The following is a 1153433-nucleotide window of genomic DNA, read 5'->3' on the forward strand; positions in this document are numbered from 1 at the left end:
TCCTGCAGAACATTAGTTCCAGATTTTTAACAAGAGATAAATGCAAGGGTGATAAGGAGAGATAAATGCCCAGCCAATCACATGCTAACTGCCATGTTACAGGCTGTGTTTGAAAAAAGTCACTAAGGAGCTGATTTGCTGGACGTTTATCTCTCGTTATCACCCTTGCATTTATCTCTTGTTAAGGCTTAATACATCTGCCCCATTGTGTGATAAAGGCATAGCAGAAAGGACTAGGATTAAGAGCCATTCACACACTGTGACCAGGTTTCCAAATAATGAATACCATCTGTTTGCTGAATGTAATTTACTTTAATGTAAGGGTAAACCTATATACTTTCATACTCATAGCTTGATAAATGTACTATAAAAAAAAAGTCTCATTCAATATATATATTTGTGTATTCAATGTCTCATTTTGGAGAAGCTAATGCCTTTTATTTTACATAATATACATAACATACATTACACCAAAATCCTGAGAGCTCTATGCGGACAGTCTGCTTATTCTTGCTATCTGGTGTGGATATTATTTGCTATCTAGTTAGCCTTATGAGGTTTCCTAGCAACATTTCTGATGTGTTTTGCAAGCATAGGTATATTTACATATTCACTGCTATACTCTGTTATCATGTAGTTGCTTAGCATCTAAGGCAATACGTAACATTTGAGGTCCATACTGATCTGTGTTACTACATTTAAGCCCTTTTCATCATGTTTTATGCTTTGAACTAAAGTGGTGAGTGGTGCTCTTTTAGAGCTGAAATAATACACACACACACATATATATATATATATATATATATATACAGTGGTCGAAGTGGGGCGGTATACGGGGGTATGCCATACCACCACTTTAATCTGAAGATAATCCCCCTCAGGATGCTCTCTGATCACTCAGCAGCGCATATTGTGCTTTTGTAATACCCCTGTACAACGGGGCAGTCTGGCAGGGGACGTTGATGGACAGGGGGGTGTCCGAAGGTGCGCACTATATTCACTCTTTACTTTTCCATACCCCCACTTCAAAATTTCCATACCCCCACTTCAAAATTTCCACTTCGACCACTGTATATATATATATATATATATATATATATATATATATATATAGGTAAACTTACGGTGCTGGCGGCACTCCAAGAGGGGACTGCATATGCAGTAAATAAGCTGGAACCGTAGACAGCTCTGGTGCTAACAGTTTTGGAAACTTTAATTCCTTTGTGTAGAGTACTCTGACAAAGGAATTACAATTACAGAATCGCCATCCGCCATCCACCGCCAGCCGACTGTTGGCATGATATAATATATATATAGATATATATATATATATATCTATATATATATATCTGGGATAGGTAACAGTTACCTACCCCACACCTGTTGGATGTGCTTTCTCTAGATGTTGCTTCCTTGAGAATGGTCTTTAGGGACCAAAACGTCGGCAGGCTTTCTATGTGAATAAGCGGATTGGGACATTAACCCTGACAACTACATTGAAAAAGTCTGGTGAGTGCTGTTTTCCCCACTTGGGGAGTTTCTGTATTTACTGTATATAGCACTGCTCTGGTTACACTGTTATTTATACGGCACCCTAGTGGCTACCTATACGTGAGGGTGAGAGTACAGGTCTTGTGTGTATGTATATATATATATCGAGAAAAACACACACTGCGCTCAATAAAGCTAATAGAAGAGCTGCTACCCTGATAGGGTCCCCTGTTAGATAGGACCCGGTTATAGAAATGGAAGAATAGGAAGGGGGTTCAGGGTGCACAAAACCTTATCTTATTGAACAGAATAATTAAAGTCACAACAAAACAATTTGAATACAACTGCCCACATGGCAAAGCAGTATACAGCAAAGGTTGATGTGATACAATTACAGAGAATCACTAACAAACAGTATCCTCTTAGACAGTTGATATATGGTCAAGGCGGATATCGCAACGCGTTTCGTCATTAATATGACTTCATCAGGGGCACAGTGAAACAGTTGAACAAGATGATCACACAATAACAAATTGAGACTAGGTTTCTCCAGGGCAATATGATAGAACGAAGATGTTGGATCCCAAGTAACATTTATAAAATCATCATGATATCCACCAGCTGATGTACAGTAAATTTTATGTAATAAGAGAACAACTCAGGTTCTTTTAGGTGAAAGGATAGATATACTGAGTGCAGCAAACTTAAATATAATCCCAGCTGCTGTCTCTAAGGGATTCTCAACCCTTAGAAAAACAAAACCAAATATAAAATAGACAGCGCTATGAGACTATATTTTTCAATACATAAAAAGATTTATTGATCACAAATTATACATAACTACATATAACATACACATTACACCGGCCGGTATATTTAAGATTACAATAAAAAGTCACTATGGTGATACACAGTGGTTAGCAGCTATCACTCAATCATATGCATACATGCAAATAACATATATTAGTAATGGGCTCTGGTTAGAGAGTATTAGTATGTTAAGCGTCCATTCAAGCAAGCTTTATTAGTAAGCAAATCCTTTTACGCTTGTTAGACAGCCAATTGCTTTTCCATGCGCATAAATGAAAAATAGTTCCTAATTAAGTATTTCAGTGCCGCATGTATAACTGTTGGACATGCGTGTTGGACCACTTGTGAAGCTAATACCACTTCAGTAGTTTCCCATGCAGGGGAGGCACTAAGTTAGAGCAGTAATTACTTTGTGTATAAATCGATTATACTTGCTCAGCTTCCATTTGTAATCCGTTTGTCACGGCTCTGTGACAATCCCTTGATCATCTGGAGCGGGATCAGTGCCACTAGCAACCTTATTTCTAGAAGCCCTCACTATAAGAGTCCTGATTTTACCTTTTTGGGGATCTTTTAGAACTATTTCTGACCAAAAATTATTTTTATTTCGATGGCCAGTTTTTCTTACAGGTGAGTGGCTGTGTGTTGGGGTCCTCAGTGGCCCCATCGTACACCAACGCTTACATGATGGTGGTCGAACATGAAATATTTTTTCAGATCCGATAGTTTAATCTAACATTGTTTATTATGAACGTTACATTGACGATCTGATCCTCCTTTGGTGGGGGTCTAATTCATCTTTGTTGAAGGTCATTGACCAACAAAACAACAGCACCAGTCCCATCAAACTACATACACATGTTCTGAGTCATCCATCAATTTTCTCGATGTCAGTATTTCCCTCGAGAACGGGGCACTAAAAACATCACTCTTTGTAAAATCCACAGATAGCAATTTGTTGCTAACCCCTGCGAGTTTTCACCCTCCTTCATTGGTCAAAGGTCTTCGATACTCCCAAATGCTGCGGGTGTGCAGAATATGCAGCGAGGAGTCTGATCTTTTGACACAACTTGACATGTAGGGGCTACAACCGTCAATTGCTTTTACAAACCAGAGACAAGGTTCTAGCCATTCCCCGTGGTAAGACACTTAAAATAAAAAGCAGAAAGCAAGCCACTAATAAGCTCTTCTGGCCCAATCGTTATAATACTGCTAGTCACTTATCCAAATATGCAGTAAATACCTATTGGCCCATAATAAAGTGTTTAGCCAATAAAAAAATGAATGACTAGCTATTCCAGGGGACACAATCTGTCGACCATCTGGTATATAGCGACATCACCGGATTTGATAGTTTGGGCCCTAATACTTTTTTAACACCTAAAGTAGGTTGTGTAAAATGTACTGGCTCCGTGACGTGCAGCTATATGCTGACAGGTACTAGCATTAAACACCCATCCAGCAGTAAAACATTTCCCATTAAATATCGCCTTACATGCTCATCAAGATTCGTAGTCTATGTATTAATTTGCCCTATATAGTATTATATAGGTAAAAGAGACTGCGAAATCAAAACACATATGGCACAGCATAGATTGGCTATACATGCAGCAGTGCTTAAAGGTACGAGTGAGCAACCCGTGGCCAGACATTATGCGGAGATGGGTCACTCACCCACCGCATTTAAACACATGATTATTGATGGGGGGGGGGGCAATATATCTAAAATTATTTTTCAAAGGGAGGCAAAATGGATCTACGTGTTAGATTTGTTGTGCCCCCATGGTTTAAATGAATCTTTAGGTTTAAGCTGCTTTTTATAGTGTGTTTTTATTATGCTGTCCGTGCCTCTTTATATATCATTATGACTGTCTATATGTTCTTTAGCTATATTGCTATTGTGTATTGATATTTGCATAGATTATATTTGACAGTCTTTATTTCATTTCCATGGTGACAGGCGCACTAGTGGTGATGTCATCTGGACAAGCCGGAACCTCAGCGTGGCAGTGGGGCTGGCTGGCTGGCTTTGATGCAATTGGTGATGGTGTTAGCAGGACATAAAGGGTGAGTGCTTTTTGTATTTTTGTTTGCTCTGATGAAAATGAGATAAGCTCATTGAAACGTTGGCTTAGATCCAGCAATTGTGTTCCGTGTTTTCTTACCTGAGTGCTGCTGTAAATGACGCTGTATCTTGGAGTTTCTTCTCCTTAATTCAGAAGGCAATAGGGACGTATCACGTTTGTATATAGTGAGTAATAAATCCTCCTGCTATATATATATATATATGCCTTTCTGCCTGAAGGAGAGGGTCAGAATCAACTGTATATCTGAAATTGTCATCAGTCGGAGAGGTGTGTCATTTCGCCTTTTATTCTGATATCGTTGCTCGCTTCAGTAGAAGCACTACAGGGTCATTTGACCCACAACGGTGACCACACCTTCTTTTTAAAAACCTATAAAGAGTGTACTTCAATTTATTTTGTACCAAGGTATAAAGATTCCATAGATCTTGGTGTATTACCCCTGAGGAAGTCCCTAGTGGACGAAACGCGTAGGGTTATTTCGCATGATCAATCTAAACCTTTGTTCGGAATCACTATGAATTACTACGATCCACCAACAATCTCTGTAAACCACTCATGACAAATGTATTTTAACCATTTTATTGTATGAAATAAATTTTGTATTTTTACAATTGTGGATTGGTGATATCACCTTCTGAGCGCACCTCTACACCTTATTCTATATATATATATATATATATATATATATATATATATATATATATATATATATATATATATATATATTTATATATATACAGCAAAGAGAATTTGTTATTGCGCAAAGTTTTTAAGTACCAGTCCTTTTTCTTGTGGAACTACAAGTCCCAGGGTAGAGGAAGAAAAAATCTTTTATCCTGCTTCCTCTGCACTGAATGCTGTAATTAGACCGGCTGCTTCTTATAACACCACCCAACAGGGGTTCCTGAATCCACAGGATAATTAATTTCTAAGAAGACATATAGAAGCGCTCCATAGTGCAATTAACCAAGTAAAAAGTTTATTCAGTTTAAAACAATTCCATGTGGTTACACTCTCCGGTCCTGTTCAGATGAATGATGCTAGGCCACATGTATATATATATATATATACATCATATATTTTTTCAAGTAGGGCAGCTTCTGTACAGGGTGGAGAAGGGAGGGAGCAGGATTCATTTAATCTCAATATATGATGTATATACAGTATATGTGGCCTAGCGTCATTCATCTGAACAGGACCGGATAGTGTAACTGCTCCGACTAGCAGAGGGAAATCTGCAGATTTTATGCTGTCAGTGTGCGGTCTTGATACCGCCACATTTGGTACGTGATTTTATTACCACCACCAATCGTGGAATTGTTTTAAAGTGAATAAACTTTTTACTTGGTTAATTGCACTATAGAGCGCTTCTATATGTCTTTTTAGAAATATATATGCTCTGAGTGCCGCTACCTACTACTTGGATATCGTTTACCATTACAGCTGGCACCAGAGCACCGCAGTTACAGTAGGGTGAGTGCCGATCCGCCTTCCCCCCCAATTATTCACCGTATGACACTGCTCCGTGTACAGGAAGCTGCTCTGGGGTGCTGACGGTCCCCTTAACACTCCCCATACCCTGAGCACCTGTCTGTCATCCACTCTGCCATCAGAGCCCCGCCGAGCAGCTGTCACCGGATATCAGCTGCCTGCCCATTTCTTCCCCAACAACCACGCATTTGTAAGGTTGCTCAGAGCTCAGAGCTACCTTACATATGCGTGCACCTTCCACATCTTTTTATGGTCGTGATCATTATTATTTTTCAATTACAGAGCTCATATTCTTGAAAATATGGAATATTATTTCTTCATACCACAGATATTTCACTTGAAATATTATAAATTACTTAAAGCTATGTCATTTGACTCAATGGGCATCTTTAAATGAAAAGTGTCATCATTATGTGACAATTAAATATTAAGTATCAAATATAGATAAGTATTTAGCAATACATATAATAATGTAATGATTTCTTTAATAAGAAATAATACTTTAATAATATCAATTGTTTATTATATAATACATTGTTAATTTTGTTTGCAGTTTCATTAACCCACAATACAATTTATCTGTCCAATCTGTCTGGTGGGAATCAAAATCTTCTAAACATGGAAGAAAATTCCCACACACTGGTTGTTTGCTTCCAAACATGGTTGTTTGGACAGATTGATTTAATTCATTTGATTTAACAAACAATGGGGCTATTCAGTAATGATTACTTATGATAAACTGCTTAGCATATGCAATTCTGAAGCAATGCAAATGCAAGAGGTGGTGCATACCACCTCATGCCTGCATTTGCGATCGCATTAAACAATTGCATCACAGTTTAAGAGTCTAACCTTACTCAGGCTGCCTGTTGCAGTGTGAAATGCAAAGTAAGGAAACTCCTTAGCATGAACACTACCAGAAAACAGGCGTAACATGCTCCCATCTCCGCCGTCCGACTTTGCCACCATCCATCCTATTGAGCACCTCTGCCTGTTGAATTAGGCATTCATTATTGTTCGATGCGAACACAGGACCTATCCTGCACATGCGCAGGATGGGCCATGCACATGCACAGGACCGCATCATCTGGGAAATTAGCCCAAATATTATTTGTCCATTTTCCAGCATTTGGGAGCAAATAGTTGATTATCATTTTCTCCCATACACTACTAGAATTCCATACCCACAAAGAAAAAAGTGGAAAGCAGCGCTTGTACTACAATGAAGAAATACACAATTGATGTGTTAAATTAAGAAGTTTATATAAATACGGTTTAAAACATTAGCATATATAAATGCAATTGTAACAATAAAGCAATAATATACAATAAAAAGGGGGAAATAAGCAAGAGGGGTATCTCACTCTCAGGATGGACGCTGAAGTTGGGTTCAATGATGGGTAAGTGCACTTTGCCCAATGGTTGGTATCCAAAAAGACACTGCTCCAAGATGAAATGGGAAAGGGGGTAACAGGTCCTCACTAGATGTGCGGTGACTTGTATCTTTTTAGCCGCTGGAGGGTTTCTGTAGAGATTTTTCTTTCGTGCCCAATTGTCCTCTCTAGTTGAAGCGGGGCCACCACAAACCGCTAGAGGGTAGAGTGGGCAGCAGAAAGTCCCGTGTGGACAATCCTTAGATGGTGTATGAAGATCAATCCACTTTCATTAGGGGAAGGAGTAGGTGGGTAGAGCCTCAGTGGGTGCTCAAATGAATGTCCACCGATGGTGTTGGGGTACCGGTGCAAGTGATGGTGTACGAGTGCACCTGGAGTGACCCACTTCGCAACAGACCACAGTGGATCTGGTTTCTGGATGCTGCCCCTTGAAGATGGAGGGGATAACGGGATCTGTGTGCCACTATTGGTCTGGGCACATTGGTGGCCGCATGGGTAGCATTGGGTCCTCTAAATAAGGTGGCTAATTGCAGAGGATCACCTGGAGGACTCCTATGAAATGTCCAGATCTCTTGGATATAGGAGGGTAGAGATCGATTCCCCAATTGGGAAGTAGGGAAGGTGGAGATAGGTGAATGAGAGTGGCTGGCAGTCCAATCCTGGAGGTCACCCTGACGCGTTTCGTCACTGGCTGTGGCTTTTTCAAAGGTGACTCTAAGTGGGGCTGTTGGGGATATATATATACCCCTGTCAATGGACACCTGATTGGTGTCAATCACTGGTACAATCAATACAGTTATACATAATTTCACAATAAAAATATCACATAGGAGACAAACGATTTTATAAGGTGCTGTCAATACATTAAACATTTTATTATTCATAATCCTTTTGATGTTATTATTTATTTACATATACACAAAGGAAGTGACTATCGTTAGATCACTTCCGGTATCCAGGTCACATGATCGGATGGATAAACAATAGGGAAGTGGGAGATACTAAGAATACACATTTAATAATGATTAATACGTTCTCAGTTCTTCACATATAAACATACAGTGGCCATTAAGAAATAATGTCTATTGAATTAAGCATAAGATGGTACTTTAGCGTGTGGTGGAACGCATAATGCGTTCCACCTATCGGTTGTTCACGTCCTCTATTAGCAGGATGTACCAATATGTGACATCCGGTGATGTTGCTGGTGAGACGCATTCTGCGTTCCACCCACTAACTGGTGACTTCCTCCCTCTGTGAGGGGTGTCACCGCATGTTCACGTCGGTCTCCGGACCGGAAGTGACGGCTCTCAATGTAGTCACGTCTGATCACTCGGCTGAGTATAGCGTCACCGGAAGTGACGTATCGGCGTTTTGCCGTGTTGAATCATCTGTAGTTCTAACCTCTGCTGTCGTGACCCGGATGTATTTACATTGGTACCATACAGAAAATAAAAGCTTTATTAAGTCCTGTCTGTTTATTAGAGGTTTTTTCAATATAGCTTATCAAATAACTTTATTGTTCCCCATTCAAACGGAACGAGGGAGCAATCTTCTGAACCCCATAGGTAACTCCCATATATGGAGTTCCTTGGTCAATTCTTTTTTGTCACATATAATTAAAACGCAGTATTACTCAATTATATGAATTTTTTGGATTTTAATGAAGATTTAGATAAGAGAGGGAGAATAACATAATGCATTATATAATTTGAAGTGGAGAAATATCAATAGAACGACTTATACATATGAAGTGGTAATGAAGAATATTTAATAATAGGTATATATATAAAAATATATACTTAAATATATGAATATATAAAAAATATATCAATATTAAATTTCATTTATGAAAAACACCATATGTATAAGCATCATAATTTTAAATTTCATTTAATTAGTATTGGTAAAAAAATCAAATCTAAGTTATTACTGAAAGCTTCATAGATGGGGGTTACTATTCAACCCAAGAAGAAGGGTGAAAGGAGAGGAGAGGGGGAATGACAGATGCATGTATTTAGGATATTAGGTCAATAATAATTAAAGTCGATTGTTCCAATGGGTATAGATCTAAAGAATATTAATTAAATGTATTTATGTAAATTAGCAGAAAGGGAACGGAACCATTTAAAGAACCACATTGAGTTCCATTGCCTCATTAAGTCCTCTAGGGTATAGGCAATCAAGCTTAAAGGTCCAATATATATCCTGTTTGCAGAGAGTGCGAAATCTGTCTCCACCACGTTTTGTAGGTAGTATTGCCTCCAAACCTATTACTCGTAGGCATTTTGGATCATTTTTGTGGTGTTCTGAATAGTGCCGAGACACACTATGTAGCTGGTATCCTTTCAAGATGTTTCTACGGTGTTCTAGGAAACGGGTTTTTATTGATCTTGTTGTTCTTCCCACATATTTTAGATTGCAACCACATGATAAAATATAGATAACGTATGGTGTATCGCAATTGATAAAACTCTGGATTTTTATGGATTCATTAGTTAATTCTATGGTGGATACTCTATTTGATATGTGGTTACACGTAATACATCTATTCTTGCCACACTTAAAACAGCCCACAGGTTTCTTTGTCAACCATCCAGACATAGATTCGGATGGTTTTTCTTCCTCTGTTCTCAAAAAGCTGGGTGCTAACAGACCTTTCAAAGATTTATTTTTATGGAAAATAAAACGGGGATCTGTAGGTAATAGATCCCTAAGTGTTTTATCTTGTTTGAGAATGCAGTAGTTTTTCTTGATAATTTTTTGGACTTCGCGGTACTGACTATTGAATGTTGATATAAAAGCAATCTTTGGTATTTCTTTATTATGTTTCTTATTTTTGTTTTTGTTTTCACACAAAAGTGATTCTCTGTCTCTTTCTCTTGTGGTTCTATATGCCCCCTCTACTAATTGATCAGGGTATCCACAAGTTTGGAAGGCTCCCATCATTTCTTGGGCTTGTTGGTCAAAGGTTTCTATCCGTGAGCAATTCCGTCTAAGGCGGAGCATCTGCCCTTTCGGAATGCCCTTGATCCACGTAGTGGTGGGAGCTCTCGAAATTCAGGTATGAATTGGTGTTAACTGATTTTTGGTAGTTTGAGGTTTGGATCTTGCCATCAACAACTTCCACTGTGATGTCCAAAAAATCAATGGTTTGTGGGTGGTGAGTAGGGAGGCCAATCCCGGGCCATTTTTTCAATCCCGGGATTCGGGATTGAAAAACTGTCAATCCCGGGTTTCCCGGGATCCCGGGATTGGCCTCATGATATGCCCAATAGTTGATAAAATACCTCTAAGCATAGAGGAGATGCGCGGCGGCATGCGGCATTTGAGGCGGGCCGGGGAGGAGGCGGGTGACAATGTCTCCGGGCAGACGCGGTGGAGGAGGCGAGGTGACTGTCGAGCCGGGGAGGAGGCGGGTAACTTGGTGTCCGGGCGAATGCGGTGGCTTGTGAATCAGTGTGTGGCTGCGCAGCGTGATGTGATCTCTCACATCACGCTGCGCAGCCACACAGCCTTGTTGCCAGGCAGCGCAGCGTGATGTTAGAGGTCACGCTGCGCAACCTTAGTGTTCAGACACCGCCGCGTCTGCCCGGAGTTCAAGTTAACAGCCTCCTCCCGCCCCACTCAGCGGTACGCATAAGAAGGGGATCAAATGCGAATGCGCATTTGGATCCCGCAATCCTGGGATTGGAGCAGCCAATCCCGGGATTCAAATCCCGGCCAAATATGCCCTAAATCCCGGGATCCCGCCGATCCCGATCCCGGGATTGGCATCCCTAGTGGTGAGTGAAGGTAAAAGATAAATTAAAAGTGTTGGAATTTAAATGTGATATAAAGGAGTGAATAGATGTGATATCCCCGTCCCAAATGAAAAATAGATCGTCTATGTAATGGCCATAGAGGACCAGATTCGCGCCGAAATGGGATCCCCATATTAATTGGTCTTCAACCTCCCCCATATATAGATTTGCATAACTCGGCGCGAATCTGGTCCCCATGGCCGTTCCCATGACTTGTAAATAAAAGGTGTCCAGAAATAAAAAATAATTGTGTTTGAGTATAAAAGTGATAGAATTAATCAAAAATTGTTGCATTTCCACTGAGAGATCATTGTCCTGTGTGAGTCTCTTTTGAATATTCTGAGTTCCCAACTCATGAGGGATGTTTGAGTAGAGACTTTCTACATCCAGAGTCAAAAAGGAGTAGGACTCTTTCCATTCAATGTTTTTTAGCAGACTGAGGAAATGGGTGGTGTCCTTAATATGTGAAGTCAAAGTGGAAACGCGTGGTTGTAAATAAAAATCAACAAACTGTGAAAGGTTGGACGTGAGGGAGTGTATACCTGAAATAATAGGGCGACCTGGTGGGGAGGTGAGGTTTTTGTGAATTTTAGGGAGGTGATAATAAATGGGTGCCGTAGGATGGGGATTAAATAAAAATTGGTGTTCTTCCTTGGTGATGACAAGATCCTCAACCGCTTTATCCAGTAGCAACCTGAATTCTAAGGCATATTTTTGTGTGGGATTCTCTGTAAGAATGGTATATACATTTTTGTTGCACAATTGGCGGAGAGCCTCCTTTATATAATCAGTCCTATTTTGGACTACGAGGCCCCCGCCCTTGTCTGCTTCCTTAAAAATAATGGAAGTGTCCTTCAAAAGTTTATTAAGAGCAATTTTTTCCCATTTATTCAGGTTGTCACTGGATTTTTTTATTTTTCTAAGGGCGACTGGGTCTTTTTCCTTATTCCTTTTATTTTTGTGTTTATTGTTGGAGAGACAGAGATTTTTAAAGTCTTCTAAAGTTGTTTTGTAGAATGATTCTACATTAGTTCCCTTTGCTTTTATGGGGTAGAAATCTGATTTCCGTTTGAAAACGGATTTCTCTATATCAAAGATTTTTTTTTTTTCCATACCCACAAGTCATATCCCTGCAATGGCTCAAATGTGACTTTTTGTTGGCAGACTTGGTCATAATTATTGTGAACATGCTCTTTTGTTATGCCTTCTGGAATTTTGTGCTTTATATTCAAACATGAGACTTGACTCTTTCAAATCAAGGTGTCCCTCATCAGCACTTCATAAGTCTAGTCTGACCCTTATTAGCCTTATAATAATCTTCAAACCTATTTGATTCTTAAAACTTTGTAAGTATATAAATATGCTTATTCCAAGCATGTTTAAATTGCTCTACTGTATTAGCCTCTACCACCTCTGATGTGAGCTACTCCACTTATCCACTATTCTTTCTTGTTAAAACCCTTGATATACTAAATTTGAAAGTATCTGTCATTTCCTCCTGTCCTTTCTCTTTACCATACACATTAAGATATTTTAGTCTTTCAGGTAAGTTTTATGATGTTGGCTATGCACCATTATAATACCTACATTATGCAGTCTCTAGTGTAATTACATTCTTCTGAAGATATGGCCTCCAGAACTGAGCACTTTCTCATACTCTCTATGAGGCAGTACCAATGCCTCAAGCACTGACTATACAGTGCTTTAATCTACTGATTTTTCTCCCTATGCAACCAAACAATTTACTTTTTGTTCTCATTGCTTTGTTACATTGCTTACCTGCCTTTAATTCACCTTAAATAGTGGCACTGATATCCCTTTCATCCTAAGTAGTTTCCATTATAGTGTATTTAAAACTATATTTAGCCTTGGTATATGAGACCCAAGTGCATGGTTCTGCATTTTTGGCATTAAACTGTAATTGACACACTCTGGAAGATTACTTTAGTCTATCTAAACCATTATTCATTTGCTTTACCTCTCCTGGCATGTCTACCTTGTTGCATACTTATGTGTCCTGTGGAACAAGACATGCTTTTCCTTCAATACAATTTGCAAAGTCACCAATAAAGATAATTAAAAGCTATGGTTCAAATATAGATCTTGGTGTACTCCAATGGCAACTTTTATATCTTGTAATTGCACTACTTTTATTACAACCCTCTGTTTTTATCACCGAGATCCTATGCCAAATGTTCAAGTATAACAATATTCAGTATGATGCAGTGTCAAAAGCCTTGCTAAAGTCTAGAAAAGCTACATATAAATAGATGTCCCTTCATCTATTAACTTCGTCAACAAGTAAAAAAAGTCAATAGGTTTGATTGACATGATCTCTACAGAGTAAATCCATCCATTTTATTTGGGATCCTGTAAGTAGCTGGATTTGAGATATTCTACAAATCATTTCTTTATGAGTTTCTATCAATTTCAGTACTACTAATGTTAGGCTCACTGGTCGGTAATTGCTTGGCTCTTCCTTGCTTCCACTTTTGTGCAATTCGACGACATACGCTCTTTTCCTGTTATGTGGAATTACTCCTGTAGCTAGTGACTGGATGAATAATTATATTAATTCTTTAATCTCTATTACTATATTTAGATCTATCCCATCTGGGCCCGATCATTGCTTAACAATCCCTTTGAAAGCTTTATCAGAACTTTATGCTAATTATATGTACTTTTACATACCTTATTTTTATTAATATACTTGAAACTGAAATGTGGCCCCCTTCTCTCTTTATTAGTAAAAACTGAGCAAAAATAAGTACTAAAATGGTCTGCTATTACTTTATCTGCTTCAACAAGATTTTCAATCTCTTGTTTAATATTATTATTACATTTTATTTATAAGATGCCGCAAGTGGTTTGCAGTGCTGTACATAAGGCACACATTCGAACAATACAAGGTACACAGAACATAACCTTACACTAACTGAATACTAAAACAGAGCATATATAACAATTAGCACCACAATTTTCAATACACAATGCAGTTGGAGCATGTTGCTGTTGAAATAAATGAATGATTACAATTGAGAAGAGATGCAGGTATAGATGGTTGCTGAGTAGGAGACAGCTGTATCGAGAGAAGTGTGAGAAAAGAAGGCTGTAAGAGCAAATTGGAAGCAGGCTTTCCTCCAAGGAGCTTACAATTATTCCTCCATTACTTTTTCTAATTTCCCTAATATACCTAAAAAAAGTTTTACACCTTTACATACTAATATTGCATTATTGGTAAGCTCCCAACCAACTGCTGGAGATATGCTCCCTGTAAGGAATTCAGAATGTCCCTATAAACACCTCTCAGTTCACATTGGGTAGCTTCCCATGAAAATTATAGTACAGTACTTCTCTTTTTAATGCCATTTTAGTATTATCCTACAGATTCTTGACCATTTTCGGTTCCATACCTGTTGGTATGTAAATCACTCCAAAAAGAATAGTTTCTTTCTCCGCTGTTTCATTTGTCCTTTTTTTTTGTCATACTTTGTATTAAGGTAGTATTTATGCATTTAATACATACAATGCTATCCCTCCATCATTTCTTCATTTTCTGTCCTTCCTAAACAAAGTTTATTGTGGTATTGCTATATCCCAGTCATTATTTATTTATTTACAGTTTTTTATAGTGCAGGAGATTCTTTTGCTCTTTACAATTGTAGACAGTGATAAAACAAACTGGGTAACAACAGACAGACTTGGAGGAAGTTGGGCCCTGCAGCAAGCTTACAATTTATAGGGATATAGGAGAGAAACACAGGGACAGGCACCAGTAATACCATAGCAGTCCCTCCAAGTTACAGGTCCAGAAGGGAAGCTATATAATACATAAGTGCCTCAGAGAATTATGCATGTGTAAGTGATACTGAAATATGAAAGAGCTGATTAGTTTGCCAAGAGATGAGGTATAGATTGAGAAAAGCAGAGGACCTAAACTGACAGATTTAGTGAAGAGGAGGTAGAGTCAGAGAAGCGAACACTGAAAGAGCGATCAGATAGGTAAGATGAGAACCAGGAGAGGGCTGTATCATTAAGACCTAGGGAGTGCAGGGTTTGTTTGAGAAGAGTGTGATTAACAGTGTCAAATGCAGCAGAAATATCTAGAAAAAGAAGTAGTGAGTAATGTCCTTTAGACTTGGCAGTTTACAGATCATTCAACCCTTTAGTCAGTGCTGTCTAAGTGGAGTGTTGGGAACGAAAGCCTGACTGAAGTGGGTCTAATAGGGTGTTAAGAGTTAAGAAAGTGTGTGAGGCGAGAGTAGACAAGTCTCTTCAGTAGCTTGGAGAGGCATGGGAGCTGAGAGATAGGATGGTAGTTAGAAGAGAGTTAGGGAATTGTGGGTTTTTTTCAGAATGGGAGTTATCACTGCATGTTTGAACAGAGATGGAAAAGTACCAGTAGCAAGAGAAAGATTGCAGATTTTAGTTGAAGTTGGGATAAGCACAGGAGATAGAGTTTTAATGACTTGAGCAGGTATAGGATCGAGGGGAGAGGTAGTGGGGGTAGGAGGATAAGAAGAGTGTGGATACTTCTTTTTCATTTGTGGGCTCAAATGAAGACAAAGTACCAGAGAGTTACCTGTGGAAGAAAGTGGGTTAGATGTTGTGGAAGAGCATACCATTTCATCTTGGATATTATCAATCTTGTCCTTAAATTAGGAGGCAAGTTCTTGTGCACTGATGGTAGCCAGTGGGGGAGGAGGGGGAGCAGGGGCTGGCTGGCAACTTTCAGCCTGGGGGGCAGACATTTCGAAGTGACCCAGCTTTTCACAGGAAACGCAATGCAAAAATTGGGGAGACAATTTTGGGGGCATGGCTTTGTGTTATGTGGGCGTGATTTAAACAGCAATTAGGTGCAAGTTTACATTTTTTTGATAATCAGTTGGGGGCAGGTTTTTCCTAACCCTTCTCTCCCTGTACACACTAACCCTGCTTCCCTCACACACTACACTACACTACACACTACACTACTGACAGCTCTGCACATGGTCCCCCACAATACACTACCCTTAACTCTGCATCTGCTCCCTATACACATTACACTATTGAAAGCCTTGCACCTGCTCCATGTACACAGTACTGCTAGCCCTACATATGTTCCCCACACACACGCTACCCCTAACCCTGCTTCCTCCAAACACTACACCACCACTAGCCCTGCGCATGGTCGCTGCACACACTGCCCCACTACACTACTGCTAGCCCTGCACATGGTCCCCACACACTACTGCTAGCTTTACATGTGCTCCCTGCACACACTACACTACCGCTAGCCCTGGATCCAATACAATACCCCTAACTCTGCACCTGCTCTCTATACACACTAAACTACCGCAAATCTTGCACCTGCTCCCTGCAAACACTACATCACCAGTAGCCGTACATACAGTATGCTCCACACACACACACACACACTACCCCTAACCCTGCTTCCTCCACACACTACACCACCGCTAGCCCTGCGCATTGTCCCTGCACACACTGCCCCACCCCTGCACCATGCACACACTACACTACCGCTAGCCCTGCACATGGTCCCCACACACTACCGCTAGCCTTACATGTGCTCCCTGCACACACTACTGCTGGCCCTGGATCCAATAAACCCCTAACTCTGCACTTGCTCTCTACACACACTAAACTACCGCAAACCTTGCACCTGCACAATCAACATTACCACTAGCCCTACATACAGTATGCTCCCCACACACTACTGCTAGCAATACACATGGTCCCCACAATCACTACCCCACCCTTATCCATGCACACAATATCTTTAACCCTGCTGTGCGGGGACACACTACACTACCACTATCCCTGCTCATGGTCCATTCACACACTACACTACCCCTAGCCCTGCATAAACTACACTACCCCTAGCCCTGCACATGGTCCATGCGCACACCACACTACCCCTGCACACACGACACTACCCCTAGCCCTGCACATGCGCACACTACAATACCCCTAGCCCTGCACACACACTCCACTACCCCTAGCCCTGCACACACACTCCACTACCCCTGCACATGCGCACACTACCCCTAGCCCTGCACACACTACACTACCCCTAGCCCTGCACATGCGCACACTACAATTCCCCTAGCCCTGCTCAAGGTCCATGCACACATTACACTACCCCTAACTCTACACACAATCAAACAATACATTACTGCTAGTCTTGCACATGCTACCTGCACAAACTACACTGCCACTAGGGCTGCACCTACTCCCTGCACACAAGCTAGTATTTACCTTAAAAAAAAAAATATCAAATTTTCACTTAATTGAATACCACAGATATTGGAAGTGTAGTGCACATACCCTTGGTAAAATGGGATGTCCGCATAGCAGGCAACACCTTTCAGCCAATTGAATAATACCCTTAGTCCACACATATTCTAAACAAAGAATGCACAATAAATTGTATATGTGTGTGTGTAATATATATATATATATATATATATATATATATATATATATATATATATATATATATATATATATACAGTCCAGGTGATCCAGCACAGCCACTTTGATGAATGCTTGGGCGGGTGCCAGTACAGCCAATTCAGCAAGATACTCCAACAGAGGTACAGCACTCCAGCCACTTAAACACAAACTTTCTTTATTGTGAATAAAACAGCAACGTTTCAATACACTCAAGTATTCATTCATACACACACACACACATACACACAAACACATACATACATACATACATACATACATACATATACACACAAACACATATCTCCCCAATGTTGTTTGTTAGCCCAGCCCAGCCCCAAATCACACTTACATCTAGCTGTGACTCCTCACAACAGCCCTGAGCCCTCTCCTTGAGTCCATGGGCTCCAGAACAGAAAGTTATTTCAGGCTGCTCCTGTTTGCACAATGACACAGTTTCCGATAAGCTCCGCCCCCTTTTGGCCTCGAGGTTAAAGGGAAAGGAATCCTTTCTCCCCATTGGTGAATGGTGGCCATCTTTTTGTAGCCTGCTATGGGGGCATCCATTTTCTGTTTGCACCTGCTTCTGAATGTGTGAGCAGTGACATAGGTAGCAATCGCAGCTTCTGCCTGCGTACTGCAGTCAGACGGCCCTCAGACACTTAAATGAACTGGCCTGGGGGGCAGATGGCACCCTGCCCCCCGGCCCAGCCCGCCTCTGAGGGGGAGGGCTGTTTCCAAAGTCTGGTACAGGTGGGAAACAGCAGAGCAAGGAGAGGTAAATGTAGAAATTAGTGAAATCTGTTGTTGCAGAGAGGTGGAAAGTTGTGAAAAATTAATAGCATAAGTATCTCTGTGAGTTAGAGTAGGCTTGCATGATTTTTGCATCAGTGAGCTTGGGGTAATGGAGGAGAGCGAGTGGGTAATGAGATTGTGAACAGAGAGAGGGAAGGGAGTGTTAGTAAAATCAGAGACTGAACACAGCCTGGTGAAAAACAAGGTCAAGGCAGTGGCCTTCCTCATGAGTAGAGGAGTCAGACCACTGGGAGAGGCCGAGAGAGGAGGTTAGAGAAACGAGTTTGGAAGCATGCAAAGATGGTGGACTGTCAATAGCTATATTGAAGTCACTCAGGATGCTGGTGGAGATGTCAGAGGATAAGAAGTGAGGGGAGCCAGGCAGAGAAATCTTCCAGAAATTGAGGTTTGGGAAGTCCAGGTAGGCGATAGATAGCAGCAACATGCAGAAAGAAAGGGGAAACAATCCTAATAGAGTGTACTTCAAAGGAGGTGAATGTGAGTGAAGGAACTGGTGGTAGAACTGAGTATGTGAAGGATTGGGACATTAATATTCCTACCCCACCTCCTTTACAGTTACAAGGCCTGGAGGTGTGAGTGAAGTGGAAACCACCATGTGACAGTGCTGCAGACGAGGCAGTGTCTGATTGTGTAAGCCAGGTTTCTGTAATGGCCAGCAGGTTGAAGTTGTGAGAGATGAAGGGGTCGTGGATGGATGTTAATTTGTTACAGACAGAGCGTGCATTCAAAAGGGCACATTTAAGTTGTTTGGTGGGTGGTGGGAGGTATATGATATTTATGGGGTTAGCTGAATTTCTATAAGGCTTAGAACCAATTGTCATGATTTTCATTGTGCAATGACTGTATTAGTCACAATATTCAGATCACTCCTTGTCATTATTCTAACTAGTTCTAAACTGTATTTGTAATAAGCTCCTAGCATTTGCACACATCGCTCTAAAAGATTTGTACACCTCTTATTGCTAGATGTTCATCTCTCTGACTGTTTATTTGGTTTTGAACTGCATTATCCTCTGTTCCATGTAAATAATTCCTCTTACATTTGTCTGCAAAAACAATATGGGGGAAATTTACTAAGATCTCCAATTACGGCCAATCTGCGGTATGAACTGCTATGGCTGGGATCAGCTGTAATTGCAAATGGAGTATATGGCAAATTTTCAAAGCTGCCGTATACTCCTGACTCATATTTTCCAATGGTGTAGCCATTCATATTTAGGGGCTGTATTTAATGGCCGTCAAATATGTACAATGCGAGAGCATTGCATGGATCACTCATATATGTTACAAACCGCCTTCGGCGGGTTGGATTGTAGTGTGTGTTAAAAATTTTTTTTAAGGATTTCTGTGTCTTTAATTTGGCTATTGGTTATGTTGTAGAACTACAAGACCCAGAAGGCCCTTTAATGCCCCACAAGTCCCTGCATGTGAGGAAGGCTTACTCTGACTTGTAGTTGTCAATAGTTATTTATTCTTCTTTTTACACTTATGGATATCAGTCTCATGATCATCGCACAGGGGTGGCCTGGAGGGGGGCTCCTTTATTGGGGGGTCCCCTCTTCCCCAGGGTCCCAGCCGGGGATGACCAGCCATGGGTTAATGCTTGTCACCCAGCTGTGGCATTAGCCTGCTGGCTGTGCAGTGCTGGTTTACAAAATATGAGGGGGACCCCTACTCATTTTGTGTCCGGTATTGTGGGAATCAGGATCGGCCCATGAGGCTGGTGCTGGTTATCGAAATAAAGGGGATCCCAACTTTTCCCACCTGTATTTTTGCAACCAGGACCAGGCTGAATAAGCCTGGCGCTGGTAATTGTCGGACGGGGGGGGGCCGCAAGCCATTTTTTTAAATTTCATCTATTTTTTACACAGAGAAGCCTGCACAAATCTGACTGATCCATGCAAGCTTCAGGCCAATATGACTGGAAAATGAGGAGTATTTTCCAGGCATGTTTTTGGCACAAGTACTGCCTGTATTTAGCATATGGCCTGATGGTAAATTTAGATTCAACCATTAAAATGAATGGTGAAATCCATTTGTATTCTTTCGATGGTATATTCATTTGTAAAACAAAACACAAATGAATATACCGTTCATAAAAGAATACGAACAGCCATATACTGGCCTTAGTATATTCAGAAAATACAAATTTACGGCTGTATATGATATCGAATGACTACGAATATATGTCTATTCTTAGCCATTCAATCTTAGTGTTAGGACTCTTGGGGAATCCCAGACAAGAGGTTACCAGGAAGGACAGGCCATTATCTTAAACCTAACTCTCTTAATTCCTCCGGAGGTTATAGGCACCTGCAGAGCTAAGACTTCACTTATAATATCCATGTTCGGAGGGGTAAATTAGGTTCACCCCAACCCCGGTGCCACCAGGACTTTGCAAGGAAGTAAGGTGCGCAACCCCTCCAGAACGGACAAGAGGGAAACTTACTAAAACCCATAAAAATGAGAAACAAAGCAAAATGTGGCAGGGCTGTCCTCCAAGGAAAGAGATCCTCCAGCAGACCAATGTACAATTTAACCACAATTGACCCCTGCGTGATCAATTACAAAAACCTAGTGAGGTGGAAAATAGGGGTACAATCTTCCACCGAACTACCGTGAATGCAACAATGCAATGCAATGTAGAAAAAATACTTGCCAGCTAAACTTATGAGTGCAGAAATGCAGGAAGGTGTTAAACATTATGTCCCGGGTTAAGCTCATAAGTGCAACAATGCATGAAGGTGTTAATAATATTCAAGACAACCCATGTGGAGCAGAATGACACAAACAAAAGAAAGAGAGACCATATAACCTCACACAGATATGTGCTAGCAATGGACAGCAGAAAAACTGCAGGAGACAGAATGAGCACTTATCACTGTCCTTGCAGAACCCCAAGGCCACCGGACACTGGCTGAATCTGAGAACCCCAAGGCCACGGGACACAGGCTGAATCTGGGAAGCTGAATAAATGACAGATGACAGGAAAACAGACAGGCTGCACTAAGAATCAATGGCATCTGGGTGAAAGGCAGCATGGGAGATAAAGAAAAACTCCCAATCAGAATAGCCAAGGCTGACAAGCTAACTTTAGGCTGGTTTCACACTGTCCGGCTCCTGCCGGACGGGAAATTACCGCACGGCTTAAAAGCCGTGCCGCCCCTACAGTGTGTAATGGACAGCTATGTGTCCATTCACACAGGACGGCCACGGCACGGTTACCGGGTAGCAGCCGGATCTTTCCACTGCAGTGTCCGGCTGCCGTGCCGTGGCCGTCCCGTCCTCACAGGTCAGTGTGTGCTGAGGGCGATGGGGGCCTTTCACACACACCGGTCATTTGGTGTCCGGTTTTAGCGCTCCACCGCCCCCAAACTGACGTCACTTCAGTTTTTACCCTCAAATTTACATAGCACTGGCTCACGGAGCCGGTGCATGTGAAAGAGACAACTGTCAGGCAAAAAGCCGGACAAAATGTGTCCGGCTTTTTGCCGTCCGGACAAAACCGGAGTGTGTGAAACCAGCCTTACGAGGAGACTTACTACAGGTAAGTAGCCTGACACACAAGGCCCAGAGCTAATGGTTTAATCAAGCAGCAGCTGCACTGCACATTGAGGACACAGGAGTCAGGCTGCATTTACACAGACCCACCAGAGGCGGCTCGTAACACTTAGTAAATTTCCCCCTATGTCTTGGTTGGGGAGCAGATTGTTTTATTCTTATTTTGTTCCCTATCCACCACTGTTATTTTAAATAGTTACTGATGAAATATTCCAACTGCTTACTTAGTATTCTGATTCCCCTTGAAGATGGGTGCAGGCAATAATTTTTGTATAAGCCATTAACTTACCAGATGGCATGTCTATAGTCTATTTACTCAAATGTATCCTAATTACATACATTTTTTTTAACCAGACACTGTTTCTAATGTGATGTATACTGTTTTTACCTCTGCCACCTGTTTTAGAGCAGACCCTGCATTTATAAGTTCATATATTTTTATTCATATTCATAATTGTGACCAAGCCTTCAGCATTAGTTCTGCATTAGTCAGGTCATTGTACCCAATGGGACAATGACATCCACCTTCTTAATTTAACTGCTCTTATGATGTTTTAAACATGCATTCTGTATTTTAGTGTTGTAGCACAGGTAAGCACCTTACATGTTTCTCTAGTTCAGTAGACTTACCAAAATGTAATCCTTCAATAATGGATGCTTCCAAGACATTGCAGTATTTTCTTTGAGATGTACCTTTAAAATGGGGTTGGGATCATTGGGCCTACAGCAAGTTGGTCACAATCGTTAGGTCAACACTGTTAGGTTGACATGGGACAAGGTCGACATGGGTCTAGGTCAATATGATACAAGGTAAACATGGGTCTAGGTCGACATGGGGTTAGGTCGACAGGCCAATAGGTCGACACAAGCATTAGGTCGTCAGTATCTAGGTCAACAGTCAAAAGGTCGACAAGGGGTTTTTCACAGTTTTTTTACCAGAATGTCATCACAGGCGACATGGACACAGTTTCCAGTGCACCGCATCCCCTGGCATCGCTCGCTTAGCTCGCAATGCTTCAGGCACGGTGCCTCGCTGCCCTCGGCACACTATTTTATTCTCCCACTGCGCAGTAGTGGATGGTAGGGCATGAAATACCGCCTGTCTTCACATGTCGGCTCAAAAAACTGTGAAAAACCCCATGTCGACCTTTTGATTGTCGAACTAGACACTGTTGACCTAATGCTTGTGTTGACCTAAACCCATGTGGACCTTGACCCATGTCAACCTAGAACCATGTCGACCTAACGGTGTCGAACCAATGATTGTCGACCAACTTCAAATACTTTATAATGATTTCTGCAATGCTTGGGGTTTCTGTTATGATCATTCAGGATCACACATGATTACCAATGTAAATTGTTGTTATATACTGTATTTTAAATGAGAGTACCTGTGAGTCTGTGGTTGTCAGATTGGGATAAATAGTGCACTTTCAAAACTCCTTTTTTTCTGGCTTTTGAAAAATTATCTAATTTAGTAGAGGGCCTAATTAAATGGCCTTATCCTTGCCTCCATTACTATTGATTTATTTATATAGTGCACACATATTCTGCAGCACTTTACAGAGAATATTTGGTCATTTACATCAGTCCTTTCCCCAATGGAGCTTACAATCTATATTCTTGACCTCAAGTACACATGCACACATTTACGCTAAGGGTAATTTTGTTGGGAGCCCATTAGTCTACCAGTATATTTTTGATTTGTGGGAGGAAACCAGAGTACCCAGAGTTCACCCACACAAGTATGAGGGTAATATACAAACTCCAAACAATTTGGAAATGCTAACCACTACACTGTCCCTGCTGCCCATATGTAAGCAATTCATGGTTCTTCCGAACCACCAGCTGCTTTAAATCAGCTATTAAGGTGAAATTGTAGGTATGTATATTACCCATTTCAGGTATTGCATTGTTGAGGATGAGACGCAATAACCCTTGGCAATGAATGGGTTAAAGAATAGTTTCAATACTAGTTAAAATGTCAGAAATAATTAATCTTTTAATTTGTGTGATTTCTTTTCATATAATTTTACATTCTAAAATGATTATAATTTCTTTATTTTCTGTTAATGTTCACAATTTCCATAACATACTTATATACAATATATTTGTATGAGTAAATTATTTTTTTTATACTGAAATGGATACACTGTAATCTAAGTCTAATACAGTTTAAGCTATTCAGACTGTTAAGTCCTTTAATGTGAAAACTATATTCTAAATGAAATTCAATTCAATGTGATTTTTCTGTGGGTAAGCTGGTGGAGACATTAGCATATTGCAGCCTTGTGTTCAGACTTATCCAGCCATGAATATTTTGCATACAAAAGAAATACACAAATGAAAGCGATTTAAAACCTTTTTTTTTAGTTGTTCAATCAAGTAGAAAATAATTGCAGAGCTGCAATATTTAAAGCATAAATGAAAATACCATGTGCACATAAAAAAAATCATGTTTAGTAAATGATGCAGAAATGTCATTAAATGACAAGAATGACAATACATGTAAAAAAAGAAAAATAGTAACCAGTACATTCTGCATAAGAGGACTATTTATCAAAACGACCAGCTATGATAATCATTCAGAAAGTGTCTTGTCTACTTATTAATGGACTAATGCATAAAAAAAAAATTATGGGGATGTTCGATCTGTCAAATATTTAAAAGATTATGCTACAGCCCTGAGAGTATGAAAATACGTAAATATATCTGTTAAACTTTCTGCAGTCTCTAAGATCCAGAGTGTGCACAGTAACAGTATTGGAATTGGATGCAGTTATGATGCTGGTGATTAGGATGGCGACTGTAGAACTCCCGGTGCCAGTATCCCGACCAGAGGCTCCAGCTCCGGGGCTGGAATCCTGACTTCATTGGAAATACCATTGCTTGAATCCCAACACCCGGCATCCCAATTGTAGCTATACCGCAGTGTAAGAGCATTAGGATAGGGGGGTTTAGGCATTGTGGATGGGGGAGTTGAACTGTGCACTTCCTCTACACTGAACCCATGAATGATTTATTGTGGAGGATAGTGGAGCCGGCACCCTCTCCCTCACTCTCCCTGATTCCAACTTGGGACCTGCTGCGGACTTCTTTAGCCTGGTGTTACAGGAATTCGGTACTTATGTAATATCTGGGCTCCCGTTTTTCTTATGAGACCGCGGCCGCTCGCCACGCTTCGGGCACGGTGGCTCGCTGCACTCGCCACACTATAGAAATTCAACTACATGCGTAGTTGGATAGTAGGGGTATGAAAAATGGGGTGCATTTTACATGGGAGCCCAGATAATACATAAGTACCAGGAATTCTTTTTACCACAATCGGTGGTTACATGCCTTTTATCCCGTTTGTTTGTAAGTGTCCTGTGAGAATATTAAACTGTCATATTTTTTAAACATATTGCACGATGTTTGGCGATGTTTTGTGTTTTATCAGGTTAATATCTTGGTACCAAAACTGATTGGACATCAGACACGCAGTGGAAATAATTGAGTAATTATACACAATTTTTTATGAAATAAATTATAACACCTAAGCACCAATATACACTAACTGTCACTACTGCTTGTAATCTGTCTTAAGACCTATGGCAGGCTTTCCCAACCACGTTCCTCAAGGCACACCAACAGTGCAGGTTTTAGTGATATCCAGGCTTCAGCACAGATGCCTTAATCAGAATCCCTCAGATACTAATTAAATCACCTGTGCTCAAGCCTGGATATCTACAAAACCTGCACTGTTGGTGTGCCTTGAGGACCGTGGTTGGGAATGCCTCACCTACGGTGAAGGTCTTGTGTGTATGGTGGGCTGCACTGGTGGAGTATCTGCGCCATTTTTGAACCAAATATACTACAACTTGTGGATGAGGACAGTATTATGGTTAGGAGGAAGGAGGATTATGGTTAGGCTGCAGAGAGACAGGGTTATGGATAGGCACTAAAAAGAAGGGTCAGGATTAGCAAGAAGGATGGAGAGTTAGGCTACAGAGGGGATGGTTAGGGTTATGATTTGGGGGAGGGTTAGCTTTAGGCTGCAGGTAATAAGGGATAGGGTTAGGAAGGTAGGGACAAAGGGTATGTATACTTACGTTGTCCCTGTCAAGATTCTGTTCAGTTGGAGGCTGCTGTCTGTCTTTTGACTGCTGGATTCCTGTCTGCCGGTCATGCATACTGAATCAGTAGGGATAGTTAATGGAGCCTGATTGGGACAGGCCCTCTCATCTCTGGTCCCATAGTAGTTATATGGGTTGTTCTGGAAATATTTTAGCAATGCCACATCTTTGTACACTGTTTAAGGTTAATATATAGTTATTATGGTCCCAGTTTCATGAGCACCCTATGGTTTTAAAGCCTCACTGCCTTATATTACTACACCTTTCCAACATGGTATAGTGTAGTCACCATGCTAATGTAGAGGCACAGTTTTTAAACCTTAGCTAATCCTGCAATCTATATATAATGGAGCACAGTGATCAACCTCTGATGCAAGTGCCACAGTGAAAGACGAATCAGCTAATATTCCAGAAAATGTGTATTCTTTACATCTCATTATGCAAAATCTTTTATGTAGTACTAACAGTTAAATTCACTGCCATATTAAACAATAGTAAATATCAAAGCTGTAGTTGTGTGAACAGTTCTGTAAAACGAGTAAAAAAAAGTCTACATAATTCAAACCATAAGTGATTCAACAAGTCAATAACCTGAAGAGCAGCATCTGCATCTTTATGGGGGTGGGTCCATAAGCCCTGATCCAAGGTGAAAAAGCTTGTAAAAGGTTTTTTGTTTTGTTTTGTTTTAAAACAAACCTGTATATTCTCTTGCATTTAATTCTGTCTTACACTTGAGGTACCCCTTATTGGTGAGGGATCCATACAGATTGGGGGACCTGCAGCTATTTATGTGGAAGATAAAGCCAGTGATAGATTTTGAAAAATATGCTCCCTAGGGAATTAATCCCACAATCAAGGCTAATGTCTGGGGAACGGGTGACTCAATGTCAGCCCTGTAAGAGTCTCAAGCTGTCTTCCCTCTTCCTCTACTTTGTCTTACCTTACGGTCTGCTGCCAGCATGTCCTCCGGAGCCCTGTTTGTGCCCACAATAATGTAGTGGCTGTGCTAGCCAGCATTTGCTGTATCTTCCTGTCTGTGTGTGAAGTTACTTCATAGTTTGTGATAAATGCCAGTCAAGCATCTAAAATCCTCAATGATAATGGTCAGTGTCCATATTAGTGGCAATGGATCAGGTTTTAATGTAGTATTGGTCTCCAATGTATTTAAGCCTTAAATAGGACATCTTCCTTTATATATTGTACCCTAGCCAATAAAGGGTCATTAGATAGACACATTCACCCACATGGTAGAGAGTGATATTTAGAAATTACTAGATTACAATAAAATCAAAGAAATTCTAATAAGAAAAAAAAAAATCACAGCATTACAAGATCTATAGGATAAAAATCAAATAATCATAAAACCAGCAGGATCCACCAGGAACTTCGATTATAATAGGCATAGGTTCATTAAAAATCAATCTATCCCAATACCTGTACAGCTTTTTCGGGCATGTGTACAAAAACAAAAAGCATATATCAGAGACAAAACACACATATTGAATACATTGCAGGACATCAACATGAATCATCATTACTGGCTCGTCACAGCAGATGCTAATCCTTATAGTCAGTCATTGACCATGCCCAGGATATAGAGACAATCAAATACATCTATGCAAAAACACAGACAGGACAATGGTACAGAGAGATTTGATTTTTAGCGGTATAGAATTTACACTGAAGCATGTCTATATCTGATTCGAAGAAGAATTCTATTTACAAATCACCAGAACAGCCATGTGTATGAGATTCACCCCAAGCTATGCCAATGTCTTCATGAGTAGATAGGAAGACTACTAAGTGTGATCCAACCAGAAGCTTGGGGCAAGTCCATTACTAAAGACCAGCTTTATAGACAATATATTCTTTATTTGACAGGAGAGGAGAACACTCTTAGAGCTTTCATACTGCAAATCAATCAGAACAATAACAATCTCAAATTCCATATAATTATAGTAAGGAAACGATGAAATTTTGAGACCTCAAATTTTTGTTGAAGGGAACATCCTACACACAAATATGTTTTACAAACCTGTAGGGACCGCCCTAAATGACTAAGCACCATACCAAAGGAACAGTTTAAGAAGCTAATGAAGAACTGGTTGGAACCAGAGTATTATTACATAACACAGGGACATAGATTAACCACACAATTCATGGAGAAAGACTATAACAAAGCAGCTGTGACAGGTATTTCAGCAAGTAGTAAAAATTAAGAAGATAAACATTGCTTGGATTTAAAATAAAAACCACTTAAAACCACACAAATGAGATATATTTGTTTACAGAGTACTTCAAACAAGCTTAACAAGTGCAGGACATTTTGAAGAAACACTGACCAATGCTTTTAGAGGATAAGACATTAGGATATAATATACCTACACTGCTCAAAGTAGTTTTCAGGGAATAAACAAATCAAAACAGAAAATAGTGCACAATCATTTGAGAAAAATAAGAGGACACGGTCTGCAATTATCAATAAACTGCTGATTTAAAGTTTCGGCACTCTTTACTTAGTTGGGCGCCCGTCGCGGGCATCGCGGGTACATTTATGTCTGGCCGCGACGCGACCGACGCGATGCCCGCGATTTCCCATTGAAACCCATGTTAAACATGGAAATCGTGTCGGTCGCGTCGCGGCCGGCCATAAATGTACCCGCGATGCCCGCGACGCGATGCTCCCGATTTACCATAGGAATCAATGTTAAAAGGCGCGATGGACCCGATTTTACTGTTAAATGGTTCAATGGACCCGATTTGGCCATAGGAATCAATGTTAAATGGGCCACAGAGCCCATTAACCCTTAAATGTCCCCCCAAATTTTTAACGCCACCCCACGATCCACGCCAACCCGAAGCGTGGCGAGCGCAGCGAGCCCGCGAGGGGCGGCGGTACGCGTCCTCCGACCTTTTCATGCCCTACTATCCACTAGGGCGTGGAGTGAGAATATAATAGTGTGGCGAGCGCAGCGAGCCACCGAGCCCGAAGCGTGGCGAGCGCAGCGAGCCCCGCGAGGGGACGCGGATACCTTCACAGTTATACGCGTCCCCTCGCGGGCTTCACAGGTGTCCGTGGCGACGCCAACACATGTGAAGCCCGCGAGGGGACGCGTCTACCTGTGAAGGTATCCGCGTGCGCTCGCCACGCTTCGGGCTCGGTGGCTCGCTGCGCTCGCCACACTATTCTATTCTCACTCCACGCCCTAGTGGATAGTAGGGCATGAAAAGGTCGGAGGACGCGTACCGCCGCCCCTCGCGGGCTCGCTGCGCTCGCCACGCTTCGGGTTGGCGTGGATCGTGGGGTGGCGTTAAAAATTTGGGGGACATTTAAGGGTTAATTGTGCCTATTTGGGCTCTGTGGCCCATTTAACATTGATTCCTATGGCCAAATCGGGTCCATTGAGGCAATTAACAGTAAAATCGCGGTCAATCAGCCTTTTTAACATTGTTCCCTATGGGAAAATCGCGGTCATCGCGGTCATCGCGGTCATCGCGGCCACCGCGGGCATCCCGATTTACCCGCGATGCCCGCGATGACCACGATGACCGCGATTTTTACCCCCGACGCCCGCGATTTCAATCGCTGGCGCCCATCTAGGTAAAGAGTACCAAAGTTTCTTCTATTGTGAGAAGTGCATAGGATGCACAACAACAGGAGTAAGGAACACAAAAATTGCTCAAACAATCAGCTCATCATACAGGAAGAATACACAAGATTAGAGGGAATCTAATGTAATAATAAGGGTGTAATATATTGCCCATGCAAGAAGCAATAGGTTGGTAGGACAGTGCAGGCACCTACAGTAAAATAAGGATAAATAAGCAAATATGGGTGGACTGGGATGCTAGGAAATATGAAATAGTGTTTTTTGGGGGATTCTGCACAAGGTTGATCCCACGCGGGGTAGGGTGGTCAAGTGAGACCTTCCCTTCCCGTCATGGGGTTAGGCCTGGGTAGCATTGAACCAAGTCTCTTAAAGAATTCCAAACCCCTAGAACAGTGGTTCCCAAACTTTTTCAGCCGAAGGCACCCTTTGGGTCTCCATGACTTTTTCAAGGCACCCCTAAGCCAAAATAATTACCGAACTGTCCCTTTTTTAAAGTAGTTAATGCTAAAATTATTATTAACTTGTTTGTAAAAATAATAAACATAAATTCAAGAAAAAAATATATTTCTTTAATTTGATTTCTTTCAAAGAACAATTGACAGCACTCGTTAACAGGAACAACATCAAACAAAATAAACAACAATAAGAGGCAGGTTTACAAGAGTGATCAACAATCACAACACTTATTAATGGGATATGTGAGCCTGTTGTGCACTACACAACTTTTCAAACCTTGGGATCAGCTTGGACATGGCCACCCTCATTTCCTGTTCCACATTGATTTTTGAACGATACTTGCTTTTAATTACAGGACAGCTCGATTAGTTTTTGTTCTTCTACAGAAGTAAATTCCATTGGGGCGCTAGTACTGAATGGATCTTGGATCCATACAAACCTTTCCATATTTTCTGGAAAATATTTTTCAAACCAGTCACGGAGGTTTTTTAGGTGCTGCTCAAAAACTGATTTAAGTTCATGTATCAAACAAACATCATTGGATGTAACAAACTAATGCAACATAGGGAAACAGTCATCGTAACCGTCTTCATTTACTTTTCTTCTCTAAAGAAACAAATTTTTCCTGAATGCTGATACCTTCTCTGAGAATTTAAGAATGTGGGTGTTGTTTCCCTGCAGTGAGAGATTCAGTGCATTCAGTTTATCAAAGATATCACATAGGTAGGCTAACTTGGACAAAAAAACAGTATCCAAGTAATTATTGGCACACTCGTGTTCTTCTTCCACAAGATATGAGTAGAGTTCCTGGTGTAATCTAAAAACATGAGAAAGTACATTGCCACGGGAGAGCCATCGTGAGCTGCAGTAGTACAACAAAGAGGTGTGCTCAGAGCCCATATCCTCACACATTTTTCTAAAAAACCTTGCCTTCTGTGGCCGAGTTTTTATAAAATTTACAACTTTCAACACACTTTCCATCACTGCATTTAGTGGAGGACTCAGATTCCTTGATGGATAATGCAGTGGGTCCACAGTGCATCAGCAGCTTTGCTTCGTATGAGTGCCTGCAATCCTCCATAACAGCCAGACATAGAACGGCCACCATCAGTACAGACACTACAGCACTTTGTCCAGTCTAACTGGTTTTCACTCATAAAAGTGTCAATAATCTGAAACAAGTCTTGTGCCTTTATACTGGCGGTTATAGTTTTACAAAAGAGAAGGTCTTCCACAATATTGTCACAATCTATAAAGCGTGTGTAGCAAATCAGATGAGCATCCTTATTGCTGTCTGTTGCCTCATCTAGTTGCAGTGCAAAATCCTTCCCTTTTCCCTTTCATTTTTTCAATTAATTGGTCATGTAGATCTTCAGCCATATGTTGGATTCTGCGACTGATGGTATTGTTTGATAAAAGTACCTTCGAAAGCAGTTTTCCAGCTGATTCCCCAACCATAATGTTAACCAAATCCATTGCAGTTGGTAGAGTCAGTTCTTCTGCGATGTGTGAGGCTTTTTACACATTGCAATTCTATGTGCCACCTTGTAGGATGCAAGCAAAGCATTGCTTGGTATGGATGCTTGTTTAAAAAATGTGCCTTTTTGTTCTTTTAATTATTTTAGCTTTCTGATGAAGAAATCACGCGGTTTCTTAGCCATGTTAGGGTGATTAATCTCCAAATGGCGTCTTAGTTTGCTTGGAATCATGCTTTCTGTTGATAATATCTTCAGGCAAACTACACTCTGTGGACGCTCTTCATGGTTGACATCTACAGATGTAAAACCAATATCTAGATAAGAATCATCGTATCTGCGATGTTTCCTTTTCTTCCCAATTGCGCCACTGGTCTGTGGTTCTTCATCCTTTTCTTCACTATCAGTCTTCTTTACAGTGTTCAAAAACCTTTCCATTTTTTGTGCAACAAAATAATTCTGTACTGGAGCAATCACAATAAATTAATTTAAGTTGAAGGCAAATCCTTTGTAGCTTCTATCAGATAAGTTAAATTGTGCTTCCAAAAAGAAGCACCATAAAAACAGGGGAAATGTCAGGGGAAATCATACAATTAAGGCTGAGCAATGGATCAAACCCAGTTGCTTAGCATACAAATATAGGTAACTAGGTGTCCCGTGCAACAATTTTGCATGCAAATAAAATATAATAATTTTATAGGTTGGTGGTTTGTATTAGGATGAAAGAAGAACCAGTTAATTTGTAACCATTTTGAGTAGCTGAGCAAAACTGATCATCTTAAGGGGCCTACAAACGAGGAGATGCAGCTGACCATATTGACTGATGCTAGATCGCTCAGCAAGATTGCTCAGCACACAGCGAAAACTGGCCCTGACCGGACCCATTAATATCCCACGTGGTGGATATTAATCACTGGGCAATATCGGCGTGCAGGGCAACGCATCACTAACACTATGGCATGTTGTAAGCAATCTAGTGAGATCACTTACAAAATGCCCCTAAAACCCTACGTGTGTAGGCCCTGTTAGCCGTGCCATATCGACGCATCCAGGGAAAGCACTCTAGGGGCCAATTTTCTAACACAGATTTTTAAACAAAAAATACAATGTACAATTGCAAATTAACAATTTTCCAGAAGCAGAGAACTTAAACTTAAAATGGTACCTCATTTATCGATTGTGGTTAAAATCGGAATGTCACCAAAAATCACCTTCTATAAATAATACATATGATTTGTTGGAATATGCATAACCTGGGTAAGCCCTTTTATGCCACCGGAACCCCTCACACTGTTGTTTCTATCTGACCTTGCACCATAGCGGCCTACCCTCCTGCATTCTGCAGGAGACTCCCTGAAATAACAGCAATCTCTCTCTCTCCCTCATTAGTCCTGCAATCTCCCTCATTTCACCTAGCCCACATTACACTGTTACATTTTTGGGGATTAAAAGGAAAGAGAGAGAGATACATTTACATTAAATGATCAGCGCTATTTCCCAGCACTTTACAAAGTATAGTAGCTCTTACTAACTGCTTTGGGGCTACTCTACATTTGGATAAAAGTCATTTTAAAAGATTCCTATCAGATGTAGCAGTACACACCCATGCTTCTACGTTCACAATCTCTTTTCACAATCTCTCCACATATGGAACTAGACACGCCCTTTGGGTGTAGCATGACACGCCCCCTCAATGGGGCTCTGTGCAAAATTCTAGTACCAACTATATAAGAAAATATTGGGTAGCTTTCCAGCGCTGGTTGGATCCAACAAGTAGTAGATGGGCAATGTCCCTGGGTCCGTAACTTAAGGGACCACATTGACCTTAGTGTTGGTCCCTATGTGCAGAAAAAGGTATCTTTACAGACTCAATTCAAGGGAATCATACACACTCCTATCCAGACACGGGGAGATTACAACTGACCTTGTTATAATTCAATATGTGCACATCACGGTTTCTTTGAAAACTGTAATTTTCTGTGACAAATACACACTCTGTTTCAGATAGTACTGACCTGGTGACAATGCCCTATGTTCACGTAGGGGTTTCTTTGGTACGTCCCAGCCAGCACAATAAATCTCCAGATCAAGGCAGCGTAAATTCCAAACATCAACGGTTTATTTGAATAAAAGTTCAAATATAGATAAAAGATATTTAAAAATGAAGTGAGGAACGGAGAGCTCCAGATACAACCACCAAAAGACTCTTTCTCATCCGGATTGAGCTAGAGAATAATGGGACCGATGGGAAGGGTTTGATCCAGAAGCTGTCCGTGCCTCCCTCCTTACACACTTAACTGTACATCAATGCAGAAATGGACACGTGGCATGAGGGGGGTGTGGTGATACAAAGCTAGAGGAGTAGCTACATGATAATAGGAGCGTAATGCCTGTTACACATGATGTCACACACCGTAATGTCCATTACAGGATGCCACACCATAATACCTATTACACGACACCACACTATAATGCCCATTACATGTTATGCCCCACATGTATAGTACCTTGCAGAGGAAAGGGCTGGGTTCAGCGGCGGTGGTGTGGAGGAGGCTGTGGTTGGCTTCTGCAGCTGTGCGGAGGAGGCTCTGGTCAGGACAGAGAGATTGACAGCATGGACAGTCAGAGTGACGGCAGGGACAGTCAGAGTGATGGCAGGGACAGTCAGAGTGACGGCGGGGACAGTCAAAGTGACGGCGGGGACAGGCAGAGGGGCGGCGGGGACAGGCAGAGGGGTGGTGAGGACAGGCAGAGTGATGGTGGGGACAGGCAGAGGGGTGGGGGGACAGGCAGAGTGACGGCGGGGACAGGCAGAGGGGTGGCAGGGACAGGCAGTGGAATGGCGGGGACAGGCAGTGGGATGGCAGGGACACCAAGATGGAATAGGACAGCAGGGACAGAGAGTAACAGCAGGGACTCAGATGGACAATAGGGACAAGGACAGCAAGGACATCCCACCCCTGCTGTGGGCCTGGCACATAGCCCAGCACTCACAGTGTGGCTTTTACAAACCCAGACCCCCCCCCACTATAGTACTTAACTGTGTGGCTTTTACAAACCCAGACATAACCCACCAACACCCCCTCCCCCCACAGCTGTCACATGTGCTGCCACTCACCACCCTTTATCAGCAGCCTTCAGCAAACCTGTCCTCTAAGGAGCCCCGGAAGTCCAGTCCGCATCTCACACCGCGGAGTGGCTGCACAATTGATTGACACCCTCCAGGGAGCCAATCTTGAGGGAATGAACGCAGACAGCCCCCCCGCCGCACTCATTCCTGCACCCGCCCAGCGCACGCTAACGACGGCTGCCTGTCACTCACTGACGGCACCCATTCTCACTCCCCATGCGGCTCTCACTCCACATGCAGCTACCTATAGGGACTCTGGCACCGCGGCTCCCCTGTCACAGCGTTGCGGCACCCCAGGGAGCCGCGGCGCACAGTTTGGGAACCACTGCCCTAGAAGGAAAAGAGGGAGGGTTTCTGGGCAACAATTTTTGAGTTGGTGGTGCTCCCTTGAGTCCGATTATAACTAAAACTATGTGGAGAGGGAAAGAGGACTCTTTTTTGGGGGCACTCTTGAAATGTACAGTTGTATGATTTAAAACTTAACTTTTATTTCAGTTTTTTTTTTAAAAAGGGTTGGGACTATATAGCCTTAAGGGTTAGAAACAGCTCACTGCTATTTATAACCCTTAAGGCTATATAGTCCCAACCCCTTTTAAAAAAACTGAAATGAAAGTTAAGTTTTAGATCATACAACTGTACATTTCAAGAGTGCCCCAAAAGTCCTCTTTCCCTCTCCACATAGTTTTAGTTATATTCGGACTCAAGGGAGCACCACCAACTCAAAAAACATTGCCATGTCTTGGATTTTTATCAAGTTGCTTATAATAACCATAAGCAACAGTGTGACATTCATTGAAGAACCCAGAGATTACATCATAATTCCTGAAAACTCAGTTGAAGAGGAAATTACAGAATCTAACAAAACAGATGAAGTAGAGGTCACTCAATATAAGACAGATACTAGCGACACTCAGAAAAATACAACAGGAGTGAGACGCTCTCTAAGAGAAAACAAAGGAAAAGTGCCTGTACCTTTATCTTACAAAGCAAAAGCTGTCAACATACAAGAATCTACATCATGGGAAGAAATTGCTACCTTTACAGAAAGAGAAGCACAGAAATGGTTAGGAGCCACAAAGGAAGAAATAGAATCAATGAAAGACACCCAGACATGGACATTGACCAGACTACCAGCAGATATAAAGGCCATAGGATGCAAATGAACTTTTAAGATCAAATACGATACTGAAGGAAAAGTAGAAAAGATACAAAGCAAGATTAGTTGCTCTACTTATGAAGTACACCACCATCAGAACCTTACTCATAACAGCAGCCATAAAAGGTAGGCAGGTGAAACATTTTGATATGAAGACAGCCTTTCTACATGGTGAACTAAAGGAAGACATATATATGGAGCAACCAACAGGCTTCGTAGATGCTCAATTACCAGATGAGGTATGCAAGCTTAGCAAAAGCCTATATGGTCTAAAACAAGCAGCAAGAGCATGGAATACAAAGTTAAGTATTGATGGAGAAGGGGTTCATCAGAAGCAAAGCAGACCCCTGTATTTATGCAAAATCAATAGAGGAAAGACGTCTATACAGTATGTATTAATTTATGCGGATGATTTGCTAGTTTGTTTAGAACAAGAAGGGGATGAAATTAAACTACTACAGAAACTGAACAGTCAGTTTGAAACAAAAGGAATGGAAGTCTCAAGAGAAGATTTTGGAGCGTTCACATTAAGTTAGAAATGTAATATTCAAGAAACCATTGAGGAGTTTGGTATGCAGGAAGCAAAGGAAGCAAGTACTCCTATTGAGACAAGTTGTGTAAAGGAATCAAGCAGAGTGAACCATTACAAGATAACCATCTATTCAGACAAGCTATAGGAAAATTGCTATATATTGCAACTGTCACCAGACCAGATGTTTCCACAGCAGTTGGGATACTAAGCAGAAAATTTCCAAACCAACACAGATGGACTGGAACGCAGTTAAAAGACTAATTTGTTACTTCAAGGGATTGATTAACAAGAAACTCAAACTCTCAGCAAGCACAAGTCACAAATTAACAGGACATGTTGATTCAGACTTGGCTGGTGATGTAAAAGACAGAAAATCCACAAGTGCATATCTATTCTCAATCGGAGAAGGATTAATCAGCTGGACAAGCAAGAAACCGTCTTCTGTAGCACTATCATCTGCAGAAGCTGATTGGCAGCTCACGCCAGTCAAGAATTGATATGAATAATGCTACTATTATCAGACCAAGTGTTGCATCAAGAAGAACCTATTAAGATATACTGTATGAGGATAATCAAGGATGGCTTGCGTTAGCGCAAACAGAAAAAGTAAATCCCAGAACCAAGCACATTAATGTCAAGCATTACTTTCTGAGGGATCTACTAGAACAAGGTATTATAGAGTTTAACTATTGTCCAACAGAAGAAATTATAGCTGATATCTTGACCAAGCCTCTTGTCAGAGAGAGACATTTGAGGCTTACATTGAAAATGGGTTTAATTGAAGAAACCTAGTCTGTTGAGAAAGGGTGTTGGAATGTATGCAAGAGACTGTGGGTTTCATCATATGCATGTACATTGGAGAGACAGCTGATGGCGATATGTCCATGAAATGTATTGTTTGTTTGCTGTTATATTCTTGTATCTATCTGATGCTTCCTGTTCATGTTGTTTCAAGGAGTGAAGGAAGAAGCAACATGTGGCAGACATGTTGAGTTTAGCAAGCTGTTACTGAATGCTGATGTTTTCTCATGTTATATTGATCCTGTTACCCAGTTATACATAAATAGGTTATACCTATACAAGTCTTATCAGACCAACTTTCCTCCAACCATCCAACTAGTTGGTTGGATGGAATAAAAATCTGATACTGGATAGGAGCAACTGTAATTTGTAATTAAGTAATTTGTTTCCCAAATCTTAAAATGGACAACAACTGTCACTCAGACAATGTACTGTAGTTGGACCTATTTGACAATTTCACTGAATGTTTTTGTCCATTCTCCTGAGTTTATGAGCAAATGCTTATTGCTATTTCCCCCCACACAGTACCATATTTTCAGTCCAACCAACTAACTAAAACATAGAAACATAGAATTTGACGGCAGATAAGAACCACTTGGCCCATCTAGTCTGCCCCTTTTTTAAACCTGTTACCTCAAACCATATTTGATCCTTATTTTTTTGTAACGATATCAATATGTTGGGATACCAAGCATGTTTAAATTGTTCTACTGTATTTGCCTCTACCACCTCTGATGGTAGGCTATTCCACTTATCTACTACTCTTTCTGTGAAGTAATTCTTCCTCAAATTTCGCCAGAATCTTCCTCCCTCTAGTTTTAGTGCATGTCCTCTTGTTCTGTTGTTCCTCTTCTTGTGAAGAATGTCTCCCACCTGTACCTTGTTAAAACCCTTGATATATTTGAAAGTTTCTATATTGTCCCCCCTTTCCCTTCTCTGCTCTAAAGTATACATATTAAGATATTTTAGTCTTTCTTGGTACGTTTTTGTGATGTAGGCCATGCACCATTTTAGTTGCCCTTCTTTGTACATTCTCTAATGTATTTATATTTATATCCTTCTGAAGATATGGCCTCCAGAACTGAACACAGAACTCTAGATGAGGTCATACAAATGACCTATACAGTGGCATTATTACTTCTTTCTTTCTACTGCTGATAACTCTACCTATGCAACCAAGCATCTGACTTGCCTTCTTCATTGCTTTGTTACATTGCCTACCTGCCTTTAAGTCCTCTGAAATAGTGACACCTAGATCCCTCTCTTCCTCAGTAGTTTCCATTATAGTGCAATTAATACTATATTTAGTCTTTGGATTTTTGAGACCCAAGTGCATGATTTTGCATTTTTTGGCATTAAACTGACCATTCCTCTAATCTACCTCCTGGTGTGTCTAATCTGTTGCATACCTTTATGTCAGCTGCAAAAAGGCACATTTTACCCGGAATTCCATTTACAATATCACCAATAAAGATATTAAAAAGCACTGGTCCAAGTACAGATCCCTGGGGTACTCCACTTGTAACCTTTCCCTCCTTTGACTGTACCTAATTTTCTACAACTCTCTGTTTTCTGTCCTGGAACCAAGATATTATCCATTCAACTATCTTAGAATCCAATCCCAAGCTTTCAAGTTTAACCGTTTGCGATGTAAGACAGTGTCAAAAGCCTTACTAAAGTCTAGATAAGCTACAGCTACAGCCCCACCTTGATCTATTACTTTAGTCACCCAGTCAAATAAGTTAATTAGAACTAGTTGGATGGATGGAGGAAAGTTGGTCTGATGTGTGGCCAGCATTATCCTGTCTGATTGCAAGGTAACTCCTGTGACTATATTTTATATGAGGCTGATCGCTGCACACCTTTGGTAATTCCATTGCAAAACGCCAACATGAACAAGGTATCATATCTATTATTGCAGATTAATATATTAGAACACTCATATTAACTCATATTACTGTAATTTAAATGCATCTATGTTCTGCTCCAATTTCTGAACACCCAGTATATAAACAATGTAATGCGGCTTTGGTTCTGCCTTAGTAGTGACAGTGATACAAATAGAGTTAATACAAGATTTCTAATGTATTAAAATGCAATAGTATATATGATAGCTTGTTCATAAGGTCAAGTATTTTACAAGTGTTTACAAGGACCTTTATTGCTGATTTTTTTTTAAGTGCATTTTCTGTGTGTTATGTGGCAATATATGTCGCAATAAGTGTGACATATTTTAAAAAGCAGCTTACTTAAGCATTAAGTAAGCTGTGTATTAATTTTTTATGTCTATGTGGCTTCATTAGTTAAATCTTCTGTATTATGTGCATTGTTGTTGATTCCTATTCGAGAAAAAAGGGCTATATAAATAATAACAATAAATAATACTTGATATTATTACTATTGTTATTAGAAATATTATTATTATTAATATTATTATTATTATTATTATTATTATTATTATTTTATATGTGTATTGCATAGCCAGTGTGTGTACAGTTGTGGATGCATTATGTCTATGCATTTGATCAGCACATCAATGCTTGGTAGCAAAGTTCCCCCATAAAAATCAAATCTGGGCACCACAAAACTGCCAGGTTAATAGATAACTTTAGAAATCCTGCTCAATCAATGTCTGTTTCACTGTGTTTGGCTCTGGGCTTCGGGCTACTACATCTACTGTCTCTAGACAACTGCTTTTAGATGACTACCTACTGTGGTTTTTAACTTCTTGCTTTGGACTAATATCACATGGAACACTACCTCGATGACTCTCAACTCCTTGCTTTGGACTTCTACCCATGGCTCTGAATCTCAAATGTATTACCAGCCAAAATTTTGGAACATTCGCATTAAAATGTATGCAATTTAATGTCTAAATATACCCTGCAATGAAAGCATACAAAAAAAATGTAAAAATATATACATATATATATAATATATATAAATAATAATAATATATACAAATACAGTGTTAAACAAATACAGGTTGAGTATCCCCTATCCGAAATGCTCGGGACCACGAGCATTCCGGATAGGGGAATTTTCCGTTTTTTTTAATATATTTTTGTAGCCATACTTACCTGTCCCCTGATGGTGTCCGGTGGTCCCTCGGCGTCCGCACAGTCCCCTGGCGTCCACAGCAGGCCTCCGGCATCTTCTCCTGGTCTCCAGCGGTCCCAGGAATGCATTGCGCGAGTGTGCGCGCGCACCGGTGACGTCACCGGCGCGCACGCACACTCGCGCAATGCATTCCTGGGACCGCTGGAGACCCTGGAGAAGATGCCGGAGGCCTGCTGTGGACGCCCGGGGACTTGGTAAGTATGAAAAGAGGGTTAGGGGGTTAAAAACCAAAAAAAAAATTCGAATGATTCCAAAAACCACAGTTTTTGGAATAATTTGTATAAGGGATGTCCGGATACCGGATAGTCAACCTGTACTACTAATCAAAATTGTCTAATATATTTTAACTTAACATCTTGTGGCATATTTTCTGCAATAAAAGTTCTTTCCAACACTGTTTTAGAAGTTCCCTCAAATGTTGCACTTGTAGGCTGCTTTCCTTCATTCTTCTGTCCAGTTTATAAAAATACATTCACTCCTTCCAGAAACACAACAGTATGTCCAGCAACTCCATAAAAAAAGTGTGGACTACAGTAGTCCACCTTTCATATGGTAAAGGTAATAAGGCTCTTGATTTCTATGTACATTGAGAAAGACATAGTTCCAAATGAGCAAATTAGAATGGATGTTTACTTCAGACAAAGGTTTCAATGTACTTTAATGAGATCATTGATTTGGAATGGTGCTTCAGTCCACTAATATAAGACTTGAATTAAAAAGACCTGCTATGTTAGGTTTCTATAAACGGTGGTTTGAGATCTCCTACCTACCAAACATGACTGTAATAGTGCGGTGTGTAGTATCTGGCAACAATTATTTACTGATAACAAAGTTCTGTACATTAGCAAGCTATTTGCTTGATTTGTTGCTCCCCGGCCTTACTATATTGAACTTACGAGTGTAGCTTCTAACTCTCTAATTCAAGTTAGCACAAGTACTAGTTATTAAATGCTCAATTTTAAGTAGTGGTGAAAGTTCTGTGCATGCAGTGTGCCCTTTTTGTCATTTAAATGGATTCAAGTCAGGTGCAGTCATGTATTTGTCAATTAACGAGTGGTGCATACAAAATTCTGAATTTTATACTCAATGCATTGACATCACCTTTGCTCATTTTGCTCTCTAAATAAGTAATATCTACAGTTAACAAATGAAAGAAAAGTTAAAAATAAAGGAAAATATATAATCAAACCAACAATTGGACTCCTTGATACAACAACAATATTATATAAGAGATTTTGTTGACATTTGTGGATCTCTGTGAAAAAACATGAAGTGAAATTTCACATTTTTCAACTGTTTCTCTTAATATTATTTTGTTCATTTCAGTTAAGTAATGAACATTATCTTACATACTGTACAGCAAGTCTCATATTAATGCAAGGTTAATTAACATGTCCTATAGTAACTGAAATTACAATAAAATGCATTAATAGTAAATCAAAACCGTATCTAGGAGCTGTACCTGATGTTCCAAAAGTTAACTGCATGTTATCCTAAAGTCAAGTCGATTTATACATTCTGCTATATTTGTAACATACAATTAGAGTTAAATACTAATAAAACATTCATAGTACTGTAATCCAATTACAGTATGATAATGTTTAAAATACTGGTAAACCAAAAATGCAAGTTACTTTATGTTTGGTCCTTTAAGATATCTATATAATATTTGCCGTTGACATGTTCTGAGATGGACATGAGCATAGGCACCAAGCAAAGCAGCGCAAGCAAGTATTACAGTAAGGATGGGGCAGGGACCGAGCAGAGGCTGTGTGAATCCCAACCATATTACTAGACTTATATATGCTTGGTATAATTCATATATTTGGTGGGATGTAATACAGTTTGAGTTTGCCAGAGGTGTGGGATGCCAGCTGAAATGAGATGTGTTTTCCAAGAGGCAATCCTCTACACTGCACGGTTTTGGCGTGTAAATGATTGCTGATTTATAAAAACGTCTGAGTTCGGCCATCATCCCGCATCTCTGGCAAACTCAGACTGTATTACATCCCACTGGTAGAATCTATTTATCAATATGCAGCAATGGAAAATCTGTATCACGGTAATCAATAAAGGCATTCCAGGGCAGCTGTACTTGTAATGGAATTCTTATATAAGCTTCCCTGTGGTTTGCATTGAGTAGGTACTGAAGTAGCCAAATTTACACAACACCTATCATAATTTATGGCAGTGGGGTCTGGCACAAAAATCTTCGCTACCCCGTAGTGTAACGAAGCAGGGTGCAAATGGGCAAAAATTGCGATTAGTGACAAAAGAACAAAATCATTTTTACAACAACAATAATAATGTTACAAGATATACATGTTGATAATAATTGATGATCAGAATAATTGTTTTGTTTTCCTTGCAAAATATTTAAATCTATTAACATAAGTTGTACTTAGAGAAAAGGTGCAAATTTCATCACATGTAACCAATAGTCGTAATAAATTTGCCTGTCAACAAACATTTATAACACGTCAGGAAAGACAATAGAAACAGGGCTGTAGACAAAAGTTTATTTACACCATACAACATTTTAAATATTTTATACAGAGCTGCAGCAGAGAAAGCCACTATGAGCTTCCAAGATAAAACTGCAATAATAAAGATGTGAAATATATTATTCATATAAAAGTGAGATTATTACTTTATTGCATTTAAAGCAATGAAGAACGTAGCTCAACAAACATTCATTTAATGACAAAAAGTTTGCTTTTTTATATTATAAAGTAAAAAGTGTAGTAATGGCCAAACAGACTGTTATAAATTTTAAAAACTGCATATATACATTGTGCTTCATGGTGAAGTTTTTTGAAAACTAAACCAAATGAAGCGGTTACAACATGAATCGTTGTTTGAGGTTGATCTATAAAGATTACCTTACAAATCCATTCCACGGGTACTTACAACACATGATGGTAAGATTTGTACACCTGGTTCTGCACTAGATTTTCTAGTGAGAGTAGACAAGAAATAAAAAAAGGAAAAGAACCAAAAAATAAAATAAACCACTGACATTTGGCACATGAAGATCCTGACATGAAGTAGTCACAAAAGTCCAGGCGCCAGGCTTCTAAAGTCTCTCATGTGTCAGTGCAAATCAATTGTTGTCTTCTTCAAGTCTGTTTTGTGGTTATGTTAAACCTCTGTTTGAAAGTCGCCTTCCTGTACATCTAAAGGCAAATTCAGACACTTCTCCCATTCGGAGGGTCTAAGTTCTAAAGAATCTTTTGCTTCTGAATCTAATACATTTATTGTTGTGTAATGCTGATATTCACTTGTGTTTTTGTAACTGTCCCATGGATTCTTGTTAACTGCTGGGTTATCCTGTGGATCAAAAAAAGTAAAGTAGCATAAATATTTCCAAACATGATGAGTATACTTAACCCTTTGAGTGCCAAGTGAGTTTGTCAAAATGGATGTGAAAATTGCTAAGCAAACATTTTGTATTCATCATAATGAATGGTAATGTTTATTATCATAGGACATATATATATAGGAAATATATAGGAAATATAACAATTTTTTACACAACATTTTTTATTTGAATTTATATATTGAATATAACAAATGTGAGGGACACTGGCATTTTTAGAAGATATTTTGCACATCTCTCAGAGATGTTGGCACTCAAAGGGTTAAAACTGTAAAGCTAAGTTTACAGTTTTATCTTGCAATACCTGTGTTCATGAAAATTATTTAACATTAAAGTTCTTCATTTTGGTCATTAAACAATATATACCATGTCATAAAAGACATCTGTGTGGCTGCTGTTGGAGTTTTAGCATCCCCAATATTTGTGCACTTGGAGATCTACTCCTAATTATTTAGAAAAGTTGGCTTCCTCGTACAGTATAATGCACCTGCACATCTGATTAAATATTGGTTTCTCATTCCAATCTGAAAGATCCCCATAAACAGTAAAAGATTTTCACTATATGGGGAATTATTGTTTTATTGCTATGCGATATGCTTGGCAGGCCAAGCCATTGTCCAGCACAACCAGTGAAATTAGACTAAATACATATGGCAAGGGGGTTATGTTTATATTTAGAAAACACACTGCCACAAGTCTGTTGTGTAGAGAAATCCCATTTAACAAGGAAACACTGCAGGAAAACTATTGTAGCTTCCTAGGGAAGCTTTAAAAATAAAAAAAAAACAACTGAGTAAATTTAGACTTTGACACTATAATATTCCTTAACATAGATTACACAAGCACATCAAGAGTATATTCTTACAAAATCCCTGAAACTGACAACAGCAGCTTTTAGGCTGATTTGTTAAGTGTGTCAGTGGATTTGTGTCCATCGTGATAGGTTTTTGCCTCTCTTCTGTAATCAACATATTCACACAAAGCAAAGCTATTTAGAGGTACTTCCATTTTCCATAATCAGATAAAATTCTGCATCTGTCTGCAGGGTCAGGATGCAGATCTGGCTCTTATGGAAAATACCAGGAGGACAGATAGCCAGATAGGCCATTCCAGCACAAAAGCCTGTCAAAGCAGTGCCACTTTCTGGTACTGTGCACATCGGCATACAGAGAAAGACAAGGTTGTGCTACAAGGCCATGCCACTGTGACTTGAAGCACAGTAGTTAGGCAAGAATTTTAGCTCCTCTCATTTTAATATTGTCCTAGATATAAGATTAGGTTGATCCATTTTTTATATTTCTTATGACATATTTAATTAGCAGTGAACAGTAACATGAACAGCTTCACATGATGTATCCATGTGCTGAAATCAGATACAATTATACATTGATATGAGAACAGAGAGATCTATGGCCAGGAGATCATGTCTAATTGAACCTGACTTCATAGTTGGATTTTTTTTCTGGAGCAGACATTATACATTACAAAACACCTGTATCTAAAAATCTCTAGAATGAGAGTAAGGGGGCAGGGTTGGAGGTTTACATTAATAAATGAGGAGAATGGTTAATTGCTGTACCAACGAACAGTGTAGCACTGTACTGTACCTGTAAACCCCAATAGAACTGGTGTTCTGCCTTAGGTTATAAACTGCCTGGAGAGATGAACCCAACTTTTAGAGAGTTCATTTAATTTACTCAGGGGCAACTTTACCTTTTTTTCATGTAATTGTAAGTTATTGGTTTGTATCCTGAGTTCTATTGTGACACTTTGCCAATAAAAAAATAATACAGATGATAATAATGATGCTAATCATCATTATCGTCTGTTGATGATGAAGATAATGGTTAAACTGGTCAATAGATATGGAATCATGTGTTAATACCCCCTGGTTAGTGGGGTGACCATTTAGACAAAGAATATAGGTGGCTTTTACAATCATTTAGTGATACTGCATTAATGATCTAGAAGAGGCTAGTTTTTACAGACATAGGGGGAGATTCTCTAAGAATCTCCGCCCCCCTTCGCCGCCCATCGCATATTTAATTATCGCATATGCTGTAACATAAGCGATAAATAAGGCAAAGGACAGCTCTTGCGTTAAGAGCTGTCCTTTGCGGTGAGAGTCGCCGGGTCCCAGCAGGTCCCGGCGGCTCTCCCCTCCCTCCCACACCCGGCGCTGCTGCTGCTGCGCCGGGCTCTCCTCCTCCCTGCACCCGGAAGAGGATCAGTGCAGGGAGGAGGTCACAGGTCCGGGCAGCACTGCGCTGTGCTGCCCGGACACAGGTGAGGGGGGAGGGGGCGATGCGGGGCGGCGGGGGTTCGGCGCAGGGCGGTGGAGGGTTGCGATAGAAGCCCAATGGCTTCTATGGGGCATCGCCAGATTTTTCTGGCGATGCCCCCCGCCGCGGTAACCCGGCGGGGGATGCTTACAGCATCCCAAAATGCGGTAAAAACCCCGATAACGGGGTTTTTACCGCATTTTTAGCTTAGAGAATCTCCCCCACAGGGCCTGATTCAGAGTTGATCGCAAAATCAAAATCTTTTTCAAATGCGCAAAAACCATGTATACTGCAGGTGGAACAAATGCAACATGTGCAGACTGAGATTTGGGTGGGGTGAGTTCAAACTGAAATCTAAATTACAGTGTAAAAATAAAGTAGCCAGTATTTACCCTGAACAGAAACAAAATAATTCACCCAAACCTATCTCTCTCTGCACTCTCTGCATGGTTTTGCCCCTTTAAGAAAGATTTAGCATTTATGATAAACTCTGAATCAGGCTCATAGCTGGATGGGATGTAAGTTAAATTTTTTATTAATAAAAATGTGGACCTATAAAGTAGGGAGATCATGTGTATTTTGCTAATTGAATATGATTTCTGTAGATTTATACTGAATAGGACTTGGATATGAATCAGTAATGACTAAATACATTTTGACCATAAAATCTAGACAATAAATACCTTCTTAAAAGTTGTCTAGAAATATAACCTGCATAACTTTGAATTGTTTAAATTGCAGCAGTATAACTTCTTTAAACAGCATATATTTTTGTATCTGGATTTTTTTCCTTTTTTATACAAATAAACTTACCATACATCCAGTATTTGGTATATCCCGAAATCTGTCCAGAGTTTGAAATTTCTGGTTTAGTTCCTGAAATAGCTCCATATGCCTTTTTCTAGTATGCATGACCTTCTGTAAAATAAATAAATGTTTTGACATAGTTTCATTTTTTACAGTATGAAATTTATTACAATATAATTAAAATGAACAGACGTTATAAATATTCTCCAAATATCAATATGCAAATCTTATTCATGATTACATAATGAGTGCAAAAACAATCATTTTGATTTGTCATGTTTTCATATTTTAGATAATTTGTTTTGTTTAAAATAGGGAAAACCTTAGTCCCCCATATCAACAATTTAGTTTATAAGGCTGCATATACTGTAAGAGTTGTGTCTGTACACAGAAGTTTTTTAAAATAAACTTTTAAGGACTTTTTATGAAGTATGTAGAATGAAGATGAAGAAAAAAGAAAAATCTGGAATTCGTATCTATACATTCCAGCATCACACAACATCTACTGGATGAATTTGGATCACATTATCACTATTGTATAACTTGAAACAGAGCTACTGAATGTATTTTCTTGATGTGACATCAAGGACAGAGCAATAAAAGAAAAACCAGACACTTTACAATATGTTCGTTTCACTAATACCCCTTGCAGACATATGCAACGTATGTCTGAAAGGGTCTACCCGGGATTTCACTCCCGGATACTGAGCACCTGCAATTGACACGGGTATTCATAGTTTTTTATATCTCACTGTCAAGTTTATTCTACTGTATATACATATATACGGTATACACTATTATAGCATTTTACAGTTTATTTAACTTGCTGAATGCCAATTTTTTATTTGTAACCATTAATATTCAGATTGATATACTTAATCAGAGCCTCAATTAAGGTACAGATGAATATATAAATATCAGTTACTGGAGGGCTATGACAGAACAGGGCGCGCTTCTCGTGAGCCCCATTCTGTCGGCTGGTGCGGGGAAGTGATTGGTGATTCTATCGCCAGGAGCAGCTCCATTGAGAGTTGCTCCATCTGTATATATACAGAGGAAGCAACTCTCAGCCAGTGCAGGGAATCACCAATTCCCTTAGCTGGTGCAGGCTGGTGAAGAGGCACCCCATCTGATGGGGACGTGCAAGCATCTCAGATGCATGCGCTTCCCCATCAATACGGCAGCAGGGAGAGCTGTCCCTGACAGTCTTCACTTCAGGGAGACAGACATGGATCGGGGGGGGGGGGGGGCTGTAGGCTGCTGGGGAGGCATCAGGGGACCCTCCAGGAGGCGGCGGAGGGTGTTGCAGGGCTCTGGGCACAAGCACCCTCCCGGTGAATGGCAACATATATATGTGTGTGTGTATACTGTATATGTATATCAATGTGCCCAGACCATTCACTCTCTAATTACTAGCCTCTCCCCAACCCTTGTAGACTAGCAACATTTTCTAAATGAGGGCTCCTACACACTACATTCCCCAGTGGGCCCTTTGTGTAGTAGTGTACAGTATAAACACAAAAAAAGTTTATGTATATGTATGTCAAGGCAAGTTTGTTTACTACATAACCTAGACTGTATTAATTATTCAGTAATTAGACTGTCTAATTTAAGTACCGTAAATGTTGTTATTTACCACCAAGCACCACAATAACCAACTGTTCAGAGACCCAAACTCAGTTCCACTGTAACTAAATAAGCACATTTCTGCTCTGCTTTTCCTTGATTACACTTATACTTATTTTTCCCAATAGTATTAGCACCGTTAGATTCTCAGATTTTGCTTCCTATTTGAGCTCCACAACATTTAGGCATAAATGAATGTAAAAATGTGATGCTGCGGGTCCATCCCTTTGTGGCGTATTGGAACTAATATACGGTAGGTCATTATTATTGTCAAAATAAAATAAAAAAGTAAGGTATATATGTTTTCAGTAGTGTGTGTTCGGCAAGAGATGAGGGCAGCGAATGTGTAGTACTCAGATCCTGGGAGACAACTGCATTATTCTGCATATTGCTGTTGCATATACATGACCAGATGGTGTGCTATATGCTCAGCTCTATCTCTGCTATCTATTGGGGTTACTGTGGGTATGGCCGTAGAGAGCAAAAACTCCAGAGTACATATCTAGAGTCAAACTGGCCAACAGGGGAATAGGAGAAACTCCCTATCAGATCAAGTTCCAGACTTTGTCCTAGTGTACTTGAATACTACATTATAAAGATGTTATGCAATGTGCACTGTGCACTCGAGCCCCTGAGTCCCAGAGGGGTGCACACCATACATACTGCACCCATTTAGTTAATACTCACTCCTCCAGATTTCTGTAATAAAGGCACAGCATGTCGATAATGTCTGGAAAAATGGTTGCTTTGCCATTTTTCTTGAGGTCTGCATATGTGCAGTAGAGTGTGAGCACTCTAGTGCTCATGCTCTATTGCACTGTGTGGTGCGTCGCTGCGGCTGGCAGAGAGGAGGGGGCCAGGGGGTAGGAGGCAGCACATGGGCCTCCTCCGTAGAAGCGTTCTTTCTTCTGCCATACATTGTACTCACTAAATTCCTTCTGTATTTTCATCTTAGGCAAACATTAAAGTTAATGTTTAAAAATATAAGCATTACTATTCAGTAAGACTAGTTTGTGTGGCTATATACTGTAGTTTAGTATTATAGCTTTGAAAATAATTTGAGAAGCAGGTATGAAACATAAGTTAAATTATTGCATTCTTTAAATCACTTTATTTTGAGCCATTAGACCTTATAAAGTGACCTACTTCCCCCAAGCAAGGTCATGCAGAACCCACTGCTCTATTGTACTATGGTAGTTAGATGCAAATTATGTGAATTATAAACAATATAACAATTAAAATACACAATTCATCTGATTTAAAGTATATATGTGATCTTAACATGTTTGAGATTTATATTTAATATTAATGCATTTATACAAACCAAAAAATGCTAATAATATATTGTGGGTATGAAATCACACAACAGAAAATTACAAACATACAAGTTTTCATATATACAATTGTACCATACACTGAGCCTGATTAAGATCTGGTTGGAGTAAGTATCACTGCTGTTACTTGTACAGATAAGGTAGTGTAGCAAGACACACCTGGTAAAATTAAACACTGCTATTATTTATTTTGCATATTCCGCAGCACTTTACAGAGAATATTTGAACATTCACATCAGTCCGTACCTCAGCGGATCTTACAGTCTACACACTGACATTCTAGAGTTAATTTTGTTAGAAGTCAATTAACCTAGCAGTATATTTTTGGAATGTGGGAGGGAACCGGACTACCTGGAGGTAACCCACGCAAGTACGGCAAGAATATACAAACTCTGCACAGTTAGGGCAATGGTGGGCATCAAACCCATGACCTCAGCGATGTGAGGTAGTAATGGCAGTTACACTGTCTGTGCTGCCCAATCATGCATAGATCTGTGTTGGGTCTTAGGGCGCAGTATTGGATCACCTACGACATTGTGTACATGCTCAGTACAGGTTTGGAGCATGCAAAAAGTACTGTACTTTGTGACATGAGTCTCAGATCTGATGCGATCTGAATTAGACCCACTGTTTTATCACATACAGTAGTGGTAGACAGCATTAGTATTGGCACTTACATTAGCCCTATGTTGTGTGTAAAAGATCAATCAGAAAGACAACCCATATACAATCAAACACCTTAAACGGGATCAGTATGATTTACTTACAACTGCATTACCGACAATGAATTGACCAACACTGCTATACTGGCAGGGTATATATAGTCAATATCCCAACACATAACTAATACAGACTGTTGAAATGCCTATAGTCAATATACTGATATGATCATAATGTTGTAATGTTGATATGGACATCATGTTAGTATAGCACGTCCTCTTGCATGACTTGCTGCACTCACTATGCTTCGGGCATGGTGTCTCACTGCATTCGGCACACTATTATATTCTCCCTCTATGCACACTGGAGTGGAAAAGTATGAACAAGGCTAAGTGTTTTCTCCCTGTCTGTTTTATTTGCCATTGTCAGTGGTGTGTATATGTCGGTATACTGTATTGTCCATTGGCATTTGGTTTTGGGGTTTCTGTCAATCGGTATTCCGCCTGTCGGCAACTTAACTACAAACCCCTTAAACTAATATGAAGTTCTACTGGTCTTGGGGGTTATTCAGACCTGATCACACTGTTGCAAATTTGCAGCACAAGAGATTATTGATAGATTGCTCTTAAATAGGATTATAGTGTGCATGCATGAGGCCATCCTGGGATAAAATCCTGCTACTTTTTTATCGCTGCCCATACGCAAGTTGACAGGAAGATAGCGTGTGTGGGTGGTGACCTCACATTTCCTTGGAGTGTCAGGGAAAACGCAGGCATCCCTAGGCATTTGAATGGAAGCCATGTGATGTTGGCTACAACCCCGATCAGACTCCTCCTATTGGCCCAACCGAGTAAGTCCTTGGCTGCTCACAGACTACACACAATGAAAAAATCATTAGAAGGTGAGCTGCTTGCGAATGGATTTACAGCTAATCGCTGATCCAACTACTTATTCAGTTATAAAAAAATGTGCTGGACTTTATCACCGGATGGCCTTGCACATGCATACTGAGATCCATATGCATATACTGTCATTTGAATATCGCCCAGACTGCAAATTTACAGCCAGATGATTTTTTTTTAAATTCATGTACTAAACAGACTGTTGAGGAAAAAAATAATTTTAATTGACCCAATTAGGTTGTGGTAATCAGCATGTATGCATTCTGTGAAAGTATTATTCAAACCGAGAAGTGATTGTGAATTACTTAATTAGTTTAATTAAACACCTCCGATTGTAATGTAGGAAGCCCCAGGAAATCTATTGATTTGATATGCCCAGTTTTTATTTCAGGAAATCCTACAATCATGTGGAACAACAACAAATCGGAATTGGTGCTTTTTCTACTAGAACTTTTTCAGCTGAAAGAGCACTGGTATTAGTAGAGCTCAGTATTCCCATGCTGACACAATGCAGCAGCCAGTATGGGAGTGTAATCACAACCATGTGACAAAGAGGAAAGTTTTCTATTCATCTCACTACACAAGTAATTCAATTTTATAGGCGTTATTTAATTAATATATTGATGGGAGATTGATAGGAGATCACCAAGCAAAATTCAATTGATGTTTTTATTTTGTAAAATAAAATTAGCTGTTCAGATGTAATGCAATAGTATTAATATACTTATATAGTCAATGACAAATAATCAATGTTGTCAAATAAAACGAAAACAAAAAAAGGGGATGTCAACAGGAAGCATCTGAAACAATTTTTTATGTATTTCAGTACTTATTTGAGTAAATGAGATCAGAGGGTTGGGTAGACTGCCACTTCATATAGGGCTAAGGATAATATTAAATAAAGTATAGGTAAAACAGGCTACTGCCTGAGGCTGCCTGCTGGCTGATTAACGGAGGCAAGTCAGCAGCAGCACGGGTGCAGCGGGGCCATTATATACTGATCCCCCCACCTGATTTACATGCTTGTACATAGAGCCAGCTATTGGCTACTGTGTACAGGATGGGTGGATGGCCGGGCTGGCCTGAGACAGAGGTGTTGGAGCCAGAGGGAGAGATTTTAGAGATGGCACATTTGAGGGGTAAGGCACGGTTGTGAGGAGATTTATTTTAGGAGGGGGGCGCTTCCATAATATCCAGCGGAAGGGGGGGGTTGGGGGCGGGCATTTTATAGTTACGCCACTGACTGACAGCCCTACATTGTGACTATGTGAATGTAATCTAGGGCACTACTAAATAAAATAAGGCACTTTTGTAGATATAACATTAACGGAGGAACAACTGTACTATAATTCAGAAAATGAACAAGAGCACTATTATAGAGCAATCATTAACAACTGCTGCAGGGAGGAGCCTCTCTCGAAGCATTTGGACAGGGGTGTCTTTAAAATGTTGTTACAAGACCAACAATTTCTGGCTACAGCCATGCCTGTGCCTGTATGTATTTTGTTCTGTTGTTGCTGCTGCTGTTTTTTTTTTATTTCAGTACCAGCATTCCTAGTGCAATACAAAGTCCTGGGGTATACCTGAGATGAATGAAAGCTGCTATTGGCACAACAGCACACAGTGGCAAGGAGCTTTGTTCTCTGGTAACAGTTTTAAGGTCATGTTCTTTTATTTTCTTTTGTACATGGTCTCATATATTCTGTGTATGTGTCCTTTTCAGCTTTTGGTATTGATCCTGGCTTGCCTGATTACACATTTATTTATTCCCACTCAACTCCTAGAACCTGGCTTTATTGATAGTTCTCCAGTTTACTCCTTTCATTTCTACCATATGTACAATGGATATTGGTAGAGACCATGATGGCTGTAGTAAGATTCCATCCCAAACAACCCTGGCATGTTATCCACTACTAGTAAGCCTGCTCAAAGCAAATGGTGTGTATATATATATATATATATATATATATATATATACACACATACAGAGTACCACAACACTCGCCATCCCTGCGAATGGGGTGCAAACAGCACTCGCCATTCCCAGGTTGGGGTGAAAGTGGCCTGTGACCACATGCTCTAATACATACAAATACCGGGACTCAACACTCTCCATAATGAACTAACTCACCTTAGTATACAATTAATCAAATAAATAATGGGGTTTTAGTTCATGAATTGATCAATGCATTTAAGCTTGCAGCCCATCGCCAAGGGACCCCATTTCACTGCAAGTCCTACACTAGCATTTGTTTCTCAAGAGCCTGCCAACTATATATATATATATATAAAAAAAAAAAAATATATATATATATATATATATATATATATATATATATATGATCCTTTAGTCGTCAATTAGCAATATCCTTCTGATCTTTATGACACCATTTAAATATAATAACCTTGATTGATCATGTCTACAGTATCACAGGATTAACAATAAATTATAGACTATTCTATTTCTGTTTTATGATTCAAAGTGCATAATGCTTTATGAAAAGTTTACATTATGTTTTCATATTTTTTCATGTATTTACAGTATCTGCATTATGCACATACCTTAGAGCCAGAACAATCAGCAGTATAGATCAGACCTCATCAAGGAAACCAATGGTGAAATGGCTTGGTAGAGGCATATGGATATTCTTACAAAGAACTTAGGAACAAATAGGGTTAAGGTTATCTAAAGAATAATTCAGGTGCAAACTAGATGGGCCAATTGGCTCTTATCTGCTGTCACATTCTATGTTTCCGTGTTTGTGTTTTTATGCGTAAGATGCAATCAAATTACTTTATTGTTCAAAAATCCATTGTTTTGTGTTTGATTTTTTTATTTGTATTTTACTAGAAGTAAAAATATGTGCAGGACATTTTCAATGTCTTAATAATTGAGAAAATGTTTGTTAAAACATCATTTACATAGTATTTCGATGAGATGCAAGACCTTTATTTTTTTTAGATATCTGCAGTGTATTCTGCAATCACCATCTTCACATGCAGCATTGAAGCAAAGAATGTCACTTAGGAACCTTAGCAACAGTTGCCATAGCGAACAGTCTGTTAAAGAATGTACTGCAGTTCTATAAAATGATCCACAGTGATTATTCATTGTTCACTCTTGGCATTTGTAACAGTTTTTTCTTCTTCAAATGTTACAGTGTGTTGTTTTGTATCTCTCTCTCTCTCTCTCTCTCTCTCTCTCTCTCTCTCTCTCTCTCTATATATATATAGTATATATAAAATATATATTGCTTTTTGTCTCTGAATTTTATGTTTAAATAGTAGACTAGTTATATGACTAGATCAAAAATCTAATGCAATCTGAAATAATTGACTGTCTTCATTGTTGTGTCAATGTTGTTAAGGTTAACAATGTTTTGTTCTACTGACGCCAGTATATGCTATTGATAACATTTGTTTTTGTTTTTCTGAATACCTTTTATTTTCCTTAGCAATTAAGAAATCCCTGACATACATTGGCAAGTGTACAATTTATGTAAGCAATTCTGCATTATAATTGATTTCATATTTTTGCATAATTTAAACCCCGTTCTCACTGCAGGCAAATTCCCGGGTCTAGACTGTCGATCCGGATATTTGCCTTTTACCACAGTTTTTTTTTCAGTGTGAACGGGTCGCATACCCAGATATCATACACGGGTAAAACCCTTCTTTTTACCCGTGTGTGAGATACGGGTATGCAGACATGGGTTGACCCGTTCTCACTGCATAAAAACCCGTGTTAAAAGGCAAATTACCGGGTAGAACTTCTTCACCCGGGAAATTGCCTAGCAGTGAGAATATTGAGAATGGTGAGAATGCTGCAGTCCCTGGCATTTTAATGCCGGATATAATCCTTGTACACAGTATTATAGAGCTTAACCCATTGAGTGTCAACATCTCTGTGAAAGATGCGCAGAATATCTGCTAAAAGTGTCAACATCGCTGTGAGAGATATCCAAAATATTGTCTAAAAATGACAGCTTCGCTCACATTTGTTATATAAATTCAAATAAAAAATGTTGTGTAAAAAAAGACGATATTTCTATTTTAAGGTAAACATTACAGGTGATCATGATGAATACAATGTTTGCTTGCCAATATTCACACCTCTTTTGACTAATTCACTTGGCACTCAAAGGGTTAAAAAGAGGAAATAAAAATATATTATACAATTTACAGTATGCTGTATTCTTGCAAATATACTTTACAGCTTCACATTTACATGAGTTAGCATGCCCCATCACTAGGTTAAGCTGACATACCAAACTAAAAGTAGTATATCTAATATACAAAGCAGCTGTTAGCAGTACGAAAACAGCTTTGGATTTGCTGTGAATATCAATTTGCACAAATATTTCTGATAACCATTGGGACATCCACAGTAGGTTTAGGGAGCAAGATGACAAAATTTGTGGAGGAGTTTCAATTTTCACAAGCATAGAGGGGCAGAGTCAGACAGAGCCTAGGAAGTCTTGACAAAATATGGAGTATGAGCATGAACATTTGCATTGTCCCTTGTTTTGCAGATTTGTACAGAAATCAGTCTTCATATTGTAGGGTTAAATTATTGTAAAGATTTAGGGCTGCTATTTCTACTAGGTGGAATTAGCGACCAACAGTATTCAATCCTGGCCTGGACTCGCCTACAACAGGTTAACCTCCCTAAGGAGTCAATTCTGTATTGTCGGAAAGTTCCATTAGATTGTCGAATCCGTTGCCTTTTCCAACAATCAGTACCTGTTTTTGCCAATGCCGGGACTGTGCATACTGGTGGAATATATTCCATCAGTCAGAAGAATGGAGCCCACACTGAACAGGTGGAATTAAATTTGACCTAATAATGTCGGAAACAGCTGCTATTTCCGCCCGGCGAAAATAGTGGCGGGGATTAAATACCCCTTAAAAAGCAAGATAAACCACCTCTTTAGGGGGCAGTTTTTAAATGCCAGCCCATTTATCTCTTGTACTGTAAATTGACATGGATTCTGTACAAGTGTTGGAAAACACTTGTGATTAGACCGGCATATGTTAGTCATTCAGAGTGTGCAGATATTTTTATGGCAGATATTGACATTATAGCTAAGATTAATTAAAAAAGATCTTAAATTTCTTATTAAATTAGATATATTTTAATTACGTAGGGAACAAGGGTTTTATTGGAATGATGTGTTTTTTGTGTGTGTGCAAAATTGAGGTATAATGGTTAAGGTTTCAGGGCTCTTTCACCAATATATTAAGCACACAGATGTCTCTAACCTTTTGGCGTAGGGCTAGATGTAGGTGTGAATGGTTGTGTGTGTGTGCGGGCCGGGGGGGGTGTCTGGTTTTTTTTTTGGAGACAACTGTCCTTCCCTGCCAGCCTGAAGCTGAGTTAAGGCCGCCATACACTATGCGATTTGGCCCCGATTTCACCCGATCCAGTTGGATTGGGCAGTGAAATCGGACCAAATCGCAGGTTTTGACACCGGTCCCGTGCGCATCGGGTCATATTTGGGACGTCAGACCGGCTGCACATAAGATAAATCTTATGTGCAGCCGTGGGGACTCTGAGGACACCGGCGAGGGAGGGGGGCGGGAGACGCCGGCGAGGGAGTGGGCGGCAGGGGGAGCCGGAGCAGGGAGCTGTCATGCTCCGTCCGGGTGGGGGGGACACGCCGCTAGTAATGCGGACGCTGCGGGGGGACACAGGCGGCAGTGACATAGAGCCGGGCGGGGGGAGCCGGGAGCTGTCAGCACTGAAAAAATAAAGCCCATACAATGAATGGGCAGCCTGTGATTGGCTGAGCGCTCTCTCAGCCTGTCAGCAATTGGCTGAGAGAGCGCTCAGCCAATCACAGGCTGCCCATTCATTGTATGGGCTTTTTTTTTTTTCAGTACTGACAGCTCCCGGCTCCCCCCGCCCGGCTCTATGTTACTGCTGCCTGTGTCCCCCGCAGCGTCCGCACTACTAGCAGCGTGCGTCCGTCCCCCCAGCCGCCTTGCAGCATCCCCCGCCCGCCACCTCGATGTCCACGGCCCCCCTGCTCGCTCCACATTGCAGCTCCCCGGGAGTTGCAAATGATACATCGCATGCGATGTATCATTTGCAAAACTTGGCACATCAAGTGCCAAATCGTGTGTCCCCCTCCCGGGGAGCTGCAGGGGGAAATCAGGTCCGACTTGTCCTTAGGACAAGTCGGACTAATGTATGGGGGCCTTTACTGTTTAACAATGCTTGTGATCCTTCTGTTATAGTTCATACCTATCCAGGTTTTGTACTGCTATGAATGTTGAGGATTTGGAGGTGGCATTCTGATGATTCTTTAGTATCTTATTTTATTTAAAGTGTGCAGTGAGAAATTCGGTACTTATGTTATATCTGGGCTCCCGTTTTTCTCATGAGACCGCGTCCCCTTGCGGGGCTCGCTGCGCTCGCCACGCTTCAGGCCCGGTGGCTCGCTGCGCTCGCCACACTATATAAGATCAACTCCATGCGTAGTTGGATAGTAGGGGTATGAAAAAATGGGGTACATTTAACATGGGAGCCCAGATAATACATAAGTACCAGAAATTAATTTCTAGAGGCATTACAAGCAATAAGGGAAGTCACTTCCAAAGTGACATTTACAGATCCCCACGGTCCAAACTATACAGATTTGACCACTTACCTATGGCTCCCCTTGTTTGTGGCATTTGCTGCTGAATATAGACAGGGTAGATGTGCATCATTATGTGTGCTGGGCAGACTATTGAGGAGACTTAGTGAAAAACCAAGGTGTTCTGTGGTACTCAATTGAAGTAACTATTTAAGTACAGTACACTATTCTCTACAATTCTAGTTCAACAGGACTTATTTAGGAAAAAGAAGATAGCATGTAGAGATGTAGAACATTATTGTACTCAGGGGCAGATATATTAAGCCTAGTAAAGTTATAAAGTGGGGATAAAAAGGAAATTGATAATCCACCAGCCAATCAACTCCTGACTTCATTTTTCAAACACAGCTGATTTGCTGGTACATTACCACATTATCACCTTCCACTTTATTACCTCTTTATCATGTTACCATTAATACATCTGCTCCCTGTTACAGAAAATGTTACAGATTGGTGTCACATAAAAATAATGTTTTATATATCAGAAATAAAATACAGTAAGATTTAACCGTTGTTGTAAATTGACAAGACGTAAATATTGATTTACTTAAAACAAACAGGGATAAAATCTGTTATTTCAATATTTCATATGTAACACTAAAATCATAAATTTGAAACAATGTGAATGTTATAATACTACAGAGTACAGGGTGTTGTGCCCCTATATAATTATACACAGTCACTAGTATCGGTGCACAGCCATTGACCCCACAGTCTGTGGAGTAGCCAGTGATCCACACAGCAGAGTGTTCAGCCACACAGACGCGTGTTTCAATGTGAAATGGAGCCTTAAACAGACTCAAAGATTTTGACACAGGAAACCTGACTTTGCCTCACAATGGCATCAGAGTAAGGGGGGGGGGGGGGGACACCTGAGCCGCGAATCGGGTGTACTCGGATTCCAAGGAATATCTAGTTTAAATGCTAAATGCTCTATTACATTGGTATTTGTGCTTGGCACATGAGGGGCCTAAATAAACGTGGTGCACCTTTTATGCCATAACTGTTAGTACCATTGTACCATTAGTACCAAGTGTGCACCAGCTCTATGACAGTTGCTAAGCATCTCTTTATGCAAAATGCAACATGCCCATGACATTCTCATAACATGCCCCAATATGCCCATCAGTCTATTAACCTCCTAGACACCACCCAAAAATATACAGGAGCATTTTTCTAAAACATTTCTGATATCACATATCTCAACAGAAATTGCACATTTTGGATACACTGTATGTCACTGTATGTCACACTTTTTTTTAGTATTTTCATGCACGAACAATAGCAAAAAATGGTTACCTCTGTGAACATCAGCATTACATGTGGCTCTGAATCTTGCCCAAGGTATTCAATTAAAACTGCAGACAAATTCCTAGTCATCACAAGCTTGTTACACAGGGGCTGCCAAAGTACTCACGGCTTACTCATACCTGTTCGCTAGGCTGCGTATACTCACAGCCTAGCGAAGTGGTAAGCATCACGCCGCCGAACGCCCCCCCCCCCCTCCTGCAGCCTGAATCACCTTAGTAGCATGCAAGGGGATGTGTACACAAACACATCCCCTCACATGCGGCCGCTCTGGAAAGAAATCATTCGATGGTCGTTGACCCTTAAAATGTTGGGCGTTCCCCTGCAGCCAGTCCCTGTCCGTTCGAATGCCTCTGTGAGTGTGATACTTGCCAAAGATGTTAGCACAGGGAGTTTGCACATGTGCATATTGGCGCATATGCAGAACCCCCCCCCACAACACACACACACTTGGAAACGGGGTCAAATTCACCTGCCTATATGTAAGAGGAGGAAAACAATGTTTTAGGTAGAGATGTTCAGGTTCTGATTTACTCTGATTTCAAAGCAAGATCTTATTGGCTATCCCAAATCACATGACAGCTGATTGCCAATGAAAATTCTGATTTGGAATCAGAGTAAATCAGAGTAAATCAGAACCTGCACATCTCTAGTTTTAGGTTCTGCTATAATAGGAATACTCCATACATTTAATATCTCTTGAAAATCATTTAAATATGTAATCTCAGAACATAATAATATGCTCTAAAGGAGTAAAATATGAGGCAGTTTTCTAAGTTCAAACTGCATTTAGTATGGAATCTACTGAACACTTCACAGCAGAAATAACATGATTTCTGAGCTCTACAGAGATGAGCATCTCAATATACTTGCTTAAGCTGTATGCGGCTTACCCATAGAAACAGGCAATATTGGGTACATGACATTACATAATGCGATATATGCTGTATCACTTTAGTTGTGCAGCTTCATAAAAGACTCTAATGAGAATTATTAAGTAGATATTATAGATACTCTTTATGGGTAATTTACAAACAAGAGACTTCATTTAAAAAAAAATACTTCTGGGAAATTCCAATTACATACACTGTCCCACTAAATACTAATGCCATTCCCATTTCCAGAAGCTTACTTTCCTGAACATGAGAAGCTTGTGTGCATATTGATAAGCAATGACTCAAATGTGTGGCATATAGCTTCTCAGAGTTCTGTTCTGCTGAATAGGAGTGACTTATTAGTAGTTGCAGACAAATTGAGAAATACATATTTTACATTTTCAGAGACTCTCATATACAAAAGTCCAAAAACTGGATTTATTAGATCCATTTAACTCAGACTCATTGATGTATTTAAATATTAAGCAACTCAGTAAATACATTGAAAACTGAATAGAGAGGTGGAATTAGCATCATGACATAGGTTTCTTGATTTGGTTGTCGCAGAGTCATCTTTCAGGAAAATATGAAACTGAATCTACGACTAGAGCATTTTAGTTCCAATTTTTTAATCCTACATAGAAATATTCCAAGACCTAATTTACATGTATTTAATAAAAGGTGTAGGTGACTTAAAGCCAACCATCGTGCTATAAACATTGGTAAGCATTGCTCAAAATTTTGCTAACATTGAGGTCATTTTTAAAAGACTGTAAATGAATGTGTATAGGTTTTAGAGATAATTTCTTCAAGTAAATCAGCCTTGTCTACTGTTGGACAAGATGTTGCGCTGTAGACCACTGCATCAGGACCAAACTTTATCATCAATTATTGCACTCTACAAATTAATTTTTCCTTTTTACTTTTATAGGGAAATAAAATTAATTAAACTATGTTTAGGACAAAATAAATGTATATTATATTACCTTTACAAAAATAATAGATCTATATTTGGAACTTGCTGTCAGCCTTTATAGCCTACAGACGTCTCTCTTAAATCTCCCATCTTCCCTCATCCCCTGATTTGTTTCTTCGCTCCAGTTCACCATACACTTCACCCATGATCTTAGCATGGAAGCTATCAAGGACAGAGTCCTTCATGTTCTTGTTAATTCCACCAACTATCTGACTGTGTACTTCCGCTCTTTGAGTGCAGAACTCAAATTGACTCACAGGGGTAAATTTACTAAAATGGGAGTTCTATTGAAGATTGGATGCTGCCCATAGTAACCAATTAAAATTCTACTTAGCACCTTTACAAGATAATATATAAAATCTGATTGCTTGCTATGGGCAACACCCAATCTTTAAGAGAACTACAATTTTAGTAAATTTATCCCCACAGTCTCATGTCTGTATACATGCTAGTAAGTCTCCCCAACTTGCCCCATCCACATACTTGTTGTTGTTTGTGTTATTCCAATGTTTTTTTCAAGACACGGCAAATTAACTCCTGTATCCCTGAAGCAGGTATGAAGCAGACACCTCTTTGCCGACCTAAATTACCATGCAGCACCACCTCTTGCTAAGTCTTTAGCCAATCACCTAATATTCTAACATATAATTATTCAAAGCTCACCTGTTTGGAACTGAACCATAGTAGAATACAAGTGGATAGTACGCACTCCATCGTGCATTCCACTGCAGCGGAAGAGGCTTGATCCACCTGCTTCCGTTTCCTTAGGATCTGCGTACCAATTAACTGGAAGCCGCCCGATGGCTCTGGCTTCCACTTTGCACTCCAAATGGCTAATGCATTCCAGCATAATATATGCTGAGTGTTCTATATTATAATAAATGCCGCGATCAATAGTTCATTTCAGTGGCAATCCTTGACTTTATTTTAAAATTCAGCAGCAAAGTTACACCTTAAATCAATATTATATGCAGGAAAAAGCCTTTTAATGGATATATGTAGTTTTTAGTTGTTAAAGGGAAATATTAGTTAATTTTGGCGTGCTTAGCATAGATTAAAGCCACCTCCGGGGGTCCGCCAATAATATTAAAAACATTCCAAACAATAAACTATAAAAAGTGGACACAACCCACCCATTTCGAATGGAGGGCAAAAAAAGGGATCACCCAACCATCGAACACAGGATGGGCAAAATCCACCTCAGACGCATATCAGTAAATATTCATAATCAGTATAAATAATACAGTATTTGAAAAGTATTCAAACTCATTTACTCTTTATACATACACTGATTACAAGCAAACAGATCACAGATGAGGATGGTTACCTATAGTAGCCATTCAAACCCGTTTGTGTCAACTTGTGTGCATGTTATCAGGCCAAAATCTCCAGGGTATGTAAACTTTTGATCAGGGTCATTTGGGTAGTTTCTGTTGTCATTATGATTTAAAAAGAGTAAACACAATTGTTTGACAATAAATGGCTTCACCCAACCACTATGTCAAAGAAAAGTTTGTGAGTTATCATTCATATTCTCTGACAAACGGCCAGAAATTCACAAATTCTGCTAGGGTATGCAAACTTATGAGCACAACTGTATATATACTAACTGTAACTTATGTCAGGTGATATGGATAATACTCATTAACAGGAGTTGCCGCACGGAAAATAAAGAAACATTTAAATGAAACAATGTGTACTATTCTAGCTTTGAAATACTAAAATATTGGTGAAGATATTGTTAAGAAGGAATGTTATGGAATAAGCAAAATGCAGGGGTCTTTCCAGTTGCTTGGGAAACCCCCTTCCCCACAGCATGGCCAGCAGATACTGCAGATGTCACCATGCTCATCATTGCCACGCCAATCAACACGTGCAACTCCCGCATACCCTCCAACCTGACCCATTCCATTAGGTACAAAATGCTCTGTTCCTGGACTTCACTGTTAGTGCCAGTTCCAGAGCTTGGACTCCAGCACAGTCCAATATTCAATTAGGGGGAGATCACATGAACTGCCAGTGAGTCCAGGACAGTGATATTTGGAGTGGCCTTTTTCAATATTGGACTGTGCTCACATCCTGCCTCACATCTGCAATTGCCACTGGCAGGGAAGTCCAGGAACAGAGCATTTTGTACCTAATGGAATGGGCCATGTTGGAGGGTATGCTCCCATGATGATTGGTGCAATCCCATCACCATGCCCATGTGTCTATTTTGCTCCAGCAGCTCATAGAAACACATTGAGTACAGATATTGCAGTGTGGCGATTCCGCACTATGGGTGTAAAACAAGCACGAGGGGCTGGAATGCTGTAACAATGAGCGTGGCTACATCTCTACAGGCAATCAGTGGCACCAACAGCCATTGCTGCGCCCAGGTACTTGTGGGGGCATGGCTAATTCATGGCTAAATCATGGAGGTGTGGCTAGCACTTTTGCTCTGTACTTTTTTTTAAGTGACTGGGTGCCAGTTGAGGAGAAGATGGTGGTGGGGATGCTGCTCTGGAAGGGGGGGGGGGCAGGTACAGCGCAGCACACTGCAGTGTGTGTGCTGAGCAGTGGCGAGAGGCTGCTGCTGCAGTCTAATCTCTCTCCTTACTGCCGATGTCTAAAATAGGGATAAGGGTAGGGTAGTTGGACCCAGACCCTTCCGGGTCCCTACAACAGGCCTAGGTAAAGAGCATACCCCCTTTCCGCACCACTGCATGCAGTATAAAGGGTGGAATACATCTGCTGCACATCACCAGGCAAAACAGATTGTCCTACCAAATCTGCGAGTGAGTGCTCTATCAATACATCAGAGAGAGAATCTGATGCCTTACCATGATTATTTGGCCATCTTATGTCTGACGTACTGTATTAATTTGTTTAAGGCAGATTATACAGAAGTGCCCTCTTCATGTGTTGCTGTGAATTGTAGCATGGTGTGGCCATGCAGCAATGCGTATGTGTCGTGGCATGGCTTACCATCCTGCAATGTGCATTCACTCCATATACTTCAAACGTGATCACTTCACAAGTTCTGTGTGCATATCTCCCTGCTACAAATGCTCATTATCTCCCACTGGCTCCCCCTGTAGCTAATTGTGATTTCTACAGTGTTTCCTTTATGAAACACAGTGCTACACCTCACAGCACCATCCACACAAATCACTGATAAGAACTGAAGCTTGTTATATTGGAATTATGCTTCCTTCATGGGCTGGCTGTAATTGCTCTAAAATTAAATATTTGGATATCCCCCTCTAGAAATCCTGCATTTGTAGTGTACCTGTTATGGAAATATATGAAATCATCTGAGGGTTACACAGTGTAGAGTAAACGGTACTTGTGTAGTTTCACGGCGGCCGGCTACGCTACGTTGTCAGCAGAGCCCGTGGAACTACAGGAGGCAGCACTGGGAGCAGGGTGGTGGGTGTTGTGGTTTATACTTACCCTCCTCCTGGTGGCGATCCCCAATCACTCCCAGGCGGCAGCAACAGTCACTCCCCGGTGGCAGCGTTCAGTCCCCCTCCTCCGGCATTCACGGTGGATGCTGTATGTGGTGCCGCTGGCGACACATCACATGGTTTCCCTGCTCCCCCAGCGGCACTACGCTAATTGCATACAGCGTCCGGCAGGAATGCCGGAGGAGGGGGACTGAACGCTGCCACCGGGGAGTGACCGTGGATCACAGTAGGATTCAGCGGGGATGCGGTGCCCGTGGATTACAGCCTTGAGTCAGCTGGGATTGTAAGTATAGACCTGGTAAGGGTAAGTATAGACCTGTCATTTCACCCCCACTACCTCCACTATCCACGGCATACCCCCAGTATCCACGTCGATGTGGAGTTGATTTTATAAAGTTTGCCAAGCCCAAAACACGGAAAGAGCAGCGAGCCCTGCATATCCGGGTGCGCTTGCCACGCTTTGGGCTCGGTGGCTCGCTGCACTCGCCACACTTTATAAAATCAACTCCACGCTGACGTGGATACTGGGGGTATGACGTGGATAGTGGGGATATTAAGCATTGTATATATTCAGGGTTCCAGAGCCACTTACGTAGTTTACATAGCTAGCATATTACTGTATTGCTATTCTCAATACACGACTACCTAAACTACGTAACTGCCGCCATGAAACTACACAAGTACCGAGTAAACTTGTATATTCATTCCAGTATTTCCTGTTTATGAGCTAAGAAGGATTGTGGGTCTTATTCAGATGCTCTTGGGTCTCATCAATTGGCAGGCTGCAAAAGCATCACAGTCACAGTGTGCACAAACCAAGGTATCTTTGTGATGCTGCACGCAGGGAGGAATCTGTTGCAGAGCGACTGACATGAAGAGGCTGTTGAGGGTTTGGTAATACGGCATGACTTGGCATGTGACTGTGATCTCGTATGCATAAAACATGGCACCACAGCCATTTTGCATGCCCAAGGAGGCACTCAGGGAGTCAAGGTTACTCGCATCTGCATTTTAGTTGCAATAAAGTATACAGTTGCTTAGCCAGCTGTGATGGCTTTGGTGGGTTTCTATGTTCACTTGTGGGTGGCTGTTTCAATTGCGTTGTCTCGCAGTTTTGTCACACATTAAATATCGCTGCTGCATCAGTATAGTGACTGCATCTGAATCAGGCCCTGTGTTAGATGTCTTACAACCACAAGCACCTTCCTTGAAAATGTATTCAGCAACTATATATATATATATATATATATATATATATATATATATATATATATATATATATATATACAGTAGTTCAATTTGAAAGGTAAGGGATAGATTCAGATAATTTGGTAATCATTGCTAAATGAATATATTACATTTGTATATACAGTACAGCCAAAGAACCCTCCCCAATTAATAAAACAGTTTTGTCATTATTACTGGTCATAAATAAGCAATTCTATGTCCACTTGGGATGAATTCGAATCGGATTACAATGTCTCACAACTATGCTTCTTATTTCTAGAATGATGGTATCCTGGTTACTTCCCTATTGTGCAGTACTACAGGGAGCATATATAAATACTGCATACTGCTTGGTATTGTCATAAGTAGCAGAGAGACACATTTTTGTATAGATGAAATATATGAGAAACACGCTACTCAATTTAAAGGAACAGTTTCTATAAAATGTCATTTTATAATTTCATCTTAAAAGAAATCTCCCTTCAGAACTATATATAATAAAACCCCATATTTTATATGTGTAAAGTGCAGCCATATATACAGATGGAGCCACACTCAATAGAGTGCACGATGCAGTGGGGCACAGCATTAATGAGGTGTGTGTGATGCTGTCACGCCCCATTGGCGGCATGTGAGATGCTCACGCGACCATGTCCCGGTGTACTATAGATGGCAGTGGACCCATCTGTACTGGACAATTGACATTATAAAACAACCCATTACTACCCATTCTGAAAAGAAACATTTACTAAGTATACTGTAGGTACAGTACCAAATGAAAAAAGTGTTGAGGATGTATTTAGTTGCAATATGAAACATTATTTATTTAATATATCAACTTACTTCAAAGTCAAGGTCAGAATATCGTGATTTTCTTCTCTATTAAGCAGGAGAAAAAAAGAAATGAAGAATGATATTAAAAAGTGATGATTTACTTTTAAGCATATGCACCCTAAAACATGAACAATAAACATCTGCTTGAGTTTAAGGCCACAGGATGTAAATATGCACAACATCTGTAAATGAGAGAAATTAAGTATACTATTCAGAATCTTGGACCAAATAATATGTGAAAGTGTTGGGTAATCCCATCTCCGCCGTGCCTAACCTAGATTATTGGATTAGCAGAGATAACAGTATTGATTTAATCAGAAGATTCACTCTGTTTATTTAGTTTAAGGGCCTAAAGTACTGTAGGTGTGTGCAATGTTTTTGATAGGCCCCATTACCACTACAGTATGTGCAGCATTCTGGCACTTGAGTTATGTATCAAGAACATGTTTGTTACCCCTGTTTATTTGGACACTCTTGCATTTATATTTGACTTTGGAGTGTTATCTTAAAGAAATAACATGAGGATATGGCAGTGGGCCTTCCAATGTCTGTAATTATATAAAAGGCAAGCACCTCCATTCTTCCACAGCAAAGTAGTTCCACTAATGTCTGATTGATGGTGTGAATACATATGGATGAAGGGGGTGGGATGCCACCAGTCTGAAGAGCAACATCGGCATCCTGATGAAATGTCTGGTAAGTATACTTACCTTCAGGCTCCCTCTAACCCTTACCCTACCTATTAGTGCATAGCCATGACCTTTCTACCCTGCACCATAACCCTCCCCCCATAGCCTGTGTAACCCTAACTTTGTTAGTGTGTAACCCTAACTTTCCCTTCATAGCCTAAACCTAACCTGCCACCTCTTAACCTAACCTACCCCCTAGTGCCTAAACCTAACCGTCACTCCATCCCATGACCTAATCTGCCCAGGCAAATATTTGATCGGAATGCCAGCACTCGAGATCTAATAATTGACACTTTCTACCATTTTTTCTGTGTAACACCTTTTATCTCCTAGCTTTCACTTATTTTTTATTAGTTCACTAACACTTTAGTTTCTCACTAGTGTGCTGCCCTGGTTAATTGGCTTTCGCCAGCATTTCTGGGGTCCTGTGACCTGGATTCAAATGTAGTGCGATATGGTCATTTGGTCTACAACATGATGGCCGACAAGCATTGGGTCGACACAATTAGGTCAACATTGGTCAAGGTCAACATGGGTCTAGGTCGACATGGGTCAAGGTTGACATGGCTTTAGGTCAACAGTTCATTAGGTCAATACAAGCATTATGTCGACTTGGGCAAGGTCGACAGTCAAAAGGTTGACAGGGTTTTCACTGACCCATGTCGACATAGACCCATGTCGACCCTGACCCATGTTGAACTAATGGTGTCGACCCAATGCTTGCTGACCTACTTGTTGTAGACTAAGAAATCTATATCCAATGTACAGTAGTATTATGGACCCTTCTGATGAAATCACCTAGACACTGGTGGGCAGGGCTGCAGAGAGGTATGCTGGGCCCAGGTAAATTTTTTTGGGTGTAACCTAATCACGGGAGGTGTGGCAACCTCCCACCATTAGGCCATGCCCCCAAAATTTTTATGTGGGTGAAAAAAACACTCTAAATTTGAGGTGGAGGGACAATAAACACTCCCCCTCATGTGCTGTGCTGACAGCAGGCTCAGCATGAGCTCTCACGCTGTCAGTGAGATGCTCATGCTGAGCCTGCTGTCAGCACAGCGTATGCTGTAGGTGTGCTGCTACTGCCCGGGAGGGACGGAGGGGGAAGGGGGGATTAGGGCCCCTCCAGCAAGCCCGGGCCCAGGTAATTAGTTCCCGCTTCCCACCCACCACTCTCGGTGGCCCTGCTGGCCCTTCTTGGCCAAAAAATAAACCAAGTACCTCAATATTGCTCAAAAGGATTCCGGTGTTGGTATTTTAACTGCCGGCATCTTGACCACTGGAATTCTGACTGCGTCCCCTTAGACAATGCTCTTTGTGAAGCATTAGAAATTTGATCTGCATTTGTTACTAATGCTGGACACACATCAGACCAACTTTCCTCCAACCATCCAACTAGCTGCTTGGATGGAATAAAAATATGGTACTGGATGGGAGCAAATGTAATAATTACTTCAGAAATTTGATCCCAAAATCTGTAAAAGGAAAAAACTGTCACTCAGACACAGTACTGTAGTTAAACCTGTTTGATTTAAACAATTTGACTGAATGTTTTTGTCCATTTTCCTGGGTTTGTGAGCACATTTCTGATTGTCATTTGCTCCCATCCAGTACCATATTTTTATTCCATCCAAGCAACTAGTTGGATGGTTGGAGGAAAGTTGGTCTGATGTGTGGCCAGCATAAGGCTCCAGCAAAAGCACCCCAACAATCACCACTGATTAAGGTCAATAAAGTCTATTTGTGCCTACATGCTAGTCCTAAATGAGAAAATACCAGCATTCTATACTTTATCTGACTATGGTGAGATTTTATTGCATTAATAACTATGCTGTGATGTTATTGCATTAATACTGTAAATCAGTGGAAGTTCTTGTTTTCACTTAACATAGTGTCTTTCATTTGTCCAAGAGTTTTTAATTTCAAACTACTGTATATTGTATAATTAGCTAAATGATGTAGATTTGCACAGTCAATTTTATTACAACTTGTGGGTTCTACAAATAACATCATAATTATGATATGAGAATGTGAACGTGATTATTATGTCAGAATGTTGACAGTGATGAAATGGTGACATGGTCATATTGTCGGCAATGCAAAGCTAAGGTATTCCTATCTCCAATGCTAATTTCAACATTTTACTATGTTGACATTTAAAAAAAGTCAACATAACTGTTGACTTTCTGGTGTTGACAGTATGAATTTTATCATAATGACTGTTCACGGTATGACTGCATACCGTTGTGGTATATAATATCATTATTCTTGATTTCATTATATTATTATTATTATTATTATTATTAATAATAATAAGAGTCTTGTTTACAGGTGTGTAATGCAGTGTTGCTGCATAATGCAGAATATTGTAGCATTATTGCGATGTGTATGCATCTCTGTATATGCATCGCTAGTAGGTTCCATTCACTTCAATGAGACAGCAGGTGCAAGCTCCTACTTAAGTGATTGCACAGCATTCCATATGCCATGCATATGCTGCACTACACCATGAGGTGTATTTGTGGCAACAACGTAAAAGTACACCTCTGTATACTTAACGGTATGTTAGTATACTTTATAGATGGTTTAAAAGTTAGTATTATGCCTCCCAGCACTAAAGTATTGGGTTTGAGTCATACAATGGCCCTTACTATGTGGAGTTTGAATATTTACCCTGGTTTCCTGCCACAATCCAAAACTATACTGGTAGATTCATTAGCTCCCAAAAGAAATAAACCTGAATGTATAAATGTGTGAGTACATATGTAATGTGCCAGGTGGTTCTTATCTGCCATCAAAGTCTATGTTACTACTGTGTTACAGTGTGACTGCTGTTTGTTTTGTGCTGTGATAGATATGGAAGATGAAAAATTGAGAGAAGAGCAGCAAGCACAAACCAGTGCTGCAGCTGCTGCATACATTGAGTCCTAGGGCTGAATGAGGGACTTTTAGCATATTTTCAAAATGGCGGTGGATCAACACTAGCAGCCACGGGTGTGGTACAGGGGTCCGACACTCGGGATCCCGACAGTCATTAGCCCGGCATCGGGATCCCGACTGGCCGGACCCAGACAGCATGGTGAGCGCAACTAAGCCCCTTGTGGGCTCGCTGCGCTTGCCACGCTGTGGGCACGGTGGCTCGCTACGCGAGCCACCTATTCTATTCTCCCTTTGTGGGGGTCGTAGACCCCCATGAGAGAAAATAGCAGGTGGCCACAAAGGAGCCCACCATAACAGAGCTAAACTTGGCATACACAAGTGAAGCAAGCATACATTACATTACAGATCGAGCATGTCCCATCTTTGGCTGGCACTCGCCAGATCCCTTGCACTGGCGAGCGCTGGTGATAGAGACTGGGACGCGCGTGCATCTCACACGCACGTGCGTCCCAGTTTCCCATCGGCGGGGGGATGGGAACCCTGTCCGTCTCCACTTCAGGGAGACAGACAGGGCTAGGGGGGGGGGGGGTGTGGCAAGGCGGCGGGGACCCGGGGCAAATCCCGTTGTAAGGGGACGTGCGCGTGTCCCCTTGTGGTGGCTGGCGGGGGATGGCGGCTGGCGAATCTTCCGCCATCCCCTGCAAAGATGGGCCACGCTCCATCTGTATATACACATCTAAAATGTACAAAAAACATAATAAAGCAGTAGAATTACAAGAAAATGAATTGCTCCTGAGCAGGATAGAACCTTAGGCACAGCGCATTGCATAATGTGGCCTTAACCATAATGTGGCCTTAACCTGTGTGAACAGCTTTACTACTTTCCTCTCAGGCAGTTTAACGTCCAATGCAGCTTGGTGACATACTGTACTGTACAGTAGCAAATAGTAACAGCAGAAATGAAAGCTTTATGGGGGACGGAATTTGGGCTAGCCAATGGGAATGCCCAGCATTTTATGGGTGTCCTCATGAAAATGCTGGGTGTTCCCATGGTAACGCAGGGGGGGCGATGCCTGCCGGGGACAGGGGGTTACCATAACAGGACTTCAGCGCCTCTTTGGTGGACACTGAAAGAAGGGCGTGGCAGCGTTTGAGCACTCGGTAAGCAGCAATTTTCGCTGCTTACCAAGCCAACATGAATTCTCCCTTAGTTGCTTTCACATACCCTATATTCTATGACACCCTACAATCTGTAACACTTTACTTTGCTCTGTGCCCCAGATGTAGTGTTAGAGACCTGCTCAACAGAGGTGACCTCATTGTTGTGGGCAGGTTCTTACTGCTGGTTAAATAAATACTAACAACCTCTTAACTATATATAAAAAGGAATACATATATTAGCAGCAATGATTGCATAGTGCAACTGCAACACCCCCTCACTATTTTACAGATAACTATAAATCTCAGTGATGTAGCACCTCTCATTCCAATAAGGGTGTTCAGTCTAGAACCCCATTTTCTATATAGTGTCGGGGAAACATAGGGGTGCCCAAGCGTTTTAATGTTTTCAGGGAGGATCTGTCTGTTTCTATTGCACAGGAGGAGTAGGTTCTGGGTTATGCACATACTGGGAAAATTATGCGATGGTGAGTGAGTTGCAAATGGGTTTGATGCTAAATGCTGACCGGTGTGATTTTCGCAAGCCATTGGCAGAATTGCACAGGGCGGGGTTTCACTCTGCCTGGGTGGTGACTATCTGATTTCAGGACTCTGCTACAGTATATCGCCCAGCTGTGATCAGGTCTGAATAACCCCCATGTTTTGATGCAATCGTCTATGTACTGTACTTACTGTGTCAATGAACTTCTGTGATCTCGCTTGCACTGAGATTTTAACTGTAGAGTAATTAACAGGAAGGGACCTTTAGGGAGTGGTAACACGGAGTAGCATCAAAAATGCTGAGTGTTATGGCCACTTTCAGGGCATGTATCTGCCATCAGCTGCGATCATGTACATACATGTATAATACAATGCAAAAACAAAGCTTCTGAGCAGAAGAAGCTAGAACTATAGTACACAGGGGAGTATTACTCACAGCTTTCAGCACTTTAATTGAGCTGTTTATTAAAGTCAATAATACTCCATCTGTATTTTCCTACCATTCATATTTAACACATGACTCATTACATGAAATTTTAATCATTTCTTGATTTGAATCATTGTTTCTTCCATTAACAAAAGTAGACACATTTTAAGATGTATTTTAATATGTGGTGAATGAACAAAGTATATCAGGGAAAATTAAAACATAAATAATTTATCCATTTCTGATTTCAGCTATGGATTACAGACCGGTGCAGCTGTGATTATGGAGATACGTTGTTACCAATTACACACACAGAATGCATCCTGGAAAACATGTTGCTGCCAGTACAGACCTGGTCTTCTGTTTATGGCCAGATTTGTATATTTACAGCTCTTTTTATTAACATGTACAGTATAAGTACACTGGGGCGGATCCAGAAAAAAAGACAGTGGACGAGGTGGGTGGGTGGGTATCTTGGTGTGCATGCTTCCTGAAAAGTGGGTGTGGCCTCTGAACTAGGGTCATGACCAAATGGAATAGCTAGGTAAATAAATAGATAAATATATACGTGTACAGCACACGTGCAGCACAGCAACACTTATAGACATAAATACTCCACATTGTAAGTAATTTCAATACCTTTCAATGTCTGCATGAAGTTGTGTGTGTGTATGTATATATAGTGCTCGTAGTGGAAATTTTAAAGTGGGGGTATGGAAACTCACGCTCCGGAAAGGGGTGTGGCTACTGGAAAGGAGGCGTGTCTTTAAGTTAAGCGTACCACACCACATACCCTTTATACACATTATATACCACAATAGTAGGACCCTTACACATTATGTCACATGGTATGAGCCAAAATTACACATAATGCCCACTCTTAGCAACAGTAGTAGCTTTGCTTACCCATAATGCCCACTGTATTTCACAGTAGTAGCAATGCTTTAAGTAATGCCCACTATTTCCCTAAGTAGTAGCGCTGTGTAACGCCAAGATCAATTGCTGATAGAAGTAGCACTGCGTAACGCCAACACCAGTTGCCAACAGTAATGCTGCATAACACCCAGATCAGTTGCCGACAGTAGTAGCGCTGCATAACACCCACACCAATTGCCGATAGTAGTAGCACTGCGTAATGCCAGCACCAGTTGCTGACCTAATGTCAATGCCTAACGCTAACAACAGAGAGAGTGGGGGAAGTGTGGAGAAAGAGATGGTGAGCATAGAGACAGAAGAAAAAGAGACTAGGGGGAGAGAGAGATATTAAGAGAGGTTTGAGAGAAGACACAGAGAAAGAGCAGGGGAGAGAGGGAGGGGGTGGCGGAGAATTGGAGGGAGAAAGATGAGAGAGGGATCTAAGGGAAGAGATGGACGAGGTCAATATGGCTTAGGTTGACATGGACTATAGGTCAACAGGGATTTTAGGTCAACATGATAAAGATCGACATCAAAAAGATTGACATGGTGTTTGTTTTTTGTCACCGTATAAGTGTACCACTTTGCTCACCATGCTTCATGCATGGTGCCTCGCTATGCTCGGCATACTATTTTATTCTCCCTCTACACCCTAGTGCAGTGGTTCCCAACCCTGGTCCTCAAGTACCCCCAACAGTGAATGTTTTCCAGGTCACCCAGCAGGTGCACTCATTATTCAGTCACATTTTAAAAGATCCACAGGTGGAGCTAATTATTTTGCCTGTGATTCTGTGTGGAGACATGGAAAATGTGCACTGTTGGGGGTTCTTGAGGACCAGGGTTGGGAACCACTGCCCTAGTGGATGTAGGATATAAAAAAAACACCTTTTTGAAAAAAAAAAATCCTTTTAAAAACTATGCCGACCTTTTTAATGTCAAGCTTTGTCAAGTTGACCTAAAGTCCATGTTGACCTATAGTCCATGCCAACCTAAGTCATATTGACATTTTCTGGGTGTCAACCATTTTTCATCCACCATACGGATGCAGCTTGGAACTGCTCCTGGCTCCACATACAGTACACAGAACTGGTAAGTAATCCTCATATGGCACTATAGTATGTGCTACACGGCAAACCTTCTGAAAAGGTACATCTTTTTTCAAAGACAGTGTTATGTAGAGGGAGAATGACAATTACCTACGTTAAGTAGAACTCAATGCAAGGTCTATACTTGATAAACTCACCTCATTTTAAGTTTTAAATGATGATAAATAGACCATATTATGTCAATCATAAGTGTTCAAGACACCTCTTACTTCCCAGCAACTGAATAGATTTGGCTAGTGGTATTGCTGGTCCTCACAGAGCATGCACATTTCTTTTAGGCATGATCCATAGAACCTGAATGAGCGATCAATAACATATGTGTACAAAACAGCTTCTTTAGAAGTCATGTGTCAATTATTTATTTGGCAAACTTACTTCAGATTATTAATATTAATTGCCAAACTAGTCTAATAAAGAAACTAGTAATATGACTAATGAAGATGCTAAATGCTTACATAAACATTTGGTTCAGCAGCCATTCATTGATACGACAGCAGATTTACCTTACATGAAAGCTTTCATAAAGGTTTTGAATTGTGCAGAGACTTTGTTGCAGAATGTTAAATGGTATTTACTACAGTAGCTCAGTAACATTATCACCACCATTCAAACTTCTCGTGTGAGAGCAGTGGGACTGCTCTGTGTTGATTGGGGGACCAAACACAGTCAAGTGATCACAGAATGGAGAGACACAAAGTTCAGTCATAGTAAATGGGCTCTTGTGCCTAAGCCTATAAAATGGACTATATAAAATAAGCTTAATGAACTGCATATGTATGTAGGGCCTGCATCCTTCTTATATTTACATTCAGAGTAGAAGTGTTGACTGTGCTTATTAGTAGAACTATGAGTTGATTGTACATTTACTGTATGTTGAATAGGTGAGGTATTCTTTTAAATGCTTGTTATATTCATATACATTTCTTTGTTAAATTTACCCTGAGTAGCAACAATGGAGCATTGCAAAAATGCTAATTATTTTTATGGCTACTGTATTGGATAGCTATGATGTGCAATTAATATTTTCTTAAGGTTAATTCAATTACTCCTGGAATAATATCTATCTATCTTTCACAGTGAGGATAACTGCATCTATACCTGTAATTAGAAGTCAAACAGATAGGCAGTTGGAAGCCTGGAAAAAATGTAGGAAATTGGAAGTCACAAACCTCTAGAGAGCTCATAGATATTGTTGAACCTGTTTCACTCCTGGACAATCCTGCACTGTCATCCATCTCTGAGGCTATGAAGTTCTTTACTGCTGTGCGAGGCTCATAAGGAAGGCTCTGCATGTGTTCTTGAGATAAAAGATGCTGATCTAAATTTAAACCAAATTGTTCCATTACTGCTGGATTCATGCTAAAATCAGGGTTGACTTTGTAGTGTAATAGTCTGTCATGAGGCAACGTATCCATCGCTATGTTCATTTTATTCTCATCTTTCATTTGTGACTGCATGTTTCCAGAGCCCCTTGGCATTACAATATAGTCACTCTCCATCATTCTGTCCTGGGGATGGACCATATCTATGTCTCCACCTCTCAGGTTGTCATCTGTGCATAAGTACACAGTTCGTCTTAATTCGCTATTCTCTTTTTTAAGACACTGATCAGCCATCTCGCCCATACTCATAGGCATGTGTAGAGCAGATGGTTGTTGAATAATAACTTTAGAAATGATGTTTCCGGGCAAGGTAGAGTAGCTCATTCCTTCCGTGTTCAACCCCTTTTCATCTTCTTCATCATTTAGCGAAATCCTGGACAGTGTTCCTGTTATTGTAGCAGCTCTGCATGGGCCAATATCCTTGTGTAATACTGCAAATTTAAAAGCATTATATATTCATTATAATTGTGCACATATTATTTGCAGCATATAAAAGTGTTATCCTTATATTTCGCATTAGGTTGATCTGGTCAAAAAAACATTTTGTCTAGTTTGTTAACGTGTATGTAGTTTGATCACATTTGACATTTAATCTTCTGTTCAGAATTGACTTGTCTGCAATGATTGTTCAAGTGAAACACGTGATGGTTTTACCTTTTGTCCTTCAAGTCATCCTTAAGAGTGGAGAACTTTAGATTTGCAAAAATGCATGCGAACTGAAATCTAACAGCAATATACACATTCATATTATTAATTCATTAAGCATTAATATACAAATACCAGCACTAAACCCAAAGCTATACTATTTTTGGCTGATTATTATTCTTCTTTATTATACTTTCAAGGGCACAAGCGCAGTGAATAACATATGGCCAGCTTTAATATCCCAGGTGAGGAAGATGCCTACAAGGCTGATGGTCTGAAATAAGGGTCTATTGATGTGAATTCTGAGAGGTTATCATTGGCCACGAGAACACTGCTAGTCACAACATATTTCATTACATTGCACTTGGGAATGTTATGCAATTACTCTTGCTGCATTTCATTTTGTACAATGCTAATACACGCTGTAATATTATGCCTCTTTTCATGTAAATGTAGACACAGAAAAGCTCTGAACAAGGTGAAGAAATATGTAAAAGGAAAACGTATTATTTGTCCTTACTGGGATTCTGATAAACGTTAAATTGACAAATTCAAATTTTTTAATTTTTAAGTCAGTACTTGATGGTTAATGTGGAAATGGCATAAAGTCTATCAGTTCAGCTCCTAACCCCTCCTCCACCAGCCTAACCTTGTTACAGCTACCACACATCCTCAACCTGCCACCACCTTCTAACAACCCCACCAGTGGCTTTGCTAAGCTGGTCTAGGGGCTGACATGCATAAAAATAGAAGTTTTCTGTCTAGGGCCAGAAATTTTAATGCTTTGACCAGGAGTAGGAATCAAGAGGACTAAAAGGTTTGTGCAGTATATTGGGTTCTACATTTTTTTTATGCCCATTTTCATTTTACCTACATATTTGTGCAACAAACTGTTTTTATGCTGTTAGTTGGTCAGAAGATATATATATAGAGAGAGTAACAAATTTTATACTGCTGCAACTTTATATCATGCTTATATGAACACATCTATCAGGTAAGGTTTATCTGTGTTTGTGTGTGTGTGTGTGTGTGTGTGTGTGTGTGTGTGTGCCTGTGTGTGTGTGTGTGGGTAAATCTGGCTCTTATGACAGCAATTGATCTTACAGGGACCATATTGTATTGGGGAAGGGGTATTATTCCTTTGGAGAGTGATAAAGTGAAGAGAAACAAAGTACCATCCAATCAGCTCCTAACTACCATGTTACTGACTGTATTTGAAATATGACAGGTGATTGTTGGTTGGTACCTTGTCCCTGGACCTTCAAAAATATTTACTCATTTGACAATACACTTAGTTTTTTTAGACATCAATGATTCATTATGCAAGTTTTTGTAATGGCTATAAACTGAAACACATGTAAGTTGATGTTGCGTAGGATATTGAAGACTTGTAAACTATGCATGTATAATCTATATCAAATCATTTCACAATATATAATGGCAAGTAATGGGATGGGATGCTTTCTACTGTTTAGCTGATATTTTATCAGTATATCTTATTGCATATACTTAAGACAACCATATATATATAGGCAGGGCTATTTTCAGCAGGCTCCAGCAGGAACTGAGGCCCTTATTCTAGTTCACTCTTTCTGACAAAATATTTCTTAGATGGACAAAACCATGTGCACTGCAGGTGAGGCAGGTGTTACTTGTGCAGAGATAATTAGATTTGGGTGGGGTTTTACACCTGCCTCACCTGCAGTGCACATGGTTTTGTCCATCTAAGAAATATTTTGTGAGAAAGAGTGAACTAGAATAAGGGCCTCAGTTCCTGCTGGAGCCTACTGAAAAATAGCCCTGTATATAGGTCATGTCTGTTCATTGAATTGAACATATATATATACTTGGTTACACATAAATACATTTTTGTCTTAAATATTTAGAAAAAATGTGTGCATTATGGGGTACATTTATTAAGCTAGGTGAACTAATTAGTGATAAAGAACATCTAAAACACTTACTGTTCACATGGAGTTAAGAGGATTTATTAAGCTCGGTGAAGTGATAAAGTGTCTGGTTTTTATCACCGGCCAATCAGCTCATATATGTGAAGTTACAGGCTTGGTTTGAAAAATGACAGGTAGGATCTGATTGGCCGGTGATAAAAACCAGACACTTTATCACTTTACCGAGCTTAATAAATCCCCTTAATTCCATGTGAACAGTAAGTTTTTTAGATGTTCTTTATCACTAATTAGTTTAGTAAACAAATGCTATCAAATGAGTACCCCAATGTCTGTGAGGAGTTTGCACATTTTTTAGGTCCAATGGAACAGTAACTGATGTGATCTACTGATAATCATAATAATAATCAGTAGTAGTAGGTAGTAGTAGTAGTAGTAATATGAATCACAATACAAATAATTTAAATTATAATAAGCACTAATTTGTAACTCTGCTTGGCCATGTAGAATGCATATTTAAGTTAACTTGTTTCACCTTTTAAGACAGACATATTTTGTGGCTATATTTATTATGCAATAATGTAAGAATATTGTTGGGGCTAAGCAAAAAATAATATGCACAGTAGAAGGTAATCTATGATAGGCCAAACACAGTATTTAACTGAGCATTGTTGGAACACTCTTATAATTTGATAGATTATATTTTTTTATATAGGAATAACATTATTACACACATACAGTATATATAACTATGTTGCTCTAGTATAGCTTAGAAACTATATGTTAAAATAAATCTGAAGTTAAAAATGAATAGGCTTTTAACCACCTGATCACTATAAGAGGTATAGCATGTATGGTTGTTTATATCTTTTTTAGAAGTGGGCGGGCTCTAGTACAGTCTGAGTTTGCAGGTAGGTGCAGGATTCTGGCTAAACTCAGATGTTTTTTAAAGCAGCATCATTAACAAGGCAAAACCATGCCTTGTAAATGATTGCCACCTTAAAAAAAGTCTGAATTCGGCCAGCATTCTGTACCTCCAGCAAAATTGGTCTATATTGCATCCCTTTTTCAGGAAAATGAAACTTGCCTCGTCTCAACATATTAATGCTTTAACAGAGCTGTATTTTGTTTGTATATTCACATATTGTATAAATTGATTTGATGCACATAAATATCATTATGATTGCTAATATTACTATTATATTGATGTAAGGTGTAAATAAAATAAATACAGTCAAGCAAGAAAAGCTACTATTACTGTGATTTATTTTTGGCTTTTTATGAAAGATGTTCAGAAAATACAATACAATATTTGAGCCAGATGACCTGATCTGGAAAAAAATAAATTTTACAGTAGATAAATGCTGATTTAAATGACCTAGTCAATATATGGAATAGTTAAAATTACTTTAATTAATTAACTTTAATTTAAGTTAATGCATTACTTTATTTCCAATGCATTGAAGAAATCCTAAAATATAGTTATTATAGGAGGTAGTACTTGTCATTATAGTAATCAGAAATAGTAAACTGAAGCAATTTGTAGGATTTGTCAATGTTGCACAATACACATACTGAGGCAGTTTTTAAGTGGTGTAATGATTATTGATTGAGTCAAAAAAGAGAAAATGGGACACAGGTTTTAACAGTGTCAAACAATGTTACCCATTAACACATTCTGAAATAGAGTTCCTAAGTGGAAACTGCATGTACAGTAATAGCATTCTTCATATAAGTGGAATGGAAGAGGCTTTCATTAAAAATAACAACTCTGGTAAGTTTCAGTGGTAATTTTCCAATGCGTAATTGTGTAGGATTTAAACACTAGTAAGGAGAAAATTAACAGAGTGTAATTTGCTAAATTACTGGTTGTGATATTTTGGGTTTGTTACAAACCGCCAGATGTATAAGGGTGTATTCAATGCAGGAGGTTAAACGGTGGGGATTGCCGAAAACAAACGATCCTTGCCATTTAACCCCCGCACCGGCAGCTCACCCTATTCAGAGGACAGCGAGGATTCCCCCAAACATCGAGGCTCATGGTTAATGCAATGAACCCGCTGCATTTAGCCGTGAGCCTCGCTGTTTTAGTGGCTGCATAAGCCGTTTACCCCTCGCTCCAAAAACCTAGCGAGGGTGAGACAGCATGTGCAGGGGGTCAGTTGAATACCCCATAGTGTTAAACTCAATGGAAAATTCCAGATTTTCCATGTTTTGAATACAATTATCAGATTAATAAGTTACAAGTTAACAAATTGCTGGCAAAGCTGTAAAAATGTTTTGCCTAAAGCAATAAAGGTACTTTTGGCTGTCAGAGACTGCTCAACATCAACTTTATTACTATAGTTCATTATAATTAATGGTTATAACCCTATATATACTTTTTTAAGCTAAAAAATGGTCTAACCCTTTTTTAAACTTATCAATTCAGTATGCCATCACAACCTTCACTGGCACAGTATTTAATATCTTAAATGCACTGTATATAAACCCTTAATTTGCTGGGTAAGAAACAATTTTCTCATCCAACTTCAGGGGGTGACCACATGTCCTTTGTACGGTCCTCATGGTAAACAGATCACCTGATAGTTCACTGTATTGACCCTTTATATATATATATATATATATATATATATATATATATATATATATATATTAATCATATACCCTCTTAGACATCTCTTTTCTAATGTAAACTACCTAACCTGGCTAGCCTTTCCTCATAACCTAATGACTCTAAGCCCTTAATCAATTCTGTTACTCTTCTCTGAACCTTTCACGCTCCAAGATGTCTTTTTTATGGTCTGGTGCCAAGAACTTTACACTGTAATTGAGATAAAGCCATACTTATAAAGTTGAATGATTACACTGGCTTACCTAGCCACTATGTCCCTTTTTATTGGCCTTTGCTGCTGCTCCTTGACATTGAGCACTGCAACTGAGTCTACTGCCAATGAGAACCCCCAAATCCTCCTCTATTAACAATTACCCTAGATTTTCCCCATTTAAATTTTATTCTCATGCCAAAAATGCAAAACCTTACATTTTTCAATATGAACCTCATCTTCCATTTTGCTGCTAAATCCTCCAGTCTATTTATGTCACTCTACAGAGAGCTAACATCCTGATCTGATTTTATTACCTTATACAGTTAAGCGTCATCTGCAAAAATTGACACTTTACATACTAGACTAACCCCTAGGTCATTAATAAATATGCCCAAGACCAAGTTCCAACTCACTTTCTCATCTAAGCAAATTAAGATAGCCTGACATGACCTATCCCCAGTGGCATAATTGCATCCAAGTAGCCCGGAGGCAAGATAAAAGCTGGTGCCCCCCCATATAGATAGATAGCTAGCTACAGTAAGGGAGAATGAGATAGAGGGAATCATGGAGAAAGAGAGGAAACAAGAGTGTCAGAGTAAGAGAGAGAGAATGTCAGGGAGGGAGAGGATAGTCAGGGAAAGTGAGGAAATGAGAGGGTAGAGCAAGAGAGTGTCGGGGTTAGAGAGTGGGTGATAGAAGAGGGTGCCTGGGTTTGAGAGCGAAAGAGTAAGAGAGATACAGTGTCATGATAGAGAGATGGGTGGGTGAGAGAGAGGGGGGGAGGAGAGAAGTGGTTAACTGAAGAGGTGTGACAGAGGGTGTCAGGAATAGAGAGAGAGTGTCAGATGGAAAGAGGGGGTGAGAGGGAAGAAAGGGTACTTGTTTCCTAGAAGGGCGCCCACGATTTTGATCTTAGGCATCGCAAGGAAAAAAATCGCGTCGGTCGCATCGCATGCGGCCAAAAAATCGCATGCGATGCGACCGACGCGATTACCGCGATTACCGCGATTTTACATAGGGAACAATGTTAAATGGCCCAATTGACCCGATTTCACATAGGGAACAATGTTAAATGGCCCACAGACCCCAAATACCCACCCTGAAGTGTGAAATGGCCCCCCCAATTGTTAACGCCACCCCACAATCAACGTCAACCCGAAGCGCAGCGAGCCCGCGAGGGGTGGCGGTACGCGTCCTCCGACCTTTTCATACCCCCACTATCCACGTCGGCGTTGAGTTGAGAATAGAAAGTGCGTGAGCCACCAAGCCCGAAGCGCGGCGAGGGGACGCGGAACATGCTCCCGAAGCATGGCGAGCGCAGCCAGCCCCGCGAGGGGACACGGATTACTTAACATGTATTCCGCGTCCCCTCGCGGGGCTCGCTGCGCTCGCCACGCTTCGGGCTCGTATTCCGCGTCCGCTCGCCACGCTTCGGGCTCGGTGGCTCGCTGCGCTTGCCACACTTTCTATTCTCAACTCCACGCCGACGTGGATAGTGGGGGTATGAAAAGGTCGGAGGACGCGTACCGCCGCCGCTCGCCACGCTTCGGGTTGACGTTGATCGTGTGGTGGCGTTAACAATTGGGGGGGCCATTTCACACTTCAGGGTGGCTATTTGGGGTCTGTGGGCCATTTAACATTGTTCCCTATGTAAAATCGGGTCAATTGGGCCATTTAACATTGTTCCCTATGTAAAATCGGTAATCGCGTTGGTCGCATCGCATGCAATTTTTTGGCCGCATGCGATGCGACCGACGCGATTTACATTTTACCATGCATTTCTATGTAAAATCGCGGACATCGCATCGGTCGCATCGCATGCCATTATAATGGCATGCGATGTACATGCGATGCCCGCGATGGGCACCGTTCTAGGAAACAAGTACCGAAGAAAGAAAGGAGGGGTGAGAGATGTGTCAGTGATATAGAGAGGGTGAGAGGTTGTAAGGAATAGAGAGAGAGAGGGGATAAGAGAGAGGGCGGTCAGATACAGAGAGAAAGAGGGGAGGTCAGGCCAAGCTATAGGGGTGAGAGAGAGATCAGGTAGAGACAGAAGGGGTCAGGTAGAGAGATGGGAGGGGGTCAGGTAAAGAGAGAGTAGGGTGAGAGAAAGCAGGGTCAGGCAGAGAGAGATAGTGAGTTGGCGGTCAGCCAGAGGGAGAGAGAAGGAGGACAGCCAATGGAAGAGAGAGGGGTAAGAGGGGGGTCAAGCAGAGATAGAGGGAGAGAGGGGTGTCAGGCAGAGAGAGGGGAGTCAGGCAGAGGGTGAGAGGGGTTCAGGCAAAGAGAGAGGGGGAGGGATGGAGTCAGGCAGAGAGAGAGGGGGTGTCAAGCAGAGAGAAAGAGGTGAGAGAAGGGGTTCAGGACGAGAGATGGGTTAAAGCAGAGAGAGGGGATAAGGGTTCAGGCATAATAAGAAAGGGTGAGGCAGAGAATTAGGAAGGGTCAGGGAGAGAGGGGTGAGGGGGCTCAGGTAGATAATGTCCATGCATAACTCCTTGCCGCCAGCAGCCCCCTCACCGTAGCGACACCACTGGAGCCGTGGTACCGGAAGCCGCAGGACCTGCAGTGCCTCTGCTGCCTTCCAGGCCTCTCGCCCGCTCCTGCCCTACTCGCTGTCCTACCATGGAGACTGGGGTTGCAGATTGTTGTTCCACTGGAAAGCCACTACCTCTGAAGCGCCGGCAGCTGCCTATCACGCCTATCACTGAGCTGGCCAGAATTGTGAGAGTAAAGTGCCCCTTCAGGGCTTAGCGCCTAGCGGCAGGAGCCACCGTTGTCTCCCAGAGTTCCGCCAATGCCTACTCCTCACAAAACCATGCTGACTCACACTGATAATCTTATTACACACCAAGTAATCCTGAATATTATCCCTTTATAAAATACTCCAGTGATATCCCCACTATTGATGTCAGAATAACAAGTCCACACTTTCTTTTATGTGTTTTACTTCCTATTTAAATAATGGCACTACATGTGCATTTGGCAGTCCCTAGGTACCGAGTATGATAAAATTGACTCTTTGAAAATGAAGCATAATGGCTTAGCTATTCCTGAGCTCAGCTCCATAAAAACTCTAGGTTGAATGCCTTCTGGACGTGGAGATTTATTTACAGTATCTTGATTTTGCATAGTCGCTTGCAGACTTCTTCCTCAGTTAAATAAGTATTAAGTAATGGGATATTATCATTTCTATTGTAAAATTCCCACCATTTGTTCCTCTATAGCAGGCTTTTCCAACCACGGTCCTCAAGGCACACCAACAGTGCAGGTTTTGTAGATATCCAGGCTTAAGCACAGGTGACTTAATTAGTATCTGAGGGATTCTGATTAAACCATCTGTGCTGAAGCCTGGATATAACTAAAACCTGCACTGTTGGTGTGCCTTGAGGACCGTGGTTGGGAATGCCTGCTCTATAGTAAACATAGCAGTAGGAGTTGCGCTTCTTCAGTCTCACTAATATCTGGCGGTTTATGGTATGTCTTGATCATCAACTTTTTTGGACCTTTACCTTCACTTGATATTTCCACCCATAATGTCTTTATGTTATCACCAATACCCTCATAAATAACTTCCTTTATGAGTGCTTTGAACAACAGCTAAACATAAAGACATACTCCTCCTATTCTTTTTGTTACCCTATCTTTCTTGAAAAGAGTTCTGACCACCAAGCTAACTGCCCAATCATGAATATTATCCAGCTATGTCTCAGTAATACCTATAATATTGTATTGCTCATTCATTGCTACTAGTTCTACTTCTTCCATTTTACCTAAAAGGCTTCTTGCATTTGCAAACATGCATATTAGACTATTACCTCCCTTTGCAAGACATATTTGTGGCAATATTTTATTTTAGTTATTGGCTTTACCAATGGCTCTTCCCTATACACTATACACCCTCTTCACCCCCTTGACACTTCATACACCCCTCCTCGCTGCTCTCAATGTCTATCCCATAATTTCTTGCTTTTCCCACACCCATTTACAACAATGACCTATCCTTGCTGCTGTCAATGTATATCCCATCATGTCTTGCTTTTCCCATGCTCCTTCCAATCTTTAGTTAATGTCTAGGGCCAATTCATAAAAAAAATGTAATTAATAATTTAATCTTTTCATGAGGAGCTACAATTTACACAGGGCAAAAGACATGTTTACGTATTCTTACTGATCAAAGCAATTGTCTTAACATTTCTGATAGGTAGATAAATACAGTTTTGTATTGCAGACAGTACATAGCTTTGATAACAAATTCCCAGTCAATTCTTGTTCAAGCTTCTTCATTGGATAGGTGGATGAGATCTGGGAAGCTGGTCTACTCTCCCAGGAGTGCAGCAGAACTCCCTAAAATCTGGGAATCTTCAGGACATTCCGGGAAAGTATTAAACAACCATGCATATATCAATGACAAAATATTGCAATATAAAGCACTTTAAAATAATTGTGGCATAGATTCCTTACAGAGCAAGTATTAAGAACCCATAAAGCTGATTTGTCCAGACATTGAGCAGTAAAATCACACATGATTCAAAAGTGTACAAATACACAATTACACTGGTTTTTGGTGACCATAATGAGCAATACATTACATCTCAACATTTGAAAGAGCCTTAATAAATTGGCTTTAGCATTCATACTTCAATTCAATGTGCTGTCTATGAGGACTATTCATCAATTATTTTTTGGATGATACAGTACATCCTCAAAAGAAAAAAAAAAGTTTTCTGGGGGCGGGGGGATGTACTCGAAAATAATAAGTACAGTATTTCCCGAATGTACAGGGAACTGCAATTTCCAGGTTTCAATCACAAAGTCAGCCTCCATAAGTTTCTAGGTGAGCTGCATTTGAATGATAAGCAACCCAGAGCATAGCCCATTACCTAACAACATATGATACTAGTGATAGCCCATTGAAGCCTATGGGCTACATACTGTATTGAAAAAAGTACATAGAGGGATCCTTAGGATCTCTCCCGGCACTCACCACTCATACATCAATGGTTAGCAGACAATGCAGGTTCACCCTAACGTGACCCCTTTGCTTCTTATGTACCAAAGAGATTGGCTTCTTTTGGAGCCCTTGTCCCTGTGGTTATATTCAAAATCCTAAATTCTTATTGCTGCAAATAACTGTAATAAAAAATTACAATGATCTGCTCTAAGACCCCAATGATTAGTAAATTTGACCCTTAGTCACTAACATTTCTTACAATACACAGGTGTTTTGCAGTGATTTCCCATTCAGTGTGTGCAAAACAGTATTATTTTTTTTAGATTTTCACAGTGACAAGCAGCATTTTATTTCAATATTGAAAAATGACTACACATGCTACCCATTTTTTTCAACAACAGGGAACCTCATAGTCTCTGTTTGTAATCATAAAATTGTAGTAGTCACACAGTGTAGAATTGATTTTTAGTTGATATATGTCCTTACCTGACCGACAAGCAATGTCCACATCTTTTTCAAAGTCTGTCTGTTAGTGAGAGAAATAAAAAATCAGTATATATATATATATATCTTTATAATCTAGTCAAATGCATAAAAAAATATAACAATTAACAATATTATAGAAATAATACAGCTTAGTATTTTCATTGCCCATTTGGTTAACCATTTAACTGACTAATATATTTTCTAGTCAGAGATTGTTGGGTATTTATACATGAATCAGGTTAAAAAAAATACAACAACATTTTTTTTTTAACAAATATTTTGTTATGGGCATCAATTTGATCATTGATGTCTGATATAATGGGCTATTGATGACTGGGACATCACAGATTTACAAATTTCCTATGATTGCTCCTCTCTGCAGCTGCTGGGAGTACACATACAAGGTAAGGGCTACTGTTTTTACATTTCCCCGGCAATGATCAGTAACATGGCAGGCACTGGGGGGAGGGAAAAAGGCAGCAGAGGGGCTACCACTAGGTTGCCTTTTGAGCAGTGATTTGCTATTGGCAGGCAATGGGCAAGGAATAAAGGAAGCAGAGGGACAGTGGTAGTGGTAGTTTCTGACTGGTCACATCAGATGTATGTGAGGGACAAGCCCAGTCTTGCATTGTCATATCGAATGGCAAGTGGTTAAGGTATAATGCACATTTTAATTGACAACTGCTGTATAGAATTGGAAGATTATTTTCTTGAAGAGATCAAATACATAAATGACAACTACTGGAATTACACATTGTGTACAATTTCCTTACAAAATTTAATACATACAAATAAATGAGTGTGTTTTAGATTGAAAACACTCTTGGTTAACACTAATGACTTGAAAACTGATCTCTTTTAGAAGAGATTTATATGTCACGTATAACAGAATTGGTACTAATAAACATTTGCTGTATATTTTTTACTTTTTTTCAAGTGAAAGCATATTGCATGCATGTGAAAGCCATTGTTTCAGTGACACTGTGGTGATATTAGGTGAGGTATATCAAACATTCTAAAGAGAGCAAGTGGAAAGGTGGCCACAACAATCAATCAGCTTTTAAATACTGTATCATTTTTCTAGCACATTCTATAAAATGATAAGCAGAAGCATCAGTTGCTATGGGCAACATCTCCACTTGTGTTACTCAAAAGTACATTTCTGCATTAAAACAGCTGCTTTATTATTACACTGCAATATAGATACAGTATCAATGTGATGTAAAAAACCCCACCAAAATCTAACTCTCTCTACACGTTACATCTGCCCCCCTGCAGTACACATGTTTTTGTCCATTAGAGACAGAATTTGCGTTTGTAAGCGAACCAGAATCAGGCCCTAAATGCAGACATGACATTATATACAGAACCATCGCACATACTGAAGGATCCTTTCAGGTGATACAATTTGACTTCTTTCAACTCCCAAAGGTAAGATGTTTTGTAAAATGTGTTTATTTGTGTGAACATATTCTGTAGGTGGGAAAAAGCGTACCATACTGCCTAACACACAGTTAGGGATTTAATTACTAAGATGGGAGTTCTATTAAAGATGGGATCATGCTTTGGGAAACCAATCAGATTCTATTATTTTCTAGAAGGTGCCAAATACATATGAAGCAGTATTTGATTGATTGTCCATAGCAACATCCCACGTTCTATAGAACTCCCATCTTAGTAAATAAACCCCTTAGTATAACAAATACAAAAATGACACAAATATTTGTGTGCCAATATGAAATACCTTAGGTAATTTGCCCTGGCCAACGTACACATGTTACTAGACTTATATTCGAGAAACTGTGTGAAATGTCTGATAAAAGAATGAAGGAACCAAAAAAATATCTAATATCCTAGCAATGCTGTGCCAAGACTGACTATGAAGCAATATACATGGTAGTTGTCCCTATAAAAATGGCACATGTTATACTGCACCCTACCCCACAAGAAACCATAGGGGGCTGAGATTGTCTGCAATTAAGAACAATGATCAAATACACAAAAATATAGTCTATAAGAACTATAAAGAAATACCACAAGCTTTAAGGGGATATTCAATGTGCCGCCGCTATTCCCCACAGGGAAATATCGGTAGCTCCTTATTCAATGCTGTCTTTAGCGACAGCATTGAAGCGGGATCACGGCAGAACATCCCGACTTTAGAAGCTGTCGGGCCTGTTATGCCGATAATGGCCATGGATTGTCATGATCCCGGCCGCAGATCGACAATCCACGGCGGTTTTAGCTGTCACACCCCCTTTGCGCTGATTGGCAGGCAGGACATTGAATCCCGCCTGTCGTTCAGCTGTCATTCAGACCGCAAACAGGCCAGGATCACGGCTGTCGGGAGGGATCGACAGCCATGATCCTGGATTGAATATCCCCCTTAGTTTGAAGAGAGTACTAATCACTTTTAGTTACAGTATATCCAGGGCTATTTTTGTGCAGGCTCCAGCAAGAACTGAGGCCCTTATTCTAGTTCACTCTTTCAGACAAAATATTTCTTAGATGGACAAAACCATGTGCACTGCAGGTGGGGCAGGTGTTACTTGTGCAGAGATAATTAGATTTGGGTGGGGTTTTACACCTGCCTCACCTGCAGTGCACATGGTTTTGTCCATCTAAGAAATATTTTGTCTGAAAGAGTGAACTAGAATAAGGGCCTCAGTTCCTGCTGGAGCCTGCACAAAAAAAACCCCTGAGTATATCACAGTCTTTACTTGTCTGATTAACAGCAAGACGTAAAAAAGTAACAGGTTTGAAAAATTAAAGTGAGGTATGAGAACCAAATTCAAAAGTAGTTGCAATCAAAATGTTTGAAAATAAATTATGCTGCATACAATATAAAATAAATGAAAATGTTCAAAAACAAATATTCATGCAACAAATGATTTCCATTAATATACATTATCTCAAAATATTATAACACTGACCTACTGCTTGCTGTATAACTAAATAAATGACACGTACATACATAGCTGAATGACTAACAGCATTGTTTGGAAGTAATTCCTATCTGCCTAACTGTATGAAACAAACTTAACAGGTTTTAGGAAAATGCCTTGAAATTTATTGCAACATTTAGCTGAAAGACAGAGATGATGGAATGCAATAGGTGTTAAACACTCTGTAGCATAGAAGCCAGTCTATGACATGCAAGATGAATATTAGTAATCAAGTCAGTCCGCCATACAGAAAATACTTATTACATTTATGAGCTGCTACCCAATGCACTGTGTGTAGCTGATTTTAATTGCATTGCAAATAGAGCCAGCATTTATATTCCATTAGTAGCCATTCTTCAGGCTCTAGGGCTAGCAATAAACGTTGTTGTTTTATTTTTGTAATAATTTAAAAGTTTACAGAATCACATAACTTTAGTGGAATCTTATAAAGTTAATACACCTGCACACTGGGCCGGATTCATCTTGGATTGGATATGCTAAGCTCCTCGCAGCAGCTTAGCATATGCAATCCTTACGCAATGCTTATTCAGGATTGCAGTCACAATCCGTCTTGCAAGGTCAAGGAAACTGTGCTTAGTGGAAATGTCCTTGGCCTAGCTACTTCCAGAAAATGGGGGCAACACATCCCCATTTCCGGAACACAGGTCCAAAAGGGCATTTGCCTGTCAATCATGCAGAGATTTTGCTGTTCTGCACTGTGATCGCAGGACCCATCCTGAGCACACAAGCATAATAGGGCCTGCACACATGCAGAACCCAACCATCGGGTATAATGCAGGTTGGATCACTTCTGTCATTCAACCTAAATGAATCCCATGATGTGAAATATTGAAGTTCTAGTAGTAAAACTTGGATCTGGGTACATTCATATGAGATTTCTAGGTCTACAACTAGAATGTACTCAGCTATGCTAAATCACATGCATTAAAAGAGGATTTGTATATAAATAAGCAAAATATATGGTTTATATATACTCAGATACAAACAAAACCATACAGTAATTCACATATATAGGACTTGTGATGGGGTTCAAGTGGGGTACATGTATCAGATTCCAAGAGTATGGTCAATTTCTCTGCAAATCTATCTTTAACCAATGGAGCAGGGGCGTAGGGAGGGTGGTTCCAGTGGAGCTTGTGCTCCAGGCACTGGAACCTCTAGAGGGCGCCTTCTCTCCCCTCCCAGTTACAGCGCAGAAGCAGTGGCCGGCTTCTTTCTCCCTCCAGTGTTAGCTTCTTCTTACCAGCTGCAGCAGCAGCAGCATGTCTGGAGGCTGTGCTGTCTGCAATGCATATACCTGACAGCCGGCTGGATGCTGCACAGGGGCTGATGGTGCCGTGTCCAGGGCTATGTGAGGTCGCTCTGTGAGGGGGCGGGGCTTATCGGTTCGCGAGGGGCGGGGCTTAGCAGACCATGACCTGTGGCAGTATGTGGGGTTGAGACATACTGCTGGGTGCAGGCAGCAGCATCCCCACAGTTCCTTCCCACTCCTTCCCTACCACTGTCCAATATCACTATCATTCAGCCTGCAGAGATTAGCTCCGCCCCCAAACACACCGAGGAGCTGGAGGTCTGATGCAGCTAATGCTGCTGCCTTTGAAAGAGGAGGGCTGCCAGTGATAAGGAGCATGGCATGCAGCTGTACAGCTTTATCCTGCAGCTGCTACTCACAGTAAGGGATTGTTTCTTTTTCTTTTTTTTTGCCCATTTAAAGTCACTTTACCACTCAACATCTGTGGCCTACCCGGCCCCCAGCGTTCCCCGCTGTACTGTGTCCGTTACATCACAAACAGCGTACCGAGTCTGTTAGCGCACCCTGCGCAGTGTGTCCCCTGCGCTGCTGGGTGAGAGCAAGGGATCCCGCACTGTGTAGTGTGATGGAGCCCCTGCTGCAGTATATATATATGGGGCGCCGTAGCATTAGCTTGCTCCGGGTGCCATGACTCCACGCTACATCTCTGCAATGGAGAGCCTTTAAAGGAAATTCATTCATCTAACTTAGCACTAAAATATCCACTGGTTGGTAGATGACAACAGTGTTGACATCCCTGCTCGTAAAGTGAACTGAGGGCAGTTTGGCATATCATTTGAACTGAGAGCATAGTGTGGAATACAACATGAACTGGGGGCCATTGTGCAATTCGATGTAAATTGAGTGAATTAATTCCTATTTGTATCTTAGCCTCCATTAGCAGTGTACTTTACTCCTGAAACTCAATTAAATATTATGCAAGTTGTTGTAGATAGAACGTAATTTCCAGAAATCATGGGTATATATTGTATATTTTTTCCAATGAGTGACAATAAATACTTATAACAAGATGAGGGGTGTTGTCAGAATCAGCCGTTGTCAGAATCAGCCGTATGAGATTATTAATGAGGAGCAGATGTAGTAGTAGAAGTAGTAGTAGAAGAGGAGTAGAAGAGGAGCAGAAGCTTCTGTGGGATGTTGAACTTCCTCAGTCGCCTAAGGAAGAATAGCCTCTGCTGCGCTTTTCCAACAATAGTATCAGTGTTCTGCCCCCATTTAAGGTCCCGGGAGATTGCGGTTCCTAGGAACTTGAAGGTGTCCACTAACGATACCACACTGTCAGCAATTGTTAGTGGAGGAACACCAACAGCCTTCTTCCTAAAGTCCAATCCAGGTGGACAATCTGGCCTCTCTGCGTCGTTACAGTGCGACTGCCATGCTACTACAGCACTGTGGCACTAATCTATATTCTAGAGACGGTCCGCTTTTCTGTCCTTTGCGGTCCAGAGACGGACCGTGGACCGCCAAGTGCCTACCGTTGACCTAGAGAATAGACAACCACTGCTGAACAGCATAGTGCCCATCTTGATAAATAACTTCCGGCCTTAAAAAATACTAAATATATAATGGCCATTTTAAGTAAAATAATATATGACTATAAGGTCTTATATATAAAGTTCAGAGAATTTTTTTGAATTGAATCTAAGATTCTCATTTAATCAGATTTTTGTGCTTAAATGCACTCATCTCTGGCTTATTTTGATTTCCACCCTTCTTCCCTTTAATTAGGAAAACCATAGGAAAGACAAAAAAGATAATATTGTATATATTAAACATATATATAATATCATGTATAATTTCCAGTTTTCATAAAATGCTGGAGTAAAAATTGCTGAATATGTCTAAATTCCACACAACTGCAGCGCGCACGTATATCTAAGTGACCTGAGAGTCACTTAGATATGCGTGCATCTTTGACATCATTCAACGGTCGGTGATAATCAAATGATATGGTTGGTTCCCCCTAACCTGAGAATGGATGTTTATGTTAAACATCCATTTGCAGGCATTGTGGGAGAACCCTCGGTGCGAGTGGGGGCGGGCGGGCGGCCTGGCAATCCCCAGGCGGGGTCTAGTGAATGATCCAGAATAACCCCTACAATTTGGATTATAATTACATATTTGTTTATTTAAATGTTGAGATCAGATACCTTAGGCACTGCAAATTGTTAAGTGCCATGAATGTAAGCCTATTGTTTATATGGGTTTAAATCCTGAGTTGGACCCAGGTTTGCGATGGGCAAGCATTACGACTTGATCAATATTTTCATGCTCCTACCACTAAACTATTTTTAGGTTCTTGCAAGAAACATATGTGTTTGGTTTTCAGATTGATCCATATTTATGTTTTTGGCTATCTTAAACATGTGAGAGCCAATAGATGCTATTTTTGAGATCAACAACTCATTAATTAACTCTGTGAGCACACAGTTTAATTCTCTATGTGCAATTGCCTCCCAGGATAACAGCACTCTGTTTATATTTTTAATTGTGTTATATTGTGCCATTTGTAGTTTATACTGTATATTGATATGTTTACTACAACGTAATATAGTTTTTTTGCCTGAATCAGCGCTCTCTTTTTCTCTTATATGTGTTCATTTTCTGTATCAGTAATCACCTGACATTTCAGTTAAGGGCACTTCTTCAGCGATTACTGAGTTATTAGGCTTGTATACTATTTGGTGCCTGGTGTTTTAAATATGTGAGATGGACTTTAAACTATTTATTTTAACCCATATGGCAAGGTATGTACTTTGCCTGATAAAGCCAATAGGATATTACATTCTAATTATTTGAAAACTTAGAAGTATCCCTTTATCCCTCTTACTGAAAATTATACAAAATATTTTAATGAATAATCCAAAAATACAGACTGTATTTAACAGGGAACTTTTATTCTAACTTTCTGGATGAGAGAAAATTGTGTGCACCTGCGCTGCCAAAAAAACTGGTCTATTGTTCACCTGCGATTTCACACTGAACAGAAGGACACCAGGGCACAGAATGATATAACAATTTTTTATATGGAAAAAGAATATAAAATACAAATATACATATATTTAAAAATAGGTCTAGACAATATATAATGCAAAGACAAGCAACATATGTTCAGAAAGGTCAGGGGTTACTCATATACAAATGAGGTCTCCGAACAGAAATTATTGGGTTTTAAAATAGCCAGCAGCACCAGTGGGGTGATGAAGTCCGCAAATAAGTGTAGCAGCACAGTTAGTATATATTAGTATCAGCCGGATAATAAATAGCAGGGATGATTGGGTTAATGACAAAATGAAGCAGGATTTTAGTAAGCCAGGAATAATGAAGCCAGGAATAATGAAGCAATTTGTTAGGATGGAAGCTCAATGCGATCAGCCTGGTTTAAGCGCTTGAAACGCCAGGTGGTATGTAGTTAGGTAGCGCAGAGACTTTCCTTTAAAGTATGCTCACCCTCCTTGATGTTTTCGGAGACGGTGGGGCGGGGAGCCCAGATGACAGTGGGCTCTACCCGCTGTAGATGGTGGCTGGCCTCCTTTATTCTCCTGGTATATAGCTGTCCAAGTGTGAACCGGTTATAAGGCAACACAGCGGCCGAATGTAACAAGCGGGAGTCTGCCGCTGAAAGCCAGAGTGTATGCGGCCGGACTCTGGGTCGATGGACCTGTAGCGTGCTGTAGCGTGATCTCTCACTGGCGTGCTGGCGTGTGACGTCGACGCGTTTCGTTCCCTAGCAACGGGAACTTTTTCAAGACGGATAGTAATGTGACCTAGTATATGGTATTTATAGGCATCTGCCATCTGTTTTCAATTAACACTTTAATAACTGAATAGTCTAATAGATTAATATACAAGGAATGTGCCCGGTGTCAGAGCCATACAATATACATAGAGAAACATTTGTATTTAAATATAGCGATGTCACAGAGACTGCATAAATATTTCATTGGTAATCATATTCAACAGCATTTTATATATATACAGAGAATTTCATTAATTGATTCATTTAGCACCATTTTGTATAAACACAGAAATTATATTGGAAACAGGTATATAGGTAGATTGTACTAAATGATATAATACTAAAACTGTAAATTCTAAGAGAGAAACAATTCAATCACGATTGCAAATTTCATATAAGAGAGAGATAAATATTAGTCTGCAGCGAATTAATATTCTGAGGACCTGTTTGCATTTAATAGCAAACTTCAGTCTATTCCACATTATAGTACTCCTTTTTTAATATGCTTTTTCTGTATATAGAAAGACAGGTATATTAATTGTATTTGTGTATATGCCCACAGTCAATTAGTACATTAATACTATTATATTCTCGAGACTCCACATCAATTGTAATTATATTTAATTATTTATTTATTTATTCATTTGATTTTTATTTATTTATTTAATCCAAATGGGGAGATTCTTTCAATGGGAGAGGATCAGAAAAGGAAAAGAGAAGAAAGAAAAAAAGAGAAAAGAAAAAATAGGAAACAGGAAGGAGGAAAGGGGATACGAGGGAAAGGCAGCAACTAGAGTCAGATAGATATATAGAGATGACCTTTGTACATATGTTGTACTCTATATTTAAGGGGTTAGCAAATTCTATCCATAGTGAATTATTTCTGTACATATAGCCCTGTCTATATGGGCACGAATGGAGCGATCAGTGTGCTGGGAATGTGGGGAGTCACGTCTGCAAACCCGGGGCATCATGGATCTCCAAGTGTCCCGGGTAGACATAAGTCTCCACAGTCGCAACACAGTAACCCTCTTTAGTTATTATAATATTTCTTATCAGAATAAGAAGCATGAAAGAGAATATGAAAGGAGGGGAGAAAAAAAGAAAAAGGGGGAGGGGGGGGAGAGGGGAAAGGTAAGAAGGGAAAGAAGGGGGGATAATCCAAAACAAAAATGGATACGCATGCACTTTCTCCAGGGCCACCAGAAACGTCAGTCCATACAGGTCAGATCCAGAGTCTCATTTAAACCTGACGGACTCAAGGTGTCAAGTTTAAAAATCCAAGAAGATTCCATAGTGCAGAGTCTTCTAAATCTGTCGCCACCTCTTTTGGTATTCCCAACATGATCAATGCCTGTTATTTTGAGGCCAGAAGGGTCTCCATTGTGGAATTCAGAGAAGTGGCGGGGGATACTATGGTTAGCTAATTTCCTCAAAATATTATTACGATGTTCCCTAAAGCGAGTTTTTATACTACGGGTCGTTCGCCCGATATATTGTAACTGACACGGACACTCAAGAAGATATATGCAATATTCTGTTTCACAATTAATAAAGTGTTTGATATCGAATACCCTTCCATTGTGAAAGGATGTTATTTTGTTGGTTTTATTGCACATGTGTTTACATGTGAGACATACATTCTTATTGCATTTATAGTTTCCCAACGGTTTATTGGGTATCCAAAATGACTGAGATGCTTTCGGGAGGGGGGGTAGAAGGCTAGGGGCAATGTAATCTTTAATATTTTTGTTTCTTTTAAAAATTATTCTGGGTTTTGAGCATGTGGTGGGGAGAATTTTGTCGTATTTGAGGAGTTCTGAATTTTTCAAGATAATTTTCTTTATTTCTGTTGATTTATTGTTGAATTTAGATATAAAGAGAGGGGGGGTTTGATTAGAGTTTGCTATTGCGCTGGTGGATTCTTTTAATTTTAATAAATCAATTCTTGCAGTGGATTCTGCTACAGTGGAGGCCTCTTCAAGTAGAGGTTCAGGATATCCTCGTCTTTTAAAGTGTCCAAGCATAGACTTCGATTGGAGTTTGTAATCACTGTCCAATGTACAGTTTCTGCGAACCCTTAGCAGTTGGTTCTTGGGGATATTAGTCACCCAGGGTTTGTAGTGACTGCTGTTATAATGTAAATAGTTGTTTGTGCCAACCGACTTAGTATAATTACTTGAGATAACCATTTGATTATGGATAGAGAAGTTTTAAAAGAAACAAAAATATTAAAGATTACATTGCCCCTAGCCTTCTACCCCCCCTCCCGAAAGCATCTCAGTCATTTTGGATACCCAATAAACCGTTGGGAAACTATAAATGCAATAAGAATGTATGTCTCACATGTAAACACATGTGCAATAAAACCAACAAAATAACATCCTTTCACAATGGAAGGGTATTCGATATCAAACACTTTATTAATTGTGAAACAGAATATTGCATATATCTTCTTGAGTGTCCGTGTCAGTTACAATATATCGGGCGAACGACCCGTAGTATAAAAACTCGCTTTAGGGAACATCGTAATAATATTTTGAGGAAATTAGCTAACCATAGTATCCCCCGCCACTTCTCTGAATTCCACAATGGAGACCCTTCTGGCCTCAAAATAACAGGCATTGATCATGTTGGGAATACCAAAAGAGGTGGCGACAGATTTAGAAGACTCTGCACTATGGAATCTTCTTGGATTTTTAAACTTGACACCTTGAGTCCGTCAGGTTTAAATGAGACTCTGGATCTGACCTGTATGGACTGACGTTTCTGGTGGCCCTGGAGAAAGTGCATGCGTATCCATTTTTGTTTTGGATTATCCCCCCTTCTTTCCCTTCTTACCTTTCCCCTCTCCCCCCCCTCCCCCTTTTTCTTTTTTTCTCCCCTCCTTTCATATTCTCTTTCATGCTTCTTATTCTGATAAGAAATATTATAATAACTAAAGAGGGTTACTGTGTTGCGACTGTGGAGACTTATGTCTACCCGGGACACTTGGAGATCCATGATGCCCCGGGTTTGCAGACGTGACTCCCCACATTCCCAGCACACTGATCGCTCCATTCGTGCCCATATAGACAGGGCTATATGTACAGAAATAATTCACTATGGATAGAATTTGCTAACCCCTTAAATATAGAGTACAACATATGTACAAAGGTCATCTCTATATATCTATCTGACTCTAGTTGCTGCCTTTCCCTCGTATCCCCTTTCCTCCTTCCTGTTTCCTATTTTTTCTTTTCTCTTTTTTTCTTTCTTCTCTTTTCCTTTTCTGATCCTCTCCCATTGAAAGAATCTCCCCATTTGGATTAAATAAATAAATAAAAATCAAATGAATAAATAAATAAATAATTAAATATAATTACAATTGATGTGGAGTCTCGAGAATATAATAGTATTAATGTACTAATTGACTGTGGGCATATACACAAATACAATTAATATACCTGTCTTTCTATATACAGAAAAAGCATATTAAAAAAGGAGTACTATAATGTGGAATAGACTGAAGTTTGCTATTAAATGCAAACAGGTCCTCAGAATATTAATTCGCTGCAGACTAATATTTATCTCTCTCTTATATGAAATTTGCAATCGTGATTGAATTGTTTCTCTCTTAGAATTTACAGTTTTAGTATTATATCATTTAGTACAATCTACCTATATACCTGTTTCCAATATAATTTCTGTGTTTATACAAAATGGTGCTAAATGAATCAATTAATGAAATTCTCTGTATATATATAAAATGCTGTTGAATATGATTACCAATGAAATATTTATGCAGTCTCTGTGACATCGCTATATTTAAATACAAATGTTTCTCTATGTATATTGTATGGCTCTGACACCGGGCACATTCCTTGTATATTAATCTATTAGACTATTCAGTTATTAAAGTGTTAATTGAAAACAGATGGCAGATGCCTATAAATACCATATACTAGGTCACATTACTATCCGTCTTGAAAAAGTTCCCGTTGCTAGGGAACGAAACGCGTCGACGTCACACGCCAGCACGCCAGTGAGAGATCACGCTACAGCACGCTACAGGTCCATCGACCCAGAGTCCGGCCGCATACACTCTGGCTTTCAGCGGCAGACTCCCGCTTGTTACATTCGGCCGCTGTGTTGCCTTATAACCGGTTCACACTTGGACAGCTATATACCAGGAGAATAAAGGAGGCCAGCCACCATCTACAGCGGGTAGAGCCCACTGTCATCTGGGCTCCCCGCCCCACCGTCTCCGAAAACATCAAGGAGGGTGAGCATACTTTAAAGGAAAGTCTCTGCGCTACCTAACTACATACCACCTGGCGTTTCAAGCGCTTAAACCAGGCTGATCGCATTGAGCTTCCATCCTAACAAATTGCTTCATTATTCCTGGCTTCATTATTCCTGGCTTACTAAAATCCTGCTTCATTTTGTCATTAACCCAATCATCCCTGCTATTTATTATCCGGCTGATACTAATATATACTAACTGTGCTGCTACACTTATTTGCGGACTTCATCACCCCACTGGTGCTGCTGGCTATTTTAAAACCCAATAATTTCTGTTCGGAGACCTCATTTGTATATGAGTAACCCCTGACCTTTCTGAACATATGTTGCTTGTCTTTGCATTATATATTGTCTAGACCTATTTTTAAATATATGTATATTTGTATTTTATATTCTTTTTCCATATAAAAAATTGTTATATCATTCTGTGCCCTGGTGTCCTTCTGTTCAGTGTGAAATCGCAGGTGAACAATAGACCAGTTTTTTTGGCAGCGCAGGTGCACACAATTTTCTCTTTTCTAGCTCCCTTAGTGAGTTATTAGCAGACTCACTTGCCCCTGCTGCAGCCATAGACTGACTTATATATATATATATTAAATTATAAATTTTCTATTACATCTTTCTCCATTTAAAGCGCCGGGTTCTGCGGGTTTTTGGGGATCTCTTAGGAGTGCCCCCCATACCCTCAGATTCTTTTGTCTTCTCTTTTTTGCTATACCCGTGCAGCTCAGGAAATTATTGTCTCCCACTACCTGAGACGTTCACTATATATATTTTTTTACCTTGCGAACTACACACTGAACAGAAGTTATAATGAATGATTTTAAGTGTTACAATGACCGCAAAACCAGAAGAGAGTGCTATCTCTCATCATTTAATTTAAACTCAAGGGAGGATGAGCAGCCTTCCAATAGCAATCCAGATATGAACAAACTATTTTTTGGTCTTGAGGACCTGTTGAAAGATGAAATGCGCAATTGGTGGGATAGCATTTCCCTCCAAAAGTATCTTGACGCTAGAATTATCCCTAGAGGTCTTAGAATATTCAAGCACCTCTCAATTATAGATCATCCAGATCTACAGAAAAAGTGGAATGAAGCGTTGGACGGCTGCTCATTTTCCCTTATGAAGTTGCTAATACAATACAGAGAGGAATCAGTTAATAAGACTATTACTAAGATTGAAAAAATTAAGGATGACTTAACACCTTTCAAGGATAGCCCCTCATTTAGAGACAGAGATGAACAAGTCAATATAAGAGTTGAAAAATTTGAGAGAGAATTGATAGCGAATAAAAAACGTAAATGGATCAGAGACCAAAATGACTACCAAAAAGATCAAGTCAGGACCTATCATAAAGAATCTAGACATAATGAACCAACGAGAGATAATTATAGACCGGTAATCCAACGTCCTACATATAGATTCAGAAAACCATCAAATTCCAATTATAATCAGAGAGAGAGACAACCCCATTTTCAAGATAGATTGTACTCTAATAATCCCACACGGAGATATAATTACTCCAATCATACTAAGAGAGACACTAGACCCGTTTCTCAATCCGCATCTGAAAGTACCCCAAATTATAGAAACAATAAGGACCAGGTTTTTCAGACGAGAACATGGCAGGATTACAATCCTTACGAGAACCTGACAAATTTCACGCCAAAAAGAATAAGAGACCGAGAGGGAGAAGAGGTGGAGGAAAGGGATCACAGGAAACCAAGGTTGAAATAGACACAACAGGCCTTTTTAATTTAACTCAACATGAACTAACTACTGCCCAAAAATCTTTACTGTGCAAGGGATTAAATTTTGCTCCGAAACAAGACCCCAATATATTCGACCTATTCGTAGATCTCAACAAATATACGAGAGATCTATGTAGAAAACGTTTTTTTGCTGCAAAACAACTCAAGAAAGCGTTTCCCAACGACATTTGCGAACCTGTGGTTCTAGATGAGAGTGATCAATCATCATTATATGATCTTGAATCCCTTTTGAAAGAAAATAATGATTTGGAGGTAGAATTATTTAATACTAACACTATTTCAGACTGTAAACCCAATCATCCTGTTTTCAAAAAGAAATCAAACTTTTTTCCGTTAGAACACAAAAGCCCAGCTATCAATATTTTTTATAATAAAACTTTAGAAGACTTTAAAAAGGTTTGTGCCAAACCGAACTATAAATCTCACTACAAAAAAGATAATCTTAATCAAATGGAACGCCAAGCATTAAATGCTTTGAAAAAAGATTTGTCAGTGGTGGTCAAACAGGCTGACAAGGGGGGTGGGGTAGTATTGATGGACAGGACGGCCTATCTCCATGAGGCGTTCAAACAATTGAACGACCCATGTTACTACGGACGCCTGCCGTCTAACCCCACCCCCCTTTACCAATCTGAATTCAGAATTCTTCTGGATAAAGCTGTACATGAGAAGGCGATATCTAGGGAAGAATCACAGTTTTTATTTCCTTTTCACCCCATCACTCCCACTTTTTATTTTTTACCAAAAATTCACAAAGATCTCACCACACCTCCTGGGAGACCAATTATTTCTGGTGTAGGATCCCTCACTTCTAATTTATCACATTTTGTTGATTTTCACCTTCAAAATCACGTCACTTCCCTCCCGTCACACATCAAGGATACTTTGCATATTCTGAACAAAACTCATGAGTTGCCCTGGACGGACGGGTGGGCTTTTCTGACCCTGGACGTCCAGGCACTTTATTCAAATATACCACATGATCTTGGTATAAGAGCAACCAATTATTTTCTTGATCGTGATGAGACCATCACACAAGCCAGAAAGCAATTTATCCTCGATTCTATTCACTTTATTCTCACTCACAATTATTTTATTTTTGATGACACTTATTTTTTACAGCGCCTTGGAACGGCCATGGGGACCAGATTTGCGCCTAGTTTCGCCAACCTCTATATGGGCCGCCTCGAAGAACAACTTATATGGGGCGGTCCATATAGAGAGAATCTGGTCCTCTATGGCCGTTTCATTGACGATTTGTTTATTATTTGGAATGGGGGACACGATTTAGCACTTGATTTCGTTAATTATTTAAATTCCAACACTTTCAATTTAACATTCACTCACCAGTTTAGTTTCACAACTGTGAATTTCCTAGATATCACCTTCTCTATCCATAATCAAATGGTTATCTCAAGTAATTATACTAAGTCGGTTGGCACAAACAACTATTTACATTATAACAGCAGTCACTACAAACCCTGGGTGACTAATATCCCCAAGAACCAACTGCTAAGGGTTCGCAGAAACTGTACATTGGACAGTGATTACAAACTCCAATCGAAGTCTATGCTTGGACACTTTAAAAGACGAGGATATCCTGAACCTCTACTTGAAGAGGCCTCCACTGTAGCAGAATCCACTGCAAGAATTGATTTATTAAAATTAAAAGAATCCACCAGCGCAATAGCAAACTCTAATCAAACCCCCCCTCTCTTTATATCTAAATTCAACAATAAATCAACAGAAATAAAGAAAATTATCTTGAAAAATTCAGAACTCCTCAAATACGACAAAATTCTCCCCACCACATGCTCAAAACCCAGAATAATTTTTAAAAGAAACAAAAATATTAAAGATTACATTGCCCCTAGCCTTCTACCCCCCCTCCCGAAAGCATCTCAGTCATTTTGGATACCCAATAAACCGTTGGGAAACTATAAATGCAATAAGAATGTATGTCTCACATGTAAACACATGTGCAATAAAACCAACAAAATAACATCCTTTCACAATGGAAGGGTATTCGATATCAAACACTTTATTAATTGTGAAACAGAATATTGCATATATCTTCTTGAGTGTCCGTGTCAGTTACAATATATCGGGCGAACGACCCGTAGTATAAAAACTCGCTTTAGGGAACATCGTAATAATATTTTGAGGAAATTAGCTAACCATAGTATCCCCCGCCACTTCTCTGAATTCCACAATGGAGACCCTTCTGGCCTCAAAATAACAGGCATTGATCATGTTGGGAATACCAAAAGAGGTGGCGACAGATTTAGAAGACTCTGCACTATGGAATCTTCTTGGATTTTTAAACTTGACACCTTGAGTCCGTCAGGTTTAAATGAGACTCTGGATCTGACCTGTATGGACTGACGTTTCTGGTGGCCCTGGAGAAAGTGCATGCGTATCCATTTTTGTTTTGGATTATCCCCCCTTCTTTCCCTTCTTACCTTTCCCCTCTCCCCCCCCTCCCCCTTTTTCTTTTTTTCTCCCCTCCTTTCATATTCTCTTTCATGCTTCTTATTCTGATAAGAAATATTATAATAACTAAAGAGGGTTACTGTGTTGCGACTGTGGAGACTTATGTCTACCCGGGACACTTGGAGATCCATGATGCCCCGGGTTTGCAGACGTGACTCCCCACATTCCCAGCACACTGATCGCTCCATTCGTGCCCATATAGACAGGGCTATATGTACAGAAATAATTCACTATGGATAGAATTTGCTAACCCCTTAAATATAGAGTACAACATATGTACAAAGGTCATCTCTATATATCTATCTGACTCTAGTTGCTGCCTTTCCCTCGTATCCCCTTTCCTCCTTCCTGTTTCCTATTTTTTCTTTTCTCTTTTTTTCTTTCTTCTCTTTTCCTTTTCTGATCCTCTCCCATTGAAAGAATCTCCCCATTTGGATTAAATAAATAAATAAAAATCAAATGAATAAATAAATAAATAATTAAATATAATTACAATTGATGTGGAGTCTCGAGAATATAATAGTATTAATGTACTAATTGACTGTGGGCATATACACAAATACAATTAATATACCTGTCTTTCTATATACAGAAAAAGCATATTAAAAAAGGAGTACTATAATGTGGAATAGACTGAAGTTTGCTATTAAATGCAAACAGGTCCTCAGAATATTAATTCGCTGCAGACTAATATTTATCTCTCTCTTATATGAAATTTGCAATCGTGATTGAATTGTTTCTCTCTTAGAATTTACAGTTTTAGTATTATATCATTTAGTACAATCTACCTATATACCTGTTTCCAATATAATTTCTGTGTTTATACAAAATGGTGCTAAATGAATCAATTAATGAAATTCTCTGTATATATATAAAATGCTGTTGAATATGATTACCAATGAAATATTTATGCAGTCTCTGTGACATCGCTATATTTAAATACAAATGTTTCTCTATGTATATTGTATGGCTCTGACACCGGGCACATTCCTTGTATATTAATCTATTAGACTATTCAGTTATTAAAGTGTTAATTGAAAACAGATGGCAGATGCCTATAAATACCATATACTAGGTCACATTACTATCCGTCTTGAAAAAGTTCCCGTTGCTAGGGAACGAAACGCGTCGACGTCACACGCCAGCACGCCAGTGAGAGATCACGCTACAGCACGCTACAGGTCCATCGACCCAGAGTCCGGCCGCATACACTCTGGCTTTCAGCGGCAGACTCCCGCTTGTTACATTCGGCCGCTGTGTTGCCTTATAACCGGTTCACACTTGGACAGCTATATACCAGGAGAATAAAGGAGGCCAGCCACCATCTACAGCGGGTAGAGCCCACTGTCATCTGGGCTCCCCGCCCCACCGTCTCCGAAAACATCAAGGAGGGTGAGCATACTTTAAAGGAAAGTCTCTGCGCTACCTAACTACATACCACCTGGCGTTTCAAGCGCTTAAACCAGGCTGATCGCATTGAGCTTCCATCCTAACAAATTGCTTCATTATTCCTGGCTTCATTATTCCTGGCTTACTAAAATCCTGCTTCATTTTGTCATTAACCCAATCATCCCTGCTATTTATTATCCGGCTGATACTAATATATACTAACTGTGCTGCTACACTTATTTGCGGACTTCATCACCCCACTGGTGCTGCTGGCTATTTTAAAACCCAATAATTTCTGTTCGGAGACCTCATTTGTATATGAGTAACCCCTGACCTTTCTGAACATATGTTGCTTGTCTTTGCATTATATATTGTCTAGACCTATTTTTAAATATATGTATATTTGTATTTTATATTCTTTTTCCATATAAAAAATTGTTATATCATTCTGTGCCCTGGTGTCCTTCTGTTCAGTGTGAAATCGCAGGTGAACAATAGACCAGTTTTTTTGGCAGCGCAGGTGCACACAATTTTCTCTTTTCTAGCTCCCTTAGTGAGTTATTAGCAGACTCACTTGCCCCTGCTGCAGCCATAGACTGACTTATATATATATATATTAAATTATAAATTTTCTATTACATCTTTCTCCATTTAAAGCGCCGGGTTCTGCGGGTTTTTGGGGATCTCTTAGGAGTGCCCCCCATACCCTCAGATTCTTTTGTCTAACTTTCTGGATGAAACATTTATTTGATTCAAGTTTAAACTGTTTAATTTCCTGATAGCTTGGCTTAGAGAGCACATAGTTATCTGCCTCTCACAAGCAGAGTATGTTATAAGGATAGTCATAGCTTATTAATGTAAAACAGCTTTAGAGTTTGTCAAATCATGGTTTCCTCCCATCTGTCCAATTTCATCAGGGCAAAAAAAAATCCCACAGAGAGAAAAGTTATACAGTATGCTGCTTTGGTGAACAGTTATGTCTTTAATAATCTTTAATATATTTCCAATAATGATCACTATTATTAAAGCTAATGTTTAACTCACGTAGAACAAAAGTAGGACATACCAGACAAATTTGCATTATGGGTATTATGCTTTAATATATATTAATTTTGTTATTCACACTAGTGACATCAAATAAAGAGCCTGGTTGATTAGGAAAATACGCCTTATTTATGTGAATGTGCTGCAACCATGTACCTACCGGTATGTGTTTTGCTATAGAGCAGGGGTGGGGAACCTCAGGCCCAGGGGCCGTATGCGGCTCCAGTAGCCGGTCTGAGTGGCTCACCCACCCGCCGGGCAGCTTTGCCGGAAGTCAGTTACAGGGGAATTCTCACAAGAGGTCGGTAGTTCTCACGAGATTCCTCTTAATCAACAGCAGCCGGAGACTATCAGTCCTATTCAGCGGCAGCTGTTGGAGCGTGGGACGGCTGCAGCAGGACAATTTGTAGGATACATTTTTACATATGGCCCCTGAAGGATTTTTTCCCCATACAAACGGCCCTTGACACAAAAAAGGTTCCCCACCCCTGCTATAGCGCATGAATATATCAATTTATGTTTGTGCTGTAAAAACAGTAACTAAATCAAAACAAATGCAAATAATATCTGATTGACCAATAACATGGGTAAACCTTCATTAGAAACTGACCAGCTTCTAAACTGCAGCAAAGAAGCACACTGGTACAGTATTTATGGGATGCACAGATTAGATAATCAATAAGCAATAGTAAATGTACAGAATATTTTATGGATAGTAATCAATCAATTCGAAACTAAATGATTCATGATTAATATATGCTGTTTTTCCATGAGCCATTGATGTAGTGGGAATGGTCTGGCTCAATGCATATTGCTTGTAACTCAGGGCACTTTGCTGCCATTGAACTCTGTTGCGATGGTTCTTGCCCGCACTTGTCAGTTTGAATAGATTTCATATTAAGTATCATTATTTGATATAGTGAATGTGATGTCAGTACAAACCAATTCTTTTCTAAGAACATGATGGACCATAAATAATAATGCTGCCTCTAGAACATTGCAAACAGCATTTATTAAAGAGCATGATGTTCACAAGTCTTAAGTGTTTTTATTTATTATATCTACATACATCTCCCTTAACTCACTACACTTTCTTATATTCAGTTCCATCTCCTTTTTTGTATTTGCTTTCACAACCACTTTTCTCTTTCACTGTACATCCAATTTTCCTTTTATCATTTCCTTTTTTTTTAAACACATCAAAGTCCTTGACTTCTCTTCCTCTTAATTTCACAGAAAACAGAAAAAGAACTGGCAAAGAATTTATTTGCTAGATGTATTTACAAATTACCTGATATTCAAGTGAAACTTAACTGTTTATTTTGTAAAAAATAAAGATTTCTATAAAATGATCTCTAATTTATTTCTACTTTTTATTATGTGAATCACTTCTGCTTTGTTATTTTGTTCCTGGGCTTGGATAATAGGTTTTTGCCTCCTAATGAAGTGTGTGACACTTATTCCCACAATGCCTGTAAGTGACATTTAATAAACCAGCGTTACATTGACATTTTATAATTACTCTAATATACTGCTCTCTCTCAAGCACTTGTGTGGTGAATCATTCTCAGTAAAAAAATATCATGTGTATTGCTCATCCAAGGTGCATAAGCGAAGATGCTTCACTTGCTACTTTTACACAATTTCTTCTTCTATATGTGCAAATTAATTAACAATAGTGCAAATCATGCATCCCAGTTCTGCATACTTGTTTTGTGCAGAGAATTAAGAGTCTAAGAAATGCACATATATTTCTCTTGCGAAAATGTCAGCGTCCGCAGTGGACCAAAATGGGTTATGTGATGAGTTGGCTAGAGTGAGTCACTTGGCCTTTACTTATGCACACACATGCAACAATGAGGTTTGATAAGGTGATATTAGTTAAATGCAATTGAAATGGTAGAGAGGGCACTTCTAGCAGGTGTTTCTAGTTAAGGCAAAGGCAGTGGCATTTATTTCCAGTCACAATCATATCAGCTCTACTGTACATGTCCTTGGAGATGGTGGAAACCAGGTGTTGGTCTATGATTTTGATGTAATCCCTGTTGCCCATTTGATACATACTTTATACAAAAAAATCCAAATGTATAACTAAGCAGGTGTTCAACAGAATAGAGAAACAATGTAGTTATAGCATGGGCAAACATAGTGATAGTAGGATGACATGTTACTATTTTTACTTATGATGCCTACATCCCCATAGTATCCAAATCTACAATATGTGTGTACACCTAAAGTTTCTACAGATGTGTCCTCATATAACTACCCTTAATACCCCAGCCAAGAATTAGCCATCAGTTATTTTTTGTGTATTTTTTACCCAAAAAATGCAATTTGGTCACAATGATTAATTTGATATATAACACTTGCATACCTGTGTGCAAGTAAGTCTGTATATGTAGCACAATGGGACTCGGTATGGAAAAAGCTAAAACCACTGCATTGTAGCACTTTTTATTTCAGACTCAGTTGTATCACATTGCGACTACGATGAATTTTCAGATAGAAAAGACACCCACGCTAGCAGAGTCACACAGGAACTAGTGCCCAAGAGGGGCTATTTGTACCAACTGTAGCAATAATGTATGATGATACATCGGTATGCATACAATTAAAAACTGCTCACCAGATTATTTTATTTTTGCATAAAAGTTTTTTTGTAGCCCATTACTTACTTATAGTTAAGTATTAAAATACATACTACATTCTACAACAGTCTCCATTCTTTCAAACTTCTTTGCTGGTATTTGTAGGTATCTAGAAATAGTCTAGGCACTTATGGACTAATATACATTTTCTGCATAGCCTGAAATAATAACAGAGGCAAGTGACATATCTTAAGGTCTGCAATAAAATATGCAGTATTTTTATTGTTTCCGAGATCTTCTCTGTCTCTCACCTTTTCGGCTTAATGTATAACTGCTATGGAAGCATTCAGAATTTACATTTTGCATAACCAAACAACAAATTAACATTTTTTGACCTTTCCTGTATTTCTCTTCCAATTTAATTTAATTTTGTGTTATTATGTATATTTTATGTATATACTGTATTGTACAATGAATTGGCGCACTGTATACTGGTCAAGTTTGAATTTCCACTAATTAAATTTATATTGAAACCTTTTGTGCTTTCAGTATCCATTCAGAGGTTTTTTTTTTTATCAGCCCCTGAATGTTCCAGATGAGTTCTGTGCAATGCTCAAAGTCCGCTGTGGCATTTTCATAATTACAGTATCATTTATAGAAACCGTCAAATGCTTCAGGGAGCAGAGTAATTTTCCAAAATGAAATCTTCACATTATTACTTATTGACAATGACAAGCATATTCATTTCAATGACTGATGCATTATAATCACAAACATAAATTCCTGTCACCTTCAAGTTCCATCTCTAATTCAAAATGTCCACATCAGACAACACCACTGGGTATAGCATTTTGCAGAGGGGTTAGAAGGAATTTTTTGCAACTTTGATCAGCTGTCAAATACATTACATTTTTATTTTTATGATAATAGCTTTGCCTTAATATAAAGCTACTTTAACATGTTTAAGTATGCAGGTTAAAGTGAACCAGTTACGTATACACAATTTAGGGTTTTGTGGGTTTCATTAATGGTCATGAGAATGTAGTTTACCAATCCAATGAAAGCAGGACAGTCACCTCATAAGGCCCGACAGTGCCTTAATGATATCACTGGTTCCTAACAAGTTATGGTGTAGCCCACACTATGAATACCCTATAATAAACAATTCTATTTGAATTTATCATTGAACATTTTATAAAAAGGATTTTCCAAGTATTTGCAAGTCTAAAAAAGTAAACATAATTCTAATGTATTAAGGTAATAATAATAATAATAGTATTTATATAGCAATATTGCTACAATAGTAGTGAAGTTGCTTAACAGGAACTTTGAACATAATGCAACAATTTTCAAAACTTGTACATAAGAGGTTAGATATGTATGAGGTTAGGTGGTAATTTGCAAAAGGTGAACACAGTAATGGTTGACACCTGACCGTTTTTCACAGATTTTTTTAATTTATTAAACTAACTCATACTTTACCAACTACATGGACTACAACTGGGAACAGTGAAGTGGCCCGAAGCATCAAGTAAGGTGAACCATGCACAGGTGCGAAGAACACCATGTGCTCAAATCTACAAACCTAAACCAATCAGGGCTCAGCTCAGCCCAGGTTGGATGTAATTATCTCAATGGAGACACCTACATCCAATCAGGGCTGGCCTCCTTGCGGAGCTTTGCCCAGATTGGTTTAGGGAGTCCCATAGGGGTCGGGAGAGGAACGGGTTATGCTGCTCCTCTCATCTGGGGGTACGGGACATGCGTTTTATTTTATTTTTGAACCCTGGACCCTCTACTGGACAAGTGGACGGATCCAGCATGGGTAGAGACGCCCTAACCAATTTAATGCTCTAGACAAGATTTTGGCTGGTGCGCCCTCACACCACCAACCAATCTGACCGTGACCCAGCACCTCCTCCCAGCACAGCACCCAATACCCAGCAACACAGATATCACCAGCAGCCAGCAATATCCATCACCTCTCACCTATAGCAATCCACATCTACAGAGCCATAACTAGAAATTTTGGGGCTTTGTTTGAGACCCCAATATTTTAAATAGAGGCAGAAAGTGGTGTGATCTTGCGGTGAAGGGGTGTGACCACACAATAGTACCAAATCAAATGATGTCACCCAGTAGTGCAACATTATTAACATTACATCACATGACAGTGTTCCGTATTCATGGTACTCCACACATTAGTACCTCTTTACCTTTTACACATTACACCTGTCTCTGTCTGTTGCTTTCCACTGTCAATGTGAGCTGACCCTATGCTTGGAATGCATGGCCATATGCATTCCAAATGCCCTAGGCATTTGCCTAGTTCACCTATGCCTAGGGCCAGCTATGAGCGTGGGAACCAGTCATGGTGAGTATTTATTATTATTTTTTTTATTTACAGTTTCTTAAATAGCTCAGCATATTCCGTTGCGCTTTACAATATGTGTGTATGTGTGATTGTGTGTGTTTGCATCTGTGCATGTACGGTATGTGAATAAAGTTGTAATTTTCATGGTGTGTGTGCATTTATTTGTATAGTGGTTATGCAGTGGGACTACAAGTTCCAGGTGGCTCATTAATTCCCTGCATGCTGGAACTTGTGGTTCTCCAAGTCTTAGCATGCAAGGGGAGGCTTGCTGGGACTTGTAGTTTCACTGCATATGTAATTTTGCAATGTAATTTTGACATTCTATTATAACACAAAAGCATCAGCCTGCCACCCTCTGACCAGGGATATTGGGGATAGTTTCTGCCTGGGGATCCCATAATTGGGGGGACCCCCACTCATCCAGGTACCTTTTCCAGGGCTGACCAGCCAGTCATGTTTTGGCTGAGAGGGCCTTACCGTTGACTGTTGGAGTCCACGCTGGTTCCACAAAAGGGGGGAACCCTAGTCTATTGTTCCCCATATTTTTGGAACCAGGACCGGTCCAAGATCCAGGTGCTGGTTTCCTAAATATGGGGAGACCCCATCACTCCCCCCCCCCCCCCCCCTCAATGAGCCCGTGGCTGGTTATGCTCAGTGGGGAGGACCCCACGCCATTTTTTTTTTACTTTTAGACACTTTTTGTGACAGAATCGGGCACAGCTCTCACTGACCTGTGCTTGGTTCTGTCAAATTTGCCAGCCTGGACCTGGTCTATTTTTCTTAAAATTTTTGGTAGTGTTTAGGGAGCGATTTGAAAGAGCGATTTCTATGAGAAAACATCTGGGTGTGATTTTGAATGTACTCTATGATTTTTTAGGTCATGGCAAAACATGCCATTTTTACTGAAAATCTCACATTACTACATGTGCGATTTTTGCTAAACGTACAATTTTGGCCGATTTAGACCATTAATGTACAAACATTGTACATTACTAGAAATCACAATCTACTGTATTAAATTTGACCCCTGGTTTCTGGTATATAAAAATTATATTAATAAAACAATCCCTTTATAGTGGATCATAATCAGACGAATTCAAAACAGGTGCTAAATGCTTTTTTTAATTTTAACATCACTGATCATTTGTAAATGAACTTTATAATTTTAACACAATGTGGACTATTGGGCCTTTGAATTAAATACTCTTTGAAGCAGGCATTCCCAACCTCGTTCCTCAAGGCACACTAGGAGGTCATTTTAGTAAAACTTCTGAAATGAAAGAGGTGATATTGCCCATAGCAACCGATCTTCCATTTCTAGGATATATTAGAGAAATGATAGAATCATATTGGTTGCTATTGGCAACATGACCTCTTTCATTTTCAGAAGCTTTAGAAAGTTTACCCTGAATTATGCAGGTGTTAGTGATATGCAGGCTTTAGGACCGATGGTTACAGTAAATCAAAATAACTGAGGTACCGTATTATTAAGCTACCTGTTCTCAGATTTGAATAAAACCTGAACTGTTTGTGTGCTTTCAGGACCAGGATTGGGAATGTCTGCTCTAAGTTATAAATGTGATACCCCAGATGTTTCTGAACATGCTCTTGAAGGCACCCCAACAGGTTTTAAGGATATCCATGACTGACCACACATGGTTAAATCACATTGTTTGGGTTACCTGTGCCCAAGCTTGGTTATCCTTAAAACGTGGAACATTAGGGTGCCTTGAGGACTGCATCCGGGGACCTCTGTAATAGCCTGTGCGTTGTGTAGTCATGAGAGTCTAAAGCAGCAATAATTTTAAAAAGTAAAACCAACCTGGTTTTGCCTTTTAAATTAATAGACATATTATACTTAGGGGTCTACTTATTAAGACTCCTCCACTTGGGCTTTCAGTTCCAAACTCTGTATAAAAACTACAATAAGCTTTGTTTAACATTTCACATATAAAATAACTAAAAGGTAGAACATATTAAAAAAGCCCTAACTACTGTAAATAAAGCATTTTTCTACTTGGCTACTGCTACCAAAGACTTCCTTGGTGGAAGTATTGAAGAAGGTTCACAATTCCAGCTAACCCCTACAATAGCTATCATCATGAGTGGAAGCTTTAATAAAAAGGCAGGATTTATTTTTTACTGAATATAATAAATAACTGTTAAGGTCACAGATGCTGTATGTTTTGAAATTGAACAGACAGATATAGAATTAGGAATCTGTGCTAGCATTTTGTATATGCTTGTTCCACTAACAACTAATTGTTTAGTACAGTATGTATTAACCAGCGTTAAGTGCATATGCTGCACTGGATTCAGTATGAAATCCCGGCGGTCGGGATCCCAGCATTTAAAATCCCGACAGCCGAAATCCCGAAAAGGGGGGGACGTGGATCGCCCCCCCCCCCCCCCCTTGCGGGCTCGCTGCGCTCGCCACGCAGCGGGTCCGGTGCCTTGCTACGCTCGGCACGCTAATTTATTCTCCCTCCAGGGGTGTCGTGGACACCCCCGGAGGGAGAAAGTGTCAGGATTTCGGCGGTCAGGATTTCGGCGGTCAGGATTCCGGCGTCGGGATTCTGAACGCCGGGATCCCGACCGCCGGGATTTTAACTGCATCCCGCTGCACTTAATGCTGGTTAACTGGGGGGATAATGTTTTGTTTTTATGTATTATCAGCGCACCTAATGTGCGCTAGGGACATCCCGCCAATTCACAATCCTCCCAGCCATTTACAGCTCGGGCGATGTCTGACTAACATTGCTTGTTAAGCCACCCCGGCCACTTCACCAGCCCAGGGCTAGCATTGTCCTATTCCTACTATAGGGATAACATTAGCCCTCCTGCTGGCTATGGGCTGCAGAGATCTCACGATAACAGCAGTACCTCGCGCATGCCCAGAGAGCCGGCCAGGGGAGAGAGGTTTTTCTTTTTAGATGCGCATGTGCAGCACTGCAGAGGCGCCAATAAGGAAAGCCATGGATGCCGGCTCTCCTTATTGACTGCTGAGGGGTTCATAAATTAGACTACTACAGGTGCCCGCTTCTACTTGTTATGCAGGAGTAGCGGGACCTGTTATTTTTAAAACATTATGGGCATATTAATAGATCTGCCCCATTAATACTACACAGTAATGTAAGCCAAAATACAATAAGCCTGATAGAAATGATAGCTAACCATGATTTGAGCATGTCCATTGGGAAAAGAACTTGAAGAATCAGCATTTATTGGATCCTGGCAATTTCTTAATCGACATCGGAAAGCATCCTGGACCTGCAAAGTCAATTTCAATATTAAAAATGTATACATTTCAAAAAAAGGTATATGATAATAATAATAATAATAATAATAATAATATATCACAAGACTATTATCAATAAATGGATAGAATGAAGAACAACAGGACATTGTAATATTAGGATGTCACTTCAAAGTGAGGGCAGTCAACCAAGAAGCCAAATGAGCTCCCTGTATATGACAACAATCTCCAACATTCTGCACACAAAAAAATGTGAAGATGTGTTACAGACTGAGACTGAGGTAAAACTTGGAATTTTCATATATTTTTTCCTGTTATTTTGTCTTACATTTTTACTAAAATATATTTTTCACATAAACATTATGCAGCTTATCTCCCAATGAACATAGTATACTGTGAAGCATTGTGGTGGCTGTTCTTCAGAGCAAGGGCTCTAGTGAGAACAGAGAATTTAACAAGCGTCTAAAGCTGTCAATCTAATACAGTATATCATGTGACATGGTGTCATCTATCAGAAACTGAAGATTAACTTCCAATATTCAAGGCCTCCAAATAATGGCTGCATAAAAGAAGGATCTACAGTATGTCTCAGAATGGCCCAGTTAGAGACCACATATGAATACTTTTGAAATGTGTGGAATAACCTAAATAGGTTGTCCACAGGAAATCCTCTTATGATAAACCTTAAACTTTTTGCAGGGAAGAGTGTTTAAAACTAGGGGCAATAACATTGAAGGTGGAAAATGTCTCAAGTGATACACCTTAAATTCAGACTCTATATCTATGATGTAATGGCATTTGATTTTAGCGGCAGGGAATACGTTGCTCAAAGTCAGACTTTTTCTCAGAACCCGGCCAATGTAATGGCATACATCTTTAATACTCTGAATGTAAATTTGATTCGATTTCTTACAGTATTTTTAGAGCAATAGGTGTTTGACTTTTTTAGACCATCTGGAATGCTCATATTCTATATTATTTGCAGGCCAAGAAGTAATGGAAGCTGAGTTAGGAAGTCTCACACAAAACAGCTCTATAAGTCAGATGTTATTAGAGCAGTTCACAATCAAGTTTTAAATGTTGGTAAAAAAAAAGGTTACTATCTTGGAGAACTTTGAAACATATTAAAACCAAGAGACTGGTCAGTTTTGGGGTATTTTCTGGAGAAAAGGCTGGGAGGGGTTTGGAGTAGAAGAAGAACTTCACTACATTTGAAATATTTTAATGACATAACATGAAATTATTTTAATTACATTTTTGTTCTATTATTGGTTAAATGAAAATAGGAGGCTGGATATCAATCTAATTAATTCAGCTGCTTTTTCTGTATACATTACTGGATTGACTTTTCCAGTTTACTGGATTTTTATGTGTGGTACATAATGCAACAGTCTCAAGCCATCTGTGTATTTTTCAATACTAAAACCTCTGTTTGCCAAACCAGGTATTCTGGGAGTTCACTTAGCAAATTCCAGGCTTCAAACCAAAAAATGAAATTTGCTGCTGGCTGTATTTATGAAGCCATAATGCAATTTCTCTTTCCTTTGATAGTACAATATCTTTGTAGTTGTAAAAATTGCAATACTTGAATAATCTAGTGTCCTGTGCAGAACACGTTTACAAGAGATATAATTCTGTAGTAAACAAAATAGAACTTTCATATAAATATAATGTATAGAAAGTCATGTAAAGGTGTTATTTATAATTTATTATTAGATTTACACTACAAATACACTTCCGCTGATGTATAACTTATTTGTTTTTAGTAGAAAAAAGAGTTGCAATTATTAATTTATACATAAATATTTATTATGGTGGTCTATGTAAATCATGCACTGAGAATAACATATATCATTCTGTTTAAAATTCTCAAACTTACCAATTTTGTGGATATGATATTTACCCTATCAATTTATATTTTATTGTCTAGAAATAGTAAAAGCCACTTAGAATACCATGGGTTGAAGGCAGATTTAATTATTTTCCTAGTTATGTGTAATGTGTAACTCAATAGGGAGTCCTTACAGCAGAAAGAACAAGAAAATTTGGATTTCTTCAATATTACTGAATACATACTCTGTATGTAGTTGTTCTTTTAAATAACACCTTGCTGAATAAAATGTACAGTGGACACACTGTACTAATTTAAATTATATATTTTATATAAAATATATAGCATAATTTTATACACGTGATACACAATATAATACATATACATGAAATACGATAAGCATAAAAATAATAAAAATTATGTCTTATTGGTTAGTACCTTTTTCAGGGATACTCCATTAATTTTGTTGGGATATATATCCAATTATGTCCAATTAGTCATGTAAGTTGGTCATACAATTTGGTTGTCAAGCTGGTTAGATAAATTAGTTGTGAAAAGCAAGCTTTTGGTTAGTATAAGCCGTGAATTACTAAAGCACCCGGCCAAATTAGCATGTAAGCAGTTTTTTGATTGACCAACTGATTGCACTGATTGGCCATCTGACTTTATTTATGCGTGGACTGCTTACATGATAATTAGCCCGGGCGCTTTAGTAATTCACAGCTTATACTAACCAAAAGCTTGCTTTTCACAACTAATTAATCTAACCGACGTGACAACCAAATTGTATGACCAACTTACATGACTAAATGGACATAATTGGATATATATCCCAACAAAATTAATGGAGTATCCCTGCAAACGTACTAACCAATAAGATATCATTTTTATGCTTATCGTATTTCATGTATATGTATTGTTATATTGTGTATCAAGTGTATAAAATTATGCTATGTATTTTATATAAAATACACAATTTAAATTAGTACAGTGTGTCCAGTGTACATTTTATTCAATAAGGTGTATTTTTGTACTGTATCCACCTTACAGCGTGTTCAACCCTCTTCCTCCATTCCAATCTTTTTGTGAGTTCTAGCAAACTCATAGAAACACCTGCAGCAGTGGTGGTTACACACCTATCATTACTCCTATTTTAGTCTGACCAATATCCCCAAAGCGCCGGAATCTATAGGTTAGTGGGCAGTGTCTGATCATCCCCAATTCACCTATATCCTTTTTCTGCTCTTTTAAATAACACTTTACAAAAAAAAATGTTGTGATGTTTATTTTAGCTATCCGGTTACCTAATGAAGGCAGTTCATGGAACATTACTATATAATGTATTTTTTGAAACTATATCCAGCTAATTTGAAAACACACAATGAATACTAACTGACCATCGTGGGTTTGGATTAGCTCACAGACAATGTCTAGGTAGACAGTTAATTGGTCAACACCAGAAGGTCAACATGCACTAGTTTAACATTGACAAAAAGTTGACCATGACAAAAGTTTGACACAAGCAAAAGGTTGACAGGAAACTGATAATATGGATTTTAACATGTTTGTTGTCACATGATCCCCAATTAGTGTAGTGTGTCCCCTTGCATGGCCCACTTTGTTTTTCATACTATTGGGCCAGGTGCCTTGTCCTCTGTGCTCAGCACTGTTCCCAATCAGTGTCCACATGGATGGTAAAGCATACAAAGTGAAAACAATTGGAAAAAATCATAGAAAACTCAAGTTGACCATTGCCACGATAACCTTTTTTATGTGTCGAACTTTGTCAATGGCAACCTAGAGCATGTAAACGTTTTGTCAATGTCGACCAAGCTCATGTTGACCTTTTGTCAATGTTTACCTAGTACTTCTTGAGCTTTTGTTGTTGACCTATTGGCTGTCTACCTAGATATTGTATGTGAGCCATATGGATACCACTCTAAATATAGGAACTCATTTTTCTTAAATGGACATCCACAGTGTTTATGAGCGAGACCTCATGAATGGTGAAATAGAAACACATACTGTGTGAACGATTATTTAAAAAAGCCTTTATACATTCAAGGTTCACATAGCAAATTTACCAATTCAAATAAGCTCTTGTTCAGCTTACTAATAATAGTATTATGGTACATACTCGCTAATATTTTCCTTACCTCTCTCCGTAGAATGCAGTGGACCATCACAATGACAAATCCTTGCAATGAATCAAATACTGCGAACAGTATTTGAAACAATATCGATCTCTTATCTGTCATTGCTAGAACAGCGGACATCCACGTCAATGCCAGCAGAGGAAGGACAACACAAGAACTCCAAAGGGATGCCCTATTTAGAGAGAAAAATTGCTGAACCAAATTGTACTTTCCATATAAATATATCACAGTTGCTTAAATTAACAGGCAACCCTTCAGTGCTAAGATGGCCAATTATATATATAAGTATGATTTAGGAATAGGCCACTTTGGAACTGATGGAATAGATGTCCAGGTAATTTTTTACTTAAAAGGTTTTTATTTTAAAACATTTTTGCTAAAGTTTAAAAATTAAAATAAGAAATAACAGAACAGAAAAGACATTGTATTATTATTACAATAACACAAATTGTATCAAGCTATTTTCAGACATGCACGGTAAAAGATTTGTAACAAGAAGATGTAAATGATTTAGACTAACATGGCATTACTGGCGGTGGTGGCTGACAAAGCTGTTGTTGAAACTACTCCACACTTGGCACATTTGAGCGTCAAACCGCTATGAGGCTCACTCATCTGACTGCAAACAAACAGAACACCCACAAAAAGAACAAAGTATTCAATTTTCACCAAAATAATTGCTGCTGCAGTTTTTTTTTTTTTTTAAATAAGAGCTCATGCATACGTAACATGATGAATGTATTGATTTGTTTAATAATGGAAACTTTTTATCATTCTTATAATTGCTTGTGACAATAACTACAGTACATATACAGAAAGAAGGATAATTTCATTCATGCATGCAGGGCTTGTGTCTTGCTTTACAAATTGAGAATTTCCCATTTTGCAAAAGAAAAGCCATTGAGAATACATTGAGCTAAACAAAAGCAGGTGCTAAATCAGACATATGATGACAACCCTATATTCAGGCCAATCACAATACATTTAAAAAATATATATATTTTTTATTTTATGTATAAGTTACTAATAGTATTTTAATAGTAATAATAAATAATGTATTATCCATTATGATATTGAAATTTGTAAATTTGTAAATTTGTAAATGTTCTAACTACATACGCATTTCCTATTTATACATAACCTGAATATAGAGTTAAAGTGAAATAAATTGATGAATTATTATTGTTGGATATGTTTATTGTATACAAAACAGTGCAGAAGCATCAGTCCCCAATACATACAGTATATAACAGTGACTTTAACAAATATCAATACAAATAAAATGCTTAAAAAGTAGTAATTTTCATTGACTTCCTGTTCTACGAATATAACGTGTGTGTGTCTGTGTGTATATAATGAGGCGTAGCCTCAGCTGTGGTAGCCTGGACACAAACAACTGGCCTTTTTATCAAAATATTACAGCATAAGAGCCTCCACAGGAGATGTGACCTATGTCATTTCCTGCTGTTACAAACACAAATTATAAGTAGGTAGTACACAAACTGTTTGACTTAATTGGCACTTTCAACAAGTATTTTTTATTGTTCCTTTCTCATTATAATTAAAGAAAGAAAAACATCATTGAACAAACTGTTGCAGCTAATTAGCACACTGTTTACTGTACACAAAGACACATTAAAATATGCAAGACATTTATCCAAAACTCTTATACATGACAGTCTACCCCAGGTGGCTTATTCTGTGAGTTATAACATAGAAAATGACAAATAATTACTGTACTGGGTATGTAGTTTTTACACTCATTTATATCCTGTTTTCCAATGTTTTTATCAACCCAAATCTACAGTAGTTAACTTCACGCAAATTCTGTAGCATTTATGAACACAAACAGATGCTACTGAAACTTTTTTTTTATTTTTAGGTTTACTTGCAGAATGAACACTCACACATTCAAACGCACACACACACACACACACACAAACACACACACACACACACACACACACTATACTGTATATATATATATATAGTTGATAAATTCCTGATCTGCATATGATACCATTATATCAAAAATGTAACAAATTGTTGTTGCTGTGTAAGCATTAATAATAATAGGTTGAGACTCCACTAAGCATTTGATTGATCCCTCCAATAAGGTAATTCTGGTGCATCCATACAATCAATGCCAATGAGACAACATTACCATAAATTTAACAACAGTTCCCCTTGGTAAGCAAATGGATCTGTGGGAGTGTACACCATCAATCATGTGTCACCAACAGGACAATATTGGTGGTTCATGAGTCAACCAGGAACATACAGTTTAACCCTTTGAATGCTAAGGGAATTTGTCAAACTAGGTGTCAAGCAAACATTTTTATTCATCATAATGACCTTATATAGGAATTATAATCTTTTTTCACACAATATTTTTTTATTTGGATTTATATAACAAATGTGAGTGATGCTGGCATTTTTAGCAGATATTTTGCTAATCTCTCACAGAGATGTTGGTATTTAAAGGGTTAATGTACCTTCCTGCATAACATAGCATCTGACTGGACGAGAACTAATGAAAAAGCTTAGTAAGATCTGGACTTGTCCATTCTGATGGGCATACACATACTTTACAAGTAAGCAAGTCCTAGAGCAAATCATGAAAACAATTATTCACCTTATTCAAAAAATGTGTATTCCTAATTTTCATATTTAGGATATAATGGATATTCTCTAATACCACTTTCTAACATCAGTGAAGGGTACCAGTATTTCCCTATTGGCAAATTCAATATGGTTTCCACTACTGGGAAATCATGAGATCATTTCTCCAAGTTAGCAGTGACTATTACATTTCTAATTATTTGCACAATAAATTAGATAGTTCTTCTATCAGCATACTGAAATTTTAATTATATTACAAGTAAAGTGATTGGATGGCATGACTAAAGCAAAGCTGCTTCAGTATGTGTTCATCATATCCTCTCCATAATGTCATCATCTCTCAATGATTTTTAAAAAGTATCATTAAAGACAAAGTATAACATATAGTATGCACTTTTCAAATACTGTATGTGTAGAAGTTTTTACATGTTAACAACATACAACATGCAAAAATTATTTTAATACAATAGTGGTATATAGAACACACTCTCCAGTTCATGAATTACAATTCTCTATTTTCACCACCCAGTGCATAAAAACTTAGATATTCTTCTACCACCATGAAATAATACTTGACATTGTGGGTAAATTTAATAGGATGAGAGATCAAGAAAGTGAGAGAGTTGTTAAGAAATCTCCAGTTTTTTTAAATCAGCGATCATTCTTAAATCCCTGGCCATTTAAAAAAAAAAAATCACTGTGGCAGTAGAGGGAATCGAAGCCGTGACCCTCCTATCAACTGTAACCATCTAAGCAACCTGTCCTCAGTCTCTCTAATTTCAAAATAGAAGCAGTACCCAACTGTGTGCTTTGAAGTACAGATCTTTAAATTCTCGCTCTGTGAATGAATGACAAACTTAAAGAAAATTGCAGTCCCTCTGGTTTGCCCCATCAGGTCCATCCTTTGTAATGCCAGATCTACTGTATAAAAAAACAAGACTGCTACAATTGCTGACCTTGTTGAATCATCAGATCTAGCATGTATTACTGAGACTTGGCTGGATGAAAATGCAGCACCTATCCTGGAAGCCCAAAATGGGCCGCAGGGGAGGTGGGGTAGCCATCTGCTTTAAAAAAGCACTTAAACTTAGGGTCTGCCCAATGAAAATGACTCACTCATTTGAGTGCATTGCTGCCCGGAGTTCTGCACAATTAGGTTTCAGAGTATTTCTCATCTACCACCCCCCTGGAGATTGAAAGACATTTCTACAAGAGTTTGCAGATATTGTTGCTGGGCTAGTTCTGGAGCACCAAAGATGGCTCATCCTAGGGGATTTCAATGCATGGGTTGATGATTAGCTCTCATGCCTTGGCCAAGATCTCATGTACCCAATGAATGCTCTCAGGCTCACACAAGTCATCCCCACTGCTACACATAAAAGTGGACACACTCTTGATCTTGTCTTCCAGATTGGATTAGAAGTCTCTGATCTATAGATAAACCCAGTCACATGGTCAGACCACCACTCAATATGGTTCTCAGTCGCAACCTCTTAAAATAGATGTTTGCCCATGGAATTGACCAGATATCGCCCAAGGAGGGGTATGACTCCTCAGGCCCTGGCAGCTAACTTGTATCTCTCGGCAGCAATGGGGACCTGTAAAGATCCATGTTCCCTAGTCCATTATTATAACAGGGCTGTGACAGCGACACTGGATACTATCGCCCATGTGTGTATACGACCCTGCAAACCACACCATCAAGCAACCTGGTTTGACAACAGTATTCGTGATCTCAAGAAAATAGGTTGTATACTTGAAAGAAGATGGAGGAAGACAAACCTGGCAGAGGATAAATTAAATCTAATCAAAATCATTGGAAAATACCAATCAACAATCACCCGCAAGAAAACAGAGTTCCTCTCAAATCAGATCATGGCAACAAAAAATAGGCCCGCTCAGCTTTTCCGCACAGTGGAGATGCTTTGCAAACCAGCATGCCTGCAGCCTGATGTAACCCTCTCCCAGTCAAGATGCAATGAGTTTGTAAAATTCTTTGCAGATAAAGTATCTACCATCTGGGCTGGAATCCCCACAGTGACACCAAAGGAGTACCAACATACCAAGCCTGCCAGTGTAAGACACATGCATTCATGGGACATCTTTGACCAAGTGGATGTACTGTACAATACATTGCTGGAATTTCCCGATTGTTGCGTCCCTCCTCCTGTGACCTGGACCCTGCCTCATCCAAGATTATTTTAGGGCGTATGGAAATAATTGGCCCTGCATTTGCAAAAATAGGTCAATGCTCTTTGCAGAGAGGTGTTTTCCCCGAACCACTAAAGGAAGCAATAGTCAGACCACTTCTTAAAAAATCAAATTTAGACCCTGACTAGATGACCAACTACAGGCCAGTATCAAATCTTCCTTTTCTAGGAAATGTTATTGAGAAAGTGGTTGCAACTTAACTAGAGACCAAACCTGTCAACCCATGACATTTATGATCCCTTCCAGTCAGCATTCAGGAGAAGACAGAGCACAGAAACAGCTCTCGTATGTGAGCTCAATGATCTTCTAAATGCAACGGATAGAGGAGACTGTTCAATCCTAATCCTTCTGAACTTCTCTGCAGCATTTGACACATGGGATTCTAATTGAGTGCCTTAAGATTTTCTGTGATATGGATGGCACAGTCCTAAGCTGGTTCAAATAATTTCTCACATAGAGTTTCATTGTGAGTATACTCTTCGCCACCAGTGCCGTTGTCTTGTGGTGTCCCACAGGGTTCTATACTATCTCCCATGCTTTTTGCAGTATACATGCTCCCACTGGGTGACATAATCAGATGTCATGGCCTGGTCTACCACTGCTATGCAGATGATACACAACTGTACCTGTCTTTTGCTCCCGGCACTGATAACACAATAACAAACTTAAATGGCTGCCTAGCTGTGCTCCAGGAGTGGATGAATGCCAGTTGGTTGAGACTGAACCCAGATAAAACAGAAGTCCTGATGATAAAGCACAGGAAAAGACGGCAGCATAGCCAACTGACAGGTCTTACGCTGGGGGGCACAGCACTAAAAAAATCTGATCATGTGCAGAATCTTGGTGTTGTCATGGACAGTGGCCTGACACTTAAACATCAGGTGTCAGCCACAATCAAATCCTCATTCTATAATCTAAGCATTATAGCCAGAATCAAGCACTTAATTCCCTCAGAAGACCTGCCTACAGTCATACATGCATTTATATAATCACGCCTAGACTACTGCAATGCTCTCTACCTGCCTCTGCCATAAAAAGAATTGCACCGCTTGCAGCTGGTACAAAATGCAGCCACCAGACTATTAACTAACCATCCCCACTCCTGCCACATAACTCCCATTCTCTACTCCCTTCACTGGCTACCTGTAAAATGGTGAACTGTTTCAAGATTGGCTTACTCAATTTCAAGGCCCTATATGAACAAGGCCCAAGGTACCTGCAGCAGATGCTGATTCCTTACTCTCCTACTCGATTACTATGGTCCGTTGAAGAAGGACTACTAACAGTACCCATAATTTCCCTGAATTCAATTGGGGTCAAGCTTTCAACTTTGTTGCTCCAATTCTATGGAACTCTCTTCCTCGCACAGGGCGAGAATCCCCCACTATAGAATCCTTTAAAAATAGACTAAAGATGTACTTATTTACTCAAGCATTTTACTGATATCTACTGTTAAGCTTGTTTTGTATTTTGAGCTGTAAAGACAAAGGTAAAGCACTTTGATTCCTCTTGGGAGAAAAGTGCTATATAAATATCATTATTATTATTATTATTATTTACACCGCAAATCCAGTTTGATTTTGAAGTGTCAATGATTGCCACTTTAAAAAATCTGGAGATTTCTTACCAAATCTCTCATTTTCTGAATCTCTCATCTTATTAAATTTCAATATATATATATATATATATATATATATATATATATATATATATATATATATATATATATATATATTTGACAGTAGTGCATTCTTATTTGTTGTCTGTCAACTTCGGACCCATAACAGACCATTTTGAGACCACCATTCAGATATGAATGGTCTAGTATGGGACTGAAGTTGACAGATACCAATTAAGTTTGGCATTCTTGTTAAGTCTATATGATATCAAGTATTATTGCATGGGGACATGTAAACTGCAATGATTTGCAGAAGTTTTTTTGCTGTAGGTGGTGACAATAAGGAATTGCAATTCATGAACTGGAGATGGCCTTCTATATCCTACTTTATTGACTTCCATGGTTCAAGTAGCTGTGGTTATTAAGGAAGTACCCAAAGGTTGGAAAGATGGAGATTGAAAAGAAGTATATAACCGCCCTTGTCTAGTGATGAGGCAAATATTCCAGCCTTGTGTATGACACAGAACATTTTGTGAAAACGGTGCTACCTCTGCTCTATTGCTCTACCTATTGATCTCCATGTCTATATACTCCCTCTGCAGCAGCAGCAGTCTTTATATAGGATTCCTATACAGCTGGGTTATATAATCTTCAATAAGTTTCAGCCTGCCATGTCATTCTCTGGCTTTCAGTGCAGGCTGAATCATTTAGTTCCACACTAGCCTGACTGTCTGTTGTATAAAATAGTGGTTAATGTTTATTTATATACAGTACAGAAGAAGAAGTATGTTGAACTTCCAAAGGGTTCTATATTGAATTCATACCATGCATCTTGAGTGCTGCTTCTCTGATCCAATTGTGTATATATTATTTTATACCACACTTTGATGGACTCAGGAGCTTGGTAAAAGAATTTAATTTCATTCAAAGCATGCAATTCAAAGTTTCAGAGCCTTTCTTTGAGATGCAACAATTTGTTCCTGGCCCTGCTCCTTTGTTTTCGAAAGTGACTTCAGCAAGATACAATAATGTGCTAAAGTATTCATTTTTTTCTTGTTGGGGTCAATGAGTTGTTTTTTTTTTATTCTGTGGATGCCGATTCATTTGTTTTTTTTTCCTGATGGGGGCCAATGTGGTTTATTGGATTTTTTTTGTGAAAAGGCTAATGTGTTTTATTTGTATCCTTGTGGTACAAAGGGTTTTATATTTATCCTATGCTGGCCAATGTGTTTTTTTGCTTGTAGGGGCAAATGTGCTATTTTTTTGTAGTTCAAATTTTTATGTCTGTGCATGTGTCCCGATGATGTTTGTACAAAGCTGCAGTACAGAGTTACACGCATGCACCATGTTCCTTGGTGGTTACACAGGGTTGGCTATTTAGACCCAAATGTACTGTAACACAGTATGGGCGTGTTATTGGAGTGTCAAGGCATGTTTCTAAAAGTGGTTTCATGTGGAATCGTTCACATCGAAGGACAAACTCAGAATGGTGATCAACACCTAGAAAAAAGCTTCATGAAAGTTTCCCTGGGTTAACCCTAAAGATGCACAAAGCATGATTGCAGCGATCATAGACATTTAAAGTGGGTGCGTATATGAGGGGCTCTGTAGTGACATTAGCATTGTTGAAGACACACATACAGCAAAAGATGCAAGGACGACTGCAACTGCATTAAATTCAGAATCAGGCCCTATGAGGAGGGATCCCAACTGTTTAACAGATTGAAACCCCTCAAGAAATCTCAACCCTAATAGGGCTATAGGGAGTATGATCATCTGCACTCCATAATGGATAGACTGTCACCTCATGATTAATGACTGATTAGCAATGGCACTGAAATCACCATCTACCATGCCTTCTTGAGCAGTAACAGAAAAAAACTCTATTTTCTGTAACAGTTGTTTACTGTTCTATCTTTGCCAACCCCATTTTGTCAATACAAAACTAGTTCAGTATTACAAAGTAATTCGGTTTTATAAGTTATACTTGAATGTTGCAGGCAAAAATAATTAACCTCATAACCAATTATAAGGCAATTAAAATAGGCAAATTCATATGTGTAGAATCACAAATTTAGCAACTAAGGGATTTATTTACTAAGCTTTACAGAGAGAAATAAAATACTAGTCCATCAGCTCCTACCTGCCATGTTACAAACTTTGTTTGAAAAATGTCAGGAGCTGGTTGGTACTTTTTCTCTGTCCACTTTATCACTCCCCAAGTCTTAGTAAATAGACCCTTTAATCTGCTATTGTGCCCAATGGGGCCTACACAGATTGCTCAGATCGCACAGCAAAATCAATCAGCACACAGCGCTGCACAGCGATATGTCAGCGCTGTTGGCTGTGCGATCTGTCAGGGCCAGTATTCTCTGGTGAGAACACTGACCCCGACTTAGTACCTGACTAGATGTATCCTGCATTGAGGATCTTAATCACCCGGCAATAGTAATGCGCGGGGCTGCACATCCCTATCGCTATTGCCTCTAAGCACGGAGCAATGTAGGATCAGTTTGTTAGCAATATAGTCAGATAAAGTTAGATCGCTAAGAAAACGGGCTGAAATTGCCCTGTGTATGGCCCCATTACTGAGTGAGTTAACTACACTTGGGGAAAGAGATATGATGTAATGTACATGTTTTTGTGTATTGGCAGAGATAGATGGTACACCCTCAACCTGTAATTAAGTATGGAGTATGGCATCTGATCATACCAAGCTCCTTCCTTAACAGACAGCAGATATTTTAATAGAATCCAGTGGGCAGGATGTATGATCTATGAATTCAATATTCCAGCCACTAATTGACTGCATAGTAGTATTTATAAAAAACCATCTGCATGAATAAATACAGCTCTTCTGATAAAATATATAGTTTTCCTGCATTGTGAGGATTTCTTTTTTTTTTATGACCAAGAAGTCTACTACTGCACAACACGTATGCATGGACATCAGCCCACAAATGTGCAAGCCGTGGGGGGAATGGGGCAGAGAGGAACTCTCAGGATATTGTGCACAAATAAATCCATAGGCTTCTATAGCCAATGAGATTGATACATATGAGGAATTCAGCAATCCCCCAAAAAGCATTTTACCCTTTGCATATGACTTCCATTGGCAGCTACTGGATATTACATCTCCCAGCATGGGGTAACTCACTAAGAGCAAATGTCTATCTGGCATTAATCTGAACATGTTAATTAAATACAACAAAATGTCATACATCTGTCATAGAATATATTAAAGAACACACACATATGTGTTTTATTTGAGGTGTGTGTATGTACTTTAATCCTTAACGCTTATCTTATTCTAGGAGAAAGAGAAAAGTCAATAAAACACACACATCTTTAAATATGTGTTTTTGTATTTTTAAGGTAACATTTTCTTGTATGATTTTACAAAGTATACCAGTGAAAATGCAAAAAGAGATCAGCATTTCTCTGGGGTGAAGAGGATAGGTGATGAAGACATACTGTATCCATAGCAACAGTTTTAAAATTCAGTGAGCAAAAGATAAATATAATTATACTGCAGATACTACATATAACCATGAGATATTGATGATATTCCCTAGTACGAGGATGAAAGCTTAAAAACATTCATCCATTTTTGAAATATCTGAAATTAACAAAAATATTTACAAACCCTGTTGTTTATTTATCTAATGCCATATGCAATCAATAGTTAGTTGTAGAGAAAAAAGGTATTACATACTGGAACCGATGAGCTTACATGCTACTGTAATTTAAAGTTGCCACTTTCATTTTAAGTACTAAGCAATCCCTGCTGATGACTTATATCTACAGATGTGTCCACACACACCCAGTCTCCCTGCATGTTAAACCGCTCTTCTACTCGCACCATGCCCTGTAGTGCTGAGCGTCTTTTTGCCTTACTTTTTCTGTTAAAATCGGTGTTATTTGAGTTGCTATGCATAGAAGTCACATAAAATGACCTTGCTGATTGAAATGACTGTGGCTTTCCTGGAAAACAATAAGCTATAACTGTGGCATGTTTGGTTCATTCTGGCACACTCTCTGGGAATATCTTGGAGACACCCTTACTCCGGGATTCCTAGAAGAGAATGCCTTTCTCTACATACCCATCCACTTAAATTGCTTTGCAAGTGAAATGAGCATGTTATGATAACACACATGTAGCTAGTCTCATCTATGCCACGATGTTTATGCACGGAAATGCACATTGTGGCATGCCTCACTATTCCTGGCTGTGGGTTGTAGCAGCCTGGCAGCCGCCCAAGGCGTTTCAGAAGCTCAGTTCATATACTTTTATCTGGTGTGACTTTTAGCTCTTGTGACTATAAGGACTGTTGACTAGTCCATGCAGTCTGTGAGTAAGTTCTCAAAATGCACTAGGCAAGATATTAAATAGATGAGGGTGTGCGTGCGCACACTGCATACCTTCAGTTTCCTTTAGTGTTTCAGATAGATTTCAGTATCATGCAGTGAGCGTAGTAGGTAAGGGGGTTAGGAAGTACTGTACTTCCTGCTAGTTCCACTGTTATCACCGTAGAAGGTGCCTCTGTCTGGTAGAGTACACCTGTTTCATGAAAGCACCGCAAGTCTGTGCAGGTTCTCTTCACTGATAAGCCCAAGGGTGGAGTGGCTGTTAAGGTATTTCAAAGCATTCCTCACCACTGGCAGAGCTCATGCAGGCAAAATGGACTGCATGTATACTTATGTGTCCACGGTATCTGATCTGATGCTGAGTGCCACTTTTGGGTTGCATTGGAGCATGACCAACATTCTGCTTGGTGACACCGTAAAAAAAGTAGAAGTCTGTATTATTTTGCACTAAATAAGTTTTCATTGGGTGTAAGCACAGAGGGTGCAGTTTTGGGGTGAAATGCGCCTTTTTAAAAATCTCTTTATGACAGCTGAGTAAATATACAGTGTCCATCTGCGTACTTTAAAAACTGAACAATGTAGATGATCATCATAAGTACAGGGTACACAGTGTGAAAAATATAATAAAAGCTACATGCTGTACACAAACAAAACAGAACATTCAATCTTTAATTGCTCTTCAGAGAACCAACAGATAACTGTAGTAATCAAAATAAAAGACCATCTGCATGCAATGTGTCAGAAACCATAATATGTTAGAAAAGAAAATTCTAACTGCTGTTTTTTACGTAATCATCTAACAATGGGAGATTATGGAGGGAAATACTGTAGATGCTAATTATAGGCCACATCGAACTCCAGGTGATATATAGGAATGAGGGGACATGGATCTCCTACATGATACAAAGCAGAGAAGACTTCTCTGAAAGTACCACAAACAATTCATGCAAGATCAGTTGTACTTGGTAAATCAGGGCTCCCAAACTTCATGGTACACATTGACTTTGTCATGGGCAGAAATGTTTTCTATAGATGCATTATACCACCCTTTATTAACAACAGTTAACAATTGGCTGCTTCCAATTTACAGTGAGTTTAGCCACATTGCAAATGTAAGTTTATGGTGTGACATGAGGATCCCTCATAATGGTTTGCCAAGCAGGACATGTAAAGGGCTTAATATTAATTGTTCTACTTATCAGAGTCAAAACTGTCTCCCCAAATTCCGCAATGCAGGAAAACTCCCACCAAGTGTGGAATAAGGTACTTTTATGCCGACACTGACACCAACAAAGGTCAGATGAAATGTCATTTGATATATACTTTATAAAGTTTTATGGGTTGTTGTTCTGGAGTGACACCGTCCATTTGGGAATTGCTTTGGGTATCTCAAATGTTTCTTAGAAAATTCATTTTTATGGTCGTTATTTCCAGCTAACAATCTTGCCTTTGTCCCTGATTTCCATGTTCACTATTTTCTTTCACATTACTAATCTCAATAATGTATCCCCTACATTCCTCCATCTTTTTATAACCTGCTCCTTCTGTCACTTATCCATCTATTAGTCATTCCCTCCATCACTCTTCCTCTATATACCCCTTCCTTCCATCACTAATCCCTCTATTACTGACTATTGCCTTCCATCATTAAGCCCTCTATTACTGATTAGGTCGCTTATGGCTTTATTATTTTTTTTCTGACATACATATCAGATACTTATCCCTTGTTCCACTGTAAGAGAGAAGCACAGACCACTTTCTTGTTTCTGGCAAGATAGTCCACATTTGAACTGACTGTCCAACTGCCATCCATAAAATGACTTTTGCCTGTTTTGGGGACAGCTGAGAGATAAAGTACTGTATGATCCAAAGAATTGGCCATGCCACTCTGTTCCATGAAAATATTGCCTCTGACACTATGCATATTTTGTTGCACCCAAGTTCTACTCTTGCCCACTAAATGCACATAAACATAATACAGTATTTATACATATAATACATGTTCATGGATAAAAATATCCATAGATTGTCAGAGTTTACATTACAAACATCTGTTCTTCAGGTGGGATTTGATATTCATCATCATGGTTAAGCAATGTAAACAAGACCATAAGTAATCTATGATTACTTAGCCAGTGGATTATTTTATTTATAGTTTATGTTATTTCCACTGCAAACTTATTTACTCTCATTTACAAAATTGACCAAATTCTAAGATATACTGTAATGTTTTTAACTATTACAATATAAAACATTCAAACTAACAATATAAGCAAACACATTAAGAAAAGGCAAATCAGGAAGTACAATTCTGGAATCTTGTTAATATTAAAATTGTCTAATTTTGTAACTAGTACAGTGTTGACCATAAAATTACAAGAAAACTAAATGCAAAACATAAGGATGCTTTGATAATGATTTTCTATTGCTGCAATTATATTGTGACCCCATAAAAGAACATCTGACATCAATCTGCAAATTCATTGAATTCACCAAACAATTAAGATTAATAGCTTCTCAACCGCTGTAGAGTCTAATTAAATAAGAAAGGGAGCTTAACAATTTGTTTTACAGACAGCTATGGAGCGTTAAGGTATTAGGAGTCCTTCATGCAAACATGAACTCTGAACTGCATACTGCAATCTAGAGTAATTGAAATGAAAATAAAATGCCTTACACAAATATTATTCAGCAAATATTTTTTTTCTGTAAAGTCTGCTTGCAGTTTGGACTGTATATTTGCATGAGCTGTATCTGCAGTTGTATCATTAAATACACAAGCCCTGACTTCTGCAATAATAACAAACTGTCTTCATCAAACTAATTTAAAGACCGGAAGCCAAAGAATATTTAGCACAACACTGTGTAAACTGGCAAAATGCGAACATCGGAACATTTTTTTTTACACAATATCAAATACTTTGTTATGATTATATGCTTTACTATTTTGTACATTACATTGTATGGACAGTTTTTAATCATGTAGTCAGGGGAAAATTGTCCGATGAGGGAACAGAACACATGCGCTAATAGACTATTGAACTGAAACAGTCTTTCCTTACGCTATAGCCAAACCTGACAATTAAGTTTACCACTGGGGGAATTGCATTGCTATTCCTTTACTACAGGGGTAGGGAACCTCAGGCCCAGGGGCCGTATGCGGCCCCTGTAGCCAGTCTGAGTGGCACACCTACCCACACGGCGGCTTTGCCGGGAGTCAAGTACAGGGGAATTCTCGCAAGAGGTGGTATTTCTTGTGAGATTCCTCTTAATCAACAGCAGTGTGAGACTGTCGGTCCTATTCAGTGGCAGCTGCCGGAGCGTGGGACAGCTGCAGCAGGACAATTTGTAAGATACATTTTTACATATGGCCCCCTGAAGGATTTTTTGCCCTTACAAACGGCCATTGGCACAAAAAAGGTTCCTCACCCCTGGTTTACTTTGTCACATTCTACCTCTTGTGCCAATGATTTTTAATAACCTTCTTCTATGTATAGCACATCTTCACCTTTATAGTAAAAACTGAGGACTAGAAAATGTACTAACCTACATATTAAAGAGAATTTAAACTTAACACAAAACATTCCAAATGTAAAAAAAAATGTTTTCCATAATTTTACATAACATATTAAATATTATATTTTGGAATACAAACTACAGATGTAACCAAGCTCCTCGTGGCTCCTACATGACGTGTATGTCACACCTATACCATGATGCACACACCCCGGCATGAACTTGTGTCTTTTTTGCACCCGCAGCCATTAACTTTGCATTAGCTGCATGCAACCACAGCCCGATGTGCTGAATTGCGGGTGTGACTAGAGACATCATTCATGCATGCACGATGACCGCGGCTACATCTGTATGTATTGGAATGAAGCAAAAACTTTCAGTTTGCAGTGTTTGTGATGATTCTGCACTATTGTTTTAATTATTTTTGTTTTATGCTCATAAATAAATATATCAATAAACATGAATGAAATATCAACTTCTTCATGAAGCATGCAACTACTGTTCTCCAGAACTAAAATAATTATGAATATGCAAAATGAATAATAATGGTTAAAGAATATGACAACAGACATTTTGAATCCGCTTACCCTGCTCTGTGTTTAAGCTTTTTATCTAGGATACCATCTCTGGAAACAAGTTTATTAAAGACTAAAATTCCAATTACCATGTTGACCTGCATAACAAAAACATTTTTTAAACATGTAGACTCTAAAAAGGAATTTCATTTTTATAAATAAACATATTATGTTGATTAAAAAAAAAAAAAAAAAAAAAAACATTTTATGGTACAGGAAAACTACAAAAGTATACAGTACTACTGAAATTATCATTTTTGTTGCCTAAAATACTGTAGGGAGAAAGTAACACATGGTAAGACGTATCTTTACCAATTGCATCTTACATATTCAAGAAAGAAAGAAAAGATTCCCAATTTGGGGCACTCATTCAACTGGTTTTGAATGAGTGCCCCAAATTGGGAATCTTTTCTTTCTTTCTCTAATTTGTACTAGTAACATTCCCAGGGAGCACTTTCAGAACTCAATGATTGATCGAGATCACATAAATAAAATCTGGAAACAATTGATCATAAAAATAATAGTAGTCTGTGCGGACAACCCCAACTCTCCTAGAAATCTTACATATTCATTTGGAAATTAAATCCCAGTGTTTTAAGACCACACAGGGTCTATTTCTCATTATGTGACCATGCACGGTCTTGAAACTTTGCTATTTTTACAATATTATTTAACTGTGAAGCAATCCATGGTATGCCACCTTTACTTTTATTAGGGTACCTGCTATTATCTATGCTTTTGGCAAGGCACTCCTACTGATTCTCACTACTTAGAGTGACAAAAATAACAATATATATTATACACTTTTTATCTTTATACATATCGTATACATTTATATGTATAATCAAAGTTATTCATTATATATTTTTTAGAATTTACTGTAAGCTTTTTGATAAAATATCGATTTTGTTACAAGTGTTAGTCATTAATATTAATACTATAAAATAGTTTTATTTAGAAAGCTAGTGCATTTCTCTACAAGGATGGTGCTATCTTGTACTTCATTTTCAAGAATACTACGCTACTTAATGTTACATATATTTTACATAATATTAACATTTATCAGCTAAAGAAATGCATTGTTTGTATATTAATAATTTTAGTGTCTTCTCTGCATTCATTTTACTTGTACTCATAGAAAAATACTTAGAATTCGTTAACTATGTCCAACAACATATATATATATATATATATATATATATATATATATATATATATATATATATATATACAGGAATGTATATTGAAATAAAGTAAATTATACAAGCATAAAAAGACATTGAAGACATTCAAAGCACTAATACTACACTCAACATACAATCTCTTCATATGTCCATGCCAAAGATATTCCATATAAAAGTGAAATTCACTGTCCAATAACATTCATGTCTATGTATATAGGTTGGTAGATTGAAATTAAATCATTTATGCCATCATAATAATTTAGATACTGTAGTGAAGACATTTAAGGTGCAACTACTACACAAAGTATTTAATCTCTATTAAATGCTCATGCCAAACATAATCTACAGAAAAGTTCAAAATTCACTAAATTTAATCTTCTACTTTAGTTCCTACAGTATTTTTTGCGCAAATAATCCATCAATCCAGTTAGGAGCTTCCTTTACTGACCACTAAATTGGAGTAACATAAATGTTTCCTACAACTGTATATAAAAAAGAGGGGGAAAAACAGATATAGTGCAGAAACAATTATGTTGATCCGACCTAACTGTTAGTAAAGGAAGCTTGTAACTGAAATCATGAATTATTTGAGCAACATACTGTATATGAACTAGAGGATTACCTTCAGTGAATTTGACTTGTATCTGCACGATATTTGGCATGGCCATTAAAAGATATTGATGTTGGTTGTAGTATTAGCACCTTAAATGCCTGTTTTGTACCATTTAAATACATGCATGCAACTGAATCAGGGGTGCTTATTCCACATTTTGATATTAGTACTTGTGCCAGTATAAAGGTCACTTGGAAATACATTCAGACCAGTAATCATCATACATCATGCGTTTTCCCTTTATGATGTGAAGTACAGTGTTTTTGGACATGATTAACAATTGTTGTTTTGCTTCAAATCTCATATGATTTCTTTCTCTTTTGCATCGATTTGTGTTTATTATGTTAAATCATTCAGTGCTAAGGATAAGTGAGATCTGTTCTCAGCATACACCTCAAAATGCTAAGGGGAGGTCCTGTTTCTTATTAGCAATGTATGGTTTAAAGGGAGATATACTTACAAGTTAGCTACCAGCTGTTACTGCCAGTGTGAGGGCCCTAAGAGGATTAGGAAGGACCTATCTTGGGGAATACATTACAGCAAAGGGTGATAACATGTTCGAGTCAGGTCAACCCCCAGCCACTTTACGTGAAAAGGGGAGGATCTTCTTCATCCCTGCTTTAAGAAGCTCAGGGGCACCCTGATTTCTAAGGGCAAAGTTCATATTTGTTTGGAGGTTTTAGGAAAAAAAATAACTTTGGTTCAGTTTTTATGTTTCAATTTTAGGCAATTTAAGGTATATTTTATTTGTATAAAATTCAAAGTACTGTATCTGAAAGAAAATAAAGCCCAGTATACTGTAATTTATGTGCATATTCCATAACATAAATTCTTGTTGGAATGAGACAGCCTAAAAAGTAATAATATAAAGTCTCTTGTTGGAATGAGACAGCCTAAAAAGTAATAAAATAAAGTCAACAAAGAAGAGCCTAAAAGGTGAACATGTTAATCATTCATAAAGAAGTCTCGGTTTGTGTAAATAATAGATTTTTTGATGCTTGTAACTGCATATAATTTAATTCTGAATTAGGAAATTTATCAATGTGTGTGCAAGTTCTTATTTAAAAAGCCTAAATTAAAGCAACATTTTCCAATTACATTAAATAAAGGTGCTACTTAATGTTTTTGGAAAGTAAGAGTTAAAATTTTGACTTGATCATATTTTCAATCAAACCAATATAACATTTAAAAATGGACAGAAAGAAGTCAACAGTTTACCAAGACAACAGCAGCAGCAGGTCCAACAAAGGCATACAGCAGACCCCCTTCAAGTGACAGCCAGCAACTGAAAAAAGTGAACAAAATTAAGCTATGATGTACCCTGAGAAAAATAAAATGTAAAATAAAGTGGATTAAAAATTGGAAACCGCAGGTAATAGTGCAAATCACTATGACAATGGCAATAACTTTTGGGACACTGATCCTATTGCGGAAAGTCAACCTGTGGCCCTCCAGATGTTGTGGAACTACATGTCCCATAATGCCCTGACTGTTTTGGCATGCTCTTATAGGAAAAAATGTGGCAATGCATGTTGGAACATGTAGTTTCACAACATCTGGAGGGCCACAGGTTGAAGACCCATGATCTAGACCAAGGGTCTTAATCACAACTGATATTAAATCGAAGATAACAATAGTTTGTGGAAGTAAATACAGAAATATAAGATATTATTTGTGATTATCATCTAAATACCAAGTCTGTGAATCCAGCCTCTTTATGTGTAAATAAACAAACGTAATAAATGGTTCCTCCTTGCTTTTGTAGATGGAATGCTAAAGCTTAAGTAACAAGATAATATGGGGCCTAGTCATCATGAGGCGTCAGATTAAGTATCAAACTAGCTGAGAGATGTAGTGGTGTATACATAATTAAGGTATACACTTTCCCTGCACTGGAGTAAATCCACATTACTCCAGTGCAGAGACAGCTTCTCTGAAACAGCTTTCTCCGTGATCTATAACACTGCTACACAAGCAGCAGTGCTACTTACTGCTGACATGCCGACTGACTATGCATGTCTGTCCTGATTATATGCATACACACATGTAGAGGTAGAACTAACATTGGTGCAGCACCAACATTGCTCCAGCACCCCTGAGAACTAAGGGGCCCACTTCTGTCCACGCCATATACCTCTCCCCCACACACCATTTTGAGAAAAATCAGATTAATGGCCCAGTGAAGACAGCAGGGTGGACCCCACTGCCTTAGGGTCCTGCCCCTTATCTTAGGGCTGCAGGTAAGACCTTTTCTGTGCCAGCTGATAGAAGAGTCCTGTCACCTATCAGCACTATTAAACCCAGCCACATGCTGCCTCTAGTTAATAGACCACTGTATATTTTTTTCCCATTCACTGCTGTTTGTGAATTAAAGGCAGCTCACACCCAAACAGCTCAAAGGGCGGATGCCTCAGTGAACTAGTATACTCTATGTCTACTACTTTTTAGCATTTAAACAGATTCAGTTGCACACAGATACATGTGTCATATATCAAATGAATGAGTATAGTTTCCTTGTGCATAGTTATATTGTGTTGAATGCATTTCAATAAAAAAAAATGCCCCAGTAGAAGATTCCAATAGGGGCTATTTGCCATCCCTACAGCAAAGGTGTATGAGGACATACCTATATTCTTTACATGACATAACAACATTACATTTACACATTGAAAACTCTAGCAAGAAACATTTTCAAAACAATTGCCTTCACATTACTTACTCTACCCCTATAAAAAACTGTCTATTTTTTTTCCTTTCTTACTCTGGTAGTTAGCCCACTTAGATTAAAATAACTGGACCAGATGTAGTTAGAATAGTTAGAATTTGAAAAACAAGTACAGAATATATTGAAGTAAACAATTGACTTACTAATGTGGAGTTCCATATCCTTTTGCTTTGGTAAAGCCCATTGATATAGCTACTACTAATGCTGGTAGTCCTAACGATAAAAAGAGTTAAAATAAATTATAATTAGCTGTTTGTACTGTATATAATATAGAAATGAACAGGATTAATAAATACTCATATCTACAAGCCAAAGAAGTTTGTTTGGAACATGTAAGTGCATAATGGTTACTGTAGTATAAATTTACATTTCCTTTGAAAACACAAATACACGATAGCTTGAAAAACTCATCATGCTACTTGACACAATTAGCTGCAAATGATCCTCTAATTCATTTGTAAATTGAGGGAGAAAGAGATTTGATCTTCAAAATGTCATGGAAACTTTTCACGGGCAAGGGTTGTGGCGGGCGGAGGGCAAGGCACCAACCATTATAAACCTGAATGACTTTGGAATAACAGGGCAAACATATACCTTATGTAATTTTTCTTTCCATAATTGATATATGTAATTCAACTTTCTCATTGTTCTGATGTCAACAGAAAGATTAAAGACTTTTGTTAATATCTATGTAATCTTTAACTCTCAACTATTGTACTATTGTATTATCATTTAATGAATTATTTGTGGTCCTGGCACCTGATGCTTCAATAAAAAAAAATTATACCAAAAATTTAAATTTGAGGTTACAGATAACTAACATTGGCAGTGGCAGTACTTGGTGTATACTGTACATGAATAGACAGACTATATGAATAAGCTCAATTTGCATTTTTAAATAACAATTAGTACTAGAAATAGAGAAATGGCCACATGGACTTGTAGGGCATATCTGAGGTGATAGTTGTATTATAGCTGATGCAATATCCTGCATGAATATGAATTGCATTTTTAATAATGATCTGGCTACACAATGTTTTGTGTTAAATGATATATGAACATTGCAGATGTGGTCATCTATTTGCCAAATATTAATAATGTATGTTGTTAGCTTTCAGCAGAGTATAAATTACATAGGTGTTGCTAAGTTACAACAGTTTTATTTTATGTTGCTTAAATTGTAAATGAGACATGCATTAATTTTATCGCTGGTATCCATATAAAGCGATTGTTATATTTTATTGCTGTTCATGTATATGTGCATCTGGGTTTTTTTGTGTGTGTTTCTCTGTATAATCTTCATCTTTGCAACTGCAGAAGCTGTGTCTTAATGCAATTTTCAGAGAATGAGGGTATATTGACCTTGAGCAGCATTTTCTCTAACAATCTACTATATTTATTTCAAGCTCAATGTGATGTAATCAATAAAATCAGTAGGTCACAATGATATTGTAGTTTACTAGTACAATATGTGGTCAGGCGCATAGTCTTTCATTTTGCTTGGAAACACAAATATGGATTAAAAGAGTAGCCAGATAGTCTCACAGTGGAATAAAATAAATAAATAAAAAATACAATGCAAAAAAGCACTGAAACAAAATAAATATATGGTTCACAGAAAACACACTATTATAAAATCTAAGACAGTTTAAGTAGCCTTGAAAAATAGCTACAAATATAAATTAGTGACATTTTCATGAAAGGTAATGCAAATCAACCTTTCAAGTTGAACAGGTTACTTTATAAAGGCATAAAGTTTTAATAATAGAATCTTCAAGTTCTACGTTGACTTTCTCATTCCATGGAATGCAGTTGAATGCTTTCGTTAAAAATGAGCATTTCTAGATTGGTGATGGAAAATTTATTCAGCTGAGGAGTAGGGTTGATTTACCCACTGTAATGTCTAGGAGACTCCAGATTTTTGTGCGACTCAACCATCCTCTGAAGAGAGTACATCAGTCTCCTGAAATGCCACTTGCTGCTACCCACGTCCCTAGTGAAGTAGATGACCCAGGTGGCTTGATACACTGTGGCCCCTCTCCCCATTTACAATTTCACAAATGTAGGCTTGTATAGTTGGGGTGGGATTGCAATAATGCACACATTGTACCATGAGCCCTGTATCTCTCTCCATGTGGTGATAATGATAATGAAAAGGGTAAAATGTTAAGATGAAACTTGCCAAATACCATGTGGGGTACTTGTGTATTAAAGCGGTGCCCACCGCATCGTATACCATAAGGCATACGATGGTATGCGATGCGATATCGTGCAATGTTGTACAATGGCATACAATTTAAAAATTGTATGACATTGTATATGGCATAGAATGCCATACAATGCGATGGGATGCGATTATAAATTGTATAAGCACCCTAATGGGTGCTTACAATGTTAAATGCACCCTAATGGGTGCTTACAATGTTAAATGCACCCCCACGCCACCCCCCACTATAAACGTGAACCCGAAGCGTAGCGAGTGTAGGAAGCCCCCGTGGGGCGGCGGTACGCGTCCTAAGACCTTTTCATACCCCCACTATCCACGTCGGCGTGGAGTTGATTTTAAATAGTGTGGCGAGCGCAGCAAGCCACCAAGCCCGCGAGGGGAAATGCATAACTTCACAGGTATACGCGTCCGCTCGACCACGCTTCGGGCTCGGTGGCTCGCTGCGCTCGCCACACTATATAAAATCAACTCCACGCCGACGTGGATAGTGGGTGTATGAAAAGGTCGTAGGACGCGTACCGCTGCGTTCGCCAAGCTTCGGGTTCACGTTTATAGTGGGGGATGGCGTGGGGGTGCATTTTATATTGTAAGCACCCATCAGGGTGCTTAAAATCACCCATTAGGGTGCTTGTACAATTTTAAATCGAATAGTCATGTAAAATCGCTTTGCATCGCATCGTATGCCATTGGTTGCATGGCATATGATGCAATGTGATAAAAACATCGCACGACCAACATCGGGGGCGCCGTTATAATACACAAGTACCCCATGTGGTATTATTAAAAATTATCTTATCTTTAGCTACAGCCATACAAGTGTTCACATGTGTTTATTGTTTCATGTGCATCATAAAAAACGTATTATGGATCAAGAACAAGTGTAAAATATTATCTATGCATATAAGATAAATCTTAGATGGACACCTCAATAAATACAAGTGTTACCACATGTAAATAAATGTGAATATTCATTCCATCGGTGGGATTTAATGGAGTCTGAATTTGCTGGTGGTGAAAGATGCCAGGCAAACGCAGATATTTTTAAAGCAGCAGTCATTAACAAGGCATAAACCAAGTCTGGCATATGATTGCTGCTGCAAAAAAACAGCCCACATATCTGCCAAACTTTTTTATTTTTATTATTATTATTAATAATAATAATAATAATAATAATGATAATAATGCTATTTACAATAATACTTTTCTCCCAATAGGACTCAAAGGGTGTCATTTAATAGGATGCGATTTGTGGGTTTTTTTGCGATTTTTAGGTGTTATTGCATTTTTTGACAAAATCGCTTACTTAATAGAGTACACTAAATCCCGTAATTCACACATTTTGTGCAATAACTCCCACTTTCTAACTGGTTTTAATTCGCATTTTTATCTCATCCAGATGTTTTCCCATACAAAAGTATAGAAATTGGTTATTTAATGGAATGCGCAAATGGAATTCGCATTTTTAAAGTGTCTAAAAATCGCCAATGTTTCAGACCAGGTCCTGATGGGCGAATTGACCCTGAAAAAACTTTGGTCAAGTGCAGAAATGGTTAATTTTCACACAGGCATCCTCATTTTTACTCATAAACTCCCCTACATATACCCCAACATCATTAAGGACACCTGTGAGGGTTTTAGAGATGGAGATTGTGCAGAGTGGTTTGGAGTTGGCTGTTTGTGATTTTGACCATTTGGAGGAGCTGCGCAGGAAAAGGGAGAAAGCTGCTTGCCAGATCCAGGAACCCCGTGTACTGTGTGCTTCACGTAGGTATCGTGCTAGGCTGTACCTGGACTCCCTCGCTGATCAACAGGTTGTGGGGATGTTTCGGCTGAACCGTAGTAACCTCTTGAACTTATATGAGCAGGTGAGAGATGATTTGGACCCTTACGGGCGTGCCAACTATGCAGTGTCTGGGCTACAGAAATTAATGTGTGCTCTCTACTTCTTGGCCACAGGCTCTACTCAGTCTTTGACCTCATGGTGGTTGTGGGTCTCACAAGCTACTTTATCTAAGCATTTCACTCAAGTGTTACTTGCTTTCAAGAAGTTGTGGCATTCATATATCAGATTCCCACGTTGTGAGTCCAAGTGGCAGGACCTTAAGGGGGCTTCCTATCGGCTCTCAGCATTCCCAAATGTGCTGGGAGCCATAGATTGAACCCACATTGGGCTTTGGGCACTGCACGTGAGGGGACACATTTACATCAATAGGCGTGGGGGTCACTCTCTGAACGTGCAGGTGGTATGTGATGCCAACCTAAAAATACTTAGTGTGGTTGCAGGCTACCCAGGGAGCTGCCATGACGCCTATATTCTGTAGCACTTAGCCCCCAGGACCACCAAATGCCGGAGGGCTGGCTACTTGGTAAGTACTGTATATTTTAATATATAGAAATATTTGGACATTATGTATAGTGCTACAATGTGTTACTTTACATACTAACCAATTATTACATTCCGGTGTAGTGTCCCAATAGTGTGTAAACTGTACCCACAACTTTCAAAGGTCAAAATGGTGCCTTTGCTACTTTATATAGGGGGTGTGATGCAATAGGTTAGGGGGTTATTTGGCATGCGGAGGCAGTATTGTAATTCGCATTCTGGTTGGTCCTAAACTCATACATGACCGGCGGGGAAAATCGCACTTTTTGGACGCATTTTCGCATTCAATTAAGTAATCAGTTTTGAAGGAAAAAAATGCCATTTTAAAAAGTGCGATAAGGTGCGATTTCAAAATGTTATTAGAAATCGCATTCCACTAAATGTCACCCAAAGTGTTTTATATTGGCCATCAGTACACAAAACACAAATAGACCTAGCAAGGGACTTTAGTGAAATACTTAAGAATAGAGGAAAAGATGTGTCCACATATATCTAGCATCTTTGTACTTTAAAAAGCCCATCTAGCTGCGCCATGCCATGGCGTGACTCGGTAGCACTTAGCATCTTACTTTTGCTTATTTTACTGATAAAATATATTATGAATATATTACACGCCTATATTGTGAGTCCTTCAGCAGCTGTAGGAAAATTATATGTTACAGTGTTTTTAAGGAACACAGAAGCGTAACAATCCAGTCGTGATCACACACAGAATATAGGCATGCTGCATCTGTATATCCTATTATCTTTGTTTTGACAGAGGATAGAGGTATGCACATACAGCTTCAGTTGCACACAGACTATAGGCATGTTTTGCGGATAAGACACATTTTAAAGAAAAGTTTCAAAAAAGATGCACGTGCTTCTGAGTTGTGCCATGTGCTGATGAATGGAGGCTAAATATACGTGGACACATCTGTATGTTACAAAATGTAAGGAAAATTGCCATTCAAAGCAGTTTGACATAATTCCATCTGCCACTGGAACTCGGTATTGCGTACCTAATAAAGAGTAGTAAAAATGTAGCCACACTCGTTGTGGCTACATCGTGTCATGGGCGGGACTTGTGTTCACAATACATTGTCTGGTAGCCTGAAACACTGAGTTGCAGGTTAAACTTGGTGCACTAGCGGCCACCATGCAGCCATACTTGTGAGCATGGCTACATCTGTAGCTTTACAAGAATTTTTTTCTTATGTCTTATGTCATTCCAAAAGGTTGGATAAAGGTAAACACATCAGTATATGCTTTAGGATTCAGAATATAGTTTTTCACTAAGTAGCATACATTTTACCATACAGTACATGAGCAATTAGGATGAAAGTATTTAACAGTTGTCCTTTAGAAACATACCCCAACCGAGGCACAGGAAGCGTTTCCTTATAACTCTTGTTCTAATTTTCCCAGTGACTGCCATATATGACTGCCAAGCTTCTGTCAAAACCCAACAGAATGATGCCAGGAAAAAAAAGTGCAGGAAAGCTGTGGTCATGGTACATATACCCTGAGGAAAAGAAAAAAATAAATCAGTTTATATGTAGAAGTAAAATGTGAACATCAACTTAACTAAGACACACTATTGTTTACCAGCACAGTACAATATACTAAATAGATGTCCTCTTTGCTCCTGATGTTAATTCCCTGATCAGCAGAACTTTTAAACATGCACTGTTCCCATAGTAAGAGGTACAAATTGGTCCTTTATTAAATGTGTATATCACTTTATGGCATTATGTATTGTGCAATGGATTGAAGTGTCATTGTATTTGTTATTGTATTTCAGATCAAAGAAAATCATTATGGTTTTTATATTCCGAAAACTTCCCTACCACAGTATATAACATGTGATTTCTACATTTCCACTAGTATATACCAAAGTAATGTCTCAATTTCCATTATTAAGTGTTTTTGGTTGCTGAAAAGGGTTTGAGAAAAAGGAAAACATTTAGTACAAGGACAACAAGTGAGTGAATAAATGTTCTAAGCAATATAAAAATAATAAGGTAATGATTTTATAAAGTTTAGATGGATCAGATCTAATCATGACTGTTTTGACAAAAGACTAAACCACATGAACAAGTAAAATTACTAATATCTGCAGATGTGGTTTGATGGACAATTTGTCAATACATGGAGAATCTAATGTTCACCTTCACCAGTAAAATCCACAGTACATATCCGAAGATGACAACCTCGTCATAGAATATGAGTAGATAGAAATAACAATCTACAAAAATAAGTAAGTAATACTTTCACATTCATACATCTTGAAAGGGTACTTCTGAATGCCTTCCAATCATACTTGAATATCAACACAAATCATTTCATTTCAAATTTACTATACATATAATTCATAGACCTATGAAACTGAAAGATCATTTTCATATGAATAATTATATTTTTGCTCTATTACTTAAACAAAGCTCACTTGGGAAATTCATATGTAACAAAATATATTTTGTTGATAGTCAATATGCCAATGCCATGATGTTAACACAGTTTTGTAAATTAATTTGAACCATGTCAGCAATAAAACTTTTAATATGATAATTAGTTAACATGTTTAAGGTTAATGCGAACAAACATTTCCTTTAACAAACATTACAACTGTGTCAGCATTATGTTGTCTGCATTTTTAACATAATATCAAGACAATGATTTATTCTTATTCATATAAAATAGGTAACTATAACACAATGGGGAGATTTATCAAACGTCCTAAAAGGGGCAAGTGGAAATGTTGCCAATAGGCTACTGGCTAGTATTTAACCCTTTGAGTGCCAACGTTGCTTTGAGAGATGCTCAAAGCATCCGCTAAAAATGCCAGCATCCATTATAGCGACTGTTCTTTTTTAGGTGCAATATTTAACTAAACTTTATTGATTTTATTGAATTCATTGACTTGGCTGTATTTATATTCATTTATACTAAAAGAACAGTTGATGTAAACGACTCTGGCATTTTTATTGGATATTTTGAGCATCTCTCATAGCAACGCTGGCACTCAAAGGGTTAATAAAATATACTAAAAAATGTATAGCTATAATATGACTGATTATGGTACACTTGCATTCTATTTGTCTTTTATAGAAGCAGTGATAAATTGTATGTGGACTACTTGAAACTAAGGCGAATAAGAAGTTGTAAGAATAAAAGAGTCAGATAATTATAACAAGTAAAATACCCTTTTAACACCGCAGCTATAACACAGGATAATGCCAATTTTTAAGCGTGTCAACCCGGTTCTAGGTGAAACGAAAGCTCCATAGTCAAAATACCGGGTCAAAAAACCCAGTGATTCAAACCGTGTTAAAAGAAGGATCCTACATGGTTCAAAGCAAATCTATTTTGCAGTTTGAAAGCCTCAGACCCAATATGTTGAACAAATGACTGTGCCATAGAAGGTTATAGGCTATCTCCCTGCCTGTTGACACAATCCTGAATCAGGAAACAAGAGAAATAGTACCTAAAGTAGTGGAGAAGCATTGCTGTCATATTTCAACACTACAGAGCATACAGTTATGGCAACATGGACTAATGATGAGGGGAGGGAAATTTCTTAGATTAAGAGGGGGGGGGGGCAGAAATGGCCAGACAAATCACTGGCACTGTAAAGTATTCTCTAATATATAAAAAAAAACATTTGAAATTGGTACAGTGCATAAGCATTTTAGCTATAATACAAATATGTGAGCCATAAAAGTCCATTACAAATGACATTACACTGTTTTCTATGAGCGAACCGGTTTCAGTGTGAAAGGCATTAACCCAGCAATAACCCAGTAATAAACTGGCTCCACAATGCAATGTGAAAGTGTTTAACTTGCTCAGACCCATTTCAGAAATGTTTTCAAGAGTTAGAGCAGAGTTTGCGATGTGATAGCAGTATTAGTTGAGACTATTCTAGTTACAATCTTCCCAAAATTCATGATGGCAGTACACTTTTGACTTCTGGTGCAACACTGACTATCCCGCAAAACATTGTTACTGCTCTTGGCTTATCCTGTTAGGAGTTATCACATAATCTCCTTATAAAATCTGTGATACAAATAAACTAAACTCACCACCTCCCCAAACAACAATTTGTTTAATTATAAAACCCATACTACAAAGTAAAAATTCAACAAAAACATACTGCCAAATTTTATTATCTCTCATCTTGAAATCCCTATAATGTTTATTTTTTTAAGTACAAATGTCCTTGCTACAGAAACATGGCAGGTGTGGCATTGATTATTATAATTACCTTTAATTTCTAATTTGCCCACAAAAGTTACTTATAGGCAAATAGCATTTAGGTCAATGTGGATGTACAGTAAAAAATATAGACATTACTGGACAATAAACAAATTTCAATATAGTAGATTCAATAATTACAATACTAAGAACTCATAATTGTGTAAGAAATAGAGAATAGAGAGGGAATTGTTCACAATAACTTACATTCTAAAAGATTGTTGGTTTTTAACATAACCCATCTCTAGTGTAATACAGTAGCTGCACGATTAAACACACAAATACATATGGAGCGCCTCTCTTCTTTGGCCGGGGATCGCCAGTATGTCTCCGCCGGCGATCGCCAGTATGTCTCCGCCGGCGATCGCCAGCGCAATGGCGCTCCATCTGACTGGGATGTGCGTGCGTCTCACATGCACGCGCGTCCCAGTTTCAGGACGGCGCCGCTGCGGGTCCCTGCCTGCCTCCACTTCAGGGAGATGGGCAGGGATAGGGGGACAGGGGGCGGCGTGGGGCACTGGGGGAGTCCGCGGGGGAGGCAGCGGGTGGCGGAACCAGCTCCATAGCCATGGGACGCGCTACTGTCCCTTGGCTACGGAGCTGGCTTTAGTGATAGGATTATGTGTCTGCTTTTTAATTCATATGATATATTTCCCTGAATAAACCTTTAACAAATTGTGATGAACTTAATTATCTAACAAATCCGATCAAATGCTCTTACATTTTTGAGACATACTGTAGGATGGATTTTATTCTAGTATAATGTTGTACAAGACATTAGGTTAAATTGGCTTAATAAATCATTAGACGTTTACTGACAAAAACACATTATTCAATTCTTTATAAAGATGAGCATTGCATGCTTTTTGAAAACCTCATTAATGTGGGAGCTGACATCTGTGTTTCACTAAGAGTCCATATTATCATGACAAACACATGTCATTTGGATTGCAAACATTGCAGAACATACATAACATGTGAGTTCTAATCAATCCAAAGTATAATGTGCATATATGATGTGGTAACCATGAGTATCCCCTTCCTGACAGAGCCAGTTTTTGCGTTCCTGACAGAGCCCTTTTTTTCAAATCTGACATGTCTCACTTAAGTGGGGATAACTTTTTTTTGCTTTTACTTATCCCAGTGGTTTTGAGATTGTTTTTTCGTGACACATTGTACTTCAAATCAGTGGTAAATTTGGGTCGATACAGTCTGTGTTTTTTTGTGAAAAATACCAAAATATCGTGAAAAAATGAAAAATTTAGCGATTTGCAAAATGTTAAATTTTCTGCTTGTGAGACAAATAATCTTACCACTCAAAATAGTGAATAACTAACATAGACCATATGTCTACTTTATGTTGACATCATTATTTCAACTTCCTTTTAATTTTTTGGGACACTAGGAGGCTTACAATATGAATAGCAAATTCTCAAATTTTCAAGAAAATTTCAAACACTGATTTTTTTAGGGACCAGTTCAGTTCTGATGTGACTTTGAGGGACTTGTATGTGAGACACCCCCATAAATGATGCCATTTCAAAAACTGCACCCCTCACAGTATTCAAAACAGCATTTTGGAAGTTTGTTAACCCTTTAGGTGTTTCACAGGAATTAAAACAAAGTGTAGGTGAAATTTCAAAATTTCTTTTTTTTTGCAGATTTGCAATTTTAATACATTTTTATAAGGAACACAGTACATTTTACTAGAGAAATGTGACTAAAAATTGATTCCCCCAATTCTTTTGTTTTCATAAATATCCTATATGTGGCCCTAGTGTGCACGGTGACCAAACCACAGGCTTCATAATAGAAGGAGCACCTACTTGATTTTGGAGCCTCCTTTTTATGAGATTATTTTTTAGGCACCATGTAGGTTTCAAGGCACCATAAGATGCTAAAAGTTAGGAACCCCCCCACAAGTGACCCCATTTTGCAAACTACACCCCTCAGGGAATTCATCTAGGGGTATAGTGTACATTTCAAACCCCCAGGGGTTTCACCAATTGTGGTACAACTGGGCAGTGAAAATGAAAAATTATTTTTTTTACACAAAAATGCAGTTCTGGCTCCAAATTTGTCATTTTCAGAAGGTATGAAGGAGACAAAGCACCCCAAAATCTGTGCCCCAATTTCTCCCGAGTACGGCAATGCCTCACATGTGACCAAAAAATACCAGTTGGGTGCATGGCAGGACTCAGAAGGGAAGGAGTGATTTTTGGATTTTGCAGCTCAGATTCTGGTGGAATTTTGGTGGGTGCTATGTCGCATTAGCAAGACCCCCCAAGCACCAATACAGTGGAACCCCCCCACAAGTCACCCCATTTTGCAAACTACACCCCTCAGGGAATTCATCTAGGGGTATAGTGTACATTTCAAACCCCCAGGGGTTTCACCAATTTTGATACAAGTGGGCAGTGAAAATGAAAAATTACATTTTTTTACACAAAAATGCAGTTCTGGCTCAAAATTTTTCATTTTCAGAAGGTATGAAGGAGACAAAGCACCCCAAAATCTGTGCCCCAATTTCTCCCGAGTACGGCAATGCCTCACATGTGACCAAAAAATACCAGTTGGGTGCATGGCAGGACTCAGAAGGGAAGGAGTGATTTTTGGATTTTGCAGCACAGATTCTGGTGGAATGAATGGTGGGTGCTATGTTGCACCAATACAGTGGAACCCCCCCACAAGTCACCCCATTTTGCAAAGTACACCCCTCAGGGAATTCATCTAGGGGTATAGTGTACATTTCAAACCCCCAGGGGTTTCACCAATTTTGATACAAGTGGGCAGTGAAAATGAAAAATTACATTTTTTTACACAAAAATGCAGTTCTGGCTCAAAATTTTTCATTTTCAGAAGGTATGAAGGAGAAAAAGCACCCCAAAATATGTGCTACAATTTCTCCCGAGTACGGAAATGCCTCACATGTGACCAAAAAATACCAGTTGGGTGCATGGCAGGACTCAGAACTGAAGGAGTGATTTTTGGATTTTGCGGCTCAGATTCTGGTGGAATTTTGGTGGGTGCTATGTCGCATTAGCAAGACCCCCCAAGCACCAATACAGTGGAACCCCCCCACAAGTCACCCCATTTTGAAAACTACACCCCTCAGGGAATTCATCTAGGGGTATAGTGTACATTTCAAACCCCCAGGGGTTTCACCAATTTTGATACAAGTGGGCAGTGAAAATGAAAAATTACATTTTTTACACAAAAATGCAGTTCTGGCTCGAAATTTTTCATTTTCAGAAGGTATGAAGGAGAAAAAGCACCCCAAAATCTGTGCCCCAATTTCTCCCGAGTACGGCAATGCCTCACATGTGACCAAAAAATACCAGTTGGGTGCATGGCAGGACTCAGAACGGAAGGAGTGATTTTTGGATTTTGCAGCTCAGATTCTGGTGGAATTTTGGTGGGTGCTATGTCGCATTAGCAAGACCCCCCAAGCACCAATACAGTGGAACCCCCCCACAAGTCACCCCATTTTGAAAACTACACCCCTCAGGGAATTCATCTAGGGGTATAGTGTACATTTCAAACCCCCAGGGGTTTCACCAATTTTGATACAAGTGGGCAGTGAAAATGAAAAATTACATTTTTTTACACAAAAATGCAGTTCTGGCTCAAAATTTTTCATTTTCAGAAGGTATGAAGGAGAAAAAGCACCCCAAAATCTGTGCCCCAATTTCTCCCGAGTACGGCAATGCCTCACATGTGACCAAAAAATACCAGTTGGGTGCATGGCAGGACTCAGAACGGAAGGAGTGATTTTTGGATTTTGCAGCACAGATTTTGGTGGAATGAATGGTGGGTGCTATGTTGCACCAATACAGTGGAACCCCCCCACAAGTCACCCCATTTTGCAAAGTACACCCCTCAGGGAATTCATCTAGGGGTATAGTGTACATTTCAAACCCCCAGGGGTTTCACCAATTTTGATACAAGTGGGCAGTGAAAATGAAAAATTAAATTTTTTTACACAAAAATGCAGTTCTGGCTCAAAATTTTTCATTTTCAGAAGGTATGAAGGAGACAAAGCACCCCAAAATCTGTGCCCCAATTTCTCCCGAGTACGGCAATGCCTCACATGTGACCAAAAAATACCAGTTGGGTGCATGGCAGGACTCAGAAGGGAAGGAGTGATTTTTGGATTTTGCAGCTCAGATTCTGGTGGAATTTTGGTGGGTGCTATGTTGCATTAGCAAGACCCCCCAAGCACCAATACAGTGGAACCCCCCCACAAGTGACCCCATTTTGCAAACTACACCCCTCAGGGAATTCATCTAGGGGTATAGTGTACATTTCAAACCCCCAGGGGTTTCACAAATTTTGATACAAGTGGGCAGTGAACATGAAAAATTACATTTTTTACACAAAAATGCAGTTCTGGCTCAAAATTTTTCATTTTCAGAAGGTATGAAGGAGAAAAAGCACCCCAAAATCTGTGCCCCAATTTCTCCCGAGTACGGCAATGCCTCACATGTGACCAAAAAATACCAGTTGGGTGCATGGCAGGACTCAAAAGGGAAGGAGTGATTTTTGGATTTTGCAGCTCAGATTCTGGTGGAATTTTGGTGGGTGCTATGTCGCATTAGCAAGACCCCCCAAGCACCAATACAGTGGAACCCCCCCACAAGTGACCCCATTTTGCAAACTACACCCCTCAGGGAATTCATCTAGGGGTATAGTGTACATTTAAAACCCCCAGGGGTTTCACCAATTTTGATACAAGTGGGCAGTGAAAAAGAAAAATTACATTTTTTACACAAAAATGCAGTTCTGGCTCAAAATTTTTCATTTTCAGAAGGTATGAAGGAGAAAAAGCACCCCAAAATCTGTGCCCCAATTTCTCCCGAGTACGGCAATGCCTCACATGTGACCAAAAAATACCAGTTGGGTGCATGGCAGGACTCAGAAGGGAAGGAGTGATTTTTGGATTTTGCAGCACAGATTCTGGTGGAATGAATGGTGGGTGCTATGTTGCACCAATACAGTGGAGCCCCCCCACAAGTCACCCCATTTTGCAAACTACACCCCTCAGGGAATTCATCTAGGGGTATAGTGTACATTTCAAACCCCCAGGGGTTTCACCAATTTTGATACAAGTGGGCAGTGAAAATGAAAAATTACATTTTTTTACACAAAAATGCAGTTCTGGCTCAAAATTTTTCATTTTCAGAAGGAATGAAGGAGACAAAGCACCCCAAAATCTGTGCCCCAATTTCTCCCGAGTACGGCAATGCCTCATGTGTGACCAAAAAGTGGCAGGACTCAGAAGGGAAGGAGTGATATTTGGATTTTGCAGCACAAATTCTGGTGGAATGATGGTGGGTGCTATGTCGCATTAGCAAGACCCCCAAAGCACCAATACAGTGGAACCCCCCCACAAGTGACCCCATTTTGCAAACTACACCCCTCAGGGAATTCATCTAGGGGTATAGTGTACATTTAAAACCCCCAGGGGTTTCACCAATTTTGATACAAGTGGGCAGTGAACATGAAAAATTACATTTTTTTACACAAAAATGCAGTTCTGGCTCAAAATTTTTCATTTTCAGAAGGAATGAAGGAGACAAAGCACCCCAAAATCTGTGCCCCAATTTCTCCCGAGTACGGCAATGCCTCACATGTGACCAAAAAATACCAGTTGGGTGCATGGCAGGACTCAGAAGGGAAGGAGTGATTTTTGGATTTTGCGGCTCAGATTCTGGTGGAATGAATGGTGGGTGCTATGTGGCATTAGCAAGACCCCCGAAGCACGGTGAAATTATGAACCTAATATTCCATAGATGTGTGGTATATTTTAAAACACTCCTTTATACATAGGCCGGGTTTGTCGGGGCAAGTGTCACACTGGAAAATAGTTTGCTTTCTTATTCCCTTTTTATAGCAAACTTTGCACCTTTTTTGTGTCCTGCCCTTTTTTCCAGTGGAGGGGATTTCATCAGGAAAATGCTGCCCTGGTACAATACGGGGGCCAGTACTAGAAGTACTGGGGCCCTCTGCCTGCTGGTTCCCAAATATTAGGCCCTTTATGACTTCCTCTTGAAAGTGCATAAATGTCCCCCTCTGGCCGGTAGAACGGAATAGCACGTAAGCGTTATACAGTGCCATCTGGATGATATACACGGCCACCTTCTTGTACCAGATTTTTGTTTTCCGCAGGGCACTGTACGGCTTCAGTACCTGATCTGAAAGATCCACTCCGCCCATGTACCTATTGTAATCCAGGATACAATTAGGTTTTGAGGTGTGGGTACTGGTACCTCGTACAGGGACGGAGGTGGTACTGTCTCCGTGAATTGTTGTCAGTATAAGGACATCCCTCTTGTCCTTATATTTGACCAACAACATATTTTCGTTGCATATTCCCCTGCTTTCACCCCTTCTCATTACTTGGGCAATGTGCGTTTTTGGGAGGCCTCTTTGGTTCTTGCGCACAGTACCGCAAGCTGCTGTACCTCTTGAACCAAGGGCCTTAAACAGGGGGATGCTGGTGTAAAAGTTATCCACATAGAGGTGATAACCTTTATCCAGGAAGGGGTGCACTAAATCCCAGACAATTTTCCCACTAACACCTACGAGGGAGGGGGGGCATTCTGGCGGTTCAATTCTTGAATCCTTCCCTTCATAAACCCTAAACCTGTGGGTGTACCCTGAGGTGCTTTCACACAGTTTATACATTTTTATGCCATACCTTGCCCTCTTACTGGGAAGGTACTGGCGGAATTTAACCCTTCCTTTAAAATGTATAAGGGACTCGTCGATACAAATAAATTTTTCAGGGATGTACACCTCTTCAAATTTGGCACTGAAATGATCAATGACCGGCCTGACTTTGAATAGCCGGTCAAAGGTGGGATCATCTCTGGGTGGGCACTGTGCATTATCGGTGTAATGTATAAATTTAAGAATTGTCTCAAATCGAGTCCGGGTCATGGCCATACGGTAAAATGGAGTACTGTTCTGAACATCTGTACTCCAATATTGCCTAATTTCTGGCTTTTTTACTATGCCCATATGAAACACCAGACCCCAAAACGTCATCATCTCTACTGCATCTACAGGGGTCCACCTAGCAAATGATGACGTGGGGTTTTGAGCAATAAACTGCTGGGCATATAAATTAGTTTGGTCCACCATTAAATTTATAAAATCATCAGAGAAAAATAATTTGAAAAAGTCAATTTCTCTGAGACCTGTGGAATCAAATTGGATTCCTGGCATGGCCAAAAACTCAGGAACCTGGGGCTCAAAATTGTCTGGTGGTGGGGTCCATACGAGATCAATTATTGGGGGGGGGGGTCTCAGCTGCTCTACGGGGGCGTCTTTGAGGGGGTCCCTCATCACCAGAGGAGGAAGAGGAGCTTAAGGCGAATCCTTCAAATTCCCCGCTTGCATCACTGGCTGTGTCAGAGTCAGAAGCAAGCATGGCATATGCCTCCTCCACTGAATACATTCTCCTGGATGACTGGGAGGACATTTGGGAGGACATTTGGGAGGTCATTTGGGATGCCATTTTTATTTTTGTGTTACTGGTAGTGAAATGTTTCAACACGTGTATAGTGTAGGGGGGGGTACAAACTTTATTTCAATCCGGGGGGTATGTAGTGTGTAGTGTGTATGTGGTGCAGAAAAAAAAAAATACTTTATACCAATAAAAAAAAAAAAAAATGAAGGGGTTAAAAATAAAAAAATTTAAGGGGTTAAAAAAAAAAAAAAAGGTCCTGCGCCAAAAATTGAGCACAGATGTTGGTCAGTAACGTCTGTCACTGAACAGCGCTCAAAGGCAACAGGAATTTGATCAAAAAAAAAAAAAAAATAGATCAACCCTGTGCCGAAAAAGATGATCAGTGATGTACGTCACTGATCAGCGCACAGCGGCCACAGGACACCCACAAAATCACAGTGTGTGTAAAAAAAAAATTAAAAAAAGACCCCACAGCACACACACAAAAAAAAAAGGTGATCAGTGATGCGACACTGATTACCAGTGAGGTGCAGCAGGTGCACAACCTTTGGTGCAACTGACAGGTATATATAAAAAAAAAAAAACCTCTGTACCCCCAAAAAAGTTGCTGATCACCTCAGATATAGTGATCAGCACAAAAGGCGGGGGCAGCAGACACAAAATTTAGCACTCTCTATCACTCTCTGTCACTATCTCTCTCTATCTCTCTATCTCTCACTATCTATCACTCTATGACACTGCAGCAGCAGCAGCACTGACAGGTATATCTATATATAAAAAAAAACCTGCGCCCCCAAAAAGTTGCTGATCAGTTAATTTATACTGATCAGCACAAAAGGAGGGGGCAGCAGTCAGTTATATAAAAAATATATAGCACAATCTGTCACTATCTCTCTCTATCTCTCTCTCTCTATCTCTCTCTATCTCTCTATAACTATCACACTGCAGCAGCACAAAATATAGCACTCTGTCACTAGGCCTCTCTATCTATCTCTCTCTCTCTATCTCTCTCTCTCTATCTAGAACTATATCACACTGCAGCAGCACAAAATATAGCACTCTCTGACACTATCTCTCTCTCTATCTCTCTCTATCTCTCTCTATCTCTCTCTATCTCTCTCTATCTCTCTATCTCTCTCTATCTCTCTATCTATCTCTCTATCTAGCTAGTACACTGCAGCAGCACAATTTCACAGGAAGGCACAAGTAGCAACAGGATCCAGGAAGCAGTGATGAAGCAGCGATCAGGTAAGTATGGAGCAAGTATGGAGCAAGGTTCTGGTCAGTATGGCGGCAGGGGGGTACGGTGACCGCACTGCACGCTATTCCAGACCGGAATGGCGTCTGCAGTGCAGTCACCGTTAGTTTAAATCCCCCTCCTTGGCTGTGATTGGTCCGTCGGTCCGACGGACCAATCACGGCCTTTGGGGGCGGGCGGGGTGAGGTGGGGTGACACCAGTGTCACCCTTACACCCCGCGGTGATTGGTGCTGTACTTTACAGCACCAATCACCTCTGATCCCGTGTCACCGGCGAACGTTATTCGCCGGTGACACAGGAAAACGCTGTGAATGGCTGTTCACACTGAACAGCCAATCACAGCGATCGCCGACGGGGGGGCGGCATCGCAGCCCCCCCTGGGCATGCACGGACATGTCTGCTGTCAGGGACAGCAGACATGTTGAAACTGTCACCGCGTCTATAGACGCGGTGACAGTTTAAATCCATGACGTACATTTACGCCATGTGTCGGGAAGTGCTTCCCGACCATGACGTAAATGTACGTCAAATGTCGGGAAGGGGTTAAATAAGTGAAACGGAAATGTCTCCCTTTTTATAGATAAATCACTGTCATTTGTATAAAGCATACCATATATACTCGAGTATAAGCCTACTTTTTCAGAACATTTTTTATGCTGAAAAAGCTCCCCTCGGCTTATACTCGAGTGAGGGTCCCACTTGAGTCAATAAGTTTTCCCAGTTTTTTGTTGTGAAATTTGATGCCTCGGCTTATATTCGGGTCGACTTATACTCGAGTATATATGGTAAGTATTGTTTAATAAATTAATTTGTTTTCTTAAACAGTGCAGCAAGTTCCGTTGCGCTTTACAATTGGATATTGGGATAAAACAAACTGGGTTTGTCAAAATGGAAGGAGGGGCCTGCTCGCAAGCTTACAAACCAGTTTGCATACACACAAAATGAAATCCCAGATGTATTAATTTTTCACAAATAACTGTACCATTTCTGACACATTGCTATGCAAAACTATGACACCTGATACCTGAATGCATAAAAATAAATATGTATTTTATGTTTATGATTTCGTTAAACCCAATGTTTAAAGCAATGCAACATTGACAACATTTCAAAGAAAGTAGACTTGTGTATTGTTAATAATAGTTTGGACATTATGTACAAGTGGTCATGTATAAAAACCAGCTGAGAAATAGATCCCAACTTTTGGAATTGTGAATGACACCTACACTCTCAAAAATGGATAGTCTGAAAGGGATTGTATGGAGGATCTATGACATGCTGATGTGTTCTTGTAAAACAATATATAATCACCATGACTTGCAAATCTCCATTGCAATACAAACTGTTACCTTTATTTATAGCAAGCCTACTGAAATAATGATTTGCACTATAGTATGTTCACCCTGTACCCCTTAAACAGGGATTGCGTTATTTTACATTTTTAAGGGTTAGGCAGTTCACATCTGACATCATACCAGTGTAGAAATTGATAAAATGTCATCTAAATTCCTTGACAGGGACTATGGTAAATAACTCTTGCAAGAGTCTAAATGCACAGCATTAACTGTTGATTGTAACACTTTAAAATCAAATTAAACAAGAACTTCCTATGATTAAATGGGTTTACCAATACAATCAGGCTAACCATCCTATTAATTGGATCTCTAAAAAACTGAAAGCATATATTGGATCTAGAGTAGATATTATATATACAAATTTTAAGTTGAGCAACAAGGGCTGCATTCATGACAATTTCTCATTGCAGGTGACACATTATAAATCCCCATGGCCCTTATTCAGTTCTGATCGCAGTACAAATTTGTTCTCAATTGGGCAACACCATGTGCACTGTAGGTGGGGCAGATGTAACATGTGCAAAGACAGTTAAATTTGGGTGGGGTGTGTTGAAACTAAAATCTAAATTGCAGTGTATAAATAATGCAGCCAGTATTTACCCTGCACAGAAACAAAATAACTCACATAAATCTAACTCGATGTTTCGCAGCAGTGTTTGGACACCCGATACCCTGGCAAGCTGCCAGGACCTTCCCGGTGGCAGAGACGCATGGGATCTGTTGTGATGGATCACATGCGTCCCTGCTTCCCGCCTCCCTCGCCGCCAGGAGGGAGGTCCCAGGACGGGTGGTCAGACGAGCAGCAGCTCCGACCACTCGGTTGAGTCCGATGCACACGGGACCGCTCATCGGACCCAACGATATGTCAGGGAGAGGCGATTTGGTCCGATTTAACGGGCCGATAGGTCTCAATCGGCCGAAATGGGACCAAATCGCCTCAGTATATGGGCACCTTTACTCTCTTTATACATGTTACATCTGCCCCACCTGCAGGGCACATGGTTTTTCCCATTTTGAGAACAAATTTGTACTGTGATCAGATCTGAATAAGGGCTCATATCAAGGAAAATTTCTTAAGCTTCTGCCTGTATTTACCATGTTCTTCGTCCACGCAGGCAGGGCAGCTGAGAGGAATGCTGGGCCCTGGTAAAATGTTGGGGCATGGCCTAAGTGTGGGAGGTGTGGCCACCTCCCGCACTTAGGCCACGCCCCAAAATGTTTAGAGGAGGGTGAAATAAAACTCTAAAAACTATAAACTCAGCAGCAGCAGCACACACCTACAGCATGTGCTGTGCTGACAGTAGGCTCAGCATGAGCTCACATGCTGTCAGTGAGATGCTCATGCTGAGCCTGCTATCAGCATAGCACATGCTGTAGAAGTGTGTGCTGTTGCTACCTGGGAGGGATGGAGGGGGAGGGAGGGGCCGGACCAGGGCCCCTGCAGGGCCCCTCCAGCAAGCCTGGGCCCGGGTAGTTAGTACCCACTCCCCCCCTCTCAGCTGCCCTGCACGCAGGTTGTTTATTTTCTATGGTATGGCCACTCATTACTATACTATGTGTTGGTAATTGTATTTTGTGTATTATGCATGCCCTGTCTAATATTGCTATATACATTATGCTGCACATTCATGTGGTATTTTTTCAGTGTAAGTTTGTGTCATAATAGTGGTAGTTTGTGCAGTATGCATCTTAGGTGACATTATATCAGTATTCAGTAAATAGGCCAATATTGGTTTTTTAAAAAAATGCTTTTCGATCCATAGATGGTGGGCCCCTCCAGAGCAGTAACATGTTGTATTGCAATTATATTTTTCTGCATATAGTTTCTTTTGCTGGGCACTAAAATATTGCCTCTAAGCTTGCCAGTGGAGTGATTTATCATTCAAGCCCTCAGGGGTGCTGCATTCTCTTATCTTCTTCTCTCTCTCTCTCTCTCTCTCTCTCTCTATCTCTCTCTGTCTCTCTCCCTCTCTCTGTACAGTATAGTTATATTAATTGAATCCAAGTCTAGAACTGTAACCTCTATCTAAATGGGACCTGGTAATAATAAAATAAACTTTCCATTTGCTCAGCGTCATGCTTGCCAAGTTGCACCTTAAAGATCTACCATAATACCGAAACTGACTACCCAGCATGAAATACTATCAGTTATAAAAGCCTTGAGATCTAGCATAGGTTAACATTGTTACCTTGCAGAGCTGTATTTCTCACTTCATTTCCATCCAGTGCCCACATGCGTCGAGTTGTTCCCCATATGTGTGTGTTTACAATTGACATTGTATAAAACATCACTGCCTGCCTGAGGAAGCGGTTGAGCCATGAAGTGTTGCAAAATTATAAATAATATAAGTGAGACTCATTCTGTTATTATTACATTATATTGTCTTCTTTCTACTCATTGATTCACATTATTATCTGTTTGTATTTTTTACCTAACAGTCTACTCTCGTTAAATGTATTTTATATTACAAATGTAGTACTTGTCTGTTATATTAACTGATGAGTTCTCAGACATATTTGCATCTTACATACTGTGCAATTTAAAATAAAAATACATTTCTTTCACACCTAAACCATCGAAGAGGACAATTCTTATCTTGTGTGCACAGCTCACATCAAGAAGAAGGTTGTTTATTAGGATTCAGTATGATATCCCGATAGTCAGATCCAGGCTGTCAGTATCCTGATGGCGGGATCAAAGCTGCTGGAATGCTAGCACCGGGGGAGTGCAACAAGGCCCCTAGCGGGCTCGCTGCACTCGTGCGCTGTGGGCACGGTGGTTTGCTTTGTTAGCCACAAGATTCTATTTCCCTTCTATGGGTGTCTTGCTCCCCACAAGAGAGAATAGACCCTGTGCTCTGGGATTCCGGCTGGCAGCCGGGATCTCTGCATCGGCATCCTGACCACCAGTATATTAACTACATCCTGTTTATTAGACAAAGTTCATGGCATAAAGGGTTTTATTTATCCACATTTAAGGTGTTTATGCAAATTAACATTTATGTACACTAGTCAGTGCCAGAGATTATCCTGTATACTGTATCTCTTTTTGGAGCCTTTGGGAAGCTTTTTTTTAATCTCTTAAACTGCTGTCTGTAGATGTTGTGGCGCCAGACACTTCTACTTTGACCTTATTTCATCTATATAAGGTCTATAGTAGGTAGTTATATGGAAATAAGAGATATTGGATGAAATTCACTAAGATGTGAAATACACTTCACAGGTCATATGCTATGGGCAACCAATCAGAAGCTACTTCTAATTTATTTACCACCCTCTAGAAGATAGTAGACAGGATGTGATTGGTTGCCCATAGCAACATGACCTGTGAAGTCTATTTCACATTTTAGTAAATTTCACCCATACTGTTATTAAGTTGCATGATTCAGTAAACATGTTAATGATTAAACTTTGCAATGATGTTCTTACAGAGTACATCTTTTACGCAATTAGATGACTTCTTCACTACAAAGTGTTATCACAGTGAGAAACTTGACATAAGCACTCATTTATTTTAAAACTATGACTACAGCGAACTATGCTTAATAATGTTGAGGTTACTTAAGTTACTCTGATAAACATCCTTTATTCCTATATGCTCATCACAAATCTTGAATCGCTGTTCAATTCTGTTTTTACTTAGCTTTACCTTTTGAACTGCTTTTGATTTATATTTGACATGACTCACAAATCACATGCTCTTCAGCAAGCAGAACTTTGTATTTTTTTTTAACTTAAGACTATAGATTTCCATCTTTCCTAAAAATACATTTTATTTTTTCCTTTCGACAAAGCATCTTTAGTGATGCAGGTAATTATATGTACTGTATACGCAGTGGCGTAACAATAGCCCTGCAGCCCCCGCAGTAGCGGGGAGGCACTGTGTAAATGCTATTGTAATGCCGCCGCCGCCGCCACCACAGACCCGCAGATTTACTGGTATTTGCTGCGGTCCCGGCTCCCCTCCTGGCTTCGGATGGACGGACCATCTTAAAATGTCCGCCCCCATACAGCAGACAGTTCTCTGAAACTGTCTGCTGTAAGGGGGTAGACATTTTTTTATGGTCCGTTTTTCATAGCAGAATCCAGGAGGGGAGCCGGGACTGCACCAATGACAAGTTATGCACATCCCAGCTGCTGGGTGGGAGAGGTGAGGCACGGGGGCATGGGCGGCCGGGGGGGGGGGGGAGGAATGGGCACTGCAAAATGTATGTATTATAGTTACGCCACTTTGTATATGAGTCAGGTTTGATTTAAATGAAGGTTACAAAAGGTCCATTTGAGATTCAACATGTATGCAACATACAATCTATAATTTTAACATATGCTGCGTTCGCCCCCACAATCCCATAAGATTGGATGGTGCGAACAGTGGTGCACTGTAGCATACTGTGGGCCTGAATCAGCCTTGTTAGCAAAAGCATGCAAATGGGAAAAGCCATGTTGCACTGCAGGTGGCACAGATGTAACATGTACAGAGATTTATAGTTGGATGGGGAGAGGGGTGTTCAAACTGAAATGTTAATTGCAGTGTAAAAATAAAGCTAACATCTGTGGGCAACATGCAAAAGCAGCAAGTATTTACTATGCAGAAAAACAATATACATTTATTTTCTCCCCTTACATAGCAACATGTTCCATATTAAAGGCATAAAATTACTTGTTTTTTTGCTTTAATGAATTAGGCTCTATGGGCCTTATTCTAGTTTACTCTTAGAGGCAAATTCCTTCTCAGGTGGACAAAACCATGTGCACTGCAGGGGGGCAGATGTAACAGGTGCAGATATAATTAAATTTGGGTGAGTTATTTTGTTTCTGTGCAGGGAAAATATTGACTGCTTTATTTTTACACTGCAATATAGATCTCACTTTGAAGAAAAGCCCCACCCAAATCTAACTCTCTCTGCACATGTTACATCTGCCCCACCCGCAGTGCACATGGTTTTGTCCATTTGAGAAGGAATTTGACTGGTAATGAACAAGTGGAAAAGCCTTCCATCGGAGATGGTAGAGGGTAAGACAGTAGAACAATTTAACCAGGCATGGGATAGACATAAGGATATCTTTACAAATAAATAAGGATCAAATAGGGTTTAAGGGTAACAATATGGTTGAAAAGGGGGCAGACTAGATCAGTCAAATTGTTCTTATCTGCCACCAAATTCTATGTTTCTATTAGAAACTTGTTGCAAAATGACTTATTATAGCTTATGACAGATTTTTTTTTTCTGAAACGCGAGCACACGTCAACCTTTCTTAGTAAAATACGTATCATGAACCTGAAATATCATGAACCTGAGTGGGCAATGTTTTACAATGTTTTACATCTGTACAATTATATCCTATTTGCCAGCACTCAGAGATGCAGCATAAAATCAGTTGCAGGGTCTGTGAATTTCAGTAGACAGTAACAAGTTGGGAAAGTCACTACATGCAAATGACTGAAAGCAGTTAAGTTCAAAGAACCGCTGAGACAGAAAACCATACTTAGATGGAGACACTGCAAGTACCAAAGAGCTGGTACAAGTTTTGATGGTGCAACCAATGGTACACTGATGTTGCCTCTACAGATGCAAAGATGTAAAAGCACTGTGTCAAGATGCTGCATGTGGGTGTCAAAGACAGATGCATCTGCAGCAAAAGAGGAAACCATGGCTGTTTCTGTGTCCAACTATAAAAGTAGACTTAAACATATCATCAACCAAAACCGTAATGGCCCATCCAATTTGTTATCAGGTATAGCTGGAGTTGTTACAAATATGTTCACCTCAGACCCTAAACCAATAGTTCTCCAGCATGAAGATTCCAAATAAAATAAATGAGAACACTATGTAAATCTATCAGCTTTATTGCCTATCAGGACTTCCCGGGAATATGTTTTCCATGAGAAGAAGCCATCTTCAGGCTACCACGGTTACATAAGAGCTACACTTTTGGGTTATATATTTGATGTGCTTTATATTGTGCATACTGGATTTTATTCAGATGTGGATCGAGCAATGGGCTCTGTATGTAAAATACATCAGGGAGCATCCAAAATGGATGGACAGGTAGAAAATGCTGATTGAAAGCATTGGAATAAATATCTCCATGACTCATGCACTGCTTTACACCCAGTGGGGCCACAGTGTGTATGTACCAGTACTGGTTATGATGTCTTCTGTATTACCCACTATTTATTATTTATTAACAGTTTCTTATATAGCGCACACATATTCCGCAGAGCTTTACAGAGAATATTCGAACATTCACATCGGTCCCTGCCCCAGTGGAGCTTACAATCTATATTCCATACCAGAGGTTCATGCACACACAGACATTTTAGGGTTAATTTTGTTAACAACCAATTAACCTCTCAGTATATATTTTGATTGTGGGAGGAAACCAGGGTACCCAGAGGAAACCCACGCAAGTACGGAGAGAATATACAAACTCTGCACAGTTATGGCCAAGGTGGGAATCGATCAGTGGCGGCTTTTACCTATGGGCTCCAGAGCTGCAGCCCCCCCCCCCAAAGTAAAATCTGCCACTGTGTGACGCCAGATGCAGTCTGCAGTCTGCGAGACTGCTCTGGCTTCACTGTGACTGGCAGTGACTTCCTATCGGAAATCTGCCCTTATAGTCACCTAAGGCAGTCCCATTGGGAGGTGTTCCCTCCCTCTGAGATGCCTCTATGGGCTGCTGCTGGGGGCAGCCCATAAAAATGGGTTTTGCACATGTGCAGTACCGAGGATACTACGCAAGCACCGGACCAGGGACTGTGAATATGCATCCATGGTCTGCTCCCAAAACAGCCCATAGACACTGGGGGCCAGCGCATGCATAGTACCAAAGAAGCTACTGCACATGCGCCTGTCCTGTGATGGGAGTCAGGACTGGCAGCAGGGACCAGCAGGTGGCGGCTCCATCTGTAGATAGAATCTGATTGTTTTCCCACAGCAACATCCCATCTAAAATAGAACTCCCATCTTAGTAAATAAAGCCCATAGTCTGAACTGCTACTTTTGCTATTTGTGATTCGCAATGTGTTCTCATGCAGTGCTACACAATCTTGTATAAGAACCACCTATTTATGTTGTATAGCTCTAGGCTCTTCAGGATAAAACAATTAGTGTTAAGGGATATTTCTCATATTAACAAAGCTTAACTTTATTTAAATTTATATTATTATATTATGTTATAAGCATTCTAAAACTGACTACTGATGGAAAAATGAGTAATCAACTTTGGAATGAAATTCCCTCTTAACAACTCTGAAATCCTTATCTAAATGAAAAACAAACAAATGTTACCAACACAGTCCGAATATGTGAAAAGTAGTTAGGCTACTTAAGATACAAATTTATCTCACTTCAGGCGGAGAAAGAGTTAAATATCAAATGATAAGTAATATGTGGCTTAGGGCATTATTTATGCATAATGATCTAGTCCTAATTATGTTCTAGTAAGCATGCCTAAATCACTAAAATTACATTTTGCTATGCATGAGCATAAATAAAATTACGCTATAGGAGATGGAGATAGAGCATTTGCTAATTTGCATTCAGTTCAGTAATAGTTCAATATACCAGCATGGTTCAATAAATAAAGTAACAAGAGCTTTCATTGCATAAATGTATTCAACTCGTGCATATATGTATAATCAATAGTATAGACTTGTTACAGATGATTTTTCCATATAGTCCCAATACATTCAAGGTATCTACCCAGAAAAGAAGAAATGAGTGTAAATTGCATGAAACACAGTACCCACTAAGATGTTCAGTTTGTCAGCAAAATCACTAACTCAAATGCATCTGTTCTCCTGAATCAGACCTTCAATCTATCCCAATATCACCTGTGGCAGACGTAATTGGCTGGCCAGATCATTGCTTATCTTGACAAACTGTCCTGCAGTTATCAAAGGCAGTGCACCAAATCCAAACCTGTTTTGATAACATGATGTTATCACCAGTGGTGGCTCCAGAGGTGGTGCTAGAGCCCAATCCAAAGTTCAAATAGGGAAGCACCATCAACTACCAGTGAGTCAGGGGCAGATTTATTAAGCTCGGTGAAGTGATAAAGTATCTGGTTTTTATCATCAGCCAATCAGCTACTAAATGTGAAGTTACAGGCTTGGTTTGAAAAATGACAGGTAGGAGTTGATTGGCCGGTGATAAAAACCAGACACTATCACTTCCCTGGGCTTAATAAATCTACCCCTCAATTTGAAATGGCAGCTGGTGGCAGTTGTTGGGCCTCCCTTGTTTGGATTTTGAACTGCAATGCAGCCCTACCTATCAAGCCTCCTCTGGTCATCACCACACACCACCACAAGCTGCTGATGAATTTCAACTGCCGAAGTAACCTTTAGATGCAGCAATCTGTTCACAGCCGCACCATCTTACTCCTGAAGATGGGACAGTATGGGCCTTATTCAGATGTCATCGGTACTGCGGCGGAGATGGGCGAGGGGCGCCGGGCTGCCCCATTACCATATGGGAATGCCCAGCGTTCCATGGGCATTCCCATGAGAACGCCCAGCGTTCTCATGGTAATGAGGCAGTGACGCGGGTGTGGGGGGGCGGGTAGCTGACATCAACGGATGTCAGCTGACCACCCATATCCACGCCAGCGTGCACGCAAATGTAAGCGACTGAAAAGTCACTTTTATAGGCGTGCACGCTAAACATCATTCGATGGTCGTGACCATCGAAAGATGTGGGCGGTTACCCGAGCCATGCGAATGGACGTTTATGCAAAACATCCATTCGCAGCTGTTCGGGCGAAGCCGCACTTTGACGGGGCGGCGGGGGGGGGGCGGTCGTTCGCTGGGCGGGGTTTGGTGGACTCACAAGGCTGCGAATTCGCAGCCTTGCGAATCAACCTGAATAACCCCCTATGCCTGATATGAGTTACTGTCTAATGGCAGGAGAAGCAGTGGTCTAGTTGCTCTGTGAAATAAGAATAGAGAACACATTACAACTGAGAGTTCTTGTTACCTTACTTATTGAACCAACCTTATACAGTGTTCATAGGGCCTGATTCAGATGCGATCATTGGGCTGTGAATTCGCTGCTCGCGCAATTATCGAATGACTGCACATGCACACATTACGTTGTGCGCATGTGCAAGTTATTTATGTGAAGGCAGCCAGCAGTGGTTAGCTGCCCACAGTGTTATTGACACCTTGCAGACCATTGGGGGCGGTAACCCTGCATTTACTGGGAGTGCCCAGAAAATGCAGGCATTCCCGGACATTGGATGGGCCGCTTATGTCATCAGTGGCCTACTTCTCCCCACGGCCATCGCAGCATCGGGTAAGTCTTGACTTACTCTGCACTTCGAACAGAGGGGAAAACCATTTGAATGTCAGTGAATGAGAATTCGTACATATGGGCTGAAATTTGCACATGCAGAACGATGTTTACCTGAACACTGGGCTCTGAAAACTCTCAAAATGCTGAATATAACCTAATAGAGTTTTGGTAGGAAAGAAAGATCAAGTTTTAAATTTGAATTAAAATCAGGCTGAACAGCCCCAAATACTAAATAGCAATAGTCTTCATGTATGCATGTAAACTCCTTTAAACTTTTGAAAATCACATCATAATATTTATGAATACTCTGATTTAAATAAGTGAATTTTGTTTTAATTGTTTTGTTTTATGCAGGACTGCAGTAGCTCGTCTGTATGCTGTATCACAATGCTGTTTTCTGCATTGTTTCAAGGACAGTTGTTGAGAGCAAGCTGTATATTTGTTTAGACATCTGGTGGCATGACAAACAGTTACAGCTTCCCACAACCATCAGGAAATGATTATCAGCCATACTGATTAGAAGGGTAAATGATGTCACAGATGGAATATTCGCAGAAAACCTTTTGGCTATGTTGGTTTCTATGAGTCACAGTGCAGATATTAGAAAACATCATTTTGTATAAGCCATATACTGTAAAAGTGAGCAATGTTATCAAATTATATTTTTTAGCGCACCAGGGGTTTTAATTTGCATGGATCAACACAATCAGAATTTATAAGAGATTAACCTAAATGGACCTGGGTATTTTTTTAAGCGTTACTTAGCTTATGTTAATAGTTCAGAAAACTTTGTAACATTTCTAGGCATTGATGGAATGTACAAAAATATGTAACTAAATTACTACAGGTTCAGACTCCCATATTTTAAATTCTTGGGACCAGAAGTATTTTGGATATCAGATGTTTCCATAGTTTGGAATATATGCATTAGGGATGGCCATTGGTGGGTTGCCTATTGATGGCCAGCATCGATAGTGCTATTGATAGGAAAATCTTGAAAGTGTGAAACCATCTGCAGGGGAACCAATGATAGTTTAAACTATCAATGGTACCCCCTGTTGGGGGCAGGGCTTCATGGGAGTGTTGGGCGTGGAGGCAAGCTCCATGTCCCAGCAATTTGTAAAAAAATAAAATATATATATATATATATTTGTTGCTTGTGAATTATCAATGGTAGGATCATTTGGTTCTCCCATATTGATGTCAAAAGAATTCAACATTGTTCATAGTCAATCAATCATTGATGATTGATGGACATCCCTAATTTGCATACTATAATGAGAAATCTTAGGGATTGGACACAAGTCTAAAAACAGAATAGATATGTTTATGTTTCATATATACCTTATACGCATAGCCTAAAAGTAATTTTATACAATACTTGATATCACTATCTCATTCACATGCAAAAAAATACTGCATTTCAGAATATTCCAAAATAAAGGATTTTCCCATATTTTGGATATGGGAGACTCAATCTTTAGTTATTAATGAATCTACAAGTATTTATGAAGCAGTAAAAAAAAAACTTCCTTCCTTCCTATTTCAGACTGTCAAATTCATTTTTCAGATGGCATTATCTATACCCAGCAATGAGGGCAAGCAATGCTGCAAATTTTTTGCTTCCCTCTGTTGAGTCAAACTGTCCATAAACTAACATACAGTATTTAGTGACATTTGGCTGTGGCTGCACTAGGCTGCTGGTGAAACACAGAAAACCATTTGCTGTGGTCCCTTAAGGCACCAATACTCCATAAGTAGGATTGCATGCAATACATCACATGCGGTACTACTGCATGCCATGTATCCAGTGCTTAAAGTGGTCCAAGGGAGGTGGTGGAACTCACCCCTCTACACCCACCCTTGCGAGCTACACCCCTAGCACCTCCCACCTGGCAGAAGCCACACCCCTAATGCCACCCTTCTATGGTATCAAGGGTATTCAGTGGCGGGGCAGGGGGCAGGTGTTTGGCAGGGCGGTGTCTCAGGCGCTTGGTAAGCTGCAATGTTTGCAGCTTACCAAGACAATCTGAATGAGGGCCTGTGTGTATACTCACAGGCATTATCAGAAAACTATTTTTTTTATAATGCACCTCCAACCAGGGCCATTTATAGCCACTTTAGCTCCCAGGGAGAATAAATATAAATGCGCCTCCCAATACATTACGTGATAGTGAAAAGTGCGCACGATGAAAAAGGGGTGTGGCTTAATAAAAAGGTGGTGTGACTTATTATAAGGGGCGTGGTCTAGCAGGAAAACAATTACCTTACACTTTACTTTGCAACCTGCATGAACAAATATTGGTTACAGGAATGGTCATTGTCTTCCCACACTTAAGTTGGCCGGCTGAAGGCTACAGTACACAGTGACATAAAAACATAAAGGCCCACAAAGTCACCTTACAAATCAAGCCGCCCAAACAATGATAGGCTACTGAAATCATTATACACTGTTTATCTGTAATGCCAATTGCACATTATGCCGCACACGGTGATGTCAATTACACATTATGCCGAACACTGTGATACCCATTACACCCCACACTGTGATGGCAATTACACAATACTCCACACACCATAATGCCCATTACACATTACGCCCCACACCATGATGCCCATTATGCCGCACAACATGATGCCCATTACACATATGGACCCACAGTGCCAGATATGCCCCCACAGTGACAGACACATATATGCCCCCACAGTGACAGACACATCTATATCCCCAACAGTGCCAGATATGCCCCCACAGTGCCAGATATGCCCCCACAGTGCCAGATATGCTCCCATAGTGCCATATATGCCTCCAAAGTGCCAGATATGCCCCCACAGTGCCAGACACATATATGCCCCCACAGTGCCAGATATGCCCCCAAAGTGGCAGCCTGATATGCAGCCACAGTGCCATAAACACATAAGTTTCCAAAGTGACAGAATATCCCAGCAGCAGCACAACTCACCGTTGTTGTTGTTGCTGCTGTCAGGGAGAGGAGAGTCTGTGTCATCCTCCAGTGCTGGCTGTCTGTCTCCTCATCCTCTGCCACCGCATCGCACGTCTCTCCTTCCCCTGGGCTGTCAGCCAATCATACCTTGCGGGCTAGCTTCTGATTGGCTTCCTGACCTTGGCTTGGGGTCCGGCAGCCAATCAGGAGCCGGTCCGCAAGCTCTGATTGGCTGACGGTCGGCCCAGTCACAGGAAGGAAGTGGGCGGAGGTGCTTCACGGTGTACGGCTGGTGGTGTAGCCGTACACAGTGTGCTGGGCTGCTGCAGTGCTGGCTAATTTGACAATGCCGCTGATAAGAGGACGGATGCTGAGAGGCAGACAGTGAGTCACACTGTCTGCCTCTCAGAATCCTCCTACAACTCATCAGCGGCATTGCCATATCGCTGCCTGTGACTGGAGGGACAAGTGGGGGCAGGGGGAAACTGGGCAGGCTCCGGAGACTGAGCTCTAATATGGCTTAATGCAGCCTGAGCCAGCCTGCTGGAGGAAATCTAAATGTAATTGCGGCCATGCACAGTGGGCGGAACTGAGTTCCGCCCGTTCCGGCCCACTTTAACCCCTGGATGTATCACATGTGATCCCCATTCCCCACTGCCAGGAGGGGGTCTGACCCAGAGATCTTACGTGCTGCATGTATGATTTCCGTCTCCGATCCGATGCAATTGGGAACGGTGAGGATGTCACACATGCTATTTTGCCCAACTTGTTGGTTATGGATGACATCTCACTACTCATGCGTGGTAGCAAGGGGCAGTGTTGTCACTTTTGTGGTGTATGCACAATGATACCTGTAGCTATTGATATTGATAGCTGCAGATGTGGGAATGGTCAGTTCCACCGTTCATACATATATCATTTATGTCATTTACCACACACTGGCCCATTCAAACATGAGGGGAAGTGGTATCAGTGCACTTAACATGCACTGATACCATTGTTTCCCCATAATGACCAATAATACATCTACCCCTGAGTATACACGTACCCCTTTTAGCCTTTCCTACACCCTGACCTGGAGATCCCACACACATCTTTACCATGCAAGATCTACCTGAACACAGGTTACTAAACAAGATACATGGGCAAACCAGCTTCAATGGAAAAGTGCTATTCCATGGGCAGGCACTGTGAGGCACACCAGCTGCTTTGAAGCTATATATCCCAGACTCATTAGGAATAAATGCAGTGATTGGCAGTTGTGAATAGTCACAGCATGGCAAGTAATGCAGCATGCTGCATCACAGAAAATATGGGCATGGCTCTATCTGTATTTCCAATATAGGTATAAACAATATCAGGGTTTATAAACATCAGTGGAATAAAGTTGACCCCACTAACTGTTAACTAATAATTAGAAGACATACAGTATGATCTAGTAATTGATCACTGAAGACTGCTTCAGGTGACTCATAGGCTGAACCAAAGAAACAAAAGTCCATGAAGCTGACATTTTAACATGAACTACAGTATTATTAGGAATCAGAGATCAGTGGTCAACGTTCCATTTCTGTTTGACCAAAGAATTTTATAAAGCACTTCTAATATCAAGACAAAATGCTACTAGTTTTTCAATAACAAATGGCCACGGGATCAGAGTACTCATCATACTCTCAGGTCGAAATAGTCTTCTGAAGTCATAAATCGACTTTCAGCTTGATTCTAGCATAGTGTGTAGCTAGCTTTAGAGCTGCAGACAGATTTGGTATTCACCAAAACATTGAATGGCAAACATTGTCACTGTAACATTTAAATGTAATGCAAAACAATACAATCGGCTCTTGCTTATTCATTCAGAATAAATCACAATTAGAACACAATGTAACTCTGCTGCAGAGTACAAAGGGATTTGAGTTCCTGACAGATATAAAGCTTTTCTCAACATGTCACTGGTAAAAAAAAACAACTATGACTGTCACTTACAGAGGAGAAGCTGCTCAGCCAAAGGTGATTAATCATGCACAGTTCCTGTCTTTACAATTCTAAAATGATTTTCTCCAAACCAATGCAATTTTTAATACAATTAACTTGGAGTCATTTTGGCAACACTTCCCAGGATGTGTTACTGTCTCATCTATAGTAATGGTTCCCAACATTTCTTGCTACAGTGACAAGATGGCACAGTTGCCAAATGATTTCTTTTGTCATGACAAACTAAAGCTAAATGATTGCAATAAATAAAACTACAAGCAGCAAAAAGTAGATGTATGTTTCAGAGTCAAATAATCTGTACTATATGGAATGAAAAAAAAATCCACATGCAGTGCCATAACAGGGCGGCAGTGCACCCTGTGCCGGCCCTGTCCCCTAAATCCATGACGTCACACATAGGGTGCAGGGTTTGTACTAAAGCTCTGCGCCGAATCTCCTATGGACACCATACAAGCCACATGCAAGTGCTATGGGGTAACAATGGTGCCACCCCTAGGACTCTTTGTGATGACATAGCACTAGTTACAGCCCTGTTCATACGTAGTCATCAATGTATATATTGAATATGTTTTAAGTTATTTACCTATTACCAGTGGCTGCACTGTGACTGGCAGTGACTTCCTACTATCAATCACAGACACACAAGTCCCATTAGGAGATGTTGCCTCCCTCCGGGGCTGCCAGTCTGGGCTGCAATAAGTAGAGAGCTGACTTACTGTAGTTAGCCACTCCCTGCCCCATCATGTAGCCCAAAATGGCTTCTATGGGTCAAGGGTTTGCGCATGCATAGTTGCGCTGCAGTGACTGCACATGCGCCAGTCCTGGCACACGCTGGGTCCATTGCATAGGTGTCTCCTCTTTGGGCATGGGGGTATCGGCAGCCCAACAACCGAAAATAAGTAGGAGCCGCCGCTGCCTGTTAACATTAAGCTCTAAAACTAATTCATATTATCATGATTTATAAGTATGTCCTGACACCCTGGTTCGGAAAAAAATGGTCTACTTCATAAATATAGCCCAATATAACTTTGTAAACAAATCCCCTTAGGCTTTGCTGAATAAATGGTCTATTTTATTACTTTCTAGGTCACTGCAACATTTTTAACAGAATAGTGTATGAAATCAGTTATTAACCAGCTTAATGTATCTTTCATAATAATAAATAGAATAATAAACCTAAATGAAAGTTTTGTCATTTAAAAAAAAAATAGTAGTTTTGATCTCTTTTATCTTTATTTCTTTTATAGCATGTATACAAATATATATATATATATATATATATATATATATATATATATATACATACTAAGTGCTGTAGCCATAAACAAATTATAATTTATGACATAAATGTTTTGTGTTGTATTCTTCTTTATATTGTCTTGTGTCAGTGAATGAGTTAATAAAGTCAGGCATCAGGTTGAATGCTATGGCCAGATTTAATCTGATCTTATTCCTGCTAAGACTTAAGTAAAGCTTGTTGGTAGTTCCTATCCTACTGAATGGATCAGCGGTGTAGAATCAAAATCCCTTTGCTGTACCATATCTCTGAAGAGTGTGCAGTATGAATGTTAAGCTATTTCACCATTGAATAGCAACGACTCAATTTTCATAGCTGAGTTTAGTCTGTGCAATTGGCAACAGCAACATACAAATGTACCTTGGCTTGTGAAATCTGAAGACAAGATATGGCTTTACATGATTTTGTAAAGGATAAATACAGAAGTACAGTACCATGTTCTGCTACCATGACAAACTTTGAGAACTTTTCTTATTTATTTTTTTCTTCTTCCCAAAAATTCTAAACTCCATCTCTAATGAAAACATTTTAATATTGTGATAGAGGGTGTTCTATTTTTAATATAATGAGCAATAATTTAAATCCAGAAGCTCAAGCTATCTCTTATGCTGCCAATTTTATTATATTTCTGACTCAACTTACTAATATTTCGAAAGAGGCAGATAAAAAACATATATTTGTTATTTAAAAATATTTTCTCCCTTAACAGCTTCTTATACATTCATATCATTAACATACAATCAGGGCCAGTGCTAAGGTGTGCAGCACACCCCTGCAAGTAATAAATATGTGTCCACCCACCCATAAATTGTAAAGGGTGTACAAGCGTGGTCTCACAAGGAAGGGGTGTGGTCACACAACAGTTCATGCCTTTCAAATTACGGTACACAGTATTTACAGTATATTACACCACATAGTAGTGCACACTATTCACATTATTCTACACAGTAGTTCCCCTTACACATGTAACACTACACAGTAGTTCCCTTAATACATGTTATGCCACACAGTAGTGCCCCTTATACAGAATGATGACGTAGTGGTGTCAAATGTAATAGTTCTTTATTCATACAGTAAATGACTGTAGTGTAGTGACTTTGGTTCTGATTTATTGTAACAAGAGATTTGGGACAGTAAATGAACCATTTGACATGGACAGTATTACTGTCTTTATATGGTTAAGTATATCTACAACAGCACAATGATATGAGCTGAGCCCAAGCCAGGGACAGAAACCCCAGGACAGACCAGACAGCACCCTATAAACATCACTCAAACGCTCCATCAGCAGAGTCATCCAGGTAATGAGGAAGCTGTGTGAGGAGAAGGAGTAGGCCCCGGCACTCAAACTTAACCCGCAGGTCAATTATTAGAGCAGCCAAGGGAGAAAGGTTTCTTGCCACACAGAGCATCTGAGGTAAAGTAGGAGCCAATCCTAGGTGCTCCTCTTGTTGGAGAAATGACAGAGACACAGCCAGCCAGGTCTGCTGCCAGTAAGGAGAAGGCACAGCCCTGTGCCACTGCCTGTCATACAGTCTAACAAGTGCAGTGGCAGCTAACAGCAACAGTGGACACAGCAGCAGGGTAGCAAAGCAGGAAGAGTGCCTCTCACACCTGGTGCCTTCCTGCAATGCATCCCTTTGCTGAGCAGGTTTCATTGGCCATACCGTATAATGAATATATCATTATTAAAACACATTTTCTTGATGTAATCATTACATAAAAAAATATAACTTTGCAAGAGCATCAGATTATTTTATCTGTATAAACTCTAGAAACTAAAACTTTGGAATTCACTTTAAAATCTTTAGAACCATAAAACTGCTCACAGTAGTGACTATTAGCTGCATACAGTCACAGCTATTAAAAGTCTCTGCTGCTAACCATTAATAACAAAAGGTGAGTTCTAAAATAGCTGGCAGGCCCTGGGGTTTAATAGACTGGAAAGTGGTGTAGTTGGGATTCTAGTATTTAATTTAACTTGATTATCAATCAGTCCAGAAGAAAAGGTTAACACGGAGGGTAAAAACAACCTTTCTTTTATGTATTTTATTTGTTTGAATTAGCGTTAAGGTAGTTGTTATTTTATTAGTATTATATTCTAAATGAATAGGAGAGTCCCTCAAGTCTAAGTTGTATTATTAACCCTTTGAGTGACAACTTTGCTGTGAGAGATATGCAAAATATCCACAAAAATTGCCCACCTCACTCACAGCAACTGTTTTTAAATTTAAATGAACTTGACTTTAGATCATTTTCCGACAATAACTAAAGTGATTCATATTCCTCGACTACGGCCCTGGCATTTTCAGAGGATAATTTGCAAATCTCTCACAGCAATGTTGGCACTTGTTAAACAATAAGTCAAAAAGTTACAATACCTTATAGCTTAAGAAGGCTACTTACTAAACTGCAGTTTTGAAAACCACATGACCAGTGGCGGAACTCCCGGAGGCAATGGAGTCATCTGCCACCGGGTGCCAGCCTTAAAGGGGCACTGACTCCATTGCCCCCAATGTTCTGCTCATTTTTAGAGTTACCTGATTGTAGGCAGCGGCGATTTGCCCCCCCCCCCCCATACCCTATCCTTGTCAGCTGGTTTGCTACCGCTGCTGCTGTACTCACTGTGAGTCGGGTGGGAGACTTGCAGCCAGTGCAGGATGGGTGCCACACAGCATACGAGCTCCCGGCAGCCCAGTCCCATGTGGCTAGTGTCAGCCAGCCATTGAGGGCCCCCAGGGAGAAGCATCCCCACTGTACGTTCCACCAACAGGCATTGAATTTGCACAGCCTGCCCCCTGACCCCTCCGCTCTCACCCCAGCAGCGCATCTGCCACCGCCCACAGGGAAGGCCAAGGCTGCAGCCCCTGCACAGTGTGCCCCCTGACCCCTCCGCTCTCACCCCAGCAGTGCTTCTGACACCGCCCATGGGGAAGGCCCAGGCTGCAGCCCCTGCACAGCCTTCCCCCAGACCCCTACACTTTCACCTCAGCAGCGCTTCTGACACTGCCCACGGGGTCACCGCACAGTGAGCAGGACTGTTTGAGGCCCTGGAGGCCAAACCTAGACATGAAGCACCATCAGAAGAAGCCCGGGAAGCAGCAGCTTAGCGACCCTGAGGACATGGAGCTAGAAGGTGAAGGTACCTGTCACCCCCTCATCCCTCCCCATCACCTCACACCCAGGCGACCCCTGCTTTGTGTGCACGTCCAGAAGGGATCAGTGCCTTGAGGTCCTGTACGGGTCAGTGCACCCGCCCACCTCCCACTCTAGCCCTGAGTTCCTGCATCCAGGCTGTAGCAGGACCAGACTTGTGCACAACACTCTCTCTTTTCTCTTTCTGACACCCCTGTCACACCATCCCTCTCACTGCCTGACACCCATGTCACCCCATCCCTCTCTCTGCCTGACGCACATGTCACCCTGTCTTTCACTCTGCCTGACACTCCTGTCACCCCATCCCTCACTCTGCCTGACACCCCTGTCACCCTGTCCCTCTCTCTGCCTGACACCCCTGTCACCCTGTCCCTCTCTCTGCCTGACACCCCTGTCACCCCGTCCCTCTTTCTGCCTGACACCCATGTCACCCCATCCCTCTCTCTGCCTGACGCACCTGCCACCCCATCCCTCTCTCTGCCTGACGCACCTGCCACCCCATCCCTCTCTCTGCCTGATGCACCTGTCACCCCATCCCTCTCTGCCTGATGCACCTGTCACCCCATCCCTCTCTCTGCCTAATACCCCTGTCACCCTGTCCCTCTCTTTGCCTGACACCCCTGTCACCCTGTCCCTCTCTCTGCCTGACACACCTGTCACCCCATCCCTCTCTCTTCCTTGACTTCCCCTGTCACCCCATCCCTCTCTCTGCCTGACTTCCCATTTCACCCCATCCCTCTCTCTGCCTGACGTCCCCTGTCACCCCCTCTCACTTTGTACCTGAATTCTCTCTCTCTCTCTCTATTACCCCCTCTCTTCTATCCCTTAAATAATCTCCCCCCTTCTTTCTACGGTTTCAAACCCATAAAACTACAGTACCATAGAAAATGCACCTGTTTAGACATGGTTCTCCTAGGTGAGATGAGATTTTGTGTTCTCACAGACAGTAGGGCAGACAGTGTATGTACGGGGGGGGGGGGGGCGATGCCACAAGCAATTACCCAGGCCAAGGCTTGTTGGAAGGGCATGATGGGGGCCTGAGTTTATATTAGAGATGTGCAAGCTCTGACTCTGATTTACTCTGAATTCAAAGCAGGATCTTATTGACTATCAACTGTCAACAACTGTCATGTGATTTGGGATAGCCAATAAGATCCTGCTTTGAAATCAGAGTAAATCAGAACCTCCAGCTTCATTGGGGATTGTCCAGGCTGTCTACAGTCCTGCTCACAGCCCTGATCATTTTTGTCTAAAATATTTAAAGATTCTTCCATTTTTTTTTGGTAGTTTAATAGAAACTGCATGCCGTTTGGGGTCTGCAAACATAATTTTTTTTATTGGTATTTATTACCAGTTATTTATATAGCGCACACATATTCCACAGCCCTTTATATAGAATATATGAACATTAACATCAGTTTCTGCCCCATTGGAACTTACAATCTATATTACCTACCACATGTACACGCACACACATTCATTCTAGGGTTTATTTTGTTGGGAGCCAATTAACCTACCAGTATATTTTTGGATTACCATTGCAAACATTGCATGCAATTTGATTTTTAAGCCACCAAATAGTCAGTTATTAAATATAATATTAAATATAATGTAGGCATTTCATACTTTAGAGCTTTGCTATTTAAGAAGAACAAGGGACTAATGTGCAATAATAGTTTAACAATTATGAGGATCATTTTGATTCCTATTACTATTTACCATGATATGATAGTCATCTCTTTACTTGTAAGGTGATAATGTTGTAGTCTCTTTCATGTAAGTAATTAAATTGACACAGTACACACAGTACATCATTTATTGATTCAGTACACAGCCAACAACTTAGTAAAGAACTATTCACAATGATTTCATTGCATCTATCCTCTATATGCAAGAATATATATTTTGGACAGGGCTGCCATCACAAATCGTGGGGGCCAGGACTGACCAAATGGGCAGGGACCCATAGGTAAAAGGTGGGTGTTGGGTGTTTAGCTAGGCAGAGCTGTAAATAATGTAGGTGAAGCTACAGCATAAGTGTCATGGACACATATATAATAATAATAATCTTTATTGTTATGAAATGTCCACATAAAATATGAAAATTTATCGAAATTCAATGATATATATATATATATATATATATATATATATATATATATATATATATAGAAAACACAGAGAACAAATCGGCGCTCCATGGTGCATGAAACCGACATTTAATAAGGAGAACACACTCCAAACAGATAAAAGCAATTGCTCGTACCAGTATAACAACTGCAGTGGGCTGGTTACCACATGATGTTAGTATAAATACCCGGGGCACACCGCTGCCGATGAGATATCCACAACCACCGATGGAAGGAAGGCCACATACGCTGGATACCCGTACCTTGCTTGACCTGGTGTCCCGCCCGGCGTGTGATTCCCCCGACGAGTGGTTTGGATTCCTGGCAGCGCAATCCAGCGTATGTGGCCTTCCTTCCATCGGTGGTTGTGGATATCTCATCAACGTTTCAAGGCTAGACAGCCTTTTCATCAGGATGCGCTAAAAGTGCAAATAGTGCCTGTGCAGTGAATAAAATATAGATAGAGGGCACCGGGGCAGTTGTTCACCTAAGGGATTGAGTGCCGGGCTGAAGTATACTCATATATATATATATATATAGCCTGAAGATAATACACCCGTATTGAAACGTTGCCAATAAAAGAGCTTTTTTTCACTGCTACATTGATTGGAGTGCCGCTTCATTCTACAAGTCTATATATATATATGTATAGATAATAGATAATGGAGAAGGCCTGGCACTCCCACAGCTGGGTCCGAATACCCCGGTGCCTTCCAGGACAGGTAGGTAGAGGAATGGAAGAGGCGGCACTCAAATGGGATTTTTCAAAAGTGTATTGTGGCAAAAGAAAGGACCAACGTTTCGGGGTCTTAATCACCCCTTTGTCAAGGTGCAAGTGGATATATATATATATATATATATATATATATATATATATAAATATGAGTATATATACACATTGACACTTTGTACGTTTATCTCTAAATGCTTTAACTACTTCAAGCAATAGCCTTCCAAGCCAAACCAAACATTCTACATGGAGTTTAACAAGAGGTAAAGGTAAAATATTTACTAATTACAAATCTACCTATGTAAAATATTTTGTTAGGGTGTCTTATATAATGGACAGAAAAGAAAGGGTCAACAAGCATTTCTAGTTAATACACAGTAGCCCTTCTTCTATAGTAATGCTATGTTACTTCCCTTCAAGCTGCTTTGTCTCAACTAGAACTGATAATGTTTGTACATTAACCTTCTTAGATAGCAAGCTTCTGCCATCAAGGACCATTTAACCTAAACGGTCTGCATAGAACTTTATTGCTTGGTAATGGCTGATGACTGTGTTTTATAAGAAGCCCTGGGCAATTGGCAATAGGAAAATAAATGACAATTTCTGTTTACAGCTATTTGTTTATCTTTAGTGGAGAAAATAAAATTCATCCCTATAGTTTATATGTCAGTCTGTGTAATTGCCACGTGATGATGTGTGAGCTGCGGTTTAATTAAATGAGCCATGTTGTAAAACTTAATTGTCAAATTTGAAGCCTTAAATTTCTATGTTCCATATGAATTAAAAAAAAAAAAAACCTTTTTAAAACCATTAAAAACTTTTCTAATATAGTCTAGATCATGGTTCCCTTAAGCTACTGACAGAAATGGTTAATTAGTGTGGCATCATTTATTTAAAGCCATTTGGTACAATTTTTGTATCTAATTAAATATTTTCAAGTTACTTGGGAAAATATAGAAAATTTCTATAAAATTAATAAATCATCAAACTGTATTAACTAAAATTCTAAAAATAACAGAATGCTTGCAGAGCATGCATAGTGTGTTGTTCTATCTTATAGTATTGCTACTAGTGGGGACATGTCTACAATAGCTTGTCTACTGGCAAGAATAATGAAAGCGATATGTTACAGAAACGTATACAGTACAGGGAGGAAACAATGATTAACAGATCTGAAAGAATAAAATAATACTAGGGGGCAAATTTACTAAAGCTTCTAAAAATTAAAATAGGTGATGTTGCCAATAGCAACCAATGTGATCTTGCCTATCATTTATCTCTAGCATCTTAGACAATACTAGTCCGAATCTGATTGGTTGCTAGGGGCAACATCATCTCTATTATTTTAGTAAATGTACCCATAGGTGCACTAAAGACCTTAGGCAAACTGGGATTGGTGACCATACAGAAAATCAAGGCAGTGAAAGTTTATCTCTCTAACTTTTTAAGAGGCATGCAAGTGTGCCTTGTAGTAAAGCGTTTATAAACTGAGAGATGTCACTGCTCATTACACTAATCCATGCAAAGTAAGTTCATTCAGCTAAGGGGATTGTCCGAGAGCATTCTCTCTCTCTCTCTCTCTCTCTCTTGCTCTCCCTTTTCTATTATCTTACTCTTTCTCATTTCTCTTTCTCCCCAATGTATACTCCCTCTTCTTATCCCCTAATTGATGATCAATGGACAATGAAACAATGAAACTTTAGCTGTATTGTGCAATATGCAGCATGAATCTCAACTCCCCATTAAGATAGAGAATGCATTATATTGTGAGTACATGATAGACATATAGTTTAAAGGGCACACTAAATGGGCCAAAAGGTTCTCTGCCATCAAATTATATGTGTCTATGTTTATTTTTATGAGTTATAATTTGAATTTGCATCTGGTTGATAAATAAAATAAGTTACAAGCTACTTGAATAGAATACTGTACTTTGCTTTTTCCATGACTGCTGTACCGTGCAATGACCTAGACATCTTACAGTACATACTATTTAACAACAAGAAACTCAGTCTAATCATTATCACGACTACCTTAGATAAAGTCTAAAAAAAAACAATGGAAGTCAAAGTAATAGAAACCAATAAAAAAGCCTTTGTGGTCAACATGGCTGCTAGTATTTGAAACCTTAATATGCCCTTAATAACCACTTTTAGATTTGTGATGCTTGGCAGAAATGCTTGGCAGAATGAAGGAGCCCAAATCCATCCCCCCTTTCTTTAAGTCACTTCAGATAAACGTAAACCTGAAAATGTCAAAATAATTATTGACTACTGTTCATGGATGTCTGAAAAATGTTCAGATTGCTTTAGTAATCTTAATCCAGTTACTTTAGTCAGTGTCCACTTAACACAGACTGTAGCAACAGTTATAATAAATATACAGAATTCTCCTATAATATTGAACTATGTGTAATGCCTCAAAAACATTTTTGCTGTGTACTACAAACTCAAGCTTTTGAATAATGTATATTTTTATCTAGAGAAGGAAAACATCTAAATAAATATTCCTATTTATACTCTACTTTAGCAGATCATGAGAACCATGTTAAACCCTTTGCTTGCCAACGTTGCTGTTAGAGAGCCTCAAAATATCCACTAAAAATGTCAGCAGTGGAATTTTTGTTTTTTGGGTGCAATATTTAACTAAACTTCAATGAATTGACTTGGCTGTATTTGTATTCATTTATACTAAAAGAACAGTCTCTGTGAGCGGCGCTGGCATTTTTAGCTGATATTTTGAGCATCTCTCACAGCAACGTTGGCCCTTTAAAGAGTTAAATACCATTGGCCCAGAATACAACTATTAAAGTTAAATGCCACTGGAATAAAATGAATGAGCAGGCGAACATTTACTCGAAACAATAGCCTGTTATTTTAACTATGTAGTTTCAAAATAATAAAGAGAAACAAATGAGTTGTCAGCATGTGTTGCGATATGGTTGGAACATTCATAATACAAAGAGCATCGCACCTCTAGGCTAACTAAATGGCATCAGTTTGCTGGATATGTTGGTTCAAGGAGTTTTCAGAACGTTATGTTTTCTACTGGAAAATCTTAAAAGGCAGCACTGCATATCTGGATAGATAGGATGTCATAACTGTTATATATAATTCAAATCATTTGCACATAGTTGTTTTTCATTCAAATTCAAGTACAATTTAACCACCGAAGGAAAGACAGATTATCACTCACTAATATTCAATGTTATGACAGGCACCCTGAAGATAAAGAAATCCGAAGCCCTAAATAGCATTTACATTTTGGTATAGTAAAATATCATACCAAGGATACATCTTCAAAGTTCCTACAGTATCAGGAAACATGCACATTATTCAACTCACACATGCCAATGCTTAAATAGGAATAAAGCAATAATACTGCATGCAACAAAAAGCAACAGTATAATACAATAATTTGCCAAATTTATTTATCAAACATAAAAATAAATATATACCTATTTGAAGCTAAACATGTATTTTACGTGTAAATTCCACTTGTTTTTGCCATGAACAACAAAATATTTGTTCACTATGCTGTGAGGGGTACATTTAACCAATCATTCTGCCAATTATTTTCTAGGATGCAACAGAGAAATGATAGACAACATTTTATTGGCTGCTGTGGGCAACGTCACCTCTTTTCATACTTAGACGCTTTACTAGATTTCCCGCCTATGAGTTGGTCTACAGAGATCATTATTCTACTTTATGTAGGAAGCAATGGCTTAACGCCTAATGGCAACAAATCTATTTTCCTCCAGTCTAAGTGCATGCCCACGTGCCCTAGTCTCTGCCCTCAAAGCAAAGTGGGTACCTGATAGTTTGTTATATTGCCCCCTGATATATTTATACATGCTAAGCATGTCTTCTCTTAAATGCTTCTTTTCTAGTATACACAATCCAAAAAGAAATAAAATTAATCAAAAGACAAAAGCTGATGGTTTGAGCAATGTCATGTACAGATCAATGGCTGCATGGTAAAGAGTGATGATCAAATGTATTAGCCTACCAAATTAGAATCCTTGATTGAAGATGAGAGATAAAAATATCCCTCACTGTCAATGTCTGTGTTAGACAGATTTTTCTTGAGACAGAGCAATGACAGAATTAGCAAAATTATATATCCAGAAAATTAGACTAGCATCTACAGTATATTCTAAAAATACCAGGAGTAAGATCAGGTGTACATCATTTTAGCACTGCCTGAAGTAAGGTATATGAATACATTGGAAATGCTTGAGGTGTAGGTATAATTTTGATAAAACCTGAATGAAGATAAGATTCATACCAATAAATTAAATGGTTTTGGTGTATAGGAATTAATATTATAACATATGACAGCTATTATGGGACTTTAGTGGAGGTTAAGGCTGTCATGACTCCAGGTTTAACAAAAACTGTGAGCTCTAATTTAAAAAATGTAAAATGGTTTCCCATACTGTTCCCACCACTGTTACTAACATTCCCAAAATATTAGTAACAGTGGTGATTCAATTATTAATATACCACTGGCTTCTCTATAATGAGTACAGGCTCTGCAGTGCACATGGACCCCATAGCCATGGAGGGCCCACTTCTCAACGAATGCACTACTCCCAGAACAGACTGTGGGCAGTGCAGAAGGTCACCACCTCCCTACTCTGCCAGCATTGTCCTCTTTTTCATACTATGTTTATGAGTCAGGCATATTGTTATCTTTGGTATATGTAATCTTTTCCAAAAATATCTCTAAGATGGTGCTTCTGACAGAAGATAGGGAACCTGATGTACACAGTCTATCCCAGGTGTTAATATACTACTATGCAGAAGTATAAACTGAAAGAAGATAGAAAGCAGCATTGCTCTATGAGGTACCACATATATAGGAAGCAGGGTACTAGAGCCTTCATGGGAGGCTGTAAATGCGTGTATGTACTATATGTAGAGAAAAATAAAGTAAAGTAGTTTTGGGTTTAGAACAGGACATTGTGAGCCAGTATGCTAAATGTTTGTATGGATCACAGGGGTGGAATTTCTGGGAGCAGCCCTCATGGGGGCAGGGTCTGTTGAAGGGGCGGGATCACTGCGCATAAGGCCTGATTCTGAGTTGGACACCGTTGCAGCTGTCCTTAGGTCTTTTCCTGCAGTTGTGTCTGTGACTTTTTGCTGATTTCACTACAATACCCTTCCCTGTTCCATATCGCCAGCCTACCAACTTCTACCTGCTAACACTCCCACACCAATATGCTGCCCCCTACATACCCCACATCATCAGTCTGTCCCCCTCTATCCTAATCCAGCCACAGGCAGCCTGGTAGTCATGCCTGCCCACTGTGACTCTTCCCTGCCATTTCTATTGTCAATCTGCCCCTGATGGATCATAAGAATTTAAAACATGCAATGATTAAACTGGAAGATTTGACTAAAAGTGACGGTTTGTACTGCTGGCCTAAGGACAGATTAGAGTGGAGTAGATGCTGATAAAGAGATATTTAGGATTAGCAGAATGCTTGGTAAGAGCTAATATGACGTACTATAGAAAGCAATTATATAATTCTTGGTGACTGCAAGAATTATCTATTTTATATATCTAATGGACACTTTTGTGTCAATTATGTCTCTTCATAACTATATTATTATTGCTTCAGCATCAATAAAAGCATATTAAAATATAAAAGCGAAATCTCAATGCTGAATGTGCCTTTTTCTCTTTCTTCTCTCCAATTGCACCGGAAATATAACTTTGTGACAAATGAGTTCACCAATTTTAACATATGCCTGATTGTGCAGATGGAATCTAAGAAATCAGTGAGTATTATGATAATGGTAAAATAAAAACAACAAACATTCATTAGTGCTTGCTGACACTTTTGCAACACTGGCAGAATGAAAATAGAACAAAAAGTGCTCACAGTGATATATGTACTTGTAACAGTGACAGTGTAAGCTAAGAGTTTACTATAAAGATATCTATGATAGATGATACATCTGATTGCATCTGTCCAAGCTGCATACTGTATACCACATGGTAAATAAAGCCTGTGGTGAAGCTGTACATTGATGCTAATATCTATATATGTACTTTTTGTAGAGAAATCCAATAAGCAAAATACAGTATGTGGAACAATACAGTAGCTCTGAGGTTATACAACTTGTATCATTATCTGCATGTTTAAAATGTTGAACAGAATAGCACAAGAATGCACAAAATGCATTTAGATATTGCCACCAATTATGGTATTGTACATTCCATTCTACAGGGTCAATTCAATTAACTCACCACTGTGAGTCCGGATAAGTATGGCTCTATGCCACATTATATACAGATAGAGCCATCCTCATCTAGCCCTTTAATAAGATTCAGTGAGCCAGAGCTGTCGGATTTAATCCTCTGCTAATCTCCTGCTGTATTGTTCTATGTATTGTATTGCAGCTGAGAACAATAAATGATAATAAGCCTTGGTGAGCCATGGCTGCTGTTGCCGGTGTTTTGCACCCTTGCTTGACAATGCTTTTCTGCACACCAACAACTGATCTCACCAGTCTTGTCATGAAACACAGGGCCTGATGTAAACTTGTTTGCTAGGCTGCATATATTTGCAACCTAGCAAACAGTTAAATGCCACCCTGCTGAACACCCCCCCCCCCTCCACGATCAAATGCACTCGAGGAAATGTGTACGCTAACACATCTGCTCGCATGCATCCACACGGGTAAAAATTAATCAATGGTCACTCACCATCGAATGATTTTTCGTTCAGTACCGCAGATGGCTGAATTCCGAGCAGGGGTTAACATCATGTGACATCAGCCACCCGACCCAAGCAGGCATAGACTTCCCTTCTTCCGACCCCTGCCCACCCACTTCCTGCCCCTCCTGGAGCGAACGACCCAGCAAATAGATTGTAAGCTTGCGAGCAGGGTCCTCCTACATCCATGTCAGTTTGTATCTACCCAGTTTGTTTAATCACTGTTGTTTCCAATTGTAAAACGGAATATGCTGCGCTATATAAGAAACTGTAAATAAATAAAATAAAAGAGAAGGTACCTGTGTAGTTTCACGGTGCCAGCATGGCGCCGTGCTACTTCCGGGTTCTCGGCAAACTATCTAAAATAAAGTAACTTAACTCCATGCCAGCGTGGATAGTTCATACCCCCACTATCCACGTTGGCAAGGAGTTGATTTTAGATAGGCGCCGTGAAACTACACAAGTACCAAAGAGAATGTGAAAATGTGTGTAGCAAAATAAATAATAGTTCAAGCTACACTGCTGTCTGATAATATTGCCATTGAACATGAACATGATTGTTATATAAGGATATTAGAAGTCTCCATTGTAGTTCTGATACAGGTCCCAGGATTCCAAGGCTGCTTCTAATTCTTTAACCCTTTGGAGTCCACTTTTTTTTGGAATTCAGTCTGGTTTAAATGTTTAAATTAATTGTATTTTTTAATAAAAAAAAATGGTCTACAGTGAATGTTGAACCATGTTAATGTTTCTAGCGCTAGGGCTGTTGAGCCTGACTAGACTTTGGACCTGAGTAATATTTCACAGTAGCACTATCCTTATATCTAGGGATGGACTCTGTGGGGGAAATTTACTAAGATGGGAGTACTATTTCACATGGGATGATGTTGTTATGGGCAACCAAACAGATACTATCTATTGTTTTCTAGAAGGTGCTAAATAAATGAATAGATTTTGATTGGTTGCCCATAACAACAACCTATGTGAAATAGAAATCCCATCTTAGTTAATTCCCCCCTGAATATTTAGAGTTTTTGTTTGACTTCTAATTGATACAGGCACTATGATATATTGGCCGAATAGATAATTACACTACATACACTGTTGGAGAAGTGCTTTTGCTGTGGCTTGTGAATAATGAAAGTCTCCAGTGTGCATTCGAGAATAAGTGATATGGCAGAAAAAAAATTGCTTTCACCTAAACATATCGATAAACAAGTAACAATCCAGTATTGATCCAAATGATCAATCTTAACCTTTACATCATCCAGCCCCTACTTAGTTTAAACACAATCACACGGAAACACTAACAATGACACAAAATAAATTCATAAACAAATAATTATCATTACTATCATTATCAGTACACACCTGAGCAATATCATCAAGAATTCAATTGGAATTGACAATAGTGTTCAGTGATGTCACCAGGTCAAATTAAGCTGCTTGTACAGATGACTAGAGGATGTCTTTAATGACACGCAGGAGCACGCATCATTTGTTGCGTGCACCCTGGGCAATATTATAAATGATTTTGCTCAGAAGGGCCATAATGAGCCATATCATTCAATATATCACTTGGTGTTTACACACGGTGCGTACACACGGTTCGATTCCGTTTTCGATTCGATTTCTATTAGAAATGGACTATTTGACCTGCTCTGAACTTCTTTCTACTCCTTTTCGATTTCCACTATTTTCTATTCGATTTTTCCTTCAATGCGCATCCTATTTCCTATTAGATTTGCTATTAGATCAACACTGGCTACAGGCATGAGATGGACATCGAATCGAATGCTGCAGTGAACACATCAGATTTGCACTATCTACTATTAGATTTCCACTATATAGTCTTGGCTGCCAAGACTATTTTTCTGTTTGATTTTCACTACACGGAAGCTCACATTGGGATCAAATCTGCATTGAATGTAGTAAAAACATTCAATTCCCATTCAATTTTGGGTGCTGGACAGTTTCCAGACAGTCGGGATCCCGATAGTCATTACCCTGACGTCGGGATTCCGACAGTCAAAACCCTGACACTTGGGGTCCCGACGGCCACCGGCTATTCTCCCCCGTGGGGGTCCACGACCCCCATAGAGGAATAATAGAATAGGTGGCGAGCGTAGCGAGCCACCGTTCCCTCATTGGGGCGAACACAGCGAGCCCACAAGGGGCTCTGTTGCGCTTGCCCCGCTGTCTGAGTCCAGCCAGTTGGGATCCCGATGTCGGGCTAATGACTGTCGGGATCACGACTGTCGGCACCATATACCACACCCTTTGATTTTCTATAAAATTTTGCGGTACTTGTGTATTATAGCGGCGCGCGATGTTTTTATCGCATCGCATGCCATGCACCCGATGGCATGCGATGCGACGCGATTTTTGGCCCCTATGCGATGAAACATTGTATAAGCACCTTAAAGGGTGCTTTTAAGCACCCAAATGGGTGCTTACAATGTTAAATGCACCCCCACGCCACCCCCCCACTATAAACGTGAACCCGAAGCGTGGCGAGCGCAGCGAGCCTGCGAGGGGCGGCTGTACGCGTCCTCCGACCTTTTCATACCCCCACTATCCACATCGCCGTGGAGTTGAGAATAGAAAGTGTGGCGAGCGCAGCGAGCCACCGAGCCCGAAGCGCGTCGAGCCCCACGAGGGGACGCGGATACCTGTGAAGCCCACGAGGGGACACCAATACCTGTGAAGGTATCCGCGTCACCTCGCGGGGCTCGCTGCGCTCGCCACGCTTCGGGCACTTTCTATTCTCAACTCCACTCCGACGTGGATAGTGGGGGTATGAAAAGGTCGGAGGATGCGTACCGCCGCCCCTCACGAGCTCGCTATGATTGCCACGCTTCGGGTTCACGTCTATAGTGGGGGGGTGGCGTGGGGGTGCATTTCACATTGTAAGCACCCATTAGGGTGCTTATACAATTTTTAATCGCATCGCATTGTATGGCATTGTATGCCATACGCAATGTCATACAATTTTAAAATTGTATGACATTCAGTGTTGCAAGTAAGGGGATACGGCGTGGTACGGAGTACCTGTAAGAAATATGTTGCAGGTACGCAGTACCACTTACCCCTGATCCACTGTCATTTCTATTTTCATTTTAAGTCTAAATATAATGCATCCGCAGCCCGCCCACCCAGCGTTATGATTGGTGCTGTATGCAGCTACCGGCTACTGCTGATTTAGCCTGTCACACTGACAGGCATCAGCAGCGCCGACAGCATGAAGAGCAGGCTCCACTATTGTAAGCACAAGCTGCCTGGCTCTCCCCCAAGCAAGAGCCAACCCACCCCCAGTCATTCCCTGTTTCTCATTCCCTGTCTCCTGTGTCCACGCCTCTATTGTCATTTAGTCACTCCTCTAGCTTTGTGTGACCACGCCCCCTGATGACACATGAACATGCCCATTTTTGGTGGAGGCTATCAGTACCACCAAGAAAAAAATTCTACTTGCACCACTGATGACATTGTACAATATCGCCTTATGGTATGCGATGCAATGGGCGCCGCCAATTTTGCTTCTATAAGCTACATCGAATAGAAAAATAGTGCACATCTCACTGTGTGTATGCTCTGACTATAACACTTCTTCCAATCAAGAGAAGTTTGGATGAGATTGATACAGTATCATCTTCATTTGCATATTACTATTACATCAATATAAATTTGTTTCAAACAGCTGTTTTCCATACAAGCATTTGGTCCAATTTATAACTCACCTTGCTTGAAATTTATATATCTGCAGCATATATATGACAGAATTAACCTTTGGTAATTGTTCTGCCATTTGCCGCTCGTGACACAAATATTTCCAATAGCTACAAGATGTTTACAGTTTAGAATTTTGTTTTAAAAAAAACCTGTCAAAATACTTTTACAGTAGTATAATAAGATCAGTAAAAAATGTATACATATACATTAGAGCAACATTCTTTTGTGTTGGTATCTGTATTGCAGTATTCTTTTCATAAAATGTCTCCTTTCTGTCCACAAGACCTATATAACCTCCACAAACTGAGCATTTTAACATTTCAAGAATTCTATCAGTTTAACAGCTTGGGGTATTTCTATTACAAAAAAAAATGAACTAAAAAATATGAAAGAAACATGTTCCTACGGTGCTCTGTAAGTCTTAAAGAAGCTCTCATTATGTACAGCCCTGATTGCTTATGCTACATTTCCTTGTACTCTGCCATCGGCATTACCATATAGTTCTATATTTGGATACCGTGCAACTCACTACATACTGTGACCTGCTACAGCCTACAAAATATTTCTAATATTCAAACGATAGTTTGATGGATGTTTGTGACTTTCATCTTAGTGTACAATTTTCTTAGCGTGATGTGAAACGTGTTCCATTTTAAAAGCACTCTTTAGACAAAAGTTACATTTTTTATAACATTTCAAGCTATAAAAGCTATAGCAGCTAAAATATACATTCTTAACAAAAATGTATGCAATTGTCAATAGTTTAGATATGTCAAAGTAAGAGACTTTAAAAAGTATGTGACTTTTGGCTAAATACTGTAACGCTTTAACAGTTGTTCCCATTTAACCTCAAATACATGATAAATCAATTATTCCATGCCCAGCTCAAAGGTCAGTGAAAGTTACATACATGATGAAGACTTATAGATAATGTAGATAAAGAATAAATTATATGCTGATAATCACACAATGGTAAGAAATCACGGTTCAAATGCGGCATGAACATTGGTTCTGGGAACAACATTACCAAACCATGCTACTGATATGAAAACAATATTTCATCTAGATTTATAATATTTAAAGTGTGCTCGGTGGTATTGAAACTCAGCTTATGCACCTTTGTAACTGAGGGGCAGATTTAATAAGCTTGGTAACGTAATAAAGTCTCTGGTTTTTGTCACTGGCCAATCAGCTCCTACCTGTAATTTTTCAAACCAAGCCTGTAACTTCACAGTTAGGAGCTGATTAGCCGGTGATAAAAACCAGAGCTTAACAAATCTGCCCCTGAGTAGCTAGTTTGGGATTCAGTGCCAGATGTATCAAGCTTCAAAAACTGAAAAAAAATGGAGTGTGATAAACAATCAGCTTCTAAAAATCAAGGTACAGGCTGGGTTTGAAAAATGAAAGATAGGGGCTGATTGGCTGATTATCACTTTACACTTTATCACTTTTTGAAGCTTGACACATCTGGCCTTCAGTCTGTAGAACAATTAATAACATTAATTAAGCAACCATGGAAAATATAGAAGTTTATCCATCAGCCAAAGTTTGAGTTAATAACACAACTTACCAAAACAAATGGCAAAATATAGTGTATACTATATACGGTGTTATTCATTTTTACATATTCATGGACACAAATGAAAAACATTAAAAGATCTTAAAAGTGCCAAAATACTACCATCAAACCAAATGTAGAATGCATATCTAAACCAAATACAGTACAGAAAAGATGATGTTAAATGCAAGATCAGTTTGAACTAATATCTGTTCCAGTTCTTACATTGTAGAAAATGTTCAATGAATATTTCCAGTCAACATGACAGAATTATGAATATCAAAATCAAAATTTCTGATTGTCAACTTTCAGAATATGGATTTGTTAAATATATCTACAGATAATATGTCAACATTCACAATAATTAATAATATTCCTTCATAAGTTTCTAATATATGGTGCCAAAAAATACCAAACCATAAAAATGTATTTGCAAAAGGTACAGTTGGAGCTGATCTTGTTAGAAGGAGACCTGGTGCGATTATCTCCATGCATCAGGTTCGCCAGGAATAGGGCACAAGCACATGAGATGTGCGCACCACATTCTCTTTACCGCTCTGCTCCGAAGACCCACCCGCTCCTTGAAGCCTGCACCAAAGCTACAGTGCCTCCAACGAAGCCCGCTTGTCTGCCATCAGCTGAGGTACTGTACACCCAGCATAGCATTGTAACACTCACACATCTCCGCCCCGCCATCCGCCAGAGACTGTGATATGGCGAGTTGGTAGGCTGGCTGAGAGTGGCTCAATCTGTATATAATTACTTGAAATGTGTTATCTAGTAATTTTTAAATTAGTCTAGCAGTGGGCTAATTCAGTGTACCGGCATGCATGCATTGAGCAGATTAGAAAAAAAAATCATGATTAGCTATTTTTGCTAATCTACCCATTGCGCACATGCTGGGGCGTGCACATACTAACCCTTACACTGCAGTGACATTGTGAAAAATGTATCCGCAATCTAAGTGTTAGGGGTGTAGTGGGGGCAGCAACAAAGCATTGCAGAGGGTGTGGTCTGGACATAGCCATAGCCATGTCCAGACAGTTTGGTGGGGACCAAAAAAATGGAGGCCTTTGCATGGCTAATTTTAATGTGAAAGCACGTCACTATAATGCAAAGTGCTTACACAACAGCTATGCCCTGTGCTGGGTGGCACCCTGTATGCTGCTGAGGAGGGATGTAGTTTTGTGAATCCTCACAAAACTACAACTCAAGCAGAATCAGACCACATATTATTATTGAATATTAGAAAAGGGTTTATCTGGAGAAAATCCAGTGGTACAAAGGAAAGCTAGCACAAACAACATAGTGTTCTGCTGTCATCTTTGTACCATGGTGTCTAAGAAGAGGAATAATGATGGAAACCAAACTGAACATAGAATTTTGCCCATAATTAATTAAAATATTTTGGAATGATGGAGCTTGTTACTTGATTAAATAGAAGAGGGGGTCCATGTGCAGACCCTGGGGGTGCCCCCCTCCTCTCCGCAGTAACACAGACGCTGGCATTGGGGAGTATTCAATTATTTTTTTCTCCATGTGCAGCGAATCCTGTTTAGGATTTGCTGCACATTCGCAGGTTTCCGGAGGGCTGCAGTATTCGCTGCCAGCCCTCCCTTTCAGCCTATTCAAAAGCCGCAGGAGCTTACTACCCCTGACGGCAAATTTTAACCCCTGCGGCGAATTCCGCAGGGGGCCGGGGGACGGTGGCAGGTGGGGAGATGTAAGCCTCTCTGCCTGCCCCAGAATTTTACGGGGGAGAAGGAGGGCTTAAGGAGACAGAGGCAGCAGAAGCTGCCCCCCCCTAGAGTGCTGGCAGGGGACAAGGCAGAGGCGTAGATAGCGTGAGGCAGCCCCTGCTGCTTGGGGGAGCGGGGGCTGCATGGGCGCCGGATGCTGGCACCGGCCACTGCCCTCCACCCCTTGCTGTGTCCCGGCCGCTGTCTCCCCCGCCGCGTCTGTATTCCGCTGGGAGTCGGGACCGCATATCTACTAATCTGCGTCCCGGTGCCTGGCTCCTGGAGTCAAATGTCCATTACAAAATGGCCGCCTCCTTAGAGCAGACCGTTTTTTAAGATGCTAGAGGAGGCAGCGACGGCCTCCTCTAGCATCCTTACAAACGGTCTGCTGTAAGGAGGCGGCCATTTTGTAATGGACATTTGACTCCAGGAGCCAGGCGCCGGGACACAGATTAGTAGATATGCGGTCCCGACTCCCGGCGGAATACAGACACGGCTGGGGAGGCATGGTAAGAACGGGGGGCAGTGCTAAATTTAGGGAGGGGGGGCGCCGAAATTATCCGGCGGGGGGGCGCAAATATTGGCGCTACGCCCCTGGGACAAGGGTAGGGAGCCACTTCTCTGGTCCTGCTTGTAACAAGCCGGGACGAGTGTGCAGTGAAAATATGAATATATAATGAGCGGCTCCCGCCCCCTGCTGGCGATTGTGTAAAAAAAAAATGTAATAAAATAGCATGCCCCTTCACAGAACAAATATTCAGATTTTTAGACACAAAAAAAAAAAAACCTTTATTTTAAAAGATCACTTTCCAGTTCACCTTAAAAAGATGTCGAATGCAAAACGGTGAATCATGGCAAAAATCAGGGAGAAAGCATTTCGCCATCCTAGCATTGAATACACTCTCGGCGAATCCCAGAGAAAACCCCATTGCAATACACCAGAGAATTGCAGTGTGCATGAAACGGAGAACTGGCCGGCATTCACTGTTCGCTTTCGGTGGCGAACATTGAACATTGAATAGGGTGAATCACATTTTCAGTGAAAAAGATTCACTGCAAGGAGTGAAAACAGCCAGATTCGCTGAAAAAAAAACCCCGGTGAATCGGGAGCATTGAATACTGGCCATTGTGTCAGAGTCTACTGTGCATGCGCAAAACTCTGAAAACTGGTGCCTGCCTTGTTCTCGAGACTAAATTCAGTACTGCGCATGCAATATATCTTAGAACTCATCAGTTAATATAACAGACAAGTAGTACATTTAGAATATAAAATGCATTTAACTTAACTGTTAGTAGTCAATTTTTCCAGTAAATGCAGTGTCCCGGTCACAGGAATCCAGAAAGGTGAGTGTGTGTATGGTGTGAGCCCCTCTGGGCTCAGGGTCCCATGTGGACTGCACACATTGCTCCCATTATAGAAACACCTACTGTATGGTCCTTACCCACATTCTCCCTTTTTAGAACTCTGTCATAAGTGAATACATTTAGATTACATTCAAAGTGGAACCTGAGAAATCGGCCTCCTATTAACTCATTATAGACGACCATTTTTCCACTCTAGTAAGGAGGCGATGATGGCCTTTGTTTCTCCAAATAGATGTGTGCTGCCACCTTTTAGGGGGTGGAGAGAGACCAGAGATCTCCGTTGCTGCAAGGAGAATTCCTGGCCTCTGCGACGGGTGGCTCGCGTGACATCTTGGGTGCTGCAAGCCACCCAATGGGGAATGAGTGATCTGATGCTAGCTCCAAGGATGCAGGTCAAATTAGCACTGCACCAGGAGGCATATGATTGTGATAGATGCCTTATGCTGCATTACCATACAGAGCTATCACTGCCAGTAGTGGTAGCAACTCTAACCACATCTGAATGAGAACCACAGTGAAAAACAATATTAGATAACATTTGATGAACACTAGACAAGTAATCTTTGAATATTTATACATACATGTTATATAAATATGATGGCATATCAGTTGTGCCTATGAGTATGCACAGCTGTTGTTAATGCAAACCTATTTGCAATTGTTGACATTGATAACTCAACCATGAAGTGTATAGATAATGTCTGAACATTTTTTTAAAACAATGCATTTCCAAGCATGATGGAAAGGTGAAAAAAGATGTTATTCATATTTTAGCAACTGTACATGTATTAGCAACTGAGTATCATTCGCCGTGTTGCATAAATCATTTTCATAACTGATGGCAAGACACAATTGAACATGGCAAATTTATATTTAGGTCTTATCACACATTTCCAAATATAATGAATGAATACCAGCAATTGTACACATATCTGTTATAATTCCTCAGAGATATATGCTTGTAATCTCATCCTTTGTATTGATTTCTAGAAAAACCAATGTGCTCAGTCAAGTATTTATAATAACAATACAGGAATAAATCTGACTTATCAGTAATTTTTATTATACATACAAAAATAGTTGTTTAAAGTCACTGTTACCAAAAATGTTTGTCTTATTGTACCTACAGTAGCATAGGGCAGTACAGATGCTAAGTGGCGGGTACTATTTTTACCCGGGCCCTGGTCTGATGGAGGGTGCTGGTCCCCTATCTCCATTGGAGGCAGCCTGGCAGTAGGAAAGAGAGAGGGCAGGCTGCCGCCACAACACAGCTTATCTCCCCAACCCAGCACCCACTGCTCAGTGGCAGCCTCACATCCACACCCCCACCAGCGCCCACGCGCTTGCAAAAACAAAGGATTTTGATGTGTTTTTTTCCCACAGGGGCATGACCACACTGAATTCCCCCTCCAGTGATCATGCCCCTTTAGTTTAACAGGACCCCACTGAGCTGTCAGCAACCCTGCAGATGCTAACTACCATTTAATAGCTTCTATCTGTAAAAGCTATGAACAAAAAATAAGCTTTGGATTTTTATTATCATTTTTTCATACTTAAAACTAAGCCATGCCTTAAATTCCATTCTATATGAATCACCAGTAGCAGCTGTGACTTATTACTTGTATGGACAGAGGGGTCTCACAGGGGCTGGCTGGCAACTTTTAGCCTGGGGGGCAAGTCCAGAGCACTGGCCCATAAGAAACAGCGCATGGTTAAATTTAGGTTTTGAGGTTTAAAAATATGTATTAATAAAAAAAAAAACAATAATAGGACACCACAGGCTGCTCCCCTGTATAATATCAGGACACCTCAGTCTATTCCCCCTGTCTTATAATAATAACAGGACAACACAGGCTGCTCCCCTGTATAATAATAAGACTCCCACAGGCTGCGTCTCTTGTATAATAATAGGACCCCCACAGGCTGCTACTCCTGTATAATAAAAGTACACAGCAGGCTGCCCCCCCCCCCCCCCGTATAATAGGACACAACATGCTGCTTCCCCTGTCTTATAATAATAACAGGACCCCACAGGCTGTTCCCCGTGTATAATAAAAATACATCACAGGCTGCTCCCCCTTTAGTGCAGGAGGCCGGCAGCCATGTTTATGGAGACCAGTCGGAATCTGGTCAGTCTGGTTGCAGAAGCAGCCTCAGAACAATGGCGGCCCGCACACAAAATTATTGAGCGGCCCAGGGGGCACATGGCACCCTGCCCCCCAGCCAACAGGACACAACAGGCTGCTCCCCCTGTATAACATGACCCCACAGGCTGCTCCCCCTGTATAATAATAATATAATAATAATAATAATAATAATAATAACAGGACCCCCACAGGATCTCCCTGTATAATAATAATGAGACCACCACAGGCAGCTCCCCCTTATAATATTAACTGGACCCCCACAGGCTGCTCCACTTGTGTAATAATAATGGGATCTCCACAGGCTGCTCCCCTCACAATATTAACTGGACCACCACTAGCTGCTTCCCCTTAGTAGTATGTTTATTTCCCCTTAGATTAATAATTGGACCCCCACAGGCTGCTCCCCCCTGTATAATAATTGAATCCCACAGGCTGCTCAGCCTGTACAGTCGGTAGTGTCTAGATCCCCTGCAATTTTGACAATTTTCCCATCATGCCCTGGGTCCACGTATACCTGGAGGGGGAATATAAATGTGTGGCTACGAGGGAGCAGTCGGGATTCTGATGTCAGAGTAATGACTGTCGGAATCCTGACTGTCGGGGAGCCGTCCGGCACCCATTGTCAGAGTAATGACTGTCGGAATCCTGACTGTCGGGGAGCCGTCCGGCACCCGTCTCTGTAGTGGGCTTCTGCACTAGATATGTCCTCAGTGCAGGAGGCCGGCAGCCATGTTTATGGAGACCAGTCGGAATCTGGTCAGCCTGGCTGCAGAAGCAGCCTCAGAACAATGGCGGCCCGCACACAAAATGATTGAGCGGCCCGGGGGTCTGTATATGTGCGTGTGCAAACAAAATAGCAAACCAGATGGTTTCTTTGAGCTACACTTGCTGCAGCCCCTAGAAACAGGCTAAGGCTGACATAATCACTGGAGAGTGGTTTTCCATTGAAAGTGATCTCTGCTATTGTGTTCTGGACTGGCAGTTTGATATTATTGGCCAGTTGCAGATTTCACCTTCGTGAAATTTGCCACCTCAGTGATGGCACTGGCAGTGGCTTCCAAATGTAAGTGCTATTTGATAATTACAATGGAGCTTCAGTCCCGCAGTCCCTAGGCAATATCCACCACTGGTCAATAATTAAATTTCTCATACCATGTCACCTCCCTATATAAATTATTTTTAATGAATAATAGCCTTTTTGCGGACAATACAATAAAAACAAATTAAAACATTATTCCATTCATATTGACTGAAGTGTTTGTCTACTAATATCAGCTGCTGCTTCTTTTAATTGTAGATATTTTTCAAATCAAGTATGGCTGTGAAAATCTTTTCACAAGGAACTTAAAATTACAAATTCTCTTTATATCTCTGTTAACTTTATAGTCAATGTAAGCTAATCACCAAATAGCCAGCAATTTGCGCTGAATTTAACCTGTCATACAGCATCTGGTATTGCAAATGAGATTTAAAAACATTTTTAACTATAATGTATGTGAAATTCTAAACTGCTATAGATCTGTTTAATTGTAAAGTTGTAACCATAAATTGCCCTATCAAATGATAACTGACAGTACAGATTTATTTTCCTTAAGAATATTTACATGTTAAACAGAGACTGTGTCAGAAGTGTTCGGTTTTGGAAAATGTCAAATTACAAAGCCTTATAAGTATCAGACTGACTCATTAATGCTGCTTTCACATTGCCTAAACGTTTGAGACCCGGTATTTTGAAACGGTATATTACTGTTTTAAACCCCTTTCACACTGCACATAAATACCGGGTCTCAAGCAGGTTTGCAGTGTGAAAGCAGGACAGACAGTAGCTATAAGACAGCGTAGTACATATGCACATATGTAATGAGCACTGTGCTCATTACATATGTGCATATGTACTACGCTGTCTTATAGCTATGGTCATATAATACCACACATAAAGGTTTAAACTCTTCACCACTACCCCCACAGATGCCGAAAAGTGGTGTTTAGCATAACTAATATGCAGGGTTAGCTAAAAATAAGTTACTTTCTTCAGAGTGCTCTGGAGTGTGTTCTCTGCTCTGAATACAACAAAGATAAGACACAAATAATTCAAATGATGTGCTAGTCATTTGTTAAATAAAAATGTTAATTCATAAATTTGCTGAAAGGTGGTGCTATAAATGGACAATAGGTTTATATATTGTAATGTCCAATAGCCTGCACATAAATGGTTAATATGCCTGCTTAATATTTATTTGAATATTTCAAATGTCATTATTTGAAATGACTAGAGCATCATTTGAATTATCTGTAAATTAAAATGTGTCCCATTCGGAGCAGTGGAACGCATTCCACAGCCCTCTCAAGTGAAGTGAGTAACTTATTTTTCGCTAACCCTGTAGATAAGACCAACAGAAACCAGGATCTCCTTTTCAGGCCATCACTAGGTTGGAGCTTTGGTACTTGTTTCCTAGCACGGCCACAATCGCATCCATCGTGTACCTTAAAGTTAAGGTACACAATGGACGCGATGGACCCGATTTCCTTTGAAATCAGGTCCATTTTGCCGTCAAAGTGAAAATCGCGGGCATCGCGTCGGTCGGGACCATTAACATTGGCCCCGACGTGACCGACGCGATGGCCACGATTCTGCCATAGGCTTCAGTGTTAAAATATTTTTTAACATTGAAATCGGGAGCATCGCGTCAGTCTTGTGCCATTATAATGGCACAAGATGAGATGGACTTGATTAAGTCCATCTCACATAGTAAAAAATGTGAAATGGGCCAATATGACCCATTTCACATTATATTTGGCCCCGTCGTCACCCCACAATTGACGTGAACCCGAAGCGTGGCGGTGCGTGGCCTCCAACCTTTTTATTCCCCTACTATCCACGTCGGCGTGGAGTTGAGAATATATAGTGTGGCGAGCGCAGCGAGCCACAGAGCCCCGCGAGGGGATGCGTATACCTGTGAAGTTATACGCATCCCCTCGCGGGGCTCGCTACGCTCGCCACGCTTCGGGCTCGGTGGCTCGCTGCGCTCGCCACACTATATATTCTCAACTCCACGCCGACGTGGATAGTAGGGTAATGAAAAGGTCGGAGGACGCGCACGTCAATCGTGGGGTGGGGTTTACGCAGTTAAATTGGGGGTGTAGGGAATATTTTACATTGAATCCAATGTAAAATCGGGTCCCAGGGACCCTATTCACATTTGAGTCAATAAAAAAATCGGGTCGGTCGCGTCGGTCACATGCGATGCGATCGACGCAATTTTTCCGACACGACCACCCCGATAGAAATCGGTGTGGCCGTGCTAGGAAACAAGTACCGGATCTTTAAAAGGTTATTTTTAAGTTAAATACTAAATCATTAGACTGTATGGTGTTTTTGGATGCCAAATCAATTAAAATCAGAAATTTATAATGGATCAATATTACTGGTAGCAAGGGGCAGCATAATAAAATAGGAGACCCCTCTCTGTGGTTCCCCACCTCTATGTAGCAGAGCAGACTCTGCATGTACAGGTCTATGGAAAAATATTACCCACTGTGTTCCCTGAGAATAATCTCTAGTGCGTATGCACAGGAACATGGCATCACCATGTTCCCAGAGATAAATCTTTACTGTGTGCATGTGTGAATCACTCGGAAAATGGCATGTGTGCAATTTTTAGAGTAATTTCCCACAGATCAGCAGTGCTGATAAAAGACTCCAGAGAGGAAAGCATTTAATTAATGGTGCAGGTTGTACAGTGTGGGCCCTGCCTGGACCCAGGCACCCACGTACACCACACACACTGCATCCATTATAGAACCACATATGCTGTTATCCTGGAATCTGGAGACTACCGTAGACCCTAAGCCAAACTTAAATTTCGTCTACAAATATTGATAAAATTGACTAGACTTATTTCACACAAACACAGAATACAGATGTGTCCTCATTAATCATTTCTGAAATCGCACTAAACTGCAACATTAAGCTCTCTAGATTCCATGAGACAATGCTGGCATGGTGTGCACACAGATACAGTATACAGGTGTTGCATACCAAATGAATCAGCAGAGTCTCAGATTGCATCTTATTGTGACTAAAATGCACTATTGTCAAAAAAGACACCTGACATTAGCAAAGTTTCACTGGATTTTTATATTAAGGAAAAATCAGCAGGAATTTCTCTGGCACCCTAATTAAGCAGTTGAAAGTTTCCAATTAGCTTACTCAGTAATTACTCTTCTTCCAAAGTAGTAGCTTCTTCCTTCAGCATTACGATCCAGTCTTCTACACCAGTGTGTATAAGTATGTGTGAGTCTATGTGAGTGTGTGTAGAATATATGACTGTGTGTAAGTTTGTGTGTACGTATCAGTGTGTGAACCACCAGAGACCATCAGACCAATATTTTTTATATTTCTCATGCAACAGAATTTTCTAAGCAGAAAACATAGCATGCATTTTTTTTTATTAGATATCGCAGTAATTGGGAGTGCACATATCTGCGGTAATCCAAAAATGGCCGTTAAGACCACAAGGTTTTGTTTAAAGTAAAACCTTGCACCCAATACAAATCTACCTTTAGGAGCTGAGACTAAAAATAACCTAGTACAAGATGCCTAATCAGAAAACTTCCTTGCGATTCTTACAACAGCCAATAATCATATTATCATAAAATAAAACAAAGGATCCTTGACAAAGAGCCACATAGAACTCGAAAAATACAGATTAAATACTAAGAACAAGCTGCATCACCTATCTTTGTGATAAATGTATTACTTTTTTTTTAACACACAGAAGACAAATGAGTTTACATGAGATCGGAATAACAATTGATACATAAACTAGATAAATAACTAGTTTAGCTTTAGTATCATTTTGAAAGCTATTGTAATTTAGGTTTTAGGAATATAAATACTACTGACTAGTTCTTATTTCTTCCATACAATTAATTATATGAGAAAAATACATATCCATGCAGTCTCTAAAACTTGTCTCATCTTTCAGTGTCCTTTACCATTTGAATCAACCTGTTTCTTACCCATAAAAGATCCTATATCTGGAATGCCTAAACACTCAATACACTTCAAGCATACTTGTCACACTTCCACAACACTTTTACAATATCTGCTCTGAAAGCTGTATGTGAATTGCAACATGAAGTGCTACAGTTTTCTTGGTCTAAAGCGACATCCTATTTCTTTATTTTATTTTATACTATAAGTTTATACATTTACGTCATCATTGAAAATCCTATGAGTACATTAAGCATTATGAATCAGTTCATTTATAGTTTAAATGTATATCTTATATTAAGATTATAATTAAAAAACGGTTATAAAATATTTTGTTGCTATTATAACATTTAATCAATACTTTACATAAAATATCTTATCATTTATTTATTTATTAACAGTTTCTTATATAGCGCATGTACCACATATACACTCACACACAGACATCATAGGGCTAATTTTGTTGGTAGCCAATTAACTTACCAGTATATTTTTGGATTGTGGGAGGAAACCGGAGTACCCGGAGGTACCCGTAGGAAACCCACGCATGTACAGGGAGAATATACAAACTCCGCACAGTTAGAGCCATAATGGGGATTGAACCCATGACCTCAGTGCTGTGAGGCAGTAATGCTAACCATCACACCATCCGTACTTCCCTTATGTATATATTGCATGCTGGAACAGGGAGTCTATGGGTTTAATGTTATGACATTAAGACCCATAGACTCCCTTGATCATAAAGTTATGATCTAAGGCAATTGACCCACTTGCTTCCTTTCCTTAACCAATGTTTAGCCTGCCATAAAATTCTATATGGATGGAAATACTCATATACATTTGGAAACTAACAATCTTACTCTTTCGTGCACTCAGGGGGCTCGCCGTTGAAACACAGAAGGGAGAAAAAAATAGGTCTGGCTTTTGAAAAACTTGCTGATTAGACACAGAAGGTAGACTTTCTGATGAGACATAGGAGGGAGGCAGAAAGATAGAAGGTGGGCTGGATTATGAGACACAGAAAGGGGGAATCTTAAGAGAGACAGAAAGGCAGCTGACTGATTTAGGACAGAAAAGAGGCTGGTTGATGAGACATAGAAGGGTGTCGGATGATGAGACACATAAAAAAGGGGCTGCTGATGAGAATCAGAAGGAGCTGTCTGACGACACAGAAGGGAGATTGGCTGATAAAAAAACAGAAGGTGGGTTGACTAATTAGAAACAGAAGGGGGCTGACTGATGAGACACAGTAGAGTGGCTGCCTGATGAGATGCATTCTGTGGCATGGCCCACATTAACCATTAACTCTGTTGTCTGTACATGCACAGCTGATAGAAAGGGAGCATTAACGAAACACAGGAGCTTGCATCATTGGAGGCATACACATTGAGTAATATAATGAACGATATCGCTCAGAAGTGCCAAATTGAGCAATATCGTTGATTCTATTGCTTTATGTGTACAGGGCTTTAGGGTGCAGGAGGGTTCAGTTATCCTGCAGGAGGGCTCAGTTAGGCTACAGGCTACACTTAGAATCTGGAGAGCCGGACATTCCTAGACCATAAAGATAGATAGATAGATAGATAGATAGATAGATAGATAGATAGATAGATAAAGGTGATAAAGTGCAACAATAGCAAAAAAAAATTGTATTGCTCTCTTCTACTAGTAGCTGCTATTTTGCTTTGTCCTGAAGATGGTCCTTATTGGACCAAAACGTTGACCAACTTGCATGATATTTGTGAGTAAATAGATATTTTGCTGTCTCTTTTACTAATTGATTGGCGAGTGCATACATATATATATATATATATATATATATATATATATATATATATATCCAAATAGCAGTCAGCACACTTCATTCAAATCAACCGGGGGAATGCTGTAGCCATATAAATGTAGTATGGTGGAAAATTAGAGGCCAGCATAACACAATAAATTAGCAAAAAAGTAGCAAAAAAGTGAAAAGCTGTGTTTAATCATAAAGGTGGACACACCAGCATAATGAAAAAGTCCATATACATATTACCAAGTCCAAACAGCAGCATGGCAAATGAAGCATGCTGGTCCACCTAGAGGGTCACTGATGCCCGACGGCCGTTTCGGTGTGCTATCACCGTCCTCAGGAGCAAGGACATGCTCCTGAGGACGGTGATAGCACACCGAAACGGCCGTCGGGCATCAGTGACCCTCTAGGTGGACCACCATGCTTCATTTGCCATGCTGCTGTTTGGACTTGGTAATATGTATATGGACTTTTTCATTATGCTGGTGTGTCCACCTTTATGATTAAACACAGCTTTTCACTTTTTTGCTACTTTTTCGCTAATTTATTGTGTTATGCTGGCCTCTAATTATCCACTATATATATATATATATATATATATATATATATATATATATATATATATATATATTTATTTAAACAAAACTGAGACATATACAGTGAGTGAACACAAAATATATATTTTTTATTGACCATTTCATTTATTTAAAAAAGTTACCCAACACCTATATCACTTATTTGAAAGATTACCCCACCATTACTCCTACCCAAACAAATAAAGACTTTTCGCAGCAACAAGTGCACCACTTCCAATAAGTGGAGAAAAGTATAACTGTGGAGGAATTTTGTTGCACTCCTTGCAGAATTGCTTTAATTCAGCAACACTGGTGGATTTTCAAGCATGAGTTGCCTGTTTAAGTTCCTGTTATACAGCAGCATCTAAATTGCTACCTAGGCCACTCCAAAACATTAGCCTGCTGCATAACCCAAATGCGTATGAATTTCAGATAATAATAATAATCATTTTATTTTATATAGCGCTCTTTCTCAAGCAGGACTAAAGGCACTTTATAGACATCAAAACCAAACCAGATCATGGACTGATAGTCTCCCACTTTTGTGGTAGAGAACAGAATTCATGATTATTCAATTATGACAAGTCATCCATATTCTGAAGCAGCCAATCATCTCAACACCATCACACTAATACTACCATGTTTTACTGATGAAATTATGTTTTTATTGTGGAATGCTGTGTTAACTTTACACCAGATGGTACATGTTCCATGTCTTCAAAAAGTTTTTTTTTTTTTTTTTACTCAAGAATGCATTCAGGTTGTCAATGTGTGTTTTGACAACTGTGAGGCAAGCCTTTATGTTCCTTGTGGTAAACAGTGCAACTATCCCATGGATACCATTTTTACTCAGTTCGTTAGTCGTTTATCTGTGTTCTTTTTAGACTTCCTGTCGATGTTCTCATGAAGGAAATTTAGTAGGCTGACTACTCCTGGTAAGTTCCACCACTATTTTAGGTTTTCAGCATTTGGAGACAATAGCTCCCTCTATGTTGGGGCTTTTTAACCCTTCCCAGACTGAAATATTTCAATAACTTTTTCAACCCTTATAGAATGTCATTTTATCATGGCAAATGTACTGCTTGTTTGACATTGTAGATAACTTTACATTGTTGAAGAAATTCTGTTCTAGGGATGTTTAGATTCAACATAAGTGGGAGAAAAAAAATACTAATTATGTCTAGTTAATTTTAATCCAATTGAGATAATTAGTTGAATGAGTAACTGAAGGGGGATATTATTATTTCTCATATCACAAGTTGGTGTTAAAAAACTTTTTTCCTTCAATAAATTAAATATCATTAAAAAAAACCTGAATTTTGTGTTTAGACAAGTTTAGGCCACTTGCAAGTTATGAATTATTTTGTTACTGCATTATAATATAATGAACCTTGATTATATACAAGCATTCATAGTTGATCATAAATTTATCAAATCAATATATCATAACTGAAGCAAGGTACAAGTCACAGTTTAAAGCTTAATAAATACAGTTTTGCCTGAGGTCATTCCCCAATGATTCAAGGTTTCTAAATGAACAAGTCTGGGATAACTAACATCTATGGATGTTAAACACAAAAACATTAGCAGTGTAATGTAACACCAGCATACCATGCATTTATTGCTATTCCACAAAGTTCAAATTTAAAGAACACAAAAGAAAAGGATTTAGGAAGTATCATGTAACAGAAACAATGTTAATCTGTAATGTACAGTTACTATCTCATGCTTTTGAGTGCAGCCTGGTGATTTAATGAACAATGTAAGTACTGTAGAGGTTTTGTTACAAGTAATTACACATCATTACTTAGTCATTAAGTAAAAGTGTAAAATGATAAAATAACAACACATTAAAAGTAACAAAGTAACAATTGTGTAATATAAAAAAACATTTAATATCTCAACCTTTAAAAATTACTTCAACACTGTAATGCACATTATACTATTAATTAGTACTAACCAGATAAATATAATCTTTCTATAGAACGCAATCATTAGTTTTTACATAAAAAAAGGAATCATCAAAATTTTAAACAGTGCTTATTAATGCTAACTTCATGTGAAGTGTTACCAGGGGCGGAACTACTGGCGGTGCAGATGGTGCAGTGCACCAGGGCCCAAAACAGTTCAGGGGCCCGCTGCTGTCTGCACCGCATGCCGCCGTTTCCCCGGCCGTCCCTTTTGTTTGTTTGCTTTAAGTTTAGATGTGCAGGGCCGGCGGACGGATGTTGTGCAGCGGGGAGTGGTGACGGGTCGGATCTCTGTTGTGGATCCGAGTCCTACCCGTCACCGCTCCCTGCTCCGGAAATGCTCTCCCTAGTGACAGCCGCTGCCTGCGCCTGTCACACACACAATAGATAGCATGGACTGTGATAGCGCGATTCTCCTCCCCGCTGCTCCTCCTGTCAATCGGGGCGGCAGCAATGCCCTCTCCCTCTTCCCTCCCTGTGATAGTCCGCCCATCCTTCTCCCCTCATAGCAACAGCAGCAGCCCTGTAACCACACCCAATGAATTGGAGGAGCAAGCCCACCCAGCAAGCATGGGCACAGCCTAGAGCAGCTCTACAGCTAGCCAGCACAGTTTAAGGTATATACCTGTGTTTGTGCTGGGGAGGGGGGTGCTATATGTTAATGTGTTCTGGGGAGGGGGTTGCCATGTAAATATGTGCAGGGGGTGGTGCCATGTAAATATGTGCTGGGGAGGGGGGTGTCATGTAAACATGTGCTGGGTAGGGGGACGGGGTGCCATGAAAATATGTGATGGAGAGGGTGGGGCTTTACATGTAAATATGTGCTGCGTAGGGGGGTGACATGTAAATATGTGCTGGGTAGGGGGGTGACATGTAAATATGTGCTGGGGAGGGGGTGCCATGTACATATTTGCTGGGGAAGGGGGTGCCATGTAAATATTTGCTGGGGAGTGGGGTGTGTGTCATGTAAATGTGTGCTGAGGAGGGGGGTTAGTATAATATTAGAATGCCTGGCGCAGTCTAATGCCAGGTAGCGTCTGAGCACTCGCTCAGACACTGCCCTGCTGTTCCCTATGCCTAGACTGCAGCACAGCGCAGCATGATGGTCAGAGATCACGCTGCGCAAGGTCGAACAGCCACACTGCTGAAGGATGCACAGCCGCTCTGCCCACCCACAGCTGCATTGCATGCCCCGTCCTGGCTCCCAGATGCGCCTTTAGCTCCCTGATCCAGCTGCCAGGCTCCAGCTACCCAACCATACCTCTAGCAGCACAGCATTGCTTTCCTGTCCTGGCTCGAAGGACTGGAAATAGAGAAGCCAATCTCTGAATCCCAGGATTGGGCATTTTTCCATCCCGAATTCCAGGATTGAAAAAATGCCCTGGGATTGGCATCCCTAGATGCAGTGTAGCAGTGATAGTGTAGTGTGAAGGGAGCAGTGTAGTGGCGATAGTCTAGTGTGTGTAGGGTAGGGTAGTGGCAGTAGTTGGTGCAGGGATGGGGTACAGGGTTGCAGCAGTAGAGTAGTGTGAGTGGGGTTCAGGGTCGCAGCAATAGAGTAGTGTGTCTGGGGAGTGGGGTTCAGGGTCGCAGCAGTAGAGAAGTGTGTGTGTGGGGAATGCGGTGCATGGTAGTGGCAGTATTATGTGCAGGGATGGGGTGCAGGGTCACAGCAGAAGAGTAGTTTGTGGGGGGAATGGGTTACAAGATAGCGGCAGTAGCGTAGTGTGTGTGTGTGGTGGGTGTAGGGGTATGGAGATAGCTGTTGGGGTATGTTTGTGGGACTTACAGTGGTAACAAGTGGGTGGAGAAGTGCAGGGGTTAACGGGGCATAGAGGTACAGGGAGACGGAGAGGTTCAACAAAGAGGAGATGGGGACAGAGTGGTGGAGGGAGTGAGAGATGCGGTTGTAATGGGGGTACTTACACATCGCACCTCGACCCAGCAATAACCCAGGTTATAAATGCGATCTGAAAGGGGTATGAGGGGCTCTAACTGGCGAAATGTGTCACTACTATGTGGTTCAATGTGAATAACAGACACAACTATAACACTGTTATGTGTCCATGCCACTTTTCCACAATGCTATACCCTACATTTTTTGGCACCCGTCTTCAGCACACAATGTTCCTATTTTGAGTATGGGGGGCCCGAAGCATATTTTTGCACCTGGGCCCACAACTCACTAGTTCCGCCTCTGAGTGTTACAGTAATTAAATATGAGTATTTGTCTCAGCACAGTATCTTAAATTTGGCTTTAAGCAGCAAATTAGCAAACACGATCTAAAGCATTTCCACAACAGGGATGTACAGTATAAATAGGAATGATTTGTACATATCAGCTTACATACCAAAATGATGTATCTTAATTGGTTAGTCACATCAACAACATTGTACACATTTTCCTGATACCTAATATATTAACAATTAACTCATATTAAAACACATTGTGAGTTCTTAAAGACACATACACACATATATATATATATATATATATATATATATATATATATATATATATGAAGTTATGTACAATATATATAGTAGTACTTTAATGCTTTAGCAAGGCTGAACCTACTTCTTGGCAGCTACAACCAAAGGAGGAGGATCTCCTAAGCTTCTGTGCTATAGGTGGGTTGGTATGAAACTAATGCATCAAGTTATTTGATGAATAGCTGCAGATGGCCTTATATATTTTCACATTATTTGCATGGTATAGGTTTAATGAAGTCTTTAGGCTTTCTTTATGAAATGGCAGCTTTGAGGCGGATAGGAGCTGAAAATGTAAAATTGCATTCCCAGTCAGTTTAAGGCACTGAGTAAGTTTGAGCGCCGGGGGTCTGCGGGGCTATCACTGCGCTGGCCTGCTTTATCCCTCCACTTGCCGCCACTGGATCTGTGGCAGGGACCCGCAGGTCTACTTGTCTGTGGTGCCGGTGCTCCTCCTGGCTGTGGAGGGTAATTTTCATTAGGATCCAGGAGGAGCGCCGGGACGGCAGCTAATGTCAAGTGGAGGGGCAAGGCAGGGTTTGGAGGGTTTAACTGGGAGGAAGGGGGGCGCTGCTGAAATTTCCAGTGGGGGACGCAAATTTTGTAGTTACGCCACTGGGATTAATTATGAAAGATTCAATTTTAGGAAACAATTCTTTAATGTAGCCACAACTCTTATTAGTCAGAACTTAAAAATGTATGGACATATAGCTAAAAAAAAATAACACCATTACAATCGCTTACCAAATCGTTTTAGTTTAAAAATGACAAATAAAGATAGTATTTTTTTTACATATATACTGTATTGAGTCTTTAAAGACTTTTAAGACATATTACATCTATACTATACACTTTAAAAACAATCACAATGTCTGTCTAAAGTTAGTGCAGAAAAAACCTTTATACTCCTTAAAATTAGGCTTCTTTTCCCACACTATACATACATAGTAACTCACTCACTGTGTACGTGCCGTGAAGTATACATAAATATAATATATGAAGTTATCGCTCCATGATACCAAATCATTATATCAACTACATTTTAACACATTGTGGATGACAAATGGGAACATTTCTGGGAAATGGAGTACTGTATGAGTTTCACTGACAGAATAAATGGCTTACATTAATTTATTTTGTATGGCCAAGAAAAATTATAGCATGTTATAAAGCAGCGCAATAAATGTGGACATTGAAGTGAATTCTGTTTTTATAGCCTTCAGTGTGTTATACCCAAAGCTACTTCCACATACAAACCAAGATAACAGTATACAATAATTATAAATGTGCGCACATTGCACTGTAAACTGTATGTTAATCAGCATATACTGATGTAATATACTAATATATATGATATTGTGTAGTAGTTGAACTTTGCTTATACTTAAAAGTGGTATTTAAAATCACAAACAGTATTTTAAAATCACAAAATCATACTGTACTGTTGTTCAGATGATTTTAAACCGGAGCAGATGAAATGACAATCAACACATTAAAATATTTCCACAGAATCAGATTTTTCATATCATGATCTAAGAATTGAATCTTAAATATTTTTCTTACCTTATTATGTATTTGTGTTTGACCCACCAAGATGAGAATGTTAGACGATATGATAGATAGACAGAAGTTTATAAGAATGATTGACCTCTCAGATTTGATGTACCTGTTTACATAAGAACAAATAAGTATTCAGTATTCACTTGTAGGATTAAAGCAATTGCATGAGTATTGTTATATGCACTACTGAACTACAAGTGTATGTAAAATGTATACAAATGTTTTTGATGTTAACACTTAAAATCTAGTAGGCATCATTAGAAATACTTATTTAGTGAGTACTATGGACTTTATTAAAGTTACTTTATTATACTTTATGTTCTTTTTTTATGCTGAAATTCCATTAGATATCAGTGTAGACTACCATGCACAGGGACAGACTGGCTGTCTGAAATGGCCCCGACATTCTAGCATGTACATGCCTCTGGCTAGGTTGCAAGCACAGCTCATGGATGACTGTCCACATTTATATTTATGCATATTGCATGACCAAGAAAAGTTCTAGGAGGTGCACTTGCTTGGCCAACTGATAGTTCTTTGTCTGCCATAGAGCTGCTGTCTGCCAAGAAGAGCTGCTTGGCTGGACTGTTATGCAGGACCAGCCCATCAGGCAATTGACCATTCTGGCATTTGCCAGCAATGCCAGGTGTCCGATCTGGCTTTGAACCTGCTGATAAGTAGTAGATTTTAGCCCCATGGTAGGTGTCTTGTTCGTCTTCAGAGACCAATAGAGTAAGTTTGCACTCAAGTCCAGTAATTGGTTATATAAACCTAGATTACAGTTAGTAATATAGTTTTTCCTTCATTACAAACTAACAACACTGTCGTATGTGCAGATAAGAGTGAAACATTACTCTTTAGATTCATGAAAACAAGACAAATGGATTGTCTTGAATGCAAATAATTTATAGGACCCTGTTCATCATCGGGCTCGGGTGGCCTCTGATGATTAAACATTCAACTCACAGCGAGTTGCAATGGGCAAACTTAATCGCCAGAGCAATTTAGCACTGATGCAAGGACAGCTGCTCTGAAAAGCAGGTGTCCCTGCAATCAGGGTCACTGTTATAGAGGTAGCTGTGATACTTTCCCCACCTCAAGCCTGTTTCTGTGCATGTGTGGAAGGCATGCACACAGTGGTGGGGGATTCCTCTTTACAACCCTGGACATCCTTCCCATATTAAGATGGTGTTTGTAATAGGTGAATAATAGATGAATCTATTCAGCTTCTAACATGAATGGATCTTTACTTAAAACATGCAGAGATTAGCATTTACACACATTTTATGTGTCCATAAGTGATAATCCCTTAGCAGTAAAATGAATATGTAAATTATATCAATGGTGATGTAAAAATGATGGGCCTGATTCAGTCTCACTCATTAGGCAGCATATATTCAAGCAGGCAAGTGCTGCCCGTGGCCCAGACAAACACCCCCCCCCCTACTGCCAGAGCCACCCGCATGCCTTCAGTAAACATATGAGGGTATGTATCCGAAAACACATCTCCTCCCATGCGGCCAGAGGGGACAGAAATCATTTGATGGTTGCCGACGCCTAGTGTTTTCATTGGGACATCCATAAAACGCTCAGCATTCCCCTAATGATACCCCTGTCAACCCCCCTTCCTCCCCTACCCATGCGAACACCTCGGCGAGTGTGATGCTCACCAAAGGAATTAGCACAGGGGATCTGCACATGCTCAAATACTTGCATGTGCAAACCCCCTACCATTGTAATGGGGCCAAATTCATCCCCTTCCAAGAAAGCCTGAATCAGGCTGGATATACGTAACAAATATAACATTTATCACATCGTCAACATCACACATAATTCTGTATGTCGCGTTTAGGATAAGTATATAATATTAGAACTATATTTTTCAAAGAATAACCATGTAGCAAGTGTAGAACATGGTTCCAAACTGTGCTCACAAAATATCCATTTTTTTCTGTATTGCTGAAGAGGGTCAATACTTCATAAAACATGACCATAGATGAATATGGGTCCTTAGTATGATTCTATGGAAACTGCACCAATATTAGCCTTCCTGCTAGTCAAAGAGTGCAATCCCTGAGTGTTGGTTGGTTACACCCTCTCTACCAACTAGTCACATCCCTTAAGCATGAAATGCTTCCACTGAATTCCATGGTGGGCCCTTCATGCCCAATCCAACACTAGCTGTACAAACGGAATATAAATGCACATTGACCACAACTGTCATTGTTAGTGTTCCAATCACCACTCAAGTAAAAAAAGACAAAAAAAAAAACATTTTATGCCATACAATAACCATATCAGCCAATTTGTGATATTATATGAAAATGCACAAACAGAAATCTGTTTTGTATTGGTTATTAGTCAATGACTAGTTCAAAAATGTGTAACTAATGGACTCAGTGATGTAGAGATTAAAGATCCAGGCTAGACACCAGCTGTGAAACATCCATACTAAGGTTATCTAACCAGAGGTATACAATATAATAGAAAAGGGCACAGCCTGTGCTACAGATATTAATGAGTACAAACCATAGACCATTTCTTTGTTTTAGTCCCAAATAATTACAAAACCTAATTCAGAAAGTAATTAGATGTAATTTCCCTCTTTATTAGAAAATATCTGCATATCAAAAGAATAACAAATGTCAATCAAATAAACTTAAATGCCAGTTTATATATCATTCAACATTAATTGAAATACCAAAGCAATGCCAAATTGTTTTATTTTTCTCCGTAATAGAAAAATAAAATCAAGAACAATACGTGGTTGTATTTGTTAAGTCAGCCACAAAATCTCATTTACCATGTTTTTCAATTAAGACACACAGATCTCTCGTTAAACTAGTCATTCTCTGCATTCATTTCCTGTGTTGATAACACTTTCTAATTTTAATACATTGCCATGGCAACATACATTTATTTAAAGTGCAGCAATTTTTATAACTGTAATATCATGCAGTGTCATAGTTTCACGTGTGCATTGAAAATGATAATATCATAATAAAAATTATAGTACAATATAATGCCATTATTACATTTTTGTAAAATTGCTCTATTGTATGCTGTGATAAAAAAATAAATTACAGGTATATAAAGTGATATTTTATTATTTGCACCATTTGCTTTATGAGATACAGCGCCATTAGATACATTTTTAAGAACTCTTCTCAGGGTACTTGTGTATTTTGGCGGCGCCCATCGCATCGCATACCATAAGGCATACGAGGGGACGCGGATACCTGTGAAGGCCGCAAGGGGACTCCGATACCGCCACCCCCTCGCGGGCTCGCTGCACTCGCCACGTTTCGGGTTCACGTTTATAGTGGGGGGGGGTGGCGTGGGGGTGCATTTCACATTGTAAGCACCCATTAGGGTGCTTAAAAGCACCCTTTATGGTGCTTATACAATCTTTCATCGCATAGGGGGCAAAAATCGCGTTGCATCGCATTGCATGCCATTCGATGCATGCCATGCGATGCGACGCGATATAAACATCGCGCGATGCACATCGGGAGCGCCGCTATAATACACAAGTACCCTTCTCAGTTACAATCCTCCAGCTGTGTCATCCCTTGACAACAGTTACTATAGCATAGCTAATAAGACCGCCTTGTTTCTTCAGTGACGTACGGTGAGGGCAGGAGAGGTATGCAAACTCACACCTTTCATATGCCAGTATACTCCAGAGATTTGATTATAAAAATAATTGGAATAATTTAAAGAAGATATTTATAACTTGTACTATCATCTTTGTACTAATCATCTCTTTTAATAATATTTATAGTCAAAACTTATATATATGTGTGTATCTGATACCAGCCAATGCCTCCCCAGCCATTATGTGGGAGATATGGTATACTCAAATTGTGTCAGTATAGCGTTTTCTTTTCGTCTCCTTACTGAGGCATACCAGAAAGCTGTAGAAAACTCCCTCTTCCAGCGATCTCTGTTACAGTCCACTGCGCATCAGACTAGCACTCTTGTGGTGAGAATCTCCCCCTGGCGGGATCAGTGGGCATGTGCAAGATCTCTCTGCTATTGAGAGATCTCCTGGGCAGCCTGGCGTCAGCTGGAGGCAGCAGCAACCACAGAACGAGACAGCTGTCAATGATGTGGTGGTTGGGAAACGGTGTCAAAATCAATAGCTACATGTGTCAGAACAGTCAGTGTTACTTTCCCAGCATATCATCATGCTATCTTGTACAAATGTGTCCAGATACATCTATCCTCCATGCAGTACTAGTCACGTTATACATAATGTATGAGTTCAGTGTGACTCTGTAGCAACGTGTGTCTTTGTTGTGATGTTTTTTTTGTTTAACAGTGTCCTATTTGCAAAACATATATGAAACACAAGCAGCTTCTGTTGATTAAAATGATATGAAACATGTCTTTATACAGTGTGTGACTGCTGCTGTATTTGCATAAGAAATTAAACATTACAGTGTTTCCTGAAAAACAGTATAATGTACTGTAGCATTTTGAATACAGCCACGGTCACACACTGAATACAGACATGCCACAAATCATTTTAATCAGCAGAGGCTGTTTTGTAAATAAGATGTTATTTAATGAAAAAAGTCGCTTAAAAGACACCCGGCTACCGAGTCGCACCATGCGTGAAGGGCTGTTTTAATGCAAAAGTAGGCTAGATGTACTTGAACACATCTCTATATAGCAGTGCTGCTATAGATAGTGGTGCACGGTGCCCCTGTCATTAAAAAGATTCTACTCCTTCATAAATGGAGAAGTGGTATCAGCACACATGACGTCCCTATGGAGGCATTCTTGCATGAGAGTCTTGTGATGCCTTTCCCAGAGAATTCATCCTTCTCTGATATTTTTCAGTTACTACTATCCCTGAAACAAAACTTTATTACATACAGTAGCAGTGAATATCTGGGAGAACACACCACAATAATGAGTGCCACATTTACTGATACATATAAACCCATAATCTTAAAGCTATTTACACTGCTCATAAGATAAATTCCCTATGGTTTTGACAGAGCTAATAATGTGATAACTGTCAATAATAATGTTTTCCCTCATTTGAAATTCCAAGATAGGATGCTATGATTATGTTTCTAGTTTCTAATTTGGTCAAGTGCACTGCACCAATAATGTAACAACTGCACATTAAATGACACAACACCCGGTTATGGAAGATGCATGGTCTAAAATAGAACATAGAGTAAAGTTGAACAAAAGCTGTGCAAAAAGTAACTTTATATTACTAACATGTAAGTTACACAAGCAAAACTCACTACAGGGTCTGTATTTCCACAATTGTTAACAGAAGATCATTTTTACTTCTACATCACAATAATAGGAAATATTTATTGTCACTATTCATTAGTAAAATGTCACTACAGCAGTGGAGGGATACTCAGATCCCCAGTGATACTGACTCATCAGTGGCAGGCACAGATGAGTGTTCTGGGTCATGCCAGCTCACTCATGTCCCCTCCACTGGAAGCTTAATTTGGTGGTTTCAGTGCATATTCTGCTAAATGAAAAAAAACAGAAGAAAATAACAAAGAAATCATTGTCAAATTGTCTGCAACATGATTTTTATGATGAAGTTATCACAGGAGCAGGGCCGGCGCCACCAATAGGCAGCTCTAGGCATTTGCCTAGGGCGCCGGCACCTGGAGGGCGGCAGTTCACCCCTCACCCCCAGCGAACTGTGTAAAAAAATTGCTGCCCCGGCGTCCCTGCAGTGCTGCTGGAGCGGTCAGGGGTGTCCGTGCCGTAGGGGTACCTGCGGTGCCGTCATGTGTATAAAGCTGGCTGCGGCCGGCGGGGTCCCTGTAGTGAATAGCAAATAACTAGCGCTATGCGCGCGGCGGCGCGGGAAGCGCTAGTTATTTGCTATTCACTACAGGGACCCCGCCAGCCGCAGCCAGCTTTATACACATGACGGCGCCGCAGGTACCCCTACGGCACGGACACCCCTGACCGCCCCAGCACTGCAGGGACGCCGGGGCAGCAATTTTTTTACACGGGTACCACCCCCCCCCTGTCTCCCCCCGGCACCGGGGCGCCCCCACCCCGACTCGCCTGGGGCGCTCCGGTGCCTTGCACCGGCCCTGCACAGGAGACATTCACTAATTCATGGATTGGTATAACGGGGCTGATAGATGGTGGAGGGTCTGTGCACGCACAGATCCCCTGTGTGAACGCGTTCAGCGAGTATCACACTAGCCGAGGCATTTACACTTGCAAGGCAGGAAGGGGGAGGGCAGGGGGCATCAGGGGAACGCCCAGCATTTCAGGGGTGTTTCCATGAAAATTCTGGATGTTTCCCTAGGAGTGCAGGCATGGCATTGCCTGCTCGGGGCAGGCGGCTGACGTCACATGACATCAGTGCCCGCCCCGTATTCGGCCATCTTCAGCAGAAATAAAAGTCAGTTTATACTTCCTTTTATTTCTGAAGGGGAGAGAAATGATTAGGTGGATGGCAACCATGGAATGATTTATCTCCCCTTCAGCTACATAAGAGGGGACGTGTACTCGTACACATCCCCTCTCATGCTAGCATTCGGTGGGGCGGCGTTGACCTGTTCCCTAGGATACGCAGCCTACCAAACATGTCTGAATCAGGCCTCATTTCCTGTTAAACAGCGTATCCAGGTCTTCTCCCTATAAGAAGCAGATCTCTTGTATCTGCTAACTGCTAAATATTCTTTATTTACTGTAAATATCATCTCAGAAGTAGAATGTCAAACAGGATATCCACTCTTCTTAGATCATATACACTACATATACCATCACCGTTAACAATTTGTAGAGACTGGATATTGGTGTAATATACTAAGAGCATGATAAATACTAGGAAACCCAACCTTAGGGGCATATTTACTAAGATGGGATATCTATTGTAGATGGGATGTTGCCCATTGCAACCAATCAGATTCTATTATCTTTTAGAAAGTGCTAAATAAATAAGAAGTAGAATCTGATTGGTTGTATGGGCAACATCCCATCTTCAATAGAACTAACATCGTAGCAAATCTACTAGTTTTGCTCTAAGTTTTATTATACTATTTAATCTTGAAAAGACAAAATAATATTTAAAGAAACCTGCTTACAATATATATAATATATAGATACAATGCACCTTAAAAGTTGAGTATGTTTCTTTGAGTTGAATTAAAATGATAATTTAATTAATATGATTAAGTTGATTTAAGAAATGTGGAATTCTATTTCGAAAGGTTTTTAATAGAATGTTACACCTATAGTAGCATCCCAAATGTACAATGTAAAGTAAAATGCTATAATAGAAGAGATATATACCTCCATAGTGCTGCATAAACAACTGCAAGGGTGATCAAGGCCAAACAAGAAAGACCACAGCCAATTATCAGGGTGACTGAAGGAGTGCCTGAATATTCCATGATCTGTAGAATGTAAAATATACAAAACGTATGAATTAGTGTGTATATTAAGTACATTGTTGTCCTGTACAGGCTTGGACATTATCAAGGAACCTGACATAATGTAGTTATTGGAGGAATATTAAGAGATCATAGAAGTGGGTAATAACACAATAGTTATTGTCATGGTTACCTTATGGAAAGTTCTGAGTGTACTTTGGTGTGAATAAACTTTTTGGGTGGCCATATTTCATCATTCTATTGTGTTAAAAAGTTTAGAAATCTTAAATACAGTAAGTAATGCTAATTGGAATATATCTTACTGATACCATCATAATGTTACCATAACATTATGAATACACTAATCTACTGCTGAATATAAAACCCATATAGCGTATTAAAACTACATTTTTTTTGTAAATCTACTCATTTATGTATAAATAAAATGTAATTTCAAACTTAATTATACTTGGAAACCATTTGTATGTTTTCTGTTAAAAGTTGTAGAACCAAATCAATAACATGTCTTTAAAAAGGAAATTACTAGATAAATGATAGTTCATTTGCTCATATTAGGTTGGACTTTCATATGGATTGTTTCTTACCCCGCACATTTATGTTTAACTGTATGTTTAAAATACATTTAAATATCCTCTTTAGTATTCTTGTATGGAAGGTCAATAAGCATAAGGCAAGCCCACTGTGAAATGCTCAGTGAATATCTGCAATCTATTAAGCAATCTAAGCACCCCATATCAATGGCTACTATACAGTATGCTGTTCTTATCCTCATAGTGTATTGCTGTGTGAAGGGAAAAGAAACATTACCATACTGGCTACTGAACTGAATGCCTTGTTAAAGATCCCTGTATAAGTATAAACCTATCTAGTTCATTGCAGGGATATTCAAATAGCCTGAGACGATATGTACATAGATATGTATACAGCACACACTAGACACAATTTCTAATTAAACATGTAAATATCTCTGCCATCCTCTGTAAATAATTGTTCATGTGGGTGTAGTATACAGTATACCAACATATTACTACTATACAGAGATGGTGTGCTGTATGCACACATACATAACGTTAAGATGTCCCAGCTGCAGGAATCTTAAAAGTCAGTATTTTTTCTTTGTTACTTACTATTTCTCTAGGTTGCTGAGCCAAAATGGCGAAGGTAGAGAGACGATCACATAAGCATTTCGTATGGGATGCATCGGTGAGCACAGTTTTACATCCCTGGGTGGACCAGGTTCCTAAAGAGTCGTTCCTGTAAAGGGAGGGAGAGAGAGAGGAGAGATGACAATATTACGCCTGACGGCTAAATCCTTGGATATAAGGAGAAAAAGACGCAGCCTAATAGAGAGCACCGTTTACTTCCAGCACAGCGGCGATCGCTACTTGCTCAATGACACTTCATCCCAGCTGTAGGGCGAGCACCGGGCTGCACAGTGCGGCGGCTGCTGCTGCTGGGCTGCTGGGCTGCACAGGGCAGGGAGCTGTCCGCCGCTCTGGTGCTGATCACTGGCTCGGCGCTGGCCAGCCCCCCTCTAGCAGCCGCACAGACCTCTTGCAGAACGACTCGTTTCATAGCATAGGGAAGGCTGAAGCTGCTTATTCCCTCATCATAGCGCATCCATGCCCTGACCCGCTGCTACATGCAATCGCTGTAGTCTTTTATTTACTTCTATAATATCATTAGTTCCTTAAAACAAAACAAAATCTCCCTGGCTGTATTAATTAAAAAGCGAGTGAATGTGAGAAGGTGGTGGAGGGGGGAGGGGGGTTTATTTCACCCTGGAAACGGGCAGCGTCGGATTGCTCCACACAGCCTGCGCCTTACATCTAAGGGGAGGGGGCTGCGAGGGAGAGAAACACTTCGCCTAGAAATGCAGAGGAAAATGGAGGGGAAGATGGAGAGAGAGAGACATCGCTGCAAAGATCGGAGGAAATCGCTTGAGCGTCTTAAAAGACATGTTTCCTCAAAGGGTTAAAACGTAATGTGGCCGCGCACTCCCATCTACAGTATGTCTCCCCCACCCCCATGCTGGAAAAATATCCCAAGGCCACCCGGCATTCAACCAATGCAAAAGGTTGCCATGCCACCACTTTGTCATCTCTATTAACCCCTTCCCACCAGCCACTGGCGGCGAGCCCCCTGCACGGTACATCCATACATGCCACTAGATAACAGGAGGGTGATCATTATCTCTCTGGTAACTAAGGAGTTCTACCAACTGGACCAATAACACCTGCACAGCTTAAACAAGTGCTGTAATGTACAACTGCATCACCATTCATCTCCATGCAACTCCTACAGTGCAGAAGCTACATGTCACCATGAAGATCAAAGCAAAGACCAACATAGATTTGTGTACTGGAACACATCAATGAGCAGTTGTGTTCATAGAACACAACAACGATGTTCTCTATGATGTGAATGTGCTTGTTTACTCGATTAAACATGAGCTCCCTTCTATTTTTTTCCCAAACTGCTCCACTGTGTTTATCATCCAGTAATGCTGACGCCTGGCATTACAATTATTTGCCATTCGCTTTGATTGTTTATTGTTTAGGTTTTTTTTTTCTTCCCTGCATTCCTGTTTGCAGCTAATATATATCAATGCATTGCGGATAAGACGATGCTCTGCCCCCTGGCGGTGAAAGGGTTAATACCTTGCAGTATTGTCTTTCTACTCAGCTAACAAGCCTAACACTCAGCAAATATCCTTCAGGGGATCAATAGAAATCCAGCAAAGAATTTTTTTTATTTATATAAAAAACACACTGAGAAAAAAAATACACAGTGGGTGCTAAACATAAACACTGAAGAACATATTTAAATTCTTAGTATAACATCTCTAACAACAGTGTTAGGTGAATAGAAAATGATTTTGTATAATGTGTGAATCCCAATAAGTACATTTATTTGTGCATGCTATGAGCACCACACAGCAATGCATTTATATTAAACACAAAAAGTTCTCCACTGTGAGATAAATCCAATATAAATTGCAGTGCAAATGATACTGGTTCAAATTTTTTAAACAAATAAAATTAGCACCAACAATGATCAAAGCCTATATACAGGTGAGAACGTGAATCTATGTGGACCACAAGAGACAAACCTTTTTCAGTCTATCTGTAAACAAATTATTTAAGGGGTTTCCACATAGCCGCCTGCATGTTTTACAGAATAAACTATTTCAGGCTTCTTTTAGGTTTTAAAATTGTTAATTTTTGCCTCCATTGTATATAAAATGGTACAACTATATCCTCATGATATAATTCATAGCTTTGTGTTGTGTCCCATAGAAATACAAACTCAGGATATATATATATATATAGAACACTTACCCCCCCCCCCCCCCCCCCCGTAGAAGGATGAAGACCAGCACTCGGACGCAGGTAAAGGTGAAGAAAAAAACGTGTTTATTCCATAAGTACAGGTAATAGCAACACGGGCTGTCCCGACAGCCGTTTCAACTGGGCATCAACCAGTTGTCATCAGGGGATTGATGCCCAGTTGAAACGGCTGTCGGGACAGCCCGTGTTGCTATTACCTGTACTTATGGAATAAACACGTTTTTTTCTTCACCTTTACCTGCGTCCGAGTGCTGGTCTTCATCCTTCTACGGGGGGGTAAGTGTTCTGCATTTCTATTTATGACCTGGCACCGACGAAAGCTTCATCATTGGAGTGCCGTCCTGTTACCCACTTACCTATATATATATATATATATATATATATATACATACACTAGTAATCCCACTCAAAGCAGATGCTCTGAAAGCTAGTCTGCTACCTTGTGATTGCCTCTGTGTTTGTGCATGTATGAGAGAGGAAGAGATGTAGTTTCTCTTGCTGCAAACAGCAAACGGACACACAAACGGACACTACACACACACACACACATTCACACATATATACATATACATTTAGACATAAAAAGGGGTACTTGTGTATTTTGGCGGCGCCCCCGATGTCCGTCGTACGATGAACGGATCGCATCGCATGCCATGCACCCGATGGCATACGATGCGATGCGACGCGATTTTGCCCCCCTATACGATTAAAAATCGTATAAGCACCCTAAAGGGTGCTTACAATGTTAAATGCACCCCCACGCCACCCCCCCACTATAAACGTGAACCCGAAGCGTGGCGAGCGCAGCGAGCCCGCGAGGGGCGGCGGTACGCGTCCTACGACCTTTTCATACCCCCACTATCCACGTCGGCGTGGAGTTGAGAATAGAATAGTGTGGCGAGCGCAGCGAGCCACCGAGCCCGAAGCGTGGCGAGCGCAGCGAGCCCCACGGATACCTTCACAGGTAAACGCGTCCCTTCGCGGGCTTCACAGGTATCCGCGTCCGCTCGCCACGCTTCGGGCTCAGTGGCTCGCTGCGCTCGCCACACTATTCTATTCTCAACTCCACGCCGACGTGGATAGTGGGGGTATGAAAAGGTCGTAGGACGCGTACCGCTGCGCTCGCCACGCTTCGGGTTCACGTTTATAGTGGGGGAGTGGCGTGGGGGTGCATTTAACATTGTAAGCACCCATTTGGGTGCTTTACATTGTATAAGCACCCATTAGGGTGCTTATACAATGTTTAATCGCATCGCATCGTATGGCATCGTATGCCATGTACAATGGCATACAATTTAAAAATTGTATGCCATCGTGCACTATCGTACGATATCGCGTCGCATCGCATACCATCGTATGCGTTATGGTATGCGATGCGATGGGCGCCGCCAAAATACACAAGTACCTAAAAAGGAATTAAGAAAGCTAAAGAAATCTAGTAAGTAAAAGTTTCACGAGGGCACATACAAAATAATGAGCGAAAAGCTTTTAAAGTTGGAAAGCCCTTTTAAGAGAGCATGTTGTGAGTACCAGGGAACACAAGCCCTGGCATGCTGTAAGTGGACATAAAGCCAGCTGGCCATAGGCACCCAGCAGAGAGATTTTACATATTAAAAAGAACATGCTGCCTCTTGGGATACATAATGGCCCTTATTCAGATCTGATCGCAGTACAAATATGTTCTCAAAATGGGCAAAACCATGTGCACTGCAGGTGGGGCAGATGTGACATGTGCAGAGAGAGTTAGATTTGGGTGGGGTGTGTTGAAACTGAAATCTAAATGCAGTGTAAAAATAAAGCAGCCAGTATTTACCCTGCACAGAAACAAAATAACTCACCCAAATCTAACTCTCTCTGCACGTGTTACATCTGCCCCACCTGCAGTGCACATGGTTTTGCCCATTTTGAGAATAAATTTGTACTGCGATCAGATCTGAATAAGGGCCAATGTTGAAATGCTACCTATATTTTTGTATTACCATTTGGAAGTGGATCTAAACAGAGATTAAAGGTGCCCACAGACGCATCGATCCCGGCGTGCGTTCTGTGCTTAACTAGCACACATCGCTTCACATCGTATGCCTTGTGCATGCGATGTGCATGCGATGTGATGCGATAAAAAGCTAGTACAAAAAGCATGTGCAGCACATACTTTTTGTACTGTGCGATGAGGTGCCACGGGAGCGCGCATCCCATCGCATAGCATCGCACCGCTGGGATCGGTGCGTGTGTGGGCACCTTTAGGGATATATTCAATTATTGTCAGATCCATTCTGACAATCATGTGTCGGAATGGATCTGATACTACTTATTCAATCAGCGGGCAAATCCGAATGTCGGATTTAACCACTGCTGCTGCTCACCTGGCCAGTGCTGGGAATGGGTGAGTGACGAGAAGGCGGGTGGGAGGACAGCGGACAGGAGGATGGTGCCGAGTGAGCTGTTGCTCACCCGGCACCATCCTCCCTGCCTCAATCCGACATTTTTACAAGTCAGATTGAGATTGTCAGGAACGGGGCCAAAACCTGTCGGATTTGGCCGTGTTTCTGTCAAAAGCAGGTGCATTGGCGGCTATTCTCCCAACCTGTTTAAAAAAAACAGCCCGGCGTATTGAATAGTCCAGAACTCCTTCAGACCTATTCAAGTCAAAAACTATCATCTTTCCGACAAGATGGCACTTTCGACTGGAATTGAATATTGCCCTAATACTATCTTTTTATTTGCTGTGATATGAAAAAGTACAGAAACTATATGTTTTAAACTGAATTGGTAATTAACGCAAATAGGAAATCCAGTAAAAAAGATGCCATATAGGATTATAGTCATAAAACTATTCTAGAATAACTGTACTTTAACATGCTGGCATTACTCTATGGCAGGCATGTCTAAACTGTGTCCCTCCAGCTGTTGTGAAACTACACATCCCAGCATGCCTTTCCATAGTTTTTGCATTTCCTAATAGCAAAACTGTGGCAAGGCATGATGGGACTTGTAGTTTCACAACATCTGGATGGCTAGTTTGTACATGCCTGCTGTATAGGTCTTAACAGGTATATAGAGCATCTTCTTTCAAGTCAGAATATCACATTGATTTTTATAATGGAATATTAGCTATAGATTTGTTGTTACTTAACTATCATTAATTCTGAACATACTCAAGGAATATCTGTAATACACTATTGCAAGATTTCAGAATATCATAAACTGCACAGTAGTGTTCTATAGAATAATAGCTTATGAACCTTTATTACTTTACATCATATCATGTCACTCTAATTTATGTCTGCCCAAAAGGATACAGTATCTAAGCCAGGGCACATCTGTAACAAATTTCAGTGTCACTTGATAACTTGACTAAGCAAATCTTAAGACCCCCATAATCTTATACAATCTGGGCCTTTTTAACCAATTTCAATGAATCAGACTGAGAAATTGTGTGAAAAGTGGCAAATTTCTTAGTTACTCTCTTGTCCACCATTTTCCAGATAGTTATGATTTGAAATTTGCGTGGATCTTATATCTTTTTTTTAAATGATTTTTATTGAGTTTTTCAATTCAAATACAATGGCAAAAGAGTTGATGCATACATATGCATATTATAAGTATAAACAGTACTTATATGTTAGTTGGGCACCCACTATAGTTACTACGCTCATACCCCCACTATCCATGTCGGCATGGATTTTATATAGTGTGGTGAGCTTAGCGAGCCCGAAGCGTGGCGAGCTTAGCGAGCCCCACCAAGGGACGCAGAAAACTAAGCAAATAGCTTAGTGGGTGCCCAACTAACTTATAAGTACCGTATAAACTTACAAAGAAAGTGTAATTATAGTATTGTATATATCAAACTAAACAAAGGTCTTTCAGATAATTTGTCAACACATATTAATCACATATACATCGAGAACACAAATTTACATATAAAAAAATACTAATAACAAGACCGGACAGACAATGGGGAAGGAAAGGAAGGGATGGGAGGGGAGCTAAATACTAACAATCTTATTCATTATTAAGTGCCAGATGTCTAATAATTACTCACATGACCATCTAGCTCAGGTCCCGTGGCTCCCAGGAGGCCACTCATTGTTTGAGAGCCTTCAAATATTTTATGGAAATGTGCTTTTGTTGAATCATCAAGAGTGGCAATAAATCAGTACCATTTAAAAAAATAAATCTTCAGGCCCACATTGAGTTCCAACTTCACATATTTCCATTCAAAATATAAAATATGCACTAATTTCTGTTGTATTGTTGCCTATATTTTGGTTTTGGTTCTAATTCATAATTGTGTTATGGTTTTAACAAAACCAACCTCAAGTTTCTTGGTCCGGATCGGTTTTTGGTTTGGTAAAAATCAATACAAAATTGATAATCATTGATCAAAAAAGTGATCAAAATTATTGTCATGTCTTTTTTTTCCAATCCAAAACCCCAAATTTTGATTTAAAATCCAAATTCTTAACCATAGAAAGACTGAAGGTTGGATAAGATCTCCTTGGGAGATCCAGACCGGGTTTTGGTTCAGATCCTCAAATGGTTGGCATTTATGGAGAAATCTATAGTAATGACAATGGTGAAACAAAATGTAACATTTTACTATATACAGAGGAAGTTTGTCATTCATTTAATAATCAAAAAGTTACACATATTTTTATCACACAGAATATGAACTTTTAAATGAAAATTTACATCATATAACAACCCTACCTTCCTAGATAGTCAAAAGAAATAATTAAAGCAATATATTGCATATTTTTTTATAAGAGCCAATGGTCTCCAATGCTTCAGATTCAGTACAGCATCTTTATTTTCTTTTTATTGGCATAAGAATTCTTTACTATTTTCACTTCTAAGCTATCTAGTTAAGTTGCTGCTGACAACTGCCTGGTCACATAATTGTTACAATGAAATTAAAAACAGGAAGCTGTGTTTCGGCTATTCTGGTTGCCAGTTTTTGTTTTCCCTGTAATAATACTGTTGGATTCTCCTAATGTATCTTTCATAGGTTTATCCTGCCAATAACAGGATAAACCTATGAAAGATACATTAGGAGAATCCAACTTCTAAGCAATTGGTGTCATATTCCTTGGAGACTCCATGTTACACATAAAATAGCTCCTGTCATGTTCACATTTTACATGCTGATGAGGTTTTAAAAACAGTCTTGTGACTGATCTGCCAGGAATCAATCATTCCTATTTCAAGTAAGTGCTTGCTCTGTTGAGCAAAACATTAAAATCATCAACTGTGCAGTTCAGTGTTCATTCTAGTACCCTGCACCTAATCAGTGACAAAGGTATGTCATACGTGTGATACAGTTAGCGCAGCTGTAGCAATAAATCACATATAAAAAGCGACTGTTTTACAATTAAAATATGCTCTTCTGACCCCACTAACAGGGCCGAAACTAGGTGTTTCGGCGCCTGGGTCATCAGTCATTTGGTCGCCCCCCCCCAAAAAAAATCACTGCCTTGGGGTTAGGCAGCGGGGGTCCGGGGACTGGAGAAGGTTAACTCCGGCTCCTAGCGCTGCCGGGTGGTGGGCGGGAGGCAGATTTTGGCTAGTCTTTTCAAAATCATCAGCGCTTCCTGCCGCCAGGCAAATAGCGAGCGGCTGTGTATGTGAAAGCCGCCAGGCAAATAGTGAGCGGCTGTGTATGTGAAAGCTGCCGCTACACCAGTCCCTGGACCCCCGCTGCTAACATACCTGTGTGTAGCGTCCAGGGGTCCAGGGACTGGTGTAGCGGCAGCCTTCACTCACTTCGTCTCCTAGCGCTATCTGCCTAGCGGCGGGAAGTGCTGATGACTTTGAAAAGACTTGAATTCAGCCAATCAGCGTCCGGCAAGTCTTTTCAAGTCTTTTCAAAACCTGCTTCCCGCCCATCGACCGGCAGCGCTAGGAGCCGGAGTTATCCCACCAGTCCCCGGGACCCCGCTAGGACCTGGCATTAACCCACCAGTCCCCGGACCCCCGCTGCTCATCCCAGGGACCACGCTGCTGGGACACCACACTAGCGCCCCCACCCTCCAGCGCCCGGTGCGCGTGACCCCCTAGCCCCCCCTAGTTACGGCCCTGCCACTAAACACCCTAAGGGTGAATTCAATAAGTCCAATAATTTAATGGGGGCAAAAAATAGGCAGTAGCCTGGAACATTTTCATTTCAGGCTAATAAACTACAGGCCATTTTTTTCACTGATTAAATTGTGTTGTGGGGCATTGACACATAGGGGAAAATGTAATTGTTTTTGTCCAATTTACTAAAATGGGAGTTCTAATTCACATGGAATATTGCTATGGGCAACCAATCAAATCCTTTCTATTATCTTCTAGAAGGTGCTAAATAAATAAGAAGTAGGTTCTTATTGGTAGCCCATAGCAACATCCAATGGGAAATAGAACTTCCATCTTAGTAAATTTCCCCGTTGGGTTGAAATGTGAAAAAAAAGGAAACCATTTTGGTGGCCAATTGGGAATTTTTGCGTTAGACCCATTACTTTGGCTGGGTTTAGCTGCTTTTGTAACCTGACTTCTCTAGGCATGAAGTCTGTGATAAAATTAACAATTAAACATTGACCTCCCCAGTCTCACCTCACATAAGATGGGAGGTCAAGCATTATAAACAATTGAATTCCACATATACAATCCAGGAAATGTTCCTGGACCTGTGCATCAATAATGGACCTGCTCGTAAAACAGGCTATTTAATACAGGATTTTTTATTCAAACCTTCTCATAATTGAAAGAAATCCCCACTAAGTGCAGCCTGCACGCTGACTTCAGGGGCAGTTGAACAGCCCAGTGAAATCAATTAGCCTGCTGTAAATTATCACTGCTAATACAATTTATCCCTAATTATAAACAGGTAGGCATTTATCAAAATGATCAAACAGGTCAATTTAGTGATGTTTTTAACTCTGACCACAGAATATTTATCAGTTTAGCAACTAAAATGTAAACTTGTTATAAATGATTGTGTCTTTATTTGTTTTTTGTGCTTATGTTGTAGTATTCCAGCTTATATTGAAGTAGATGTGTGCACAATAATGATTATGTTTTCTTTTTCATGAGAGGTCTCATGCTGTATTAAGGTGTTGGTATGCGTTTATATAAACTGAAATGAAATGCTTTTAGATGTTTTACTACATGCTTCTTTACAGAATAAAGGTCCATACACACTGGGCGATTATGCCCAGCGGACAGCGATGATGTCAATCATCACTGCGGGGAAAGCCGCTCAGTGCATACACACTGAGCGGCTTTCCCCCTGACCGGTGCAGACGGAGGGGAGAGGACGGAGTTGCATATGGTATAACCAGCAGATAAGCTGCTTTCCCGGCAATGATGCGGGAGCGCGTAGCAGCGCTCAGCGCTCATCGCTCACTGCCGGGCCATACACACTGGGCGGCTTTGAGCTGAAAGCCGCTCAAACAGGCTGTTTTGAGCGGCTTTTAGCTCAAAGTCACCCAGTGTGTATGGACTTTAAATCATTCCAGGCCCAACTATTTTTTTCAGACGTCTGACCTACGTTTCCTGTACTGTTGTGATGTAAATACATTATGTCATCTAAAACACATTCATATTAAGTATGCTGTAGTTGACATGCCCCCCCTTAAATTGTGATATTACAGGGCGGTTTATTTTTACTAACCCCTTATATATGCAGTATGACCCCGCTTGGTTCTGCACTGTAACCAATTTTATCCACAAATCCACTTTATATCCAAGGATTATAAACCAATTAAACATGAATATTATAAAATCTTGAAAAAATGAACTAGGAGAAAGCAATAATTACTGTAATTGGGTTCATTAAAAAGGGCATGATGGCTTGTTTGATTCCTTTACTTATAGATATTTGATGTTTTAAAATGCCTGACTTTATTAAGTGTTGTTTTGATTTACAATAAACTCAAATTCAGTGATTCCCAAACTGTGTAGTGGCACCTTGGGGTGCTTTGAGACACTTGCAGAGGTGCCAATGGTTGATGGTCCAGAACCAATTAAAATTATTGATTGGCCAATCAACAGGCAAATCCATTGATTGTGGCTTCCAATCATAACATATGTACAAAAGTTCCATACCACATAATTGAACAATAATGTAATGAACAAAGTTGGTATTTCAGAATAAGCCATAGTGACTCACAATGATTCTATCTTAGATTGCCTGCTAATTAATGCCAATGCTTAAGCAATAACATGATACCTTCAACAGTGTATATAGTAGATCAGTAATTACTCACAAGCACTTTTATCCTTAATGCCCACATGAAAATACATATATTAAAAAAATATAAATTTTAACCCTCTGAGGCACTTATGTATTATATAGCTTCTCTTCTGGACTTGTAACTTGGTGGAACTGCTATGCTATTACTGGTGCCTGTCCTTGTGTTTCCCTCCTATATCCCTATAGATTGCAAGCTTGCAGCAGGGCCCTCCTACCTCAAAGTCTGTCTGTTGTTGCCCAGTTTGTCTTATCACTGTCTACTTTTGTAAAGCGCAACGGAATCTGCTGCGCTATATAAGAAACTGTAAATAAATAAATAATAAATATTAATTGAAGAGTAGAACAAGACTTATTATTACTTGTCATGCAATTAGATACAGAAAATACATGTCTTCTATTTGGACTTTTATTACTTTTGTATTAATATTTGGCTTGGTTAAGTATTTGATGTTTGCACTGCAGTTGCTTCCTGTGTGGATAGTCATTCAGTCCACAATTAAATGTGTCCCCCCTAATTGGACACCTCGGGACCTGCTCAATCATTTCATTGGATCAGCATTGTCTGTGGATGGCACTTCTAGAGTGTGCACCTCTTGACAGTATTCTCTGCTGCAGGGATTTTCTGATATTAGGGACTGTACAGACTTCTATTCTGTAACCCTATAAATGCCAACATCTCTGTGAGAGATTGAAAATATCCGCTAAAAATACCAGCGTCACTCACATTTGTTATGTAAATTAAAATAAAAAATGTTGTTTAAAAAAAGGATTATACTTCCTATATAAGGTAAATATTACAGGTCATTATGATGAATACAAATGTTTGCTTGGCAAAATTCACACCTATTTTGACAAATACACGGCACTCAAGGGTTAAAAAGCAGATTATATTCATTTTCATTGCAGAGATGAACACGTAAGTATATTGAGAAAGATCCCTATGTGATCGTGTCTTGAGAATTATGTGGTGGAAACATGTTGACTTTAAGAGCTGTTTCTTTTAGATCCACAATTTTTTTCATAATCCCAATCAAGGTCAGTTATCAGGTCAGATGCATCTATTTGCTTTTTTCTGGTAGGAGAAGTTGCTAATTATGTATATCTATTTTGATTGTATCAGTGTTTTCATTTTAATCTGACATATAAAATTATGAAATTTAATACACTGGGACATCGGTACATTTTTCTTTCTGGCTGTCTCTACAAGTGAGGTTTTATGAAACCTGGAGGGAGCATGTGAAGATATCCGCCTGGGTCTAGACATATTCAGAGAGTCATCTTAAAGAAACACAACCCTCTAAGATAACGTGATATGCTGATTCCCCACTTTTTATAAGTATAATACCAAGAGGCCAGCTGCTTTGATGTCATCGCTTTTCAGAATTACCCCAAAAGGGATTTTCAAGCTGTTTGAATTTTAATAATAATTTAGCGATAATTGACTTGACAATGATATACTGAGTGGCTTTTTGGTACTTGTTTCCTAGCACGGCGCCCATCACATGGCATTGCGTACCGTTTTTAGTGCTGTGCGATGCAATGCGATCTCCATCTTAAATGCACAGGAGTGCTTGTACAATGAAATATTGCATTGGATCGCATGCCATTTGATGCGATGGGTGCTTACAATGAGATGTAACCCCCAGTATCCACACCATCCCAAAGCGTGGCGAGTGCAGTGAGCCCCGCAATGGGTGGCGGTATGCCTCCTCTGACCTTTTCATACCCCCACTATCCACGTCGGCGTGGAGTTGATTTTAGAAATTGTGGCGAGTGCAGAGAGCCACCGAGCCCAAAGCGTGCTGTACAATTAAAAATCTCATGCAATGAGATGCCGTTCTAGGAAACAAGTACCGGCTTTTTTATTACTATATAGTAATAATACACTGACTGTCCAAGAGTTCAGTAACCCAAATAAAGTATTGTGAATGCTGAAATAATTGGAGGAAATTTCTGCGCTTTACCCCTATGTGAAATGATGAATGGAAATGTGAGCTTAATTCTCAAAAAGCTTTTTATTGGTACAAAAAACAACGTGATCTAGATTGATCAGTGTCAGGTATATACAGTGATACTGAGAAAGCAGGTAAAAAGGATGTCTGTGTCACACAATTGTGGCACTTGATGCTGTATTCTGAGCAGTGAATGCTGGCCTGTCCCAAATATCTTCTGAGGGTATCCCCTGAGGCTCTCTAGCTACGTCTCTAGTGCCACAGACATCCTTTTTACCTGCTTTCTCAGTATCACTGTATATACCTGACACTGATCAATCTAGATCACGTTGTTTTTTGTACCAATAAAAAGCTTTTTGAGAATTAAGCTCACATTTCCATTCATCATTTCACATAGGGGTAAAGCGCAGAAAATTCCTCCAAATATCTCTCACCTCTGCAGTTTGATCTTCTGCACTTTTCTAGCAGCTAACTCCGCACATCTGCACTTAGTGCGCAGTCTCACAACCAAAATTTATCTTGACCCATGCTGAAATGTTAGTCCACAATACTCTGTGTTCCAGTGTTTATTTTTCAGTGTTGCTTATACAAGAGAACTATGACAAGATGGCACATACTGTAGATCATGAAATGCAGCTGTCACTTGAAGTAAGTGAATGATAAAATTACATTGACATAAAGAAAAACTCACAAGAAACTCAGGGTTAATTATTGAGCTATTTCTTTTTAGATATCTTTCTATATGGTTCATATGATACACATACTATATTGGATCATGTGACGAGTAATGAGACACATCTAATAGCTTATGAAAATATATGCATAGAAAATAAAGTATGTTGAGTTAGGGGCAAGGTTTATTGTAAATTGTGTAAGCAGAGAAACAGCGATTGAAAAATTTTAACAGAAGAATTTCACAGCTAGCTAAACATGAAATACCGGATATATAATCATACATATGTAAAATGTCTCTGTGGGAATAGATTAATACGATTATACTCAGTGTATATATTGAATTATAGAAGAGACAATCAGCACAATGCACTTACATATTAAAGTAAATTACATCAAAATAAAATTAATGCTAAATTGTCTAGTATTCTTTACAATTTGATTTAAAAAGTTTGTCAGTTGGATAAAGATAATTGTAACATACACATTTTTACTATAGTTTCAACTATACTACATTTTTGTAACTGAAAAATATGCCTTGTACTAGACTTCCTTTAAGTTTAAATCATTTATTAATATAGAAATTATTAAAAGTTGGCCTTTTCAAAAAAGTGAGGAATTAGTGCAGCAAATGTGTACAAAATAATTGTATATGGAAGTGATCCCATTAAGCAAAAATTACATAAATTGTTTGATGTGCTAAATGTTCGTAATCGAACATTGTAGAAACTTAACTATTGACTGATAGCTTTATCTCAAATCTATAGTTAAATATGTTTTTATTCCTAAATAATTGAATGAATACAGCAGAATTACTTCACTTGTGATTCTGTGAGGAGATCTGGAAAACATTAACAGTAGCTCTCAAGGACTGGAGTTGGCTACCCCAGGTATAGGCTCTTTCAACCATTTAAATAAGATAAGTGGTCAGGAAAAGTTTTAACATATAATAAATATAAATACACAAACATAATAGAACCAGTACTGCAATTTCCCAATCTCCCACTTCATGGTAAGGCTCCTGTCTCTTCCTCCTGGCAGCTGCTCTCTGGTCCATTGCGATGTTTGAGGGCTCAGTTCCACACATACAGTAAATGTGGTAGAAGAAGCTGGTATACTGGGCATGTGCAGCAGCTCTGCTCTGTCCCTTATACTGCATGGTGTGGTGGCAGTTCTATTGATCATATTATATACCAGTGCTATTGTCATAATTTAAGGCACTTGCCAAAAGAAGAGGGTTTCCAGGCAACCAGAAACCCCCTCCCTGTATTTGCCTATGACAGTAATTTGTGATACACATGAAATGGTTAAATCAGAACTGCTTCACCTCCATCAAAGTGATAGGCACTTGACTGTGCTGTGATTGGCTGTAATAGTAGTAACTGGAGACCTCCAGCTTTTAGTGTTGCTGCCCAAGTGTGTTTGTTTGTGTGTTTGAGTGTGTGTGTGTACATGGTTATATAACCTGGACAAATTTGTCTATCAAAGACAAAATGATCTATCACCAGACTATAACATTGCTTCCCTTCTTTGTTACTAATTTCCCAAAACAAACCTTATTTTAATTACTGCATTTATTTGTCTCTACACTACATACACTGATGTGGATAACACAGTATAACCCTAACAATAATCATTTCACACCTGTAGGCAGGTGTGCTGTTATTAGATGGTTATTAATAGTAATCCTATTGCCCATTTATGGCAAACTGCATGTCACAGCAAGCAACGCCAAGCCTAAATGCCGTTACAGACCTAAATGCATAAGCCTGGTTATCTATTTTTGGGAAATCTGTGGGAACCCACAGCAGAACTGTTTTATCAAATTAGTACATTTACCTCTAAGACACGTAACTATATACTCAGGGCATATTACATTAGAGTCAAAGACATTACAGTTTTACAATATGTAGAACAGTGGCAATCAGCTCTAATGTTCAAGTCATGTTTTGAAGATTTCTGTATGTGGAATCAGGTGGGATAATTCCTAACCCAGCAAAATAGATGAACTCATCCATGCACAATTTAAGAAAGCCACAAAACACAAACTTGTTGGGGTTACTAGCAGAGTTGACAATCACTGTAATAAAACTATGAAATTCATAGTGAGATTGGAACTACCTGTAAACATGTCTTTGAAAAATACATGCTGTACAGTTGAACAATGATCCAAGAGAGAAAATCTACCTATAAGTTTGGTTTATTTGTAAGAAAAACATCATACAAAGATGCATACTTACAATTATCAAAGGCACTGACAATAAGATCAGAAATAGCTATTTATAGTCAACTGAAAACCCAGTTTGCCACACCTTGGAATCTCCCCAATGACTATTTATATAAAATGTGTCTCTGTCGTAACTGCTTTTATAGTAAATTACATTTTCTTTTCTTGATTCAGCAAGCTAATTAGTTATAATTTGAGTGTTCCAAAGCTAAGCAGGGTCAAATCAGTACTATTAATATGTTGATGATTTTCGTAATGATCCATTGCATTGCATAAGGGTATACTTGACCTTGTATAGAATGGTTTTATGTGTGACATTATGTAGTTTTATTTTGTGGTTGTCATGTTAAATAACCACTGGGGTTTTAATAAAAAACATAAACAAAATGCTGAGTAGACATATTACTTCCGACTAGTACACAACAGGGTAGCCAGGTGAGTTAAAAGGAAATTAAAATCCACACTGATAATAGTTTTTTTTTATTCCACTATTTCCAAGTAGTGAAGTATCAAAGGGAAATGAGAGGACTGTACATAGGCATAGTAAAATCCAAAGAGGTTGCTATATTTTGAAAAACATAACTATCATAAAATACCATTTCCTAATCCTATATAATAAAAGTCTAACACTGCTCTTCACCACTGTGGGTAGAACTCGTGTTTCTGTGTCAGGGCTACTAGATGGTGTCCATTTGGCCATGCTCAGCTGTCAGAACTGTCATTAATGTCATGTTGTTCCATCATTTTGACAGGCTGATAACTAGCAACAATTGAAGTGTGTAGCAAATATTATAATAATAACAGTGACTCTATTTTGCCCAAAAGTTCAAATTCCTTATACAATAAAAGTCAGAAATTGAAGATGTGGAGTAAGAAAAACACAATAACTATCTTCTACTCTAGCTTTCCCACCACCCTGAAACTTTTTTCAGTGTTGTTTGCTGATTTAGCTAACTTTATATACCCTGTACTTGTCCTATATAGGCTTGAACTGAAAGTCACTGGGGGAAATTTACTAAGATGGGAGATCTATTTCACATGGTATTTTGCTATGGGCAACCAATCAGATACCGGGTTTGCATATTTTTTATGTACAATTGGGTACTACAAATCCATTGTGGTGCTATATAAAAAAAGGATAATAGAAATAATTATACAAGTGTTGCATACACATTTATCAGCATCACCTCCTGGTGCATCCTAGCGACATCACATTGCAACTAGGACAGATTTTTTTTGGGTTCAATTATATTATTAATGTATGAAGGCATATCTGTAGGCTGGAGCTATACTGTATATAAAGAGCAAGTGTCCCCATTTGTTCAGCTGATCTCAGTCAATGATTACACAGACTGCAATGTACCATGTGCTGAGTCATTTTATTTTTAATAATGCTTAACAAGTGCTGGATATTATTGTCAATAAATGTCAACATAGAGTTTTAGAGGATTGGTAAAGTCTACATTCATGTGTACTAGCCCTATTTGAAAGATTATGTATGAGCGGGCACCTGAACAATAAACAGCTTAGTGGTAATATTTACACTAATTTTATAGTTTGGTGCGTACCTCCCAGTGATGGTCTTACCCTAAATAAGTACCTGCGGTCTGCCTTCAGATGTGCTTGGTCAGCTGGGTATTCTGGTCCTGGTGCTCTGCTTTCCATTTCTGGCAGGGCTGTGTTGTAGTGTCCGGGATCCGGGCATCGAACAAAACAACACAGCCCTGATACAAATGGGAAGCAGATCGTTGGGACCGGAAGAACCATTCAATAGTGATCCTCCAATTATAAACTGTATATTAATTACTGGAACTGCTCACATAATTTAGTGTGGAACACCATATATTTATATATATATATCTTCTATTAGATATGATTTATGTGAAAAGAGATTAAACATACAGTCTATAGAAGGCATCAATCAGACTGGAAACAGCTGGAGCTGTTTACTCAGGAAGAGTGGGCCAAGCTACCAGTTGACTACTATAGAGCAATATAATTAGTTCTATTATTAAGATCTACAGAAATAACTTGATCACAGTGACTGCCTCTAGAGATTGTGTAAAAATATTGGGGTTAAAGGTACCATCATTTTTCTCCATGCAATCTTTTGCTAAAGTACTGTATTTAAAATATCTTATTTAATTAAAAATGTAATTCAAAGTCTGATTTCCATTAAATATGGAATAAACAATTCTTAGTACCAAATGTCTTTTTTTTTACAATTTTATCAATATGACAACATTCAAGTTATTTCAGTGCAAAATATGGATTCTTCTTATTTTCATGGAAGCATACCAACAAATCTGTCCATGTCTGTCAGGCTGTCTGTATTTGTATGTGTTTCACTAATCAAGCATAGAAATATTGTCCAGGTTTAAAAAGTGCACAAACAAGCCTGTTACATTAATCTATTTTCAGGTGTTAACCCAAAGGACCGGGTATGTAAGTTCCTGAACCTATGTGTTAACATGTTACGGCACCTGAAAACAGGCTATTTATTGTAAATATAGAAAAAAACATTAAGTACAGCATATTGGCTACATTTGGGGAGTAAATAAATCACCTCAGGGGGTCAATTACCCTTAGATAAATTATATTGGCTAATTTAATTCCAGACAAAGGCTTCATTTAGACAATAACCAAACACACCCAGGCCCCCACAGGACAAAACCAAATGCACAGACAGGCCCACAGGAGACAAAGACCAAATGCACACACAGGCCCCACCAGGGCAAAGTCATCTCCAAAACACTGCCATCTGTTGGCAGCAAGCAAAGCTATATCTGCTAGTTTTGGAAGCATTTGCTTCGAGCAGGCTTGCACTGCCATCTAGAAAAAGGAAAGAAAAAAATCTGTGCTATTGAGGACAGATGAAATATCACTCAACGTATAACTAACATGAAAACATTTATTGACAACTAACATGCATTACTAACACATAATAAAGAATTTGAATTTAAAAAAAAAAATCATAAAAGTGATCTTTAGCTTTGAATGAATATATATTGAGGGAATATACTGTACACCCTTATTTTTCCTCTTAATTTGGATCCCCGATCCTATGGCAGACTTGCATATTAAACTGACGATCTGTGGAATTGAGCTAGGATAGTTTCATATACCACTCACAATTCCTGGGATAAGTCCTGCATCTTTGGTGTTGCAGAGTAATGATACCCTATGGAGTGGTGACAGCTTTTGGTGGTTCTTTGCTGGCAAACTGCTGATCCACAAGAGAAAGTTCGCAAGGTGGTTCAGGTGTCCATATATAATTGTAATCCAAAATGGATGATAAAATAGGATGGGGTGTCTGATCCTGATACATTTTGCTGAGGAGTCCTCAGCTTTTTCAAAGGCTTCTTCAACTGTCCCCGGCTGCCCGCAGAGCTCAAAGCCCAGGGGAGCATAGAGAAGGGGGATGGGAGCACAGCGCTGGGAACTTTTCCTGTTCAGCCTGTCCTGACTGCCTTTTGTAGTGCACAGCTCAAAGCCCAGGGATGTGGAGAGTAGGGAGGATGGGACCGCGGGGCTGGGCACTTTTCGTGTTCAGCCTGTCCCCAGCTGCCCGCTGCAGCTGCACAGCTCCGAGCCCGATTGGTGTGGCACATGCGGCAATGATTAGGCACAAGGGGGCTTGAGGTACTTGCAAACACCCCTCCCCCCCTGTGTGCGACACTGTATATCTCCATCTTGCACCAAATAAAACATTCTTAACAATTTTGGATACATTTTGTTTGCCATATGAGGAGCTGTAAATAAATTAATGTTGCTTTCTGAACATGTAAAGTGTTGTGGGTACTGCACAAAATTACAGATACTGTATTGATGTTAGAATGTGACCACTTAAAATAAGTTACAATACAGGCTCAACACAATAGTAAGAGAACCCTCAGAGTCAAAAGTTTTAATGTCCATAGATTTATGATTGCTAAAAGTAACATTCTCAGGTGTTAACAATTCCTCTAGCAGCTATTCTTATTCATCTAAATGTATTTTAGATAGTGTGGCGAGCGCAGCGAGCCACCGAGCCCGAAGCGTGCGAGCACAGCGAGCCCCGTGAGGGGACACAGATTACTTTACATGTATTGCGCGTCGGCTTGCTGCGTCCGCCACACTTAGGGCTCGTATTCCGCTGCGCTCACCACCCTTTGGGCTCGGTGGCTCGCTGTGCTCGCCACACTATCTAAATTCAACTGCACGCCGACGTGGATAGTGGGGGTATGAAAAGGTTGGAGGATGCGGCGATGCAATATTTTATTGTACAACATTGCATCGCATTGCATACCATCGTATACCTTATTTAGTGTTATGATATACGATGCGATAGGCGCCATGCTAGGAGACAAGTACCATAAAATCTGCATTAAATGCACCCTCTGAGGCTTACTGCAACAATGAACCTGTAGATTACAGGTAACTAATCCATTACAGGATTACAGGTAACTAATCCAACATGCATTAGCAGCTGCTGAAGGACATAATAATTGAATTGAATAATAGAATCTGTTCAGGTGTTAAACACAGCAAAATGTATGGGATGCATGTATGAGATACAGAAGTAGCATATTTTTTCAGTGAACTTTTTCAACCCAGTAAGGGTGATTTCTAGACCAGATGGACCTCAAAATGTATTTCTGAGGTTCTCTTTTATAACCCCACTACTGTTATTCATCATCCCTCTTTCCCGCACTTCCACCCCTGTTATTCATTATCATCCTCCACCCTTTCAACATTATAATCTGCCTATTATCAAACCTTATTTGGTACAAGCTGTGCGTTTTGGAATATCTGGCAGGGAAGGGGAGGACTCTGTGGGGGAAAATTACTAAAATATGTATTCTAACCAACCAATCAGAATCTACTTTTTATTTATTTAGCACCCTCTAGAAGATAGTAGACAGGATCTGATTGGTTGCCCATCACATGTGAAGTAGAATACACATCTTAGTAAATTTCTGTATGTTATGCAATGGATTTTCAGGGCCGAGATGAAGGGTAAGATCTCCAATTTCATATCTGTTTAGCTGTCAGTGTGGCATGGTTCTAGGTAAATGAAGAATATATAGTTGAATAAAATGCACTTGATCATTTCCTTCACTTTTGGGAAATTTGTTTAGTATATGTTGAGTCTTACATATTTGAAAATCAGATATGCAAAATATTGTGAAATACAAAATATTTTGAGCACAACTGAGAAAGTGACATCTTTGCTTTCTTAAAGGTGTATAAGTGATTACAAAAAATAAATGCATCCTGTGTTTTGACTTGGGTTCTATCCCCAACATATTTCATTATGGTATCCAAACATGGAAAAATACGAAATTCAAAATACTTCTTGACCCAGGCATATAAAATATGTCACACTCAACGTGTATGTAATTTTGCTTGGATATTCAATTTAAAAATTTTTTTTTGGCACAAAATATATTAGTATTCAGTGGTACATTCAGGATAATAGTTTGTATTCACATATTTATAATAAAAAATGGATGAATGTGAGTTGTCTTTTTTATTATATTTTTCTGTACAGACATAACTATTCTAGAATGTTCCATTAAGAATTTTGGTCTGATGTAATCTTGAGTACAGGGTATGCAGCAATTGGAAGTTACTGGAGCGCTTTACTCATTGGAATTCTAATTAAGAAGATTGAAGCACTCCTAAAAATCATAAAACTAATAGTTTTAAATCATACTACACACAGCAGTTCCTGAACCCTATTCACTTGCAAGGAGAAGCACTTAGAAAAGACACTGAAGTGCTACAATAATTTCAAATAACTATGTGTATCGCAACGTAATTCTAAAGTGCTGAAGAGTTTCATTATTTTTAAGAAGGTTTTCAATATGAAAGTCAAACAGATTTCTAGTGCAGTCACAAATTGAACTGATTTAAAAAATCCTCATTCACGTTTACTTGGCACATTAGGCAATAAAGAAATACATACACCCATGCTCCAATGACTTTCAGGAGGCATAAGGAATAAAAATGTCAGTCTGAACAAATTAAAATCTTAATCTTTTTTAAGGATCTAGGGTCATGGAGTTAACTGATGTTTTTCAAACTGTTCTAAAAGTATTTCTCAGTACATTATTGACCTGCATGTTGTTGAATAAAATAACTGCATTGATTTTAAGCAATTTGTTTTATAACTATATATTTAAAAAAAGATTCTTGATAGGATCAAGGTTTACCATTTGTAAGTACCAAACACAACAATGAAAACTGGAAAGTTATGTGCAAATGGAAATAATTACATCCTCTTTAGGTGTACCCTTCGTACTAGTTAGATCGGTCATTACTATATAGACTTTTCAATCATTTCATTCTCCTTTTGTTGGTTAAAACTGAGAGCTGTCAATGTAAATTTAAAGAAATATTATTTCATATGTGTAACCAGGAAAATTGAGCAATCTGTTGCTCATTGTCATTTGCGATCATGTCACAAGTCACATCCATACTCCTTTCCGCAGATCTCTTTTATTGCACATAACTTTTTGTTACCATAATCTATTTTTCATGTTATCTTTTCACACAGATCCTATCTCTTGCACAGAGCCTCCCTCTTGCAGACCTATTATTGCTCATATATCCTTGCCAATTAGTGTTCTGAAATTAATTTTCCTCCAATCACTGTTGGCCAAGGGTGTCCGGATTTCTAAATTGGGTTTGAGATAGAGCTGTGAATATGTTTGGAGGCATGTGGAGACAGAGCACTGAGAGGGGAGGGATGCTAAACACTGGGCTTATGATTTTTGTAGGGGCCCAGCAGGGGCTCAGGTCTGCTGCTGTGAGGGGGGAGGTGATGTCTGCCTTTGTAGCATGTATGCCAATCGGTCTGTCCCTTTTTTATACTATATTGGGTCCTCAAACCCTATTTGATCCTTATTTCTTTGTAACAATATCCTTTTTTCTATCCCATTCATGTTTAAATTGCTCTACTACCTCTGATGGGAATTGTTACCAGTTCCTGGACCCTTGTGATCTCTCAAAGGCCCTGTGTAGAGATATAGTATGTGCTCTGGCTGTATGTAACGAGGCATGCAGTGCAATTGAGAGCTAAGATGAGCCCAGGCAGTGGGGAGGGGCCAAATCCAGGAGTCCTGGCCATGCCCCCTCCAAAAATAAGTAACCAAATACTATGTGCAGCTTCAATGGGGAGGGGAGGTGTTTACCAATGTGCACATGAGAAGTGGGCAGAAGTGAAGTGTTCCAGTCTGCTTCACAACCATACTGTTGATCCCAGCAGCATAGCCATATATAGTGACATACTGTAGCTACTGGTCCCTCATTTACCTCCACATAGTTCCTCTGCATCCTGTTAAATAAGTCAGACTCATGTGTGCATGTGTGGCTCTATAGATTGACAATTATTGAATTGTATCCACATTACAAGCTGTTACTGTTTAGGCCAATTCAAGAGATTGATCGGGAGCTTTGAATGACCATGTCCACTATGGAAAAAATTGTTGGGGCAGTGGGAGGCAATACAAATATCTCTGGGATACTGCTCTTATTGGCAAGTGACATTATTGTGGAAGTTATTTCAAATGACTAAACACAGTGGCTTTGCTTTTAAAAAAGCTGCTAATGGGTTTATGCAAACTACAATTGTAGCAGTAACCAAGTTGGCCTAATCTAAACATATCTATCATTCTCTCTTAGACAGATAATATCATCCTACAGTATGTTAATACTGTTCTGGTATTTTGTATTATATTTTCAGTAGACATTCAATCATGTAAATGTATAAATGTCAGCAGTATAGAATCAACCTGAGATGTGATTTTTGCATTTTATATATTAATCCCTAAAACTATGTAACACCCATGCTGCAGCTGTATATACTACTGTATATAAGTATATACTAGGCATAACTCCTCCATACAAAATTTAAAGATGTCTTTTAGCCATATTCCCAAATGTGGAACTATACTAGAGCCACCCTTAGCCATAAAAGTGGTAACATAAGCTATATCTCAATATGGTCCTAGTTCTTAAAAACAAGTTGAGTCTAAATTGCTTGGGATCAGAAGTATTTTTACATCTTGGGGATGGGAGCCATGTTTAAACACAAAATGCATGTATGTTTCATACAGTATACCTTATAAACATAGCCTGAAAGTCATTGTATACAATATTTTACTTTGTGCATAAAACAAAGTTTGTGCAAATTGAGCCAACAAAAAGAAACATGCCACTATCTCAGTCAAACTCTAAAAATACCATATTTTGGAATTGTGTATATATGAGATTGTTGCTGAATATTTAAATAGAACAATGTTTTAATTCCAATACGATTATGGTAATATTTACCAAAAAAACTATACTGATAATCCAATTTATTGCTATGCTTTTGCATTTTACTTACAAAATATACTTAACTGGACATTCTGCAACACTTCCCTTAAAGCTAATGGTCAACATAGTGTACAAACTGCTAATTACAATACAGTGCATTAGCAAATAGATTGCATCACTAATATATTTTTACAGTCATAAATAATACAAGCATTCCTACTGCAGATGTAAATCAAATGAAATATAAGCTTTTCTCTATAATCATTAGCTGAGTTTGAGGATTCAAATTTTATTGTTTCCAACATTATTTTATTTTTTATAATGCCCTGTACACTGTCTGCAATACCAACTGTTTATTATTATTTAATAATGTTAAAGGAAGGCATGTACACCTGAGGAATTTGCTATAAAGCCTGTAAACAATCAATCACTGCAATTTCTGTTCTAAATATCTTTTTGTTTAACCCCTTCCCGACACAGCCTGTTTTTGCCTTCCTGACAGAGGCCTTTTTTTCAAATCTGACAGGTATCACTTAAGTGGGGATAACATTTTTTTGCTTTTACTTATCCCAGTGATTTTGAGATTGTTTTCCCGTGACACATTGTACTTTAAATTAGTGGTAAATTTTGGTCGATACAGTTTTTTTTTTTTTGTGAAAAATACCAAAATGTCGTAAAAAAAATGGAACATTTTGCTATTTGCAAAATGTAAAATTTTCTGCTTGTGAGACAAATAATCATACCACTCAAAATAGTTAATAACTAACATAAACCATATCTAAACTTTATTATTACATCATTATTTCAACCTCCTTTAATTTTTTTGGACACTAGGGGGCAGCAGAGTCTAAATTTTACACATCACACAGTTTAACGCTGCTTTTGGCTGTTCACGTTTGAACAGCCAATCGCAGCGATCGCCCATGACGGGGGGCATCGCTGCCCCCCTGGGCAATGAGGGAGGATGTCTGCTGTCAGGGACAGCAGACATCGTCCCTCTGTCACCGCGTCTGTAGACGCGGTGACAATTCAAAGGCATGACGTACAATTATGCCATGTGTCGGGAAGTACATCCCGACCATGACGTAAATGTACGTCAAATGTCGGGAAGGGGTTAAAATTTGAAGAAAGATCCATAAGTGCTCCATAGGCATTCAAATCTTTAGCATTTATACAGTACGTAGAATTTTTTATTACATAATGAAATCACTATAGTTTTTTTTCAACAAAATAATATTATGTTTTCATACATTTGTTTACTCATAATCATGTTTCCTTGTCTGTTTTATAATAGTAGAGGCTTACTGTATGTACAGAGTGATTATTACCTTGAACCTTTGTTAACGTGTATCTTATGTAACATTACTGCTTGAACCACTACTGTTCCGAGACTGGCAGTATCAAACTAAACTTTAGATTTTCAAATGTGTAAAATAATTATTAATCAATGTTGGAAGCTTTACTTATATATAACCAAGTTTCCAACATTTGGAAAACAGTTCTTACATATACGGGTCATTCATTGCTTTTATATGGTTGTACAAACCTCCTAGTAGTAATTTAAAAATGAGCCTTGTGTTCTCTTTCATAAATCTGTTCATTAAAATTGTGTTTTAAATACCATAAGCTAACAGTAAAAAATATATTTTGAATTGCTCCACAGAGGAAGAGGGAGTAACTAATTACTAACCTTTCACTTTTTGTTATATACTGTACTTTGACTAAAATGTTCTAAAAAAATTAATAACATTATAATGTGAAAATGTTTGCAAATGATTTGCACAGAACAAGATACTGTATATTTGATCCCATGGAGATTAATTACATTCAGTTACTCCACAAATTAGTGACAAATTATTAAGTTTATAAAGTAGTCACATCATGCATTAAACTGCATTGCATTGAATATGACAATATGACAATGATTTTCTAGATCATAAAAGTTCACGATATATTGCTTTAAGACTGAGTTCTCTTTTTAACATGTGTCAACAGTATATTGTAATAGAGTTAGTGTTTTTTCAACATGTGTCTGTGCGCTGCCCCCCCCTCTCCTAACAGTGCAGCAGCTGCTGCGCACCACCCCTCCTAACAGAGCAGCAGCAGCACATCTCTCTCCCCCCAGCCAAGTGGCAGCGGGGAGCAGGGGATAATGAGACAAGCAGCAGCCAAGACGCAGGTGCTGAGCAGTGGCCAAGGAGCGGATGCAATGGACAGTAGCTGAGCAGTAGCTGTGCAGCAACTGAGCAGCAGCTGGTGCTAGGGACCAGGAGACCAACTGATGCTGTTGAGAAGACTTGCCTCACCTCCCCACCCATTAACTCACTCTTCCCCTGTCAGGTCACCCCCATCATCTCACTCCCTCTTGCCCCTTATCACCACTCCTCCAGCACCTCACCCACCTCACTTATCACCTCACCCCTTTGCCCAACCAAGCACCTCAACCTCTCTATCGCTCCCCTGTTGCCTCACCCCCTCTTACCTAACCCCCTGTCATCTCTCCCTCCATCACCTTACTATTTCGCCCCCTGGTACCTCACCCTGTATCACGTCACCCCCTTTTGTGCCATCACCTTCGCTCTCTTGCCTTCCCCTTTTCTTTCCCCTGTGCTCTCACCCAACCAGTCTGTAAACCTCTATCTCCCCTGCTGTCTCCCTCGTCCCCTCTCTCCTTACTCTCTTCTGCATGCCCCCTCTCTTTCTCTCAACCCTCACCCTCACTCACCCCCTGCCTCTAGTTTCTCTCCCCTCTCTCTCTCTTTCCTCCCTCTCCCTAAGAGTCTCTCCCTGTCTCCCATACTAGCAGGAGACTAGACTAGGGCCATAGACTAGCTCAAAAGTATATGTGATGGGACCCAGGAACAGCGGATAAGGACCCCAAATTTATAAAGTATAAGTTAGGGGACCCACACTTTTTCACTGACCGTGATCACTGGACCCTCTCACCTCGCTCCCTGTCAAACCCTGTCACCTCACCCCCCGCCCCCTCACCCCGTTACTCTCTGTCACCAGGCACAGCGCATCGTGTATGGGCAGCCTTAAGCTTGTCTAGCTACTACACGTTCGTCCTGGCTCCAAGATTTTAAAAACAAGCCCTGTTCTGGAGGATAATAGATGGCATCTGAGTGGTTGCCCATGGCAACATCCTATGTGGGGTGGAGCTCTTATCTTGGAAAAATAAACGCCTATGACATAACCTTCATTGTGTGTTCTAATAATCTTCACGTCAGTGTTATCTTTATTTGAATAAACATATGAAATTAAAAAAAGACTGAGTTCTCTTTAAAATGTGTCAACAGTACTGTATATTGTAATAGCGTTAGTGTTTTTTCAACATGTGTCTAATAAATGTTATATTTTACCTTTATCATGGAAAATGGCAAAAAGGGAGTGTATTTGATTGGTATGCATTCACCAAGTTGTAATTCTCCAATCATAATTTACAATATCCATAATGCTGACACCAGAATGTAAAATTTCGGCATGACTAAAATGTACATGTCAACATCTTGGAAATGTCATTATGGGCAAAATGTCAAAATATTACATATTGACATAGTGAAAATGTTGACGTTAGGGTTAACATTAGGTTACAAGCTGGCATCATGCATGTTGACATGATGAACATGTTGATAAGTACCCTGATGACATAGAGTTAAGTTCAATATTATGTAGTCAGCATATTGTACTTTATGTCTACATTTTACTGGCCTACATAACATATATATACACCATGTAATAACTATTTAGTTTTATGTCAGTAGTATGACCGCCTCAGTGGTTTGCTTTTAAGCTTCTGTTTTGCCGAAGCCTTGCAATTCAAAGTAACGCTCTAATGGGCTACTATTCGTATGCATTTGCTTCAGTCATTAGGATTCTTTATATTTAATGGCAAATTTTACTGACTTTATTTTGTTGTCTAATGAAAAAAAGCAAACAAGTAATGCTTACATGTATTATATTTTACTAAGACACTTGTTATATTACTGAAGTCCCATTGTTCACAAAAACCATGCAAAGTCATATTTGGCAGGACATAATGTCAGCACACAGTGAGCTATTGCTCATTGTTAAATTACAATATTATATAATGCCAGTTACTGCAGAAAAGATAAACATAATGGCTTCAGTACTGATTGATTAATGCTGATTACTGTACTTCATTAAGGCATGTATGTGTATTTTTGCAATCTGGTGCCATGTTGTCAGCTTTGCATTATTCATTCCACATCTGAAACTAACCTATCAAAGTAACACAGCATAAATAAGGAAGAAATCTAAAGCTGTGTCAAGGTGCGTACACACGGGGGGAGATATATTGCTCAGCAATATATTGCTGAGCAATATATTGCTCGGTGTCTCCTTTTCATCAGCGACCAGAGATGGTCGCTGATGAAAGGGAACCTCTTCCGGCGGTGCTGCAGAGGTAATTAGCTGGTCGCAGGATCAAGAAGAAAACGGGAGCGCGCACCCGGCCGCACCCGGCCGGGGCACACACTCCCGTCACTCCCGTCACTGGCAATATGGTCGCCAGCGACCGTATTCCCAGCGATTTCAGCCCCTATCGCAGCCGTGTGCACATGGCTTTAGCATTGATTAGATAAATATATATACACACTCACTGTCCTTAAGTCTGTAGTGACTACATACAGATTATCTGCTTCATATACCTTAAGGTTAAGTTAATGTCATGGTGTATATGCATACAATCAACCATGTTGCCTCAAACTTGAATTTTAGTTGTATGAAAGATCACATTGTAATCTCTTTGTTCTTTTTCAAATGAAGACCTATTATCAACATTTGGAGTGCAATACCTGGTTGGTTGATTGTGTGCATTTATCTAAAAGTTGGGTAGCCATATCACAAGAATTTTCAATCACCAAGTTCTGTTAACTCATATACTCAGGGGTTGAAGTGAGGGGGAATGGGGGGAAGTGAGTTCCACCACCTCTAATGGTGATTTGGAACATTCAAACCTCCACATTGGCCCTGCACAGTAATTATCACAGAAAAGCATTCTAGTTTGCAGGGGTATTCCAAAAACCCTACCACTGGCACTGTCTCTGCCTAATGGGGGGAGGGGAGGTAATTAGTTGGCACAGAGAAATAAGTTCCCCCACCTCTGCATGACCACTTTAAGCCCTGCATATACTGTAATTGTTTAAATTGACAGAACCAGAAATATTGTCACAGTTTCTAATAAAGAGTAAAAAAGACTATACTTTGATTAAAATCACATTCACAAATCTCAGTTTTCTATTATTAAAGCCTTATCTACATATTTATGTGGGTTCCAAAAAGCATCCTTATAAACTTGAGATATTGTTCCATTATATAGTATAAAAAAATAAGTAAAGCCCCATATACACTAGACAAAAAAGTGAAAGGTATCATTCAGAAGGGCCCTTCTAAGCGATATCTTTTACTACCTCGCCTGTGTGCACTCAACATTGTTAACAATGCATGCTTTCATTAATGACACCCTCCCATGTCTGAAACGATTAGACAAGGTGGTCCTTGATAAGTAGGCCATGCTGCAGCTGAAGCATGGACCCTTCTATCCCCCATTGCTCACTCCCTGCTGGCATCAGCAAGTGTGTATGTACTTGCCAATGTCAGCATTCCGCCCAGTCGCCACTGCTGCCAATATCAGCGTCGACCAGGATTGTGTAGTGTGTATGGGGCTTAAGCTCTTAACTGAATATGTGCTTTGTATATTATACTAAGCAGAGTTTTATTGACAGCATCACCAAGAGAACCACTTACAACAGTTGTGGGGAGTATTGCTAAGCATATGGGAGCATAGTAAAGTCCTATCTGATTTGAATAGGAGGGCTGCAGCTACCCATTCCAGAGAGGAAGCAAGGAGACAGCCAGGATATGGCATCTTTACAATGCATCTGCCAAGCTGCAAAACCAGCACATATGCACAAGATTAACCCTTCTATGGACTGTACTGGCTGTAGCCAATAGAAGTTGGGGCTGCACAAAAAGCAGGGATTGGCTTCTGAAATAAAGTTCCCTCCTAATCACAGTCTGGACACCTCCCAACAGGACTGGCTGTCCTGTAGGTGACTGGCAGGTAGCAATTCCAATAGGGAATCACTGCTAGTCAAACACAGCAACAGACTCAGATGAGATCACTAAAGGTGAGAGATTTTACTGGTGGTGGGGCAGAGGTCCTACAGTTAGGGTGCCCAACTTATTCCTTTATTCCGGGACACATATTAATTACACAGGTTCTGTGGCTGGCTCTCACCTGGTTTTAAACCGCCACACCTCAAGACTCCATTTCACCTGGTTTTAAACTGCCACAGAACCTGTCTAATAAATATGTGTCCCGTATTAAAGGGATGAGTTGGTCACCCTACCTACAGTCCATATGTAAAATCTGTTACTGCACAATGGTAGTTTTAGATCCCTCTTTACAGGATCCACTACCTGATGAAAAAGTAATGGTCATGCAGTGTTAGGAGCAAGGCTGTGTTGCACTCCCCATTCCCTCTGTTCCAGTGTTAACTGACTGGAATGTGACCAAGTTTCTTATGCAGGGCATGCACTATGCTACAGTGTTTGAGTGTTACTGTACATAGTGAGTACATTACAGATATGTACAGCTAATATGGCTATGAATGACATAATTCGCAAACATATCAGGCTGGCCCTGATGCCCAGCAGATGCTATTATATCATACAGATATATATGTGCATCCGCATATGTGTACACATGACAGGCCCATTATGTGGCCAAATGAACTGCCAACAATGACATCACAATTAAGTCGGCAAATTTAAATAAACGCCCAATTGCAACATCTGGCCAGGCATATTGAGTGGCTGATTGTAAGTGTGTATAGCTTATTAAATCGGTAAGCAGGTCGGTCAGTGTGTCTCTCAGACTGTAGTAGACTTTTTCACCTGGTGACCACACTTTTCTTACATATTTGTTGCTTTCAGAAAACCAGCCGGACTTAATATTTGGCAGTTGTCAAGGTTGATTGATAGTTAAATATAAATGTGTTTGTCATCTAACAATTTATGCTTTTTTTCTTGAACATTATAATACTGATACAATCAATTCATGCAAATACTGTAATATAAAATGTTTGATTGAAATTCTTATTGATTTGTGGCAACTTTCAGTTATCGTTTTACTAGAAGCTCATATTAAATGTGTCTAACAAATCGTACATTAAAATATGAGTGGTTTAATGATTTTCTATGAGGCATAGTTTCAAAGCACTTTGAAAATGAATGATAGTCATATAATGGAATACACTTGATAGATTCTTCTTACTGGAAACTAAAATATCCAGTTAATAATGGATACAGGTGTAGTAATCATGTGTTGAATAAAATGTACTACAGTATATTTTCTGGAGAGCTCAGCTGATGGCTAATTGAGTCTTATATATTTATAGTAGTGAATTTGCCCACCACTCTCTCTATCCATTTTCAATTCCACTGCCCACTACATTTTCCTCACTCACAGTTTCATCTCTGCTTTCCCATCTGTCAGTCACTCTTGTTTCCTACAAGGCCATCAACCACTCCCCACCCCACCACTCTAAACTCATTTCCAAACATTCTTCTTCTTACTCATGTACTCTCCCAATTACTTTACTCTTTATACTTTCTGATCACCTTTAACTTCAGGACTTCTATCATGCTGCTTCTATAGTCAATCAAACTTTTCTTTGCCTCACAGAATTTATATGGCCTACAATTTCACCTTTACCTTGTAGTGCACCACCTTTTGTCTTTACTGTCCAAAATCTGGAGAGCATTATTTTGCTTCCAAAACCTCATTGTGCCTGTCCATTTGCCTTTACTATGTTTTTTTTCTCTAAAATATGTTACGTAATTAACTGGTAAACTATTGAATTATGTGATTATGTTAAATTGTGCAATTGCATGTATCTTTCTAAATTATTCACCTTGTTCCTATATAATCCCATAGAGGACAAAAGAGAATAAATTGTTGACACTGCAATATCACTTATCTTATTACACGTAATGAAGTCAAAGCATAAATGAAGGAGAACCTACAAGGTGGGCTTTTCTGCAGATTACTGTACAGTATATCATACCTCCCTTTTATTTATTTTTTTAACAAAGGACAGAGGTGGTGCATCCTGTGTAATAAAAAATATGAAAGTGAATAAAAAGGTCCACTTAGGCAGGACACTCTACTTCTGTTACCTTTAATATAGAAAACCTAGAGAATCTTTGATTATGTGTTTAATCACTTTATTTAATCTTTTACATTTTCCATCTAGGTTGATATTTGTATTCTGTAACCAATTGTTTTGTTAATATAAAACTATCAAAAGTGGAAATACTGGAGTGGATATTTGTGGAGAGTTGACAATATTTTTAAGATTTAAATAATAAAGTTTGTAATTTAATTTTAAATAAATATTTTGTGTAATAGAGTTCCCCAATTAAAGGGTATATTTACTAAAACTTCTAAAAATGAAGAGGTGATGTTGCCCATAGTAACCAATCAGATTATGTCTTTCATTTTTTAGGATACAATAGAGATATGATAGACAGAATCTGAATGGTTGCTATGGGCAACATTACCCCTTTTCATTTCATTTTTAGAAGCTTTAATCCATTTATACGATAGAGTACCACATTTTTCATTTTGTGCTTTGTACCAATGTAATCCTGTATGTTATATGCCTATGTATGGCACTACAAAACTCTTGTTGGGCCATATAAACACAAGATAATATGTAATACATCAAGTAAAGGTACAGTTTAGGCCTGGACATGGTTTATGTAGGAAATGAAGTACTTGTACATGACTACATAAATAATATACAAAAATATGTTAATTGTAATGACAAATAATGCAACTTCTTGTGGCTGTGCATACTATGTAAAATGTGTATTTAGAGAATATATCCTTAAATAATATAAAATGACTGATAAATGCCCACAGTTATTTATTTATTTACAGTTTCTTATATAGCGCAGCAGATTCCGATGTGCTTTACAATTGTAGACAGTGATAAAACAAACTGGGTAACAAAAGACAGACTTGGAGGTAGGAGGCCCTGCTGGAAGCTTACAATCTATAGGGACATAGGAGAGAAACACAAGGACAGGCACCAGTAATAGAATAGCAGTCCCACCAAGTTACAAGTCCATAAGAAAGTTATATAATACATAAGTGCCTCAGAGGGTTATGCGTGTGGTACTTAAGTATGATAGGCTTGCCTGAAGAGGTGAGTTTTCAGGGAATGCTTGAAAGTTTGGAGGCTAGTAGAGGGTCTTATTGTGTGTGGAAGGGCATTCCATAGGGTGGGAGTAGCCTGATGAAAGTCCTGTAATAGTGAATATGAGCTAATGATCTGTGCAGAAGAGAGATGCAGAGCGGAGTGCCCAAGATGGGAGATATTTTCTGATAAGTAAAGAGATATATGCTGGTTATAGCTTTATATGCAAGTAGAAGTATTTTATATTGAAAATGATAAAATACAGGCAACAAATGGAGGGAATGGCAGAGCAGATCAGCAAACGATGAAGCGTCTTGCTAGGAAGATCAGCCTAGCAGCAGCATTTAGAATGGATTGCAGTGGCAAGGGTCTGTTTTTGGGAAGACCAGTTAGGAGACTTTGCAATAATCAATGCGGGATATAATGAGTGCATGGATAAGATATTTAGTAGTGTCTTGTGTGAGATATGGTAATATTTTGGATGCTTTTTAGATGCATGTAACATGATTTGGAGATTGAATGAATGTGGGGAACAAAAGACAGTTCAGAGGATGAACCCTAGACAACAAGCTTGTGGGTTGGAGTAGATTGTTGAGTTGTCAACAGTTATGGAGATATCAGGATGGTATGAATATAAGTAATTCCATTTTGGAAATATTGAGTTTGAGGTGGTGAGAAGACATCCAGGATGAGATGGCAGAGAGGCATTCAGAGACTCGGCCCAAGACCACTGGTGATAACTCTGGCTCAATAAATATGTTCAAAACAAAGTTGGACAAACACTTACTGGATAAAAACATCCATGGGTACAAATAAGAAATATAATCTGTCTTAAAAATATCAGAACCTACTAAACAGCAATGGATAATCTATTATAGGTTGAACTAGATGGGCGCAAGTCTTTTTTCAGCCTTACCTACTATGTAACTATGATAGATTACAATTCTCATCAGTTTGATGATGACTGCCATGGGGATGTATTTTTACATAAAATAATTGTGTTTGTCTCCCAAAGAACTAGCAGCTCTACTATATTCTACTATCATGGGCTGATAACAGCAAACCTGTGTAACCCCCTGGCAGGACTGATGACAATAAAACAGATGTCTTCCATTTTAATGACAACCAACCCAAGCAATGGTCTAAATGATCTAAGTATAGTACATCAGGCCTGAAAAAAAAAATCAACCATCCACATAGAAGTAGCATCTTCATGTTGATGGCACTATGTCTAATCTTATGCCCTTGGTAATGTATATGTGAGGGCAGGTGCCCCACTGGTACCAGCTTTAATGCACTGATCTTGCACCTGAGGTAGAGCAGCAGCAGCATCAGATACACTTTTTGATAGGTGTATCTGCTGCTTTTTGCATATATACATAGGCAACAAGTTACACAAAGGAAGGGTAAACCAAACCAATTTGGTGGGGCTGGTGCTTGGGAGATAGGTGCTGCACATAGCTGCTGCTAAGGAGACAGGGGAGTCATATTTATCCAAAGGATTAGGTTAAAAAGGTGTATAGCAGCACTCAATAATACAGTACAATGGATAATTGCAATTAAATTGATTTGACAATACATAGCATTTAGTTGGGTATGTATTTTATATTCACATAAATAGACCATAAAAATGTCACATAAAATACATAAAATTGCACCTCAGTTGGCTCCTATAAATAAATAAATATATATATATATAGCCAGTGTCTGTACCTATGTCGCCTCTGTTATTAGGATAGTGATGTTCATTCAATGTTCACATGTATTAGTATAATTTCCAGTACACCACTAGAGGAGGAGTGGACAGTGCCTGTAACATACTGTATCCTCAGGCTGACTTTGTTGTCCTTTGGAAAGGTGGAAAAGTCCATCCAAATATGCTTGTGGGTTAACATCCAGTGAAATGGCATGCTGGGTGAATTACCCTGTGTATTGAATCATACTGTATATCATTGTAGATGGAGAGGGGCTCATCCAGGCACTTGTAATCAGCAGCAAGGAGCTCAGTGGGTACAAACACTGGGGAACTTACGTATTACTCTGTATCCCAGACTGCAACTTTGTCAAAGGTCTTTTTGACAGGGTAATTAACCAAGTCTGCCAGGACCTATCACTGTACTATCTGAGGACATTCCACTCTGGACATTATTCCCACAAGCATAATGAATGTCCAGAGTGGAATGAAAATGGGAAGCCAGCCCACCTACTGATTTTACAGATGGTGTAATGGTTACTGCCTCACAGAACTGAGGTCTTGGGTTTGATTCCTACTACAGTCCTGTGTAAAGTTTGTATATTTTCTTGTATATTGTGCTTGCATGGGTTTCAGTTTTCTCTCACAATCCAAAAATATACTAAGTTGATTGATTCAACAAAGATTAACTCTAGCATGAATGTGTGTGTGCGTGTGCATGTGGTAGGGAATACAGATTGGAAACATAGATTGTAAATTCCTCTGGGGCGGGGTCTAATGTGAATGGCTAAATTTTCTGTTAATCGCTGTGGAATATGTGTGCTATATAAATAACTGGTAGCGGTCTCAACTGCCATCAATAGGATTGACACTTGCACAAGCCAATTTTAGGTGCAAGAGATCCATCAGAAAGAGGCTTACATTCTCCATATATACTGTACATCTAAGAATCACATGTAATTTAAATTACAGTATATGCCTAAGACACTCCCAAGACACAACACGTCTAAACTTTTCTGTGAAATTGCATTTTTGCCACCCAGTTCCCACTCCCGAACATTACATTCATGGAAAGACAGATCAAGGTTCATCCAACAAATACAGTATGTGCCCAGCTCTACATCAGGACCTACAGAATGTGTCCTAGAATTTAAATGTCATTATTAGCATTATTAATAAAATGTTTCTTTCAATTCTATGCCATGTTTACATTGAAATGCAATTAACATAGTACTAATTAGGCTGTACCAAACATGTTTTAATGACAATTTCCAAATGTGTATTTCCAAATGTTTTATTGTAATTTATGAACGTGACTATATAAATGTGGTTTGGACTACTTGATTTTTAATTATTGTTATCCGGTATAAATGCATTTGGGTATCTTTTTATGTTACCATGATACATGGGAAAAAAATGTGAAAAGTGACCTGGTGTAAAATACTTTCCAATGCCATTTTGTGTCTGAAAAAGCAGAAAGGCTTGTGCTGATAATTAACTTTTATTATGATGTACTCATGTCGGCTTCTTAATTCTACAAGCTGATGGAGTGTTAACATCCACAAGACCATTGAACTCTAAATGGCAAACAGTTTTATTAAAAGAGTTTTAAAAACAACAGTATATCGTATGTAGTGTATTCTAGAGCAAGAACAAGCTCTCATCTCAAGGCTAAGATCTACATCATTCAAGTGTAATTAAAAAGCTCAAGCAGCAAGAACAATTCAAATCTGAAAATTATTGTAGAAAAGAAAGAAAATGCTGATATTCTATGTATGTTTGTTTTCTGTCATATTCACAAAGGAATGGCAATGATTCAAACCTGTTCGCTAGGCTGCGTATACTCACAGCTTAGCAAACAGGTAAGCGATGTCCGCCTCACCTCTGAATGCCCCATCCCCCGCCCGCTGCCATCATCCCCTTGCTAGCATGTATGAGAACACATCCCCTTCATGCGGACGAAGGGGAGAGAACCAACCATCTAATGATTTTTCTCTCCTTCGGAAATAAAAGTAAGTCAAAATAAACTTTTATTTCAACCGCTGATCACCAAATATGGGGCAGGCGCCGACGTCATGTGACCTCAGCCGTCCGCCCAGAGCAGGCAATGCCATGCCTGTGTTCCCTAGGGGAACACCCAATGTTTTTTTGGGGAGGTCCATAATATGCTAGGCGTTTCTCCTGCTCTAGCCCCCTGTACAGCCCCACCCTCCTCCTCTGTAGCAAACGGCCCAGTGAGTGTGACACTCACTGAAGCCGTTTTCTCACGGGGTTTGCATATGTGCATAATCGCACATGCTCAAACCCCAAATATGGGGGAAGGGGCTGAATTTGGTGAGTCTGAATCGGCCTCAAAGTATATTGGGTGGGAAATAGCCTTAGCACACTTTTATTTTTTAATTGCAAAACAAGATTATACTTTAGCTTGTTAACCCAGTGAGTGCCAAGTGTATTTGTCAAGATAGGTGTGCAAATTGTCAAGCAAACATTCTTACTCATCATTATTTATTTATTTCCAGTTTCTTATATAGCACATTCTATTGCACTTACAAAGGGAATCAACAGTGATACTTAGGTGATTACAGAAAGATAGAAGCTGGAGGGCTCTGCACGCAAGCTTACAATCTTTAGGACAATCTATAATAACCTGTAATGTTTACCTTATATAGGAAATCCAATCTTTTTTTACATAATATTTTTTATTTGCATTTATATAACAAATGTGATGGCGCTGGCTTTTTTAGCAGATATTTTGCGCATCTCTCACAGAGGTTTTGACACTCAAAGGGTTAATATACAGAAATATCTTAAATCCAATTAAAAAGATTTGTCTACTTAATTTTTTCTACCAAGAACAGTAGAGAGGGTCCTGTATGGAAAAAAGACCACAAATCATGGAGTAAATATATATATATATATATATATATATATATATATATATATATATATCTTACAATAGATTGATAGTAATGCACCTTAACATTAATAGCTTTCAAAATAAATGAAGACATAAATGTGTGACAATTACCACTAGTTGTATTTTCAAACATGGGCATCATCATAAAGATCTGAAGACTACCTGATTTACTACATAAATATTACATACATACACACCATGTACACATAAGCACATAGGATACATACACACATCTTTCACACATAGACACATAGCATACATACAGTACACACCAGAGGTGGAACAAATGATTTGTGGGCCCAGGTGCAAAAATATGGTTTCCTTCCCCCCAAACACACACACTCAAAATGCATAGTGCATTTTTGTTTTGTTAACTTCAAATTTAAAGCCCATTACACAGTCTGACACACACACTATAGTGCCCATTACACATTATGTCACACACCATAATGTCCATTACAAATGATGTCGCACACAGTAATGCCCACTACACATTATGCCACACACCAAAATACCCATTACACCACACACTGTAATGCTTATTACTGTACATATTAAACCATACACTGTATTGCTCATTACACATTAGTCCACACATCATAAGGCCCATGACTGATTATGCCACATTAGTGCATTTACCGACCTGCTCATTGCCAGCAGTTACATGCTTGATGCCAGGGTTTACATGCTCCTTGCCAGGGGGTTACATGCTCCTTGCCCATGGGATAACATGCTCATTTCCCAGGTGGGATAACATGCTTTTTGCCCAGGGATGCAGACGCACATTGTGCCAACGCTTCCGGAATCAGGACTTCAACAGGGGATAGCCAGCAGAGGGGCTCACCTCTCTGGTTTGGTGACATCCCACCACACTTACCGGGATCCACCAGCTCTGTACGTGTATAACGCAGGCAGTAGCAGCATCACTTACACATAAGTAAATGCAGTAAAAGCGGTGCTTCCACATATAATGCCCCACAGAATGCCCTCAGTAGTGCCATTTACACACATAATACCCCCATAGTGCCACACCCATAATGACCCCCCATAGTGCCAAGTCCATAATAACCCCCATTGTGCCAAATCCATAATGCCCCCTGTAATGCCAAATCCATAATGTCCCCTGGAGTGCCAAATCCATAATGCCCCACATAGTGCCACACCCATAATGCACCCCGCAGTGCCAAATCCCTAATGCCCCCCTAGTGCCAAATCCATAATGTCCCCATAGTGCCACATCCATAATGTCCCCAACAGTGCCACATCCATAATGCCCCCCACAATGCCACACACATACTATTCCCTACAGTGCCACCTCCATAATGCCCCCCGTAGTGCCACATCCATAATGTCCCCCGTATCGGCTGGGAGGAGGGGGATCGGAGCTCCAGTGGGCAGGTGGAGGGTGGCTGTCATGGAGCTCCTACGGCTGGGCAGTGGAGGGTGGTCACGGACCTCACGTGGCCGGGCAGAGGGGGGTTGGAGCTCCTGCAGCCAGACAGAGGCAGGCCAGAGCTCCTGTGACCGCCCCTTGTACACACAACCACAAACCATGCATACATGCACACATTATGTACATACACATACCATACATACACACATAGCATACATTTATACACACGTTATGCACACACACACACACCATACATACATACATACATACATACACATAGCATACATAGAAAAAGGAATCCAGGTGGCATTTAAATCAAACACAAATGAGTGAATTAGATTAATAAGCAGTATTTATTAATAACATCATACTTATTTAGTATCTGGATCGACAATTCCACATTAAGTTCTGGAACCCCCCAGGGGTATCAACTTCACAATAAAATTAGTACTACCTAAACATACACATAAAAATACATATAAAATATAGCAATGATAAAGAGTAAGGCTATATGAGTGTGCAAAAAATATTTAAGTATACACTTATTACCCATGACTCACAAATCTGAGTCCTCGTGTCCAGCACCTGAGGGGTGAGGTTTTTTTTATAAGGAGTTTGGTTCACCACACAATCCTCCGCTTTGTCTTTGTGGGTAATAGCAGTTTGCTCAATCAGTGATAGAAACCCCAATTGGCACTGCACTCTATTTTGCCTGCTGTTTAAAACAGGCTGTGAAAGGCAATTACAGTAGCTGCAAAAGATGATGAGTGCCGGCGGTTCCATCTCAATTGCTGTCCATCTAGACCAGTGGTTCTCAAACTGTGGGTCCTGACCCCAAAGTGGGTCGAGACCATCTCTGAATGGGGTCGCGACTCCATGTTGTTAACCATCATGTTAGATCTCTCATCGAAGTAGTTTGAAAAATCAGTTGAATTGTTACTTTAAACTCCTCCCATCATTTAGTGCTTCTACCATACTGTCATGTATGTGCTGTCTGCTGACCACACATGCGTGTGACCATTCTATGGTGACTTGCTGGGGTCCCGTAATAATTTTTATTGTTTGACGGGGTCCCAGAGCAAAATAGTTTGAGGACCGCTGATCTAGACGGTTGGGCACAGTGTACCGTAAGTAAGTAGAAGGAGCGCTCACCTCCAGTGGTGGGAGGAAGTGAGCAGCTGAAGGTGTGGCTGTCCGGCTGCTTGTTAGTGCGTGATGGGCAGTAACGACTCCATCTGGGTAAATTCCCAGCTGCAGATGCTTGTCTATGCAGAGATAGGTGATGCAGAAATCAGTGTGCCGTGATAAAGGACATTCAGGTCCGGCAAGTGTGCAGTGAGAAAAGGGGTATTGGTTCTGCAATCCTAGGATGCGTTTCATTATGCTCAGGGCGGCTTTTTCATCAGGAGTCTACATAGCATACATACATGCATCTTGCACACACAAACACACATGTAGCATACATACCCTGAATAACCTCTAAGGTTATTCAAAAAAACATTTTCAAAAAAACTTTTACTTAATTGGACTGATCCGTACCAAATAGATGAGACCTACATACCATGGGTCAGTAGATATAATCTCCCATTATTACATCTACTATTAAAAAAAACTGGGCAATAGTCAAAACAGATAACACTCTCCCGATGACCAATAAAAAATATTATGCCTTGCTTCTCTAGAGGATGCAATCTATGCGACTTTTAGTAAAAACAGAAATTACGATACCTAAAAATGTCAGTTCCTTTAATTATTTGAAAGTGCCGAAGCCGGGTTGCTTCAAATGTGCATGCGTCACCTGCCAGTTTTTACTGACGGGTGGCAAATGGATATATATCAAGGATATAGAGAGGGTGCTCCGAGGTGGGCTGAAATCTCATGATTGTTTTAAATGTGACACTATGATATCCCCATTGCACGATTCACACTTCTTTCACTGTGGCATCCCAGCATTGCTAAGCAACAAGCGCATTGCAATGACATCCTTACTACAGCGGAAGTTCAGGTGAGGTGTACTTATCACTACACATCACCATAAAGCAGGGTTGGGCAATTGCGGCCCTCCAGATGTTGATGGAACTACACATCCCACATATACACACACACATATATATATATATATATATATATATATATATATATATATATATATATATATATATATATATATCATCATTCTTAATATCATTGCACTTTCTCTTTAATACATTATGTAAAGTTGAAGGTAATTGAAAAACACATTTTTTTATGTCATTATCTATTATAAAAGGGAAAACAGTAGCGATTCTCAGCAGGAAACAATTTACATAGCAAAATATAATTTATCAGTAGTCATTAATTTCACATCATCATTAGCTACAAATATAAGAATGCAAAATAGAACATTGTTCATTTTCAAGGTTGATTAGCATAAAGTTAACTTTCAACATAATATAATTTTTTTTAATTCTCTTTCACTTATATGCATATTTGGTGTATTCTCTTTTCTGAGGATAAAACACATTCTGAAACATTAAATACAAATGATTCTGCCAATTTATCTACTTTTCAATCTGAAGACAAGTACATATACTGTAGCAGATAAAAATAATTTTGTGTCTTGTATTCTTGTATTAAGAGTTTTTTATTAAATCAAATGTACATTGCAAATATATTGCTATAATTACAAGCCTGCAAGTATCATTTTAATAAAACAATTAGCCTGATTCAGACTTGCTCGCTGATCTGCGAGTGTTTGGAGCCCAGCAAGCATGTGCAGGCTGCTGCACGGTGCCCTGCACAAGTAAAGTGTGCATGGCTGCAAATGCGTTTGCAGCTGGGCACACAGAGAAAAATCCATTCATAATCACTCACCATCAAATGGATTTCCCCCTATTCACGAACTCCAAGTAAGTCTAGACTTATTGGCGCTGCGAAGGCTGTGGGGTTTAGGAGGCCGCTAATGATGTCAGAGGTCCTGCCTCCCAAATTCTGGGTAGCACTCCCAGAAAACACACGGTTACTGCCCCCAAATGGTTGCAGGGTGTCAATCACCCTGTGTATGGACAGTTAAAGCTAGCCTTCACAAGTTTCATTAATACAGTTGGCTTGCGGGGTGGTCCAATTATTGGCAGGGCTGCAAACTGATTCAAGTCTGAATCGGGCTACTAAATTATTATATGAAGTCTATTCTTGGACTAGGAAAAATGGAGACCATTTTTAGATGCTAGAAATGCTGTGTCCATGCTTGTTTATGAAATCATATTTAACAAATAGTCCAAAGACTGTTGGGACATTCAGACAGTTGTAATCCCGGATTGAACATATTTACTGTAACTTGTATAATGTGAATTAAAATGGATCATTAAATCACCCACCACCCTGTCCTACCATCGCAATGTTTACTATTTGTCAACTATCATCAATAATGGTACTTGGTAAATAATTGAAAGATATATGATAAAGAGGAACAAGCAAACTTTAAATTGGGTAAAATGAGTATATGTAAATATTTCTTATTCAAGTACTCTATAGAAGTGAACTATACCCCTTTCAGACATACACAAAAATCCCAGGATGTGTGTCTAAATTGCTCTACCCGGGATACAGATGGGGCAGGCCTCTTCCTTGCTGGTGAATCGCCAGAACGTCAGCGCTGGCGATTCGCCAGTGGCCTGCCTCACCATCTGACTGAGACGCGCGTGCGTCTCACGCGCACGTGCGTCTCAATCTCCATCGGCGGTGGGAGGGGAACCCTGTCCTTCTCCGCCTCAGGGAGACGGACAGGGTTAGGGGGGTGCAGGCAGGCAGCCGGCGCGTCCCCTTCTCGTTATGCAGATGGCACTGGCGAGGGATGGCGGCTGGCGTCGCCAACGCCACCCCCTGCCAAGATGGGACCTGCCCCATCGTCCTGTGCATCTGCAATAGACCCGGGATTTAAAAAACCTGGGATTGTACTGGGTTTAAAATCCCGGGAAGTATGTCTGAAAGGGATATGAGTTGGCAACATTCCCTGGTTACTTTTTATTTTGTCACACACCTCTCTGGTTATTTGAAAGCTTTGAGTATTTTCAAAGTAAAATCACTAATTTAATTACACATTTTGTGTCCTATTCAAAAACCTTCCTGTCGTTGTTAAAATGTATTCATTAGTCACAAATGACAGCTGATTGACACCACATAGAATGCTATAGTTGATCTTATTGATTCTGTACACATATAGGGAGTAATGTAATAGGGTGCGATTTTTTAGTCACAGCAAATCATGCAATTTTTAACTCAAATTGTACCCTATTACATATTAGATTTTTGGAAAACGTGCAATTTTTCAGTTTTTGACCCAAAAAATTGCACGTTTCAAAACTGCACCCTATTACATTATAGGTGCCCATACACGTTACAATTATTGTATACAATATTGTATACAATATCACATCTCATTGCATCTCGGTTTCGATGAGATGAGATCTAGTACAAAAAGTATGTGCTGCACATACATTTTGTACTAGATTTCATCTCATCGCAAAACCGAGATGCAATGAGATGCTATATTGTATACAATATTGTGTACAATAATTGTAACGTGTTTTGTAACGTGGCTCAGTCTGTATTGTCAAGTTATTCAAATGTGGTAATGGCAACACTCCATTGTGTTGTTCTAATAATTATCAGCATGGTAAATACTGACTGCTTTATTGTTACACTGCACTTTAGATTTAAGTTTGAACACATATCACCAAAATCTACCTCTCTCTGCATGTTACATTTGCCCTACCTGCAGTGCACATGGTTTTGCTCATTTTGAAGACAAATTTGCCCTGCAATTAAGTCTGAATTAGGCTCAGTATCCGCGCACTGGTGCACAATGATGTAACCCTGTGTGTGAGCCAGTACAATGTGGTGTTACCCTATGTGCACTGCTGCACTATGGAGTATGCAGCAGCATTGGAATGTGCACAAATGGCACAACTGTTTGGTATAATGTGAATTCAATTACACCACACCACTTTTCCTATGGGGGGGGGGGGGGGGACGATGACAATTCCCTTTCTGGCACATGGCACCACAATTTCTAGTTAGGGCACTTCATATGATCCTTAATTACTTCCTTCTACCTACTGCAAATACTGTGATTACAGTACATTTTCAATATACAAATCCAATTATCTTCTTTAAGATGAGTGAAAGTTATCTGCATTATCTAAAATACTCTATACTGTAGATCTGTGGAGAATGTAACTTAATTAATATTGTGGTGTTTCTTTTATATTTTTAACAAGAAACAATGGTATAGGAGGGTACCAAAATATGATTTCATTTTTTTTTTAGTTTTACAATAACTGTGTTTTTTACTCTTTGCTCAATTGTGACCCCCTGTTTTGCATCTGAGAGGAATTTTATAGCTGTCTCTAATATCAGCTTGTGACTTGTAGTCCAATTACAAAGCTTCCTATGGACATTCAATACGAAGAAAGGCAAGAAATACAGGGAATTAATCATGTTCTTGTCCCAGCAGTTACATTTACCTAGACAATTCATTTTTTAGAAATCTCATTATTTTTAACAATGGGACAGCCATGGAAACTTTATAAATAGTGTAACTTCATATCTACTAATCACGGGCCATGGCAAGACCTGGTACAATTACAAACAGGAAATAATCATAGCTTTGATTGCATGTGATTTGTAAGATCGTAGGGATAAGAGCTATTGAATAACATACTTGAAAAGAAGCAAAAAAAGATACAGTATAACTTGTTTAAATGTAAGATTCTATTTGTTTATTAATATATTTTTACAAGCAAGCTACTTTACAGTTGTTATACTATAGGTACAGTGATAATTAAATACATATGCTATGCAAACTGTAAAAGGGAGGTCAAATCAGAAAGTGAGGGATTTTGGGAGAATTTTCCCATTTTTTGTGCCAATCAATTACATGGTTTTTCAGTGTAAGTTATTGCCGCTTTAAAAAAAAGGGGAAAACTCTCCCAAAATATCTATCTTTCTCACAACCTATTACATTTGGCCAGATGTATACATATTAGACCAGTATTTTAATTATACGGCAGTATTCTGAATGCATAAAATGCTCCAACAACTCCACCTGCAAATGTTTTGGCACTATCATCAGTGCTGCTAGGTGCAGGAGATATGTTATATACGGTTATGCAAAACTCAGGGGTTTATGTACTAAGCCTTGGAGAAAGATATATTGGACAGAGATAAAGGGGTCTAGTTACTAAATGTTGACTCACACCTGAGAGACCGTTGAGTGGTATTTGATTGACCCCTATGTTGGAATTTACAAATATGTCCTACATTATGTTTTATTGCTAACAGTAGCAGCAAATACCTACAGTATTATAACATAGCTACATCTTATGCATTGCCAAGATCATGACTAGCTAGGTTATAGGTGTGAGTGAGACATAGTTAACCATGCAATTATAAATGGTATAAGCACCCTAATGGGGGCTTACAATGTTAAATGGACCCCCACGCCATCGCCACTATGAAGCGTGGCTAGCACAGCGAGCCCCACGAGGGGACGCTGAATACATGTAAAGTAATATGCGTCCCCTCGCGGGGGTCGTTGCGCTCGCCACACTCGCCATGCTTCGGGCTCGGTGGCTCACTGCGCTCGCCACGATATATAAAATCAACTCCACGCTGACGTGGATAGTGGGGGTATGAAAAGGTCGGAGGACGCGTACCGCCGCCGTTCGCCACGCTTCAGGTTCACTTTCATACTGGGGGTGGCGTGGGGGTGCATTTAACATTGTAAGCACCCATTAGGGTGCTTAAAAACACCCATTAGGGTTCTTATACAATTTAAAATCGTATAGGGGCCTTAAATCGCATCACATCGCAACGCTGTGCATCGGGTGTATGGCATGTGATGGCATGCGATGCGATGAACAATCGTGCTCTGCTATGCAATGGGCGCCGTGAGAATACACAAGTACCTACTTTTTGTTTAAGGGGGTTCCGCATTTCTCTCTTCATCTGTTTGGCTTCTTAAAGGACTCGTCTTTGTAATCTCAACACGTTTTACTCATTATATTATTGTAAAGGGCAAAATATCCCTCAGACAAGAATTTCATTATTCTTATCTATCCTTATAGAGCTACAACATAAAAAGCAATAAAAGTAAAATATATACATTAAAGATAAAAAGAACTAATGGACTATGCATCATATTGTAGTGAATAGAATAGTAGAAGTAAAATGCTCAAGGTGAGATTAAATGTAATAATACCTAAAAGTTAAACTAAAGAAAATTATATTTTTTGATCTTGATAAATATTATGCAGTACAGTAGGTTAAATGTTGTCATGCATCACAGTACATGAAACCCCTTTGAAAGTAGTAGTATTGATGGTGCGCTCTGCTAATTAGTTTGCACTGTACTCCCAAGTGTTGCCACTCACAGTAACTCAATTTAAACGAGATGCTCCTTCTGTAATTGCTACTAATTTATATTAGCATACTGCTTTCAAATTGTTTACATTCTTTTTTATATGCATGCCTAACCTGTCATTCTCCATAGATTTCATACATTTTTCATGTTATCTATTATGTTATATATTGCCAACTTCTCATGTACTGTAATGTTTAATGTGTAATGTTTAATGACAGTTGATTAAAAATAGCTATCATACTGTATTGTGCAATTTATCAAAACTCATCAATGAAGGTGCAAACTCACTCTGCTGTGTTGGATACCGTTGCCAGTGGTGAAAATCCCATCTCCAGAATCCGAAAGATCGACCACAAGAGTGGCCATATATCATACACACAAACACACAATCCCATACCAGTATATATACATTTTGAAGCCTTGACAAAGATCCCGCTGTGGATTGAAACGCGTTGGCCAGGTGAACATGGTCACTTTTTTCTACCTTCCAACCACCCCCCAGAACGGAGCCGCAAACAGAGCCGCACAACGGAGCCGGCATTGCATATCAGTACCAGACAGACTTTCTCTCTACCTACAAGCCGGGACCACAGCTGTGGGAGATAGCAGAGAGTCGTGAAGTATAAATTACTGTAAGAGCAACCTACAATAGTAACCAGTAAAACAGAAGCGGCAGGTGGTTTTAAAAATCCACCCTTCATATCCTGGATTGCTAGCGCTAGGATGCATTGAGCGCACCACTTCCATCGGACCCCTTTGTGAGTGAACTATTTTTTCTATTTCCATTCTTTTAAAATATTTGTTTTTTCTGCAAAGTACTTTTAAATATTTTTCATGCAATTTAGAAAATAAACCTTACTAAATAAATATATTGGAATCTTCATACATCTGACCATAAGCGCCTGTGTTAAAACTTCTCGAACCCCCCCTCTTTCATCCATGATATTTGCTGGCTGATTGAACCAGCTGGAGATTTTTCAGGCTGCTAGGGGAGAGGCGCAGTTGAAAAATCACACACCATCCCATTTGGCATTTTTAATTGTCCATCTATTCTCACAAATTTCCATGGTACATTAATACTGTACTTTTTTTGATGCATTTAGTACTAAACTTTTACCTGAAATTGTGGGACACACCCCTGAGGTGCAAAAAAACAGGTGCATCTACTGCAATAGAACTGAACACAAAGTATTTTCCTTTCGAGGGTGAAAAAATGCCCTCAATATTCCATAGTAACAGCATTGTAACAACAACAATGGCATCTTTCATCATCCATAAATTGTGCGTTCTAGTTTGCAGCTCCATATTAATACATTTTAAAATGCATGAAGTTGGGCTACTGATTGATGTGCGCACTGAATTGTATTATTATTGCTATCATACAAAACGTCAATCAATTCTTTACCATAATCTCTTACAATCAATTCATAAGGTCTAAAATTCATAAAATTATGTCTGAGTACAAGCTATCTCAGTGTCTGTATCTATAGGGTGAGAATGGAACACGACATATACCATGGGCTGCTATTTAGTCCAATTTCAACTTGTTCACTTTGGGGAAGATTGATCATCAAAGGATAGTCTTGTTGTATTACTCATTGTGAATGATAAATGGTGTTTCAGCCAATATTTTTCTGTAATTTTTCAAACAAATAAATGTTCGAAGCTACATGTCTGGAGCCCCATTTTATAATTAGTAACATATAATAACAAGAATATCACTCATTGATAAATGTGCCCCTTTATATGATAAGCACATGTTTAAAGTGATCTTTGACCCACTATATTAAGCAACCTTACAATGGGGTAAATACCAGAATAAAACCTGTAGTCTTAGCTGTACTGCAGATATATGTTAATTTCTATTATTACTCAATTTCCCATGAGGCCTAGCGACCATGAAGGGTTCATTGACAACAAAGGGGCATAGCTGGGAGGTGGAGATTGGAGTCTTGCATGGTTGCTATAACAACTTAACTTCAAGCAGGACAAATATCAGGTACATTGCATGATGTTAATAGGTGTGATACAACCAGCCAGGTAATAACTGCATGTACAAATATATAGGCATATAGATGGTGGTTGTGGTGGGGTCCTCTCTGGTTTCTTAGAAGTCCTATTCTGTTGTATAGGTAAATTCCCTTAGTGGTTGTTAAAATGGTTCACTCACAATATATCTATATATATATATATATATATATATAGATAGATATATCTATATCTATATATAGATATATAGATACATATCTATATATCTATATATATATATATATGGAACAGGCGTGAGCCCCTGCGCTCGGTGTGTGTCAGGTAAATCACCAGAAATGAGTTCCCCAGAAATTGAGTTCCAATTTGACGCTATACATAGGTGCCCTGATTCATTCGACGCCACGCTGAGGCGCTTCGCGTCAATTGACGCTTTGAACCGCCTGCCCTATCATGTCCGCTTGTTGCGGACGTGCCTATCGCGTCATCTGACGCTCCGGGCATTCCAGCCTATTGCGGCCAGACGCCCTCGTGTATCTAGGGGAACGGCTTCACCCATACCTCTCCATCACGCCCACTTAACTTCAGGCAGCCAATTGCCGCTTATAGGTCTTAATTTGCCTATTAGGTTTGGGCCTATATAAACCCATAGAGCGTTTGTAGTAGCCACGCCCTCTGACGAAGTCTACACGACGAAACGCGTCAGGGCGTGGCCTACGACGCTCCTACTCTACCTCACAGCTGATGCCTGGACCCTGGTGACCCCTACACGCCTCCCTGCAAACCAGCATAGCGGTGATTTCGGTGGTTCCATGTTCCAGCACCTAAGCGTGAGCAGTCTAGCCTGTGGCTACTTTTAAACCTTGTGGTACCCAGCCCACAGTGTTTTTATTTATGGTACGAGTTTATTTTGACCTGTACCAGGATTTTTATTGTCCAATAAAATCATTCACTTGCAATACTGCACCATGAAGCGCCTTCTCTCTGCCTCCTTCTAGATATATATATATATATATATATATATAGATAGATAGATAGATAGATAGATAGATAGATAGATAGATATATCTATATATATATATATATATATATATATATATATATATAGATAGATAGATAGATAGATATATATTCCTATATGGGGCCTGATTCACAGGTGGACACATACTGTATCTGGCCATATGTGACTATGCAAATACTGTGAAGTTCCCACATCCCATCAGAGATCTGTGGCTGTTTTGTAGTCATGTAGTGCTTGTCCACCCTCTCTCAGTGTCTCTCTCCCCCTCTCTAACTGACACTCTCTGCTGTGTATTTTTCGCTCTTCCTGACACCCTCTATATCTCTCCTGACACTGTGGGGCAGATCATTTAAGCTTGGTGAAGTGATAAAGTGTCTGGTTTTTATCACTGGCCAATCAGCTCCTAACTGTGAAGTTACAGGCTTGGTTTGAAAAATGACAGGTAGGAGCTGATTGGCTGGTGATAAAAACATTATCATTTCACGAGCTTAATAAATCTACCCCTGTATCTCTCTCTGACACTGTCTCTATCCCCCTGATTCTCTCTCTCTCCCTAACACTGGGACAGATTTATTAAGCTTGATGTGATAAAGTGGCCAGTGATAAGGCATCAGCCAGTCAGGTCCTCATTTTCATTTTTCAAACCCAGCCTGTAACTTTACAGTTAGGAACTGATTCGCTGTTGCATTATCACTGGCCACTATATCACTTCACCACGCTTAATACATTTACCCCACTGCTGCCCATTCACCTCCCTCTTCCTCTCTCTTACTCTTCCTCCGCACTCTCTCTCTCTGACATCTTCACTTTCTTTCTCATGTTCTCTCTCTACCTCCCCTCTCATCCCTTTCTCTTATTCCCTATTTTTCCATGAAGCTCTCTATCTCACTGTTTCTCTCTCTCTGAGAATGGGGCCAATTCCGGTTTGATCGCATAAGCAGGCATCGATTTACTGGCAGAGGTGTTTACAGTACAACAAACATTTCTGGAAACATGATTCCCACAAGTTCCAGGAATGGCTAAGCCAAGGACTGTGCTGCAAGACTGACTTTCCTTGTCCTCGCAAGCCAGGCCTCTGGCAGAGAGCATGCAATCCCTGGCATCAAGCAAGAAATATTGAAACCCTTGGCATCAAGAATGAAACCCGTAGCAACGTGCATTTAAGTAAGCAGCACTTATATGTAATATGTAATAGGCATTACGGTGTGTGGTATAACGTGTAATGGGCAATACAGTGTTTTCTTGGTATATTGTGCAATGGGCTTTACAGTGTTTGTTATAACGTGCAATGGGCATTCTGACGTTTGGTATAATGTGTAATGGCATTATGACATAATACTTGTTGGACATGTAATAGGCATTACAGTGTAAATTTTTGGTGCACATCTTTGGCGTGCACTATCCCTGTATTTAGTTTGTCTGGCTCCTACACTTTCATCCTGGCTCCTACAATTTAAAAAAATTGCCAAGCCCTGCCATAAGGTGTAATGGGCATCACGGTGTGGGGTAATGTGTAATGGGCATTATGGCATGGGTATAATATGTAATGGGTGTGTAACATGAAATAGGCATTATGGTGTCAATTTTTGGCACACGCCTTTGGTGCGCACTATCCCTGTTTTTAGTTTGTCTGGGTCCTACATTTTAAAATCATTTGCCAAGCCCTGGCATAACGTGTAATGGGCATGTGCGGCATAATGTGTAATGGGCATCCCTGTGTGGGTGACATAACATGTAATGGGCATCCCGGTGTGGCAAATCATGTAATGGACATTGCATTGTGTGGCAAAATGTGTAATGGGCATCGTGGTGTGTTGCATATCGTGTAATAGATATTACTGTGTGTGTCAAAATGTGTATGGTGCGCAAAATCAAGAATAGTATCAGAGCAAAGGTGTAATAAGGCAGGTTAAGGGGCAGGGCTGTAGGCAGGTCAGTGGGTGGGCTGGGGGTGGGTCAAGGGGCAGGCCACTGTCTGGGAATCTCAAAAAGGGGATAACCCTAGTCCCAGCTTGTCACAATATTGGCATTCCTTGGGCCAGATGCACTAAGATTCAAAAAGCGATAAAGTGGAGAGTGATAAACAACCAGCCAACCAGCTCCCAACTGTCATTTTCTGTCCATAACATGGCAGGTAGAAGCTGATTGGCTGGTACTTTATTACACTCCATTTTATCACTATTTGAAGCTTAGTGCATCAGTCCCCTTATCTCCCAGGTGACCCCATGATGCATTTTGGAAATAAGGGTTGAAATGTAATAGGGTGAGATATTCAGAAAGTGAGAGATTTGGTAAGAAATCTCCAGGTGTTTTTTAAAGCGGCAATCATTTACTCTGCACAGCCAGTTTGATTTTGAAGTGTAAATGATTACACTTCAAAATCAAACTGGCTGTGCAGAGTAAATGATTGCCGCTTTACAAAAAACTGGAGATTTCTTAGCAAATCTCTCACTTTCTGAATCTCTCATCCTATTACATTTCACCCAAGGTGTCTCTTGTCAGAAACAAATAATATCTATTGTGATTTGTAAGATATATACCAAATTGTACTGATTTTTTTCTTCACTTTATTAATTCCAGTTACAGTATGTGAAAAATTTGCTCCGTTTGCACACATTGAGGCACAAATTGGCACACACTAATAAAGACATGCATATAGCTTTACAAATATAACTAATTTATAATGACTGTGCACAGGTTACAAGACAGTTGCAAGACATTTGAAGGAAAAACTGGTACAGTAGTCACAAAGAGGTAAAGCTGTATAGCTATGAGATGCAGTGGCTATGGTGTTAGTTGGAGGGGTGGTAAGCTTGAGCGCAGAGATGAGTCTTAAGCCCTGTACACATGCTTAGATTTTGCTTTAGATTTGATGTTATATTCGATTTTCTATTAGATTTGGCATCAGATCATCCCATTCGATTTGACATTAGATCTGTACTTTTGCATTCGATTTAATTTTGATTTTACAATGTAGGCACAATGTACTGTACTCATTTGATTTACTGGATCGAATTTGAGATTTCCTTGGCTGCACAGTAGATGTTTCTATTCAATTTTGAGAAAACGGGAGCGCGCATCGAATCGAGTGCAGATCGAAAGTGTCCTAAAAACCATTCGATGTGGATTCGATTTTGCTTCTATAAGCAAAATCGAATCGAAAACAGGGAAAAATCTAAGCGTGTGTACAGGGCTTTAAGGGAATTTCAAATCTGAGAAGCTGGATGGAAGTCTGATTGACCATGGGAGACCATTCAATGGATTTGGGGCAGGAGGTGATCAGGGAGGAATGAAAGAAGAAATCACAGGCAGAGCACAGTGGGCCAATGGCAAACTAATCCACTATTTTCTTTAAAGTATTTTGCTTAATAAGTTTGTAAGTTTATGTGCTATTTTAGTATGTTATATATTCTCAAGAAAATAATCACAGTGCATATTTCTTAATATTTAAACAGGTCAATAAGATTTACTGTAGCAATAATTATTTTGGAGAATTAATCTATAAAGAAAAATAGTTAGTACAATTAACATTTTTTTTAAACAAAACTAACATTTCAGAATATTATTTTTTATCTTTAGAAAGGAAGCTAGGGAATAGAGGCTGATCACTATAAAACTAACAAAGACTTATCTAAACATCTAGAATCATGCATAAACTAGCTTATAGTATGCCTTGATGTGCTGAATATAATAACATTTACAAACACTACTCTTCAACATTTAGTTTAGATTTATTTGCACATTTACCTTGACTGATCACCATTCAAATTGCTTGTATTGAGCACAACAGACAATCTCTGAGATTGAAAGACAGTTCATTTAAAAATCTATATCAATTGCCTGTTTGAGTTACACAAAGCAATGTAGTATGTTAAGAAGGATGTCATATAGAACGGTTATATAGTTCATTAACTTTATTATAAGCCTGTGCCTAATATTGCTGTCGACTCTAAAGTGATACACAGTCCACAGTTATCATCCCTGTCAGTTCTTTGAATAAATCATACAAGACGGCTTATTTTGCTTCTTTTGCTAAGCTCAATGACAAAGGGTCTTCACAAATCACATACCTTGTTAAAAAATGACAGAAGTGTTCGTAAGCCAGAGCAGTAAGTCTGATTGATTCTTTGAAACTCAACAAAACTGATAGATGGCACAAGTTTGTCATATTATGAATTCAGATATATGAAATGAAAATTAATACCATATTATGATACATTCAGGAATGAAGAAAATAGAACAAGACAGCTAAATCTTCAATTCCTGTAGGTTGGAATTGGAAGGATGAAAACATATTTGGAAGAGTACTGAGCTCACTGTACATAAGTGGCGAACATTAAATCCATCAATTCTTCCAGTTCACGTGGTCATATGCTGTATGTGCCTATTTCCAATAATTGTTTTTGTCACTAATTTTTCATCTTATACTAATATGTAAAGTGGGAAAACACACATTGCAAGGTTTATATCATGTTTACATTTTTTTATATAAATACTATAATCAGTTAATAACAAATCAAAATTAATATTCATAGTTTTTTTTACTAAAATGGGTTGGATTTCTGTTGGATTTTGCTATGAGCAACCAATCAGAATTGACTTATTATTTATACCTTCTAGAAGTTAATAGATATAATCTGATTGGCTGCCCATAGCAACACCCCACTGGGGTAAATAAACCCCATAGATTAGAAAAATTAGAAAAATCATATTACTGCATTATACATATATACCCGCGGCAGGGATCCACAGGTATTTAGGTAAGTTCACTACTGTTTTACTTGTTCTCTACCACACACCTTGATGAAGAAGCCACAGAGCTTTGAAACGTTGGTGACCAAGCACCGTCTGTTGTGTCGTTTTTTTTCGAGTGCCGCCACAAAACCACCCACGCTATATATATATATATATATATATATATATAATTTTCGGAAAAGTCCGCACTCATATATTGCATCACAAGCAAGGGGGGGTGCTCCTACAGATGAATGAACATCAAGGTATATCGGAGGTGAAAAAGGGCACTCACCATTTGTTAAAAGTAATTTTAGTACTTTATTTCATCACAATGAAAAAAGCTGACGTACCATCGACGTGACGTTTCGGTCTTGTGACAGACCATCATCAGGATTCCATGCAGCTTACAAACAGAAACTGTCAGACATGCAACCTGGCATCCATCCCTGGGGAGGATACACCTGTACTGCCCCACCGGGCCAGTTTAAATACCCATGTGCAGGAAGTGACATCATCTCCCATGCAATTCCATATACACTTTGTCAGTCTCTAAAACATAATATAAATGCTTCATAGAGGTTACCAACCAGCAGGTGTAGATGACACCCTGAAAACCGCCATTCTAATTGTAATATAAACGTAGTAAATCGTGTGTAAACACACTTACCACGCTAACAGCCGACGGACCGGAAGTACGTCAGCCCGGAAATGCCTTGCGTTCCAACCAGACTAGGAAATAGCCTGGATGCGTTCCACAGCGCTCCGTAAACCCGGAAGTGAGCTGTGTCGCATCTACACGATCAGGGGATACCACAACACAGTCTGTCCATTAACCAGGAAGCAACTTGCGTTCCAACAAGCGTCATGTGCGTTCCATCTGCCTAACTGACAGGTGGACAATCGCACTTTATCATATGCTTTTGGTGTGCATTTTATGTGTTATGGACACTGTATGGTGGCACTTATCACCTATTGAAAACTTATTAAAAAAAGCAAAATAGGAAAAAACTAATAAAACAGGAGACTGATAATAGGTATGGATAGGTAATTCAAACCAGCCCAGTGGGCAGCACTCACAATAGCTTGAAAAGTACATACATAACAAAAAATAAATAAATACATACATAAAAAATGATAATAATAATACAGAGTAATAATAATAATGATAATGAAGGTAGAAAAATATATACATATGTCACATCAAACCGATGTGATATTGGCCCTTATTCTAATCGGATCGGTACGGCCCGCGTGCGGCCGTACCGCCGATGTTTTTACTCTGCACATGCGCAGAGGTGAATCTGCGCATGTGCAGCCCCCTTCGCCGCAGACGTATTTCGTCCGCCGCAAAGGGGGCGTATAGGGGCGTGAGAGGCATCATGCCCTCATTTCCCTATGTGTACGCCCCGCGTTTCATGGGCGTTCCCATGCAAACGCGGGGCGTACGCATGCTAATGAGGGCATGACGCAACTCATGGGGGCGGAAAGCTGACGTCGCCGGATGTCAGCTTTCAGCCCCCATACAAGCTACCACACGGACGATTGTCCGTGTGGTCTCAGCTTGCGGGAGCTGCCGCGGCGTGCGGACCTGCCTTCGATGGTCGACGACCATCGAATGCAGGGGGCAGCTCCCACCATGGTGGAGGCGTAGCCTCCACCATTTTTATGCGGATCGCCAGCCGTCCGTGTACGGACGGCCGTGGCGATCCGTAGGGTGGGCGGGGATTCGTCTGGTGCGGTCGGAGCCGCATATGCGGCTCGACCGCACCAACCAGAATAAGGGCCATTGTTTGGTAATGATTACCAAACAATATCACATCGGTTTGATGTGACATATGTATATATTTTTCTACCTTCATTATCATTATTATTATTACTCTGTGTTATTATTATTATCATTTTTTATGTATGTATTTATTTATTTTTTGTTATGTATGTACTTTTCAAGCTATTGTGAGTGCTGCCTACTGGGCTGGTTTGAATTACCTATCCATACCTATTATCAGTCTCCTGTTTTATTAGTTTTTTCCTATTTTGCTTTTTTTAATAAGTTTTCAATAGGTGATAAGTGCCACCATACAGTGTCCATAACACATAAAATGCACACCAAAAGCATATGATAAAGTGCGATTGTCCACCTGTCAGTTAGGCAGGTGGAACGCACATGACGCTTGTTGGAACGCAAGTTGCTTCCTGGTTAATGGACAGACTGTGTTGTGGTATCCCCTGATCGTGTAGATGCGACACAGCTCACTTCCGGGTTTACGGAGCGCTGTGGAACGCATCCAGGCTATTTCCTAGTCTGGTTGGAACGCAAGGCATTTCCGGGCTGACGTACTTCCGGTCCGGCGGCTGTTAGCGTGGTAAGTGTGTTTACACACGATTTACTACGTTTATATTACAATTAGAATTGCGGTTTTCAGGGTGTCATCTACACCTGCTGGTTGGTAACCTCTATGAAGCATTTATATTATGTTTTAGAGACTGACAAAGTGTATATGGAATTGCATGGGAGATGATGTCACTTCCTGCACATGGGTATTTAAACTGGCCCGGTGGGGCAGTACAGGTGTATCCTCCCCAGGGATGGATGCCAGGTTGCATGTCTGACAGATGCTGTTTGTAAGCTGCATGGAATCCTGATGATGGTCTGTCACAAGACCGAAACGTCACGTCACGTCGATGGTACGTCAGCTTTTTTCATTGTGATGAAATAAAGTACTAAAATTACTTTTAACAAATGGTGAGTGCCCTTTTTCACCTCCGATATATATATATATATATAAAGAAAATATAAGTGCGCAAAAACAAAACCTTAGAGACCAGGTAGAAATAGTGTGACTTGTGCACACACAACGGGAGATAATCCGTCTCAGCCAATTTCAATAAGCACTCTGGGTCTTTTCAATTTAGCCCGGCAGCTCCAAATCACCTGAATTCACAGGTGTGGGATTTCTAGAAAAATAAATTAGAGCGCTCCATAGTGCAGTATATCAAAGACATTTATTTTGTAAAAAGCAATTTTAGCCTTGCATAAAAACAAGCGGTTATAACGTACCGCAACAGGCGGTTCAACAACCGATGGACAACAGCATATACAGTGATCTCACACACTGAGCAGTAGGAGCGGTTACACTCATCAGACGCTTGCTTGCATCAAGTAGGTAGGGACAAGGACTCCAACGCCAGGCCACGCCCCAACGCGTTTCGTAGTCACGTACTTCGTCAGAGGGCTGGCCTGGCGTTGGTCAGATACCTCTTTTATAGCCCAAAGTTCCTGCACAGCTATGATGCATTAATCAATTAATCAATTAAGCAAACTCCATAGTATTCTGTCAGCATACAAACACTGCAGATTGCGGGCCAGTACTGTCTCAGAGCTAAAAGCTCTCACCTTAACAGGATTTTACCGCAGGTGTGCAGACATACATATACATATTACACAAAAAACATTTACATACACACATTGCAGTTAATTACTTAAACACTAAAACGGGCACAGTATCTTTCACATCGATGGTTCTACATCGATATCTCTGCATCAACAAATTTATCATGCAGATACCACAAGTATATACAAATTGTTTTTACATCATATATTCTAAAAAATAAATTTCAACAAATATATTTTAAAAGTTACATAATAAAACATTCGAAGGAAAAGAGAGAGAAACACATACTATTATATGAGGACACATTGGTACGCATGATCACATACATATAATAACACCGAATTTAGTGACATCGCTGAAAGTACACCATCATTTGGAAGTCATACATGCATGAACAAACATTATCAATCAATGAATTTTTTATCAGATGTTTTTTTTTCGATGTTTTTTCGATGTTTTTTCGATTGATTTTATCGATTCCCTTGTTCATCATATCAGTACATATCTTTGTGTCCGCTTTTTAGATAATCATATTCTTTTCTTTGCAAGATACAACAAAGGTGGAACGGATTGTTGTAATGAAGAAAGAGAAAATAGAAAATAACATGTTATTAGTTTCATAGAAACATTGAAGTCTATTGTTTGCATTCAATACGGTAAACTGAATGAACGATACAGCCAATACATTGTTTCATTTAAAACATAGTGAACGATACACGATTTTCTATATATCTATGTTTTAAATGAAACAATGTATTGGCTGTATCGTTCATTCAGTTTACCGTATTGAATGCAAACAATAGACTTCAATGTTTCTATGAAACTAATAACATGTTATTTTCTATTTTCTCTTTCTTCATTACAACAATCCGTTCCACCTTTGTTGTATCTTGCAAAGAAAAGAATATGATTATCTAAAAAGCGGACACAAAGATATGTACTGATATGATGAACAAGGGAATCGATAAAATCAATCGAAAAAACATCGAAAAAAACATCGAAAAAACATCGAAAAAACATCGAAAAAAACATCTGATAAAAAATTCATTGATTGATAATGTTTGTTCATGCATGTATGACTTCCAAATGATGGTGTACTTTCAGCGATGTCACTAAATGCGGTGTTATTATATGTATGTGATCATGCGTACCAATGTGTCCTAATATAATAGTATGTGTTTCTCTCTCTTTTCCTTCGAATGTTTTATTATGTAACTTTTAAAATATATTTGTTGAAATTTATTTTTTAGAATATATGATGTAAAAACAATTTTTATATACTTGTGGTATCTGCATGATAAATTTGTTGATGCAGAGATATCGATGTAGAACCATCGATGTGAAAGATACTGTGCCCGTTTTAGTGTTTAAGTAATTAACTGCAATGTGTGTATGTAAATGTTTTTTGTGTAATATGTATATGTATGTCTGCACACCTACGGTAAAATACTGTTAAGGTGAGAGCTTTTAGCTCTGAGACAGTACTGGCCCGCAATCTGCAGTGTTTGTATGCTGACAGAATACTATGGAGTTTGCTTAATTGATTAATTGATTAATGCATCATAGCTGTGCAGGAACTTTGGGCTATAAAAGAGGTATCTGACCAACGCCAGGCCAGCCCTCTGACGAAGTACGTGACTACGAAACGCGTTGGGGCGTGGCCTGGCGTTGGAGTCCTTGTCCCTACCTACTTGATGCAAGCAAGCGTCTGATGAGTGTAACCGCTCCTACTGCTCAGTGTGTGAGATCACTGTATATGCTGTTGTCCATCGGTTGTTGAACCGCCTGTTGCGGTACGTTATAACCGCTTGTTTTTATGCAAGGCTAAAATTGCTTTTTACAAAATAAATGTCTTTGATATACTGCACTATGGAGCGCTCTAATTTATTTTTCTAGATATATATATATATATATATATATATATATATATATATGTGTGTGTGTATATCGTAAAATAATTCAGTAAAGCAGTACATTAAATTACAATGCAGAACATTGCATACTAACACACAGTTGTGATTAGCAACAAGGCACGAGATGGAGCAGAGCTTATCACTATAACTTTAAAAGACAAATAGAAAATCAGCCTTTGCCCAGTAGTTTTGTTGGAGAAAAGAGGCACTGAAAAAGGGATGGGAGACAAGAGTAGTTTGGAAACCAGGCAACTAGGAAAGATTTACAGGATTAAGTAGTGAGGAGGACATTGGGGAAGAGACACCTGCTTAAAGGACTTGTGTGTGCAACAGATACTACTGATACTAGATGGGAAAATCTGATGGGATTAAAAGAGTTTGAAGGATGCTGCTAGGTTTTGCAAAGTGAGCATTTGGGGTGTCTGAATCTGGAAACTACTGTAGTGGTGAGACAGCAATTATTAGAGAGTGGAGTAGGCAGAAGGAAGTTTGTAATGAAATTAGGCTGGTGATGTACAGTACAGTAAAGATAAGAAATTTGATTGAGAAGTTTATAGATACGATGTCTCATATGAATTCTATAAGGGTTCTTGATTGGCAGAAAGGACATAGGGAAAAGAAAATATGCAGGACATAGAGGAATTAAAATAAGATGATCATTGGAATTAAGGCCAAATTTGAACAGGGATAGATGTATTAAAGGAAGGCTCTAAAGGGTGAGGTTGGCAAAGTACAGACACAGGATAACAACTAAAGATCACAAGTGAGTAAATAAAGGTGAGAAAGTCTCTGTTCCTTGAGCTGTTACAATTGTAAAATATGTATACTAGAAAGAGGCACATGGCTTGGAGTACATGAAGAAAGTGAGAGATTTATAAGCAGTGTTTTAGAGAAAATACTAAAGAATGAATTCAATTAAAAGAGCTGGTACTAGAAAGGTAGGAAGTTGGAGATTCATGTTATATTTACAGTTTGTACTTCTTAAAGGTTTTGTAATATCTATTTAGAAAGAAATATATAACCCACAGTCTGTGTACTCTGCATTGCCAAATACTGACTAAAATTGCAATTATAGCAAAAGTATGTGAATGCTACTCATCATTCATAGCATAGTTTGCCTCAAATGTGGTTTATGTGAACCAACAATTTGTGCATATACACCTATTAAATGTGTACCATTTAGACCTACTATTTGGTAGTTACAAATACAGTATAATGATGATGATGATGATTTTTATAACCTAGCTTATATACAACTGATTTGGAGGTAGAAGTAACTCGCCAAATGTGCCAAAAAATAATCCAAATTTGTCATGTACTTTAGTTTTTAATAATTGATACCTTTTTCTACCAACTCCACACCAGCCACAAGGTGTTTAAGAAGTGTGTATTTACAGTATGTAGTGCTTTACAATGTACAGGCTATCTAGCAAATCAATCTTCTTATTAGCTTTCTCTATAAAGCTTTTGTTGAAGTTCAAAAGATCATTTTGAACAGAGCTCAGCAGCTGAAAAATTGAAACCTCTACTTTTATTCCGGAGGGAAATATGACACAGACAAACACAAATAATTACATTCCTTAGTGCTCTGTTCTGGAATGATCGTATACAGGATCTCCTCAAACTCACAATTTAGTTTGACTGTGTTTTAGGAGAAAGTAGTAGGTGTAGGATTGTGATGTTATAGTTATAGTTTGTACGGTGCACTCCTCAAATATTTTTCTGCCTCTTCACCAATTAAAGGTGCTTCTAAAGTAATTTAGCAGATCTGTTTCCAGGTATGAGAAACCAAGATAAGCTCTCAACAGAACAATAAAGGCATATGCGTTTCATGACTTCTATTCACCACAAAAATATGAACCAGCATTGCTCTTTTTTGCATGAGTACACTTTTTATATACCCAATGCATTTCACATTTCTATGTTTTTTTTAAATCATTCCAGTCTAAGGAAGAGACTGAACATGTGTAGATGAACAGATACTGGCAAAATGCGCATGGTAGAAACTCTAAAAAAACCATACAGTACCAAATTCTAACCCGGCTTACTTACTTTATTACATTGTGTGTTTAGGGTAGGCGTAGCCATGACTGTATGATAGAGATGAAATGTGAAAAGTGAGAGCAAAATTCATGAAAAATGGAGTGACAAAGGTGTGAAGAGATTGGGTTAAGGAGCAGGTGTTGTGGACTCATAGTGGAAGAGATAATAAGATGAGGATAGGTACTGTCCACCATGATGGAGAAGAAGCAGGGCAGGGTAATATGGATGGTAGAAGAAATTAAGGTATTTTTTAAGAAGTTGTTAGAAGGAAGTTTGTGGTGAAATCAAGGAAGAGAAGTAGGAGGGTAGGAAATCAATGGGAGCACAAATTAGAAAGTTAAATATGCATCCTGGAGTGAGAATTTACTCATCTTCTTGCCAGAAGCCATGTTGCGGCATCTGTGATAGAGACCCCCATGTGATTGTGGGAAATGTGGAGTGTGATGGGGAAAGCCAGGTTTCAGCTAGTAGGTTAACAAAGTTATAAATGAAGCAATCATGACTTTAGGAAAGTTTGTTACAAGTACACTTAAAGTTGAAGAGGAAGCAGTAAAATATAAGGTAGTTATAAGGGGAAGAGTGTACTGTATTTAAGAAAGTGAATGTGGGAGTGATAAAGGTAGAGTGGCGCCATATGATGGGGTACAATATTGGAGGGATTGACTTGAGTACCATCAGAAGGGAAGATAACCAAAAGGATATGAGCAGGTTTTTTTTATAGGGGCATGAGCAAGGGTATCCAGATCCATAGTGGAGGTTAGACGTGTGAAAGTGAACAACTAAGTGGGTAGTCTAGAATAGGGCATATGGAGAGGAAAAGAAAGGGTAATGTATAGAGGGGTGAATATGTTCAGTATCAAAGTAAGGATAATGACAGGGAAAAGTCAGAGGAACAAGAACATGGAGATTTGGTGTGATTGGAAGATATAGGGAATATTACTGGTTGAGGAGGGTAGCATGGTAACAGATTACAGAGTCAATTGATAACCCGACATAGCATAACTAGTTCGTATTGAAATGATTAGTAGTTTGCATTATACAGGAAACAATATATGATAAGATAAAGGTGTGAAACTGAAAATATCAAGCAGAAGATGTCATAAGAGTATATAAAATAATATTTTCAGCAGATTGAACCATTAAAATGGGGACAGCATACAAAATAATATCAGAGGGTGAAATAGTTAACACGTCAAATTGCACAAGAGAACAGATAACAAATAAGCTAAATTAAACAATAGATAAGAAAGTAAAAGGTGGAAAAAGGATGAAGGATATTTGGTAGTGTCAATGAAAGGCCTGTAACAATAGATGGCAAATTAGTAAAAAGTTATACATACTTTGGTGTTTTAAGTAGTATGATGAAGGGACATTGAAGGGACAATAGGTGAAACAGTGGAAGAAGAGAACAAAGAGATACAGAAGCTAGTGGTGTGGGGTTAACCAGCTATAATGGGTAGCTTTGGAAACCCATAGAATAAAGTAGCATAAAAGTAAGTACTTTATAATTATAAAGTGGGTAGATGACAATGAAAAAAGGTTTAACAAAAAGTAAAGCATTAAAACAAAGGCAAGGTAAGAACAAAGGACAAGTACAAATAAAGTACATCCATTACTTATAAAATTTACTTTAAAGCTCATAAACTCAAATGGCAAAATAGGAACCATGAATAATTATTTCTAATTTCAACATCATTCTAATCTAAACACAGTAACATGCTAAAGACTTAAACTCAGAACTGAATTATATTTTACATTGCTTTAATAAAATGTCTCATATTGGCAAAGTGAAAAATTCCAATTTTATTTTAATTGTTTAACCACACTTTTATCAAATATTACAATTTATGTACATGATATTTTCAATTATACTAGGGAAATTGTTCGGCAAAGTTATTCTAAAAAAAATGTGTCCTATTGATATAATGTATTAGTCTAATTGAATTGGTTTTAAATTAAACTGTTTAGAAGTCTTGATATTAAGTCTATGTTATTAGAATAAACCATTAAGTACACCAAATTGAGAATAGCAAACACTATGAAACTTAAAAAATGGTGGTTTGAATGTTTTATGATCTAGGAATACAAATTATATATTGAGTGACAAGTATTTCCTGCATGTTCACAGATTTGTTATTTGGCATATTGAAGTAGGAATATATATATTTACAAATAATGGAAGAGGTGGTCATGTATTAAAACATTAATAGTTTATTGCATAAATACCATCTACCAAGTCAGAAAACATTGTAAAAGGTAGCAAGTGTTTAGGGGGGTTATTCTGGTTGATTCGCAAGGCTGCGAATTCCACCAAACGACCACCCCGCCTCCCCCCTTAAAGCTGCGAATGGATGTTTTGCATAAACATCCATTCACATGCCTCGGGTAACCGCCCACATCTTTCGATGGTCGCCGACCATCGAAAGATGTGGTGCGTGCATGCATATAAAAGTGACTTTAAAGTCACTTACATATGCATGCACGCTGGCACAGATATGGATGGGCAGCTGACATCCGGTGATGTCAGCTGCCCCCCCCCCCGCACCCGTGTCACTGTCTCATTACCATGAGAACGCCCAACATTCTCATTGGAACGCCCATGGAATGTTGGGCGTTCCCATATGGTAATGGGGCAGCCCAGCGCCCCCCTGCCCATCTTCACCCCCCGCACGCCCTCATGGATGCGTGCACCCGGCGAATCGAACGTTTGCTGTGGGTGCACGCACCCTATGTCTGCACATGAGCAGAAACGCACCTGCGCATGCGCAGACGTGCACCATTGTTCCGCCGTGCAGCTGCACAGAGGCCCGAATGGATTAGAATAACCTCTTAGTCCTTTCAAGGACCTTAATCAAGGCAACCCATATCCCAGCATAGAAAATATCTTGTTTGTTCCAGGATATGGATTGTCATGGTTTAGGTCCTTGGAATAACCTTGATTTTGTTGAGTTGGTATTTATGGAAGAAACTACTCCTTTTATAATGCAAGTCTAGTGAGTTCCCTGGTCTTTAGTATTTATATACACATTCTGCAAATATCCTCCTGCTACAGAATGCTGATGGTATTTAAACTTTGAGTGCTGGATGAATTTTGATATTGTATATAGTGTAACAGCATCAGCAGAAACATACTTGGCGGGGATATAAAACAGCAGGGTGTGACTGAATTAAATTAATACTACTGAAGGTATAAAGGGGGTGAACTCAGGTTGGCTCGCAAAGCACATTTCGGGGGTGATTCTGGATGGTTTGCAAAGCACATTTGGTTGCTAATGGACAAAACCATGTGAACTGCAGGTGTGGCAAATGTAACCTACAGAGCAAGTTAGATTTGGGTCAGTTATCTTGTTTTTGTGCAGGGTAAATACTGGCAGCTTTACTTTTACACGGCAGTATAGATATCAGTTTGAAATACACACCCCACCCAAATCTAACTCTCTGTACACGTTACATCTTCCCCACCTGCAGTGCCCATGGTTTTGTCCCTTAGCAAACCAAATGTGCTTTGCAAACCAACCTGAATCTCCCCCTTGGTTTGCTAATGGACAAAACCATGTGCACTGAAGGTGGGACAGATGTATCATGTGCAGAGAGAGTTAGATTTGGGTGAGTTATTTTGCAATTTAGCAATGGGTGTCTTCTTTTTCAGACTGGGCATAAACATTTAGTTAGTAGGTATGCTTTTTTAACCCTAAAAAATTACAATTGGTTGTGATTTGTTCACTCTAAATATAAAATGCATCTTTGCAGCATAACTCCATCTCACAACTATAATCAAAATGTTAATTCACACAAATTGCATAATTACCAATCGAAAAGCATAATTTATCCACTGTACAGTGCAAATACATATGAGGGGTACATAAAATGAAATATAATTTTTTTTAGTAAAAAAAATGTGTATGTACTGTATATGTACAGTTGGAAACTTCAATCACCTTCAGTGTACTCTTCACTCAATACATTTGTCCAAAATTTTTTACAATGTTCAAAACATTTTTTTTATTTATTGTGGTCGACTACTTTTAGTATTTTTGCTGTTTTGTGTTTTACTTCTTCAATATCAGCAAAACATTTTCCTTTAAGGTCTCTTTTCATCAAAGGAAATAAAAAATGCACTGGGTGAGATAAGGTGAAGCAAAGATGTCATTAAGTTTTTGGTTAAAATACCAAACACTGGGCAATTGCATTGTCTCATGATGGAAGAACAAGTATCTTGTATTCATTCTAGCACACTGCATCTTTCAAAACCCATGTAGTTCCTCTTCCCTCTCTGGGGTGTCTTTCTCTGCTGTGGTGCTTCTAGCACAATGTGGTCTGTATTTTAGCACTGCTATGCAGACCAGACCTTTGCTAGAAGCACCACAACATAGAACGGCACCCCAGAGGAACTGACCGGGTTTTTTAAGATTCAGGGTGCTCGAATGAACAATAGTCATTTGTTTGCCACATAGCAGGATGTTTTTTCAATAAAATAGTGACCCAACCTTTTCAAAACTCCCACATAAAAACTTTGGTTAAAAGTTTGACCCTGGGGTACAAATTCTGAGTGCATAATAATCTGATGGCGATCTTTTAGAATGGTATGAAAAATGTATGTCATATTTTCAACAGTTCGGGAGTCAAAGGGCATGCAGATTTGACAATTGACATTTCACCTTATTTAAAATGGGAGAACCATTAGTAAACTTGTGTTTCTCTTATGGCAGCTTTCTTGTAAGCTTTTTGCCACATAACAACCATTTCCGATGCAATTTTTCAGTAGCACTTTGTTCATGTAAATCAGCCACCCCACAAAAATAGATGAAAGATAGAATAACTTGTTGAAAAAAAATACTGGAGATGACTGCTTCCTTCCCCTATAATGTCAGTTGTATAATGACTCAAAAAAGGTTCCGCAGACATTCTCGTGGTGGTGGAAGCCCATACTACAAGAACCCTGCTCTCTAGAACATGATTCCTGTTTTTTAGGGGTCACCCAATTATACAGCATTTACAAGCAACTCAATTTTTAAAAAATACCATACAGGTGCATATGTAGGTTTAGTACAAAGATGGCAGCCATTTTCTCAGGATGTGGGGAGAACGTACTCCAAGCAAAGGATACTGTTTGTGGGTTTTATTGGGAAAGATGACAATTTAAATGTAAAAAAAAACTAAATAAAAGTATTTTCTTTAGTTAAGAAATTAGTATTTTTGAATTGCAGCTAAATATGGGTATGTCTGCTAAAACATTATTGTATAAAATTGCAAGCAAAAACAATGAATTTTATTTTTATAAAAATTTTACTTTTTGAATGTAAGTATTTGAAAAACATTTTGTATGTCATGTGCGCTTGACTTCAGCATAACTGACATTTTTGTTGCACTATGATTGTCTTCTGCCCTTGTCACATCATGAGCCCTGCTGATCAGCATGATCCCTTTTTCAGAGGGAAAATGACCAGAAATCCTACTTTAAACGGTAGGCAAGAACTTGCGTTAGCACATTTTTTTTCATAGAAGCATAGTTAGGACAGCAAATTAATTAATCTAAACTATTAGAATTTAATAGTTTCATTTATTAGTTTACATATTGCACAAACCAATATAGGAATCTTCTTGGACAAACAGCCTTTTCAAGCCACAAAATGCTGAGTGTTAGAGCTAGACGTTTCACTGTATAGATTAGTTATCCCCTGAGAACACCAGCATAATTTACATTTCCAATAAGAAGAAATTGAAATGGTTCAAAAACTGCACAGTATTACTTTCACCCAGTCATGTGGATTGATGAAGAAATTGTGCAACGGGTAACAAATACATTACCGAACATAAATGTCTTAGTCATTATTTTAATTAAGTCACTAAACAAGAATCAACTGCACAATTTTGCTCGGCAACTGTACCTTTTAATCAGATGTTAATGTTATTACTTTAACAAAGCAATCCCACAATTATGTTTTGTTTTTTTAAATAGCAGCTTAAGAACCTTTCTAAGCATGCATTTGACATTTATCTTTTATCTATTACTCCTAGTAATCAAAAATGTACAATCAGTCAGTCTCTGCCGATTTGCAGTTGCCAAAAAATATATATTTTAGGGGGTCACAGTGCAGATAGAGGTGAGAGTCGTATTCAAAAGACTCACTTTATGTGCCATGTGACTGTGGTTACCAAGGTACTGTAGTGTAAAATCATAAATAATAGTAGAGTAAATGAAAAAAGAATTATATGTTAATATCAGCATTCTTATAGATTGGTACAGTGATCTCTGAGGAAAAAATAAATCTACAGTATAAAACTGTTTTTTAAAAGTTATTATGTCATGATAACTGTACATAGCTTATGCCCAATTTTGTGAAATTAGATGGTAGTATTATAGTTAAGAAAACAAAACAAAACATGTACCCTGTGCATAGCAAGGGTTGTCACAGGGTATGCAGTCAATTACATGTATGAATAATGAATATATATATATTTATATATATATATACCTAGGCACTGTGCTGCTCAGTGAATATATGACCCCTGTGTCTTTTATCCCCAGGGCACATCTAGCCTATAACTGTATGTGTTCTGTATATCTGTACTGTCACTGTTGAACTGTTACCTAATCCGGCAGTTTCACAGCAATCCAAATCTAATTCCTAGTGTACGCAAGTATACCTGGCCAACATAGCTGATTCTGATATATATGTATACCAGGGGTTCCCAATCTTTTTTGGATCACGGCACCCTAGAGTATCAGAATCTTACCATGGCACCCTTGGGTGTAGAAAAATAAATAGAAAATTAAGTAGATTGTGTTTGTATGTGATACTTTGGTTCAGTTATGTGGTAAAGGGCAGGATTTGCTTCTGATTGTACACATTTTATGATTGGCAGCCACCAGAACTGGTTTTGGACATAAATAATTGATCATAAATAATTTGAATTGGTCTTGGACCACCAACCCGTGGCACCCCTGCAAGTGTCCCGAGGCACCCCAGGGAGCCACGGCACACAGTTTGGGAACCACTGATGTATACAGATAATATATATATATATATATATAATACTCACGCTGCCTGGTCAAGCAGCTACAGCAGCACCCGGGATTCAGTAGACATCAAACAGCAGGGTTTAACAGCAACATTTCGATTTTATTGTTAAAATCGTCATCAGGCATAAAAATACAAGACAACAGCTTACCTTATATCCCCAACACCTAAGTGAGCGTTCACCTGCATTTCCCGCGTCTGGGGACGCTCTCCGTGCAGCGTGCGTCATGTCTACGTCATCAAGCCCCGCACCAAAGACGCGAGGCGTCCCGACCTTCACCCCGGCAACCGGTCCTCAGAGATGACGTCGTCCACATGCAGTAGGACACCCAATGGATGTCAGTCCTACACATGAGCGTCACCTCCAAGTCCGTCACCATGGCAACCAGATAGACGCTCCGCGTCCATGGTTAAAGGGATCAATGCACGCAAACAGAATAACACAGTGCTGGGCGTACCTGCAATCCCAAGCGGCCAGCAAGTGAAGGCTAAATAAAACTTTAAAAATGGCTGAAGTGACTGAAGCTCAGGCAGGGGAATATAAGTTTACAATAATAGAAGACATTAATGACATATAATATATGTAAATATATTGCCCATCGTCCAGAGCATATAATCGCCAACATCAAGCAGGCAATAGACTACCATAGCTAGACATGTATCAATACAAAGATAATGAGACATGAAAAAGGCCAACATTACACGAACATAGATAAACCAACAAAATAAAAATAAAGAATAAATGTTATATGAAGTCCTTATAAAAAGGCATGTAGACCAAGATGGTCATTAAGGCCATAAGGAGACATAGTCCTCAGCCTATGGATCCACCTTGACTCACAACGAAGGAGGGCCAATGACCTATCACCCCCACGTAATTTTTGTGGAATGTGATCAATAATGATATATTGAAGATTGGCCATGCTGTGACCAGCCTGTGCAAAATGCCTTCCAACAGGCTGGTCACTGGATCCAGATAGCAAAGCTGCCCAAATAGCAGCTTTGCCATCCTGTCACGTAAAGTGCGATCAAACTTTCCTACATAGTGTAGTCCACATGGACAGGAGATTAAATATACTATGTATCTGGTGGTACATGTCAACCTGTATCGAATGCATTACCTCTTCCCACTGAAAAGATGTCTAAAGCTATATAAGGTAAGCTGTTGTCTTGTATTTTTATGCCTGATGACGATTTTAACAATAAAAACGAAACGTTGCTGTTAAACCCTGCTGTTTGATGTCTACTGAATCCCGGGTGATGCTGTAGCTGCTTGACCAGGCAGCGTGAGTATTCTATATCAGCCCTCCACAGGGCTTACAGCTGGCACCGGGTAACCACTCAGTTATCGGTTGTGCTTAGCCATCTGGACAATTTATATATATATATATACTGGGGGTAGTTCGGCACTCCTGCTGAATCTCTTGATGTCCCGCGGTGCCTTCCTTAAAGGAATAATCACTGTACACCCTATATCCCGGAGACCCGGTTTGAATAAGGCAGACGGCACTCCAACGGCATTAGGTGAAAAAGATACGTTTTTTATTGCATTGCTGTTGTAGCCTACGTTTCAAGACCGAAGTCTTTTCGTCAGGGCGTGCAATATCACACAGCATTTTATTATTTTGATATTGCACGCCCTGATGAAAAGACTTTGGTCTTGAAACGTAGGCTACAACACCCATTCCATATATATATATATATATATATATATGTGTATATATATATATATATATATATATATATATACATATATATAATCACTGTACGCCCTATATCCCGGAGACCCGGTTTGAATAAGGCAGGCGGCACTCCAACGGCATTAGGTGAAAAAGATACGTTTTTTATTGCATTGCTGTTGGAATGGGATCATTCGTCAGACTGCATTTAGGTCTACAGTCATTAGGTCGACCCCACTAGGTCGACTGGCAGGAAGGTCGACCTGACTTAAGGTCGACATGGGCCAATGTCGACATGACTTAAGGTCGAATTTGCATAAAGGTCGACATGAGGAAGGTCGACTGGTCATAAGGTCGACATGGGTTTTTCACTGTTTTTTTATCCGAATGTCGACACAGTCGACATGGACACAGTTGGCAATGAGAATCGGACCCTCGCATCGCTCGCTTCGCTCGCAATGCTTCGGGCACGGTGCCTCGCTGCGCTCGGCACACTATTTTATTCTCCCACCACGCCCTAGTGGATGGTAGGGCATGAAATACCGCCTGTCGGCACATGTCGGCTCAAAAAACAGTGAAAAACCCATGTCGACCTTATGACCAGTCGACCTTCCTCATGTCGACCTTTATGCAAATTCGACCTTAAGTCATGTCGACCTTGGCCCATGTCGACCTTAAGTCAGGTCGACCTTCCTGCCAGTCGACCTAGTGGGGTCGACCTAATGACTGTAGACCTAAATGCAGTCTGACGAATGACCGCATCCCACTATATATATATATATATATATATATATAGTTTGAGAGGCTGATGGAAATAAATCAGCCAAGAGGGCACAAGAGCCAACAGCTCAGCAGCAGTGTCCCCTGCACCACTGCTGAGCTGTTGTTTCGCCTTGATTCTGTCTTGACAAAGGACCTTATGGGGTCCGAAAAGTCGACCAAGTTCACACCAGAGTGGTGATGTATCAATAAATTTTATTGGAGTGTGCCCTCTTGGCAGCTTTATTTCCATCAGCCTCTTGAACTATGTTTGGTACACTAGTGGTACTTTAAGTGGAGCACCCCACCGTTGACATCTTTCCTGATTAGGAGTGCGGACTTTCCTGCTATATATCCCTCCATTATCCCTGTTGCAGGACCAATGGAGGATGTTGCTAATGACCCAAAGGAGTGCATATATCATGATGTACCCAATATGTTGCTCCAATTCATGGGATTGAGCTACATATATTTTAGTTTGTTTCTTGCTTAACTGATTTTTCACAATAATAGAAATAATAATAGAAAAAGAATCTAGATTTGAATATATTTTACTCTGTGCTATGCATGTGCCTGTAGTGCTGCTGCAGAGGGAGCTGGCATTAGTTCCCACCAGGCCCTTCCAAGACTGAGAAAAGAGTACAGGTTGAGTATCCGAATATCCGTTATCCGAATTATTCCAAAAACCATACATTCCAGAATTATTCCAAAAACCATACATTCCAGAATTATTCCAAAAACCATACATTGCAGAAAGTGGGGAAAAAAAATTTTGTTTGCTAAAAACTTACCGGGGACAACTGTAACAGCACTACTGAGGTCATGATATGTAACTGGTACTACTGGGGACATGATATGTAACTGGCACTATATATGTGCAAGAAAATTATTAATTGGCATTCAAATTCAGTGCCTGAGATAGTACACAAATTTTGTTTCATGTTTTGAAACTTTGTTTTTTGAACAAATTGAATTGCATACATACAGTGACTCAAAGATACTCAAAGATAACATCAGTCTGTGTTCAAAGTCAAGGAAGAAATACTGAATGCAAACTGATTAAGATATACTTATTTACAGTATAATATTAATCAGTTAACAAATATTATTTATGTATTTTTGGTTACAAAACACTGTATAACACAAACACTTGGAAGCTATAAACAGATATAACAAACATAACTGACATCTACCAAATTATTAGTGATATATATATAGCAGTTGTTGTTTAAAAATGGACAGTAACACTATATTGCATATATGTTTTATGTACTTGCGTCTGTGACGCACATGTGGGGGGTGGGCAGCGGATGTCAGGGCGCCCACAGATCTAAGACACCACAGCAGCGAGCACTTACAAAATCATTCAATGGTAGACAACCATCGAATGATTTTGTCCCCGCATGCAAGGCTGCAAATGGATGTATATGCAATACATCCATTCGGATGCATGTGGGGAAACTCATCATGCGAGGGGGGCATGCAGCGAGTCACCCAGAATAAGGCCCTTATTACTGATATTTGCACTTATGGTGAAATTGTCATCTAGACATGAATACATGCACCATGTACTTTCATTGATGATGATAACTCCCGCAGGGCTCAAAGTTACTTTACATACAAAAGCATGGTATATTCTACAGAAGCATTATAATTCTATCATGTTGAAGAACATACAGAAATAATTGAAGACAGCTAAAACTAGAGATCACAACAAGCATGCTGCCGGGTTAGTGCAGCCGTTTTGGGGAACAATTTCTATGAGTTATATATCTAGGCAGCAAACTTGATTATGTATGATTACCCTGGGTGGAATAAATCATGCTTACAGAAGATGACACAAAATGGTTGGTTGCAGCATCCTAGCGCTGTCAGATCCATGTATTTTGAATTTAGTCCACAAGCTTTCCAAGTGAGGCAGCCATATTGGGAACTCTACAAAGACTATGTTAGATTCACTGACCTGAGGCACATGTGAGAGAACTGATGTCCATTAAGGGACCATCTGAGGCAAACATATGGGGTGCTCTAAGTAGCTTAATGCTGGCAGGATGTACAACTAATGAAATTACAGCATACTGGTATATATAAGCCAATGCGGAAGGGGGGGGGGGGTACGGTTGCAAGGAAACCCCCTTCTAATTGGCAAGTTGCTCAAATTGTAACAACAATAGCAATGGTACATAATAGGATTACTTGAGTCGCAGCAACATAATGCAGTGTATCGGACAGAGCAGAACCGCTGCACATGCCCAGTGGTAGCAGCCTCTACCAAGTTTGCTGTGTGTGGGGATTGAGTCCTCAATCAGTGCACTGGACCAGAAAGTAGCTACCAATAAGAAGAGACAGAAGCCTTACCATGAGGTGGGAGAATGTGAGCTTAGAAAATGCAGTACTGGTTCTGTTATGTTTGTGGATTATTTATTATGTCCAACCTTTTCCTGACCACTTATTTCTATTATTTAAATTATTGATACAGCCTATGCTATAGGTAATGTAGTGATAAATATTATTAATGTATTCCATACAGTATTCCGTGTATAAAAAGGCTAATGTTAACACACTAGGTTCTTCTACAGCTCCCCCAATGACTCACGCCCTTGCTCCAATGTTCTACATATGTAGTGGGAGATTATGGACTGCATTTGGAAACACCCCTCTAGAAATCCTGCATTTGCCACCGGTATAGCATACAGTGGTGATGGAAGTACAAGGTAAGTAATATGGGGAAGTAACAGTAAACAGCTAAGTAATACGTAGTGGTATCCTATTAACAGTGGTACTTTACCACGGCTAATAGTTTTGCTGTGGGGGATATCCTATTAGTCCTGATGCCATCATCCTTATTCCTTTATTCTGAAACGTATTCCGTTATATGCTTTGAGTACCTCAGATAAGCACAGCATAATCCACGATAAGCAGATACCAGTGCATAATGCATTGGAACAGGAATTTATCCCAGAACTCCTGCGTTTTCATGCAATCGTTGGTCCATTTTCAGCTGATAAATCACTCTCTAATTGGATACCATGATAATTTTAATCACAATGTCAGGCTTCTGATGACATGCTTGAGATGGCATGCAAGCCTGTGTGGCAGACTTCCTAATCATTTACTTTTCTAGGAAATTCTGGGTCAGCTGGTAGAGGGTGAAGGGGTGAGAATATTTTAAAAAATTGTTCAACAATGCTAATTAATAATCAGGTTTTTTAACCCAAAGTCATAACTTTTCTCTCCTTTTCAAAAGACAATTTGCACATATCAGGTATAGTCCTACTGTAGCTTGATAAACAAGTTATATTAAGCAGAAAACAGAAAATATTTTTCTGGTTTGCTATGTTAGTAAATTGTCAACAAAACAATCTATGTGCGCATTATTAAGGCTAAGCAATCATGAACAATAATTGGAAAGTACTGATGTTGTTATACATTTTACTTTTGTGTTGCCAAAGGAACAAGTAAACTGTATTAGTGGACAAACATCTGCACTATTGAGAGCAGATCTCAACACACAGGATGTTTTTTCACATGCAATGTTTAAAAAGATCATAGTTATAAGAAGTTTTGGTACTTGTGAGTTATCTGGGCTGCCGATTTTTTGATTGTATGCCTTAAGTTAAGGCATACAATCAGATGCGATGCGATATCGCATCGCATCGCATCGCATGCGATCATCGGATGCGATGACCCGATTTTTCCATAGGAATCAATGTTAAAATGGACTGATTCCATTTTAACATGGAATTCAATGGGAAAAAGGGGTCCTTTTCATACCCCTACTATCCAAGTGGGCATGGAGTTGGATATAAACCTGTGGCGAGCGTAGCGAGCCACCGAGCCCGAAGCGAAGCGAGCCCCGCGAGGGGACGGTATTCTGTGTCCCCTCGCGGGGCTCGCTACGCTCGCCACGCTTCGGGCTCGGTGGCTCGCTACGCTCGCCACAGGTTTATATCCAACTCCATGCCCACTTGGATAGTAGGGGTATGAAAAGGACCCCTTTTTCCCATTGAATTCCATGTTAAAATGGACTCAGTCCATTTTAACATTGATTCCTATGGAAAAATCGGGTCATCGCATCGCATCGCATCGCATCCGATGGTCGCATGCGATGCGATGCGATGTGCCCGATCCGACCCGATTTAGAAATCGGCAGCCCGGATAACTCACAAGTACCGAAGTTTTTTCTAATTAGCTTTGAAATTCCCCCAATACTAAATTGAAAGATGTACCAATCAGAAATACTGTATACCTACATTTTGACCACCTTAGTTCTGTAGAATTAACCACATCTATTGCTGCACAAGATTATTAAGTTTTCACTGTAGCTAATTGATCTCACTACAACTACATCATCGAAAGAGAGATTGGGGATTAAACAAATGTAATTGTCAAGTTTACAGATAGTGATCATTAAATTTCGTGTTTGCTGTATTGACAAACATAAAAATTTAAAATTTTCTTTACTGTTTATCCCCTACTTGACCCATTCCAGTCTGGCATCTGTTCTCTCCACTCCACTCCACTGAAACTGCCCTCACAAAAGTCTGCAATGATCTGCATTCTGTAAAATGAATGCGCCACTACTCTTTGCTTATTTTTCTTCACCTCTCTGCTGCTTTTCACACTGTGGACCACTCTCTCCTACTGCAATTCCTTCACACACGTAGTCTGTATGATACTGCACTCTCCTGGCTGTCCTCTTATCTCTATGACCATCCCTTTTCCCATGACTCCACCACCCCGAACGTATACTAACAGTAGGTGTCCCCCAAAGTTCAGTTCTTGGTCCCCTCCTTTTCTCTCTCTATATGTCCTTTTTAAGTGAACTCATTAGCTACAGTATTTTGACTTCTAATATAATTTCTATGCTGATGATACTTAATTCTACCTTAAATCCCCTGACCTTTATCCTGCTCTCCTCACTCGTGTCTCAAACTGTCTGTCTGATATCTCTTCTTGGATATCTTAGGACTTCCTTAACATTAACATGTCTAAAACTGAGCTGATCATCTTCCAAAAACCTTGTGGCAAACACCTTGACAAAACATTTGGTTCCAAATTAATTGGACAATATAATATCTTTGGAATTTCTTTCCTAGACAACGTATGATTGAAACAGACATCTCTATTGGGAATTCCAATTCCACTCATTCTAGTAAAAGGACACATTGATCCTTGCAATAACTGTACTGCTGGAAGGGATATATACGCTTAAAGAATGTTCCAGGATACCTGCTCAGACTCTTCGTGGGGAAATTTACTAAGGTGGGAGTTCTATTTCACATGGGATGTTGCTATGGGCAACCAATCAGAATCTATTTATCATTTATTTATCACCTTCTAGAAGTTAATAGATTATATCTGATTGGTTGCCCAAAGCAACATCCCATGTAAAATGGAACTCCCTTCATGTTTTTGTAAATTAATTTCCTTCAATAGTAGGTAATAGGGTGCTTAGTGATGGCAAGGTTCTGTTTTGCAAATACATGCAGAGTCAGACACTTAGCAGTGTCTGGTGTACAATTAGTGTTGTGTTTATTGGGACAAACCCTGGCACACTTAGAATTCCTAATATTTGCATGCTGACTAGCTATCATTAGAGTGCACATTTCATGCTATGCAGTCCTTAAGGTTACCTGACACCTGACTTTGGGCCTGATTCTGGTTGGTTTGCAAAAGCAAACTCCATCTTTAATGGACAAACTCATGTGCACTGCAGGTGGGGCTGGTGTAACATGTGCAGAGAGAGTAACATTTGGGTGAGTTGTTTTGTTTCTGTTCAGGGTAAATACTAGCTACTTTATATTTACACTGAAAATTAGATTTCAGTTTGAACAACCCCACCCAAATGTAACTCTCTCTGCACATGTTACATCTGCCCCACCAGCATGGCACATGATTTTGTCCATTAAAGAAGGAGTTGGCTTTTGCAAACCAACCAGAATCACCCCCTATTATCTTTTTGTTTTTGATAATGGATTCGGATTAAGATTGGACTTCTGGATACTGATTTGTTGTTGCTTAACGATAAATTAATCTTTCTTGATAAAGATATTGATTTATTTTCCTCTTAATTGGTCAATGTAATATACCAGCAATGAGTGCATAGAGATATGACAAGCATACATGTAATAAAAACTAAAAATGAATAAACCATAGTATGCAGCATTACCCTTTATTACTTCCAATGTGTTGAATAGATGCCTTAATATACTGTAGTAGAATTTAATGTAATATGATGCAACAGTTTTAGCCACCACCATGTAAAAAATGAATGACAGTATGAAATAATAAATCCAATCAGAGTAAAGCAATGCACCCATTTATGTTGTTCAATATGTAAAAACAACATTTCATATTTAAAAAAACATCTTATTGTATTAAAGGTACATTCATCTTTTCTGTTTTCCTATTATGTGCTAATGATGTCATATTTTTATATTTATCGCTCATTGAAACCTAGCTAACCTACTACTTAATAAACCAGAATAATAATAAGAATCTATGAAATAATAACATCAATTATCATGAGATATTTATTGAAATAAAAGCTAAACATTATGCAAGCAACTATTATAGAAATAAATATATAATAGTTCAAATTAATTTTCCACTTACGATTTTGAATCATCCCAAAGAACACAGTATGGTTTCAAAGTACCCTGAATAAAATAAAAAAATAAAATAAATGAAAAAGTAAAAAAACAAAAGTAGTAAACGTTTTAAATTGAAGGGTAACACATTATTAAGATATATTTTCACAACTGCTGGTTCCAATCATAAAATAGTAAAGTCTAGGAGCACACAAAATAAAAAGTGCAAATGCACTATCAATAATCTACACAATTGTATTTTTTTTGGTTTATGATCTATATTTTTTTAATCAGTTTTTCTTTATTGAAGAATTACAAAGCAGTATTGCAAAAGCATATCATGAACAAATGTAAATGCACAGTTCATCAAATAAAGCAAGTTGTCAAATAAAAGGATATATCCTGACATTATCACTGTGTAATGGTATTCTGTCTACGAAAACTAAGAATATACATATTGAGAATCATAATAGGGGTCTGAGACCTTGTCACTCACAACCTCCACAACAAGCATGGTCATGCCCAGATGGAGGGAGCTCCGAATCAAATGGTATTCAATGAGATCAGGAGTTTTGAACCATAGGGTTTAGTGAAGGAGATAGGGTGTTTATGTAGCTCTTCCAAGTATCAAAAAAACTTTCAGTGAATTTTCTTTTTGTAGTGAAGCTTTGAGCCACTCCATTCTAAAAATGCGAAATTATTTTAAATGTGAAAGCCAAAGGATGTAGCCAGAACTGAAGAATGCACTTTTTAGCAGCCGCAGACAGGATCAGTAGTTTCCTTGTGGTACTTGAGTTCCCTCTGGCATAATGCCAAACATTGCTCATTCAGATGTTAAGGGAAAACTAGATACTAAGGGGGAAATTTAATGGGATGAGAGATTCAGAAAGTGAGAGAAAAACCAGTTCGATTTTGAAGTGTAAATGAGTGCCTCATTAAAAAATCTGGAGATTTCTTACCAAATCTCTCACTTTCTGAATCTCTCATCCTATTAAATTTCACCCATAGGCCCTTATTCAGATGTGATTTCAGTACAAATTTGTTTGTAAAATGGGCAAAACCATGTGCACTGCAGGTGGGGCAGATGTAACATGTGCAGAGTTACATTTGGGTGGGGTGTGTTGAAACTGAAATCTAAATTGCAGTGTAAAAATAATGCAGCCAGTATTTACCCTGCACAGAAACAAAATAACTCACACCAATCTAACTCTTTCTGCACATTTTACATCTGCCCCACCTGCAGTGCACATGGTTTTGCCCATTTTCCAAACAAATTTGTACTGAGATCAGATCTGAATAAAAGCAATAGTGTTGAATAGCATGTTTCAACATTTGAACCAAAAACTTCAAAATTATTGGACATTCTCATGATCTATATTTTAATATTACAGAATATATTTTAGCATATCCTTTATTATTAAAATATTAATTCAGATATTTAAATGTTCTATTGCAGAAATATAAACATAAATTGTTAGAAGCAATAACATGGACATTGACTGAATATATTAGAATTATTGACACATATAACTTATAATCTTTTCTGAGTATTGCAAACTACTGTAAAACAAAATTAACCTACTAATAGCAAAGGAAGAGAATAAATGAAATTGGATATTGCTACAGTCCATCCCTTTGGGGAGGAAATTAATTGAAAGTGAAATGGACAGCTCTGTTTGATGAAAAATACCAATCACCGGCAGGGAAACCATTCTATGTATTCTACAGCTTAGTGTCTTTTATAGAAAGGCAGAGAAAGTAATCCATCAGTTTTCCGCAAATAAAAATGAGAAATGGAATATCTATTATATTTAACAAGCTCTGTTTAATTTATATGCAAAACACAATACACAAAACACAAAAGATTGTGACTTTTAAATAGTTCATTATTTACAACTCTACCATTTTATTGATTCTGAACCATTTATACTATTGTAATGCAAACTATCTCAATTATACCGAAATATGTTATTCACAAAAATAATATACAAAAATATTTTTAGGTCCTTGATTTAAAGACTTATATATCAATTAAAAACACGTACATTTATAAACTTTACAAAACAAAGTAGTGCAGATAGAATATTTTGTATGATTCCCATTGATCAGTTATTTTAGAAATCCTTAATTGTGTAGAAAAGTAAACCCAATATTTAAGGATTTCATTGCAGTAGCAATATAACTATTCTCATATTATACATAGAAGGCAACATAACTTATTTAGTAGCAACAAAAATGGCATGTACTATAGATTAATCACTTGGTTTTGTTTAAATCAATAATTTTTATATGTTTATACAATTTAGGGGGAACTGTATCGAACCTTACAAAGAGTAGAAATCAGGAAAAGTGGAGTATTTATCCCCAAAAATCAGCTTCTATCTATAAATGTATAAAACCTTGATAAATACTACCTATAAATGTATTGGTTGCTGTGGGCAACTTCTCCACTTGACCACTTCACTTTATAGAAGGTTTTATTCAATGTTCCCCTAAATTATATTTTTGTGTGTTCTCAGTTGGTTATTACAAGAATTGCCCAATTATGCTACTCACATATTACTTGCAATTAGTCATAACTAGTTTTATGAATTGGAGAGTGGTAAAGTGTAGACTATTAAAGTCTAAACCAATCAATTCCTTTAATAGTGGAGACTATTAAAGTACTAACCAATCAATTCTTTTCACTTTATTGGCATTTTTTTTACATAACAGGTAGGATCTGATTAATTAGTACCATATATACTCGAGTATAAGCCTACTTTTTCAGAACATTTTTTTATGCTGAAAAAGCCCCCCTCGGCTTATACTTGAGTGAGGGTCCCACTTGAGTCAATACATTTTCCCAGTTTTTTGTTGTAAAATTAGGTGCCTCGGCTTATATTCGGGTCGACTTATACTCAAGTATATACAGTACTTTATTTTACTCCATTTTATCTCTCTCGAAGGTTTGATAAATCTGCCCAAATATATTCAAAGTTTAAAAAAAAACACATTTATCTAAATTAACCTTCTATAATGGATGAGAAAGTTATTATTTGTATAAGTCTGGAAAAACAATGTTCTACCATAAAGAAAATGTTCTATCACCGCTTATCGTAATGATAGCAATTTCCTTTTACACATATGTATAGAACAATGTATACGCAAATTTATAGAAATTAATTGGTCAGCTGAGCAATGCTCACCACCATGATGATATTCCCAGAATAGAAAAGAAAAGTAATACCATTTAACAGACCATTTCATTATTAAATGTGCATTATTAAGACAGCTTATCAACTCCCACATGGGTATACCTTATGCAGAAAAGCTGTCCATCATAAATTGGTTTCCTTATTCTCTTTAGATCACTGAATGCCGTGTTAAAGAATATTGGTATTATTTATTAAAGCATATTTTAGGGATATCCCCCCCAAATATTCAGTATCCCCTGAATGTATGTACAATGAATCACAGCAAATATATGCTTCCATTCCCCATTTTCATTTGCAGAAGCAGTTAAAATAGATGGGGTTTGCTTGACTGCTGAGATTACCAAATCCCAGAATGCTTTGCATTACAGAGATTGGCTCGAGTAGCTAATGCCATCTGCCAGGGACGTGCGGTGAGGTAAATGGCTGAGGAGTCCCAGGCAAGTACCAGAGTCAGATTTGCACACAATATATGAGCCATGGGGTACATGCTGGCATTATACACATGTACATACAATCCAGCTAACTACAATTACTTCTTGCTGCAAACTGTTCTTAAAATGAATCTCTAATATCAGGGGCTGGCCACTATAATAATAAATATGTCCCCTAAAGCATGTTTCCTGTTTTTTTCAGAATATAGGGCCTTATTCTAATCTGAGCTCAGTACAAATTTGTTCTTAAAATGGGCAAAACCATGTGCACTGCAGGTGGAGCAGATGTAACCTATGCAAAGAGAATTAAATTTGGGTGGGGTGTGCTGAAACTGAAATCTAAATTGCAGTGTAAAAATAATGCAGCCAGTATTTACCCTGCACAGAAACAAAATAACTCACACAAACTTAACTCTCTCTATACATGTTACATCTGCCCCACCTGTAGTGCACATGGTTTTGCCCATTTTAAGAACAAATTTGTACAGAGCTCAGATCAGAATAAGGCCCATAGTGCTTTGACCCTTGAATAAAGAGTTCATTAATAAAATATATTTTGCATTAGCTTAATTTGCTTATTTTCTGTCTATTCATTTATGATGATCACTAAGAATACATTAAGTTAGCCCATTCTATTTCCAGGTAACCTTAACATAATCAGCTGAACTAAACATGTTTTCATTGCTAGAAAAAAATCTATGAATATGTATAATCCTTATGCAGTCTCAATGTGTAATTTACATTCATTCTTTGTTCAGATGTTTCTTTACATCTTTTGAAAAATCAATTTTACTGTCAGTAGTTACAGTACTTAAAAGTTTTTGCACAATCAAGACTGTACGTTTTTGAGCATTCTTTCAAAATCACAAATGTTTTAATTCTGTTCTTGTGTTAAAAGCTAGGTTATTATTATTATTATAATTTTATTTATAAGGCGCCACAAGTGTTTCGCAGCGCCATACAAAGGAACAGTACAGGGAGACAAAGCTTGGTGTAACATTGAATAAATAACAAAAATACAATACAAATAGGCTACACTGATAATTTTTTTGCATTTTTCCAATTCAAACTCCTCCTATTCCTATGTGGATTCACTTTTGTAGTGAGTTGGAGTCCATTCCATAATTGAACAACAATGAAACTTTTTTTTAAAGTTTGTTAACAAATCTGAGTGGTAAACAAATGCAAGAATACACATATTTATTTTGGGGAAATTTAGCTGATACTGTATATAGAGATGACACAGTAATGGTCAATTGATTCTGATTTGTAACAAGGCAGAACAAAAATAATGGTTGCCAAAAATTTCATACAAAATTATAAATTCTGCACCCAAATAATAAATATTCCTAGATGATTTCAATTGTCTCTATATGGAGTATATTTAATCAGATTTCATAAACCTAAAAATTTAAATATAGATGTACAGATACACCTAGCGTCTATAATACATATTGCGTGAGATGCCCAGCACAACTGAGATGGTCTGAGAAGTACAGATATACAGTATATTTATTTACGTTTTTGTGTATTCTACACATTGAAGAATGCATTGTGACCCCCAAGGCTATAGAGAGCATGTCTTGGCCTCAGTACAGTAGGGAGAGTAGTCTTAAATGGAAATGTGGCAATGCACTTCCTTTTAAGAAATATGATAAAGTTATTTATTATGCACTGTAGAGCTGAGCCGAACAGCATAGGGTTGCACCTTGTCCCCTCAACCAGAGGGTGGTGCAATCGGTGCAATTACTACACCCCTCCCTCCATAGGCAGAGGAAACTGGTGCAATTACAGCAACAGCCTCCCTGAAACCTCTGCACGATAGCACACAGCAGCGTGAGTTGGGTTAGGTGGAAAGACTTTATTTGGCTTTCAGGTAAGGGGAAGTGAGGCTGGGCACCTCCAACAGGCATAGGTAATTAGTACCACCCCACCCCTAGATAATTTTCAATTACCATTAGAAAAGACCAGGAAAACAAATGTGAAATTGCACTACATACAATTGGCAGATGACACTAGTAATTCTTAGATGATTAATTGGCAAACACCACTAGTTATATTTAGGGGGTATTCAATCCCAGATCCCGACTGTCAGGATGTCCCTTCTCCCCTTCTCGGTCTGCTCGACTGATATTCGGCAAGCAGGATTCATTGTCGAGCTCACGGCTGAGCTCTCTATGATCCACGATCCCGGCTGCTTTTAAAGTCGGGTCCATTCTGCGGAGATGCCACTTCAATGCTGTCTGGAAAGACACCCGGCGCTATTTTCCCCATCGGTAATAGCGGCAGGAGATTGAATAGATTGAAGTTGCAATAGACTATGCTGTAAATGATGGGTATACATTTACTAAAGCTTTTAAAAATTAAAGCTGGTGATGTTGCCCATAGCAACCAATCAGATTCTGTCTATACTTTTCTAGGAGGCAATAGATAAATGGAAAAAATATCATTGGTTGCTATTGGAAACATCGCCTCTTTTAATTTTTGGATGTTTTAGTAACATTACACCAACATGATTATTAAATTTATCCTGCTATCTTTTGTGCAACATTTAGCTTAATTGCCTTCCCCCCAAGATCATTATAACAAATTTTCTGTCAATGTTAAAAGCTGACAGTCCCAGGTGCAAAAATATAAACTGCCCCCCTCCACTCCAACCTGAGTTCAAAATATGTCACCCGTGGGTGGCAGCGGTGGGCCCTTTAGTCCCAAGTGGCAATGCACCTGCTGAATCAATCTGTTATTTAACTAGCAAATAGAAAGGTAATGGAATTAAAAAGAAAATAAATATTGCAATTACATTTACTGTACATACACATTTCTGGAAATTATTACATTTAGAAAATCATCCTAAAATCCCCAAACTTCTGGACAAAGTTACAGTATTTCTTGCCATGTCAGCGCTGCCTGGCAGTTTTCTAATAACAGTCTGTTAAAGAAATAAGGACAGTGTCAGGGGATAATTAATGGTCCATGTCTTATTCTAAAAGCAATATCTAAAAACTGGCAAAGTTGATGAAGTCTGGAGAAAGAATTGCTACGAACACAAAAAAAGATTGTAAACCATGGTGTAGTATTAGTTCATGAAATGATCACAGCATTTGTATTTAAATATATGCGTGTTCGTCAAATGGAAGAATGGTTTACACTGTGCTGTACAGTAATACTTTTCTAGTTTCTGAAGATTTAAATACTACACTGAAAAGTTCAAACATAATTGCAAATTCAATGGCTTTCAAATGATATTCTCTGTATTGAATATCTCCTGCTACATAGGGGGTTAGGAATTGGATCACGGAGCTGAGAATATCAGCCTTCTCCCCTCCATACCCTGACCCACTGGCATAACTATAGAGGGTGCAGGAGATGCAACTGCTATGGGGCCTGGTGTCCCCAAACCCCAGCAGGCAATCCTAAGCACCCTTTTAATATATTTCCAATAGTGCCCACTCCCCACTATTCAGAATCTACCAGTGCAGATGAGAAGGAGCCAGTACACAGAAGACCCTCCAGTGTGGAGGAACAGGACATACATGACCTCAACTGATAGAGATGGTGCCGGGACATAGAAGACCCTCTGGCACCAGGGCACAGGAGACCCTCTATCATAATTGTTGGATCATGCAGGGCACAGAAGACCTGCCATAACCACTGCCAGAGCCTGCTGGAACAAAGAAGATCTGCTAATTACAAGGCAGGTGTGAAGTAGACCTGTCATAGTCTGTTCGTACTTAGGGTGATCAAAGTGATACCTTTCAAATATTTCAAACCCCTGCTCTACCTTTTCTGCCATTCACCCCCTTACCTCAACACTCTCACTCCATCTCTTCGCCTTTCTGTCTATCTTTCCTCCTATATTTCAAACCCCTGTCTCTCCCCTGTCTCATTCCCCCTCTGTCTCATTCCCACATTTCTGTGTCCTTGTGTGGTTTGGTTTGTGACTCAGTATGCCCATCAATAAACCACACAAAGGGGTTTAGTCTAGTTTGTTTGCCCCACTGTGTGTTCGCATCTGTGCATGCATGTCTACTTGTTCGCCATCCATTTTACATCTAGCAGTGCGAGCAGGGGGCATGGGGCAGTTGTAATGGGCTGTGCCCATGGCAATGCCCAGTGTTTCATGGGCATTCCCATGCTAATGAAACTGTGAAGCACATGCGGGGGGAAAGCAGCTGATGTCAGTGGATGTCTGCTGCCAGACTGCTTCCCGTAAATGGGCGCCTGCAGATCTAAGAGACCACAGAGGTGTCTTAGATCTGCGAGTGCTTGCAAAATCATTTGATGGTAGGCGACCATCTAATTATTTTGTCACCGAAAATGAATGTATATGCAAAACATCCATTTGCATGCCTGCAGGGGAATGCAGGGTGTGAGGGTGGCAGTGGCCGTGCAGGCAGCGACCGGCTATTGGTGGACTTGCAAAGCTGCAAAATTTGCAGCTTTGTGAGTCAACCAGAATAAGGTCCAACTGCTCATTGTATTGATTAATAGGGACAGAACGGTGCATTGCTGCATCTTTCTGGTGTGTTTACTTTAATGTATGCAAAGAAGGCAGAGGAGGAATTCATTTGTTGTGAACTACTTGTTTACTGATGGATTTTTCTTGCATTTGTTTTTTGTTTTATTTATTTTTGTGTCTAAAAAAAATATTGTTTTTTGCTTTTGTTGTTTTCGTCATTGTGTGTGAATGTTGTGTGAGGACAAATGTTTTTATTGTCCTGTTCTTGTCTGTGTTATCTGTGTTGTCTGTATTCTCTGTCTTGGCTGACCTACTGTGTTTGTATTTGTTGAAATATCTTGTGGGAGATAGGAGATGAGACAAGGAGGAGGTAATATTCCCTGAGGATCTCAAGATGCAGAGTAAGGTGAAAATAAGCTAGGTATCCAGGAGACTACTCCATCTGACAAGCCAAACTCTGACAGAAATGTTCCATTTTTGCTTACAATTAAAATTATTCAGTAAAATAAAGTTGTTTCCATTCTTTTTAGTGCATGTTTAGCAACCTAGCTGATAAAACATCAATGGCCAGACAACATCAGCTGTTGGCAGCAATCTGAAGAGCTAGGACTGCAATGGATACTTTTAACAGGAAAAGTGCAGAAAAAATATTCTGAAATATCAGAAGTTAGTCAAAAGAAAAAACTACTAAGGAGAGAAGAGCATCATCTGGCAAAGGAGATGCCCACCTTTTTAAGCTGTATATACAATATACAGTATGTGAAAAAACTGAAGCAAGTTCTTTATTGTAAAATGAAAAAATACTGAACAAACTATTTACAATAATCATACAATACAGTATGTAACATATAGATGTTGTATCTATATTAAAGAATAATACATTGCACATAATTCCAGGGGTGCCGACAGGACTGCTGTATAATGAAGGGTGTGGCCACCGGGAGGGGGCATGTTTACCTGAGGTTCATAGTCATGCCGCTGTAAAAAAAAATTAAAGGGAGGGATCCCGCACAAACAGAGAAAGAGAGGACAGGCTGCTGCTTCAGCCTCTCTCCCCAGCTACACACACAGCACTGATCAGTGTGTGCTAAGGTTGGGAAAATGCTCTCACTGACTGCCTGCCACCCTGAAAAGTGGGAGGGTGGAGCGGGCCACGGGCTCCTCCATCAAACATGGGCCCTGTTAAAAAATACCCCCCCACCTTGGCACTACTGCGTAATTCTTTATACCTCTGTGACACATATATGTATTTCAAAATGTCATGTCTATCAAAATAGTATGTAACAAAACAGTATGTAACATATAGAAGTTTTATCTATATTCAAGAATAACACATTGTACATAATTCCAGGGGCGCCGACAGGACTGCTGTACAATGAAGGGCGTGGTCACCGGGAGGGGGCATGTTTACCTGAGGTTCATAGTCAAGCCCCTGTGAAAAAATGAGTTTGTGTGGGTAGCAGGCAGAACAGGTGGGTGGAAGGGATGGATCCCACACAAAGCACACACAAAATAGAATTAGTCCAAATAAGTACTATAGTAAATATGTACTGAGTGTGGTCAGAAATTTATCTTCAATATAGTCTAATCATGAGGCCATTTGTCTCATTTATATGGCTCATCTCCCACCACACAAATTAGCCAAATAACCACACTAGCAACACCAGCACCAATGACTCTATTTCAGCCCCTGACAAACCACTCTGCCAGGTTTCTTGCTTGGGTTGTGAGTAATGTGGAACTCAGAAGTTGAATCCCTGCCATCCTCTGGTTATTTAAGAATGGCCTCTGGATCCATTGTTCATATTAATTGTAGCTAGTAAAGACACAATTCTGCAGCTCTCCAGAACCCTGTGATAATTTGTAGACACTTTACAGAGGAGCCTTGGAAAGTTTAATGGATAAAGAAGCCCCAGTGCTCTGGATTGAAGGGACCCTTTAGTGAAATCATTATCAGGTGTAGTACAGCTTTAAGGCCAAGTTTTCTAAGAATAAATTGGAAACTTTATTATAAGGGTGCATTTTACAAACCAACACATTAATTTAGAGATCAGCAGTTTTGTGTCCAGGATTATGAATCCACCTGAACTTACCCTGATGCAGCTGCTTTTGTGCCCCTTCTGCTAGCTGCCCCATGCCTCCTTTTCTCTTTGCTACAGATGGAGCCTTCTTCAACTAGCCTTCTCTGGATAGCCATGGGGATTAGCATAAAATTATATCTGACAGCTCTGGCACACTTAATCCTATTAAATGGCTGGAGGAGGATGGCTCTATCTGTAGCAGTCTTTGTACCCACTGTGCTAGATATTCCTGTGCCCTCTGCTACTTGACTTGTTCTCCATGGGTATCTCAATCCATCATCTATAGCCTATACCCAGGCTCTTGAAGGCCATATACAGTATGCAGTGTGTGCATAAAGAAACTGGTGAAAGAAACCATACTTGGAACTTCCAATCCCAGGATTTTGGGAATGAGCTGTACATGAAACATTTAATATTTCTACCAGGCTGAACTGAGCACTTGGCTCAGATTGTGCAGCTGTAAACAGCACCTCATGACACAACAGGTCACATGGCACAGCATAGCTCCACACTGGTCCATCCATTCAGTCGTTCCACCAGCAATACTAAGCAGAGGTTTGAAACTGCAAACTGCTCTGTTCATCCCAGCTGTGACATGGCATGGCTGAGCCTGCCACAACTGAGTGCCCATCAGTCCTGGCCAGGTTGCCAGCCTTGGACTCTACGTGGGGTTATATCATGGGGTTATATATTGGAGTAGTTAGGAGACCACAGTGCCTGCTGATCTCTTGGAGAAAAGGACTGTCACTCTAATCAGACTGGATGTCCAATGTGAGTCAGTGAATTTATATTTCGTTTCTATGGGAGGAGGTTGTGTACAATGATGCAGCAGAACTTTCCTGTGGGGCTGGGTCATTGTTATTCTAATCCCTTTCACCCTTTGGTGTGTCTTTGTGGCTGGGGCAGGGCTCATCTGGGTGCCCTGGGAGTTATTTTAGTCCTGTGGGGTCTGGGACTGAAGGCCAGGAATTTATTTAATGCCTATGGTGTTGGGGCCCTGGCTGAGCTCTAACACTATAGAAATAATGTAGAAGTTAAGTGGCAGACACCATAGGTATCTGTCGCTTTAAGAAGTGCGGTCCTGCCCAGTAATTAAATGTCCATACATTTGTAATGGAAAATATAAATCAATTTATTAAAATAATATACAATGATAATTTCCCCCAAAACAACAATTCATGAATTGTATATACAAGGAACAGACGAACAAGACATACAACAAATAACATATAATAAAAGCTGGATAATAGCTGGGATTGGCATATTGGTTCAGTCACTATATGTATGAGGCTTTGTGCAGAATATAGCTAGAGGCAATTTAGAACTTGGATATAGTTACCAGTCCTGTACATTTGGTTCCAAGATGATGCGCTGATAATGGTGGTAATTAACCCTCAGGTCAGTCTCTCCATAAGATTTTTACCAGAGATATAATCCGGAGTTGCTGCAATGGAGACCTTTCCTGCTGGACCAGCCAGCGGGGTGGTTATTATTTTGTAATCCACGTGTACTTGCGCTGAACAGGAACACTGCACAATAGGACCAGCGGTGGGTATGGGCTCAAAAACGCGTTTCTCCGCCTGTCACTGGGGTCGGCGGCTTCCTCAGAGACTGAGGAAGCCGCCGACCCCAGTGACAGGCGGAGAAACGCGTTTTTGAGCCCATACCCACCGCTGGTCCTATTGTGCAGTGTTCCTGTTCAGCGCAAGTACACGTGGATTACAAAATAATAACCACCCCGCTGGCTGGTCCAGCAGGAAAGGTCTCCATTGCAGCAACTCCGGATTATATCTCTGGTAAAAATCTTATGGAGAGACTGACCTGAGGGTTAATTACCACCATTATCAGCGCATCATCTTGGAACCAAATGTACAGGACTGGTAACTATATCCAAGTTCTAAATTGCCTCTAGCTATATTCTGCACAAAGCCTCATACATATAGTGACTGAACCAATCGGCCAATCCCAGCTATTATCCAGCTTTTATTATATGTTATTTGTTGTATGTCTTGTTCGTCTGTTCCTTGTATATACAATTCATGAATTGTTGTTTTGGGGGAAATTATAATTGTATATTATTTTAATAAATTGATTTATATTTTCCATTACAAATGTATGGACATTTAATTACTGGGCAGGACCGCGCTTCTTAAAGCGACAGATACCTATGGTGTCTGCCACTTAACTTCTACATTGTTTCCTTTAAAGGGATCAGCACTCCCTGTGTAAGAAGCAGCGATACCCCTGCACAGTTAACTGATTATACTAAGTGATATAATTCTGTACACTGGTCTATTGCTGATAACATTGTGGTGAATATTGTCCTCTAAATTTCCTATACAAATACAGATCTAGCACGACTAGCGCTACAGAGTGGCCCCAGGGTCACTAACTTTTCTATAGGAATAAGATCACATTCATGAAGGTCAATAGGATAAATTATGAGGTTATTAGAAAAAGGGTCCTCCCTAGGCTGGAGCCCATCATTTCTGACCTGATACAGGAGCCATACCTCTGCTCCCTTGCAGGGCACACAGGGTGTCTGGGGTCCTGCTGTCCTGGATGCAGGATAAGAATGGAGGATATATACCATGCCACTGGGGCCATGTCATCACCAGGGGCCACAGTCACGGTCTGCACTAGGGGCCTCTTGACTTCATGCCTGCTGCTCTCTCTGGAGATCCTTCTCTGCTTCTCATTCTTCTTCTCCGGGCTGGGATGTTGGCAAATAATTAATTCTGCTCATGTTGTGTGATTGCATTCAAAGCAGGTAAACTTCCAAATTCCAACATGCATGTATGTGGCTAAATGTGAAAATTAGACAATATTTCCAAGAACAGTTTTGAAAATGTCACTTCTGTTTAAACCTATGTGAGTGTTATGGTGTGTACACATGGTGAGACCTGGCTTCGATTTGATCTGGCCTATTCAATTTATACTACATGGGAGCAGGCATTGATATTTAATCTGCATCGAATGTTGCAAAAAAAATCTCATCTCAGGAAAAGTCTCATCGTGTGTACACACTATTAATGTGTATACACACTGAGAATTTTTTCCCACTGCTGAGCAATGGCGTAAAAATCGCTGGCCGATATATTGCTCAGTGCATACACACTGAGTGATTTGCACCCGACCCAGCAATTTCCACTGGGGCTTAACCACTTTCCATAGAAGGAGATTGTGGAAAGTGGTTCGGGCCTAAGTCTGGCAATGATGTGGGGTCCATACACACTAGGGGATTTTTGAGCTCAAAGTAGCTCAAAATGCCAAAAGTGAGCTACATTGAGCTCAAAATTTCCTAATGTGTATGGGCCTTAACTAAAGTAATCCAGGTCTGATTATGTTATGTGAAAATGTATGACTGTTATTAAAATGCATTTTACTCAAGACAATTTTGTTTGCAGTAATTATTCCTAATGAATTCAGTGAAAACGACATAAATAAATTGCATGAAAATTGTGTTGTGATTGCTATGTATATGTTTAGCAATACATAATTAGAATTAATCAGTTATTAAAATCACTGCGCTGTTATGTATGATTGATCAACAGAATTCATTTAAAATATTGTATCAAAATGTCCATATAATGTATATTAGCATATTATATTTTTTGGCACACACATCTACTGTACAACTGACAGATTTTCGGTTCACTTTTTTGGTAATTTAAGATTTGATTAATAGACTTCACTTTTTCTACTTTTTGATATTAGGCAATTCTGGATCATTTCTATGACTGCAGATTGAATACTTTTTACATTATGCAGTAGCAAGTTTCTAGGCTATGTAAAATAGAAAGTGGATATTAGCTAGTACAATTTTTGTGCCATTATTGTAAAAAAAATCTATTTAATAGAAATTGCAAAATGTCAGTAATTCTGTTTCACAAGGTTTTTTTTGAGTTAATTAATTCAGTACAACAAGTACTGTATACTGTATAAATCAGTATGAAGGGGTTTAGAGAGAACACATAGTAAATAGTGGGGGCTCTTACCCTTGTGGAGGAGGGGGGCTGCAGTGATTTGAGGCCCCCCCTCCGCTGCCGCTTGGCTCCCCGCTGCTGCCAGTCCCCTGCACGAAGCTAGCGCATGCGCAGTAACTTCATACATACTTCACATGTGCTGGCCCAAGCCTCCATGAGCTGCCTTTGCAGCAGCCCCCGGAGGCTTAATCAGGTTCCCGAGTCCGGTGCTTGCGGTGTCATCTGCGGCACTGCGCATGTGCAGAACCTGTTTTTGGGGCTGCGCCGCATTTGTGCACTGAGAGGCATCCCGGAGGGAGGGAACACCTCCCAACGGGACTGCCTTGAGTGACTGGCAGGTCGGACTTCCAATAGGAAGTCACTGCCAGTCACATTGAAGCCGGAGCAGTCTCACAGCACAGTGGTGGATTTTACTTTGGAGGGGGGGGGGGGGGGGCTGTAGCCCTGCAATCCATAGGTAAAAACTGCCACTGATAGTAGTAAGTAAAGTAACAGAGGTACTTTATTCAGTACAGAGATCTTCAAAACTATTGGCTGATCACTGGTGGTGAATTTGTTATTACATTTGTTCCAGTTCCACAATTACAGTGGGGGGAATATGAATAAGACAATCAGCAAGCATCAATAACTGTCACACATCCATAGGTTTATAAAAGGCCCTTGCACACTCACTTTCTGTATTTTAGTAGGTGAAATCATCTTTGGAATCTCTCTAAAACTATTAATAACCCAAGTACAAAGCTGTGAGCTGTGAAAACAGTACTGGAACATTTCCTGCTTGTTATCTCTTCACTACTTATTCCCTTACTGCAACATAAATAAATCCAAACTGACCTTCCATCCCCCCAAAAACAGAGAAGACGAGGCACTCCACAGATTTTCAAACATATTAATAGTGCACTTACAGTACATAAGAAACGGCATAATCAAATGCCAACTTTCACATTTCAAGGTTAAACAGCCTTTCCATCAGGACATGTGGATAGACACAGAGGCGTAACTAATACTGTGGCGCCCCCCCGCCAAAAAAATTACCTTACCCCTCCGCATGCCGCCGCCGGCCCCGCATTCAGTCCGGCACCTCAGATAGCCTCCGGGCTCCGTCTCCTGCAGTAATGAAAAATGACACGACAAAATGGCTGCCCCCGTACAGCAGACAGTTTTTTTAGGGATATTAGAGGAGGCAGCCATTTTGTCGTGTCATTTTTCATTACTGCAGAAGACGGAGCCCGGAGGCTATCTGCGGTGCCGGACTGAATGCGGTGGCGGCGGCATGCGGAGGGTTAAGGGGGGGGGGTCTGACCAGAGTGCCAGGGCACCCCGCTGGCGCTTGCTCCCCCCAAGCAGCCACGGTGGCTGCCTTACGGTAGCTACGCCTCTGGATGGACATATGTTATACAGGAGCTGATGTGACAGTGCTCAGTGCAACAAAGTAATTAATCATGTAACTATTTAACAGATACGGTGTCTGCAATATGTGTCACATTGTGATTTTATATAGATAGATAACCATTTCACACAAAGACAAGGATAGGAGAGGATCATGTGAAGTGAATAATATAATATATGTGTTGTCTTAAATGAAGCAATCATCTCTTCCATACAAAAGACCTTCAGTATCCAAAGCATGAAAGGTAACAGTGCATTAAAGTCTCAGAACAGGGAAGTAGCTCAAGGTTTGGCAGCAACAAATAGAGTAGTACACGACAGCACAAACCCCACTGCTAACGGGACTTGTGACATGTATCGTACATCTATTGTACAGCTGCATACCATACAGATTCACATGCTATAATGGTCCAACATCAACAGTGACAAGATGTGGGGTCAGTCAGTTACATGGACTAATTGGCATGTCACTACATTGGATAAATTGGTGCTAAATTGATGTACAGTATAATCACAATGTACACTATTTGGATGGAGAGATGTTATTCGGGGCTTCATGGATAGATCAGCCATCAAAGTGGAGTTCACAAGATTTGCAGCAAAGCAAATTTGTACGATTCATATATTTCTACTCAGGTTATAATATAGGAAACATCATGAGAACATAGGGCCTTATTCTAGTTCACTCTTTCTGACAAAATCCTTCTTAGATAGACAAAACCATGTGCACTGCAGGTGGGGCAGATGTAACATGTGCAGAGAGAATTAGATTTGGGTGGGGTTTTACTTCAAAGTGAAATCTATATTGCAGTGTAAAAATAAAGCAGCCAGTATTTACCCTGCACAGAAACAAAATAGCCCACCCAAATCTAATTTTCTCTGCACATTTTACATCTGTTCCCCTGCAGTGCATATGGTTTTGTCCATCTAAGAAGGATTTTGTCAGAAAGAGTGAACTAGAATAAGGCCCATAATGCTGTATGTTCTAGTTATACACATAGCAGGATATTATGACGTTGGCTCTACTATTTGTGCAAGCCCTGAAACTTATACCACACATTTCTAGATTTCAAATAATGAGATCACATATTCCTTTAGACAGAGATGTTGACAATGGAGACTCAGCAGGAAGAATCCAACATTAAGATACAGTTGACCTATCAGACCATGGGGTTTATTTACAAAGATGGGTGTTCTATTGAAGATGAGATGTTGCTAAGACCTACCAAACAGATACTAGCTATAATCTTTTAAAAGTTGGCAAGTAGATACGAAGTTTCAGATGTTTTCCCATAGCAACATCCCATCTTAGTAGGGGGGGGGGGGTATTTATCTGTTTCTGCTTTATCACTCTCCAAGCAATAATGCATTTCTTCCACAAAATGCTCCTGGCAGCCTTATGGTTGTTGCTATCAACAACACAGCCAAAAAGAAGAGAGTAAAATGTTGTACAGAGAAGTACTGTTACAGGGAGGAGGTGGATCATTAATCAGCATTTACTTCCATAGAGTATTGCAAATACTTAAGCAAGACATCCAGTTGATCTCATTAGTTTTCCCCATTATTGAACTCACACAATTAAAAATAAACATTCATTGAATGGTCTGCTGACTGCAAAAAGATGGTGTTAGATACTGAGACCAAGTAGAAACCTATGGGGCTACATTTGTAAATGATAATGGAGGGACTGCTGCAGATGTAGAATATATATGCTGCAGTCTCTGCTTCTTAAATCTTGAAGATAATTAGTTTTTGCTGTTATACCTGAAAATTATGCCCCACAGTCTTATCACAGCTACTATACAAGCTGAAAACAAAACAGTTAAGTATAATTGCATATTATTATCTCATATAGCTATGCAAATGAAGTACAAATAATTTAGAAGTACAGTATATATGGTTAAAAGAAGCAGCCATACATTTTGCTAAACAAAATATTGTATTTTTTTTTTGCATAAATCTGACAAAAACATTTTAAAAAAGTACCAACGAGGTAACAATGTTCACCTGAGGTTAATAGGAAAAATAATGTTTCATAAAATGCCAAGCTTTTTAGCACAAAAGAAACAGAATTTACATATTTATGATTTTATAACTGATAAAAAGCCTTGGGCCATTTCTCAGGGTATTATCTATTCTCTTGTAAAACACCAAATCACTTTTTATGCTTGGTCCCATAATTCTTGCCATGGCTATTTTATGTATATTTTAATATTTTACCTTTTTTCACATTTAACATAGCTAATGCGATGCTAGATTTTCTCTTAAGGAAGACGTAAATCAATCATATAAAAGTTTTATGGTTCTTAAAACAATTTTAAAATATACATAAGTATAAAATCCATAATAGTATTAATTCCATAATAGTAACAGTTATTCTAACAGTAGTGTCTCTATCTAGAACCGTTTGACAGAAAAAAGGATAAAACTGGATAGACAGCGTAATATCTCTAACAATAAAAACTGTATCGGGGGTCCTAAGTAAAGTGAAAGTTTGCACTGCAACAAAAGAACTTTCATTAGGTTTACAAGACTGCAGCAGATTACATCTACTTGGTACAAAGTTTACTACTGCAAGTCATGTTCAGTCTTTAGCCAAGCTGACTGCAATGGAGATGGTGGCTGGACTATCCATCTTTTCATCTCTAGTATTAAAGAGTCATGTTCTGAAACAGATAACTGGGAATGCTAATTGGACACTATGAGGGGTATGTTTTTGTCTGGGACTTGCCTATGCAGATTCGACTTTTTAAAAAGTCGAATCTGCAGTGTCGAAAAATGCTGGATTATCAGATATAATAATGTTATGTTTTCGACAATCTGCAGCTGTTTTTCGACAATCCACGGCTGTTCCGACTGTCCTAATGGTTCTAATATTTGGAAGATTGAATTCCGATTGTCGAATTGACATTGAAATAGGCCAATATTCTGACTGTCGTAATCACTCCGACAGTCAGAATTAAGATTGAATACCCCATATATCATAAAGACTAATACTGGTTTCATACAACAATTGCCCGTACATTATTTTTCTAACAGTAAAGTCTCTGCTATTCCCTATAAGCAGAGATCGAATTCCATAACTAATTAAAAGCTGTCATTTTGTGTCAATATTTATTCTTTTAATTGAATTGAATTTTTAAGATGTGTTTCTTCATAAATTGCTGTAAAATAAAGTTTCGGGGAAAAAAAATTTTCATTCAACTGGAGCGAAACCAATATATTTTGTATGTCTAATTTCTGTTTATCATATTTAAGCATTGTGTATGGTACAGACAAGAACATAACTGTACTTACTGTATGTAGATCATTACATACCGTATTTTCTGCACTATAAGGCGCATTGGACTATAAGGCGCAGTCTCAATTATGGGGTCTATTTCTGTACTTGACCCATGCATAAGGTGCACCGTATTATAAGGCGCATGCTAAGGTCTGTTCATTGGTGCCATTTTCTGGGGTCGTCACAGTGTACGTAATACGTAGTGTACGTATTACGTCCCGATGTCAGCAGGAAATGGTCCGACAGTCAAACTCAGTGCACACATAAGGCGCACCTGATTATAAGGCGCACGGCTTATTTTGGTGAAAATTTAAGGCTATTAGGTGCGCCTTATAGTCCGAAAAATACGGTAATTGAAGCAGAAAGAGGAATCCGGCTAGTGAAATATAAATGAGCTAGAACTTTGAACATTTTAATCTTAAAATTATGGTTGCAAGGGTCCAAAATCAATAAAACTCCCAAATTGTGTTATTATACTATGCAATGTATTTAAAGACAAGAATGCTTTAATAAATCAAATACAGTATGTCATTAAATATATATGAATACATTTGCATTAAGCCATATACAATTAAAGATATTTAACCAATTTGTATAATAGCAGTTGTACAATCTGTGCAGCATAATGAAATACAAAAACTAAAGGTCAATTTACATGATAAGAGCATATATTCAACCAGTAGTAAAATGCCTACATTTACATGTGTAATGAACAAGCTTTATTTAACAAATCAGAAATTACATGCTGTAGAAGCTAGAGTATAAACAAGTTTAGAGGATACTCAAAATACGTTTTATGAATGTTAAGTATAAATGGTTCATAGTGTATGCAGAGACATACGTGACATTTATTTTTCATACAGTGTTTAGGTGGTTTGTTTTTATCATTACAAGTTACTATCTGCTAAACAGGGAGGAATAACCCTGTTCTAAAAGAAGCATTATGAGTTCATAAGAGCACTACAGCTATTTACAGTAGCTATCTGGTACTGACAGTAATTGACCCACATTAAAAGATAAATAGAGGAGACTATACTAATTGATGCAAAAAGCTAAAGTGCTTCAGAGTCTAAGAAAAATGAACTAGGTTTCCAAGCCATCACTTTAATCAGCTATTTTACAAACACAGTATAAGCATATCTATTTATAATCATGTTCGCCAACATTATTTTGGTGACATTACGCATCTTTCTCCTCATACATTACCTGTGCTACAGTAGATGCACTGAGTGCAGATGCCGCTATTCCCAGTGGACATGGAGTAACAAATATAGCAAGCTTGTCATTAACAAAGTAACACTGTAAACACTTAAAAGATAATTTTCACTGCTTGTGACATAAAATAGTCAGTACTTGACACATTAATAAACCCAGCTGAACCTTGTGTCTTAAAAAGGGAAACTACTAAAGATCACTAATGATTATTGAAGTAACCAAAGCTGTGTACATTGCTTCAAATTTTCCAAGTGACTAGAAAAATCTATTGACTAAATCCATCCATATCACTATTTAAGTAAAACAAATTACAGGTGGTCTTGACTGCTAAGAAATACTTTCCTTCTGTGAATACAAATACTGTATAATACAATGTGATATGCTAAGAGGAAAACATGTTCCTTATATTTACTATGCTCTGTATATATTTCACAAAATGAATCAAATTCAAGGATAAAGTATATATATTCAAAACTTTGTTAATGCAGGGTACGGTCTAACATGGCCTCGAGATATTAGACTTCAGTTTGAGTAAATCACAATATGACTTCTTCAATTTGTTTAGGGACTCTGGGTCTCAAACAGTTTGAAAGATGGAGAACTCTTTATTCCGTTCCACCTTATCATCTGCACAACAAATCTAGTCCGTGTTTTCTCATGAGTCTTTGAGAGTCCAAGTATTCAATTTGGCCCTAAGCAGTCCAAACCAGAAGTAATTGCTTCACTTCCAAAAAACGAATTGTCTTTCTTTTTTTTTTTTTTTTCAGAATGGCAGTGCCTAACTTTTTACAGCATGCAGTGGAGCTGTGTGTAGAAAGCTAAAAATATCAGTAAAAAGATATTTATTTTTTATTTATTTTAGATTTTAAATGTTGATGCAAAGGAGCCATCCACTAATAAATCATCTATCAAATAGTTGGTAATCCCCCCAAAATCTAAATGTTGTCTGCTTTCTCACGGGGTGTACAAGTAAGCCAACAGGCAACTTCCCTGTAACCAGATCACTTTTGCCAACATCTTTTAGCTTACAAAATATTAAACCAAAACATATGAAATATTAAACCAAAACAATTGAAAATTGATCCTCCTACGTGTCTTTTCTTCAATTCTACACATAGTTAAGCATAGTTCTACAAATCCTATTATTTAATTTATTTAAATGACACTATTAACCTTTGTCACACATTGACAGTCACTCATTTCTGATAACAAGAATACTATTTCATGTTTTGTAACATCATGCTGCCCCCTGCCCTTTTCATTTATTTCAACAAGAAATTGTGTCTCAAATTTTTGGGTGGGTAGCTCCAAAATCATTTGTCAACAGTACTAATTCTTAACAATATGAGTCATTTGCTAAATAGGGTAGAGATATGATGGTAGATCAGGGAGGTTATTTACCATTGTATTTGTTTTCTTATTGTACTTATCTTGCCAGACAGGACATGTTTAGCCAAGTTAAATGAGTAAACCTGACCAAAGTGCTGGGTGTCACCCAGAATGTGCCATTTAGATGCACAAAGTGTTACTTTTTGCACATTTCCACTAACCAGATGTTACATGGATATCTAGTCTACAGACAAATCACATGTGGCGGTATTTGGTTTGAAAGTACGGTTCATATTTTGCTACCCTATATCTTGATAAGTGGGACTGCATGAATGTATCAGATACCTCCAACCTTTACAGTACTATAGATACAAGAACATCTTGTCAGTTTAATAAAAGGTTGTAAGCATTTTCAAAACACATTTGTTATCCATTCACATTAGGGCAAATGTAGACTTACATTATTCAGATGAGCAAGTTCAATCTCCACCAAGGAATCTGTAGATTTTGGTTCTGGATGGATAGTAACTACAATGATCTTAGAATTCACAACTGTAAAATTTCTGCAAAAAGTAAGAAAAATGATTGATATAAACAATATAGTAATACTATTCCATGTGTCAAAAACATATACCTGTACTTTCTTTCTCCATTGTATGGGTTATGTTTGACAGTAAATCTTTATATATTTAAATGTAAGATGTCCATCCAGTTAATTGAAAGTCAGTCCCATCATACTCAATATCAGCCTTTTTTACTTTTATACAATGCATGTTAAATTTCCAAAATTATAGTCAATATCGCTATACTATATGTAGTTTGATATGTTTCAATGAGAAAAGCAAAATCTCTTCACTACTAAGAATGACTTCACTACTAAAATGACTCATCCTAATAGCGCATTCTAAGCAATACAGTGGTTCAAATCAGGAGGGGGTAGCTAAAAGTGTTCTCCTTATACTATAGTTGTTGTTGCTCAGAGCAGGAAAGGGATAGGCCTTAATGAAATTATTGTGCTGGAAATGCAATGACACCATTAAGCCCTGGCCCATCTAGCTTAAACAAAAATGCACAGGAAACAGAGAAGAGAACATTAAAAGTGCTCTACCTGAAATATATATATATATATAGATATATATATATATATATATATATCTATATATATATATAAATCGAATTTGCAGTGTAAAAATAAAGCAGCCAGTATTTACCCTGCAAGGAAACAAAATACCTCAGCTAAATCTAATTCTCTCGTATTACATTTGCCCCTTCTGCAGTCCACATGTTTTTGCACACAAACTTGTCCTGCCATCCATTCCGAATTAGGCACTGTGTTCCTCATGACTTTATTATTCGGACGGATCGGCTAAACAACTAACCCCCCCCCCCCCCCCCTATAATCTGGCCCAGGTGTCCATCATGTTGACTGACTTTTAATTAGTATACAGTATGATAAAAATAGTAGCTTGGAACACAGTAGGTTTTTCTGTTCTTATCTTACAAATCTCGTCTGTTTGGCATAATTTTCTGTATGCCTCAAATTAATAATGATAGTGCAGAGACATTGGCATAGTTTTATATAATCTTTTCTGTTTCCAAAAGTTTTAATTATATTGTTCAAAGTATGCCTGGAAACAAACATTTTATTGCTGTCTATCTTAATTAAGTAATGACAGTTTGCAAAGTGAAATCATGTTTCCTCTAGAGTGCAAAACTAGTAACACTGGTGCTCCAACTCCTAACTTAACAAAGCACGCCATCATCTGTACAATTATTGCCATATTTCAGTTTATAGCATATTTCAGATTTCTGTCTTTAGAGATTTTTTATTACATTAATCAAAGCATGTCTAGAAATGTATATCTTATAGCTTTATATATTATTAAATTATCTGTAATGACAAATGCAGAACAAAATCTCTTTTTCAAATAGAGTACAAAACTAGTAACAATGGTGCTCCAAATCCTTATTTACAGGGCTGCCGACAGCTCCAATGGGCCCTGGTACTATGAGTGTGGCCAACTCAGTGAGGTACAACAGCCAGGTCCACTCTGAACAAAAATGTAATTCAGTGTGTGCTGGGCTTGGCAGAGAGGCTGCTGTAGCAGTAGTCACATTTATTTTGATACGGAGTACCGCACTGCTGCCTGTGACTTGAGTGGGGGGAACCTGCTGGGCCCCCCCATTAGCATGTCCTCATCTGTCCAATTACTGCTACATTTTACTGCCATATTCTTCATTTAGGACTGCATATCTATGTAGAATTCTGTAGCATAAATACTCTTATGCAAAAGAAATGATACAACAGAGCATTTGCTATATTGGTCACAGTCAGGTAGAAAGGGCTAATATCAGTAGGCCATGCAAAAATGTGAAAATTAGGCAGCTATCACTATTAGCAGCACACATGCACAAATTGTCAAACTGTGATTGCTTCCTTGAAAGATGAAAATGCATTTTTATTGTCAGTGGGGGGAGAGGGGGGTAAAGGGGCGTGTCCAGGCCATTTCTGGGGTGTTTTGGGGTGGCTGTGTGATGTCACAGACAGCCTCTACAAGCCAGAAAATGGCATCCTGAGTCTCTCTTTGCAGCCAGGAGACTACCTTAGAGATGTGATCACATTGCATTTCAGCGATGTGATTGCATTTAGCAGGGAGGGCCCTTGCATACTGGGTGTCCTTGCCCTGTGCTGGGTGGCCCCCAGCATGCTTTTTTTGACAGGACTGCAACTGAATCTGAATTATACCAAAAGCTTGGAAAAGACCTGACAAAATTACAAAGCAATCCACATTTATTTTCTGAGAAGTGTAATGATCCAGAGAACATCCTGTTTCAAGTGTATAAATGACTCAATTATGGTTCCTAACTGAAGAATAAATGTCCTTAAAAATCATTGACTGATGTTTTTAAATGCAGTATACTGTATCATGCAGTTCTAAACACAGTACATTTCCATCATGATATTGGCTCATGGAATTGTGGTGGATGTGCTGGACACATAGAAACATAGAATTTGACGGCAGATAAGAACCATTTGGCCCATCTAGTCTGCCCCTTTTTTACCCTTCAGGTAAACTCAACCCTTTTTAATCCTTATTTCTTTGTAAGGATATTCATATGCCTATCCCAAGCATGTTTAAATTGTTCTACTGTCTTAGCCTCTACCACCTCTGATGGGAGGCTATTCCACTTATCCACTACCCTTTCTGTGAAGTAATTCTTTCTAACATTTCCCCTGAACCTACCTCCCTCCAGTTTCAGTGCATGTCCTCGTGTTTTATTACTTGTTTTCCTTTGAAGAAAATTTCCCACCTGTACTATGTTAAAACCCTTGATATATTTGAAGATTTCTATCATGTCCCCCCTTTCCCTTCTCTGCTACAAACTATACATGTTAAGATCTTTTAGTCTATCCAGGTAAGTTTTGTGATGTAGGCCATGAACCATTTTAGTTGCCCTTCTTTGTACACTCTCCAATGTATTTATATCCTTCTGAAGATATGGCCTCCAGAACTGGACACAGTATTCCAGATGAGGTCGTACCAATGACCTATAAAGTGGCATTATTACGTCTTTTTTTCTGCTACTGATTCCTCTCCCTATGCAACCAAGCATCTGACTAGCCTTCCTCATTGCTTTGTTACATTGCCTCCCTGCCTTTAAGTCACTTGAAATAGTGACTCCTAGATCTCTTTCCTCCTCAGTAGTTTCCATTATAGTACCCTTGATACTATATTGAGCCTTTGGGTTTTTGAGTCCCAAGTGCATAATTTTGCATTTTTTAGCATTAAACTGTAGTTGCCATTCTCTTGACCAATTCTCAAGTTTACTTAGATCATCAGTCATTTGATTTACCCCTCCTGGTGTGTCTACTCTGTTGCATATCTTTGTGTCATCTGCAAAAAGGCATACTTTCCCTTCAATACCATTTGCAATGTCACTGACAAAGATATTAAAGAGCACTGGTCCAAGTACAAATCCCTGGGGTACTCCACTGGTAACATGTCCCTCCATAGAATGCACTCCATTTACAACAACTGTCTGTTTCCTATCCTGCAACCAGGTTCTTATCCATTTAATTGTTTTATAATCCAATCCCACACTTTCAAGTTTATTTAGCAGCCTGCGATGTGGGACAGTGTCAAATGCCTTACTAAAGTCTAGATATGCCACATCTACAGCCCCCCCTTCATCTAGTATTTTGGTCACGGAGTCAAAAAAGTCAATGAGACTTGTTTGGCATGATCTCCCTGCAGTAAAACCATGCTGTTTTGGATCCTGTAAGTTGTTTAATTTAAGATATTCCACTATTCTTTCTTTTAATAGTGTTTCCATTATTTTCCCTACTACTGATGTAAGGCTCACTGGTCTGTAGTTACTTGCTTCTTCTTTGCTTCCGCTTTTGTGCAGTGGAACTACATTTGCTTTTCTCCAGTCCTCTGGAACTGCACCTGTATCTAGTGACTGGTTGAATAAATCTGTTAATGGCGCTACCAACACATCTTTTAGTTCTTTTAGTATCCTTGGATGCACTCCGTCTGGCCCCATTGATTTATCCACTTTCAGTCTTGAAAGTTCTGTTAGGACTTTCTCCCTAGTAAATGTACCTCCATCTACCTTATTTTTATAAATGTCCTTGCAACTTAACTGTGGTCCCTTCCCTTCTCCTTCTATAGTGAATACAGAGCAAAAGTAATTATTTAGCTGATCTGCAATTGCCTTGTCTCCCTCCACCAAATTCTCAGTGTCTGTCCGCAGTCTTATTATTCCTCCATTTGATTTTCTCCTTTCATTTATATACTTAAAAAAAGTTTTGTTTCCTTTATCTACCGACTGAGCCATTTTCTCCTCAGCTTGTGCCTTGGCACGCCTGATCACTTTCTTAGCCTCTTTGCGTCTGGCAAGATACACTTCTTTGTCATTATTATTTTGAGTCTGCTTGTATGTCCTAAAGGCCATCTTTTTTGCTTTTACACTAGTTGATACCTCTTTTGTAAACCACACTGGCTTCCTTTTCCTGGTACTTTTCTTAACCCTTTTGATACAAAGGTCCGTTGCCTTTAGTATTGCACTTTTTAATTTTCTCCACCTCTCCTGCACATACTGCGCATCTGCAGTACAGGTCTGTAACATGGCATACAGATCGTTATAAATATTAGTGGTTGACATTCTGCTGCTGCTTGGAGTTGGAGATGTGGTGGCAACAACCTATGTGTCCTAAAAGGGAGGCGTGTTGCCACCGTTATGAGCAGAGGCGGAACTACAATTGGTGCAGCAGGTGCATTGCACTGGGGCCCTGAGGACTAAGGGGCCCACTGCTGCTATGCATTGCTGTGTGGCATATTGTGAACTTGGGTTGGGGTGGTGGAGGGGGGGCATATTGCGAGTGGTTGCACCTGGGCCAACCACTTGCAAGTTCCGCCACTGGTTATGAGTGTGGGATGAGGCCAGGGTTTCCATCAGAAGACCGGCTTGACCGTCTCCATGGGTCATAGGCTGATGGTGACACAGTTAATCCAATGCTGAGTCACTTCCAGCTGCATTAACATGTAAGTTTTTAATTTTTTGTTTGTTTTGGTCACGATTTTCTGGGCTGTATGTTTGACCCTTATGGGCTACCCACTCCTCACATACCAAAGTGCTCTCCTTCAGGGGAGAGCTGCAGTCCCCGAGGGTGACCCAGAGCCACAAGGTGGAGGGAAGCCTACCGTGGGTCTCACTAAGCTTCTGCGAAGAGGACTTGCCTGCCCTAACTCTTTCAGGGGTTGAGGGAAGAGAGTCGCTCTGATGTTCGGTAAGGAGAACCCACCAATCCCTATTTTCGCCTCTTGGGCCTTTTGGCTGAGAGGGGGTCAGGGGAGTAATGGAGCCTCTCTTTGGGAGAGGGTCCATACGTCCATACGCCCCCTATGCACAATTTAGGTCACTGCACTGGGTGTTTGTGCACAACTCGGGCTCCAGAAAAAAATAAAACATGTAAGTGCTGTCACTGCTGCATCCATGTATTCAGCAGTGTAGCCTCTCTAATCACTTCTGAATCAGGCCCATTGTTACTGATACCAGTTATGTAGCAGTCCTAATTGAATGATGATTGCCTCTAGGTGCATTGTACATATATGGCCAACTGTATTAAGTTTTAACAAATGATGAGGTAGATAGTGATAAAGAATGATTAAGTACCAGACAATCAGCTCCTAACTGCTTGTTATAGGCTGTGTTTGAGGAATGACATTTAGGAGCCGATTGGCTGATTTATTTACTCTTTGCCACTCTCCACTTTATCACTTGTTAAGGCTTAATAGGCCCATAATGCTGAAATAAAATTAAATTATATAGGCAAAAAACATGCATTTATTTCTATATTTCTAAGCACAATGATTTACATTCTAACACCCTTTAAATAGTTGTAATATCATAATCTTGTTAAAGAAAGCTGAAAGCTGAACTAATCACAGACTTTACATAAGTAATAGTTTAGTCTACATAAAAAAAGTTTAATAGCCAGGATGTTATCCTAAAGCATTACATGGATTACAATGCAATATTAGATTGTAGCTTAATTTCTTTTAAATAAATATCTTTTCATATTGGATAGAATTCCATGATTTTGCCTTTTAATGATTATCACTTGTTCAAGTTTCGCTGGCATTCTGCACCTCCGGTCAACTTGGATGCTGTTACATATGCCCCTTGGGCTATGTAGGACACCACATGTGAATAGAAATTGGGCAAGCAGAGAGTGAGCTCTTTATAGAACTCAGTGACCCATGATGCAGTTCTGTATGGCTACCAATAACAAGACATCATTGGGCTGAGTCAGCACTATGCCTGTGTCATATTTTGTCTGACTCCACTTTTCATGCTCAGTAACTGAGCATGTGCAAATTCCTTATCACAGCGTGGCAGTCATTTTGAATATAAATCTCCTTGTGACTACAGACATGGAACAGGAAAGGGAACGATGAATCTTATGCAGTCCAAGTGCAGTACAGATGTTACTTTAAATGTATTCAGATGTATTTTCCAGAGAAAACACAAGGTTTGCATGGGCATTCCTGTTGCAGGTGCCTGAGGGTAGGAACTACAGGTACCAGAAAAAGATGGTCATGCTGACATTTATAGAACTATTTTTTTTAAATAACACGCACACACGCAGGCACGCAGGCACGCACACACACAGAACCGCACTGACAAAATAAATCTTTAGTTTAATAAGCCCCCTGATACAACCTTACAGTTTTATTCCTCACCTAGATCCAGAGGTTTTTCATGTTATTTCTTACAGATTTGCAATATCTTAGTAAAAAATAAACCCACACTGAAGTTGCAAAACTGCTTCTGGAAAGATCCCTGTCACAATTGACAAGCTTAGAACTAAGCAGTCTTATCAGAGTAACTGCTCTTATTGATCAGAGCCAGAGCCAGATTTAGACCTCATGGGGACTTAGGCAAGTTACCTGTCTGGGGCCCCTCCCTCACAAAATCTATAACACTATACTTTTGTTCCTGTTTGCTGGCAGGATTGCTAGAGTATCGCGGTGCATACTGTGTTTACCAATAAATGCTCAATTGCATGAGCATCAATATTGCGTACAAATCTGAATCAGGCCCTAGGTCTTTTGGAAGGAGACTGAATTCCTGTGTCACATGGGCCTGAATCTACACAAAGATATTAAGATCAGTAAATGTGGAGCATCCCTACTCTAACTCAACCCCAAACATCAACATAACCAAAAGCTCTAGCAAAAAATGCAACCCTACGCCAGAAGCAGCCAACTCCAGTCCTCGAGAGCTACCAACAGGTCACGTTTTCCAGCTCACCTCACAGATACACAGGTGCACTCATTACTGAATGACACATCTTAAAAGATTCACAGGTGGAGCTAAATACTTCACTTGTGATTCTGTGAGGAGTCATGAAAAACGTGAACTGTTGGTAGCTCTTGAGGACAGGAGTAGGCTACCCCTGCCCTACACCAACCGTAATACCCTATCCCTAATACCCTCACCTAATCTATAATATATTTAGCCCCCCCCACACACACACACACACACACACAATCACACTGGTGATGCCTGCTGGCAGGGGCGAATTTAGGGGTCAGGCCGCCCCTAGGCACAACATTCCCCCCCCCCCTTTATGTATGTATACGTGCACCTGCTTGTGTATACATACATATATATATATATATATATATATATATATATATATATATGTTGTAATAAAAAAAAAACACCAGTACTCAATACTGGTGTTGGAAACACACAATAATTAGCTCTGGTAAACAGAGGCACACACTTTTAGCATGACAGTTTAGTGGCACTTACTGTTAATAGAAGGGAATAGGGATGCAAATAGTTAAAGTGTTTGCTCCCGACACATTCCACTCTGTGCAGCACCATGAAGAGAGGAGGGAGGGCGTAACCTGAGTGCACTGCAGGGAGAATACACACTAGCAGGTAACAGTTTTTCACAGCCTGTGTGGACGGACTCCTCCGGAGTTTCAGGCTGTCAGTGTGTGAGCAGGCATGAACTGCTTGGAAGGAGGGAGGGACGGAACAGTAGCTTCAGGCTGCCGGCGCTGCTGCACAGCCACAGAGTGGGAGTGGGAGAGGTACAGCGGCAGCCGACAGTAGCAGCAGCGCTGAGCACACAGGCAGTGCAGGCACAGCTGTGGGGATGCATAAAGCTCCTCCCTGCACCGAGGAGCGGCTGCGAGCGGCGGCTCTGTAAAAGTGTCAGCAGGATCACAGCAGGTGCCCGGCAGCTGCCGCCCATGACAGGTGCCGCCCCTAGGCCCATGCCTCACGGGCCTAGTGACAAATCCAGCCCTGCCTGCTGGGCCCTAGGTCATGGATATCTGCATTTGTAAGACACTAACCTTAGGGTGAAATATCAGGTTTGTGAGCAACTCTGAATAGGGCCATATGCTTTTTATTCAAATTAAACACATTTTACAGACAGCCTTGAATCCTCTTCTACTGTATATGTTTTCTGAGACCTGTGGTAGTTGGCATATGCTAAGAGCATAGATTTTATACATGTACAGTATTTAACACTGGATCATCACATTTTCAGGCAGTATGTACAGTAAACTCTCTATATTCTATTAAAAGCTTCTGTTTAAGCACTTCAATTGTTTCTCATTTCGACACTTGCTAAATATTATACAGAACCTACATAAAATTTTAGGAAACTTCGGCACATAATGATCCTGTCTTTAATTAAGCTATTATAACAAAAACAAATAATTATTTGTAGAATATGAAAACCTAAGTTAAATGTCTTGTTTTAAGCATGGAATTAAAATGCATGAACCATTTTACCCTGATTGTCTGTTGCAGCTATATTTAAAAGTACTAAACTGTAACGAAATTTTCCATTCCAAACAGCAAGACATATCGAACAGATTAAAGTCAATTACTATGCCTGTTAAAATTGGTCAAAAAGCTTATGAAGCCAAATGGAACAGGTTTAGTTTTTCTAAAACCAATATTATTCATAGTCAGATTAGCTGTGCATTGTGTCTGCCCTACTATTGCTGTAAAAAATAAAAATGACTTTATATTTAAGTGCCAACACACCAATTGCAATAACACAGCTCACCCTTTAAAACATTGGGACTAATCAGACCTGACTGCAGGACAAATTTGTTCTCAAAATGGGCAAAACCATATTCACTGCAGGTGGAGCAAATGTAACGTGCAGAGAGAGTTAAGGCCCAAGTGGCAAACGCAGGATTTTCAAAAGGGGGTTTCCAGAGGGGCGGAGCAAAGCACGGAGATAGACATTTAGGTGACCCAGTATATGCCGGGTCAGTTAAAGTATTATAGATAGACCAAATGTATATAAATAATAATAATAATAATAATAATAATAATAATAATAATAATAATAATAATATACATACATACAAACATACATACATACATACATACATGGGTGTAAACAGCAGTGTAGACCCCTGGGCATAGCAATGTATTGGGGCACCTACCGATCCTCCAGCTTTAGGGGTGGGGGAAGCTTTGATGTCCCCCGGGTGGTAGGGAGTAGTGTATCAACCACTCAGCATGTAGGGCCTGGATCAGTAATTTCCACTAATTACCCCTTTACTGCACAGATGGTGGGAGAAGGGGGCATTGGGCTGAATAAAGGGGCCCTGATACATAACTTACAGGGTGGTAGAGGATGTTTAATATGCAGAGCAGGGGTGTATAGTGGAGTGGGCTTATTATTCATAATTTTGGTGGGAGGACAGCTTGCTTGACTGCAGATATCTCCAGTTCCCAGAAATAGATTTCTTAGATTTTAATGGAATTAAAAACTAGAGAATCCCACCTACCAAATGGTATTGGGGACTAGGGGATGAGAGTTCAGGAGGCAGAGCAATCTGCCAACGAGAATATAAAACTACATACCAGGTGTGTGGAGCTGGAGCAGTAACCAGCTGCAGGAAGGCTGATATCTCTGGTTCTGGGAACAGTAGAGACAAGCTACTAGTGTCCTTCAAAGGGGGAGAGTCCCAGCTTTTGGAATATACCCTCAGAAAAACTCTAAGTCAGACATAACCTGAAATATCTGACTGGGAAGAGCAATTGACAGGCTTGGATGGGGACCACTGCTTTGAAGTCCGATATCTCCGGTTCCCTAGGGCCGATTTTTTAAATTCTTGTACCCATGGAAAGAGGGGACCCTCAGCTTTCAGACAATGGCCCTTAGACTCCTGGGGGGGTTTCTGGGTACTCAGAAACCCCCCCTGCGTGTGCTACTGGGCCCCCATACACTACACATCCAATTTCCCCCCATGAGCTGCCCGGTAGCTTTCCAGGAGGCTCACATGCAATTTGACACTTGATGATCCATTTTTATTTGATAAATCTCTCTCAGCCATCAGCGGTTGCCCATTCTTTTTTATGTTTTATTTTTAAATTCCTCTGCCTGCCCCTCACCTCTTGCGATACATTGCAGATGCTAAAAAGCTGATGGGCGGCAGGTACGACTTATCTTACATGTAGCCTGTCCGACCTTCGACTCTGATCCTATATGCACAGGACTGAGCACTGGATCGGATTTAATGTCCTACACATGTGATTTGGGCCAATTTCATATGATTTCTTTGCCCGACTCACCAGAATCAGGTGAAATTGGCCCCAAATGACATAGCGTATGGGGGTCTTTAGATTTGGTGAGTTATTTTGTTTCGGTGCTGGGTAAATATTGGCTACTTTATTTCTACACTTCAACTTAGATTTAATTTGAAAACATCCCCAAATCTAACTCTCTCTGCATATGGTACATCTGCCTCAACTGCATTGAGAAGAAAATATGCCCTGCAATCAAGTCTGAATTAGACCTATTAGCATTACACAAAAGAACAGAAAATCACTGATCAACATGTCAATCACTTTACATTGGTCAATTATTTAGCTTAATAAAAAGTTGTGCAATTAAGGGCCAGATCGATTACTTTATGAAGCAGACCACACATAAAAAAAACAACTCCAGAACATGTGCTGATATTGATATGAGGGAAATCATTGACCATTATGGGCCTCATTAGGTTTGGCTGTACAAATGTACACATAAAGCATAATAGAATGGGTATTTCGACCTGCAGGAAATTTAAGATTCAAAATAGTATGTAAACATGCAGTAGCACCAATATACTGTACAGATGGAGCCACGCTCATCTAGCCTGCCTATGGTGTTTGGACTGTCAACTTGCCACAGTGCGCCTAGTGAGTAGCACAGATTGGCATTTGGGTTACAGGATGAGTGCAATACCAATGATCATCCACCAGATGTCGCTTTTTAAAATCACCACTGCACATGTGTCAAATGTCAAATGCAAAGCTATAGGGAAATAATACGGATTGTGTTGTGTGAAGTGTCTATTGACATGCACAATAGTGCAATAACTACTTTACTGTACATTACTGTACTGTTCAGTATGTTAGACACTTTTTTTCCAAAAGTACTATTGCATAAACGTTTGTATCATTGTGAAATTTATAGTGGGCTATGGGAAAAAGTGAGCATACAGTACTTTTGCCGAGAATAGGGCACACGTGCATGTGAGATGCTCGTGCATTCCATTCTCTGCATGCGGCATGCTAAGATGGGTTGCTGCAGGGTAAAAGCAGCAAAGACAACTGAGGACGTATACTGTAGGTACCACTTGTGTAAGGGCACTGCTGTTGATGCGTCTCATTACACTATACTGGTTAAACACAGATATATGCTATAGTAGCAATGAGTGTAGTTTCACGGCGCCACTTACGTAGTCAGTGTAGTGTCCCTGTCAGCATCAGCATTGTGTTACCACAGCCAGCGGAGTCCGCATAGTCAGCATCCCTGTCAGCATCAGTGTCGTGTTCCCGCAGCCAGTGGCTGATCGTAGTCAGCATGCTTGTCAGCGTAGTCAGTATGTTCCCGGATAACCGGAACTTACGCAGTTAGCCTAATCAGTCAGCGTTGTGTCACTGCTTATTACATTGTGTGCGGAGCTTACGCAGATAGCGCAGTCAGTCAACGTTATGCAGTTAGCATAGCCAGTCAGCGTTGTGTCACTGCACCATCCTATGGCGCTTAATGTGAAGGAGCATATGTGGCGCTGTCACGTAAGAGGCTGCAGGAAGAAGGTTAGTCTCCGCAGGGCAGATTGGTTTCATGGATGTCACCTATCCTTTCTGACCCTTCTGCGATTTTTTCGTGGGCTGAGGAGTTGACAAGTGTAAGGTTTTGTGAGCGCAACCTTAAAATATCCAACAAAACTACCATATTGCACAACAACCTGATGCAAGAGGCGTGTACTATTGATCTCATGGCTCAACCCGATGCCGGATTGGTGACCTGGTGACAGCGTAGCATTAGGTGGCACCGTGAAACTACACAAGTACCTAGGAATGTCATACAGTATGAGCAGGTCAGACTTGAGTGCCAAGGGGGGAAACAAAATGGCTACCAGGTGTCAGCCAGGGCTTCATGGGAGCCCACATCTATGAAGCTATTGTAAGCTATTGTAATTAGGTGCAATCGGAAAGGGCATTAGAGAATAAAACACGGGTCTCCAGGCATGGAGAGCGGCACAAATATCCAGTAGCCTACAACACCTGATGATATTGACCTGTGCTTATGCGTCTATGTAAATCTAATGCCATCAGTTATGCTTACTGGAACTGCAGGATGCTATTGTATGTTTATGAAATCATTTGCCTAGAGGACCCATATGCTCCACCTGACCATTGTACATTACACGGTCCATTTGTCTGAGCTTGTATTGTACTGTACAGTTGGAGCCGAGCGTCTCATACGCAAGCACATCCCATTCTTGGCAAATGACGTGGCTCCATCTGTACTGTACTGTATTTCAATTGGAGCATTATCCACCCAGCGGTGGTGATGTTTCTTGCATGCATATTGTATGGCGTGCCCCAACGCACCTTAATACATCTGAGCAGTGGCGTAGCTTTGTTTGGGGCGCCCCCCCGCCGTTAATGGGGGGGGCGCCCCCCTCTCCCCCCCGGCTGCCCGTGCCCCCCATGCCCCCTCCCCCCATTGTCGCAGGCTTACCTGTCCGCCGCGCGTCCCGGCTCCCCCCCTGGCTTCAATTAATTCTATGCAGACGGACCACGATAAAATGGCCGCCCCCATACCGCAGACAGTTTCAGAGAACAGTCTGCTTTATGGGGCAGCCATTTTATCGTGGTCCGTCTCCATAGCATTGATTGAAGCCAGGAGGAGAGACGGGACGCGCGGACACTGGACAGGTAAGCCTGCGGGAGATGGGGGGCGGGGGGGATTACTATAGCACCGCAGCCCCCCCCGGCGCCCCCATATGCACAGCGCCCCCCCCGCGACCGTGCTATAGATACGCCACTGCATCTGAGCACACTGCAAAAGTGGCAAGCTAAAACCCTCGCCTAGGCACGCTGGCACAATGGATGAGCATGGCTCCATCTGTAGGCCTTAAGCATACAGAATATTGTCATGGCCACAGGAAAGATATGTTAGTAATTATCAGATTTGATGTTCCAGTTAAATAATGGCAAGCCACTGTGTTTGTGTGGAACAAGTGCTATGATCATAGGATGCTTAGGGTAGCCATCTTACCCTTCCCATCACCCAACCTCAAACTCACAGTCTGCTTTGCAGGAATAGGCTTCAATTCTATTTTGGAGAAATCATGGTGAGAATAACAATCCCTTAGTTAAACAATGGACGTGCGCTAGATGCTGTCTGAACTATCCTGATTAAGAATTTAGACATGCAAAATCCTTTCTGTAATTAATTGTGAAATGGAACATTTTACAGGCTCATGAAAATTATCATTTTATTTAGAAACAAGTATAAATAAATCATGTTAACAAGGGTTTCTCATTTTTGATGTGTCTGTGATGAATAAATATATTTCCAAATGTCTGTCTACTGATGCTTATTTCACATTGCTTTTTAGTAAGCTATAAAAGTGGTTCTTCATTACTTTTGTTAAAGTAACCAGCTTTGCTAAATTGGTTTTCTAGACTGGACTGGATGTGAAATTAATATTTCATCAGTGTGAATTGAAACATTCTTCTTCATGGGCTCATAATGGCAGGTCATGGAGCCAAGCTCAGCTGTGGCTTCTGCGAGCAGAAGAATGGAACACTGCCTGAATTGATGGCGGATGTAAATTCTAAATGTTCAGCACACTGCATTTCAGTTGAAGTGTTTTTGAGATGAGAAAAGGATTCTTTCTGGGGAAGAGTAAAATATATTTTTAAAGCTTTTAGTATTAACAACAGTGATATCTTAAATACGTAAAGTTTTATGAGTCCCACCTGCAGTGATTAGATTTATTACCACAAAAACCTCTTTATAGCACCAACTTTAAATACTAGCATGTATTATAGCAAGTGTGGAGTTTTTAAGAACGTTACATATAAATGAATTAGTACATTCGCATGCAGTAACATAGGGACGAGTGTGTGAGTGGTGCTGCCAATTAGGGTGCAGGGCACTGGGGTTAGTAACTGCCCAGTGGCCCATGCATATGGCTTACAAGGTATTTTGAATGTCACCCTGAGGCTAGTATTGCTGCTTCAGTGCTGCCTAGAGCACCCTGTAGTGTGATGCTTTCTGGACAGATTTCCACTGTCTTTTGCAAATTTGGGTAAAAAAAATCCAAATTCCCCTGTTTCGTGTAATTTGCACATGTAATAGGAGGCAAATTGTGGTATAATTCACACTTTTTACGGTGAATTTGTACATTTTGGCCTGTCCGATAATTTGCATACTTCAAATCGCATCCAGATATTTTCCCATTATAAAATATACAATTCACAAATGTAATAGGGTGAGATTTTTGGAAAACATTACCAAAATTCACAAACACAATAGAACAGTTTCAGATGCGAATTTGACCAGATGTGTACCATGAGCACCATTAAAGGGGGGTCCCCCATCCTGGGCTGAAGTCCGGTGCGGTCCCTGGCATCCCAGGGTGGTGGACGCCTGGCTGATGTGTATAAAAAAATAGATACAAACATATTGCTTTAGACAGGAGAACTACAAGACTCAGCATGGGGATCATTAATGTGCCCTCTGGGTTCACAATGTAAAAGTTTTTTAAACACCACTTTTACACTTTAAAATTTTCACACATACTTGCTTGGTCCAGCGCTGTCATCTCTGCCACTGCTCACTAACTACTGACAGGCTGCTGCTGTAGCAGAGACCGAGACCCTGTGTCATCACAGGGTCCCCATATCAGCTATAGAACAGACTGCTCACTCTGTGGATGTCAGTAGTGAGTAAGCAGTGGTAGAGATGACAGCGCTGGACCAGAAATGTGTTTTTATCTATTTTCTACACATATCAACCTGGCGTCCACCACCCTGGGGCGCTAGGGACAGCACCAGATTTCAGCCCTGGACAGAGGACCTCCCTTTAATGGGGGGTTCTGACTCCCCCCACGGACCCCATCCAGGGCTGTCAAGCCACGGTGCTCATGGTACAGCTGGGGACCTTTTATACAAAGTGTCCCCCAGCTGTGGCATGACACCACTGGCTGTTGGAGCCCGATGCTGGTTCCAAAATATAAGGGACCCCCAGTTTTTTGTCCCCGTATTTTTGGAATCAGGACTGGCTCAATGAGTCTGTGGCTGGTTTGGCTCATGAGGGGGACGCTTTAATCAGAGGCAGCACTGTGAGATCTCCTACAGTCCTACAGAGTAAGCAGTTACCCATTGACCAAGTTTATACTGCCTTTACTCTGTGTTTTGACAGTGTAATATTCTCCCATGCAGTTTGCAACCAGTAATTACAAGTGCAAGAGGGCCCCCCTGTCTAAAGTGCCCCGGGCCCCCTGAAGGCTTAATCTGGCACTGCCCCTAAGCCAAAAGTTTCTTATTGAAAAATGTAGGAAAAAATATTAAATTAAGTAAATTGTGTTTCTATGTCAACCTTAGGTTCAGTTATGCGGTGAAGAACAAAAGTCACTCCAATTTTTCCACATATTTTATGATGGGAAGTCACAAGCACGAGTTTTGCCTATTATATTGACCAATTTAAATTTGAATTACTCCTGGACCACCAACCCGAGGCATCCCTGCAAGTGTCTCGTGGCACCCCAGGGTGCCACGTCAAACAGTTTGGAAACCACTGCACTATACCTTCTGTAACTGTCTATTGCATTTACAGAATTGCTTATCTATATTTGGTTTTATTAGACAAATATTATTGAAAACCATACAATAACAGATAATCACACAGATGCAGTAACATCATAATCCTTATTTTGGAAAAGAAAAGACAGAGGTGGTTAAAGAGAGGAAGGGTCCATGTGCAGGCTATGATTGGGCCCCCTCCTCTCTGGTACTGTTGTAGACTCTGGAAGTACGACAGATTCTGGTGTGCATGCGCAGGTTCCTGGGGACATCTCTTTTATGCATGCACAAATCACTGGAAATTAGATACTGCAGTCATTTTCCCATTGATATTTACAGCTCTGCAGTCAGTCCTGGATGGACGGAGTAGTGAGTATACAGTAATTACATGGGTGTAGGGTGTGTGGTGTGTGAGCCCCCTACAGCGCACATCTTAAACCATTTTTAGATACTCCAGTGGAATATGTGTAGCTTTGGAGATGTAGTTGGATGCCATTACAGTATGAATAGTGTGGGATCTTAGGGAGAAAGAATACTGAATGTGTGCAGTTTGTCATCCATAGACAGATCTGCCAATGGGGACCCTTTGATTTGATGATTGGTAGAAAATCATGTAAGGTCCTCTGAATCATAAACCAGACTGGAAACATTTGAAGGGATTCTCTGTTTTATTTTCTCATTACTGAATCATAATGTCAGACTTACAGTTAGCTATGTGAAAACTTATTTCGGTACTTGTTTCCTAGAACGGCCACACCGATGTTGATTGGGTCGGTCGCATCGCATCGATCGCATGCGACCAAATCGCATGTGATGGGACCGACGCGATGGTCCCGATTTTTACATTGATTGAAATGTGAATAGGGTCCCTGAGACCCTATTTTACATTGGATTCAATGTAAAAGTCTCCCCAGACCCCAATTTTAACCCCCTCAACGGCACCCCATGACTGACGCCAACCTGAAGCGTGGCGAGCGTAGCGGTACGCGTCCTCCGACCTCTTCATACCCCTACTATCCACGTTGGCGTGGAGTTGAGAATATAAAGTGTGGCGAGCGCAGCGAGCCACCGAGCCCGAAGCGTGGTGAGCGCAGCGAGCCCCGCGAGGGGATGCGTATAACTTCACAGGTATACGCGGCCCTTCGCGGTGCTCGCTGCGCTCGCCACTCTTCGGGCTCGGTGGCTCGCTACGCTCGCCACACTTTATATTCTCAACTCCACGCCGATGTGGATAGTAGGGGTATGAAGAGGTCGGAGGACGCGTACCGCCACCCCTCACGGGCTCGCTACGCTCGCCACGCTTCGGGTTGGCATCAATCGTGGGGTGACGTTCACAATGGGGGGGCATATACAATGAGAAATGGGCCATATTGGCCCATTTCCAATTTTGTTCCTGATAACAATGTTAAAAATATTTTAACATTGAACCCTATGGCAAAATCGGGTGCCTCGCGTCGGTCGCGTCGCGTGCCATGTTAATGCACCCGACCGACGCGATGGACCCGATTTTGCCTTTGCCGGCAAAATGGACCTGATTTCAAAGGAAATCGGGTCCATCGGGGGTAATCGTGTACCTTAAGTTAAGGTACACGATTACCCCCAATGGTGGCCGTTCTAGGAAACAAGTACCCTTATTTCTGAGATAACCTTTAACTTGGAACTTTAAGGATTATCTATAACCTGGGCTGATAGCAAATTTTTCTGAAGTCTGACCAACAACAACCATTCCCAGTGCCCTGAGATTCCTCAGTTGCTATAATTGGAAAACAAATTGCCTTGTGGAGAATCGAGATGTAAAAGTTCATTCCAACAAAAAATCTCCTAAAATTAAAAGGGCTCCCAGGCAAAAATGTCTGGTCAAGTAATGGAGCATTGGGGTTATCAGGGACCTATTTGCTACCTGAAGTAATTTGTTTGCCTGCATGTGATATTCCAACCAGACCTCCAGCTGATCGCCATTACTGCCCAGCATAAACAAGCGTACTCTCTGTAGTGACGAAAAAAGAATGGTATAACTCATCCCATATTCTATTCTATTAGTTATAGTTCTGCTGTATATGTTCTGATTATAATTATATGCTACATATTGAGTTTTCTTATTCATGTTTTAGAATATATGTTATAAATAGTTATATTTTATAATTTAATAGTTTCTACTTTCTATATATGTTACCTTTACATATAAAGGCTTACACTAAAGGCTTTACACTAAAGGCTTCTCACTCCAGAAAAGAGCAGCCATGATGGGGACATGGAGGAGTGGGTCTGGACCCTGGGGCATAGAAATACATTTGCATTATCATTGTTCTGTCCCCTACTTTACAAGGCCCACATTGCCGGCATTGTAAAGTGGGGTGCAGGGCTACAATGATACACTTTAGCAGAAATCACATCATCACTCTGCGCACTTCCACCATCTGAGCGGATGAAGGGTTAGGGACTGGATGGAAGTTGCGAGTGGGGGAGCGGGATGCCGGATATTTATCCACAAATCAAAAAAAGCCTGAGTTTGGCTGGCGTACTGCACCTCCCATGAAATCGAACTGTACTACATCCTGTCACGGGCTTAACTGCTACAAGTGTTACCAATAACTAAAAATGTCTGTAAATGGTATAAATAATAATGTAGAAACAAAAATACCTAAATATCACACAAGTTTATCTGTTTTTAGCATTTTTTATGAAATCCAGATACAAAACCAAAACTTAAATACAGAAAGCAAAACCAAATAAAAAAATGGGTTTTGGAGCGAAAATTAAAGCACCATACACTTTAGAAGAGACAGTAAAAGATATCACCCTGAAGGGAATGGGGCAGATGTATTAAGCCTGGAGAAACTGTTGGTAAAGTGGAGATAAAGTGAAAGGAGATAATGCACCAGCCAATTGGCTGTGTTTGAAAATGACAAATCTGCATCCGCCCGGCCGCACCGCACCTGTAAGTAAATATGCGGGCAGCCGGGGCGGGTTTTTGCATTAGGGAAGCCAATCCCGGGATTGGGCATTTTTCAATCCCAAATTCCGGGATTGAAAAAATGCCCCGGGATTGGCATCCCTAATAGCTACACATCAATTCACAGCCATGCAAATTTTTCCAATATCCATTGTAACAGGTCACCATCAAATGATATCTACACTGGCCACAACTCATAGCAGACGCCGCGTAGCTCTGGACTTATTCAGTGGTGCAATGTATAAAGGCATATCCGGCCTGTTGCGGACATCACACAACCCAAAAAGGCATGCCTAGCATTTTCCGGGACACTTCCATTGTTTTCCTAGGCAAGCCTGCGTTTTTTAGCACTGCCACTAAATGCCTGGTTTGCATCCAAACACACCTACTTCCTGTCAATCACCTTGTAAGCAGCATGCATACAGAAAAGTCGCAGGACATAATTGCTGGATGGCTTCGCACATGCATACTAGGGGTAATGCACAGTGCGAATAAGCAGTTGTGCGATCAAGGAGCTGATTCAGAAGCATTTGTTAGGGTCCGGATTTGGCCCCATTTCCAGTGTTGGGTGCCTGCGCATGCGCAAACCCCCTGTGCGAATGCCTTTGGTGAGTATCAAACTTGCCAAGGTGTTCACACTGTGAGGGGAGGAAAGGCGGCTGGAGCAGGGGAAAGCTCAGCGTTTTATGGGCGACCTGTGAACGCACGCATGATGATGCCTGCTCGGGGCGGGCAGCTGATGTCACAAGTTCAGATGGACTCAACTGCGAATGGGAAAAAAAATCAGCCACCATTGAATGATTTTTCACCCGTTTGGCCGCACGCGATGGGATGTGTTAGCATACACATACCTTAGCATGCAAATCCGGGAATGTATGGGGCTGGCGGCATTCTCCTGTTTGCTAGGCTGTGAACATACGCAGCCTAGTAAACAGGTCTGAATCAGGCCCCAGGTCTCAATCAGCCAAATTTTTATTAGATTTTCATTACACAAATGCAGTATGCTGCAAAGGGTTGTTTGATGGTATTGTGCCCAATACTCTTTGGGGGTTATTCTGGGTCACTCGCAAAGGAACAATCATTCTCTAATGGACAAAACCATATGCACTGCAGGTGGGAAAGATCTAACATGTTTGATTGTTTCTGTGCAGGGTAAATACTGTCTGGTTTATTTTTACACTGCAATATAGATATCAGTTTGAAGTACGCATCCCACCCAAATGTAACTCTCTCTGCACATGTTACATCCGCCCCACCTGCATTGCATATGGTTTTGTCCATTAAATGATTGTGCCTTTGCGAGTGAACCAGAATATTCCCCTTTGTCCAGTATGTAGGGTAAAATTATATGAAGAAACATGGTATGTTTATGAGATATCAAGCTACAGGACAGTAATGCTGTACCTTCTGGGCATTTCACTAAATAAGCCTAAATGATCCTTCTGTGCAATATTTTTTTCGATAGTGAAACGAGAAAATGTTTAGCCTGACCAGCAGGAGAAATAACAAGGCAGGAAATTAAACTACTGATTGTTGGGAAGGGAATTGTTAAAGGTTTGAGATAATAATGACAAATTAAATTGTTTAGTATGAAAGGTTTGAACAATTTTGGAAGCAAGCAATTACATGTCAGAAAAGGACCTTTTATTTTTAGAAAGGAATCTGCAGAATAAATATTTTCCTTTGATTTTATGGAAAATACTGTCATTTACTTGTGCATTGGTTTTCATAAATTATGGATATCTCTAAGGGCCAAATGTATCAAGCTTCAAAAAGTGATAAAGTGGAGAGTGATAAACAACCAGCCAATCAGCTCCTACCTATCATTTTTCAAACCTAGCCTGTAACATGACAGTTTAGAACAGATTGGCTGGCTGTTTATCACTCTCCATTTTATACATTTTTGAAGCTTGATACATTCTGGTCCTAATAGTGTAAATTCAAAATTGGCCAAAAAGTGGGGGTTATTCAAACCTGAATGCTGCCGTGCTATTTGTTGAGCCCTGTGATCAGGTAGCCACTGCCCAGACAGTCTGCGAATGGCTTGCACAAATATCGCCAATTGTCATACAGTGGCAATTCCATAATCAACTCCCTGACCATCTAATGATTTTTCCAGTCTGTGCGTAACTCTGACCCTTTCACAAGTCTGCGATAGAAACAGGATGACCGAGGCCGGAGCTGACGTCACACACCCTCCCTGAAAACGCTTGGGAACATCTGTTTTTCCAGACACTCCCAAAAAATGACAAGTTACTGTACCAACCACAAACACCGGCTTCCTGTCAGTCAAGTTTTGAGGTGGTTGCGAATAAAAAACCTCTGATTTATGTCCCTTTTTGGCCTCACCCTATGGTCTGTACACATACACAGTCCTTCCATAATAGATCGCCACGAGCAGCAATCAGCTCTGATTATCCTCCAGTATACAGTATAAATAATTTCATCATTGTATTGTTTAAATGAGTTCAACTGGCTAAGCACTTATAGAATTCCTGAGAGGTGTTGTACAGTACGATGCACTGCAAAAAAAATCCACAGCAAATATTCAATTCCATATGGTACAGTATGTCTATATTTAGCTATACATTACTGTATTTTACTTCTTGGGGTTAACTTTATTATTTAAAATACAAGCACAGCTTGTGGAGACTGGAATACAGTAAGCCATGTATTTTCAGTCTCCATTCTGCCACTTAGTGGATGCAGAGAAGACTATGAATGAAAATGCTTTTAGTAATTGCAGATAATCTATAGTGTGGAGAATGCACTTACGCTACACAGAAGATGTAGGTTTCTTTCTAGCATTGTATGCTCTTTTGCAAAGTAAACGAATGTATATAGAAAAAATATGTTTTAGTGTATGTAGTAACACAATTGTATAGGCCCTGTCAGTGATGGGTGCCTGGTAATGCTAGTTAATGTATCACATAGACCTCTGCTATTCTAAACAAGTGCAAATGCAGAAGCAAGTGCATGAGCTGTGATCACCTGTTTGGGTTCTCACCTACATTAATTCATGACTTTCATCCATGTTAATTGATGAGCAAGATTTCTGGGAGCTATAATATTTAAATGGAGGTGCCTTGGGAAAAACCATTACAGTGACTCCACTAAGCCCCTTATTCTGGATGAATCCCAAGGATGCGAGTCCACCAGGATCCGCCTGCAAATGGCAGACAGCCCGTCCCCCATTTGTACGACGTGCATGTTAGCATAGCATCCATTCCCAGGCCAGGGGGAAACTCTCACATCTTTTGATGATCGCCGACCATCGAATAATATGGTGCGTGCACACATATATAAAGTGACTCTCAGATCACTTATATATGCACGCACATTTGGGAGGAACTGGGTGGGTAACTGACATCCGGTGATGTCCTCACTTGGCGATTTCCATGGAAACACCCAATGTTTTCATGAGAATGCCCATGAAACGCTGGGCATTCCCATCGGCGAGTACCCCAGCCCACCGATCCACGCCCACACCCCACCTGACCACCGCCTGCAATGAACAATCTGTTTGCCATGGACGCACGCATTTGGCACATGCACATATGCAGAATTGTGCATTTAGAAAACATCGAGCTTGCATGAGAATTTGCATGCGAGCGAACGGACCTGAAAAAGGTCCTAAGAGTAGACAGCAGGCAAATTAAGGAGTAAGCAATTATAATTTAGAACCAATCTACATTATGTGCAACCCCGCAATAACATTATGAATTACGTATTGTAAATTTGCAGTTTGAATGTGTACTATCTACTTATTTATAGTTGAGAGAACAAGAGGGTAATACCATACCTCCCAACTTCTGTGTTGGGGAAATAGGGACACTTGCGCCCGAAAAGGGGACGGGGCGTATGTAAATGAGGGCGTGGCTTATGCTAATTAGCCACAGCCTCATTTTCATACGAGAATAGACGCTGTGCGCATGCGCACAGCATCTATTCTATTAGATTGCGGGGTCTCCCAACTGCCACCCCCCGCAGCGGGACAATGCCTGCCGGGGGTGGGACAGCGGGACAGGACCCGAAAATCGTGACTGTCCGGCTGTAATCGTGACAGTTGGGAGGTATGGTAATACTATTATAGGTACTTGTGTAGAATCACGGCTCCCACGATGGGCATCGTATACGGAAAAATTGCATCGCATCGCATGCGATCGCATGAGATCGCATGCGATCTGATGCAATGTCATTTTTCACTGAAATTATGGACATGAGTTGAAATCATGTAAAATGCACCCCAAATGTCATTTTTCGCACTGTACCACCCCCACTATCAACGCCAACCCGAAGCGTGGCGAGCGCAGCGAGCCCGCGAGGGGCGGCGGTACGCCTCCTACGACCTTTTCATACCCCCACTGTCCACGTCGCCGTTGAGTTGAGAATAGAAAGTGTGGCGAGCGCAGCGAGCCACCGAGCCCGAAGCATGGCGAGCGCAGCGAGCCCCACGGATACCTGTGAAGCCCGTGAGGGGACACGGATACCTGTGAAGGTATTCGCGTCCGCTCGCCACGCTTCAGGCTCGGTGGCTTGCTGTGCTCGCCACACTTTCTATTCTCAACTCAACGCCGACGTGGATAGTGGGGGTATGAAAAGGTCGTAGGAGGCGTACCGCCGACGCTCGCCACGCTTCGGTTGGCATTCATAGTGGGGGTGCATTTTACATGATTTCAACTCATGTCCATAATTTCAGTGAAAAATGACATCGCATCGCATCAGATCGCATGCGATCTCATGCAATCGCATGCTATGCAATAGCATGCGATCGCATGCGATTTTTAACAAAAATGCATAAAAACACTGTAAAATCACATCGCATCGCATGCCATTGCATGCCACTACATATGGCATGCGATGGGAGCCGTGATTGTACACAAGTACCCTATTATACTTTACATCCATTTAAGAGTTAATAGATTGTTTGGGGACGTCACTGATTCCTACAGGATATGCAATCCACTTAGAAATTCTGTAATTTACCACAACTAGATAAAACCCTTGTTTGCTCTGGGAATGTGTCATAGGATAGACAGTGTCTAGATGGACAGTCAATAGGTTGACATCAGAAGGCTGACATGAACAAGGTCGACATTGACAAAAGGTCGACACTGGCAAAATGTTGACATAAAAATGGTTGACACTTCAAAAGGTCGACATGCAATTTTCATTTGTTGACAATCTTATTACCCTCATTACCCTGTGCCCAGCAGTGTCTATACTGTGCCTAGAAAACTCACAGTACCTAGACATTCTCAAATACACACATTGTCCAGCACGGCCCACCCGCACACTGCTCCAACATGCACTGCATACTTGCCCACATCCTCCCCAAGATCACCAATATGCCCAGCAGAGCCCACATACACGCTACTCCATCATGCAAATTGTGACCAGCAGTAGCTATGTACACATTGTACGGGATGCGGTCATTTGGTCTACTGCATTATGGTCGACAGTCATTAGGTCGAATCCATTAGGTCGACATGCTAAAAGGTCGACATGACTCTAGGTCGACATGGGAAAAGGTCGACATGATTCTAGTTCGAAAGGTCATTAGTTCGACAGGTCATTAGTTCGACAAGGTCATTAGTTCGACATTGTCTATGTCGACATTCACAAGGTCGACATGGAGTTTTTCACTGTTTTTTGAGCCAACATGTGCCGACAGGTGGTATTTCATGCCCTACCATCCACTAGGGCGTGGTGGGAGAATAAAATAGTGTGCCCGACGCATAGCGAGCGCAGCGAGCGATGCGAGGGGATGCAGTGCACTTTAAACTGTGTCCATGTCGACTGTGTTGACATTCAGGTAAAAAAACAGTGAAAACCCCCATGTCGACCTTGTGAATGTCGACATAGACACACTGCCTTTAGTGCTACAGCATAAGTCTACCCAGTGATACTGCTGCATAAATCCAGTCCAGTGGCACTGCCTTTAAAGTCCAGTGATTCTGTTGCTTAAGTCCAGTCCAGTGATACTGCTGCATAAATCCAATCCAGAAATACTGCTGCATAAGTCAGGTCCAGTGATACTGCTGCATAAATCCAGTCCATTGGCGGTGCCACTCTCTGTGCTGTTTAATTCCATGTGTGCCACCATGTGTGCTGTATCAGGTCAGGGGTGACACCATCTGTGCCAAATAATTCCTGGGTTGAGCAAGGCCTGCCATATAATTCCTTGAGTGAGCAAATCTGCCATATAATTCATGAGGTGCTGCCAAATGTGCTGTATGAGTCCAGGGGTGATGCTAAGTGTGCCGTATCAGTCCAGGGGTGATGCTAAGTGTGCCATATCAATCCACGGGTGATGATAAGTGTGCTGTATCAATCCAGTGGTGATGTTTTGTGCTGTATCAGTCCAGGGGTGATGCCAAGTGTGCCATATCAATCCAGGTGTGATGCTGTATCAGTCCAGTGGTGATGTTAAGTGTGCTGTATCAGTCCAGGGGTGATGCTAAGTGTGCCATATCAATCCAGGGGTGATGTTAAGTGTGCTGTATCAGTCCAAGGGTGATGCTAAGTGTGCCGGATCAGTCCAGGGGGGCTGTTAAGTGTGCCAAATCAGTCCCGGTGTGCTACTAAGTGTGCCATATCAGTCCAGTGTTTATACGACCCACTTGTGTCACTTAGTATAGTCATCCAGGAATGTATAATTCCTTGGGTGAGCAAATCTGCTGTATAATTCATGGGGTGCTGCCAAGTGTGCTGTATCAGTCCAGGGGTGATGCCAAGCGTGTCATATCAATCCACGGGTGATGCTAAGTGTGCTGTATCAATCCAGTGGTGATGTTGTGTGCTGTATCAGTCCAGGGGTGATTCCAAGTGTGCCATATCAATCCAGGGGTGATGCTAAGTGTGCTGTATCAGTCCAGTGGTGATGTTAAGTGTGCTGTATCAGTCCAATTGTGATGTAAAGTGTGCCGGATCAGTCCAGGGGGGCTGTTAAGTGTGCCAAATCAGTCCAGGTGTGCTACTAAGTGTGCCATATCAGTCCAGTGTTTATACGACCCACTTGTGTCACTTAGTATAGTCATCCAGGAATGTATAACTCCTTGGGTGAGCAAATCTGCTGTATATTCATGGGGTGATGCCAAGTGTGCCATATCAATACAGGGGTGACGCTTAGTGTGGTGTATCAGTCCAGTGGTGATGCCAAGTGTGCTGTATCAGTCCAGGGGTGCTGCTAAGTGTGCCATATTACTCCAGGGGGGCTACTAAATGTGCTGTATCAATCCAGTGTTTGTACGACCCACTTGTGTCGCTTAGCATAGTCATCCATCTACCTTGGTCCAACCTTTTGGCCTAAAACATTGTGAAGTGTTCAGGATAGACTGGAAATTACTGGAACTTAATGTTATTGAGGTTAATAATAGCGTAGGAGCAAAAACAAAGCCCCAAATTATGTGATTTATATATATTTTTTTAAAATACAGACCCAAAACACGAAAAGCAAAACGAGCCCAGTGCACACCCCTAATTATAATGTTACATAATATGAACTGGGGCACTGTAATGAGGCACAATTTGAATTAGAGGCACTAAAGTGTGACATGACATGAACTGGGGCCACTGTAATGTGAAATAATGTGAACTGGGGACGCTGTATGTCATAATTTAAATTGGTGGCATTGTTCTGTGTAATGTGTACTGGCAGCCCTACAATGTAATATCAACGCAGCCCTAGGGTAATACCATGGTTCATAAAATAAACTAGGGCACTATAATGGGATATAAAATTAACTGATGTGGAGAGCAGAATTGGGATAGTGGCCCTTCAAAGTATTGGTATGGGGCCCACCAAGCTCTGGCTATGCCCCAGAGTGGGATCACTGGGTGATATAAAAATGATTGAATTATTAAACTCATCCTGTATTAGATAAAGTAATTGGAAGGTCATTTTAGCAAAAAGGGTTGTACTAAACTGGGGGGATTCTGGACTTTGATGTGAATTTCACAATTTGAACGGTGGGCCTCTCCAGAATATGTCCTTCCTTCTTTACTGTACTTGTGCTAAAATCAATTTTACTCTTATGGCAATGACCTGTGTAATTTTGAAAAAGAAAATGCTCCTAATAATTTCTTAAAAACTTTCCTAAAAACTGCAGTTCTAAAAGATTTTGCAAGTATTCTTGTGTTGAGAGCACTATTTCCTCATATATTTGGAATCTCTACATCTGACATCAGGCTGAAGTACTGATTTAAGCCTCACTGTACCATGAATGCTGAGCAATGCTCTCTGCAGAACACTTCCTGAGACCTGTTTAATTGATGCATTTTTAAAACACACATAATTTACACTGTACATACAGTAGATGAACCGATGTGTTCATCTTTTCTCTAGTGTTACACTAGCATGTAAATAAGCAACAATAAATAAAGATTTCTATGCAGGTTTTCTACACCAAGCACAAAAGAAACATATCAGATCTTTTCCATGTGTCAAACAGAGCCTATTGCTTGCACTTTTAACTGTTTACTACAGTATGAGCAGTTTCCCATCTGCTTTAAAATAAAACAAATTAAAAAATAGTTTCACATCATTCCTGCTCCTCAATTATAAATGTGTAGATAATCAAAGTATAGTCGAAATAGGACTAAATAACACCAGTAAATAAAAATTAGTGAGCTATGTGGGTAATTATTTGCTGGATTTGAGTCCAGAAGCACTAAGAGTAAGATAATTAGTCTTACATTTTACCAACAGCCATGTCATTAAAACACATATAATATTGTATCAAAACATATACTGCATAGATTACAATCTTGCTATAAATGGTTACTTTGGGAATATGCATCTGCATTGAAATTACTGTGGTTGCTAGGCACAGTAGAAGAAGAGTCAAATACAGCATGAGCCCCAGCTCGCCACCCAGTGGCCTTACGCAGAACAATCATTTTAAAAGACAAAAGGAAACATTCACTTCTACTTTTCAGATTTAGTATATGTGATGTGTAGAACAAGGGGTTTGCTGAAGAGCAATATTTTCATTGTACAGTGGAATACGACTTCTGAATGTTATTTTTAATCTCGAAGAAACTGATAGTCAGCAGAAAGAAAATCAGGGCAGAAAATTGATCAGATGTATAAATATGATACATGATAATATTTAAAAATAAATCTTACCGTAATGTAGGTAAAAATAATCCTAAATTTTTATAGAATACAGCTCCAAGCACATATACTGTAGATTCATCAAAGTCTGAAAAACCAGAGGACATTGATTTAATGTCACTGTATTTTGTGCATTTTTTAAAATATAATTGGACTAACAATTGCTGAAATTGACAGTACAAAGGATTACAGTATACACAGATGAAGAAAATTCTGATGAGACAAACAGCATGATCAAGCACCAATCACACTGCTCTGTTCATACTGCTCCCCACACTATGTCTACAATGCAATAGAGAGAAAGGGGTTACTGTGGTGCATGCAGGTGAGAATCACTTCAAAGCTTGTTGTTGCACCAGTTTGGAGAAAACTCAGTTACCTATCACACTGGTAATGTCCAATACTGACATCAATGAAGGACAAAGCACACTAGTCGCCAACATGATACGTTTACTGTATTTGATGTTATATACTTTTTTTTTTTAGCATTCTATATATGTTTTAGCACATTTAAATTAATACATTCCAAAATAAGACTAGGTGGTAGAGCTATAGGATTTTAATATGCAGATGGTCAATACTAAAAAAATACAAAATAAAATCATATAATATTCAGTGACAAATCTTCTAGTCTTCAGGACCTGGAACTGTCCCTGGAACTAGAGACAATTGGAAGCTGTACAATATGTATTTCATTTAAAATAACTAAATTATAAAGGACACTATCTTTCCTTGAGGCAGATCAATCTGGAAGTGATAATGTTAAAAACTGCATTTGTTATAGAAAGCCCCATTGTGTAATGCTGTACTGACTATCGGAATCTCAATACAGTCCTTCTTATTATAGTTCTTATTAAATTAAGTTTTAATTATAGTAATGCTTAGAGATAACAATGTATCTTATCTCATGCTTCCATGAGAAAACATTACAGACAGTAAAATGCTAGCTGTACATTTTATTCATTTCACTCAAACCTTTTAAAACTTTATTTTATAACCTATTTCTGGCACTGTACATCAACGCTGATTGGAACTTCATATACACAATAACAGATCCCTTGTGTATATATGACGCATTGAGTAACCAGATGACAATGTATGCATTGTTTGCATATTTTATTTTAATTATACACTTTATGCTTTATTAGACAATGGTAAAAGCACGTTATGTATTCATTCTTCAAATAGAAATGCACAAAATCACTGCAAAACCATCTATGTGTAAGACAATCTGCTTACATGACAAATGGTATATTTTTTGTTTGTTTTAACAATTACTGTAACTAATAAATGGAATGTCATGGCAACGGGCCCAGTTTATTGTTTTGCTCTACAGTGAGAGGTTACTGATAGTGAACCCTGTAAGAAATCATTTATATTCATACCCATTTATATTTGGATATAAGCAAACCATTGAAATCAATAAATCTCTAAAAGGGAATATAAGCTACAATGTATATTCCCTGGTGACATTGAAGCATTGGATGTATTGCTACTTGGGGTATTCCAGAAGCAGTGTGTCCTTTTTGGAGCATCCAATTCTAAAATTATGATAAAAATATATTTAAAAATGGCAACTCGCTTTCGTCTTCTCTTTCACATTTTATTTAATAGAGCAAAGCATCGGAATCATAAGAAAAGACAATAACTTGGCACAGCTGATTGCCTTCTGGCCTAATGACCTAGAGCCAGATGTATCAAGCGTCAAAAAGTGATAAAATGAAGAGTGATAAACAGCCAGCCAATCAGCTGCTAACTGCCGTGTTACAGGCTGGGTTTGAAAAATGACAGGTAGGAGCTGATTGGCTGGTTGTTTATCACTCTCCACTTCATCACTTTTTGAAGCTTGATACATCTGGCCCCTAATCCATTAATGAGTCTGCTATGTTATATGAAGACACAGCCCTGTACTTTCAATGCTTAGTTAACATTTCTAATTGGGTAAAACAAGTTAATAATAATTGGGGAAAACAATATATATGTGTACTTAATTATACTATATGTGTTAACTGCAAAATTAACATTTATTGATATCTACCAACTGTCCTGATTTTTGTGGGATATTTCCATTTTTGGGGGGACTGTCCCAGTGCTTAGCTTCGGAGACAGTGGGACTGTGGTATGCCAGCAGCTCACAGAGTGCGGAAGCATAATTCATGCTAAGCCTTGCCCCTTTTGACATGACTACACCTATTGTTCATGTCTGATATTTAAAAGGGCAATGCTCTCACTAACTAGCCATGGCTAAAATCATTGCCCATTTAAATACTGGACATTAACCAAAGCACATGGTTTTACAATTTATCACTTTGTGTATAAACCCAATACTCTTTAAGACTCTAGTCCTCACGTGGTGTAAAATGCAGTAATGAATGTATACCTGATGGCATCGGAGTAAAGATGCTTTTTGGTATCACCACCTTGTCCTCTGAGTTTCTTGCCCAATCTACCATTCCTTTCCTGCCTCTCATGGGGAAGGTGATATCAGTAAGCACTGATGATGCCGGCAGCTTTTGAATACTAGCCACTGAAATGGTATAACAAAGACAATTTTATTAACCTTAAATAATACATAATAATAGATTATAAAACATTATTTTCATTTTAAATTCTCACATAGTCAGCAATGACATCTGATAAACTTTAAATTAAGCAGAACATAAATATTCCATAAATCTCATATTTATCAAGATGAAATGTCTTGGCTTACGTTTGCATGTTGCACACTCTACACTTGAGTGAAGATATTAACTATGGTTATAATAAAGCTTAGGGTTATACAGAAGACATAACAAGTAAGGGCTTAGCAGCACAACTTGTTTAGATCCGAATTTGAAATGATTTGAAGTGGCATTGCATGGATGAAATTCTGTAAACTGCTCTTGGAGACAAAACTGTTATAATCGACTAATGAAGCATTGACAATGTGTGTGTGAAGCCTGTAACACAGTAACTTCAGAGCAGTTTCTTATTCCTGTGGTCCACACAAAAGGCCAGTCTCATGCATGTATAGGGTTACCATGTGCCTCTTGAGAGGATGTGTCATCCTACAGAAACGAGTAAATTTACTAAGACAGTAGTTCTATAGAAGATGGAATTGTACTCATAGCAACCAATGCACCTTCTAGAAGAGAATAAATAGAATCTGATTGGTTGCTATGGTAAACATCCCATCTTCAATAGAACTCCCATCTTAAAAAATGTACCCGCAAGTCTTCAATTGCTTTTATAGATTAATCAATATCTATAAATCCTATATTTAATTTATGCTGTATGAATAAAGTGTATATATGTAGTGCAGGTGTTCTCAAACATTTTTGGATCACGGCGCTCTTGAGCATCAAAACATTTTCCAGGCACCCCTAGGCCAATTTTTAATTAGTGATAAATTCAGGAAAAAATATTAAATGAAGAAAGTTTGTTTGTCAGCATGATATCAAGGACAACACTGGTTTCACATGTTATATCTATAATAAATGAATAATACATTTAATTTTAATTGGTCCTGGGTCATCAACTCAGGGCACCCCTGCAAGTGTCCTGGGGCACTCCAGGGTGTCAGAGCACACATTTTGGGAACCAATGAAGTAGTGTCTTATGAATTAAAATAAATATTATAGTGCAATAGTTTACTCTATGTACTAGTGGGTACTTGTGTAGTTTCATGGCGGCAGGCTACACTACATTTTCAGCATAGGCTAAGCTGCGTTGTCAGCGTAGCCCAACGGCTGCCTAGCGTAGTCAGCGTAGTGTCCCCATGGCAGCCCTGCATAGTCAGCATAGTGTCCCCATCAGGCAGCGTAGTCACCATACTGTCTCTGTGATCTGCAGCTCTGTCCCCGGCATCCATCTGAAATTGTATATGGTGGTACCCAGTTCAATATGCATCTGGATGGCGGACATCCAGGGTGCTAGCATCACTGCTGGCCACTGGTGTTATGAAAAATTCACCTGTCTCACGGGATATGCCATCAAAGAGCCACTGCTGAGGTAGGACACGTCCAACATGATTCTTGCGCTGGACAAATAGACTTTCGTCCACCTCAACAATTATGCCGGGTCCGCCAATCCGACGTTGGGGCTGCGACATAAAGTCGGATACATGCCTCCCGCTTAAGATTGTTATATATCACAGTGGTTTTGTATGAAATCATGAGGTGGCACTCATAAAATGGAATGCTTGTCAGCTCCTCCGCCTGAACCGTAGAAGGGTCAGAAATGTCAGGTGACATCCGTGAAACCATTGTACGGCCTGGAGACTGAAATTCTTCTCACAGCTTCTTATGTGGCAGCGCCACATACGCTCTTTTACATTGAGCCTCATAGGATGCCCGTTGACACAGGTCTGTGTCTCTGGAAGCAAGTGGTGGCATTGTAAAAACTCCACCGACTCCTCCTCCATCTGCGGCAAGTTGAAAAGGGTTAATGGTTTGGCAGCCAAAACTGATACAATGTAATAAGTGGTGACACAATGCTGACTGACTACGCTAACTGCGTAATGCTGACTGAATATGCTAACTATGTAAGCTCCGGCTAGCCGCGGACATACTGACTATGTTGACTACACGCTAACTGCGTAACGCTGACTGACTACGTAAGCTCTGGCTAGCCGCGAACATACTGACTACACTGGCTGCGGGAACACAACACTGATACTGACAGGGACACTGAATATGATAACTACGCTGGCCATGGGAACAATACGCTGATTCTGAAATTGGCCGCGGGTACACTACGCTGATTCTGACAGGGGCGCTGACTATGCTGGGTGCAGGAACACTACTCTGATTTTGACAGGGACACTACACTGATGACATAACTGCTGCCGTGAAACTACACTAGTACCTAGTAGAACATAATGGCGAATGCTAAGTTTGATAGCACTTTTAGGTACAGTAAACCTACAGTATAGGGGGGTATAGAATCCTGGATTTCGAACGTCGGACCGTTCTGACAGTTAAAATCCTGCCTCCTTTTCGTCCTGCGTGAAAGTTTATCGACAGGTGGAATTCATTGTTCCGCTTGTCGACTGGCAAAAAGGGGACGTGTTGGCGTAAATGGCAGTGGATTGTCGAGATCTGGCCGTGAACTCAACAATCCACGTCCGTTTTTGGGCAAAATGAATCCGAATGGTTCTAGCAGTAGGATACATTTAGTCAAACTGCTTCTTCAATTCTGTAGGAAATGACAGCATTGAATAGGCTTCTGCTGCTATTCCCCTTGTCGGAAATAGCAGCGGAGATTGACTACCACCCACAGTTGATGTCCCCTTTGGGGTTGGTGCTTAGAAGAGTATGAAATGGTCAGTGAGCATTTTCCTGCTGATCTCAAAATGGAACACTAATCGGAAAAAGACATATGCAGTGAACTTCGAGTGGCAAATTGATAAACCATTGGTACTCATTTTCACAGTCTTTAGATTATTTTTTAACATTCATTTTAACCAAACATCAGAGAGAGATAAAGTGGAAAAAGTATCAACCAATCAATGACTCACTGTCACTTTGCAGGCTGAAAGGTTTGATATATCTCCACCGGTGGCTCATAGAACAGGCATTTTAGCAAACAAGGGCTTTGAAACTTTAAATAATGAACTGTGCAAAAATCTGCTTTTATATCTATTATACAACCATTCTATTACTTGACAAGTGAATATGAGGAGTGATAGATACACACATAAAGATCACTGACTTTTATGGAGACAGAAGTTGAATGCACACATTTGCTTTACAGAAGCAGGCAACAGAGCAAGGAAGGAGAAACAAAATATGCAAAGTACCCATGTTACCTGACAGCTTATCACTCTATGGGGAGCAATGAGCAATGCTCTCTCATGATCGTGTTAATGATGCATACAGAACATCCTACTCTCCACTCTTGAGAGAAGACTCAGCAACCCAGATTTGTACATACAGATGTAGCAGTGATCATCTTTGCTGCTGAGAGTCTTATTTGAGGCAACGATGGTGTGGCCATTGTGCCCATGCCTATGATGCGTGCACATGTACTGTATGCATGGCCATAGGAATGAACGGGCAGCATACTTAGTTGCAGCTCGGTTTACTAAGAAACACACATTGTTCAGCGCAGTATGTGTGCCCATATGCCAATGCCGTGGGTAAGATGAGCGAGGCTAGACAGATATATTCACTGTACACAAGTGTAAATGTTGCATTAAAGTACAAACTCTTAAAACTGTAGACCCCTTCTTTCCATACATAATCAGTTTTACAATTTGCTACACAAGTACAAACTTGTGTAGCCTCATGACATAAATTAATCAGGAGAGTGAGTGGACAGAGCCAACAAATAGTAGCCGGGCCATCAGAAGGGCAGTGAAAATGGATCTATTGCCCGATGTTGACCTGGTGACATCTGTTAATGGATCTAGCTGACTAAAGAGGTGCATGGATCCCCTCAACCTGGGTAGACCTTTTTCCTGTAACACCCACAAGTGCTGCGCATGTTATATAATTGCAACCGTGGCTGTCAGTGGAGCACAATACAGAAGAAACAATTGGGGAAGAGAGATGCAGTGCCATATAGACAGGTTTGAGAACACAGAACACACAGACATATTGTATGGTGGGATGTAAGACAAGAAAAGTAAAATGTGTAGAATAATCTAAAGAAAAACATATGTTGTGAGATAAAGCACTAACACTAAACAAGCAATACACAGCCAGATGAAATGCATGTCAGACCGACAGACATTTGTATCTGGTAGCCTGAAACCCAGCAGATATCATGGGCATATTCTCAGGAGGGCACATGTACTAAACCTTAGTGAGCGATAAAGTGGAGAGAGATAAAGTACCCACCCCCAGCTCCTAATTGCCATGTCAGAGTCTGTATTTAACCCATTGAATGCCAACTTTGTTGTGAGAGATCCTCAAAAAATCTGCTAAAAAAAAACTAAACTTCAATGAATTGGCTGTATTTGTATTTATCTATATAAAAAGAACAGTCGCTGTGACAGACGCTGACATTTTTAGCGGATATTTTTAAGCTCTCTGACAGCAACGTTGGCACAAAAAAGTGTTCAATAAAATGACAGGAACTGATTGGTTGGTAGTTTATCTTCCCTTTATCATTCTCTACAGTTTAGTACATCTACCCTACTGTGAGATGTCCCTCAGTGGGGCAGATGTATAAAGCCTGGAGAAGAGATAAAGTGGAGAAAAAGTAGAAGGAGATAATGCACCAGCCAATCAACTCCTGTCATTTTTCAAACACAGTTGATTGGCTGGTGCATTATCTCCTTCTACTTTATCTCTACATTTTCTCCACTTTATCTCTTCACCAGGCTTAATACATATGCCATAGTGTATGGTCACATGATATCTACAGTAGGGTCCACCATGAGGAGAAGACATCTCCAAGTTCTCAGTGAAAGAATAGGAAATATCTTTTGGTTGACTTTCAGTGTAGAACATGTTGCATTGGCCCAACATTTTGGAAGATCTGACATGCCAGATCTGCAATGTTAGTTTAGGATTGGTCACCCACATGCACTCTACAATTATCTGGACAGTCCACCAATGCTCTGTATTATTATTCAGCTTTTAACTGTCATTTGACCGGTTTTGTTTGAAAATGAGAATTAGAAGCTGATTAGTTGGTTCTTTTTAATCTATCCACTTTATATATTTCCAAGTTTGATAAAGCTCAACCTGAATTTTGAAAGTTAGCCCTTATACTAACATTCATATTGCAATCATTACATTATTTTTCTGTATATATTCTTGGAAAGCCATCTCCAGAATGTACAGTACCTGTGTCCCAGGTCAGGTTTGGGATACAGCTACAGCCTCAGACAGAGAAGAACTTATGAGTAGCTTTACAGCCAGTGGGAGGAGGAATGAATAGCTACAAATGCCAAAGAAACATAGAATAACTTAATTCAAGAAATAATAATGTTATATGTATTTCTTTTTCTGTTTCTATTTATTATAATAATTTTGAAAGGATATGGTAAGGTATGGAAAGGTGGTGAGTGAATGTGTGCTCCTATGCAAAGGTCACCAACTGAATGTGTGGTCATATGCAAATGACCTACTTCAGCATGGATTGCTAAGTAGAGAATTCACAATCCAGGCGTTTGCCAAATGTCTGTGCATGTGCAACATTTTTATTGTGCATTTGCGGCCACAATTTGCAAATAAATATCCGTATGCATAGTAGTTGCAGTATGATTGACAGGCAGTGTTTAGGCATCCCCTACACATGGCATTTTCTGGGGTAAGGTATAACATACCGACAGTCAGGATTCCGATGGTTGCTTCTCCGACAACAAAATTCAGACTGTCAGGAGTCTGACAGGGGGCAAGCATATTCAAGCCCCTTGCAGGCTTGTTGCCCTCCCATGGACCCCCACGAGGGAATGTAGCCCATGTAAGTCAATATTTAAACTGTTGGGCTCCTGATGGTGGAGAAATGACTGCCGGTATTTCGACTGTCGGTGAGTTATTCGGCACCCATTTTCTGGGTGTGTTTATGAAAAACGAAGGCGTGTTCACTATATGTGATGCATTCCTAATTTTGCAAGGGGAGTTTATTCTTTCTTTCAGGGAGGCAACTTTTTGATTACAGGCAACTGCTTTTTCTCTAATTAGTATTCCAAGATGAAATAGGCCCATAATGTGGTGCAGGTTGAATTATGGGCAAAACAGGCAATTCAACATGTAAGTAAGGATACGTTCTACAAAAGTATCATTCATAATTAAAGATTATATAAGGGGCAGTTAAATACAGTATTTTGGGTGTCTTCAGTATTTTTTCAGTGGTTTGCACTTATTTCATAAGTTTCATAAGTAACATGGCACATAAGCAAGTATTCTGAAGATGCTCAAGCCCTTGTGTTATATCACATGCTTATTTTTGACCTGTACATTATTATTTATTCTTTTTTATTAAGTTTGTTATATAGCGCAGCATTTTCTGTTGTGGTTTACAATAGGAGACAGTGGTAAAACAAACTGGGTATTTACAGACAGTCAAAGGTATGAGGGCCCTGCTTGCAAGCTTACAATTGATAGAGAAATTGGCATTGATATAAAAGGATAGATATTCTTTATTGCATAAAGTCCACCAGAATGCAAAGGTTCCTGGTGTGCTGCATGATACGGTGGCCCAGCAGTTTGACCATGGGACAGGGGGAACAACACTGTGAAAAAGAGAAAGAGAGAATACGGTATGTGTGGCCTTTACAGTGGGGATGTTATTGGATAGGAACATTATTATATAGATTGTTCATAACCCCACTATCCACTACGCATAGTGGTGATTTTATGTAGTGTGGCGAGCCCAAAGCGTGGCGAGCCCCGCGAGGGGACGCGGATTACTGCGCTCGCCACACTATATAAAATCAACTCCATGCATACTGGATAGTGGGGTTATGAACAGGTAAAAAATTGCATCGGATCGCATCAGATCGGCCAATATATCGGCCGATATCGCATCCGATATATCGCATCCAAAATCGCATCCGATATATCGGCCTCTGTAGAACTAAATAAGTACTGTATTTTGAATTATATTTAACACAGTAAACTGTGCATTTATTTATTATTTTATGTAAACCAAATTAAAAATCATTTTAGATAGGATGCAAAAAAGTATTGTGCATACGTTTTTATATATTGTAAGCTTTCGCTTGAGCAAAGCCCTCATCAAAAATTGTTTTAATTTAGTTTGTCTAAATGGTTTGTCCCTTTTTAGATTTGCACCTTATAAAGGACAATAATAATAATAATCATTTATTTGAAATTCATTTAAATCAATAGTAGTTTGAGATATGTACAGTATCACATACCAAAAGTATCTATTTTTTATTTTTTCACTTCTTTTTCTATCTCATGGGCTACAATAATTAACTGTGCTGGCGACATGGATACAATTAGCTGCAGTTCTGGAGGTAGCAAATTGAAATAAAACTATTGCAGTTAGAAAGGTGGAAAAAAAAGTTTATCACACTGTGGAAAGTATTCAAGTTGACAGGTATAGACATGTGTTTTACAGTACTGTTTGAGCTAGAGAATTGCTCTGAAGTTTGTTCTGAAATAAAAATAAAATGTTAGTACAAATCAACAGGGATACCAGTAGTCAATGAGCAAAGCGTTCCATGGTGCCAACACAAATCACATTCAATTTATCTTCTTCCATAACAATGCTTCTCAGTAACATATGCCTGCAATAACTAAAAAGAGTTGTAACCATTCCCAAATGGCTATCTTTATTTTTGTTTTGTTTTTTATTTGTGGTTTTTGAAACAAACTCTTTTATTTTTGTATTTTGAATCAAAGTGTTATATAAATAATGTGTTTTCTTTAACTTATAAAATATGACTTTAATTACATATAATATGAAACAGTATCTTACAGACAATCATATATTTCATTACAAAAATCCAAGCCCCCAGCAGACAATTTGTATGGAACAGTCTCAGGGTCAGATGCACTAAGCTTCAAAAGTGAAAAAATTGAGTTATAAACAACCAACCAATCAGCTCCTACCTGATATTTTTCAAATACAGGGCCAGATTCTCTAAGCTTCAAAAGTGATAAAATGGAGAGTGATAAACAGCCAGCCAATCAGCTCCTGTCTGACATTTTGCAAACACAGTCTGTGACATGGCAGGTAGGAGCTGATTGGCTGGCTGTTTATCACTCTCCATTTTATCACCTTTGAAGCTTAGAGATTCTAGCCCACAGTCTGTGACAACAGTTAGGAGCTGATTGGTTGGTTGTTTATCACCATACATTTTATCACTTTTTAAAGCTTAGTGCATCTGGCCCTCTATGTGCTAATATATATGAAAAATGCATATTATAACAATGATGGGGTGTGTGCATGTGGTACAATTAAGAAGTTTTGCACAGATGAGCTACATGAATATTGAACTTGGATATAGCTGTAGCTGTAAAGATTGATTCCCTGCAATGTCCAAAGGTAAGAAAAAGAATAGTTTGGATATATATAGTTTTTGTTGTTGTGTATCCTCTCATATGTGGTATTGTATGTTGCTTTGAGAAGCTCTTCTGATGTTAGGGAGTTCAAGAAGTGGTGCACATGTAGAAAGATAAAGAATGTACAAGAGAGGCAATGGGGCTTACTTTGCAAGGTAGCAAACACATCAGCCTGGAGCCAATGTTTCAGAGGTCAAGAGCAAAGTAGATGCCTGCCACTATCCAGGGATTAGAATAACCATGGGAAAGTCTGATGGGGGAATCAGGCTTATTCCACAAAAGGAGTAAGGTAGAGTGTGAAGTGTGTAGGTTTACCCTTATTACTTTTGCGATTGTTCATGTTTTATCTTATTTCGTTAATTTATTTACCAATTATTACCTTTACTTGTAAATAATGCTGTCATGCTTCAGGTAAAAATGAATAAGCCATGGCTTTATTTTTGCTACCTTACTATAACGCTATTTTTTCTGAAGTGACTATTCATGTTCCATGGAACACTTATTGCTTGTGTTTGAATGTTTTTATTACAAGGATACTTGTGCACATTTACAGCAAATGGGCGTTCCAGTTTCGAATGTTCACATTTTGTTTCTTAAATTTATGTATTCCCATTGAGAGTGGCAAATTACTTCTGATGCTGATTCTTATGCTGACTTCTGATTCTAGTCGTATTCCTGTTGGGTGCCGGACAGCTCCCCGACAGTCGGGATTCCGACAGTCATTCCTTCGACGCCAGAATCCCGACTGCTCCCTCGTGGGGTCCACGACCCCCATAGAGGTAGAATAAAATAGGTGGCGAGCGCAGCGAGCCCGCAAGGGGCTTCATTGCGCTCCCCACGCTGTGTAGTCGGGATTCCGACGTCTGACTAATGACTGTCGGAATCCCGACTGTCAGGCTAATATACCACACCCTTCCTGTTAACACTCCAAACTGCAATTTAGCAGGGGAAAATAGGATTTTTCAACCAGGCAATCTTAAACCTCATTAATAATACTCATTGTCCTGTAAAACATTATCTTTTTTTTTTGTGTGGCTAGTTTGGGTGCTACTTAATTTATCTAGCAATAACCTCACCTTCCCCAGTTCCTCAGAGAATAAAGACAAATTGCAGAACCACACCCTAGATTCTTATTGGGAGGGAAAGGACGGGGAGGATATAAGTCTGCACAGTTTATTTATTAAAAGTTACATTTTATTGACTCCATCATTACAAATTAAAAAGCTTCAATACAAATACTCATGTGTGCATTTATCTAGTGCAACTGCTTTTTGCGTAATTCTTGTTGCTTCTTCTTTCTTGAGAACCACAACCTAGGCAGTAAGAACTGCTAATAACAATAATAATAAGAGTTAACTTATAGCAAACATTAAGTGGTTGGCATAATTATGGCCAGAAATACTAACTCATCATGTCCCTTCATCAGCAAGTGGATATCTAAAACTGAGATTCAATTCTAGGCCCTAGACTATACTGCTCCTTTTAATGTGGAACTACAAGTCTCAACATGGCAGCACCTCTCATTACAGTATATAGAATTAGGGTTTGCAGTCTAGCACCCTCCTACCCCAGTTTCTTCCATCATGATAGAATTTGTTCCATAGTTGCTATATTATTGGCATGCAGGTCTTTACACTTTTTCTAAAACATGGACATATAAATATGTCAAATGGTTGCTTCGTTAGGCAAAAATCAGTTCCACGCATGCATTTTGAGGTATTGTAAGGGAGAGGTTAGTTTAGTAAGCACAGTACCTTTCACATTTGCAGAAGGATGAGTCAAGGAAATGTATGGTGGATTAAAAAAGAGAAAATACCTGCTCAATAGTAGTTTACCACTGAAGTCAGATTTTAGCTATCCATTAACATGGAATGTAATGTTACCTCTTTAAGATCACACATTACATTATGTCGCTAATACCTTTGAGGCTACTGTATTTCATTTGTAAACTGTGGGTAAAAATTAAATTCCAGGAACTTATACATTTGCAATTTTTCTTTCACAATTTGATCACACAATTTATAAACAGCAAATATATACTGTCATTAAGAAAATAATCCCTCTGCCTTCTGTGGCAGAGGGAAAATGATCCCTCTGCCACATTGATGATGATTATTTACAGTTGTGCTCATAAGTTTACATACCCTAGCAGAATTTGTGATTTTCTGGCCATTTGTCAGAGAATATGAATGATAACTCAGAAACTTCATGGTTAGTGATTGGGTGAAGCCATTTTTTGTCAAACAACTGTGTTTACTCTTTTTAAATCATAATGACAACAGAAACTACCCAAATGACCCTGATCAAAAGTTTACATACCCCAGTTCTTAATACCATGTATTACCCCCTTTAACATCAAAGCCGGGAATTCATGGATTGAGCTGCACCCCAAAATATCCCTTTAGAGTGTTTTCCTGTATTAACCTTTTGCAGGGCCGGCTCTACCATTAGGCAGCATTAGGAAGCCTGGAGGGGCGCCACCAAGTCTGCCTATTAAAAAATCAAGGATGTCAATGAGGAATCTTGTTGGACTTAATTAAGGGGGTGGCTGTGGAACTTCTAAGACCTCACCTCCATACTTTCCCTTGAGGCATACTTCACTATTTTGCTGACACACCTTGCCAAAGCCAGGTTACTGGCGAAACGCGTTGGTGGACCAGAGGGCATCCTATATCCAGTCCTACCTACCACCCTAAACATTTGGGTCTGGACCAGCCTTATCAGCCTCCTCACCTAGTGAGCTTTTTGGCAAGCAGTCACTAATTGGTTCCATTCCTCAGGGCAGCCGTACGCCCCAACCTGGATGGAGGTTCGATACAAGTTGGAGAATACTACTCCCCAAAAAGAAACCTACAGTGGGCCCCTTGTACGTATTGGATACAAATAAAAATTGACATAAACTGCTGGATTGAACTGAGTAATTTTGGCCTTTCCACAATAAAGAGGAAAATAGGAATGGACCCAATCTATTATTCCCTCTGCCATAGTTCATATTTCTTTTAATTATGATATGTCACATTGAATTGTTATATATGTTTTAATAATGACTGTGTTTTATTCCCAATTGGCACCATCACTTTTTTAATTGATTAATTGTCCTACTGAACTTTTCAATTATCTAGCGCAGTGTCCCTTTGTTTCTTTAGGGGGGTGCGGGGAGGTGGGGGCAGGCATCGGTGACCAGCGGGGAAGAAGCGGTAACCTGGGCAGAGCTTCATCCGAGTGGTGCTCACGTGCCCCCTTCCGGTGGGGTTGCAAAGATAACATGGGCTCCATCTGTAGCTTGTTGGGGAACTGCTACTGCTGGAGTTGAATCTTCATTACAGAAGGGGACCAAGAAGACAAGTATTCAAACAACACTTTAGTGTGAAACAAGCATTTTCAAGAGGAACCAAGTATGACAGCCACCATCACTGAATTCAAGATGTCTATGTAAACATCTGCATCCAATATCCACCATCAATGCATCTGGTTTTAGACAGTTAGTTGAGGTCTTGTGCTCCTTCTAGCAAAATCCATCTTGGTTCCATTGTACCACAACAGCAATGCCTCACCTGTAGTAGGATGCTAAAACACCTTATCCTTTGCCTAGAAAGTGCCATAGTGCTGACTATTCACTTATTTACATACAGTTGTGACCATGTTTATCTTTGCCACGCCAATCAGTATTTTTGAACAAGTGGTGCTGGTCAAACTAAAGACTACATGTATGTGACAGCCTACTGGGTGAGTGTATTGCCACCAGCAATAAATGAATTAACCAATCAATCAATGGCATTACCTGGCTTCAAATACATGTTTATCAGGCCCATGTCTCTGGGTTACTTTTATTTAAACTTATGATTTAAGTATAATGAATAAAAACATTAATGCTTTACCTGGCTTCTACTATATAAATACTCTACCTCCATTTACAGTAACTTTAATGGCCTTGGGCTTCTAATCTAGTTCATGATTAATGGTAATATTCTATGGGGTGGTACAGTTTATTAAACTGACGTCCTTTCTGCCACTGCTGTGCTGTTGCTCTGCTTGCATAATTTACCTAGTCAGCTATCTGCAGCCTTTGGCCAGTATTGATGAACACAACAATGTGAGCTGTGATTTGATCAAAATTGACTGAGTGAAAATGAATACTACTGATGTTAATGATACTGTGGGTACAATAAAAATTCAAATTATATGATTTAACAGTAGATTTTTTAGAATTGATTTGAAAGAAATAAAGAAAGCAACTGGGGGTGGTTTTATCAAATTAAAAGACATTACCAAAACACTTGAGGGAGGTGTTAACCAAGACAAATCCAAAACCACAAAACTGGGGTTATTGAAAATCTCTATATGTATCAGCTGTGTATTTTATGAGACAAATAAGTTATATACAATAATAAGAAATAAAAGGTAAAAATGGAGAGCAAACGAAACCTAGGTGAATGGAATAACATATGTAGAAGTCAGTGGGGAAAGCATGACTTGCTACCAGAAGATAGAAGAATTATCCATCACCAAATTAGCTTTATGCGACTAGCTACTACCAGGGCAGTTTTTACCTATGGGCTGCACAACTGCAGCTCCTCCAGGTACAATCCGCCACTGTGCTCCAAATAAGTCTGTGGCTGGCAGTGACTTCCTATTGCAAATTGAACCTGCCAGTCACCCAATGCAGTCTCACTGGGAGGTGTTCCTTTGGTCTGGGATGTCTCTATGGGCTGCTATGGCTGCAATCCATAAAATTCTGGGCCGATATTGTGCATACTTTGGTCCCGGTGCAGTGTGCACAGTGTCATCTGCAGTGTACAAGCATCGTGACTGCATTTTAGCTTCTATGAGCTGCTGCCAAAGCGCATGTGCAGTACCAAGGAAGCTACTGTGCATGCGCTGGTCCTGCGACTGCCATGGGACCGGTTGGGATAAAAGCAGCCGCAGCAAGAACCGATGGAGAACAGCAGAGGGAATTGCATCACGACCAGCGGCAGCACCCATACATAGGCGAATCTAGGGGGTGGTCAGGGGGTGCACAGGACCACCCATTACACCCATTTTGTAGCTGAGGGATGGAGCTTTCCAATGAGCCCAGCCCCGTGTCTCTAGCCCCCTGGGAACCGTAGATACTGCCAGGCAAAGCTGGAACGTTTTCCCTATAGAATAACATGGGACCCGCTAATTCCGACCCCCACCCAGTTCAAAGGCTGCCAGTTCCCCCTTCGGCATCACTGAAGTTTGAGGTTGATCTCAGACGAACCCAAATCGCTGGGCCTTCAATTTGATACCAGGCTGGATCCATATGGGTTTATTGGTTCCAGGGATATTGAGGTTAAACCGTTTTTTTTTTTTTCATTTCTTAAATGTAATTTCATGACTGTTTATGTTCTTTGAGGGCAGATTTCTCTGAAACCAAACAGCTCAGTTTCACGGGACCAAAATCATTCGAAGCCAACTCAAAAGTTCTTCAATATGATACTGGACTCATGTAAATGGGTCAGTTGGTTCCGAAGATATAGCTGGTTGGTTAAAGGGGGGTAGGGAGAGCGGAGTGGTTGTCTCTCCCCCTCACACCAGAAAATGCAGGGACTAGGCTGGTGTATAAGGGGTCAGCCTGGGAATGTCCCTGCATGATCCTGGGACCATATTCTTGGGTAAATCCCTGAATTTTCTGTTGTGAAAGGGATATTATTTCAAACAGCCGTGACCTGCAGTGCTCTGAATACAGCCGGGCAGCCTCCTGCTCTCTGCCCAGCTGTCAATGACTGTCACCCCTGCAGCTTCCGCTCCAATTCTTCTCCCCGCTTTCACCTCAGCCCGCCCCCCTTTAATCATGTGGTGCCGGCGCCCGGCGTGCTCCCCTGACGTCACGCACAACAACAGCGCGCACGATTTTTCAAATGTCCACTCGGCTAGAGGGAACACCAGGAGGGTAGTGGGAGCGTGCTCTGCTCTGCGCTCTGCTCCTCTCACCATAGAAGCAGCTGCACCGCTCTCCATCTCTCCCTGCAGCAGCAGCGAAGGCTCATATAAAAAGTTACAGTAAGTGGCACTTTTGGGGGCATTGCTTAAGGGACGCTACAAGTGGCGGTATGTGGGAGCATTACGCATAATGTGTGGCTTAATGTGTAAGGGGCATTACGGTGTGCAGCATCATGTGTAAGCGGCATTATGTGTGCAGCATCATGTGTAATGGGTACTATGGTGCGCGGCATCATGTGTAATAGGTACTATGGTGTACGGCATCATGTGTAATGGGTACTATGGTGGCATCAAGCAAGAACCCACTAGCAATGAGCACGTAGGTAAGCAGCACTTATGTGGCAAATATGTAATGGCATTACAGTTTGTTATATAGTATGTAATGGGCATCATGATGTGTGGCCTTATGTGTAATTGGCATTACGGCGTGTGGCTTTATGTGTAATGGGTATTACGGAGTTTGCTAAAATGTGTAATGGGCATTATGGTGTGTGGCCTTATGTGTAATTGGCATTACGGCGTGTGGCTTTATGTGTAATGGGTATTACGGAGTTTGCTAAAATGTGTAATGGGCATTACTGTGTATGGTCTAAAGTGTAATACCACACCCCTTTTTGTGATGCCACGCCTCCTTCCCATGAGGCCACGCCCCCTTTGTGGCGCGCGGCTGCGCCGCGCAAAGGTCCCCCTGCTATTATGTCTAGATCTGGGACCACCCATTACCATAATTCTAGATTCGCCTATGCACCCATACTACCATCAGTGTTTTATGGTTAGAATGAGGGGAGACAGTGTTAGAAAATATGATGAAAATGCTCATGTGAATAAGCCCAAATATCATAATTAATCACTAGGAAAACATAAAAGATAATGCTAAACCAATAAGCACTGCTTCATACCAAATAAGTTTGCTCCCATTATATTGTTTTTTATTGTATTTCTGCATCCTTTATCTTCTTCAATGTGATCGGAGTTGCCATAGTGTATATCTGGCTGTTTTGTGATAATGCAACTCAATATGTAAACTGCCAATCTTATCCTTACACAAATCAGCTTGTTTGCTGATACAAAGTAACATAAGCCGCAACTTACTGTAAACAGCTGTAAACAAGTCATTTCAACTGACAAAAATACACCACGTCAGTACTATTATATAAAATTTATTAGACTTGTTCACACTTTTGGGAGCCAGTGGAGGAGATTATCAATACAAGCATTTCAATCAGACCCAGTGGAGGAACAATTTTAAGTTAGAAGGAAATTGGATTTGCGTTGAAAACAGACTGTTTTAAGGAATGAAATGCCATGGTAACAAGCTGTTTCCCTTTAGATACATTAGTTAGTGAGCTTGAAAAGTGAATTACAAAATCATCTCTCCAGTGTTTATTTCTGTAACAAAAACAACTGATTTCTGCAGAGCTGTGTGGGAGGGTATCTCTGCACATGCTATCAGTGTGCTGTATTAGACAAAAAATGGCTAAAATGCTGTCTGTATCTATGTTACACAAATGATTTCAGTCTGCTGAGACGAGTTTGCCATAAATCATTAGATGAAATTAGATGCCATGTCGCTTCGCTCCATACTACTGGCTCCCCTTGTTTTACACTTATTTCCAAGACCGAACTCTGATGCCATGGCAACTAGTACTATTACATTAGTACATAGTAATTTGTAGTACTGCAGCCAAACATCTATATAATAAGCGAGGATGTATGTCTGTTTGTGCTTTATGGACATCCAGAGTAATGTGCCTAGCTCCACCAAATATGGTATGGTGGTTTAGTCAGATCCTGTGGAGTCGAGAGGAGGGGAGTAGGTACTTTCTACCTGAGTCTGCTGGAGGAGCCTGGGTCCCTCTCCTGCTTCCCCCATTGCAGGGAGCTGGGTAGTGGAGAGATAGAGGACAGGCACATATATTGTGGAGTCCAGTTGAAGTGACAAAACACTTTTTACAAGGACCTATCTCATATAGTGGGGATACAGCACCTATGATCACCCGTTATATATATATTTTTTTTAAGGCTTCCGCTGCAGCACAGCCTCTCTACCCAGCTCAGCACAAGCTGCTCAGTGCCACGTTTTTGCCTAGGTTTTAACTTCATCAGGGCCACACACTGTCACGTACATACAGTATTATGCTAGGCTAAAGAAGGGAACACACACACAGATTTATCTGTCCAATCTTTGCATGGGAGCAAATGACAATCAATCATTTAATCCCAAATGCTGGAAAGAAGACTATAGTCATTTAGTTAGAGCAAGGTGAAAGGGGAAGAGATATGCTGTGCTTAAACAGTGTGCAGTGAGTTTCATATAATACAAGTTTAATTCAACACAATATGTAAAAGATTACAATGTAATAAAGTGTACTTCATAAAAACAGTATTTTAAGGGCTCTGGCCCTGTGTCTACATTCACCCTTAGTCCATAAATGATGATGCAGTGAGTGTCCTTTCCAATTGTGTTCCTCTTATGACAGGGGAATAATCGGTACTTATGTGGTATCTGGGCGTCCGATTTAGAAATCGGATCGCATCGCATGCGACCAAATCGTATGCGATGCGATGGTCAAGATTTTTCCATAGGATTCAATGTTAAAATGGTCTGAGTCCATTTTAACATAGAATTCAATGGGAAAAAGGGGTCCTTTTCCTTTCCCCACTATCCAAGTGGGCATGGAGTTGGATATAAACCTGTGGCGAGCGTAGCGAGCCACCGAGCGAGCCATATGCGTCCCCTCGCGGGGCTCGCTCGCCACGCTTCGGGCTCGGTGGCTCGCTGCGCTCGCCACGCTATATAAAATCAACTCTATGCCCACTTGGATAGTGGGGAAATGAACAGGACCTTCTTAACATTGAATCCTATGCAAAATCGCATCGAATCGCATCGCATCGCATCTGATTGTATGCCTTAAGGTAAGGCATACAATCACAAAATCGGACGCCCAGATACTACATAAGTACCGAATAATCAACTTCACTTGTGTAGATGGAATACCTTTGCTAGGTCCTGCTTTTAGAGAGGTGGCGTTCCCAGAGTTGGCTTGGCCAGTCAGAAGTGGAGGTCGCTTTAATGGAGAATGTTGGGATGGATGTCCTACCATTCCAAATGCAAGAGGGGCTGGTTGAGTCACTCGGAATATGGTCCTTTGTGAGGGTGGTCTTGGGCAGAGCAGCTACACCTGTTTAAACACTGACGTGTTTTGCTAATTCCACAGCTTTATTGAGGTGATACACACTAGTCAGCAGTCAGGGTTTAAATAACCTCCATAATTTGAAAACACTGCTGTTTTGGCCATAAATGGAATCAGCTTTTTCTACTTTCAAAACATATAATAAAACACTCTATATGAATAGGAGACAGACCAATATAGTATTATTCCATTTAATTTATTAAACGAGCATTATAAATACCTTATTTAGGTTAAGAATATAAATGAAAGCTAAATAGCGTTTCCAGACATCTGGTTTTGTAAACTGGTTAAAGCCGTTTGAATTCACAAATGTGTCCAAACAATCATTTTTATTTATTGTAAAATTCGGGAGTGATATGGGGCCTACATGCATAGTGATAATAAGCCATTTTCTAAGCTATTTGAATTAATTTCTCTAGATCTCATATACCCCTTTCACACCACATAAATAACCCAGGTCCGTCCCGGGTTGTTCCATGTCGACCCAGGTCACTGTGCGGTGTGAAAGGGCCCTTTGAAAACTCCCGGCTCCAGCAACCTAGTAATCCGACACAGGTTAAAAGAAGCCCCATTACACTGTCATGCATAATACAAATACACAGTCACAATTTCATGCCTTATACACACGGTAACACTCTCAGGCATAGTACATACACATACCCAATTGTCCCAATTTTCACAGGACATTGCCTTTTTTTGGGAACATCAGACACACTGGGGTAAATGTACTAAAATGGGAGTTATACTAAAGATGTAATGTTGCCAATAGCAACCAATCAGATAATATCTATTATCTTCTAGAAGGTGCTAAATAAATAAGAAGTAGAATCTGATTGGTTGCTATGGGTAACATCCCATCTTCAATAGAACTCCCATCATAGTAGCAAATGTAATCCACTGTCACACTTTCATATAATACTGTATACACACATTGTCACACTCCTATACATACAGTAATAGAAACATACCGTTACACTCATATATTATATACTGCATTATAGACATACCGGTACGGTCTCAGGCGACGTCAGAAACAACTGCTAGAATCTCACTGATGGATGTTGGGATACAACTACAAAAGCTAAAGCTGATGTTCATACATAAATGATGCAGTAAGCTGTCTGTAAGCAGAACAATCATGTGTATCAATTCAACAGCCCTATAGTGATACTAACTCTGCTGCAGCAATATTTACTGTACTACAACATTTTAACTCTGTTATTAGGTATCTCTTCCAAAGTTCTGTGTTATATCAATTTCCCAGCAGCCACATACAATAAGGAGAGGAGACTCTCAAGGTAGGCAAGTACTAAATGAATGCAGGGATGGAATCCATTAGTTAGAATGACCCCATACAATGTAGGAGGTGTGGTCAATACCACAAACTGGTTACTACTATTACTGGTTCTTCCCGCTCATTTACACACATACAGTTAATGTATTGGTGTCAATCCAGTGTCCTTCACTAAACTCACAAACTCAAGATTAAGCACTTACAGTACAGTATATACCACTACATGTGATTGCAACAGCATTTATGACGTGTTATCATTGATGTTTAATGCAACACCAGCCTAGGACACATTCAAAGACAAACATGAAAATATATTTTAAAAGGCTGCACTGGCAGCAGAGTTCTAGCCCTGTACAAGTAACATGAGACATGAAACAGAGGAATGAAGACTAATAAAAATCCTGTATGAATAATAATAATAATAATAATAATAATAATAATAATAATGATAATAATAATAATCTGTAAAAAAATAGTTGAAGTGGCAGATATTATTATCCTTTATTAAAGCTGACATAAACTGTCATATCTAATAAAGGATAATAATACCTGCAGCTCCAAAACCAACTGCACACAACACTATGAAACAGAAGGTAAAGATGGTCATACCAAATGAGCTAACAATCTAACTAGTGAGATTTGGTCTGATTCAAAACGATTCAGACGGATCGGGCTGATAAATCGGACCAAATCTCATGTATTTGACAATGCGTCCGACCAGATGCACATCGGATCAAGTCAAGAGGTCGGACAATCAGTAGCTTTGCATTAATGTATATGTTTTTTTTTAATACTCCTGGCTCCCCCGCCGCCTATTTGCGTCCTCTTCTCCGAGCTCCTGGCTCCCCCCCCCCCCCCCCCACACACACACACCTCTCTTGCTGCTAAGCTTCCGGCTCTCACCGAACCCCCCCCCCCCCCCCGGGCTCTGCTATCATTGTGAATGGTGAAATGCCTAATGTTGACTTATCGAACATGTCCACATCCGCAGACATCTACGGTACATGGTACCCAACCAGTTGCTAACAATTTCCACAAATCCTGCTTACCTACTTGTGAGCTCTTTCCTCTGGTGAACTGATTACCAGGCTCTGTGACCCCTGTAAACCAGCATCTGACTTTACAACTGATCAGGGTAAGATACTGGGAACATGGTGACGGTGGTAATTTAAAGGGTATGTGTCACAAAATATACAATGATAATTATGGAAAGCAGATATGTATGAGAAGAGCTTTTTCACAAACTCTGTCTCAACATGTAATAATTACTGCAATGTATGCAATTATCAATTTTTTTTTTCTCCAAGGCTCAGTTAGTACATAAGCTATAAAGCACTACTAAATACTGCATGTGTGCAATATATAAATAACTGTTAAGAATTATAGTAACAGATATACTCTACACATCTGATATTTTGATGATAAAACACAATGCTCAGAATTCAATTTATATATATTATTTTATTCTTCTCCACTTTAGCTGCTAAGCTTTTAGTGCTGTTATTAGTACTGTGAATAAGCAAATCCTTATGCTGTTTTTCTTTTAAAGAGCTGCAATATAATGCTAAAGTAGCATTATAACCACCGTATACTAATTCACTAAATACAGTAACTCAATAAAGATTTGTGTAGAAAAGAGGCTGACAGTGCCTTCCAGCAGCGAGGAGCCTCATAGCTTTAAGTCTCACCTGTCAAGTTAATAGCTCTAAAGCCCTATGGTTTTAATTTTTCTTATTTTTGCATCCAGGAAATCTGGCATACTTACCTTCCAGTGTCGGACTGGGGCAGGAAGGGCCCACCGGGGGATGTAATGGTAGGGGCCCATGTTTAGGGGTGTGGCCAGCTGCCACAGAGATTTGCTAGGGGATATACCAACTGCAATACACTGTAGAGAATACACAATAGTCATGTGCACTATTAGATAACATGTAAAATTCAACTGGACTGGCTGTAACCTGATCCCTATAGGATGAGTAGGGCTCCCAGGCAGTGGGGCCCACAGGGGATTTCCCCTGTGTCCCTGTGGGCCAGTCCAACCCTGCTTACCTTCCTTCACTATCTTAATCATTTACTGTTTTGCCATTCTGATGTTATTTTTATTAAAACAATTGGTACTTGTTTAGTTTCACGGCGGCCGATACATCGGATGTGATATCGGCCAATACATCAGATGTGATATCGGCCGATCCGATTTTTTACCTGTTCATAACCCCACTATCCACTACGCATGGAGATGACTTTATATAGTGTGGCGAGCGCAGCGAGCCACCGAGCCCGAAGTGTTGCAAACATAGCGAGCCCAGCGATGGGACGTGGATAACTGCGCTTGCCACACTACTGTATATAAAATCAACTCCATGCGTAGGGGATAGTGGGGTTATGAACAGGTAAAAAAATGCATCGGATTGGCCGATATATCGGCCGATATCGCATCCGATATATTGGCTGCCGTGAAACTAAACAAGTACCACAAAATCCATTTAAATAAAATGTGTGTAGCCTTATGGGGCATACACACAGGGAAATTTGAGTAAGAGATGTGTTCTGAGCAATTTAGGGGCAGATTCAGACCTGCTCAAATGGGTCTGAATTCGGGCCCTTCCCCGATGTTCAGGGTCTGCGCATGCGCAAATCCCAGGACTTCACTCGGCGAGCCGTACACTCGAAGAGGGGAGGGAAGGGGGCAGCATCTGGGGAATGCCCAGTGTTTTAAAATGCTGGACGTTCCCCTGGGAACACAGGCATGTCGATGTTTTTGTGGAGCGGGCGTCTGATGCCACATATGGACTTACTTTTCAGAGTGAAGACAGCGACCATCAAATGATTTTTTGCCCAGGCCGTCCTATGCAAGGGAATGTGTTTGCATACACGTCACCCCTCTCATGCTAGCGGGTGGATTTTGGTGGTGGGGGTGAGGGGGCGGGCTTTAGGCTGGGTGGTGCGTGACGCTTACCTGTTCGCTAGGCTGTGAGTATACAAAGTCTAGCAAACAGGTCTGAATCAGGTCCTTAGTGTGGGAGATTTCTCACTGTTTAGATCTCCCATACACACTGAGAGATTTGCACAAAAGATTTGTGCTGAGCAAGTTAGCATGGGGAGATTTATGTTAAGCAATAATAATAAAAATAATAATTTAAATAATGGGTGGTAGTACAGGTGTGAGGGCGATGTGGATTGCTCAGTTCGCTTCTTAAAACATGGGGGATCTGCAGTGTTTTGGAAAGTATTCTGACTAGACATATACTGCATGCTAGAATGATCTGGAGTGGGGGGCCATGCATCGCCATAGCGATGTGGCATACACACTGAGCAATGTGTCCTTAATTTCTAAGCGATTTAGTAAAATTGCTTAGAAGTTAAGCAGTAATCTCCCTGTGTGTATATCCCATTATTCTAATACCTTAGTATAAAAATATACTTGTTAAAAGAGTTTCTGAGAAAGAATATTGGGTCTGATTCAGTAACCTCACTATTGTGTGAAAATTGCTAATACAGTACAGTAAGTGATTTTTGCACAACTGCGCATGCACGCCCGCTGCAGATCCAACTTGTGTAAATCCACCATGTCAATGCCAGTGAGAAGATGGATAGAGGACCAGCGAAAAGATCATGTGACTTCTTTTAGCAGCATGCTATAGCAATTTAAAGAACACCCAAAATCTTGCCTAGAGCACAAAACCTAGTCAGGTCTGGCTCTGGTTTACAGCCCAAAATCTGTGCATTTAAAAAAAAAACCTTCTCTCCCCCCTGCTGGCTGCCTGCACAAGATCTGGCTTTTATCATGAGATCTCGTAAGCAGGACTGCTTGGGGCATCAATAAGGAGAGCCGTTGATGCTGGGCATAACAGCTCTCCTTATCGGCGCTGGGGGGGTTAATACATTCGCCCATAACAGTTGTCTGCTTCTCCTTGTTATGCAGGAGAAGCGGGACCCATTATTTTATAAACTTTATGACCCCATTGATACATCTGCCCCCTTGATAGATAGTGGTTCTGGTTGATAGACCTACAGTGTCTAGATAGACAGTCAATAGGTCTACCCCAAAAGCTTGACATGCAAGAGGTCGACAGGATGAAAAGGGTCAAAATCGTAACATGCAATAGGTTGACATGAAAAAAGGTAGACATTTGGCAAAGTCCACATGAGTTTTAACGTTTTCTTTAACCGGCTTTTTCTTATTTCATTATGTCGGCTTAGAGAAAACTATAACAGTCTGCCCAAGCATAACGAGCGCAACACTAATTGGGGTCCATGTCGATAGCTGTCGACAGTGACATAAAAAAAAAATCATGTCTACCTCTTTAATGTTGACATTCTGACCCTGTTGACCTTTCCCATGATATATAGATAGATAGATATATAGATAGATAGGCGAATACCAATATTATAAATGTACTTTCCAAATCTTATTGCATATTTTTTATATTTATTCTATAGATGATTTTAGCTAACAACTTCCTCTAAAATATCAAATAAACAAACAAACAGGCAAAGATATGCAAAGCTGCCTTCTCCCTGACAGTAGTAATTTACCTTAGCATTCTACAGTATATTGTCCTACTTGGCAGCTTCTGTAGGTAAGTTTATCCCCATCTGGAAATTCTCTACATTTCTACATTTCTTTTAACGTACTGCTTAGTGTGTACAAAGCTGCATGCACAATAAAGCTTATAGTCTAATCCTGGTGCCTGGAGACAGAGCTTCTTGTCTTGGACCACAAGTAAAAGTAGCCAACAATGGGATTCAAACCAGTCTCCATCAAGCTTCTTACTGTTATTGACTTACAGCCAGTTCATTTAACCACTGAGCTGTTCCATATCCCAATTTCTAAATACATAGAAATGGAAATGGACAAAACCTATATATCATTTCAAAAAAAGTTAGACATTTAAATACAAAACAAATCTAATGCAGATAGGAATAAAATACAACATTATGCCTAACTAATCTGTGCATGATTTGATCAATTCCAAAATATGTTTGGTGCTTTTTGAACACATCCTGAGCTCTTACTTGATCTGGACACAGCATGGGAGCCTAAGTGAGAGTTAAAACGCTGATTTATCTGCTCATGGTGTAGAATGCTACTTTGTTTGCAGAAAAAGGAAATGAAAAAATAAAGAGGGTTTGCAAGCCAGCCATACAGAACTTTATCTTTAAAGCAACCACACAGCTGTAAGAGAAATGCACCCTACATGAGGCATCAATACTCTCTCTTTAATTTACATTGTTTTACATCTCAAGGACAAGTTGTTACAAGAATGTCAGTGTGCTTTAATCATCCAGCCATGGAGGTGATCTAATTATAAAAAAATATCCAAACTTGAACCCCCCAACTGAACATGTTTTCAGGGTTTTCCTCTATACATACCAACAATCAAACATTCAAAATTAGACAAAAAAAACCAGGCCACACCTTTAGTCGTAGAGAAAAGCAAGGGTAATAAAATACCCCAAATTACTGAAATTACTGCCTGCCAAAATGATGTATGCATTCTAGGGTTAAGCCACCCAGATCCATCTCCAATCTGTATGCCCGAGAATTAAACTCCACCCTTTGTTTGAAAGATCTTTCTCTATTGAGGTCCATGACTGTCCGTCAGGAAGTGGTAATTGGGTGGTGGGCCTGTGGCAATACGAGTACTGTTTCAATAAACTAGATTGATTTTATATGATGATGAAAATATGATGTAAGGCAAAAGTAATAACAAACCTTGTCCTACACCAACATTTTGAATGCCCTCTTTTCAAGTATCTGCAACATGTGATATTTAAAGACATAAGGGAGCTTTGCTGCTACAGTCAATTAAATCAATCAACTATGCATGGCTAGAGAGCCTATTGGGGCTACTTGCTGAGAGAGAAGATAATCTGTGACTGAGCTAATGTGTTTGCTGCTCTAGCACATTGTGATTTGTGTCCTAAACTAATGTTTGGTCCGCACATATTTAATTTAAATAGTCAACAACCAAACTTCTCTCCTCCATGATTATGACTTAATCATTGATTAATGATTCATTTATTGTTATGAATACATATGGGACCTTATTCAGGTGCCGTTCGCATGGCCGTGAGTGTTCGCACATGGCCGATGTTTGCATTTTGTTTATACGCATATCTGCGCATGCACATGCACTGGGTGCTTGCACCCACGGCGAACAAAATGTTTGCTGGGTGCATACACCCATCCAGTGCCAGATTAAGCCTACAGGGGCCCTGGGGCACTTTAGACAGGGGGGCCCCCTTGCACTTGTCAATGCTAGTCGCAAACTTCATGGGAGAATGTTACTCTGTCAAAATACAGGGTAAAGGCAGTATAAACTTGGTCAACAGGTATATACATACATACCACATCTGCACCTTGTTCTGTAGGATTGTAGGAGACCTCAAGTCCCAGTGCTGCCTCTGATTAAAAACCCTCCCATGACTAGGCTGCTGCTGCTGTCATCTATGGGCCTGAGAAGCATGTAATGAGCTCCACAAATCAGAGCACAGCACAAACCTCTCAGCCTCTAACCTCTTGTGCAAAGTGTCATGGGACAAGTCAACTCCCAGTAATGCACTGCACACTTGTGCAGTCAGTGTGCCTTGGCACCATTAATCATTGTAACATTGGCAGATAGGTGAAGCTGCAGCACTACCCCACTCCCATGCACAAAACTTTAGCTAAAAGAAATATATATATATATATATATATTTTAAAACATGCCAACCACAGGGGGCCCCTAGCTAGAGGGTGGCCCAGGGGTACTGGACCCTTTTTCCCCTGCTTTAATCCGGCCCTGCACCCATCTTTGTAGGCGGAGGGTGGCAAGCTGTGCCATTAGCATATGGAAACGCCCAGCGTTTCATGGGTGTTCCCATGGGAACACTGGGCATGCTCATGCTAATGAGGCCGTGACGGGCATGCGGGGGGTGGGAAGCTGACATTGCGGATGTTAGCTGCCTGCCCACTTCTCCCGGAGCAAACACACATATGTAAGGTTGCTTAGAGCAACCTTACATATGTGTGCACCTTCCACATCTTTCAATGGTCAGCGACCTTTGAAAGATGTGGGATGGCCTCAGTGGCATGCCAATTAATGTTTATGTAAAACATCCATTTGCAGCCATTGCAGACGTACGTGACTTGCGGATGGTGGGCCAGCGTACCACCATTCGCAAGGCGGGATCTGGTTCACTCACAAAGATGCGAATTTGCATCCAAGTGAATGAACCAGAATAACCCCTTAGTACTGTATGAGAAGTTGGAAATACTTTTCAATTCATGGCCCTTATCATGGGCAAAGTTCTGAGGGAAATTAAACTCTCCACAGCTGTGCCTCTTCAGACAAATTTTTTATTCTACCAGACAGCACAAGAATTTTAATAAATAAATGTTTGACTAGCAGAATGTTATTTATTTGTTTATTTATCTCTTTAAGTTAACAATAGGTACTCAGTGGTGCAGAAGGGGTGGAAGGAAGAACCCGAAAGCTTCAAATTTATTTTAATGTATGTGTGGCCTGTGATTAAGCCCCATTTGGCCCTGCTCCTTCTTTCCACAAATCATGGGTTCTGCAGCACAACCCAATATTCACACAGCTGCTATTAAGATATCCACCTCCATCCCTCTTCCATTCTCCAATCACTTGACCCAAGGGCTTTATTTTACATAATTTAAATCTAAAAAATCTATCTATCTATCTATCTATCTATCTATCTATCTATCATCCAGTTGCAGAACTTGTGGGTTGTGGGCCCAGGTGCAAAAATATAATTTAGGCACCCCTTCTCCAACCCAACCCAAATTCAAACTATCCAACAAGGCAGTGGCTGACAGGGAGAGGCAGATGGTGACAGGGAAAACAGTGGTTTACAGGAAGAGGGTAGCAGCATGGGGGGAAGAGAGGGGAGGGGAGACAGAGCAGTGGAGCGAGAGGGGTGGTGTATATAAAGCATGAGAAAAAGAGGGGGTGGAAGAGAGAGAGAGAGAGAGAGAGGCCATAAACTAGTGCGATTTGGCCAGTTTTTCCTTGATTCGGATGGGTCGGGCCAAGAAATCGTGAGAAAAGTTGCCAAATGGTTTGTGTTTGACATCTAATCTGATCCGAAGCACGGCCCAGTGCGCATTGGATTGGATCTGCTGCACATAAGATAAATCAGAATCGCAGGCATCATTGGACATCGTGGCTGCTTTTTTAGCAGCTGCGATATATAGTATCTGATTTTCCTTGAACTCCCCCGGCAGCACCCTGGGAGTCATTCCGTGCTATTTTTACATGCAATAAATTCCGTGTGATAAATCGCATGTAAATATAACACATTGAGTACCAAATCTGATGAAAGGACTCCCTTGAAGCTGTTGGGGGAGTCAATGGAAATCAGATGTGACTTGTTCCTCAGACAAGTCGTAGTAATGTGTGGGAACCGTAAGACAGCAGACCAGAGAAGGAAACACAGTGGCTATATACAAACTGTTTTTACCTTTTCTGGTCTGCTTTCACATACTATTGGTATACATGAGGAATACTGGGACTCAGGGCCGGACTGGGACCAGAAATCGGCCCTGGCATTTTGAGCACACAGGCCCACTTGCAGCAGGTAAGACCCTTGCGCGTCGAAGCCACGTGTCAAAAAGGGGGCATGGCCACATGGAAAGAAGGCATGACATCACAAAAAGGAGGCATTACACATTATGGGACACACCGTAATGCACATTACTCATAATGGAATACACATTATGCCCATTATACATTATATACATTATACATAATGGAACACACCATTATGCCCATTACACATTATCAGTGGCGGAACTGCAGGAGGCAATGGAGTCAGCTGCCGCCGGGTTTTTGGTCTTCAGGGGGCGCTTCTCCATTGTCTCCTGCTGTCCGCCGATTCATCCCCGCAGTTGTACATTAGCCGACAGAAGAGCTGAGGCACGGAAGCTGCCTTCTCTTCTCACACAGAGACTGAGCTGGCAGCCGACTGACACTAGGGGGAGCAGCTGCGTCCAGCTTCTCCCAGGCTGTACAGTACGTCGTAGATGTCTGAAGCACTCTCCTGCACCGCGTGTGGGGGAATATAGCCACACACAGGTAGGCACTGACAGTCCCTCCCTGCTGCTTCATGTTGCAGTGATTTTATATGTTTGTAGATTTTTAAGTGAGGTGTGTGTTTGTTTTCCTAGGAAAAGTTGTGTTTATTTAGTTGAAATAGGAGTGTGTGTTTTTTTTGTTGTAAAACAGGTGTGTGCATCTCAGTGAGAGGTGTGTGAGTGTGTGTCTGAGTGAAAAAGGTGTGTGTGAGTGAGAGGTGTGTGTGTGTCTGAGTGAGAGACGTGCGTGTTTCTGCCTGAAAGGTGTGTGTGTGTCTGAGTGAAAGAGCTGTGTGTGTGTCTGCGTGAGAGGTCTGTGTGTGTGTCTGAGTGAGAAGTGTGTGTGTGTCTGCGTGAGAGCTCTGTGTGTGTGTCTGAGTGAGAAGTGTGTGTGTGTCTGAGTGAAAGGCGTGTGTGTGTCTGAGTGAGAGGTGCGTGTGTGTGTGTGTCTGAGTGAAAGGCGTGTGTGTGTGTCTGAGTGAGAGGTGTGTGTGTGTATGTGTGTCTGTGTGAGAGGTCTGAGTAAAAGGTGTGTCTGTGTGTATATGAGTAAAAGGAGTGTGTGCGTCCGAGTGACAGATTGATATATAAAATGTGTGTAGGGGGGCACCAACATTAATCATGCCTCCGGGCGACTGGGGCAAACTTACGCCACTGCACATTATGGAACACACTGTTATGCCCATTAAACGTTGCCGCACACTGTAATGCCCATTACACAGTGTGCAGAGAGTTCTGGTACAGTAGGTCAGGGAAGCATAAGGTATACAGTATATTTCAAATGTCCAACCTTACTTTTCCTCAAATGAAGTCTTGTATCCGACTATTGAAGGGGGCTGTCACTGGGCCCCAAATAACGGGGTTCTCCGTCCCTTCAGGGGTCACGAGTATTCAGATGCAGGTTGGCCCCGTGGTGTTAATATTCAAGGCTCACCATCTACAGATCAGGAATTAAGTTTCTCTATCAATGCCATACAGGTTTTATCTCCACCCTGTGTAATCAACAACTGGGCAAGCGGGTGCAGACTGTAGTGGCTGTCAGGAGCAGCAGGCAGATGAATATACATCTGCATGGATTCTAGTCTGTGTATCCAGCGGCAAAGCCAGTATCAGCATAATCAGCCTGTGGGTTTAGGTGGAAGTGCGGCTGCACAAAGTCCCGTCCCCGGTTGCAGCAACGTATACATACTAGAATAGCAGATGGAGACGGTATGTGGGTTAAATAGCAGTCTTTCTTGGTGCTGTAATTATTAATAATGAGGCCACCGGCGGGTCCCGGGACGGAGCACAGGGTAGTCCTGTCAAATTCTCTTCTGTACTTGTGAGGCAGTGCAGGGGGAGCAGCGGGATGCAGAGTGTGGAGCCGCTAGCATTGCCGGGCACAGCTAATTTTCCGGCGAGCAGGACTCCTCGCCTCCTTACATGCTGCACATGGAAGGCGGCTCGCATGGGGGTTACGGGCTGCTGCTGATGACACTGAGAGACCGGACATCCTCATCACCCATGCACAAAATCGGCCCACACGGCCATCGGCAATTCTGACATTTACAAGTAAGAGAAGTACAGTCGCATTCAGGATACAACACACACACTGTATCAGGGAAATTAAGTAAATATAACTATGGTAATACACAGACAAGAAGAACAACAAAACCCGACAATACAATATTGACTGTGTTTGACATAGGGACAAGCCATTAAATCAATAATCCACAGTGGTAGAGGAAAATATCTATACTAAGTACAACTAACTTTTTTTGATAAATTAGAAATGCACAATTCTATGAATGTTTTACTCTACAATTCCGGCTATGTACAAAGTAAAACTAGTCATTACACATAAAGCCAGCTTAATTAATAGATCATTAGCTATACCACTTAATTTTACAAACTGATGGTGTTGGAACTCATTTACATTCCCACACTCATTTTATTCCTTGTGGCAGACTTGCAATCTTGTTATTGATGCCACATCATTCCTGGCAGAGTTATCTGGAATAATTTGTTCATATCAAAATGCAAGAATATGCTAACTCATTTTGGAATGACAAATTGTATCCATTGCTTAAGATGCCGAGCCTTTTAACTACCTTGTGAGTGTGTGATATGATTATTTTCACTGTTCCAATTACATCTAGTTCTTGCAATATATATTGCATACATTCTTTACAAATAAATAGGGCTAGTACAATTTTTACCGTTCCCCTTTATTACTAAGTAATTGAACCTCTAAGGGAAACATACAAAGATGAAGAACTTCTTTCATGATGTTACAGCGAAAATATTCACTATCCTGCCAAGCGTAGAAACATGAGCACTTCTGTTAGACTAGAGAGTTTATATTATGCATGGATTGTTTCTCTATTTGCCAGCATGTCGACTTCTAGCTCAGCAATAAATTCAGCAAAGTTGGATTCATGTGCAAAATGAACGTGACAAATCTGTTCTAAAATGCATGTGAAGTGTTGGGCTGAAAAGTTTTTTCAATTTTTTTTGCGGTTTGATTAACTCATAAGCTTAGACAATATCGTTATCGGTAAAAAAAAAAAAAAGTAAAATAACACAACGCATTCTAAACCACATGTAGCACTAAACAGTGCCAATCAATATTCTGTCAATTTTCTTACCCTAGTACTTAATACAGCCCCCTATTAAGTAAATTTCTGTATATTGGGCCTTATTCAGATCTGAGCTCAGTACAAATTTGTTTGGAAAATGGGCAAAACCATGTGCACTGCAGGTGGGGCAGATGTAACATGTATAGAGAGAGTTAGATTTGGGTGAGTTATTTTGTTTCTGTGCAGAGTAAATACTGGCTGCATTATTTTTACACTGCAATTTAGATTTCAGTTTCAACACACCCCACCCAAATTTAACTCTCTATAACACTGTATACAGTGGCATTACTTCTTGTGGCCCATCTTGTTACTGTCGCTACCTGCAACAAGCTTTGCAGCATCACACTACCATTCTATAACAAACATGGAGGAGAAGTAGCCGGCAGCTACCGATGTATGAAATTGACAGTGATTGCCCCACCATGGCAGTGGTTAGGACACAGTATGGGTACATTATTGTGAAATAATAATAATAATAATAATAATAATAATAATAATAATAATAATAATAATAATAGAAAACAGAATGAGTGACATTACAGTAAGTAGCTTACTCGGTATTTAACTCATCCCCTACACTCTGACAGCTAGACTTGCAGTGTGTGGCCACAATCTAGCTTTACCATAGGCAGCCGTTGCGGTTTTTACCTATGGACTGCAGGGCTGCAGCCCCCCCCTAGTTAAATCTGCCACTGTCTCTGCCTAAAGTGAAGCCAGATGCAGTCTGTGAAACTGCTCTGGCTTCAATGTGAGTGGCAGTGACTTCCTATTGGAAGTCCGATCTGCCAGTCACTCAAGGCAGTCCCATTGGAAGGTGTTCCCTCTCTTCGGGATGTCTCTTTTTTTGCGCAAATGCACGGTAGCCCCCAAAACAGGTTCTGTGCACTGGACCCGGGAACCCGAATAAGCCTCCGGGGGCTTCTGCAAAGACATCCCATGGAGGCTTGGGCCAGCGCATGCGCAGTATGTATGAAGTTACTGCTCATGTGCTGGCCCTGTGCAGGGAACTGGTGGATGCGACCAGAACGTGCGGGGAGCACGGCAGAGGCAGCGGAAGGGGGGGGAGGGGGTGCATTGTGGCAGCCCCTCTCCTCCAAAAGGGTCAGAGCTGCCACTGATAGGCAGTGTCAGGATGGAGAATGGAGATTATCCCCTTTCTTCATTCACCCTCCCATAGCCCTTCTTCGTCTACCTCCAGAGCCCTCCTCCACCCTGCACCTAGCTCCAGCTCCTACAGTGTGTGGCTACTGACTGGCACCTCCTCTGAGACCAAGCCCTTCTCACCTTCCACTATATATGTTCCTACCCTCTTCCAGCTCATCTCCCCCTTCACCCCACCCCAGCATCCCCACAATATATAGATAAAGACACACACGCACACACTCTATTTTTGCCAAGTGGTTGAGGTGGCTACTATGGGGGTGACATTTAGCAACTAAGGGGCACCAAAATTAAATTAGCTCTTGACCCCCCCTTCCCAAACTAAAACTTTGTGGTGCCCCTGTGTTCAAATTTCAGTAGATCCGACATGGTAAATCTGTCAATTCTTTTTGTACCTCTTACAAAATTTACAGCACTATTAAAATGTTATGCCATTAACAAATTCTAGGAATTAGTATCTCTATTATTATTATTATTAATAAAATAATAACTATAGTAATATAATTATTTTCTAGCATTCAAGGCACTGAGTTGTGTTGACACATACAGTATGCATATATTGTATGTGTTATTAATAATAATAGTAGTAGTAGTAGTAGTATTCAGAAGTATTCTCAAAAATGAGATGCATGCAGTTGAGCAGAATAACTCCTACTACATTGTTGTATGCATGCCATGAAACATGTCACTGTATACATGTCACTGCTACCATAGATCTACTATGTCACGCTGGCAGGCTGGCAGAGACTGGCTCCATCTGTACCATCCGGTACCTTTTTTAGTGCTAAAATCCTCTCCTGTAGCTGCTGGTATCTTATTAATCCTCATTAGAGAAGCATGAAGTGAGCTGTGTTACTCTGGCCGTGTGCCAATAAAGCTGTTGAAAAAAACACATTTCTGCTGCCTCTGTACAGGATGGGACTCCGGAGACATGAAGATCTATGTTACAATCTTTGGAGAGAGATAAAGTGGAGACATATAAAGTAACAGCCAATGAGCTCCCAACTGTCAAAGTTACAGACTGTGCTTAAAATTACAGTTGGAAGCTGGTTGGTGTTTTGTTCATATATTTGTAAATACAGTCACAAGGACACAGAGACATGTGAGTTCACTGCTGTGCTGTGTTATTCCTTCACACTCCAGACACACTGCCTCAGGAACACCCACTTCCCAGCATTCCCCTGGTCCTAGGGACCATCACCGAAGATTCAGGCTTACACATATTAGTAAGGGAGTGTCTACAAATATTAAGCATCCTAATACACTAACATCACAGATGATAGGTACTTTATCTCCATCCACTTTATCCCTCTCCATGGCTTTGTAAATAGACCTATGACAAGTCCAGTCCACTGCTGCCTACACTGGCAAGGGGGTGACTTATACCAGTTTCAGACAGAATAGCCCCTAAATCCTGGCTTTTACTCTGCATTTGAGTGCCAGGTTGTTTTGCAGGCCCTGTCTGACCCCCCTTTCACACAGAAACGCAAATTACTGGGTCAAAAACTTGCTGATTAACACAGGTATTTCTTCTGTGTGAAAAAGTCAACCCAGGTCAAAATTCCCAGGTCCTCGACCCAGGTAAATACCTGGGTCGAAGGCCTGGGAATTTTGACCCAGGTTGATCCTTTCACACAAGAAAAGGACCTATGATGAACAGCAAATTGGGTAGAAATGTTTGACCCGGTTATTTTCTTTTCTGTGTGAAAGGGGTATTAATTTTCACTCTCGTAGGCAGTTATGTTAGTGATTGCAATCTTGATAGGCAGGGAAGCAGGAGCAGCATTTACAGTGCAGTAAGTGCGCCCTTAGTATATAGACCCCTGCATACACTAACCCAGCTCACTGTCACTGCCTAGGAATGCCTAATATATTTTCAACATATTTCTGTGACGGGTGTGGTATGTCACTCCGACAGTCGGGATCCCGACAGTCATTATCCCGACGTCGGAATCCCGACTGCCCGGAGTCAGACAGCCGGGAGCTCGTCACTTCCCAGCCGTTCTTGGCAGAAGGAGCCCAAATGCTTGGGAAGTCGGGCTCGTTGTGCTGAGATACCCTGTTCAATACTGTCGGGGAAGACAGCATTGAATAGGGCACCACAGCCATCTCCCCAGATGCCTGCCGGTGATTGAAACCCCCTAAAGCTTTATACATGAATTATCTATATTCTTAACCCTTTGAGTGCCAACATCTCTGTGAGAGATGTTCAAGATATCTGCTAAAAAGTGTTGCTAAAAAGTGTTGCTAACTTTTTTTATATAAATTAAAAAAAATTGTTGGGTAAAAAAAGATTATATTTCCTATATAAGGTAAACATTACAGGTCATTATAATGAATTTATTTTTTGCTTGCCAATTTTTCGCACCTATTTTGACAAATTCACATGGCACCCAAAGGGTTAATTGAATTCCACTTAATGATAAATTCCATCTGGTTCTACCCACTCTTGTGTTTTCACTTAGCCGTATTGATGTGGGTGTTGTATCACGTCTAAAACCTTCCAGGATAAAACTGTGTGGCCTTGAAACTTTGACGTGTTGTTCAAGACCTCACAGATTCTTACTTGAGAGTGTAAAATGTGGAAATACAGATGGGTCTTGTCCCATCCTTGCTGGCGGGTCGCCATGGCGTCTGCGCTGGCGACCCGCCAGCAGCCACGCCAGCGAGGAGACTGAGACGCGCGTGCGTCTCACGCGCACGCGCGTCTCAGTCTCCGTCGCTAGCGCGACGGAAACCCTGTCCGTCTCCGCCTCAGGGAGACGGACAGGGTTAGGGGGGGGTTAGGGGGGGTGCGGGCAGTCGGCGGGGACCCCGGGTTACCGCCGGCAAGCCGTCGGGGAAACGTATGGAAGCGCCGTCGGAAGGGGACGCGCGCGCCTCTCGTGCGCGCGCGTCCCCTTCTCACGATCACCATGGCGCTGGCGGGGGATGGCGGCTGGCAACGCCAGCGCCATCCCCTGCCATGATGGGAAAAGACCCATCTTTATAATAACATTTGGATCTTTCATGCTTATAATACAAAAATAATGTTTCATTTATTTATGTGACAAAACAGGGATTTTAGATCAATGGAACAAACAACATTTCTCTTATTGAAGGTATCATATTATAGGCATACGATAGCAGGGCTATCTTAAAGTTACCAGCTATGGCAGGATGATATGACCATAGCTCAGTGGTTTTCAAACTGTATGCCGTGGCACCCTGGGGTGCCTTGGAGGACTTGCAGGGGTGCCATAAGTTGGTGGTCCAGGACCAAATCAAGTTTTATATGTCCATTATAATAGTCAAATTGTGCACAAACAGACGTGAATCCTGTACATTACCACATAACTGAGCCTAAGGATGAGATATAAACACAATTTATTTAACTTAATATTTGTTTTGGACTTTCTCAATGAGAAACCTTTAGCATAGGGGTGCTGCAAAAACGTTTATGATGCTTCGTGATGCTGTGATTCAAAAACTTTGGGAACCCCTGCCATAGCTTATTCCTGCAGGTACTTTTAATGAATAATGCATTTTAAAAAAATCATGTTGTAGCCTTCAAAGTTCATAACTAGTGAACATTCCAAGCTGGATGTCACCTTAGTCACAAATAAAGAAATATAACCTAAGCATTCTTAGAGGTCAAACCAATTACCAACAACGTATTTCTTGGAGCGAGTTAGTGCAACAACAGCCACACTTTACGGCGGCCTGACTATGAGGCTGAGAGCACATTCGGACTACAGGTGTGATTCAGGCATGGTCCCTGCTCTGTGATATTGCCATGCTATCAAATAGCCGCTTCCCTGCCTGATTGAAAACCCCAAAATCACGCTGATCAGCAAATAGGTGCAAATCCATCTGCAACTGACTCAACACCAAATGATTTTCTCAGTCTGTGAAGTATGTTAATAACCCAGAACCTACTCGCCTGTGTGAGGCTGAGAGGCACCATAGATCAGTGGTTCCCAACCCTAATCCTCAAGTACCCCCAAAAGTGCATGTTTTCCAGGTCTCCACACAGAATTACAGGTGACATAATTAGCTCCACCTGTTGATCTTTTAAAATGTGCCCGAATAATGAGTGCACCTGCTGGGTGACCTGGAAAACATGCACTGTTGGGGGTACTTGAGGACCAGGGTTGGGATCCACTGCTGTAGATGATGTCACAGGCCCTCCCTGAAAACATCAGAGCATGCATTTTTCCTGATACTCCCTGAAAACGCCGGCTTTCTGACAGTAAACTTGCGAACGGCTTCAGATCACGATGGATTTTTGTTGCTGAATGGCCAGTCGATAAATATTTGAGAAACCGCAGGGCTGCGATCAGGTCTGAATAACCCCCTAAGAGATCCAACACCATTACAGTGTCAATTCGCACTCTTTGCAGGTGATTTGATTGACCTGTTTTTTCAAAATTATATTCCATTCATTTGTCAACTGCCATCTACAGTAAGTGCCGCGCACAAGCTAGATCAAATACAAACACGTTGTAAAATCCCATTTTCAGATACAAACAAGTTTTATAAACAGACAATAGAAATATTGAATAAAAAATGTGATTCTTACCTACATTTCCCGTTGTGAGGTAGGAATTCTGAAAATCCATCATTCCCATTCCGACAATGTGTATAAAGTCTTCAATGACCTGCATCAGCTCCACCGAGCCTGGATAAATCTAAAATCAAGGTTTAGAGCAGCAATAGCAGAAAAAAGGTTACATAGTAAAACAGTGTATAACAACATCTGCCACTGAATGTACAGTAGCACATATGTCATTCTAATACTAAACATATTACAGTATATACAAGTTTAGAACATTCATACAGTATATACAGCCAGGAACATCTATACAGAAACATAGGTGTTGTACTGTGAATATTGTTTATTTATCAGACATTTACAATGTACTGTCTATATTTTATGCTCTAGTGATAGTGTTCTCACAAAAACAGCTGCAATGTTGCAGTTTTGTCGGAAATTGGATGCTGCCATACATCCGTTCCATATATAAACCCTAATTGCTGGTTTGTTGTATCTGCAATTAATCTGAAAAGGATGTGCTATCTTCTGCAGCTGCACTTTGTAGAATGTACTCCATTTTTTTCTGAAGGCAAGCTAACTCTTCTATAGCAGAGAAAAGTCTGCACAGCAAATACTATAAGACAATAAACACACATTGCTGTGAGGACACTTGTATCTTTCAGTACAGAGTCTCACAAATCTGAACGTAGAATTTGCAGGGCTACTGACAGGCTTTTTTTTTCTTTCTCTAATGCAGCAAAATAATTGTATTGGGATCAACAAAGCACCCATTTCCATGCGCTACACATACTTGTTGCCATGACAACGCAGGATGCCTTGAAGCTGACTCACACACTTAGACAACAGCTTTATACCTTTGCTTTGGTACTTCTACTGATTAGCCTTTCACACTCTCTTATTGTGTTTAAGACCTATTGCTTTGTAATGGAGCATATTAATGTGAAATGTGTAAACAACAACAAAGAAAAGTTCCCCAAAATCCAAGCATTTTAGCTTATGGTAATTTTAGTCGTTCAGTAGTTCAGTTTTATTGAGCCATGAATCACAGTGGCATATTTACGGCTTTTATGAAATGCAATGCAACACCCTTTAATAAATATAATGTTTATAATGCAGATTAAGAAATATTTCAAACACACTACACAAATCCTGTTTAAAACAGCTGCTTAATGTGCACCTGTCAATGAATAGTCTTTAATGCAGCAAACAAAGAAGTAATTAGTAAAAATGGTAGAGGTAAACTATTTAGTTCATATAAACCTATGTATAACATCATCCGAACATAAGAAGTCTTGATACAGTTAATAGGTTGGGCAAGGTTGGTTCCATACTAAAACGTAGCTAATTTACAGTGGGACAGATGCATTAAGCTTCAAAAGTGATAAATCTAAGAGTTATAACCAGTTGAACCTTCTTGGGGAGGGGGGCTGCCTCTTGCCGCAGCCACCGCTGGGGTTCCCCCCTCCCCTGCCGCCGCTGCTGCCTCTCCTCCCGGTCTGGTACCCAGCTACTGTGCTATGATGAGAGGCGCCGGGACTGGTGCATGCACATTACAAACATCTGTACTGCGCATGTGGCCAGCTTCTATGGGCTGCATGGGCAACAGATCATAGAAGGGAATCATGGTCTTGGCGCCTGTGTAATACAAAGAACAGGCACCGGGACCGGCACATGCACAGTACTGATGTAGGCACCACGCATGCGCAATCGGGAAATTTGCTCGGGAGCCCACAGAAAGGTGTCCAGGAGGGAGGGAACACCTCCCAATGGGACTGCCTTGGTGACTGGCAGGTTGGACTTCTGGAAGCGAGGGGATTTCTTTTGGTGGACCAATACTGATGATTCTCTCTAGTCGTCATGGTATATATCATAAACTTAACAGTAGTGTATCTGGCATTAGCTGGCAGTATCAGGCAAATAGTGTTCTGCCACTTGAAAATGGCTTCAAATGCATCAAAAACCCAGTTTTCACATAAATGGGACATTTACAATGAAGAGGGGAACAGCATATTCTGCTAAATTAAGGAAATAGGAATATAAAGGGCTTTTGAACAGCATGGGAATTGGAAGGGGTCTTAAGAGGGATTTTAATGACTTGTAAAGAATGATTACATTGCAAAGGTATCATACATGTGACCCATGCACTACTATAACACAGATGTTATAGCCTTTTTTAAGAAACAACATAAGGTTATTGTGCCAGGATTTTTTGCCAGTTTTATAATTACTTTACATGGAAAATAATAACAATAATAAAAATATAGAAACATCTACTTCTCTCAATACATTCTGTAAAAATCTCAGAGTTAGAAGCTTAAGGCCTCCATACACTATGCGATTTGGGCCCAATTTCACCCGATTCAAGTGGATCGGGACGAGAAATCGGGTAAAATCAGACAAATCATATGTGTATTACATCAGATCCAATGCACGGTCCCGAGCGCAATGGACAGAAGTTGGAGGTTGAATGTGCTGCACATAAGATAAGTCGTACAGGTAGCAGTCAACGGATCGCATCCTGTAGTAGGTGTGTGCCAGCCATGCCGCAATGCTGGCACACACCTATCTGCACAGCAGGGAAGCCCCAGGTAGGAGAGGAAAGCTTCCCACTCTGCATCCCTGGCAAGTGGCAATAGGATGTTGGCGGGCAGTGGGCCGGAAATTAAAAATAAAAAACCCATAGAAAATAATGGACGGTTGCTGATTGGCTAAGAGAGCTCTCTCAGCCAATCAGCAGGGACAAGGGATTCTTTGTAGTATTATAGAATAGAAATATAAGGCTTTAGCAAACAAAAAAAATCTATACCAAAATCATTTATTTCTCCTTTTCTCAGTTGTAAGTGACAAAAGGGGCTGATGTACAATATCTGCTTTTGTTCTCTGAAAACAGCTGTTTTTAAAGGGTTGCCACATTAACTGAGTATCGGGCAATATGTATTAGGCACTTGCCCGGCCAGGCTGAGTTTTATCTAAAACATAATCGTAAATGTTTAGACCAGTTAAATGTCCACTAGGTGGCTACAAAGTACCAGCAGCCGCCAATCTTGAAGGGATTGTCTCAACCCATCTGCACTCTTGGATCCTTCTCCTGCTGTTCATTGCTGGTCACTGTAGTTGGGCATCCCAGTGGAACCCACTAACCTCAACTGTAGAGGAAAAAAGTAGAAATACCAGTGCCTCTGCCCCCAGTGCTTACCCAGCTGTTTAAGAGAGAAGCAGACATTGGGGAAATGTTTATACACTGAGCACTGCACCAATAGTATTTTTGCCAGGTACTTCTCTTCCTATTATTACTACAGTATTATTTTTATCTGAACCAGCGCTCCTGTGTGACCCTAGGGTCACTACTTTTTTTCTCCATATCAGTGAAGACAGTCTCAATATAGGTCTTCAAATTAGGGATGACTTACTATAAAGAATACTAGGTCCAGTCACGAGCCATTAATGTTTTGAAACTCATCAAGTGACCTCATTTAGATTTATAAGCAATTCAGGTAAAGGTGTACATTTTTATCAGGAAAGAAACATGCTGTGAGTAAAAATTTCATATTTTCGGTTTAGTGGATATAGTAGGTTTCCAGATGATTTAAGTATCCCTGTATTTTACAAAAGGCTAAATACAATGAATATTAGAATTAGTTGGTACTTATATCTTAGTTGGGCGCCCACTAAGCTATTTGCTTAGTTTTCCGCGTCCCCTCGCCACGCTTCAGGCTTGGTGGCTCGCTGCGCTCGCTACGCTATATAAAATCAACTCCATGCCGACATGGATAGTGGGGGTATGAGCGTACTAACTATAGTGGGCACCCAACTAACATATAAGTGCCAATTATTTTGTTTAGTAACCCAAACTTCATTATTCTTAATGGGTACTTTGGTGTGGTCCAACTTACCAAGTTCTAAAGAACTTTTTGGGGCTTGGTCAAATTACCTAATGTCATCTTCCTATAGGAAGAGTGATGGGGTTCTAGAATAGGTCCGGCATTAAATACAGATGAGATGTTGAAAACCAATGCTTATTTATCTATATTTGTGTGTTGGTAGAAAAGCATAGCCTACTTATTTTGTCTGTAAGCCTAAAAGTAACCAGTCCTCTTCAGAGTGTTCTCTGAATCCTACCATAATCTAATATTTTATATTTCAGCTAAAATAAGAACTCTTTCTGCAGTCAACAATTTATAGAGATCAGAATTGCCATCATTGAATCAGCCATATTAAGCTAGATTTGTTTTAAATGAATTGGAATGAGTTGCAAGTTGCTTATTTCACCTGTAAATGGGAACCACTGTAAAACCAGATATAACAAATGTATGTGAATTTTGAAATTCTAATGTCTTACCTGTTGTGCATCTTCCCACTTCTCTTTGTTTTCTTCATCCAGGAGGTTACTAACTATTTGAAAGAAGTTCTGTGAGAAAAAGAAAAATTTCTAATTATGAAATGTGCACAAAATGTATTTAAAGAAAATATCAATATCTAAGGTTATTAAAATACCCCATGAAGCGTGGTGGATATTAACATACAGTAAAATGTTATCCCTGTTTTACTGTACCTCTGTTCCTGCTCTGTCTCCACCCTCTTTTCCACCTTCTTCTACATTCTGACTACACCCCCTCTTCTATCCCAGGCAGTTATGCTTATCCTCAGTATCCTGTCAATAATGTTTCATTGATAGTTTGAACAGTTGGGGAAAGGAATGCACCCTGGCTTGCACTGCCCAGTTCAGAGGACATGACAGACCTATTCAATTATAAAAAGATTCTGCATATACTGTATGTATATCTATATACAGTATATGCATTAGCCCTAGTACTGACAGGACACCAGTGATCATTATACTATATAATGCATTTCAGATAGTTTTTTTTTTATTACTCCTACCACCAATTGAGACTAAAAAGTTAGGTCACCTCAAAAAGAAAAATGTGTTGAATTAAACCAGTACCATATACATTTGTCTACCCTCTGTCATATCATGTGCCCCCAGGTTGATTTCTATCTAGTGTCAATCCCCTGTGTCTCCATCAGCAAGCAATACCTACCTTACCTGCTTTCTATAGATACCCATTTTTGTGGCTCTTCTTCTCTTTGGTGGCATGACACAGCACAGCACAATGGGCCTTATTTTGGTTCATTCTTTCTGACAAAATCCTTCTTAGATGGACAAAACCATGTGCACTGCAGGGGGGGCAGATGTAACATGTGCAGAGAGAATTAGATTTGGGTGAGTAATTTTGTTTCTGTGCAGGGAAAATACTGACTGCTTTATTTTTACACTGCAATATAGATCTCACTTTGAAGTAAAACCCCACCCAAATCTAATTCTCTCTGCACATGTTACATCTGCCCCACTGCAGTGCAGTGCACATGGTTTTGCCCATCTAAGAATGATTTTGTCAGAAAGAATGAACCAAAATAAGTCCCAATGTTATGATGTTACATACACGAGCTGGAAAAAAACTATGAGCCGACCAACTGCTTGGGAGAAAGAACTCCCCCTTTTTGCCTGTAAATAGTGCATTGGCACCGGTAGCCCTCTGTATAGTACCACGACTTGCCTGGGGGAGCATACAGTATCCCTGGGCAAATTGAGTATCTGTAAAGCTGTATGCAGATGCCAGCAGCTTGACCAATCACTGAAAATAAGACTTAAAAAGTAAAAAAAAACCTGTCCCCAGTTCAGCACAACTGAAGATGGGTACACTTGAACCACCAAAGGGGGTTGTTTTTGTACCCAAGGGTGTGTCAGATAGAGAAAGCAAATATTCCCCACCCATGGTGTGTGTCTTTCTCTACTTGTAATAACTAATAAGAAGTTCAATATATAGAAATGATCAATATCTCCTGTATGTTAAAAAGAGCTCAATGTAAATAAACCATTATGGAGGGCAAGGGTAGTGGCAGAAAACAGATGCTACAGGGTTCTAATAGAGGACAGTATGGGAGATGAGTACAGTCATGGACCAAAGACCCTACATAATGCTGTGTGGAAGGTGGGCCATGCCATGGAACCCTGTACAGAGGGTGGGGACAGAGAACAAACCACAGGCCACAAGGAACCCAGTTATGGTGGAAACTAGCAGTCACATAGGGGAGAAAAAGCAGGATAGGTATATTCAGCAAGCAATCCCCCCCCCCCACCCCACCATGGAACACAGTGTGAGTGCGGGTGATGACAAAGAATGCAGACCCCCAGGTCACCCATAATATTAGGAGTAATGATAGAGGTGCTGTGTCTTAAAGGAGGGTTATGGGAGCAATGACAGAGATGCTGCGTGTTATGAGAGTGTTATGGGAGCAATGGGGAAGATGCTGTGTGCTGTGAAGATGGGAGTGTTATGTGATTGTAACAGATGTGTCGCTGGTGTGGGCATGCCCATAAAAACATGGATGTACCCCTGCAGATTCAGGTGTGTCTATGCCTGCTTCGGGAAGGCATCTGACATCACATGACATCACCGCCTGACCATGATTTGGCAATCTGCAGCCGTAATAAAAGTCAGTCTAGACTGACATTTGTTAGTGAACAAAGCCATAGGGAAATTATCCCATTTTCATTTTGTCAATGGGTGTAAGGTCCAATTAGGGAGATTGTTGCACTCTTCAGGGAGCCAGGGAGAAACCTACTATATCAGGGAGTCTCCCTGACATTCAGGAAGAGTTGGCAAGTACTGTATACTGTACATTAATCAGATAATTTCATCAAGAGCAAGCAAAGCTGCCATATTAAGGCACACAGAGATGTAAAGCTGCATTTATACGGCTCAAAGAGCCAAACTTTGTTGTTTACAATTTTGTTGCAAAAGCACCAGGTTCTCTGAGGGCCCAGAAGTCAACAGGTATCAGACTTTTACAAATAGGTCTCTGTAGCAATCAGGCAGCCCAGGAAAGAATGGACATTAGTTCACATTGTGCATGAGACATAAGTCCTGATACAGACCTGATCGCTGATGAGTGAATTAGCAGCTGCCAGCTAGCTAGATGCCGCCCCACAAAAATGAAATCCCGCCTTGTGAATAGATATATATGGGCTAGGGAAGAATTTGCAGCCAAACGAAAATGTTCAAAGCCATTCGTAAGACGGTCTCCATCGAATGATTTTTCAACTGGGCACCACTCATCGCAAGCTAGGAGTAGTCCTGGACTTTCTCAGCAGCTGTGATTAACTCAGCCTGATCGAGGACGGAGCTGACATCACCTCCCCCCAAAACCCAGTGAGCATGCCTGAGTTTCCCTAAGCACACCTGCATTATCCTAGGCGTTTACTGCATTTTTATTGGCCCTCCCACTAAACAGCCCCAGGCGCCAGCTTCCTGTCAAGCACATTGCAAATGGCTAGCGAAGGAAAACAGTAACAGGATTTTATCACGAGCAGTGATCAGGTCTGAATCGGTCCCATTGTGCATGTACTGCATAGCTACCTACACTCCTGCATTCCGCTGGAGGCTCCCTGAAATAGAAGCAATCTCCCTCTCTCCCTCATTAGTCTAGCAATCTCCCTCATTTCACCTAGCCCACATTACACTGTACAATTTTCTGGAAAAAAGGAATGAGAGACGGATACATTTACATTGAATCATCTGCACCATTTCCCAGCACTTTACCAAGTATAGTAGCTCTTACTAACGGCTTTGGGGCTCATCTACATTTGGATATAAGTCATTTTACAAGATTCCTCTCAGATGTAGCAGTACACACCCACGCTTCTAGGTGCAACGTTCACAATCTCTTTTTGCAATCTCTCCATATTTGGAACTAGACACACCCTTTGGGTGGAGCATGACACACACCCTACCAACTATAATCTCCCTGAAACTCGTTTTCAAAAGTAGACAAGTATGATGTACAGTATAGACATGAAACTGGCTATGATTAACAAAATATCAATCAATGTTCATACCATAGCGGAACCTATTCTCAAGGACACAGAATATGTCAGCCTCTCTTGGATAGATTTCAAGAGCATAATCAATATTTTAAGTGCAGTGCTCTTTGACACAAATTAGCATACAAGAAAATAAATTCCCCTTATTTATTTTGTCAGAATTAGCAAACAAAGTAAGCACTGTTTGGATGTCACCTAATAAATTACTGAATACTTTTTGGTCTTAATTTGGAATGCAGCCAGTAAAGCTAGGATGTGGAGATGGTGACATTTGGCTCATGCTGGAAATGAAAATATACAGATTGGATGCATCATTTAGCAGCAATGATAATGCAACCTGATGTGTACTGGCATGGAATGGCAAGTCAGTATATTGTATCTAATGATACAACAATGTTTATCTCATGTACAGTAGGTTACATGAATGTTCACATTATGTGAATTCATTTATTCAACTCTATAGCACAATAGATTGCTTTCTCTGTATTCCCTTCAGAAGGACATTGTTTTCAAAATCAAAATGCAATCTTTTGTTTCATCATGCATTTAGATTACTGTTCCCTCGATATGTCTTTTAACATTTTTGTTATATGTGAAATACTGAAAATTTCAAAGAACCACAAGGCATCTGTTGCAAACTGACTAAGATGTTCTTAAAGGTCTCACAGCAGCTGTTGATTAAGAAGCAACATTGCGTAACATTCAAATGAGTACATGTAGATCAGGCTTAGATACTGTAGTATGGAGGTAAATATGCTGTTCTCTAGGGCACAAATTTATAGTTTGTGTTCATGCTGCAAATTTTAATGGCTCTAGAGATCATTGCCACTGCTAGGATGGCTACAAATGAAAGTCCTTCTGCTAGATTTTATTTGACCTTCAGCAATGAAAAGATATGGAATTTTTCTTTAGAACACAATACATTACAACATGATCAGATAAGCTCCAAATTAGCAGGAAAAAAAGTTTTAATATAAATATTGTAATAGTTTTAAAATACACTGAATATTATTTTGGTGGTTGCTGATGTTCAGTATACCGGCATCATGACGCTGGAATACTGACAGTTGGCATCCTGATTGGTGACTATGCTTGGAGTGGTAGGGAAGGAGGGGGGGGTAGGTTTAGGCACTGTTGGGAGGACTTAGGGTTAGGCTGTGGATTGCGGAAGGTTAGGGCTAGACTGCACTGAGTGAGGGCTAGGTTAAGCCACTTACGGGGGGTGTTAGGCTGTGGGGTGGCGAGGTTAAGTTTTGGGGGGCAGTGCAAGGGTTAGATTTAGGCACTAGCGGGGAGGGTTATGGTCAGAATCAGGAGAGTGGGGTCGGTCTTTTGACCACTAGCATCCTAAATGTTGGTATATTGTATGGATCATTGACACTGACGCATTGGGTGGAAAGTATATTTTTGGCGAGTACAGCGGCCACATGGAATGCCGGCTTAACTTAAAGGTTTTTAAAAGGGGCAGACATTTACAAGGTAAAACCATGCTTTGTAAGTGTCTGCCCCTTTAAAAAATACTTTAAGCCGGGAACCCGCAAGGCCAATTTGACACCCCATCCATGGAGCTGAAATGTACTCTTTGGGCCTGAGGTAAATTTAAAAGTAATGTACTCTTGGTATAAATGAATTTGTTGTATGTAGATTTGTACACCTCTTACGATGCCTCCTATTAGTTTCCTATTAGTCATAATCATCAGTCCATACATGCACTAACCCTGTACTAGGTGCAAGAGATTAATCTGCACAGGCATATTTTCCCCCACAACTTTACTTAGCACTTATTTTTTTCAGCCCCCCTTTACCTTCGTAGGAATGCCCCATTAATGCTCACTTATGGACATTTAGTCATCAGTATAGATGCGATACTAATATTTACTCCACATAACCTATGCAAACTTTCCCAATGTATGTTCTATAGCCATGTGCAAGATGTTTGGTGTATCTATAGTTCTATTCTCACCATGGCCCTTCCTGTGTCAAATATGTATATTTTATTTGTGTCAGTTTTCTCCTACATTCAACTATACAGTACTGGGGTAATTTGTTGCCAACAATAATGAATAATAGTGTATGTGTATAGTATGTACTTGTGGTAGGGAACACAGATTGTTACCATTATATAATTATGTGAATAGCCAAATCTTCTCTATAAAGCACTGCAGAAAATGTATACACTATAGCCCCCTGATTCTAATTCCTATATATATATATATATATATATATATATATATATATATATATATATATATATATATATATATATATATATATATATATTCTATAGTAGCCCTTCTAAATGTCCCTTGTGACTCTTTACTTTGGTCAATCATTTTGGTCCTAATACAATATTTTCTTGTTACTAAGGCTGCACAATGATTAATTTCACTGGTACTGTACTTCTTGAAATAAAGAGACAACAATTGTTACATGTCAGTAGAACACGTCAAATAGTTCTCAGGGAATAATTAGCTGTAGATATTACAACTATTTATATTTCATAGGTTTTGAAGCATTAAAATGTATAATAAATAGAGATCTTCTGAGTATTCCATAGTGCTACAATTTGGTATTTTTTTTTATCCTCTGTCCACACTGTGAACACAAATATGCCCATATGCAGAGATCCATGATTTTAGACTTTATGCCAACTTGCACCTGAGGCCTAGTTGCCTGCCCTCCCGTGTCATGCGGAAGTCTCTGGTCTACTAAGGAGTCTGGTTGACATGTGCAACATCGCCACTGTGGTATACCCCCGGATGCCTTTGTTGTGTACGTTCTTTCTGATGGTTATCAGAAGTTATAAGAAGAAGGCCCCCAAAGTTTGTTATGGGAACAGACATTTTAAAATTAGCCTTTCCTTGTCTGTCTTTCTTCGTTTGCAAAATAAATTGTTTAGTTCAAATTTAAATTCATCTTAAACTGGAAGAGTTAGAACACACAAATATAATGTGCTTTTTTCTCATTTAGACATGATTGCTTAATATCTTACCTGAACTCCATCAGATGCTGGGATATAACTTGCTCTTTTGAAAGTGTCTGTGACATTTCTGAGGATTTCCACTGAGATCAGAAGATCCCCTGCATAAAAGTGCCTCCTCTGTGTTAAATCAAGCAGTGTTTTGGTCACCTGAGACATTCCTTCCCCTGCCAGCATCCTCTGTCCCTTGGCAAGATGTTCTTTAATCTGTTTCGATCAAATAGACAGCATGTATTTATGATATGATATTCACAAAGATGAATATTAAACCTAATAAATAGCACATACAATATATACAATAATGTGCATACAATATGATGGTCTGAGGATCTTATTATTGCATAATTAATAAAAAAAATGTAGTGGGTAGATCACTGACACAGGCAGGAACATTTTAAGAGAGGAGAAGGACAGTGCGCAGCCCTGTGCCAGGAGAAGGGCAGTGTGTAGTAGTAGGCATAGGCGAATCTAGGGGGTGGTCCGGGGGTGCACAGGACCACCCATTAGCTGAGGGATGGGGCTTTCCAACGAGCCCAGCCCCGTGTCTCTAGCCCTCTGGGAACCGGAGATACGGCCAGGCAAAGCTGGAACGTTTTCCCTATAGGATAACATGGGACCCCCACCCAGTTCAACGGCTGCCAGTTCCCCCTTCGGCATCACTGAAGCTCAAGGTTGATCTCAGTCGAACCCAAATCGCTGGGCCTTCAATCTGATACCAGGCTGGATCTATATGGATTAATTGGTTCCAGGGATATTGAGGTTAAACCGTTTTTTTTTTTTCATTTTTTAAATGTAATTTCATGACTGTTTATGTTCTTTGAGGGCAGATTTCTCTGGAACCAAACAGCCCAGTTTAACGGGACTAAAATCATTAGAAGCCAACTCAAAAGTTCTTCAATATGATACTGGTCTCATGTAAATGGGTCAGTCGGTTCCAAAGATATAGCTGGTTTGTTAAAGGGGGGTAGGGAGAGGAGAGTGGTTGTCTCTCCCCCTCACACCAGAAAATGCATCCTGGACCATATTCCCGGGTAAATCCCTGCATTTTCTGTTGTGAAAGGGGTATTATTTCAAAGGGGCATTACGGTGTGCAGCATCATGTGTAAGCGGCATTATGTGTGCAGCATCATGTGTAGGGGGCATTATGTGTGCAGCATCATGTGTAATGGGTACAATGGTGCACGGCATCATGTGTAATGGGTACTATGGTGTGCAGCATCATGTGTAATGGGTACTATGGTGTGCGGCATCATGTGTAATGGGTACTATGGTGCGCGGCATCATGTGTAATGGGTAATATGGTGTGCGGCATCATGTGTAATGGGTACTATTGTGCCATCAAGCAAGAACCCCCTAGCAATGAGCACGTAGGTAAGCAGCACTTATGTGGCAAATATGTAATGGGCATTACGGTTTGTTATATAGTATGTAATGGGCATCATGATGTGTGGCACAATGTGTAATGGGCATTATGGTGTGTGGCCTTATGTGTAATTGGCATTACGGTGTGTGTCTTTATGTGTAATGGGTATTACGGAGTTTGCTAAAATGTGTAATGGGCATTACTGTGTATGGTCTAAAGTGTAATACCACACCCCTTTTTGTGATGCCACGCCCCCTTCCCATGAGACCACACCCCCTTTTTGCTGCGCCGCGCAAAGGTCCCCCTGCTATTGTGTCTAGATCTGGGACCACCCATTACCATAATTCTAGATTCGCCTATGGTAGTAGGGTCTGAGCACTAGAGTGCTCAGACTCTACTGCGCATGTGTTGTGGAATCTGAGCACTAGGGCACTCAGACCCCAGTGAGGATGATGGAGGGAAAGTATTACAAAAATGGGTACAGCGTGTGTGGTGTGGGCCCCTTTGGAACTCAGGGGCCCATGTACACCACAAACACTGCATCTATTATAATACGCAACTGGACACTGCTGAAATCTCTTTCTCAAAGCAGATGTCACTTGGTCCTGGGAGAGGATGCTAGATAACATTATCACTTCAGACCTGCAGTTATATCATTATGGATAAACAGTGACTAAGTGAATACTAAAAATGCACTATTGCCCCATCCTGATATTATATGAAAGTGGGGAATTAAATTTTTTCAGCTATTGGACTTCTGGCAATTTATTCTCTGGTAATGATGTGTGACTGCAAAAATCATCATTAAGTTAAGGGATATTGTACAGATGTAGCCGGCTTTATCTTTGCAGGGGTGGCAATGGAGCCCGCTTCCCCCACCACCACCGATGGTCCCCCTCGCCGCCTGGCCCCCCCTAACCCTAGATGGAGACAGGCAGGACACGTGCGCATGAGACGCACGTGTGTCCCAGTTTAATGGAGTCCCTCTCTGCCGGAGCTCGCCAGTGGGGAGGTTCTGGCGGGCGTCGGGACTGATGAGAGGGGCTCCATCTGTATGTACTGTATCTCCCATCCTTGTTTCAATATTCTCCTGGTTCCAATATACTCACAAGTCACAACTTATTGTGAAAAATGTATACAGCACATTAAACTTACTCAAAGAAGATGGGCCCTACTCAGCTATGGGCTCCATACAGACACTGAATTTTAATGCCAAGCAATCACATCCATGCACATATTTAGTGCCAGGTACATATCATGTCCCAGTAGTGGCAGTTACAGATGTACCCAGTAGTGCCAGTTTCAGATGTTCTTTAGCAAAAAAAAGTACATTTTGGAAACAATGGTTTTAGGAATAATTTGGATAAGGGATATTTTGATAAAGGATACTAAACCTGTATATATAATACATACTGCTACGGCATGCATGATAATGTACAGTACCTAATAACAGTAATGTCATGTAGAGAACACACAATAGTCCTGTGCAGTATAAGGTAACATTTATAATGTATAATTCATATCCACAGTCTGGAAACTGTGAGGTGAGACCCCAGACAATGGACCCGCTGGAGTTTTCCCCTGTGCCCCGGTGGGCAAGTTTAATCCTTAATGTGGTCTGAAGCACTGATAAGTCTTTTACCAGAGATTTCTGTGACATATCCTACATTTATCTACTGTTGCATAGCCAGGGTATATACTGTATAATGTTGCAGAAACTGAGTCTGACTTGGACATGCTACCAGTGTCTAATAAATTAAAGCGACTATTTTTCTTTGGCACATATACATAAGTTGCAGGGTGTATGAATCCAGGGTCTAAATTCACATACTACAGGTGCTATTCAAGAACATAGAACACACATGAGGATAAATTTACTAACAAATACGAAAACGTCCTATGTCAGATACGACTCCAACCGACATCAGCCATATTCTCAGTGAAATACGACTCATAATAGGGCAGATTTACTAATCTGTGTCAGCGTGCAGAGGCTTACCGCAGGTAGGGGTCGTGCTGCCTGCCCTGTGGGCTGCGTGGTGTGGTCGGGATGCTGAGGAGCAGGGGCACACAGGAGGCAGGTTCCGGGCAGCATGGTGTGGCAACAGAGGCCACCATTGTAGCATTGTATCTTTCCCTGAAAAAAAGGGGTCTAGGCCATGTCTCCCTGACAGTGCTTCGGCCTACCTCCTGGAGAGTGGTTCAATGGCTTTGCGCTCCACAGTGTTCCTGCATAACCTGCTGATGGTCCTGTCCAGTGTTCCATAAAGGTACCAGTGCCGCAGTGACCCACCAGAGTGCTGCAGGGGACCCACCTCTCCTGTTGGGATTGCCTTCCAGCGCTTCACAGTTAGCGTCCAAAGTTCCACAATGACTCTCAGCAGCATCCAAGGTACATCAGCTATTCACAGTTGTTTCCAAAGTACTGCAGTGGTTCACAGTTGTCTCCAAAGTCCTACAGTTATTCACAATTGTCTTCAAAGTACTGCAGTTGTTCACAGTCGTATCCAAGTGCTACAGTTGTTCACAGTCGTGTCCAAGTGCTACAGTTGTTCACAGTCGTATCCAAGGGCTACATTTGTTCACAGTCGTGTCCAAGTGCTACAGTTGTTCACAGTTGTACCTAAGTGCCATAGTTACTCACAGTTGTCTCTGAGGTGCTACAGTTGTTCACAGTCATCTCTAAGTCTTCACATTATTCACAGTTATCTCCAAGTCTTTACAGTTATCCACAGTCATCTCTAAGTCTTCACCGTTATCTCTAAGTCTTCACAGTTATCCACTGTCATCTCCAAGTCTTCACAGTTCTTCACAGTTGTCTCCAAGTCTTCACAGTTATCCACAGTCATCTTCAAGTCTTCACAGTTGTCTCCAAGTATTCACAGTTATCCACAGCCATTTACAAACTATTTACAGTGGTCTCCAAGGTTCTTCAATCATCTTCAAGTCTTTGCAGTTTCCTTCAAGGTCCTCACCTTCATCTACAACTTCTTACAGTGGTCTCCAAATCCTTCAGTCATCTTCACCCTCTTTACAGTTGTTTATCCAATTTCAATGCAACAGTCCCTCCATTGATATAAGGACTACTACTATTATTACTGTTGCCTCATTCTTTGCATTACCAGTATTTGTTGCTTGTTCTACTTCAGTTTATTCAGTGACTGTATTGCAAGACCTAATAATTAAAACTTCTCAACCTTACTCACCTTCTCCTCTGTTTACCTTGCACTCTGGTACATGAGAAAGCACTACATCCATCCACCCAGCTTCCACCGTCCAATTCCCATCTCCTCTAAGGTTGCTCCCCATTTGCCAGTCCCTACAAATCCCCAGTGTGTGACAATCTGCCCTATTTACAGAATTCGTATTTCCTTATGGCGTAGGTGGCCATATTTTTTTCCATTAGTATTTGGCGGCCGTATATACAGCTGTCAAATACAAATACACGTAACCAGCCATGGGTTCAAAGCAAATACTGGTTCTAGAAACTCTCGGGTTCAAACAAATAGGGGATCACCAGAATTCCCAGAATTTGTGAAACTCGGCTCCTGTTTCACACATTTCGAGAGAGGAGAATGTAAACATCATCTTCTTCTCTCAGTGCGATGGCTTTGGGTATTGGCCTTTTTTTTTATTTTACCTGCCTTGGATGCCTACTTAGACCTAAGAAGAAGTGATCCATGCCAGAGGAGCTGGTGAATATAATTTTATTCCGCAGGTACCCCAAACAGTTTTTCTACTGGAGAAGGGGACCGATCCTTCAAATCAAGGTAGGTAAGTATAAGTATGAATAAGCTCTGGATGTAATAAAGTTGTATTTTTCTGATGTGTGTGTCTCTTTATAGGGCTATTGGTTCTGCATGTTCCAGCATGCCCATTAATGCCCCAAATGCTGGGACCTGTGGTTCTTCAAGTCCCAGCATGTGGGGGAGGTTTGCTGGGACTCATAGTTCCACAGCAGAACCCAGGACAGGGTTATTTCTGGAGGGGAGACTCCTTCATTGGGGGGTTCCCACTCCCCCAGGGTCCCTGAATGGCCTGACCAGCCCCAGGGTGAATGCTTTGGGCGGGAGAACTAATATAAATAGTGGCATTACCCTGCTGTGTGTTTGGGCCTAGTGCTGGGACTCAAAATACGGGGAACTTCTATGTCCGTCGCATTTTGGGAACCAGGGCTGGCCATTGAGCCTTATGCTGGTTTTAAAAATTTGGTTGAACCCATGCAATTCTAGAACCAGGACCAGCTTTTTGAGCATGTGTATTCCTGAATAGGAATAAGCCTGTCAAAAGAATACGAATGGTCGTATATCAGACATAGTAAATTCTAATATTATAAATTTACAGCCATATACGGACAGAAATGGCTAAAAATAGGTAACTGGTTAAATTGACACATGGAGATGGTCCATATTATGGGTGTGTTATGGGAGTGTCACGGCACATCCCAAAACATACCAAGTAGTTTGGTGTATCAGTGGCTAAGGACACTAATGCAGGGTGCACACTACATAATATGTGTACCCAGCGACATTGTCTCTGAAGGGACCTGGCAGGAGAGCCGGCATGGACAAGTGCATACATACTTGCCGATGCTAGCAGCCACAGATCAGGGAAGGGACCATGCTACATTCTGCAGTATGGCCCTAACATGCAATGTTCTTCATCATCCTGCACTACAAACACCAGTGCTTGGTCCAGCTACAAAGCGGTATCCATAAATGATGGAAGGTGTCGCAGATAACGCACAGGAGTGTGCATCTTCAGCAACATAGTATGTACACACACGACGATTTGTCAATTTTCTCATTCCAGCCTGTCAGGAATGACCAAATCTCATTAAAATTATTTAAAAGTGGGCAGCAGAATCCTTTGTACAAAGTTACAGATGCATTTGTGGCAAGAAATGCAAACAAGGACTCAGCTTCATACAATACAGATTCAGGCCCAGCATTTCAATCCAATGACTCTTTATACACCAAGGTGATGTCACCGGAGCTAAAATGATGCAAAATGATGCAATTCGAATAATTTTAGACCCCTTCCCGGTACGAAGAGCAACAAATTCTGGCATGTGCCTCAGTGGCAAATTACCCCATTCCCCCCCAATTTTCCAGGCAAGTACGGTATGCTTTACACACAGGTCTGGGGGAGAGCAAACCAGCTATAGTCTTTGATGGGTGTTATCTTGCTGGGACACCTTAAATCTCCAGATTTCCTGCACAGACCTATTTCTTTTTGCACATGGTCTAGTACTAGCTTGGAATAGAATTCATATACAGGAAGATAAGAGCTAGATTCATAGATTGTAGAGCAGAATAGTCAGCAGCCAGAGATATCTGAGATCTGTTGTGTCATTTTGACAAATTGGTATCTTATTAAAAGCCTTCCTTTAATACAGGGAAGGTGACACCTCCCGATATCTTTGAGCCAGACATGTGGCACAGGACCACCAGGTGAGAACTTTTTTAACCTGTTTTTGTTGTTTACTCCCCATGTTAAAAACATTTTCCAGAATCTGTGAGACATTAACCTCAATGATAGCGATATGTGACTCTATTAATCTAATAATGTGTAGGCTTATTGCAGAATATTTAACAGTGTGTGATATTCCATTTACAGATAAGTGCGCTAAAATCTCATCTAAGACATGAAAGCCCCAGACTGATTTAATCAAAATTAAAGAGCACCTGTCATTTAGTATTTCAATAGCTTCTCACAACATTTGCATAATGTGAACATGATCTGGCTTCAAAGCATAAACACTTTTATATTACATAAATATTAGGCAACAAGTTCTACCCTGTATTGCAAAAAAAAAAAAAAATTATCACATAACAATGAACTGTAGTTAACAAACATACTTTATACTGCCATCTATTCAGGCATTACACTGTAACATTGAGATGCAGTATTTATATCAACATTTGCAATGTCAACATTTATAATGTCAACAGTTATAATTTCACTGATGACATGTTCACAATAGGGCATTGCTAATTTGATTGAGCAGCTCTCATACTGTTTTTATGTGAAAGAGCCATTGATGGGACCTGCATTTGGAGGGCTTGCTGGTTACTGTAGTGCCACACAGAGGATTTAGGGTTAACTCCCGATAGACTCTCAACTTAGATATATTGGTAAGTGCTAATATCATATAGCCTTACAGTGGACAATTATATGGGCTAGAATATGTACTCTTATTAGGCAGTTTATTTATTTACAGTTTCTTATATAGCGCAGCAGATTCCGTTGCGCTTTACAATAGCAGTTTAGTCATACCTCCCAACTGTCCTGACTACAGTAAGACAGTCCCACTATTTTCAGTGAGTGAGAACTGGGCACCCCCCCCCCCCCCCGGGTCACTTCCTATTTAAATAAATAATTATAAAAAATAATAAAAATTCCATGTAAAAAAGTACTATACACATGTACTGGAAGCACAGATTTGGGCTGTCTCTCAGGTACAGTCTAGATCAAAAACAGAAAATGTTTTATTTTACAAAGATTTTGTTTTAATTTAATTCTCTCCACTATCAATGAGATTATGATAGTGATTGGATAGAATTGAACATAGAGGAAAAAAAGTGTATACACACTATCATCCTACAGTATGTCAGCTATAAATCACTAGCCTGCAAAAAAACGATTTATTGGTCATTTAGAAAACATACAAACTTATCTATCAAAACAAATACAGTTTAGAACTGGGTTTACGGTGCCCAAGTGACTCAATAAATGACAAGCAAGCCAATGAGGCAGTATTAATGGCACCCTTTCAATATATTGAGTGCTGTATTCATCTAGAGGGAGGCTAACATCACTGGATGGATACTTATATATAAAAATATAAAAATTATATATAAAAAACTGTGGCAAAGACATCCAACACCTGTATCCAACTGATTGGTCTTTGAACGCTTAAATCTTGCATGATGTTGTATCAATCAAGAACACATGGGAACAAAGTTAGAAAGGAAGAGCAAACTTCAATGCAGCTATTGATTGACTATTGTGAAAAGCCTGGTGTAAGTAAGGCAAAACAGTACAATCCATAAAAAAGAAGAAGCAAAATCAACCAACCAAAACATTTAGGCAATTAAGGCAACAAAGAACAACAGGATGAATAATTTCCCTGTCCCAACTCCTAAAAGGTATTTTTAATTTTATTTGTTTTCGCGGTATTCCATTGACCATAGAGACACCTACAAATTAGCAGAAACAGAAAGGCCCTGGATTTACTGGCTGCAAAGGCAACTCTTATAAAAGACACCAGAAGTTGGCATTGATGCTTTGCGGTGGATCCCAGGGCAGCAGAAAAGTTCTCATTGATGCCACAAAATTTGGTAATTCTGCAGCCTGCAGGTTAACAGAATGTTATGCTAGACCCTCAATTTAGGTTTGATAAGCTGCCAACAATGAAAATGGCAATTGTTACCCATTTCTGAAATGTAGAAAGTGTTACAATATAATTTGCAACACCAGGGATATTGCAGTCAAAGCAATGGAAAAACTCTTACAGAGGAGAAAATAACAAGCAACAATGAGGATCACTGACTGTTAATTCCCTGAACAGCTCCCAAATTGTCACACCAACGTCCAAAGTGTACAATAACTTTAAGACTACTAGAAATCTCAGTATGAAAGACAAGATAAGACACGGATTAATGGCTAGAAGTCCAAGAAAAATATACAGGATAACCCTAATCCTATGTAACAGAGGGCCGGGGGGGGGGGGGGGGGTGGCTGTTGTGGATGTACAGTATACAGGTCAACAGGGAAGAGATGAGACACTGATCCTTAGCTTCCTTTTATTTCCTACAATTTCCCAAGGGTGATTGCCATTTAAGCTATTGGTAGCAGAAAATATGCGAAGATTGCTGTATCCGTCAAGGAGATAAACCTGGAGTAGATCCAGTCTCTTTATGAAGATTGGAAGAAGCAGAAAGTTAAGATGAGAAAGAGAAATTCAATTGGTGTCTGTATTTTGAGTTGCATTTGTTAGAAAGTGAATGATGATCAAGACCAAAAAAGTGAAAATTTTTAAGACTCTGGCATCTCATTTAAATTATTAGCATTATATCATTAGAAATTCTGAATCATAATGTAGGGAAGACGTTAGTGCAGGGGTTCCCAATCTTTTTTGAATCACGGCACCCTAGAGTACCAGCGTTTTTTCACGCACCCCTAGGCCAAAAATGTAGAAAAAAATATAAAAGTAAGTGAATTTTGTTTATATGTTATCCTTAGGTTCAGTCATGTGGTAAAGGGCTCTGTTTATACACAAATGTTATGATTGGTAGTCACCAGAACTGGTTTTGACCATAAATTATTTGAAATGATCTTGGACCACCAACCTGTGGCACCCCTGCAAGTGTTCCAAGGCACCCCAGGGAGCCACGGCACACAGTTTGGGAACCACTGCATTAGAGTAGATCATATGCTATATGTCCTAGCCATAAATTATACACTCCTTAAGTGATTGGTGGATATAAATTACACAATTAAGTAAGTAAGGATTGCGACTGTCAGGCTTCTGACAGTCGGGTTTCTGATGTCAGAGAAAAAACTGTCGGAATCCCGACGGTCACTCAGTCATTCGGCACTCATTACAAACAGGTTCCATCTAAATGGATGAAAAAAAAAAAATACACTGATTCCAAAAAACAAACGGTACTTGTTTAGTTTCATGGCAGCAGCTCTACACTACGCTGACAACGTAGCCTAAGCGTAGCGTAGCATAGCCGGCGCCGTGAAACTAAACAATGTGCAGTAACATGGGGGGAGCACTGAGAGTTGTCACCTGTCACGGCTGCTGTCAGGCTGAGGCTCCAGGCTCCAGCACCCCGCTGACGCCCGAAATTCTGTGCTGTGACTCTGTGTGATCGGCTCTCCCCACTGCCCCAGTATCTGGCTCCCCGCTGACACCCGCCGTGCTGTGCTGGGACTCCGTGTGATCGTCTCTCCTCGCCACCCTAGGCTTCTGCTCCATGCTGACTCCCGCCATGCTGTGCTTGCTGGGACTCCGTGTGATTGGCTCTCCCCGCCACTCTCAGCTTATCCAGGACCATGCTCCGCACTCTGGGCAGCTGCTTGCGTCTCCAGTCTGCCGGGGACTCTCCCTCGCTTCATGGCACTGCGTATCAGGCGGATTTTATTTATTTCCTTTGACACTCTGAGAGAGCAGCCGTGATGTCACCGTGACGCAGGTAAGTATCATGCACTGCAGTACACATACACACTATCAACACACATTTCACACACTAACACAATAATATTCCCACTTTCCACGTCATACCCCCAGTGTCCATGTGGGTGTGGAGTTGATCTTAGAAAGTGTGGCGAGTGCAGCGAGCCACCGAGCCCGAAGCGTGGTGAGTGCACGCGTATCCGTGTCCACTTACGGGCTCGTTGCGCTTCGGGCTCGGTGGCTCGCTGCGCGAGCCACACTTTCTAAGATCAATCCCACGCCCACGTGAACACTGGGGGTATGACGTGGATAGTGGAGATATTAACCATTGTGTAGTTTCAGGGCTCCAGAAGCAGTTAAGTAGTTTATGTAGGCAGCATAGTGCTGTATTGGTATTCTCAATATATCACTACGTAAACTACATAACTGCAGCCCTGAAACTAAACAAGTACCAAACAAACATTACATGATTGGACCTTAATATGAAAACTGGAAAAACACAGGTGTGTGTTTGGTGTGGGATTACTTAAGATTATTCCCTATCTGGGTGTTTACACAAAAAAACACCAGCCTGTATATGTGTGATATGATTAAATTTGGGAGTAGGTAATATAGCAAGTGTGAAATTAAAATTATAGTCCAAATTCACAACCAAATTATTTACTGCAACCTCTAAACTCATTTCTCTTAAATATGCCCTTCTACCTTATTGTAATGATCCTTTTATTCTATAATGCATTTAAAACAGCAAGTTCCTTTATTTTGCAATAGCTTTTCACACATTTAAAACACACAATTTAGTCTGAAGTCATTTTTGTGACATCAATTTGCTGTACAGGAGCATTTTTCTAAGTTGCTATTGTTTAGAGCATAAAAGCTCTTCTGTTCATATACCAACTATTATAAAATACTATACAAATGGTGTACTGTAAAGTGATGGCTATGTTTTTGTTAAAAAAGTGGTTATTGTTTTCTCAAATTTAAACACCCACCATGTGTAAACAATGTACATGCTGAAGGAAATGGTGCATCAATCAAATTACTAAATATGTCCCTTGCTTTTCTCTATAACTGCATTACCATCTAAGGCTAGGTACACATCAGATCGACTGGCAATCTCGATATCTATTTGACCCCCAGGAATCAACATGCCAGTCCACATTACAATCTCTGATTCCTTTCTTCGTTACTATGCATCAGCACAAACATTATATTGATTGATTAACCAGGTAGGACTGTCAATGAAAACATCCTATATGTTGTCCATGGGAGCGCCCAATTGAGGATGCACACTTGACGATGTAGGTGATTTTGCATTCCAAAACTTTTTTAACACCACAAAGAAGTACTTTTTGGATCTTTATTTGGCAATCCACATTTCCAAACTTGGTAAAAAAAACCTTACTGTATGTATTAGGCCACCATTATACTGGAGTTGCGGGAATGCATTAAAGGGTAGGACCCCCTTTTTATTTAACATAACATGGTAGAGATTGGCACATTATATGCTATGCATCTGTGAAAAATGTAATACAGTATGTACTGTTTCAGATGCAGACGGGGGAGTTGGCTGCTTGGGGGCACCTGTCCTGAAGGGGGAATATCTCATTCATTGTCTCTTACTATGTGTCTGGACCTGTATTTGCTGCTGTGACATAGGGGTCGAGCTGGGAACCATCAGCATCAGTGGCGTTCACGCTCCATGACTCAGACTTGCTGGTGCCCTAGTGAGTGATTGTATTAGTGATTGGGTAGGATGGAGAGCCATAGGACCAGGGCTCCCTCTGCAGCTGCATCTTTAAAATTTCAGGAAGCAGACAGCATCCCCAGTACCACGTCCATCAGAGTTGTGCATGGTGAGCTGGTTGGGGGCTGGCATTGTTCACAGCATCATCAGTGGTATGGGGACATGTGGTTACATGTTCACACTAGCATTGGGAAACACAAACTCATTGCCACACTAACCAGGGACCAATCACACTGACCACTGGCCACTCCACACTGGCACTTCGACCAAAGGCACTCACTCAATGTCACGCTAACCAGGGTGACACACACACACACACACACACACACATACACACACTGTCACACTGACCAGGCTACTCTTGCATACACATAGACCAGGGTCCACCCTTTCTCACACACACACATACACACACTGACAAGAGTCCAACACACACACACAGTCAGAGCCGGCCCTAGACAATTTTATGCCCTAGGAAAGATTTTGGCTGGTGCTCCCTAGCACCACTGCTACAATGCCGCGATGCATTAACACAAGTAGGGAGATGCAGGATGGTAGTGAGGATGTAGTGAGATGCTGGGGGGTGGTAGGGAGGACATAGGGAGATGCAGGGCAGTAAGGAGGGGTGGATGTAGGGATACGCAGGGCACTGGGATGGCGTAGTGAGACGTAGTGCATAGTGATAAAGAGAGTGACCGCACTGACATAGGGACACAGGGCGGGTGAAGCGGGGAAACAGGGAAAGTGACAGCGGGGACATAGGAACATGGAGAGTAAAAATGGGGACAGAGAGAGTGACAGTGGGGACATGGAGACAGCGAGAGTGACAGTGAGGACATGGAGACAGCGAGAGTGGCAGTGGGGACACGGAGACAGAGAGACGGAGACAGCGAGAGTGAGTGGGGACATGGAAACAGGACTGTGATAGGGTTTTAACTGAAATGCTGGCATGTCCTCAATGTCCCTGTTCACAGAGCATACAAAAGAAACAAGAGCAGGTTGTGCTAAATTAATTACTTTCAGGTGTGCATGTAATAAAATCTTGTCACATTTATTAACTAATAATAATATTCAAATAAACAATAATATACATATAAATTTAAATAAAGATTTAAAAATGTCATAAATGCATGACGCTGTTGCTGTTATTCCGATAATGATTTTATAGTCACTCTTGATGCCCTTAGGCTGGATGATTTTGTTAACAGAGCCTGCCTACATTAGTATACATGCAGTAATGCTTTTTTATGCCTTAAAGTCACTATTGCTTTATATATCCTAAAGATGATGCAAGTAATGTTGCCCAACTGCCCTCACATGGGGCGCGATGCTCTAAACCAGAAATGCGGTAAAAACCCCGTTATCAGGGGTTTTACCGCATTATTAACAATGCGGTACCCGGCGATTATTAACAATGCAGTACCCGGCTATTATTAATAATGCGGTACCCAACGAAGGGGGGCGTTAGAGGGCTGAAGATGTTAGAACATCCCGCCCTTGGTGAGATATGTGCTAGGTGCAATTTGGGCTTTATTCACTGTGCTATTTGAACTACTTACGATTTGAACTACATAAGATATTTTGGACTAGACTACAATATGTAATTTATATATGTAAAGTATGTACCACATGCGTTACCCTACACAGGGTGCGATGTGGTATAAAAACACCTGTCTGCACATACTATTGCGATATGCACTACACAAGAGCATGCAACGCAAGGCAAAATAAACACAGTGCAATTTAAACTAGACTCAATGCAGTTTGAACTAAAAAAATGTAAATCACTTGCGAGAATTGCACCGTGTATGGGCACCTTAAGTTTAATAACTGAAAACACAATGTGACAGAATTAATATGTTATACTCATTATGCTTGTTCATTTGCAGCAAAATACTGAAATTGAGTTTCCAGTGATTAGTGTTTGGCTCACTTAATATGAATGAACTGAATTCAGAGCTGTTTTATTTGCTTAGCTTGTGCTGCATTTTTGACTAGATATGAATGAGTTACATTTTCTACACAGCGACATAATAGGAATTAAACATAACAAGGACAAAAGCTGGCTTTGCACCTACTGAAAGCTGCAAGTGTCTGTATTCAGCTGATATGCATCTTGCAAAGCTTGGCTGTTCCCAGAAGGCTACGCCATGAAGATTGAGTGAGCAGCGCCTGCTAGTGGTACCTATGAGTCACACAAGATGCAGAAAATATTTGTTAGCTTCAATAGCAATGCTGAAATCATGCAAAGGCAATCTCACAAATTGCTCTATTTAGCTTTATACCATTGGGAAAATGAGCTATACAATATATATTCCATTTTCTTAGAATTCAATTTGTATAAATGCTTATTTGAAGGGTGCAATGATGAGCTTGTAAATGTTGTTAGGGACAAATAAACATGTTTGCACGTTACTCATATAGCCTTATATGAATGTATATATATCTTAATAGCAGAACATTTACCAGTAGCATTAAGAGGACATCGATTGAATGCCAGGTCTCCAGCTGGGGTTCTTTTCCATACCATAGACATCAAATAGTCCTCAGGGCAGATTTCATAAGGAGCTGTGAATAAGAGTGAGAGATTTATATTAAAAAACACACATCAAGGATTCTGAGATTATTTGTCACGCTACTCAGTTTTCAACATGCCTGAGGAAAGAAGCTTAGTAGTCCAGTGTGTTTGTTTCTAAAAACATTAGCTCCATGGTAAAAATAGCTCACGCAGCAGTTTCTACCTGTCATATTTTTTTAGAGTAATATCCTGCAACAGTGTGTGGTATTGTTTCCTAATTCGTCATATATAAAGATGCAGCATATTGCATGGGTAGTGCTATTTCTTCATGAGTCAAATTCAATATGAAAAGGCAAATGTTTACATAAAATTTGCTGAGCAAAGCAGTTTAACACACACACACACACACACACACACACACACACACACACACACATAGTATATGGGTTATGGGATTCTAAAAACTAATCATCCACACAGAGTCCAATGCGTCACTCAGTTATTACTTTTATTAGGTACAATTGTACACATGATCAATAATGTATGTATGTATCAAATCAGCCAATCAAAAAATAAAAGCATGCAGTTATGGTCAAGAGGTTTAGCTGTTGTTCAGACCAAACATATAATGGAACGATTGTTGGTGCTAGACACAGTGGTTTGAGAAATTGCTGATTCCTAAAATGTTTATACTCTACACTTAGATGAACTCTTTAGACAGTGATACAGTGGGGAGAGAGAGATAAAGGGCGGGATGTATTACTATACATCGCCGCCCCTCAACACCCGTCCGCCACGATGCAATCGCATATGTACTAACATATGCGGCTGGCAACGCAGAGCAGTGACGGAGGCCCCCGCGATACCTGTAATGTGGTGTGCGGGGGGTCTCCATCACCTCGCTGGCACCTCCTCCTCCCCTCACCCGGGACAGCTTAGCATGGCTGTCCCCGGAGCCTCCTCCTCCCCCCTGCAGCAGGAAGGACGTCCGGCTGCCATGCTAGGGGGGTTTACCTTCCAGGTCTTGGAGGATCTGCAGCAAGGTAAGCCAGAGGCAGGGGGAGAGGGGGGTCGGCAAAGGCGGCGGGTTTGCAGTGGAGGTGGCGGGCAGTGAAAAGAAGCCCATAGGCTTCTTTAGGGTATTGCCACCCAAAGGTGGCGATACCCTGCTATGTGGTAATGCGGCAGGCGGGGATTCATACAGGAAATGTGGTAAAACCGCAGAAAATGGTGGTTTTACCGCATTTTTAGCTTAGTACATCCCACCTAAAATACCAGCTAAACAGCTCCTACTGTAAATGCCATGTTATAGGCTATGTTTGAAAGATTACAGGAGCTGAATGATTGGTAGTTTATCTGTCCACTTGATCAATCTCCAATGCTTAGTATATCTGCCTCACAATGAGCAGCAGCTCTGTGGACTAAATTGCTAAAGAGTCACTGTAACTTCACTGTGTACAGTAACAGGTTACAGAAACACAATTGTAATGCAGTAACCAGTGGTAACACATCAGTAGTGTATGTAGAAGCTGAGTACTGTGCTTCTGCACAGGACTGTATCATTATACAGTAAAGATGGCTGGAAAATATATTTATTACCAGTTTATATAGCGCACTCATATTTTGCAGCACTTTACAGAGATTATTTGAACATTCATATCTGTACCTGTCCCTACCCCAGTGGAGATTACAATCTCCATTCCCTACCACATGTACACACACACACACTCATTCATTCTAGGGTTAATTATTTTGTTGGGAGCCAATTAACCTACCAGTATAGCTTTGAATTGTGGAAGAAAACCGGAGTACCCGGACAAAACCCATGAAACCACAGGGAAAATATAGTTAGGGCCATGGCGGGAATAAAACCCATGAACTTAGTGCTATGAGGCGGTAATGCTAACCATTACTCTGTCCGTGCTGCCCTGGATATAGTTCGGAGGTCACACCTACCAGCAGACTCTGGTTCCTAGTACCTAGCACTAACCTCGACACTCCAGCTGTTGTTGAACTACACATCCCAGCATGCCCTGCTACAGTTTCACTATTTGGCCATGCTGAAAGTGATGCAGAACATGCTGGGATGTCAAGCTGGAGTATCAAGGTAAGCCATCACTGACCGAGCAGACGACAGTGCTGGAGTATACTGCTTTCTAACAATTATAACTCAAATAATCTTGCATTACAACATAAAGTATGCAAACCATCATCTCTGAATGCACAGTTTTTTGAACCTTTAAGCAGATGTGCTACAGTTACAGCAACAGAAGACCATATTGTATTGTACTTCGTTGCTTGTCCTTAAGTATTTAGATGTTTACTGCAACAGCTACTCTGATTTATTATTATGGATCAAAATAATTCACACTGTCAATGAATTTGAGTTAATTCCCCCCTTTTTTCTTCCCTCCTCCTTCTTCTGGGTACTTTTTTGCTTAATATGAACATTGGTTGGAGGACTTGAGAAAACACAGACTATCTTGATATACCCTTTGGAAAACGGTGAATTATTAACAGCTGCACCTTGATTATTGGAACCTCCATTTTTCTTGTTACGTTGTATGAATGCCTTTGGCGCTATCACAGTCGCCGATGCGTTAGTACAGGTAGGGTAGGGAGGGAAGTTGGCAGAGGGCACCTATAGAAGAACGCCCAGCATTTTATGGTCATCCCCATGAAAATGCTGGGTGTTCCTCTGGGAACGCAAGCGTGCCAATGTCTGCTGGGGGCAGATGGCTGACGTCACACTTTAAAATAATGGGTGGTGACCATCGAATGATTTCTCCCCATCGGCCGCATGCGAGGGGATGTGTTCGCGTATATCCGCTTGCATGTTACCGAGCGGCGTTGAATCACAACCAATATCTTATAGAATCTGCGGTACTTATGTAATATCTGGGCTCCCGGTTTTCTTATGAGACCGTGTCCGCTTGCCACGCTTCGGGCACGGTGGAACGCTGCACTCGCCACACTATATAAAATCAACTCCATGCGTAGTTGGATAGTAGGGGTATGAAAAAATGGGGTGCATTTAACATGGGAGTCCAGATAATACATAAGTACCGAATCTGCATTTAATAAAAATTAACAAAACAAAGGAAATATTTTTTTCCTATTATTCATTTTGTGACAATTTTCATGTTTAATTGACGCATTCTGCTGATTACAGTAGTTGAGGAAACCTGAAAATGAACTAATGCTATTGCTTTTGAAATATTCATATTATAAAACATTTCAAGTCTGGAAGTGTAGCACACAGCACTAGTGGGAAGGATGGGATTTGGGAAATGTTAAGCTACAAAACAAGATGTAATATAAGCCTTGGTTGTGTAACACACAATGGAAAAAACCATCGCTTGGATACAGGGTGAATATGAAAAGAAATAAATAGAAAATAAAAATTGAAAAGGATGCAGAGAAAAAAAGAAACATACTGTAGATGCAGAGTTTGTCAAGCATCTTTCTATTTGTTTTTCTTTTTTCCTTTCCTATATTTTCTATTGCACTGTAGTGTTAATTAATATACAATAACAAGAAGTATTATTCATTATTTTACTAAATCATATCTGTTAAACAAGGGAGCTGTGTGTCAGCCTCCTGGTGTCAGCAGGGGAGAGAACGCTTATGTTCAGGGGTGAAATGAGGCATTCTGTCACCTGGGCAAAAGTTCTGCCAAGTGACCCCACTGCCTTGCCAGTAGACAGTAGTCACCATATAGCTATATAACCACCATATAATGTGAAGAACATTACAGTCACCACCATACAGTACAGAACATTGCAGTCACTGCAATATGATGGCCCTTATTCAGATCTGATCGCAGCACAAATCTGTTCTCAAAATGGGCAAAACCATGTGCACTGCAGGTGGCGCAGATGTAGCACGTGCAGAGAGACTGAAGATTTGGGTGGGGTGTGTTGAAACTGAAATCTAAATTGCAGTGTAAAATGAATGCAGCCAGTATTTACCCTGCGCGGAAACAAAATAACTCACCCAAATCTAACTCTCTCTATACATGTTATATCTGCCCCACCTGCAGAGCACATGGTTTTGCCCATTTTGAGAACAAATGTGTACTGCGATCAGATCTGAATAAGGGCCAATGTCCAGATCATCACAGTGGCCACCATACAGTATAGTATATATAACTTACAGAACATCACAGTGGCCACCATACAGTATAGTTTATATAACTTACAGAATATTACAGTGGGAGAGGATAACTGTGATTTGGTTTACTGTACCTTCCTTGCTCTCCCTGATTACATTTGCAAATCCTGCTCCCTCACTAATGTCCCTCTCCCTCTGTCCCTCAGCAATTATGCCCTCTCTGTCCTGCCTTAGCTGAACCCCTACATATGTTAGTGAATACAGCTATTGGGGATTCAACAAGAATAGTTTGCTTTAGTCATTGCCTGCCATATTAGAAAAGCAGATTGGGACTTTTCCATTCCACGCCATACTTGAATAAACTATTACTTTATTATGCTGATTTCTTTCATGTTAAAAGGAGAGAATATACTGTAGATCAGAGTAGTTTGATGTAAACCTCTAAGCGATTTGATACTGTTATAAAAGGTGGCTCTTGGGATAAATTATTAACATGTCATTTTAGTACAAATATTTGGTACTTATGTATTATCTGGGCTCCCATGTTAAATGCACCCCATCTTTTCATACCCCTACTATCCAACTACGCATGGAGTTGATTTTATATAGTCTGGCGAGCCACCGTGCCCGAAGCGTGGCGAGCGGACGCGTTCTCATAAGAAAAACGGGAGCCCAGATATTACATAAGTACAAAATATTTTAATGAACCGTGGCACCCAATAAGCAACTAGAACTTTTCTGTTTAAATAAAACAGCCCTTAAAAGGAATGGCATAAACTCTGAGATACTGGAGAACCTTACTGGTAATTGTATTTTAACCCTTTAAGGTCCAACGTCTAGTCAGGCTCAATAGCCCTAGCGCTAGTAGCAGATCCAATGGTGAGTCACTTTAAAATAAGAACGTTAACATTGCTCAACATTCAATGTTAAATACAATTAATTTAAACCTTTAAACCAGACTGTTGGAATTGCAAAACAAACTTTGGACGACAAAGGGTTAATGAGAATGGATGAAATCAGGATTTAACACATGGTGTACTATATTGTCTTGTGGGCCTGATTCAGAGTTATGAAATGACTATGCATGCGTAACATACAGTACACACTGCACAGGCAGATTAGTGAAAGAAAATGCTTATGGATAGTAAATGGAAAGCGGCTGGAGGTTGACTGAAAGGAAGGCAGCGTTTGGGGGGTGGAATCCAGATGTTTTCTGGGAATATGTCAGGAAAATAAATGTTTAAATGGAGGGTCTGAGATGTCAGCGCTGACCTTGTACAGCCTGTCTCAGTTGCAGATTAGTGTAAGGGTCAGAGCTATTCACATTTGCACAGACTGCTAACACTTTTTGATGGTTTGGAAATTGCATATGGATTTGCGAGTGGATGCCAGTTAGCCATCCATTCCCAATTTACTCACAGCTTTACCCGGGGCGGGTTATCGTTCAGTCTGGGCAACGACTATCTCCTCACAGTCATCTGCAACTTTGCAGATTAACGATCAGGCCATAATCAGGCAGTGTGTTTGCTATGTGATGCTTTAATAAAAGAAAAATAATAATAATAACCTCATGAACATAAAATAAAATATCAGGGGGTCACAACGAACAACTCTTCAATTGCCACACAAAGTTGAACCAACACCTGAGGTTGCCAATGCAAACACATAGAGCTGCCCTTTACCATACAGTGGGATCTATGGACAGAGGGGACGATACAGGAAAAGGATAACTTCAACTTGAAACTTACTGGTAAGAGCATTATGATTTTATTTCTGCTCAGCAGGACACCGCAGAGTGTGCGGTTTTTTATTTCATGACCAGAGGATAAGATTACACCTATCATTTATAAACCAGTGTATTCCATAATGTACTCATACAAAGGATTACCTTCTATTCGTAGTAAAACGTTATTGATTTATCCATGCCCGATTCTGTACATGGTTACTGGAATTTTAGCATGTAACACTTTGATTGCCGGTAATGCTGGGATAATAAAACAATCCTGTTTTGAATACGCTTGGTGCACTTGTTGCATTACTCATGCAGAATCACCTATCTAGTTCTCTCCGGGTCATTACAATAACCAGCATAGATTGTGTGGGTGTAGTACTGGAAAACTATATATAATTCATCTATCTGAGCCTATTTGAGATTCAAAACATGCAATTTACAATATCTCTGTCATTGAAATTCAAAGTTATTTCAATAACTAGTATGACAAATAATCTAAAGGCACTGGGACATTCTGGGACATTTATGTAATCAGCACACAGGAAAATGTTTGTGTTGCCCACAGTAACAATGTTATTATGCAGTCTATTTATCATTACTTGGTGAAATGTTTCCTCTTGTCTATTGGGACGGTACACCTGTCAAACCATAACATAGGTGTCCTAAGGTGAGCTTGGAGAGGACAGAAACCTACCAAAGAGCAGAAGGGCTAATAAAAATATAAATAGAAAAAGGTGGTGTAATGACGCACAGGAAAATTCTAAACTTTTATTAGCACAGGAACCCTCATATACTGTTATCTTTAGTTTGAATGAAATAGGTGAGCGTGTGCTACCACTGGACATACAGATGTATCGGGATTCATCTTTGTAGGTGATGGCGATGGCGTCGCCATCGCCATCACCTGCATCCCCGCCATCTTTATCCCGGAAGGGGACGCGCGTGCACGAGGTGCGCGCGCGTCCCCTTCCGACGGTGCTGCCCTCGGTCGCCCGGTGCCAACACCGGGCGACCGCACCCCCTCGCAGCCTCCTCGGGTCCCCCCCAGCACTATCGAGCGGGAGGCGACAGTATTGCGTCCGCCTCGCCGCCCCGCCGCCCTGATACTGAGACGCGCGTGCGTGGGGGACGCACACGCGTCTCAGTCAGATGGAGCGCCATGCTGCTGGCGGTTCGACAGCAAAGATAAAACCTTTAATTACAGGGGAAAGAAAAGTATTTCACTGTGTGGTGCACTAAAGACAGGATTTATTAAAATGTAACTTTTATTGAGTACATTTAAAATAGTAGCAAAATATTGACACACAATAACAAACATGAAACACAGAAATGTGAATTAAAAAGAATAATACATCTTAACTCACCATGTACATTCCTTAGTATCAAGAGCGTCAGGTATGAAAGAGGATATATTGTGTTACTTTGTAACTTTTATAAGCACTGACAGCTCATGAGTAGGTCGCCTGTAGAACGTACAATCGGTTTGTCAATAGGCTGAGGATTTATATGTAATCACCCCAGTATAACTTTTCCTATTGAAGGATAGATGCAGCAGGTGAGATGTCCCGCATAAATAATATCAATAGCGGGTACGGGTATGCCACGATCTTGCACGTGTCCTTCCGCACGGTCAGCGTCTGGTTGAGAACTGCTACTTCTACACCAGCCTGCTGCACCATCGTCGGGAAGAGGACCGTGAGTCGCGGGGGCTGATGGATGGCTTGCAAAGGGAACCTGTGCACATGTGATACAACGCTGTCAGTCCTCCGTTGCTCAGGAGTCAGAGAGTCTCTGGCTCAGCGTCTCTGGCTCAGCGGACCCAGTGAGAACCAGTGGCTCCACCCAGGTAGGAATGCGAGCATGTTTTCACTGAGAACAATGAAATATATACCGAGCACGTACTGCTGTGGCTGCGGTATATAGATGACCTGCTGATAGTGTGCGGATAGGGACCTTGGTCTTTTCATGGAATTCATGAAGAAGCTCAACGACAATGAGCTTAATCTTAAGCTCACCTTCCACACCAGCCAAAAAGAGGTTGAGTACATGGACCTTCGCATTAGCGTTGAAACGGATGGATCACTGACTACAGACATCTTTCGGAAGAGTACAGCCACAAACTCTCTGCTACATAGTAGCAGTGCCCACTTCCCTCTTTCATCAAGGGACTCCCCAAGGGGGAGTACCTGAGAACAAAAAATAATTGCTCCAAACAATCCATCTATGATGAAAGAGCAAACCAAATTGACTAGACTCATGAACAGAGGGTACAGCAAAACGGCAATTCGCAAAACTAGGAAGGAGGTCTATGTATACAATAGAGAACAACTTCTTGTCCCTGGCAACAAGAAAAATGATCAACCTGACAAGATACTATTTATCAGGACATTTTTGCCAAGAGTGGCGGGATATTCAGAATGTATTGAATAAACACCTTAATGTCCTTAAAACTGATAAGGATTTGGAAAAAATTCTGGGGAACAAGGTGGAGACGCATTGACAATCTTAGAGACATTCTGGTCCACAGCCACTTTGCAAAAGATAACAAAACTACAATCACTAAGAAAGGGTCCTTCGAATGTGGCACATGTAAAACCTGCTCCCTAATGGTTCCACAAGATTCCTACATTGACAAGTATGGAAAAGTATGGAAAATCTGCCACTATATAACCTGTGACTCCGCAGGGGTCATTTATAATTTGGAGTGCCCCTGTGGGAAGCACTATATTGGCAAAACCTGTCGACCACTCAAAAAGAGACATTCAGAGCACCATCTCAGCATCAGGAATGCAACAAAAGACCAACAAAAATGTAAAACCCTCACACCTGTTGCCAGACATTTTCTTAAACATCATGGGGGTAACCCCAATGGGTTGAGGGCATTTGGGATGGTGAAGATTGAGTTGGGCATACGAAGGTGAGATTGGGATTGAGAACTCCCTAAGCAGGAGACTCGATTGATATTTCTAATAGGCAACATGTCCCCAGGAGGTTTAAATAAAGAGAACAACTTTACAGTGTTCTTGTAATGGTACAATACTTACCTTAACTTCTTTCACAAAGGACAGCAATCCCCTCCTTCATTCTCTCCCCAGCCATATCTCATCTCTTCCTACTTTTCTCCTTTTTCCCTACTTCTCTTTTCCCCTTTCTTATATAACTAATTAACCAACCTTGCATAACATATACATGGCACTATTCAAGTACCCACTGGCAGATAAAGTGTATTAAAATTAAAATCACTGACCTTAAAAAGGATTATTTATATATATATATATATATATATATATATATATATATATAAAAATTCCCATCCAAATTTTCTTATATTGACTGATATTTTCCTATTGTTACTTACTGTCCCCCATATAGGATGAACCTGATAGAAGATATGTGATCTATAGTATATCATAACATCTACAGAATGTCAATCTCGGGACAATTATATATTAGACATTAAAAATCACAAAACACTTATCTATGTCTTCCTGGGTAACACTGTGACGAGAATACATTTTATTACATATGAATAATTATTTCAAACATGCCATTTTATTTATTTCCAGCTTCATCTATTTTTGTAACGATAAAGACATTATAATTTTTTATTTTTTATTTCATATTTCATCATGATCCTCTTGAGCAAATATTTATCATTTATGTTTGCTGCAGTGTAAACATAAGAACCATCACAGGTTTCTCATGAGCAGCAGCAACACTTATTCTTTCTTACATGGCAATCAGTGATCAGGTGTATGAATTTGCATTCATCCACAGCACACTCATGAATATTGATGAGGTAGCAGGTATTTAAAGAGCTTCCGGTAGCTTGCCAGGTACAGTAGGTCCTGATAAAGCTCCTAAGCAAAGTGTACGCTGACCGATTCAGCCTTAGTGTGCGCACCCCCCATTCCCTGTCCCTGTTTGAAAATGTATTTTGAATTGTACTAGCCTAATATTGAACGATCAGAGCAGACATCAGTTCTCACTGGGAGCTAGATTCTCTAAACTTCAAAAGTGGTAAAATGGAGAGTGATAAACAGCCATCCAATCAGCTCCTACCTGTCATTTTACAGACTGTGTTTGAAAAATGTCAGGCTGGAGCTGATTGGCTGGCTGTTTATCACTCTCCATTTTATCACTTTTGAAGCTTAGAGAATCTGGCCCTGGGTCCGCTGAGCCAGAGACGCGGCGTGTGACGTCCACACCATGACTCTCCGACTCCTGAGTAGGCAGAGGACTGACGGCATTGTATCACATGCGCCCCGTCCCCTTCGCAAGCTATCCAGCAGTCGCTGCAACTCACGGTCCTCTTCCCAATGATGGGAAAGCAGGCTGGTGTAGAAGTGGCAGTTCACACCAGACGCTGACCATCCGGGAGGACACGTGCAAGATTGCAGCATACCCGTACCTGCTATTGATATTATTTATGCGGGACATCTCACCTGCTGCATCTATCCTTCAATAGGAAAAGTGATACTAGGGTGATTACATATAAATCCCCAGCCTGTTGTCACACCGATTGTACGTTCTTCAGGCGATCTACTCATTTGAGCTGTCAGTGCTTATAAAAGTTACAAAGTAACACAATATATCCTCTTTCAAAACTGATGCTCTTGATTTGTTGTATCATACTAAGGAATTTACATGGTGGGGCCACACTGAGTTAGGATATATTATCCTTTTAAATTCACATTTCTGTGTTTCATGTTTGTTATTGTGTGTCAATATTTTGCTACTATTTTAAATGTATTCAATCAAAGTTACTTTTTAATAAATCCTTTCTTTAGTGCACCACACAGTGAAATACTTTTCTTTACCCTGTAATTACTAATAAAAATATAGCCTGGATTCATGGGTGCCGGAATGCACTTTAACATGATGAATTCCAATGGTCAGTACTCCCATATCTGGTTCCCTACTGTTAAACTCTGTTAAAATACTGTTAAATTCCTGAGATGTGGGATCCCCACTGACAGGGGCTATTTTCTCTTGTGGGGGTCCATGACCCCCATAGATGGAGAATTTAACCTGTGGCGAGTGCAGCAAGCCACTGAGCCCATGGTGTGGTGAGCACAGCATGGTGAGTGCATTGAGCCTGCAAGGGGCATCTTGGTGCTCATCCCCCAATAGGAGTACTTGCGGTCAAGATTCTGATGTTGGTACTGTACATCTACTGTTGGACTCCTGACTGTTGGAGCATCATAATACACCCGGATTCAGATGCATTATTAGGTGTGGTGATACCCTGTGCGCACTCTGCATAGGCAACCCCTCCATCCACCTTGATGGATGCACAGCTGCCAGGAAATGGCGGCCCCTCTTCAAAGAAGTTGTGGTGTAGGGCATTGCAATAGGGGTCACACAGTGCCTTTGTGGTAAATACGCACTGCATAAGCAATCTAAAAAGCATTGGTTATTGGAGACCAAATCTAGAGATAAAGTAGGGCCTTGATCATCTCAGTGTGCTCCAATTTTTTTGATCAAAAGATTAGTATGAAGCAGGCATATTTACACTTCCATATAACTCTGCACTTCTGCTGGCACACTTTTACTTAACATTGCCTACATGAGAGCACCCCATTACACCCCAGCTACATCACTTCAGTCACATGTGCAGTTGATCCTGTAGTACATAGAACTCTGCATGACCTGTTATGTTATATGGTTAATCTTGCGCAGTGCAATAAATGCAAGATATGTTCAACTCTGCATACCAACCAATTATTTACATGTTCTTATTATACTGTAGTCACAACACATATATAAGATAGTATGAAGTTTTCATTTATCTGTTGTTTCTACCAATTAGTATTATAGAGAATGAATTACAAAACAAATACATTGCAAGACTCCAAACAAAATTTTTCACAAATTACCAACATTTATTTTAATTTTTAAAATGTCAAATTATTAAAATCTTGCAATTCTGCATTGCTGTGATAAGTCAGATGGACAGACACCTGAAGAGGTGCATCACATGTTGCTTATCCTGTATGTGCTATAGAACATCATTTTGAAGGCCTCAGGAATGAGCATCCCATTACTTTGTAGAATGAAAGTTACTTGCACGTTGCCATGGATACAATATTCTTTCTTTTGGCAGTGGACGATAAAATGAAAGAAAAACAGAAGTCTCAGGCACTGAGGATTTACAATTTACAACTTTTGCTTTTGAACGATGAAAAAAGAAATGCAATATGTGAAATGACTTTGGAAGTGTGAAATTCACTGACAACTGGAGCCTTGATCAATTTCGGGTTTTGAGTCGAAAGTTGTCAGAACAGCATGTGCACATATGTTATCAGTGGTCTGCTAGTTGTTTTTGAAAGATCCGAGAAATTACAAAATGAAATGTCAGAATAAAAACACTGCAAGTGTCATTTATGCAAGTAATCTTATTGTATCATCATGCAAAACTATAGGATGTTTTTCTTATTGTAGGATGACACCATTTAATATGAAATATGAAAAACCCATTATCACAACTAAGCCCTAGTGAAATAAGTCTGCACTTTTTTGTACTTAGAATTAAAACAGAACACTATTAAAGCTTTGAAATTCAATACTAGATCACATTCCTATATATCATCTGATCCAGAGTTTTGTTTAGCACTGATACACTGTTGTCAATGCTGATCCCGAGTGCTGCAGCACATACACAGCACATACAGTATGCATTGGATATAGAAAAATGTGAGGATTGTTGTCAACACTCCTCTGTCCATGGCTCACCTGAGACACCACTCTGTGTCTCAGGTTGGTAGTCTAAGGCATAATCTAATTTTACTATAGTCAATGTGATAGCAAAACCAGTGCTAGTGACTGCAGATCACAAAATATAACGAGTAGTCAGCACTCATTCTCACTAATTGAATGTGTATGGATCACCACAACTATAAATTCAATCCATAAAAAAATATGTCCAATTCAGAAATCAATCAGGATCCTCATACTAGTTAAATGGTTATGAGCACAGGTACTGTGTATATGATATCCAATCCAGATAGGTATTAGTGGTTACAGTAGGCCCCACTGTGTTTTCTGGTGGCAGTCACCCTATATATACCTAGCTGCTGTTGAACATTTCTCTGGGTACTTAATCCAGGGTACTATACTGTATTTGTTCAGTAGTCTTTTGGTATGCTTGTGTCTGGTTCCAATACAATGAAGTTATGGCTGGTGGATTAGATGCCAGCTGTATGTACTGTACATTACCACTGCTTAAGGACTGTCAAATGTTACTGATGGTCCAGTCGCTAAACAAGGGAACTTCAGAATTTAACTCAGTCTAGCCCAACAAATTTCTCCTATGATGTATAGGTTATCACGGTAGCACAGCCAAACCTGGGGTGATAACAGGCTTTATGTAACACTGCTCAGGATCTAAGACTGGTATCTGGTACTACAGTATCCTGGCCGGAGCACTTCAGTGATACTCAGTCAGACCCACCAGACTTTTCCTATGGTGTGGAGGAGAGCAGCACCATACCGCCAGACCCAGTCAGATACTATAGTAAAGTACTGTATAGCAAGTGCAATGAAAAGGGTACATTTATTATCAACCATGTTCACTCGGGATTGCAGTTTTTTTCAAAGATTACATCTCCTAAACATAAAGCCCAGCAGAATTTGCTACTAGGCAGAACACACATGTATGAATCAACAGACCATCGGCCAAACTCGGCAGGACTTTCCCTAGGCACCAATACAACACAGAAATGTTCCAATATTCATTCCTGCAAACTGTTTTTACTTCAGCTCAAAATGCACTTTCAAATAGAACACGTTTTGGCTGATGTGCTCGGAGAAGCATACAGGGATCAGTCAGCTCTGTCCTGCGCTTCTGTGTGTAAAAGTTAAAGAGAGGGTTAAAAATGAAAGAAATTTGAATGCCCCCCCCCCCCCCCCCTTTCCCCCCTAATCATAACCAGCCCAGACTCTTTGAGTGTTTGCTGGTTCAGAAAAATTTGCATATAGTCTCCTTTATTTAAAGAACCTGAACCAGGCTCGGGTATGGGTAATAGGGTCGATAAGAGGAAGGTCAACATGCATTGGGTCGACCACTGAAGGTCTACATACCTGAAGGTCAACATGGGGTTAGGTTAACAGGGTCAATAGGTCGACACATGCATTAGGTCGACATGGGCTAAGTCAACAGTCAAAAGGTCGACATGGGGGTTTTCACCTTTTTATCCCGAATGTCAACACAGTTGACATGGATACTAAAAAAATGCACCGCGTCCCCTCACATGGCTCGATGCACACACCATGCTTCCAGCATTGTGCCTCGTTATGCTTAGCACACTGTTTTATTCACCCACCATGTCCCAGCAGATGGCAGTGAATGAAATACCACCTGTCGGAACATGTCGGCAGAAAAAAAAGAAAAGAAAAACCCCAGGTCGACCTTTTGACTGTCGACATTACACATGTCAACCTAATGCATGTGTCGACCTAGTGCAGGGCCGAAACTAGGTGTTTCGGCGCCCGGGTCGGCAGTCACTTGGTCGCCCCCCCCCCCCCCCCCCCCCCAAAAAATAAATAAATAAAATTACTGCCTTGGGGACAGGCAGCGGGGGTCCGGAGACTGGAGAACGTTAACTCCGGCTCCTAGCGCTGCCGGGCGGTGGGCGGGAAGCAGATTTTGAATAGACTTGCCGGACGCTGATTGGCTGAATTCAACCAATCAGCGTCCGGCAAGTCTTTTCAAAATCATCAGCGCTTCCCTCCGCCAGGCAAATAGCGAGCGGCTGTGTATGTGAAAGCTGCCGCTACACCAGTCCCTGGACCCCCGCTGCCAACATACCTGTGTGCAGCCAGCAGGGGTAGGCAGCGTCCAGGGACTGGTGTAGCGGCAGCCTTCTCTCACTCCATCTCCTAGCGCTATCTGCCTGGCGGCAGGAAGCGCCGATGACTTTGAAAAGACTTGCCGGACGCTGATTGGCTGAATTCAGCCAATCAGCGTCCGGCAAGTCTTTTCAAAACCTGCTTCCCGCCCACCGCCCGGCAGCGCTAGTAGGAGCCGGAGTTAACCCACCAGGCCCCGGACCCCCGCTGCCCGTCTCCGGGACCCCGGTAGGAGCCAGCCTTAACTCACCACTCCCTGGACCCCCGCTGCCCATCCCCGGGACCTCGAACTAGCGCCCCCACCCTCCAGCGCCCGGTGCACGTGACCCCCTAGCCCCCCCCCTAGTTACGGCCCTGCCTAGTGACCTTGTCGACCTAAAAGGCTCTTGGACTGTTCCTGATACCAAAAATCAGACTGATCTGTGCATGCTTCATGTTTGGCAGAATTTAAAAAAAGCCCAAGTAAATGACCACAAATTTTTTTCTTTCAAAACAAACATTGGTAACCCGTCGCATTGCAATTCTTTAGTATATTACCCAGTGTCACTGGCTTCTACTTTGTGTGGATGAATAGGCAAATGCATGGCATCTCTCTATAGGGTTTATTCTAGTTCATTCTTTCTGACAAAATCCTTCTTAGATGGACAAAACCATGTGCACTGCAGGGGGGCAGATGTAACATGTGCAGAGAGAATTAGATTTGGGTGAGTTATTTTGTTTCTGTGCAGGGAAAATACTGACTGCATGATTTTACACTTCAATATAGATCTCACTTCGAAGAAAAACCCCACCCAAATCTAATTCTCTCTGCACAAGTTACATCTGCCCCACCCGCAGTGCACATGGTTTTGTCCATCTAAGAAGGATTTTGTCAGAAAGAATGGACTAGAATAACACCCTATATCTTTCTTCAAAAGGTTAGAGCTGTATGTCAAGGTATACCAGTATTTAAAGTGTCATTCAATCAATCCAGGTGATCATTAGTGTTACTAAATTAATGGTCACCTGCATTTGAATGATAGTCATATGCTGTGTACACACGGGACAATTTGAAATTCGATTTTGACTATATAGTCAAAATCGAATCAGTATTGCATAGACCTTCAATCCCGATTTGATGCCAATGCGTACTCCAGTTCAGCTGAAATCCAAAAGCCAAATAGACAGTGCAGCAATGACTGTATATTGCAGGTTGATCGTAGATAGTATGAATTGTATGTAAATAGCACATGAGATTGCAATCTAATCTTTCTGTGTGTACACAGGGTCGATTAGGCTTGCTATTTGATCGCATTGGGATCGAATCGCACGGCAATCCACCCGACAAGCATGCAATTTTGACTATATAGTGCAGATCTGCAATATAAAGTCATTGCTGCCCTGTATACTGTATCTGGGTTTTGATTTGTGCTGTCCTGGGAGTGTGCATCGGGATTGCATCAGGATCGATAGGTAAAAAACCTTTGCAGTCTGCATGTGATGGGCATGCGATCCCGATGCCTATGTAGTCAAAATTGTGTGCTGGATTGTACCGTACACAACATTTGTCGAATAGCAAAGGAATCTCACCATGTGTACACACCATAAGTTTCATGCCGTAATTATGCTGCAAGTGATAATTTAATTGTAGGGCACTGATAAATACAAATTCAATGAAATTAAGAATATAGGCATTCAAAATGATTTTGGAAAACACATTGCTTGATTGTTGTAGACAGGGCCGGCGCTAGCCACTCAGCAGCTCCTGCAGTGCAGGGAGGTGCCGAGCTGAAGAGGCGCTGAGCTGCAGTGACTGCCACTCTGTGCAGGGAGGTGGTGTACACGGGACTGAGCACACCCTGCGGCGCACGCGCGCGGGGGGGTGACGAGTGAACAGGCTGCGCTTCCTGGAATTTGGACTCCGCACTCACCCAGGAAGGAGAAGCTGGGCAGGCCTGGGGGAAGGGGAGCTGTGGGGGGCCGAGGGTGAGACCTACTAAAGATCAACGGGTGCTGGAGGTCAGACCTAAGAAGTAGGAGAAGGAGACCCCGGGCTGCAGTGACTGCCAGCTGGCCGCCAGCTTCTCAGGTAGGAGCTGCTCCAGCCATGGATGGGGTTGCCTGGGGATATATAATAGAGTATGTCACACTGCCATAGACTTCCTGGGGTCAAGCTCCAACATTGCACTGTAGAACCCAGGTAGACTGATCTAAGCATGAAATAATTAATAATTACAAAACATATTTAGCAGGCAGCCCACAAAGATCAGCAGTTATGTATGTGTAACTGTATGTAACTGTGGGCATTATATATATATATATATATATATATATATATATATATTATATCTATCTATCTATCTATCTATCTATCCTATTGTGGAAGGGCACCAGGGCAGGTGAACAGCAGCAGAGAGTGCCGGGCCGCACAAACCTCTCTCTCTCTCTCTCTCTCTCTCTCTCTCTCTCTCTCTCTCTCTCTCTCTCTCTCTCTCTCTCTCTCTCTCTCTCTCTCTCTCTCTCTCTCTCTCTCTCTCTATATATATATATATATATATATATATATATATATATATATATATATAGAGGAAGAAATATGCGGCACTCAGGAGTCTTCATGAAAATCAGGTAAGTTTATTCCAACATGTTTCGGGAGACGATACTCCCGTCGTCAGGGATAAGTTACAAGTGCAAACAAACCAAACTTTATTCATCACACTCAGTTCCTCCACCAATGAGCAGCGTTCACCAATCAGTGTGAACACCTGTGCTCACCTGTGAGTCAAGACTTAATCGTCAAGTCCACAGGGAGAACAGGGGCCAGACCAATCAGTTTAACTAATTCAACCCACAATAACAGTGCAAAGAAAATAAAAAAATAAAAATAAAATGTATATAATCACATAACAAGTATTTAGAAAAATATATACAAAAGATATTTTTTGCTGCACAACAAAGATAAATCCATAAACAGATATATATAATAAATAACTATTAATAAGGGTTGAGAAAAAGTATTTAATTATATAATAAAATCAGGTCGCTGGTTGCAACCTGTTAATATTAAATATCCATTATAGATCCAATATATCATAAGGAGTTAATTTTAACTTAATAATATTTTACAAGAAACAGTGCATCCCTAGTTTCTCATTAAGTCCCCGTGGGGCCAGGGTGTCTAATTTCATTATCCATTTGCTTTCACAGCGGAGTAGTAACTTTCCCCTGTTGCCACCTCGCCTTAAAGGGGGGATATGGTCAATAATTTTTGTGCGTAAACTAGAAACTGAATGTCCTGCATCCAAAAAGTGCCTGGGCACAGGCATATCAGTATTGCCCGTCAAAAGCGCTGATCTAATAGTGGTTCTATGGTTAGCCATTCGTTCCCTAAAGCTTGTTTCAGTTTTACCAACATAAGCATATCCACACGGACAGTACAAAAGATATATTATAAATTTAGACGTGCAAGTGAGGACATGTCTTATGTTGTATTTTTTACCGCTGTACGCTCCCTTTAAGGCGAGGTGGCAACAGGGGAAAGTTACTACTCCGCTGTGAAAGCAAATGGATAATGAAATTAGACACCCTGGCCCCACGGGGACTTAATGAGAAACTAGGGATGCACTGTTTCTTGTAAAATATTATTAAGTTAAAATTAACTCCTTATGATATATTGGATCTATAATGGATATTTAATATTAACAGGTTGCAACCAGCGACCTGATTTTATTATATAATTAAATACTTTTTCTCAACCCTTATTAATAGTTATTTATTATATATATCTGTTTATGGATTTATCTTTGTTGTGCAGCAAAAAATATCTTTTGTATATATTTTTCTAAATACTTGTTATGTGATTATATACATTTTATTTTTATTTTTTTATTTTCTTTGCACTGTTATTGTGGGTTGAATTAGTTAAACTGATTGGTCTGGCCCCTGTTCTCCCTGTGGACTTGACGATTAAGTCTTGACTCACAGGTGAGCACAGGTGTTCACACTGATTGGTGAACGCTGCTCATTGGTGGAGGAACTGAGTGTGATGAATAAAGTTTGGTTTGTTTGCACTTGTAACTTATCCCTGACGACGGGAGTATCGTCTCCCGAAACATGTTGAAATAAACTTACCTGATTTTCATGAAGACTCCTGAGTGCCGCATATTTCTTCCTCTGTATATGGACATACCGTTCAATGAAGGCACCTGAGCATTTGGTTCAAGCTGAACATTGGGAGTGCCGGATACCGTGACTATCTATTTGAGAACAAGCTGTGTTCTAATCAAGGCACCCACGACTTTAAAATTATATTCGTCATTTGGGACCTGACCGCCCTCAACAGAGACTATCCTACTAATTGTTCGCACATATCCATTATGGCTGAAGGTATTGATACGGATGTGTCCTTCTCCCAGCTTGATTCCTGTGATCATTTCAGCTACTCTGATGTAGAAGTTGAAAATATTTTGTTTACCCGCACCTTGATAGGTGACACCTCAGCGCCTGACTGCAGAGATCTCTACAATGAATGGTACAAACTACGGAAACGTGAGGTAGATTTTCTCTACCATGGCATTACATTATCTGACTACTATCGCCAAAAACATATACCAAGGGGTTTCCGAGTACATAATGTACCGACCATTGGACGTCAAAACAGCACCTTTTGCAAGAAATGGATCGGTATACTCAACAAGTGTTGATCGCTACACCAAAGAACTCATAAATTTTAAAAAGGACAAAGCTAAAAAAGTCCAACGAGATTATGAGACTAATAATGTGTATGCATGGCTCAACCCTCAACGTACTCGTGATAATCCTCCTACACATACCAGATCCCGATACAGCCGTCCTCCACGCCCTAATGTGCATGATTCCAGCACATCATTAAGTGAAGGTGAAAATCTGCATGGTGCCGCTGAATCTACACTACCCCCTTTAGACGTACGTCCCAAAAGACAGGTAGCTATGAAAAAGCCACAATACTACCACGGAGGACGCGGAGGGGGAAACAGAACACAAGGGAGAGGAGGTCCACGTACAGGCCGACAGTAGAAGAACTTGTCTTTAATCTGACGGACGTACCTTTATCTCCGGCAGAATTGTCTGTTTTGTCTAAAGGACTTTCATATATTCCCTCTGCAACACATGATCCTGTACAGTGGCAGATTGATGCTTACAGGTTTACAAGAACTTTACGTATAAAAGAACATTTTGGCTCTAATCCTACAAGCACGGACAATACCAGTATTCCACCACAGTTGCAGAAGCTGAAACAGGTATCGTCCTTTGATCCCCCATCGCATTCTCCTTCCATTAAATCTTTTACTCGTGTACTAACTGACACTCCAGAAATGTGTTCAATCCCTCGTAATTATTGTCCCAATTTATCTGCTATTGAGACTAAAGCCTTAAAATCATTAAGTGAACGTACCGATATTGTCGTGCGATCGGCCGACAAGGGGGGTGGGGTTGTTATACAGTCTACTGCCAATTATGTACAGGAATGTCAACGCCAGTTAGATGACACATGTGTTTATGAATTGCTTGAATCTGACCCTACTGCACAGTTTAAATGCGAACTTGATGCATTATTGTTGAAGGCTTTTTCCGAGGGTGTTATTTGTCAAGAATTATTAAAAGTTTTGTCAGTGCAATACCCTATAACTCCTTTGTTTTACACTCTCCCAAAGGTACACAAGAGATTGGTTGATCCCCCTGGTAGACCCATTATATCTGCCAGGGGTTCCTTGTTTCAGCCAATCTCTGTGTACCTTGACAGCTTTTTAAATCCGTGTGTGCAGGCGACTGAGTCCTACCTTAAGGATACCAATGATTTATTGAAACGATTATTATCACTAAACCAGTTTGACCCGGGTCTTATTCTTTGTATAGCCGATGTAGTGGGTCTGTATACCTGCATCCCTCATCAAGAGGGCATGCAGGCTGTACATAGTCTCATTACAGATAACCCACACTATAAAGGCCCGGCTATTTGGTTTTTTATGGATTTACTAAAACTTGTTTTGACGAGAAACTACTTTCTCTTTAACAACCAATATTACCTACAACTGCTTGGCGTAGCGATGGGGTCCTCAGTGGCCCCGTCGTACGCCAATGCATTTATGGTAATATTAGAGAATAGATTGTTTTCCCCCCTTAAACTTGATGGTCATTTGCGGCTATATGTTCGCTTCATCGATGACTTACTATTCTTGTGGGAGGGTGAAGAGGAATTCCTCTTATATGTTTTGAATGAACATAACTCTAAGAATCATGCAGTTAAATTCACGTTTATCACTAGCCACACGACGGTATCCTTTTTGGATGTACTCATTAACCATACTGCAGGTAAAATCTCCACAGGCCTGTACATTAAAGAGACAGATAGAAACTCTCTGCTTAAACATGATAGCTGTCACCCACTGCCCTTACGCAAAGGCTTACCGTTCTCCCAAATGTTGAGAGTTAGGAGGATTGTGAGTGATGAACGGGAGGTGAACAGCACTATTGACAAAATGGTCACCCGCTTTCTTCAGCGGGGCTACCCTGCCACTGAACTTAATAGAGCTAAAACCAGAGTTTTGTCTTTAACTAGAAATGAATGCCTTGAGAAATCCCTCATTGAAACCCAACCTCAGACCATCATCCCGTGGGTTAACCAATACACTAACAGCAGTCCCACTCTTAGTAAATTTGTTAAGAGGGTTTGGCCCATTGTTAATACCGACAGGAATCTGCCGACATTACACAATGTACGTTTGATGCCGGCATATTCAAGGGCCCCTAACCTACGTGACCGGCTGGTCAAACTAGATGTGTCTGACCTGACAAAACCTGTGAAACCAGCGCATTTCATGACTAAATCCCCTGGCTGTTACCGCTGCACGGGGTGTACTACTTGTAGTTCTTTACTGGTAGGTAAACATTTCATGCACCCGTACAGCGGTAAAAAATACAACATAAGACATGTCCTCACTTGCACGTCTAAATTTATAATATATCTTTTGTACTGTCCGTGTGGATATGCTTATGTTGGTAAAACTGAAACAAGCTTTAGGGAACAAATGGCTAACCATAGAACCACTATTAGATCAGCGCTTTTGACGGGCAATACTGATATGCCTGTGCCCAGGCACTTTTTGGATGCAGGACATTCAGTTTCTAGTTTACGCACAAAAATTATTGACCATATCCCCCCTTTAAGGCGAGGTGGCAACAGGGGAAAGTTACTACTCCGCTGTGAAAGCAAATGGATAATGAAATTAGACACCCTGGCCCCACGGGGACTTAATGAGAAACTAGGGATGCACTGTTTCTTGTAAAATATTATTAAGTTAAAATTAACTCCTTATGATATATTGGATCTATAATGGATATTTAATATTAACAGGTTGCAACCAGCGACCTGATTTTATTATATAATTAAATGTTAATGTTGGAATAAACTTACCTGATTTTCATGAAGACTCCTGAGTGCCGCATATTTCTTCCTCTGTATATGGACATACTGTTCAATGAAGGCACCTGAGCATTTGGTTCAAGCTGAACATTGGGAGTGCCGGATACCGTGACTATCTATATATATATATATATATATATATATATATATAAAGCAGCGCTACTACTGTCAATAAGTGTGGGTGTTATGTATAAGCCGCACTACTACTGTGGGTATATGCAGAAGTACTCAGGGCATTACGTGTAGAATAATGTGTGTCATAATGTCATATGGTCATTATAGTGTGCAGCATATTGTGTATGGGGCATCATGATGTATGGCATTAATGTGTAATGGGCATTACGGTGTGCTGCATACTGTGTTAGGGGCATCATGATGTGTAGCATAATATATAATGGGAATTACTGTGGGTGGAATAATGTGTAATATGCATTACCGTGTGTAGCATTATGTGTTGTGGGCATTACGGTGTTATTGGTACTGTTATATGACCACGCCCCTTCCTCATAAAGCCACACTCCTAAATTTTTGCCGCGCGCCTTAGGTGAGCACTCTCCCAGTTTTAACTGTAGTGGTGAGGCAGTCACCAATTGCCAAAGGGCACCATAATGACTAGTTACAGCACTGGTGCTGTGTAATGTGAATAAGATTATGCTATCGTGTGGTGTCATTTGGAATGGGGTACTATTGTGTGGCCATACGCTGTCCCTTTGTGAAGTATGAGAGGGCACAACTTTATAGTTTGCAGGAGGGCGCCGAACACCCTAGCTCCGGCCCTGGTTGTAGATATATCATATATCATTCAATCTATGAGGTGTCATATACACTACACTATAAAATAGTGAAATGCTATGAGAGCAACACAGAATAGGCAAAAGTAGACAAAAGTAGTGACAATAAAGCCATTTTGCAATGTAACAAGAATTAAAAATCAAACAAAATAATAATAATATTAATAATATATATTTATACATATATAATATAGAATACCAGTTTTTTGTAAAATGTGACCTTGAGGTACCACATATGATCTGTCACATATTTTGAAAAATCCATCAATGATGATTTGAATTTATCCATGCCCAGGAAAATATATTTACAGTGTGAGCGTATATTTAAAATATATCCATTCATGTCTTTATTATATAATACCAGTTTATATTGCATTGTGACCTTGAAGATGGTGTAGCAAATCAAAAATAAACTAAGAGGTTTTTTCTTAGTAAAATTCTTTAATAAAATGGGAAATAGAGTTGAGCCATGGACATATGAGAACAATGGGATTATTTTATTGGAATCATTGATCGTGAACTATTTTGCTGAGCATGTGCACAACTGACTCACATCCAACAATAATGTCAAGCAATTGGTGCAAAAAGCAAATAAGATTTTATCTTGTGTTGGAAAATTGTATATATGAAAGGAAAGGCAATATCATCATATGCATTGTTTGTACAACCTCACCTTGAATCAGAAGTGCACTTCTGAACATCTGTTCTTTAAAAAATGCATTATGGTATTGGGAAATGTTCAAAATAGAAAAATGAAATGAGTAAGTAGAATGGCAAAATTGGATTATTAGAAAAGACAAGCCAAAGTAGGTTTTTCTTCCCTGGCATAAGATGTGACATGACTAAAACATACTGTAGAAATATATTCTAGGTCTATACGGGGAAATCTCATCATATATAGATTGTGTGGTTGACAAGTGGACATGTCTTGAAGTAAGGCTACATAGTGTTTGATCTTCACAAAACAGAGAAATGCATTGCACTACAGCATTTCTATTAACATGAGTTGTGGTCAGTGCTTCTATTGAAATGATTGTATACTGTAATACTTTATTTGTGGCATTTTTAAAACATCACAATAACCGTAAACAAATGTGAAACATTTACAATGTTTATATGTTAGGAGCCATTATAAATGACTCATTTCTATCTTGTCTGTTATGTGTTGTTTTCAGTCTTTTTTTGGTATTTGACTCTCTGGTGGCCTCCGGTGGTGGGTCTGTGCCATTGCATCCTCTGTGAACTTAATTATTCACAAGTCTGAGCTGTATTGACCTTGTTATCCCTGCTAGGAGTTGGGCTGGATTGTGCACAGGTGTCTGGATCACCTGAGTCCTTTATTGGGCATTATGGCCAGCACTTCCCTGCCAGTTATAGTTCGGTTTTAGTCTGGTCAGAGATCTGTCCTAGCTGCTTAATAGCCTGCAGAGAGTTCCAGTGGCGTTCTTCCTAGCCTTGTCCTTAGCCTTGTCTAGTCCAGTCAGATCCCAGATACTGCCCTGTGTACCCCAGCAAGTACTCCTGTCAAGCGTCCTGAACCCCAAGCCGGGCTTGTGCTAAAATGTCCATGTTCCTGGTCCAAGTGAGCATTCCTGCATGCCTACCTGCGATGCAGCTTCCTGAGTTCTGTCTGATGTGTACCATCATTTCAAATAAGTCAGGGGCTCTCCCTGCAGCTGTTTCTGTTATTATTATATTGAAAGGTTCCATCTCTGCATTGTTGCAGCAGCTCGCACTTAGGGTCTGGTTTGTCCTCTGGGGGTTATTCCTTCCTTGGGCAGTAGTCGGTGTGTCTCTTTAGTCAGCTTATCTCTTGCCCTCTCCTCGCCTTGGCGGAGGAGAGGTCAACAGTTAGGGGTCAGGTTTGGTAGTACCCTCCAGAGTCCTAACAGTTTACATAGATATGCACAAAATACCCTAAAACTTTTAAAATCCTTTGAAAAATGTAATCTAAATTCTAATCATCTGGTTACATCAAAATAATTCTGAAAAATATTCCAATACTAATCAGTAATCAAAGTAAAAGGTTTTGCTTGATTTCATCATTGAATTTATTTTCTGATTACAGGTATATATAACATACTTAACAAAAAAAGTCTGAAATTTATATCTGTAATCACCTCCCCCCCCTCCAATCAATGACACATGTAAGGTATAAAACATCCATAGAGTGTTGCTATGGGCAACCAATCACAATCTACTTATATATTTAGCATCTTCTAGAACATAATAGTGTCTAATTCATTGCCCATAGCAACATCCTAAGTGAAATGGAACTTCCATCTTAGTAAAATTCCCCCCTAGTCTTCTATCATCACCTTATCATGTCTGACTTCACCAACTGCCCCTTCCCCCTCTATGATTACCATCTCCTTTACTATCCCTTCTTCCAGAACCCCTTTCCTCTCCCATGGTTACTTTAACTAAACACAGGCTTGATGCAATTGAATTTGATCTTTTAGCTCCTCTCTGGATGCTCTCCTTTCTCCTGTTTCAAGGTTCACCTGCCCTGAGAAAGCTGTCTCCATATACAATGCCAACTTCTAATAAGACCATGTCTCAATTATTACAGCAGTTACTCTCAACCTCTTCTCCCAAACACATACTATAGATTGTAAGCTTGCGAGCAGGACCCTCCTACCTCCATGCCAGTTTGTATCTACCCAGTTTGTTTAATCACTGTTGTTTCCAATTGTAAAGCACAACGGAATATGCTGTGCTATATAAGAAACTGTAAATAAAGAAATACTATCCTCCTAACCTACTGTAGACTAATTACTCTTACTTTAGGTCATTCATCTGCTACCAATTGTCTAATTGCCACTGCTTTTGTCAATTCCCTCCTTGCTTTCCCAACCTTTCATTCAAAGCTTTTAATCAATCCTCTCTCCTACAGTACATATCTGACCTTATTTCTGTCCACACATACTCATGCTCTTCCACTCCAAGTTCTCTTCTGCTCTGTCCCTTCCTCTGGATCTTACTTACTTGCAAATTATATTTTCAGCCTCACCAGCTGCAAACATAAACTCAATTCTCCCTTTACCTCTCTGAATAAAGCCTATGATTTTAATGTGACGCTGATGCATTTTTAAAAATATGAATTATTAAACTTGTCATTTGACTAAAATTTTGTTTAATGTACATCTAACAAAAGAAGGATACTCTGATTACCAGAGGAAGAAAGAAATGAATAGAAATTCTGTCAGTAAACTATTTTTCTCAGTTATGAATAGGTCTATTTGCTTGGCCGACTTTTTGAAATCATAAGTCTGAATATTTGTAACCTGTGATTAATAAAGTGCACTGAGTCAGTCAGAATGCTCAATGACCAATAAACAGGACACACATATTAAATGTTAGAGTAAGTGCTATTTCCTTCTTATCATGTTTTAAATTTCCCCACTATTACATCATATGAACACAGCAATGTCACTTTGCTTTACATTTCATTATATATTTGTGTATTGCTTTTGCTAGCTTCATTATACTACTGTTTTTTAACTTGTTTTCCCCTCCTTTCTCCCATAAATGTTTGACAAGAAAGTAAGTCTTATATTTCATAATAGGTACAAAAATACACAATAGGCTTTGTATAATTAATTAATTAATTTATTTATTTAATAACAAGACATATTGCACTTCACTCCATGACAGTGTGCAACATTTATGATTAAATCCCTACATTCATGTACAAAAATGTTTTTTTTTTCTGTTATGAAACTACTGTATTTTAAATTCCACAGAACATTAATAATATTGCAGTTTATTACAAAATTGTAACATATTAATCAGCACTGTACAATGAGCAGAGGTCAAAGTAGAAGTTTTCAAATTGGGGTATGGAAAATTGAAGGCTGTAGTTATTTACTCCAGGTGTGGTCACTCAAAAGGGAAGAATTCTTAAGAGTAATTGACCAAACCATATACCCCTTATACACATTATGCACCACAATAGTAGCACCCTTATACTAGCTAGTAATAGTGCCCCTTACATATTAAGCCACACAGAATGAGACAAAATTTACGTTATGTCACACAGAATGAGCCACAATTTATATTATGACACACAGAATGAGAAAAAAATTCACATTATACCACATTGAATGAAGCAAAATTCACATTATTATTTATTTATTTATTTATTTATTTATTAACAGTTTCTTATATAGCGCAGCATATTCCGTTGCGCTTTACAATAGCAGACACACTAAATGAGCCAAAATTGACAATATGCCATGTGGAATGAGGGAAAAAAATCAATCATATTATGCCACACAGAATGTGCCAAAATTCACATTATGCCACATAATATGAGTTAAATGCACATTATGCCACACAGAATAAGGCAACATTCACATTATGCCATCCAGAATGAACCAAAATTCACAATATGAAACAAGGAAGAGAAAAATCAACATATTATGTCACACAGAATGAACCAAAATTCACATTATGCCACATTGAATGAGCCAAAATTCACATCATTGGACACAGTATGAGCCAAAATTCACATTATGCCACACAGAATGAGCCAAAATTCACATTATGCCACATGGAATGAGTCAAAATTCACATTATACTACATGGAATGAGAAAAAATTCAGGGACAAAATGATTGAAAGCATGGACATAGGGACAGGCAGAGTCACAGCAGGGAAATAGGGACAGGGAGATTGACATCAGGCACTTCGGGACAAGGAGAGTTACAGCTGGGACATAGGGACAGGAAGAATGACAGCAGAGACAAAGATTGACAGCATGGATAGAGAGTGACAGCAGGGAAATAGGGACAGGAAGAGTTACAGAGGGAAATAGAGACAGGGAGAATGCCAGCAATGACATACATTAGGGACAGAGAAGGGTAGCAGGGTAAGATTACTGAATGAGCCATGGCAAGGAGTGGGAAGCTTTGGTTGGCAGAGGTGCATAGGGGGCTGTGGTTGGCTGCAGTAATATGAAGGAGGCTGTAGTCACTATCAGCAGTGCCAAGGAGACCGCAGTCAATGGTGGTGATGCGGTGGGTGGTGGTGCGAGGAAGAGGAGGTTGTGGTTGTTGGTGCTGTGGAGGAGGCTGTGGTCTTTGTTAGCAGTGCAGAGGAGGATGTTATTGTCAGCAGCGTTGCAGAGGAGGCTGTTTTCATTATTAATTGAGCAGAGGAGGCGGAGGAGGCTGAAGTCAGCAGCAGAGGAGGCTGTGGTAAGTGTTGGCCATGTGGAGAAGGGGGAGGCTGCTGTGGCCTGCAATGTGGGTATGGCTGTGAGCCCCCCCAACATTGTCAGCATCCAGTCATCTTATGGCCACCATCATTTAAAATATTCTTCAGATTGCCAGTCCAGACTGTGATTAGCAGAGTGCTGGCTTCCTGTATGAAGCCACTTCCTGTCTTATTGTGCAGCCCTAGCTGGCTTCTATTGGCTGAAGTCATTGTAGTCCATAGAAGCTGGGGTTTGCACATGGGCTTGTGTACATGTGCTGGTCCTGGTGCCTGTCAGCTTTATTATGCAGATGCTAGGACCAGGCCAGTGGTGGCAGCAGCAGCAGGGGCACTCCCGCCTCTAGCAAACCAGGCACCATGCCGGCAGCAGTCACCCTTCTGAACATACTATAGGTATAGTAGGAGCTGCTGCTGATTGCAGCATTAAATGGTATAGTGCATGCATTGAGCTAGAGTCAGGCATGATATACATGGTTTGCTCTGAAGTGTACACTAATTAGTTAAAGAAAACATGCTATTGATAGGAATAAGCAAGAGTTTATGGAAATACAAAGCACAATTCAAATGTACATTAGCTGTCCCTAAATCAATTATATATATATATATATATATATATATATATATATATATATAAATAATGGGTGCAGTGTATGCGCACAACCACCCCTTGGCAGGGTTTCAAAAGGAGAGCAGCAGCCAGTCCAGAGTGTGGAGCAAGCAGCAGCCAGGCACAGCAGAGAGAAGCATCAGGAAAAGTTTTTTTTGTTTTTTTTTTACCTGTGGATTTTGGCCAAGAAAAAAACTGAAACCATTGTTTTGTTAATCGGATACCATGGGTATCGGGAGCATGCATATCCATGGTAATCTAAAATTGCCTGCAGTTTTTTCTAAATGAAAAGTAATGCAAACTTATTGGAAATCTCTGAGAATTTAGGCATAGCATTGGATGCAGTACATTTCAAAGAAATGTATTTAATAATCATTAAATGCAATATGCATTTTATTTGAAAAGATTTAAGGTGACTCTTAGCAAGTATTGGAAAGAACAATAAATCATTTATATCCGGGATAATGTTGTCCTTGATTTTAAACTTTGAAATAATTTAAAGTTCAATTGAATACTCATTTAACAGAAGCCGAAGCAAAGAGTTGGTGATATATGTATGACACTGTGACACATAGCATGTATAAATTGAGCACATTCATTTCTAAACGATAAATGTATGACATTGAAGAGAGGTTTTATGTAGAAAAAATCTAATCTTAGTTATCTTTATCATGACCATTTGCTCCTCACAGTACTTGTGTTTGAGGGCTCCACTGTTATAGAACAGTCTGCTCCACAAATATTTGGAACCCAATAAGCCTCTGACATTTTTAGCATACATTTTTATAAATTATTCATTAGATGCAGTAAGCATACTTTCTATTTCATTTGCAAATTTCGCAATGTTAACAGCAAACATTCACACATATTTTCATTGAGCATTAACACTTGTCAAATTTAACAAACAAATTAAACAGCTTACATATACATAGGAAGTTTAAATAAAAAGCAACTCGACATTATGCAAATGAGCAAGTCCACAATACGTAATGTTATATGATTGTGGGTTGTAGAGTCTACAGCAATTAGGTCGACAGTGTCTAAGTGGCCCCCAAAAGGTCAACATGCACAAGTTCAACATGGCACACTAGTTATCGAAAACAAAAGGTTGACACAGGAAAAGTTCCACATAAGTGTACCACATCCCCTTCAGGACAGGTGCCATGCTGCGCTCTAAAGCTGTGTACACACGGGAGCGATTTCAGCACATATCACTGGCAATATGTTCACTGAGCAACCATATTGCCAGTGATTTCATGTGCTGGGAGATAAATTGCTAGGAGCGCGCTCCTGCTGACAGCCCTTCATGGTCGCTGGTCGCAGGAGCACGCTCCTCCGATTATTGCTAAAAATTGCTGATCGCTGGTGCACAGTGCACTTGTGCACCAGCGACCAGCAATTTCTAGTCAAAATGAGGTAGAGACAGAATGAGACAGAATAGCTTGCAATTTTTTGCCAAAATCGCTGGTCGCTGATGAAAACAGTACACCAAAACTTAAGCCAAAATTGCTCAGTGACCAAATCGCACCGTGTGTACACAGCTTAAAAAGATCAACAAAGGAAATATAAATCTAGTGTACTGTATGTCGACCAAGTCCCTGAAACTAAAGAGTATGAATATTTAACAGCCATAATTACAGTAGCTGTCTCCTACAATAGTACATACAATAGTAATTACAGTCTGTCTCTAACATACAATCTCACCTGTCAAAATCATGTTTTGTGATTATTTTTTTAGTATTTGTTTTTTCGGTACTTATGTAATATCTGGGCTCCCGTTTTTCTTATGAGACTGCATCCCCTCGCGGGGCTCGCTGCGCTCGCCACGCTTCGGGCACGGTGGCTCGCTGCGCTCGCCACACTATATAAAATCAACTCCCTGCGTAGTTGGATAGTAGGGGTATGAAAAAATGGGGTGCATTTATCATGGGAGCCCAGATAATACATAAGTACTGTTTTTTCTACTAAACAAGTATGTGGTTTGGAGAAACACTGTTAAGCATATTTTCTTGATCGTATGCCACCCATATGAAAACTTGAACTTTGGGCAAACTATAGTTTCCTTATCATATTCCATACAAAAGGTGCAACTTTTGTGGGATATAGACAACATGATATATATATATATATATATAGTAGTGGTAGACGCCGGCACTTGTTCCCACTAGCACCTTGATAAAAGAGCCTGGGGCTTTGAAGCATCGGCAAACCAGCTTGCTGTGTCCATTTTTTTGTTCGAGTGCCGCCGTCCACCACTACTGTATACAACTGTGGTATCCTACCACAATTGGAGGGCACCGACTTATTGATCTAATTGATCTATCCGCAAGGGGACATTTTTTTCCTCATCATGGAGTGCCGCCTCAGGACTATATACAATTATAACTTGGGCGCCCCCCCCCCGCCGATAATAAAGCAAGCCCCCCACCTGGCCACCCATGCCCACCATCCCCCGCATATTTACCTGTATTCGCTGCGCTGGTCCCGGCTCCCCTCCTGGCTTCATTCTAAAGCTATGAAACATGGACCATCAAAAAATGTCCGCCCCCATACAGCAGAGAGTTTCAGAGAACAGTCTGCTATATGGGGGCAGACATTTTATGATAGCCTGTTGCAACTCGCAATAGCATCAGAATGAAGCCAGGGGAGCCGGGACCACCGCAGCAAATATAGGTAAAGCTGCGGGGGATGAGGCATTACAATAGCTCCACAGCCCCCCGGCGCCCGCACTACCCAGCACCTCCCCGCGACTGCGGGGGCTGCAGTGCTGTAGTTACGCCACTGAGAATTGCAATTTAGGTGCGCTGACACCTGTTTTACCAGTCCGTGATATGCCAATCTTAGCAGATCCACAGTCTTTTCCAAGCACTTATCCTCCCATTCTTTGTCTCAAAACTCCAAGGGACCCATAGCAGCGCACTACAAGAAAGGCAGGGGCGCCTAATAGTGCATTACCAAAGATTTATTACTTGAAAACTCAGGTCTAAAATGGACATTCTCCATAAAATGTGCGTACCACATCGAGTGACGAAATGCGCATGGGCGTGGCTTGACAGACGCAATCTGATATTCCCATTGTGGAGACGGCCGCGAGCTGAGCAGCGCGTGTACCGGGACGCCGACCAGACAGCCGCTACTAGAAGGAGTTGTGAGTGAACTGGGAGGCCGGTGGTCGTGTTGATGATTTGCCAGTGTGGAACATTTTTAAGTCTTGTGGTAATCAGCCCACAGCTGATGAAATTTGTGGTACACATATTTTATGGAGAATGTCCATTTTAGACCTGAGTTTTAATGTAATAAATCTTTGGTAATGCACTATTATGCCTGGCTGACTGGGTGCTGCATAGCACAGTAAATATATGTTCCCCGTGTCCGTGTCGCTCAATAGAGTACCTCTAGTATATATCTGTACGTGTCCTATATCTGTACTGTTTGACTTGTCTACCTATATGGCTGGTACAATCACCATGTGGAGCCACTGAATGGCTGCCTGGGTGCTGTACAGCTCAGTAAATATATGTTGTCCATGTCCCTCATTAGAATGCAACTAGTGCATATCTGTATCTGTGATGTATATCTGTACTGCCATTGTTGCTCGTTCTGATAACCCTTTGCATTACAGTATGTGCATTATTTTTAATCTCTGTAAAGCGCCTTGAGTCCTGTTGGATAAAGTGCGCTATATAAATAAAACTTACTTCTTACTTACTTACTATTAGGCGCCCCTGCCTGTTTTTCTTGTAATATATATATATATATATATATATATATATATATATATATATATATATACTAGCTGACCCGCCCGGCGTTGCCCGGGAAAACCTTGGGGTTTCTTTATTTCCAAAATTGCTGAAAAATGTCATCTTACAGTATGCTGTGCCAAAGACCTAAGATTGTAATTTGTTATCGATTTTACCATAATGTTAGAATGTGTTTGCATTGATACTCAATGACGGCAATGAGGTGTGGTGTTGTTGTTTGAAACACAACGCTCCTGAGTTGATAACTTGTATGTGTTGATGAATTCCACATCCACTCCTGAGATTTAGCACCTACTGTATGACATAGCCTCCAACATCTGAGGGTCAGAAATCGGTACAAAATCAGAAAGGGACGTGGCCACACCTCCATTTCTATACTTTCAATGGTACAGTTTGTAGGGTGTGTAATGACAGGCGCTGAGTGCATGGGGACTGGGGTGGGCGTTACTTACCACGCCATAATTAATTAAAAATGTAATGTAATGCACCACTGGGAATGGGTGCAATGGGCCAAATTCTTCCCTTCACCCGCCGGGCCAATCCACTGATCCAGCCATCACAATCATCAATGGATGCATTGATAAGGTTTGGAGTGTAAGAAGTTGAAGAATAAGACTGAGAAAAAGAATTGCCATGTTATAAAGTGTACAATTTACTCAATAAATCGTGAAAAAAATGTAAGTGTACATACAGTAGAAGTACAATCAAGAAATGAAAGTAGGATTAAAAAATAAGTTCTGATTCAAACTGATAATTGTTTGGATGGGGTGGAACAAATCTATAGGTGGGGGTATGGATATTGTGGGCATAATTGGTGTTTGTTACACCTACAGGGGGCCCTCAATTGATGGGATTTTCACTACAGTGTCACGGTCACAGTGTCACCATAGGGGGATTCCCAATTGGGGTCCAGGTGGTCTTTTAGGGACCCTTTACAATCTTGTACGTCTCTTCTCCTTGTGCTTACGGTCTCCCTTAATGATAGTCAATCACTGAGGGAGACTGTAGGCTCCAGGAGAAGAGACCAACGGGATTGTAAAGGGGTCCCTAAAAGACCACCTGAACCCCAATTGGAAATCCCCCTACGGTGACACTGTAGTGAAAATTTCTCATCAACTGGGGACCCCCTGTAGGTGTACCAAACACCAATTATGCCCACAATATCCATACCCCCTCCACCTATAGATTTGTTTCGCAACCCACCGCCATCCAAACAATTATCAGTTTGAATCAGAATTTATTTTTTAACCCTACATTCATTTCTTGATTGTACATCTATGTACACATATTTTTTTCACGATTTATTGAGTAAATTGTACACTATAACGTGACAAATCTTCATCTCAGTCTTATTCTTCAACTTCTTACACTCATAACATTCAAACAAATGCATGCAGCGCTCATGCCCATCAACCAAACATTATCTATGAACCAAAAGAGTCTGAGAAACCCTTAAGGCAGAGCAGCGCCTGATATCCAACTGACTAACAGGGTGAGTGCAGTGTACCTACTTTGTATTGATCAATGGGTGCATTGGCCAGGACAAAGATTTCTCAGTGCAACTGGCCAGGGAGCGCAGTGACAGACTGGAGGACTGGAGAGACGGATATGGGGAACAAAGTAGAAACTGTACATTAGGTACAGTTTTTATTTGCCGGTACAGACTGTTAAATAAACGGCAAATTATTTTTTATGTGTTCTGTGTGTTTGTGTGTGTTGTACTGTTTTTGTGTGTGTGTGTTGTAGTGTATGTGGTTGTGTGTGTTGTATGTATCTGTCCAATGCGTAAGTGTGTGAGGTGTGCTACGTATATACAGTATGTGTGTGTTGTGTCTTTGTGTATGTGCAATGTTTAAGTGTGTGTTTTGTACTGTTTTTTGGGTGTGTGTGGTGAATGTGGGTGTGTGTTGTGCTGTTAGAGGTATGTTATGTGTGTGTGTGTGTGTGTTGTGTGTATCTGCCCTATGTGTAAGTGCGTAAGGTGTGCTATGTATAAATCTGTGTGTGTGTAGTGTGCTGTGTGTATCTGTGCAATGTTTGTGTGTTCTGTGTATTGTACTGTTTTTGGGGGTGTGTTGTAGTGAATGTGGGTGTGTGTTGTACTGTGAGTGTTGTGTTATGTGTGTGTGTTGTGTTGTGTGTATATGCCGAATGTGTAAGTTTGTGAGGTGTGCTACGTATATATGTGTGTGTAGTGTGCTTTGCGTATCCTGGCAATGTTTAAGTGTGTGTTTGTTGTACTGTTTTTGGGTGTGTGTTGTAGTGTGCATGGATTTGTATTGTACTGCATGTGGTGTGGTGTGTTGTGTGTGTGTGTATCTGTCCAATGTGTAAGTGTGTGAGGTGCTCTACGTATAAATGTGTGTGTTGTGTGCTATGTGTGCGTATGTGGTGTACTGTGTGTGCGTGTACAATGTATATGTGTGTTATGTGTGGTCTATGTATATCCTCAATTATTTCCTAATTGTTTAAAGCCTTCACCATAATGTTAGAATGTGTCATTCATACTCAATGACAGCAATGAAATCAGGTGTGGAGTTGTTCCTTCGCAAACGGTTTCCCAGATCATCGATCTTTTCCCCAGAACATCAATGAAGGAAAATTAAAACTTGGTGTTTTTTTTAATTCTAAGTGAAATTTCCCAAAAAAGGGATTCGAGGTGCACACCACCGGGTCCAGAGGTATCTTGTTGCTGAATTTGGTGTCTCTGAGTGCCACGGTGTGTCCGCAATGCGACGGACACGCACACACACACGCACACGCACACAGACTCTTCAACTTATTATATAGATATATATCATGGTGCGCAGGGTCATTTCTGTGCATGTGCATGTGCATACGCCGGGTGCATGCTGCATGCGTCCATGGCGAATAGGGTGTTAGCCGGGGCATGCGCTCAAGTGTGCGTTCTCATACAAATGCCCCAATGACGCGGGGGGGGGGGGGTGACCAGCTGTCCTTGCCAGCATCCACGCATATGTAAGTGACTTGAGAGTCACTTTTATATGCGTGCACCTTAGCCATCATTCGATGGTAGCTGACCATCAAATGATGTGGCTGGATCCCACTAGGCTGCGAATGGATGTTACTGTGTAACATCCATTCGCAGGCCCTGCGAGGGAATCGCCCTTGCAATGGGTGACAGCCAGGCCACCCTTCGCAAGGCAGGGTTTGGTGGACTCGCAAGGCTGCGAATTTGCAACCTTGCGAATCAACCAGAATAACCCCCTATATGTGTCTCTGTGCTGGTCTACAGATGATCACAATTATACAAGCATGCCCTTACTGTAGCTCTTCTGTGCCTCATCTAGCTTCTCCAGAATCAAGCAAGCACAAGTGTCAATTTGAAGATGTATCCCAATAACTTTTATTGGGGTTCCGCTGCTGATAGAGAAGTAATAAAACAAGTGTGAATTGCTGAACAAATTGTTAAGAGCAACTGTATTCTGTTATCTAAAGGGCTTTTTTAGTATGGATAGCCCTATTTGTGTTAATTTGTTCTAGATCTGCAGCAAGCAGAGACACTTCAATGCCATTATTTAACTTCTGTAGAAAGATGCATGTTAGTTGTGTAACGGAAGAGTCAGCCTATGCTTTTATCTTCCTTATCTCCTCTCAGTGAATTGCACATCTTTGTAAAATGATTTATGGTGTGAGAGGCTACTGTAGCAGCACGCTCTTGCTCTCTGTTTGTTAGGGTCTGAACTCTGAGTATTTTTTTTTTACCTTTCATCCATTCTTGCAGGCATTTATATGGACACTTTATAAGACATTTGTGAAGCTGGATCTTGTCTTTGCACTCTCAATCATTCAGATAAAGTGATACTGTATGTATGGCTCTGCACTGAAGGAGAGTGCTGTATTAGCAATATACTGTATATAGGAAATACAGTATATAGGAATATATGTAGGAAAGCCTCCAAGTATTAACTTCGTCTATTCATATAATAAATGTGTATCTTTTTTACTTAACATAAACAATGAGGACTATTGCACTTGATCAGAAGTGACTGTTTAATGCACTGGGGAGATGCATCACTGTAAATATATGGAGATCATTTATCCCTGTATTTGGCAGCTAACCAGCTATTTACATGGCCTGTAAGCACAAACATACCTTCTTGCCAGGTCAGCTCTTAAGCCTGATACACACTTGGCGGGGACCCAGCATCAGTGATTACATACACACTTGCCGATGCGACAGGGGGATCGATGGCCATGATGTAGCATGGCCTTCCTTAACAGGGACCTCCCTCATCAGTACATGTTCAGACAAGAGAGGAGGTGTACACACTGGACAATATAGTAAAAGATATCTCTCAGAAGGGCCCTTCTGAGTTATATCTTTTATTATCTCATATAGTGTGTATGGGGCCTTATAATATAACCACCAATTTAGGGTACCACCCATTTACTGTGCTCTGTGCTCAGGTGTTCTGGTGTGCCAGTGACCAGTAAAATGGGCCTCCTAATGGTCAATGCTCCTCTAACTCTAATAGTATCTATGTGCTCCATGTTCCTGTATCCTAATGAACACTTTAATACTGTATATTCTTCTTGTACTCTCTGCTGCAGTGTCCACCAAGTCACCATTACACAGAGCTTCACAGAGCCCCTGTGCTCCAGAGCATCTACTTCCACAACTATGTGCTACCCAGTTTCCAGTGGAGCTACTGTATGTCCTTTCATTATAAGAACTTTCCCCTGGTGTCCATGGCTTCCCTGTAGGAATACGCCCTTCTGGAGTATTGAGCCTCAGCCTTTCATCTCCCTGGCTCTCCCCAGTACTACTTATTGCTTCCTGCTTATTCCTGCCATGATCTGACTTCTGTGCTTTAGACATCCAGGATAAATCTCTTTCATCTACTCCTGATAGTCATACCTGGTGCGATGTTCGCCTGAAGAGCTGCAACCTATGTGGTTACTGCAATGAAGCCCAAACCTCCCTTTGAGGAACCAAGTGGAGACTTGTGCCCCATTAAACTCTACACCTCTGGGCAAGCTATATGAAACTATTACTGATAGAAAGGAAAGGTACAGTACATGTTGAGATGTGTGCTAACCTTTGTGCTAAGCGATCTAGGGTAGTCGATTTCCCTTGAACTTTCCGATGTCTAGATTGTCCTGTACACACGTTGTGATGTGTGCTAAGCAATCTGTGCTAATGTTATGTATACACTTGCTAGGCAATCTAACTAGATTTTGCCAGCATGCACTAAAGATCTGAGTGGGCGATGGTGATGCACAGGAACGGACATCGCCATCGCTATGGGGTGTACACACGGAGCGGTTTGAGCTTTATGAGCTAGATCACATAGAAAATAGGCAAAAATCGCCTGTGTGTATGGCCCTTAATGTTTCACATTCTTGTGACATCCTGACATAGGGATTTAGTTACAGGTAGCTTAATCATAGGTTTGTCAAAATAATTGATGTGTGAGCCATGCTTGATAATATTTATATATTGCACGTCCTGGTCAGTTGATGACAGTTTGTTCACAGGTTTTTAATATATATCTTTGTTATTACCAAAAAGTTAAATATAAACTAATTAGAAATTCTCCTTCAGTGTAACTTGCTCCCTTTTCTAAGTACTTTCATTTGATTGCCCTTTATAGCTTTGCTTCTGTTCAGCTTTATGGTAGCAGATTATCTTCCAAGAGGATTTCATTTGTAACAAAAAAGGAATTTACAGCTGCAAATGAGAAAACCGAATACATTCAGTGGGAAGTTTGTGAATGGAGAGCACATAAAGGAAAATTTGTCAGCTTCAAAATATAACCTCTAACAAAGCGACAAGATTGGATCTGTGCTGTCTTTGACTCCGTCCACGTTTACAGGACTCATGAACTCTATTTGAAACATATTAGATGCCAGAATAATACTTGTATCAACCATATGTTTTTTGAAAGATGTTTATGAAAGTGTGTTTTAAGATACCAAGGGGTCTATTCATGCAGCAGTTTAAAGAGTGGAGAAGTGAGCCAGTGGAGAAGTTGCCCATGGCAACCAGTCAGCTTTGAAGTAACATTTATCACGTTAATTCTATAAAATTATACATACAGTAGAAGCTGACTGGCTGCCATGGGAAACTTATTTATTGGCTATCATCTCTACTCTCTGACCTGTAAGTCATCTATTTTCTTTTTGTCAAAATAATTTAATAAAAAATAAATAAAGCAAGTATTATGTAATAAAAACAAATCAAATCATTAACAGCAATAACAATTAGTCTGAACAATAACTACTGTACATCTAAAAACTTTCCACCAACAAGGATAACCTACCATAATACAGTACAATAGCAGACAGGAGTGATAAGAGAGGGGACGGCTAAACACAGTATCTGTGTCCAGGACTGTTGGCAGGGCCCAATGTGGGCTGCAGATGGTATAGGGAAGATAGAGGAGCCCCCCCCCCTTCCCCCCCCCGCGCACACACACACACAGAGGTTAAGCTCCAATTAACTTATGTCCCTTACAGTACGCAGACCTGGCCCTGCTCTCTAAAACCATGTCTTTAGATACACTGTGTATGGAGTCATCAAGTCATTGGTAACTCAGCTAACATTCAGAATGTTGACAGTTTTGATGTTGACATGGTTAAATATGATATGTCGACTTGGGTGCCGAATGACTCACCGGCAGTTGTAATTCTGACAGTTGTTTCTCCAACATCAGATCCTGACTGTCAGGAGCCCCACAGTCAGAATCCTGATTTACAGGGATTATTTTCCATTATGGGTGTCCATAACCCCCATAGAGGGAGAATAAAATATGTGGTGAGCGCAGCTCACCACTAGGTCGGCAACGAAGTGAGCACAGTGAGCCTGCAACGGGCTTCAATGCAATCACCCCCCTGTAGGTCTCCTGACAGTTGAGATTCTGAGAAATTACCTTCAGGATCCCGACTGCCAGTAACTTTTACCATACCCATTGCCTTAGGGGCTTTGGTTAGGGATGCAGAAATATAAAGTATTGTGAACATTGTAAGCATGTTGAAAATGTATAATTGTCTACTTGCTGAATATCATCATGATACATTTTATCATGTTCACTGTCAACACCATTTACTAAACACTAAAGGTCCATTTACACTCAGCATTTTGGGCCAGCGTGTATCGATAACGATGATGGGGAAAACCGCGGGGCTGAAAACACTAAGTGCATACACCTTGAGTATTTTTTTGCCAGTTTTAGTGATTTTCCCAGGGGTGGATGACTTTCCATAGTCGGATGTTATGGAAACTGTCCACTCCTCTGCTCATCTGCTGGTAATACCAGCAGATGAGCGGCCAGGCCAGCGATGATACTTGAGCGAGCATCAGCGCGTTTGCTCATTGCTGCACTTTACATACTTGGCAACTTTTGAGCTGACAGTGGCTCAAACAAGAAAACTGAACTGCTTTTAGCTCAAAGTGGCCCAGTGTGCATGGGCCTTTACACTCAAATCCCACTGCCTCACTATTATGTGGCAACTGTGTATAATGGGTGAGCTTTTAAAATGTTTTTGATGTCTTACTGCTTTAAAAAACATACACAAATAGCTTTGTATATTCCCTGCTCCTACCTCCCAAATAGAAAGAAATACATAAAAGAAAATGCTTCATTGATTTATACAATGGCTGTTAGTCATCTGTTTGTAAGTCTTGTAACTCAAGATTCCTATTACACTTCGATGGAAATCATGCAAGACCATGATTCAAATAATGCCAGAAGCAAAGAATGAATTGAATAATACAAACATGTTCAAATCTGTGTCTCCTTATAATAAACTTAATGATTTAATGGCCTGCAGTTATCAGAAATATTGAAATATATGTCTTAATTCAGTGAAGTCACAACACAGCTGGATCCATCAGTGGTTTAGTCACTTTGATACAACTACCTATTTGCATTTGAGAAAAACATATGGTGAGACCTAGGAAAAGCTATAAATGTCTTGTGTGAAAACAAATCAAGGGGACAGACATTTCTAAGTGCTCTGAGAATGTCATTTATTGGCAGGCTCCTGAAAAATATGTATGTCTATTAGGCAGATATGCATGTGTTGAGAAACTGGCGTACATTGTCATTTATTTCTAAATAGATAATTTGTCTAAATTTTATCTTCCCACATAATATAATACAGCAATATAGCTAGCGCACAACAGTATTGTTTCTCAGAAGACAAGAAAGAGCTAAATGGAAAAATAGTAATAAAAAATACTTGGATAATGTACGCCAATATGCTATTTCTCATATAAACAGTGTTTGAATGCTAAGGTATATATATAAAAAAGTCTTAATGTGTGTACTCACACACTGCGATTTGGAGGCCGCCTATATCAATATTGAAGCCAGCATCCGTTAGCTGCGAGGGAGGGGCGGCGCACGAGGAGGGAGGGGGTGGGACGATACTGCTCGTTCTGAGATAGTAGAAATAGACTGCACAGTCTTTTTCTACCTTTGATTCCGATGACGTGGGGCCACATATTGGGATCGAACCAGGATCATGGGCTGTAAAGCACGGTCACTATATAGTCAAAATCGATAGTGCAAATCGCACCGTGTGTACACAGCATAAGTGGCACATTTACTAAATCTTCTAAAAATTAAAAGACGTAATGTTGCCCATAACAACCAATCAGATTTTGTCTATAATTTTCTTGGAAGCAAAAAAGAAATGATAGACAGAATTTGATTGGTTGCTATGGGCAAGATTCCGTCTTTTCATTTTTAAAAGATTTAGTAAATTTACCCCTTATAATAATTTAAAGAAACAATTCAGGGTTTGTAAATATGGACTATAAGCGAAACCATCTATAAAATCCCTGCTAGCGTTATTAGGAATTTTCTAAGAAATTATACAAATAAAGCCATTCAAGAAATAATCTACTGTATGCCATCATTGTGGATTGGGCGTACCACATGAAAGCTCTTCAATGTGAATTGTTAATTCATTTAAAAGCATTTAATAACCCCATACATTTATATGTGCTACAGAAAAAGCATCAAGACTCATAGGTTTGTATATCCCCAATGTGTGTCTCATTCATATTAGCTTAATCCGCATCATCACTTTTTTCAATCTATTTAAAACAAAATTAATAAGTAAACTATGATGATCTCTGTACTGGAAATGGGGTAATTTACAAAGCAAAAAATCATAAAGCACCAGGCAAAATCCAGTTTTCCTTGCTGAGACGCTATGCATTCACATTTACACCAAGTCTGCTTCTTTTCCCACTTTGTGTTTATGTATGGATTAGAACTAGTAAGTGCCCACCTGTATGTTCCCAATTATACAGTATATCTGCATGCCACTATCTTAAAATTAGTTTTTGTAAGGCTAATGAGCTGTGCAAAATAGCCTAAGTGAGCTGAATTGAAGACAGCAATTAAGAGGAAAGTACATAGCTCAGCTCCATATCGTACTGTACACATACGTAACATCAAATGCTTGAGCATAAAGTTGGTACAGTACATATTGGCGCTGTTGACATCACACTGACAACTGTAACTAGGGGTATGTAAGTGGTGCCAACACAGTGCAAAGGGCCACCCTGCACTGTGGCCCCTACCTACATAACCATTCAATTTATTCTGGTCTGTTCGCAGTTTTGCCTGCATTCGCACCAATGTTTTGTGAGTGCGCATGCGGATTTCTGCGCATGTGCATACGCAGGGTGCGCAGTGCGCATTTTGTTCGCTGGGTACCCACAATCAACACATTGATCGAGGGGCAGAGAGGGGCGTGGGGCACCGGGCAGCCCCATTAGCACACTGGGTGTTCTCATTCTAATGCGGGCATGCCGGACAGGTGGGGGGCGGGCAGCTGACATCACCGGATTGCGGGGTTTGAGCGACTTGCAAAGCTGCGAATTCAACCCTAATAACCCCCTTTCCCCTCCATCATTCAGCTTTTGCTCCAATTGATACTGTATGTTCCACTTTTTCCACCTGTTTCATTTATTCTCTTCTGGGGCCAAATGTAATAGGGTGAGAGTTTCAGAAAGTGAGAGATTTTGGGAGAGTTTTCCCATGTTTTTTAAAGCAGCAATCAATTACATGGCAAAATAAACCTGGTTTTGCAGTGTAATTGATTGCTGCTTTAAAAAAAAGGGGAAAACTCTCCCAAAATCTCTCACTTTCTGAAACTCTCACCCTATTACATTTGGCCCCAGGTTTCTTCTGTTCTGATTTCATCTCTTCTCATTTCATCTCTTCTGTCTTGTCCTTCGTGGTGGTGACTCCTCCCTCTGCATTTTTCACTGATATCATCAGGGGTGATGACTTCAGGCCTGATATTCCATGCGACCACTGGAGATGATCAGGGGGAGGAGGACTGTCTACCGACGCTGGCCGACATTAATGGCATTGACATAAGCAATGTTTTATTTTATATTTGCCCTGCCTTAGGATGCTCTGGGGCCCCTATAATTTTGGGGCCCACAGGCAGTAGCCCACCCAGCCCAGTGGGAAAGATGGCCCTGTTCTGAAGATTCCTTTGGATGCTCCAGGCACCCACTCTGCAGCATGTAGAATGCACTTCCTGATGGGAAGACCCTGCCCCCTCTACACACATAATGATGTCATTCGCTCATGGAATCGGGCCAACGCAGGGTGCACTGCTGACAGGGCCCGATTAAAGGTTTCAGGAGCCTTAAGGTGCTCATACACACAGCAAGAATCGCATGCGTAATGGGCTAGATTGCATCGCATCACACCGCAAGCGTTTTCCATGCAATGTGCGATGCGATTCCCAAGCAGTACAAAAAGTATGTGCAGCACATACTTTTTGTATTGTGCGATGGGATGCCCATGGGAGCGTGCATCCTGTCGCATTGGAACGTACGCTGCTGTCGCAGAGTGTATGGGACAATTAGACTAATACACATGTAAATCCCCTTGTAATTCTGCTAAACACAGGTTAAAAAAAGGTAATGTAATCTAGTGCTTGTGGCGTGAGAAGGAGTCTTTGGCTTAAGGCTGCCCAGTTGGCACTGTAGCATAATGTGCGTAAAGTAATGGTTCCATCAGTAAGTTACATTGGCACAGTCATCTGGTAGTCACCTTAAGAGCCTATATCCCACAGTACATAGGGACGAGTGATAGCTAACAAGCATGGAATAAATTAAGCTTTAATTTTATTCCTTGGCTGGCACTTGCAAGGCACCCCCCACCTCCCCACCCCTGTCCTGGCGCTGTAGGCTGCAGCCTAATCAGGCAATGGACAATCAGGGCCTGACTGCTGCCATGTTGTGACACTGAATTGTACTACAGATGTTGCAGCAATCCAGATGCTTGTGCTTGTTTGGTGCGCCACATTCGCACCGATGGTGCGAAATTGACATATTGTTGTATTGCTTTTCAATGCGTCTCTATGAGTCGTAGGATTAAAAATTTGGTGCCGGGATCACACCAATCGCCACAGGAGTTGCACGTGGCAATTGGCAGGCAATGATAAGCATGTCTACATCTGTTCCATGTTTCTGCACACACAAAGTATAACTTCCATTACTGTTATCAGATCTGTAAAGCAGGCCATAAACGTATACAATGCTTGTGTTAGTGTATAGGAGCCCTAAGACTGTAATTCCCACTTACTTCTGCTGTCACTGTTACTGCCATCTGCGCTTAGTGGTTAGTCTCATACTGTTCAACTGTCATTGCAGTTGCCATATCTTTCCTGCTGCTCACTGTGCTCAGCTGGGATTGCTGTTGCCATATCTGTATGACTGCAGTACATGCTTGTGGAGAGATGCATCAAACCTTTGAGAGAAATAGAGGTAAAAGCCCACAGCAACCAAAAAGCTTGATATCTAGAGGTTGCTCAAAGTAATTTCTCCACTACATCTTTCCTTTGGCTTTATGGATGGTTGAAGGCATGTCAGTTTACTGAATGTATCGTGTATTTTTGCACAGCGCCTGGTCTGGAGCTATAGTTATATATGAGCAATGCAGGACGTATGCAGTTCAGTCACATCTCCATTTAGGGCTTGAAGGTATGTAACTTGCTTGTAACAGTGTGTCCTTACATAAGCAGAATTTAGTAAATAAGTGTGAAAGGAACTGCAGCCACCATATGCACAGTTGTGCAAATTATTAATTCAGCCAAATGTAATAGTCTCTGAGTTTGGTGGCCATGTGGAATGCTGGCTGAACTCAGAGTTTTTTTTTTTTTTTTAAAGGGGCAGTCATTTACAATGAAAATCCATGCCTTGTAAATGATTGCCCCTTTAAAAAAACCTCTGAGTTCAGTTGGTATGCTGTCCGGCTACCAAACTCAGAGACTATTACATTTGGCTGATTTTTAAAATACCCCTGGACTTGCAGATTTTTGTCCGCAGCCCCACAGGGCTGCAAGCAAAAATATATGTGAGTCCAGTGCAAGTACAAGCCATAAGGGAGGTGAGTTCTGGGTTTACATGTCATTGTAACAGTAAGTTACACCGGGACGGTCGGTTGGTCAACCTAATGATGGTTGACAGTCATTAGGTCGACACCGTTGGGTCGACATGGCTCATGGTCAACAAGTGTCTAGGTCGACATGGCTCAAGGTCGACAGGTGTCTAGGTCGACATGGCTCAAGGTCGACAGGTGTCTAGGTCGACATGGCTCAAGGTCGACAGGTGTCTAGGTCGACATGGCTCAAGGTCGACAGGTGTCTAGGTCGACACATGCGTTAGGTCAACATTGGGTTAGGTCGACAGTCAAAAGGTCAACATGGGGTTTTTCACTGTTTTTTTGAGCCGATATGTGCCGACAGGCAGAATTTCATGTCCTACCATCCAACAGGGGCATGGTAGGAGAATAAAGTAGTGTGCCAAGCACAGCGAGTCATGCGATGGGATGCGGTGTACTTACAACTTTGTTCATGTCGACTGTGTCGACATTCGGGTAAAAAAACTGTGAAAAACCCCAGGTCGACCTTTTGACTGTCGATCTAACCCATATCGACCTAATGCATGTGTCGACCCAGACCTTGTCCCAGGTTTACCTATACACCTGTCGACCTTGTGCCATGTGGACCTAGACACCTGTCGACCTTGCTGTATGTCGACCCAATAGTGTTGACTTAATGAATGTTGACCATCATTAGGTCGACCCAATGATCCCAACCTGACAGACCACTGCTACTGTATGTAGAGGAGAGTTATTTGAATCCCCCCCCCCCCCCAAGTGTACAGATGTGAGCGTGAGCAGAAATAAGTGTAAACTTCTGACCAAAGGCTGTTCAGAAATTCATTATGGGTCTCAAATGGGCACTTCACCTGGGAGAAGATGTACATACAGTATGTATTTATAAGACAAGAAGAAATTAAAGTTTTAGAAAAATACGTAAAATATTTAAAATACGTAAAATATTTTCATCTTCATAAAATCGCCAAAAATAATTTAAATATATATACTCCTTTTACAAATATATTTAAAATATGAATGCCACATTTTAGACTAACTTCTGCACTCTCAGATACATTGTGTCTCGCAATACTGACTGTTTACATTGTGTGTCTAGAACTGATTATAACTGAAAGAAATATTTAGGAAACAGATTGATCTACAGTATGTATAAACAGGTTTAGTTTTAGTATATTGACGGTATAGGACTTTTGTAATAATTTATGCAAGGCCAATAAAAAAGAAAGAAAACTTTAAGATATTGTATGACTACACTTAATACTGCTAGAACAATTTAGGCTACAATAACAGTTTATAACAGTTTATACAGTTTTATATCATGTATTTTATACCATACTATTGAAAATGGTCTGCTTCCCAAAGATTCCATAATTAATTCACGTTACTTTTATTACTAACCCAAAAGATATAAAAATGCTTACTAAAACATTTACTAAGTTCATCTGGCAATGGAAGAAATCCAAAAAAAATTACTAAACCTATATAAAATGAATGAAAGTATTATCCACTGTTACTAAGAATTATAATATTGTACAACATGTTTAGAGACTGTATTTTTTTGGTGTGCTCTTTTTATGCAAAAATTTGGCAAGGACATTTAAAAGATCAACACACCTTTCATAGAATTTTAATGGGACCTCCACGGGGCTTTTTCAGGGCACTTTTAAGCGATCCTACTTAAGCCCTATACAGGTGCATAGATTTTTCCCGATTTTCAATTTGATTTTGCTTATAGAAGCAAAATCAAACTGAATCCTAAATGAAATCTAATGGTTTTTGTGTCACTTTTGATCTACATTCCATTCGATGCACGCTCCCGTTTTCACAAAATCAAACAGAAAAATCTACTGTTCAGCCAAGGAAATATCAAATGCGATCTAGTAAATCGAATTTGTACAATGTACCATGAATGTATATCGAATTCGATATTGAATTCGATATCTGATGCAAAAGTACAGATCTAATGCCAAATCGAAGGAAAGATCTAATGCCAGATCTAATAGAAAATCTAATCTAACATCGAATCTAAAGCAAAATGAAGTGTGTGTACATAGCTTCAGATTGCCGGTCAGGGCCAGTGTTCTCTCCTGTGCAGCAGGGATCGTTCACTGTGGGGAGGGAAGGCCGGGGGGCAGATAGGGGCGGACACAGGGCCCGAACAGGGGAATACCCAGCGTCTGTCTTAGCGCTCGTAAATAAAAGTTAATTGAGACTGACTTTTATTTGCGATGGTAGGAGTATGGAGAACACACTGCCCCATCTGTGTGCAGATATATCTGCTAGTGTGTACGGCTGGTGATACTGCATCTCTGGAGACCTACTAAAAGGAATCCTATACTGACCTGGGAGCAGTACCGTACTGGGGCATGTACGGCCCACTGGAGGAATGCAGTAGTAGGGGCCCATGTTTAGAGGTGTGTTTAGTCTCTAGTGGGTGTGTGGCAGCTACCACCACCATATGCTTTTACATTTGTTTCAGATATAAGTGTTTAGTGTAATAAAATGTAACTCTTGTAACAGTGTTGCTCTGTTTCGATTCTCTGTTCACTCTGAGGTATCATTCTATTATTATAGGAGTAGAAGGAAAAGCAAAGGACATTATCTGTCATTAAATTATTATATAAGGAACTTTTAATATCATTTAGTTTTTTTCACTGAGACGTTACAAAGAACACCTATATTTTGGTGTAGATTTATAAACAGTGTGAAACTGGCTTTGCAAAATTGATTGAAACATTATTTATCTGATTTCACAGAGAGTGTGGAATAGGTTGACTAGCTTCTTAAGCTGTGTACACACTTGATGATATTTGCAGTGGCATCAAGGTGGGGTGAGGAACAGGTTCTTTTTACCTGAGCTTGGATCTGCTGGGGGTGACCGGGTCCTGCTCCCCCCTTTCAGGGAGCTGGGCAGTAGGGAGAGAGATGACAGGCTGCCACCACAGCACAGCCTCTCTCCCCAACTAATCACATGCTGCTCAGTGCCATGTGCTGAGCTGGGGAGAGAGACAGCTGAAGCAACAGCCTGTCATCTCTCTCCCTCTGTGTGTGCGTAAGGAGGCACCCCCAGCACCCCACACAAATTGCATGTCACACACCCCATGAGAGAGTGGCTACACCCCTATCCAGAGGCCATCCCCCCTTTATTTTACCGGGGGCCAGCCGACCTATCTGCACCGATGGATATATGTAATGATTTGCCAATTCCGATGAGTCTGATCGATGAAACTGAAATACCGTCCAGTGTGTACATACAATGTATCTGAGAATGTGTGCTTCTGTGCATTGTCAGCTACATCCTATATCATCTGAACATGCAGGGTGATGGAGGACATTGCTCCTGAGAGCCATGCTTCAGAATGCCCCTTATCCCTCATCATGCACTTGCCAATGCCAACACCAAACGAATCCCCGTGGTAGCCGATCTTTCTGGGATATGCATGTCATCCAGTGTGTACCAAGCTTAAATGTGAGAGAAAGAAGCACAGGGGAAAGTCTCAGAGACCATGAAGGACCCTTTTATAAATTCTACACAGTCATGCCTAGGCGTAACTAGGGGTCTGCAGCCCAAGCATTCGCGGGGGGGAGCTGGCTCCACTGGGGCGCAGGGTCATGGCGCTATCTTGGAGCCAAGAATCCTGTGTGAGCTGCAGCAGCCTGCGTGCCACTGTACAGTGCACACAACAGCAGCAGCAGCTTCCCACAGAGCGGACTACTAGGCATCACACGCCACGATGTGAGAGCACTGTCTGCTGACAGTGTCTTCCACCGGGTGCATGCCGCTTGACGCTTCCCCTTCCACCGGGTGCACGCCGCTTGCCTCTCCCCCTTCCACAAGGTGCACGCTGCTCACCGCTCCCCCTTCCACTGGGTGCCCGCCGCTCACTGCTCCCCCTTCCACCGTGTCCACACCACTCGCCGCCCCCCCCTTCCACCAGGTGCATGCTGGGCCCGCAGGGTCTCTAATGTGGTTGGTAGGATGCGACTCTGATGGAGATGAAGACTTCAGCAGCGGCTTCAGCAGACCCAGCACTCAGTCTGCTAGTAATCACCGGCGCTGCTGACAACGATGCCATGGTAAAGGTAAAATGGTCCCAATGCGTGTGGCTGTGCCCGAGGCACTGTACTGCTGCTGCAGCAGCACCGGTGATTACTGGCAGACACCGGGTCAGGCACTGTGGCTGCTGAGATGCTGAGAAGCTGTAGGTATTTTCACTGTAGACGCTGGCCTGGCACCGGGGCTGCTGCGGAGACTAGGAGCTGGAGCATGCTCCTGTAGAGGTGACTTTATAAAGACATACGGGGTATCATAAAGGCGGCAGTGAGAAAAGTTAGTGAAAAAGAGGGGGGGGGGGCACCAGGATTTTTTTGCAGGGGGGAGCAAAATTTGTAGTTACGCCACTGTACTACATACGCTATATTTTGTCATGTGTATAGTATTTTACCAAGAATTAACAATATATAACTAAAAGGATCATGTACACGAGTCTGCAGGAAGAAAATCTTCCTGCAGCTCCAGCTGCCAGCAGCTGTTCATGGGGACTGAGACTGTGATCATTCAGCCTAACAGGATTGTCCACAGTTTCACAAATACAGTACATAGTGTGTGTGTGTGTGTGTGTGTGTGTGTGTGTGTGTGTGTGTGTGTGTGTGTGTGTGTGTGTGTGTATATATATATATATATATATATATATCTAGATATATATAACCGTTGACAAGCAGTAAAACTGCACTGGTTTTGAAAGACCCATAGTTATGCTTCCTTTTTCATAATGTATATACAGTATATATTTTTCCTGTGAAAAAAGATTGTACACAAAGGACACATAGGACAGAAGCACGCCAAGGCTTGTTAGCAAAAATAAACTCTGTTCAAGCTCTATGCATGCTGACATTACAGAGCCACATCAGCTCTTTTCTCAAGGCAGGGCAATACAGCAATTCAGACAGTAAGTACCAGTGCACTCAAAAGTGATTACAGCTATATATCTCTATATATACATATATATAGATATATCTATATATCTATATAGATATATATCTATATATATATATATATATATATATATATATATATACACACATACTGTACATACATGTTTTTTATTTATTTACTTAAGTATTGTGGACACAGGCCATTGCACCCCAACCTGAAACTGGTGAGTGCATGTGCGCACCCCATTCCTTGGAATGGCGAATGCGGTTGATTTCTATATGTGTATATATTGGTTAATTAATAAATTGTTTTAATTTGCTTACCTTTTTTGTGGTCACAGCTTTCTCGTGCAACACTGTGTAAGCATTTATTGTAAACCTGTGCCGACAGTTTCCTTAGTGGCAGTGGCTGTTTGAGGCTTTTAGGCACCATAGGCAAACTTCAATCTACTTCCTCCAACCCCACAGACACCCACTTTCCAGCCCCTCAAGTTAAAGTGTGGAGGTGGCATCTTAGAATTTCCACAGACATCACCTACATTAAGTACAATCCTTAATTTTGTAGGAGGTAGACTCGGTGGTACTTCCCCATATCCTGGCACCCTAGGCAGCTGCAAAAAGTTGCTTAGTAGTAGTACCGGCTCTGCTTAGTGGTAATTCAGTAGATGTGTTTGTGACTGTCTCACCTTTAAAAGCAATGAATTAGTTAGTGAGCTTTAAACCAGTTAGCATATTTTCAGATTGATGTGATAGTAGTAGCCTGGCGCTCAAAATTCAGGTGAGAGAGTAGGACTTGAGAGAAATGAGGTCCTGTGAAGTGGACTGCAAGCTTAAATGCATTGATCAATCCATGATATAAACCCCAATTATGTATACAGTATATTAAGGTGAGTTTACTATAGTAAGTGCTTAGTTTTTTTTTAATTTATTGAAGCAATGTGGTCACAGACCACTGCGAGCCAACTTGGAATTTGCGAATAGGTGTTCATCCCATTCCTAAGAATGGTGAGTGTAGTGGATTTCTGTATGTGTATATTTTAAACTTTAAAATAATGTTTTTAAAAAAATGCATGAAAATGGTAGTCCTTTTTTTATCAACACAACACAAAGATTTGTATTTGTCTCCAGGGAAAATGAGACCATTCTTTTGTTTGTACGTAATATACCCCAATGAGACAACAGAGGGTAGTGTAAATTTTACTAAATTAAAAAAAATATAGTGTGAAATAGCCCTTAATAATCCTATAGAATGATGAGCAATAGAATAACTGTAAAATTGTGTCATCGCATCTTACTGCTAATTTTTCTCAAACCGTTGCTGATATACTTAGCACATATTGGCCAGTATTCAATGCCTCAGATTCGCCGTTTTTTTTCAGTGAATCTGGCAATTCGCTGGGTTAACGGCGAATTTTCTGTCACAAAAAACAATTCGCCATATTCAATGGAGGCAATTCGCCACAAATGAACAGCGAATGTCTGCCGATTCGCCGAAAATGATTCTCCACAATTCGCCTGTGATTTTCAATGGGGTTTTTAGTGGAATTCGCCGACAGTGTATTCAATGCTCAAATGGAGAACTGCTTTCTCCATTGATTTTCGCCATGATTCTCCGTTTAGCATTCGTCATCTTTTTTAGGTGAACTGGAATGTGATCCTTTAAAATGATGGGGTTTTTTTTTTTTGGGGGGGGGGGGGGGTGTAAAAAAATCTTTTATTAATTTTTTTTATGAGTCTTTCTATTTTTTTAACTGGACAAGTAACACAAATATATTTTTAATTATATATTTTTTTTTTACATACCATATGCAGGGGGGCGCTGCTGGTCACATTACATATGCTGTGCGGCTGATTCACTTACATATTGCAGGGGGGCCCCGCTGATCTCAAATAAGGGTTGCAGGGACCCCCTGCCCGCTGGTGGGTGGCATGCAGTGGGGTCTGGCAGCGCAGGGTCATGTCAGGTAGTGCTGGCGGGCAGGAGGTCCCTGCAGTGTATGTGAGATCAGTAGCGGGGTCCCTGCAGTGGGTGGGAACTAGTAGTTCCCATCCACTGCAGGAACCCCGCCGTTGATCTCACATACACCGCAGGGACATCCTGCCAGACCCTGCTGCATGCCACCCACAGGCGGACAGGGGCTCCCTGCAGCCGTTATGTCAGATCAACTGCGCCCCCCGCCCGTTCAGTAAAGTGCGGACCGCTGCGGAGGAGAAAGGGGGGCACCTGGAGGAAGATGCTGCTGAGCAGCCCGGGCACCTCTCAGCCGGGATCCGACACCCGACACGCAGCCCGCTCTGCTCCCTGACCCCAGAAGGCAACAGGTGGGACACTGACCTGACAGTAGGGAGAGACGGGTCCAGCAGCAGCAATAGCAGACCTCCAGCAGCCCAGCGCGGTGTTAGCAGATGTCAGCACTCCACAGCGACTGCTGGAGCCAGAGGTCTGCTGCTGCTGCACCCGTCCTCAGGCTGTGTGATGAGTCTCCCGCCGGCATAAGCGCGCTCCCCCGCCGGGACTCCACTCCATCCCCAGCAGCAGTGGCAGGGAGCTGAATTCGTCATAAGGGATCATTTTCGCCGTCAGGGGCAGCGAGCCCCTGACGCATTGAATAGTATCGGCTGGTGGCTGGCGGCGAATTGCGGGGGACAGAAGAATCACGGCGAGCGCACGGCGAATCCAAAACAGGATTCGCTGCCATGCGCTCGCCGGAGCATTGAATACCCACCATTGTAATTGTTTGGATATGTGAAAATCAGCACTTTTTGACGATTTTTGGTCAAATTTACATTCAATCTATTCAATTAACCCCTTAAGTGGTAATCCCGAGAATTTTCCAGTCTCTCAAGACCGGGAAATTCTCGGGATTGCCACTGTTTAGAGCTCCCTCTCCTCCGCCATGCCTCCTCCTGACCCTTCCCCCAGGCTTTTCTATTGAAGCCTCCAGCGCTGACAACTGACACGCCACATCGCCGGGTGCAGGGTCGTGGTGCCGCGCCAGGCAGCTGATGGCATAGTGTTCAGCGGCGCTGCCCGGCCCAGGGGGAGAGCGTTGTGTTTTTTTTTTTAGATAGCATCCCCTCCAAAAAACTCGCCCAGTGGGGAGTGCTACCTTAAAAAAAAAACACCACTGAAGGGTGGTCGGAAATCACGTGGATTGGCCATTTTCTACTATTTTCTGCCTAAGCAAGTTTTGACTGCATCAAAACTAAATTGGCTAAAAGACCAGCCGAAAACTGTCACAAGTGAATAGGTATGTCGGGATATTTCAGCTGGCTGAAAAATGTGGACATAATTGAAGGGGTAAAGGGACCCATACACGGTCCGTTAAACGGATCCGTTCGGGTCTCAATTAGCACGCTTCGCATCGGATCGCATGCCTAGTGCATGCGGTGTGCACTGCGATCCGATCCGATGCGAAGTTTAGTTAGTACAAAAAGTATGTGCAGCACATACTTTTTGTACCGTACTATGTGATGCGCGGGAGCGCGCATCGCATAGTACTAAACGGACGGTCCGGGAACGGACCGTCTATGGGCGCCTTTAGTTTAGTAAAGCTTTCAAAGAGGAAAAGAGAGGATATTGCCCAAAGCAACCAATCAGATTTCCACAATGTAATAGAGAAATGATAGAATTTGATTGGTTGCATTGGGCAGCATAACTGTTTTCATTTTTAGAAGCTTAAGTAAATTTCCAGTCTACATGTAATAGGTTAGGAATTCATTTTTGGTTTATTTTATGCTTATGCTTATTAAAACAGATAAACCGTGACAAAGAACAAGTATTTGAAATAAGATTGAAATAAAACAAGTTATTGGCAAAGTACTGTATACTACATTGAATATGAACAAAACAGCTACGTTAATCCATTGCTAACAATCACATTCACCTTGTCACATTATGGTAAAGCCCCATTACTAACAGATCACACATAATAATGAAAAGAAAACAGTTACAGTATATCCCAGAACATAATAACAATACGAAATATTGAATGAATAGGTAAATAATATACTATAATTGTTTAGACTCCTTTAAGTAAACAAGTAATGAATGAGACAGTGTCTGAGAATAAGAGGGAGAAGAGCAGAGCTACAACTAGAGGGAGCTCATGACCTGGGTGCTGGATGTGATACCCATATGTGCCTGAAGGAGGGGGGGGGGGTTACAAACCAAATTATTGCCTTTCCCGGGTGATGAAAATCCTAGCTCGATCCCTGAGATGAGTACTGGAACACCACTGTGATTAGCATTATTATTATTCGCTAGTCCCCCCACTTCACCTTGATGATAGCAGCTGGACTTTAGGTTTGGAGCTAACTGGAATCATGCTCAATCTCTACCACAAAAGAAGGCCATCTTCATTCCAGTTACTTGGACTCTGGTTAAAAGCATGTATTCAAATGGGGATGATCTATTGTTGTGCTTCTCAATACACCTAGTTTGTACAAGACATGTTCCCTGTGCTTCACTACATTATCATTAATGTCCATCATGCCAAGAGCTGGCAGATGTCCATATGTTACTTTGGGCCTTATTTTAGTTCACTCTTTCTGACAAAATCCTTCTTAGATGAAAAAAAAACATGTGCACTGCAGGTGGGGCAGATGTAACTTGTGCAGAGAGAATTAGATTAGGGTGGTGTTTTCCTTCAAAGTGAGATCTATATTGCAGTGTAAACATAAAGCAGCCAGTATTTGTCCTGCACAGAAACAAAATAACTCACCCAAATCTAATTCTCTGTGCACATTTTAAATCTGCTCCCCCCATGCAGTGCACATGGTTTTGTCCATCTAAGAAGGATTTTGTCAGAAAGAGTGAACTAGAATAAGGCCCTTTGTGCTCACCACATTGAAGAACTATTTGGTTCTACAATTGTCGGACATTCACAGCATATTCATAAGTGACAGATTTGTTCCTTAGCACTGAGGATCATCACATATCACAGCTCATTAAGCTATGCTGCAATTTTAATCTTTTGGCATTTGCCAAGCATCACAAACATTGACCTGCTTATTTATCTATTGAGTTATTTGTCACTGCTATTTAGCAAATTACCTCCTGTTGTGGGGATGTACAATGGTGGCTATGTTAATTAGTAAGACTCAGGTCATGCTAAGGCTTACAGCTTTTTCAGTATTTTCCTGTCAGTGACAAAGATACCAAATCAATTAATGAATGACTACAGGACTATCCTAAGTCCGGGAATTCCATCAATAAATCATTAAATAAATCTTATGTACTGTATGCCTGCTTTTTGGAGTATGCACATTGAAAAGAGCAATGTATACAAAAAAACTTGTTAACGGTGAATAATTGTGCTGTTTGTGCAGAACACACAGGCTAGAAAATTGAAGGATATTGTCTGTAGAGACAGCCGAAAAAATGTGATGCTGCAGCTTTGTGATACACAAGTCACACATTAAAAATCTTAAGATGTCAGTGGTGCAGTAACAGCTGATGACAGAATAAATCACAATAATTCACTGCATCAGGCAGATTAATCTGGCCCAGCGATTATCAAGCTGACAGACTGACTGCCTCTAACTCTTAACTCGTTTGTGACTGGACATTACATAAGGTAAACACTCCCTGCAGTAGTCAGGCTCTCAGGATTCTGTGAACTATTTTACAATTAGTAATTATTAATTCTGTGTTTCTATTCTTGGTTGTTTTTCCCTATGTTTGTCCTTGGTGTGGAAAAGCAGTGTTTCAGGATACATGCATATTTTATAAGAGTTATATAAGAGCAATTGTATAACAGTTATATAAACAATAGGAAGATACAAAGCACAATATTTTTCAATCCTTGAGTCATCCTCAAAGTACATCCAGTATTACAATTATCTTATGTGATACAAAGCATTCACTTTAATATCTACTGTAGATCAAAAATTTAAACCGAATCTCTGCTTTCATTGTATGTATAGAGTTGCACAAAGATTCAATGCTAAAAGGCATTTGAGCCTTTTGACATATTATTTTTTATTTTTATTTTTTATATCAACGCAGAAAAGATTAATGAAAGCAGAAGGGAAAGTTGGGAGGTACAAATAGCCATTAATCAAATATATTATTTCTACAGTAGGTGATTTTTGGTGATGATCCCTTTTTCTCCCTTCATACCAAAATAGATAAATGAGGTACCCTTTTAAAGATTGTGTGTGTGTGGGGGGGGGGGTTGTTTTTGAAAACCAACCAGAATCACCCCCTACGTTCTCCGCTTCTGGCGAATTGTTAATTTAGAATTGCATATTGTATTGTTTGTTTAAAAATCAAAGTTAAAAATTGACTTCAGTAAGCTCTGCCCCTCCATGGATATGATGGATTCCACACGCTAAATGGACATTACCACCAGTGCAGTTAACATACCGCTGTGCAGTCTCTGTCCTCCCTACTTGACACCTAAAACAGAGCCCACTCAGCTAGTTAAAGCTCCGGCATCTCAGTGACATGCGGCCCCAGTTAGTGGCCAGCTGCTGATACCACATCCCATCCGGCAGCAGTACATAACAAGAACTTAGTGCAGCTTCAGCAGGATGAGCGCATGTAGACCTAACTACAAGCCAGAGAACTGGATGCCCATGCCAGATCTCTGCTTACAAAGCCGCGGCTTGGGACTTATGCTGTGTACACACGGTCCGATTTCCTTTCCAATGTTGACAATATAGTCAACATCGGATCGGCATCGGATCGGAATTGGAAGCAGATCGCAAGGGTATTAACCCTTGCAATCCCGATCCGATCCCGATGCGCGTTCACGTATCGGAAGCCAGAAAGTCTTGACTGCCTTGTCTATATAGTGCAGATCTGCACTATATAGTCAAGATTGGATGCAAATCGAATATGCCTTAAGATCCTATCCAAGATCCGATCTGATTGGATCGTGGATAGGATCTTAAGGCACATCTGACCGTGTGCACACACCATACGAGTTGGGGCATACAAAGGCAGTGGGATGAAAGGCTAATTATCTTCCGGATCTCAGGTGCAGCCAGCCTTGGGGATCGCATCAGAAGCCCTTATATGTACTTCCCCGTCTCTGCAGACAGGCCACCCAGAGACCCAGATCCCTCTTCTATAACAAGAGGGGAAGAGCTCCTCCTGAGGTATGTCTAAAATGTAAAGAAATAAACCTACTAGATGGCCTGTGCGAAAATAACGATCCCTTTTTCTCCCTTCTTACTTACCAAAATCGATAAATGAGGTACTATTTTAAAGATTAAGTTATCCGCTGAACACAGCATCTCCCCTTGTGTAGGCTCCTTAAGATGGTCAGTTTTGCTCAGCTACTCAAAATGGCTACAAATGAACTGGTCATTCTTTCATCCTACTACAAACCACTAACCTTGCTATAACATTAATCATATTTTATTTGCATGCAAAATGTTTGCACGGGCCACCCCGTTTTTCTAATTTCACATATATACACAGAAAGTTTTGTACATTCGACTGTTTATAAATAGACAAATAATAAAACAATGTTTGAAAAACACATTGTGGCCGATTTAGAGTTGGATGTAAACCAATAAATAGGAGTAACTTCAACCTCTCTTATTCCCCTTGCACTTGCTCGTACCCTCTGCAGCCATCTGTGAAACGGGTGGTCCAGGGTGACTGATGACGTAATTCAATCTGAATTGCATCATCATAGCCATGTCCCCCCTCCCCCACTGTACAATACTGGTAATATCAGCACTGTACAGTGGGTAGTGTGACTATGATGATGGGGATGTCTAGCCACACAACTACCACCCATTGCTTCTTTCACCACACCCCGCCCCATCCTCAACCCCCCCTTTGGTTACCACTGTGGTGAAATGGCTGAGGGGGGCAGCCATAATGTCAGCAGCTATGGTTTAGTCAGTAGCTATAGTAATGCTGGTAACTGGTGAGCTTTAGATGTTAACATACTGTAGCCATACGCAAGATATGAATTTTGCAGCAAACCACATTTTCTGAGGTTAGGCGGCCTTTTGAACTGCATATCACCAGTAATGTATTCAAATTTGCATGCAAATTCTCCGCATGCATATCAAAGTTTACTAATGATGTATGTACAAAGATCCTCTCAAAGGACAACTCTTGCAGAAAGAGCTGTCCTTTGTGATGATAAGACTTCCATGTTTAGGACATGCTCTGCAGGGGGTGCTAGGAGGTATCTGGTTGGTATTTGCCATATAAGCCCATAAACTATTATATGGAAGCGCCAATCTTGGATGTGTTTCCTACAGCATCTCAGCTTCGGAATCTTTTGCATTGTCGAGTATGGCCCAACCTCCAAAAACTTAATTTTTGGAAGTTTGTCTGCATTCTAAACTGCATATTGCCAATAATATGTTAAGGAGATGTGAGGAAAACTCTACACATAAATGTACATTTTGTCACATTTTTTTCTTTTTTTTTTTTACATAGATGATATTGTCACTGGCAGAGTAAAAGATCTGGGCAGTTGCTGCAGTTATGTCACACTCCCTCAATAATCACGCAGAAAAGACTGCTGCAGCTCTGATTCTCTGACTATCCACCTGCACAGTGAGCAGGAAACAGTATAGCTCATGTGTATGATATTGAGCTCATGTCTAAAGGGATTACTGAAGTCCTGAACAGGCATTAGCACCAATGAGGATGACCGCAAAGTCATCTTGACTAAGGTCACCCCCATCACATCTGGACTTGGACATGCGCAGTCCAGCTTCCATGTTGGGCATTGGGGAATATGTAGGCTTTATTTAAATTTCTGTCGCAGTGGCAGACTACATGCAGACTGGAGTGTCCCATAGCATGTACACAACTATGATATGTTGGCTATATTACAAATACAAGTCAATATTTACCCTGCATGTAAATAGAATAAATGTATTTGCAACACTTGCATTGTATCATGGTTTGCCCAGGTAAAAAGTTACGACTTTGTTTTTTCTCCCAACTGGGAATCAGCCCCATTTGTGTGACACCTCCAGCTTTCATGGTTAATGAAGCAATAAAATAGATGCAATTCTATAAGACTTACTGTAAGTTAACACCATTTTGTCCATTCAGCACTCTCATAGTCAGCATATCTGGCTTGATAAATAGGTGCAACAAGAATATTTTATAGGGATCAGTGATCTCTGTGCTGGAAGTAAGAACCTCCATGTCAAATAGAAAAAAAACTGGCATGCTATATTGGTGGGAATGAGTAGAGACTGTAAAGGTAGCTCAGGACAAAATAATAATTTACACAACAAACACCATTCTTCAATAAATGTCACACAGCCATCGACATAAATCCAGTTGCTACAATGGGCCTAATTTAGAGATGTATTTTAATGCAGTTTAGTGATTATTGGATGTCTGGGCATGCATGTAAGTCACACTACACACGTATCATGATTGTCTTGGAAGCAGTTACAGAGAGGAATAAATTGCAACAGGACTGACAGATGGCAGTGTTTGTGGGAGGTAATAGGGAGCAGAGGATCAGAAACACAGTTGTCCCACAAGCATTTTTGGGGCATATCTGAAGCTGCGATCCCCTTGCGCCTTCACACATACAGATTCTACCAAATTAACCTGCTGTCTTCTTATATTGTATCTTGCCTCTGTGGCTTAATGCCGTAAGTTACTGTAACTGCAATGGTTGACATTCCCATTGCTATTTGCAGCCACATATTCCACAGCACTTTACAGAGAATATTTGAACATCAGTCCCTGCCCCAGTGGAGCTTACAGTCCATGTTCCCTACCACATGTACACACACACACACACATTCACACACACACACACACACACACACACACACACACATTCACACTAGGGTTAATTTCGTTGGGATTTAATTAACCTACCAGTATATTTGTGGATTGTGGGGAGAAACCAGAGTAGCCAGAAGAAAGCCACACAAGCGCAGGGAGAATATACACACTCCGTATAGTTAGGGCCATGGTGGGACATAACAAATGCAGGGACAGATCTTGCAAGAAATCTCTGTCCCTGCCAGGGGTTAAAGTGGGGTGGAATGAAGTGGAGCTGAGTCCCACCACCTGTCATGGTGAGGCTGAACTAGTTCAACTGGGTGTGGATCAGTTGGTCACCAGCAAGTTGTTAGACAGTCATTAGGTCAACACATTAGGTGGACATGCATTTAGGTCGACATGTGTCTAGGTCGACATGGGTTAGGTCGACAGAGTCATTAGGTCAACAGGGTCATTAGGTCGACATGGTGTTTTCACTGTTTTTTTTTACCTGAATGTCGACACAGTCGACGTGGACACAGGTTAAAGTGCACACATCCCCCTCACTATGCTCGCTATGCTTCAGGCTTGGTGCTTTGTTACGTTCGGCACACTATATTATTCTCCCACCACACCCTAGTTGATGGTAGGGCATCTCGCTCAACCACCACCTTTGCCTTGTAATTCTAATAGAAAAGAATATGCTGTAGTTTGCAGAGGAGTGCCAAAAACTGTACCACTGGCTCTGCCTAATAGATGGAGGGGAGGGGGGAATTAGTTGGCAGGGGAAAATTGTTCCACCACCTCTCCAGGACCATATCAAGCCGTTATCTATGCAATGCCACTCTGCGGCCATATCAGGGCTTTTATTTTTGTAAAATGTACACTGAGTAATGGCTGTGCATGCACTGCCGACATTACCTATACCACCAGCCATGTGACCTACTTCATAGATCTTTGATCAGAGCACCGATAGGGTTACCGGTCATCGGGGCTCCCTGCTTCTGTGACCTCCAGTCTGTAGAGAGCTGCACCAGGGGTCACAGAAACAGCTGGGAGCCCCAATGACTGGTAGCCTTTACAGGAGCATCAATCACTGGTCCCTGGGTAGGTGAGTTTGATTTTTTTTTTGTAACAGTGATCAACTTGTCTGTCCATCGGACACACATAGCTGTTTATTCTTGCCCTTAAATGCATTTCGGTGATACTAAAATAAAGTGAAAGGGTGTGAAAGCACCCTTTTTTATGTTATTTTAGTAAAAGTATTGTTGTTAAATATGCCCCTTTGTTGTTATTATTATTAGTATTATCCATTGCTGGGAACTACCAGTCCCTGATGAGTAAGATGCCATGTTGCATACAGATAATTGAGGACCCCCATACCGTCACTCACCCCTGCTATTATCGGCAAGTGTGTAACAACATGAGGATACCAGTAACTGGCTGGGTCCCTGCTGTTGCCAATATCGGCACCAGCACGGATCGGGTGGGGTGTACAGAGTCTGACTTCTGCTTTAATTTTTACTGGTCAATCTATGGTGGTATAATGTGCTATTTATGCTGATGGAAAGATTTACATTTTTTTCGATACAGTGGAGCTAGGCATAGGTGAAATGCTGATTACATTTATGTGACAAGATATCTTTGCTGAGGCTGAGATGAAACTCTGAATAAAGAAATCAATCACAGGAAGTTACAGAGAAAGTGTAATTCTCTGAGAAATGAAAATGTAAAGTATAACAAATACCATTGATGTGGGGACTTTTTCAGGGTTGATATAAATTCTGAGTTTACCAAATTAGCTATAAATTAAGGGGACAACTTCATCTGGATACATACTATAAGATTATCTTTCCAATGCAGAAATCACAAAAAAAAACTATTTGCAGATTCTGAAGCTGGATATACACTACATGATGATGTGCTGCACTCTGCTCGTTAATGATGTCCTCTGTCGTCTGCACTTGTAGAACAATGGAGGACATCATTAGCGACCTGCTGGAGCATGCACCATTAATTATATTGAGCGTACACCCTATGGAGGTATTCAATCAGAAAATTTCAGCTGTTTTTAGGGTGAATTGAATTTGCTCCACTGAATGCTTGTGCCAATTTTTTGACTGCTTGAAAAATATGTCACGTTTGGTTTGAGGGTTCCATGATGGATCCCTCAACCAGTGCTGTTGAGTGAAGGCTTCTACAGGGTAATAACTGCTTTCAATGTCATTGCCCTCTGCCCTGAAACCTTGACATGAGGGGTTAAGAACATCAAGAAATGTGGTAAAAACAACTCCATTTCTCCATTATTGCATCCCACCCACTATATGACCATTGGGGAGATTTATCAAAGCTTGGATAGAGATAAAGTGGAGAGAGATAAAGTACCAGCCATTTACCCCCTGCCATGTTACAATCTATGTTTGAAACAAATGACACCTAGAAGGTTATTGTATGGTATTTCATCTCTTTCCAAGTTGGGATAAATCTCACCCCAGGTAAGGCAAAACATTTCTAAAATGTAGCAAGCAAGAATGTTAAGACTAAAGCTAGATGGAAAATCTTAAACTATAATAAAGACAGTAAAAGGAGCATACAGTAGTGCCCCATCCCCTTCACCATTGTAGACAGTGGTACACTGGTACTTGAGGCAGGGAGAGAGAGAGGACATGCTGCTGTATGCTGCACTAGAGAGAAAGAGATGCAGAAGCAGTTCTCTCTCTTTCTCTGCTTGATGTGAGCGATTGCACCCACCATGCCCCAAAGCTGCCACCTATCCAGACTCACACTGCTACCCCATTATACAGCACACACGACCACCCAAAAGTTAATGTTTTTAGTGTTTCCAAAGAAGTGGGCAGTCTACATCTCCTTGCATTGGCCAAGGCCCCACCCAGTTTTTGGATCTGGCACAGCTGCCTATAGCAACCAATCAGCTTTGAGGTAACATTTATAAAGTACATTTTATAAAATGATAGGTTAGCATTCACCTCAGAAAAATGCCCTCACTGAGTCTATCTTCAAACAGAATTAACCTATTATAAGATTTAAGCACTAATTTCTCCTGCATCAACCTTAACCCCTTTGCCTGCTATTTTCCATGCAATTTCACAGCTACAATCGTACAGATTGGTATTTCATTCGCTATCTACACTAATGACAATATTCACAAACAGGCTCAATAAAAACATTATAATGCTTTATGTAACTCAGTATAAGGCTGACCTTAAATAAAATGGCATTGTTGTTGCTGGACTTATCAGAATAAGATAATTTAAATTCCCAATGCAGGCAGTTTAGCTGCAAGAAGCGTGAGATGGTGAAAAAGGTTAATGGGACAATAGTTGATGAATACATGCAGATCCTGCTCTGTCTATATATTACAACATCTATTAATATTTATATATTCATGACATATTCTGTAAAAACTGAGGTCTGGCAGAAGCCAGTGAGTCAGGTCTTAAAAAGGGCTGAGAGCGCCAGAGGGAGATGTCACACTGCCCTTGCATCTCCTATTAACTACACAGAATTTAGTTATAGAGCATGGGTATCAATGCATCCTTTCAGGTAGGTTTGGTACCTATGTACTGTATATCCATCATATAGACAGATTTTTACCAGCCCTTGTACATGGCATACATTATGGGACCTTGAATAGTCTACAAGCGTATATATATAATAAATTCAAGCCTCTTTTGCATTCCCAGATTGGTTTCTTGGTCTTAAGGATATGTAGTTTGTCAGGAGAATTGATTGCTCCAAAATGCATTGATTTTTGCGTTTATTACAATGCATAGTATTTGCTAGGATTAGAAGGAATATATTGATCTTCCGCCGTGTTTATTAAAATTAATTTATACAAAATAGGATGACAATATGTTTACTTTGAAAAAGTCATCTTTAACAGAAAATCCAATATAAATTAATGAGACATTTTTTTCCTCAACATAACCTGTCACAAACAATATTTCCAATATACAGTAAGAATAGACTACTTGAAATGTATTAACTAGGCATAGTTCCACCAGAGTGTTTGTGTACATATGGAGGGGCAACACAGAGCTGCCCAACACAGAGGCATATATTTAATGCCGTGGGCGAGCGGTGACTGCGAGCAGGACTTTTTGCTCGCAGTCACTGCTCACTCTGTCAGTATTCAACTGACCCCCCTCATACGCAAATTCCCCCTCGCTCCGTTTTTTGAGCGAGGGGGAATTTGCGAATGTGCCTCCAAAAACTGCGAGAATCGAGGCTAATTACAGCGAGTTTGCTGCACTAGCCTCGGCTCTCGCAGTTTAGGGGAATCCTCGCCGTTCTGTGACTGCGAGGATTCCCCCGAAACGTTGCATAGTGCGAGCGGCCGGCGCGGGGGTTAAACTGCGAGGATCACTGGTTTTCTGTGATCCTCGCAGTTTAACCCCCTCGCCGGCCGCTCGCACCGGCATTGAATACCTGCCAGAGAATATCCGCTCATACAGGATGTCTTCTGGTTTTGTGATATGCAAGCTTTTATCTGTAGAAATAACTATGTAGTTAAGGTTTTACCTAAAATGCATTTTTACATAACAGGATAATTATATGGAGGGTAACAAAAATGTGTATTTGTATACCATTGGCCTGATTCAGACCCACTCGCTAAGCAGCATTCTTTTGCTGCCTAGCGAGTTGGTAAACGCCGCCCTCCAGGTGACGCCTGCCACCTGCCTCTGTACCAATGACAGCACCTAGATGCGAATGGTTGTGTATGCTTACAAATGCATGCGGCTGTATGGGCGAATAATCATTTGATGGTTGTTGACCATCTAATGATTTTTTAACCACTTGCAAATAAAACTCAGTCTAGACTGACTTTTATATGAATCAGAAATGGCCGAATTCAGGGCGGAAGTTGATATCATGTGATGTTAGCTGCCCGCCCTGTGCAAGCTTCAACCCTCCAGGGTCCTCATGGGGACACCCAGCATTATTCTGGGTGAACCGACCTTTTTGTGGTCATGCCCAGGGTTTCTTATTGGACAGCCCCCTGCTTGCCCCCTACCCACCCTGCTCAGTGTGAATGCCTCAGCTTGCGTGATACTCACCACAGGCATTCACACAGTGGATCTGCACATGCATATTTTTGCCTATACACATGTGCAGACCCACACCATCTGTTCCTGGACCGAATGCGAAGATTACCGAGCCAAGCTGAATCACTCCTTGGTTTGCTACATTAGGTAGATTGCTTAGGAATCAAAGTCATCACCAGAACAAAGGCACAGAGCATAGCAAGGAATACATACAGAAAACCAAACTCATGTTCCAGAACCTAGGTATTCAGAAATGTTTTCATGCTGCCTATTGTATTCCTATGACATATCATGGTGGATATGTCTCAGAATTAATATACAGTATAACACTTTTGCATAGTATCCCAGTAAAAATGTAAATGATCCATCAGAAAATACCCTTTATACATGTACTATAGGGTTCTTGACCACTGAGACAATATATAGAAATGACATGAGATGGTGATGGCACATGAGGTGTATCAATGCCTTGTTGTTCAAGATGTCAATGAGAGACCATGGCCAAGGGTTCTAGCATATTTTGGATAGGCCTAGCTAGGACTGATATTTTCATTTAAATAGGGTAAGATTATCAGCAGCAAAATATAATTTTCTTTGCCAGAATGATAACCCATGAAAGCAAGCCTCACCGGTAGCTACAGTATGACACTGTGTTAAATACACTCTTGTGATAGGCATTACCATGATGAAGGGATCTATTAGTCTGAAATGACTCTGTCTCTGATGATTGTTTGTTGTGTTACTCTAAGCCGACAATAATCTTGTCCCCATATCTGGCTTCTCATTCTGTTGTTTGCTACTATTTCCTATCCTGACACCTGCAGCTCGGAAACAGCATGGAACAAGTGCAAGGAATGACTTCAGCATGCTGATGATATACTTTAGAAGCTATGTTCTGTATGTGTATGTGAAATGGTATGTGTGCAATTTAGAACACGATTCTGGAGAGCTGCAGAAGTTTATTTTTACTAGCTTCAGTTTTAAATAACAAGTGGATTGCAATGATGCAACTTCCATCATCCACATACAGCATACGTCTACAGTGGTTCTTTTAGGGAGGAAGATGAAAGACATTTTGCCTCTGCAATACAGTAAAGCAGTCACATCTCCACATACTCTTCATGTTCTGCATTTTTTTCTTTTTTATCAGGAAATAATTGATCAATCTGAAATATCGCTATGCCTGTATCAATTAGATATTATTCTAGGATCAAAGCTTAAAGATCATTTATTTCATATACAGTAGATTATGTTAGAATGCGCCAATGCACATGCTCCAAGCAAGATCCTCGTACTATGAAAGCTGCCCTAGATCTTAGTGTGCATACATGGTGTAAAATGCTCTATGTAGAGAGGTGTAAAGTGCTCTGTGTAGAGTGCTTTGTGTATAGTGAACTAGCGCCATTTATCTGCTTTTTTCTGCTGTTCCTACAACATTGCACTGATTACATGTACAGACTTCAGCTGGTCGCTTGCTTCACTACATACTATAACCAGTGTAACACAGGGAAAATGGCTGTCCCTGCTATCTTCAAAAAGCACTTCATTGGTTATGCCAGTAGACTATTAAATGTGCCAAGACATATTCCTCTGGAGTGTATATACTGTAGCTCTGCCTCGCCGTCACATGTACACACGTGTATTACCAACAAATTTATATCTGGTGTCCATTCCTAGCATGTTAACCCTTGCACTGCAGTCCAGATCCCTTAAATAGTACTGGGCACTTTGCCACAACCCTTTTAAGCAATCCTGGAAGGTTATCAATACTATTGTGCATTCACTGTGTACAGAGCATGCTGTTGTTTGTATCTACAATGGGGGTCATTCTGGTCTGTTCACCCCATTGTGAAATCACAATGGGGACTGATTTTGATGGCCTTCGCATGATCACTTATGTGCATGCACAGGTAGGGTTACCACCTAGTCCCTTTAATTCCGGACACATATTAATTACACAGGTTCTGTAGCTGGCTGACTTCAAGACTCCACTTCACCTGATTTTAACCTGCCACAGAACCTGTGTAATTAACATGTGTCTGGAATTAAAGGGACTAGGTGGTAACCCTATGCACAGGTCTTCACTGCAGGTGCCCTCGGGGGCTTGCATAGTCTCCGAGGCACTCGCAGCAAGGGGGGGTCGTGCAGGAGGTGGGCAGGGGCATTTGTATCCCTGCATTTACCCTTGAAAATGCTAGGTGCTCCCAGGAACATGCTGGGTGTCCACTTTCGAATCAGGGGCAGCCACCTGCCTTCCGGGGGCGGGCGGATGACGTCAATGGATGTCTGCTGTCCACCCTCTTCTCAGAGCAGGGTGTCGCTATTGTAAGGCAGCAGAAAGTTATGTAGATTATGGAGCGCTACAGAAATCATTTGATGGCTGGCAATCATCCATCATCCAATGATTTCAGGCCGGCATGCAAGCCTGCGAGTGGATATTTATGTAAACATCCAATCGCAGTGCTGTGGGGAAATTCAGAGTAGCGGGGGGTGGGCATTCATGCTAGTGGCGGGCAGCTTACATGGCTTACAAAGGAGCAAACTACTGTATCACGGCTTTTTGAGCCCACCAGAATCAGGGCCAATATGTGGTCAATACTTGGTTGATATCAATGAGAATTGCAGTATGTCATTACTTAATTACACATAATTCATGCAGGTAATCATATTTTAATATTAGGAAATAACTTTATTTTTGCAAATTCAGTAGTTATGTAAAACTCCACCTAAAACCAAATGGCTGTACCATTTATATACCAATAGGAAAAAATATCCCAAATGCCCTTAGATTAATTCCTTCATATTTATTTTCCAATGCGCATTTTGTATTACATTTTTGTTGTCTAAATATATGATTTTATAACTAACACAATAGCAGATCACAAGTAAAGACAGTTTATTCTGTACTTATTCCAAGCTCTAGTGGATCTTATATTTTGTTCATTGATGTGGAATATGTTACCAATATATAAGCAAATTACAACTATATGTTGAATTCCTACTGTCTTTTGAGAGACAGTGGGTCACCTGGCAACAGAAATATTTGTTTTCTTTACTTTTCAGCACATATTTGTGCACATTTTCGTACACGCTATATAAAGCGATGAAATAAGGACTGTAGCTGAATTCATTACTAATTTCCACCTTGAAAAAGCTCTGTTAAAGAGTGAAACGCATTGGTGGACTTGCATGAGGGACTGACTCTATATCCGTTTCATTAAACCACTACCATCTTCCCTGGGTGACCGAACCAGGCTCTGAGAAGAAAATAAAGTGTTTTCAGTTGGACCTGGGATTGCACCATGTCACAACTTGCTCCCTCTATCCTTTTAGCTCCACATTGCAGGAGGTTTGCATTCTCCATAAGCCCTTCTCAAAAAGGATCCTACAGTTGGATAATTTTACCTTCACCACGACACTTTACGCAGTTTAAATAGGAACGGCCACAACCAGGCACTCATAAATCCTGTTGGATATTTGAATATACGGTACTGTATAGACTGGAGTCACCTTGCCAATTTTTTACTCTAATAGCACAAATTGTACCTTTATTCATACATTTTACATGTTTTTTTTAATGTTATTATTTTCATTATTATGTCTTTTAATTGTGTGCATTAAATACGTATGCTATTATTTAAGGATACCAGCAACTATTATTATTATTACCATTTGATGTTAGAGCGTAATCTTTTCCCCATTACTAATTTCCACCTCCACTAAGGCAAAGGCCACTGGTCGTAAATGCATCTATGACCATGGTCTCAGTGTCTTGTTAATACTAAGGCAAAGGTCACTGGTCGTAAATGCATCTATGACCATGGTCTCAGTGTCTTGTTAATTATTTTCTTGTTTAATGTTTCCTTCTGATTTAAAAGAAAAAAAATATTGATTTTACTTCCATTCATCCAGCAAGGTGGGATGATTAGACAAATCGGGCCTCAATCCCAACTGGTGTCGGTCCCCAAGTTAGCTCCAATCCCAGTTTCAACTTTTGCACCTCTCCACTCAGTTGTGGGCATGTTCGATGCTAGTGCAAGCTATATCAGGCACAGCAGGGAACAGAAGACAGTCCCATATGGGACTACTAAAATTGAGTGTGAGAGCACAGTAAGGGCTTCTAGCAGGAAGGCTAACTATTAGAGAATGCATGGTTAAGGTTCTTTGATATATATAGTATATAGTACAGTAATAACTGTTAGTTGCATGTATGATAATACACCATGTGCATATGTATAATGTAAAATATTCTGGCCAAGATGTACTTAGCCTTGAAAAGTAATAAAATAGACAGTGATAAACCACCAACCAATTAGCTCCTACCTGTCATTTTCCAAACACAGACTGTAACATGAGGAGGCGAATGGCTGGCACTTTATCACTCTCTCTTTTATCACATTTCAAGCTTAGTGCATCTGGCCCAAAGCCTGCTTTGGTCCCCAAAAAATCCCTGAAAATAGCTGCCGGCAGCCACACTTTGCAGCTAATTATATGGTCCTAAAGGATCAATAAGCCTGCTAACTGAATTGGCCCCAAACTGTGATAATGATGTTAAAGGGATTATTATGACCAAGATGAGACATTTAATGATTCTGAGGAGATATTAATTTAATAAAGTAAGAAGGTGATCTTATTTTGTGGTGGTCACAAACATGCACTATCTGTTATGTGTTGCTCTCTGTATTGGATTGTGGTCACAAGAACATGGCCTGATTCTGAGTCATGCACAATGTGACTGTACTAGCTGGCATTGGCATTGCCCTGATTTGCTACTTCATGCTACTGATTAATTATTAATAGATTCAGTCAAAGTGGTCTACTGTATCTTATCACAAAAAAATTCTGGAAAATAAATTTATAATGTTTACCTTAATACATCTGACAAACCAAATGATGACATGTATCAAGCGATAATTAAATTGCCTTTTTTTTGTAGAATCCGTCTAAGTTTATTGGTTCTCAATATTCCTTTTCTGTACACATACTACACTGTGTTCATTTGTGTCACCAAAACTATTTCCCTACTTAACAATCAGAAGCAATTTTCCGTTGAAGGTTCAGTATTGTCTCACTTGCAACGTATTAATACACCGTATATGGTATTTTGATAATGCTAAGGCTGGTCACTGTGATTCATGCAGGCAACGGCTGAACTTACTCTCAAATAAGAGGAATATTATTCTGTATTATAATAATGGATGTCATGGAAACCCAGTTAGTAGAACAATGTAGCTTTAATGAACACAATAAACTTTTCTGTTGAAACCCATGCATGTGCGTACATTGCTCTTACACAGCCCTCTAACAATAAACATTAGCAGAATAATTCATAGAGATAAATATAAACCTGTCTTACAATAGGATGATTTGCTTATTAGAGATCAACAGAACACAATGTATGACACACACTTCAAAGGAAACCTCATACAGTTGCAAGCCTTAGATTTACCTTATTTAGTAATATACAAAATCATTTTACTTTTTTTATTTGTAATGTGTACTTTGGTTCAATAAAATTGGCTATATGATTTTAATGAATCACTGTACTTTAATGGGTTAATTGAAAGAGTTAAAATGTTAAATTGGCTTAGCTGTTAACATTCACAATGTGTGGACCATGGGTTCTATTCCAGCCAATGTGCACAGAGCTTAGACTGTAATCTCCATTGGGACATGGACTGATGTAAATGATTAAACATTCTCTGTAATGTGCTGCATAATATTCTATATGTGTATTTATGAAAGTAACCATTTAAGCTGGTGGCTTCCATAGGCTTAAGTTAAGATAGAAAGATGGAGATAAATAAGATAAGCTTAATTGCCATTAAGCTCTTACTTCAGTAGAAAGTCCTCCCCTGTGGCAACCTCTTTTTAAATCAACAGCTGTGCTCATACTCAACTGAATCAGACAGCTACTGTACATGAATCAAAGAGGATCTGGTGTATAGCACTGTCCAGTATATCATCATACTGTGGTAGACATTTCTCCTCTATGCATGCCTATGTTCTACTGCAAGTTCTGAGTCCCATTTATGCAAGGTTTTATCTATACATTGAGACATAATTGAATAGCACTGACCTTGTGAGTCCAAAGGAGACCATATTTACTCTCTAGGGCAGTGGTTGGCAATAAGTGGCCCTCTAGTTATTGATGTACTACACATCCCAGCATGCCTTGCCTTCTTTTTGCTATTAGGCCATGCTGAAACTGATGCAAGGCATGCTAAGATGTGTAGTTCATCAACAGATGGAGGGTCACTTATTGCCTACCCTGCTCTAGGGGGGTACATACAGTTCTCTACTCCAATATTGGATGTTTTATCATTTTACATTTCATTTTCATTTTTGCATTTGGAGATTTGCTAAAAACAAAATCAAATGTAAAATCAAATATATAACCAAAACATTAGAACTTTTAATAAGAATCCCCTGATTTATTAACATTCAAATTAAAAAGCAAACACAAAGTTGGACTACAAAACTTCAAAATACAAATGTGTTCTCTAAAGTTGTTGCCCGCATCATGAGCTAAGCAGAGATGGATACAGGGAGGGGGGCAAAGAGGGTGATCGCCCCCCCCCCCCCCACATGAAGGAAAGTCTAGATCCGCCCCTCAGCTGAGTGTCACAGCATAGTGTGTGGAAGCAGGGAGCACACATACACATACGCCTGCTGTCTATGGCCTATGAATGGGGAAGGCGGTGGCTGCAGGAGGCTCTGGAAGGTAGCACTATGCCTTGGTACATATGCATATGCTGGGCTTTGCTGCCTCCTGCCACAAAAATGTAAGAGGCCACCTTTGTAATAGACTAATAGAAGACAGAACATTTTAGCTTCTCTAAATTTTACTCCCTAAACTTTCATTGTGATGCCTACAAATGTCGAGATGAGAGATGCTATGACAAGGTTTTGCAATCACAAGATTATTGGTAAATTGTGCGTACATAAGATTCACACTAAGCATGCACAAAAGTTTAATAACTTGCCACTTGCATTGCTAACATTAAAACAGTGATTGATAGACAGGCACCGTCTGTGGGTATTGAGGGGAAGCGGTTGCAAAAACACAGTTGTTAAGGTAAATGTACTAAGATTTGAGTTCTGTTGAAGATGAGATGTTGCCCATAGCAACCAATAAGATTATAACTATTATCTTCTAGAAGGAGCTAAATAATCAAGTTTAATCAGATTGGTTGCTATCTTCAATAGAACTTCCATCTTTGCACCTTTATGTTATGTCAATGGGTGCTCTTACAAATCCATACTCAAGGACCATGCCTTTGGCATCTCTGTTTAAGCTGCCATGCTACCTGGCCATGAATTTTGCACATCTTCAGTGTGTAAAAGTGCAGCTGCAAGTTTGCCATAGCATCTGTAATTGAGCTAGGCCAGATATGGTTAATACTGTAAAGGCTCTATGAGACAGGTCAAAATTACATTGTTTAAGATTTTTTTTTATCAATTTTTAAAAGCAATCAAGAAAGTGAGGACCTGTGCATATCTCTAATAAAAAGGACAAAAACATATGGTTCAGTATGGCTGTAGGGATTTTTGGCCTAATTTAGTGATGGGTGCAGTGCACTTCTCTAAGACCCTTATTCTAGTTCATTCGCAAACACAAATTCCTTCTCAAATGTACAAAACCATGTGCACTGCAGGTGGGGCAGATGTGACATGTGCAGAGAGAATTAGATTTGGGTGGGAGATCTATGAGATCTAAGTGAGATCTATGTTGCAGTGCAAAAATAAAGCAGTCAGTATTTTCCCTGCACAGAAACAAAATAACTCACCCAAATCTAATTATCTTTGCATAAGTTACATCTGACCCCACCTGCAGTGCACATGGTTTTCTCCATTTGAGAAGGCATTTGCCTATGCGAGTGAACCAGAATAACCCCCTAAATGAGGTGCTCATGCATCTTTGGATTAATGCTCTTCTCCTGCACCTGCGAATATTCTGAGGATTGAATTGGCTAGGCTGTGAACATTTTGATGATCTGATCGGTTAATATATACATGGACATTTATGAGATAAACATTGAATATGGTTTTCGGACCTTAGACAAACACATCTTAAAATAATGCAGTTTCTACCAGCACTACCAATTTTAAAGAGCAGAGTGAAACTCCAATTATCCAAGTATTTCCTTCCCAAAATTATACCATTGTCTCCTTCTTAATGTCAACAGCAGCACAAAACCCTTGGATTTTCCTGCCCCACTATTTATTTATGTCATAACACTGCTACTGCATAAATGTATTTACACCATGTCCATATCCTGTAATGTACTGTTAGCCCCTATTATATTGCATTGTTCAGAATGTTTCTCTTTATGTACTTTGTAAAATGCTACAACTCCCATGTGGTGCCATGTAAATTAAAGATACTCATCTTACCATTATTTACTGTTTCTAATAAATTATCATATACTATATGCTCAAAATGTAACAAATACTAAGTGCATCCCTAAAAACAAATGGACATGGAAAAGTGAGTTACTCTAGTTTTGCTTCAGGAAAATAAAGTTATTTATTAACTTTAAGTACAACTTTGATTTAAAGAATCAGATAGGGTGATATGATGACAACCCATGACAGTGAAGAAGTCAAAAGACCACGAAGAGAATACCAAACTCATTGTATCTTGAAGTACAGTGATGCAGGAAACTGCACTTAAATTGTCAAATCTCCAAAGAACTGAGGTCGTAACCTGCTGTCTTCAACTTGGAATCCATAACTTACCTGACATTTTAAATTGCTCAGCATTTTAAACCATCACAACCTCCCATATCTCAAATGTAATTTATAAACTATAATGGAGAGGAACTTATCACACACAGGCAGGTATTTCAGGTAGTAACTTAAGCATGCCATTGGTGATGATGTAAGCTCATATTGTGTGATATACAGTATGACAGTTCATTTTTTTATGTAGAAATTAGTTGGGTACACCGAGCATTTTTCGTATTTTTTTTTGCTCCTATGCTATTATAAACCTCAATAGCTATTTTCTAGTCTATCCTGAACACCTTACACCTCACAATGTAGTTATTAGGCCAATGGTTGCACCGAGGTAGCTAAGTGACATAATTGGGTGGCACAGACACTTGGCCCATCTAGGAGTGGCACAGCAGCAGCAGACAGGATGGCAATTTGAAAAACTGCCATAAAATGCTCCAAAGAGCACATGATGCAAAGAAAATAGGTGCAAGATGGAATTATCCTTGGGTCCTCCCACCCACATTTATGTTGAATTAACAGGACATCCACAGTTTAACAAACCAATCAGTTCAGGGTCTGCCACAACTGAAATAATTGATTTGTTTGGACCTCCACCCAAAAAAGAGGTGCAATATGAAATTGGCCTACATAAACAGGACATGCACCGTTTAACAATCCATTTCAGCGACAGGGTCTGCCATAACCATGGCTGAAATAATTGGTTTGTTTGGGCGCCACAAAAAAAAGAGTTTCTCTGTCTGCTATATAAGCCCAGGGGGGGCTGCTAAGTCTGGCATATAAACCCAGGGGTGCTGCTAAGTCTGCTATATAAGCCCTGGGGTGCTTTGTATTGAAGCAAATGGAGGACAAACAATAAAATATCAGGAAAATGACACAAGTAGGCATCACAAACACCTGGCACATCTAGCAGTGGCACTGCAATGACAGACAGGATGGCAGTTTTAAAAACTAGGCCCCGAGCAGCGTGCAGTGGACATAATGAGAGAAGCAACATGGAGCATGTGCGGAGACTCGGGAAAACAGCATCAACATGCACTCAGCACACTGGTACGATAGGAGGGTTTATGTTTTCATTTAATTTTGCATTGAAGACGGAAGTAACTTTTAGTTGTCTAGGAGGGCTTAATAGTCTTAAATACTAAAATGAAGTTGACCTGTCTAAGTCTATTGACCCCAATGAATCCAAACATAAACAGTTATAATGCAAACTTTCCATCTTACACTTATGGTGTGTACACACGGAAGATGTGCCTTAAGATCCTATCCACGATCCGATCAAATAGAATCGTGAATAGGATCTTAAGGCACATCCGATTTGCATCCTATCTTGACTATATAGTGCAGATCTGCACTATATAGACAAGGCAGCCAAGACTTTCTGGCTTCCGATACGTGAACGCGCATCAGGATCGGAACGGGATCGCAAGGGTTAAAACCCTTGTGATCTGCCTCCGATTCTGATCCGATGCCGACTATATCGTCAACATCGAAAAGGAAATCGGACCGTGTGTACACAGCATTAGTGTAGTCATCTTAAAAAGATGCATTCTGGACCTGAAACCCTAGAAAGTAGCATTAAGGCATTAATGAGGAGTTGATTTACTGCAGTGCGTAAGTGCACACAGCTTTGTGGATATGACTTTGCCTCCATCCTGCCCATTTGAGTATGGGGTAAAGGTGTCTAATTTAAATTTTTCTGTCACATTTACGTTTCAGTGTACAGAATGGAGGACAAACAACAAAAGATCAGCAAACAATTCCTTCTACTAGTGCTGAAGCTACTGGCACCAGTCATGACACTGATGTACATGTCCATCAATATCATCTGCTCAGACCGATGCACAATGTCATAGAATGTAAAATACAACAACCTACAGTATTTGTAGTAATAATTAACAACCCAAAACTATTTTAACTATGAACAAAGAAATGCTAACTTGGCAACATGCTATTTTCAACAGAAAGTGGCATGGAGACCTTGACCTATGTTCATGATTGGTGGTTCAGCTTCTCATTTAGATGGAAGCCCTCCACCCTCTCTAAAAATGTAAAAAATAAAAAAAGGCAAGCACAGGAACTAACTGCATTTAGATTTCACAAATCAGAGTCCAAGTGTGTCCACGGTTTGCAATGTCTAGTTGTGACACTCACAATACCAATATCGTAACTAAAATTGGCTAGTGGGAAAATAATTCTGTTTTAGAATATCATTTAATTTTACAAGGAACAAGGAAGATAAAGTATGGCAGCAGTCACCAAGTCGCAAAGCAAATTTCTTGGGCCATAGCAACTATGGTGCTCTTAGACGTGCATTCAGTATCCGCCATTAGTACAGTGGGATTAACACAGTTGAATGACATACTGTGTACCCACTCTGGATTCAACTTTACTACATACTGTAAGCAATTCCCAGACTGTACAGGAGACATTTTTAAAAAGTGTCATTAGTGTCCTCCACGGCCGGTGCTACCCACTCAGCAGCTCCTGCAAAGCAGGGAGGCGCCATGCTAAAAAGGCGCTGTCTCCCTCCCTGCTCTGCTAAAGCTGCCTCAGCCCTCACTGTCACTGCCTCCTGCACGCAACCCGCAGCACCTTTCTGAGAGCGGGCGGGCAGCAGTATAAAGATCTGCTCCCTGCACAGTGAGTGCACACAGCATGCATGCCGCCCGCAATGCCTGTCTGACAGCGGGCGGCAGTATGGAGAGGCTGAGCAGCTCCCTGCAACGCATACACACTGTCCTCCTCCTGTGACCTGCCCCCTCTTCCTCATGGACACTTGTGCTGAGGCATGTTGCGCCTGCAACATTTTGTGGACACAGCACTGAGATGGTCTATTCATACATGTACATCCAACAGAGATCCTCCATAGGATCTCATGTTGTATACGCTCCCACAATCGGGCTGCAGCTTGTTGCAATGGCAATGTGAAAAGGCGCAAAATGTATGGTTTGCAGGAGGGCACCGGACACCTTAGCACCGGCCCTGGTGTCCTCACTCAGAAATGCAGTTGTACCCACTGTCCACTTAACCACCCACATGTGGACTTGACTTATTATCCGTATTACCTTGCCACCAGTAGTATAACTGTATTGGAATTTACACAGCTGTATCACTGGAATGGAATTACATCTGTATCACTGGACTAGAAATATGCATCAGTAGTTTAACTGGACTGGCATTATGCACCAAAAGAATCACTGGACTGGAATTATGCACAAGTAGTATCACTGGGCTGGAATTATGCACCAGTAGTATCACTGGACTGGAATTATGCACCAGCAGTATCACTGGACTGGAATTACACAGCTGTATCACTAGACTGGAATTACAGCTGTAATATTCATGGTAGATCAAACCCCGAAATAAAGTATTATATCTTGGATATCTACATAATATTTCTCTACTTCTGGAAATGCATATTGTACTACAGTACAACCTACATGTATATACTATTCACATTGTTAATACTATAATAATATATGCAATTTGTTTGCTATAATTTAGGTAATACAATTACCACCATGCTGGAGCATTGCAATATTCCTCTCAAGGTTGCATTTGTAAAATATTCTATTAACAGCAGGTGGCAACCTTTGAAAACAAGATTGCAGTCTGCCTCTTCCTTTTATGTCTCTTGTTTTTCGCATGCAGATGTTTGAAATACATGTTGAAAGAAAAAGAAATCACTACATGTTTCTTTGTTAGATTAGATAAATATATCTTATTGTAATTATCAGTGTAGGAAGCCACAAATGAATCAAGTTATGCTAGTAACACAATACTAACAAGTACGTTATTCTTGTAAATAAAAGGTGTTTAAATCACTGCATACTGTATGCATTGTGGCAGATACAGCATATTTCCACATGAGGATAATGTGGAAAGTCCAGACCAGGCTTTAGAGCAGCAGCAGCAGGAAAATTAGATCCAGTCCAGGTTTTCTAACTTATGTGATCAGGGTTGGGGTGATTAGCAGCACCTGTGGCTTTCTGATAAAAGTGTTTCCAGGGCAGGTGGTCATGCTTCTTGATGGTGGAATAGCCACCAAGGTGATAGGCCAGGGGTGTGGACAAAGGTAGGGACCACTGGAACATACTGAGAAGTTGGCACTATACTGTGACATCTGTATGCTGCAATGCTGTAACCATCTTTGCCTGTGTTGTATACCTGGTATCCTGTTTACCTGCTACAAAATAAATACAAATACTTCATCTTATCCAGTGTATGTGAGTTCTTGTCACAATATGTGTCTCATATCTCCAGTCCTACATAAATCCATAGGCATCCATCTGTCTGCTTAGTGTCTCTAAGCTTTTTCTCTGTCTCTCTGTCTATCTATTCATCCTTCTAAATACTTCATTATGCATATGTATTGCAGTTAAGTACCTATGCTTTTATGGTAGGGGATGTCCTTCAGTTTTGTCCTGGTGTATTCTGTGTAACTGATGCCCTCCAGGGAACATGTGAGAGTGTTAGCTGCCTTTGGAGTTGGATCTGATAGTAAGACAGAGACATGTATGGATGTGTTGTCTGATGCCAATTGTTCTTACCTTACTGACAAATACACAGCATGATACTGTATATACCACCTGCTACCTATATTAATAAACCTATGTTTGTGGTTAAGCACTCCTGTGTGACTTAATATTAGATTAGATTTGGATTAGATTAGATACATCTTTATTGTCATCACCTTAAATTAGGGTGACAAAACTCAGTTTAGCATCCATCCAAATATGTACATACAATAAAATCTGAATGATCCACACACAATTACAATAGCCCTCCCCCATGACCCAAATTAGCATTTAATTCTAAAATTGCCCTAGGAAAGAAACTATTCCTCATCTTACTGGTCCTACGCCTCATACAACTAAAACGTCTACCCGAAGGTAATAACACAAACAACCCATTGGCCGGGTGGGTTCAATCTTTTAAGATATTGTGCACCCTACGCAGACAGCGATTCCTCTGAATGTCATCAGCAGCAGGGAGGGTAGTACCCATTATCCGTTGGGCCAGTTTAATTACCCTCTGTATTAACGTCTGTTCTGCAGCGGTACAATTTCCATACCAGATGGAGATACAACTGGTCAGAGTACTTTCCACTGCACGATAGAAATTTACCAATATGCGTAGTGGCAATTGTTGTTTTTTCAGCATCCTGAGGGGAAAAAAAGGCGTTGATGGGCTTTTTTTTACCAGACACTTAATGTTAGTTGAATATGTTAGGTCCTCAGAGATATGAGTACCCAAAAATTTAAAACTAGAGACACGATCAACATTAGTCCCACTAATCTGTACCGGCATAACCGGGCTAGATTTTTTCCTGCGAAATTCCACCACAATCTCTTTCGTTTTACTGGCATTGAGAAAGAGATTATTGGCACAGCACCACTCAGCCAAATGCTGAATCTCATGCCAAATGTTGAATATCTATTTCCACTTGGCCCCCACTTATTGCAAAAGGTTATGGGCCTAGTCAGGCTCTAACAGGGCAATAATATAACCTGTGCTGGCCCCATTCCCCAAACATATGATGCCAAGACTTCAAAATGATGTGTAAGGCTGCTAGGATCAAAGGGATGTCAGCTCTTCAGCCAAAAAAGCTGATCATCCCAAGGATGCTCCACATGGCTTGCCATTGGGAATTGACAAGTGTATTTTTATTCTCACAGGGACCCTATATGCCAAATACAGTTTTCAAGAACAGGAATAGTGCTACCTATGAGCACTGCTCTTGCATCCCTTATTACAGCCCTGGACCCCATACAATAATTGTGAGGGAAGACTGCAAGCTAGGAGTGAATAGAAGGAAACTGAATACAGGAAAGTCCTTTATTCATTATTTATTATTCATATTGAAAAAAAAGTACAATGTAAAGCAGAGGTACAATTATGAGCTTTGCTAAATTGGCAAGCTCATAAATTTGGGATTAGAAAATTATTCCGCATAGGAGTTCGCCATTGAGTTGTAACTTACTGTATCTGAGAAAAAGTTATTCTGGCAAAGACCTTATGCAAGTGATTATATGGATAGAGTACGGGGGCTATAGGTTTGACTGTACAGCAGTAAACTGTCTACTCTAAATCATGAAATGTTGATTGCTTTGTAGATGTCTTAAAAAGATAAAGGTCTCTTGATAATCAATCCGAGGTGTACTTTCTAAGGGACCAACTTAAGTGTGTGTAAGGAAATACTGAGTATGTAGACAGAATGTTGATGACATCACATCACTTGGCTTCAGGTTTTTGCCCCAAGGGATGATGATGATGAGATTGCAATGACAACAATGTTGTAAAATTTGATAATTGAATGAGATTTTCTTGTACACTAGTCACATTTTAATATTGTGTCACTACACTCACAGCAAGAAATTAACCTGACTGAGCTCTTGCATTTCAGCACCCATAATATGGCTTATTTACCTCTGCAATGTCACTTCCTAATTTCCAGTACAAAGTTGTTTCTTAGGTAAAAATAGCTCTGTGCTGAGCTCCCTGACATTCAGGTATCCAATCAGCTCCAGTCTGTTTATCTTTCTCTTTAATTCTCCATTGATTACCAGTTCCACATTGTTTAATAGAGAGACTCATGTGTAATTTTACTAAGATGGGAGTTTTATTGAAGATGGGATGTTGCCCATAGCAACAGTGTGGTCACCTCTCTTGTACCTTACTTGTCACCTCTCTGGTTTCAGCCAGTCAACTCTCCAGTTCTAATCAGGTCACCTCTCTGGTTACATTCTGATTACCACTCTGATTCCAGTTCTAGTCCAACCACTTGTACATTTATAGCCTGGTTTTCCAGTCTTTCCAGAACCAATTATAGAAGTGTGCGTGCCAATCCAGTTACTATCCCACATAAGGACCAGCTGCCTACTGTAATCTATCTGGTTAAAAGGCTTTGCTACTCAGGTGTCTGCTACTGAGCTCGCTGACTAAATATATCACTTCAGCTCAATTCTAGTTCAGTCTCCAAGGTATACTCAAATCACTCCTAGCTGTGCTCCAGCAATTCCAGCTTGTTACAATTCCCAGACACAGCCATCAGCTAGGAATCCAAGCCAAAGACTTTCCTGTACAATATTTTTTATGTTATTTCTTACATGCCTTTGGGTCAGCCACTGCTAGAGCACCAACGGATATCATTATGTCCACTCACCTTTAGTCACCCAGTGCACAACTCTCTGATATTTCTATGAGTAAAAGCTGGATCAAGCCTCCGTGCTTTTTCTATACACCTGCTGCTTCACCTCCCACCTTTCACACCTGCCCAAGCCAACCATAACCCTTAGGCATGTCATCTCTAAGTGTAACTGACAGCCATAACAAGGACTGCTGGTACATGGACTAGGGTGTGACAAAGGTTAGGTCATGTCTTTAATACCAAGGTACCCTGTGACAGATGTATAGGAAATAAACTCCTTTGTGCACAGAACTTGGGATAATGTAATTGTCCATTTAAAAATCCAAGTTGAGACAGTAGTCACATATATTGTAAATGTGCTATATTTAAGAACTAATCATATTAATATAAGTGTGCTGTAAGAAAAATGTTACAAATTCCAATTGTAGCCACTACAACCTGATGCCAGCAAGTGTATGTCCAGGACACTGCATGTTGCACAATGATAGCGTCATGTGTTTGGATGAAAGGCTTATGCACACATACCAAAAGAGAAAAAGGTGAAAATTACTGTACAGGTAGATCCATAAATGATGTTGATATATGTCTACAGCAGAGGCTCACTAACATCATCCTTAGGCACCCTAATGGGCCAGGTTTTAAGGATATCCATTGGTGAGCTGACATTGTTAAATTAAATTGATAGAAGTACTAATGAATTCACCTTTGCCTAAGCTTGGTTATTCGTAAAACCTGGACTGTTACGGTGCCTTGAGGACCACATTTCAGAACCTTTGGCCTACAAACATTGGGGCATCAAAAGCCAGAAATATATTAAAGCCAGAGATGTAGGGGTACCATTAATCTTTTTTTAAACTCTGAAATTTACTAAAAGCAAATATGCAATTAAAATCACAAATTGATCCGCACAGCATGTCCGAACTCCAAATAAAATAAAAATCAATACACCATTGAGTCAACTCACAAGAACTTTCAATAGAAAAAAAATACAACACAGAATGTTTATAAGAATCATATTTTTAAACATGGATCAAACTTGGAAAAAAACAAACTTTACAGTATGCAGTGTTTCTCTTTGTGTAAAAGTAATACAGTACAAAGCCTAAGTGGTTGCCAAAGGATACAAACAAAGCTTTGATATTGAGAGAGTTACTCACGTGTCACAATGTATAGAAGACTTTGTATGTTATTGCCATGTCTGCCTTCAACAAATTGCTGCTATTTCACTTTGATTTTAATTCTGCATACCTTAATGAAGAGGTAGGGTTATATTTTCTGGCTATGGGTCACTAGATAGACAAGAGGAAGGTTGACATGTCTGAAGGTCGACATAGGGTTTTTCACTTTTTTATCCTGAATGTCGACAGAATAGACATGGACACTAAGAAAGTGCACCGTGTCCCCCCCTCTGGCTCGCTGAGCGCACCATTCTTTGGGAGTGATGCTTTGCTCCGCTCGGCACAATATTTTATTCTCCCTCCACGCCTTAGTAGATAGTACTTCATGACATACCGCCTGTCGCCGCATCTCGGCTCCCAAAAAAAGTGAAAACTCCATGTCGACCTTTTGACTGTCGACTTAGCTCATGTCAACCCAATGCATGTGTCGACCTAATGACCCTGTCAACCTAAGTTGACCTTCAGACATGTCAACCTACAGTGGTTGACCTAATGCATGTCGACCTTCCTCTTGTCGACCTAGTGACTGCATACCATATTTCCTAAAGTGTGAGTTTTTAAAAGTAGAGATCTAGAGCAACCAATCAAATTCTATTTATCATTTATACAATAGCTAGAATATGACTGGTTGCTTTGGGCAACATCTTCACTTTAATAAATATACCCATTAAAAGATTAAATGTATTTGTAGGATCCTGAGCATTACAGTCTCAATATGCCTTTAGAAGAGAAAGAATAGGTATTTTACTATATGTATTGTTAGAAAAGGTTTCCCTACTATATGTTCAAATACAGGCCATTGCTTATAGTATGAGAGTGGTCAGAAATGTATCCTTGTTGCATGTGTTGATGACTTGTTGCTAGCATGACAAGATGATAAAATAGCCAATGTAAGAGTTACCGAGGGGCAGATTTATTAAGCTTGGAGAAGAGATAAACTGGAGATAAAGCGGAGAAAAGGTAAAAGGAGATAAAGCACCAGCCAATCAGCTGTGTTTGAAAAAGACAGTTGGAACTGATTGGCTGGTGCTTTATCTCCTTTTACATTTTCTCCACTTTATCTCCAGTTTATCTCTTCTCCAAGATTAATAAGTCTGCCCCTGAGTGAGAAATTGAAGCCAAAACAACTAGACTAACATGACAATTTCTAGGACTAAGAATTGTGCAGGATAAGTGTGCATGTAACAGTTTGCTTGATCGGGAGGTATTTTAAAGCAATGTTCATAACATTTGGGATGTCAAATGCCAAAGCAGAAACTACATCTGTAGATAAAAGCACAAAATAGCTCTACGCTATGTATCCAACAACATAAACTAACATCGAAGAAATGAAGGACATTCCTATCAAAGATTTGTTGGGACATTAATGTATGCAAGTACTGGCATATGACCAGATATCTTACATTCAGTGAGCCAGTATGTGATTAATCCAGACAAACAACATTGGATGGCTGTTAAGCATATACTGCAATATCTAAAAGGAACCGGATCATTAAAATTGAAATTCTAATAAAAGTGGAGCTCTGTCTTAAAAATATTTTGTGATGCCAACTGGTGTTCCAATAAGAGTGATTAATGGTCTTACACTATATATCTATTCATAATGGTGATACAACTTTTAGCTGAGCAAGCCATGGACAACCTACAGTAGCTTTCTCCACAACTGAAGTAGAAGTTCATGTGGCTGCAGAGAAGTTCATTTGTAAACTATGGGGCTGATTCTAAATTGGGAGTAAAGCAGAAAAGAGCAAGTAACTTGCTTCTTGGTAAAACCCTATTGCACTGCAATGAGAGCAATGAGATTGTGAGAGTTAGATGAGAGGTGCATGTCTAAAATAAAAAAAAAAAACACAAGAAATAAATGTTCCCCTCAGCGCTATCCTCTCTCTTCCAACCAGGGTTCCAATGATGAAAAAAGTTCAAATTAGTGAACTGTTATTGTATAACCATTTCAATGGTATAAACCCATAGACACTCACCTCACTAAAGTGTGTGTGTGATGTTCACGTAAAGGATTCTTTGTATACAAAGGATTCTTTGTATACAAAGGATTCTTTGTATGGGCAAATCTTATTCTTCACCCGTCACCAAAATAAAACTGGTCCCTATGTACCCATAAAGGTATATTTTAAAGGGGTCCTTGGTAAGTATCCCATATGGAGGCTCCACAGTAATCCAAACAAATGTATTCTTCCAAACACATCAATCCATAAAATACTTCATAAAATACAGAATAAAGTTCCAAAGTAGAACAAATGCAAGTTAAAAAAAGCAACTGTGGGGCCTGCTGATAAACAGCGTTCACCTCAAGGGGGGGTCACCCAGAATGAGTCCAATGAGGCAGATGTCCCAGTTGTTAATAGGGATCAGCAGGGCCAGCCAACAGAATGTCCTCCACCACCAATGCGTTTCTGACACTACAGTATGTGTCCTTCTTCAGGGTGTGTCTAAAATCAAATCACTGTACATTGCAATGTATAAATAAAGATTCCCAGCATTTGTGGGCTACATGCAAAAGCAGCCAGAATGCAAAAATAATAACTGTATTTACATCCCTGAAATTGCTGTATGGTTTTTTTCCACATACAAAGAGACCCGTTTGAGTCAAAATTCAGCCCCTTCCTCGATGTTAGGGGGCTGAATGCGCAAACCCCAGGAGCGAACAGCTTTGGCGAGTTTCACACTAGCTCAGCCATTTGCTCCGGAAATGGAGGGCTGGGGGCAGGCAGGGGGCACCAGTAGGGCCCAGTGTTTTATCGGCATCCGCATAAAAATGCTGGGCGTTCACCTGCGAACACAGGCATGCCGATCCCTGCTCGTGGTGGGCTGCTAACAGCACATAATGACAGCGTTCGCCCCAAATTCGGCAGACAGCGTCTGGAATAAAAGTCAGTCTAGACTGACTTTTATTACTAAGGGGAGAAAAATCATTTGATGGTCCGTGGCCAGGGAATGATTTCTCTTCCATTCGGTCACATGCAAGGGGATCTGTTCTTATACACATCCCTTCCTATGCTAGTTTGGGGATTCAGGTGCCGGGGGTCAAGTGTTCGGCCGGGCGACATGTAGCATTTACCTGTTCGCTAGGTTGAGATTACACGCAGCCTAGCACACAGGTCTGAATTTGGGCCAAAGTTACCTGTTTTTTTTTTTGCTTTGCTTTCATTTCATTTCAGAATAAACCCCTATGTGTAAATTAGATCTCATTAATGCAAGTGAGGTGATTAAAATTGCATGTGACAACAAAGGTGTAATTAACTTATCACAGTGCGCCAAACATCATGTGCAATCAAAGCACATGCTTTTAAGCACCACTTTATCAGAGCATTACTTAATGACAACCTGTTTATGTAGAATACATAGGAAGTGAGGGAAACCGTTTGTCATGCTGGCCAAATGACTCATATTACCTAGGTTAAATGTGTTTTTGTAGAATTGTGGACTTTAATGCATTTAGTAATTGTGTTTTATTACATATTATGTTATGACTATTTCTAGCAGGTGCTGTAACACTTTAAAATGTGATAACATTTATGTGGTGTAACTGGAGACAGGTTTGAGCAAGAGGGGAGATGTTGGTGATGCACTAAGGTGCACTCTACTGGGGAACTAAGGGGAGTACTGGTGATGTCATCAGCATGAGTCACTCTGTTATTCTCTGGAGTGCATGTGAGAGGAGTTAGCACTGAGCGCTCTATACAGATGCACATAATACTTTAATGACGTGTACTGTATGTTAAACTGTACACTCTCTCTATCTATCTATCTATCTATCTATCTATCTATCTATCTATCTATTTATCGCGTAATTAGATATTTGTTGGCCCCATAGCAACATTTTGTAAAGGCCCCTATGTACCACCCATTGGTGTAAAATGTATATAGCACTTGTTACTTTGATATGGCAGATGGGCCTCTTTCAGCTGTAGGCCTCATAGCAGCTACACTCCCTGCACTTATGGTAGTTACACCCTTGGTATCAACCTATTTTATGCATGCTCTGTACTCACCTAATTATACTACTTACTGTATTACATTTATAATACTATTATAAATTACTATTTCTTTCTCTATCAGTTTGTCTGTCAGATAAGGTGTATATTTAACATAAGAACTGTAATCACATAAATCTATTCACCTTATCTATACATCTTATAAATTAAAGTCTGTTTGTCTGACTGAGATAAACTTCAAAATCACTGAACCAATTGTAATGCAACCTTTAGCACATCGGGACGTATATGGGCACCTTTAGTCTCTTTACAATTGTCTTCATGGGGCTGTGGGTGGGGACTACATACTGGGGTGATTCTGGTTGGTTTGCAAAAGAAAACTTCTTTACTGGAAAAAACCACGTGCACTGCAGGTGGGTAGATGTAACATGTGCAGAGAGAGTTACATTTGGGTGAAGTGTGTTCAAAGTAAAATCTAAATTGCAGTATAAGTACTGTATAAAGCAGCCAATATTTACTCTGCACAGAAAAAAAAGAACTCATACCCCGGCCAATGTTACATCTGACCTACCTGCAGTGCACATGGTTGTGTCACAAAAACAGGTCTGTCTGTCACTTTTTTAAAGTCTCCCTCTGGACCACAAGCCTATTGTATCACAGTCCAGTGGGAGACTTGAAAATAGCAGCGGACAGACCTGCTTTAACTATACAGCCGCGCAGCACACCCGGCTGTCAGAGTTGGCTGCAGCAGCATTTCACCGAACAACGAACAATTTCAGTCCCCCTTGGCTACAAGCAATTGCCGTCTCCCTTGGCAACAAGCAATTTCAGTCTCTCTTGGCAACGAGCAATTTTTAGTCCCCCTTGGCAACGAGCAATTTCAGTCCCTCTTGGCATCGAGCATGAAGCCCCTTGTCATGGAGCATGAAGCCCCTTGGCATCGAGCATGAAGCCCCTAGCAATGAACATGTAGGTAAGTGTCACTTATGTGTCAAATGTCAAATATGAAATGGGCATTACGGTGTGTTATATAGTATTTAATGGACATTACGGTGTTATATACTGTAGTTTGTAATGGGCATCATGATGTGTGGCACAATGTGTAATGGGCATTACGGTTTGTTATATAGTATGTAATGGGCATCATGTGTGGCTTTATGTGTAATTGGCATTACGCATGTGGCTTTATGTGTAATGGGTTTTACGAAGTTCCCTAAAATGTGCAATGGGCATTACGGTGTGTGGTATAATGTGTAATGCCATTCCACCATTCTCACAGCACAAGCTCCCTACTAAAAATGGGGGAGGGGGGCGCGAAACATGCCCTTGCTCTGGGCACCGTGGCACCTAGCTCCACCACTGCACATGACATTCTTCTTCCAACCTTTATTTACAGAGACACTACTCACAGATAAGAAGAATATCCCTGTCTCACTGACAGCAACACATCCTTGCCTCACTGACAACAGCACTAGCAGACAGAAAAACATTCAGCTCTCCTGACAGCAGCACATCCCAGTCTTGCTGGCAGCAACACAACATCACCTCACTAACAGCAGAGCATCCCGATCGCACTGACATTACTACATCACCGCCTCACTGACAAAAGCACTCACTCTCAGCAGCACGAATCCACCATACTAACAGTAGCACATCATTACTTCACTGACAGCAGCACATAACTGCCTCACTGGCGGCTGTATTTCCCTGGTTTACTGGCAGAAGCACAACCCTGCCTACTGATAGTAGCACTTTACTTACATCATCTCTCACAGACAACATAACACTGCAGCCTTCCTGACAGCAGCACATCCCTGCCTCACTAGCAGCATCACATCCAGGGGCATTTTAAGAAAGGAGAGGACCTGTTTTCAAAAAGGAGAGGACCCATGTGCAGCCTCCACTGAGGGCCTCCTCCACTCTGATGGTAGACAGTGCACTGGTATTAATCTACTGCACATGTGCAGATCTCCAGGGAACATATTGCCCGCGCCTCGTTCCACAGAACATATCCAGTGCACATGTGCAAATAGCTCGGAAATGGTGGCTATTATTCTAGTGAGTTGTGTCTTCAGTGCCAAATTGCCACTGTAGGAAATTGGAGGGGTAAGTATAATATATGGTGCAGTGTGTGTCATGTGGGCCCACCTGGACCTAGGGGCCCGTGTACACTGTGCACACTGCACCCATTATAGAATTGCCTATGATCACATCATTGCCTCACTGGCAGCAGTACAACCCTACCTCACTGACAGCAGCACATCAGTGCCGCACTCACAGTAGCACATCCCTGACTGACGCACAGCAGCATTTGACTGATTCACTGACGGCAGCATATAACCACCTCACTAATAACAGCACTCACTGACCGCAAAATATTGCAGCCTTCTAGACAGCAGCACATCTCAGTCTCACAAACAGCAACCCATCACCACCTCACTAACAACAGAACACCCCTACCTCACTGACAGAAGCACATCCCTGTCTTATTGGCAGCATCACATCCCTGGTTTCCTGGCAGCAGCCCATCCCTGCATCACTGGCAGCAGCACATCACTACCTCACTGACAGCAGCACATCCCTGCCCTCACTGACAGCAGCACATCACTTCCTTACTGGCAGCAGCATATCCCAGCCTCACTGGCAGCAGGACCGAAACTAGGATTTCCATCTCCTGGGGCAAGACAGTAATTTGGTGCCCCCCCCCCCCCCAAAAAAAAAAAAAAAAGATGAGATAGATGCTGCATACAGGAAAAGAATTATGATGCAAAACCCTATTGTGACGCCGGAAAGACGTTCTTCAGCAGCTGAGGCATCGCCCCCCATTGGTCATAACTGTAGGCCTGGCAGGGCCAGTTGCTGCCAAGGGTCCCCGGTATATGGAGGGTCCCAGAGAGGCCTCCTCACTCCTGGCTGAGCCGAGTCATTCAGAGGCCATGGTGGGGCACCATGCTGCAGGTGTGCAGCAGGATGGAGAGAGCAGCAGCTCCCCATGCTAGTTCCTGCGAGGGGACATTGCTGCTTCTGCCGCTGGCTCTATTTGGCCACTGGCCAGCTCAGCGGACATACTGCTAGGGGGTTGGGCGGCTGCTGCCTCTGTTTAAGGGGCATCACCAGTGACATGCAGCGCATGTCGCTGGCTGGACCCGTGGCTGTCACTGACGATACCCCCTACACAGCGCCTGTGTTGCGTGACCTCCTAGCCCCCCCCCCTAGTTACGACCTTGCTGGCAACAGCAGATCACTGCTTCCCTACCTCATTGGCAGCAGCACATCCCTGCCTCAATGGTAGCAGCACATTACAACCTCATTGATAGCACCCCATGCAACGACACTGTGCTAATCTTCATGACAACAGATCAGTTCCTCAAGTGTGTAATATTCCCCTCCTGTTGAGGATTATAACCGATCTTTACACTATCTTTATAGCACATATGCACGTTAACTCCGTTTAAGGGTCATATAGTCCAGGCTGCTAATCAAGGAACACAGACGTATGTTTCATTAATGCTACTTATGGATTGTACCTTTGTCACGCTCTCATCCTCTAATTGGCAAAAAAAACTGAGAACTCTCTCAGAAAACCTGACTGCCCTGTGGGGAAATAACTCCAAGTCTTCATTTTTTAAATTTGATTGTAAAATCGCTATTACAGGAAATACAATTTTTTTAATCTATTTAATGTTACTCATTTTACCTAGCCACATTGTTGTGTTTTTGTGTATTACCAAATCCAAAGCATTGTTCTCTAGTTTATCTGTTTACATATTGCCTCACTGGCAGCAGCACATGCCTGCCTCACTGGCTGCAGCACATCACTTCCTCACTGGCAGCAGTACTTGGTTGCCCTACTGAAAGTAGCACATCACCAGCTAACTGTCACTTCTGGTTCAGTCTACAGTGCCATCAGTGTTGCCTCATACTTTTCCCCAACCAGCAATCCACTGGGAGCTACACATGCTGTCCTTACACATCAGTGATCATCTGCCTTGCGCTGACACGGGTAGAAGAAGCAGCAGCATTAGCCCTAAAGGTGTTAGTGGGAACCCCAGACACAGTACTGAGCCAGTGGCCTGACACCAAGGGACGCAATTCCTGACTGCACACTACTACTCCTCCACTACTTCTTAATATAAGGACACACATACTGCTCACTGCCATTTGTTTAGTACTGTGGATATTTCAAATTGAGAGGAGGGGATAATCAAGGGGTACTAGAGAGAAAAAAGTTTAGGAACTGCTGTTCTAGAAGATAATAGATAGGATCTGATTGGTTGCTATGGGCAACCTCCCATCATCAGTAAAACTCCCATCTTAGTAAATTTACCTCTTAAGGTGGGCATACATCAAGCCGATTTGGACCGATTTCGGCCGATTGGTTCTTCGTGACATGGGGTCGGGTCCGATGCGCGGTCCCGTGCGTATCGGACCGAGCCCCAGGGGTCGGACCGGCGGGACATACGATGTAGGTCAGTCGGACTCGGGGCATTGAGGAGCAGTGGGGGCGGGTGGCTGGGGAGGAAGCAGTGGGACAGCTGAGCAGCGCGTTACCAGATCAGTGCTGGGCGGGCGGCGGTGACCATCAGTCTCACTCTCCAGTCTCCACTGTCCGTGTCCAGCGCTGTAGCGGGCGGGCAGCCATGGCTATTACATCTTTAAAATAATGTGTCAAATGACTCTCCGGCTTTTGATTGGCTGAGATAGAGCACTCTCAGCCAATCAGCGGCCGCGGAGGAAGGCCACTAATTGGCTGAGAGTGCTCTATCTCAGCCAATCATTAGCCGGGCAGTCATTTGACACATTATTTTAAAGATGTAATAGCTGCGGCTGCCCGACCGCTACAGCGCTGGGCAGTGGAGAGTGAGACTGATGGTCACCGCCACCCGCCCCAGCACTGATCTGGTAACGCGCTGCTCAGCTGTCCCACTGCTTCCTCCCCTGTTATTTTTTTTTACATGTGATAAATCACATGCGATTTATCACATGTAAAAAATGGTACATCAAAGTCCTCATCGTATGTGAGCCTCACGGGGAGTGCCGGGCGGCTCGGAGGAGAATAGGGTCCGACTTGTCCTTAGGACAAGTCGGCTCTATGTATGGGGGCCTTTAGTGTATATGGTTGAGCTTGAATAAGAATTTCACTGATTTGAAAAGTTGCTCTCTGCATAATTAACACATAATTAATCTTTATTATTGTTATCTATCCAAATAGATCTGGGTGATGCAGATAGTTAAATATAAAAAAATTAAATATAAATATTATTAAACAATAATATTAGTTGGAATAGGGCCATAGCCCTTATTAAATTATGCAGCCTGGTGGTGAGATTAGAATCAGGGCTATATTTACAAAGCAGCAACTTTTAGAAGCTACCGCTGTGGCTTGTAACATTTAGTTGGGGCTTTATAAATATAGCCTCTAGCCTCATTTGCATGTCACATAGGGGTTTATTCTAGTTCATTCTTTCTGACAAAATCCTTCTTAGATGGACAAAACCATGTGCACTGCAGGGGGGCAGATGTAACATGTGCAGAGAGAATTAGATTTGGGTGAGTTTTTTTTGTTTCTGTGCAGGGAAAATACTGACTGCATGATTTTACACTGCAATATAGATCTCACTTTGAAGAAAAACCCCACCCAAATCTAATTCTCTCTGCACAAGTTACATCTGCCCCACCCGCAGTGCACATGGTTTTGTCCATCTAAGAAGGATTTTGTCAGAAAGAATGAACTAGAATAACCCCTATAGAACATAACACTCCATTAGTGACAATATTAATACAGGCTAAGAGAAAAAAAGACAAAAAAATGACAACATTTCACACTATTCTGACTGAATTAAAACAAGAATTGCAGTTTACTTTTGTAAAATAGAACATGAATGTGTATACAGTACAATACAATGTATGGTATATATGCATATGGCAATGTACTGTCTAATTTATCTGTATATAATTGTTAAGGTAAGCAATCCCACCTTGAACTGCCTGGAAACCCCCACTGGCAGGATTTCATACGATACACCATATGCAGTAATTTTGCATATGATGCATCGTATGCAATCCCACACAAGCCTGCTGAAATTCTTGGTGAAACTATAAATCTATTGTGCAGCAGGTGCGATCTTCCGACTCAGATCTTCATGCATCGCATCGGACCTGATGTCAAACACATTCGATTTGGACACTTTTCATCAGATTTCTCACTGGAATTTTTGGATGAAGATAAAGTGGATGGAGATAAAGTACCAACCAACCAGCTCCTACTGTAGCTGTAATATTTCAAACATGGCCTTTAGCTGATTGGCTACTGCTTTATTTCCCTCCACTTTATTAAATAGACCCCTGAATTCTGTAATTCCACATCTCTCCTTCTGATTCATACTCCTTTTTCAATGTTGTTTAACATCTGGCTTGTCTTCCCCATTGCTTTGTTGCATTGTTTGGCTAATTCTAAATCCACAGAAATTGTGACCCCCTAAAAGCATTTACCCCTCAATATTTTAGAGCCACTGGTACTATACCCAGCCTTAGGAATTTTCAAACAATACCAGTTCACCTTAACAAATAGGTATCATCATAGTCATAAACTGGTGTCATCATAGTCATAAACAGGTGTCATCGTAGTCATAAACAGGTGTCATCATAGTCATAAACAGGTGTCATCGTAGTCATAAACTGGTGTCATCATAGTCATAAACAGGTGTCATCGTAGTCATAAACAGGTGTCATCATAGTCATAAACAGGTGTCATCATAGTCATAAACTGGTGTCATCATAGTCATAAACTGGTGTCATCATAGTCATAAACAGGTGTCATCATAGTCATAAACAGGTGTCATCGTAGTCATAAACAGGTGTCATCATAGTCATAAACAGGTGTCATTGTAGTCATAAACAGGTGTCATTGTAGTCATAAACAGGTGTCATTATAGTCATAAACTTAAGGGCATAACTACCATAGGTGCAGAGGGTGCAGCTGCTATGGGGCCCAGAGCTGAGAGGGGCCCACTTTGCCTGTCAAAGTATCTTTTGCTGTATACATTTTTCAGCATTAGGTGATAAATAGGGGCCCTTACAAACTTTTGCTATGGGGCCAAATGTATCTTGTTACACCACTGCATAAACAGGTGTCATCAAAGTCATAAATAGGTGTCATCGTAGTCATAAACAGGTGTCATCGTAGTCATAAACAGGTGTCAACAGGTGTCATCATAGTCATAAACAGGTGTCATCATAGTCATAAACAGGTGTCATTATAGTCATAAACAGGTGTCATTATAGTCATAAACAGGTGTCATTATTGTCATCATAAACAGGTGTCATTATTGTCATAAACAGGTGTCATCGTAGTCATAAACAGGTGTCATCGTAGTCATAAACAGGTGTCATTATAGTCATAAACAGGTGTCATTATTGTCATCATAAACAGGTGTCATTATTGTCATAAACAGGTGTCATCGTAGTCATAAACAGGTGTCATCGTAGTCATAAACAGGTGTCATTATAGTCATATAATATGAAATATTCACAAGGGAATTAGAAGTGAATTTTTAGTCACAAAGACATCTTAGCAAACAAAGGGGGTGATTCAACATAGATCGGATAGGTCCAAATTTGACCCCATTCTGATGGTTCATTCAGTATAGACTGACTTTTATTACCGAAGGGGAGAGAAACCATTCGATAGTCAGCGACCATCAAATCATTAATCTCCCCTTTAGCTTCATGCGAGGGAATGTTATGAACAAAATCTTTTTCGGCTACACAGCGCTCTCTATAACCGCAGCCTGGTTATCTGTTCAAGGAGCACCACTCCTTAAGATACGCAATAATAAATATAAGAGAACGACAACCGGCGCTGATTACAAATGGTGACTCGTGAAGAGGCTTCCTCTCTAGTTTCCACAAGTCCTACTGGGATCTCAATGGATATCACTATTGGACCACACTGACCTGAGTGTAGGTCCCTATGTACACATAACGTTTTCTTTGTCCAAATATCCTTATTCGCCAATCCACATGTCAACAAATGATTCCACGAACTGACCTGGGAAATGGTCCCTATATTCACATAAAGGTATCTTTGGACAAAGTATGTTCTCCAAAATCAATCCAGAATCAACCAGCAACGCACATCATAGGCATAAGGAGACAAACTGACCTGTATAAAGGTCCCTATGTTCACGTAGCGTGTTCTCTTAATCGCCCACTCTTTTTCAATGGACCAAAGTATACGCGGTCACCGGATTTTCTCCAAGACAAATTTTATTCCCAAATGGATAAAAGACATACATAAAAATGTAGTAAAACAGTGGGAGCTTTGCACAGGCAGAGACCAATAACACTATATTATTCCTCCTCACCCGGAATGAGTTGGAACAATCTGTGATGCCCTGATGGTAGGGTAGATATCAGCCTTTCCTGTGTCCAGCGTCCCTGTACACCAACGCGTTTCTGACGTCACCGTCCTTCCTCAGGGTGTACTGGACACATGTCCCTTTGGGATATATATACCCAAAGGGATTGACTCAAGAGGAGGGATCAGACCTCCCCTCACCGTGGTCATTTAGAAAACCCGGAAACACCAACATTCACATAGCATATAACTATTAAAATAAATACACATAAAATCAATACATAACCCTATATCCATAGTAACAGAACTATTAGTTATCCAATGTGTGCCAATCCTAGGTATTTCGCTGGTTAGTGCAGGATATCTATAAAACATCGCGTTCCTGGTATTGGAATTTACCCAATTTACAAATCCCGCTCCCCATTCTCCAATCAATGAGTCCGTACGTGTCATTTCCCCCCTTTGACACGCATAGTACCAAGTTCATACAGTAGACAGGTCCGCTCGCGTCACTTCCCCTCCGTGACACGCAGACGGATCACTTCTGGCTTGTACTCCGGACTTCCGCTAGCGTATACCCGCTATGACTCCTCCATATAGTTTCAGAGCCATATCCGGTGTCTGGACCGCATGTGGCTGGAACGCAAACAGCTTGGGAGTATGCTTCCTGCTTTAGTAATAGGCGGAAGTTTGATTCTGTATGGGAGCCGGTATTTGACACGCATACCGGAGTGTATGGTGACCCGCACATCCCCTCTCTCAGAGATTCATATTTTCACATAAAACATTAAGAGAAAGAGAGATGACAATTAATCATAGGGATTATGCATTATTATCATATATATTAGGGTATTTCTATTAAAAAACTCGCATATATTAAAAAGCAAGGGACAATTACATATATGATACAATATAAAAAATACCAAATTCATATAAGGGAATAAATATAAAAAGACATATAAAAAAATACAAAATTCACATGAGGGTATAGAGTTCATATAACAATAAAAATAGGGAGCCCATTAATGGATAAGTCATAGGAGGATAGAGCCAGACCAAAAAAGGATTAATTGTAAGTTTTGATGGTATTAAAAGCTAAGGGAGTTTATAAGAATAGTAGGTGGGGCTTAAACACACTTTATAGGAACCATTTGAGTTCGAAGTCTGCATTGAGTCCTCGTGGGACCAAGGTCCTCAATGCATGTATCGTCCTCATCTCAGTCCTGGCCAAAGTGGTGTCCCGGTCCCCATTCCTCCATTGTGCAGGAACGGTCTTTATGCCACAAAAGGAGACCAAATGTTTAGGGTCTTGGCCGTGTATTGTTTTAAAATGCATCGATACATTATGCGTCTCCAGACCCAACTTAATATTTCGGAACATGCTGGCCAGGACTGAGATGAGGACGATACATGCATTGAGGACCTTGGTCCCACGAGGACTCAATGCAGACTTCGAACTCAAATGGTTCCTATAAAGTGTGTTTAAGCCCCACCTACTATTCTTATAAACTCCCTTAGCTTTTAATACCATCAAAACTTACAATTAATCCTTTTTTGGTCTGGCTCTATCCTCCTATGACTTATCCATTAATGGGCTCCCTATTTTTATTGTTATATGAACTCTATACCCTCATGTGAATTTTGTATTTTTTTATATGTCTTTTTATATTTATTCCCTTATATGAATTTGGTATTTTTTATATTGTATCATATATGTAATTGTCCCTTGCTTTTTAATATATGCGAGTTTTTTAATAGAAATACCCTAATATATATGATAATAATGCATAATCCCTATGATTAATTGTCATCTCTCTTTCTCTTAATGTTTTATGTGAAAATATGAATCTCTGAGAGAGGGGATGTGCGGGTCACCATACACTCCGGTATGCGTGTCAAATACCGGCTCCCATACAGAATCAAACTTCCGCCTATTACTAAAGCAGGAAGCATACTCCCAAGCTGTTTGCGTTCCAGCCACATGCGGTCCAGACACCGGATATGGCTCTGAAACTATATGGAGGAGTCATAGCGGGTATACGCTAGCGGAAGTCCGGAGTACAAGCCAGAAGTGATCCGTCTGCGTGTCACGGAGGGGAAGTGACGCGAGCGGACCTGTCTACTGTATGAACTTGGTACTATGCGTGTCAAAGGGGGGAAATGACACGTACGGACTCATTGATTGGAGAATGGGGAGCGGGATTTGTAAATTGGGTAAATTCCAATACCAGGAACGCGATGTTTTATAGATATCCTGCACTAACCAGCGAAATACCTAGGATTGGCACACATTGGATAACTAATAGTTCTGTTACTATGGATATAGGGTTATGTATTGATTTTATGTGTATTTATTTTAATAGTTATATGCTATGTGAATGTTGGTGTTTCCGGGTTTTCTAAATGACCACGGTGAGGGGAGGTCTGATCCCTCCTCTTGAGTCAATCCCTTTGGGTATATATATCCCAAAGGGACATGTGTCCAGTACACCCTGAGGAAGGACGGTGACGTCAGAAACGCGTTGGTGTACAGGGACGCTGGACACAGGAAAGGCTGATATCTACCCTACCATCAGGGCATCACAGATTGTTCCAACTCATTCCGGGTGAGGAGGAATAATATAGTGTTATTGGTCTCTGCCTGTGCAAAGCTCCCACTGTTTTACTACATTTTTATGTATGTCTTTTATCCATTTGGGAATAAAATTTGTCTTGGAGAAAATCCGGTGACCGCGTATACTTTGGTCCATTGAAAAAGAGTGGGCGATTAAGAGAACACGCTACGTGAACATAGGGACCTTTATACAGGTCAGTTTGTCTCCTTATGCCTATGATGTGCGTTGCTGGTTGATTCTGGATTGATTTTGGAGAACATACTTTGTCCAAAGATACCTTTATGTGAATATAGGGACCATTTCCCAGGTCAGTTCGTGGAATCATTTGTTGACATGTGGATTGGCGAATAAGGATATTTGGACAAAGAAAACGTTATGTGTACATAGGGACCTACACTCAGGTCAGTGTGGTCCAATAGTGATATCCATTGAGATCCCAGTAGGACTTGTGGAAACTAGAGAGGAAGCCTCTTCATGCGAGGGAATGTGTTCGCATACACATTCCTTCCCATGGTAGCAAGGGGAATCGGCAGCCAGGGAAGGGGGGGGGGATTGAGTGTTCAGCTGGGTGGTGGTTGGTGTTAAACCACTTGCTATGGCAGCATACAACCGCTGCTTAGAGAGCTGTATCAGGCCCAAAGTCCTAAGGTCATATTGTGAGATCTTCTATGCAGGCCTCGGAAGTCTGATGTGACATCTAATATCAGGAGTAATTTAGAATAGTGAAATATGTTTCCTTTTAATAAATATTGCCATAATAAACACAAAATAGCAGCAATTAAAAGCAAACAGAAAGTTTATAGATATATTACAGTATTTACATTTATATAAAATATCTATAATTAGCTCTACTATTGTAGAGTATTACGATATCTAATCCAGTTTAATACAAGTGATTGCCGTACTCACCAGGACATCTGTGCTCACTGCATCTTCTGATGTCTTCACCAGATCCTTCACATTGCTGACCAGTAATAGCAGCTCCCTGGCAACTTCTTGATCTTTTCTCCCAACCACCATCACATGATCTGGAACAACCACTCCAGGGACCCCACTGGTTCCACTGACCATTAGCTGTGTGTAGGAAAATATTACAATTTACAATAAGTACAACTCCTATGTATCTATGGAAATTTTTATTGTGTTGTGGAAAAGTGTACATTTTTTTTAAAATCATGCAGTTAGGACAATGAATCCTTTTCAGTTGTTTGTTTTGTGCAGAAGAATTTATTATCATTTAACAGACTGGTGTGTTAAAATTTGATCGAGGAATTCAGTTATCCATAATGATTAGCATTAGCTGCCTCTAATGCTGTGTACACACGGGGGCTATAGGGGCTGAAATCGCTAAGAATATGGTCGCTGAGCGACCATATTGCCAGTGATTGGAGTGTGCACCAGCGATAAATCGCTGGGTGCGCGCTCCCGTTTTCAGCCCCTGAATGGTCGCTGGTCAGAAGAACATGCTCCTCCGACCAGCGACATCCCCTGACTCTTCACCCAGCAGTGTTTAAATTTTCATCTGCGACCATCTCTGGTCGCAGATGAAAACGGGACACGGGGCAATATGATTGCTGAGCAATATATTGCTAGCAATATATTGCCACCAATCATATTGCCCCGTGTGTACGCACCTTAAGTGCTAAAATCTCATATTTCCTATCTAGCAAATTTTCTGTTAAACTCTCTCTCTCTCTTCATGATATTATGTAAGGACAGACTTCATACAGAAGACACCTATTTATTTATTGGCCCCATAAAAGTGCCCTAGTTCTGAGCCATATTAGTGCTTTATTTTCTGTTATGCCTAATAAAAGTGCACGTTATATTTGCCCCATCTGCGGTGCACATGTTTTTGTCCATTTGCAAACTAAATGTGCCCTGCAATCAGCTCTACTGCTCCTTGCACAGTTTTCAGGAATGAGTAAAGCGGCTGGTGGCATTCAGAGGACAACATCTAAGTCCAACAAGTAAGATCTCTTGCTTTGTAAATACAAAATAATAGTCTACAGCATTTATTTAGGGTTTTTTTTTTCATTTGAAATAAAGTATTCTGATTATTTTTAATAAGTTGTGTAACATTTTGTTTTTCTAAAATGTTCTGCTCTTTAATTATATTAATTCCTGACCTTTATGTCCATTCCTTTAATAGCTTTTCTTATTTACTGCTACCATCCAACTAGTTAAAATCTAGTTTGCTCATATTATTGGATAATTAACATATATGGAATAATGGTTTATGCGGTGAAGTATTTAATAACTATGTGGGTAAAGTAATCATTAAGCTTAGTGTAAGTAGGGCTAAAAGAAGAATACGGTATTAAGCTTTGAAAAAGAAGGCAAATACAGTATGTATTACATTGCTCAAATTACCTTAATGTAATTGACTGCAATATTATGTAAGAAAGCACCATAATGTAGCTACTGTATAGCATTTTTTGCGATACTTTGACCAACCCAAATATATGTATTACAGTATCTGCTTTAATGGATTTGATGTATTTTATAAAAACCATCAGTACTATAACTAAATGATAAACAAAAGAGATGAAACCCAACAAAGCATCGCAGAACTGGCTGCCTGTCAAAATATATTTTCTTGCAAAAATGAAGGCCATGTATTTTCTTCTAAAATGCATTGTGCTACAATGGACATGTAAGGATGGATCCATGGTTTAGAAATGTTTGTAAAAAATTGATGAAATCAAGATTCAATTAAATCAGTGCCGGATTATTAGATTTTTACCCAGTGTCCCAAATTGACCTCAGCTGAAATCTAACTGCAACATTTTTAAACAAGGTCTAGTTAAAAACGTTGTGCTACTTCCACATATAATATAAAGTTAGTATTTATTGAGCAGTTAAAAAGCATCATGCAAAATATTCCTGATTTTCACACTTATACACAAATAAAATAAAATTGATTAATTTACATAATCTCGATAATCAATGTGTTCACTGATGTTTAATATATGTGTCATTTAAAAAAAAATCCTAATTTAACCTTTTATGCATTGCTATAGTATGTGAACTAATTCTGAATTCAATTTACTGTATTATAAGATGGAAATTCTATGTTATCTAGAAAATGTGGTACGACCTTTGACAACACTGCAGAGCTGAGACATGCATGTGCTAATTTGAACAACAGTGCTAGCAGCTATTGATAGCCAAAGGGGAACAGCAGTTCTGGGGATCTTACTAATTATTAGCTAAAACAAATCTCTGGAGTCCAACCTAGCTGACTTTTAATAAGCCTTGTAAACCTAAGAAGGGGAAATATACATGTTCTAATTATTTATACTCAGGTCAGATAAAAACAGGTTGCATAAAGGTCAAATGTCACTCGCAAAATGCACTTTTTTTTTATCTCTGCCAATTTACTTTCCTGATTGCAAAATGCATGTTAACACCAGGAACATAATTAATTACCCTTATAATGACCTGCAAAATGAGGTTATATCCTGTATAATTATGTAAACAGATACATGACAACACTATAAAGAATGCACGCTGTTCATGTAAATGATCATGTTCATACAGAGTAGCTCACAGCCGTAAATCACCAGAGGAGGTCTTAGTTAATAAAATAATTGCAGAAAGATGAGGAAAGCACTTACATCTATGTTGATATTAAATAGATACCTTTATTGATACCGTTTCATGTTTATTACAGACTATTTTCTATGCTATCCTTATTTTGAACCTTTTCAGTAATATCAGAATGTTTCACATATTAAAATTGATGGTGTCATTCTAGCTATAAAAACACAAGTGCGCTTGGTATAGGAAACCATTAAAATGATATATTTCCGCAATGTTATTCTCTTTATGCCCATAAAAACTACATGTGATAATACATAGGGTTCCACAGCATTCTCCAAAGACCTATACTGGATTTTATTGTGTCCAAATATTTACCTGTGCAATCCTGATTATGACACTCTCTTGTTTCGCTGTAAGGCCCTTTGCAGTCAGATCCGCCATGGGATGCTGGCGAACAGTCTCTTTGTCTTTTCTGTGTGCCATTAGAACATGTCACTGAGCATTGACTCCAAGAGCTCCACTCCTGCCATAGGCCATCAACTGAAAGGGGAACACGCAGCATAGAAAGCAGTGACTTTTACAGCTGACACTTCATGCAGGGTTTCAGTAAATAATATCGAATGAACACTGTTGTTAAACAACAATAAATATCTGCAGTTATTACATACAAGCAAATAATAATAATAATAATAATAATAATAATAATAATATTATTATTATTATCATCATTATTATGTAAAATATTTGAATGTAGTACTTCCCCCAAAAATGCTAAGTATAATAAATTAATTAAAAAATCTGGATGATATTAGCAAAATCCAGATGATTGTAAAAGCTATAACTACCCCCCATGGAATTTCAGTGAATGTGCTGCAGGTATTATATAGTATAATGCTTTTTGAAGCTGCCATGTGTACTGGCTCTAAATGAGCAGTATTATAAATACCCAACAAACCTTGTTTTATATTTTATGCTACTGCCCCCTTTAAATCCAGCTGCTGAAACCATGGAAAATATGACAGATTTAAAAAGCTCTGTATGGTGAGAGAGGGGTATTCAATTAGACCCGAAGAAACATACATTTATTCCGATGTTCCTCCGATATATATATTTTTCAAGCTATCCAATTTGATTGCCCAAAAATAAAAAAAAATATTATTTACTCTTAAAAACACCCAGGTTCAATTGAATAGCCCCTAGCACAGGGCTGGGCAACACCGGCCCTCCAGATGTTAGTGAACTACACATCCCAGGATGCTTTGCATTAGTTTTGCTATGTGGCCATGCTGAAACTGATGCAAGGCATGCTGGGATGTGTAGTTCATCAACATCTGGAGGGCCGGTGTTTCCCAGCCCTGCCCTAGCAGTTCCCTGACAGACAATTACCCTTGATCATTCATTTGTGGGTAATTGGATTATGCTATAAGTGTCTGATAGTAGAGGCAAATGTTCAGACCAAACGCTACAGACAGTAGTTCTGTACTGTATGTATTATATGTATTTAGTATGGGAAAATAAACACATATACTGCAGACTTTCCACCATGGTGTTATGATTTAGTGCATATTACTATACAGCACCTGAACATACACTATGCTAAAACCAGTTGAATCATCATCACCATCAATTATTTGTATGGCACCACAGATTCCATAGAGCCAGATTTGAAATACAACAAAACAGTAAACATAATGTATATAGCTACAAAGCAGAAGAAGAAATACATGGTGCAATAAACAGGACATTTTGCACAGCCCAGCGAAACATATTGCCGGTGGTGGATGTGCTACATTTTATACACAGAAGCCTGCTACCTTAACAAACGATACTATTTCACATAATGTGATTAATTGTGGATAATCTGAATGACATTGACAACATCCACATCTCTGATTATCTATCACATGCATATTTATCTTTCTATAAAAATTAATGGGAGTACGTGTTCATACTGAACTGAAAGCAGTTTCCATTTATTTCGCCAACTAGTAACACCCTTTGCAGTTAGGAATCCAGTTAATATGTCTTCAGATAACAACAGTACTTTAAGAAAATTAGGTAGAAAATTGCTTTTTTTATCTTGTTTGCTTTCTCATGGACAATAAAATCCTTTTTTACTTCTCATGTTTCCAAGATAGTGCCATCAATGAAAAAGTATATAAAGGATATGCTATTTTATATTTGTTCTTTTTTGAGGATGTAGGGTCATAAACTGGGGCTTCTACTCTGCTATCGCTCATTTTAAGCCTGGATAATTGCCCACAATAGAAGATTATAACAGAATACTGTAACTAGTACATAGCAGTAAAACACAAAAGGGCATTGCTGCCGAACTGTCATTTCCTAAGTTAGAAATACATTGAATGTTTTTCTTCCTCATAAATGTTAGCGGTACTGTGTCATCTCTGTATAGCTTTAGAGCAGGTGCAAAACTTTTTATGGTCGGAGACATAATACATTTCTTCATTACTTTTGCTGAACATGAAGTGAGTGCATCTGCTATTTAAAAAAAATAAAATAAAATAAAACTCTGAGCTTATTACAACATGTTGCTGTCCTAATCCATCCTCTGTAGGACCGACTGATATATGCCCTTGCCAGCTGGCCTCAATACCCACAAACAATTTCTGTAGGAAGATTATGATTATGCCCATGTGTTGTCATGGCTAAGTGCCAGTCATTTGGCCCCTTTGTTTTCTAAATAGCTAGAAAGTGAACAAAGACGAATAATAACACAGCTAAGCCTTTTAATTGTGTGATGTCGTTCCAATGTAGAAGAAAAAAAACGAGAAAACTAAATAAATAATAACCATATAAGAAAATGTGTACGTATGTATGTTTAGGATTCTTATATAATTACTGTCTTCGCAAAATTAGTGTAACACAAATTTGGCACACATCTGTTTGTACATCTCTTATATGCGTCTCAAAGTCACAAGGAATCATGAGAAATACTCTCAATAATGTGATTCTGTGCACAATGCCAAGTGACAAAAGCCAATAAACTAATGGAAATTCTTCGCACAATAGGTCAAACTATACAAGGACTTGTCTCATGGTGAAACTTTGTTGCATTGACAATAAATAGTGCTAGTTTGCAGGGCCGGCTCTACCACTAGGCAGCTTTAGGCATCTGCCTAGGGCGCCAGGATCTGGGGGGCGCCACCAAGTCTGCAAATCAAAAAATCAAGGCTGTCTATGAGGATCCTTGTTGTAAATAATGAAGGTGGCTGCTGCGGAACTTCGAAGACCTCACCTCCATACTTACCCTTGAGGCATACTTCCTACATTGCTGCCCCCTACTCCTTGTACTCTATTGTGGGTGGCAAGGGGGAGGGTGCAGAGGAAAAGCAGGGGACTTGGCCACCTTCCGGGGGGGGGGGGGTGTTTCATGGGGATTGGATGACCACATGATCTAAAAAAAATGGGGGGGGGGGGGGGATTGGGGGGGGGGAGCAGCTTGAAGTTTTGCCTAGGGTGCTGAGAAGCCTTGCACCCGCCCTGCTAGTTTGCATTGTATTCTAAACAGTGGTTTACAAAAGTAGGATATATTAGCAAAAGATAGCACGACTTATGGAAGGTATTTATTTTGTTAAAAGCCTCAAACATTTTATAAAAAGTGAGTTCTCTTACTCTTCACAACAAAAAACTCCTATTGTAGCTGTTTACCCTGGGTACTCTGCACTGAAGTCCCTACAAGGACTTTCCAATCCAACTGTAATTACTCTACCTGTACATTTTTCTCACACATCTTATTGCAAAGCTATACCAATTTTGCATATACAATTAAAAATTCAGTCTGAATTACCATTGTTTTTTTCCTACGATCATACACATTTACCAACACTGCACTTATGGTATAGTATGTCTCTTTTATTTGTCTCCCAAACATTGCTCTGCTTCCCTTCCCCTCCTCTATTGTAACCCTAATTTCACTCACTTCTACCCCACCATAGGCAAATTACCCCACTACTCAGCATAGTAATTTGCACATACTACACCCTCTTTTTCTCTGCCCTCCAATTTAATCTAATAATGTTAGATGTTATAGCATCCTCGATAATCTCAATCACATATTTTCCAAAAACTCTCTCACTCTGTCCTATGCCCTACCCCTGACCTTTTTATCTGCAACTCCCTGAAGTTCCTAGCCGTTACACAAACCTTGATTTCCTCCTCTGACACCACACTGCATGGATAGATAAATTATATATATATATATATATATATATATATATATATATATATATATATATATATATGGATAGCAGTTGTGGGTTGGCGCCCCTTAGTGAGACCTTTGATAATTAGATCTGTATAGCCTTTAGTCAGATTTCCAAACACATGAAAGTAAAGTCCAAGATTCGTACAAATTTATTAAAATGTCTCTTGTTCCACACTACAATGGTGTTTTTATCAGACCATAAAAAGTTCAGTGGTATAATTCATAACAGCACAATAGACGATTCCAACGCGTTTCGTCCCCACACGGGACTTCATCAGGGGTTCGCAAAAAGCATAGGGACAATTTCCACAATTTTCTTGGTGAGGGTGTCTCCGACTGGGTGTTTGAACACTAGGTCCTTAAAAATTCAAAGGTGCGTTTTTACTTTGGGGCTTGATTTCTCAATATTTCAATCGGTACAGATAATTTATTAAGTCCGTATATGTGCGAATGATTGAATAGCTTGGTGTTTAAGGGTTCTAGGGCATTCACCCCGCTAATCCGTCCAAAACTCCGTTCACCTTATGGGGATAGTTAGGTATAGGATCCGTTTGTATATACGCTCGGTATATCAATTTGGACTGCTCCGATTAACTTTGTTTGGTGGACACTCTCATTCAGAGACCGCCTTAGATCAAAATACACTCGGAAAAAGGTGCAGCCAGTACACAGTCATAAATTGATCGGAAATATGGTTATCAATGTCCTTTAGGAGATGTGTGCCAGTGCAAAGGTTCAGTGCCAGTGCATAGTTACCGTCCAAAAACAAAGAAAAGGAAAAACCTAAAAGACTACCTGGTCCACACGGACATTTCCGACTACAGTAAGGAGCCCCCAAGAACCGGTTTCCTCAACAAACAACCAGGCTGCTACAGTTGCCCCAAATGCACCACCTGCAACCATATGATTGTAGGCAATACCTTCCAGGACACCATGGGCGAGAGAACCTTTTAAATTAGGCATGTACTTAACTGCCAGTCAACATACATAATCTAGGTGATTAAGTGCCCATGCCAATTGTGCAATGTGGGCAAAACGGTACGCACTATGCGGGAAAGAATGGCCCTCCATCGTTCTGCCATCAGTCTGGCATTAAAAGTAAAGACCTCGGAACAGCCGATTGCCCGACACTTCGTAGAGCAAGGCCATACTTTAACAGACTTAAAACATATGGGGCCTTATTTTGGTTCACTCTTTCTGACAAAATACTTCTTAGATGGACAAAACCATGTGCACTGCAGGGGGGCAGATGTAACATGTGCAGAGAGAATTAGATTTGGGTGAGTAATTTTGTTTCTGTGCAGGGTAAATACTGGCTGCTTTATTTTTACACTTCAATATAGATCTCACTTTGAAATAAAACCCCACCCAAATCTAACTCTCTCTGCACATTTTGCATATGCTCCCCTGCAGTGCACATGGTTTTGTCCATCTAAGAAGGATATGGTCAGAAAGAGTGAACCAAAATAAGGCCCATGGTCATCGACCACATCCCGGCCACAATACGTGGCGGTGACCGAGAGGGTAAACTTCTGGAACGAGAGGCACGCTGGATTTTTCATTTGAAAACCAGCAAACCCCACGGACTGGATGGCAGACTCTCCCTTGGTATCTTTAAATTTTAGTGTGCCCGTTCATTACTCTGTTATTGCTTCTCATTGTGTAGTAGCAGTTTCATGCATTGCTATGTGCTGCATCCAGGACAATCCTAGTATCCTTAGTAGGCAATGGAATTTTTGAAGTAGGGAGCCTCTCCGCTACATGATCCCGTATTTTTTATACTTTAGACTCCAACTCCAGCACTTCAGTACTGTTCCTCTAATGTATTAACGCATTTGTTTTTTAATTCATTTATTCACTATAGCAGTCTATATACACAGCTTCTTCTGACTGCACTTTTAGTGTACATCGACCCCTGTGCTTTATTTTTTCACCAGGGAGCCCCCCACCCCCGGAGCGAGAAGGATGCACCATGACAGTGATGTGGTTACCCGGCAACATAGATGCTATTCCACACCAGCAGTCTTGGCCGGCCCAGTTGCAGGGACGTGCAGGCAGGAAACAGCTTTCAGCTGTCCGCCGCCTCCCGGAACTGACGTCAGATGCCCACTGCCCGCTCCGGAGCTGGGATCTCCACATTTCACTTGACACGGCTATATAAGGTATGTTTTGTTATTTCTGCACTTGATACACCTTGAGAAAGGGGTAAGTTATCACACTTAATATTGTTTAATTTTAGTATGTTTTTGCTATTTGTGTACTGCATATTGATCTATCCAACATGCACTGCTGATTTTGATATTATACTTTTTTTGCACTTTCTCTATTGTGTTTGATTACATATGCTTTTTTGTATCTCTAAAAGTGTTTCTTGCTGTTGTAATAACTGTTGCAGTGCCTTCCCCTAGGATGCTTTCCCTGGATGTCTGGTCAGATGGATTGACTTGTCGAAATGCAAACTTCAGCTGTTACCAAGGTGATGATGGGCTATGGGATCAGAAGTGCATCATCTGCAGACTTTTAATAGCGTGGACGCCAGGTGGAACTTTTCTGGCATGTCATTTCCTGTATTTAGTTAGGGTAAGTACATCTTAGACCAGTACATGTTGAACATTCACTCTGTATGTTTTTTTAGCACGTATTAGCATGTATATAGAGCTGTATGTTTATATTCAAACATATATATGCATGTGTGCTAATGTGGGTGGCAGGCATCATTATGCATGATGGTTTGAATTGCCATCGTAATGGGTTATTGCTTGTGTACAGCGATCATGTGAACCCAGATCACTGTCCCAGAAACTTCTGGTGATGCATAGAGTGCTGTGCAAGTGTGGATTCCAGAAGTTGTCGTGGCATGTCCTTTGTTTGAGGGTCTCTTGGGGGCAAATTGTGTGTATGCATTCTGTAATATTGTCATGTTATGTGCTTGTATGCTGACAAAGAGGAGTTAGTCCTGGAAATGTTGATTTTGGATTAAAACACTTGTTTTAACTTAAAAGGTCTCCTAATGCTTTAAATGGGTATGGGTACAGAGAATATGTTCACTTTTATACAGTGTTGTACTGGGGCATAAAGGGCCTACTGGAGGTATGCAGTGGTAGGGGCCCAGTTTTAGGATCATGGCCAATGTCCAGAGGGGTTGTGGCCAACCTTCATATTAGTTTGCCTAATCAGTGGACAGTGCATAGGCATACCTCCCAACTTTATAAAGTGCAGATGGTGGACCCGGAACATCCACAATAAAAAAGGGAGGGGCGTTGGGTGGGCAGCCCTCAGCTCACCTCCTTGTACTGTCTGATGCCGTGTACACACCCACAGCATCTATTCACTGATCTCCGGTTCTTTGCAGAGCAGTGTGGATCATAGTAACTCCCAAACTGCCATGACCCTGCCACCCCCACCCATAAAACACTCAGGCAGACAGGTAGGTTAGCTGGACAGTTGGGAGGTATACATATGCTGGTCCCCTTGATAAAAAAAACTATATATATTAAATACTGTTTGTGCATACATGACAATTTCCAGATTAATACCGGATATGCACTGTAGAAAATACACCCAAGTCCTGTGCAGTATAATGTAACATGAATAATGTATAAAGTACACAGTCTGTAAACTTGTCCCTAAAGGAGGATGTGGGACCCTGGGCAGAAGGACTCACTAGGGGTTTCTCCAGTCAGCCAGACTGGCCCTTCTGATATACAGCAATCGATTCTTTTAAAATAATATATAAACTCAAATAATGTTATGATACCATAACAAATAAGGAATAAAACATGAATGAGATCTTTACTTTTGTCAGTCTAAAGTATAGCACATATATCACAGAAAGCTCATGACTGCAGTATAAAATAGAAAAAAGTATCATACTGTATTTGTTGAAGTTCATATTATTTTGACCCTATTATTCTTTTTAAGAAGTGCTTTTTAAGATTAACTACCACTGAGTTATCTCTCAGACAGATACTGTACATCCATCCATCACTTGACCAAATGTGCTTGCTCCAAATACATTGAACAATAAAATAAGTGTCTATCAATCTCACCAGGGCAAAGAGCAATATTACAAGGCTTGTGCTGGATTTCTGGTCCACCACATAGTCTTCCCCCATATTGTGGAGGAGTACAGGTCCTTGTTCTTGTTCTTTGGCCTTTTCCACATGTAAAGGAACATAAACTCCATGGCGACCATTCTTCCCAAACTCCATTTACTGCAATAGAAAAAAAGATGTTACAATATAACAATGAAATACAACTGAAATATTTCTATAATTTAAACAACAGTTTAAAAAGAAATAAAGTAAAAGAGAGGGAGAGAAAGAGACAGTGACAGAAAGTGTGTACATACAGTATATGTAAGAGAGATATGAAATAAAAGAGTTAAAATGATTAGATCTAGATTTGTGTATAAACAGTAGTACTTTGCTTGTTACTTGCTGCACAGTACTGAAATTAGAAGTTGTATTTTAATCAATGACTAGTCTTGGTGCAATCACCTCAAATATTGGCACATAATCACAGGTAAATTAATCAGAGCCATATCAACAGGTTCTCATCTTAAGCCATAATGCACATTCACTACAATATAATCTGCTCCTTCTCTACTAATCTTTCAGTGCATTTCATGTTTATTTGAGACAATAATTAAGTTACTGTAGATTTAATTTAACATAATTCTATATCCTAAAATACATACTTAAACATTCAATTACATGAAATCCAAGCCCCTCCCTAACTCTTCCTCCCTCCTGAAGTTGAGGGTGCCCACGTTCTCATAATGATTACAGTTAATTGATGCCTGGAGAGCTTGCCATCCTGTGGATGGTATGTTTTTTTGGGTGTTAACACACAGCTGTGACCACTATTTATGATGGCCACAGCGAACCCTACACTGCCTCTGTTATCTTGCCAACGCATGGCCAGTTCCTGAAGATGCTAAGGGTTCACTTTAATTTCCACATTTAAAGTGGCAAATTAAGCCTGCCCCAACTCTGGTGCAACCAGTCTATGTTTGAACAAGGTACTGGAGATCCTTCAGAGAGAGTCAAAAGGTGAAACTGACTAACATTGGCCTGACTGGGAAAACACTAATGGCCCCTGAGCCAATCCCAGGGAATTAGTAAATTAAATGTATAAGCAACCTCGTCGCAAACCAAGGACTACCTAGTCAGAAACATAAGAAAAGACGCCAAGCAAAAGCACAATAGAACACCACACAACAAGACACAGCAAATGAGACAGGAAATCACCCTGCATGGGTGAGAAATAAACCAATAGGTAGCACAGACCTGCGGCAATCCTCTGGTAATCCCAGAGGGAATGTATCAATATGGACCAGAGAGATATAAAAAACTGTCCACAAGGTACCTGTCAAAAATAAGTAGGAAAGGAATAAACCAGGGCTCCAGGTGGAGCATTTACAGTGTCCCAGGACTGGGACTAGAAGCCAGCTGGAATGTCCAGGTGCAAATGAGACCAAAAGCTGCTGCAGGAAAACAAACTGGAGGGCAAGTTTTTACAACCAAGGTGGAACTAGATTGCTGAAAACAGTGAGTCAGAAGCTGGTAACAAGACACAAAAGCTGGAGTTGAAGCTATAACTGGCGTCACAGTCTACGTCTGCAGAGAATATAACAGGAGCAAGCACCAATAAACACTGAGGGAGAGGCACAGGCCTCCTGAAGCACAAATTACTGCAGGTGAGACCTAAAATTAACCAGCTAATCAAGCGTCAACCTTGTGCAGAACAGTCACACAGAATATAGCTGCAATAGCACAGATTCACCACAGGAGGCCACCAGCGAGTCATATACCAGAAACAGAATATTTTAAACTTCACAGAAACTGACATAAAAATAATGAGTCACAGCGGTGGATCATGACAGTGGATGCTCATGACAGTGGACAGAGAGTACACATGCCTCTCAGCAGCACACGCTACTCTTTCTAGGATTGATCATTTCAATCATTATATGCAAACGTTAGGAGACAGACATGTTTTTCGGTTAACTACAGATTTCACAAATTTCTTACTAATCTTCTAAACAGTTTCAGACCACTGACAATTGTCTACCCACTTAGACATCCAGGGGGAACCCTTGTAATTCTGAGATAGCAGAAATCCTCCATGATTTTTATACATCCCTATACTATAATGTAGGGACCTCTCCCTCCCTGGATCTTACAGACACCCATTTCTCTCCTCAACCTAGACTATAAGATTCTGCCCAAGATTTTAGCAGAAAGGTTAATAGTCCTCCCCCCCCCCGATAATTTATCCAGATTAGATGGGATTTATCTAGGGCAGGCGTTCTGAAATTCTTCTACTTCTACTGACAACCCCCCCACAAATAATATAATTCTTTCCTTAGATGCGGAGAAGACTTTCAACCTTATTGAATGGCCTCATCTGTATGGCCCTTTGTCATACTTGTCAGCTGAAAATAGCTTCCACTCCTTATTGGGGAGAGTGGCGGTAATTCAGAGCACAGTCTTTCCCAAACTCTTCTATTTGATGCAGATGCCTCCCTATAAAGTGAAAAAAATCAAAAACCAATCGCCCCAGCACATTTGGAAGCAGAAAGTTTAGAGAGGCCAACCTTTTTTCATCTTAGTGCAGTACTGATCCCTGGTGCTGTCATCTGTATCTGCATCCCTTGCAGAGATGATGTTACAGCCAGTGGTGGCTCCAGAATTGGGGTTGCATCACAGTTCAAATTTCAAATAGCGGAGCCACACCAGTTTAGAATGGCAGTTGGAGTGGTTTATTTTAATTGTGAACTGTGCTGCAGCACATTTCTGGAGATGTCACTGGTTATATCTTACTGTAGATAAGTATATATGGGGTAGGTGGTAGTTATTTTTATTATCCCAATGTCTCTTTGATACCTTATAGGGGTTGCAATGGAGTGGGCTAATTGAGCATCTACCACTATCCATATGTATATAGTTCCAAAACAAGGTGTCTACATTGGTTCGCATTCTTACCAACCTAGGTTGTACCATAAAATGAAATGGTTGTGATACCAGAAACCAACAGGTTCCATTGGCGTTCACATTTTTGTTGGAATACAAACTCTCTTCCCAGTAAATAGTATTACAGGGATTCTATAGTACACTTCATGGCCAGGCATTTCTGTTCCACCATAGCATACCTCTTCTCACTTGGCAGCAGCTTACAACTGAGTTACAACACTGCTCCTAGACCTATTCCAGAGATGTCAGTCTTAAGAATAACTTATTTTAAAGCCTAGAACTTGCATCACTAGAGTAGAAACCAACACTCCTTTTTTACTGCATCAGCACCATTATTTTAGATATTTTTATTTGGATTCTTCTTTAAGCATTTAGTAGTACTACTTTGGTCTGGTCACAAAATCTTAAGTGAACTTACAATACTACCCCACGAACTGAGGAAATATACTACAGATGTGTTGCCATACATCTAGCTTCGTTGCACATGAAACAGCCCTTTTAGTCACTCTATATTGGGACATGTCTCTGCATTTGTATTTGAACTTCTAGCCTACAGCCACATTAGTAATTGTGCAAAGTACATCCTCCATACTTATTCAGGCAAATTTGAACTTTTCAACCCTTTTCATTAACCAACAATCCACTTTCGACAATCTTACATCCCAGTGGCTATTGTGGGGTAAATTTACTATGATGGGAGGTATAATTTAGAAGGAATGTTGCTTTGGGCAACCAATCAGATTCTATCTATTATCTTCTAGAAGGTGCTAAATAAATAAGAAGTAGAATTTGATTGGTTGCCCATAGCAACACCCCATCTGAAATAGAACTCTCATCTTAGTAAATTTACCCCTGTTTGTTACCTCCTATAAACACAAGCAAAATGGCAAACAGAAGAACATTTCCATTTAAATGGGTTTACACTTTCTACATACATACAGCCATTCTGCTAAGCTCAGTAAATGGCACATCTACAATTAATCAAATTAGAGAGAGGATTTTTTTCCCCCAATACCTCTTTATTTTTGCCGTAGAAAAACAAAATCTTAAACTTTATTTCTCTGGTTGCTTTACCATGCTTCCCTACCTGGCTGCTGCTCAAATTAGGCTCCCACCAGACACTATGCCAAGTGCTAGAATACACCCTTATGCTGCTGTATACTTGATGGTGGGTTCCTACCGTGCAAGACGCATTTAGCAAGAATCCTAATATGGGCAATCACGTGAAACAACTTGAAGAACCACGTCCAGCGGGTGTGGTAAAACAGTAGGATTTTATTCACAGCATCTCAGAAGTCACTGCACAACATATGTCTTGTCCAACAGCAAGTTACAAATCATTTATTGAACAAAGCAATCATCGCCATGTGCTTTTCCTTTGGCCGCAATGGAACAGTGGACCCTCCTGGTCCCGGCACCCTCTCACTAAAACTACTGACCAACTTGTTCAGCATCAGCCCTGAACCTTGTTTCTAGGAATCTGTAAGCCAAACTCTCAGATGCTGACCAATGCCTGGCTGCTTATCTCAGCATGTTGCAAAACCTGGGCTAGAAATGCAATACACTCTACACCAAGGATTAGAGAGTGGGACAGCATATTTCCACATGAGGGTAATGTGGAAGATCCAGTCCAGGTTTAAGAAAAGCAGCAGAAAAATAAATGCAATCCAGGTTTCCTAAGATGCTGTGATCAAGGTTTGGCTGATTAAAAGCACAATTTTCTTCATGTTATATGTGTGTAAATAGCCGGAGGTCATTGTTCCCAATGCTGAAAAGCAGCTGGGTGATAGATAATGTAATATTAAGTTAGGTTCTTTGGAGTGTACCCTGAATGTGAAATCTGTGGAAAACCTTGCCATGCTGTAACATTGCTTGTAGAACTGTTAACCTGGTGTACTTTTTACCTGCTACAAAATAAAGACCTAGACTTCTATATCCATCGATATCCATTGTATGTTATTCTTTGTCACATTTGGCACCCGAACAGGGACAATCACAGCTGGACTTTGCAAAACCGCAAGAACCTTGGTAAGACAAATGAACCAGCAAAAAAATAAATGGTTACACATCGAACAGCTGGTTTGGGAGACAGGAAATGCTGTGATTGTGATGTGTCCATTTTAGGGCCTGTTGAAACCTTTCCAATCTGTGCCTGTAGCAGTGCAACTTTGAGTTGCAAAGGCTTGGGGTGGCAGCCAGCCTTCAAGTTCCACCATGTCATACAAGATTGTTTGCTGGCCAGTGAAGCAGGCAGGTGTGAGCTAAGTCTGTTTTGTGAATCTGGTACGTAATATTAAGCCTCCTAAATTTGCCCTTAGGGGGAAATATGGGAAACTATGGAGGAGTTACTCAAAAGAAACTCCTCCATTTACTGAACTGGCAGCTGGTCAGCAAGCTCAGGTTCAGATGCTACATCATGGGCAGCAGAAGATGGTTGCCGGACAGCAGCATCTGGCTGAAACAGCAAGCTCATATTCAGCTTCTGCATGAGCAGTTAAAGGAGATGACAAAAGGTGGGAAGGTGCTGGAGAGTTTAAAGAAGCTCACCCCAGTTGATAACATTGAGGCATTACTTTGCACATTTGAGCGCAACAACAAGCATTTAAAATGGCCTGCAGAGGAATGGTCTGATAGATTGGCTCCCGGTTTAACAGTGGAGGCACAGAAAGCCTATATAGATATGACTGTGACTGAGACATGCTCCTACCCTTCCCTTAAAAAGCTATATTCAGCAGGGTTGGGATGATGGGCCCCAGCAAAGCCCCAGAATGTCATGATTGGTGGCTGGATGCCTCAGAGCCTCTGAGGATTCAGCTGGCCAAACTAACCCAGCTGGCTAGGGCCTGGTTGCCGCTGTATAAAAATTCTGCAGTGCACATTGTGAAAATAGTCATACTGGACTAGTTTGGGGTCACCCAGACAATTTTGTGTTTTACATGAAAGTAGACTTTTATTTAAATGAATAGAACATATAGTCAAGACATTGGCAAGGTAAGAAATAAGGATTTGTATTTGAAATAATAATTTTGTCTTCAAACTTTTCACCTTAGGTATTCTAGCTGTTAATTTGTTGAGGTAATCTGAAGAAACTTCACCCTACGCTTCCGGAAGCACCTCCCACAAGTTGAATTGGCTTGATGGGCACTTCTTGCATTCCATACGGTCAAGCTGCTCCCACAACAGCTCAATTGGGTTGAGATCTGGTGACTGCACTGGCCACTCCATCACAGACAGAATACCAGCTGCCTGCTTCTTACCTAAATTATTCTTGCATAATTTGGAAGTGTGCTTTGGGTCATTGTGCTGTTGGAGGAGGAAATTGGCTCCAATGAAGCGTTGACCATAGGGTATGGCATGGCTTGCAAAATGGTATGATAGACTTCCTTATTCAAAATCACTTTATCCTTGTACAAATCTCCCACTTTACCAGCACTAAAGCAGCCCCAGTCCATCACATTACCCCCATCATGCTTGACAGATGGCGTCAGTCAGTCTACTAGCATCTTTTCATTTATTCTGCATCTCACAAATGTCATTCTGAGTGATCCAAACACCTTAATCTTCGATTCTTCTGTCCATAACACTTTTTTCAAATATTCCTCTGTCCAATGTCTGTGTTCTTTCCCCCATATTAATATTTTCATTTTAATGGGCAGTCTCTTTATTTGCCTCTCAGCCTAGAAGGCCAGCATCCATTCAGTAGCCTCTTCACTGTAGATGTTGATATTGGTGTTTTGCAGGTACCATTTAATGAAATTGCCAGTTGAGGACCTGTGAGGCATCTATTTCTCATATTAAAGACTCTGTCACATGCCGGCATGTTACTCACTTGTCCATGTCCGAAGTCAGCTAGCATGTGTCCGCTGGGGGTCCAGGGTCTGCAGGAGGCGGGGGTCAGCAGGCATGTGAGCGGCAGCAGGGGATGGTCATGCTACACTGGAGTCTGACTTTGCTTGGTGGCACAGTGAGCCCGGCGCTGCCATCTTGGTTTAGGGCAAGTGAGCTATTGGGCCAGGTCAGGGACTTTCCTGTATGCCTGCCCAGTCAGCCAATTGCAATCATTCACTACACATATAGGGGATCTGCCTAGGCTAATCTGGGTCAGTTCAAAAAGTCTACTGATCTGTTTGCATCGTTTGGGAAGATTCCTGACTCTCCTAGTGCCTGTTGCTTCTCCCAGCCTAACCTGTCAGTTTACCTTTGCTGGCCTGATCCCATTGCATTATTCACATCCTGGTCCAGTCCATCTGGTCTCCTGTGGTTTTGACAGTGCTTTTCCGCTCCGGTCCCAGGTCCACCTCCAGTCAAGTTCCAAAGTCTTTCAGTGGCTTTCATTAGATCCAACTATTTGTCATTCAATTCACTCCTCTTTCTGGATATCATTACTCAAGTCTTTATCACTTCATCAAACAACCCACTTCGTTATTCAGTGTCCTTCATCACCTCTAAAGACTTCAGCTGCCATCACCCCAAGTTTTCTTAAAATAACTTTTGCTTTAATTATCATTGACTTTTGTTTTCTCAAAGAAGTATTTGAGTGCTGCCAATCCATCTAAAGTTCCTGAGCACCACACGATTCCATCAAATCCTACTTCTGTGATAGACTCTAATGTACTTGTCTTCTTACTTGGTTTTACACTGGGGTGCCCCACTTCTCTTTCTACTCTGGTTAGAGCCTGTGTTCTCTGAAGGGAGTAGTACACACGGTTGTAGGAAATGTTCAGTTTCTTGGCAATTTCTCACATGGAATAGCCTTCATTTCGACAAGCAAGAATAGACTGTCGAGTTTCACATGAAAGTTCTCTTTTTCTGGCCAGATACTCAAATAGCTCAAAGGAAGGCCAGGTTTATACCTTATCTAATCAGCAAACCCATTTTCAGCCGTGCCAACATAACTACACAAGGGTTTTCTAAACATCAATTAGTCTTCTAATGTGAGTAGCAAACACAATGTACCATTAGAACACTGGGGTGATGGTTGATGGAAATGGGCCTCTATACACCTATGTAGATATTCCTTTAAAAACCAGATGTTTGCAGCTAGTATAGTCATTTACTACACTAACAATATATAGAGAGTAATTCTGATTAATGTAATGTTAACTTATTTGAAAATATAGTGCTTTTCTTTCAAAATAAGGACATTTCTAAGTGACCCCAAAGTTCTGACTATATGTGTGTGTGTGTGTGTGTGTGTGTGTGTATATATATATATATATTTATAGTATATTAGACAGAGGGAACTGCACACTAATAATGGGTGCTGTAATCACATAATAATAAGTACAGCATTGTCCTGTGTAAGTTTTCACAGAGAGAGCACACCACCATTTAAAGCAGGCTTTCCCAACCACGGTCCTCAAGGCACACCAACAGTGCAGGTTTTGTAGATATCCACACTTGAGCACAGGTGACTTGATTAGTACCTGAGTGATTCTGATTAAACCATCTGTGCTGAAGCCTGGATATCACTAAAACCTGCACTGTTGGTGTGCCTTGAGGACCGTGGTTGGGAAAGCCTGATTTAAAGCATATACAGTTTTAGTGAACAAAAACCATAAAGAGTTGATCAATCAGCATACCATACAAATAGTACAAAAAATTTGATTGACATCTTTGCACAGGGCTGGTTCAGGGTCTAAACAGCAAACTGCTTGCATCTGTTTCGGTGGCCAATGTGTGGCGTGACTCCCTAAAATGTCTCGCCACAGGCTGATCACAATCCTTGCCTTCCAATGCCCGGCAAATCGGTGTTGGGCTGCTCTCTCTTGAAACATTCATGTAGTCTTCCCTACATACATGTAGCCACATGGGCACCGGACAAAGTAGATGACAAATTGTCTCGAACAGGATAGAACTTGTTATATATATATATATATATATATATATATATATATATATATATATATAACTGTTTACAACATGTCACTCCAGGGTTATAGTTTATGATGAATTTACTATATAGACTAGAGACCACTGTTTAAAGAAATGCAAACTGAAGGCATGTAATAGATGCCAGTGTGCAATAAGGATCGCACATTACACTACTTTAGTTAAAGACTAGGACATTGAGCACAAAAACCATATTTACATTGAAACTGTTACATTCATATTTTCTGTTGTGCTACGTGAAAATGTATTTTCTGATGTCATCACACATACAGTAGCAGTACTTTAATCCCATGTTATATTTTTAGGTTTAACGGACCTCCAATTAAAATATGCAACAGTGATGGAAACAAAATATATATATATATTGCCTATTGTATCTCAAATGGCTTCATCTGAATTGAAGCGATTTTGAAAATTCTATAGTTCCACTATAAAAAGCAACTAAAGTGTTACATATCACATGTCACTTATAAGCAGTTCTCTTTTTGTACAAGTATTACAAGAGCACTGGGTACATTTATATGTTTATAGTTTCAAAAAGAATTAATGACCTAACTCTAACTCACATTTCTGCCTGAAATATAACTGCATCTCCACTTTCAACCAGAGGCTGTTCATAAAACAAATGCTGCAAGATTTCATGTGCTATACAATTATTCATGTTTATCTGGGGCTCCAAGGAAGAATTAATAGATTAAAGAGTGATATATTTTGTAATAATATCATTGAAAACATGTTATTGTTTTAACAAACAGTCTTTTTACAGAGACTCTTTTACAATATAGAATTCAGGAAATTGCACGAAAATATATCAATTACATTACATCATCTATGTTAAAGTGTCTTACAAAATGTAGGAAATAAAAATTTTATTGGATTAGAATGCATTTTGTAAGCTTTTTATCAAATTAATTTATTCAACATGATTATTATTTACGCTGAACTTGTATGCCTACAACAATAATGTTTTGCTACAATAAAAATATTGGTTATTTGCTAAAGCTGGATAAGTCAAGAGGAGGTCATCTATATCTTCCTTTAAAACACATCTTCTTTACTGATCTGTTTTATGAAATTGATAATTATAGTTTATATAATAAATTTAGACGTTAAATAAATTTATAAAACTAGTATAATAGTAGCATAATATTTAAAACATGGCAAAACATTTAAATATAAAATCCACCTACAACTTCATAATCTATAACAGCCATTTCCAACTTTTTATCTCTCCCAATACCACTTGATTAGGCTTTTCTTTTATGAGCACCCCCTCCTCTCAATTTGAAATATGCTTATATTAAGGAGTACCAGTGTGCGGTCAGGAATCTCATCCCTCTGTGTCTGGCGGCTAGCTGTGTACTGACTCCAGGATTCCCGCAGATGCCTGAAGAATTAATGGCGCTGCTTCCTCCACCCATGTCAGTGTGGGTGGAGGAAGGCATTTGGGTTAGCTTTCAATGGATTGCTGGTTGGGCAAAAGCATGAGTAACTGCTGATGATACCGCAGTTGGATCCTGAAGTGACGCAACAAGGTTCACCTCCATGGCAAAATGAGATTTCTTCTGCCATCGGGAGATTTCTTCTGCTATTACCAATATTATTTCCCCCCAACCAGTCTGCAGAGTACCCCTAGGGTTAAATACATATGGCCAAATAAAAGCCTGTAAAAGCCTCCAAGTACGGTGCACGTTTTTAAAGGAACAATTATTTACAAGGCAATATGATTGCCCCTTTATAAAAACCTCTGAGTTCGGTTGGCATCCTGTACAAAATATTTGTTTTGTGCAGTGCAGATATTGCATGACCTTCCAATATGAAGAGAGGAGAGTCAACAAAACCTGGGTCATGGTATTATCTTAGAAAAGCACTTAGGTTGGGTAATAAATACTGCGCTGCGTGCGCCAGCTTAGCAAGTGCGATCCATAGCAATTTCAAGTGCAGAAGGAGGTGTATAAATTGCTAAAACTACGATGTTATTGCAGTTCAAGGTAAACATTGTGACCAATGACTGATGCTTGAGTAAGTCTGATTTTATGCAGGATTGCAGCCACAAGAGGCCTTGTAAAACTGCATTGCAGATGAAGTACTTAGCCAAGCATTGCCTGGAAATATGGGGGTAAAGCACCTTAATTTTCCTGAACGCCAGTCACCCTCCTCCCGAATACCTCTGCTTGTCAATCATGCAAAGGTGTTAGCAGTACAGAGATGCAATCTTTTGCCTGTCATGCACATGTACAGAACAGATCCTGCACTTACGCAATTTCCCACTTGCAGTTTCCCACTCACATAAGCAATCCACCCTGAACCTATAATATGCTGCAACTGAGATTTCTGAGTAGTGTACAAATAAAGCTGTTAGGGGTCATACAGTACCATGAAAAAGCTAAACTGTCCAGCAGTAAGAACACATTTTGTAGCTTAGTACATCACTACAAATGTGTTTTGTCATGTATTTAATTAATAGAATCCACATTATTTTCTACTCATGTAACAAATACTAAACTGCAATATAGTTAAAAAGAAACTTGATTAAAAATGGAAAATGTCCTTTCTGTAAGGATAGCCAGTAAAGAATCTGCTATATAAGCAAGCTGCAGGTCAGTACTTTCAACTTACAGCTTTAACATCTGAATAGCAAACTATTTGCCTTTTGTTAATTCAGGTTTAGAAATGTTCCCAAATTTCTGCTTAAAATGGCAAACTGTCTACCAGGCCTTTCCGCTAGACTGCAGAGTGTAGATAGCATGCACTGAGACTTAAGCGGAAAAGATAAGAGAACAATTCTCTTGGGTCACTGGAAGATCTCTGTACAATATTACAAGTGTCAAGAAGCTGTTGATTGGAAATGGTGCATAAACTGTGCTGACATTTCCAGATTCAGTGTGTACCTTAGCAACAAAATGGAGGCCATACTGTGCGTTATATTGTATTTATATTACCAGTGCTATAGGGGGAAGTGTGCAATTGGTTATACATTAGTAGTAGTTGTATCTTATTATATCATGCAGCAGTTCATAAAAAATCTTAAAATACTGTATGTTTTTTTTGTTTTTGTCTGGTGCCATTCAATACCAATTGGAAACACACTTGACGCTTCTTGGGACATCTACTTACTAGGAGCATACTATTTGTGCACAATATGTCTCTATTTAATTATATTTTTTTGGTCATTGTTTTTACTTAAATAGAATTACATTATGCTTTTCTTCACGATTTTATTTACATGTAAGCCTTTGTCAAAGAAGAATGGTTTAGTTTTTTTTTTTTTTTATTCCAAACGTTCAGATTAGCTTTATTACTTTATTTTATTCATATTCACATGAATTTTTGCACATTTTGGTGATTTTATATGTTATTGCATTTGAAGGCAATCTTGTATTTTTTTATTTTTTCAGTTTTTGGATTAGGGGCTTGATTCTGAACCCATCACTGAAGTGCCTGAAACCACTAATCGTCCATGTCCACACTTCACGTGTGAGCCCTGAAACTGTGGTCATCAGAGATTGCAGTTTCAGTGATGGCCGGGAGTGGTGAGAGGGTGGCAGTGGCACTCTCCTGATTGGATCCTTGGTCTGAGCCTTAGTGCTTCTAGCACAGTCTTGTCTGTATATCGGCTCTGATATGCAAACCAGACCTGTGCTAGAAAAACCACAGCAGACAGCAACACCTCAGGCAGGGAAGAGGAACTGCAAGGTTTTTCAAAGATGGTGGGTGCTAGAATGAACACTAGCGGGGGAACCCCTGTGTGAGGATCGAGTATCCTTTTTAATACGTTTGTCCGTGTCAATTTGTGTATATTTTATGTCAATATTTCGCAACATTTTATAAAGAAATCAATAAAGGTTACATTTTATGTGAAATTCACCTCCTGTGCACCACACAGTGACACACTTTCCTTTTTTTCTCTTTAATTGCCTTGTATTGTGTCCATGGTAGCACCCCCTCCCATAATTAATTACAGTTATTATACTATTAGAGGGGTTTCCTATCATATTTAATCAATACACCTTCAGTGCGACTGGCACATCTCCATTTTTTGTAGAATGAACACTACATAACACACAGTATTACCCCTTATACACATTATTCTACAGTACTTTTCAGGTTGCCTATAGTTCTTTAGAATATGACAACTGATAATACACTTGTGACTGAAATATGTGATCTGTGGAGGAACAGGATTGATAAACACTAATGTACATGCACATATGGCACTAGCCACACAAACCACAGCACTGGTCGAACACCAGCTTATCATATTAGGCCATTACAGCACATGGGCATGTCAATCTTATTAATGTGCATACAATGCAATTGAGACCCACAAAATACTTAGAACAAAGCATTTCCAGAGAGACCCTGTACCGCTACACACTTTCTGCACTCACTGGCTCTTGAGCTGTATCACACCCAGTTCTGCTCCAGCTAGCCAAAAAGGTGTATGTGAGAGAGATATGGGTCTATGTATACAGGGTTTAAGTACACAAGCTATTGAATACTCACCGCAAAACACACAGTTACCATCTTGTGCACATATACAGCACAGGTTGTTATAAGTTAACAAATTGAAGAAAACACAGTGCAATTCCAATGCAGTGTAGCAGTAGTGAAGCATATTAGAGCACAGAGCATAGATGTGTGCACATTGAGTGTTAGAGGTGCACAGGCACCCCCTAATGCTGTGCCAACCCTTATGAACACCCCCCTGCCGCTAGCACTACCAGCAATACCTTTAACCAAAGACTTTTGCTTTTTAGAACTGTATTCCATTTAAAGAAGCACACATCAAACAATAATGTGTGTTTGCATTGTTGTTTGTACTAGACCATTGTCATATCATTACATACCTGCTTCATCCATATATGTGTATTTGCATGTACTGTTACACAGAGTAATTAGAAGATGAAAACTGAAATAGGCAGGAGATTATGGTGTGGCTGAGAGACGTTTTATATTGTAATGAGTGCCAATAGATAACGGAAGACACAACTGAGTGGCGGTGTTAGACACGCCCAATATGTTGAGCTACGCACAACCCTTTGATGGTGAACCCCCTAATAAAATGTGCTGCACACGCCTATGGCACAGAGGGTGCATAGGTATGTTTGTAAAAAGCATGCGTACAGATCTTTGCTCATAATGGAATTTATCATGCTAACAGGTGCAGAAAAATATACAAGTTTACAAAACAAGTTTGCTATGGAAGTACAGCTAAAATGAGACAGATTGTGGCAAGTGCCAATAGATTTTTAATGACATTCCACACCTTGGCAATGTAGAGCAAGCCATAGGTTTTATTTCTCTAGTGTAGAGAAAACATGTATACAGTACATTATAATACATGTGAAGTTATCAACTAAAGACATGTGGACTGCACTGCATGCAGCATATTAAGTAGGAGGTTTAATGAGAACCAACAATGCTTCTGAACTTGATGCCATAATTTGACTTCCTATTTGTGGAATTGGAAGCGATCACATAAAAGTTTATTACAGAAACAGTCAGAGCTAAATCATTACAGTTCCAGTAATGTTTACCCTGTGACACTAATGCTAAGACCACTGTATTGCAGATGAAGAGTGAAAATTTAGATACTATGATTAAAAATTAAGTTCTACAATTATCAAAAGCATTTCAGTGCAATCAAAATAATGTTACTCCGATGCAAAGATGAATCATCCCTTATTGTTACTGATAGTTACATAAAAGATTGTTGGTTTATCAATTCATATAAAGGTACTATGGAGTGTTTCACCATATTAACCAAATGGCATCCTACCACAATCAAAAGGATTTTCAATGAAGCCCTCACAGCTACAAAAGTTGGAACAATTAAAACCAGCTTAAAAGTTGGAACAAAATAAAAGCAACAGAAATCCAAGATACAGTATGCGTTACATAGCAAAAATGGAAGCCACCAACCAATTAAAAGATTGCTGCCCCCTCAGCATGCAGAACCATCAGTACCAGGGCAGTGCAACTTAAAGCCGTTGTCCCAGCAGCATTCAGAAATAATGGTACCAGCTGGTGTGCAGCTTAAGCACGCTATTTCAGCATCATTCAAAACCATCAGTATCAGTTTACTCGCCAATTAGAGACTTCCGTAACTTGGGCCCAGGTTTGTTGTACAAGACCAGAGGGGTTTTTTTTTATAACTGGAGAGTCAACAGCATGTATATAAATATTACTATTATTGTTCTTAGCATTCTCCTGTTATCTATTATTCAGTCTGCTTATGCATAGGAACCTTATAAGACCATCCAGTTTTCTTCACTCTACTTACACTCCAAGCTTAATGCCAAGCTGGGAACACAAGCAAATGAAGTTCCAGTTGTGACACATTTATCGATGGCTTCAAACAAATGGAAAACATGTACTTCAACAAAGAGAAATCTTAATTAGAAAGGCAGATTGCAGACTACAAAATACTTTAAACCACTAAAAGCCCTGAGAACTGATATTGGTGAAAGATACCTACAAAAAGATGGGGGCATCATTGCCTATACTGCATTGAATTGGTGTACATAAATAAGCAAACCATACACTAGTTGAGAGAGGAAGATATATGCTAAAGAACGCAGGCCTGGACAAGCAGTGCTGTGTGGAAGCTGTGTCCGCAACACGCATCTAAAATAATTACGGTTACCCTAAAGCAGACATGTCCAAACTGTGGCCCTCCAGCTGTTGTGAAACTACACATCCCAGCATGCTTTGCCATAATTTTAGTATTCTCCAATAGCAAAACTGTGGCAAGGCATGATGGGACTTGTAGTTTCACAACAGCTGGAGGGCCATAGTTTGGACATGCCTGCCCTTATGGATATATGTAAACATACTGTAGCAAAAGAAAGAAGATGCAAGTTGTATTCAAAATCCTTTAATTGCAGCATGCTTGGCCATTGCCATGAAATGAAAGGTTGTAGATTATGGAAAACAAGTACCAAAAAGTTATGATAACATATATATGAATGTACAGTAGCTTTCAGTGAACTTCAGAAAATCGAGAGCCTGAGTCAAAATTTAATTGGTGTTAGAGGAAGTCCAAAATAGGCACAAGGAGTTTTCAAGATTTGCAAGATGGACAGATTTTAAGAAAAGTGACAGTGAAAAGTTTTAGACTTAAGAGACTGTTTTTATGGTTTATACTGTCATAAAGGAGCTCTTATTGATATGTCCATCAAAGAGACCAGACCAAAATTTCTGATGTGTCGATGTTCCCTTATGTGCTTAACTATGTTTCTTTTCATGTTGCTGTGAGAAAGTTTTGATTAGATATGTAACAGGGAGAAGCTTGTAGCAAGTAGGTGTATGAAAATTCTAGTGTGCTACAGCATAGACTCTGTGTTGCTGTTCCTCCAGGGAGGCTTCAGTAACTGCACCAATTTGGGCACCAAACCTAGTACTGTTCATGCACGGTGCCTTTGAACCTAGTTCTGCACATGAGCATGCACATCTTATTATTGTATATGAGTGGTGTACAGCACTTTGCTCCTGTATGACCTGTGATAGATCTGCTAGAAAGCATTTTCAGAACTATCCTTCACGGCTACATGCATCCTGCATATATTTTCCGGCTGGTGAACTATGATCTAACCAACCCACCAGTGTCTATCTGGGTATGTATAGTTGTACCCATTTCTTCATCAAAAAACAATCCATTGTTTAAGCAACTGGGCTATTCACAATTGTAAGGCATCTGCTGGTGAGGACAGTTACTCTGCTTCATCCTTAAGCCTGCAAACACAATTTTCCAACAAAGATGGCCCACAGCTGCTGCAATTCATGCAATAACTTTAGATCTGCCACAATCCATACCCACTACCATCCAATACCGACCACAGTGCAGCAAAAGCAGGTTTTTATTGAACATGTATAGGAACAGTGTATTGGCAGAAGAGCCGAGGGTAGCTGCTGGAAGACAAATTGCATTTGCTTCACTTTCCTCTCGCGCACTCTACACAGCCTTCAAATTTGGTACAGGGCATCTTTCTGTTATAACTAGGAAACTGTGCATGTATTATGACCTATATTTTGTGTTGTACTGCTTATGGAATGTAGCGTTCATTATGAAATTTCCATATACTATTAAAGTTGATACAGCAATGCATTAAGATAATCAGCATGACAAAACAATGTTACTGGAAACACTTAAACATGCCATACATAATTTTTGGGTTGCTCATTTCATACTCATACTCTGAAAACAGCATCAATGGGGTTACTCTAATGAAATCAGTTCCCCACGCGTTTGCATGGGGACCGATTGTTCGCGACTATTCATGCGCATAGGTTTTTATGGGCATGTGCAGCTTCTGTGTGCAATCACCCACAGTGCTTGCACACAGAAGTCTGGTCAGGGGGGCAGGGGGGTGTGGAGGGGCGTGGGGAGGTGGGCCTGGGAATTTTCCTATGGGAACTCCCAGCATTTAGTGGGCATTCCCATGAGAATGCTGGGCATTCCCATGGTAACTCCCCGATGACATCAGCTGCCTGCCCTGTCCTCGCACAGGGTGCACATAGATCAGAGGCACCATAGAGGTGTCTCAGATCTGCGAGCAATGAAGAAATCCTTTGATGGTCGCCGACCATCAAATGATTTCTCCTCTACACCCAAGGCTGCGAATGGAATGGATGATTATGCAAACCATCCATTCGCATGCCTGCAGGGGTTCAGATGGGAGCGAGTGGCCATGTGAAAGGTGGGTGGCATCTGGGGGACTCGCAAGTGCCTTGCGAGTCAACCAGAATAAGAACCAATAAGTATTGCATTAACAAGAGCAAGAGCTTGTGGAAACAAATTTAAATTGACATATTGTGTCTATTATTCTTAAAATGCTTAAATTAACCTTGACAGTTTTGAAGACAACAGCAAAAGCTACAGGAAACCAATAGATATCCAAGTGCATATTTAATCTAAATAATGTAACACAACAACAGTATGAAGGAAAAAAAATACTGAAACAAAAGAAATACAAAATGAACCTCGGTTATTTTAAAGTAAATAAAACAGCAACAGGCAGTTGTGATATTTAATATGGGTTGCTCTGCTAAACACATATGTAATGTGTGTATTGTTCTTTTATTAACATTTTATTATGATGACTTATAATTGAGTAATTAATACAAAAGGATAGTAAGCTATCACAATGAGGTGAAAGTCAGAATATTGCTATTCTCTTTCGACATTCCCATATTGATATTCCCTGTACTACACAGCGCTCATTGCTTTGTTACCTTTATTATGTACATAATTAATTCACTGTGATCCACCAAACTTGCATTCTGTCCTGATGTTTTGAATTATTTATTTACCATTTTATATAGGTTTCTGGTAAGATGTGATAAATTTTAATGAACTTAAGATGAAGATTTCTGTTTTTAATTTTTTTAACCGAGCATCATAAATGCCAAAAACAGGACAGTGTTCAGATCTTTTAAGTATACTTTACTACAATTATTTGTATCTTTTTTATTATTAGACTTTAGAACTAAAATCAGTATTAATAACAGATCTAACAACAAATAACACAAATATATTAACACATTCTGTTTGTCCTCAAATTTATCTGCTGGTTTACACCATTATGGCCTCAAATAGAGTGTGATTTACAGATGGAGCAGCTCTCAATGGAGCTGCTCCTGGCGATAGAATCGTTGCCCCGCACAAGCCGCAGCATCCTGACAGAAGAGAGCACGCACGAGATGCTCATGTACCCAGTTCTGTCGGAGCCCTCTGCCAGCTCCCCGCAACTCATCGCTGCTCCCCCGCAGCCCCCTGCAGCCCCCACTCCCTGTCCCCACTCCCTGCCCATCTCCTTGAAGTGGAGCCGGGCAGGGAAGCTGCTCCCCGCTGCCTTGTTGACGGGGATGCACATGCATGTGAGACACTCGCACGTCCCTGTCAGATGAAACTCCTGTCCACCAGCCGGCACCAGCTCAGGACATTTGGCGATTCTGCAAGCTGGCTGACAGTCGCTCCATCTGTACTGTGTGCCCAGAGGGGAGGCCTGTAAAAAATAGTTGCCCCTGGCTTGCTTTGTGCCCATTATTGGAGGCCTAAACTGCCTCCAAAACTGTTACAACAATACTAAAATACCTCTGGCAGACCCTCTGGTGACCACATACAGTACCTTGCACCCAGGCCCACCAAATATCATATAGCTCTGTTTGCACCTCTGAATGTACAACAAATGTATCCAGATTATTACTTTATAAGGTCTGTATACTTACACACAATAGTGGAAAGATGTGACGAAAGTGTTAACTTTGAAGTAACACTACCCAATCATAGACAATTTAATGTAATAAAGTGTCATTAAAAACAGCCTAAGGCTAAGCTATCATTTATGGTTTTCAAAATGCAATAGCAATATTCGTTCATGCATTAATGAAAATTTGAATGACAAATAAGATTTTTGTGGCAAAATAGTTGCATTGATCAGTAGACAGCTAATTAGGGCTGCTCTTGTCATTATCAACATCATATACTGCACCTTTTTACCAGGTTACTGTTTCCTACAATAAGGAAGCATGCAAGGGAATACAGCCACATCATTTAAGGTTTATCGGACCTAATTGTGAGTTGCTAATCTTCACTGGCATGTTACACGTATGTATACATAACCTCACTGTTCTGACCTACTAACATTTGACCACCCCTGATTTGCTTCTCAGGGCATGAGGGATCACAAACTTAGATGTGTTTTTTATTGTATTATGGGCACATTTTGGTAGGAATACACATTCAAAGACCCAGAATTTTGGACCCAGTATGACACTTTCACACAGAGAAAGAACCCAGGTTAGCCAGATTGCCTGGCAAATTTCTGGCTTTAAATGTTTGCACTAGGAATTTAACTTCCTTTGTAAAAGGGGGCACTGAGCAGGAAAGGTATCCAGCCCATGTTCCAAAAGCCGGGTTGAATCACCTGCTTCTGTCTGAAAGTGGTATTAAGAAAGTATTTGACATTTAGATTTTTCGTTCACATGATTTAAATTTATACTATTAAAGTCTTTCTATTCCTTTTCTAATCAATATTATGTTTTGCTTTGTCAAAATTGAATAATAGGCAATCAACAAACACAAGTATATGTCTAAAGAAAAGTACAATGTGTTGCTCTATGTATTCTCACAAAACATCAATACAAGGCAATAATAATTTTCAAAGTAATCTTAAACTGAAAGCTGTGTGATAAAAATTCAATTCTGGCAGTCTTGAAAGCCTGATTAAATCTGGCTGTATGACTGTAACAAAAATAAATGACCCAAATGGTAAGTTATTAGGGTAGCTATACTGTGGAATGAAATACCCTAAAACTAGACATACTGTACTGTAATTGGAGAGGCTTTACCATGAACTACAGAGAAGTACCTTTTAAGGCAAGTTGACATCTGACCATTTTATCTTACAATAGATGTTTATCATTCTGTTCTAGGTACTGGGACTAAGTTTAGCAACGACCATTGTTTCCTGATCTTATGTGTTTAAAAATGAAATGTATTAATATGTTTGAGCAATAAATCTCTAGAGGTTACAAGGTTACATAGTAGCTTAGGTTGAAAAAAAGACTTACATCCATCAAGTTCATACTTTGATTACCGGTTATATCCCTGGATGTTTTTATTTAATAAATGATTGTCTAGCCTTAATTTAAATTACATTATTGTATCTGCCCACACCACCTCACATGAAAGACAGTTCCATAATTTTAAACCCCTTCCTTCTAAGTGTTCTAAACCTTCTCGCCGTAAAAAAAAACCTTCCTTCTAAGTGTTCTAAACCTTCTCTCCTAAAAATACCCTTCTTTCTAAGTGTTCTAAACCTTCTCTCCAGTCTAAGTGCATTCCCACATGTCCTACTAACTGATTTCAAAGTAAGTAGGTTGCCTGACAGATCACTGTAATTGCCTTTAATATATTTGTACATGTGAAGCATGTTACCCTTTAGGCGTCGCTATTCTAGTGTGAACATTCCCAATTTGACCTCATAGCCAAAGGTCTCCATCCCTTTTATTAGTTTGGTTGCCCTTCTCTGGACTTTTTTTCAGTTCTATGATGTCTTTTTTTGAAGTGTGGAGCCCAGAATTGCACTCTAGATGAGGTCTAACAAGTGCCCTGCACAATGGTAAAATCATATTGACGTCCCTAGATTCCATGGCACTTTTTATACAGACTAGTACCTTATTTGCTTTACTTGCTGCTACCTAACACTGAGCACTGCACCCCAGTTTATTGTCAATTTGGACTCCTAGGTCCTTTTCCAATTCTGATTTACCCAATTCTACACCATTTAAGTTATACATAGTGCATTGCTTATGTCACCCGTGATGCATAACCTTACATTTGTCCGCATTGAACCGCATTTTCCATTTTTTGCCACTCGCCTAGTTTATTTAGATCCCTTCGTAATGTGGAGACATCCTTACCCATACTAATCAACCGACACAGTTTTGTGTCATCCGCAAATATGGATAAGTTGCTGAGTATTCCCTCCACTTTATCATTAATGAATAAGGGTTTGTATGCACCTTATTAATACATTGAGAGTTGCATACAGAAATACTGTATATAATATGGTTTATGTATAATTACAAATTTAAGTAATTTAGCACTTTTTGGCCCAAATGTAATGATAGCTGGCATGTTGTGGGCAATACTGTAGCATGATTTCAGTGCTTAAACTAGGTTGCTGCTTTAGATCATATATTTACATTTGGGCCTGTGTCTTTGTTTACCTTAAACATTTTAAATAAATAAAATATATATCCTTTTAAATCCTTAAATACTAAAGATAGAATTCAACAGAATGTGTCCTGATGGACAAACTGCAATGTGGGTAACAGGCATCAATTTATGATTGATCATCACTTATTCTTTGCAATGATGTGCTGATATCAATAGTTTCTGATGCAACAAGCCTAAGCAATATCAGTCCAAATATCCAAACTCCATTTTACCAGAAGTTATTATAAAATGTTTAAAGACATATAGTACCTACAAAAATATATGTTGATGTATTATCTGCATCTTTGTAAGAAGGAACAAGGCTGTATAGGCTAATAAAGATACACTATTTACATTGGTATGCTGACTCTCTTTTACTACATCTCTTGCAGCCTAGATTCTAAAATAAAATACTTAAATGTGGGAAAATTGTACAATATTCATAGGAACTAAAGTTTGTCTTACATACTGTATGTTTTAGTGATGCATTTCTAATATGTTTTTTTGCGCTTTTCATGCTTTCACCTGTGCAATCCAGGGAACTTTTGCATATATTGACATATTAAAATTAGGCAGCTATGTTAGGACACTATCATTTATTTGCTTTACCCTTTGAGTGCAAAGTTATCTTGTAGAACTACAGTAGGTGTGAAAATTGTCCAGAAAACATTTTTATTCCTAATAATGACCTGCAATGTTTACCTTATACAGTAAATATAATCTGTTTTAACAAAACCTCTTTTATTTGAATTTATATAACAAATGTGAATTTTTGTGGATATTTTAAACTTCTCTCACAGTGATGTTGGCACTCAAAGAGTTAATGCACTTTTATTTTATCTGTTAGCAATAGAAAGTGCAAAACAGTTGATAAGTGTGATCAAACACTAATGGGTTTAAAAAGAGTTTCCATAGCTTGCTTATGGGCATAGCACTTGGGCATAGCTAGTTGCCATTGTGATGTGGCCACATGTGCAACCCATTTACAGGATGGATAAGGGAGGATTTATCTGTACATATCCCCCTGGGGGCTGTGCTAGGAAGTGGGGCATATCACCTTCTCATCAACTTGCCCAGGAACCCTTGAGCCCATCATGCAACCCTGGTCTTGGATATTTAGTATTGCTCCACTTGACAACTGAACCTATTCATTCTGTTACATAGATTAGTGTACATATTCCTTATATTTGTGTAATAATTTGATGATTATATTGAATAATATATAGTTAGTTCTAACATCATAGTTATTATTAAGTTGCAGATGTAATGTTCATTGAAGCAATGACTTCATAATTACATAGTTGCCTCTAGTAATTTGTTAGGACATGGCACAAGTGACTTAATTTCTTGACATGACATGCTCAGAATTCAGGTATGTTTTTGGAGGTAGGAGAGTTAAATGTAAGTACTACTTCTTATCAGAAATAGCTTTCCGGATAGGTCCTTATTAATTTAAAATAAATCAAGAATAGAACATGCTCATGACACAAAAGCACATTACTGCCAGCGACAGGCCTTAGCAAAAGTGTGGAAGATGCAGAAGAATAGGTGCTTGTCACTGACCTTGCTATAGAAGTAAGTAATGTTAAATACACAAAGCACATTTATTGGTATAACTGTGATACTAAAATATGCTGTTAGAAATAAGGATCATTGTGAATTTTGGTCAACTATAGAGTAGAGGTATGTGGCTTCAGATGTTCTTGTTTCTCTTTTCCAAGTTAGCACTTCTTTGGATTTATCCAAATTTATCTTATGGACTATCCAAAACATGTGAGCCAATAAGATGCTGTTTTTGAGATGCAAACAACCAAGTAAATACAAACCACAGATCTCTACTATACAGTTTCTGAAAGAGATCTCTTTTTTTGTTCACATTTTTCCTAGCTACTTTGCTATTAATATAATATTTTGGAAGAAAATTATATTTTTCATACAGTATGTTTATTTCAAAATGTAGAGAAATAAATTAATATTTTCCTTGGTCAAATTGTAATTATTATTACAGTTTGATCAACTAATAAACTGTGAGATTTAACCTAAAAATTACAATGGGCAATGTCATCTAAATATAATTTTTACCTTAACCCAATCTCAGAGAACCTAAAATTTTAGAACCTTAGTAAATGGGGGATACATTCGCAGTCATACTGTAAATATTGTCACAACAGTAAATATCCCCAATTTCTCATGTGGCCCCTCTTTGATTAATACCCCAATTGCTAAAATATATGCCAATCCTCACACTATTTTCAGAAAATTTCATACATTTTAGAGTTTAATAAATATTCCTGTGTTTGACATAACTTTTGAGCAAAAGCAACTCTCAAACACAGAGCCACCTTTTTATTCAGAAAGCGTATCTCTTTTTAAAATCTCTAATGTTTCATCATAAAACCCATGTCATTTAACAAAAACATGTATAAAATCTAGTTATCATAATATAGAACCAACTGAGAATAGATCCAGACTCTAAAAGATAGCCTTAGGTGATATTCGACATTTGGCTGATTTTAAACACAGTTTTCAAAATAGCCCCGTTGAAAAACTGACAACCATCTTATAAAACCAAACTCAATCCAAAAATCATGTTCTAAGTTAAACCTATGGCATAACAAATTGGGTGGTGGTCGTTTGGCAGTCGGACCATTTCTAATCACATTTGCTTGACTGAAAATTCATTGGAAATTTCAGAGCTGCCATATAATGTACAATAAATGTATTATATTAGAATACAAATACGTATCTAAATGTTAAGCGTTATAGAAAAAAACAGTTGTTTCTTTCTTAAAATTATTTGCAAGTTTCACCTAAATGTTATGCATAAAATATGAGCATATCAAAATATAGATACAAATGACAGATAAATATAGTGAGAAGAAAAAAGTTTGTATATATTGTTTAGCATTAAACATATTGACAACATCGAAATTTGTATCGATCTGCTACTAACACTACCTGGACAGAGGGCAGTGTTATTGCAAACCCTTGTTTCTCTTAAGGGGCTGCTGCAGTGTGTCCCGTAAGGTGGTACACAAGTTCTGGTTCGCACCTGCGACCCTTGACCACAAGTAACTGAACATGTACTCCACTGGGACCACTCTTCAACACCAGATTCACCTGTATACAAGACAACAAATAAAAATGAATATATCCTTAAGTATTATTATGCTACTACATACATAAGTTCAAAATGAAAACACTACAAGATGAGTGATGTGAGTATGACAAGCATTCAATGTGTTTAAAAAAACTGAAGCGTGCTTAAATGTCACATGATGCAATTTGCATATAACACTGAAAGGATTCTGTGAAATAGAAGCTTTTATGTTCACAGTACAAAGCATTTTTTCATAAGCTATCAAGCAGAAACAAAACTGTATTGAATTAAGTAATAAATGTAAATTCGATGTACATATATTGCAACTTAGAAAAAAAAAAAAATATATATATATATATATATATATATATATATATAACACAACTAAGTTTCTCTGTAGGGTAAGGGAAATATATTATAAAGAAAAAAGTGTGTATACTGTGTGTGTGTGTGTGTATGTGTGTGTGTGTATATGTATATATATATGTGTGTGTGTGTGTGTGTGTGTGTGTCTGTGTGTGTGTGTGTGTGTGTGTGTGTGTGTGTGTCTGATTACCAATAGCTACAAGATGGAAAATATTAAAATATTTCTGCAATGAGACATCAAATAAATATATATTTTTTTATATTAGAAAGAGTATTAAGTTCTCAATATATTAAAATATGTTCTAATAGAAAAGTGATATTAAACAGAATAGTCATCTAGGGTATAAGAAAAAACAGCTATAACAACATTGGTATAATATTGATATAGCTTATGATCAAGTGGTATTTGAAAAGATAACAAAAAACAAAAAAGAAAGGAGAAAGAAAATGATAAAACAGTGAGCATTATATTCGTATAAGAAAAATATTTAGGGGCCTATTTATCAATTAATGCATCTTTATACACAAATATTAAGGACCCTGCAGATATACCATGTAGTGAGCACAGCAGATATCTCTATCACAGTGGTCAGGGAACTCGGTCCTCATTGCCCCACACAGTGCATGTTTTGCAGGTCTCCTCACAGAATCACCAGAGAAATAATTAACTCCACCTGCGGACCTTATAATATGTGTCTGTGAGTAATTAGTACACCTGTGCACCTGCTGGGTTACCAGCAAAACATGCACTGTGTGGGGTAATGAGGACCGAGTTCCCTGACCACTGCTCTATCAGCATCAGTCCTTCCACTTTAGATAGATTCTATGTAGTGAAATTTCCCAAGCTCTGCAATACTTGCCCCCTATAGCTAATACAGATGAAATTAACCTATAATAATCATTAAGCTTATGTAAAATAGACTTTTTTTGAGAGTGATCCTCCAGATCCCTCTGTGTGTCCCTTCACTGCCATATGCATTGGCAGATGACCACACATATACAGTAAGCTCACAGATACGACTCAGCTTTTCACTGGGAAATATTCTTATTGGAGCTTTTAAAAAAAGAAGAATGGTTAAAGAAGAAAGTTAAAAAACTATTGCTACAGATAAAAATGTATGCAAAAAATATTTATCTCATATGCATTCAAAATTAAGATTGGTTTTAATATGCCCCTTGAAGAAATTCAGATGGATACTGCTCAGAAATATCAAATATCATATTTTATTGAAAATAAACATAGCCTCATATTTATGAGGGACTGGCCATGTCAATTAATCAGATGTGAGGTTTTATAAATAGGTAAATTGTAAAATGAATCTGAGCAATGAAGTTACACTAATATAATTTTGTTTTGCTAAATATTTTAATGTTGTTCTCGAAGGCCATAGCTAGGACGGCACATGAAGGGCAGCTGCCCATTTTGCAAATCTGTAGGGGAGCTCAGGGAATTAATCATTTATGTTAATTTGGTTAGAATTGAGGTCTTCGGTTACTGCATCCAATTATATCTCTATAATTAGGGCATTAAGAGTGTGAAGAAAACGGCTTAATTATATAAAGCAGGGATTGCTTATAAAAGTGATATATCCTGATTACACTGACAATGTTGGGGTGTTACCATGATATTTCCTTCTAAATATCTTTATTAATGATCTACCAGATGTTATATAAAGAAGTATTAATTAGTGTAGATGTCACTTCACTATTTAACATTATTAACAGTAACTCACAAGTCATTCTATGCATTAAATCAATTTTTATAGGTTGCTCCAAAGGATGTTAAGCTATAATGACTTTTCACTTTTGCCTATAAACTCCATGACTGGAATATATAGTCAAATCAGAGGCAGAACTCTGGAAAGCAAAGAAGTTATCTGCCCCCGGGCTCCTGTTCCCAAGGGGGCACCTCTCCTTCCCTTGTTTAAATCAGTCAAATGAAAGCAGTTGATATTGGGGGGGGGGGGGGGGGGGGCACCAATACTTATCTTGCCTCCAGGCAACTGAGATGAACTTACGCCACATATTTGTTCTCCTGTATATCTAACATTTATTAAAACTGTATTTTACATATACAGTATTTGTCACTCTGGTCATTCTTACCCAAATCAAACTGAAAGTAATTATCAGATAGATGATACTGTGACCACTAGGTAAACCTAATATTTGTAAAGAAGGTTTACTATAGAAAGCCATTCAAGTTTGTATGTTAACGATCAATAAATTACCTGTTATTTCAAATGTTACATATGATTTCAGTGATTATATAAACAAATAGCTAGAAACGATCAACAATAGCTGAATGCTACTTTATATTTCAATCACAGGTATGGCTATTAATTGTTTATTGAGCATCTTAATTCTGATTAAACTTTCTTATTCATTTTTTATAGAAAATATGATTTATGCAAATGAAAACTATCCACAGCTAATTTGAGCTCAAACTATGCTACATTAGTATATAATTATATTAATTAGCATTTTAAGTATATGAACAAAGGTTAATCTTAATATGAAGTTTGAACTCTTACAGTTTAATCTACTTTACACAGGACTGTGAAATGTGGTTTTAAAATACAGTGCTGGCAATTCAGGAACTTAAAAGTTACAAAGAGCATAGTAAATATTTAATGTTAATCATTAAACATGTAAATCAATTCAACCTTTTGGAAATTCATATCTCTTTTTGCCACATAAAAAAAGGTGTATCATTGATTTTGTGTGATGAAAGTGTGCACTTGAGAAAGATGTGTCTTTCGATTTGCATTGGTCTTGAATTTAATGCATGTACTGTAGCACAAGGCATATCATTTCTTTACTCAACAGCCACTCACAGGCCATGATTAAAGGATGTTTTCGCTTTGTTAATCACTCTGTGGACTTGTTATTTTTTAACATATCTATTGGCACACAGCCCTAAGCTTGGCTGATTGGTGACCTGAGAACTAAATGTACTTTCATACACCTACAAAGGTTTATTGGGGGATTTTTTTGTGACATTTTCCTGCAGGTAACTATGTAGACACAGTGATGTGGACCCTAGCAACTTTAATGCATTCATTTAGCAAAATACAAACAAAAAATAACATTTTAAAAATGTCTAATTGAATATGTGTCATGTACAGTATATGTACTTCTAAAGCAATCTTAAAATACTTCAAAACATTTAACTGCACTTGACTAACTTAATTGCATATATGTACTATTTTTGTGCATATTCTGTGACATCAAATGAATGTGTAATGCAGCATACAGTACAGTATGTATGAAAAAAGGCATTTTATATGCAAGAAGGCAATTAAACATCATCAATGTACAGACGTTGTTCCTAGCTTCAGTGATTATTGAGGTGTTAGTTCACAGTTTTGTTAGGCAGATTTATTGGCCATTAATGTTGGTAGGTGGAGTTAGGGTAAGGTGTGATTTCACAATATAAACTCCTGTCATTAGTTCCTGACCTTTTTTCTTCAGAAAATTCACTCTAATGCTACTATTTTCTTATTGGTTGTGGCCAATATTATTCACTGATTGGTTGCCTGTCATGCATGTCACTGCTGCTTGGTCCTGAACATCCACCTGGTTAGTGGGCCCCACACGCCTCTTACACATAAATTGTACCAGAATGTGTTTACATGTTGTTGTACAGTATACAGCAGGGCTAGGCAACACCGGCCCTCCAGATGTTGATGAACTACACATCCCAGCATGCCTTGCATCAGTTTCAGCATGGCCACATAGCAAAACTAATGCAAAGCATCCTGGGATGTGTAGTTCATTAACATCTGGAGGGCCGGTGTTGCCCAGCCCTGGTATACAGTATATAATTTGGCCTTTAGGGCCTTATGTAGAGTGGGTGCAAATTTAATGTAAAAAAATCCGCATGTTAATATACTATTTTTGACTATATACTAAGGAATGCGTGCAAAATGTGTACAGTAGGTCAACATTAGCAACATATCGGCTTGGTACTACATCCCTTGCATACATAACAAACTGTATATTTACTCCAATGTTTTAAACCATTTCATTTGCTTGCAAAATATGCATTCCCTATTAGATATCAATAAAGCTACAGAAACATCTCTAATACCACAAAAACAACTCTATGTTTAAAATATTGCTACAATAAGTTCTTAAAAGCATGATTTATACTCAGATAATGAAGTGGGCACCTATCATTGTCAGGGTGGTATTCATTACCAGCATATAATAATTTGCTCACTAGTACTGATGATCATCTTTATCTTTAGTCCATTTGAACTAGTATATGACCACCCGCAAATACTGTAGTATTGTTTTCTCTGGAGTACTCTTGTCTGTGTCCTGATATGAATCTTCTCATAATTACACAAACATGCACGTACTGTATATTGGGCCTTATTCTAGTTCACTCATAGAGGCAAATTCCTTCTCAGATGGACAAAACCATGTGCACTGCAGGTGGCGTAGATGTTACTTGTGCAGATATAATTAGATTTGGGTGGGGTTTTTCTTCAAATTGAGATCTATATTGCAGTGTAAAAATAATGCAGTCATTATTTACCCTGCACAGAAACAAAATAACTCACCCAAATCTAATTCTATCTGCACATTTTAAATCTGCCCCACATGAAGCGCACATGGTTTTGTCCAGCTAAGAAGGAATTTGCCTCTAAGAGTGAACTAGAATAAGGCCCAACGTGTAGGTTAATTTGCAGATGTATTTCAATTGAGGTAATACTTGATGTACGCATTATTGCCATAATCTGACATTCTGAAAAAAATTAAAGGGAGGATAGCTATGCAAATAAATTTAAATATTTGTAATTACTATTAAGAGACCATATAAAGTACCAAAAATATTTTTATTTTTTGAGTATAAGATGGTAAATAGAACATCAAGGAGTAGGGACGTCAGGCATAAGAGGTGTAAGAGTTTACTGAGCTATTTAGACACTACAGATTGTCAGTAATGTATTGTACATTGGCTACATAGCCACTATTTTAAATTAGATGCCACTCTGTACATACTGTATTAACTTTAGTGTGGTATGCAATTAGCAGCAATAAATTACTGCACCTGACTCACCCGGTCGTATCCTATTAGCACACACCATCAACACTTATCGGAGAGTTTTGTTCAGTTTACCTCAAAAGCACAATCACTGCCACAGAAACACAGCTTTTAACAGAACCTATGTGTTTATTTGTGTTATAGTGTAATTTACCACACAGAAAAAATGGTCTATAATTACATAGCCTTATAATGACCCCATGCATTTATGGTGATAGACCCATTTATTCCATGCCATAATTTACCTCAGGTATTAGGATAACCCCTTAAGTATCAAAATCTTAACAAATGCTATGGGCTGCATTTTAATTTTCCTTTTATATACATTGTTACATTAAGACATTTAAAGTAAAGACAGCACCTTACTCTCATAAGAAAATGGAAAAGAAAGAAAATGGTTAAAAAAAGTCCTTAAGGCGATGAACACTGTATGTGTTAATGTGTAGTAGGGCATAAAAGATGGTGTAAAGGTGCCCATACACGTACCAATTACCCGGTACTTTTTGTGCTAAAATAGCATCGCATCCCATGCACAACATATGCACAACAATGCTATTTTAGCACAAAAAGTACCGGGTAATTGGTATGTGTATGGGCACCTTAAGGGTTATAGTTCCTGCCTCACATCACTGAGGTCTTTAATTCCTGCCATGGCCCTAATTGTGCACAGTTTGAATATTCTCCCCATGCTTGAGTGGGTTTACTCCAGGTAATGCAGTTTCCTTCCACAATCCAAACATATACTGTAGGTTAACTGACTTCTAACAAAATTTACCCTAGAATGAATAGGTGTGCATGTACAGTACATGTGATAGGGAATATAGATTGTAATCCCCAATGGGGCAGGTACTGATGTGAATGTTCAAATATTCGGTACTTGTGTATTACCCAGGCGCCCGGTATGTAGTTAGCGTAGCGGCGCTGTCAGAATCAGCGTAGTGTTCCCGCTGCCAGCGTAGTGAGCGTAGTCAGTCAGAGCCAGCGTAGTTAGCGTAGTTGGTCAGAAGTAGTGCAGTGTTCCCACGAGCATCCCTGTCAGAATCACCATAGTCAGACAGTCAGTGTCCCTGTCATAGCTGAAGGTGAAGTGACAGTGTAATGGCTGCAGAACCTGTGACAATGTTCAGCTTGATCTTTTCTCCTTTATTATTAACTAAAATACTGTTACAAGTTAACACATGTCATCATTACTTTCTCAGATGTATGATATGGCAGGTGTGAATGTGTTCCTGAAACACCCCCACTATCCACGCCAGCCCAAAGCGTTACGGGTCCTCCCGACCTGTTCATACCCCCACTATCCATGTTGGCATGGAGTTGACTTTATGAAGTGTGGCGAGCGCAGCGAGCCACCAAGCCCGAGGCGTGGCAAGTGCAGTGAGCCCCGCGAGGGGACGTGGATTATTTCACATGTGTTCTGCGTCCGCTTACCATGCTTCGGGCTTGATGGCTTGCTGCGCTCGCCACACTTTATAAAATCAATTCAACGCCGACATGGATAGTGGGGGTATGAACAGGTCGGGAGGACGCGTAACGCGTCCCCTCACCACGCTTTGGGCTGGCGTGGATAGTGGGGGTTTGAAAATGCCTCATTTATTGTGCATAGGACGCACTTGAGCCAGCATACCCCCTCTATCCATGAGGTGCATGTGCTAATAGTTACTGAGACGCAGGAGCGTCTGAGACGCACCTGCATCTCAGACAGCTGGAGTGCCTCTCTGCTGGTGCCCGCATAATCCCCTCTCCACCGGCGTCTGCCAGCGCAGGGGATCTGGCGGTTACCGGTGCTGTGTGAGAGGCGCTCACTAGGTTTGGCATGCACTCCGGGGACAGAGCCATGGATGCCGGGGACACAGCCGGGCTGCCGTGGAGTCACTATGCTAACTACGCTAGGCAGCCTTTGGGCTGTCGCGGAGTCACTATGCTAACTACGCTAGGCAGCCGTTGGACTACGCAGACAGCGTAGCTTACCCTACGCCTGCATACGTATGCTAATTGGGCGCCTGACTAATACACAAGTACCAAATATTCTCTGTAAATCACTGCGGAATATGTGTACACTATATAAAAAATGGTAATAAATAATAGTAGTTTGAGGTTATACTTTTATTTTTTCATATATAGTCGCTTATAGATATATTTTCGTACAGATATACTTGCAACAATTTGCATTGATAAACACATTTGTACAGGCAATAACATTGCTTAAGAGGATTATGTACCTAAATATTTTCAGTTCCATATAAATAGGAACTAAGGCACACATGGCATATTAATGCAATGCACAACTTTGTAACTGACCCCATGGGAAGGAAATATATTATTGACAGCCTTTTTTATGAGTGATTGCAAACTAATTTTAGATTGACAAATAAAAATATACTGCAATAAGGAAAACACATCTACCAATATTATTATTACTTCCCTTTAATAAAATGAGTAGTTACTATGCTCAGAGGCAGGCAGGTCAAATAAATGACAGTGTTCACTAATAACTCAGTACATTTTAATTTACTGTAAGTCAATTTTTGTAGCAGACATTACTAAGACAATTTCAAATTGTGACATTTAGTCATAAAGAGATGAACTTGACATCACTATCTTCTGTCACCAGATGGACAAACACCCACATCATTATTCTGTGATTTTGTAATTAGTAAGATGCTTGCTTTGGATACATACTTATCTCCCCTCCATAAATATTTCCTACACATTGACTGGTGAAAATTAGATATAGAGCCATTATAGTTTGTGCTCCTGTCAGCATTCTGATACTTTGAGTTTGTTAAAGCTTGTTATAGTCCCACCTATTTATTATCCTGTCAGTCTATAAACAGCTTGCATACTCACAGAGTACAATACCATTTTAATTAGATATTTTCAAATTTGGACAGAATTTAACTTAAAAACGTAGATAAACAAATTTCAAGTAAGTTAAATAACATTTTAATGTTGACTGTATCATTAATTGTATTACTAAAAATGTTTACATAAAAATATAAATGGATAATAAAATAAAATAAAATTGCATAGCACTTAAACACCACTTTTCACATACTGTTCTATGTTCTATTATTTCCGATATATAAGTGCTCATAGTATGTAATGCTAAAAGGTGCAAAAATAGATTGATTATGGAATGTTTGCTCCTTTGACTAGATATGGATGCAAAGCAAATAAAATATTCTTTAATTAATATTAGAAGAGTAAACTACTGTATGATATGTTATGTTGTGAAGCCTGTTGGCAGAACTAGAAGAAAATGTTGCATTATGATGATGATCTCTTGTATTATTGACAACAAGAAAAAATGATTCTGAAAAGGTTAAAATATGTTGTGATCACATGCTAAAGAAGATAGATGATTTTTCTATTTGGCATCGTACGAATAAATAATGTCTTGAATGAGTCATAAAACTTTTCTAATTCCTCTCAAACAAAAAGAGTTTTAAAATTACTGTACTGTAAATAAAATATGCTGGGCTATTAGTAGACAACGTCATTGAAAATAACGTCCAATTTATTTGTTGAGTAATACAATTACTATAAGGATAGTCAGTAGTTATTTGCTTGACACTGTGATCTTCTGGTAAATATTTTTTTATATAAGGTACCAGCCTGAAGCCACACACATGCATGCACACACACACACACACACACACACACACAAAGAAACACACACAAGCATATCTCAAGAATACTGACTGTACATACAAATTAGCGTAACATTTTTGAAATAGTCAAGTTCCAGATCTTAAGTGCCAATATTACTAGTAGCATTTATGATGCTTGTTTCAAACATTAATCTGAGTTTCCGCAGAATGCATGTAGAGTAGACTTATGTAAATTCTTATTAAATATGAAAGCTTTAGTTTATTTCAGTTATTGGTCATTTCAATTGGTGATTCAAATGATTTTTTACAATGTATGTTTTTTAATGTTGCACTTTGGAGCAAATGTTTCAAACCATTGAGACAGATAAAGTAGAAAGAGAGCTACAGCATCAAGCAATTAGTGCCTGTCATTTTACAGGCTGTGTTTGAAAAATGACAGTAACACATGATTATTTGGCACTATACTTCTCTTCACTTTATCTCTCCAATTGCATAAATACCCCAGCTGTAGAGTTACATAGTTTGGGAAAATTACAATGTGGAAAACCAGAAATGTTGTGTACAGTATTGTAACATTTTAAGATGGAAATATTGCGCCAGTAATCATCAAAAGTATTTGTTCTAAACAACCAAATACTATTCTACTAATTGAAAATGAACCACATAGACAGTGATAGCACACATTATGTAATGAAAATTGAACCAAGATTGTGATGATTTTGCGTGTGTGTGTGAATGGGGACAAAAATAAATGAAGTGAACCTCTTTATATTTTATTTAACTAAAGGGATTTAATTAGATGAAGGGGGATCTCCTGTATTTCTCTGCCCACATAAGGACTTTTATCACTATATTTTCAATACGATAAGTTCTGCATATTTCAGTTAGTCCTCTGCAAGAAACTTTATTTTTAATTATGTAAATTTAGAGAGTGCAACTTGATGTATATAGTTAGAATATTTTATTATTTTTAATCAGATCAATGAAGCCAACATCTTCAAATAAAATAACACATGTACTGTATCAGAGACATCCTCTTATGATGAATTATATTACAGAAATTATACTAAAATAACTAGGTCAGTGGGCCATATATATATACATACATACACAATATATTCAGCTTGATATACCATATCAAAATCATCCTGGGTTTTCAGTGTAAACTCTCCCAAAATCTCTCACTTTCTGATTCCCACACCCTATTACATTTGGCCCATAGTGTCTTAATACAAGATACTTTAATCTGCCAATATAAAATAATTTTTAAATAAAGTAGTGTAGGCAACTTATCAATAATGCAAATTACTAGATTCATAAAATAGTAATATATATTTTTACAAAGATGTTTTTCATATGTACTGTATTAATAATACAAATATCTATAATCTAACAATTTGCTTTAATTATTTATTTGACATGGAACAAGTTCAATTACAAGAGTTTTTAAAATGCTAATTAGATGAAAAAAGAAGAAATGGGGTTAAGGAAAAGTTTGCTTTATTTTAGAGGGATGGGACATGGCAAAAATTTGATTGAAACAATGAGCTTGGCTATTGAGCAGATGAACATTGCAGGATAGTCATTGTTGCAGAGATCAGATATTTTGAGAAGTAATACTTGGTGTTCCATGCAAACCTACTAAATTAATAGTGCATTGTGGATGTTGAAATCTTTACTTCATTACGGTGCATGCATGAAGGTTTTAGTAGTCATCCTCTAGAGCAACACATAAATAATTGTAATAGAGTAAAAAATAAAAAAATCTAGAATTATTGATTGACTAAGTCGAGTAATGTACAAAAAATAACACAAAATCATTGATTCATCCTCTACTAAAAAATTTTAAATGCTACGTTAGGAATTAAATTAATTGCGATGTGCCACCAATTATCACTGCTATGCATACAGTATATTGGATAGCTACTGTACTGTAGTACTAACATTTCAACTTTTCCCTATCACATCTACAGGGTACCAGGGAATACAGTAGTTGTGATTCAAGCACATTGCATGGATTTCCCCCTTTAATTTCTATTAGGATATAGTGCTGTATGAGTTAAGAAATAATTAATAATTAGAATTAATAATTCTTATAAGGAACGAACCATGTAAATAATATAATTATCACTTTAATGTATGTATTATTTAAGATTTAAATACAATGCGCTATATTTCAATAGTATTACTACATAGAAGATCTGTATTTTTTAAGTATTTCATTAACTATCCAAGGATCTTTCTCTATTGACTACTGGAACTTATTGTTTTTTAACCACATTGTAAGTGTGATATTGCAATTCTCTATGTACTGTAAAGTACTGTATTTTCATTAACCTTGTTGCTCCTGTGTTTTCATCTTTGCTTCAAAGACTTTTTGTTCTATTCACTTCTGCTTGTGCGCAGCAGGTACACACAGTCCCAGTGTCTACCTATACATCTCACCCTATTGAAAAGCCAGCATGCTGTGGAATCTTTGCTTCAAATTTTAATGAGTCATCTTCTTTTTTCCCTGTACATCACAAAGCTCTTCTGGATTTTTTTTTAATGACACAATATAATAAAATTAATAAATAACAACTGAAATAAGAGCTGGTCAGTACAAATGAAAAATTGTTATAAAGAGGTGTGTATTAGATTTGTATATTCTTACAGTGATTATTTTCATGAGAAAATTTGCTCTAGACCAATGATGGAGTGACTGCTATTTGGCCATGCTAAAACTGTTGCAGGGCATGCTGGGATGTGTAGTTCAACAACAGCTGGAGTGCCAAGTTTCTCCATTACTGATGTAGACACTCTATGATTAAATCGATTATTCTTATTTTATCACAAGGGTAATTAATGTACACTTTAGAAATCATAGTTTATTCAGACAAGTTGCCATTCACAGTTTATATGGCAAATACTATTGTTTAGTTAAAATAATATTTTGGAACACATATCATATTTTTATACTAATTAGTATTAATGGCAGACTTCCACAGCTCTAATTTGTGGAGATTGTTTCACAAGTATAATGAGTAACTCAATTTACTAAAATTAATATAATTGTGCAAGTTATAATTTAGGGTCTGATTAAGATCTGTTAGTGATGCTCTGTATACTTGCAGCCTAGTGAACAGGTAAGCTCAGCCCACCGCCTCGCCAAATGCCCACCCCCATGCGGCGTGACTCCCCTCGTAGCATACGAGGGGATATGTTCCCTAACATATCCCCTTGGATGTATCTGGACACCATCAAATGATTGTTTTCTCCTTTGGTAGTAAAAGTCAGTGTAAACTGACTTTTATTCCCACTGCAGATCGCCGAAAAAGGGCCGAGAGCTGACTTAATGTGGCACCAGCTGCCCGCCCCATGCAGAAATCAACACACCTGCATTTTTATGGGGACACCCATAAAATGCTGGGCAATTCCCCTGCTGCTCCAGAGCGAACGACTCGGTGAGTGTGAAACTCTCCAAAACTGTTCATGGACATATTCGCATATGCACAAACTCCCCACTATCGGACAGGGGACTGCATTTGGATCCGAACAAACAGGTCTTAAATTGCCCCTTAATACCCAGCAGTTCTATCATTGGGGTAGAAAAGTGTATGGGAACAGCATAGGCGCTGGACACACAAACATCTTTCCTTCCACTTCTATTGGGGCAGATGTATTAAGCCTGGAGAAGAGATAAACTGGACATAAAGTGGAGATAAGACAAAAGGAGATAAAGCACCAGCCAATCAACTCCCAAATGTCATTTTTAAACACAGTTCATTGGCTGGTGCTTTATCTCCTTTCACTTTATCTCTCTTCTCCAGGCTAATACATCTGCCCCAATATTAGAAGGTGCATTTCTGTTTTCACATTAATCAATGAAAAATATAATTGTTTGATGATTACAGAATTTTACATATACAGTAACACATTTAGACAAAATTTAAAACAAAAATCTTTTTAAAAACCATAAATGCTCCTCTATAAAATAAAATTTTATTTTGTGAATAAATAAGTGTGTCCTATTTGTTAGTAAAATGTAAAAACAGTTATTTGTATGAAAGGTAAATGTGGGAATACTTTACAATCATGTATATTTAATATTGATGGTACAAAAATGACTACATTATGTTGTTTTTCACTTACCCTATGAAAGAAACGGAGGCAATTTGCCATCTGTTAATTGAGTGCATGTTTTTCTAGATCATAAGCTTTGCATATCTTAAACCTTTCAGTGCTAGATAATTCTCCCAGATAGGGATTAACACAAAAACGTTTTGTGAGTGAGCGTGCAAATTAAAAATAAAATAAAAGGAATTTATTATAGCAGTTTTACAAATTTTAAAACAATTTGTTATATTTAGTGAACCAGTAAACTTAAAATAAAAGTTGCATGAAAGAGCTACTCAAAACATTCACAAAGACAGTAGGTAAGATATTTTAAGAATAAATGAATCATCTTGGTCATAGTGGAAGAATACAGTATTTTATGCACATAAAACATATTGTGTATTAGCACTGGTGAAGACAGTTGGAAGGCTATAAGAGCCCAGTTGGAGAAACACCGATGAAAAATACATGCATTTAACAACAATTACATGTACATGATCAAATATTTTAATATAAACTGTATGTCATGATATTTAGAAATATATTTGTGAATGCCAGGATAGCTTTTCATATCTGGTCAACTTGTATTTCATGCTTACTTATACATATTAATTATGAAGCTTGCTACTTACAGATGTAACTGGTCCAGTCTGCACCTCTCAGAATGACCATACAATGGCAACATGTATTTCTGGAGTGCAGACAGATCTGCTACATCTGTATGTTTAAAGGGACTGTAGAACAGCAGGGTTAGTTAGCCACATTCGAGATGGATGTGTTCTGTCTACTATACAGCTACTTTATTTATGGAACTTTAACTGGTGAAAAAAAAAATGATTAAAAAAATGTATCAGCTTAGAAAAAAACTGACAAATATGCAGAGGATTATGGAAGCATGCAGTGGATTTGCTAAAATTGATAACAGTAAGTAGAAAAATGTAACTAACGTATTACCAGTTTGTGCCATAAATTTAGCAGCATCAGCTTGTTCCTGGGTGACCCTTTTCTCATGAACAGATCTTGGTCGCTGACTTTTAATTGTATGATCTCCAATCATTCCAAATTCTAAAGACAGAATAAAGGTTTATGAGAGCTTGTGTGTAGACATTTCTGAAAACAGCACTCGTGTCATGCAATATGTACCTAAAACAACTCCATCGGCGTAATGCAGTTGGTACAATACATAAACTACAGTAAATAACATTTGAATTTCTAAACTGTGTCTTTCGAATAAAGTAAGACAAAATAATTTTACAGAAGCAACATTTAACTGAGAGTTTCCGTCAATATAACTGAGACAAAAATATTTATTTACAAAGCAAACATTTAACTGGGAGTTTCCATCAATATAACTATCACAAAAATATGTACTATACAAAGCAAATAATGTTGAAAAAGAATTGTGGGAATATGTACCATATGCAGATATAAAGCCTTATTCTAGTTCACTCTTTCTGACAAAATCCTTCTTAAGGAGCCCATACACGGTCCATTGTGGACCGGCTCCATTCTGTACTATGCGATGCGCGCTCCCGCGCATCACATTGTACGGTACAAAAAGTATGTGCTGCACATACTTTTTGTACTAGGTACACATTGTATCGGATCGCAGTGCATGCACACTGCATGCACTAGGGATGCGATCCGACAGGATGTGTGCTGTTTAAGTCCCAAACGGATCCGTTAAACGGACCGTGTATGGGCTCCTTTAGATGGACAAAACCATGTGCACTGCAGGGAGGCAGATGTAAAATGTGCAGAGAGAATTAGATTTGGGTGAGTTATTTAGTTTCTGTACAGGGTAAATACTGGCTGCTTTATTTTTACACTGCAATATAGATCTCACTTTGAAGTAAAACCCCACCCAAATCTAATTCTCTCTTCACAAGTAACATCTGCCACACCTGCAGTGCACATGGTCCATCTAGTGTTATGTACACACGGGGGCGATAGGGGCTGAAATCGCTGGAATTATGGTCGCAGGCGACCATATTGCCAGTGATGGGAGTGTGCCCCAGCGAGAAATCGCCAGGTGCGCGCTCCCGTTTTCAGTCCCAATCTAATCGCTGGTCGCAGGGGCTTGCTACTGCGACCAGCTGATTACCTCTGCGGCACCGCCCGGCAGAGGTTCCCTTTCATCAGTGACCATCTCTGGTTGCTGATGAAAAGGAGAAACTGAGCAATATATTGCTCAGCCATATATTGCAGGCAATATATGGCTGAGCAATATATCTCCCCCCGTGTGTACGGAGCTTAAGAAGGATTTTGTCAGAAAGAGTGAACTAGAATAAGGCCCATAATGTTTATTATGTGAATCATTTTTCCTTCTAAGATATTTAGTGCATGGAAAATAAAATTGACTGCAGCAGTATGAAGGTATGTGTGGGAAAATCAAAGCTTAAAAAAATCAAATTCAAAAACTGAAAATAAAAAAATTCAATACAAAATATTTATTCCCTATAACATACAGAGCATAATTAAGGCCTCTTTTTGTAGGATTATAATTATTCTATTAGTAGTTGATTAATATAATATAATATAATATATACTGTCATAAAGCTATTCCAGCTAGTCTGAATCAAGATATGTTTATTAAAAGGATTGGGTTTTTGAATTTTTGTGCTTTTCAGCAAAAAATAAAAGAAATCAAATGAAAATTAAGTTACAGAGTTAAAATATTTTATTGTAACACATTTATAACAGGAAAAATAAATAATCTGTGGGGTAACAATGCAAAAAGAGGAAAATAAGGAATATTATGTCAAAAACATAAGATACTGTACATGCAAAAGCAGAGCAGGAATCTAAAAAGTAATATAAATTACAGCTTTTGTGTTGTGTTATAAACAGCAAACAACATTGCATATCAATGCATTTGCAAATAATTATCATGGGAAATTATCGCCATGGCTTTAATTGTTAGCTTGTTCATGTTAATGCTACACTGGAATGAAAAATAATTCATTGTTTAAATGAAAAACTGCATTTGCCATCATTGTAGAAAATAATAACCTGTGACAAATGTAATTTATAATCTTTAATACTACATAAATAAGGCTGATTTAGGCAAACAGAAATATATGTGTCGTACAATAAACAAAATGTTGCTTGTACTATATTGCTTGTATACAGGCTTGTCTTTCCTAATTTCACTTATGTTATAGTATGTACATTTAATTAACAAACTACAGTATATTATAATTGAAACATGTATCTAAAACTATACTGTAGCCATTTACTGATACTTTTGAAGATGCATAGAGGTCATCTGCACCCAAAATGTTTGTTTTTTTTATTTCAAAATTACTTGATATGGTCAGGGGTTAAAGTGTGTGTGTGTGTGTGTGGGGGGGGGGGGGGGGGCAGAGACATAGTTCCACCACCTCTAATGGGGAAATGGAAATAGTTCAGCTCTGCCTTGGACCTGGCACAGAATTCTATCAGGAAAGCATTATAGTTTGCATGGGGGTACCGAAAACAACTGGCCCTGGCTCTGCCTAGTGGGGGGAGGGGGGATACTTAGGTGGCAGATGGAAAGGAGTTCCCCCACCTTTCCAGTACCACTTTTATCCCTGTTTATGGTTAACTAGAATTCAACACCTGTGCCACTTTTTTAAGCATAGCTCCACCATTTGTATTAACATGGGTAAACCTTGTATCATTGTAAAAAAAAAACCTTAGCTACTGTATGTGCAATAATATGTTAGATACAGGCTAGATTGTGTCAAATGTTTAACTTGTAGTATTTCTGTCTTTTGCCTTCTTCCACTTAAATTATAAAACTTCATCATAAATGCCATTTGGTGCTGATAATTTGTAAACCTCAAGAAAAAATTCGGAGGTATCTCAAATAGTGAGCATATAGCATGTGACTCAAATAATGTCATTATATAGGGGAAATAGTCATAGATCTATGTCTCTTGTCTTGATAAATACACAAAGTTCTAAAATACTGTACCTACTAGTAATTTAAAAGAAAGTTTTCCATTATAATTATAAAAAGAACATTATTTTTTTTGAGCAAAAGCAATAAAAATACTGTAACTGTAAAGTATTAAGTTCAAAATAAATACATATTTGGTAGATGGGAGTAATGCTTATTTAGTGGTATTTATAAAAAAAAAAAAAAACATTTTATAACACAATACTGTGTTTATAATGTAAACTGTTAAAACTTTTTATGTAACTTTTGTTTTGTAAATATAATGATAATTTTGCTATTGTATTTAATGATTTTCTGTATTTGTGAATAAAGTAATTCGCTCTTCAGCCTACCTTTGTTACTTTTTACAAGTCTGTGACTTGTCTGTTACTGTACTACCTACATCCTCTGTATTGTGTGCATTGTTATAATGTCTGTAAAGCGCCTTGAGTCCTGTTGGAGGAAGTACGCATATAAATTAAACTTACTTACATACTTAGGGTAGTTTAACAATGTGGCTGTAAATGCCTTATTGTTCCAATGGCACAAGGGGCCTTATTTAAGATCCATTGAAACAATTGTGACTTTTGAGAAAATGCTAAAGTGTTAAGTTTGAAGTGGACATATCCCAAAGTATGTTCAAATTTAATTCTAGTATAGAGACATATCTGGAGCAAAAAAGTGGTGTCCCCATTTTCATCATCAAATTGTAGTATTTTTAAAAGACATAGGCCTAATTCAAACTTAGTTGTAGTTTTGTGAATCTTCAAAAAACTTAAATTGCTGGTGCAAGACTACAGGGGAGTTGTACCAAGCACACTTGCCGGGTCCCTCCCTGTGATATGCCTGCAAATTTTTTGGCACATTGCTCCCTGGCTGCGCATCCTAGTTGCGAAGCTAGACACAGGCCAGCCATGTTTCCGGTCACAGTGGCTGCATGTGGCATCATGCAGCCACTGAAGCCATCCCCCCAAGCAGTCCGGACACATATTGCACATAGTGGTAGAGTTTGAATTTATGTCCTCCTGTGCACCCGATGGGCAGCCAAGATCTCTCTGGGTGTTCCAAAACACCCATGGGTTTGAGTAGAATGGGTGGAATAGAGAGAAGCTTTGGTGCACTGGGTGTTTAGTACACACAAAAATGTATTAGTGACAACATGTAAATAAAATGAATCCAAAAAAAAAGCAAATGCATACAATGCGTAAAATACATAAAAATACAAATCCAGGTTAATCCCTTACCCAGCAATAATGATGGAGCCTAAGGATGGTACTGCAGAGTACTCCCAGAAACAACACCCTGCAAGGCTCCAAGAGTTTCACTGGGCTGGGTCCTGGATCAGTGCAGTCTATACCAACGCATTTTGAGTCAAATGGACTCTTTTTCAAGGCTCTTTAATGCATGTACATTCCACATATTTATAGTAAAAAAGGGTGCCCAACAATTCGAAAAAATCCGGGACCTCCCCGGAAATCCTTTTCATTTTTATTTGTCTTTTATTGCAAGATAACCAGCATCTAGTATAATAGAATTGAAATCAATTAATCAATTATAAGGCATTGTCACCTCTCTTTTTACAAACACTAATCATTCATTTAATCTTTTTTGTTCACATGAGGAAGTACTGGAAGGTGCCATCTCCATTTTCCCTTTATAAAGATCCGGATGACTGCGGATCGGAAGTCACGGACTTCTAACTTCCTCCGCATATTTCACAAGATGACGTCCACAAAACCAAGCACACTCCAGTTGGAACCAGAAGTGATTGAGCTCCTTCCACCCAGTCTTCAGCTAATGGATAACGGGGACAGTATGCCATGGAACACACAGGAAGTACTGGTGCCCATGATTTCTCGGGAGGTCCCGGATTTTTTCTAATTGTTGGGTGCCCTTTTTTATTATAAATATGTGGAATGTACATGCAGTAAGGAGCCTTGAAAAAGAGTCCATTTGACTCGAAATGCATTGGACTAGACTGCACTGATCCAGGACCCAGCCCAGTGAAACTCTTGGAGCCTTGCTGGGTGTTGTTCCTTGTATTTTAATGTATTTTATGCATTGTATGCATTTGATTTTTACTGGATTTTTTTTATTTACATATTGTCAATAATACATTTTTGTGTGTACTAAACACCCAGTGCGCCAAAGTTTCTCTCTATTTCACCCATTCCACATATTGCACATATACAGTACTGTACCAATTTCCGCACTTCTTCGATAACCTCTGAGGCCCAAAGTCCACATACATTTGCATGCCCTTTCTGTATTCTGTATCTGAATACTCCTGAGCCATTTCTCCAAGAGCAAGAATCCACAAGCCGAAAATATGTGCAATGCAATATATAATAGCAAGTTGTATATACTATATTTAAAATATACAAGTCAGATTTTAATATTGCACAAATGTATTTTATCCAATTCTAAATCAAGCTACTGTAATTATGTCGAATGTGAGGTGCAGACACATTAGCAAGCTTTGTACTGTGATCAGATGTGAATTAGGGCCAGGGTACCAAAATGTGTAATTATGGCTTTGTTGTACCTACAGTTGAACACAGAAGTAACCTACTCTGAATTTAGCACACCTGCCCTAAATAAATTCCTACAGTGAACACTATCTAATCTACAACTACTAAGATAGGGCCTTATCAATTGGGAATATACCAGCCCTTTTCTTTGTGTGTGACCTACACAAATTAAAAACATTATTCTGGTTGACTTGCAAAGCTGTGACTTTCGCAGCTTTTCGAGTCCTCCAAATGCCACCCACCACCTGCACGGCCACCTGCCTACCCTCACACGCAGAGTTTCCCCACACACATGCGAGTGGATGTTTTGCATAAACATCCATTTGCAGCTTTCATGTGTGGATGAAATCATTCGTTGGTCGTGGATCATTGAATGATTTGTACAGCTCTCGAAGATGTACTGTAAGATACCTCTCTGGTGTCTCACATCTATGAGTGCCCTGCGCGGGAACTGGGTGGGCAGCTGACATAAGCCCCCCCCCCCCCCTGTGCCCCTGCATCATTGATCCACTTCCATTGGAATGTCCAGCATTTTCATGGGAACACCCAAGTCCAAGGTTGGCCACGTGTTAGGGCTATACTATGTAAAATATGTGTATTAAGGGTGTTACTACTTTGTGTCATTATTTGTATAAGGTGCAATTTTGTGTTGTGTAATGTGAATAAGAAGCAATACAATGTGGTGTAATGTGAATAATGTACACTGGTGTGTGACAATGTGAAAAAGGGGCACTACTGTGAGGTGTCACTCATACAGGGTAAAAGAGTACTACTGTATGGCGTAACATGAATAAGGGACACTGTTGTATGATATCATCTGAATATGATTGCAACACTGTGTTGCGCAAATTGAATTGCAAGTACTATAGTTTGACCATGCTCATTTTATGTTTTACCACACCCCAATTTTTGGGTGCATCATTGTTTAAAATATGGGGGGTGGATACCAATTCCCTTGCTGGCACAGGGCACCAAAATGTCTAAATATGGCTTTTGGATGAAGATTGCTATAGGTGAGGGGTGTTGCTGGAGTCTGTGATTTGTGCTTATTGGTGGTGGGTGTTGTGCTAGAAGAGTGCTGCTGGGACTAGTGCAGGTGCTAGGGTGAACTAGAAAAATCTTGCCTAGAGCATAAAATTGGTTAGGGCTGGCTCTAACTATTATAATGTTATATATTATAATTATACTTTAATCAAAAGTATAAATAACTTCAATATGTATGATAAAGTACAGTAATAATAATAATAATAATAATAATAATAATAATAATAATGTAACTGACTTTTCTAGTTTACTGTCATGCTATTTTTTAGTGTTTAGTATAGAGTCTCAGGCTCTTAGTTTGTCTGTCAACAGAGAACTCATTATTTCCTTAGCCAGAATGCAGACGCTGTGCTTTGCCAATGATATATTGTACTGTAGTAAGGGAACATCTACATTTAATGATTATAAAATCTATCTGTCCCTGGAGTAGTTAAAAGTACAAACAAGGTACTGGTATATTCAACCAGAAAGTCAAACCAATTAAAGTACTAAAGAAAAAAAAATCACAACTGAATTTGAAAAGTTTTGTTTATGTCTACAGGTAGAGACAAATAAAAAAGATAGGCTCAAAACTCAGTCCACTAGAAACATGATTTAAAATATAGCGTTAAAACATATTTAATTTTAAAAAAATGAATAGATCTGGACAATAACAAATATTAATTGGTGTATTCTATAATTAAGTTTTAATAAATAGTGAGCATATCTAATATTTGCCAAACCTGTATATATTTTTTGTCATGTACAGTATATGCAGTCAGGATATGGCCACTAGGTCGACAGTATGCAGGTTGACATACATTCGGTTGACCACTAAAGGTCGACAGGGCTTAGGTTGACACATGAGTGCATGAAGCATGGTGAGCGCCACAAGTCAAACTACTATGGTGTTAGTGTTGACTTACTGTACATCGACATTTGGGACAAAAAAAGTAAAAAACTCATGTCGACCTTTTGACTGTCACCCTGCTTGTGTCGACCTTCCAACTCTGTCAACCTTAGGCCTGTTGACATATTGCATGTGTCGACCTAAGCCCTATCGAGCTTTAGTAGTAGACCTTCCGTATGTTGACCTTCATACTGTCAACCTTATGGCCCACATCCATCTCTCTCTCTCTCTCTATATATATATATATATATATATACACACACACATGCACATTATCACTCTTGCAACTGCTGCAGTCAGGTCTCTCACACAGAAGGTAATAGCAACATCAGAGAACAGCAACATCTGGTTCAAACTGAAACTTGCTTAAGATGAGCAATCAGAGAGCACAGAGTTTGGAATAAGAGCCATCTGGGGAGGCAAGCACATGCAAGTAGATGGACAAGGACCTTCATAAAGATGTGGCTGCTGTGGATCTTATGCACCATACTGTATGTGAGACTGCGAAAAGAGAGCGTTGAGACTTTTATTGAATGAATGACCATGTTTATGATCCTATAAAATGAGTGTTTTGAGTAAATGAGTGAACTGCTGATTACCTGAAAACAGTGTTTTCATAGAAGAGTGGGGTACTAAAAGAATCACATTCCACCAATAATGTAATCTGCAAACTCAGGAATAACACATTTCTTAACAAGATACAAGATAATGTAACACCATAGTATATTAGTTATTGTCTGATGATCACATATGATCAACCTGAGGTACTCGTACCCCTGGCGGTACTCTGCAGAGTGGTTGGGGGTACTTGAAAATAATATTGGTAATGGCAGAAGAAGAGGAAGTCTCCCGACAAAAGAAGTCTCCCTTTGACAACAAGGTGAATCATGTTGTGTCACTACCAGTTCCATCTGCAACATCATCAGCATCTCCTCATGCTTTTGCCTGACTAGCAATCCACTGGGAGCTACCCGCACTGCCCTCAGACATCAGCAATCATCTGCCCCACACTGGTATGGGTGAAGGAAACAGCAGTATTAATTCTTCAGGCATCCACAGGAACCCTGAAGACAGTACACAGCCAGTGGCTATACAGTGGAATGTGATTCCTGACTGCACACGACTCCTCTGTTACAGTATATGGATATGCATAAGAATACGAATAACACTCACTTCCACTCCACTCAGGAAGTACTGTGGATATTTCAAATTGAGTGGAGAGGGTACTCATAAATTAAAAGCCTAATTAAGGGTTATAGTAGAGAAAAAAAGGTTGGGAACCACTGCTCTACACTACAGGAAACATTACATTATCAACAGATAAATAATATCTTTATTTTTCCCCATTCACATTTCATGTTTGTTTTTCAAGCTTTAAAAAGCCCTGAATTGTGGGCAAAATATTTCTAAACATTGCTTATGAAGAAGAAAACAAAAAGTAGCAAATTTGCTTTTTTTCGAGAACCTTACTGCAGAATAGCAGGACATTTAAATGGAGCAGATACATTGAGTGGGAAAGGAGTATATTTGTAAGCTGGGTACAAATCTAAAATTATATGTAACTCTGGCTGGTTAGAATGAAAATGATAAAGATATGGAATCAAATGACATTCATCATATGTTCCAAAATACTGGAAAACAGACAAAAACTGTCATTGAGACAAATTGATAGATTCCTTTGTTTTAACTAATTTATCCATATAACTGTTTGTGTTCATTGCCTGGCATTATCAGATTTTCTTTTCAACTGACCAGATTGGACAGATACATCTTTAGATGTGTACTCAGCTTTAATGTCATTCTAAATTTCAGTGTAAACATAAAGATAACAACTAAATGTATTTGCACCCTTTGCCTTGCTTTTTGAGTGTAAAATAAGTATTATACAGTATTTACAAAGTGAACATTACAGATTTTCAAAGTAATATATAAAGGAGTCTATGCAAAGTTTTATATGTTCAAACCACTTGGTGAAGCAGATGGACTAATCAAAAACAGGTATGTCTTCTAAATTTTGGATTAAGGTCTCCACTTGAGATTCTGGTGACTCTATATGAATCCATGCATCTTGTGCTTGATTTGTGTTAGAGGGAGCCAGATCAGAACTGTATGGCAGATGAGCAATCTCTTGGATGTATTCATAGACCAAATATAATCCACCACTTTCCTGGACTTGTGGGCAGATGTATTGTTGTGAGGGCACCACAAGTTTGAGTTTTGGACAGCAACTGGAAATGGCTTCCAGAACTTGTGGCAGGCATTAGTTCAAATACTGATGGGCTGCATGAGTGGTAAAGTGGTTACATCACCAGTTTTTGCCACAAAAGTAACCACCATCTGCTTGCTGCACTCACATCAGATATTCTGTGGCAGCAAATCTCTAGCTGGAATCCACAGGGCCAACTGTTGTCTGATCTCAGGGTGAAAACTGTTGATCAGGATTCATTGCTATGATCATCAACTCTGGTCAGCATGTTGCTGTACTAAGTCACCTGAGCCTCCTTCTGATCACGAGTCATCTAATGGGGCATCCAGCATGCAGAAACCTTGCCAAGGTTTTTGTGAAGTGTCAAACACAATGATCTCATTGAGGTGCCTACATCCTTCTCTAACTGGGCTATGGTCACCCTGGTGTTCACAACTATGTCCAACTTGGAAGCAATGGAGTCCTTAGTGATGGCAGACACAGGTCTGTTGCAGTGCTTTACATCTTCCTTCACAGAAATTCTGCAGACACAATGGTTCTGTAGGTTGTTTTCTCTCCAGTTACAGCAAACAGTCAGTTAAAAGTCTCCTTCTATAGCAGAACACTCTTGTAGTGATAGAAGATCATGGCTCTCCAGTGGCCTCTGTTGAGCTCCATGTCAAGTTTATATAGGAACATGCTTAATTATTTGTCATGCAGTGCAACTTTTGGGTTGAATTCAGCTTTAATTGTAGTTTTGTGAGGAGTCAACACCCCATCATCCCTTAGACTGCAGTTGCATTTTCCTCATATGTATGTGTTTATTCAAATTGTTCAAATTTTGCATAAATATGTTTTATATTTGTAAACATGCTACATATATTCAGTGTAGCAGAATACATGTACCATAGATTATAATACTATTTATTTTAATACATCCCACACACACCCATAGTGATGCCACTGGTGCTCATTAATTATTATTTGTAATTGCTGCATATTATGCATATTATGATGAGAAGTATTCTTTTGTATAACTACTGTATATCTGACAACCTGCTTCCAAGGCAATGAAAAAAACTGTTCCGTGATACCTAAACAGCTGGATTTTTACCCAACTTGGTTTTTACCCAGAGATGCAACTGTGCATAGTGAAAATTACACTATACAAAGAGAGGGGTGAAAAGCTACAGAACACTGGGGAGGGATCAGTGTTTTACATTTTTCAGAACTTGTTAAATAACGCCATATTGCTGTCTCCATTGAGCACTATGGGGAATGCTGATACATGTTATAAATGCTGTCAAAACATGCTACACCCAATAATGTTGTAGCAAGTTACTTTTTCTACACTTTATTAATAACTTTACGTATAATAATTAAGTCATGGGCATGATGTTTATCAGACAGGTCTCAATAATGTTTGTACAGTACATCTCTTAGAATTGTTCAATAAGTTAAAATGATAACTATTATTTAAATTGTTTTCTAGCTATGTACTGCATTTTGTCCTCAGTCCTAGTACTGTACTATCCTTTTATGGATCAGTCTGATATATGAAACAGTGTTGAACTTTCACAAAGTGCAAATATATCATCTCAATTGCACTGCCAAGATCCACTTTACAATGTATCTTCTGTTGAAAACTAATTATAAATGTTTGGCTTGGTGGTACCTTCCTGAAACCGTGCTGGCACTAGGTTTCAACTATTCTCTTAAATATATTTGCGAATATTATCTGTTAGAATATCTACAAATTTTTACCTGTGATAAAAACTAAGGTTCAAAGGTCTATAATTCCTTGTTCTCATTTTAAATAATATCGCCACGTAAATTTTAAGCCAAACTTGCTGTTCTGATCCAGTTATGAAAGTGGCCTTAAATATAAAATATGAAATGATGTATTGAAACATAATTTATACACTTGCCACATTGCTTGTCAAGATAGAATCTGAGTTCAAGAAGCAATTAACATGAGGCTCTGTAGGAGCAACAGATCATAGACATCTCTGGTCCCTGCTGACTATGGACTTTATAGATGAAAAATGATATTCCTACCATGCGTGCTGTTGTTTCTTAAATGTACAGTATGCTGTTGCAGCTATTTATTAGCTAACTATGCTGCATTCCCAAACAGTTGAGATCAACCTGTTGCTTGGACTAAAACTCCAGCTCTCCCTGCAATTATGAACTTATGCAGTCTCAATGTTACATTCCTGTGATTTGGTCTTGGCTGTCTTCAAGATAAACTGCTTCTGCAAATTTGAATTTCAAGAATCCTGCTAGCAGTATTAATCCTTCAGTTCTTGATTCTGGTATCCATGTGCTCAGTATGTTTTTATCAGTACTATCCAGAGTGTCTTACCCCCTGCTCCTTGAATGCAACAGTGAGTTCCTTACATTGTGCTGCCCATGTGCTCTCTTAAGTTATTGGTTTGCAATCTTGAGTTTTTGACATGCTGCTACCTCTGTACAATCCTGACTAAGCTACATGGCTTAAAGACTCACAACCATTATGTTTATTTTATTTATTTATTTATTAACAGTTTCTTATATAGCGCATACATATTTGTGCACACTTTACAGAGAATATTTGAACTTTCACATCAATCCCTGCCCCAATGGAGCTTACAATCTATCACATTCCTACCACAAGTACATGCACACATTCATTCTAGGGTTCATTTTGTTGGGAGCCAATTAACCTACCATTATATTTTTGTAATGTGGGAGGAAACCGGAGTACCTGGAGGAACAAACGTAAGCATTGGGAGAATATACAAGCTCAGCATAGTTAGGGCCATGGTGGGAATTAAACTGATGACCTCAGTGCTGTGAGGCATATACTATTATATGTTTTCAAATGTAATAAAAAACATTCTTAACTTTTATAGATCTAACTTGTTTAGATCTAATTCATGACTCCAAATGCAAATAATTACTGACATCTTTGGTAATAGCTTAAGTAAAAATTAGATGGTATAAAATAAATAGAATTTAAGAACATTGGTTGATCTGAAAATATACATGACTAGTTAAACTGTATGAAAAATGATGTTATTAGTTACATTAGTTATATACCGTGCCATTTTTATTAAATTGTTAATGGTTGAGATTTGCTAAATATATTTGATAACATATTTTACTTAAACTCAGAACATTAAATTGAAGCTAAAATAAAATGTTAATATACTGTAACTATTGCCTCCTTACCTGTATTATATCTGTTCTCTACATTATTTTTTTTTTGTTTTGTTTTATACAATTATATTTTAAAATACATAAATGGGACTTTTGTTTCAAAAGCCTTCATTTATATCCGGGTATTTAAAATTCAACCATAAATATTAGTATATTAAATTATGTTGTCACTATTTTCACTGAGATCTTAGTCTTAAAGAAAATTGTGTGCCAATAATAATTGCCTTAAATGGAACTTGTGTACTAATAAGGAATGTTTCATACTCCAGTAAAAAAAGGGGATCGCATGATTGCAGATCACAGATATTGGTGTAAATCTTTTGAGTTTTGGAATTTGTGTAGAAAGGTGCACAATATATTTAAGACAAATCATGACAGCACTTGACAAATTGCTAGCACCAGAAGTTTGATGATCATGTAGTATCATTTTCTATTGTTTAAAATGTCAAGAAGGCAATTAAATAGATACTATAATTTTTCATTTTTTATCAATGTTCTGTCTGTGTGAATTTCATTAAAGTATGCCAACTCTAGTGAAGATAAAGTATGCTAAAATTAAGGGAAAGCTTTTATAACCTACTGGTTATTTATTATGAATGTATATTGAGCAGTTTTACATTTTGCATTATAGAAACATAAAATTTGACAGCAGAAAATAACCGTTTGGCCCATGTAGTCTCCTCATGTACACACAAACACTAACATTAATTTTGTTCAGGAGCCAATTAACCTGGTAGTATATTTTTGATTGTGGGAGGAAATTGGATTACCTAGAGGAAACCTAGCCAAGCGTAAGAAGAATATACAACCTCCACAAAGCTAGGGCCATGGTGGGAATCAGACCCAGGACCTCAATGCTTTGAGCCGGTAATACTAATCATTACACCACCCTTACTGGCCATGTTTAACTATGAGCAATGCATTATCACAACTACAGGACCTAGAAGCTTTTATTTCCAATGTAAAGGAACTAAACACAAGGTGTTTTTGATTAGCTGCTAATTGATCTGTGGCTATCCATTTAGCCCTGAATTATTGGGCATTTTGGGGGGATGTACAGAGGCTGTAAAATAAAATCTGCAAAAAGTTGTCTTTTTTTACGATCCCTATAGTGAAAACACATACAATCTGCAAAGCAACAGCAAAACATCTATTGAAACCTAGGGTGCCTGCTTCTTCTCATATTATACACTATGCTAGTGTACCCCGACATATGATGTAGGAGGGTGCCAGTCTCCTGGATATGATATATATATATATATATATATATATATACAGATGGAGCCGGGCTCCCTCTTGCAGGTGAATCGCCAGAACGTCACCGCTGGCGATCCGCCATCAGCCCGGCTCTCATCTGCCCGCTTCAGTGTCCGCTTCAGGGAGACAGACAGGGTTAGTGGGGGGGGGGTGGGGGACCCCGGTGACCATCGACAATCCGACGTGGACCTGGGGGAAGCCGTCGGAAGGGGACGCGCACGCATCTCGTGCGCATGCATCCCCTCTCGCAAATACAGATGGCGGGTGGCGGCGGATGGTGTCTCCATTGCCATCCCCTGCAAAGAAGAGCACGGCTCCATCTGTGTATATATATATATATATATATATATATATATATATATATATATACACAGAAGTACCAACACACTCGCCATTTCTACGAATAGGGTGCAAACAGCACCCACTTCCCAGGGTGGGGTGCAATGGCCTGTGACCACACACTCTAGTAAATACAAACACAGGGGGCCCAGCACTCACTACAACAAACTGACTCACCTTAACATTCAAATAATCAATTAAATAAATAATGGAGTTTTAGTTCATGAATTGATCAATGCATTTAAGCTTGAAGCCCATCACCAAGGGACCCTATTTCACTGCAAGTCCTACACTATCAACTGGTTTTCTTAGGAACCTGGCAACTGTGACAGCTGCCCCTTTATTATTAATTCAGGTGCTGTGTTTTGCCTATATAGGCAAAACAGAACAAGCCTTTAAAGAAAGAATGGCAGCACACTGTTCTGCCATCAAAAAGGCAACTGAGAAGGGTACCAGTGACCAGCCTGTGGCCAGGCATTTCCAAGCAGCTGGCCACAGTATTGCCATGTTGAAGTACAGAATGATAGACCATATCCCTCCCTCATTAAGTGGGGGTGATAGAGGTTCTAAATTAGTCCAGTGTGAGGCTAGGTGGATATTAAGGTTGGGAACTGTTGTTCCTGGGGGCCTTAATGAATATTCTGGCATAAATGCCCTTATTAATACTTAATATCATTATGGTTGGTTTCATGGGAGATTGTTTTGGATGTTTAACCCCTATGCATGCCGCTGTTTGTTTCCATAATACTGGTGATTAATGCATTAGTCTTTATACTGTAAATGTTAAGTCTTTCATCAGTTATGTTCTACTTTTGATATATGGTGACATACACCGTTGGTCGGATTGCTCCTTTTGTACCTACACATGTTATGCTCATTACTGCATGTTGTTTGTCTATGTGTTTCTTGTATGTGTGCACACAGGTAACCATGGCAATGCTTGTCGACAAAGGATGCGCTGCATGGTCCCTTCAACACTTTGTGACGTCATCAGAGGGAGACGGCTGCCGGAAACGGCTGTGGCCGGAGATGGGCGTCCTCGCTGGTTATGATAAAGGTATGTGTTTGATTTATGTTTTTTTTAGCCTGATGACAATGCCTACAGGGCATTGAAACGTTGCTCAATAAAAGTTAAGTTTTAATCTACACGCCGGAGTGCTGCTTCCCTTTGCACGTGGTAGCTTGTGGTAGATTATCATGGATAATTGAATAGTATTATAATGTTACTAGGTTAAACATAAGTAATGGTAGCAATAAAATATAGTATAATAATATGTCTTCATTTTTAGCAACCTTGCTTCATGTCAGTAATCTTGTGTCTATTTATATACTACAAGGCAAAGGACAAGCTTTACATTTTTTCAGTGATAAATACTGTATAGTGTTATTATTTGCGCTCATATTAAAGTCATGCCCTGGGAAATGTGAAGGATATATATGATATACTGCCGTTTTTGCTGAGATTATGGAACCATTATGAAACCTTGAGGCACTAACTGAAATTGATTTTAAACTACACATTGCAGTGAATTGACTATTAAGCATGCACACATAATTTTCCCTTTTGTGGATGCAATTAAATGAATTTCAACCTATGACTGTTCCAGCTTTCAGCTCAATATTTTATTAACATCAGTAGACAAGAGCCCAAGTTACCCTCCATTTTCAAACCATAGTCACAGTGTATTCTTATAATTAATAAACATAGCGTGTAACTGACCCTTTGGTTGAAAACATGTTTTTTATGCTTCTTTCCATGAATTTAAAATAGATAAACTGAATTGAAAGTCTAAGCAAAATACATAGTACATAATGAAATGGATATAATATAATATCATATCAATTATTTAACATAGCTTTGACAATCTCAGATTCTCTTATAACTTACAAATATGAATATGCTTGACTTTTTTTAATTGTGTTAGAGTTTGCTGTGTTCCATTAGTATCAATGGTGAATGATGATGTATCATAACCAGGCCTAATGACAGAGTAACAATCTCACATTATTAATGAAACACAAAAAATAAACAGTTTGATTAAAATCTCACTACTGGCCTATTTAACAAATATTGCAATAACGTTATTCATTGCCTCATATCACATGAATTTGGAATCTAGTTTGGGGCAAATTACTGTAACCTTGGAAACTCATTGGAATACGTGCTCTGAAGAGATAATGTATTGGCAAAGGTTAATATGTAAATTGGTTGATAGCAAAGGGATTGTAGCAGAAAATACTGTACATTGTCCCACTCATTGTAAAATGTACATCTAGTTGAATAAATAGGCCCCTACATTATACTGTATGATAGGAATTGCACCTGTAACCAAAGCAGTGCTCTGACCAGTACTGCACTCTACATTGGCAAACTACATGTTCTTTTTCCATAAATCACAGAATTTATAATTTTGAATGGGAGAAAAACATATATGATATTGTTAACGAAATCCCTTGAACTCTCTGTCAAATGATATAGAGGCTAATTCAGCTGTGAATACTGCACATGCTTGCATGCACTCATGTGTGGATTTAAACTGCGTTAGCATCAATAGTTGCTATAAACAACATCATCCAATCTTAGTATTAATAACATGAAACATGTATTGGAAACCTTAAATAATAGGATACCTAGTACTGGGACCAGTGCCTAAACCTCTTAAAATGGGAAAAAAATACTATTGTAGCTTCTGATTGGTGCAACAAAGAAGGTAGCTGTCCCTACAGTATACCATCCTAACTGTTGCTGCTCATCCTCCTGTTATCCTCTGCTTGCATATTGCAGATAACAGCAGTTTTGTAGCTGATGTCCATTTGTGACAGCCACACCTTTCACAACTCTGGCCTTAATCAAACAGTGTGCACAGACTCAGACTGCACACCTGCAGAAGCCCAGCAAGATCATTGAAAATATCTGAACATCAGCTGTAGCACTGCTTATATCTGCAACAGACAAGCAAAGGAGAATTGCAATTGGCTTGCAGTTAAATACTTAGAAAGTGAAACATGAGTTGGCATGCAGACTATAAAGGTCCTTCACAAATATGAACAAGGCGTAAGCACAGGGCAAAATGCCTCAGAGTCTCTTTTATCAGCCATGCAATGTATCTGCTGGATGTACTGCAAAAGATGGAATGGAAATATGAAGCTGTATGGGCACAAAAGATGAATATTGCACCTCTTTTATAAATGACTCCAGTGACTACAGAAAACATACTGTGATCTACTGAGAGTATAATTTATTACGTATATAATATACAGTATATCAGGGCTCTAAAAACCCCGGTCGCCAGGTCACCATGGTGACCCGATTCTGCTCCCTGGTGACCTGGCCTTGGCCGGGTGGGCTTGTGGTGCAATGGTCAACTTCCCCTCCCATCAGCTGTATAGAAGCCAGAGAGAGGCAAAAGCAGGTCTGTTGCAGTGAACGATTTGGGAGCCAATCCTGAGCTGCAGTGGTAGCTTGGCTCCTGATTGTCTCCGACCTGGCACGAGTTTTAAAATAGCCATGCCAGACCTGCTCTGATACGGGGGATGGGGGTTTTCACCTGCCCTAGCCTCCAGCATGGATCTTCTCCTCATTTACACTACTTGGGTGCCTGTTATCCCTGCTCTCCCACTCCCTTCATGGGGTTTTGTCATATTAGTAGCCGCAGTCTATGCAGAGCGCCATGGTTGCTGGAGAAGCCGCTGTGTAGGAGCTGGCTGTCACCTCGCACCCCCAGGCCATTACGGCCACCCCCACCCGGCAGTCTGGGTGGTGCAGCAACATGAGCACCCCGCTCAGCCTGACCCACATCTCCCACCTGCAGGAGAAAGGTGCTGCAACAGCTCACTGAATGACCACCTGGCCATCTACATAGACAAGGTGCAAGTCACCGATTGGGTACATGTTAACCCCTGCCAGAGCAAGTTAACCCCATAGTGGTAGAGCAAGTTAACCCCATAGTGGTAGAGCAAGTTAACCCCATAGTGGCAGAGTATGTTAACCCCATAGTGGCAGAGCCTGTTAACCCCATAGTGGCAGGGCATGTTAACCCCTGGCAGACCAGGGTAACCCCATAGTGGCAGAGCATGATAACCCCTGGCAGACCATGGTAACCCCATAGCAACAAGCATTTACCCCTGAGAGACCATGGAAACCCCATAGCAACAACAATTTACCCCTGGCAGAGCATATTAACCCCTAGAAGAGCATGTTTACCCCTGGCATCAAGCAGGAAACCCATAGCAACGAGCATATACAGTAGGTATGCGGACCTTATGTGGCATAATATGTAATTACGGCCTGTTGTATTATGTGTAATGAACATTACGATGTTTGGTATAATGTGTAATGGACATTACGGCGAGTTGTTATATGTAATGGGCATTATGGTGTGTACATTTTTGGGGCATGCCTTCGGCGTGCACTTTTCCTATTATTAGATTATCTGGCTCCTACAATTTCATCCTGGCTCCTAGCTTTGAAAGAAATTTGTCGAGCCCTGCTGTATATAATGCAACTTGTGATTTTTTAACCCTTCCAATGCAGTCTTAGCCATGAAGCATGTTAGAATAATATTTATATATTGTACAGTATGTTAACTATTATAAACTGTTTGTAAATAATATTGGTCATATTGATGTTTTTCCATGAACATATACTTTTAATACAAAGAGTAATGAGCTAGATATAATCAGAATTGATTTCAATATGCTTCCATTAACTGTAACCATTTTCACTCATTATATAAAAAAACCTCTCCAGATAGACACTCTTATCTATGCCTACAGGGCACAACCTAAAAAGCTTTACTGAACTAGATTAACACTGATACGGCTTCGACTAAATCATTTATTCAGTTTCCTGACATAATTTACTTCGCTAATCATTTCCTGGATTATTATTTTGGACCACTGATTTGCTTTGTTATTAAAACATTAGAATTCATTAAAACATTAATTCATGGTAATCATTTTTTTCTAGAATGTGTTATATATAGTTCATATACTGTAGTTCTTATAAGTAAAAAAAAATGCATTTTAAGTGATCAACCCAATACATGCAATGAGTAGCAACAACGTACTTTGTTTCACTTAAGTAACATTTTTATATAAAACAAGACAGGGGCTTAAAGCTATTTAGATAAGTGGATCAAGTGCTTGTTATGATGATAATACAGTGTTAAAAACAATGATAATAATAAAATTGTGCAATGCCGTAACTTAAATAGTAAAACTAAATAATAGTTAAAGTGATTAAAAATATGAATATACACATATATTTGTGTTCCCTTTATACAAAAGGAGGCTGTAACACAAATATATGTGTATATATATATATATATATATATATATATATATATATATATATTATCACTTTAACCCTGTATGTAACCTGTATATAACCTGTATATGTAAGCATTAAATTTGGACAAGCATTGGTTCATCAAATGGTGAGTGCCCTCATTTCTATCTATCTATCTATCTATCTATCTATCTATCTATCTATCTATCTATCTATCTATCTATCTATCTATCTATCTATCGATACAGGATATACAGTATGTATGTATATATATATATATATATATATATATATATATATATATATATATATATATATAAAACCACCCCCACTCTGCAGCTTAAGCATAATCTCCCCTTCTACTTAGATCTAGAGGAGGAAGATACGTTTATATATACTGTATAATCTAGTCATATATACTGTATTTATATAATGACTAGATTATCTTTTGTGTCTCCACTTTCTCCCTCTCTTTTCATTCCAAATATACCACATCAATGATAGCTGGACACAAATATCAGTTGCCAGTGGTACAGTAGGTTAATAGCCATTATTCACTTTTTCTTTATCGTATATACAGTATATGTAATTGTATTTTTATGAACTTTCTTCATTGTGGGGTTCCAGGTAAGTATATATGAAAATGTATTTTTTGAGATGTTAAAGGAAAAGATGATAAGAATACTGTAGATGTGTATTACAGAATTCTCTGGTTTCAGATGCAATCTGTCTGCAGTCACCAATTACATGACATATAATGCTGAGCTAAGGTGACTGTCCAGTCATATCTATAACATATAACAATGCAGCATGTGAGAAGGATGTCAGTAACTCATTAATGCAGCTATTATGTGACACGCACTGACAAGGTTCTTAAAACTGCAATTTTTGCAATAATTGTAAGACAACTTCAGAGTAGATTATTTCAGTTGAAACTCACTGCTAAAGATACATTATGTCCCTTGCAAATAATAATTAAAACATTTTTCGTTTTTCTTTTTTAAATAAAATGCGTTGTGTTTTAATGAAAAATAAAGTTTTTTTCCCCCAATCCAAACACTGCCAAAAAATATATCATTTTTTTGTTGTACTTTTTACAAAGACCTTGTTAATAGCAATAGTAGCATTAATACTAAAATTATTAGTATATTCCAACCCATCCTGGTCTGTATCCACTCATTATATGCCCTTATATACACAATACAATTGGTAAATGCAAACTTCTAACTCTAATCAAAAACTTGAGTAAGGTAAACTGCTGTAGTTTATTTTGTGTTTTCATTTCAAGGTACAAACCTTTTTGCGTAAAACTGTATTTCAAGACTTGCGGCTGAGTTCGGAGGCTGTGCGGGATTCCGGCCAAACTCAGTTTTTTTTTTGAAGGGGCAGTCATTTACAAGGCATGGCTTTGCCTTGTGAATGATTGGCCCTTTATAAAACCTCCAGGTAATAGTGCCCAAAGCATGGCAAGCACAGCGAGCACCCTGTGAGGGGACATGCTACGCACACAATACAGTGTCCATTTTGACATTACAACTTTGCAGGTGTTTTAACATGTTTTGCATTTTGATTATGTCATTATATTGACTGTAGGCATTTCAAGAGTTTTTATTATGTATGTGTCAGGTTGTTAACAATAGGTATTTACACCCTTCCAGTATAACATTGTCGTTCAAGTAATTGTCAGTAATTCAGTTATAGGTAAATCATACTGATCTCATTTGAATCATTTGAGTATCTCTTTTCTCTGATCCACAAATGCCTATCATTCCTTCATTTTTTTACTTATTTTATTAAGTTTTTATATAGTTCATACATAATATAAAGTTCACATTCATATAAGGGCATTTGAGGGTCACATGCTACACTCAGTAGCAACATTATTAAGTCTACCTTCCTAGTGCACTGTAGGTCCAAATTTGTCCCAAGAACAGCCTGCATTATTTATGGAATAGATTCAACAAGGTGTTTGAAATATTATTAGAAATGTTAAAAAAAAATTGACATGATACTCTAGAATCATGCAGTGGTTGTAAATTTGACAACAGATATGGAGCAAATCACCCATTCCATATCCCAAAGGTGATTTATCAGATTAAGATCCAAGGGGAGAAATTTACTAAGATGAAAGTTGTATTTCAAATAGGATGTTGCTATAGGCAACCAATCAGATACTCTCTATTATCTTCTTGAAGGTGCTAAATAAATAAGAAATAGATTCTGATTGGTTGCCCACAGCAATATCCCATGTTAAATACAACTCCAATCTTAGTAAATCTCCCCAATGACTATGGAAGTCATTGGAGTAATATGAACTTGTAATGTTTGTTAAATTAAGATTATTATTATTAATATTATTTTACTTATTATTATCATCATTTATGTATATGGTTTCCCAGTGCCTACCAATACATAAATGAGTATAAAATAGAAATGAATGAATTACAGTACCAGACTATTTAGGACAAGCATATGGTAAATAAAGAACGTTTAATCAAGGGACAGGACACTGAAGCAATTATTAGGGTGGCATATATATATATATATATATATATATTAAAGGGCATCTCCTGTTGCAATATTTAATTGCAATCTTAAATGTGCTAGAAACAATATAAAGTTTTCCTGAACAATAGTTATACAGTATAATGTATAGATGACCTGAAATCAAAATGTAGCTCCAGGAGTTAGCAAATGGCAACAATTAACCAACATCTTCTCCTGTGATATAGAGTACTCAGTTTTCTTCAAGACTCAAATGTGTGTTTATTACTTTGCACCTAGTGCTGTCATTCAGTACTGTTTAAAGATGTGACTTAAGGGGTTATTCTGGTTCACTCCTTCTGGCAAATTCCTTCTAAGATGGACAAAACCATGTGCACTGCAGGGGGGGGGGGGGCAGATGTAAAATGTGCACATACACCTCAGCAAGTTGGCAATTGATTTCAGTTGCTGATTTGCTCTTAAAATGCATAAATCTAAACCCACTATGCACTTTACACTAATGGGACATTATGACAGATATGAGGTGTAGTCTAATTGCCATGAGGGGAAACAGTGGTCTACCTGAAATGACCTGGTTGTAAATTAGAATGAAATGGAGAACATTACACATTTGAGAGGTATTGTTACCTTAGGAATTGATCCACCCTTGTAGTTGTATTTTAAGAGGTAACAAGTTTCAATCTAAAATATATTGCCTGTTAAATGTGGATCATCAGTTTCTTTGCTTTATCTTACCTAATTTAGTTTCAAAATCACATATGTATTTACCTATTGACAATAAAGAAATCTAAGACTATTTTTTACTTAAATGCTTTAATATTGTTTAATTTTAAATCAAACAATGGCAATACATACAGTATAATGTACTAAAAGGGAATTCTGTCAACCACAGGGTTTACCCGGTAAGACATCTCTATGTGCTGGGCAAGCCACTGATTATGCTGAATTGAATAGGTTTCCCTGCATCTGATATGCAGAAGTGTACATTTAACAGACATTTTCCTTACAATTCCTGAGGCTGTGATGAAAAAGCCTGCCTCTGTCGATTATCTCTTGAGGTTCCTGCAGCTTACTGAATTGGGCAGCACAATCAATTAGCTGCAGGGTAAACCCTGCAGCTAATTAAATTCTACCCCATTTTTTAAAAATAATGAATCAATTCACTAACCACTATTATAATAAAATTATATTCATGTAATGTTAAACGGCAGTGCTTGCGAGATTACACTTTAAAAGTTCTTATATCTGATTATTTAACAATATTTTTGTACAAAAAACATGCAGAATGTCTCTGACCTTTTATCTGCATTGACTGTAAAGTTACAAAAGTTTATGAAATATATATTTAAATTAAAATGTTAATTTTATTGTGAAAAGAATGTAGTTTAAAGTTGTAGATGTGCATATTTTATATGAACCATTATGCTTTTCACCTCTTTCTTGGAAACCCTACAAAATAAAGGCTGTCAAGGTTAATGATGGCTGTACAAGCTATCAATTCAAGTCCATCGGTCATCGTAAATGCATTCGGTAGAAGGCATGGTGGTAAATACTGTGTAGACATTCAATGAATAAAAGGCTAAATATTCCGGTTTGAAAAAGCCATCTTTTTTTATTTCATAGCTATTAGTAACAATAACATCTCAGGCATTTCTCTTGCATATCACTCTCCTCAGCAGTTTCTAATCTCCTTGCTTTCAAACTGCCTAGACATTAATTACTTTGAAAGCCAAGGTTACTTTAAATTAAATTCACATAGACCTGGCTCTCTAACTTAACAAGAACAGAAACTTGCGGAAGCAAAATGTAAAATTTACATCTAGAACCTTTGTAGAATCAAAAAGAGCGTATATTACAAAAGGTGATAAATAATTAGTAAAATCTTTAATGCTTAATTGTATGAAATTGTCTCATAAGTCTATTATTTCCTTACTGTGATACAAATTTTTATACTGAACTGTGATCAGCATATGGGTATAGGTGTGTGTATGTGTGTGTTTATCTGTGTTCATATGGGGGGGGGGGGGGGGGGGGCTGGTGCTATCGATCATTGATGTCATCAAAGTAAGCTAATCCACATCAGAAAACTTTAGGATTGTTCCTTGTAGACATAAATGGCCTTGAAATGTACCCTTTCTTATTTACATCAAACCAAGAGCTGTCTTGTTTAACACGTTCATATGGAACTATTGTGACCAATGCAATAAACCAGCTCATGCAGACATTGAGGATTTTGTAAAATATAGTCTCGTGAATAGGGCAGCTAGCAGCAAAACCTGCCATATTTACAGTATGATATTCAGTTAACATTGTTATGTTTATGTTACCATGCTATTTCCCGCATTAGATTGTTCTTTTTCTCCATAATATAGAAAGAGAAAATGTAAAATCTATCAAAATTAACAGTAATGGCCACAACAGTGTTGTGTTTATGTTTTCTAATAATTCTGATAAACTACCTTAGTTTGCATGAGTGTGGTATACCGGCCCAATAGTCTGTATTCTGATGTTCAGTATACTGACATCTTCCGATGTAGGTATACTGAGTATATGACACTGTGGCCCCCCACGAGGGAGAATATCCCTGTAAGAGTATCCCAACTATCGGGCATCTAAAAGTTGGAATTCTGATTTCAGTGTATTAACCATCAGAATTCTTACTGTTGGGAGGTCATCTGGCACCCAGTTTGCACATGCTGCAGTTGTGGATTTACTTATTGTTCATTTCAGTATTTAACAGACTCTACTTACTGAGTGATGGTTTAGTGTACATACAGATGTGTCCACATACATCTTTTTTTCTCAATTTGTCACAACATGTAAAACACGGCTTAGCTGTTTTTCCAAGTAGCAAGTAGAGTCTAAAAAATTTCTGAAGCAGTAGAACTTGTATTAAGTAATAGATTAGAGACGCTAATTTTTTGAAAAATCACAAAGTGTGACTTTTGCAGAGTCCAAGGTGTGCCATATTGCGCCATACATGGTGCAGTAAAACCAAGATGTACGTGGACACATCTGTATATATATATATATATATATATATATATATATATATTACAGTTCATGTATTGGGTGACAATGTTGTTACTCCAGGGCTTGCCAGTCTTATTCATTTTAGAGACCACCTTTCAGAACAGATGAACAGAGACCACCTTTCAGAACAGATGTCTTCAAAAACTGTGACAGCTGAGTGTACTTTTGTGGTCCGTCTTTCTTCCCAATATAAGAAAAAGCTCTAAACTGACCAGACAGAAGCAGGTTTCACTAAAACAGTGAGACACAACTGATTGCCTCCTTGTTATCAGTAAATTAATTCTCAATCATTCACAATTTGCAACAAATTCACTAAATAAATAATTGCCATTGGTAAATAAAGTACCAACCATCAGCTCCTAAATGTCATTTTGCAACCGCAGCCAGTAACATGATAGTTAAGAGCTACTTGGCTGGTTCTTTATGCAGCTTTCATATGCTGCAGGTCACATTAACAATTTAAATTATTATTTTGCTGGTACAATTTAAAATATTTACATATTAACCCCTTCAGTGTCATTTTTTTTTTTTTAGGGAGCGCTCCCGACTGGGTGAGTTTTTTATGGGGAGCGCTCCCATAAAAAACCCACCATCCTCTCCCCGGGCCCTGGCAGTGCCGCTGAACTGTCAATCAGCCGCTGCCCGTCCCTGCGCCCCGCCGCCCCTGCTCCCGGCAGCCGGCTTGTCTCCACCAGAGACATCAATAGAAAACATGGAGGGAATGGGGGAGGAGGAGGGAGGAGGAGGCACAGAAGAGTGGAGGGAGCCGGGCAACGCTGAAGCTGCCTGAGTTCAGTGATTGAACTCAGTAGTGCTGCCCGGCTCTAAACAGTGGCAATCACTAGAATTTTCCAGGCTTGCCAGAGTGGGCACTGAGGCACAGCCCAAAATTTTTTCAGGATTGTCACTGAAGGGGTTAATGCTCTAGTGCACAGGTAGGCTATATTCAACCCCCCCTGTGGTGTTGAGTTACAAAACTCAGCATGCCCACAGTTTAAGCATGTCCTGATAGCAAAACTGTGGCTGGACATGCCTCAAAATATGGAAGCAAAGAAACAATGGTTACAGTATATAGTATCTAAAACAAGAATAAAATAGGGAAGGAAAGGAAAATCACAAGAAGTAAGTGATCTCTGCTTGTGTGAGCTTACAGTCTAAAGGGGAGCAGCTGGCCGACAAGGATGACAAAGAGTGGAGAGACAGTGACCAAGCAGCATGGCACAGTGGGTTATGATGAGAACAGGAAGGCTATTTATAAAGAAGTGGGTCTTGAGATTCCAGTTGCATTTTTTATGTAGATATTTATTATTATTGTTTGCTACTAGTTATTTATATAGCACACATATTTCTGCAGTGCTTTACAGAGATTATCACTACCTGCCCCAGTGGAGCTTACAATCTATATTCCCTACCACATGTACACACACACACATTAATTCTAGGGTTAATTTTGTTAGGAGCCATTCAACCTACCAGTATATTTTTGGATTATGGGAGGAAAGGAAAGTACCTGAAGTATACCAATGGAAGCATGTATAGAATATTCAAACTCTGTACAATTAGGGCCATGGTGGGAATCAAATCCATGCCCTCAGTGATCTGAGGCAGTACTGCTAACCATCACTGTCCACGCTGCTCATATGGAGAGTCTGAGGGAGAAAGTTCCAAAGGCAGGTAGCATCATGATTAAAATATTGGAGGTGTAAGAAGTTAAGATGAGCTGCAGAATTCCTTTTTGGAGTGATGTGTGCGTGAGAGTGAAAAAAGAGATGTAAAGAGTAAGACGTTTGAAGAAGAGGACCTACTTTAGGGCTTGTAGGAGATGGGAATATTGTAGTATGTTTGGAGAGGAACATGAACAGCATGGAGTACAGGTTGGAGTGGAGAGTGGTGGGCAATAGTGAGGCCTGAAAAGAAGAAGTTACAGTCAGAGAAGACCAGTGAGTGGAAATAGCTGGACTCTGAAATGTACTAAATGTGTCTTTTGATTGAGTGGGAGGAGGCAAAAGTAACTCTCAGTGACGTAACTATAGCACCGCAGCCCCCGCGGTCGCGGGGGGCGCTGTGCATGTGGGGGTGCTGGGGGGCTGCGTTGCTATAGTAATACCCCCGCCCCCCATCCCCCGCAGGCTTACCTGTCTGCGTGTCCCGGCTCCCCTCCTGGCTTCAATCAATTCTATGGAGACGGACCACGATAAAATGGCCGCCCCTTAAATCAGACAGATCTCTGAAACTGTCTGCGGTATGGGGGTGGCCATTTTATCGTGGTCCGTCTGCATAGAATTAATTGAAGCCAGGAGGGGAGCCGGGACGCGCAGACAGGTAAGCCTGCGGCGAGGGGGGGGGGGCACGGGTGACCCAAACCAAGCTACGCCACTGGTAACTCTGAAACAGTGCACGTGTGGTCAAGCAGAGCTGATGTTCTGGCAGAAACCCAGTTGTGTACACTCATTTTTCCCAGTCTTTAAAATGATTGCACAAACTTGTGGTTTGCTCTATATGCAATTGTTTGTGACAAAGTACTGGAAGGAATGAAATCAGGGGGTATTTAGGATTGCAGAAGGTGGCACATGATTGTGTGCAAGATGGATTATACATGATGCAATCATCATTATGGCACACCAGTCATGTGCAGCTCTTAAAACCTTATCTGATTTTATTCAACAGCTGACTACTATAGAAAATATAGATAAATACGTAGATAAATATCATAGTTAGATACAATAGATAGATAGATAATAGATAGACCATTCCTGGTAATAGCTGCTAGGGTTAGAATCAGGTAAACAGAGGGATTTCACATTCTCCTCAGACTACTGTATATATGTATTTGTTAGTATGTACTCACCAGTCTTCATATGAATTTTAAATTAATTTAATTATACATGCTGACATTCTGGTTGCCTCTTCTGAAGGAGGCAGAAAGGTCAGCACAACAAGGGGTGTGGTGCAGCATGAGAAAGCACGTGGGAGATGTAAGGCCAAATAAGGGTGGAACCAGTGGTGTTAACACATCATTTTGATACCATTTGTGTACCGTTTGTGTTGTCATACCACCAGTTGTATCGCCATTAGCCTCATGTTCCTCATGCTTGGACCCTCCTGACCAAGGCTACTGCTGGTAAGTGTTTTGGATGAGAGGGGTGTTGCCTGGGAGGTGTTTTCACCAGTCAGGGTGATAACACCCCTTTTTACAGACACAATATAACAAATACATGATAACAAGTCCATGAGGAATAAACAGCAGATCTTTCAACTAGGTGTTTTTATAATAACCTTAGTTTTAGTCAAGGCTACTGTAGCCCCTGTATTCCTTATTAACATCCATGCCAGGGTAACCTTCTTACCATATATACTGTCCAATTTATATACTGTGCAACAAAAAGGCAACAACATAGATCAATAATATAATATTAAAGGATAGAGCGATGAATACATACACTTAAAACATAAATAAACATGCAACACTCATAATTACAACCTTGATGTCTGCTTTGCATTTCACCGTGGAACATATTAATGGTCATACAGGGTCACAAGTACATCTAATAGTCTCATGACATTAAACATACATTATATGCAGTGTAAGCCAACAATGATATGCTTGTGATATTATCACATCAAACCTACTAAATAAATAGAAAGTTATTATCATGCACCATTTCCCCTCTTAGTGCATACCTTAATAAGAGCATCAACTTATTATCATGAAAGTAGGTGTTTTTCAACCTCAAAAGGTATCCCATAACAAGATAGGGATTGCCAAAACATAAAAACATTCATCTTGCAAGGCATTACACATTATGAACAACCTCCATTCTGTTGTCGACTATACAATGAAACCTGGCACTTCCTTCAGTGTAAAAGTGTAAAGTGTAATATATATATATATATATATATATATATATATATATATATATATATATAATGCGGTCATTTGGTCTACAGCAGGATGGTCGGCAGTCATTAGGTCGACACCATTAGGTCGACATGGGAAAAGGGCGACATGGGTCTAGGTCGACATGGTTCTAGGGCAAAAGGTCATTAGTTCGACAGGTCATTAGTTCGACAGTGTCTAGGTTGACAGTCAAAAAGTTGACATGGGGTTTTTCACTGTTTTTTGAGCCAACATGTGCCGACAGGCGGTATTTCATGCTCTACCATCCACTAGGGCACGGTGGGAGAATAAAATAGTGTGCGAGGCACCGTGCCTGACGCAATGTGAGAGCAGCGAGCGATGCAGGGGGATGTGGTGCACTTTAAACTGTGTCAATGACGTTGACATTCAGGTAAAAAAAGTGAAAAACCCAATGTCGACCTTTTGACTGTCAAACTAGACATTATCGAACTAATGACCTGTCGAACTAACTACATGTCGAACTAATGACCTTTCGACCTATAACCATGTCGACATTTTCCCATGTCGACCTAGACCCATGTTGACCTTTTCCCATGTCGACCTAATGGTGTTGACCTAATGACTGTCGACCATAATGCTGTAGACCAAATTATCCCAACATATATATATATATATATATATATATATATATATATATATATATATATATCAGAAGTAGCCCTCCCACATGGATATTTTATATACTGTAAGAAAAGCATAATCCTTTCCATTATATATATTTAATCTTCCATCATAACCACTACCTGACGTCAAATAGTGTACTACAGTATATTATTGATTAACCCCATGATCTTCAACTTTTCTGTCTATTTTTTTTTATATATTTATACCTAAATATCTATATTGCTGTTAATATTGAAGTATCCATGTTTAGGGCCCTGTGGTCAGTTCTAAAGCTGATAATGCAGAGAAATGTGTTACTTCAGAGGATGCACTGCCCATTTTCAGAACAGATTCAGTTACAAATGTTGTCACCAGGTGGCGATGTGGTGATCTGTTTCTTTTTTGCAGCCATCTTTTTCTACACAGGGAATGTTCATCCAGCTATACATGAGAAACATTCTATCTATATCAGTGCAACACCCTTGCAGCATATGTATCTTCAATAAAATTACTTTTACAGTATATTTCTGTAATTATGACTTATAAAGAAGGAAATAAAATCACCACATTTGTTGCAGCAATTTAATCTCCTATGAAATCATAGCCCAAATTTGCAAAGGAAATTATAGAACATACTGTTTTTTGCAAACAGTGTCTGCCTTTAAACTTATTTATCCACCAAATAGGAATTAATTACTTATGCTTGACTCCATAAAGTCATAATGGAGAACAGAGCTAATCAAATTCTTATTTAAAACATCAATTATAAGTTCCCTGCAGGAGAATTCAAATCCTATATTGACCTAACTGATAAGCTTTCTCCATTAACCATACAGTTGTCCTATTGATCTGATGCCAGGGGCAAAAATACCCGTTAGCAGAATTTATTGTTTATTGTAAGTTGAACTCAAAATCTTGTGAGATTGCCTAGAGGAACACCTTGACAAAGGGCTCATTTATCCTTCATTTTCTTCAGCCTGAGAGCCAGTATTATACCGAAGAAAGATGGCTCAATATTGCTTGAAGTAAAGAATATAAAATAATCATATCATTTATCATTGATCAGGATCCCGTACATATTATTAAAGAGCTTTTCACAATTGTATAAATAGGTATAATTCTAATCGTAACATTTTGTACAGATTTCTCACTGTTAGTATATTGCGGTGTCTCAGTGATTTCACTTATCCCAATAAATTGTTTCAGAAATAATGTCTCAGACATCCCTCACAATTACTCCACACAAACATTGAGGCTCACTGATGTCTCTATGGGTCCCCTTGACACCTGCACCCACACTTTCCTCCCCTGTGTGTAACCCCAAATAAAAAACAAGCTTATATTATTTAAAAAAGTAATGGAAATTAAATAAAGTAAACATACTGTGACACTGATGATGAGACCTGCATCGGTATGTCCTTCATCTTGCTGTAGACAGTGAAGATTTGCTTGAGACAGAGAGAGTACCGCTGTCCTCACACAGAGACCGCTGCTGTGTTGCACCTGGGGTGGGGAGAGTGTCTGCAGCAGTGCTGTATAGGCTGCACAGTGCTGCCAATGGCGAGGTAATGATTGTTGCTTTTTATTTGCTGTAATGCATTCTTGTTCCCACCTGGCTCCTGCTCTTCCTAGGTGGCATTGGCAGTAAAGCAAGGAAGCAAGGTCAGAGAAGGGGTGGTTTGGCATTGCAGTGCATTTAATAGGCAAGACACTACATTAAGTTCCCCTGTGGCTAAAAGTGGTTACCTTTTTTTTTTGTTAAACTTGGTATTGCACTGGCTGATCGATGTCCTCTCTTTGTATAAATATAGGCTGTTGGCACTGCAGCCCTATGTTTTTTGGACTCATCCTGAATCTTGGCCCTTTGGAACCGTGGAGTCTGACACAGTTGTCCCCTTTGTACCCTCTGTTACTGGACCTGTTTACGTGTGTTAGGTGATGATTACACTTTCACATATCTGGTTGATAAGACTGGCAGTTATACATAATGTATACAGTATAGGGTATTATAATGTTTTAATTAATGCATCAGCTATTCACATGTTTTACTGAATGTAGAGAATATTATATTTTACTGAACATAAAAACTGATTTATACTACACATACAATAATGTTGGTAACTACAATACACAGCAAAATGTCAACATGTTCAAAGAGTTGACCGTTACATAATGTCATCAACCAATATTAAGCCTACCCTTAAAATGTCAACGTTTTTACTTTATGGGCATTTTTTAATATGTTTAAATTTTAGCTGTGTTAACCAATCATGAGTTAACATTTTGGTGGTGTTGAAATTTTGCATTTATAGACATACTCTGTGTTTAACCATATTGGTATTATGACAGGTGACCATATGGTGTAGACACTTTGACTGTTGACATTGTGATTTTTTTTAACATGATGCCTACATCTCAGTTCGCATTAAAAAACACATATATGTTTGGCTTGAAGGGTTGCAAAACAAAAGCATTAACTTGCCCTGCTTAAGCTGCCTTCCCAAATGGAAAATTTAAATCTGCCCCACTTGCAGTGCAACATTGTTCCAACTCAGAGTCAGTCTCAAAGGGGGACATTTACTAAGATGGGAGTTCTATTTCACATTTTGCTATGGTCAACCAATCAGAATCTACTTATTACAATAGAATTCCCATCTTAGTAAATTTCTCCCAAAATGTCTTGGAATAATATGGCTGCCCAATAAAGTATACCATTTTTAAATCTAAATTACCCACCACATAAAATTTTAACAATAAATTCACACGAGGAACATGAAGCATGTATGCTATTCTATCTCCAATTGAAACTTCTTTATTGCAGATAAAAGGAGAACACATGCTCAGCACTTTGAGAGATGTATTGAGGACAAGATTCATTCACCATTAGTACCGAATGAGTTAAACATTGCATAAATACTTTTTATTTGGGTATGACTTGAGAAGTATTTTTGAGACAGATAATAAACCTGGTCCTTTATCTAGCATTTCAAACAGTATTCGGCCTTAAGTCTTCTGCACAGAATTCCTGCTTGCATTATTCCCTGTTATTAAGTCAGCAAGCTGCGTTGTAGATATGGGAAAGGAGGCGTTCCAAGAAACAGAATCAGTATAATGGTAGATTGGATGAGACATTGGCTTATACTATCCTATCACTGTCTCAGGTGTTGTAGTGGTGGATAAAGAAATTGTTTGAGTATGCAAAATTGAGTGGTAGTTCCCCAGTCACGAATTGCTGAATATGGCATTTCACCACCCCCCAGATATGTTTGTACTGAATGCTAAGCATATTTTTTACCTCAATGTTGTGGGACATACTGTATTAGGAAGTCCCATAGGATCTCAAAACCCACTGCTATATTTGTAGTGCAAACAATAACTTAGATGGTGCAGGACTCACTTGTCACTTGTTATTTGCAACGCTACAGTGTGAGAAGGACAAATTAAGAAGTCACCTGGGTACTAGAAGCTACCTGTCAAATTTGCACTGGACGTACAAGCTTCTAAGTAACAACAGAGGGGGCCTAGGCCTGTCATCTCTGCGTAATTTATCCAACCATGGCATCTGAGTAGAAGTATCAATTGTGATCACCTAAGGTGGTGAGCTTCTTAACTGTTGAGGTTGTACTATGCTTACTGTTATAATATTTGGTTGTCCTATGCTTTCTGGTTGGTCTCTGTGTGGGGAACATTGACCTGCTAGCATTTCTTTGTGTAACAACCTTCCGTAATTCTTGGTACTGTATTTGCCACATTTTGGCACAATGTGGATCTGCATAGCAGAAATGTGCATATCTCTCCTGTTCCAGAATCTCAAAAGGATTATATTGATTGGGATTATCCTGAGATTAGATGCTGCTTCTTCTTCTTCTCAAAAATTGTACCAGGTATGCTGATGCTATCATAGCACTACATATACCGGGGGAAATTTACTAAGATGTGTATTCTACTTCACATGTGATGTTGCTATAGGCAACCAATCAGAATCTACTTCTTATTTATTTAGCATCCTCTAGAAAATAGTAGACAGGATCTAATTGGTTGCCCATAGCAACATCACATGTGAAGTAGAATACACATCATAGTAAAATTCCCCCACCGTGTTTTGTTCATTTGGGATTGTGGAATCAACTGCAAACAAACATTTGTTGTGTTAACTAATCACCTACTTCTATTAATAACTCATACAGTATAAATGTAAATAGCTTTACATGGTGGTTCTGCCTCTATTACATAATCTAACTTGAAGTTATTTTCTCTGTAAGCCTACATTCCCATTTTCCTATCACGTGTCATTATCTGAATGTTAATGGATCACATCTTCAGCCTCTTTTTTGCCCCTGAAAGCAGTACTCTATACATTAGCTAGGACCTTCATCTTCAACTTGTGCAATGAGAATATCTTCCTTGTCTGAAGTGTATGTAATATTTCCTGGCAATGTAGGATCAATCGGAATGAATACTAATGAAAGTAGATCACATATACCTTCAACAAGGTTTTGTACAACATGAGAAGACCAGTATGCAATGACTTGAAACTCTATCTGCTCCTTATTGTTCTTCTTATTATTATTATTATCATCATCCTCATCATCATCATCATCATCATTTGTTACCTTCAGGATGCTGCAATAGTTCAGTAGAGTTGTAAATATGTAGTCTTTATCTGTTAATGCTCATCCTTTTTATTTTATCAGTCATTGAATTTAATTAATTTAATTTAATGATTGTAAGGTTGAATCTATTAAAAAGTGATTTGACATACTTATAAAGGGATTTGTATTAAGTCTAAATTAGGATAGGGGCATAGGGAAAACTGAAGAGATGCACACATGATATGTATATTACAATGCAGGCATGTCACATTATAGATCATCATAATTGTAATAGCATATAGGCATATTACAAAGGAACTGTATGTTCTATAGCCTGAAACCCTCCCACAGACCCAGAAACTTAAGCCCCCTACACATGGGGTGATTTCTGACCTATTTCTAAGCGATCCGATAAGATCTCTTAGAAATGAAGCACAAATCACTCCAGATTTACGCGCCCCCCCCCAGTGATGGTGATGCACAATCCCGCTCCTCACCTTCGCCAGGCTAGATTATTAAAGGATGCAGTATACATCAAGGTAGATCTCCATTGTTCTCACCAGAGAACAATGGTTAGCACAGATTGTTCAGCACATATCGCTGGTGCATAGCATGTATGTCAGCAATGTGTGCTGAGTGATCTGTGCCAAGCTACATCACTCAGCACAGGGCTGAAGGGGGCTTAAGCTTCACTTTAAATGTACTCAGCTGTGAATCCAGCTGAAGCTCTTCATGTGTGATGGCTAAAACAAACATTATTTGTGTCACCACAGAAGCTTCAGACTGCCATGTTTTAAAAAGAACATTTGACACAAAAAAATTGCAGATTGCACTGCTATGAGTACATTCATGTATATTCATCTAAAAGTACCATTTACTGACTTCCTTTGAAAATTTGGAAATTGGGTATATATCTTGATTGGTATTTGTATTTTTAGAATTCACATCATTTAAGAAAAATGACTGCAACTTTAGAAAGATGTAAACTAGTCATAGTTTTTTTTTTACCATGTTGAAGATTGTGTCTATAATTTAAAAATGTTACATATTTCTGAATGAGATTGGAGCTTCAAAATTAATTGAATCTGTATTTCAAATAAAAGAAAAGTCAAGAAGCTATAAGTCTTTTAAACTCATTTTATGCATTGCATGGTAAGTTATACAAATATAGATAGCTGTGATATAACAGCTCTAGGGAGACAGATTTCGAGTGAAACAGAGCATAATAAGATGATTTTATCCATGCTCAGTACCACAAATGGAAAATAATCCGACCACTGCAGGGGAGGGGATGCAGCTAAGTAGATGTCTGTGGTTTAAAAAGAACACACTGCTTGATATAACCACACACATTCATAGCACAAGGACATAAATGTTTATATGGAGGCCTTGTGAAAATAATACATTTACAAACCAGCCCAACATATTTCTCTGTGCATTGTTGTAACTATTCCTTGTTTTGCTTATGTTTAACATTTGTATTACCATATTAATATCAACATCATTGCAAAATCAAGCTACTGTATTTACAGCTCACTCTACTGAACCTTTAATACAACTTACATGTACAAAAACTACAGATAACATCTGAGCCTCTATATACAGATGGCACACGTTTGTTAAGGCATGTGGTAGTGTGGTATGCCCTCTGAACCACAGCAAATGAACCCAATTGTGTATCATGCTGTGTTCCTTTTCTCTTCTTAACTGCACCTGCTCCTACGTTTGGTTAGAGGCATTACCGAGTAACAGACACAGTTTGTATTATAAAAAATACACAGAATTAGATATATATATATATATATATATATATATATATATATCAGTGCATCAATTATATTTAATTTTGTGCTCATACAAAATGGGTCCCATTCTATACCGAAAGAGGATTTTTGGATTGATAATTTTAGTCTTAGGTACTTAGGTATTGTTACCTAAGGACCATACAGGGAAGGTGAAATAAATAAAAACTATATCTACGTTTAGTTAATATACCTCTTACAGTTTGTGTTATTTAGGAGCTGATTTATAAACAAGTTTTAACAAGGTACACGACAAGTTTTAAAACACATTGCATTAGATAAATGGTGCTTCATCCAATCAGCCCTCAACTGTCATTTTTAAAACACATGACAGGAGCTGATTGACATCATTTATCATATGCAGTGAGTTGTTGGATATGATAAAACTTGTTGATAAATCAACCCCGTAATGTATGATGGCTGAATTGATTTCTGTTAATGGGTTAAGAGCTCACCCCAGAAGTACTTGTATTGTAAATGGAATAGAAGTTTGTTAAAACAATCAATAAGCAAAAATGAAAGCAATGGGTTGGTAGTTGGAGAGAGTGGTACGATCAGGGGTAGGTTTCGTACAAATAGGGGAGAAAAGGGCATACCTGAAGGCAGGAGGGGACAGTGCCTGATGATAAGGAGAGACTACGGAGGTAAACAAGATGGGAAGAAGCAGCAGGAGAGAGTAAGTGGAGGAGGTGGGAGGGGACAGAGTCTAGTGGAAGGTGGTTGTGGGTGATGACCAGATGAGGACCATTACTTCCCATTTTAGCTCATTTATGTTTTCTGTTAGGTGCTGTGGATCCCTTGTGGCTACATACAAATAAATAATAATAATAATAATAATAATAATAATAATAATAATAATAATAAAATACTAGATACTGTCTGTATTGATTCCTATGCTATGCCACATAAGCTGTCCGGATGGAAAGCAGTAAAAAGTACAATAAAAAATGTTGCAGTCATCATTTTTCTATAGCTACTTTTATACTGAATGCATTATTCAGGGACTGCACATGGCTCAATCTGTTTTCAAAATAAAATGAGCACTTGGAAGTGCCCACATGTTTGGATATAGCAAAAAGATAATTAATATGAAATTTAATAAATTGATTTGCTATACTAATATAAACCATGACATGCTTAATTGTTCTAAAAAGAATTGGCTATGATAAATATTTTCATGAAAAACTATGATAAATGCTTGAATACATATAAAAAAATAAACGTTTGTATACAGTAGTATGTTCCACTTAAATATTTAAAAAGCTTTTTAATCAAATCTATTTATTTTTATGAGATTGCATTCAGTTTCCAGAGGTCAGAAATAGATAATTAAATATTCAGTTCAAAGCCTACAATTTCTTCTAAGTTAACAAAATTGATCTCACCAAATGCATAAAAGCTTAATTTCCATCATGATTGAGTGCATTATCAATACTTACCGTAACTTTGTAGGTTAACCGAATAACTGGCCCTCCTTTCCCCACAATTCTACTGTTATACAACCTGGCTTTTTTATGTCTTCGCACACACACTATTTGTCCAGTAACGCATTTAAAAAAATGTATTACTGACAAGTCAGGTAAAATTACTGGAAGATTACTCAGCAACTCTGCATTACAATTGCAATTTTGTTTTAGATTTGATCACACTGAATTAATTTCACTGTAGGTATTACATTTTATAAATTAGACTTGGTCATAATAGCAGCATATACAATATTTTTAAATGCTCTTTCCTGCTAATGTTCAAGGCTATTATTGTGTACTCTCAAAGGCGCAGTTGCATAAATTGTACTGGGAACACTGTACTCTGCAGTATGTTATCCAGATTCATTTGAAGTTTTCATATCACAAAAGATAGTATTATTTTCAACAGGAACATCATTAGCAGAGGAATTCACAGTATTGCTAATTTGTATTTAAAGAAATTTATTTACAATGTGTTTTTTTCACCAAATACAGTTCAAATGAGAAGAAAAGCGTCATCACTGTTTAATTATAAAAAATATCATTATTAGATCATTTGCTTTGTGTTTCTATAAGGTTTAACCAAGACCTTTTGTTGATTTTGCGTCTTCTAATTTTGATTATCTAATGTATCAATTTTCCACTGAATAACTTTATAGGAAGTGATAGCGATACAGTATGTACGTCTTTTACAGCAAAGCAGGCATTTGGCACCTACAGTATACAAGGGAACATAACCATCAGAGCAGATGTTTTGATAGTCAAATGCATTACGTACACTCAATTAATATGCATTTTTTATAAGTTACTGCTCCCAGTACTATCACAATACAAATGAGACCTCAAAGAGATTTTACGCGTTCTAGAGCAGAATTTTGATAAATCAAAATGTGTCTGCAGTTGGTTATGGACAGATAACTGTCTTCAACATCTTTAACATTTATGAGCTTAACTGGTAACATAAAGTAACTAATTATACCCCTTTCAGACCGCACTTTTTAACCGGTATTTCGCCGTTTTTTTACCGTTTCAAAACGGTAATGTGTGCGGTCTGAAAGGTGCAGAGTGATTTTACCGTTTCCAAAATACCGTTTTTTTTGGAAACGGTAAAAAAGCAGGGTCCTACCCGTTTCAGACCCGGTTTTTTGGTGTCTCAAAGGGTCTGAAACGGTAGTTGTCTCACCTCCTTGTCATCTTCTTCCTCATTCTGCTCCCCTTTGCACCGCTGTCCTCTTTCCGGTTCCCCTCTGCACTGCTGTCCTCTCTCCTGCTCTCCCCCTTGGCGCATCCCTCCAGTCACAGTCGGTGCTGCTCCCCACAGAATTCGCCTTCATGCCCCCCTCCGACAGAGTCTGTGAGCCCGAGGAGGAGAGTGATTATGAGGAGGAAGCGGTGTCGCAGCCGCTGCCCCAGCTCCCGGACACTTTGCACTCCATGTCACTGGGCAGCGTCACCTGCGCTCGCTCTCATGGGCCAGGGTCAGGTCGCTGGGGGTGCGGGCACAGGGGAGACGCTGTTCCAACGCATCATGCCAGGCAGGGAGATGCGCCAAACCAGCTATCAGTGCACACATACGGAGCCCTGCACCACCGCCGCCGCTCCACCTCTCCCGGGCGTGCACCAGCCAGCAGCAGCCTCCTGAGTACGGCACCTGGGGGCGGTGAGAGCAACAAGTCTCTGCAGGCAGGAGGCTAGCACCTAGCTGGAGATAAGGAGTGGAGCGGTCCGCTGGGATGGATGAGGAACAGCCACATGAGCGCAGCAGTGCTGCAGTGCCCACTGAGCACACCATGCTCCAGAGAGACGCTGCCGTAACCCTTGCCAGTGCTGAGGCTGGTGTAGAGTGTTGGAGGGATAGGGGAACACTGCAAACTGTCACAGAGAACACCGACAGGGAACACTGTTTGGGGAACCCCATATACATACGCTCCTGCACGGGTTCCCTGAAACGGGATTATGTACAAAAAACGCCATTTAAACGGTAATATACCGTTTAATAGATGTGGTGTTAAGGGGTTGTTAGCTGGCAGACCCGTTTTTTAAAACGTTTTAAAATACAGGGTCAAAGCCAGTTTTGCGGTCTGAAAGCAGCATTACAGTACTTTGCTATAGTTTCATATAAAGAACCACATAAGATAGTTATTATATCATTGGTCATTTCATATATTATTGTGTACATCTGGCTGTTGTCATGATACTTTCCATATACTGTTTCACTTTCAATATTATATACTCTTTCCTTTCCTTTATATTCCTTATTTCCAGATTTTACACATCACCATTTAAATTAATTAGAATGAGCAACCAATATTTTAGACACATGGGGCTTATATAAAAACCTGCGAGCTGTAGACTGTGCAGGAATTTTGGCGAGCCTTCCCATATTTTTGAAGCAGTAATCATTTAAAAGGCAAAAGTACCTGGTTTTGCTTTTTAAGTGATTGCTGCTTTAAAAATACAGTATGGGCAAAATTGCCAGAATTTCCCCACAGCCGGGAGCTCACAGATATTGCATAAGTGTCATGATCTGTTATTATCATTATTTTAGTTTCAAACACCCTAATATTATATTTGTTTCTTTTTATATTTCAAGACAATTATTCTTTTTTTTTTCATATAACTCAGGTGGGAAATATATTTAAATTAGTGAAATGATGAGAAATGTAATGATAGCTAAAGTTATAGAGTGTGGAAACATAGCATACAAATATATTTATATGCAAAAATAGCACTGTACCTTTTTATATAGGAAGCTTACATCATTGCACACGTTTAATAAGTGACCAATATTGATTTCTGTTTTATCTGTACTCATATTACAGTTTAGCTACAGAAAAAAAGAGTCCATATGTTGCACGCAGCTGCTCAATCCCCCTGCTCCGGCATCTCCTGAGGTTGCCTGGCAGCGGGGGATGCTGGGTTATGCCGGTCAGCGTCCCTTCCCCCGCCCAGTGGTTGCTGGGGCAACGCAATAATGCAGATCAGCATGCCCATCCAAAACTGGGGGGAGATTAGGATGAAGGCTGGGCAGGTGTCCTTCCTGGTGATTGGACAGAGTAAACCTTTTAAGGAAGGCGGTCCTTTACTGCCCCGCCAGTGATAGCTTCCTGTTGTAGCTATGCACATGCTGTCTCTCAGTTTGCTCCAGGTGTCCGTCTGCTTCCAGCTGCTGTCTCTCAGCTTGCTCCAGGTGCCCATTCTGGAGGGTCCGTTGCAGTCCAGCAGTCCATCTTGGTACCGTAAGTTCCACATTTAGGAACCAGGTTGTTCCCTTTATTTCTTGATGCCCTCTTGCTGCCCTGCTGGGCATAATCATTTGCTCATTTCCCCTCTGGGGTTGCCAGAGGGTATAACAGTTTTACGCTGTTTCTTGGTTTGATGCCTTCTGGGTGTTTACCCCTTTACGGTGTTCTCTGTGTTAATTGTACTGTGTGTTCTGTTTGTGGTGTGCTATTGGTGTGGTATTGTGTATGTGACTCGGTCACTTGTGGTTTTGCCACTAGGTCACTGGTGCATTTAGCGGCGTTAGTTATTTTGGCAAGTTGCCACTTACTTATTTTTCCCAGTTAGGTTCTTTAGTTAGTTTCCCTCTTGTTACGTATGTAGGTTCACCAATACTTTGTCTCTCCTAAGACCTGGTGGTCTGAGGCCGGACCGAATTCAACCTCACAAACGTGGCTATTATAGGTGAAACCTTAGTCCTGCAGGAATCAGCCATCCTCGTACAAAAACAATAGAGTCAGAGTAGGACTTGCCATGGCCATCCTAAACAGCGGTTACGACTGTGGGTTCACATTCGAAATCCGTAACATCATGATTAGGGACCCTCTGTTCAGTGTACAACTATATCTATAGAATATGCTATAGCCTCAGTTATTAGAACAAAACTACTAAAGCATGTAGAGGAAATATAGCAGAACACAACTATGCATAACATACCAAAAAATAATAGCCTTCTATATATATAGACCTACATAAGTTAAATAGTTACTACATAGAGCATTGCAATACATTCTAGAATAGCAAACATTGGGCCTGATTCAGACCCTTTTTAGATGAGGCTGTATAATTCATATATTTCTGAATCAGGCCATTGTCATTTGTTTAATGATAGAATTACAAAGATAAGGAAAGAAGGTGATATACTACAGTATTAGTTGCAAACTGAATTCTTTGCAAGCTTCCGACAGAACATTATGCAAGGTCTTAATATGGAAAATCGGAAAGTTAATACCTAGAAATGTGGAACTGCACATCATAAGAGGCTAAGCTAACAATTAAAACAGGCATGGCCAAACTATGGCCCTCCATCTGTTGTGAAACTACACATCCCAGCATGCCTTGCCATAGTTTTAGCATCCCCTAATAGCAAAACTGTGGCAAGGCATGATGGAACTTGTAGTATCACAACAGGTGGAGGGCCATAGTTTGGCCATACCTGAACTAAAGGAACAGTATTTATTAAGTTTGTAACAATTACAGACCACTACTGAACAATTGGAAGTAACAGTTGCATACAAAGGGGTCTGAAGGAATTGAGCTTAACATGTCATGTATACACTTACTTTATGTTTATATGCATCACTATCAAAATGTTGTAAGAGTATTTCAGGACAAAGATGTTTACATAAAACATTTTAACATTAAAAGTATACAGAAGCAGCCATTGTTATCATAAAAGGAATTCAGTTTGTCATCGGAGCTTATTTTATTACTCTCAGTACATGCTTATATTTAGGTTTGCATGTGTTTTAGAGATAACTCACTTGGAGACTGTTATATCACTTTGGGTTGACTTTGGATATATCTGTAAAGAAACATTTACTGTCTCTATTGAATCCATTACTATACTGTTGCTTTCTCTAAAGATAAAATGTCCAAAATGTAATGATATTTGGATTTCTTCTTGGTTGACCATTATTTTTCTTTTTTTCCTCTATTCAGCTACTTCAGTTTTTTTTCCTGTACACAACATCCAGGGAAGCATTTAAAATAAAAAAATCTATTCATAAAAGATTTTCACTTACTATTATTGTGCTCTAAAAGGGGAATAATCACATTTCAAAATCAATTAATTGGTGTAATTGGGTGATATTTTATCTCTTTAAGCCAATAAGCTACATTACTTAAAACCATGAAAACAATGTAGTGTGTTTTAAATCTGTCAAGTCAGAGAAGGGACTGTCCTGAAGGGAAGACCTTGACATGGCTGGGAATCTTGAAAAAATGATTGCATTATTTTGAAACCAACATTCCCTGAATATAGCAAGGATGGTGTAATGGTTAGCATCACTGCCTCGTAGCACTGAGGTCCCACTGTAGTTGTAACTGTTCAGAATATGTGTGTGCTATATAAGTAACTGTTAATAAATAAAAAATATAAATAAATTACAGGTTGTGTAATTACGGTACTTGTGTACAATCACGGCTCCCACGATGTCCATCGTATAGGAAAAAATAGCATTGCATCGCATGACATCGCATCGCATGCGATCGCATGCGATTTTTAACAGAAATGCATCCAAATGCATTGAAATTAGTATCAAACATGTTCAATGGCCCCCAAATGTCATTTTTGAGGCTGTACCACCCCCACTATCAACGCGAACCCGAAACGTGGCGAGCGCAGCGAGCCCGCGAGGGGCGGTGGTACGCGTCCTACAACTTTTTTATACCCCCACTATCCACGTCGGTGTGGAGTTGAGAATAGAAAGTGTGGCGAGTGCAGCGAGCCACCGAGCCCGAAGCGTGGCGAGCGCAGCGCGCCCCGCGAGGGGACACGGATACCTTGCGGGCTTTACAGGTGTCCGCGTCTGCTCGCCACGCTTCGGGCTCGGTGGCTCGCTGCGCTCGCCACACTTTCTATTCTCAACTCCACACCGATGTGCATAGTGGGGGTATGAAAAGGTCGTAGGACGCGTACCGCCGCCCCTCGCGGGCTCGCTGCGCTCGCCGCGCTTCGGGTTCGCGTTGATAGTGGGGGTGGTACAGCTTCAAAAATGACATTTGTGGGCCATTGAACATGTCTGATACTAATTTCAATGCATTTAGATGCATTTCTGTTAAAAATCGCACGCGATCGCATGCGATCGCATGCAATTTTTTAAAAATGCTTAAAAACTGCAAAAATCGCATGCCATCGCATGCCATCGCATGCCACTACATTTGGCATGCGATGGCATGCGATGGGAGCCGTGAAAGTACACAAGTACCTTAATTACTATAGTTGAGGAAAGAGAATGTATAATTTTTCTATGTAAATGTAGTCACTTATCCAAGGCACCACAGATGGATGAGTGCCATGGAATAAAGCCTATTATTTTTGTAAAATGCTGTGGTCACAACTTCTTTTACACCCCATCTCTCTATACTACTGTATATGTAAGTCAATTCTGGTCTATTTTCTCAGGTGATCATTAATTGGTAAGTTCGGGTGAGGTTGTGTCTCTTTGAGCCAATGAGCTAGTAGATTTAAACTCATGAGCAAAAAGCATAGTGTGTTATAAAATTTTTGCATATACTGGAGTCAAAGGAGTGAAACTTGATGTGGTTGACCAGCTTGACAAATGAGTGCAACATTTTGGAACCAACATTTCCTGAATTTAAATGAAGTAAAGATTGGAGTGTGATTACTGTAGATGAGTGGAGAGTAGTTATGAATATTTTATTTAACTGGTCTGGTCACGTGGTTGCATATCTCAGGCACCACAGATTGCCTGAGATATGCAACTTGGATTAAAGGCAATTGTTGCCTTTGATTAAAGGCAATTGTTTACATGTGTATATATTTATACATAAGGTGTGTGCAATAAGTTCCTGGATGTGAAATGGTTAGGTAGACACAATCTGACTGTCTGGTTGGGAACTATAATTTTGGAATAAAGTTTTTGTGAAATGTCAAGGCACGGAGTTGTATATACATTAGTGTAAGCAGCCATGCCCACCAAGGAAATCAAAATGCTCCTTTCATCGCAAACTTAGGCCACTGGAGGGTATGCAGTCCTTTGGTCAACAATCATTAGGTCGACAATCACTAGGTCAACTACTAATGGTTGACATACTATTGGTTGTCATTGACAGAAGGTCGACACAAGCTGAATGTTGACATGAATGACCTAGTGACTGACAACTTAGACATTGTTGACCCACTATACCGTAACCCACTGGAAAATTATGATCTTCTATGATGACAAGACTGGTCTGCAGAAGGAGAGTTTCAGGGTTTTATACCACCAGCATGCATTAGCCCATAGGTACCAGGAACATACAGTACCTGCCTTGGGCTTGAACATAATACTGCATTAAGTGCAGCCAGCAAGTTTATCCTGGACTGCAGGAAATTACAAAATTAGACTGGGCGATTCATGCACAAATATGCTATTTTAGGAAGGTTTGGAGAGTTTATGAAGGATGCTCCAAAGAAGTCAGTAAAGATCAAGGATTATTTAGATAAGATTATTTAGATTTTCATATGTATACATACAGTAATATAATATATGTCAGAATTCCCAAAGTGGTGATTTTAGTCATAATACACGACTGTATGAGTTACCTCTTGGTGTTTTTTTATGGTTTTGTATCAATTTTAGTTTATTGCAGGCCTGGGGTGGCAGGAACCTAGCAAAAGGAGCTGCAAATTTCCACCAAAATAATTATTTTTGTTTTAAATAGATATTAGCAATGTATTATACAGTGCAGATACATTTTATATTTTAGGTATCTTTACAATAAGGCTTGATAGAGGACAAGGGTAGAATAAAATCAAGGAAATTGAAGAAATTATAACATATTTTGAACATTAGTAATATATAGCATGTTTTTTTCACAGCAGCACATTTTCTTTTTTTTCTTTTTCATATTATTTGGCAACTTTTTTTCTGTACTTTACCATTCGTAAAGTGACATGAAAATGCAGAGCGTAATGCATACGGTGCAGATGAGTACTGATAAAACTCTGAAAATACATTAAACTTCACAAAAAGGCATTGGTCAAGATAAAGTTCAAGTCGACCCTGTTTGCAGTAATCACATTCTACTGTGTGCATTTTATACTACTGGAACTGAAAACTGCAAAAATCCTTTTAACATTTTTAGCAGATAACTACTTTTGAAGTGATGGGTTATGCCCGTCACTATATATATGTCTAGTCAAGTATCTGGCTGTATTAATAGAACAGTTTTTCAGAGCAACTGCATCCACTAGCTCCTAAGGAACTAACAATTTGTATTGGTCTCACAACTTACATATGTTCTGCTCCCTGCACATTACTGTGCAGATGCTCTGTACACTTTTACAAAACTCCATGGCTAAACTCCACAAAATTCATAATGAATAGGGAATTAAAAAAAAAATATTTTTCCAATAATTGAAATAATCACATGTGAATGCCTTTATTAGCACCAGAAAAGGAACTATGTTTACCACTAAAATGTTAATGGTCAAGGTCAATAATTGTTGCCAATAGATGACTTTTATGTTTTCTACAATTCATGTTTTGTGTCTCCACTTTTTACTGTCTCATCTCATTACAACAAGACTACACCACCAGTAGCTGCACAGTCCTCAATAGCCGCTTTTAAATAAGTGGCTAATAATAACACACATTTTCCCTACTAGTAGAGGCAAATGGTACATGTATGGCTGACAAAGAATGGTTGACATCATATTGTTGACATATATAGACATTGTCAAAAATCCAACACAAGCCAAGGAGCAACATGGCTGTGGTTGACACATGAAAATGTTGATATGATTTTTTTTTTATTTTATTGAAATTTTCATGCTTTACCATCCACACAGTTTCTGTCTTCCCCAAGTTTGCCATGTGAGGGATTGTAGTACACTAATTTGGGCTCTGATAATGGGCTATTCTGCATAGGAAAATCGCATCGCATCGCATTGCATCCCGTGTATAGTGCTGTCCATATTAAGTGCACAGGAGTGCTTATACAATGAAATATCGCATAGGATCACATGGCACCAAATGCGGTGCAATATTTAAGTATAAGCACCCATGCCATGTGACGTGATGGGTGCTTACTATGCCATTGCGTCACCCCCAGTATGCACGCCACCCGAAGCGTGGCGAGCGCATGAGTTACGCGTCCTCCTGACCTTTTCATACCCCCACTATCCACGTCAGCATGGAGTTGATCCTATATAGTGTGGCGAGCGCAGTGAGCCACCGAGCCCGAAGCATGGCGAGCGCAGCTAGCCCCACGAGGTGACGCGGAATACATGTAAAGTTATGCGTGTGTGCTCGCCACGCTTCGGGCTCGGTGGCTCGCTGCACTCGCCACACTATATAAAATCGACTCCAGGCCGACGTGGATAGTGGGGGTATGAAAAGGTCGGAGGGCGCGTTCCGCCATCCCTCACGGGGCTCACTGCGCTCGTCATGCTTTGGGGTGGCGTGGATAGTGGGGGTGTTTTAGGAACACACTCACACCAGCCATATCATACATATGAATATATGATAAATCGCATCACATCGTATACCATGTCATTAGCGTACGTAGAAAATCTGGGCGCCGTGCTAGGAAACAAGTACCAAAAAAATTCAGGTGGATACTCTTTATGTCAACCTTTTCTAGTGTCGACCTTGGCCATGTTGGGGTCACCCTAGACAATGGCTACTTAGACATTGTCAACAATATATCCCACACCATCATAAAATTATGCCAGTATCTTATGAATCAATTGTTCCAGCTCATGTTGATAGTGACATTTATATGTTTCAATTACATATATTTTATGTAGTAATAATAACATTAATAAATAATAATAATACTGTAACTAGCTGATGTGCTTGGGCAATAGTTTGTTGTGTGGAACAGCATGTCACATGTTGCAGTTCATATTTTCAAATAGTTTGTTGGTGATGCATTGTGATTGGCTGATGAACATTTTGCCACATAACTCAAAAACAAAGCAAACAATGTTCATCTATGGACCAAGGGCTTTAATTGGTATATGATGTTCCTCAAGTGTACTTCTTTCTGGATGAGCAATTTTGCACGGTCTCCACCTCTAATAGTAATAGGTACCCCATCAATGAGTTCATACCAATCAGCCTGTGGCCTGACACCTTGTAGAGAAACGTCATGGTCTATTCACCATATGGTATAAAATCATTGACGGGGTACCACTTACTATTAGAGGTGGAGACTATGCAAAATTACTCCTCCAGAAAGAAGCACGCTGGACTTGTGAACTAAACCTTGTTAGTTGATGCAGCTTAAATAAGCAATAGAGCTTGAACTGATTTTTTATAAGCATATTCTTTAGTGCTGTAGCCATCTTTTTGTATATGTGATCATTATTGTTTACACTGGTAACCTAGCATCCAATCTCTTCCCTGCCGTATGACATAATACTGAGCATGATGGGGCATCAGCATGCCCTCTGAAGAATTGGAGAGTGAGATTCGGCGATAACACATGGGTGTTAGTGACGGTATAAGGTATATAAGGTATGCTTTGCTTTATGTTTCTTATCTTCTGATGAAAATTTTATAATGATATGAATGGTTAAGTCCAAAACTTTAGATGTGTAATTTATTATACTGTGAGTGCCACCTCTCCCCATTGCATCTACATAAATGTACCAGAAGGTACCCAGGATATGGATAGAGAGGCGGCCCTCAAACAGGATTTCAATAAATTATTGTATTGAGATTATTGCATCATAAATATGCGTTTCGACAGCAAGAGCTGTCATTTTCAAGGCTTTTGCAAAGCCCAGCCTTGAAAAAGAAAGCACTTGCTGTTGAAACGCGTTGGAGGAGAAAGCCATGTGCCTTTGTTTCTTGCGACCCATCTGTCTGTGGATACCTGGCCGGCGGTCAGTGGCCACATACCACCTTTCAGGTACTGCACATGTTTACATCTACCTCACGAGTTACATATTATTATTAACATACATATTCCGCAGCGCTTTACAGAGAAAATTTGAACATTCATATCAGTCCCTGCCCCAGTGGAGCTTACACTCTATTTTCCCTACCACATATACACGAACACACATTCTAGGGTTCATTTTGTTTGGAGCCAATTAGCCTACAAGTATATTTTTGGATTGCGGGAGGAAACCGGGGTACCCGGAGGAAACCCACGCAAGTATGGGGAGAATATACAAACTCTGCACAGTTAGAGCCATGGTGGAAATTTAACCCATGACCTCAGCGCTGTGAGGCAGTAATGCTAACCATTACACCATCCATACTGCCGTACTATGCACTTTTACTGAATACATTTATTGCAGCTGAGCAATATCTCCTGTGTTTTATGGTATCTTATCTACTGTGAGTGCGAGAATCCCGGTAGAAGATTAAAGATACTTTTATATGAAGAGCAATTTTATTCACACGTGAGTGCGGTATGCTCATTTCATTAGGAGGGTCCAGGTGTGGGTTTTCTGTTTGTCACATGATTAGTGATCGGATTGTGAGTGAGGTTGTGCTAACTGGGCCCCTTGTACCCCCATAAAATTCCTTCTATTTTTCTGGTCACCAATTCTCTTTTCTCCCATTTTGTACATGTGTTACACCATTTGAGGAGAGTGTGAGAATTAGATGACTTCCAGCGCCCTTACACTTCCCAATCCTGTTTTTGCTCAGCACACTATTATATTCTCCCTCTTCGCCCAAGTGGATGATAGGTCATGAAAAAATGTATGTGGGCACATTTTGGCTACAAAAAAACTTGAAAAAACCAATGTCGACTTTTTGACTGTTGACCTTCCCAATGTTGACATAATGCTTGTGTCAACATTTTGACTATGTTGACATAAGGCATGTCGACCTTCAGTGGTCGACCTTAATGGGGTCAACCAAACAACCATTTCCAAACTGTGTGGTCAATAAAGTATCTAATAATTGAACAGATATCATAATGAAAATATTACTTACTTTATGAGTCCAGCCCCACTTTGATCATTGATGTAACCAAACACTGAAAACAATGTCCAGCAAAAGTCTAACAAAAAGCAGCTAGTTAGAAGAAAATCCTACGCAGAAATAACTTTCATACACTATTATATCTATGCTGGATGGCCTATTTATTTGTTACTGCTGTATAGAATCAATTAACATTTTCATATAGCTATAGTCAAAAAGCAAATACATTGAAGATTTAATGCAATGAAGCTACTATTATATAATACATTGAAGGGAATAAATGCCACTACAGTATCACTTTCCCTTTTTATAAAATATGTTAGTAATACAGTAAAACAACATTCTCCTGACACCAGTACTACAGTACCTAGAAAAACATTTCCCGCACCTGCTCATTATGACCACTGGCAAGTTAAACATTTTCAAAGGGACTTGTAGAGGTCATATAAAACAGTAGACTAGTTTTTGTATTAAGCAGCCAGCAGTATTACAAATTCTAATTAATGGATATTATCAGGAATAGTTAATTTATTAAAATGATTTAAATCATGTTTTGAAAAAAGCTGTTCTTTTTTTATTTTATTTTTTTCACTCATTCAGCTTGTTCGGTTGTGGTGCAGAGGGAGGCTGTGCCAATTTTGGGACTTGGTATTCTAGTCACTGCGGTGACATCATAGCTGCTATTCTCTGCAGCCTATTCAGTTTAAGGAAGTACGTTCTTTTGTTCTGTAAAATTTCCTAACCAAGACTCTGTTTCTATAAAATGATGTTGATAGCGAAAGCACACATTTTCTTTCAGGCTACGCTTGCTATCCAGACTCTCACAGCTTGAGTTCTTCCATTTTGCATATCTGCAGGTTATATAGTTCTTAAAAGAAAAAAAGAGGAGGGTGCTTATTGCCATTTTAATATGCTCAGGCAGTACCACAGGCAGATTTTTATTTAATTAAAGATTTTTGGCTGTGGTCCTAGAACAAAGTAGATTTTATCCAAATTTTTACATTTAATGAAACAAAATCCATTTCATTAAACCTATATGACAGTTTGAGGCAACAATTTAAAATCCAAGAGGATTTCCAGCAGCTGTCATTGGCAACCTTGGAAAAAAATATTTTAAAATTGCCCCTTTTGCAGAACTTGTGGGTTTTAGAACAACATTTTCAGTACAGGAATACATATTTTCATGTCTAGTTTTCTCACTTTAGATAAAATCATTTTGACCCTATTTTTGTACCCTTGGTTACTGCATATTCAACAACCATTGTTACAAGTGGCCTTTCATTTAAAGAATTGCTGCTATTACTGTATGAAAAATGTTGTTTTCCATCAAATACAGAAAGCACAGTGAAAAACACTTTCAGCAAAACAGATTATTTTTTCAACCTCCATTAAAATTCTAGCATAAATAAAATAAGCACCAGCAACGAAGACTGCCTACGTTTATGCTATCAAATAATGTTTGGTCTGATTTATATCTGAAAGCAAAGAAGAAGAAAAACGAAAAACCTTGTTGCACTACAGGTGGGGTAGATATAACATGCAGATATTTAGATTTGGCAGGGGTGTGTTCAAACTGAACTTTAAATTGCAGTGTCAAATAACCCTACAGGTGGAGCCCCTCTCAAATTGTTCACACAGTTGTGAAAACTAAGCATAAATGGTTGTTATTGCATAAACAACATAACATTAACCATGATTGAGAGTTACTTTTCATAAACAGACCCATTTTCACGATTCATCAATTTGCCTAAAATCCAGGGAACATTGTTTGTTTTTGTTTATATCTTCAAAAGAAAATTGTATATATACTTTATATTTTACTGATTTCTTTTTTAATCATACTGTAAAATAAATGTCTTGTTTTATTTTTTGGATATTTACATAGTGAAAAATAGGAAAACACACTGTCATAATGTTGTCTTTTGTAAGATTGCTATATTAAGTATAACACCAGATATTTATCACACAATAATGGGGCAGATGTATGAAGCAGTGATAAAGGAGGAGAAGTGAGCCAGTGGAGATGTTGCCGATGGAAACCTATCAACACTGAAGTACAGTAACATCTATAATTTGCATACTATAAAATTAAACAGAGCAGTTGATTGGTTGCCATGGGCAACTTCTCCACTGGCTCTATACTTCTCCATTATCACTGCTTCATACATCTACCCCAATATAATTACAACAGTTCTCACAAATTTAACGTTATGAGTTATTATTATTATTTTTTAAAATTTATTTATAAGGTGCCACAAGTGTTTCGCAACACCGTACAAGGGAACAGTACAGGGAGACAAAACTTAACATTACAGTAAATAAATAACAGAAATATATTACAGGTAAAATGAATGCCACAGTTCAATACACATTACAGCTTAAATGTAAGTAGTGTGGACATGATCAACGTACTACTAGGGGCTGGTGGTCAAAGCTGGACACTGAGTGTTTGAGTATGGGAGAGCTGTGAGTGAAATGTGAAGAGAAGAGGGCTTAGAGGACAGGAGGGAAGAGGGCCCTGCTCTAAAGAGATTACAATCTAGTAGAGCAGATGAGCAATGTAAAAGCTAATGATAGGATAACACAGTTTGGGGGCTAGAACCATTGAAATAGTTTGAGGGCTATCATCATGTGTGACATTTGCATTATATTGCAATTGGTACTGTCACATCCTCACAGGCAATGACTTATATGCTTTGTATCCTGCACACTGTAGAATGCAAAGTGCAATAGTGAAGAAGCTATTTACAAATCTATATATTCCAAACAGATATGAAACCTTTGGCCACTGGGCTAACCTTCATGCAAAAATAACTTATTTTATTGCATTTGTATGTGTGGGAAGGTTTCTTTGCTATGACATACATTGGCATGTTGTTTTATTCATCTTGGGGGCATGAAAAAATGATAAATTATGAGGACATAAAAGTATTTAAAATGTAACAAAAATTCACGTGGTCTTCAATTTCTTATTGTTAGGATGTATTGGACATTTAAAAAATATGTAAAGGTTTATTTAAAGAAGGATGAGGTAAGAACCAAAAGGCTTATTTTCAAAACATATACACGTAGAGTTACCAAAGTTTACAAAGCGATAACATACCATCCAATAAGCTTCTGTCATTTCTAAAATGGCAGTCTCTTGATTTACTTCCTCCATAATGAGGTAACAGTGATTTTTAAACTCTTATATTGTTCAAACCATATCAGTTAGGCACTTCCTACAAACAATCACTTGTGCCCCTCATATATAAAAAAGGGACAAATGGGTGTGGCTACACATAATGCTCACAGTAGCAGTGCTAGACATAATAAATGCAGTAGTGGTGCCACACATAATGATCACAATCGTAACCCCACACATAATGCTCACAGTTGTAATGTCACACAATGCTCATAGTAGTAGTGCCACACATTATGCCCACAGTAGTAATGCCACATAAAATGCCCACAGTAGTGGTGCCACTCACAATAGTAGTGCCACACATAATGCTCATAGTAGTGTTGCCCCTTACACATAACATGACCACAGGTACAATAAAGTATATGTAAAATAATGTAAAAATCATAGTGATTCCTCCTAATTGATAACATACCTAAGCCTGTTAAACAAGACTGGTATTGAAAAATAGCAGAAATTGTATAGCCCCTCCTTATACCCAGATTTTCACTGACCAGCACTAGATGAAATTAGTGAATGGGTACATAAAATTCACTGTGTGTTTGTGTGTGTGTGTGTGTGACTTGTACTTTGTTTATTTTTTGTTAGATGTGTACTACAGGTGCAATTGGACCATAATTCTCAAACATGCTGGCACTTGTGATTTTTTAAGTGCCATCTTTCTCTACGATATTGTGAGGATGAGTATTGCGGTTGGAATGAACAAACATATTTTTCATATTAAATATAGTTTTTCAAATTTTCTCTGTACCAAATGCCTTTTGGGGGAAGGGTGTTAAAGAGCCCAGGTATTTCAATCTGTTTTTCCTATTTTGAGTCCACACTTCCATTGGGATTGCAGTTCTGGACTGGCAAGTATAGTTTTGGTTGACATTATCGCACAGGGACTTGATGCTGTATGTCCAACTGCTATAGTTTCTCCAGCCCCGAGTGGTTCTTCCTAGTGCTGGGTGGTAGGAAAATAGGGATGGGTCGACACAATTATTTACAGTTTTTTCACTACCAACCAGAAGGTCTTTGATAATTTAGGCGAGAAATACATGCCTTTTTTAATTGTTATTGATCTCTACATTTTTAATCATAATAGCCTGTACAGAACATATTACATGTGCATTCTTCATTAACACCTACCATAGGCAGGTCATTTATTTGGGTGGTTTTAATATACTTTATTAACTGTTTTATGGCATGTTTTAAACCCACTGTTTAATAAAACTGATGTTTTTGTTCCTGTTATAGAATAAATGTCCATGTTCATTAGATATTATATTCTAAAATTTGGTTTGTCAGTGGTTTCTCCAATTGTTGTACATTTGTTGATCTCAAAACCACTGGAAAACTATTAAAAAGACAAATATGTCCAATAAAATGCACCTGGAACTCAAACAAATGAATAAATTGTTCCACCTGGTAATCCTATGATAGTTTCATAGTTAAAAATGCAACAGAGCTAGACTGCTGTTGTCAGAACAATAACATTGTTTTGAATATTACCTTTGACATTGGAAATATTTTACTTTGGTTTTATTAGTTTTGTGCTGTATTATTATACAGCACAAAATTATGAGTATTATTGTATGTTATTTTTGATAATTTTTCAGTTTTTCAACAAACTTGCTGACTGTACTTCTACGGATACAGTCTCTTCTTATAACACACATTGCAAAGTTCCAATCTCCACAACAAAATCACAATGGGAAAACTGTGAACTGAAAAAATGCTTATACTTCAAAAAATGTATTTATCAGTTCTAAAATTATTGGAATTAAATGCTTTGAAGGACCAGTAGGTACAAAGCAATAAGTTCCATTTCTGTATTGTGAGCAAGTTCTTTATCTTATGTACTTTAACAAATAAGTACTGTATTTCAATTTTTAAAAAAGGCTCTTGTCTGTGGAAATGAAAAACTGTTATCAAAGCTATTACTTGCAAAAGATTGTGCTTATTTACAAACTGTACTCAGCAAATTGGAAAAACAACTATAAAAAATTCCAAGTTGTTGCTCTGAGCACTACGAAACAATTGCCTGGACAGGCTATTCTACTTACTAATCAAAATAAAATCAATGTTACAGAAACAAATAAGCATACAAAATCCTCTATTTTATAGCTTTATCATTTATTTTCATAAACATGAGTTTTGTGGTCATAGTTTTAAAGTCTGTGCACAATTTAAAAGATGTATATTTCTCTTTAAGTTATCATCTTGAAAATTGTTGTCATAGTATAAGTGTAATTTCTTGATTTACTCTTGTATTTTTACATTAAAGTTGCTGATGAAAAATCAAAAGCATTGTTAACAATACACTTTTACACAAAGCTTTACCAAACATGATATTTCAAGGAGATGACTTAAGAGCAAAAGTGTGTGGTTTTTCACAATAGTGTACGCACCACAAATTAATTAGTGGTTTTCTAAAATAGCAAAAAGCAGCAATCAATACTTAGTTTTTCATAATAAAACATCCATTTAAGTACCTGTATTAGATATTTTCTTTCAGTTTTTATTATTTTGTGTACAACACAAAACAAAATGTTTAGGACAGATAAGGTAACCCAACAATTCATGCCATTTCGAAAACTAGAAAACTTACCACATTAAATGATTTGAATATAATTTTTGACCAAAGACATTGTATATCTGGACTTCATGGGTGAGATTTAATAGGATGAGAGATTCTGAAAGTGAGAGATTTGGGAAGAAATCTCCAGTTTTTTTAAAGCGGCAATCATTCACACTGCAACATCAAACTGGTGTCGCAGTGTAAATGATTGCCGCTTTAAAAAAACTGGAGATTTCTTCCCAAATCTCTCACTTTCTGAATCTCTCATCCTATTAAATATCACCCCAAATCTCATTATCTCCATAAAAAGAATGGTGTAGGAGGTAATTCTGTGGTGATAATACATTATATTAAAAAGAACACTTTCTCTTTCAAATGAGGCCACTACTTACTGTGCAGGTTCTAGTAAGGTCGAGAGTGAGAATTGTAAGTGTCTTTCCTGAAAAAAAAATGTGTTATGTAATGTAGGGTGATTACTGATTGCAGATAATTACAAGTAAATTCCTAATAAGGATTTACAATATAGAAAGTGGGGACCTCCAAATCAGTGTGTCCTTGAATTAATAGAAAACAGGATGGGTAAGATCGTCCCTCATCCCAGCACTCCTTCATTTGTTTGGGCTAATGTCTGATGATCAAACTAACAATAACTTCTACAAAGACACCAACTATTAAAACATGTTGCCTACAACATTAGATACAATAATGTGGAGAAAGGAGACTTTCAGTACCTCACCCAATCAACCCCGTTTTTGCACCGTTTTTGTTCTTCTCTGTAGTGTAGGGTAATCCCTGTGCACTACTGCCAGTGTCAGATTAAAGCATGAAGGGCCCACCTACATTAAGAAATGCAGTGGTAGGGGCCCATGCTTAGAGGTGTGATAGAATCCAGGGGTGTGTGGCTAGCAACCACTGAGGAATTTCTACTCATTAGCGAGTGCATGATCTTTATCATATGCATTATTATTTACCAGATGAATGCACTGTAGAAAACATACCATAGTCATGTGAAGTATAATGTTATGTAACATATGTATAATGCATAATTCCATTGCACACTCTGGAACTTGATCCCTAGAAGAGGGGATGGAGCCACCTGGGGTTTCCCCTATAACCCTATGAATGAGTCCTACAATGACTACTGCAAAAAATGTTCCCTCACACTGAAACCTGGAGCAAAATACCACTTGGGCTCTGATAAGTAACTTTATTAGTTATCTACAGTCCTGCAATGCTGAGATAGAGAGGAACTTGTCCTGACTATTTTTGTTGTACATGCTGAGGATACGTCTGTTTTGCATTGAAGTGTTTATTTGATGTGTGGCACCTATTGTTACTGGATACTTTTGGTGTCTGGATAAAAAAGTGAGTTTATAAACAATTTTAACAAACAAGAGCAGGGAAATATTTAGTGAATGATGATATTTGAGTGTAAAAAAAATATTTCAAATGTAAATGATATGTTGTCCAATGGTTTGGGTATATACATATATACAGTAAGTTCCTTTCCATATACAATATATATCATGCAATTTACACTCAAATATAAATGTTTCCAACATATGTGATGAATGCCTTTAGAAAACACCAACCCAGCACTGAAAATAAAGACCTTGAAGAGAAAATTCATGGTTTCTGTTTTATTGTATTTCGCTAACCTTACCAATCATATTTTTGCATTCAATTATACAAAAAGATTAAATTGTGAGAAATATCCTTGACAACAATTTATGGAATACAATGAGAGGCTGACAATGTCAAGGGATATAGCAAAGTTTGTACAGTACACTGCAATTATAATTGTTACTTAGAGTGATTGTGAGTATACAGCATATAAACAGACAGCATATACAGATCATAATTAGAAAAACAGCAAAGAAATTCAATACTCTCAGAATCTGAAACTTTGTGGTTGATTTTGACAGCATGATACAACTTTTAAACAATTTCAGAAGATTTGATTGACTTACAGACAGCCTTGACTACTTTTTTTCAGAAAGTATTTTAAGCATATGCTGATTATTCTCCTCACTGAAAATGTACTTGAGTGCATTTTGAATGTACTGTTAGTGATGAATCTCTGTACATTATTTACAAGGTAATTTAAGCAAACTTAAGGGGCAATTCTCTCTGTGGGACAAATTCACTCCCCTGCCCAATGGTCAGGTTTGCGCATGCGCAAATGTGTATGTCTAAGCATGGAAGCGAATCGTTTCGGCAAGCTTCACACTCGCCGGGCCGTTTGCTCAACAGCGGGTGGTAGAAGGGTGGGCATTGGTTGGGAGCAGGGGAACACCCAGCATTTCATGGGCATGCACATACTAACACTGGGATTACCCCTGCAGATACAAGCATGTCCATGCCTGCTTGGGGTGGTCGGCTGACATCACATGACATCAGTGCCCTTCTCCTTTTTTTGGCCATCTCCATCCAGGATAAAAGTATGTATATGTTATGATTAGCACCTGTTCTATAAGGATAGAACAGGTAACTAGAGCAATAAAGTACCTGGTGCAGTTGTAGGACTATCCAGAAATAACAAATGAGTAAACTAAATTGAATACAAGCCTCGGGACTGACAAGAGTAACTGACAGTAACCAGGAGCATATAGGTCTGGATGCAGATCACATGACCGTGGTAAGGATGTATGAATGGAACATGGCAATAGCAAAAAACAAGCTGTGAGCAATATTAGGAAAAGGTCACAGCACCCCACTCGAACAGCTAACTCTATTGTCTCCCCTAGAAACCACTGGATACCTGCAGTGCTAAGGTTTCACCTTTAACAGCCACATTTGGAGGGGTGGATTAGGTCTGCCACAACTCCAATACCACCAGGTCTTACAGAGAAACAAGGCACCAGTGGAATCTAAGGGAAGACAAGAGGAAAACTAACTAAATAAAATTAGAAGGCTACCTGGAAAAGTGAGCAATAACAATGTACATAAAAACCAGAAGCAACCTTGTTGCGCACAAAAGAACAATCGTGATCTCATCGCAAATGAGTACCAGAGGCGACCTTGCTGCTAATAAGCCACCTAATAATGATCAAACATAAAATAAACAACTCCGATGCAAAACATACATAGAACAACAGTGTAAAAACAGAAGACCTAGCCGCAATGTGCAGAAGGCCCGCAGGACTCACAACACCTGGAGTAAGTGACTCGTGGACCGGAGGTACAAATGACCAGGAACACCAGGAGATGCAGATTGCTGTAGAGGATACCAACTGCAGGTGTAAAAACTCCAGGCTGGAACTCAGACAATGAATGCAGGCTGAAGTATGCTGGAAACAGGAGGCTGGGCCTTAGACCACAGCTTGGTGCTCGGGCTGGAAAAATACACCAAGGAGCTGCTCTATGTGCAGCTAAGGCTGAACACTCACTAGGAGCATAACGGGAAAGTATAACCGGTGGGGATGAGCTGATCAGAATCCCTAAAGAAGGGTAACCAGCTAATATATCCAGTGCTGCAGGTGGACTGCTGCACAGAGAACCCAGTCCAGGTGGCTGAGCATCATAACAAAACTAGCAGCAACACACCTGACAGTATAGACTTACTTGTTTCCAGGACTGGTGAAAAAAATTATTCAGTGGTGAGTAAACATCAAATGATTTTTCCTCCATGCGGCAGCATGCGAGTGGATGTGTAAGTGTACACATCCACTTGCATGTTAGTAAGGGGATTTGGGTGCTGGTGAGGATAAAGTTCGGCGGGGCGGTGGGTGGTGTTTACCTGCTTGCTAGGCTGCGAATATACCATCTTAATGCACTCCATTGCAAATAAGAAATGTCTATTTTTATGATATGTTATCACATTGTTACCATATTGAAATAACAGGCAAATAATTGCTGATAACTGTGCTGCCTGGCATAGAGGAAATTAAAAGAGTGGTAACCAAAAGAGAAGAGGAAAACATTGTCTATCACTTAATATCGGAAGTGTTGGCATGATGTCCTTTTATGACATTTTATAATAAGTCAAATATTGTATATACTTGCTTTGGTATTGAATGAAACCCATAAAATTAAATGTATGGACAACATTTTTGAAAACATTCATACAACAAGCATTAATTGCTTTACTCTTCTAATATCCATTTCATTTTGGAAAGTATACATGACTTTTTTTTCTAATTTATGAATCTGGCACACTGTAGTCTGCAAACTATCAGTGCCAGTTTATTGGCCCAAGAATAATAGCTGAATTTAGAATATTAGCATTCTATTTAACCTAGATAGGAAGTAATTAGTCCTTCTGGTCTCTTGGAGCTACCTCTATTCTCTTCAGTTCCTTTTGGATGGTTTTCTAGCTAACGAAAGCAGTGGATTATGAAGAAATTTGAGGGGAAAAAAACTTAAATCTTAAATCCTTGATCTGGTGCAAACAACAGCTGTGCTTAGAAATTGTCATCTGTTTTAGCTAAGAACCTAATGCCATTTAATCTGTGTTCTTCCTGATTATTATTTCTATACCCTTCAATGAAATTATCTGTGTGTTAAATTGTTGTATGTTCATTTATCATCTTCATCGGTGCCACAGACCATGGCACATCTTGTCATATTCTTATGTCTTTACTGTTTCTCTGATATAACATTTGGGCCTGCTTTCCAATCAGTTTTAAGGATTATTTGTCAGAAAATGTGATTCCTGCCATTATACCAAGATTACTTCAGCAAAATAGCAAGTTTCCAATATACAGTATGCTTGAGTTTACCATACTGCTGCAACTACAGAAAAGCTCCATAAAGTGCACTTTGTGATCTCTGTAATTTACTTTCAAAAAATGTGATTCTGTTTTAGACCTCCGTGCTGTAAGAATAGCTGTCATTCTATTATTAAGCTGCAGCCAGGCCAGCGGATGATGCCATTGTAATTCAGATGAAGGCCTTCTGACAGAAAAGGCTCTCTCTCTCAGACATGTCAGGTTGGCAAATAGATCATAAAGCTTTAGAATGAGCTGCCTCCCTGCTGCCACTTTTCTCATACATTAATTTTTGAAAAACATTTTTTAAGAGAAGATATTTTGAAATGTCAGTACCTGTTATTGAGCTGGTGTAATAAATATAAAATAGAAATACTTTTTTGAGGCAATATAATACTGACATTCTTTTTTTATCTGAATGATGCTTGTAATTGTTACCCATACAGCATCTACAATGCTGTCAACCTTTAAACCTCTGACCTCATTAACACACAATAGGTAATGGATATAAATGGCTCATGTACAGTACATTCAGGAATTGACATTCTGATAAAATCTTAGCAGACACATTGATCCTAAAAACAAAAGGCCATTTGTAAATTCTTGACAAGCAACAACCCAGAAGATTAATATGAGCACATGAAGATAGATTTCAACTCAACTTAGATAAATAAAGCACGTGTTGCATGGCATACCAAGCTCATTGAGGTTGCCACATTCACAATCACACTATATTTGAGTGGCAGAAGCCAATGAGGTATGACATTATACACCGTTTTTCTAAATAGTCATGTATGCTTTGCACCATTTGCATGAAGTATACTTTGTATATCTTTACACTTTTAGTATACAGTATGTTGATGTACTATATGCTGAAGATCACACACTAACACTGTATTATAATCTGTTTTGTATGACCATTGATCATAAGCAGTTTGCCCACAAGTTGTTGTTTAGATGTCATGTTGAACAATACTATGCTGTCAATTACTTCTTGCAACATATTCAATATGGGTACAGTTTTGGTGATTGCCTACAAGAATGATCTAATACAGTGATGGCTAAGCTTGACACTCCACCTGTTGTTGAACTACACATCCCAGCATGCCCTGCATCAGTTTTAGCATGGCCAAATAGTAAAACTGTAGCAGGGCATGCTGGGATGTATAGTTCAACAACAGCTGGAGTGTCAAGGTTAGCCATCACTGATCTAATAGAACCTGAAAGATTCTGATTCAGGCATTCCTAAAGTAGAAGCAGGAATTTACATTACTCGGAAAGATTAGATTGAATTAGTTGTTTACTTTGTTAAAATGTGTTTTGAAATTAATTTTGTTATCTTGTAAATCCAAACAAAAGTGAAAGATTTTTCTGATTTGTTTTCCAAACCAGGGACGGTGCAGGTAACACGAACATCCAGTGCATTTAGAAGACACATGGGGCCAAATGTAATAGGGTGAGAGTTTCAGAAAGTGAGAGATTTTGGGAGAGTTTTCCCATGTTTTTTAAAGCAGCAATCAATTACATGGCAAAATCAACCTAGTTTTGCAGTGTAATTGATTGCTGCTTTAAAAAACATGGGAAAACTCTCCCAAAATCTCTCATTTTCTGAAACTCTCACCCTATTACATTTAGCCCATGGTTTCAACATCAGCATATTGTAGAAAAAGGTTGCTCACTCTACATACAATTATCTATCAATAGAATATGATGACCAAGTCTTTATATGAATTTCCAACAAGAGGTAATTTCGATAGCTAAAACCATGTACAATAATTGCACTATTGTTAAACAGTGAGCAAATACAATTGCTCACTGTTTAACACTGTTTAAATACAAATCCAATTGACCAGTACGGATGGTGTAATGGTTAGCATTACTGCCTCACAGCACTGGGGTCATGGGTTCGACTTCCACCATGGCTCTAACTGTGTGGAGTTTGTATATTCTCTCCGTACATGTATGGGTTTCCTCCGGGTATTCCGGTTCCCTCCCACATTTCAAAAATATACTGGTAGGATATTTGGCTCCTAACAAAAATCAACCCATGAATGAATGCATGTACATGTGTTAGGGAATATAGATTGTAAGCTCCAATGGGTCAGGGACTGATGTGAGCGCTGTGGAACATGTGGGCTCTATATAAGAAACTGTTAATAAATAATAAATAAATAAATTGGTATACAGTAACTTGATGGATGGTTGTTTTTTAGCAACGTAATGTAAATACTGCATGTATTCCATACAGTATGCTTTCTTAAATCTGATCCAATCACATAATGTGTTGTTTGAGTAATAGCACACAGAACATAGAATGGTCAGTTTAATTAATCAAAATCAACAAGCAAAACGAAAGAAGGATAGATTCTAGATATAAAGCTGCATTGCTACCGTAAAGAAAACCTTTCTTAGGGTGCCCTTACTTATTAGTCAGTTCCCGGGAGCTGTCCTTCTATTTTTCTTACAATCCAGGATCAAAGCTCAGTGAAAATGGAGTGCGTGAGTGGGAGGACAAATAACAGTTTACTTTCAAGAGACTTTGGCTAGTTTTCTTCCTTCTAATTGCTACTGTCCCATGCCACTATTTAAGAGTATAATGTTAATTTGCTGGTTCTCTGTTTAAAAATGAATAGAGCCCTGGGAACAACAACATGTTGAAGTCTCCTGCAAAACCATCAAAGGGCCGCTTAAGAATATTTATTCCTAATGCTGTGTACACACGGGGTAGATATATTGCTCAGCCATATATGGCTGAGCAATATATGGCTGAGCAATATATTGCTCAGTTTCTACTTTACATCAACGACCAGAGATGGTCGCTGATGAAAAAGAAACTGCCGGGGGGAGCCCGGCAGTGGTAATCAGCTGGTCGCAGGAGCATGTTCCTGCGACCAGCAATCACCACAGGGGCAAAAACGGGAGCGCGCACCCGGCGATATATCGCCGGTGCACACTCCCATTGCAGGCAATATGGTCGCTCAGCGACCATATTTCCTGTGATTTTGCACAAAATCGCCCCTGTGTGTACGCACCTTTAGAGCTATATAGATTTAAGCAACCTTTGATAGACTTTTGGTACTAAAGAATATACAATATAATAGTGGTTTGCTTAAAAATGTATTAAAACTTCATAGTTAGTGAAAGACAATTTCACAATAAGGTTAATAAAAAATAAGTCAAATAAGGTTAATAAAAACCATATATTATCATTGGAAATTAGTACATTTCAGCTAAATATACTTTATGTTGACAGACACAGATCATGGAAATTCTGCTATATATTTTATGTATACCGTATATACTTTTCTTGTATAGAACCACGAATGCTGATTAAGCACTGAGTGAGCATAAACCCCTGATGGTTCCCCAGGTTACGCTGGAAGGTCAGCTGATATGTTAATAGGATGGGCACAAGGCCTATCAGAGCTGTGGGAGGAGTATAGACAGGGAAGAAAAGGAACATACTCACAGGAAGTTCTTCCTCTGTCTGAAAAAGCTGTAGCTGGATCAGGCAAGCGCTGCTTTGCAGCAATCAAAATTCTGTTTTTTCTGTGCAAGCTTTCTTATCTTTACATTCTGCTCTTTCCTCTTCTGTCTCCTCTTCATAGATCTGTCCCTCTATTCTCAACTGTCCCTCTCTGACTGTTGGAGCCATGGCCTACCGGCCGCGTAGGACGACCCGCCCGCCCGCCTTGCTGATGCTGGGGAGGCGGATTGGGAGGCTGCGGGGCCTAGCGGCGCGGTCCCTGGTGGTTCCAGTGGTGACCGGAGGGGATCGCGGCGGGGTCCTGCGGCTCCTGCGCCGCCCGTGCGTCATAGCGCGATGGTCGCGGCGCCGGCCGATGACGCGGCCCGGCGCCGGACCTCGCGTAGTGGAGACGCAGGCCGCGGCACGCGCGGCAGGGGTCGCGGCGGCCAGGGGGGGTCGGGCAGGGGTAGAGCCCGTGCCGCACAAGTACGCGGAAGAGGGCTAGGCCCCCGCACAGACGCTGGCGCGGCCGCTAGGCCTGGATCGCGGCCTTCCGCCCGGTCCAGCGCCAGAGGCGGATTCGCGCCAGTGAGACAGCCCACCTCCACTCAGCCCCATGATCCTAGGGCCTTGCCCAGCCTCTGCCCCTCATCCAGTCCCATCCTGGCTTCCAGGCTGACCCAAGGGGGTCTCCCCTCCGGAGCCCCCTCTCCCACCTTAATAGACCGGGTAGAGGCCGTGGGCGAGCCAGGGGAGGAGGTCAGGGGCCGAATAGGGCCCAGATGGTGCCAGCAGCCCCCGCTGGCACCCCTAGGGGCCTGAGCATACTGCTGTGCAAAATCTCTGCTGGGATCTGGGTAGGTGTTCCGCAGCAGCCATGTTATTCAGCTCTCATGCAGTGCATAGGAGGCAGTGCATGATTGCTGCCACAAGGGGCACGGCTGAGCTCAGACATGGTCTAGACTCTGCGGATCTACTGGTGACTCGTGAGTCATGTAAATAGTTCAGTAGTTCAGTTAGTTCCCTTCCTACAGATCCCTAGACTAATCTCGGACTCATACAGCCATAATGTGGCTGTACAGTGCCTCTGGGCGGCCATGTGTGGTACTGCCTTGCTCAGGCACATGTATGGAGCTGAGCCATAGTTTGCACTGCCATGCTGCCTTCATATTAGGTCACGAGTTACACTCCCAATCATGTATTGGATGTTATATACTGTAGCTCTGTTTACTCTACAGGACAAAGAGGGATAGGTATGAACCTTCATAATACATAAAGTGGAACAGTTCCCCCTAGCAACCGATTGGCTTCGGTCACATTTAGGCTGTGGAAGATAAATGACAGAAACTGACTGGATATTTTGCAAACTCTTTACTTTGTCTCTCTCTAAAGTCAGTTACATTGGGGAAAAGGGACATGTTGAATACTGTATTTTAAAGCAAACTAGTGACAGTATATTACTCTGAATTTGGGTATTTTATTGCATATTATGGAAGTTGAAATAATAACCAAAAGGGGATAAGTTTGGCAGAGCTAAACAAAGAATAGGTCCCTATAGTGCGCTTTCGCACTGCCTAAACGCTCCGCAAGCTGTATTTAAGGCGGTATTCGAGACGGGTCTGAGCCTTGACATTGCAGTAGATGGCCGCTTTGAATGCCATTTGAATACCATTCACATCAATCAACCCGTTTGATCCCCTCAACACGTTTCAGGGCTGTAGGTAGGGGACGGGTCTGTAGTCTGATGTTTGTTTTCTGCTAAATACCGTGTCGAGCCACTCTCACTGCATAACAATGGCCCTAAAACGTGTAGGACCGTTTTGGAATATCGGTCATCTTTCACTGGTAAATCAACTCTGCACTTTCTGTTTGCCTTAAACGTGTTTAAATTGTGAAACAACGGCAATATTCCGTTCAGCGCAGTGTGAAGGGGGTATAAGGGTGCTGTATAATTCACTGCTTCTAAAATAGGTTTAAAAAATCAGATTATTCCCATCTGATCATCCTAACGAGAATATTACTCCTCCAATGAGCTAGTATAAAAACCCCTGCTCTGCGGGTAATAAGTTAGTCTGGTGCATCTAGTTCTAATCACTCCTCCCAGTCTCTGATGGTATAGTGAGCCGGACGGACTGCCATAAGTAGGCTCGAGTGGAGGTCGTCCCGAATATAAGACTAAGCACCTAAGTCTACATCACATACTGGGAAAGCTTATTGACTCGAGTGGGACCCTCATTTGAGTATAAGCCGAGACGGGCTTTTTCGGCATTAAAAATGTTATCGAAAAGTGAGCTTATACTCGAGTATATATATATGGTAGTCTTCTGAGCTAATCTTTTGGGTGAACTAGATCGTAAGGAATTAGTCAAAAAATTAACTAGATTTCCCATCACTAAGGGGTAGGCCGCGGCAATGGCGCCAGGACCTCCTGGCAGCCCGGGGGGTTTGGGCAGAGCTAGTGCCCATGGCGCAACTACCCCGGGGGCGGCAGGGCCGCTGGGATGATGCCACTGCCCAGTCCCCGACATTGGGGAGGTACAGCATCTTGGCGCGATGGTTAACGCCATGGGCAGGCTTCGACTCCCATAAGGGGCACCACCATATTATATAGTGAGGCCGTTAGAGGCAGGGGGCGGGGTGCTACTGCCACGATCACTGCACGCCCCTCTGGCATTCCCGGCAGTACAGATGGTGGAATGGTTAGCATCACTGCCTCACAGCACCGATGGCATTGGTTTGGTTCCCACCATGGCTCCAACGGTGAGATGCTTGTATATTCTCCCTTTAGACTGGCCTGTGGGGTGACGTGTGACAGGGATGTAGGGCTGGTAGTGCAGGCTACCGGGGACGGCCACCCTCCTTCCCCTATTGTGGGACCCCAGTCTCCTGTCCATCCCCGGGGACATGCCTTCTGCAGGACTGGCCAGGCGACGATGGCTGCGGAGGACCGGGCTGGTCCCTCAAGGCAGCGCTGAAAGGGGGTCTCGGGTAGTTCCCAAAAATACTTCCCCTTTGTTGGGCTGGCGCGGTGTAGGGCCCCTGCCACCTACTGCCTGTAAGAGAGTACAGCAGTTTATGGCCCCCCCCTTGTGAATTCCTTCATGGACCGCAGGTCTGGGCTTTCCCCTACTGGGGCTCTGCCAGCTCCCAACCTTGTTATTTTGCCTGCCCTGATGAGCTGCCTGGGGTTACAGCCTCTTCAGTGTGGCGCCCGTAATTGTGTCCCCAACGTGTGCAGTGGCACAGGAGCTCAGGCCGTTTGCCACTTAGGCCTCACAGGGCGGGCCAGATCCTCCTCCGGTGGTTGTTCCTGGAACTCGGCTGTTGGGACCCCTGGCATGTCCACAGAGGTGAGCCTCATGCCGGAGGCAGGCACTTCAGATGATTAGCATGGAATGGAGGGGCTAGCCATGAGGGCTATCATGCCCGGGACATTGTGGTGCCATCAGGAAGGATGGCACGAGGGGGAACAGTTTAGGCTGTCTGCCCCTCATGCAGGTAAGACACCTGGTGCGGCTATGGTGGCCGTTGTCTGGAGTTGGTACTCCTTGGGGCGTTGTTGCCTCATTACGCAGGATGCTGGCAGGGGTGCCTTTCTTTTGTATCGGCATGGTAGGGCGGACCCGTCCCGGTCCTTTCTGGTGCCCAGTGCGTTGCGTGGACGGCTGCGCGCCTCGCCGGCACTCCCAGACTGCAGGCGACCAATTGATTTGACATTGCTCCCAGCCTTGCTGGGTGCCCTGAGGGACATTTTGCTGGCCTGACTATGAGGTCCTGCTGTTCCGAATGGCGTATGCAACGGCGTATCATGGTGCCTTCAGGTTTGGGGAGCTGGTGGCGCCGTCAAAGCGAATGCCCTCACCACTGACCGTGGATGACCTGGTGGTCCATGTGGATTCGGTGCTATGTCACCTGCGACGATCTAAGACGGACCAGGCTGGGAGGGGGCGGTGGCTGTCCTTGCTCCCGTGCACGGTGGAAAGGGCGTGCCCTGTGACGTTGGTCTCGGCCTTCGCCCAGGTGCGCCCGGACCTTCCAGGCGCATGGCTGATGCACGAGGATGGATCACCGCTCACCAAATACCAATTCTGTCACGTCTTGGGACGGGCGCTGGAGGCCACGGGTCTCGATCCTAAGGAATTCGGGTCTCATTCCTTTAGGATTGGGGCTGCTACCTCGGCGGCTGCGGAGGGCCGCTCCGACGCAGGGTTTCAATCTCTGGGTCGATGGCGCTCGGCAGCATTCCGGAGGTACATTCGGCCAGCTTTATCTGTCACTTTTCACCATGGTCGACTGGACGCATAAGCGCTCGTCAACTTACAGTGGGGGCCTTGAGGTGTGTTTTCACATCCGTCTGGGGGCACAATTCGGCTATAATTACAATCTGGCATGGCGTACCTGTTAGTTTACTCCAGACGGTGTGTTTTGTGCCTCAAGAGCTGGTCGGCCACGGTTTTTCTCATTCCTCTCTCTAACAAGCGTGGGAATGCATGGTATGCAAGCTTGTCGACAGCCTTCTAACCTCTTTATAAATATTTCAGGTCGACAGGACGTTAAGTCCATTTGGATGATTGGACATTCCTTTGTCTATTGGGCTTCCAGGGCAAACATAGTATCTGATGTACGCGTGTTTGGTCAAGCTGGGGAGGTTAGGTGGCTGAGTGAGAGAGAGGTATGCTATGAAAAGGGCTGCAGGCTGGGCTGATTCGAGCCCTGAGAAATGTTGGGGTCCCGAGAGTCATCATATTCCACCTGGGTGGCAATGACTTAGGGCGGGTGACCGCTCTCGAGCTACGCTCAGTGATTGTGCGGGACCTCTATTTTATTTCTTTGTATTTGCCTGCATGAAAGTTGGTGTGGTCCTCCATTATATCGAGGATAGTGTGAAGGAATGCGATGTCCTGCCCCCGCCTGGAGCGTCACGGAAGACGGTGAACGCTGCAGTTGAGAAGTATCTGCTGACCAATGGCGGGGGTGTTATTCGCCATGACGCCATCAGCTTTCAGCGGAGTGCGCTGTATTGGAGCGATGGTGTTCATCTGAGCCCGGAGGGCGTGGCTCTTTTTTTGGGCGATGTCTTTAGTTGGTTAGATACACAGTGCTGAGCGTTTTTCCTACTTGGTGGCGGTGCTGCGGCTTAGGGCCTAGCTTTGGCGGTAAAGAACGGCCATCCTTGTAAGATCTTGATGTGTGTGTGTGTAGATAGTGGGGTGTCGCTCTCTCCTGACATCGATGGTCATCGGCCATGCTCCCGCCCGGGGTGGTGGTCACCACTAGCACGAGTGGATGACCGGGGAGAGCGATCACCAGCGATGGTGTGTATGGTAACATCTTTAACCCCACTTTCCTATAATGACCGTTCTTTGGTGCCGCCACCATTATATATATAGTTAGTTTAATTGTCAAAATAAATTGACATTCATTTTGAAACGCCAGCACTTGTGTCTGTGTCTTTTTTATTAGATAAGTTAGTTCTAAGGTTTAGGTTAATTTATGGTGAGATGGAAGGTGTGGACCTGGGGATACCTGATGGGGAGTTTAAGAACCACGAATGCTGATTAAGCACTGAGTGAGCATAAACCCCTGATGGTTCCCCAGGTTACGCTGGAAGGTCAGCTGATATGTTAATAGGATGGGCACAAGGCCTATCAGAGCTGTGGGAGGAGTATAGACAGGGAAGAAAAGGAACATACTCACAGGAAGTTCTTCCTCTGTCTGAAAAAGCCCCGCCCACCCTTCCCTATTTCTTTTCTCTTCGGCGGCGGTAAAGAACGGTCATCCTTGTAAGATCTTGATGTGTGTGTGTGTAGATAGTGGGGTGTCGCTCTCTCCTGACATCGATGGTCATCGGCCATGCTCCCGCCCGGGGTGGTGGTCACCACTAGCACGAGTGGATGACCGGGGAGAGCGATCACCAGCGATGGTGTGTATGGTAACATCTTTAACCCCACTTTCCTATAATGACCGTTCTTTGGTGCCGCCACCATTATATATATAGTTAGTTTAATTGTCAAAATAAATTGACATTCATTTTGAAACGCCAGCACTTGTGTCTGTGTCTTTTTTATTAGATAAGTTAGTTCTAAGGTTTAGGTTAATTTATGGTGAGATGGAAGGTGTGGACCTGGGGATACCTGATGGGGAGTTTAAGAACCACGAATGCTGATTAAGCACTGAGTGAGCATAAACCCCTGATGGTTCCCCAGGTTACGCTGGAAGGTCAGCTGATATGTTAATAGGATGGGCACAAGGCCTATCAGAGCTGTGGGAGGAGTATAGACAGGGAAGAAAAGGAACATACTCACAGGAAGTTCTTCCTCTGTCTGAAAAAGCCCCGCCCACCCTTCCCTATTTCTTTTCTCTTCGGCGGCGGTAAAGAACGGTCATCCTTGTAAGATCTTGATGTGTGTGTGTGTAGATAGTGGGGTGTCGCTCTCTCCTGACATCGATGGTCATCGGCCATGCTCCCGCCCGGGGTGGTGGTCACCACTAGCACGAGTGGATGACCGGGGAGAGCGATCACCAGCGATGGTGTGTATGGTAACATCTTTAACCCCACTTTCCTATAATGACCGTTCTTTGGTGCCGCCACCATTATATATATAGTTAGTTTAATTGTCAAAATAAATTGACATTCATTTTGAAACGCCAGCACTTGTGTCTGTGTCTTTTTTATTAGATAAGTTAGTTCTAAGGTTTAGGTTAATTTATGGTGAGATGGAAGGTGTGGACCTGGGGATACCTGATGGGGAGTTTATTGTTAAGCAAACATTTCTTCCTTTTATCTTGGGCTCTTTTAGCACTAAAAAGGTTTCTAGAAAAAATACTAATACATTTACAACACTAATCTTAAAAAGAAGTTGAAGAGTCTTTAGGGAAAGAAGTAAATTGGCGAATTTCCATATCCACAGGTGTCCTCACTATAAGTTGTATAGTCTAATTATTATATTTGGCACAATGAATAGATAAACCCACATATTTGCAATCACTCAAATAAAATTGTTAGACATTTATGACAATGGTGAATTTCACAAGCTTCTTTTATCTATTTTGCAAATAGAAAGTGTACTATTGCAAATTAAAGGATACCAAATCCAGCCCTGTATTTAAAAACAGAGTTGCTCTTTGACTTAAGATATAAGGAACAGTAACATTTCTTTGTGGCCACACAGTGCAATTCAATAACTCCCAACATGATCCGTAGAGACACAATGCTCTGTTCTTGGACTTTTCTCCCAATTTATGATTGCTCTCACCTGTGTTGAAACAACTTTTTTTAAAATAAAATAACCAGTTCGACAGAGGTGATGGAAATTTCACATTAGAGGGAAATCCACAAGCAGAGAATTCTTATCTTCCTGGAATGGGTCATGTAGGGAGGTATGCAATTCCTCTCCCTGGCTTACTAACCTACTGTAAAATAAGGGATTTGGGATTGTTATGTCCTATGATGGCAAAGATTGTAAAGACAGCTTTGTTAAATTTTTCAGCAAGCTCTCCTTAGACTCCTCTGATTCATATAGTTTAATCTACTAAAAGAGCTTGTTACTAGGAAAGATCAGAACAAGTGGATATTGTATTGTTTGCTATGTAACATCTTACAACTATTTCCACATATCTGTAAGACTTGGAAGATTATATGTGAAAAAAATACTATAATTAAAAAAAATATTTTTTACTGCAAATTGTAGAAAAATACTGTATGTCGTCAAATGTTGTTGACTGGTTTATCAGTAATATTATTTACAGTACAAAAAAACCCTTTCATTTTAACTCTAACCTTAACTAACTATCTAAATAGCGTAAGTCTGCAGTGAAAATGCATCACTGCATGGTTTATTTTTCAATTAATCCTATCTCTGTCTTCTAATATCTGTACCTCAATTCCTCTGCCAAATATATTTTTTTATAGTATATTTCCAAAATGTCCCCACATTCCTTCCATAATGTTAGTACATCAAAACAAAGAAGTAGCATGTCAAAAATGCCCAATGATCAATGATATTCTAACAAATAAGAACTTTCCTTATATTGGCCTCAGAACACATATATCTTCCTGCATCCAACTACTTGGAATAAAACATTATTGTAGTAGGAGAGATGTATCAAACTTAGAGAGAGATTTGTTGTAGAGAGATAACACAATAACCAATCAGCTCGCAATTGTAATTTCACAGGCTGTGATAGAAAAATATCAGAAACTGATTGGTTGGTACCTTTCTCTCTCCACGTTATCTCTCTCAAGATTTGATACATATGCACCCTTGTCTTAATGTTTGATGATGTACATATGCAAATGCAGGCTGGTTCTGGTTGCCCGTAAACACCCTCTTCATGGCAATTGCCTTAAATTATGACAATAGCACTGGTATATAATATGATCAATAGAGCTGCCACCATATGCCTAGTGTACCAGATTCTTCTACCACATTTACTGTATGTGTGGATCTGTACCCTCAAATCGACCAGAGAGTAGCTGCCAGGAGGAAAAACTCCTTACCACAAAGTGGGAGATTGTGTGCTTACTGGTCCTATTATGTTTGTGTATTTATTTATTATGATATGTTTAACCTTTTCCTGAAAACTTTTCTTATTTAAATGTTTGAAACAGCCTATACCAGTGGTTCCCAAACTGTGCGCCTAGGCTCCCTGGGGTGCCTCGGGACACTTGCAGGGGTGCCTCGGGTTGCTTGTCCAGGACCCAATTCAAAATATTTATGATCAATTATTTCTGGACAAAACTAGTGCTGGTGGCTGCCAATCATAAAATGTGTACAATCAGAACCAAATCCTGCCCTTTACCACATAACTGAACCTAAGAAGCACATATAAACACAATCTACTTAATTTGATATATATTTTTGGGGGCCTAAGGGTGCCTTGGAAAAATTCTGATACTCTAGGGTGCTGTGATTAGAAAAAGATTGGGAACCCCTGGCCTATACTATAGACCAACTGTACTGTTAAATATAAATGCTGCATTCCATACAGTATCCATTGTATGAAAAAAAACAATTTTCAGGGATTTTACCATTCCCCCAGACTCTCGTACTTACTCCAAAGCATTGCAGAGTGGGATATTTTGGATTACATTTGGAAACCCTCCTCTAAATATCCTGCGTTTGCCAAAGTAGGCTACATTTTAGTGTTTTAAAGTATACGGACACTCCTATGTATAAGTAATTAGCATTGGCCTATTGTATTCATAGTCTCCTGCATATGATTAATACTTTTTGTCTCTTGTAATCAATGATCAATTCAAATACATATTAACATAGAGGCCAGTATTCAATTCTCCCAATTCACCATTTTTTCAGCAAATCGGGCTGTTTTCACTCCTTGCAGTGAATCTTTTTAATTTAAAATGCGATTCACCCTATTTAATGTTCACTGTTCACCGAATGCGAACAGTGAATGCCGTCCAGTTCTCCATTTCATTCTCGCTGCAATTCGCTGGTGTATTTCAATTGGTTTTCACTGGGATTCGCTGCAAGTGTATTCAATGCTAGGATGGAGAATTGCTTTCTCCCTGATTTTTGCCACGATTCACTGTTTTGCATACAACATCTTTTTAAGGTGAACTGGAAAGTGATCTTTTAAAATAAAGGTTTTTTTTATTTTTTTGGTGTAAAAAAATCTGTTTTTTTTTTTTTTTCTGTGAAAAGGCATGCTATTTTTATTCATGTGCTTGAAGCACATTAATATCTAATTAATTTGTATTTTTTTTTTTTACTTTTTTTTTTAAACATTCGCCAGCATTAGGCCAGGAGCCGCTCATTAGATATTCATATATTCACTGCACACTGGTCCCGGCTTATTATGTGCGGGACCAGTGAAGCGGCTCCCTACCCCTGCCCCCTGCCAGCTCTCCCAGGCAGCAGCTTCTGCTGCCTGTGTCTCCGGGAGCCCTCCCCCACAAATTCTGGGGCAGGCAGGGAGGCTTGCATCTCCCTGCATGCCTCCATCCCTGCAGGGATTAAAATTCGCTGTCAGGGGCAGCGAGCCCCTGCGGCATTGAATAGGGTGACAGGGCGGGCTGGCAGCGAATGCTGCAGCCCTCTGGAACCCTGCAAATGTGCAGCGAATTCTAAACAGAATTTGCTGCACATGGAGAAAAAAAACCCATTGAATACTCCCCTGAGTTGCATTTCAAGTTTTCATTCTATTTTCTAAAGCAAGTTCTAAATGAGTGTGATTTGGATTTCTCCTAGCTGCCCATATTCTGATGACATATTTGCACAGTTGCGTCTTCTTTATTGACAACTTTTTCCTTATTCCATTAAGAGTTCTAAACTGTATTGCACCTCAGGATCTGCTATGGCAAGACACTGAGGGGGAAATTGAATAAGATGGGAGTTCTATTTCAGATGGAATGTTGCTATAGGCAACCAATCAGATGCTTTCTATTATCTTTTAGATGGTGCAAAGTAAATAAGTCTTATTGGTTGCCCATAGCAACATCCCATGTGATACAGAACTCCCATTGTTGTAAATACCCCCCTGAGACTGAACTGTGTATCACAGTATGTCCAAAATATGTAAGAAGCTTTTAGCCACTTAACTGGCATAAACATATGGGGTGCACTACCAGAAAATGTTGTATCCCACATTATGGGGCTGCTTCACTGCATCCCCTTTTTATGGAGTAAATACATTCTGCACAAATGCACAGGGCTTCATTCTCCTGCTGTGACTTCCTGGAACTTATGTTGTGATCTGCGACCACCAACATCACCCCAGAGTGGCATGCAAGTGGCATTTGGGCACATGCTCCAAAACCTGCCCTCCTCAGCACAACTACAGTATGATGACATTTGTACAGTGTGGACATGATTCTGGTTCACACTCACTCTCTAGTGCACAAATCCATGTGCACAGCAAGGGGGAGAGGGCAGATGTAACATGTGCAGAGAGAGTTAGATTTAGGTGGGGTTTGTCCATTAGAGAGTGAATTTGCTTTTGCAAGTGAACCAAAATCAGGCCCTATGTGCAGAGATTAGCTGCAGCAAAAGGGACTGATGATCAATATCTCCTGATCGACACTCTGCTGTCTCTGCAATAAGGTGGAGTGGGCTATGATGGGGCTGGAGTTTATGGGTAGTCATCTTTTGGCACTGGGGGTGGTTAGGGGCAGGTGCATTACAAGAACTTTGTGGGCCCCATTGAAACATATTGAAGGGGACCCTGTTCCAATGCATCTTGAGAGACATATCTACACAGCAGTTATTGATGTGATGCTCCATAATAGTGCACTAGTTAATTTTCTTAACCACAGTATTACCCTAATTTATTTTATGAACCATCATGGTTCCCTAGTTTAGATGTAGTTCAATTGTAGGCTGCCAGTACACATTATGCCACACAGTATCTCCAATTTCCTTTATGACATAATGTCCCCAGGTAATATTATGACACATTACAGTGCCATCTGTTCATACTGTGCAACATTAGCATGCCCTCCAGTTCAAATTGTGACACTTTACAGTGGTTCAGTACATATTATGCCACACTACAGTATATTGCTTACACACTTCATTTTGTGCCACATAAATAATACCTCAGTTCTTATGTTATATTATAGTAGCTTCCACATTACAAAGAGTAGATCATAATATAGCATATTACTGTACCATCCAGTTCATATTGTCCAACATTACATTAGCCTTCCATTCAAATGATGCCACATCACCATGCCTCCTTACAACATCCAATATACTCTCCTCTCATTCACATTGTAATGTTTCACAATTCAGGCTGGGCAATGAGTCAGATCCACTTGCTTAGCAGGTAAATATGGGAGATTGGTATGCAACTTAATAACCTGTGTTGATCACTTCTTTAGACTGTGGGCCCCATAACAATGTAATTGCCTCTATACTATACTATAGTTACACCCATGGGTATGGGGATGTGCATATGCTTTTTTTTTTTTTTTGCAGAGTGAATGTATTTCTTCTTATTATTGTTAGGTGGCACTAAACAGCGTAGGAGCCACTGACACTAAGGATGAGAGTGGGAGTTCTGCCACTGAAATCTATTAACACTATAGGGATGGGGGTTGATAATGCTGGGCATCTTTTTCCTTTAAAAGGGCTATCATTTTTACAATGGGGGCCAACTTTTCTCTAAAATATTTTATATATATTTTTGAAATACTTTCTAAACTTTATTAAATTAATAAATGAGTATTTTTTTAGTATTTTTTGTAAAAAATATAGTCAGTTTAGTGGTTAAAAAGCTTTAATTTATTTAGATTTCGTTCCATTTTAATTGCTTTCTGCATCTCAAGTTCTGAAAGCAATCTTGTGAATTTAATTTCTAGCTCTGGGAAGAACCCTATTGTAGTTATGCAAGAATGAGCACAATTCCCCATGAAACAGTCATTCTCCTCATTTTGTGACCTTTCCCAATTACCCAATACTGAATTTCATAGCAACATTTTCACTCTATGTCTATTATCTCACAATATCAGTATCATTTTAACAGACTCGTGTACATATCCATTTAATTAATGGAAAAAAACAGCTTTCTGAAGAGATTTGATATCTATTGTGACCCATGATAACTTTTATACATTGCATTAATGAATCTGCGATTTTCATCTTATTTAGAAGCAAGTTACTAAACATATTGAGAAAGTTTATTGAGTAAACCTATCAATTCTTACTTTTATACATTAGGGGGAAATAACTAATAGCCTTTAGTCATATGAAGCAAGTACTATTATGATTTGTTTCATGATAAATGGCTCTTCAGTCTAAATTAAATATGATTTTTTCAAATGTGCAATATATAATTTATAAAATGGCTACTTGATGATGCATTTTATGAATTTTTTTTTCTGCCAAAAGGTGGCGCTATATTATATTGTTTTGATAGAAGTGTAAATAAAATGTATCTATCAAGTTATTTAATTAGTGCACACTTATTGTGCAGCGGTGTACAGAATAAATATTAAGGAAGTATTTAATTGAATGCTTGGAGAGAGATAGAATTGTGAGAGATAAAGTACCAACCAATCAGCTCCTAACTGTCATTTTCTAAAGCTGTCAAATTAAAGGAAGCTGAAATGGCTAGAATGTTCACAATTGTATCTCTTTACAAGCTTTTATAGATCTCTCCCTTAGTCTTTTATTATTTCAAATGGACACATGCACACACACATTCATGTTTTTGTCAGAAGCCAATAAGCCAATCATTATGTTAGCCCATACAATCACAGATAGAATATACAAACTCTCTGCAGATACAGTATGATCTTGTTTCAGAAATGAACTCATGAACTTAGGTACTAATGCAAACCCAATATGCTAAAGCCAATATGCTGTCCAAAATGGCAATTCTCCTATTTACATTTGTATTCTACTGTAGTGCGCTACTATGTTTTACAAAAGTAAACTAAAAGTAGTCTGTAAATACTAATAAGTTATATATTTTTAATGATATACCTCAAGCTCTTTACTTTGGGTCATATTCTATTTCAGATGATGGTGCAATGGGTTCGCCTTACAAAACATGTCACAAGTAATGTATAAAGTACAATTATTTCAATATCTCTTGCCTAGTTTGCTCTATGTTTATGTTTTTGCAATATTGCTTTCATAGTGACAAGCACTGCCATAACCTTAAATTATCCACAAGCTCAGTTAGGGAAAAAAACATTCAAACCATTGACTGCTAGCAAAAATAGCAAAAAAAAGACTTATTTATTTGAAAGTCTTTGCCAAAGGCATTATGTGTTCGGTAGAAACCTAATCTCACTTAACATTACATTTGAATTTGCAGTTAAAAAACAAAGACAACAAATGGCTGTCATATAACAATGAGTATTGATATTTTTGCAAAACTCTGAGACTTGTTTAACAGATTTACAGATTTCAATAAAAACACAAGGCAAATCTAAATATTGTTTGTTGGATTTTATTATTAAAATGAATTATTTATATGGTGCATTACATACATAGTGATTATCTTTATAACATAATATTTTACACATTTTTACAGCACTTATATTGTAAGTGATTGGGCACTTCTTTCTCGATTTGAAGAGCCAAAGAGTACAGATGGAGCCCCTCTCATTTAGCGGGGGGCTGGCGATAGAATTGCTGGAAGGGCTGCTGGAGTCCCTCTCCACCAGCACTTGCCAGCGGGGACATTCTGGCGAGCGATGGAGATGAATGAGAGGGGCTCCATCTGTAAGTGACTTTTAACAGCCTTTTAGTAAGGGTACTTTAATGTCTTAATACACAAGTTTTAATTTGAATCAGAGGACTGCATATATATATATATATATATACACACACACACACACACACACATACACACACACATATATATATATATCACAGGTGCAGAGCCAGAAACAGATCCACAAGGAGCACTCACCAATTAATGGTACTTGTTAAGGATACAAAACATCTTACTTTTGTATTGAGGTCGACGTTTCGGCCACTAGAGGGCCTTTGTCAAGACAGATCACCTGGCACATCCGTACAGCACAAGCACTTCAAGTATATATATATATATATATATATATATATATATATATATATATATATATATATATATAGATACAGAAGTACCAACACACTCGCCATTCCTAAGAATGAGGTGCAAACAGCACCCACTTCCCAGGATGGGGTGCAGTGGCCTGTGACCACACACTCTAGTAAATACAAACACAGGGGGCCCAGCACTCACTACAACAAACTAACTCACCTTTACATTCAAATAATCAATAAATAAATAATGGGGTTTTAGTTCATGAATTGATCAATGCATTTAAGCTTGCAGCCCATCGCCAAGGGACCCCATTTCACTGCAAGTCCTACACTAACAACTGGTTTTCATGGGAGCCTGGCCACTGCTTACACATCATAGATATATATATATATATATATATATATATATATATACACACACACACACACTGTATACACACGCACACACACCTCCTAATAAATATTACTGTGATTTTTATATAGATGTCGAGATTATATTGTTATTTATATAGAGCCAACAATGTCATCCTAACATCAGAATCCTGACTGTTATGTGCCTGACAGTAGGAACCCCTATTTTCCTTTGTGGACATCCACGACCCCACAGAGGGAGAATAGAATAAGTGGCAAGAGCAGAGAGCCCGGAAGGGGCTTCAATGGGCTCACCCCCTGTCAGGCTCCTGACATTCGGAATCCCAACTGTCAGTGTGTTAACATAACATATCCATGCATTCCCACCACTCAGAATAAAATACATTTTACATGTGCTGTGTGTGTGTGTGTGAAATAGAAATAATTGTGGTTTATGTGAATACCCATTTTTTCCCTATAGGCCATGTATCAGTTATTTCCCTGACGAAGTTGCAAGGATAATGAAATTAATCAGTGGTTGGAGTGGATCCCTTTAATGGAAATGCAACCTATCTGGAGCTCACACACAAATATACTCTTATACAATGGGTGCACAATAAGTTTCTAGATGTACAAGAAGTATTAAACTGTATTTACAAAGTGAACATTACATTGTTTTCAAACTATTCTCCATAAGATTCTATGCAAAGTTGCTTGGTGAAATAGCTAGGCCAGTCCACCCCCTACAATGAAATTCTGAAAATCACTCAAAGTGGTTTTGGATAGTGCTTCCCTCATTAAAGAAGCTTGCAGTCAGTCAAAGTTATCTTGCTGTCACAGACCAATCTTTCACTGGTACAGGTTCACTGGTCTCAGTTGGCATTTGTTGAGCTTGATAACAAGTTTGTGAAGACAATGACCCACTGACCTCTTCAATATACAGCACCATTCTGTATCTTGACATTTCACAAAACTTAAGTCAAAGAATACAGTTCACAATCAGACAGTCAGGATGTGTCTATACCTATCCACTGCACATCCAGAAATGCATTCCCTACGCCTCAAAAATATCATGATCATAATGTAATACGTAAATATTGTTTTTCGTGTAAAGCATTAAGGGCCTTATTCTGGTTCAACTGCTTGGACACGTGCATGCACCCTTGCAAATGACCCAAACCCCACCTTGCGAATGATTATCCTGCACCACCCATTTGCATGCCAAATTCGCTCTCAAGGCTTGCGAACAGATGTTTTACATAAACATCAATTTGCATGCCCGTGGGAACCTCACCCATCTTTTGATGGTCACCGGTGTTTTAATGGGAACGCCCATGAAATTCATGGTGTCCACATATGCTAATGCCCATCACCCCATGCCCCTCTCCAACCCCCGCTCACAAGGTTGGGAGTGTGCACTAGACAACCAGACTTCTCACCGAGTTCGCACACACCCAGCATATACACATGTGCAGAAATACATAAAACATTGGTTCCCATATGAACAAGCAGCCGCAGTGAATGAACCAGAATAAGGCCCGAAGTACAGTATGCTACTGCCATTGACGCATTTTTATTATGGATGTGATTATCGAATGAACAGTGTATTATTTTTCTTTGAGTATTAACATCCTGTCAGTAACATTGCCTTGTTTCACACAAGTGGTGAAAATCAACTTTTCAAATCTACTGACATAAGTGTAATTGGTAGCGTATTAATTCGTTTAACATCTTGGGTCAACTTTGCTGTTACTTTATTTTACAACAAAAATAGAGAATATTCTTTGGACAAAACAATATCTGAAACAAACTGTTACACAGTGGCCTGCAGTGGTTCACTTATCCTCATGGATTATACGAGTGGGATAAAGGGCCTTATTTTAGTTCACTCTTTCTGACAAAATCCTTCTTAGATGGGCAAAACCATGTGCACTGCAGGTGGGGCAGGTGTTACTTGTGCAGATATAATTAGATTTGGGTGGGGTTTTACTTCAAAGTGAGATCTATATTGCAGTGTAAAAATAAAGCAGCCAGTATTTTCCCTTCACAGAAACAAAATAACTCACCCAAATCTAATTCTCTCTGCACATTTTACATCTGCCCCCCTGCAGTGCACATGGTTTTGTCCATCTAAGAAGGATTTTGTCAGAAAGAGTGAACCAAAATAAGGCCCAAAGTGAGAGATCAGAGAGGATTATGATGCAATTTACTGGATAAGAGGCAAGGTGCAGTAGATTGCTACATATCAGCACAAAAGTTACTTTTAATTAGCCAGCCTAGTTTAATTATTTAGTCACACATTTGTCAAGTTAGTCTGCAAACAGTTTTTAAAATGTGTAGTAATGAAACATTTGAAGAACATATGTAAAAAGACAGGAAAGACGATTCAGATAATAACAAATTACCACAGCAGCAAAGGTATCCAATAATTATATTCTTAAGCATATAAATTAGTGGCAAGAATCAGTTCTTTCTCAAAAAGCAAACCATGCTTAATACTAAATTGTGATATAAATAGCAACTTATTGATGTCAGGTCATTTGCAGAAAATTACCTAAAATGCAAAAATGTCAATTACTGTGTGTTTATTTCTAACTACAATATCAGGTCAAAAGATGACTACACATTAGACTATATTTGAAGTGATATGCACATTAATGACCATTGTTAATGATATTTTGGTGCATATCGCCAAATGTGAATGCACTATATAGTTAACGATGCATGCTCCCACAGATTGCTAGTGACCCCCTATGTCATCTGTGTGACATTTATCATCAATTAATTTATCATCAAAGACAGCATGTTCCTGGATTTGTCCGCTGAAGATATCTTTAGTGAAATCTTTTAACTTTTACAAAAGATATTGTTTGTCAGGGAGATCTTGGGATTTCAAGGGAAATCTTAAACAATATTGTTCAAAGAGCATATGGTCTAATATGTGAGGGCTTATGTGTTCTTTAAATGTGCCTTCTTAAGTGTCATAATAATTAGCATAACTGCTTCGCAGTTATTTAGTCTATACCTCTTTCTGTGTGTTCTTTCTGTGATGTTTGGTATGGTTTACCGGCAGTTAGGATACTGACAGTCAGAATACCGATATGGCATCTTAACTGCCTAAAATCCCAACAAAAGGTGCTAACCCTAACGCTTCTCTCCTGCAGACACCTCTCCCCACAATCTATACCCAACCCTCCACAACATCCTCACCCTAATCCTATGCTTTCAGGCTACCTTGAACCCTACTCACCACATCCTCACCCTAATCCTTTGTGATTCTTGATGACATGATTCTGGTTTGATTATTTTGGTATCGAGATTTCTGTGCCGGTATTCTGTGCCGAATTCCCATCCACTGGATTGCTAACTATATCTCTTTCTATGTTCTCCCACTGTTTACCTTGGTCACCTCCTGGTTTTCAATTTTTTTCCCCACCATTATGTCTTTCATGTAAAAGACATAATGGTAGCTTAATTAACTGCTGACAAAAAAGTTACATGGAACTGTATCAATAACTCTTAAAAAATAATGATACATCGAGCTGTCACTATACATTTTTATGCAATAAAAAAAAAACAATTATTTAATGTCCAGCTCCAGATTGTTAAATCCAGCTATATATGTACAATATATTTAATTCAGACTATAGTTTTGGTACCTCTGGTTTGATTTAATCTTTACACATAGCAATAAACATGAGTTATTGTATCTACTAGACTATATATTAAACTACTATATTAATCTAGAATTGCATTTGTGAAAGAAATGTAGCTAAGTAATGTTACTGCCCACAGAAGAATAAATAATGAAATGAAAAATCCATTAGACAAACAATATAGCTCATGAATAAAAATCCTAACCCACTCATTACAAATGCACATATGTAAAAATGTGCCACATTATTTATAGCCACTGGTTGTGCTACTATCTATCACTGGGCCAGATGTACTAAGCTTCAAATAGTTAGAAAGTGGAGAGTGATAAACTACCAGCCAATAAGCTTCTAATTGCCATGCTACAGGCTGTTTAGTTTATCACTTTCCGCTTTATCACTTTTTGAAGCTTAGAACATTTGGCCTAAAGTTTTTTATTGTGATAGATGAAACCAGTGAAAAACTGGTGACTTTTTTGCTTTGTCCTTGTATTTATTTTATTTTTTCCACAAGAAAAGCGAATTCTTCTGGTAAAGGGAGTACGATAAAAGAAATCTCCTTGTTCAGGTACCATATTGTGTTCAAATGGCAAATATTTTAATTATGCTACAATTGTTTAAATAGGGCATGCATTTTAAACAGATCACTCGTTAACTTTTGTTTGCTACCTTTATTGTTTGATAAATCAACAAAATGGCTGGCTTGTGAAAACTCTGAGAAGTTTGTTTTCCACACACAAAAAAAGTACCAAACCTCTGCTTCCAAAGACTCCAAAGTATGTATAGTAATAATATAATAGTTGCATAAATTAGCACCACAAGGGAATTTTATTATGGATGGCACTCAAGGAGATAACTCAATTATTTCACTTATTCCATAAATTAGTGAATCGTATAATGAAGCTAAATTAACATTTCACTTAAGATGCTTCACTCCTGCAGCTCAGCAGTCACCCACTTCACTGCTGAGCTTTCTTTGCCAATTTAAATAGAGAGCAATGATTATTGTTGTGTTCCAAACAGTATAAAAGTAGACATAGAATTGTAATATCTTCATTTAAATTCTGTCTGGGCAGTAAACACTGCATCTCCAACATTTTCTTGAAATGACATTCTATTTGCTTGTGATTCTGCATCTCTCCTTCTGCTTCCTTGTCTCGTACTAACAGCGGTGCCTTCTGGGGTGCCTATGGCACAAGACAGGCAGAAGAGAGCTGATTCAGTTGTGCATATAAATATGATGTGCTGAACCATAATAGAGTTTCTGAAAATATATTTGAAAACAAAATCCATTTCTCTTGCCAAAAAAATAATATAAACACATATTTTACATTAATAAGAAGCCCTGAAGATTTCCAATTGCAAATATACAGAAATGTAACAGTTCATTTATCTATACCTATCTCAGTTTGTTATAGTATGATGGAAGAAAAAGGTTACACCAATTTCCAATCTTTAATGGAATATTTGCTATTTTGCAGAGATTTTTTTATAAATGAATCCAAAATAAATAAGATCTGAACTATATTCTGGCAATATATATATATATATATATATATATATATATATATATATATATATATATATATAGTTCTGTTTGTGGACCGCACTCACACTCACACTCAATTTTTGTATACTGCGGGGTGCCAGACAAAGGATCCACATGGTGTACGTGTGTCCAGATAATAGTCCGGGGTGCATCCACACCTGTTGTGGTGTGGAATGTCAGGCACTCGCCTAATAATAAGTCCAGATAGTTAATAAAATCCAAAATATGTGAAGTTTTATTCAGTTATCCAATTGATCATATAAGCAATAAATCTTGTCACAGGTAGTCATAGGATATGCCCCGACATTTCAGTCCTACATAGATGGACCTTTTTCAAGGAGCTTTTTTAGCAAGAGAGACTGTCTATCATCGAAGATGGGGATGGAAACCAGGCACCACCATCTTCTAATGATAAATAAGCAGGTTTCTGTGGTGTGGAGAGAGGCCGAGGATGTTCCTCCAAAAACTAACTCACCCAATAGCTAATGGCGGACTGAAAATCCCAGATTTCCGCTTATATGCCTGATCGACCCATTTCCGATATATTTCGGATTGGCTATATGACAGGTCAACGTACACTGATGGCCCCCTGGACATGTCTTTATTTCATCCCTACTCTCCCAGTGCTTTACTCCACACTCCATTTAAATTTATACCCTCTTTTATACTTAATCATATACTGTTTCGACACACATATGATGCGTGGTTGCAAATAAATAAGAAGTTAAACAGAGATCCTGAATTAACTACATTTCTTCCAATTTGGGGCAATGCAAATGTCCCCCCTTCACTATTCAACTCCTCATACTCTGTTTGGCATCAAAAAGGGTTTTATTTAGCCTCAAAATTGTTTGACCCAGGAGGAAAGATCTTCTCATACTCAACTCTCCAGGACAAGTATACATTACCATGTACACATTATTTCTTGTTGAAAAATTCGCAAGAAATATACTGTATTAAACAAAATAAATTGAGTTTATATGTCACGCCTACGTACTGTCATGTGGTGATGGACAGGATTCAATTCTGTTTGTCCACATATTTTAAGATTGGCAGCCTCAAGCACTAGTTTTATTTATTAAAATGACCATAAATAAATTAATTTGGTCCTGGACCACCAACAGAAGGCACCCTGCAAGGCACATATTCTTTTATGTTGCTCTGATTTATTCAATTGTAGAATTTATATGGATTTCATACAGTCTTTGCATATATACATATATATATATATATATATATATATATATATATATATATTATTCATAAAGTTAAGAGAACGTCACAAGATTGCTGTTTTACAGTTAAAAGGATATAAGCAATTGTCTCAAAATGGATCAACTAATTCCAGATTCTTTCCCCTGGAGACTGGTTCCAGAGATCCAGACAATGTCAATATTGGAGGGCAGCCAGTCACATGTACAGATGTGTCCTCATACATTATTACTGCAGTAATGCCAAAGTGCCCTTTAGGTGCTCCAGAATGTGACCCCTAATAGTGGGCCTAATTCAGACCGGATCACTGCTGACATGCCCCCCCCCCCCCCAAAAAAAAAATGCTGGTAATGCCAATGCATGCAAGGGAAGGGGGGGGTGTGATGTCAACTCTTGGATATACATTTATTAATTGCAGCAACCGATTAAGTGGCACTTGCAATATATAAAAATCATTAAATGATGAGCGGCTTGCGACGCGATTTGGACATTTTGCTCGGCTGCAAATTCTCTGCAAGAAGAAAACATCCATTCACATTGCACATTAATTCGCAAGGCAGCATTTGCGGGCGGCATCTACCTGTTCTCTGGCCATGTGTGTGACAGACTCTGATTAACTATATTTTTTCAAGAAAAAAATTGCAACACCATCATGATTTGCAGTAGAATTTATAAATGTCCGCCAATATCTCTACCAGTAAAAAATAGCAGAATCACATAGGCTCATATGTTTTGGCTGCAAAATGACACCATTTATTTGTTATCTGTTATTTATGTGCCACCTATATATTACACAGTGTTTTATGGAGAATACTGACACAGTGTATTAGTAAAGCTCACAGTCTATAGCATACACACATGTGATAAGGTTCATTTTCTATGAAGCTAATTAACCTGCTTGTAGCACTTTGTGTTATCCGAAAATGCAGATGATATACTGTAAATAGACAAATACATGGGGAAAAAGTATAACATATAATAGTGACCTTTTAAAACTATATATTGTTAAGTGCATACAAATAACTTAGTATGCAGTGGAACTTGATGGAAAGCAATGTAATTAAAAGAATAAATCTGACAAACCTAAATGATTGGTACTGTAAAATATAGATCCCTGTGTTTCTTGAGTGGTTTCTTTACAATCTTAGGGTGAATAGATTGATTCACTTAGTTAATTTAGTAGTTCATTTAGCAAGCATATGAAATTTTTTCTAAGAGTATTTAGGCATAATAAAGTGTTACACCCCCCCCCCCCCCATGCTCGTCGGTGGGAGAGCAGAATATCCAAAGTGTCAATCACAAACGTGACAGAACCGGAACCGACACCTATCATTTGGAGCTGCTACAGTAGTATATAAATAATAGTAACCAAGAAAGGAAAAAAATTAGGCAGTTAGAGAAGAGGAATGTAAAACACACTGCTTATAAAAATGACCAGTCTAAAGGCTGATACACACTGGGCAATTTTGAGCTGCTTTCAGCTCAGAAGCCGTCCAGTTTGTATGGCCCAGCAATGAGTGGTGATCGCTGATGCACACTTCCATATCTTCTCCAGCTTCCGCTGTTCATCTGTCGTTCATCGCATCCTGCATGGAAAGCCATCCAACCCTGTCAGTGTTTATGCAGTGAGTGTTTTTAAGCCTAGCAATTTTCACTATCATCACAGTGCATACACTGGGCAAAAACATAAAGTGTGTATGCACCATAATACACCACATTATTTATTTATTTATTTATTTATTTATGTATTTACAGTTTCTTATATAGCGCAGCAGATTCTGTTGCGCTTTACAATAGTAGACAGTGATAAAACAAACTGGGTAACAACAGACAAACTTTAAGTGTGACAGAGTTGGTATGTCACACAAGGCTCACAATCTATTAACAACTTATTGCAGGACTATCAGAGGAGAAAGGAAATGCGATATAGGAATATGCAATAGTCAAATTAATCTGTCCTGGATCTGACAGAGCAAATGATGGGTGCTATGTGCCCCTATCATTATCATGCAACTGTATATAAGACAGCGCACTGATATGCGAGGCAATGTACAGTATGAACATTCAGTAGCAATGACTGTTCCAATGCCTATACCTACCAATATGGACTGCTGTAGGTTTCATTGCCCATACACCATAACAGGAAAAGTGCTGTCCTTGGCTGCGGCCAATGCCAGCTCTGGGCTTCATAGGAGATCTCATGAGACTCGAGCAGGGCAGCTGAGAGGCACGCCGGGCCCGATAAATTTTTTGGGGGATGGCCTAATCTCTGGAGGCGTGGCCACAGCCCACGATTAGGCCACACCCCTGAAATGTTTAAGGTGGGTGAAAAAAACACTCTAAAGTCATCCCTCAGCCCCCCCCCACACACACACACCATCTCAGCAGCAGCACACACCTAAAGCATGAGCTCTCACGCTGTAAGGTGTGTGCTGCTGCTGCTGCCAGAGAGTGACAGAGTGGAAAGGTATGGGGGGGCTGGGGGTCAGACCAGGGCCCCCGCCAGGCACCTCCAGCAAGCTTGGGCTCGGGTAATTAGTACCCGCTCCCCCCCCCTCTCGGTGGCCCTGGACTCGTGAGACCTCCGGCATTCTTAGTGCAGCCAGCCATTGGTGAGATACAGCGCATCAGCACTAGGCTGATGCATTGCGCATGGTCTGGCAGCGATTGCCGGATGGGTGAGTTTGACCTTCCACACTTTGGCATCTGAGATGTTAAAACATCTTGGTGCTGTGACAGGAAACTTTATACGCACACATATTGTGTGAGTATAATATGTTTACCCCGAACTGTCCTCTCTCTGTCACTTCAGGATATGCATACGTTATGCTGATCTCCCTAGATGAGGCTGGTAAATTGTACGGCAATAGTTTGCTATAGCTGTGGCTGCATGAGTACCGCTGACTAGCCAAAGACTGGATAGCTTATGGTTGTGGGGTTCCACACTGTGAGGTGTAACATCGATCTCCTCTCCATTTATCATGTGGCACCCAGAGGTGCATGAGCTACAGTATAAAATAAAATACTTAAAAAAAATGTAATACATATGTGATTATGTAATTCTGGATATAACTAAAACATGTAAAAGGGAGGCACGCTTTGCATTTTTAAAATGGCTTTGGTTCTTTTATTTGCTTTTGGAATATCCACATTGAGCAGATGAATTTGACATAGACATAGCCATCTGCTTTATTAAGTTAATTGCTAATGATTCTATTACTGCCTTAAATGCTTGACATTATTTTCTATATCGTTAGCTATTAACCACATCATTTTTATATTTGTTTACAAATATTATTTAATCTTATGGTGAATGTTTGCTGACATTCCATTGATTTGTTTTGCAATAATACATTTTGAAGCAATTTTAAGGTGCATATTTTCTATTACTATTTTTTATTATTCATTAACTGCTAGACTAATGAGTCAAGAAAAGGGCCATATAAAGCATTGGAATTACCTGTTACTTGTTGACATTTCAGTATTTAGCCTAAAAATCAAGTTATATATTTTTTTATTGTAAAACAAAGTAACTTAGTCACCCTTTGTTATGCAATGACACTATTCTATATCCTCCACCAGAGATCTGCAGTCTTATGTAATCATGAGCAGAGAATCAGGGGTAGCTTTACTAGTGCTTCTAAAAATTACATTGTTTGCTATGGGCAACACCATTGATTAAGATTCTAGCTATCATTTTCTATAATGTAATATACTGTGGAATCTGAATGGTTGCTATGTGCAACACCCCACTTTTAATTTTTATACGCTTTAGCAAATGCGACCCCCAGTATGTGCATTATACAGCCATCAGAGAGGTGGAATAAGAGAAAGAGAGATTATTAAAGAAAGGGTAAATGGGAGAATAAAGAGGGGAAGATAGAGATGAAAGAGTAGTGGATATTTACTTTTTCCCCAGCATAGGAAATACTAGGCTAATGTCTAGGGCATTTTACATGCTTATGGGCATACATGCCAAGCCTAGTGCTTGCTTATTTTGACAAGGCACTGGCAGTTTTGTGCACACCTGAATGATTTGCGATTGGGCAGGTTCTGTGCCACCTCTCCAGGGCTGTCATGAGGTACCTGTGGCATTGGACTGTTTTGTTTTCTGTAAAAGGGGGTATGGCCATGGAGGTCCATAATTAGGCCATGTACCAGCTTTTGCGTGTGTGGTCTGTGTGTGCAGCACTGCCTGCTCCCTCTTGCTGTCTGACTTGCGGTCACTTGCACTGATGTAATATATTTATTTGTGTGTGAAAGTGAAGGGGACAGATTGTGTGTGTGTGTGTGTGTGTGATAATTGGTGAGCCCTGCTGTACTACAATATGTGACCTCTAATATACTATTATGTGTGAGCCTTGCTACTGTACACTATAATGTGTGAGCCCTGCCATACTACAGTATATGTTAGCCCTGCTATACTATAATAGGTGAGCCTTGTTAGACTGTAATGCATGAGTCTTGCTATTTTATAATGTGTGAGCCTTGCTATACTACAAAGTGTGACTCCTGCTAAACTATAATGGGTTAGCTTTGCTATGCTAAGTGTGAGCCCTGCTATACTATCATGTGTGTGAGTCCTCCGGTATTATAATTTGTGACTCATGCTCTACTATAATGAGTGAGCCCTGTTATACTATAATACAGATGTTTGGTGACTGAGGGCAACAGGCTGTGTGTGCTGACTAGAAGAGACAGATTATGTGTGTGGTGAATGGACTGGGCAGGCTGTGTGTATGTTGTAACTGTAGGAGACAGGCTGTGTTTGTGTGTGTGTGTGTGTGTGTGTGTGTGTGTGTGTGTGTGTGTGTGTGTGTGTGTGTGTGTGTGTGTGTGGTGACTGGAGGGGACAACTGTCTTTAAAGTGACTGGAGGTAATAGGCTGTGGCTCTCATTATGCTTTGATCGGTCCCCGGAACATCCGCATGGGGACCTATGTTTTTGACCTGCGCATGCACATAATTAGTTATGCACATGTGCAGGCCATCTGTGTGTGTTCCCTAACCAACTTGCACTGTTAGTGTGGCACTTGCACAGTAAGGGGGAGGGACAGGGATGGTGGTGGCCAGGGCTGCCAAGAGAAATCCTGGGCCCCGGTACAACAGCGTCACGGGGCCCCCCTGGAGTGGCGAGCAACAGAAAAGAGGTGTGGCCATTAAAGGATATAGGGGTGTGTACCACACCATATACCCTTTATGCAACACAATAGTAGACCCCTTATACTTGCCCCTTACACATTATGCTACACAGAATGAGCCAAAATTCTAATCGATTACTTGCCGCCCCGTTCGTATGCAGCAGTGTGGACAGAAGCGTGGGGTGGTGGATATGGGTTGCGCCCATGGGAGTAAGGGGTCGTGGTCACGGATGGGCAGATAGCGCCAGGGTCCCTGCGGACGATGAGAACTAGGTAATAGCTCCCATCCTCCGCAAGGACCCCACTGCTGTCTGCCCATCCGTCACAGGGACCCTCTGCCCCCCTGCGCTGCCCAGACCCCTATGCCATACAGCAGGGGTGGCTAGCCCACGGATCCTCTCTCCAAGATCTGTGGCTGGCACGATCATCCCCATTTGAAGCGCCGCCTCTGGAGTATAAGGATCCCAAGCTCACACACGCAGCAGGGAAAGCGGCAACAGTTCTGGCAAGAAGCAGCAGATGCCACTACTTGCAGTATCGCCGAGCTGAGCTGCCGGTATCTGCTGTGTCCCCCAAAGCTACAGATCCGGCGCCAAGAGCAGATGCATTGTGATGGCCAGCGATATGTGCGGCTGGAGGGAGAGGGGGGATTGTGTCCATTAAACCTCTTTAATGTCATGTGATCCTGGGCAGTATGGTCCCACCCAGATCGCATTCCATATATGATCCGTCATAAATGGGCCCCATGTAGCCTGTTCCCTTCACACACATTGGAGGTCATTCTGATTGACCACAAAGCTGCAAAATTTGCAGCTTTGCGGGTTATCTAAATACCTCCGATTTCACGCATGCGAACGGATGTTTTACATACAGTGATCATCGATTTGCAGCTTGTGTGCCGGGCAGTGCGGTCGCCGACCATCAAATGATTGCTCAAGCGCTCGCAGATCTAAGTCAGTCTCTGCTGTCTTAGATCTGTGGCGCTCCTGTACCAGAAGAGGGTGGGCAGCTGACATCCGGTGACATCAGCTGCCCTCCCCCGGCACCCACGTCATGGGAGTTCCCATCGGCGCAACCCATATCCACCACCCCACGCTTCCGTTCACACTGCTGCATGCGATCGGGGCGGCAAATAATCGGTTTGCCGCGCCCGCTCACACAAAGTGGCTGCACATGCACAACATCACTCCCCTGTGTGAACGTGCAGGGGGGCGAACCAACCTGAATGAGGGCCATAGCCTGTTACACACACACATAGCCTGTTACACAAACACACACATATATATATACATACAAAGCCTGTTACACACACACACACATACATATACAAAGCCTGTTACACACACACATATACATACATAGCCTGTTACACAAACACATATACATACATAGCCTGTTACTTACACACACACACATATATATACATACATACATAGCCTGTTCCTTCACACATACAGAACATAGCCTGTAACACACACACATATATATACAAAGCCTGTTACACACACACACACACACACACACACATACATACATACATACATAGCCTGTTACACACACACACACACATATAGACATACATACATACATAGCCTGTTACACACACACACACACACACATATAGACATACATACATAGCCTGTTACACACACACACACAAAGCCTGTTACACACACATACCCTGTTACACACACACACACACATATACACAAAGCCTGTTACACACACACACACACACACACACACACATAGCCTGTTACACACACACACACACACACAGCCTGTTACACACACACACATAGCCTGTTACACACACATATATACATACATACACAGTCTGTTACACACACACATGCTTTTTGTCTGTTCCCCCTGTCCATAGCCATGCATTGCGGGCGGCATTACCTTGTGAAACAGGAACTTGGAGCAGGACAGCCATCGCTGACCGGCAGGGGCTGGCTGGCAACTTTCAGCCTGGGGGACAGACACAAGCAAGTGGCCCAACTTTTCAAGGGGCATAGCCATGACAATAATGTTCAGGGAATGGCTTGTGTAATGTGGGTGTGGTTTAGGCACATGTGGGGTTTACCGGTATGCGCAAAAAGTTTGATATTCAGTTTTTTTTAAGCTCAGTTAAAATTAAAATCCATATTTTAAAAAAAAAAAATTGTCAGCACTTGCTCTGACATCTCTGGCCACGCAATTATGCAATTAAAAGTTTCCGATTAGCTTAATTAGTCTCTTCCCATGCATTGCACACAGCTTCCATGTCCCGGGCACAGGACAGGTACTACCCCTAACAATTCACCCGCTCCCTACATACTACCACTAACCCCACATCCCTCACACACACACTACCTAAACTACCCCTGACCTGCACGTACTTTCCACACACACACACACACACACACACCACACTAGCCCTAACCCTGCTTCCCACATACACTACCCCTAATCCATCACTTGCTCTTCTATACCACCCCTAACCCTGCATCTGTTCCCTGCATGCACTACCCACCCCCCCGCTCCTTGCACCTGCTCCATTTACACACAACACCACCCCTAACCATGTTCCTGCTCTGTTCACACACTACGCTACCCCTAATCATGCACCTACTCACACTACACCACCCATAACCCTGCACCTGCTCCCCGCACACACTACCCCTAATCCTGTACCTGATCACACTACACTACCCCTACCCTGCACCCACTCCCGCAGAAATTACACCACCCCTAACCCTGCAGTTGCAGAAACACTACCCCTAACTACAAACTACACAACCACCACCCTGCACCCGCACACACCATTGGCAGGCAGGCTGCTTATAAAAAAAAAATAAAAAAATCCCTTACCCACAGGATTTAGGGGCGAGTTGCACTAAGCTTTAAAAGTGATAAAATGGAGAGTGATAAGCAACCAACCATTCGGCTCCCGTCTGACATTTTCCAACACAGTCTGTGACATGGCAGACAAGGGCTGATTGGCTGGCTGTTTAGCACTCTCTATTTTATCACTTTGAAAGCTTAGTGCTTCTGGCCCTATGTCTGCAAAAAAAAAAAATCATGCAACTAATTTTTCTTAATTGGAAAACATATGTAATGGGAAAAACAAAGATACCAACACATATAACTTGTATACAAACACACACAAAAAAAAATATATATATATATAGACTTTATTATGTAAACCGAGCCCCTGCCATTGATTGCTAAAGGAGTGGTGTAGTAGTCTGTCCTCACCTCTGCCCTCTCTCTCCTGCAGTCTGGACTCTGGGGGCTCCATAAGGTTTCTTTTAATGCTGCTCCTCTTTCAAGTGCAGTTAGCACTACGCAGTGCAGCAAACCCCGATAAGCTCCGCCCCTTTTCACTCTTTTGCCTCTGGAATTGCTGGGAGAGGAAACCTGGCTCTCCATTGGTCAAAGGCAGCCATCTTTTTGTAGCCAGCTACGGGGGCAGCCATTTTCTGTTAGCCCCGTGCTGCTACTACTACATAGGTGAGAATCGGCCGTGGCATGGGGAGCAGCAGGAGGCAGGACGGAGCATCATGACATGTACCTGCCTCTGGTAGTCAGGTGGGCGGCCCTGTAACACATAAATTATACTGGCCTGGGGGGCAGATGGCACCCTGCCCCCCGCCTAGCCCGCCTCGGGCTTAGGCACATTCGGGGGCGTGGCCTAATTTTTTTTTTTTTTTTTTTTTTTTGTGTCGGGACCCGGGCCCCCCTGGTAGGCCCGGGCCCAGGTAAAATGTACCCGCCCCCCCTGCCTCTCGGCGGCCCTGGTGGTGGCGATGGGGCATGGGAACGTCCAGTGTTTCATGGGCATTCCCATGCAAACGATGGGCATTCCCATGTGTGACACAAGGGTTGGAAAGCTGTGCTTGTCATGCCTCCTTATGTTGGACAGGAATTCACCTCCCCTATACTGTAAGTGTAAAATAGCAAACTTTAAAAATGGTATCCTCCCAGGACTTACTCTGCAACCTATTGAATAACCACTAAACTCTAAATGCTTCTTTAAAATAATGTTTTTTTTATTAATCATTAAAGTATATTGTAATATATAATTAATAAATATTGTCCATTTTCACTCAATTCAAAACAAGTGTTTGAGTTGCACATATTTTTAAAGCAACAGTTATTTGCAAGGCCACTTGGGTGCACATTGTCCCGATTTAAAATATGAAAAATGTGTTGTAAATGTTCTTGCTGACACAGAGCACCACAATGTCTAAGTTACTATTCTCTGGATGACAAATGCTATAGGTGAGGGATGATAGGTGTTGATGACTGCTCTGGGTGATGGGTGCTATGCTGAGAAAGAAGTGCTGGGCCAGGCAGAAATAGCAGTGGTGCTAGGAGGCACAAGCCAAAATCTTAACTCTGGCATCAAATTGGTTAGGGCTGAATCTCCCAGTATAGGCCTTAATGTGATCACTGGCAGGGGAGGTAATAAATTCAATGGGACCCCCATCTTTAGTAAATAAACCCCTTAATATAAAAATATATATATATTTATAATATATATTAATATTTATAATAAACCCCTAATATTAGGCTTTGGGATTAGCCAGCAAATTCTAATTAGTAATTGACAAATAGGACTTTTAAGCCCCATACACAGGGCGATCTAGCTCTCTTGCTATGTGAAGTGCTTAAGCACCATTGTTCAGCACACATCGCATACCGTGATGTATGCTGAGCGATCTGTGCAGGGCAGGGCTTTACCTATTGTTCATAGGTAAAGCACTGCGATCTAGCAGCAAAGACAGTGCAAGCACTGTAAGAACCAATTTATTTACACTGTGATTACAATTTTCTTAAAATGGCATAATGAACCATAATGCTTTACTCTATCAATTTTTAATCTTATGCTCTGAGGTTTTATTATTTTTATTATTCCAGGTGTTCTCCTTATGACATTTAGAAGTAATGAAAATTTTTTAGTTTGCAGGTGACTTTAGAGGAACATAAAAATAAACATACCCCAGCTGCCTTCCTGTAATAAAGAAATGCATACAAACAGTTTATAATATGTATTTAAATGAATTTATATTTTCCGTCAGCAAATGAAATATAGCGCCTGACAAACAACGTTCACTGAAATACCAGAAATAGTCTTACAGTTTATGTAGAATATCAGCAACTTTATTGGATATCACTACAAAGAGTGATTCGAAACCTGAAATATAGTTATGAGGTAATAATTGCCATAAAATGCATAGCCAATGGTTAAGTTAATAATTTTAATTAAAATGTCTGCTTTTCTGTTGTTTTAAATAATTTCTTATGCTGCAAATATTTTTGTTACACTTATTCTTGTACTAGTTTAACGATAATAAAAGAAGATTATCAATAATTTGTTTATAACTCCTAATAATGAGGCAGACATTATAATCTCTAAACATCCCATAGAAAACCACTAATAGCAATTCCAAGTTGTTTATCAACTCTTTTATTTAAAGAAAACAACATTGCATTAGGCTGTTTAATCTCTATCAGAGCTACGAATTACACATAGCCAGCGTTTAGTTTAATTCCATATTATCATTCAGCATGTAACGCATATCATACTATATTGCTACTCTCAATTTAAAAGAAATTACACTAAAACTCACACCTTCCAATCCTTTTAAATTTGTATGCATGATTGGTACCAAATGACTAAGATATCTATGGCCCTTATTCTGGTTGGTGCGGTCGAGCCGCATATGCGGCTCCGACCGCACCAGACGAATCCCCGCCCACCCTACGGATCGCCACGGCCGTCCGTACACGGACGGCTGGCGATCCGCATAAAAATGGTGGAGGCTACGCCTCCACCATGGTGGGAGCTGCCCCCTGCATTCGATGGTCGTCGACCATCGAAGGCAGGTCCGCACGCCGCGGCAGCTCCCGCAAGCTGAGACCACACGGACAATCGTCCGTGTGGTAGCTTGTATGGGGGCTGAAAGCTGACATCCGGCGACGTCAGCTTTCCGCCCCCATGAGTTGCGTCATGCCCTCATTAGCATGCGTACGCCCCGCGTTTGCATGGGAACGCCCATGAAACGCGGGGCGTATACATAGGGAAATGAGGGCATGAAGCCCCTCACTCCCCTATACGCCCCCTTTGCGGCGTAGTAAATTTATGTGCGGCGAATTCGCCTGCACATGCGCAGATTGACCTCTGCGCATGTGCAGACGGAAAACATCGGCGGTACGGCCGCACGCGGGCCGTACCGCTCGAATCTGAATAAGGGCCTATATTTGGATCTTATAAATCACAAGAACACTACAGTTGGCCTTAGGGATGATGGCATAAGGGATTCCCTTGGAATCAGTTATATCATCACAGTAATCTATCTGGAATACAAGACATGAGTAAACCTACTGTATTCCCAGTAACTGATTTAAAATTCCTGACTAGAGTGCCATAAGTGTATCTGGCTCACAGACATTGTCTATGTAGACAGTTAATACTGTAGGTCAACATGCACTCGATCAACAATGACAAAAGGTCAGCATGCACTAGTCACCACTGACAATAGGCTGACACAAGCAAAAGGTTAACACATGAAATTGTTTTTCAGGATATTTTACATTTCGCGGACTTTTTCATGCTTTATAATTCGCAAAGTGCACCAAGGCACCTTACTTGATGCATGGCTATCAAAGTGAGCTACAGATGGGGCCATTTTTATAGTTTCTGCCGGCACGCAATCTGCTGGTATCTGCTGGCTGGCGCGCCAGCGGACGTGGATGCACGAGCATCTCACACCGTCCATTGGAAAGAATGGGGCACGCGCGTCTCCGACGTGTGCATGCCCAATTTGCCAGCACATGCTGGTGAGCATTGCATTGGGAGCCACTCAGATGAGAGCGGCTCCATATCTACACTAATTTGGGATCCATGTACTCAGGTGTCAAAAACATGAAAAACTCATGTCAATATTTTTCATGTCAACCTTTTTGCTTGTGTTTACTTTTTGTCATGGCAATGTAATGTATGTTGACCTTTTGTCAATGTTGACCTAGTGCATTCTGACCTCTTGGTGCTGACCTATTGTTTGTCTACCTAGACATTGTCTTTAAGATAAACCACACCCAACCATTTGAATGGGGTTACAGGACAGAAATGTAGATAGCATTGCAAGGTCAACCTAGAGGTGAACGGGCATGATTGCACAATTGCTACATTGAGACCCTATCACTTCTATACCTGTACAATGCCACTATTACTGGGATTATACAGTAGGAAACAGGCCACCATAAATTAATTCAGCATGACTCATCTGACTAAATCTGTTTGCATTACCCTAAAAGAAGTGGAAATATGTAACCCTGGGAGACTTACTGTACCATATTTTCTGGGCATCAAGGGCAGCCAGTCGATACTTGAAAGAGTAGGCAAGTATGTACAGGATGCTTTTAAGAATGTCATTTTATGGAAAAGACCTGGTGCTTGAATGTGCATCCTAGAAGGATGTTACCATTAAATAGCAATGGGTCAATGAAGCATGCAAAATTCCTTTTAACAGCTACACTAAAATCTTGACATGGTCCTTAGGAAAACAAAACCATAATACATGCACATGAGTTTTTGTTATTTTTAAAATGTATGACTATTTTATAGCAAGATATATATGTAACCCTACCAAGATAATGCTGTATGTATAATGTGCTATGAATAAAAATAACATGCTTTATTCCTTTCTACTTTTACAAATGAATTCATGTATCCATCATGTATCCATCTAAACTAAAAAAAATGCAGTTCTATGAGAGAATGTGGAAAAAATATCATGTGCTACCAATACTAATAGTAATGTTTTTCATAAACATTTATATTCCTTTCTGAATTATGATTAGTTAGACTGCAGATGACTGTAGAGGTAATAATGGCACCCTCAGATAGAAAGCTGTGGTATCTCAAAATGTATGATGTCTATTAGAAAGACACCCATGTTGTACTTAATGCATGTGGTGGCTGTGGAACTAAGCTGCCACCTCCACATTTTCTGGTGAGGTGCTTAAAAGTTGGTATTTTGGGATTTGGCAGTGTGGGGTTAAGCAGTAGGTTGAAGCTTTTCCTCAGATGCTGAGAAGCCTTACATCAGCCTTTGGAAGACACAACAAAAACCTGCATACAGAAAGTCTATTTACTACTTATCTGAGATTGCATTCCCATATAATGTTATAAATCGTGCTCTATATACAGGTGTGTAATGTTATATACCCAACAGAAAACATATCATCTGCCACACCTGCAGAGCACATGGTTTGTCCATTAGCAAACCAAATGTGCTTTGCAAATGAACCTGAATCATCCTGTTTATTTACAGAGAGGATGGGAATGGCAGAGTTCCCTTTCTCTCTAGTAATGTAATGCAGAATGATCTGGATCTGTCACCGCTCACAAAGCAGGGAGCTTATTAAACTTCCTGATGACTCCCATAGATGGGAAATATGTCACAGTAGCACAGATGACAGCTACACACATCCCCTAAATCCATAGCAACTGTTATCCATGTTAATTTACACAATTAACACACTTGGTTGCGCAAGCATCATTCTGAAGAAAAAGCTTACATATACAGTATAAATGAGTTAATAATATTGTAAATGTACAGTAGATCATAGTTGAATGCATTGTGGACCATGACTACAGTGTCGGTCTTAAGGGGCATGATAACATTATTCTCTTTGTGTTGGTGTCTTGTGGAAATGTCCAGAATGAACCAAATATATTGCATGAACAGAAAAAAAACATTATAATTTTGTTCATAACAGGATGTACATAAATAACTAGCATATACTTGTCCTCTGTGCTAGTCAAATAATGTATAAGCGAAGAAAATGTTTATGATTATTGTACATTTAAAAATATGCTAACTGGGAGAGTATTTTATAAATCTTGTATCCATGCACCATGTACAGTAACATACAGATTGTTAATGAGATGTTTTCTAGTCTAAGCTGGTTCAGAAAAGCCTTTCAGCTGTTTGATTGCTGCACAGTGTCCCCACTGCAGTTTCACATATCAATCAAATCCAGCAAGTAACAAGCAGGGCACCTTTACCATCATTCACAGAACGACGAAGCAGAAGGAGATTTGGCAATACATGACATTTCAGCATTTTATTTATAACTCTTTACATTCAAGTCAAACTGTACATGTCTCTCAACCTGAGTCCTTTATCTAGGTGGTCCTTGCAATGACCTCTCTCTAAACTCACATTTAAGTGGTCAATATAACAAGGTTTCTGAGACAATATGGACGTCTAAATTTACACTTACACATTGCTGCGTATCACTAATGGAGTATAAAAGTATATTCTTTATATTCTAAAAACCTTGAAATTACAAATATTGGTAAGACAATGAAGAGTGGTTACATATTTGTTTTAAACAATATAAAAAATATATGATTTTTTTGGTTTCCTATTAATTACGCACAGCAGTGGTCATTTAGCATATCATTCGGAAATGTACTGTAATAGTGTTTTGTGCAGCACTCCTTTTGTGGGCTCTTCCACCTGCCCAATTCTAAGGAAAAATAGGAAAAAAAACAGAGGCGCACAATTGTGAAGCACGTTTTTAGATTCTTTATAACTTTACTTCAAGTAATAGAATAAAAACACTCACAAACAGAATATGTGTTAAAACCCAAACAGCGCTTAAACAGTGATCAACATGGCGTATCACCGGTTCCACACACGCTGGAGAAACTCCGGCATCCGACTTCCGGGATTGACGTCAGCCCACTCAGTTCATCGGTACCATCAGCTCCACTCCACCCAGACTATTTTCGTCACTCATTGACTTCATCAGTGGGGTGTGGTTTGTGGGCTCTCCTTCCTGATACTTATGGCGCCGCACTTTGTACTTAAAGCAGTGCATCTGAGGCAGTGTCTGTATGACTCTGAAACACTGCCATCTTGGCAGCAAGTGAAACTACATCTACAAGCTTTCAAAGCAATTGCTTCAAGCGGGCTTACTAGTAAAATATATTTATATATGTTATAAATCCACAAAACTACTGAGCCTAGCAAGGGAATATTATCAAAGTGGGTCACAGTAATTATGAAATCTTTGTCAACAAAAAATAATGTTTTCTAAGTACTGTAAAATATTTATGCATATTCATTTGGAATATTCTTTTTTTTTAAATAAAACAACATTTTAAAATCAATAAGAATTTAAATAACTCCTTTTATTTCTGGAAAAAAAGGGCATATTCTGTACATAGCTGATAGAGGGACTGAATCAGCCCTCAACACGGTCCCAATTTAGCTGCAATTGACTTAATTTTTTGAGACTGCACATATGCCAGAGCTGTAGTGTGGTGCTGCAGCTCTTGCCACGGTGCCCTTTAAGTTGCAGCCTGATTGACAGGTTCACATGTTTTGGGTTGGACAAGAATTCCAGAATGTGTGGGCTTATTCATTAACCCTGTTTTAAACTGATCAGATTGTTCCAAAGATATTGATATTGTACAAGCACTTTTACTCTCACCATGAGGGCTTGCAGAAGTAATGAGTTATAAGTGGCCATATACTGCACGGGCTGGGATCATTTGGTCTACAGCATGATGGTCGACACCATTAGGTCGGCCTGGGAAAAGGTTGACATGGTTCTAGGTCGAAAGGTCATTAGTTCGACAGGTTGTTCGTTCCACAGGTAATTAGTTTGACAATGTCGAGGTCGACAGTGCACCACGTCCCCTCGCAATGCTCACTGCACTCACTATGCGTCGGACACGGTGCCTCGCTGCGCTCTGCACACTATTTTATTCTCTCACCACGCCCTAGTGGATGGTAGGGAATGAAATACCGCCTGTCGGAACATGTAAGCTCAAAAAACAGTGAAAAACCCCATGTCAACCTTTTGACTGTCGACCTGGACACTGTCAAACTAATGACCTGTCGAACTAATGATCTTTCAACCTAGAACCATGTCAAACTTTTCCCATGTTGACCTAGAACCATATCGATCTTTTCCCATGTAGACCTAATGGTGTCGACCTAATGACTGTCAACCATCATGCTGTAGACCAAATGACCGCATCCCTACTGCACAATAATCTTGATAAATAAAATGAGTAATATGAATGAGTACCATTCAATGAATGCAGTGTCGTTAAGAGATCATTGGGGACCAGGTACTAAATTATGTTCTCAGATAATGGAGAGACATGGCATGCCCAATAAAAAAATCCTGTAATGCTGCAAATTGGGGAATTCAGCAGCCGGCCTGGGCTCAGGTATTCAGTATGTATTTATTAGGGAGACAGTGAATAGGTCAACCACAATTGATAGAAAGGCAATAGGTCAACATGTGAAAAGAATAGGCATGGACAAGAGGCCAACACAAGCAAAATGTCACCATGTAAATTGTGAACACAGATAAAGGTCAACAAGTCTTTTTTTTTTTGGTGTCTATGTAGACATACAGATGGAGTACCTCCCAACCAGCCTGAGGAATCGCCAGATTCCTGAGCTGGCGTAGGCTTATGGTCAGGCGCTCCATCTGATGGGGATGCTGGAGTGTCTCACACACGGCAGCAGGGTGTGGTTTCCCTGCCCATCTCTATGTCAGGGAGAATGAAAGCTGCTCCATCTGTATGTCATCACGGTCAACTTATTAGTATACTTCATGGTGTGTTATGCTTGCCTTGCTTTGGGCATGATGCCTCACTGTGATTTGCACACTATTATATTCTCCCTATATGCCCACTGGGATTGTCAAGTAAGAACAAGTTAGTTTTCAAGGGGTGTCAGAGTCCCCAGTAGGATTGTCCAAGAGTGTTAAAATATGTAAGTAGAAAAACAGATAGGATGAACTAAGACCTCCGAGTTATTTAAACAGGCCTGGAGTAAATATATTTGCCTATCTTCTCTAAACCCTCACCTGTTTCCCCTCTGACCCAATGCCCTTCCCCGTAGGGACCTATATATATTCCACCTCTATAAAGAGATGCGTCTTAGAGTTCCCAGTAGAATGGAACTGGTAAACCACTATCTGAAAGAAGATAGGGGTTGCATAATGGTTGTAAAACCTAAATAAAATAGAGGATAAGGTCGTCTGCACCTCGTGCCCCCCCCCCCCCCCATAACCTGTCTCCATCAGATAAAAAAATCCTTTTGGGGATCGGGAATATACAGTAGAGATGGAAACCAGGATATCACAATGTGTAATGTCGGTATACTATGTTTGTATTGTATGTCAAATGTAAGTCCTTTATATGTATATGTACAGGGCCAGTGCTAGGGTGTCCGGCGCCCTCCTGCAAACCATAAATTTTGTGCCCTTTCACATTGCCATTGCAACAAACTGCAGCCCGATTGTGGGAGCATATGCAACATGCGATCCTATGGAGGATCTCGGGTGCATGTACATGTATGCATACACCATCTCAGTGCTGTGTCCGCAAAATGTTGCAGGCACTAAAGGTGCCCATACACGTTGCGAGAACCGCAGACGTTATGGGCTAGATCACATCGCACAGAATGCATGCAATGTGTGTGCAATGCGATCTGAAAGCAGTACAAAAAGTATGTGCAGCACTCGTGACTGAGGGGGAAAGGAGGGGAGAGAAGTAGGAGATGGAAGAAGAGGAGAGGAGATAGAGGGGGCGGAGTGTTGAGGACTGGCAGTGGCACTGGCACAGCACACTGAGAAGAGGGAAGGAAGGGGAGACGGCACTGCTGCCTGTTCATCATTTGATTGACAGCTGACAGGCGCAGGGAGCAATGGGTAGGGGGCGGATCCGGACATGACATGTCATCCAGGCATTCACAGACAGCGCTACATGCCTCAGCACAAGTGTCCGTGAGGAAGAGGGGGCAGGTCGCAGGAGGAGGACAGTGTGTACGCAGTGCAGGGAGCTGCTCAGCTTCTCCATGCTGTTGCCCACTGTCAGACAGGCACTGCGGGCGGCGTGCAGGCTGTGTACACTCGCGGTGCAGGGAGAAGCTCTTTATACTGACGCTCGCCTGTGGGCGGTGTGCAGGAGGCAGTGACAGTGAGGGCTAAGGCAGCTTTAGCAGAGCAGGGAGGGAGACGGCGCCTTTTCAGCATGGCGCCTCCCTGCTTTGCAGGAGCTGCTGAGTGGGTAGCGCCGGCCCTGTATATGTATGTATTGTTTTTTGAAAATGATAAATAAAGACTCAAATAAAAAAAAAAAGAACAAGTCAGTTTTGAAAATACAGGTACTTATGTAGTATCTGGACGCCCGATTAAAAAATCGGGTCAAATGGCATCGCATCGCATGCGACCAAATCGCATGTGATGTGATGGACCCGATTTTTCCATAGGATTCAATGTTAAAATGGACTGAGTCCATTTTAACATAGGATTCTATGGGAAAAAGGGTCCTTTTCATTTCCCTACTATCCAACTACACATGGAGTTGGATATAAACCTGTGGCGAGCATAGCGTGCCACCGAGCCCGAAGCGCGGCGAGCGCAGCGAGCCCCCCGAGGGGATGCGGAATACTTTTTAACAAATCCGCGTCCGCTCGCCACACTTCGGGCTCGGTGGCTCGCTACGCTCGCCACAGGTTTATATCCAACTCCATGCGTAGTTGGATAGTGGGGAAATGAAAAGGACCCTTTTTCCCATAGAATCCTATGGAAAATCGGGTCCATCGCATCGCATGCGATTTGGTCGGATGCGATACGATAATCGGGCGTCCAGATACTACATAAGTACCAAAATACATTTATAAAAAAAAACCTCATGTGTCGACCATTGACATATCAACATTTTTCTTGTGTCAACATGGTCTAGGTCAATGTCGACCTAGACCATGATGACCTTTTTATGTGTCGACCTATTGCTTGATGATCAATAGTGGTCGACCTAGACACTGTAGACCAATCAAACAGATATCCGTGGAGCTGAACACTAATTGTTCACAGGCTGTATAAGGCTGAAGAAGGCTGAAAATGGAATGGATTATTCATTTTTGGTATCACACTTGTACGAACCACCTGACTTTCATTCTGCCAACTTCATGCTATAAATGGATATCACCTTAATACATTGTGCAATGTGTTACTTCTTGCCCTTGCAATCTATGGCCAGTTTTAATGTTGTGGGCAGTAGTATACAATCTAGCACATCAGTGGGACCCCCAAAAATTGTTACAATTGCAATATGCCTAATATATGCCTGGCATATGCTTTTTATAGACTATACTTTTTTTGGGCTGGTTGCATTTTAAAAATTGCCTGTTTAAACATACAGTATGCATGCATATACTTCTTTTTCTCATTGTAGTGCTCTGCAAATGCATATGCCTGTAGCTTAAAAATGGTATAATAGAGATGGCTTCTACTAGAAAAAAAGTGTGTAATCAAGTGAACAATAAGGCAGTAGTGATCCAGACTTTAGGTTGACAGTTATTAGGTTGGCTGTCAAAAGGGCAATCAACATGCATTGGTCAACACAGCATACAGAACATGAGTGTTTCATGATGTCTTTTTTTTACTTTTTCATACTTTACCATCCAGGTGGACTATGATTGGGAACAGTAAAAGTGCTGATGCATGGTGAGTGAATTAAGGGATGAGGTAGACTACTTGGGGATTCCATGTTGACCTCGTGCATGTTGACTCCTTGGGGTCAACCTAGACACTGTCTACTGAACACTGTTGACTCAATGTTCAAAACCCTGGCATCATAATGGCGGAATGATGCTTCAAGAGAGAATTTTTAAATTAGCAGATTCAAAAACAAATTTTATATGAAGTATATACTGTATGAAAATAGTTGGCACTTTAAACTAAAGGAACAAAGTATCTTTCCAACTTGGATATTTCTAAGTCATATAAGATGGTAATTCTCTAAAGGACTTTACATGGTACATCAATCACTAGCTGAACTGGTTGAAAATGAAAGTCAAAGAATCAACTAAGCAGTTGCATCCCTGCATGACTTTCACAGTCATAAAATGTGTGTTCCCATAGGGAAGCAGATTGTGTCTTTTGGATTTCTTATGTATAGGTTGAAGCTTAAGGGCTGGATGTAATTCATACTGCACACTAAAATATGTGCAGCACTAGAAAAAGGGCAAAGATACACTACTTAAACTAAAAAGGAGCAACAAAATATCATCTGCGTTTGAAAAGCTTTCAGATAATTTAAGCAATATATAAAAACATAATAAGTAAGACTCAGGAAAGACAGAAAAATGAACCCCTTAAGGCCATCAATTCATTGCAGGTCATTTCAGAACAGAATGGCTGATATATAATAGGTGTAATATTTATAATAGACATTTTCCTTTCCAAAAATTTATCGAAAAGAGCTAGAAGGCAAACACGATGTAATTTCAAAGAATACATCTATAAGGAAATAAATTAGCTCACATTACTCTTTAACATTCAATATCATTTAATTAACTAGATCTGTCCTTTGTACTTCATAAAACAAAAGCTATTTAAAGAAATAAAATGAAAGTAGTATCATCTTACATGTTTATTTTACTGTTTTACCCTTTTTTATACAGTAATGCAATGGTTCCCAAAATTTCTTGAATCATGGCATCCTAGAGTATCAGTATTTTTTCATGGTACCCCAAGGATAAAAAGTTTTTTTTTGATCAATTTGGAAAGAATGATTAAATGAAGTACATTGGGGGTTATTATGGCAAATTCCTTCTTAAATGGACAAAACCATGTGCAATGCAGGGGGGCAGATGTAAAATGTGCAGAGAGAATTAGATTTGGGTGATTTATTCTGTGCAGGGCAAATACTGACTGCTTTATTTTTACACTGCAATATAGATCTCACTTTGAATTAAAACCCAAATCTAACTCTCTCTGCACAAGTAACATCTATCCTACCTGCAGTTCACATGGTTTTGTCCATTTGAAAAGAAATTTGCCAAAAGGGGGGGAACTAGAATAACCCCCATTGTGCCCACCTGTCATCCTTAGGGCCAATTATGTGGCTGTGTAAAGTTTTGGATCTGTCAGTCTACATGTTTTATGACACAAGCACTGACTTTACCTGTCACTTATGCCATATATATTTTTACTTGGACCTGGACCACCAACCCAATGCATTGTGCCCACCTGTCATCCTTAGGGACAATTATGTGGCTGTGTAAAGTTTTGGATCTGTCAGTCTACATGTTTTATGACACAAGCACTGACTTTACCTGTCACTTATGCCATATATATTTTTACTTGGACCTGGACCACCAACCCAATGCTATGCACTTAGCACATTTCAGGTTGGATTGCAGAAGTCTGAAACAGGTGATTTTCAGACTTCTGGTCACGCGTAGTTTCAAAGTGCGATTGCATCCCAGAATCAGAATCAGAATCACTTTATTGGCAAGTATATCAATGTACAGCATTCATAATACACAGGGAATGTGATCACACTTTGATTGACAGTGATGGGAGTCAAGGCGAAGCATCAAAGCTGTATTTAGGGGGCATGATCTGAATAGACCATGTCCAGAGCCTTTGCATGTCCAGACCATTTTATGTAGGAGTAAAAATGATGGTACTACACCTGAGTTGACCCTACTTGCTGTGACTGTGGCGATTCCTGTAGTGCGATCACAATTATATTGCGATCATTGCATATGGCAGTTTTGCTGAAATTAGCCTCATAGTTGGTCTCAAAGATAAAGATTTTGAGTATCCAAGGAGAATACCATTTAGCAAATGTATCAAACACATAAAATTTATAATCAGTACAATTAAATGCTTGGAAATGTAATAGATAATTTGTAAGATATTAAGTATATTTATATAAAAGTTGCATCTGTCACTCTTATCCTTGTACAGCAAGGCTTAAATTAAACCATATGAGCATATTTATTATGTCCCTGGGAAAAGTGTACTGCCTGTTTCATGTCCTTTATCAAGGTCTAATTCTTTTTTTTTTTCTTTTTCTTCTTCTTCTTCTGACAATCTCCCTGACTGCATATAATAAAACTGTGTACATTCCAGAGTACTTAAAAGGATTTCACTCACAGCATTATTTCTGATTCAAGGCAATTATGGACTGTCTTGCAATTATGGTAAATCCTATTAAAAGCACTTTCATTATAAAATGCATCCGGTTAAACCAGCCTCTAGTAATGGGGGTGAAATACAATTCATAATGTATCAGAGTGTTGTCCCTTGTCTGCTGAAGTGTATCTATAGGATCAGTTAAAAAATGAGAAGAACGTAAACAATGAATTCATTAATTACTAACCAAACAGAACACATTCCCTAAGCTTCTCCTAATAAAAAATGAAGATTGTGATTGGTGTAGGCCCGGCACTCTCCCACTTGGGCAACTACCCGGGTGCCTTCCAGAACGGCAATGTAGCAAGTTTGTAGAAGCAAGCAGCGGCACTCAGTCTGGAATTTTTCAAAGTGAATTAAATCAACACAAATACAATCCAACGTTTCGGGGATTATTCACACCTTGACAAAATTCCCGACTGAGTGCTGCTGCTTGCTTCTACAAACTTATATATATATATATATATATTTTTTTTTTTATATATATATAAATATATATATATATATATATACACACTCTGTGTGCATGTGTGTGTGTGTATATATATATATATATATATATATATATATATATATATATATACATACAGTCCAAAGAACAGAGCACTCAAGAGACTTCTCACCAGGTCAAAAAGATCTGTATTGTGGTATGAACGTTTTCGGGATGGCAGTCCCTTCCTCAGATACCCTACAGCAAGTTGTAAGATAAACAAACCCCCCTACATATACCCCACTACTTACCATGCCGCGGCATCTGTACACACTGTCTCCGTCGCGCCAGAAGCCCACGGATGCCGCACTTCTGGTTACAGCATCAGCGGGGCCATGGTAACCGCAATACTTGCATTCCAGACGACCCGCAGTGCACTCCACAGAATGCACATGCTCCTGGGATCCAGCAGCGTCTCATGACAAGCGGGGACGCCAGTCTGTACAGCAGTGTTGTCTGAAAAAACATACTTAAAAAAATACATACAAACAAAAATAAAATGCACATATAAACACAGAATGCGCAGCTGGATACAAAACAATAAAGTGAAACAAATACACTATATAACAGATATCAGCATGTTTAGATTAGTGAGTTCCAGTTTATTTTTGTTGTTCAGGCCACCCGGTCTAGTGGTACCTAAACGCAAAATACACTGGGACTCCCGTGTCACCAATGCTTTGACCCTCTCACCCACACGCAAAGAAAGGGGCACATGTCAATCATGTGATATTTTAACTCTTCCAGCACATGCCCCGCTTCCTTAAAATGTTGAGGCACGGGTTGGCCTATATCCTTCCCCCTCAGTGTCAGGCTAATGGAGGACCTGTGTCTGGCCCACATACATCAAACCACACGGGCAGGTGACAATGTACACTACATATGATAAGTTATATATCTACATATATATATATATATATATATATATATATATATATATATATATGTAGATAGAGGATAAGCTGAACACATTTGCGTGTCCCATTACTGAGTGCCCGGCTCAGATATCTGAAGTTATGTAGATGTACAAAACTGATAGCCAGCAACATCAGTTTAAAAAAATCACTTTTTTATGGCATATATATATATATATATATATATATATATATATATATATATATATATATATATATATATATATATAGTGGCAAAAAAGGTTTATATACATAAAGAGGAGTCCAGCAGAAGAAAACGCATAATAGATACTTAGCAGCAATTGGCATAAGGTGGGAAAAGCCAGTCCTCCTCCACCAGGGTCATTGCATGACAGCCGTTTCATTGCTAGAGAGCACCTTAGTCATGTGCTATATATATAGTATTACATACTGTAGTGCTGTACACACTGGCGACCGGCGAGGGGGTTAAATGGTGGGGATCACCGAATACAAGCGATCCTCGCTATTGAACCCCCGCACCAACCACTCACCATATTTGGGTCTGTTGAATCATCACGGACAGTGTAATGGTTAGCATTACTGCCTCACAGCACTGAGGTCATGAGTTCAATACCCACATGGCCCTAACTGTGCGGAGTTTGTATATTCTCCCCGTTTTTGCGTGGGTTTACTCCGGGTACTCGGTTTCCTCCCACAATCCAAAAATATACCAGTAAGTCAATTGGCTTCCAACAAAATGAACCCTAGAATGTTGTGCACGTGTACATGTGGTAGGGAATTTAGGGGCAGATGTATAAAGCCTTAACAAAAGATAAATGCAAGGGTGATAAGGAGAGATAAACATCCAGCCAATCACCTCCTAACTACCATGTTACAGGCTGTGTTTGAAAAAAGTCAGTAAGGAGCTGATTGGCTGGACGTTTATCTCTCTTTATCACCCTTGCATTTATCTCTTGTTAAGGCTTAATACATCTGCCCCATAGATTGTAAACTCCACTGGGGCAGGGACTGATGTGAATATTCAACTATACTCTGTAAAGCTCTGCGGAATATGTATGCGCTATATAAGAAACTGTTAATAAATAAATACTGACCCTGCGAGCTGTGACAGTGAGCAGGAAGCATTGCTCGCTGTCATAGCTTGCACAAATCATTGAATACTGCCCATAGTATGTATTGTGTTACTGTTTGTGCAAATGAGGACAAGGCTTTCAATCAAGATTAATAATTATACAAATATTGCAGCAGATTGAGAAAAATTATAGAAAAAAATGTACTTCAAAAAGGATTTTTATATTTTGTCATTGCAAAATATGTCACTTAGGAAAACAGAACATACTGTATATATGAATCAAGGATACAAAAGGCCAGCAAAATAAATACAGATGTGCAATCAAGGACAGGAAATGCAGTGCTAATTAAAAAGTTTACAAACTAGTGATAATAACACCACACTCCTTATACAAAGGAGTGTGGCTTCGAGCGAATTATAGTATATAGTACTATAGATGGGTAAGTTCTAATAAAAGATGAGTGGGCAAACTGCCATCATGGTATTAAATTGTTGTGTATAGCCATGGATTAAGCCTTGTTGTAATAATTAGTTAATAGAGGTAAAAGGAGTGGCAAGAGATTGATCCAAATTGGTATATGGAAACTATCTGTAGACAGGGCTTTCAGATTTGAGCTGTATGAAAAGGTGGTATGGTAGATGATGATAAGTAATTTGTATTGAGTTCTTAAGAAAAAATTCAATATAAGGAATTGCAGAATGATTTGATTGTAAGATTGGTCTTGAGGTGGCTGTTAGGAGGAAATGTGGAGATTGGTTGATTAGGCGGAATTAAAACACTAAAAGCTGAAAATAAGTATTAAAAACAGTAAATAATGAAAGAATGAAGAAGTTTTGGTTCCACCTTACATAATATATATATAGACGGCTGGCACTTGGTCTTAGACATCGCTACTTATAGACGACTTTCCAGGGCAGACTAGCTCCACCCTGTACTCAGATGCCACCTGGTCTTTCACAGTGACACAAAGTCCCAACGAGTCAGGGTACTAGTAAGAGGATAAACTGACAATGCGGGAGATTCTCTAAAGGAAAAATGTGGTCAAAACCCCGTTATCAGGGTCTTTACTGCATTGTGGGATTCTCTAAAAAAAACCTGCCGTGTTACCGTGACGGGGCATCACCAGTAAAAGCTGGCAATTGCCAGTCTATGGGCTTCTACTGCGACCCACCACCGCCCCACACCAATCCCTCCCCCCTCTTACCTGTGTCAAGGCAGCACAGAGCTGTGCTGCCCGGAGCTGTGACCTCCTCCTCCCTGCATTGTAATCCTCTTCCGGGTGCAGGGAGGAAAAGGAGAGCCAGCCATCCACAGCAGCAGCACAAGCCAGGTAAGGGAGGGAAGGGGAACCGCCGGGACCCGCTGACTCACCGCAAAGAACAGCTCTTAATGCAAGAGCAGTCCTTTACCATAATTATCGCATATGTTAGAGCATATACAATAATTATGTCAATGATGTGCGGTGATGTGCGGTGAAGGGCAGGTGCAGATGTTAGAGCACCCCACCCTAAATAATAATAGAAAACTAGGCTCTGCACATGAACATAAATTAGAGTATGCAACCTTGCAAACAGGTGCTGAGCATAGGATTTGTGGCCTTTACTGCTATAATGCAAATCAAAACCTATAACCAAGGTATTGTGGATAGGTTTACAACCTTACCGACTAAGCGACACTGTCGCCAGGTTAGACCAATGCCTCTGGCAGCTGTGAGACATACAAACAAGAAACATACACAAGACAAGTCAACATGTGATTAGGACTGTGCCCCAACCACCTCCATGACTCAGAACAAGAGCTATGGCTCCAGCTGGTGCTGTGAGAATACCAATGGCAGATAGTAAAGAAAGGTGCAAATTCCATAATAATGTGTGAGGAAGCCTCTGGTACTCACAGAAGTGGGACACAGACAATATACAATGGTTCTCTGACACAGGCAGGATCTCACAGACTGAAGGAAATGGTTATCTGACACAGGCAGGATCTTTCAGACTGGAGGCAATGGTTCTATGACACAGCTGCTGCACTGAGGTCTTAGAAACACAGGCTGAATACGCTGAACTCTGGAGTAATAGACAGGAGTTTGCTAGGATGCTGAGAATCTCTGGGAGCATAGAAATCACCAGGAACAAGGAATATTCTAATAGTATCACAGGAATATAACTGGCAGGTTCTGAATGCTGAGAGCATAACTATGTACCTAGTGGCTTTTGAGGTAGCCCCACCCAAAGACTAAGGTATTCATGGAAACAAGGCAAAGTGGATCAGCCAAAACCTGGAAAGCTGATCCGGTGAGTACATGGGCTATGTAGTAGAGTAAGTCTAGACTTAGTGGATACTGCTATGGCCGTAGTGAATGGCTGCTGTCAGCTGCCCTCTCTCCCAATTGCTGGGCACTGCCTGCATTTTCCTTTGAAAATACTGGCACACCCCCCAAAAATGCCTCCAGTTGTCAATCACCTTGCAAACAGCCAGTGATGTCAATCCATCTCTGGCTTTGCTTGCAGAGGGACTCCACACATGTGCACTGTGAACTGTGCGCATTTTTGGTTATTCGATAATCAATCGGGCTGCAAATTTGCAGCTCATTGAAAGGGTCTGAATTAACCCCTTAGTACAAATATGTATTGTGGTGAAATACAGTACCTGTTTTGTAGAAAATAATGATACTGTACAGTAACTCAAAAAGGAAAATCTAAAACAGCATGACAAACCAAGACTAGAAGATAACATTAGGAAAATCCTTGACATGTGTCATTAATTGTATATGTCCTACTTTACATATTGCTATCATGTATACATTGTACACTAAAGTTAATAAAAAGTCTTATATGTTCTTATGCCAGTACCCCTTATATGCAATCTGTGCAGTGGTTGGGTGGTGAGCAAGCACCTCCTGGATACTTCCAAATATGAGAGGAGATATTGTCAGTAGATATTAATTTATTGATAAGCCAGCAGGGCTGAAGTGACAAAATTGTATCTATAATTGATGAAAGTGCCCAGCAAAAAATAAAATTAAAGAAGTCTTATTAGGGTAGAGAAATATAATTATGGGGTAGATTTATTAAGCTCGGTGAACTGATAAAGTGTCTGGTTTTTATCACTGGCCAATCAGCTCCTACCTGTCATTTTTCAAACCAAGCCCGTGACTTCACAGTTAGGAGCTGATTGTCCAGTGATAAAACACGGACACTTTATCACTTCACCAAGCTTAATAAATGTACCCCATGTATGATGTGAACTTCTGATCTGGGCCTCTTAAGCTGTGTACACACGGGGGCGATAGGGGCTGAAATCGCTGAAAATATGGTCGCTGGAGACCATATTGCCAGTGATGGGAGTGTGCCCCGGCAATAAATCGCCGGGTGCGCGTACCAGTTTTCAGCCCCATTCTAATCGCTGGCACCATCAGCAGAGGTTCCCTTTCATCAGCGACCATCTCTGGTCGCTGATGAAAAGGAGAAACTGAGCAATATATTGCTCAGCAATATATTGCTGAGCAATATATATCCCCCGTGTGTACACAGCTTAACATTGATGTTGAAATCATAAAAGTTATTAATTCTTAAATTGATTTTACTGATAATAACTCACATGACATGCAATATGAAAACTATGTGTCTCTGCTAGCAATTACATGGATATATATATATATATATATATATATATATATATATATGGAACAAACAAAAAAATAAGCTGGACATATATATATATAAGAGTGTGTGTGTATGTACATAGAGAGAAAGAAAGAGAGAGAACATCTCTTATAGCTGCTGGTAAATTTGTCAGTAGGGTTAAACATTATGGATTTATTGCCTGTGGTTTAATCCACTGGCCTGAATTCCTCATTGTGATTCTTCTGGTCATTAGGCCATAAAACAATGTAGACCCCTAAACATATGCAATTATTGGTCATATTTGTACATTTTTTGTATTTAAGGGTATACCTTTTTTTCTGCGGTTAGATTGTCATTGTGTGAGATCTTTTTCACTTGTCCCTTTGTAATTTGCCCATGTCTCTTGAGACTAATTTTCTAAAAACTTTATTCTCTAGGTAATTAGTCTTTTGTGGAATTTTTTTTTCTTGCAATCTCCTAGTGCATTGTGTTATACAAGTGGGTAAGTAATTTCTGAGTGTTCATCCAACGCCTCCAAAACTGCAATTGTTTCCAGTTTCTCTTACGTGAGTGTTAAAGAATCATAATTTTATGTGGTACTGGTGGAAAGTGGTCTCATATACAATACTCCACAGTACTGGAAAAAGTTAGGCAATGGCCTTTGCAAATTGTCCTCATTACTGGCAAAAGATGGTAAGTAGAAAAAAAATGTCTATTAGCTAATACCTTGCAATCTAACAATAAAAAGACTTCTGAAATGTTCTTTCACAGACATAATGATTAAACTAACATGAGTACATCTATGCAATTATTTAGCTTCAAGAAATCGCTGCAGGTGAGCTGTAATGTGATTCTCTTTGTAAAGAATAAGATTCACAAATGGAAAACAGACAAAGAGGAAGAATGAGAAAATGCAACACACTTAAGAGCATCTTTTAAGTATCTTATTCATCATTTGCATCTGGCTTTTTCTTGTATTAGAACGTAGTTAATTACAATTCACTTTCATATAATTTGATGTTAATATTCTCTGTAATGTTTTGTAATAACTTATCCGTTAACGGTGTCATAGCTCAATAGCATTTTTAATCATACATGCAGCAATAAATAATACTAGAGCCTTTTAACCATAATGAGAACTGTGGTCATTTGCCATTAGCATTAGATGCACATAATCTTGCTTTGCAAATCCCATCTTCATAACTTCAAACCTCTCTGAACTTTGCCACAGACATTTAATAAAGAAAGTGCTTGCAGGCTTATCTGAACATACATTCACTGTGTATTCATTTGAGGGGGTGTCTTAAGGCATTAAGCTCACATGTACAATCAAATGATCTATATAATTGTTATGATGATTTTTGAAATGGCACCATGATTTATTCTGTTGTATTGACATAAACTCCGTGGAAATAAAACTCAGTTCTTGTATTTGCCCTACATGATATAAAACAATATATATATATTTACTATAAGTAATATAGGAGTACATGAACACAAACCAATTACAAGCATAAACAATGATACTCTGTATATAATTACTAGCCTGGCCCTTTTAATTTATTTTAGCAGTACATTCTAGTATTAGCTCTATACAAAATAATTTAATGTATTCAAAATGAGATCAATAATCCCCAGTAATAGTCTATTAGATTAGTGATTGCACCACTACCTAGAACTAACTAAAGAAAAAACATGGTAAAAGCTCTGTAAGTTAATCTTTAGAATCATCACTTAGATATCTGAAATCAAAAGATGTTGATAAAGCAAAATAGAAAATGTGAATAAAAATGTTACTTTCTTTAAAAATACACTTTAAAGATACATGCAGACTCGCCTGAGTATTAACAGGAAAAGGTACACACGTGAAAAAAAAGCATTCGTACGCATACATTCAGTTGGATGGAATATATCATTAGTATAAAATACCAGGTTTACTTCAGGAGTAGTAAATGTGAAGAAAGCACAAGATATAGTACAGTTACACAGATTTTTTACAGGATAGTGGTAATATAAATGTGATCATCACATTACCCTAGTTAAACACATTACAATGCAATGGAGTGTAATATACACAACAGAGAAAACTGTCTTGACTGTTATTAATAAATAAGAAAGTCACATCTACAATATAAAACACTGTATAATTAAATACAAACATCTGTTTTCCACCTTTAAAAATCAAATGGGAATATTCTTTCTTGCCTCAGTCCAAAATAAAAAAAACATCAGCTAAGTTAAGTTTGTGTAACTCCCTCTCTATTAATTACTCTGCTGCACAACCTGATCAAACACTCACTGTACCAGTGATACAATGGGCAATAAATAATGACAAATGACGCAATGTGAAGTGAATCCTGTTTAGGATTCTCTGCACATTCGCAGGGTTACAGAGGGCAGCAGCATTCGCAGCCAGCCCTCCCTGTCACCCTATTCAACGCCGCAGGGGATAGTTGCCTCTGACAGCAAATTTTAAGCCCTGCAAAGAATGCTGCAGGGAACAAGGTGACGGCAGCAGGCAGTGAGATGTAAGCCTCCCTGCCTGCCCCAGAATTTGTGGGTGAGAAGGAGGGCTCCCGGGGAGAGCTGGCAGGGGACACGGGTAGGGAGCTGCTTCACTGGTCCTGCTCTGCTCATGCATATGTAATGAGCGGGATCAGTGTGAAGTGAATATTTAATGAGCGGCTCCCGGCTCCCGACCTCCTGCTGGCTAATGTGTAAAAAAAAAAAATGTGAAAAAAAAATATTAAAAATTAAATATATATTCATGTGCTGCAAGCACATGAATAAAAATAGCATGCCCCTTCACAGAAAAAAAATCAGATTTTTTTGACACCCCCCAAAAAAACCTTTATTTTAAAAGATCACTTTCCAGTTCACCATAACAAGATGTTGAATGCAAAACGGTGAATCATGGCAAAAATCATGCTGAAAGCAGTTCTCCATCCTAGCATTGAATACACTCTAGGCGAATCCCAGTGAAAACCCCATTGAAATACACCAGTGAATTGCAGCGAGCATGAATCAGAGAACTGGCCGGCATTCACTGTTCGCTTTCGGCGAACAGTGAACATTTAATACGGTGAATCAGATTTTCAGTGAAAAAGATTCACCGCAAGGAGTGAAAACAGCCCGATTCGCCATAAAAACGGTGATTTGGGAGCATTGAATACTGCCCAATGTGTCCTATTTAAGAACATAATGTTAAAGACCTGCTCACAGACTTTGCCCTGTTATTTCAAGTCAGCAATTTAAGTACTGTAGGTATTTTAAAGCATTAACAGTTGTAATTAAATTTTGAACTCCACATGTTTTTTTTTTTCCACAGGTAATTAAGGGTAACTCGATGGGCCAGAGTTTCTTGTCTACCATCAATGCCTATGTTTTTATTAAGTGTGTGTTATTAAAATAGTTATTTTACTGATGGAATCATAATTCATCTTGCTTGTTCATTTTAACACCAAAAATCAAACGTTCACCTCTTGTTTTTATGTACTGTATGGTTATAGATTGTGACAAATAACACCATAATGACCAGACTTTTAGTACAGCAGAGCTGCTATTAAAGCTTTGATGAGTTTAGCTTAGTACCATGGGAGCTGCTGGGAGTGCTAGTGCTAGCTCTGTGATTAGCATGACATTTGTGTCAATTTTAAAATAAAATTCCCTGCAGCCAGCAGAACTTCCATTTGTGCCATTCAGAGGAGTGATGGAGCCTGAGAGGATGGAGCAATGAAAGGTGAGAAGGAGCATGGGACAAAGAACCATCTAATAAGGTAATTCTGCTGGTACTGACACAGTGCTCGGTGCCAATAAAATGACCTTATTAGATGCCACACTGTAAGCTGTCAGGCAGTGGCGTAAGTTCGTCACAGTTGCCCAGAGGCAAGATATATATTGGTGCCCCCCACCACACACAGAACCTTATATAATATGTGTCTTTTCTGAAATATGTGTTTTGTACACTCATATATATGTATATATATATATATATTTATATATATATGTCGGAGGCTGTAAGCGAGGATGGACGCAGCAGGAGAAGCCGGGCACAGGTAGAGCTGACGTCACCAATCAGTGGGGTAGCCGGCACTCAACTCAAAGAGTCCATGTGCCCCGTGCCTTCGGTAGGGACCTAGCACAGCCAGGGCCAATGGACAAACAATAGATAGGCCTTTATTCAGGCTTTTATCAAAACAGCATACATGTATGCTGTTTTGATAAAAGCCTGAATAAAGGCTGAAACGTTAACCCCCGAGGCAAGTGTCAGTCTATTTCTTTCAAGACCCCAGTGCCGCGGACTATCTATTGTTTATATATATATATATATATATATATATATATCCACCACAAGGAATAGAGGTGCGCTAGCTAATAGGCCACCATACATTTAAATTAAAACCTGCTCCAACTTTGCGGTTTTAGTCCCAGGTGTATATTCACACCAATGAACGTTTATAAGCACTAGATCATTCTCCTTTAGATCGCAGCTTTCCAACTTCACAAAGGGAATCCCGGGACCCCACGGGATTACTACAAATCTGGAAAGAAAAATAGGAAGCGCTTCCTACTATTTTTCTTTCCAGATTCTTTATGTATATATATATATATATATATATATATATATATAGAAAGAGAGAGAGAGAGACAAAGAAAGAGAAAGAGAGAGAACACTTATATATTTCAGAACTCGGCTGCAGAAGGGATATCGATGGCTTTCAATTAAGTGATTTAAACTAGTTGGGGAGGAGAGGTGCCCCTTGGGAGCAGGAGCCCGGCCGCAGATGACTCCATTGCCTCCCAGAGTTCTGCCCCTGCTGTCAAGTGTTTATTAAAGGGGGACAGTTTTGTGAGAGGTACTGTAGTCACCTGGACCATGTTGGATATTGCCCTACTGTTACTGGCTGCAAACGATCCCCATAACAATTCAAGCTTCAGGGACTCAAAAATGTAGGTCCACCACTAGTTTTAACATTAACGCTATCTTTATTTTTCTCCCTGCAACCACTTTTTGCATCTTAATAGAAGTTGTGAAAGCCTATTTGGAACAATGATCTGATTTTCTTGCAACATTTGCCCTATTAACAAGACTGCTGTACAACCTGATAAAAACACTTTTTTCCCCACTGTGTCTTATATAAAACATACCTTAGAAAACCTGCATTCAGGCTCTGGCCTGCCATTGAAGACTGCAGCATGTCACGTAATGGACATTTGATTTGGACTTGACTGAAGCAAAAACTGATGTTCTCAAGCATTGCATAGGAACGTTGGATATTATTATCAATATTGATATTATTACTATTTTTCATGCAATATTTCCTCATTCATATGCACCAGAGCAACTGTTATTTATCTGACTGTACTTCCACCTGCATTCTACCAATTCCCCTCTATTCTACCAATTCTCCACTGCCCCCTTTCTTCCCAACCCTTCTTGTGCAATATCTTTACCCACTTCAACCTTTTTCTTTTCTTTTTTTTATGGCTTTGATTCTAATCATCAAATCATATATCTTAATCATGCTCCAAGCCCATCACTATGACACATTCAAGGTGGTTGCCTCACTATTCTATTTTTGGTACCGCATTTCTAAAAATAGATCACCTTGTTCACTGTAATCAATGCAATGCAGCCAACATGGCTGCATCACCTGATACTTTCATTAGCTGGATAAGCCAGACATGGAATTGTTTATTCAGTGGTTATTTGTTGTCGATAGTTTATTTTCTTATTAATGTGTACAGTATGTTATATTTCCATGTATTTCTTCTCTCTCACATTGTAATCTATGCAGTGCACCTAAGGTGGGTGGCTCACTTGGTACACTAGTTGGTGGAATAGACAATTTATAGGTCATACAATTTTATAAAGATAGTTCAAATTGCTTTAGTTTTCTGTATCTCCTCCATAATTATGTGTCAGGCATTTTCTAATTTTGGCAGGATAATCTTTGTAATATGCCCAAGTGAACCTATGCACCCTGCACACTTGTTACTGTGAAGAATTCATGAATCTTATGGTTTTATAAAGATATTTGTCAAAATGTAATAAACTGTAAGATGCAGACACTTTTAGAAATTTTACGAGTCTTAACATTTTTAAGTGTCAAGCAATTTGAAGGCAAAACATTTTGCCAATTGTACAGAATATCACTCTAGTGTTCTGTAGCTCCAGGCATTACCTTTTCTGGCCAATGTAAATTATTTAGTGCACCTACAGTGACTGCCGCAGCTGATGCCTTGTTGGGTAGGATAAAAACTGAGGACCCAGTTGCATCTCTGTAATAGCAAATCAAAACTTCTGGATTATGTTCATGCTTTTTGAATATCACCCACTAGACAAATTGTTACTGTGCATTATTGATATCATTATTAAAAATGGCTTCATATTATATAGCAGCCACACTTAAGAATTAAGCTGAATGGGTATATCTAATCATAAGTAGCTTATTAGTGCTGCTGATTGTCACCAATACCATTGCATCTTGTTTTACCATTAGTGTAACATCCACTAGAGATACACCTCCAACATATACTGTATATGATCATATGTGTGCAGGTCTTTCTCAGTCACAATTATGTGAATATGCCCTCACATTACCAGTTCTATACTTGTTTACCCCCTCCCCCTCCTTTCCATGTGCAGTATGCAAAATTTAGACAATTTTTCACAAGCCCATATAGGTGCATCATGGTTCTGTTATAAAAATTGTACTTTTAAAGTATATTCTTTGGATGTTCCAATAGTCAATTATTTAATTTCTCTAAAATTACTTTCAAATCTTGTTAGATTAAAACCTAATTTAATTTAGCAGCAAATCAATGTATGATATGGAGATGGAAAAGCCTCTTTAAGGTCATAACTGAATTTATTATATTTATGTTTTTTAAAGGTATAGTATACCATTTAGTCCCTAACAGAATATATTTATTTTTCATTGTGCTTTATGCGGATGAGTTAAGACAAACTTTAATTCATTTTAGTTTTTACAGAGCTACCAAAATAAATGTCACCTATTACAGTAAATGCTGGACCATGACATAAGTGAATTTAACTATGCACATTGCCCTTGTAGCCCCTGATGCTGGTCACTGGCATCAAAATCCTAAGACCTGGCACATACAGGCTTGACCTGCTATCTTCAAGCCTGCTTAAGCATGTCAGATAAATGATGGAATAGTAACTGAAGTTTCAAAAGGATTTGATCTTTGGATTTCCCTTTAACCTCAAATTAATAATTTCTTGAGCAGTGCACCTTGGGAATGCTCATATGCCACTCTGCTGCAGCTTCACCTGGTTTCTATCCATCGCTGCATAACATTATCTGTTATAACTAGCATTTGCAATATGTCATCACTTATTATGTCACCTTTATCTTTTGCTATCATGTACTTATTCCTGTAGTATGCTGACTGCTTTCCATATCTATCCAAGCAATCACAACTTGGTCCCTTAACTGTGATTATATCTATATATTTTCACTACAGTTATACAGTACTTCTATGAATACCCGTTTTCTGTATGTCCTGCAAATCTAAACCTCTGTATAATGTTATATGGTTTTGTTTATTCTGAAAATGTAAAACATCTGTATTATGTTCATGCAAAGTATGTTGAGTCCTTCTGGAAAAATGCTAGATAAATAAAAATATTAAAAGGTACAGTATGCCAAGAAAACATTTTTATTCATCATAATTACCTGTAATGTTTACCTTATATAGGAAATCTCATCTGTTTTCACACACAATTTTTATTTTTAATTTATATAACTGAGTTTAACAGAAATTTTGCAGATGTTAGCACTCACATGGTTAAAGAGTTGATGTTTGTAACTCAAAATCTTGGTAAGTGTAGAGATGTATTTTGTTCATACAGTATTAATCTAATTATATTCAATTTGGGTCTAATGAAGAGTAAGACACACATGTTAAATTAAAATTAAATATATTGATTTGCCCCGTTCATGCCCTAAAAAGGTTCACCCCTTATATTTGCCTATGCAGATTCCTATGTTTTTAACACTTTTGACCATTTGAAAACTATAGGTAGGATGAGGAGAGAATGTGCATTCTAAAATATTTCAGGTACATTTATTTATTATTTATTATTTATATATTAACAGTTTCTTATATTGGGCACACATATTCCGCAGCGCTTTGTAGAGAATATTTGAACATTCACATCAGTACCTGTCCCAGTGGAGCTTACAATCTATATTCCCTAACACAGCACGGAGCACAGTTAAGGCCATGGTGGGACTTGAACACATGACCTCAGTGCTGCGGTAAATTTAATAAAATTGGAGCTCTATTGTAGATGGGATGTTGCCCATAGTAACCAATCAGCTGCCATTATCTTAGAAGGTGCTAATAAATAACAAATAGAATCTGATTGGTTGCTATGGGAAACATACATCTTCATTAGAACTCCCGTCTATTTACCCACTTACTCCCATAAATTTACCCTATCATGTACAAAAATTGATTCATTTCTATTTAAAATCATTGCAAGTTGACTTAATCTTAATTATTTTCAAGAAAATTCAATTATTTTTCAACAAAAATAAGACACTTTAGTATTTTCTATTAATATTTCCTAGTTTAATTCTAAGACCCTAAAGACACCTGTAAGTTCTGATCTGATATTCTCACTTGTGCATATTTGACTGGATTTATAGTTAATTCACTTTTCTTCCCCTTCTAAGCTTAAGTAGTAACAGCTTTAAATCCTGGCCTTTATTGACATCTGTATAATGCAGCTGAGAAATGCAGATGTGAAAGTATTGCTCAATATTAACACTGGAAAAAGCTCTAGCTCTTTTCAGCTGCTTAATCGACACATTGTACAAACTCTTGCAACATTTGGAGAGCTTTGTGCTATACTTTTATATATGTTGACTGAGTATTTTAAATACACTGTAAGTGATAGCAATTTATTTAAATATAATCCAATAACATAAAAAAATAACAATTCAATATAGATATAGCTTCTAAAATATATTGATTACTTTGCCTATGATGTAAATTCTTATTTTATGCAACTGGCACCATAGAATGAGATAACCAAATGGAATCCCCATTCTTTACAATGTTTTCTAGGACTCTGTGCCATTTTTTGGATTTTCTTACTACAGAGATTTCAGTGATTCATTGGTTTCAGAGAGAACCACATTTTGTGTTCAGGTGACCTATAATTCATGTTGATTTAAAAGCTTGAATACTATTTATCAAAGTATGTTTTTGGGATATCAGTAAATACTAAGTATACTCTATACACTATACTTACAACCAAAATAGAGGCTGCTATTTGTGCAGTTGGGAACAGTATCCAGTCCCTAGGTTGATAATGTCTATGTAAATGTTACTAGGTTGACCACTATTGGTCATCAGTGACTAGGTCAACATCTAAGAATGGTCAATGTACCATAAGTCGACAATGAACATGTACATGGTCAACAGTAAAGTGATTGCATCAGCAATCATCTCACTTCTAACACATCACATCAAATGAACAGGCTTTCATCTGAGTGCATACTGTACATGTGCATTTTTTTAAATTGAGGCAAATCTTAGTTTCCTAAATCTGTAATAAGCAGTTATTAGAGGTACCAAAGACAGAAGAATTATGGAACAGCGCTGTGCTGAATAAAAATACAATTTAAAAAAAATGAACACAGTCTTATGGCCAACAATTAGACAAACAAGACTTGCAAACATATAGTTAAAATTAAATCATTCCCCATCTCATTAAACCGGATAGTTCAAGCATGCAATTTTAGATTTTCTCCTTTTCATATAATCAGTGAGTAGGGTTACTTTTGAAAGCTAGAGTCCCTACTTAATGTGCACATTGTAAGTGGTTAATACTTAGGTTAAATTCTGGCGGTATCACACACCTCTTGAGGAAGCCACTGAGAAGCATTGAGGCGGAGAAACGCATAGAGAGAGGACAAGGAGATGCAGTAGGCTGCCAATAGATAGAACCAACAATTTCATCTCGGGTATGACCGTCTAACAGGACTGTACCAGCGGTCAGAGAAGTTAGATGGTAGCTGCAATCTGCACCCCACCTTTTGTGATACCTCTGGAATTTAACCTAAATATTAACCACTTTCAATGTGCACATTAAGTGGGGACTCCTACTAACTGGTTATATGAAAAATAAAATTCTAAAATTGCATGCTTGAACTAACCGGTTTAATGAGATGAGGAATGATTTAATTTTAACTATATGTTTGTAAGTCTTGTTTGTCTAATTTTTGGACATAATACTGTGTTAATTTTTAATAAAGTGTATTTTTATTCAGCACAGCGCTGTTCCATAATTCTTCTTTCTTTGGTACACATTTAAAGGGGTTTAGGGGTTAATTTTTATTAAAAACTATACTGCACCGTGAAGTTTTCTCTATCCGTTTTAGTTATTATGGACTGAAGGAAAAGGAGGAAGGATTGTATTGGTGGCAAATTTTGCTCCTCAATCAAAAGCATTGGTCTGCTTCACTACCATTGTGGTTTTATTCAATAATTTATAAGGTGTTACAGTATCACACTATTGTATCTTTCTTTTCTTTTATGGCTTATTTTCCTGAAAAACATTTTTGTTAAACAGACATCCATCGCCCTAGAAACTCTCCAAATCCTGCGTGGTTTTAGTCAGGTAAAACTTATTATGATCATTTGAATACATAAAAAACACTTTCTACTTAATTCTGCAATTTCTAATGATACCAAACACATGCATGCTCTCGTGGTGGGTATGATGGGCCATAATAAAGCAAATTGTGTTGTGCATTGTGTTTTTTTCTTATTTTTATTAATTATTATTTTATTACTTCAATATTTTGGTATAGCATAGTCTGGGATGCAAATACATTGTATGTTAGTCATAGTATTAAGCTACATGTATTAGTATTAACACTAATTAGACCTTGGTAGAGATGCTCTTGGCCCTTACTACACTAAGGGCCTTATTTTGGTTCATTCTTTCTGACAAAATCCTTCTTAGATGGGCAAAACCATGTGCACTGCAGGTGGGGCAGATGTAACATGTGCAGAGAGAATTAGATTTGGGTGGGGTTTTACTTCAAAGTGAGATCTATATTGCAGTGTAAAAATAAAGCAGTCAGTATTTTCCCTGCACAGAAACAAAATTACTCACCCAAATCTAATTCTCTCTGCACATGTTACATCTGCCCCCCCTGCAGTGCACATGGTTTTACCCATCTAAGAAGGATTTTGTCAGAAAGAATGAACCAAAATAAGGCCCAAAGATCTTTTTGTTCATGCAGGAAATACTGTAGTGTTAATCACATCACCAGAGTTTCCTTCTGTCACTTTATGTGCTATTACTACACATGAGAATAATTATAAGAAATAACTTTCTCCATTTATCTAAATAATGTTTGAATGTCCACAAATTTGTGAGGATTTACAGCAATAATGTTCTAAATGTAAGTAAAACATTAAGGGTTAATGAGTTATCATATTACCTATGAAGTACCAATGTTTCAAATAGAAAGAAAATGCATAACAGAGTAAAATTATAATACATATCTAAAATATGCAATTGGATGCAAAGAAATATTTTGACCTAAAATTGGAAATTAGTGTACCAAAGAGAATAAAATCTATCTAAGAGTATGGGCCTGCCTTGGTTTTTGACCATCAATGCACCTGTGAAAAAACATACCTGGTGTTGTGTCTTTGTGAATGATTATTTTAAAGGATTTTCAATGAAGCTTGCATTTATGAGTATCTGTAAGTCATTTGTAAGTATCTGTGTCATTTGTTGTGAAGATGTTCTTAAAATGAATCTTGTTGCATAGACTTTTGCATTTAACTTTCTAGCTTGTAATGGGATAAATTGTTACTAACACTCATTCAAACTATCACAGATAGCCAGATTCAATTAGGCTAGATACTTACTACATAAAGAAAATGCCTTGTGGGCTCAGACTTTTGAGCCTGGAGCTATTCAATTACAAGCAGTTTTTCTTGCACTGTATATCTGCAGCTAACACTCTTTAACCCATACATTTTGGTATAATTACCCGAAGCTATGGATTAACACATTCGTGTTTCCTGTGACACAGGGTATAAAGCCCTTCTTACCACAGATTTCTGTTTAAGCCTCAGGAGTCTGGAACAAAAAATCAGCATTAAGTTCAGCCTGCAGGCTTATCGTGGGCTGCAACTGAATAGCCATGGGCACTGCTTTGAGGCTACAGTAAATGAAGTTTTGGGCCTAATTAAATCTGGCCTTATTATCTAACTTAAATAGGTAGGTAGTGGTGATTTTCATTGTGTAAACATAAATAAAATACTGTACATTATTTTCGTTGAACTAAAATATCATGATATCTAATGCATGTAAACTGCTTAATTTATTTAATACAGGTTAAGTATCCCTTATCCAAAATGCTCGGAATCAGAAGAATTTTCGATAATGGATTATTCTGTATTTCGGAATATTGTTATATTTCAATGATGTATCTTGAGATATTTTGCATTTTAGTTGCATAACAACATCAAACACATGAAATACCCACAATATATTTTATTTGTGCATAAAACAAGGTTTCAAAACATGAAACAAAGTTTGTGTACTATCTCAGATACTGAATATAAATGCCAACCAATCATTGTCTTGCACATATTTAGTGGCAGTTACATATCATGTCCTCCGTAGTGCTGTTACAGATGTCACCAGTAGTGCGTTTAACAAAAAAAAATGTTTTTTCACTTTCTGGAATGTACAGATGGAGCCAGCCAGCCACCACCTCCTGCCAAGGGGTGCGTGCGCACAAGACGCTTGCATGCCCTGTGGCAACGGAGCTCCAATTGGGTCCCCACCACCGCCGCCGGTCCTCCTCGTCGCCCGACCCCCCTCCGTATCCCCACCCGTCTCCCTGAAGCAGAGACGGGCAGGATGCCGCTGCCCCACATCCAAAGGATTGTGAGACGCACGCAAGTCCCAGTTCAATATAGTCCCTGTCCACCGGCACTCACCAGAGGGGAGGTTCTGGTGGGTGCCGAGCAAAGCTGACAGGTGCTACAGTACATGTGTATGGTTTTTGCAATAATTTGGTTAACGGATATTTGGATAATGGATACTCAACCTGTATATAGTTATAGTTGTGGCATAGTGTAACTTTCAGATACAATAACTTGTACAGCGTATTATTTTTAAAGCAGACACAGATATGAAAAAAAATATTTTATTACCTAAAAAATATTTAACAAAATAACATATCTAAAAAAAGGTTTTAGCATAAACACTATGGTCCTTATTCTAGTTCACTCTTTCTGACAAAATCCTTCTTAGATGGACAAAACCATGTGCACTGCAGGTGGGGCAGACGTTACTTGTGAAGAGAGAATTAGATTTGGGTGGGGTTTTACTTCAAAGTGAGATCTATATTGCAGTGTAAAAATAAAGCAGCCAGTATTTACCCTGCACAGAAACAAAAAAACTCACCTAATTATCTCTGCACATTTTACATCTGCACCCCTGCAGTGCACATGGTTTTGTCTATCTAAGAAGGATTTTGTCAGAAAGAGTGAACTAGAATAAGGCTTTATGTGCTTACTATTGTATTTATATGAACTATTCTTGTGTGCAAATATTTTTACCCTTTTCTTATATAATTAATTCAAGTCCATTTAAAGCAATTAAGTAGGACAGTAAAGTAGCATCTGACACCATACTCAGCACGATGCTTATCATGACAGAGAAATTTAAGTACGAATTTCTCCCGAGGCTTTTTTTATCTGCTAATGTTCTTTATAAATATTAATTTTAATTCAATATATTTTTAGAATTTAATTTCTCATCCACAGCCATTGCCACCCTGAAGACACTTAGATTTGAACCATGCTATATTAACCTGTTAGGATCTTAAAGATGTCTTTAGCAATTTCACTTTGTGGCCATGCACTTATAAAATGTACCCAATGACATTTCTGCCTGCAGTGTGCAATTAAATAAAATGATGCTCTGAGGAAAAAAATAAACATCAGTTATTCACTCAGTTTTATATAGGTGTCACTGACAATATTCAGTTATACATTAAAAATGAAATGATATGTGTATGATAGAAAATCTAAAGTGAAGCACAGAAAGCAAAAATAGAGGAACTAACATCTATTGCGTTGTACACATGTAGAGATCCTAGTGCTTTTAGTGCCAATACTGCATAATGTGAATGTGAGAATGTGTACTGTACATTCCTACCTTACAGTATTACATACTGTACATTTACATTTACTGTCATACAGTACATTACGGAGCACATACTGTATATAAGCTGCCCAGCATGTCTATGTCTATTGTACTCTGATAAGATTATTAATATACCTAAAAGCATTAAGGTGCCCATAGACGGTCCATTCCCGGACCGTCCGTTCTGTACTATGAGATGCGCGCTCCCTCGCATCTCATCGTACGGTACAAAAAGTATGTGCTGCACATACTTTTTGTACTAGGTGCACATCGCATCGGATCACAGTGCATGCACAAGGCATGCACTAGGGATGCGATCCGATGCGATGCGTGCTAATTAAGTTCCAAACGGATCCGTTAAACGGACCATGTATGGGCACCTTTAGTCATATATCTGATCAAATGCTAAGCATAGGAATGGCCAGTCATATGTTTTATCATAGGCACACCAGTAGTAAAGGTGCCCATAGACGGTCTGTTCCCGGACCGTCCGCTCTGTACTATGAGATGCGCGCTCCCTCGCATCTCATCGTACGGTACAAAAAGTATGTGTTGCACATACTTTTTGTACTAGGTACACATCGCATCGGATCACAGTGCATGCAAAAGGCATGCACTAGGGATGCAATCCGATGCGATGCGTGCTAATTAAGTGCCGAACGGATCTGTTAAACGGACCGTGTATGGGCACCTTTATGTTCATTGAAAGGCACAAAAGTAATTACTGCTGATAATATACCAGTAACAGTAATGCGAATGTCCAATAACATGCTATAAATAAAATGCCCAATTAAATACTTGGAATAAAACTTAATAAAAGAATGCCATCAGAAGAGAAATCTAACACTTTGCATAATGTTATAACTAGTAATAAACTAGCTATATTATGCTCTCTACCATCGGTGATGCCCACTAGTAGGCTAACAATAATATGACTCAGATACATGCAGTCAGAGTACGTGGGGAAGCAGATCCTCAACTCTCATACACCAGAAGTTTGAGTATGAAATGATTAATTTAATGCAGGAAATTACAACTTAAAAAGTTCATCTTTGTATTATTCATATCATCGCTGTGTTTTTCTTATAATATATATTCAAAGTTCATTCCAAAATCATATATGTGCATGCAAATCTGCCTCTGAGACTAGCCAGTGCCTCACCAGCCATTGACCTGATATATTATTACAGTAGTTATGTCTGGAAGTAGTAACAACAAGTAACAAAGTTTCCTTAAATTAAGCACAGATGTCAAATCCTTATACATATTTAGGAATATTGCTAGATATCTATAATATATATCATCTGACTGATGTTTTTCCGGTACTTGTGTATTATAGCTGCGCCCCCGATGTGCATCGTGCAATGTTTTCATTGCATCGCATGCGAGGGGACGCGGATACCTTCACAGGTATCGGAGTCCCCTCACGGGCTTCACAGGTATCCGCGTGCGCTCGCCACGCTTCGGGCTCGGTGGCTCGCTGCACTCGCCACACTTTCTATTCTCAACTCCACGCTGAAGTGGATAGTGGGGGTATGAAAAGGTCGGAGGACGCGTACCGCCGCCGCTCGCCACGCTTCGGGTTAACGTTTATAGTGGGGGGGTGGCGTGGGGGTGCATTTCACATTGTAAGCACCCATTAGGGTGCTTATACAATGTTTAATCGCATCGCATTGTATGGCATTGTATGCCAAGTACAATGTCATACAATTTTAAAATTGTATGACATTGTACAGTTTCGCGCTATATCGCGTCGCATCGCATACCATCGCATGCCTTATGGTATGCGATGCGATGGGCGCCGCCAAAATACACAAGTACCGTTTTTCCTTATGTATGTCAATGGTGAATGGGAGATGCCAGCAGTGGACATCTCTGATAGTGGCTCAGCCATTAGCATATTTTCACTTTTCTACTGCACACAAAATCCCAGCTGCACATGCAACTGTGCATACTTCTGAATCAGGCCAAATGTCGGGATTGATATGAAATACCGGCGGTCGGAATCCCAGCGTTCAAAATCCCGATGCTGGAATCTCGACCGCCGAAATCCCGACAAGGGGGGGACGTGGATCCCCCCCCCCTTGCGGGCTCGCTGTGCTCACCACGCAGCGGGTCCCGTGCCTTGCTACGTTTGGCACACTAATCTATTCTCCCTCTGTGGGTGTCATGGACACCAATGGAGGGAGAAAGTGTTGGGATTTCGACAGTCGGGATTCCGGTGTTGGGATTTTGAACGCCGGGATTCCGACCGCCGGGATTTGAACTGCATCCCCAAATGTCCTAAACAGCATTTTTAGAGTCAGTAAGAGGTAGCAAGGATAGGACGACAGTGCAGCAGATGCAAATCTGTTGCCTCATTTCTTTTCACTACAGTGCATGCTGAAGCAAGGTGCTTCTTTAACTTTATTTCATGTGTACATTTGCTTGGTGGTGTAATGAATATTATCAGCAGATAGGTGAAAGATATATGCACAAGAGAAATGGTGACTATAATTTAGGGATAATATTTATAAATGACTAGTAAATATTTTTAAATAATTCATAGAAATACTGATCAATTTCTAAATTGGAATGGGGATTGTTGTCTTTTCTCGTGTTACCTTGGATCTGTTTTAAATTGCTTTTGAACCCATTTCTTAAAGAGGAAAAAAACTTTAATTATTTATTATGGAATTCTTACACTTTGTTTAACCCCATTCCCCCTCATTTATATGAATAATTTTAATTTTATGTAATTAAAATATTTTTTTTATTTGAATTATTTGAATATAATGTATGCTTTAAATTACTGCTGAATATATATTTAATTATTTGTCCAATGAATGGGGGAATATACAAATTCATAGATTATCCAGTTAATTAAACTATTCATACAATTCAACTTTAGATTAGATTAGACTGTGTGATAGAAAAGCAAAATTTATACTGAACAAAATCATATAAAAATATTAAATTGTACATATTATTTTGTAGCTGAATAGGAGCAACAATTTTTTTCTTTTGAAAAGTGAACTTGTAACTAATACATGCTAAAATATGCATTTCCTGACATTAAATTTTCAATACTTGGAAAGAATAGATATAATTTGCATAATTTGCTGGATCTGCATTTGACTTCAAACATTGCAAAAAAGTCACAGCCTAATGTTTTTGTAACACAAATTATAAATGGCGTGTGTCAAACTGAGCTCATTCCCACATGTTTTTCATTAATCTAAAGGCAAAGTGTACAGATTCAAGAAGAGCTCACATTTTTCAAAACAGAGAGAATACAAAATGAGATGCTGACCTTTATTACAGCACATGTTTTTTTAATGTTCAGAAAATATTTATACCTATCTGAAATTAATGTGAGCCTGTTGAATAGCTAAAATAATCTTCAATATCTAAAACAACTAATCTAACTTTAAAAAAAAGTATAAACTGAAAAAAATGATAAGGCTAAACATACAGTACAAGCCAAAGCAAAGGTCTTAGGTAAATAATTTATAAATATTGTTTTACTATCCACAGATTAGTCCTTTACTTATTTTTTTCTCCACAAATCTATCAATTTCACAATTTCATGAACTATATTTTTGTTGAACCAGAGGTAAGCAAAACAAAACCCTCAATGAAACAGTTTACAGTTGAATCTCACAGAAACAAAAAAATGATCACTGACTCCAAAATGGCAGATGGACTTACAGTATAACATTATCATTAAAAGAGTTTTATTTTAGACAGACCTTTATTTTTTTACTTTAATATATTTAAACACGAAATGGGTGACCTTCAAGATTCCAAGACATTTTTTTTCTAAAGTAAACTTACATATTTTGAACTTCTCTTTAAAAACTTTAACAAGGGTTCAATGCTGTACCCTATTGGGTACTCAGATTTCCGTCTTATAGCAACATAAGAACTGCATGCTGTATTCAAGACTACATCTATTTAGGGAATTAAACTATATAAGTATTATATCTACATAACATAATTGTAATTTATGTTGTAGCTGCTCCCAGGTGAAGGGCACATCTTCGCCTAAAACGCCTGGGCATGAGTTGGACATTTGACAAAGTTTATTAAAAGTCACAGATTTTTAGCTCTGAATAAGAGCAGATGGTAAAACTAATAGAAGCTAAATTAGAAATTTAGGCACAAAACAGCTGTATAAAATCAGACATAATTATAGGTGTTTTGTTTTGGTGAGTTGCATTCAGCAATGCTCAAAATCACTTACAAGTTAACATTTACAGAAAATATCCTTTGCTCTCTCAAAAAAGTTAATGTGCTACACATGCAATTTTCACATATTTTCCCCACAATGGGGTGTGAATAAGATGAATAAGATGTGATGTGAGTCAGAAGTATGAGCAGCTTCTGCTGATTAAAATGAAATGAAGCATGCCTATATTATGTATGTATCTGCATACAACAGGTTATGCTGCAGTGTTTTCCAGCCAAATGCTGTAACACAATTTGGTATGCAGATATAGTTGCAATTACAGATGGAGCCGGGCTCCCTCTCGCTGGCTCCATCTGACTGAGTCGCGCGTGCATCTCACACGCACACGCGTCTCAGTTTCCGGGCGGCGGGGCGACGGGAACCCTGTCTGTCTCCGCTTCAGTGACACGGACAGGGTTAGGGGAGGCGGCGGGGGGAGCGGGGATACGGTGTGGACCCCGGGTGACCACCGGCAAGCCGGCGGGGACCCGGGGGAAAGCGCCGTAAGAAGGGGATGAGCGCGCATCTCGTGCCCTTTCGCAGAGCAGATGGCGGCTGCCGGGGGATGGCGGCTCGCGATTCTGCCGCCATCCCCTGCAAAGACAAGGCCGGCTCCATCTGTACACACAGAATATAAGCTTGACACATTTAATTGTATGTGACTATATTTGCACTGTAGTAAAATAATTGTTCAGATACAGTTGCAATGATATATAGGCATGTTGCATACCATTTTATTCAGTAGAAGCTGCTTGTGCATATTGTCATATTGATGAGAGTGAAATGTATTTGATGGGGGAAAGTACACAAATGACACGTACAGTTTATTACCTAATTTAAAAGATCAAAGTATATTTTGGATTTTTAAGGTTAGTAATAAATAAATAAAGTCAACATTCAATGTTGTTCCACAGCAATACAAATAGTAAAATAAACACACTGACAGCAGAACAATAAAACTTTATTACATACAGAGCTCTTTCATACTGATACTTACCTATCTTGAGCCCAAAAATATGAATATGTATAAAATAGGCGTATATTTTAGACACTTTTTTCTTAGTAAATTTCCCTATATGAGCCAAAATCGAACGTGATTTATGTTTACTCACTGTATCCCTCTAGGATGAGTTTTTTTGCCTCACTTTGCTGTTTGATTCCGGATATAACCAAACACCAAGCTCCTTGATAAAAGTCCCCTGTATATGGACCGAAACGTCAGGGCATGTTTGGATTAAAATCATTGGATCATTAAATCTGTTATCTACCTTTGGAATAAACCACATGTTTGTCACATTGTGACTTTCGAAATGCGAGTGCGGTCTCTCCCCCTACTATATATATATATATATATATATATATATATATTTTCAAGTCAGTCCAATATGCACTCACAGTTCTGTAGATCTTAGTCATGGGGTGCTCCCATATCCCACTGGTAGCTCCGTGGTACACAATCCAGAAAATAGTAGTCCAGAGCACTCACCACTTTTGCAGGTAAAAAAGTTATTTATTCATATCCAACATATAGGTATGCCAACGTTTCGGACCTCTATGGGACCTTAGTCATGGCTATGTTCTCACATCCAGCACCAAACAGCGTCTGTTTGGTGCTGGATGTGAGAACATAGCCATGACTAAGGTCCCATAGAGGTCCGAAACGTTGGCATACCTATATGTTGGATATGAATAAATAACTTTTTTACCTGCAAAAGTGGTGAGTGCTCTGGACTACTATTTTCTATATATATATATATATATATATATATATATATATATATATATATATATATATATATATATATATATATATATATACAGTATATATATATATATACTGTATATATATATATATATATATATATATATATACCTTTGAGGTGTATGAATGATGTTTCAAATGACTGCTGACTTCTGTATTAAAAATTTTAAGTGGGGCATTTATTAATGCCGAAGAGAGAGAAAAATGTGCAAGATCATGTACCAGCCAATCAGGTTCTGCATTACATGTTACAAGTTATGATTATAAATTGACCAGCGCTGATTGGCTGGTAATTTATTTCTAATCATTGTATCACTTTCCAAGCTTTTTTAAATACCCACCTTAAAAAAAGTACATTTAGATCCAGATCAATTTACAGTTAGAATGTACAGTAGGTAAAAAAACTGGATATTTATGCATATATATTCACATTGCTCAAAAAAGTAATACTTGACATGGGATATTTCAGGCATACACATTTGAATTTTAACAAATGTAAAAATAACTTTTTATTGATTTTTATAAGCAAAAAATATATTTTGTATAAAAGTGAATTATGTGCAAATACAAATTAAAGTAAAACATTTGTTATTGTCAGCTTTAAAAAATCAAATGGGATTCTCTTTTTCCATAATAGTCAAAATAGAAATGTGAAGACAGCCTTTAGATACTGTATTAGTGATTTTACTATTATCAACTCAAGGGGATACAAGCATTGACTCAGAAGCAGTAAGATACTGTAGTTCTAATGAAAGGCAACTTCATTATTGTGAATAATTAAGCATGTATGCATCTAGTTCCCTCAAAACATAAGCCACCTAAAAAATGTTGATTTATTTATTGTTATTTATATAGCGCACACATATCGCTTTATAGAGAATATTTGAACATTCCCATCTGTCCCTGCCCCAGTGGGGCTTACAATCCATATTCCCTACCACATGTACACGTGCAAAACATTAATTCTAGGTTAATTTTGCAGGGAGCCAATTAACCTACCAGTATATTTTTGGACTGTGGGAGGAAACCAGAGTACCCTGAGGAAACAAACTCCGCACAGTTAGGGCCATGGTGGGAATCAAACCCATGACCTCAGCGCTGTGAGGTAGTAATGCTAACCATTACAGGCCTGTTTATGCTGCACATCTATGGATATGTCCACATGTAATTGTAGGATAGATGTATAAAACAGTGATAAGGGAGGAGAAGTGATAAAGTGCCTGGTACTTTATCACCAGACAATCAGCTCATGACTGTTAAGTTACAAACTTAGTTTAACCCTTTGAGGTCCGCACCACAAAAAAAAGGAAAGGAAAAAAAAAAATCTTTGTATTTTTTATTCACTGAGGATAATATTAACAACAACCAACAACAATCAATAGGTTTTTTTTAAATGAGACCCCACAGTTTTTGAGATATAGGCCTCTACCAAACGGTTGAGAAATCCGTTTATTATAAACTTTTTTTTTGGTGCAGACCTCAAAGGGTTAAAAAGGGACATTTAGGAGCTAAATGGTCATGGTAAAGTACTTTATCACTTCTCCTTCCTTATCACTGCTACATACATTTACCCCATTGTCACAATTTTATGAACACATTCTTAATGTATACTTTCATATCCTTCTGGACCCCACTATGCCTTCGAAGTAGTAAGAAAACATGTCATTGATACCCAAAAAACTATGTATGCAGTTATCCACATGCAATTTTGGCATCTATGGAGATGCGTATCTTAAGTAAACAAATTTACATGCTGAACTCTGAATGGGCCCCAAAAGTATTTTTCAGAGGAAATGAATATATAATAACGGAAATAACTAAAACATGATGATTAGTTTGTTTTGAAATTCATATGTCACCTAAAAAGTCCATTGTGCCAGCTTAATTAAAACAAGTGTTTAAAATGATTAAGTACACTTAATTCCTTCGGTAATAACGTAAAAAGTTGGAATATGGAAGAACTCTCATCTCAGCTTTCAACAAATGGAACTGTGTGACCTGTCCTTCAATTCAATTAAGGAAAGTCTCACACATAAAATAGATTTGATTAAACACTTTGATGTCGCTTGTTTCAGTTCAGGAAAGACATGTTTGTAGAGTTAGATTACAAATAGGGTCTAATACGCTTAATATTAAACAATAAGTATCACTGGTATACAGTAGTAGCTTGATTTATATCATTAAACAAACTGCTTAATAAATGAAGCAAACAAATGTTTTTATTCTTAGATAGAGATCAGTTAAATAAAATAAAAATAGAGTACATTTTATGTATTTGTATTATGAGCACAATTCAGGTAGTGTATTTAGAATATATACAGCGTAGTTCTGCTTTGTCCTAAGTGTATATAGTGCAGTAACAACTGACAACATTTTGATGTTCATAAGAAATGTCAGGGTGGTTTAAGACCACACTCTCTTGGTTGTTTACCAGTGAACTAGTGATATTTCTATTGGTTCCATGTTTTTATAAATGCAATAATATTATAATCCATATACCATGATTATAAACAGAAAACATTAAATCATTACATTTGGCAAGACATGCTATTCATTCTACAGAGATTCTTCAATGTTTCTGAAGAACACTGACCTTTAGATGACACTGTATCCTTTGGTGAAATTTAGCACAGTCAGACTGAATTAACTCCTTTTGCATGCGCTGTATTATTACTTGCGGCAAGTATTGACTGAGGGAGTAAACCACATAGGATATAGCATCCATTCAGGCACAATGCACTCAAATCCACACTTGTAAGTGAGTGGGTAGAATTAATACTATGTGCAGTGGCAGTGTCCTATGACAACTGGCATATGAAAGGGAAAGTGTTAAAGTCATTGCTCCTATGAACACAAAAATGCGTAAACATGCCTGGAAAAAGTTGATCTACATCCAAGGCATGCAATACACAACTTCACCACTGTGTGCAATTGCTTTACTAAAAAAAAATGATTACAATAGCATTAGATGGATATAGCATTGCAGAATACAATAGTAGGCCCTGCCAGTTGTGCCAATACAGTATTACTGCATGGTGTGCTAGTAAATACCTGGAGCAGCCAATCAGCAAGTCTCAGTATGATTACACCTCATTTCTTGAACACTGCCCATGCTATTTTAGAGGGATTTGGGACATTCACATTTTTCTGTAAGCAGGTATTGGCAGTTTTGGCACCAATGTCTGGCACTCACACAGTGATGACATTCCTTACACATTAATGGTATGGTTGGCTGACTGCAAATGCTGAAAGTTGAACACACAAGTAATTGATGGTGAAAAGTAAATGCAGGATTGAGAAACAACAAAAAAATTCACTGCAATAAGCAACATCACTTTGTCAATGCAGGTGTACAGTGACAAAGTGACTAGGTGACTAGGTTTCTATAGTATCTTTGGTGAGTGATATGGTCAATGCTGAACATAACCTTCAGCTCTGGTTCAACTCACCCTTAAAGTCTTATCATGAAAATATCTAATTTTATTAAACACTGTCATGTCATGTTTTGTTTTGCATTCTTCTGTAAGCATCTATGGGCAAATTTGGCAGGGACTTAGGGTACATTACTTTCAAAGGAATGGGGTTGGTCGGGTGCTCTATGAAATCACCACATCAACTAGATATTTCAGCACCTTTTTGATGCTAATATCATACATAAAAAAGCAACATAGTTTCTTCCAGAATGTAACATTTTGACTCCCCTCCTGGTTTATTTTGGTGGTTTATGAACAGTAAAGTCTGATCCAGTCTTGTATGTAAACCCAACTGTTTTAGTAAAACTCCAATGGTGTGATGTCTGCACATGCACAGGTCTCATACTGTGAATGTGTAGAACAGGTGCAGCAAGGGTTTTAAAATCAGAGATCATGTTCATTTCATGTTCATGACGGGGATGCATGAGGAATGAATCCCACAGGACATTTTATCACCTAGGATCACAATAAGTTTGTGGTATTATATGAGTCTAAGGTGTTACATTTTCTTAGAGGTGGACCTTAGCAGCTCAGCGCACAGGTTCAGTCACTTTCAATTTTTTTACTAAATTAGGGAACACTTAGAAAGTGTCTGTGTCTGTATGCTTGGTGGTTTAAATCTTGAGTGCATTATGAATTAACTAAAATATTTTTTTGTACTTACACAAGCACACATTTAGGAAAATGGTTAAAGAAGAAGGCTTATGATCCATCTATTTTCTTACTTTTCATTTAATGCAATTTAGCCACAGAGAGCTGGGAAAGAAAACAGACTAGAATGCTAAAAACATGTGCAAGTCTACATAAAATATGTCCCTACAATTGCGCCTAGAAATTCAATATACCTTTGAATGTATTACATTTTCTGACCAGAATAATGTATGATTATGCATATGCTCAGCTTAATGGTTTGGGGGTGTTGCTTAGATGCTTGGTATATTAGGAAAGTGAATGTCTGAAGTTACATGATTTTTACTGAGATTTTATCACCCATACTTTTTTTTTTGCACTATTGTGTTTTGTGGTTTGCAAGGCTGTCTCTACCATTAGGCAGCTTTAGCCAGCTGCCTAGGGTCTCCAGAATCTGCAGTGTGCACATGAATGTTACTATCACAAAATGAAGGATGACACTGAGAGCAGCATCCTTGTTGAACTTAATGCAAATGGCAGGTTTTGAACATCTAAAATGCCTCCTCCACACTTTTACCTGAGGCTCAGGAAAGTGGGTATTGGTCTGTGGGTGATAGTTGGAGCAGCAAGCTGAAGTTTTGCCTAGGTTCTGAAAAAAACTTGCACTGGCCCTGGTAGTATGCTTGTCTTCATGTCTTTGTCTGTTGGATCTGTAAAGCTTAACATACAGGAACCATTTGGTTTCCAGAGGTGGTTGGCTACATTTTAGTACACATTATATATGGCTTAAGCTGTAACATCTTCATGGGGTCTCATAAACAATCTGTATGGATATCATCTGAAAGAGGTTTTAATCTTTTAAGTCAAAGCTGTTTGTGGTCAGAGGTGTCATTGTGTAGCCACATTGTGCAGGTTTGACTATTATAAATCCTTATTTTTCCATTCTGGTTATTGAATTACACATTAGTCTTTTCTTATGCTTTAGTCTGCCATCAATACACTTATTTAAGTAATTAAGGGGCAGATGTATTAAGCCTTAACAAGAGATAAATGCAAGGATGATAAAGAGAGATAAAGGTCCAGCCAATCACCTGCCAACTGCCATGTTACAGGCTGTGTTTGAAAAAAGTCAGTAAGGAGCTGATTGGCTGGACGTTTATCTCTCCTTATCACCCTTGCATTTATCTCTTGTTAAGGCTTAATACATCAGCCCCAATATCATTTAAAAAAATCTAATTTTCTTGCCAAACCTGAGTCTCCTGGTTTTTATTATTGTTACAAATTGTTACTTTTTATTATAAATTAAGCTTTTGACCATTAGGTTTATGTATTTTATTAGTATCCCGAAATGTATGTGCCAAATAAATATGGATAAAAACTGTCTTTCTGTATTTTATTGTTTCTCTGTTGGCTAAACCAAAAAAAGGCTCCATTAATTCACAAGAAAATGAATGAAGAACATAGCCATTAAAATGCTATGCTTGACTGATGAGGAATTAGAAGCTTTTAATAATTTTTCAGGAGAACACAAACAAAAAAACAGTACTCTCACACTTGCTAAGCAGCTGAGTTGATTAACCTTGTATATCTTTAGAACGACAATTTGTGTTTTAGAGTATGCATATTTTTCCAGTAAATTGCTCTGAATTCATTATTTAATGCTAAAGCCTCTTCTAATTGCCTTCATGTTGCTGTTCACCTGTAAAATTAGTTTTAGCAACTGACAAAATAACATGGAAAATTCTAAATGTGTTAAAAAAAAATGATTGAACTTATTTCATTTGATCACTTATAAACAATCAATATTAACCATATTGCTTTTGTTTTATGTATGGTATTAGCATCAAAAAGTAATTACATTTCTATCTAACACTCAAAGTTGCAGCAATTTCTTGGTTCTAAGGGGCAGATTTATTAAGCTTGGAGAAGAGATAAACTGGAGATAAAGCGGAGAAAAGGTAAAAGGAGATAAAGCACCAGCCAATCAACTCCCAACTGTCTTTTTCAAACACAGCTGATTGGCTCTGCTTTATCTCCTTTTACCTTTTCTCCGCTTTATCTCCAGTTTATCTCTTCTCCAAGCTTAATAAATCTGCCCCTTAGACCTTTGTGTTTTAAATATTTCTTGGATGTGTATTTCAGAATAACTAAAGCTAAACTTCTAGTTTCCCTTTATTAATAACCTTTGTATGCCACCAATGCCGTATTATCATTATTATGCAACTTAACTTCAACTGCTCAGCAACTCACAATACATTTCTTCTCCCCAGAGCATACACATTGATTCACAATAAAGAAAACAAGACTGGAGTATAAAAAGATCAATATATTTAGCTATAGGAGCTATAATAAGTTTCATCAAAGCAGAAGAATGGTTTATTTTAAGGGAGGGGGAATGAGTTTTATGTCAATCTTACCTGCAGCATTTTAGGTAGCAATAGCGCTTCAGGGGTATAGTATACAAAATGATACTTAGTAATGTTTGAGAATGCAATGTCAAAGTGGATAATATGTTATTAAACCTGATTGCTAACAACAAAAAGAGCACAGAGGGTTAAGGTAGCAATCAGTTCAACATCATGTCTTGTACTGCTGTGCCAATGTGTATAAAACTGGCTAGAGAAAAAGCAAGATATAAGTTTATTAATCTGTGTATTGAATTCTCAGAGAGGCATGTTTATCTTGCATGAGCACCAATCGGTTGCATTGGTTTGAGGGGATGCGAGAACAGAGTTTGATACATTGTATATCAAAATTGCAATATTTTGTATTTTCAGTTTTTACAACACCCCTGTGTATGTAACCTCTAAAGGACTTGCAGCAACTGTCTAGGCTGAATTGGATTGCTAAAAATGAAAAATAACAACAAAACTTCTGAGGCAACTGAACCGAAACAACGCTTCTGAAGCAGAACCTTACAGTTTGTAAATATTGTCATACATTGTTAACATGAGGGCTAATCCATAAGAAAACAACTGTGAATTGTAAATAATGTTGTGACCTTTATGTGACAGATTAATTTTGCCTTATTATTCATTTTTCTAGTTCCATGTGAATGTTCACTTTCAATGGAAACAATTACTAACACTAATCTAGACACCAGGTTATTGACAATGTAATCATTCTATTGATCCTTTCCAGTCATCACAGATGTCCACATACTGTATAGGCTAACAGACTCTCTTTAAACTCAATACGGTGTGCACATCAGAATAATAGTTTATTGAATAGTCACCAAGCAGAGGACGTTCAAATGGGGGATTGTAGGGAAGATTTATTAAGCTCAGTGAAGTGATCAAGTGTCTGTTTTTTTTTCACCGGCCAATCAGCTCACACACACACACACACACACACATACAGTATGCATAAGTCATACATACATTACACACAAAGTCACTCACCCCACTCTTCTCTGGCTTGCAGCTGCAGCCATGTTGTAGATACGCACCATTGTTATGCCCCTACCCTTGTGGCAAAATGAATAAACCAAGACAGGGTGGGGCCAAATTGACATTATTTTAATGAGATTGTTTCATATTAGCCTCCAGATTGTCGCAAGAGGATGAGGCTTAATAGAGCATACTCTCCTCAGCTATATGGGGGGAGGGGGGTGTTCTGGGTACTCTGAACCCCCTCAATGTACAACACTGGCCATTGAATATATTTTGCCATGCCTCCAGAATTAGCAAAATAATATTTTTATGTGCAAGTTGGGACAATATGAAAATGTATAACATTTAGTCTTCCTCAGTGTGATATTGGTACATTTCTCATGGCATTACTGTACAGTGACATAGTTTTGCTATACTTAACTATCAACTGTTAATGCAACATTATTACATAGGCCTGATAATGCATTGTTTCAAAATTCCTGCTACTGTATGTAAAATTACAGTATGTTTACAGTATAAATAAATATTTCAGTAGCATTTTAACTTTTCAAAGTATATTTATTTCTTCCAGCTTTATAAAACTATGATTTTCTCTTTTGAGCAGTAGGTCAGGCAAATTGTGACATAAGATAAAAAAAGAATCCTACACATCTAAAGTAGATAAGGATTCAAATGGAAATTGCAGAATATTACTGATTATAAGAAGCTTACAGTTTATCACCTCTACATATGATAGTGGCCATCAAGGAAATGAAAACATTGAAAAAGTGACTGTATGTCAATCAGTCAATCAATCAATCAATCAGTTAATCGATCAATCAGTGTTTTTGGTGCATTGTAGCGATTAATGCCATAGGCGACACTACTAGGGTCACATAATGGTAATGCTAGATTTCTTCATGCTGAATTTGACACTTTACATTTTTTTTCAGCTGATACATAGATGTAATTTTATATTGTGAAGAAGAGTATACCTGAGTACAGTAACTCAATGGAGTATGAATAGTATTATTGTAGGAAATCAATGTGAATCTTGACTATAGCAACATAAAATAAGTCAGTTAAAACAAACATAAAATAATTAATATAAACTATTTGTAAATAATCTAAACAATGTTATTGTGTGGAAAAGATGGTGTAGTCCTGGGGTAGCCAACTCCAGTCCTCGAGAGCTTTTAACAGTTAATGTTTTCCAGATCTCCTCACAGAATCACAAGTGAAGTAATTAGCTCCACCTGCGGATCTTTGAAAATGTGTCAGCTAGTAATGAGTGCACCTTTGCAGCAGCTAGGTTGTCTGGAAAATGTGAACTGTTGGTAGCTCTCGAGGACCGTAGTTAGCTACCACTGGTCTTGTCTATAGCTCCTAGAAATAGTGTAACTGATTGAATTTCTAGCATAGTTTGAAAAATGAAAGAAAACATCCTGTTTGGTTGCTATGAGTCACCCCCTCACAAACCAGTGCAGCTGCAGCACAGAATTTTGTTTTTAAACAAACTTTATTGACAAAGTGACAGAGCTCAATTCCTACTTCTACAGTGAGGAGCAGCAGCTAGAGAGAAATGATGAAGCCAGAGCTGGAGAAGACACCGATTGGTAAGTTACCTCACTCCTTAGTAAGTTACCTCACTCCTTAGTAATAATGGAACACACCCTAAGTTCCTATGGCAGTACAATACATTACACTGTTAATGCTAACAGGCTGCAGACAGTGAAATTCCTAGTGCATATCAAAAAGGGATATGTAAAGGATTTCTCTGTTTAATTTATTCCTTATGAGATTTACATGCTGTTTGCTTTGGAAAAACTGGACTATGCTAAATATATGGAGTAAATAATTGAATTGATTAAAATAAAAATGTGTTTTGGGTACTTATGTATTATCTGGGCTCCCATGTTAAATGCACCCCATTTTTTCATACCCCTACTATCCAACTACGCATGGAGTTGATATTATATAGTGTGGCGAGCGCAGCGAGCCACCGTGCCCGAAGCGTGGCGAGCGCAGCGAGCCCCGCGAGGGGATGCGGTCTCGTAAGAAAAACGGAAGCCCAGATATTACATAAGTACCGTGTTTTGTTACCATATAAAAGCCAACTTTAAGAGAACTTCAGATACAGGGTTCTTGTGATATACAGTGCTATGTAATTTCCTATAAATATACATTTTCCTAATGGCTTTGAGTATAACACTATGAACTCTAGAACAGAAGTAATGTACAGTACAGGAAATTATGAATACATCTGAAATGCATACTTGCTTTCTCTGATGTAACTTATTTAAGAAATAATCATCTATAAAGGTATAGAAGTGATATAACCAATAGTATATTATAAGGAATAACATACAATCATTACAGGGTACATTTACTAAAGTACATTTTTAAAGATTGTAACATAGATTTAGGTTGATTTAAAATCAAATAAATAGATCAAAATGGACTATTAAATTTGCCCCTTTGACTTGTAGTATTGTACTGAATGCATTTAACTTTCCTAATGCATAGTGGCCCTTATTCAGATCTGATCGCAGTACAAATTTGTTCTCAAAATGGGCAAAACCATGTGCTCTGCAGGTGGGACAAATGTAACATGTGCAGAGAGAGTTAAATTTGGGTGGGGCGTGTTGAAACTGAAATCTAAATTGCAGTGTAAATATAATGCAGCCAATATTTACCCTGCGCAGAAACATAATAACTCACCCAAATCTAACTCTCTCTGCATATGTTACATCTGCCCCACCTGCAGTGCACATAGTTTTGCCCATTCTAAGAACAAATTTGTACTGCGATCAGATCTGAATAAAGGCCAATGTAACCCCCCTCTTTATGCCAAAGCTTGACTGCTCCAAACTTCACCACTCCCCATCTGTGTAATAAACTAAATATATTCAAACGCCCCTGCCAGGATAAAATTCAGTTGCAATACACTCAACACCATGTGGTTTGTAAACACAATTTGTTTATGTGCTTTGTGAATCTAACAGGTAAAAACTGAGAGTTCCAGTGCATCCTTTGCTTTGCCCCATATCCCATGCACTGGCACAGATTAGTGTTGCCATCAGGGGGACTGCAGGGTCTAGAGTCCTGGGCCCTGAAAGAGAGGGGGCCTTCCATGTCTGCTGTGTGCTTCTGAGTAAGTAATCAGTGCTCCAGATGAAAAAGCAGCACAGAAAATACATATGAGGTCATCGAAATCAATAGGCTTGATTCAGACCTGATCGCAGGCTGACGATTATTGATAGACTGCGGATGCGTATGGCCCCTAGTATGAGGCTGTTCTGTCATAAAAGCCTGCTACTTTTTTCATCGCTGCCCATTTGCAAGGTGATTTACAGAAAGCCGGTGTTTGGGTGATAACTGTCCATTTTCTAGGAGTGTCAGAGAAAATGCAGGTATGCTCAGGCATTTTACGGGAAGCTGTATGATGTCAGCTCCGCCTACCCACAGACTGCACACAGTGGAGAAATAATTTGATGGTGATTGGCTTGCGAACGGAATTGCAGCTATTCACAAGCTTGAGATATTTTCGCATAACCGGGTTAAGCAATTTGCAGGTTTGCTCGGGGTATGATTTCACTCTAGCAAGGTGCCATATACCTAATCACTGGGTTCCGAAAATTAGCAGTCATGTAATGAGGTCTTAATCAGTCCCAATGTGTATGTCATAATTGCATACTTATAATGACTGGATATGAGATGTGCTTGCAAATTTGTCAGGCAGGTCCTGGTGTCAGTCACTATGCACCAACTTATAGCAGCACTTGCTGCAAGCCACTAATGATGATTACTAAGCCATGCCCTCTCAGGATAGCACCATAATACCCTGAAAAATCTCGTCATCCAGTCCACTTCACTGGGATGTTGGAGATTAAGTTACTTTTCCATGGGTGTAAATGATTGCCTGAAACATTAGTAGTCTCCAGACACTTATGGGATAGTAGGCAAGTATGATACAGTATATACATATATATATATATATATATATACATACAGATGGAGCCGGCCTCTTCATTCCCCACCAGCCGCCAGCCCCTGCCACATGCATGAGACTCCAGTGCGCCTGTTTCGATGGAGCTCCCCGCCGCTGTCCTCCACCTTCCCCGCTGCCATTGTTCCTGAAGTGGAGATGGTCAGGGTCACACCACTCAGCCGCTGAGTGACTGGGATGCGTGTGAATGTAAGTTGCACATGCATCCCAGTCTCATGGAGTCCCTCTCCACCAGCACTCGCCAGTAGGGAGGTTCTGGCAAGTGTAGAGTGTGAATGATGGGGGCTTACCAAACTATCACTTTAAACCAGGACACTATGATTTACACATGTCCTGTGTATCATGAGCCACCGCTGTGGATCATTACTTTTATGTCGGTTTCTGTGAGCTTTCCAGATTCTGTTTCTGGTATGGGACTTGCTGGTGGTCTCCTGTGGTGAGTCTCTACTATTGTAGCTCTGTTCTATGTGATTGTTCATGCTAATTAAATGTCATTTAATTAGCATGTAACTGTAGGTCTCAGCTGCAGTAATTTGTGCTTCAGGAGGCCTGTGCCTCTTCCGTAGTGTTGATTGGTGCTTGCTCCTGTTATTTTCACTGCAGATGCAGACACTGATGCAGGTTATAGCTTCAGCTCCAGCTCCAGTGGCTTGTTCCTAGCTTCTAGTAGCAGCTTCTTGCTCACTGCTTCCAGCAGTCCAGTTCCACATTGGTGGTATTCAGTTGCCCTCAAGTTTGTTCCAGTTTCCTGCAGTAGATTCTGGTCTTTTTTGCTCCTCGACATTCTTGCTTGCTTCCAGTCCCAGTCCTGAGAAACTGTAAGGGCTACACCTAGAGCCCTGGTTTAATTCCTTTCCAACTTGTTTTTGCCAGTTACCTTGTTATATCTCTCTGTTCCATATTGGTACATTCCCTTTGGAATTGCCACAGTTCTGCGCTACCTATTGGTTTATCTCTCACCCACACAGGGTGGTTTCCGGGGTATTGAGAGAACCCATCTCTTTGAGTCATTTGCTGTGTCTTGTTGTGTGGTGTTATATTATGTTTTTGCATGGTGTTTTTTCTTATGTTTATGACTAGGTAGTACTTGGTTTGCGACAAGGTCCCTTATATGTTTTGTTCACTCATTTCCCTGGGATTGGCTCAGGAGCCATTAGTTATTGTTTTCCCCAGTCAAGCCAGGTTAGACAGTTTCACCTTTTGACTGTCTCTAAAGGATCTCCAGTACCTTGTTCAACCATAAGATCTGGTTACATCAGAGTTGGAGCAGACTTAATTTGCCCCTTCAAATGTAGCAATTAAAGGTGAAACCTTAGCATCTGCAGGTACTGGCCATCCATTGGTACAGATCAATAGTGGCAGTGTATGGTTCACTGTGGCCATTCTAAACAGCAGTCACAGCTGTGGGGTAAAAACCAAGAAACCATAACACTGTGACTGGCTGACTCCAAGCATACATTTTACTTGGTTTTAATTATTTACAGGACCTGTGTGAACAATGAGCTTCCTGGGTTAAAGGGATGAAATGTTAAGCCTATACTTATATATTTGGATTTGGTCTTAGGTTCTCCTGCCATTAACCATTGCTCTAATTTTGAAAAGCTGCCCACATTGGGAAAAAAAAGTGCTGTAGTTCTTTCTGTGGTTGCTGATCCTGCATACTGTATGTTGAAGTGCAGTATAATATGCAACACACATTTTAGGAGGCAGACTATAGTTTGTAAGTGATTATTACTGTATGCCGTCTTCATAGGCTGACCATATTCAGTTTAAAATCCCCTCTAATTATCATATGAATGCCTCTTGATCTGTATGCTAACATAATTGAATATTTTGGTTTCTTATGTTATCTTTTTTCATTTTAAATATTTGGCACATTATCTTATATAGTATTATGACTTACTGCATTACTGTTCCTTAAAGTATGACACTTTCATTTGTTCTTCCTCTCTCTATTCCTACTCACTTTCTATTATACCTCTCTCTCTGTCTTTCTCTGTCTTTCTCTCTATTCCTCTCCAAAACATTTAATGAGTTTAATGAACAGATATGATTTGCTATATCTGATTCCTTTGTGCAATGTGGAACTAAATGTCTCTTTAGAGGATTTTGTTTTTTTCGCTCCATAAAAAATGTCTGACAGCTGCCATTTTTTTTTTCAATTTTATGCATTTGCACGGCCAAGATTTAGAATGAAATGCCTCAGTATTCATATTTTATGTAATTCTACAACTTCTTAACACAATTGCCTAAAACTATTTCAAATGCCCAAGGAACTATAAAATGAAATTGCCAACCAACCATTCTCTTTATTGTAAATGTATGCTGTTCTGAATGAAATGAATGTATATTATTAAACATATGAGTCTAGATTCTGTTGCAAAAGACAATGTTCATTTACCACTAATATTGATAATATGGTTCCATATTTGAGACTAACCTTGAGGTATGAAATAATAGAATATACTTTATAATATTTTATAACATTGTATTTGGAGGACATTTAGACAGCAATATATTTAATTAATAAAAATGAAATACATAGAGAACTAGTACAAATGTACCTTTAGTACAAAAGGGTTTCCTACTTCAAGCAGGGCAATATACTGTATAGTTAATGATTTATTTCAAATTTGGGCTGACAAAGCACTTTTTATGTAAAGCAATGACCTGCATTGACCTGCGTGCCCTTGCAAGAATTCAGCACAAAGTAGATGGAAATCCAGGCACCCAAATGTGCAATACCCTAAAACTTTTGGGCAATAAAGAATTATTTTAAAAGTTAGTCTTGATGATGAAACGTGTTGGGGCATGGTCTAGCATCATTTGTATGCCGGAGAGAGTGTAACCACTCCATCGGTCTGTGTATGCCACACAGCGGGTTATGCTCATAACACTACGGTTGTGTGAACCGCTTCTATTGGTATATGTCATTTGTTCTGTCATGGAACTTTTAAAAATGAAAACACTTTATACTTTTGATAAACGCACTATGGAACGCTCCTGTCTATTATTTATATAGACAGGGAGACGGACTGGCACTCACTCCAATCACCAGTAATGACCTGTGTGCCCATCCAAGAATTCAGCACAAAGTAGATGGAAACCCAGGCACCCAAAGGTGATTAGATCCATACATATTTCTTTTCCTTCTGAAGATAGGGTGCAATATCCTGGGTCAATAAAGCATTATTTTAAGTTACTGCAGTGCCATGCCGTGGATTTAGTTGCCTTTGAGTGCCTGGATTTCCTTTTACTTGAGATATATATATATATATATATATATATATATATATATATATATATATATATATATATATATATATACACACACACACACACACATAGTAGAGAAGTGTGTTTGGAAATTTGGAGAGAAATAGACTTTGAGGACTTTTTAGGTTAGGGTGAACTCAATTTTACTATTGTTAATTAGACAATTTAGGGACTGGCATATATGGGATACAGAGCTAACAGAAAATAAATAATGTCTTGCTGCAGTGTTGAGGATTAGTTTAAATGAGGGAAATGCAAAGGATGAAGGCCAGAAAGAAGGTTACATGAGCCAAGATAATGAGAATTATATATGAGCATTGGAAGGGTAGGATTTGTGCAAGTGGCACACTTGAGAAATTGTAAATATGGAAGGAGTGGTAAAGAGGTAGGAGTTTAGAATGAAACCATGTGGGTGAACATAAGGAACAAAGGAGAGCATATCATTTCTAATGGTGAAGGGTGAGGTGGGGAGATATGGAGACTCTATAGGGAGCAAAGATGTTTAGCTATGCTTTGGACATGGACAATATGAGAAGGCATTAAGGGGGGTATGCAGCATGCCCACAATTCCCACGTCGGAAATAGCGGCGGTTCCCTATTTAATGCTGTTCCCTATTTAACGACAGCATTGATGTGGGATCACGGCAGAACGAGCCCGATCTGCCGATAACAGCCGTGGATTGTCGTGATCCAGGCCGCAGATTGACCATCCACAGCCGTTTTTCACGGCCACACCCCCTTTGGGCCCATCGGCAGGCGGGACATTGAATCCCGTCTGTCATTATTCGGTCGATATGACCGCAAATGGGCCAGTATCACGGCTGCATATCCCCCTAAGACAGGTATGCAAAAGTACCAGAAAGAGCTGAATACAGTATGTGAAGGAGGAAATAAATGGTAAAAGTCATGGGAGGAGGGGTAGTTTTTTGTCATGGTCTTTTGCTGGAAAGAAAGATCAAAAGACAATAAGATCTTGGGCCAGATGCACTAAGCTTCAAAAGTGATACAACAGAGAGTGATAAAAACTAACAAATCAGCTTTTGACTGATAATTTTCAAACACATGGAGATTAGGTGCTGATTGGTTGTTGTTTATCACTCTACATTTTATCACTTTCTGAAGCTTAGTGCATTTGGACCCTTATCAGTTCAAAAATGGAGATGTACAATGAAAATAGGAAAGGGACTAGTAGAATTGACCATTGTGGGTAGCTGGTGTGGAGGTAGATCATATAAAGGTAGAAACAGAGGAGAGGATAGTGTCATAAAGTATACAGTGGTATATAATGTTGAAGGCCTCAGAGAGGACGAAAATTAGAAAAGAGATGTGACTCTTGAACTTAGTGTCTTTAGTAGAGACAATTTTACTGCAGAAAAGAGAAAATAAGCCAAATTAAAATGAATTGAATAAGGAATATGAGAAGAGGAAGGAAAAACTACACCGGCTGCTAAAGCACAGTAATTGGAGGTGGAGTGTAGAGCCTTAAGTTGTGTACAAGGTAGAATATAAATAGGAACAACATTATTTTTTAAAGGTACAGGGTTTTAGAATGAACGCAGCATTTTCAGTCATATTACCACATTCCTATCTATACAAGCACCTAAATCCTTTAACATTGTAGCTTCCTTCCTACCTAAAATGACAATGAAGAGGCAACATCTCACAAAATGTTTCTGTTAGTACTAATAATTCAGGCTACAAGACTTTTAGATAGTAAGCTAGGCTATTCTAACCCATTCCATCATAAACTAACATTACAACACACATGTAACATTACACCATAAAAAAGAAAAGTGTAGTAGATTATAGCTTTCCATTCACTCTGCTACACTTTCTATAGTGTGGCTGATACAATTGCTGACTCCCAACTGAGCAATGAAGCACTGGTTAAGGTAGATATGGTCAAATCAAATAGTGCCGCCATTAGAACAAAATAACGCAATGTCTGCCATTTCGACTGAGACTACATTGTCATCATTAGGACCAATATGTTTTGTCTGGATTCTGCCTTTTTATTGGTCTGCCATGAAGTAATATCAGTATTTCATCCTCACAGTGTTATATTACCTGAGGTCAAACCAGCTCCCGGTGCACATCTTGAAACTTTGTAATAGCCTGAAGGACTGAGAAAGCTCTACATGAAATATTGATCTATATCACTCTGAAATGCTGACAAAATATTTTCTCATTTTCAGTTTGTATGACAGATACAGAAGATACAATATGCGAAAAACTATTGTTGCTTATACAGCTGATAAATCCTTGCAAATAAGTAAAACAATATGTTTTATGTTTGTAACAGGTAACATCATTATTTTTATAAGATGGTAACTGCCACTAAATATACTGTATCCATATGAACACTATCTAAACTATCATTATGCCAAACATTGAATGTATGCTTCTTATATGATATATGTTTACAGAAGCTTACTATAGAAATTCAATTTACTATTCAATGTGAATGTACTGTAGGAGCAGTTTATATTCAGATGGTGGTGTTACTAATGCTCATCTAAGGCACATTAATGCACCAAATCATTTCCAAACATAAACATCTCACAGAGAGATGCCATCAGTTATAACCCGTGCATATCATGCATATTAGGTTATGAACATTTGTTTCAAACCTAAACAAAGAACCATCATCAAAATATATAGTAGGCTCTGTAGGAAAAGGAATATTTCAATTCTAATAAAAAGCATTACCACTCATATTTAAACCTATTCTATATGTTCATTTTACTATCATGTTACCTTTGCTATCAATCTAAGAAAAGATAAGGGTACTTATGTAGTATCTGGGCTGCCGATTTCTAAATCGGGTCGAATCGGGCACATCGCATCGCATCGCATGCGACCATCGATGCGATGCGATGCGATGCGATGACCCGATTTTTCCATAGGAATCAATGTTTTTAACATGGAATTCAATGGGAAAAAGGGGTCCTTTTCATACCCCTACTATCCAAGTGGGCATGGAGTTGGATATAAACCTGTGGCGAGCGTAGCGAGCCACCGAGCCCGAAGCGTGGCGAGCGTAGCGAGCCCCGCGAGGGGACACAGAATACCGGCCCCTCGCGGGGCTCGCTTCGCTCGCCACGCTTCGGGCTCGGTGGCTCGCTACGCTCGCCACAGGTTTATATCCAACTCCATGCCCACTTGGATAGTAGGGGTATGAAAAGGACCCCTTTTTCCCATTGAATTCCATGTTAAAATGGACTCAGTCCATTTTAACATTGATTCCTATGGAAAAATCGGGTCATCGCATCCGATGGTCGCATGCGATGCGATGCGATGCGATGCGATATCGCATCGCATCGCATCTGATTGTATGCCTTAACTTAAGGCATACAATCAAAAAATCGGCAGCCCAGATACTACATAAGTACCAAGATAAGTTTAATAGCTGTGCAGAAGCTGGCGGCCGAGAAATGAAATAAAACTATTGATGTCATGATTGCACCTCTAAGCTGACCTTGATATCATTCGGAATGATGCGCCTACCATCTTTATAGGTTTATGAGGATCACTTACAGTTACTTATTAATCTTACAGTAGGTTAATCATAATGGTCACAAAATAACCTGGAACCTCCACACAATTTATAAAGATGGAGCCCCATTCATGCAATATACTGTATTCCATCTGCAGATACTAAAATATATATTTAAACTTTAATTTAGTACATAAATGCTGAATTAACTTGACATCATTAAATACTGTATGTGTCACCTTGTGTATCCTTCTGGTGTTGATCTAAATACAACAGTCGGCATAACAGCACATTAAGGATCTGACTCATGGGCTAAATTTACTAAGATTGGAGATCTATTGAAGATGGGATGTTGTTCACAGCAACCAATCAGATTTATTCTATTATCTTTTATAAGATGCTAAATAAATAAGAAGTAGAATTGGATTGGTTGCCCATAGCAACATCCCATCTTCAATAAAACTCCCATCTTAGTAAATCTACCCCATAGTCTCATGCCACACAGCAACAGCTGAATCTTTTGCTGCAGCTGTATCTGCATCTTTATGCTAATGTCATTTCTGATTTTATATATAGAGCTCTAAGGCTCATACCTAGAACAAATGTACATACAGTGGCGTAAGTACATCACAGTTGCCCGGAGGCAAGATAAGTATTGGTGCCCCCTTAAATAGCTCAATCAGTAAGGTGTCTGTCTCCAGTAAGGTCATGGGATCTAATACAGGGTGTGACACTTGCAAAAATGCTGTTAGAAGGGGGAGTCAACCACATTAGCAGTATCAACTGCTTTCAATTAACTGATTCAAACTTGCAGGGGCCCGGGAGCAGGAGCCCGGCGGCAGATGACTCCATTGCCTCCCAGAGTTCTGCCTCTGTGTCAAATAATTATTGTGATAAACATCTCATGATTCTAAGAAAATGTATCACATCAAATCTTAAGGAACCATAAAGTTCATGAGTCTAATAAAAACCTGAAAGGAATGTTTCAAAAGCTCTCCAATGTGACAATGAAATATACCATTATATTACAGACTGTGGCTGAGATTTTCAATACTTTTAATTGACATGTATTCATTCAGCCGATGTGCATACTGCTACAGTGTGCCAAAAATATTTTCTCTATTTCCCTGTGCATCAATAAACTATATAATATCAATATACGCTTGAATTGTCAGTCTGACTGCATAATATCTTACTAAAGTGACCCTCTGGGATGTTTGACGTCAGGAGATTGCATGTTCTAGCACAAATGTGATCAGTTACCAGAGATGTATGAAAAGGATATCAAAATGAAGTCCCTTGTTGTACATCAGTCTTTATTGACACATTGAGTTACTGTAATTATTCATTCAAGCCATCTCTTCAGACTCAACAACATAAAAAAGGTGGCAAGGGAATTTATAATTCAAATATAATCCAAATATTTTGAAAAGGATAAAATTAGAGATTTATTGGATATACTTGCTGTTTCTACTTTAAATTGCATGTATGTTTTTCATATTTTGTTGCATATACTATTAAAAGGCTTAGATGTTCCATATTCATTTTAGTACTGTACATCTAATCAGTTTCTTCTATGTATGTAAAAAGGTAATTATTTATTATTTGCATGTTTTGGGTACATGTTCTGCAAAAATGTCAGCTTTAAACTCTGCCACACAGTAAATATAACCCTTAGGGGGGGAATTTACTAATATGTGTATTCTACTTCACATGTGCTGTTGCTATGGGCAGCCAATCAGAGCCTGTCTACTATCTTCTAGAGAGTGCTAAACAAATAAGAAGTAGATTCTGATTGGCTGCCCATAGTAACATCACATGTGAAGTAAAATAAAAATCTTAATAAATTCCCCCCTTAGTTTTAACTATATCTTACAGCAGCCAACATGCAAGCCACTGTTAGTTTCAGCTAGAGATGTGCAGGTTCTGATTTACTCTGATTTACTCTGATTTCAAAGCAGGATCTTATTGGCTATCAACTGTCAACAACTGCCATGTGATTTGGGATAGCCAATAAGATCCTGCTTTGAAATCAGAGTAAATCAGAGTAAATCAGAACCTGCACATCTCTAGTTTCAGCATACAGTATCTGTATTCTGTTCTCTGTTGCATTACCATGGTATTCACAACACGGAGAGAAATCAAAGGATTTCCTTTGATTACTCTGTTTATGTCTCACCACTGTGTTGCCACAATATAGTTATTTCCTAAATTTAAGGCCATCTCAATGGCTGACCACCCTAGATGAAATTTTTTTGGAAGTATGCAGGCAAGCGTTAATCACTGTTACATTTTACTGATTAATTGCATCAACTGCACGCTAAACTTGCTGCAATTATTGTATCATTTCATTTTATTATGAGATAAGAAAATTTCTTGTGATTTGGGATAAGTATTGAATATGTTTTTGATTAAAAAAATTGATTAACACATCTTTTAATTTTAGTGAAAAATGATTAAAGGTGGCAGTAATTTATAATGATTGATACTTTAAGGTCACCCACTCTATACACTAATCTGTCAATACTAACAATTTGTGGTAGCACCAATGTACACAGAACCAATGTATTGAATAACTTAATGTAGGACTTATGGTGCTCACACATGGTGATATGTGTGATACTGTAGGTTTGATTTTAGGATTTTTTTCAGCAAAGCAGTAGTGGAGCAAGGCACCTTGCTTGAAGCATTGTGAGTAAAGCAAGCCATTCAGGGGGACCATGTACTCTAATTGGAGGTCCATGCGCTACAAGACAAAAATAGACACCCAAAAACATAAAAAACTTATGCCATCCTTTTCTGACCCAGCATTCTCATGGGAACGCCCATGAAACGCTGGACTTACCCATATGCAAATTTCCTGTCCCGCCACCCCACGCCCCATCACGCCCCCTGCCTGGACTTGTGTGTGCTAGCAATGTGGCTGCATGCACGCAGAGGTTGCACATGCGCATAAAAACCTATGCACAGTCGCAAACAAACAGTCCCCTTTGAGAATGCGCCGGGAACCAATTGAATCAGAAAACCCCCCATGACTTTATCTGCATACGAAATGTTACAAAGTTTTACAGGAAACACTGTAATGTAGCACAAAAAAGGGGGGAGATAGTCTCTCAGTTGCGCTCTTACCATCCAAAAAACAATCTACCCAATGGTCAGGAAGCAGTCCTTTTCCAATTCTCTTTTCCTTTTCAAAAGATTTTGCAAAGAGTTTATAACATGTGGGAAAAGGAAAAAGAGATTTTGTGATTACTAGTGTGTGCCGGGTCTTTGCATAGTCTTTTTAATTGCTTTATTGCTATCGGTATGTTGGGGATTATGTTATCTAAACCTGTGGAAATATGATATTTGCACTACTTCCGGTTCTTCAGGTTAGCCACCCCTGGGGGTGGACATTAATTTCATCCATAAGGTATAAATAAACGGTCAAAGTAGGAGGTCTGTACACCTTGAAAAAGGCAGAACATATGTCGAAACGTGTTGGTGTTTCTTGAAGGTACACACTGTAAGATTGTTATCAGGTAGGGTGAGCGTGTCCAGGTTCACTTATCACCCCTGTTTTCTTGCAATTTTTACTATTTGGTGTGATACCTATTTTTATATTGGTTATTTTTAACAAATTGTTCTTAAAATTACTTACTCTGGGAAGAATGTTTTTTGGATTATGGATCTTATAAAAGAAACCGAGATATGAGGATACACAATTGGATCAAGTAAGCAGACATGTGAGCAATATCATTGGTTTGGTCTGAGTGGTGTGAGACTCGCTATAAAAGATACCTTTATGTGTATGGTAGAACAAATGTAAGCTCTGTGTAAGAGAAATATCTTCTGGGTATCACTGCGGTGTTCCAGTAAAGAAAGAATTCCACACCACCCACAGTGGAAGAAGGACGAAAACTAATTGATTGATATGAATACCCGTTCTTGTGAAACTGGTTACACTGTGGTTCTCTCTTTTCCCACATGGTATAAACTCTTTGGAAAATCTTTTGAAAAGGAAAAGAGAATTCGAAAAGGACTGCATTCTGACCATTGGGTACATTGTTTTTTGGATGGTAAGAGCAACTGAGAGACTATCTCCCCCCTTTTTTGTGTATATTCATTGACTAAGAGGTTTTGGCGACCTTATTTTTGATAGGTGTTTTGGTAGCTGCTCTAAGTCTGTTAATTTTTTGTTTACTTGAACTGTAATGTAGCAGTTCGTAAGCAGATACAGCAACAGTTTTATGGGAAAACACTGTAATGTAGCATTTTGCATGCAAATTCAGACACAACCGCACACAGAATTTTGGTATTTCACATATCATTTTAATCAGCAGAAGCTGTATATGTGTTTTATATCCACTGATTGGCGAATAAGATGCATTGTAATGAAAAAAGTTTAATGTAAACATGCTACTAAATTGTGCAATGGCATGGTGCCTCTAAATGTTCTGTTTAACGCGTAAGGAGGCTAGATGTGGACACATATGTAGAATGTTTACTAAATCTGCTAAAGTTTAAGGCATATGATATGATTGCACATTAAAACTTTGATCATCATGTAAGAAACATTCTATTCTTTGCAATACAAAGTTGCCCATGCTGAAAACAGTAGTGACAAACTCAAAATGTATTTTTTACTAACAGGTTACATCATTTCATCTTGATAAATATTTTTATATATCAAGTGAGCTGTTTATAAATGGACATTACATTTCAAAACCTGAATCCACTGTATAGCAAATTACTTTAGAATGTTGATATTTCTAGGAATTAGATTACTGTTGTAAATGCATTAATGAGGTTTGTAAGAATAGATATTTTAATTGTTTCATGGCACTCAAATCTAGGCAATTCTGAATCCTTACACACCAATCAATTTAATTTAAAAGGATTGTATTGATTTTGTGTTTTAAGAAAAGTAGTAGTTTTAGACACCAGCAATTCTTCACTAACACTTATTTGCCTTTCTAGATTATTCATGCATTAAACCCTAAACTTTTAAGAGCAGGTGGAACCAAAAACATAATTATGTAGAGGTTGAATTGATTGGTGAGTCAGACTGTAATCAGGTGTTCAGCTGTCTTATTACTTACTCATTATATGAAAAAAAAAGAATGTTGCCCTAAGTTAAAAAAATAACCATGCCCTCCAAAAACAAAAATGAGCGGTGAGGATTGCTGTTTAAAGCCATCTGTTCTCCCTATGAGATTGTACATTCTATCCAACAAGACCTGCTGGTATTTTGGCATCTGATTGAAAAATTTGAGTTGCATAATTCATTATTGTTTATTTTAGATTAAAGCAGACTTTATCTCATATCTTGTCCTCAAACAAAAGCTCATTTTGCAGAATAAATATTGGCCAAAAATTTATTAACAAAATCATATACTTCTCCAAAATCTAAATATGAAGTCTGATATTGAAATACAAATAATGAAATCTAGCATAAATAAGAAGTGAGATTATTCTTTGCAGACCTAACTTTTTAGAACTATGGATAACTTCTATCACTTTCTAAGCAAATACATCCATTTATGAAGTGATTGAATATAAGCACTATCACACCGATGACTGTAGAAAAAAATCATTAATACTTTGAGTCTAAAATTATATTACACACTATTTCAAATGAAATTGCTACACAAACTAAATATATTTTCAGTCATTGAATATACATTTTTTAGTAGTGTTCAGCCACCTGAATGAACTTATTTTCTCGCTAAACTTATCTACAGTATAACTAAATTTTATTCTAAAAGCATGTCCTCATCAAATATTAAATTTGTATATGATTGTAACCTCACACACCAACTTTAATGCAATGGCACTGCAAGTGAAGTATTTACAATAGCAATAGCAATATAAACACAAAGATAATTAATACAGGTTAAGAATCCTATATCCAAAATGCTTAGGATCAGATTTAGAATACACTAACTGAGGCACTTAAGGGTAGCATGGAGCAGCCTTTAGGCAGTAACCCCAATAGATGGCTGTGGGATAAGCCCGCGGTTCAGGTTCAAGAGTCCACTAGGAAATGGCTGTGGGATCTAAGTAGGCTGCAGCTTAGATAGGGAGGAAAGGTGGTGACAGCAGGAGAGGTACACAGGAACCAATAAAAATGTCTGCTGTTCCCTAATAGTGCAAGTGGTTTACAATTACCTCACAAAAATGTTGAATTTTGGACTTATCTTCAAATATATTTATGTCAGCTTTATATTTCTTTATATTGTAGACAAAATGTAGACAAAACAACGATTAACAAAATTAAAAACTCTAATCTAAATGCACTGTACTTATATGGCAGAGCCAGATTTAGACCTCATAGTGGGACTAGGCTAGATATCAGTTTGGGGCCCTACAAAATCTAAGCCCTCAAACATACCCTACTACCAGAGAGTTTTGCGCTTCCCAAAGAAACCTACATAGAATCATAGAATTTGATTGTAGATAAGAACCATTTGGCCCATCTAGCTTTCCATAAATACATGTAACACACACTTACAAACCAGGGTTAATTTTTATTGGGACACATTCCTGTATAACGGAAAAGTTTATTGTTGGATTGTGGGAAGAAGTCAAAGTACCCGGGAAAAATTCATGCAAGCATGTGGAGAATATACGAACATCACTACAAACGCCATTGTGAGAATCAAACCCTTGACACCAACTGCAATGCCCAAATAGCTATATGACAGTGGACACAGGGTAAGTGGTGTCAAAGATATATATAGTAATAGGCACAGGGTTATGGAGTTAAGTGAGAGTTATATAAAGTAGCAGACACAGGGTTATTGGAGTCAGGGGAATATAAAGTAGTATGTACAGAGATAGTTGAGTCAGGATTATATATATATAAGTGGGCACAGGGTTAGTTGTGTCAGGGGTATTTATAGTAGTTGTCACAGGGTTAGTGGACTCAGGGATAGGTACAGCAGTGGACACAGGGTTAGTGGAATCAGGAGTAATGTATATATGTGTATATACAAATGCACTGACAGCCTTGTCATGGATAAGATGGAAATCATGAGGCCTGATCACGGGCCCCATGGAACCTGTCCAGCCCTAAATGGGCACTTAGCTTGGCTTGTGGGAAATCCTGCCCTCTCCTATGGTAATGTTGTGTTATTGCCCCCTCCCTCCACCCTTTGTCCTTCCTATTTTTTTTACCTTTGCTAAATCCATCGTTTAAATAGATTTATTTTACAGGCATGGTGAAACATACTGTAACTTGTTCTGTTCATGAATTGTTTTTTTTGTTTGTCTCTTATAAAATATTTGTTCCAATTTCTAACATAGCATATGACCTTACATATATTTATGTTGTTCTTGTTCTTCTTAAACAGACTATGTTACTGTCAACAGTTTTATATTAAAATAGAAAACTGTGAACAACTGTTACAGTCATTTTCATTTTTTTTCTGTATCTTTGGTGAACAATACAAATATGTTTTTCAAAGACAGTCTGTGATGAAAACTGCGATTTTTCCTTTGGTGCATATGTTTTCTACTATTAATGCCACAACCATAGTCAGCTATGACACAAAGCTTGCTGATAACTTATCTAGAAATCAAAATGTGAGCTATTTCTCAAGTAAAGCCATAACACCATCTAAGCAATTACATATTTGCAATTACGTATCAAAAAGCACTATGCTGATGCAATGCAGAAATCGCCAGAGGGGAGAGTTTATGTAATGCATCTCTAGGGGACCCTTTTTGTACATTCTAGTGCTAAGTCATCATGCTTTGCTACAATAAGTGTTAAAGATAAAGCACTATTGGATGCATTGACCTCTGAGAGTAAAAAGCTGCATGGTAGGAAGCATAGTAGGACATTTTATACAGAATAATTCTAATCCTGTGTAGATTTATTTATCTTTTATAAATTATGACATTATGAATTTACATGTACAGTATGTGTAAATCATCAGGGAATCAAAATGAATTTGAGTAATTCAGTAAAGACGAAATAATTTTGCTCCTTGTTCATGAAACTATTTGTATAGTGAGCCTAATTCAGACCTGCTCACTAGGCTGTGTATATTGGGAGCCTAGTGAGCCGGTTAATGCTACCCTGGGGAAAGCACACCTCCCTGACAGCCAGATTCCCTTGCTATGCTGCACGCAGATGTGTACGCTTACACATATGCTCGCATGCACTCACACAGAGGAGAAATCATTTGATGGTTACTCACCATTGAATGATTTGTCCTGTTTGCAGCTGAATGTAAGCCAGGACTTACTTTTAAGCTGATCAATCTTCTGCATATTGGGGGCGGGTGCTGACATCATGTGACATCATCCACACTCCTTGAGCAGGCAGACGCACGCCTGTGTTCACTGGGGTCTGTCCAGCATTTCTATGGACATAGCCACCATTTTTGTGGGCATGCCCATGAAATGACTACATGCTACCCTGGAATGCACCCTGTCTGTCAATCAGACAGCAAGCACCCCGGTGAATGAAAGTTTTGCTAAAGGTGCTCACTGCAGGGGACTGCACATGCGCATTAGTGCCTATACACAGTGCAGTCCCCCACCATCGGGGACAGGGCTGAATTCGGACCTGTGCAAACCGGTCTGAATTGGCCCCAATGTGTGCCATTATATTCACAATACCATCATCCCTGACATACCCCTTCCCTTATATAATTTAAATAAATAAATAACCAAAAAGGAACTGTAAAAAATAATAGAAAATTTTTAATCTGTGTTTTAGGAACATAATGATTTAACTGTATGTAGTATGGCAAAAATAAGAAAAAAACAAACCACAATTTATTATTATAAATTCATGCATGGGTCAATTTGTAAAGTCAAATAAATAATTAAATATGTAAAATAAGATTTTTTTTTATATAGGTTTGCTGAAAAAAAATATAAAAATTGGAGAGTATTGCCACAATTTAGTAAAGACTCAAGGGGCAGTGTCCTGTGAGCATTTGCAACTCCAACATGGAGTACTGTATATGCTGTAAAACCAAACAAGTCATCTTATTTGAGAAATAAATGGATTGTCTGACAATCCAGATAGCAGCTCCGAAATGGAAGAGGAAATGTCAATTGTTCATGTATTGTTGCTTTTACCAATGCCAATGATGGTAATGATGTACTTATTGGTAACAGCGGTAGACCCTTATGACAATTCTGAATATGAACATATGTGAGTTTCCAACATATGTTTGCCATGCTTCAGAGATATCAATGCACCATCAAGCATGCCTGTGACTCTCCATATGATTGTATGTGTTTCCTACCTAATTTATACCGATCAACTCCCCTCCCCATATGTACCACTGTCTTTTGCCAATAATGCCTCTGACCCCTCTCCCCATGAGTGACCACTAGTGCCTCTGCTTTCTAACACTGTATCACTACTCCCTGCCTAACCAAGAATGCCCAGACCACCCTCCCCACAAGTTCATCTTCCTCCTGCCTCCTTTGTTTATTTTGGTATCACTCAAAAACTACTGAATTAATTTGGATTGTGTTTTCACTATAGTATATCTTAGTGACCTTACAGAGTGGTATGTATTATCCTTATGTGACATCAGGGAGAGGAGCAATAAAGAGGAAAACAAATGCTTTACAGTTAAGTATTAGCTCTGCCAACATATAACAGCCATCCGTGTGAGAGAAGCTGCAAGCAAATGCTAGTGTGTATGTATGTATGTATGTATGTATGTATATATATATATATATATATATATATATATATATATATATATACACAGATATATTTCACAATCATATTCTCAAATTCTGTTTTTAAATGCTGTATATGAAATGCAACAATTAGCAGAATTTTAGATTGCATCTTATTTACATGAACATTAAAATGTCACAGTCGTAAGGAATTAAGGATGCTTAACTAATAAAATAAATTAGTTATACAACATAATTATACAAAGCAAACAAACAGACACTGATTCATGATAAATAATATAAAGAGGGTGTTTAAGATGTTGATTAATATATAATAAGGCATGATGAGGTACAAGCGCAAGTGAAAGAATTACAAATTCCATTATGTTTCCTCTTTATTTAAATAGGTGTTTAAACCAGTGAATTTATTTTCCCTAATTGGTTAAATATGAAAAAATTAGATGCCATAAACTTAAGTGTCAGTCAGGTGTACAAATTTGCATTTAAATAGTGTTTGCAAAATAAAATAAAATAAAAATAATAGTTGGATATAGAAAACTGTGCTGAATACATGATAATACAAGAGTATATATGTAGCTGGAAATAACATAATATGTGTTCACCAGGTCTGTAACTCCTGCCTCCATTAAAAATGTCACTTCTAACATGCCCCTTTAGCATCCATAATAACTGTCTACTGTGAGGCAGTGGCCAATTTTGGAGGGACATTCTCAATGGATGCAGGTATGATGGGACCGCAGACAAATATATACAGCTCCAACAGCGCTGTAGCAATAGCCCCTGAAGGCCCACAGCACCAACAAGCCACCCAGCACCTTCATACCACCAAGGGGTCTGTGGGGGCTATTGCTACGCCACTCCACCACATAGTTCAAATTTCCATTCCAGGTCACCATGTAGAAGAACCAGATTATTTAATATATAACCAGGCTACCTCTAAATAGGTAGGTAACATTTTAGAATAAAATTGAGGATGAAGTCGTTTAAATGTTTCACTTTATTATACAGTAGAATGAGGAGAAAAAAGAGAGAAAAAAGAGAATAAAGAGAAAAAAAGAAAGACTTTGGTAGGGGACACCTTTCGCTCTTGGATTAGTTCTAACATACTATTATTTTCACTCAGGGGTGCACCACTGACTATCACATAAAGAGTCACTCACATTTTAAATATAGTGTACTGGAGATTTCTTCTCCCTCAGTCGAATGTCTCAGGAATAGGAAGCTCTGACTAATAAGCACATACCAGGTGCATAAATAGGCTGGTGATGTCTCCCTCTCCCACTCTCTGTCTTCTTGTATTTGTACATCCTCAAAATTATTCCAGGGGTACAGTAGGCAACCTGTGGCATTCCAGCTGCTGGAGATGTGCACATTCCAGCATATCTTGCTACAGTTTTGCTGTATAAAAGTATATCTAGGATGTGTATTTCCATTGCAGAGTAAGTGCCTATACCTCGTTTACTTCTTTCTGTGTTGTGGGACTACCCTGCTTCTGTTCAGAAGGGCTTTAAGCAGTATAGAGGGCATAATTAATGACTGCAAAATGCAACCAGGATTTTGTAGGTTTTATATTTCACTTATTTTTCCTAAACGTATTTTATTTGTCCAATGCATTTTGTAGTTGGCAAAGTCATATTGCAAATTTGATATCATTTGTCTAGATCACAAATCCTAGTTACAAAACGTGTGTTACATTTTACAATATAAATATTGTGGTGGGACTCTTTATTAAAGATTATGAGGTCATTAGAATAAGTACAACTATACAATGGAGATATTATATAATATTAGATGTCATTATAGACTACAATAAGCCATGAACAGAGCTTAATGGCAGTAAATTGCTTTTTAAATAACTTTTCAAACCTACTGTATGAACATATTTCCTTCCTTATAGACCTTATCCAATTAATGTTGGAGACAAAATTACTTTATGTCTGGTAATAAATAATATAGACAATATGTTGTGATGGCAATGGGTATTACAACCGCTTTGAAATGTTTTGAATTATTGTGCAAATTGTGAACAAATTATTTAGTGCCTAGATATATAACTGACACAAATAGAAAAGTTATGTGCTGATTAGATGAAAAGGTAGTAGTACCAGTCACAAACCTACAGTGTGGCTACACTGGAAAATGTCTGGAGGTCACCCAGGTAAAGAGGGACCACTCCGAAATCATTTAATAAACACTGTATACTCATACATGATTTAGCAATTAATTTATGTATACATGGTATTACTAATTTGCTATAAAATTCAATTATAGTTTTATAGAGACTAAAAAAAAATATACAGTGGATGATTCAGCACTCAGATTCTCAATCCTATATAACCTACCCCCAAACTCCTGTGTAACTAGCCAATGAGTGTAGCATCCCGAGTGCGGCTGTGAAACATAGTGCTTCCCATTCCACTATCAGAACTTCCAATCTATGGGGCTGATATATCAAGTCGTGAAAAATTGATCAGTATACCGTTACCTATAGCAACCAATCAGCTTCCACCTCACAGTTTATGGAATGTACTTATTAAATTCTACTTTAAAGCTGTTGGCTGCTTATAGGTAGATGCACCACTGGTCCACTTCTTCACTCTTTTCACTGCTTGATACATCAATTCCTATGGTCTCTATAATATATTTACATTAGTATCATTTTTTTTGGTCAGAAAACAATTTTGTCACAAAACTCAGGTCCTGTTCACACTATGGATGAGGCAGTAGATGCAGATAGCGCCCCGATGAAGCACTGCCGCTCTGTCCCACCCCCATCTCACATCAGCAACCCAACATTTTGCCAGGTCACTGCGGGCAGCAAATCATTGCAAATCCCGGGTGCAACCCAGCATTTGTGATGTGAAAGGGGTATAATGGTTGCTTGCAAAAACATGTGACCTGTTTTTGCCTAATATTCTGAATTAAACTCACTATAGATGTGCTATTAACCCATGCAAAAGTTTGTGGGTTTTTAAGTTCATCTGTACACATGTAATCAATTGTTTTTTTTCTAGTACAATATGTTAAATGTGTACTGTAATTTACACCTATACTAAAAACATTGTAAATCATCTAAGCGTTAGCAGTATTAAAATTGAGCCTGAGTTATTGCTGTATATCTCCCTGGCTCTGTTGTGTGTTTTTAACTTCAGTGCATTATATTGACATGAAAAATGAAAATTGAAAATATTGTGTTAAGTAATGTGTGTAATGTTTTTGTCTAACAATGCATGAACATATTGCTTATGGAAACAGTAATTGGAAAAAATACAAATAACGAGAAAATGACATTGATGCAAAACTTATTCAACCTTAACCATTAAATTCATTGCCGTAGAGTATAATTGTTAACTTGACTCACATCCTGTTAAAAGTCTTTTAATATAGTACTGCAGTAATTCATTAAATTGGGGTACCATTGCCAGTAATATTAAAATATTTCAGAATGTTTCTATGTGCCAAGGGGCAAGAGAAGAACAGTAGCCTAATGTTGCTAATGCAAAATTTCATAGGCCAGTTGTGAACAGTTCTAATTTTACAGTCTATCATAAAATATCTCTTCTTATGTTTCCAAGCAATGTTTTTCACTACGGTGAAAAACCAAAGGCCTAGATAATTAATATTTTATGCACTTGGAATGATGTAAGAGTCAAATAAGCAATCTGCAACCATAACTAGATCATGCATAACAGCGAAAAAAATTGTGCTATGACGAAGATTTAATTTGGCATACTATACTTAGTGAGAAAATAGGAAGATTAATGTATTATACTATACTTTGTGAATCACAGGCAATAAATTATATTTGATTGTAGGAGACAATAAAGAGTTTTATAATTGCTAATTGCTTTCATTTATTTCTATAAGTAACACAGTGCTTGTCTTCTTTAATTAATTATATATAATAATTCATTCAGCGCCCGCGATCGCCAGAATTCCCCCGCTGGTGATCGCCGCTAGAGAGGTGCTCCATCTGACTGAGACCAGCGAGCGTATCACACGCATGCTCATTCCAGTTTTTCATCAGTGGGGGACAGAAACCCTGCCCGTCTCTGCTTCAGGGAGATGGGCAGGGTTAGAGCGGTGCTGCAGGCACCCATGGTGGTGCGGCATGGAGGCGTCAAAGGACGGCGGTGTGCTCCGTCGGAATGGGACGTGCAAGCATCTTGTGCACGCGCGTCCCCTTCCAGCTAGATGAGGCCGGCTCCATCTGTATATACAATCTCCAAACTAAATTAGCAACACTCTGGAATGGCACTCCTTGTTATTGTATGTAAGGAATATTTCAATGCCTTGATTGGCATTGAAAGTCAGGGGTCAGAAGTGCTGCTGCTAAATCCTAATGGTTATATTTGCAAGTCCCTACAAGGTACAGACATAAAGACTCGTACCATAATATAAAGCACTGTGGGCTGGGTACCACAAGGTTTAACAATAGCCAGGGCTAAGCTGCTCACACTTTGCGCAGATACTGGAGTCCACAGGAACACGCCGCCGGGCTGGCATGCAGGGAAGCGTCCAGGGATGACCAGGATCCAACGTCAGCAGTGAGGTGGGAGGGAGCGTAGTAGGCCACGCCCTGACGCGTTTCGTCGTAAGACTTCGTCTAGTGGTGTTATATGTAAAACATCTGTAAATAGTATCTGAGTTCTGCTGCCATTGCATAAAATTGGTCCTCTCTGATGTAACAGCCCATTCGGGATTCAGTGACTTGTATAAATGCTACCTTTTGTTTTTAATAGGTCACAGACACTTGCAGGTTATTTGAATGCATTTAGGGCTGTAATGGCCTTTGCTTCTGAATAGCAGGGTGGCATTACCAGCACCCTGTAGCCAAGATCACTTCTGCAGCACTTCTGGAGAGTCTTAACAATGGGGGTGCTGACAGTCACAATAACAGAAGACAGGTGTTAGAATGGGTAACATTAATGAGGTGACATGGATAAGGATGCCAAGGCCAGAATCCCAACTAATGGTATTCCAAACATAAGTATATGTGAAGTGATAACATTAGTTATACTGAGGGGAGGGAGAGTTAGGCACTTAAAATGGGTGTTAGGGCTAAGCTGCAGGTGGGGGAACAGCTCAGTTTAGGCAGAGGAGTAGGCACTAGCAGTAAGAGTTAGGGGTAGAGGACGCCTGCAGAGAGGAATTAGGATTAGGGGCCAGGGTGTACGGAAAATACATGTCATTCCCTCCTTCAGGTTGCAGGTGTTGGTATTCTGACTGCTGGCATCACCACTGCTGGCCATCCATGTGTATTCCCAGACAGGTAGCATGCACTCTGTGCAGCATATTGGAATATTTGGTCCTCTTAATTTGTAAATTGTAAAATGCACTGATTAAAATCCACAACTGTAACTTGCGCTAGGTAATATATTTGTATTCGTTGTAAATACATCCAAAGGTGCCATGGGATCTCTCCTCATTTACCATAGCTGCTACTTAGTAAAGCACAATTTCTTATCACTTCTTATTCACTGTATCAATATTAGGCAATGTGCAGTAAGAAATTGAAAGTTTTTGCCAGACTGCATCTCCTCCCATGATGAAGAACACCTTTTTTGCCTAAAGTACTAATGCAGTTTAACATGTTACCATATACATGTGTTCTCCTAAGCAAAATCTCCGGAAGGGATATACATTATTGGATGCAGTGTGGGATGTTTGGCCTATGATATTATGTATGCTTTATGGAAAAAGTAATTAACTAGGTCAAATATCACTATAGTAGATTACTTTTCATACAGGAAATCAGATAAAGGGGTATTTATTCATGGTCCTTAAGTAAATACTAGGGGGTTTAATTACTATGATGGGAGTTTTATTTCAGATAAGATGTTGCTATGGGCAAACAATCAGATTGTATCTATTATCTTCTAAACACTAAATAAATACGAGGATATTCTGAGTGGTTATCCCATAGTATCATCCCATCTGAAAAAGAACACTCATCTTAGTAAATTTACCCCTAGGTGTGAAAAATCCAAAAATTAACATGTTCGATGGTAAGAAGTGTTAAGTATGCTATACCTCTGGGAATACACAATCATGTTATTTTTGTGATATGTGATCTCATAAACAAGAACAGCTCATATAAATCCAATCAGACATCTTTTATGGGATGTTATATTCAGGCAGCACAGACGGTGTAATGGTTAGCATTACTGCCTCAAAGCGCTAAGGTCAGGAGTTCCATACCCACTATGACCCTAACTGTGCGTAGCTTGTATGGGTTTACACCGGGTACTCTGGTTTCCTCCCACAATCCAAAAATATACTAGTAGGTTAACTGGCTTCCAATAAAATTAACCCTAGATTGTCTGGGAGTGTAGATGGTCTGTGTGTGCGTGTACATGTGGTAGGGAATATAGACTAGGGCATGGACTGATGTGATTTTTCAAATATTCTCCCTGTAAAGCGCTGCAGAATATGTGTGTGCTATATAAGAAACTGTTAATAAATAATAGTAATAAATAGGACGTGCAGGATACTGGCTGAACTCAGATGTTTTATAAATCGTCAATCATTTACAAGGCGAAACCATACTTTCTATATGGGTGCTAACTAAAAATCAGTCAAAAATACTCAGTTGATTCTGTTGTTTGAGAAATTGTCCATAAACAAAATAAGGTACTTGTTTCCTAGCACGGCCACACCGATTTGCATCGGGGTGGTCGTGTCGGAAATATTGCGTCGGTCGCATCGCATGAGACCAAATCGCATGCGATGCGACCGACCCGATTTTTTAATTGAATCAAATGTGAATAGGGTCCCTGGGACCCTATTTTACATTGGATTCAATGTCAAATATTCCCTAGACCCCCAATTTTACACCCTCAACGCCACCCCACAATTGACGAGAGCCCGAAGCGTGGCGAGCGCAGCGAGCCCGCAAGGGGCGGCGGTGCGCGTCTTCCGACCTTTTCATACCCCTACTATTCACGTCGGCATGGAGTTGAGAATATAAAGTGTGGCGAGCGTATCGAGCCCCGCGAGGGGACGCGTATAACTTCACAGGTATACGCGTCCGCTCGCCACGCTTTGGGCTCGGTGGCTCGCTGCGCTCGCCACACTTTATATTCTCAACTCCACGCCAACGTGGATAGTAGGGGTATGAAAAGGTCGGAGGACGCGCACCGCCACCCCTCGCGGGCTCGCTGCGCTCGCCATGCTTCGGGTTTGCGTCAATCGTGGGGTGACGACGGGGCCATATACAATGTGAAGTGGGTCATATTGGCCCATTTCACATTGTTTTCCTATGTGAAATGGACTTAATCAAGTCCATCTCATCTTGTGCCATTATAATGGCACAAGACCGACGCGATGCTCCCGATTTCAATGTTAAAAAATATTTTAACATTGAAGCCTATGGCAAAATCGCGGGCATCGCAACGGTCGCGTCGGGGGCAATGTTAATGGCAGCGACTGACGCGATGCCCGCAATTTTGCCTTTGCCGGCAAAATGGACCTGATTTCAAAGGAAATCGGGTCCATCGCTAACTTTAAGGTACACGATGCCCGCGATTGTGGCTGTGCTAGGAAACAAGTACCCAAAATAATTTGGTAATCTGTCATGATTTCATAAAAATTTGATAAATAGTTAATGTCCAATTCTGCATCCACATATTAAACCCATATCTAGTATTGAGACAACCCAACATTTATTTCACCTAAAGCAAGACTAGTAATAAGGATAACAGTGGTATAGTATTCTTATTGAATTTGTGTACAATTCTCAAACATTTCAGGGACAGTTGGGCACAATGCAATAGGCATTCCTCACAAAATGTAATAAAATTACTCCCATAAATTCCAGAAGGTGCTTGTAAACGATGACAATTAAGAGGAAACAACACAATGCTGCTTCTGTGTAGCAGGCAACAATGGACTAAAATTCAATTGTCTGTCCTACCAACTGAATTTGAGAAACAACCTACCTCCCCATACAAATGTAATATACTGCAAGAGTTGGTAAAGTAGTACCACACAATGCCATGAAATATAATTATCACATCAATGCTTCTATGCGTTATTCCTTCTAACAGAACATATAAGCCTGCTTTGATATTAACTGGTGCCCTTCCTGGCTGCATTGGACTATAAAAGGAGGGAAGGGGGTTTGAACTTGTAATATTGGGGGAATTTTACACTTGGCTAGACGAGCAAAAATAAAATTTAAAATATGTCAAACAGATTATTTGTAACGCTTTCATTTTGATGTTAATAGATTAACAAAAAGAAGAAACAGGCAGTGATAACTTGATAACTAACTAAATTGTTAAACCACAATGTAACGTAATATTATTTAACCCTGCAGAATGTTTACCATGCTCATATTATAATTTCTTGTCCTTTCTTTAAGGAAAAATTACTTTTATTTTTTCAAAAATTGTGTATATTTTGTTTAGATTTAGCAGAATACCCCAATATATTTTTAAATTTGACATACTCATTAAAATGCAACATGTCAACTTAAGGCTACTACTGGATTTTGGCAGAGTATTCAACTGGCAAAAGCTATCCCTATGCAACAGAGAATTCTTGGATTTCTCAATTTCACATGCATACACTAAACTGTGCTTTGAATGGTTTGCAGTGTTGTATTCATTTCTTTTTCCTTTTCTTTGTCTCTTTATCTTGACTTGCTCACTTGCCTGATGATTTGCAGGAGAGTTTTTTAATACTTTGATATTCTGCTCTCGTTTTGGCTTTCTGCCCTTCTGTCACACAAACCTATTCATTACTACCTAAATTGTAAGGCCATAAAAAGCACATTATTTATGAAGATTAAAGAGGCAGATTACATTTGTGTATATTTACAGTTCTGTCATCTTTTTCTCCGTAAAAACAAAGTAACAGTGTGATAAAGAGAACACAAGATAAAAGTAATTTATAAAAGTGTATTAGAGAATCTATGATATCTAAAAGACTAATTATTAGAACAATTAACAACACAGTCTTCATTAAATCTGTATGGTCTTTGCAGTTTTAATTATGTAGAATTACAGCACTACTCAGTACACCCTGCTTTTGGGAATAACATGGGAATTGTCTTGCTTTAATTATTACACATAGCCCATTTTGTATACATGTTTTCATCATTGAAATACAATAAATAAATGTAATTTTTGTACCTGTTCTGAATCTCAAAATTGTCAGAAATCTAACTTTACAAAATAAAGAAAACTCTGATTTACAAAGTCAGTAGGAAATTCTGTAAATTAAATACACGTGAAACAAGTGGATATTGCATGGTATGACTGGTGTACAGTATGCAAACTATGTGCTGGTGACATACTCATACACAGTAGCTGTTAAATATATTACAGGCAGTTAGTGGTTTAAAAAAAAATAAACGACTCATATTTGTGAGTGAAGACTTATCGAAATTGTTGTCCGAGGGAAGAATGCTTACGAGAAGGAAATATATATTAAATAAATATGTTGCTAAATAAATGTTTAAAGTAGTATCTATTCTTTCATTTACACACTTAAGTGGTGTAGCCCAGGGTGGGAAGGGTGCAGGGAATGTGATCAGTACCCTAGCAGATAAACAGCACAAGTGGTGTCTGTCAGACTGACTACACATGTTTTCTGATCCTGCAATGTTGTTGTTGTTGTACCTGCTTTGGGTGTTTCAGAACTCCACTGCTGAATAATGGATCATTGTGGAGGCAGACAGGACTAGACTATAAGAGAAAGTAACACCGATGGCTGATTAGGCTGGAGGTGACATAAATCACAGAAGGGGGATCATGCTTCAAGCTAGTTAACAGTTTGGCTAGGGATTATAGGCAGTGTGCTGCGTCTGGCAGCCAATGGGTGCAAGGGGAGGAGTTGGGAGGAGAGAAGGTTCTGCTGAGCAGGAAGTTCAGCCTCTCTGGGAATTTTCTTGGATCTGGTGAGACGCATTGCTGCTGACTCCTGCGTTTTTTGCTTATTGCTGAACTATTATTAACGTTTTCTTCTATTTCTTCTATCTGTTCCTACTCTGTCCCTCTCTCTTTGCTCTGTCCCTGTAGCTGACTATTGTCCATAGCTGTTGCTGGCGATGCCCTGTCCCTCCCGCACAGTGCGTCCCCCCGCCCGCCTGGCTGACGGCCTGGACTCACCTCCTGTTGTAACCGCCGCCGGGGCCTATCCGGGCTTGCGGCGGGGTGTTAGGAGGGGTCCGGCGAATGCCCGGCGTGCAGGCGCGGGTGCCGAGCGAGTGCGCGCCTCCCCTGCTGATGACGCGGCCGGGGGTGCTGACGCGAATCCGGCTGTCTGACGCCCGGGCGCGGCGAGGCAGAGGGGAATAGGCGGCAGGGGGGCTCGCAGCGGTGCTGCGTGTGGCAGTTCAGCCTCTACTAGGCCCAGGAGAGGCATCGCTGCGGGCACTAGGCCCGCGGCGGCGCATGCGCAGTCGGCCCCGAAGGCAGTAGCCGGTGTTCCTGATAACCAGGCGCCGGGGGCTAGCGGGGGGCAGGCACATCACAGGGGCACAGGGCACTCTGCAGGGCGCCCTTCCGGCATCCCCCTGCTTGTTAGCCAGCTGTCTAGAGCTATAACCGCAGTACTAGTAATTGCTCCACCTGCTGGCCGCCCATCGCAGTTACCACAGCTGCCCATCCGGTTGGATAGGGGTGGGATTAGGCTGAATCAGGCCCCAGGGGTCTCAGGGGCTATTGGGGAGGCGGTTAACCCCCCCCTCCCCCCGGTGAACCCCCCCCTCCCCCTTCTTTGTATGGTTGCGCTGACCCATCTCAGTCATTTCTGGTTTCTAGAGCATTGAGGGGCTGGCAGCGGGCCACTCCGGCAGTCTCCGACCGAAGGCATCTGATTGATATTGCACTGCTCCCACCGCTGCTGGGTGCCCTCCGGGACGTATGCTACCCGCGTTACGAGGTGCTGCTGTTCCAGTTGGAATACACAATGGCATATCACGGGGCCTTTAGGATCGGGGAGCTGGTGGCACCGTCCAGGAATGCCCCGTCGCCTTTGAATGTGGCCGATGTGGTGGTCCAAAGGGATTCTGTGTTGCGTCACATACAACGATCCAAGACTGATCAGGCTTGGAGGGGGTGGTGGCTGTCTTTGCTCCCATGTCCAGTGGAAGGGGTATGCCCAGTGGAGATGGCCTTGGCCTTCCAACTGGTACACCCCGACCGCCCGAGAGCGTGGTTGATGCATGAGGACGGGTCACCATGTTTTGGGCTGGGCGCTGGGGGCCTTGGGCCTCGATCCAAAGGAGTTTGGGTCTCATTCCTTTAGGATCGGGGCTGCTACGTCTGCAGCTGCGGGGGGGCGCTCCGACGCAGAGATTCAGTCTCTGGGTCGATGGCGCTCCGCAGTCTTTCGCAGGTACATTCGGCCAACTCTCTCTGTCACTTTACCGGATCATGGTTCACTGGATAGAATAGAATAGAATAGAATCAACTTTATTGGCCTGCGCACACTATGAATTTTTTGTGGATTACAGTGCAGCATCAAGCAGGGATGAAAGGGGGGGGAGGGAGACATTTGTGGATTACAGTGCAGCATCAAGCAAGGATGAAAAGGGGGGGGAGGGAGACATTACATATATTACATAAAGACATTACATAAAGACATTACAAGCATTTAATTTCAAGCTACGACTATGGTGGTCAGGTCGCCAAAGTAGGTACACGTTGTTTGGCTGTTGAGATGCATAAGCACTCGCCAACCTCCTGTGGGGGTCTTGAGGTGTGTTCACATTTCCCCTGGGGGCACAATTTGGCTAATCTATAATTTGTCATGGCGTACCTGATAGATTATTCCGGGGGGTTGTGTGTTTTGTGCCTCAAGATCTGGTGCCATGGTCCAAAAAACTTTTTTCTCTTTACCCTGGTATGTTTGTTTTGAGTTTGTATTGTTGGTATGGTGGTTAATTTCTTGTACCCTGTTGCAGGTCGGCAGGATGTCAGGAGCATGTGGGTCATAGGCCATTCGTACGTCTGTTGGGCCTCAAGGTCGCCTGTGGCCTTGGATGTGTGCATGTATCCTGAGGCAAGCATGGTGCGGCGGCTGGGTGTGAGAGGCATGCATTGGTGTGCCTTGCGGGAACAACTGTTGAGGGCTATGCAGAGCTACGGCACCCCCAGGGTGCTGATCATCCATTTAGGGGGCAATGATGTTGGGCAGTGTACAACTCTAGAGTTGCGGTCCCTTATCATCCGGGACTTGCATAGCGTGGCACAGGCTTGGCCGGCTTGTAAGCTGGTCTGGTTGGCTATGATCCCTAGGTGTGTATGGAGGTCGGCACGATCTTGCCCACGTGTGGGTAGCTCTCGTAAGAAAGTGAATACAGCTGTGGAGAGATACATATTGGCGAATGGGGGTGGTGCCATACAGCATGATGGCATCATTTTTCAGAGGGAAGAGCTGTATAGGGAGGATGGCGTGCATCTGAGCACAGAAGGCGTGGCTATGTTCTTAGCTGATTTGTTCTTATGGTTGAGGAGTTGGTGCTGAGCGTTTTATTGTTGGTGGCGGTGCTGCGGCTTAGGGCCTAGCTTGGCGGTAAAGAACGGTCAAATGTGTAGATGGAATGTGTGTAGATTAATGGGTGCGCTCTCCAGGCATCGATTGTCACGTGCCATACTTCTGTGCATGGAAGATGGCTGCCACCACCGACCCGGGTGGTTGGCTGGGAGAGTTGATCACCAGCGGTGTGTGAATGATATGGTGATACTACCCCACCCCTTTTCTTATTCTGACCGTTCTTTAGTGCCGCCACCAATAATATTATAGTCATAATCTGTTGTCAAAATAAATTTGACATTCATTATTTTGAAACGCCAGCACTTGTGTCTGTGTCGTTATTTGTAGATAAGTTTTAGAGGTTTAAGTGTTAGGGGTTTTAAGCATGAGAGTACCGATGGTGAATTTAAGTAACACCGGTGGCTGATTAGGCTGGAGGTGACATAAATCACCGAAAGGGGATCATGCTTCAAGCTAGTTAACAGTTTGGCTAGGGTATAGGCAGTGTGCTGCGTGTGGCAGCCAATGGGTGCAAGGGGAGGAGTTGGGAGGAGAGAAGGGTCTGCTGAGCAGGAAGTTCAGCCTCTCTGGGAATTTTCCCCACCCTCCCATCCCTATTTTCTGTCTCTATTTCTTTCTTTTAGGCGGCGGTAAAGAACGGTCAATTGTGTAGAGGGAATGTGTGTAGATTAGTGGGTGCGCTCTCCAGGCATCGATTGTCATGTGCCATACTTCTGTGCATGGAAGATGGCTGCCACCACCGACCCGGGTGGTTGGCTGGGAGAGTTGATCACCAGCGGTGTGTGAATGATATGGTGATACTACCCCACCCCTTTTCTTACTCTGACCGTTCTTTAGTGCCGCCACCAATAATATTATAGTCATAATCTTTTCATTATTTTGAAATGCCAGCACTTGTGTCTTTAAGTGTTAGGGGTTTTAAGCATGAGAGTACCGATGGTGAATTTATGACACGCGTGATGTAACGGGTGTGTGTGTTTGTGTGCAATGCAGTTGTTGAGAACACAGAAAAAACTGAGTTTGGTGGGGAGAATGAGGAATAACATAAATGCATACAGAAGAAAATGCAGAACATATACAGATATAGGGAGTGTACTCAAAATCTCACAATTGAGTGGAGGGAAAGGTAGCAATGCAGTATTTTGTTTGGGGGAGGTGGACATATACAACATAATATGGTACGTATATGTTAGTTGGGCGCCCACTAAGCTATTTGCTTAGTTTTCTGCTGCACTCGCCACACTATATGAAATCAACTCCATGCCGACATGGATAGTGGGCGCCCAACTAACATATAAGTACCCATAATACAAACAGGTAAGGGTACAGAGCACAGCAATAGTATATGGAGTGTATGAATTGGAGGAGGGCACAATGGGGAGACATGCAGGAAGTTTGATGGTCCATATAAGCAGTAGTGCCAAGAGGGGATAGCATGTACAAAATACCCAGGCCCTGGCCTTATAGCTGGGCACAGGTCAGCCTCTCACCTGCTCACCATTACCCCCTTACCTGTCAGGTTCTCGCCCACTCACCACCACCCCCCATACCAGTCAGTATTTTGCCTGCTCAACACCACTCCCCAGTGTAGCAGGGGAGGTTGGTTAGGAATCACATTGATTGCACACACTCCTGATCGACTCCTGGCTGGGGTGCACAATGGGTGTGCACCCCACAATGGGTATAAACAATTTTTAATTATATATTATGGGAAGGAGACATGGTTACACCATTTAATGTCGCTATTAACATAAAAAAATATCCCTCAAGTATATATTTTTTTAAATTAGAGGGCACATGAATTGGGGGTAGGCATAGCCATATTAATCGGGTATTGGGAGCGATAAATGCATTAATTCCATGCAGACAAATCTTAATTTTAACCCCTTCCTGATGCAGCCAGTTTTTGCCTTCCTGACAGAGCCATTTTTTTCAAATCTGACATGTATCACTTAAGTGGGTATAACTTTTTTTGCTTTTACTTATCCCAGTGATTTTGAGATTGTTTTCCCGTGACACATTGTACTTTAAATTAGTGGTGAAATTTGGTCGATACAGTTTTTTTTTGGGGGGGGAAAATACCAAAGTGTCGTGAAAAAATGGAACATTTTGCTATTTGCAAAATGTTCCATTTTCTGCTTGTGAGACAAATAATCATATCACTCAAAATAGTTAATAACTAACAAAGACCATATCTATTCTTTATTTTTAAATCATTATTTAAACCGCCTTTATTTTTTTTGGACGCTAGGGGGCAGCAGAGTCTAAATTTTACACAATGCATTTCAACGCTACTTTTGGCTATTCACTTTTTAACAGCCAATAGCAGCGATCGCCCAAGACGGGAGGCATCGCTGCCCCCCCTGGGCAATGAGGGAGGATGTCTGCTGTCAGGGACAGCAGACATTGTCCCTCTGCCACCTCGTCTCGAGACGGGGTGGCAATTTGAAGTCATGACGTATATATACGTCAAATGTCGGGAAGTACTTCCCGACCATGACGTATATATACGTCAAATGTCGGGAAGGGGTTAATAATAATAATTGCTGGCTGTTATACAGAAGTGTAATAAACTAATATACTCTAAGTGGAATGAATGAACTGGATGAGATATTAAAGTAGTTATATATTTGTTCCATAGTTTTTAAAAATGACATTTTAGTTAATTGCAACTGTTGGAAAGTCTTTTTTTTTTACATTTAATGAAAAAAAATTATTTGGAAAAAATAGAGATGTTCAGAACTTTTACTGTAACTTAAAAACATTTTATTTTTAATATACGCAAAATACAGTTTGTGTTATTAAATTGGCATAAAAAGGTATTTATTTTTTGTACGCTCTGTAGTAGCGACTTTGTAAGTGCACACTGTCTACTTATAATAATGTACAATACCACAGAGGACATTTCTATCTAAGAAGATACTTCTTATTAACTTGTTAGTGATTTCAAATGTGACATTTTTAACAGCAAAACATTGGTTTAGAATCAGTATTTAAATTGTTTTACACTTCATTTTATACAGTATATTCTACTATGTTTGGATTCATAGGAGCTTCTGCTTTTAGGTTATATAATATTGAATGCTATTAAAGTGTAGCGTTAGCCTGTATTGTCAAAGGAAAATCCTAAACCCCTGTGGAAAATTGCCACTGAGTTGTATAATGGTGCAAAGCTTTGTTGTACAAACACTCATCTTTTCAGCTGAAATAAATCCTCTTAAAACCTACTTAAATGTATTATAAAATGAATTTAAACTCTAGAATAGGAAACGTGTCTTAACTTCTTCTTATCCATGTGAAGGAAAAATAAATACACCTCGGACAGCGAAGAATTTCTAAAATGTAAAACTACTAGTTGCATAAAAAGCTGGTACTGTAAAACAAAGGCAAGTTACATTAGGAGAAACAGGATATCTTAAGGGCCATACACACTGGGCGACTTTGAGCTGAAAGCCGCTCAAAACTGCCTGTTTAATCGGCTTTCAGCTCAAAGCTGCACAGTGTGTATGCCCCAGCGATGAGCGGTGATAATACCAGCAGATGAGCGGCATTGAGGACTGCTTTGCTTAGCTCTGCGTTATGCAACGCTGTCCTTCCCCCCTCTGACGGTGCCGGACAGGGGGAAAGCCGCCCAGTGTGTATGCACTGAGCGGCTTTCTCTGCAGCGATGATTGACATCATTGCTGTTCATACATGCTGTGCACAGTCCCCAGTGTGTATGGACCTTTACTGTTGAGCTAAACAGGATTAAACTTGCTTACTTGAATATATTGCCAAGATAAAGTTTAAATATGTACATAGGAACCCAAAATGTTGCCTCATATGTCTGCCTTACAACATTAAAATTATGTTATGTACAGGACATTTAGAATTGGGTATGCTTCTGTTTCCAATGTACAGTATTACTTTTATTTCACCATACAACTTCTGTAAGTTATTGTATAACTTTGGCAGTTAAAAAGGATACACAATAGCTACATAGTTTCCTGAATTGTAAGGATCCTTTATTGATGGGCAAAGTTCTTATTTGAAAAGTGGAAATAGAAATTGTGGTACATTGCCTTGAAAATGGTGTGATATATAATACTATTGCACCAAGTGGGTTATTCTAGTCTGTTCAGTCCCCAGCGTGTTCTCACCAGAGACCGATGTTTGCGTTCTGTTCTACGCATATGCAGGGCTGCTGTGCGGACGCCTTCGACGACTTGCGTATGCAGACCTATGCTTACTCAGACGAGCAGCTGCCTGCCTTGGGTGGGTGGCTGACATCACAGGATGTCAGCCACCTGCCCCGCTCTCAGACTGGACGGTGCAAATATAGGTCAGTCAAGACTATTTGGGAACAGGGGGAAAATCATTGAATCACCCCCTAAATATGCTCTTTGAAATGTAAACTAGATCAAGCCCAGAGTGCCAGCCTCTTGCTTTACCTGTATATAATAAAAATATAATGGATATTCCATTGTGGCTTATTCAGACTTAAAGGCAGGATTGTAAGCCATATTTTGGAGAATACAATGAAATAAGGTTTAATAAGTGGGCATAAGTCCAACTTGAGTACCTTCTATTTGTACCTTTTGTGCAGTCACATTAATGTTGTTGTGCACCTGGGCATTTGTGTCTGTCTAGGAAACCATGAACTGTAATTTTTTTCTCTATGTGCATATGAGCATGTATGCATATGAATACACAAAGACATTTATATGTTGTAATACTGTACATCTATCACTCAGGTTTGAGGACACACCTTGGTGTATGTATATCAGATCATGACAGCATAACCCAAAAGTGCTATAGTTATCTTACCATAGTTTCCTTGCTGCGATAAAAAAAAAGTTCAACAGTATCCGAGGTCAAGCTGGGTGGTGTACCTTCACTGCACAATAATGCATGTGCACAATCAAGTTAGTGGGATGATTGTCATTTGAATCCCCCCTCCACATGCTGATGTGTGCTGGCCTTGTAGACAGACTGCAGCAGTCTGAATGACAGAACCTGTGACCAGAGCACACCTATAGAAGGTGAGAATTGCCTCTAGAACAATCCCAGACTGTACTGAATTTATAATTTTTTAATTCAATTAAGCAAAATCCACCAGGAAATTAACCACCTTGTTATGAATTGTTTCTTCTTGTGAAAGCTGTCCAAAATAAGTCTTATGATCCATAAACCCCTGATGAAGTCCCATTAAGGGACAAAACACGTTGGGTATAGTCATCTACTATTTCCAAGTATCTGAAATATCTCATTGAAAATTGTAAATATCTGTAATAACTGCTACCACTGTGTGGAATAAGACTTTTTAATAAAAATTTAAAATTATATGGACTTTCTTGTATTTGCTAGAGGGAATTAACTTAAGGCTTAATCGATCTAATTGTAAAGGTCGACACAAGGGGCGCCAACTTACGATTGTACTCCATATTTCCCCCTATCCAACAGGGGAGCTTGTAAGCTAGGTGGCCCCCACACAGTATCCTAATTTCTGTGGCGTGACACAAGGGTCTGTTCTCTCTCTCTCTCTCTCTCTCTCTATCTATCTATCTCTATATATATATATATATATATATATATATATATACATATATATGTATATATATAAATATATATATAAGGAATGCAAGGGGTTAATGTTGGCACAGCACACTTACATACCAAAAACTTGCTCATCCTCTTAAACGCACACGTTGTCTGCTGCTGACCTGACTCATCCAGCCCACAGCTCCAATCCCATCACCGATTGAAGTGCTCGCAAGCACTCATTTATGCCATCCCTCCTCGTCAGTCCAACTGAAAGCCACTCCTCAACACTGATGACAGCCTTTCCCTGCACAGCTGACAGAGGTCCCTGGCCACTTACTCCCTCCAGCTGGCCTCCAGCCTCTGCAGGCTGCTGTGCCCAGAAGTACAGTAAATCCACGGCACAGCAAGGAGAATAAGGGCACAATAATAAAGCTGTCCTCCTGACCAAAAAAAATTCTGTGATATTAAAAAAAGGGATAAATTAAGCAAGATATTAAAAAGGGGGAATACATGGCCATGAAAATTAAGACCAACTACAGCAGATTAGACATCTAAAGAAAAAAACATTTGAATAGTGAACCTGACCATCACTTTAAAAGATTACAGATGTATGAATTTGAAAGGTGAGAACGAATACAGTATGTACATATGGAGCCACTCTCATTATTTCCCAGCGTTCACCAGATTTAACTAGCTGGCGAGGACTGCTGGAGGGCAGGCTGGCACACAGATGGGGACGTGTGAGAACCTCAATCACTCGCTCGCCCCATTGCTGAGAATGGGGCACGCGAGTGTCTCATGCACATGTGCCTCATTCCGGCGCATGGGGTGGCAATTGGCGAATATCGCGCCGAGAGCCATTCTAACAAGAGCAGCTCCGACTGTATTTAAGATATAGACTGTAAGCTTGGTACACACTGGAAAATCTGTGTACCAAACAAGATCTTCAGCAATAGGCACCTGCTGGGTGCCAGCATTGGCAAGTACATACACACTTGCCGATGCTGGCCATTATGAAATACAATGGGGAGAGGGGTCCATGCTGCATTCCACAGCATGGCCCTCATTAGCCATGTCTCCTGCCGGCCCTACAAGCTGATGTCTTCTGTTGGCCTTGCATTTGCCGATTTTGATGGTAATATCATAAAAAAATATCATCCACTGTGTGCCTGGCTTAAATTCTTTATTGCAGAAATCTTTCTTTTTGTATTAACAAAAGTGGATTACCATTGTGTACATTGCACATTGTAAGGAAGGACATATATTGTATGGTACTGTGATAATGGAGTTGTTTATAAAGCTATAAATAAAACATTTTACTTTTTATACTGTTATTTTTCACTTCACATTTCTGCAACTGTGTTAAGTTAATAGTGTAAACTGTGTATCTAACTTATTCTTTTATTTCTTAATTGTTTTCCTTAAGATGTTCTCCTGAATGCTGACAGACCATTCTTTCAACTGTGAAGACAGAGTACAATATATTCCATTAATAAAACTTGGAAACCTTTCAGTACTATTTTGTTCTTGGGAAATAACATTGCTCAACAGCCACAGATATATTGATCATACATCTTTGTACTTTTCTTGAGTTATGTTGGATTGCATTGCCGCCCCCACTGGCAGTTTAGTCATCTAGAACTTACAGTAAGTTCTACTAATCATTTTAATGAGATATGCTAGTTATAAAAATGAGACCCATTGGATCAATACTGAGAAAGAAAAACAAGGTTCCAAGTCCTGTTCATGTTATATTTAAACCAAAGCCTAATTACTGTGTCTTGCAGCTTGGGAAGAATTGTAAGCAAAACACAACAACATATCTATTAATGACAGAAAATTCCAAAGAGATATAGGAACTTGAGTGGTGTGATAAATTATGTGCAAACCTTTAGCACAATTTTTATTTCAGCTATGTAAATAAGCTCTATAGATTCACACATTAAGAATTAACTATCATTATCATATCTAATTAGAAACATCATCACGTGTTACATTGTATAACTAAAACCGCAAAAGACTAATTGTTTCATATTATGTTTAAAACCCTTATCACAAAATCTGAGATAGCAGAGGCGTTCTTAGAAATCATGTTTTTAGAAATAGCTTAATGATCTCTTACAACAATTTGCTAAAAAAAGGATGTTATTAACATGTTCCTCTTTAATCCTTTCTTTAAATCTTGTTGGGTATAATATTCTCAATGCTTAATAATATGGTTATTTAATATATATGCGTCTTAGGTTTTGTAAAGCACTTACTGTAGCCTTCAGGAGAACTAGCCTATAAATTATTTGACTAATTGTTGTAGGCACATTTATATATACTGTACATGTTTCTGTGCCAAGGAGTATGCAAGTACAGTCACATATTTCCCACTACACTACACCGTTAAATAATTGTAAAATGCTTTTCAATGCTCTTTGCAAATAACCTGCTTCAGTATTCTTTTGGGAAAAGAAGACCTAAAGCAATTTAGTAACCTTCAGTGAATGTTTATAAATTTACCTACTATATAAAAGTGGAGCAGCCCTGTACATGGCCATTTTTACCCTTGTTCATTGGCAATCTGTTGTATCAACTGTACGTTCCTTTATGAAGATGGCTTCAGGGAATATGTTTGCAAGTCTAAGAAGGAAAATCTATTTAAAAGACTGACATACATACATTTAAACTAAAGTAATAGAAACGGCAAACTAGTTTAATAAGCATAGGATAACAATAGGGGAAACATTGTACAATTGTACATTGTATAGGACATCAGGTGAACCAAAGATTTCTATTTAAGAATTAAAAGGATATCTAAACTACTGTAGGTTAAAGCTTCTAGAATATTATATACATAAATTTACCAACATTTTTTACACATTTTTGGTACATTATTGAAACATGTGGACAATCCTAAACTCATTTTTTTTATTAAAAAATTATCAATATAGAAATTTTAGCTAAGAGGTGCTGTGAAAGAAATGCTGATACGTAGGGTGTCGTGATTCAAAAAAGTTTGGGAACCACTCACATAAAAGATTAATTTTAATACCTCTGCTACTAAAATAAAAATCTAAGATATTGTATGATTTTAGGTTTCTCATTGATACATGTATTTTGACTTACTGCATAACAATGGTATGATATTAGTGTCATTTTTGGTCTGCAATTAAACCTGTACTGATGGATACAGTATTTCAAAGAAATGACTACTAGCAAAAAGTAAAATAGTCAATTTCTGGGTTATCCTCATTTTACTGACCCTCGCTAAATTCTCACAAGGACAAAATAATTATTTTATTCCAATCTTCTAATATTAACTGCATTAGCAGAATAACCAATACTTGTGCAACAATACACCTATAGAGCCCACTAACTTTGGAAACAATGGAACAACTGAGGACTGATTTGTGTAAGAAAATATGACTGGTCATAAAGCAATCTTTATAACTGGTTTTGTACAAATTGGCATATAAACAACTATATAGTACAATGATTACTAATCGATGTGCCCTAGCACCCTGGGGCATCAAAAAGCTCTTGCAGAGGTGCCTCGGTAGTCCCAGACCAAATCAAATAATTTGTATTCAAAATATGGTATGGTTAGTGACTGCCAATCATAAAACATGTGGACAATCAAAAGCAAAACTGTACCACCACCACATATGTGAACTTAAAGATGACATGTAGGCTCCATTTAGGAACTGTGTGGACAGTGTAGATTATTAGGATTACTGGGGTCACTTAGGCAGGGATGCTGGAAATAGAATATCCTGTGAGAGCCAACGTTGACTTGCTAGGGCGATGAATGGCAATATGAATGGAGCTGAGACACTGAGGCAGGGATTCCAGGAAGAGGAGATCCTGTGATAACTGGAACTATCTATGCCCCCAAGGCTGTGATTGATGCCACTGCCACTGTTGCCAGCACTGCTAGTTCAGTATGTTGCAATATACATGGAGTCCTGAGCCTTTTACAGATTTTTAGCTGAATATGAGTGCATAAATTGGTGGTGGATAATGGGGGGGGGGGGGGTTTAGTCAGCAACTTCTGCATTAGCCTAGGGTGGCTAGAACCTTTAATCAGGCCTGGATGGATGCTGTACTCTATCACCAACCATGACCAGATTCTACAAATCAACAGAAAAATAAAGTTAGCTTTTGTATAACATCCGCAGAAAGATATAGCAATATTTAGGATACTAGCAGTTTCAAGCTTAGTGGGAATATTAGCTAAAAAGAATATCTTATTTTAACATAAAGTTTAGTAGCATAAGGCTTTGGGCCTTATTTTGGTTCATTCTTTCTGACAAAATCCTTCTTAGATGGGCAAAACCATGTGCACTGCAGGTGGGGCAGATGTAACATGTGCAGAGAGAATTAGATTTGGGTGGGGTTTTACTTCAAAGTGAGATCTATATTGCAGTGTAAAAATAAAGCAGTCAGTAATTTCCCTGCACAGAAACAAAATTACTCACCCAAATCTAATTCTCTCTGCACATGTTACATCTGCCCCCCTGCAGTGCACATGGTTTTGTCCATCTAAGAAGGATTTTGTCAGAAAGAATGAACCAAAATAAGGCCCTTTTATCTTTTCATATAAAGCCATTACACAGCAAGCATTACAAGTATATATATATATATATATATATATATATATATATATATAAAAAAAATTGAAGGTACATGTAACAATTAAGGTTGGAACCTAAACATCTGGAAGGTGTACGGTCATCAACTGAATGTACTCTTTTAACGTGACCTTCTGCTCCACGGGAGGTTACTGTCCTCCCTGAGCTTGCCTTAGAACACCTGCGTAATGGTGAGAAAGGTTTACTGCACCAGTCAAACTGCTACTGTAGACCAGTTTAATACAGCAAAAAAAAAAAAAATACAATAAATAAGACATAATATATTACATGTAGAAATGCAACGAATGCATCTTTTTCCACACATAATAACCAACATTCATTCTGCTCAGCTAAGGGAAATAAAATCTGCAGCTAACTTGGTAAATTTTACTTTAATTAACAAAATATGTGAAAGGGTCATTATTTCTCTTCAGATATTGCTTGTATTCATTACACATTTTCTGGACGTCACAAGTACAGTACGCATTTTTTACAGAAAACACACAACCTAGAAAAGGAAATGAAAATGTAGAAGCAATATAATAGCAAAAAATTGTTTGTTATTCACAGTCATACATTTTATCAAACATTTGTTTTGCAATCTAAAAAGGTAAAACATTATAGCATCTAAACCTGCATATCATTCCACAGCTGCTACATGACAAGATGGGCAATTTATTTTCTAAAGCTTTTGCACAGGCCCATCTGCTTCTTCAAAGACATTAGCTTTCATTTACACATTATACCAATCGACACATTGTTAAGAGCACCTTCATTATGTATATTATAGAATATTATTGTATCAGAAGGAGCATTAAAAGGCGGATACAGCAGGTGATGTAAACATGGAAAATGTTATTCAATTTCACAAATAATCACAAAGTATTACTGGACTGATTTAAGACAAAAAACATGTATTTGGGAGTGAGATTTAGCAATGTAAAAAAACCTTGCAAACCTCACAGTGCTACCAAAAAGAGTACACACCTTAGCATAACACAAATTTCCGCAGCCACTCGCTTCCCTATTCTAATTCAGATTAATTCACGGCAGCTACATAAAAGCCTTGCTGAGCCTGCACTTTCTAATAGCTGACCCATCAACGTTCATCTGCCCTGCACTGATATATGTGAAGGAAACAGTGGTATTAATCCAACAGGCACTAGCAGGAACCCCAGAGACAGTAAACAGCCAGAATAGTAGAGCAAAAAGAGAAGAGTAAATTGTTACAATTCTACCTCTTGCACCAAAGAAAATAACATTTAACAAACAATAATAGAAAGGTGAACAAGACATACATTATAAACATTATAAACTATCAGTTCAGCCAGAGATGCCCACCACAGACACCACTGGCGCAGCTCCCCCAAGCCACCGCAGGGTCTGCCACATATGTAGCTAAGCCACTACTAGTGGTAAGATCGGAGTTCTATTAAAGATAGGATGTTGCCCATAGCAACCAATCAGATTCTATCCATGATTTTCTAGAAGGTGCTATATAGATGAGCAGTACGATCTGATTAATTGCTATGGGCAACATCCCACCTTCAATAGAACTCCAATTTTAGTAAATGTACCCCTTAGAGTGTGAATACATGTCAAGTACATTATTATTATTAATAAGAAAAGACTAAGAAGAACAACTGTCCTCTATTGGTACCAGAGACACCACACTAATATTAGCTAATCTGCATATGCTACTAATATAAGAACCTTCTGTTTCTTATCACTCAGCCAAATACGTTATCTAGCCATGTACATATTTTCTCTCCAAGTTCCAGAGCTGTCAGTATACAAGTACTATTTGAAACTCTAGCCAATACTTAAAAAAATCGAATTAATCCATATAAGTTATTTCCCAATTATCCTGTTTATTTCTTCAATACCCTCAAAAACATTTCTGAATGATATATCTTAGAATTTCTTATGTTTCTCTATCATTGATGTCAAACTACAGTATCTGTTCTCTACTTTAAATTCATTTTTAGGACCACATTTACTTTCTGCCAGTCTTACTGTAATAATTATATTATGTAAGTATAACAAATAACAGTTTATCTATAATTGGACATATCTCATTTATCACATGTGGGTGGATACCATCTGGGCCAGGTGTTCTATGAATCTTCTTGTTTTCATGGCACAAACTGTTTTCTTGCATTCTTTTCACACAAATGAAAAGAAAATACAATTTTTATTTAATTCAGTCAGTTTAAACTGGTATCAGCTTTTTTTTTACTAGTTTTTGACTGTTCCAACTGATACTTTACATGTATATTCCATACATTTAAATAATGAACACTCTATGGCTTATATAAAAACAATGAGTATGCATTTGAGTGCTGTCTCTCCTCCTCTCAAACCAAAAAGTTCCATGGTCAATTCGGGTGCCGGATGACTCACCGACAGTTGAGATTCCGACAGTCATTAGCGGAATACAGACTGCTGCCTCATGGGGGTCCACGACCCCAGAGAGGGAGAATAAAATAGGTGGCAAGCACAGCGTGCCACTGTGCCCACGAGCACAGTGAGCCTGCAAGGGCTTTGTTACGCTCCCCCAGCTGTGCAGTCGGGATTCCGACATTGGGATAATGACTGTCGGAATCCCGACTGTCGGTGTGTTATACCACACCCGGTCAATTCACACACACAGTCAGGATTGAGGGAGAGAGAATAAATAAAATGCATTAGAAATTCACAGGGAGATAAGTTTTCTCAATAATGCTTTATCCTCCTGGACTGACCGTTCAACAAAACAATGCATGCACATAAAGGTATCTTTCAGGACACTGATACAGGATCTCAGAGCACTTATTGGAAGGTAAATAGACTTCTACTGTCACCATGGGAAACTTTCTCACCTTAAGAAGAAGTCCTTATTTTTATCAAAAGTTTTTCTTTTTTTGTGGGGGGGGGGGGGGGGAGAGAATCAGCCAGCAACCCTGCATTCAGAGCCAGTATTGGTGCTAACCATCTTTACCTGGGTGAGTGGAAGTGGGTACTGGTTATGGACGTAGGTATTGACACTCCTTTTCTGCTATATTTTTTATCCCTTTTTATATGTTTATTGGATGTTTGGATTTTTATGTGTTGAATTTTTTTTTTTTTTACCTGGAGACCAAATGGTTGTGAACATCATTCTCCTGACCAGGATTGCATACTTTTTGTTTTGTTTAAAGGTCATTCCATGAGGATACATCATTATTGAGAAGAATTACTGTATCTCCTCGTGAATTTCTAATGTGTATTGGTTAATCTCGCTCCCTCACTCCTGAGTGTGTGAACTGACCACAGAATGATCTTTTCAGTTTAAGAGGAGGACCACTTACCTCAGAGAGACAGGGCACCAGTGCATAATCATTGTTTTTATATTTGGTTTAATGGGTTTGGTATCTCAGTGTTAATGTGGTGCAGCAGTCTCTGAGGACGCAGTATAGATGTTTACTGTTTCTACACTGTGGCTTATATTTAGCAATTACAATTCTTATTTTACTACATTACTGCAACTGCCTTGTATCGAATCACATTGATCTCTTTTAATTTTGTTTTTGAAACACTATTTTAAGATAAAAACATTATCAGTCCCTAGCACGTTTTCTGAAAATGTCTTCCTTAATGGAGCACTGTCTTTATTCCTGGGGTAGCCAACTCCAGTCCTCGAGAGCTACCAACAGTTAATGTTTTCCAGATCTCCTCACAGAATCACAAGTGAAGTAATTAGCTCCACCTGTGGATCTTTTAAAATGTGTCAGTGAGTAATGAGTGCACCTGTGCAGCAGCTAGAAAATGTGAGCTGTCGGTAGCTCTCGAGGACTGGAGTTGGCTACCACTGCTTTATTCCTTATCAAAGAAGCAAAATCAAATGGAAGGGGGTGTGTGTGCACATGTCTCAGCCTACTTCTCCCAAGACCCGATCCCCCCCCTCCCCCAGTACTGAAGTATAAAATAATAATAAACAAAGGTGCAATCTACCTTAATTCTTCTCTAGCTCTGTTTCAGGCTTGTGGATAGATTGCATAGCTATCAAATTCAAGGTAATTACCACTGCCATAAAGGGAGCCGTTTTCACTGGTGCAGTTCTTTTGATTGCTATTAATTCACACAAGACTAATTGACACTGAATTGCCCTTCTCCTTTTGTCACTTTTCCAGTCTCCTTAACAATGTTGCCTTGGTGCAATTGTAATGAAGTGCGGGGTAGTATAATAAGAGCAAAGTCCCAGAAAATTGTCACAGCAAGTTATTACTTTTTTCCTAGAGTACTCATAGCCCATTAAATAAAAATCAGCTGCTACCTTAAAAAAAAAAAAAAGTATTACATACTTCTTTAAATTATCCCAGGTAAACATGGCCATAGTTGTTTGTTGCAAACAAGCTTATTTTTTTAGTTAATGTACAGGATAGGGACTATTGATCTTTCTTTATGGTTCCTTATTTAGTCTTTATAATGCATACAATTACTAACATAACATGGAATATGTTCAAAGGGTTACACTTCACAGGAAAAATGTATTGAGCTATGGATTGTAATTTCCATCTGTTTTGATGCAGTTTTGCAATCTGACAATTTAAAAGGCCAAATACTCTGTAAAAAAACCATGAATAGAATAGAATTGAATAAAACATAAGTGAATATCAAAGCACGAGCAATGATCTGGACAATAGAAAAGTTTATTAAATGGTGGTTTGACAGTGGATTATGTTTAGATATCAAACTCGACCTTTAGTAAATGTTACCATGATGACACCAAATCTGCCGCTTACCAAATTTCATCCCACATGCACATTTTAGCGTTCTGTATTTGTCATATGGAATATTGAAACTGTGATCCTCTATCAGTCAAGAAGAAAAATGTCATTACAATAGCACATGTTCAAACAGCTGGGAGTTATTTTTTTGGAAATCTGATACATAAAGAAAATAATCTATTTGTAATACTGGTACAAGTGGAAAAACTACATTTATGCCCAATTCATTTTTTAGAAATTTGCTGATTGATTTTGCAACTATTATTTTTCATTCAATTACTCTACTACGTGTTTGTGTGTCATTTGAGTGAACATTAGATACATGTAGTTTACATTATGCTTTCATTGAGCGCAATGTTTTCTACATCTGCCTGCTGTATACATTTTTGATTTCTGCTCATTTAATCAGTTTTCAAAAATGCTCAAAACGCTCACCCAAAACATTTTTACGATAAGGTTTTACCTAGAGCCTGTCTTTGAATCACATTCTGCTGCAACAGCATTGATATATGTTGCTGTAGGTACATCTGCAACTATACACTCTTTCTAGTTTAAGCCCCCTGTGTATATATAAATGCTTAAGAGATGGGGAACTCAATTTGAGCAACTGCAGTAGCGCAGAGTCTTGTGTTTTTGTTTTTCAGTTATATTGCAAAACCTTCCTCAAGTGTTTTGGTTCAGAATTCAGATTTATAATCTAAATCTCTAAAATTTTCGATTTCTTGAAAATGGATAAAACTGCTTAAATAATATTTAAAAATCAGAATTCTGAACTGCATAAAGATCCGAAAATGTACAAATTTCTGATCAGATCTCCCCAGGAGTTTCGACTCTTTTCAGTCGGATCCACATTATATGTCTTATTCTTGTTGAATCGGACGGATGTATATTTCGGATGGGCACCGAGTGTTCTTAGCCCCGCCTACCGTACGGATCGCTTACACCATCCGAATGCGGTAAGATGCCAAGCGAGGGGAATGCAAGTGGATGTTTCATGTGAACATCTCCCCCATCTGTGGGAACCTCCCACATTCTCCGATGGTCACGGACCATCGAATGATGGACTGAGTGGCCAGGCAGCCCTGAGTGCTCCAGAGACATTTTTCTGTGTGAAAGCAGGGATATGGGCGGGCAGATGACATCCGCCTATGTCAGCTGTCTTCCCCCCACACGTGCATCACGGCTGGATTACCATACGTGCGCCCAGCGTTTTCATGGGAACGCCCATGAAACGCAGGGCGTACGCATATGATAATGAGCCCAAACAGCCCTTCACGCCCCTCTCCACCCCCTGCTCAGATGGTTCCGTATGATCATTTTCTGCACAAAGTTCACACCGTGTTCGAATGTGTGAGGCGTTCGCACATGCGCAGAAACGCCTCTGCACATGCACAAACACAAAACATCGGCCGGCCGCACACGCAGCCCACCAACTCAATCAGAATAAGGGCCTATTTGTGTGGGTTTATAGTTCTATAAGAAGCAAAAGTACATCTCTAGTATCAACCATACAAATTTGTATTCTTTTATCACAGCCGTCAGTCACACCACTGGCACATACTGTACAGTAAACCAACCTATGCAATCTGCAGATTTTCACAGAGCATGAGACTATGTAACCACTTCTTTAATACATCAGTGACAATCAAGAGGTCCCATCAGAGGTTACATCTCTGCATTCCCATCAGAGGTTACATCTCTGCATGTCTGAATACTGTAGTTATTCCCCAGTCATCTAACAGGAATAGCAAATATATTTCCAATAAATTTCACCACGCAGCTCCGTCGGTACTGCAAATTGTTGTGACCATACTATGGAATGAATGCAGTACTTGAGTCTTTATGGATTTTTGCACATGCGCAGTAGGAAAAACTGCCAGTTCACTATAACAGTGGTGTTGCATAAGACTCAGGCCACAAGTTCCAAGACTTAAAGCAAAATATATTTGGAGAAGACAAATGTCATGTCTGGATGATCACAGATACAAGGGAAATTAATGAAACTGTGCCACTATAATGCAATACACTCCATTACATGAAGGTGTTAATGAAGCAAAATAGTTTTACATGGTGCAATCACAATACTCACGTATGTGATAGTATTCAATTGCATTATTTAAATTAAGGTGACATAATCCGGTTGCCGGATGACTCATCGACAGTTGAGATTCTGATGGTCATTTCTCTGACAGCGGAATCCTGACTGTCAGGAGCCAAAAATTCAGAATCCCGATTTATATGGGCTATTTTCCCTCTTTGGAGGTCTGCGACCCCAAAACCCACAGCATGCGGAGTGAAGAGAGCCTAACGGTCAGGATTCCAATGTCGGAGAAACAACCACTGGAATCCCGACGGTCGGTAAATTATACCATACCCACATAATCCACTTATTATGCCTCCTTACTAGATGGATATGCTACATATGAGAATTTGGTCCTTTGGCTCCAGGTATTTTGAATACTCAGCAACATCTCTGAATGTTTAAATATTACCATGGTAAATTGTCAGTAAAACATATTTGGTTTTAATTTAAAATTAATATTTATTGAAGGTGAATTTCAATTAAAGCTTATATGATAGATTGTATTCAATTATATTTTCGTTCTCAATTCACCTTTTTAGTTAACCTGCAAGAATGCAGTAATTATGGTTTTCATTACACCAATGCCATTTGTAGAACATATCTATAATAAGAGGTTTCCTGTATTCAAAATGCTGATGAAATTAATGTAAAGAAACTTTTAACTTCTACATGATAGTGCTACACAAGGTTAGATGACTCAGAGAATGTACCCAGAAGACCTACAGTACCACTTCAGTCTAGAAAAGACCAGGGTAGATGATTGTGTACTTGTTTGCTTAAGGCACAATATATTTTCCACTCTAAGGACTTTGCAAAGATAAATATTTAAATAATAGCAAATTAAAACAAGCACATGTTGAAACCTCAACATAATTCATTCTATTTTACATTACAGAATTTAGATATCTACTGTATCTGATAATAAATATATAAGAATACACTTATGTTAGAAAAACACAATTTGTAATTAGAAAATTTGAAAGCACAAAACAAAATTGTAACGTGCATCACAGTTTTGCTATTTATATGTTAGTAATCGATGCAAAAGATTTAAAAGCTAGTCTGCTACCTTCTTTGTTTGTGCATGTGTGAGAAAGAGCTGTAGTCTCACTCTCTGCCAGCAGATGGTAGTGTTTCGGAGACTCACGGACACCAGACATAGTGAGCACGTTCTGTCCCATGAGCGCAGCTAACACATACAATTGATGAAAGGACAGCTCCTGCCTGGTACCACTCTGTGAACCTGTTGTTTCTGCTGGACTGAGATGGGGCCAACCGATATATGCTATTTCATGAGGCAGATGACTGAATCTGGTAAATTTGACCCTGACCTACTGGCCATTGTCACATTAATTTTTAAGGGGTGGGGGGGGGGGGTGCATCAAATAATAATTTGCCTCCAGGTGATGAGCTTACATGTATTCTTTAAAATGTATGTATGCAAACAGCATATGCACCATGTAAGTGATTAACTACATATATACCTTGTCGAAAAGTGTCCTCACTGAAATCAAGTTTGATTCTGAATGACATTGGGAGCTGTGGCTGTGTAATTGTAAGCAGTTTGATAATAAAAGCCATATGTACTATGTAACATACTGTATGTATTTTATTTAATGACCTTTAACTTATTTAGAGTTATATTTAGTATAGGATGAAACCTAAACGTATGTAGCCTGTGATCAAATATAAAACTGTTGTGACAGAGACAATTTAAGCAAGGAGGGGGCCCCTGTACAGGCTCCGATAAGCAGTGTGTCAGAGATTACTGTGCAGTTACAGATCTCCAGGAACATGGCAGCCACTGGATTCCCAGGGACATCTCATTTGTGCATGTGCAAATCATGGCGATGGTAGCCATTTCCCTAGTGATATCTGAAGCCATCAGGAGTCCAACAGAGTGGTGAGCATAATTTAATGGGGGTAGGGTATGCAGTGTCTTTGGCCCCACCTGGACCCATGTGCACTGCACATCTAGCAACCATTATAAGTTTATTATGGATTTTTGAGCCTGACATTTTATTGTTTCCTGTTTGATAATTATTTAACCATTTACTATATTTTTATATTAAGAGTAGCAAAATATCATTGCAATTGTGGGAACACTTTTGGACAGAAGCAATATTACCACTAGTGGTACATTTTAAATCCATATTAGATAATAACACGTATGACCTTCTATTAAGAAACATGGGCTGTCAAACACAACCCAGTTAGAGACATTAGCAATTTAAGGATACTCTGCAACATTTTATTGTGCTAGACTTTTACTGCAGCTTAGACAATTTATCTTCTACAAAGATTGAGACAAATGATTTGTTTCTAAATAGGTTCTTAATGATTGAGTAGGGAAGCCCCTAACAACAGGCCCAGAATGCATTGGTTTATCTCACTACACACACGACTTCTTAAGCATTCAGTGTTGAATGGTTTTCTAATGAGTAGCTGTTTATTATTTACTTAAATTTGTATTGTCATTAGTGTCCACTACAATTGTTTTTGAGTATTATTTCTGTATACCTTCAGTTGTTATTGCTACAAAAATACACTGGTATTTATAGAATTTACAGTGATGGTTACTTAAATCCATAAACAAATAGCATATCGTATATCTTCATATATTTTACTGTCAACATATAGAACTGTAATAATTTTGGTATACTTATGTATTAGCAGGGTACCCAATTAACATACATACGGCAAATTGGAAAACATACGTACGGCAAATAGGAAATCGCATTGCATGCTATTTGTTGCATGCAATGCGATTTTCCTATGTAATTTATTCACTGCTCTCTGTCCTTGGGTGGTGTGATGAGATCACATCGCATGCGATCGCACCGCACATAAAATCGCATGCAATCGCATTCGATTTTATAGGGTGCGATGCCATTTAGTGTACTGTGCACTTGTATGACATACAATGGGATTTAGGCCACCCCCCCCACTATCCAGGCCACCCCGAAGTGTGGCGAGCGCAGTGGAACGCATCCTCCCGACCTTTTCATAACCCCACTATCCACATCAGAATGGAGTAGATGTTATATAGTGTGGCAAGCGCAGTGAGCCACCGAGCCCGAAGCGTGGTGAAAGCAGCGAGCCGCACGACGGGACGCAGAATACATGTAACATAATTACATTACATGTATTCCGCGTCCCGTCGCGGGGCTCGCTGCACTCGCCATGCTTCTGGCTCGGTGGCTTGCTGTGCTAGCCACACTATATAAAATCAACTCCATGTTGACGTGGATAGTGGGGGCATAAAAAGGTCGGTAGAACGCGTTCCGCCGCCCATCGTGGGGCTCGCTGCTCTCGCGTGGATAGTGGGGGGTGCCTAAATCCCATTGTATGTCATACAAGCGTATAGTACATTAAATGGCATCACACCCTATAAAATCCCATACGATCGCATGCGATTTTATCTGTGGTACGATCACATGCGATGCGATCTCATCGCACCGCCCAAGGCCAGGGAGCAGTGAATAAATGGCATAGGAAAATCGATGCGATCTTCTTACGCAGAATCGCACACTAAGCTATTTGCTTAGTGGGTGCCCGGCAAATACATAAGTACCAAAATATATGGAACTGCTGAGAATCAAAGTAGATTATTAAATGTACTTCGCAACAAATGACACATTACTAAGAAATACATAGCAATAACTGAAAAGCTCTAGTATGAAACAGTAGTACCACGCATATAAATTGCATTATAACATTCCCACTGCACTGATTTTTGGAGCTATCTTTTTTTTCTCTTTTGCTAAACTTGAGTTACCTTGAAGTATACAGTATTTTTTTTTTTATACATTAACAGTTATTTATATAGTACATACATACATATTTTGTAGTGGTTTTATAGAAAATATTTGGACATTTACATCAGTCTCTGCCCCAGTGGTGAATTGAGTCTATAGTATTAATTCTAGCACCTAGCACCTAATCAGTGTTGAGTTGCATATGCACATGTGCAAACCTCCACCACCGGCCAGGGGAAGGAATTTTAACCACAGCAAACAGGTCAGAATTGCCCCCACAATGACAAAGAAGTGTAGTATGCAATAGTAGGAGTCAAAGGAAAGAAATAATACTTGTCACGCATTAAAGCATAATGTTATGTATTCTTTGGCAGGCACAGTTTATAGGAAAATGTTGTCCAAGTGCCTTATTTGCTTTTCCTCTGACCCTACTATGTCACTATCAACATTAAACCTGTCATTGACATTCAGTTTGGATGTCATTAGGCTCTATTGTATATTAAAAACCTTGGACTACATTCATTTCCCTCCTGATATCTGTTTGTTATTGGTGGAACTCTCATGTATGCATAATAGGTCAGATTATACTAATATATTTCTGGAAGATTCCTGTTTAATTTGTGATTGTGGTGTGATGTGCATCATCATATTACAATGTTGTGCCATCTGTTATGACATCAAAGTCATTTCTCAATCTAAACCCCCACAGATTGTCATGTTCTTGTCATTTTACTTTATTTAAATCATCCATCATAGGCAAACAGATGGCTCAGTAAATTTTCCTTAAAGATGTTTGCTCACTTTAGTTCAGCCTTCAAAATGGACACCTATAGAAATGTGAAATGTAAGTAAACATTTATTCAGGATTTAGAACCTAAGTGTCTGAAAGTGAAAATGAGAAATCCAGCAATATTTATTTACATAAAGGCCACAGATTAATACTGTTTCCATGATGGCCATTTTTATTGGGAATAGCCATAAATTCCAATGATTGTCTTACTGTAAATTAGAAGTCAATAGTACTATTCAGTAGCCTAGAATGTCTTATAGCAGTGGTAGCCAACTCCAGTCCTCGAGAGCTACCAACAGTTCACATTTTTCCAGCCAACCTAGCTGCTGCTCAGGTGCACTCATTACTCACTAACACATTTTAAAAGATCCACAGGTGGAGATAATTACTTCACTTGTGATTCTGTGAGGAGACCTGGAAAACATTAACTGTTGGTAGCTCTCAAGGACTGGAGTTGGCTACCCCCGTCTTATATCATAGACACAGAATTGATGAGTTTTTCATTTCTCTGGAACCTGCACAGGAATATTAAAAGACAATTTAATCTAAGGGGGGCCTGCCCTTTCAAACTATTTAATGGCAATGTGTCCTAGCCTCAAATAAGCATGTGGAATTGGTTAAATTGGAATCATATTTTTTTATGTGGGGGAACAGATTATTTGGTCAGCCTTGGAAAAAATACACAAATGTTAAATATATATAAAACTCGATTCAAATATAATAAAATTGCATTTACTCCCTCTTGTTATGCACCATATAGTACTTAACATCATTATTTTCAGACTTAGAACCTTATATTTTCTATTCTTAATTGGGCAATGTAGGCTCCCAAATCATCTCATTTTTAATGTAGGTTAAACTTTGAGACAGGTGCAGTTTGCCTAAATTAGCAATGCTGAGATGGGGCAAATGCTTCCCCTAACATGGTGCCTGGTACTTTGTGTATATCCATTACATTACTACATCAGTTACCACCATACTTTGGTTCTACTACAGTACATTGGTTACTGATAGTATTCTAACCAGTGTCAACAGATCAGCTGTAAGTCACTTATTCCACAGAAACCGCAGGATATGTTTCATTATTTGCCCTCACTCATTTTATCTCCATGGTTGTAGGAAGAACACAATTATCTGGATTCCTGGGTTTAATTCTACACGTGGTAAGCTCTTAAGGTCATATACAGTTTGAATGCTGAGTATCCACGACCATAGGAAGAGTAATTTGGTTGTCTGTGTTATACATTTATAGATTTCAAATTGTTTCTCACTATTTTTGATTATTTATACTAATATCACAATAACATCTATATATGCATGACTGATTAAATAGGCCATTAGTGTATTTGCTTATTTTGCATACAGGGAAGTATATATTAGCCTGTAATAATTATTTTTATCTGTATTTGTTGTGTTTATGATATATACATATTTTTAGTAAATATTAACAAATGTTTATTCATAATTATTTGCTATCATCGGTTATGCATCAGCATTTAAACTGCACCACATATCTTTTGCTTTAGTCTGAGATTGTATTGTGTGCCTTTACTTGAATGCTGACAGGGCTCCTATTTGTGAATGAGTATAGAGTCCTGGCTTGTCACTCTTGTAAGTTTATCTACCACAATGTTGATGTGGAATTTTTTTTAAAGCATATCTCACCTGTCGCTGTTTTGTTTTTAGGCATATAGAATAATCTTATCATACAGTGAAAAAATATGAATAATTTATATTTAAATCTTGCTGTAGATCAAGCTGAGCTCAAAGCACTTTGCTTGAGTCAGGGGTGTTGTTCTAATTGTAAGATGCAGTAAAACATTTGTATAAGCGTGACATACAATAAAAAGCACAGGCACTTTAGTCATGACAGTCTGCAGACATGGAATAGACCACAAGCATAACATTTTCTAATAGGACTGGCAAAAGTTACCAATATCTGCTTAACGAGATAGATGCCTTACTTCTCAAAACAGTTAAGTAAGGGAATTGTTTTTCCTGTAATTGGGAATAAAAATGAATCTAAGATCATAGCATCATCTTATTGTTATGTCTAATAAATTGCACTTAGTTTACTGTTATCTCATAAACAGCAGTCACTGTATCTGCTGGGCTGCAGTGGTGACTACCTAGGGACGACTGCTATGCACATATAAACATACAAGTGAAGATGTATGTAATATATGTGCTGGCAGTTTAACTGGAATTAGCAGTAATGTGTCTATCACAGCCACCGTGGTGAACCTGGGGCTTTATTATGATTTACCGACAATTACTTGGCTGACACAGCAGGGTGTATATACTCATGGTCAATATCCCAACAGGTACATACTACTGAGAGTTAACTGCAGAATGCAATATACCGACATGATCATAATGCCGAATGTGTTAAAATGCTAACACAGTTGTAATGTCAACATTGACACTGTATAAGTGTATTGTTTCCCCTTGTATGGATCGCCATGCTTCAGTCATGGTGCCTTGCTGCACTTGGCATACTATTATATGCTCTAAAAAATAAACATGTCGATTTTTGTGAACAAAACATGAAAAACGGTATTTGGTATTACTTGTGTCAATTTTGTGGCTATTGGCTTTGTGGGTTCTCTGTGTTTTGTATCTGTTGATGTTTTGATTTTCTGTATTTTGATGTTCTTGGTATTTCGAATGTTATTGTTGTGCACCTGTTGGTATTTGGTTGTGGGGATTCTGTCAATCGGTAGTTCAGCAAGTTAACTAAATATCAAACCTGGGACTCCATATTAGAATTCACTCTCCTAAACCCACACCCAGAGTCTCATTGGCTAGTGCCACAATTGTCCAGGGGCTGCAGCCTCTGCTGCTCATATATGTCTAGCATGATTTTAGGGTAGCAAAGTCCGTAATTTCTCATAATCTCCTTAATTTTTTTGTATTTGAATAGTTGGATGGCTCTATGTCTTCTGTAACATGTATAAAACATGCTTCTAAATTAATTAGCTAGACTGGAATATAATACACTATCATGTCTCTATAACAAAGAAACCCCTATACGCATATAGGGCTTTACTTTAAGGTCAGTCAGTGATAAAGAGTCCCCCGTCTTGACACAGGAGGACTTTTTTTTACCAATTGAAACTTAGGGGTGAACCCTAATGTATGTGGAGATACAGCGCTAGTGACATTACCAATTTTTTGGAGGTTGTGTGGAGGATCAGGGTGGTCCTGGGTTTTAGTCATCAGCAGTAGTATCATCAGGCGCGGTCATTGTCTCATATTCTTTGTTTTTGTTACATTGTTGCTGTCTAACCAAACACTGCTGTGGTTGGTATTTTGAGTGTACGTCAATACAGATGCAACATGACTTATTATGGCATAATTTTCAGATTTTCAGATGCTGCTACTAAGATGGAAGCTCATCTTCAATCCTTAAAGCAGCTTTTGCCATAGAATGTTTGTGGCTCATTTAATTTTGTCTATTTTCATTCTTATATAACTCAGCAAGCTAGAGGGATACATACTATGTCTGATCACAGTACTGGTCCAACAGCTGCATCATTACAGTGGATGACATTTTTCATAATTTGTTCCACTCAGTGGCTATGTTTTGGGTATGAATTTTGCACCACATTATTGTTAACACTTGATAAATTTGATGATTTATAAAATATACCAAAGGGAGAGATTGTTGAAACAATAGGTAATGACTGCCCGATACTACACAATAAATAATTACAAAAAGTGATAATTTTTTCACAATTATCACAGTCATCCATACATGCATCAGCCAGTGGTCTTATCTAAATGGTCTCATTTGGTATATGTTCTCCCAAAAGAGCTGTACTAATGTAGATCATAAGTACATACATTTACAAATATTTATATTTTTTTGTTCAGGTGCCACAACAAACTAAATGGGAAAAAAACCTTATGTGTGGTTACATTTTTGCAACGATGCATACCATCGTATATGTGTCTTCATGATATAAGATCCCAAGCATTTAAACACTGTAACAACAGCACATGTCACTGGCTTTTCATCCAACTGATGGATGACCATCATTTTTCCAGCAAGCAAAGAAAGATTGCATCTCTTCACTATCTAGAATTCGGCACTCAGTGCTATATCAGCTACATGTCCCAGGGTGATTTTTATGTGCTGCCAAATAGTCTAAAGTATTACATTTGATGTTTATGTTTGAGGTATACATTTTAACTTATTTTAACAATACCTACAGTACTAGGCTAAACCTTCCAATTTAAGTACTGTTAGAGAAAGGTCAATAAGCTATTTATTATGATAAACTAATATAAACTGACATAAGCTCATTAATATGATACACTTGGTACCATGTTCTGCTGAAATTCAAAGAAGTCTGATCACAACAAATGAAATATTATAAAACTGAATGCTTTTTCGATTGTTGACTTGTTTTGCAGATTAATCTGTAAGCAGTCAGGATGCCGCATTGCTTAGTAAAGTATTCTACTAAACTATATGCTGCTTGAATGAATTCATTTTATGGGAGAACAGCTCATCATGTTCTGTCTTTGATTACACCTACACAGCATGCACAATGAGAATCTCAGCAGGGGGTTCTCAATTGTCTTTCTCCACATGGTGTAGACTTCTAGCATACAGACAATGCAATGCATACTGAGAAAATTGGGCATCGTTGGCTAAAGAAACTGAAATGCTAGTAATGCTATTTTCCAGGAAATTCTTTTGAAAGGCGAGTTGTGGAAGTCCCAATCTGAGGGACATCTTTTAAAATTATCATCTAACTAAAGTATTTGGTTTATGTCAGTTTTTAAAGTCACATTTTTTAAATACTTTGAGTCACAAAGGGTTAAGGTGATTCTTACAAAGCATTATTAAATGTTTTGCATCATTATTCCATGTAGTTAAAAAACCATGGGCCAAATGTAATAGGGTGCGAAAATCAGAAAGGGAGAGGTTTTGGGAGAGTTTTCCATTTTTTTTTAAAACAGCAATCAATTACATGGCAAAATCAACCTGTTTTTTTTTTCATTGTAAACAATTGGCACTTAAAAAAAATGGGAAACCTCTCCTAACATCTCTTACTTTGTGAATCTCACACCCTATTACATTTGGCCCCATGTGTCAGAGGTTTTCCTTAGCTCACCTACAGATGTGCCCCTCCTCCATTATTGCTATGGAACTCATGCCCACGATATGTATGCATCACTTCATGCCGCACTTGATTACAACATTGGTTACCTATTTGGATATGGGCTGCTTGTGTACGCACACTCCTGCAACAATGGAGGGGAACATTTCTGTAAATAATGAAAGTATTACACTGTTCGATAAAAACAGCAGGTTCATTTGCTGAAATACTAGAGGCCCATTTAGAGATTAGGCCACCCCCACACAAATTATCACTCTACAAAAAAATAAAATATGTTCCCCACTCTCCATAGTATTGAATTTAATGTGCCACTTCCCTCCCTGTAGTATAGAGTAAAATGTACCTCTCTAATCATTTTAGTATAGAATGTAATGTGCTTACCCTCCTTATAAAATATACAGTAATGTGCCTTTTAAAGTATATAGAATATAATTTGCCCCACCCTTCCTATAGTTTAGAATACAAAGTGCACCCACCTTCAATAGGAGGCCTCTGTCTTCCTGTTCCATAAGCAGCTGCCGTGGCTCCTGCTCACACATTATAGCATCATACAGTGGCATATTTCCTCCACTGTAAGCAGACACACTGAGTACTGACACTCATAACAAACACTGTTACAATGTGTTACATGTGACACATTGTAGCAGTGTATAATTTGTAATGTTGTTTTAGTGGTTTTGTAATGTGTAATGTTGTTTTAGTGGTATTGTGTCATTGGTTGCCACCCAGTGAAAGCAGTTAATGCAATTGCTCTCAACTGAGTGCAAGGTCAACCCTTCAGGATGCCTGGACTGGTGGTAATGAAGAAGCCCATGCAAAACTTTCACAGTGTCATCCTAGTTATGACCCTACCCAATCAGATGCTTTGGAACAGAGTAGGTAGACTGCTGTTCTGCCCCCCAGCAAATGGTGCTCCCAGGCATGTGCCTCTCAGGCCTAGTGGAAAATCCACAATTGGTGCTATTTGTAATACTGTATCAGGTGATTGTATAGTACTGCTCATTCATTTTTGAGAACAGGGAGTGCTAACTGGAAACATACTAAACAAAAAATTGATTTCCCATAACAATGAACTGAAATCAATTTCATTTGTTCCCAAGATACCGGAAACTATATCAAAATACAGTAAAAAAATATCATATTTTCAACAAATTCATTCTCTGCATCTCAACTTCTTGATTTCCAGCATTCACGACCTCTTTTACTGTGATTCAATGTCACCAGTGCTTTCATATATAGACTTTAATCCAGGTTCTATAGTACAATAGAAGTCTAGCTCAGGCTTAATACCAACATGTTTGCAAATATATGACTTATGCCGTCCATACATGGTGCAATGCACACCGTGCATACAATCTAGTATAGCATCTAGTATACATACTAGATGCTATAAAATCTAGTATAGCATCTAGTTCAAAACACATGTGATTTTGAAGTAGATGAACTAGATTTAATGCAATCTAGCTAATAAAAGTATGGGCAGCACACACATACTTTACATGGTGTGCGATGGGATATGCGCATCTCATTAGACCCATACATCGGCCCGTGTATGGGTGGCATAACTATGTAAAATGAGAAAAAAACTGCTAATATAAAAAGATTAGTAGTGGAGGATTTCTCTACATGTTAGGAGTAAATCTATTTCCTTGTATTCTGCTATATACTACTTTTGGATTCACTTATACTGTATACTATAGTAAATACATAAGCAAGTAAGTAACTACATAAATAAATTGACTATTGTTCTAAATTTGTAATTTATAGAAAAATAAAGGTGTAAATTATTATAAAAATAATCTACAAGCAAAACAGCATAAATACACTATTTCAAAGATTCATAATGCATTGAAAATTAAGAACATACTGTATTCACATGTTAAATTACATACTGTACCAAACCTGTTAGGGATTCATGTATTTTCAGTGCACTTAATGCAATACATGAGAACAGAACTAATGTTTCACCACAAGCACAGTGGAGATATATCATATTTCTCAATCTTAAATCAGCTTCTGCCACAAAAACCACAATCAATTAACAATGCAGTAAATGTGTACAGTTCTCCTCTAAATATTTCATGTACTTTGACAATGCCTATCTGTTTTTTTTGCTGTTTTCTTCTCTTTTAGTAAAGACTTTTACATTAGGATGAGCAAATGTGACATGACAGATGAAATTACAGAATGCATTAAAATAAAACTATTTTATCACAACCTCTTCTATAAGGTGAAAGGGATAAATGGGTTAGACATATTACATTTTAAATTATTAATGCTGGTCCCTTTTTCACAGAGAATTCAATTCATACAAAAATTGCATAAATAATAATGACCTACTTATTTTTATTAATGACAAAACAGTATAGCTGGGAACTATTTCTACAGATGATATCATTTCTAGCCAGTTGATACAGGGACAGATTCGGAGTTGTATAGAGTACCTTGCAATCGCTTATTTGCCAAGTATTTCTTGAAGAAAAATTAACTACTGCTACTACCACTACTCAGGGGCGGATTTAGGGATGAGGGTGCCCCTAGGCACAACAATAATGTTTCCACGCCCCCCCGCCTAATTGTATTATTTTTATTGATCACTTATAAGCCCTCATTTGATAATAGCCAATATAATAGATTTATTTAAAAAAGCCACAAACTGTGACATGTTCCTTTATTATGAATACATATTTACTATGTAGGACAGTTTACAGGGGCAGTATCTGCATGTCCTATCCATTTATACATGGAATATAGTTTAGTACATGCTGTTATATGTACATTTTGGGCTGACAATACTATCACAGGCATCCAAGTGCCGCCCCCAAACATGTGCCGCCCCTAATGGGAAATTCAGCTCTGCTACTACTACTGCTACTGCTACTACTACTACTACTACTACTGCTGATACTACTACTGCTGCTGCTACTGCTACTACTACTACTACTACTACTACTACTACTACTACTGCTGCTACTACTACTACTACTACTACTACTACTACTACTACTACTACTACTACTACTACTACTACTACCTCTGGGGCAGCGTTTTAAAGCCTTATTTAATTCTGGGTATTTTGGTAAAAATAAGTTTCATGTACTATAGTCAAAAGACAATTGTTTAGAAACAAGATTCCACAATTGAAATTAATCAAATTATTTTAGAAATTTGTGTTTTGGAAAATTATCATTTAATGTTATGCTTTAGTTTTCCAGGGGCAACAAAAATCAGGACTATTTTATGAAAACTGGGACATGTGGGAACTCATCACACAAGTCACTTCTATTGCAAATTATTCATGTGGCACCAGAGTATAGTAAATAACTTAAAAGCAAAATGTTGTTTGACCCATTCAATGCTGTGTTTCTGAATTATGTCACTAAATAATTTGTTTAAGTGGAGAATGGATATTATACCATGATTTACGAATACTTTCACATGTTTCTAATCCTGTATAAGAATCTACAATCTTATACCCCTTTCACATTGCACTTGTAAGCCGGTATATTGCCGTTTTTTCAGCATTTTGAAATGGTACCAGCTGCCATGTGAAAGGTCCCCAGTCAATTTACCGGTTACAGAATACCGGCATTTGTAAACGTTTTAAAAGCAGGATCCTACACAGTTCTGAGCCGTTTCTCCTGCAGTCTGAATGGCCCAGAACTGGTTTTTGCTACACATTATAATCTGCATAAGGGTCATTGGTTGTCTCCCTGCATCTTGTCACCGCCACAAGCAGGAAGTGCACAACAGAGTTTTACTGCAAAGAAGCCGTTTTTTTTAAGGGTGAATCGGGTTGAATGTGAAAGGTACAAAAATGGTATTGAAACAGTAATATACTGGTTACAACATGCAATGTGAAAGGGGTTTAACTGGCTTGTGACCCATTTTATGAAACATTTACAAAAACGGGTTGAAAGAAGGGTTGCAGTGTGAAAGCAGTATAAGAATCTACAATATAAACAATTCATGAGATATTTACATTGAGGAATTTGTCAATTTTAAGCAAATTACAGTAATGAGAAATCAAAGCTTTATTTTTACTCTATATGTTGTGTATGCCTAACACATTAAATGATTTATTATCAAATATAACACAGTGGTAGGTAATGTTTTGTTTATTTTATTAAACATTGCAGGTACAGTACTAATTACAGTATCAACTTTAAAACCACTGTACATTTTATAGTTGGGTTTGTTTTATTTTTTATGTTTTACATAATGCATGCAATTATGAGTTTAAGTGTATTGGAACAAAACTCAACCTAATATGTCCACAGTCCTTCACATTTTGAACATCAGGGGCGAAATGTAATAGGGTGCGATTTTTTAGACATCCAGCGCTGGTCTGGCTGCTTCACAGCCGGCTCCCCCCGCACTGACAGGCAGCGGGGAGAACCAGCTTTCTCCGTTGCCTCTAACAGCCGCTACAGAGGCTGAGAGCGCGATTGGCCGATACGTCTCCATGGAGACGCATAGCTCAGTCCTGATTGGCTGAGCTATGCGTCACCATGGAGATGCATAGCTCAGCCAATCACGCTCTCAGCCTCTGTAGCACTGGGACAGCGCTACAGAAGCTGTTAGAGGCAACGGAGAAAGCCGGTTCTCCCCGCTGCCTGTCAGTGCGGGGGGAGCCGGCTGTGAAGCAGCCAGACCAGCGCTGGATCCAGGAATGGTAAGTATGCTGGTTTAAAAGTGAGGTGTGTGTGTAATAAACTTTTACTTCTCTGTGTGTGTTTTTTATAAACATTCTTTTTACAGGTGGACTACAAGTCCCAGCGGGCCCATTAATGCCCCGCATGCTGGGACTTGTGGTTCTCCAAGTCCCAGCATGCGGGGGAGGTCTGCTGGCACTTGTAGTTCTCCGGTATAAAGCAATGTAACGTATGATCGATTTAACCCTATCAGGCCGGCGTCCACTGGCCACGGACGCCGGTGACATCCCCGGGCTTCAGCCCTGGACGGGTGAAGCCTGGGGGGGGGACCCCTTTATTGGGGGGTCTCCACTCCTCCAGGTACCCCGTCCAAGGCTGACCAGCCACGGTGCTCATGTTTTGGCCGGGGGACCTTGTATAAAAAGTGTCCCCCGGCTGTGGCATGACACCACGGGCTGTTGGAGCCCGGTGCTGGTTTCAAAATACGGGGGACCCCCAGATTTTTTGTCCCCCGTATTTTTGGAACCAGGACCGGTCCAAGAGTCCGGGGCTGGTTTCAGAAATACGGGGGACCCCTATGCTTTTTGTCCCCCGTATTTTTGGAACCAGGTCCGGCTCAATGAGCCCAGGGCTGGTTATGCTTAGGAGGGGGGACCCCAACGCCGTTTTTTTTTAAACTTTTTTTTTTAGCACAAAATCGCATTTATGAAAATGCGCACATTTTCATGACTGAAAATGCGCACATTTTCATGACTAAAAATCGCCCGAAATCACGGCAAATCACATTTTTTTGCCGCAAATTTCGCATCTCATTACATATGTGAATTCGTGGCAAAAAATTTTATTTTTAAAGGTGCGATTTGGTGCGATTTTTTTTTTGTCTAAAAAATCGCACCCCATTACATTTCGCCCAGTTCTTACTGTTGTTCAAAAATTTTATGTTTTATTATAGTTTCAATAAGACAGTTACTCAACAGAGGCATAGGTTCAGTGACATCTGTGTTCATGTCCAAATTGTAATCTAGTCAAGGGAATATATTTTTTTTTTTAAATAACATATATCTTTGATACTGGAAGTGAGTATATCTTTAGGGTGAGATTTAATAGGATGAGAGTTTCAGAAAGTGAGAGATTTGGTGAGAAATCTCCAGTTTTTTTAAAGCGGCAATCATTTACACTGCAAAACCAGTTTGATTTTGCAGTGTAAATGATTGCCTCTTTAAAAAAACTAGAGATTTCTCACCAAAAATTTGAAAAAACTGTTTTGAAAAGAGCGGATTGGTTGGTACTTTATCTTTTACCTATGGCTGTTATCTGAATACTTTCTCCTAAAACTTTAATACGAATTTATAAATGTAATTATAATATATTTTTGTAATTTGTACAGTATTTTTAATATGCAACAATGTTTTTTCAATGAAAAAAAATAATATATAGATGCTCTTAATTCTGAAGATTTCTACTAACATTTTTTTTTTACCCAATATACGCTTTATCCCTTTATTACTTGATAAGTAAGAATATTAGGAAATCTTAAATTGTGATATTTATTAAATGTCTCAACAAGAGATCTGGAACTAGATTTTCTATAAAATGTTTCATTACCTAAAAAAGTCAAACATTTAATTGTGTTTTTTTTTGCCTTTTAAGTTAGACATAGAAATATTATATGTGGACCTGAAACATTATGCTTTTTTCCCTCATATGGTGTCCTCAAAATGGATCTGTACATCTCCATTTATAGTTAATGGATGATATGTCAGGAGGATATAGAAACTCCATGCGCTTATATAAACAGGGTATTACTAGCATAAGAAAAAACATTTATCTTTTCTCTGCCTGTAGCATTTACTGCCAGATCAAGGGTATAAGCAATTGTCTACTTTCACATTTGACTATGTGTGAAAACTTTTCAAAAGACTCTTGCAACCCTATTTTTTCCAACTGAATAAAAATTAACACTATATTTAGAATATTCTTTATTTAGTGCAAATTGATTTTATTGGTTTACAGTAGCAAAGTATACAAATAATTTGTGGTATACATATATCACAACTCACATATCAGCAGACAAAAATTAAACCAATGTATACAAACAGAATGTAAAAGAAAAGTGAAATGGAAAGGTATATGGGAAAGAAAGAGGATCAATAAATAATAAAGAATGAGGGGGAAGTAGGATAGGAAAGCTCTAACCCAGAGCTGAACTAGGACAAGGTGGATAGTCTCAGTGTATGGTGACCCAGAAGATAGTCCACATGGAATGACATCCTTAAAGGTTTTTGAATCCCTGAAATCCATCCAGTGGAAGCATATGTCTCTAAATACTGCATCTTTGTCATCCACAGAAGACAAAATATCCTCCATTTTCATATAAAAATCTATTTTATTAAACCAATCTTTAACTGTTGGAGGTGAGGGAGAGTGCCACCTTATCGGGATGACTGATTTAGTGGCATTATTCAGATGGCATAACAGGGATTATTTATATCTCGAGAGGGGTACAGGGGAATGTTGTAACAGCCAAAACAGTGGGTTGGTAGGGGCCGGTTCCCCCACATTGATCAAAAACATTTTAAGAACCTCAAACCAAAATGGAAGTATGCGAGGACATTGCCACCATATGTGGAATGGGTTTCCAGGCACCCTAGAGCACCGCGAGCATATATTAGAGAACCCCGATGCCCATCTTAGGACAATAATTTATATTGGGTCGCCCAGACCCCAACACTAGGGAAACAAGCGTTTGCTAATTGGAAAATTTTAATCCAGTTGGTTTCTCCAACTTCTTCAACTAATTCTCAATCCCACATTTTAGTAAAGTACAGGAGAACAAGGCTCATATCTTCCAGAAGTAGATTATATATAAAATAGATACTGTGGTATGAGGGGACTTACTAGCACATAGGATCTCAAAAGCTGTTAGAGTCGTGCTGAGTGTGCCTGATGGACCAAGAGATTTGACTCTACCCTTAGCTAATGTGGACCAGTATAGGGAGAGGATCTGCTGGAAAACGATGGGGCCCAGACCCAGATCTAGCACACCGGATATGAAACTCCAGTCAATCTGATCAAATGCCTTTTCAGCATTGGTAGACAGTAAAATTGCAGGGGCAGTCATTGTGGAGATATGATGAATGAGGGCCAGAACTTTAGAGGTGTTGTCCTGGGCCTCACGGCCTGGAACAAACCCAACCTGATAATTATGTATAACTGCCAGGAGGAAGGTCTTAAGACTGTTTGCCAAAAGTTTGGCGAATAATTTAACATTAATGTGGGAAATGGGGCGTTAACTGGGGCAGAGGGAGGGGTCCTTGCCTTCTTTTGGGATCACTGTGATGTGAGCTTCTAATGACTGGCTATTGAAAGGGGACTGGTTAGAGACAGTGTTAAAGGCCTTTAGTAGTAAGCAACTTTTCTTTGAAGGCCTTGTAATAGGTAATAGTGAAGCCATCTGGGCCAGGGATCTTTCCAGTGGGGTAAGATTTTACAGTTTGAGCATATTAAAAGGCTTCTCCAGCTCACCAAGATCGACTGTGGGGGGTAGGGGTTCTCAGGGACAAATCAAGCATAAGAATATTCTTTGTTTTAACGTTTGTAATGTAAAACTATGGATAATAAATTTTCAATAGATTTATTATGATTCATATTTTCTCTCATTCATACTGAAAAAAACCTTTATCATACTGCTCCTGTTTTCATTTAATTGGCCAATACCAAACTATATCTTGTATCTTTACACGTTGCTAATAATGTTTATGTAGTGGACTGTGCATTTTGTCTGAAAATTGATGGAATAAACATGTGAAGAGGCCAAATTTGAAATGTTCAAAATGGTTTGCCTGTGACTTGTCCATTGCCACAAAAATGCCTGTATAGTTTCTGTAGGCATCTGTATTGAAAAATAAATAATGCTGTCCATATTGTACATAATACAATTATATGGCTAATCCACCTGATATCAGTTGATCTGAAAGATAATTGATTTATTCATTAATATTGATTTGTCAAACATGCCGGATTGTCCAAAATGTGTCCCTCTGATTCAATATTTCCAAAGTTTCATTTCAGCAGCATAGAGCAGTGTATGTCCTAACATGGCCAACCGATGGACAGTTCCCTTGCTCCTTCACATGGGAATGAATTGGGAAATGAATCCTTCCCAAAGGCAGAACACCAATATCACAGCCAATGAACTGTGAAAGATCTCAAAGTATATGACTGTGATATCTGTAGTGTCATATAAAATAGTTGTCAGTCTGACAAGCATTTTATCTGCCTATATATACCCACCTTATATAATTGAAAAACCCACTGAATAACAGAAAAACAAAGTAAACAAAAACAACCTGTAAAACAATCTTTTGAAACGTAGCCAGGGAATTTATTGTTGTAAAACATGTATATGTCTTATAAGGAGATAGAAAAAAATCTCAATTTCTATGTATTTTCTAGTAATGATGGGTCATATCATATATAGCATTCTCAGGAGAACAAACACGATCACTTGGATATAGTATGGCATTCCACATTTCTGATAATTACATATAGAGCTATAAAAATCAATGAGGAGTGTAATTTAAGGTAATGAGAAGGGGATGAGTTCTATGTTTCAATTATGCCTTTTTTGAACAGTTAGAATATGGTTCAGTGAATTTTCTTTTCATAAAACCTTGCAACGTACTACAATTCCATTTATTTTACATCTAATCAAAACTAATATATGTGATCCTATTATGATAACGTACATTGCCGTGATGGAAGTAGAAAATTATAATCTCTTTTTGAACTTGATAAGTAGGTGAATAATATCTTAAATTTGAAAACAAATAGCAGTGCTAAACCTTATAAAAAAGATTTAACACCCACAACTATTAGTAAAATCTAGTAAATGTGGCATTAAATGAGCAAGCTGTAACATAAACTATTTGTCAGACAAAGTCCCACTATGTACTAGTAGTATGAGTTGGTAAAGACCACTGAACATTATGAAATGAAACTGGTGTATATGCTTTCTTCCAGAAAGTTATAAATGGCAACTGACGTACAAGAACTTTTTTTTCATACATGATGGCTCTAAAATTCAAGCTTATACTACAGTATATCTTATTTTATAGAAATGAATGTGATGCTTGGAAAGGCTTACATGTCATAAGCCTGAAGAAGCATATCGCATTAATCTCTCTAATGTCACAAGAGAATAATGTCATCTATTACAATATATATATATATATATATATATATATATATATATATATATATATATATATATATCCAAATTTTAAGCAGATCATTATTATACTTTAATATTTAATTCATTAAAATAGTCAAAGCACAAGAATGGAAAAACAGTAGAAAAAGATGGTAGTTGCACAGTGTTACAGCTGTTAGAATTCTTTGGTTTAAATTTTGATTACCACAGTTCTGGTTTCTTCTCACAGTTTAAACAAATACTTGTAGTGTATCTGGCTTCTGTAGTGTATGTGTGTACTGTATGCTATCTATGAAAGGCAATAATATAGTAAGTCTACTGGATCAGGATTTGCGGTGCCTGAACAAAGTTCTGTACATATACAGTGCATTGTTAACTACTATGTTAACATTATATACAGTATATACTGTATCATTATTTTCCAGGATATGCAAAGTGTAAATTATTACAAGTTCTAAACTAGTGTAAAATTACAGATCTCCCCATTGCTGATATAACAAGTCCATTTAAAGTCTTATCAAAACCAATCCTATTGCACCTAAAAATGTATTAAAGGAAATAATGTAATTCCCAGATTAACATCAGTCTTGGCTCAGAATGATCCCTAAACATTCCCCAACGCTGACGCATTTAACCATCTCTGTGCGTCAGCAGCTTTATCAAAGATCACGTGTTGGAAATGCATCAGTCCAACACATTTTTGACTTATTAACAGTTGCCAGCCAGCATCCGCATTGGCGGCTCGAAACTATGGTGGAAAGCCACAAGTTTAGTGTCTCCTGGAAACTTCTGGACATCGGCTAAAAGTGCTGTTGTACACTTGCGGTCCACAATGCAGAGGGGAAACTATACCATATATGTCTAAAACCTGCTATCAGGCTGCTTGTTTAATACTTACATTTTTTTATCTGGTTTATACTTACGTTGAATGGATTCCTTTCAACCATATATGGCGAAAATCCTGGAGAATGTGCTTTTAACCATTTAACACCTGACAGACTGCCTGCTAACAAATAATCTTTGTGGCCATACACTAGTGGTAAGCTTGATATGATTCCAAGATTAATGTGACTAAATTGTTATTATTTTGATTAAAATCTCTCTATTTTTTGTTTTGCCTTTATTTCATTTTAAATTCTTTTTTATTAGTATAATGTTTTGATGGCTATATTTGATTATTCGGTTTCTAGCACTTTTTATTACGTCTTTCCTATATCTGCTTTTGTGGGAACTAAGTAAGCCCATTTAGACAGCTGCTGAAATGGGATAATTGCTTCAGCGCTCAACATATACTATTGTTTTATCAACTTTCCAGGCAGTCTTTTAACTCTAATTGGAAAGCAGCCCTCCCCCCCCCAAAAAAAAAAAAATTGCGGTAATGTACGGATTAATCTGCCAGCAAGATAGCAGCCATGCGCAATTGAATTCACCTGGTGAGTATACTGTAAGGTGTACATGACGTCAATTAATTTCATGCACTGTATTATACAAACTCCATTTTATTCACAAAGTATTCACAAATATTGTATAAAATGATATTCACACTATGTGTCCAAGGTTTATATAGTTGTATTATTACTGCATGATGCAACATATCCTGGCACTGCCACAATGCAAATAGCTAGCGGCATAAAACCACCGTCCACAGTCGGCATATCACCATTGAAAGCTAGAGGCAGAAGGGAGCCCATATTAGGAGGAGATGTGGGTCCTGATATGCCACATGGAGTAGTCTGGGGTTTAGAGGCAGAAGGGAGCCCATATTAGGAGGAGATGTGGGTCCTGATATGCCACATGGAGTAGTCTGGAGTTGCTCCAAGGTAGGTAGCTCTTAGTTTGGATATATCAAGTAAGGAGCCATTATCATGTGGCTCCTTGCTGGTTAATCGTAGACCCAATTTAGGGTAACGGTGGTGTGGGGTGCGGTGCTCCTGGACTGGATGGGCTGGGTGGCTTTAGTGCGGCATGCCCTTACATTCTATTAACACTTTTCCCTCACTAACACTATCTCTATCCTATTTTAATTACATTCATTTATCTCTCTTTTTTTTTTATATAGCTTCGGCTTCCTATCACTAATTATTAACACTTAGTATATCACTGGCATGCCGCACTGGGCTTCCCAGCTTATGATGGTTTTTTGGGGTGCCGCACCCTGCACCTAGATATAGCGCTAGGGACCCCCAATATACAGAGAAGCCTTGACGCGGCTTGAGGGCATAGCATACACCTGCGCAGGTATATGTAACCAATATCTCTGAATTCTATTATCATGTAGTGTTCTAGAGTGGTTACTAGCATTGCTCAGTGTGCTGAGGGAAAAAATGTCTTGTTTTACTTACCCAGTATTTAACCCCTCCCTCATGCACCTGGGAAATGCTACTGAACTAATTGAGCATCTACCACTATCTGTATGTTTGTGGGAACTAAGTAAGCCCATTTAGACAGCTGCTGAAATGGGATAATTGCTTCAGCGCTCAACATATACTATTGTTTTATCAACTTTCCAGGCAGTCTTTTAACTCTAATTGGAAAGCACCCCTTCCCCCCCCCCCCCCCCCCCCCCAAAAAAAAAAAAATTGCGGTAATGTACGGATTAATCTGCCAGCAAGATAGAAGCCATGCGCAATTGAATTCACCCGGTGAGTATACTGTAAGGTGTACATGACGTCAATTAATTTCATGCACTGTATTATGCAAACTCCATTTTATTCACAAAGTATTCACAAATATTGTATACAATGATATTCACACTATGTGTCCAAGGTTTATATAGTTGTAATATTACTGCATGATGCAACATATCCTGGCACTGCCACAATGCAAATAGCTAGCGGCATAAAACCACCGTCCACAGTCGGCATATCACCATTGAAAGCTAACGGTAGTATGAGCATGCTTTTGCATGCTCCTGCTACCGCCACTGGCTTTGACATAAAATGGTATGGGTAGTGGAAGAATAGCTGCCTGCTACCCTCAATAATATGGCACCACATTTATAAGCAGTTGAAGCATAAATTTAGGGAAGTTTTTCAGGTGAAAATACATTATTTACCTTCACTATTGTCTGAGCTGAATAATACAGGAAAATGGTATGCGGTCATTAGGTTGACCACTATTGATCAACAGTCAAAAGGTCAACACTTGAAAAAGGTTGACATGCATTAGGTTGACATGGTCAACGGGTCAATGGGCATTTTTCATGAGTTTTTTTAAAAATGACTTGTTCATACTTTATCATCATAGTGGACATAGAGGGAGAATATAATAGTCTGCCAAGCACAGCGAGGCACCACACGCAAAGCAAGGCGAGCCATGGGAGGGAATATAGTACACTTATACAGTATACATGTAGACCAATGTCGACATAGACATGAAAAACCCATGTCAACCTTTTGTTTGTGTCAACCTTTTCCCCATGTCAACCTTTTTCATGCCACTTCATATATAATTACAGCAATGCTTATAGTCATTTTTCTACATTCAACTGTTATTTGAATGTTAGATATTTTAAGTTACGTGTTCAATTTTCAATATTTTTCTAAAATGTGAGATATATTGACAATCCTAGAAACTATAGAACAAATAATATTTTATGTTATGTTCCATAAAATTCTATTTTCATTCAATGTCCTGCTATTAGATTCATATGGTGAATTGATTGCCTTATTACCTAATTGTAGAAGTACCTGCAGTGTTCATGTTCTCCCTCACTGTTTTCATTTATGTGGAAAGCAATAAGTGTTCTGCATTTCCTAGATTTGGAATGTTGTAATCCGGACTTTAACATTCAGAGTCAAATATAAAATTGATCAAACTGTATATATATTTTATTATTTTCTTGTTAACAGGGTAAAGCAAAATGAAAACAAAATAGAGGAAACAAGTAAAGAGCAGAGTTATTTTAAATTCCTAATCAAGAAAAATGTTTTTAACTGCTTGAAAATATTGTTCTGTCAATAAAATATATAAACCTTCTGTGAGAGATGTTCAAAATATCTGAAAAAAATGCCAGCACAGCTGACATTTGTTATATAAATTTTAATACAAAAATGTAGTGTAAAAAAAGATTATATTTCGTATATAAGGTAAACATTACAGGTCATTATGATGAAAAAAAATGTTTGCTTGGCAATTTTCACATCTTACTGACAAATTCACATGGCACTCAAAGCGTTAAATATGTTGCCATTGTAGTTATTCAATTAGTTTATGTAAAACTAATGAAGAATATGTAAATTGAATATACATTTGAATGGTGTATATTGTTTATATTATTGCAGAAATCTTATTCAAATATTTACATCTCCTTATGTTTATATTATAGTTATAGATTATATCATCATATCACTATTCACTACACAATGTGACATATCAGAATTCCTTTTTTCTCTTCTGAATCATATCTTCACATTAAGCTTGCAAATGACTATTGAAATTGTGTTAGTCACATATTTGTTACAGCAAATTAAAGAGAAAGGAGAACAATAACTTAATTTCCTCTATTTGTCATGGTTGAATGTAGAAAAAAAAATCACATTTGTATTGTAAAATGTATGGTACAGCCACAACAAATATTTTTAGAATTCATGTGCTGTATTTATTAAGCTGTGAAAAATGTTCTTCAGGACAAATGTGCCAAAATATGGACATTTCAACATTCTTCTAAACTGTAAAATGATATATTATTAATCTTAAAGTCCACTACTTCAAGAATAACCACAAGAGTTCACATGCAGCACATAGCACACAGTTAAATGGTGGTGCAGTTAAATGGTGGTGCACTGTTGTTAGCAGTTTTTTTAAGATTCTTACAATGGCTAAATCATGTTTCAAATTTTAATTTTGCACTGTTTATCCTTATTCAAATATCATAATTTTATTAATAAACAAAATAATAGGTACTTGTGTAGTTTCACGGCGCCACTAGGTAATGAAATGGATAGTAATGAATGCGATATCGAATGTCAAATCGCATGCGATATCGCATGCGATTTACTATCCATTTCATTACCCCACAATCCACTAGGGCGTGGAGTTGATTTTATATAGTGTGGTGAGCCCGAAGCGTGGCGAGCGGACAAAGATGTTGTTTCAAAGCAACTGGCGATATTGCATGCCATTTGCATGCAATTCCATCAAATACATTCCATGTGCGTTCGCCACTATATATAATCAACTCCATGCCCTAGTGGATAGTGGGCTAATGAAATGGATAGTAAATCGCATGCGATCTAGTGGTGCCGTGAAACTACACAAGTACCAAATAATAATATATTACATTTAAATTAAATAGTTTTTCATAAAATTTAAATAAAAAAATGGTACTGCTTTCCTAGCACGGCGCCCACGATTAGCATTGCATTAATCGCAAGCATCATATGCATCTTATGTGTTTCTGCACCACAAGATGCATGCGATGCTTGCGATTAATGCGACTACAGTGATTTTTTTCATCGTACCCATTTTTATCGCATGCATCGCATCACTCGTACTGTAAACATACATACAATGTATGCGATGGACGCGATTTACGCGATTTCATACATTTGGCGCTCACAGGCCCATCACTACCCTTTTTCTGCATAGTGACATCTAAAAAATATTTTAAAAAAATAAAATGTTCAATGTGTCGTCTGTTTTAATTACATTTAGAGTGTTAGAGTGTTGAAAACGTTAATAATTGTAATGAAACTTTGAATGTTTAACTGTGGTTGCAATGTGCAATAACAGATAGCAACATATGGCACATATGTTGTTATGCGCTATTGCACATTGCAACCATGATGTTAAATGCAGCTCCACCCCAAACCCCCACTATAAACGTGAACCCGAAGCGTGGCGAGCGGCGGCGGTACACGTCCTCCGACCTTTTCCTACCCCCACTATCCACGTCGGTGTGGAGTTGAGAATAGAAAGTGTGGCGAGTGCAGCCCCACTTTCTATTCTCAACTCCACGCCGATGTGGATAGTGGGGGTATGAAAAGGTCGGAGGACGCGTACCGCTGCCGCTCGTCACGCTTCGGGTTCACGTTTATAGCGGGGATTTGGCGTGGGGCTGCATTGAACATGGTAAGCACCCATTTGGGTGCTTAACAGCACCCGGGGGGTTGATGTGGGGCTGCATTTAACATTGTAAGCAGCCATTTGGGTGCTTAAAAGCACCCTTTAGGGTGATTAGACAATTTGTACGTATAGGGGGCATACATACACCATAGTATATCGCACCCATCGCATTCATTGTACATCTACAACTGCATACAATCCATACAAGTGACTCGATGAGTGTGATGCATGCGATTTAAACGCATACATCGCAGTCATCACATCGCACTCATCGTAGCTAACTATAGTACTGTTTTTCATACGATGCCTGCGATTTAAAACCCTAAATCGCAGGCATCGCACAGATTGTATGCCATATAAAAATGTACACGATTACTGCGATGGGCGCCGTGCTAGGAAAGCACTACCAAAAAAATAAATAAAATTCAGTTCAAATAAATAAATAAAATTTAGTTCAAATTATTTGAAGGAAAGACTGAAATACATAAATTCTGCATAGGTCTTATCAATATAATAGATTTTTATAAGTGCTATTCCCTTAGAAGAGTAAAACACAAGGACAATTAGAAGACTAGAAAAAAGACTCTATTACCAGGACAAATGTATGTAAATGTCTTTAGTACATGTCTTAAAAAAACATGACCAAAAACTACAATTGTGTAGCATGAAATGTGAATTTGCAGGGATATGTGCGAAATATATTGTATGACCCATTTCTCAGCCAATTTATTGAAATTCTGAACACTATAGAAATCCAACTAATCTAATTTATATTGGGAAGCACTTGAAAGGTCTACTGTGTCTAGATAGACAGTCAATAGGTTCGCACCAAAAGGTCGACATGCAAGGTTGACACAGATAAAAAGGTTAATATGCACTGTACTTTACATCCCATACATTATTATTACTTAGAAAGATAGCCATTAGCTAAATTGAAGCAATTTACAGCACTCTGATTTGCTTAAGAAGTAGTATGGGTACAACTGCACACCGAGGTGTAAATTTATGATTTGAGTACTATTAAAGAGGAGATGTATCCCATAGCAACTACTTAGACTCTATCCATTATATTTTATAAGGTAAATAAATAAGTAGAATCTGATTGGTTGCTTTGGCAACATCCCATCTTCAATAGAACTCCCATCTTAGTAAACTTACCCCTGGGTGTGGTTGTTTAAATCCTGTTCGGGGCAAATGGCAAATCAACACAAGGATTGTCTGCCCTGCTAGATGGGATATGTGGGTAATTAAACTGAACTAAATGCCCCTTTTGATGCCCTCTTAGAATAGTCTATAACAGTAATGGGGTGAAGTGTTAATCAGATAAAATATTTAGGTACTTATGTATTATCTGGGCTCCCATGTTAAATGCACCCCATTTTTTCATACCCCTACTATCCAAGTACGCATGGAGTTGATTTTATATAGTGTGGCAAGCGCAGCGAGCCACCGTGCCTGAAGCATGGCTAGCGCAGCGAGCCCCGCAAGGGCACGCGGTCTCATAAGAAAAACGGGAGCCCAGATATTACATAAGTACCAATATTTATTTCCTGTATAACGTAGTAGCAATACATTGGTGTGTAAGTGATACAGACTTTACAAAATAACTAATAATGCAGGCATTGAAGGGGTCCATGTAATGGTGGGTGATTAAACAAAATACCGATAATATGCAGTAATATTATAAACAAAAATTCTAATTCTAGGTAAAACAAAAAAAAAAAACAAATCTGATTTGTATATTCACTTATTTGCTAAAATTATCTTTTCAGTGTTTCACTTGTGTCAGATGTCCTTTTGTAATGGTAACAATTATATTTCATGGTGACCTTTCTTTATAAAAGGGTGGAGGTTGTGGGGTCTTAAGGGGTACATACACTGTACAAATTTAAATTCTTAAACTACCTTCAAAACTCCTTATGCCATTGAACACAACTGCCACATCTATATCTTCAACATGTCTAGATATTCAGACAACATACTAATGACAAAACCAATATGTTTTGCAGCGTTATCTTATTCTTGACTATTTTATTGTGGTTGGATTTTTAATCTGATGTATCTAAATCATAATTTCCTATGCTGTAGATAGTGGCATGTATTCAATGCTCCTATGTCGCCGTAAAAAACGGTGAGAGTGCATGTTTTTTGGAGAGTGGTGAACTTTTCTCTCCTATTTTGTGCTTCCCTCTATTCAGCTCTGTTGCATCTCCAAAAATATAACTCAGTTCACCCTGCACTTCTCACCATTTCTGTTCAATGGGGATTTTAGTGTCTCTCTCCAAAAGTGTATTCAATGCACAAATTGCGAGTCCTGTTGGTTTCTTTTTTTAGAGCAGTTCTCCATTTTTCCCTCGGCATCTTTTTTAGGTGAACTGTAGGGCTATCTTTGTTAAAGTTGTTATTTTTTTTGTTTTTTATGGTTTATAAATAAAAAAAAATGTACTCTAATGTATTTATTGCAAGTGCCATAATGCTGTACTTCTATATTAATTTATTTGGAATTTAATAAGTTATTTTAATGGTATCCAATAAGAAATCAGTAATGCTCCTAGTTAGACCCCCCTAACATAAAACAGCATGCAGCAGGCAGGGAAGCTCAGGGAGACCCCACCTAACATAAAACCACAATTTAGGGGTGTATTAAAAAAAACAAAACTAAACCAAAGCCCCCAAAAAGGCATTTAAAAATGCTAACAATTACAAAATAAATAAAATAAAAACCCAGGGCACTGAAAGGCCAAAGCACAACACAATAATAAGAATAAATGAGGACAAAATACACAGCACCAGTCTGCAGCCACAAACCCAATTAAAATTGTCACACAGCCATGTGTTGTAATAAAAACAATGCACAAAACACTAACCTTAAACCTGTTCAGAAGCCAAAATCCACAGATCCCCCGAACACACTGCTCAAACACAAGTCTGCACACCTCACATGGAGAGCAGGAGAAACCTGATCTCTCCTGCTACAGCTCACCCTTTTCCCCTCGCATAATTATGCAGAGTTCGCAAAAAGGGATGGTGAGCTGCAGAAGCGTTGAATAAGGAGACAGACAGAAAGGAGGAGATGATTAAAAGTGGTGAGTGCTTCAGCGAGGTCACGGTGACATGCAGGAGCGAACAGTGAGCCTGACTCGCAAAAAACATTGAATACATGCCAGTGACTTTGCATTCATTACTGTGTACATTTCCGCAATGGCACTATATAAATACTGTAACCCCCAAGTCTGTCTGTTACCCAGTCTGTTTTATCACTGTCTACTATTGTAAAGCGCAACTCAATCTGCTGCGCTATATAAGGAACTGTAGATAAATAAATAAATGTTCAAATATAAGAATATAATAATACATAATTAAATATATTGTCAGTGAAATGTGCTAATTTTTATTTGTTTTCAATTTTTCATATATACATTAATTTTAAATTGCTCTAGCTAATACAACTACTGTATTTTAACATGAAAAAATATCTTATTTTCTTGGCAGTTCAATACAGTGTACAAGAGTTGGCAAAATAATAGCCCATAAGGTCAGTAATCACAGTGCGGTATCTTCTGTTAGTAATATTCTAAATTAAGAGACTAATGAAACAGATATAAATCAACACTGCACTGGTTAAAATATTTAGATTCTAATACACGTTTCTTGTGCATTCTCTTTTGCAGGCACAAGTGGGAACCATAGTTATAACACCACTTAATAAATAAACATCCTCCATTTCCTTTGAGGCCCATTAATTTGAATGAATAATAAGATGTCTTGCAGGCACTGTAAAGTTTATCATGTCTTAGTCCTAAATGCTGAAGCACGGGAGAACTTCATTTACTGCAGGTTATGCAAAACAATATTTTGTTTATAGTCCCATCATCGAGTAAAAAAACAAACAAAAAAAAACTGGCAATATTTTATTTCTATGCCTCCTACATCCATGTGACTGCTTAAAAATGCTCATAATTTAAAACACAGCACAGTCAAATAATGCCCAATATTTAATGACTGCCCCCAAATGGATAGAAATATACCCTGAACCCTGATGGCATATAAATCAAATGGAATTTTTAACCCAGTGTATTCAGACAGTCAGACATAAAAGCATTATTCTAAAAACAGATTATTGCCCAAAATATGTTGTATTATCATCTATTGTAGCATCGGATGCAGGGGCGGATTGGCCATATAATCTACCGGGAACTTTCCCGGGAGGCCGACAGTAGTGAGGCCGCCTCCGCAAATTGCGCATGCGCACACTGACCTCAACTATAGTGCCAGGTTGCTAGTCAGCCGCTCAGCGGCAGACGGCAGTCAGAGCTAGTGGCCCCGCCTCCTCCCACCCTCTACACTATCTGAGGGCGGCTCTCTCCGACTTCGTGCGGCGCTGTCCTCTGCAGGGCCCCTCCTCCTCCGCAACATGCTGCCTAGCTGGGCAGTCACAGTGTGTAGAGAGAGAGCTAGCCAGCGCGGGGCAGGGGGGAGTCTCAGTTTAGGTGACGGTCAGCTCAGCCGCACTTCCAGAGGGCAGCCTGAGCTGCTCCGTGCTGACAGGAAGTCAGTCTGTGGCTGTAAATCGGGAGAGCAGAGGGAGCAGAGACTAGAGCTGTCAGCCAGGGGTCAGGACTCTGTCTGCTACTTCCTGGAAGCTAGCCCCGCCCACCACTGACTGAGCTCCGTGAGGCTAGCAAATGCTCTGCAGCTCTTCTTCCTGTGGTGAGTGCTGTGCTGTGTGTCCTGGGGGAGTCAGGGGCTGTATATAATTTGTGTAATATAATGTGCTGGGGCTGTACATTATGTGTGTGTGTGTGTGTGTGTGGGGGGGGGCTCTGTAATGTAATACACAGATGCATGTGCTGGGGGCTGTATATAATATGTGGGGGGACTCTGTAATGTAATACAGTGGTGTGTTTGCTGGGTCTGTATATAATGTGTGTGTGTGGGGGGGGACTTTGATGTAATACAGTGATGTGTGCTTGGGGCTGAGACCCCCCCCCCTCCCCGCTGACAACATTGCCGGAGACCCCCCCCCCCTCCCCGTTGACAACATCGCTGGAGACCCCCCTCCCCACTGACAACATGCATACCTCCTGTGTGCAGCCAGCGGGGGTCCGGGGACAGGCAGCGGGGTTCCGGGGACTGGTGTAGTCGCTGACTCCGTCCGTCTCTCCTACTAGCGCGGCGGCGGGTAGCGCTGATGACTTTGAAAAGACTTGCCGGACGCTGATTGGCTGAATCAACGCTTCCCGCCGCCGCACTAGTAGGAGAGACGGAGAGAGTCAAGCTGCCGCTACAGCGGCTACCCGGAACCCCGCTGCCTGTCACCGGACCTCCGCTGGCTGTCCCCGGACCTGACAGCGCCCCCCCTCCAGCGCCCGGTGCGCGTGACCCCCCAGCCCCCCCCCCCCCCTTAGTTACGGCCCTGCTGTATTTAATGTGTGTGTGTGTGGGTGGCTCTGTGATGTAATGCAGTGATGTGTGTGCTTGGAGCTGTATCTAATGTGTATGTGTGGGGGGGGGGGATGGACTGTGATGTAATACAGTGATGTGTGTGCTTGGGGCTGTATATAATGTGTGTGGGGGGCTCTCTGTGTAATGTAATACATTGATGCGTGTATGCAACTGGCTGGGGGGATGTGTATATAATGTAATATAATAATGTGAGTATTGAATGTAATATGGGGGTGGATGTGTGTAATGTATCATAGTGGTGTGTATACGGGGTGTAATATGGGGGGATGTGCGGTATGTAATGGCAGTGTGTACTGTAATATCCTCTTGCATCCTGTGGAGAGACTCCCAGGCGAATGCAGAGTCTTCCGCTGCCCAGAAAGCCACGTAATTCTACTGGATTACCCCACTGTCATTGCAAATATTTGTCATCTGAATGTTCCAGAGTCCCCATTGCCCCGGCCAGATAGAAAGAGGCCGGGCACTGCAGAGTTAGGGGTAGTGGTGGCCGTGCCTGGAAGCCGTACCCTTACTCTGTGCCTGTAGCAGTTCCTCAAACTGCAGCAACGGGTGGGGGCCTCTCAGAGTGGGGGTTCCGTGCCCATGAGCTTTCCTCCTCAACCCAGCTCTGCCAACTGTTCCACCTTTCTAATTTTATTTAGGTGTAAAAAAAATCAGCTGAAGAATTCAAATTGGTGCAGCACAGGTCTCCTGGATCCTCCATGGTTATTGGTGTGTGCAGGGTGAGACTGGTCCCTCCAAGGTGAGCATCCATCTTACTACATACAGCAGCTGTCTAGGTTCCTCCCTCTTTCTCTCACACACACTCTCCTGTAACCCTCTCACACTCTCCCTCTATCTCACACCCACACTCTCTCTCACACACTCTCCTGTAACCCTCTCACACTCTCCCTCTATCTCACACCCACTCTCCTCTAATCCTCTCACTCTCTCTCACACCCACTGTTTCCCTTTCCCTATATTTCACACCGACACTCTCGCTCTCAGATTCTCCTATATCCCTCTCACACTCTCTCCCTCTATCTTACACCCACACTCTCTCTCACAGTCTCCCTCTCTCTCACACACACACACACACACTCCTTGTTAGTGAGGGAGTGTATGGTGTGCGGTATAATGTTTAATTTACATTACGTTGTGTAACAATGTGTAATGGGCATTACTGTGTGCGGCATAATGTCATAGGCAATATGGTGTGCGGCATAATATGGAATGGGCACTACGGTGTGTGGTATAATGTGTAATGGGCGTCACGGTGTGTGAATATGTAATGGGTATTACAGTGAATGTTCAATGGGCACTACAGTGTGTAATGGGATTTACATTTGAAGTAAACAAAACATGCCATAATGTGTGTTTTTTTTTTTGTGTGTGTGTTTGGGGGGCCCAAACCATATTTTTGAACCTGGGCCCACAACTCACTTGTTCTGCCTCTGGAGGGGGCAGTGCAGTGGATAGCGCTGCTGCGTGCAAAGTGGGCGGCCGCTGATCGGCAACGGCTGGGGATTTATTTTTATTTTATATAACATACATGGCCTCCAAGCGGGACAGTAGCCGCTTGGAGAGAGGCCGCATCCAGTAGCAGGCAGGGCACTGTTTGCCGGGGAGTGTACTGGGAGGTGGGGCAGCAGACTCTGGAGTGACAGTCTCACTCTGAGTCTGTGATTGCATGTGCATCGGGACATCATGACGTCACTGCGCACATTACAAGAGGTGCAAACTGTGCTGGCGCAGGGTGGGAGGTGGAGAACGGGAGAAGCCTGTGTTGCGCAGCAGTTGGAGTCCTCAGTCGTGGCTCCTGCTGTCCTGCTCAGTCCGCTCACAGCAGCAGAAGACTACTCTCAGCAGTCCAGTGGCTGTGGCATCAACTAACTATAAGTAACACATACTTGCCTACTTTTGGAATCTAGTTTCAGGGAGATTATAGTTGGTAATAGAATTTTGCACAGCATCCCATTGAGGGGCGTGTCATTCTCCACCCAGAGGGTGTGTCATTCTCCACCCAGAGGGCGTGTCTAGTTCCATATATGGAGAGAGATTGTGAACGTGGCACCTAGAAGCGTGGGTGTGTACTGCTACATCTGAAAGGAATCTTGTAAAATGACTTATATACAACGTAGTGTAGTCGTTAGTTTGGGGGGCCAGGGGCCCGGCTCCAACAAGCCACGCAGGCCATCGTTGCATGTGGAATACTATGTAATGGGTGTGTGACCTGTAATAGGCATTACGGTGTGGATTTTCGGAGTATACTGGGAGGAGTACACTATCCCTTTTGTCCCTGTTTTATGAAAATTTGTAAAGCCCTGACATGATGTGTAATGTGCATTACGATGTGTGGCATTAGTTTTGCTTGTCACCAATGTATCTAAGTATAGTGATGTAATAATCCCACCTACTGTTATGTTGGCTCCGCCCTTTATAGATTTGTTGCCGCCCACATGAGGCCACTTTCAGAAATTTTCCAGGGCCACTTTTTGTCCCCAATCCGCCCCTGATCGGATGAGTTCCATAACACTCGTTAATCTATTTTATAATCCAACTGACATTTACACACAGTTCTAAGTAGTGAAGGTTGCAATTTCATATGGGTAACTGCATAAAACTCACACACTTAACTGCTGTGTTAATTGCATACATTACTTTGTTTTCTTTCCTACTTCAATTCATTTGTGTATCATTAGAAATAATGAGTATATTAATACAAGCATGTATGGCAGAGGAGATGGCCGGTAACATTTTAGATTGGTTGGGATTTGAATTTTGTGTCTTAATAAGATATGTGTAAAAAGAAACTGTCACTATTGGAATTAATAAGGAACATAGGGGTAGATGTATGAAGCAGTGATAAGGGAGGAGAAGTGATAAAAGTGCCTGGTACTTTATCACCAGCCAATCTGATCCTACCTGTTCCTTTTTAAACCCAGCCTGTAACTTAACAGTCAGGAGCTGATTGACTGGTGATAAAGTACCAGGTACTTTATCACTTCTCCCTTATCATGGTTTATTCATGTACTCCATATACATATATGGCCATAAAATGAAGAAATAAGACATGATTGATATAGGAAAAAAGATAAAACTATAAATACTTATTTTAAAGTAAAGAGAAAAATACAGCATGGCAGGGCAAACAAAAGCAAGCAGAAACAAAACAATGTAAAGGAGATAAACAAAGCTAATGTATTAAAAACTTACAAAAGGAGATGGAAGGCATTCGTGTGTTTCCATTAGTGAAAAAAGCACTTCATGGGGCAATGTTATGATTCAAGTGAATAGTGGCAAGATGAAAGCCAGACACAAAGGGCCTAATTCAGACCTGTTGGCAGGGCTGTGATTGTTTGGAGCCCAGCAATCAGGTAGCCACCACCCTGCCAAGTGCACCCCCCTCCTCCCTGCATGGTTCCAGCCCCTGTGCATGGCTGCAAATGCATATACAGCTGTGCACACAGGGGGGAAATCATTCACCATTGAATGATTTTTCCCAGGACTCACTTGGCGCTGCAAAGGCCATAGGAAGAAGGAGGCCGCTGATGAAATCAGCAGCCCTCTCTCCCAATGTCCAGGGAATGTGTGAGATGTCAATCACCCTGTGAGCAGCGAGCAAAGGCTAGCCTTCATTTGCGTGTTATAGGGAAAATACTGACTGCTTTATTTGTACACTATATATATATGCATTATAGATCTCACTTTGAAGTAAACCTCCACCCAAATCTAATTCTCTCTGCACAAGTTGGACAAGTGCTCTTTAATATCTTTGTTAGTGACATTGCAAATGGTATTGAAGGGAAAGTATGCCTATTTGCAGATGACACAAAGATATGCAACAGGGTAGACACACCAGGAGGGGTAAATCAAATGACTGATGATCTAGGTAAACTTGGGAATTGGTCAAGAGCATGGCAACTACAGTTTAATGCTAAAAATGCAAAATTATGCACTTGGGACTCAAAAACCCAAAAGCTTAATATAGTATCAAGGGTACTATAATGGAAACTACTGAGGAAGAGATCTAGGAGTCACTATTTCAAGTGACTTAAAGGCAGGAAAGCAATGTAGCAAAGCAATGAGGAAGGCTAGTCAGATGCTTGGTTGCATAGGGAGAGGAATCAGTAGCAGAAAAAAAGAAGTAACAATGCCACTTTATAGGTCATTGGTATGGCCTCATCTGGAATACTGTGTCCAGTTCTGGAGACCATATCTTGAGAAGGATATAAATAAATTGGAGAGTGTACAAAGAAGGGCAACTAAAATGGTGCATGGCCTACATCAAAAAACTTACCTGGAAAGACTAAAATATCTTAACATGTATAGTTTGGAGCAGAGAAGAGAAAGAGGGGACAGGATAGAAATCTTCAAATATATCAAGGGTTTTAACATAGCACAGGAGGGAAATTTTCTTCAAAGGAAAAGAAGTAATAGAACATGAGGACATGTACTGAAACTGGAGGGAGGTAGGTTCAGGGGAAATGTTAGAAATAATGACTTCACAAAACAGGTAGTGGATAAGTGGAATAGCCTTCCATCAGAGGTGGTAGAGGCTAAGACAGTAGAACAATTTAAACATGCTTGGGATAGGCATATGAATATCCTTACAAAGAAATAAGGATCAAAAAGGGTTGAGATTACCTGAAGGATAAAAAAGGGGCAGACTAGATGGGCCAAATGGTTCTGATCTGTTGTTTCTATGTTTCTAAGTTACATCTGCCACACCTGCAGTGCACATGGTTTTGTCCATTCGAGAAGGAATTCGCCTTTGTGAGTGAACCAGAATAAGGGCCAATATTACAATAAATATTTTTATGAATTTTCCATGTCTCATTGTAACTCATAACAAGTAAGGTTGCCTCATTATTCACACCCATAACTTCTATTAAAAATAAATGTACACATTCGTCTTTTTTAAATAGTTTTTGTGAAGTTTGGTAATGTAAGATCTCACAAGCAGGTTCCTCTTCCCTTGTGTTCTTTCCTTCACTTACTGTATTTATACTATCATCTACTGTATGCTACTTATGACAACACCAAACACTTGTTTCTACCTCCATGTTGTTTATTTGAATGTTATTACCACTGCTGCGTCAATATTAATATAACATTTATCTGTCCTGTATTGTTTTGTAGTGTAAATCAATGCTTACTTCTTCTGATCATTGTTTATGTATATTGTTAAGTGCTGCAGGACCCCTTGGGTTTCATATAAATAGTAATATAAATAATAACTCACTTTAAGTTATTTTTTAACTTACATTGTTAACCAGTTCAATGTTTATTTATTAGAAAAAATAGTGATACAAAAGTACTACAGCCTTCTGTGAACTATTGTTTTTCTTGTATTCTACAGTATATCTGTTTAAAACTATTTCAACCCAACTGGGACTGTTTTAGATAGATAAACAGTACCACCTATGGGTGTGTAGCACATGCATCACAAGGGAATTTGGGCCACTTCTGGGTGTCACCCCCTGAGGGGGTGATTCCAAAATGCCATCTGATCCACAATAACAGGAGATGGGTGCTGCAGTATGACATTATCCTGCAGCAACGAGCTTACTGAGAAGGCATGGCAGGAAAAAGCATCCCTGGAGATGCTGGACATGGCCCCAAATTGATATAACTAGGGAGAAGGCTTCCTGCTAGTCCATGCCTCTTCATGGTGTCAAGTCACCAGTGGCATATAGCAATTCTCTGATATATGCACACTTTGTGTATGTTAATGTACATTAAGGCATGAGTATATACGAGTACAACCACACACCCAAGAGTGATGGAATGTATATGATCTATATACATAATGTACTTAGGTAATGTTTTGTACATTTATCATGGCACTACTACCTATCAAATCATGTTCATTATATCAATAGTTGTTTGGTACAGTGATTTACAGATTATAAACATAATTTATATTGAGATCATTGCATCAGATTCCCTGCAATGCACCTTTTTTGTGCTTTAGCTTAATTTCATGTACACTAGCGAATTGTTATGTTTGATTTTTCTAACTTGTTATATGCTCTTTTATACTGAATAAAAGCACAGAAAAGCATAACAAAATTATGGCTTTGCAAGCCTGCTATTGAAATCAACAAATGGCATATTGATTAAAAAGTTAGAGCACTCCGTCCATTAAATATTTCAGAGCACAGGAACACTACATGTTATATGCAGTGAAAAGGTGCTATTCTTTTTTCATAGGCTTTTCATCATATTCTTCTGCAGGTAAAGTAACTGTGACTAATGTTCAGATATGGAATGGAAAATAATAAAGCTCTGAAAGTTAATCTTGAAACGTCATCCATTGTCCACTTAGTGAAACATGTTTCATAGTTTGTGAGGAGTTAAACATGAAGCGAAAAAATATATACATAATATTTGGGGATGTTTGATACCTGGATTTGTAAACTGAAAGGTTTTTCATTGGAGTGTGGTGTGAAATGTCAAAAGTTATAATATAAACATTTATTATGTCAATAAATGTACACATTCATCTTTTTTATATTTTTTTGTGAAGTTTGGTAATGTAAGATTACACAAGCAGGTTCCTCTTCCCTTGTGTTCTTTCCTTCACTTACTGTATTTATACTATCATCTACTACTTATGACAACACCTAACACTTGTTTCTACCTCCATGTTGTTTATTTGAATGTTAGGTACTTATGTAGTATCTGGGCGCCCGATTTAGAAATCGGGTCGGGCACATTGCATCGCATCGCATGCGACCAAATCGGATGCGATGCGATGCGATGGACCCGATTTTTCCATAGGATTCAATGTTAAAATGGTCTGAGTCCATTTTAACATTTTAACTATCCAAGTGGGCATGGAGTTGGATATAAACCTGTGGCGAGCGTAGTGAGCCGCCGAGCCCGAAGCGTGGCGAGCGAAGCGAGCCCCGCGAGGGGACGGTATTCTGTGTCCCCTCACGGGGCTCGCTATGCTCGCCACGCTTCGGGCTCGGTGGCTCGCTACGCTCGCCACAGGTTTATATCCAACTCCATGCCCACTTGGATAGTAGGGGTATGAAAAGGACCCCTTTTTCCCATTGAATTCCATGTTAAAATGGACTCAGTCCATTTTAACATTGAATCCTATGGAAAAATCGGGTCATCGCATCGCATCGCATGCGATGGTCGTATGCGATGCGATGCGATATCGCATCGCATCTGATTGTATGCCTTAACTTAAGGCATACAATCAAAAAATCGGGGGCCCAGATACTACATAAGTACCGAATGTTATTACCACTGCTGCGTCAATATTAATATAACATTTAGCTGTCCTGTATTGTTTTGTAGTGTAAATCAATGCTTACTTCTTCTGATCATTGTTTATGTATATTGTTAGGTGCTGCAGGACACCTTGGGTTTCATATAAATAGTAATATAAATAATAACTCACTGCATGCAGATTGTGTTTGACATTACCCATATACACAAAATAGTATACAGAATCTGAATGGTTATTATGATCAACATCACCTCTTTTAATTTTTAGAAGCTTTTAATATGTATCCTTAAATCTCCCATGGCAGTAAAATACGTGTTATTTTAAGTTACTACTGTACCATGTTATCATGGTAAAAGTTTTACCCAAAGAGTTTTGGAGAAGACTCAATTGTAGGTGTTTACGAGGGAATGAAAGAAGGCAGGGCCAGACAGGCCATTTGGCACTTCTAACAAATGCCAGAAGGGCCAATGACTTGATGGGCCTGCATGTCAGACATATAGCTAGAGGCTCCATCTTATGGTACTTATGCTGTGATGCCATGCCTCATAATCTGTGTACATACCAGTGAGCCCCAGTGAGACATGTCCATGCCTCATTGTCATGCTTGCATGGCTACTACATTGGCAGATCTATTTTACCATCAAGTCCATCCATAGAAGAAGGTCTATTGCAGTGTGAAGGTTGAACAGTCCTGGATCAATACACTAATAGGAAGAAAATGCCATACACGGGCTAAGGCAATATCACAGTCAAGTTAATTTGCCTGGGCCTGGTATACTGTATAAGCAGATAGCAATGATTAGGTAAGTCAATCAATACAGGCATGTGGTGCACTGGTGATAATCTAGAAGGGCATGCTAAGAATTAACATTATTTATAGTGCTAGGAGGATCTGAGACTATGGGTGAGATTTAATAGGATGAGAGATTCAGAAAGTGAGAGATTTGGTCAGAAATCTCCAGGTTTTTTAAAGTGGCAATCATTTACACTGCAAAACCAGTTTGATTTTGCAGTGTAAATGATTGCCGCTTTAAAAAAAACCTGGAGATTTCTTCCCAAATCGCTCACTTTCTGAATCTCTCATCCTATTAAATCTCACCCTATAAGTTTCTGCCAGCAATCCATGCACACTACATTGACCTTTACAATGCTGTGCCAGGTAAGTCTTCCTTCTCTTCACCCTAAAAAGTATCTGATCCAACTCACATAGCCTAGTACCTATAGTGGCACACAAGTGTAGGGAGTAAGCAATGGGCATTTGTTAATGACATACTGTACTGTACACATTTCTGACAGAAACATTTCAGTTATTTTTTAACTTACATTGTTAACCAGTTCAATGTTTATTTATTAGAAAAAATAGTTATAGAAAAGTATTACAGCCTTCTGTGAACTATTGTTTTTCTTGTATTCTACAGTATATCTGTTTAAAACAATTTCAACCCAACTGGGACTGTTTTAGATAGATATACAGTACCGCCTATGGGTGTGTAGCACATTCATCACAACGGAATTTGGGCCACTTCTGGGTGTCACCCCCTGAGGGGGTGATACCAAAATGCCATCTGATCCACAATGACAGGAGATGGGTGCTGCAGTATGACATTATCCTGCAGCAATGGGCTCACTGACAAGGAGAAGGCATGGCAGGAAAAAGCATACCTGGAGATGCTGGACATGGCCCAAATTGATATAACTGAGGAGAAAGCTTCCTGCTAGTCCATGCCTCTTCATGTTGTCACGTCACCAGTGGCGTATAGCAATTCTCTGATATATGCACAATTTGTGTATGTTAATGTACATTAAGGCATGATTATATACGAGTGCAACCACACACCCGAGAGTGATTGAATGTATATGATCTATATACATAATGTACTTAGGTAATGTTCTGTACATTTATCATGGCACGACTACCTATCAAATCATGTTCATTATATCAATAGTTGTTTGGTACAGTGAATCACAGATTATAAACATAATTTATATTGAGATCATTGCATCAGATTCCCCGCTATTCACCTTTTTTGTGCTTTAGCTTAATTTCATGTACACTAGCGAATTGTTATGTTTGATTTTTCTAACTTGTTATATGCTCTTTTATACTGAATAAAAGCACAGAAAAGCATAACAAAATTATGGCTTTGCAAGCCTGCTATTGAAATCAACAAATGGCATATTGACTAAAATGTTAGAGCACTCCGTCCATTAAATATTTCAGAGCACAGGAACACTACATGTTATATGCACTGAAAAGGTGCTATTCATTTTTCATAGACTTTTCATCATATTCTTCTGCAGGTAAAGTAACTGTGACTAATGTTCAGATATGGAATGGAAAATAATAAAGCTCTGAAAGTTAATCTTGAAACGTCATCCATAGTGAAACATGTTTCATAGTTTGTGAGGAGTTAAACATGAAGCGAAAAAATATATACATAATATTTGGGGATGTTTGATACCTGGATTTGTAAACTGAAAGGTTTTTCATTGGAGTGTGGTGTGAAATGTCAAAAGTTATAATATAAACATTTATAATGTCAACATGACAGTTGCTGCGGCTCCATTGCAGTCACCTGACTGTCACTTCTGGTGCAGACCTTTGATCTCACAATTTTCTGGCAATCCCTAACCTACTCATCCTGCAGACCAAACATAGGCCCTTATTCAGATCGGCACGGTACGGCCCGCGTGCGGCCGTACCGCCGATGTTTGTGGTCTGCACATGCGCAGAGGTCATTCTGCGCATGTGCAGCCCCCTTCGCCGCAGACGGATTTCGTCCGCCGCAAAGGGGGCGTATAGGGGCGTGAGGGGCTTCAGCCCCTCATTTCCCTATGTGTACGCCCCGCGTTTCATGGGCGTTCCCATGAAAACGCGGGGCGTATGCATGGTAATGAGGGCATGACGCCCTCATTACCATGACATGGGGGCGGAAAGCTGACGTCGCCGGATGTCAGCTTTCAGCCCCCTTACAAGCTCCCACACGGACGATTGTCCGTGTGGTCTGAGCTTGCGGGAGCTGCCGCGGCGTGCGGGCCTGCCTTCGATGGTCGTCGACCATCGAAGGCAGGGGGCAGCTCCCACCATGGTGGAGGCGTAGCCTCCACCATTTTTGTGCGGATCGCCAGCCGTCCGTGTACGGACGGCCGTGGCGATCCGTCCGGTGGGCGGCCCTTGGTTTGTGCGGTCGGAGCCCCGTGTGCGGCTCTGACCGCACCAACCAGAATAAGGGCCACAATGTGGACATTATTGGAATGTTGACATTTTGGATGTCAACATTCTGATAATGTTCACATTATAAATGTTGACTCATTGTCTACATACTTTAAATAATCTCAATACAGTATCTTCATAAACCTATCTCATAATAACCCTTAGCACCACATCTAAAATCAATATGTTTGCAAAATTGCATGTACATCTCATAAAGGTTAAGGTGGAAAAAGATAAAGATGTTTCCACATAAACCTATCATCAAATTGTACATAATCATCCCATTTGGCATGCCATTAACATTATAAAATGCCACATTGCCTCCCCAAGAAATCACTCACCCTTTTCTGGAGCATGAGCCCTTTTGGTGCATGAAGGGTTACTCCCCCCCCCCCGTGTGAGTGTGTTTGTGGGGGGAGGGGGTGGGGCAGGCACACTGTATTTCCTTGTGTACTGGGTGCTAATAACCCCATTTACACCTTTATCCAAAATGCTTCTGGTCCTGAGCATTTTGGATAAGGGATTATTCTGTATTTTGGAATATTTTTATATTTGAATGAGCTATCTTGAGGTATTTTCATTTATGTTAAATGAGCACTTCAAATGCATGAAATACACACAAATATATTTTATTTGTGCATGAAACAAGTTTTTGAAACATGAAACAAATTTTGCGTACAATCTCGGACACTGAATTTGAGTGCCAAGCAATCATGTCATTGCACATATTTAGTGCCAGTTACATGTTATTTCCACAGTAGTGCCAGTTACAGATATAGCCAGTAGGTTTTTAGCAAAAAAAGAAAAATAAAAGTACATTTTGAAGACTATGGTTTTCGGAATAATTTGGATAAAGGATATTTGGATAAGGAATACTCAACCTGCATAACTATATGTTAAATAAAATAATAAATTCAGAAGTATTTTATAATATTCTATTATTTTTTTCACCACAAATCACATTGTACAAATGTGAATATGTTACAGAACCATCCATGATGTGATAATAGAATGGTTCTTGGTACAGTAATAAAGCTAATTTATTTTTAATTATAGGTTATAAAATGTATAAAGCCACTAAAAAATATGAATACATTTCCTGATTTAAAAAAAAAAACAACAGATTAATCATCCACTTTATACAAACGTAAGATATACTGTTTATGATTAGTTAATACACATGAAAAATATGATTACATAACAAATAATAGCTACAGCCTTTTGAGCAATGACCCCTATAAAAAGCTGATAACTCCAACCTAAAGATAGCTTCACCCTGATGAGCTGGATTGATGACTTGCAGTTCAGTGCAACCCTGCATAATGGATTAAATTGATTATATTTGCTCTGTATATAATGTTGCACTTTTATTTATATATATATATATATATATATATATATATATATATATCCAACATTCAATATAGTGATTAGGCTATCTCAGTTTGCGCTGATATCAGTGCTATAGTTATAATTCTAAATAAATGTTGCAGATGAACAGGTTCTATTATAAATTTGCACTGCCTTGAATGGAATGAAATATCAAATAACCCACTTGTGAGTTTCTTGGTAATTGCTGTATCTCAATAGGACAAGGGAAGTTAAAGATATTTTGGTAATTAAGCTATCAATGTTTATATGCTCAGAACCCAGGTGAGCAATTAGCTAACAGATGAATCATAGCAACAAATTTAAAAACATAATATCATACAAAATCTTTGGGATATGATTTAGGCTCATCTAAATCGTGTTTTATGTGCTGTGTGCATAACTATGTAACAAAAGTACAATAAGATTACAGATTTATGTTTCTGGTCAGACCAGTTTGTTGCTCCATGAAAAATTACAAAATATGTTTTCTTTTTTTCTGCACAGCTGACAGGGCTGACCCTCTGATTGAAGAGGACACACTGTTTTGTAAGTTTGGACAGGAAATTAAATTTAATCAGGATTTGATTTTGCAAAATCAGGTCAAGGCTTGGGTTGAGGAATATGTGTTACAGTGATGAATGAAGTCACAGATTTCAGAGAAGATAAAATACAGGGAGACTGAGGGCTATTTAACAGATCAATACGGCCTTTACCTACGCCTACAGTCAGATCAGATTTTCAGTTCATGCTCCCAATGAATCAAACAGAGCAATATAGAATTCTTTCCTTTCTAAGGCGACATTTGGCAAGCTCTGAAAACAGTTACTTGCAAATGCACAGCACCATACCTCAAAATCTTGCATATCTGAAAGAACAATAGCGAAAACAGAAGACTGTCAATATACAACACCATTTGTGAGATTAAACTAGAAAAAAATACATAACTAGCATTTCCATGTTTCCTTTTTTATATGCCATACAGGAGAGTTCTAATTCTATGCCCTGCAATAGAATCTATTCTGAGAAGAAAACAATTCCCAATTCACAGAAGTAAACAAAGGGGACTGTTAAGGCAAAACATGCACACTTTTGACTTCTACTCCTAGGTCATTGCACCTAAGGTAACTGTTATATGACCCACTTCCTTCTAACTCAAGGGTAGGAAATATTTTTTTCTCTCATTTTAAAGCCAAGAAGATTTCCAGAGATAACATATATCAAAGGAACAGATAGGTACTATAAATTTGTGGTTTCACTGTCATTACTTTTTTTTGCAGCTAGTTTGTTCATGTTATGAAAACATAAGTCATAATTATTGGACTGTAAGCTGGACTAATGCCGTGTACACACGGGATTCAGCCCTGGCAATTTTTGGCTGATCCCCATGTGTATCAAGGTGTAGTTAAGCCATCAGAGAGACAGGTAACTACAACCTGCCAGCCCCAGGATCTGTGGCTAAATATACAGTGTAGCAAGAATATTCTTGCCTCCACTGTTTATTTGGCCTTGTGATAGCAATGCTGAGGGGCCCACATTGTTATCAGCCATGTGTAGACCCAGGGCGATTCAGGCATAACTACTAAGAGATTACAATGATGTAAACAACAATGCTTAGTAGAATTGCCCAGTGTGTACACCCCTTAACTTTTTACAGGCTACACTTCAGTTTTATGGCTTAGATAACATCTTCTAGGAGGGATTAAGTTAGAGGAACAGAGGAGGGGTAGCAGGGCATGTATCATAGGAGTGATATTGGTGCCAATTACCACATTCTTAAGAGACATCTTGTGGCACTAGTGCCAAGGGTTGCCAAAACCTGGTCAACAATATTAAATTTACCAAATATCTACTAGCATCACTTGTTAATTAATCTGTGAATGTGATACTGTACTTTAGTCTCTGTTTAGAAAGATATAGCACAATGCAAATGATTTAATGTGTGTTATTGCTCAAGCAAACCTACATTGTTATATTATTTCCAGTACTATGAAACATAATTAGGCAGCCTAGGATCTGGTGGAATTGTAGGGGGTCTTCTTGCCACCCACCACCATCAGGGCTGGACGTTAGTGATATGGGCCATAGACAGCACCACTTACTGACAAGCATCTAGAACAGGGGTTCTCAAACTAGGTCCTCAGTACCACACAGAGTTCACATTTACTGGTCACCCGGCAGGTGTACAGGTGCATTTATTACTCATTGACACATTTTAAAAGATCCAAAGATGGCACTTATTATTTCACTTGTGATTCTGTGAGGAGACCTGCAAAATATGCACCATATGGGTTACTGAGAACCGAGTTTGAGAACCTGTGATCTAGAAAGTCTGGGTCCTCTAGCAGTTAATCTTCACTTTAGGGTAAGGATTCCTGGGAATTATTACTGGACATAGGGGGTTATTCTGGTCTGTTCGGAGCCTCCGTGTGCATGCATGGAGGTCTGATGTTTTGGTTGTGTGCATATCTGCACATGTGCATGCACCGGGTGCATGGGGCCATGGTGAGCAGAGTGTTTGGGGGAAGCAAACCCAGGGGACTCGCCCATAGGAACACCCAACATTTCAGGGGCGTTCCCATAAAAATGCTGGGTGTTTCCATGAAAATTGTCTGGTAAAGTGTGTACCTGTTGAGTTCCTGTTGAGTGTGCACGAAAATCTAAGTGACCTGTCACTTAGGTATGCATGTACCTTCCACATCATTCGATGGTCAGTGACCATCGAAGGATGTGGGTGTTTCCCCATAGGCTGCAGATAGTTAAACATTCATTCACAGCCGTGTGAGCAAACCCAGCATGCGAGGGGGGTGGGTGGACCTGCAAGTGGTGGGCGGCACCTGGGAGACTCCCAAGTCTGCGAATGTAGCAGCCTTGCAAGTCAACCAGAATAAGGGCCATAAAGAGGTTGCTCTGTCATTGCATCTCTACTGGGAGGTGGCCACCCATGTGCTAGCATCTTTCCTGTGAGCAGCCACCAATGTACTGCCATCAGTAATCTATTATATAAAACAATATTTCTGGAATCCATTCTATGTAACATACAGTATGGGGAATATTCTGGATATGAAACCACTGTTCATCTGTGAGCAAACTCTGGGGTTTGTTATTCATCCTATTACTTAAGCTTTTCTTAGAAACATCTGCAAACTGCATCTTTTCATTCTAAATGGTCTGCAAAATACTTGTAAACACTTGTAAAATTACATATACAGTATATTATAATTTATCATGGTGTTAGTGTCGCATGCAAACTTCTGTGTTAAAATGTCAAAATATTTTGGCTGTGTGTCATCATTACAGTGTGTCAGGTTACTCTGATGATATGTTGGTGGATTGTTGCAAACCACAATTGGAACATTTTTTTCAGCTGTGAATTTAAACATCTGTCATTTGCAAAATGGAAATCCATGCACATAATTGTCTTAAGTGATTTATCACTTTTGCTAGCCTGAAGATAAGCAATGTGTAATAATTGCTTATAAGTTACTGAACAGGCCTAACTACACATTTGAAATATTTATGTTCCTAACTACTAATGTAAAATAATTAGGGGGTTATTTATCAAAGCCTGGAGTGAGATACAATATTGAGTGATTTAGTACCAAAATGGGACTTTAAAATGTAATTCATTGTCAAATTTGTCAAATATATATGCAGGTTGCATATGCCTTATCCATATATTCCATATATTCCATTTTTTTTGTTTTTTATCCCCCCAGCAGCTTTTTTATACTCATCTTGTCCTTCGGTGGTCATGGGGCCATCAGAATAGTCTTCAGCGGTATTCCCGGATTTTTTTGTTTGTTTAACTCCAGCACCTTTTTATACTCATCTTGTCCCCAGGTATACAGTAGATGTATCTTTCTATCTAGATATATCTATATAGATATATCTATATAGATTATAGATATATACTGTGTAAATATATATATATATATATATATATATATATATATATATATATATATATATATATATATATATATATAACACTTTTGTTGATAAGCTGCTCAATCAGAGGTGTGTCATTCAGGTGCCAAAAGGGAGGGGTAAATCTGGTTAGGAAAAAAAACAGTTTGTATCCCAATTGCACACTGAATGAGAAAATAACTACATATTAATCAGATAATACAGAGATCTCTGTATTATCTGATTAATATGTAGTTATTTTCTCATTCAGTGTGCAATTGGGATACAAACTGTTTTTTTTCCTATATATATATATATATATATATATATATATATATATATATATATATATATATATATATATATATATATATATATATATATATATATATATATATATATATTAGAACTATATCTATATATATCGATCAGCAAAGAAAAAAGCATCACTCTGGGATTTGGTGCAAAAATATGTATTTACTGTGGTCTTTCGGCCCAAGACCCGTCTTCATTAGTAGCAGAACTCTTTATGCTTTAGTTTTGTAAAAAACATGAAATTAAATAGTGACAGTCTTTCACAATGGCAATCCTTAACCTTAATTTTCATATACATACCAGACGGACCATGAAAATCAGCTTGTAACTGTATTTTTTGGAAACAAAAAGACACCGTTACATGCTGATTTTAATGGTAATAATAAAATGACTCATCACCATGAGTGCTAAAATCATGGCCAGATTATATTCTGGTACACTATTTAAATTACATACCTTTACTTTTGACTACAGCAAATCGTATATAAAAAACTACAGCAGAACAAAAAAGATTTTGAAATCATTTAATTTGTTTTGGGTCATGACAGGACAATGAAACCTCATACTGTAGTCCTAAGGTGTGCGCTTGCCTGAAATCTTTTGTCCAAATCGGACAAAAGATTTGAAGGCTAATTTATGCGCACATCTTATGATCGCAGATCTTTCTAGTGTGTGGGCACCTTTAGATTTACCACTTATTAAACTGAGGCTATTTTCATAATTATGTGTGCTAATTTACTCTGCATTTATACACTGTATTTGTTTAATTAGTGTAGTAAAAGTACATATGAGACATAATTATAATAACATAATTGTACATATAACATAATTATTATATAATGTAATATATGTAGTGAGACATAATTATAATGTGACTGTTTTCTTGCAGTCACTTTATTGCATACTATACTTACTATTCTTGTTGACTTGCTTACTTACAGTACAAGTGTATAATAAAGGGTCTGCAACACTTATGAATATGAAAGCTTGCAGAAACTACAGTATGTATGGTACCTTATGGAAGAACTTTGATTTAGATTACAATATGAAACATCTCCTAACAGTCATGATGAATTTTCTATTTCTTGGTTTTCTGGCACCATCTACATCTGCTGCTCAGCACATATACAGTAGTGATATAATGTATGTTTTCAATATTCTGTATTAGTCATGGCTATAAGGGAAGTCAGCAGTGACACCAAATGAGGGACCTCTCTTCACCGGAGCTCAGCACTTTATAGATATGGCACACACAATTAATCTAATATATTATAATGATAATATTGATAAATAGTTCTAAACCAAATAGCCATGCATGTGTAATTATCAGGCCCTTTCTCTTTTATGCATTGCGCCATCATTACATTACCCCAGTACTGCTTAAAATGTATGCGGAACCTGAGGAAGGTATCAGCTACTAAGGAGTAGAGAAACAATACTGCATTGGGTTTGAGAGAAGTAAATGATCTGTGGAGGGAAAATGTAATAATATAGTCAAGATGGATGATAAAAGTGGGTGTGGCATATTTTGCTGACCTCTATAATGTTGACTTGAAAATATTGGCATGCTCCTAATATGGAATGTGAACATGATTAGACTATTGATAAATGTTCATGGTGGTCACCTTTGACCTTGTCTGAAAGGTCAGGCATGTCATGAGGTGTCTTGCAATTTAGCTGTGATGTCAGGTTGACATTTGGCAGATTCTGCATTACAAATAGCAATGCTCCGCCTACTGTCTAACTCCAACCTTCCCTTGAGTAGCCTAATCCTCTGCTGCTCTGTACAGAATATCAGCATTTGTACATGTTGACATTTCACATGTCTTAACTGTGTAAATATTCAGCATGCAACTGTGTCATGTTACTAAAATATACAGTATTTCCTTAGATTTTTTTACCTAGCTTTTTTTCTATACAATATCACAAAAGGAAGAGTAAACAACTCCTTAATGGTCTCTAGGTGTGGAAAACAGTTGCTAACCCTCAGCATAAATGTTCTAAGCACACTCTTAAATATTAAATATGTACACTATGGAGTATAAAAGATTATTGAATCTAAGTTAGCATGTAGTGCTTACAATAAATACACATTAGGCTGTTTACCCCATTTCAAATTAATGATGCATCAGGTATTGCTTATCAAAGCATCTGTATTATGATAAATTGCTATACTTACTTTGGAAATACAATTATATGTCCTGCGATTGATGAGAAAAGTATATCTACAAAAGTGTAATCACGATTATGAAGCAGCAGGCTATTACTCTTCCAGAATTTGTATTCTGCGTGCGACTCATTTATCTCCAAATAATGCAGGGAATAAAATACTGGATGCTTTTAAATTATATGCCAGCAGTTTTGACAGTTAAAACACAGCTAGCTATAGCTAATCTGATTAAATTTGCCAAGGCTACTAGGACACTGCTGAGACATGCTATTAAGGCAATTGAAGAACTTGCTGTAGAATAGCACGTTTCCATATATTAGTTTATACAATCATGTACATAAAATAAAATTGTTTCATAAGTGAAAAACATTTTTATAGACAAATATTTGCGGTGCAGGTGTAAAAAAAATACATTACTGTGAAAATGAAAAGATTCGACATAAATCGGAACATTTTAGCAGGGATACAATCTAACATCTAGAATTGGACTGCTCTTAAATTCATGTGCAACATACATACACTCATTGGCCAGTTTATTAGACACACTTGTGTCTAGGCTGGCCAGGGCTGACTGCGAAGCACAAACTATGAGATAACAGCTGCTGTTCCTCTCTACGGACAGAGGAAGCAGCGGAAGGAGCTACCAAGCATTGTGCCTCATCATCATCATCAGCTCCAGACTCCGTATCTCCCACTTCTCTTCTGGTAGGTGCTTTTTAAGCTGTATTTTGTGTATGCATGTATGTATGTATGTATGTATGTATGCTGTGTGTGATGTTTATGTATGTGTGTATGTATGTGTGCTGTATGTTATGTGTATGTACCTATGTATGCTATGTATTTATGCTACGTGTGCTGTGTATTTATATACGTACTTACATATGTACGTACATATGTATGCTGTATTTGTTGTGTTTATGCATGTATGTATACTGTGTGTATGTATGTATATATGATGTGTGTTGTGTCAGTATGCATGTGTGTTTGTACATTGGGGCAAAAAGTATTTGGACAGCCACCAATTGTGCAAGTTGACCCACTCAAAAGATGAGAGAGGTCTGTAATTTGCATCATACAGTAGGTACACTCTGGGGTACTCTTTACCTAGAACGGCGCCCATCGCGACCATCGCGACCATCGAATGCACTAAAAAACGGGTGCGATGCGATGCCCGCGATGGCCGCGATTTCCCATAGGGACCAATGTTAAAAGTGAGATTGGACACGGTTTTAGTGTTCAATGCCTCAATGCCCGCGATTTTTCCATAGGAAACAATGTTAAATGGGCCACAGAGCCCTAATAGTCCCCCTGAAGTCTGAAATGGCCCCCACAATTTTTAACGGCACCCCACGCTCAACGTCAACCCGAAGCGTGGCGAGCGCAGCGAGCCCGCGAGGGGCGGCGGTACGCGTCCTCCGACCTTTTCATACCCCCACTATCCACGTCGGCGTGGAGTTGAGAATAGAATAGTGTGGCGAGCGCAGCGAGCCACCGAGCCCGAAGCGTGGCGAGCGCAGCGAGCCCCGCGAGGGGACGCGGATACCTTCACAGGTAAACGCGTCCCCTCGCAGGCTTCACAGGTGTCCACGTCGCCACGGACACCTGTGAAGCCCGCGAGGGGACGCGTATAACTGTGAAGGTATCCGCGTCCCCTCGCGGGGCTCGCTGTGCTCGCCACGCTTCGGGCTCGGTGGCTCGCTGCGCTCGCCACACTATTCTATTCTCAACTCCACGCCGACGTGGATAGTGGGGGTATGAAAAGGTCGGAGGACGCGTACCGCCGCCCCTCGCGGGCTCGCTGCGCTCGCCACGCTTCGGGTTCACGTTGATCGTGGGGTGGCGTTAAAAATTGTGGGGGCCATTTAAGACTTCAGGGGGACTATTAGGGCTCTGTGGCCCATTTAACATTGTTTCCTATGTAAAAATCGCGGGCATTGAGGCATTTAACACTAAAATCGCGTCCAATCTGACTTTTAACATTGATCCCTATGGGAAAATCGCGGGCATCGCGGGCATCGCGTCGCACCCATTTTTTTATGTACCCGCGATGCCCGCGATTTTTTACCCCCGACGCCCGCGATGATAATCGCGGGCGCCGTTCTAGGTAAAGAGTACCCACTCTGGTTTAGAGAGACAGAATGTGGGAAAAAAACCAGGAACTTGCGTGGAGGGTTTGTTCACCCAGACTTCGAATGTATGTTTACATAAACATCCATTTGAAGGCTGTGGGGGAACACCCACATCATTCGACGGTTGGAGACCATCGAATGATGTGGAAGGCTCATACACATCTACACATCTAGATGTGCGTTGACATTCGGAAGGAAGTGGGTGGGAATCTGACATCCGGTGATGCCTACCCTGGTACCCACATCACTGGGTGATTTCTATGGAAACGCCTTGCATTTTCATAGGAATGCCCATGAAAGCTGGGCGTTCCCATGGGCGAGTCCCCCTGGCCTGCTGCCCCACGCCCCCTCTGCCAGCAGTGTTGGGTGCATGAGCCCAATGGACACAAACCATCAGTCTCCGTGCGAACGACCGGTCCAGCCAAATGGACCAGAATAAGGGCCTGTATGTACAGTTTGTAATTTATTTATTATTTATTAACAGTTTCTTATATAACGCATATAGATTCCGCAGCGCTTTACAGAGTATAGTTGAAGATTCACATCAGTCCCTGCCCCAGTGGAGCTTACAATCTATATTCCCTACCACATGTACACGCACACACAGACATTCCAGGGTTAATTTGTTAGGAGCCAATTAGCAAACCAGTATATTTTTGGATATCTCATAAAACAACCATAGCAACACGTTCCAGTACTTGTGTGATGCGTGCGATGCGATGCAATAATCATGTTAAATGAAATATTGCATAGTATTGCATGCCAGCAAATGGCATGCGATGCAATTTTTAATTGTACAAGCACCCTGATGTACAATGTTAAATGCACCCACATTGTCGATGTCACCCCCACTATCAACGGCAACCTGAAGCGTGGCGAGCGCAGCGAGCCAGCGAGAGCCGGCGGTACGTGTCGTCTGACCTTTTCATACCCCCACTATCCACGTCGGCGTGGAGTTGAATCTAGATAGTGTGGCAAGCGCAGCGAGCCACCGAGCCCGAAGCGTGGAGAGCGGACGCGGAATACGAGCCCAAAGCGTGGTGAGCGGACGCAGAATACATGTAAAGTAAGCCATGTCCCCTCGCGGGGCTTGCTGCGCTCACCACTCTTTGGGCTCGGTGGCTCGCTGCGCTCGCCACACTATCTAAAATAAACTCTACGCCAACGTGGATAGTGGGGGTATGAAAAGATCGGAGGACGCGTACCGCTGCCCCTCGCTGGCTCGCTGCACTCGCCATGCTTCGGGTTGGCATTGATAGTGGGGGTGGCATTGCCAATCGGGGTGCATTTAACATTGAAAGCACCAATCAGGGTGCTTGTACAATTAAAAATCGAATCACATAGCATGCATCGCATGCCGCTATATTGCATGTGATGCGATTGTATAAGATGTACTATGATTAATGTATTGGGCGCCGTGCTAGGAAACAAGTACCCAGGTTCCATATAGTAAAAGAGGTGCACACACAGCACTATTTTTCGAGAAAGAATTAATAACATTCAAGGCATTAATTCATATTAGACATTAATTTCTAAGAAGTACATAGGTAGGCCTGAATACCAAACCATATGCTATATAATATACAATAAGATAAATATCCATAGCCACAGGTTCATCCCACAAATACTGTATGCCTCTGGATCACACTGTGAGACCAATTTCTAGCTTTAGCTTTGTCTGCAAATGCTGGCAATTTCTTGGGTTATCTCTAAGTGCTAAAAGCATCACATGGCATCACCTCATGGAACATCTATTATGCTTGATTGGGAGGCATATTTATTATCAGTAATTTCACCACTAACCAGTCTCAGAGGCTGCTCACTTTCCAGGAAGCCTACAATCCAAGTTTTTGTGCAAAATAGAAACAGTAAGCTAACACACACATTATTTGATTAACAACTTTAGGTATTATTGATTGGTTTCTAGTAAATGATTCAGTTTCTAGGAAATTTTGAGATGTTAATGAGTTGTAAATTATTGGTATGTTTCATATACAACTTAGACATATTCTTATTGTAGGGTTCACTGGAGGGCAAACTGACTGACTCATATGCACATGGCTTGGAGAAGTGCAGATAATTATGAGGACTGGCATGTTTCTCTAAAGCAAAAAGAATGCACAAAATATGGTATCAGGATATGTACTAGTTAGGCATAGAAATGATCAGAAATTTGTCGTCTAATGGAAAAACATTAAAATGCCAAATTATGATATACAGCTTCACTTAGAGGATCGACCGTACTGTGAAATGGGGATGCAGAACCTATGACCTTTAATGTCAGCACTTCAAACTTGTCTCTTTTCAGTAATAACACCAATCAATATCATATAAAGAATGAAAAATTAGAAGCTTTCCACCTTTCTTTTTAGCAGACAAAGTACAAAGGTTAGTTCTGTAGAAAATCAACATTCTAACATTTGTAAAAAATAAATAAAAAAAAAAGATGATAACACCACCTTGATATGTGGCTTTAAATATAATACATTTTTCAAAAACAGCTTTTTCTCACAAGCATGGTCTTGGGCATGAAAAACAAAAAACATGAAAGATTTTAATTCTCCTTTATAGAAACCTCTTGTTGGTTCAATAACAGAGACTACTAAAGTCTACAAAAAAGATTGACAATATATTACAAAAGTTATAAAAATAAGTAAAAATTTAGTCACCCATATCCTACTGTGCCGATTTGAGACTCCACTGCGTTTACCTGTGTCAATCCCTCACTATAATTCTCCTTCAGCAGCCATAAACAATAGAGGGCCCAGCACACACAGCACGGATCCCTGCAGCACAGGCAGGTGTCATGCTCTGACCCACAGAAGCAAAAATTAACGCCTCCTGTGTGGTAGGACAACATCTCTCTCATCTTCTCCCAAGCTTTAGTGGAGAACCAGAGGAATCCATCTACCCTCCATTCAGAAGGGCTTGCAGCTGGTACAAAATGCAGCCGCCAGACTATTAACTAACCAGCCCCGCTCCTGCCACATAACTCCCATTCTCTACGCCCTTCACTGGCTACCTGTAAAATGGCGAATCGTTTTCAAGATTGGCTTACTCACTTTCAAGGCCCTACATGACCAGGGCCCAAGGTACCTGCAACAGCTGCTGATCCCTTACTGTCCTACTCGATTACTACGATCCACTGAAGAAGGACTACTAACAGTACCCAGAATCTCCCTGAATTCATCTGGGGGTCGAGCTTTCAACTTTGCTGCTCCAACTCTGTGGAACTCTCTTCCTCGCACAGTGCGAGAAGCGCCCACTATAGAATCCTTTAAAAATAGACTAAAGACATACTTATTTACTCAAGCATTTCACTGACATCCACTGTTAAGCTTGTTTTGTATTTCGAGCTGTAAAGACAATGTGTGAAGCACTTTGAGTCCTATTGGGAGAAAAGTGCTATATAAATATCATTATTATTATTATTATTATTATTATTAATCAAAGGTACTGTACGATCTCCAATGGGGCCTGTTGATCTTTCCTGGTCCCAGGTTAATTGTCCCTATATGCCATTTAAAAGTCTTGGTACAGAGCTGGGTGACCTCATACTAATAGACTACCATATTAGCACAGCCTACAGAACGGAATGCTAACAAACTGTAACAGGATTTCATTACAAGTGGACGTCAGTTTTTTTAGAACTGGGACACCGGCATTAAACTGAATAATCCAAACATCCACCTATATTCTTATAGTGGATACAAATTGTTAAAACCTTTAATCATTGCATATCTATTGCTTTTATGTTAGAATCTACCATTTTTAAATACTCAGGCCCTGACTATCTGTTACTTTAGTGTATCTTAAGAAAGTTATAATAATATAATTATTAATAATTGGTTTTACACACCAGATGCAGTGAATAACTACCTTTCTTGTAGCACTCTAGAATGCTTCAAAAACAGACTCAAGACCTTCCTATTTACTCAAGTGTTTCCTTCAGTCCCTTAAGTATTGTTTATGAAAAGCTTTTCTGTACTGTATTACATTCATTCTATCTATCTGTTGAGTCCTATTGGAGAAAGAGCGCTATATAAATAAAATTATTATTATTATTATTGTTTCACATTTTCAAAACGCATGGGACCAGGAGTATTTTGGACATAAAGGGTGACATTTAATGAAATGCGAAAATGGGATTTTTTGTGAATTTTAGGTAAAAAACGTCTGAAACCGCACTTTTTCACGAATTCGCATATTTAATGAGATGCGAAAATGGCAAAACCGCTTTTTTTGATGCGCAATCTCACATTCTGAAAGTGTGATTTTTAGATGCGCCGGAACTCGCATCCAGATGTTTTCCCATTGAAACGTATACAATTCACATATTTAATGAGATGCAAATTTGGGAAAATGTGTCTAAAAATCACCACACATGCAGACTAGATACTGACATGCTGGGACTTGTGGTTCTCCAAGTCCATCGAATGATGCGACCATCGAATGATGGGGGAGGTTCCCAGAGATGGAGGAGGTGTACACACGAGCAATCCATTAGTGCTCCGTGCGGTCAGCGGCTTACCGCATTCGGATGCAGTGAGCGGTCCGTACGGAAGGCGGGGCTCAGGACGCTCTGTCCTGTCCGCATATTCGGATCCGACCGCACCAACCAGAATAAGGCCCAAAGTTGCAGGAACTACAGAAGACTTTACCACTGACAATACCGCTGTTGTAATAATTTTCTATATTTTGTATTTTTACAACTTTTGTATTTTTACAACTTTAGTTAAACCCTAACATGATCTTAAAAATATATGCAAGTAGGGAAAACTGTACAATTTATGTTTTAATTGACTAAGCACATTCATTGTTCTATCCCAAAAATCCAGTGACATATTAATTTGCAGTGCTATGCATATTCAACTCACTCTTACTCGTATCATTTTCCTTCCAGGATTTAAATTAAATTCTGAATTATCTACAAAGCTGTTCTTTTCAGCTTCAAGGCTGGAAACTTCTCAGTTCCTGATTGCATCTTAGCTCTTAATTTTTTCTGTGCTCTTTGTCTTAAATTCTGATTAGAACTGTCAATATCCTTGATACATCGATGTTTCATTTGCCTGACTTCCACACAATTCCATATATATTTTTGTTAAATTGTAAGCTTGAATGGGGAGTTGGATTGATGTTAAAGATTGTAAAATACATATACAGTGCTGCATTATATGATTGGCACTACATAAATAAACAAGAATATATGAGTTTTTGTTCATATAGCTGGTTGCCACATAGCCTTTTTTATTATGGAAAATAAATTAGTAATTTAGCATTTAAATAAATTACAATCAATAAAAACATTTAAATACAAAATGGTTTGGCAGACCTAATGCCCCTTACTGTCATTACTTATTTTTTAACATTAATAATTTTTATTGAATAAAAGAGGATTATTTTTTAGGGAGGGAGGGGGGTACAGAAAAGAAAAGGGTTTCAACAGGGAAGGGGGTGGGGACAGAAATACAAGGTAGATCAAGATTTCAAAAACAGTAATAAAGTTACATATTAAACATATTCAACACCAAAGTAATAATCAACAGTGCAAAACAATAAAAGAAGATAATTGAGGGGAAATTTATATTCACTGGAAAGACCCCAAAATATCTATATTAAAAAAAGAACAAAAACTTGACCGTAAATTGAAAAATTAGCAGGACGAAATGGTGGTACCACAGAGAGCTTCATTTAGGCTAAATTGAAGGGGGTAACACTGAGACAGTTGTGAGGAGATTTGTGCTGCATCACCCTCTGTCATATATAAATGCTAGGAATTCCTAGGAAAGACAAGTGTTGCTCCATTGAGTATCGGACAATCATATGTTTAAATCCATTTCTTTTAGGTGTTGGATTTGGGAATATCTACTAATTCAAGTAGAGTCTTATACCAAAATGATACATCTCGATTAGAGTTGAATTGAGATATATAGATAAAAACGTTGTCGGACAATGTATCCATGGGAACATTACAATTGGAGATTGATTTCCACCAGTGTTTAATTTGTAAATAGTGGTGGAGTTCTGTCATGACTTATTTTAATGTACAATTTTAATTATATACTTTTTCACCCATTAAATAATGAAACATTCTTTATTAAAAGTTTCAAGCTGCAAAAAAAGTTAATTCCTATAATATCCTACTATATTTATATGAGATTTTGTATTTGTATGCTCACATACTATTTTCAAAAGATGCAATGAAAATTGTAGAACATAAATATTTTGTATATATCCATAATACTTCATATAGAGAAATTATAGGATTATTTTGACCTCAAATTAATTAAAATGTTAAATATTTAAAATGTTCAAACTTCATATGTTAAGTTTCATGCAGAGCTTTAAACTACTTATTATTTAAACAAGATGTACTGATTCACAAATTTCTGATTTCAAATGTCCTCTAACTGTCCTAGTTAAATTATGAATTCATTTAATTTGCATTTCTGAAACTACTCATTCATTTTTTTCAAATGACATTCAGTTTGGGACATTTGAAATAACTGCATGACCTGAATTATTGATCGTTTATAGATGGAAATATACAGAATCTATAGCATCTAAAGTAACAGTTTTATCACAATTTGAGGCAAATGTATTTTATTGTTTTTATTTGAAATTGTATGTTGTCTTTTTTATTTACTTTTAATAATTTTGTTATGTATTTTTTTATATGGTGCCACAAGGTTGCTACAGTGCCTAACAATACATAAATGAGCAAAAATAATATTAGTGAATTACAGTGCAAGGAAATATAGGAAAACTACAGGTAAATAAGATTTTGCATCAGTAGACAGGACACTTAAGCAATTATTAGGGTGGCAGATATATATATATTCTAAGGAACACATGCGGAGAGAGGGCCCTGCTCGTTAGAGTTTACATTCTAAAAGGGAGGGACAGACAGACAGGAGTGACACAGAAGGGGTAGAAGTGAGCCCATAATAGCATTAAGCCCCATACACACTAGGCGCCACCGCTGCTGCCTTGATCAGTGGGGACCCAATTGGGGATTCCACCACTGGAAAGTGCGATAGCAGAGTGGGCAGCAGGGAGGGGGGAGGTGGGTGGAGTGACAGCCATGTTGCCTCTGCAGCATGGCTATCATTAACATGGACCTCCCTCATCTGGTCATACTGTGCGAAGGATTCAGGGGTAGATTTATTAAGCTCGGTGAAGTGATAATCTGTCTGGTTTTTATCACTGGCCAATCAGCTCCTACCTGTCATACTTCAAATCAAGCCTGCAACTTCACAGGTAGGAGCTGATTGGCCAGTGATAAAAAACAGACCATTTATCACTTCACCGAGCTTAATAAATCTACCCCTCAGTGATTTGATTAAAGCTTAATAATATTTATTCAAAAACTGAGAGAAGTGGATTTTTCAACAACCGCCTCACTCATACTATATATCAGATAGACATGGAGGAGTATTCAATGTTTTTTGAGAGTCTGGCTCACCGCTCACTGTTCTGTGTCCCTGTGATCTCGCTGAAGTGCTCTCCACTTTTTCTTATCTCCTCATTTCTGACTTCCTCAGTATTCAACTTGTGGCCAGCTCACCGACCCCTTTTGCGAACTTAGCATAATTATGCGAGTTCAAATGGGAGAGCTGTAACTGGAGACATCTGTTTTCTCCTGCTGTCCATGTGAGCTGGTCAGACTGGGATATTTCTGAGCAGGGTGTTCATCTCAGCAGCTTGTGTTCCTCACATTTGTGGACTTGTATTTTTTTACAAAGGTTTAGAAAGGTAAATGTTTTGTTCAGTATTTATTTTACAACAAATGGCTGTGTGACTATTTTAATTGGGTTTGTGCAGACGGGTGTATTTTGTTCTGTTTGGCCTTTATACTTGTGTTGTGCTTTTAGCATTGTTTCTTTGCCCTGTGTTTTTATTTAATTTATTTTATAATTGTTAGCGTGTTTAAAAGCCTGTTTGGGGGTTAGGTGAGGAAGAAGAGAGGAAGCATGGGAAATTACTAGGAGCATTCCAAAATGATTTCTTATTGGTTACCATTAAAATAACTTATTAATTCCAAATAAATTAATATAGAAGTACAGCATTATGGCACTTGCAATAAATACATTAGAGTACATTTTTTTGAATTTATAAGCCATAAAAAAACAAAAAAAATAACAACTTTAACAAAGATAGCCCTACAGTTCACCTAAAAAAGATGCCGAGGGAAAAATGGAGAACATCTCTAAAAAAAGAAACCAGCAGGACTTGCAATTTGTGCATTGAATACACTTTTTGAGAGAGACACTAAAATCCCCATTGAACAGACATGGGGAGAAGTGCAGGGTGAACTGAGTTAGCTTCGCAAAATATTTTTGGAGAAGCAACAGAGCTGTATACAGGGAAGCACAAAATGGGAGAGAAAAGTTCATTACTCTCCAAAAAACATGCACACTCACCGTTATTTACGGCGACATAGGAGCATTGAATACATGCCATGGACTTTAAAAACATAGCTATACCACACTATACAAGTAAATGACACAAAAATAGATTTAATATAACTGGAGGATGTTTTAAATTAATTTAGTGTTGTTTAAATTTAAAGTGTGGTACATCTATGTTTTTAGAGTCCATGTCTATCTGGTATACAGTACAAGTAAGGCGGTTGTTGGTAACTAAATATATATATATATATATATATATATATATATATATATAGTTGCAGTATAGGTGGCAACTGGTTGTTACCCAAAACGCCGTCGGACAATAAAGGCTTTTTATTTCAAGTAATCAAGTCTGGAGAGTGCCGCCTATACTGCAACTCAATATATTGGAGCTCATGTTCCTGGGAAGGCACCTCAGCACTACATGCAACAAACAGTGAGTGCCGGACCCTGCATCTTGAATATATCTATATCTATATATACATAGGTGTATATATATATATATATATATATATATATATATATATACATATCGAAAAGGGGTGGTTTGTGACCTTCTTCCGGCTAAGGGGGAGGCTGCACTTCTATAGCACCTTGCTGTTAATAAAGGCAAAAGGGATAGAGATATAGAAATGCGCTCTTATATTCTAACCAGAAATGGTACACAATGTTGAAAATGAATAGTATTTATTCAGAACATCAGTACAAAAAAGTATCTCTCTTAATTTGATGATTCTCGCAAAATTTCAATAATTGATCCAACATTTGACTTAAAACAGCATAAACGACCCTACGCATTTTGTCCCTAAAGGACTTCTTCAGGGGTGAACTGATCAAAAGATCAATAAGGTAAAAGGTCTAATTCTCCTCAATAATAAAGAGGTAAGGTATAGACCAACATCTGACATATAAAATAATGTGGTTCCATCTGTAACCAGCAATTTAGGAGCAAATAATATCCTCAGTCAGAAAGCAGAAATCTTCTGACTTTTTACTTTTAAGTAAAAACTCTCTATTGACATCACTTGTGTATGATGTCCTCTTCTTTGGACCTCTGCCAAACTTAGATGGTATGCCTCCTTTCCCCTTCCCTGTAGATTGTAAGGTATTTGGAGCAGGGCCCTATTCCCTTCTGTTTTCACATACCTCTTCTCTCACACTTCAAGTACAGCTCTCTCCTCAGCGAGTGTCTATACCCTCAATTATTTTCACTGGTAATTGGTTCAGTGTAGGAATCACTGTCCAAAAGTTATGAATACAAAACATGTTACCATGATGCAGCTTGTACATCTTAAAAAGTACTGTACATTAACATGCAGTGTCTTGAGCCTTTGGGTCCAGGGTGCTTCTCCAACTCATAGTGGACTTCATTCAGATCTGATTTGTACTGTGCAATGGTGCATCAAAGTACAAATATGTGGTACTTTGCGTATGTACAGAATATTTCCTAGCCTCTAAAAAGCAGAGGTGGAACTACCATTGATGCAGCAGGTGCAATGCACCGGGACCCCTTAGAACTAAGAGGCCCATATTTTGAACTTGGGTTTGGGTGAAGGAGGGGGGCCTAAATTATATTGTTTGCACCTGGGTTCACCATCCACAAGTTTCGCCACTGCTTGCAAGGTACTGTAATGGATGGCTTGCATCACCCCATGAGTGCTGTAGGCCACCCAATGGAGTCAAAGTGATCTGATGCCTACATCATAGGATATAGCTCAGATTAATACTTCAACTGGAGGCATCTACTTACATACCGAGCTATCGCTACTGCTTCCAAGGTAGAATCAGCGATAGATGCTCCTTCCACATCTGAATTAGCCCTACTAAGCAATAAGATCAGTCAGATACAGTTCATGAAAAAGGCAAAATTTCTAGTGTGTGAAGCATACTCAGGGGTAATTAAAAATAGTTGACTTATAAATACTGAGGACATTTTTGTTCCTAGCTGAATATATCCATAAATTGGTGTAAAGCGTAGATTGTTTTAAACTTAGAGGATTTTTTGTTTCTGTTAAAAAAATGCAGTAACATAATAAAAACAATTTGGAAACATACAGTGACAGATATTGTTTTTTAATTTAAATGTAAAGCACTTGTAAGAACTATTGGTGTTATTATTAGTAGTAGTAATAATAGTAATAATAATAATAATTGCATTTTAATGTGCCTGGCAATGGGCTTCTATACTAAAATACAAGATGGAGAAATACAATTTTCAGAATAAAGAGACTGAAAAACATCCCTGTTTAGTGAAAATATCAATTTCTTTTGCAGATAGGAAATGTCACCTTCCAATCAGTAGAAACACCTTGAGCATTAAATCGTTTACATACTGTACGTATTTGTAAATGTATACAACTAAGACTTTAAAAGCAGATTTTACATTTAAATTGAGTTTCAGTTTTTTACAGGAGATTTTTTTCTTATGTGTCTACTGTAAAAAAAAAAGGAGACATACCTACTGGACAGTATGCAGCTAATTATTTTGCTTTTGCTTACTTTATTGCATATGGATTTTTATGTTTTAACCCTTTCTTCACTAATATATTTGCTTTGGTAATTTTGTGCTGCTTGCTCCTTGTTATATGCAATTTTATGTTGTTGGGTTACAAAGGTGTAAAAGATGATTAAGTGAAAGCATTTTACACTGACATATTTTGACCTTTTCCCGCTAAATCAAATTTTCCATGACTTGTTGGATAAAGCTATTTTGATCTTCATTACGTTAATAAACAACACTGTGCTATCTACTCTTTACTCTGTTAAAATTGTCAACATAGCACCAATAAAATATACAACAATATGGGTGCGATTTAATAGGATGAGAGATTCAGGAAGTTAGAAATTATTTACACTCAGGCCAGTATTCAAAGCTCCCGATTGACCATTTTTTTCCCGGCGAATCGGGCTGTTTTCACTACTTGCAGTGAATCTCTTTCACTGAAAATCTAATTCACCCTATTCAATGTTCACTGTTCACCAAAAGCGAATTTCATTTCATGCTCTCTGCAATTCGCTGGTGTATTTCAATAGGGTTCTCACTGGGATTCGCCGAGAGTGTATTCAATGCTAGGATGGCGAATTGCTTTCTCCCTGCTTTTTGCCATGATTTAGCGTTTTGCATTCAACATCTTTTTAAGGTGAACTGGAAAGTGATCTTTAAAAATAAAGGGTGTTTTTATTTTTTATTTGGTGTCAAAAAATTTGTTTTTTTTTTTTTCTGTGAAGAGGCATGCTAATTTTATTCATGTGCACATTAATATATATTTAATTTTAATTTTTTACTTTTCTACATCTTTTTCATATACTCACTGCACACTGGTCCCGGCTTCTTACGAGCGGGACCAGTGGAGCGGCTCCCTACCCCTGCCCCCTGCCACTATCTGGGGGGGGGGCAGCTTCTGCTGCCTGTGTCACCTTAAGCCCTCCTTCTCCCCCACAACCATTCTGGGGTAGGCAGGGAGGCTTACATCTCCCTGCCTGCCACTGACACCCTGCGGCATTCACCGCAGGGGTTAAAAATTGCTGTCAGGGGCAGCAAGCCCCTGCGGCTTTGAATAGGGTGACAGGGAGTGCTGGCAGCGAATACTGCAGCCCTCAGGAACCCTGCGAATGTGCAGCAAATCCTAAACAGGATTCGCTGCACATGGAGAAAAAATCATTGAATACTCCCCTCAAAATCAAACTGGTTTTGCAGTGTGAATGATTGCCGCTTTAAAAAAAACAACAACTGGAGATTTCTTCTCAAATTTTTCACTTTCTGAATCACTCATCCTATTAAATCTCACCCTATATGTTAAAATTAGAGATGTGTGGCGGCCACTTTTTCGGGTTTTGGTTTTAGTTTTGGATCTGGATCTCCCTTCGTGTTTTGGATCTGGATTGGTTTTGGCAAAACCACCCTTGCGGGTTTTGGTTTTGGTTTTGGATCTGGATTTATTTGGAAAAATGCTAAAAATTGCTAAAATAATAGTTTTCAGGCCTGTTTTTGCCCCTAAAGTGTTATTAAGCTCAATAACATTAGTTTCCACTCATTTCTAGACAATTTTGATCACTTCCCAGCTCACAAAATCGTTTTCATTTACTGTAGTAGGGCCATAAGGTTATCCCGAGGTAGCTGGATGACTAAGCTAGGCGACAGCAGTGGGCATCACATACATGTGGACCTTACACTTCCAACCTGGCACATGTCGGAAGCAGAGCAGCACTACAGGGGCAGACATTGTGGCAGTTTAATAACCCCCCCCCCTTGTAGCTGCACTGCTCTTTTAGAACCTCCACACCATTAGCAAGAGAAGAGAACATTTGATTAGTTTAATATCTAACAAGACCCCTATCTGGCGTGAGGTCACGTGGTTTGTGAAGATACCTCCTTATCAAACTTGATCAGACAGGCTAGGCGTACGTTTTCCATTTCCTCCCTCACCACTTCACCACATTACATGTGTTCCTCCCGAAGGCACGCACTTGGTCTAGTACACTGACCATCAGCAGCTGTTGGGACTACTTCTTCCCAAACATTTATCAATCCATCCATACTATCCCAAAAGGAGGATATACTCTGGATGTCACTGATGACATCTATTCTTCCCCAATAGAGAAGGACCGATCTTCGTTCAAAGCTATACTAGTAGCTGCGCTCCTCTGGTAGAAGATCCAATCAAGTACCAAAACCCCTGTTTGGCTTGATTGAGCACTCTTCCTCATGTTCAGCCAAGGAGCAGTGGGCGTTTCGTGCAGCACTTATTTAGTCTGCAAGGTAGTATCTGATTATATCAGTTTAATATCTAACAAGACCCATATCTGGCGTGAATAAAATAAATCACAACACAGGGCTTAGGGCTAAATAAATCACATCAGGGCACGGGCCACAGGACAGCCCCTGGACAGTGGACACTGCAGCCCCTGCGTGTGAGCACTGCAGCACGACACAGGATATATGTCGTCACACTGGACACAGGATATATGTCGTCACACTGGACACAGGATATGTCGTCAGTCGTCACACAGGACAGGACACAGGATATATGTCGTGAGTGACTTGTGACACTGGACAATGGATAAGATATAGGCCGTCACACTGGACACAGCCCCTTGTATTAATGCTGCCCCTGTACACAGTGTACTACTCAGCAGCACTGCAGCCCCTGTGTGTGTGTACTGCAGCACTGAGTTAGTTAAATCACAAAAAAACACAGGGTTCAGGGCTAAATAAAATAAATCACAACACAGGGCTTAGGGCTAAATAAATCACATCAGGGCACGGGCCACAGGACAGCCCCTGGACAGTGGACACTGCAGCCCCTGCGTGTGAGCACTGCAGCACCTAGTTAGTTAAATCACACTACAGGGCTCAGGCCACAAGTCTACAACACAGGGCAGTGAGGGCAGGTCACGGAGCACAGCACGGAGCACATGGCACGGAGCACAGCACAGGGCAGTGAGGGCAGGTCACGGAGCACAGCACAGCACGGAGCACATGGCACGGAGCACAGCACAGGGCAGTGAGGGCACAGGTCAGGTCATGGAGCACATGGCACAGAGCACAGCACGGAGCACACAGAGCTTCCCAACCACCCTCTTCCCTCTCCAAGATTGGAGTGAAGATGGCGGGCGCGCGTGCGTCTTTTATAAGATCCCGCTCCCGCGAGAATCCGACAGCGCGATGATGACGTTCGGCCTCGTTATTGGTCCGGAATTCAGGCGGGAACACCCGAGCCGGCTCGGATCTGGCCCGGATCCCAGATATTCGGATCTGTCGGATCTCGGGGATCCGGACCCGCTCATCTCTAGTTAAAATGTGTATTTTTATATTGTTCTAAAATGTAGGGTGAGATTTATCAAACATTGTAAAGAAAATAATGTGGGGAGAGCAAAAGTACCAACCAATCAACTTCTGCCATTTTAAAGTCAGTGCTATAAATGGCAGAAGCTGACTTGTTCATACTTTTTCCTCTCTCTATTTTATCTCTCCCAAGATTTCATAAATCATCCCTTTAGCTTTGTAACGTATATGGTACAACTGCATCAAAAGGACACGTAAACAACTTATTTTGGGGTACTGTGAAAATTTTATAAATAAGCAGTCTTTAATTTATTGTTCTGAACCAAACTTACAGTTCACAGGGAATAAGAGGGAGGACACACACACACACACACAAAAAAACTCCAAAAAAAAGCATGCTCAGTAGCACATTTTGGTAGCATCAATTAGACATGTATTTAGGCAGATCATCCATTAAGCCCAAAATAGGCATAGTGTTTCTTAGAATTTGCCGTGTGCATTGATTTGCATTTGAATTTTTACAAGGGTAATTTTCATATGTAGAATGGATATATATTTATACTTAAGTAGAATTGGTTATAGCGTTTTTCTAGTATTTTTTTAAAAACTGTAGTAACATTTTCAGTAGGAGAATCTTTATCAAAGCTCAGAAAGAAAAAAAATATTTAAAGCACCAGCCAATCAGCTTACAAACTGTGGAGCAGATGTATCATAGCAGAGCTTATCGCGCCACTATAATACTTCCTGCATCGTCTCATTAGCGAGGCGGAGCAGGAAGTGACATTGACAAGATGTATTACCATCTTGTCTGCCGAAGTGGGGGAGTGCTAACTCTCCCCTCTGGCGGTGTCCCCTCCTGGAGATAGCGCATCAGTGTAAACAGTCTCCTGTCCCCCGCCAGCTCGACGGCGCATGTAAGGGATCTCACTGCTCACGCGAGATCCCCAGCGCAGCCCATAGCTAACAGCAGGGACAGTGCTGTTCCTGCTTTTTAGATAGGGCTTCGCTAGCCTGCTGCTGGCGAATCCAAAACCGGTAGCGGTTGGAACGGTCAGCAAAGCTGACCATTCATACATTTGGCCTGCTATCATTTAGATATCAGTGCCGATATGGACAGGGGCGCCCCTGTCATTTACCGCACACTGGCTCCATCTTACATGGGGGAGAATCAGTATCTGTGCACATAACGTGCGCTGATACCCCTTCTCCCCCATAACAACACTTCATACATCTGCCCCTCTATTGAAAAATGGCAGTTAATATAGAAGCATATTGTTTAGTACTTTGTCTCTGACAATTGTATCTCTCACCAAGCTTTGATAAATAAATAAACCGTTACAGTAGTTTTAAAACGGATCAAGTGCAATTCCATGATTTCAGAAAACATTTTCAGTTTGTAAATGTGTTTTTGAATTGTCTATGAAAGTATTTTAATGTGATATAGGCAAATTTATTGTGGAATCAGAAGCAAGTCTCTGACACAACATTCACTTATAGAATATTAATAGCTATATTTTTATTGCTCAAGTTGAAGCTCTTGAAATTTCATACGAGATTCTCTGGTGTAAGATTTATACACCATTATAAATTGTGCATACTATATGAATCAAGTAATGTATTAAATTCAAATATGTGCAACTGTGAACTTAAAATGAATTCACACAGTATATCATTTGTTACACAAAAATGAAAATGTATATTCTAATACGTCTAATAACAAAAAGATAGCCAACATGACTAAAAAAAAAATGTTTTGCTTTTTCTGTGCACTTTTTTGATACCATTCATATTAAACTGTTCAGGAGCAAACAGTATTAAATCTATATCAGAGAAATACTATTCATACCAGCACCATTATAATCACCAATATGTGATGTAAAATAGCAAAATGTCACCCAGGGAATGGTAGGTTAACATACAGGACATGAAACACTATATAATTTATATGGTAAACACACATGGGAGGAGAAACTTTAAAGCTTCAGGAGCTGTAAGGACAACTTCACAATAAAAGACAGCTTCTGGGGTTTAGCGTGTGTGGAAACTTATTGAATAATCATTTTATTGAATAGCTCTGGATGTGAACCCCAGCACTGTTCCCAGCACAACAATCTCTGTGGCTAATTGATTCCCCCCCCCATGGTACAGATGGAGCCACGGTTATCTGCAGTGGCAGCTCTTACCATTTAGGAGGAGGGGGGTTGCTGCAATGGGGGCCCTCCCCCTCTGCTGCTGATGCCCCCGCCGCAATACCCACACCGTCCTGGCTGCCAGTCCTCTGCGTGGGGCCAGCGCATGCGCAGTAACTTTATACTTTTCACATGCGCATCTGGCTTCACTTTAAGCGGAGACAGTGGTGGATTTTACCTGGGGGGGGGGGGGGGGCTGCAGCCCTGCAGCCCATAGGTAAAAACTGCCACTGGTTATCTGTAGTATTACAATGCGCAATTTGTAAGACTACATAATGTAATACAAAGTATTCTCTAATTACCAGTACGATGGGCCCATGTAAGGATTTTGCTAATCACCATCCGTATGCAATTCCTAAACAATCTAAGAGTTTTACCCTCTGTGCCATTTGTGAATAGGTCTGATGCTTACACTAATCTGTGACTGAGACAAGATGCAAGTGGTCATCACTAACATTACAGACCCTTCTCAAAAATGCCTCGACACGACAGCGTTTTTCCACCACACCCAGAAAAGTGCAGATTACCACCCCTAAATGCTGGCTTCCTGTCCTGTGTGAAACTGCAAGATTAGATTTATCTCTGTGGCTAATTCTCCTCAGAAAATGCGTGATGCATACTGTATGCATGTGCAGTCATTTAAAAATCGCTCGATTTGTGAATTCTCAAATTTGCCATTAAGTCTGATTTAGGTACTATGTGCTGTAAAGGCAAATGTGAAGTACTTTGAGTCCTAATAGTCAAAAAGTGTTATTTAAATAAAATCTTGGGCTGTATGTAAATCAGTGCGAGTCCGGAGGCTGTTTGGCTTCCTCAGTTATAGGAAGCCGTTGAGGGAATCAGAGGAAGAGAAAAGCATATTGATTTACCCAACTAAAAGACTTTTTACACTGGTCGGAAAGTTTGTAATCCTATGGAAGACTTCCAGAGCGCACCAGCAGTCGAGAACGCATGTGGAGGACAACAAACAAGGGCTGGGGTAAGCTCAAGCTATACAATTGTTGCAACAACCTAACAACTTAATTGCATGCGCTAATCCCAAATTGACTGTGGTGGTGAACTAGCAATAGGAAGAGGACTGCAAAATAACAAGTATTAACAGCATTTACCACTTACCAGCACTAACAATAATAATATACTAACACCGTAATCTCGGAACCAAAAACTGGGGATATTGTGCTTTAATACAATTGGCATCTCACCTATATTAAGAAGTTCATTAAACCCATTATTGGCTTTTTTTCTGTTATGATTTTAATGTTATAGCAATTCAATTTTATTGTGTTTAATGTACTGGCTAGTTACTAGCCTTGTTATGAGAATCAATGTATAATTGCCATTCATACAAACAAAAATGCATATACAGGTACATATATTTTTTATAATCAATAACATTTTATTTCCAATTCTGAATAAGCACTTCTCATGTTGTGTGTTATTTTCAGGTTGTACTAAGAGGGTGGAGCACCTCTTTATGAGCTAGCAGCTAATCAGAATTGAGATAGATCTGCGCTTAGTCATTTTTTTGAATATCTACACTTTTTGGAAGGGTTCAGTTCTTTCGGTGGTAACTTCTTCCAAAACACTGTGTGACAGGTGGCAGCTGACAGTTCTGGAGAGACGTTTGTTGAATCTTCTCTGATGAATGAAAATGCTAAAATAGAGTGAGATTCAGAGCTCTCTAGTGTAACAATCCTCTATCACCATAAAATAACTGAATATTGTATGTATGGCACATAAATTATTTTGTGCAAATCAAAGGGTCTTTTGGGGACTTTACCTCAGGCGTTGAGTTACCAAGATGTACCCGGATGTTGCAACCAATTTGCTCACATCCTGTATTTCCCTCTCTCTATTTTATCATTATACTGTATGTGTACAATGATACTACAGAAAATTCAGTAACATGATTCAGTATTAGATCACATGACCATGAATTGGTTCCCAATGACCTCACAGTTCCAAGAGTAACTGCACACATGAACTACAGTATTTTCAACTGTCACATCAACATCTGTAAACAAGCCAAAATGTACTGTATATAACAGCACCACTTACTGTACATGGGTCATTCAATATAGCACCTGTATCTTTTCATGTGTGTTTCTCTCATGATATTCCTGTTAACAGTACTCAAATGGTGAAATACAAATCATAACAGTGCCAAAGCAGATGTATCCTGACAGAGCATATTTTTTTTGAATTTTTTCAAAGTTGCTATACAAGAACCCTATGAATATTTGTTACTGGCTCATACCAAACAGTCAGTTAAAAGAAACTACATTTAAAAAACAAGTTTCGATCCAACAGCATTACCTGCTATGTAAGTCTCACAAAACGTGAGCTCTAAAAAGTGAATTTATCACTAGAGAGTGCTCATTCTATGTACTACCTATACTTTTAGCATGGTGATAAACTGACTGCATCATGACTGGGAACTTTTAATAGCAGTAGTGAAATTTACCAGTCAGTTAGAAACTCTGTTTTACAAAGTGCCATAATCATTTGATATGAAACATATATTGCATATTGCACATAATATTCTTTAAAATAGTATACCACAGAAAGAATGTACTGATATAAATTCCTGCATTCAGTCTTTAAATGCAGAACAGTATTAAAAAAATAATAATAATATAAAGGTATAAGGAGTATTCACTTAGCCTTTAATGCCCAGGGCTATTCAATTACAGTACAGTACCTTTATTTCATTCTATAATTGACCATGCTAATTGGCTCCAACTCTGATATGAGTTTCGGAATGGGTTAACATGGCTGTAGCAACCATGAGAAATAATGAGAAATTCTGCTTGAACCTACTCCTTCGGGACTAATTGAATAGCTCCGCTGCTTCAATTAACCAACGATAAATTACCGTGGCTCATTGAATTCCCCATAACACCACTTGAGGTTTTTAAACAGAATGTTAAAGAGACATTGACTTTACCTATTTTAGCTATATCTGTATTCAGACATTAACAATTACCTAATGCGTTTTCTGGCAAAGAAACCACTTTTCACAAAATAGATGTCAACAGATTAGGAGAAATGCTTAATTGTTGGTAAATGCAAGCCAGAAACCTTACAGCCTAGATAGTGATACATTTATTTACAAAGATAAAAGTAATTATCCTGAGAAGGAAGCAAGTCTAATAAAACAAGCATCTTTGTATCTGGAACAAACTATGTTGCAATGCAAGGGGTGAGAAAACATATTGTTTTTGGTAGCAGGCTAAACAATGGAATATTTTGCACATAGTATACATATGCTGGAAAGTCATATTTTTACACAGCAATAAAGAGTTGAATTTGGATATGCCCCTCTCATATCCAAGGGGTCCATGTACAGTTATAGAAGACAAAAAGCAGCTCTTGCTTTGATTTTATCAGTGTGAAATAGGAGGAGGCTACCACAACTAATGCCAGGAATAGCCCTGTAGAGTAGAGTGACAGCACTCCCTGTATATTCACCTCTCTAACAAGTTCCGTCCCATGCCACTGCAGCAGAAATCATTTATTTTCAACAAATTCAACAAACATTATTGACAACCAGCCAAAGTGACATAGCTCATTTCCTTTATCTTCAGTGGAGAAGAGACCCAACAGTAAGTGACCTCTCTAAGTAGTTTCCCTTGGATGTAGATAAAGTGGACAGAGGTAAAGTACAAATCAATGTGCTCCTAACTGCCTTGTCACAGGTGGTTTGACAAATGACAGTTAGAAGCTGGTTGGCTGGTAGTTTATCTCTGTCCAATCCATGTGCAGTATATAGGCTCTGTGTAACACCTCTGTCATTTAGTGATGACATAGATGCCTAGGGTAATACATTATCCTAGCCTGAACTTTCCAAACCAGAACATTTAGAATTAAACTATATCTTGGCCCCCAACCAAAAAGTTTGTAGCATCCCTAATCATCAGTGACACTGCATGTTACACATAGGGGGTTAGTCTGGTTCACTCGCAAAGACAAGTTACTTCTGAAATGGACAAAACCATATGCACTGCAACATGTGCAGAGAGATTAAGATTTTTTGTTTCTGTGCAGGGTAAATACTGGCTGCTTTATTTTTACACTGCAATATAGATCTCACTTTGAAGTACACCCCCCACCCAAATCTAATTCTCTCTGCACAAGTTACATCTGCCCAATCTGCAGTGCACATGGTTTTGTCCATTTGAGAAGGAATTGGCCTTTGTGAGTGAACCAGAATAAGGGCCATAGTCATGTTAGACATTTGGAGATAACCAGTGCTTGTATTTGCAGAGAAGGTCCCATGACAATCATTAAGTGCAAGAATTTAGCATGCAGAATCCAGAAGTCTGTGAGGAGAATTCTCCTGACAAATGCAAGTTAGTAAGAGTTTATGAGAAAAAATGTGTCATTTATTTACCTGCTTTTAGTAGCATTAAATAACACAATAAAATCATAAATTTTACCACCAGTAAGTAAGGGACATAAACCAGCCTTTTCCCTGTGCTGTGTTTAATTTGCTGTTTGCTTTTTTAATGACCCACAATCACTTCTGTGCTCTTACTTTTAATGATATCACCAAATGTAATTTCCTAATAGTCGCTGCTATTGGCATCTTTAACATAAAGAACCACACCATCTATTCTTTCTTCAATTACTGGAAGTATCTTTCTTGAATCGAGAACAGTATTTGAATAGCTAATTTTTCACTTATTTAATGGAAGGCCTAGTTCAGACATGAAACATTCCTCAGTGCATTGCTAATTCAGCATAAATTCAGAGCAGATATTGCATGAAGACACTTTAAAATTGGATCCACTGCATTACAATGTGCTGAACATTTCTACAGTACTAGAAAAGTAAATTATTTGGCTTTTAAACACAGAGTGTCATTGTTCTTCAATGCATTCTTTTCTAATTAAAAAATGACACCTACAGTACAGTACTTGCCATTTGAATTTGTCAAGAATGGAAGCAATGCTCAGAATATTTATATTTATTTACACTGCCCATATTGATAAATATTTGTGGGGAGGTGGCATTTATAACTGTGACAGAGCAGATAAAAGACAATAAGATATGAGGAAATAAGTGAAGCAAATTTATTGTTTTTTAATTGCATTTTTTAAAGATCTGTTAAAACATTTAAATATGATTGGAAAAGTGATGCTTTTCCTATATTAGTATCCAATGCCCTGTCATGGCATTAGGGTGTTTGTTTATTCAGATCAAGACCTATATATACTGTATGCTGCAGAATGGGTGGGACAGGGGTACAGAGAACAGGTGCAGACTCACTATGGCTATAGTAGTAGCATGTAAGATAAATTGGAGCAGACTGCAATTACTCTTAGATGGAGCAAGAAATGCTGTAACTTGGTATAGGAAGAACAACTAGGTACAGGAAACACTGGGACTGAGTGATGGATGGAGCAAAATTCACTGTTACTGGGTCCTGAAAGCATAACTAAAGCAGATTGCAGGAACTACTGGAACTGGATGCTAGAGCATTGATAATGCTGTAAATGCTGTGAAACATTACTGAAGCAGGTTTACTTGAAAACACTGAGGCAAAACGCTATGGAGATAACTTGGAAGGTACTGAGCCAGGAGCCAGGGCAATTATCATATGAGAGAAACTTTTTACTGGCAATGTGCTGTTAGCAGTTCCTGATTTCAATAGGAAACTCTAGGCACTGATAGGCTTTGCAAAACATGTGATTAAAGTGGCTGAATTCAGTTCAGCAGAGTGGGTCATGCAATGACTACTGGCAGCCAAAATAACAGATGAGTAACAAAACACATCAGCCCCTGCTCCAGTTGCAGTTACAATCTATATTCCCTACAACATGTACGCATACCTCCCAATATGACCCTCTCCAGGAGGGACACAGTGCTCTGTTTCTGGACTTCTGTCTTAATGTAGGATTGCCATCACCTGTGGTGAAACACCTTTCTTGCTAATAAACCTGTTTAAAACAGGTGATGGCAATCATACATTAAGACAGAAGTCCCGAAACAGAGCATTGTGTCCCTCCTGGAGAGGGTCATATTGGGAGGTATGTGTGCACCCACATTATTTCTAGGGTTACCTTTGTTGTGATCCAATTAACCTACCAGTAAATTTTTGGATTGTGGGAGGACACCGGAGTACCTGGAGTAAACCCACACAAACCCATGGAGAATATACAAACTCTGTACAGTTAGGACCATGGTACAGAGTGCTATCAGAGAGTTACAGCTCTTCCCAAATAAAAGCTTGGAGGGGAGATTGTATGGGAGTCAGACAGCCAGTGAGAGCTGTAAGAGGAATGGGATCTAGTACTACCTGCCTAGATTGTATAATAAATATGAGTTTACCCTGTGGTAGACAGTAGATATTCTGCTCAGTACTAAAGATTTATTTTTCATTTGTATCAGCACTAAATCTGAAAACTAGTTTTCCAAAAAGAAGTTAATTTATTACAATGTAATCCAAATATGTACAGTAGATTGTTGCATGTACTGAGGAAAATGCCCCAAAAAATAGAAGATTGGGACAAAATCTTGTATTGTGAGGCAAAAACACTAAGTGGCAGTATCTAATGTAGACGTTTAGCTAATGCACAATTCAGTATAGAAAAATACAAGAAAAAAAAATCCACATAAATGAAGATAAGCCATGAAAGACGGTCATAATTTACTATGACATATTTTATTCCTCTACTTTTAACTGCATCTTCGAATACCAACCATAGCACAATACTGGTAGAATAATACAAGTGCCAGTCACCAATAACTACTATACTATTGCCATTTTCTAATAGCTCTACCTTAGATTAATTGCCACATTTCCACACACTGTTATTAAAAAAACTGTTTCTTTTTCAAATATACACACAATATTATATAAAGACATATGCATTTGTTCTTAGTACCCACTCTAGCATGACGTTCAATTAATGTGTTGACGGTTGTGAAGGAAGTCTTTAATGCTCTGGGCCAGATGTACTGAGCTTGAAAAGTGATACAATGAAGAGTGATAAACCATCAGCCAATCAGCTACTAACTGCCATGCCACAGACTGTGTTTGAAAAATGACAGTTTGGAGCTGATTGGTGGGTGGTTTATCACTTTCCATTTACGATTTTTCAAGGCTTAGTACATCTGGCCCTATGTCTTTTCATTCAGATGATATTAAATGTTATAGCACATTACACTGTAAGTCGGCTGGTATTACTGGCTGTTTTCAACAGTTTTGTAAGCTTTTATAGGAAGACAAAATGCCTTGAAATGTCATCCAGGTACTACTTTTTCATATTCCTGTGTTGACAATGATTTTGAAATCCTGGCTTCATCCTGCATCACCACCGGAGAGCCTTGATGTTATAATTAACATCCAGACACTTTCAAAGAATAGATCTTAACAAAGGTATGGCAGAAAAACAATGATCATTATTACAATAGCACACTTATCATTACACTCCATGCTGGCATTCAATAAGCCAACTTTAAACAGCATGATAGAATAGGATAGAAAAACACAGCTGAATAATAGCTGTCATTTAGTTAGATATTTTATGTAATCTGAAGACAACAAAATAGAATAATTACATCATTTAAGTCATGCTGATCCCTTTAAAAGGCTATTGTATAGTGATATACAATTGTATCTGTAAACTGTTATTGTTCACAAGAAAATTACTGGTCTTTCTTGGTGATGTACGGTACACTTCAAAATCCTATCTGACTTTCCTGTTGACTGTCTGCAGCAGTAGTAAAATGTGACATTTGCGTAGATGTGATCATTATAGAAGTTGGTTTACTCTGTATCTTCATGGTCTATTAAATGTAATGACAAATTCAGAGCAACGGATTTACTCCAAAGTTAAGATCATTTTATTTATGCAATTTGTGTAATTGATTCTTCTTAATGATTTGCTGAATGCTAATTTTCCATTCTCTTAATGTTTTAAGAGCCAAGTTTTTCCCAGTCTATGCTTCTCTCAATCACATCAACTTTTCAGCTACCATAGAAACATAGAATTTGATGGCAGATAAGAACCACATGGCCCTTCCAATCTATCCTTTAGAGTTTAGGTATTAGGGTTAGATTAGGTGTTTGGGTTACATTATTATAGATAGGGTGTTAGGGTTAGTGTACTTTGATAATCAGAGTAACAACTTTGTGGAACCCTATTAGCTTGGACGATACAATTAATTTTTTTTGTATTCTAAAGACATGTTCTAGAACTACTTTAAAGCAAATCAAATGTTTGATTAGTGTACAATGAAGGTATGGAAAATAAATATTTGGTGATTTTTATAATCAGAATCTATTTATCAAATGCTTGGTCTTAAATGATGATCAGTTTATTTTTTGGTCAGATTGCTTACATTTTATGCTGCCTAAAATGAAATATATAAATGTTTGCATCAGCCATAACACAGCCGGCGTGACAAAGCCCTTATGAGCAGCACGGCACATAGTTGTTTTCTACATAAATGCTACCATCATATGGGTTCTTGGCTTTGTTTTTGTCACTGGCATCATGCACACATTCAGTCAATTCAAAACGTTGTCACTAATAACAATATGTATGACTTTATCTCCCCACATATCAATTTATCGCATCAATGCAAGGATATTTACATAAGGAGTCTGTAAAAAATGCAAGTTTTACAGTAAATAATTATTTTTAGACAGCTTTATTATAATATTTCACCCCTTTACATTACCTCTTTCACCTCACTTCACTACAAGGTATTTTCCCAGCACAGAAGTCCAATAAAATGTGTTTCGTTGTTCTAAAATATGTCATCTTATATACACTGTCACCTTTATTATAATGCAATGAGCCTTATAAAAATCTAAACAGTGGTCCATATGTGTTCCTACAATGTGCACAAAGCAAAATGAGTACGTTTGCAGGTATATAGTGTTATGATGTGCCTGCTCCATATCTGCACACTTTGTATGCTACTTATCGTCACCATCATCATCATCAGTGCATCATAAATTTGTGCTTGAGCCAACCATTACTAGGTGAAAATTATATGTCTGTAAACAGACATATTTATGACTGCTGTAGGTCAATATCTGCAAACCCCACAGTCCCATCAACATGTCCTCTTGTAAAGTAGCTTACATGAGAAAGCCCAGTTCTGCCTCTTCCGTTGTGCGTGATTAAAGTGCATGTGACACTACATGGAGTAGATAATGTATGGTTTGTTCTGGAGCACATAAAATACATGCTTCTCCAACATACATTTTCCCCAATGTGTTTTAAACTGTTCCTGAAATATGAATAATCTTCTTAACGAGCAATGGCCAAATTTAACAGCCTGCGAGAAGCTGGATGTGTGGTACTTTGTGCAAGAATGCCCATATTTTGTTAATAATTTACAAGGCAACCTGTTTTTTTAATGTAAACGATTGATACTTTAAAAATACAGTCATTCTCGCACAAAGTTATGTTGTGTATACACGGTGAGATTTGTCATGAGATTTTGACTATATAGTCAAAATCGCATGCAGATCGCTCAGGTTTTTTACCTTGAGATCCCAATGCGTGACAGCACAAATCGAAACCCAGATAGACAGGGCAGCAATGACTATATAGTGCAAATCTAAAGCAGATTGTATGAAGTGTATGTAAAAAGTACAATACAGAGATAGAGAAGATTGTATAGCACTCGAATCTTAAATCGAATAGCAAGGGAATCTCACCGTGTGTACACTTCCCCAGCTTCTTTCAGGCTATTACATTTAGGCTGAAATGTTTGCTTTCTGTTCATTGGCATCATCACATTTTCAGATACTTTATCAAAACTATTTAAAATTGGATTTCATTATGATTCTTTTTCATGCCTAACCAACTTCTTTTGACTTCTTTTAGCACATAGAAAGTAAGATAATAGTAAATTCATTTTGTGCTAGGCTCATGTGGAGTGCTCCGGCTTAAAATGCAGCTCACTGGCACATTTACAAATATGCATAGGAAGGATTATTTAAACTAAGGCCAACTCAATGTACACTTTACAAACAGTTAATGTTAGCAATAGGATTATACTGAAATGAGAGCATATATTGCATTTGGCAAGAACTTCAAACAGACAAATTTTGTTGAGACTGCCAGACTACAGTGTACTAAGTCTCTCATCTTTATGCAAATGTGATTTTAAAGAAATACTCGGATTTAAGGGTAATAATGCCATTTGCCATAGTGTATTTTATACATAAAGCATGTGAAGCTAAAAATAAAGTCTTCGACTCTTAGTTTCTTAAAGTTTAACATTTTTAATTGTGTTCCTGAGCAGTTTATGAGTCTGGTCCTATGAACATGAGATATGTTGCATTAGATATGATAACTAAATTACATAAAACTGGATTCATAACTTGAATATGCACAAACCCAGGGCTGGATTTGTGCCTAGGCCCGTGAGGCACCGGCCTCAGGGCGGCACCAATTAAGGGCGGCAGGCAGGCTGACATTCAGTTAAATAGCAGCATGGCACAGCGGGAGGGCAGTGGAGAGTGATGAGCGCCGCCACCGCAGACATGAATTATCATATGTCGGCAGCAGCACCGCTCGTCACTCGCTACTGCCCACCCACTCTGCCATGCACATTACATCACCGCTTAGTGGCTGGGTCCGACGGTCCCCCTGCGCTTCCAGAAATGGCTCAGGCTCACAGCTGCCGGCTCCCACCCATTGGCTACTCTACACACACACATACACACAGTCTATTGGCTGCTGTGTATCCAACAGCTGAGCTAAGTGGCACGCAGATCCCCCCTGCGCTCAGTTGTTAGTCACAGTGTGTGAGGCGGAGAGAGACTCACGGAGACACTGTGCTAATCACTGTACTAATAAGTGCCTCCCTCCGGGTCCTCCGTACCGTGAGCAGTCCAGAGTGCTTAAAAAAATATTAAGGTGGGCTACAGTTAAATTTTAATGAAATATATAAATAATGTATATACATATGATTACATTAAAATGTGTGTGGGGGGGGCACAAAAATGTTGTGCCTAGGGGCGGCCTGACCCCTAAATTCGCCCCTGCACAAACCTGTTCCTCTTTAACATTAAAAACCTGGGTCCAAGTCATGCCAAAGTTGCTGAAACTGTGGTCACCCTTCAGGCTGTAACTGGGTTATTTCCATGTCTTCCCTTTCAGACTACACTCATGTGCAGCCTGCATGATCTGTCTGCACTTGGAAATTACATCTTCTCCAATTGCAGCTGAACCGCCTTTCTAGTATTTTAGTGTGGCCCAGATTAGATAACCAGGGCTTCGGCGACTTGCATAGTCAAAGAGCCATTTCTAATGATTAGCACGGCCTGGTGGCGGATGGCAGCAGGGGGACTGGGGTCACCAATGGAATGCCTAGTGTTTTATGGATGTCCCCATGAAAATGTGCGTGCCAGGGGTGGGCCGATGACTGCCAGGGGCGGGTGGCTGCCCCGTCTTTGTAAAGGTTTCCACTGAATTTTATTTGCACAGGCAGAAGAAATCATTTGATGGTCGGCAAACATCAAGTGATTTCTTCTGCTGTGGAGGCAAGGAGATGTGTTTTTGTCACACATCCCTTCGCATGTTAAAGAGGGGAATCGGCAGCAGAGGGGGGGGGGCTTGCTCAGACAGGTGGTGAGCGGCGTCTCTGGTGCTTGTCAAGTCGCAATATTTGTAGCTTACCAAGCCAACCAGAATCCCCCCGCTAACTGCCACTGTATCTGACTCTGTGGGGGAAATGTACTAAGAATACGAATTCGATATTTCATATTCATATTCTTAATATAAATGAATACGAATGCATACAACTGAAAAAAAACGTATGCAAATTCATGTTCTGGAGGGGAATTTACAAAGCAGTCAAATATGACTGCTTTGTAAACCCCAATGTCGTATTCATTCGTATTAGTGGCCATATATACAGCCGTTAATACGAATTTGTCTAGGTAGTCTGCACGGATCAGTCAGATCAGTCAGATCCGTGCAGGCTGCAGTGTGTAAAAAATATAGAAAAATAAATAAATTAAAAAAACGGTGTGGGGTCCCTCCCAAGGCCGTAACCAGCACCAGGCTGAAAGAGCCGGGGCTGGTATTAAAAAAATCAGGAAACCATTCAAGTAGGGCTCCGCTGAATTTCTTAAAACCAGCCCCAGGGCCGTTTCCCAAAATATGGGGGACAAAATGACATGGGGTCCCCCGTATTTTGAGAACCAGCCCCAGGCCCAACCATCCAGCAGGGTAATGCCACAGCCGGGGGGAGACTTTTTATACAAGTCCCCCCTGGCCAGTCAGCCTGGCCAAGGGTCCTGGAGGAATGGGGACCCCCAATAAAGGGGGGCTCCAGGACTCACCTGGCTATGCTGAAGCCTGGTGCTGTCCCCGGTGACCCTGGAGCGGTGGCCACCGGTCTGATAAAATGGTGTAAAAAATAGAATTAACAATTGTCTAATACTGTGCAACTATGAGTCCCAGCAAGCCTCCCCGTATGATGGGACTTGGAGAACCACAAGTCCCAGCATGCAGGGCATTAAATGTCCCACTGGCACTTGTAATTCCACAGTATTAAAAATAGAAAAATAAACAAACACTGACACACATTGAAAATAAAACTTTATTTCATGCAAAGCTATTGACTGGCTTGCGACGCCTAGCAGCCAATCAGGAGCTGCTAGGCCACAAGCCAGACAAAAGCACTATTTGGGGTCGGAGCCATACGATGTAAACAAACACATCATGCAGCTCCTGCTCAGTCCATCTGGGTTTGCGTACTGTCGGTTTGTTATTTTGCAAAGACCCCGGGAATGCCTACATGAAAGAAGAGGATGGGATCGTCACCGGACACTTGTAAGTATAATTTCCTTCCACATGTACCCCTATGGATTTCGTCGGGCACCGGACAAGGACACTGGACCCCCGGACCAGGACCCCAGGACACCGGACCCCAGAGCCCAAGGACACCGGACCCGGGGACCTACCTATAGGCTCAAGATAGGTAAGTATCAGTATGTGTGGGCTTTGAATGAAATAAAGATTATTTTCAATGTGTGTCAGTGTGTGTTTATTTGACTTATTTGTTTATTGACCAGTAGGCCCTTTAATGCCCCGCATGCTGGGACTTGTTGTTCTCCAAGTCCCAGAATGTGGGGGAGGCTTGCTGGAACTCATAGTTCCACAGTATTAGACAATAGTTATTTCTAATTTTTTACACCATTTTATCAGCCCGGTGGCCACCGCTCCAGGGTCACCAGGGACAGCACCAGGCTTCAGCCTGGCCATGTAAGTCCTGGAGGGGGGAACCCTTTATTGGGGGGGTCCCCACTCCCCCAGGACCCCTAGCCAGGCTTACTGGTCAGTAGGGCTGAATGCTTTGGCCAGGGGGACTTGTATAAAAAGTCCCCCCCTGGCTGTGGCATTACCCTGTTGGCTGGTTGGGTCTGGGGCTGGTTCTTAAAATACAGGGGGACCCCTAGTCATTTTGTCCCCCGTATTTTGGGAAACAGCCTTGGGGCATGGGGCTGGTTTTAAAAAATTCAGCGGAGCCCTAATTGAATGCTTTCCTGATTTTTTAATACCAGCCCCAGCTCTTTCAGCCTGATGCTGGTTACGGCCGTGGAGGGGGACCCCACACCTTTTTTTTATTTATTTATGTTTCTATTTTTTACACATTGCAGCCTGCACGGATCTGACTGATCCGTGCAGGCTGAAGCCAAATACATGAGGAAAATGAAGTGTATTTTCCAGGCGTATTTGGCCGGCAATTAGCAGGCGTATCCCGCTAATTACCAGTCGTATTGAAAATACGGCCGGTTACTAAATTAGGAATCCCCATTCTTTTGAATGGTGATTCCTATTTGTATTCTGCCGATGGTGTATTTATTCTTATTTGTAAATACAAATACGAATGTCCCATCAATACAAATATGAATAATCATATTTTTGGCATTTTACCCCCAAAAATCTTATTTTACTATGAAAATACGATTTTTTTTTTTACAAATTTTTCTTAATAAATTTCCCCCTATATGTCATCATGTATGAAGCTGAAATAATTATGTCCACCACAGTACTGGCATAAAGGCACACATTCTAGCTTGGGCAGTCTATACTTCTGAAATGAAGATGGAAGTAGTGTTGTTCAAGTGTAATAACTTAGTTTTAGGTGTATAATATGGGAGCAGCAAAGAGGACTTATTTAGGTGTCATTTTAATACAGTATGTAAACATAATACATTTCTATATTCTGTTAAGGGCAAAGTAAAGAAAGAATAAGGTAATGGATATACTGTAAAATGCATCTTACAGTATAAAACATATTTATAGCTTAAATGCATTATTGTGAAGGTTATAGGGTGATTTTTTTGTCCCTGTCTTTAATTAGAATTTGAAAACAATTGTCAAAATCAGGAGATTAGTATTATTTCTCTATAGTGGTATAGCTTATCTGATATGAAAGAGATACTGAAATGTTGCATATTGGGGTTTTCCTGGGGCTGTTAATAGAAATGTGCTTTAAGGATCACATCACGGCAGAGAGCATGCCTGGAGATCATCAATACATAGGGTGAGATTTAATAGGATGAGAGATTCAGAAAGTGAGAGATTTGGTAAGAAATCTCCAGTTTTTTTTAAAGCGGCAATCATTTACACTTCAAAATCAAACTGGTTTTGCAGTGTAAATGATTGCCACTTTAAAAAAAACTGGAGATTTCTTACCAAATCTCTCACTTTCTGAATCTCTCATCCTATTAAATCTCACCCAGTTTATCCAGATTCGCTATTACCCTGCTACAGGTTGAGTATCCCGTATCTGAATATCAGTTATCCGAATTATTCCGAAAACCATACATTCCAGAAAGTGAACAATTTTTTTTTTTTTTTGCTAAAAACTCACTAGGGACATTTGTAACAGCACTACTGAGGACATGATATGTAACTGGCACTATATATGTACAAGAAAATGGTTGCTTGACTTTCAAATTCAGTATCTGAGATAGTACACACATTTTGTTTCATTTTTTGAAACCTTGTTTGTTGAACAAATAAAATATATTTGTGTGCATTTCATGTGTTTGATGTGTTTATACAGCATAAATGCAAGATACTTGAAAATACATCATTGAAATATTAAAATATTCCGAAATACGGAATAATCCGTTATCCAAAATTCTCCTGGTCCCGAGCATTTTGGATACGGGATACTCAACCTGTATTACCTTATAAAGAAGAGGAATTTTAGCTTCAAATAATACATAACATTCATCTTTCTTCATCCCGTACTTCAGAACAATGTTTTCAAAGTCATTAGACTCAAGATTAATTACATTTTACAAGGCAATTTTATGGGTCCCAAGTGATCCATTCAGAATGTTTGTTTTATAAACTATGGATTTTTTTAAGATTTGTAATAGGTTAGAGTCTAAACCTGAATTGATTATTTTATTATATAAATAGAACTAGTCCTGTGTTTCCATAACCATGGAGACAATCCTGACACTATTGTTCAATGGGTTTTATCATTATTATTTATTATGTAATATACATTAGCTTTCATGTTTTGTGTTCATTTTTTGCCAGTGAATAATGTTTTGTCAATGTTGCCAAATGTTATATTTTACAGCTAAAGATGTGTCCTCATACACTGTAGTTCAATTTGTGGCAACTAGCTGCTCAGGGTGCACCAAGTCCTGGGCAAAATCACACTGGCTTGCACTGGTGAATTTGAGGTGCAAAATGTGTATCTTTGTGTATGAAGGAGAGCCTGATTCAGAGATGGATGCAAAGGTAATGTTAAGCCCCGTACACACGGGTTGACCCGGCACTTTAACTGTATCCCACAATGCACACAACGATGCTTTGTGCTGAACAATCGTGCTGAGCTGGGGTTGCCTATTTTTAATAGGCAAAGCTCCACAATCTAGGGAAAGCCAGTGCAAGCAAGCTATACACGGGATGGTGCAACACCATCGCTGCATGGCATACACAAGGAAGTGATCCGTGCTACTTTTCTAAGCTATCTAGTTAGATCACATAAAAATGAGCTGAAATCGCTTCATATGTATGCCCCTTTACACAGAACTGACTTACTTGAGCAGTCGATGTTTCCAGTTTTTGAATATAGGCTGTGTATAGGCAATTGCAAATGAGTTGTGGTAGCTGTGGTGGGTGTCTTTATTTCATTTCATGTACTTGCTGATATCAGCATATTTGTTGTGAAAAAAACAAACTCACTTGCAGCTGCATTAGGTTCTATCTTTGAAACGGGCAAACGAGTTTGGACCTATTTAAGAAGGGTTCTGATACAGTGGGCACACTTTTTCTCAAGCCAAATTCTTTGTGTTTCATTTTCACTTTTGTGTATGTTTAAAATAAATTCCTTTGCAGTTAAAGTCACAGCACAGCATATGTACTACAGTTTTTTGATTGCCTTCATCTGCAAAGCAAATAAGATGAAAAATATGGCCCAGTACTCCTTTCGGGAACATCTCAATCACTTATGATGTATCACTATATGCTACTCTACTTTGGTATACTTCCCACAAAAATCATGATGAAGGCAAAAAACACTTAACCCAATTCCCACAGTTGTATCAAGAAGAAGAGCAAAAAAGAGTTTTGCAGCCTGGGGCTGGAAAACAACAGGCGCCTCGAGAGGATGTTGAGTTAAGCAGCTCACACTTGGGGGTGTCTAATCCCCAAAAACACTATACGAACAAAAAAAACACACCAAACGGTGTGGAGGAGCGCTTCTACAAAATATTCTATATTTTGTAGAAGCGCTCCTCCACACCGTTTGGTGTGTTTTTTTGTTTGTATCAAGAAGAATATTGCAAGCCTTTGCAGTGCCCTAGAAAGTGCACACTCTGAGACACACACACATAGCCCCAATTGCCAATAAATCTTACTGTTGCATTCAATATGTGATAGTGGCTTCCTTGACATACATGCTGGGAACATAAAGCACCACATTCCCAAAGTAACATGACGTATAGGTCCAGCAGTTAGCAATTTCACTATTGGCTATTTATCCTACATACAGTATCATTATACAATGCTGAAGCAGGCATTAACAATATCTGTTACTCATACAGTGTTTTAGGTTACCTGTAATCATTGGCAAACTATCTAGGTTTCCCTAATGCTAGGTAGCACTAGCCCTGATCATCAGTTAACAGGCTTTTTCCACAACATTTATTTGGAAAATTGAACAATGATTATATTATTATACAGTATAGGAACAACCTAATATAAACCTAATATAAATATCCTGCTTTTATGTTTGGTATACAATTTTAAATCAGATTGAATTCAGTCCGCCTGAAGAAGAAGGACCCATAACTCATCAAGAATAATATCTTGACATTCATTAATATCCATTAGTTCTAATACAGTATTTCAGAGTTTGTTTTCCATCAGTAGTTTTTAATATTAAACACGCATGAAATAGCCATCACTAAAGCTGTTGTGAAGACATGGTCGCAAAATGTAAATATTACATAATGCTCCGTAGGCATATTGTACAGTATGTCAAATATTTATTATTTGCTTAAACATAATTTTTATGTACCTTATATTGGGTCTACTCTAGGGCAATTTTTTACCACTTTTTTATTTTTATTATTACTATTGTAGCAATTAAATAAAGTCATTATTTTTACTGGACATTTGCTATGTGATTATAATAAGCATTATTATAGCTTAATTTATCTACAGCTACATCATAGTACTTCACTGTACTGTACATGCTGTTCAAGTTTGTAGGAAAAAGACCATTCCCTAGGGTTTGCTTAGCAGATAAACATAATACAAAATGAAAGTGCTAATTCCATGCTATGCAGCACTCTATTGTCGCTGGGCTAGGGTTTTATTTTTTTTCCTAATGTAGAGTAGCCCATCTCACTCCAGGTCAGTATTCTACACCAGTGAGAGTAAAAAGTGGATAGCATAGGGACAGAGAATGGCTTAGTATACTATTTGTAATATATTTTTTAACAGTCTTTTGTTACTACTTCCAATTAAGACAAATTAAATATTAACAGTGCACTGCATAAGAATATAGTACAGTTTGTTACTAATTTTTAAATATATGTTACTCCTTATACCTACTGTACATTACTGTAGGTACCATAGCAAAAATCTAACAAAAAAAAGGATGCACAAGCACAGCACTTAGTAATAACGGGATAAGGTCATTGGATGACCATCTTGATGCAAGACAAGCATTAGGTCAAAACAAAGAAGAAATGGGGTGCGCTATTATCAGCAGCTGGCACAGGGATTGTCTATCCCCTAATTATCAAAAAGAGAAACAAAGTATAGTATGCCAGCGCTGGCTGAAGGATTGCTTCAGACGGTAATAACGTCTGAAGCAATCGTTCAGCCAGTACTGGCATACTATACTTTGTTCCTCAAGCATTAGGTCAACACCATTATGTTGACATGCATTTAGGTAGAAATGACTTAAGGTAGACATAATTGAAATAATAACTCAAATACTTACAAGCTGAAAGCTATTAACAAACAAGACTAAATAAAATAGTTAAAGGGATGAAACACCTTAAGGCCCTTATTCTGGTTGGTGCGGCCAGAGCCGCACACGGTGCTCTGGCCGCACAAACCAATCCCCGCCCACGAGACGGATCGCCACGGCCGTCCGTATACGGACGGCTGGCGATCCGCATAAAAATGGTGGAGGCGTACGCCTCCACCATGGTGGGAGCTGCCCCCTGCATTCGATGGTCGTCGACCATCGAAGGCAGGTCCGCACGCCCCAGCAGCTCCCGCAAGCTGAGACCACACGGACAATCGTCCGTGTGCTAGCTTGTATGGGGGCTGAGAGCTGACATCCGGCGACGTCAGCTTTCCGCCCCCATGAGTTGCGTCATACCCTCATTACCATGCATACGCCCCGCGTTTGCATGGGAACGCCCATGAAACGCGGGGCGTACACATAGGGAAATGAGGGTATGAAGCCCCTCACGCCCCTATACGCCCCCTTTGCGGCGGACGAAATACGTCTGCGGCGAAGGGGGCTGCACATGCGCAGATTGACCTCTGCGCATGTGCAGAATAAAAACATCGGCGGTACGGCCGCACGCGGGCCGTACCGTCCGAATTAGAATAAGGGCCTAAATGGCAACTACACAGAAGTATTCCAGTGTAAGATGTTGTAAAAATGTTTAATCAAATGACAAACAATTTTAAATTAACTAATAGGGCCAATGGGACCCAGCACTTCATTAAGAGTTTTTAAATTAAAGTATGTTACTAAAAGATGATAAACAAGGTGAATGTAAAGTTTTAAAATTCAATATATCTAAAAGTTTTGGAATTCAATATACAGTATATAAAAATAAAACATAAAAAAAAAAATAATAATTAAAAAATAAAAAAAGAATAAAATAACTCAAAGAAAAAATAAAGAAAAAATAATGAAATAATGTTTATATCTGTGGTAATACATTTATTGAATTCCATTTACTTGCATTCTTATCTATAAGAACTATATTCAGATCTGTGTTATAAAAAAAAAATTTTATATACTACTTGTAAACACCATATCTGATTATTATATGCATAAACCACATTTTGAATATATGGAATTTGTTATTCCTCCATTATGAATATATCAATGTATTATGTATTGTCCTGCCTAGAAGTTCTGGACTGCTGTTTGCGGTCCACAGACCGGATGTGGGTTGCCGTAGTAAAAGTCAAATGACAGCTATGTATGTTAAACGATAAACAGGTAGGAAGCGGCCCAACTGTGGATATGCAGATATGTGGTCCATAGACCGGAAATGCTGGAGATGAGAAGTTACGGAATTGCTGGCTAATTGTGGACCGCAGACATGCAGCCCAGTGAACGGACGTGATGAAATCCCGGACTTACGGAATCGCAAATAATAGGCCAGATGATTGAGGACTGCATATTTGAGGTCCAAGGACATGATGCGATTCCAGACTTCCGGTAGCAGCATTTTCAGGAAGTAAGCAAAATATAAATATAAATGAGTTTTTTTCTGCTTTCTAATGCTCGTTTTAAAAGTAGCATAATATATTTAGGTAGGTCTGCCTCTTACTTGTACAGTATAAAATATATTTTAAGTGATGTTTTATTAAGTGATAATGGATGAACCAACATTGAAATGGATCATGTTGTTTTACAATCAAAGGGTGTACATAAACCACATTTTTGGACTCTACCACACACCTTGAGAAGCTGTATTACTAAAGCAAAACACGTCAGCTGGAAAGGCATTTATCACCCACTGTCTCAATCTACCACTTAAAGAGACCCATATGTCAACATTCAGCAATACTCTCTTCCCCACAGAGGCAAACCACCTCACCAAGACAACTGCAGAGGAACCTGGGATTGTTCACTCCCCTTCATTACCCTGCAGAGGGACATTTACAATAACTTTTTGGGACTCAGTGACAGAACCAAATCTAACAATTGGGTGACCATATCTATTATTTTAATGCACCTATATTTTACCTACCCAATTTTTTGATGATGTATAATTGCATTTTTTTCATCCATTGTATTATAAATTTATATGTATTTAGCGCAGCACATTCCTTATTCATTTGTTATATTATATAGGCACCCCCTTTTCTTAGAGCTGCAGCTGGTTAAAGCACCTCATTCTATAGGCCCTTATATGATTATCTGTTATCTACAATTCTTGCCAGTACTACTGTAGAACAGGCAATGATCCTACTATTGGAAGCATTAGTTAAGTAGTACTGTAGAACAGGCAATGATCCTACTACTGGAAGCATTAGTTAAGTATATATTACACTCTGGGTGAAATGTAATAGGGTGTAAGAATCAGAAAGTGAGAGTTTGGTAAGAAATCACCTTTTTTAAAGCGGCAATCCTTTACACTGCAAAACCAGTTTGAATTTGCAGTGTAAATGATTGCCGCTTTAAAAAACTGGAGATTTCTTACTAAATCTCTCACTTTCTGATTCTCTAACGCTATTACATTTCAACTTTGAGTCTTCTATCCAAATTAGTATACATGAATATTTACACTAACATATTTATAGCAGAAAACACTGTATGTGAACTTTAAAGGTATATTTTTTAGCACTATAGTAAGTAAGAAAGAGGAAGCAAGTAGTGTTGCATAAATATGTCAGTGAAACATATACAGGGTAAGTTAATATTCAGCCTATATTGAATTCTTCTCTGGAGCAGTTTTTCATTCTGTAGGTCACATTCACAAATTGCTGCTGGTTTCATTATATTTATGATATTATTCCCCTTAAGTCTTATTACTTATAGGTTATAAATTAAATATTTATTGATATTACATATTTCTATCTTCCATATGGACTTTTTAAACCTATATCTATGCAAACCAATTGGTTACGGAATTCTTTTCAAGAAACATTACACTGTTAAGGTGTCATTATCCACTGTTCATACATTCATTTTATCGTTGTGACTATGACAGTATCAAAGGAACAAAAGAATATATTGGCATAATGAGAAATATTTTTCTTTTTGTATTTTTCTTTTATAATGTCAAATTGTCTTTGTTGCTTGTGTCTCAATCAATGAAGACACATTTAGGCTGTATTTGAATCGTGTATGTTTGTCTTTCTGTTGTTTGATTCTGGTTATATTATTTTAATATATACTAAGTACCATGGTTACCACCATAATGTCACACATATTTGCTTGAGTTTATACTTCTTTATTCCTCTATTATTTTATACTCAGAAAATTACATATCAGTACATTTTTAATTCTCATGTCCAAGGACTATCATTTCAATATGTATCCTGTAGAGGGATCTTAGTATATATGGGATTGGCAAAAATTATTCTGCATTGTGGGCAAATTATGTACCCAAAAAATTAATGACCTACAGTATTGTTTCACATTGAACAAGCAGCAGTAGAGCACTGTAGATACTGAGGACTAAAATGTCAGAGAACACACCATACTTATACTTGATAAAAAGTACCTAGCAATGGATTTTATAATGATGTTTGGAAAAGTCTGGCTGGGTATCGATGTAACAAACTCATCAAACTAATATTGGGGCTAAACTCTTACTCTATTACCCTATTAACAACATTACCTTCTCCTCCATTTTAAGTCGGAATCCTAAACTGTTTTTGCCCAGCTCGACTGCAACTCGACAGCTGTATACTATGTTCTATTGTCGAGTGTGGGAAAGTGGGCATGTCTGTGAAATCGGCTGTGGATTGTTGAAAAATGCCTGTGAATTCGACAATCCATGGTCATTTTAGAGTAAACAGATCCAACTTGTTTTCAAGTCGGTCTGTTTTGTTGTAATCTGCCATCAATGTTGTCGGAAAAAGCACATAGAATAGGCGAGTGCCAATATTTCCCATGTTGGGATATATCGGCATATATTGAATGCCCCCCTAATTTGCTAAAACATAATCTCAAAAGGCAAGGGAGGTTAATTTCCTCAAGACTTAGTGGTTGTTGCAATGTGAAAGGTATATACTATAATAAGGGCTTTAGTTGGCCGTTAATATTTTGGTCAAGGCTGTAATAATGACATTTTGATAAGTTTCATAAGTAGAAATAGGAGCATTTGTCAAGGATAAAGACATTCTAGGAAACAAATCATTTGAAACAAACAATGGGCTAAAATAGGAGACAGGTGTTCTCATTTCCAGACATAAGTAGAACTGCTATGGGGGGGACGTATAGTAAAAAATAGCTGATATGACCCCTAGCCCAGCAGAAGGGAGATTGATCTGAATGGCAAAAATGAAAATAAAATCATGTGGGATATCCAATAAGAGGGGAACTGCAGTGTGTTGCTCACTGAAATACAACAAATAATCTGCAAAGGAAGATGCCCTTCCTATAGGACTTAAACGTAAAGTGTCTATTAAGGAGATCTAAAGTGGAGTCAAAGAATTTAGGCCATAAATGATCAAAATGCCATCGGCTTGCGGTACAACAATTAGAAAATGTATAGAAAATCTGGTCCAATCTGCTGGTAATGGAGAACTATTGAGATAGTTGACCAGGGAACCCAATCAAAGGCCTTGCCGACTTTCAATTTCTTACAGTTAAATGCACTGTAAAATAACATTTATTCTGTTAGCACACACATTTAAGAGCAAAAAGAGAGAGAGAGAGAGAGAGAGAGAGAGAGAGAGAGATAACACCTCTGATAACTTAAAGGTATTACTGTGAATGAGGTATTTAACTAAATTACTGTATCCCTGGATATGAGATCTATTAGAAAAATGTGAAGAAACAGCTTTTGTGTACAGTATATTATTTCCTCTGCATAATGAAACTAAATTATTTGCAGTGTACAATGCCTACAGTATAATATTCTAAGAATATAAAATATATGTTTAAGGGAAAGCTTAGGACAATCAATTATTGTTTTATTAAGAAAATCATAAATACATAATTCAAACCAAAGCATGTTGTTATGTTTTATCAATATTGCACAATCCCCATCAAGAAAGTGTTGTACAGCTCAGCATAAGTGCAATGGTTATTGACTCCAATATTGCTATCAATGTTTCTACAAATAACGAGAAGGAAACAACATAGATTTTAAATATTATGCTAAAATTGATTAATTCTCTATACTTTCAAAATAAATATATTGTTAAGCTAGTCATACTTTTAAATTTTGTATCATATTGTCAAAGTGACAAAAATAATTAAAACAAAGATGAAAAGCTGAAAAAGATGAAACTTACAGAATATGCAATGATAATTAATATACAGTATTCATACCTTGTGCAGCACATTAAAATTATATATAATGTAGTTAAAAATCTTTATCTTTATGAAACCACATGGGCAAGCGTATAGTATGTATACATCAATAACTGCTTATGGAACATCTCATTTCAAAACAATTGCGTTTTTTTCAGATATAGGGGCTGATTTTGGTTGACTTGGTAAGCTGCAGAGCCTGCCCTGCTGCCGAATACCACCCCCTCCTGCAGAAGTTTCCTCTCCGAACGATGTGAGTGGATGTGTACCGGAGACATAGCCCCTCGCATGTGTCTGCGAGATGCAATGAATGATTTTTCCTGGGCTCGCAAACAAAAGTCAGTGGAACCTGACTTTTATTTGCATGTTCCAGGATGAAGACAGAGTGGGCGGCTGACGCACACTTCGTCCCACCTGCAAACCCATGGGAAAGCCCAGTGTTTTCATAGTCATGCCCCCCCCCCCTCCTGCAAACCGCTCAGTGATGATCCAAGTCTCCGAAGCCATTCGCAAAGGAGACTTACATATGCACATAAAAGACCATCCCAACCATCGGCCGAAATCACCTATTTTTTAAGGAATCAGAATAACCCCCATAGTTGGAGGTCTGCTGTGCATGCAAAGTACTAATTACTGGTACATTTTTCATGAGCAGGTCTTATTTTGCACGTGCTCGATAAGGTCTTGCAACATAGTCTGGCATTATACTCTCAGTGACTGACAGTCTGTTGCTGTTTGGAGAGGAGGCAGAGACAACTTCCTGAAAGGGGGAGGAAGAGGATAGAGATCTCAGACAGGCATTTCCTGGCCTCTGCAATGGGAATCTTGTGTGACTCATGGGTGCAGCAAGTTGCCCAATGGTAAGTGAGTGATCTGCAGGTCAGATCACTACTGCAGAAGGAGGTGTCTAGTTGCAATAGACCCCTCCTGCTGCATTACCATACAGAGCTATCAATGCTGCTTCTAAGGAATCAGAATTGATAGCAACGCAAACCACATACGAATCTGGCCCAATGAGCAGTAATATGGGCCCTTATTTTGATCGGCACGGTACGGCCCGCGTGCGGCCGTACCGCCGATGTTTTTTGTCTGCACATGCGCAGAGGTCATTCTGCGCATGTGCAGCCCCCTTCGCCGCAGACGGATTTCGTCCGCCGCAAAGGGGGCGTATAGGGGCGTGAGGGGCTTCAGCCCCTCATTTCCCTATGTGTACGCCCCGCGTTTCATGGGCGTTCCCATGCAAACGCGGGGCGTATGCATGGTAATGAGGGCATGACGCCCTCATTACCATGACATGGGGGCGGAAAGCTGACGTCGCCGGATGTCAGCTTTCAGCCCCCTTACAAGCTCCCACACGGACGATTGTCCGTGTGGTCTGAGCTTGCGGGAGCTGCCGCGGCGTGCGGGCCTGCCTTCGATGGTCGTCGACCATCGAAGGCAGGGGGCAGCTCCCACCATGGTGGAGGCGTAGCCTCCACCATTTTTGTGCGGATCGCCAGCCGTCCGTGTATGGACGGCCGTGGCGATCCGTCCGGTGGGCGGCCCTTGGTTTGTGCGGTCGGAGCCCCGTGTGCGGCTCTGACCGCACCAACCAGAATAAGGGCCATGGAGTGGATTGCCCATGTTGCTATAATAGTTTTTCCTCTTCTATGGAGGCTTTCCACTATATTTTTTGAAAAATGCTTAAGGATTCACATTTAGCCATAAGGTAATAAGAAAGGCAAAGATTTGATGTTGGTCGGGTTTGCAGTAATCATTACCATGTACGAGTATTTCAAATGTGTTTGATGGGGTTGAGTTTAGAGCTTACTGCAGTCAGCCACACCATACTATTATTAAATATTTCATGATGGATATCACTTTGTGCACAGGACAAAATCATGCTTAAATACAGTAGTAAATAGCCTTCTCTAAACGGTCACCACAAAGTTCAAAGAATACAATTATCTAAAAATGACATTGCATATTACAGTATTAATATTTCTCTTTACCAGAACAGTATTCCTTCACCACAAAACTTTATAGTTGGTAATATGCATTCAGAAAGGAGTCAGCAAAATGAGATACTTCCATCAGATTGTCAGATTCATGATTCACCAGTATTTCTGCTGCACATGTTGATCAGAGGTTTTGTGCTGCTGCTCATCCAAGGTAAACCAATCCATTAAGCTCCCATTAAACAGTTTATGTTTCTTCCAAAGGAAGGTAGTAAGTTTTGTATATGAGGACAGACACATTTTTCATACCACAAGCTGTTGCTGCTGCTGCTAGAATTGTTCAGGGCACCCACTAAGCTTTTTTTTGTCAAAAGGTGGTATGAAAAAGGATAAATTGTTTCCTCTCATCTAAGGTTATTGATTGATAAAGCAGATTGTAAGATCATTATCTAAGTGAGTGGCGGCTTAAGAGGAGGATCTGCAGTGCAGTCCAATATGCATATACTGTAGAGGAGCCACACCAACTTTTAGTGATGCTTGGCAGTATTTGGGGTGGCATTTGGTGTAGCACCCTTGTTTGAATATTAGACTGCATTGCATTACCACCCCCATCTTGAGCCACCACTGCAAAGGACTGACATTTTAACTATGTTCTTTGTGTATACTTCACTTGAATTGTAATTGGATTTTTTAATTTTCTCAAACATGGCATGTTGGTTTTTGAATGTTAAAGAGGAGATTGTGCCTTTACCCTTTGTCACCATCACAGGAGATGGAGTCTGCCAGTTCTGGACCTTTTCCTAACTCATGTATGACACTCTTTTAATGACTAGGGAGGTGCGTGAGCTAATTATTAGCCTTTGTGGTGGACAACTGGGAGGACTTTTCAATCATGTCCCATGACAATGAGTGGAACAACTACACCAGCTCCACTGAGTACCTGCTTAACATGTACGAAACTCTTTACTTTAAGTGGTTTTTCTGACCTGGTGGAAACTGGGTAACTGATTTAGTTTATTTTCGAGGTTGACCGCAATGGTGAGCTCTGTAAGTTTTGTTGCTGAATGTTTCTCTGCGATGAGGCTACACTTTACACAGGACCTCTCTAGGGGACATGAGTGTGAACCTCCAGAGAAGTCAATCATACAATCCTTCCCCCAGCCAATCTCTACCTCACACCTCTCACAGGCATCACAGTTTGCTGTCTTATTAGCCACCTTCAATTCATTCTTATTGTGTAAAAAATTGTCAATAGCCTAATTTCCTTAATCTTAACACTACCATGTGCCTGTTGGCACCCCAGAGGCATCAAATTAAGTAGTCATATAAATGACGTTAAAATTGGATTAGGAAGTGGAAACAGTACATATCAAAGGTCTACACGTTATATATATATATATATATATATATATATATATATATATATATATATATATATATATATATATACTGTATGTATGTAAATGCTGCTTAAAGGAATTGAAATGTTTCTTATATGCCATAGCAAGGTTATCCAGAGTTCTGCTTTTCGTCTAACTCTCTCTCTCTCTCTCTCTCTCTATCTCTCTCTCTCTCTATCACTCAATATAGATATAGATAGATAGATAGGTAGATAGATAAAATAACATCAAACATCTTATGCAGAGAGAAAAGTAAGCTCTTTAATAAAAGCAAATAAGCAATAATGACCAATTTAGTAATGATGATCAATGATGCAATTATGTTCCAAGAGATAGATTTCAATACTCTGATGGTATCTCCAATAGGGGCCCATTTATCATTGGATTGCATATTTAATGCCATCTGGACCACATTAACCGCCCAGGATCGCATTGCAATATGCGATCCTTTTGGTTAAATGTATCAACCTGCAGACACATGGGCAGGGGCTCAGACACAGGGACTGACCACCGGCAGTTTGGCTAGTAGCATCACACAGAGTAGTGGTAGCCTCGGGATCCACCGTGATGCTGCCAATGTTTATACTTTGGGCAGCTGCCCATCCCCCACAGTGACCTATGGGGGATGCGGCCACAAGTGGGGAAGGAGGGATCACAGCAGGTATCGGAGATTCCTGCTGTTTTCCCTTCTACATAGAGTACACTTTACATTCTGGTGTTAATTAATATGTGTGGCTAATCCCCAGAAACTGGGGGTTTCAGGGAATAAGCCACAAATATTATATGATAAACTGGCCCCATAATAAGAACAGCCTTAATTGTCCTTTTTTCCTTTTTTAAACTAAAAATGTCCTATTATTTAAATGAATGGGTATTGTAAAGCTGGCAGAGTATGTGAGGTTGCCATGGATATCCAGGAAATAGTTTAGACTTTTTACATTAGATTTCAAATGCTGATAGATTTAAAGAGCTTAAAATACAGCACAAACAAGAATGTCAATGTATTTTCATTTTGCAGTTTATTTAAATATTGTATTTCTTTTGCGATTTTTTTCCACTTCTGCTGAAATCAGTATTTAGCATATATATAGATTTAATAAGATATTATACTTTACGTAAAAAAATCCAACTAAGTACAATTGAATATTTACCCAACAGAAAAAAACAACATTTAGTTAAATATCTTAAGGGAGAGTGTGGACCAGATCTGTACTACCATGTCATTACGTTCCATTTTTCTTTCAAAAACTTTTGTTTCGTGGAACCTTTTTATGTAAACCTGCAATGGCTAATCCTTGCACTTCAAGCTCAGGTCATGTTCAGGGTTGATGGAAAAAAAAAGAAAAAAAAACCCCTCAGATTGTAAAGAACTAAGAATCCTTTCTCACTAAAAGCTTTCTAAGTACTTCTTGTGTGCTCGCTTGGAACACTGAAAGAGAGACTTGTTTGAGCTCTTGTAAATGTTTCTGTAGTCTAGAATATAAATTGTGCCCCCATACAAATTAAACAATATATGGAAGCCTAGAAGTATTTATGGTATTGCTTATTAAATTATATTAGTCAGTGGATGCATTGTGACACAAAATATTCCATTTTTTTTTAAATAGACAAATCTAAAATAATAACATAGATTAAACACTACATTTATCAATAAACAATTTAGCTCATCTTTAGCTCCTCAATGAAAAGGTTGATAAAAACCTATTTAGTAAGCTGCACCCTTATCAACCTTTACGAAATTCATATTACCTTCCATGTAGAGTCACAAAACAAAAATACAGTGTCAAAAATTGCAACAAAAATATTATAAATACACTTTAAGGCTAAGCAAATATCCTCAGTAAATCATAGATAACGCAAAAACATAAAATGTTAAGAAAATGAATTATAAGTGCTATAATGAAAATGCATACCTAAGTAATTTAATAAGCAATCCATAACTACATACACATCATTCTATGAAATCATTTATGAAATGGTTGCTTTTGGGTTATATTTCTTATCCATCTTCTCAATATACTTTGCCAGTGGCAATGCAGGTAAAGAAGAGGAAATATGTCCAGTAGGCATTCTGAGATGGAAACCGCAAGCTCTGGGGTGATTAATTATTCAAATAACTCCTTTCTATTTTTAACATAGTTGACTAGACAAATATTTTTTTTTCTATTATTATAGATATGATAACAGTTTATTGTGAGGTTGACAGTTAGAGGCTTACTGTTAGAGTCAGCAAGATAGGAGAGCAGATATTTGTAGAGGGTCATTTAATACAGTACTGTATTTGGTACTTTTTAATGTAGAAAGTATCACTTGTATTTTACCTAATAATATCTAATAATATATTGTTTTTTTTTTATTATGAATGCAAGAGATGAGATGAGTTCTATTTCTGCTTCCTCCTCAAGCAGCTGAATCACTAGGAACACAACTGACATATTATAATATAAATATTCGAAGTAGAACTGTCATAACACTGTCTCACCCCAAAACTATACTAGAGTAAAGAAGGATCATATAACCACTAAAGCAATACAACCTTAGTTAAGAAAACAAATGTAAAGCTAAACTCTCATATACTGTACTGTAATTAATTATTATATGGACCATTTGTGTTGCAGAGAATATATGTGGCAATTTTTTTCCTGTTTTGCGACATAGACACATCTACCTTAGCAGGAATTTGCAAGGATTTTAATAATTTTTAAACATTATTATATTAACCATTAAAGAAAATACTGCTAACTATCTAACTAGATATATTTGTATTTAAATATGGCAATATACTGTACTGTATGAATCATTTCCTGCCATCCAAGAAACTTGCTGGGTGAGACAGCTGCTTTGGGTTACCTCATTAAAGGCTGAATCCTGACAAGTCAGTAGATGTACTGCAGTTGGAATGAGACAAAAGATGTACAGAAATGTAGAAGTATATGTAATGGCTCTTAAAGATATACACGTGTGTTGCACATCCCTATTGTTTATTTTAGACTATTATACCAATTGATTACAAATTATTTTTTGTTGTATATTTCACCTATTTTCAAGTATTTCATTTTTATTATTTTTTTTATGTTTTAGTTCATGAAGAATGCAGTGTAACTTTCTGACATTATTCAATATGAAAAACTCCCAACAAGTCGCAGACCTGATTCTGAGTTGCAGGCAACTGCATTATCTGACATAGTGGAGTGTATGTATCTTCTACACATGTCTCCATATGGTACAGTATGTGGATAGATTCATGATTGTACGGAATTGCACTGCATTAACATTCAAATGCAACAGAAGGCGTCTTTAGGAGATTGATGCCTCCTGCATGCAGAGACAAAACTGCCATTGGTGCAGCAAATACAGTGCACCGGGGCCCTGAGGACTAAGCTCCCCACTGCTGCTCCTGTCACCCTTCCTTTTACCCACTGTCCCTGGCACACTGCCTCCCCCTGCCTCCACTGCCCTGTTGCATATTGTGAACTTGGGTTAGGGTTGAGGAAGGGGGCCCGCATTATATTTTTGGACCTGGACTCACCACCCAAAAGTTCTGCCACTGGCTACATGCTTTTACAAATTCAAGTGCTGCATCTTAGCCTCAGATCACCATTGTAACTACTGATTTGTGCTAGTTTCAGGCACTGGCCAGCCTACGTAACTTCAAGCTTATTCAGTAAAAACCCAGTACCAACATATGGCAACAAAGACATAAAAATATGCATCTCCCTAACTGTCTGTTTACTGTATGAACCCACCCATGGCTGTGTCAAGACTCAGTATTTGCATTTCAATTCATAGTGCTCAAATGCTTACTGTACATTGTGAAAGTTCCGAGGATGACATTTCAGTTGCTACCTGACTAGAAACACCCCTTGCTATGACAATTTTGCCCAGCCTTAGTCCATTACTAAAACTTTCTAGATTTAAATAGTATACTATATAGATACTGTAGCATAAACTATGATTAATCTCTTTGTAATCCCATATTTAACAGAAGGCAAACCCAATAAGCAATTGCAATACAAAAGAGGAGAGAATGAAGCTATGATGTCATTAAGATAATAAGTCACTGCACCAAGAAAGGACATACTGTAGTGAGGCCCAGTTTTAATAAGGAACTATCAAGAACCAAAACAGTAACATTTGCAGATACACCACCTATTAAAAGTATGGCATGTTTTTAACAAATATGATGATTCATTTATGTTGATTGTAAAAATATTTGCAAAAGTAGGATCTAAACAAATATAAATGAGTGCATACCCCAAAAACTACTAATAAAAGAACAAACAAATGTTGCTAATTAAATCAACACTATTTGTATTGTAAAATAATATATACACTACATTGTAATAAGAAAATACTGTAATCTGCAATCAGATTTTTGCTTCCACCTGTCTATGTACTGCATGCTATGGTTGCTATAACTTACTGCACATCTATGCTATAGATCACATGGATAATGTGAACTGTGTGAGGTCCTGAGGACCGAGTTTGAGAACCACTGCTATAGCTTATAGTACATTTATATTTTGCCATAATTTAAGATGTCCATGCACTATACACGATTCCACTGCAATTGTGTCACTTTTCATTCGATCAGGTCCGATGCGATGCACGGTTGCGTGACCATCGAATCAGAGCCCGAAGATTGCATGTGATGCATTATAGATATATCACAACACCAAGCCTCCGGCAGGATTGGCTGGGTTCACATACGAATATATCATATGCAAAATGACTGCATACATTCAAGAGGGGGTTGCAGGCTACTTCTCCCTTTGGAGAATGGCCATAGTGTATGGGCACCCTTACTGCTCATCTATACTATAGACCAGAGCTGGGCAATAAGCGGCCCTCCAGATGTTGATGAACTACACATCCCAGCATGCCTAGCCTTAGTTTTGCTTTTTGCTCATGCTGAAACTGATGCAAGGCATGCTGGCATGTGTAGTTCATCAACAGCTGGAGGGCCGCTTATTGCCCACCCCTGCTATAGACTATGGTTACTAAAGATTATAGTACGTTTATACAGTATTTTGCATGCTATGGTTGCTATAACTTCACATCTAGGCTATAGACTATGGTTACTAGATTTTAGAGGGAAACAATTGTTCATAGCAACCAATCAGATTCTTGCTATTATCCCCTAGAAGCTGCTAGATAAATGATAAGTAGAATCTGCTATGGGCAACATCTTACACTTTATTAATTTTACCCCTAGTACATTTATATTTTATGACAGCATTTTATTAAAATACAGTGACACATTCCAAGACCTGATTCCAAAATGTTAATATTTCAGGGCAGTGTTTGAATTAAAAATCTATGTTGGATTTACTGCAGATAGTTAATTGTTGTTTAATGTAAATTCCTTCTTAGTCTAATGCAGCAAGTGAGAACATGTTAGTCTTTATGTACTGCATCTTAGTATTCCACATAGGCTAGATTTACATTGAAAATGGCCACAGATAATCCTTATGTCCTCATTTCTTTTGCTGTTGTCATTGTTGTTTTTGCTTTAAAAATGCTCCATAACATAAACAAACCTTCTTTTTTCTTAAAAATCAAAACAGCAGTCAAACCAGATAATCCTATCCTTCCTATTATCTAGCTTGCATGCAGAAGATTGGTTATTGGTTTTATGGTTAAATGTCATGTAAAGGGAATGGCACACGCTATGAATTTTAATGGGAAGACATATGCGGAAGCTTGTTTGTGATGAGAGCGCACATGTTGGGCTATGAGAGCTTGTCTCAACCCAGTATCTACCAGTAATGTGATTTCTGGCATATGCCTGTTTCTGGATCAGCAACTGTGTATTCTGCAGCCTCTATTACACTCACTAATGTAGTTTCCATGGATCAATTGTAAACTCACTCTTTCAAAGCCATTTGAAATTTCTATGTTAATGCATTATAGATATTTGAAATGCTGATTGAGGTGTACCTTCAATAAACGTGCCTCTATGGAATATCTTGTTGGTCATCAAAAGAGTGTTTAAACAACTCTTCTTTTAATTAGGCTCTCTTAATAAAGTTAACGCCAGCGGTTGCACGCAGCTGTTTGTGCTCTTGTTTTAAGGAGTCATGGTTTCAATATTTTGTTGCATAGGACAGTAAATTTCCCTGACCGCAATGCCTATTGTTTATTACATGTCTTACACATTCTTGTGGCTTGCATCAGATTTCTCAGTATACATTGTTATTATTTTAAGTTTTCTAGCAGGATACAGCAAAAATGCTAAAAAAAAAAAAAAAAAAAGAGTCCCTATAATTCACAATGGTCTTTGCACTGTTTTACCCAGAAGCAAACGCTTAAATATACCAGACTGTACAGTGAGTTTAAATGTTTTTTAATGTGCACACTAAATTATATTCACATACGATATTGCCAACAAACATTTCCAAATACTCAATTTAAGCCACAATTAAGATCTAATAAGCTGCTCATCACTTAATCTCACTCTATGATGAATCCTTGCAAAATAATAAACATCACTGTGCAATGAATGAGTGAAAGTGTTTGCTGTATGCAAAATAAGTCCCTTTATTTATATACAGTAGGTCAACATTAGTACATACAGACCATGTTTTGTTGTTTTAATCACTAAATATATGTATTTATACATGTGTAAGTATAATGTATGGTTTTGCAAAATGCCAGATGGCATTTAAACATTTGGGAGCAATAATTTGTGCGTTTACGTGGAGTGGTGCATTCAGACTGATTGGAGCTGCTGCAGCCCAGTAGAATGATCAGTCATGTAAAGATGTGGCAAAGCTGTGTCTAAGACTCCCAACTGGGAGGTTAAATAGCCAATTATTTATAATGAAACTGCTTGCAAATAACTGCAGCAATTAATGCAGAGAGCTACAACACTTCCATTATATATTTTAACAACTGCAAAGAGGTTGTACAACACCTACGACCACACTGTACATTGCTTGTTATCATCACAAATATTGAGGAAAAACATTTCCGCTCTTACTACTATCAACTAATGTCCATTCACCAAAAAGCAAAGCATTGTCGCCAAGTTTATAGAGGATCTATTGCATCAAATGTAAGGTCTTCAGCCTTATCTTCTAGTATTATACTTTATTCATGTCACAGCATCTCACATCCCATGCACAGGATGACCCAATGTCTCCCATAACTTTACACAATACTCTTGCACTCTATATAGAATGACGGTATGTTCATCTGGCTTTCAGTACTCTACAGCCCAGTCTAGCTTTCTTTTTTTCCATTAGGTGAAACAGAAACCATTCCAGTCAGGCAACTACCCCAGGCTTTCTACTTCACAGGAAGTGCAAGTTGTTTGTCTTTCATTTTTACAGCCACCATTTACAGTTAATGTAATTACTACATGTAAAGGAAGGAACCATTTAATTATAGGTTGGGCTAAATGTTGTCATACACTCCACCGTCTTGGGCTAGAGATTACTGACTGGGTGAAAAGCACCATCACTATAAATGATGCACAATGGCTCATGCTACAATTTTATATATAGATCTGCAGTATATTGAAATAAAAAAAAATGACATACAGTATTTCCAAATTATACCGCAATCATTTTCACCTTTGCATTTTATTTCTGTCATGTTTGCCTGTCAATCTTTATGCCAACATCTTTCAGGGTTTTACAGTTGCTCCAGACCTATAGATGAATCCACACGTCCCCATGTCTGCTCACAACAGGGGTCTGTAATCCATTCCACCCATTGCTATATTCCTATGAAGGTGTAGATGAACAATCTCATGGGGCCATTTGAGATGAATATATTGTTTTAATAGTTATTTTCACCACCAGTATATAATTTCTTATCAAAGTACTGGTGATTATATTAATTACCTTGTATACAACTATTTGCAGATGAATACAAAGTCCATTTAAACAAGGTGTACCTGTTATGCATTCCCAAAAGTTTGAGGCAATGCAAAATATACCTAAAGTCTGTAATTTTATTATATGGTTGCAGCCTGTGAAATATCATACGAGGTCGAGTTTTAATATTTTATTTTGCCTATAGCTGTTGATAATTATGTGCTCTATGAAGTAAAGAACATTTCAATAGGGCTAAAGGCATTGTGTAAGGCCTGCAGCTCTGTCTACACCATCATCACCTGATACCATGCTTTTGCTTTCCTATGACAGAAGCAAAGACTATATACCTAACACTCACAATAATGTGCTTCCAATTTGCAGTATATATATATATATTTTTTTTTTATTATTTATTTATTTATTAATCATGCATTGTTGGTGATATATGTTCTTGTTGCCAAATACCGGCCAACTATTGGCTGCTAGTGTAAAAGTGGATCATGCTAAAAGAGGAAATTGCTTTGTATACGTCATACAGCATACACTAGTAATATGGCATAGAGGGAAACAAGTAATTCTGCAAATGTAAATGCATGCAAAATGTAATAAAATGTTTTTCAATCGCTTAATACAGGTATCAAGTGTTAGCTGTCGGGTAAACTAATAGCTTCTTAAACATAATTGCTTTAAAAAAAGTTTTAATAATGTAAACCAGTCAGGTGTACAATGGAGGATGCCCAAAGTACCACTTCAATGCTACTGAAAGTTTGTAGCTACCATGTTATTCTCAGAACTCTTAAATGTCTGTTCTTTATGAGAAGTGAAATGACCCTGACTTTATAGAAGATTTATGTCTTTTTTCAGATTTATATGTAGCACAGTGTGATGAATCTTACCAGACTACTGTACATATAAATTAAAATGTAAGTGGTTAATTTACACTTCAGTGTGAAAGCTTGAGTCACGGTTTAACCCATTCAGTGCTATAGAGCACATAAGGTCAAATGACATTGCAAAATGATATGTCACCAATATCTTTGTCATTCAGAATGTTAAATGGGACAACATCAAGCAATCATTTCCCAATGAAACTGGAAGGATGTGAGGGCTTGGAGTGTGTAATAGCTGTACCTGGAACTCATTTATTACCTTATCTCTCCATGGATATGAACGGTACTCTATTTTATTTATTTTCTGTCATGCAGACATTAGTATAAGGGACATGCATGACTTTAGAAAAGCACACATCTTTGTAATAGAGAATTCATTTCAAATGTCCACATCCATTACATATGATAAGGCTTAAGCAGGAGACTTTCTAACATGCATATATTAACCCATTACTGTATCACAAGTATAGAGAATGACAATCTAACGTCAGTTCTCTTATTTCACTGTATATGTAATTGTTAAGAGGTATTCATTATAACATTAGGATTTTTCTCATGAATATGATTATAGAGTGGACTATCACTGTACATGAAAATAACATGAGCAGTTTACCTTTTATGGTTTGTATTACTTTGTGGATCAATCAATGTATTTGGCTCTGTATGGAATTTGTTCTAAGGTGATCAAATGGAACTTACCTTCTTTGGGTGGACGTTTTGCTTCCTTTGACAGGTTGCAGACCTGTGTGGTTTGAAGCTCTTGGGTCAGGCAGCCCTCAGTCTGCTCGTTCAGGGGCAATATGACATTATTTAGAGACACCAAAGAGTGGTCATCTATTCCCAATTCTCCCAAATGCTGAGGACAGGTGCATTTTGTATACATAATCCCACAGAGCTCTGTTTTCCCATTTTCCAATTTCAAGCAGTTCTCCAACCAAGTGCACAGGACATGGCACCCAAACTGACTGGGGCTCACCTTATTCAATACCAAAAACTCCAAAAAGGATTTTTGGTCATCTTCCATTTTATATAATCCAGTGAAATCAATTGGGTATATCCGGCGTAGCTGAATGAAATTTTTATCATAGTACAGAAATACAAAGGAATTCTTTGTATCACACAACTGCATTATGGAATTGTTGTTTCTCAATAGATCCTGTATTTTCTCATAGGAGAAATGGTCAAACTGATAAGCCAAAAGAGAAAAGTTAGAGCAGCTAAAGTCCTTTTTGGAAAATTTCAGGTAGATGCTATATTTGGTCGGATCTGGGTTTTCCAACGTCCACGTACAGTTGGTAAAGTTTTTGGGAAACATCTCACTTATCGAATATGATCCATAAATTACTCCTTTTACCAATGTTGAACACCAGAAATCTTGGGCAGAATTAAATCCAAACATGACCAGTAGATAGGTGGAAAATATATAAATCAACAAATTACGAACAGCCTTCATCCTATGTCATTTGGCCTGTAGAAAACAAAATATAATCAAAATGCAAGTAGATTTCTGCAAGCATTTGAAAATAGGGCTCCTGACAATAATCTAGACAGCTGTTTTCAAGACTCAAGCTAGCTTAAAAATAAACCTTTTCAAAAAGAAGGGCGAGTATATATATATTTTTTTTATTTTTCCACGCATAGAATTGATTTAACCATGTGCAAACAGTGCCACCATGTGGAGGTTTGTCTACACCTTCTTTAAAAATCTAAAATAATGTTTTATAAAACATTACTTTGTTAATGGTAAGGTTACATCTGAGTGAATTATGAATAGACATGGCAATGTCGTCACTTATAAATAATACAAAATAATATGGTGTTGAATGCAAACTGAATGAATTTCTAAACCAGTTTATATGTTTTTTTTTTCCAGCAATTAAAGTTTTCATAATTGTTTGGTTTCATTAGACAGCAGGTAGGATATTACTTTCTTTTTCTCTTTACATATATTTTAAGTAGGCACAATATAGTGATTTGTAAGCATCTTATACCAAGGTTAAAGTCCTTGTCCTAAGTTTATATATTGTGTATGTTGGTGAAATAAAGAAATGGCATCATGATTGCTTATGTGTATAAAACATATCACATAGTGTTAAATGAACACTGATTGCTGCTTGCGTGAAAACGCAGACTAGAGTCTCCTGCGCAAATGAACCCAAGAAAAGCAATGTAAAATGACATAACCTCTTGGGAAAAAGAATGGTTCTGTGAATTAATTGCTCTGCATGGAGCGAATGCTAATGAGAGTACTGTTTAACACCCAAAACTAGTGTACTTAGGTAGAAATCAAGCAGTTAATTACTCCTGAACATATTGTCTGCCATAGCTTTATGTGATTTGGCAGATGTGCTCCTCCATATCCAAAGCCATGTTGCATTAATTTTCTCCATCAAAACCAGCATACAAATAATACTATTTTTTTTTAAAGACTCTTTTGGTATGCCCCTTAACGTTCAACCATTGAATATTTTCTACCCTTAGTTATCCATTATTAACGTGAAACCAATCACATGTCATGACAAGTTGTTTTTCTGGGATGAAAACACAAAACAAACAAAAAACAAAAGTATCTACAAGCAGATGTAAGCCAAAAGAATCACTGCAAAGTTAACTATAGGTGTAAGTGTATAAGTTCACACCAGTAGTACTCAGGAAAGAGACATCTATGTATTGAGTTTGATTCTGCCTTTGACCATGTCCTAAAGCCTAAAATGCATGCATCTGTTTTTCAACTCTTTCTGCCTGTAACATAGAGGTTTTACAAAGACTGTTTTAATAGTCAGCCAGCCAAGAGCTAATGTGATTCTATGCATAAAGGAAGGATAAAATATCCTTACATTAATGTCTAGGACGTCTAAATGATAGAACAGCTGCTACAAAGAGCAGCAGATTTCCATAGGAACAGAGAACATCTTTTCGACCAGGATTGTAAATTTAATCTGTATTTCACATTAGTTGTGATGGCATCTTTAAAGCAAGGATCCTGGGAAACATGTAGGAAATGGTAGGAGACAACAGATCCCTTGTATTTTCCCTCTTGCAGGCAATGCAGTTCTGCGCAGTGTCATTCAGGATAGTGTAGGCGTTGAGTGCCAAAGTGACAATATCTACATCATCAAATTAATCATGAAATCTCTGGAATTTTATAGAATCACAAAACAATGTGCTAAAAGACAAGTTGATTATCATTTTTTTGTGCATCTACTTGTTAATTCCAAGCATGTTAAAGAGGATTATACTTAATAGACATGGCAATCATGAAATGTTTACCAATGTGTTCATCACAAAATCATCCCCTTGGGTTTCAAACTATCCAGAGATATTTAATTATCCTCAAAGCATCATAAGAGCCAAGTTAAGCGGATCTAACCGCCTGCCTCTTGCCTTTACAAAAATGAAATTAAACTGCTGCCTCTCTGGATCACAGACCATCTCCCATTTTGTCAGTAATACTTTATCTAGAGAAAACAAACAGGCATTTTAGTTTGGATATTCCCCAAACAGATTTTTTTTAAGTGCCACTATATTATCGAAACATAGACGGCGCCATGCCTCCATTGCCATATATTTAAGTATAGCACTAGCATAGATTTCTCTTATCTCAACTTCACATTAACCTCTTCATTCTAGGTTGTTGTACAATACTTACTGAGGGTGGTAAAAAGACCATTTTCCTAACTGACGAAATATAAACATATACTGACAGTATCTGTGCATGGCATTACTTACACTGAGGGACAATTCAGGGACTCCTTTAACTTTTAAACTACAGATGGTACAGTAATTGGAGGTGCATGCAGTCATTTATGTTCCATCTAAATCCTGCATTCTGTTTCTTGATTTCCAAGTCATCAGACTAATAGGAAGAAAACCTTGCAAGCTATGTCTGGAAACAACCACAGTGGGAATCTTACCTTCCAAATCCAATCTGTGGCTATCTCTGTAGGACACTAGCACAGGCTCACGGTCCAAAAACAATGAAGGAAATCCTCCTTTTCATTGGAACCCCTCACTCCCATCTTGATCACGTTTAAATCAGAATGTGAGCCCGTCCATAGAAGTAGCAATCATTCCCTGTGGGTTTTTGTTGCAAAGCCACAAAATAAACCCCCTCCAACTCAGAATCCTCAAGAATTAAGGAAAGTGAGACAATGGTGCAGGTTGGATTGAAGGGTGCGTGAAAAGAAAGTCCAACATCACAATCCAGTGACCAGGCTGGCAGAGGGATACTGTAGCTATCGGATGGTGACGATGAGTAGAGAGGAGAGGCTGGTGCTGCTGATTTGGTTATTCTTTCGCCTTTTCCCTCCCACTGAGGTAGAAAAAATCCTTAGCTGATGCCGAAGAAATCTGTTTAAATGTTGAGATTACAGAGGACAAGAGGGAGAGAGAAATGAGAGGCACAGAAGCAGTAAGCCTGCGTGTGCATGTGTGTCAGCTTCACTTAACATTTAGATGCAGCTGGCTGAAGTAAGGGGCTTGTTATAATGATTTGTCTTCTTTCTTCTATTTTCCTTTAAAGTATTGATGATTCGGAAGCTAGCTACTACAATAATCCTTGTCTGATGAGGGAGGGAGCTTCTGAGATGCTGTGAGAAGAAGCAATGCAGGGGTATAGAGACAGACAGTGGAGCAGTGTGCGTGTGTGTGTGTCAGTTTCAGTATGGGACTGCGAATACATGTCATACAGCTGCTCAAAGCAGGCACGTCCCAAAAACGTTATTTTCTCAGTCTGGGAGTTTTTTTTTCTACCTCCATTTCCCACCACTGGGCTGACTATTGCCGACTGCTAAGAGCAGCTTGGGGGGAAAGGGACATGGAGAGCACACAGATTGAGATCATAGCTCTTAACCATTTAATTCCCTAGAGCTGAAGAGTGCAGCACAAAAAGGATGTAAGTGGATTCGATTCATTGAAAACCTGTGGATGAAAATAATTTATTGAAGAATGATCCTTTGAAACGCTGCCAGCAGGTGATATGTGTAGGAGTGGAAGTGACCAACATGATAAAGAATGGATCAGGGAGGAGCTGATACTAGATTGTCATACTAGAGTTAGCCAAATATATACATGCTGTGCATGTATAAATACATGGATTGTGGACCTTATGCCAGGCGAGAAAAGCAAGGATGTGATCCTTTCCGACTCTCAGCAAAACATACTAACACAGCAATAGGAACTGCAACAACCCCAAGAGTTGTCAGTGGATCCCTGCTGCAGATTAATTGACATAAGGCTATGATGAAAACACTTATCAGCCTTCACGCCGCTGTCTGTCTGCATGGGAAACAATAGCAATTTTCTCAGTAAGGCTACAATTAGCATCGTATTTGTTCTTGCTTTGTTTAGGGTGAGAGCACGGCTGAGAGATTGTACTATGAAATGATGCATTGTGTGGAAAAGCTGCCTTGAATAGCAGTCTTAACCCCCTTGGTGCTGAGAAGTCTGTAATTTCTTAACAATGCGTTAGAAACTATGTGCATTCATGTGTTTCATTTGATTGTCTCCACTTTTCATTTATCATGCATTTGGAGTCTCCATGGATATTTGAATGCTTGGCTTCCTTTTAAAACTATGGATAAAGTAGGTCTCATAAAGCCAGATGGAATCCCGGTTGTAAACATTTTTTTCCTTTCTGTTTGTAAATTGGTTCAATGCATGTATTGGGAGAGAGTTGCAGCCAAGTGCTCTGCTGAGCATTCATTTAATAGATACAGGAGAATAAAGTGTTTGAGTGCTCTGCTTGTGCCTCTTCTTATTCTGTGCTCTATGGTGACCTGGGCACCTCCCTGGACAATATTGCCTAGGTGGAGGGTAATGGATAGATTCGATCAAATCCAGGGTCATAACCTGGTTAATAATAAAAATTATTTTCCTCATGCCATACTCAGTATTCATTATATGGGCTGCTTCCATAGTCAGGGGAAACTAGAGGGATAAGGGTCAGGTTTGTTTTAAACTGAGACTAAAACCATCACTGCACATTTATTGTCTGCGTGGGGAGAGTAACATTATTTATGTGCTCCAAACTCTAAATCTTTATCACCAATTAAAAGGTAGTAGCAAGGTTTAATTACTGTGAAAAGGATTGTCTGGGGACTATACCTCCACAGGACAGTGGTCCCATAGGCCATATTCTGTTCTCAAGTCAAACATTACTAGAATACCACATGAAACTATGCAATTACAAATCAACCTTTTAATTTGCTGATACTTATTATCCTCAGTTGCTTCCTGTATGGCCCATGCTATCTAAGTGTCAGATATGATTTAATATCACCACTGAGCCTTTTATTGCACCTTTCACTGCAGCACATTACTTCAGGAATACATTTGAATACATATGGGGAGGTGACATGTATTTGCACTTTGTATTTTGCACAATTTAACACACTATAAAGGAGATAAGAAAAATTGTCAAAGGTATATTCTACTGCTGCCACCAGAAGGGCACAACCCCTCTGCTATTTCAGAAGTATGAGCATTTGCTGCTACATCTACCTGAAGGGCTACAGAGCTGACTGATTGTATTCACATGGCTGAGCAAATTCTTAAGATATGATCATCTGGTCATTACTAAGCCCCCACGCACTAGGCAATAACATGAGTGATATCGCTCATTTTAGCCTTTCTGAGTAATATCGCTTATTTTAAAGCCCAGTGTGTATGATGTACCCGGACGGGTTTTAACAACCCCCTCCATGGGCTGTGCGTGCACTGATCAATGGAGCGGATCGGTAACAAGGGCCCTGCAGCATAGCCCCTGCTCCTTCCCTCTTTCCTGCCATTGTTCATCGCACGCCAGTATTACCAAGTGTGTATTTACTTTCTTATGCCGACATCCCGCCCAGGGGCAAACGCAGGATTTTCATGGGGGGGTGGGGGGTTCTGTACATATCTATATATACACAAATACCCACACACAAACACACATCATTTAGACACAAACACATACCATAGCCTCACACATCATGTACACACACACACATAGCATACACACATTATGTACACATACATACAATACACACACATCATGTACATACAGTACACAAACATAACCTACATACATACACACACATCATGTACATACACATACATAACTACATACACACACATACATACATACATCCATCCATCCATCCATCATGTATACACTCAAAATACACACATTATGTACACACACATATACGGTACATACCTACACACATCATGTACACATACATGCACACATACCATCCATTATTTACACACACACACATACCATGCATCATGTATACACAAACATACATATAGCATACATACATCATGTACAAACACATACCATACATACACACACATCATGCACACACATACCTTACATACACACATGTACACACATATACATACATACATTATGTATACATATAGCATACATACACATCATGTACACAAAGACAAATGCATACATACAGTACATACACCAGTAACACACACATCATGTACACACACACACACACACACACACACACATACAGTACCATACATACACACACACACACAATATGTAAACATAGCATACATCCTCCACCCTCAAACAAACATCAGAACAACCCAAGAGCCCCCCAGCATAACACCATCCTGGCATTGGTCAGATAACAATACACTCACAAGTAACGGCAGCTGCTGGTTTACTCTCCCGGCTTGCTCTCTCACACAGCCACGGAGCAGGAGCACTGCCTGGGAGGAACTGTAGTAGGCTGCCTCTGTATACAGTGCCCCCTACCTCCAGTCAGCCCAGCAGCATCCTGTCACTCAGTGCAATGAGACGCAGCTCCCGGCAGCCACACAGTCTGCACGGGGCTGTGTTTTAAAATGAAAAACATTGGTCAGCTGCAGCGATTGATCGGTGGGCAGGGGGTGTTTCTAGATACTCAGAAACCCCCACTGCGTGTGCGAGTGCCGCCGATATTGAAAGCCATGGGTATTGCTGCTAGGTATGTACACACTTTTAGACAGCAAGGGACAGTGCAACTCATTTATTTTCCTTATTGTTATTATATCTTGATCTTGCATCTCAACAGTGGTGTTACTCAAGGAAATCATTGATGGGGACCGCACACAGGAGTTGGGTGCTAGACTGTAACATTGGGGGAAATTTACCAATATGAAAAACCTAGTTTTTCGTATTGGTATTTCCCCTACGGCTGCATACGACTGTTTTAGTCGTATACAAAGTCGTGTTCCGGAGGGGAAATTACAAAGCAGTCAGATACGACTGCTTCGTAACCCTCCGATGGTGTAACCATTCGTATTAGCGGCACATATATACGGCCGCTAATACGAATGTTTCTGGCAGTCTGCACGGATCAGTCAGATCCGTGCAGGCTGCATTGTGTAAAAAAATAGAAAAATTAAATAAATAAATAAAAAAACGGCGTGGGGTTCCCCCCACAGCTGTAACCAGCACCAGGCTGAAAGAGCCGGGGCCGGTAATTAAAAATCAGGGAACCCGACAAATAGGGGTTCCCCGATTTTTAACAACCAGCCCCAGGCTCCAGGTCCGGGGCTGGTTCCCAAAATACGGGGGACAAAATGACTAGGGGTCCCCCATATTTTAAGAACCAGCCCCAGGCACAACCAGCCAGCAGGGTAATGCCACAGCCGGGGGGAGACTTTTTATACAAGTCCCCCCGGCCAAAGCATTAACCCTACCGACCAGTCAGCCTGGCCAGGGGCCCTGGGGGAGTGGGGACCCCCCCAAAAAAGGCCCCCCACCTCCAGGACTTACCTGACCAGGCTGAAGCCTGGTGCTGTCCTCGATGCCCCTGGGCGGTGGGCATCGAGCTGATAAATGGTGTAAAAAAAAGATTAAACTATTGTCTAATACTGGGGCACTATGAGTCCCAGCAAGCCTACTTCACAAGCTGGGACTTGGAGAACCACAAGTCCCAGCCTGCGGGGCATTAAAGGGCCCGCTGGGTCTTGTAGTGCCACAGTATTAAAAATGGTACAGTAAAACACACTGACACATGCTTAAAATAAAACTTTAATACATACAAAGCCCACACATACTAATACTTACCTATCTTCTTTCCGTAGGTAGCCCTGGTCCTGTGTCGTCTTCTGGTCCTGTGTCGGCGGTCTTCTGGATCCATGTCGACGTCCTTCTTCAAGTCGACGTCGCTGTCGGCGATGGCGTCCGGATCCGACGAAATCCATGTGGAAGCTGTGGAAGGAAACCATACTCACCTGTCCCAGCGCGACGTAGTCCAGGTAAGGGTCTTGGCAAAAAAACAAACCGACACCCGAAACCAGCCCGGACAGTAGGAGCCGCACGGTGTTTGTGTACATCGTGCGGCTCCGCCTCCCGAATGCCGCTATTGGCCGCCTAGCGGCTCCTGATTGGCCGCTAGGCCGCAAGGCGGCCAATAGCGGCATTCGGGAGGCGGAGCCGCACGATGTACACAAACACCGTGCGGCTCCTACTGTCCGGGCTGGTTTCGGGTGTCGGTTTGTTTTTTTGTCAAGACACTTACCTGGACTACGTCGCGCTGGGACAGGTGAGTATGGATTCCTTCCATAGGTTCCCACATGGATTTCGTCGGATGTTGACCACTAAAGGTCAAAAGGGCCTAGGTGGAGACATGAAATAGGTCGACATGGCTAAGGTTGACAGGGTTGGTAGTGTCAACACAAGCATTATGTCAACAAGTGGAAGGTCGACAGGGAAAAAGGTTGACATGAGTTTTTACACGTTTTTTTCCAAAACAGGCGGTATATCATACCATACCAGCTACTAAGGCATGGAGGATATAATGGTGTGCCGAGTGCAGAGGTATACTGATACAGTGTCCATGTTGACACATCGATATTCAGTACAAATAAAATGTGAAAAAAACTGTTTTGACTGTTGACCTTCCCATTGTCCACCTATTTCATGTGTCGACCTTTAGTGGCTGACCTAATGATGTATGTCAACCTTCATAGTGTGGCCCATATCCATGTTTAGCACCCGGCTCCTGTCACAGTCTAGGAGCTGGAACTGCAGACAGACAGTCTCAGGGACCAGCCCAGCATATGTTATAAGCAATGAAAACAGGAATCAGACTGTAAGGCCATGGTCATTCCTATGAGGCAACACCCACTACATTTTTGTTGGCCCAACAAAGGTGGATGCATACTGTAGGTAACACAAAACATAGTGAAGTCCTTGGATCTTAATATTACAAAGGTTACATAGATATAAAACAAGCCGTGTACACACGGGGCGATTTCAGCATATATCGCTGAGCAACCATATTGCCAGCGATTGGAGTGCGCACCGGCGATAAATCGCCGGGTGCGCGCTCCCGTTTTTAGCCCCCTTTTGATTCCCTCTGCGGCTCCCCCGGCAGAGGTTCCCTTTCATCAGTGACCATCTCTGGTCGCTGATGAAAAGGAGACACTGAGCAATATTTTGCTCAGCAATATATTGCTAAGCAATATATCTCCCCTGTGTGTATGGGGCTTTATCTTCCATCATACCTACTGACCGATATTTGTTCAGCCACTTGGGAGTAACAGGGAAATGTTTCTTCCCTACAGGAAGATTTGTATATCACAGTGGTTCCCAACCTTTTTTGAATCACGGCACCCTAGAGCATCAAAATATTTTCAAGGCACCCCTAGGCCAAATGCTTCTTATCGAGAAATTCAGAAAAAAATATTAAATGAAGTGCATTGTGTTTATATGTCACAGTTATCTGGTGAGGGACAGGATTTGCTTCTGTTTGTCCACATATATTATGATTGGCAGCCACTAGCACTGGTTTTCCCTTTTACATTGACCATAAATAATCTGAATAGATCCTGGTCCACCAGCCCAAGGCACCCCTGCAAGTGTCCGGAGGCACCCCAGGGTGCCTAGGCACACAGTTTGGGAACCACTGGTATATCATATGACCATTTGCTGTGAAATATAATACGGTGTATGGCCATGATATCTAATGGGTTTAAGGCTGTCAGATATAGGGCCCGATTCAGACTTAATCGCACGGCTGTGAATTTGAAGAGAAGGCGATTATCGATACACTGTGCATGTGTACGACCTGTAGTACGCATACGGGATGTCATCTTGCAATGAAGTCCTGCATTTTTTCTATATGCACACCATTCCCAAGGTGATTAACAGGAAGTAGGTGTCTTCCTGAGCATTTTTGGGAGTGCTAAAAAAAACACAGGCAAGTGCTGAGAAAAATGCCGACAAGGGACCTTTTTCAGATCCATTCAGTCCTCCGTGCGTTCGCACAGAGGACTGATGTTGAGCATCTGTGCATGCACAGGCTGCGTGTACCCACGGCAAACTTTTGGTTCGCCGGGTGCACACACCCTACAAGCGGGCGGGATGGCGGAGAAGGGCAGGGGGAGCCGGCCAACCTCATTAGCATATGGGAACACCCAGCATTTCATTGGTGTTCCCATGAGAACACTGGGCATTCTCAGCATAATGAGACCGTGACAGACATGCGGGCTGCAGGCAGCTCACAACACCAGATGTCAGCTGCCCGCCCTGTCCTCGCATAGGGCACCTGCAGTTTAGAGTCACTATATAGGTGTCTCTGAACTGCGAGCGCTGGAGAAATCATTTGATGGTCGGCGACCATCGAATGATTTCTCCCCTCCTGGGAATGGATGATTATGTAAATCATCCATTCGCAGCCATACGGGGGGTCCTGCGTGCGAGGGGAGGGGGGCCGGCACTGCGAGTGGCAGGCGGCGTCTGATGGACTCGCAAAATTCGCAGCCTTGCGAGTCAATCAGAATAAGGTTCAATGGGGCAGATGTATTAAGCCTGGCGAAGAGATAAAGTGGCAGGAGATAACGCACCAGCCAATCAACTTCCCAACTGTCATATTTTAAACACAGCTGATTGGCTGGTCCATTATCTCCTTCCACTTTATCTCTTCGCCAGGCTTAATACATCTGCCCCAATGTCTGTAAAAATGCGAGGGGTGCCTGAGCAAGTTAGGGGAGGGTATGTGATATCAGCCCCAGCCCAGATATGCCTTTATCTATTGCACCGCCGAGTAAGTACAGGTCTACGCAGAGCCTGCAATGAGATGTGGCCAGTGTAAAAATCATTTGATGGAGAGACGGTTATGATGTGTTTTGTACATATTCCCACAGCTGTAGATGGATGCGTAGCCATAAACATCCATTCGCACAGTGTGCACATACATTTGCAAGGTGGGATTTCCCTCTAGCAGGGCATTGGCTTAACTGAACTCTGGCTGCTGTGAATTCGCAGCCATTAGATCATGTTTGAATCAGGCTCATAATGGGCCAGATACATTAAGCTTCAAAAGTGATAAGATGGAGAGTTTTAAACAACCAACCAATCAGCTCCTGTCTGATATTTTTCAAACACAGTCTGTGACATGGAAGTTAGGTGCTGATTGGTTGTTTTTTTTATCACTCTCCACTTGATCACTTTTGAAGTTTAGTGCATTTGGCCCACAGTCTGTCAGTCTGATGAATATAGTATCGGACAATGTATGCCCAGCATTACTATGATATACTTAGATAATTACAAACACTGAGGGGGTGAGGTATCAAACCTTCAACGAAGATAAATTAGATATGTTGTCCATAGCAACCAGTTTAGAGACTGAGCTAGATACTGTAAATGCCAGCTAGAAGCTAATTGGTTCCTGTGGGCAACTTCTCCACTGATAGCTTTGATACAGTATTTCTCCCTGATATAATTATTATTTTTACCATGGGCCTGATTCAGATGTGATTGCAGATGTTAATGTAGCATTCAGAATATGTGCAGTACAGGTCCTATGTCATTGGATGCACTCCAACTGAAGACTGCAGTTATTGACAGTCTGTTACTGTGTGGTGGTGGTGAGGGAGTGGTCCCCTTTATGGGGAAATGCCAAGGTCACTATCTGTGTTGGAACTGGAAGATTTCTTAGCTTGTTGCACAGAGCTGCAGCTAACAGCCCGTGTAATTGAATGGATCATGCAGCTGAGTGATTGTGTTGCAGGTAAACGGATGCTGCATTTTAGGAAGCAGCAAGCCTTTTGTGCATTAACATATTCATTTATGACTGCTTCTTTCATGTAAGCAGCAGAGATTGCACCTCAACCACATAGGAATAAGGTTCCTTGGGAACTTTATATTTGCTTGAGTAGTAGATAACAGAGTAGGTAGCATTGGAACGAGAGTGGAAGCCTTTTTATGTCCTCACTTGAATAGGGTAATATCCTACCACACATAAATTGTTGATTTTTTTTTTTTAATTGAAGTCTATGGATGGGATGTACCAAGCACTGGCGACACATCCCGCAGCCCACTGAGATGATGCTCATCACATATGTAGTAACATATGCTAAGAGCAATGCAATTGGCAGCTGCCATTTGCAATCAGCGATGGGACCTGGACTTCCAGGTCTCTCACACAGGTGGCTCTCTGACACAGGCAGCTGCCAAAGAGATCCTTGTCGGATCTCTTTAACATTGATGCAGAGAGAAGCCCAGCCAGCTAGAGATGGAGCCCCTCTCATTCAGCTCCAGGGCTCACCAGAATTTCCCTCTCATTCAGCTCCAGGGGCCAGCGGGGAGGTGGCGAAGACCAACAAGGTAGATGGCAGTGACGTGCGGTGAGGTTGGTGTCAGGTGAGGCAGGAGTTATTTGGGACAGTGGGGAAGCGGGGAGAGTGCCAGCGGGGAGAGTAACAGCGGGGGATGGGGGAGAGTGACAGTGAGGGATGGGAGGAGTGACATTTGGGAGAGTGACAGTGGGGAGATTGGTAGTGGGGTGAGTGACAATGGGGGGATGGGGGGAGTGATAGCGTGGAGAGTGACAGTGGGGTATGGGGGAGAGTGACAGTGGAGGGGATGGGGGAGAGTGACAGTGGGGGGGATACGGGAGAGTGACAGTGGGGGGATGGGGGAGAGCGACAGTGGGGGGATGGGGGAGAGCGACAGTGGGGGGATGGGGGAGAGCGACAGTGGGGGAGGATGGGGGAGAGCGACAGTGGGGGAGGATGGGGGAGAGCGACAGTGGGGGAGGATGGCGTAGAGTGACAGTGGGGGGATGGGGGAGAGTGACAGGGGGGGAATGGGGGAAAGTGACAGTGGGGGGGAATTGGGGAGAGTGACAGTTGGGGGGAATGGGGGAGAGTGACAGTGGGGGGGAATGGGGGAGAGTGACAGTGGGGGAGAGTGGCAGTGGGGGGATGGGGGAGAATGACAGAGTGGGGGATCGGGGAGAGCGACAGTGGGGGAGGATGGGGGGATAGTGACAGTTGGGGATGGGGGAGAGTGACAGTGGGGGGATGGGGGAGAGTGACAGTGGGGGATGGGGGAGAGTAACAGTGGGGGATGGGGGAGAGTGGCAGTGGTGACAAGGGTCATTACTTACTTTTGAGGTCTACCTGGGCTCCAGCAGCATTGGCGGCGGGAGGTCAGCCATCCATGCCATCAGGTGGAGGGATACAGCTGGCGCAGACTGTAGCGGCAGGAGGGAGGAGGGAAGCCAGGCCACCGCAGCATGAAAAGAGCAGGCCGCGGCAGCTGGAGAAGGGAGCGGTTCTTGGCCTCCCGGCAGGAGCCGTGAGTGACTGCCGCTGCAGCGTGAGGAGAGCCGCGGATGCGGGAGGAGGAGGGAGGTAAGCCAGGCTTCCTCGCGGGGTCAGAGATACAGCCGCCGCAGCATGAAGAGAGCTGGCCGCGGCGGCTGGAGGAGGGAGGGGTTCCTGGCTGCAGCGTGAGGAGAGCCACGGCTGCGGGAGGAGGAGGGAGGTAAGCCAGGCCACCCTGACATGCCGGGTAAACTATACCCGCTCCTGCTATCTGCGATATTGGAGCCTGACCTGCATAAGTTCCCCGGCCGCCCTCCGCTCCCAGCGCTGTAGGTCAACGCTGGTGTGTCCGTCCAGGCTCTGCTCCAGGCCATGTTTCTGCCCCAGTCAGACAGTGGATCAGTCTGTCTGTGTGTGACAGACTGATCCGCTGTCCTATCACATCTGTCTCAGTGACAGGGGGTGTGCTTTGATGTGGGCTGAAGGCACGTCCCTGTCACTGATGCAGATGTGAAGGTGCCGCTTCCCTGTTCTTTTTTAATGGGCTTTTCAGGCTCTTTTGTGCCCACAACTTATACCCGCCCCCCGCTGCTGACAGTTTTCAACTGTCAGTTGGAGGCACAGCTCCCGTAGCCTCTCAGCCTTCCCACAGCATCTAACACCATTAATGATATAAAAAAAATACAAATAAGATATTTATAACACAGTATATGTGTAATAAATATCATCTTTGTATTTTTTTGTATGATTTATGGCAGGGGAGGCTCTGCCTCCCCTGCCTCCCCTGACTGCACGTCCCTGGTAGATGGCATAAGCTGGCAGCTGGCGATTCGATTGCCAGCCCCAGCCTGAATGAGAGGGGCTCCATCTGTACTTAGGGCCTAGCATAAGAGTTAGCTAGGCCCTAAATCTTATGCCTTACTTGTTCCAATCTTCTGCTTAGTGGCAGGAACTGGGTTCTGCACTGTAACACAACATGCCACACCCAGGTCCTTTCACAGTGTTGAAGCTGGCAGTGCAGCGATAGTAGTGTTCGGGGGCAGTTGCATTTCCAGGACCAAAGAAGTGAAAAGAAAAAAAAAACGGGGTTGCGACTCTCCAGTGTCTGCATGGCTACAAGAGCATTTACAATTAATTATTTTGCTGTGCCTTGTATTGCCACTGCTTAGTACATTAATATTAATTGATGCCCTTCGAGGTGTGAATTGACCTATAGTAGATTGCACATCAAAGTGTAGTACAACCTGCATTAGATATAATATTCTGAAATTGCATTATATATATTAATTCCCCCTAGCCTTTAGGTAGGGAAATAGTAAAGTATGTATGTCAGTTACAGTTGAATGTTACATGACAACTGCAGTGCTCTCTATGGATGTGAAACCATGTAAAAATCAATGCACACAGAAATGCATAATGGAGTCCTTATTACTTGCATTTATTACCTGGTGGTGCTAGTGAAGTATGGTTTTCTCTCTGCTTAGTTTATTTTATGTTTCTATATAATGGTAGGCAGTAGCTATGTAAAATATTTTGAGGCGTCTTGTCTGCAAACTTGCTATTTAAAAGCTGTCTATGGTTATCATGTATCTTGCAATAACTGCCATCTAACAATAATATTTGTAAAACAATATTCACAAATGACTACTATAATGCTGTGTACACACGGTGAGATTTGACATTAGATTTTGACTATATAGTTAAAATCGTATGCAGATCGCATGCAGATCGCACAGGTTTTTTACCTTGCGATCCCAAAGCACGTGGGCATCTCATTGCACAGTAAAAACGTATGTGCTGCACATACCTTTTGTACTTCCCTCGCATTGCATCGCACGCAAATCGCATAAAACAGCATGCGTTGCGATGCAATGCCGTCCAGCCCATAACGGGTGCGATCATCGCACCGCGTATGGGCATTTCAAGTCGAATAGCAAGGGAATCTCACCATGTGTGCACACCATATAAGACTATAGGCGGGACATAATACAATCTGAAGTTGCCAGAGATGCAGGATGTTGGCTGAACATGGACATTTGTATAAGCAGCATTCATTTACAAGGCATGGTTTTGCCTTATAAATTATTTCCACTTTAAAAAAAAGTCTAAAGTTCTGCTGGGATCCTGCACCTCTGGCGCAGAATGTTTAACATTGCGCCATATGAGTTGTCACCAACAGTGCCTGATACCCCTGAACTGCTGTGCCAACAAAATACTGCAGGGGGGGAGCCAACACATAGTGATGTAAGCCTGTCTCATCATAGGTGAATCTTGGTGGTGGTCCGGGGATGCACTGGACCACCCATTAGCCCATTTTGTAGCTGAGGGATGGGGCTTTCCACCGAGCCCAGCCCTGTGTCTCTAGCCCCCTGGGAACCGGAGATACCGCCGGGCAAAGCTGGAACATTTTCCCTATAGGATAACATGGGACCCACTAATTCCGACCCCCACCCTGTTCAACGGCTGCCAGTTCCCCCTTCGGCATCACTAAAGGTTGTTCTCAGTCGAACCCAAATCGCTGGGCCTTCAATCTGATACCAGGCTGGATCCATATGGGTTAATTGGTTCCAGGGATATTGAGGTTAAACCGTTTTTTTCATTTCTTAAATGTAATTTCATGACTGTAACATCACATGCCACACCCAGGTCCTTTCACAGTGTTGAAGCTGGCAGTGCAGCGATAGTAGTGTTCGGGGGCAGTTGCATTTCCAGGACCAAAGAAGTGAAAAGAAAAAAAAACTGCCTCTGCATGCCAAATAACCCCCTAACCTATTGGTCCACCTAAGTCCCCCACATTATGCATCACACCCCCTATATAAAGGGGCACAGGTGCCATTTTGACTTTTGAAAGGTAGTAAGGAGCATGGAGAGGAGCAATGTCAGGGAGTGGAGGTATGTCTGGGAATGCAGGTGGCAGAGGCAGCAGGGGGCCAGTCACAGCCAGCACTAGCAGAGGAGCCAGGGGGAGAGCCAGCAGAGGCACACCAACGCCCATCAATGTCAGAGGGAGAGGCAGCACTTTGGCAGCCAGCATGGCCACATCAAGGCCTGTGCCAGGGTGGACCCCGGAGTAGCAGGCACAGCAGGAGGAGGTGGAGGACACTTTTGGCTCCCCATCTCATCCACTCACACAGGAGGACCTATTCAGCACACAGTCCGAGGAGGAGCTGTAGGAGGGCCACATCTCTGAGGTCGACTGGCCTGAGGTGGAGGAAGATGGAGGTGAGGAGGGGGAGGAGGAGGAGGGTGATGCTGCCCTGGAGGAGGAGGGGGACATGGCTGCAGAGGAGGTGGAGGAGCCAGAAAGTGCCCATAAGGTGCGTTTCTCTTACGAAGAAAATGCAGCCCTTGTCCGCGCCATAGTCCCCGTATTTGACAGGCTGCTGGGGAAGCATAACAACAGGACTACTGCGCAGCGGAAGAGGGCCATGTGGGAGTCTATCACTGGCATAGTCAATGCCGTTAGCAGCCACAAGAGAAGTGTAAGAAATGTCAAGAAGCACTTTAATGACATAAAAAGGCTACTCAAAGCCAAGATGGCCATTGAAATAGGAGAGGCCAGCCACACTGGAGGAGGCACCACCAAACCCATGACATATACATCATATAAAAAGAAACTGAAAATAATTATCCCACCAGAGGTCCTTACTGGGCTACATGTGGCAGACACGGATAGGCCAGCAACAACACCCCAAGCTGGTAAGTGTTCACACATTTTTATGTACATCATCTATTGCAATGTTTTATAACTGTAATTCTCTTTTGTAATGTTTGCATAACAATAGTGCTGGTGTGGAACTACATATCCCAGCAAGGGCCCTTATTCAGATTGAAGCGGTACGGCCCGCATGCGGCCGTACCGCCGATGTTTTCTCTCTGCACATGCGCAGAGGTCACTCTGCGCATGTGCAGGGGAAATCTCCGTTTAAAAAAATTAGACGCCGCAAAGGGGGCGTATAGGGGCGTGAGGGGCTTCAGTCCCTCATTTCCCTATGTATACGCCCCGCGTTTCATGGGCGTTCCCATGCAAACGCGGGGCGTACGCATGGTAATGAGGGCATGACGCCACTCATGGGGGCGGAAAGCTGACGTCGCCGGATGTCAGCTTTCAGCCCCCATACAAGCTACCACACGGACAATCGTCCGTGTGGTCTCAGCTTGCGGGAGCTGCCGCGGCGTGCGGCCCTGCCTTCGATGGTCGTCGACCATCGAATGCAGGGGGCAGCTCCCACCATGGTGGAGGCGTACGCCTCCACCATTTTCGTGCGGATCGCCAGCCGTCCGTGTACGGACGGCCGTGGCGATCCGTAGCGTGGGCGGGGATTCGCCTGGTGCGGTCGGAGCCGCATATGCGGCTCGACCGCACCAACCAGAATAAGGGCCAAGGTTAAGTTATGTAAATGTAATGGTCATAGATTGCAATTGTTGGTGATGCTGGGTCATGTAGTTCCACACCTGCTGATATTGGTCAAATGCCTACCAAATTATGTTACAGGTTTAAATTGCTCAGGCCCTAAACATACAGTAGTTGTAATGTTATAATAGCTAAAACGCCTCCATACAGCATTATTGCAGGCATTTTTTTACAAATATAATTAAAAAAAATGTTTTTTATATTTTCTAAAGCAACAAGATATTGGCCACAAATAATAGGTCAACATGACTCATGTGTGCCCCACACATGTTATGATGCATGCTGGTAACAAATGCTGTCCATGCAATATTTGTAACGACTATCCACCATTTTGTTTGCAGATCATCAATCCCAAAGTGCTCACGCACCACAAACAGGCCGACGCATACAGTATGTCTGGATGCAGAGGCTGCAGGTAAGGAAAAGGAATGCAACACCATTACACATAGATTTCACACACCCATGTACCATGCACAATAGGCTACACTACAATCTAGTCCTGCACCCTACTGTAAACCAAATATCGTTTCAATGGAAACTACATTTTTTAAATAACTTTATGCAGCATGTTTAAATATTAATACATGCTCATTGAACCAATGTCATATTGGGAAATGGCAAACAAAATAGCACATTAAAGTGCTGCCAGATATGCTGGCCATGCCATGGACTCATTGAGACCCACTAAATACCAACGGATATTAATTTAATGTGAAACAGCCATCAAATTAAAAATCATAGCATAAATATTTTTCCAGGGGTACATGTGTTACTGAACAGTACCCATTTTTATGTGGCATAACCCACAAGACACCTTAAAAGCAAAATGACACATACTGCACAATTATGGTGGAATACTTACCCATTTCTAATTTTCAACAGGATCATCACAACTACTGGAGCAACCAACAGAAACAGCAAAAATGATGACCCAAGATATGGAAATAATTCTCCAACCCGTCAAAGCCTTCTCACCTGAGGAAGAAAACACAGTAACAACAGTGACTCAAAGGCCATCAACTGTGGTGACACCCCAGCAGGCCACACCCACCCAACCACCCCACACACCGACAGAAGTAGCACGCTTATTACACACATTTAAAAACAAACAAATAGAATTCATGACAACGCAAAGCCATCAAATGGGCAATATGCAAGGCTACCTAAGAAATATGTTTCAGCAACTTAAAAAAGTGGCCAGCAGTGTCCGTGTAAGTGTAGGCACACAAGTAAGAATGGCTACCACCCAGCACATACGTCTGTCCAAAATCAGCCAGGCCCTACTGGTCCAAAACAATAATGTAGTCATTCTAAATGAGAGTGTACATGGGCAAACACAAGCTATATCAGCACAAACTAATGCCTTGGTTGCCCTGCAGGCACAATTAAATAATCAAGAATTAAATGTACTAGGTGCAGCTACATCCACAATTAGCAGTGTGTCAAGTACACTCACCCACTTCACCCCCACGTAGAAGTGTGCGAACCAGGGGTGGCCTGGGGTCAGGGGCAAAAGGGGGATGTGCGCTTACACAGGTTCCAAAAAAAATGATTGTACAAGTTGCACAAGTCTATTTTTGTTATACTACAGTAATAATAATATTTTTTTGAAAATGTATGGAACAGTAATTGGGTAATTAAACTAAAATGCTGTAATCCACTATGGTACTGTGCGGTGAGCGTGTTAAACTAATTTTGTGGTTTAGGTCATTTTTTTAATTGCCATACAGCATTGTAAAAATGTACTTACCAGCATGACATCACCAAGGGATACCTCAGGTTAAGCAGGTTCATGCATTGGGCTCTGACTACTCCCCATAATATTGGTGATAATGGGGCAGATGTATCAATCTCCCCTTAATGTTTGTATTTTAACGTTTGCCACTTCTCCTGGCATAACGCTCAGAAGCAGGGACTGATTTTACCCTAATGTATGAAGATGGCGCTAGTGAGTAACGTTAATCGTTAACTCACCCGTTCTCTGTAATATTTTTTTTTTTTTACGATCCCAGTTTTTCGTCTTGGTCTGTCTTCACTGCTCATGTCCTCCCCCCCCCCTTCGATGTAAGCTCCCTGCTCCTCTTCCCTTCTCTGTGCACTGCTGATAGCTGGCCTCTGCACAGGTCATGTTCCGATTCTTAATTTTTTAAAGTATGTATTTTTTTATTATGTAGCTTCCTGTTTCTGTCTCCTGCTTTCCCTCTTCTCTGATGCTGCCAGTTTGCTCCCCCCCTCACGCTGCATACGCCGCCTGCTACACAGTGACAGCATATGTCCCCATTTTTTTGTGTGTTTTATTTATGGTGTTTTTAATTAAAATTAGCTCCCTCCTGCTTTCACCTGCAAACTGGCAGCATCAAACAGAGAAGAGGGAAAGCAGGAGACAGGAACAGGGAGCCGCCCGGTCTTTTGAATATGAATTATCACAACTCATCGGCCGCCCGGTCTTTTGAATATGAATTATCACAACTCTCCCGCTGCGTCCCCGCTATACAAAAGACCGGGCGACCACTGATTGGCTGAGCTCTCAGCCAATCATCAGCCGCCCGGTCTTTTGATTTCTCACAACTCTCCCACCACGTCTCCGGCTCTCCTCTCCGCTATTCAGTAGAGACAGCACAGCATGCCCGCCCGGACTTTTAAATATTATTTCTGTCTACTCTCCCGCAGCGTCCCCGCTCTCTTGGGAACCCTGCGGGGTCCCTACAGAGCACTGCAATTAATTAAATATATCCACCTGCCTATATTGCGTGCCGGAGAGCTTTATTAAAGCAGCAGGGACCCAACGAAAAAAAAAAATTAGAAGGGGGGGGGGATTGGAGCAGGGCAGGCGGCGCCGCCAGCATGCTGATAGGAGAGGCAGGTGTCAGCATGCCGGCGGGAGTGGAGGGGGGGGAGGAGTTAAAAAAATAAAAATAACACCTAACGCCAGCCTGAGGCTGGCGAAGAGAAAAATCTGGCTTAACGTCGAGGAAGGCAATAATACATTGCCTGCGACGTTAAAGCTTATAACTCAAAGCAGGAGGACAGTGCCTGAACGTTAAGTTCAGGGCTGCCTCAGGGGGACGTTAGAAGCCCCCTTCATACATTGCCAAAACACTTAAAAAAGTCAATTTACTAGCGTTAAGTGTTACTTAAGCACTTAACGCTGCTTCGTACATCTGCCCCAATGTATGGCAAATGGTTTATGGTATGTTAACACACTTAAGCAAAAGGAACATGGTAGTATAGTTTAGAAATGCAATTACCTGATTAATAGTGCCTTATGATTTCCCTACACATCAGATCCCCCCTCCGTGTACCCCTAACTACTGTAGGTTGGGTAGTTTCAGCTTCCTGCATGACTGCTGCATTGCCATCCTCCACATAATGTGGTTGGGCAAGGGCAATGTTATGTAACATGCAGCAAGCCTGGACAATCATCACTACTTTTGCTGGGTGGTAAAGCAGTGTACCTGATGATCTGTCCAAACACCTGAAACTACTTTTCAGCACCCCGAAGGTGCGTTCCACAACATTGCAGGTGGCAACATGATTCGTTATAGCGGTGCTGTGCAAGGCCTTGCAGAGAACGCTAAGGTGTCATGAGCCATGGGAGACACCCATATTCTGAGTCACCTTAAAAGAAAAGATGAGGTCAGTACAGTATTTGGTAACATATGTGCATTTGGTTTACATGAGCAAGGGGGACAACACCAATATTGAAAGAAGTCTGGTAAAATAGAGGGACTGATTACACCTATGTATTGGACATATCAAAAGACACTACACGCTAAAGTGCCACTTTAGAGTAAAATAAACATGCACTATAGTAAAGGGTACACTTACTGTTGGTAATTAGTGGTTTTATCACCTTTAAAAGTGATTGAGGGTTAGATACATTTGTGGGCAGAGGAGTAACTCTGGGAGGCAATGGAGTCATCTGCCGCCGGGCTCCTGCTCCCAAGGGGGCACCTCTCCTCCCCTGCAAATTTAAATCAGTTCATTAAAAGCCTTCAATATCGCAATATACAGGAGTGTAATACACAGGAGTGTAATAATTGTTTATTATGTAAATGAACACATTGTTGCACAATACATAGGGGGCAAATATTTATATATATTAAAATGTACTTACCAAGTACCCTCCGGCATTTGGTGGTCCTGGCATCGGTCCAAGAGGGCTTAGTGATGCAGAATATAGGCATCATGGCAGTTCCCTGGGTAGCCTGCAACCACACTGAGTATTTTGAGGTTGGCATCACATACCACCTGCACGTTCAGAGAGTGAAGCCCACGTCGATTGACGTAGACATGTACCCTCACGTGCTGTGCCCGAAGCCCAATGTGGCTGCATTCTATGGCTCCCAGCACATTTGGGAATGCTGACACTGCATAATTGGCACCCCCATAAGGGTCCAAATCATCTCTCACCTGCTCATATAAGTTCAAAAGGTTAGTGCGGTTCAGCCGAAACATCCCCACAACCTGTTGATCAGCGATGGAGTCAAGGTACAGCCTAGCACGATACCTACATGAAGCACGCAGTAATCGGGGTACCTGGATCTGGCATGCAGCTTGCTCCCTCCTCCTGCGCAGCTCCTCCAAACGATCAAAGTCACAAACAGCCAGCTCCACACCACTCTGCACAATCTCCATCTCTCAAACCCTCACAGATGTCCTTAATGATGTTTGGGTATGTGTAGGGGAGTTTATGAATAAAATTGAGGACACCTGTGTGAAAATTAACCATTTCTGTATTTGACCAAAGTTGCTTTTGGGTCAATTCGTCCATCAGGACCTGGTCTGCAGCATTGGTGATTTTTAGACACTTTTGAAATGTGTATTCCGTTAGTGCATTCCATTAAATAAGCGATTTGTATAATTTTCAATGCGAAAACATCTGGATGCGATAAAAATGTGAATTTAAACCGGCAAGTGAAAAAGTGAGAGCTATCGCACAAAATGTGCAATTTACACGACTTAGCGCACCCTATTAAGTAAGCGGCTTTGGAAAAATTTGCAAAAACGCCATTTTGTTGCCTAAATATTGCACAAATTCAACTAGCACATGCTATTATATGTCACCCATTTTTTTCCACATTATAATCTTTGTGATGGCTGGTTTTTGAAACATTTTATCTTATTCTCTTTTTCATGCCAAATGAAATGCTGATATACTTTGTCTCCAAGCTTTTTCTCCTTTAAGTTATAGGCAGGAGACACATTACCAGTACCCAGAGTATATACATAGTGTCTCCTAGAGTCCTACTTCCACTTTCAGGGACATATTTGATTGGACAATAATCCAATCATCCCTTGGAACAACAAATTGCTCTCTATAACATTGGTGTGCATTTTTGTTTGGGTGTCAATTTTTCTGTGTATGTCTAGTATCTATTTAAACATTAATTGATTAAATTGTTGATTAAATTGATATGTGTCATGCCTACAGTATATTCTATGGGATTTATTTGCTAAGATGGGAGGTTTTTTTGAAGATGGTATGTTGCTAAGGACAACCAATTAAATTTCATCTATTATCTTCTAGAAGGTGCTAAATAATAACTCTGGGTGTAACGTGGCATTATAATTTTTGTATACAGCTAGAGCCATGGTTGCACCAAATATAGGCATGCCACACATTTTAATCAACAGAAGCTGCTAGTATCCTATTTGCACTGCTTTTTTAATAATATGCATTGTATTGGAAAAATTTGCATGCAAATATGCACAATGCAAACTAATCATGCCATAGTATGGCGCAAATGGAAGGGATGTTTAACTTGCAAATAAGTTAGATGTATGTGAACATATCTATTCTGATGCACCAAGAGTGAGTGAGTGGTGGTACATGGGACACACAGGCTAAAACTGTCTAAGGGCCCAAGTTTGCAAGGTCGGTATAAGTAAGTCTTTCTGGGTATAAGTAAGTCTTTCTGACTGGACTGACAATGTTTCCTCAGAAGGATCCAATGTTTTGTGGTAATGCACTGTTTCTTCAAATAATAATTTACAACTAGACAGTGATATCATTGCTTCATACCTCTGAATTAAAATGTTATATGCCATCATGGAACAAAATGGAAAAAAAGTGATCTGCAGATTCCTCTCAAATTGGTGTACCCATTGAATACACTTTTTTATTTATCATTTTTGCACCCATAGGTAGAATAAGGTAGGTTACTGGGGATATTGAAAATTTATCTTAGAATACTCTACTCGGCTCATAACATTTTTGCTCTTGTTCAGAAAAAAAAACGTGTTTCTCTCATATTTGACAGCATAATGTCATTCTAATCAATGAACACGTCCTTTAAAAATTATCCCTTACTTCAATGACAGTTTAGTACCATCATTTCTTTCTTACTGGTTTAAGTAACGTGAATATGAGTTATAGGAAGGGCTTAATATTGTTCTATTTTTGCTTTCAAAATTAAACATTTTGCTTTCTTCATTTATAAAAAGTAGCTTTGGGATTAAGATATCGAGTTAATAAGTTAATATAAAGTATATGCTTCACTTAAATGTTTTACACACATGATACATCAATATAACTTTGCATTATAAAAGGTAATTTTAAGACTCTATTATTATCAGCAGCATTGCTAGAAATTTTGCACCCCCCCTGCCAAAAAAATATTTTGATACCCCCCTCCCATACATATCCTTCCTGTGCCCCATCACAATTATCCCTCCTATGACCCATAACAATTATCCCTCCTGTCCCTCCAATCACGGTTATCTCTCCTGTCCCTCCCATCACAGTTATCCCTCCTGTCCCTCACATCACAGTTATCCCTCCTGTCCCTCCCATCACAGTTATCCCTTCTGTCTCTCACATCACAGTTATCTCTCCTGTCCCTCCCATCACGGTTATCCCTCCTGTCCCTCCCATCACAGTTATCTCTCCTGTCCCTCTCATCACACTTATCCCTCCTGTCCCTCCCATCACAAAAATCCCTCTTGTCACTCCCATCACAAATATCCCTCTTGTCCCTCCCATCACAGTTATCCCTCCTGTCCCTCCCATCACAGTTATCCCTCCTGTCCCTCCCATCACAAAAATCCCTTTTTCCCTCCCATCACAAAGATCCCTATTGTGCCTGTTACCCCAATGAACATACAACTTAGAGAAGTTTCAGACCTGACACGGAATAGGAGTCAGAGTGCCAGGTCCTCTTGATGCCAATGGTGGGAGGCAGGCAGGCTCCAGGAGCAGGTGTTCGGACACAGCAGGAAAGTTCATGTGCTTCTTTCAGCACTCAGCTCCCTCAGACAGTGGTAGACCTTACAATCAATCTAAAGCTTCACTGTAATGTGCTTTAATGTGAGGATTTTAGGTTGATTGTAAAGTCTGCCCCAGTCTATATAAATGAAGTGTGGAAATGGGAGAGGAGATTAAGAGCTTCATGAATCTGGCCATGCTGCCTGTCAAAGACTGGCACAGGATGCGGCACCTGGCAGCCCAGAAGTGACAGCGCACCTCATCTGCGCAATGGAGCAGAGATCAGCGAGTGTACACTGCCTACTGAGTGGGTCTGAATCATGCACATAGTACTGCAGTATGTATTATCAGGGCAAGGCACCTTTTCACTGTCCTCGCTCTTTTTTGTATAAAGCATATACAAATAATGTGTATTTACACCTGATGCTATTATTTTATTTTATTAATTACTAAATGAAAGTTAAATTTTTAAGATAATCTTTACATATACTGTATGTTGATTTGTGTACCACAATACTACCTTTATTAACTGCGTCTAGTTATTTTAGTGTCTACATTTTAAGGTTTTTAGCCTGGAATCCTTGATCCCCTCTTCAAAATGCCAAAGATGATTTTTTTTTAAACTCAAGTATGTACTGTAAGACCCAGAAAGTAATAGCTCCCAATAGTGTATTAACTCAATATATTCATGAATTTCTAGGCACCAAAAAAAAATCATGCTTACAATATCCAAAAGATAAATCTAAAGGCAGTGACAATGACTGGTAGAGGGTATTATACCTGACTTCGTTTTTCTCTGTAAAATCTATCTGGAAGTCAGTATTGAGATACTTGTGGTAAAACAAAGAAATTATTATATGCAGTGTTGGCTACAGATGTGGGGATTCCATGCTGTACAGAAATCAAATAGGGGAGCCACAATAACTTGTCACTTGCTAAACTTGGCACTGTTTAGCAGAATTTGGGGTGGCAAGTAGTGTGACTCCCCTATTTGAATGTTGGTCTGCAGTACAACCCCAACCCTGCAAGCACATCCCCTCGCATGCGGCTCTAGGGTAGAGAAATCATTTGATGGTCGCTAACTGAACTGACTTCCTGACTTTTGTTGCCTTCGGTGTCCTCCAAAGAGGCACACACCCCCGGTAGGCATTGGCCCACCTGTGTTACCATGGGAATATGCCCAGCCTTTTCATGGGGACGCCCATAAAATGTTGTCTAGCCCTTGCTGCACCTCTCCCTCCCCTTCCCATATGTGATAGTCGCTGAAGACATTAGTACAGTGGCCCTGCACATGTGCAAATACACCTATGCACATGCGCAGAGCTGCACAATCAGTCCCCGTGACAAATACGTTGGGGAACGATTGAACCAGAATCAGGCCCCTTGTGATTTTTTTCAGAAATAATGAAATTGATACATCTGACCCAAAATAACATAGGAGAACTCCCTGAATACCAATTACACCATTACATATTACCACTTTTATCACCTGTGAGGGTGTGTGCAATGGCTGTTATGCAGTCAGGTTTGGAGCTGTCTTTGTGTGGCTTGGTATGTTTTAAGGAAAGCACGAAGAAGAACCAATCCTGATTTGGCTCTTTGCTCCACCTACATATCATGCAAGGGTATCTCCAAAACTGGGTGATAAATCAGAGCCTAATCCAGGAAAAACAGTACAAAAGATAATGAGCGCTGATTAGGATATTCCACACTGCAGCTGTACCAAAAGGGGAAATTACCTAAACCCCTTAAAATAGATCAAGTAAAAGGAAAAAAGAATATGGTACAGCGCTGTGTTGAATATAAATGTAATTTATTTAAAAAGTATACAGTTTCATGGCCACAATAGACAAACAAGACTCACAATACATATAGAGCTGTTAGTCCATTCCCATCTCAACCCAACTGGTTAGTAATTTGCTGCATGCATGCCAGCATTTATTAGTTGTATGTTAGTTATATATCCAAAGCTTAGTATGGTTATGGCTTGAAAAGTTAATTCCTGTTATGCACATGCAATAATGTAATAAACTTAAGTTTGTCACCAGTCTTTGAGGCAGGGATGGGGTATTTCTTTGAGCTTTTGCAGAACCCACGATGTTTGTCTCCGACCGTTAGTACAATCCTTATTATGCGGTCATATCAAAGAACAGTAGGTTGGTATCTGGTTGTAGCCAAGAATGTCCCCTCAAACCTCTACGCGTTTCTCCGCCTCGACACTCGTATCAGCGGCTTCCTCAGGAGTGAGTCTTGTTTGTCTATTGTGGCCATGAAACTGTATACTTTTTAAATAAATTACATTTATATTCAACACAGCGCTGTACCATATTCTTTTTTCCTTTTACCTAATCCAGGAAAAATGGTCCAGCTCACATCTCTAGACTAAAGTTGCTTGTGTGTTCCTAGTAAAGTACATTTGAAATGTGCAGTGTTAGTGCACAATCATCTTGTTGAAAGTATTCTAAGGTGATATAAAAAAACATTCTTTGTTTGACTTGAGCACTAGTGTGGTTAGTAACCATGGTTACTGCTGCTGTGGCATTACACATCCCAGCATGCCTTTAAAATTACAATAGTTCTTCCTGGTCTGACAAAGTAACAGCATGTCATTGAAATTTAGAGGTAAAACCAGAAAGTTCGGGGGTTTCAGGCCATTTGGTGTCATGAACTTAAACCCCTGGGAGTATCTCTGGAGGCATACCTCCCAACTTTGTACCCAGCAGAGGAGGGACTCCTGCATGCTGCCAGGTCACGCACTCCCAAAAAGGGTGTGTGGCCTCATTTAATGGGGCATGGCTTCACAGGAATGCGATCTTGAAGCCTCTCACCAATTTTGGCACTGTTAGGGGCATGGCCACTGCTGTGTCAGCTGCTGGCTATGCCCCATGTCCCTCTGCGTCAGTAAATAGAAGCTGTGCGCATGCAGAAGTTCCAGTGGAAAAACAAGCACCATGGCTCTCTCCACAGTGCAGTTTTCCAAATTACGCCTCACACCCTATCAAAGGACAAAATGAGGAAGGTTCATATAGGGTGTGTGATGCATAATTTGACATATGGATGCCAATGTGTGAATTTCTTTCATTGGCCAGCACACCCATCATGTAAAAAACTATTGACCTATAGTAATCAAATTGCATTCCCCATTATTACAATGCAAAATGCGATCTGGGCACATGTACTAACAAAAAAGTGAAAAAAACACCACCAAGAGCCCTGTGATAATAATGCTATTCCAGGGTAGTCTAATTACAGGACTCACTGTAATATCCCAGCCCATGCACAGTTTTCTCTGGCCAGTGACAGAAAAGAGCTGTTCTGACACCCATCCAGTTTGCTAAATTATGTGTGTTTGATGGAAACACAAGGAGATGACTGTGAAAAATAATTATATTCACCTACCCAGGGATCCTCCTGTGCTGCTGCATGACCCACGTTGAGGTAATTGAAGCTTTGTGGGTCACATCAGGAAGAGGATCTGATGGCGCAGTCCACTGACACCAGTCCCAGGGTCTGACGAGTATGAGCAGCAGGGGTGGGTGTCCACCCCAGGACATGGGGTGGATACGACTTGGCGACTCATGTGCAGCACATACTGTGGTATGTATTTACAGGGACAGAAATTTCCACAAAGTGATATAATCAGTTATTGCATTGAGGATTGGGGTATTTTTAGCACAACACATCTACATTTAAGGAAAACATTTTAAATTAATCATAATAGTTTGTAAAAAGCTCAGTACAAAAATGAAAATTCTTATTGGTTTAAACTAAATTTCTGGAGATGTGCTAATGTACAGATCTTGACAATTTTATGTACTGCAATTTAATTGCTCCACATTATTTTCATTTTTCATCCCTGTGTTTTATTAAATTATTAGTTGGGAAAAAAGGATAATGCACACTGGTTATAATACTTTTGCAGATGTAGAACAGGTAATTCAAGTAAATAGATAGAAATTTTACATTGTAAAGTAAAAACTGGCAGTAACTGAGAACATTAACAGTGGTGATTCTAAAGAGCTGATTAAAAAACAATTGGACGTTTTATAAGGCCTTGACTCAAAAATGGGTATGTTTTTGCTCGGACGATGCCTAGCACGCTGTAGTGTCCGTTATTTACATTACACCACACTATATTTCACCTTATTTATGTTACACCACCATACCTCCCAACTGTCCCGATCTTCGTGGGACATCCCGGTTTTCTGGGATGCTCCCACATCCTGCCCAGGGCTGGCAGTGTCCCGTGGTCCCCTTGTCACTAGTGAATAGATGCTGTACACATGTGCACAGCATCTATTCTTGCAGCCTGAGGGGCTGGTGGCATGGTCAGCAGCTTACAGAGCCGCTAGCCATGCACCCACAGTGGCAAAAACAGGGGAGTGGCCTCATGGAAGGGCCACACTTATAGGGCACACCCCCTATCCGCTAGGCCATGCCACCAAAATTTCAGGTAAGCCGCTCCGATGCGTGGAGTGTCCCTCCTCCAGATCTTCTAAAATTGGGAGGTATGCACCACAAAGTAGTGCCTTTTATACATGTTGCGCTACACAGTAGTGCACCTTATACACATTATGTCATACAGTAATCGCACCCACAATACACATAATACACATGTTGCCACACAGTAATGCTTCTTACACATGTTGCCACATATTAGTAATGCCATTATGTTCTCTTTCTCAGTTGCCCCAGTTGTGTCCTCTGCATCCTCCAGACTTTACCATATAGTAACATAGGCAGCGGATAAGAACCACTTGACCCATCTAGTCTGCTCCTTTTTTAAACATGTTACCTAATTTTTTGATCCTTATTTCTTTTTAAGGATATCAATATGCCTATCCCAAGCATGTATACATTGCTCTACTGTATTTGCTCTACCACCTCTGATGTGAGGCTATTCCCCTTATCAACTACCCTTTCTGTGAAGTAATTATGGTACTTGTTTCCTAGCACGGCGCCAGCGATAAAAATTGTATCCATCGGGACCCCCTAAAATCGCGTCGATCGCATCGCATGCAACCAAATCGCATGCAATGCGATCGACGCGACTTTGACATTGGAATCAATGTAAAATGTTCCCTGAGACCCGATTTTACATTGGCCCCAATGTTAAATGGCCCCCAGAGCCCAATTTTTATTGTTTCCCAACCCTGATGTGTCACGACCCACGATGAACGGCAACCGAAGCGTGGCGAGCGCAGCGAGCCCACGAGGGGCGGCGGTACGCGTCCTCCGACCTTTTTATACCCCCACTATACACGCTGGCGTGGAGTTGATTCAATATAGTGTGGCGAGCGCAGCGAGCCACCGAGCCCGAAGCGTGGCGAGCGGACGCGCCCTACTTCACAGGTATTACGCGTCCCCTCGCGGGGCGCGCTGCGCTCGCCACACTATATAAAATCAACTACACACCGACGTGGATAGTGGGGTATGAAAAGGTCGGAGGACGCATACCGCTGCCCCCCGCGGGCTCGATGCGATCGCCACGCTTCGGGTTGCCGTTCATTGTGAGGTGGCATTAACAATGGGGGTGGCATTTGTCATGTAAAATACCCATAACGGTCGGTATACAATGAAAAATCGGGTCCATTTGCCCATTTAACATTGTTCCATATGTAAAATCGCGTCCATCGCATCGGTCGCATCGCATGCCTTAACTTAAGGCATGTGATGGACGCGATTTTTTATTTGTCGGGGAAAAGGCTAAAAATAGCCCTAAAATCGCGTAGGCAATCACCTAAGACGGGCGCCGTGCTAGGAAACAAGTACTGTAATTTTTCCTCAAATTTTAACCGAATCTTCCTCCCTCTAGTTTCAGTGCATGTCCTCGTGTTCTGTTGTTCCTCTTCCTGTGAAGAATGCCTCCCACCTGTACCTTGTTAAAACCCTTGATATAGTTGAAAGTTACTATCATGTCCCCCCTTTCCTATCTCTGCTCTAAACTATATATAATAAGACCATCATGGGAGCCAGAAAGTACAGTGGTAGGCATAAATTTTGTTGTAGGTTTTTACTTATCCTCCAGAACTCTGCTTAGGCTACAGTGTGCATAAGTTACGTTTCCTCTGTGGCCGCCATTACACCTCCTTGCTGGATGTGCATTTTGCTGTTAAAGAAAAGGCTTGTTCACCAGTGACTGGTGAACAAGCCTTTTCTTTAAAGGCGAAAAGCGCATCATTTGCAACAATTAAGTTGTTGCAAATTATGTAACAGGGAGGAGGTGCCTAGATGGTTAACACCCCTGCCTCCACTAATAAAACAAATGCCTTCACAAATGTTGACAGTATTTGGGTAAAAATATTTCCACACCTGAAAGCTGGCTTTTTTGGTCTTTTGCACAAATATGGCCTTTTTTATAATCATGGGTGGGAACTGCTGCCAAAGGTGGCTGACTTACACAAACAACATCCTCATCATCAACAACCTCTCTAGTACACAAATATGCCCCTCAGCTGTTGCACTTTTTCCACACTAGCATCTTTAATTTCTATTATGTCACCATGTTTATTTGAACTGCTCATCTCCACATTTGCAGAGGGTGCAGACATGATGGAAGTGACGTCTCTATGAGCATTATGTCAGGAATGTCCGAATCACACATACAATAGCTGATGTGGACATCTATAGACTCTCCTCAGGCATTTGTAAAAAAATTTTGGCCAATAGTCATTTTTGGGCAATAATTTATCTTTTAAAGGTGACAACTCTACCTCTTTTCTTGAGAAATATTGAGATTTTAGGTTCCCTTTCTTAAACTTTAAACTTTTTTTTACCACTAGTAGATGTTGAAGTACTTTCATGACATGTTATCAGCCATGACACTAGTATTTAGGATGGCTATTAACCATTGATGTCTTGAAAATCTATGGTTCATGACTGATATTGAATGCTTTTACCATCAGTGGTGTATAATGGGCACATCATCCTGCAAAACCAAGCTTGCTTTCACCCAGGCCGTGCACCCCCTTTGGAAATGGCCACGTTTGAGTCTCAAATTTCACATTAAAAGTGTTGGGAGGTATGTTTCCAGAGACATGTGACCTGCCAGATAGTGTACTCCACCGCAGAGAGGAGGGGCCAATATGGAGTCTACAGATGTGCCCGCTCCTCACTAAAACCACCCCTTTGTTGCACCATTTCTATAGTGTAAAAAGGATTGGTGTAATAGGACAGAGCTGTAGGATTTTCAGCATAGAATAAAGACTGAAAAACAACACATATTTGTATAATCCTGAGGTACTTTACATTAGCAATGTAATCAGTTATGGAAAAAATATCATGTTGTTTTTAGCAGCTACTACGTAGAAATCTACTTTAGTCATAACATTTATACATTGAATTCCTTACAGTGTTGATACTCTGATGCATTTTGACAGTCATAGTGTTATTGCTATAGTCCCTTTTACAAAAGGTTTCCAAGGGTATACTGTAGCATACAAAAGCGATATACTGGCTGAAGTAGTTCACTTCAAGGCATTGCTGAAAGCACAACTGCAGCATTGTCCGGGTGCCCCCAGTAATTGAAAATATCCTAGCTACATGGCTGGATGAGACACATACAGAGACGATGAGCCTGATTGGCTATAAAAACACTACATTGGACTAAGGATTACATGGCATTGTGAGAATAATATGTAGTTACTCTAAAAGCAGAGAGGGGGATGGGACATGATAACTACTAATCCTATGCAATTTAGAGAAAAGTCGCTTGCTTTGCCAGCCGTACAGCTGAGGGCACCCGCAGAGCTCTCCCTGATTAACCCCAATTGCTGCAAGGAGCACGTGACCTGACTAAACCTTATGATGTGATTGAGTGCATTTCCCAATACAAACAGCTCATGAAAGGAATTTATATACTCTGTCTTTTTATTGTAATGCGTGTGTTGGAATGTTAAGCAGTAGAAAGCATAGATGTGAAAAATGCTTGCATATTGTGTCATCAGTTATTGTAATTGCAGTTACAGTATTTCTATAATAGGTAAAGAAAATGTTCACAAAGTGTGTGGAACTAACTGCTTCATTGCAAGAATAATAAAAGGAAAATCTATTTAATGGAATAGTAAAAAAAAAACTGTCTAAAAACTATGACTAATATGTTTTTCATATGCAGGAAATAATTGGCAAACTCATTACTATGTCACTGTCACAGAGAGGTCTGACTGACATATAGTAGAGCCCCTATATTCTCTTCTGGGCTCTGTCATTTTTCACATTTGCATCAAAACTCCTCTGGGAATTCCTAGGCACAAAGTCTCCATTTTCTCTTTCCTGCACTGAATCGAAGTTACATGTCTTCCTGCTTGTTTCATGTATCCACTGGCAGCAGTCTTTGAAATTGCAAATGTTGTAAGGAAATGAGATGATGTCCTCTGATGTCTTCAGGGAGACCAGTGGATAAAGAGGGTCTATTAAAATCTTCAGAGCAATATTGAAGTTCTAATGTAGTGAAATATAGAGAGGTGGAATGGAAGGGGTGGGGGGCATGTATGTGCAAGGAACACCGATGGCTGATTAAGCTAGAGGTGACATAAATCACCTAGGGGATTTCATGCTGGGAGGATCTAGCAGTGGGGACAGATAGGGCTGCGGCTGGCAGCCAATGGGTGCCAAGGGAGGAGTTTCAGCAGGGTAGAGGGTCTTGTGACAAGGAGTCAGCTTCCTCTCTGGAAAGTTTTTCCTCCCTGGTAGGTCGCTTTAGCTGCTGCTCCCGCGGGGTTAGTGCTAACCTTCCTTTCTCTATTCACATCTCTTTTTCTAATATCTGTCTCCTTTATCTCTAAGCTGTCCCTCACACTTTTTACTCTGTCCCTAAGTTAGGTAGCATCAGAGAGGTTAAATCGTGAGAGCAGGGGGACGGAGCTTAGTTAAGGATGCCCCGTCCAACTCGCGCTGTTAGGCCCCCCGCCCGCCTGGCTGACGGCCTGGACTCACCTGCGGTGCTGCCCGCTGCCAGAGCCGACCAGGGCTTGCGGCGGGGTGCCGGGAGGGGTCGGGCGTCAGCCCGGAGTGCTGGCGCGGGTGCTGGACGGTCGCGCGTGTCCCCCGCTTATGACGCGGGAGGCAGCGCTGACGCGGCCAGGCCAGGGCGCCCGGGCGCGGCGGTGACACAGCGGGGACGGGGCGGGAGGGGGGCTCGCAGCCGTGCTGCGCGAGGCAGTAATATGACGTCCAGGCGGCCAGGGAGAGGCGCCGCTGCGGGCGCTAGGCCCGTGGCGGCGCAGGCGCAGTTGGCGCAGGGGGATAATTCCGATCTGTCAGACGGTGGCACTGTAGATCAGGCGCCGGGGGGCAGGCAAGGGCAGGCACTGTGGGTCACCCCAGGGCAGGGGGTCCCAGGGCATGCTGCAGGGCGCCCTTCAGGCATTCCCCTGCTGGCTAGCCGGCTGGCTAGAACTAGGTCCACAGCCATGACAACTCCCCCACCTGCTGGCCGCCCATCGCAATTACCTCTGTTGGCCAGCAGGTTGAATAGTAGAGGGTTTAGGCTGCATCAGGTCCCAGGGGCCGCAGGGGTTACGGGGGAGGCGGTGAACCCGCGCCCCTCCTCGGCTAGCGTGGGGGTGTCACCTTTGCAGGTGGCCAGGCGACAGTTGTTGAGGAGAGCTAGGCTATTGTCCAGGCGCGGAAGGGGGGGGGGTACCCTAAGGCCACCTGTGTCACGGGCTTTGGCTCTGCCGGCGCAGCAACCCAGAGAGATAGTTCCGGCGGAGGATAGGTGGCAGCAGTTGGTGTCCGTACTAGTCCCGCTGCTGAGCCACAACTCATCAAGATCCCCCCCAAGGGCGCCTAGTTCCCCTACGCTGCTTTCCAGCGGGTCCCTACCGCGGAGCGCGGTCGCTACCACTTCCACGGCTGATCGGGTGACTCCGCGAGAGGAAGACGCGGCTACGCCTGGTGTCCCGGCCGTTTCGGGAGAAGCATCCGGCCCGATGGAACAGACGATGGCTGTCGCTGTGGCAGGAACAGCAGGTAAGACTGCGAGTAAGAAAAAGCGGCGCAGGCGGAAGTCGCGCACGTCCTCTTCTTCCTCCGGGTCCAATTCGGTGACGTCGGAGGAAGAGGGGGGCCGTAGGTCTAGGCGTAGACATCGGCATTCTAGGCGGCGACGCAGATATTCTCGGTCAACCAGCGGGAGCTCTGGGTCACCATTTTTCCCAAAAGGGAACGTAGTGCGCTGCGAATACACGGCGGTATGCCGCGGTTTGCGCCAGAGCGTGCGCGAACGGATTAATGAGGGAAAATATGTGAATTTTTTCACTCTGACTGCGCAGGCGGAAAAAGACTACCGCACGGCGAAGCGAAAAGGGGGTATAGGGGAGGCCGCCTATTGTAGTTATCAAAGATGGCAATCGGGGCTGTTCATGTTTGCCGCCTGCTACCTAGAGACAAGGCCGGAGGAGCACATGAACATGGTGCGTTATATGCATATGATACACGAAATGTTCATGTCGGATGGCGGCACGGCGTGGAAATCCTATGATGAGGACTTCCGACACAAGCAGTCGGGGTCGTTCATCATAGATTTCGGTTGCAAAGATGTAGAGCTGTGGGTTGGTAAGAGACCGGTATCCTCCGAGGCACCTCTCCCTCCTACCCCTCCCCCTCCCCCCACGCCGCCAGCTACAGGCGTGGTGGCTCGTCGGGCTAATGCGCCCTTTCGTGGTGGCGCGGGGGGCGCACCCGCGGGCAGATGTTTTGGATTTAATGGGGTGGGATGCAACTTGGGAGCGCGCTGTAGGTTCAAGCATGCCTGCGCCCGCTGCTGGGGTCCTCACCCGGTCAGGGATTGCAACAGGGGGCGGCAGGGGGGAATCCCACCCAGGCCTGGTGCCGGGGCTGCTCAGCAATAAGGCCCCCTCCCCGGTCCGGGTAGATCGCATGGCCAGATGGCTGAGCGAATACCCGGACAAGGCCAGTGCGGCCTTCCTGGGGGATGGTTTCCGGTTTGGCTTTCGCCTGCCCATTAGAGGCGAGGTTAACACGGGATCCCCCAGGAACTTGAAGTCCGCGGTGGACATGCCTCAAGTGGTGCTGGAAAAAGTGGCAAAAGAAGTTGCTCTGGGGCGGATGGTGGGACCTTTTACTGCTCCCCCCGTCGGGGAGCTTGTGCTTTCCCCGGTGGGGGTAGTCCCAAAAAAGGAGGCGGGTAAGTTTCGGCTTATCCAACATCTGTCCCACCCACCGGGCTCATCGGTGAACGACGCAATTCCTGAGGAGTTGTGCCGAGTCACCTATCAGTCCTTTGAGCAAGCTTTGGACATTGTGAGGGGTTTTGGCGCAGGGGCGTTGCTTGCAAAGATCGACGTGGAGTCGGCCTTCCGACTCATGCCGCTGCATCCGGACTCCTTCCGGTTCATGGGCTTTCGGCTACCCACGGGTTTTTACGTGGATAGGTGCCTGCCCATGGGCTGTTCGATATCATGCGCATACTTCGAACAATTCAGCACCTTCCTACATTGGTGTGCGCAAAGGGAGTCGGGGGAGCAGGGCCTAGCGCATTACCTGGATGATTTCCTATGCGTGGGTCCGGCTGGTTCACCACGTTGCGGAGCGCTGCTGGGGATAGTCCAGAGGTTGTTTGGGTTTTTCGGGGTGCCCATTGCTGCCGAAAAAACGGAGGGGCCGGCCACTTGTCTCTCTTTTCTAGGCATAGAGATCGATACGCTGTGCGGCTGCTGCAGGCTCCCCCTTGATAAGCTTGAACGGCTACAAGGGGCAGTCTCGGTAGCTCTGTGCGCGGGTAAGCTTAGGTTGCGCCAGCTGCAGTCGCTGCTAGGTTTGCTACATTTTGCATGCCGGGTGATCCCCATGGGTCGAGTTTTCTGCAGAAAGCTCGAACGCGCCATGGCGGGCATCCGGATCCCGATGCATTTTGTACGCTTATCCGCTGAGCTGAAAAGGGATCTACGAATTTGGAGCTCCTTTTTGGAACGTTTCAATGGAGTATTGATATGGCCGGCTCCGCGCCGTAGCAATGCTCAGTTGGAACTGTTCACGGATGCGGCCGGCGGGTTTGGTTTTGGGGCCTACCTGCACGGGGCATGGTGCGCTGAACCATGGCCCGTGGAGTGGTTTGCCGAGGGCCTCACAAAAAATTTGCTGCTGCTAGAATTGTTTCCTATAGTGGTGGCACTTGAACTGTGGGGGGATAGCTTGAAAAATGCATCCATAGTTTTCTGGTGCGATAATTTAGGAGTAGTCCAGGCCATAAATCGTCAGGGCTCCTCCTCTCTTCCAGTGCTGCGGCTGCTGTCGCGTTTGGTGTTACGTTGCTTGCTTTTGAACATCCAGTTCGTGGCCAAACATGTGCCGGGAGTAGAGAATTCCATAGCGGATGCGCTTTCTAGGGGGGATTGGGCGCGGTTTCATGCCTTGGCCCCTGATGCTGGCATGTTTGGTGAACCCTGTCCCCCTTATGTTTGGCAGATGATCAGGCCGGCATGGAGGGCTTAGCCATGCGGGCCATCGCACCCAGGACTTTGCGATGCTACCAGGAAGGGTGGCTTGAGTGGGAGAGTTTCAGGCTATCCTCCGAGCAGGCAGGTAAGACGCCTAGGGCAGCTATGGTGTCTTTCGTTTGGCATCTGTATTCATTGAATTATTCTGTTGCCGCTGTTAGGCGGGTGCTTTCGGGGGTTTCCTTTTTCTCTGCCTTGTATGGTCGTGCTGACCCGTCTAAGTCATTTTTGGTTTCTAGGGCTTTGAGGGGCTGGCAGCGGGCCACTCCGGTAGTCTCCGACCGTAGGCGTCCGATTGATATTGCACTGCTCCCACCGCTGCTGGGTGCCCTCCGGGACATATGCTACCCACGATACGAGGTGATGTTGTTCCGGATGGCATACGCAATGGCGTATCACGGGGCCTTTCGGATAGGGGAGCTGGTGGCACCGCGTAAGAACGCCCCGTCGCCTTTGGACGTGGCCGATGTGGTGGTCCAAAGGGATTCTGTGCTGTGTCACATGCGACGGTCCAAGACTGACCAGGCTGGGAGGGGGCGGTGGCTGTCCCTGCTCCCATGTCCGGTGGAAGGGGTATGTCCGGTGGAAATGGCCCTCGCCTTCCAGCTGGTACGCCCCGACCACACGGGGGCGTGGTTGATGCATGAGGATGGGTCACCTCTTACTAGGTACCAATTTTGTCATGTCTTGAGCCGGGCGCTGGGGGCCTTGGGCCTCGATCCAAAGGAGTTTGGGTCTCATTCCTTTAGGATCGGGGCTGCTACGTCTGCAGCTGCGGGGGGCCGCTCCGACGCAGAGATTCAGTCTCTGGGCCGATGGCGCTCCGCAGTCTTTCGCAGGTACATTCGGCCAACTCTTGCTGTCACTTTACCGGATCATGGTTCACTGGATGCATAAGCACTCGCCAACCTACTATGGGGGTCTTGAGGTGTGTTCACATTTCCCCCGGGGGCACAATTCGGCTGATCTCTAATTTGTCAAGGCGTACCTGATAGATTACTCCGGGGGTTTGTGTGTTTTGTGCCTCAAGATCTGGTGCCATGGTCCAAAAAACTTTTTTATCTTTTCCCCTCTTGAATGCTTGTGTTGAGTTTTTGTATTTGTCGGTGATGTTCAATAATGTTATACGCTGTTGCAGGTCGGCGAGATGTCAGGAGCGTGTGGGTTATGGGCCATTCGTATGTCTATTGGGCAGCAAGATCGCCCGGGGCCTCAGACGTGTGCATGTATCCGGAAGCAAGAATGGTGCGGTGGCTGGGCGTGAGAGGCATGCGTTGGTGTGCCTTGCAGGAACACCTATCAAGGGCCATGCAGAGCTATGGCACCCCCAGGGTGCTGATCGTACATTTAGGTGGAAATGATGTTGGGCAATGTACGACTTTAGAGCTGCGGTCCCTTATCATCCGGGACTTGCATATTGTGGCACAGGCGTGGCCAGACTGCAAACTAGTTTGGTCAGCCATGGTGCCCAGGCGCGTGTGGAGGTCGGCACGATCTTGCCCTCGGGTGGATAGCTCTCGCAAAAAGGTGAATGCAGCTGTAGAGAGATATGTTTTGGAGAATGGAGGTGGTGTCATCCGGCATGATGGCATCATTTTTCGGAGGGAAGAGCTTTATAGGGAGGATGGTGTACATCTGAGCCCAGAAGGAATGGCTATGTTCCTGGCAGATTTGTTTTTGTGGTTAAGAGTTTGGTGCTGAGCGTTTTCTTGTGTTGGTGGCGGTGCTGCGGCTTAGGGCCTGGCTTGGCGGTAAAGAACGGTCAATTGTGTAGATGGAATGTGTGTAGGTTAGTGGGTGAGCTCTCCAGGCATCGATTGTCACGAGCCATACTTCTATGCACGGAAGATGGCTGCCACCACCGACCCGGGTGGTGGCTGGGAGAGTTGGTCACCAGCGGTGTGTGAATGGTATGGTGATCCTAACCCACCCCCCTTTCTTTAACCTGACCGTTCTTTAGTGCCGCCACCAATATATATATATATATAGTTTAGTCTGTTGTCAAAAATAAATTTGACATTCATTATTTTGAAACGCCAGCACTTGTGTCCGTGTCGTTATTTTTAGATAAGTTAGCAAATTAAGTGTTAAGGTCTGTTAAGCATGAGAGTACCGATGGTGAATTTAAGGAACACTGATGGCTGATTAAGCTAGAGGTGACATAAATCACCTAGGGGATTTCATGCTGGGAGGATCTAGCAGTGGGGACAGATAGGGCTGCGGCTGGCAGCCAATGGGTGCCAAGGGAGGAGTTTCAGCAGGGTAGAGGGTCTTGTGACCAGGAGTCAGCTTCCTCTCTGGAAAGTTTTCCCACCCTCCCATCCCTACTTTCTGTCTCTATTTTCTTCACCTGGGCGGCGGTAAAGAACGGTCAATTGTGTAGATGGAATGTGTGTAGGTTAGTGGGTGAGCTCTCCAGGCATCGATTGTCACGAGCCATACTTCTATGCACGGAAGATGGCTGCCACCACCGACCCGGGTGGTGGCTGGGAGAGTTGGTCACCAGCGGTGTGTGAATGGTATGGTGATCCTAACCCACCCCCCTTTCTTTAACCTGACCGTTCTTTAGTGCCGCCACCAATATATATATATATATAGTTTAGTCTGTTGTCAAAAATAAATTTGACATTCATTATTTTGAAACGCCAGCACTTGTGTCCGTGTCGTTATTTTTAGATAAGTTAGCAAATTAAGTGTTAAGGTCTGTTAAGCATGAGAGTACCGATGGTGAATTTATATGGATTCTTTTTAATTACTGAAGACCTTGCACTTACTAGACCTACCATTATCTTAAATGAATTTTTGGCTCCACATTTATTAAACCTGTAACTTCCAATGAACAATGACCATTCTTATTAGTAATGTTTATTTATATGACACCGCCATTTTATGAAGTACTGTACAGTTAATATTTCTCATTCATCTGACCTGCTTACAATCCAAATCCTGTTTGCCAAAATATACATGTGCAAGGTTCACATACACGGGAATTCAAATGAAGACTTTGTTCTTTATTTTATAAAGCAGGTCACAGCATACCAGATTAAATTCATAGGCAAGCGTAGTTATAGGCAGCAGCATACAGGTAAACACAGCATGAACATAATCTTGGGTACTCTTTACCTAGCACGGCGCCCACGATTTTGATCGTGGTCATCGCAGGTAAAAAAATTGCGGCCATCGCGGGCATTGAATGCACTAAAAATCGGGTGCGATGCGACCAACGCGATGCCCGCGATTTCCCATAGGGAACAATGTTAAATGTCTCAATTGACCCGATTTTCCTGTTCAATGCCTCAATTGACCGGATTTTTCCATAGGAAACAATGTTAAATGGCCCACAGAGGCCAAATAGGCACCCTGAAGTGTGAAATGGCCCCCACAATTGTTAACGCCACCCCAAGATCAATGTGAACCCGAAGCGTGGCGAGCGGCGGCGGTACGCGTCCTACGACCTTTTCATACCCCCACTATCCACGTCGGCGTGGATTTGAGAATAGAATAGTGTGGCGAGCGCAGCGAGCCACTGAGCTCGAAGCATGGCGAGCGCAGCGAGCCCCGCGAGGGGATGCGGATACCTGTGAAGCCCGCGAAGGGACGTGTTTACCTGTGAAGGTATCCGCGTCCGCTCGCCACGCTTCGGGCTTGGTGGCTCGCTGCGCTCGCCACACTATTCTATTCTCAACTCCACGCCGACGTGGATAGTGGGGGTATGAAAAGGTCATAGGACGCGTACCGCCGCCCCTCGCGTCAATTGAGACATTTAACATTGTTCCCTATGGGAAATCGCGGGCATCGCGTCAGTCACATCGCACCCGATTTTTTAGTGCATTAAATGCCCGCGATGGCCGCGATGGGCTCCCTTCTAGGTAAAGAGTACCGAATCTTGCAAAGGCTCCAGTGGTCCCTACCATAGCCCACCATTTATGTACACCCAGTGCAGCGGCCCAGCTTCCGGGCAGCAGCATGGTGACATTACAACAGCACCAAGACCCGTGCTGGGGGCGATTGTGTAGCCATAACAACATGTAAACAGAACATCTGAAAGAAAAATCACAGTGAATATAAATATAAATATGAAATCCCAGCCAATATTGAGCAAGATATTATATTAAGGTGGAATACTATGGATATTATTATACATAGAGTTTTTTGAGAACATAATCAAGAGTAAATGATCAGAAATTTCAAAATGGCATTAGCGTAGAAATACAGTCCTATTTGTAGCATACCAAAAGTATTAGGTCAGATGTTACATTTAGCAGAAAACAACAAAAACAAACGGAAAAAAATAAAGCAAGTACAAACTACACACAAAGATAAGAATAAAAATCTGCTGGAAGCAGGATATGAGAGAACAAAATGTATCAAAGAAAACAATTGAAGGAAATATATTAATTTAACGCATTAGGTGCCACAGTGTTTCGCCTAAGGATCCACCATGCAAAATTGTTTTTATTACGAACCCCACCTTGTGGCATCGTGGACACATGATCAAATATTTTATATCAGACGGTGGCCAGTGAATGCCTTGCTTCCTTGGAGCGTCTGGCTACTGGTTATTCAATGTCTTTCCTTCAAGAACTAATCTAATGGCCGAGTGATGTTGTGCTGGGTGTTCTTTAAAAGAACGGATAGTTTTTCCTATGTATGCCAGACCACAAGGGCACCATATCATATAAATGACATATCTGCTATTACATATCCACAGTTTTTGCATATCCACAGCATCACATACGGAAATTGCCTCCCAACAAATGAATATTATGTTGCTGAAATTTCTGGATATGGGCTATTGTAAGAAAGACCTGGAACTAGCCAAGAAGAACGCCCTTCATGTGGCCTTGCCTATATAGGCATAACAAAGAGAAACTTTAATGAGAGAATGGCGAATCACAGAAGTTCAATACGAACAGCTTTTCGGATTATCGTTTGAAGACTTTAGCCCCCAAATGCTTGAATGCAATGTATTCTTTTTCGATTATTTTTTTAGATAACCTGGGTCACTAAATAAGACTTTTCAATTAACTTTTCTATGTGTGTAAATGTTACATTTTTGGTACTTGTTTCGGTACTTGTGTACAATCACGGCTCCCTCGATGTCCATCGCATAGCAAAAAATCGCATCGCATGCGATTTTTAACAGAAATGCATCCAAATGCATTGAAATTAGTATCAAACATGTTCAATGGCCCCCAAATGTCATTTTTGAGGCTGTACCACCCCCACTATCAACGCGAACCCGAAGCGTGGCGAGCGCGTCCTACGACCTTTTCATACCCCCACTATCCACGACGGCATGGAGTTGAGAATAGAAAGTGTGGCGAGCGCAGCGAGCCACCGAGCCCAAAGCGTGGCGAGCGGATGCGGATACCTTCACAGGTGTCCGCGTGCGCTTGCCACGCTTCGGGCTCGGTGGCCCGCTGTGCTCGCCACACTTTCTATTCTCAACTCCATGCCGATGTGGATAGTGCGGGTATGAAAAGGTTGTAGGACGCGTACCGCCGCCGCTCGCCATGCTTCGGGTTCGCGTTGATAGTGGGGTTGGTACAGCCTCAAAAATGACATTTGAGGGCCATTCAACATGTTTGATACTAATTTCAATGCATTTGGATGCATTTCTGTTAAAAAACGCATGCGATCGCATGCGATGCGATTGCATGCAATGCGATCGCATGCGATTTTGTAAAAAAAAATCTGCAAAAATCGCATCCCATCGCATGCCATCGCATGCCACTGCATTTGGCATGCCATGGTATGCGATGGGAGCCGTGAAAGTACACAAGTACCCTTGTTTCCTAGCACGGCGCCAGCAATTTTAATTGTATTGATCGGGACCTAAAAAATCGCGTCGATCGCATCGCATTACTTCACAGGTATTACGCATCCCCTCGCGGGCTTCACAGGTATTACACGTCCCCTTGCGGGGCTCGCTGCGCTCACCATGCTTCGGGTTTGGTGGCTCGCTGCGCTCGCCACACTATATAAAATCAACTCCACGCCGATGTGGATAGTGGGGGTATGAAAAGGTCGGAGGTGGATTTTAATCTTAGTACATCGTTTTGATTACATCGATCGCATCGCATCACATGCGACCAGATCACATGCGATGTGATCGATGCAATCAAAAAGTTTATTTAATTGTACATGCACCCTGATGGGTTATTACAAGGATAAAGTGATCAGTGCACTACTAACTGCAGCTGGTACCAGGACTTGTCAGGTCCTAAGAGTGTAGGAAAAAATAAAAGAAATATGTACCAGCGCTGGCTGAATGTGGGTTAGAACAAAATTTTGTGGAACGGTATCCTGTACAAAATACAATTTATTATAGTAGAATTTAAAAAGCTGTAATAGCATATAGAAGTTTTATACTTCATAAAAAGGGGGTTACAATAATGTAAAATGTATAAATATACACATGTGGACATTCAAATCGCAGCACAATGGTAGTAGGAATAAAGCATATAAAATGCATATTACCACATAGACATCTTAGGATGTAGTCCCATGAAAGCAGATGACCAGGTGGCCAATGGCGATCCCAACAACAGAGTCCAGATGTAGAATTAGGTGTCTCTGATGGAAAAGATGGTAAAACCTGGAGGATGGAGGATGATCCGTGTCTGCCTCGGATAATGAGTCCGGATGGGATGGTGCGTATGCACTGAGAGATGTCTTAATTCTGTGGATAAATTCAGGCTGTAGTGATGTGCTGGAGATGAAGTTGTCCACTTGATAAAAGGCTCAACGCGTTTTTCTGGGCTAGGGCACCCAGCTTCTTCAGGAGCAAGATGTAACTGAGTCCTTATGCTGGGCTGTATAAATACCCCAGTGGTAATTGGTAAAATGATTACAGCTGTACATTTGTGGAGGTTAATATAGGATACCGTTCGTAATAATAATAAAATAATGTCCTACTAGAAGGCAGAATTGGCTTACCATTTAGCATAGAGATTAGAACATATATAATCATGAATAGAAATTGATGATTTGAATGTCCACATGTGTATATTTATACATTTTACATTATTGTAACCCCCTTTTTATGAAGTATAAAACTTCTATATGCTATTACAGCTTTTTAAATTCTACTATAATAAATTGTATTTTGTACAGGATACCGTTCCACAAATTTTTGTTCTAACCCACATTAAGCCAGCGCTGGTACATATTTATTTTACTGATGGGTTATTAGTACGTTATATGCACCCCCATTGTTAATGCCACTGCCACTATTAACGCCTACCCTAAGCGTGGCGAGTAAAGTAAGCCCGCGGGAGGCGGTGGTGCGCGCCCTCAGACCTTTTCATACCCCCACTATCCACGTCGGCGTGGAGTTGATTTTATATAGTGTGGCGAGTGCAGTGAGCCCCGTGAGGGGACGCGGATAACTTCACATGTATTCCGCATCCGCTCACCACGCTTCGGGCTCGGTGGCTCACTGCGCTCGCCACACTATCTAAAGTCAACTCCACGCCGACGTGGATAGTGGGGGTATGAAAAGGTCGGAGGACGCGTACCACCGCTCCTTGCGGGCTCGCTGCTCTTGCCACGCTTCGGGTAGGCGTTGATAGTGGGGGTGGCATTAACAACGGGGGGGTGGCATTAACAACGGGGGTGCATTTAACATAGTAATTACCCAACAGGGTGCCTGTACAATTAAAAATCGGGTTAAATCGCATCGCAACAATGCCGTACGATGGAAATCTAGTAATAATACACAAGTACCATATTCTGAACCAAATAGTGTAATAAAATATTTAATAAACTATAACAGAATAACATTTGAACCATGTAAAGTAAACAGCAATCAACCGTGGCATTAAGAACCAGGCAGCATTCATAGTACCTCAGACAAGCCCAGATATTGAATGGAGAGTGATGCACATGCGCACTGCTGTCACCACTGTCTACTAGGAAACAATGCCTACTACAAACTCTTCTCCAATCAGCGCGGCGATAACACAGCCAGCAACAGCACTCACCCCTCGCTTGCTGCCTTCCCTCCTCCACTGTACGATCTCCTCCTTCTTCTCCATGCTGCCACCATTGAATTGTAAGTTTCCTACCTGGACCCACTCTCCTTCCATGCATTCCCTGCATTCTAATCTGGCTGAAGGGTTCGCCATGGCATCATTTAGGTCCCCAATGTCCCCTTTTTTGCAGTATTCGCTCCATAAGACGCAAACACTTTCCCCCCCACTTTTTTGAAGGGGAAGAGTGCGTTTTATGGAGCGAAAAATATGGTATTTTCTTGAAAAACCCTACTGTACATAGGTTACATATATAGGTTACATATATCAAGTGTAAACATTTAAATGTTTTTGTTTTTTTAAAATATGGGATGAGATATTTGCAATTTTTGGTAAAAAAAAAGGCCAAAAATGTTCGTTTCTGTGAAATAGCCAACCTAATAGTATGCGGATTGCACTTAATATCGTATTTTTGCCCAGGCAATTTGTACATGGTTTCCTGTCGGTTTTAATTAGCAATTCATATTGCATCCAGATGTTTTCCCATTGCAAAGTACACAAATTGATGATTTATTAGGATGCACCTTTGATTTTTTTTTTACTAAATATCACCACATGAACAGACCAGGTTGTGATTGGCGGATTTGAAACAGACCAACTTGAAAAAGATGGAAATTGTTAATTTGTACACAGGTGTCCCCTACTATAATCAGAAACTCCCCTACATATACCCCAACATCATCAAGGGCACCTGTGAGGGTTTAAGAGTTGGGTTTTTAGCAGTCTGGAATTTAGCTGGTCATTTGTGATATTGCCCATTTGGAGGCGCTGCGCAGGAGGAGGGAAACAAGCTGAGCACCAGATCCAGATCTCCCGAGCACTTTGTGCTTCACATACTGTAGGTACCATGTGAGGGTGAACCCCAAATCCCTCTCAGATCAAGAGGTGGTGGGGATGTTTCAGCTGAACCGCCGCACTATCCTCTTGAAGTTATATGAACAGATGAGAAATGATTTGGAACCTTTTGGGGCTGCCAACTATATGGTGTCTGGGCTGCAAAAATTAATGTGTGCCCTTTACTTCTTTGCCACAGGCTTCACTCAGTCTGTAAGCTCATGGTTGTTGGGGGTTTCACAAGCCACTTTCTCAAAGCATGTAACCCAGGTTTTATATGTTTTGAAGAAGCTGTGGCGCACATATATCACATTCCCACATTCTGAGTCCAAGTGGCAGGACCCTGAGATGGCATTCTACCTGTTCTCAGCATTCCCTAATGTGCTGGCAGCCATAAACTGCACCCACATTGGGATTCGGGCACCAAACATGAGGGAGTATGTCTTCGTCAATAAACATGGGTGTCACTCCCTCAGCGAGCAGGTGATATGTGATGCTAACCTGAAAATTCTGTGTGAGGTTGCAGGCTACCCCGGGAACTGCCATGATGCCTATATCCTGCATCACTCTGGCCTTTGGGACTGATTCCTGGAGTGCACATTGCCCGAGGGCTGGTGACTTGGTAAGTCCATTTCCCTTTATATTCATGTGTTTGCCTCTATCTTTAGTGTATGCAGAACATGTTTAACATGTAAAAACTGCACAAAACACCAGTATACTGTAGTGGTGTATTTATGTAGTGACTATTGCCTTAAATCATGTACATGCCAGTTGTATTTCAAATGACATGTTGCTAAGGGCAACAAATGTGAATGGTCACCTATTCAACTAGAAAAGTACACCAGATATAAAGCATTATGCTTGCTTAGCCTCTAGCAACATTCCATGTGAAACTGTAGGTAAATTAGTTTGTTTTTTTGAGCTACAAACTTGGTAGGTTTGTAATTTTGTGCCAGCAGTTAAACGGGTGGTGTTGGCTACCTTACACAATTGCTGGAACATATTTTTAAGGTAGCCCTGCATGTTTTACATCTGATTTGTTTGGCTGGACATAAACTCCACCTGCTTGTTTTTAGAAGTGTTTAATGAACTTGCAAAATCATTGGCAATAGGTGCTATAGGGGCTGGTTGGGTAGCAGAGGTATGTTGGGGTGGCATGATGCTTGTTGGCCTTTGCATGGTAGCTGGCTGTGTTACTTCCTCCATAGGTTCAAAAGACTCTACTGTCTCCAGAATAATTTCTTGATTGTCCTCCATCACTTGTATCGGTACTTGTGGCTGGAGCTGTTGTGCTGATAGGTCCCTGTGAAAATAAATAATGCTAATTCCTACATTTAGATAGTATGCAATGTTTTTTTTTTACAATAACAGCAGTTGTGGAACTACATGACCCAGCATGGCTACAAAACCTCTATTTTGAACATTAGCTTTTAATGAGGCCACCTTGCTGGGATCTGTACTGCCACAGAAACACTATGTTGTAGAAAACATACCAACACAGCATTGCATGTATTTTACAATACAATGCTTATTTGTTTTTGTAAATATGACAACACTTACCCAGTTGTGGTGGTGATGCCAGTCTGTCGTGTTTCAGCAATATATAGGCTGGGAAGGACTTCTGGTGGTATGATTCTTTTCAACGTTTCCTCATAGGATGTGAAGGTCACTTTCACTCTAGTTCCACCCCCTGTGTGATTTGCCTGCTTCTTTTCGGTGGCCATTTTCATTTTGAGGAGCCGCTTGATATCATTGAAGTGCTTCTTCACATTGCGCACTATGGTTGCTTAAGGCATTCACAGTCCTAGTAATCTCCTCCCACATTTGCCACTTGAGCAGCATATGGGTGTGTGCATTATCTTTGCCAAGAAGGTGGTTAAAAAGGGGCACTATTTTCTTCATATGAAAAGTGCACATGGAACCAATTGGGAACCAACTGGAAATGCGTCTTGTGGAAGAGCCTGCGTCCCCCTCCATCTCATCATCACCCTCCTCCTCTGCGCCCTACTCATCGTCATCCTGGCCAGCATCACCTTCCTGTGTCACAGCTGTCTTCTCTTGGTCTTTTACCTCCTCTCTTGTCCATGCTACCCTCCTCCCTACCTTTCACAGGTCAAAATGGCACCAAACCCCTATATATAGAGAGTGGGATGCATATTATAGGGGACTTAGGTGGGCCAATAGGTGTGTGTGTTGTATGGTTTGGTAAGGTAGTGTTAGAAATTGCATTCCAGTTAATCAGAAATTGGCGCATGACCAGTTCATAATATCATGCCATATCACACCATATCGCATTTTTCAGCTGGGAATTCGCATCCCATTAAATTGTCGATTTTTAAAAAAATTGCCAACTTCAGAAAATGCAAAAAGGTGCGATTTCAAAACCTTACTACAAATAACACTCTATTAAATGTCACCCATATACAGTATGCCTTTATTACATCTTTCGTTGCAATTTTAGTGAATTTAACTTTGGCGAGTGGTCACAGACATCATTAAAAAAAATGATAATAAAAATTAAGGTAGAAATCTGTAAAAGAAGCTGATCTGTTTGAAACTTGCAGCAAATCACATCCATTTGCATGCCCAGCCAGATATATCCAAACATTACTCTCTCCTGGGTTTTGTCCTCTCCAAGATGCCAAGCCTAAAAACAAGTGAAATATGTTCTTGGGGGCTTTAAAAGCTGTTTTGTTGCTCTCTCCTGTACAGTGCTTACGTTATACATGCAATTATTCTTAATCATAAAGTAGGGATCTCCCCCTGATGTTGGGGTTACAAAACTCACCCCATTTACCTCTGTCAAAACCTTAATGGTTTGTTTCAGGGTAGCTTTGTTAACTGTGTTTCATGCAATGTTAAATAATATAAATAGTCTTAGCACTGGTGGACGTTCATGTCCTCATTGTGCTCTTTGAGGGGCTCATCTGTGGTTTCTCCCAGTAATACCAGAAATAGTCGGCCTGTATCCTTTAACAGGTGCATCTTCCCGTAATAACAACACCATTGTCCCAATGTGTAGAGTATTTTGTATATTGGGCATGTCCTTTAACAACAAAGACCCAGCCAGTGAATCAGTTGCCGATATGTCTAGTTGGATTTGCTTTAAGATCCCTGAATCTCAGACAGTCAAGTCTCAATATGAGTACAGCAGCTGGTAGCTATTTCTTCCATAGTCCACATTGTGTGGCCCCTGAGATTGACTGGCAAAAGGGATAATCTATTATGTCCAATGAATACACAGGAATACACAGGCCCTTTACTTTCACCAACAACCTTCTGAAGAAATCACCAATTGTGTCTGCGGAGAAATGCATAAAGGGGACCCGCTGACCCATTGTACCACACCAGCAAACTCCCATTGATATTGCAGCTATTGATTGACAGATTGAAGGTCTGAGTTCATGAGCGGGAGATAGTTCCGGCAGGTCACAATTGTGTGCAAATGGTATGGCTGGAGCCATCCAGATGGACTGTCAGCCACTTGTAGGGAGAGCCACAGAGACCGACTGAGGGTGAGATAGTATCATATCAGGTGTATGCCACACCATCATATCTAAATGCAGTAGCTTTTGAAGCTACAGAGACTGTAGGCTGGCTCAATATATACAGTACCATCAATCTCTGGATCTGCTTATTCAAAGTATAAATATCGCCATACTGATGACCATATTTTCAAGGCTAATTTACGGATATAATAATCTCCCCTGAGTCACAAAAGAATATGCTTACCACCCACTAAAGGATACAAATAATTCAAAGATTTTCCATCTTTTCACTATTGAATGGACTCAGTATTCCAATAAAAGATATAGAGGATAAATACAGCGCTAAATAAATTGAACTGCTGGACTGGCTCAAATATATATATTGGGATTGGGTGATAAATATATATTTTTTAATTGTTGTTGACCAGATAAACTGAAGTTTTTTTTATTAAATTGATGTTATGTGTAATAAAATGAATTATATGCCTTTTATCTAAGCGCTCTCTCTGCATTATTAACTTTCACCAACAAAGCTGCTGGATTTGCTTGTATCAGTAGACCAAAACCAAAATAAGTTCACTGTCGGTGTCCACACAAAGACTTGGACCATGACCCTGATTCAGATCTGATCGGGGACCTGTGAATTCGCAACAGCATCAAAATTGAAGGACTGTCCATATGCGCATATCATATTGCGCATGAGCAAAAGACATGCAAACACAGACAGCAATGACTTTGTAATGCAACCATATGCTGGCTGATTGACAAAAAGGTACCCACCCCCCTAGGGCTGCTGCAACATATTTCCCCTGCTGATTTTCATTCCCAATCCACCCCTGCATGATGTCAACTCCTAACTTAATGTTTTTTGAGGTCTTGAAAGGTCAACCAATCATGCATGGCAGACCAATAAGAGATCACAAAATACTTCTTGCTCAGTTACAAGATGACAAGCAAAGGAAGGTCATGAGATTCCAATAAAAGCAGCAGGAGTAGCCAGAGTACTAAAATATGGTTAATCAAATTGATAAAGAGAATTGCAATACTGTTCTGTGACAGGCATATCTGGAACCATAAAGTTCAAACCAAGCTAAATAAGCAATCAATTAAAATAAAAGAAAATTGTATCATAAAACTATAGCTTTAGCACCCAACAAATGTCCCAATCATAGGAAACAATTAAAGCAAGTTAATTTTTGTCACACCTTTTACAATCCAGCTATCCAGATAATCAGGTTATGGAGAAACACATGACTTGCCATCCAGGTATGCACGAAAACCATTGAAACTGCCACATCTGTAAACAAACATATATAGCTGTTGACTTAACAGATAAGGGGATATACAAATACATACTGTACCTTATAAAAGTTATTCAAAAAGAAGTCACAAATCTATAAATCTCTCTTAAGTTCAGATACACATCTAGTATACTCATTTAAAATTAGGCCCAAAAAGCAACTGTTTTCCCTGAAAAATAAGTAATATAGGAAGTCATTGCTCAATCCAAACTTGTCTTGGTGTATATGAAAATAATAAATGTATTCATTGATCTTAATAGCCAAATATATTAATAGGTGGAAGGCCCATCAGTCTTGGCAACCAGTTTACTAAAATAACAAATCAGTGTCTGTACTGTTAGCATAAAAGTCCATGCAAGTCATAAAATTATTAGGACCCATCGACCAGAAAAGTATAAAATTAATAGGTCTCTCCAACCTCCCCTCATGCAGCCATGATGACCAATTTAAGAAGAATCAGAATTACTCAAACTGCATGACACAGAACATTTCCTGCAAAATCCTGAAATTATAAGTGATTGTGACATATAGGCATTGGTTAAAACATTGGTTAAAACTTTGACCAAGCATCCATTTTGCCTACAATGGCAGTCCCCTATTGACCTTCATCAATTCAAAAGATTGATTAAAAGACAAGTCCATGACACATGAATTTACTGAATTATTTTCTAATTTTTAGGAACTACACCTCCTAATAATATTAGGTTGACAATACACAGTACACATACAGCCTTAGAGTACTCCCTTACTTTGTTTAAAAGCACCAGTGGCATTTCGGGGGTTTATTTAAAAATACAGGAAGAACCCATATATAACTAGCTGACATCTGATATTCTGAAAACCACTAAATATCCCTCAAATAAAAATGCAGCAATCTCCCAATAAGGATACAATGACAAAAACTTAGACATGGCATCTACATTGACAATAGAGAATGTCTGATCTGAGTTCTTTAGCCATGATCTGAAAATGGACTAAGCATCAACAATTTGGTATTTAATTGTGTGCTCCTCACACAATGAAGGCACATGCGAATAATGTGGTGATGTTCCTCATTCCCACACAACATGAGCACTTGGATAAAAAAGGGCAAGAGTATAGTTTACGATATGAACAGCACCAGAGTTCGAGCCTTTGGTGCTTATCTTATCCTTAAATAGACCAACACCCATGCAAAAAAAGAAGACTAGGAGCCAGAGCACTAGGTGTTCCCTCAAAATATAAATAGAATAAAATGGTGGTGGTGGTGGTGAGGGGGGGGGCAGAATAAATAGGAGGTGTATATTATATAATGTATCTACTGACTTGCATATCATTTATTTAGGCATGTAGGTAGTACCAAGCTAACTTAAACACCCAAAAAGACTTTGAAATGCCACTACCATCCTCCCCAAAGAATATTCAAATTAGAGAGCCTTTGCAAAATAGTAGGGGAAGCTTACTGTAACCACATTACACCTTGAGGAGGGAAAGCAGCACTAGCTTAATCAGAGACACATTACATCCCATAGCATTAGCCAAAGCACCAAATGCTTAATCCTATTAATGGGCATAGCCATGGAAAATTAAACCCATGATTAGATGCCTTTAGCCCAGCAATCTTATGAGGGGGCTACATAATTAGGCATCAGGTACTCTAGAAGAGGAACCAAAACTGCACACGTTACCTACTGAGTTGAAAAGTAGATATTTTAAGCAATGATAAATGTGAGATGAACAAAAATGGGAGCTACTTTATGAGAGCAGAATAGAAAATTATAGAAGCTAGAGGAAAAAAGTCAATGAAACCAGAAAATAAAGCCACATTAGAGGAGATGAAAGCGACAAACCAAGAAATAAGAACACAATGAATACCTTAAAAGAAATGAACACAACTTAATAGAACATTGTCAAGAAGAAAACAATTCCAACACTGAAGAAAAGAGAACACTATTCCCTGTAAACCTCTTAAAGTTAAACCAGCAACACCCATGTTAGCAATTAACTAGAACTGGGTACACACAGAAAGATTTATCTATCCAATCTATCTGGTGGGAACAAAAATCTGGTAATGTAACAGTCAATGATTTGCTCCCAAATGCTGGAAAATGGATAAAAACCATTGCTGTTATACATTTGTTAAATCAAATGGCTTTAGCCCATTTATCTGAATGACTTTTGTCTGCTTTCCAACACTTGGGAGCAAAAGGTTGATTGTCATTTGCTCCCATATTTTACCAGATTTTGTTATCCTACTTTTTTTTAGATAAATCTGTCGATTTGAACCCAGCTTAAGGCTGTGCACACCTTTACATATATCTACAGATCAATTGATCTGCATATATATCTTTGGATGGATCAGGAAGCATATTCTTCATATGTACATGCTGTCTGATCGGTCATGACTTATGTCACGCCTGATTGGACATTTACATGTGTATGCCCAGTTGCATTGTCAGTATTAACTGGCTTGTGCAGTGAGTGCACGTGTGGTTAGCGGTTCACCAATACACACAGCACAATTAGATATATTGGCAATCAGCTGTGCAATATCGCTGACATGATTAGTCTGTGAACAACATCATCGATATATCGGCAGTGTGTACCCGTCATAAGTAATATCCTAAAAATCCATTTGTCTTACCAGATTTAAAAAAAATTCTGGTCAGAAAACATTAATACTCTCTAAGTCAGACAGAATATACAGTAACATTTCAAGGCTCAAATTAGGGCAGTGATTCCAAAACTATTTTTGAATCATGGCGCCCTAGAGTATCAGAATTTCTTTACGGCATCCCTAGGCGAAAAGTTTCCTATTGGGTAATTAAGAGAAAAAAAATATTAAATATGGTCAATTTTACTTATATGTCTTTCGATACAGTCATATAGTGATACACAGGATTCACTTCTGTCTGGAAACATATGTTATGATTGAAAGCAACAAGCCGTTGTGCCTATTACATTGACCATAAATAGTTTTAATTGGTCCTGGACCACCAACCTGAGGCACCCCTGCAAGTCTACCGTGGGTGCCATAGCGCACAGTTTGGAAACCACTGACTTAGGGGGTTTTATTTTCTTCAGATTAATGCAGAAACTTATATTGACTCAGTAATAAAAAAATATTCCCCCATAACTTAAAAAGACAATTTTTTTTCATAATAAACACTAATTTCTTTTGCATGCCAGATAGTTGAAATAGCACATAAAGCAGCAAAAATAATGCAGTTTAGAAAATGTTCTTTTGTGTTGTATTTTTTGTAATCACTGAAGTACAGATAGCCACAAATGTAATCAATGTACAGTGCAATGATAACAGTACCACCAATAAGTACAGGAGGTTAAATTAAGTTAGAGGTGTCGGGGGGCATGGCTTGGCTGGATCCGTGAGAGGACGTGCCTGGGGTGAGCTCTGCAAAAATCCTGTTCATTGATCCTGTTCCGCGGATCGCAGGGGCTCACCTTCTACCCACATACCCTCCGGAGCCCCTTCTGTGTCCTCTGCTTCATCCGCTGAAAAACTGCAAATCCTCTGGACTCCGATCCGCCGCGCTGGGCCTGTCGCGCTTCGGGATCCCGGGCGACATCTTGCCTCCTGACTTCTATCTCCTTGCCGGACAGATGCGGCGGCGGCGGGGGTGATTGCTGAGCGGACTGGTGAGGCAATCTATCCTGCCTAATTGTGGACTACCACCGTGTCTGGTGGTTTAATCGTGGGGGAGCGGTGCCTGTTTGCTGTGCTGCGGCTAATTGGACGCCACTAGTTATCCTGGGCCCCTCGCTGTTCCCAGGTCATCTTAGATGCCCTGCCTGGAGCTCCGACGGCCATATTTACCTCCTAAATGGCGGTGTGCTAACAACCGTCATTCTGAATAGCGGTCTGGACCCTCTGCTGTGCTTATATTTAAGTGGCCATGGCTATTTCACTGCATAAGATCATGCAGGCTACAGTATCTATGATTCTGCGGAAAGGTTGTTGGCCAGGTTTGATATGCAGGCTATTACCCTTCCCCCTCACACATCTCCTAAAGCTTCTGTGGCTGCTGGTAATGGGGATGGGGTTGCTATTCCACTCCCCTGGTGTCAAGCAGATGTGGGATCCACACAGCAGTCGTCTTCTGCTGATGCAGCGGTCATTATACCATACCCTGAGCCTGCCCGCCATTTGAATTTGGCTACACCAAAGATCACCTACAAGTGTGCAACTGTATGTTATTCCATAGAAGGATTCTATCCAGATGCTATGGACCATAATATTCACCAACCTGTGGTTAACTGCAATATGGACTTTATACAAAGATCCTGTTTTACTGCCAGTATTATCCCTATGAATCATCTTGCAACGACCTACACTGTGGACTTGGCTACAAGACTGCCACACTCCAAGCATGCAGTTTCCTGCTACTTGAAACAAGGACCCTGTCCCTGTCCTGATGGTGTATATTCTTCCTCATGTCACCCATATGCCAGCGAGCCTGCTGCAGGTGAATGTTTGCCCGGCGTTAATTTCATCTATGTACTTTGGCCAGACTAACTCTTTAACTTGCTCTATCTTGGAATATGTCCTGTTTTACGCCTTTTGATGACTTCCGCTTTTGTTTTTTAAGTACATCTCCTCTTGTTTTATCCTACTAGTGAACCTTGCCAAACTTAAGTTGTTGTGGTATTCCTTTATCCTCATACCCTATCGTTGATGGGGGTCTGGGTTTATCACGGCTGCTTTTGCTCACCCGATGCTCAAATATTCTTTGATACACTATATTACCAGACATCTGTATCTTGTTAATTGATTGTCATTTATTATGCTATACTGCCCTGTAATGGATGTGACTGGACCCTCTTCTATATTGTATATGCTGTGTCACTGCCCCTGCCAGCACATTCGATTAATATCCTCTATATGGGTTGGGTGGGAGGGGGGGCTAGATACATAGTGTAGCGTAGAAGTAGGGGGTGGGTGGGATGGGAGGTAGGGGTAAATTAGTTCTGTCTAAGCTAGGCTAGCTAAACATAGCTGGTAGCTGCTAATTTACTCCCTTTCGAGTTAGTGCTAGATAGTTTGGGAACTGTTAGGGGATCCAAGTACGCCTTAGTTGGGGGTGGGTAGTACAGGGTGGGGGGTTAAAGGGAAGGTTTATCTTGGGGTTAAGGGATGGGTTGTTTTGGGTAGATTTAGATAAGTAGAGGGTAGGGTAGGTTAGTTTTTAGGACGTTAGTAACCAGACGCTCAAAATCCTCTTTTCCCGTATGTTGGGGCTTGCGAGTTTCATTTGCCTTCTAATTACAACTGGTCACGGAACGGTCGTTATACGCCAACTATGCTACATAGTACTCTGTCACTATGCTGTATCCTTTTTAAGATTGTCTGCCTGAATGGCGCTTCGGGTATTGGCTTTATCCTCAACCTGAATGTAATACACTGTGATATATTTCTAATCCTGCTGCAATGAACAGTATTGGTCTACATTTGCTCCTTTGTATGAAGCTATCAAACGAAAAAGTAATTCTAACCCATATGTATGCAATGACATGAATACCACGTCTGGTTGCTATTTTTCCTTCTTATTGTCAAAACTGTCAATAAAAATTATCGAATTAAAAAAAGTTAGAGGTGTCACTTGTCCAGTTTTTGACTGCATTATTAAGTAAATAAATTAAACAATTTATACAACCTTCACAGAAAAATATATATTTTTTAATGGAAATATTGTATGAACATATTTTTTTTCAAGATAGATACATGATAAAATAAAATATATTATAAAACAGTAACATTTTAATCACAAAATGTGTTTTTTTTTTCTATAAAACTATGAACAGAAATACAAAATAAACTAGTGAATAATAAAAATGAACATCAGTCAGTTCATTTGTAGCTTACTCTGTCACTTAGTATCTGGCGGGAGTTTCTGGTAGATGGCCAAATGGCATAGCTACAGTATGTGAACGGATGTTATTTAAAATGTCCTGATCATATTGTTCTATTCAGATTACTGATTTGATGAAGAAAGATTCATTTATTTGAATTTAAAAGCTACTTTAAATGGAAGGAGGTAAACTGCATGAAATTACAATCATCTGTAATAAATGGTTGAATTCTAAAAAAACGCGTACAAGTTATTTGAGCTCTAATATTGGATTGATTCCAGACAACTAAGTTGTAATTTCATCCACACACTAGCTAGTTTACTGATTGAACTTGCTGCTGATTTCCAGCTCTGAGTGTTTTTGCCTTTAACACTAATGTACAGTACTTCCAAGGCAGTGATTATAACTAATAGTGCACATGTAAATCTAATTTATGAAAAAGGACAAATCTGTTCAGCAGAGAGCAGTGTTTCCTAACCTTTAGGAGATAACATTTTTTAAATGTATATCAAGTGTTGTCTATGTTTTGCGGCGTTGTTTTATTGACATCATGGTCAACAATTTTATTTCATTATTACAGTACTTATTTCCAATGTATCTAGCAATGTGTCATGCCCAATTTCATTATAAATGATTTGGTACTTATGTATTATCTGGGCTCCCATGTTAATCTCACCCCATTTTTTCATACCCCTACTATCCAACTACGCATGGAGTGGATTTTATATAGTGTGGCGAGTGCAGCGAGCCACCGTGCCCGAAGCGTGGCGAGGGGACGCGGTCTCATAAGAAAAACGGGAGCCCAGATATTACATAAGTACCAATTATTTTTATTAAGTTTGAAGTCATTTATGTTACAATGAAAGCTGACTAGTTCATAATTGTACTGTTCCTACCTAGAGCTGTATAATATATAACATACATTGTTTATTTGAGGAATAGGTGGAAGAAAACATAGAATATTGGCAGACAGCTATAAAATAATAAACATAGTAAAGATTTTGATTAGACAGAATGTACTAAAAAGGATCATTTTTCATAATGTCCAGCTTTGTAGCAATCATGAAATTGTGTTCTAGAGCTCTGTCTTCAGGATGCTAAACAGTTTTCATCACCTTAAATGGGCTCAGGTGTAGTCATTACTCACTGGCAGGTTTTACAAGATCAACAGGTCAGGGGTGCTGTACTCTGCACAATGGCTCTGTGGCCATTTTTTCGTTGGACTCTAGAAAGGTAAGTATTAAACAATGGGTGCAGCCTGGGCCCCCTGGGTCTCAGGGGTCCATGTGTACTGCACACATTGCACCCAGTATATAGATGGAGCTGGTCAGCTTTGCGAGGGCTGGTGATGGAATCGCCAGCCCTCTCCAACCGCAAGGCCCCGCCATCCGTCAGAAGGGGGTGCATGCACATGAGACGCTAGCCTGCCCTGCTGCCTCCCCGTCTGCCATTGATGGTCCCCGCCACCTCCCCGCACCCCTCCTAACCCGGCCCATCTCCCTGAAGCGAAGACGGGCAGGGTTCCACCGCCCAGCTGCCGAGTGACTGAGACGCGCATGCATGTGAGACGCTCACGCGTCCCAGTCTAATGGAGTCCCTCTCAGCCAGCGCTCGCCAGCAGGAACATTGTGGCAGGGGCTGGCATTGAATAAGAGGGGCTCCATCTGTAAGTATGCCACTGCAAACGTGGAGCTACTTATTTCACTTTCAAATCTGTGAGTAGACTTGGAAAAGATGTTTTAATTTCAGTCTTGAGGACCAAGTTCAAAAACCTATATTCTCAAGGGGTGTGTATCATACAGTTGACAGTAATAAGGTCGACCCCAAAAGGCTGACAGGTACATGGTAGACATGATAAAAACATTGACAAAGACACATTTTATCTACCTCCCTGTGACTAACCCCTTAGTGTACTCTGCATTACCTCCTCTATATGTACCACTTTTTTTTTATACCCATCTGTATTGTTTTGTCCCCCATCAGTGCTGCCTAGTCTTTCCCCTATCCACACATTTCTGTTCCCCAATCCATCACATATTATTACAAAGGTTGAATTGTAATGTCAAATAAATACAGTACTTTGCATGCTACTGAAACACAAAACTTTCACATTTCAAATTTTTTTTAACATTTCTGTAGATATCCACCATCACAGATTTTTTTTATATTTTGATTCAAGACTTTAGATTTGCATCTAAGAATGTAGTATCAACTTATATTGTTCATTATACTTCATTAGTTTTCCTAAAAAACAAATAAGTGTTACAAAATTATTATTACTTAAATTCGCTATGAAATGCTATATTTCATTCTCAATTTTCATGTAAACAACTATGCCATTTTATTAGATTTTACTTCAAATACCATAACCAGCAAATTGATAAACATTTTGGGGGAAATTTACTAAGCTAAATTCGTAAAAAATAGGTGTATTCGTAGGCATAAATACACCTTTTTTTTACACCTTCGTATTTTTCGGGATTTACTATCCCGAAAATATGTCAATCCGTACTCCTATTTATGGGACATTCGCATTTGTATTTACAAATATGAATGTCTACACAATCGATAGGAATCACCATTCAAAAGAATGGTGATTCCTGATTTACTAAGCGGCCGTATAGAAAATACGGCCGCAAATGGCCACGAAAATACGGGAGAAAAATACACCTTATCTTTTCTGTCGTACTTGGCTTTAAGCCTGCACGGATCAGTCAGATCCGTGCAGGCTGCAGTGTAAAAAAAAAAATAGATAAATAAAAAAAACAGCGTGGGGTCCCCCCCACAGCCGCAACCAGCACCAGGCTGACAGAGCCGGGCCGGTTATTGAAAATCAGGGAACCAAGCAAATAGGGGTTCACGGATTTTTAACAACCAGCCCCAGTCTCCAGGTCCGGGGCTGGTTCCCAAAATACGGGGGACAAAATGACTAGGGGTCCCCCGTATTTTAAGAACCAGCCCCAGTCTCATCCAGCCAGCAGGGTAATGCCACAGCCGGGGGGAGACTTTTTATACAAGTCCCCCCGGCCAAAGCATTAACCCTCTGACCAGTCAACCTGGCCAGGGGCCCAGGGGGAGTGGGGACCCCCCCAATAAAGGGGTCCCCCCCTCCAGGACTTACCTGACCAGGCTGAAGCCTGGTGCTGTCCTCGGTGCCCCTGGGCGGTGGGCATCGAGCTGATTGTGTGTAAAAAAAATAGAATAAACTATTGTTTTTAACTGTGGAACTATGAGTCCCAGCAAGCCTACCCTGCAAGCTGGGACTTGGAGAACCACAAGTCCCAGCCTGCTGGGCATTAAAGGGCCCGCTGGGTCTTGTAGTTCCACAGTTACAAAAATAGTTAAATAAACACACACTGACACACCAGAAAAATAAAACTTTAATACATACATTACACACATACTGATACTTACCTATCTTGATCCCGTCGGTAGGTCCCTGGGTCCCGGGTCCCTGGCTCCGGTGTTCGGGGTCTGGGGTCGGTGTCTGGTCCGAAGAAATCCATGGTGGACCTGTGGAAGGAAATCCTACTCACCCAGGTCCTCCATGGAAGTTCTTCAGTCTTGATCCGACGTAGTCCAGGCTTCTTCCAGGTTCTTCAAGCTGCCGGCGACTCCGGCAGCTCCCCGCAGCGGACTGAGAGGTGCAGAGATGTTTCGTCTTCCTCACCTCTCATCAGAATGATTCTATTGGCTGCTCAATGGCTAATCAGAAGCGCCGCTGAGCAGTTGGTATTAAAATTAAATAGGGGAATGTATTGGGGCAACAAATAGGGAAAAGGTGACCTTAAGGGGGTGACACACAGGGTGCAGTGAGGGGCAGCAATAGATAATGACCCTTACTCTGGTTCACTCGCAAAGGCAAATTCGTTCTCAAATGCACAAAACTATGTGCACTGCAGGGGGCAGATGTAACATGTGCCGAGAGATTTAGATTTGGGTGTGTATTTTTGTTTCTGCGCAGGCAAAATACTGGCTGCTTTATTTTTACACCGCAATATAGAGCTCACTTTGAAATAAAACCCCACCAAATCGAACTCTCGGTACTTGTGTATTATCATGGCACCCCCGATATTAAGTCGCACGATTTTTAATCGCATCGCATGCCATCGCATGTCATACATCCGATGCACAGCGATGTGATGCGATTTAAGCCCCCTATACGACTTTAAATTGTATAAGCACCCTAATGGGTCCTTACAATGTTAAATGCACCCCCACGCCACGGCCAGTATGAACGCCAACCCAAAGCGTGGCGAGCGTAGCGAGCCCGCGAGGGGCGGCGGTACGCGTCCTCCGACCTTTTCATACCCCCACTATCCACGTTGGTGCAGAGTTTATGTTATATAGTGTGGCGAGCGCAGCGAGCCACCGAGTCCGAAGTGTGGCGAGCGCAGCGAGCCCCGTGAGGGGACGCGTATTACTTTACATGTATTCGTGTCCGCTCGCTACTCTTCGGGCTTGGTGGCTCGTAGCACTCGCCACACTATATAAAATCAACTCCACGCCGCGCTTCGGGTTCACATTCATAGTGGGGGTGGCGTGGGGGGTGCATTTAACATTGTAAGCCCCCATTAGGGTGCTTATACAATTTAAAATCACATCCCATTGTATGGCATTGTATGCCATATACAATGCTATACAATTTTAATATTGTATGACATCGGGGGAAATCTCGTTGCATCGCATCGCATACCATCGCATGCCTTATGGTCTGCGATGTGATGGGCGCCGTGATAGTACACAAGTACCGAACTCTCTCTGCACAAGTTACATCTGCCCCCCCTCCTGCAGTGGCCACCAGGGCATGCTATTGACAATACTCACATGAATAATATAATTGTATATCAATATAAAATTGAATGTAATGTGTGTTGGGAATATGGGGGAAAAGGTGACAGCATATACAGGTTAATTAATAGATAGGTGTAGGTAAAAATAGTGGAAGATAGTTAAAAGCAAACCCCCAACAAACTAACAGGGAAACTACTGTCCAGAGGTTGACTGCGGATTCAGGCGGGAACCAGAGGACAGGAAAAACCTGGTTGAGAAATAAAGTGGCTTATAGTAACAATACCACAGAGGAAATATCAGTGGAAAGAGTAATAAACCAGTGCAAGCTATTGTGAATAAAAACAAAACAAAAAAAAACAATCCAATTAGTTGAAAGATCACTGCCTTTAGTTGACTGCTGGTCCAGGCTGGAACCACTAGACAGAGAGGACTCAATCGGGGAATAGAGTAATACATTTAAAATTCATACACACACAAAAAAGTGTTGGTTGCACTGCTTCCAATCTCACCTGCCCGTAGCCTCAACTCTATATTGTGAATGCATATGTATGTGAAATGCTATGTCCAATGACATCAATACTGAATAAAAAACAATAAAATTGCAATATAGCAACAGTCCTAAGAGATATCATGACCCCAGAATTCCCATTAGAGCACCCTCGGTTACATTTCAGTGGCAAAATAGCAGACCCAGGGCCAGTGATTTTAACACCATCAACACCATTTCTTCTCTTTTTTAACACAAACCATATGTTGTTTATGTCTATATTTTTAACCCCTATTTCACCTCCATGGAATTCCCTTAGTGTTTCTTGAAATAAGGAAACAAAGGGACCTTTTTTAACAAACATTAGAGAAGTCTTAATTAAGGAACAATTTCTTCAAAGGTGTGCATTCAACATTGGCAACTCTTTTCTCATCTTTCAATTCTGGCATAAATCTAGTTGCCCCAGACTGCACCCCCGCAAATAGAAACCATACAGTAGATTGCGGATTAAAGCCTACATTATAAGGCAAAATATAAGTGTGCAGACTTACCTTCTCTCCTTTTCTTGACTACTGACTTTGTAGTTAATGACTTTGTAGTTAATGTAATAATCCTGGGAGTTCAATCAGTCCACTGTATTCTAGCATGGATAATTGATTTCCCCCATTAGACAACTCATGATACTGTATATAGTAATCTAGCCTACATACATCTTAATGGCATACCTAAATCATTCTGTAACATATCCTTCCCAAAATGCACACAATGCCACTTAGCACTATAATTTTAAGTTACTAAACGCTACTTAGTGACAAATTTCAGTGCTATAAGTATAACAAAAAAACAGTAAGTGGTACTTCCCTTTTAAGAACTCATATCTGTTGAAGTTCATGGATAGTAAAAAAAAATATAACATGAAACAATAGTGATGTTAATTAATTAACATCACTATTGTGTCAATAACAATACTGTGTAGTACACTAATCACTGGTTGAAACACATTTAGTCAAATAGGACAGAGCGCGGCACTAACAATTCTATTTAACTTATGATATTACTGAAACACAAAATTTTCAGCATTTATAAAGGTTTTTTGCACGGATAGAGCCACATGTTTACGCTTCTTTAACAAATAAAATAAATGGGTCCATGTGAAAACCCCTAGCTCAACCCTTTGACTGTTGACCTAGCTCATGTCAACCTAATGGAGGTGTCGACCTAATGTGCCTGTCAACCTAACCCCATGTCGACCTTCAGATATGTCCAACTTGATGCATGTTGACCTTCAGTGGTTGACCCATTGCATGTCGACCTTCCTCTTGTTGGCACAAATGGTTATATTGTCAATTACTAAAAGTAACATCTGTGTTTTTATACCACAAGTACTTCTTGTAGTGTCATTAATGCATTTATTTGAATATAAATATGTAATCATTGCCTGGTGAACCAAATATTAGCTGACTATAGTAATGAAAGCTTTGCTCATCTTTGAAAAATAACTATTATAAAAAGAGTGGTTTTGTTTGCAATCCTGTGCCATTAACCTGTCTCTGACAATTGTATAATATATGTAAGCAAATTTCAACTTAATCATAGAGCTACTGTAGGATGTGGTGGCAAAATAGATTTTAGCACTAATAGGCTATCCAATAAGTAAACATAGTATACTTAATTTATGAAAATGTTTGAATCTTTGTGTTTAATGTGAATAAATGTGAATAATATAAAAGCGGCTACTGTGGTTAAATTATTTCACATAATACGGACAAAGTAAATAAAAGACTCTTCTTAATGCGGACTTTAAAATATCTAATAAAAGACAGAAAAAACATTCATTCAATTTCTCAGAATTTAGTGATTTGACAGTTCAATTCCTCCTTATTTTGGAAAGCCAATAGTGATATGGAGGATGGCGATGATATTTAAGATAATGTTGTTGAGATACTGTACTAAGGAATCTGCAGCTCAAAACATTTTGTTGTGGGCTCCCTAGAATATATAGTGAACAGTGAACACCATTTATGGACTCTCTCCATATTTACTTGGCCATATATATGTTGCGGGACAAAATTTTGAGTGTGATTGTTCTGCCTTAATCATAAATAATGCTCACTTTGGTTCTGTAAAAATAATTTCTAGAAGTACTAGACCTGCTTAGGGAGAGCATCCTACTCTGTTCTTTACCTATGTTTTCAAAATGAGCAGTAGACTAGCTGATGTTGACCTTGACCCTGCAGTTTGCATTTCATATTTCTCATCAACTATGAACAAGTTCAATAACATTCTTCTCACAATTAGATCAAATAAAAGTATAAATGTACAATTTAAACACACTCTTCTGTAGCATGAATTAAAATGATGCCTTACTGTTTGCCCCTAAATTGGCCATGATGTATTGAAATTGAAAATTGGTGCACACGATGGGGGTTATTCTGAATATATTGCCCCCCCCTGTGCATTCACACTGGGGACCAATTTTACATGACTGCACATGTGCATAGTCATTTATATGCAGTTGCTGTGTGCGAGCAGCCACAGTGAATAGATTATTCACCGGGTGCTCACACACAAAAGTGTGGGCAAAGGCGCAGGGTGGAGATGCGCCCATGGGAACTCCAAGCATTTCATGGGCGTGCTCATGAAAATTCGGGGTGTTCTTATGGTGATTCACCGATGACATGGTGAGGAGGGTGGGCAGCTGATGGCTCAGATCTGCGAGCACATGCAAAATCATTAGATGGTCGGCAGACATGCAAATGGAGTTTTCATAAACATCCATTTGCAAGGCTGTGAATGGATGTTTATGCAAAACAAACATATGGATGCCGTGCCTGTGGGGGATAGCAGCATGTGAGGGGGGTGGGCAGCCATGCAGGCAGTGGCAGCATTTGGTGGACTCACAAGGCTGTGAAATTCGCAGCCTTGCGAGTCGACAAGAAAAAGGGCCAATATGTATTTGGTTATGTATAATATTTTTTACTCTAAATAAGTATTCAAACTGCAGTATTTAATTTTTTGTTTCATTATGGTTTTCTCGTGAGGTATTTATTTAATCATAAGATGTTTTGATACTTTTTTACATGTTTGTAGGTGATAGAGAAATAGTACACATGGGGGCAGATGTAATAACCAGCGTTAAGTCCATTACATTTTCCTCAATGTATTACTAGTGTACCTAACGTGCGCTAGTGACAGCCCGCAGTGTTATGCTTGGCGAGGCTGTGCTCTGTAATCCCCATCAGTGATTAAAAGCATGAGCAATGTATTAACAGACGCCCAGGCATTAAATTAGCGAGATCTCACGCATGCCCAGACAGCCGGCTTGGGGGGAGAGCGCATCGCGCATGCTCAGGACGACGGGGGAGCCAATAAGGAGATAAGTTAATGCTGGGCATAATGGCTCTTCTTATAAGATTGGGGGTGTTAAAACATTAGACAATAACAGGTGCCCGCTTCTCCACGTTATACTGGGACCCGTTATTTGAGAAGTGCTAAGGGGGGGTTAGTACACTTTCTTTTCTTAAGCATTTTTTTGGTTTGCTACAATAGAACTCCTTCCTACACAGTATGGTCAGTGTGTACTTCTCAGATAATGTTGTGGTTCACATACTTGCTCTTTTGACTATAATTTTGACTTGATTCGATATGAGATTTAGCTAATCATCATTTATTTTTAAACCTCAACCCAAGCAGATGATCTCCATGTTCCAAGCATATACTCTAGGGTTCATTGTGGCCAGTAGCAACATTACTACACTATGAGTATCCCTTGCATGGTGGTTTTCACTCTCTTTTCAAGCTTAGCACATCTGGCCCAGTGAGAGAACAATTTCTTTTTTTCCATCTTTTTTATTGAAACAAAGTAAACATTAATCATAAGAATTCAGTGCGATTACATGTGTACAGTGTTTAAGAAAAGCATCAGTGCGACTACATCAAGTAGTTAATATATCGCAAATAATTTCAAGTATACATTGTTGGCAAGAACATTCGTACAGGTATGAAAGAGTTATTATCAATAAAGACATAAATGCAAGATCTTTTGAACAGAGCCCAGAAGGGGTTTTGTGTGGTTATACACTTATGGGCGCACTATATAAACCACTCCTGAATTAACCAAATGGTCACGAGAAGATTTACAGATAAGAGCTAAAGTGAGAATGTGTATACTCTGTCATCTACAGAGTTACAAGGTAAAACAAAAACAAAGACACTGTGCTAAGGTCTATGATCCTTCTCATGAGTTGGTCACTCTGATGACCTTTTTTTCCCGCTGGAGGTCACTTTTTATTTCTTATGTTAGTCAAATACTCCATAGGGAAAAAAAATTAGGTACTTGTAGATTATCATGGCTCCCATCGCATGCCAAATATAGTGCCATGCGATGGGATGCGATTTTTGCCGTTTTAACGTTTTTGACAAAATCGCATGCAATAGCATGCGATCGCATCGCATGTGATTTGATCGCATGCGATCGCATGCGATTTTTAACAGAAAAGCATCCAAATGTATTGAAATTAGTATGAAACATGTTCAATGGCCCCCAAATGGCATTTTTGAGGCTGTACCACCCCCACTATCAATGCGAACCCGAAGCGTGGCGAGCGCAGCGAGCCCGCGAGGGTCGGCGGTACGCGTCCTATGACCTTTTCATACCCCCACTATCCACGTCGGCGTGGAGTTGAGAATAGAAAGTGTGGCGAGCGCAGCGAGCCACCGAGCCCGAAGCGTGGCGAGGGGACGCGGACACCTGTGAAACCCGCGAGGGGACGCAGATACCTGTGAAGGTATCCGCGTCCCCTCGCGGGGCAAGCCACGCTTTGGGCTCGGTGGCTCGCTGCGCTCGCCACACTTTCTATTCTCAACTCCACGCCAACGTGGATAGTGGGGGTATGAAAAGGTCATAGGACGCATACCGCCGCCCCACGCAGGCTCACCTTTTCATACCCCCACTATCCACGTTGGTGTGGAGTTGAGAATAGAAAGTGTGGCGAGCGCAGCGAGCCACCGAGCCCAAAGCGTGGCTTGCCCCGCGAGGGGACGCGGATACCTTCACAGGTATCTAATTTTTTTGGCATGCTTCGGGTTCGCGTTGATAGTGGGGGTGGTACAGCCTCAAAAATGCCATTTGGGGGCCATTGAACATGTTTCATACTAATTTAAATACATTTGGATGCTTTTATGTTAAAAATCGCATGCGATGCGATGCGATTTTTTCATGTGCGATGGCCATCGTGGGAGCCGTGATACTCCACAAGTACCAAAAATTATAAGTTGAATCCTAACTCATAAAAAGTAGATCATTTAACATACAACAAATAATATCAAATATTCAAAGCAATTTAACAACAAATAATATAAAAGGACCTAAAGAGCCGCTTGAACAATTTCTAGCTCTGTAAAATTGTTTGAATCGTGACTTTGAGTCTTATGGGAGAAAAGCGCTATATAAATAAAATTATTATTTATTATTGAATTATCTAATTTCTCCTGTAGCAGACATAACCATGCAGAAAAACTTTGTTTTATAATTGACAAATAAGGTGTTTTATATATTTAATAATAAAAATACAATAGGTGGAGGGGTTCTAAACAGTATAGGTTGTTAGGTTGTTAGGTCGTTAGGTTGACATTGGCCAAGGCTCACACATGAAAAGGTCGACATGGGCTTAGGTTGACAGGTCACTAGGTTGACAAAGGCATTAGGTCAACATGCGTTAAGTCGACAATCAAACATTTTTTTCACTTTTTCTTTAAACCAACATGTACCCACAGGTAATATTCCATGCACTACCATCCACTAGGGCGTGGTCGGAGAATAAAACAGTATGCCAGGCACTGTGCCCAAAGCATGAAAAGCACAGCGAGCTATCAAGAGGACACGATGCACAGATATGGTGTCCATGTCAACTTTGTTAACATTCGGGTAAAAAGTGAGTAACCCAATGTCAACCTTTTGACTGTCGACCATGCCCATGTAGACCTAATGCTTGTGTTGACCGAATGACCTGTTGACCTAAGCCCATGTCAATCTTTTCTTGGGACAACATTGGCCAATGCCGACCTTCAGTGGTCGACCCAATGCATGTCGACCTTAGTGCTGTCGACCCATTGACCCATACCCATTCTAAACAGACAGAACGTGTGAATTTATCATACTTATGTACTTGGCCTACATCACAACACTAACTCAGAAAGACTGACAAATCTCAATACTGTAGCAGTAATGGAGCACAGTAGGGAAAGAGGGGGCATGATAGAACTTTCAAATACATCAAGGGTTTTAACAAGGTCCAGGAGGGAAACATTCTTCAAATGAAGGGAAGTATAAGAACACAAGGACATGCACTGACACTCGGAAAGTAGGTACAGGGGATATCTGAGGAAAAATTGCTTCACAAAAAAGGGTAGCAAACAAGTGGAATAGCCCCCTATCAGAGGTGGTAGAGGCTAAGGGTGGGATGTACCATGCAGCAGCAGTACATCCCACCACCCATTGTGCCGATGCTCACTGCATATAACTCTCCGATAAGAGCTACTCTGCATTCCCTGTTGCTGCTTGGACTTCCTCATTTCTGATGGGGAGGCATGCGCAGAGAAGCTGGTGGCTGCGGGTCATGCTGAGAGGGATTTGTGTTTGATCCCTTACACAGCAGTGCTGCGGAATAGAGCCCATAGGCTTCTACCAGGTTATGCCAGCTAGAGCTGGTGTAACCCCCGCTGCAGAGCTCAGCTGGGAGGGGCTTTAGTGCATTTCAAAATGCGGTAACGCATTTTTGGTTTAGTACATCCTGCCCTATGACAGTAGAACAATTTAAACATGCATGGTATGCAGACTTTCTACAAAGAAATAAGGGTTTGAGGTAACAATATGGCTAAAAAGGGAAGACTAGATGGGCCAAATGCTGCTTATCTGCTATCAAATTCTATGTTTCTGCGTTAAGCACTTTGTTTTCGCTTGGTTTATTTGTGAACCTGGACTAGGACAAGCTGCCAGTGGGCTGGGGTAGTGAGGACAGAAATATGCAGGTTTATTATAAGTTTTGCTTATAAGACATGATGGTGAAGAAGTCTATGGCTTGGATATAGAAGCAGATTCTGGGGATTTCAGCAATGCTGGGAGCTGGATATCTGATAGGTGGATGTTGGGGATACCAGCAATGAGGATAGTCGAATGACTTGAAGCTGGGAATACCAGCAGAGCTGATTAACCAGATGATGTGAAGCTGGGAATACCAGCAGAGCAGGAAAGTCAGGTGATTTGAAGCTGGGGATGCCAACAGAGTAGGATAACTCGATGACATGAAGCTGGGGATGCCAGCAGAAAAGGTTATCCAGATGACTTGAAGCTGGGGATACCAGCAGAGCAGGATAACTGGATGACATGAAGCTGGGGATGCCAGCAGAGCAGGATAGTCAGATGACTTGAAGCTGGGGATACCAGCAGAGCAGGATAGTCAGATGACTTGAAGCTGGGGATGCCAGCAGAGCAGGATAGCTGGGTGACAGGAAGCTGTGGATGACAGCAGAGTAGTATAACTGGATGATGTAAAGTTGGGGATGCCAGCAGAGCAGGGCATCCAGATGACTTGAAGCTGGGGATACCAGCAGAGCAGGATAACTGGATGACGTAAAGCTGGGGATGCCAGCAGAGTAGGTTAGCTGGATGACGTGAAGCTTGGGGATGTCAGAAGAGCAGGATAGTCCAATTGCTTGAAGCTAGGAATGCCAGCAGAGCAGGTTAACTGGATGATGTGAAGCTGGGGATGCTAGCAGAGCAGGATAGTTTGATAGCTTGAAGCTGGGGATGCTAGAGCTGTATAGTTGGATGACTTGAATCTGGGAATGGCAGCAGTATAGGTCAGCTTAATAACCGGAATCTGGGCATGTGGGGATGCAGTAGTGCAGATTAGCTGGATAGCTGGAAGCTGGGGATGTCAGCAGTCCAGGTTACAGGATGGCTTGAAGCAGGATATGCCAGCAGAGCAGGATATCCAGATGGCTTGAGGCTTGGGGTAACAACAGGGGAGGTTAGCCAGATGGCTTGAAACTGGGAATGCCAGCAGCACAGGTGATGTGGATAGCTGGAAGTCAGTAAGTGCTAGAGATCGAAACTGCAGTGTCTTTCCGAAGCTGAGAATAGCAGGAGCTGTCCTTAATGATCACCTGAAAGTAAGAAAGTGCTGAAGTTGGTAACTGCACTGTGTCTTTAGATGCATATTAAAGCAGGAGCTCTCTACAGGCTGAAAGACAACAACGTACTGACAACTACCAGTGCCTGGATCTGAGCTTTATACCTCCTGCTCTTTGCTGATTAGCTGTAATGGTTCTTTGACCGGGAAATGTCTCTGATTGGTTCTTGCAATGGAGCTGACCTGTTGACCACTGTTGATATGGAGTATATTAAGAAAGAATATGATAGAGGAGTGTTCTTCTATAATAAGGGGCTTACAATTGCTTTGAGCTTTTATTCAGGAGCACTAAAGGAGGAGATAAAAAAAATCTGGGCTTGACGTATGTAGGGGTGAGTGAAGGCAAATCATGTGATGGCAGAGGGGAAGAATCAGGGGAAGATGTCAATATAAAAAGAGAACTCAAAATAATTGTAGGAAACGGTGGGTCTTGTTACAAAAATACAGATATTCAGATATTTAAAAAATCTTTCAACATAACCCAACAAAAATATACACACAAAATAGTATTCTTTCTTCTATTAATATTGGGTGTAAGTTAAATCCAATAATTATTATTATTATTAATATTATTAATATTATTATAATATAATATTAATAATAAAAATCATGTTTTCAGTTATAGATAGCTTGCGAGCAGGGCCTTCCCACCTCTATGTCTGCCTATATCACCCAGCTTGTCTTATGACTGTTGATTCCAATTGTAAAGCACAAAAGAATATGCTGCACTATATAAGAAACTGTAAATAAATAAATAAATGCTTTTCAGAACAAAAATAATTGTAACAATCTGCCCCCTATGGAGGTGTTTTTATGGGGTTGGGGAAAGTTGTTACTGATAAAATAATCAACACAAAATCCTAATAATAAAAAAACTAATCATTAGAAAACTTTTTACAGTATGTTTATCACAAAATTACATTTGACATATATTTTATATACTGTATAGAGGGTTATTTAGACCTGATCACACGGCTGCGAATTCACAGTTCCAGCTATAAAAAAAATGTTGAAATGTTGCAAGTTGATTGACAGTAAGTTGATTGAAAGTAGCAGTCATTTTTGGGTGTCATCTGGCCATTTCCTGGAAGTGTCACGGAAAATGCAGGCGCGGCCAAATGTTTTAGGGCAGGGTGTAGCTCCTACTAATTTCTCTTTTAGCTTGATACAGTATACTAAAAGGGGCAGCATGGACAGTGTAATGTTAGCATTACTGCCTCAGAGGTCATGGGTTAGATTCCCACAATGGCTCTAACTGTGCAGAGTTTGTATATTCTCCCCGTACTTGCGTGGGTTTCTTCCGGGTACACAGGTTTCCTCCCACCATCCAAAAATACTCTGGTAGGTTAACAAAAAATGAACCCTAGAATGTCTGTGTGTGCATGTACATGTGGTAGGGAATATAGATTGCAAGCTCCACTGATAAGGGGATTAATGTGAATGTTCAAATATTCTCTGTAAAGTGCTGCAGAATCTGTGTGCGCTATATAAGGAACTGTTAATAAATAAATAAATAATACTGTTGTATTGTCATAACATTCATTGCTTAAAAAAATTCAATCACATGATTTGTTGATGTCAGATAGGTATTTTCAGGTATTGTACCTCTGTCTGTTTTCTTTTTAGAAAGTCTAACCATGACAAACCTATACAGAAAAGGAAAGAAATTGGCACATTTTGGCAGTACCATGGCACATTAATTCAGGTACAATGCATTTCCGCTGCAGCAAAAAAATAGTTTAATCAAATATGACCCTATAATAAGCAATTGGATTGGCAACTTATTACTTACAGCTACAAATGTTGGAACAGTTAAAGGATGTTTAAAATTGAAAAAATAAAAAGTCATAAAGATCTAAGATGTGTTTTATATGCCAGAAATAGGAACAAATCCAAATCTTATAATCATGAGTGTCCTAAAACAGAGGGGACACAGAGTTTACTTTGCTGAAGTACAGTGCATTGTGAGAAACCAAAGAGCGATCGTAATAGCAATATGCACAAGGTCAGCAATTGTATTGTATATCATTGCTACATAGCACTTTTACAGTGATAACAAGTACTGTATGTCAATATAGTCACTAGAACTCTGGCATAGAATATTTGGTCTACTTGGATATGGCAGTGTTCAGAAATTACAAAACAGGATGGTCCCATAATTGAAAGCTTTATTTTAGGCAAACAAAGTCATCAGCCATTTGCCAAATCAGGAAGCAGCGCTACAGCAACACTTTGGATTGTAAATTATACTGTATGTGTGTGTGTGTGTGTGTGGTCCAATGGAAGCAAAGTAAGTGGAGAGAGACTTCACAAAGATTTATACTACATCAGAGAGAAATAAATGGGACACAAAATGGCAGATTACAGAAGACTTTACAATCAAACAGGTCACAGACTCAGGACCCTGAGATCTGATAATGGGGCATAATATCTCCTTAGAGAGGTGGAACAATTCTTACTAAAATATGGAATAGTGGATCAATTGACCACTGCATATATTTCTGCAAAACAATGTCAGTGAATGGGCAAACTGCAGACTAATGAAGACACCAAGATATATGTAAAAGGAAGCAGATATGTAAAAGGAAGCAGTCCTAGACAGGCAATTTTACACAGCATTTCCATTGTTCATCTCAAGAATTTATTCTCTAACAGTTGTCCTAAAGGCCACAACAACTATTGAACCAAGATCTAAGAAAATTCCAAGTGCAAGACATCTCAGAACTTTTGGAGCTACTGCATGTGTATATCTGTATGCAGAAAGAGAAAAAACACCCGCTGGATTCAAAGACAATATAGTTCATCATGGTTTGCCATTGCAGTCAAAGCAAGCGCTGCAGTTTATGAAACCCAAACACCAGAAAGAATGTCAAGTCAATGTATGTTATCTTTAAGGAAACAGCAGAAACTGAGAAAAGCTAGACACTGATATGGGTCACTGGACATACAGCTGGGCCCTTGTTCAACTAACATGAGTTGCGTATGCATGGCAGTAAGCTAGTCGCAGCAGGTGTGCCCACAGATGTAAGCAATCATACACTTGCTTTTGCTATTCACATACAGTGGGTGAAACGCGGGTGTAATTAGTCACATTGTGATGCAAATTTTCTTAAACTTGACCCATCTGCAGGTGTGTACGAATCTCGTTGTAGGACAAGAAAGAGCACATCTGTTCCAGCAGTTGAAGATGTATCTGAACAGAAACTTAGGCCAGGTTTCTGGTTCACTCGCAAAAGAAAATTCTCTCTTTAATGGATAAGACCATGTGCACTGCAGGGGGGAAATATGTAACATGTGCATAGAACGCTAGATTTGGGTCGGGTTTGTACTTCAAACTGATATCTATATTGCAATGTAAAAATAAAGCAACTAGTATTTACCCTGCACAAAAACAAAATAACACCCAAATCTAACTCTCCTCTGCATGATACATCAGCTCCACCTGCAGTGCACATTGTTTTTTTTCCATTAGAAAGAGAATTTGCTTTTGCAAGTGAACCAGAATCAGACCCTTAGTGTTGGAATTCAATCACAGAGGAAATCGGTACTTATGTAGTATCTGGGCTGCCGATTTCTAAATCGGGTCGGATCGGGAGATCGCATCGCATCGCATGCGACCATGCGATTCGATGCGATGCGATGCGATGCGATGACCCGATTTTTCCATAGGAATCAATGTTAAAATGGACTGAGTCCATTTTAACATGGAATTCAATGGGAAAAATGGGTCCTTTTCATACCCCTACTATCCAAGTGGGCATGGAGTTGGATATAAACCTGTGGCGAGCGTAGCGAGCCACCGAGCCCGAAGCGTGGCGAGCGAAGCGAGCCCCGCGAGGGGACGAATACCGTCCCCTCGCGGGGCTCGCTTCGCTCGCCACGCTTCGGGCTCGGTGGCTCGCTACGCTCGCCACAGGTTTATATCCAACTCCATGCCCACTTGGATAGTAGGGGTATGAAAAGGACCCATTTTTCCATAGGAATCATTTTAACATTGATTCCTATGGAAAAATCGGGTCATCGCATCCGATATCGGATGCGATGCGATGCGATGCGATATCGCATCGCATCGCATCTGATTGTATGCCTTAACTTAAGGCATACAATCAAAAAATCGGCAGCCCAGATACTACATAAGTACCAGGAAATCTTCTGCACAATCAATTATTTACAAGCTACCTAAGATGTATGATGTGGTATTTTCAAAAACCGATTAACATTTAGTGGGCCTCAGGACATCCAGAACCCAAAGTCAAGGTCCGATTGGTGTTAATGCAAATCCAAAATAGGAAAATGATCTTTACAAGATTTAAAAGTCACTATAAAAGGGCATATGGGAAAAAGGATGTTTCAGCACAGGATTTATAGTATTTTCCGGAGGATTTAGGGGTTTTCAATCTGGGATTCCGACTGTCGGAACGTCCCGACAGACGTATCCCTGGCCATTTTTGGTTCTTCTGACAGTAACTCGACAGTCAGAATTTAATATTCTGACAGTCAAGTGTCAGAAAATCAGTGGATTGGCGAAATTGCATCTGTTTTGTCGAAAAATGGCCCAGATTAGACAATGCACAGCTGTTTATGACAATACATACTCGCCTCCACAAGGAGGCAGGTCTGTAACTAGCCAGGATGGCGAATCCCGGCCAGGATTGAACCCCTTAAGTGCTGATATTTCCACACAGCATACATTGAATACAACCCCTTAATAAGTTTAGGCTACGGTATATGTTTGAAAGATAATTCTTTATTCTTCTGGTTGTGCTCCCCAGAGTGAAGAAAGTCAGATATATACAGAATGGGTTTTAAAAGTAATAAAAGAGAACTTTTGTGCAGGGCACACTTATACTGTATACATATATTGATATAAATATAAATAATAAAAATTAAACATTTATTTTTATACCTTTGAAATAGAGAATTTATTATTTATTAATAAAATTATGTACAGATGTAGCACCTCTCTTTCGGCTGGCAGCTGGTGATAGAATCTCCACCACCTCATGTTGTCTTTTTTCGCCGGTCCCCATTGGTCCACGATGCCTCTCTGCACCCACCTTAACCCTGCCCATCCCCCTGAAGCAAAGATGGGCAGGGTTTCCACTCCATGCTTCCGAGTGACTGGGATGCGCATGCCTGTGAGATGCTTGTATGTCCCAGTCAGATGGAATGCATCTCCGCTAGCAGGGGCATTCTGGCAACCCCTGGAGCTGCATGAGAGGAGCTCCATCTGTAGCACACACATATTCCACAGCACTTTACAGAGAATATTTGACCATTCACATTAGTCCCTGCCCCAGTGGAGCTTACAATCTATATTCCCTACCACGTATACAGACTCACACATTAATTCTAGGGTTCATTATGTGGGAGCCAATTAACCTACCATTATATTTTTGGATAGTGGGAGGAAACTGGAGTAAACCCACGCAGGCACGGGAAGAATATAAAAACTGCATGGTTGGAGCTAACCATTAAACCATCCATGTTGCCACACAAAAAAATTGTTGTGTGTATTTTCACTTCTTTTTATAATAAATAAAGCAGTGAGCTCCAGCAGTGTCATCATTAGCCCTTCTGACACCTGGTTTGGAATAAAGGCACAGGTGATAATGGAGTAAGGCTTTGCAGAAGTGCCATGGCTTAACATGAGGGAGTGTGGCCTTATGGCCTGAGCCCTGTTTTTGTTACTCTGGGGGTCCTGGAGATGCTTGACTGCCCCTGTAGACTTGCTGCCTGCAGTAGCAGATCCTACAGTATACTGTGATAGGAGCTAAGTGCTGTGCATAATATTAGAGTGCAGCACCCAGCTCCTGTCACTGAACAGGAGCTGGCATTGGTTGTCACCACTTGGAAGCAGACATTCTGGGCATTAGGACACATGGAGGTCTGTCCTTCAATCTGATGAACTGTTGCACAATGTGACTGCAACCATCTTATAGATCTTTCTAATAAAGAGAAACTGTGTGACAAGTGACATACTTAGCTCCAGGGGGACCTACAATATAAATTTGTTACAACACCCCACTACCTGCAAGCAGCACACACACACTCACCATCTGGTGAGCTGTATCGAACCCTACTATGCTGGATTTCCCCTGATCTCTAGTGTGTATAAAACAGTGAATACATATGTAACTGCTGTACATCAATAAACAAATACTATAAGGAAATGGGCTGGTTATAGTTTATCGTCATCCAGTGGTGTGCACATATACAACTCTGCAAATCAGAACACCTGCACACACAACATTCCCAACAGATACAGCACGACAAAATTGTTCCTACTCTGTATGTTGCATACAGATGAAGCCGGGCTCCCTCTTGCTGGTGAATCCCCAGACTGTCACCGCTGGCGATCCGCCAGCAGCCTGGCTCTCCATCTGACTGAGACGCGTGTGCGTCTCACGCGGACGCGAGTCTCAGTTTCTGTGCGGTGGGGCGACGGAAACCTGTCCGTCTCCGCTTCAGGGAGATGGACAGGGTTAGGGGGGGGTGTGGGGAGGCGGTGGGGACCCCGGGTGACCGTCGACAAGCTGGCGGGGACCCGGGGGAAGCGCTGTCGGAAGGGGACGCGCATGCATCTCGTGCGCACGTGTCCCCTTTCGCAGATACAGATGGCGGGTGGCGGGGGATGGCGGCTGGCGTCGACATCGCCATCCCCTGCAAAGACAAGACCGGCTCCATCTGTATTAATAGATTCGTAGATACAGTATGCTTTATTTTGCAGTTGATGTTTAGTCAAACAGTACCTTGTACATTTGCCACAACATACTCATTATACCACAAAACATTACCTTATACATGTAATCACTTGGGTATTTTATTCATAATTAGTTTTTTATGTGTTTTCTGTACAGTCAAATGTATAGAGGGAGCCACTGTCATCTATCACTATAATAGGATTAAGTGAGTAATTGGATTACTCTGCTAATCCAATACTGTATTGTTCTATGTATTGTATTGCAGCTGAGAGCAATAGGATAGCCATGGCTAGCCATACTGAGCCATGGCCTAAGGAAGATAGATGAGATGGGCTCCTACTTTACATGGCATTTATTATTTTCTAAAATAACCAGCATACAAATCATACTCTTTCTGCAGGCTTTGGTCAATATTGGTGACATTTATTTGGTGGTTATTAGAAGCCAGGCTTTGGTCAATATTGGTGACATTTATTTGGTTGATATTAAAAGCCTGGCTTTAGAATCACTGTATTAGCAGCTTAATTCTATAAATACTAATGTAGGAACAAAAATATCACTTTTATCACTTATCACTTTAATAGATCCAAGATAAAAAAACAAAATTACAACACATCAGGGTAATTTTGACAAACCCAAATAAAGAAGAATGATATATAGAAAAAGTATGCCTAAAGTATCAGAACATATTTACAGCTGATGGCGGTAATAATGTGTGTGGATATTTGTGTGAGGCATTTTTGGCCACCAATGTTTCAGGAGACATTGAGGACTAGCAATTCTGTGCATACAGAAGAAGGTAGAGAGTGACATGAAAGTTGGATAGGTCTCAATCCGTATGGTGGAGAAATCATCTGTGGTATATCTTTCAAGATAACCTGTTACTTTCCTGCCACTGCTTTAGCTTATAAATTGATACAGTATAAATTAGTTAAAAATTTATATGCAAAATTGAAATCTTCAGACATTGAGCTACTAGTTACCATGAATGTCATTCACATTTATGTTAACTGGAACAACTTTTCTTTTGGCTCTGGGGAAGACTTTTGTCTTGTCGGTGTCTTTGTGTTTTATCTGTGTGCCAAGTGTATTTCTCTGGAATCACATTTATTTCTGCTCCCTTGCTAATGACAAGAACAAAAAAATATGTTTTCAGCAGATAGTGCTTTGCAATCAACAGTTGATTTCACGATATATAGTATCATCTAGTCATTTGTACTTACCGTATATTACTTATGGCACTCATGAAAAGTGCCTATATAAAATGGATTTTGCATCAGTGTTTGAGATAAAAATCGGGTTTTGCATTTTTACTGACTATAAAACATAAAATCTAAAAAATGTATGCAATTCAATGATTGACAATGAGGCTAACTACTAAGGGAATAAAATGAGTATAAAAAGATAAAATCAGACAATGCTGTTGTACTGATCACACAGCTATGTAGCTAATTTAGTATATGCAGAAATGTAGGTCATAGCTCACATCATGAATCACAGAGAGCAACCACAAACATTTCCCATAGTACATTCAAGGAACAATTCATGTCAGAGGAGATGCAAGCTCTTTTCTTTAAGTCTATAAGACATTTGAAAGACTTTTCTACAGCTAGAACATATGTCATTTGTTGATACATGCTGATTTGTTTCTTTTCATTTTAATCTCCAATGGGCTGCATTTATTGTACAACTTTCTGGTGAATCATGAAAGACAACAGAAACTCTCTAAAATACATCAGAATGATTTTTCCTACTTATATTTAAAAATGCTCATAATCATAGATACAGTATACATACATGTATAAATTTCCTCTGTGTTAAACTTCTTTCTGACCTTGTTTACTATTGCATACTGGTGGGAAGGGTCAAATGAGATAATATATTGGCAGATATACAAGTTGATAGGTGGGAAACCAATGTGAGCAAGGAGGTTTATCCACACAATGGGCCTTATTCGAGTTCACTCTTTCTGACAAAATCCTTCTTAGATGGACAAAACCATGTGCACTGCAGGGGGGCAGATGTAACATGTGCAGATAGAAATAGATTTGGTGATTTTTTGGTGATTCTTTGCAGGGTAAATACTGGTTGCTTTATTTTAATACTGCAATATAGATCTCACTTTGAAGTAAAACCCCACCCAAATCTAATTAGATCTGCACAAGTTACATCTGCCCCCCTGCAGTGCACATGGTTTTGTCCATCTAAGAAGGATTTTGTCTTAAAGAGTGAACTCGAATAAGGCCCAATGTATCAAAGCCTAAGTAAGATTTATTGAAGAAAACAAGATACAGGTGATAGAAAATACACATCAGTCAATATGATAAGTTACCAATGTCTACCAGTCTCTGTGACACTCCAATAACGCATGGCTTGATTCATGTTTGCAAGTAAACTATGTGTTTGGAACAACCATGTTGCATTGTAAGGGGAGCATATATATATTTATATTTTATCTAAATACTGGCTGCACTTGCATATAGACCACACATGTTAGACAGCAATTTACATTTCAGTTTGAACATACACCAACCAAATCCAAATCTCTCTGTACATGTTACATCTGCCCCATCTTTAGTGCAATATGATTTTTGTTTAGTTATGCCGCCGTGCTGTTCTGTGCAGGGACTCCGTGTGATCGGCTCTCCCCACTGCCCCAGGCTCTGGTTCCCCGCTGATGCCCATTGTGCTGTGCTGGGACTTCATGTGATCCGCTCTCTCCGCCGCTGTCAGCTTATCCAGGTCCACTCTCCGCACTCTGCACAGCTGCTTGTGTCTCCAGTCTGCCTGGGATTCTCCCTCGCCAGCAGATTTTATTTATTTCCTAGGACCCTCTGAGAGAGCAGCCGTGATGTCAGCATGACGCAGGTAAGTATCACGCACTGCAATACACACACACACTCTCAACACACATTTCACAAACTAAAACAATCATATCCCCACTATCCCTATAATACCCCCAGTGTCCATGTGGGCGTGGAGTTGATTTTACAAAGTATGGCGAGCGCAGCATGCCCCCAAGCCCGAAGCGTGGCGAGGGGACGTGTATCCGCGTCCCCTCGTGGGGCTCGCTGAGCTCACCTCACTTTATAAAATCAACTCCACACCCACGTGGACACTGGGGGTATGACGTGGATAGTGGGAATATTAACCATTGATTAGTTTCAGGGCTCCAAAAGCAGTTACGTAGTTTATGTAGGCAGCATAGTGCTGTATTGGTATTCTCAAAACAGCACTACGTTAACTACGTAACTGCAGCCCTGCAACTAAACAAGTACCCATGACTTATATGTGTGATGTTATTGTGGATGTTTTTGTGCTGATTAGTCTGATCTATCAAATTAACTTTATGTTAACAGATAACCTACGTCTGCAAAACACACGTCGCTACGAGATTTAAAATGTTCCTGGAAAATCTGCATTATATCATTTTTTCTTTACATCAAATCCTGGACCATTTTACACATTTTAGTTTTCTGCTATGATCTGGTTTTGGAGGAGAACTACATTTATTATGGCATGCACAACTATGCTCCAAAATTGATCACTTAGATTGTACTATATAATCTCAAGATATGTTCTATATCAAAATATTTGAAATAAGAAAGAAACTGCGATATAAAAAATTGCTTAACAAATAATTTTGTGTTCACTATGTCATTATTCAGTTGAATTGTTACATAATAACCTTTCTTCAAGTAAATTATTCCAATGGTTGTAAAGGTCTATACTCCTTACATGAGACAGCAGAACACTGCTAGTATTCTAATACAGGTTTTGCACTATATCAAATGTATATGTTTCAAGCATAAAATGGACAATGGCTTTAGAAGAATACTAAAGATAAACAGAGTAATTGAGTCCATTCTCTAGCTGTATAATAGTCATTATTTCCCCATTATACATGAGAAACAACGAATAGATGCATAAACAACAAAAACTTTTTGACATAGCCCCGCCTATTATTGAAATACCACGCATGCACAGGGTATGCTGTCTGCATGTGCGGGTTCCCCTTGCAAATGGACCATGCGAATTCTAGGCTTCTCTGGTCGCTTGCAAGGTGATTGACAGGTATTTGGAGGCCTAACACCAGCTTTTTCTAGGAGTGTCTCAGAAAACAAAGATGTTCCCTGGTTATTGGGAGGGAAAACCACTGATGTCAGCAGCAACCTCCTTCTCCCCACTGCCTTCACAGTGCCAAGTGAGCCTAGACTTAACCCTGAGCAGGAGGAAAATCATTCAATGTTGAGTGTTTTCCCCCTGCACAGTTGCAAATGCATTTGCAACCATGCACAGGTGCGGGTCTGAATTACCCCTTAGTGCATATGTGGAAGAAAAAGAATTCTGTAAAGTGAGATACCATTTATTTATTTATGATGTTTCACATTGAATCCATCAACAGTAAGATTAGGCAGTATCCTTGATTTTACTAGTGGTGGATTCATTTTGACACCTCAGATCTTTTATGTATTATAGCCCAATATTTCTATTAAATAGTATTTATCTACATGGAATTATTTTAAATTCACTATGCATGTATGTGGACATACTGGCAAGTATTATAATCTACTTGAACTTAAAGAATATTAACTTGTGAATCGAATGTTATTGTGGGCTATATGTAAATTCAGAGTGGTGTGGAAATGTCAATAGGAATGACTATTTCTTGATTATGAGGTTTATTTTACATTTCAGTTTATCTCTCTTACACCTATAGGAACAATTATAGTATATTAATAGTGGTCCAAAGGATCATCATATTTTATCCAGCAGAATATTGAACTATTAAAGAAGTTACCTTTTAAATTACAACATTAATAATAATAATAATAATAATAATAATAATAATAATAATAATAATACTAACCCAAATTGAGGTGAAGGTGACCTCTTTTTTTGAAGTGCAGAGATTGAAATTTGGTATTGTTAAATAATAAATTATTATCTTATCATTGCTTTACAATGCTGCCAGATGTTTCCAAATGTGTCCTTGAACCAGACAAGTGTTATCTAGTGCATCTAATCTTATGCTGACTTCATCAGAGGGATTTAGTATGAAATCCTGGTGGTAGGGATCCCGGCGTTCAAAATCCCGAAGCCGGAATCCCGACCGCCGAAATCCCGACAAGGGGGGGACGTGGATCACCCCCCCCCCCCTTTGTGGGCTCGCTGCGCTCGCCACGCAGCGGGCCCGGTGCCTCGCTACGCTCGGCATGCTAATTTATTCTCCCTCCAGGGGTGTCCTGGACACCCACGGAGGGAGAAACTGTCGGGATTTCGGCGGTCGGGATTTCAGCAGTCGGAATTCCGGCGTCGGGATTCTGAACACCGGGATCCCGACCGCCGGGATTTAAACTGCATCCCCATCAGAGGACACTCTGAGGAACATTTAGCAGTATTGATAAATGGCACTGTTTTAGGAATCTGCATTGGTGGAAAATAATAAAAAATGGATGCATTTTTACTAAAACACACCATTTGGCAAGTAATTCACCAATCCTTGTGTTTTCCAACCATGGCAATTTTTCCCATAGTGGAAAAATTGGCAATAGTATTAAATAGGTAGAATGTAAATACAAATAAAAATCTGTGAAAAGTGTCAATTTTCCATCTGGCAGAAAAATCACCATTGATTGAATACCTCTCCCCTCCCATATACTGTATGTATACAGTATGTGTTTTTATTTTGAACTGTAAATTCCAATGCCTATTATTGATATGCATCTTTTCGTCTGAATCACATGGAAATGATGCCATATTGACTAAAGATAACATAAAATAAAGAAAGAGATGATCATATATATTATTTCTAGAAGGTGATTTTGGGTGATGATCCCAAACCATGATCACTGGTGCAGTGATTGATGTCTGACCTCCATACAGATGCCCAGGAGGTGCTTGCAACGTGTGGCCAAGTTGGCTCCCAGCGCCAGCTTCCTGTCCACCGGATCCACGCTGGTTGTCAGCAGACCCGCCACTGTACCCTTGCTTTAATTGTATAGAGAATATTGCTATTTGTGCTGCTATTATTCTAAATAAGGCTGGGTTACCATCTAAGGACATAGCACTTCTACTATCTATTGATATTTAAAAAATTCCGGAATTTGCAAATGATTGAAGGACAAAATATCTGCATGAGATTGAGTGGGACTGAGGCACCCAAAGGGGATACATTAATTACTAGGAATCCAGTGGATACTGTTGGACAATATTAATGGTTTAATGAAATGTTCTATTGATTGTTGACACATTGTATTTGAACGTCTTAAAAATAGGTTCTTATATATGTTTTAATTGAATACATTTTTAATTTGATCAACACAGTGCGCTCTCTTATTGTTTAGTTTTTTTGGTATTTCGATTTTTATAGTACATTTTGAAACTGCAAACACTACAATGCCCATAGCAGAAAATAGACTGGGCGGGCCCAGTTAATTTTTAGGGGTAGTGCCTAATCTCGGGAGACATGGCCATGAACCCATAAAATACAGCAAAAATAGTACTTTAAATACCTGATTGGCCACACTGCAGCCCAGCACACTGCAGCATGTGCTGGGTCGAGAAGAGCTGCTGTTGCCAGATAGCAAGGTCCCACTGGGCCCCTGCATCAGAACTGGGCCCATGTAATTAGTACCTCCCCTCTCTATTAGCACCACGGACCATGCCTACAAAGAGTAAAATGAATTTACACAGAATGGTTGTGTCCACAGTAAAATTAACATTAGCAAATTCTGAAAAGCTAAGCTTTCCAGGGTTTAATACATAGGGTTCAGATCATAGTTTCCCATTTATAATAATGGGGACAGCAATCTGTAGTGCTAATAAACATTCTGCATGCAATTTTTGTGAAACCTCCTATATTATGCTATAAGTACACAGCCACAAACTATAAAATGATGCAGCAACTTCAGTTTCTTCATAGTTTTATGGATATTTAGAAGTAGGCTCCTAAATATGTTATTCAGCCTAATAAATACACATCCTTTGATGGATATAAATGTAAAATAGTCACTTTATATGCTCTTTAATAAAGATTGTCAGTTTTATCTGCAGCAATAATAAGCTATAGTTGTTATCACAGCATTGTAACTACAGCACATGAAAAAAAAATCTGTTTGATTATCTATGTATGGTAGAAAAAGTACATTTTTCTTTTCTATGGTTTAAATCCCCCTTTAATTATCTTCTATACAGTAGCTCAAATGAGATCTGTTATGTGCAGCATGCAATAAACATTGTAAGAATGTTTGACAGCTGCTACAAACAATGGTAGCTGAACTGCTTTGTTTTCTGTGTATTCTGGACATGTCAGTGTAGTAAGTAATTAAAGGAGATGAGACATGAATAAATATGCTTTCAAAGTGAAGTGAAATTGTATTGCAACTATTATATTAAATTAGAAACTGAATCAAACCATTTTGTTTTTAATATTTTATCCCCTACTCATATACCAACCATTAAGAGACATTTCAAAATTAAACCAATTTATTTCACTTAAAATTCAGCATTTATAATGTGATAAATTATTAAAAAGGCACAATATGAACTTTAACTCCACAAATGTTGCTACTATCAAATATGCACGGTCTGTGATAAATCTAACCTAATGTACAAATTATATATAAATAGCGGTAGACAGGCATGTGCCTGGGGGGTTATTCTTACTGCTGGGGGTGATTCTAACTGCATGATTAGTTGCATAAGAACCCCTTATGCTGCTTTGTGTTTTGTTTTTGTCATTACTTATTTGTTTTATTTTGGAACTAGGGTAGGAATAGGGAGCAATGATCAGTAAATTGTAATGTTGGAGTAAGGGTAAGGTTGGTGCTGCTTTTGCAGTTGGGAAGCCCAAATTAGAGAAAGAAAGGGGTTATGACATGATGGGGACTGAACAGGAGCCGAGAAAGTCGGCCAATAGAATCATTCGGAGGAGAGGCGCTGCGGATGAAACATCAGCGTCTCTCCTCAGTCCGTCACGGGTACCGGCCGGAATAGTCCGGTGTTTGTTAATTTAAGAAGACCAGGACTACGTCAGAACGAAGAGGACAGATCTTCGCCGGAGGACCTTGGTGAGTTGGATTTCCTTCCACAGGTACCCCTATGGATTTCTTTAGATCCTGGAGCCCCGGACCAGCTCTGGACCCAGGAACCAAGGCCCCGGACTCTGCAGCCCCGTACCCAGGAACCAAGGCCCCGAACTCTGCAGCTCTGGAGCCCCGGACCAGCCCCGGGCCCAGGAACCAAGGCCCAGGACCATGGAGCCCCGGACCCAGGGACCTACCTACGGGATCAAGATAGGTAAGTATCAGTATGTGTGGGCTTTGGATGTATTAAAGTTTTAATTTTCATGTGTCTGTGTGTCTGTGTTTATTTGACTATTTTTAATACTGTGGAACTACAAGTGCAAGCGGGCCCTCCAGTTTGCAGGGGAGGCTTGCTGGGACTCATAGTTCCACAGTATTAAACAATAGTTTATTCTTTTTTTTACACAAGTTCGTCAGCCCGGTAACCACAAACCAGGGTCACCTTGGACAGCAACAGTCTTCAGCCTGGTCAAGTAAGTCCTGGAGGGGGGGACAGGCCAGGCTGACTGGTCAGTAGTGTTAATGTTTTAGCAGCAGGCTGTGACACTGCCCTGCTGGCTGGTTTGGCCTCGGGCTGGTTCTTAAAATATGGGGGACCCCTAGTCATTTTTTTCCCCTGTATTTTGGGAGCCCTGGAGCCTGGGGCTGGTTTTAAAAAATCAGGGAACCCCTATTTGCCAGGTTTCCTGATTTTTTATTACCAGACCTGGCTCTTTCAGCCTGGTGCTGGTTACGGCTGTGGGGGGAACCCCACGCGTTTTTTTTTTTATAAATATTTATTTATTTTCAATTTTTTTTTACACAATGCAGCCTGCACGGATCTGACTGATCCGTGCTGACTGGCTATACAAATTTGTATTAGCGGCCGTATATACGAATGTATATGCCATCGGAGGGTTACAAAGCAGTCGTATTTTACTGCTTTGTAAATTACCATCCGGAACACGAATTTGCATATGCAGCCATATTTATTTAAATTAAGAATACGAATACGAAATATCGTATTCGTATTCTTAGTAAATTTCCCCCACTGAGAGGTGATCTGAAGTGACATAGCTGCATTCCCAAATGAATATCCACAGCCACAGAGGCTATGGGAATTTTTCATCCCTGATCGCTGCTGTGTGAAATCGTATGGCAACCGATTATCGAATGACGTGCATGTGTCTGGGCCACAATGCTATAAATATGCAACTTTTTTATTTGCAACCCTGCCACAGTTTGATTGACAGGAAGTCACCGTTCGTGGGTGGTAACTGGGTAGTGTCATGAAAAATGATGGCGTGCCCATGCATTTTTAGGGAGGGCGTTCTGATGTCAGATCTGTCAAAATAGGACATTTCCTCATACATTGGTAATGTCAAATGTTTCACACATTGGTCTTGAGCGTAACAGTTTTGCTAAGAAAGAAGCATATAATAGTAAGAAAGTCCCTTAACAACTTGAGTGCCAACATCTCTGTGAGAGATGTGGAAAATATCTGCTAAAAATGACAGCGCCACTAACATTTGTTATATAAATTCAAATTAAAAATATTGGGTAAAAAAAGATTATATTTCCTATATAGGGTAAACATTACAGGTCATATTCTACAAAACCTGCAACCAGAATCATTTCCAGCCTATCAGTCACTCACAAAATCACATGACCTTTTAGTTATTACAGTAGTTTAAGAAAAAAAATCTGAATTTCTTAGTGATACGGGTTATTAAATTGGAAATAAGGGCAGTTGCTTGGTTTGGATAAATTAATGATTTTTAGCTTCCAGCTTTTCCTACGGGAGATACCAGTGTATTCAAAGTTTTGTACATGTAAGGGTTTAGTATTGACTTACATGTTTAAAATATTCATTAGCAAATGCCTCAGGTTATTATTAGGTTATAATATGTTGATTTCCTACTGAATTTCTACTTCTATTAGAATACCGTTCAATTTACTTTATTGAAATTGGGACAGAGTAGGTATTCAAATTGTCTCTAGGAATGAATTAATATTTCTTTCAAGCTTCATTTTGTTTTAAGTTATAAAACTAGTTTAAGTAGCTGCTAAACTCACTGTTCTTGAATAAGGGCTAAGGATTCGACTCCCTTTGGAATCATAAGGGAAATTGATTTTGTATCTATCCTGCTGTCGTTGAACTTTATAGACTGATAAGGTTTGTAATCTATCCCCATGGGCAGAATATGAGATTTTCAGCCATTTTATAGACATTTAATTCAGTATTTGTACAAATTACCATCATAAAGAATGCAGTGGCAATGCTTATATCCTCTCCTGTGACTCTTGGTTTTAAGCCCCTTTTTAAAATGTCTGCACTTGCTCTCCATTCCCTCCAGATTTGATTTTAATCTGTTTACCCTCATAAAGTACTCTGCTCTGTAGATATGACCTGTCAAACCTGCCCTTGCTTCCCACTCATTATTTCATTCCCCCAGTGTCCAAGACTTCTCCTGCCCTGCTTCCACCCTATGTAGCTTCCTGTATCACCCAACAGGACTCATAGCTAATTGTCAAACCTTTTAAGAGCTTCCTCTAAACTGAACTTTTCTCTATTTCCTATCCCACTACTTCCTCCTCCTATGGTCCCTCTATTTTGATCCATTGATCCTATTGTCCACTTGCCTGAGCCATGAAGAAAGTGAGCACTCATAGGCAGAGCCATCACTACATTAATCCTATGTATGGTTTCTCAGAATGTTTTTTACTACCTAACATTCTACTTGTACAAGCCGTACATGACATATCTTATTTCTATGCTTAAATTCTAAAGTACTGTACAGTATGTTAACAGTATTAAATAATTTGTGTTCTTTTTGTAGTATAATAATACTTCAATCCTCTGTGTTATTTACTGAATGCATTCTATGAATGTATTTATACATATACTATTGACTTGCAATTATTTATTAAGTAATAGGATCAAAACCCAGTATCTCAGATTGGGGTAGATGTATAAACCAGCATTAAGTGCATATACTGCAATTCATGCTGGTTATCTAGGGGGGTTAACATTTAAAAAAAATGTATTAAGGTGTGCACTTAACGTGCACTAGGGACAGCCTGCCAATTAATGCTCGGCGTAGCTGTCCCCTTCAACCCCCCTGCTGTTTACAGCGATGTATGACTGGCTGTCAGACATACAGTACATCGCCCATTAAGTTGCCCCACCAGCTTCACCAGCCCAGGGCTAGTTGTTACGAGCTGCCTGCGGCGGGTCGGTGTAAATGCAGCAATTACTGTTATTCATGTTCTGTGTGGTTTTTGTATGTGTTCACTGGATCAGTGCTCCGGGTTTTGGCTGAACCATCTTGCCTTGTTTCCATGCATACCTTAATCTTTGAGTGTGGCTTCCTCCTAAGCCACTGGGTATATAGGTATGCTCCAAGAAATAAACCCTGCTGGTTATACTCCTGTTATACAGCTACTAGATTCCTTGTTCCTGGTGTTTTCTATGTTCCCAGAGATTCTCAGAGTTCCCAGCAAACTACTGTCAGAGATTATTTCAGAGTTCAGTGTATTCCAGCCTGTGTATCTAGGAGCTCAGTGCAGCAACTGTGTCCTAGATTGTTGCAGCCTGTGTCTGAGTATTACAGTTAACATACCTGCCATGCATTCATGGAGATCCTGACTGTGTCAGAGAACCATTGCAACCGGTTTCGGAGATCTTGTCTGTTACCAGATTCTGCCCAGAGGTGTGTGAGTATGAGTGACTTCTCCACACATGGTGGTGGAAGTCGCACCTTTCATTACAATCTGCCATTGGTATTCTCACAATGCCAGCTGGAGCCATAGGTTTTGTCCTATGACAGAGTCACAGAGGCAGTTAGGGCACAGGACAAACCGAATGTTACTTGTCTTGTTTTTGTTTCTTGTTTGTGTGTCTCCAGGCAAATGCCAGAGACATTGGTCTAGCCTTGCAAATGGTGTCGCATAGGTGATTAGGTTGCAAACCTATCTGAAATATCTTGGTTATGGTTCTTGTTTGGTTAATTGCAACCGATTCACATTATAGCAGTAGGCTGCAAATCCTTTGTTCAGTCCTTGTCTGCAAAGTTGCATATTCTAGTCCATGTTCATGTGCAGAGCCTACTGTAGTTAATCTTTGTGTGTGTAGTCAGTTTATCCTCTTACTCGTACCCTGACTTGGTCTGGACTTTGTGTCACTGCGAAAGATCAGGTGGCATCCGAGTAGAGTGTGGAGCTATTCTGCCCTGGAAATGCGGCTATTAGTGGTCTAATATCTGTGCAGGTGCCAGCTGACTCCGGGTATATTAATAGATTCAGGGTCAGGTTCAGGTGCTGCTGTGGCTTCACCACCTCGGCCACAGAAGCACAATTCAGGTTGTTATCCACATCTTGCAGACCTGCCAGTCAGCGTGAGGGTTAACTCCAAGTCCACCCCAGATAATCAGAATATTAGTGTTGTCCTATTCCCACTGCAGGAACAATGCTTGCCAAGCTACTGGCTCTGAGCTGCTCTTGAGATTTTGTGATAATAGTGAGATCTCGTGCATGCCCAGAGAGCCGGCTGGGGGAGAGAGGGATCTGTTTATAACAAGGTGCATGCACAGGGCTGCTGGGGGTGCCAACAAGGAAAGCCATGGAACAGGACATAATGGCTCTCCTTATCGGCTACAGGGGGCATCATACATCGCTGAGATATGGGTGCCTGCTTCTCCTCAATATGCAGGAAAAGCAGGACCTGTTATTTTCAAATGCTAAATAAATAATACATCTGCCCCATTGTGTTTATTCATAAAATGTAAAAGGGCAACGAGTTAACTAACACTCTTTAAATTATCAGGCTTGAACAAGATCTAAATTGATGGGTTGTAGAACCTAATTTTTTTTTTTTATAATACATTTTTATTGGATTTTTTAAAATTTTAATACAAGCAGTAGAGTTAAATAGATTAACAGATCAAAAACATTTGCTCCTTATAACATGAGCCGGGTATAGAAAAGAGAAAAAATAACAAATGACAATGAGTGTGAAAAAGTGTAGAGAAGGTTGTTATCCTTCATTAAATTAAAGTAGGGCAAAAGTGAGGTTTAGAGGGTCTTGGTCTGGCCAGTGGGTGAGAGAAAGGAGGTAGGGGGGGGGGTAAATAGTAAGCTGGAGAAAAGAGAATGGGATAGGGGAGGTTAGGTTTAGGTTTAAATGGGGGGGGGGTATAGAAAAGGTCTTGAAGGGTTTTGAAAGAATTTGAAAGTTTTTGAAAGTGACCGTGATCCACGATATGCTTGAGAAGAGAAGGGGAGTTAAATGTAAGCCAAGGTGCCTCAACCTGAAAGTAGGATGTCCAGGGAGACCAGGTTCAGAAGGGTTGGATAACTGGGCAACTCCACCATATATGCAAGTAAGCACCCTATTAGCCACAGAGTCTCCAGCATTTATCAGAGGTAGATGGGTAAGTGTGTAGTCTAGCGGGGACCATGTACCATCAGTAATATATTTTGTATGTGTTTTCTTTGATTCACGTGGAGGTAGAGCTTTTCACAATAGCAAGTCTAATTTTGGACCACATATCAGGACTGAGCTCCTCTTCTAAATCAGATTCCCATGCAGTTTTGTGTTTTTCATTTTGCGGTTGGTTAAAGGCAGAGAAAATTTGATATATTGTAGAAATGAGTTTTTTGTAATGTGGGGTTGTCTGCAAAGGGGTTAAAGGGACGAGTGTTTCAAAGATGGAGCTGCTTGGGGGAGGGATTTACAGAAGTTATGTAGTTGTAGATATTGGTAGAAGAGTTTGGGAATGAGAATTTGGATTTTAGAGTTTCAAAGTCAGGAAATTGTAACGTAGGTGCATTATCCGCCGGGAACAGTATGTTATGTTTAGTCCATAATTTGAAGGTGTCATTGTCTAGCCCAGGGGGAAAAGCTGGGTTGTTCCACAACAGGTTTAGTGACGGGTGGTGTGAGCAAAGGTTGTAAAGTTTGACGCTGAGATCCCAAATGCGTAAAGTATGATAGGTTGTGGGGAGGAGTGAAAAGGGTGCGGGGGGGAACCCATAGTAGGGCGTATAGAGAGTAAAATGCTATGGAAGAAGCTTCAATACAGGTCCAGATTATCTGACGGGGAGGGGCATGCCAGAGAATAGCTGAGGCAATATGGACAGCTCGGTAGTAGTTAATGAGGTCAGGAAGACCGAGGCCAACTGTATTTTGTGATTTTTACAAAAGGCACATTTTGACTCTGGGTTTCTTTCCTGCCCAGATGAAGGTAGTGATGTCCCTTTGCAGTTGTTTTAGTGGGGATGTGTATGGGGATAGTTTGCTAGAGATAAAGCAAACCTGGCAGGATCATCATTTTGACTGTGGTCATGCGTCCCGTCCAAGATATAAATTGTGGGTTCCAAGTGGCTAGGTCTGACTTAATCGAGGCAAGAAGTCTGGGGAAGTTGGCTGAATAAAGGTCTGCATATGATTTGGTTAGGTAAATTCCCAGATATTTAATTTTGCTAGATTGCCATCAGAGCGGGAATTTTAATTGGAGGATGGAAAGCTCGGTTGGTATAATGTTAATTTCGAGGGCCTCGGATTTGGAGGTGTTTATTGTATAGTTCAGTAAAAAGAGTTGAGAGTGAGGAAGAAGGGTTGGTGAGGGTTAGAATTACATTGTCTGCATATAAAGCAATTTTGTGGTCTAGTGGGCCTGATGTGATGCCATTGATGTTTGGATTAATGCGGATTCGAGCAGCAAGGGGTTCCATAATTAGGGTGAATTAGAGAGAAGAAACAACCTTGCGTGTGCCAATTTTTATTAAAATGGGGGAGATTTAAGACCATTTACCAACATGGAGGCAGAGGGGTTATTATATAGGGCCAATATACCCTCTAGAAAAGGGCCTTTAAATCCCATGTGGGCAAGGGTGCTACGAATAAAGGGCCATGCCACTCTATCAAAAGCCTTTTCGGCATCAAGGGCCACCACCAGGGCCGACACAGATCGCTTATTGGCTAGATAGAGGAGACCAATAATACTGTAGTATTGTCTAAAGCTTGGCGATTTGGGAGAAATCCAACTTGATCTGGGTGGACTAGGGATGAGAGAAGGGGGGCTAGGCAGTTAGCCAGGACTTTAATGAAGAGCTTAAGATCTGAATCTTTCCCGGGCTTGTTTTACTTCCCAATCCACCCCGGATCTTCTATATAATAAGTCCTAGAATAAGATGTAAAATGTAAGTAAAAGTCTTTTTTAGTGTGCTGATGGTACTAAGAATTAAACAGGTCTCATGTTGAAGTTAGCACGATCTGTAACCTACAGTACATGTATTTGTGAATGACTAGATATCTACAATATTTTTATGATTTTACTAAACAACACACACATTACAATAAACTCTCTTATGCTAAATAAAAAACCTGTATATTATTTGGACAAATTTTATACCCAGCATAATTAAACTAATTAAAATCCTTGAATAACTTTCAGGATACTATAGTTCATACAGTATGCATGAGCTGATATATTATAATTGGTAGCTTTTTTACTTTTTTCACCTCTAACTATAGAATTCTAAATACCACATAAAAAAAGTTTCAAAAGCAATCTAAACATACAGTAGCCTCTGTTTGCTTCATTTTAGTAACTCTAGTGTAATGATGATATACATATGAAATGATCTAGTCTAGTTTTTTAACACTTCTAACCACATATTTAATAAAAAAGTAGCGTAACAAGAATGTTAGTGCAACTATATTTATTCTATATATACAATAGTTATTAAGTCATGTATAGACCTTTAAAAGTAAAAAGCTTATATAGATGGGCAGAAATGTATCTCCAAAGAGAAAATATCTTTTTGCTCTGTCCATTCTACATTTCGTAGTAAAAAAAATAACTTCATAAACATTATAGACCATAAATTTTGAAAAATGTGGCATGGAGAGTAAAAACCTTTGCACTCCTGTACCTGTGTACTCTAATGTACAATATCTCCTCCTTAGTGGATTTAGGCAGTAGCACTTAAAAAGATAATCAAGTAGTTCAAGTCCCCGAGTGAATGTTTCCGGGATAGTGATACTGCATGAGCAAACAACTAGGGCAAAAACTTTTAGCTTGATATTTCTCAATTTCTAGATCATTGTTTAGCAGATCATGAAATGTTGCAATTTTATGCATTTTTGTTGGTATTGTACAGTATGTACTATAATGTACCTACCTCAATTATACCTACCTCAATTATACTTGATAGAAAGCTTTCAATAGAATGCATCTGGAGGCCACTAACATCTGATTAATTGTTTGTTGTTGACCTAATTTTTTAAGACTGTAAATTCAAAAATATTTGTAATTTAACAAAATTTGTTTTGCTATATCCAGTAAACGTTGGCTAAGACATTTGGTAGATTCTCACAACTGCATACAGAAATAAATGTTCAAAAAATATATAAAAAACACAACCATTAATTCACCTCCTCTAAAGTTCATCTAAACTCACCTTTTCTTTCTTTCCCATCCCACTCCTTCGTCCTCCTATGCTCATTCTGTATTGATCCATTGATCCTATTGTCCACTTGCCTGAGCCAAGTAAATAGGCAGAGCCATCACTACATGTTTTATGCTGCAATTTTCAGTAAATGTTATTCTGGAACATTCATCTTATGTATGGTTTCTCTAATTGTTTTGTACTGCCTGACATTTTACTTGTATACGCCATACTTAATTGTATGACACATCTTGTTTTTATGCTTAATTTCTACTGTGTGTTGACAGTATTAACTAGCTTGTGTACTTTTCCAAATACAGTGATGATACTGCAATCCTCTATACAGTACATATACTACTGACTTATGTCTGATTAGACTCTTTGGCAATTACTTATTAAGTGACAGGCAGAAGCTTCAATACAGGTCCAGATTATCTGACGGGGAGGGGCATGCCAGAGAATAGCTGAGGCAATATGGACAGCTCGGTAGTAGTTAATGAGGTCAGGAAGACCGAGGCCAACTGTATTTTGTGATTTTTACAAAAGGCACATTTTGACTCTGGGTTTCATTCCTGCCCAGATGAAGGTAGTGATGTCCCTTTGCAGTTGTTTTAGTGGGGATGTGTATGGGGATAGTTTGCTAAAGATAAAGCAGACGTGGCAGGATCATCATTTTGACTGTGGTCATGCGTCCCGTCCAAGATATAAATTGTGGGTTCCAAGTGGCTAGGTCTGACTTAATCGAGGCAAGAAGTCTGGGGAAGTTGGCTGAATAAAGGTCTGCATATGATTTGGTTAGGTAAATTCCCAGATATTTAATTTTGCTAGATTGCCATCAGAGCGGGAATTTTAATTGGAGGATGGAAAGCTCGGTTGGTATAATGTTAATTTCGAGGGCCTCGGATTTGGAGGTGTTTATTGTATAGTTCAGTAAAAAGAGTTGAGAGTGAGGAAGAAGGGTTGGTGAGGGTTAGAATTACATTGTCTGCATATAAAGCAATTTTGTGGTCTAGTGGGCCTGATGTGATACCATTGATGTTTGGATTAATGCGGATTCGAGCAGCAAGGGGTTCCATAATTAGGGTGAATTAGAGAGAAGAGACAACCTTGCGTGTGCCAATTTTTATTAAAATGGGGGAGATTTAAGACCATTTACCAACATGGAGGCAGAGGGGTTATTATATAGGGCCAATATACCCTCTAGAAAAGGGCCTTTAAATCCCATGTGGGCAAGGGTGCTACGAATAAAGGGCCAGGCCACTCTATCAAAAGCCTTTTCGGCATCAAGGGCCACCACCAGGGCCGACACAGATCGCTTATTGGCTAAATAGAGGAGACCAATAATACTGTAGTATTGTCTAAAGCTTGGCGATTTGGGAGAAATCCAACTTGATCTGGGTGGACTAGGGATGAGAGAAGGGGGGCTAGGCAGTTAGCCAGGACTTTAATGAAGAGCTTAAGATCTGAATCTTTCCCGGGCTTGTTTTACTTCCCAATCCACCCCGGATCTTCTATATAATCAGTCCTAGAATAAGATGTAAAATGTAAGTAAAAGTCTTTTTTAGTGTGCTGATGGTACTAAGAATTAAACAGGTCTCATGTTGAAGTTAGCACGATCTGTAACCTACAGTACATGTATTTGTGAATGACTAGATATCTACAATATTTTTATGATTTTACTAAACAACACACACATTACAATAAACTCTCTTATGCTAAATAAAAAAACCTGTATATTATTTGGACAAATTTTATACCCAGCATAATTAAACTAATTAAAATCCTTGAATAACTTTCAGGATACTATAGTTCATACAGTATGCATGAGCTGATATATTATAATTGGTAGCTTTTTTACTTTTTTCACCTCTAACTATAGAATTCTAAATACCACATAAAAAAAGTTTCAAAAGCAATCTAAACATACAGTAGCCTCTGTTTGCTTCATTTTAGTAACTCTAGTGTAATGATGATATACATATGAAATGATCTAGTCTAGTTTTTTAACACTTCTAACCACATATTTAATAAAAAAGTAGCGTAACAAGAATGTTAGTGCAACTATATTTATTCTATATATACAATAGTTATTAAGTCATGTATAGACCTTTAAAAGTAAAAAGCTTATATAGATGGGCAGAAATGTATCTCCAAAGAGAAAATATCTTTTTGCTCTGTCCATTCTACATTTCGTAGTAAAAAAAATAACTTCATAAACATTATAGACCATAAATTTTGAAAAATGTGGCATGGAGAGTAAAAACCTTTGCACTCCTGTACCTGTGTACTCTAATGTACAATATCTCCTCCTTAGTGGATTTAGGCAGTAGCACTTAAAAAGATAATCAAGTAGTTCAAGTCCCCGAGTGAATGTTTCCGGGATAGTGATACTGCATGAGCAAACAACTAGGGCAAAAACTTTTAGCTTGATATTTTCAATTTCTAGATCATTGTTTAGCAGATCATGAAATGTTGCAATTTTATGCATTTTTGTTGGTATTGTACAGTATGTACTATAATGTACCTATCTCAATTATACCTACCTCAATTATACTTGATAGAAAGCTTTCAATAGAATGCATCTGGAGGCCACTAACATCTGATTAATTGTTTGTTGTTGACCTAATTTTTTAAGACTGTAAATTCAAAAATATTTGTAATTTAACAAAATTTGTTTTGCTATATCCAGTAAACGTTGGCTAATACATTTGGTAGATTCTCACAACTGCATACAGAAAAAAATGTTCAAAAAATATATAAAAAACACAACCATTAATTCACCTCCTCTAAAGTTAATCTAAACTCACCTTTTCTTTCTTTCCTATCCCACTCCTTCGTCCTCCTATGCTCATTCTGTATTGATCCATTGATCCTATTGTCCACTTGCCTGAGCCAAGTAAATAGGCAGAGCCATCACTACATGTTTTATGCTGCAATTTTCAGTAAATGTTATTCTGGAACATTCATCTTATGTATGGTTTCTCTAATTGTTTTGTACTGCCTGACATTTTACTTGTATACGCCATACTTAATTGTATGACACATCTTGTTTTTATGCTTAATTTCTACTGTGTGTTGACAGTATTAACTAGCTTGTGTACTTTTCCAAATACAGTGATGATACTGCAATCCTCTATACAGTACATATACTACTGACTTATGTCTGATTAGACTCTTTGGCAATTACTTATTAAGTGACAGGCTCAAACACCCAGTATCTCATATTGTGCTTATTCATAAAATGTAAAAGGATAATGAGTTTACTAGAACCATAAAATGTTAGCCTTGAACATGATCTAATTTGATGGGCTGTAGCCCCTGACTCTTAGTCCAGAAATGCTGACCATTGTTGCTTCCAATAGAAGTTATTTTTACCCTTTGTGTTTTTATTTGTTTATGTTGTTATTTTATACTTTATCTTGATTTTAATTAAATTTTATTTCTATTTTAGCACAGTTTGTTTGCTTTTTCATATACTCATTTTTTAATGTGGTGTAAGTACTCACATCCAACTGCAGCTTAAATCGAAAATCGATATTTACTCTATCCAGGTACACCACGGACCGATAGCGCACAGCCATTACCCTTTTGTCTTCTTGATTATGGTTTTTTGGGGGGACTCGGTCCTGTGCGCCTATTCCGGCTGCCTACAGATTATCAATAAGGTCACCCTCAGACCTTCAGGTTAAAGGAAGTTTGGAAGTTCCATACTTCCTTTTATCTTCTTAGTCCATAAGTTCCTCACATTAAAATGGAAATAGGAAAGTGATGTTTTGCTATTAATATCTCTATCTTCTATATAATCATGGAATAAGAGTATTGTAAGTAAAATATAAAATGTCTTTGTTTTAATTGTGTACCGATGGCACCACAAAATAAACATGTCTTTATTTTGAAGTTAGCAAGATCTGTAACCTACTTGTATTTGTGAATGACTACATATATACAATATTTTTATGATTTTACTAAACAACCCACGCATTACAAGATCTCTTATGCTAAATTAAAAAAAACCTGTATACTGTATTATATGGACATATTTTATACCCAGCATAAGTAAACAAATTAAAATCCTTGAATGACTCTCAGGATATTATAGTCCATACAGTATGCATGATGTATTATAATTGGTAGCTTTTTGACTTTTTTCACTTCTAATTATAGAATTCTACATACCACATAAAAAAGTTTCAAAAGCAATCTAAACATTCAGTAGCCTCCACTTGCTTCATTTTGATAGTAATCAGTAAGTGTAATGATAGTGTTCATATGAAATTATCTTTACAAGTTTTTAACACTTATATCAACATATGAAATAAAGTGGCATAAGAAGAAAGTTAGTGCAGCTATTTTTATTCTTAATAGATACAATAGTAATTCAGTCATATACACACCTTTAAAAGTAGAAAGCTTACATAGATGGGCAGAAATTCATCTCCCAAGAGAAAATATTATTTCACTCTGTCTATTCTCCATTCTGTAGTGAAGTTTGCAAAATGTGGCATGGAGAGTAAAAACCTTTGCTCTTCTGTGCCTGTGTACTCTAATGTACAATATCTCCTCCTTAGTGGATTTAGGCAGTAGCACTTACAAAGGTAATCAAGTAGTTCTCCCTGACTGAATGTTTCTGGGATAGTGATACTGCATGAGCAAACAACTAGGGCAATAACTTTTAGCTTGATATTCCTCAAATTCTACATAATTGTTTAGCAGATCATGAAATGTTGCAAATTTATTCATTTTTTTGTTGGTACTGCATGTACTATAATGTATTGTTACCCACCTCATGTATAGCAGTTTTCAGTTTTCATACATGAAAGATAACTTTTAATAGAATGCATCTGGAGGCCATTAACATCTCTTTTATTGTTTGGTTGATGACTATTTTGAAATTATAAATTCACATTCTGTCAAATTGCATACAAAAAAATGTTATAAAAAAATAAAACTTTCACCATTAACTCACCCATATCAAACCCCAAAATAACAGAGGTATGGAAAATGTAATGTATCACACATTAAGGAAAACTATAACACCATACCAGAAGGCAGTGCACTTGATGCTTGTTCTTCAGCAGCTACAAACTTACAAAAAAGTGTCAACAAAGTTCTCCCCACCTTTGACCATGTCATAGGTGGCTGTGTACGCTTAAATAGCCTTTTTCTGCTCCTCCATCCTCTGCAGTATATAGAGGGTGGAGTTCCAGCCTAACACAACCTCTTGTTTAAGGTGATGGCAGGGTAGGTTCAGCAGGGTTTGGTGGTGCTCCAGTCCTCAGCAGGCAGTGGCAGAATGGCGAAAGTGTACCACAATTTTGCGGGCCACCACAAGCATCTCCTGCACAGCCCTGTCACTTTTCAGGAAATGCTGCACCACCAAATTAATTGTATGGGCAAAACATGGCACATGTTGGAATTTGCCCATATGTAATGCCCACACAATGTTACTGGCATTGTCTGATATCACAAATCCCCTAGAGAGTCTAAGTGGGGTAAGCCATTGCAAGATAATTTCCTTCAGTTTCAATATGAGGTCGGTCTTGTGCCTAAAACCAATGATACACAGTGTAACCTGCCATGGTAGAAGTTGAAGTTTCAGAGATGCTGCTGCTGTGAAAGGCGATGAATCTACCCAGTCATATAGTCATATAGTCCTTAGTTTACAATGTACCCCTTGTCCACATGTCTGTGGTTAAGTGGACAGTGAAAACAACCTTAATTTTCAGGACAATGAGGACACTTTTTCAAACGTCTCTGTACATTCTGGGTATCACCTGCCTAGTGAAGTGGAATCTTGACAGGATTTGGTACAGGGGACACACTACCGCCATCAATCATCTAAATCCCACTCCAACAATGGCAGACACCAGATGCAAATCTAACACCAACATAGCTGTCCAGGCCTGAGTTATCTGCATTGCCATAAGATGATTGCTGTCGTACTTTGTCCTCATCGCAACTGACTGTTGCGTGGTCAGTTGCTTATTGAAAGAAGTAGTAGTTTTCCGAGTTCCCCTCTGGGATGACGAACGACTCCCAGCAGCAATAGCAGCAGCAGAAGGAGTAGCACTGTAGGATCCTCTAGAGGAATCCCGGATAGAAATAGAGTCAGTCATGCCAGTAACATGGCCTGCAGGACTACCTATCTGATCCAGATCAAGGAGGAAATTGACAAGGAGTGACTTGCTGGTGTGGTTTTCAGGCACTTGGATACAACAGGACAAAGGGATTTAGGTGTCCCTGGACTGCTTATGGTCATAGCCAAAGTTTCTGAGCTTATGAATAGGTTTCAGCTGATGCATAAGGGAGGATGTCTCTATGTGGTCAACATCCTTACACCAGTTGTCCGGATCTAGATAAAAATAATTCCAGACCAAAGATGTGGATTTTTTTGTCTTCTTCCTAGGCATGGCAATGGCCTTTTGCATCCATAGAAAACAACTGTCTTGCACGGTGCCTCATTTAAGAAAACCACATAACCATCAGCAGCATCATCCTCGTCAAATTCCTCCTTAGTGCCAGCTACATCAATATCCTCTTCCTGGTGTACAACCTTGACACCTTCAATCTCAAAATCAGGAACTGGACTGTGGGTGATCCTTCCAGCATATGCAGAGGGCATGCAAATGGTGGAAGAAGCCACTTCTTCCCATACAGTGATGGGAAGGTCAGACATCGCAACCACCAACACCCTAGGACTCTCCTTGGAGATTTGTGATACCATATTTTAGAAGGTACAAGTGTTTGCTGTGTTTTTGATGACATCTTAACTCTCTTAAATTTTCTAGCAAGGGAGGAGGAGGGCTTATATTGCCATGTGAAGCTGAACCAGTAGTCATGAACATAGGCCAGGGCCTTCACGATTCCTTGCCACTCCTTGTGGTAAATGGCGTATTGGCAAGTTTACATTTCTCAGCAAGTGGTTTAATTTTTTTTCTTTGTGTTACTGAAATTTGACATTTTTAAATTTACATGCCCTCTATGATAACATTGGGAATCGGCCTGGGCAGACGACGTTGATGGCATTTTATGTTCTATGTCATGACAAGTGGCAGCAACTTCAGCACTAGGATGAAGTGGTTCTTGTTTTTTCACTATTTTATCCTTTAAATTTTGGTTCTCCATAATCTTTAAAGGCAGTATCACCGGACTGGACTTATGCAGCACTATCACTGAACTGGAACTGCAGCGCTATCATTGGATTGGACTATACAGCACTATCACTGGACTGGCCTATACAGAACTATCACTGGACTTCAACAGTGGTATTACTGGACTTGTGCAGCAGTACCACTGGACTTTATTCTCCCACCGCACCATAGTGGATGGTAGGGCATTAAATAATGTTAGTGCCACTGGACTCTAGTTATGCAGCAGAATCACTGGATTGGATTTATGCAGCAGTACCAATGGACTTTAACAGCAGTGGCATTGGACTGGACTTATGCAGGAGTATCACCGGATTGGACTTATGCAGTAGTACCATTTGGCCATTAATAGTATTGCCACTGAACTGGACTTATGCAGCATTATCACTGGACGGGACTCATGCATCTTTATCACTGGACTTTAATAGCAGTATTACTGAACTTATGCAGCAGTACCAATGGACTTTAACATCAGTGCCACTGGATGGGACTTATGCAGTAGTATTACTAGACTGGACTTACAGATGTAGCCCTTGCCATCCTTGGCCAGGGCTTGCCAGATCCTCCCCGCTGGCGAGCGCTGGCAGACAGGGGCTACACTGAACTGGGAAGCATATGCGTCTCACACGCATGCACGTCCCAATCTCTCGGCGAGGACGCTGCGTGTCCCTGCCCATCTCCGCTTCAGGAAGACGGGCATGGTTAGGGTGCACTCGGGGCAGCGAGGGGTACCTATGGTGACGGTGGGGGAGGAGGCGGGGACGGGAGGCAGGCTCTATTGCCAGGGGGCACGAGAATCTCGTGGGCGCACGCCCCCTGGCGGTATGGTGGGGGCTGGCGATATAATCGCCAGCCCCTGCAAAGATGGGCTGAGCTCCATCTGTATGCAGCGATTAATGGACTTTTATGGAGAGATCAGACGGCGGGATCTTGTGAGGTCCCGAGACCCGTTTGCCAAGTCTGACCAGGAATTCCCGAACAGGCTCTGAAAGCGGCTCAGATTGGGGGTGTCCGGGGATATCCAAACATGCTCATCCCTAGTCCAAGTGCACAATGGCAAGGGGTGAGGCACATTTAGTTTTAGCAGCTGCTAATGTACAGTGCACAGGAATGCTTAAAGGGCCCCATTATAGTAATCTCTTGCATGACAGAGTCCCACATTTATTTCTACTTGATTTTATTTTACAAGACTTGATCTCATGCACTGCTTCATAATCAACCTACTACTTCTTCGTGCTCCTGTCTCACAAAACAGTACAGTTATATATATATATATATATATATATATATATATATATAGTCACTTAGAATCGTGAAGAATTGACCAGTATTGATAGATTGACACGTGGTGCACCCCGTGCATCTAAAGCAGCCCAATCTTGATGAAAAAACAACCAATGATAGCCTACCGCCGAGGACAGAATTTACGTGATATGTTGATGAGACCTACACTAAATTTCAACGGATCCTCTGGCAGTGAGTGGCTGAGACCCACAAGATTGGGCTGCTTTAGATGCACGGGGTGCACCACGTGTCAATCTATGAATACTGGTCAATTCTTCAATCACCCGCACAATGGGCAAAAAAATCAAGATTCAGCACAGATTGAGTTGTACATCTGACCACGTTATCTACTTGTTGAAATGCCCATGTGGCCTGACGTATGTCGGGAAGACCGTCTGCGCCTTTAAAGAACGGATGGCTAATCACCGATCCAGCATCAGGGCAGCACTGACGTCAAAAACAAGTGATAAACCAGTGGCGCGCCATTTTCTAGAGAAAAAACATGCTCTCTCCTCACTGAGAAGTATCATAATCGACCATATACCCATATTGAGTCGTGGAGGAGATCGAGCGAAACTACTCCTGCAAAGGGAGACGAGATGGATATACACCTTGGACACCATCAGCCCTAGGGGCCTAAATGAATATAATTCATTTAAATGTTTTTTATGAAATTATCACTTTTTTCAAATTCTCTCAAAGAATTTTTTCCTATTTTTTTCAAATATTTCTTTTGTGTAATTGATGTTCTTTGATGGAATTCTTTGTGTTGGCTATCTAATACTTACCCACAACAGTGACATAATAAGCTAGGGTAACCATGGTCGCATACCACATCAAAATCTAGGTCTTTATAAAAGATAGGGACCAGAGTTGAGACTATTGGATGATGTACCTTGGTTATGATTTAGCTTTTTTATTTAAAAAAAATATGTTATGTGTTTTATTGTTGTTTGTCTGGAGACTGAGATCCTGTTATGTGCTGCTAACTAATTGCACTCATCTAAAATAACACCTCCTAATTCCTTTTAGGTATAATTCTGTGATGTGTTCCCTCCCATCATGTTAGATCTAATATTTTTAGGCTAGATAGATAACACATTGTTGTATAAGTTCTGTGCATCAAGATAACCAGGCTAACGCTGGTATTGTTTACAAAGATGACGCGCTTAACTACAGGTGCGCGTCACCTAACAACGATCAGGGATAGGATACCACTTAGAGCACTGACGCTAGGCACGCAGTGACGTCCTATTAAGGAGGGGACGTGCGCTAGAATGAGTAGTGGATAATCTGACACGCACGTAGGACCGCCTATAATGGCGCCGTGCGTTCCACTGGTTAACGGACGAAGCAAGCGCTGGGTGTGACGCGCTGCCTGGTAGGGGTGCACGTCACAGAATAATGATCTAGTGATTGGTTGAGAGATGACACGCACGTGGGGACCGCCTACAATGGCGGCATGTGTTCCAAATTTGTCCAAACAGCGTGTTTTCGCTATAGGTGAGTTTTCACTTTTTTACTTATACATAACACTTTGCCCATTTGTTTTATAGCCCTAGATACTGAGGGCTATGAGGATGTTGTGCAGTAGCGCATATAGCATTGATATTTACATATTTGCCATGGTTAATTGTTGATCCCCACATGTGGGGCTAATTGATGTAATTAAGACCACATAAATATGAGCAGCATGTAGCATGAGATCAGTTGCCTTTTCTGTGAGATCCAGGACGCCATGATTAAGGGCCCAGTTGGGTCCGAAACGTCGGCTTATTTGTCATACTTGATGGATTAATAAAAGAAGCATTGCCTTATAGCTGCTTGGTGAGTGCCCTGATTCTAAGTGACTTTACATTTGGACCATAAGCTGTGCTTGTGTGACTGGCGGGAGCACCTCCGGATAACTACGAATTGAACCGTGAGTGCATTGGAAATTACAATATATATATATATATATATATATATATATATATAGTCCCAGTGTTGGCGCGGCACTCCAAATATACATGATGACGGTGGGTAAAAGAATTTTACTTTATTGGCAGCAACGTTTCGATGCTACGCAGGCATCGTTTTCAAGCTGAATATCAAACGTATAACACACAAACATACCTTATATAAGCACCCGGTGTCTCAGTGCCGGCCCGGCCAGGAGGCGCCATCCATACAGCGCAGGTCTGTGACATCAGCAGCACACGCCGTACTGACGATCAGACCTCTGATTGGTGGTGCACCCATCACCATGACAATGTTAACAACAACAATCAACCAAAAGGTACTGACAAACATAGATTGCAGCAAGGATCAAATGCATAGTTACAGAAAAAAAAACAAAGAAGATAAACTAGATAGCAACATTTAATCTATGCACGTAATGCAGGAAAAACCAATGGACTTACACATGGCTATAACAATGTCGAGATACCCGTATATTCATTCAAACCATGAGGGGCAACAGTGCCCAGCCTGATGATCCATCTGGCCTCACACCTCAAGAGGGCTGCTCCCCTATCACCCCCTCTCAGGGTCTGAAGTATGTGGTCGATCATTCGGTATCTAATAGATACCACACTATGTTCACAAGCGGCAAAATGGCGTGCGACGGGTTGGTCGCTGGAGCCCACTTGGCTGTGTAAGTTGCCGTGTGTAACGTTTCAGTATTTAATACCAGGCTAATTAGTCAGTTTCAACAATATATATTTATATTTATATAGATGTTAAATATGATAGGAGGCAGTCTAAAGTAACAATAATATAATAATACATATACAGATGTATAAATAAAAGTAGAATAGTCTATTTGCGTTCTAATTCCGAAAGTTGTAACACACGCTGCATCCAACTTCCAGTGGAACGCATATGTTTTGAATATTTATCCCTGCAAATATATATATTCTATTGGGGATGTGTGTCAAAGTAGGTCCTTAATAGGACCTTAATAGGAACAGTTTTCGTGGGGGGAAGTTGACATGGGGAGGCGGTGGAGTGTATAACTATCTGTGCACTTGTTAGGTGGGCTACCGCCATTTGCGTTCCAGGCTGCTGAGACGCAGCTGGAAGTATAGCGCTTCCAGATTACAGTTGTTCTATGACTCCGGTTTTGTTCCTGGTACAGTGCGCTTCCCAATGTGTTCTGTACACAATATACTGTTGGTATCCGCTTCATATAAAAAAATTATAAGGCAATGTCAACAGGGATATTGGGGGTTATTCTAGTTCATTCTTTCTGACAAAATCCTTCTTAGATGGACAAAATCATGTGCACTGCGGGTGGGGCAGATGTAACTTGTGCAGAGAGAATTAGATTTGGGTGGGGTTTTTCTTAACAGTGAGATCTATATTGCAGTGTAAAATAAAGCAGTCAGTATTTTCCCTGCACAGAAACAAAATAACTAACCCAAATCTAATTCTATCTGCACATGTTACATCTGCCCCCCTGCAGTGCACACGGTTTTGTCCATCTAAGAAGGATTTTGTCAGAAAGAATGAACTAGAATAAACCCCATTGTGAGGGGTTTCAAATAATAAGATAACATTTCATTTCTCTAGGGAGTCTATTTCCGATAGAGTGAATCAAAGGATCGTCATGGTAACTGCTAAACAAATGAAGAGAAATGAAGAATGACATATCCTGGATGTTAGTGATTTGGAAAGAGAAGTTCCCAGAAGACAGTATATCTACTCTAATGGATACTTATCACTTATACATCGAAGAACAAATAAAAATAAAATAACATAATAATATATACTGATCCAGAAAATCTATCATAAGGAGAAAGTAGGAATGAGAATAAAATAAATAGTGAAGGTCTATATAAACATAAAAATAATAGTCAAAAATAATAAAAATAATGCAGAACAATAATCAATTGATTATAATTATGAATAACATTAATATGAAAAATTAAAAGATATTGTAATAACCTATCTATGGAAAATACTCATTTTTTTAGCTATTTATATCAGGTTATATCTAAATAATAATAATAATAATAATAATAATAATAATAATAATAATATAAAGATATATAGAAATGACTACTATGCAATAAAATACAGTCAGGTGAGATAATTTATAGAATAGTTAATGGAAGTATATAAACTAGAAGGTGCATCAAAGTACTTGTAGTAAGAATTTATAGACAAACACCACCTGCTTACTACTTGGAGAATATCCTGACTGCCCAGCCAGGGCCATCTTTACACCATCCAAGGTACAAGGCATCCAGCCAGGTTTATGGACACCTACCAAACCAGTCACTTTTGCAAACCATCATCTGTGAGACAATATTAATTGGAGGAGAGCACAATAGGAACAAGCGGGACACACCTTAAGTATATTGTCCAGCCAACATCTAATTTTTAAGTGCATTTCTTTTTCTTATTATTGCAATTTTTTATGATTGTTTGTCTTATATTATGTTGTTAATTATATGATCTCTATATTAAATTAACTTTCATATGTGATACCCAATTGATCAAGTACTTAAGTGTTTTCTCAGTGAGAGACAGAGGGCTGGTTGTACAGCTAAGTGCAGGTGCCGGCAGAAGTTACATCGCGCTGGAATACACATTGACACGAATATAGGGTCGGAAGCAGTAAAGCTAGAAGGGCGGAAGTATGTAATATCATGATAGTACTCATGGCAGTTATATATTATTAAGCTATATATTCTATAGCAGAGGGGAGCAGAAGTATGTTATATCATAACAATACTAATATAATATTGAGCTATATGTTGTATAATGTGTTATCTCAGATGCAGTGGCGTAACTAAGCCTCCGCAGACCCCGCCGTGGCGGGGAGGCGCAGAGTAACTATGGGCGCCGGGGGGGCTGCGGTGCTATAGTTACCCGCTGCGCTGCTGCCCGACCGCATCTGCGGTCACTGTCCCATCACTCGCTCCCGGCGCCGGCTCCTGCTGATAATGAAAAGTGACACTTAGAAAATGGCTGCCCCCGTATTGCAGACAGTTTTGGCAGCCATTTTCTAAGAGTCACTTTTCATTATCAGCAGGAGCCGGCGCCGGGGGTTACATTACACTGAGTACAGTGACTGACACTGCTGCTGCTCGTGGCAGCATGAAACTTGCTTCTCACAGGAAGCAACTCAGGGGGCTGTTTTATTATCAGTGTCTGCACCCCCCCTCCCCCACTCAGGAGTCGCAGCCTCGCAGGAGAGTTACTAAAGACCCCTAGCAGCTCAGCAGCACTGCAGCTTTCTCTCTGCAAGTCTGCATTTCTCCTGTACATGTTGCTCCGCCCCCTGGCTGCTACAGCTCCTCCGTTCTTCTACTTCAGCTACTTCCTTCCACTAGTGCCTGTGAGTATGAACTTATAACAAGGTCCCATAGCTATGCCCCTGCTCTTGCCCACCCCATGTGTGTCCCTGCTCCTGCCCTCCCCATGTGTTATCCTGCCCACCCCATGTGTGTCCCTGCTCTTGCCCACCCCATGTGTTACCCTGCCCACCCCATGTGTGCCCCTGCTCCTGTCCACCCCATGTATGTCCCTGCTCCTGCCCACCCCATGTGTTACCCTGCCCACCCCTTGTGTGCCCCTGCTCCTGCCCACCCCATGTGTGTCCCTGCTCCTGCCCACCCCATGTGTTACCCTGCCCACCCCATGTGTGTCCCTCCTCCTGCCCACCCCATGTGTGCCCCTGCCCACCCCATGTGTGTCCCTGCTACTGCCCACCCCATGTGTTACCCTGCCCACCCCATGTGTGCCCCTGCTCCTGTCCACCCCATGTATGTCCCTGCTCCTGCCCACCCCATGTGTTACCCTGCCCACCCCATGTGTGTCCCTGCTCCTGCCCACCCCATGTGTTACCCTGCCCACCCCATGTTTGCCCCTGCTCCTGCCCACCCCATGTGTGTCCCTGCTCCTGCCCACCCCATGTGTTACCCTGCCCACCCCATGTTTGCCCCTGCTCCTGCCCACCCCATGTGTGTCCCTGCTCCTGCCCACCCCATGTGTGCCCCTGCCCACCCCATGTGTGTCCCTGCTCCTGCCCACCCCATGTGTTACCCTGCCCACCTCATGTGTGCCCCTGCCCACCCCATGTGTGTCCCTGCTCCTACCTACCCCATGTGTTACCCTGCCCACCCCATGTGTGTCCCTGCTCCTGCCTACCCCATGCGTTACCCTGCCCACCCCATGTGTGTCCCTGCTCCTGCCCACCCCATGTGTTACCCTGCCCACCCCATGTGTGTCCCTGCTCCTACCTACCCGATGTGTTACCCTGCCCACCCCATGTGTGCCCCTGCTTCTGCCCACCCCATGTGTGCCCCTGCCCATTCTATGCCTTTGTCCCCTCTGCTATCTGTGCCTCTGTTCACTTTCCTATATATACTGTACATCACCTCTATCTGTTACCCCCCCCCCCCACTTTCCATGGCCCTGCTCCCTATGATATCTCTACCTCTGACCCCTTCCCCTCCATGTGTTCCTCTGCATCCTTCTCATGTGTTCCTCTATTGCCTTCCACATCTGTACCTCTGCTATCTCCTCATGTGTATCCATGCCTCCCTGCCTCCTGTCGGCTGCTGTCAGAAGATGCACAGACCAACAGAAACAAGACCGCGTGAAATGACACACAATTTGAAGCATGCGGGTAAGCATTATTCTCTATTAGTAAAGCACTGGGAAGGGTCATTGTGGTATTTGCTATGGGATATGGGGAGGGTTATGCTTATGTATTACAGTGTGTGGCGTAATGTGTAAGGGGCATTATCAAGAGGAGAGGGGGGCGCCAGAAACTATTTTGGCAGGGGGGAGCAAAATTTATAGTTACGCCACTGCTCAGATGGATTATCTTACATGGTGAGTGATATATTCGGGTCAAGGTAGGCATATTAACATCAATAATGCATACACATAGACTAGACAATCCATTTGAGATACATACAAAAAGTACAAAAAATAAAAATACAATAAAATAAAAACAAAAAGACAATACATATATACTTATATACTGCCGCTATTGGTCACAAGCTGCACCTCTATGTAAAATATCACTATAGGTGAGGAGGGTCTCTAAGAAGCATAAGGGAAGTCCCAATGTAATAGTAATGTACCACTTTTAGTCATCCAAATATATGTTATAATGGATTGAGTCATTTAAGCCACATGGCCAAATAGTATCCAATTTGTACACATTGCATTACTGCTTGTTAGATAAACAATTTGTATATCCACATTGCTTTAGGATCTTCGCTCTATTACCCCCATGGGAAAGGGGGGTATCCTTTCGATAATCATACATTGTAGCGATGCAGGGGAATGATGCGCAGAGCAGAAGTGTTTAGCAACAGGCTTGTTAGATAAACCAGTTTGTATCGCAGACTGTATTGATGATCTGTGATTAGCCATATGTTCCCGGAATGGGTGTATGGTTTTTCCAACAGAGAATAATGAGCACAACAACTCAAAATATAAACAACATAATGCATGTACATGTGACCCTATGCTGCATCAAGATCTTGCGGCCTGTATATGGATGTTGAAAAGACGGCCCAGTGAGCATACTTCGGCAGCTAGTGCAATCTGCACACTTATAGCAGCCCAGCTTTTGTGCTGGTAGCCAAGTCTTTTTCATAGATGCCGGCGTTAATTTTGGTCGCATGAGTAGATCTTTGAGATTACGTCTCCTCTTGTAGCTTATGAGCAACTTGGTTTGTAATTTGCCACTCATCGTAGGGTCGGTTGATACTATGTGCCAATGCTGCCTGATATTCTTCTGGATCTGATGATTGGCCATGTTGTAAGTTGTGGTAATGACAAATGAATCCCCTGCCGCCTTCTTCCATCTCCTGTCACCAGCTATATAGATCTTATGGGCTTTATCTTTGGATGAGTGCATTATCATATCCCCTGGATCGGAATCTTAAGGCCATTTCTTGCAGTTGTATTTCAGTCATGGTCGGATCTGAATTATTACGTAGAACCCACAATAATTGTGAAATTAGTAAATTACATTTCAATCCTTTGGGCGAAAACTTTCAAACTTTAACAAGGTGTTACGATCTGTACCCTTGTGGTAGAACCTATTGACCATATCCGATTTTAATATTGGCTGTAAACCTAATTGGCGAATCTAGAGCATTCAGATGTTCAAACATGTTGAAATGGTTCTTTTGTGTCAGTCCAGATGAGGAAAACATCATCGATAAATCAATGGTACAGTGCCAAACTATGTCCAAACTGTGGGATTATATGGGTCCTTTCATATGCATCCATAAAAAGATTGGTTTACGATGGTGTGATGCGCGATGTTACTTCCCATTGATGTTCCTGCAGCCTTAGGATAGTACCACCCACCATATTTTAAATAATTACAAGTCAAAGTAATTTCCAAAAGTTCAAGGGGGAGTTTGCTGTGGTTATTCTCAAGCACCACTTCCCTCACTGTTTGTCTACCCAGGTTATGGGGAATCACAGTATATAGTGACGTAGTCGATTGAATTGTATATATAAAATGCAAGTAAATAAAACCTATACTAGCAGTACAAGCAAAAGTAATATAAACCACAAATAAAGTACTTCTAGTCATGTTTTTTTTGTATTTTATAGGTATACGTTTATTATGTGAATAAAACATGTGGTATGTAAAAACCAATAGAAAAGGATTGGATATGTTTTTAAGTAGACATTAGTGCATTCGATGCATTGCACTAGAGAGCACCACAGTGAAGGGGCCTATAGCTGCTGGCAAAACAATAAGTTTGACTACATCATCAAAATCACTTAGAAGGTTTGCCTGAATCACCCAGTGTGTATACAGCGGGTGAAAGCCATGCACCGCCCGCAGTGTGGCTATCACCTGGCCAAATAAACATGCAAAATGTATACCTTTCAAAATGATGCTTTTCAACACAATTGCTCTAATTATTTTTAGTCCAGATTTGATTCTTCTGTATGTACTAGCACAAAAAAACTCTAATTTTTTGTTGTTAAACATCCACTTCTTGGCTTTTACTGTCTGCATTGTGCTGTCTGTTTCTCTCATTAAGATTGAAGACTAGTTATAGGAAATATGCCTGGAGTATCAGGCTTTGGATTATGCAAGACAGAATGAAATGAAGTGAGTTGTGGTTTGCAAGCAGATATTATTGAAACAAAGTGCTATTGTTTTTGTTTCATAAACACATATATATTACCTGTGACCAGATACAGTATATCACAAAAGTGAACTATAAGGTTAAAACACAGACCTTTGTGAGTTTATTGCACTTGCATACTGGTAATTTTGTACTTTATCTTAGAGAAAACGATACCTAATGGATTATAAACAATCGGATATCAGAATCAGTTATTTTATGTGTAGTGAATATTTCGTCCTTACTTCTGCCCTTCCTCTCTTGCTTTTTCTCCTATTTCCACAGCAATGGCTTCCCAAGTGAAGGAATTTAAGGAATGTAGTTTCTTATTGTTATTTGATATATATTGTATGAGCAACCATGAAATGAAATTCAATCAACATTCAACCATCATTGCAAAGTCAATGTAAACTAGTTCTTAGTTGTAGCTACTGTTTTGTATCCAAACATTTGCTTCTTTTTAAATTAATACATTTAAGAAAGAAAATTTGAGATAACAGGAGGTTTCAGAATCTCAGTGGATATTCTAAATTAAATGTTTTACATGTTCTTTTACAAAATTGAATTTAACAAGAATTAAAACCCTAGTATGATTACTTTATCTATTACTGTATATTTCACAATTTTATTTTGGACAGTATTCCAACCATATTATACTCTTAATTTGTGGGTTTTTATTTAAACAATAAAGTGCTAGACTATCACTAAAATACATTACATTCATTTTCACGTTGTCCAATCTCTTCTTTCTCAATTCTTTTTCAAAATCACCAAAACCTTTTTTTTCTTGCAAAATATTTTATTATCAAGAACTTTGTTCACTACAAGAAAAAGAAGAAAAAGAAAAAAAAAAGCCACAATCAATATATATTTTTTTCTGTCCTGGAATCAGGAGGTCTGCGCACTTGTCCTTGGGCTGAGTTGATGTGCTGCCAGCTATGTTTGTTGTTTGAGTGCTTCTGAAATGCGGAATTCACTTATGTTCTGAACAGAACTGGTAATCATAAAAATATCAGATCTGTTGTTAAAAGGCATCTGTGGAACCACAAAAACTTCTGTCTATTTTCAATTCTGTATGCATCAACATCTGCAGGCAAAAGCAAGAACAGCAGATATTGTTTGCGAAATGGGAATTTATATAATGCATACCGATGGATCACCGATAAAAGCAAATATTTAAATGCACAGCTATTCAACCTGAAACTGCCAGTGTCACTTAGGTCCCTGCTAAATCATCCTATTTCATATGTAATGTTTGCATGCAATTGCTTAGTTATAAAAGAACTGTGACACTTTTTATCCAAGTGTAAAATGGAGTGCTGTGGAATTACGGAATATAAAACCAAGTGCTTCTCCACAACTGTAAATTGATGCTAAAAACAAACCATGATAGAACCATGCAAAACTAAAAATAATGGAGAAATTCTACAGAAGACACAGACATAATAAGAAAACAGGTATATAAAATTTATCTTCACATACAAGATAGAGTTCTTCATTCCAAGTAGCACATTTCTGTCAAAGTTTTATTGTGCACTTCTGAAAGTATGAGTTATACCACTGCCTAACATACACATTTATATTTCTGAGCACTTAATATGATTTTACCAAGCTAACAGGCTTAGCTGGTTTTAAGAATCACTGTTTGGAACAAACTATTATAAATTATAATAGCCAATTTCTAAGAAATAACACATACATTAGTAGGTATTTTAATAATTCATCTGGTTTTATGCAGTTTTGGCAGAAGACAGATTTACATGGAATATATATTTTCTGCATGACTTTTTTAGATGTTAGCACTTCTTCAAAGAAATAAATCGAATTATAAAGAATAGTGACATGATACATACAGAATTACATTTATTAACTGATATTGTGTACAGGAGATGGAAAAGAAAATGACTAAAAAAATGTGAAGCTGAAACTCCTACGCCGAGTACAGGATAACATTTTACTACAAGCAACAATATTATTTATTATTATATACAAACCCTAATACTTAACCTAAAAATATATATATATATAATGACTTATTAACCATAATTGATTATCACAATAAAATAAAATGGAAACACTTATAGGGCTAGAGTTAAAGGGAAAAAGTGCAAACATCTATCAGTTGCAAAGTACTGACATGGGTAAACTAATTTAGAATCAGTAATACTACCACTTTATACATAGAGGTCCTCCCTCTTTGTTTATGGTCTACCCATGGGTACTTGTGTATTATAGCGGCGCCCCCGATTCCCATTGCGTGATGTTTTAATCGCATCGCATCGCATGCCATGCACCCGATGGCATGCGATGCGACGCAATTTTTGCCCCCTATACGATGAAAGATTGTATAAGCACCCTAAAGGGTGCTTTTAAGCACCGTAATGGATGCTTACAATGTTAAATGCACCCCCATGCCTCCCCCCCACTATAAACGTGAGCCCGAAGCGTGGCGAGCGCAGTGAGCCCGCGAGGGGCGGCAGTACGCGTCCTCCGACCTTTTCATACAACCACTATCCATGTCGGCGTGGAGCTGAGAACAGAAAGTGTGGCGAGCGCAGCGAGCCACCGAGCCCGAAGCTTGGCGAGGGGACGCGGATACCTTCACAGGTATCGGAGTCGCCTCGTGGCCTTCACAGGTATCCGCGTCCCCTCGCTGCGCTCGCCACACTTTCTATTCTCAACTCCACGCCGACGTGGATAGTGGGGGTATGAAAAGGTCGGAGGACGCTTCGTGTTCACGTTTATAGTGGGGGGGTGGCGGATGGGGGGGGTGCATTTAACATTGTAAGCACCCATTAGGGTGCTTATACAATGTTTAATCGCATCGCATTGTATGGCATTGTATGCCATATACAATGTCATACAATTTTAAAATTGTATAGCATTGTATAATATCGCGCGATATCGCGTTGCATCGCATACCATCGTATGCCTTATGGTATGCGATGCGATGGGCGCCGCCAAAATACACAAGTACCTACCCATGTCAGTGATCTGCAACCACATGGCTTAGCTGATGATTATACTTTTCCACCACTGCAATACAACCCATGATTACTGCAGCCAGACAAAAATGAAACTCATTCTGTGTTAAGAGCAACTACAAAAGTTACTCACTAAGATGGACTAAAAACTGCATAGTCCATATCAAAATGGGTTCCAGAGCACATGACCACACACAACAAACATTGACACAGCAGCTTTCACTTCACTTGCTGCCCTCCCTATGCTGTTTTGCCACATGTTATGGGGTAAAGTCTTAGAATACACAATCAGTGAACCAGGACAACAGCCCCACACTTCCATAATTCCACTTGCGCTGCAATATCAAACTAATAAAATACACAGAGCATACATCCTTTTCACCCAAATGCAAGATAAGGCAGTCCAGATAAACCCACTTAGCAGCACACAAACATAGAAGCAAACCAATCCAACACATCCCATGCTTCATCAACCACTTCACACAACACAGACCCAAGAAAACATATGCCCCCGCAGCTCAAGTATGCAAACAAGTCCAGTGGACATAATAATGTCCAAAAAAAAAACCCAAACATGTTATCCTTTTAAGGCCTCATGTATTAAAAACCACAAGAGTAGATGGCCATGAGAGAGATGTCCAAGTTACTAATTTAAAGGGGAATACAAACCTTTTAAACACTCCAGGAACACTAATATGGTTGAACTGGTGGTACCACAAAGTTAGGTGCTTAAAAGTCCTTCAAATTTCCACTGCTGTGCCAAGTAGCATTGCCATCTGAGGTTAGAGGGCACTGGAGGGTTTTTAGGCTCCTCCCCTGTCCACAAGACCTGGCGATTTATATGGTACATTTAAAATAAGATTGCGAACGAGGGACATGAAAAATATATCTCTAAATTAACAGCTGCTGCAAGTTTTAGTGAGTCTGCTGAGAACTCACCACAATGGTGCAGAGAGAAATTGTTAACACTGTGCGCTGCTGAATTTAGATTAATTCTTGGTGAACCACGCTGAATAAAAGGACACCTCGACACACTGTACTATTTTAACTTTATATTTTATTTAAGAGGAAACATATCAATAAAGGTAAAATATACACAAACAAGTAAAATGTAAAATAAGCACAGTATAAAAATTGCAACTTCCCATATGATGGACAATTGCGAAAGTGGAATAAGCGCTTGAATAAGGCAATAGGTATAGCAAACTCTATTGAGGTCACGAATAGCAGTAGAGAGTTAATTACCGGAGCAGTATGGAGTCAGTAATAGGTTAGACAAGCCAGAATGTTAGTAATGTTGTGGTTTGTTAGGCGGGTTATGCATGTACAAACAGAGTCAGTCAGGTGACCAAAAGCGATCAGTGTAAGTGTATCCTGTTCGCGTATATAACGCAGAGTTGCAGTCTTTCAGGTACACATAAGATCCTTAAGTAAATGCTCACCCACAAAGGAGGGTGAGCATCTGTCCGCAATGTGTCTTATCCAAATGACCAAAAGTTATATATACATGTATACCATATACATATATTCTATTTAAGCAGCAGTTAATATAGGTACTTAGGCCACATGAAGCACAACATGAAAAAAGACAAATTAACTGGTACTAAAATCACACATGAAATAGAAACATAATATATGAAACAATCTCAATAATAAGCAATACATGGCTTAAAATTATTGCTGGAATATTTCAAATCATTGCTTATCATTGAGAGTTTTTCATAGTTTGTTTCTATTTCATATGTGATTTTAGTTGATATTTTATTAATTTACATTAAAAATTTGATTTATATTTTAGCGCAGTTCATTTGTCTTTTTTCAAGTTGGCATTTCTATAGGATTCACTATATTTTCTCAACATTCAACCATTGGTCAAAATACAGACAAGCATTGTCAAAATACCGACATGTTCACAATGCTAACATTCATTATGCCAACATGGTCAAAATGCTGACTCAGTCAAAAGGCCGACATTTAAAGTGATGACATGTCAAAAAGTAAACAGGATTTTTTTAGTGTCTAAGTCAACATAGGTGGACATGTACACCATATTAGTGTACAGCTTTCTTTATTCAGTATCTCTCTACTTTGCCATTATTTGTGCTACTACGAAAACCTGTATAGTTTTAGTATTCTTATTTAGTTCGAATATTTAGCTAATGTTTGTAGTTATTTATTTCATTTAGTACATGTGTAGTGTAGTGTACTATTTATATACTGTATGTGCCATTGAGTGATAATAGTTCCAGAAAAGTGAGTTGTGAGCAAAGTAACAACCTTAAAAGTGGAAGAATTCTACCTTCCCAGCTCTATAAGTGAATCAGCAGCCACCTTATGAGAAGCTACGCCATTGTGGAAGGAATGAGTCCTGTAGTGTGTTTTGCACAAGCTTAGCACAGACAAGGAACACTTTAACATAGCTGCAAACTAACATGTGCAGAGTGCAGTCTAATCAGCATGTTAAAACCAAAGTATACATCTAGTGGAGTGCAGCACAAAAATACTGCATGACCAAAGACACCAAGCAAATGAGCCGGTTCATCCTTGCCCATCTAATCCATAACAGAATGGTGAATTTTACAGATTGATGACTCCTTTTACTGACTTAAACATTATGGGAAACTAAACCAGAAGCAGACAAGGTCTCAACAGCTGCAAACAATTCAGCCATTCAGAAAGCACCAAAGAAAGCGCTGAAAATAAAAGCAACCCAAACAAAAGCTACCTTAGAATCAGAAGAAGTGATGGAGTCTGTGATGACAAGGAGGTACTCCAGCATATCCAAGTCTATAAGCTATGAGAGTGCACTGCAGGACATAAACTACTATCCATGAAGATGTGCCAGATATGTGATGCTCGCATGTTACCAACAAATGCCATAGACTTCCCCTAACAATAGCCCACCCAAGCATAAGAAGACAAAGACTGGTTAACAGCCCTACTTCTGAGGAACCACATTCCTAAGAAACTCTTCAAGTTATGCCAATCCACCAAATAATGCAGTGTCTTAGTTGCTATTGTCATTACCTCCAGTCCAGTGTGATGAACTGCCAGACATAAGACAACCACTAAATCACAAAACCATATGTTCACCCTTAAACAACAACATCACATTAGGTATGGTATAAGTGTGATTCTGCATAAAGCTTAAATTATTTACAATCCTATTAGTATCCGATCAGTAAGATATATTTTAAGAAAATGGTCTCTGCGCATACCTTGTCCATTTCATCAGGTAGGAAAAAAACTTCTAATAATTTATTTGCCAATATAGATACAGTATATAAAAAGGCACAATTTAGAAAATGTTCTTACTAAATTAAGAGCTGGAAAAGTACATAAATAGGAGTGACCTAATACTGGTGTACATCAAATATACATAAACAGATAATTTCACTTGTAATTTACAAATGTCACTTGTAAATATCTTTTGTATCCTTATATTTGAATGCATCCTAGTAGGATTTTAATTTCCCTACTAATTATATATAATTATATATAATAGTCTTAGGGGCAATTCTTTGCGCATTTCAGCTCATCACCCCCGGGGGGTGCAAGCTGAAGTAACAGTCCGTGAATGGAGCTACATGTTAAAATTTCTGTTTAACATTTTAACCTGCCCCTTTATGTGTATTCCCCTGGTATTATTTGTAAATCTAGTCTTTCTATGATTATGCACACTTGCACGGTGCTGTGAAGCATCTGTGCATCTACATGTCGTGTAGAATTACCCACTGTTGGGACACTACAAGAGTAAATGCTATGGTTTTGAGTTGATTTGCCTCTTCCATGTACTGCCAGCATATCTGGACTGTTAGGAACCTGAATAGCTGGGGTCACTGAGAAACAGGGAGAAGTGGGAATGCTGCAGGGGCAGAAGTCAAAATGGAGGATGGGATGGGGCGGCAGGACAAATGCAGCAATTAGGGAATGACCAGAGAAAACAAAATAAGCTATATAAGAGGAAAGCATGGGTAAGGCAAGGACATAGTTACAGCAGGGACCCTGTGAAGTCAAGGGAGCAGGGAACAATAGAGTGAAGGTCAGGCTGGGCTATAAGTGCCTCATCTACTACCAGTGGCAAAATGGCTAAAAATAGGTAAATAAATTTAAAACAGCATTATTATTTCCAAGTGCATGTTTTCACGTGAAAGCCTACACGTATAATCCCGCTGATTGCAATTTATATGTAAAGATGAATTACTGTAAAAGCAACATATACTAATTATTTATTCATGGTGTTTGTTAAAAATAATCATATTTATTTTTTTATTTCAATTCTTTGAAATTTCATTTATTTTTGCCTATTTCAGTAAAATTTGATTTAACATGTTAGATAGATCAAAAATAAAGTGAAAAGTCTTCTGGAAAAAAAAACAAGGGATAATTTCTTTGAGTAATGTATAAAACAATTACTGATATAGATCGGAAGTGTGACAAGTAAACATGTTGAATTATCCTTTTTTTCCATATTATTTTCCTTATTCTACAGTACTTATATACTAATTGTTAGTTGATCTATCTATCTATCTATCTATCTATCTATCTATCTATCTATCTATCTATCTATCTATCTATCTATCTATCTATCTATCTATCTATCATCTATCTATCTATCTATCTATCTATCTATCTATCTATCTTTTTTACTGAACAAAGTGAGTTTTGTCTTTGATAACAAAGTATTCTATTGCTTACAATATCCATATTCAAGTATGCATTATATGTATACATTCTTTGAAAATAATTTTAAAAGACACCCTAGATAGTTTAAATGGTTTCCATATAGTAATTAAGCTCATATTTTTTAGCTTTGTTTACTCGGACTTATCATTGCCCCAAACCTTGGCCCTTATTCTGATCGGTGCGGCCGGAGCCGATTATGCGGCCAGGACCGTGCGTGCGAAACCCCGCCTTCCATACGGATCGCCAACTCCGTCCGTATGCGGTAAAAAGCTGTCCGAACGGACCGCACGTGTATTTTTCACGGAATACGCCTCCTCCATCTAAGGGAACCTCCCCCATCATTCGATGGTCGCAGACCATCGAATGCAGGACCGAGTGCTCCACCAGCACCCGCAACCTCAGACCACACGGACATTTTTCCGTGCAAAAGCAGAGATCTGGGCGGGCAGCTGACATCCGGCGATGTCATATGTCCGCCCCCTACACGTGCATCACGGCCGCATTACCATACGTACGCCCAGCGTTTTCATGGGAACTCCCATGAAACGCGGGGCGTATACATATGGTAATGAGCCCAAATAGCCCTTCACGCCCCTCTCCACCCCCTGTTCGGAGTGTTCACATATCATGCGGAATTTGGCCGTACGCCCCGCTCGCACATGCGCAGAGACGCCTCTGCACATGCGCAGACACAAAACATCGGCGGGCCGAACGCACGCGGATATATCCGCACCGATCAGAATAAGGGCCCTTATGTCTTTCACACCGTTTGCTATTTGTAGTGGTTCTAATATACTAAACAACATGTTTAAATGCATTTTATAGATATCACTATTTTACCAAAGCAAGTTAAGAGAGGCAGAAAATCACTTTTTGTTTATATTTAATTGATTTTACCTGATTAGAAATGAACTAAATACATATTGGGCCTGATTCTGTTAGGATCGGTCCCCGAGGTATTCACTCCGGGGACCGATAGTGCAGGTCTGTGCGTGCATATGGCCAATTATATGAATGTGCAGGGCCACTGTGCAAATGCCTTTGGCGACTATCACAGTCGCCGAGGCATTTGTACAGGTAGAGGAGGGAGGGGGTGGCAGGGACCGTAGCAGTGGAACCACCAGTGTTTTTTGGGCATCCCCATTAAAACACTGAGCATTCCCCTGGGAACATAGGTGGGCCAATGCCTGCTGGGGGACAGCAGCTGACATCACATGACATCAGCACTGGACCCTCTTTGGCAGACTCTGACCGAAATAAAAGTCAGTAATTCAGTTTAAACTGATTTTTATTTTGGTTGGTGACCCTCAAATGATTTCTCTCCCCTTTGGCTGCATGCCAAGGGATGTGTTCTCAGACACATCCCCTCGCATGTTACCCAGGGGATGCAGACAGTGTGCTGGCAGCAGCAGGGGGCAGTCATTTGATGTGGCGGTGTTAAGCTTCACGCTAAGATGCAAAGTGAGCGGTAGTGAATCAGGCTCATTATGTGATATGAGTTTTGGATTGCAACTTGAAGCACAATCAGATAATAAATATAATTAAAGGTTATTTTTGATTAATACACTTTAATTTTGGCTTGCACTGACTATAATATAGGATCAAATTTTTAACCAACTATTTCCAATGAAACTATAGATATTGTATATAAACTTGTTGGTGGTGCTCCCTAGAGTTATGGGTAACCATAAATTAGGAAAAAGAAAAAAGATAACTCTCTTTTTAGGGGCACTGACTTTAGCTGTAATGTTAATTTACAATTTATAACATATTAGTGGAAGAAGGCAATACAAAATGCGACAAAAATCTCACCTAGAGACTGATGGATACGGAAAAATGATGATGAAGAGTTGGATTAGGAGGGGGAAAGAGTGGAGAGGAGGTGAAGGAGAAGAAGATATACAGGAATAAGCAGGATAAACACAATTCAAGTGGATATTTGTTGTTTGGAGAGGGAGTTAGTAATCGATGTAAAATAAAGATGGTAATTCATATGTTAAGCATGTATCTCAAAAGTTTTTTTGTCTTAATTATGGTCCCTTTAAGAGCTAGATGTACCCTCTAGTATACACTGAGGGATGTGGATTACACTTCAATTGTCTACAACCCAATAATTATTAAAGGTTACTGTCTCTTTAAGAGTAGTATTATTATTGCATACATGCTTTGATTCTCATACTCTCACCTTGCCACTTGAGAAATAGTGAAAACAAATAAATCATGAAAATTGCAGTTGCACACAAACAGTGTGCACAGCTACACATAGAAAAGATATTGTTGCACCGATTTTTTTCAATTTTTTAATGCTTAAGTGATTAAATGAAGAAGTGTATCAGCTTATATACCTCCGCAAAATCACTTGGGTCATCAATAAAATGAGCTGAATTTAATGAGTGATATATACAGTGAGAAAACTCATAAAAAATAATAATAATTATTATAAAATCTAGCGAAAATATTTATGTTGAGGTGGTGTCGACCACTAACAGGAGACCCAAATATTTATCAATGAAATTGGCTAATAAGCTTCAATAATATCATGCACTCATATAATTTCTACACATGAGCTAATATAGTGATAAGAAAATCAGTTTGTACCCCTTGGTGTCCCAACTGCCTCTCACTCGTCCGTGTGCCTCAAGGGCAGTTAACGGAGTCCAGTGAGGTACAGAATAAGGGGCTGCCAATGTGGGAGCAAATAGAAAAAAGACAACTGGGATCTGCTGTTGCGCTCCAGCTCCTGGATCACCCCTGTTGGTAATCCAGTGCAGGAGGTCACTCTTGGCTAAAGCGCAATGAGAGTCCCTTAAATAGAGAGGAAAGGGATAGCAGCATATGAGAATACGTATCAATCCTGTACTTTTATGATATATTGTACTTAGCATTCATCTATGCTCTATAAACGGATAGTAGCTCTTGAGTTATTTGACAAAGAAAAAAACCCCTTTATATTGCTGGGGAAATCCACAAACACAATTGTTTGGACAAGTCTGACAAAAAAATATATCAAGAGTACTACTTATCCTCCAAATCCTCGCTCAAATGTGTAAGGTGCATCAGCGGGTCCCTTCAGTGGTCTCCATGCCACCTAACTGGACATATGTTTCGCCACAGTATGCAGGCTTGTTCACCAGTGTGACTGTGCAACTGTCTGTGTGTTTTATATATGCATTGTTATTACCGGCGTTCTTAATCAGCTGTGTTCAGGAGGAGTGGTTACCTCAGCCAGTCTGACAATTTCTCATTGATCACTGGCCGTGATGTCACCACCCCTCACTTTTCAGCCAATGATTATGGGGTAAATTGCACTTCCCCGTTTTTAATTGGGCTGGATTCCTATTTTGGGCGTTACTTCACCCAGAGTGACCTGTTGCATAGGATTCCATCGGTATTATATGTCCGATGTGACTACATTTCCCAGAATCCTCTGCACCTCTGGATCGAATCCCGTACGTGTACTGGTATATCAGTAAATACCCTGCTGTTATGTTACATGCAGGGCATCTACTATGTCACTGGCTGTGATGTTAACATCCCTCACTTTCCTTAACCAGTGATAGCGAGGTAGGCTGCACTTCCCCGTTTTTAATTGGGCTGCACTCCTATTCTGGGCGTTACTACACCCAGAATGACATGTTGCATAGGATTACATCGGTAATGTATGTCCGGTGGGACTACATTTCCCAGAGTCCTCTGCGCCTCCGGATAGAATCCCGTTAATACACTGGTGTATATGTAGATTCCCCTGTTGTCATATTATATGCTGGGAATCTTAATATGCCGTGCACGGGTCTACCACGGCATTGTATTATTAGACACAGTATGAGGGGCCAGTTTGGCAACTGCTATGCGTCAGATAATGTCATTTACTGATGCTTAAGGTATTTATATATCGCGGTGTATCCAGGAGCAAAGTCCCGGAACTGGAACAGAGTAATTTGCTTACTGTACAGTATATTACTGATCAATTAATATCCTAATTAAATCTTAGCCTGTTCTTATTTGGACTTTTTGTATACGAATGTGAGGATAAGTGGTATATATTGATGATCAAGTGTTAAGTGAAAAACTGTATTATATATAAGTGAGGATAATACATAATTCTGTGCTAGTTTGGTGCAATTGTGTTTGCTAATTTTGTAGCAAGTAAATTATTGTGGAGGTGTATTGCTAGTGTTATAATGATGTGATATAAATGTATATGTGTGTACTGTTTTTTATCAACAGAATCTGATGTATAGATGAAAGTAGATAGTGATAGTTATAACCAAACTTAATATATTTGTGTTGGATGGATAAGTATTATTGATAAATACTAACTGATCATAATTAAGTCTAAAAAGGGTGAAGAAGGGGTAAAGAAAGGGGGGGGGGGGAGGGGAAAATTATGTGAAGAAAATAAGTGAAAAAAATGTGAAAAATATTTGAGTGATTAAAAACAGTGCATATAAACGTGATGGGGAAAAAGAATAAGGAAAGAAATTTGATAATAAAGTGATAAACAGGACGTACTGAATTATCATAGTGCCCTATTGAAGTTTTCTCTTAATTCCCTATGTGGTAGATCTGTTGGTACCTAGTAAGCTCTGTTCTGATTTAATTGGGTTTGCTGATGAACTAATTTTAGGTCATTTAGAGGACTGAGATATTTAGATGAATACTTGATAATTGATGTACTCATTAAGTCCGTGTAGTGTGAGCAGGGGCGGGCTGGGCCGGGGGGCAGGGTGCCATGTGCCCCCCGGGCCGCTCAATCTAATGTGTGTGGGCCGCCCGTTTGTTTCTGAGGCTGCTGCTGCAGCCACGGCTAACCAGTTTCCGAATGGTCTTCGGAAACATGGCCGCCGGCCTCCTGCACTGAGGACGTCTAGTGCAGGAGGCCGCTACAGAGAGTGGCTGTGGACTCTCTGAGGAGCTCAGACCTCTGTGGCTGCCAGCAGCTGCTGCGCCTGTATCACACTGCATTACAGGCAGCAGCGTGGACAGCACAGAGGATCCCTCCCTGCTCCTGGTCAGCGTCCCTGTAGGGATCGAAAAGGGGGCGGGGCTAACGTCCGGAGGGGGCGGAGCCACACGACTGTGAAGGAGATGATGAGCTGCCAGCCTGAAGTGCCCTGAACCAGGTATGTAAAATGTGAGTGTACTTTAACTGGTGTGGGCATGTGTACAAGCAGCGCAACTTGTGTCGGCAAGTGGTGTGGGCATGTGTACAAGCAGCGCTACTAGTGTCGGCAATTGGTGTGGACATATGTACAGGCAGCGTTACTAGTGTCGGCAACTGGTGTGGGCATGTGTACAAGCAGCGCTACTAGTGTCGGCAACTGGTGTGGACATATGTACAGGCAGCGTTACTAGTGTCGGCAACTGGTGTGGGCATGTGTACAAGCAGCGCTACTAGTGTCGGCAACTGGTGTGGGCATGTGTACAAGCAGCGCTACTAGTGTCGGCAACTGGTGTGGGCATTTGTACAAGCAGCGCTACTAGTGTCGGCAACTGGTGTGGACATATGTACAAGCAGCTTTACTAGTGTCGGCAACTGGTGTGGACATATGTACAGGCAGCGTTACTAGTGTCGGCAACTGGTGCCGACATATGTACAAGCAGCGCTACTAGTGTCAGCAACTGGTGTGGGCATATGTACAAGCAGCGCTACTAGTGTCGGCAACTGCTGTGGGCATATGTATAATCAGCGCTACTAGTGTCGGCAACTGGTGTGGGCATATGTACAGGCAGCGCTAGTAGTGTCGGCAATTGGTGTGGACATATGTATAATCAGCGCTACTAGTGTCGGCAACTGGTGTGGACACATGTACAAGCAGCGCTACTAGCGTCGGCAACTGGTGTGGGCATATGTATAATCAGCGCTACTAGTGTCGTCAACTGGTGTGGGCATATGTACAGGCAGCTTTACTAGTGTCGGCAACTGGTGTGGGCATATGTATAATCAGTGCTACTAGTGTCGGCAACTGGTGTGGACATATGTACAGGCAGCGTTACTAGTGTCGGCAACTGGTGGGGGCATATGTATAGGCAGCACTACTGTTGTTGTGTCTGGTGTCGGTGTGGGTGTTACGTATAAGTAGCACTACTACTGTCAGAAACTGGTGCGGTTGTTATGTATAGGCAACGCTACTATTGTCGGCAACTGGTGTGGGTGTTACGTTTAAGCAGTGCTACTACTGTCAGCAACTGATGTGGACATTATGTACAGTATAAGTTGCGCTGCTGCTGTCGGTAACTGTGTGTATATATATATAGAAATCCAGGGTGTCCGGCACAGCCTCCTTCAGCTCAATTGCATGGGTGCCCGCAAAAAGGAAGTAGATAGGCTTGTGTAAAGGATGCGGCACACCATTCACGAAAACAAGTACTATTTAATGGCACAAAGGGCAACGTTTCAATGCCTATGTCGGCATTTTCATCAGGCTTATCAATAAGCCTGATGAAAATGCCGACATAGGCATTGAAACGTTGCCCTTTGTGCCATTAAATAGTCCTTGTTTTCGTGAATGGTGTGCCGCATCCTTTACACAAGCCTATATATATATATATATATATATATATATATATATATACACAGCGCTACTACTGTCGGTAACCCTGGGCCATTATGTAGTCATATGCAGGTGTACTCGGGGCATTGCGTGGAGCATAATGTGTGTCGTAATATCATATGGGCATTATGGTGTGCGGCATAAATTGTAAGGGGCATTACGCTACGTGGCATAATACATAATGGGCATTACTGTGTGTGGTATAATGTGTTATGGGCATTACGATGTTATTAGTACTTTTATATGGCCACGCCTCTTCCCCATGAAGTATCGCTCCTACATTTTGCCGCGCGCCTTCGGCGCGCACTCTCCTATTTCAGGTGTGGTTGTGGGGCAAGCACCAATTTCCTTTCTGGCACAGGGTACCAAAGTGGCTAGCAATGCCACTGGTTCTGGCATAACTAGCCAGGGTGAGCAGCCTGTGGTGTCCTATTATTGTTTTTTTTTTTATTAATACATATACGAAAAACCTCCATTTAACGATACGCTGTTACTTATGGGCCGGTGCTCCGGACTTGCCCCCCAGGCTAAAAGTTGCCAGCCAGCCCCTGAGTGTGAGTGCGTTTAATTTGAAAGTCCACTCACTTTCGCGTTGGAGTAGAGTCTTTTGTAAATCTCCGCCTCTGATTCCCAGCTTCACCTTTTCCAATCCGCATACCTGAGCATCTTGAAAGGAGCTTCCATGCCATTTTAGGAAGTGTCGTGCTACCGTCGTAAGTTTTTTAAATTTTGCCTGATCCGATACTGCATTTCTTACTGTTCCTGCGTGTTCTAATATTCTTTGTTTCAGTGGTCTCGTTGTCATACCCACGTATATTTTATGGCAGGAGCAGTTGATGCAGTATACAACGCCAGTGGTATTGCAATTGATGTAATCATTAATTTTGATGTTGTTCCCATATCTATCCTGTATTTCCTTGGTCTTTTTTTTATATACTGACATGATTTACAGTTTCCACACGGGAAGGATCCCACCAATCTATCTAATTTTATTGTTGTGGTTTTGATAAAGTGACTCTGGACAAGTTCATCTCTTAGGTTTTTAGACCGTCTCCAACTCATTGCTACATTTTGGTCAAGAATCTTAACCAATGTCTCATCCAACAGAAGAATGGACCAATGTTTTTGTATTATCCGTCAATTATGCATATGAATAATTTTTTAACAAAGTTCACTTGGAAATGTTATAACTACAGAACTTGTATGTTCTGTAATTCTTTTCTCTGTGTACATTTACATGTGCAACAAATGCTGAATTATGACTTGTTCTCTTTTAGCTTTAATGCCAAAATGTCCCAAGCAATTATTATTTAGTCATTCTTAAAAAAGCATTAAAGCTTTTTAGACAACACAGTGTACAGCATAGTGTGTTTTATTGAATTGAAGGACTTTTTTCATTTTTTCTGTCATATACTTGTCACATATTTGTATATACTATCAGGGCAGCTGAGAGATATGTTTGGCCCGGTAAAATTTTGGGGCGTGGCCTAGTTACGGAAGGCATGTCACCTCCCACAATTAAATGTTTGGGGGGTGTGATTAAAACATTCTAAAGTCGAGGGGTAGTGTTATTGTCCCCCCTCCCTCAGCAACAGCAGCACACACCTACAGCTGTAGTTGTGTGCTGCTGGCCGTGAGGAATGGAGGGGAAGGGAGGGGGGTTGGACCAGGGCCCCCGCCAGGCCCCTCCAGCAGGCATGGGCCTGGGTAATTAGTACCATCCCTCTTGGCTGCCCTGTATACTATGCTAACTAGGAGACACATATTTGAATAAAACATGTGAATTAACTTGAAAGTATTGTTTTCATATATTTTATGTTCATTAGAGAGTAAAACAATATCATGTATAACCTTCCATAATAAATGGCACTTGTATTTATTGTTCCCCTCACTTTAGAAAAATTCCAAACTAGAAACTGCACAATAACATACTATAAAGTTCAGTAAAAGCAGCTTTTATTGAAAAATAATAATGCTTTCACATTTTTTTCTGATATATTTTTCCATTTCTACATAAAGCGCCTCCTAAATGTTGCCAAGCAACATAAATTTTTCTCTTTTGACCTGCAGTCATCATGTACTAATGATTCAGAGAGAGATCTCTTTAAATGGTTGTCCTTCTTCACCCCTAAGTCTATCATATTCATTACTTAAACATATGTTCTAGACTGAATGCCGATGCTCTGATTTAACCAAATAAAATGTTAAAAAAAAACTTTACTGCAAACCCTTCTTTTAAAATGAGAGATCTGAACTTCAGTATAGATTAACATGAACTATAAATTAACATAATAAAATGATTATCACATAAGGTTGAAATGTCTAAACTTAGAAATAATTTTAAATTTTAAGAATGTGCATTGTTAGCATAACAAATAAATGTGGATAGGAATGGGCAGCTATTGTGCTGTTGTGTTCACCCAGTCATGCTGAACTAATTTCTTGGATGTCTAGTAATGCACACAAAGCTGCTCTGTAGCTGCTTCTGACAATGAGCTAGTGACTGGGAAAAAGAAGAGCTTGATAAACACAGTCACATCTCTTGACTGTGAAAATCCTTTCCACAAATCAAACTGTCGTAATGGTCTACTTATGTCTAATTATTAAGGGGGAAAAAAATCCTTGTCTGTGATACACTGCAGTCATATCTAGTATAATCCAAGATAGAGATACACTCCTTGCCACTAGCAATGTTATACTGATTACTTATTTTTTAAAACAAAAATGTGAAGAACATTTTAAAGAATGTCTCTAGCTGTCTTTGGGACATTGCCATTGGTCTTGAAATATATTTCTGTAAATGTTGAGCACTTAATTAGCAGGGGATTTAGATCATCTTCATATATTACTGTCCGAAACTGTCCTTAGCCTGACAAAGTCATGAAGTCTTTCTGAGCCAAAGTTTAAATGGAGACTGCTTGGTGCTATAATGCAATCTATATAAATTGCACTTGCTGGCCTTTACAATATGCCTGAGGTTTATTGGCTCCCTGAAAGATGCACAACAAGAGGAAAATACAAATTGACATTTTCTCATCACAGACTAAATCGATTATATTTGTCTACATTTTATTCTGTATTACATTTAACTATTGTCATATGGAGAATTCAGTATGTGTCATTTCTAAATCATTTTTCATTAAAGCATTTTTAAATCAGTGCAGTGTAATAGCTTAAAATGAATAAAAAAATGTAAAAAAAATATAGTAATGATTTATAAACATATCAAATAGAACACGAATCTAAAAGGGATACGGTCACTAGGTCTACAGCATGGATGGTCAACAAGCATTAGGTCAACGCCATAAGGTGGATATGCATGAAGGTCGACATGACTTTAGGTCAACATGGTTAGATCAACAGGGTCATTAGGTCGACTCAAGCATTAGGTTTTCACATTTTCTTTGAGCCGACATGTGCCGACAGGCAGTAATTCATGCCCAAACATCCACTAGGGCTTGAAGCGTAGCGAGGCACCATGCCCGAAGCATGGCAAGCGCAGCAAGCCATATGAGGGGATGCGCTGCTACGTTTCAGTGTCCATGTTGACTGTAAAGAAATTTGGGACAAAAAAATGTGAAAAACCCCATGTCAACCTTTTGACTGTCGACCTTCCCCATGTTGACCTAATGCGTGTGTCGACCTAATGACCCTGTCGACCTAATCCATGTTGACCTTCCTGCATGTCGACCTTAATGCACGTTGACCTAAATGCATGTCAACCTAATGGTGTCGACCTAATGCTTGTTGACCATCATGCTGTCGACCCATTGATCCATACCCATCTAAAATGTATGGAATCAGTAATTATTAAACAATAGCATAAATAGAGAACTCCATTCTAGCTGTTTAATTTACTACAGTATATCCAATATTCTGTATTTCACAAAATTCATTCCTGACCAGTTTATAAACAAAGTCTATTCTAAAATTATTATGAGACAATGCTACAAATGAGATACTGTATTGCTAAAACTGTTATTCATAGGGGTTTATTTACAGCAACATCCAATCTAAAATAGAACTACCATCTTAGTAAATAAACCCCATAGTGTGCAATTAGATATTTTACTTTTTGGAAAATTTGTATGTAAAATATTTGTTGGACAAATTCCACCTGCAAAGTGTGAGACATTTTTAAAGACAAATGTCTACTGAGACTAAAATTCTTTGAATCAATTTATTTAAGAGCCATTCTGTGAATAGTATAATGAGTTGAAACCATATAATGACTAATAAGGGGACCAACTTTTTTTACAATGAAAAGGAGGACACAAATAAATTGAAGAAAAAAAAATATCATAAATAAAAGAGCCAAGGGGCAAACCTAAATAGACTCGCAGGGTGGACAGTGTCAGTGAACCGTAGGCCCAGGTGCAAGCATATGATTTGGTCCCCTAGCAACCCATACCTCCCAAGTCCCAAATTCTAATCCATGGCAGGAGGGACATAAATGTGCGCTGTAGGTGCATGTGCAAAATTTGGGGATGTGGCCTGGTGGAAAAAGGGCATGGCATAAAACCCAGTCAGTGAAAAATAAAAGCTAACATAATTTTGTACATTCCCATTTTTTTTTTACAAATGTCAGCACTGACATCTCAACCCCCACCTTCCCCATTCTCTGCTGCCCCCATCTCCAATATGATCACTGTGCCCTGAACTGTCTCTTACCTCATCCTCCAAGAGAGAGTCTGGGGTGGGCGTGCTGCGCAGTTAGATGGAGTCTGGACTCAGAGCTGCAGGGTACTGCTGCTGCTATGGGTGGGGGTGCACAAATATATATGCAAAATATCAGTTTTTGAAGCACACAAATGTGTAATAAGGGGTACCGGTATACAACTAGGCTCCTATTTAAAAAAAAAAAAAAGAAAACAAAGAAAATGGAGGAACTTTTATATAAAATTAGAGCCTTTGAGACTTCACATAAAGCCTCCCTCACCGCCAAATATGACTTTGATATTAAAGAAGCGCGAGCCTCCCTCAACAGACTCCTAGCTGACAAGGTCAAACTATCCTATACTAAAATAGAAGTCACCACTATCAATGGGGCAATAAGCCAGGCAAACTTCTGGCAAAACTCCTCCGTGAACAACATGCCACAACATTTATACACGCCGTGAAAGACGAGAAACACAAAAAAAGCAATGACTTTTAGTAACTATTACGGCAAACTACAAAATCTTTTCAAGGATATAGACGATATGGCCAAATACTCCCTCCGAAATCAGTACACGACCCTACCCTCTCCCAAGATGACATAGACTCTCTAGAGTAGATGAGTTTATGAAGGTCATAGAAGCGACCCCCCAAGGGAAAAGCCCCGGCCCAGATGGCTTCACAGCTTACTATTACAAATCATTCAAAGGTAAGCTAGCTCCCCTCCTTACCCGAGCATTCAACTCTTTATCTGACAGAACACACCTCTCGAAAAACTCATTAGAGGCTCATATTTCAGTTCATTCCCCTTCACCTGGAATGAAACTAAATTGAAATACCTGGGAGTCTACAAATCCAGAGACCTATCTAAACTCTTCTCCCTGACTTTTACACCACTTCTGAACTCTCTTCACTAGGATTTCCAAAAGTGGAACCAAAAGTACATAGGGGGAGGGGCCCTAAACTGCACACCCTGGACATATGAGGTGCTACCTGCTGAGACTTGTAGTGCAGCAAGCAGGAGGAGGAGTTTGCAGGTGCACACTAAATATATATGCTAGACCTTTTAATATCTTGCTATATTGCATTTGAGGTTATTAGCATAGTAATGGCCATTAGTATCGGCTTGTCCACCGCGTCCAGGTTACCTCATTAGGACAAGTCCCTAACACTACTCTGGGACAGGTCCAGGGCACAGGGCCCCCAGGCCCGCCCAGCAGAACCACCCCATGGCATCACATTAGTGTGAAATTAAAGTGATAGTAAAAGGGATAGGGGAAATTATATGTGATAGGACTTACCAAGGTAAGAAGTAATAATAAATGTGAAGGGTGCTACATATATATTAAACAAACTAAAGGGGTGATTGAAAGTATACGATATGATGCCATGGAGCAGCCCAGCAACAGCAGCCCAAAGAGCCCTGAGCCCCAAACACGGTCCCACAGACTAACACTCAGCATATATGTATAGTAGGACTTACCCTCATAGTGCCAAGCTGAGGTGTGCAGTCTTGAATGTTGGGACTCCAACCTAATTAAAATCAATTTGGGACAGGTGGGTGGGGTGCAAGTTTAGGAGGAAGGCGTCTCTAGTTCCTTCCAGTGTGTATGAATACACAATATATAGTACATAGGGGGAGGGGCCCTAAACTGCACACCCTGGACATATGAGGTGCTACCTGCTGAGACTTGTAGTGCAGCAAGCAGGAGGAGGAGTTTGCAGGTGCACACTAAATATATATGCTAGACCTTTTAATATCTTGCTATATTGCATTTGAGGTTATTAGCATAGTAATGGCCATTAGTATCGGCTTGTCCACCGCGTCCAGGTTACCTCATTAGGACAAGTCCCTAACACTACTCTGGGACAGGTCCAGGGCACAGGGCCCCCAGGCCCGCCCAGCAGAACCACCCCATGGCATCACATTAGTGTGAAATTAAAGTGATAGTAAAAGGGATAGGGGAAATTATATGTGATAGGACTTACCAAGGTAAGAAGTAATAATAAATGTGAAGGGTGCTACATATATATTAAACAAACTAAAGGGGTGATTGAAAGTATACGATATGATGCCATGGAGCAGCCCAGCAACAGCAGCCCAAAGAGCCCTGAGCCCCAAACACGGTCCCACAGACTAACACTCAGCATATATGTATAGTAGGACTTACCCTCATAGTGCCAAGCTGAGGTGTGCAGTCTTGAATGTTGGGACTCCAACCTAATTAAAATCAATTTGGGACAGGTGGGTGGGGTGCAAGTTTAGGAGGAAGGCGTCTCTAGTTCCTTCCAGTGTGTATGAATACACAATATATAGTACATAGGGGGAGGGGCCCTAAACTGCACACCCTGGACATATGAGGTGCTACCTGCTGAGACTTGTAGTGCAGCAAGCAGGAGGAGGAGTTTGCAGGTGCACACTAAATCTATATGCTAGACCTTTTAATATCTTGCTATATTGCATTTGAGGTTATTAGCATAGTAATGGCCATTAGTATCGGCTTGTCCACCGCGTCCAGGTTACCTCATTAGGACAAGTCCCTAACACTACTCTGGGACAGGTCCAGGGCACAGGGCCCCCAGGCCCTCCCAGCAGAACCACCCCATGGCATCACATTAGTGTGAAATTAAAGTGATAGTAAAAGGGATAGGGGAAATTATATGTGATAGGACTTACCAAGGTAAGAAGTAATAATAAATGTGAAGGGTGCTACATATATATTAAACAAACTAAAGGGGTGATTGAAAGTATACGATATGATGCCATGGAGCAGCCCAGCAACAGCAGCCCAAAGAGCCCTGAGCCCCAAACACGGTCCCACAGACTAACACTCAGCATATATGTATAGTAGGACTTACCCTCATAGTGCCAAGCTGAGGTGTGCAGTCTTGAATGTTGGGACTCCAACCTAATTAAAATCAATTTGGGACAGGTGGGTGGGGTGCAAGTTTAGGAGGAAGGCGTCTCTAGTTCCTTCCAGTGTGTATGAATACACAATATATAGTACATAGGGGGAGGGGCCCTAAACTGCACACCCTGGACATATGAGGTGCTACCTGCTGAGACTTGTAGTGCAGCAAGCAGGAGGAGGAGTTTGCAGGTGCACACTAAATATATATGCTAGACCTTTTAATATCTTGCTATATTGCATTTGAGGTTATTAGCATAGTAATGGCCATTAGTATCGGCTTGTCCACCGCGTCCAGGTTACCTCATTAGGACAAGTCCCTAACACTACTCTGGGACAGGTCCAGGGCACAGGGCCCCCAGGCCCGCCCAGCAGAACCACCCCATGGCATCACATTAGTGTGAAATTAAAGTGATAGTAAAAGGGATAGGGGAAATTATATGTGATAGGACTTACCAAGGTAAGAAGTAATAATAAATGTGAAGGGTGCTACATATATATTAAACAAACTAAAGGGGTGATTGAAAGTATACGATATGATGCCATGGAGCAGCCCAGCAACAGCAGCCCAAAGAGCCCTGAGCCCCAAACACGGTCCCACAGACTAACACTCAGCATATATGTATAGTAGGACTTACCCTCATAGTGCCAAGCTGAGGTGTGCAGTCTTGAATGTTGGGACTCCAACCTAATTAAAATCAATTTGGGACAGGTGGGTGGGGTGCAAGTTTAGGAGGAAGGCGTCTCTAGTTCCTTCCAGTGTGTATGAATACACAATATATAGTACATAGGGGGAGGGGCCCTAAACTGCACACCCTGGACATATGAGGTGCTACCTGCTGAGACTTGTAGTGCAGCAAGCAGGAGGAGGAGTTTGCAGGTGCACACTAAATCTATATGCTAGACCTTTTAATATCTTGCTATATTGCATTTGAGGTTATTAGCATAGTAATGGCCATTAGTATCGGCTTGTCCACCGCGTCCAGGTTACCTCATTAGGACAAGTCCCTAACACTACTCTGGGACAGGTCCAGGGCACAGGGCCCCCAGGCCCTCCCAGCAGAACCACCCCATGGCATCACATTAGTGTGAAATTAAAGTGATAGTAAAAGGGATAGGGGAAATTATATGTGATAGGACTTACCAAGGTAAGAAGTAATAATAAATGTGAAGGGTGCTACATATATATTAAACAAACTAAAGGGGTGATTGAAAGTATACGATATGATGCCATGGAGCAGCCCAGCAACAGCAGCCCAAAGAGCCCTGAGCCCCAAACACGGTCCCACAGACTAACACTCAGCATATATGTATAGTAGGACTTACCCTCATAGTGCCAAGCTGAGGTGTGCAGTCTTGAATGTTGGGACTCCAACCTAATTAAAATCAATTTGGGACAGGTGGGTGGGGTGCAAGTTTAGGAGGAAGGCGTCTCTAGTTCCTTCCAGTGTGTATGAATACACAATATATAGTACATAGGGGGAGGGGCCCTAAACTGCACACCCTGGACATATGAGGTGCTACCTGCTGAGACTTGTAGTGCAGCAAGCAGGAGGAGGAGTTTGCAGGTGCACACTAAATATATATGCTAGACCTTTTAATATCTTGCTATATTGCATTTGAGGTTATTAGCATAGTAATGGCCATTAGTATCGGCTTGTCCACCGCGTCCAGGTTACCTCATTAGGACAAGTCCCTAACACTACTCTGGGACAGGTCCAGGGCACAGGGCCCCCAGGCCCGCCCAGCAGAACCACCCCATGGCATCACATTAGTGTGAAATTAAAGTGATAGTAAAAGGGATAGGGGAAATTATATGTGATAGGACTTACCAAGGTAAGAAGTAATAATAAATGTGAAGGGTGCTACATATATATTAAACAAACTAAAGGGGTGATTGAAAGTATACGATATGATGCCATGGAGCAGCCCAGCAACAGCAGCCCAAAGAGCCCTGAGCCCCAAACACGGTCCCACAGACTAACACTCAGCATATATGTATAGTAGGACTTACCCTCATAGTGCCAAGCTGAGGTGTGCAGTTCTTGAATGTTGGGACTCCAACCTAATTAAAATCAATTTGGGACAGGTGGGTGGGGTGCAAGTTTAGGAGGAAGGCGTCTCTAGTTCCTTCCAGTGTGTATGAATACACAATATATAGTACATAGGGGGAGGGGCCCTAAACTGCACACCCTGGACATATGAGGTGCTACCTGCTGAGACTTGTAGTGCAGCAAGCAGGAGGAGGAGTTTGCAGGTGCACACTAAATATATATGCTAGACCTTTTAATATCTTGCTATATTGCATTTGAGGTTATTAGCATAGTAATGGCCATTAGTATCGGCTTGTCCACCGCGTCCAGGTTACCTCATTAGGACAAGTCCCTAACACTACTCTGGGACAGGTCCAGGGCACAGGGCCCCCAGGCCCGCCCAGCAGAACCACCCCATGGCATCACATTAGTGTGAAATTAAAGTGATAGTAAAAGGGATAGGGGAAATTATATGTGATAGGACTTACCAAGGTAAGAAGTAATAATAAATGTGAAGGGTGCTACATATATATTAAACAAACTAAAGGGGTGATTGAAAGTATACGATATGATGCCATGGAGCAGCCCAGCAACAGCAGCCCAAAGAGCCCTGAGCCCCAAACACGGTCCCACAGACTAACACTCAGCATATATGTATAGTAGGACTTACCCTCATAGTGCCAAGCTGAGGTGTGCAGTCTTGAATGTTGGGACTCCAACCTAATTAAAATCAATTTGGGACAGGTGGGTGGGGTGCAAGTTTAGGAGGAAGGCGTCTCTAGTTCCTTCCAGTGTGTATGAATACACAATATATAGTACATAGGGGGAGGGGCCCTAAACTGCACACCCTGGACATATGAGGTGCTACCTGCTGAGACTTGTAGTGCAGCAAGCAGGAGGAGGAGTTTGCAGGTGCACACTAAATATATATGCTAGACCTTTTAATATCTTGCTATATTGCATTTGAGGTTATTAGCATAGTAATGGCCATTAGTATCGGCTTGTCCACCGCGTCCAGGTTACCTCATTAGGACAAGTCCCTAACACTACTCTGGGACAGGTCCAGGGCACAGGGCCCCCAGGCCCGCCCAGCAGAACCACCCCATGGCATCACATTAGTGTGAAATTAAAGTGATAGTAAAAGGGATAGGGGAAATTATATGTGATAGGACTTACCAAGGTAAGAAGTAATAATAAATGTGAAGGGTGCTACATATATATTAAACAAACTAAAGGGGTGATTGAAAGTATACGATATGATGCCATGGAGCAGCCCAGCAACAGCAGCCCAAAGAGCCCTGAGCCCCAAACACGGTCCCACAGACTAACACTCAGCATATATGTATAGTAGGACTTACCCTCATAGTGCCAAGCTGAGGTGTGCAGTCTTGAATGTTGGGACTCCAACCTAATTAAAATCAATTTGGGACAGGTGGGTGGGGTGCAAGTTTAGGAGGAAGGCGTCTCTAGTTCCTTCCAGTGTGTATGAATACACAATATATAGTACATAGGGGGAGGGGCCCTAAACTGCACACCCTGGACATATGAGGTGCTACCTGCTGAGACTTGTAGTGCAGCAAGCAGGAGGAGGAGTTTGCAGGTGCACACTAAATATATATGCTAGACCTTTTAATATCTTGCTATATTGCATTTGAGGTTATTAGCATAGTAATGGCCATTAGTATCGGCTTGTCCACCGCGTCCAGGTTACCTCATTAGGACAAGTCCCTAACACTACTCTGGGACAGGTCCAGGGCACAGGGCCCCCAGGCCCGCCCAGCAGAACCACCCCATGGCATCACATTAGTGTGAAATTAAAGTGATAGTAAAAGGGATAGGGGAAATTATATGTGATAGGACTTACCAAGGTAAGAAGTAATAATAAATGTGAAGGGTGCTACATATATATTAAACAAACTAAAGGGGTGATTGAAAGTATACGATATGATGCCATGGAGCAGCCCAGCAACAGCAGCCCAAAGAGCCCTGAGCCCCAAACACGGTCCCACAGACTAACACTCAGCATATATGTATAGTAGGACTTACCCTCATAGTGCCAAGCTGAGGTGTGCAGTCTTGAATGTTGGGACTCCAACCTAATTAAAATCAATTTGGGACAGGTGGGTGGGGTGCAAGTTTAGGAGGAAGGCGTCTCTAGTTCCTTCCAGTGTGTATGAATACACAATATATAGTACATAGGGGGAGGGGCCCTAAACTGCACACCCTGGACATATGAGGTGCTACCTGCTGAGACTTGTAGTGCAGCAAGCAGGAGGAGGAGTTTGCAGGTGCACACTAAATATATATGCTAGACCTTTTAATATCTTGCTATATTGCATTTGAGGTTATTAGCATAGTAATGGCCATTAGTATCGGCTTGTCCACCGCGTCCAGGTTACCTCATTAGGACAAGTCCCTAACACTACTCTGGGACAGGTCCAGGGCACAGGGCCCCCAGGCCCGCCCAGCAGAACCACCCCATGGCATCACATTAGTGTGAAATTAAAGTGATAGTAAAAGGGATAGGGGAAATTATATGTGATAGGACTTACCAAGGTAAGAAGTAATAATAAATGTGAAGGGTGCTACATATATATTAAACAAACTAAAGGGGTGATTGAAAGTATACGATATGATGCCATGGAGCAGCCCAGCAACAGCAGCCCAAAGAGCCCTGAGCCCCAAACACGGTCCCACAGACTAACACTCAGCATATATGTATAGTAGGACTTACCCTCATAGTGCCAAGCTGAGGTGTGCAGTCTTGAATGTTGGGACTCCAACCTAATTAAAATCAATTTGGGACAGGTGGGTGGGGTGCAAGTTTAGGAGGAAGGCGTCTCTAGTTCCTTCCAGTGTGTATGAATACACAATATATAGTACATAGGGGGAGGGGCCCTAAACTGCACACCCTGGACATATGAGGTGCTACCTGCTGAGACTTGTAGTGCAGCAAGCAGGAGGAGGAGTTTGCAGGTGCACACTAAATATATATGCTAGACCTTTTAATATCTTGCTATATTGCATTTGAGGTTATTAGCATAGTAATGGCCATTAGTATCGGCTTGTCCACCGCGTCCAGGTTACCTCATTAGGACAAGTCCCTAACACTACTCTGGGACAGGTCCAGGGCACAGGGCCCCCAGGCCCGCCCAGCAGAACCACCCCATGGCATCACATTAGTGTGAAATTAAAGTGATAGTAAAAGGGATAGGGGAAATTATATGTGATAGGACTTACCAAGGTAAGAAGTAATAATAAATGTGAAGGGTGCTACATATATATTAAACAAACTAAAGGGGTGATTGAAAGTATACGATATGATGCCATGGAGCAGCCCAGCAACAGCAGCCCAAAGAGCCCTGAGCCCCAAACACGGTCCCACAGACTAACACTCAGCATATATGTATAGTAGGACTTACCCTCATAGTGCCAAGCTGAGGTGTGCAGTCTTGAATGTTGGGACTCCAACCTAATTAAAATCAATTTGGGACAGGTGGGTGGGGTGCAAGTTTAGGAGGAAGGCGTCTCTAGTTCCTTCCAGTGTGTATGAATACACAATATATAGTACATAGGGGGAGGGGCCCTAAACTGCACACCCTGGACATATGAGGTGCTACCTGCTGAGACTTGTAGTGCAGCAAGCAGGAGGAGGAGTTTGCAGGTGCACACTAAATATATATGCTAGACCTTTTAATATCTTGCTATATTGCATTTGAGGTTATTAGCATAGTAATGGCCATTAGTATCGGCTTGTCCACCGCGTCCAGGTTACCTCATTAGGACAAGTCCCTAACACTACTCTGGGACAGGTCCAGGGCACAGGGCCCCCAGGCCCGCCCAGCAGAACCACCCCATGGCATCACATTAGTGTGAAATTAAAGTGATAGTAAAAGGGATAGGGGAAATTATATGTGATAGGACTTACCAAGGTAAGAAGTAATAATAAATGTGAAGGGTGCTACATATATATTAAACAAACTAAAGGGGTGATTGAAAGTATACGATATGATGCCATGGAGCAGCCCAGCAACAGCAGCCCAAAGAGCCCTGAGCCCCAAACACGGTCCCACAGACTAACACTCAGCATATATGTATAGTAGGACTTACCCTCATAGTGCCAAGCTGAGGTGTGCAGTCTTGAATGTTGGGACTCCAACCTAATTAAAATCAATTTGGGACAGGTGGGTGGGGTGCAAGTTTAGGAGGAAGGCGTCTCTAGTTCCTTCCAGTGTGTATGAATACACAATATATAGTACATAGGGGGAGGGGCCCTAAACTGCACACCCTGGACATATGAGGTGCTACCTGCTGAGACTTGTAGTGCAGCAAGCAGGAGGAGGAGTTTGCAGGTGCACACTAAATATATATGCTAGACCTTTTAATATCTTGCTATATTGCATTTGAGGTTATTAGCATAGTAATGGCCATTAGTATCGGCTTGTCCACCGCGTCCAGGTTACCTCATTAGGACAAGTCCCTAACACTACTCTGGGACAGGTCCAGGGCACAGGGCCCCCAGGCCCGCCCAGCAGAACCACCCCATGGCATCACATTAGTGTGAAATTAAAGTGATAGTAAAAGGGATAGGGGAAATTATATGTGATAGGACTTACCAAGGTAAGAAGTAATAATAAATGTGAAGGGTGCTACATATATATTAAACAAACTAAAGGGGTGATTGAAAGTATACGATATGATGCCATGGAGCAGCCCAGCAACAGCAGCCCAAAGAGCCCTGAGCCCCAAACACGGTCCCACAGACTAACACTCAGCATATATGTATAGTAGGACTTACCCTCATAGTGCCAAGCTGAGGTGTGCAGTCTTGAATGTTGGGACTCCAACCTAATTAAAATCAATTTGGGACAGGTGGGTGGGGTGCAAGTTTAGGAGGAAGGCGTCTCTAGTTCCTTCCAGTGTGTATGAATACACAATATATAGTACATAGGGGGAGGGGCCCTAAACTGCACACCCTGGACATATGAGGTGCTACCTGCTGAGACTTGTAGTGCAGCAAGCAGGAGGAGGAGTTTGCAGGTGCACACTAAATATATATGCTAGACCTTTTAATATCTTGCTATATTGCATTTGAGGTTATTAGCATAGTAATGGCCATTAGTATCGGCTTGTCCACCGCGTCCAGGTTACCTCATTAGGACAAGTCCCTAACACTACTCTGGGACAGGTCCAGGGCACAGGGCCCCCAGGCCCGCCCAGCAGAACCACCCCATGGCATCACATTAGTGTGAAATTAAAGTGATAGTAAAAGGGATAGGGGAAATTATATGTGATAGGACTTACCAAGGTAAGAAGTAATAATAAATGTGAAGGGTGCTACATATATATTAAACAAACTAAAGGGGTGATTGAAAGTATACGATATGATGCCATGGAGCAGCCCAGCAACAGCAGCCCAAAGAGCCCTGAGCCCCAAACACGGTCCCACAGACTAACACTCAGCATATATGTATAGTAGGACTTACCCTCATAGTGCCAAGCTGAGGTGTGCAGTCTTGAATGTTGGGACTCCAACCTAATTAAAATCAATTTGGGACAGGTGGGTGGGGTGCAAGTTTAGGAGGAAGGCGTCTCTAGTTCCTTCCAGTGTGTATGAATACACAATATATAGTACATAGGGGGAGGGGCCCTAAACTGCACACCCTGGACATATGAGGTGCTACCTGCTGAGACTTGTAGTGCAGCAAGCAGGAGGAGGAGTTTGCAGGTGCACACTAAATATATATGCTAGACCTTTTAATATCTTGCTATATTGCATTTGAGGTTATTAGCATAGTAATGGCCATTAGTATCGGCTTGTCCACCGCGTCCAGGTTACCTCATTAGGACAAGTCCCTAACACTACTCTGGGACAGGTCCAGGGCACAGGGCCCCCAGGCCCGCCCAGCAGAACCACCCCATGGCATCACATTAGTGTGAAATTAAAGTGATAGTAAAAGGGATAGGGGAAATTATATGTGATAGGACTTACCAAGGTAAGAAGTAATAATAAATGTGAAGGGTGCTACATATATATTAAACAAACTAAAGGGGTGATTGAAAGTATACGATATGATGCCATGGAGCAGCCCAGCAACAGCAGCCCAAAGAGCCCTGAGCCCCAAACACGGTCCCACAGACTAACACTCAGCATATATGTATAGTAGGACTTACCCTCATAGTGCCAAGCTGAGGTGTGCAGTCTTGAATGTTGGGACTCCAACCTAATTAAAATCAATTTGGGACAGGTGGGTGGGGTGCAAGTTTAGGAGGAAGGCGTCTCTAGTTCCTTCCAGTGTGTATGAATACACAATATATAGTACATAGGGGGAGGGGCCCTAAACTGCACACCCTGGACATATGAGGTGCTACCTGCTGAGACTTGTAGTGCAGCAAGCAGGAGGAGGAGTTTGCAGGTGCACACTAAATATATATGCTAGACCTTTTAATATCTTGCTATATTGCATTTGAGGTTATTAGCATAGTAATGGCCATTAGTATCGGCTTGTCCACCGCGTCCAGGTTACCTCATTAGGACAAGTCCCTAACACTACTCTGGGACAGGTCCAGGGCACAGGGCCCCCAGGCCCGCCCAGCAGAACCACCCCATGGCATCACATTAGTGTGAAATTAAAGTGATAGTAAAAGGGATAGGGGAAATTATATGTGATAGGACTTACCAAGGTAAGAAGTAATAATAAATGTGAAGGGTGCTACATATATATTAAACAAACTAAAGGGGTGATTGAAAGTATACGATATGATGCCATGGAGCAGCCCAGCAACAGCAGCCCAAAGAGCCCTGAGCCCCAAACACGGTCCCACAGACTAACACTCAGCATATATGTATAGTAGGACTTACCCTCATAGTGCCAAGCTGAGGTGTGCAGTCTTGAATGTTGGGACTCCAACCTAATTAAAATCAATTTGGGACAGGTGGGTGGGGTGCAAGTTTAGGAGGAAGGCGTCTCTAGTTCCTTCCAGTGTGTATGAATACACAATATATAGTACATAGGGGGAGGGGCCCTAAACTGCACACCCTGGACATATGAGGTGCTACCTGCTGAGACTTGTAGTGCAGCAAGCAGGAGGAGGAGTTTGCAGGTGCACACTAAATATATATGCTAGACCTTTTAATATCTTGCTATATTGCATTTGAGGTTATTAGCATAGTAATGGCCATTAGTATCGGCTTGTCCACCGCGTCCAGGTTACCTCATTAGGACAAGTCCCTAACACTACTCTGGGACAGGTCCAGGGCACAGGGCCCCCAGGCCCGCCCAGCAGAACCACCCCATGGCATCACATTAGTGTGAAATTAAAGTGATAGTAAAAGGGATAGGGGAAATTATATGTGATAGGACTTACCAAGGTAAGAAGTAATAATAAATGTGAAGGGTGCTACATATATATTAAACAAACTAAAGGGGTGATTGAAAGTATACGATATGATGCCATGGAGCAGCCCAGCAACAGCAGCCCAAAGAGCCCTGAGCCCCAAACACGGTCCCACAGACTAACACTCAGCATATATGTATAGTAGGACTTACCCTCATAGTGCCAAGCTGAGGTGTGCAGTCTTGAATGTTGGGACTCCAACCTAATTAAAATCAATTTGGGACAGGTGGGTGGGGTGCAAGTTTAGGAGGAAGGCGTCTCTAGTTCCTTCCAGTGTGTATGAATACACAATATATAGTACATAGGGGGAGGGGCCCTAAACTGCACACCCTGGACATATGAGGTGCTACCTGCTGAGACTTGTAGTGCAGCAAGCAGGAGGAGGAGTTTGCAGGTGCACACTAAATCTATATGCTAGACCTTTTAATATCTTGCTATATTGCATTTGAGGTTATTAGCATAGTAATGGCCATTAGTATCGGCTTGTCCACCGCATCCAGGTTACCTCATTAGGACAAGTCCCTAACACTACTCTGGGACAGGTCCAGGGCACAGGGCCCCCAGGCCCGCCCAGCAGAACCACCCCATGGCATCACATTAGTGTGAAATTAAAGTGATAGTAAAAGGGATAGGGGAAATTATATGTGATAGGACTTACCAAGGTAAGAAGTAATAATAAATGTGAAGGGTGCTACATATATATTAAACAAACTAAAGGGGTGATTGAAAGTATACGATATGATGCCATGGAGCAGCCCAGCAACAGCAGCCCAAAGAGCCCTGAGCCCCAAACACGGTCCCACAGACTAACACTCAGCATATATGTATAGTAGGACTTACCCTCATAGTGCCAAGCTGAGGTGTGCAGTCTTGAATGTTGGGACTCCAACCTAATTAAAATCAATTTGGGACAGGTGGGTGGGGTGCAAGTTTAGGAGGAAGGCGTCTCTAGTTCCTTCCAGTGTGTATGAATACACAATATATAGTACATAGGGGGAGGGGCCCTAAACTGCACACCCTGGACATATGAGGTGCTACCTGCTGAGACTTGTAGTGCAGCAAGCAGGAGGAGGAGTTTGCAGGTGCACACTAAATATATATGCTAGACCTTTTAATATCTTGCTATATTGCATTTGAGGTTATTAGCATAGTAATGGCCATTAGTATCGGCTTGTCCACCGCGTCCAGGTTACCTCATTAGGACAAGTCCCTAACACTACTCTGGGACAGGTCCAGGGCACAGGGCCCCCAGGCCCGCCCAGCAGAACCACCCCATGGCATCACATTAGTGTGAAATTAAAGTGATAGTAAAAGGGATAGGGGAAATTATATGTGATAGGACTTACCAAGGTAAGAAGTAATAATAAATGTGAAGGGTGCTACATATATATTAAACAAACTAAAGGGGTGATTGAAAGTATACGATATGATGCCATGGAGCAGCCCAGCAACAGCAGCCCAAAGAGCCCTGAGCCCCAAACACGGTCCCACAGACTAACACTCAGCATATATGTATAGTAGGACTTACCCTCATAGTGCCAAGCTGAGGTGTGCAGTCTTGAATGTTGGGACTCCAACCTAATTAAAATCAATTTGGGACAGGTGGGTGGGGTGCAAGTTTAGGAGGAAGGCGTCTCTAGTTCCTTCCAGTGTGTATGAATACACAATATATAGTACATAGGGGGAGGGGCCCTAAACTGCACACCCTGGACATATGAGGTGCTACCTGCTGAGACTTGTAGTGCAGCAAGCAGGAGGAGGAGTTTGCAGGTGCACACTAAATATATATGCTAGACCTTTTAATATCTTGCTATATTGCATTTGAGGTTATTAGCATAGTAATGGCCATTAGTATCGGCTTGTCCACCGCGTCCAGGTTACCTCATTAGGACAAGTCCCTAACACTACTCTGGGACAGGTCCAGGGCACAGGGCCCCCAGGCCCGCCCAGCAGAACCACCCCATGGCATCACATTAGTGTGAAATTAAAGTGATAGTAAAAGGGATAGGGGAAATTATATGTGATAGGACTTACCAAGGTAAGAAGTAATAATAAATGTGAAGGGTGCTACATATATATTAAACAAACTAAAGGGGTGATTGAAAGTATACGATATGATGCCATGGAGCAGCCCAGCAACAGCAGCCCAAAGAGCCCTGAGCCCCAAACACGGTCCCACAGACTAACACTCAGCATATATGTATAGTAGGACTTACCCTCATAGTGCCAAGCTGAGGTGTGCAGTCTTGAATGTTGGGACTCCAACCTAATTAAAATCAATTTGGGACAGGTGGGTGGGGTGCAAGTTTAGGAGGAAGGCGTCTCTAGTTCCTTCCAGTGTGTATGAATACACAATATATAGTACATAGGGGGAGGGGCCCTAAACTGCACACCCTGGACATATGAGGTGCTACCTGCTGAGACTTGTAGTGCAGCAAGCAGGAGGAGGAGTTTGCAGGTGCACACTAAATATATATGCTAGACCTTTTAATATCTTGCTATATTGCATTTGAGGTTATTAGCATAGTAATGGCCATTAGTATCGGCTTGTCCACCGCGTCCAGGTTACCTCATTAGGACAAGTCCCTAACACTACTCTGGGACAGGTCCAGGGCACAGGGCCCCCAGGCCCGCCCAGCAGAACCACCCCATGGCATCACATTAGTGTGAAATTAAAGTGATAGTAAAAGGGATAGGGGAAATTATATGTGATAGGACTTACCAAGGTAAGAAGTAATAATAAATGTGAAGGGTGCTACATATATATTAAACAAACTAAAGGGGTGATTGAAAGTATACGATATGATGCCATGGAGCAGCCCAGCAACAGCAGCCCAAAGAGCCCTGAGCCCCAAACACGGTCCCACAGACTAACACTCAGCATATATGTATAGTAGGACTTACCCTCATAGTGCCAAGCTGAGGTGTGCAGTCTTGAATGTTGGGACTCCAACCTAATTAAAATCAATTTGGGACAGGTGGGTGGGGTGCAAGTTTAGGAGGAAGGCGTCTCTAGTTCCTTCCAGTGTGTATGAATACACAATATATAGTACATAGGGGGAGGGGCCCTAAACTGCACACCCTGGACATATGAGGTGCTACCTGCTGAGACTTGTAGTGCAGCAAGCAGGAGGAGGAGTTTGCAGGTGCACACTAAATATATATGCTAGACCTTTTAATATCTTGCTATATTGCATTTGAGGTTATTAGCATAGTAATGGCCATTAGTATCGGCTTGTCCACCGCGTCCAGGTTACCTCATTAGGACAAGTCCCTAACACTACTCTGGGACAGGTCCAGGGCACAGGGCCCCCAGGCCCGCCCAGCAGAACCACCCCATGGCATCACATTAGTGTGAAATTAAAGTGATAGTAAAAGGGATAGGGGAAATTATATGTGATAGGACTTACCAAGGTAAGAAGTAATAATAAATGTGAAGGGTGCTACATATATATTAAACAAACTAAAGGGGTGATTGAAAGTATACGATATGATGCCATGGAGCAGCCCAGCAACAGCAGCCCAAAGAGCCCTGAGCCCCAAACACGGTCCCACAGACTAACACTCAGCATATATGTATAGTAGGACTTACCCTCATAGTGCCAAGCTGAGGTGTGCAGTCTTGAATGTTGGGACTCCAACCTAATTAAAATCAATTTGGGACAGGTGGGTGGGGTGCAAGTTTAGGAGGAAGGCGTCTCTAGTTCCTTCCAGTGTGTATGAATACACAATATATAGTACATAGGGGGAGGGGCCCTAAACTGCACACCCTGGACATATGAGGTGCTACCTGCTGAGACTTGTAGTGCAGCAAGCAGGAGGAGGAGTTTGCAGGTGCACACTAAATATATATGCTAGACCTTTTAATATCTTGCTATATTGCATTTGAGGTTATTAGCATAGTAATGGCCATTAGTATCGGCTTGTCCACCGCGTCCAGGTTACCTCATTAGGACAAGTCCCTAACACTACTCTGGGACAGGTCCAGGGCACAGGGCCCCCAGGCCCGCCCAGCAGAACCACCCCATGGCATCACATTAGTGTGAAATTAAAGTGATAGTAAAAGGGATAGGGGAAATTATATGTGATAGGACTTACCAAGGTAAGAAGTAATAATAAATGTGAAGGGTGCTACATATATATTAAACAAACTAAAGGGGTGATTGAAAGTATACGATATGATGCCATGGAGCAGCCCAGCAACAGCAGCCCAAAGAGCCCTGAGCCCCAAACACGGTCCCACAGACTAACACTCAGCATATATGTATAGTAGCATATATGCACCCCACCCACCTGTCCCAAATTGATTTTAATTAGGTTGGAGTCCCAACATTCAAGACTGCACACCTCAGCTTGGCACTATGAGGGTAAGTCCTACTATACATATATGCTGAGTGTTAGTCTGTGGGACCGTGTTTGGGGCTCAGGGCTCTTTGGGCTGCTGTTGCTGGGCTGCTCCATGGCATCATATCGTATACTTTCAATCACCCCTTTAGTTTGTTTAATATATATGTAGCACCCTTCACATTTATTATTACTTCTTACCTTGGTAAGTCCTATCACATATAATTTCCCCTATCCCTTTTACTATCACTTTAATTTCACACTAATGTGATGCCATGGGGTGGTTCTGCTGGGCGGGCCTGGGGGCCCTGTGCCCTGGACCTGTCCCAGAGTAGTGTTAGGGACTTGTCCTAATGAGGTAACCTGGACGCGGTGGACAAGCCGATACTAATGGCCATTACTATGCTAATAACCTCAAATGCAATATAGCAAGATATTAAAAGGTCTAGCATATATATTTAGTGTGCACCTGCAAACTCCTCCTCCTGCTTGCTGCACTACAAGTCTCAGCAGGTAGCACCTCATATGTCCAGGGTGTGCAGTTTAGGGCCCCTCCCCCTATGTACTATATATTGTGTATTCATACACACTGGAAGGAACTAGAGACGCCTTCCTCCTAAACTTGCACCCCACCCACCTGTCCCAAATTGATTTTAATTAGGTTGGAGTCCCAACATTCAAGACTGCACACCTCAGCTTGGCACTATGAGGGTAAGTCCTACTATACATATATGCTGAGTGTTAGTCTGTGGGACCGTGTTTGGGGCTCAGGGCTCTTTGGGCTGCTGTTGCTGGGCTCCTCCATGGCATCATATCGTATACTTTCAATCACCCCTTTAGTTTGTTTAATATATATGTAGCACCCTTCACATTTATTATTACTTCTTACCTTGGTAAGTCCTATCACATATAATTTCCCCTATCCCTTTTACTATCACTTTAATTTCACACTAATGTGATGCCATGGGGTGGTTCTGCTGGGCGGGCCTGGGGGCCCTGTGCCCTGGACCTGTCCCAGAGTAGTGTTAGGGACTTGTCCTAATGAGGTAACCTGGACGCGGTGGACAAGCCGATACTAATGGCCATTACTATGCTAATAACCTCAAATGCAATATAGCAAGATATTAAAGGTCTAGCATATATATTTAGTGTGCACCTGCAAACTCCTCCTCCTGCTTGCTGGAACCAAAAGTAGTTTGGTAGAATAAATGTTGTTAAAATTAATACTCTCCCCAAATTCTGTGTAAACTTCAAACCCTCCCCATACACGTCCCTTCGGCATGGTTCCAATCTACTCAAAAACGGATACGCTCCTTTGTGTGGGGATCATCACCTCCCGGCATCAAACACAATATTTTGTTTAGGCGGAAACACAACGGAGGCATGCAACTCCCTCATATTCCCAGTTATTATCAAGCTGTTCTACTAAACCGAGTATTAGATTGGACCCCTGCTAAAGACTCCAAATTATGGGTGTCTCTAGAGGAAAATTTCTTCCACACCTATATTGAAATTGTCCCATGGTTACCAAAATTACCCACAGTAGAGCACCCAACAGTCTCCCCCACCTATAGGATGTGGAAAAGGACTCGCCTCCTTCCACACATCTCTTCTGCTATCTCACCCCTCACTTAATTTCTCTCTAACCATGGATTCTCCCCAGGTTTACACGTCTCCCTTTAATAATTGGATGGAGGATGGGATCTTTAGACTTGGTCAGCTGGTCAGCACATTCTCAGATATCCAGGACCTATGGAACCTCCCAAATGAGGAGTTCTGGAAATATCTCCAACTTGTTGTTTAAACACTCAGAGATTACTAGAAGTCTCACTCTCCTAGAGCACCTTTGTGTGAATCCACAATCCCCAATTTACACAATCTCACAACTTTATACTTTTATTTTAGAGAAATCCTTCCCCCTCCCTACCTCATTCACCCTAGCTTGGGAAAAGGAATTACAAGGTAGGGTTCAGGACATATATTTGGAAATTATTTTCTGTATTACTCAAGCTAGCTCACTTACTTTGGACACTTTGGAAAACCTGTATAAACTTATTTATAGATGGTATAGAGTCCCAGTGAGAGTTCATAAGATGTTCCCCACATTCTCCAACAAATGCTGGAGATGTCACTATGCCCATGGCAGCTTCTTTCATATATGGTGGGACTGCACGGTACTCAACCCCTTTTGGAACACGATCTTTCAGTGTGCTGAGGTGATCCTAAAAGGGAAGGTTACCAGATATCCTGGTTTTTGGATTCTTAACATTACAATGGCTAATACTAAAACATATAAACATTCACTCTTGAGACATCTCAATAACGTGGCAAAAGCCATAATCCCTCGGCACTGGAAATCTACCAACCCCCACCCCCCCAATTGCAGAATGGTCCAAGAAAATCATCTACTATATGGAAATGGAAGATTTAATATCTCTCCCTTCTGGGAATATTTCAAACTTTGGTACAATCTGGCTGCCTTGGCTGGAATTCAAACATTCCTTGCTTTATAAGTCCCTACTAAGTCGCCCTTAAACCATCAGCTTAGCCACTGAACCTTCCAGTGAGATATATTCCTCCCTTTAATGATCCCAAGACACCAATGTCTGACTAATATGGATAATTTGCTTCATCTCCTTAACCTACATTCCCCAACTCTCTGTTTGTCGTCTCTCTCTCTCTCTTAATCATTTCCTTTTTTAGTTTCTCTCACTCCCTCCTCCAACATGCCCTCTTTATCCATTTGTTTAGACATAGATTTTTAATTATTGTGGATTGTACAATGTACTTTAGGTCTTGTCTAAAGCTACATCAACCATTAGATAACAACAGCCTTCTCTATTGAAGTTTACATTTGATTGTATTGCATTTTTCCAAACAAGACGCAACACATTATCTTGATGTAACTTATCTACCTTTATTGATGTCCTTTCTGATTTGTACATGCTAATTTCAATAAAAACAGTTTGAACAAAAAAAGTTTATCATCTAAATTAAAAAAAATGATGGTGTCAACTACTAAATCCAGGATCTCTGAAATTAATAAATAAAATATCTCAGTATAACTAACTACATGTAGCAATAACTCATCTAATATCTATAGACGTTGACTAAGATAATACCCTTATAGGTCAATGCGCACTCCCCTGCCTCTTGCTGCCCCGCTACAACCATTTTCCATACCCATTCCACATTCCATCTCTCCCACTACCCAAGCTTTTCTAGAATATCTCATGATACTGCATGTTGGCTGACAAAGTCTGATACAATACATTATCTGCATTGTAGTTATTACCATTTCTACAAACACAAACAGTACACTGGGGCAGATGTATTAAGCCTTAACAAGAGAAAAATGCAAGGGTGATAAGGAGAGATAAACATACAGCCAATCAGCTTACTGTCTTTTTTCAAACACAGACTGTAACATGGCAGTTAGTATGTGATTGGCTGGACTTTTATCTCTTTATCAGATCAAAATGTCACCAACCCCCAAAATTTAAGACTGTATACAAATACTTTAACCAAGGTGTTGACAAGCATTATTCTAATCGGTGGATGTTCTCTTACACAGAATCAGATAGTGCCTCTTTATTACTCCTCCATAAAACAAAGAAGAAAAATATAGAGTATAATGTAATACCATGGTGACAAACTAAAATATCACTATTGATATATCTGTATTTTATATTTTCGGAGGTCATACCAGAACAGGTGGTCTACACAATGGGTAAACAAAAACATATGTGGGGGAGAAGACTTTGCTTTAATGCATCTCAATTCTGTAACCCTACTTTTTCAATCTTTAAACCAGTGTACCTCCAATCAAGATGCAAAAAGAAAGCTCCAAATGGTGTAATACTGTAATTTATTTCAGAAAAAGCATACAGTGTAATTACTAAAAATGAGTAATCCCGCCACTGTATCAACTGTTATCTCCCTCTCCCCCTCCTGCCCAACAGGAGTAGGGGCGTATTTTGATTTAACATCCACCAATGAGCTTATTGAAAATTTGCGTACCACGAAAACCGGAAGTTGGACGAGGCGTGCGTTCCAACGACCAGAAGTGGAGCGTCAATATCTTTAGACAAGTATTTAGACTTCTTATCTAATTTTATGTTAGTCAAATCACGTATAGACTGCCTCCTATTGAATAATAATATCTAAATACAAATAATAAAGATTGATACTAATAGATATATGTGTATTTTTAAATTTTTTAAAGTGACCAATTGGGTAACTGGGTTTGATGTCAAATTTTGTACTTCCTGTCTGATGGTATATAAACCCTGATCAGATCCACAATGGTATACCTTTAAGAAAGTTGTCTGTGGACGACGAAACGCGTCAGGCCAAACGTGACACCCTTGCTACATTTTGGATTACAAACAAAAGGTTTTCCACTTGGACCAACTCTCCTTCTACCAATTCTATCAATTGCTGGACATTTACCAACTGGACATCAGAAGGGACACTACCACCTGTCAATCACTGGAGCCTTCCTTTAATCAAGGACTGAACCATCATATCCATACAATAGGATCAGGTTTTCAAGCTTCCAGTCAGGTCTATGGACACCCGCCATTCCAGTTACTACAAGCATCATAGTGGATTCTCCAAATCAGGAGAGTAATACTGGGAACAAGTGAGATACCGTGTTTCTATATGCATTTATGCCAAATACGTATGTAATCCATCTCAGGGTGTATACCTTATTTTAAATTAAGATTATACGCAATTGCTTTTTAAGTGTTATTTACCATATATTTGCTAGAATAAATATATTTTACATGTAATACCCAATTGGTCCTACTTATATTTTTATAAAGCGCTCCACCACTCTTTATTTTTCTTTTTTCTATATATTTTCTTTGGGGTTTGACCACCTCTAGGTGTGAGCAGCTAACTCAACAAACCATCTATAAGCGCCTGTCTCTATTTTTCCACCTAGGTGGTTAAATATATTTTACTGTGCAATAAGACACCCAGTGTCCCTGGAACTTTGTGAGCCATCCACAGAGTCCAGTCCGATCAACCCTTTACTTCTGTTCCTCTTTACAATGTGTTTAAATACTGGAACAGTACTGGACAAGGGCACCTCCTCTGAAAAATATATCTTGTATTGCTCGGAAAATCCTTTCCTATTTCCGGGTACTTTTATAACAACTTCCAGTTTTTTTTAAATATTATGAACCTGTTGATGTTGGTAAATCATGGTAAAATATCATTTAAATGTGTCCTTGATTTGGTAATTCTTCTTCTCTTTTCCCTGTAAAACTTTGCTTCTATCATGGAATCAGGTAAAGTGGCTATCATGCAATTCAATTGGAATCCTATCTAATACTGAATCCTTACACTTCAGCAAAGATTGGTTAGCCAAATCAATCTTTTTTTACCAATTGCAAGAGGAGCTTTTAGGGGAGTAAAACTGAGTTATCTCCCTGGTGGTCCAACAAACATTGCTCTTCCTCTGTATGTGCAGATGCCCAAGCATCGGAAATGTATGCAATATTTAATGAAGACTCCAAATCTTGGAGGACACGGGGTTAGATTTATCAAATATTGAAGAGAGAAAAAGTAGAGGGATAAAATTTCAAACAATCAGCTCATAGCTTTAAGTTCTGCAAATACAGCCTGTAAACTGATAGTTAGGACCCATTTTTTGGTACTTTATCCCTTTCTGCATTGTCTCTGTGCAAACTTGATAAAACCCTTTCAATGTCACTTAGAAACTGGGATATGCCAAAGTGAAGGGGATGATAAAGGAATTGAAATGGTAGAATAGAAGGTTGAAAAGGAAACATTCTGTGAGGGCTATCATAGCTTCTTCATAAACACATATACAGTATGTCTGTTGAAAGATACACAATATAATAAGCTCAATGACACTATATAACAGGGCTCTTCAAATCCATATGAAGTAAAGTACCTTGAGGTAAAGTATCTTGAATGGTACTTGCCTTTCCAATTGCATTAAAAAACTTTTCAGAATCTCTAACATATTCACATAGAAATGTTGGGAGGATAATTACATATTTTATGCTTCATTTTCTCAGTAATAGGCATCTATATTGTTGAAAGCACTCTTTTCTTCTGTATTGTTTCTATAAAAACATAAAAGAATGAAATGTGTTTATTAAGGCACCAGATGTTACCATGTATCCTAGATGCATAAAGTATATTATCCATATCACTAGATTAGTTTGAAACTCCTGATCAAGTAGTTATGAATCTATTTTGTGCACTTTTTTGTGCATTGGATGAGCTGAATATGGAACCAAAATCTGCTTATAGAAATATTAATAATAGCCCCGCGAGGGGACGCGGATACCTGTGAAGCCCGCGAAGGGACGCGTTTACCTGTGAAGGTATCCACGTGTGCTCGCCACGCTTCGGGCTCGGTGGCTCGCTGCGCTCGCCACACTATTCTATTCTCAACTCCACGCCGACGTGGATAGTGGGGGTATGAAAAGGTCGGAGGACGCGTACCGCTGCGCTCGCCACGCTTCGGGTTCGCGTTGATCGTGGGGTGGCGTCAACTACTTTTGTGGGGACATTTCACTGTTCAGGGGTGTTTTTGGGGGTTTCTGTTCCCTATGATGATTTTGTGAAATTGAGGCATTTAACATTGTTTCCTATGGGAAATCGGGGGGATCGCGGGTAAATTGAGGCATTTAACATTGTTTCCTATGGGAAATCGGGGGCATTTAAGCCTTTTTTAGCCGCATACGACGCGACCGACGCGATTTTGACTTTTTTCAATGCATTTCAATGGGAAAATAGGGGGCATCGTGTCGGTCGCGTCGCAGACCACTAAAAATGACACCCGATGCCCGCGATTGTGGCCGTGCTAGGAAACAAGTACCCTATTTCTTCACCTGGGTTTCCACAAAGGATTGGAAAGAGTAGTATAGTATAGTACTATATCTCTGATCTGATAAGAGAAGTTCATATTCCGTTTATAGCATATGTAACATTTCCACATGTGTAAACCGGGCTCTTGGGGTACTTCAGAACTGATGTGTACTGCTGTGAATCTATTCACAGCCATGCAAATATATCCAAATCCAATTGCAAGCCGCTTAACATCACATGAATTTTACAAAGGACACTACTCATCACAGGGACAGAGTAGCCAGAAAAGCACTTGGCGCTGCAATGAAAACAGGCATAGCTGGCCTGTTACTAATGTCACACACCCTCCCTTAAAATATTTTTCACACCTAGCTTTTCTTGGCACGCCTGCATTTTTTTAACACTCCCACTAAATGGATGGTTACCACCCCCAGACGACTATCGGCCACTGTGCAAATTTTTGGATGTGTGAGATCAGGTTTGAATTACCCTCTCAGTTCAGTTCAGTTACTTATCAGTAGCCATGGGAGGTCTAGATAAGAAATGTGGAATCAGACGTCTATTTTGGTGTTCCTCAGGCACCTTCCTTCAGGGGCAAAGCAACCAGACACTGATTAAAACATGATAAACAAAATCATTTAAATACTCGCACCTTGTTCCCAGCCACATCCTTAAACATGCATTAGCCTAAAATAAAGAGAAATAACCAAGCATTAGTGTCTATATGAAATTCATCAGCATTTGCACCCAGAAGTGACGTACATTCCAGTAGCACTTTCATTCCAAGACCAGAAGTCCCTCTTCAATCATGGAGAAATTATATAAAGCAGTGGATAATTTATTAGCTCATACAGACAGTGAAAAAAACATCAGGTTAAATGTTTTGAAAGCATCTTAGAAAAAAAATATTTCACTTGCTAGAGTCCAAAGGCTGATAGCAATCCACTGGTGATTCATTTATTGAACCAGGACTTTACCCAGCCTCAGGCATTGGAGCCTAGCAGGATGCGTGCCCCTCTGGATTCACTTTGCTAAATACCACCTACAGGCTCCATATCACAGTCTGGATAAGACTCTAACCATCATCCTGGAATTTTATATCACATCTCTTTGTCTGTCTGTGTTTTATTCATATATACATGTATGTGCTTTTATTTGTCACTATTTTATTATTGTGGTTCAATAAATCTTTCTACTACTAACTAAGGAAGCACTGTACACTATATCACCCATGTTTATTATTTCCAATGATGAGGGGCACTGACATGGTGATGATGCGGCATTGCAGCTGTGCAGTTTGGACAACACAGGCATTTCTCGATTGTTTGCAGGGTAGTGGCTGTGTGATGTCACATGCAGTCCCTGCAACCTAAAAGATAGAAGCCAGGCATTTTGTTTCATTGCCAGGGGGCTACCATTAACATGTGAACGATAGTGTTTTCTTTGTGAAATGTGAATTAAGGGGAGAGACACACTTTTTGCTTTTCCTTATGCACCATATAAATGTTTTCCAATTATTAATCCAATTATAGGGGATTAAGGGTGTTATTGAGACCTAATCGATCAGACCCAAATGTGCCATTGGTCCCAATGGTGGGGGGTTGTGCATGTGCAAAAATGATGGTCATGTCCATAGAAACTCTGGGCATGCCCATGCCTGCTTTGGATAAGCAGCTGATGTCACATGTCTTAGTCATCTCCATCCAGGATGAAAGTAAGTATAGGTTTACTTTTATCTATGAACGGAGGAGAAATCATTCGATGGTGAGTGACCACATCTGCTCGCATGCTAGTGTGGGGATTCACTTGGCAGTGAGGCTTGTGTTCGGCAGTGAATATATGCAGCCTAGCAATCCGGTCTGAATCCCCCCTAAAGCCCACCCTTGAGCAGTACTGGTATCAGTATCTAACTTGTGCTGATAAAATAATAGGTAAGTTATTGTAACAACCCTTAATAGATGTATGTGTATTGAAATATACAGTAATAGCTCAAAACTGATGGATCATCATGTTCAATTTGTACATTAAGGGGGATATTCAATCTCCCGCCACCATTCCCGATGGGGGAAATGGTGCTGGGGCCCTATTGAAAGCTGTCTTCCTCGACAGTATTGAACAGGGACTGCGGCATAATGTGCCCGACTTCACAAGCAGTCGAGCACGTTCTGTCGAGAACTGCCGTGAATTGATGAGCTCCCAGCCGCAGCTTGCCTATTTCTGGCCGTTTCTCGTTGCCATGTCCCCTTTTCAGTGCTTGGAAAAATGGCTGTTGAGCTGGACAGTGTCACGGCTGTCGGGCCAACCCCACAGTCGTGACTCTACATTGAATACCCCCCTTAAACTACTGTCAATTATGTATCCATACCAATCCATTAATTATGAACCATAAAGAAAATTTATTTTTGTTATATTTTTGGCCCACAACTACCACATCTCCTGCTTAGGTCTTTATCTCCTCCACCTTGTGTGTGTAGCCTGCATTGGGGGAGGGGTGTGGTAGGTGATAATAGGCAATAACAGGACCTAATAACAAGAGTATCGCTTGAGTTAGGTCAAAAACATTTGTCAGAAGCTATCATTTAACATTAGGTTGAGATGCATTTCCAAAAATAAAAATCAATGTCTAATGTTATTTGCTTGTTCCTAGTACAGTAAATATTGAATTATGCAATGTTAGTGCAAAATCATTTTGCAGAGAATAATCTTAGGTACATATTACATACAAATATTCTTTCATAAAACATCCCAGCATACCCTTAAAATTTCCAATTTTTTTCCTAGTTTGACAAAAGTGACATTATGCTGGGATGTGTCCAGCAGCAGATAACTAGACTCTCCCCTGGGCTACCACACACATGAAGCAGAATGACTTTGTTACACACACATATACAGTATGTTAGTGAAATATAGAGGTACTTTCCATAATGTTCCGGTGTTGCGGACCAATTAGTGTCATGGATGTGAACTCCTGGTAGCCTCTCATTACTTGTTTGAATTCCTCCTAAAAGGATGTGCACTGAGTAGGAATCCTGCAGCCACCCCCTGTGATGAAGGCTTGCTTAATTTATTTGGCCATTTTGAGATTGAGCACTCTCTTGATATCAGTCATTTTTGACATCATGCTTAAAGGCATTTGCTGCATTAGGTATGGAAACCCATGGTAGTGTGGTGAGCCTGCCCACCAAGTAGCCTAGGCAAAACAGGTACCATGGCTCTCACCACAGTGCAGTTTTCCTCAAAAGAAAAATGTTCATTGTGCCCACTGGGAATTTTCCCAGGAGAGGATTGACTCCTCACCCTCACCCCCTCCACATGTCCCTCCCGATCCTTCTCCTGTATCTCAGCCATGGGAGTATCTCCCTTCTTCTACTACTCCATCACAGCCTGCCTGAGGAAGACATGCTCCTCATTCCTCTGCTGGACCACTGCTTTCCTCTTAGAAGCTATGTTGCTCAAAATACAAAGCTCTCTCACTCTCAATAATAGCATAATTCACAAAACACCTCACAACCTATTAATGGACAAATGGAGTGTTTTGGATTTATACAGGGTGTGTGATGCATAATTTAGTGGACTTTTGGTTGCCAGTGGGTGACTTTCTTTCATGGGCCAGCACACCCATCAAGTAAATAGTATTCAGGTTGGTTTAAAAATAACATCTTTTTTGGAGGAAATATCATGATAAGCTACATGTAATTTGCTTTGACAAAACAATCGCACCCTATTACATATGCAACATTCAAAAGAATAGTGTTTAAAAAAGTTTGATTTGATGCGATTTTCATCGCACACCTTTTGGCCCTGGGTCTTTAAACTATTTGCCAGTAATCACAAACCTGCAATTGATGCAGCATGAAAATTGCTATGTTCCATGTTTTAGTTATAGCAACCCTGTAAGTTGTTTTGCCCCAACATCAGAAGTTATGATGATATAATAACATAATGTCTATGGTATTTTCCCATACCTCGAAAAAAAGTTTATTTTAAGTTTCCTTATGGAGAGTTGTTTCAGTCCATTCGAGTTTAAATATTTTAAATAATTTTTCTTTAACCATAAAAATGAAGGAGATGTGGTAGATATCCACTGCTGTAATATACACTTTCTCGCTAACAAAGAAAGGTACAACAACAATCTTACAGAAAACTGAAATTTTTGCAGTAGCTGGCAAAAATCCCAAAATGGCCCACTCTGGTGTTAACAATAAGTAATTTACTGATGTTCCACTGCAAATTGTCTTACTGTTATCCAGAATCTGAATAGCTGGACATTCCCATAAACCGTGGTATAAATATGCATCAGAATGATTGCATTTTGTGTATACTGAAGAATTGGTTAGACCAATTAAACTACAACAAGGAAGAGATACAAATCCTCTATATAATATTTAAAAAAAGCATGTCTGTGTAAGACGTGGCTGATATTGTTTTAGTAGAATACAATAGAGTTTTTAAAATAGCCTTTTTGTCTAGGTTGGGAAAATGTGTCTGCCACATAGTGATACCTGTTTGGAATTGACCAGTGTAATAAGGCTCTCTCAGTATTTGATAAAAGTAAGTTTTGGCTCTTCTAGAGTAACCTACATTTAAAAGAGCTTCATCAAGTTGCTTTTCCCAATCAGCGTCACTTAAAAAGTTATCATCTTATTGGTATAATGTTGAGCCTGGAGAAATCCTAGATTACATTGTGGTATGAAGTCATAATGGGATTTTTCCTGTAGCAAAGCAATGAGGAAGGCTAGTCAGATGCTTGGTTGCATAGGGAGATGAATCAGTAGCAGAAAAAAATAAGTAACAATGCCATTTTTTAGGTCATTGGTACGGCCTCATCTGGAATACTGTGTCCAGTTCTGGAGACCATATCTTCAGAAGGATATAAATACATTAGAGAGTGTACAAAGAAGGGCAACTAAAATGATGCATGACCTACATCACAAAACTTACCTGGAAAGACTAAAATATCTTAACATGTATAGTTTGGAGCAGAGAAGGGAAAGGGGGGACATGATAGAAATCTTCAAATATATCAAGGGTTTTAACATAGTACAGGAAGGATATTTTATTAAAAGGAAAAGAAGTAATAGAACACAAGGACATGCACTGAAACTGGATGGAGGTAGGTTCAGGGGAAATATTAGAAAGAATTACTTCACAGAAAGGGTAGTGGATAAGTGGAATAGCCTCCCATCAGAGGGGGTAGAGGCTGACAGTAGAACAATTTAAACATGCTTGGGATAGGCATATGAATATCCTTACAAAGAAATAAGGATCAAAAAGGGTTGAGATTACCTGAAGGATAAAAAAGGGGTAGACTAGATGGGCCAAATGGTTCTTATCTGCCATCAAATTCTATGTTTCTATGTTTCTATGTTACATACTGTAAGTGAATAGTTTTTTTGTTTCTTGGTTTGCAAGCTGTCTAACAGAGCGTAATCCCTGAGAGCACTATGATCGAAATGGTTGTGCTGCCGAGCAATGTTGAAAATGATCATTGCCCAAAAAAGGCAGATGTAAAGTATATAGAGTGTGTAGTTTAGCTTTATTACGTATCGTGTGCCATTTAGACCATGTAGACATATGGAGAGGATTTTCCAATACCTGTGTAGGCAACTCATACTTAGGTAGATGTAAAAGGCATGTTAAATTGAGAGTAGGGAGGAGATGTTGCTCAATTGTATAATTAGCATATTGGTCTTTATGATGGATCCAATCTTCAATGTATCTACATATGCATGCTTGATTATATAGTTTAATGTTAAGGAAGTTGATCCCTCCCTCTGTTCTGGTTCACTAATATTTTTAGGCTGATCCTCTGTCTTTTTTTTTTTGACCATATGAAATTTCTAAAGAAATCTGTATTTTTTCCCATCAGATAGAGTAAGAATAAGTCAGAGAACTATGAGTGGATATAGGATTTTTGGAAAAGTAATTAATTTAATATGATAATTGTAAATGTTGCCATCCCTTCAATTTCGCTCCGATTTTTGTAACAAGTGAAGTTATGTTTGTGTAGTAAAGATTGTGAATATTTTTGGTCAGTGTTATTCCGAAGTACTGTATCTGGAAATTATATATTTTTTAAATCTTTCTTTGGTGTTATGTGTCAACTTGTCATGTGTCATAATGCCTCTGCATTAGAAAGCAGGTAAAAAGTTTTATGACTTTCAAAACTACATTATGAAATATCTTCTGACATGTTCTCCATGTGTACAAGTTACAGAGAGTTTGAACCAATGGAAAAACACAAAAGTATTAAGAACAAATGTCTGAGGGAGGTAGTGGAGAATCCCAAATATGCCTCTGGCAATGTATCATTCCAATGATGGACATTTACAATTTATGGTTACAGTGCCTTTGCAAGCTTACTGGAAGGTGGCATATGTTGTATTGTTTTATGTGTGTACAATATGTCTGCAAATGAAATGGGTCCCTTGACAATGGGATGCAACAGTCTCAAATTGTAGTACACAGCTTTGTTAGGATAGATGGTAAGATGCAGCTGAGTGCAACACCTTCCTTCTCTCTAGAATGTTAAAAAAAAATGTTTCCAGTGTAGTAAGAAATAACCTTATCATATGTCAAAGTATTGGAAAACACTTTTTCCATGCACAACTTAAAGGCTCAGTAAGGTCATGTCACTAGGATTATTGACTACACATGTGGCATGGTTCTTCTTAAAGTATACACTTTAGCCATTTTCGACAGCTAGTTGGATTATAGCCATACTGTAGGCATGCGTAGCACTTTCTTTTAGTGGAGTAACAATCACCACCTCTGGGCATGTCTATCACCGCATCTGACCATCACCACCTACTCGGCATCAATGCAAACTAAATAAGTGACTTATTTATGTATGTATATGGGCTCCAGAATGAACCATTTCCCTGCACACACAAATAAGGGACAGTTCTGCAAAAATTTACACTGTAATGCCCATTACACATAATGCCCATTAAACATAATGCCACACACCATAATGCCCATTAAACATAGTGCCATACACCATAATGCCCTTTAAACAAAATGCCACACACCATAATGCACATTACACATAATGTGTGTGCAGCCACTGTAGTTTGTAGGTTGCACACGGCTCAGCAGCAGCAAGGTGTTTTGGGCTTTACTGGGTGCCTGGGCTACACAATGATGGAAAACTGTATTGCAATTCACTCAGAGGATTTTATCTCAATCAGACAATCAAACAGACCTTTTCATTTATAATATATATAAATACATATGTCTGGTTAGGACACAGATTATGTCACATGTACTGTAGGTGTAAATTAATAAATCACATGACCTGCATCAGGTTTCATAGCTGATGGCTAAGCCTTTATCAAGAATGCACAGAAATGTATACAAGAAATCATAGATACATACTGTATAAATTAGGTAAAAAATGTTTGAAATGACAGTGGACAAAATGTTAGTGTTCTTCTTTTGGCCTACTAAAGCTAGGGTTACAAACAAGATTGGTGATCTACAGTATTGGCAAAATATACTTTTTGAATTCTGTATTTAAAATTTCAATGACACCTTTCATACAGTATTTAGATTACTTATATTAAATGGATCACTGATATTTTGAGTAAATAAGCCTGTTAAATTAATGAAAATTATACTATGTTATAGCAGAAATATAAAGTGTATAAATGGTGGAAAGTGTTATAAAGCATTTATGCAGCAATTATTAGTTGTATTATTAATATTTGATTTCCCTACTGGAACATACTGTATGAGAAAAAACAAAAAAGATACTATTATGCAGAGAGTTGGTAATTACAGAAGACCCACCTTTCTCAAAAGACAGTTTTGACAGGGATGTTTTGACTCATCCTTAAGGCAAAATTTGTATTCCCAAAACAATATGGCATATGCAAGATCATTTGCAGAAATTAATTTGTTATCTGGCTTGAAAATATAGAATTTATAGTCTAGGGGATATTGTTGTTTTTAATTATTTGATTCAAGTAATTAGAGAGATTAGTTTGCAAGCCTACATGAAGACAGTCTCTTGTGGTTGTATTATGATAATGTCCTTTTGAACATGACTCTATTTTCATTCATATATCAGATGCTTTATCAGAATTTTAGCTATTTTATAAAACAATGTAAACACTGTACAGTACTATATTACAAGGTTTAAATCATTTGCACAGCATGTTAGAGATAATGTCATCATGTGTTTACCTGTACTACTTCCAAGGAGGAAATTATATAAAATATATTTTAAACTAAATGTTAAGTGTCTAGATATTTACATTCTGTTTATTTAAGACATAAAAAACTGTTGTAGAGGATGTTTGCAGAGGATTTGTACAGAATAATAATGATAAAAGGCTTCATTCATTAATTAATAAGATTTGCTTTTCTTTGTTATGAGAAAATAATCTAGACCTGATGTGGAATTAGCCTTTAAAAATATAAAAAATATATGTATAAAGATTTTTTTTTTATATTTGCAATAAAACACTGCAAAAAATATTTGACATAAATATGTGCTCCTGGCAAATTGCTAGGACTCCAATTCACTCAAATCTAATGGTTAGTTTATAAATGTTTTATGTGCAACATAATATTTTCAAGGATAAAAAATTATTGAAAAAGGACAATTGTCTTGTCAGAATAAATATGAATGTATTCATAACAAACAGAATATGAAGTATGGGTTCATATTTTGATTATAACATGTACAGTAGGGGGCAAATGATCAAACTTTATAATGAACAACAAGTGGAGAAGTTACCTTAGCAGCCAATCCGCTTTTAAATATAATTGGTACTTATGTATTATCTGGACTTCCATGTTAAATGCACCCCATTTTTTCATACCCCTTGTGGCCGGAGAGCCCGGCACACGGGGTTAATGGCGGCTACAGCACTGAAGGGGTTAACTCTCCGTGCTTTGCCGTTATTCAGAACAAGGGCACTTGACATGTTTTAAACTGTATGAGTAGCACTGAGCTGGGACAGGACCCCTTCTGCAGTGCTGATGTAAGTTGTAGCCTGCTGCTGGGCACCAGGCACAGATTATATGTACTTATAAAATATATGTTTGGCACTGAGCTAGGACTGCATCATATATTGGGTATATTGTATTGAATATTGAGGAATGCATTCTGGACTTACAATGCACCTTGTACATTTCTGGGGGGAAGGAATTTAGCAAATCTTGGTGATGAGGAAATGAAATGCTAATCTGCCAAACTTGTCAGAAGGTCTGTGAGTGTCCAAAACACAGCAGGGAGTAGGCTCTGTGTCTGAAGCCCTGTGTAAAAGGTGATAAGGAAACAAATGTATGTACTATATGTGATGGGTCACTGAACCCAGGCCATCCTGTGTGCCAGGTGTTGGTAATGCAGACATTTGTGTTTCTTTATGTAAACATGTCCAGGAGATTAATATCTCCCCTGTTCCTGGAGGTTATATATTCTAAGGAAATTGGACTCATCCTTTGTAGTATGTAATCTTGGTTCGTTATGCACTGGAAGTAACATGTCAGATTGAGATGCAAATTGTAAATGTATGTGGGAGGATCTGACAATGTCAGTGTGTTTTCTGTCTTTATAAGCAGGGCCTGTGAGCCCAAGTTGTTGTACTTCTGCCTGTATCTGAATGCTGTAACATCACTTGTATGCTGTACCTCCTAGGGACCTAGGAGAGGGCTCTTTTCAGAGCTTCTACTTGAGCAAATAAACCATCTTTTGCCCAAGAAGTCTGCTTCATCTGCGACCAACAGAATTAATTGCAATAATTCCGTTCTCCGGCTGTTCTGGGCATAGCATCCAGCGTCTCCGAGTCTCCGCTCTGCCAGCTACCAAAGCAGAGGCCTGGTCCGTGACCAGTGGGGGACTAGTCGACACCAGCAGTGTGTCGACGCAGGTAGTACTCAGGGCCAGCGGTTGGGCCTTTGAGGAGGTATCCGTGGTTCCAGACGCCACGTAGGAGGAGTCTGGTGGTGGCAGCGATAACCCCGCCCACTGCGTAGTGGGCGGAGTCAGTAACAGGAGGTTACTGACGGTAACAGGGAATCCCCTATTGGCCAGGTCCCGTGAGACCAGGAACCGCTATCTGTGGACCCGAAGGGCGTAGCCAGAGCTAAGGGCAGGCGTCCGGTCACAGAAATTGGTGGCAAGCCGGTGGGATAACCCAGGTGGCTCTTCAGTCACCCGATTGGAGAAGCCGCGTTACTAAGGGAAGAGTAACGGCAGCCAGGAGAACGCGCAAGATGGCGGACTTCAATGGAATGTCGAAGGATGACCTCGAGATCGTGTGTCGGAGGAAGGGTGTGGATATCCCTTCCAAAGCAACTGTAAACGAAATGAGGGTGGCGCTCAAGCGCTTGGAGGAGTCGAGTCGGGAGGAGGTGCAGCACGCTGATGGTGACCGTGTCCAGGAGGACAGCCACACAGAGGACCTTCATCTGGACCCGGTGAGACTCACAAGCCCCGCCCCCTCTAGCAGCAGTCACGTTTCCCAACATTCCCTAGCAGGGCCAGGATCCCCGCGTCCCAGGGTGGACGGCGCGGATAGCCTAGCGGATCGGCTAGCGGAATTAGGGGAGAGGGCAACGGAACAAGAACGCATGCTCATCATTCGGATGTGGCATGCGGAGCGGGCACCACAGGCTGTGGTACCCCGAGGACCGTTGTCAGCTGCTACCCCCCGAGTGGGACGGATTCAGTTTGCCAAGTTTGCCGACAGCGATGGGGACATTGATGGACATTTGCAAGTTTTTGAGAGGACTTGTAAACTCCATGATTTGCCCAAACAGGAGTGGGTAAGACACCTTGTGCCCACCCTGCATGGAGAGGCCTTGGAGGCCTATCGAGGAGTGGCCAATGAGGACTGTGGGGACTATGATGTTGTCGCCAAGGCCCTCCTCCAACGGTTTTTTGTAACTCCTGAGTCCTACAGGCAAAAGTTTCGGGACTTGCCAAAGAATCCTGGCAGCACCCACGAGCAGTTTGCCACCCAGCTGCGGCAGTACTTGGTGAAGTGGGTGCAGGAATCAAAGGCCACAACCTGGGACACCCTGATTGATGTGATCTGCAGGGAGCAGTTCTACCGCAGGTGTGCCCAGGAAGTGAAGGAGTGGGTGCTAGATCGGGAGCCACCCAGTGTAAAGATGGCTGCCCAGCTAGCGGACAAGTATGTGGCTATTCGGTCACAGGGGCTGAAACGCCCAAGTAGCAGCCCACTACAAAGGACTGTACCACCAGGGGGACACCCCTCTTCAGCTCATCGCCCCCCAAAGCAAGCATCTTCCAACCCGGGTGCTCTTGGCCAGCAATCGCCCCGCAGCGTCCCTGCGAGTAATCAGGGATCATCGGAGCCCCACCTGGTCAAGAAGTGCTACAGCTGTGGGAAAATCGGACATCTGAGGATGAACTGTCCCACCCTGCCGGCACCCCAGATTCGCGCTACCAATCCGAATGCTGGATCCCGGCTTGCTTGCTTGACCCGTGGAGATGAGTCCACAGAGACTGTACCCCCTCCAGTCAGTCCGATGGAGTGTGGTGAGAAGCAGGCAGACTCTGCTGATAGAGTCACCTGCATGGCCATGCGGCCTCTACAGAATATGTGGCGGCACCTACAGGCGGTCCAAGTGGGGCCCCTGCAGGGGGAAGGCCTGAGAGACTCTGGGGCCTCAATCACTGTGGTGAGCCCCAGACTGATGGATCCTGCTGCTATCTTGCAGGGTCGCACTGCCAAAGTTACAATGGCAGATGGAGCGGAGCGAGAGGTACCCATGGCCAGAGTCTACCTGGATTGGGGGGCTGGACCAGAGTTGCGAGATGTTGCCGTCATGGATGGCCTCCCAACAGATGTAGTCCTGGGGAATGATCTTGGGGGTGGAATCGTTACTACATTTGCTAACGCCATCGCCTGGAGTCAAGCTGCCAGACTACAGTCCTTACCATCGACACCAGCACAGCCCAGCCCAGAGGAAAAGACCACAGCGGCCAGACAACCGCCAGCACAGCCAACCACAGCATCAACCAGCCCAGAGGAAAAGACTACAGCGGCTAGATCAGCGTATCTCCCCAGCATGCCTTTTGCCTCTGGTGTGCCTATGTCCCCTAGCAACGCAGAGGATGTGTGTGCCAGCTTGTTGTATCCTGTGAGGGTGCCCAGCGATGCTCCTGTTCCTAGTGGTTTGCCAACTCCAGCGGTGAGTATGAGTGACCACACTGACCTTTACATGACTGACCCAAACCAGAATGACCCTAGAAATCACAACCTAGATACCCCTGTAGAGTGTCCCCCTTTAGGAGAAAGTAAGGGGCACTGGCAGGGGGTTCAGGAGGCTCCGCTCTCTGACCCATCCCTGACAGGCATACTGTGCCAAGCTCGCAGCGGCCTTGATGGGGTGGGGGTAGGGAGTGTACCCGGGCAGGAAGGGTTCAGGCCCAGGGTAGTCAGGAAGGTAGAAGGGGATACACCAGAGAGATTGGGTTCCCCAAGACGTAGGTCCTTTGAGGAGGACAGGAGGGCAGGTCTGACAGTTGTTGCAGACGGGTGCCCGGGAGAAGTGACAGGGGTGCAGTGCCTGGAGGATAGTGTGGGAGGAGACAGGGGTAGGCCCAGACCAGTGAAGGTAGAGGCGACCAGAGGCTGTCCCCAGCCCACAACCCCCAGACAGGTACTGACCTTAGAAACTGTAAGGCCCTACAGACCAGTTGTCCCTGACTCTAGTTTGGTAGCGACGTCCCTTACAGTAGTGACTAGGAAGGGTCTTCCCAAGACAGTGGACTGTACACCTGCTTGTGAGTTGGCATTCCAGTCACTGAAGGAGGCTCTGGTACCAGCTCCAGTGCTGATGACGCATATTTATTACCAGGACATTGTGGTACGGACTATTGCGTCACTGCACGGACTGGGAGCAGTACTGAGCCAGGAGGAGCCATGTGGGCAGGAGCACCCTGTGGCTTGTGTGAGCAGAATACTGCTATGGTGGGAGGTGGGGTATGCCACAATTTGGACACACTGGGTGGCAATTGTGCATGCAGCAGACCAGCTTTGGCACAGATGGTGCCACTGGCACCCCACTGGGGTGAAGGAACACCCACCTGATGAAGGTTTGCCCCCTTCATTGGGGTAAACAGACAGACTGTTGTTGTGGGGCCTTGGACTTGGACACTGTGGTGACTGTGTGGACTTTCAGCACCAACCGGATATGGCCCACTGCAGTCTGGAGGAACTGTCTAGGCTGGGGGCCAACACCCCCAGGCACTCCCAGTAACCCCCAAATGGGCTGCGGGACCAGGAGCCAAGTCGTTGGGACATGGCCCTCTGGTTTCCCGCTTGAAGGGGGGGGAAGAAGTGTGGCCGGAGAGCCCGGCACACGGGGATAATGGCGGCTACAGCACTGAAGGGGTTAACTCTCCGTGCTTTGCCGTTATTCAGAACAAGGGCACTTGACATGTTTTAAACTGTATGAGTAGCACTGAGCTGGGACAGGACCCCTTCTGCAGTGCTGATGTAAGTTGTAGCCTGCTGCTGGGCACCAGGCACAGATTATATGTACTTATAAAATATATGTTTGGCACTGAGCTAGGACTGCATCATATATTGGGTATATTGTATTGAATATTGAGGAATGCATTCTGGACTTACAATGCACCTTGTACATTTCTGGGGGGAAGGAATTTAGCAAATCTTGGTGATGAGGAAATGAAATGCTAATCTGCCAAACTTGTCAGAAGGTCTGTGAGTGTCCAAAACACAGCAGGGAGTAGGCTCTGTGTCTGAAGCCCTGTGTAAAAGGTGATAAGGAAACAAATGTATGTACTATATGTGATGGGTCACTGAACCCAGGCCATCCTGTGTGCCAGGTGTTGGTAATGCAGACATTTGTGTTTCTTTATGTAAACATGTCCAGGAGATTAATATCTCCCCTGTTCCTGGAGGTTATATATTCTAAGGAAATTGGACTCATCCTTTGTAGTATGTAATCTTGGTTCGTTATGCACTGGAAGTAACATGTCAGATTGAGATGCAAATTGTAAATGTATGTGGGAGGATCTGACAATGTCAGTGTGTTTTCTGTCTTTATAAGCAGGGCCTGTGAGCCCAAGTTGTTGTACTTCTGCCTGTATCTGAATGCTGTAACATCACTTGTATGCTGTACCTCCTAGGGACCTAGGAGAGGGCTCTTTTCAGAGCTTCTACTTGAGCAAATAAACCATCTTTTGCCCAAGAAGTCTGCTTCATCTGCGACCAACAGAATTAATTGCAATAATTCCGTTCTCCGGCTGTTCTGGGCATAGCATCCAGCGTCTCCGAGTCTCCGCTCTGCCAGCTACCAAAGCAGAGGCCTGGTCCGTGACCAGTGGGGGACTAGTCGACACCAGCAGTGTGTCGACGCAGGTAGTACTCAGGGCCAGCGGTTGGGCCTTTGAGGAGGTATCCGTGGTTCCAGACGCCACGTAGGAGGAGTCTGGTGGTGGCAGCGATAACCCCGCCCACTGCGTAGTGGGCGGAGTCAGTAACAGGAGGTTACTGACGGTAACAGGGAATCCCCTATTGGCCAGGTCCCGTGAGACCAGGAACCGCTATCTGTGGACCCGAAGGGCGTAGCCAGAGCTAAGGGCAGGCGTCCGGTCACAGAAATTGGTGGCAAGCCGGTGGGATAACCCAGGTGGCTCTTCAGTCACCCGATTGGAGAAGCCGCGTTACTAAGGGAAGAGTAACGGCAGCCAGGAGAACGCGCAAGATGGCGGACTTCAATGGAATGTCGAAGGATGACCTCGAGATCGTGTGTCGGAGGAAGGGTGTGGATATCCCTTCCAAAGCAACTGTAAACGAAATGAGGGTGGCGCTCAAGCGCTTGGAGGAGTCGAGTCAGGAGGAGGTGCAGCACGCTGATGGTGACCGTGTCCAGGAGGACAGCCACACAGAGGACCTTCATCTGGACCCGGTGAGACTCACAAGCCCCGCCCCCTCTAGCAGCAGTCACGTTTCCCAACATTCCCTAGCAGGGCCAGGATCCCCGCGTCCCAGGGTGGACGGCGCGGATAGCCTAGCGGATCGGCTAGCGGAATTAGGGGAGAGGGCAACGGAACAAGAACGCATGCTCATCATTCGGATGTGGCATGCGGAGCGGGCACCACAGGCTGTGGTACCCCGAGGACCGTTGTCAGCTGCTACCCCCCGAGTGGGACGGATTCAGTTTGCCAAGTTTGCCGACAGCGATGGGGACATTGATGGACATTTGCAAGTTTTTGAGAGGACTTGTAAACTCCATGATTTGCCCAAACAGGAGTGGGTAAGACACCTTGTGCCCACCCTGCATGGAGAGGCCTTGGAGGCCTATCGAGGAGTGGCCAATGAGGACTGTGGGGACTATGATGTTGTCGCCAAGGCCCTCCTCCAACGGTTTTTTGTAACTCCTGAGTCCTACAGGCAAAAGTTTCGGGACTTGCCAAAGAATCCTGGCAGCACCCACGAGCAGTTTGCCACCCAGCTGCGGCAGTACTTGGTGAAGTGGGTGCAGGAATCAAAGGCCACAACCTGGGACACCCTGATTGATGTGATCTGCAGGGAGCAGTTCTACCGCAGGTGTGCCCAGGAAGTGAAGGAGTGGGTGCTAGATCGGGAGCCACCCAGTGTAAAGATGGCTGCCCAGCTAGCGGACAAGTATGTGGCTATTCGGTCACAGGGGCTAAAACGCCCAAGTAGCAGCCCACTACAAAGGACTGTACCACCAGGGGGACACCCCTCTTCAGCTCATCGCCCCCCAAAGCAAGCATCTTCCAACCCGGGTGCTCTTGGCCAGCAATCGCCCCGCAGCGTCCCTGCGAGTAATCAGGGATCATCGGAGCCCCACCTGGTCAAGAAGTGCTACAGCTGTGGGAAAATCGGACATCTGAGGATGAACTGTCCCACCCTGCCGGCACCCCAGATTCGCGCTACCAATCCGAATGCTGGATCCCGGCTTGCTTGCTTGACCCGTGGAGATGAGTCCACAGAGACTGTACCCCCTCCAGTCAGTCCGATGGAGTGTGGTGAGAAGCAGGCAGACTCTGCTGATAGAGTCACCTGCATGGCCATGCGGCCTCTACAGAATATGTGGCGGCACCTACAGGCGGTCCAAGTGGGGCCCCTGCAGGGGGAAGGCCTGAGAGACTCTGGGGCCTCAATCACTGTGGTGAGCCCCAGACTGATGGATCCTGCTGCTATCTTGCAGGGTCGCACTGCCAAAGTTACAATGGCAGATGAAGCGGAGCGAGAGGTACCCATGGCCAGAGTCTACCTGGATTGGGGGGCTGGACCAGAGTTGCGAGATGTTGCCGTCATGGATGGCCTCCCAACAGATGTAGTCCTGGGGAATGATCTTGGGGGTGGAATCGTTACTACATTTGCTAACGCCATCGCCTGGAGTCAAGCTGCCAGACTACAGTCCTTACCATCGACACCAGCACAGCCCAGCCCAGAGGAAAAGACCACAGCGGCCAGACAACCGCCAGCACAGCCAACCACAGCATCAACCAGCCCAGAGGAAAAGACTACAGCGGCTAGATCAGCGTATCTCCCCAGCATGCCTTTTGCCTCTGGTGTGCCTATGTCCCCTAGCAACGCAGAGGATGTGTGTGCCAGCTTGTTGTATCCTGTGAGGGTGCCCAGCGATGCTCCTGTTCCTAGTGGTTTGCCAACTCCAGCGGTGAGTATGAGTGACCACACTGACCTTTACATGACTGACCCAAACCAGAATGACCCTAGAAATCACAACCTAGATACCCCTGTAGAGTGTCCCCCTTTAGGAGAAAGTAAGGGGCACTGGCAGGGGGTTCAGGAGGCTCCGCTCTCTGACCCATCCCTGACAGGCATACTGTGCCAAGCTCGCAGCGGCCTTGATGGGGTGGGGGTAGGGAGTGTACCCGGGCAGGAAGGGTTCAGGCCCAGGGTAGTCAGGAAGGTAGAAGGGGATACACCAGAGAGATTGGGTTCCCCAAGACGTAGGTCCTTTGAGGAGGACAGGAGGGCAGGTCTGACAGTTGTTGCAGACGGGTGCCCGGGAGAAGTGACAGGGGTGCAGTGCCTGGAGGATAGTGTGGGAGGAGACAGGGGTAGGCCCAGACCAGTGAAGGTAGAGGCGACCAGAGGCTGTCCCCAGCCCACAACCCCCAGACAGGTACTGACCTTAGAAACTGTAAGGCCCTACAGACCAGTTGTCCCTGACTCTAGTTTGGTAGCGACGTCCCTTACAGTAGTGACTAGGAAGGGTCTTCCCAAGACAGTGGACTGTACACCTGCTTGTGAGTTGGCATTCCAGTCACTGAAGGAGGCTCTGGTACCAGCTCCAGTGCTGATGACGCATATTTATTACCAGGACATTGTGGTACGGACTATTGCGTCACTGCACGGACTGGGAGCAGTACTGAGCCAGGAGGAGCCATGTGGGCAGGAGCACCCTGTGGCTTGTGTGAGCAGAATACTGCTATGGTGGGAGGTGGGGTATGCCACAATTTGGACACACTGGGTGGCAATTGTGCATGCAGCAGACCAGCTTTGGCACAGATGGTGCCACTGGCACCCCACTGGGGTGAAGGAACACCCACCTGATGAAGGTTTGCCCCCTTCATTGGGGTAAACAGACAGACTGTTGTTGTGGGGCCTTGGACTTGGACACTGTGGTGACTGTGTGGACTTTCAGCACCAACCGGATATGGCCCACTGCAGTCTGGAGGAACTGTCTAGGCTGGGGGCCAACACCCCCAGGCACTCCCAGTAACCCCCAAATGGGCTGCGGGACCAGGAGCCAAGTCGTTGGGACATGGCCCTCTGGTTTCCCGCTTGAAGGGGGGGGAAGAAGTGTGGCCGGAGAGCCCGGCACACGGGGATAATGGCGGCTACAGCACTGAAGGGGTTAACTCTCCGTGCTTTGCCGTTATTCAGAACAAGGGCACTTGACATGTTTTAAACTGTATGAGTAGCACTGAGCTGGGACAGGACCCCTTCTGCAGTGCTGATGTAAGTTGTAGCCTGCTGCTGGGCACCAGGCACAGATTATATGTACTTATAAAATATATGTTTGGCACTGAGCTAGGACTGCATCATATATTGGGTATATTGTATTGAATATTGAGGAATGCATTCTGGACTTACAATGCACCTTGTACATTTCTGGGGGGAAGGAATTTAGCAAATCTTGGTGATGAGGAAATGAAATGCTAATCTGCCAAACTTGTCAGAAGGTCTGTGAGTGTCCAAAACACAGCAGGGAGTAGGCTCTGTGTCTGAAGCCCTGTGTAAAAGGTGATAAGGAAACAAATGTATGTACTATATGTGATGGGTCACTGAACCCAGGCCATCCTGTGTGCCAGGTGTTGGTAATGCAGACATTTGTGTTTCTTTATGTAAACATGTCCAGGAGATTAATATCTCCCCTGTTCCTGGAGGTTATATATTCTAAGGAAATTGGACTCATCCTTTGTAGTATGTAATCTTGGTTCGTTATGCACTGGAAGTAACATGTCAGATTGAGATGCAAATTGTAAATGTATGTGGGAGGATCTGACAATGTCAGTGTGTTTTCTGTCTTTATAAGCAGGGCCTGTGAGCCCAAGTTGTTGTACTTCTGCCTGTAACTGAATGCTGTAACATCACTTGTATGCTGTACCTCCTAGGGACCTAGGAGAGGGCTCTTTTCAGAGCTTCTACTTGAGCAAATAAACCATCTTTTGCCCAAGAAGTCTGCTTCATCTGCGACCAACAGAATTAATTGCAATAATTCCGTTCTCCGGCTGTTCTGGGCATAGCATCCAGCGTCTCCGAGTCTCCGCTCTGCCAGCTACCAAAGCAGAGGCCTGGTCCGTGACCAGTGGGGGACTAGTCGACACCAGCAGTGTGTCGACGCAGGTAGTACTCAGGGCCAGCGGTTGGGCCTTTGAGGAGGTATCCGTGGTTCCAGACGCCACGTAGGAGGAGTCTGGTGGTGGCAGCGATAACCCCGCCCACTGCGTAGTGGGCGGAGTCAGTAACAGGAGGTTACTGACGGTAACAGGGAATCCCCTATTGGCCAGGTCCCGTGAGACCAGGAACCGCTATCTGTGGACCCGAAGGGCGTAGCCAGAGCTAAGGGCAGGCGTCCGGTCACAGAAATTGGTGGCAAGCCGGTGGGATAACCCAGGTGGCTCTTCAGTCACCCGATTGGAGAAGCCGCGTTACTAAGGGAAGAGTAACGGCAGCCAGGAGAACGCGCAAGATGGCGGACTTCAATGGAATGTCGAAGGATGACCTCGAGATCGTGTGTCGGAGGAAGGGTGTGGATATCCCTTCCAAAGCAACTGTAAACGAAATGAGGGTGGCGCTCAAGCGCTTGGAGGAGTCGGGTCGGGAGGAGGTGCAGCACGCTGATGGTGACCGTGTCCAGGAGGACAGCCACACAGAGGACCTTCATCTGGACCCGGTGAGACTCACAAGCCCCGCCCCCTCTAGCAGCAGTCACGTTTCCCAACATTCCCTAGCAGGGCCAGGATCCCCGCGTCCCAGGGTGGACGGCGCGGATAGCCTAGCGGATCGGCTAGCGGAATTAGGGGAGAGGGCAACGGAACAAGAACGCATGCTCATCATTCGGATGTGGCATGCGGAGCGGGCACCACAGGCTGTGGTACCCCGAGGACCGTTGTCAGCTGCTACCCCCCGAGTGGGACGGATTCAGTTTGCCAAGTTTGCCGACAGCGATGGGGACATTGATGGACATTTGCAAGTTTTTGAGAGGACTTGTAAACTCCATGATTTGCCCAAACAGGAGTGGGTAAGACACCTTGTGCCCACCCTGCATGGAGAGGCCTTGGAGGCCTATCGAGGAGTGGCCAATGAGGACTGTGGGGACTATGATGTTGTCGCCAAGGCCCTCCTCCAACGGTTTTTTGTAACTCCTGAGTCCTACAGGCAAAAGTTTCGGGACTTGCCAAAGAATCCTGGCAGCACCCACGAGCAGTTTGCCACCCAGCTGCGGCAGTACTTGGTGAAGTGGGTGCAGGAATCAAAGGCCACAACCTGGGACACCCTGATTGATGTGATCTGCAGGGAGCAGTTCTACCGCAGGTGTGCCCAGGAAGTGAAGGAGTGGGTGCTAGATCGGGAGCCACCCAGTGTAAAGATGGCTGCCCAGCTAGCGGACAAGTATGTGGCTATTCGGTCACAGGGGCTGAAACGCCCAAGTAGCAGCCCACTACAAAGGACTGTACCACCAGGGGGACACCCCTCTTCAGCTCATCGCCCCCCAAAGCAAGCATCTTCCAACCCGGGTGCTCTTGGCCAGCAATCGCCCCGCAGCGTCCCTGCGAGTAATCAGGGATCATCGGAGCCCCACCTGGTCAAGAAGTGCTACAGCTGTGGGAAAATCGGACATCTGAGGATGAACTGTCCCACCCTGCCGGCACCCCAGATTCGCGCTACCAATCCGAATGCTGGATCCCGGCTTGCTTGCTTGACCCGTGGAGATGAGTCCACAGAGACTGTACCCCCTCCAGTCAGTCCGATGGAGTGTGGTGAGAAGCAGGCAGACTCTGCTGATAGAGTCACCTGCATGGCCATGCGGCCTCTACAGAATATGTGGCGGCACCTACAGGCGGTCCAAGTGGGGCCCCTGCAGGGGGAAGGCCTGAGAGACTCTGGGGCCTCAATCACTGTGGTGAGCCCCAGACTGATGGATCCTGCTGCTATCTTGCAGGGTCGCACTGCCAAAGTTACAATGGCAGATGGAGCGGAGCGAGAGGTACCCATGGCCAGAGTCTACCTGGATTGGGGGGCTGGACCAGAGTTGCGAGATGTTGCCGTCATGGATGGCCTCCCAACAGATGTAGTCCTGGGGAATGATCTTGGGGGTGGAATCGTTACTACATTTGCTAACGCCATCGCCTGGAGTCAAGCTGCCAGACTACAGTCCTTACCATCGACACCAGCACAGCCCAGCCCAGAGGAAAAGACCACAGCGGCCAGACAACCGCCAGCACAGCCAACCACAGCATCAACCAGCCCAGAGGAAAAGACTACAGCGGCTAGATCAGCGTATCTCCCCAGCATGCCTTTTGCCTCTGGTGTGCCTATGTCCCCTAGCAAGGCAGAGGATGTGTGTGCCAGCTTGTTGTATCCTGTGAGGGTGCCCAGCGATGCTCCTGTTCCTAGTGGTTTGCCAACTCCAGCGGTGAGTATGAGTGACCACACTGACCTTTACATGACTGACCCAAACCAGAATGACCCTAGAAATCACAACCTAGATACCCCTGTAGAGTGTCCCCCTTTAGGAGAAAGTAAGGGGCACTGGCAGGGGGTTCAGGAGGCTCCGCTCTCTGACCCATCCCTGACAGGCATACTGTGCCAAGCTCGCAGCGGCCTTGATGGGGTGGGGGTAGGGAGTGTACCCGGGCAGGAAGGGTTCAGGCCCAGGGTAGTCAGGAAGGTAGAAGGGGATACACCAGAGAGATTGGGTTCCCCAAGACGTAGGTCCTTTGAGGAGGACAGGAGGGCAGGTCTGACAGTTGTTGCAGACGGGTGCCCGGGAGAAGTGACAGGGGTGCAGTGCCTGGAGGATAGTGTGGGAGGAGACAGGGGTAGGCCCAGACCAGTGAAGGTAGAGGCGACCAGAGGCTGTCCCCAGCCCACAACCCCCAGACAGGTACTGACCTTAGAAACTGTAAGGCCCTACAGACCAGTTGTCCCTGACTCTAGTTTGGTAGCGACGTCCCTTACAGTAGTGACTAGGAAGGGTCTTCCCAAGACAGTGGACTGTACACCTGCTTGTGAGTTGGCATTCCAGTCACTGAAGGAGGCTCTGGTACCAGCTCCAGTGCTGATGACGCATATTTATTACCAGGACATTGTGGTACGGACTATTGCGTCACTGCACGGACTGGGAGCAGTACTGAGCCAGGAGGAGCCATGTGGGCAGGAGCACCCTGTGGCTTGTGTGAGCAGAATACTGCTATGGTGGGAGGTGGGGTATGCCACAATTTGGACACACTGGGTGGCAATTGTGCATGCAGCAGACCAGCTTTGGCACAGATGGTGCCACTGGCACCCCACTGGGGTGAAGGAACACCCACCTGATGAAGGTTTGCCCCCTTCATTGGGGTAAACAGACAGACTGTTGTTGTGGGGCCTTGGACTTGGACACTGTGGTGACTGTGTGGACTTTCAGCACCAACCGGATATGGCCCACTGCAGTCTGGAGGAACTGTCTAGGCTGGGGGCCAACACCCCCAGGCACTCCCAGTAACCCCCAAATGGGCTGCGGGACCAGGAGCCAAGTCGTTGGGACATGGCCCTCTGGTTTCCCGCTTGAAGGGGGGGGAAGAAGTGTGGCCGGAGAGCCCGGCACACGGGGTTAATGGCGGCTACAGCACTGAAGGGGTTAACTCTCCGTGCTTTGCCGTTATTCAGAACAAGGGCACTTGACATGTTTTAAACTGTATGAGTAGCACTGAGCTGGGACAGGACCCCTTCTGCAGTGCTGATGTAAGTTGTAGCCTGCTGCTGGGCACCAGGCACAGATTATATGTACTTATAAAATATATGTTTGGCACTGAGCTAGGACTGCATCATATATTGGGTATATTGTATTGAATATTGAGGAATGCATTCTGGACTTACAATGCACCTTGTACATTTCTGGGGGGAAGGAATTTAGCAAATCTTGGTGATGAGGAAATGAAATGCTAATCTGCCAAACTTGTCAGAAGGTCTGTGAGTGTCCAAAACACAGCAGGGAGTAGGCTCTGTGTCTGAAGCCCTGTGTAAAAGGTGATAAGGAAACAAATGTATGTACTATATGTGATGGGTCACTGAACCCAGGCCATCCTGTGTGCCAGGTGTTGGTAATGCAGACATTTGTGTTTCTTTATGTAAACATGTCCAGGAGATTAATATCTCCCCTGTTCCTGGAGGTTATATATTCTAAGGAAATTGGACTCATCCTTTGTAGTATGTAATCTTGGTTCGTTATGCACTGGAAGTAACATGTCAGATTGAGATGCAAATTGTAAATGTATGTGGGAGGATCTGACAATGTCAGTGTGTTTTCTGTCTTTATAAGCAGGGCCTGTGAGCCCAAGTTGTTGTACTTCTGCCTGTATCTGAATGCTGTAACATCACTTGTATGCTGTACCTCCTAGGGACCTAGGAGAGGGCTCTTTTCAGAGCTTCTACTTGAGCAAATAAACCATCTTTTGCCCAAGAAGTCTGCTTCATCTGCGACCAACAGAATTAATTGCAATAATTCCGTTCTCCGGCTGTTCTGGGCATAGCATCCAGCGTCTCCGAGTCTCCGCTCTGCCAGCTACCAAAGCAGAGGCCTGGTCCGTGACCAGTGGGGGACTAGTCGACACCAGCAGTGTGTCGACGCAGGTAGTACTCAGGGCCAGCGGTTGGGCCTTTGAGGAGGTATCCGTGGTTCCAGACGCCACGTAGGAGGAGTCTGGTGGTGGCAGCGATAACCCCGCCCACTGCGTAGTGGGCGGAGTCAGTAACAGGAGGTTACTGACGGTAACAGGGAATCCCCTATTGGCCAGGTCCCGTGAGACCAGGAACCGCTATCTGTGGACCCGAAGGGCGTAGCCAGAGCTAAGGGCAGGCGTCCGGTCACACCCCTACTATCCAACTACACATGGAGTTGATTTTATATAGTGTGGCGAGCGCAGCGAGCCACCGTGCCCGAAGCGTGGTGAGCGCAGCGAACCCCGCAAGGGGACGCCGTCTCATAAGAAAAACGGGAGTCCAGATATTACATAAGTACCATATAATTTTATAACATGTATTTCATATTTTTAACTAGAGGCTAACTTTAAAACATCTCCCCCTTATTCTCCCAACCCAAAAGCAGTGTCTAATGTGCCTAGAAATGTTTATTTGATTTTGGTTTATTCACAGTTCTAATCAGATGCATCCAAGTCCTTGTCTGATTCTGGGTCAGATGCATCCCAGTCCTTGTCTGTGTCTATTGGCTTTTACCCATTGGAATTTATGCAAATTTGACATCAAAGCCCTTCCCATATGTACAGTATATCCATGTGTGTGAATGTACAAGAACTGAAATGCCCACTTGCAGCATTGGTACATGCTGTACTACCAACTGTTCTTTAGAACCCTCGTTCTCAACATTGAACTTGGAGATTAATTATCTCCGCTGTGTGTGGCCTCCTATATGATCAGTTGAGAACCTTTTTAAAACACAATCACATCAACCCCCCAAACATGCCAACAAATCCATGTAACATACTCATAAGTACTATAGTCTGGGGATAGTGCTGCGCTCAATCTTTGGATAAAATGTATGTACTTCAGACGAATCTGAACTGTGATTCAATGGATCTGACACAATGTTTAATCTAACAAATTTTACTTAAAATAATGTCAGGTATTGAAAAATACAGGCATGCAGTACTGTGGTCTTAATACTCAAAAAATGCACTAGTTGTCAGCCACTGTGCACAATCTGTAGTAATTATCTCCCAGTCTGTACGCTTGAAAAAGTCTCAATGTCCCAATGTCAAATCAACCTGCACAAACTGCAGTACAATAGGTCTCAGTTTATATCTAAACTATGTTTGCGGCGTCCCGTCAAACAGCAGTCTAGATTTGCAAGGTGTAAACAAGTCTTCGGGTACCCCTTTCGAAACGTGATGATTTTTCAACGGGTTTTCGGAGGGGGGGGGGACTGGTGCAGCTAAGGGTGCCGGTGTCTGGACCGCTGCTATGCGGGATAGCGGCAGTGATGTATGAGTGCTGTGGCACTCAGTACTTCACACGCCGCTCTCTCTCGTTCGCTGCGGTTACTAAGGGCAGCGGGGTACGGTGTTTGGGGCAGCTGTTCGCCACCGTCGACACCGCCTCGCTTGACCGCCCGGGGGGACCTCCTGCCTCACAGTTCTCTCCTTCTCCTACTCACCCTCTCCACGCTGACGGTCTTCTCTGCACGATTGGCAGCCGGTTCGGATGTTCAGCTCGCTGTTCTTACGTGCGGTGGGGGATGATGACACTCTGTTGCTTGTTCTTGCTGGCGTGTACGGATCTCCCTCCAACGCGTTTCAGCTAATTGCCTTCTTCAAGGAGTTTTTCAGTGCGCAGGTATAACCAAAATTTGTATACTCATAAGTACAGATTATCTCTGTACAAAGACAACTCATTGTCACTGCACAGTGAGCATTCACAACAGATTCAATATAATACACATCTCTGTGTATGCATCTGAAATCATAACCTCAACTCTACACAGATGCAATCATGACACATGCATAAATTGAGTTACTGTGAATGCATACATACAAAAAATTACTCTGCAGTTTCCTACATCGGCAGTACTGTATATCAACCCTTTGGTTTTCTTGTTTGCCATATTCAAGTGTCTGATATACCAGAAAGAATTCCATTGTCATCTGGAATGTTGCCATCAATGTTTGAATAAGACTTTTTAATAAATATTTGAAATATATGGTCTTCTTTTACATGCTTTCGAGAAGATAAATATTGTAAGGCTTTTTTGATCTAATAGTAAGATCAACACTGACGACGGGGCCCCCGAGCTCCGAAAAGTTTTCACTTGCACATGGATTAAATTTCCAGCTTGTTTCACCACTTAGTTCAGCCTCCGAGTGCCGCTTATTACAGCTCTGTAGCTCTAGGACACCGGCGCATGGGACTACCCAAATGTATGTAAGGTGTTAGTTTTAGGAAAGAACTTTCTTAGGGAGCTTAGTACAATCTATGTTTTTTTTAATACTGGAAAAAACCTTTTTATGTCAAATTGTGTACTGTTACCCACTTTTAGCATTTGTCCTCCTATCCCATTCCCTTCCCATATCGAGTGCTGCCTTCACTGCATACACAGTGTGACGAGGATTATATATATATATATATATATATATATATATATATATAGGTAGAGAGATGATCGGCACTCCTGTTGATAGCGTATAATAAGTAATGCCCAGGTGCCTTGTCTTAGTGCGGGGAAGCACTGTACAGTAGACGATGGGTAGATAACCGGCACTCTCAGGACTTGTTCAATGAAGGAAGCAGACACGGAGGTCTTCAGCAACGTTTCGGTTTATTACAACCGTTATCAAGCTCACAGAGACAGTAATAAAGTGCATACATATATAGACTTACCAACACCACAGTGCAGGGCGCCCGCACCCCTCCGTCAGCCCGGATCACATGACGTCACCCTCACGGGACGCGCACCAGCCGGTGCGTCCGGACCTCCTTTGGGGTTGCTAGGCGACCTGTAGTCAACAACAAAATAGTGCATACATGAATAAGTGGTTAAAAACCGTTAATTCCCAAAATACAGTAATGTGTCCCGGGTGTGACACGAACCCAATGTGTCAATACACAATCCTTGGGCATGAACAGCACAATGCAAATAACGTCAATACAGCAAAAAGGTTCAGAATAGGGAACAGCGGTAGAGACACAGCTGGGTATAGTATGTAACCCATACACACTGTGCTATGAGGAATATGGTCACGAGCGGGGGGGATTTATAGGAAGCAATGTAGACTGCAAGATTCGTTGAGGCCAAGAGGGTGTACGGTATTCAATCTATGAATCCACCTGGCTTCTCTTTGGAGTAGTAGAAGATCCCGGTCCCCACCCCTGAGACTAGGGGGTATATGATCAATGATCTTGTACCTCAATGTCGCTAGGCTATGTTTATGTTCCCTAAAGTGAAGGGGGAACAGGTTGTTCGTTGGGGGGTATCCTTCCCTCTAGGGAGGCTCTGATACTAGATCTGTGCCCCGCCATTCTGGTCTTAAATTGGCATGTAGTTTTGCCTACGTATAGTAGGCTGCAGGGGCATCTGATAGTGTAGACCACATGTGTCGACGTGCATGTCAACACATGTTTGATCCTGATGGTTTCACCAGAATGGGGATGTTTAAATGAGTCACCTGTCTCAAGGAAGCCACAGGTAGTACAATTAATGCATTTATAGCACCCTGGTTTGCGCTGCAAGAAACCAGGTGTGACTGTGGTACTGAATTTAGAGATATCATTATGCACTAAGTAATCCTTGAGGTTGCGGTTCCTCTTGTAACTGGGTAGGAGTTTGTGGCGAGCGAAGCATTTGAGGTCTGTGTCACTAGTTACCATGGGCCAAAGTTGTTTGGCAGCTTTGGTAATGGCTTGTGAGGAGCTGTTAAAGGATTGTACAAACGGAATGCTGTCATGGAGGGCTTTCCTCTCGCTGATAGCTAAGGTGTCTTTTCTGGGGGTATCCAGAGCTTTTTGCTTGGCAATCAATAAATCGGGCAGTCTGTATCCCCTGCAAACAAATTTGTCAATCATCTCATTAATTTCAGTTTCTGCATCACTCGGGTCATCGCAGATTCTGCGTGCCCTGAGGAATTGGGAGAAAGGAAGGCCTCTCTTGGTGGCCTCTGGATGGGCGCTAGCGCAATGCAAAAGGGTGTTGCGATCTGTCGGCTTTTTATACAGATTGGTGGAGATCTTATTGTTACATAATGTGATTTGGACATCAAGATAGTGGATGGAGCTATCGCTGATGTCATGGGTAAATTTAATAGTGGTATCTAAGTTGTTTATGTAGGTGATATGGTTTATAAGTTCCTCTTTGGTACCCGACCAAATCAACAAGAGGTCATCGATGTACCGCAAAAATAAGATGATTTTGTCGGAGATGGCTTTATCATTAAAGAAGAATTCTTTTTCCATCTTAAACATATAACCATTGGCAAACGCAGGGGCTACGCAAGATCCCATTGCGCAGCCCCTGCGTTGCAGATACCATTTTTTGTCAAAAAGGAAATAATTCCTTGTCAAAGTCAACGTGAGCAGTTTCATAAACAATTCAACATTAGGACCCGCGTACATGGGGTTATTCTCAAGTAGTGATTTGACGGCCTCCACACCTTCCCTATGTGGGATGTTGGTGTAGAGACTGACAACATCCAGGGTACACAGTAGACAATTATCAGGCAGTACAGGTAACGAAATCAGCTTATTGATGAGTGTCGTAGTGTCTTTAAGATAGGTCGGTTGTACCTGTATGGATGGTTGGAGGTTAAAACGATTACGGACAATATCGCCAAGGCCCTTTTCCGTGAGCACCCCATTGCCCCCATTCTGTATTCTCTGCCCAAACTGCATAAGGATGCCCTTAACCCCCCTGGCCGCCCTATTATTGCGGCACGTGACTCCATCTATTATGAGGTGGCCAAATTCTTGGATCACCACCTCCAACCATCCATACAGGTACAACCGACCTATCTTAAAGACACTACGACACTCATCAATAAGCTGATTTCGTTACCTGTACTGCCTGATAATTGTCTACTGTGTACCCTGGATGTTGTCAGTCTCTACACCAACATCCCACATAGGGAAGGTGTGGAGGCTGTCAAATCACTACTTGAGAATAACCCCATGTACGCGGGTCCTAATGTTGAATTGTTTATGAAACTGCTCACGTTGACTTTGACAAGGAATTATTTCCTTTTTGACAAAAAATGGTATCTGCAACGCAGGGGCTGCGCAATGGGATCTTGCGTAGCCCCTGCGTTTGCCAATGGTTATATGTTTAAGATGGAAAAAGAATTCTTCTTTAATGATAAAGCCATCTCCGACAAAATCATCTTATTTTTGCGGTACATCGATGACCTCTTGTTGATTTGGTCGGGTACCAAAGAGGAACTTATAAACCATATCACCTACATAAAGAACTTAGATACCACTATTAAATTTACCCATGACATCAGCGATAGCTCCATCCACTATCTTGATGTCCAAATCACATTATGTAACAATAAGATCTCCACCAATCTGTATAAAAAGCCGACAGATCGCAACACCCTTTTGCATTGCGCTAGCGCCCATCCAGAGGCCACCAAGAGAGGCCTTCCTTTCTCCCAATTCCTCAGGGCACGCAGAATCTGCGATGACCCGAGTGATGCAGAAACTGAAATTAATGAGATGATTGACAAATTTGTTTGCAGGGGATACAGACTGCCCGATTTATTGATTGCCAAGCAAAAAGCTCTGGATACCCCCAGAAAAGACACCTTAGCTATCAGCGAGAGGAAAGCCCTCCATGACAGCATCCCGTTTGTACAATCCTTTAACAGCTCCTCACAAGCCATTACCAAAGCTGCCAAACAACTTTGGCCCATGGTAACTAGTGACACAGACCTCAAATGCTTCGCTCGCCACAAACTCCTACCCAGTTACAAGAGGAACCGCAACCTCAAGGATTACTTAGTGCATAATGATATCTCTAAATTCAGTACCACAGTCACACCTGGTTTCTTGCAGCGCAAACCAGGGTGCTATAAATGCATTAATTGTACTACCTGTGGCTTCCTTGAGACAGGTGACTCATTTAAACATCCCCATTCTGGTGAAACCATCAGGATCAAACATGTGTTGACATGCACGTCGACACATGTGGTCTACACTATCAGATGCCCCTGCAGCCTACTATACGTAGGCAAAACTACATGCCAATTTAAGACCAGAATGGCGGGGCACAGATCTAGTATCAGAGCCTCCCTAGAGGGAAGGATACCCCCAACGAACAACCTGTTCCCCGTCACTTTAGGGAACATAAACATAGCCTAGCGACATTGAGGTACAAGATCATTGATCATATACCCCCTAGTCTCAGGGGTGGGGACCGGGATCTTCTACTACTCCAAAGAGAAGCCAGGTGGATTCATAGATTGAATACCGTACACCCTCTTGGCCTCAACGAATCTTGCAGTCTACATTGCTTCCTATAAATCCCCCCCGCTCGTGACCATATTCCTCATAGCACAGTGTGTATGGGTTACATACTATACCCAGCTGTGTCTCTACCGCTGTTCCCTATTCTGAACCTTTTTGCTGTATTGACGTTATTTGCATTGTGCTGTTCATGCCCAAGGATTGTGTATTGACACATTGGGTTCGTGTCACACCCGGGACACATTACTGTATTTTGGGAATTAACGGTTTTTAACCACTTATTCATGTATGCACTATTTTGTTGTTGACTACAGGTTGCCTAGCAACCCCAAAGGAGGTCCGGACGCACCGGCTGGTGCGCGTCCCGTGAGGGTGACGTCATGTGATCCGGGCTGACGGAGGGGTGCGGGCGCCCTGCACTGTGGTGTTGGTAAGTCTATATATGTATGCACTTTATTACTGTCTCTGTGAGCTTGATAACGGTTGTAATAAACCGAAACGTTGCTGAAGACCTCCGTGTCTGCTTCCTTCATTGAACAAGTCCTGAGAGTGCCGGTTATCTACCCATCGTCTATATATATATATATATATATATATATATATATAATTTATGATTTTTCTGTGGTCATATTGTTCATAAATAAGGTTGGGCGCCTTATATATATACTGTAATAGGAACAATAAGCAGAGTCACTCACCAGTCTCAATGTGATTCAAGAAGTTTAACCCCTTCAGTGGCAATCCCGAGAATTTTCTGGGCTGTGCCTCAGTGGCTAGTCTGGTAAACCCGGAAAATTCTCGGGATTGCCACTGTTTAGAGCCGGGCAGCGCTGCTGAGTTCAATCGCTGAACTCAGGCAGCTCCAGCGCTGCCCGGCTCCCTCCCCTCTGCCGCACCTCCTACTTCCTCCTCCCCCTCCCCTCTGGCTTTTCTATACAAGTCTCTGGCGTCTGCTTATGACAAGGACGAGGCACCGGGGCACAAGAACGGGCATCGGCTGATTGACAGTTCAGCGGCGCTGCCCGGACCTGGGGAGGCAGTGTTTTTTTTTTTAAGGGAGTGCTCCCCATTAAAACCTTGCCCAGTGGGGAGTACTCCCCCCAAAAAACACCACTGAAGCGGTTAATCAGGCAGCATGGCAGAATTCAGGCATCGACATTTGAGTTCACCTCTGGGACCTTTATCAAGATGGTGTATAGGGACCTGTGCATCACTAAGCTCACTATGACCCGCAAGTGTTAATTATCACAAAAAAACTCATATAATAAACATATAAATAGCATTTTACAATAGTAATAAATCCTAGTAGCACATTAGGTTAATATAGATTAGCAGCATGTATTAATATATAAAGTGCCAGTGCTTAATTCTATCAATATATAAACGGCACGGGTCACCATTATTATAGTGACCCGCATGCTGGAACACACACCGTCGGATCTGGATGTCTTGCACATACTGCAGTGACTAGGCAGCATGTGGAGACCACGTACCCATAGAATGAATATCCTGGAAATCGGCAAACAAGCCGTGGAACGCACTTGGAACGCCTGCCGGAAGGCGCAGCTTTGTTAGGTAGTGATCCGGAAGTATGTTGGTGCTCATTGTAAATAGCACAAACAGAGAACTAACTAAGTGTGATCAAAGGAGACTATTATCTAAACACTAGTGGGTCATAGATATCAGCATAAATATTACATCCAAGGTTGCCATGGTAATTACACAAAATTAATAAAAACAATCAAAGAAGGAAAAGGAAATTTAAAAAGTGAATAAAAGAAAACTTAACTATATCTAAAAAGTGCAAAAAATATTGAACAAAACATACAATTTTTACTCTGCATAAGGTTACCTATAACAGGTGTATTAAGTATTTTTTAAACAGCTATTAGCAAACTTCATGTACACATGTGCGAATATCAAAACATACTGTACTGATTTGTCACATAAGGGTTTGCAAAAACATATATATATATATATATATATATATATGCAGTGTGATTGGCCGGCACTCCCAATCTTGAGGTCCGATGCGGTGCTGACCCGGTGCCTTCAGCAGTGAACCCGCAGGTCCAAGTACAGGGTACAGGAAAAGAAGCGGCACTCTCGGATTTAGAAAGCGTGAAAACGTGTTATTTATTGTCCAACATGTTTCGGGCAAGTGCTGCCCGTCCTCAGGGATCAACAACATACACCAAGTGACATACATATATAGTGCAACTAGTGAAAAAACCTCCCCTCGCGCCTTGCTGCTACCCGCCCCCTTACCTGCGTCTTCCGTGAATTGGTCACGCTCCGCTTCCCCTTAGCCGGTGATGTCCCGTTTGGCGCCATTCAGGAGGCCGTCGCTCTGCCCAGCTCCAGGCACTCCCAGTGACGTCATCGGGCATCTCACTACGCCGCGGTTCAGCTGGAGAACCAGACCTCGTTCTGGAGTCAGCAGGGGGGGTTGCCATGGCACCTGGGGATACAAAACCATACAATGTTAAAAAACTTTATACGTGCAAAAAAATGACAAACATTTTAAGAGGCTGCTGCCAGCCAGTTAAGAGGCACCATCAAGGTGCCATAACGTGATAAAATGATCACTGCACATGTGTGCAATGGTCATGAAAAAAGATAAAGATACATAAATGACAAATTACATTAAAAGTTAAAAATCTGCAGGGGTGACTGAGTATGTAAGGGGACCATCGGGGTAGAGGGAAACCTGTTAAGGATTTACAAATGATGAACAAAAGCACATAGTGCCTCTTAATAACCAAAAATATATCCCTGTATCCCAGTGGTCCCCGCATATCACGTCTGGTGGGGAATAACGTGTACATGGGGTGCATCAATGGGCCATGATAATTGGCTTGGTTATATCATAAAAAAAGTAATACTTAATATCATTTTCAAAGAAAATGATACAACCCATGTTGTTCGTTAAGTCCCCGGGGCGAGAGTGTTCCCAACCTGTGGATCCACCTGGCCTCCAATTGTAGGAGCATCTTCTTTCTGTTGCCCCCCCTGGGTGGTATCAGTACCTGGTCGATGATTTTGGACCTGATACTGGCCACACTATGTTTTTTGTCCAAACAGTGTCTGGCCACTGGTTGGTCACTCCGTCCTGTGGCCAACGCTTGCCTGATGGCCAGGCGGTGGTTGGCCATCCTTTCTTTGAACTGACATTCTGTCTTGCCCACGTAGCATAATCCACATGGGCAAGACAGAATGTATATGACGTAGCGGCTCGAACAAGTGACGGAGTGCCTGATTGGAATTTTGCGGCCAGTGTGGGGATGATTCACTGTGTCTCCTGCCAGCATAGAGCTGCAGGTGACACACCCTGTGCACTTAAAGCAGCCCTTTGGGCGGGACAAAAAATGTGGGGGCTTGATGTTCTTGGTAATTGATGACACATCTGCTTTAACCAATTGGTCAGCCAGATTGCGGCCTCTTTTGTAGGCAGGCATTATCCGGGTATCATAAAGGCTTTTGAGGTCCCTATCAGTGGATATCACTGGCCATAGGGTCTTTACTTTTCTAGTGATTTCACCACTGCCCAACATGCCGAGGGCAGTGGTGAAATCACTAGAAAAGTAAAGACCCTATGGCCAGTGATATCCACTGATAGGGACCTCAAAAGCCTTTATGATACCCGGATAATGCCTGCCTACAAAAGAGGCCGCAATCTGGCTGACCAATTGGTTAAAGCAGATGTGTCATCAATTACCAAGAACATCAAGCCCCCACATTTTTTGTCCCGCCCAAAGGGCTGCTTTAAGTGCACAGGGTGTGTCACCTGCAGCTCTATGCTGGCAGGAGACACAGTGAATCATCCCCACACTGGCCGCAAAATTCCAATCAGGCACTCCGTCACTTGTTCGAGCCGCTACGTCATATACATTCTGTCTTGCCCATGTGGATTATGCTACGTGGGCAAGACAGAATGTCAGTTCAAAGAAAGGATGGCCAACCACCGCCTGGCCATCAGGCAAGCGTTGGCCACAGGACGGAGTGACCAACCAGTGGCCAGACACTGTTTGGACAAAAAACATAGTGTGGCCAGTATCAGGTCCAAAATCATCGACCAGGTACTGATACCACCCAGGGGGGGCAACAGAAAGAAGATGCTCCTACAATTGGAGGCCAGGTGGATCCACAGGTTGGGAACACTCTCGCCCCGGGGACTTAACGAACAACATGGGTTGTATCATTTTCTTTGAAAATTATATTAAGTATTACTTTTTTTATGATATAACCAAGCCAATTATCATGGCCCATTGATGCACCCCATGTACACGTTATTCCCCACCAGACGTGATATGCGGGGACCACTGGGATACAGGGATATATTTTTGGTTATTAAGAGGCACTATGTGCTTTTGTTCATCATTTGTAAATCCTTAACAGGTTTACCTCTACCCCGATGGTCCCCTTACATACTCAGTCACCCCTGCAGATTTTTAACTTTTAATGTAATTTGTCATTTATGTATCTTTATCTTTTTTCATGACCATTGCACACATGTGCAGTGATCATTTTATCACGTTATGGCACCTTGATGGTGCCTCTTAACTGGCTGGCAGCAGCCTCTTAAAATGTTTGTAATTTTTTTGCACGTATAAAGTTTTTTAACATTGTATGGTTTTGTATCCCCAGGTGCCATGGCAACCCCCCCTGCTGACTCCAGAACGAGGTCTGGTTCTCCAGCTGAACCGCGGCGTAGTGAGATGCCCGATGACGTCACTGGGAGTGCCTGGAGCTGGGCAGAGCGACGGCCTCCTGAATGGCGCCAAACGGGACATCACCGGCTAAGGGGAAGCGGAGCGTGACCAATTCACGGAAGACGCAGGTAAGGGGGCGGGTAGCAGCAAGGCGCGAGGGGAGGTTTTTTCACTAGTTGCACTATATATGTATGTCACTTGGTGTATGTTGTTGATCCCTGAGGACGGGCAGCACTTGCCCGAAACATGTTGGACAATAAATAACACGTTTTCACGCTTTCTAAATCCGAGAGTGCCGCTTCTTTTCCTGTACCCTATATATATATATATATATATATATATGTTGACTCCACGGACAGTAATTATTTTGGGGAAGGAGAGTAGTCAAAGTCAAAGGTCTTTGAAAAATCTGGGAGCCCCCCAGCAAAACGCATCAGGATGCAGCACCCCCCACTCCATCCATCATTGTGGACCGTTGATTACAATTATTGGGTTCAACCCATCTATCTCCTTCCCCAAAATAATTACTGTCTGTGGAGTCAAATACCGACAGGTTCCACACCTGATAGGAATAGTGGGGTGCACGATACAAACCACCGTGCCCACAATCAAAGTGGAAAGATTTATAAAGATCTATGCAACAATTGCTTGCCATTGAATGATAATCAGCACCATTTTTCATGAATTCATGTACACAATATCTATGTTTATGATAATAATTTTATTCAATTTGTTTAGTAATTAAGTGCAATAATATTTTACTGTAAATAAATTTCTCAAATAAGCGCAGTTAATAAACCTTCCTTTTTCTTTACTTAACTTTGGGGACTGACTATCCCCAACCTACAGCTGCTGCTTTATTTAGAGAAAAGAGCCCTACGCAGCGCCTGGGTATTACCCTAGTGGTAATACACAACTCCCCAAAATTGCACTATGGTCTCTTTTCTTTAGTTTATTTCCAGAAAGAAGTTTACTAATCATAGAAAAGTTATACTATGTTGTTGTGTAAGTTATATATTTGTCATTGTGATAGATGTGATTCTCCCCAGTGGGTACACTTTTTTTCTTGTACTGTCTACTAATTGGACATGGAATTTTGCACATTTTAACTGCCAAATCTGGCCTTGAGTGCTCTGGGCAGAACTCCCTGATCCTATCACAATCACATCACAGTGAAGACTGAATGGATACTTTGATCATCACAGCTCTAATTGTGGACTTTACATTCTATGAAATGTGGAATTCTGGAAATCAAACCAGCAAATTTGCACCTTTATAAAATACCCTGCTCTGCCATAAAGATAATTTGTGAGAAGTATTTTCTCATATATTTATTTGTTGACATTGTGAATGATAACTTCTCCAGTGATTTAATTAAAGGGAAATAGATAATAATGTATATGTACATGTAATGCATAGTTAGGGGTTTAGTTTTAGTAGATTACTTTTGAATTTGTTGTACTAACATTAATTTTAAAAGCTCATTTAATTGGGGAAGCTAATAGCAAATATTTTAAGTTCAATATTGCAAGCATGGGATTTATAATCATTAGACAATAGAAATACTGAATAATTGAACAATGAAATAAAATATAATCAAATTTAAAAAAAGTTTCTGATTGCACAATAGTTTTTAAAAAATAATTTCGCAAATAGAAGAATCCAAAGGCTTCAAACATAACATTAAGTATAATTTATTAAATCTATCCAAATTTGAAAACAAAAATGAAATTTCTAAAGACATTATTACTGCTGAGTAGTTAATAATAATAGTATCATCATCAACAGTGAGCATTTCATCCTACATTAACTGAGAAAACAGTCTATTTTGTCTATTTTAAGACAGCATTTTTGTGTTAAGGTGCTCCAATTGATGAAAATGCCTTATCTGGATATCCTTAATTCTCAGGCATGGCAGAATACAGATCCTCAAGAGTCAGTGATCTCATTGTGTGTTTTTGCTACAAGCCAAACAAAAACAATAGTAGCTGTTTTAGGCTTTACTTTGTGCTGTTTAGTGATGTGTGTAGTTTGCTGAGAGATTATTTTTTGTTTGTTGACCCAGTTAATCATCTTGCAAACTAAATCTTAACACGTTTGCTCACCTTTATTGTAGCTTTCATCAATAAGTACATTAGACAATGCGAAAAAACATATGCCAAAAAATGCTGACAAAGACTGAAATTTATCCTTTAAGACACAAAAGACCAACATATTAAAACTAGCAGTTTAGATAAACATGTTATATACAGTAGTAACAGCAATAAAGTAACTGATGCCAATCAATTTAAATACTAATTTGCTACACTAAAGGTAAACTAACATTAAGGGGGAAATTTACTAGGATGGGAATTAGACTTCACATGTTATGTTGCTATAAGCAACCAATCAAATCCTGTCTACTATCTTCTACAGGGTGCTAAATAAATAAGAAGTAGGTTTTGATTGGTTGCTCATAGCAACATCACATGTGGGGTGAAATTAAATGAGATGTGAAAATGTGACTTTTGCAATATTTTTTCGTCAAAAACGGCCGAAATCGAACTTTTTCCAGAATTCGCATATTTAATGAGATGTGAAAATTCGGATTTTGCCGCGAAATCGCACTTTGTGAAAGTGCGAATTTTTTTGCGAAGGAACTCACATCCAGATGTTTTCCCATTGAAAGGTATACAATTTGCATATTTAATGAGATGCGAATTCAGGAAATGTGTCTATAAATCACCAAAAAAATCAGACCAGGTTCTGATATGCGAATTGACCAGAACCCTGCACAGATCATTGAGATCTGTGCATGGTCCTGTGTTAAAAAATGTGTAAAAGTGTTTTTTTTTTCAAAAATGGCATGGGGTCCCCACTCCTGAGCATAACCAGCCCCGGGCTCATTGAGCCAGACCTGGTTCCAAAAATACGGGGGACAAAAAATCTGGGGGTCTCCCGTATTTTGCGTCATTTTGTGTCATGCCACAGCCGGGGAACACTTTTACATAAGGTCCCCCAGCCAAAACATGAGCACCATGGCTGGTCAGCCTTGGACGGGGTACCTGGAGGAGTGGGGACCCCCCAATAAAGGGGTCCCCCCCAGGCTTTCACCCATCCAGGGCTGAAGCCCAGGGCTGTCACCGGCGTCCGTGGCCAGTGGACGCCGGCCTGGTGGGGTTAAATCTCACATACATAACATTGCTTTAGGAGAACTACAAGTGCCAGCAGACCTCCCCCGCATGCTGGGACTTGGAGAACCACAATTCCCAGCATGCGGGGCATTAATGGGCCCGCTGGGACTTGTAGTCCACCTGTAAAAATAATTTTAAAAGAAAAGACACACACACAGAAAAGTATAACTTTATTTTACACACAACCACACACCTCACTTTTACACCAATATGTCCGTGCGGGGTGAACCGGTTGTGGAACAGGGAGCCAGCGCTGGATCATGGATCATGGATTGGTAAGTTTATTGGTGTAAAAGTAATCACACTTTTCTTTCTGGAATATGCACCTCATTAAATATGCGAATCAGCGGCAAAAATGCGATTTTAAAAAAGTGCGATAATGGGCGATTTTGAAAGTGCGAAACAATCGCATCCTATTAAATGTCACCCGTAAAGTCTAATTCTCATCTTAGTAAATTTCCCCCTAAATGTTCAGTTAAAAGAATCATAGAAATTTGCATTGCTGTGTGCTGTTAGTATTACATTTGAAATTTAAATCTAGGTATAAAGTAATTTAACTTTATAAACAGATATAGAATGAGCATTTAAATTTTTTTCATCACACCTTACATTAAAAAAAGAAGAAAAGTATTTCACTTCATTAAAAAAAAATTCAGCTTTGAAAGTTTGACTTTGGACACAAGACCAAGGCCTACAGTACCTCACTTTTCTTTCTGATAGCTGTGGCATCACTAGGGAATACTGGCCACTTATCTGAGGTGAGACACCAAAATGTCTTTATTTATGCAGCACTTTACAGAGAATATTTGAACATTCAAATCAGTCCCTGCCCCAGTGGAGCTTACAATCTATATTCCCTACCACATGTTACACACACACACATTCTATGTTAATTTCTTTTGGGAGCCAATTAGCCTACCAGTATATTTTTGGATTGTGGGAGGAAACCAGAGCTCCCGGAGGAAACCCACGCAAGTACGGGGAGAATATAAAACTCTGGACACTTAGAGCCATCTTGGGAATCAAACCCATGACCTCAGTGCTGTGAGGCAGTAATGCTAACCATTACACCATCCGTACTGCCCCAAATGTTCATGTCACAGTGTAGGAGCAGACAATGCAGTCAGAAAAGTCTCTGGGTTGGTACCATCATCTGGGTGGTGATCCCTGGTAAAGAGCTATCTGTATCAGAATCACATCTGTGTAGCATCAGTTTTAGCTGACAATATTTAATTTATATAATAACGACAGAAGTACCCAGAACTCTCTTGAGATCACATAAGTGAGAGACTGCACACTTGGTGCCTGATAGCGCATATAGCAAGGATTGGTTGCTAATTTTCCATGTCAGGGCCTGTTAGAGGGGCCTGAAACTGACTGTTAGGGACAGTGACTCTCCAGCACAGTACACAGCAGTTGCAGGTTGCTGGGAGGCAACTGCCAGTGAGCACCAGCAGCAATCTCCTCTGGCTGTGCAGGAGGAAAACACTGTACTTACTGCTCTCACCCCTGGTAGATCTGCTCTTAAAAAGAATGGCAAAACAGTGCCCCCTACTTGCACCTTTTTTTGTGGTGGGGGGTTGTAATATATAGTCATATCTCCTTACATTAGGCCACACATGTATACCACCAAAATGTGCACAACACTAGTTTTCACTTCATTTAATTTCATCTTCATGCATAAAGGAATAAATTGGGTCCCATTAAATAATATACTAAGATATGTGGTGTAGAAATTATTGTTTAACCCTCTACCTGCAAAGGATTAGCCAATATAAGACTACAATGTATAAAGCTATGTTAAAAATACAGTGTTCACATGACTGCAATGTACTGTAGTCTAGTCTAGTAAAGTACATGAACCTCAGTGTTCAATACCAGTTACCTCCTCCATTTAGATAAAAGGTCTATATTATACAGCAATTTATGTACTCATTATTTATCTTTTGATTTTCTTAATAAATTACTTTATTATATTGTTTTGATCTTTGTTTCCCAACTATGCTGCCCAGCTTAAGCAGCCGGATAGTTTTGCATTGCAGCTTCACTGTTTCCTTAGCAACTGTCCATTTCTCACTGTTCCTCCTGTTCATGGCTGAATGCTGCCGGGGTTTAACTTGTCACTCATCACTCATCTTCACCGTTTATTACAGGGCTGTCAGTTATTTAGTAAACTACCCCCGTGATAACAGATGAAGAGGAGCCATGAGTGATGGTGGTAGTTGTAGCTTCTTAGTAAGAGGACACTTATGTCTTTAAATGTTTTCTTATTTTTGTCATTTCAAGTATCACCAACTCTATTTCTTAGAGCTACCAACACATCATGTGCAGTATATACAAAGATTAGTCTTTACCCTCTTTCATAAAATGCACTAAGATTGACAAGCTAAGAATTAAGTAGCTCTAATTTACAGAGCAGCTGCAGCAAAAGGAAAGAAAAAAACTCCCTTACACCAATACCTTTTATAAAACTATGGTAATGCTATACTTTATATTTACTAGCTCAAATACAGGTCATATTGTGTATTTGATTTTTATTTTAGAATATAATGTAAATTGCAACATTTCTTTCTTTTATAAGAAATGACCATGACAGCATATGACAAGGCTTCACAGGTACAACTTTCAGCCTGAAATCGTTTCATCTTTGTAATGACAAAGCTTGATGGGATATTGGTATTACTATTATTACTTGTTGGTTAAGTTATTTATTTGCATATAATACTGTAAATAACAATATACACAATGCACAGACCTGTCAAATGTGTAGTATGCCAGTTGACGTACTGTAATACATCTTGCATGAAATTGATTGCGTGTGGCTAGAACAGTGGTTGAATGAACAGATGCAGATTAGAACATAGAAACACATGTACCTTACCAAAATGGATTATTTGCATGCCGTAAAGGGTAAGTGTAAATAGTAAATAATGGGGTACTTATGTATTATCTGGGCTCCCATGTTAAATGCACCCCATTTTTTCATACCCCTACTATCCAACTACGCATGGAGTTGATTTTATATAGTGAGCCACCGTGCCCGAAGCGTGGCGAGCGGACGCGGTCTCATAAGAAAAACGGGAGCCCAGATATTACATAAGTACCGATAATGGTGTTGATAGCTGCTTGAACTGTTTATTGAAGAATACAGAAAGATAATGTTTTTGTGGGGCAGGTCGGAGAAGATTACACACCAGCATTATATGCTGTTCTGCTACTGTATTGGAGCTAGGCAGTCAGATTTACCACTTTACTAAGCCACTATAAATCCTTTCTGCTCATGCATAACACACTCTTGTTCTGCTGCAGCACCTTAGACTCTGTATGTGTGATGTACAGCTGGACATTCAGCACATATACTTCTGGGGAGCGAGAACTACAGATGCCTCCTCTACTCCTAGCTCTGGTGATAGTGCTACTTACTCTCAATTATTACAGTATGTGTTACAACTGATTAGGCATACCTCCCAACATGACCCATTCCAGGAGGGACACAATGCTCTGTTCCTGGATATATATATATATATATATATATATATATATATATATATATACACGGGGGGGGGGATACGGCGGCACTCGCAAACGAAAGAAACCACACCAGGCGGATAACTTCACCAACGTTTCGAGGCTGGTTGCCTCTTTATCAAGGTGCTCAAAAAACTTCAAACAAGTTGTTTGAAGTTTTTTGAGCACCTTGATAAAAAGGCAACCAGCCTCGAAACGTTGGTGAAGTTATCCGCCTGGTGTGGTTTCTTTCGTTTGCGAGTGCCGCCGTATCCCCCCCCCGTGTACATTGTCAGCCTAGTGCTGACCCAGGACGGGCACCGCATTTTGTCATTTGAACACTGCATACTTCTAGCAGCTTGGAGTGCCGCTCATCCCCCCTCGCATATATATATATATATATATATATATATAGTAAGAGCCCAACTGTGAGAACACTGGAAGACGGTACCAGCACACCCTTTATTATCAATGTAGAAAAAATTTATTGTGAACAATGCATCATATAATAAAAATCTGTATACTCATCCAAGAGTTAGCTGAAGACAGCAGCATATTCAAATGCAAAGATAGCCCTGACGGGCCGTTTCGGTAACTAAGTACCTTCCTCAAAGGGCATCAAGTAAACTATGACACAATGCAGGTATATAAAGCATGAATCCACCTGTGAACCATAAACAAATAATAAATAAATTACCATTACCAATACGCTGCCGTCAGTACGCGTGCACATGCAGACAGAGCACTTGCTGCCGTCAACCCGGAAGTCCCAATCTAAGCCGGAACCAATCTCCACGGGTAACTTGTCGGGGAAGTGCAACCAGGTTCCCAGGTGCCGGAAGTCTCACTCCTCCGTCACCCTGGAAACCGAACGCTACCACCGGTCACCCCCGTGCAGCGCGTCCAGCGTCAGGGATCGCCCTGTTTTGCAGCGCTCTGCTGCTAAGCACAAAAATGGCAATATGTGTGTGTCTATGTGTTGAGCTGCCAAGGCTCCCAGAAACCGTCATGCAGGTATAGTGCAGTACCCTGCAACAGCCAATGCTGTCATATCTCGTGACGGTCTCTGTGGCTTACATGCCAAAAACCTCACCATGGCAACACAATCATATACACACAATGACACCAATGAAAATGTTAATATATACAAAGATGAAAAAAAGGAAAAAGAAAAAGATACTAACACATGAAAAAAGACATAAATAAAGCAACAAAGCAGTAATGAGGTCACTATACTGTATATCGGGTCCCAAAGTAATCAAAGGAACACAGACAGATTCAGTTCTTCATTAAGTCCCAACGGTGCCATAGCCTGTAATGTATAGGTCCAATAGCATTCACGTTGCAGTAGCAAAGCATGGCGGTCTCCACCCCTCCTCAGGGGTGGTATATAATCAAAGGGCAAAAATACGAAGTCACTCATGTGATGACCCATTGGGTCGGTTTGTAAAATATGCCAATGTTTCAGTATAGCTCCTCTCACCGCTCCAGAATTGATGGAGTACGTGTTGGGAAAAAGCATACGTTTAGCACCATCCACCCTTGTCTGGGGAATCAATAATTCTTCTCGTTTAAGGCTAAGACACTTCTCTTTTGCTGAGTTTACTTCTCTCACATCATAGCCACGAGAAATAAAATTCTGTCCCATCACATCCAGGGTCTTCAGTAATTCATCTCGGTCCGACGTGATTCTTACTGCCCTGACCAATTGTGAAAACGGGAGACCACGTTTGAGGGGCTGAGGGTGGAAACTGCTCGCCAATAAAAGATTGTTTTTGTCGGTCGGCTTCTTGTAAAGTTTAGTGGAAAAACCACCTTCACTCATAGAGACCAACACATCTAGAAAACTAATGCTTTCCCTACTGCTAGTACACGTGAATCTAATAGAACCAGCAACCTGGTTAAGTTTCTCCACAAATCGATCCAGTAGTACCTGGGTTCCAGTCCACACTATGAAAAGGTCATCAATGTAACGTAAATAGATGGCCACAAATTTAGAAAAAAAGGGATCCGCCATGATATGTGTCTTCTCATAATCAAACATAAAGAGGTTGGCATACGATGGGGCCATGTTGGACCCCATCGCAGTCCCTTTCAGCTGCAAATAAAAAGTATTATCAAAAAGAAAATATTTTTTATGCAAAATAAAACCAATCAGCTGTAACATATACTCAATAGGGGGACCCTCATAGTGTGGACTGGACATCAAGCATCTTCTGACTGCATCCATACCCTCAACATGGGTAATATTGGTGTATAAAGAGGCGACGTCTAGCGTCACAAGGATACAGTCATTGGTGGGCACATCAAGTTGGCTGAGTTTATTCAGAAAATGGGTGGTGTCCCTTAGCCAATATGGGGAATTCTGGACAACATCCTGCAAAAAGTGATCAACATATTGTGATATTGGCTGAGACAATGACCCAATAGACAAATAATGGGCCTCCCATGAGGGGAGACCAAGGTCTTATGTATCTTAGGCAGTATGTAAATGAGTGGCACTCTGGGGTAATCCTGTGTTAGAAATTCACGGGTCCCCTCTTCAAGCCACCCATTTACACACCCCATCTGAAGGATAGAGTCCAATTCCCGCTTATAGGTAGACGTAGGATCAAACCGTAACTGTTTGTAACATACGGTGTCACACAGCTGCCTAGACACTTCACTTATGTAATCTCTCTTATTGAGAATCACCGTGGCCCCCCCTTTATCAGCAGGGCACACCATTATCGTGGGATTTTCCCTAAGAGTTCTCAAAGCCTCTTGTTCAACGTTAGAGAGATTAGATCTGCAAATTTCCGACCCCTTCACCTGGGGTATCACGTCTTGTCGCACAAGGCGCATAAAAGTGTCTATGGAAGGGTTGTTAACCTGGGGTTCAAATTTGGAGCGGGCTTTAAAAGGTACAATTGCAGGAGTGTTGGTCATAGCAATACTTTTGGGTTGTCTGGAAAAATAATCCCTCAGTTTGAGCTGTCTATTAAACTTATACAGTTCAACTTCACATTCAAAGGGATTTTGTCTATACGTCTGAACGAAACTAAGGCCTTTATTGAGTACAGCAAGCTCAACAGCACTGGGTTGATAGTCAGACAAATTATAAACAATCACCTCCTGACTTCCCTGTGCGGTCTGCTTTTTGCGATGCTTGACCCCCCCTCTCCTGCAGGGTTTTTGCCTCGCCCCTTCGACCTCGCCTGTGAACCTTCCCCTAAAAAAGTCCTAGGGTTAGATCGACCCGCTGCCTCTGAGTCAGATGCTGATGTATTGGAGTCAAGGTCAGTAAACTGTACGTCAGTCTGTCTTGTGTCACCCCTTCTCCTTCTATTAAAGTTACCCCTCCACGGTCTCCTAATGGGTTGTCCAGATAGCCACGGATAAACACGTAACTCTCTGTAGTCTTCCTTTACTCGTCTATACTTATTCTTCTTGAATAACAACAAATCTGCCTTAAAAGCAGCCACAGTCTCGTCCAACTTGATGAGCCAATCACCACCTGGATCGGCACTAATAACCTCTAGCCCTGTTGCCTCACAGATTTCAATTTCCCTCTGCACACTCGTGATATCGCTATTAATCTGTTGTACAACAAGCACAATGAGATCACGGCTACACTGATTCAGTATCTGACACCAGGATTTGCAGAATTCTTTGTTGGCTCGGCCAATAGTGGGCTGGTTTTTGATTGTAAACCCACGCGGTATAAGACCCTCTTTGTGATACTGTGAGAGGGTCAGGCCGTGTAGCTCCAACTCAACAAGCCTTTTTCTTAATTTTAAGAGGTCTGAGTGTACTTCTGCCGGTGTATCCTTATCAAAAGCCAGTATCTCAGTGTCCGAAAACAAGATTTTATTTGTATCCTTATCGGTAAAGCGTTTTGTGCCAGTAATATCTTCTAAGTGTAGATCCATCTCCATAAACCACGTGACAATAATCCAACACAGTTCAAGGCATAAGCGTATTGAGCCAAGCTCAAAAAAAAGTCCAGTAGCAACAACTAGCGAGGTGCAACTCCAAAAATCCTTGCGGTTATAGAGAGTCTATGTAGGGAGACACACACTTCCAATTAGTATGGGCGGGGTGCAAGGGCAATATAGATATATTCTATATTGCCCTTGCACCCCGCGATATAACGAGTGTGCAGAGGGAAATTTAAATCTGTGAGGCAACAGGGCTAGAGGTTATTAGTGCCGATCCAGGTGGTGATTGGCTCATCAAGTTGGACAAGACTGTGGCTGCTTTTAAGGCAGATTTGTTGTTATTCAAGAAGAATAAGTATAGACGAGTAAAGGAAGACTACAGAGAGTTACGTGTTTATCCGTGGCTATCTGGACAACCCATTAGGAGACCGTGGAGGGGTAACTTTAATAGAAGGAGAAGGGGTGACACAAGACAGACTGACGTACAGTTTACCGACCTTGACTCCAATACATCAGCATCTGACTCGGAGGCAGCGGGTCGATCTAACCCTAGGACTTTTTAGGGGAAGGTTCACAGGCGAGGTCGAAGGGGCGAGGCAAAAACCCTGCAGGAGAGGGGGGGTCAAGCATCGCAAAAAGCAGACCGCACAGGGAAGTCAGGAGGTGATTGTTTATAATTTGTCTGACTATCAACCCAGTGCTGTTGAGCTTGCTGTACTCAATAAAGGCCTTAGTTTCGTTCAGACGTATAGACAAAATCCCTTTGAATGTGAAGTTGAACTGTATAAGTTTAATAGACAGCTCAAACTGAGGGATTATTTTTCCAGACAACCCAAATGTATTGCTATGACCAACACTCCTGCAATTGTACCTTTTAAAGCCTGCTCTAAATTTGAACCCCAGGTTAACAACCCTTCCATAGACACTTTTATGCGCCTTGTGCGACAAGACGTGATACCCCAGGTGAAGGGGTCGGAAATTTGCAGATCTAATCTCTCTAACGTTGAACAAGAGGCTTTGAGAACTCTTAGGGAAAATCCCACGATAATGGTGTGCCCTGCTGATAAAGGGGGGGCCACGGTGATTCTCAATAAGAGAGATTACATAAGTGAAGTGACTAGGCAGCTGTGTGACACCGTATGTTACAAACAGTTACGGTTTGATCCTACGTCTACCTATAAGCGGGAATTGGACTCTATCCTTCAGATGGGGTGTGTAAATGGGTGGCTTGAAGAGGGGACCCGTGAATTTCTAACACAGGATTACCCCAGAGTGCCACTCATTTACATACTGCCTAAGATACATAAGACCTTGGTCTCCCCTCCTGGGAGGCCCATTATTTCGTCTATTGGGTCATTGTCTCAGCCAATATCACAATATGTTGATCACTTTTTGCAGGATGTTGTCCAGAATACCCCATATTGGCTAAGGGACACCACCCATTTTCTGAATAAACTCAGCCAACTTGATGTGCCCACCAATCACTGTATCCTTGTGACGCTAGACGTCACCTCTTTATACACCAATATTACCCATGTTGAGGGTATGGATGCAGTCAGAAGATGCTTGATGTCCAGTCCACACTATGAGGGTCCCCCTATTGAGTATATGTTACAGCTGATTGGTTTTATTTTGCATAAAAAATATTTTCTTTTTGATAATACTTTTTATTTGCAGCTGAAAGGGACTGCGATGGGGTCCAACATGGCCCCATCGTATGCCAACCTCTTTATGTTTGATTATGAGAAGACACATATCATGGCGGATCCCTTTTTTTCTAAATTTGTGGCCATCTATTTACGTTACATTGATGACCTTTTCATAGTGTGGACTGGAACCCAGGTACTACTGGATCGATTTGTGGAGAAACTTAACCAGGTTGCTGGTTCTATTAGATTCACGTGTACTAGCAGTAGGGAAAGCATTAGTTTTCTAGATGTGTTGGTCTCTATGAGTGAAGGTGGTTTTTCCACTAAACTTTACAAGAAGCCGACCGACAAAAACAATCTTTTATTGGCGAGCAGTTTCCACCCTCAGCCCCTCAAACGTGGTCTCCCGTTTTCACAATTGGTCAGGGCAGTAAGAATCACGTCGGACCGAGATGAATTACTGAAGACCCTGGATGTGATGGGACAGAATTTTATTTCTCGTGGCTATGATGTGAGAGAAGTAAACTCAGCAAAAGAGAAGTGTCTTAGCCTTAAACGAGAAGAATTATTGATTCCCCAGACAAGGGTGGATGGTGCTAAACGTATGCTTTTTCCCAACACGTACTCCATCAATTCTGGAGCGGTGAGAGGAGCTATACTGAAACATTGGCATATTTTACAAACCGACCCAATGGGTCATCACATGAGTGACTTCGTATTTTTGCCCTTTGATTATATACCACCACTGAGGAGGGGTGGAGACCGCCATGCTTTGCTACTGCAACGTGAATGCTATTGGACCTATACATTACAGGCTATGGCACCATTGGGACTTAATGAAGAACTGAATCTGTCTGTGTTCCTTTGATTACTTTGGGACCCGATATATAGTGACCTCATTACTGCTTTGTTGCTTTATTTATGTCTTTTTTCATGTGTTAGAATCTTTTTCCTTTTTTTCATCTTTGTATATATTAACATTTTCATTGGTGTCATTGTGTGTATATGATTGTGTTGCCATGGTGACGTTTTTGGCATGTAAGCCACAGAGACCATCACGAGATATGACAGCATTGGCTGTTGCAGGGTACTGCACTATACCTGCATGACGGCTTCCGGGAGCCTTGGCAGCTCAACACATAGACACACACATATTGCCGTTTTTGTGCTTAGCAGCAGAGAGCTGCGATACAGGGCGATCCCTGACGCTGGACGCGCTGCACGGGGGTGACCGGTGGTAGCGTTCGGTTTCCAGGGTGACGGAGGAGTGAGACTTCCGGCACCTGGGAACCTGGTTGCGCTTCCCCGGCAAGTTACCCGTGGAGATTGGTTCCGGCTTAGATTGGGACTTCCGGGTTGACCGCAGCAAGTGCTCTGTCTGCATGTGCACGCGTACTGACGGCAGCGTATTAGTAATGGTAATTTATTTATTATTTGTTTATGGTTCACAGGTGGATTCATGCTTTATATACCTGCATTGTGTCATAGTTTACTTGATGCCCTTTGAGGAAGGTACTTAGTTACCGAAACGGCCCGTCAGGGCTATCTTTGCATTTGAATATGCTGCTGTCTTCAGCTAACTCTTGGATGAGTATACAGATTTTTATTTTATGATGCATTGTTCACAATACATTTTTTCTACATTGATTATAAAGGGTGTGCTGGTCCCGTCTTCCAGTGTTCTCACTGTTGGGCTCTTACTATATCTATATTGCCCTTGCACCCCGCCCATACTAATTGGAAGTGTGCGTCTCCCTACATAGACTCTATATATATATATATATATATATATATATATATATATATATATATATATATATATATATATATATAGAGAGTCCAAGTGCCTTGAAACTTTGGGAACAAATCCAGTCTCATGGTTTCTTCATTCATATTGTTGAGTGCCGCCGTCTCCATAGATCCTGGGAGCATCCCAGGCTTTTTTGCGGGGGGGCACTGCATCATTACATTTAGAATGTGCAAGCATCACAGAGTGCTACTCTCCCAGATCTCTCTCTCTCTCTCTCTCTCTATATATATATATATATATATATATATATAAAAGGCCGGAAAACCCAACCGCGCCTCACAAAGAGAAGGCAGCACCTCTGAGGGGCCCCCTGTTAGACAGGACCCAAAGGTTTAGAGATAGAGAAAATGGAGTATCAGAGTGCGCCAATTCATTTGCATACACAACAGTTTTGTTGGACAAACAGTATAGTAGTCTAGAGAAGAATCGTAAAAAATATTTTTTATTCAGGAATCTTCCAAAAGATGATACAGGCCCAGATAGGGCCTGTATCATCTTTTGGAAGATTCCTGAATAAAAGATTCTTCTCTAGACTACTATACTGTTTGTCCAACAAAACTGTTGTTTATGCAAATGAATTGGCGCACTCTGATACTCCATTTTCTCTATATATATATGTATACATATACCCTCTGTACATTACTATGTAGGAGACCTCAATCACCTCAAGTGCTACCTCTGATTACAAACCCTCCCATGATGAGGCCGCTTCTGCTGCTGTCTTCCATGGGCCTGAGAATCAATCAATCAGAGCTCAGCACAAGCTTCTCAGCCTCTGACCTTTTGTCTTGTGCAAAGTCTCATGGGTCAACTCCCTGTAATGCACTGCACACTTGTGAGGCATGCGCCTAGGGGTGGCATCTATTAAGGGCGGCTAAATTAGAGTAACCAGGCTCACACCAGACTCTGGCAAACCACAGCCATTTGTCTGTGTCACTGCCCGCCCGCCCTGGCTGAAAGAGGGAGTGACGATGCTGCAGACTGGCTTGGCTGATGGAATGTCTGTGTAAGAGGCAGAGCCAAGGATGGTGATGTGGATGTGCAGTTCACTGTGTGCATGTGCAGCCACTTGGAGCTGGCCCGGGTGTGCTATGCCTGTGAGCACTGCCGGACCTAGAAGTACAGTGTGCACTTAAGGAAAGATGTGGGTGGATGCGTTCCCATGCATTGGAGTACCGCTATACCACCAATGATTGGGAGACAGAGGAGTTCAAGGCACACTATATCCACTACTCCACCAATGGACGGTGCACACAAGGAAAACAGTAAGCTGCGAGGGTTGGGGGCGGACAAAAGTTTTGTGCCTATGGACATCTTAATCTGCTCCTGCATAGAAAACATCAAAATTGCAAATGTAATAGGGTACGATTATTTAAATCCCACACTAAACTTTACAAAAAAATAGACCAGGTCCAGACTGGTGAATTTGAGAAAACCACGGACAGATCAATGAGATCTGTGCATGGTTCTGTCCAAAAAAGTTAAAATTAAAAATAAGTGTGGTGTCCTCCCACAAGCAAAAACTAGCACTGGGCTCTTGGACTTGTTCTGGTTCCAAAAATACAGGGGACAAAAAGAGAAGAGGTCCCTCATATTTTGGAACCAACACCAGGCTCGAACAGCCAGCAGTGTTATGCCAAAGCAAGGGGACGCTTTTTATACAACGTCCGCTGGCCAAAACATGAGCACCCTACCTGGTCAGCTCTGGACATGGCACTTGAGCGAGTGGGGATCCTCCCAATAAAGGAATTCCCCCAGGCTTAACCCTTCCAGGGCTTAACCCCGGAGCTTTTCCCGCCAGCCATGAGTGGCGGGTGGCGGGCTGATGGTTTTTGTGTAAAATAAAATAGATGTTAAAAATTACATTGGGTTATGCTGTGAAACTACAAGTCCCAGCAAGCCTGCCCTGCATGCTTATACTTCCACAAGTTCCAACATGTGAGACATTAATGGGCCCACTGAGACTTGTAGTCCCACTGCATAACCAATGTAGAAATAAATGCACACCGCACGAATAGTACAACTTTATTCACATACTGTACATGTGCACAAGCAAACACACACTCAGTCAGAAATACTCACCATGCATGGTTCCCAGGCTGGATCGGTCCACTTCTCAAGTAGAGGGTGCAGAGTTTAAAAAAAAATGCATGTCCATACCCCTGGACTAGAGGAGCCACATAATCGGCTCCTCTCCTGACCCCTAAGGAAATCCCAATGATGTGCGTCATGGGAATCCCATGATGTCCTTCACTAGGACTCCCCTAAACCAATCCGTGCAATCGGCACATTATTTTAACCTAGATCTACAGATGGGGCCGGGCTCATCTTTGCTGGCGAATCTCCAGAACATCACCGTTGGTGATCCGCCAGCAGCCTGGCTCGCCATCTGACTGAGGCGCGCGCGCGTCTCAGTGTCCGTGCGCCAGGGCAACGGGACCCTGTCCGTCTCCGCTTCAGGGAGATGGACAGGGTTGGGGGGGGGGTGCGAGGAGGCAGTGGGGACCCCAGGTGACCGCCGAGAAGCTGGCGGGGACCCGGGGGAAGCCGTCGGAAAGGGACGTGCGCGCATCTCGTGCACACGCGTCCCCTTTCGCAAATACAGATGGCGGGTGGCGGGGGATGGCATCGCCATCGCCATCCCCTGCAAAGAAGGGCCCGGCTCCATCTGTATGCCCAAGTGGATGGTAAAGTATGAACAGGTCAGTTTTTGTGTACCACCATGCTTCAGGCACTGTGTCTTGCTGCGCTCGACACACTATTGTAATCTAACTTTATGCCTATGTAGATAGTAAAGTCGTTTTTTTTTTTTAAAACATAAAAAATGCACGTCGACCTTAAAAACTTTTGTCAACATTTTGACTGCCAACCTTTTGACCGTGTCTACCTTTTGACCATGTTGACCTTTTGACTGTCGACCATTAGAGGTCGACCTTTTGGATGTCCACCTGGATACCATTCCTGCTATAACCTCTTCCTCTTGGGTTATTAAGAAGATGGAGAAGGGAATATGACATACGATGCTCTCTTATTTGAGATTTTTATTAAATGTAAGGCAAAAGATATCAAAAGGAAAATAATGAAACATATTGTCTCATATGAATTTATTGTGACCACTTTGTGGGTGGTTGTCAAGTATAAAATTAGTATACAGATGTAGCCATGCTCATCTTTGTTGTGTGGCACGATGAAGGGTTCATCAGGCTGCAAAGAGTCATTTGAGGGCACACTAGTCATGCCATTCATTCATTCATACATACATACACATCACTGGATGGATGATCATGGCTACTGTACATCTGTAAAAAGTAGTTTTAGGATACCTCAAGTGCTTTGTGGAACTGGCCTTAACCCTCTCTAAATGGCAGCACTGAAAAATAAAGTACAAGAAAAAAGTTTTTTACACTATTTAATGGGATACATTATTAAAACTGTAGCTTCAGGATACGCAAAAAAAAAGCACTGTCAGGAATATATTTATGAAGCTTGCCAGTCTAGTTTTGATCAATTTCCCTAACCTTGCTCCTTTCTAATGCTAGGACTGAATAACCATTGGGAAGGTGCTAAACCTTGACTCATTGACACTACTGCACATATTGTAGATATAAGGTGTGATGGTCACTTCAATTCTTTTATCTTCTTACAGGAAATCATTGTCAGTGAATGATATCAGTTGCTGACTGGCTTCATAAATTTCACTCATTTTTACTTATAACTAGTGATTTAAGGCATCAAGTACACATGTTTGTAAACTATGCTTGTTGGGGCATCATGAAATGTCTTCATCAAACAGTTATAAGATTGATGTCTAAAGCAGAAATCTGATGCTAACACCTGACTTCAGGCATTCATCATTGTCAGGTGAAAGCTTAATATGGGAACCATTCAATAAAGTATTTAAGAAAAATAAGGCGCACACTTGCTCTCTTGGTCATTTGCAATTATTTTGAATGACTGGATATCTTGGAGTTCTAACTAATCTATTTGTTACAAAGTTCCAGTCTAGTAATGTACTTGGCTAAGAGGATTTTTTGTTAGTGAAATTGGTAAGGTATTCTCTCCTTCTCAAATGATTCTGACTGAGTGCATCATTCTTCACTTGTTTATGGTCAAATGTCATCAAGATATTTTGTAATGGCAAACATTACTTGTGAAAGAGACTGATGAATGTCTGCATTATTTTATGCTTTAGTCTCAGCTTGTCAGCTTTGAAATTCTTTCCCATCTATTTATCAATGACTTTTGTAAAACAGAAAATGTGACAAACTGATTTTTTATATCTTCTGCCACACTACTTACAAACTTTTCAAAAGCACACTCACCAAGTGTAGACATGATAGACAGCAAAAGCTGGATACACAACCCAAAAAACACTACTGTATATCACTATATCCAGTGGTGGATTTAGACCTCATGGGGCCTTAGGCAAGATACCGGTTTGGAGCACTGTGACAATCCATAGCTGCTGAGTGCAGGCATCAATAAAGTACCTTGGCATGTGCAGGCTAACAGGAAATGCTCAACTGCGTGAATATCAGCACAAATACAAATCTGAATCAGATCTAGGGGACAGATGTATTAAGCTGAAAAGAGATACAATGGAGAGTGATAAACCACCACCAAATTAGCTCCTAAATGCCATGTTAAAGGCTGTATTTGGAAAATGACAGGTAGGAGCTGATTGGTTCATAGTTTATCACTCTCCACTTTATCACTTTTCAAGGCTCAGTACATCTCACCCATTGTCTTTTGGAAGTATTCTTACTAACTGTGTCACATTTAAAGTAAACAAATGGCACAATTAACTTTACTGACTGTTGTTAGAACAAAAGGCACCAGTACTTTTATAAGAGATCAGGATGCCGACACCGAAATACTAACAGCCGTCATCCTGAATGTACTGTAGGTATGCCATTGCAAGTTATGGTCAAACCAGAGTTGGGGGGTAGGTTTAGACACTAGTGGGGGTGCTAAGGGTTAGGCTGCCTGAGGGTAGAGGTTAGGGTTAGGCACTCACAAGGGGGATAGAGTTAGGTTGCCTAGCAAGGGGGTTAGGTTCAGGCAGCGGGGTATGGGGGTTAGGTTTATAAACTAGTGGGGAGGGTTAGGGTTATGCTGCTACAAGGGAGGGTTAGGGGTCAGGGGAGCAGGTTCACTTGTGTAACCCCTGTTGAGATTCTCTTTATTGGGATGCCATGTCAGTTTTTTTGATCAGCAGCATCCTCACTGCCGGGATATCATATGTACCTCCCTGAGTTTAATGGCAGCAAATCTGTGTAAACATATACAGATGGAGCCTGCTTCATCTTGCTGGGGTCTGGCGGTCAGATCGCCAACTGCCATCCCCCGCTAGCCTCTGTAAGGGGATCCGTGCAAGGGTCCCCTTACACTTTACGCTAAACTTGCCATGCTTTGGGCATGATGGCTACACTCAGCACACTAGTTTATTCTCCCACCACACCCTAGTGCAGTCATTTTCAACCTTTTTACCTTGCGGCACACTAAATAAGATTTTAAAATTGCCAAGGCACAACATGAGATCCCCACAGGGCAAAACACATTGGCCCCCACAGGAAAAAACAAACAAACCTATTGGCGCCCATATAAAAAAGAAAATCATACTGGTCCCCACAGGTAACAAAATTAAAATACATTGGACCTTTAAATGGAAACAAGACACCAGTAAATAAGAGTTGAACTGGTGATGGCTGTAAACTGGTTTGGGCATCTCTAGATCTGGGGGCACACTTGAGAACAGCTCAAGGCACACTAGTGTGCCATGGCACAGTGGTTGAAAAACACTGCCCTAGTGGATAGTAGGGCATGAAATACCACCTGTTGGCACATGTTGGCTTACAACAAAGTGAAAAACCCATGTCGATCTTTTAAATGTTGACATTCCTCATGTTGACCTACAGATGGAGCACCTGTCATGCTTGCAGGGGCCAGGCCCCACCAGCCACGGAAGGGGGCGTGTGCACACGAGATGCTTGCATGCCCCATTCCGACAAAGCTCCCTGCTGCTGTCTGCCACCTCCACGGTCCCTATTGGCAGTCGCCACCGCTGCCCTGAACGCCCAGCCGCCGACTGACTGGGACGCGCATGCACGGGAGACTAAGATTTCACTTTTACCCCTTTCAGACCGCACTTATTACTGGGTAAAATGTTGTTTTCTTACTGTTTCAAAATGGTAATATGTACGGTGTGAAAGGTCCATTTTGAATTTACCGGTTCAAGAAAACCGGTAATTCAAAATGGTTAAAAAGCAAGGTCCTACTAGTTTCAGTGTCCCTGTGTAATGTGATGGGACAAAACGGCATTGAAACGGTAATACCACTTTCAAACCGCACTTAAACGGGTAATATACCATTTAAGATATGCAGTGTGAAAGGGGTTAAAGTTCTCTGACACATTTTTTAAAATGTTTTAAATTACCGGATCAATGCCATTTATGCATTGTGAAAGCAGCATAAGAGGGGCCAAATGGATGATATATATATTTTTAAATAGTTTAGTGTGTATGGGGCTTAAAATCTCTTCTGTTACTAAATGTTATCTGCAGATCTCATTCACAAAGAGTTTTTCTACTTTTATCATTAACTACCCATCTTGTTTATTGCCCAAGGCTTCTAAAAAAATATAGAAACTCATTAAATGAAATTGTCTACCAGTTTGGTTACAATCATTTCCAAACAGGGGAAGCAGTTAACATTTTCCACTCTATAATAACTAAATATTTTCTTGACATTTGCTTGTGCTCTTTTGTATTAGGCGGCTAATGTACTGTTGGCAACTTTTCTTTAGTATGCCTTGCATTTTGTTGATGGCTGTCCATGCTGCTTTAGATAACCATTCATATAATACTGCTCTGCTAAAGGTCATAAATGCCAGTAAGTATTCACATCAGATCACAGGATTCACCAGTTTTGTATCTCAAAATAATATTGATTTGGTCATGCACACAGCAGCCATGAGTCACTGACCTATACAGAGCTTTTTATTGTTTCTTTAGCTTAAGTTTTATTTTTTACATATTTGTTTGCAAAGTTTTATTATTTTTTTCTTACTCTGCTAATATTTGACATGTGTTCTATAGGAAATATATTGAGAACAAAATACATATAAATGAAAAAATTTGAATTAATTTTTGCCTAGGACTCCTACCACTATCCTTCTGTTTATCCAACACTGTGGAACGTGGAAGATCAATGATTAGTAAGACATTTTTTTTTACAAAAATAATTATGTTAAATGGAATTCACTTCACAGGAAGTGATGTACGAACCAGAAAATTTGTTATGGTATTTGGACTTCCTCTCTTTTTGGCATAAATATATGTACAGGTAAAACCCATGAGGAACATTAAGCCTGATTATGGTTCACTTGCAAAAGCTAATTCTCTCTTTAATGGACAAAACCATGTGCACTGGAGGGGGGGGGGGGGCAGATGTAACTATACATAAATATAATTCCTCAGTGACAGTGGTGTAGTTGTACACATCTGTTCATGATATCTAAGTTCAAGGTGTCCCTCAAGGTATTCTCTATATGAAAATGGTATTTTATTTACACTGTGCCTTTCACCATCAGGACAAGGGTACAGAAAGGAGGTAGACAGAGGCACTTGTTAAAGGACCGTTACTGACCTGGGAAGTAGTCCCTATGTGTATGTAAGGGTATCTTTACAAACAGATTTTCTTCACACATCACACATCATACTCAATTGGAAGGTAACTGACCTGGGAAACAGTCCCTATGTAGCAGTTTCTTTATATACAAGTCCTCCCCTCAAATAGGATCATATGTGGTATTTATTCCTGAGGAAGGACTTTTACGTCAGAAAATGTTGGTATGAGGGAGTACTCTGTTCAGGAAGGACCAATATCTACCCAGGACATCAGCATACACTTTCCTGCACCAACTCATTCCTAGGGAGAAGGTTATGATTTGATTGTATATATTCTTCCATCTGCTAAAGCTCCCTTTTTTACTATTTTTACTATTTATATGTTTTTCATCTGGATTTTGTTTGCTTGAAATAAAAAGTTTTTTGAGAAATACAGTACCACATCCGCATCCTATTTGAGGGGAGGACTTATATACAAAGAAACTGCTACATGAACATACTGTAGATACTGTTTCCCTTGGTCACTATCCTATTTATTGATTTACAGTTTCTTATATAGCTCAGCAGATTCCATTGCATTTTACAATTGTAAACAGAGATAAAACAAACTGGGTAACAACAGACAGTCTTGGAGGTAAGAGGGCCCTGCTGCAAGCTTAAAATCTATAGGGACATAGGAGGGAAACACAAGGACAGGCACCAGTAATAGCATAGCTTGTAAGTTCAAAAGGGAAGCTATATAATACATAAGTGCCTCAGAGGGTTATGCGTATGGAACTTAAATATGATAGGCTTGCCTGAAGAGGTGTTTTCCGGGAACGCTTGAAAGTTTGGAGGTTAATGGAGATTCTCATTATGCGTGGAAGGAAGTTGAGAGTCTAAGGGCATTCCATGGGGTGGGAGCAGCCATGTTGTAATGTAGTGTATTAAAGGCAGTGATATTTACAGTTCATTCAAATCTTGAGACAGTGAAGCCTGCATGCTACTTATAATTAAGAACATACTCCAGAACAACTGAATAAATGTAGAAGGTGTTGACAACTTAATGTAAACAGAGTCAACATGGCTTTTTCCATCACCTTAAAAAAATGTCAGCATCTTTACAATTTTTCGGTATGTCTTCAAGCTACTGTAGATTCAGTTGTGAGCCTAACTATAAATGCATATTTCCCAACAAAAGTTCACTATATACGACCTCATCCACTTCACATGTACTAGGCTTTTGCAGCCAGACTGATCTACAGGATAAAATGTATGAATATAACTTATGGTCCTGAAAGATCCTGGTTCATGTTGATTTCATTTATTGACTCTACACCAAGCAAAGTAATCTTAAGGCTTAAAACTGTAAATTATATTTTTTTTAATGGCAAATACAGTACATGTTTGGTTTTGCTTTTCAAACTCAAGAAAAAATATATTTTATATATAAAATTTGAAACTCCCATATCCAAAATGCATACAATAGATGTATTTTGGATTTTGGATTTGGGATTTTTCTGTATATTTGAATATTTTACACCATAATAAGATATCCTAGGTTATGGGGCCCAACTCTAAACACAGACTGTGTTTATGTTTCATACTGTATACATCTTATGCGCATCTTGAAAGTAATTGTATACAATATTTCTTTTTCAGAATTTTGTGCATGAAACAAATGTTTGTGCACATTGAATCATCAGAAAGTTGTAACTTTATTAGTCAAACTTAAAAATTAAGTATTTTTGAATATCCTATATTGGGATATTTGGTTATGGGAGACAACCAGTATTAACATTTTCAAAACCATTTGAATATTAAGGGCAGATTCTGAATTGCATGCAAAGTTGCATGCTGTAGAAGTGTGTTTTACTACCTTATGCTAATGCATGTTTTCCTTCAACTAATGCTCAGACTCCTGTAAATGTAAGAAAAACCTGTGACACTCCTTGTTTTTATGCCAGTCTTTTCAAACACCAGCAGTAATATCTGCATTTTGCAGCAACCCTATTCCTGCTAGGTGCAATTGCTTTATCAGAAATGGGCTTAATTTGTCCATCCACATGACTCCCATAAGCCTCAATAGTTCTGTGGGATCACTCTGCCACCACCCAGCTCCCACTCCGAAAGTCTTCATTTAACAGAAAGACAGATATGGCCAAGTTATGACCAAAATAGGTTGAACATACACAGAAATGCTTTCAGTATCTTCTGTAAATGCACTGTATGCAAAAACTCAATACTTAAATCCATAAATAAAGACCCAGCACATTCAGAATAAGCCTCTAAGGGTAACTTTCTAAAAATAAAAAGAGATGATTTTGCCATTCAAATTTTGTCTAATATATTTCTATTGCATCGTAGAAAATGTTAGGCATAATCTGATTGCTTGCTATGGTTAATATAACCTTTTTTTCATTTTAGAAGCTGATCCCTTAGCCACAGGAATGTATAGAAGTATGGAAACCCCTGTCACTGGTGGTCTGTTCTAAAACATTTGATGTCCATTCTTCATTATGCAAAACATTGGGGAGATTTACTAACCTGTGGTTTGATTTCATTTTCTTATAATTGTTATTACTGTTGTTCTATTTATAAGATTTATTTAAAAGGTGTTCTTGCACTTTGGTGTTCCCTTGCATACAAAAGGAGATGTAGAATACACTACAAAGATAAGTTCTCAGTATTACAGAATTACAACTTGCTATTAAAATAATTATATAGCACCCACAAAAGAAAAGGTGGAGAAACATTCTAGAATAGTAGTTCTCAAGTACCATCATCAGGTCTTTTTTTTGTAATCATTTAATCATGAACTGGTTAGAAAATATTAGGTGGATATCCAATGTTCTAGAGGGCTAAGGAGAAGGAAAAGATAACAAGTGCAGTGATTGGTAATATAGAAGGAAGGTTATAAGGATTCTATAAAAAGTTGAGTTTTGAGTGTACATTTAATCACTTACCTGACATGGTTGCATGGGATATGAATAGGCCAGCTTGGATTTTGCCGACATTGTCACTTCGTATACAAGTGCATAACTGATTTTTTGTTTAATTGCCCAGAGATGGTGGAGGATGACACAGTCATATGAGATTTGATCATGTCAGAGAAAGCCCATATAGCTGTGGTTGCATACTGTAGCATGCAACTGTGTCAGTTAAGTGTTTACAGAGAACTTTCAGAGGCAGAGTTGTATAAACTTAGATGCCATTCTTGGCTTGTGGACATTGCAAGCTTTGAATTGTCATGAATTGTCACGATGTACAGGATAAACCATCTCTCACTTTAGTGGTTGGTACAAGCTTCTGTATTATATCGAAATAAAGACAAATTGAGGAGGCATTCACAATGTCAGAAACATAAGTTAATGCGAATTGCATCCCCAGAAAATTGTAAGCTATTTACTAAAGGCAGGAAATTAACCCTATCAATAGCAAGTGATTTAGTCAATGTGGTACATTAATCAGACCTCAGATTGATCAAAATAAAGAAGAGTCAGGGAATTCATAAACTAGTGATATAATATTAGAAAAATCCTATGGATAGAAAAAAAAGTTCATATTCCTACAAAGGCAAAAAAAAAAAATTAAATACATTTAAATTTGAGTGTTGACCACATAAATAAAACAAATGTTGGCATATAAAAATAGTAACATTTGCCAGCTAAAAATTGCTTCATGGATTACAGCTAGAGAGTCGGTCTGACCTTAAGTATACATGGTTCAATGAGTAATATTATGTTTTGTTACCATTTTGAAAAGTAGAACCTTACAGAGGTTAACATGGTTAATCATTTATTTCAAAGACTTTATATTTTCAATATTTTGTATTGCTCTTTTCACGGTAATATATTACGGTGCTGTCAGTGATGATTGTGTACACACAGAATTAATACTTTATTATAAAATAGGACCAGAGGGTCATACACGCAGCATTCTTAATTATTAATACCTTTCCTTTGAAAGACATTGCATAAGTATTTTCTAGTGATTTAGAGGCATTAGACAAAAAGCTCATCTTTACATAATGAGATTGATTACCACACAACTGATCATCCCTCAAAAATGGTGCAACATAAAAAATAATGACTTTCACCACTGGTGTGGAAAGAGGCAAATGGGGTGTGACATGTCATAAATCTCTGCAATAACTTTGTTACCTAGCTAAAGTCTTGCAACTCTATTTTACCACTTGTGTATAAAGGAACAAAAACCCTGTATGTAATGTGTATTTAAAAAAATGATTACGTGCAAAGAAAATTAAACCTTAAATATATTACACGTACAATACAATACAATACAAATAATAAATTAATAAAACTGCAAATGTTACACATTAATATAAATATTTTAATTGAATACTTAGATTTTATTTTAACAGTAATAGTATTGGGTAGCTGAGGGAAAGGATCAATTTTTAATGCAAACTACTTTACCGTGTACACTTCATTTATTTATATTATTTATTTATTAACAGTTTCTTAAGGTGCGTACACACGGGGCAATATGATCGCTGGCAATATATTGCTAGCAATATATTGCTCAGCAATCATATTGCCCCGTGTCCCGTTTTCATCTGCAACCAGAGATGGTCGCAGATGAAAATTTAAACACTGCTGGGTGAAGAGGCAGGGGATGTCGCTGGTCGGAGGAGCATGTTCTTCCGACCAGCGACCATTCAGGGGCTGAAAACGGGAGCGCGCATCCGGCGATTTATCGCTGGTGCACACTCCAATCACTGGCAATATGGTCGCTCAGCGGCCATATTCCCAGCGATTTCAGCCCCTATCACCCCCATGTGTACACAGCGTTATATAGCACACACATATTCTGCAGCGCTGTACAGAGAATATTTGAACAATTACATCAGTCCCTGCCCAGTGGACCTTACAATCTATATTAAAAAAAAACAAAAAGTGTAGAAAAGTCCCAAGGCGCTATCTGTCCTTGCAGCCACCGACCCAAATAGAGGAACACTCGGAACTCCTCACTAGCAAGTACTGTGGAACGAAGAAGGGTCTCGACGGCGCTGAACAAATATGTCCCTCGGAATGTATGTTGCTCGTGATGTAGGGCAAAGAATATGTGAAAAAAACGTGTTAGATTTTTCAAAAAAAGACGGGGTATTTAAATAAACCACTTGGTAGGGGAATTCGTACCCAGACTCACAGGGTAGGGGTGTGGTAAAGGTGTATAAAGGTATCTTTAAAGGGGTCCACCCGTGCAGATAGAAAATAACTGGAGTACCAAGATAATGGAACAGTGTCCAAGATGGCGTACCGTACTCACTGTATATACAGGAGCTTGACGTGTATAAAGGTATCTTTGGTCACACACACAATACAAAAATATATCCAGAGATTGCAAATGCCTACCGTACTCACTAGGTGGGTAGGTGGGATACACATATAAAGGTTTCTTTTGGATGTAGCCGGGTCTCTCAGATCTTTATGAACCCCGTCCCAGGGGTATATGGCGTATAAAAGAAAGGAGGACCGGTCTCAATAAAAAATTTATTGTAGGTACATCTGATATGTGGCCAATTGGCCAATAGCCACACACAGAAAGTCCAAAGCAATAAAAACAAAGATAAAAGATAAAAACTCACTTCTCTGCCAACATGTTTCGGCTGTCACAGCAGCCTTTTTCAAGGTAGAGAGTGAGTGAACAGGCAGTGGTTTAAATAGGATATGGAGAAAGCACTTCCGGGTTACTGTAATTAAACTTAGAAACTCAAAAAGAGTGCAATAACATATATAAATATAGTCCAGTGATGACGCTATAATAGCGAACAGACTGGGGAGAACTCTCATGAAACGTATAATATTAAGCAGGCTATAAACGATACATTTCCCCGCAGTGGAACGCATATTAGCGTAAGGCTTCCGCGATTTGGAACGCAAAAGCCGGAAGTGTCGTATAGACCACATGACTTCCGGCTAATTCAGTCACTCGGGGAATCCAGAACTCCGGTCTGTGAAACACACAGCCGGAAGTTAGAGGTTGCGCTCACGTGGGGATACAATATTAAGCCGCACCTATAGCTCTAATAGCCGGATCATTTCTATCAATGCACCGCGTAACACTTCCGGTCTGTGGAACACACAGCCGGAAGTAAGATGACGCTGTGGCCATAAATAATGACAACTTTATAATAAAGATAGCGCACCATGAAATTCAACTAGAATAAGGATATAGTGACTGATTAAACATCCTATAATAATAATATAAAGGGAATCAGGGAATTGATGGGATAATTACTGAGAATTCTTATACGAAAATATGCTTTCTCCATTCACATAATATATATGTACAAAAAATATACAGAAGTACAAAAATACAAAAAGTGCAAAATGACATATTAATAACAAAATCGATAATTAAAAAATCTTTAAAATAATTACAAAAACCATTTTAATTCAAAATCGTGGTTTAGGCCACCAGGGGATAGAGTGGACAAATTAAAAATCCAACGCATCTCAGTTTGTGCAAGGCGAACATCCCTATTGTTATATCTCCAGTTGGTTTTAACCATTTCCAACCCCCAAAAGCCAGTAATAGACTTTGTGGAGCTATTATGCATTTCTAAAAAATGCTGTGAGAAAGGATGTTCTTTGAAACCTTTTTTTATATTCCGAACATGTTCGGCGAGACGAACTTTAAGACTTCTTTTAGTCTTGCCGATATACAATTTATCACAGGAACATCTGATGGCATAGACCACGTAATTTAAATTACAAGTAATAAATTGTTTTGGCTTAACAACAGTGTGATTCAGTTCAATTGCTGTAAATTTTCTGGTAGATGATGGACATGATTTACACATCGCACAGTCACCACAGCTGTGAAAGCCGTTGTTACGTGTCAAAATAACATTTTGTTCTATAAATGCACTTTTCACTAATTTATCCCTTAGACTTGCAGCTCGTCTATACACAAATTTGGGTTTACTGGGCAAGATATTAGCTAGAACTGGATCTTCTAATAGAAGTTTCCAGTTCCGTTTAAAAACCTGCTCAATGGACCTGTGGTAGGCATTATACTGTGTGCTAAAAGCCACTGTATATTGCTGAGTGTTAGGGATATCGCTGATGGGTTTATCTTTAAGGAGATCCTCCCTTGAGAGAGATCTGGTCTCGTCCAGGGCTACTCCCAATAGTGTGCCATCATAGCCTTTATTTAGAAATTTATTTTTCATTTTTTCAGCACTAGCTTCAAAGTTATTAGAACTGGAACAGTTACGTTTCAAACGCACAAACTTTCCTTTGGGGACATTGGATACCCATCTCTTCAGGTGGTTACTGGATGGACAAATGTATGAATTTGAATCTGAGGGCTTGTAATAAATGGTGGTCTCAAGTTTATTATTCTCCACGAAAATTCTTAAATCTAAAAAGTTGACCTCAATTTTACTAATATTAAATGTAAGTTGGATGTTAAGGCAATTATTATTTAAGTACTTACAAAATTCATTAAGTTCTGTTTCTTGTCCCCTCCACACAAACAGTATGTCGTCGATATAACGCCACCATTGAACCAGATTTGCACCCCAGCTATGGCCCTGCCATACCATAAGGTTTTCCCATCCAGCCATGAAAATATTTGCATAGCTGGGGGCAAATCTGGTCCCCGTGGCCGTACCGACCTCTTGAATATAAAAACAACCATTAAAATTAAAATAATTATTGAGTAAAATAAACTCAATTCCCTGTATCAATAGATTTTGCAAATCAGCAGAGATATTTGTATTATTCAAGGCTTGTTTGACAGCATGTATACCGTCCCCATGTTTTATGATAGTATACAAGGACGTTACATCTGCCGTAATTAGAAAACATTCGTCGTCCCACACAACATCCTTCATCTTATTCAAAACATCTTTAGTGTCTTTGAGGTGGGATCTATTTTCAAGCACAATTGGCTGCAAATAGTGATCGATAAAGTATGATAAATTAGCAGTAATGCTATTAGTACCAGCGACAATAGGTCGTCCTGGTGGATTGGTTATATTTTTATGGACCTTTGGCAAGAGATAGAGCACAGGCACAGAGTACTCCTCTCTTACCAAAAATCCAGCAGTGTCACTATTTAGAGTGCCTAATGCTATATACCCATCGATAAAGGTTTTCAAATTAAGCAAAATTCTCTGTGACGGGTCAGTCTTCAGTTTCCTGTAGGTGACACCGTCATTAAGCTGTCGTAAGGCCTCAGAGGTGTACATGGCTTTGTTTAAAATAACAACCGCTCCGCCCTTGTCGGCCGGCTTTATTATAATATTGATGTTATCCTTTAGACTATCAACAGCTTCTCTTTCAATTTTAGTTAAATTGTGCTTAAGGGTAGGTAGATTGTCCTTCAATATTTGAAACTCACTATTAACAATTTTTTGGAATGATTCAATAAAACATCCCTTCATATACTGAGGATTAAATACAGAGGGTTTCTTAAAGGGGGTAATGTCCTGATTGATGTTATTGGGTTCCTTTGTTGCAAAAAACTTTTTAAGCGTGACTTTGCGGATAAATTTGTTAACATCTAAATATAAATCGAAAAAATTGATTGTATTACTAGGAGCATATTTAAGTCCTTTTTGTAAAATAGATGTCTCCCCTTCCGTGAGTACATGATCGCTGAGGTTATAAATTTTTGTAACCTTATCCTCTGAATTATCAATGATAGGTTTAGGATGTTTAAGTCTTCTTTTAGTCCTAATTCTTTTACGTGAACCTCCTTTTTTACCTCTTTTTGTTTTTCTCCTCTTTTTATTACTAGCACCTGGATTATCAAGGCCTAATTTGGTCGCCATGTCTGGCGATTCCGGTCTAAAAAATCTGACCTATTATTGTGGTGAGCTAGAAGATTGAATCTATTCTGGGAGGAAAAACGATCGACCCAATTTGAAGTATTGGGTCTATCCTGTTCCCTATTTCTATACTGTTGTTGTTCAGGAAAAACAGGGTCATTCCTTCTATTTTCCCAACTCCTAAAGTTGTTCTTATAGGGTACCCTTTTCCATGTTTTTGGTTTGGGTAATTGACGAGGGGTTCTTTGTGGTAATGGTGTTTTGGGCAAATTAGTCCTCAGTATTTCACTATATAATGGTCTCTCTAACGGTGGAGGATGATTTTGATGTCTCCTCTTATTAGTTGTGCGTTCATTTCTGGGAGTGAATGTGCCGGGATTGGGTCGTTGGCGGACCGCTGCTGGTCCTGGAACAGGCCTCCCAGGGTTACCGCCATCTTTTTCTCCCTCGCCCCCATTTCTATCCCGTTGAAACTTTTTTTGTTTCCTCCGCATCAATTCATTCTCATTTTTTTGGATTTTGGTTTTGATGTTATTCTCCAACTCTTTATATTCTGTTTGATTTTTAAAAGGGTCCGTGAGAGATTCTAATTTTTTAATATCAGATTCAACTTCCTCCAATTCTGTTTTTCTCTCCTCAATAATTAACTCCATGAGAGAGACAGAACATGTATTAAGGATATTATTCCATTTGTGGACACAATTTTCTGAAGGTTTATTGAAGGAAGCTTTCTTTAATATCTGAAGTCCCTTAGGCACTAATTGAACTGATAGATATTTCTCAAGAGTGGTAATCTCCCACCAGAGACGGCTCTCTTTTAAGAGAGTTTTCTCTAATCTAGACATAACATTGTCTAATGTGTCATCCAAAATCTCAATATTCTCTATTTTATCAAGTGAAAAAACAGTATTAATATGTTGATGACGTGTATTCCGATGGACAAACATGATAGCAGCCTAGAGCAATATTTCAGGCAAGTGAAAGGACAATACAAAAAACAAAAAGTGTAGAAAAGTCCCAAGGCGCTATCTGTCCTTGCAGCCACCGACCCAAATGGAGGAACACTCGGAACTCCTCACTGGCAAGTACTGTGGAACGAAGAAGGGTCTCGACGGCGCTGAACAAATATGTCCCTCGGAATGTATGTTGTCCTTGTATACTATCATAAAACATGGGGACGGTATACATGCTGTCAAACAAGCCTTGAATAATACAAATATCTCTGCTGATTTGCAAAATCTATTGATACAGGGAATTGAGTTTATTTTACTCAATAATTATTTTAATTTTAATGGTTGTTTTTATATTCAAGAGGTCGGTACGGCCATGGGGACCAGATTTGCCCCCAGCTATGCAAATATTTTCATGGCTGGATGGGAAAACCTTATGGTATGGCAGGGCCATAACTGGGGTGCAAATCTGGTTCAATGGTGGCGTTATATCGACGACATACTGTTTGTGTGGAGGGGACAAGAAACAGAACTTAATGAATTTTGTAAGTACTTAAATAATAATTGCCTTAACATCCAACTTACATTTAATATTAGTAAAATTGAGGTCAACTTTTTAGATTTAAGAATTTTCGTGGAGAATAATAAACTTGAGACCACCATTTATTACAAGCCCTCAGATTCAAATTCATACATTTGTCCATCCAGTAACCACCTGAAGAGATGGGTATCCAATGTCCCCAAAGGACAGTTTGTGCGTTTGAAACGTAACTGTTCCAGTTCTAATAACTTTGAAGCTAGTGCTGAAAAAATGAAAAATAAATTTCTAAATAAAGGCTATGATGGCACACTATTGGGAGTAGCCCTGGACGAGACCAGATCTCTCTCAAGGGAGGATCTCCTTAAAGATAAACCCATCAGCGATATCCCTAACACTCAGCAATATACAGTGGCTTTTAGCACACAGTATAATGCCTACCACAGGTCCATTGAGCAGGTTTTTAAACGGAACTGGAAACTTCTATTAGAAGATCCAGTTCTAGCTAATATCTTGCCCAGTAAACCCAAATTTGTGTATAGACGAGCTGCAAGTCTAAGGGATAAATTAGTGAAAAGTGCATTTATAGAACAAAATGTTATTTCGACACGTAACAACGTCTTTCACCGCTGTGGTGACTGTGCGATGTGTAAATCATGTCCATCATCTACCAGAAAATTTACAGCAATTGAACTGAATCACACTGTTGTTAAGCCAAAACAATTTATTACTTGAAATTCAAATTACGTGGTCTATGCCATCAGATGTTCCTGTGATAAATTGTATATCGGCAAGACTAAAAGAAGTCTTAAAGTTCGTCTCGCCGAACATGTTCGGAATATAAAAAAAGGTTTCAAAGAACATCCTTTCTCACAGCATTTTTTAGAAATGCATAATAGCTCCACAAAGTCTATTACTGGCTTTTGGGGGTTGGAGATGGTTAAAACCAACTGGAGATATAACAATAGGGATGTTCGCCTTGCACAAACTGAGATGCGTTGGATTTTTAATTTGTCCACTCTATCCCCTGGTGGCCTAAACCACGATTTTGAATTAAAATGGTTTTTGTAATTATTTTAAAGATTTTTTAATTATCGATTTTGTTATTAATATGTCATTTTGCACTTTTTGTATTTTTGTACTTCTGTATATTTTTTGTACATATATATTATGTGAATGGAGAAAGCATATTTTCGTATAAGAATTCTCAGTAATTATCCCATCAATTCCCTGATTCCCTTTATATTATTATAGGATGTTTAATCAGTCACTATATCCTTATTCTAGTTGAATTTCATGGTGCGCTATCTTTATTATAAAGTTGTCATTATTTATGGCCACAGCGTCATCTTACTTCCGGCTGTGTGTTCCACAGACCGGAAGTGTTACGCGGTGCATTGATAGAAATGATCCGGCTATTAGAGCTATAGGTGCGGCTTAATATTGTATCCCCACGTGAGCGCAACCTCTAACTTCCGGCTGTGTGTTTCACAGACCGGAGTTCTGGATGCCCCGAGTGACTGAATTAGCCGGAAGTCATGTGGTCTATACGACACTTCCGGCTTTTGCGTTCCAAATCGCGGAAGCATTACGCTAATATGCGTTCCACTGCGGGGAAACGTATCGTTTATAGCCTGCTTAATATTATACGTTTCATGAGAGTTCTCCCCAGTCTGTTCGCTATTATAGCGTCATCACTGGACTATATTTATATATGTTATTGCACTCTTTTTGAGTTTCTAAGTTTAATTACAGTAACCGGGAAGTGCTTTCTCCATATCCTATTTAAACCACTGCCTGTTCACTCACTCTCTACCTTGAAAAAGGCTGCTGTGACAGCCGAAACATGTTGGCAGAGAAGTGAGTTTTTATCTTTTATCTTTGTTTTTATTGCTTTGGACTTTCTGTGTGTGGCTATTGGCCAATTGGCCACATATCAGATGTACCTACAATAAATTTTTTATTGAGACCGGTCCTCCTTTCTTTTATACGCCATATACCCCTGGGACGGGGTTCATAAAGATCTGAGAGACCCGGCTACATCCAAAAGAAACCTTTATATGTGTATCCCACCTACCCACCTAGTGAGTACGGTAGGCATTTGCAATCTCTGGATATATTTTTGTATTGTGTGTGTGACCAAAGATACCTTTATACACGTCAAGCTCCTGTATATACAGTGAGTACGGTACGCCATCTTGGACACTGTTCCATTATCTTGGTACTCCAGTTATTTTCTATCTGCACGGGTGGACCCCTTTAAAGATACCTTTATACACCTTTACCACACCCCTACCCTGTGAGTCTGGGTACGAATTCCCCTACCAAGTGGTTTATTTAAATACCCCGTCTTTTTTTGAAAAATCTAACACGTTTTTTTCACATATTCTTTGCCCTACATCACGAGCAACATACATTCCGAGGGACATATTTGTTCAGCGCCGTCGAGACCCTTCTTACAATCTATATTCCCTACCACATACATGCACACACATTAATTGTACATATAAATAACAACCTATGTGTTAATTAATGTATACTCCCTAATTTATTTCAAACAAATCTTGGATTTTAGACAACATAACAGAGGGAATGTGCTGATCCATAGAGACTTTATAAAATATGTGAAATTAAATTCCTAATTTAAGTCATAAGGTATTTTTATACTTCAAGAGAGCAGATTAATTACAACACCTTGTGGTGTAACACATTTAATCAGTGTTCCAGAACAAGTCTTTTTAGCGGTAAAGCAATTTGCCTTAACAAAACATAATTTGAGCTTTTATTCAAATATTTGCTGATTTGACAAATGTTGATCTAATACATACTGAATGTGAGCTATCAGTAATCCTAATGCACAGGATTTCCAGCCTGCAGGCCCCCCCAGCGGGCCGCACCAGCTCAGCGGCAGCACCCCCCCCCCCATTGACTGTCCCCCAGCCTCATTGACTCTCTTCCCTATCACCACCCCCATGGTGGCCCTCCCTACAGGAAGATGGCGCCGAAAATGGTTGCCTAGGATCTGTGAACTCAGCCATATGTAACTCCGTGTCTCCCGTGAGATAACTGTACTGTCTCTGCTATAACTGTGCTGTCCTTGCTCATATTGTTACCTATCTTGCTGCTGCAACAACCAGTGGTGTCGCTGATGGCTGCCTAGGCGCTGTGCAGCTTGGTGGGTGTGTGTTCTCTATGTGATAACTATACTGTCCCTGCTTATATTGTTACCTACCTGGCTGCTACAACGACCATTGGCATCATGGATGGCTGCCCAGGTGCTGTGCAGCTCGGCGGCATGTGTTCCCCCGCATGTAATGTCTTAATGTAATGTATGTAATGCCCCTCCCCCCCTCAATCCTGCTTGCTGCTGCACTGTAATCCACAAAAAAATCCAGGTGTGCGCAAGCACACATGGCCAATAAAGTTGATTCTATTCATTCTATGATATTCTATTTAAACATTCCACTTCACATAAACACAGTCACAAGGGCAATAACTGCATTGGAGTTGGTGAACATTAAGCTCTTCTTTACGCCACTCACTATACCAAACTCTCTTCTGCAGTCATAAATGTTCTAAACAAGACACTTCCAAAATCTTTCATCTGTTCATGTTGTAATCTCATGGTTTTAATGTGGAATTAGTTTTCAAATTCTGTCCTACTATGTCCATGCTACAGTATGTTGTTTGTCTTTGCTATGTTGTATTCCTGACTCTGACTATAATATTGCTACACAATTGTCTTGATGTTACAAGGTCTGTCTTATGATTTCTATGTCTTTTATAATCATCAATGCATTGTTTCCAGTAAGTTGCTCTAGTCCAGAATGTTACTATAAATTTCCATAGTAAAATTGTTACTGCTGCTATTTTGCGTAAGCTATTTACTATGAATGTGTACTTTGTTGATTTTGTTATTGATCAGAATTGAGCTATGATTGTCTGCAGACAACTGAACCCTTTTTTTTTTTCAAATTACTTATACTTTCATGGTTTCATACAGAAACACATTTAAGAATGAAATGCCATGCAATTCCTCTGCTTTTACATTAAACAGCTAGGCTTGACCATCTACAACAGTATGTAGAACAAGAAAACCTACAGGGGGAAATTTACTAAGATAGCGGTTCTACTGTATATCACATGGGATGTTGCTATAGGCAACCAATCAGATGCTATCTATTATATTCTATAAGGTGTTAAATAAGTAAGCTGTAGATTCTGATTGGTTGTCCATAGCAACATCCCATGTGAAATAGAACTCCCATCTTAATAAATTTCCTTCCCAGTGTAATTTTTCCAGCCTTAGGACAGTTAGAACTATGAATGGTTCCCCCAGTGACTGGATTCAGGAGTGGTTTCCCCAGGGAATGTCAAGTCTTCAAAAAACCACTCTAGTGCCAATACAATTAGGACTGTAACTAATTCATACATGTTATACAGTAGTGTACAAATTAAAAAAATATATATTTTAAGTAACTTGTCCTTGACAAACTAAATGTATCAGAATGGCTGGGTGCCAAAATGACTAGCGGGGCATACTGGCACTTATAGATCCACAAGTGCCAGCTTGCCCTGGCATCCCGGTGCTCTGGAACAAACACAAATAAATACAAACATAAATTATTAATTTAAAAAAAAACCCTTTTTATCCAATTTTCTAGCACAAATTACATCCATAATATACTTAATGTATTTTATCATATTTTCACAGTCTTGACTTCAGGTAGGCCATCATACAGTAAGTATATGGATGTAGTTCCAGCTATTCTAGTCAGATTATTTTCATTAGTTCTGGGGACACCAAGTTGTATAGTCTATGATGCCAAAATTAATAATAATGAGCTTTGTAGGTTGCTGTCCCTGCTGATCATGCAACAACTTTATCCAAAGACTATCATACAGTATGAGGATGGATTAATGGCAGATGGTTGCCTGCTGGTATGTGTATCTATAGTTGTTTTTACTGTAGGTTGCTTTTTATAATGACTTATCTATATTTGTTTTCCTCACAAGTGATTTTGTCTACGGCTGGTCTCCCTAGCTGACTATGACATCTCTGGCATTGCTGCAGACCTCTGCTGACCTTTACAGATAATGAGGCTCATAAAGCCATTTGATGTGTGATAGAGAACACATTTGGATTATTAAAACCTAAGGGCTTGATTTAGACATTGCCGGTAATTGCAGCTGCAGTGCAAAAAATATGGTTATGCTGTAGGAGACACCTGAAGTCAAAGGATGCTAACTTTTGTCATCACTGATTTTAGAGCTGCATCCAAAGACACAGCTTTGGAATGCCATCTCAATCTCTAACCGTCTGAGTTAAATTTCTGAAATTAGCCACACCATCATGTACTCCACAAGCCACTTAAATAGGCATATTATGCCCCTGGTTTGGGACTGCAGCCCATCCTCACCCTGACCCTGCCCTCAAATGGCAGCAACATATCAACCATGCTGCAGCTTATGGGGCACTGCAACTGTTTGTGAATCCACTGACCTGCACATGGGGAGCATGAATTCTACACATTCACAGATCAAAAACATCACAGTTGTTCATAAACATTGTGCATCTATACATATCTGAATAAGGTTGTAGGTTCAGGAGACTTGATACTGTAGATCTAGTTGTGTGCTAATATTGGTAACACATTTTATATTGTGGTATGCTTCAGTAATATGCATATTCTGGCTTTAAACCAATCAGACCCATTAGTGTATGCAAGAAACAATGATCACGTAAAGGTCTTATTAAAATCAAGTGAATCTCAAAATATTTAGTCCAATTGAGGAAGACTGCCATTAATACCTATTTCACATGTACAGTAAGTATATTTGCCTTTATAGGTATATATTCAATTGATGCCAAATCCATTCCACAATTATTTTGCCGGAATGGATCTGGCAACCATTCTTCAAAGCAAGAGCCAAATCCGACATTGGAGTTGGCTGCTGATTGATGCTCTCACCCGGCCCGGCGGTGGTGAGTATGGGAGTCCGCGGTTGTTACAGGAGTCTGCAGGTGAGTACAGGCAGTGGCGGAAACGGAGGAAAGCGCTATGTACATTGCTGCTGCTCACCCCGTTCCATCCTCCCTGCCTCAATCTCGTATCTTTTTATGTTGGATTTAGATTGCAGGAAACATGGGCAAAGCCTTTCGGTTGTGATTCCATCAAAAGTAGGTGGATTAGCGGCTATTCTGTCAATCCACCTACTTTTCAGTAGTTTGAAACATTTTGACCTGCTGAAAAAAAATAGATAGCATTGAATAAATTGGAACCCCTTCCAATCTATTCATGTCGAAAACTGCTGTCTTTTCGACAAGACGGCAATTTCGACACTCATTGAATATACCCCATAGTGTTAGCTACAGTATATATATAAAAGCCAATTGGCCTCTTATAAAAGAGAGCTAATCCTCTTTAAAAAAGAGAAATTACTCAAAGTCCAAACAGATTATTATAGACATACAGTCTACAGATGGCTGGCCGGCAATTCTGGAGAAATACCAAAGAAACCTTTTTTTCGCCGGAATAAACAACGTCCCCAAAATACGATTGATCGATTCGACACAGAAACATCTGCTGACAATACCAGCTCTAATAGTGAAACTGATCAGCGTAAAAATAAAGGTGCCAAAGCAGGCCCTTTAGGGAGGTATCCCCAAAAGGGCCGGGGTGGCCTCAACTCAGGCGCAAGAGGCGCTATACCAGAAGAGGGCAACAGTGGAAGAGGGGGCGGACGTCCGGGTCACCCACCGACCAACACGAGAGTATAATATTCAACCTCTCGTCACATGAGTTGTCTAAAAGTGAGATTAAATTACTTAATCACAGACTTTCCTTTGTGCCTTCTGTCCCATTTAGCGACCTACAATGGCAAATAGAAAAGCATGAACTTGTTAGAAAAATAAAGCTCCAAGAATTCTTTGCCAATCAACCAAATTCCACCAAGCCTGTTAAACCTCCATTACCACCAGCGTTGAAAAAATTTGCACCTGTGTCAACCTTCGAACCAAATACCAACAACGCGAGTATAAAATCGTTTTCCAGAATGCTCGATACAGGACTGCCTGAAATTGTAGAACGCTCTATGTCAGCTCATCCAAATCTCATGCCAGCTGAAAGATCAGCTTTGCTGAATTTAAGCAACAACAAAAATCTTGTCATCCGCCAAGCGGACAAGGGAGGGGCGGTTGTCCTCCAAGATCTGTCAGACTACCACCTTGAAGTGATGAGGCAATTGAATGATGTCGACACATACCACCAGTTGACATCCAATCCAACCTCCCAATGCCGCCAGAAATTGTCCAATATTTTACAGATGGGCGTTGATGCCAATATTATCACCAAAAAAATCCAAAAGGCACTAATACCGGACTTTCCAATTACTCCCTGCCTATACACATTACCTAAAATACACAAGGGTCTGTCCCCTCCGCCGGGACGACCGATTGTGTTGGCATGCGGATCCTTGTTGCAACCATCAGCAACCTACCTCGATGATGTTCTACAGCCTCTGATTAAATTACAATCGACTTTCCTTCTGGACACTACCACATTTTTACAGATCCTTCACCAGCTCCCTAGATTGCCAGACAATTGCCATCTGGCCACCATCGATGTTGTAAACTTGTATACAACAATCCCACATTCATTAGGCCTTGCTGCCTTACGACGCTTTCTCAACTCTTACAGTGATTTTGACCCCATTAAAATTGATTTTTTGATTGAACTTATGGATTTAATTTTACACAACAACTTTTTCATCTACAACAATATTTTTTATTTACAGCTACGGGGCTGCGCAATGGGCAGTTCCGTAGCTCCGTCATATGCTAACATTTTTATGTTTTCTGTTGAATTTGATATTTTTTTGTCTGATTCTTCTGTTGCCGATCACTTTATTGTGTTTAAAAGATATATTGATGACCTGTTTGCCATTTGGCAAGGTGATATTGGTCTACTCCATCAGCTAATTTTAAAACACAATGATACAAGTAATGCTATCAAGTTTACGTTTGAAACTTCTAGCACTGATGTCCACTTTTTGGACGTTAAAGTTTCCCTTGATGCAGGTAGTATATCTACCAGTGTGTACACAAAAACTACCGACCGCAACACTATGTTATCACCTACCAGCTGTCATCCCCGCAGCCTTGTGATGTCTTTACCGTATTCACAAATGTTGCGCTACTATCGTATTAACAGTGATCGGGCAAATTGTGAACTACAAATTGATACCCTTATAGAAAAATTTCAGCAACGCGGCTTCAATCGCCAAGATTTGCTGTTCTGTAAGGATAAGGTGCTAAAATTAAATCGCCAATCATTACTTCAATCTAAACCTAAAGATAAAAGCATGTCTAAAGTCATACCTTGGGTCATTCGCTACAATGTGGCTTCAGTCGACACAACATCCCTGGTTAAGACTAATTGGCCTCTAATTAAGAGTGATTCTTCCTTGCCTCTTGGTGAGCATCGGGTGATGCCATGTTACTCTAAAGGCCGCAGTCTTAAGGACATCCTGGTTAACACTAATGTGTCATTTGATCCAGAACCCCCGGTTACTACATGGTTAGGTGCCAATAAGAAAAAAGGCTGCTTCAGATGTGCCTGCACCACATGTCAATTTCTTTTAACTGGCGACTCTTTCAGTCACCCCCATACCGGCCAGTTAATTAAATTATGTCATAACTTTACCTGTAATTCCTCTTTTATTATTTATCAATAAATTTGCCCCTGTAGTTTGTGTTATATAGGCAAAACTATTAGGAAATTTAAGGAGAGGATGACTATGCACAGGAGTACCATCCGCCTGGCCCTAGCTTCTGGGGCCAGCGAACACCCTGTAGCTAGACATTTTGTGGAGCATCATCACCCCTTACACAGTTTAAGGTATAGGATGATTGATTGGGTGCCACCTAACATCCGTGGTGGTGACCGTGGCACTAAACTGTTACGTTGTGAAGCCCGGTGGATACACCGCCTCGGCACTATTGCGCCGAAAGGCCTTAATGAACAAATTTCTTTTGCTGTCTTCCGGTGATATTGTTCAGTTTTTTACTTCATTAAGCCTTTTATAATTACATTTTTATAGAGCATGTCAACTTTGTATGGTTACTATACCTTTAAATTAAGTTCAGCGTTACTGCTGCTATTTATATGTATATTATAATGTTCATACCTGCTCCATTATTAATATGTAATGCTTTGGGAAGTGTGTCTGAGACTGCTCTTAGATATTTATTACTAATAACTTTCTTTTATTTTTTATTATGTCCAAACATGCCAGTTCCGTATCACTCCTTTGTTTATTTAGGTGACTTTTTCTGTTTCCCCAGCCTTGCAGGCTGTTTACATGCCATCTCCATGGCAACCAGCTCTCCTGCACGCTGTTCATTAGCTGAACGTGTGATGCCATCATGCTGCGCCCCATGTGGGCGGCTCTCCCATCCCCCGGCGTCTCAGCCTCACTTCCCTGGTTTCAATGTGCTATAAAGGTATGTTTTTTGCTTTATTCTTTTGTAACCTGACGACAATTTGAACAATAAATTGAAACGTTGCTGCTTGAAAACCAGCTGGCAAATCTTTTTGCTTCTCTACAATTGCCACGAGTGCCCCACCGCAAGTCTTTTATATATATATATTATACAGTTTATGTGTGCTTCATGTTTTGCAGGTAATGTTTAACTATCTTAATAGAATTAAAGCACATGCTGAAATATTATAAAAATGTGAATTAAATTATCAAAAGCAATTCTAAAGCAAGCAATTATTTTTTAACGAAAACAACAAAGCTTGTGAAAACTCTATGGGGTGTATTCAATGGAGTCGATGAGGGGGTTAAACGTTGGGGATCGCCGAAAACAAGCTATCCTAGCCGTTCAACCTTCGTGCCGGCCCCTCACCCTATTCAATGTTCTGGGGGAATCCTCACTGTCAGAGGACAGTGAGGATTCCCCCAAACAGCGAGGCTCACAGCTAATACAGGGAGCCTGCTCCATTTAGATGCTTTAGCGGCCGCATATGCCATTTTCCCTCACTCCAAAAACAGAGCACGGGGGAAACGGCATATGCAGGGTGTCAGTTGAATACTGACCCTGCGAGCTGTGACAGCGAGCAGGCAACCCTGCTTGTTGTCACAGCTCACCCCATGCATTGAATACTGCGATATTAATTCAGGCGTATCAAAGAATCTGTAATACATGACCTGTTTAGTGCAAATTTAACACAAAATTACACAACATCATTTTATTTTTAGGAGGTAGTATATGTGACCTATTTTCAGGGTGACATATAGAGGTTTAGTATGCCTTATCCAAAATGCTCGGGACCAGAAGAATTTTGGATAATGGATTATTACGTATTTTAGAATATTTTTATATTTCAATTATGTATCTTGCGGTATCTTGCATTTATGTTGTACACACACACACACACATGAAACATGGAATACACACAAATATATTTTATATGTGCATGAAACAAGGTTTCAAAACATGAAACAAGGTTTCAAAACATGAAACAAAGTTTGTGTACTTTTTCAGGTACTGCCAGTTACATATCATGTCCTTAGGTAGCATAGGTGCACCCACAGGAATTAATGAGCACCCACGTGCCCGTAACTCCAGAGTCCCAATGCCGGACCACTGTATTTGCTTGTTGAGCCTTTCAACAGGCTTGAGCACTATCAGCAATAACATAAATCGCCATCTCTGCTTAGTAGTGCCAGTTACAGATTTCCCCAATAGTGCTTTTAGCAAGAGTGATTTTTTTTTCACGTTCAGGAATGTATGGTTTTCAGAATTAATTGGATAACAGATATTTGGATAAAGGATACTCAACCTGTACTGTATTATAAAGAAAAAAAAAATAGTTAGTTGCTTTTGTCACTTGACTCCGGAATACTTTTTTTTTTTTTACACATTTTTAGCTTAACACTTCTTTAATGTTTTCTGCACAAATTCAAATAAAATGTTAACAATATAGTTACAAATGTTACAACATACAGTATTTCAAACATTCTACACCCTAGTGATAAAAATGCGCATCAGCATTCTCTCCCTGTTAATCCGTCATAAATTGTAGCCAATGTGTTAAATGTGTATGTGTACTGCTAACTGTATCAATCTGATGTGTAAACGATAGCCAAAAGTGTCTGTAGCCAAGCGCACACTGATGCGCCGGCACACGCTGCCTGAAAGGAAACAGTTCCCTGACAGCAGTGGCGTAAGTTTGTCCCAGTTGCCTGGAGGCAAGATGAATATTGGTGACCCCCCCCCCCCACACACACACACACACACACACACACACATACACTTAACGTTATTTAAAATATATATAGTCTGTTATGAAATATATATTATAAATTGTATATATATATATATATATATATATAGAGAGAGAGAGAGAGAGAGAGTGGGAACACATATATATTTTAGAACTCAGCCACAGAAGCGATTTTGATGGCTTTCAATTAATGGATTTAAATTGGCAGTGGTGGAGAGGTGCCCCTTGAGAGCAGGAGCCCGGCGGCAGATGACTCCATTGCCTCCCAGAGTTCTGCCTCTGCCTGACAGCATGTTACCAAGATCGGAGAGCAGAGTCCCATGCTCGGCAGAGACCTGCTTCTCGATCATTACACCATACTAGCTAATATGCACGCTATGCTAATTAAAAGCAACAGATCCTTATCTTAAGGATACTAATTGGTGTACCTGTGCCTGTGACCGGAGAGCCTTAGGCTGATACTCCGGTATAAACTTTACTGTCACGCACAAAAGTTGTCCCATCTGTATGAAGCCTGTAAGGGACTAAATCCTGTCAGCATAACTTTCAGTGCCTACCTAACGCCCTGGCATTTAATCCACTTCATCATTATCATACACCGTGTAGTATATATGTGTAGTATGTGAGATCACTCATACTGGCCCATATGAATGCCAAAGTGAACTTGAAAGCATTTTATGCCTACATACTAACCTGCTGTTTCACCAAGACATTTGCACGGTGTGCCAAAGTGAGCGTAAGAGCAATTATACCTACAGACTAACTTGCTGTTTCACCAAGACATTGCTTGGTGTGTATAAATATCTTGATAAGAACAGGATCCCCAATAGCAGGCTTTGGTAATCGAAATATTACTGTCTCTAATACCGTAGGATTGATCCCTGATAGATTACAAAGGATATATGCCACCTACTGCACGCCTGTAAATTGCCTAGTGTGTACAGAACATATAACACATACTGTGAATGAGTAAAGAACAGACACAGAGGGGAGTGTGCCAGGCTTTGTGGCAAGCGTGCCGTCCATCTGTGTTCTGGCTATTCCATGCTGGCATAAATATAACCTACACCCGACTGACGGAGGGAAATCAATACTTACGGTGTGATCTATGAATTACAGCAACTGAGGGTGGGTTTGTTTTGTATTTGCAAAAGTGCAAAACAAAAGAAAGTAAACGCTTTTTGGGCGCACTCTTGGAAAATGTAATTTGTATTTAGTTTAAAACATAACTTTTATTACGGACTTGTTAAAATAGGATGGCACAAAGAATGAATAAAATAAACATTACTCTGAGTATATTTGTTTTTGTTGTGTGGTACCGGCTAGTAGTAGTTCATAGGTCATATACCAAATTTTGTGTTACCACACATACAATTTACCATTTGTTGCATGTAGTCATCAGAGGTATAATGACCAAGGTGACCGTAGGTAGCAAAAATGAGTTTGTTTCCCAAACTGACAAACAGATTGGGATTTGGTCACCCCACGTTACTGAATAAATTAAATTGTAAAATACAATAATTAGTGCCAATATTGGCGAGTGTTTAGAATCAAGCAGTAGGTGGCTCCTGGGCTGCTGGTCTGTTGACTGGGATGCCTATCTAAGATACCATACCTGGACTTCTCCAGGGGTCCCCCACCTGGATACTGCCCTGGCCCTTGAAGAAGACGACATGAAGAAGCCGACGTAGGCGAAACACGTGTCCTAGAGGCGCCCCACGTTACCCCCTTTCGAATCCAGCCGGAGCCGGGCTCTCCCACCACCCCCTTGCTTACAGCCGAAACCTAGGAGCTCGAACCCAAACGACAGCGAGCTCATGCCAGCCGCGCTGCACCGCGGCGAGTGACAACCTCACAAGCCGCTATAAGCACTGAGGTACTATCGTGACGGACCGCGTCACTCCCCCTGCTGCATCCCGGTGAACCACTGCCTAAACCACACAAGCATGGAGGTCAGTCAGGACAGAATATCCCCTTGTCCTCCTGCCGGAGCACAGCAGGATCAGGTACAGGAGTTGCCACAGTCTGAATTATCAGCCGTGGTATACTCCAAATTGTAACACCAGCATTTTTGCTTTGAAAACTGTCAGGTTGATTCTATTACAGCAATAACTGAGCTAACGGCTACTTTGTATATATATTGCCTTAAGTGGTGTTATTACAACCACTCTGTTATCGTGATGACCGTTGCAGCAAGTATCTAAACAGCAATATTGTACTCACATTGTTGCAAGTGGTCACACTTCAACAAATTGCAACCAATGCCTATGTACTCCTAACATAACTGTGACTTATATAGCTATTTAAGCTTCATCAACTGCTAGGCTAATTCTATTCCATCAGTGCTGTATTTATATTGCCAAGTGTGAGATCAACAGCCCACTGGGGGCCTTCTGCAATAAAAACCAACGTCAATTCTGTATCTATATTACCACAAGCAAAACATTTCAATTGCTCTGTTATCCTGATACCCATTGCAAAACAGTACCTCAACATCAATACTGCACGCACATTGTTACAAGGCTGCTGTTGGGATATATTGTTTCTGCCCCAAATAAACCGTTTTCTAAATCAACACATCTGGTAACATTCAGCAGTTAACCTGAGCTGCTTGGTCGTGACTTAATCCGTAACTAGTATACCACCATACCTCACTGGAGTGCCCAAACCCTTTTCGAACTTTGAAGCCAAGCAGTGAAGGGCCAGGGCAGTATCCAGGTGGGGGACCCCTGGAGAAGTCCAGGTGTGGTATCTTAGATAGGCATCCCAGTCAACAGACCAGCAGCCCAGGAGCCGCCTACTGCTCGATTCTAAACCCTCGCCAATATTGGCACTAATTATTGTATTTTACAATTTAATTTATTCAGTAACGTGGGGTGACCAAATCCCAATCTGTTTGTCAGTTTGGGAAAAAAAACTCATTTTTGCTACCTACGGTCACCAAATCCCAATCTGTTTGTCAGTTTGGGAAAAAAAACAAATTTTTGCTACCTACGGTCATTATACCTCTGATGACTACATGCAACAAATGGTAAATTATATGTGTGGTAACACAAAATTTGGTATATGACCTATGAACTACTACTAGCCGGTACCACACAACAAAAACAAATATACTCAGAGTAATGTTTATTTTATTCATTCTTTGTGCCATCCTATTTCAACAAGCCAGTAATAAAAGTTATGTTTTAAACTAAATACAAATTACATTTTCCAAGAGTGCGCCCAAAAAGCGTTTACTTTCTTTTGTTTTGCACTTTTGCAAATACAAAACAAACCTACCCTCAGTTACTGTTATTGAACGCTGGGCGCACCACCAACCACTTAACCACTATCATTGAAGACTATGTGGTTCCTTATGTTGGTTTAACTAAATCTGTCTTGACTGAATTCAAATAAATATTTTAGCTGTGTGGGTCCTTCCCTACGTTTCTTTCTATGAATTATAGCCCCTGAGATCAGAACCCTATGTATATGTACTAGCAATACCAGAGACACATTAAGCATATGTGAACAGCGTATACCCTCCTGCTATATGTCAGACACAGAGGCAGGATCACACACTCAATAAATGTAATAGGGCACTAGCCACAAATTAAATGACACCACTAGTGCCGACAAAAAAATGCACTAAAAAACATATGTGCGTGATTCAGGACTGGATCCCCTGTATGCACTAGAAGCGTGACATAGAGATAAGTGTAAATAATCACAGGACACACCAACTATTTAAATAGACACAGACATGCAATAACTACAATGTATCCTTGTTGAGCACCAACACAGAGATACAAGTGTTACAATTGTGAAACATACACACTCTATAAAAGGCAATCCTCATTTTAAGGACATTGCCACAGTGAGACCAGGAATCATCATAAGACCTGGGAACTGACTGACATACACCTCTTTTTTTGACACATTTAGTGCTCACTAGAGACTAATCACATTGGCACCAATAACTTGATAGTGCATCATAGAAGCCCTCTGAATATAACTTAAACTAATTAACAGATTACAGAGGACAATTTTAATCTTTCAATTTTCTTTTTCTCTATACCTATCTAACTTTTTTTTAACAATTTCGCCATATTAATCCCTGTCACAGGGGAATCGATTACCGGGTCATATATTATTAATAAAATTGTTTATTATTAAATTAACAGCTATTGAGTTGAATATACACTAATAAAATATACACCTTAATGGGTATTACACATTGTTTTGTTTTTTAAAGTCACCTAAGACTGTGTGGATGAGGAGTGCGTCTGAACAAAACTGATTTCTTTCTCTTCTTTCTTTTTGCTTGATAAGAAGTCATAGGCCCTTATTCAGATTTCATCGCACTGCAGGTGGGGCAGGTGTAACATGTGTAGAGAGAGTAAAACTTGGGTGCGGTGTGTTGAAACTGAAATCTAAATTGAAGTGTAAAATTAAAGCAGCCAGTATTTACCCTGCACAGAAACAAAAGAGCTCACCCAAATCTAACTCTCTCTGCACATGTTACATCTGCCCCACCTGCAGTGCACATGGTTTTGACCATTTTGAGAACAAATTTGATCAGATCTGAATAATGGCCATAGTCTGAATAAGGGCCATAGTCTGGAATCAACATTGTGACCAACGGCTTTCAAGGCTAAGATCTTGTGATACATTCCTTGGCCTTGCCACTCCTGGAAAATAGGAGATTGGGCATACTTCTGTTTCCAGCAACGACAGCAAAACCCACCCGATTCCTCCTGCCTGTCAATCAGGTAGAGGCATTTAGAATACTGCAATGCAATCCCAGGACCTAATCTGCACATACGCAAAATGGGTCCTGCACATAAACAGTTTCCCAATAATCTGAAAAGTGCACTACTGATTATGGATGTGATCAGTAGTCAATGAGGGCCTATGCCCCATTTTTTTTAAAGCAAAAAGTCAGTTGTAAACTTTAAATCAGTAAGTATACCTTAAGTTTAATGCAGATGTGATAGCAGTTCCTAGTGCTATAATTCTGAATGAAAATGGGGTCCCTTGACTGTGGCTGTACTGTTATTTTGGTACTTATGTATTAGCAAGGCGCCCGGCTATGCTACGCTGACAACGTACCTTAGGCTAAGTTGTCAGCGTAGCATAGCCTGGCGCCCTGGTAATATATACTTGGCTTTATACTTACTGGGAGGCCGGGGGTGAATGGCGGGTGGCAGGCGGCGGGTGGGAGAGTGGCACACATCAGTCCTCCGGCGCCACGTAATTCAGCGTACTGCCACTGGGGGAGCATCACATGGTTTCCCTGCTCCCCCAGCGGCACTAAGCTAATTGCGTACATTGGAGAGCAGGGATCTGGCACCGGCGCACACAGGAGGGGGAGTGCAATGCTGCCGCCAGGGACATGTAAGTATAAAGCACCACACACACACACACTAACAATGTCACATCCCCTCTCTCCACGTCATACCCCCAATGGGCATGGAGTTAATTTTATAAAGTCTGGCGAGTGCAGAGAGCCACCGAGCCCAAAGCGTGGCGAGCGCCCACGTGGATACTGGGGTATGACGTGGATAGTGGGGATATGAACGATTGTGTATTAGCACAGCTCCAGTTACGTAAATTACGTAAGTTACGTAGTTTATGAAGCCAGCATAGTGGTGTATTGGTATTCTCAATACACCACTACGCAAACTACGTAATGTATTGGTTAATATATGAACCAAAATCCATGGCAAGAGGTTGATTTAAGGAAGTGGTAGCCGACCCTAGCCCTCGAGAGCTACCAACAGTTCACATTTTCCAGACAACCTAGCTGCTGCACAGCTGCACTCATTAATCAATGACACATTTTAAAAGATACACAGATGGAGCTAATTAGCTCACTTGTGATTCTGTGAGGAGACCTGCAAAACATGCACTGTTGGTAGCTCTCGAGGACTAGGGTTGGCTACCCCAGATTTAAGGTCTGCTGGTGTTGAGTAATATATTTGGATACAAAGTAAAACCAATCACTGCTACATTGTGTTACATCCTGAAGCACAGTGGGGGAAATTTATTAAGATTGAAGTTCTATTTCACATGGGATGTTGCTATGGACAACCAATCAGAATCGACTTCTCATTTATTTACCATTTTCTAAGAGATAATAGATAGTATCTGATTGGTTACCCATAGCAACATCCCATGTGAAATCAAACTCCCATCTTAGTAAATTTCCCCCAGTGTCTTTTTGTCTTATATCCTTAAAGGCATATGTGATTAATTGGAAATATTTTGTTAAATTTTAGCAGGGGTTCAGAATCTTTACTAATATATTACTTATTTTGCTTGTATAATATTGTAATGATTATTTTTACTCCCAAGAGTTACAGTATGTACTATTATTGTTTTTTCTAATAAAATTATTCATTTATATGTGATTGCGTTTGTGTGTATGATTAAGTGCTAAACATCAACCATCATGTATTTTGTTATGAAGATTGTAAGCATATACTGTATAACAATGACAAATATATGTAAAATATTCAATTTTAAACTACTGCAATGTATTACAATGATTTCAGATTTTAACAGACAATAAAAAATTTGCAATCAACTACTGTATTAGACTTTTGTTGCCCATGTAATAAATACTTTGCAGTAAGATGTGTGCATTCCTAACATTCCCATGTGCACAGATAAGTTGGTGTTAATGATTTGATGGACTGTAGTTTTGCTTGCTACATGTAAAGTATGCTACTGCAATTGTTTTTGTAATTAAAAATATTTTTTTGTCTTCTGAATGACATACTGTATTCTATGTGTTTAACTTGCTGATATGCACTCACTCTGTCCCTTTATGTCACTTGTGATGCATCATAGGGAAAAAACGAAAACCAATTTTGACACCAAGGGTGGTGCTGTGCTAATGATTGCTGGGGCATGTCAAAAAATACTTGCTTCCCACAGACATCATCCTTCGCCCACTGGCTTACCACGCTGAGCCACTTATGAAAGTTGAAATCATGTCATTTAGAGAAATATCACATCTGACAAGGTAGAACTTCCAGAAGTATCAATCAAAGCCACATGGAACACTGCAATAACTTAATATTGTGACTAAATATAAATGTTGAGTTAACCTAGGTCTATACTTCATGTCACTTTATTTTCCAATTTTTAATTAATAGTTTATCATCAAGTAATGTCCATGAATGAGTTTCTATTAAAAAGAATTTTATTATTGCACATAAATTATTAAAATGGCTGTCAAATATTGACACATGGATCAGCTCTCTTAACCTAAAAGGCGGTAATGATATTTTAGAAAATAATACTTTACTATAAATGTCATATTTAAATGTGTGTTTTCGGCAAATATGTACAGTGTATGTCCATAAATGTTCACTTAGCAATAATAAAAAAGAAGAAATGACAATCCAAACATAGAAATGTCAGACCTTTAAACAAAGCTATGTTCATCTTTCTAATTTGATGTTTTTATACCTTGTGCTGAAATTATGATAAACTGAATCTTATTAGGGTACAATTGAACATAAAATGTAGATTGTTTTAGAAGACTGCTACAACCTGTTTAACATTCATGCAAATAAATGTAAAGTTTTCAGTTCATCAAACCACAAAGTAATCAATCTTAGGATTCAAGAAATTTTTTCATGGATACAATTTTTCCTTCCAGTAAACTCTAAAAACTAGAAGTAGAAGAACATTGCAGGTACCATTGTGGTGCCTAATTTAGAATATAGAAAAGGAAATTACTGTGCAGTGAGTGATAAAAATAAATAATATACATTGTGGAATATAATTCCTGACCTGGTATAGAAAACTCACTACATAACTTATTCAATTTTACAGAATTAATGTTTTAACTTGATGTTACTCATTTGAATTAGTATTATTAATTATTGGTAATGCTGTTACTGACATTTTATAAAATGTAGATGTTTTAGGGGTTAACTGTATAAAATAGGTTAAAGTATATTTTTCAAATATAAACACTATACTACTCTATATCTAATACATAATTTGCTATACATTCCAGTATATCAAACAAGTAACTACAGTATTGAATAAGATATAAATATAAATATAACATGCTGTATAAACAAAACATTTGAGCACTCAGTTTCTATGACAGTGTAATATCCCTAGCAGACAATCCTTGCTTGCACAGATACCATGGCCATGAACCATGATAGAACATTAACTGTGACTCAACCTTTGCACACCGTAGAACTTCCCGCAGGTAACATATTAGGATGGAGGTCAGGATGCCATTGTTCAGTATACTGGCACCGGCATCCCAACTGACAAGGTTAGGGTCAGGCTACGGTATGCAAGTAAGGTTTAGGCTACTGCAAGGGAGGGTTAGAGTGGGAAGGGGGAGCAGGTCAGCTTTCTAAAGAAATCCCTGTCAGTATTCTCGGTATCGGGATGCTGTGGTCAGCAATCCTCTGAATATTCTCATTTGTTGGCACTAGTGACACTACGCTGCAATGACAACAGGGATGACAACAGGGTCTGCAATTTCACCATCCATTCACTGCATTAAACATATGAACAAGTAATAAAAGCTACCGGACAAATGATTTAGACTAAACCACTATGCAGTACTATTACCTATTTCATTGAATACACAATATCTGTACATAGGGCCTTATTCTGGTTGAGTCGGATGGCTCCAAATGCGTACGGACGGCCGATGGTTGGTATTTGCGCATGTGCAGAGGTGTATCTGCGCATGTGCGAACACCTCACATGTCCGAACACGGCGTGAGTTCCGTGCAGAAAATGATCGTATGGAACCATCCGAGCAGGGGGTGGAGAGGGGCGTGAAGGGCTGTTTGGGCTCATTACCATATACGTACGCCCTGCGATTCATGGGCGTTCCCATGAAAACGCTGGGCGTACGTATGGTAATCCGTCCGTGACACATGTGTGGGGGGCAGACAGCTGACATAGCCAGATGCCAGCTGCCCGCCCATATCCCTGCGTTTGCACGGAGAAATGCCAGAGTGGTCTGGAGCACTCAGTGCTGCCTGAGCACTCAGTCCAGCATTCGATGGTCATGACCATCAAATGATGCGGGAGGTTCTCACAGATGGAGTGGGTGTTCACATGGAAAATCCACTCGCGGTCTGTTTGGTCGGCGTCTTACCACATTCAGACGATGTGAGAGATCCGTACGGAAGGCAAGGCTAAGAACACTCGGTTCCAGTCCGCAAATACGCATCTGTCCGAACCAACCAGAATAAGGCCCATAGTGCCAATGCTGTCATTTTAAATCTCTTACACTGTATTTGACTATCTATGTGCATATCATTTGGACATCACTAAACAATTACACAGCTCCTGGGTTTAATAAGTACAACTGATGGGAGATGTCTATCACAGAGCAATCACAGTGGGAGTTTGCTGTGAATAAAGAAAACAAGACATTTTTTTTCTGAGATAGAGCTTGCTCTAGCCTTTTCTTGTGGTTTTCTTGATAATATCATTATTGTTAAATAGCTCTTTCTGCAATTTATCTTGAGAAGTTGATGACCTGTAAACTTTCTTTGCACAATACATCTTATATTTAGTTTTGCTATTTGAAATTGTATTTGTTTCACTAATGTAAAAAACTGTTCAATAATAACTTATAAAGTTGATTCTTAGCAGATCCTTTTTGCTGTAAGATATGATGTAATAGATAGAAACTTTTACATGTTATTATGAGAAGAATGTTGTCTTTTCCTCCTACACTCATATCTATACCTGTGACACCCCAGACTTTGGGGGTGCCCCTTTCCTGGGGATACCCTGTTTTCCCCCAGGACTTTGACTGTGCAGTGCCCCACAGAAGGGTTGCTAGGCAACCAAACCCTGTGCAGCCGAATGGAGGCAGGACCCTGAAGGGTTAACTCCCTGCGCTCGTAGAAGGGCGCGAAAAGAGAGGCCTGGGATTGGAGGGCTGTGAGCGCGAAGAGGAGGAGGAGGGGTGTACCGTGCGGAGAAAAGAGAAGGCGGCGTTACCTGAGGACTGAAGCTCTGACAGCGCGTGGCGTACTGTGAGGTCCCGGCACGCGGAAGAAGAAGCCCAGCAGTGCAGCATCCAGCCCCGACCTGCAGCAGAGACCGGCGCTGAGGAGAAGGCTCGGCGGGGTTAGAGGCAGACGGCGTGTTCCAGCAGCAGCGCGGGCGGCACACGTCATCCGCACCCGGCTGTCGAGAAGGGAGAAGGTCAGCGCACGTCATCCTGCGCCCGGCGACAAGAGAAGAAGAGACGGGTGACGCCAGTCTGCAGCGTCCACCCGGTGGAGACCCGACGGCAGCTTGCAGCTTCCCCGCGATCTCGCCCTGGGCCAGAGACAGCAGCGGAAGAAGAGGAGAAGCCCCTCCGCAGCTTCCGCTACCCCAGGAGCCCAGCAGAGGATTCCCGGACGGCAGGTGCCGCACCAAAACGTAAGTGCTGCCGAGCAAGCCAGGCCTGCACCCCCAACCTCCGGCCCACCTGAGCCCGCACCAGGCTGAAGGGAGACCTTCCACCCAGCCACCCTGATCCTCCCTTGCAGCCAGCGCTCCACTGAGGACCCCTCCACCAGGCCCTAGGGGACCCTTTTAGGGCACAAAGCCCCTAGCCCCAGGAAATAGAGGATTGCCTCCCTTGAGGCCACCGCCTTGCCTAAAGCGTTCCCCAAGCGTATCCCCATTGCCCACTGGGGTGCCAGGAGAGACTCCCTTACTAAATTTACGGTCAAACCGACCCTGCGGTGAGACCCCAACGCTCCCCTGTTGACAGCTCCTGTACTGTGGGGAAAACTTGCTGAAAAGTCGATTGTGGTCCCAGCTCAGGAGATTATTAAGCCTACAGCGCCACCCTGTGGCGTAACTAGAGACTGCTCCACTATTCTAATAAAGGATGCCCGATTATTTAATTCCGTTGATCTAAATAATATTCCTTCAAGCTATACTTCTGGTCACCATAAAGGACCGTTGCTGCACGCCCCTCTCACTGCGCCGGATCACTAGAGGCCTCCAACGTACCTCATTGCCAAATCCTGTGCACGGGTCTGCCTTAGAGGCAGTGGTTAAGGACACACACATTGGGTACCCAGTCACGTGACACTGTTGCGGGTTTAATGTTAAAGTGATTTATACTGTTTGCACTATATACGTGATTTAATGTTAAAGTGATTTATACTGTTTGCACTATATATGTGATTTAATGTTGAAGCGATTTATACTGTAAGGTGCAGAAAAGTGTTAGAGTATTCCTCAAGTTGTCAGACTGATTCACATCCGAGCGTAGATTTGGGTTTGCCCCCGTGAAGTAGCATCTGTGCCGCCTGCACGTAACATAACAGCGCTCATGTGAACCAGTTACGGCGAGAGGACCTTTTCTGAAGTAACGGAGTCTAACCCAAAGTATTGGAGTATAATTGTGCGGGTTTACCTAACCATTAGGGAGGGCCCGGCAGCTTACGCACTTTAATTGAGGCGATATTGACATTGTTTATGTATGCCAAATCTATGCTGTTATATTGTTGTGAGTGTTTTACCTGTGCCAAGTAAGTTAGTTACCCACCGTAGACTACAGGTATTCCGACCAATAAACACCCTTGAAGCATATCCTCAGCCTGTTTATTGTCTCAGCCGCCCAGAAGAAAGAAGACGTCTATTTAGCTCCAGCATCAAGGTATTATAGAGGGTTACTGGCCGATCTTCTCCGGTGTACCACATCTAACTTTGGCGTCCACGAACAGGACCGGAAAATGTCGGAAGACGGTACCCCAATACCATCACCCCGCAGACGTCTCCCACCACTACCGGAAGACAAAGAACCGCCAAAGGCAGCGGCGGCACAGATCACGATGCCCTACTACTTCGGGGCCACGTGGCTCCTCACATTCTCTGGAGATACGCGGACGAAAGGCACAAGCACTTTCAAGGCATTCAAGGACCGCATGAACTCGACGTTCACCCTATACCAACTGAACGAAGAACAAAGCAAAGAGATACTGATGGCACAACTGAGAGGGTCCGTCCTGAGAGAAGTAAAATCATGGTCAAAAGGCGACAGAGAGACGGCGGACAAGATCTTGAAAAAACTGGCAAAGATCTTCGATGCCAAAACCGTGCCAATGCTGAAGAGCAGGTTATATGCCAGGAAGCAGAAACAAGGAGAATCACTGCGTGATTTCGCACTGGCATTACACGAGGCCATGAAGGCAGTCCAAGCCGCAGACCCAAGAGAAGTGCAACTGGCGGACGAAATGCTGATAGACCTCTTCGTAGAAGGGGCGAGAGAAGAGACCACCCGCGCCCAGCTCCGAATGATAAAGCGACAAGAACAAGGCTGCACCTTCGAGGAACTCAAAGAATCAGCACTACAGGTGTTGGAAAAAATCCAGAATGAAGAGCCGGAAGAAGGAGCTACGGCGGGAGAAAAAGAGGCGGAGGACCACTAGGAAGCCAGACACCAGGGACCTGGTAGTGCAAAGAAGAGAACAGTACTTCAGGAAGCGCAATCGCCGGCAGGCCCAGATCCATTGTCCGCTATAAATAGCAAACTCACAGAATTGACTCTAAACATGGCCAGAATGGGGCAAAGACTGGAGCAGAGCGAAGCTAGACAAAATGAGTGGCGCCCGCGAAGAGAAAGAGGAGGAGGAAGACAGCGGTGGAGTACGCCCAGAGAATCGGGAAGACGATCGACCGACCGGTTCGACGACGAAGGCAGACCAATCTGCCGGAGATGTAACCAAAGCGGCCACGTTGAGAGAAACTGCCCTCAGGGCGATTTAAACGGGGAGACCCCGAGGAGGAGGACCGACCCTCGGGAGGAGACCCGCTACTAGGTCCCCCGAAAGAAGACTGGTGGCCTCGCTTCGTAGGGAAGTGCCCCCACATCAGTGTGGAGATCGATGGGGTGACAATGGAGGCGCTACTGGACACTGGCTCTCAAGTTTCTACCATCAAGCTAGAGGAACTTGACCGCCACTGGCCTAGAGAGAACATTGTCGCACCCCCCACCACGTGGCTCCACCTGTTGGCAAGTAATGGTCAACCCATCGACTATCAAGGCTACTGGGAGACAGATGTCAAGATAGGCGAAACCACCCTACAGAGACAAGGCTGCCTAGTCACGACCGCCCATTGTGGACATCTGCCCCCGATGATCCTGGGGATGAATATCCTCAAACACTGTCCAGAAGAGATGGTCGAGGCCCTGAAGAAAGGGATGAGGACAGCTGGCCCTAGAGAGAAAAAGATGATGCAGCGGACGATGCGGGTTCTGGAAGGACAACGGAGGTTCACGGACGACCGAGGCGAAGTCGGCAAAGCTCGAGTCGCAGACCGACGACCGATCCTGCTCCTGCCTAATTCGGAACACATCATCTGGTGTAAGGCCAGGATTGGCCCAGGAGGAGGAGCATACGATGCCATCCTGGAACCTTATGAACATGACGGCCACCCACCGTTTGCTGTGGCCAGAACGTTGGCTCGAGTCCAGGACGGTAGGGTACCGGTCCGAATTGTCAATCCTCACAATTACCCGATCAAGCTCCATCAACATTGCCCAGTTGCCCGAATCTTCCAGGTCGACTTCCAGGACGTGGTTGGGCATAACGTGACCTCCGTGACGGACGGCGAGGGAAACGAGGAGAGCCCACCAGATGGGTGTGGTGAGAAAGTGTGGTGGGAAGACATCAAAATAGGAGGCCCCGACACCACCGACCCAGAACGCCAAGGCGTCCTCGAGATCGTCAGGAGGAATGCGGTGGCGTTTAGCCAAAGCCCGTCCGATTTTGGAAGAGCGAAGGATGTGTGCCACTACATCTCGACAGGGACCAACCCTCCCATCAAGGAGAGGCATCGGCCTATCCCTCCCACAATGTACCAGCCGGTGAGGAAGATGATTGACGAGATGAAGGAAGTGGGAGTCGTACGAGAAAGCCATAGCCCGTGGGCCTCTCCGATAGTCATCGTGAAAAAGAAAGACGGCAGTCTACGGTTTTGCGTTGACTATCGCAAGCTCAACGCGGTGACCCACAAAGACGCCTATCCACTGCCCCGCCTAGAGGAGTCGCTGACAGCGTTGAAGACCGCGGCCTTCTTCTCCACGTTGGACCTCATGAGTGGGTACTGGCAGGTCCCGATGGACCCCGAAGACATGCAGAAGACCGCGTTCATGACGCCGATGGGACTCTTCGAATTCGAAAGGATGCCTTTCGGATTGTGCAATGCGCCCGCCACGTTCCAACGGCTGATGGAGCATTGTCTGGGCCACCACAACTTCGAAATGATATTGTTGTACCTAGACGATGTTATCATATTCTCAAGGACCTACGAAGAGCATCTCCAGCACCTAGAAGAGGTATTCCGGCTGCTAGCCAAGTCTGGGTTGAAGCTAAAACCCGCGTGTCACCTCCTCAAGCCTGAAGTAGCCTACCTGGGGCATATCGTCGGTGCACAGGGCGTGAGACCAGACCCCGATAAGATTCAGGTCGTCCGAGACTGGCCAGTGCCCCGCTCGGTGCGGGAGGTGAGGAGCTTCCTCGGCTTCGCCGGCTACTACCGCCGATTCGTAGAGGGCTTCGCTGGCATCTCCGCTCCACTCCACGAGCTGCTGAGAGGAAAGTCTGGGCAAGAGAGAAAGGGGTCTGCCCCGGTCGATTGGGGGCCCGAACAACAGCAGGCATTCGAGCAGTTAAAAGCCTCTTTGACGAATACCCCTTTGTTGGCTTATCCCGACTACGAGAAGCCTTTCCAAGTATACACAGATGCGAGCCACAGAGGACTGGGAGCTGTCCTGTCCCAGATACAGGACGGGAAGGAAAGGGTGATCGCGTATGCCAGCAGGGGACTCTGCAAGACCGAGCGCAACTGCGAGAATTACAGCACCTTCAGACTCTAGTTGCTCGTCCTGATCTGGGCCGTCACTGAAAAATTTAAGAATTACCTCGCCGCAACACCCTTCGTCATCATGACGGACAATAACCCTCTGGCCCATCTGACCACCGCTCAGCTAGGGGCCATGGAGCAACGCTGGGTCTCACGCCTCGCCAATTTTCGATATACAGTGTCCTACAGAAGTGGCAAAGAGAACGGGAACGCAGACGCCCTCTCCCGCCTTCCTGTGGAAGATGTGGCCGAAGAGGGTGGAGAGGTTGCCGAAGAACTGGAAGCTCCGCTCTTCCAGGCCGAGAGGAGAACTATGGTCTATTCCGAACCTCTGTTGGTTGCCGCCAGTCAAACCGATACCGCCCCCACCTTTGGGACGCCTGAGGTAGACTGGGTTGAAGTTCAGCAGAAGAGCCCGGTGATTCAAGACCTCTCCCGCCTCCTTCGACGACGCTGTGGCCTGACTAAAGAACAGAGACAGGCAGCAGACCCCGAACTGGTGAAGCTACTAAGACACCGAGGCCGGCTGCAGAAACGGCAGGGCCTACTTGTACGAGTTAGTCTCCACCCAGGAACTCACCAGACCACCACGCAAGTGATCGTCCCACGGCAACAGGCCAGTAGATTACTCGAAGCATACCACGATGCCTCCGGCCACTTCGGCACGCAAAAGACCGAAGCAGTCTTAAGGACCAGGTTCTTCTGGATCGGCATGCGGTAAGACATCGAGCAGTGGTGCCAGAAGTGTGTGCCTTGTAGTCTCAAACGACATCCAGAGGCCAGCGAAAAGGACCCCTTACACCCCATCAAGAGCACCTACCCCCTCGAATTGGTGGCCCTCGACCACATAAAACTGGAGCCCAGCTCAAGTGGACACACTTATGCCTTGACAATGACTGATCACTATACCAAATTCCTGGTGGTGGTACCAGTTTGCGACTTGACAGCCAAGACAACGGCCGAACTGTTCTGGAAGCACTTTGTGAAGCCGTACGGGTATCCAGACAGAGTGTTGACCGACCAAGGGCCCGCTTTCAACTCTCAGCTGTTTCATGAGTTGTGCTCCACCTACGGCTGTAAGAAGGTCCAGACCACGGCATACCACCCCCAGGGCAACGGACAGTGCGAGCGGGCCAATAGGACCATCTTGGGTATGCTCCGGAGCCTATCCACCGAACAACGCACTCGCTGGCCGACCCTACTCCCCGAGCTTACCTACATATACAACAATGTGGAACATTGCTCCACGGGGTTTACCCCCTACTACCTCCTGTTTGGCCGATGGGGAAAGCTGCCAAAGGACCTGGAGCTGTCACCCGGCCTAGACAACCAGCCCCGCTTACAACAAAGTTGGGTGCAAGAACACCAGCAAAGAATGGAGAATGCTCGGGAGATCGTAGAGAAGAGGATGGAAGCAGCACACGTCAGACAAGAGACCGACTACAACGCTAATGCTCGTCCCACGCCACTCCAGATAGGCGACAGGGTCTGGAAGAGGAAGCACCATCGGTCAAGCAAACTCGATACAATGTGGGAGACCGCCCCATACACCGTGCTTCGCGTCCCGGATGGAGACTTCTACACTTACCAGATCCAACTTAACCTTGGTGGGCCTGTCCTCACCGTATCGAGGCGTCAATTAAAGTTGTGTGTCGGGGGACCCCCATCAGGAGAAGAGGACTCCTCTGACCAAGAACTCATCGAGCCCGCTGAACCCATTCCTCTCCACGACCCAATGGAACTGTTGTTGTTCATGAGCGGGTCTATACCGAGACAACCAGTACAGACTGTACACCATGGAAGCCCGGCACGGCCAGTAACTGAAGATCCGGCGGATCCTGCCGACACTCCTGTGGTCCACCGTACTCCCGAAGTCCGAAGGTCTGAGCGGTGTACAAAAGGAGTGTTGCCACTCCGCTACAGAATGTAAACAGTACTGTACTACCAAATTCCGTGTAAATAATGTATATAAAATTGCATACAATGTTAAGATTTACCTGACGCTTGCTGTTTACCGTGGCCCTTTGGAAAGGACATTTCGGGGTCTCATCTTGTATTTATGTTCGGGACTCTATCCAGGACTTTTGCTAGTTTGTAAATTGATGCCCGGGGACTGGCATCCTTCGAGCAGGGGGACATGTGACACCCCAGACTTTGGGGGTGCCCCTTTCCTGGGGATACCCTGTTTTCCCCCAGGACTTTGCCTGTGCAGTGCCCCACAGAAGGGTTGCTAGGCAACCAAACCCTGTGCAGCCGAATGGAGGCAGGACCCTGAAGGGTTAACTCCCTGCGCTCGTAGAAGGGCGCGAAAAGAGAGGCCTGGAATTGGAGGGCTGTGAGCGCGAAGAGGAGGAGGAGGGGTGTACCGTGCGGAGAAAGGAGAAGGCGGCGTTACCTGAGGACTGAAGCTCCGACAGCGCGTGGCGTACTGTGAGGTCCCGGCACGCGGAAGAAGAAGCCCAGCAGTGCAGCATCCAGCCCCGACCTGCAGCAGAGACCGGCGCTGAGGAGAAGGCTCGGCGGGGTTAGAGGCAGATGGCGTGTTCCAGCAGCAGCGCGGGCGGCACACGTCATCCGCACCCGGCTGTCGAGAAGGGAGAAGGTCAGCGCACGTCATCCTGCGCCCGGCGACATGAGAAGAAGAGACGGGTGACGCCAGTCTGCAGCGTCCACCCGGCAGAGACCCGACGGCAGCTTGCAGCTTTCCCGCGATCTCGCCCGGGGCCAGAGACAGCAGCGGAAGAAGAGGAGAAGCCCCTCCGCAGCTTCCGCTACCCCAGGAGCCCAGCAGAGGATTCCCGGATGGCAGGTGCCGCACCAAAACGTAAGTGCTGCCGAGCAAGCCAGGCCTGCACCCCCAACCTCCGGCCCACCTGAGCCCGCACCAGGCTGAAGGGAGACCTTCCACCCAGCCACCCTGATCCTCCCTTGCAGCCAGCGCTCCACTGAGGACCCCTCCACCAGGCCCTAGGGGACCCTTTTAGGGCACAAAGCCCCTAGCCCCAGGAAATAGAGGATTGCCTCCCTTGAGGCCACCGCGTTGCCTAAAGCGTTCGCCAAGCGTATCCCCATTGCCCACTGGGGTGCCAGGAGAGACTCCCTTACTAAATTTACGGTCAAACCGACCCTGCGGTGAGACCCCAACGCTCCCCTGTTGACAGCTCCTGTACTGTGGGGAAAACTTGCTGAAAAGTCGATTGTGGTCCCAGCTCAGGAGATTATTAAGCCTACAGCGTCACCCTGTGGCGTAACTAGAGACTGCTCCACTATTCTAATAAAGGATGCCCGATTATTTAATTCCGTTGATCTAAATAATATTCCTTCAAGCTATACTTCTGGTCACCATAAAGGACCGTTGCTGCACGCCCCTCTCACTGCGCCGGATCACTAGAGGCCTCCAACGTACCTCATTGCCAAATCCTGTGCACGGGTCTGCCTTAGAGGCAGTGGTTAAGGACACACACATTGGGTACCCAGTCACGTGACACTGTTGCGGGTTTAATGTTAAAGTGATTTATACTGTTTGCACTATATACGTGATTTAATGTTAAAGTAATTTATACTGTTTGCACTATATATGTGATTTAATGTTGAAGCAATTTATACTGTAAGGTGCAGAAAAGTGTTAGAGTATTCCTCAAGTTGTCAGACTGATTCACATCCGAGCGTAGATTTGGGTTTGCCCCCGTGAAGTAGCATCTGTGCCGCCTGCACGTAACATAACAGCGCTCATGTGAACCAGTTACGGCGAGAGTACCTTTTCTGAAGTAACGGAGTCTAACCCAAAGTATTGGAGTATAATTGTGCGGGTTTACCTAACCGTTAGGGAGGGCCCGGCAGCTTACGCACTTTAATTGAGGCGATATTGACATTGTTTATGTATGCCAAATCTATGCTGTTATATTGTTGTGAGTGTTTTACCTGTGCCAAGTAAGTTAGTTACCCACCGTAGACTACAGGTATTCCGACCAATAAACACCCTTGAAGCATATCCTCAGCCTGTTTATTGTCTCAGCCGCCCAGAAGAAAGAAGACGTCTATTCAGCTCCAGCATCAAGGTATTATAGAGGGTTACTGGCCGATCTTCTCCGGTGTACCACATACCCTTTTATATTTTAACATATTGAATAAAAGGTCATTTTTTTTAATTTAAATTAATGATTTGTTTTTGAATTGTGGCTCCATCCTGGTGTCTCCTGCATCCTATTTCAATTCTAGTTTATCCTGCATTTCGGTTCCTTTCCAGTGTCTCCTAGATTCCAGTTCCATTCCAGTGTCTCCTGCAATATGGTTCTATTATACTGTATACCAGCATTCCAGTTCCATTATGGTAGTTCCTGCATGCCAGTTCAATACTGGTTACTACACAGTATATCGTCACTGATATGCACCATAATGATAACATTAACAATATATTGTGCATATTGTCTAGTGTGTACACTCTACATCAATAACAATCTGCCCTCCCATGTGTCAATAATGCAGCCCACATCACATTGTCTGTACATACTGTACAGCTAAATCCTGACTATATAGGGCACTACATCATATTTCGAGCAGTGTAAACATCCATTCACATGCTGCGGGTAACCTACCACATGTTTCCATGGTCGCCGACCATCGTAAGAAGTGGAAGGTACAGGCATATAAAAGTGACGTTCAAGTCACTTCCATATGCGTGTCTGCTGGGACGGTTTGCGGGCCCCTCAAAAAAAACATTCGATGGTGAGCGTCCCTCAAATGATTCCTCCTCCTTGCGGACCCATGCGAGAGGATTTGTTACTGTCTGTACACATTCCCTATGCACGGCGGGGGGGGGGCTGTCAGACATTCAGCCTGGTTGTGGGTGGCGTTAACCTGTTGTCTAGACTGCAATTAAACACAGCCTAACGAACAGATCTGTATCAGGCCCAAGCTCCACTGGGGCAGGGATTGATGGGAATGTTCAAATATTCTCTGTAAAGTTCTGCAAAGTATTTGTGCACTATACAAATAATTGGTAACAACAATTTATTTTTTTAAGTGTTTGAATCCTTTTATAAGTCAATATACATACAGTAGACTACAGGAAAAGTCCAAGTATATAATGTATCTCCAAGTATAACAACACTAAAACAATGCTAGCTTGCATGTAGGTGTACACACATTGCAAGTTGGAAAAATATAGGGGTGCCATTTGGAATTCTTAAATTACTGTTATTTTACTATAGTGGTTTACATGCCAAAGATTATATTTAAATCACTTGTTGATGCTGAATAGAGGAAGCTAGCTATGCATGCAACATAAATAAATACCATATTAACCTCAAAGATTTAAGTGTATTATAATCTAAAAAACATGGAGTACTTCTGTTTGTTCTACTGTAGAAATAGCTTCACTGGTATCAGTGCCAGATTAACAGTAGGGCTGATAGAGCTGCAGCTCCAGGCCTTTACCTAAAAAATAGGCCCATCATCAGGACAGCATGATGATCAACAGGCATAACATTTCATTTCTATTTTCCACACAAAATTCAGCAATTTTTGTACATTTATAGGAAACATAGGGATTTATAGTGTATAGGATCTACATGCCTACATGACATTGGCCTCACTTCTCATTTTCAGCTCAGGCCCATGAGGCCCTTAATCTGGCCCTGACTGTTATATTTCAAAATGTTTACACATATGACTGCTATTTACAGTATTTTTTATAAAACAAAAGTAGCCCTAAATGCCTATCACTTTGTATGTAATTAACATAAATGCATCTTCACCTAGAGGCCCTTATTCTGATTGAGTCGGACCGCTATGTGTGCATTTGGACAGCCGATGTTTGCGCATGTGCAGAGGCGTTTCTGCGCATGTGTGAACGCCTCGCATGTCTGAACACAGTGTGAATTCCATGCAGAAAATGATCGAACGGACCCATCCGAGCTGGGCGTGGAGAGGGGCTTGAAGGGCTGCTTGGGCTCATTACCATATGCATACGCCCCGCATTTATCATTACCACTTGCAGATTTTTTAACTTGAGGTTATTTATTAGCTACAAGCCAAATAGACATATCACAGGCGTTCATACATAGACCACATATTGTAAAAAATCAGACCCTCAAAGTATTTGAGCACTGGGACTAATTATTCATTTGGAGTTTGACCATACTTTCTACATGAATGACTTTTCCTGGCAGATTTCCTTGATCATTAGTCTAGCAACTAAATAAACAACATAGTTCTTGATGAAACATTTTTGGGGAACTAATAAATAATGGTTATTTATTTTGATTAATCTAGTTTCATATGCAATTGTAGTAATAATAATATGCAACAATAGTATTTATTGACAGCTTGGATTAAAGGTCTACTAATAAAACATTGAAAAGAGTGGATAAGTGAGGCAGTGGACAGAAACTATATACATAGCAGCTGATTGGTTGTCATGATCAACATATCCAATGGCTCACTTCTCCACTGTCCCGATCCAAAGTATTAGAAACACTTTCTTACAGCTAAATTTCCTCTCTAGACTTGATATGAGGTGACCTTCTAAGAAAATCCAGAGCAGTATTCAGTCAGCTGCCGATCTGGCGTCTGGCTGGGAAGGGATGAGGTCATCCTGTGGCTCCCATCCTGTCACTCTGGTGCACATTCCTCTGCTGCAACTAGCTGGCACAGACCGTACTCTGCAATGACTGCAGCCATGCCACCACCATGTTGGGTTTCCTTTCTGTTATCAAACATGGGCACAGCCATTTTGGACTCAGTTACATGACTAGCACAACCAACCTCTGTGGCTCCAATTCTGGCATAACTTTGCTACCTACAGTATTAGCTGCCTATAGACACCAAAAGTACTGTATGTTGGGATTTGACTCCCAATCTGCTAGTACAATTATGCCTCCCACTTAGCTGTATCTTGTGTATCTGCTCCTATGGAAATATTGCTAAATTATCTGTACAAAACTGCATTCGACTAGGAAGTGACATTGTAATAGCAAATGAAGACTTACTTGGTGGCTCCCTTTATGGGAAACAATGTCCTCTGATTGGTTACTCCGGTCAGCTGACCGAAAGCTGATAGAGCAGGCCAGAATGCTGGAGAAGTGGAGAGTGAAGAGCATGCAGGCATATTGCGAACATACTGCAGTGCCAGCCTGCCTGGAGAGACACTGCAGTGGTAAATAATTAATCTTGCAAACAACATGAATTATGTTAATGATTACATTTAAAGTTATATTTTTTCAAGTTATATTTAGCCTGTGATGCAGTTGTGGAAATTCCTGGTGGGACCCATTTAGGGCCGGATTCATACCTGTTTTTTACCAAGGCTGAAATTTTTGAAGATGGACAAAACCATGCTGCATTGCAGGTGGGGCAGATGTAACATATGCAGATTTGGGGGGTTATTTTGTTTCTGTGCAAGGCAAATATTTGCTGCTTTATTCTTACACTGCAATTTAGATTTCATTTGACAAACAAATTAGTCTTATTGTGGTCACATTTTCTCAAACACCCTGTTTTAACCCATAGTACATAGCTTATGTTACCCAGTTCCCTAGATGATTAGTGACAGGTGTGTTGGTAACTGCTCACATATAAAAGCATAGTCTGCTGTAAGCCTTAGACCAGATAGCATGCCTGGAATCAAACATTGATGTGATAGCTATGTGTATTGTAGTCATTTTGAGCGATAGTGTCAGGACCTGCAGAAAAGTGGGGTCCCGTGAAGGGGGCTGCAGGCTTAAATGCATTGATCAATTCATGAACCAAATCTCCACTATTTATTATCAGTTAATTTAGTGTGTGCAGAGCCCCTACAATGTCTGTTTAAACAATGTAGTCACAAGCCATAGGGCACCCCAAAACTAGGAAAGGTGAGTGACGATGTTTAGTGTATATATTGTTTATTAGATTAATTTTTTAAATTAGTCTTATTGTGGTCACATTCTCTCATGTACCCTGTTTTAACCCATAGTACATAGCTTATGTTAACCAGTTCCCTAGATGATTAGTGACAGGTGTGTTGGTAACTGCTCACATATAAAAGCATAGTCTGCTGTGAGCTTTAGACCAGATAGCATGCCTGGAATCAAACATTGATGTGATAGCTATGTGTATTGTAGTCATTTTGAGCGATAGTGTCAGGACCTGCAGAAAAGTGGGGTCCCGTGAAGGGGGCTGCAGGCTTAAATGCATTGATCAATTCATGAACCAAATCTCCACTATTTATTATCAGTTAATTTAGTGTGTGCAGAGCCCCTACAATGTCTGTTTAAACAATGTGGTCACAAGCCATAGGGCACCCCAAAACTAGGAAAGGTGAGTGCCGATTAGGGTGGCCAATCCCGGGATCGGGATCGGCGGGATCCCGGGATTTGGCCCCCAAAACGCTGGGATTTCAATCCCGGGATTGGAGTTTCCAATCCCGGGATTTCGGGATTAGACTGCGCATGCGTGCAGTCTAATTCCGGGCAGCGTCTGAGCATCGCTCAGACGCTGCCCGACTTCTCCCGGCAGCACTGTGTGCAGCGTGACCTCTCAGCGTGAGATCAGGGGTCACGCTGCGCAGGCAGAGGACGCGCCCGGCATTGTAATGCCGTGCCGGACAGCGCGCCCACCCATCCGCCCAGCCCAAGCACCCACCCAGCGCGCCCACTCGCCCACTCGCCCAGCCCAAGCGCCCACAGCCAGCACGCCAGCGGCATGGACGACCCGTACCCCCACAACCGGCAACCCGGCAACCATCAAATGTAAGTTTGTGGGGCAGTCTTTTAATTAGGAAAGCCAATCCCGGGATCCCGGGAATCCCGGGATTGAGCATTTTTCAATCCCAAATCCCGGGATTGAAAAAATGCCCCGGGATTGGCTTCCCTAGTGCCGATGTTTAGTGTATATATTATATATATATATATATATACAGTGGTCGAAGTGGAAATTTTGAAGTGGGGGTATGGAAATTTTGAAGTGGGGGTATGGAAAAGTAAAGAGTGAATATAGTGCGCACCTTCAGACACCCCCCTGTCCATCAACGTCCCCTGCCAGACTGCCCCGTTGTACAGGGGTATTACAAAAGCACAATATGCGCTGCTGAGTGATCAGAGAGCATCCTGAGGGGGAAAAAAAAAGTTGTTTTTTTTATCTTCAGATTAAAGTGGCGGTATGGCATACCCCCGTATACCGCCCCACTTCGACCACTGTATATATATATATATATATATATATATATATATATATGTTACAGATGTAAATCGCACAACACTAACTGATCCAAATGAACCGTGCCAGGTCACAAATAAGTAGATGTATTTGGATTTCCTTGTTGGAATCCTTTCGGGCAACAGGAAGACCTGCATTTAAAATAGTAGATAAAGACACCCAACAGGCAGATACATGTTTAGATATACATTACATGTCTCCTTGAAGGCCATTTCGGTGCAATGAGCACCTTTGTCAAGAGGGGTCATCAAGACAATACAGCATGAGCAAGAAATATATAGGATATTCAGAGCGCACTCACCTGCACCTAATCACCATCTCCGGAGCACCTTCCCCCATGCCGCATATTCCCTCCGTACAACGCTTCACACGTGCGCATCGCCGGAGGTGACCAGAAGCCACAACTGCGTTGCGGAACTAATGTGCAGCTCATGTTCCGGGAGAGTGGAATTGAGGTTCCTAGTGCCCAGAAGTGATCTCGATACAGTGAGATCACCATGGCAACATATCAAGCCAAATGCCGCTGTTGTTACTAACAAATATACATATATAATATATATATATAACCTATGATCCTACCCAGAAATATAAAAAATAATTTGATTCTATCATCAAAATGGGTCTGGATAATTCTTGGATAGATGAACAAACTAGTGAATTTTTGAGTCAAGAATATCCTATTATTCACTTGCTTTCTAGCTTGCCCAAAATCCATAAGTCTTTGGTCTCCCCTCCTGGGAGGCCTATAATTTCATCAATGGGCTCTATAAGTCAACCAGTGTCACAGTGTATCGACTTCTTTCTACAACCTATTGTACAGGAAAGTCCTTACTTTTTGAGAGCTACTACTGATTTCCTCAATAAACTTGATACATTTGGTCAGCCAATCAAAGGTTGTTTACTTGTGACCTTAGATGTCACCAGTTTACATACAAATATTACACATTTTGAAGGTATCAATGCGGTGCGTGAGGTCGTCAGTGCCAGTCCTTCCTACAAAGAACCGCCAGTCAAATTTTTACTGCACTTTTGGAGTTAGTTTTAAATAAAACTCATATAAAACAATGTATCCAATTATCCTGGAGCTTAGAGGCGAAGCCGCACAGATATTGTTTTTGAGATTGATTAAGTCTCTCCATGTGGCCATTTGACTGCAGATGATACCCAGACGTGAGACTGAGTTTAATCCCCAATGACTTGCAAAACATTCGGCAGAACTGAGGACCCTGATGTGACACAATATCAGAAGGTAACCCATGCAACCCGAACACATGGCAAACAAATAATTCCACCAGACCTTGGGCTGAAGGTAACCAGGGAAATGCCACAAAATGCGCCATTTTGCTAAAATGGTCCATTACCACCAACACTACCTGATGACCAGACGATAAGGGTAACTCAACCAAAAAATTCATGGATATGTGAGACCATGGTCTGGTGGGTATCTCCAAAGGTACAAGTTTACCCAAAGTCAAGGACCTGGGCACTTTATGTCATGCACACTCTGGCAGGATAAGACAAACTCCTTAACATCTCTCGACATGTTGGGCCATCATACTGCTTGGGAAAGAAGTTTTTTAGTTTTCCACACTCCAGGATGACCGGCGAGTTTGCTATCATGAAACTCCTGAAGAATATCGGGTCTACAACAAGAAGGAACAAACAGCCGATTGGCAGGCATACGTTCTGGAGCTTGGTCTTGAACTTGCCTTAACTGCATCTGCCAATCCTGCAGAAGACCAGCATGAATTTGTTTTGCAGGAATAATAGATATTGCTGGAGAACGAACCTCCTGCAAAGCCACAAAACACCTTGATAAGGTGTTAGCCTTGACATTTTTGGCCCCTGGTCTATATGTGATCACAAAATTAAAACATGTGAAAAATATTGCCCATCGCGCTTGATGAGAATTCAACCGCTTGGCTGACTCGAAGTATTGTAAATTTTTGTGATCAGTGAGGATGGAAATCACATGCTTAGCTCCCTCAAGCCAATGCCTCCATGACTCTAAAGTGCATTTCACGGCTAACAACTCCCTGTTGACAAAAAAATAATTTGCTTCTGCTTGAGAGAGCTTTCTTGACATAAAAGCGAACCTCTTCTGAATCTTGGTTCTGTTGCGACAAAACCGCGCCAACCCCAACTTCTGAGGCATCCATCTCCACAATAAATGGCAATTCTAGGTTAGCATTTAAGAATCTGAAAAGACTGTTCAGCCTGAGGAGAACATTTCGTAGGATCGGTTCCTTTTTTGGTGAGTGCAACAATGGGTGCCACTAGATCGGCGAGAGAGTGTATAAATCGCTGATAATAATTGGCAAACAGTAAGAACCTTTGCCTGGCTTTCAGGTTACCAGGCCGTTCCCAGTCTAAAATGGCCCTCATCTTCTTGGGCTCTATGGAAAACCCCTTGTGAGAGATGATGTTACCTAAGAAGGATACCGCTGAAACATGAAACTTGCATTTCTCTAACTTTGCGTACAGTTGGTTTTCACGTAGCTTCTGTAACACCTGACAAACGTGATTGTGATGTTCGGTAATGGAGGAAGAGAAAATTAGTATGTCCTCAAGATACACCACTACAAATCTCCCCAGGAATTCTCGGAGGACATCATTGATAAAATCCTGGAAGACGGCTGGGGTGTTAGACAACCCAAAGGGCATGACCAAATATTCTAAGTGCCTATACAAAGTGCTAAAAGCTGTTTTCCATTCATCGCCTGATTTAATACAAATTAGATTATACGCCACCCCCCCTACCCCCCCCCCCCCGGGATCAATCTTAGAAAAAAAGGGTTGCTTTCCTGAGATGATCAAAGAGCACCGAAATAAGAGTGGGTAGGTATTTTTAACTGATATTTTATTCAAGGCCCGGTAATCAATGCAAGACCTCAAAGACCCATCCTTTTTCCCTACAAAGAAAAATCCTGCACTGAGAGGAGATTTAGAGGGCCAAATAAAACCCTTCTTGAGGCTCTCAGCAACATATTCCTCCATGGCTTTGGTTTCAGGCCCAGTTAGCGCATATAACCTGGCTTTAGGCCATGCTGAGATAGGAATTAATGTAATGGAGCAATCATAAGGCCGATGTGGAGGAAGAGTATCCGCCTTTCCCTTAGAGAACACATCTGCGTAATCCCTGTAAACCTCAGGAATATTCTCACACAGCACTGTGGCTACCTGAATAGGGTGTTTGAGACATTCATTAAAGCAATTGGATCCCCAACTACTGATCTCCCCAGTTTGCCAGTTGATGATGGGACTATGCTTTACAAGCCATGGATGACCTAACACCAAAGGCACCATAGGACAGTGAGTGAGAAATAAAATTATCTCCTCCACATGCAACGCCCCAAGAGTTAACCGAATGGGGAAGTATGAAACAAAACTTGACGAGTTTCCATCCAAACCTTAGATGGAAATGGACCGATCCATCTTTACCTGAGGAATCCCTTATCCCTGGGCTAACGAAATATCGCAAAAATTGCCTGCGGCCCCACTATCCACAAAGGCTTTTAAAGAAAAATCGGAATCACTAAAAGAAATCTTAGCCGGAACTAACATCGACTTCTGAGAGGAGTCCAACTGAAGACCAGATTGAACCTCCTCAATATTCACTTGGTCTGAAAGTCTCCCTGATGCTGCAGACAATTTTGTACAAAATTACCCCTCTCATTACAGAGAAAACAGACCCTAAAGGTCTTTTTACAAAGGCCCCCTCTGGGAGCGACCCTGGATAGACCCACCTCCATGGGTTCTTCTAGCTCCTCAGCAGCAGTGTATACTCCTGAATTGGGCAAAAAGGCCAAAAATTTTTAAGCCCAAGGTTCCCTGAGTTGTCTATCAATTTTTATCAATAGCTCCATGAGCTTATCCAAGGTATTGGGAACCGGATACTGTAACAGGCTATCTTTAATCTGCTCCGACAACCCCAATATAAACTGTCTCCAAAGAGCTGGATCATTCCAGTCACAATCATTTGACCACCTACGAAACTCGGTGCAATACACCTCTGCAGGATTTCTTCCCTGTTTAAGGGCTCTTAAATGACTTTCTCTATCTGGGTCGTCATAAAACAGCCCGAGAGCTTTAAAAAAATTATCAATAGACTGTAAGGTCTCATCCCCAGCTCTTAAATCAAAGGCCCATGTTTGGGGGTCACCCTGAAGTAGTGAAATAATTATTCCCACCTGTTGTGCTGGGGATCCAGAGGATCGGGGTCTTAACCGAAAATAGCATTTGCAGGACTCCCTAAAGTTAAAGAAGTCTCTCTGATTCCCTGAGAACCGGGAAGGTTCATTTTAGGCTCGGGGGCACTGCTCTGTGAAGAGCGGGTGATCCCTTCTTGCACCGACACCCGGAGGGTGAGGTCCTGCATCAACTGGGTTAAACTCTGGATCTGGTCCGCAGGATTCATGTTGGGAAATTGTATAGTCACTCACAAAATTCCCCTTTTTATGGCCGGTGATACTGTTAAAATCCAGGGAGTAACTCAGATCCTTAATGCTACCCAGACTGAGCAGTGCCAGACAAAAGCATAAATCCCTATTGTTACACAAGTACAGGATAGGGGATAAATACACACAGATGAAGCGAGATAACCCAAAAGAAAATACAGCGACCCAGTCGCACTTCAAACCAAGCGACCCCATCACAACCAAATCCAAGCGACCTCATCGCAAAAGGTAAAGTTGTGCTCCTCACAACTTCAAGGGGTTAATAACCAAACCAGAAGGAGGAATAATGCCCAACCTCCACTAGGGCAAATGACCAGTGGGAGGAGGGGGGCGTCTGCGGCTGCTGAGGGGTGGGGAGGAAGCTGCCAGGCTGCTGAGGGGGGAGACAGAGGGGATGCTGGCCGCGGCTGCTGCTGTAACTCGTAACTCTCCCCTGTAGCCACGGGGTCCCTGCGGAGAATGGGATATCAGTGGCATGGTCCCTGCGGCAGATGGAAACTAGTAGTTCCAATCCGCTGCAGGGACTCTGCCACTGACAGCCCATTCACTGCAGGGACCCCGCGGCTGCAGGGGGAGTTACAGCAGCAGTCGCGGTCAGCATCCCCTCCGTCTCCCCCCTCAGCAGCCCGACAGCTTCCTCCCCACCCCTCAGCAGACACCCCCCTACTCCTGCAGCAGCCAGTGACAACTTCCCCCCTCTCCCCCCTCAACGGCAGAAGATCCCCCCCTGCCAAGAGTGGTTATTTATATATATATATTTTTTTTTATTTAGTGTTAACTCTGCAAGTTCGGCAGCATATGAATATATATATATATATATATATATATATATATTTATATAATTTTCGGAAAAGTCCGCACTCTAATATGCATCACAAGCAAGGGGGGGTGCTCCTACAGATGACTGAACATCGAGGTATATCGGAGGTGAAAAAGGGCACTCACCAATAGTTAAAAGTAATTTTAGTACTTTATTTCATCACAATGAAAAAAGCTGACGTACCATCGACGTGACGTGACGTTTCGGTCTTGTGACAGACCATCATCAGGATTCCATGCAGCTTACAAACAGCAACTGTCAGACATGCAACCTGGCATCCATCCCTGGGGAGGATACACCTGTACTGCCCCACCAGGCCAGTTTAAATACCCATGTGCAGGAAGTGACATCATCTCCCATGCATTTCCATATACACCCTATCAGTCTCTAAAACATGATGTAAATGCTTCACAGAGGTCACCAACCAATAGGTATAGGTGGCACTCTAAAAAACGCCATTCTAACTGTTGTAAAAACATAGTGAATTGTGTGTAAACACACTTACCACGCTGGCATCCGCCGGACCGGAAGTGCGTCATCCCGGAAGTGCCTTGCGTTCCAACTAGACTAGGAAATAGCCTGGATGCGTTCCACAGCGCTCCGTCAACCCGGAAGTCAGCTGTGTCGCATCTACACAATCAGGGGATACCAGAATACAGTCAATCCATTTGCCAGGAAGCAAATTGCGTTCCAACAAGCGTCATGTGCGTTTCACCTGCCTAACTGACAGGCGGACAATCGCACTATATCATATGCTTTGGTCTGCATTTTATGTATTGTGGACACTGTATGGTGGCACTTATCACCCTTGGAAACTTAATAAAAGAAGAAAAAACTAACGAGACTGATTGTAGGTATGGATAGGTAATTCAAACCAGCCCAGTGGGCAGCACTCACAATAGCTTGAGAAGTACATACATGACAAAAATTGAATATATACATAAAAAATACAGAATAAAATAATAATAATAATAAATCATATCAAATCGATGTGATATTGTTCGATAATCATATCAATCGAACCATATAATTTTTATAATTTTTGATTTTATAATTTTTATATTTTTAAAAAAAAAATTCATACCACAATTGATGTAAAATCATAGTGAAAAGAAATTTACTCATATAGAGTTGTGTTAATTAATTCACAACCATCGATACCCCATACAAAAAGCCAATATAGGTGAAAAAGTTAAACCATAGTTTGTAATTAAATCCCATCTAGTCTGTTTAAAGACCTAGGTAGATCATATCCGATGTTCTAATAGGTACCGATAGTACATCATTATGTATATATATACACAGTAAACACAAATATAGCGACAAAAAATTATATAGAGCACAGAAAAAAGTACACAGAAAAAATTACACAGAAAAAAATAAAGAAAAGGAACAACCTGGAGACACCCACTACTACTTCAAAAATAGAAAAAATCCAAACTAAGGCAATGTAAAAATTAATCATAAAAATAAAAAAAAAGGGAAAAGGGAATGGGAACTCAATGGACTCTATCTCAAGAAAATTGAGAACGGATTATATTCATTTAGTCCTCGGGGGGACAAAGTGTCCAAGTCGAAGATCCATTTCGACTCCTTTTTCTTTAGCATCAGATATCGGTCACCTCCTCTAATCGGTTTCGGAACAAAATCGATGATCATACATCTCAAACTTGCCACACTATGGCTTTTCAGCAAGAAATATTTTGCCACAGGTTTGTCAGTGGTCTTGGACTCTATGGCTGATCGAATGGACAGACGGTGATTCGCCATTCGTTCACGAAAGTTCCTCTTCGTCAACCCCACATAATACAGCCCACATGGGCATATGAGAATATAAATCACATGATCCATGCGGGTGTGTAAACGATATTTGATGGGTATCTTTTTCCCACTATGTGGGTGCGCAAATGTGGAACCAGTGTTCAGAGATCGACATGTTGTACAATCACTGCATTTATAGCAGCCATATTTTTTAGATGGAAGCCAGGTGTCTGCTTGTCTGGTTGGCTGTAGAAGCGGTCTCATCAATAGATCCTTAAGGTTCCTGCCACGACGGTAGGCACACATTGGAGGTATTGGGCTGACACTAGAAAACACTTGATCAGTCGCGATAATAGGCCAGTGCTTGGCAATCTTCTGTTTCCTCATGTGTGCACCCATGTCGAATGTATTGGCATAAATTAATCGTGGTCGTACATCAGGTGTAGATGGAGTATTAGGACCCATGATCCTGCTTTTTGCTTTGGTGAGGCACCTTGATAAGGTCACTTTCGAGTAGCCACGTTCCAAAAACCTTGTGTGCATTTGGGCTATTTGTTCATTAGCCGTTTCTGATGAAGAGTTGTTCCTAAGAACCCTTAGGAACTGAGATATAGGGAGATTTTCTTTAAGATGGGGAGGGTGGTGACTGGATGCATGCAATAACGAATTTCTATCTGTATCTTTTCGGTACAGTCTTGAGCCCAGTCCATCATTATCTCTGTATAGTGTAACATCCAAAAAATTAATTTCAAAACAACTAAAAGAAAACGTGAAGCGAATGGGCGTCTCCAGGCTGTTCAAAGAAAAAAGCATGTCCTGCAACTCCTGCTCAGCGCCCAGCCATATCAAAAAAACATCGTCGATATAGCGACGGTAAAAAAATATATTTTTACCATAGTCAGGAAAAATGTGCTCTGTCTCATACCTAGCCATATACAAGTTGGCATAGGCTGGGGCCAAATTCGACCCCATAGCCGTGCCTGTAATTTGTAACACGAACTTGTCTTTGTACAAAAAATAATTCCTGGTCAGTACCAGGGATGTCAGTTCAACGAGAAATTCCGTGGGAGGACCAATGCGTGATGGATCACTCAGGATGTGTTTGATAACATCCAGTCCTTCAAGGTGTGGGATTACAGTGTATAACGAGGACACATCCATCGTTACAAGGATGGCATGTGGGGGGATAGGGGGGAGTTCTTTGAGGCTGTTGAGAAGATCACCTGTGTCTCGTAGATAGCTTGCTGTACATAGTACATAAGGCTGCAAATGGTGGTCAACATACTGCGCCAAAGGTTGCAAGACGGATCCCCTGGCCGAAATTATAGGTCGGCCAGGGGGATCCGTCAAGCCCTTATGAATCTTCGGCATGGTGTAAATCACCGGGCAGATGGGAAAATCTACCGTAAGAAACCCACAGACATTTTCATCAATCCAGCCAGAGGTCAGAGCAATTTTCAGAATTTGATCTACTCCCCTTTTAATATTTTCCCCAGGGTCACCAGGAAGAACCTGGTAGACCAATGTGTCACTCAATTGACGCATGATCTCTTTGTCATAGTCCACCCAATCCTGGATGACCAACGCTCCTCCCTTGCCGGCCTGTCGAAAGACCAGGGAGTCGTTGGCCATCAAGGATTTAAGGGCTTCCCGTTCAGACAGTTGTAAATTATGGTATTTATGACGTGAAAGCATAGTATTTTTGGTACAATCAGTAAGTCTCAAAAAAGTTTTAATGCTAGGGTTAGCACTCTGTGGGTCAAACGTACTGGGTTGTTTAAACAACGGTATATTGGATGACATATCAGAGGAATTACTCTTGTTGTTAAAAACTCTCTGATTCTGAGCTTACGCCCAAATTTATACTGGTCAATAGCCGTACAGAATGGTTGATGCTCACAGGTTGGCACGAAAGAGAAACCTAAAGATAAAATTTTAGTTTCACTGGGATTAAGTTGATAGCTAGACAAATTGATAACTGAATCTAAGGCTTCCGATTTCTGCCCCTCCTTCTTCGTGTGGTACCCGCCTCTTCTAGAGGGGTATCTGGGTCGTCTCCTGTTGTTCCCTGTTGTGCTCTGGTTTTGCGAAAAAAACCAGAACCAGTGGGGGGTTTAGAATATCTCTGATCACCTTCTCCTCTCTCAGATTCTGAGTTAGAAGGGGAGGAGGAAGTAAAATTCTGTCTTTGCCGATAATGTCTAGGCTGATTTCTATTGGACCCTGAGTTCCCCTTAATCCACCTATACACTTGATGGGTACTGTAGTCGTTATTTACTGTAGCTAATTTCCTTCTTTTAAATGCTATAAGGTCCTTCTCAAACGTGCCAATCTGCTCTCTCAACTTATCCGTCCATTTGCTTTTCTTGTCAGCAAGGAGAACTGCCAAATAAGACGCATTAAATGTTTCAATCTCAGACCTGATTTTATTCAGCTCCGTACCAACTTCTTCTATTACAAGGACCATAAGGTCCAGAGCACACTTGTTCAACACTCCACACCACTTGGCGCAAAACGCAAGGTTATTGCGTCCAGTGGTGGGAGTGTTGACGACTCTGAAACCCCTGGGGATCTTTCTATTTCTGTAATACTCAGACAAAAATTGTCCGTGTAAAGTGAGCTCTACCTCACGTTTTTTCAATTTGTGAAGTCTGAAATATAAGTCAGATGGAGTGTCATCAGGCAATTTAGCAAATTCGGCAGCATCAAACAGAACTTTTTCTGCGTCGTCATCAGTTAATGACACCACATTACTTTCAACCTGTTGGTATAATGCTTCATCCAAAATATGTGTCGGAGGAACCTGAGACATATTTAGTATGAAGAAACAATGGTAATAACAATGTTACTAGCAAACTATGTAAGGCGCTGAGTCAGGAGCTTAGGGACATGCATCAACTGAAATTTAAAGTGTCAAAAAACGCACAAAAAGGGACACAAGAATAAATGAAAAAAACTTGAAAAAATCACAAAAAAAATAAAATAAAAATGAAAAAATTAAAAAAATAAATGAAAAAAATAATAATAATAATAAAAAATCACAACAAGCCATTCGAGTGCATGACAGATGCATCAATCCAGTTAGGAAGAGGTAGACTGTCCATCCAGATTAGAGAAAGGGCATATCCGGGAGAAAGATGGGTATGGTGCTAGACCAAAATGAACCACTCCAAATATCGGGGGGCCATCCAATGTACAATTTTCGGAAAAGTCCGCACTCTAATATGCATCACAAGCAAGGGGGGGGTGCTCCTACAGATGACTGAACATCGAGGTATATCGGAGGTGAAAAAGGGCACTCACCAATAGTTAAAAGTAATTTTAGTACTTTATTTCATCACAATGAAAAAAGCTGACGTACCATCGACGTGACGTGACGTTTCGGTCTTGTGACAGACCATCATCAGGATTCCATGCAGCTTACAAACAGCAACTGTCAGACATGCAACCTGGCATCCATCCCTGGGGAGGATACACCTGTACTGCCCCACCGGGCCAGTATAAATACCCATGTGCAGGAAGTGACATCATCTCCCATGCATTTCCATATACACCCTATCAGTCTCTAAAACATGATGTAAATGCTTCACAGAGGTCACCAACCAATAGGTATAGGTGGCACTCTAAAAAACGCCATTCTAACTGTTGTAAAAACATAGTGAATTGTGTGTAAACACACTTACCACGCTGGCAGCCGCCGGACCGGAAGTGCGTCATCCCGGAAGTGCCTTGCGTTCCAACTAGACTAGGAAATAGCCTGGATGCGTTCCACAGCGCTCCGTCAACCCGGAAGTCAGCTGTGTCGCATCTACACAATCAGGGGATACCAGAATACAGTCAATCCATTTGCCAGGAAGCAAATTGCGTTCCAACAAGCGTCATGTGCGTTTCACCTGCCTAACTGACAGGCGGACAATCGCACTATATCATATGCTTTGGTCTGCATTTTATGTATTGTGGACACTGTATGGTGGCACTTATCACCCTTGGAAACTTAATAAAAGAAGAAAAAACTAACAAGACTGATTGTAGGTATGGATAGGTAATTCAAACCAGCCCAGTGGGCAGCACTCACAATAGCTTGAGAAGTACATACATGACAAAAATTGAATATATACATAAAAAATACAGAATAAAATAATAATAATAATAAATCATATCAAATCGATGTGATATTGTTCGATAATCATATCAATCGAACCATATAATTTTTATAATTTTTGATTTTATAATTTTTATATTTTTAAAAAAAAAAATTTGACTTCCGGGTTGACGGAGCGCTGTGGAACGCATCCAGGCTATTTCCTAGTCTAGTTGGAACGCAAGGCACTTCCGGGATGACGCACTTCCGGTCCGGCGGCTGCCAGCGTGGTAAGTGTGTTTACACACAATTCACTATGTTTTTACAACAGTTAGAATGGCGTTTTTTAGAGTGCCACCTATACCTATTGGTTGGTGACCTCTGTGAAGCATTTACATCATGTTTTAGAGACTGATAGGGTGTATATGGAAATGCATGGGAGATGATGTCACTTCCTGCACATGGGTATTTAAACTGGCCCGGTGGGGCAGTACAGGTGTATCCTCCCCAGGGATGGATGCCAGGTTGCATGTCTGACAGTTGCTGTTTGTAAGCTGCATGGAATCCTGATGATGGTCTGTCACAAGACCGAAACGTCACGTCACGTCGATGGTACGTCAGCTTTTTTCATTGTGATGAAATAAAGTACTAAAATTACTTTTAACTATTGGTGAGTGCCCTTTTTCACCTCCGATATACCTCGATGTTCAGTCATCTGAAGGAGCACCCCCCCTTGCTTGTGATGCATATTAGAGTGCAGACTTTTCCAAAAATTGTACATTGGATGGCCCCCCGATATTTGGAGTGGTTCATTTTGGTCTAGCACCATACCCATCTTTCTCCCGGATATGCCCTTTCTCTAATCTGGATGGACAGTCTACCTCTTCCTAACTGGATTGATGCATCTGTCATGCACTCGAATGGCTTGTTTTGATTTTTTATTATTATTATTATTTTTTTCATTTATTTTTTTTCATTTTTTCATTTTTATTTTATTTTTTTGTGATTTTTTCACTTTTTTTCATTTATTCTTGTGTCCCTTTTTGTGCGTTTTTTGACACTTTAAATTTCAGTTGATGCATGTCCCTAAGCTCCTGACTCAGCGCCTTACATAGTTTGCTAGTAACATTGTTATTACCATTGTTTCTTCATACTAAATATGTCTCAGGTTCCTCCGACACATATTTTGGATGAAGCATTATACCAACAGGTTGAAAGTAATGTGGTGTCATTAACTGATGACGACGCAGAAAAAGTTCTGTTTGATGCTGCCGAATTTGCTAAATTGCCTGATGACACTCCATCTGACTTATATTTCAGACTTCACAAATTGAAAAAACGTGAGGTAGAGCTCACTTTACACGGACAATTTTTGTCTGAGTATTACAGAAATAGAAAGATCCCCAGGGGTTTCAGAGTCGTCAACACTCCCACCATTGGACGCAATAACCTTGCGTTTTGCGCCAAGTGGTGTGGAGTGTTGAACAAGTGTGCTCTGGACCTTATGGTCCTTGTAATAGAAGAAGTTGGTACGGAGCTGAATAAAATCAGGTCTGAGATTGAAACATTTAATGCGTCTTATTTGGCAGTTCTCCTTGCTGACAAGAAAAGCAAATGGACGGATAAGTTGAGAGAGCAGATTGGCACGTTTGAGAAGGACCTTATAGCATTTAAAAGAAGGAAATTAGCTACAGTAAATAACGACTACAGTACCCATCAAGTGTATAGGTGGATTAAGGGGAACTCAGGGTCCAATAGAAATCAGCCTAGACATTATCGGCAAAGACAGAATTTTACTTCCTCCTCCCCTTCTAACTCAGAATCTGAGAGAGGAGAAGGTGATCAGAGATATTCTAAACCCCCCACTGGTTCTGGTTTTTTTCGCAAAACCAGAGCACAACAGGGAACAACAGGAGACGACCCAGATACCCCTCTAGAAGAGGCGGGTACCACACGAAGAAGGAGGGGCAGAAATCGGAAGCCTTAGATTCAGTTATCAATTTGTCTAGCTATCAACTTAATCCCAGTGAAACTAAAATTTTATCTTTAGGTTTCTCTTTCGTGCCAACCTGTGAGCATCAACCATTCTGTACGGCTATTGACCAGTATAAATTTGGGCGTAAGCTCAGAATCAGAGAGTTTTTTAACAACAAGAGTAATTCCTCTGATATGTCATCCAATATACCGTTGTTTAAACAACCCAGTACGTTTGACCCACAGAGTGCTAACCCTAGCATTAAAACTTTTTTGAGACTTACTGATTGTACCAAAAATACTATGCTTTCACGTCATAAATACCATAATTTACAACTGTCTGAACGGGAAGCCCTTAAATCCTTGATGGCCAACGACTCCCTGGTCTTTCGACAGGCCGTCAAGGGAGGAGCGTTGGTCATCCAGGATTGGGTGGACTATGACAAAGAGATCATGCGTCAATTGAGTGACACATTGGTCTACCAGGTTCTTCCTGGTGACCCTGGGGAAAATATTAAAAGGGGAGTAGATCAAATTCTGAAAATTGCTCTGACCTCTGGCTGGATTGATGAAAATGTCTGTGGGTTTCTTACGGTAGATTTTCCCATCTGCCTGGTGATTTACACCATGCCGAAGATTCATAAGGGCTTGACGGATCCCCCTGGCCGACCTATAATTTCGGCCAGGGGATCCGTCTTGCAACCTTTGGCGCAGTATGTTGACCACCATTTGCAGCCTTATGTACTATGTACAGCAAGCTATCTACGAGACACAGGTGATCTTCTCAACAGCCTCAAAGAACTCCCCCCTATCCCCCCACATGCCATCCTTGTAACGATGGATGTGTCCTCGTTATACACTGTAATCCCACACCTTGAAGGACTGGATGTTATCAAACACATCCTGAGTGATCCATCACGCATTGGTCCTCCCACGGAATTTCTCGTTGAATTGACATCCCTGGTACTGACCAGGAATTATTTTTTGTACAAAGACAAGTTCGTGTTACAAATTACAGGCACGGCTATGGGGTCGAATTTGGCCCCAGCCTATGCCAACTTGTATATGGCTAGGTATGAGACAGAGCACATTTTTCCTGACTATGGTAAAAATATCTTTTATTACCGTCGCTATATCGACGATGTTTTTTTTATATGGCTGGGCGCTGAGCAGGAGTTGCAGGACATGCTTTTTTCTTTGAACAGCCTGGAGACGCCCATTCGCTTCACGTTTTCTTTTAGTTGTTTTGAAATTAATTTTTTGGATGTTACACTATACAGAGATAATGATGGACTGGGCTCAAGACTGTACCGAAAAGATACAGATAGAAATTCGTTATTGCATGCATCCAGTCACCACCCTCCCCATCTTAAAGAAAATCTCCCTATATCTCAGTTCCTAAGGGTTCTTAGGAACAACTCTTCATCAGAAACGGCTAATGAACAAATAGCCCAAATGCACACAAGGTTTTTGGAACGTGGCTACTCGAAAGTGACCTTATCAAGGTGCCTCACCAAAGCAAAAAGCAGGATCATGGGTCCTAATACTCCATCTACACCTGATGTACGACCACGATTAATTTATGCCAATACATTCGACATGGGTGCACACATGAGGAAACAGAAGATTGCCAAGCACTGGCCTATTATCGCGACTGATCAAGTGTTTTCTAGTGTCAGCCCAATACCTCCAATGTGTGCCTACCGTCGTGGCAGGAACCTTAAGGATCTATTGATGAGACCGCTTCTACAGCCAACCAGACAAGCAGACACCTGGCTTCCATCTAAAAAATATGGCTGCTATAAATGCAGTGATTGTACAACATGTCGATCTCTGAACACTGGTTCCACGTTTGCGCACCCACATAGTGGGAAAAAGATACCCATCAAATATCGTTTACACTGCCGCATGGATCATGTGATTTATATTCTCATATGCCCATGTGGGCTGTATTATGTGGGGTTGACGAAGAGGAACTTTCGTGAACGAATGGCGAATCACCGTCTGTCCATTCGATCAGCCATAGAGTCCCAAGACCACTGACAAACCTGTGGCAAAACATTTCTTGCTGTAAAGCCATAGTGTGGCAAGTTTGAGATGTATGATCATCGATTTTGTTCCGAAACCGATTAGAGGAGGTGACCGATATCTGATGCTAAAGAAAAAGGAGTCGAAATGGATCTTCGACTTGGACACTTTGTCCCCCCGAGGACTAAATGAATATAATCCGTTCTCAATTTTCTTGAGATAGAGTCCATTGAGTTCCCATTCCCTTTTCCCTTTTTTTCATTTTTATGATTAATTTTTACATTGCCTTAGTTTGGATTTTTTCTATTTTTGAAGTAGTAGTGGGTGTCTCCAGGTTGTTCCTTTTCTTTATTTTTTTCTGTGTAATTTTTTCTGTGTACTTTTTTCTGTGCTCTATATAATTTTTTGTCGCTATATTTGTGTTTACTGTGTATATATATACATAATGATGTACTATCGGTACCTATTAGAACATCGGATATGATCTACCTAGGTCTTTAAACAGACTAGATGGGATTTAATTACAAACTATGGTTTAACTTTTTCACCTATATTTTCTTTTTGTATGGGGTATTGATGGTTGTGAATTAATTAACACAACTCTATATGAGTAAATTTCTTTTCACTATGATTTTACATCAATTGTGGTATGAAATTTTTTTTTAAAAATATAAAAATTATAAAATCAAAAATTATAAAAATTATATGGTTCGATTGATATGATTATCGAACAATATCACATCGATTTGATATGATTTATTATTATTATTATTTTATTCTGTATTTTTTATGTATATATTCAATTTTTGTCATGTATGTACTTCTCAAGCTATTGTGAGTGCTGCCCACTGGGCTGGTTTGAATTACCTATCCATACCTACAATCAGTCTCGTTAGTTTTTTCTTCTTTTATTAAGTTTCCAAGGGTGATAAGTGCCACCATACAGTGTCCACAATACATAAAATGCAGACCAAAGCATATGATATAGTGCGATTGTCCGCCTGTCAGTTAGGCAGGTGAAACGCACATGACGCTTGTTGGAACGCAATTTGCTTCCTGGCAAATGGATTGACTGTATTCTGGTATCCCCTGATTGTGTAGATGCGACACAGCTGACTTCCGGGTTGACGGAGCGCTGTGGAACGCATCCAGGCTATTTCCTAGTCTAGTTGGAACGCAAGGCACTTCCGGGATGACGCACTTCCGGTCCGGCGGCTGCCAGCGTGGTAAGTGTGTTTACACACAATTCACTATGTTTTTACAACAGTTAGAATGGCGTTTTTTAGAGTGCCACCTATACCTATTGGTTGGTGACCTCTGTGAAGCATTTACATCATGTTTTAGAGACTGATAGGGTGTATATGGAAATGCATGGGAGATGATGTCACTTCCTGCACATGGGTATTTAAACTGGCCCGGTGGGGCAGTACAGGTGTATCCTCCCCAGGGATGGATGCCAGGTTGCATGTCTGACAGTTGCTGTTTGTAAGCTGCATGGAATCCTGATGATGGTCTGTCACAAGACCGAAACGTCACGTCACGTCGATGGTACGTCAGCTTTTTTCATTGTGATGAAATAAAGTACTAAAATTACTTTTAACTATTGGTGAGTGCCCTTTTTCACCTCCGATATATATATATATATATATATATATATATATATATATATATATATATATATATATAGAGAGAGAGAGAGAGATATCTTATATATATATATATATATATATATAGTCTTTCCCAATTGCATAGGGTATGTAAAAGATAGGACCAGCACATCCAGTAAATGTAGTAAGCAATTTAATGAAACAATTTAATGAAACAATACAGGCATAGTACTCATCTGATTAGACAGGCATAGGCAGCTTAATCCAGCTGGAAGCAGCATATCACAATAGCCATAGAGCCAAGCATGTCCCCTGTATATATATATATATATATATATATATATATATATATATATATATATATATATATATATATATATATATATATATATATAGAGAGAGAGAGAGAGAAAGAGAGATGTGATACAATGTGATACAATGTCTAGAGTCCGAATAGAACACTCCTAGTAGATGGTTGAATTCAAACAGGAGAAGCCTTCTTTAAATCTCTACATTAAAACGCTTAACTACCCTGATAAGCAGGGGCGGATCCAGGATAAAATGACAGGGGGGGCACCATGATAAAAGATGGTTTAGGTGGGGGAGGGGTGGTGTTAGTGGTGCCAGTGTACATGCTAAGAGAGCAACAGAGAGAGGGTGGGAATGGGATTAAAAATAGGCCCTGGCATTTAAAGTATGCAAGCCCACCATGGTGACAAAAGTGAAGGATATAGTTGTGCGCGCGCCGAAGGCGCGCTTCGGAAAAGAGGGTGTAGTGTACCATACCATATACAACTTCTACACATTATGCAACAAAATACTAGACCCCATTATACTTGCCCCTTACACATGATGCCAAATGGAAGGAGCCAAAATTCACATAATGCCACATGGAGTGAGACAAAATTCAAATAATACCATATGGATTGTGTCAAAATTCACATAATGCCACATGGATTGTCTCAAAATTCACATAATGCCACAAGGATTGAGCCAAAATTCACATAATAACACACGGATTGAGCCAAAATTCACATAATGCTACACGGATTGAGCCAGAATTCACATAATGCGACACAGATTAAGCCAAAATTCACAATACGCTTCATAAACAGGGACATTGTTCACCAAAAGGCGCGCATTAAACATTTACACCATAATGTCCATTACACGTTACAAGTTAAGCGCCTTTATGTCCATTATGTATTATGCCAAACACCATAATGCTTATTAAAAATAATGCTACATAAGTGCTGCTTATCTACATGCTCATTGCCAAGGGCATGCTCATTGCCGGAGGTTCCATGTTCGTTGCCGTGTGAGATTACATGCTCATTGCCAAGGGGGAATACATGCTTGTGGTAAACGGGGGACAGCCACTGCCAGGCTGAAGTGATAGCCACTGACAGTGGCAGAGCCTGTCTGTATTCAGAGCACTGCAGGTCCCGCCTATTTGAAATAATACTCCGTTCACACCAGAAAAGGCATTCCCAGGTTGGCCCCTTTTACACCAGCCTAGTCCCTGAATTTTCTGGTGTGAGGGGGAGAGAAAACCACCCCCCCCCCCCTTTAACCAGTTTTCTCATTTAACTGGTTATATCTCAGGAACCAACTGACCCATTTACATGAGACAAGTATCATATTGAAGAACTTTTGAGTGGGTTTTAAATGATTTTGGTCCAGTGAAATTGGAACGTTTGGTTCCAGAGTAATCTGCCCTCAAAGAACATGAACAGCCATGACATTACATTTCAAAAATAAAAAAATTCGGTTTATCCGCAATATCTCTTGAACCCATTGACCGATATGGACCAGCCTGGTATCATATTGAATGCCCAGCGAGTAGGAATTGAATGAGATCAATCACAATCTTCTGTGATGCCAGGGGGGAACTGGCAGCCGTCGGAACCGGGTGAGGGTCGGAATTAACGGGTCCCATATTATCCTATGGGGAAAAATGTTACAGATTTGCCAGGCGATATATCCATTTCCCAGGGGGCTAGAGACACGGGGCTGGGCTCATTGGAAAGCCCTGGTCCTCAGCTACAGAAAATTACAAGGGGCACATTCCCGGGTGCCCCCCCCCTGAATCCACCAATGCTGATAAGGGAGTGTATTAGGTAAAACATTGGTTGGAAGCCTAGTGGGGTAGAGTCTGGTTACATTCCAATATAAAAATTTGGTGGTACTATACTCCCAGAATAATGAGTTTATTCCCTGACTTGCATATTGGAATCCTAGGTGAACTCACATCTCTCACTAACAGGGAATAAACTTATCATTCTCATCATGCATTCTATTAGCTGACGATGATCGTTTCAATATATATATATATATATATATATATATATATATATATATACATATATATGGAGATATATATGGGCCCCACTGCACTGCTTATCCAGGGGCCCCCCTTATGCTCTTAGCATGGCCCTGCCCCTTGGCAATGAGCAATTTCACCCCTCTTGGCAACGAACAACCCCCTGGCAACAAGTAATTTCACGCCCCTTGGCAACGAGCAACCCCCTGGCAACAAGTAATTTCACCCCCTTGGCAACAAGCAATTTCATCCCCCTTGGCAATGAGTAAGCATTTTTAATGACATCGACAAGAAAAAGCAGGGCTGTCCCAGGTTCGTTGTAAATGGTGCAGACCAAGGTCTGACCCAGGTTGAAGTGCTGTGTAAATGGGGTATAAAGCAGGGTCAGATCCTGGAAACTCCAGTGTTCAAAGACCAGGGTCCAACCAGGGTTTTTGGTGTAAAAGGGGTTAATTACTTTTTAGAAGATATCGTTCAGAAAGGCCTATCTGAGTGATAACTTCAAAAAAAGTGTTGTGTGTACACTCATGTCTTTAACAATGCACTCTACTGTGCATCATTAATGACCCCCCCCCCCCAAAAAAAAAAAAAAAACTAGCGACTATGGTCTTCTTGAGTTAAAGAGCACTTGGACTTGGAACAGGTATGATCAAGTTTGACTAAGCAGGTTGAGATATCCAATTCTTTATATTTGAGTTATTCAATTCTTTATACAGTATCTTGGCTTAATGTATATATGTAGCAATTTTTTGAAATGCTCATGTCTCTAGTATTGTGGGCAAATTTCAGCAAGCAATTTTGTTTTCTTGTTTCAGCCTCAATGAAGTAATATTGTTATTCAAATTATTCATACATTGTGATTTCATTACTGATATTATGCAAAAGAAAGCCTTTGGGAAAATGAGAAAAGGATAGGTTCTTATAAATATTAAGTGATTCAGTAGCACTTCTCCAAACTGTAATCTGAACACCTCAGGCCTCGATGCTGTAACTATATGAGTTTTAAACAATTTGCAGTCAATTTACCTTTGCTATTTTTCATAATTTTATATTTATATGCTCTCTTTGATAATCAGTGGATGTTGTTAAGTTTCTGTAGACTTACAGCTGGAATGTGTATTTTTAACATAAAGAAGATGCAGTGATATTCCGTTTCTTTATTCTTGTTCCCAAGCTTTTGTTTATGATATACAAATTGCTAAGTGACATGTGAACATCCAAATATCAGTCATGGCATACTGTATGATATAGTAAGACTTTGGCTCGGCTCCTTATCAACGCACTTTGTTTATAGTTCTTAATCATATGCATAAATGGATCAGAGAAATCTTTTTTAGTGATAAGGTTAGCCTCTCCTTGGGAATGAGTTTGAGTGCTGATATAGGTATTCCAACTGAAAGATTCTTCAGTCATGTACGTATGCGTTCATCCTAGAAATATGACCAGCAGCTTCATGTTATACAATTACAAAGTTTGCGTTTTATGAAAAAAATGTATGTGAAATTACAACTAATTAACTTTAACTATGTATTTGTTTAAAGATATAACATATGCATATAAGAAATGCAATATTAAAAATATGCAAATGAAATCCCACTAATACACAAATCCCAACTAACTATAAAGTGTACTTCTCCACATCAAAGAGTGAGCATACTGCATGTTGGATGGTTGTTTCCCTTTTATTACACAGTGTACACTACAGTATATAAATTTCTTTTGTTTTTTCTCAATGAAGAAGCATTAGAACAACCAATCTTTCTACTTATGAACTGTATTGACAAAATCATATTATTATCTCAGAAATTGACAACTGTAGGAGTCAAAGAAAATGACAAAGAAATTGCAATGGCAAAGCTACAGACTTTGATTTTTTATTTTAGGCATTAGAATCCTGGATAGCAACAGAGATTATGAATTGAACCTGTTACAGGAACATATACTACTCAAAACAAATGTTGACAAAGAATACCAAGCCCAAAAGCTCAAAGCATTTATTGTATACTATTGTATAATGGTCTATCCAGATTGCAGAGGATATTGGGGATTTATATGATACAATTACACAGGAACATTAGGCAAGGAACGGGAGAATGTGAAGAAATAGAAAATAAATAGTTATATGTGGACTGTAATTGGGTACAATAGTTTATGAAGGTTATGTGGGTGATTCTGGACTTTGAAATGTTTGTATGAAGAGAGGAACTTTAAGGAAATGCTTGAAGGTTTGGAGAGAAAAGACTTATTGTGCATGGAAGGGCATTCCACAGAGTGGGTGCTCCCCACAAAAGTACTGTAACCATGAATGGGAGTGAGAAATGGATGATCCTGTGCAGAACATAGTGAGTGAAATGGGAAATATTTTGAGATAAGTGAAGAGATGCTAGAGTTGCTTTTATGTGTAAAAAGGTATTTTACTATAAATAAAATATGGTAAAATACAGATAAGTGATGGAGGAACCGACAGAGTGGAGCAATAGACCATGAATAGTGAGGATGTCCATCCATACAGCTTCATTCAAAATGGATTGTAACGAAAGAAGAAAGCCCAGTAAGGAGACTATTGCAATTATTAATGGAGGAGTTTTGCAAGGTAATATAAGGTCATATTCAGGATATGTTATTTAGATATGCATTAAACATGATATGGTAAAGCCTTCATTGTTTGCCTTTAAACAGATTACTTAATTGTGTTACACCATATTGAGAAGCATACAGAAGGATATTGACCCTCTCCGGGGACAGTGGCAGGTAGGGAGTTTGACTGGGGCGGTACACCTGTCAAACCATAAAGCAGGTGTCCTAAGGCGAGCTCAGGCAGTACAGAAACCTACCGTGGGGCAGACATTTTGGTGTCACCCCGGGTGTCACTTGCCATGGGGTGAAACCAAAATGCTGCCTTCTGCTCAGTGAAAGGAGCTAGTGCTCTACTGTAAAATTATGTGCAGCACTTGCTTGTCATTGTGTAGGAGCCAGCACTGCAGCCACAGCATTCCATAGGGCAGTCCGTATCTACCAGGCTCCAAAAGTGCCAAAAATAGAGGTTTGGGTTAAGAGGCCACTTCCCACCACAAAAGGTCATGCCCCCTTTTCTTAGCTGGAAGTACAAGAGTCTCACACTTAATGCCCACTGAAAGTGTGGATGAATTATATCTCTGATGGAGTAAAGAGATCATGATCCTGAATCCAGATTTAATCACAGGGAATATGGCTGCCCCTCCAGTCAGGACACATTATCATATTGCTGCTATAAGAATGATGCAACCGGAAGTAAGGCAAACTGGAACCGGAGCTGACATATACCGGAACTGATATTTGGAACGTGCACATAAGGAGCACTTCCTGCTAATTCCAGCATTGTAAGTGGAATCTAATGGTGAATATATTTTGCACCTGGAGAAACGACATAGCCTAACATTCTCACTCCCATTCATGGTTACAGTACTTTTGTGGGGAGCACCCACTCTGTGGAATGCCCTTCCATGCACAAAATTGGATGAGGAGGGAGTCACCATTCAATGTATAGGACATTTTTGTCTTGAAATAGGTCTAGTGTTTAACACATTAAGGGGGAGAGGTATAAAAAGTTTTAGGACATATCCTCCTTCAGCCTCGAGGAAGATACCTGGAGTATCAAAATGCATTCCTTAGAAGGAAGCGCAATGCGGGGGTTATCTTGGACTGAACCATCATAGGACCTTTTGCTGAGGACACCTGGTGATTACCATCTTTCTATGTGCTTTTGGTCTACTCTGTTGCAGGACCAATATAAGGGGATGAGAGTCCATATTATTCCCTGTACCTCGGATCATTTTTATTTATATGTTATTAAAACGGTTTTACACTATTGGAGTTTCCTTTATCTATGGGGAAATTAATTACAGTATTGGAAGAGGGATCTTGAAACCCAATCCTTGAACTCTTTCTTACCATTTTTTTTTTTTTGGAGGGGGTTTTAGAATACAATAAAAGATAAACCTAAACTAGTCCATTATATAAGAAGCGCTGCTCAATCGTAAATAGTAAAAAGCTGTACAATGTAATTTAACTAAAAACCATACACATTAAAATAAATATCTTAATAATTGCTTACATAGAGGGAGTCAGTTATGTATAAGGCTCCTCCTTGTAAACAAGTATACGTTTCTAATATTGATACTGTAGAAAGACACGATTTGTCCACTGCTTCTGGACATTTATATTATTGTAGCATAGTATAATCTTTCCCACACACCCTTTGCTGGCCACTCATCCACTGGTGCAAGAATCCTCCTATCTGACTGTTGCTAGTGTTCCCAATTTGTACAGCTTGGTGGTGTGTAGGTGCTTAAAACAAAAAAGTTAATTGCTTACATGGAAAACATCTTGTAGTCACTGTAGTATCCACTCTCCAGGGCTCATATGATGTCTGAATATTCTCTCATCAGCTGTGTGATTGATTACTAAATAAAAGATTCCAATAAAGGTAGAGAAAGAAATATAACATTTTAGTTAGGGTTGTGAGGAGCGCATAAGCCAGAGATCTACTGATTTGTAAGGGTATGGGATGAAAAGAAGGAGTAGTAGAGTTGGAAGATTAAAGAAATTAAAGAGTCAATAAATTACATTTCCTCTCCTTTTGCGGACTCTAATGAAGAGAAGGGGCCACAGCATTCAGTGAAATAAATTGAGCAGGTTGCTGGTTGAGGAAGAACATACCATTTTCATTTGGATCCTATCATTCTTGGCCTTTGAAATAACAAACAAGATCTTATGCACTGATTGTAGCTGTTGGGTTAGATGAAGAAGGAATAAGTAATTTCAATGTACTATAAAGTTTCTTGGGCTTAGAAGTTTAAGCAGAAATGAGAGATTGGAAATATGTTTGTTTGGCAGTGTCCAAAAGTTTAAGATTAGATGATTAAGAATGTCACAGTTGACATCTTAATGTGGGTGGAGTGTGATGGGTAGCTCAAACCACTCAAGAGCTATTCCTAGAAAAAATAGCTTTTGCTTTACTTTTTAGTGAAAGGATAGAGTTTGTCAGTAACACTAGTTACTATAACAACCATATGAACTTTCTGAAACCAAAAATTTACCGTTGTTTTTTTTTACGTTTAATACTCTTTATTCTATTTGTATTGCATTAATATTACTACAGTTTGTATGTTTAGTAATACTGAAGACTATCCATATATATATATATGTATATATATATATCCAAAAAAGTAGAAAAGACGCACCAATGAGCACAAAGTAACAGAATTTTACTTATCAAATAAAGCTCACGTACACAGGGGTTAAAAGTATAATGCTTGCCAGCCAGATCATAACACCATCACAGCCCGGATACTCCTGTGGGGGATCACCGCTGCTCAGCTTCAGCCGCAGAGACCTCAGACCAAGACACCGCACCACTCGCACAGGACCAGAGGGGAACGCCGGCTGGAATACTGGTGGAAGAAGGACGTCTCCAACGTCGGACCATAGAAGCCACGCCCAACTAGTTTCGTCACACAGAAGGACTGCTCGTATTGGCAGAAGATATCTCACAGTGCCCTTTCCAATCAGGCCTATCTTATACACCATTCCAAAGGTGCATAAGCACCCGACAAGGCCACCAGGTAGACCGATAATATTGGCGAGAGGATCCATCTTTCAGCCGATATCGGTCTACCGGGATGGGTTTTTACAACCAATCATACAGACGGCCCCAACCTGTCTCAAGGACACCACCACGTTCATAGTAGCATTGGAGGAATTGGGACATCTTCCATCGACATGCCTACTCATCACGGTTGACGTATGCAGCCTGTACACCTGCATACCTCACCAGGCAGTTTTACAGGCAGTAAGGTGGCTGTTGACCAACCATGACAAGTACAGAGGCCCAGATTTGGACTTTTTCATGGAACTATTGGAATTGGTGTTGAGTAACAATTACTTATTTTGTGATTGGGCCTACTACCTCCAAACGGAGGGCGTGGCGATGGGGTCAAATGTGGCCCCGTCGCTAGCCAACGCCTGCATGCTGGAGGTAGAAAGAGACATCTTCTTCGGTAATAGCCAGAGAGAACAAAAAGTTTTACGGTATTTTAGATTTATCGATGATATTTTAATTTTTTTGGACAGGCTCGGAGCATGAATTTAGAGACCTCATGGATACACACAATAAAACAGAAAGTCCAATAAAATTTACTTATCAAATAGACCAAGAAACGATACATTTTCTGGATGTCAAAATCACTAAACATCAAGACAGGATACAGACAGGCCTCTTTAGAAAACCCACTGATCGAAACAACTTACTTACAGCCAGTAGTGCCCTTCCCCCACATAGTAAAGCCTCGCTTCCCTACAGTCAATTTCTAAGGGTACGACGAATAGTCAATGACCCTGAGGAAGAGAAAGAAGAACTGGGTAATATGACCAATAAATTTGTGGAAAGGGGATACAATAGGGCGGATCTTCAAAAAAATTTAAAAGAGCAGAACTAAAAAACAGAAAGGAACTGCTAAGCCTGAAGCAGCCCCCAAAAAAACAAATTGACAAATTAATCTGGGTAAATAAATACACCAATGAGACGGGACAAAAAGTTAAGAAACAGTGGCCTATTGTCAGGTCCGATCCGGACCTTAATCTAGAAGAGACAGGACTAATGCCAGCATTCAAGAGGGGGCGGAATCTCAATGATTTCCTAGTGAAAAGAGACATCACAGGGCTGGGAAGACCTGAAGCTACAACCTTTTTGAGTAAAACCAGAAAAGGTTGCTTCAAGTGCCCAAACTGTACCACCTGTGGTTTCATGCAAGTGGGAAGTACTATACCACATCCCTATACCGGAACCAGATTCCCGATCAAACACTACTTAACATGTACATCACAATTTGTAGTGTATGCAATATTTTGCCCATGCTCAAAGTTATACGTGGGGAAGACTGAGACCCAATTTAAGGAGCGAATGGCGAACCATCGCTCCGCAATACGAGCAGCAATTAAAAAGGGCACGAGTCATCACTCCTAGCGCGACATTTTGCCATAGCTAAACATCCACTAGCCTCGGTAAAATATATGGTAATAGACCACGTCCCCCCACTCACAAGATGAGGGGATCATGGAAAGAAACTGTTACAGTTAGAAACACGGTGGATATTTAAATTAGATACATTATCCCCAAAAGGATTGAATGAGCAGTTGGGACTCCACTGCTTTCTATAAAAAATTTTTTTAACTATTACAGATACAATATCCCCAGTGTTAAAGTTAAAATAAAGGGTACTTGTGAGTTATCTGGGCTGCCGATTTTTTGATTGTATGCCTTAAGTTAAGGCATACAATCAGATGCGATGCGATATCGCATCGCATCGCATGCGATCATCGGATGCGATGACCCGATTTTTCCATAGGAATCAATGTTAAAATGGACTGAGTCCATTTTAACATGGAATTCAATGGGAAAAAGGGGTCCTTTTCATACCCCTACTATCCAAGTGGGCATGGAGTTGGATATAAACCTGTGGCGAGCCCGAAGCGTGGCGAGCGAAGCGAGCCCCGCGAGGGGACGGTATTCTGTGTCCCCTCGCGGGGCTCGCTACGCTCGCCACGCTTCGGCTCGGTGGCTCGCAACGCTCGCCACAGGTTTATATCCAACTCCATGCCCACTTGGATAGTAGGGGTATGAAAAGGACCCCATTTTCCCATTGAATTCCATGTTAAAATGGACTCAGTCCATTTTAACATTGATTCCTATGGAAAAATCGGGTCATCGCATCGCATCGCATCCGATGGTCGCATGCGATGCGATGTGCCCGATCCGACCCGATTTAGAAATCGGCAGCCCGGATAACTCACAAGTACCAAATAAAGTGTCATACTAACTACTAGATACAAGATTTGCACTGATCCCTAGTGTACATCAATAGATGGGAGACATCCCCACAGTATGCAAATAATAAATGTAAGATATTAAGTTACATAGACTCAGATAGACTAAGCAGGCAAATTAATGGAATTATGCTTTTTAGAGCCACATAAGAAATATAATCACCAGTATCCACTTAAGCTTTAGGATGCAATCCGCTAATGTTTATGTTTTTATTCACATTTGTATTTTACATGTTGTAATTTGTTTCACGATTCTTGCAGTGACAGCAGCATAGCATATCTCAATACGAGAGTTTTTAAATGAACACCAGCACAGTTTTTTATCTCCAAGCATGAGTCAAACTTTGACAAGCACTTTTCTATTAACAACAGACACGTTGCCTAGGCAACTCCAGCTCCGACAGTGAGGTCATCACAGCACGCCCACAGTAGGCGTCCCACAATGGCCGCTGTCCCCGCACAGAACAGTGGTTCAACGCTACTTATAGAGGTGAGTGTATACGTCTTTGTCATGTAAGCTGTTTTGAAAAAAGTCTTAGTAAAGACTGAAACGTCAACCACGCATTTGGCTACGTGTTGATTTTGTTAACTGAAGTCCCGAGTACCGCGTCCCCCCCGCACCGTATATATATATATATATATATATATATATATATATATATATATATATATATAAAATCTGGAAGCACGGGCACTCAGAGACGGCAAATGTATGGTTAAATCAAGGACCAGGTTTATTGCATCACAAGGTTGGTCAACGTTTCGGGGGACATGCCCCTGTCGGCAGGACGTGTAGAAGGTGTATAATACACCCTCTACACTGTCCCCCGAAACGTTGACTGACCTTGTGATGCAATAAACCTGGTCCTTGAGTTAACATCGGCTGATAGACCTGAGATACATGGCTATAGATCAGGTACAAGCCTCCATTCGAGGAGAAGACAGGGGAGGCAGACTATTGGCTTTGGAAACAAGATGGATACATCGCCTGGATGCTACAAAGCCCAAAGGATTGAACAAAAGACTGCCACTGGGCACATTATTATGAATCAGTGAATCTGCGAATAAACTACGTGAGGTCTACTCTACAAGGAAGACACTGTAACCTCTTTAGCCCTATGCACCCTCTTTTGTCTCTCGCTTCTTATTCCTTCCCCTCCTTCCCCTGTCCAAATACTAGCCATGGACTACAGTTCTTGATATGAACTACAGATGCACTGCAGGGCATAGAGGCAAGCAGTGGATGCCGCCCTCAATGCATGAGTACATCAGCAAGATGACAGTTAAAGGCAAGATTGCCATAGCGGACACACACTAGTAATTCCCCAATACTTTAGCAAACGAACAGTCCCGGATAATTCCTTAATATGTATAGAGGAAGGTCCTTCCTGATATGAAGGATCCCCATACACAATATTTACCTGTCACTTGCACTTTAAATGTAATGATGTTTCCCATTCATTTCACGTATGCTGGTTTTTCCCACTTGTTTGAGTTTAAAATGCACTTCAGCACTTTATTAGCTTTTAGGAAATGTCTATGTGTACACTGAGCATTGTTTATCATGATTATTATGTCTTATGTGTCTTACAGTGTCTGGTGATCTGCACCGGCCTGCCCGGGTGCTGGAACGCAAGCTGAGATGGTTGCCAGGAAGTGCAGACGCGCAATGTGTGTGTTGCCACGCAGTAAATTATTTACGCATACCTTTGCTGGTCCGTCTCCGTTTTTGTGCTGCAGCACATCCATCCTGCCTCTATTCCCCACTGGCTGCGAGCACCGGAGCACACAACGATTGAAGCAGGAGTGCCGGGCCATACCTACAAGTTACCACATTTGGGATCTAGGACTTGTTCCTCTACCCCACCTGGGTCAGGGCACCCACCGCCATTACTTTCTGCACCGCTGAAGCGGAGTTGCATAGCAAGCATTATTGTTTCAGAAGCAGGAGAGATTCCTTTTAATTCACCACATAGCCCCTGAGCACTTCCAGCACAGTCGCCAGCACCAGCATTCACTTAGCCAGCCACTGGCTAGTGCATCGTCCACCGTAAGCATGGAACAGGATAACCCTCCTCCCCCAGGCCTAAATGAACCCTTAGGATGCAGGGGAATCAATGTAGCAAGGGGACACACATACAGCTTTGTCCAAGCAGACGAGGAACGCCTCCTATTCAGGAGGACAGTCCGGCGGTGGAAGAACTATACCACCAAATGATTAAACTGAAAAAACGTGAAACGGACTACCTACTGCATGGGATATTGCTGTCCGACTACTTTAGAGAACGCATGATCCCCAGGGAATTTCGCGTGCGCAATGTGCCTACGATCGGCAGATTCAATCCGGAATTCTGCGCCAAATGGATTGGCATCTTTAATAAATGTAGCCTAGACCTAGTTCTTCTAGTCATAGAAGAGGCGGGACGAGAACTCAAGGTGACCAGGGACAAGCTGGGGAACATCGAGCCGGCATTCAATCTGGCAGCCCAGCAAGACACATCACAAAAATGGCTGTCCAAGCTGCAAACGCAGTGTGACAGATATCACCAAGAACTGGTTAGATTTAAGAGATCCAAGTTCACCGCCGTAATGGATGACTATGACTCCAATCGGGTCTACAAATGGCTAATGGGGTGGAATTCGGATGCCCCTCAACAATATCGTAAGCCACAGCAAAGAAGACACTGGCGCAGAAACCGGAATCAGGATCATGGAGAGCCAGGCACTTCAAATAGCGACAGTGAATTCGCAGTAGCGGACTCAGACTGCACCCCAGGCCCGTCCACCATCCCTTTAGGGGAAGACCAGGGCCCACCCACAGGCCCAAGACAAAGAGGACGTCCACCCGCCGGGGGGGCAAAGGTAAAGGAACCAGCACAAGGGTGTCCCCCCAGTGCGTTAATATACAATCTCTCCTCAAGATCACTCAGCACCTTAGAGACAGCAGTGCTGAGCAAAGGCTTGACCTTTGTGCCCACAAGCAACTTCGATGACTTGCAGTGGGGGATAGATTTGTACAAATTCGGGAGGAAACTCCGATTACAAGAGCACTTTCAAAACTCACTGACGGAGCCCACTCCATCCATTCATTCAAAATTTTTACAGAAATGCAGCACCTCTAAATATGATCCAATGTCCACAAATGCCTCTATAAAATCATATACTAGGCTCATGGACGAATCCATCAGAAAATATGCGGGGGCCAAAGCGCCCACTCAAAATAATCTATCCAAGGATGAACGGAGGGCCCTCCGGGACCTTGGGGACTACAGAGACATCATTATCCGCCCCGCCGACAAGGGGGGCGGGATAGTGGTTATGGACCTGAGAGACTATCGGGAAGAAGCCATGAACCAACTCTCTGACAAGGAGGTATACACCCCACTACATAACAATCCGACAGACGGATATAAAAGGGAGTTGGACAGTATCTTGGACAAGGCACACGATAAGGGCCAACTACAGACCCAGGTGGTCGAAGCCTTAAAACAGCCATACCCCATCACCCCGGTCTTCTTCCTAGTACCCAAGATCCACAAAAGATTAACAAACCCCCCCAGCCGGCCGATAATATCGGCAAGGGGGTCCCTATACCAACCCGCATCAGTCTTCCTGGATCAAATGCTGCAACCTCTGATACTAAGGAACCCTCGATTCATCAAGGATACTACAAGTTTCCTCAAAGCATTGGAAGAACTGGAGGATGTCCCTCCAGGGGCCACCCTATGTACAGTAGACATTTGCAGTTTGTACACTAGCATACCCCACGACGTGGGTATAGCTGCAATGAGACGATTCCTGACAGAAGAAGCCTTCGACCTAATCGACATTGACCTCTTCATACAGCTCCTCACCCTGACGCTAAAAAGAAACTATTTCCTTTTCGATGGAAAACACTACATACAGCGTAATGGGTGTGCGATGGGGAGCAATGTCTCCCCATCGTTCGCTAACATATTTATGTTTTTCGAGGAAGAGGCCATGTTCTTCAACAACCCAGGCATCGCCAAGCATATTCTGCAATATTCCAGGTACATAGACGACCTGTTCATTGTATGGACAGGGAATCAGGATGCACTGGAGCAACACCTATTAGCAATCAACCAGCGAGACTCACCCATCAAAATTACATACAACATGAACCCGGTGCAGATCAACTACCTAGACGTCCTGGTGACCTTGGAAGGAGGTAGAATACGCACGGGCGTATACCACAAACCCACGGACAAAAACACCTTGCTACTAGCGAGCAGTCATCACCCCAAAGCCCTCAAGGAAGGACTCCCGAGGTCCCAGTACATCAGGGCAGCCCGAATCACCAACGAGGCAGATTCATTGGAGAAGGAACTGGATCTGGTCACAGAAAGGTTCCTTGAGAGGGGATATGACGCCAGACTATTACAAAAGCAGAAGTCAGAGGTTAAGGCGATACCTCGCCAATCGCTCCTAACTGCCAAAAGCAAGAGTGACAAGCGTATAATTCCCTGGGTCAATAGACACACAACAGCCAGCCCGGTACTCACCAGAGCGTCCAGGGCCCTCTGGCCCATCGTGAGCACAGATAACAAGCTGCAGTGCTTTAAAAACACCAGGCCCATGATTTGCCATAAGAGAGGCAAAAGCATCAAGGATTGGGTGGTCCACGCTGACATCACCGGGAGAGGAACAGAGACCAACAAGAAAAACTTCCTAGAAAAGAGCCCGGGATGCTATAAGTGCCTACATTGCACTACATGCAACAATCTAATGACAGGATCGCATTTCATCAATCCAGCCACAAACACAAGATATAACATAAAACATGTGGTGACGTGTACTACTACACACATCATCTACATGATAAAATGCCCATGCAATTTCCTGTACATAGGGAAGACCATCAATACCCTCAGGACCAGAATGGCGCTACATCGGTCATCCATTAAAGCGGCCATCGAAGGAAAGACCAAGGGCAAAATCCTGGACCAACCGGTGGCAAAGCACTACAAAGAGGCAGGCCACACGTTGGAGCAATTACAATATCAGATCATCGACCACGTCCCCCCCAATCTGAGGGGAGGAGACAGAGGAGGACGTCTACTGCAGATGGAGGCACGTTGGATGTTCAGACTGAAGACAGTGAGCCCCTCAGGGTTAAATGAGAAAAATCACTTGGAGTGTGTTCTAAGAAGATCGATGGAAGCACCACTCCAACTAAGCCACAACAAGTGGGCGATCAGAGGACTGCCATTAACGTGTTTACACCAATACACACATACCCTCATGACCCCCCCCCCCTCCACACGGCCCTATACAGTACATACACTTTCGGACACTAACAATATCAGCTGTCGCTTCTTTGACGGCTGTCCTACGGCGCACCTTGGGTCTTTGTTACAGTTTATTTTGTTATGCAGCAGCACTTACACACAGACCTCCCACAGCCGCACTTCACACAGTTATTCTCTACTAACACAGAGACAGCAAAGGCCACCAACCATTAGCACACTAGACCCATACTCCACACTTACAGGTAGTTTAACAACGTGACAGCATGCTCCTCCGCAGTCGTTCAACAGCCCCACACAATATCCATCATGCCTATCTGTTAGGCATATATAGATGCCCCGTCCCCCAAGACCTCTCCACAACTATGTCGACACAGACACAGCCGATTGATCAGACCGAAATGCCGGCAGCTAAATCTGCCATAACATGAAATACCTTCCAACATGTACGCCAAGTAACAAGACAGTGGATTTAGACACTGGCATCTGGACTGTGTGCACATTTTACTGTTTACTCTTTTAACAGCACTGTATTTTGTACTTTTCACGTAGGTGCAAGTGGCAGGCAGATGATGACGCCTAGGGGACGCCGCGTCAATCACCATGGTGATGCGGCGAGTCAGAGCAGGGCGACGGGAGGAGGGTGGAAGCTACGCTGACGCAGCCTCCCAGAGCCCGCCCTTCCCGGAAGGCGATCGGAGCCGCCACGGGGTGGAGGGTCTTTCCTTCTGCTACTTAAGGTAAACACCTTAGGGTGTTCTTTTGTATCTCTTTCTTCCTTGAAAACGGGGCACACGGAACCCCGAAACGTCGGCACAAGAGATGTGTGTTGCCACGCAGTAAATTATTTACGCATACCTTTGCTGGTCCGTCTCCATTTTTGTGCTGCAGCACATCCATCCTGCTTATATATAATATATATATATATATATATATATATATATATATATATATAATCTGGAAGCACGGGCACTCGGAGACGGCAAATGTATGGTTAAATCAAGGACCAGGTTTATTGCATCACAAGGTTGGTCAACGTTTCGGGGACATGCCCCTGTCGGCAGGACGTGTAGAAGGTGTATAATACACCCTCTACACTGTCCCCCGAAACGTTGACTGACCTTGTGATGCAATAAACCTGGTCCTTGAGTTAACATCGGCTGATAGACCTGAGATACATGGCTATAGATCAGGTACAAGCCTCCATTCGAGGAGAAGACAGGGGAGGCAGACTATTGGCATTGGAAACAAGATGGATACATCGCCTGGATGCTACAAAGCCCAAAGGATTGAACAAAAGACTGCCACTGGGCACATTATTATGAATCAGTGAATCTGCGAATAAACTACGTGAGGTCTACTCTACAAGGAAGACACTGTAACCTCTTTAGCCCTATGCACCCTCTTTTGTCTCTCGCTTCTTATTCCTCCCCCTCCTTCCCCCGTCCAAATACTAGCCATGGACTACAGTCCTTGATATGAACTACAGATGCACTGCAGGGCATAGAGGCAAGCAGTGGATGCCGCCTTCAATACATGAGTACATCAGCAAGATGACAGTTAAAGGCAAGATTGCCATAGCGGACACACACTAGTAATTCCCCAATACTTTAGCAAACGAACAGTCCCGGATAATTCCTTAATATGTATAGAGGAAGGTCCTTCCTGATATGAAGGATCCCCATACACAATATTTACCTGTCACTTGCACTTTAAATGTAATGATGTTTCCCATTCATTTCACGTATGCTGGTTTTTCCCACTTGTTTGAGTTTAAAATGCACTTCAGCACTTTATTAGCTTTTAGGAAATGTCTATGTGTACACTGAGCATTGTTTATCATGATTATTATGTCTTATGTGTCTTACAGTGTCTGGTGATCTGCACCGGCCTGCCCGGGTGCTGGAACGCAAGCTGAGATGGTTGCCAGGAAGTGCAGACGCGCAATGTGCGTTCCACACGGCAATAGCATACTTCCGGCTAGTTCAGTCTTCCGGTTTCCGGTCAACGGAGTCCCGGCGAGGCGGGAGCAGGGAGGGCGGGCAGAGAACTGGACACCCTATTTAAGGGTGAATAGAATGCAATCACATTGTGACTTCTAAACCTTGAAAATGGGGCGTTGTTGCCCAGAAACGTCGGCTTCTTCCACTCTGCTTTAATACAGCTTTTTTCCACAAGACCCTCGAGTGCCACTGCTTGTTTGAATAGAGGAGTATATATATATATATATATATATATATATATATATATATATATATATATATATATATAAAGAGATAAAGGGGCACTCACCAGATTTGCTTGCAGAAGCGATTTTAATTACATACCAATGGTGACAACATTGCGTGACAGTGGGTACTGGTCAACGTTTCGGTCCCTCATTGGACCTTTTTCAAGACCCCTTTGCCGCCTCCTCTGCATGCAGAGAAGGCAGCAAAGGGGGTCTTGAAAAAGGTCCAATGAGGGTTGGAGGAGATTTTAAACTAGGCAACGGGGGTGGGGGGGTGGGGGCAGCAAGACATTATGGGACCATCAGGGAGAGAAGCCAGACTGGGATCAGGAATCATATGGTGGAAGGAGATGGGGGGGGCACAGAGACACAGACAAAGTCCTGGGACATAACAAGGGTATAATCGGGGGTAACACTCAGGGGGCATCAGGAATGTCATGTAATAAAATGTTATGTTGTAACAGTCACGTTACCCCATTACAGTTCTTAGGTACAGATGATCTTAGTATACGGGAAGGAGGGAAGGACAGAGGAAGAATTTCCAGAACTATAAATAGGGCAGGCAGTGTGCATGGTGGGGAGGGCTGTAGAGAGTCTACTGAAGAGGAGAGGGGAAAGAGGAAGCTAGTAAAGAATTTAAATGGGTCCTGGGGTGAAACTAATCACAATATTAGAGCCATATCTAAAAATAAACATAAATTAAAATGCTTACTGGCTAATGCAAGAAGCTTAGTAAGTTAAATCGGGGAGCTAGAAACGGTGATCAGTAGAGACAACTACGACATCATTGGTATTACAGAAACATGGTGTAATGAGTCACATGACGGCATTAAACATGGAGGGATATACACTCTACAGGAAAGACAGGGGAAATAGAAGGGGTGGGGGTGTGTGCCTATATGTAAATAACAACTTAACATCATGTGAGAAAAATATGAGCACAGACCCAGAAGAAGACAACTCGGAGACAGTGTGGGCAGAGATAACCGACAATAATAAAAAAACAAAAAACAAAATTATAATAGGGGTATGCTATAGACCACCAAATATAAACGAAAGGGAAGAGTCTCTTCTTTTAAACCAAATCAAACAATCATCAAATCAGGGTCAGGTATTAATTATGGGGGATTTTAATTTACCCAACATTGATTGGGAAAACGAAACAGGTAAATCAGCAATGGGTTCTTAAGCTTACTTAAAGACCAGTTTATTACACAAACGGTAGAAACTCCAACTCGTGATGAGGCACTCTTGGACTTAGTATTAACAAATAGCACAGACTTAGTTTCAAACACAAAAGTAATTGAACAATTAGGGAACAGTGATCACAATATGGTTTCACTGGAAATCAACTTCAGTAAATTACATCAAAAAGGATCTGCAAAAATACTAAACTTCAGAAAAGCGAACTTTGAATAATTCAGGGAAGCCCTAACAGGAATTGATTGGGAAACGGTTATGGAGGGAAAAAATGCAGAGGAAATGTGGGATACTCTAAAAAAGGTGCTTGATTCACTAATTATTGAATACATTCCTAAAGTAAATAAAGGTAAATTCAATAAAAAAAAGCCACCATGGTTGGACAAAAAAGTAACGTCAGCTATCAACAATAAAACAAGAGCATTTAAATTCTATAAAAATAACTTGAATGAGGAGGCGTTCGCAAAATACAAAGAATCAGACAAAACTTGTAAAGGGGTAATCAAAGCAGCTAAAAGATTATAGGAAGAGCGCATAGCCACTGAAAGCAAAACCAACCCAAAGACGTTTTTTAAATACATAAATAGTAAACGTTTAATTAAGGAAAACGTAGGCCCACTAACTGATACTAGTGGGAAAAGTGTTACCGAGGTCAAGGGAAAAGCAAAACTGTTAAACGAGTTCTTCTCATCAGTATTTACTAAGGGAGAGCAGACTGTGGAAAGAACATTTACCACAAACGGGACAAATAAGCCAGATCTCATTGTGGATTTCACGCCAAAGGAAATAGTACTGAGGCTAAGCAAACTCAATACAAATAAATCACCAGGGCCAGATGGGATTCATCCGAGGGTATTAATGGAATTAAGGGATGAACTAGCTACCCCCCTACATTATATCTTTAGCAAGTCACTATCGTCAGGTATAGTACCAAAAGATTGGAGAATAGCAGAGGTAGTGCCAATATTCAAAAAAGGAAAAAGGAAGATCCCATTAATTACAGACCCGTTAGTTTAACATCAATTGTGGGTAAAGTATTTGAAGGATTTTTAAGGGATGGTATCCAGGAATATTTAGACCATCACCGTCTACTCAGTACTAACCAACATGGGTTCGTGAAAAATCGTTCATGCCAAACTAATCTACTAGGGTTCTATGAAGAGGTTAGCAAAAACCTTGATAATGGAAATGCTCTAGATGTGATTTTCCTAGATTTCGCTAAAGCATTTGATACTGTCCCACACGAGATTGATTAATAAAATGGAGAACCTAGGATTGGGTGAAAATATCTGCAGATGGGTAGGGAATTGGCTATGTAATAGAGAACAAAGAGTGGTTGTGAATGGTGCCGTATCAGATACGATACCGGTACTAAGTGGAGTGCCCCAGGGTTCGGTTTTGGGGCCCATTCTGTTTAACATTTTTATTAACGATATTGGGCTAGGGTTACTCAGCAATGTATCCATCTTTGCAGACGATACAAAACTTAGCAAAGTCATCAAATCATCAGAAGATGTCACCATGCTTCAAAATGATCTTGCAATTCTAGATGAGTGGGCAAAAAAAATGGAAGATGAGGTTCAACGTAGATAAATGTAAGGTTATGCACCTTGGGAGACACAACCAGTGTGCAAGTTAAAGCCTTAGCGGAGAGGAACTGGGTAATTCCATACTTGAAAAGGATCTAGGAGTCCAAATAGACAGCAAACTGGGATGTAGTGCTCATTGTAATGTAGCTACAAAAAAGGCCAACAAAATTCTGGCATGTATTAAGAGGATAATGGAAACTAGGGACTCAAGTGTAATTATGCCACTGTATAAAGCATTGGTGAGACCTCACCTCGAGTACGGAGTGCAGTTCTGTGCCCCACACTATAAAAAGGATATCATAGAATTAGAAAAAATCCAAAGGCGAGCAACAAAGCTTATTAGGGGAATGGAGAATTTAAGCTACAGGGAGAGATTAAGCAATTTGGGACTATTTACATTGGAAAAGAGACGTTTAAGGGGGGACATGCTCAACATGTACAAGTATATCAAGGGCCAATATAAGGAACTGTCACACACCCTCTTTTCTACTAGAAAGGAATCTAGGACACGAGGGCATGAGTATAGATTAGAAGAAAAAAGATTTCATTCAGCTAGTAGAAAGAATTTCTTTACGGTCAGAACAGTCAAACTCTGGAACTCTCTTCCCAGAGAGGTGGTAACGGCTGGCTCATTAAATGCGTTCAAGGCAAAGTTGGACAAGCATTTACTGGATAAAAACATCCATGGGTACAAATAAGAAATATAATCTGTCTGTAAAATTTTAGAACTAGATGGACGCAAGTCTTTTTTCAGCCTTACCTACTATGTAACTATGTAACTGTATCTCCTGATGCTTTGATATAACATATTATATCGTAATGCACATGCTCAGCAAATGTATGCAGTGTACTGTAGTATGCCATGCAAACCACATGCATATGGATGTAGCGCCCGTCATTCATTGCCGGTGCCTGCCACCCCTCTGGCGAGCGCCGGTGGATGGGGACTGGGAAGCGCATGCGTCTCACGCGCACGGGCCTCCCAGTATCACCGCTGCTGGGCAGTGTCTCCCTGCTGGTCTCCACTTCAAGGAGACGGGTAGGGTTAAAGGGGTCGGGCGGCGATGAGGACCAGCGGGGGAGGCGGGGAAAGCGGCAGACGGCAGTGGGCAGCTCCGTTGCAACAGGATGTGCGAGCGTCTCGTGAGCATGCGCTCCCTGGCGGGAGCTGGTGGCTGACGGGGTCTGGCGATAATTTTGCAAGGAAGACAGTGGCTCCATTCCTGAAAAATGCCATAATGTTATTTACTTTTTAAATACTATTTGGATTTTGAATAGAACCCGTACACACTCATTTTCTTTTATATTTATAAATCATCATTGAGTCACTAGCTAAAGAAATAAGAATAAAGAGAACTCTGAATGAGACAGTTTTTTTCTACATTTCTACTTCTCTTTAGAGTATTTTTATCGGCCGAATAAACTCTTGCTGTTCTATTTCCATTTCACATAGTGTAGACTATGCCAGGGCCACAACTGGGGGCCCTAGAGGGGCATTGTTCAGTGTCAGAGTTTCATACAAGGCTCGTTCAGAGAAAGAAACTTCTCCTCACAGTGATCATTGCTACATGCCTTCCCAATAGAAAAAGGTAGTCCTGCTTGGTACCAGCGACAGAGAGGGCGACTGTGGGTTGAAAAGAGAAAGACTGTCGGCTTTAGGTAAGATAAAACAAAACGTTTTCTCTCCCCCACCATAGACATTCAACCTGGGTGTGACCTCTCTGCGTACCAGTCAAACCACTCCCACCACAAATAATAAAATCTTAAATGTACAGTACTAGTTAAGCAGTGATGGCCATAGTAGGCTATGTCCTCATATCCCCTCAGCTGCTATGAGTAAAAGAGAGCATTATGACTCAACAAAGATTTGTTCAGTTAAGCATTGGTTCTTCAAGACTTGAATTTGAAACATAACAATATTAACGGTCATTTATTGCCATTTACTGAAGAAAATTTTAAAACTTAATCATTTATTTCCAATAAGATCAATTTAAGTAATTGTGCAATTTTATATGCAAATTATTTATGTATCAATAATGTTCTCTTGTTTCCGTACCTGTAGCACTACAATATTGTTGACACCAATCAAAACGGTCCTTGTGTCACTTCATGCAGGAAGTCAAATTGCAGCTGAAGCTTCACAGGTCATTGGAAATCACCATGAAGCTGTATAACTGGTAAAGCTTATCACCCTTTTATATGCTGAATGTTGCTGACTATAATACCCTCACACAAAAAAAAAGGTTGAATGAAATATTTGACTTTTCATTTCACAGTTTAAAAATACCATGTAATGTGCTGAAAATGTGTATGTGGTTTCTGATTTGCACAAAGGCAAATGTTTATGGCTGATTTTATTTAAAAAAAAAAGAGAGAGAGAGAGTGTCCTGCTGATCTGCAACTCAGTGAATATTACATAGGTCTCTAGGGCATGCCTGTAAATTTTGCTTTTGTACTTCAAGACCCACTGAATGTCAGTTTTAATAAGTAAAAGATTTTGGTTCTATTGTGTATCAAAACATTTGGTGCAACATTATTTACAAGCTTGCTTTTTATTTTATTGATGGCTTTGAACGCCCTGCTCAGGGGCAGTGAAAAATCCATGTCTGCTAGAGTGTCCATTGGGATGGTTCTGCTAATTATCTTCTGTAGATTGTGGGCTCAATAGATGAATGAATTACCTGTATTCTCCTTGTATCAAAGGAGCCTCAAAGCTGTCACAATGGTGAACCTTAAGGTCTATTAAAATAAAGAATGTTGCAGACAAATACAGTACATGTTCTTTATTGAAAGTCAAGAAGCATTATAAAATTGTGAATTCAAAAGTCAGATTGCTTTGATATATGCCCATGAGTTTGGAGTTGGGTATTAAGTTACAAATCAATTTAACAATTTCTAATGAAAATCAACATCTGATTCATAAAGTTTCAATAGTATTAACTTACGGACAAGAACATACTACCAGCAAGAGAAAACTCACTCCACTGACAATTTGGTACTTGTTGCAAATTTCAAAAAGTAATAATTCATTTTTTTGTTCGTTATAAATCTAATCTTATAGACACAAGTGGTTTGTTGATAACATAGCTAGGGTACATACTTTTGAAATACATATATATTTCTCATTATTTTTTTTATGACTTAACATGATTCTTCTTCAATTGAATGAATAAACATGTACTGTAATTCAAGAAAATGCATTTGCATAATACAAAACCCACATAAAACTCCCTATTGCACATATTGGATCTTATTCTGGTCCACACACAATACTGCAAAATTTGCAGCATTGCATGTGGATGTTATGCCACGCACCACCCACAAGGTCGCCCCCCCCCCCCCCCCCCGCAGGTATGCCAATGGATGTTTAGCATAAACATCCATTCGCAGCTTGCATGCGGGGAAGAAACCATTCGATGGTCACATACCATCGAATAATTGCTACAGCAGTCGCAGATGTAAGACACCTCTCTGGCATGTGCTGATGTCAGCTTCCAGCCCCCCGCACCCGTGACACTGGCACATCTCCATGGGAATGCACAGAGTTTTCATAGGAACGCCCATGAAACACTGGGCATTCCCATGGGAGAGATCCTTCGCCGCTGCCACACACCCCCCATCCATACTGCCTATCAGCAAATGGGATTAGCCCACTCGCAACCAGTACCTGCACATGTTTATAATTGCATATTCACATGTGCAGACACTCAACATCGCTTCCGTGCGCGTACACACAGGGGAGGATGTACATTGAAATAGCCCCCATTGACATGAAGGTGGCCCTGGCATTAAATAATTGACAGTAATTGGGGTGATTTAAAAATTGAGAATTGTATGAATGCACACATCAGGTTTTAGATGATTTGCATTTTTTTGGTAAAAAGCACATTTTCATTTCTTTTTTTATTACAATCTTTTTATTATTGCTAACAATAAACAGGCACATGATAAGATCGGTATACACAGTATTATAACAGTAACACATCATAAACAGTATTTATATAAGCAGGAAAGCAAAAATAGACAAACTAACAATAACCCCCCCCCCCCAAGATATGCATGCCATTAGAATGGCCCCATCTAAATGGTCACTTGAATGGGCATAAAGCAGAGCAAGACTAAAACCTTTTTTGTTTAATTTTTGTACACCCATTGTGAAATATTTGTAGTTTTTTAGTAAGTTACTGAAAGGTGCTTCATAAAAAAAAATTCCCATCTCATATTTTATCTCTGTATAATTAGATAATTAGGTACTTGTGTACTAGCACGGCGCCCATTGCATCGCAGACCATATCGCATGCGATGGTATGCGATGCGACGCGATATCAGCCGATGTTGTAAATTAAAAAATTGTATGCCATTGTATATGGCATACAATGCGATGCGATTATAAATTGTATAAGCACCCCAATGGTTGCTTACAATGGTTAAATGCACCCCCACACCACCCCCAAGTATAAACGTGAACCCGAAATGTGGCGATCGCAGCAAGCCAGCCAGGGGCGGCGGTACACGTCCTACGACCTTTTCATACCCCCACTATCCACGTCGGCGTGGAGTTGAGAATAGAAAGTGTGGCAGCGCAGCGAGCCACCGAGCCCGAAGCATGGCGAGCGGACTTGGATAACTTCACAGGTATCCGCGTCCCCTCGCAGCCTTCACAGGTATCCGCGGCCGTTCGCCATGCTTCGGGCTCGGTGGCTCGCTGCGCTCGCCACACTTTCTGTTCTCAACTCCACGCCGACGTGGATAGTGGGGGTATGAAAAGGTCGTAGGACGCGTACCGCTGCCCCTCGCCGGCTCGCTACGCTCGCCACACTTCGGGTTCACATTTATACTTGGGGGGTGGCGTGGGGGTGCATTTAAGCATTGTAAGCACCCATTAGGGTGCTTATACAATTTAATATAGAATATGAGTTAAAATCGCGTCGCATCGCATGCCATCGGGTGTATGGCATGCGATGCGATTAAAAAATCGGCCGACTAATTATCGGGGCACCGTGCTAGTACACAAGTACCGATAATTATATTCAAACACAAGTCTGTGGGCAAAAGGATTTGCAATCATGTTTACAATACTACAGGCTCACCCACACCCAGCCCATGGCCAAATTATACCCCTTTTCTACTTGCAAGCCAGGTCCCACCTGGGATTTTGTACCCGGGTGCGACCCAGCTTGCAAACCCTTTTCCACTGCTGCCCCGACCCAGCATAAAGCCAAGCGGGTGATATCATCCCCCAGAGGCTTCCGGCAGCTTCTGTACTGCAGTGAAGGGACCCAGGTCACATCGAACCGGTTTACCCAGTTACACTGCCCCTGGATTAAAGAGCATCCCAGGTCCAACCCAGGTAATTACTTTGGTTGTACTGACCTGGGATTTATCATCCCCAGGTATCGACCCAGGTTATTTTTGCTAGTGGAAAAGGGTTATTAGAGGGCTATTTATCAAAGTCCAGAGAGGGATAAAGTAGAGAGAGGTAAAGTACAAACCAAGCACGCCATATTTTCACATTAAAGGGTGTATTTGAAAAATGACAGTGAGGAGCTGATTGTTTTGGTACATTATCTGAAGCTAAATTTTACTATTGAAAGAGGAAACCGTGAGGAAAATGCTAGACATGGAGAAACCTAACGCAAACATATGGAGAGTATTTTCCCCTTAATTCAAGTAAGTACAATAAACTAGTACTGCTAATCTCATTGCATATCTGCTACACAAAAGGGGTAATTCTGGCTGACCCGCAATGCTGTGAAATTTGCAGCTTTGCGGGTCATATAAACACCCCTTGCACGCCGATTTCCCCGCATTTATTCAAATAAACATCCATTTGCAGCCTTGCGTGCTGGGGCAAAATCATTCAATGTCACTGACCATCGAATGATTTTACAAGCACTCGCAGACCTAAGACACCTCTCTAGTGTCTTAGATCTGCATCGTCCCTGCACAGGAAGCAGAGGAGCAGCTGATGTCAGCCACCTGCCCCCTGCACCTGCACCATGGCCACATTAGCATAGGAACGCCCAATATTTTCATGGGGATGCCCATGCAACCCCTCGCCGCCACCCATACTGCTAGGTACGAACAGGCCGACCAAATAAGCAATTCACTGCGCCAGTTTGCACAAAGCAGTTGAACATGCGCATAAATGTTTATGCACATGCGCAGTTCTCAACATTGCTCTCTATTGCAGGGGAGCGAAGCAATCAGAATGAGGGCCAAGTTGCCAGCATGCTAACCACATAATTTAATTGTTTTAATGCTTCTTCCTTACAACATGGACTAGATCATACATTGTCATCCTATTAAATATAGGGCAGATGTACAGTATCTAACTGTGTGAAGAGGACAGGAGGAAAATTTGTTCATAGCAACTAATCTGGTTCTACCTATCATTTTACATAATGTACGGTAGTTGAAATATGAAAGGTAAAATAGGATTGGTTGCTATGGGTAACGTGTCATCTTTAAGTTTAATACAAATGTCTGGTACTTGTTTCCTAGCACGGCGCCCATCGCATCGTATACCATAAGACTAAATATGGTATACAATGGGATGCGATGCGACGCGATATTGTACAATAAAATATTGTATCGCATTGTATGCCATACAATGGCATACAATGCGATGGTATACGATTTTTTATTGTACAACCACCCTGATGGGTCCTTACAATGTTAAATGCCCCCCCATTGTCAACGCCACCCCCATGATCAATGCTAACCCGAAGCGCGGCAAGCGCAGCGAGCCCGTGAGGGGTGGCGGTACGCGTCCTCCGACCTTTTCATATCCCCACTATCCACATCGGCGTGGAGTTTTAGATACCAAGCCCAAAGTGTGGCGAGCTCAGCAAGCCCTGCGAGGGGCCACGCAATACATGTAAAGTAATACGCGTGCGCTCGCCACGCTTTGGGCTCGGTGGCTCGCTGCGCTCGCCACATGCGATGCGATCGTATTGCATGCCATAACATGAAAATATTGGGCGCCGTGCTAGGAAACAAGTACCAAATGTCTTTTTGTCCAAAGTGATCAAATTAATTTCAAAGTCATCTCTTTTGTGGTGAGATTTAATAGGATGAGAGATTTAAAAAGTGAGAAATTTGGTAAGAAATCTCCAGTTTTTTTTAAAATGGCAGTCATTTACACTGCAAAATCAAACTAGATTTGCAGTGTAAATGATTGCCGCTTTAAAAGAACTGGAGATTTTACCAAATCTCTCACTTTCTGATTCTCTCATCCTATTAAATCTCACCCAATATTTTCAACTTTGTGTGCAGTGGAGCATATCTATGTATATGTACAATATTGGCTTCTTTTATCTTATTCAAGTATTTTCTGTCCTGCATCAAATAAAATATGTATTCCAATTTATTTTAGAAATAACATCTAAATCTTCTAAAATTCTCTTATCACTTGCTGCATAAATTAGCATTGCCCAATAATCACCATATTGCACACAAATGTATTCACAAGCCAAATAAAATTTGGTGCAAATGATGTCTAATTGGTACAAATGACTTTAGCAATAAACAGTAAAAATTTTCTTCTTCAATAATTCCTCATATTTTTCATTTCTAGCAGTAGTTACAATTTAAATGAAAATTGGTTGAAATATATGGATATGTAAGCGAGTCTTATGAGAGATGACCATCACAAACTGTGATTTCAGAAATGAGCTACACTGGATTTAATTGGTAGTAATATAATGTAACCACAAAGTACATTTAAGGCAGAAATCCAAGAAGCTGACAACGTTTACACTGTTGTTCCGCCCAGAACACTTTTAGTACACAGCAATGAAAAGCAAATATGCTTATAGACATTACCATTATATAACATACATTGCATGGTTAAATGCACTATAAAAGCAAACCTATTGGAAGTTAAAGTCTAACATATTTCTTTATAATAGAACAAAATGAAATTAAATTAGTGTTTACTGTGTCCAGATGGCATTTAAGTATGTGCTGGTTTGTAACAAAACTATCACTTTTGCTATTCACTGACCATATTTCTTTATTTTGTGTTATTAATGCTGGTATATTTTAGCGCTTTTCAAGCATTCCATGTAATAAAGCAAATGCTAAACATAACAATTATGAATAAATTGTAAATGTATTTATAAATTGTATAAATACAAAAATGTTTTATTGCTATTTTTGTCTATATAAGAGAAATAAATATGTAAATTAATATAACTATTTTGAGAGACAAATGCTAATTACTGAAATTATTGCCATTAAAAGCAACATTATAGTGGTGACTGAGCAAGGACAAAATGTTCCATAAGAGCTCCAGAAGTGAGTAAAAATACCTAAAATGTGATCCTGCATTACAGTGGTTTTATACTTTTATAACATAAATTTCCAGTTATTTAAAGTTAATTTTGACCATCTTGCAACTCCATCACCAATTGTCCGAAGGCAGGCTGGCAAAACTAAGCAACAGAGCAGGCAACAAGCACATGGTAGATACCATTTAAAAATGTTTTGCTAATTAGTAATGTACAGTATTAGTGCAAAATCTAATTTAAAAAAAGATTGTACAGGTACGGTATCCCGTATCCGTACATCCCGTATCCAAATTATTCCAAAAAAATTGTTCTTTTGTGTCCCCCCCCCCAACCCTTTTTTTATACTTACCAAGTCCCCCTGGCGTCCACAGCAGGCCTTCAGCATCCTCTCTGGCGTCTCCAGCCGTCCCAGGAGTGCATTGCGTGAGTGCGAGTGCGCACGGTGATGTCACTGGCGTGCCTGGGAAGATGCGCAATGCACTCCTGGGACCGCTGGAGACGGTGCTGAAGGCCTGCTGTGGATGCCGGGGGACAACGTGGGAACCGAGGGACCATCGGGGCACCACCAGGGGACAGGTAATTTCGGATGAGGGATACTGAACCTATGCAAAGAAAAGCCTTTCAACAATTTCCCCCCAAAAAATACAGTCCATAATGAAAAGAAAAGAGGTACAATATGGAATTATCCTTCCTCAATTTTTATGTCACCATCTGTCGTTGTAGCGGCTCCCGGTGTGACTATCGCCATGCGACAGGACCAGCACCCGCCAAAAATGGGGCCCGCATGAGATGCTTGTGTGCCCTCCTTTCGGCAACAGGACAGCGTGTGAGATGCTTGCACGTCCCCGTCTCCTCTGTCCGCCACATTTTCCGATATGGTGAGCTGGTGGACTGATGGAGTTTGGCCCAATCTGTACCCTCACCCTCCTTTTTAATTGGGTAATACAACCTGTAGTACATTTATGATGTGCACCAGAGAGTCTGAAAGTCTGAGTAGGAAGGATAATACCATAATATTTTCTGACATCTAGTTCAAAAGAAGTGTAAGATTAAATTATCATTAAGCCCTACAATCCACAAACAAGCACTTCAGAAACGGGGGCTGTCATTTTTGTGGATGAAGTGATTAGATGGTTTTAGCCCCTACAAACCAAGCTGCCCATGGTCTTACAATGTTTTATTCATCATCATACTGTACAGTATTTATTATTACCTTATAATTACCTTTATCACTGTTGTTGTTATCATCATCAACACAACCACCACTGCACAATATGAGCTGATGCTCGTTAACATACACCATTCCAGTATTGAAATTAGTGCCACAGTTCTTCCTTTGTAATACTTTTTAATCAACATCAGATTTTCCACATTTTTTGGAAGACCACCTCTCTGAGCAGGTTGATG

The 1153433-nt window shown here is 40.4% G+C and overlaps 1 protein-coding gene across 4 annotated transcripts; it reads right to left on the bottom strand.

Annotated features, from left to right (window-relative positions):
• Nucleotides 1-42807: 42807 nt before the first annotated feature.
• ADGRB3 (adhesion G protein-coupled receptor B3) lies at nucleotides 42808-854796 on the bottom strand. Of its 4 annotated transcripts, XM_083177263.1 has the most exons (31): nucleotides 853947-854795; nucleotides 850732-851500; nucleotides 555936-556046; nucleotides 541712-541873; nucleotides 517207-517371; nucleotides 509308-509472; nucleotides 506296-506460; nucleotides 408701-408802; nucleotides 408313-408419; nucleotides 393950-394144; nucleotides 387412-387480; nucleotides 383097-383205; nucleotides 346639-346785; nucleotides 344271-344346; nucleotides 316001-316103; nucleotides 294196-294239; nucleotides 216780-216906; nucleotides 215552-215655; nucleotides 208253-208355; nucleotides 143083-143233; nucleotides 137263-137332; nucleotides 135613-135679; nucleotides 132610-132695; nucleotides 118208-118306; nucleotides 117688-117859; nucleotides 113619-113714; nucleotides 86481-86520; nucleotides 75448-76091; nucleotides 66612-66647; nucleotides 46777-46881; nucleotides 42808-43632 (listed from the first exon to the last, which is right to left on the bottom strand). In XM_083177263.1, the coding sequence occupies exons 2-31, from the start codon at nucleotides 851483-851485 to the stop codon at nucleotides 43444-43446; spliced, it is 4563 nt and encodes a 1520-aa protein (XP_083033389.1). In that variant the 5' UTR covers nucleotides 851486-851500; nucleotides 853947-854795; the 3' UTR covers nucleotides 42808-43443. The 4 variants fall into 4 exon arrangements, with proteins under 4 accessions (XP_083033389.1, XP_083033390.1, XP_083033391.1 ...); XM_083177264.1 differs by lacking the exon at nucleotides 118208-118306 and having other exon boundaries at nucleotides 853947-854796; XM_083177265.1 differs by lacking the exon at nucleotides 555936-556046.
• Between the last annotated feature and the right edge of the window lie 298637 nt (nucleotides 854797-1153433).

This window comes from Crinia signifera, chromosome 3 (assembly GCF_055691185.1).
Source record: "Crinia signifera chromosome 3, ASM5569118v1, whole genome shotgun sequence".
Lineage (NCBI taxonomy): Eukaryota > Metazoa > Chordata > Amphibia > Anura > Myobatrachidae > Crinia > Crinia signifera.

Coding starts and splice junctions, on each gene's coding strand:
- ADGRB3 (XM_083177263.1), bottom strand. CDS start 851,485: ATGAAGGCTGTTCGTAATTTGTTGATTTATATATTTTCCACCTATCTA. Junction 556,047..850,731: donor AAAACGTCCACCCAAAGAAG/GTAAGTTCCATT, acceptor TTCTGTCTTTAG/AATTTGGAATGATTGGAGAT. Junction 86,521..113,618: donor ATGGACATGCTCAAATCATG/GTTAGCTATCAT, acceptor TCTCACTAACAG/ACAGACTTTGAAAAAGATGT.